This window comes from Ornithorhynchus anatinus, chromosome X1, assembly GCF_004115215.2.
Source record: "Ornithorhynchus anatinus isolate Pmale09 chromosome X1, mOrnAna1.pri.v4, whole genome shotgun sequence".
NCBI classification, from domain to species: Eukaryota; Metazoa; Chordata; class Mammalia; order Monotremata; family Ornithorhynchidae; genus Ornithorhynchus; species Ornithorhynchus anatinus.
In genome coordinates this window covers 78452754-79469558 of record NC_041749.1, presented here as the reverse complement: position 1 = coordinate 79469558, position 1016805 = coordinate 78452754, and the positions used below count along the sequence as shown (strand labels likewise).

Here is a 1016805-nt window from a genome sequence, read left to right as displayed (position 1 = left end):
TTGCGTAATACTCACCTATTCTGCCAGATGTCGTAAACCTGAAAGAAGATGTCCATCACAACTCAGACAACTAAGTCGAAGACTTCCCGAACAGTGCATTGTATTAAAGGGAACTTCCTGATTCATAAAGACAGCAAACCAAACTCAAGAAGTGGTGGATGGTAGTGGATTCATTGTCTTCCAAAGCAAATAAAATAAGGGAAACTTGTCCTACAAAATTACGAGCACTACCCTGATCGTGGTTTGGTTAATGCCGCCATTATACACCCTAATTTTAGACTTCAATTCTTCAGATTCCGCTTTATATTCTCATTAAGGAACCTGAGGTACTCTGTAAAACAATAAAACGGTTTGAAGCCATGAACAGTTCAGGCGGTACAAACCCCCAATTCCAAACGACCGGAATACATAAAAGTTGGAGAGGCGGCATGAACGATTGCATACGTAGCCCAGGATCCGTAAGCCCCGCCCAATGTGACATCCATCTGCTATAGGGAAGACATTTCTCTTCCTGCCCCTTCTTCCCCTACCTTATCAGTAACTTGTCCATGCTGGGTTCCCCACTTTGGCAGGGGCTCAGGAGGGAGGTGTAACACATTAGAACAGTGCTCTGCACACAGGACGCATTCAATAAACTCCATCAATTGAATAGAAGGGACCGGGGGATGGGGAGATCTCTCCTCTCCTGCCCTGACATTGCTACCTTCAGAACTGGTACGGCCACTTCCCATTCATTAACTGCTTTCGGTGGGGATAGTCTTTGCTGTCTTATCACAGCTTTCGGCTCTGTAAATTGGAAAATGCCCCTGGACTAAAACGATGCCTGATCTCCAAGACGAAGAAAACTGCAGCAATTTAGCTGCATGGAGCTGATGGAGAACAGGTAGTGGGAATGTGACTGGGCCACACTCTGCCTTTTGGGGCAATGAGATGGGGCCAAGACTTGGGTATTTGGCCATACGGGACCCAACCAGGCCCCCTAACACTTTCCTGCCTCCTTCCTGCTGGAAATGGCGGTGACAGGGAACAGCTTGGGAAGGACCTGGGTTCTAATTCTGACTTCGCCCACTTGCCTGCTGGGTGACCTTGAGCAAGTCATTTCACTTCTCTTTGCCTCAGTTACTTCGTCTGTAAAATGGGGATCAAGACTGTGAGCCCCAGTGTTTAGTACAGTGCCTGGCACATAGTAAGCACTTAAATACCACTAAAAAAAATTCAAACTGTAATACTGTTTACCACTCACACTGTAAGCTCCTTGAGGTTAAGGACTGCGACTTTCACTTCTACTAGAGAAGCAGTGTGGCCTAGTGGAAAGACCAGACCACAGGCCTGGGAGTCAGAGGACCTGGGTTCAAATTCTGGCTCTGTCTGCGGGGTGACCTGACAAAGTCACTTAACTTCCCTGTGCCTCAGTTACCTCATCTGTAAAATGGGGTGGGAAAGGGAAAGGGTGGGAGTAGGAAGTGATGCACAGAGTGCTGTTTACTCACCTATAAGGGTTCAGTCACCGATCTGGTGCCGAGTCAGAAACGATAAACTAGCAAAAAAAATTTAAGTCTTTGGGGAAATATATCCCACACTGTGATGGTTCACAACACACCCAAATTTGCGAGGAATGTATTATACATATAGCCCGGGGGGCTCCTGCAGTTACAAACCGCCAACCCCCTTCAAGGCATTTTACTTGAATATCAGTCGTTTTACGTTTGATGCTTTCCATTTAACTTTTTCAACGAGCTATTTCTTCCAGGGTCAAATGTTACTCACTGATAGTAAGTTGAGCGCTCTGGGAGAAGCACTAACTTTTCTAGACAATCAGGTGTCCCTTTAGTGCACTGCAGTGCACATGCATTGAAGGCAGGCACTAAACAGTCCCCCAAGTGACCACAAAGGACTAACGCTTCTCCAAAAGTACCCAATTTACTATCACCAAGTAAATTCGGGCACTGGCAGAATTGAGCTCTCTGTATAGACGTGAGGCCTTTCAAACGGATGTGTTCCATTTGCTTCCTGTTCTAGTCTACTTCTTCCTTCTGCTTTCATGATCTTTAAAGAATTCTTCAGGTCTCCCACCATTAGACTGTAAACTCCTCGAAGACAGACACATGCTACCTTGTTAATGTTCTGCTCTCTCAAAGACTTAATGCAGTGCTTCACAATCGGGGGCACTCATACTATCCACTGATTGACTGACCGCCTTAAGGTTTTATAAATGTGATTTCTCCCCAAAATGACACCCAAAATTCAGGTAAACTGTCATTCTGGGACTAAGGATTAATCATCTCACCACCACTTTTTTTAAACATGAAAATCCATCAGATGTGATAAAATGAAACAATCAATGCTTCTGTATTCAGAGCACTGTACTAAGCGCTTGGGAGAGTGTAAAGGAGTTGGCAAATACAACCCCTGCCCACGAGGGGCTCGTAGTCTAAAATGCAAGACAGACAGAATAAATTAGATAAATACCTTTAGACTCTATCTCCCCTAAGTGTTGTGGGGATGGCGTGAGTATTAAAGTGCTCACCGTGCAAAGCCGACAGTGAGGGAAGAGTTGATTAGAGAGGATCTCTTAGAGAAGAGGTAATTTTAGGAGGGTTTTAAAGGTGGGGAAAGTGGTGGTCTGGCAGAAATGAAGGGGGAGGAAGTTCCAGGCCCAAAGGAGGAGAAGGGCAAGGCAGGACAGAAGAGATCAAAGTATAGAGAGTAGGTTGGTGTTAGAGGAGCAGAGTGTGCTGAAAGGGTTGATAGTAGATCAGAAAGGTAAGGTAGGAGGGGGAAAGCTAATCGAGTGCCTTGACAATGTTTTCTATTCTTTATAAATATTCTCAGCACACTCCATTTCTTTGGTTTCATAGAGGGAGGTGCTATTAGAATTTGGTTGCTCATTTGTCAGTATGAAAAAAGACCTCTTGGAATTTAGGTCCCTGATCAGAGCTCAAGGGAGATCCTAGAGAGTGGTCTGATTTTTGACCATTTTTACTCACCATATTCTTCTGGAATCTGCATGCCAAAAAGTCCTAGAGCTTTCAGTTTGCTTAAAGTTTCTTCAGGGATTTTAGCATCCCGGTCGATTTTAGTAGAGTTCACTGAAAAGTGGAAAATATTCAAATTTTATAATAGTCATAAATAATAATAGTATTTAAGCACTTACTGTGCACCAAACACTACAATAATAATAATAATAATGGTATTTGTTAAGGGCTTACTATATGCCAAGCACTGTTCTAAGCACTGTACTAGGTGCTGGGGTAGATACAAGATAATCAGGTCCCGTTTGGGGCTCAGAGTCCAAGTAGGAGAACAGGTATTCAATTCCCATTCTACAGAAAAGGAAATTGAGGAACAGAGAAGTGGCTTGCCCAAGGTCATACAGCAGGCAAGCAGTGGAGCTGGGATTAGAACTCAGGTCCTCTGACTCCCAGGCCCATGCTCTTTCCCTTTGGCTGCTTCGGTAGATATTTACTTTTGCCCATTCATCAATCTAAACAGCACTAAAGACTGTGCAGTGTAGAGAACTAGCAAAACCTTCACATCCAATTCCAGAATACTGAGATAAACCAAGGTGTTTTACATGTAAATTTTGTGCAAACCTCTCTTAAGAAGCATCTTACAATACCTTGGATAAAGGGAGTCAGAAATATCAATCATGGAATTTGCACTTCCCTTTCACCGCTGTTACGTTTTCCATTTTTTCCCCTAGCCCCGTTCTTCATTCAGTGCAAAGTGCATAGCTCTAGGAATTGTGAGACCTGGGGCCTAATCCCAGCTGCCTAAGTAGGGGAATGACTGCTGGGATGGACCATGCCATCAGTGGTGACGGTCACTGTGTTTCGCAAGGAGGACAGGCCCGGGAGAAATCCTAAAAAATAGCTGGCTAACATGGGCAACGGAGACGGCCGTGTCTATCGAGGCAGTTGCCTGCTGGGTTATGATGTCCAATACTCGTATTTGGGACCCAGATTCCGTTTTAACTGAACTGCGGTCTGAGGATTCCTACCAAGCTAAATACCACTTAGCAGACCACTGATATCCTACACGTCTCTTTTCCTAAACATATAGCCACACACTCAATGGCACCCAGAGAAGACACTGGAAAAACTACAAACTGAAAGCATGTGTTCTAAGTACAGCATTGCCCACAGCTGCAAGGGAGAGCATAGTGATCACAGAAATAGTACTGTGGCATAAATTTCTTTTGGGGGCAAGTAATATCTGGCAAACTGCTTGAGAATTGGGACTCATTCCTCCCAGTGATTCAGATGCCTAGCTCAATACTGAAGTTGGGTACTGCCAAATTTGGAAGGGATTCTAAATCAGGGTCGTCCAATTGTTCGATGACCTGAGCTTTTAGGCAGAGGAAACATTTTTCACCATCTGTTCAAGCTTCTGTTCTTCCTCTCCATGCCACTGAGCTTGTCGCTAAGGGAGTATTTTTGCATGAGGTGGAGTTGAGATAGGGGCAAGGAAGTACAACCTTAGGGTCCCAGAGACAGTTTCTAAAAATAGCACTAGAGCAACTGACTCAATATTAGGAGCCAGCAGGAGTCCAGGTCAACCTAGACCAGGAGTCCCAAGGTTCTCTGGACAAATTAGCACTAAGATCATTTATGGATCGTTCTCTTAAATGTAAATGATTTCCACCTTTTTCTCCATCCTTTCACTGTTCACTTACCACTTGGGACCTTGGCCACAGCTAACACTATTGCAAGAGCTCACTCGCTCATTAAAGCACTTGCTGAAAGGATGGCCAGTTCTCTATTTCCCTAAATTAAACTCCATTAAATATAGTTGATCAAACTGAGTCTCATCAAAGTCACCATCTGGGGACTGCCAGACATGAAATCCTGTCTTGGTGACTTTGTGTCATGCAGTTTTACCTTTCTAGTTTTTTCAAATCCAACTGATATACCAGCAATTAAACATTTTGATTCAAGCCCCAAATTCTTTCTCAAATAGGAAAGGAAAACCCACCTTCTTCATTGAAGAATTTTTCTATTGGCCCTAAAAACTGTTTGATTTCATTCAATTCCTCTTGGCTAACTTCCGGATATGGGAAAACTTCCTTCTAAAAATGAAAATATTTTAATAAAATTACAATTTTAGACAGGTATTTCACAGAAATGTCTAAGAACTCATTATTTCAGACTTTATATGTTCGCTTATGAAGAAATGAAGATTACTTTTGTCAATTCAGAGGTCCTTTGGTTTCAGAGAAGGCATAGTTAAAATTTAGAGTTTAGCCATATAATAATTATGGTATTTGTTAAGCACTTGCCATGTGCCACGCACTGTATTAAGCACTGGGATGGATACAGGCAAATCGGGTTGGACGCGGTCTCTATCCCACATGGCACTCAGTCTCAATCCCCATTTTACAAAAGAGGTAAATGAGGCAGAAAAGTGAAGTGATTTGCCCAAGGTCAAGCAGCAGCCAAGTGGGGAAGTCAGGATTAGAACCTATGCCCTTCTGACTCACAGTTCCATGCTCTGTCCACTATGCCATGCTGCTTCCAGACACCATATGTGCACGTGTTTTTGAAAAGACCCATGAGTGAACAACCATCCTTTCCACGCTGTGCTAATAAGGACTGCTCCCTGCTGAGCTGTTGGATTTGTTTCCCGCAGCATTTGGTGCTGTCTCCAATTCTGCTTCATGGTATCACCATCCACTGTGGAAGGGCGAAGTCAAATGGGAGTGTGAACCCGGGCACTCCCCTGATCTTGGAGTCACCATTCCTCCTTTATGTTGCAGGCCTGGTCTCCTTACCTGATTAATCTCAATCAGATTCTCTCTTTTGTGACAGGGTTAGGACAAAGGGACAGTAAAAGGTCTTCTACACTTTTAGAACATTGGGTTAAGATAGTTATGATTGTGGCTCTTGTAACTGCTGGACTCTGAACAACAATCAATGGTTTTTGAGTGCTTAGTCTTTGCAGAGCACTGTACTAACCATTTAGGAGTGTACAATACAAAAGAGTACGTATACGCACTACGTAGTCTTAGTGAAGTGATAGGGGTGGAAACCAGAGAGTAGAGGGTCAAGAAGGGAACTGGATGATTTGGGCATTCACGTGCTTACTGTGAGTTAAGCACTGTTCTAAGTATTGGAGTAAACGTTAATCAGGTTGGACACGATCCATGTCCCACATCAGGAGGAGAGGAAGTGGCGACAGTGGGTGTATACAACCCTTCTAGATGGGAATAGGGGAAAGGCGACGGGACAGTAGCTGGAAGATACAGTAGGTTCCAGAGAAAGGTTTCATTTTTTATTTTAGTATAGGGGAGGCATGAGCAGTTTGAAGGCAGAGAGGGAAGGAACCATCAGAAGTGAGTGGCTGAAGATGGTGATCAAGGATGGAAGAAGAGCAGGCGCAAGTGTAATTAGGAAGTGATGGGGCTGATTTTGAAAGCAGTCTGATCTCCTCTTTCCTGAGGCCCTGTTATTGCTTCCCACAATCCCTAATGCTCTACCTGCCCTAACATGCTCCCAGAAAAGAGGGGTGAGACTGAAGTAGAGGGTTTGGAAGGAAGGCACAGAATTACCACTGGCCCACTAACTGCATTCCAGTTTTAGGGTATTCTTGACTTTTTCAACTTCAATCATATTCCCCTCAGCCTTATAAGAGCATAAAAAAATCCCACTATTGGGTCAAACCAGTGGTCCAAAAAGGGCAGAGTACTGCTTCCATCAGTAGGAACAGGACACTTGGAAGAACTGTGTGACGCCTGCTCTCCTTGACATCCACTGGGACGTTTAGGGACATACAATGAACGCAGCTAAACCCTGGTGGAACCTGATTAGACAGGTGCATCCTACAGGCCAGGAAATACTGTACCTTGATTTCAGATATCCTACCTCCCCCACCCTATCAAGACTTGCTTGTTTTTCCAGTAGTGGCAGTGGATTATGTTGGGGTGTGGATGTCCCCTGAACCAACTTTCCTCTAACCAAGAGTATGAACTGTGAGACAGCTGGCCAGGAATAAAGAAAAGTCTGTGGCCGAGAAGCTTCGTGCACCCACCTCAGCAAAATAAAATTTCTTACATCTTGGGTGAGAGGCACACACAGCCCTTGAACAGAACATGGGGGTCTTTGCTATCAATCAACTGCATTTAATGAGCACTTACTATGTGCAAAGCACTATACTAAGTGCTTGGGAGAGTACAATATAGCAGAATTAGCAGACACGTTCCCTGCCCATAATGAGTTTACAGCCTGGAGGGGGAGATTAACTGCTACTAACAAGCAGTTTAGTTGCCATGCCCTAAAACAAGCACTCACTTTTTCACTGGTCATAGACCCTACTGGTAAAATCCACTTTATGCCTAATCTCCAGTTTATATTTGGATCTACCCTAACATTTATTTTTTAAAATTATAGTCAATCATCTTTAGACCAATTAAAAAAAGGAAATAGACGTTTTTCAAAGCGCCCACTGTGAAGGGGCTGATTTAGATAAAATAGGATAATCAGAGTCATGGATGCCACCCCCCAGGTCCTTTTTTCTATATAATGGGGACTAAAAACCAACTCTGATCCTTTCTTTCCACAGTCTGTTAAAAGAATTAATAATCTGTAGTGTGACCTTGGGCAAGTCATTTACCTCCTCTAGGACTCTGTTACCTCATCTGTAAAATGGGGATTAAGACTGTGAGCCTCATATAATAATTGCGGTATTTGTTAAGCATTATGTGCCGGGCACTGTAATAACTACGGTATTTGTTGAGCATTTACCATGTCCTAGGACTAAGCACTGGGGTGGATAAACGCAAATCGGGTTGGACACAGTCCCTAACCTCATTTTACAGATGAGGTAACCAAGGGACAGAGAAGTTAAATGACGTCCCCAGGGTCACAGGGGCAGACAAGTGGCGGAGCGGGATTAGAACCCATGACCTCCTGACTCTCAGGACTACGCTCTATCCACTATGCCATAAACGCTGGGGTGGATACAAGCAAATCGGGTTGGACACAGTCCTTGCCCCACGTAGGGCTCACAACCTCAATCCCCATTTTGCTGATAAAGTACCAAGGCCACACAGCAGCCAAGTGGCGGAGACGGGATTAGAACCCACGACCTTCTGACTCCCAGGCCCGTGCTCTAACCCACTACGCCATATGAACGGTGTTCAACCTTATTACCTTGTAGCTATACCAGCGCTAAGTGGAGTGTTAGGCTCACAGTAAGCGCTTAACAAATACCATTTTAAAAAAGGAGCCTCTAAATTCCTTGGGGAAGGGCAGGATCAAGGTTTTTTTCCCCTAACAAAATACACTTATTTGCCTACCTTTTTTTTTATATTAACGTCTCCCCCTCTAACCTATAAGCTCCTTGCGAGCGGGGAACCTGTCTGCCAACTCTCGTAGTGTGCTCTTCCAAGCGCTTAGTACACTGCTCTGCACCCACTAAGCGCTCAATAAACACCACCTACTGATATGCAACTTTAGATAGGGCAAATCTCTATCAGAAAGATGTCATTTTGTTAAATAAATCGGCCTAGTGTTTCCAACGCTTTTTCAAAAGGGGATGATAAGAAGGCGGCCAGTTGGGAACCAAACTCAGAGTGTGGCACCTGAGTCAGGAGGGCCATGGCGGTTGGTTGAGGGGGGGCGCGCGGAAAATTCCTCGAGCTTTCGTTGAGGGGGAAGTGGAGAAGTCGCCCCTTCCCCAGTAACGGACGAAGTGGAGGGCCTTTCCATGATCCCGGCCCCGGCCTTCCCGCGCCCTTCAGCCCTCGTCGGTGCCCCGGCCGTTACCTTCTCGATGTGGCCCAGAAACAACTCTTTGGCGAACGCGCGGCTCCGCGGGCTGCCGTGGAGTCGGCGGCTCTCCCCGGGCCCCATCCCGCCCGCCGCGGCTACCGCCCCTCGGCCGGTGAGGGCCGCCAAGATTCGGCGAGTCGCCATCGCCGCTCCCGCCGCCCGCAGGTAAAGCACGGCCGGACTCATGCTGACTGCCGACAACCCGGCGACGCCTCGGAGCTCGGACGTCGGAGCACCAAACGGAGACGCCACTCGATGACGTCAGAGGAGAGCGACTCCTCGCCCAACGGCTCGCGCTCAACGGCGGCAGCCTTGCCCACTTCCTCCCCGCGCGGGCCCGACGCCCATCTTATTTAATAATAATAATAATAATGTTGGTATTTGTTAAGCGCTTACTATGTGCCGAGCACTGTTCTAAGCGCTGGGGTAGACATAGGGGAATCAGGTTGTCCCACGTGGGGCTCACAGTCTTAATTCCCATTTTACAGATGAGGGAACTGAGGCACAGAGAAGTTAAGTGACTTGCCCACAGTCACACAGCCGACAAGTGGCAGAGCTGGGATTCGAACTCATGAGTCCTAACTCCAAAGCCCGTGCTCTTTCCACTGAGCCACGCTTCCCAGACCCGACCTCAGAGAGCGGGGTTCCCGAAGGCTGGCCTTTCGCACCCCAGCCCCGTAGCCCTTCTGGAAATATTCTTCTAGTAGTACGAATTGTAATGCAAGAGCTTATAGGCTATTGCTACTGTTTTTGTCCGTCTGTCTCCCCCGATTAGACTGTAAGCCCGTCAAAGAGCAGGGACTGTCCCTATCTGTTACCGATTTGTACATTCCAAGCGCTTAGTACAGTGCTCGGCACATAGTAAGCGCTCAATAAATACTATTGAATGAATGAATGAATAGGCCCGGAAACGTGGACCTGGGTTCTGACTCCAGCTCTGCCCACTTGTCTACTTGGGTGATTGGGGGCAAGCCACTTAATAATAATAACGATGATGGTATTTGTTAAGCGCTTACTATGTGCCCAGCACTGTTCTAAGCACTGGGGGTAGATGCAAGGTAATCAGTTTGGCCCACATGGGGCTCACAGTCTTAATCCTCATTTTACAGATGAGGTCACTGAGGCACAGAGAAGTCAAAGGATTTGCCCAAAGTCACACAGCTGCCAAGTGGCAGAAGGGAGATTGGAACCCGCCTCAAAGTCAAAATAGACATGAGTGCTATATAATTCTATATATAATTCTATTTATATTAATGATGTGTATATATATCTATAATTCTATTTATTTATATTGATGGTACTGACTCCTGTTTACTTGTTTTGAAGCCTGTCTCCCCCTTCTAGACTGTGAGCCCATTGTGGGCAGGGATTGTCTCTATTTGATGCTGAATCGTACTTTCCAAGCGCTTAGCACAGTGCTCAGCAAACAGTAAGCGCTCAATAAATACGATTGAATGAATAAATGAGGCCGTTGGGATAGCATAATAATAATAATAATTGTGTTTTTTTTAAGAGCTTACTATGTGCCAAACACAGTATTAAGCACTGGAGTAGATCCAAGATCATCTGGTCAGACACCATCCTGGTCCCACAGTCTAAGCAGCAGGAACAACAAGCACTGAATCCCTCCGTTACAGATGAGGAAGCTGAGGTACAGAAAACTTAAGTGATGTGTCCAGGGTTACACAGAGGCAAGTGGTAACATAGTGGCTAGAGCACAAGCCTGGGAGTCAGAAGGTCATGGATCTAATCCTGACTCCCCTACTTGTCTGCTGTGTGACCTTGGGCAAGCCACTTCACTTGTCTGTGCCTCAGTTTCCTCATCTGTAAAATGGGGATTGAGACTGTGAGGCCCATGTGGGACAGTGTGTCCAACCCGGTTTGCTTGTATTCGCCTCAGTGCTTAGAACAGTACCCTGGCACAAAGTAAGTGCTTAACAAATACCATAATTATTAATAACTATTATTACAGCATCTTCAAAATGGGTATAAAGACTGTGAGCCCTATGTGGGCCATGGACTGTGTCCAACCTGATTAGCTTGTAGCTACCCCAGTGCTTAGTACAGTGCCTGGCACATAGTAAGCACTTAACAAATATATTAAAACAAACTGCTTACCCTGTGCCAAGTGCCAGGGTGAATACAAGATCATAACATCAAACACCATCTTTTTTTCAAAAAATGGTGTTTTTTCAGCACTTACTATGTGCCAGGCACTTACTGAGCACTGGGGTAGATAAAATAATCAGGTTGGGCACAGTCCCTGACCCTCATAATAATTGTAGTATTTGTTAAGTGCTGACTATGTGCCAAGCACTGTACTAAGTCCTGGGGTAGACACAATGAAATTGGGTTGGACACAGTCCCTGTCCCACATGGGGCTCACAGTTTCAATCCCCATTTTACAGATGAGGTAACGGAGGCACAGAGAAGTGAAGTGACTTGCCCAAGGTCACAACAGCAGACAAGTGGCAACGCCGACTAGAACGCATGACTTTCTGATTTCCAGGCCCGTGCTCTATCCACTATGCCCCATTTTACAGATGAGGAAACAGGCACAGAGAAGTTAAGTGATTCCACTATGCCCCATTTTACAGATGAGGAAACAGGCACAGAGAGGTTAAGTAATTCCACTATGCCCCATTTTACAGATGAGGAAACAGGCACAGAGAAGTTAAGTGATTTGCCCAAAGTCACACAGCAGGCAGGTGGCAGAACAAGATTTAGAACCCAGCTCTTCAGGCTTCAACTTGGGGCTCATCTTATCCCCATTTTACAGATGAAGACACTGAAGACTAGCGAGATTAAACCTTTTGCTCAAGATCACTCAGTAGGCCAGTAGCTGAGCTGGGACTCAAACCAGGATCTCCTGACTCCCAATCCCATGCTCTTAACAGTAGGCCATGCCGCTCTCCCAGGTTTAAGTCCCATGCCCCAGGTTGGGCTGGGCCAAAGACAAACTCGGCTGGGTTCAGATGCACATTTCATGTCCCCGCTGACTCTCCACAGGTACGATGGCTGAGATGCTGCCGTATCTATGCAGTTTTTCTGTGCCTTCATAGTCTCCATCTGTGCTCAATCCTTGGACTTGAGACTGTGCACTGATCCAGGCCTTTGCAAGGCTCTAGCCGTCAGGAAGACAGTGGTTTCATATGCATCCTCCTGTGCCCTATCGATCACTGCCCTCTGACACCAAAGAACAAAGAGGGAACCTCGGGGAGCATTGGCGGGTATGAAACCTGTGGGGTTTTTGTTCCCGTTTTATCCAGAAAGGCTGAAATGTAATAGGCGTGGCCATAGAAACAGCTCAGGAATCTCCAGAAACCCCCCTGGCTCCAGCACAGCTCAGTCCTGATTTTATTAGCCATAATCCTGGAAGAGGACACGAGGCTATGACAGATTCTAGGCCAATACTTTGACCTTTTGCCAGCGCTTCTGGGATGTAGAATCTACAAAACAAATGTAGAGTTAGCACACAACTATCCAGCTTCACCCCTGGCTCAGGCGAACCAGAAAAATAAAAAAAAGCCCAGAAAATGGAAAATAAATCTCAAAGTGTTGACTGGAGGTTTTGTGTCTCAGGGGCACCAGCCATGATCATGAGAGCCGCCTCTTGAGGGTGTGGGAAGTGCTCACTGATCTTACAGATGAAATGATGAACATGTGTCACTTCTCTTTGGTGTGGAAACTTGATCTATGAGATTTGAAAAAACTCAATCTAATAAAGCCTAGGCCTCACCTAATGAGGGGGGCCATGCTGTGCTTACAGACACCATGCCAATGGACACCCTACCCCCAGATGGTCCCATGTTATGGGGGAATGGGCCGTTTAGACATTTAGCAGGGTATTACTTAGCTTTGGCAAGTAGGACCACAGATTCGAAGTCGATGGGTACATTCGGGACAGGAAGATCCTGGGTCATAAAGAATATGTCAAAATTGCTCCTCCAGATCTGCAAACATTCCACACATTGATGATGCTGATGCTGCATGGTTTAGTGGCAAGAGCACAGGATTGAGAGTCAGAGGTCGTGAGTTCTAATCCTGGCTCCGCCACAACGGCTGTGTGACTTTGGGCTAATCACTTAACTTCTCTGGGCCTCAGTTACCTCATTTGTAAAATGGGGATTAAGATTGTGAAAGCCCCATGTGGAACAACCTGATTACCTTGTATCTACCCCAGCACTTAGAACACTGCTTAGCGCATAGGAAACGCTTAACAAATATCATTATTATTATTAGTATTTGTTAAGCACTTAGTATGGGCCAAACACTGTACTAAGCCCTGTGAGCCCCATATGGGATAGGGACTTTGTCCAGCCTGATTAACTTGTATCTACCCCAGTGCTTAGAACAGTGCTCAACACATAGTAAGCGCTTAACAAATGTCATAAGAATAATAATAATACAAGATAATCAGGTCGGACACAGTCCAGCATGCACTGAACATGTAATTTGCTAAAGGGGATCTTACCGCTGAAATGTTACTGCCCCCTTCAAACTCTCATTCATTCATTCAATAGTATTTATTGAGTGCTTACTATGTGCAGAGCACTGTACTAAGCGCTTGGAATGTACAATTCGGCAACAGATAGAGACAATCCCTGCCCATTGACGGGCTTACTCACTCCTCCTTGTCCCCAAAGTAGTGTAAATGTAAAAGCTGAAAAAATCTGACCGATTAGAGTTAAAATAAACTAACTACATAGCCTTATTATGTAAATAGACACACAAAAAAGCAAATTTATTCATCCAACACAGAAACTGTTGAAAGCTGACTCTTGTTTGCCAGCATAATTTTCTGTTGATGTGGACAAGTTTTTCTTAAATAAAGATTGGCACAGGTTTCTGCTTGCCTTTTTATTGATTTAGAAAGCAAAGTATTGTTGCCCTAATTACCAGTCTCGACCTTTCTCCCAAACCATGTGACATCACATTTCCTCTTGCCTCCAGGACATTTCTACACAGCTATCTGGTGGACATTTTAAGATCAAAATGTCTAAAACTGAAGTTATCTTCTCTTCCAAAACCTCTCCTTCATTTACTTTCCCATCACAGTTAACACCACCATCCTTCCTTTCCTCCCTCTCTGAAATCCACATTACCTTTGACTCCTCCCTTTCTTTCAACCCCGACATTCAGTCTTTCCCCAAATCCTGTCGATTCTTCCTCCAAATCATTTCCAGGATCTGTCTCTTCCTCTCCACCCAAGTGCTCAGCATGCCAGTACAAGCTCATGTCATGTCCCCACTCAACTACTGCATCAGCCTCTTTTTTGGTCTCCCTGCCTCCAGTCTCTCCCCTCCCCAATCCAGCCAATAATAATAATTATTATTATGGTACTTGTTAAGCGCTTACCATATGCCAAGCACTGTTCTAAGCTGTGGGGTAGGTAATCGGGTTGGATGCAATCATTGTACGACATGGGGCTCACAGTCTTAATCCCCATTTTGCAGATAAAGTAACTGAGGCTCAGAGAGGTTAAGTGACTTGCCCAAGGTCTCAGAGCAGAGAAGTGGCAGAGCCAGGACTAGAACCCAGGACCTTCTGACTCCCAGGCCTGTGCTCTATCCACTAAGCCATGCTACTTCTATCTACTGCCCAGGTTATTTTCCTAAAATGTTTTTCTGCATACTTCTCCCCATTCGAGGGTTACCCATTTCTCTCTGCCTCAAGCAGAAACTCCTGACTATTTTCAAGGCCTTCCATTAGCCTTCCCCCTTTATCCGCTCTCTTCTCCCACTACATGGCAGCTCACACTTTCTGTTCCTCCAAAGCTAACCTCATTGTGCCTAATTCTTGCCTCTCCTCCCTCCCTCCCCTGCCGGACTCAAGCCCCTCCTCCTGCCTGGAACTCCCTCCAAAACTCCCCAACTTCAAAACCCTTCTGAAATCATATCGCCTCCAGGGGCCCTTCCCTGAGTAATTTCTCCACTCCTCTGATTTTTAGTCCCCCAATTACCATCCCAGGGCTTTACATCAATCATTACACTTAGGTACTTGGTATTTGTTAAGCGCTTACTATGTGCCGAGCACTGTTCTAAGCGCTGGGGTAGACATAGGGGAATCAGGTTGTCCCACGTGGGGCTCACAGTCTTAATCCCCATTTTACAGATGAGGGAACTGAGGCACAGAGAAGTTAAGTGACTTGCCCATAGTCACACAGCCGACAAGTGGCAGAGCTGGGATTCGAACTCATGAGCCCTGACTCCAAAGCCTATGCTCTTTCCACTGAGCCACGCTGCTGCTCTACTTATCCTCTTACTTAAGAACTCATCCAAGTATCCACTTTCCTTCTTTCTTTCTATATGTAAATTACTTCAGTATCTATCTCTAGAATCATGGCTACTGCATTGTACTCTCCCAAGCACTTAGTACTCTGTTCTTCACACAATTGGCACTTAGTAAATATGATTAATTGATTGACAGTCGGCTGACATTTTCACTTTAATGTAATAGTCATAAACAGAAGTATAACTGGGGCAGAAGGCTGGAGACAGTTTCTCCAGGGATGGTGCAAGATATAGGAGAGATGAAGGATAAAGGGTTGCAATCATGGTGGTGAGAGGTCAACATCCTGTCTTTTCCAGGGCTGCCTCTTTGGCTGCCAGCTAAATCAATCAGTGGTATTTACTGAATCTCCCCCTCTAGACTGTAAGCTCACTGTGGGCAGGGAAGATTTCTATCAACTCTGTTGTATTCTACTCTCCCAAGCGCTTAAGTGCAGTGCTCTGCACACAGTAAGAGCTCAATAAATTCCAATGATGATGATGATGATAGTGATAATGAATGTTTACTGTGCGCAGAGCACAGTCCTAAGCACTTGGGAGAGTGCAATTCAACAGAGTTGGCAGTTCCTGCCCATAAGGAGGTAAATGAAAAATAGCATGACAAATGTGTCTCCAAACTTTGTTGGTTTGTACTCTGCCAAGCGCTTAGTACAGTGCTCTGCACATGACAAGTGCTCAATAAATACCACCGAATGAATGAAAAAATAGTAAGAGGATGGAGGGAGGAAAGAAAGTGAGGGAGGAGCAACCTGCCCCCAGTCCAAAAATATCTAGTCAATAATTGTGAAACTTGATTACCATTAAAAATCCTATGCTGAAGTTGGAATCTTTAATGACTCTCCACACCCAGAATGAGAACATCGGCGTAAAGGCAAGCACACAACACACCTATTTATGAAATGAAGAGAACTTATTCTCAAAGTAGATAGAAGTAAGTCCATCTAATCTTTCTATAAAATGGGAGGGGGACGCTGACCCTAATCCTTTCCACCCCTTGAGATGACAACAGCATCAACTAGGGCATCTCTTCTTGTCGGCTCCTGCTGAGGCTGGTCTGCCTCTCGCTGGTCGCTGAAGAACCAAGAGTTCCTAGGAGTCCAGCAGGAACCAGATCAGCTGTGGCAGGAACTGGTAGAAAGAAAAGCTCCAGTTGCAGCTGGTTCCTTAAGGACTTGCACCCTGCTGAGACCCAAAAGGGGACCAGCAACAACAGGAGCAAGTAAAAAAAAAACAAGGCCCTTGCTGTTGTTGCCACTGGTGGTGGGCAAAAGCTGGAGGCGAAGCTGACACTGCCGGCTAGCCCCATCGGCTTTTAGCTTTTGGTTGGATGGCCAAGATGGCAGAAGCAGGGGCAGATTTCTATTCTTACCCATTCCCGTCTCTGCTGGTTCTCTTCTTCTTGGACTCCCAGTAGATGCAAATTCTGGGGAGCTCAACAGGAAGTGAGCAGGTAAGAATTCAAACTGTCACTGTCACCCTGCAGCCATTATGGCCTCCATGGCTAACATATCATAGAAAGCGCTTAACAAGTACCATGGTTATTAGTATTGGCCACCATCGTTGATGCACGTGCCTCCATGACACCAAACAAGTCAAAGAAAAAGAATGCTTCTACAAGTATTCAGATAGATTAATTGCAGGAATAGCAACAACAGACAAACTAAGGTTCCAGTGCCCAAACTGTAGCAATGTCCAAAACATGAAAAAAGGTAATAGGACCACAAAGGACTGGCAAATTATGCAGCCACTTTCTGCTTTCACTCAGTAAATGTGCCAAGTAAATGTGGAAGCAGTATGGCTTAGCAGAAGGAGCACAGGCCCGGCAGTCAGAGGACCTGTATTCTAATTCCAGCTTTACCACTTGTCTGCTCTGTGACCTTGGGCAAGTCCCATAACTTCTCTGTGCTTCAGTTAACTCAGCTGAAAATAGGGATTAAATTCTACTCCTACCTTCTTAGACTGTGAGCTCCATGTGGGACAGGGATCGTGTCCAACCTGATTAACTTGTATCTACCCCAGTGCTAAGAACAGTGCTTGGCACATAGTAAGTGTTTAACAAGTACCATTATTATTATTACTATCAAACATATTCTTCTGCCTACCAAATAAAGGAATGCATCCCCAATCTCGACAGTGGTATCTCAAGAACTCTTTGTGGCAGAGGAAGGATGTACCAATTAGGGAGGCCATGTGGGGGGCAGAGTACAGAATGTGCTCCATGCTCTCACTCACGACACTGCCAGTGATCGAAAAGTGGCCTGCAACAAAGTTAGGCTTCCAGAGTCCAAGCTATGCTCACCTCAGCACAGCTTCCCTGGGCAGGGCGTGTGAGGACAATGAGTCACAGTAGCATAGCCAAACAGCTGTTGGATGGAAAATTAAAATGGGGAAACCAAAAGCAAGGGGAATCAGGGGAATTTCCCCAACTAAGTCCTCATCTCCCCTACTCCCTCTCCCTTAGGCATTGCCTATGCAGTTGGACCTGTACCCCTTAAGTACTAGATATTCACCCCCCCCCTCAGGCCTACAGCACTTAGGTACATAGACAATTTATTTTAACGTCCATCCCCCCTCTAGATTGTAAGCTCCTGGTGGGCAGGGAATGCATCTACCAACTCTGTTGGGTTGTACTCTCCCAAGCACTAGTACAGCGCTCTATACACAATAAGTGCTCAATAAATACCATGGATTGAACCATGTAATAATAATAATAATAATAATGGTATTTGTTAAGTGCTAACTATGTGCCAAGCACTGTTCTAAGCGCTGGATAGATACAAGGTAATCAGGTTGTCCCACGTGGGGCTCACAGTCTCAGTCCCCATTTCACAGATGAGGTAACTGAAGCACAGAGAAGTGAAGTGACTTGCCCAAGGTCACAAGAATGCAGACCCTCTAGACTGTAAACTCCTCGTGGGCAGAAACTGTCTACCAACTCTACTGTATTGTACTCTCCCAAGTCCTTAATACAGAGTGCTATGCTCAGTACATGCTCAATAAATACCATTGAGTAGTTGATGCAATAATGCACAGCTTCAGTCAGTGTGGCATCAGAGATTTAGACCTAAAGAAAACTGCAGCAGACAGACCAGTTTGGTATTTTGCAATCAAAGAGGGAGCAGCTCTCTTCCATCTTCGAGAGGATTGTGAGACAAAGAGGCAGAAACAAAACAGCGTCAGGTGCACCAAACAGAAAACATCCCAACCTCATTGACCATATGTGTATGTGAACAGGGTAGATGGGACTGTCAGTCCTGCATCCGCTTTGTCAGCTACACGTGCACCCATAGATAAGCCTATCAGGCACCATCACTGAATACAAAGGACAATTTTTTAAAACACGCAACCACATATATATGTCAATATCTTACTTTCATCCTGCTAGATTTGTCAGACTCCTGTCCCCATTTAAAGTATGTTGGTTACTATGGAAACGATATCAGCATTGGGAAAAACAGATTTCCCCAATAGCCGTATGTTGTTGGTTGGTATTTGTTGGTATTTGTTAAGCGCTTACTATGTGCAGAGCACTGTTCTAAGCGCTCGGGTAGACACAGGGGAATCAGGTTGTCCCACGTGGGGCTCACAGTCTTAATCCCCATTTTACAGATGAGGTAACTGAGGCACAGAGAAGTTAAGTGACTTGCCCACAGTCACACAGCTGACAAGTGGCAGAGCCGGGATTCAAACCCATGATCTCTGACTCCAAAGCCCAGGCTCTTTCTACTGAGCCATGCTGCTTGTATGTGCAATCCAGAGTTCTAATTCCTGGTACGTTTTGGAATTTACCCCATGCATATAGAGGGGTCCTCCCTAAAAGGTTAGTTATAATAAAAAAGACCTGAAAAGTATTCACTAAAATGATGCGAGCCAGCAATTCCCTTATTTCTGTGTCTTCTTTGACAGAATTAAGCGGATGAGAAAGCACAGTGACATTTAAAACCCAGCTCCTGCCCAGATGAAGTTGTTTCAATTATGCATATCTTCACATCTATACGCCTTCCTATCTGCACAAGGGGAGATTATGAGGCTCTAAATTACAATGAACTATCAATCCTTATGGTTCTATTGAACTGATCCCTTCATCCTATAGCTATGTCTCATCCTACAGCTCTGCCCTGGTGATAGCCTGGCCACACGCGATGACAATCAATCAGTTGTATTTATTGAGCACTTACTGGGTGCTATTTATTGAGCACTTACTGTCATAAAAAAGGACAGAGCTGGCAGACACGTTCCCTGCCGACAGTGAGTTTACAGTCTAGAGGGGGCGACAGACAGTAATATAAGTAAATTATGGATATGCACAGAAGTGCTGTGGGACTGAGGGAGGGGTGAATAAAGGGTGCAAGTCCAAGTGCAAGGGTGACACAGAAGGGAGTGGGAGAAGAGGAAATGAAGGCTTAGTTGGGGATGGCCTCTTGGAAGAGATGTGCATTTAATAAGGCTTTGAAAGTGGGGAGAGTAATCGTCTGTCGGATATGGAGAAGGAGGGCGTTCCAGGCCAGAGGCAGGATGTGAGCAAGAGGTCGGGGTGAGATAGATGGGAGTGAGATGGTTAGCATTAGAGGAACCAAATGTGAGGGCTGGTTTGCAGTAGGAAAGCAGAGTTTCCACCAGGTTCCCCCACCTCTCCTTCTTAAGGTTATCCTCTCTCCATATTTATCTTCTCCTGCCTCTCTGTTTCTCAGAAGAAGGCACCTCTAATGCTCCATAAGGCCACCCTCTCCACCTGCATCTCAAACCTTATCTCCTCTCGCTTCATGAAAAACCTTGCTCTGATCCTTCTCTCCCCGTCACATATCTTCAGCCTTTCCTACTCATCTCCACTTTTAAACATATTAAAGTCTCCATTCATGTGAAAAAAAAGAAATATCTTGACCTACTTCTATTTCCTCCTGGAGTGAACATTTAATGAAGGGGCATTTAAAAAGCTGGTAGGAGTGTAGTAACACAAATCAACCCGTCAATGGTATTTATTGAGTGCTTACTTTGGCCAGCACTGTGTTCTAAGCACTTGGGAGAGTGAGTCACACAATCCCTCTGGAAAATCTGAACTTAATGGTTTTTATTACCCCACCCCTCTATCATCCTATCTTCGTTCTTTTTCCTTATATACAATTCAAGTGTGTCGGCTTCTCCGACTGGTGTCACTTCTTCTCTCCTTGAACCTCTCCAATCTAAATTTCTTATCACTCACCAAAATTTCCAATGATCTACTAGTCAAATCCATGGCCTCTTCTCTGTATTAAACCTTCTTGACCATTATCTCCTTATGGAAATTCTTTCTGGCTTTGATTTTAAGGAACACAGTGCTCCGTCCACCTTTCGGCTTTTCTATCTTTGCTGAATCCTTTTCCTCTTCAATCAATCAGTGGTATTTACTGAGTGCAGAGCACTGTACTAAGCCCACAGGAGAGTACAATGCAAGAGTTACCACACATATTCTCTGCCCACTATGAGTCACTTTACTTCCCTGTGCCTCAGTTTTGCCATCTATAAAATGGGGATTAAATCATTCTCCCTCCTACTTAGACTGTGAGCCCCATGTGGGTCAGGGACTGTGTCCAATCTGATTATTTTATATCTACCCCAGTGCTTAGTACAGTGTGTGGCACATAAGTGCTTAATGAATATTAAATTATTATTAGTCACAAGTTTCATTTTCTTTTGTACTAATTAAAAGCAATGTATTGAGTGGCTAATGATTTGACAAAGAATATTAGCAATTTATCTTTTTTTCAAAGCACGGTCACATTCAAGTTTGGGGCTGCATTAATGCCCAACTTTTTTTTTTAGTGGTATTTGTTAAGTGCTTACTATTATCCAAATGCTGTTCTAAGAGCTAGCGTAGATACAAGTTAACTAGGTTGGACACTGTCCCTGTTCCTCACAGGGCTCACAGTCCAAGTAGGAGGGAGAATAGGCATTTAATCCCCAGGAGAAGCAGCGTGGCTCAGTGGAAAGAGCACGGGCTTTGGAGTCAGGGCTCATGAGTTCGAATCCCAGCTCTGCCACTTGGCTGTGTGACTGTGGGCAAGTCACTTATCTCTGTGCCTCAGTTCCCTCATCTGTAAAATGGGGATTAAGACTGTGAGCCCCACGTGGGACAACCTGATTCCCCTATGTCTACCCCAGCGCTTAGAACAGTGCTTGGCACATAGTAAGCGCTTAACAAATACCAACATTATTTTACAGCTAAGGAAACTGAGGCACAGAGAGTTAAATGTTTTAAAGGATCAGCAGTGAGATAGATGAGATCAAGACACAGTGAGTAGGTTAGTGTTGGAGGAGTGAAGTATGTGGGCTGTATTACAGTAGGAAATTAGTAAGGTTAGATAAGGGGAGAAAGGACCTTTTAAGCCAATGATAAGGAGTTTCTGTTTGATCTGGAGATAGATGGGCAACCATTGGAGGTTTTTTGAGGAGTGGGGAGATATGCCCACAAGTTTTTTGTTTTTTTTAAGAAAAATGATTTGAGCAGCAGAGTGAAGATTGGTACAGGGGTCTGTGCACACTAAGTGCTCAATAAATATGATTGAATGATTGACTGATTGGAGTGGGGAGTGACAGGAGGCGGGGAAGTCAGCAAGGAGGCTAATGCAGTATTCATTCATTCATTCATTCATTCATTCATTCATTCATTCAATAGTATTTATTGAGCGCTTACTATGTGCAGAGCACTGTACTAAGCGCTTGGGATGAACAAGTCAGCAACAGATAGAGACAGTCCCTGCCGTTTGACGGGCTTACAGTCTAATCGGGGGAGACGGACAGACAAGAACAATGGCACTAAACAGCGTCAAGGGGAAGAACATCTCGTAAAAACAATGGCAACTAAATAGAATCAAGGCGATGTACAATTCATTAACAAAATAAATAGGGTAACGAAAATATATACAGTTGAGCGGACAAGTACAGTGCTGTGGGGATGGGAAGGGAGAGGTGGAGGAGCAGAGGGAAAAGGGGAAAAAGAGGCTTTAGCTGCGGAGAGGTAAAAGGGGGATGGCAGAGGGAGTAGAGGGGGAAGAGGAGCTCAGTCTGGGAACGCCTCTTGGAGGAGGTGATTTTTAAGTAAGGCTTTGAAGAGGGAAAGAGAATCAGTTTGGCGGAGGTGAGGAGGGAGGGCGTTCCAGGACCGCGGGAGGACGTGACCCAGGGGTCGATGGCGGGATAGGCGAGACCGAGGGACGGTGAGGAGGTGGGCGGCAGAGGAGCGGAGCGTGCGGGGTGGGCGGTAGAAAGAGAGAAGGGAGGAGAGGTAGGAAGGGGCAAGGTGATGGAGAGCCTTGAAGCCTAGAGTGAGGAGTTTTTGTTTGGAGCGGAGGTCGATAGGCAACCACTGGAGTTGTTTAAGAAGGGGAGTGACATGCCCAGATCGTTTCTGCAGGAAGATGAGCCGGGCAGCGGAGTGAAGAATAGACCGGAGCGGGGCGAGAGAGGAGGAAGGGAGGTCAGAGAGAAGGCTGACACAGTAGCCTAGCCGGGATATAACGAGAGCCCGTAATAGTAAGGTAGCCGTTTGGGTGGAGAGGAAAGGGCGGATCTTGGCGATATTGTAGAGGTGAAACCGGCAGGTCTCGGTAACGGATAGGATGTGTGGGGTGAACGAGAGGGACGAGTCAAGGATGACACCGAGATTGCGGGCCTGCGGGACGGGAAGGATGGTCGTGCCATCCACGGTGATAGAGAAGTCTGGGAGTGGAACGGGTTTGGGAGGGAAGATGAGGAGCTCAGTCTTGCTCATGTTGAGTTTTAGGTGGCGGGCCGACATCCAGGTGGAGACGTCCCGGAGGCAGGAGGAGATGCGAGCCTGAAGGGAGGGGGAGAGGACAGGGGCGGAGATGTAGATCTGCGTGTCATCTGCGTAGAGATGGTAGTCAAAGCCGTGAGAGCGGATGAGTTCACCGAGGGAGTGAGTGTAAATGGAGAACAGAAGAGGGCCAAGAACTGACCCTTGAGGAACTCCAACAGTTAAAGGATGGGAGGGGGAGGAGGCTCCAGCGAAGGAGACCGAGAATGATCGGCCAGAGAGGTAAGAGGAGAACCAGGAGAGGACAGAGTCCGTGAAGCCAAGGTGAGATAAGGTATGGAGGAGGAGGGGATGGTCGACAGTGTCAAAGGCAGCAGAGAGGTCAAGGAGGATCAGAATGGAGTAGGAGCCATTGGATTTGGCAAGAAGGAGGTCATGGGTGACCTTAGAGAGAGCAGTCTCGGTAGAGTGGAGGGGACGGAAGCCAGATTGGAGGGGGTCTAGGAGAGAATGGGAGTTAAGGAATTCTAGGCATCGATTGTAGACGACTCGTTCTAGGATTTTGGAAAGGAAGCGTAGTAGGGAGATAGGACGATAACTGGAGGGGGAAGTGGGGTCAAGAGCGGGTTTTTTTAGGATGGGGGAGACGTGGGCATGTTTGAAGGCAGAGGGGAAAGAGCCCTTGGAGATTGAGTGGTTAAAAATAGAAGTTAAGGAAGGGAGGAGGGCAGGGGCGATGGTTTTAAGAAGGTGAGAGGGAATGGGGTCCGAGGCGCAGGTGGAGGGGGTGGCACTTGCGAGGAGGGAGGAGATCTCCTCTGAGGATACTGCAGGGAAGGATGGGAAAGTAGGGGAGGGGGTTGTTGGGGGGGAGGGGAGAGGCGGAGGGGTGACTTTGGGGAGCTCAGACCTGATCGTGTTGATTTTCGTGAGGAAATAGGTGGCCAGATCATTGGGGGTGAGAGATGGGGGAGGGGGAGGAACAGGGGGCCTAAGGAGAGAGTTAAAGGTCCGGAACAATCGGCGGGGGTGACGGGCATGGGTGTCAAGGTGGGATATAAGCGCTGACCCCAGCGTGGTAGCAGTTGGGATGGAGAGGAAGGAGCAGATTCAAAAGTTGTTGTGAAGGTAGAACAGACAGGATTTGGTGACAAACTGAATACGTGAGTTGAATGAGAGAGATGAGTTGAGGATGATGGGGAGGTGGAAGGGGGGAACAATAATAATAATAATTATGGTATTCGTTAAGCACTTACTATGTGCCAGGCACTGTACTAAGCCGAATGGGATGAGAGCTGCAACAAAGCAAACCAGGGTGGGGGGCACGTGCTCGGGGTTGACCCTTCTGCTCTCAGGGCTCTCTTGCCCTCATATATAAAATGTAGGTTAGTTTGTCTTTTGTGTGGTGCTAAAAGCCTCTCCTATGAATCAACACCTTATTGTGGCAGGAGTGTTTGCATACACTGACAAAGCTTAGAGCTGTGCTGTATGGAGCTACCCACAATGAAAAGGTCCAAGCTGAAGAGTCGGACAAAGTCAATTCACCTGTTCTGGGCAGCAGTGGCATGGGAAAGAGTCAAAGGTAGATGATCAAGTGATCAGAATGTTGATCAAAGGCAGAGACTCAAGTCTTTACTGCATGGCAGTGATCAACCACTTCCGTATCTTTACCAAGAAAACTCTATGGATACACAAACCAGAACGACTTTATGGGAGAAGATGGGATGTTCTGAAAAGGTCCATGGAGTCACTAGGTCGGAAATGACCCGATAGCAATTGAAGAAGGAAAGCCTCGAAGGGAAAGTTTCAAGGGTTCAGAACTCCTGCATTATTATGACTCGTGAAACTATTGGGGACCAGGTGCACCATTTACTCTGTTTTGATTTCAGTGGCAGATTAACTCAAAATCTATATCCCCTAAGTGCTTGTAGGTAGGAAAGCCGTAGGTTTTGTATGAAGAAAATTGATTTGTCTGACTGTTTTCTTCCATATTTTTCTAGTTCTTTCAGTTAAAGAGCAGTCCTTTGTTTATTTCTATTCCCCTTGGATCTCTGCCCAGCACTCTATTGTTTCCACTTCTATTTAAAGAATTCTAAGGGTGCTCTTACTATTAATGGGTGCTGCCCTTCAAATTTATGAGATAAATGGGACCCAACATGTGAGAATGGCAGGGCAATTAACATTTTTAGAGGAAGAAAAACTTCTTCAATTTTATTGGTCAATAGAGAAAGGTCCTCTAAAACAGGCTGAATTCTGAAAGAAATGAAATCCCACTCTCTGAATGCAATTTACCTTCCTTCTCTCCAATACACCTCCTCCCCATGAAACTCTCATTTCCCCTCCGCGGAAGCCTCTGATCTCTTGACCCTCTCCACTAATCCCAGGCCATCATGCCTCATTTTGACTCCCTACGCAACCTCCCTCTCTAGATGCACAAAACCATGCCCTCAATCCGCCCTCTTCACTGAACTCAACTCCCTTATTTCCTCATCCCTCCGTTGGTCTCATACTACCAAGCCGTAGCCCTGGATCACCTCCACAGTTCTCTTCCTCAGCTCTTGTGCTCGAGCAGCAGAATGCTGCTGGCAGAAATTCAGACACCTGGCTCATCTTGTCCATTTTAAGCTCATCCTCGCTTGCTATAACTCTGTCCTCTCCCCCTCCAGCTTCATTACTTGTCTTCCCTTAATGACTCCTATGCCCCCATCTGCACTAACTATTCCTGACTTTTCACTTACTTTTTTTACTCCCAGTGCCCCCACCCGCACTTGTCTCTCACCTCTGATGTCCTTCCGGTCTACTTTATAGGCAAAATAACAATAACGATGGTATTTGTTAAGTGCTTACTATATGCCAAGCACTGTTCTAAGCTCTGGGATAGATAACAAGGTTATCAGGTTGTCCCAAATGGGGCTCACAGTGTTAATCCTCATTTTACAGATGAGAAAACTGAGGCACGGATAAGTTAAGTGACTTGCCCAAAGTCACATAGCTGATAAGTGGCAAAACTGGGATTAGAAACCTCTGAGGATTAGAAACCTCTGACTCCCAAGCCCGTGCTCTTTCCACTAAGCCATGCTGCTTCTCTAGAATAGAATAGAAACTGAAATAGAAACTATCAGGTGTGACCTCTCTATAGTCTCTCTCTCACCATTCCAGCCTCAATTCCCTCCTATCCCCTCATCCATTCCCTCATCTTTTCTAGCCATCTTGAGAGAAGACCTCCTGTTTGCTTTCAAAATAATAATGATAATAAAAATAATAATAATAATAATGGTATTTAAGTACTTACTATGTGCCAAACACTGTTCTAAGTGCTGATCTACCCCCTTCACCCCTGTCTCCAACTTTATCCCTTTTGACCTTATGAAAACACTTGTACTCACCTTTCTTCCTTCCCTGATCTCCATCTTTAATTGCTCACTCTCCAGTGGCTCCTTCCCCTCTGCTTTTAAGCATGCCCGCATTTCTCCTGTCTCCTGCTCACTGCTCCATCCAGCTAGTGCCCCTTCAGATATCCTGAAACAAGCTTCTTGTAATGTCGACCTTGAGTAATCAATATACCTTAAATACAGTTTCCTTTACCTGCTAGCATAGATGTCAGTAAAAACAGAAATCTTATTTCACTCAACCACCTTGTCCCCTCCTACCTCACCTTGCTATTCTCCTACCACAACTCAGCCGGCACACTTCGCTCCTCTAATGCTAACCTTCTCACTGTACCTCGATCTTGTCTATCTCACTGCCAACTTCTCACCCACATCCTGCCTCTGGCCTGGAACGCCCTCCCTCCTCATATCCGACAGACAATTACTCTCCCCCTTTTCAAAGCCTTATTGAAGGCACATCTCCTCAAAGAGGCCTTCCCTGACTAAGCCCTCCTTTCCTCTTCTTTCACTCCCTTTTGCGTCACCCTAACTCACTCCTTTTATTCATCCCCCTACCGGCCCCACAGGGCTTATATGCATATCTGTAGTTTTACTTATATTAATATCTGTTTCCCCCCCCTCCAGACTGCAAGATTGTTGTGCACAGGGAATGTGTCTATTAAACTGTACTCTCCCAAGCACTTAGAACAGTGCTCTGCAAAGAGTAAGTGATCAATAAATATGATTCACTACCTGACTAGATGGTTGATTCCAAGATCCAGTGCAGGGAAAAACTGAACACCTGAAAAACCTAATTCATATTTAGGAGAGAAGATATCAACCTTTCCGAAATAGATCTGGCAAGGAATGTTTCTGCTCATCTCAGGCACATAACTGGCAGGAAATGCATTCGGAGAAGCATAATTCATCACACGGTTCCTCAATTCATCTCTCACAGCTGCATAATTCTGCCACATGCTAAAATGAGTCTGAGCAATTGTAAAGACCCTCAGAAGCTAGTGTTGTGTTTGAAAATGCTTCTGGCTCTCTCGATGGGATTCAAGCTCAGTATTAACATTTGTTTAAAACTAATGACTTTTTTTTTGACAATCCTCTAAAGAAACAACCATGAGACTGCAGACCAGATCATGAAATGAGAAGCCATGGAATTCATTTTAACAGTCTGCCCACTGAGCGCGGAGGGAGCACTTGCTCCCGGGGGCCGCTCTCTCCATTTCAAATCACCACCGCCGCTTGTTCAGCTTAAGTCCTCTACAAAGACTGTGTAGCAAAAATATCAAGAGGCCTGCATCATGAGTCTCCGGGACAGAGATCATCTGGACGTGCTTTGGATCGGCTAGTCACTGGCACTCAAAGGAATCGAATGATTAACAAAACGTGGACCCAGATGGTTCCTGGATACGGCGGTGCTCAAAAACTTTTCATATGAAGCCAGAAACAATATTGGTATTTGTTACATCCACAAAGGATTGGATTAAGGGCGGCAAGCAAGAGGCCCAAGCTCCAGACCCCTCTTGTTACATCTCTTCCCCCCCACTGGGGATCAGAGACACCAAGCTCCGTGTGGGTAATGGTCGTTCTTGCCTCATGGAGGTGAGGCCCCCTCCCAGAACATTTGGAGCAGAGTGGGCTAGCTGTGGCTGGAGAGGCATCAGAAGCCTCTCTGTTCCCCAGTCCCAGGTCCATCTGGCTTTTGGTCAGCCCAGAGTAGTTTATCAGGTTGCTATCATCTCCCACCAGCATTTGAGCGGCAGGGATCTTGCCTCGGCTGGCCTCACCTGGGCCGAGCGTCACGGCTGCTGCTATTGCCATGAAGATGGTGGCAGTGGTAACAACAGAGGGCTGATGTCCTCTCCCGTTCCTCTGGCTTTTCTGCCCCCAATCCCTGCTTCTCCCTTGCCCTTCATCCTCTTGCTTAAAGCCCCCCTCCCCACTCCAATTTTGTGCCTTGGGACCCCTAAGCCTTAATCTGTACCTGTGATCACTTCCTGTAAAGGAAGCCCCTCAATGGAGGCATTTCCATTACCATCTTATTTCCGATGGATTAAATAATAACATTTGACGTCGGTTGGGAATTAACTCAGATTGGCCTGATTTAAATCAGGAATTAAGTCAGATTAATCAGCATAGTCTAGCGGAAAGAGCACGGGCCTGAGAATCAAAAGATCTGGGTTCTAAACCCGGCTCTGCCAATTGTCTGCTGTGTGATCTTGGGCAAGTCACTTTTGCCTCAGTTTCCTCAAGTGTAAGGTGAGGATTCATTGTCTGTTCTCCCTCTTACTTAGACTATGAGATGCATGTGGGACCTGATCAACTTGTATCTACCCCAGGATTTAGAACAGTGCTTGACATGTAGTAAGCATTTAACACAGTAATAATTACTCTCTTAGCAGATATTAAGTGGGTGAAAATGAATCTAAGTAGAAGTCAACTTTATACCCATCGAAGCAGAGATTTAAATAGGTTGCTTTGTGCCTGCAGAAAATCCAGTGAAATGAATCTACTAGGACTGTAAACTCCTTGAGGGCAGGGAACGTGTCTACCAACTCTATTGCATTAAATTCTTCCAAGTGCTTAGTACAGTGCTCTGCACACGGGAAGTACTCAATCAATATGATTGATGTATTGATTGGTTGACCAAACCCCCAGTGGTTGCTGGCTCAGCAAGACAGATGCATCGGGATTGTATCTGTAGTGGGAGAGGTGCTCAAGTGCTGAAAATGGTACCTCTCCCAGTGGTTTCTCCTCCGTATCAACCAGGCCTGAGAGCCAGATTATGTTTGAAGAGCAGAAAGTCCACTGCTTCCATCCACCTCTACCTCCAGTGCAGCTCAGGAGCTGCTCGCTAGTTCATTCATTCGATTGTATTTATCGAGCACTTACTGTGTGCTACGCAATGCACTCTGGGGCTTCTGGCTTGTGGTGGTCCCAATTTTTTCATGGACCCAGTTGCAAAAAGAAAAGCAGCATGGCCTGGTGGATAGAGGATGGACCTGGGAGTTGGAAGGACCTGGGTTCTAATCCCAGCTCACTATTTGTCTGCTGTGTGACCTTGAGCAAGTCACTTAAATTCCCTGTGCCTCAGTTACATCATCTGTAAAATTGGGTGCTGTGAGCCCCATTTAGGGACATGGACTGTGTCCAACCAGATTACTTTGTATCTACACTTGTGCTTAGAACAGTGCCTGGTACATATTAAGTGTCTAACAAATACCATAGGAAAAAAAAAGCACTGGGATGGAGCCTCAGCATAGATTAAGCACTTTGGAAGAGGATATGGGGGAGGGGGTGTGCAGATCCAAATGCATCTTACTCTGATACCGGGCAGAGCTCATTCAATGGTATTTATTTAGTGTTTACTAAGTGAAGAGTACTGTACTTGGGAAATCAAATAAAAAAGGAAAAGGTGGAGATGAGAAAATCAGGGAAAAGAAACAAAAAACATTTAGTAGCCAAGGAAGAAAAATGTGTACAAATAAATGTATTTGTTCAGATGTCCTTACCCATTGAGCCAGATTATTCCTGGATCTAGTGAAGGAAATGGTCTAAAGAGAGCCTGTTACAGATCCTGTGACAGTCACCAGCAAGAACCAACTGTCAATGCCTGGATTTGGCAACAGTCGTCTAGAGTTTACAGGGGGTCTTGGGCTCACATCTCACCTAGGTACTATTGAGAGAGTCTTTCCAGAAGAGGAGGAAAAAAATTTGATAGGATTTCAGTGAAACCAGTGGCTTTCTATCTAGAAAAGTCTTGCCTCTTAGTATCAAAGCTATGGTCAGCTCAGTGACCTTTCACTGGGTGGGATGCATGAGGAAAATGAACTGCAGCAAGACACCCAAATAGGGCTCACAGTCTTAATCCCCATTTTACAGATGAGGAAACTGAGGCACAGAGAAGTGAGGTGACTTGTCCAAGGTCACACAGCAGACAACTGGCAGAGGTGGGATTAGAACCCATGTCCTTCTGACTTCCAGGCCCATGCTGTATCCACTAGGCCATGCATTGAGTATAACAACATGGGACAACCTTTGTTGTGAGTACAACATAGCCAAATCTTTTTGATCCTGTGCAAAGGTGAATTTCACCATTAATGTTGTCATCTTTGGATACGAGGGGCTATAAATCTACCTAGTGTAGAGCTTCCTTGCAACTTGCTCATCCTAGTACAAGTCAGCTCACTTGGATTTTTAGTTATCAGCCAAATTAAAACATCAGTGATTTTGTAATGTAATAAAGAAAACTGTCAATTGCAAGGATGGAACAAGCTTCAAGTGGCTTGAGAAGCAGTGTGGCCTAGAGGATAGAGCACAGGCTTGGGAATCAGAAAGTCCTGGGTTCAAATCCTGACTCCTTCACTTGTTTGTTATGTGACCTTGGGCAAGTCACTTCATTTCTCTGTGCCCCGGTTCCCTCTTCTGTAAAATGGGGATTAAGACTGTGAGCCCCATGCAGGACAGGGACCGTGTCCAACCTAATTTGCTTGCATTCACCTCAGTGCTTAGTACAGTACCTGGCACATAGTAAGCGCCTAACAACCACCCTCATCATCATTATTATTATTGATCTGCTGTGAGGAATAAACTGCAATATTTTGTTCATTTGGTGTGGCAATTCTTTGTCAGCTCTGTCGAAAGTCACAGTTAATAATGTTATGGAAACTATTCAAAAGCGTAGTCAGGAGACTGGGGCAAGAGGTGAGGGAAGGTGGAATGTTCTCAGTGCCAAATGATACAATTCAGGCTATCACTTAAAAAACTCAGTGCTCTGTTATCTTTTGACCAGAAACACATTGCATTCACAAGAAGCTCTCTGTGCTAGTAGATTGCAAATCTACATTTGGGGAGTACTTGTTTCAACTGCTAATGCAAGTTCTGGTTTCTTGCAAAATCGAGGGAAGAAAAGGGCAGAGTGTCTCAGTGGAAAGAGCACGGACTTGGGAGTCAGAGGTCGTGGGTTCTAATCCCAGCTCTGCCACTTGTCAGCTCTGTGACTTTGGGCAAGTCATTTCACTTCTCCTTGCCTCAGTTACCTTATCTGTAAAATGGGCATTAAGATTGTGAGCCCCACGTGGGAAAGCCTGCTGACCTTGTATCTCCTCCAGCACTTAGAACAGTGCTTGGCACATAGTAAGTGCTTAACAAATACCATCATTGTTATTATTATTAATAAAAGGCACTGGCAATACCAATGGCAGAGGAGCAGCAAATATACCAGGGCAACATAAAAGCTTCTCTTTGTGACCATTGTAATTCAAGTCTGGTGCTATGCACATGTACTGAATTTCATTCTGGCAGCCACCTCAAAGGTTTTGATTGCAAGTGCTTCACTCTTCTGTTTGACGAATGATGTCACAGAGTCATATCAACGGATGAGAGCATGGAAAAATGTCCTTCAGGACACTCACCATCAAAGGCTGTCTGTGAGTAGTGAAACTCCCTGGTGGTCCAAAGATGCAGCACTGAGAAAAATATTTGGATCATTTTCAAATCCAGTTTCTGCTCTGTATGTTGACTTATCATCACATTAGCAGTGATTCGAGAGAACCCGAGATCTAAACCAGACATGCACATAAAGGCGAATGCCTCGAAACAGAATCACTCATTAAATAAGAGACGGTTCTTACGGCTCATGTTTTCTTTCCAGCATTTGAATCGACTTCTCCACTGTCAAAATATTTCCATATTAGTGGAATGGATATCTTAGAAACTCATCACATGGCGTCAAAAGGTTTAAAGAGATTTCGATGTTGTTAAGAAAACTGCAGATGATTTTGTAAAGTGTGAGATGACAATCTGCAAGAAGTGGAGGATTATTAATTTGTAGTCTATGATGCTTTGCCTGTAAAGAGGTTAAGGAAAAGGAAAACCATGGCAGGAGAGTCTGCTTATGACAAAATTATAGCTGATGCTATTGCAGCCATGCGATTCATATCCACAACGTAATCCTCAGCCATCACTAGGAACCTCCATTATCATTTCCTCACAAGTTGGCTGTGGTATTTATTCAATGCTTTCTATATGCCAAAGCATGATACTAAGCACTTGCAAAAGTACAACAGACATAAGGCAAATAATCACTGTTCTCCAATGTTTACAATCTAATGGGGGTGAACAGACAGACAAAAGGGTTTTACAAAGTGTGGGAACAAAAAGAACAAGAATTGGAAAGGAAGTAGTACAAACTGGTCAGGAGAAAGAGTGCTGCAAAGGTACCCATACAAATTAAAAAAAGACATAAGTACTAAGGTTAGGATTGAAATGTATCTCTGCTAAGAGGGTGCTGCATGTTAATTGTGGAAGGCTTCCAGGAGGAGGTGGGGTTTTAGGAGGGTTTTGAAGATGGGGAGAACTCTGGTCCTGTGGATTTTGCTTGGGGAGGGAATCCCAGCTCGGTGGAAACAGCGTGAGCCACACTTACATGGCTATACTTGGAAAAAAAAAAACGTTTTGACATAAACAGAGCATAAAAATGGAATTTGGCATAGCACCCACAGCCTGAACGTGGGCCAGTATGCTTTTGATGCCAGAGCTGGTTTCCAGTCCCAGCCTGTCACTGCACTTAGCGCAGAATTATTGGCGAAGTCACAGCTGACAGCACAGCATCCTTTTCGTGACACAACAATCATATATTTTAAGGAATGAAAATCCACTTTCAACAATGTGATTGGCCTTGGAATACAGAATCTTAGTCTAGGAGTTTAGAACACAAACTAGGCTTCAGTTCAAGAACTATAAGAGACCGTGCAGGTTGGGGTGATGGAGAGAAAGACAGAGATGTGGATGGAGGCAAGACAAATGATTGGGGAAAATAAGAGTGGAGGGGAGAGTTTAGACTTCAAGATGGTTTAAAAAGAGTTTGCATACCTCCTCTTCCTATCCATATGCTAGCATTTCCTCTATGTATGAAGTTATCTGGAAGTTAACTGGAGCTGTGAGCCAAGGAAAGGTTGAAGGATGCTAGGCAGAGGGAATAAACATTCACACTATGCATGAGTCCAGCTGTTTATTACCTAATAAACATGAAACTTTTTTACAAACACTCATCACTTCATCATATACACTTGAGCCTTTGGAGGCCGAACTCAAATATGTCTTCATCTATACAAGAGTGAACAGGCTTTTTTTAGAAATCTTCTAATGTACTTCTTTAAACTTCGAAGCTGGATCATGTCACATTCTGTACCAAGATTACTTTTGAAAAAGAGAGGGTCAGTTTAAAAATGAGTCCAGAGAACAGTTTATAGAAGCAGTATTTCTCAAAATCAGGAAACAGCTTTGAATGAGCATGCTCTCAAATATCGGTCATTTCATACTATAACTAACTACTCCATCGGTAACACCATAAAGTGGTTTAAATAGATCTATACTCTATCATAACCTTATCCATACTCTTGGATATCAATCAATCCTATTTATTGAGTACTTATTGTGTGCAGAGCACTGTACTAAGTGCTTGGCAAAGTACAGTGTAAGAGTTGGTAGACACATTCTCTGCCCACAATGAGCTTACAGTTTAGAGGAGGAGACAGACATTAATATAAATAAATTATGGACATGTACACAAGTGCAGTAATCAAGGTGGAACAGGATAAATGACTGGATTAATGTGGTAGCAGTTTGGATGTAGAGGAAAGGGCAGACTTTACCGATGCTGAGAAGGTTGAATCGACAGGATATAATGATGGATTGAATATGTAGGTTGAATGAGAGAGATGAGATGAAGATAACGTGAAGGTTATGGGCTTATGAGACAGGAATAATAATTAATTATAATTATGGTATTTGTTAAGCATTCACTATTTGCCAGGCACTGTACTAAGCACTGGGGTGGATACAATAAATCACGTTGGACACAGTCCTTGTCCCACATAGGGTTCGCAGTCTTAGTCCCAGTTTTACAGAAGAGGTAATTTGAGGCACAGAGAAATGAAGTGACTTGCCCAAGGCCACACAGCCAAGTGGCAAAACTGGAATTAGAACCCATGACCTTCTGACTCCCAGGTCCTTGCTCTATCCATTATGCCATGCTGCTTCTCTGGTGGTGCCACCTACAGTGATGGAAAAGTCTGGGGAAGGACAGGGTTTGGGTGGGAAGAAAAGGAGCTCTGTTTTGGATATGTTAAGCTTGAGGACATCCGAGTAGAGGTGTCTTGAAGGCAGGAGGAAATGAGAGACTGCAGAGGAGGCAAGAGATCAGAGCTGGAGATGTAGAATTGGGAATCATCCTCATAGAGGTGGTAGTTGAAGCCATGGGAGTGAATGAGTATTTCAAGGGAGTTGGTGTAGATGGAGAAAAGAAGGGACTGCAGAACTGAGTCTTGAGGATCTCCCACAATTAGGGAGTGGGAGGCAGAGGAGGAGCTTGCGAAAGATATTGAGAATGAGCGGCCAGAGAGATAGGAGGAGAACCAGAGGAGGACAGTGGCAGTGAAGCCGAGATTGGAGAATGTTTCCGGGAGAAGGGGTTGAGGAGGATTAAGATGGAGTAGAGGTCATTGGGTTTGTCAAGCAGGAAGTCATTGGTGACCTTAGAGAGGGCAGTTTCCATGGCGTGAAGGGGATGGAAGCCAGAATGCAGAGGGTCAAAGAGAGAGTTGTAGGGGAGGAAATGGAGGCCACAAGTGTAGACAACTTGCTCTAAAAGTTTGGAGAAGAAATACAGAACCAAGGTTTATCTGATGTTCTTGCCAGGAAACTCTGCAATCAGCAGTCAGCAGCCTGGGGGCACCTTTTGTCAGGCTTAACAGATTTTACTGTTCCAAAATTTTCAATGGTTTTTCGTTACATAGCGATATGACTTGTCCAGCCATCCTTCATCTTAAACAGTTCTTTCTTCTCAAGATTGGACTGATTTGTTATTATATATTTTCCTGTCTGCTTTTTGTTTTCTCCTTATAGCTTGGTTCTGAAATCCTACTTGGAAGTTTTTATTAGCTTATAATAATAATTATGGTATCTGTTAAGTGCTTACTGTGTGCCAGGCACTGTACTAAACTCTGGAATGGGAAGCAGCTTGGGGCTGGGAGTCAGAAGGGCACAGGTTCTAATTCCAGCTCTGCCACTTGTCTGCTGTGTGACCTTGGGCAAGTCACTTCACTGCTCTGTGCCTCAATTACTTCATCTTTAAAATGAGGATTGAGACCATGAGCCCCACGTGGGACAGGGACTGGGTTCAACCCGATTTGCTTGTACCCATCCCAGCTCTTAGTACAGTGCCTGGCACATAGTAAGCGTTTAAGAAATACTGTAATTATTATTATTTTTATTATTGGTGTTCTTAGTTTAGGAACAGTGAATTCTGTTCTCTTGGGCCCAAGTATGGGCAATAAAAATGACTGCGGTCTTTGTTAAGTGCTTATTATGTGCCAAGCACTGTACTGAGCATTGAAGTAAGTACAAAATAATCAGATCCCACATTCTAAATAGCAGGGAGAATGGATATTTCATCCCCATTTTGCCGATGAGGGAACTGAGGCCCAGAGACATTAGGTGACTTGCCCAAGGTCACACAGCAGGTAAGCAGTGGAGCTGGGATTAGAAGCCAGGTTCTCTGACTCCCAGGCCCGGGCTTTTTCCTCTAGACCACACTGCTTCCCTGGGGAATGGAAACATGGGACTGTGATGGGTTCTCCCTGCAGGCCTGCAGAAAGTGAGGAGCACTCACACACTAGGCCATGTTCCGGAAGGCTAAGGACAGTGCCACTTCGGGACGTGGTGGCTGTTCAGGCCATTGTCTGCTGGAACAGCTGGGATGAGCTGAGGGGCTGGGCTGCCCTTCGGTTTGTCCTTGAGCCCAGGGTGGGAAAAAGGGGTTCTGCTCCAAGCAGCAAGCGCTCCCTGGAGAGCACTGAGCTGATCTTATTTCTCTGTTTTGTTGGTGATTGGCCAATCCCAGGCCCTCAGAAGTCTTCCCAAAACAAGGAAACAGATTTGATGCTCCTCAAGGGACCAGCATGTCCTCTGAGGCCACCCCAAACTACAGGCAGGCTGAGGTACATGCCTGTCGCCATCTTTGAATGAGTTAGAAAAGGGGAGAAGCAGTGTGTCCTAGTGGGAAGAGCACAGGACCAGGAGTCAGGAGATGTGGGTCTTAATCCCAGCTCCACACCTTGCTTTCTGTGTGACCTTGGACAATAACAACTTCCCTGAGCCTAGCTTTCCGAATAGTCAAAATAGGGATTGCACTCCTGTTCTCTCTCCCCCCTTCCCCCCGCCTCCTTAAACTGTGAGGCCCATGTGGCACCAAGACATTGATCTGATTGTATTCATTAAATAGTATTTATTGAGTGCTTACTATGTGCAGAGCACTGTACTAAGCGCTTGTATTGTATCTACCGCAGTGCTTAGCGTGTGCTTAAAATACCACAATAACTAGTATTACTTCTCTTCTCCACCTCTCCAGCCTATGAAAGCTATTGAGCTCCCTCCTGGGGAATCAGATACCTACTCCAACTCTCCAGGGGAATGCATATCTGATTCCCCAGGAGAGAACTCAATAGCTTTTATAAAAATGTTTTTTCCTCACAACTGTAGATTTTTTAAAAATCAAGAGTATTGTCTTCTTAAACACATTATAATCCTTAAAATGTGAATACAGTGGACATGTACTGGGAGAAGATTGTGGTGAGGGAAACAAGCAAACATTTCCTTGGAGGAAGGAATTAAAGGCTTGGGAATTTTTACATATTGAGAAGCATCATGGTTTAGTGAAAAGAGCATGGGCCTGGGAGCCAGAGGACCTGGGTTTTAAACCCTACTCTGCCAATTGCCTGCTGTGTGACTTTGGTCAAGTTGCTTCACTTCTCTGTGCCTCAATTTCCTTTTTTTAAAAAAAAAGGTGTTAAGCGGGAATACCACAATTATTATTATTATCATCATTAATATTACTTAAATACAATAATGATGATGATCAGTCGGGGGTACTTCTGGAATTGATTATCCAAAAGTCATGAAGGTACAAATTAGCATTACAACCAAGCTATCCTTCCACCCGTGTGGATAACATTCCATGTGCTTCTTGGACTATGGGCCTGCCTCTGAACCCACCCCAAAAACTCCGATGTTATCATGTCTCCTTGAGGGTCACCCTGCAGTGCAGACTTTTCCACCCACCAGACGCGTCTTCCCCTTGAGTATCTTGAGGCATTCTGTACAGCTCAGCCGGCTCTGCAGTCAAGGAGGAGAAGAAAGATAAGCAACCTGACCTAGTGTATAGAGCATGGGCCTGGGAGTCAGAAGGACCCAGGTTCTAATCCCATCCCTGCCACCTGTCTGCTCTATGACCCTGGGCAAGTCGCTTAACATCTCTGTGCCTCAATTACCTCCTCTGTAAAATGGGGATTAAGACTCTGAGCCTCATGTGAGACAAGGATTGTTTCCAACCTGATTAGCTTGTATCGACTCCAGTGTTCAGTACAATGCCTGGCACAAAGTAAGTGCTTAACAAATATCATTAAATAAAAAAAAAGGGCCAGGCTGCCATCAGCCCTGAGCTGCAACTGATAGCAAACAGACTCCTTAGCTACTCTGGAGGTGAAATGACATGACAACACAATCCCATCATCATCATCCTCAACATATTTATTGAGTGCTATATGCAGAACTCTGTACTAAGTGCCTGGGAGAGTACAACAGAATGGGTACTTTCATTTAATAATTTAATGTGTCTATATGCAGATCCCTGTCCTAGGTGCTTGGGAACAGACGATAAGACATCACACTGTTTGAACAAGTTGGCTGGGGCCGGTGGAAGGAGGCGGCAGTTTTGCATCCTAGTTGCAAGAGCAGGTGTGTCGACGCATCGCGTCACCTTCAGCTCCTGAACTCGTCACATTGCAAATCACATGGCCTCCACTAGATTGTAATCAACCAATCATATTTATTGAGCACTTACTGTGTGCAGAGGACTGCACTAAATGCTTAGGAGAGTACAATACATCAGTTAGTAGACACATTCCCTGCCCACAATGAGTTTACAGTCTATGGGGGAGACAGACATTAATATAAATGAATTATGGATATATACATCTGTGCTGTGGGGATGAGGGTAGGGTGAATAAAGGGAGAAAATCCAAGTGAAAGGGCAAGGGAGTGAGTGGAGAAGAAATGAGGGCTTAGTCTGGGAAGGCCTCTTGGAGGAAACTTGGCCAAACTAACTTCTCCTCTTCAAAGCCCTATTGAGAGCTCAACTCCTCCAGGAGGCCTTCCCAGACAGAGCCCCCCTTTTCCCTCTGCCCCCCTTTCCCTCCCCCCACCCTCTGCTCTTCCCCCTTCCCCTCCCCTTAGCACTGTACTCATTTGTATATATTATTACCCCATTTATTTTGTTAATAAGGTGTATATCTCCTTGATTCTATTTATCTTGATGATGTTGTCTTGTTTTTGTTTTGTTCTGTTTTGCTTTGCTGTCTGCCTCCCTCGTTTAGACTGTGAGCCCGTCATTGGACAGGGATTGTCTCTATCTGTTGCTGAATTGTACATTCCAAGTGCTTAGTACAGCGCTCCACATATAGTAAGTGCTCAATAAATACTACTGAATGAATGAATGAATGAGATGAGCCTTCCATAAGGCTTTGATGGTGGTCAAAGTAATTGTCTGTCAGATATAACGAGGAAGGGTAATCCAGGCCAGAGTCAGGACTTGGGTGAGATCTAGGTAAAGTGAGTAGGTTGGCATTTGAGAAGTGAAGTGTGTGGGCTGGGTTGTAGTAGGAGCAGAGAAGTAAGGTAGGAGGGGACAAGTTGATAGAGTGCTTTAAAGCCAATGGTAGGGAGTTTCTGTTTGATATGAAGGTGGATCGGCAATCACTGGAGGTTCTTGAGGAGTGGGGAAAAATGGACTGAACGATTTTGTAGAAAAACAATCTAGGCAGCAGAGTGAAGTATGGATTGGAGTGGGGAGAGATGGGATGCAGGGAGGTCAGCAAGGAAGCTGATACAGTAATCCAGGCAGGATAGGATAAAGTGCTTGGATTAACATGGTAGCAGTTTGGATGTAGAGGAAAGGGCAGATTTTAGTGGTACTGTGAAGGTTGAACCAACAGGCTTTAGTGATAGATTGAATATGTGGGTTGAATGAGAGGGACAAGTTGAGGATTGTAAATTCCTTGAGAGCAGGGATTGTAATAATAATAACTGTGGCATTTGTTAAGAGCTTACTATGAGCTAAGTACTGTTCTAAGCACTGGGGAAGACACAAGATAATTGGGTTGGACACAGTCTCCATCCCACATAGGGCTCACAGTCTTAATCCCCATTTTACAGATGAGGGAACTGAGGCACAGAGAAGTTAAGTGACTTGCCCTAGGTCACACAGCAGACAAGTGGTGGAGCCAGAATTCAAACCGAGGTCCTTCTGACTCCCATGCCCCTGCTCTATCCATTAAGTCATGCTGCTTGTGTCTACTAACTCTTTGGCACTCTTCCAAGCTCTCTGCAGTCAATCAATGGCATTTGTGTGCTTACTGTGTACAGACCACTGAACTAAGCTCTTGGAAGAGTACAACAGAGTTGGTAGATATGTTCCCTGCCCACCAGGAGCTTACAGTCTAGAGGAGGAGATGCATTAAAACGAATTATGGATATTCATTCATTCATTCAATAGTATTTATTGAGCGTTTACTATGTGCAGAGCACTGTACTAAGCACTTGGAATGAACAAGTCGGCAACAGATAGAGACAGTCCCTGCCGTTTGACGGCCTTACAGTCTAATCAGGGGAGACAGACAAGAACAATGGCAATAAATAGAGTCAAGGGGAAGAACATCTCATAAAAACAATGGCAACTAAATACAATCAAGGCGATGTACATTTCATTAACAAAATAAATAGGGTAATGTAAATATATACAGTTGAGCAGACGAGTACAGTGTTGAGGGGATGGGAAGGGAGAGGGGGAGGAGCAGAGGGAGATGGGGGGAAAAGAGGGTTAAGCTGCGGAGAGGTGAAGGTAGGGCGGTAGAGGGAGTAGAGGGAGAAGGGGAGCTCAGTCTGGGAAGGCCTCTTGGAGGAGGTGAGTTTCAAGTAGGGTTTTGAAGAGGGGAAGAGAATTAGCCTGGCGAGGTGAGGAGGGAGGGCATTCCAGGACCGCGGGAGGACGTGGCCCAGGGGTCGACGGTGGGATAGGCGAGACCGAGGGACAGTGAGGAGGTGGGCGGCAGAGGAGCGGAATGTGCGGGGTGGGCAGTAGAAAGAGAGAAGGGAGGAGAAGTAGGAAAGGGCAAGGTAATGTAGAGCCTTGAAGCCTAGAGTGAGGAGCTTTTGTTTGGAGAGGAGGTTGATAGGCAACCACTGGAGGTGTTTAAGAAGGGGAGTGACATGCCCAGAGCATTTCTGCAGGAAGATGAGCCGGGCAGCGGAGTGAAGAATAGACTGGAGCGGGGCGAGAGAGGAGGAAGGGAGATCAGAGAGAAGGCTGATATAGTAGTCTAGCCGGGATATAACAAGAGCCTGTAGCAGTAAGGAAGCCATTTGGGTGGAGAGGAAAGGGCAGATCTTGGCGATATTGTAAAGGTGAAACCGGCAGGTCTTGGTAACGGATAGGATGTGTGGGGTGAACGAGAGAGACGAGTCAAAGATGACACCGAGATTGCGGGCCTGAGAGACGGGAAGGATGATCGTGCCATCCACGGTGATAGGGAAGTCTGGGAGAGGACCGGGCTTGGGAGGGAAGATGAGGAGCTCAGTATTGCTCATGTTGAGTTTTAGGTGGCGGGCCGACATCCAGGTGGAGACATCGTGGAGGCAAGAGGAGATGCGAGCCTGAAGGGAGGGGGAGAGGACAGGGGCAGAGATGTAGATCTGCGTGTCATCTGCGTAGAGATGGTAGTCAGAGCCGTGAGAGTGAATGAGTTCACCAAGGGAGTGAGTGTAAATGGAGAACAGAAGAGGGCCAAGAACTGACCCTTGAGGAACTCCAACAGTTAAAGGATGGGAGGGGGAGGAGGCGCCTGCGAAGGAGACTGAGAATGACCGGCCAGAGAGATAAGAGAAGAACCAGGAGAGGACGGAGTCCGTGAAGCCAAGGTGAGATAAGGTGTGGAGGAGGAGGGGATGGTCGACAGTGTCAAAGGCAGCAGAGAGGTCAAGGAGGATTAGAATGGAGTAGGAGCCATTGGATTTGGCAAGAAGGAGGTCATGAGTGACCTTAGAGAGAGCAGTCTCGGTAGAGTGGAGGGGACAGAAGCCAGATTGGAGGGGGATATGTGCTGTGGGGTTGAGGATGGGGTGAACACAGGGTACCTAAGTGACAAAAAAGGGAGAGGGAATAGGGGAAATGAAGGCTTAGTCAGGGAAAGTGGTGTGATTTTAATAAGACTCTGAATGTGAGGAGAGTGGGGGTCTGTTGTATATGAAGGAGGAGGAAGTTCCAGGCCAGAGGTCGGCAGTGAGATAGATGAGATTGAGGTAAAGTGAGTAGGTCGGTGTTAGAGGAGCAAAGTGTGAGGATGGGTTGTAGTAGGAGCTCCGCAAAGTAAGGTAAGAGAGGGGAGAACTGATCAAATGTCTTATTTGGTAAGGAGTTTCTGTTTGATGCAGAGGTGGATGAACTACCACTGGAGGTTCTTGAGGAATGGAGAGACATGGACTGAATGGTTTTAAGGGCTCAAATTCTATTGATTGACTGAGTCAAGAGAGGAGATAAAGTTTGGAAATGGCAGAGGAAGCAGAGTTTCCTCCAGGTCTCTGTCTGCATTCCCCTCGACTAAGCTGGGTGCAGCTGCCCCACTTGTTCAGTCCTGGTTTCCCTAATATTTAGAATACTAGTGAGCGAGTCTCCCCCGCCCCCACTTCCCCACCCCCAATAAGTCAGTTTTCTCCCCTGGAAAAGAGATTCTAGAAAAATTTGGAAATTCAATGAACAAACCAAACCCATGGTTTTCCTGTTATGGGAATTAGGTTTGCTTCCTTTCTTATTTTTCCCAAAGACAGCTGCCGATTTGAAATAGCAACTAGCTTTTGCACAGGCTAGAAACGGAACACAATCCGAGGACCTTTCTAGGTTCAGAATGAAGGATTGTATGTAAGGCAACCTCTGTAGTGTCAGAAACTTGCCTCAACTGTTTTAATCCTTTACAATGAAACTTCAGTTTATACCTCCCCCACCAAAGCACTGAACTTCCCTGCCACCTTTTAAAGAATATCAATTTAAAAAAAGTAATTGGAGCAGTTTCCATTATCACTCCAGGATGGGGTTTAATAAGAAAAACTGAAAAAACAGAGTTTTAAATGATTTATTTGACTTCTCCACATGATCACAGTTATAGTTTTACATCGATAGGATCTGTTACTACTTACAAACAGAATGCATATTAAAATGAAAGCACTCTTTTCTTCCCCACAGTTACAAAATGGGTGTTGAGCCTCACCAGAACAGAAGCTTCTTGTGAGCATGATGTTTCTTGAAGTCTTTAACAGTCTGCATTCAAGACCTATTTCTAATAGCTGAATACAACTCAAAGCTGAATTCTCGTTCCTCGCAGGAGATAGGTACTGCATGTAACTTCAAAATGACTGCAGACTGAAGAGTAATCCTAATTTACACACTATATACAAATTTAGAGAGTTCTCTATTTCCCCTACTTGGTCCCATTTTCTTCCCATTTTCGCTCAAATAAATCTTGCAATTGGTTCCTCTTTTAAATATGTACACAATTACTAATTTTGCAGGCAGGAACTGCGATGATATTTTACAACGAAAACAGCAAAATGCATGCTTAACTGCAGAAAACACACAGTTCATATGGAACAGCAAGTCAACATCTAGAGAGTCATTGCTTAAATATCTGCTGCCTGACTCCAGCTCATTTTAACAAGAAACAAGAGGCTTCTGCTGCATGCAGTACATGATGGGAAAGTCATTCTACATTTGATGTCTGAAGACATTTTTAGCAATACAAGACATGTACATTATATTAGGATGAGCTTTATTTTTACATTGTTGTACATTTCATTCTTAAACTAAAAAAATACAAATACATATTGGATTGTTGTCCCAGAAAAGATTATTTTGTTGTTGCCTGTGCTTCCTCTTTTCATGTCAATTATGTCGTCAGATTAACTCATGGAAATTGAGAAGAATGTTCCTCGTGTATTTTGTACTGATGCTTCATCAATAGCAAAGCATGAGAAAATCCTTCCAATCACTAACTCTGCCTCCAGGTGAGAAAATTTAATTTTCCCCAGCAGCATATCTCATCAGAATCCTTCCATCTTCCCACTCAAGGCATGATGGATGGATGCTTCAATACAGCTTTTAATCCATGGTTTGTTCTGACATGTGAAGACTTGCAATCGTAAAAAAGCAGTGAACTTTTCACGGACATTTTGGGATATTCAAAGTCATGGTCAAATGAAAAACACTAGCCACTTAACTTTGCTTTCTTCAAGGAGAAGCAGGCTAGCAGTGAACTTGCCAAAACCTCAGATAACCGAGGAACCTTCATCTAGGTTCTTGATTTGAACCCAGAACAACATACGAGAGTGGAAAAGGGCCAGGGGGGAAAAGATACAAATATCTCAGTGTTCAATCTTTTGGGTCAGGGTGCTCTGTGGCATTAACCCATTTTAGAAATTATCCTCAACATGAACTTTCCCTTATTGGACATCTTCCTGGCATGTATTCTCTAGAGTCTCACTTTGAGCAGGGCATCCGAAGCCACAACTCATGGTTCTGGAGTGCAGAAGAAACCATAGAATATTACTCAGCGCCAAAAATACGTGCTGAAGCAAGGCACGGCTTGCTCACTGGATTGGCAGGCTTTTTGTTTTGTTTAGTTTTCCACATGACGTGGGTTCAGAAATAAGAATTTGGTACCAGTTACACATCTTTTCTGGAACAACCTACAAGTTACAGTTAAACTCTACCACTGGATGAAGAAAAGCTTACATATTTAAATGTTACCACTTTGCCTCAACTAATATCAACAGTAACACTGATATATTTTTCAAATATACAATATGTAGAGTGTAGCCTCACACTATTAGCATTAGATGACATGCAAGACAGTTCTGCTTTCCCTTATAGGAACACTATTCTTTAAACTGCAAGGAACAGAGTGCCTCAGGGAGCCCGTGGAAGCCCACCGTTAAGGTAGGCTGCAGAATTTAGGATAGTCCATGATGCCAAAACCCCTCAGCCCAAACCAAATAAACATTCCGCGTGTTCTTTTTCTCTTGTGAAAGAGCAATTTGGAGAAGAAGCCAAAGAAAGAAAAATTGCATGCTGGGGACAAACAAAGACAGACAGGTGGAAGTAATTCACTTTTCTTTTCTAAAGGCTAAACTCTTATCTTGCTGTATTTGCTCTCTATGGAGATTAACAAAGTGCTTCATTTGCAGTTTTGCTGGTATTGTGATATTAATGGCATGGCAAAAAGGGGGAGAACAGAATGGAAAAAAAAAAAAAAGACAAAAATGACAGAAACCAGGAGCGTCTCAATCTAGGGAGTTTTCACCCTTCCCATTTCTGCTGCCTCAGCATTGTCCTGCACCCCCTCTCCCACCAAGTTGAACTGTCCTAAGAAGAGCAGAGGTTTCTGGATCTTGGTGTCGTCCCCCCGACCCCTTCACGCAGAAACTTTTGGTCATCTTTTTAAAGGGGAGTTTGCACCTTGGTAGGTGCAGTTTGGAAACTTTCTTGGTTATTTATTGTTAAGGTGTAAAGGACTTCCAGTTGAAGTGGCTCAAAAATGCTGAAACTACAAAGTAGGCCTCATGTATGACTCAGGACAGAACCTGGAGGTACAGAATCTTGGATGGCTTTTAGCAGATGGCATCACTGCAAGACAGAAGCAACAGCCGCATCGCTTGATTTTACATGATGCCTTGCTGCTAAATTGGACTTATGGAAGGTAGGAGAGACTGAGCCAGTTGAGTGTTGCGGATGTACTTGTAAATTATGAGATCAGGTGGGTTAAAAACGAAGACACAGCTGTGTTGCCAGCGCATGGCTACATGGAATTATCAAGCAAGACCTACGACACCCTACACTACTAAAATGCTAAATTAAACCATCCAAGTTTAGAGAGGGTCAAGGACCTGTGGATCCTATGACTTGGAAACAAAATGAGCACGTTATGGTGTTAAGGAAACAAGGATGAATCTTGGTAGCTTTCATGTTGGAGATGAATGATTTTGCAATGTTGGGTATGCACCTCTCATGTAGCTCTATGTGGCCATTAATTCATAACTGTATAAAATAATTGTGGATCATGTAAATTCACAGTTATCACAGCCTTTAAAGTGTCTAAGAATTTGTGTAACCGATGCTTTAGGACAACCCAATGGTCATCCCATGTTGCTACTGTAGAGTTACTGCATCTTAACTAGTTTGCTTACCTGAAATAACAGAGCAGTTATAATATTGATTACTTAGGATATTATTTTGTTAATAAAATAAGGATTTATACAAAGCAATATTGGACTCAAACAGTTAGATGCTATGTTACTTGGCACATTCATTAATGATTGCTTAGAGTTTTTTTTTTAGCAAGTCCCAAAGGACTTTTCTTTTTATGAAAATACTGAAACGTCTGAAATTTGTTTCTAGCATTTTAAGTTTTTGGCCTACTCTTTCACACACTATTCATCTACTTGTACTGTCTTCCTATCAAGTAAGTGGAATTCCTTGTAAAGTCTATATTGCTAATTTTGTGGACTGAAAAGTTTGTTTTCCACACACACACACACACACACACACACATTACCTATACAGTATATTTATATATATTTATATATATTTATATTATATAAAGTTTACTTACGTACTTTCATCAACCATATCAGGTCTACTTATATTTTTGCCCATTGTCAATAAAAGAGCAAGAATGGAACAATATCTTTTTTTTTCCTTTTGGATCGCATGTCTCCTTTTCTAGGTTGGATTGTTCAATGAATGTAAAATCAGCAAGGGATGTGATGGGATAGGGAGTTGAGGGCAGGTGGCAAGGCCAATGATAAAACTGACTAGCCAAAACCCAGCCTTCCTGCAAGTGGAGGTGAGGAAGTCCCAGGGTGACGGTGCTATTTGGGAAGAGCTTTGCTTCATCAATCACCAACCCTGTGAACTTGTGGAAGTCAATTACACTGCCTGATTTCATGGGCTCAGAAATAAAGAAAAAAAAAATTTATAGAGATCCACCCTGGGACTTATCTGCCACTGGTTGCCTACCAGTATGCCTCTGGGCAATGTGTGTTTGAAACTACAGCCGCCAAGATGGCCCCCTCTAGACAATGGTGCTGATGCCACTGTGTTTGGGCTTGGTAGTGGTAGAAGCAGCAGCTTGCTGCCCATGGTGATGCGCCCCATGCCCAGAATGGGCAGGGTGCCCAGAGTGGGAGGCGGGCAGTGGCGGATGGGCATGTGAGGTGTGGGAATGTGGCATGTAGGGGGGGTGTGAGGGGTGGCCCCCATGGGGGATGTGGTGGTACTGATGTGAGTGCTGGGTGTGCTGTGGTGGGTGATAATGGTGGTGATGGTGGTATGGGGGTGGGTTCTGCTGCATGTGACAGTACTGGGCATGGTGGGCATGCACCTGGGCCTGGGTCTGCCCCTCGGCCGAGCTGGCGTGGTGCCCGGAGGAGGGGTGTTGGGAATGCTGCTGATGGGCAATCACCGGAGGGTGAGGAAGGGGCTGCGGTGGGCCGGAGAGCACGTGGCCCTGGGGAGGTGGCTTTCCCCTTTTACTACCAAATAAGGAGCCTAAGAGGGAAGAAGAATTAGGCATAGTCTGGTGAGGGCGAGATGGACACTCTCGGGTTGATGTAGCTCTTCGGCGCATGTGAGGACTGCTAATGATGGACCCCTAAAAAGGAAATTCATAGAAATCAACATTAAAAGATCTTCAAGTATCACGGCAACGAAAGAAATGTAAAACTTCACAAGCCAACCATCAAACTTCAGCTTAGCTGCCTGGCTATGGGAAGGTTCGGGCAAGAACAGCCTTGACCTACTGCTTCTCTCAAGCTAAGGTGGGGACACTGGCAGCCCGGTTAGGACTCAGAGAGTGAGTCACCCTAAAAGACCTGACAGTCCCCTCATGATGTTTCCTCAGCAACTTTTCGATTAAAGTTCGGATAAAACGCTGAAACAGGAAACAGACTCCTCAAATTTATTTTTTAAAGCTTGTGAATTTATTAAAAAGTCACCCATTTAAACAAATAAAAAAACCCAAGCCATGAAATTACTTTTTGCTCCAGATGTAACACTAAAATGAACATCATAAAATTTGAATTGACTACTAGGATTTCAAAAGAACCCTCTCTCTGCTATTAGTGATTTCATGATTCCAGAGTCCAGCTGAAAAGGGCCAAGCCCTTTCCAGTTTTGTTTGGATGATAAACTGGAAACCAATTCCTACATAAGTCTTATTGGTAGGAGCCTTTTGCACTTTTCTTCTGACCTACTGCCCCGACTTTTCCTGCCGTTTAGCCTTTAATTGTCCATTTAATCTTTGGGGTTTTAAAGACAATTATGGGGCAGAGGAAAACCTATGCTTGAGGGGGTGTGGGCGGCGGCAGGGGAAGGAAAAGAAACGAAGGGAGGAAGGGAGGAATGTATCTAGATTTTAAACTGCAATCTACCTCAAGCAAATCAAAGAAAGAAAATTAAAAAAATCTGCAAGCTGAAGTTAAGACATGAACAGTATATTTAAATGGCTTGAAGATGAATGAAATCTCATGAAATCCACATTGAATTCATCTATCTTATTCATTTTCTCCTCCCATGTTCTAGCTATGAAATTCCATGGTGTCATGACTGCAGACATTGAGCAATTTAACTAGAAAGTAAGCAAGGCAAATGGCTGAGCATGGAAGTCAATAGTTCAGCTAAAATGTCAAAACAGCAAGAACGGTGGGTGAGTGTGCCGCAACAAAGTCCTGGAAGCCAGGACTGGACTGAAATGGCGGCAACAGGACATATGTTCGTTTAACCATGCTTGCAGGAACAGAGGGAACAAGGGTTAGCTGAAACCAAAAACACAGAAACAAAACAACCCGGTGTTTCATCTAAAACAAGCCATTAAGTGGTGGTGTTTCTTTAAGCTTCATAAAATTACAGAGTGAGTAGCCTAGGCATGCATTTGATCTGAGGCAGGCAGGTTATAGATGTGTGAGTGTGTGCGTGTGCGTGTGTGTATCAGAGGAAGAGGAGGAGGAGCAAAATAAAGGTTGGAAAATGCACATCATCACATCCAGCTAGACATCAGTTGCTTCCTACTTACTTCCATATTGCTGTCTAGCGATCCTGCACTGCTGCGACGCCCACGCTTCCCTGCCCAGGACATGCAATACCATAGGTTAGAGACTGGAGACACGACCTGGCTCATCAATATCCTCTCTCTCAACCTGATCTACAACTGGAGCTCCTCTAACTGCAACTACAGAGGGCCCCGAGCTACACAGCATACGCAACAAGCTCAGCTAAGGTGGACGCTTTGAGCTGGAGGTCACTCTTACACTAAGGTTTTTGTGACTCTGCCTTGGTGAGGAGTTTCAGCTGGGAAGCATACGTCCATCCGAGTGCCAAAAAAAAAAAATTAAAATAAAAAAAAGCCAAAAATCAAAAGCTACCCTGGCTTTTAGCACCACCTTCCATATTCCACAGTCCATCTAGAGAAGACTGTTAGGAGGGTGGGAGCAGAGGGGAGGGCTGAGAAGTCATGCTCTACATCACTAGGCTATCACCCTGTGCAGCTTCTCAAAAGGAAAGCAAAGCAGTGTGGTTTTTTTTTAAAAAAAGTAAAAAAAAAAACAAAAACAAAAATATTGGGTGCATGTACTTTCCTCCAGGATTGGCAAAGGAGAGCAGATACCAATCCAGGTTGCCCTGGTTACAGGGCTGGAGAGGAGTGGGGCATGGGGTAGAAAGTTTTTTTATTTAAAAATCAATCAACAATTAACTCCTGCAAAAATACTGAACCTCAGTGGATTTCATAGTACCTTTATTTTTTGATGGTTAAAAGGAAACTAAACTTAATTAAAAAAAATTATTTCCATAACTTGAAAGCGTCACCTTGACATTATGGCTCCATGTTGTTTGTTGAGTTGTGCAGTGTCGTCTCAGAGGCAGGGTCAGAGCAGGCAGAACCCTGGTGTGAAGCCTAAGCTGGCTTGTCACTCAAGAGGGGTTTTTAAGTGGATGAATATCTGGCAGGCTGGGTAGACATCATGGGGACATGGGCAAGAGGCAGAGAAATCTATTCTGCCATTCATGTTGGGAAAGTCTATCAAAGACCAGCACCCTCCTCCCTAATTTTCTCCCCCCACCCACCACACAGGGATTCTGCCAGGACTTCCTAAAACCCAAGGGTCCCCCCCCCCCCCCCTTCCCCAGAACTTCCTTTATTTTCTTCTTTGTGACAACTCTCCCTCCAGGGCAAGAATGCTGAGCATAACCACTTCCTCTGCCTCTTCCACCCACCTGCCACCAGAGAGAGCACAGCCAGTGGCAGGACAGAAGACCTCAGTTTTACTCTCCCCTTGCTCAGAGATCACAGCACCAAGCTTCTACCATCAACCCTTGGAGGGGAAGACTGCTTTGGCAACACTACTTGGGCTTGGAAAAACCTTCATTATATCTTTCTCCAGCTGAGTGGGGAGCCCCTAAAACCATAAAATCTTGCAAGGAGAGTCTCTTTAACCCCAGCCTTGCTCCCCACTTTCATTTCCAGCACTCTAACGGCATTCGATCTGCAGCCACCATCCATTCAAAAATACTGCATTCCTTTTTTTTGTTTAGCCCCATCTTGCCAAATTCAAGCAAGTTAGCTGGAGACATTCAGGACTTTCAATGAGACATCCTGAGACTGCCACTTCTCAGGGGAACTGAAATGGTCGTCTCTGTCCAGGAATCTCGCCTGGAGGTGGGGTGGGGGATGGGGAGGAAAGGGTGAAATCTGTTGACTAAAGAGCAAGGAAAAAGGCATGGGTCAGCTTCCCCAGGTCCTCTGCTAGTTTCCTTGCTGAGTTAAGAGAGGAAATGAGGGCACAGCTACCCCCTTTCCAGGGAGCAGGGATGGACAGTCTCTCTTGGGGTGCAAAAATGAACATCTAGAAACTTTTTCTGAACTATTTAGACCCTGGAAAGAGTCCCTCATCTCCTTAACTCCCCTCCCTACTGTGCAAGGGAGATAGGAAGTCCTGAGAATCCACCAAACCATCAGAAGCAGAGAAAACACTGGGGCCCTCCCTGCACTGTCTGAAGGAAAGCAAACCGAAGCCGGAAATGAAGGCCAACATTGGGTGTCCAGTCCTCACCCTGTATATCCCCACTGCTTCTTTCAGAGGGAGAATCAGAAGTAATAAAAACAATTGGCCACACCCTTAGGTTAATCCCTATGGAAAAAAAAGTGAATCTGGCCTCAGAACTGGAAGAGACCCGAGAAGAGGAGTGAGGCCACGGAATCCATATTCTGGCCAAATTGGGCAGTTGCTATGTTTCAGAAGACACGGGAACAGAAGATTCCTTTTCCTGAATTATGATTGTCACAGTAGGTTTAGAGAACTGGAGGGTCTGGCTGATAATCTCTAGTCGTAATGAAGGAGACTTGATAGCCCTGTTCTTCAATCCAGGTTATGGCAGGATATGTTTGTTCCTCAATATATCTTTCTCCTCTGAGGTTGAAGGTTTTTTGGGCTTTTTTTTTTTGATAAAATGATAACAGTTAACTTCTCTTTTTTGCCTTCTTTTCTGGTTCCAATAATAATAATGATGATGATGATAATAATGGTACTTGTTAAGCACTTACAATGTGTCATATGCTGTTCTAAGCATATACAAGATAAGCCGGTTGGACACAGTCCCTGTCCCACATTGAGCTCACAGTCAATTGCAAATGACAGACTGCAGTCGCTGGCATTCTTTTTGGGAAGGATAATTCAGTAGTTACTGAAGAAGCACAAACATAACCAGGCACTTTCCTTCCCCTCACTGTAGTGCATATTCAAAAATGTTATGCTGCTAGCCAGGTAGTGAAAAGACTGGTTTGGGACCATTAGTCCCTTCTGCATTGAATACCAGTCACTGATTTGTGGGTATAGCTGCTTCTAAAATCCAAAAGTCTTTGTAATCTTCCCTTTCACCCAATGGATGAAGGCAGTTAAATTGTCTAGTAGCCTATCCACAAGGACTTAGTTGAGGTTCTTGCCAGCAATGACATATAGAGATTGAGTCCTTCTAGAGGTGTGGTGCTAGGTATGTTGTTTCTATGCTGATGGGTCCTATCAGCATGGATGCTAGCGATCCTGTCACTCTATTTAATGCTAAGTTTGGCTCACTGGTGAAACAGTTCAAGAAGTTACATGTGATGCCTGAGAGGTCTAGGTTTCAAAGACAGAAAAAGGGACATGGCCACTATCTTCGAGACTTTTTAGAGCTGGACGTCATATTGATATCCCACTCCAACAGTCAGTGTACTGAAGGACAAGCTGATGTTGACCAGGCAGCCCAATTTTTTATGGGTGCAATTTGAAGTCTTGTCTTTGAGGCGGGTAGGGGGGCATGGACCAGGAAAAGACTTAGTAATCAGTGGGCATGGACAGCAGGGTAGGCTTGTTCATCGGCTGGGTTTCTGAACTGGCTTCTCTAGCGTACCTATTAATTTATCACTGCCAAGTTCTTTTTCCTTTAGAACATCCCAGAGTTCCTACTTAAGTGCTCTGAATGCAAAGAAGGCTCAAATTTGGTCAACGAACAGAATGCTGCCTGAGTAGCACAACTCAATAATGGCTTTCATCTCAATGCCATTAATGGAGAACAGTATGATGGCATGATAGTTCCATCTTCAAAAACTTTCAGCATGGGGAACAAAAGCTTGGTCAGGAATTTATCATATTAACTAATAATAATTATGGTATTTTGTTTAGCACTTACGATGTGTCATGAACTGCTCTAAGTGCTATGGTAGAATCAAGTTAAGCAGGCCAGAGTCCCTATCTCACCTGGGACTCACAGCCTAAGCAAGAGGAAGAATAGGGATGGAATCCCCATTTTACATTTGACGAAACTGAAACAGAGAAGTTAAGTGACTTGTCCAAGGTCACACAGCAAGCAAGTGGCAGAGCTGGGATTAGAACCCAGATTCTCCAAATCCCAGGCCCATGCTTTTTCCAGTAGGTTATGCTGCTACCCAATATACCCAACCCTTCTTGAAAATTTCACCAAGTATATCTTCAAGATCTGGTGATTTTCAGTCTCCACAGCTTTGACTGTGAGGACAGTTGCTTCAAAATCTGAAGCGAAGTCTCCATTTTCTCCTTTTGGCAGGTTCTCTATGCTTCATGGGACCTTCTTTACTCTTTGGAGGTGCCATGATAAGTGGGTTTATGTTGTATTTAATCTGTTCACTCTTAGCGATTTCACCGATAGTGAAATATATTTATTAACTTGAACTTCATGACACCACAGAGATTCTTATAAGCATCTGTCAGGACCAGGAACTAGAAGAAATGCAAAGCTTTGCAGGAAGTGCAGGCAGATTCTTGATCTTTGGGTTATTCCTTATCAAACTAGATTTGGTAGCAATCCACTGCAAGTGTCCTCAGTGTGGATGGTCTACCTGGCAAATAGCATCTGGAGAATTGCCCACTCACTGTTTACATTGGTGCATTGCCAGTATTAGAGCCAGATTCTTCCCTGATCCAGAGTGTAAAGATCTCAGAAACTCCATGATTCTAGAGTTATCTGCAAGGTCAGGATGCTCTCAAGCAGATAGACTCCTCTTCCTGTTATGTCCAGATAACAAGCTTCAAATCCCTGACTCACTCTCTCCCCAAATCAATTACAAATCCACACTTAGAACTTACCTTACTGCATACTTCTTGCTATCTGCTAATAACTCCACAATAATGCCTAGATGAAGAGTTGATAATATCTGGTTCCTAGGGGCTCTTGACTTGGTGACATACTTATTTACTGCTTATAGTTGGGGCTTTCTTTAACCCACCTCCTTGGCAAGAACAAATTAGAATTCTTGTCTTGTGACCACTCCAATACAGAATATGGTATAAGGCTCTGACCCAATTTTTCCCACAGTGACCTAAATGAAATGGGATTTGGGCCCCCACCAAATAAACATCTCTGACCCCAGCAGTTTTGGCAGGGCCTAGGGAAGATGTTCCAGTACTTGTTGGCCTTCAACAAGTCACAGTCAGTGGGCTAAAGTCCAGGAATAGGAGCAGAGGGAGGAGAAGCCTTCCTCCTTCATTGTACTGTTTTCACGCTGGTCTAGTTCAGAGGTCGGCACTATAGGAAAAGAGTGATCAAAAGGGGAGCAGACAGGGATGGAATTATGCTGGTGCAGCTTGTAGGGACAGACACAGACAGACACACACACACATACACACACACACACACAATCAAGCCACTGATTTTTAGATTCCAGGCATATAGAAAGACCCCAGTCATACTTCTAGGTTCATATTATACATTTGAATACTAAACTCAATGATTTAGTCATCCAGAGAAAGAGTGGAAGTGCAAATGTCTTCCAAGAACCCACTCTCCTTTGTCCACTGTGGCTACTCTTTGGGGGTCCCAAGCTACATCGTTCTGCCCCTGGGACCGGAAGCACAACAGTATAAGCGACCTGTCCACACTCACACTAGCAAGTCAGTGGAGAGAGAGGGAAGGTCGGTCTTGGTCTCTAAGTCCATGCTATTTCTTTGAGCAACTGCTGGAGCAAAACCCCACAAACCAGAACCCATAATGATTATGCCCAGGAATAGGAAGGGGACTTTGTCAAATTAATCACACTGCACAACACCAAACAGAAGCTCCATAATCATCAGGGAGTGAAGAGCATTAAAATAAAGTTTAGGTCAGTTTACCAAATCCATTGATTAAACTCCTCATGTTTGTTAATGGATTTTTGTTTTCTACTATGAAAAATAAAACACCTTTGGAAATGAGCATGCCAGGAGCAAGGCATGTGCTGCGGATATATGGAATGGCATCATGATCAAGAAGAATTTGTCTGGCTGATGGCACATGACCCTTTAACTGAGCTCAGGTACATGGCAATGTAGGAAAGACTGGAATGGCAAATTCTATGGGATGAAAAGGGTTAAATCAGGGCTCGTGTCCATTAGTCCATAGGCAGGCGACACCATTTTGTTGCCACTCGGGGGACGGAAGGTAGCTTCTCTCACCCTAAGAAGAGCTCTGAAAATAAAGTATTGCCAACAGAGCTCTCTCTCAAATCTTGTACTGAAGAATATTTGTGGATATTTGAGGATTTGTGAAGTAGTTCTCTGACAGTGAAGCAGGTGGGGCTTTAAGGGAACGGTGGACTAAACCGAAAGCGAAAACAAACCAGTCTGTACTATACTTCTAGGTACTCAGTTCCCTAGCATGCTTTATATGGCAGCAGAGCTAGAACCTCCACTCTGGTACTTCAGGGAGAAGACATCTAAGGCTAGCTATTAAAGGTAGACAAAATATACAGTTATTTCAAAATTACAGCTACACTAATGGCACAGCAGTTACACGAGGTAGAATTAGGCATCACAGGCAGCTAGCATTGTTTGGTTCTTTACTTTCCCCTCCCTCTCTGGTTCCTATCGCTCAGGAAAGAGCATTTGCAACCTGGGAAGGGACAATCACCATTAGCCTGAAAGGAAATTGCATACTTCACATCCTGGGCACGGATTACACCTTTATCGGATAAAGGCGGGAGGGCCTGGGGATTGTATTGCTTTCTATAGGCTGCTAGCAAACAAATACAGAAACAAGAGGGACACGCCAATCACTCTTTCCACTTAGAAGTATAGATTTCTTTTAGCCAAACACCACCTGTTTAATTTGGTAGAGTCTGAATCTCAGCCATAACAATAGCAATAACGGATTACCCTGTACTTCAGGCAAGAGTCCTTTGCCGAAGGTAACCCTGGCCAAAAGCTGGGAGTCCCCACGAAGAGGGATGCATCCATCACCTTGGGGGATACAAAGCTTGGGAATTTAGTTTGGCTTCATTCAATTTCATTCATCAGTGTAATATGAGGGTAATGCTTAAAACACAAAGTACAGAGGAAGCACAGGGATCTGGTTCTCTCCTCCCTATTGGTCCATTTAAAAAAGTTTAAAATAAAAAGAAATAAAAGGACTAGAAGAAAGAAAAGAGGGCAAGCTGGGTTATTCCTAGAACAATTTTTCATCACTAGTCTTACGATTGGGTTCGGTATTCATTTTCCTTTCAATGTGCAAACAGAAGCTATACCTGTTTGGTGCTGCTTAATTTGAAGTCAAAAGAGGAAAACCAAAAGACGACTTTTTTTTTTAATGCACACAGCACACCCACACGCTTCCTGGGTTGCAGTTTTTCCATGAGCACAATGCATGCACGAACTGGCTGGATTTCTCAGAGTTTTGCATGCATTGGGCTAGGAAGGCAGGACTAAGCATGACTCTTACCCGCTTCAGAAAGGTCTCGGAGGGAGCTGCTGAGAGCACTTCTCTTCAGCCCTTCCCCAGTGGCGTAGCTGTCATCCAGGCAGGCCCGGTTCAGTGTCCCGTTGCCAGACTCCTTCTTAAGACTGGAGCACTGGGACATGCTGGGCCGGACCACCCCCTTCTGTTTCTCAAGTTCCGCTGCAACAGACAGAACCACTAAATGTTTCAGAATTTCTCACTTGGTGAATCCAAGCATAGAAGCCACCTGAATGCCTGAACTGACTGAGGGAGTGATATTCTACTTCCTGGAGGACACAAGGTCAACATGATGGTGGGGGGTGGGGAGAGGAGGGGTGGATTGTATAGATTTACAACAATCCTCTGTCCAGTTAGGCAACAGCTGCAGGGCAGGATGGAGCTTCCAGAGAAACCGAGGGGGGCAGCGCAGTCCACTCCAGAAGGGAAGGTGGGGGAGGCTAGTGGGTAGGACATAGCTATGGGATTCTGAAAACCTCCCAGCTCTGTTACACACTGGTTGCGTGCTCACTCTAGGCACCTATTTTTCAAGTGGAGTGACAAATCCTAGGAATGTTGCTAAGCTGAGAAATGAGTAAGATGCCATGAATTCTGGTGGGGGGAACAAAGGCGTGATGAGATCACAAGTTCTCCCTGTCTGGCCAGAGGATCCAGCTAATGCTTACTTTTAATGGCAGGTATAGACCATGTCTACTGACTCTGTTGCACTGTATTTTCCCAAGTGCTTAGTATAGTGCTCTGCCCACAGTAAGCTCCTAATAGATACCATTGATTGATTGATTGAGGTATGTACCTTTGTACTTACACTCTATTCTGTGCTTTTCCATCTCCTGAACTTCAGCAATAGATTCCCTCAAATCATCAGTGAATTTCTTTCTGTCCTGGGGGTTGGGGGCATTGAAATTTATTAACACTTTGATATCTGCTCCTGGAACAGCAGAAGTGAGTCGGATGCCATTAGGGTAATCTGAAAGAAAAGGGAGATAAGAGGAAAAAATCCATTTATGGTTTTGTTTCATTATTTCCCCTGTTCATCTTAAAGAGCAAAAGAACCCTCTGAAGTAGCTTCTTAGCACCATATTCAGGACTGGAGAGACTGAGGGATCCATGGCTTTGCCTTGTTGATCAAAAATATTTTACGATTCAGAGGATTTTATCATCTTCAAACATTTCATTTTCCTAGATAGGAGGCAGTGTCCCTGAAGGACCATTAGTAGCTCAAACCTTCACAGACAAAGTTACAATCCTGTGGTGCCAGCAATGCTAATCAAACACACTGCAAGAGTGGCCAGAGTCAAGAACAGCAGATTTAAATCAAACCACTTTAAGGAAGTTTCCTGTGTTATTAGACTCCTTCCGCTCTCCTTTTCTGCAACCCCCTATTCCCACACAGATTGTAGAGGAGGCAATGTGATGTAATGGAAAGAGCACAGACAGTACTGCATGTTGGAGGACATGGGTTCTAGCCTCAGCTCTGCCACTTGACTGCAGTGTGACGTTGTGTAAATCATCTAACTTTCTCAAGCCCCTGTTTCTCCCTCCTCTCCCCTACATCTCTCCTCTGACCTCAGAGCGGTGTTGTGAGGACAAAATTAACATAAATAATGTCGAAGTGCTTTGGCAATAAAAGCACTAAACTAGAACTAAGGAATGTCCTCCCAGCAGCTCAAATTCAATATGTCCAAAACTGAACTCATCTTCCCTCCCAAATCCTCTCTGCCATCTAACTTTCCGATCACAATTACCACCACCACCATTCTTCCCATCTCTTGAGTCCATAATCTTGGCATTTAATCATCCCTCTTTTTCAACGCCCACTCTGTCTGTTACCAAATCCTGTTGGTTCTGGTTTTTCCTCCACAACACCTCCAGAATTCACCCCTTCCCCTCCATCCAAACTACCACCATGCCGGTCTGAGCATTTGTCACATCCCACCTCAACAACTGCATCAGCCTCTTCACATTCTGCCCTGCCTTCATCCTTTCCCTTCTACAGTCTATATTTCATTCAGCTGCTGGGTCATTTTCCTAAAATGTATTTCTGTCTACATTTTCCCACTTCTCAAAAACCTCCAGGGATTGCTCATTCCTGTCTGCATCAAGCAAGAACTTCTGACCATTGTTTTAAAAAACAATCAGCTCTCTCCCCTTTACTTATCCTCTTCTCCTATACCACCCCAGATCACACACCTTTGCTCCTCACAAGGTGACCTACTCATGGTGCCTTCCTCTGGTCTTACTTGCTGCTGACCTCTTGGTCACAACCTTCCTTCTGCCTGGAGCTCCTTCTCTCTTCACGTCTGGCAGACCATTGTTCTTCCCATCATCTAAGCCCTTCTAAAAAATTCTCTGCTCTAGGAGGACTTCCCCAATTCACGTCTAATCTCCCCACCATATATCCCCCTTAACTGCCACTGCAGCACTTTTGTGTCGCCTATCCCGTAGTACATATCTTTATGCTATTATAACTATCTCCTCTCTGTAATTTATTTTAGTGTCTGCCCCTCTTGACAGTATGTTGCTTCAGAGCAGGGATCATGGCTACTAATTCTACTGTTCTCTCTCAGGCACTTAGGACAATGTTCTGGACATAGGAGGCACTTGAATACTATTGATTGATGCTATTCTCAGTTTCACTTGATTTCAGTAATTGAATTCTAACCTTACTGAAATGACAGGTCATATGCTTCTCCACAATTCCCTAGCTTTGGGCCCCTCATTCTACTTCTCTCCAAGTACCGTAAATTGATTTATGAAATCAAGTCACAGACACATTCTGTTATTGTTTTTGTTTTTGTCTGTCTCCCCCAGTTAGACTGTAAGCCCATCAATGGGCAGGGATTGTCTCTATCTGTTGCCAAATTGTACATTCCAAGCGCTTAGTACAGTGCTCTGCACATAGTAAGCGCTCAATAAATGCTATTGAATGAACACACCTACGCACTTATATGGCAATAGAGCCGAACAGCCCAAGAGTCAAGAGGCCCTGTAGGAATCATGGGGTTATACAAGTAGGCATGCCAGCCGGAAAGCCCAGATTCTGACCTTCTTGGGAGGATGGGGAAACCAAGGCTCAAGATACGGTCTCACATTTGGAAGAGCAAAACTGTCAGTGCCGAGTAAAAAAATAGGAGGTCTGTAGGTAGGGGGAAGGAGGGAAGTCCTTCTAGACTGTGAGCCCGTTGTTGGGTTGGGATTGTCTCTATCTGTTGCTGAATTGTCCTTTCTAAGTGCTTAGTTCAGTGCTCTGCACACAGTAAGTGCCCAATAAATACAATTGAATGAATGAATGAAGGGAGGTGCTTAGTTCAGTCTTGTGACTATCTTGAAGCCTGAATTCTGCTTCCTCTCAAACAAAACAGAACCACCACCTCAGGAAAGGCGTATATTTCGATTTACAGTTTGCAGTCTAGGATGGTTCTATCTGTGGCCTGATAGTTCGTTTGTGAATAAGCAATGAGCTAGTTTGCTTAGAAGTAGCTGATGATTCCTACTCCACTATGCCTCCTTCTTTCCAGTCCAGCATAAACATTTAGACTCCAAAAGGGGTGGGGTTTCCATCTACTGAGCCACAAAGGGACACTTCTACATCATACTCTCAGCAGAGCCCATGGTCTTGATAGAGCAATAAATTATCATGCTCATTAATTACCGTCTGCAGGCCAGCTGCACATCGGGCTCAGGGCACCCAACAGTTAGTCATTTGACTAACAGCCAGATGAGCTTAGACACTCAGATACAGAAATCTAAACTGACTGTAGATTGGCATTATTCATTCACTGTCATTCCTTCACCCAATAACATTATGCTAGGACCCTGCACTGGAAATAACAAGATCCTGTCTCCTCTCTCAAGAACATCACAAGCTAATGGAGGATATGGCATTAACAAAAAATAGGAAATGTACAAAGTAGTAGATTTTTGGGATTTGTTGAGGTGCAAGGACAGAAATACACACCCTACCCATAATTTAAAGGTAAATTTGGGAGTAGTGGGAGATCTTTGGGGGAGCTAGAAAGCCTGGGCTTCTAAGACTCAGGAAGACTCAAGGAGATCATGGGCTCTTAGTAGCTCTTTGGAGAAGGGGAGGTGCAAGAGCTTTCCTGACTGGAGAAATAGCGTGAGCAGTGGCTGGGTGGCAGGGGACAAATGTGAAGGAGAGTGAGCAGGTTGGCTGATCAAGAACAGCCTGCCTGAGCAAGTTTGAAAGGGGAAAATAGATAATGGAGGCTGGTATGGAGTCTTGAAGCCTAAGACTAGGAATTTTACTTTGCCTGTGAGAGGCTGGAAGATTAACAAGGAGGCAATTGCAGCAATTTAAGCACCAGATGGTACCAGTGCTTAATTTGTACTGGGAGAGGAGCACACCGGAATCTACTTCCTGGAGATGGGAGAGGGAGGGTGAGGTTTGAGGAACAGAATTGGCTGCCGCCCCTCCCACACAACTGTGGGGTTTCTGGCTGCCCCAGTCCACTTTCCTAGAATTCTCCCCTATAGGCATTCAGCTTCAGAACAGGTCTTCGGTCCTACAAGGCGTTAAAAAAAAATCAAAGCACTGGGTGGTTCTTGAGACAACCCCTCTACATTGTTTGTTTCACCCTTGGAAAAATTAAAATCACATTAGTTTGCTTAAGCTGCTTTGCTGTAGATAACTGTTAGATCTTTTTTAAAATAAAGGGGCTATACTCTCTTGAAGTTTGCTCTGCCCTATTAAGTGTCATTTAAGTCTGCTAAGCCTCCAGAGGTACAAGATGTGAACCAGATCACCCCTAAATAGTATTCTTAAAGGAAACGTTGAAGAATTTTCCTTTACTACACTTGGAATTGTCTTTCTGTCCCTCTCCAATGACCTTGGGCTCACACAGGGAGCAGCACCCTCATCTGTTATCAGCTAGAGGAGGAAGAAATCTTATGGGGGAACTGCTCACTGCTCCCCCACCTCCAAGTCAAGTTGTTGGCCTGTGCTTTTGAGTCTTGGCCTATGGTACCATCTCTGATGAGAAATGGGAAATAAGAACCTCTGCAGACCACCAGATTAGAGAGCCAGATATTGGGGAACTTTCTTGGGAGTGGTATGGAAAACATCTAGGAGCTGAGAGAAAAGGCCGTTCTGCAGGCTGGAACGCCAAGCAGTCATGACTTCTATCTCTGGACTCCATCTTATAGCGAAGAGAATCAGGGGACAGTCTGGGGACTCCTGGGGTTCCCGATCTCACTCAAGAAGCTCAAGATCTGAAAAGCCACTTCCTGGCAAAGTGAGAAGGCAGTAGCTATTTCTTTACCCACTGTATGACATTTATTATTAATAATAACAATAATAATTATGATATTTGTTAATCGCTTACTATGTGCCAAGCACTGTTCTAAGCACCGGGGTAGATACAAGGTAATCAGGTTGTCCCATGAGGGGCTCACAGTCTTAATCCCCATTTTACACATGAGGTAACTGAGGCACAGACAAGTTAAGTAGCTTGCCCAGGGTCACACAGCAGACAAGTGGCAGAGGCAGGATTAGAATCCACAGCCTCTGACTCCCAAGCCCGTGCTGTTTCCACTAAGCCATACTGCTTCCAGGGGGCTGGGAGGGTGTCCCCTAGCCTACCCGCATAGAGTTCCTCACCTGCAAACACCAAGTTGGCAGAAACATCTGCAGAGGGAATATGCTAACCAAAGGCATGATAAGTTGTTTCTGTCTCAGCAGGAACATCAATTCTCCCAGCTAGACACTCCTTCAAGCAATGCCATCTGGGATGTGTCATTTCTATTCCCCACCCATTCCCACCAAGGTCAGCATGTTCTAGACATTACTTAACTTGAACTAGCTAAATAAATAAATGAGCAGTGATGGCTCCTGGAGAGAGACACGCCTCCAAACCATGCAATCGTGCAAAATCCTAGGGTCAGGGAAGTGGGCCTGTCAGACAGTTCTTAGGAGGAGAGGGCCCAGGCTCTGTACAGCTCCAAAATGATCAGACCCTTAGGAGACCAAAGCAAAATCATCTGGTTTGAGATCAACCAAGGCTGAGGAACAGTAAAATTCAGTAATCTTAGGAGTGGCTGTCAGGGATACTGGACTGTTCTCTTCAACAACAACAACAATAAAAAGAAGAAGGAAAAGAATAAGAATAGTGGTTGAGCTCTTACTATGTGTCAAGCACTACACTAAGCTCTGGGGTAGATATAAGATAAGCAGCTCAGATACAGTCTCTGTCTTAGATGGGGCTCTCAGTCTAAAGGCTCTCCTCATTGCCTTTTCCTCCTCTTCCTCACCACCTCAGCGGGGCCCTGGATCCCACACAGGGCCAGCAGTCTGGCAAGAGCCACTGAGGATTTTCAATTCCAATTGGATAGGTTAATAGCAGTATAGAGGCAGAGAGACAAAGTATCAGAGCAAGCACAACATTTAGCTCAATGCAAGATTGAATCTCACAGGCTTATATGGTAAGGTCACTGAACTGAACTGAACTTTCTCCAAAACCCCCCACACTCTGTCAGATCTTTCCCTCAGCCTACAGGGAGCAGTCCTTTTCAGGCTCAGTTCTAGGCTGAGATTAATATTCCACCTACTAAACTACTCTCTCTTTCCCCCAGCCTGAACAGCTGCTAAAGCCTGGAGAAACTGAATTGAAATTCCTCTATGGTTCAAGCCGGGACGCCAGGCATGCTCAGTCATCAGGGTAGGTCTGGGTTGCTCATGGGATTGCCCAATTGAGATGCTTATGTTCCTCTGGGGGACAGGTCTGCCCCTTATATTTAATTGCTTTTCCTCCTCCTGCCCTTGATGTTTTAGCTTTTCACATCCCAATCATGCTGCAAACCCCTGACTGCTGCCAGGGAAGAACTGCAACTTCTTACCGATCTCCCCCGAGCCTGTCTTGTCTCTTTCTTCACCTTCCTCCCTTTTCACACAACTCTCTTTTGCAGCCACCCCTCCCTACGTCTCTCTAGATTACTTTAGGTGTAGAAGATTTCTCCCATCTGGGTAAAGCCAAGCATCTTTAGGAGAGATATGAAGGAGAACCTAAGGCATCTGATTCCCATCAGAGAGCTGGCCAATGACTGATTCCTCCTTCCCTGAATTCCCTTCCAGTCACCAAGCTGTGCAGTAAAATGCCAAGTGAAATCTAGAGCTTGAACACCCTGGTCAGAACGCCAAACATCACGTATGTATACAAAGGTTTATACCCTTGGGCCGGCTACATTTCTACACAAAGACACGAAGGAGGGATAAGTAGCTGTAATGGTTAGAAAGAGGACTTTTTTTTAAGGCATCACAGGCCCCCCCCTAAGGAGGAGGTCTTAGCAAAGCAGAATCAGGGGAGGAGAGGGATGATGCCAGTCTCAAATCAGCCTGAACTACTGGCAGAGGACAGCTCACATGCACCATTCAGGCCCTAGGACACCAGAGGCAGCCTCTGTCCATTTCTCCATGGAGAGGAGAGGCCCTGGAGTGAGGCATTTTCACTGACAGAACAAAGTTTTCTTCTGTACTTCTGCCTGATGACAAATTTTTTTAATAACCCAGTCAGGTGGAACAAGTTTGCAGAGCCAACTTTCTGATGGCGTTTGCCAATAAAGGGCTCGTAATAATCTTCCCAGCATTGAGACCATTGTCCCCAAACATTGAAGCTAGAGTCTCTCAGAGGCTGAGCTACTCCCTGGTTATCAGGGAGAACTCTCCAAGAGCTGGGATCACTGTGTCAGGTCACCAGAGAAACATTTAGTAAGATGCTGCTACTTCTGTGCTGTAAAGTTGTTTCTCCTACAGGTGAATCAAGGGTAAACAAATGAAGGAAGGCCTTTAAATATAATTCAAACAACTGAAAATAACATTTAGAGCCAAAGTCCATTGGAATCCTCAGTTCTGGGGAAAGTAGTGAGCAAACTCAAAGATTTGGTAAAAACGTCTGAACCCCCAAAACCCCATGGAATATAGCCTGGAGTCTCAGTAGCTTTTTCCCCCCACCTTAACCCTTCCATTAGTCCATGGCCCTCGAGACAAGTGCTACCCTATCCCCCCACCCCAACCAACTCCCTCCTTCCTTCTCCTGACACTCAAAAACCTTTACCAAAAAAGCTATACCCCTGTGCCAAATTCTGATAATTAAAATGACCTCTCCCCCAAGTGGCCTTGCCTGGCTGAACCCTCATTTCCCCACCTTATTCAACCTATCCTCTGCATGGCCTATGCTCTAAGCACTTTGATACTCAGCCCACCCCCACAGACTTTACATTTCCTCATTTTCCCTACTCCCTCTTCCTTCTGCTTCATTCTTTCACTTGGATTTTTACCTTTTATTCACTCCACCCTCAGCCCCACAAAACTTATGTACATATCTGCAATTTATTTTATGTCTGTCTCCCCTTCTAGACTGTAAGTTTCTTGTGGGTAGAGAACATGTCTACCAACTCTATTGTATTGTATTCTCCCAAGTGCCTATATTTAGGCCAAAGCAAAACCCATCTGCATTTGGACCAGGTCTTAAACATCTTGTATAGCCCACCCACAGACTAAGGAGTTTGTGGGGTGGTGGCTGGAATACTGATGGGCCATTGCGATGCTTTTATGCCTAGGTGGCAGTCCCAGCAGGCCGTGACTTCTGGAATTACAAATTCTTTGGGATAACTGGGCATGTGCAAAAGCATCAGGTATGCTCAACATGTGTCCCTCTTGGATAAATGAAGCTTGGGTCCCCCTTCCAGTGCTAACCAAACATGGGCTGAACTCAAACCACGAGGTGCAGACTCAACTCTCAGGCTGGGTAGGGGTCAAGACTAAGCCACTAATTTTCAACCAAGGCAGGACTCCATTAAAGAGAGTTTCAAAGAAAGGAGAAGTCCTGGCTCTTAAAAAACTCTCACTCTGACATGCTTCCTGATAAAGTTCAGAGAAACCATCTACTATTTGCTACATTCAAACAACACCCACAAGTCAACTGGAATTCTCAGGCTGGACCTCCACATACCTAGTTAATGCCAGGCAGTTATATAACCAACAGTGGGAAAACATTCATTCATTCATATTTATTGAGTGCTTACTGTGTGCAGAGCACTGTACTAAGCATATGGAAAGTACAATTCAGCTACAGATGGAGACAATCCCTACCCAACAATGGGCTCACAGTCTAGAAGGGGGAGACAGACAACAAAACAAAACAAGTAGACAGGCATCAATAGTATCAGAATAAATGGAATTATAGATATATACACATCATTAATGAAATAAATAGAATAATAAATATATACAAATGTACACAAGTGCTGGGGGGGGGGGAGGAGCAGAGGAAAAGAGGGCTCAGTCTGGGAAGACCTCCTGGAGGAGGTGGGGTTTCAGTAGGGCTTTGAAGGCAGGAAGAGAGCTAGTTTGGCAGATGTGAGGAGGGAGGGCATTCCAGGCCAGAGGTAGGACGAGGGCCAGGGGTTGACAGTGGGACAGGCAAGAACGAGGCACAGTAAGGAGGTTAGCGGCAGAGGAGCAGGGTGTGCAGGCTGGGCTGTATAAGGAGAGAAGGGAGGTGAGATAGGAGGGGGCAAGGTGATGGAGAGCTTTGAAGCCAATAGTGAGGAGTTTTAGCTTCATGTGAAGGTTGATAGGCAACTATTAGAGATTTTTGAGGAGGGGGGTGATATGCCCAGAGCGTTTCTGTAGACAGGGTGCAACAGAGTGCAACTTAAAAATTGGAAGGAGAAACCAATAAATGAGACAGACTTACATTGATTTTCAAAAAGCAGAACCTGCATTCCATAAAGGGAAAAGGACTGCCGGAAACTGTAAGTTACTGAATTCTTCTTCTTTTGAAATATCTTGGTAACCTGAAAACAGCAAAATTCACTGATAAGTCAGTCAACAGTAATTAGAGGAATTCCTAGCATTTTTAAAAATAATGACTTCTTACAAGGAGGTCAAAGTACTAGAATATCTTGCTGCTGCTTTTCTTTCAAATGAATGCTCTCACATGGAGAAGTAGCATGGCCTAGCAGGAAGAGCACAGATCTGGGAATCAGAGGACCTGGGTTATAATCGAGGTTCTGCCATTTGCCTGCTGTGTGACGTTAGGCAAATCACTTAACTTCTCTGCGCCCAGTTTCCTCAACTGTAAAAATGGGATTCAATATCTGTTCTCCCTCCCTCTGAGACTTTGAGCCCCAGGTGGGACCCAGACTGCATCCAGTCAGCTTATATTGTATCTATCCCAGTGTTTAGTACAGTGCTTGGCATATAGTAAGCACTCAAGTACCACAATTATTAAATGATGAAGCAAATTTCAGCATATATGAACATATATCACAATGAAATATCCTTTCCATAAGGGAAAACACTGGAATACATCCAAGGGCAGTGTCTATTGTTCAGCCCACATGGGACCCAGAACACTCACAATAGCCCCTCGTGCTAAAAAGAATCAGAAGATTTCTGTTCACTCAAGAACACAGAGCAAAAATAGCAGCTGGGACTCAGATGAGGCTCCCTGAGTGGTTTTCTGCTTCTGTCATTGTCAATAAGTTCAAGGTGGAAGTCCAAATCACTTTCCCATTTATGGGATCAATAATAAATTGCATTCTGAAATCATAAACCGGGTCCATTTCCAGGGTGTAGATCCCAAAGGAGGAGGAAAAAAAAACCAAATTTTCCTTTAAATAGTTTCTTCTAGTAGTATTTCATTTCATTTCTAGAAACTGAGTTTTGATATGCTACACTAACTGCCAAGGTTCACTGCATTCCTGACTCCTGTTGTGTAAATACAAACGTATATGGGCCACATAATATTTCAATTTCATTCTCAGAATCGAGCCCCAGTTACCTCAAAAAATACTGGTTCAATTCTCCCAATCTAAATCATGAAGTTAAACTGATTTGAGATGGTTTAAGTCTTCTTGTGTTTAAGCAGAGGATTGACTGGGGGGAGAAAACTAGAACCTGTCTAGGAAATCCTCTACACATGGTCCAGACACTGGAATGGTTTGAATTCTACTAGTAGGTGGTGCAGTGAGAAGAAAATACCTCTGACAGAAGAATTATCATTGTTATTGCTCTCTGTTGTTAAATTCCTAAATCAATGTGTACATGTGTGTGTATATATATATCTTTATCTTATCTTAGCTATTTTAGAATCTGGAACCATAGGTTTCATATTATCTATTTTAACTATGTATGTGTGTGTGCTTGTTTGTGTGTGTATAAGTAAAGCAAAGCTCAGGCTATGTATATAGCTTGAGTATTAGTCTTGATTCAATATTTTATTATGGAATGTGTGCAATGTTTGGATTGATATAGAAACCTCTGTTGAAGAGTCCAGTCAAGCTGCTTTTGATATTTGATATGGAAGTTGATAAGGATACACCTTCACAAAGGCACAACATAAATGGCAGCTGAACGGCCACAGAAACCAATGACTAAGGCCAAAGCCTAGATGTACTCATATGATGGCCTGGTCTCCAGGAAAACTTCACGGATGGAGATTTTAGTATAAAATGAATAAATGTTGGTTAAATACATACCACTAGGAGGTCATTAAATAAGAAGATTTCTCGTTGGTGCAATCCAAGTTTCTGGGGTTTATTTGGATCTGGAACTTCAAAGAGTCGGCAATAGCAAACAAGTCTCCGATGGGGTAAAGAGAGTACCTACGAGGGAGACAGCATCATTAGCATTATTTAGAAGACAACATCTCTCTCTCCCCTCTTGTTTTTAGCTCAACTATACTTGGTGCTGGTTTCACATTGTACATGAAGCCTGATTCCTCCAATGAAGCTAACTGCAGACTGATCTGGACATCTGTGAATCTTAATTTGACTTTTTTTGCCCCTGATCTGGAGGAGGGCAGAGGTGACAACTTGTAAAAACAAACAAAATAGTTGCTTGGGAACCTATAATGTGCATGTTTGAAGAAGAAATGAAGCATCCTTTAAAAAAAAATCATAGCATTGCCACTTCATCCAGCTCCAAATTTTCAAATCAGTGGTTCATATAGAAGACCCACACTCAGGTTATAATGGTTCAACTAGAGAAGACAACTGACTCTGGGCCAAGAACACTACATTTCCCAAGAGGCTCAGGTAATACCATTTTGGGAGAAGTATAGAGAAAAGAAACAGCCAGTAGAGGAGAATCAAAGTTTCTTGCCACAAGGTCAAAAGATCTAGCATAAGCAACATGAACAGAATTGTTTTGATTTCTGTGACTAAAAAAAAACAAACCAGGCAATTTTGACATTCATCAGTGAATTCATCATTTAAATTTGGGCTGTCAAAGCTCCGTAGGATTAGTGGCAAAAGGAAACAGGCAATCTGTTTTCTGCTTCTGACTTATTTCTTTGTCCTGACCTGGAACCCTACAGCTTTTCATTTTCTTCCTCAAAATATCCCCCTGGGCAAGTTGCAGAAAAATAAATTCCTTCAGGCTCAAGGCTTTATTTCTCTCAAATGAAAGGGAAATGATATTGCAAAACCATGCTTTAAAGGAAGGCTTTAAAATAAGAAAAACAATTTTGCTGCACATGAGAAAGGCATATCAGATTTTTGCCTTATTTTTAAATCCACTATTTGTGTGTATCTCACACCGTACCTTTTTTCCTCTCCTCCTCAGACTTTGAGCCCCATGTGGGACAGGGATTGTGTCTAACCTGATTATCTTGTATCTACCCTGGCATTTAATACAGTGGTTGGCACAGAGTAAGCACTTAAATACCATTACATCTTCTCATCTTCGCATCTCCTTATAAACACTCTTATTGATCAAGGGAAGGGAAGGGAAGAAAACTCTTTGTGTGCGGGGATCACATTTACCAACTCTACTGTACTGAACTCTCCCAAGCACTTAGTACAGTGCTCTGCACTCAGTAGGCACTCAATAAATACCCTTGCTTACTTGATCAGAAACAGGGTCAGTTTTCCTAAGTGCAAGAGCAATTGCTACAAAGCTGGTCTGCCAATATTATGATGATGATGATATTTGCTTAAGTGCTTACTTTGTGCCAAGCACCATACTGAACTATGTGCGGGTGCAAAGATATTAATTCACACATTGTCCCTGACTCATAGTCTACAAAATGAGTCAACTTACTGCACCAGAAATATAACTTGCTTAACTATTTCTAAGCTTACCCCAAGAGTATTCTTAAAAAGAATAATGATAATGATTGTAATCGTTAAGGGCTTACTGTGTACCAAGCACTGTACTAGGCTCTGGGGTAGATACAACATAATTAGGACCCACATGGGGCTCACAGTCTAAGTAGGAGGGAGGACAGGTACTGAATCCCCATTTTGCAAATGAGGGAACTGAGGCATGGAGACAGTAAGTGACTTGCCCAAGGTCACACACCAGGTAAGTGGCAGAGTCGGGATTGGAACCCAGGTCCTCTGACTCCCAAGTCCAGGCTCTTTCCACTAGGCCATGCTGCTTCTCAAGATCTAAGTGAAAAAGAACTGAACTTCACAGCAAGAGTCAGAGTAACAAAGGAGCAGAATCTTCACATTTCCCCAGAATTCATTATTGCTGCAACTGAGAAGGAAGATATTGCCAGAGAATGGGGCTCAGACTCTCAGGTTTGTGGCACATTTCTTTGACCTTCCCTGAAACTTGAGGTTTAGCCTGCTTTTTCGTTAGAGTTACTCAGCGTTCCCAGATGATGTTCCTATGTAGAGGAATGTGTGCACCTCCAACTGAAGATCAATTTCAGGAGGCTCTTGTGTTTGAGGAGTGAACTCTGAGTGCCAAGGATCCGTAGGGTCAGATCCCAGAAATTTCCTTCCCCCCACACGCACACTTTTACAGATTGGGGTGTCACTAGATGCTTAGGAATGGAACTATTTTATATCCTGCGCTATTCACAGAGCTGTTGTTCAAAGGCAGACTGCAGAATCCTGAAAACAACATAAGCCACAAGTCATGGAACGAATGCTCTCCTAGGCTGGGCTGCCTGGCAAAGACAAAAAATTTGAATAAAAAGCTAGCTTGTTAGCAGCTGATTTGTGAGACAAGCAAACAACTTCATGCAGGGCCCAAGGACCAGGACATTCAGCAATTCCTGGGCTGTGTTGCCAAGATTCTCCCAGTGATAGAAATGGCAAATGTGTCTTAATTGTGGCCAACTCCTGCTTTTCTTAACCACTGCAACTCATGCCATCTGTTTGGGCTTTGAGGCTGCAAGAAAGATTTTTAACTCTTGGGAAATCTTCTTGTCGAGCAGTAATGAATAGCTGAGATTGACTTGCCATGGGTTTAACCAAACAGACCAAGGTGAATTAGCTCATAAGGAAATAAAAAGTACAGCCCTAACTCTTAGGGAGGCAAAAAATCTGCACAGAAAAGTGAAAGTCAATAGCAGGGTGAATGGTTTCTATAGACAGAGTGCAAACTGAATTGTATTTAAAAATACCTACACAACCAAGTCCATGATGTAGGGATCCAATCTGCAGTAGAAAGACACATGCAAATACATTACAAAGTTGAGAAAACAAACAATACCACTCATATGTAAAGACTGTAACAGGGTTAAATTCAAATCAAATCGATTGGCAAAGCCATCCCTTTTTATTACTACCCCTGTGTAAGGCAGCATATGAGGAGGATCTCTTTCAAAAACTTATCCTGATTAACGAATCAGTACCACATTCCTGGAAAACTGAGAGGGCTGTGACATATCATTGGCCCAGGGAGCAGCAAATCATGTTCTTAGGTGCCAGTGACGTTGGGTAGGGAATGGAGGTGAGGAGGTGGCCTGTAGAGGGGGTGCCAGGAATCCAATCTGGGAGAGGTTAAGTGGTTTTCCTAAGCCCTCATGATACATTATCGGCAAGGTCAAAATTTAATCTCCGAAGTTGTGGATTCCTGAGCCTATTTTCTCTCAGTCCTGACAGGACATTATGTTTCCTAGATGTGTATTAAAAAAATAAAAATCCTCAAGCAAATGCAAGTCCTCATACAAACTGGGGAAATCATTATTTCCAACCATGAACTGTAAGGACAAGCCATTTTCAGCGGCTCTTTCGGTAGCTGCAGTAACATTCCAGATTTAGTTAGGGTCTTTCATCTGGAAGACTACTGGTGCTCTACAGATAGGTGGTCATAACCCCAGTAGAAAATGTCATTCTGGGACCCAGGTAGGGACTCAAGAATTATCATTGGCCCACTGACTTGAGCTATCAAATATGGGACTTATGACATTCCTGGAAGGCAAACTGACTCCAACTCTGGCCCTCAACCAAGGGAGAGATTACCCAGAAAGAACCTTCTGCAACTCCTAAAACCTAAGCCCTCAGCAGCAGGGCCACTGGATAATCTCTAACACTATGGCAGTTCAGTCACCTTACTAAACCCCAATAGGAGTCAAGACAGCCCCAAGTACCAAACAGGGGGCAACGGACAATATAATTTTGGTGAAATAGCTGACATGGCATTTGCTTCTAAATTTAACACTTCACTTCTCTGCTTTCTACAACTTCAACAACACTGACGTCTCCCCTTCGAATGATGTCACAGTCATCGAGGGTAGAGGAGAGCAGAGAGTACAGAATTTCTGACAATAGGAGTAGCTGCAAATAAACTAATTCTCTCGGTGGAGTGAAATCACTAACTCACTAGTCTAAGAAAATGAAACGAGACTGTTTTAAAAAAGAGAAGGAACAGCCGATATTGGTTGCCTTATGTTCAAGCTTTCCAAGGTCACTCCACGTTAAAACCAAATGCAGTACTCCCGGCACAGAAACTTGAATTCCAATAGCCAGAGTAGTCTGACTGCAAACCAACTCTCAAGGTCTGTAGTGGGGGAGGTAGGGAAGCCAGGAGGTGAAACAGGCTTTTCTCAAGGCATTACTCAGCCACAAATTGATCCAGCCTTCATAGGAGTTTATTAGAACTGCTTAAAATGCAGGTATTTCACCCTGAACTTCCAAATGAAATAGTGGCAGGAGACATTTGCATGTGTGATGAATAGACTCTTATAAATACTTTTTTGAAAATGAGGGAAAATAAACACCAGCACCCAACTGCAATGTTTAATATTCATAACCATGCCTTTCAAAGACTGTGTGCTATATTAGGATTGTCGGGGCTTAAGGCAGACAAACCAGCCTCTGCAAATGGAGTTGTTGGGGTGGAGGCTACATGGGGGCAGGTGGAGGAGAAAGAGGGAGAAAGACGAGGTGGCAGATGACTCCACTGACATGCATTCCATCTCCTGGTCACTGTTCCACTTTATCAGCAATTATCAAAGGAGGCTTCAGGGGCGACCTCTGATTTGTAACTCTCAGACACTTAACAACCAGGACAAGGTTCAGCCGAAGCCACAGGATCCAGAGGCAAACTTACTGGTTTCTTCCCAACAATAAGCTTCTCCACCTTCTGGACCTGGGAAACATGATCCTCATTTGTCTTCAGCTCCCTCTTGCGGATTCGTTCATAAATCCCAATGAGCATCTCCCGGGGGATGTCCTCTCCATCATCCACACCTACAGAGGCCAATACACTCATTACAGCTGGGTCTCAGAGTGATCTTGCTCCATACCTGTGGACCCCTACCCATAGCCACCATACAAGTCAGGAGTGAAGTGAAATCACTAAATCACTAGTCTAAGACAATGAAATAAGACTGTTTTAAAAAAGAGAAGGAACAGCTGATATTGGTTGCCTTATGTTCAAGCTTTCCAAGGTCACCCCACGTTAAAACCAAATGCAGAACTCCCAGCACAGAAACTTGAATTCCAATAGCCACTCATCTACAGCAATGGAGATCCACGTGTTGGATGAATCTGACCTCTCATGGTCTCAGCCAGGATCAGGTGGAGACCAGGGGAATTGGCTCAGTGTCACCCAACTGCCCTCACCAAAGACCTGAAGCTCATCCCTTTTGTGTTCTTCATTTATTTATGGCAGGGAAAGAATCCCTGAAGCTCCCCGCTTCTATTCTCCATCCCAAACTTCCACCCACTTCTGCTCCTTCGCTTTCCTCCCCATCTCCTCTCCCCTTCTCTCCTTGCCTACTAATTGTATTCACTCAAACTCTGAAGTATGCTATAGATTTTTTCACCTAATATTAACAGCCCCTCATGCTATAAAACAAGTCACTGCAATAAGTACGTCCATGGAGACAGAGGGATATTCATGATTTAACTCATCTTTCCAAGTACCATTTCTCATAGGCTATTTAGACTGTAATAGTCTTCCAAGAGGTCATACAGTCTATTTCTCTGCATCCAAGAAGGATTCAACTTAACCCAGCCCAGGCAGAGGTTCCCTCTTTCATGTTCTTAAAATCTCCAAGGAGAGAGATGCTACAACTTCTCTTGACAACCTACTCCAGGGCTGAAGAACCCACAGAAAGTATAAGTCCTCTCTCAAATATAACATTCTTCAGGAAACAGCACCATGGAGACTTGAACAACAGTTCATAATAATGTTGGTATTTGTTAAGCGCTTACTTTGTGCAGAGTACTGTTCTAAGCCCTGGGGTAGATACAGGGTAATCAGGTTGTCCAACGTGACGCTCACAGTTAATCCCAATTTTACAGATGAGGTATCTGAGGCACAGAGAAGTTAAGTGACTTGCCCACAGTCACACAGCTGACAAGTGGCAGAGCAGGGAGTCGAACCCATGACCTCTGACCCCGAAGCCCAGGCTCTTTCCACTGAGCCACGCTGCTTCCCCTAGCCACGCACAGCGGGCAAAATAAGCTGTGAAGAAACTCAACAGGGGCATTACTCAGGAAAAGTGAACCCTGGGGTTGAGGTCCCCATGATCCATCCATCACCCTCATTTCCACCAGAGATTTGAGGTTGTCACATCAGGCTGCTGACTGAATTAGCTTAATCTTTTCCTTTTATGTAGTGCAAAGCCATTCTATATGACTTAGCACTATTAGACACAACCCTACTAGGAACAAAGAACAAGGAACAAAGATTGTTAAACCTCAGACTCCTTTCTGTCACCTTTGACTCCTTCAGGAGGCTTCAGAAGGTGAAGGAACCCGATTGCTGCTAACAATCCCTCTTCCTCTTTTAGATGCATCAGGTTGTCAATCCTTAGCACATATTGCTTATCCTACTGAATGATCAGTCTACATTTCCTCAAGAACCTGGATGGTCAATCTTGCTGATAAATCAGATTCCCATGCTTCACCTCCATTACAATGCAATACCCTCCGTTTGTCTTTTTTGGCAGCAGATTTGGAAAACAATTGCTCGCCTGTGTTTACATACTTGAAATTTGCTCTACATATCACATTTCCTTTTTGTTTCTGAAGGAGGCTCAGATTACGGGAAATCCTGCAAAATGCTCAATTCCCAATCATCCCATTTCTCCCACAGGACAGGCTCCAAGGCAGACACTAATTCCCACCTGCTCTGTTAAACGAAAGCAGCTTTTCTTTTCAGATACTGATGGCCACCACGAGGCATGAAGGGATCTTTACCTGGTAAGAAACTCAACTCCAATTTTAATTCTCACACATGCCACTTCCTCGGCCCAGATTTCAGTCATACCACATCACCCTGGGTGCCTCGCTCCTGACTTACCTTGCGCCTCAGTGGGGCAGACAGCATACAAGCAATGGCAGCAGGGGGCCTTCACAAGATTTACAATGGTGAAGCTGTGGTTGCTGCCACTATGGCAGTGGCTGTAACTGTTGGACTCTGAGCTGCGGGGGCCCCAAAACACTGCTCTTCTAGCCACAGCACTCTACTGCGTTTTTTAATTTATTTTGTATTTATCCTTCCCCTTTATGCATTTTTGTGTTGTTTCAGGTTTCCTTATGTGTCTGTCACCAGTCCCCTCTCCCGACTTATTCTTAGATTGTGAGCCCTTTGGGGGCCAGAGATCATGTTTAATTCCCATTTGTGCCTTTTTTCCCATCACCTAATTCAGTGTTTTACACAGAGTAGGTTTTTAATAAACACTACTACACTACCACCAGATGATAAAAGGAGGAGGAGTAGCTAGATAACTTATAAAAAGGGACCAACTAATCACAACCTGTTCTCTAGAGAAGCTCTAAAATTCAAGAAATGGGTACATTACAAATGGCGGGGAGTCAGAAGACCTGGGTTCTAATCTCAGCTCCTCCACGTACCTGCTGTGCGATCTTAGTCAAGTCACAACTTTTCTGTGCCTCCATTTCCTCATCTGTAAAATGGGAATTCAATATCTTTTCTCCCTCCCCCTTAAACTATGAGCCCCATGAAGGATGGGGACTGTGTTTGACATGATGATCTTGCCTATGCCAGAGCTAGTACAGTGCTTGGTAAACAGTAAGTACTAAAGTACCATAATTATTATAATATGGGGGGGGGGAGGGGGAGAGCATTGATTAAAAAAAACTCAAGTGTGCACACACTGACATGTTTGATCATTTGTATTCAGTGAAGAATACCGAAAATTATTCTCTAGGTTTACGACAGGTTTCAAAGATCAAGGGGTATTTTTATACAGTCTTTTTTGGTAAAAGTTTAAAATAGGTTTTAAAAAGTAAACATCTATAAAAAACAATTTCCAATAAAAACATATTTAAAGAATTATAGCTATAGCCAAAAATAGCATTGTTGGGAAGTTTCTTGTAACCAGATTTGAGTGTGCCTTATGCTTCAATAACTACAATCTAATGGGTCAGGGTTTCACTAAAAAAAGAAAAAAAAAGTAAAGCATAGGCAAGCCCAAGAGACATAACCCTAGTAAACCTGCTCACCTCTCAGATTCTTGACGAAATCTTCCAGCTTCATCTTACGCTCTGGTTTCACATTGGGACTGTACATGTCTGTGTTCAACAGGATGATGGCAAAGGCCAGGATGAAGATGGTGTCTGGATTTCGGAACTGTCTTACCACCCCTGGATTACAGATGCAATATCTCTGGCTAAAGAAACACCCCCCCAGCAAAAGAGAAGAGAATCAGAGTCCTGTGGAACTACACATTGAGGGGTGGATCCATAGCCTTAGAGTTAATTTTCCCTGCGATAAACTCTCTGCATTTGAAGTCACTTTCCTTCTCTTTCCCAGTGCTACATTCATTCATTCAACTGTATTTATTAAGCGCTTAATATGTGCAGAGCATTGTACTAAGCACTTGGGACAGTACAACAATAAACATTCCCTGTCCACAACAAGTTCACAGTTTAGAGGGGTAGGGGGCAGGGGAGACAGACATCAATACAAATAAAATTACAGCTATATACATAAGTGCTGTGGGCCTGGAATGTCGGGGGGGAAGGGCAAAGGGAGCAAGGCAGTTGACACCAAAGGGAGTGGGAGATGAGGAAAGCGGGGCTTAGTCTTGAAAGGCCTCTTGGAGGAGATGTGCCTTCAATAAGGCTTTGAAGCGGGGGAAGTAATCGTCTGTCAGATTTGAAGAGGGAGGGCGTTCCAGGCCAGAGACAGGATGCAGGCCAGGGGTTGGAGGTGAGACAGGAGAGATCGAGGCATAACGAGAAGGTTAGCACTAGAGAAGCAAAGTATGCAGGCTGGTTTGTAAAAGGAGAGAAGTGAGGTGAGGTAGGAGGGAGCAAGGTGACGGAGTGCTTTAAAGCCAATGGTGAGGAGTTTTTGTTTGATAACGGAGGTGGATGGGCAACCACTGGAAGTTTTTGAGGAGGGGGGTGACATGTCCTAAATGTTTTTGTAAAAAGATGATCCGAGCAGCAGAGTGAAGTACGGACTGGAATCGGGTGAGACAGGAAGGTTGGGAGGTCAGCAAGGAGGCTGATGCAGTAATCTAGGATAGGATGAGTGATCGTATTAACAGGATAGCAGTTTGGATGGAGAGGAAAGGGCAGATTTTAACGATGTTGTGAAGATGGGACCGACAGGATTTGGTGATGGATTGAATATGTGGGTTGAACGAGAGAGGGGGACTCAAGGATAATACCAACGTACGGATTTATGAGATGCAAAGGATGGTGGTGCTAGTCCCGCTACTCCCTCCCTCTGCTCTACCCTCTTCCCCTCCCCACAGCACTTGTGCATATTTGTATATATTATTTATTACTCTATTTTATTAATGATGTGTACATATCTATGATTCTATTCATCTTGATTGTATTGATGCCTGACTACTTGTTTTGTTTTGTTGTCTGGCTCCCCCTTTTAGACTGTCAGCCCACTGTTGGGCAGGGATTGTCTCTGTCTGTTGTCGAATTGTACACTCCAGGTGCTTAGTACAGTGTTCTGTACACAGTAAGCGCTCAATAAATACAATTGAATGAATGAATGAATGGTTCTGTCTACAGTGATGGGAAAGTCAGGGAGAGGGTAGGGGTCGGGTGGGAAGATAATGAGCTCTGTTTTGGATATGATACATTTGAGGCAATGGGAGGACATCCAAGTAGAGATGTCTTGAAGGCAGGAGGAGATGCGAGCCTGGAGAGAGGGAGAGAGATCAGGGTAGGAGATGTAGATTTGGGTATCATCTGCATAGTGATGGTAGTTGAAGCCATGGGAGTGAATGAGTTCTCCAAGGGAGTGAGTGTAGATAGAGAATAGAAGGGGACCCAGAACTGAACTTGGAGGAACCCCCACAGTTAATGGGTGGGAGACAGAGGAGCAGCCCCTTAAGGAGACTGAGAATGAATGGCCAGAGGGATGAGGAGAACCAGGAGAAGACAGAGTCAGTGAAGCCATCCCCTCTTCTAGACTGTGAGCCCGCTGTGGGCAGGGATTGTCTCTGTTGCCTAATTGTACTTTCCAAGTGCTTAGTACAGTGCTCTGCACACAGTAAGCGCTCAATAAATATGAGCGCTCAATAAATATGACTGACTGACTGACTGAATGAATGAATAACGTTTCCAGAAGAAGGGGGTGGTCTACAGTGTTGAAGGCGGCTGAGAGGTCGAGGAAGATTAGGATGGAGTAGAGGCTGTTGGATTTGGCAAGGAGAACATTGGTGACCTTTGAGAGGGTGGTTTCTGTGGAGCAAAGGGGACGGAAGCCAGATTGGAAGGAATTTGGAGAGGAATGGTAGGAGGGAGATAACTGAAGGGAGCCATGGGGTCAAGGGTTGCTTTTTTTTTTAGGATGGGGAAACATGGGCACGTTTGAAGGCAGTGGGGAAGAAGCGATTGGATGAATTCTGAGTTGGAGTAGGCAGATTTACATACATTAAGGAGCTCAAACTCAGACAATTAAGAAATGAGCCGTTGATATTTTTCTGGGTTAAGCAGCTAAACTCCTCAAATCTTGTGGTTAGCTGCAGGATAACACTATAAATCACCACTTAGTCTAGGATTAGGCAAACCTGATGGTTTAGAGAAACATAATTCCACAGGCTACACTTTGGTTATGGGAAACATTTTATTACAAAATATTTTTCAAAAAGCTTAATGAAACTCATCTTAGGTCACAGCTCTCTGGGAAGGAAGGGATGGGATAATCAGTTCATAAACTCTATTGTAAAACAGCATCTAATATTATTCTTGATAATTTTTCTTAATATTTCATCAAAATGTGTATTTACGTAACATCCAAAATTTGATGCTGAGAATTCAAGGAGCTAAGTCCAAAGATCTTCTCACACATCACATGTCTTTTTATGGTTCTTACCTAAATGCTTCAATAAGTCGTTCAACTTTCTGAGCTTCTCCTTGGACTCTGATGTGAGCCTGAAACTTCCTGAGAGCTTCATCCAGTTCCATTGCTGAGAAGTCCATCTCATCCACCACACAACTGAAACACAAAGAAAAAAAAACCCAGCCCCTTTCAGTATTCCTTCTCTGACTAATGTCCCGAAATACCAGCATTGATCCACTGGTATCTATCCAAGTGATGTCAGTAACAGTTCAAATGACAAACTATTGAACAACAACAACAAAAAAACTACTGAAAAGGAATAAAATCAGGAACTGAAAACACTGTATCATTTTTCTTCTGTGTAGGGCTATTGGCTTATGAAACTGAAAAAAAAAAAAATCAATGGAAGAGTCTCCTCATTTCCATGAGCAAAGATTAGCAGTGTTTTTGCAAATTACTAAAAAGAAGTAGTGGACTTTACACAGATTAGAAAACTGATCCTCTAATATAAAGGAGGCATAAATTGGTTCTCATTAGACAGTTCGTTGTTCCTTTGGGGTGAAGAAAACTATTAACATAGGTCAAACAGGTCTACATCTGGTTATGAGATTCTGCCATTCTTAGACAAAAGCTACCCTACCCTTCCTTATTGCATCTTCAGACCTTCTGATTAATAGTTGTTGACATAGACATTAAGAATACACCATTCAGTACTGAGAAAAACTGAAACAATAAATAAATTAAGACTGGGAATTGTCTTCTTCCATTAGCAGGTTTCAAGCCAGTTTTCAAATGAAAAAGATTCTGTTTTCCTGCTCTCCCAACTTAACTTTGATCTCTTAATAATAGAACATTAATCACCACAACTTGCAGTTGAGGGCGGCAGATACCTTGGTCGGAAAAATTAATCCACTTAAATAGGCTCTCCATTAGATGTGCAGGAATGGCAGACTGCGATAAGCTAAACCCACACACGTCTCTCGGGGAGGATGACAAATCAAACAACAAAGACCCTATTTTCAACATCTACACTAGAGACTTTGTGCCAGAACTGTATTCCTGACTTTCTAGCTGAACGGAAGAAAGCAGAGTTTTCCACCTGTGATTCTATTTTTCTAAACTTGTCTTTGTTTGGTTATTCAGTGGTGCTAACGAATGTGGAGGCAGGAGGACCAACTTCAGGAACTTGGGGCTATTTTTTGATTGAAGGACACAACAATGAAAGGATTTCCTACTGAACGGGAATAAATGGGGATGCAGGAGCAGCAGCCTCCACACCAGAGCTACACTGAGAAGAATAGGACAGGAGTTGCACTTGCAGGAGTCAGCAGTCAAGTTTGAGAAAACAGAAATAGACCAGGCACCCAATGATTCACCACTATCCACCAGTACAATTGCCTAACTCAGGCTTTAAAAAAAAAGAAAAAGACCCTCCCCCCCCAAAAAAAACCCCATACAATTACAAAAACAACAAAGAAGTGGTTATTTTAAAGACCAGACGTGTTGGAAGGAAAAATGTTGACCAGGGAAAAGAGAGACAGCCTGGAGCTCCTTATTTCCCCAAGAAAGTTTAGGTCAAGCCAGAATTGCTCACTCAATCAAGGGGGAGAAAAAGCTGGACCTTAGGAAAGAAAGTCAAATGACTTGTTGAGAGGCAAAGTTTCCTCTAGATGTCAGTCTCTTCTTGGCTCCCTACTGACATAGTACTGGCTCTCCACCATCTCTAGTCCCCAAAACCATTTATTTAACCTACCTTTATCTCAGCTGTAGAGATGCTAATAACACATTCCACAGCAACATGGGTGTGCCCTGATAGTGCTACGGCTGTTTATTTTGAGCTCATTTTTGTCTGTTTTGTTTGTCTGGTCTTTGTTCTTTATTATGCCAGTCCCTGTAGAAAACACCTGTTTTAGCCTGAAAACTCTAAGTGAGAAGGGATAGCATCCTTCCAGTCGACCAGACAATTCCAAGCACAACGCTTTACCTTCTCAGTACACAAAGGAATATTTGAACCCATGGTGAGACTCCCCACCATCTCCACAAAGATGGAACAAGGTGAAATGGGCTTCAGTTGTAGCAGGAGGGATTCAGATTAGGAATTAGAAATGTGAACAAATACAGTCATCTACTCAAGAGTTCTGCTGCTAAAACCATGTGTGATTAGCAACATAGCAGAGTGAAACAGATTGAAAGAAGACAAATTAAAACAAACAGAGAAGCAGAGGTAGAGGGCATGCATGGCGAGTGGCCATTTTGTTGGACTGGTGAACTAAACTAGGATATGTGTTGAATTCCTTGGCTATTAAGTACAACTGATTGACCACAAGAATTGGGAGACCCTGGATGATATAACTAATAGAGGTTGTACCGTCTCTTTCTCTGGGGTTTTAGAACAGGTTAGAAAAATGATTCTCTTGAAGTCATCATTACTGAACATCTAATGTCAGCAGAATATTGTACTGGGTGCTTGAGAGCACACAGTAGAAGCACAAGGCCTGGGACAAGGTTTCAGAGCAGAGGCTTTTAAAAATTCAAGTTATCATGGCATGATGGTGATAATAATCTGGAAGAGGGAATGGCCAGTGAAATCTCTCATTTTATAGATGACACTAAGGTCTCCTAAGTGGTAAAATGCTATGCTGATTGGGATAAACTGCAGGAAGACCCCAGAAACTTGAGGAAGCAGAAAAGTGGCAGTTGTGCATCTAATGAGAGCAAGTGTGGGTGACCCATGTAGAGGGGGAAAAAAAATCAACCCCAGAAACAACTACATGTTGATGGACCAGGAAGGACCAGTCACAAGTGAGAAAAGAGAACTGGGGGAATCAGTGCAGACTGTTCCTTCAACGTGCAGTAGGATCCCAAAACATCAACAAAATGCTGGGCATTATCAGGCAGGGCACAGTTTTGCCACTACTTAAAAACTGAGGTTACTTACCTGTAACCTTGGTTCTCTGAAGGTGTGTGGTCTCATCAAAGCATTAGGTAGGTTCCTGCCAGGATACTAGAGAGCATCAAAACTGCTGTGAAAAGCTTCAGGGGCTGCCCTGCCAGGGAGGACACCTGAGACCCATTCCCCATGCCCACCCTAGGGTACCTGTGCAGGGTAGCCCCTTCTCTTCCAGATTGCCCCGCAGAGTGGGAGATAATGAATTGCACCAGAAAAATACAAATCAAGAGGTTACTCAGATACAAATTTATACAGATGTACAGGAATTGGTCTCATCCAAGGGGACGGCGGTGAGACCACACACCTTGGGAGAACTACGGTTACAGAGAAGTAACCTTTGTTTCTCTCAATAGGTGGATATAGGTCTCATCAGATCATCAATTACGTCGACTGTGACACTCACAGATTTTTTTACCGAAGGTGTTATTGGATCGGGTGGTAAAGGCCTGAGTGACCCAAGTGAGCTTCTTGGTCAGGCATTGGGTCCAGGTAGCAGTGTTTGCAAAGGTCCACGGGCCGAGCCAGGTTGTTGCCTTGCATATGTTATTGATGGGCACGTTTCACAGCTGAGTGGCTGCGGTAGCCAACCCCCTCACTAATGGGGGGTCCCGGTGTCGCACAGTTGGGTGCTGGCCTTGCCGGAATAAAACTGGATGCTGGCCGTGAGCCACTTACACAGAATTTTCCTGGAGACTGGCTGACCCATGGAACAGGAGCCAAACAAAACCAAACCACTTCTTTTGTTGCTGATTTGCTTTGTTCTGATTGGGTAGGAAGTCGGTACATTCTGGGCACTGAGAGGGTGCGGTACTACTTCTATGCCATCTCCATGCGGTCTGGAGAAGACGACTGGGAGGATGTGAGGGTTTTTTTTTTTATATGAGTCAGACTTCATCTTGAGGAAAAAGGCAGGATGTCTATGTGAAGAATGGCCCACTCCTCTTGGATTTCATAACAGGAGGATCAGAAACCACAGCCTGGACCTTGTTGACCTATCTAGCGAAGGGCACAGGCATTTGGAAGAATGTCTCCTGGAGATAAATTTTAGGGAGTTCGAGTTTAGTAGCTTGAAAGGTTCCTGTGGCAGTAGTGTGGAGGTACCATCGTTGGAGGGTAGATCTAACCATTCATGAACCTGGAGCTGGAGGTATGGGAGCCCACACTGTTTCATGGAAGGAGGAGAGCCCCTCTAGGTGCTCTTTGCTTTTCAGAAGCTGGACTCACAGTATCAACTATCGAAGGGGGGTACACTCAAGGAAGGTGGCAGGGTGCACACCAAGCTGTGACTCAGTGCCACTTGTTACATATTTCCTTTGTGGACTGCTTTCTCTAACTGAGCTTTATGGAGACTACAACTCCCAAGGCTCTCCGTCTGGTGCTCTCTATGCTTCCAGGAGCCAGACTGGTAGGGTGATGTTTCAGAGTTAGGATGCTGGATCTGGCCCTGGTCCTAAGTGAGGGTGGTTGGTCCAAGCTGTGTCTTAAAGGTCCATCTGTCAGTCATTCCTGCCTGGGTCAGAAGGGGCTGATCAGGATGAGGCTTCCTCCTTATCAGATCAGTTTTGCATGTGTTCAAGATGAGGGACGAGATGGGTCAGGGGGACCCATCAAGTAGGCCCTTGTTTCTGGCACACTGAGTAGGCATTTGTGGTCTTCTTGCCTGGAGCTGGCAGTCACAAGCAGAAAAGTTAGGCCTTTTGGTCCATCAGCAAGCTGCTCATCCTGGATAATAAGTAGGGTGATAGCATATATGGCCTATTAACCACTCCCAGAGTTTGTTGTTTGTCTGCCCAGGGCAATTGCAATTGGGTTTTTGCGTTCCTATGAAGCAGGAGGCTAATAGCGGGGCTCCATTTTTGAGTGTTCTCCAATAGACTTTCAGAGTCTATTTGCTCAATAGCCTGAAGCAGGTCCCTCCCGTGCTATTTATGTAATTCACTGCTATACAATTGTCCATCTGGAGCCCAGTGTGATGACCTTGTTGGAGGTCAAGGAAGGCCCTGAAACCATTTCTACTACTTATCTTTCCAGATCATTCATGTGGAGACTGGAGGCCAGATGTCCTGGGATCTTTTCTGTTCACCAGCCTTGACTGGTGATGCATCCAGGTTGCATTTCACTTGTTATGGGTGGGGGCCAGACATCTAAAGTCCTCTCAGGACATGAGATTCTGGGTAGATGTCCATCACTGCAAGCAACTGGTGACCGTGTCGCTAATTTGAATCTTTTTTGACAAGCAGTCGAGATGCCTGACACCAAGGAGGTTAATTGAGTTTTCTGCATTTTGGATACTCACAAATGGCATGACATCCAGGGGTAGACGCATTAGCCATGGCAGTCACAGAAAAGTCAGTGCTGGGTTCCCCCAAGAGAACAGGACGGCACAGATTGTGTTCTGGATGTCCTTGGCCGTTTGCTGGGTGGAAAACTTCTAGATAACATATGTTGAGTGGGGCTCTGAGGAAAGTCACTGCTTGCTTTGGGGAGCTGTAACTTGAAATCCAGCTGTGTATGTTTATATCCTTCCAAACATACTGTTCTGATCAGCTCTCGATGGGACAGTCATGCAGGTAATGGGAACATGTGAATTCCCTTCTTCCCAGGAAATACACCAGGGGTTAATTTTAGCCCAAAAGGCAACACCCTGAATTGGGAGTAGAGATGTCCCACTTGGAATCGGAGATTTTTGCTATGGGCCAGGTGTATTGGGATACGACTTCCTTGAGGTTCAAGGCACAGATCTAGTCTTCTTATTGTAGGAGAGGGGACGATCACATTGACTCTTTCTTCACCACAAAAGACTCGTCTTCCTGAGGTCCAGACTAGGCTTCATACCTCCTGGCTTGGAGCAGGGACAGGGAAGTTGAGGTCAAGCTCTTGCCCCTTTATTTTCTGGGAATGGAAAGTAAAAACACTTTTCTCTAGTAGAGCACCTGCTAGCATCATCTTACTGTATCCCTTGAGGCGGGAAGCTCTCTGGGGGTCCACCCAGGGGCCTTGAGGTGACTTTCATGTGATAGGTCTGTAACAATGACGGTGATCCGATGGACAGTCATTAGGGATGACCACTTGCAATCTTGCCCCTAAGGGTATGTTTTTGCACATGGCTCTGCTTATGCCATGGGTGGGTACTAACTTTTCTCCTTCTGCCACTGGTTCCAGCTGACCATTTGGTTTCTGCCCACACCACTTGGATGTTGAAGGATGGCTTTCAGGAAGTTGGATACTCACAGGCAGGGCTTAACTTAATTGATGAGACATGAACAGTAAGTTGGCCAGCACCTTGTAGAGGCTCTTCAGCCCCGGGAGCTGAAGGATTCCTGGGCCCAGTTCATTGTCAATCTACTGCGTTGCTGGGAGTGGAGTCAATTTGCCTTTTATTTTGACCTAGAGTTTGCTTTAGAGTTGGGTGATGCAGATGAGGTAACTGGACACTGGCTGTTAGGCATTTGGTGTGGTATATCCAGTGAGTGGATGGGTCTAGTGATTTTGATACACGGTGCTGTACTTGGGGACTCTGGATTTTTGTTTGCTTTCCACAGCATCTTTGACCAAGCCACTGGCATAAGGATTTTTGCTGCACTTCTATATTTCAAATACAGCTTCCCCCACAGAACAAAGAGGGTCGGAGTTTAGAAGATTCCAGAGACCCTCTAAGTCAGCTTGCTTCATCTTGGGGTGGAATGGAGCCATCAGTTTGGAATTCTTGGGTGCTAAGGTGGGGTTCTGCAGGCTCAGGGAGCATGGACAGTCCAAGGGCACTCTCTTCCACTAGTTTCTATTTCCCCTTCCAGTTGGACAGAAAACATGTATGCACTCTCTTGCCCCTCCAATTCACCACTTGCCAGAAAGGAGGAGGGAGAGATGAATCCTTGGAAGATGGCATCTCTGTCTTACGTTACTTGTGGTGCAAAAAAATCTGGTCCCTCGTGACTTGGTGTGGCTCCGGCCCCGCTTCATAGGGGCATGGTGAGATGGGAATGGTGGGGGAAGGGCAGTAGGACCTTGTTGTGGGACCACTGAAGCAATCAGATTCCTTGAGAGGGCTTCATGGCGGGTGGACCAGAGCTCAAGCCGAAGTGCCTGCCGGCGTGGGAGTTTGTTGTCTTGGATGAGACAGAGGTAGTGGGTGGGCTCAGGGGAACCGGGACAGGGTCAGCTGGTGCTGTGGTCGGCGCAAAGCGGCTTACCTCGTCCGGGGTTTCCGTGGGCAGCTGGGGTGCATCTGACTCCAGCAGAATGGTGAGATCTGTGCAGCTTTTGCACTGTCCCATCTGATCCTTGGCAAACCTTGATCCATAGGATTGGCACTTTCAGGCTGCAGGCTTTAGTAGTCGAAGCCATTGCACCTACAAGCAGGAGGAGGAAACGGCCAGAGCAGCGAAAAAAGCTTACCTATAAAACTAGGCAGGCTGCTAGTTGACAGAAAAGGGCTGGGGGGGGAACCCCAGCAGAGGGCTTCTCTCTTTGGGACCCTCCCCTCAGGGTCCCTATCCCCAAGCACGGTCCTCCAATCCCCTAAGGACTGAGATGCTGTCTCAGAGGAGGGATTGCTAGCAGGCCCATTTTCTCCCTATGGAGAAAAACCAAAGAAAATTGCCTTGGCCTTTCAAAAGAGACGTCCCACCCTCCTTCAGCAGGAGAAGCTCCCAGCTTCTTTAAGGAGGGGGGAGGAGAGGAAGGGCCGAAGTGTAGGACGGAGGGGTTGGTGTGCTCTTGTGAATCAAATTTGTTTCTCAACCAATCACCACTTGGAAAAGAGGTCTAAGATGGTTTCTGTTTCCCTCTTGGCTACCAAGCTGGCAGCTCCCATTCTAACCAGGAGAATCAAACCTCGATCCAGTTAGAATCTTGGGAAATCTTTTCTGCCAACTGGATTCGGCTTGGGATAGCAGGGGGAGGTGATATGGATATACAAAGGGGCAGCCTTGGGAAGGGGTCTCCCCTGAAGGGGCAGACTGGGACCCTTCCCACACCCCATTGGTCAGTGCCAGAAGAGGCAGGTGGCGGGGGGGGGAGAGGGGGAATGGTGGATTTTGGGGCGGGGAGGAGTGTGCATTGTGCTGGGAGGGGTGAGGCTACGGACCTCTTTCCCTCTCTGCTTTTGGGTCTGGAGTGGGAGGGGACCCGGGCTGGGCCCAGAATCCTTCCCGCAAGGCTATTAAGTGGGAAAGGAAAGGAGGAACCCTGACCCTAGCAGATCAGAGGGGAAAGGGAGGGGGTGGGGAGAGGGAGAGGGAGAGAGTCTCCTGTCTCCCTGCAACTGTCTGAGGAAACCGTTGGGATCCCAGACTGGAAGCCCCTCTTCCTCAGCCTCTCTGCCTGAGCAGGAGGGAAAGAGGGTGGGGGAGTGGCCACTTTAGCACCTCATAGGCGGACTATTTAGGTGTGGATATCCTGTCTGCTGGGGGGGAAGAGGGGAGGGGGCTATCACGACCCTCTACCCTGTCCCGGGTCGAAAGTAATGGACTTACCTTTCAATAGAAGCTTCTTCTGAAGTTCTCCTGAGGAGCTTCAGATTGCAGTGTGAGTCCTCTGGCGGAGAAAGGAAATCTGGAGAGGGAGGGGCTACCCTGCACAGGTATCCGGGGGGGTGGACTTGTGGAGGTGGGGGAGAGGGATAGGGCCTGGATCTCCTGAATGAGTCTCAGGTCCCCTCCCTGGCAGGGCAGCAGCCACTGAAGCTTTTCACAGCAGTTTTGCTCCTCTCTGTCATCCTGGAAGGAACCTACCTAATTGATGAGCTGATGAGACCTATACCCACCTTTGAGAGAACCATCGTTCATCCCCACCTTGAATACCGTGTCCAATTCTGGTCTCTGCATCTTAGGAGGGACATAATAGAGCTGGAAAATGTACAGAGAAGAGCAACCAAATGATCAGGGGAATGGAGCAGCTTCTGAACAAAGACAGACTGAAAAGATTAGGACTCTTCAGACTGGAAAGGCTGAGAGGGGACATGACTGAAGGCTACAAAAATCATGAAAGGTGTGGACAGGAAGAACATGTTCAACAAATCCCACAGCATTAGGTCTAAGGGACACCCTCGGAAGCATGAAGGTGGCGGGTTCAAAACAAACAAGAGAAAACAAAAGCATTTGGAATTTGCTACCACAGATGGTTGGGCAAGCAGAACACACCAATAGATTCGAGAAGGGATTGGATAACAGGCAAAGGATCCAGAATGGGTTATTCAAGGCAAAAGTTAAGGGTATTAGAAGGTGCAAATAGATTCAGAAAAAATAGGTCCTCGATGAGTTATCAGAGACAAAGGCTAGGGATGTTAGCTGGCACACCCCTAATCATGCAGCTTGATGTCAAGGAGGGGAACCACCAGCTTGATCCTCCAAGCATCATTTGGCGCCACAGAATACTAGACTGGCTGGACCACCAGTCTGATCCAGGATGCTCTTTGTACTCTCAAGCAGAATGGGTATATGGAATGCTTAAGGCCAGTTCAGCCCACAGTGATAACCAAGTTTTCACTACCGGGTTTGGAAAGAATAATGGCAATTTCTCTGCTCTGTACTGACAAAGCCTTATGGAGAACAAAATGTGATTTTTACTTTACACAATAAAATGATTTCAGGGCTTGAGCAAGGGGCCCCAGATTAATATGACTTCTCCTCCTCCTCAATGATGTCACAAATCACAGAATAAAGGCTGCTAAGGAATCCATAAATTCTCAGAAGTATTCTATAGAATCAATTCCATGGCGAACCTGGCACTGAGGCAAAATAACGAGCTATTTATTTTCAGGCATGTGTGTGACATTCTCCCTCCTTTCACACAAAATATCCTGCCTCCCTTTGGAAAAACATGATCAATAATCATACAGAACGTTTTTCAGAGCCTTTGATCCCAAAATGTTCACTTCATGTTCACTACCCTGCCACGCATGGTACTCACTCTAGTACGTCCCGGTTGAACTGCTTCTGCCGGTTCCCCAGGAACTCTCCAATCATTTGTCTGCTGAGCCCTTTTCTCTGCAGGAGAAAATGAGCAACACCCACAGGTGTGTCTGGGACAAACCCTCGCTCAATGAGGTATTGGACTCCCTTTTCAGGTTTCCTAGATAGAGGGGAAAACAAATAAACAAACAAACAAAAAACATTATTTCCCCATTCTCACTCCACAGAAAAATACCCTACAGGCTCCCTCAGCCCGGGCCCTGCAGCAATGTTTGTTTTTCTGATTCGATGGGTTTCACCCTTAGAATCCACGACTCTCCATCTGCAGGCGGATTATTCAGCCTTCTGTTTCCCTTCTGCCCCTCTCGTTAGCACCTAACAATGATAATGGTGGTATTTAAGTGCTATGTGCCAAGCACTGTACTGAGTGCTAGAGTAGATACAAGTTTTCAGGTAGGACGCAGTCCCTGTCCCACAGGGGTTTCACAGCCTAAGTAGAAAGGAGAACAGGTATTGAACAGGTATTGAACCCCCATTTAGCAGATGAGGGAACTGAGGCACAGAGAAATGGAGTGACTCATCTAAGGTCACACAGCAGGTACATGGCAGAGTCAGGATTAGAACCCAAGTTCTCTGACTTCCAGGGCCAGGCTCTTTCCACTAGGCCATGCTACTTCCCTCCACAAGGAGAAAGATGAAAAAACCTGTCTGAATGAGTCCATTTGTCTTCTTTTAAGAGAAAGTTCGCTATTGCGGGAGGGGGCATGATAGGAAAGGCACTGGCTGACTTACAGTTTAGAAAATGAGGATTTTAATCAATCATATGTTTGAGCACTGTTATTTGAGCACTTACTATGGGCAGAGCACTGTACTAAGTGCTTGGGAGAGTACTGTAGACAGCACCACCATCCTTTCTGTCTCCCAAGCCCACAACTTTGGTGTTATCCTTGACTCCTCACTCTCATTCAGCTCACATATTCTGTCCATCACTGAATCCTGTCAGTTCTACCTTCATGACATTGCTAAAATCCTCCGGTACCTCTACATCCAAACTGCTACCAAGTTAGTACAGTCACTCATCCTATCTCACCTGGATTACTGCATCAGCCTCGTTGCTGACCTCCCAGCATCCTGCCTCTCCCCACTCCAGTTCTTACTTCATTCTGCTGCCGGGGTCATTTTTCTACAAAAACATTCAGGACATGTCTTCCCACTCCTCAAAAAACTCCAGTGGTTGCCCATCCACCTCCACATCAAATAAAAACTCCTCACCATAGGCTTTAAAGCACTCAATCACCTTGCCCCCCCCCCCCCCCCCCCCCCCCCGCCTCCTTGCTATTCTATTACAATCCAGGCTGCATACTTTGCTCCTCTAATGCTAACCTTCTCACTGTGCTTCCAACTCATGTATTTTGCCACTGACCCCTCATCTACCTCCTGCCTCTAGCCTGGAATACCCTCCCTCCCCAAATCCGACAATCACTTTTCCCACCTTCAAACCCTTATTGAAAGCACATCTCCTCCAAGAGGCCTTCTCTAAGCTCTTCTTTCCTCTTCTCCCACTCCCTTCTGCATCCCCTTGATTTGCTCCCTTTGTTCGGCCCTGCTCCCAGCCCCACGACACTTAAGTACATATCTGTAATTTATTTATATTCATGTTTGTCTCCTCCCCTCTAAAGTGTAAATCTATTTTGGGAATGAATCTGTTTATTGTTGTATTGTACTCTAAGTGCTTAGCACAGTGATCTGCCCACAGTAAGAACTCAATAAATATGATTGAATGAATGACAGAGTTGGAAGACATATTCTCTACCCACAGCAAGATTATAGTCTAGAGGGGCAGACAGTATTTGCACAGAGCATTGTACTGAGCATTTGGGAGACTACATTATAACAGAGTAAGTAGATACATTTCTTGCCCAGCTCTCTGCTGTCATCATGCTTGTCCCCATTAGCATGGATGCACAAGAGCTGGCTCTATTGAGCTCACCCAGGAATTAGGGTCCTGCATGAAGGACGGTGCTATAGTTTTTCAATGGAAGTCTGGTGGAGTCTAGTATTGCAATACTATATAAAAGCAAAAAAGGGGAGGGGAGGGGGCAGTGGGGGAGAAGAGGTGGAGGGACAGGTTTTGACTAGTTCCACAATTCTTACGGGAAAATAATAATAATGGTATTTGTTAAGCACATACTATGTGCCAAGCACTGTTCTAAGCACTGGGGGAGATACAAGGTAATCAGGTTGTCCCATGTGGAGCTCACAGTCTTAATCCCCATTTTACAGATGAGGTAACTGAGACACAGAGAAGTTAAGTGACTTGCCCCAAGTCACACAGCTGACAAGTGGCAGAGCTGGGATTAGAACCCACAACCTCTGACTCCCAAGCCCATGCTCTTTCCACTGAGCCATGCAAGAGTGGGAGGGTGTTTGAGGAGGGGAATCTTCTCTACCATGGTCTGCTGCACCACCTTCGGAGCAACCCAGGAGATGCTTAGAACCAGCTGGGAGAGTGACATAGCCAAATCAAGTAAAGGAGCTTTCATAAAATATTCAGAGACAAGAATAATAACAATAATAATCATGGTATTTGTTAAGCACTTACTATGTGCCAAACACCGTACTAAGGGCTGGGGTGGATATAGGGCTCACATAGGGTTCACATTCTAAGTAAGAGGGAGCACATTTTGCAGATGAGGGAACTGAGGCACAGAGAAGGGAAGTGACTTGCCCCAGGTCACACAGCTGGAAAGTGGTAGAGCTGGGATTCGAACCCAGTTCCTCTAACTCCCAGGCCCGTGCTCTTTCCACTAGGCCATGATGCTTCTCTGATAATGATAATAATAATGCCCTAAGTGCAACCGACTGACCTAATCACAGGGGTAAAGACAAGATAATCAGATAGGACACAATTCCTGTCCCACATGGGGCTCACAAGATTAAGCAGGAGTGACAACAGGTATTGAATCCCCATTTTACAGATAAGGAAACTGAGGCAAAGAGAATTAAGGTCACATAGGCAAGAGGAGGAGCCACATTGACTCCCTGGGATTTTCCTAGAATCCTGATGGGCTAGTCCTGCCCTGGTGAGGGAGAATGAAGAGGTCATCTGCCAAATCTTCTAAAGATGCTGGCATCACAATTCTGCCACCAACCTGGTGATGGGCACCAGACTGATTTCTGAGGCCGTTTGGGGAAGGGCTTGATGAGATGTGGCTAGAAGCCATGACCCACCCAAGCAAGTTCAGGAAGTTTTAGCAAACTGCAACTGCTTTGCATCCCATTTTCTACACTCTTCCTGGCTCCTCTCTAGACACAGCAGAATGGTTTTCATTAGGTCACACTGCTAGAAATTTTGTCTCAAGTTTATAGGATGGGAAGAGTGAAGCTTCAAGCAGTTGATAGGTGGAAGGGCACCAGTTCCTGCCTATTATTTTTGAAGCCATAAGCGTCTTGCTTTTCCTCTCTTCTACGGGCATCTTAGTTCTCTAGGGATATAAACCTCTCATATACCCAGCACTTGGGTCTGGTATTATAATGCTGGTAACATCCCCGTGTCCAACCATTTTCTCCTCCCCTACCTACAGGCCAAGGTACGCCCTGGAACAGCCTATGATTCCCAGTTGAGGCCCATAGATACTCAATTTCAAAAAGAGAGAGCAAGTGAAATCAATTTCGGACAGCCAAGTGGCCTGGCTATTTTTAGTACTACAAGAAGTAGAACCCTGCTGTTGGTCCAGTGGAAAGAGCACTGGTCTGGGAATCAGGAGACCTGGGTGCTAGACTCAGTTCTCCCTGTAGTTGGCTAATGTGGGCTAAAATGGTCATCTTAGCATTTATTGAGTGCTTACAGTGTGCAGAACACTGCACTAAGCACTTGGGACAGTACACTACAAGAGAAACATTCCCTGCCCACAAGGGGCTTACACATACCCTGGAAGGAGTACAGAAAGAGACTGGGATTCGCAGTATCTGGGGTCTCTCTAATCCAGCTCTGTCACTTGTCTGCTACGAGACTTTGGTGAGTCGCTTCACTACTCTGTGCCTCAGTTTTCTCACTGGTCACATGGGGATTGAATCCTATTCCTTCTTACCTAGACTATGAACCCCAGGTGGGACAGGTACTGTGTCTCCGACCTGATTATCTTCTATAAAACTCCTTGTGGGCAGGGATTGTGTCTATCAACTCTATTACATTGTACTTTCTCAAGCGCTCAGTACAGTGCTCTGCACACAGTGAGCAGTCCATAAATATCACTGATCAATCTTCCCTAGGACTTGGCACAAAGTAAACAAATACAATAAGTACAATAGTGATACTCTGCAGTGTGATGCTCCCCTATCCATCTATTTATTTGTCGTACTCTGGTCCCCTGGGGGAACACGATTAGCAGGCAGGGATGAAAGCTTGAGAGCGGTGCTTTGCAAGTCACTAGCACCAATATCAATTCTGCCAGACAGGCTCCCCATTCTGAAGTCTCAGGCCTGCTGGTCAGTCTTGACAAGAGACTCCATTAGACTGGTTGGATCCCCTAATCCCAAACCTTCCCTCAAGAGCTTTATCACAGCTAGCTAACCATCCACCATTCAGTTCCCAAACACTGCTCCATGACTATGTTTAATGCCTCTCAGAGTGCCACGAGTTGGTGAAACCTAGGTTCTTGCCTAAATTCACAAGTAATGCCTTAAAATCTGTCCCCGCCCCTACTACCTACATCAGATGTTCTTAGAAGTTCTCCCTCCCACCCCCTAACTCCCACACCAAGAAGGCCCTGTGAGGGCAGTAGATGTCTCCTAAAAGTCCGTCAAATGGCAGGGACTGTCTCTGTCTCTATCTGTTGCCGACTTGTTCATTCCAAGCGCTTAGTACAGTGCTCTGCACATAGTAAGCGCTCAATAAATACTATTGAATGAATGAATAAAAGTTAGTTACTTCCTAAAAGTGCCAAATGCAAAAAAAAATGCAAACTGGAAACATTAAAAGCAGATTTTGACACAATGATTTGAGACATGGGATTGAGTCATATGTGGCTCAGAGCCCAGGGTCTCTACTGCTGTCGCCCCATCCCAGGACCAGGCCTCCACCCAGTGCTGCAGAACACCACATGCTGGAAGCCCCGGCAAAGCTCGGGGCCCTTAGGACCCTGGGGAAGCTGTGGATGGTTTGTAATCATATTTATTGAGCACTTATTGTGTGCAATGCACAGTCCTAAGCCTTGGGAAGTACAATATGAAAGAGTTGGAAAACACAGTTCCTGCCCACAAGGAGCTTACAGTCTAGAGGGGGAAGACTCAGAGGTAGCAGTAGGAGCGTCTGAGGACCACCACCTCCAAGAACTGTTCATTTACTTGTCTTGACATTGTAACTTTGGTTTGCTCATTCTGGACCTTGTTGTTGCTTTGAATCGACCTATCCCCACGTATAGTGGGAGCCCCGTGGGAGGCTAAGGCTGAGGTTGATCTGTTTCTATTGTTTCCACCCCAGGACTTACCACAGTGCTTAGCACACAGGAAGCCTCTAATCAATACCATAAATATTATCTGTGGGAACAACCAAAAACCTCCAAGTGCATAAATACAACAGAACGACAGAGAAAGCACATTCCAGCCGGTAACAACCAGAAAGCCTGTGGAAATGAAACTGCATGCTGTCAAGCTGCTGCCAGCACAAGTGTGTCCTGCCAAGCGTTTTAGTCGCATCATGTGGCTACTTCAGCCATAGAACCTGATTATAGAATGGCCCTCCGGAGCTGCTTGTTGGCAAATATGAACACCTTTGGAATGTTTAGGCTCTTTAAATTATTCATAAAATGGAGGTAAAAGCACAGGGACAGAATTTTAGAATTTCGTTAGTTTGGCAAGCCCAAAATAATTGCCCCTGCTTTCCAACAGATATTTTTCCTGCTGGACTTGAATCGCACTCCAGGACAGTTCCCTCTTTCTGGCCATCTATTTTCCTAAAAACAGAGTAAATAAATCAGCAAAGGGAAAATGTGTTTTAGTAGTGATTTGGTTTTTTGCATAGGTGCTCTAAACAGACCATTCTGCCCTGAAGGTGAACAGGATAGACAAGGAAAGCATTGTTTCCCTGGCCACCGATGAGTGGCTTCACTCTAGGATCAAATCAGTTGGGTTTTTTGAGGACCTAACTCCACACAGAGTACTGTTTTGAACTCTTGGGAAAAATAACTGCTGTGGTAAAACATAATCCCTGCCTTCAGTGAGTTTACAATCTAATGGAGGAGACAGACACAAAATTATTTACAGTTTGGAAGGCAAAAAGTTACAACTAATAAGAGAATGGAAAGGTGGATAAGTAAAGTCGTCACTAGAAGAATGCATAGGTCAATGTACATTAGCGCAGAAGTGCTCAACGGAGAAGCAGCATGGCCTAGTGGAAAGAGCACGGGTCTGGGAGTCAGAGTACCTGAGTTCTAATCCCAGCTCTGCCAATTGCCTGCTGTGTGACCTTGGGCAAGTCACTTAACTTCTCTGTACCCCAGTTTTCCTGTTCTCCCTCAGAACTTGAACCCCATGTGAGACAGGGACTGTGTCCCAACCTAATTAATTTGTACTTACTCCGGAGCTTAGAACAGTGTTTGACACATAGTAAGTGCTAAACAAATTCCATTAAAAAAGTGGCAATTGAGAAGTTAGACCCTGGGGAGAAGACAATTAGCTGGAGAAAGAGGGATTTCAGGAGGGCTTTGAAGTTATGGGAGAGCAGTAGTCTAGACTATTTAAAGGGGTAGGGAGTTCCAGACAGGGTGGTGGGGAAAGGCATGAGCAAGGGAGCTGGAGATGGAGCTGGATCTCCGAATTGTACATTTCAAGCACTTAGTACAGTGCTCTGCACATAGTAAGCGCTCAATAAATACGATTGAATGAATGAATGAATGAGGTGGGAAAGCGGCATTGAGAAGGTTCCCTTGGGAAGAGCAAAGAGGGTGGTGTAATAGGTGCTAGCTTTCATCGGGTTTGGAAAACCACACTGGTCTTCCAGCCTTCAATCTCTCCTCACATCAGTCCATATTCCATGCTCCTGTCCAGATTATCACATGTCTCACCATTTCACAAAAATCTCCTATGGCTACTCATTTTCTTCCCTGTCAAGTAGAAATTTCTTATTGATGGCTTCAAGGCTTCTCACTTCATATACTGGCTCTCTTTCAGTCCATTAATATTTTCCCAGGACCATGCTTCCCTAATCATTGCAACAGTATTCATTGATTGTCTATAATTGTGGGCACAGCATTGTATTTTGGAGCACTCGGGGGAGTAAACCGGCTACTTCCCAACTCACACCTTTAACTCTTCCCAAGCATATTTAACTGTACCTCTCACTTGACTTTCCCACTGCTGACCCTCTTGCTCATGCTGTTTCTCTCTGTGGGAAACTCCCACCCACTTCCAATCTGCCAGAACACAGCTCTTCCCATCTTTAAAGCCCTCCCCAAATCCCAGCTCCTATAAGAAACCTTCCCTGATTAATACCCAACACCCCAAGTCACATTAACCAACATTCATTCTCAATGCTTATATTTAATCAATTGTACATTGATTTTTCAGCAATTTCATTCTGACCTGCTTGTAATACTTACTACCTAATATAGTCCACCTTCCTCCTACTCCTATTGTAAATAATTTAAACCTCTGAAGGTAGTGATTATATCTTCTGCTTCTGGCCTACTCTCCCAAGTGCTTAGTACCTTGCTCTGAATAGGTGTTGCTCAATAAATACAAGTGACTGAGAGTTGGTGAAGAGAACAGGTAAGTAGAAACTTGAAGCCAATGGTCAGGAATTTTTACTTGAGGTGGAAAGAAATGTGTAACCATTGGAGGGTTTTGAGAAGGGGGGAGATTGAGTTGAACAAGGTTCTAGGAAGATGAGATGATCTGAACTGTGAGTGCATTAATGGTCTGATGAAGGGAGAGGTTAGAAGAGCTTAAAAGAGTATTCTAACCCGAGAGATCACAGGAGCTTGAGACAGAGTGATAACATTTGCGTGGAACCTAGAAATATTGTAGAGAAAGAACCGGCAGAATGCGTGAGAGAGAAAATACGGTGAAAGTTAAAAATGACACCAAAGTGGCCAGTTTCTGAGGAAGAATGAAGGTAGCATTGTTGACTGTGATGGGAAAGTTAGGAGGAGTGGGTTTGGGAGGGAAAATGAGAAGTTCAATTTTAGACTTGTCCAGTTTGAAGTGCTGGTGGAATATTCATGTAGAGATGTCTAGGAGGGAAGGAAAAATGCAAGGCTGCATTTCTTCTTCAGGAGAGAGGTTGAGACCAGAGGAATAATTTTGGGAGTCATCCGCATAAAAGGTAGCTCCAATGAGTCTCTAGCGTCTCTCGCTGTAGGAAACCACAGCTCCAAAGATACCATTCCCAGGAATCTTTCTTTGGGACTCCAGTTGGGAGAAACTGAGACCATAGGGCTAAATATTATCCATATGAAAGCCAATGGTGGGGAAGTAATGGATTTAGGGAAACTTTAGCCTAACCCACATGCCACTAGACTGTAAGCTCCTTGTGGGCAGGGATTGTTTCTACCAACTCTGCCACTTATCTGCTGTGTGACCTTGGGCAAATCACTTAACTTCTCTGTGCCTCAGTTACCTCATCTGTAAAATTGGATTAAGACCATGAGCCCCTTGTGGGGCATGGACTGTGTCTAACTTGCTTTGTTTGTATCTACCTGTGCCAAGGTGGACCTGGGCACCGGCTACCCCAAGGTCAAAATGCCACCGGTGATGTAACCTCTCTGGCCAGAGGGGGCGGGGCGGGAAGATAGGTGCCCCTCACCTCCATGCCGACCCAATAAGACATGGAAGGGGACGGAGTGGAAGGGGTGGAGATTGAACGGGGTGGAAGTTGGGACCACCCAAACCACAGGTAGTAAATACCTGTCGCCTCTGGTGCTCTGGTCTCTTGGAGGATCACAGCGGTAGCAACGGCCACCCACGTGTCTTTCTCTGCCCAGAGCGCCAGACGCCCATTCTGCCACTAGGACAAACGCACAGAGACAGGAGTCGCTGGACGGGTGAGTGTAACGCATAGCTGGGTTTAATGCATAAGTGGGTAACATATAAGTAAGTGTAACGCATATGTGAGCTTAGTGCATAAGTGGGTAATGTATAAGTGAGTATAACGCACATGTGAGTTTAGTGCGTAAGTGGGTAGCATATAAGCGAGTGTAATGCACAAGTGAGTTTAACGCATATGAGAGTGTAACGCATAAGTAAGTCTAAGGCATAAGTGGGTTCAGCGCATAAGTAGATTGAACGTTTAAATGGATTCCTCCCAAGTGGGTGCGCACATGGTGAGAGCTAGCCACCTCACCACGTGCAAGTAGCGCATACGTGAATTTAACACATAAGTGGGTTTTAACGTACAAGTGGGTCTAACGTATAAGTGGGTTTTAACGTGCAAGTGGGTTTAACGCCTAAGTGGGTTCCTCCTCAGTGGGTGAGCACATGGTGGGAACTAGCCGCCTCACCACGTTGTGAGTAAACCATAAGCAAGCTCTGCCTGGGCGGGCCCTGGTGGCCACCCACACGCAAGTAACATACCAGTGTATTCCTCCCATTAGGGAAGCTCTAACACCATATTCCTCCCAAAGGGGAAGCTTTAACACCATATTTCCCCCAAAAGGGAAGGCCAATTGTCGCGTCTAAATAATTAATTAATTCAGTTCGCCCGTAGAATAAATTTTATACAAAACTCAGGTTTTCCATCCCCGGCCTCTCTCTCTCTCGCCGCTCCGATTCCAAAAGAACCTGTCCCTGGCGACGGGTGACAATACCCCAGCAATTAGTACAGTACATAGTAAGTGTGGCTCGGTGGAAAAGAGCCTGGGCTTCGGAGTCAGAGCTCATGAGTTCGACTCCCGGCTCTGCCACTTGTCAGCTGTGTGACTGTGGGCAAGTCACTTAACTTCTCTGTGCCTCAGTTACCTCATCTGTAAAATGGAGATTAAGACTGTGAGCCTCACGTGGGACAACCCGATTACCCTGTATCTCCCCCAGATCTTAGAACAGTGCTCTGCATATAATAAGCGCTTAACAAATGCCAACATTACTAGTAAGCGCTTAACCTGTTGTGCTGTACTCTCCCAAGTACTTAGTACAGTGCTCTACACACAGTAAGCACTCAAATAGCGTTGATTGATTTATGCCTTAAAATATTGTCATGGTCAGCAAGTAGAGGAGCTTGAAAGAACAAACTCTGTCCATGAAATTGTCTTTATCATTTATTCAAAGACAAATTTGGAAAATGAGAAAAAGACCTAAGGATGAAGGGACAATGAGGGTTTAGATTTCTTCCAGAAGGGGTAAATGGGAGAGGGAGGCAAGCTTGGGGGTGGGAGGAAATGGGGGAAGAGTCAATCTCAGGCAATTTCCAGCAGAATGGTTATTATAGCTTAGCCACTACAAGGGACTGTAACAGCCAATGACTCCTTCCCTGCTCCCCGTATTCTACGGACCTCCATCTAATGCCCAAACTTAATTTAGACCACTCCACAACCTATTGTCACTCAGATGCTGCTTCCTACTCCTCCTCTCGTCTCTTTGTTGAACTTATTTCTTCGAATTTGAAGAAATGGAACGTTTGCCATAAGAAAGAGGCATGCTCCTCTCAGGTGAGTTAACTGGCTTAACTCACCAAAATAAAGCTTTGTCAACACCAACATTGCACTGAGTCTGTATCCCTCAAGGCCTGGTGTTCTGGTTCCAATCATAGCATGTGATGTTAACACTGCTATGGAAATCATTCTGTTTGTAACTGTTGGAGAAACTGAGCTTTGAAAAAGTGCCATAAGAGTCAGCATGCTCCTCTGAAAGGATTTACTCTAATGCTTCCACGCCCCTTCTGAAAATCAACTCCAGGTTTAAAAGAAAGCTCCTCAGCCACTGAAGCTCCCTTGGCTGAGCCCTAAGAAAATACTCTATTTCAATTATTCCACTTTGCCCTTTTAAACATGACTTGAAGCCTGTGTAACTTGGTGCTCACTCAGTAACTATTTATACTCTCAGATCCCTGAACACCTGAACCTGATTTTGTCGGTAATATTTCTGGCAAGAGACTATATGTTAGTTCCCATAAGGATCAGTCTCTAACCCTGGCTTTTGCCTTTCAAATTGTGTCAAAGCACTGTGGCCTCGTGGATAGAGCATAATCTGGGAAGGCAGAAGGACCTGGGTTCTAACCCTGGGCTCTGCCACTTGTCTGCTGTATGACCTTGGATAAGTCACTTCATTGTACCTCAGTTACCTCATCTGTAAAATGGGGATTAAGACTGTGAGCCCCAAGTGGGGCAGGGACTATGTCCAACCCGAATATCTTAGATCTACCCCAGCGCTTAGAAAAATGCCTGGGCACAAAGTAAGCACTTTTATACCATTAAAAAAATGATTAGAAAGGAATTTCTTAAAATAAGGTCTATTCCCCTTGATCATGAAAAAATCAGAATTTCTAAGACATTCAATGATAATAATAATAATAATGATGGTATTTGTTAAGCACTTACTATGTGCCAAGCACTGTTCTAAGCACTGGGGTAGACACAAGGAAATCAGGCTGTCCCACGTGGGGCTCACAGTCTTAATGCCCATTTTACAGATGGAGTAACCGAGGCACAGAGAAGTTAAGTGACTTGCCCAAGGTCACACAGCAGAGACGTGGCAGATCTGGGATTAGAACCCACATCCTCTGACTCCCAAGCCCATGTTCTTGCCACTAGGCCATGAGAGATTGATAGTCTTGTGTACTACTTGGTTGGGGGTTGGACTAGAAAAACCAGACAGAATCCACCAGCCCTAGAGACCAGAACCACAAGAGATGTATTTGGAAATCTTCACTGATTTAAACAAAAGCAAATATACAAAAAAAAAACCCAATTAACAACAGAACTAGTAACAAAATGCAGGCACAAACTTGGGTAACTTTTTAAAATCTATACATTTATCAATGCATATCTGCTAGATTGTGAGCTCTTTGAGGGAAGGATTGTGTTCATACTATACATTGCATCATCTCCATTACATCCACAGTGCCAGATTCAAGATCACAAACCCAGAAAGCTATTTGCGGAAAAAAAAAAATGACAAGGCAGAAACTTCAAACTTTTCTCCCTCCACAGAGCTGGCCAAGAAGAGAAAGGAAGAGAAGAATCAGCTTTGGATCAATTGTCCCCAAATCCAAAGTTTCATGGAGTTAGAAGGAAGAAGAGATTATTTTGAGAAATTACTTTAGGAAGGAGGTTGGTATTTTACCCTCCAAGTTCTTTTCTGAATTTACTTGCAAAGGACTCCCACTGATACCAGCAGGACAGCCTCTTGTAACAAAGATGGAAAACAAAACTCTTGCTGATTAAAGAAGCCACCCCAGGTCAAAAGTACCTGTATTAATTACCTTTAATAAAACTGGGAGGCTCATAGTGCCACATGCCCCAGATAAGCTGAGGACTCAGAGTCACTGCCAGAGGACAGTGCCCTAAGATAGGGAATCCTGTAGATGAAAACAACTATAAGAGTTGGAGTTCAAGGCCAATTCAATTACAACAATAACTCTGGTATTCTTTAAGCACACACTACATGCCAAACACTGTACTAAGTGCTGGGGGTAGATACAGGATAATCAGATCAGGTATAGTCCCTATCCTATATGGGGCTCACAGTCTAAGTAGGGGGGAGAAGAAGTACTGAATCCCCATTTTAGAAATGAGGAAACTGAGGCCCAGAGAAGTTAAGAGATTTGCCCAAGGTCACACAGCAGGCAAGTGGTAGAGCCAGGGATTAGAATCCCAGTCCCCTATCTCCAAGGCCCAAGTTATTTCTATTAGGCCCCACCACAATTGCTGCCCAGTTACATCCCCATCCTCACTTCTGCCACCAAAATTAAAAGGAAAACAAAAAATGAGATTGGTCCCTATAGTTCCCAACTCTTCCCTCTACCCATCACAAATGAGCCCCGATTCAAGGCACTTATGAGATCTTATTTGTCTTTAACTTAACAGAGAAACAGCACTGAAAATTCGGGCCAGAAGCACATCTGTGTTGAAGAGCTGGGAGATCTAACTCTTCAAATCCCATTGAGCAGAGGATAATAACAACAACAACAATAATAAGGTATTTGTTAAGAACTTACTATGTGCCTCATACTAAGTGCTGGGGTAGACACATGATAATCAGATTAGGCACAATCCCTGTCCCACATGGGGCTCAATATCTAAGAAGGAGGGAAAAGAGGCATTTAACTTTCATTCAATAGTATTTAACCCCCTTTTACAGATAAGGAAACAGGCATAAAGAAGTTAGCTGACTTGCCCATGGTCACACAGCAGGTAAATGGCAGAGGCAGGATTAAAACCCAGGTCCTTTGACTCTCAGGCCCATGCCTCTTCCCATTAGGCCATATTTGCTTCTTCAGCCAATATGTTTCACATGATAGTGCAACAAGGCCTTCTCCAGTTCCCAGATCCCTTCACTGAACTCCTGGCAAAAACCCTCTCACTGGCAGAAAGACGAACATCCGTTTCCTTGCACCAGCTCCAGACTCCCCAAAGAGACTATTTGATATGGCTCTTTCAGGAAAGAAGTATGCGGAGAAGAATAATGGGTCAAGCTGTAGCTTGACAGTTTTTGACACGACGAGCCGGATGGCTCTTGCGATGCTCTGACAAAAGTCAAAATTCCTCTGAAAGTTCATGGTGAAGACTCCAAAGACTGAATGCTAGAGGAAGACAGCTGATGTTAATTAAGGGCATGCTGGGGCAAACTTCCTAGAACCAGGTCTCCCTCCCAAACCATGTCTCCAGCCCCTGTAACATCCACATCCATAAGTAAGAAGAATAACTCCTAGCTCTTGTTAGTCCAGCTTCTCTATGCAAGGATTCAATCAATGATATTTATTGTGTGCAGAGCATTGTTCTAAGCATTTGAGAGAGTACAGAGTTAGTAGACATGTTCTCTGCCCACTAGGAACCTGGAGTCTAGAATTAACCACTAATGAGCAAGAATGATGACCACAGTTAACACAGTCTATATTATTGGGATTTTTAAAACCTCACTTGTTAATAACTTATCCTCGCTCCTCTCCCACTGCATCTCAGCTTGCAATCTTTGCTCCTCTCAAGACAAATTACTCTTCCTCGATCTTATCTCTCCCACCTCTTGCTCACACCCTTCCTTTTGTCTGGAGCTCTATCCCCCTTCACATCCTTCTAGACTGTAAACTCGTGGTGGGCAGGGAATGTGTCTGTTTATTATTGTACTGTACTCTCCCTAGTGCTTAGTACAGTGCTCTGCACACAGTAAGCACTCAAATATGATTGAAAGAATGAATGAATCTGGCAGGCTACTGCTCTCCCATCTCCAAAGCCCTTCTAAAAAAGAAAAAAAAATCCCATCTCCTCCGGGAGGCCTTCCCTGCTTAATCTCTCATAATTTAAATCCCCAACTGCCATTTTAGCACCCCTCCCCCAGCTAAGCACTTAATTACTTACACACTTCAGTAGCATTCATTTACACAGCTCTATACCCTTTTAGTCATGTGTAATTTATTTTAGTGTCTGTCTCTATTAGATTGTCAGCTCCTTGAGGGCAGGGCTCATGTCTACTAATTTTATTGAACTCTCCCAAGTGTTAAGTACAGTGCTCTGCACACAATAGGTGCTCAGTAATTAGTATTGATTCCCTTAGAAAATTGGTAAGCTTGGGAAGGGGGTCCTAAAAGGCTCTTCTCTTTTTTCTCCACTTTCAATCTTCCCCACCACCTTAAATAGATTAACTGACCTAGGTCCTGGCAATCCTTGTTTTGGGGTCTCAGCAACTCAGAACCTGGAGTTTCCTTGGAAGTGCACTGGGAACAGACCGGGAAATGTGCTCTTGAAAGGCCTTAGAGTGGTGGGAAAAAGGAATTGATGTCATTAAAATATTCTGGTCTGGATAATCTCCTCTTCTGTCCTGCCCCCAACCCCCACCTATCTCTCCAGTAGTTTTCCTAGCTACATTGGTCCTGATTTCTTTGGAGAGCCCTGACTGTACAGCTCAAGAGAAGTGAGTCCAGGAACTGTGCACCACCTTCATTTCCTTCTTCCCTCTCCTATGCCAACACCTGGTGGGGGATGAGAACTGGAAAATATATTCAGGGTACATTCCTCTGGCAACAGGAGGGAGGAGGACAAGATGACTGAAAATTTGTTAAGAGCCCAATTTCTTCTTCCTTTTAACTGTAAAACAATTTCACTGACTGCAAATCCCTCTAGGACAGTGTTCAGGTGAGGGTCCGTGGAGAGAAAAGTATGGTAAATCCAGGGAAAGAATGGAACTTCTCAGAAATCTGATGATTGAGGTGCCTGGGCTGAATGACAACCTCAAGAGCCTGCCCACAAAGCCAACCACGTCACCTTGTCTACAGTATCACATGGCAAACATACCCTATAAGCTCACAAGATCTGTGAACAAGATAACAGCCACGTATCTGCTTTCTTCAGTACTGCTAAAAGGAATCAGGTGCTGACAATAGGGCTATACAAGAATTATTTATTTGGTGAGCTATAAAGTTATGATTTAAAATTTTAAGGGATCTCTCAGCAGTAACCATAGATTCCTGGGGCCTTGGGATTTTATTCTCCCATTAGGCTCCTGTAGAAGCAGCGTGGCTCAGTGGAAAGAGCATGGGCTTTGGAGTCAGAGGTCATGGGTTCGAATCCCAGCTCTGCCACTTGTCAGCTGTGTGACTTTGGGCAAGTCACTTAACTTCTCTGTGCCTCAGTTACCTCAGCTGTAAAAGGGGGATTAAGACTGTGAGCCCCACGTGGGACAACCTGATTCCCCTGTGTCTACCCCAGCGCTTAGAACAGTGCTCGGCACATAGTAAGCGCTTAACAAATACCAACATTATTACTTATCCTCACTCCTCTCCCTCTACAACCCAGCTGACACACACTGCTCCTTTCAAGTCAAATTATTCACGGAGCCTCATTCTCTTCTCTCCCGCCATTGACCTCTTGCAACCTTCCTTCTCCCTGAAACTCTCTTAACCTTCACATCCGGCAGACTACTGCTCTCCCCTTCTTCAAAGACTTCCTAAAATTGCAGCCCCTCCAAAAGTCCTTCTCTGACTCATTTTCTTACCCACTGCAGCCACTTTGGCACTTCCACAACAGCTGTGCACTAGGGTGCCCCCAGTACCACTTTAGGTCCCTATCTTTAAACTCTATTGCTTCCTCCTACTTCTAATTTATTTTAGTGTCCATCTAGACTGTAAGGTCTTTGAGGGCAGGGATCATGTCTATTACTCTAAGCCCTTAGTAGAGTGCTTGGCCCAGAGTAAGCACTCAAATTTTATTAATGGATTGTCTGATTGATGGAGAGAAGCCCTCTTGCACTCTTACTCAGCTTTCCCATCCATCGGCTGAGATCTTCATTTTAGAGTCTTCAGGCAGGAGGCCTGGGCACCCATTTTGATGAATACCATCCCACATACGCTGTGGGGGGGAGGAGGTTGGGGGGGAATGGCAAGCCAGGTTTTTCTGAGCGTCCTGGCTTTGAGCCATGTGCTTTTTGAGGAAGGGAGCGTCAAAACTAGTGTTGCTTTTTTCTTCCTGGCACAGGCCTTGCTGCACGTACAGAGTTACAGCACACAGAACTTACAGGGCTCCGGTCTTCATTGTTCTTGGAATCACCCACTGCCGAATACTCTGCTGTCCAGATGTTGCAGTTAGCAACCCCGAGGCCCCTTGTTGTTGTTAATGCTTACTGAACCCTCATGATGCCCGGCTCAGAATGGCTCCTAATACTCTAGGCTTACAACCCAAGGACAGGACAGCCCACCTGGCATGCACACAGCACCTACAGAGCACCTCCAATAAGTGGATCTTTTCCATTTTTGTTTTTCTTTACAGGATCATTGATTTAAGTTTGTTGAGTTTAATGTGGACATCTTAGAGAAAGGCCAGAGCTGGCTTTCAGTGAAATTCTGGTTAATTAATAAAAATAATAATAATGGTATTTGTTAAGTGCTTCCCATGTGTCAAGCACTGCACTAAGTGGTGGGGTAGAAACAAGATAATCAGGTCCCACATAGGGCCAACAGCCTGAGTAGGAGGTAGAACAGGTACTGTATCCCTATTTTGGAGATGAGGCAACTGAGGCACAGATAAGTTAAGTGACTTGCCCAATGTCACAGCAGGCAAATGGTGGAGCCGGCATTAGATCCCAGGTCTGGGCTCTTTCCACTAGGCCATGCTGCTTCTCTAGGGTAGGCCATTGATCCCCTGATTGCATGTGCCCTTTCCTTCCTGGTCCTGGTCTCATTCTGAGGGATGAGAGGGAGGTTTTGTACTCAGCGGCTAGGGAGCCGTTAGCTGACAATGGCGTAAACAACACCCAGCCCTACTTTGAGCATGCTACTACCAGGCAGGGCAACCTGGGGTTGCAAAGAGTGGAGAAGGTGGTATGGAGTTTGAAGCACTCCATAGTTAGTTAATTTGAGTACCCTTGGTTATAGCGACCTGAGAGTGCGTTGCCCAAGGACCAGCCTTAGGTAAGGAGATTACTGGACAAAGATTTTGAGGAAGGAAATTACACACACACACCCTCCCCCCCTCCCCCCGCAACCTGCTTAGCCTTCCTGGATCAAATCTACCAACTGTATTCAACTCTCCCAGAGCTTAGTACAGTGCTCTACCCAGGGTAAGTGGGGTCAATAAATGCCATTGATTGAAAATACCATTAACTGATTGATTGCTGGGGGGGATTTTGGCTGAGTTTCAAATGAGGGAAGGTAGGGGACTGGGTGAAGAGGTGGCTGTTTAAGGCACCTGAGCCAGCATGAGAGATTGAGACATAAAAAGGGCAGATGGCAGATTTGTTTCATCAGAGGAAGGGTTTTCAATTTCTAAAGAAATTCTACCCCTATTTCATCCAGCACTCCCTTCCTCAATCCATTTCTTTTCACACACTCCTTTCCCTACCGCATACCAAAATACTTGTCCACAGCCTACAGAGCAAGCGTCAAAAGACCCTCCTGTACGCTGCCCCAGTGACTGAACCTCCTCACCCCCTTAGTACTTTGAAGTGCCCCCAAGGGATACAAAATTCCAGGTTGACAATTTCTGGCTCATAGTAAAGGGCAAGAGCAGGGAAAAGATTGAGAAGCAGTGTAGTCTAGCAGATAGAGCATGGGCCTGGGTGCCAAAAGGACTTGGGTTCTAATCCCAGCTCCACCACTTATCTGCTGTGTGACCTTGCGCAAGTCAGTTCACTTTTCTGTGCCTCAGTTACCTCATCTGTAAAATGGGGATTAAGACTATGAGCCCCAGGTGGGACATGGACTGTTTCCAACCTGATTCGTTTGTATCCACCCAAATGCTTAGTAGTGTCTGGCACATAGTAGGCACTTAAATACCATTAAAAAAGGGAGTACACATAGGTGGGAACAGTAGCAAAAGACTCTGAAATCCAGTAGGGGGAGGCTAAATCTTGTGCAGATGTCTGCCTGGGTGCCCAAGCCACTTGGTTTGGCCTTCAGCATGCTTGTATGAGATAGGCCTCCAGCCTTGACCTCACATATTTCCCAGCTTTTACAGGATGCTCCTCTATTCTGGGTGGCAAACACCTGCCTTGTCCTATTTGATTTCCCATCAGCATCAGTTCTCCCCTGACCAAATTAGGCACCCAGGGTTAAGGGTTGCTGCAGGAATCTTCCTCAGATCAGCCAGCTGGCAGAGTCTCCTCTGTCTTGCCTGGGAGGAAGAGAAGAGTCATTCTGGATTGGGGACTGGGGGGTGGGTAACATGAATCTGAGGAAACCAAGTATCTTGGATTGAATTTCACATGCCAAACCAACCTTTCCTCTTTACGCACCTCATGGATCAGTGTTTGAACGAGGATCTAAAGAGGTAAGTTATGCACTCTATGGCTCAGGGGTTCAACTTTCTTTGGGTCTATTTGTGGTTGGGCTCTGAACAGTCCTTTGCTATTCTCAGGCATCCTTCCTGACCAGCTCAGATTTTTTAAGTTTCCACCTCAGCCAGACATTACGAACTTCAGGCTAACCTCCCTCTCCCAGCCTCCCTGTCAAACAAAGTAAGCATGGTGGTGCTAATAGAGAATCTTTGGAAGGAAAATTGCTCTTTGCCTTTCGAAAATAATTACTTAGAAGGGAAAACAAGCAGACACAATACATATGGAGCGTCTGCTTTGGGGTGTACAGATGTTAATGCTATTGTAGCCCTGGGCAGCCGTTTTCCAGAGTTTGTAAGCATTACCATTTTAAGTCTGAATAAGCCCAACCTCAAGGAAAGCCCTCACCAGGCCCACTGAAGGAAGAGTTTACACCCCTTCCCTCCCCTAAGAGATTCTGTTGCCATCTCTTATCAAGTAAATCCACAGAAACAAAGCCTGGCTGATTAGGAATAATCTTCTGGTCTGTCATGTGGCAGTGTAAAACCAAACTGGGGCCTCTCAGTCCCCAAGACTTCAAGCAAGGGCCTAATTTCCACCAGCCTAAGGTCTCCAGCCACTCAATACCCTGTAAAACCTCCGAGTCTTCTCTCCGGGATGAGTGCCCCATTTTTTTCCTCCCCCTATGGTAAAGTGTCAGCTTTCAGGCTGTTTCAGTGACTTTGCTCTTGAGCATCAGATTAACACAGGGTGCTTTCCCCACCCCCACTCCCACCTCACCTGTGAGTCAAGGCAACAAAACACCGAAGAGACCAGATGAAGATTCTTGATCAATTAATGGTATTTTACACCTATTGTGTGCAAGGTCCTGTAGTAAGCCTTAGGAAGAGTATAATAGAGTTGGTAGACACCATCCCTGCTATCAAGGAGTTTGACCATGAAATTCCACCACTTCAGCCATGCCAATCAGTACACGGCCTAAAAAGAAATAAACTGGCCTAAAAGCAAGTTTGCCCAAGGGCAAATAAAAATTGACAGAAAGTTGATCATGCACTTTACAGTATAGCTTTAGGTCATCACAGCTCACATCCTCCAAACAACATGAGGATAGGGGAAAAAGGTGAGAAGGGCTACGATAACTTGTGGCAATGAGTGGCTGGGGAGAGTGAGGGTGTTCTCCCCTGCCCTCCTTCTTTTGAAAAGATCCACAAGGTGGAGACATCTATATTCAACTTTTGACTTGGGAATCTGTTTGATTCCCTGAAATCCTTGAACAACAGAAACAAAGAGAACAAGACCTGGAACAGTAACAGAGAAAACAAGAGACTTCATTCTCCTCACGTCCGTCTGGGCTGTTGGACGTGAGCAGCAGTTTTAAAGGAGTGACTTTTCCAATTCTTTGGGCTAAATGTCCCCTCTCCCATGGCACATGAGGTACAGGAAGCTTCTCCATCTCGGATGGGTTCCAGGACCCTGGACCTATCCCCTTCCTCTCTCTGTACCTTTGGAGCCAATGGAAGTGCCCTCTAATTCAGCTCTAAGGAACGGAGTGGTTAAACAAACTGACAAGAAGAAAAATAACCCAAAAGTCTGCTTATCTGTTCTCAGCATGAGCCCAACAGAAAGGCTGCTGCATTCTCTCAGCCCTCCCTAGAGAATCTGCTCAGCCTGGAGTGGATGGAACATGCTGACTGTGGGATACTAACTATTAAACCCAGGGGATATGTAGGTCATGACACAAGCTGCTGGGTCCCATGGCTCAAGGAGTTCAGGAAATGGACCTTGCCCAAACAAGAAGACCTGGGGGTAAAAGGGACAGGGACAAGGAAGGAGGGGGAATAACTCTTCAAATCAAACTCTGAAGGGCAATGCTGATGGAAGACTGCTTCTCAGATTCCAGATACACCTGACAGCCTTTAAGTTCAGCAATATTATGATTCAACCCAGAGACGATGTTCTTCCCTTCCACCATACGGCTGCCTCAGCTACTTTCCCCACCCCCCACAGTGCTTCAGCCTCAACCCAGCATATGATGGATATGTATCTGACTGATCTGTTCCCCGCCCTCATTTTCCTTCCACTTCAACCTGTTTTCCACGACCCACAAAGCAGCCAGTGTCAGGCAGCTGATCTCATGACCATAGAATGCCTGAGGTCCTGAGGAGAGAAATAAAGTGAGTTTTCAGGATCGCCTTTAAGAGCCCTTCCCTGCTCACAGCCACGCCATAACTCCTCACTGCCCCACACTATTTTAGGATAATCTAAAAATAGGACATTTTAAATACCTCACTCATTCATCAACAGGACAAACCCAAAAGTCTTTCCTCCCAAGTGAGCAATGAGGGCAACTCTTACAGGAGCCAGTTAATTGATCTCCCTAACATCCCAGACGCCCAATGGAGTTTTGCTAATGTTCAAGATTGGTATAGTAGGCAGGTCTTGGTGTCATTGCTTGTGAGCCAGAATTTCAGCAGATTAACTCCTCAGAGAGACAAGGGACACATGCAGCCCCTCAGAAAGGGTCACATTTGCTAGTGCAAATTACAAGCAACTCTTACAGAGCCAAGGGTTTATCTTCCTGCATATGGATTATCTCGACTCCCGACCTCTCTTCATTCTCCCTGTCTGGCCAGCGTGGTCTAACGAAAGGAGCACAGTAAGTGCTCAATACATGTCATTAATATTTGAGGCCTGGGTTCTAATTCCAGTTCTACAACTTTCCTGCTGGGTGACCTTGGGCAAGACACTCAATGTGCCTCAGGTTTCCTCATCTGTAAACTGGGGATTAAATATTTATTTCCCCTCCCCTTTAGACTGTGAGCCCCATGTGGGATAGGGATTATGTCTCAATTAATTACCTTTTAATCTACCCCAGCATTTAGCACAGTGTTTGATCCATAAGCACCTAACGTACCACAATTACCATTAGCATTTTTCTTCACTGCTTATTAAATCACTCCCACCAAAAGAATGGTCAGGAGAAATCGATCATTTTGGCTCACCAGTTAGCAGATCTGGCCAACATTTGGAAGGGGAAAAAGACTGAAATATTAGAAGGGAGATTTTGGATGATCTGTGTCCAAGCCCTCATTACCATGGATTAATTGAACTGGTTGTATAAAAAGCTGCAGGAATGCTGGAGAAAGGATCAGCTTCTGTCACTCACAGAGGCCAGTAATGCAAATCTGGCTGAGCAGAGGCTTGGATCCACAGAGCATCCACCATACTGAAAAAGCCCAGCCCTCGCAAATCTTGCCAGTATCCCCAACTCTATCTTTGGGAGTCTTGGCTGACCCTGTTTGAAACACCCCTGAAAACTACCATTTCCAAGAAGGCAGGAATTCAGAAGAATCAGATAATCACCTCGAGCAGGGTAACTCAGAGAGATGCTGTTTTGCATTTTCCCAAAATGGCTGAATCACTGAGACAGTCAGCTGCTCAGATTCTGGGGCCTCTAATATGTACCCAGGCTTTTCTACTGTCCACAATCATATGCTGAACAAAGGAAAATATACAGAGATTTTGAAAGGGCACAGACAAATGCAGAGAGAATGGAGATGGTCTACTTTACACAAAGTAATAAAATCGAAGCTAAACTATTCTGACAACAGCTCAAATTACTAATCATTCATATTTCTCCATCACCAGATCCATATGTAGGAAAACAAAGAGCCTTTCAGCGCTTTCACAATCCTTATTTTTAAATACTGAAGTAACGGAATTCTTAATCTGAACATAAAGACAAGCACGCAGCCAGAAAGAAAAGTAAACTAAACCTAGAGCTATTCCCATAATCACTTTGCTAGGCAAACATTTTCCAAAGCAAGTAATACAAGATACCCTTAACATGCTGTGAGGAATCTCTGTCTCTCAGTATCCCCTATCTGAACCCTTCCTGTCCCTGTCACCCTTGGTTAAGCCACCTCTAAGGGAAGGCTAAATAAGGGAAATAAGGAGGAGGTTCTAATACACGGCAACTATTTTCAGCAGGATTCTCAGTTCCTTCCATCTTTCTTTCAAAACCTTAAGTCATGTGAGACCACACACACACACACACACACACACACACACACTACAGAAGGGTGAAAGAGGGGACAGCAAGGAGGGACAGGTGATGGTGAAAGGAAGCCGAGGCTACTCTGCCAGAGTACGTACTTATTAAAAAGGTTTAAACCAATCCTGTAATGGCGCTTTCGGATGACATCGTTGCTGAAGGCCGGAGAGTCCCAGCTGTTGCGTGTCTCTTTGTGGTACGTCTGCTTGCTCAAGGTTTGCTCCCGCAGGCTGTCCCGAGAAGAGGACTCCGAGCTGCAATTGATTGTGTCATTGGAATTGGAAGTGCTATTGATGCTGTCGTTGTCCCCGTCGGAATAATCAGATTCAGATTTGCTCTGTCTATTGGCTGTGCCGTTGATGGCCAAGTGACTATCGATGGGCCGAGGTCGATGCCGGGGCTCTTGTTCCTCTCGGGTGATGATCTTGGTTGGGAGCACGTGAGGGATATGCTTAGGGCTCCCTTGCTGACTGCTGATGCTCCGGTCATAGGCATTTTGTCTCTTTAGTGAGCCCCTCTCAGACCGATCACTTAGATCCACGGAGCTGTCACTTGGGGGCTCGATTGTGAGCAGAGGAAGGTGGTCTATTCTTAGCCTCGGCTCCTGACACTCCAGGGATGGGGTGCTACGGCAGCTTGTGTCTGTGTCGATCTTGTCATCCTTGTGAGTCATTGACCAGTATTCCTGTGAAGAGTTCATGGTCCGGAGCCTCAGATCAGATTCTGTGTTGGATGGTCTATCCACTGTCTGGGAAATAGGGAGAGGTGGGGAGAGCTCCTCTTCATCAATGTACAATGTGACATCACTGTAGGATGCGGTCATATCATCCAGTTTCCTGGGATCCACACCATGGAGAGTGGGCTTCATCTCTCTCCCACAACTCTCTCTCTCCACATCACGGCTTCTCACCGGCTCAGGGGTCTGGACCTCATCGGCATGCAGGCTGCGGCAGTTCAATGCATCATCAATTGACTCCGCGAGGGACTTGACCTGCCTGGAGAAGGCATCCTCCAGCTCCGTGATGGCATCCGCAAAGTCACTGGAAGCGGCTGGGGACTTCATTGTTGCCGGTTCTGCCAAGTTGCTACACTCAGACGGCCCCAGGGATCCAAGCTTGGCCCCGTCGTTTGTCACAGACACCTGCTTCCCCTCAAAGTATGAGCTATGGACTTTCTCCGGCCCTTCAAAGGAAAACTGCATTCTCATATTGGATAGCACAATGCGACGGGACATTCGATTTTCAGACATAGAACTCCGGAGTCGCTCAAAGTTCTTGTTCATCTGATATTGGCGGAATGCTGTCTGTATGGTCCGGGCTGCATGGCGAGTTATGAGACGGCCCCCATATTTACGTTCTAGCATTTCCACCTAAAAAAAAAAAAAAAGACCATTATATGAGTTGTCCAAGTGCTCAGAGAGCAACTTTTCTTCATCTTCCCTTCAGGTCCAGAAGAAAAGAATGGGCTTAAAATGCAGCAGGAGAGATTAAGGTTAGTCAGGGGTGGGGGAGGAATCCGACTAGGAAATGTATCACCAAGATGTGACATCCCCATTGCTGAGGAACAAAAAACCCACAATCTCCACCCGCCCCACCCCCCCCAGCAAAATAAATAAATAAAATAAAGTGGGAGGTTGCCTAGAGTCAGGGGCTATCCTCGAGGCCCCTCTTCTAGTGCAGGGGTCTTATGGTGTGCATTTCACAGTTTTTGAAACTCTGTCAGGGCTAAAACTCTAGGAACCAAGGAGTGGGTCAATCCATAATAAAGCCCATCAAATCCAGTTCCATGTTCACTGCTGTTGCTTGATTAAAAAAAAATCTATCAGCCTGAGGCTGGTCTTTAATTATTAAAGCCAAGCTTAATAATAATAAAAAAATACAATTACTCTCCCTCTTCTACCCGTTAGGGTCACTCTTTTAGTTTTATGTAAAATGAACACAAACTCAGCCCAGAGAACTGCATGTTTGTCTAGAACTGCACCGATTCTGCGGTGAGACTAAATAAATTCAGACTTGACGCACAATTTCCTTTGGAAATCATCGTCCAGAAGAAGTAGAAAACTCAGTTCTGGCATGACTCTTTGCCATGGGACTTGAACAAGGGATTAAAAGCAGACATTGTTCAGAGCCAAATTTTAGTGGGGTCAGGGGTAGAATCAAGAATTATTCACAGCACTGATTACGGAATTGTTAGGTCAGTATTATTATCGGTCCGGTGGCAATTGTGCCAATCCAGGGAGTGGCTTCCTAAGGACTAGTCAACCCCCCTTCTTTTTTTTTCCTTAGAAGGGTCCCAGGTCCAATCAGAGCCCAGCTCCTATCCTTGAGACTTTAATAATGGTAACCTCTCAGAAACTGCAAAGATGCTGGGTCCCTAGCTAAAGTGAGAGGGACGGCCCAGGCAGCAGAGCCAGATCACGCAGGTTAAATCCAGTTGACCTCAGGGTCAGACACTAGGGTATTTCAAACAGAGTCAGTTTAGCTAAACTGGAGTGACTACTGCTTCTCAGTAACTGAGCAGGCAGGAGTCCAAAGAGCCCGGAAATGCATCAAGCCAAAAACACTGGGTGACATTTTCTTCCAAGAAGCACAGTTCCGGAGATAGATGGCTTCTTTGAATTTGGTGCCTTTGGCATTTGCAAAGATTTTCTTTCTCCCCACAGGTACTAGGTCAATAAAATGCCTAGAGGTTTCTCCAAGTTCCAGAGAATTAACTATTTTAATGTCTGCCTAAAGCCAGGAAGCTCTCTTTTCTTCTCTGTTCTTCCTTATCACTGGGGCTACCACTGACAGTGCCAGAGAAATGAAATAGAGTTGAAGTCCAGCAATGGCAGGCATAAGACCCTTCCTCTCTCTGGTACCAACTAACCAGAAGGCAACCAGGCCAATATCCAGGAGTTTCTATCAGACAGACAGTGCCATCCAGTCTGCTGAGCTAATTAAGGCTCCAGCTATGGATGGCTCAGTAAGCAGTAGCATCTTTATCTGGGAGGATTCAAGGAACCATTTAGAAATTCAGCTTTATGAATCGAACAGCAGTAGGGCAATAGCCACCTATCTACTTTATACTTAGGGCTGGTGATAGAAGTGGATGGTAAGGAATGAAAGTATCAATTTACTTAATCATTTGTGTATCTTCAGTGGGAGGAGAGGGGAGGCAGCAGGGGGGATTTTCTTTTTTTCTGGCTGGTAAGCTTTTTGTGCTCATTTGGTTAATGGAAATTAAAGAAAGGAATCCCCTCCCCCTAAAATAAAATAAAACCGCCACAAACACAAAAAGGGCACAAGAAAGCAAATATGACTTTTTATGGAATAGTTTTGGCCTCAGAATCAGGAAAGGCGGTTCTGTTTTTTCTTTAATCCTGAGGCTATTGAACAACGGCCAAGGGGGTGACTTCATTTCCACATTTACAAGTAAAAAGTTTCTTTTTTTATATATTGTGAGTGAAGCAAGGAAAAAAAATAGTCACACCCACACAACTGACTGAGGCTGAACTGTTTAAAGATTTTCATTTAGTTTCCACCTGAGCCTTAGAAGTAAAGCTGGCCCCTTAACCCGATGGGACAAAGTTCAGATGTCAAGTCTTTGAATCCTGGGATACTGTGGCATTATCTTCAGGTCCTTCCTGCTAACTCATATTTGGTCACATGGTCATTTTGCAGCTGTCTTTCCTGGGAACTTTTTCCAGAACCTGGCAGCACACCTTGCTCTTTGGCTCAGTGGAATTTACTTTTGTTTGGGTATTTTTCCACTTCTGAAAAGATGAGCCCCTTTAGTGACCTAGGATTAATTATCCCTCACTTCTCTTGTGGGTTTCCTACAGCATGATTCCAATAAATTCAACTAGCTTCATAAGTGTTATCCAGGCTGGCTTACCTAGTTCAGTTCATTCACTCAGCTTGACCATGATATCAGAAGAGAAAACTATAAGGAGCTGTGAGAAACAGCAGTTTTTGAGGTGGACTTGCTGTGTTCTTCCCTAGTTGTGTTCCTATTCCCTCCCTGTTTGTCTAGATAATAATGTTGGTATTTGTTAAGTGCTTACTATGTGCAGAGCACTGTTCTAAGCGCTGGAATAATGTTGGCATTTGTTAAGCGCTTACTATGTGCCGAGCACTGTTTTAAGCACTGGGGTAGATACAGGGTAATCAGGTTGTCCCACGTGAGGCTCACAGTTAATCCCCATTTTACAGATGAGGTAACTGAGGCACAGAGAAGTTAAGTGACTTGCCCACAGTCATACAGCTGACAAGTGGCAGAGCTGGGATTCAAACTCATGAGCTCTGACTCCCAAGCCTGGGCTCTTTCCACTGAGCCACACTGCATGTCCCCATGGGGGATTCTACACCAAAATGAGGTGGGCTTGTTGTCTGGGGGGAGAGGGGGTGTTTACAAAGCCCATCCCCCATCCTTGTCACTGGGGCAATTTTTTTTTTTTACAAGAGAATGACAATGCACCCGAAGTTGGCTCTAAGTCTAAGTAAGGATGGACTGATCTCAATCCTTTGCAAAATTGAAAGCAGGGCACTTGTTCTATTATAATGTCAAAGACCTCTGTATCCGAACTCCTGGTACACAGCAGTCCAAAAAAGAAGAGTGAGTTCAAAGCATCACCAAATCTACACAGCCACGCTCTAAAGACAGGCCAGTTCACTGAGAGAATGAAATTGTAGTAGTCACAGTAATAATGGTATTGAGTGCAATTTTCAGAATTAAGTGCTTGGTAAACAATAAGCAACCTTATAATCACTTGCAGTTAATATCTGTTAAGGCTATTTATTTTGCAAATGGACCTACCTTGATACTAGTCCTTTTGGAATCTCAATCTCACACCCTAATTTTCATTTTATATACTTTCATTTTCCAACTGCTCAGGGCCAAGATAGGAAACCAGAAGGCCAAACCTGCCACCCTCCACATTGCAGAATTAACTGGCATCGTAATTACTAGTAACAGAATGAACCTTCATTTCATAACTATCAACTGAAAACAAATATATATGGAAGGAATGTGGAAGGAAAATCCTTCCAATCTGAGATTTATGTCAAGGTAAATAAGGACCTAGGTTTGAAGTTCAAAAATTAATACAAAGGTGACTGTATTAAGGCTCCAAGATGAGACCCTTTTCAACCACCCTGGAAAAGTTCATATCTCCCCAAACTAAACAAAAGCTTCTGAATCCTTCTCAAAACAACAACAAAAAAATTGAGCCTTTACCAAATAAGCAGCTGGAGCCGAGCTCTTGAAAAACAGCTCCTGAGAGGAGGTGACTTAGTCTGAAGTTTGTTCCATATTCCCAGTTAACATATCTTAGCCCCCACCCTGCCTTCCCCCCCTAAAAACCAGTCATGAAGGGGCAGGGAATCAAAGGAGCAAAACAAACTTCTCATATCTGCTCTCAACTACACCAACAATGAATCCAGTTGGGCTCCAAGCGAACATGCATTTGTCATTTTTGGGCTGCAGATAATTCAAAGGTCCCAACTTTCTCAGTAGTGAAACTTCTTTGAAATTGCTTTGGCTCTATTCACAGGAATCAAGGAATACTGATTCCACATACCTGCTTATCCTGTAGGTCTGAAGAGAGTTCATAGCTCTCGGAAAGAGACCTAGACCTCTTAATAGCTTCTTCTTCCGCTTGCTTTCGGAGGATGGACGTTGAGTGCTGGAGCTTTGGCCGGCGGGACCGCTGCTGCCCAGGGGAGATGGCGTACAGCCCATATGCGGAGTGGTCGTAGTGGTCCGGGCTTATGGAGGAACTGTGTGTTATCGGACCTTGATGGTAAGTTGAAGAGCTATCCAGAGATGTGCCGGTCTCGCTTCCTGGGGTTTCTCCCTCAACGCTGCAAACAAAAGGAAAAAGGAAGCCTCCAATGAGCACTGTATACCAGAGTTCCCAAATGTCTCTTCTGTAAGTATGGCCTACTATATAGCTACCCAGACAGTGTGCAAATGGTGGGGACTCAAGTGTGAGTGAATGGGATCAAAATGCAGCCATTTATTTTCACTGTAAACTTCTTCGCATCTCAAATCTGAGAACAAAGTGAAATTTGCTGCACTGAGTTATGGAAGAACTTCTGGTATCACCTCTAGGAACCCAGAGGCTTGGTACTGAGTTTAAAAAAATACATGAATAAATCTTCTAAAGAACTGTATTTTGTTGGACATTCATTTTCAAAAAGCAGGAAAACATTTAAAACAATAATTTTTCCTACCCTTAAGTTCACTTTGAGTCTTTTCCCCTCAGCAACATCCTGACTCCAAGACTCCACAGACCTCACTGCCAACTTTAGAATTTCACAGCAAGAGGCAGAAAGGGGATGGGGAAATTCTTTAACTCTGTGGCTTTGCTTGGCTGGTGTTTCCTCTCCTCCCTCTCCCTTCTGTCCTCTTACCTAGCCCCCTTATCTGGCAAAGGTAGAAGGAGCCTGTTTGGAATACACATTCAGCTGAGGAAATAGGACGTCTCCCATGGTTTCAAGTCAGACTCCCCACCTGGCTTTTGTCATGAGTAAGGCCACGCAACAACGACATAATAATAATAATAATTATTGTGGTATATGTGAAGCATTTACTATGTACTAAGCACTGGGGCTTCACCGACTCTGTCCTCTCCTGATTCTCCTTTTCTCTCTCTGGCCGTTCATTCTCAGTCTCCTTCACGGGCTCCTCCTCCCCCTCCCATCCCTTAAGTGTAGGGGTCCCTCAAGGTTCAGTTCTTGGTCCCCTTCTATTCTCCATCTACACTCACTCCCTTGGAGAACTCATTCATTCCCACAGCTTCAACTATCATCTCTATACAGATGACACCCAAATCTATATCTCCTCCCCTGTTCTCTCTTCCTCCCTCCAGGCTCGCATCTCCTCCTGCCTTCAGGACATCTCTATTTGGATGTCCTCCAACCACCTCAAACTTAACCTGTCCGAGAGAGCTCCTTATCATCCTTCCCAAACCTTGTCCTCTCCCAAACCTTCCCATCACTGTAGATGGCACAACCATCCTTCCCATCTCCCAAGCCCGCAATCTTGGTGTTGTCCCTGACTCCGCTCTCTCATTCAGCCCACATATCCACTCCTGCTGGTCTCACCTTCACAACATCACCAAGATCCTCCCTTTCCTATCCATCCAAACTTCTACCACGTTAGTACAATTACTCATCCTATCCCGACTGGATTACTGCATCAGCTTCCTTACTGACCTCCCAACCTCCTGCCTCTCCCCACTTCAATCCACACTTCACTCCGCTGCCCAGATTATCTTTCTACAGAAACATTCAGGTCATGTCACCCCTTCCCCTCCTCAAAAATCCCCAATGGTTGCCTATCAACCTCCATATGAAAAAAAAGTTCTCACTATTGGCTTCAAAGATCTCCATCACTTTGTCCCTTCTTACCTCACCTCCCTTCTTTTCTTCTACATCCCAGCCCTCACACTCTACTCCTCTGGTGCTAACCTTCTCACTGTGCCTGGATCTCACCTGTCTCGCCACTGACTCCTGACCCACATCCTTTCTTTGGGCTGGACCACCCTCCCTCCTCAAATCTGCCAGTCACTCTTTCCCCCTTCAAAGCCCTACTGAAGGCGGACCTCCTCCAAAAGGCCTTCCCAGACTAAGCTCCTTTTCCTCAGCTCCCCCTCCCTTCCGTGTCACCTCGACTCACTCCCTTTGCTCTTCCCCCCCGACCCCACAGCACTTACATATATATGTATATGTCTATAATTCTATTTATTTATATTGATGCCTGTTTACTTGTTTTGATGTCTGTCTCCCCCCCCCACCCCAGACTGTAAGGCCCATTGTGGGCAGGGATTGTCTCCATTGCTGTATTGTACTTTCAAAGCACTTAGTATAGTGCTCTGCACATAGTTAGTGCTCAATAAATATGATTGAATGACTGAATGAATACAAGATAATTGGGTTAGACACTACAGCAAAACAGACTCACTCCAAAGTAGTATTTTATTTTAGCCACAGGCCCACTAAGACTATGCCTCCTACCCTCTCCACACAACTCCAGACCACTGCCTCCTCTACCCAACTCTTAGAATTACACACCCTGGTCACCCACTTCATTAAGGTCTTAGCCATAAGATGAATAGGTGGGGAACTGAAGAAACCTTCCTTCCCTAATGCTCAAGAGAGGCTTCCTGATCTTAATATTGGTTATGAGTTTACAATGTGCAAGTTATGTTCACACTGGTTGGGAAGGTAGCTCATTTCCATCCTTCCACCCCAGCACTCACCCAAGCCTGGAAGACGATGCCCCAGGCATCAGGGCACAGTGCTTGAGTGGGCCTTCTCTCCTGTGCCACAGAGAAAGAGCTGACCAAGGTTAACACTTTGAATGTCCTTTAGAAAAAGAGTCCATTACTGGATAGGTAGGCAAAAAACCTTTCAGTTTCCTCAAGTATTTTGGCAAGTGGATAGGAGTTGGATATAATTTCTCTCTCCTTACCCCACTAACATGTGACCCTTCTGAGGAAGAGTTTCTAAACACTCAAGTCTTCAACTGGAAATATTTCTCTCCACAGCCAAACCCTCTCCCTAAACCCCAAATAGCAGGGTGACAGGAAGCAAAATCCTTTCCCCTAAGAGATGCAGCTGGGTCTCCACTTAAGCAGAAAACAAATCTAAAATTTTCCCATGATTTGCAACTGACTCTAAAAACATACAAACTCCCATTGAAAATATCTTGCCTTTTCCCCTGTGAAAACCCTAACTGCCCTGCAGAACTTCCACATCCCGAGGGTTCGCCTGTCCTCACTGCTCAGCACTTAACAGCAACTGTGGTATTTGTTAGGCGCTTACTATGTGCCAAGAACTCTACTAACTCTGTGTAGATAATACAAGATAGTCATTTATGCCACTGGAGATCTGTTACTTAAATCTTGTAGAGAGGAAAGTACAAAGGAAAGTTTCCTTTAATTCCTTCTGCATCACTTCTGCACTTGGATGTGTATCCTTTATTCACCCCATCCTCAGCCCCACAGCACTTATGTACATATCTGTAATTTATTTTCATGTCCGTCTCCCCTTCTAGACTGTAAGCTTCTTGGAGGCAGTGAACATGTCTACCAACTCTGTTATAATGTATTCTCCAAATTTTACAGTGCTCTGCACACAGCAAGCACTCACACGATCCAAGATATTCTTCTTCCAGACTAGGGCCCATTCTGGACACAAAAATGTCATTGGCATTCCTCCAGCAGCAGCACTTCCCTAGCATTTCCTTTCACTGGACCTTGGAAATCTCCTGCTCCAGAGCACACTGCCCTGTCTTAGTCTGAAAATGGAACCCGTGTGCAGTTTGCCAAAAATAACCTACTGATCGGAGTGCTTGACTTATCTGTCTAGCTATTGGGGCTGAACCGTCTAAAGAGACTAGTTCTTTGCCTCTACCATTAGCATTAAACTCCTCTTAGAGCAAAGTCAGTGGCAGGAAGCAGGCATAATCTGTCAAACTCTTTCAATTTTACCAGGGGGAGAATTTGGTTATTTAGTTTTAAAAGACATTTCATCACCTTCCAAAATGTGTAATGATCTCTCATTATCAACTCCATGAATATTTGAAGATGCCTTTTTGTGGCACATCATCAAAACCTTTACCACATAAATAATATGCTGGGATGTTAATTTTACAAAGACTGTTGCCAGGCCATTGATTTCCTGAACAGCTTTTGAAATTCCCTTCCTGTCTGATTGCCTATCTTCTTTTGGTCTTAGCAACCATCTCAAACCCGAAGTGCCCACTCCCTTCCCCCATGATGATTGTCTCACTTTGACTTGGACACATTCCCCTGACATCACACAGTTGACCTTCCAAGCACCCGCCTTTCCTCACACCCCACCTCCCTCCAAGTCCTCTGCATAAGGGAAGAGAAGCTTTTAAAGTAAATAAAGCTCTAGAAACCTTCAGCCCTCTTCCCTGATCACTGAGATTGCTGATAGCTAGATAGTTTCACAGGAATGAAACTCTAAGGGGCCAGTGAAAATATCCTCCCCATTCCCTCGCAACTTTTACAGGGAAAGAAACATTTCTGGGCTGATGCTGGAATGTATTAATGCACTGTATTAACAATAATAATAATTATGGTACTTGTTAAGCACTTACTATGTGCCAAGCACTGGGGTAGCCCACAGTCCCACATGTGGCTCACACTCTTCATTCCAATTTTACAGATGAGGTAACTGAGGCCCAGAGAAGTTAAGTGACTTGCCCAAGGTCACAGAGCAGACATGTGGGTTCATGTGCTGTATTTAAAAAGGCCTTTGTGATTATACAATAACATTCATTAAATAGTAGTAGTAGCAGAATTTTTTGAGCACCCACTTGGAGTGCTTAGGAAGTACAAAATAACAGTCAGAATCTCTGTGCACTAGGAGCTTACATTCTAATGGAGACAAACGAAAACATTTACAACTAGAGTGGTCAAAAATAAATCAAGTGGACATATACACATGACTGCTAAGGAAGGTGTGAATTAGTTCATAAAAGTGCTAGAGTTGGCTGAAGGGATGATATGGCTTATTGTGGTGGGAAATTCACTGGGGAAAGCTTGTTTGAGAAGGAGGGATTTGAAGGTGGGGAGAGCAGTCTGTCCAACATGGGAGAGAGGGAGTTCCGAGTCAGGGGAATGGAGATGGGAGAATCAAGAAGGTTGGTTTGGGAGGAAGGAAGATGATGGGTTGGGAAATAGCAGGTGAAGAGATGGGATGTTTTAGTCACAGGAGGATCACCCCTAAAGAGGCTATGAAGTGTTGCTTAATGAGGAAGGCATTGGTTTTGGAGGGGCCCTCAGGCCATCATTTCTCCAGGACAAAATGAACAAACTCAAAATGCAAGAATTCAATCCCAAGTTAGAGAACTCCTGAAAGAACTGGCTCCATTCCCAGCTAGTGGCTATATAAACACCTTCTCCCTTTCTCCCAGCTGAACTATGGCACACACAATCCAGGGCCCTTCCAGGGAGTAAGTGGGACTCATTTCTTCCTCATGGCAGGGAGACAGGACCCAGCAGCAGCACTTCCCTAGCACTCCCTTTCACTGGACGGCCTCTGGTCTGGGGCACTCTGCCCTGAGTCTGATAATGGAAACAGTGTTCAGTTTGCCAAAAATAAAGTACCCAGTTGGAGAGCTTGACTAATCTATCTGCCTATCATGGCTGGACAGTCTAAAGATACTGGTTTCTTTGCTCTAGAAGGTGGAAAATGCGGACGGCACAGGCAAAGTCAGTGGCAGGAAGCAACTACAAATAGGGCTGGGTTATTATGTGGTCTCTGAGTTTACTTCCTGCTTTTAATCTTGTTCATTCCAAGATGGTAAACCTCAAAGATTTACTTCCTAGGGCAGTCCCCGGAGCTCAGAAATTTACAACTTCATTTTTTCCTTGGGAGGAAGGGAGAAAAATCAATCAGTGGTATTGACTGAGTGCTTACTATGTGTTAGCTCCTGTATTAAGCACTTGGGAGAGCTTAATAGAATTAGCAGACATGTTCCCTGCCCATAGTAAGCTTAGAGGGCCACCTCTAGATCATACATTGCAGGAGTCTGTTTCGAACTGACACTGACTCCGAGGTAATGCCCAAAGCCAAAGCCAGACCCCAAGGTAGTTTCTTTGATTTTCATAACACCATGCCTACTTATGAGGATTTTTAAAAAAATTGATACACCTGTCTTCCCTAGGTACTATGTAAGCTTAAGAGTTGCGGAGTTCAGAACTCATTTCATGAACACTAATAACAGGCAGGGCCAAAAGAGGCTTGGAGGAGAAAGCATCTTCTCTTGAGCTTTCTCCTTCACTTCTGCACATTCCATGAGAAGGATAACCCCTCCGGGATCATCATAAATTGCTTAGTAGAGTGAAAGGTGAAGAACAAAGTTTTAGGGCAGGGTGGTGAAGTGACTGGTCTTTTCATACTGAAGCCTGGTAACAACTGCATCACTTAAGGGAATGTGCCCTGCAAACCCAGCCTGATCTCCAAGATTTGAGCCATCAATGAATGTTTCAGTTCAAGAATGAAATTGGGAAGTGCAGGCTTAAGGTATACCCCCACCCCACCTGCCCCCACAAAGACCAGGAACTGGATCACAGCATGGCCTAGTAGGAGAAGCAGTGTGGGCTAGTAGATAGAGCATGGACCTGGGAGTCAGGAGGACCTGGGTTCTGATCCCAGCTCTGTCATTAGACTGCTGAGTGACCTTGGGTAAGTCACTTCACTGCTCCATGCCTCAGTTACCTCATCAGTAAAATGGGGATTAAGACTTTGAGTCCCATGTGGGACAGAGGCTGTGTTCAACCTGATTAGCTTGTATCTACCCCACTGCTTAGAACAGGGCTTGACATAATAAGCACTTAAATACCATCATTATTATTATTCAGTTGAGGGCCAGTACATGCCGGGACAGACAAACTGGAATGTGGGAAATGTCAGGGAGACCTCAGGTGGGTAACCTCTGTCTGAGTAGGCAAGCTATACAGTTCACTCCCCACTCTACTCTGGGCTTCAAGAGCACAAACAGCGGTGATGCAGACGACGGAGTGGAAAATCCTTGTTCTGATTAAAGTGAGTCAGAAGAAAGGCTGCAGGCATATAGACTCCGCCAGTGGATGTTTTTAATTACACCCTGTGAAGTCATGAATGACTTTTCCCAGGAAGAATGTGAGAGGAGGATCCGGGTGCACGGAGTGCGAAGGAGAAAGGGTTGGAGTGCACACCCCTGATGGGTCCTTGATAGGAGAGCTGCTAAGGCTATAGGATTAAGGGGCCAGGGGAGAAGGCAGTACATAAAGGAACTTGAACATTGGCTTGCAGAGGCACTTGCTCTGCTAGACCCATTTATCTAGGGCACACTCAGGATCTGGAGAAGCAGTTCAGTCAAACTTTCATGAGAGTTACTGTGCAACAGTGTCCTCAACTTGATTAATTTTAACAAAGGATATTGGTGTTATATTGTGATTCTAGGTGCTTTGAGTCTTGGGATCAGGTTTCTGAATTCTACTGTACACTCCCAAGTGCTTAATATAGTACTCTGCACATGCACTCAATGAATACCACTACCTTAATTTTAGAAAAGGAAGCTATGAGAAAAAAAATGCAGACCATAATAATTGTGGTCTTTGGTAAATGCTTACTATGTGCCAAGCACTGTACCAAGTGCTGGAGTAAATACAAGATAATCAGGTCCCATAGTCTAACGGGGAGGGAGAACCAGTATTAAATCTCCATTGTGTAGATGAGTGAGGGAATTGTGGCACAGAGAAGTTAAGTGATTTGCCCAAGGTCATGCAGCAGGTAAATGGAGAAGGGATTAGAACCCAGGTCATCCAACTCCCAGGCCCGTGATCTTTCCTTAACCAGGACAAACCTAGACAAGGTACCTAGAAAAAGACAAGCAACTTACCAGAAGCCCAGAGGCTGTTCCAAAATCACCATCTCAGAGGGCCAGGTAAAATGTGTGTCACAGCAATGTGCACACACAAACACACACAAATATAAGTACTGGAGTGTTGTCTGGCAGCGTAAAAGAGGGGGAAAGTTTTCTTTCCTTTTCTCTGCTGGGTAACTTCCATTTGTGGAAAGTCTATAGAAAGTGGCAACTCAAGTACAAACAAGAGAGCCAGGTAGGCCAAAGAGAAGCTTGCGGAGACAACCGAAGTAGGTGTGATGGTAGTAGCTTATCATCATCATCAAGTGGTCCCATTTTTTCCCCTAAATGCACTCGGGGATGAATAAGTGATAGTCAAGAGCCTAGATAAATTCTTTAGTTCAGTCTTTACTTAGAAAGAAGTTAGAGTGATTTCAACCCCCCTTTTCTTTATTTTTTTTTGTAGACAGATTGAAACCAGATTAAAATTATAGGGACCACACAGTTTCTTATAAACCAAGTGGATAAACTAGACCATGAGCCCCATGTGTAACAGGGACTGGGCCTGACCTGATTATCCTTTATCTACCCCAGTGCATAACAGCATTTGGCACATGGTAAAGAAGCCATGAGAAGCAGCGTGGCTCAGTGGAAAGAGCCCGGGCTTGGGAGTCAGAGGACATGGGCTCTAATCCCGGCTCCACCACTTGTCAGATGTGTGACTTTGGGCAAGTCACTTCACTTCTCTGTGCCTCAATTACCTCATCTGTAAAATGGGGATTAAGACTGTGAGCCCCACATGGGACAACCTGATTACCCTGCATCTCCCCCAGAGCTTAGAACAGTGCTTCGCACATAGTAAGCACTTAACAAATACCATCATCATCATCGTAAAGGCTTAAATACCATTAGAAAAAAAATTAAAAAGTATGTAAATCCCCCAAACCAGATGGCAGCCACCCAAGAGGTCTGAACTCAGAGGGGAAGTTGTAGAACTGCTGGCCAGTTTGTAACCTATCATTACAGTGACCACTCGCCTGGTAGATTGTCAATATAACTCCCAGCTACAAAGGGTTCTTGAGGTGATCTTAGCAATTACGGGCTAGTAAGCATCACTTCTATACAAGGTAAACTAAAGGCATCATTAAGTTTAGGGTCAGTGGGCACATAGGAAAAGCTAAACAAACCAACCTACTGGAGACATGACAAGGTGATTTCTAGAAAGGGAAATTATACCTCACTAATCTGCTGGAATTCTTTGAAGGGGTCAGTGAGCATGTAGAGGGGAGGCATGATAGATTTAGACTTTCAAAAGGCTGGTGACAAGGTTCCATACTAAAGACTTTAAAAAAAAAAGCCCAAAACCCAAACCCAATAATCATGGGATAGGAGGAAATGTTACATCATTGATAAAAGTTGGCTAACATAGGAAACAAAGCAAGGGAGAAGCAGCAGGACCTAGTGGAAAGAGCCCAGGCCTGGGACTCCAATGACCTGGTTTCTAATCCCAACTCTGCTGATTGCTTACTGTGTGACCTTGGGCAACTCACTTCACTTCTCTGTCTCGGTTTCCTCAGTTGTAAAGTGGGGATTAAATACCTGTTCTATTTAGACCGTGAACTCCATATGCTAGAGAGATTGCATTCAACCTGATTAACATGTATCTACATAAATTAAGAACAGTGTTTGACACAGCGAGCGCTTAACACAACAGCAATGATGGATAAGTAGCCTCTTTTCAGGCTAGAGAATTGAGGTCCCCCAAGGATCAGTGCTAGGACAAGTTTGGTTTAGCATCTTTATAAACAATCTAGAAGAGGCATATAAGGTGGAATTTTCAAGTTGGCAGATGGCTTTAAACTCTTTCAGGATATAGGATGTCATGTCATCGGGAAGACCTAAAAGCTGAATGTCATCAAAAAAAATAATAATAATGGCAACAAGTGAGCTTCAACGTTAAGTGCAAGATAGTAAGTGCAAAGAGGTGCCCATAGGGGAAAATGATACAAATTATATCTACATGATAATAGGCTCACAGCTATTAATTCCGTCTCAGGAAAGATCTCAGAGTTACTGTTGATGGCTTTGAAGTCTTTGGTCCAATATGTGACAACAGCTAAAATGGTACACATCCTCACACAGCAAACTGCTTGAGGGCAGGGAACATGACTATTCACTCTGTTGCCATTTACTCTCCCAAACATTTAGTACAGTGCTCTGCACACAGTAAGCACTCAGTAAGAATCACTGATTGATAATAAATGTAATCATCATCATCATTGCAGAAAGTTGAGCAGGCAGAAGAAATGAATATGCTCAAGAAGGGATTGTATCATTTTGTTGCTTGGAGGTCAAATTAGGGATGTAGATGGGAAAAGTTAAGGTTGCTAGATGGTAACTCCTAAACATTAAGGTTGGTGTCAAGGCAAGCAATGATCAGACAGTTACTAAAAGCCTCCTGAGACCACTGTCAGAAAGAGAACACTGGGCTAGATAATACATTGTTGTTCAACTCATGGCACTGTGATGGAATTTTCATTCAGGTCTCGCTAATAAATATGCTGTTCGGGGGATGCTTAAGTATTAAGAATAGGATCCTCAGAAAAAATTAAGTTTGGAGTCTGACCCAGTGACTTCACATGGTAAATCTATTCCTTGTCCAGAGCACGACAGCACTCACATTCTGCTCAACGGGAAGCAGGCAATTTTGAAAACATGGCTGTGATTAGATGCCACTTGCCAGAAACGGCAGCCCAGACTCCAAACAGTCTGTACAGTATAAAGCAAAATAAAACAAAACCTATTGAAATATTTATGTTCCCAGATTTGCACTCCCCCTTTTCTCTGACCCAACTTTCCTCTGACCCAATTCTATCCTACACAATTCTGCAACCCCACATCAAATCAGGATCATCCCAAGGACAGTCTCCCTGAAGACATGGATGCCCACTTCTAACTACGGGTCCCATATCTTTCCCTTGGATTATCAACAGGCTGCCATTTGTCACAAATGTAAACTGGTCAGTTGCACTTTCCTCAAGCCAGAGATGGGATTCAACCACATAATAACAACTGTGGCCTTTGTTAAGCACTAAGTGTCAACCACTGTACTTTAACACTGGGAAGATACAGGATACAGGTCACAGAGAGTGTGAGTATTGAATCCCTATTTTACAAATGAGGTAACTGAGGCACAGAGAAGTTTAGTGACACCCGTGGTCACACAGAAGAAGTGGCAGAGCTGGGATTAGATCCCAAATCTGCTGACTCCCAGGCCTGTGCTCTTTCTACTAGGCCACACTGCTGCTCACCAGCACTCTGCTGGCTCATCCTGCCTAACTGCTTCACTCTTGCCATATGACACTGATGGGTTGCAAGTTTCTTGAGGTCAGGGATTATGTCTCCTGAAACTATTGTACTACCCCAAATGCTTAATACCGTGCTCTCCACACAGTGAGCACTCTATCACTGAGCTTGTGTGCAGAGGACTGTACTAAGCAGTATGGCATAGGGGGTAGAACATAGGCCTGGGAGTCAGCAGACTTGAGATCTAATCCTGGCTCTGCCACTTGTCTGCTGTGTGACCTTGGGCAATCACTTCACCTCTCTGTGCCTCAATTACCTCATCTGTAAAATGTGGATTGAGACTGTGAGCCCCAGGTGGGACAAGGACTGTGTCTAACCCGATTTGCTTGTATCCACCCCAGTGCTTAGTACAGTGCCTGGTATATAGCAAGCACTTAAAAAATACCATTATTATTATTACTAAGTTTCCCTTCAGTGCAGTTGTGACTTTCTGTTCACATCTCTACCCATAGGGACTGTCCAAGAGCAGAGTGATGTGAATCTGAATGGAGGAAAAAATGTCCTAAAGCAGGAGGCAAAACAAAAGGGTCCTGGTGAGAAGACATTCAAAAATAAATATAAATCCAGAACTGCACCTGGAATACTTTTGGATACCCATGAAAGAGGTAGAGAATGAAATAAATTGTTTATTTGTAGGGTGAAGGAGATACAAGAGATTTAACTGGGTATTAACCTCAGAGAAAGATGTATGGTTGAAAGGAATTAAAAACAAAACACTCCCTCTACTTAAAAAAAAAGTCAAATCCCTTCTCTAAATGTGTGTGGGAAGACGGGTTCAGCTCTACAGACAGAAAACAAATTAGGGCATTAATTAAACCCATTTTAGTGCCTGGTAGCTTTGTACAGAAAGGCAACAGTTTACTCAGCTGTCAAACTCAGCTAGCCCAGTCATGGTGAGCTTGGACTATCTGATTTTAGCTAGATGTTGAACACAAGAGCCCAGTACTCTTCCATTCAGCTTTTCTCAAGGTTAGGAAAGGATTCTTGCAGATAAACCCAGGTATGAATATAAATAAAAAAATAAATACCAGCCCATTAACATTTATACCTTCCCATATGATTTTTTCACTCACATGTGTCACTTTCTTATGGGCATGCAGACATCTGCTAATATGCACAGCTACTTGTAAGGGCTCAAAGATGTGTGACTGGTCAGACCAAAGGCACCAACTCCCAATTCCAAGGGTGAGAAAGGAATAATTGGAACCCCGTAAAATTAGGAGTGTGGAGGATGAACCAATAGCTTTATCCCCACAGCTTTTTAGGCAGGTTCCCATCCCTGCCACTGCAGCTGGTGGAGGTGGTCATCTGCTCACTCTGAGCAATAGGGGAGTGGGGAAGAGGGAAGAAGCCATACTGTGTGGCTTCTCCATGAGAGCAATAAGCTCCTGCTTCCAGCCCAGCCCCCACAGGAAGTGCATTCCTGATTCACACCCACCTTGACAAAGAAACAAACATGGTTCAATGCCTAGCTCTTGTAGAGAGCTGACTCTTCAGCCTCCCTCTGACCATGGATCGCATGGGATTCTCCACGTCCACAACTTGAATGGTCATTCCATGCCAGGTCTGGCCTTCCACCCCAGCAAACTTACTCAAGCTAAGAGTATCTGTGTCCCTTCTGTGGCTGGGCATCTTTGTCTGGATCTGCTCTCTCACCTTAGGCTCTATAAACCCTCCCCCTACACCTCCCCCCTCCAACGCCCACTGAAAATCATGCCAAAACTCTACCCCCATATTCAAAATGAAACATTGGAACTTATGGATACAAGGGGTTATGTTGACAGTGAGGATCTAGATTGTATAGGGCAGTTATAAATTAAGCCTAGAAACAAGACAGTCCTGGTGGAAAATGATAACTTCACATTTAGCTACACCCAGCCATACCCATCTTCAACTTGCTATTCCTATTCAGATCTTACACACTTGGATCTGAAACCTTGCAACCCACCCCCAGCCCCACAGCACTTGTGTATATATCTGTAATTCACTTTAATGTCCAGCTCCCCCTTAGACTGTACACTCCTTGTCAACAGGGTATGTGTCTAGCAACTCCGTTGTATTGTACTCTCCCAAGCATTTAGTAATAATAATAATAATTTTATTTAAGTGCTTACTATGTGCCAAGCACTGTTCTAAGCGCTGAGGTAGATACAAGGAAATCAGGTTGTCCCACATGGGGCTCACAGTCTTAATCCTCATTTTACAGATGAGGTAACTGAGTCACAGAGAAGTTAAGTGACTTGCCCAAAGTCACACAGCTGACAAGTGGCAGAGCTGGGATTAAAACCCACGACCTCGGTCTCCCAAGCCCATGCTCTTTCCACTAAGCCAAGCTGCTTCTCTTGTGCCATGCTGCTTCTCTTGTACAGTGGTCTGCACACAGTAAGCACTCAAATACCACTGATTGGTTGATTCCCAGGTTGGGAGGTAGAGTTGGTTCCACATGACCCCCAAGGAAAAAAAAAACAACAAAAACCCCAAACTAGAGACTTCATGCTAAAGTTACATCAAGCCGTGTTCTTCAAACCTCAGGAGTTACTTGTCGCCGTCATCTACCGCCCTCCCGGTCCCACCTCCGACTTCTTCAACCACCTTGACCCCTTTCTCACCTTCCTTCTCTCCTTCTCTCTGCCCACTCTGATCCTTGGAGACTTCAACATCCATACGGATGTACCCGACGACTCCTCTGCCGCCCGCCTGCTATCCCTCCTCGACTCTGCCGACCTCCTCCTCCACCGTACCGCGCCCACTCACCGACTCGGTCACACCCTCGATCTCGTCATCTCCTACCGCTGCACTATCTCCTCACTCACCAACTCTGAAATCCCTCTCTCTGACCATAACCTTCTCACCTGCCTCATCTCTCACACTCCCTCCCCCTGCAAATCTTCGCTACTGCCCCACAGAGACCTCCGCTCTCTCGATCCCATCCGTCTTTCCAATAGCATCTCGCCTCACCTTGCCGCCCTGTCCTCTCTTCCCACTCTCGACGATCAGGTCTCCGCTCTCAACTCCACCCTCTCTACTCACCTCGACTCTCTCGCCCCCCTTTCCCTCCGCCGCTCTCGCGCCACTAACCCACAGCCCTGGATCACCTCCTCCGTCCGCCTCCTACGCTCCTATGCTCGAGCTGCTGAGCGCTGCTGGCGAAAGTCCAAGCACCAAGCCGACCTCACACACTTCAAATTTATCCTTTCCTGCCTTAACTCTGCCCTCTCCTCCGCCAGGCAAAGCTTCTTCTCCTCCCTCATCGACACCCATGCCCGTCACCCCCGCCGATTGTTCCGGACCTTTAACTCTCTCCTTAGGCCCCCTGTTCCTCCCCCTCCCCCATCTCTCACCCCTAATGATCTGGCCACCTATTTCCTCACGAAAATCAACACGATCAGGTCTGAGCTCCCCAAAGTCACCCCTCCGCCTCTCCCCTCCCCCCCCAACAACCCCCTCCCCTACTTTCCCATCCTTCCCTGCAGTATCCTCAGAGGAGATCTCCTCCCTCCTCGCAAGTGCCACCCCCTCCACCTGCGCCTCGGACCCCATTCCCTCTCACCTTCTTAAAACCATCGCCCCTGCCCTCCTCCCTTCCTTAACTTCTATTTTTAACCACTCAATCTCCAAGGGCTCCTTCCCCTCTGCCTTCAAACACGCCCACGTCTCCCCCATCCTAAAAAAACCCGCTCTTGACCCCACTTCCCCCTCCAGTTAAAGTCCTATCTCCCTACTACCCTTCCTTTCCAAAATCTTAGAACGAGTCGTCTACAATCGATGCCTAGAATTCCTTAACTCCCATTCTCTCCTAGACCCCCTCCAATCTGGCTTCCGTCCCCTCCACTCTACCGAGACTGCTCTCTCTAAGGTCACCCATGACCTCCTTCTTGCCAAATCCAATGGCTCCTACTCCATTCTGATCCTCCTTGACCTTTCTGCTGCCTTTGACACTGTCGACCATCCCCTCCTCCTCCATACCTTATCTCACCTTGGCTTCACGGACTCTGTCCTCTCCTGGTTCTCCTCTTACCTCTCTGGCCGATCATTCTCGGTCTCCTACGCTGGAGCCTCCTCCCCCTCCCATCCTTTAACTGTTGGAGTTCCTCAAGGGTCAGTTCTTGGCCCTCTTCTGTTCTCCATTTACACTCACTCCCTCGGTGAACTCATCTGCTCTCACGGCTTTGACTACCATCTCTACGCAGATGACACACAGATCTACATCTCCGCCCCTGTCCTCTCCCCCTCCCTTCAGGCTCGCATCTCCTCCTGCCTCCGGGACGTCTCCACCTGGATGTCGGCCCGCCACCTAAAACTCAACATGAGCAAGACTGAGCTCCTCATCTTCCCTCCCAAGCCCGGTCCGCTCCCAGACTTCTCCATCACCGTGGATGGCACGACCATCCTTCCCGTCCCGCAGGCCCGCAATCTCGGTGTCATCCTTGACTCGTCCCTCTCGTTCACCCCACACATCCTATCCGTTACCAAGACCTGCCGGTTTCACCTCTACAATATCGCCAAGATCCGCCCTTTCCTCTCCACCCAAACGGCTACCTTACTATTACGGGCTCTCGTTATATCCCGGCTAGACTACTATGTCAGCCTTCTCTCTGACCTCCCTTCCTCCTCTCTCGCCCCGCTCCGGTCTATTCTTCACTCCACTGCCCGGCTCATCTTCCCGCAGAAACGATCTGGGCATGTCACTCCCCTTCTTAAACAACTCCAGTGGTTGCCTATCGACCTCCGCTCCAAACAAAAACTCCTCACTCTAGGCTTCAAGGCTCTCCATCACCTTGCCCCTTCCTACCTCTCCTCCCTTCTCTCTTTCTACCGCCCACCCCGCACGCTCCGCTCCTCCGCCGCCCACTTCCTCGCCGTCCCTCGGTCTCGCCTATCCCGCTGTCGACCCCTGGGTCACGTCCTCCCGCGGTCCTGGAACGCCCTCCCTCCTCACCTCCGCCAAACTGATTCTCTTTCCCTCTTCAAAACCTTACTTAAAAATCACCTCCTCCAAGAGGCCTTCCCAGACTGAGCTCCTCTTCCCCCTCTACTCCCTCTGCCATCCCCCCTTTACCTCTCCGCAGCTAAAGCCTCATTTTCCCCTTTTCCCTCTGCTCCTCCACCTCTCCCTTCCCATCCCCACAGCACTGTACTCGTCCGCTCAACTGTATATATTTTCGTTACCCTATTTATTTTGTTAATGAATTGTACATCGCCTTGATTCTATTTAGTTGCCATTGTTTTTACGAGATGTTCTTCCCCTTGACGCTGTTTAGTGCCATTGTTCTTGTCTGTCCGTCTCCCCCGATTAGACTGTAAGCCCGTCAAACGGCAGGGACTGTCTCTATCTGTTGCCGACTTGTTCATCCCAAGCGCTTAGTACAGTGCTCTGCACATAGTAAGCGCTCAATAAATACTATTGAATGAATGAATGAATCTAATCCCAGTTGCTCTTATTGTTGGGCTTTGACTGAATAAGGGGGTACAAGATAAAGTAGATTCACTTCCCCACTTTCCCACCAAGTATCAATCTCCTATCACTGCCATAAGCCCAGATCTGACACCCAGCAGATCAGTCCAAGGAACCTTCCCACTGGCATCAGAAACAGTGTGGCCTTATAGCTAGAGCATGGGCCTGGGAGTCAGAAGGACCTGAGTTCTAATCCCCGCTATGCCACATAACAGTAATAATAATGTTATGTTAAGCACTTACTATGTGCCAAACACTGTTCTAAGCACTGGGATAGATACAAGGCAATAAGGTTGTCCCTCATGGGGCTCACAGTCTTAATCCTCATTTTACAGATGAGGTAACTGAGGCACAGACAAGTTAAGTGGCTTGTCCAAGGTCACACAGCAGACAAGTGGCGGATCCGGGGCCAGAACCCACGTCCTCTGACTCCCAAGCCCATGCTCTTGCCACTATGCCATGATGCTTCTCTACATGTCTGTCCTGTGACTTGGGACAAATCACTTAACTTCTCTGGGCCTCAGTTACCTCATGGGTAAAATGGGGATTAAGACTGAGCCCCATGTGAGGCAAGGATTGTGTCCAACCTGATGAGTTTGTCTCTATTCTAGCACTTAGTACAGTGCCTGGTACATAGTAAGCACTTAAATACCATTAAAAAAAAACAAAGCATCAACTGCCCATGTCACACTTATTTCCATTCTAACGCCAGCAACATGAGGTTGTTCTGTCATCTGATTGGGATGAGATGTGAGGCAGAAAATTTTCCAGCCATAATCCCAAAACGCTCAAAGCAGAATTTGAAGACTCAAGTCTAATTTGCTGTTAATTGAGGTCCAAGTATATTTTTTTAGGGCTGCACATTCAGGATAATTTTCTATGGCTGATCCAGCCCAAGCATAGCTCTCAGACACTGCTTTGTATTAGCATACAGAATAAAATCCAAATAATAATCTGTTAAAAGCTATGTACCAGGCACTGTAGTAAGTGTTGGGATAGATACAATATATGCAGACTAGATACAGTCATCTTACATAGGGCTACCAGTCTAAAGAGGAGCGAGGCCAGGCGTTTTTACAGATAAGAAAACTGAGGCCCAAAGTTGAGTGACTCGTCTAAGGTCACACAGTAGGCAAGTTAGGCAAACTAGGATTAGAACCCAGGTCCCAACTCCCAGGACTGTGCTCTTTAGCTCCTTCTGCTAGGTCATGCTGCTTCCCAAAAGTCAATGAAAATTTTATAACACCCTCCGTAAAAAGAGGATAATACGGTGGGAGTTTGGCAGGAGTGGACGAAGGAAACCAATAGATTCTCTCATGCCTTCCCCAATGTCCTAATCTTAATGTATGGGGTTACCTGGGGTCAAGTGAAAACTCCCACCTCCTTCCTCTAGGCTCAGGCACCTGGGATACTTTCTGCCAAAGGATAAAAGGTCTATTGCATTATCCAGCCTCTGGCCTTGTGCCAAGTCATCTCCACTTCACTCAGTGCAGGAATGCTCAAAAGGAACTTTTTGAAAAGCTCATTGTTGAGAGTTCTATGTTTTGAAGGTGCTATTTAAAAAAAAATCACACTGCTTATTGTGACATTCTACATTTCATATTTATCAGCTGCCACTACAGAGACATACAACTAGTCTTGGGTTGATGGGGTAGTAGCAATTATTGACCACAGATTCTAGGGTGCTAACAAATGATGAGAAGCAGCGTGGCATAGTGGAAAGAGCCTGGGCTTGGGAGTCAGAGGTAGTGGGCTCTAATCCCAGCTCCGCCACTGATCAGCAAGTCTCTGGGCAAGTCACTTGACTTCTCTATGCCTCAGTTCCCTCATCTTTAAAATGGGGATGAAGACAGAGCCCCACATGGGACAACCTCACTACCTTGTATCTACCCTAGCACATAGAACAGTGCTCGGCACATAGTAATCGCTTAACAAATGCCATCATTATTATTATGTAACTCTTCAGACACCGGTTGGAACCTCCAAGCATCTGGTTCTGAGCAATGTAACTGCTTCACAACTCTACCAACTGTATTCTGGGCTTCCTGACCTTTAGCCAGTGGAGCATCATTGTTACACAGAGATAATCCTTTGCAGCACTCCCACCCCTATCTTTTAATGAGGTTTGTGGGGGATGGACAAGATGACTTTTCAAGGTCTCTTGAAGCTTTAGGATTGGCTCAGAGAGGTTTGCAAATCTTTGGCTGAATTAATGAAAAACCAGGATACATTCAAGGCTTTCAATCTCAAAGAAAGTCTTTAGATGAGTTAAGTCTGATTAAATCAGATTTTTCCAAGAGGACACCCTTAATGGTGACATAGCTTGTTTCACAAAAAAAGGGCTAGAAAATTCAAGACATTGCAGATGTGTTGGGGATGGACTTTTCCTATCAGAAAAAGAGCAAGAGATAGGGGAGATGGGTGGACTGGGGATTTGAGGAAGGAGTTGAGTCTGAAACAGCTGATGCAGGCAATGGGCAAGGAAGCCAGGAAGAAAAGAGGCATTGTAGCTGGGTGGAGGAGAGGGCAGAATTAAAACAGGTGAGGATGAATTTGAGTTGGTGGAGGTCAGCTAGTTGTCTAGATTTCCATCAGCAGCACTCTGCAGCTTGAGCACAGGAGTGGAGGAAGCTTACTAGGGAGGTGATCCAGGGCTGCAGGTTGGTGGTGGGACAGGAGAGTGAGGAAGCTGAGTTGAGTGGAGGGGGTGGTGTGCAGGGTGTGGATTTGTGCCTCAAGAAAAGCTAGGTTGGGTATGGTGATCAAGTGGGGCATAGAAAATTGAAAGGGTTCAAGAGATTGAAGGTCTCTGGGGGGGAGAGCAAGACAGATTGTGGAAGTGCAAAGGTGGAAGAAAAGGCATGTGAGGAGGTTGTGGTTAGAAATTAGAATTTCAGAGTTGGTGAGGTTAGAGTTAAAGTCAATATCAGAGTCTCTTCTTCCTCACTCTCAGAAAGTTTCAAGGAGCTAGCTAAGGCAGCAGTAGATCTCAGATATTTACTTTAAGAGGGGGAGGGGAAAGGATAAAAACCTAAGCCACCCCATCACACCTTTTTTCTTCACAGCTTTAAGAGCCACTTTGGCTAAAATAGACTGAAGAACTAAAAATGGCCATTTTAAAAATGGAATGTACACTCCAGGCATCCCAGAGAAAACTGGGAATGTCAGTTCACAAGTGCTGAGGTATCAACAAGAACAAAAGGCCTCATGTCCACTGCCTCGGGCTATATAACATGCTCCTAGAGACCACACCCCTGCAGTGGAGTTTCTGGGATAATCGTAACAGTAACAATAACAATAATAGTGATGATAAAGTAATAGTAATATTTGTTGCACGCTTACTATGTGTCAAGCACTGTTCTAAGCATTAGGGTATATATGAGTTAATCATGTTGGACCCAATCCCTGACCCCCAAGGGGTTCACAGTCTAAATACGAGGGAGAACAGATATTGAATCCCCATTTTACGGTTGAGTAAACTGGGGCCCACAGAAGTGAAGTGACTTGCCCAGGCCTGGGCTCTTTCCACTAGGGAAAGGACTAAGGCTGTGGTGATTTAGTGACCTTAGTCCACACCCATCCCCTCCCATCACGAAACAGGAAGTGTGTTTTATAATTCCACTGGAAAAGTCCATCCCATCAAGGTTTGATGATTCAGTAAGAGCCTGGGCAGGAGAATTTCAGAGCCTTAAGTGATAACCTGATTGCCTTGTTCATACTCTTCCTCCTTCCCCATGTCCACAGAAATAGGCCTACTTTCAGCCCTTCAACTAGTTCAGAAAGGAGCTGAATGATCATACGACAGTGGGAAAGAATTAGAGAGTTCAGAAGGCCAAAAGTCAGATATGGTTACAAAACACAATGCCTTATTTGCTGAAGGACAGGTGTACTAATCCAAGTGAAGATCTGGATTCCTTGGGTATCTGCAAATGGAGTTTTCCCAGAAAGCCCTGTACAGACCAGACCTTCCAAGCCTGTAAGCTCCTCTAGGGTAAAGATTCCATCTTACACTTCTTGTTTGCTCTTCAAACCCTAGTGGAGTATCTCCCCCTTCTCCTCGCCCCAGGCCCCTCAGCAACTCACAAGGCAGTGGTGAGGGAGGAGAAGAGAGGTCGCTGCCTGGCCAAGCACTGATATTTCAGGCAAGACCCCTTAAATGCTGCTCCAGGGCTCAGGAGATAAAGTCAAAACAATGAAGAAATTGAAATATGTATTTAATTTGCTTCCCCACTGATAGCCAGGTAGGAGGCAGCAGGGCTGCCAGAGTTCAAATCTATGCTAGCCCCATAGACTCCCCTGGGTCCTGTGTTTCCACAATACTTGTGACCCCCAGATGTTCCTGAACTGGAGGGCAACTCTAGTTCTCCTATTATTCCCCCTAGCACCTAGACCAGGGCTCTGCTATCTGGCCCACTGTATTTGCTCTTGATATTTTAATTTGGCAATGAGTGCTTGTGACTGATGCAGCTTTCAGTTTCCACAGCTGCAGAGGAGGATGACAGGCTTCCCGTGGGCTTGACAAACGTCACAATGCAAACATCCCCATCCTCAAAGCCGCCCGCCCTGCCCTTTCATCTTCACCAGATTCATGGGAGTATATATGGGACTCCCTAAGACCTAGGAATAGACTAGCCCCATGGTGTTGGCATTTAGTCTCTGGAGGAAGTCATATGGTAGCTTTTTGGGTTATTTCCTTCCTAGACCTGATGGAGAAGTAAGAAGAGACACTCCTAAAGAGTGTCTTGACTGCCTTACTTAAATGGCAGGCACCACTGAACAACAGGCACATTGCATGCAAATGTTAACCCTGGAAATACCTGGCATCTTTGCTCAATTCCATTTTGAGCTTGAAAGGTTGGGGTTAACAAAAAAAAAAAAAAAGAAGCGGCCTTAATTTAGGCAGAATTGAGGCGCCTTGGATCACCAGATACCGAGAAGGGTTCCTACCCTCTGGGAGCCATGACTGCTGAAGGGGGACATCTTGGGAACTGAATACTTCTCACCGGGCATGAGACGGCACCAGGGGAGGGGAAACCCAAAGCTTATGATGAATTCTACCACTCGATCTGGCTTTCTTAAAGCTAACTGAAACTACTGCGACCACCACCGCCAAAAAAAGAAAAAGAGAGAGAGAGTGAAAGAAAGAGGGGGTAAAGGTAGAGTATACACAGCTGGGAACAATTTTTAGGCCTAGCAGCTTCCCCCTTCAAGGACCTCAGTGTTCACAAGCAGAAAGAACGTACTGGCAACGAACAAATTTACCGAGAGCTCCAAATCAAAAGAACCGCAACCGCCACACCCACAAAAATACACCCACAGCCCCGGAGACCGCTCCCATGCTAGGAAGTGTTATGTAAGTTTCTCCAATTTATGGATTCATGCTTATTTTACATGAGTGCTTCAAAGGACCTCCTCCCCACGCTTCCACTCAGGAGAAAGAACTGGGCTGAAGACAGACAGATGAAGCAGAAACAAGCAAGATCTGGCTACTGAGGCCTGGAAACCTTGCCGAGCAAGCAGTGCACCAAAGTGCTCCTAGCACAAGCCTTCAGGCTTCATCGGGAAGGCCGACTGCACCAATCTCTGAGTCCCTGCAGGGACTGAATGAAGTCTCTGAATGCCAACTCTCAGCAGCTTACAATTGAAAACGGAAGGAAAGAGATTGTTTATCTGCCACTAGTACTGGCTGGAGTTGTCCCAAACCTATTGATAAAGAGGGCGCCATTCTCCAGCCCAGATCCTTGAGAAAACCCCCAACCAAAAGATGACCAAATGGGGAAGTGAAGGGGCAGGGAAAAGAATCAAACTCCAGCACTATAAGCTCAGATCCAGACAGACACGCAGATTTGCATTCATTTTCCATTAAGTCAGACCTATGTCAGCTGGCACTGAATTGCAGCAGCTCTGCCTGCCACTCAACAGGCCTGGCCAGGAGGTCCTCAGAGACCCCTTTGCTTTAAAGAAACAGTCCCATCTCTGTGACATCCCCCCATACTTCCCCCTCCCCCCAATTCCCACTTTCTGAAAATCAGAATCTAAACTGTGAAAGAGGTCAGCAAAGGAAAAATAAAAACAACCTCCACGACCTCAGCCTACCCTGGTGCTAAGAATCCAAGGTGCAAGCTTGCTGAGGTACATGCTGTGAAAGAGGCCTTTATACTTGTGTACTCTGGAACTGGGTCAAGGCAGAGAGCATTGAATGAGAGGCTGCCTCAGGAAAGAGAACGTCTATCTTGCCCAAAGCACCCCAGGGTTTTTCAGAACCAGGAGAGCTTAGGGTGGTGATCCAGATGCTGTTTTGGGGAGGCCAGAAAAGGGAGGTGAGGAGCAAGAAACAAGAACATTAAGCAAGGTCAATTTTCTTTCTATTTCCCCCATGCAGAAACATGAGCTTTAGGAACTAATATTTCCAAAGAATGGGGGGGGGGGCGCAAGGGGGAGAGAGTGGGAAATCATAGCCTTCCCTCTTCTACTACAACTTATGAGCTACTTTTGCCTCTCAACTGGCATGGATTTAACAGGCTCCCAGATTCCAGTGCAATTATGTTGAGTCTTCAGCAAAGGAATTGCAGGGGGAGGGGTGGAGAAACACAGCAAAGGAAAGAGGACATAAAGATAGAAGGTGTTTCTTGTAAAAGCTTCTTAGAACAGAAGGTCCTGAGGGCACAGAATGGGTCTACATTCTAGCACACCATGATCATTCAATAATTAAAAGAGCTGTAATAATAATAACAGTTGTTGATAACGGGATATCTCCTCCCCAGACTGTTCCCCGAATTTGGCTGGACACATATTTGACTCCTGTAAGGAGAGGCAGCTGCTACCATGCATCTGTTCTCTCAGGGATGTTGCCTGGAGAAATGAGGACCTGTTGATACCATACAGCAAGATGGAGCATACCTTGCAGCAAGATGGAGGCGATATTAGAGATCTCAATCTTCCCACAGGGAGCAAAGCTAGAACCCCATTGTAGAGCTTCAGGTGAAGGAGAGAGGAAGGGAGATGCTGCATTTGCAGCCTGCTCTCATTCATTCAATCATATTCACTGAATGTTTACTGTGTGCAGGGCACTATACTAAGCACTAGGGAGAGTACAATACCACAATATTGTAATGTAATATCTCCACCAGGCATATCCCTAATTAGGACAGGCCCAGGGGCAGATCCTTTTTGCACAACTAGGACCATTTACTTGCAGGGTGTAGGACATGCAGGGACAGGTTTTTAAAAGGAGTCACAAATTCTCTCTCTCTCTCTCTCTCTCTCTCTCTCTCTCTCCCTCCCTCCCTCCACTCTCTTTCAAACACATAGGAGACTTCAGTCATTTCCAAACAAACAGAGCAGGCAAACAATAAGATTGTTCTGCCTCTACTGACAGGGACAAACTGTCATATAAAAAAAAAAAGCTGAAAACTTCAGCCTCCTGCCTCTTCAGTTACCCCCTGGACATTCAAACTGTTCCTCCCCAAAATGTCTGTGGAAAAACAAGAAAATGGACCTCCACTGTCTAGAGATCCAAACTTGTGGTCTGGTTCTCTGGCAAAGCTGATTAACCTCAGTTAGAGCCTAGGCTAAATGAGACCCAGAGAGAGGTGTTTCATGCAAGCATTTTCTTTCCAGACACTGACAAAACAAGCAAGTCTGAGAGCCCCTTATCCTCATCCTGCTTTGCAAAAAACAAACGCTCCAAGTGTCTCCAGTAAAAGTTCAAATGACACAAATAGTCACTCACCATGAACCCAGGGCGAAGATTATTTTGGCAGGGCACATGGACCAGCAAACTTATTTCACTACGGGGTGCCACCTAGGGAGAAAGGTGGTGTGAAACACTCTGGACTGCTCTAATGGCCTCAGAATTCCATTCAGGATCACACCGTCTGTTGGTGAGCTAGTGAAAAAAGCATGGGTTTGGAGTCAGATGACCAGGGTTTTGGTCCCAGCATTGATAGTATTCCTGGGTGACCTCAGGCAAGTCACAACCTTTTTGGTGCTTCCGCTCCCAATCCTGAAAAAGCTGGAGGAAGTAATACCTGCCTCTCTCTTCCTCAGAGGGATGATGTGAGGGCAAAATGAGAATTGTTATAAATGTGTTTTGGAAAAGTGAGTGCTATTATACAAGTTCCAGGTAATACCATCCAATTTTAAAAATCACTTTATGATGCCTGTTAGACACTTGCAAGAATCTGATTTTCTAAGTTAGACCAACAATGCCATCTACTCAAAGCAGCAACTCCTCTAATGTGGCAAAGGAGTAAAGTAAGGTGGCAAAGTGCCCACAGCTGAACACTCATGTACAGGCAAATCAGAGCATCTGTGCTTCTTCAGGAATCTAATTTCAAATCGGCATGTATGTCACCAGTGAATGAGTGTCTGGGTTTCACATCACCAAACTTTATTCCCTTTGCCTTATGGCCAGGTCTTGTTTAGAAGCAGGGAGGAAACCATAGAAAAATTATTCCTAGGTGGGAGAGAGCAGGCAGGGAATGTGTCTATTGATTGTAATATTGTATTCTTCCAAGTGCTTAGTACAGTACTTTGCACACAGTAAGTGCTCAAAAAATACAATTGACTGAAAATATGGCTCTAAACCCCCTACCCCCTTTCAAGAATCCAACGCTGTTGGGCCAACTAGGGATGGAAAGAGGCCCACGGTTCTGAGAAGGGAATACCATATAGAAGGGGGCTGATTTAGTCAATTGTTATACACATGTCCTTGCTAGAGACCTTATACCTTTCTGAACTGGAAGTCTTCCCCAAGGTCTGGGAGAGTAAAGCACCCATATGGTGCTTCCTCCTTTGAGTTGGATCTGTTGGTGACTTGCACATAAATTAAACCTATGCTCTACCTGGATAACAAATTTTTCTGGTCATAATTTGAGGTTTGCACATGCAAGCACACCGCCCCCCCCCCCCCGCCCCCCCCCCCCCCCCCCCCATACCACAATTTACTTTTTAGCTTGTAGTTGCACACGTCAGATAACAAGGACATTTCTTTCTAGTAATTTATCAGAAACTTCACTTACAATCTAAGGAGCCTCATAGTATAGGCCCTATCAATACAGCCATTTTCTGTTTGTTATCCTCCTACACCACAGACCTGCTGGAACCTCACCACTGCATTAACTTAATAATGCTAAATTATTACCACTAACAGCTAACCTATAAAATCTTCCCTGTTATGTTTTGGGAAGAGGATTTTATTCTTTCCATCTCCCCAGAGCATAAATGGAATAAAAGCAACTTTGTTTAAATATGTTCTAAGAGAACTAAAAGAGCAGGTTTTTTATGGTATTTGAGAAATTAGGTGTCAAGCACTCTACTAAGCGCTGGGGTAGATAAATAAACCAAACAGGTCAAACACAGTCCCTATTCCCCATGGGGCTCGCAGCCTAGGGTCCAACAACTGTTGGTTTTGTTCACTAGTCAATCGTGGTTTTTGCCATCGCTGAACGACAAAGAAGAGAAACATTCCGTTTTGTGAAATATTTAGACCGTAAGCTTCCAGGGTAAGGACCAGATCTTGTCCATCTTTTGTAACAGACTGATGTCCAGTATAACTGAAAGCGGTGGCGGGGACCAAATCTAAAAGACGCATCCACTCAAAACAAAAGACAAATCTCAAACCCCAGACCTCAACAAGCCAACCAGGCACCTCCAAAGAGGCAGAGCTGATGCGTCTGCATTCACCGCCCCCGCCCCCCACCATCACATTGGGATATTACCCTTGCTAGGATAATTGGTGGGTTCAGCCCTACACTTTCATCTGTAACAAACCAGTTTCTGACTTCTCTAAGAATGAATTCCTAAGTGTGTGTTAGTAAACTCACCCTCAGGAGGCTGATGGCTGACTTGGAAGGTTTCCCCAACTACCACACAATCACACTTTCTTGCTAGCAAGATGTCTGAAAAGGAGGAATTAGTGGTACACAGGTACTTGATTAAAAAATCATTGCTCTTAATCAGCATGTCTCCAGGCCAGCCATTGCTCATTATCTTCCCAGGCCCTCCACATTTATATCAAATGAATCAAAATAATTAGAGCCGGAAAGTAAATGTCAGAATTCTCCATTTCCTGACAAGTGAACGGCATGTGGGAAACTCAAAAGGAAGGTTTGTGTCTTAGCAGCTGACAATCAGCATGTTGACTTTTGGTTTGGCTCTGGGAGAGAGCTGCTTATTTGTATGGCTTTTCCCCTACAAGAAACAAAGTGTATCCTGATGCGTGGTTTTATTTGTTACATATAGATTCAGATCTGAGATCCTTTCTGAAAGGGTTGGGGAGTTGTAAACACATCTCTTGGGGAAGATAGCAACATGTTGTGCTCCTCTGACAGTCAAGTGACACCTTTGGAAACCCAGACTCTTTATTAATTCCCCACAATACCGGCTGTCTCAACTGTCTTAAAAATTGGTAAGAGTGACAAAAAAATTGAACAGCCGGCAATCTGTAGTTCATACTACCTCAACCCCACAGGCAAAGCAATTTCCAAACATTCGTAACTTGTCTCTTCTTGATGGGTCATTTCAATTTTTAAAATACAAGCACACATCCCAAAAGGCTGCAGTCATTTGTTGACTAAGTCTTCCATCTGTTATATTTTCTATACCACCACTCCTCACTGGCTTCCCATCCATTTTCAACTATCAGCTGAAGTTCCCAGTCTGAAATTCTTTAATTGGGAAGGAGAAAAAAGGGATGGGTATGTTTTCCAAACCTCCAGAACCTAACTGGGCTTGGCTTGGTGCAGCCCCAACAGACCTCATTGGCTAAGAGCCCGTGGCGCAAAGCAGAAGACAGTCCGGATCAACCTGGGCAAATTTGGCCCAAGGAGAGCGTTAATCTGGAAACAGAAAAGCAAGTACCTCCTCCACTTTATTAAAATAGGCATTGGGGATAGAGGAACCCGATTGGCATGTCTCCATTAGGAACATCTCATGATCCCACTATAGAAAAATCTTGTTGATCCCACTATGAAAAAATCTATGCTAATGAAGGGGGGGACGAATTCCAACAAATCAACATAGCTTCTCTCCTCCTCTCAAAGTTATTTATTCATACAATCTTAGTTGTAAAAAGTATAGTCTCCCTTTGTTTATACATGATAGTTGTACTCTAATGCACTTTTCAAATTAAAAAATAATGAGATGGCAGAAGTAGAAAGTCAGGTGAGAAATGGGGGAGACAAAGGGGAGTTGGGCTGGCAAAGCACAGAGCAAACTTAGATCATCAGATGTATAGCCAGGTCCCCTGAATACCTAGAAAGCAGCTAGCCCCTGAGTAGAGATGACAGTCATTTTAATTACTGAATAGCATTTCCCCCCAACCCCAAAATGAGAGGGGTGTGAGCATTACCAAAATAAATCAGACAAAACATGAGAAAGTGACAATAATTCAGAATATCCTTTACAGAGAATTGAAGTTTGAGCCTCTTTTGGTATAAGGCAACAAAATATCCCTGTTTGAGCTGGAGGGTTATGTCCCACCATTCAACTATCTTAAGGAGAAGCCATTATCAGGCTTTCATGTTTGGCAAGGGAGGTGGGAGAGGTTCCCTCAGCTATGGCAGCAAAGGCTGCAGTTGCCACTAAGGAAAAATTAAGAAAGATCAATGGGGCTAACCAGGTGCCCCTATGGTACTTGTTAAGAATTTACTGTGTGCCAAACACTGGTAGAGAATAATAATAATTATGGTACTTGTTAAGCACTCACTATGTGCACTGTTCTAAGTGTTGGGGTAGATATGAGTTAATCAGGTTGGACACAGACTGTGAACCCCAAGTGGGGTAGGGACTAAGTAGGAGGGAGAACAGGTAATGAATCCCCATTTAGCAGATGAGGAAACGGAGGCACAGAGCAGTTAAGTGACGTGCCCAAGGCCGCCCAGCAGACAAGTGGCAGAGCCGGGGTTAGAATCCAGGACCCAGGGCCGTGTTCTTTCCACTAGGCCACACTGTTTCTCAGGTCCATTGATGGGAGTGTTCAACACATTTGGAAAGTATCAGCTAGCTACTGTGGACATGCCCAACAGCAGCCTCTTCTGAGGCATCTGGGCAACTGGATGGCTACTGCAATTGGCCTCCAGTCCCTACTCTCAAGGGGGACAGTAAAGCTCCCTGCTGCTGCCTAAGCTGTACTGTAGAGGCTGCAGCAAATCAGGAGCTCTGCCCATAGTACCCAAGAAGCAATTGCCAAGCAAGGGCAGCAGTGGTGAAGGACAGGGTCTGTGTCTTTGTACCTATAGGTCTTTGTGGTATCCCTAGCTCTGTTCTCAATTCCCTCCCTTGACCGTCCTCATTACCGCTACCCTTCTTTCCCCTTCCCTCTGCCTTTTTCTTCCACCTCTTTGCCTTCTCCAACTGTTCTTCCTCTTTCTCCCTCCTCCTTTTGTGAAAATCTAATTCTCTCTTTTGGACTTTCTTGAGGCGGCCATTTTAGGAAGCCCCCACTCTGCCTGAGGCGGCCATTTTGGGAAGGCCTCACTCCCTCTTCCCTCTTGAGGTGATTCATCTCTCCCGCCCCCGCCCCGGGCGACGACGTCCTTGTTCTCACCATGTTACCTTACCTTAGCCGCCGCCTACGGCCGCCACCCACCCCGGACAACCTCAGGGCCCCCCCGCCGCCACAGGGACATTTGGTCATGAGCTCTGGGACTCTCTCGGCCGCTGGCCGCTTGACTTTGAGTCTGATCGGGTAGGGTCGGCTCGTCCCCCGACCCTGGTCATCGCCTGCTTATTAACACTATTGTAGTGTGCCTTACTGTAGCATGTTGCTATATTTGCAATCTCGCTTTTTATTGTTTATTGTCGTCAGATTTTGAATTTGATCAGGTCACCCCTTAATCGAGTCTACCCCTGACCCTGATCATCACCCCTTTTATTAACACGACTATATTGTATCATACTGTATCATGTTACTATATTAGCACCACTGTATTGTATCATATTGTATCATGTTGCTATATTACCGATTTCGTTTATTACTGTTTATTGTTGTCAGTGCTGCCACCCACCTCTCTGGCCTCGCCATGTCCCTCCTCCCCCCTCCCCCTCCCGCCCCTTCCTATCCTCCCCTTCCCCTTCCCCTCTCTCGCTCAGCTCTTTCCCGCTCTCTCCTCTGTCTCCTCCCCCCCTCCTCTCTCCCGCCCTAGAACCCCACTTTACCAGCGCTACCCCTCTTCCCCCTCCCCCTACTCTTCCCCCCACCAAACCCCTCTTCACCCCTCCCCCCTTCTCTCTTCCCCACCCATGCCCCATCCCAGTCCTCTTGTCCCACCGCCACCCCTCATCCCCCTCTCCTCGTCCAGGGCCCCGCCACCTCCTTCCCATCCAAACCCTCCCCTCCCCCCGCCCTTCCCCCCCTCCTCCCCTTGCACCCACAGCTACTTTCAAGTGTGGCCTCTGGAACCCCCGCTCTATTACAGGCAAGCTACCTTTCATCCATGACCTTTTCCTCTCCCGCTCTCTCCTCCTCCTCGCCCTTTCGGAAACGTGGCTCTCTCCCGAAGACACGGTCTCCGCCGCCGCTCTCTCCGGCGGAGGCCTCTCCTTCTCCCACTCCCCCAGACTCACCGGTAAGGGAGGAGGCGTCGGCTTCCTCCTCTCGCCCCGATGCCGCTTCCGCACTATCCCTCCTCCCCCCTCCCTCTCCTTCCCCTCCTTCGAAGCCCATATCATTCGCCTCTACCACCCACTCCAGTTACTTGTCGCCGTCATCTACCGCCCTCCCGGTCCCACCTCCGACTTCTTCAACCACCTTGACCCCTTTCTCACCTTCCTCCTCTCCTTCTCTCTGCCCACTCTGATCCTTGGAGACTTCAACATCCATACGGATGTACCCGACGACTCCTCTGCCGCCCGCCTGCTATCCCTCCTCGACTCTGCCGACCTCCTCCTCCACCATACCGCGCCCACTCACCGACTCGGTCACACCCTCGATCTCGTCATCTCCTACCGCTGCACTATCTCCTCCCTCACCAACTCTGAAATCCCTCTCTCTGACCATAACCTTCTCACCTGCCTCATCTCTCACACTCCCTCCCCCTGCAAATCTTCGCTACTGCCCCACAGAGACCTCCGCTCTCTCGATCCCATCCATCTTTCCAATAGCATCTCGCCTCACCTCGCCGCCCTGTCCTCTCTTCCCACTCTCGACGAGCGGGTCTCCGCTCTCAACTCCACCCTCTCTACTCATCTCGACTCTCTCGCCCCCCTTTCCCTCCGCCGCTCTCGCGCCACTAACCCACAGCCCTGGATCACCTCCTCCGTCCGCCTCCTACGCTCCTATGCTCGAGCTGCTGAGCGCCGCTGGCGAAAGTCCAAGCACCAAGCCGACCTCACACACTTCAAATTTATCCTTTCCTGCCTTAACTCTGCCCTCTCCTCCGCCAGGCAAAGCTTCTTCTCCTCCCTCATCGACACCCATGCCCGTCACCCCCGCCGATTGTTCCGGACCTTTAACTCTCTCCTTAGGCCCCCTGTTCCTCCCCCTCCCCCATCTCTCACCCCTAATGATCTGGCCACCTATTTCCTCACGAAAATCAACACGATCAGGTCTGAGCTCCCCAAAGTCACCCCTCCGCCTCTCCCCTCCCCCCCAACAACCCCCTCCCCTACTTTCCCATCCTTCCCTGCAGTATCCTCAGAGGAGATCTCCTCCCTCCTCGCAAGTGCCACCCCCTCCACCTGCGCCTCGGACCCCATTCCCTCTCACCTTCTTAAAACCATCGCCCCTGCCCTCCTCCCTTCCTTAACTTCTATTTTTAACCACTCAATCTCCAAGGGCTCCTTCCCCTCTGCCTTCAAACATGCCCACGTCTCCCCCATCCTAAAAAAACCCGCTCTTGACCCGACTTCCCCCTCCAGTTATCGTCCTATCTCCCTACTACCCTTCCTTTCCAAAATCTTAGAACGAGTCGTCTACAATCGATGCCTAGAATTCCTTAACTCCCATTCTCTCCTAGACCCCCTCCAATCTGGCTTCCGTCCCCTCCACTCTACCGAGACTGCTCTCTCTAAGGTCACCCGTGACCTCCTTCTTGCCAAATCCAATGGCTCCTACTCCATTCTGATCCTCCTTGACCTCTCTGCTGCCTTTGACACTGTCGACCATCCCCTCCTCCTCCATACCTTATCTCACCTTGGCTTCACAGACTCTGTCCTCTCCTGGTTCTCCTCTTACCTCTCTGGCCGATCATTCTCGGTCTCCTACGCTGGAGCCTCCTCCCCCTCCCATCCTTTAACTGTTGGAGTTCCTCAAGGGTCAGTTCTTGGCCCTCTTCTGTTCTCCATTTACACTCACTCCCTCGGTGAACTCATCCGCTCTCACGGCTTTGACTACCATCTCTACGCAGATGACACGCAGATCTACATCTCCGCCCCTGTCCTCTCCCCCTCCCTTCAGGCTCGCATCTCCTCCTGCCTCCGGGACGTCTCCACCTGGATGTCGGCCCGCCACCTAAAACTCAACATGAGCAAGACTGAGCTCCTCATCTTCCCTCCCAAGCCCGGTCCGCTCCCAGACTTCTCCATCACCGTGGATGGCACGACCATCCTCCCCGTCCCGCAGGCCCGCAATCTCGGTGTCATCCTTGACTCGTCCCTCTCGTTCACCCCACACATCCTATCCGTTACCAAGACCTGCCGGTTTCACCTCTACAATATCGCCAAAATCCGCCCTTTCCTCTCCACCCAAACGGCTACCTTACTATTACGGGCTCTCGTTATATCCCGGCTAGACTACTATGTCAGCCTTCTCTCTGACCTCCCTTCCTCCTCTCTCGCCCCGCTCCGGTCTATTCTTCACTCCGCTGCCCGGCTCATCTTCCCGCAGAAACGATCTGGGCATGTCACTCCCCTTCTTAAACAACTCCAGTGGTTGCCTATCGACCTCCGCTCCAAACAAAAACTCCTCACTCTAGGCTTCAAGGCTCTCCATCACCTTGCCCCTTCCTACCTCTCCTCCCTTCTCTCTTTCTACCGCCCACCCCGCACGCTCCGCTCCTCTGCCGCCCACCTCCTCGCCGTCCCTCGGTCTCGCCTATCCCGCCGTCGACCCCTGGGTCACGTCCTCCCGCGGTCCTGGAACGCCCTCCCTCCTCACCTCCGCCAAACTGATTCTCTTTCCCTCTTCAAAACCTTACTTAAAAATCACCTCCTCCAAGAGGCCTTCCCAGACTGAGCTCCTCTTCCCCCTCTACTCCCTCTGCCATCCCCCCTTTACCTCTCCGCAGCTAAAGCCTCATTTTCCCCTTTTCCCTCTGCTCCTCCACCTCTCCCTTCCCATCCCCACAGCACCGTACTCGTCCGCTCAACTGTATATATTTTCGTTACCCTATTTATTTTGTTAATGAATTGTACATCGCCTCGATTCTATTTAGTTGCCATCGGTTTTTACGAGATGTTCTTCCCCTTGACGCTGTTTAGTGCCATTGTTCTTGTCTGTCCGTCTCCCCCGATTAGACTGTAAGCCCGTCAAACGGCAGGGACTGTCTCTATCTGTTGCCGACTTGTTCATCCCAAGCGCTTAGTACAGTGCTCTGCACATAGTAAGCGCTCAATAAATACTATTGAATGAATGAATGAATTTCTTTCCTTCTCCCCACTCCTACCCCTATCCACTTTGAGCTAACAAGAAGCCTGGTCACCTTACTTAGGTGTCAATTAGAATCCCCCATTATGTTGTGAATAAGTCCTATGATATGTTTTATCTATGGCTGCCCATGCTACAAAAGGCTCCAATAATTAGCCATTACTCTCCACCTTAAAACAGAAATTCTTGACTATTGATTGTAAGGCACTCGGTCCACTACAATCCAGCTCACCCACTTCATTCCTTTCCAGCTAATCTACTCACTGTGCCTTGTCCTGGTCTCTCCCGCCACTGACCTCTTGATCATGCTGTCCCTTCTGCCGGGCACTCCCTCCCCTTCATATCCAGCAGGCCACTGCTTGCTCCATCTTCAAAGCCTTTCTGAAATCACATCTCCTCCAAGAAGCCTTCCCTGATTAATTTATCTTCCCTATCTCCCTAATCCCCCACTAATAGCATGTATGTTATGCCTGTATACTTCCACCTTCTCCTACCTGTAATTTTGGTGTCCATCACCCTTACTAGGTTTTAAGTTCCTTGAGAGCACAGATCATGTTTAATAATTCTACTCCCAAGTGCTTAGCACAGTGCTCTGCACACAGTAGGCACTCAATAAATATGACTGATAATGAGAGAATTTTGCTGAATGGAGATCAAGAAATACCACTGATTGACTGACATCTTAGGCACAGCTACCAAACAAGTGGAGAGAGCAAAGATTAACAGCCAGGTGGCGTCAGCAATTTCATGGCTTGGACAGACAAGGGCTGTACGTAGCAGCAATGTTCACAGAAAATGAAAATCCATCTATGAAAGGAGTAAATAGGAAACAGTGCATCCAAAAGCAGAGATTACAATAAATGTTGCATTCATAAGAGGAAAAAGAGGTCTATTACTTCATATGCAACAAGGCTGGAAAGTGCACATTACAACCGTCATCTGATCTCCATCAGATATCACAATCTAAGCAAGAATCCCTGAAAGCTAGTGAAAGCACTAAGCCCATGTGAAGTAGGGTCTAGACCAGTGAGATCTGCCCAAATCTACGAGACATGGGAGCTGTACCACTGGCCTGATGAAATAATAATAATAATTATGAAAGAAATTCCTCTGATGGTGCCAGACCAGTGGGTTAGACTTTTTTTTTAATGGTATTTGTTAAGTGCTTACTATGTAGCAGGCACTGTACTAGATGCTGGGATAGATACAAGCTAAACAGGTTGGACACAGCCCCTGACCTACATGGGGCTCACAGTCTCAATCCCCTTTTGACAGATGAGGTTACTGAGGCACAAAAAGTTAAGTGATTTGCCCAAAGTCAGGCAGCAGGTAAGTGGTGGAGCCAGAATTAGAACGCAGGTCATTCTGACTCCCAGGCCTGTGTTCTATCCACTAGGCCATTCTGCTTCTCTCTTGGTCAGATGGTAAATATGCATTGCCATGGCATGAACCACATAAACTCTATCAATTTTCTTTCAGCAGCTCACAGGTTTGGAAATGGCCATGTGAGTAGCTTCCCAAGCCAACATCAATTAATTCCTCAAGAGGAATAATGGGCCTCAGACTCATTAAATTTGTTTTTAGGGCCAGTAATAAATTACATTCAAAAACCTTTCCTCCCTCCCCCACTCTTCCATGAAGCCATTTGCTCTTCCACCAAAAATATATCACTCTCCAGAGCCCATCTAATTTTTTTTTTACTTAAGCTTATCAGGCTGATGTTCGGTGCATTATTATAATTCAAATGAAAAGCAAAAAAAGAAAATCTGACAGGCCATTTGCTGATAATGTGATGATGATGATTTGTTTTTTTTAAAAAAACAAACTGATGGATGCCTTACTCTCAGAAGTGGCATCTATTCCAAGTGGAGCAAGGCAAAGCAGCATGGCCTAGTAGATAGAGCATGGGCCTGTGAGTCAGAGGACCTGAGTTCTAATCCCTGCTCTGCCACTTGTCTGCTCTGTGACTTTGGGCAAGTCACTTCACTGCTCTGTGCCTTAGTTCCCTCATCTGTCAAATGGGAATTAAGACTGTAAGCCCTATGTAGAACAGGGACTGTGTCCAACCCCAATATCTTGAATCTACCCCAGCACTTAGAACAGTGCCCAGTACATAGTAAGCACTTAAATTCCATAATTATTATTACTATTATTATTAATACCACAAGTATTATTATTGTAGAGATGCCTATTTTAAACCCTCCCATTCTTAAATGCTCACGGAAACAAGTGGCGCTATCAGCAAGCATGTACACTTTCATTCAATCATATTTACTGAGCATTTACTGTGTGCAAAGCACTGTACTAAGTACTTGGAAGAGCATAAAAGACAGAAAAGCCCAGACAAGTACACGCCCAGCCCTGCCCAGAACAGACTTACCCTAGCAGCTTCAGGCACTTCATCTTTACCCAATACATATTTGCTCAGCTCAAATATTGTTTGTTTTCAGCTGTATGTGGAAGTCAGTGTAAATATCAAAGCAACCAGTTCATAGTGTTGGCTTTTTTATTTTATAATTCTAGTTGTGCTGGTGAGGCTTTTGAGAGGGCATTTAGTTCATCCCCCTGTCTCTGGACCAATCTTTATCTAAGGGGACCCAGCTGTATGGGTGCTTATTTTAAAATGTAATGGTGATTTCTCTGGGCTTACTGTTTACTTACTGCCAAACCAGAAAAGTTCTAAATCCCTAAATTGTTTGTTATTGTCAACGGAAGCAGGCCAATCTGGTGATATTTTGTTAAGTGGCCAAAAGGGAGCACAAAATGTAATCCTGGCACTGTGTCAGCAATACTATACTGAAATATTCTAACACCAAAACCAGGGGAGATGCGGAAGAAGGGGGTAAAGGCAGAAATGGGGATATATTTCAGTTCTCTCCCCACTACCTTGCAGGGTATAATGTATATACTATTTAAAGAAGGGCCTGCTCTTTTAGGAGACATCAGGCACTTGCTGAGCAATGGGTTCCCTAAAAGCAGCACAACCTGGAACCTTGCCGTCTTAGAACGTTTCTCTCACTTGCCAGAGAGCAGTGACTGGCAGCCTTATGAAATCCATCTCTAAAGGATGTTTAGGTATTTCAGAGAGGAGGTAGAAAATCTGGAGGGGAGAAAAGCTTAGACAGTCTAACAACAAATCAGGAGCAAAAGTAACTCCTACCTCTGTATAGTTGTAGAATGATACACTAGGAACTTTGAAAGAGGGCAAGAGGCTAACCTAGAAAAAGCCATCGGCCAAGAATTCAGCATAGAAATAACCTGTACAAAAGACAACTACATCTTCAAATGTACCAAGGGCACCCACGGAAGTTGTTAACCAGTTACCCTCCACCTCATGTAAGAACAGAGCAATAGGAAACAGGCTTTAAGTACAGTAAGAGGGACTGTATAGGAAAGCTATCAGGAGGTTTGCTGGCATGGAGGGATGTTTAGCATGCATTATAAGACTCCATTTAATGATTGGTAACAATGTGGGTGGGGAGCTGGGATGGAGATTGCCAGAGAGCAAGTCAGAGAGGTGGCCCAAAAATTTTGTGAGGAAGTACAGGAAGGCTCATCTTTGGATGAGTCCAGTCAACTTGCCAATCTTCTCCAAAAGTTCCTTAAGAGCCCACTCTGTCTCTCTGTAGGGGATGGCAGAATAGATGTCAATTGGTCAGACTCTTAGAGAAGCAGCGTGGCTCAGTGGAAAGAGCACGGGCTTGGGAGTCAGAGGTCATGGGTTCGAATCCCGGCTCTGCCATTTGTCAGCTGTGTGACTGTGGGCAAGTCACTTAACTTCTCTGTGCCTCAGTTACCTCATCTGTAAAATGGGGATTAAGACTGTGAGCCTTACGTGGGACAACCTGATTACTCTTTATCTACCCCAGCGCTTAGAACAGTGCTCTGCACATAGTAAGCGCTTAACAAATACCAACATCATTATTAATAATGGGGGGTGGGGGTGGAGGAGAGAAGTATTGTACAGGTGACAGAGGGAGATTGTGGGATCTTCTAGAAGAATCTTCATTCATTGAACCGTATTTATTGTGCACTGTGTGGGGAAGCAGCATGGCTCAGTGGAAAGAGCCTGGGCTTCAGAGTCAGAGGTCATGGGTTCGACTCCCGGCTCTGCCACTTTTCAGCTGTGTGACTGTGGGCAAGTCACTTAACTTCTCTGTGCCTCAGTTGCCTCATCTGTAAAATGGGGATTGACTGTGAGCCTCACATGGGACAACCTGATTACCCTGTATTTGCCCCAGCGCTTAGAACAGTGCTCTGCACATAGTAAGTGCTTAACAAATATGTAAGCAGTGTGGCTCAGTGGAAAAAACACGGGCTATGGAGTCAGATGTCATGGGTTCGAATCCTGGCTCGGCCACTTGTCAGCTGTGTGACTTTGGGCAAGTCACTTAACTTCTCGGTGCCTCAGTTACCTCATCTGTAAAATGAGGATTTAGACTGTGAGCCCCACGTGGGACAACCTGATTCCCCTGTGTCTACCCCAGCACTCAGAACAGTGCTCGGCACATAGTAAGCGCTTAACAAATATCAACATTATTATTAAGAGCTTGGGAGAGTATAATACAGCAATAAACAGACACATTCCTTGCCCACATCGAGCTTTCAGTTCCTCTTGGGATGGCCTAAGCATGATCCCACCTGGACTAGATGCTTTCTCCAGACCCCTTCCAGTCCTAAGTTTCCCTGTCCCAATGCCAAGCATGTATGTTTTGGAGGAGAAAGGAGGAAAGGGGTAGAGAAAGTTATCAGGATAGGGCTAAATAATTGTGATAGCAGGTTCTCTTCCCAGAGGGCTTAGTCATTACCTGATCTAAACCCATTACCATTCATTCAAATGTAAACTCCCTGAGGGCAGGGATGTCTATTAACTCTATTGTACTTTCCCAACCTTTAGGACAGTGCTCTGCACAGAATAAGCACTCAAATATTTTTGAATAATTTAAGCTTCTAGATGATGGACCTGCAACAGGGTCTTCTCTTACCATTCTCCCTCCCTGACAAATCCAAGTACAGACCTGGCTAAAATATGCAGCACTCCCAAGAAAAAAAGTCAGCCTTGGGGCTACAAGATGACAGGATGTATAAAATTAACTTGCAACTCTAATCTACATTTGCCAACTTTGCAGCAGAGAGCAGAGTCACCAGAAAAGGATTCAGGGCCCCAGCGGTCAATGCTGTCTTGAGCAGGAGGTGAAATATGCACTGGGACCAGTTAGTGAGCAACTGGGATTGGAGGGTAAAGGCAGAAGGCAGGAGCGTGGGCAGAGTTTCACACCGGAGCAGTTGGTCATACTTTAAAAGACGATCTATGGAATGAATAGCTAGCTCGGGAAGTGCTTCCCCCTCCTTGCTCAGCACCAAGCTCTTAGCCCACCGATTTCTTCTTCAGAGTCCTTACAAAGAGGTTGGGCGTGTAGGGGTCCAAGAGACAGTGACAGGGTGTTAAGGGAAAAAGAGGTACACAATGCCTCTGAGTTCTCAAATAACTCAGCGTTCAGCACACTCTGAGTTCTCAAATAAGAACAATACTCACCACCTATACTCAAAAAGACACCCAAGCACATTCACAGGGTTTCACACAGTCCCATTCAAATACCCTGGAAACTCACTACTCCTAATTCACATGCGCACTCACATACATGAATACTCCAATGTTTGCTTTCTCTATTATACCATATATTATACCATATACCATTATGCTCCCATAGAGACAAACGGCTCCTCTCCTATTCATCTCCCACAGACACGCACAAACACTCATACCCCCACCCGAGAATTGCAAGGAGAGACGATTTAGTCAAGGAGAGAAGGTGCAGAAGGGAGCAGAAAACCCGGAGCAGAGGAGAAGACAACCCCCCCCCCCCCGCCTTTCCCCACACCCAGAGATCCTTTTGACCCTCCCTATACCCTCCCCCCCACATCTGCTTTCTTAGGTCCTTCCCGCCCCGCACCCTCCGCCTTACCAGCTGTCAAGCTCCAGTTCCAGCAGAGACTGGGTCCTCTCGGAGTTGCAGTGGAGGCACCACATGGCTAGGCCGGCGGGGAGGGGGATAGTGAAACAGCCTAAGACCCCTCCCCCCACCTTTACTCTGGTTCGATTAGACCCGGACCCTCCAAGCCCTTCCCTGGGGACGGTTACAGCAGCCGCCGCCTCCCGAGCTCCAGTGCAGCCTGTCTTGGGCTGCAGCCTCTGCCTGCAAATACTCGTCCCCCGGACACACACAGACACACACGCCCACCCGCAGCAATTGCTCTCCCTCCCCTTCCCCCAGATGCACAATCAGGGAGGGGTCCCCGCCGGTGCTCCAACTCCGATACAAGCGGCAGCGGCTGCGGTGGCTACGAGGCTGGCGCAAGGCAAGCGCCGGCCACCGAGGAATGTGACGGGGGGGGGGGGGGGGGGGCGGGGAGGGGAGACGAGACGACGACGAGGAAGAGGAGGCGGCAGCAGACGCCTCCCCCTTCCCTGGCTCCCTCCCGGTCCCCACGCTATAAATAGACTCATTCAGGCCCGGGGGAAGGATGCAAAGGTCCCATGTCCCCCCCACCCTTACCCCGTCCCAAAGCAAAGAACCGCCAGTAGCGGCAGCTCTGCCTGACAGGGGTGGGAGGTGGGAAGTGAAAAAGGTGGGTGGGTGAGGGGAGGATGGAGGAAGAAAGAGTAGGGGGTTGCCTCTCCCCGGGCCCGCCCCTAGCTGTTGTCTCCAAGACTCCCCCTTCCCACTAACAGGGAGGTAGCGCTGGGGCAGAAAGAGATGGGATCCGAAACCTCCCTCCCCTTTCTCCGGGAACCAAGATGTTGGGAAACTGGAATTCCATGACAAATCGAGAAAGAGGAGAGGGGGACACTTTCCAAGAGCTAGTGATGTCCACCTGGATTATATCCCCCTGCCCTCAGATCTGTTTTGCCAGCTGTCTGGATCCTCATCCTTAACAAAAATCAGTCCAGGGAGCCCCTCTCCCTTGGAATTACACCCTCGGTCAGACTCTCAGATTCCTGTGGGGTTCACATTTTATAGACTTTGCGGGGGGTGGGGGTGGGGGGCAGAGGGGACGTGTGGCAGAGTGGTACGTAAATCCTCTCTACCTCACTAAAAAAAAACCAAAGACTCTCACCCAAGAGGGCAAGTGGAGGGGCAAACTGCAGCCTTTGGGCAAGGGAGAGGTGACTGGCCTTATATAGTGAATAGCCTTTGGAACATCCCATAGTCTCCAAATGAATACACTCCTCTCATTTTCTTCTAATACCACTGGTCCTTGAAAGATAGCCAAAAAGTTCATTGGCAGGGTGGAAGTTGGTTTAAATAAATAGCAATGATGTGAGCAATAAATACTAAGTCACTAAATTCTGTGGTTTCTTCTGTTGCCACTATTCATGGCCTCTCATTTCATTATCCACGGCCTGACCATAGAAAGATCCAGGCAGGGTTTCAGATGGGAGTTGGGGAAGAGGGGGGAAAGAGGAATAACATACATGACATTCCTTTCGGCATCCATTTATTAATAGTCCCTAATTATAATAATAATGTTGGCATTTGTTAAGTGCTTACTATGCGCAGAGCACTGTTCTAAGTGCTGGGGTAGATACAGGGTAATCAGGTTGTCCCACGTGAGGCTCACAGTCAATCCCCATTTTACAGATGAGGTAACTGAGGCACAGAGAAGTTAAGTGACTTGCCCACAGTCACACAGCTGACAAGTGGCAGAGCCGGGAGTCGAACCCATGACCTCTGACTCTGAAGCCCAGGCTCTTTCCACTGAGCCACGCTGCTCCTTCCTCCCCACCTCCACTCTATCCACATAGGAATGAGGGTAAGTGGCAAGCCCGTTGTGGGCAGGGATTGTCTCTCTTTACTGTACTTTCCAAGCACTTAGTACAGTGCTCTGCACACAGTAAGTGCTCCATAAATATAATTGAATGAATGAATCCATGGGAAAGCAGAGGGACAAACAATAATAATAATAATAATCATGGCACTTAAGTGCTTACTAGGGCCAGGCACTGTATTAAGTGCTGGTAATGATATTTGTTAAGCACTTAACTATGTTCCAGGTACTGAACTAACCACTGAGGTGGATACAAGTAAATCGAGTTAGACACAGTCCATCCCATGTGGCGCTCACAATCTCAATCCCTATTTTACAGATGAAGTAACTGCGGCCCAGATAAATGAAGTGACTTGCTCAAGGCCACACAGCAAATGACAGAGCCAGGATTAGAACCCATAACCTGGATTAGAACCCATAACCTTCTGACTCTCAGGCCCATGCTCCATCCACTATGCCATGCTGCAAGATCACAGGAGTGGGGAAACACTAGTTTTCCCTGCTAACAGTTCTTTCTTGCAAAAGTGGGCTTCTGGGCCAAAGTGGCAGAAGGAATTAGACAGGGCCCTGAGGCTGAGGTCCAAACCTTGCTGCTTTGAGGTGTAGGCCTACTATTTTAGGTTGAGGGCAAATACAATGGGTAAGAGGTTGAAAAGGGTGGATAAGGAAAACATTTCTGTTTTCTGTTCATTTCTGTTCAGAGGCTGGTCTAATAAGAATGAACTCCCACCATACACCCAGAACCAGCAGTGGAGGAGAGAGCGTGGTCTAGAAACAGCATGGTGTAGTGGATAGAGCATGTGCCTGGGAGTCAGGTCATGGGTTCTAATCCTGACTCTGCCATTTGTCTGCTGTGTGACCTGGGGCAAAGTCACAACTTCTCTGTGCCTCAGTTACTTCATCTATAAAATGGGGATAGAGACTGTGATCCCCGTGTGGGACAGGGACTGTGTCCAATCCAATCTGCTGGTATCCATCCCAGAACATAGTACAGTGCCTGGTACATAGTAAAGTGCTTAAATACCATAATTATCATTATTACTGAATAAAGCACAGGCCTGGGAGCCAGAGGACCTGGGTTCTAATCCCAGCTCTACCACTTGCCTGATGGTTGACATTGGGCAAATTATTTCACTTCTCTGTGCTTTAGTTCTCATCTACAAAATGGGGATTCAATACCTGTTCTTCCTCCTATTTGACTGTGAGCCCCAAGTGGGAAAGAGACTGTATTCAGCCTAATTAACGTGTATCTACTCCAGGGTTTAGAGCACTGTTGGACACACTTGTCTTGTCCTATGCCATCAAGTCATCTCTGACCCATAGCATGCCATGGACACATCTCTCCCAGAATGCCCCCCCCCCCCCTCTATTTGCAATCCTTCTGGTAGTGTATCCATAGAGTTTTCTTGATAAAAATACAGAAGTGGTTTACCATTGCCTCCTTCCACACAGTAAACTTGAGTCTCCACCCTCGACTCTCTCCCATGTGACTGCTGCCCAGTAGAGGTGAGTTTTGGCTTGTAGCAGATTGCCTTCCACTCACTAGCCATTGGCCAAGTGAGGAATGGAATGGATGTGCCTCTGCTTGACTTTCCCTCCTGTAGTCGAGACTGGTAGAGTACTGGAAACTCTCCAGGTGTGACCCTGAGAGGGGAGTTTGACACATAGTAAGTGCTTAAATACTAAAGACCTGAAGAGGAAGGCAGTGACAGGATGAATGTGATGGAAGTATGTGTGGTGTAAAGTATGTGCTTAAAAGAAGATCTATACCTCAGGGATTTATCTTTTTCAAGTTAGCATTGAATTTTACTCTTTGGGGGCCAATAAGTGTTGGAATCAAGCTCTCTGGGAGAATGTTGCAGGAAGTGACTCAAGGACAGAGGACATCACAATTTGCACTAGGAAGCTTTCATCTAGAGGGACTCAAAAAGGTCTTTTCACATGAACATTATTCATGATGCTGATGGGGAAATTGGGGCATGGAGAAAGGCCGGGGGCCTTAGGCACATTTAGGAACAGAACCCAGGTCTCTGTACAGTTCTAACCAATCAGACCTTATTCACAGCAGGACTGTCAAACAAGGGGTGCTTTGTTAATGATGATCCCAAATAAATGGGGGTGTGCCGGATCCAGATAGACTAAAAAAAAAACCTCTTTAGATTCTTCCCTGCTTCGTGGTAAAATCAAACTTCCTATTATAGTTATTTCTTCCAACAGTGGGTGTGCGCATCACACACACACATTGAGAAGCAAGTCTGATTCAAATTCAGTAGCCTAAGGAGTAGCTAATAAAAAGTACCCAGCCACTCCCGATGTCTGCCTTGGAGAAAATGGACCTGACATGGCCTGGTGGCATGAAAAAACTTGTAGACCAACCTGAAATAGTCAGCTTAAAAATAGACATAAAATGTACCAGAAAGGGGACTCCCCAAATCCCAGCTGGTCTTGCTTCACAGCCTCAAACTGAGCAGCTTCATAATACTTATTCCAGAAGAATTCCAGGAACTCCTTCCATGCAAATGGTCATGGCATTAGGACTGATTTTGGTAACGTTGTAAGTACTGGGATTTGGAACAACAAAATTAAATTTCCCTGTTACCACTCAGGACTCCAGATGAACAGACCACAACAAACAAAGTCACTTAATTTTCTTTCCAGACAGAACATACTTTTTTTTTTAAAGAAAAAAAGGTATTTGTTAAGCATTTACTCTGTGCCAGGCACTGTACTAAGCGATGGCGTAGATACAAGATAATCAGGTTGGATGCAGTCCCTGTCCCACATAAGGCTCATGGTTCTAATTCCCATTTTACAGATGAGGTTACTGAGGCACAGAGAAGTAAAGTGACTTGCCCAAGGTCACTCCACAGACAAGTGATGGAACTGGGATTAGAACCCAGGTCCTCTGACCTCCAAGCCCGAGTTCTTTCAACTAGGCCACATATTTCTCACTCCTTCAATTAACTCCTAAGTGAATTAACAATGCAACACTCTATAGGAGGAGGATATGGGCTCTATCATGAAAGACTAGAACACCTGATTTGATGTGACCAGAGTTGCTAGATAAAATCCTCACTGAATGAGACTAACACCTCACTCCCACCTAACTCTTCTTCAGCCACATTAGGCATGACCCTAATTACATATGGAACAATTGGTGCTATGGGTTGGGCTATCACCATTAGAGGTCTCAGCTCCCAAGAAATACTCTCTAATCTTCAGAGACTTTATGAGAGAGCATATTCCCCAGGATAGGCATCTGACTCATCATCTTTTTAGATTTGTGCTTTTTTTTTAAAAAAAAAAACAAGCTTCAATTTCCTCAGAGTCAATGAAAATCTTAGATTTCTTTAGGAACCTTATTCTGAAAAGCTTGAAGTGTTTTCACGTTTACCCTATTATTCCTGTGAATAGGGAGGGGTGGAGCTCATCCATATTTTAGATTGAGAAACTAGGATAGACATTTATTTCTAATAATAAATATTAAGCACTTACTGTGTATCAGTCACCGTGCTAAGCATGGGGTAGATACAAGATAATCCGATTAGACCCACAGTCTCTGTCCCATGTGGGTTTCAGAGTCTCAGAGAACAAGTTGTGCATCCCTATTTTACAAGTTAGGGAACTGAAGCACAGTGAGGTTAAGAGACTCTCCCAAAATCACTCACAGGAGGCAAGTGGCAGAGCTGGGTGAATCTGACTCCCAGGCCCGTTCTCTTTCCAGCAGACCACACTGCCTTTGAACCTTGTTCCAACCTTAACTGAACAATAGCCCGGTGCCTTCAGAAGTAAAATTGTGATCCTCAAAAGGCTTCTTTTCCAAATGTCCTGGGTGAGAAGAGCTGCAGGGAGGGGGGTGGAAAGAAGGGCCTGGGAAGATTATACCCACAGACATTTGTAGATATTAAGATTTAGCTGTTGCTGAACTTCATCATTAAAGCATGGAGGTGGGAGGAAGGAGTGGAAAAAAGAAGGGAAATAGCTCTTCTTCCCTTTGCATAATTCAAATGAGTAGACATACTCATGAAAATATTTAAAAGCTTTCTGACAAACTAAGCCCCGCCTCCTCAGATTTGATTCCTTTTTCCCTGGAAAACATTTCCAGCTATTTTTCCAAGCTATTTATCAGTGTAATTCAAACATTTCCAGACTATAGAATCAGAAGCAGGATACAGGGTGGGGCAAGGCTGGATTTTAACATGGGGGGAATTTCCTAGATTTTCAGAAGACTCCCTCCTCCCACCCTCTGTTGTTCAGATACGTGGAATGGGTCTACGATTAAAGGTTGGCATGCTATCAGAAAGTCAGCCTTTCACAGAAATGCCATTCACTGTTCACATTGTGTCTGTCCCCAATACAGTAAAACCTCATTAAACTGCAACCTGGGGGACAAAATTAAAAAAAAAAAGGCTGAATTAACTAGCTTCAGATTTATTTAAAAACAAGGGGAAATGTAATCAGCTGGGAAACAGCAGTTGCTTCAAATTTACATGCAGTTTTGAATAAGCCTATTCAAACTTAATGAAGTTTTCCTGAATAAAAGTTATTCAAGGAATGAGAGCCGAAAGAGACTCAAAGGTGATCTGATCCCATCAATCACTGCTCCAGTCCAGCTAGGTTAGGGTGGAGAGACATCAGTAGCATGAGGCCCCTACCAGTCCTCGTTACCACTGGACTCCCAAGGACTAAAGCCTGGGAAAAGAAGCTGCCCGGCCCTGACACCATTAGTTCCAGCTCTGCCAATTGCTTGTTGTGTGACCTTGGGCAAGTCATTCATTTCCCATTGTGTATTACTGGTAGAAAAAGTACTTCTCTTCTAGTCTCCTCTTTAGCCAAGGAGACAGGCAGGCTAGGTGGAAGCAGGGCACAGCTAGAGATACAGCATAGCGAACTAAAACAAGTTACCAGACCAGAGCTAACTCTAACAGCCAACAATCTCTTCTGTTGAACAGTCCCAAATGCTATAAGCAAATACATTATCCTCACTGTCTCCAGTCACTACCAGCTAGATAACTGCCTATTCTTTTCCTAATGATCTCCCAGGATGAAGATTCCTCACCCTCCTTGGGTAGCCTGATTTGCTATTCAATCACCTTTACATCTCGTTTTGCATTGTATTTTCCCAAACACTTAGTAGAATGCTGTGCACATAGTAAGTGCTCAATAAATAATTGATTGAATTGAAATCTCTCCTGCTATTCAAGTCAATTAGTGGGTTCAGTCCCCCGTGAACATTGAAAACTTCTGCTCATAAAACCCCTTCTTAGCCTCAGGGAGCGAGTAGAACAGTGTTGAGGAGGGAGGGCATCCTGCTGTCTTTTTCAAGTTAAGTGCTGGATCAATGGTATTAGAGTGCTTACAGTATGCAGGGCACTGTACACATTCCCTGCCCATAATGAGTTGAGGACTTGAAGGCAACAGTTGACCAGTTGCTTGACAACAGCAAAAATTACTCTTTCCTTCATACCCCTAAATGATTTTGACCTTTTGGAGAGAACTCAACACTTGTGACTCAGTTTCCAGTCCCTCCAGTTACACGCCTATCTGCTATAGTTTTTGATCCCTGACCACTCCCAATTGGCAAAGATTCCAGATGTGGTGCCCGGAAACCTAAATTTAGTTTGAATAGAAAGTATTCTTATTCTTGGTAAGATGTACTATGCTCCAAGTTCCATTCACAAATCACTCTCTTTCTACAGGCTAACACAACCTGAACAATGAAATCAGTTACTTTTCTTATCCGTGCCTCTTCCAGGCTATTTTCAACTACCTCCTTTGGGATCAACACATGAAAATTAAGAGAATGAAAAATTCAGACCAAGGAAAAGTCCCTGTACTTTATAAGCCTCTTGTAAGTCTATTCACTCATTGGAAATGTTGAAAGCGACTCCAATAATGCAGGTGCAAGAAAGAGGCCTGAGGATTTACATATCTAGTCATGTTTCTTTCCCTGCCAGAGTGGTCTACAGTGTATCTGCACCATTCAGGAAGGGAATTGAATATCAATTTACATGCATATTTGTCATATACCCAAACAGGCTTCCTTTTAACCAAACTGAATGAGCCAGATTAAAAACACTCCTTTTCAAAATAAAAGGAAAAGGAAAACCCCCAAATCTTGACACAATTCTGCCTTTCTACTCTGTACATGGTCAGTGCGAGGCCCTGAGCTGTACTTTAGCAGCGAATGCTGCAGTCTCTGCAGAGCCCTGCTGAAAACAAAACAATTGAGAGAAGCAGTAATTAAACCCGCCCCCCAGTTAAATCAATAGCTTTGGGTCCCTGCGGAAAGACAGAGAATCGTCATCGCAGCAATATGGCGAACAACCCATTGATAGACGAGTCTCACTGCCCACCAACTGGAATGAGAAACTATATAAACAGAGAGTCCAGGGTTGAGGGATGGCTTTGTAAAGAAATGATATGAGCCGGTGGGGAAAACAGACAACCAGACAGACACATATATTGATGCCCAACATTCTCCTGTTCAGAGATGTGAGTTTAGGATGGCTTGCTTTCTCCTCTGCAGCTACAAGTGACATCATCCTCTCAGAAAAGAGCTGCTCCCCAGTTAGCTGTCACCTGCTGGGTCTTCTGCAAGAGCAACACAAACTCCCCCCTGCCCTGAACCTCCAAATGGAGTCCTAAAAACTGAATTTATGAAGGATAGTGCTGATGAATCCAGGCTGAGATATATTGGGGACGGGAGATGAAATGAACAATCACAAGCACTCAGCACAAGGGCAACAGAGGTGTAGGAGCAGAGCAAACAAGCTACAACTTTGTGATGCAGAAAAGAGAAAGCCAAAGCCATTTTGGATAGCATATGTCTAGGCATAAGGTATGATTGCACGACCAGAATCTTGCCTTAATAATACACTTAATTAACATAGGAGTACTGGCAAGACTACAGGAAGTTTGAGAAAATGATTTAAAGGAAAAAATTAAAATTGACTAAGATAATGTGGTACAGTAGATACACATAGGAGAGGTGGCAGTGCGGCTCAAAGTAGAACCAGAGGGGTGTGTGTGGCGGTGGGGGGGGGGGAGAGAAAGAGAGAGAAAAAGAGAAAGACAGAGAGAGAGAAAAAGAGTGACAGCGAGAAAAAGTGAAAGAGAGAGAAAGAGAAAAAGAAAAGAGAGAGAGAAAGAACAAGAGTGAGAAAGAGAAATAGGAGAGAGAGAGAGAAAGAGAGAGAAAAAGAAAGAAATAGAGAGAGAGGAAAAAAGAGAGAGAAAGGGAAAGAAAGGGAGACAGAGGGAGAGAGAGAGAGAAAGGGAGAGAAAGAAAAAGAGAGAGGGAAAGAAAGAAAAAGCGGGGGGAGAGTGAAACAGAGAGGGGGAGAGAGAAACAGAGAGGAGGAGAGAGAAACAGAAAGGGGGGAGTGAGAAAAAGAGGGGGGAGAGCAAAACAGAGGGGGAAGAGTGAGAAACGGGGGGGAGAGCAAGAAAAAGAGGGGAGAGAGAGAAAAAGAGATGGGGGAGAGAGAAACAGAGAGTGGGAGAGAGAAAAAGAGATGGGGAAGAGAGAAAAAGAGAGGGGGGAGAGAGAAAAAGAGGGGGGAGAGAGAAAAAGAGAAGGGGGAGAGAGAAAAAGAAATGGGGGAGATAGTGCCAGAGAGCCACAGACATCATTCTGGCTTTGCTGGAAGCTCCAAGAAGGGGTCTGGGAAAGACCAATTTAGCCACAACAGCTTTTAGAGGGGAAACTCTCCTTGGCCCTTCCTCCCTGTTATGACCATCTGACTCCCTCCTGCCACCATGACTAATAGTGGGAGACTAATGGATCCTGAAGAAGTATTTTTCAGAGTTCTCTCCCACCCACTGTTTAAAAGGGTCGGGGGAGGAATGTCTTTTCACATTATATATAGGGGAGAAGTTCGAGTAGGTAAAAAAGGAAACTTGAGATAAAACAGTAAAAGCTCCTCAAAAAGGAGGTCTATTTAGAGGGTTACACACTACTTTCCTTGGAACTTGCTTCAAGAGCTCTAATAGAAGCTATAATAAATGTGAAACATTTGATTTTTCCATTTGAGGAGTTAATGAAAATAGAACAGTCAATGGAAAAGAGAGAGAGGTGCCAAAGTCTCATTTTTTAATTTAAAAAATCCACAAGGTTAGCCTGGATATTAAATTTCCTGATTACTGAAGATATTTTATGATTCAGAACCAAATGGCAAGCTCATGGGACACACTCATATTCTATGTTCTCTGCTATATCTGAAGTATTGTTGACAGGGACTTTGTCCAACTGTATTAGCTTGTATATACCTCAGCGCTTAGAACAGTGCTTAACACCACTATAGAAGATTTAGAGAAGAATATTTGGCTTTTATACAGCACCTAGTTGCAAACACTGACAATCATTTTGATTGCACTATTCTCTACCTTGCCTATACAGTTGCTAATTTTTGAATTATATAGTTTCCTTTTGAGGCCTTGCTACTACTTCCAAGCAACTCCCAGAGAAATGGATTTCAGGAAGTCTAGAAAATGTAGCTGTTGTTTGAAGACAAACAACAACAACAAAAAATCCAAAACTTCAATTATTGCATTGCACTCATTTGATAGACTGATTTCTTGCAGAAAAGTTTAAGACTTTCCATGTCAGAGACATTACTATTTAACAGTATCATTCCAGTTCATGCCCCATCATGATGATCTTCCTTTGGAATACAATAGGGGTACATAGTAAGCATCCCATTCATATCAACTTGATGTGACCCTTGGGCAGAGCTTAACACTAACTTGTAAAGTTAATTTTGCCAGTAGAATTCAACAGCCTAAAATACAGTAGGGCAACTTTGGATTCCTGTAGTAGAATTACAATTAACATCTCATAGAGAACAAGACCCACTGAAATTTTGGTCTATCCAGTAATTTACATAAATTACCATAATTTATGCATTAATAACCAAGATATCAAGGTTTGTAAACCCCCAGAGAGCTACAAATGCAATTCGTAATTACAAGCACACAGCAATTTGTACAACATGTCATCTAAATCTACAGTAATTATTACCCTGGTTAAGAGTAATTCCAAACTTAATCACATTTAATACACCATTATTCTCATGGATCTAAAAGTCTGAAATGGGCATTTATACTGGTTTTGTTTAGAGACCCAAGTGGAGTTACTTGGATGAGAATATGCATCACAATGCAGTATAAAGGGAAATTAATAAGTGAATATGCCAAGGCCCAGCAGGTGGATGAGGGGAGAGGCAGCCAATATTGAAGATGGAAGCAGGAGAAGATAACAAGGGCGATGGGAGTAAGGGAACCAAGTTTCCTTTTTGGGAGATGGGGGTGGAAAAAAAGAGTAAGATTTAGGGGACAAGGAGAAAGAAAACAGAATATATTTTCTCCTCCTTTAATAATAATAGTAGTATTTTTCTAAAACACATATCACTGGGGTAGGTACCAGATAATCACCCCTCTCAGGGTCACACTTGGAGAGTTTCCAGTACTTTACCAGTCCTGACTATGGGAGGGAGAGTCAAGCAGAGACATATCCACTCCATTCGTAGCTTGGGCAGTGGCTAGAGAGTCAAAGGCAATCTGCTACAAGTCAAAACTCACCTGTGGCGAGCAGCAGCAGCGTGGGAGAGAGTCAAGGGTGGAGACTCAAGTTCACTGTACGGAAGGAGGCAATGGTAAACCACTTCCATATTTTTACCAAGAAAACTCTGGATACACTACCAGAATGATTGCAGATGGAGGTGGGGCATTTGGGGAGAGATGTGTCCATAACGTTGCTATGGGTCAGACATGACTCGACAGCATAAGACAACAATGACAAGATAATCAGGTCAGATGCAATCCTTGTCCTACATGGGATTCAGTCTAAGAAGGGAGAACAGGTATTTTATCCCCATTTTACATATGAGGAAACAGGCAGTGAAGTTAAGGGATTCCTCCAAAGTCACACAGCAGGCAAGCCTCCTGACTCCTAATCCTGTGCTCTTTCCACTAGACTACATGAACACTTCTCACCCCAGCAGTCCCAGATCTTTTGCTGGGGTGAAGTCACTTATGACCACTGCTGTCCCTTGCCATTTCTCTCACATTTGGCTGCCCTGAGATGGGTTTGGGGGAGAATCACCACTCCCTCCCAATCCATCATTATGCTGTGTGTGTTAAAGCCAGGCAAGTAACATAATATAATGTTGTCATAAGGCAGTCGACCCAAATCCCTCAAAGGCAGAAGCAGTTTGGCTTTGTAGAAAGAACATGGGCCTGGAGGTAAAGGATCTGGGTTCTAATCCTGGCTCTGCCAATTGCTTGCTGTGTGGCCCTGGGCAATTCACGATTTCTCTGTGCCTCAGTTTTCTCAAATGTAAAATGGGGATTAAATACCTGTTCTTCCTCCTACTAGACTGTGACCCCCGTGCGGGACAGCGACTGTATCTGACCTAATTAACTTGTACCTACCCCAGCTCTTAGAACAGTGTTAGACACGTAGTAAGTGCTTAAATACCATTTATAAAAAGTGGGTTTTGAGGGAAACCTCTGACCCACTGCCTGGCTCCTGAGCCAATGCATTCCTTGTCCAGTCCCTGTTAACACAGGTGCTGCTTCTAACTGACAGAGGGAGACGGGGTGCCTTCGAGTTTTCAACTGTGGTCACCTTATGGCTGCTTCCTCTGATAACTTGGCCCGAGATGAATGTCTCACTTGCTTATGGTCTGAAGCTGTTGACAATCATGATCACACCAAAATCAACTCTGTGGGCCATGAATAGGTATATCCAGAAATCGGTCTTCTGGTTGCATAGATAACTCAATAATAATAATGATGATGATGGTATTTAAGTACTTAATATGTGCCAGGCACTGTACTAAGCACTGGGGTGGATACAAGAAAATTGAGTTGGACACAGTCTCTGTCCCACGTAGTGCTCAGTCTCAACCCCCCTTTTACAGCTGAGGTAACTGAGGCACAGAGAAGTGAAGTGACTTACCCATGGTCACACAGCAGACAAGTGGCAGAGCCGGCATTAGAACCCATGACCTTGCGACTCCCAGGTCCGTGCTAGTCAGCCAACACTGTGAGGGGGACGGGGCAGCAGTTGTAGCTGCCAACACTAAAGAGAAGGAATCTTCCCTCTGGACTGTGAGCAGTAATGTGTCTGCTTGTTATATTGACTCTCCCAAGCACTTAAGTAGAGTGAAAACACAGTAAGTGCTCAATAAATACAATTGAATGAATGAATCTTCCTCCTCAACAATAGCAGTTACTGCATCCATCCCCACCATAGTTAAAGTATTCTGTCAGGCCACCCTGGACTAAGCTGAGACCCTTAAGGGATCCCTCAAGCCTGTTGGGACACAGGACAGAAACCTCCCAAAAACCAGAAGTGCTAGTGACCTTAAGTTGGGAGCCCTTTCAGAGCCTAGCCTTAAAAAAACAGTGTCTGAAGATATAAAGTCAATGAAAGTTGCTAGAGAAGCAGCGTGGCTTAGTGGAAAGAGCCCGGGCTTGGGAGTCAGAGGTCGTGGATTCTAATCCCGGCTCCAGCAGTGTGACTTGGGCCTCAGTTACCTCATCTGCAAATTGGGGATTAAGACTGTGAGCCCCACATGGGACAACCTGATAACCTTGTATCTACCTCAGGATTTAGAAGAGTGCTTGGCACATAGTAAGTGCTTAACAAGTACCATTATTATTATTATTTAACAGTTCTTGAGCCCGAACTTGGAGGCAAACAGTGGCAGGCAAGCATCTGACAGCCAAGTTGATCATATATGGTGCTGTTCTTCTAGGGAGTAGCCAAACATAAGCCAACAGAGTTGAAATGAAATTGATTGCAAAACTGGAAAGAATGGTCAAATACTCTTTAGAATGATGTAACTTTTAACCTGATGCCTCTTCCCAACCCCTGCCTCCCATTCTCCCAGCCTAGGCTGTATTCAAGGGAATGGATGCAGCCAAGTGAACAGATTGGCTCTTGAACAGAAGAATGAACTGGAACCTGATAAGGGAAATGAATGGCAGTTCCATTTTTTGAATGTATCACCCGGAAATGCTCAGCTATGTTCTGCATGAGGAAGGAAGGTCCAGGTGAGTGAACAAATGCATTTCTTGGCAATTCAGCATCAGAGGGTGTGGAAGCAAGGTCAAGAGCACAGCAAATATTCCTCCCATATTGTTCTACACCAGGCAGATTGACTTCTGTCTACTGGACAGAGGCAATTTGAACTCCTGGTAACTGACCCAGAGACAGGGACATTTGAGTGCAGATTAATTGGTCCAAGCTTTGTGGTAGGCCTAACTATAGATCAGCTGGGAATCAAACAGAAAACAAATCCTAAAAAGCAGTGATATTTGCTTGCAAAGTTACTGCCAACACTCCATCAGTGTTGAAGCCAACTTGCTTAATAACTCAGAGAATGTCAGGCCCTAAGATGGAAAATATTTAATCAGTTGTTTGGCCCACCACCTGCCAGTTCAGGAAACAGTAAACAATGTGCCCTATTCTCCTGTTCCTCCTAATAGACTCTAAGCCTCTTGAGCAGTGTTGCCTCCATAGCTTCCTTTGGGAGATGGTGAAGTTTGCCATTTCTTGCTGTTATTTTCCTGCTGAGAAGATTGGGGAATCTTCTCTGCCTTACTTTTCCACATGACTCCAGATTTAAAAAAATAAAAAATCCTTTGATCGTACAACCTTCAAGTTCCCATCCCCTTCCCAGAGTTGTCAAGCTGTCCTGTCTTATGCCGTCAAGCTGTTTCTGATCCGTAGACACCCCATGGACACATCTCTCCCAGAACGCCCCACCTCCATCTGCAATCTTTCTGTTAGTGTATTCACAGAGTTTTCTTGATAAAAATACAGAAGCGGTTTACCATTGCCTCCTTTCGCGTGGTAAACTTGAGTCTCTGCCCTCGACTCTCTCCCATAGCACTACTGCCCAGCACAGGTGACTTTGTAGCAGATTGTCTTCCACTCACTAGCCACTGTCCAAGCTAAAAATGGACATGCCTTTGCTTGACTCTCCCTCCCATAATCGAGACTGTTAGAATACTGAAAACTCTCCAGGTGTGACCCTGAGAAGGGTGTCAAGCTGTATCACCTTAAATATTTCCTCAGTCATTTAACATCCTCTGCCCTGGGCTCCCTTCAACTTACTTGCACCTTCTGGATTCTGCTCCCCCAAATCACAACTGAATTCATCATCTCCAAAATGGGGAGCTATCACTCTACTTCTCCCCATGAGCCAATTAAAAATCCTCACACAGACTTGGATTCCGGGGGTTGACTTGTCTTTTTCAGTGGCCCACTGCAAGAACTCCAACTAGGTCTCTTTCTTTTTCATTTTTTTTTTTTTGGGTTGAATTCACAGCCTGAACAGCAGAGGAGAAAGGGCTATGCAGGCAGCTTGCACAAAAAGAAAGCAGCCTCATGAACCAAATGAATCATATGCCCTCAATTCTATGTCTCCACCAGAGGACAAGAATTTAATGGACTCTGAAAGGAGATGAAATACTATTACTCAGGAAGTTTTTTTTATAATTACTACTTATTATTATATTTCTCAGTTACAATGAATCCCTTGCATAGTGCAGAGTCATGTAGAGTGTTTTGAAACACAATTCGATAATTTAACTAAGTGAAACACCAAAATGAGAATACAGTTTGGAAGAGGAGTGGTGAAATGAAGCAGGGCCTCATTTGTCTTCTGGTCCAAATATCTCTGACTAAGCCCTGAATACCATGAATAATACTGTTTTTAAACAGCACCTTTTCTCTAACTCATTCAAAAAGCATTCTCTCCTATTAGCTCTATTTACCTTTATTACATTTTCACAACCTCCTTAGGATGGAGGGACAGACATTATTCCGACCATTGTACAGCTAGGATGACAAGCATGGAAAGCTTAAGGGACCAACCCAAGGTCACTCAACTCAGTGACAGTACTTATCGCAAGGAGGCTCTTGCTTTACTTCAGGGATAGGTCCTGAAACAAAGGCCAAGTCTGTGTAATTCAGTTTTTTCAGAGTAGCAAGTTGGGGCAAGGAGGTTGATTTCAGACCCTAAAACAGAGTACTGAGCTGAGTCTGATTCTAATTCAGAAGTTCGGGAAGAACTGAAACCAGAAATAGATCAGAAACTGGCATCCAGCTGTACTCTGAAGAGTCCATCCCAGAAGCCGAAGACAGACATATCAATCCCTTGCAAGCAGAACTCTGGGACTTGGATAACCAATTTACACCAAGCCTAGAGAGAAAAAAGGTGACAAGGATTTTCCTTCATCCCAGACACCCAAGGGTACTCAGTTCCAATGAGATTTTCCTGGCAACCATGGGAGCTGATGGACATTCACCCTGAGAACACCATATAGGTGACTAGCTCTTTGGAGAGAACTCCAATTCCTTCAAGATTTGTTGGGGGGGGGGGGTGGCGGGTAAGAAAGAAAAGCATCAGCTGGGGCACTTTTTGCTCTAGGACTGAGTATAGGAGAGTTCAGCTAGGTTTCAGATTCAAGTATGAGTAATGGTGTGGGAGAGAAGGACCCACATGCTTCTACCTTTTCATAAGGTTGATTTGGGGGAGGAAAATGAAGACCCCCTCCAAGAGGGGGGAGAGCTACACTTTTTCTAAAGTGTCCTCCTTTCCCTACACATTCCTGATAACATTGATGGGGACTGGAGACAAATTTCTGCCCAAGAGCCACAGTGAGTAGGAAATTGTCTCAGCCTTCATAGCTATGGGAGGAATTCGACCTCTATTGGCCTTGTTGATACCAACCAGTCAATGGTATTTGAAAGCTCACTGCATGCAAAACACTGTACTAAGCACTTGGAAGAGTACAGTATGACAGAATTGGGAGATTCATTCATTTAATAGTATTTATTGAGCGCTTACTATGTGCAAAGCACTGTACTAAGCACTTGGAATGTACAATTAGGCAACAGATAGAGACAATCCCTGCCCATTGACGGGCTTACAGTCTAATCGGGGGAGACAGACAGAGGAAAACAAGACAACTTAATCACGATAAATGGAATCAAGGGGATGTACACCTAATTAACAAAATAAATAGGGTAATGAAAATATATACAAATGAGCACAGTGCTGAGGGGAGGGGAAGGGAGAGGGGGAGGAGCAGAGGGAAACGGGGAGAAAGGGGGCTTAGTTGAGGGGAGGTGAAGGCGGGGCAGAGAGGGAGCAGAAGGAGCAGAGGAAAAAGGGGAAGCTCAGTCTGGGAAGGCCTCTTGGAGGAAGTGAGCTCTCACTAGGGCTTTGGAGAGGGGAAGAGAGTTAGTTTGGTGGAGGTGAGGAGGGACGGCATTCCAGGATAGCGGGAGGATGTGGGCCAGGGGTCGACGGCGGGATAGACGTGAATGGGGGATGGTGAGGAGGTGAGCAGCAGAGGAGCAGAGCATGCGGGGTGGGCAGTAGAAAGAGAGAAGGGAGGAGAGGTAGGTGGGGGCAAGGTGATGGAGAGCTTTGAAGCCCAGAGTGAGAAGTTTTTGTTTCCTGTGGAGGTTGATAGGCAACCACTGGAGGATTTTAAGGAGGGGAGTGACAGGCCCAGAGCATTTCTGCAGGAAGATGATCTGGGCAGCGGAATGAAGAATAGAATGGAGTGGGGAGAGACAGGAGGAAGGGAGATCAGAGAGAAGGCTGACACAATAATCCAGCCGGAATATTATGAGAGTTTGTACCAATAAGATAGCCGTTTAGATGGAGAGGAAAGGGCAGATCTTAGTGATATTGTAAAGGTGAGACCGGCAGGCATTGGTGACGGATTGGATGTGTGGGATGAATGAGAGAGCCGAGTCAAGGATGACACCAAGGTTGCGGGCTTGAGAGATGGGGAAGGATGGTCGTACCATCCACAGTGACAGGGAAGTCAGGAAGAGGATAGGGGCTTGGAAGGGAAGATAAGGAGCTCAGTTTTGGACATGTTGAGTTTTAGGTGGCGGGCAAACATCCAGGTGGAGACGTCCTGGAAGCAGGAGGAGATACGAACCTGAAGGGAGGGGGAGAGAACAGGGGAGGAGATGTAGATTTGTGTGTCATCTGCATAGAGATAGTTGAAGCTGTGGGAGCAAATGAGTTCACCAAGGGAGTGAGTGTAGATGGAGAATGGAAGAGGGCCAAGAACTGACCCTTGAAGAACCCCTACAGTTAGAGGATGGGAGGGGGAGGAGGAGCCTGAGAAGGAGACTGAGAATGAACGGCCAGAAAGATAAGAGGAGAACCAGGAGAGGACGGAATCCATGAAGCCAAGGTGAGATAAGGTGTGGAGGAGAAGGGGATGGTCGACAGTGTCAAAGGCAGCTGAGAGGTCAAGGAGGATTAGGATAGAGTAGGAGCCATTGGATTTGGCAAGAAGGAGGTCATGGGTGACCTTTGAGAGAGCAGTCTCGGTAGAGTGGAGGGGATGGAAGCCAGACTGGAGAGGGTCCCGGAGACAGTTGGAGTTAAGGAATTCTAGGCAGCGAGTGTAGATGACTCATTCTAGGATTTTGGAAAGGAAGGGTAGGAGGGAGATAGGGGGATAACTGGAAGGGGAAGTGGGGTCGAGAGAGGGTTTTTTTAGGATGGGGGAGACATGGGCATGTTTGAAGGCAGAGGGGAAGAAGTCATTGGAGAGTGAGCGGTTAAAGATAGAAGTTAAGGAGGGAAGGGGTAACGGTTTTTATAAGGTGAGGGGGAATGGGGTCCGAAGCACAGGTGGAGGGGGTGGCACTTGCGAGGAGGGAGGAGATCTCCTCTGAGGGTACTGCAGGGAAGGATGGGAAAGTAGGGAGATATGTTCCCTGCCCACAGGGAACGGAGTTGGAGGAAAATGATAGTGAATTGTACTTTGTCAAGTGCTTAGTACAGTGCTCTGCAAACACTAAGTGCTCAATAAGTACAATTGAATGAATTAATTCGTTGCTTCCTTGAAACTTCCTGAACTGGGAAAGCAGAAGCTCCCAGAGAATGCTAGAATCTTAAAGAAAGGGGGAAACCCAAGGACATGGAGGCTAAAGATTTAGAGAAAAGGGGTCCAGAAGATCCTGCAGATTAGAACACAGCCACCTTTGGGGGGTGGGGGTGAGGGAGGAAGAAGAGGGCAGCTGGCCCCTTGCATCTATCCCAGGAAGGTCATCCTCCAGCCCCACCAGTTTAATGGCACTGACAGCCCGTCCCTGAACCCTGTAGCAAGACTACCGACCTGCAGGTGCAAACGAACAAAGGGCTTCTTCAGGGGGGACAGAAATCCAAACCAGGTGCCTGAAAACAAAGGAAGGGCTCAGGAAGCAGGCTCACTTCTCCACTTACTTCTGTAGGGAGAGCAGGCACAGTGCATCACCACAAGGCAATAGCACTGAATACAAACTCAAGACAAAAGTGCCTCAAACAGCCTTCCAAAGATTTTGATGGGTAGCCCTAAAATGAGATATATATGCGTGTGCGTGTGTGTTTGCGGGGGTGGTGGGAGGAGAGTTGAAGGATTAAAATAAAATTTGGTGCACAGAACAGAGATCACTGGTTGGTTCTTCTGCAGCATGAACATTTCAGAACTTTGCTGACATGAGATCACAACATGCCCAGTTTAAAGCTGGGTAGGACAGTGGCTGCCCGGGTTCCCTAGAGATACAGGAATAGGACCTCAGAATATCAGTTTCCCTTTTCTGCACTAACACTTGGTCTACTTCCCCCTCCCCCTCTCTGTCAGATGAATGGAAGGCATTCTCTCCCAACAGTACCACACAGAAGCAAGGCTTTACTTATTAAATTTAGCATGGCCTAAAAATACAGTTGCTTGTGTTAGCCAGCCGGCCTTTAGAGCAATGAATTCAGAAGCTGCTTAAAGCTTCCCATGTAGGATTAAGTTTGAACATTGGACAGACTGACAGAAATATGGAAACTGCTTGGGGTTTCAAATGTTAGCAAGTCCTGCACTGCTGAAATTACTACTCTGTTAAAAGCTTCTGTTTTGGTGCCAAACTAAGACTACTCCCTTCCTCACCTCCCAAGAAAGCTCCATATTAGAAGAGAATAAACTGATGGTCTTTTCACAGCAAGCGCTCTGTTGCTGTGAAACAACTGCTGCTGCTGCTGCTATGTTGGGAGAAAGAGCCATGTGCAGTGTTGGATGGAGAAAGGGAGCGCTGATTGTATTTACTGAGCACTTACAGCATGTAGAGCATTGTATTAAGCGCTTGGGAGAGTACGATACAGAGTTGGTAGACACATTCCCTGCTCATAACGAGCTTGCGGGTCTAGAAAGAGTTTTCTCTAATTCAGGGTTAAGCAAGAACACCATCCCCTTGACAGGAAAACCAGTTGTGTTAATAAAGGGAAGGATTTTCCTGCAGTTTATGCCAATCTTCATGACACTTCACCACCCAGAAGACTTTGGTCATTTATGAACTTGGAGATTTCATCTTGTACCCCCACTACCAGATTGATTGTTTATGAAGATATCGAATAAGATCAGTCCTCGCACAGGATGCTTGGGGATTAATCTACTTAAACTTCTCCAATCCAGAAAGTGGATGCTTACTCTCCACCTTTGTTTTCTATCTCTTAGATATTTCCTGCATTTCCATGTTCATTTTTCTAGAAGAGCTTTAGGCAAGAAACTTCGTTGGATGTTTTGGAAGAAAAAAAAATCCAGATATAACGTTCAGTGGTCCTCTTGGATCCACATGCAATGTGGGAGGTGGAAATTCAACATCTTCAGCCAAGAGGCTGAATGAATGCTGTACTTTGACTGTACCTTCTTTACAACCCCACACATTGAGTCTCACTTTAAAGACCACCTTACAAATAGAACTTCAGATACATCCAAACTCCTTTTTGGTTTGCCAAATTTGTTTGCACTTAGCCTCCCACTTTTTGTGGCCTTTCCTTTTATCACCTGTACTCTCCCAAGTGCTTAGGACAGTGTTCTGCACATAGTAAGCACTCAATAAATGCCACTGATTGAGTGGGTGAACTTTCCATTCCTCAAAGGTTGATTATCCTCCTCTGATAACCTCTTACATTCCCAATGTAGGGCTTCTGTTTGGTCACCTGGGCTTTTTTTTTTTTTAGTATGACGACACATTTTACCAGGGTCTTGAAGATGACATTTAACAGCCTCTGGGCTTCTAGTAAGCTCTTTTTTCTAAAAAAAAAAGCTATCCCAGTCAGCTTCTTCAAATCTAAGGTCCAGTTATGGAGGGGGGAAAATACTTTATAATGCTGTACTAAAGTGCATAAGCTGAATGCCTCTCACAAATCACTGTTTTTAGAATGCTGGTAGGTCATAGAAATAAAATGTGGTTATTTGTGCCAGCCAGAAAAGGGAAGAAATTGTGACAGACTCTTTTCTGTGGCAAAGATAACCTATGGTTTGATTGACCATTTTTCTTACTCCAATTTATAGGTATTAGATCATCTCATGCAAACCTGAGATTAAAATGCATCAGAAACCCATTACCCTGATTAACTAAAGGTACCCCAGGAAACCCCACCCCTTCACCCTGAATCTCACATATACCCACTCTAAAGACTCCTCAGCTTTACTAGGTGTTTCCTTTGAATCTCTTTCTTGGATAAGAAAAACAATCCTTTCATTACTTCCAGAAGCATATGTTACTTCCCATAATGTAGGACAGGGACTGGTCCAGCCTGATCATCCTGTATCTATCCCAGTGCTTAATACAATGTTTGGCATATAGTAAACACTTAAATGTCACTATTATTATCATGACAATCTATGAGGAGCTAAGACACAAGATGTAGTAGCAACATTTAGTGAGCCCCCACTTGGTGCAGGCTTTATAGATGAGGCAACTTAGGCAGAGAGAGGTTAAATGACTTGCCCAAGGTCACTCAACAATCAAGCAACAGAGCCAGGGTTAGAACCCAAGTTTCTTGACTCCCAGTCCTGTATTCTTTCCACTAAGCCACACTGCTCTAATTTTTAATGTCCCTGCACCCTGAGCCATATTACCCCTTCAGGCAACTTCTGAATTCATATATTTACACCCTTCTTAGTACTCATGTCGGCCAAGTTTATTTTTTACTTTTCTTGTTTTAACTAGTTTTATATTTGTCTCTACCATTGAAGTATAAGCTCCTGGTGGCAGGGAATGTGTCATTTTATTCTGTACTTCCTTACCTGTTAAATGCCTGTTCACCTTTCCCCTTTAGGCTGTTGGCCCCATCTGAGACACCTGTACTAACTACTAAGTGCCATCAAATTGTCTTGAATCTATCCCAGTGCTTAGAATCAATCAACGGTACTTACAGAACACTTACTATGCACAGAGAACTGTGCTCAGTGCTTGGAAGAGTACAATAGAATTAGAATTGTTCCTGCCCATAATGAGCTTACAGTCTAGAGGACATCCTAAGTGCTTAGCAAATAAGACAATTATTATTAAGCCAGGGAAAGTGGGTTTTAAAAGTGATAAAAGTGATGGTCTGATGTGGGGAGAGGGAGTTCCAAGCTAGGGGAACAGTGTGAGGTTGGCTTGGGAAGAATAAAGACAAGTTGGGAAATAGTGTGTGAAGAAAGCAGATAGGTGAGGTGGGCCCAGAGGTTGGACAGCCTCCAAGCTGATTGTTAGAAGTTTGTATTGGATGTGGAGACATAAAGAAGGGGAGAGAGAACCAATGCAGCACCTCAGAGTATAGATTGGAGAGGGGAAAAGCCAGGTGGCCAGGAGGAGATTAATGCAATAACAATAATAATGTTGGTATTTGTTAAGCACTTACTATGTTACTTACAGAGCACTGTTCTAAGCACTGGGGTAGATACAGTGTAGTCAGGTTGTCCCACGTGAGGCTCACACTCTTAATTCCCATTTTACAGATGAGGGAATTGAGGCACAGAGAAGTTAAGTGACTTGCCCACAGTCACACAGCTGACAAGTGGCAGAGCAGGGATTCGAACCCATGACCTCTGACTCCCAAGCCCGTGCTTGTTCCACTAAGAGTTGAGGCAAGACCAGCGCTTATACAGGGTAGTAGCAATTTGTGCCTATCTGAAATTTATATTAATGTCTATCTCCCCTCTAGACTGTAAGCTCATGGTGGGCAGGAAATGGGTCTGTTAATTGTTTTCTGTACTCTCCCAAGCTCTTGGCACAGTATTCTGCACCAAGTAAGTGCTCAATAAATAAATTTGGATGGGTACGAAAGGGAAGAGTCTAGAGATGTGTCTTTGGACAACAAGCAATGAATGAGATACACAAAAAGGTAATCAACTTAATGATTCTCAGCCTGGCACCTGGCCCTGTTCTCAATAACTTTACCAAATAAAGGAGGTTGGATAATGTTTATTTTAGATAGTGGTGTTGCTTTCTCCTTTGAACAATAGGCAGACTCTTTAAGTGCTGTTGATTAAGAACCTACCAGACATGTAGATTAATAAAATATTTCAGAAAACTATGTCTGGGATCACTTTGGAGGCAGTCCAGAGAAACGGGGGACAAAACTAAATAACCCACCTTGAGTTCCTTCCAATGCTACAATTTCAAGATCTGAAAAAAGCATAATCTATGAGAGAAACACAAGCTGTTCACTTTCCTGTCCTTTTATGTTGATAAGCTCCTTGAAGGCTCCATTTGCATCTACCAACTCCATTGTACTATACTTTCCCAACCTCTGCACATAGTAAGCACTCAAATACCACTGATGGATTGATAAACTCAAATATCTGACTCCCCATAGTTTAGAGGAGTTTCTCTATACATGGGTTCCAAATCGTACAGGAATGTGTGTGCTTGCTTTTGCTGGCTAGTTTTCAGTAATTAAGCAGACAAATATAAACAGATTTTATCCAGCAGACAACCTACGGGGACCCAAGTCAGACTGGAGGCGGCTCTAGTCCACCCAATGAGCATATGGGGCACTCACTGGTCCCTGCTTCGCCACTAATGGCTGGCTCTCTGTATCTACTTGGTTAATGACAGACATGAAAAATGACATGGGGAAGCAAGGAGGTCTGAAATTGGAGCTCTGCCCCAAAATGATATTTCCTCATCAGAGCACGAACTGATGGGGTGCAAGGTGGTTACAAAGTCAGGCCATTCCTAGGGTCAAGCCTTCCAAATCTGCCCAGAGGTACAAGGCTGATGACATTAGAGAAGCAGCATGGCGTAGTGGATAGAGAATGGGCCTGGGAGTCAGAAGATCATGGGTTCTAATCCAGGCTCGGCCACTTATCTGCTGCGTGACCTTGGGCAAGTCATTTAACTTCTCTGAACCTCAGTTATCTCATTTGTAAAATGGGGATAAGACTGTGAGCCTCACGTGGGACAGAAACCGGCTCCAATCCAATTTGCTTGTATCCACCCCAGCATTTAGTACAATGTCTGGCACATAATAAGTGTTTAACAAATACCATAATTATTGTTATGCTGCTCCCTAAAACCATCATCTTAACCTGCATATGCCCTGCTCTTTTCTGACTCATTCATTCATTCATTCATTCAATAGTATTTATTGAGCGCTTACTATGTGCAGAGCACTGAACTAAGCGCTTGGAATGTACAATTCGACAACAGATAGAGACAATCCCTGCCCATTGACGGGCTTACAGTCTAATCGGGGGAGACAGACAAAAACAATAGCAATAAATAGAATCAAGGGGATGTACACCTCATTAACAAAATAAATAGGGTAATAAAGATATATACAAATGAGCAAGTGACCACAGTACTGAGGGGAGGGGAAGGGAGAGGGGGAGGAGCAGAGGGAAAGGGGGGAAAGGGGGCTTAGCAGAGGGGAGGTGAAGGGGGAGGGCAGAGAGGCACCAGAGGGAGCCGAGGGAAAAGGGGAAGCTCAGTCTGGGAAGGCCTCTTGGAGGAGGTGAGCTCTCAGTAGGGCTCTGAAGAGGGGAAGAGAGTTAGTTTGGCGGAGGTGAGGAGGGAGGGCATTCCAGGACAGCGGGAGGACGTGGGCCAGGGGTCGATGGTGGGACAGGTGAGAAAGGAGGACAGTGAAGAGGTGAGCAGCTGAGGAGTGGAGCATGCGGGGTGGGCAGTAGAAAGAGAGAAGGGAGGAGAGGTAGGAGGGGGCAAGGTGATGGAGAGCCTTGAAGCCTAGAGTGAGAAGGTTTTGTTTCGTGCGGAGGTTGATAGGCAACCACTGGAGGATTTTAAGGAGGGGAGTGATATGCCCAGAGCGTTTCTGCAGGAAGATGATCTGGGCAGCGGAATGAAGAATAGACTGGAGCGGGGAGAGGCAGGAGGAAGGGAGATCAGAGAGAAGGCTGACACAATAATCCAGCCGGGATATTATGAGAGCCTGTAACAGTACGACAGCCATTTGGGTGGAGAGGAAAGGGCGGATCTTGGCGATATTATGAAGGTGAGACTGGCAGGCTTTGGTGACGGATTGGATGTGTGGGGTGAATGAGAGAGCCAAGTCAAGGATGACACGAAGGTTGTGGGCTTGAGAGACGGGAAGGATGGTCGTACCATCCACAGTGACAGGGAAGTCAGGAAGAGGACAGGGCTTGGAAGGGAAGATAAGGAGCTCTGTTGAGTTTTAGGTGGCGGGCAGACATCCAGGTGGAGACGTCCTGGAGGCAGGAGGAGATACAAGCCTGAAGGGAGGGGGAGAGGACAGGGGAGGAGATGTAGATTTGTGTGTCACCTGCATAGAGATGATAGTTGAATCCATGGGAGCAAATGAGGTCACCAAGTGAGTGAGTGTAAATGGAGAACAGAAGACTCCAGAGGATAGCCATGTGTGTGTTATTCTTTGTTTCTCCCCCAAGTGGAAAAGAGACATACTCATTCATTCATTCATTCAATAGTATTTATTGAGTGCTTACTATGTGCAGAGCACTGTACTAAGCGCTTGGGATGAACAAGTCGGCAACAGATAGAGACAGTCCCTGCCGTTTGACGGGCTTACAGTCTAATCATAATGTTGGTATTTGTTAAGCGCTTACTATGTGCCTAGCACCGTTCTAAGCGCTGGGGTAGACACAGGGGAATCAGGATGTCCCACGTGGGGCTCACAGTCTTAATCCCCATTTTACAGATGAGGTCACTGAGGCACAGAGAAGCGAAGTGATTTGCCCACAGTCACCCAGCTGACAAGTGGCAGAGCTGGGATTCAAACTCATCACCTCTGACTCCAAAGCCCATGCTCTTTCCACTGAGCCAGGCCCCCAACCCTTATTATACCAATCTAAGCATTGTACACATCGATGGCCTACCAATTAGGTGAAGGCCGAGAGGTGTCTGCTGCTGTTGAGGAGTCAGAGATATTCTATGCTGTGACCACATACTTCTCCTGATCTCCCTGCCAGCCATCTTGCAATGCTTGCCACCGGTCGCAGGTGAATAGGGATGGGGCGGGGGGAGTTGGGGGTAGAGTCTGCGGAGGGCTCAGTCCACACCATCCCATGTCTTTCTGGCAGGACGACACACCCGCCCCCTCACAACACTGATGGCTGAGCAATGCTTATCCTAAATGGCACAGCACCAGAAAAGCACACTAATATATGCACCATTCTTCAAGACACTCATACACATGGATGCATGTTCACTATCAGCAGCCTGCCCTGCCAAACAAAAGGCAACTCTATACATGCTCTAAAGGAGAGATTCTCATCAGCAGTGGCATAAACAATGAAGAGATGCAATATTTTAGTGAATTAAGGGTGGTTTTATTTTGCCCAGTTGTCAGAGAACCCTGTGTTTGTCCCCAAACAAGTGCAAGGATGGGAGGGTGTCTCACCGGTAGGAAAGGTTGGCCTATATTTAATGCATTAGGTAACCATTTGCTCACTTCTTGGACCAAGCCTATGTTCTCCCAACTCAACTCACTCGATCACAGACTATAAGCACCAAATAGTCAACTACCCTCTTAGTGTGCTTTGGAGACTGTGGTCTAAGTTGGGTCTAAAACCCAAATAAGGAAATGAAACTGGAGATTAACTCCACCTCACTGCCTCAACGGAAGCTGGTCTAAATCCCACTCAGTTATTTTTTTTATTTCTCTCCATTCTGAGAAAGGCTCCTATTGACTGTGTAAACAGCAAGGCCTAGCAACCCTGGGGCCCAGAAGGGGTTATCAGCCTCAGGGGCCCAAGCCTCCAAGAAGAAACAACAATTTAACCAATGCAACTTCCCAAGTCATAAAGATTAATGGGACCTTCTCGGCCAGAACTATCCATATTGGAGATCTACAGAGGTAAATTCCTTGGAAAACTGCCAACCTTCCTCCTGCATCCTATGCCACATAGACCTGGCATATCAAATACTCTCCTTGGGCGATGGAGTTAGATCAGATGGAGATTAAAACCAGAGTCACCTTCATCTTCTCTGGGGAGGGCCACAGACCTGTTTGTTTCTAATTTCCTCTGGACTGGATGTTGGCCAATGCACCATGCAGCAAAATCTGCTGTGTGTAATGATGTGGAGGAAGGAAGGAGAAAGATATTCAGCAGTAACTTCAAAAAGTAAAGGAATTAGTGAGAGCAGTCCCTACTATGCCTGGCTGGGGACTTGTGCCATCTGTTGTTAATATGATGAATTGCAAGGCTGATTAGGAAAAGAAATACAGCAGCCCTGGCAGGTTTAACTTCAGAGCTTTGTCCTGTCAACCTCACTCGATTTCCTTATCAAATCCCTAGAATAACAGTGCAATAACCTGGATTCTGCACTCAGCCCCAACCTGAGAGGGGCTCGGCCGCACATTCCCAGTTAAGGAACATCTTCTGACCTAGGAGATGAAGCCTATTAAATATACTTGAGAAATACATCCGTCTTGAACCATTTCATGGTCCGAGAAAGAGAGAAGCTGCCATCCATATCACTAGGAGCCTCTACGTTAGTGGGACTCCAAGGTCCACAGGAGGCTGCATGGTGGCAGGAGCTGGTCTTCCTCATGATGCCGTAGGAGTGAAGCCATGCTCCCTGTAGGAACAGAGGGATGGCAGAAACTAGGACACACATAACCTTCAAATTCCTTGTCTCCTGAATCCACTTGAAGGCCAGAGCAGTACCCCACCCACCCAATTAATTCATTTTTATTTGCTTCAACACCCTTCCCCTCCACCAACACCCCCAACTGCACCTCCTCCCCCGCCACCTCCCCGCCCACCCCCGCCACACTTCTGCCTGATGCTACCAGAGAGAAACCATGATCCCTGCAGAAGTGGAAGGAGGATATATGTTACCTGCAAAGTTTAGAACATTAAGAAAGGTGGTGGGAGCTTCTCACCAGATACCATCCCTAACCTGGAGAGGTACCTGAAGACTGTCCCCTCCAAAGTTTTACTGCTGGGATTTTAAGTTGTTTATTGGATCTGTTCTCCCCTCACTTACATTCCAAGCTTCTTGTGACTTAAGGGCAGTATCTTAATTGATTTTCTTATAGTTACCCCAGGGCTTAGTATACAGCACTCCATCTTGTAATAGATGTTAGTCATAATAATCCTGTTGTACGACATCAGGGCCATTCTCTCCTTTCCTTTATAATCCAACAGACAACATGTAAAACAGCATGCTCTTCCTTCCCAAATGGGTAAGACTTCAAATGGGAAGCAAAAGCAGCAATCTCCTCCTTTCAGTGGATTTTCTGTTACTTAACCCTATTCATTTCCCCCTGAGAATTATAAGCAACATCTTGGCAGTGATCTAGGTGGAATCCCAATGCAATATTTGAATTAACTAAGCCCTGATTTATTAAAAAAAAAGTTAGCCCAGCTCCTGCACTGCACAATTGGCTGAATTTCTTTCTGGCAACATATATTAACCTTTACTTTCTCTTTATGGCTAGTTTTAGTTCACAGAGGAAAAAGGAAAAGATTTACTCTATACACTGAAAGGTGAATGTATAGAATTCAATAAAGGGTTTTTACACCCAGTTTTGAGAACCTAGGAACATTACAGCTGGGTAACACCTCTCTCCTTCCCCACTTCACCCACATACCTTTCCCTTCCCAAAATGTCCTCTATCCACTCCCCCCTAAACAATGAAGACCTTTGATCTCTAGTTCTCCTCCACTTGTACTAGTTCCTCTCCACTTGTACCAAATTTTGTGCTTCATACAGCCTCCCTAAGATATAAAAACCACCAATTTCAACAATAACCCCTTCTCTAAAAACTCAGTTCCCTTGCCCTTCCATTGTCTTTGCTCTGTCAACCTCCAGCCCTGAATAAGTCAGCTTCTTTAGCTTCTGCTCTTGCACTCATGTCATGTAGTTACCTTGGTGGAACTCCAAAAAGCCAGGTTGACTTTTTACCAGTACAAAAATTTACTCTCTGGCCTTTCATCTGCACAACACTGCTAGTACTCCTTCATCCCTAGCCCCTTACTATTCCGGACCTTTAACTCCTTCCCGAAGCCCATAGTTGCACCCACCTCCCCTGCTAACACTGTTGACAAGATACAGGCCACCAGACTTGAACTCCACAAGCACCCCTTTCACCTCCACAAAGTACTCCTGTCTTTACATCCACATTTACTTCTTTTCTGACTGTTTTTCAAGGGGAGATCTCCCACCTGCTCGTAAACTTGAATCCCTCTGCCTGGATCCCATCCCTTCTTATTAAAAATGCTTGGTATCACCTTTCTCTCCTCTCTTCAGCCTCTCACTCTCCTCTACAATCAAAGTCAAGTCTCTGCCATAACAGGAGAGTGAGGGGGGAGAAAGCCATCCCAACTAGTCCCTCCCCAACCTGGACTCCAATCTTTCTACTCCAGTTCCTGAGCAAACACTTGAAATGGACTATACGAGAATGGCCCATTCTTCCTCCTCGCCAACTCTTTTCTCAATTCCTGTAATGGTGGTTTTTCTAAAACATACTGCTTCCCATGCCTCAACAAACTCAAAAGTTTATTACCCATTCCTCTCCACATCAAGTAGAACCTCCTGACCATTGACTTTAAGGGACTCCATCAGCTCTCTCCCACCCACTTATCCCCTCTCTCCTCCTACTACACCCCCAGCTCACACTCTTCATTCTTCTCAAGCCAAACTACTCACTGTGCCTTACTCTCATCTCTCCCACCGCTAACATCTTGCTCACTCCCTCGCCTAGAACTCTCTCCCCCTTCAATTTTGACAGATCACAGCTCTCCCCATCTTCAAAGCCCTTCTGAAGTCACATCATCTCCTGGGAGGACTTCCCCCGATTACATTTCTAATCTTCCCTGCTCGTATTCCCCCCACTGCCTGTTCAGCTCTTCTGCACCACCTAAGCATTCACCATCTCCCAAAGCACTTTTGTATATATCTTCTACGCCCATTATGTAAGCATGAACTCAAGTGCAATCCTTTTTCCCTTCTCTGGCCTACTGGGTAATTTAATTTTAGCCCCTGCCTTCCCTATTAGATTTAAGATACTTGAGGGCAGGGATCATGTTTACTAATTCTACTGTAATTTCCCAGGAGCTTAGTATGCACTTGGCACACAGTAGGTGCTCAATAAATAAGATATTGCTTAAACAGATTTTGCCCTCTTCAAGGTCTCAAATGACTTTTCTGGCCAAATTTAATAAGCTCTCTTCTGTGCTAATTCTCCTCAACTGTGTTGGCTGCCTTTGCCACGGCTGACCATTCCCTCTTCTTAAGAACTCTTCCAACTTTCATTTTACCAACAACGTACTCTTATTTCTGACCCCTCTCCGAGTTTCTCTTCCAGGGTCTTTACCCTCCCTTAACCCCTTTCCCTTCTTTAACCTCCTTTTCCTAATTTTCCCATCATTGTCGCTCACACCACCCTCTTCCCCATCCCAGAGGTTCACAACCTTCATGTCATCTTTGACTCTGTCATTTACTTCCCACATTAATCTGTCTCTAAATCCTGCCAAAATTCCTCACCAGAATTTCATGGATCTGACCCTTCCTCTCCACTCTGGTTCAAGCCCTCATCTCCTCCTGGCTGGACTACCACATCAGACTCCTTACTGGTCCTCCTGCCTTAATGTACATTCAGCTCTGCAGATCATATGCTTAAAATGCAGTTTACAAGACAGCACCACCATTAATACCATGACTATTTGAACAACTACACTATGTAGAGGTGCCCTGAAGCATACAAGTACACTCAGTTCTTCCACGGTGCAGGCTTTGACTATGCATTTTGGTAAGAAAGTTGTGAGTTAGGGAACATTCTTCGAACAAGGTGAGCCCATTTGGATACAGTGGGACAGAATACTGGAAGAAACTCTTTGGGTGCATATTAGTGGCATCTGACACAGGGAATGCTTCAGCTCAAGCTTTCTTTAACTCAGAATTTTGCAAGAATGCAATCTCCACATTATAGGAGTCCTGGGCATAGAAGTCACAGTCTTGTTCTTGAGGAGTTTTCAATTTTAGATGAGCAGTGGAACAGGCAGACAAATCAAACATATACAATAGAAACATAAACAAGAGAAAGAACAAAGAGATTAAAAATAAAAGAAAAAAATGTGAAAAAAAACAACCCTCCAAAGGCTAACCAAAATCCCTGGGCACTGGATTCAAGATTTTCTCCTAGCTGTTTCCTCCTTACCTATCTTCTATCCTTTCCTGCTAGGCCCCAGTTTGCCTTCTTTGCTCTCCAAGAAAGCCTGACTATACCTTACTTACCACTCATCTTCAAGTAATTACTCACATCATTTCCCCACATTGAACTCCCTCCTATCTTTGTTCCACCAAACGTTGTCCCTGCCTGCCTTCCTAAAGAATCACATCCTCCAAGAGGCACTCCCTAATGAATCACCTTTGTGGTCATGCCACCTCAGTCACCTTACCATTTATGTGTTTAATGTAGGAATAATGATTATTATTAGTAGTAAGGGGTATTTAGTCACTTACTATGTTCAATTGTATTTATTGAATGTTTACTGTGTGCAGAGCACCATACTATGTGCTTAAAATAATTGTGGTATTTAAGTGCTTACCATGTGACAGGTAGCTGGGGGGAGAAAAGCAAATTGGGTTGGATACAGTCCCTGTCCCACATGGGGCTCATAGTTTCAATCTCCATTTTGCAGATGCGGTAACAGGCACAGAGAAGTCAAGCGACTTGCCCAAGGGCACACAGCAGATACGTGGGGGACCCAAGATTACAACCCATGACCATCTGACTCCTAAACCACAATGCCATGCTGCTTCTCATCTCCCAAGCACTGTGCTAAGAGCTGGGGTAGATAAATCAAATCAGACCCTTGTCCCACATGAGGTTCACAATCTAAGGAGGAGGAAGAACAGGCACTGAATCCCCATTTTGCAGATGAGAAAACAGATACAGAGAGATTAAGTGACTTGGGCAAGCAGCACAACCTGAGAAGTAGCATGGCCCTAGTGGAAAGAGCCTGGTCCTGGGAGTCAGAGGACCTGGCTTATAGTCCCGGCTCTGCCACTTATCTGCTGTGTGACCTTGAGCAAGTCACTTCACTGGGCAGAGAATGTGTCTGTTATATAGTACTCTCTCAAACACTTAGTACAGTGATCTGCACACATAAGCGCTCAAATACGATTGACTTTTCTGTGCCTCAGTTCCCTCATCTCTAAAATGGGGTTAAGACTGTAATCCCTATGTGGGACAGGGGCTTTGTCTAACTTGATTAACTTGTATCTACTCCACTTTGTACAGTGCCTGGCGCAGAGTAAGTGCTTAACATACCACAGTAATTATTATTATTAATAAAGTCACAGCAGGCAAGGGGTGGGGCTATTAGAATGGCAGTTTTCCGCTCTACTAGACCATGCCTCTGACTTTTATTTTTATCATTCAAATCTCCACTCAGACACTTTATGTTTGACAGTTTTTAACTGCCTCTGCCCTCAAGAAGATTACAACTTAATGGAGGAAATGAGTGTCTTACTTTCATGATATATTCCCAAAGGCCCAGTGCTCTGTGCCAGGTGAGTGATCCATAAATGCTGTTGATGCTAAGGAGATTCTTAGATTTTTAAACTGAACCTTGCAGCAGATTGACTGTTCCCTGATATCAATTTAAAAGGCTTTTTCCAGTGTGAATCATTTTTATCCATACTGAGGGCCAGTGTAGACATGGCATTATGCTGCTTGTCAGGAGGACAGTCCCTGATCTTTGGGAGAACTGAAGATGATGGTGTTGTGGGTAGAGCACAGGCCTGGGAGTCAGAAGGTCATGGGTTCTAATCCCTGCTCCACCATTTGCCTGCCTGGTCAGTATCTTAGGGTTCTGCTTCAGCCATTATTTAGTACTGTACTTTTTCTGGTCTCCTACTGAATTTGTCTCATGTCTGAGCATGGCTTTTCTACCCTGGCACTTTGTTCACTCTTTCCTTTGATTAGGAGGGTGTCTAGATGCAGGCTTTTGCTTGTTAAGGGCAAAGCCAGACAGGTCTGCATTGGTCTAATCTTTCCATGTGAGAGCCTCAGGGAGAAGTGAGAACAATCCCTGAGGATGCTCTCCTGGAGAGCTGGAGGTCTCATCGTTTAATTATTAGTTTTGAAAAGCCCTCTACCTCTGCCTAAGGAAAGATGCTTGAATTTAAACTTCCTGGGATGAATAGCTTAAAGGGTTTTTAATGCACTAGATGCTAATACCTTTACAAATAGCTACAGCCCAGGATACCAAGTGATGCCAGGTGAGTAAAAATACACATTGGACTTCATTCATTCATATTTATTGAGCACTAACTGTGTGCAGAGCACTGTACTAAGTGCTTGTACTAACTTCACCAATTTCACTGGCTATGTGCCGCCTGAGGAGAGTGTGGGGAAAATAAGAAGTCAGCGTGAGCTGTAGACTTGTTCAGAGCCTTCACATATGCAAAAAGCACAGGGCTGTTCTCCCAAACCATGTTGCAGATTAGATTTAGGGAGCGATGCCTCTGCCCCAATTCCGTTCAAAGCATTTGCTAGTAAGGCAGCAGGATAACATTAGTGTGGTGACCACCCTTCTCTATGCAAAATAATTCAATGTCTCAAGATCCATAAATATGGATACACCTTTGAGTTCCCACTGCTACTTGCTTTTAGCATTAATACTGGCATCCTGTCACAGGACTAGCCCAAAAATTAATTCTGAAAAGCTGGAGAAGGCAGATCAACGACCTCTCTCCCCTCAGGGACAGAATTCACTTATGTTCCAAAATCCCAGGCCCAGCTCAGTAGAGTCCAATGCTGAAGAAGAAATCTCTTTATTCACATCAGTCGTCAGATGGAGGGAAAAAAAAGAAGAAAAAGCGTTGTACTAGTAAATGTGTGGGGTGGTTTAAAGCAAATAGGCACTTTAAACCCCAACCTGCCCCTCCCACTGAACCAGGTCAGCTTCTGCTTCAGACTATGCTACAGTAATGGTATAGATTAGTCAGAAAAGCTTCTTGAATCTAAGGGTTGAGGTATGGGGAAAATCATAGTTTCTAGGTGTTTTTTTTAATATGGCATTTGTTAAATGCTATGTACCAGCCACTGTACAAAGCACTAGGGCAACAATAATAATGATAATGTGATTTAAGTGCTTACTGTATGCCAGGCATTGTACTAAGCACTGGGGTGGATATGAGCAACTCAGTTTGGACACAGTCCCTGTCCTACATGGGGCTCACAGTCTCAATCCCCATTTTACAGATGAGGTAACTGAGGCACAGAGAAGTGAAGTGACTTGCCCCAGGTCACACAGCTCACCTCCTCCAGGAGGCCTTCCCAGACTGAGCCCCCCTTTTCCTCTGCTCCTCCTCCCCTCCCCACCGCTCCCTCCCTCTGCTCTACCTCCTTCCCCTCGCCCCCTAGCACTTGTGTATATTTGTACATATTTATTATTCTGTTTATTTTAATGATGTGTATATATCTATAATTCCATTTATTTTGATACTATTGATTACAGTCTACTTGTTTTGTTTTGTTGTCTGTCTCCCCCTTCTAGACTGTGAGCCTGTTGGGTAGGGATTGTCTCTATATGTTGTCAAATCGTACTTTCCAAGCACATAGTACAGTGGTCTGCACACAGTAAGTGCTCAATAAATGTGATTGAATGAATGAATGAATGAATGAATGAATGAATGAATGAATGAATTGGCAGAACTAGGATTAGAACCCCTGACCTTCTGATTCCCAGGCCTGTGCTCTATCCACTATGCCACGCTGCTAGTCAAGTTAATCAGGTTGGACACAGTCCATGTCCCACATGGGGCTCACAGGTTACTGAGACTGTCTAGTAGATCACCCCAATGGAGAAGCATGGATAAAAATCCTTAGGCTGGAAGTCACCCAAATCTAAGAGGTTGAAGTCTAACCTAAATCCCTCTTACTGTAGTTGCTGCTAGTTCTGTCCTCAGTAAATATTTAGGAGATGGTCACCACCTATCCCTAGTCTACCCTCCCACACCTTCTCTTACAGTTAGGAAAGCTGTTGCCCTTCTTTTTTTCCCTGCTCCGAGAAAAGTTTTAAAAGGGACATTGTGCATTTTTAAAAGCTCAAAATGAAAATTCAGTCAATTGGATTTGATTTAATGGAAGTAAAGAACTAATAGGTCAGTCTTTAAAGAGTCAGGTAAGGAAAAATGTGTTTAAGTGGTAATAGAAGTGATGCTGTAAAACAGCTCTTCCTTTCTGCTCTCTGTTTAAGCTGCCTCTTTTTATATCTGAAAGAAAGATATGAAATGCTCTGCTCCCCAGTGTGTGCCTAGGCTCTGGGAGGAGGGAGCATCCTGGAGTGGGCCTTCCTGCTGCTCAGAGGTTTAAGGCAGCTTAATAGGGATTTCAGAGCACAGATTTATGGATGACAGTTCACAAGTGTCAAAAATCACAGAGCAGCTTCTATTGGAAGGGAAAGTTATGAAAAATCCATGAGCAGCAATAAAACACTTTAGGAAAAAATGAACATCACTGTCTTCCTGATGAAATATGAACCAGAAGTAGGTCTGGGGACATGTTTTCAATGCTAAATTAGGTCCTGGGAAGCACAGTGCTGACAATTAACATGATATAGACACACATGTTTGGGAACGTGGAGGACACAGGGTCAGACTTATACACTAATAGCTGTCTAATTATATGCTCCAACATTCTCTGCATTTGCAACATGCAGTTTGAGACTACCTAAACATGATATACCCAGTTCGTATGTTCAGGTGGACCAGAGTCTAGTCCTCTCCAAGAAAGGAAGAACGTTTAAATCTACATTTAGGGATGGATACAGGCAGCAGGAAGGGAAATCTGTCTGAATCTGATGAGAAATGTTAAGAATCATGGTGATCTTAACTGGGAAGTTAATAATGAAGAGGTTTATAGGAAATAGGCTTTAAAGAACAAAACAAAAACACCAAATGTTAAACTGTCCAGCCTTAATTGAGAAGCAGCCTTGAGAAGCAGCGTGGCTTGGTGGAAAGAGCGTGGGCTTGGCAGTCAGAGGTCACGGGTTCTAATCCCAGCTCTGCCACTTGCCAGCTGTGTGATTTTGGGCAAATCACTTAACTTCTCTGTGCCTCAGTTACCTCATGTGTAAAATGGGGATTAAAACTGTGACCCCCAAGTGGGACAACCAGATCACCTTGTATCCCCCAGCGCTTAGAACAGTGCTTTGCACATAGTAAGCGCTTAATACCACAATTTTTTTTTTAATTGAAGTCTTGGAGGAAAAAAAATGGACACACACACAATACTTATCTACCTAGCCTATCCTCTGACCCATGGTTCCTAGAACCATACAAAGTGGAAGAGACCCCACAAGGTCATCTGGTTCAGGCCCCTGCCTCCAGGAAGGGGAGCGGGGGAGGAGAGAAAAGAAAGAAAAAAAAGGGACGGAAGGTTGTTATCCAAGGATTTAATACAGCACATTGTGCCCAGTGTGTGCTCAAATACAAGGACTCCTATTTTCATAGATTCCACAAGCTCCAGTCACCTGTTCCACTGCTTAATCACCCCATCACTCAGTACATTCTTCCTGTATCTAACCAAGTTCCTTCCTCCTCCAATTTAAGCCTATTTTATTATCCTCTTTAATTTTCAACTTTGCTGCAGGCCAGTACCACAACTAAAGGAAAGATGGCAACCAACTCTTTCTGGTTCAGGTCTGAGGTGGTCTCCAAATCGTGTCTTAAACAGGAGAAGCCGTGCAGAGACCCACCTGATAGACAAGCAACATGGCCCAGTGGAAAGTACAACAGACAGGCAATCAAGAGACTCGGCCTCTAGCCTCAGCTCTGCCATCCTCCTGCTGTGTTCATTCTGCCACTTGTCAGCTGTGTGACTGTGGGCAAGTCACTTAACTTCTCCGTGCCTCAGTTACCTCATCTGTAAAATGGGGATTAAGACTGTGAGCCTCACGTGGGACAACCTGATTACTCTGTATCTACCCCAGCGCTTAGAACAGTGCTCTGCACATAGTAAGCGCTTAACAAATACCAACATTATTATTATTATTATTGTTCATTCATTCAATCGTATTTATTGAGCGCTTACTATGTGCAGAGCACTGTACTAAGTGCTTGGAATGTACAATTCGGCAACAGATAGAGACAATCCCTGCCCAACAATGGGCTCACAGTCTAGTCTAAATGGGGGAGACAGACAACAAAAGAAGTAGTCTGGTGACTTTGGGCAAGTCAATTAACTTTTCTGGGTCTCAATTTCTTCATCTGTAAAATGGGGCTAAAATATCAGTTCTCTCACTCTCAAACCAAGAGCTTCAAGTGGGACATGGGGATTATTAACATGGAAGGTTTGTGCAGCCCAAGGTCCATCTCCCCACTGACCAGGCCAGAGAGGGAAAAGTAGGAAAGCACCTGTGAGAAGTCTTGCATTAGTTTTCTTTTAATTTAAAAATATATAAGTTACCTGGGGCCAGCAGCAGCCCAAGGCAGGGGCAACCTCCAGACCAGAGAGTGCTGGGGTTACATGTGGGGAGTGGGCATTAAACCAGTATCAGATTGTGTTATAGGACTGATGGGGGGAGGTGGAGAAGCAGCATGGCCTAGTGGAAAAAGTACAGTCCTGGGAGTCAGAGGACCTGGGTTCTAAGTCTCAACTCTGCCCATTGGTTTCTATGTGACCTCGGGCAAGCCGCTTAACTTATCTGTGCCTCAATACCCTTATCTGTAAAATGGGAATTAAATACCTCTTCACCCTCCTAGACTGAGAGCCCTATGTGGGCCAAGGACTGTGTCCAACCTGAGTAACTTGTAGCTCCCCCAGCACTTAGAAGAGTGTTTGACACACAGTAAGCAAATATTATTATTCATTAATTCATTCAATTGTATATGAGCGCTTACTGTATGAAAAGCACTGCACTAAGTGCTTGGAAGAACACAACAGACACACTCCCTGCCCACAAGCTTACAGTCTATCATTACTGTAAGTAATAGTACTTACTACAAATACCATGATTATTAATAAACTCAATCTGCATATTTGAAACATGATTGTGAAACTATTGAGCTTCACTGACATTAACAGCTGAGCTCAGGCCTCACAGATAATGCTAAAAGGACAGAGGAATAAGGGAACATTTCCTTGGCCATCCTTCTCAACTCATCCACCCACCTGATATGGTCTTGTTGCAGTTTGACAGGGGCCCCTACTTCTACTTGAAGGATGGTGGCGGCCCTGACTGTAATGGCCTTTCCCGATTACACCATCATTTCCGTTCAAATAGTAGTTGTACTGATCCAGGACGGGCCAGTTTAGCCAAAGCTGCCACAGCTCTGCAGTCATGCGGAACTAGTGAATCAAATCTGGCCCAACCTGGCCTGTGATGCCACTGCCTCTGCCCAGGTAGTGGTGATGGAAGATGACAGAGGTGACTCACGCCACTCTCTTAGTTTCTCTCTATCATTATTGTTATTATTATTGCATTTGTCAAGTGCTTAGTATGTATCAAGCACTGTTTGAGCATTGGGTTAGATACAAGCTAATCAGGTTGGATACAATCACTGGTCCACAAATAGGAGGGAGAAAAAATGTAGTGAATCTCAATTTTACAGATGAACAAACAGGCGCAGAAGAGTTAAGCAACTTGCCCGAGGCCTCACAGCAGGCAAGTGGCAGAGCCAGGATTAGAACCCAGGTCCTCTGACTCCCAGACCCATGCTCTTTCCATTAGGCCACTCTCTTCTTCTCCACATATTGCCTTAGATGTGAGCCCCACTTGGGACAATCTGATTACCCTGTATCTACCCCAGTGCTTAGAACAGTGCACAGCACATAGTAAGCACTTAACAAATACCATCATTATTATTATTATATCTTCATACTTTATTTCTTCCTCCCTGTAATTTTAGATTGCAAGGACTCAAGGGCAGGGATCATATCTCTTAACTATTGTACCCTCCCAAGGGCTCAGTACAGAGCTTAGTACGCAACAGGCATTCAATAAGTACTACTGATGGATAGATGAGGTGCTGCAAGGTAGCTTGTGGGACCTAAGGAACAATCCCAGGTCAATGAGGTCAATACACTGATTCCCAATTTTATTTCTCTTGCCTAAAGAAATCAAGTGGTCCTGATAGGGAGAGATTGATAGGAATTCTGGGCCATCCTCTTCCATGAATTATGTAACAGTCCCCTACCCACAGTTCATACACTGTGGCCTTAAGAATCTGCCTCGTTCATTAAACACTTTGTCTTCTGATCTATGCCATGTTGCTCTGTGTGGCTTAGGCATTCTTCATCTTTTGCTGACAAGGAATATCTGGTGCCAAAAATCAACAAATATGTAACATCCAGAACTTCCTGTCTCAGGATCACTTGCTCTCCCTAATGCTTTTAACCTAAATGATGGCAAGAGGACAGGCTGCATTCAGTAGTCAAGAGGTAAGAACCAGAATCCTTAAAAGTCTCACAAAGTATTGGGGCTGGTATTTAGGCCCAAGCCTAAACAGTTCTTTTTAAGCTTAAACAGTCTGTGACATCCCACATTGTTTCCTCTGTCTCATTAACTCTGACACTGCTTTTGAAAGGGGACCTTTTTTTGAAGTAGCAGAACTGACGAAGATTTGTATATTTATATGGTCAGGTACTAACAAAGCCTCAGCTCTGAACAAAGGAGAAAAGTTTGGGGAATTTAAGCAGCCCCAAATAGCATACAGTGTATGGGTAGGAGCTACAAGTGCTTTGAGAATTTTTCATAATTGCAAGACAATTTTGCTTAAAATTAGCTTAAGAATAAAGGATACAAGAACCCAGAGAGAACTGAAATGGTCACTTCTGAGTTCAAGAAAACAAATGCAATGAAATCACAGTGAGGTCAAAGTCAGAGAAAGAGTCCAAGTTGTGAGGTCAGAGTCACCAACATGGCAAGGACAGCAATTCATTTCAACTTCCCATCTTCCCTATTGAGGACAGCCTAAAGCTCTTTTCCCCCCCAGACCATTGCTGTGATAATTGGCATTGCTTGGAAAGTCACAGAAGACAAATTATATTCCTCACTCTCTGCTTAGAGTGTAAGCCTAAATACAGCATGAAGAAAGAGACTAATCCAAACAATACTTGTTAAACAAACCGGGCCTACTAGAATCCTGTCTTTATTCTTATTTTTCCTTTCAGATCAGAATGGCCCCTGAAAACCTAGTGAATGGACAATTCATGTTTCTAGTGTTAAACAGAGCTAGAGATCAAAATGCAATGATTTCTAAGCCCTCCCCGCAAACCTGTCCTAGGTTAATTCATAGCAGTCGTGGCAGAAGGGGAAAATACCCAGTAGAAATGCAACAGCAATTCTGTAGGAGCAGTTACACAAACAAAGGAAGCCCAAGTCCTGAAAACAGCAGATTTATCTTCCTCATCACCCCTCTCTCAGGGAAAAAAAAAACCCACACAAAAAACTTACCTCTGCCACTACATTAGAGAAAACACAGCTAGATCAGCCTCAGCAGGAGCAAGGGTAGAGTGAGCAGCAGGCGGCTCCGAGCAGTAGACATTCCATTCCCCTGCCCATGCTTATCTTTCACCCTAAATAGCCAGAAGTCAGATGTACAGTTCACTATGTGCCCTTGTGGTATATTGCAGAGTGTCAACACAATGAGCCTGGAGTTTGTACTGGACAGATTTGATATTTCCCCCCAACATGCAGAGTCAGGGTTTCACACTGTCATTCTGAACCCCCAAAAATGGGGGGGTTAGAGAGAGGAAATCCTGTTCTGTTTTCTTCACCCTTCACCAATAGGATTACTCACTAATGTACCTCAGTTACCAAAAGCTTGCCCTCTGCCTGCCATTATGCAATTTAGGGCATGGCTACTCACTTCTCCCTCACTTCCCTGAGATCTGGGGCCAGGGGGGAAGTGGGGAGGAGCAGGGGGGAGGGGAGCAGGATGATGGGGGGAGAAAAAGAGGAAGGTCAAATCTGTCCCTTGGCCTTGGGGTGGGGGGGCGGGGGACGAGATGTTGTGCTTGGTAAATGCACTAATTCCACTGTATCCAGGCTCAGTCACAAGTGCCAAATCCGGCAAACTCTGTTTAATCCTTAGTGGAGGGTTGTACATGTGACAGAATACAGACCAGTTTGGCAGGATCAGCAGCTGGCATGGAGACTTGGGCTCAGACTAGGGATAACAAAAACAATTCAGGGTTAAAACAAGCTCACTGAGCCAGGGCCCTGCAGCAGGGATCGGCGATTAGGTTTGAAAAACAAGCCATTTGCTGGAGAAAACACTCACATAGCGGACAATTTCACTTACATCTGAATATTGAAAAAAAATACTCAATGCTAAAAAAAATAGGACTAAAAGGCATAAGTTAATTTTCCAGGGAAAGTTTGTTAAAAATTTGCCCACGACTCAGGGGGCCAAAATGTTATTGGCTTTCCATCTTAGTACAGTGCTTTGTACACAGTAAGCATTCAATAAATACCATCAGTTACTCTTGAATGTTGAGAGAATTTTCCTCCAGTAAACCAACTGTCCAGATAAACTAGATTCTACTCCACAAAATGGTGGGTAGTATCAGAAATGGCTGCTGTCCCACTGTTGGCAGCTATTTAAGAAGCATGAAGGCTTGTTGGAACCCAATTTCATTTTTCTTGTTAAGGGAAGGCATTTTTAGGATCTGGGACTTGCTAAGAGGCAAAATGATGCAATTTGAGAGGCCCCAGCTAATTGCAATCGGGGACCTCTATTAGCAATGCTCTGCACACAGTGCGTGCTCATAAGACCATAAGCATAGTCATTACTGGGAAAGACCATTGGTTTGGCCGAGTATTCTGACTCGTGAAGTGGTTGCAAGATACTGGAGGAACAATGTAAAGGCTGTCCTTCTGCCCATGAATACTATTGATTGAATGACTTGGGATTGGGGAAAAAAAAGGTAGTCTCATATTTTCAAGGCTTCTCTATTAATGCTATCTGGAAAGATGACAGTGACAGCACAGGGAATTATCTTTGAAGTAACTAACATTTTCCTTATGATCTGATTTATCTTTCTGCATCTTTTCAGACAGCCTGTACATCAACTTTCTTTAAAAACATTTATTTACCCTGGTAATTGAGGAACAGCTTGCCTGGTATCTTTTCTGTGCCAAGATACATCAGAGTGTCAAAGAAAAACATGTAAAGACTGTGTCAATAAAAAGAGTCTAAGAAAGGGTTTCCTCTTGGCGATACCCACTGCCTTCTGCCAACATCATTCAGGTATCCTTCACACCCAGACTGTAAATGACTCAGACAAATCAAGGCCTTATAATGAAAACTGTCTTGATTGATTCAATTAGGATCTGAATCACTGCCACTGGATTCCAGGGCTGAGCCCCACATGCAGGAAAAAAAAGAGACAAAAACAAAATCCCCCCCCAGTCATACAGTGGCACTAAACTCTCTGGCTGGGATCAGCCTGGTTTAGGTAATGTGAAGAGGCTTAGGAATGACCACCCAGCAGACAGGTCAACTCAGAATACATTGCTTCACAACATGGCTCCCCATGCCAAACCAACACCCAGCACCTTCCTAGTGTTCTCTTCACTGTCACACTATGGAGGAGAAGGAGGTAATATGAGGCTTGGGGGTCAGATTTATTTTTTCTTTAGTGGTTTGGCTGTCAAATAAGAGCCAATGCTTCCAAAAACTGAGTAAGCAGAGTAGTGTTAATAGTAATTAATAGGAAGAATCTGGCACATCTCCCCTTATTCCCACAAAGGGGTTTTTTTTTTCCCCTTCTCCAGAGTCCTCTGGGTTGTCTCCCTCACAAACTGGTATCAGATGCAGAAGTTTAGGAGAGCTAAAGATGAGCATGGGGCGGCTGGAGGGCGGTAGGGGTGATGTCCTGCCAAATTTCCATTCAGAAGTCAACCCAGAACAGTGTCAAATATGCTAGATGCTGGGGATTAAGACAAATTTAGATGACTGCCAAAGGCAGGGTCTGCTTGCCCAGTATTTCATTAAATGGGTGTGAATTTTGACCAAAAAATAGAACTGGGGATGAGGGGAAAGGATTGTCCAGAAGGGCCACTCACATTCAGTGTTTAGAAAATCCAACAGCTGTTTCTAGTAGTTGAGCCCAAGCCTCAGAGCCATGTGGGGTTTGAATTAACAATCCAATGGGGGCTGACCGAGTTATTTCAATTTTGACCATTACCCAAATGAGTACTTACAAATCAAGATAAGGCCCACTGTAGCTAAATCTATTATACCAAATTATCACCAACTTGCAAAAGGTAACAATTTTATGTAAATGGATTTGGAAATTATAACCCTACTAGACAGGCAAATTAATAATATATCACAAGGACACTTAGAGAAGTCACACCCTATTGCAATCAAATACATTGAATAATGTAACATTTTCACAATACTTCGAAGTACACTGTTATTTAAATATTCGGGCAGTGATTAAAAAAATCTATTTAATTACCACAGTGGAATTTCCACTAAATCCCCAAATTAGACCTGTATAGAGAAGCAGTGTGGCCAGTGATTAGAGCATAGGCTTGGGAGTTAGAAGGATCTGGGTTCTAATCCTGACTCTGCCACTTGTTTGCGTGACCTTGGGCAACTCACTTCACTTCTCTGTAATTAGGTTACCTCATCTATAAAATGGGTATTAAGACTGTGAGCCCCATGTGGTGTAGGGACTGTGTCCAATCTGATTAGCTTGTATCTACCCCAGCACTTATAACAGTGCTTAATACACAGAAAGCGCTTAACAAATATCATTATTATAAAAGTGGCACTCGCCCAACAAGGCAAAAATTCACTTAAGGAAACTTAAGTATTCTGAATAGTTTTATTCCCTCTATGCAGCAGACTTGTGCAAAATTGTCTTTGGCAAGGTTTAGATACAGGAAGAGAGGTCGGATAGAAGGGAGTGGGGCCCTGCAGGAGGCAAGCGATTTCCCCTCTCTGACGACAATTCTAGCCATTTGTGAAGTAGTGTGGCAACCCATCTATTTAATTGAGTGCTTAATGTGGGCAGAGCACTGTGCTAAGCACTTGGGAGAACTCTGTACAACATAACACAATTGATAGACAATATCACCACCTTCATGATCTCCACAAGTGAGGATAAAGTCTCCCTCTATTTGTGTCGACTCAGTGCAGTGCAGAGACTGAGCCGAGAAAGTCTAAGTGACATAGGGACAATGGGAAAGGGCACCTTAAGACCTAAGTGAAGAGTGCAGACACACAGTGGGCCCTTCACCGTTCCCATCAGCCCTCCCCACCACCGGAGCTCCTTCCTTGCAGTGTCCTGCAGGTCCTGAAAGGAAAGGGAGTTGGGAATGCATTCCAGGCATTGACATGCAAAACAAGTATGCTGTGCAGCCTGCCTGACTTAAACATTCCTACACTCAATACAAGCCAGCTGTTGTGCTGCTCAAGTCAAGGGAATGCTGAACCAAAGGGAGCAGCTTGGGGGGTTGCTTATTTACATTTCAATACCCAGAATTCCTTTCCAGCACTATTGGGCTATTTTCACAGAAGAGGAGGAGTGCGTGAAGCAGGAGGGGGTATTGGGAGGAAACACAGGCTTCTGAGCTCTGGGAACTGCACGGATGAAAGGGTATAGTGGGAAGACCCGAGCTCTATTATGCACATTTTGCTATGATCCCTGTAAATGAAGCTGACTAGTTCATCCTAAGGCGAAAGAGTTGGGGTCTAGCCTGTGCCCCCCAGGCTGGTGCATTACTGCAGTGCAAGCATCTAGGGAGACACTTGGGTTAGAGAACAGTTTTGAGTTAGGAGAGGGGCACTCAGTTTCCTCTGTAGGTTTTGAGACCAGTTTCACATTCACTGTAACTCTTCAGGGGCAGCTGTGAATAAAGAGGAGGGGGGAGCTTGTCATGGTTTCCAGTCTGGTATTTGAGCATTTACCATATGCAGACCGCTGTATTAAGTGCTTGGGAGAGTACAACAGAGTTGGTAGACACGTCTCCTGCCCACAAAGAGCTTGCAGTTTAAGACGGGGGAGTGGGAGGGAGAAAAAAGCCAGACATCTCAGCTATGTACATAAGTGCTGTGAGACAGCATGCCCTAGGTCAGGGGATAGGCAGTACCAACTGAGTAGATACTTGCCCAAACAACCAAAACAAAACAAAACAAAAAACACCCAAAAACCCACCACACAAGTCATAACTTGAGGAAGTTCAAGTTGTTGTTCCTCAATAGCCCTGTTACATTTTTCAGAATTCAATTCTGGGCCACACTTATTGGCATTGCCTACCCCCTTTTAGTATCACTAATGGACTTTGTGGCCTAGCAGAAACCCAGCAAGACCATTAAAAAAAAGACAACACAAATACCACACCCGACCACCTAAATACCTAACACTACTAAAACAGACATGAGAAATAATGAGGGGAGGAGATGGGGGAGCCTATGGCATTCCCAGTGATGAGAATGCCTGGCACAGGAGAAATTCTGGGCAGTTTCTCTTGTTCTCTTTTTTGGCTCAATCTCCTGCCACTGACCACCATGTCAGTTTCCTTTGCTGGTTCCTGTTTCTCCTCTCATCCTCTTATCCCAAGTGTCTAACGTGGCCCTATGCTGGGTCCCTTGCTTGTCTCTCTTTACACTCACTCGCTTGGGGAACTCATCAAGTAGGTCTTCAGTAGTAGTAATAGGAGCATTTATAGTATATCCACTGGATACACAATACATTGTGCTAAGTACTTGAGATGTATGAAGCAAAGCAGCGGTATGTTCCCTGTCCACAAATAATAGCAGTATTAGTATTTAAGTGTTAATCGTATTTACTGAGTGCTTACTGTGGGCAGAGCACTGTACTAAGCGCTTGGAAGAGTACAACATGGCCTAGTGGAAAGAGCATAGGCTTGGACGTCAGAGGTCATGGATTCTAATCCCAGTTTTGCCACATGTCTACTGTGTGAACTTGGGCAAATCACTTAACTTCTCTGTGCCTCAGTTACCTCATTTATAAAATGGGGATCAAGGTTGTGAGCCCCATTATGGACATGGACTGTGTCCAACCTGATTGCCTTGTTTCTACTCCGGTGCTTAGAAGAGTATTTGGCATATAGTAAGCGCTTAAATACCACAGTTTTCTTTTAAAACAATAAACAGACATATTCCCTGCCCACAAGGAGCTTATAGCCTAGAGGACTGTGTCCACTTGGTACAAGCTTACTGTACTCAGCATTTGCACTTATTTGATAAGTCTAGCTCCCTAGGTTTCTCTCCCCCATTAGAGTGTAAGCCCCTTATTGGTAGGGAACAATTAATAATATGAGCACTTACTGTGTGCAGAGCATTATATTAAATGCTTGGGAAAGTACAACAGAGATGATCCCTTCCCAGAAGGTCCTTACAGTCTACGGGGGTGGGGAGAAAGATTAAAATACATTAGGATAGGGGAAATAGAGTATACGAATGTTTAAGTATTGTGGATTCAGGGTGAGTAGAGTGCTCAATGGGTACGGAGCCAAGTTTAGAGTGGACAGAGCATAGGCCTGGGAGGTCATGGGTTCTAATCCAGACTCCACAATACTTACATACTTGTCTGCTGTGTGACCTTGGGCAAGTCACCTCACTTCTCTGTGCCTCAGTTATCTCAACTGTAAAATGGGGATTGAGACTGTGAGCTCCACATGGGAGAGAGACTCTGTCCAACCCAATTTCCTTGTAACCACCTCAGTGCTTTAGTACAGTGACTGCCATATAGTAAGCACTTAAATACCACAATTATTACTGTTGATGCAGAGGGGAGAGTGGCTAGGGAAAATAAAGAGGTTAGCCTGGGAAAGCCTCTTGGAGATGTGATTTTTAGGAGGGCTTTGAAGGGGGATAGACTGGTGGACTGTTGAATATCAAAGGGGGTGGGGGAATTGCAGGCTCAAGGGAGAATGTGGCCAGGGTGTTAGTGGTAGGATAGGGTACAGTGAGTAGGTTAGTGGAGTGAACTGTGGGGGTTGGGTTGTAGTAGGAGATCAATGAGGTTAGGTAGGAGGGAGAGCATTAACTGAGTGCCTTGAAGCTGATGCTAAAGGAGTTTGCTTGATTCAGAGGTGGATGGGCAACCACAGAAGGTTTGAGGAGTGAGGAAGATATGGACTGAACAGTTTTTCAGAAAAATGGTATGGGCAACAGAGTGACTGGAGAGGGGATAGATAGGATGCAGTGGGGTTGATGCAGTAGTCAATGTGGGGAATCCTGAGGGCTTGGATCAGCATGGATAGAGAAGAAAGGGTGGATTCTAGAGATGTTGTGAAGCTAGAACTGATAGCATTTCATGACAGATTGAATGAGAATTTAAATCGAGCATAACGCCAAGGTTACGGGCCTGGGAGTCAGGGACTATGGTGCTGTTGTCACAGGTGAAGGACAGGATTTGGGTGAAAAGATGAGGAGTTAATAATAATAATAATAATGTTGGTATTTGTTAAGCGCTTACTATGTGCCGAGCACTGTTCTAAGCACTGGGGTAGACACAGGGGAATCAGGTTGTCCCACGTGGGGCTCACAGTCTTAATCCCCATTTTACAGATGAGGTAACTGAGGCACCGAGAAGTGAAGTGACTTGCCCAAAGTCACACAGCTGACAAGTGGCAGAGCCAGGATTCGAACCTGTGACCTCTGACTCCAAAGCCCGTGCTCTTTCCACTGAGCCACGTTGCTTTCTGTTTTGGACATCTTCAGTTGGACATTTTAGCGGGCCAACCAAGTAGAGATGACCTGAAGGCAAGAGGAATTGTGAGGCTGCAGAGGAGAGAGGTTGATTTGGGAAATCAGCCACAGATATGCTAGTTGAAGATGTGGGAGCTTATTAGTTCTCCAAGGGAGTGGGTGTAGATGGAGAATAGGAGGAGGCAGGGACTGTATCCAGCTTGATTTGGTTGTATCCAACCCAGTGCTTAGTACATTCCAAGCGCTTAGTACAATGTTCTGCACATAGTAAGCGCTCAATAAATACTATTGAATGAATGAATACAGTGCCTGGCACATTAATCCAGTGCTTAATAAAAACCATAATTAGTATTATAAGGACAGTAGTAGTCTTCTGGATGTGAAAGGGGAGGCAGCACCAGGCATGAGGGAGGGTGGAGAATGAGGGCCTTGAGAGACTCTCATCCTTAGAGGGTGGGAGGCAGAGAGGGAGCACATGAAACAGATTGAGAAGAAATAGGCAAAGAGGTACAAGGAGAACCAGGAGAGGCCAGTGTAGATGAAGCCAAGGTTAGATAATGTTTCCAGGAGGAGGGGGTGATCCACAGTGTTGAAGGCAGCAGAGGTCAAGGAGGATTAGGATAGAGTAGTGACCACTCAATTTAGCAAGAAGAAGATCGCTTATGACCTAAAAGGAGGGCAACTTCTAGAGAATGAAGGGGGCAGAAGCTAAACTGCAGGCAGTCAAGGAGAGGAAGTGGAGATAGCAAGCATAGACAACTCAAGGACTTTGGAGAGGAATGGTAGGAGGGAGTTGGGGCAAGAACTGGAGGGAGCTGTGTGGGGTGGTGGTTAAAAGGAGAATTTCTTTTTTTAAAGCACAGGGGATTCATGAGTATGTGTATTTGAAAGCAGTGGGGAAGCTTCCTAGTCCTCAATAAGGTGCACTCTATTCAGTAGGAGCTCAATAAATACCAATGCTGAAGGAGGGAAGAGAGGAGAAAAACAAACCCCTCAAAAAACTGAGCCTATGGTGGGAGAAGGAGGGATGAGGAAGTGAAATAAGACTTTTTCCAACCTCTCACCATCTTCACTGAAATGCAAAGGAGGGATACAACCCTTTGATCAGACACCTTAAACCATGGGAACTACTGACTGTGTGTTCTCTCTTGCCCACCAGCTCATGCAGATCCCGGAAAAGGTTGTTCCAGATCTCCATTCCTTCCCTCCAGACCAGTGACAAATCCTGGTCCAAAAGGGTGGCAATGAAAATTAGGGCCACTCCTTTCAAGGAGGTTGTCTTACCCCTATCCTTGCCCAACTGAGGGTTCTAGCAGGGAAAATTCCAGACCCCTGTCTCATGGTAACAGAGCTGAAGAGATGGACCTGATTGGCCCTCTTCCTCCATCAGATCTGCCCAATAGAGAAAACAGTTTCTACTCAGCACCAACACAGTAACAAAATTGCTAGAGCCAGGAATATAACCAAATGCAGCTCTAGTGAGTCACTGACCAGTGCTGACCCATAAACTGCTCGGGTGGGATCTAGCAGAGTTCAGCCCCAAGACCTGTGGGCACACAGAGAAGTTCCATTCCCAGTGCTGCTTAAGTGGCAAATATGAACTCTTTGGGGGCAGTGGCTTTAAGTTAATCAATCAACTCTCTCCCCTGTAATAATGAATCATGCTATGTTAAGTTCTTACTATGTACTAAGCCCTGGTATGACAGTTCATGTAGTAGTAGGAAACACAGGGTAATTTAATCCCTATTTTACAGAGAAGCAGCGTGGCATAGAGGAAAGAGCATGGTCTTGGGAGTCAGAGGTCATGAATTCTAATCCTAGCTCCACCACTGATCAGCTGTGTGACTTTAGGAAGGCACTTAACTTCTCTGTGCCTCAGTTACCTCATCTGAAAAATGGGGTTAAGACTGTGAGCCCCTCACGGGACAACCTGATTACCTTGTATTTACCCCAGTGCTTAAAACAGTGCTCTGCACATAGTAAGCGCTTAACAAATGCCACCATTATTATTACAGGAGGAAAGAGAAGTCCAGAGAGTGTCAATGACATGCTCTCCTACTTAACCTTACTCCACTCAAGCGGACCTACTCACTGTGCTTCTCTCAGCTATCTGCCACCAGCCTCTAGCTTTCACCCTCCCTCCTGTCTGGTGCTCCCTCCCCTTTCACATCCAGCAGACTACTACTCTCCTTATAATACTAACTGTGGCTTTTGCTAAGCACTTACCATGTGCCAGGCACTGTACTAAGCAGTGGAGTGGAGGGGAGGATATAACCAAATCAGGTTGGATACAGTTCCTGTCCTGCAAGGGGCTCACAGTCTTAATCCCCATTTTACAGATGAGGGAACAGATGCAGAGAAGTGTCTTGCCCAAGGCCACATAGCAGATAAGTGGTGGAGCTAGGATTAGAACCTCTGACCTTCTGACTCCCAGGCCCATGTGTCCTTATCTTCAAAGCCCTTCTGAAATCACACCATCTTCAGTTCTTTCATCTCCCCACACTCCTGCCACATCATCTCAGCACTTGGGTACTGGGTAGAGAAGCAGCGTGGCTCAGTGGAAAGAGCACGGGCTTTGGAGTCAGAGGTCATGAGTTCGAATTCCAGCTCGGCCACTTGTCAGCTGTGTGACTGTGGGCAAGTCACTTCACTTCTCTGGGCCTCAGTTCCCTCAACTGTAAAATGGGGATTAAGACTGTGAGCCCCACGTGGGACAACCTGATTCCCCTGTGTCTACCCCAGTGCTTAGAACAGTGCTCTGCACTTTGTAAGCGCTTAACAAATACCAACATTATTATTATTATTGTTCACTACGTCCTCCATTTCTGTGCCACTTATGTACAGGTTTTTAAACTTGGTTGTTTTCCCCTACCTTTATCTCTGTATTGTACTCTACCAAGAGCTTTGTACTGCGCTAGGCACACAGTAAATGCTCAGTAAATACCATTTTTCAGTTAGTGTTGGTCACCTGCTAGATTGTAATCTTGAGGGCAGGGATCATGGTGACTAATTCTATTGTTCTCTCTCACATACTTAAGATAGTGCTCAGTGAATATTGTCAATTGATTGATTTTCATCATCACTGGTATTTGAGCACTTAACTGTGTGCTCTAATGTACCAAGTGCTTGGGAGAATGCAGTATGCAGATTTGGTAGATATTCCCTGCCCACAATAAACTTACAGTCTGGGTGGGGGGAAACAGACATTAATATAAATAATTCATCTCCTATTATGAGTCACTTTGGTAATTTTGTATTTTTTTTTGTTGGAGATGCATTATTGAAATTGGGAAATCAAGGACATGATGGACAGAGATGTTTCAAGGACACAGTGAAACAAACCTTCAGATAATGTTGCATTTCAACTGAAAACTGAGGTTAGAGGGAAAACTGAATCAACTGCCACAGATGAGCCAGCAGGGTGCACAGCATTCAAGACAGGAGAGTTCTTGGAGCAAAAGCTTCATAAGGATCATCAAACGACAACCATCAAGCATGACAGCACAAGGGACAACCTTTGTGTATGCACAGTGTGGCTCTCACAGGAACCCATAGGTAAATGTCTACTGTTGATGGCATCTTCGAGTAAGAAGGACAACTACATACAAGGAAAATAGATTAGACACTGTACCTGTCCGGTATGAGGCACATAATTTGAGTGGGGTAAATAAGTAATTGCAAAAATCTAAGTCAGCTGCCCTACAGAAGGGAATAAAATAGAAGAGTGCCCAGACTATAGAATCTGAAAGTAGAAATTAGATGAAACCAAAGTGAATTGGCATGTTACACATTTAATGCAAAAAAAAAATGTACAGAGGTAACACACATCTCCTTCCCCTCCATCCAACTCCCTGTTCTTTTCCCAAACAATGCCCTTGACAACTAATTAGGTGAAATCTTGATTGGATCTGTGGGGGCCTGGGAAAAAAAGAGTAGGGTTCAGACATCTCAGCGATCTAGAATTGAGATGGGTGAGATGGGAAGAGTAGAAGCTGATCTAAATTAAAAGGACTCCTCCAGAGGGATGGGACACATTTTCAGCCATATTCCTGTTTTCCAGCTTTGTTTTTTTCCACTGGATATAGGACACTGTAGAACAGGTCCCCTTCAGGTTTGGCAGGGGAAAGAAGACAGAGACACACACACAAACAGCTTTGTAGGAACAATGGGAACAACAGTCCTGGCAAGAGCTGCAAAGTTATCTGGTTGAGGCTGAGTTTAGAGGGAGGGGGAGATGAGATTAGGAAAAAAAAAAGACAAAAAACCCCAAAACCAAACTGCTTCCTAACAACCCAGCTAGAGACCATTTGGGGACAAGGAAGGAGAGGGGAGCCTTTTGATACCAGGGAAAGTCCAGCCTGGTTTAATAATCATGGTATATTAAAATGTTTACTATGTGCCAAGTGCTAGGGTAAGGACAATAAAATCACATCAGACATGGTTACTACCCACATGGTGCTCTCAATCTAAAAAAGAGGGACAATAGATATTGAATCCCCAATTTACATTTGGGGAAACTGAAGCCCAGAGAACAACAACAACGATAATAGTGGTATTTGTTAAGCACTATATGCCAAGCACTGTAAGTGCTGGGGTAGATACAAGGTAATCAGGTTGGACACAGACCCTGTCCCACATGGGCTCACAGTCTTAATCCCCTTTTATAGATGACATAACTGAGGCACAGAGAAATGACTTGGGCGAGGTCATCCAGCAGACATGTGGTGGAGCCGGGATTAGAACCCACATCATCTGACTCGCAGGTTCGGGCTCTTTCTACCCAGGCAGACAGTGGTCAAGCCAGGAATAGAATCCAGGTCCACTGACTCCCAGTCCTGTGCTCTTTTCACTAGACCACAATGCTTCCCTTGACCTAGGCTTAAAAAGGGCCCTGCAAGTCCAGAGCCTGTGTCAACATTTCTGGGCTGGCAGGAGTGAGGAGGCAAGCCATCACAAGCTTTGCTGTAGAAAAAAACAGGAAAAAAATAAAATTAAAAAAACCAGTGAGAGCAACCAGATTTCTATCTCAGATCTAGTTCACTGAAGGCCAGGGAATTTCTTTTCCCTGTTTTTCCTATTCACTTTGGCTGTATTTGCTGCTCCTAAAGAGCAATCCCTCATGGTTCTGATGACTATCCACTCCTGCCCCACCAATCAGGAGGGAAGGCAGCACAATACTGGGGTAGGGAAGCATAACACTTGGCTTCTACATGTGCAGTGTGACCCGGCACACCTCACTATAGTTCTGTACACTCCAGTTTCCCTATCTGTAAATACTGCTTACTCTGCCTCATAGGAAGAGCAGAATAATGGAAAAGCAAAGGTGCATTAACACTCCAACAGTTTGTTCTTGCTTTTCTCCCTCAGCACTGCTCCAAGATACTCCTTGTTCCCCAGCCAGGCCACGGTCAAAATCAGTGAGTTTTGGCTAAACTAAAAAGAGGTGAGGGAAGGGAAGAGCAAGATGCAGCCACTGTTATCTTCCTGCTCCAACTCGGATCCTGCAATAGTCTAAGAATCCAAAAGATGGTGAATGGGGCCAACAGCTGAACCAACAGCTCTACCTCCCCCATCCCCCCCCACAACACACACATTGAATGACATAATAAATGCAGTGGCTTGATGGGCAATTTCTCAAAGTGCTTTCTTTGATCCTTGGGTTCTATCAACTGATTGCTGGCTTGCGGGTTGTATCAATTGATCCTATTCAGTGCTTAAATCTTAGCAAAATACAGTCAGAATGCAGAACATCAATATTAACCTTAAAAGGCCTGAGTTCATCTGCTATCATCTACCCAGTAAAATACAGAGTGCTTTGCTTTTATTTTAACAGTGTAACGAACCGTTTAAGTCTAAGTTTAGCTATTGTACTGTCAAACCTAAAGCCTGCTGTGTTGAAAGGGAAAAGTTGAAGAAATAATATATTTCAATCTCCAAACTGCCTTCCCAGTCCTCATAAACCATGAGTGACCACCTTGTCTCTAGTCATTCCAGGTTAGCATTTTTCAAAAAGCATGCTGGGGGCAAGGAAGAAAATGGGATCACATTTTTTTCATTTATAAAACTAATTAGAGGGAAACAATGGACTCTAATCATGGTCATATTCTGTCCTGAGAGAGAGCCTCTGCAGAGCTTCACAAAGCTACATATCACTCAGACCTACTAGGCAGGAGCAGTATTGTAAAATCTCTTTATAAGGAAATTAAAGCCACCAACTTGGCAGGATATGATATTTAGTTTTTTGGGGGGTAAAAACCATTTTCTAAAGCCTTTAAAAGGGGATTGTTGGGACCAAAGAAAACCTTTGTTATATAGGCATTTTTATTAAATAAGTTTTACCATATTTGAAAAGACCCACATTCCAATTTGGAAAAGCAATTTCAGGTCAACTTTCCCCTGGCAAAATGTGAATAATAGAGGTGCTAATTTTTCATTTTGAGGAAGGGGACAGGAATTTTAAAGAGTGGGAGAAGGAATGAAAAGTGAGAGGGAGTAAACTTAAAAGAGCTAATAAAGTCAGAAAGCCAACATTTGGGGAGTTTTCAGCCCTGACTGGAAAACTCACCACTTAAAAGCCCAGCTTGGAAAACCATGGGATACATCACATCAAGCCCTCCTTTCCTCTTCTCCCTTCTGCATTGCCATGACTTGCTTCCTTCATTCATCCCCCCGCCCCAGCATTTACATATCTATAATTTATATTAATATCTGTCTCCCCCTCTAGACTGTAATCTTGTTGGGGAAGCAGAATGGCATGGCGTAGTGGATAGAGCCTGGGCCTGGAGTTGGAAAGTCATGGTTTCTAATGCCAGCACTGTCCCTTGTCTTCTGCGTGACCTTGGGCAAGTCACACTGTCCCTTGTCTTCTGTGTGACCTTGGGCAAGTCACTTCCCTTCTCTGGGCCTCATTTACCTCATCTGCAAAATGGGGAACAAAATGGTGAGCCCTATGTGGGACAGGGACTGTGTCCAACCTAATTTGCTTGTAATAATAATAATAATAATAATAATAATGTTGGTATTTGTTAAGCGCTTACTATGTGCAGAGCACTGTTCTAAGCATTGGGGTAAACAGAGGGGAATCAGGTTGTCCCACGTGGGGCTCACAATCTTAATCCCCATTTTACAGATGAGGGAACTGAGGCACAGAGAAGTTAAGTGACTTGCCCACAGTCACACAGCTGACAAGTGGCAGAGCTGGGATTCGAACTCATGAGCCCTGACTCCAAAGCCCGTGCTTTGTATCCACCCCAATGCTTAGTACAGTGCCTGGCACATAGTAAGTGCTTAAATGCCATAATTATTACTGTGCGTAGGGACTGTGTCTGTTTATTGTTATAAAGTGTACTCTCCCAAGCACTTAGTACAGTGCTCTGCACACCCTGAGCACTCAATAAATACAATTGAATGAATGAATCTATGGTGAGTAATAAAACAAACCCATGTCTGCCCAGTTGCTCCTAAACTGGCCCTTCTGGGCCAGGGATGGGAGTTGCATCACTAGCTTGAAGGAGCCAATTTACCTATTTTGTTGGGTAGGGATTGTCTCTATCTGTTGCCGAACTGTACTTTCCAAGCGCTTAGTACAGTGCTCTGCCCACAGTAAGTGCTCAATAAATACGATTGAATGAATGAATTTCCTTATATCCACTCCATTGTTTAGTACAGTGCCTGGTACAAAGTAAGAGCTTAAAAATACCACAATTATTATTATCATTAACAGCAGGCTGCCACACCTCCCACCATTAGCTGCTTATTTAGACTGCTGGGGATAGCCTAAATAGGACCCAGTTTAAAGCTGGAATATTTTACATGGGACTACTTAGTATGGGCATAAAAATGGAGTGTTGTTTGGCTTGGGTACTTGGATAACATAGGATACCTCTCCAGCTGTCTATACACTACTGTGACAAGAGCCGGCCAAGCACGGAAATACATTCTAAAACAGGGAAGGAAAGCAGGGGTTCTGTTGCCTAGACAGCACTTGAACCACATGACCTTTGGAACTTCTTTCCCTGGCCAAATTTAATAATAATAATAATAATGTTGGTATTTGTTAAGCGCTTACTATGTGCAGAGCACTGTTCTAAGCGCTGGGGTAGACACAGGGGAATCAGGTTGTCCCACGTGAGGCTCACAGTCTTAATCCCCATTTTACAGATGAGGGAACTGAGGCACAGAGAAGTTAAGTGACTTGCCCACAGTCACACAGCTGACAAGTGGCAGAGCTGGGATTCGAACTCATGAGCCCTGACTCCAAAGCCCGTGCTCTTTCCACTGAGCCACGCTGCTTCTCTATAGAAAAGGCTTATCTCCTAAAAGTCAGATTTTTGCTTTGCCACCCTCATCCCTTTTAGCAGTGTACCAACATCTCACTGGGCAATACAGGGATATATAATTATTACTTAGCTAGCATGCCAGCTTTGCCAAATGAGAGAGTAGAAACCAATCGGCACTTACTGTATGCAGAACACTTTACTAAACACTTGGAAAAGTACAACACAACAGTTGGTAGACACAATCTCTATCCTCAAGGAACTTACAGTCTAGAGAAGGAAAAACAGACAGTAAAATAAAGTTCATTATTGGCAGGGAACATGTCCACTAATTCTCTGTACTGTACACTCCCAAGTGCTTAGTACAGTGCTCTGCTCATAGTAAGCACTCAAATACCATTGACTGGGGAAATGGCAGCGGGCAGTGATACGTACCTATGTGCTGTAAGTCGAGTATCAAAGAAGCAACATGTCCTGGTGGAAAGAGCATGGGCCTGGGAGCCAGAGGAGTTGTGTGACCTTGGGCAAGTCACTTAACTTCTCTGTGCTTCAGTTTCCTCATCTGTAAAGTGGGGATTCAATAACTGCTCTCTCCTAGACTGTGAGCCCCATGTGGGACAGGGACTGTGCCCCACTTGATGCTGTGTCTACCCAGCACTTAGAACAGTGCTTGGCACATAAAAGGCTCTTTATTATTAAAGTGCTTATGGGTTACGGGCCTAAGTGCATAGGCGACAGAAGAGACAAATAGGGTGGAGAAAATGAAGTGTTAGTCAGTGAAGGCCTCATGGAGGAGGTGTGATTTTAGTAGGGCTTTGAAAATGGGGAGAGGTGGTTTTTCAGCTACGAAGGGAAAAGCCAGAAAAACTGACTGACCTGAAGAGTTCTCTCTGGCCTGGGGGTAAAGATAGGGAACAGCTAGGGACACAAAGATGTCTCCTTTTGGGACTGCATCACACGGGCAAAGCCTTAGAACAAAACTGCAAGGCTTTGGTGTCCTGTGATACTGAGTCACTGTAATTTTGGGTCTCAGTGTTCTCTTCTGTACAACAGAAAGAATCACACAACCAACCAGCACCTCATGCAAAAGATGCAAGCTGCTGGTGTCTTGAATAGTTCTGCGTACTTGAGATGTAGGTCAAGATCACAAGCCTCCCATGATTAGGAAGGGGACTCTAGCATTTACCTTCACTAAGAGTCTAGGGCAAGGTCGTGCACACGCACACACACACATAAGAGAAACAAGGAGGGAGAGGGAGAAGAGAAGGAGGGGATAAAAAAGGAAGCAAGAGAGAATGTGAATAGCGGGTCTAAAGGGAGAAGTGGGGACATTTGTGTATAACATGCTCTTGTGGCTGAGGTGTACTAAATAGAGATAAGAATGACAATTCACGGACTTCCCATTTCCTTTTTCTTGTATTTTCATGGAAGAAAACTAGGGAGGAAATTCTGAGTGTATTTGTGGCAGAGCAGCTGCTGGTGTTTTTCAAAGCCTGGTTGCATTTCAACTAGGAGGAAATGAATACTGGGGAATGTGGGCAAGGACTTTGAAGATTTTATGGGCCAAATAGATTTGAGAGTTATTTGCAGGGCTGATTCAAATCCATAATCCCTCAGGAAGGGTGGACAGTTTGGTGCTACCTGGACCCACAAACAAGTGCAAGGGAAAGTGCACTTTTCTTGAGACCAAAAGCAAAGGAAAGGGAGCCCAGAATGGTGAGAATGTATCTGGGACTGCTCTCGTTTCCCCTGACCCCCAAACATATTTACTGAACTAAGCTCCATCCAGGTACAACCCATCTTAAAATGGAGAAACATCACCAGAGCGCTGAAAAATTCAGATGCTCTAGAAAGAATGGCTGAGATGAAGTCTTGATGAAGAGGGAATTAGAATTTCTGAGTTGTATTAAACTGAAAAAGTTGGAAATCAGCTTCCCGAGGGCATTGATCTTGTCTAACTCTATTCTCCCAAACTCTTAGTACAGTGCTCAGTAAATATCATTGAGTGATTAATAATTTGAATTGCATTGCTACAGAAGAATGTTGGTTACTTTACCCTTAGTGGCAACCTGCTCTTTTCCCAATCAACCTCAATTCCTATAAACTAGCATTCTAGCTAAAATGTGAAAAGTCTTACACAAGCCAAAACACACACACACACACACACACACACACAGCAACCCCAAAGTTGTTCAATGCCCACTTTGGTCTCTGCATCCTGGACCCAGACTTTGCTGCAAGTTAGGGTTCAGTTATTTACTGGCTCACAATCTGCACCTTGACAGGAGCTTTTCAAAATCCTGAACCCAAAAGAGATTATGTCATTAAACTTCCATTTTCACATAGCACTTTTTGCCCCAGAGATTGAGAGGGGATTTCAAAGAAAAAAAAAGGGTGGAGTGGGGAAGACGAAGGGGTAGTTTCTCTCTCTCTCCTCCACCCCCCACCATGTTTTCAAGCCATTCAGGGAAACAAAAATGCCTTGAGGTTATTTCCTATGCATAGGTGACTTGCCTTTCAGTCTCCTTTCATGCTTAAGTGCCCTTGAGCCAGCTGATAGGATGGCTATCCAAGCAAGCTAGTTGCCAGTGTCAGATAACCGTGCTGAAACTGCTCTACATCCATGACGATTCTGGAATCTGAGCATCATTCATTTTGTTTATTTAGTTCTTCAAAGAGTCTCTATGGGTCTCTAAGCTAGAGTTAAAAATGCTGATGATGACTATCACAATACCAGGGTAGGCTTGCTTATTTTAAGACATTTTTCATTTCGGCACTTTGATTTCTCTTAAAAAAAAAGTAAAAATAACACCCTATGAAATGAGATGAATTAGGCCAGGGTGAGAGGGAGAATAAGAAATACCATAGCCAAAAATCTCTGCTTGGAACTACCTTTTATATATTTACCCTCACAAAATGAGTGTGATCCAGGTCTCATGGTGGGACTATTAGAATTCTAATTCACTTGCTCCAGTGATTTATCAGGTGTGATTGTCTCACACATGAGAATTTAAAGTAACTGTGCCATGAGAAAAATCTATTTTGAAGAATATGACACTAAGCACCAGAAAAACGAAAACCACCAGGACCATCCCCTCTGGCATGCACTTAGGCAAACCACAATAAAATGCCAAGTCATAAAACCCCATGCATTCAATTAAAATGGTGAAGTATTAAAAAGCCACACACAAGAATTTATTCAACTTTCAACCACTTTAACTGCAATCTTGCCACATCCCACTGTAAACCACAACCTGCTCACATATATCGGTCTGAAATATACCATCAGGAACTCATTTGCAGCACCTTTCTTATTTCCAGCCCTAATGATTAATAGGTTGGAAGGAGAAGCCCATCTTCAGAAACAAAGCATGATCTTTGTTTATGTAGTAGAGCCTAACCTCCCACCCACTGTGGGGTTTCACAACGAAATGAGCCCAATAATTTCCACTTTCCCAAATTCAATTCCTCACATACACCCCCTACCCCCAACTCCCCTCCGTGGGCAAGCAGCCGGACTCCTGAGCCGAAAGCCAACTGTATTTTAAAAATAGAATCGTCTGCAAATAGCAAGTGTGATCTCTAGAATAACTGAAGAAAAACAACATGAACTGGGCAGAAGCAATTCACCGCGGCCAAACGGATAACTGACAACATGCAAATCGGAGGCCCAAGCATATAGCCCCTAGTGCCAACTCTAACCATCCATAACACATAAGACAACACCTGCTACGACAAGCACATTCTTGGAGAGAATCTTACCGCAAAAAAATAAAATTAAAATTCCCCTACAACAAAGAAAACAAAAGGTGCAATATTTGGCTGGTTCTTTCCAAGTCAGAGGGACTTTTACGCTTTAATGTAAGAATGTTATGAGAATGCAGATACAATCCTCCGAACTGCAGCATAAAGCTTTAGGATAAGAAAGCATCCAGTACTGCACCTAAGACCTTCCGTCTTGCCAGTGCTACCCTACTCTCGGCTGCTGCATGCAGGGTAAGCGGAGATTTTTAGGAGCATTTCCCTCCTGCCGCTAGCCTGCTACAGAAAATCATCCTGTCTCTGGCAAAAGCGAGTGCTGCAGTAACTTCCTGCCTGCACTGCATCATTCAGCCTACCTCTGACTTCATCCTTGCACAGAGCGGGAAAGAAATACAATGAAGCATCCAGGTGGTGCTGTTGCTGCCGTCCTCCCCCAGCAGATGTGCCATGAGAGGGTTGATCATTTTAAAGGGATTGCAGGGGGCGGAGGGGAGGGAGGAGAGAAAATGGGAGCTTGAGCTGGTTCTATCCAGAGGAGGAAGCCGGGTCAGTGCCTCGCTTTGGAGCACACAGAGAGTGCAGGGCTCTGAGATGAGGAGACAGGACTGTATTGCTCAGCACATTTACCTAACAGCTCTGTGTTGGGCCAGTTTCCCTGGTTTCCCCCACCTCTCTTCAGCAGCTTTCCTCTCTTGTCCAACCTGAGTGATGCTCCATCTCTAGGGGCACGGTGACCACTAAGCAATCTCAATCCGGGGTCAATGGCCTCTTCAGGCTTACCGGGCAAAGCCAAGGGATTTAAGTTGCCAGTGTCCAGCTCAATGCGGATCATGTCATACGTGACTCAGAATCAAACTAATTCCAGTTTAAGAACATTTCCCAAGTGATGTCATTAGTATTTCCCTCACTCAGGTTTTCAGGCCTGCAGTACTCATCACACGAGTGACTCTTCCTCTTTGCTTAGGGAGGAAGGTGAGGTTTGGTGCCAGATAGGACCTCCCCTTCTGAGTCTTACGCCCTGGACACATGGAGGAAAAAAAAAATCAGCCTTAAAGAAATAAACACATGAACTGTGGCTTCGGTTTGTAAGGATGCTATGGTGAGTCTGTTTCTCCAGACCTACCAGGAAAGGCACATCCTGAGCAAACAGACTGTGAGCCCCAAGCGGGACAAGGATAGTGTCCAACTTAATTCACTTGTATCTACCCCAGCACTTAGAACAATGTTTGACACACAGTAAGCATTTATTGCCATTAAAAAACCCCAAAAAGCCTTCTAGGATCTCACAGCTGGAGTTCCTGAAATTCCATGAAGTGAAACTTTTGACCAAGCTTTGTTTTCACTTTTTACTCCTTCAATGTTTCTCCCCACTGTCAGATGTACTAAGTAGGAAGGGAGGAGAGAGAAGTGGAGATAAATTAGGGGAAAAAAAAACTCCAAACCCAAATTTTCTTGGCTCATTAGATTGTAAGCTCCTTGAGGGCAGGGGATCAAATCTACTATTGTATTGTTTCAAGCACTTAGTACAATGAAATGCTCCCTCTGAAAGAAAGATTCCTTCTAGTGATGCTAAGATTTAGTGCAAGCCCAATCTTGAATTGAGGAATTCCTTGGCTCTTGGTGTAACAGCATCTCCCTCTATAAATCAAAGCAGGATGGTGGGTTGGAATTCTGTGAAGTAGAATGGCTGCTGGAGATCATGGACTCCTGAGTTTTTTCCATTCCTAACTTTTTCAAGGTCTATCTATGTGTGCCTGAGCAGGAGACCTAGCCACCCTGTGTCACGATAACCTCCATAAGTAAAATGCAAGATGTAATTCTTGCCCCTCCCTAACTGGGATATTTTGAGATTTTGATGGCTGTTTTATTGTCCCCTCACCCCCTTGCAAAAGAGGGAAAATAAAAATGGGAAGGAAATTGAGATAAAAAAAGACTTAAATGTAAGACTTAGAAAAAGACTGAAAAGAAAAAAGAATGGGAAACTGAGAAAGAGGACAGTGCACACAAGAGAAAGGGCATGCAAAAGCTTGAAGAGCACCTCGTATGAGATGCCAAGACTAACAACAGAAGATTCTTCAAATATAATAAAAATCAGCAAGGCAGGTAGGGAATCAGTGAGGCTGTGTGATAATCATGGGGTAAAAGGTACACTTGGAGATGAAAAAAGAATTCTCTCTCAATAAAGGCCAGACTACAGGAGAGAGATTCCATCAGACTGGAATACCTGAATTAGACAGTAGTGACCACAGACTATTTTACACTAAATTGATGAACTAGATATGAACAACAACAAAAAACCTCACCAGAATTGGATGCCCTCCACGGAAGATTTCTGAGAGAACGTCTGGCAATAGAGCTGGTAACCCATTGGTACAAACAGCCACAATACTAGAGGATTGGCAGATTGCCGATAAAACACTTGTTTATAAGGAGGGTTTGAGAGACAATCTTGAAATTGACCAGTAGGTCTTGCCTCCAGGCAAAATTAGTGGAATCAAATAGTTTAGAATGAGCACTTAGAAAAGAGAGGGAAAAATACAGGCCTCATTAATCTTCAGTAGTATTTGAGGGGGTGTTATATGCATATGAAAAGGAGGGACCCAACAGACATATTAACATTTTTAAAAAGACTTTTGATAAGGTGCCACACTAAAGACTCTTTAAATAAGCCGGGTAATCACAGGATTAGAGGGCACATTCTGCCATCAAAAACTGGCTAGGAGAATAGGAAACAAAGAGAAGGGATTAAAAAAAGTCACTTTTCAGGCTGGAAGAGTATAAAGAGTAGGGTGGCTCAGTGCAAAGAGCACGGGCTTTGGAGTCAGGAGTCATGAGTTCGAATCCCAGCTCTGCCACTTGTCAGCTGTGTGATTGTGGGCAAGTCACTTAACTTCTTTGTGCCTCAGTTACCTCATCTGTAAAATGGGGATTAAGACTGTGAGCCCCACGTGGGACAACCTGATTCCCCTGTGTTTACCCCAGTGCTTAGAACAGTGCTCTGCACATAGTAAGTGCTTAACAAATACCAACATTAAGACACTCTGGGTTAACATCTTCAGACGCAATCTGCGAGAGAGTGTGTGGAAGAAAATTTCCAAATTTCTAGATAAAACTGAGAAGACAATCCAGTCTTTCAACATCGGGGAAGTTCAAGCAATGCACTCAGACCTTGGTTCCTGCTACTACATCTTCATTCCTGGAGGCTTGTTCTGCAACTTCATCCTGATGTAGTTGAACAACTTCCTTTTTTTGAATACTGTCCACTGGAAAATATTAGTAGATTGTTAACTCCTTGAGTGCAGGGAACTCACATCTTACTTTTGCTATTCTCTCCCTTTTGCTTTAGTGAATTCTTCACATAAAAGCACCCAGTAATTACTGCTGATTGAAGGAGGAGCATGAATTGGGGCATGAAGATGGGGGGGGCGGGAAAGGAGAGACAAGAGGATTTTGAAGACAGGAAGAGTTTTGTTGTTTTTTTTAAGGCAGGCACTGTACTAAGCACTGGGGTAGATATAAGTCAATCAGGTTGGATACAATCCCCGACCCACATAGGGCTCACAGTCTTAATCCCCATTTTACAGATGAGGTAACTGAGGCACAGAAAAGTGACTTGCTCAAGGCCACACAGGAGAAAAGTGGCAGAATCAGGATTAAAACCCAAGTCCCTGATTCACAGGCCTTTGCTCTATCCACTAGACTATGCTGCTTCGAGACATGTGGTCTGGAAGATTTGTCCTACTTGGCAATGACAATCACAACAATAATGGTATTTGTTAAGCTCTTACTACATGCCATACATAGTAGTAAGTGCTGGGGTACATACAAGCAAATCAGGTTGGACACAGTCCCTGTCCCGTATGGGCCTCAAAGTCAATTCCCATTTTACAGAAGAGGTAACTGAGGACCAGAGAAGTTAAGTGACTTGCCCAAGGTCACAGCAGACAAATGGCAGAGCTGGGATTAGAATCCAGGCCCTTCTGACTCCCAAGCCTGGGCTCTATCCACTAGGCCACTATCATCACTGACCCCATGGTCATGAGCTTCCCTCCTACCTCTCTGGTTTAGGACCCTAAAAAGGTCCTATTTTAGGACTTTCCAATAGTGTGTGTGTGTGTGTGTGTGCTGGAGGGGGGGTGGGGGGGAATATCCAAAAGCTTTACTCTCCTGCCTAATGTGGCATCTTACATTTAAGACACCAGTGCCTTTGACAACAAGTTTCGCTTTTAAGGGGGAAAAAAACAACTTTAATTCCCCCGATGAAGAGAAATGATATTACACTAACAAATGCCCTGAAGAGTTGTCCTCCAGTTCAAAGTTGATGCTCAACATCAAGAGAAAACAGGATTTGTCCTCTCATCTCATCCCCACTCTACTGGCACCAGCTAGCTTGTTCACTAACCCACTCAAATCACCATATGAAAAGATAAAAATTTTTTTAAAAAAGAAAGGTCCCAACCTCTCCAAGAATTCTTTTCCAACTCCCCTTCAATGCTATTTAAGTGCTTACTGTGTACACAGCACTGTACTAAGAGTTTGGGAGAGTACAATATAACAGAGTTGGTAGACATTCCCTGTCCACAAGGAACTTATATTAACTATTGCTGCAAAGCAGATGGCAAAACCAGCAGGCTTTCACCCAGAAAGCTGTTGCCCTTGTTTTATGGACTGTACTCTCCTCCAAGCAAAGCACATGGTTATGAATCCTTGTGGATAGGAGTGGGGCAGGCTTAGAGCGAGAGTGCTCTTTACCAGGTCAACACTTGGTGTAGATAGGCAGAGTGATCCACCTGGTTTGTTGTTATGTGCCAGTAATCCACGTACTTTTCCAGACACCTTGACTGTATAGCCGTGTCAGTGTGAAGAATACACCATATACTTTGTGCCTGCTAGTGCAGAGAACTCCTCCAAGGGTGAGGAATACAAACAAAAGCCTGCCCTGCAGCATCGCTCTGAAATGCTGTTCATATAGTTGCCTTTGCATTACAAGATGACGACATTTACTTATGTGTCCAAGTGTGGCAGACGAAACAAGCCTATTCAAAGTACCTTACCACTATTCAAATTTTTTATTCTCTAAGAGTTATGAGTTCATAGTGTCCAGTTAATTTGGATTATCATTTCTTAATATCAGTGTTGCGTCTGACCATTGAAATTCTCTTAGAAAAGCTCCAAATCAATTGTCTGTTGAAAACCCTGTAGCCTAACAACAAGCATCTCCTGCCAGTTCAACTTAAACAGGCATAATGCAGTTGGTCCTGACTTCTCTCCTCTGCATCTCTCCCTGGGCAGGACAGGACCCATTGATAGTCAGCTTTTGCCCCAGATAGGTGGATATCAGCAATTTCTGATGCTAGGATAACACATTTTACCATGTTCCTGCAGGGCACGAATAAGAAACAAAAAAAGCCATCCTTATCCATGAGAGCAAATCTTTATCATAGCTGTTTTACACATTAGTACCTTTCAGATATTTCTTCTACCCGCAGTGACTGACTGCAAACATATCACAGTTTAAGGCTATTTCCTACATTTGTTTAACTAGCTTACTGGCAAATGGCTTATTAAAAGCCTTCAACCATCCACTTGCTCTTTCCCACACAGCAGAGCTCTTAGGAGAAACGCTGCCTGCCTTTACCTGCAAAGGAAAGGTAATTAGATCTAAAGCTTTTCAGGAGAGAAACAAGAGGGAAATGAGCCAGAAAGACATTCAATCCATTTGTTTGTCTAATACCATGGGGTGTGGCCTTGGAACAGGTGACAGGAGAGTCCATAATTTAAGACTCTCCCCACTTCTGGTCCAGAGTAGGACAGGTTCCTTCCCATCTTCCTGTAGTGATTTAAGGGTGATCTTGCCTCAAGGCAGGAGGATGTAGGAATTGACTTCTGCTGGGTTCCTTCAGGTTGGGGACTCTAGATGTCTATAAATCACCATAAATGGGTGTGTGTGTGTGTGTGTGTGTGTGTGTGTGTGGGTGGGTGTGGGTGGATGGGTGGGGAGGGTTTAATGGGGAGAAATAAAAGAGGTGTTAAGGCAAAAAAAAGTCAGAAAGATACAAATCAAGAGCTAAAGAAAGGAGAGATGGGGAGGCAGAGAAAGCAAGGGGCAAAAAAGAAGGTAATGGGAGGAGACAAGAAGAGGGAGGAGCAGAGGCAGACATAACCCCCCCCCCCCCGACCCCAAAAATAGCACTCACCAAGCTATTACCACACCATGCCAGCTAGGTCCAACTGCCACAGCTCAGACCAAGGCATCAAGGCATCACCTCTATCTTGGAGTTTTCCAGCATGAAGCTACATCGTAGTGGCCATGCTGGAAATTCCAGGAAGCAGTCATTTTAGCTACAGTGGGAGAAGAGCATTTTCCTTCACTCCTGCTTTGACTGCTACACTGTTCTCACCATGGCTACCAGTTCTCCTCATGCCACCAAGGCCAAAAGCAGGAACGAAATCCAGAGATTATGACAATTCTGCTTGATGCAGAAAGTCGTGACTCGGTGGAAAGAGCACGGGCTTGGGAGTCAGAGGTCATGGGCTCTAATCCCAGCTCTGCCGATTGTCAGCTGTGGGATTTTGGGCAAGTCACTTGACTTCTCTGTGCCTCAGTTACCTCATCTGTCAAATGGGGGTGAAGACTGTGAGCCCCACGTGGGACAACCTCATCACCTTGTATCCCCCCCAGCGCTTAGAACAGTGCTTTGCACATAGTAAGTGCTTAACAAATACCATCATCATTATTATTATTATTATTAAAGTCCCTCAGATTAGAGCTATTCCATTTGGCTGACCTGGCTAGTGAGGAGATAAGCTGTGTTGCCTCAAATACAGGGCTCTTCCTCTCCTCCTCTGCTTAGGAAAAGTCTCTATTTGTCCTCCTCTAGTTGTAGTAGCTCCCAAACTCATATCTTCATTCTTCAAAAGGTCAGAATACTTTGAATGCATTAGGTGCTTTATTTTTTCCAAAGCATTTACTCATCAATTCTCCTTTTAAGGCCATTTAACAAAATTAATCAATCATCCAGCCTCCCCTTGAGAAGGCACTGGGCTCCTACTTTTAGAGGCTCTGGTAACCAGAATGGGAAAAGAGGTTGAAGGAAGTGTCCAAAACACAGGTTTTAGATTAACTGTGGATTCTGTCATCCATGCCCTCCCTGTGCCCATTATCCTGGATGGCAGAGTCACACAGAACAGTGCATAATGGCAGTTTTCAGTGTTGATTCCTTTTTCACCTTATAAACTGTTACTCTAAACCCTCAGCAAACAAGTTGAAACCCTCAAATTTCAGAAAGTGAATCTTTGGGACTTTCTGCTTAACTCTTCTTCCAAAGTGACACCAGCTTATAAACTGCAGTCTTCCTGTGGTACCCAATACACACCCAGAGGGGCACAAACAGGAGTTGCTCTAAACACCACATCTGGACTTTCAGACAGACCATCACTGTTTTTAAATTATCCAAACAAATGCAGCACAGCACCATCATCTGTGGCTGGTCTCTGGGGATCTCATTAGAGCTCTGAGCCGAGCTGCAAGAAAGCCTGTCCAGAAATCTGACGGGACAGGATGAAAAGAGGGGGGAAAACTAAAAAAAGAGTGCAGAAGGGGACCCCATTGCAGGTAACTTTAAGACAATGAAAAAAGTTCAGCCATTTCCCCACTAACAGGTAGAACTCATTAGGATGAAGCTCTGGGTCCAGGAAAGGGCAGGATAGAAAATGGAGCTTTAGCATTGAGAATAGGTGAGGTTACTAAAAACTTATTACTTAAGCTCTTGAAAAGCTATTTGGAGGCAATTACCTTATGATGATTCTTAACACGTACGGTGCATACCTCCACCAAGTTTTAGGAATCATTTACCACGCCAGAGATATGTAGACCTTTGGGGTTGGGGAAGGGTAGGGAGAAAAGTTGGATAAGCTTGAGGTCTAATCTGGCTGGAACAAAGGAAAAAGGGCATCATCTCTTTTTTCAGCCCACATTGCTCCTGGTCCTATTTGTTCTCAACTCCTCTGGGGTCACTGAATGGACTACACAGATTGACCTGAGATGTAAATGAAGACAAAAAAAAACTTGACAGAACACCCATCCATCCTCTAGTGCTGTGCTTGGGAACGGATTTTCCCAGTTTACTGTTATTGGTTGTGACTGAGCCACTTCTCTTGAGTGGAACAGGGTGCTTCAAAACAGATTTGAAGGGGAAGAGAGAAGGGGGAAATGGGGAAGAGACTCTCCCCCTGCCCCCCCCCCCCATTTCCCAGAAGCCATCGGGACATTCAACAGAACCTAATTTTCCTAAAGCTTGTTGTGGGCAGGAGTGTGTCTGCTTATTGTTATATTGTATTCTCCCAAGCATTTAATACAGTGCTCTGCATACATTAAGAACTCAATATGATTGAATGAATGAATGAATGAATGAATGAATGAATGAAGCATTTCCCAGAGGAAAAGCCACTCTGTTGGCTGCTTTTACCTCTGCTGGTAGCTGTGTTTTGGAGTCTTTTACTGTTGACTGTCTTGTTAGTACACTGCCAGAAGAATGTTTCCAGCAGCGTGGCACAGTGGAAAGAGCACGGGCTTGGAAGTAGGAGGTCATGGGTTCGAATCCCACTCTGCCACTTGTCAGCTGTGTGACTGTGGGCAAGTCACTTAACTTCTCTGAGCTTTAGTTATCTCACCTGTCAAATGGGGATTAAGACTGTGAGCCTCAAGTAGGACAACCTGATTACCCTGTATCTCCCCTGGCAGTTAGAACAGTGCTCTGCACATAGTAAGCGCTTAACAAATACCAACATTATTATTATTAGTTTCTCTTTGTTACCTGATAGCTGTGATAAAATTGCCCAGAGATATAAGGATTGCCTTTAAAAATGCCAGCTTCCATTCTTCTCCCTCCCAATCAAAAGCAATAAGGGAGAAGCACATAGGCTGTGCAGGCTGTAACCAGGCCACATGTTAAGAAGCCTCTCGATTCATTAATCAGTCTTGCTGAGTGCAGGGCAAATCGTAGTCTGTGTAAAACATTTATTTAAATCCTTCTGTTCATAATCTTTGCAACTGCAGTGTTGATTTAGCATTGTCTTTAGCTATTATTCTGTTGGGAACCTAGTTCAGCCATGGTTACTGGGACTTTTACAAAGCTAGTAAATAGATCATGCCCAGCCTCCCCAATCCCTCTTTCTCTGGGGTGTGCTGAGTACAGCAGGGTTTGTATTATTAATTTTAATCCTTCTTCAGTGTAAGTCAGGCAGGCAAGCTTACCAACCTCACAAAGCATATGCTTCAGAGTCAAATAATTTTGATGGTCACTCTTACACTTCCTCTTCTACTGTGTTTGGGGTGAAATGGCCCCAGTTCACCACAGGGGAATTTGGTAACAAGGATCCAGCTTCAGCAGGTTGGCCCCTTTGAAGTTTTGGAAAATGAGGCTTTAAGACCAATATCTTCAGTAGTGGTTCAGTGATGCTCAGTGGGATTTACTGAGCACTGTAGGCTGAGAAAGTGCTTGGGAAAGCAGGATGGAATTGATAGACAGGATCCCTGCCCTCAAGAAGCTAACCCATTTAACTTTTCTCATTTGCAACTGGATGACCCATTTCTGATGCAAATGTAGTAGTACTAGGCACTGTGGTGGCAAGGAGAAGACAAGGAGCCTCCCTTCCTGGGGGTCTAGATATTGTAGTTTTTTTCCTATTAATTTCCCCTCCCCAAGTTAAGTCAGAGTCTTCCAAGAATAAGCTACACTTTGGGAATCAAGGGAAAATGATTACTGTGCAATTTAAGCACTTACTATGTGCCAAGCACGGTATTAAACAACAGGGTAGATAAACTATAAAACAGACCTAAGTCCTTCTTTCACATGGGGGTCATAGTCTAAGTGGGAAGGAGAACAGGTATTAATCCTTGAGGCACAAAGAAGTGACTTGCCCAAAGTCCCACAGCAGGCAAGTGGCAGAGCTGGGATTAGAACCCAGGTATTCCAGCTCCCATGCCTGTGCTCTTTCCACTAGGCCACATTATCAGACCCCCAGAATAAAGTTACCCCATCAGTATCCTGAATGGTTCTCTGCTTGAATGACTCAATTCAAATTACAAAGATGCCTAGTTTCCAGGGCTCACTTTGGTCTGGGACGCCACCCAGACACCATTGAAGTTGGTCGTTCATAATCCTAGTGGCATTATTGGATTATTGAGGATGACAGCACCATCTCAGAGTCATAACAAATTTAAAGTGTAGCTGAGGCCTGGCAGCTCTTTCATTTCAAAATTAAGCACTGCTAATTTACAGCTTGGGAGTAGCTTAGACACGAGGAGAGCCTGGCTCATTGCCTTATTAAATCTCACTTTATTCCTTGGAGATCATGAGGAGCAGGTGCCACTACAGAGGAAGTTTGTTTTCTCAAGGGTTTCTCAGTCACACCTATAATGCCATGGCACAGGCTGCTCATGGTAGAGAATTTGGGAATAGCACTGTACAGCTATAGGTATATACAGTTGAGTAATACTGGAGTTTAAGGGTATTATTGTATTCCTGACTTGTTACCACATTTGATTGTAAGCTTCTTAGAGAGCCAATGAATTCTCTTTCCCCCTTTACTCTCAACAACCCATAGTACCATACTACTACTAATAATTATGGTACTTATTAAGCACTTACATGCCAAGCATTGGGGTAGATATAAGCTAATCAGGTTGGATACACTCCCTGTCCCAAATGGGGCTCACACTCTTAATCCCCATATTACAGATGAGGTTACTGAGGTCCAGAGAAGTGACTCACCCTAGGTCACACAGCAGAGCCAGGATTAGAACAAGTCTTTTTGACTCCCAGACCCATGCTCTATCCACTAAGCCATGCTGCTCCTCACAGTGAGTTTTCAATCAAACCCGTTGATTCACTAGATATGGGAAATAGAAGCAATGAGAGCTGAAGTGACAATAAATTCATAGGTCTCCAGACTAAAAGCTGCCTCTTCCCTTCCCAGAATATCCAGATAACTATCACCATGCCCAATCCTAAACTACTTTCTTCTCCATCTGTACTGGGAAGGTTAAAAAAGCAAACAACAAAAAAACAAGAACTTTGCAATGGGGCAGGGGGAGGGGAGGGTCCCTGAAAGTGTTTTTGAAGGAACAGTCCTTTTATGAGGGAGGATATGCTACCTACGAAGTGAAGATAAGGCTGGTAAACTTGATTCCTATTTAATCAAATCAATTAATTGTATTTACTGAGCACTTACTGTGTACGGCACACTCTATTAAGTGCATGGGAGAGTATAATACAGCAGTCAGTAGACACATTTCCGGCCCACAAGGAGCCTAGAGGGGGAGACAGACATTAACATAAATTAATAACAGCTACTTAAATAAGTGCTGCGAGGCTGAGGTGAATATCAAGTGCAAAAAGGGTACAGATCCAAGTGCATATGTGAAGGGAGAGGGAGTAGGGGAAGAGGGTTTAGTTGAGGAAAGGCCTCTTGGAGATGTGATTTTAACAACGTTTTGAAAGTGGGGAGAGTAGTGGTTCGTCATATACAGAGGGAAGAGAGTTCCAGGCCAGAGGGAGGATGTGGGCAAGGGGTCAGTGGCAAGATAGAGGTACAGTGAGGAAGTTGGTGTTGGAGGAGCAAAGTGTGTGAATGAGGATAGTCGCCTAGGAGGAGTATTGATTGCTGTTTAGGGCATGAAAGGCAATTGTGTGTTCACCTAATGACAAGCTCAAAGGAGGTTTTTATGTCTGAAACTAATTTCCTGTAAAGGTCAAAGGCTGCTGAGGGATGTCTTATTACTGAGGGTTCCATTCCCTCTACACTTTGAAAAGTTTTCCTTCTGGGAAGACAAGCTAGCCTTGGTCTCTAGCATTTTTCACTTTTAATTTTCCCTATAGGAAGAAAATTCTTAGGCCTTTTGTCTATTTAAAAATCACTTCCAACTTGAACTTTGGAACTCCAATCTTTCACATTTATAATTCTTAGTGAATATGGTCTTTTTCCTTAAGAAGGGAAGAAAATACAGGAGAGACTGACAGACTCCCACAGGTTAGGTGGGAAATAAATCCCCAGTGACAGCAGGGCCCTCAAGTCATAGAGGAGGCAAGTGACTTGCATAAAATCACCCAGCAGGCCAATGGCAGAGCTGAGATTAGAATCCGGGTAATCTGACTCAAAAAACTCATTCTCTATTAGCCCACACTACCTCTGTGCAGATTTCTCACTTCAAAAAGGGAACATAAGCATAACTGGTATGCATCAAGAGCACATAGAATGGATGTTTCTTTTATGCTCCATATTTTTGTCTAGGAGACCTAGATTTAGCCTAAAAATCAGAGCACAGTGTCATCCTGAATTTAAAAATCACCACCTCCTGTTCAGGAGGCAGAGAGAAAAAAAAGGAAAGCATCAGTGAAAGCCTGAGTCCCATAGAGCCATTCTTAACTTTCAGGCAGTTTGGATGTGCGTGAGGTTCCCCTGTAATAGGCAGCAAATTATTCACTTGAAGTTGGTCATGGTATGCACACCCTCAGGAGCCCAGTTGGGACTAGGGGTGGATACAGCCTTCCCACATCTTCTAACTTGATAGATTTACATCCTGACTCCTCAAGATTTGGTCCAGATGTGTACACTCAACTGACATCTTATAGGTGCTTTCAGAGCTGTGGAATAACTTGGATAATTTTTGCAGTATTTGATTTAGATATTCCTCAAGATAGACCATGTTCTTGAGGAGAGAGAAACTGCCTCTGACCTCCTTTTTCACATGTCTGATGACTTTATTACTAACTTTCAGCAGAGAAATCTTTTTAGGGGAGACTTCACATTATATCCCCTTTATATGGTTTTACAGAACCCTATTATCGGTTTGCTTCTTGAGACAAGTTATATCACTGCATCACAAACCTCCTTCCTCCAGTCACTGTTAAGCACAAGGTTTGAGGGATCAGAGTAAATATTTTTAATTACCATTGTTCCATGAGCTGAAGTGCAATAATGGATCTCCTCCACTACAAAAAAAAAATCCACTTAACTTTTTAGCTCAGAGGGAAATACTTCAGATTAAGTGATAAGAAGCTTCATGTGAAATGGCCAAACGGTCAAGGCAATATTCAAAGACTAGAAGTAACCGATCTTTTTAGACTGGGAGGTCTTTCCCTATCTCCAGGCAGAATTACATTTAAACTATCCTGGACAGTTGAGGGTCTTCCTAGGTTTTAAAGCCCTCTAGGGCTTCAAATTCCTGCTCACCTGTTCTCAAGTATTCTCGTATTCATTCAAGTATAAGATTGAATGAATAAATGGATAGTCCTTTCGATGACCTAGAGCTTTCCCAGCAAATGTAAAATGGGATGTGCATCTGCTTAGAGATCACTGGCCAAATGACATTGTGAAGACACTCCAATAATGCCCACACTATCAACCTGCCAGAGAAACACCTGGAACCAGACAATCTGCTCAAAGCCATTGCCAGGCAATGGTAGGAATTTAGATAAGATCATGCTTTCTTAGGATTTGTGTGGGTCAGCTGGGTAGTCAAGAAGCACCACCATGCTCTCTCTGACTTGTACATACCCTCAAGTCACTGCCACCTAGGGATGAAGTTCAGTGGATTGTTGATTTTCACAGAGCAATTAAATCACTGCATCAATAATCCAACACCTATGTATGTGCAGATATATAAGGTACACTGTTTTTCAAGGACAGATTATCTTCATATTTTTTTTTAAACCCTTCTATATAGTTGCTAGAGCAGTGCTATATGCCATGTGATGATTCAAGAAATACTACTGATCAAGGTGGTTTCATACACACAAACTGGTGCAAGGTACAGGGGAAAAAGTGAGGAATCTTAAGCACAGGAGTGATACATGTTAGCTTTCTCCCCCCAGAACTGTAAGTACTGTTCTAAATTGCCCACACAAAAAGAGAACAGAAGAAACTCAACAACCAAGCAATACAAATCTGAACAGATTGCAGCACTGAGAAGCAAGAAGACCAGGCTGTGGAAGTCACTACCAAAACAAATTATGAAATTAATAAGCAACTCAAGCTTCCTGTGGTGAAAGGTCTGCCCCAGTCACCAAACTGGGGGGTTCTCCAAGACCAGAGACCCTCAGAAGGATAAAGGATAGAAGCACAAGAAGCAGTGCCATGGAACCCTTTCTGGAATAGGGTTAAACCAACAGGAGCAGAGATGACAACAATTTGAAGCCACATTATTTTTGAGGGATTTTCAAAATACTCTTCCTTTTAGGTGAAACACCATACAGCTCAGAATAGAATGAAACTACCCAGATGATTTAGGATGAAATCCTGTAGGACATCTTTACCTAGCTCATAGACATAAACTTCCACCTGTAACTCAAACTCAGCTTCTCAGAACAGTTACAATTCTCTGGGAATCCATCTTGTCCATATCCCATCTTCAGTTAACCCAGCCTGCCATGGGTCTTAGTATAGATCAATCACCTGGATTCAGTTTCTTACAGATAATTTCATTCATTCAATAGTATTTATTGAGTGCTTACTATGTGCAGAGCACTGTACTAAGCGCTTGGAATGAACAAGTCGGCAACAGATAGAGACAGTCCCTGCCCTTTGATGGGCTTACAGTCTAATCGGGGGAGACGGACAGACGAGAACAATGGCAATAAATAGAGTCGAGGGGAAGAACATCTCATAAAAACAATGGCAACTAAATAGAATCAAGGCGATGTACATTTCATTAATAAAATAGAGTAATGAAAATACATACAGTTGAGCAGACGAGTACAGTGCTGAGGGGATGGGAAGGTAGAGGGGGAGGAGCAGAGGGAAATGGGGGGAAAAGAGGGTTAAGCTGCGGAGAGGTGAAGGGGGGGTGGTAGAGGGAGTAGAGGGAGAAGGGGAGCTCAGTCTGGGAAGGCTTCTTGGAGGAGGTGAGTTTTAAGTAGGGTTTTGAAGAGGGGAAGAGAATTAGTTTGGCGGAGGTGAGGAGGGAGGGCATTCCAGGACCGCGGGAGGATGTGGCCCAGGGGTTGACAGCGGGATAGGCGAGACCAGACCGAGGGATGGTGAGGAGATGGGCGGCAGAGGAGCGGAGCGTGTGGGGTGGGCAGTAGAAAGAGAGAAGGGAGGAGAGGTAGGAAGGGGCAAGGTGATGTAAAGCCTTGAAGCCTAGAGGAGTTTTTGTTTGGAGCGGAGGTTGATAGGCAACCACTGGAGGTGTTTAAGAAGGGGAGTGACATGCCCAGATCGTTTCTGCAGGAAGATGAGCCGGGCAGCGGAGTGAAAAATAGACTGGAGCGGGGCGAGAGAGGAGGAAGGGAGATCAGAGAGAAGGCTGACACAGTAGTCTAGCCGGGATATAACAAGAGCCTGTAGCAGTAAGGTAGCCGTTTGGGTGGAGAGGAAAGGGTGGATCTTGGCGATATTGTAAAGGTGAAACCGGCAGATCTTGGTAACGGATAGGATGTCTGGGGTGAATGAGAGAGCTGAATCAAGGATGACACCAAGGTTGCAGGCTTGAGAGACGGGAAGAATGGTGGTACCATCCACAGTGACAGGGAAGTCAGGAAAAGGGACAGGGCTGATCACCTGCCCTGCCACCCATTCTCCTGGAAAGCCCTTTAGAAAAACCTCAAATCAGACCCAACAAACTCACCCTTGCATAGAGTCACCTCCCTAGAGCTGGAACGAGACTGCTCTCTGAAAGGGAGGTGAGGTAGTCAAGAATGTTTAGGGCAAATGATGCTTCACCTTTCTAGCCAATCTCTAGCCCACAAGTTTTCTTTCACAAGTTTCACCTGCCCACTCCACTGATTTTGTTGTTAGAGATTTTGCTCTTAGAGAGAGACTGCTCTCTCTAAGGTCACCCATGACCTCCTTCTTGCCAAATCCAATGGCTCCTACTCCATTCTGATCCTCCTTGACCTCTCTGCTGCCTTTGACACTGTCGACCATCCCCTCCTCCTCCATACCTTATCTCACCTTGGCTTCACGGACTCTGTCCTCTCCTGGTTCTCCTCTTACCTCTCTGGCCGATCATTCTCGGTCTCCTACGCTGGAGCCTCCTCCCCCTCCCATCCTTTAACTGTTGGAGTTCCTCAAGGGTCAGTTCTTGGCCCTCTTCTGTTCTCCATTTACACTCACTCCCTCGGTGAACTCATCCGCTCTCACGGCTTTGACTACCATCTCTACGCAGATGACACGCAGATCTACATCTCCGCCCCTGTCCTCTCCCCCTCCCTTCAGGCTCGCATCTCCTCCTGCCTCCGGGACGTCTCCACCTGGATGTCGGCCCGCCACCTAAAACTCAACATGAGCAAGACTGAGCTCCTCATCTTCCCTCCCAAACCCGGTCCGCTCCCAGACTTCTCTATCACCGTGGATGGCACGACCATCCTTCCCGTCCCGCAGGCCCGCAATCTCCGTGTCATCCTTGACTCGTCCCTCTCGTTCACCCCACACATCCTATCCGTTACCAAGACCTGCCGGTTTCACCTCTACAATATCGCCAAGATCTGCCCTTTCCTCTCCACCCAAACGGCTACCTTACTATTACGGGCTCTCGTTATATCCCGGCTAGACTACTGTGTCAGCCTTCTCTCTGACCTCCCTTCCTCCTCTCTCGCCCCGCTCCGGTCTATTCTTCACTCCGCTGCCCGGCTCATCTTCCTGCAGAAACGATCTGGGCATGTCACTCCCCTTCTTAAACAACTCCAGTGGTTGCCTATCGACCTCCGCTCCAAACAAAAACTCCTCACTCTAGGCTTCAAGGCTCTCCATCACCTTGCCCCTTCCTACCTCTCCTCCCTTCTCTCTTTCTACTGCCCACCCCGCACGCTCCGCTCCTCTGCCGCCCACCTCCTCACCGTCCCTCGGTCTCGCCTATCCCGCCGTCGACCCCTGGGTCACGTCCTCCCGCGGTCCTGGAACGCCCTCCCTCCTCACCTCCGCCAAACTGATTCTCTTTCCCTCTTCAAAATCTTACTTAAAAATCACCTCCTCCAAGAGGCGTTCCCAGACTGAGCTCCTCTTCCCCCCTACTCCCTCTGCCATCCCCCCTTTACCTCTCCGCAGCTAAAGCCTCATTTTCCCCTTTTCCCTCTGCTCCTCCACCTCTCCCTTCCCATCCCCACAGCACTGTACTCGTCCGCTCAACTGTATATATTTTCGTTACCCTATTTATTTTGTTAATGAATTGTACATCGCCTTGATTCTATTTAGTTGCCATTGCTTTTACGAGATGTTCTTCCCCTTGACGCTGTTTAGTGCCATTGTTCTTGTCTGTCCGTCTCCCCCGATTAGACTGTAAGCCCGTCAAACGGCAGGGACTGTCTCTATCTGTTGCCGACTTGTTCATCCCAAGCACTTAGTACAGTGCTCTGCACATAGTAAGCGCTCAATAAATACTATTGAATGAATGAATGATTTTAACAAGGCACTGAGTAAGGGAGAAAAGGACTACAGGGGATAGAGTCCAGATACAGCTGGAGGCAATCAGTTAACCCTCCAGGCCTCCAAAGACAATTAGTGTTAAACCAGGAATGTGGTGTAGGGCAAAGTCAGGTGTGGGGATTCTTGAAAACAGGAACCCTACACCTCGATAATCTGCTCAGCCACGGAACAAATTTCCTTGGGAAAATCCTACTCTAGGATTTAATCAATCAATTGGTGGTATTTATTGAGCACTATCCCTCAAGGTTGTACCTGGAGAGTTTCCAGTACTCTACCAGTCTCAACTATGGGAGGGAGAGTCAAGCAGAGGTATCCCATTCCTAGCTTGGGCAGTGGCTAGTGAGTGGAAAGCAATCTGCTACAAGTCAAAACTCACTCATGCTGGGCAGCAGCAGCATGGGAGAGAGTTGAGGGCAGAGACTCGAGTTTACTGTGTGGAAGGAGGCAATGGTAAACCACTTCCAAATTTTTACCAAGAAAACTTTATCGATACACTACTAGAATAATTGCAGATGGAGGTGTTTTGGGAGAGATATGTCTGTGGTGTCGCTATGGGTCGGAGATGACTTGACAGCATAAGATTGAGCACTAACTGTGTGCAGAACATTGTAAGCCAATCATCTTTTCAAGGAACAAAAATATTTTTCCTTTTGTCCTCATAAAGACCCCATTTTCAGGTGTGCAAACGGGAAGACTGAGAAATATAGAGGGAAAGGACTGGCTTTCTAGTTAAAAAAAAATGGCAATCTGGAGTGCAAAATAAATGTGTTTCAGAGCCAGAGGGGCTCTAAAATTCTTAAGAAGACTTTCTGATAAGAACACATGAAAGTGGGGAGAAGTTGGTGGTGTTGGAGCAGTGGAAGCAAAGGAACTTCTGTGACTGTTCAGAGCTTGATGTGGCCCACATGAATATTGGCTCGTTGGGATTTTCCCAGAATTCTGGACGGGCCAGTCTGGCCCTAGTGGTTATTGTTGCACATTGTGGGTTTACAGTTGTTTTGGTTGATCCAGTTTTTGGAGCTCTTTAGAATTGGAAAATTCGGAGTTTAAGAACACATTTATAATTAGGAAGTTCATGGGATGTTGTCTAAAGCAGCAAGGTGGCCAAGGTAAAATTGGCTAGACAGTGGTATACTTTTTTTTTAAAAAACCCATATAGGGCAGGGATTGGATTCAATCTGATAACCTTGTATCTAGCCGAGTACTTAACAGGTAGTAAGTGCTCAGTAAATGCCATAATTGCTTTTATCTGAGGCAAACTGCCTGTAAAAAAATATTAAACCTAGAAACTAAGGGACTCCATAAGAGAAGCTCAACACAAGTACAGCTCCTAAAAATCTGGTTAGTCTAACAAAACACTTTTGCAGCCCTGAAGGCAAGACTTAATGATGTATGGTGTATCATTTCCAAAGGATGGATTTTTCTGATGCCCATAGTCAGCCCCAAATCACCAACTTGGTATGCCTTGTAGAAAAGATAATTGCCCTGGCTATGCTTGGTGCAGAGACAATAAAAATGCTAGCTATGATTCTGGATCTACCCCATGGATTCCATGTTCGATTATTCTTTTGCCTTCCTGGAGCTTTACATTTCATTATTAAACTTAGGAGCAGAAATGATCTCAAATGAAAAAAGAAGACCCCCCCCCCCCCCAAAATGACTTGGAGGAGCATTAGAAACAATGTCCTGGAAGATCAATGATGATATAATAATAATTATAGTATTTAAGTGCTTGCTATGTGCCAGACACTGTACTAAGAGCTGGGGTGGATACGGGCAAATCGGGTTGGACACAGTCCATGTACCACATGGGGCTCACATTCTCAATCCTCATTTTACAGATAAAATAACTGAGGCCCAGAAAAGTGAAGTGACTTGCCCAAGGTCACACAGCAGACATGTGGCAGAGCTGGAATTAGAACCCTTGACCTTCTTACTCCCAGGCCTGTGCTCTATCTACTACGCCATGCTGCTTCTATAACAATAATTGTGGACTTGTTAAGCACTTACTATGTGCCAAGCACTGTTCTAAGCACTGGTGTAGGTACAAGTCGATAAGGTTGGACACAGTCCCTGTCCCACATAGGGCTCACAGTCTTAATCCCCATTTTGCAGATGAGGTAACTGATGCCCAGAGAATTTAAGTGACTTGTCCAAGATCAGACAGCAGACATGTGGCAGAGTCAGGATTAGAACCCAGGACCTTCTGACTATAAGCCATGCTGCTTCTAATAAAGGCACATTTGACCATATAATACTTCTCTTTTCCAGGTGACTGCAGAGGGCAGACTTTGCTTCTCGTGTCCCTTTAGGTTTGAGTGGGAGAGAGAAGCAATGGAAGAAAAAGTTGAGTCTTATTTTAGTGACATTTGTTAAGCACTTACTATATGTGTCAAGCACTGTATACAAGTTAATCAGGTCGGACACAGCTCCTGTGCCACATGGGGCTTATGGTCTAAGTAGGAGGGAGAACAGGTATTGAATCCACATTTTACAGTTGGGAAAACTGAGGCACAGAGAAGGTAAGTGACTTGCCCAAGGTCACAGCAGGGTAGTGGCAGCACCAGAATTAGAACTCAGGTCCTCTGATTTCCAGGCCCAGGCTTTTTCCACTAGGCCACACTGCTTCCCATGTTGCTTGACCTTCTGTTATGGTGATCGCCAAGAAACCTCTCTCCTACTCTAGTACTGAGCCTTTTCAGACTTATTTTGGGTACATGGGTTCTTTCTTTGCTGAAGAAATCACAGAAGTAATTCTGGTTGTGTAAACACAAATGAACATTTTGATTCTTCACAGATATGTAAATCTGTATCACTTCATAGTCTGCTACCAGGAGCAAGGACTTTCAATCATCCACGGTCATCAGAGACAGGAAGAGCATGGAAAATTGAAATCCATGGATAATTCAAAAATCTAATTTTCATCATTAACACAAATGGACTCCCAACAGAACTTTTTACCAGAACTGTTCCCAAGATGTAAACTTTACTGGTTTGATTTCCCTATTCTGACAGAAGTGTTAGCAAATAGTAACCTAATCAAAAGACCGGCAGCCCAGAATCTGAAGAAAGAGAAGCAAAGAGACCTGGATAATCAACAATCCGGATATCCGGCCTCTGGATGACATTCAATAAATGGTGTTGTTGATGATGGATAATTGAGAGTTGACTGTACTGTTAGTATTTTAGAAATGTAGGCCATGTGTCATCTAAGAAGGAGGATTAGATATCTAACTCAGTATCTTGGCACAATTGCTAGACTTTGCATTCTGTTGCCCTCCAGATGATCAGGTTCAATGAGTACAATACTGCATTTTTATCTGATCTTCGGATGAGCAGTTCCATTTAGAGTTTGGGCATTTTTGGAACTTTTCCTCTCCCTTAATTTGAGTAGTCGAGGCAGAGCTCTCCAGGCAGGGTTACAGTGTGAAAATGTCAGGGGCCTTCATCTAAATGTTTTGTATTTCTAGAATGGTCTCTGATCTCAGCTACTCTACACCTATTGCTCTGGGATGCAAGGTAACTGTTACCTGGGTATATGACTGGCACAGCTCTCCCCTTCTGCCTCAATCCACAGAGTTGGCATTTTCCCACACCCAGTCTTTTGGTCCCTTCTGCCTCCCCAGACAATTTACGATCCCTTGAAGTTTTCTTACTCTCCATGTTGCAAAAGAGTTTTTCATTTTGTTTTATGGTATTCACTAACCCACAGCCCTGGATCACCTCCTCCGTCCGCCTCCTACGCTCCTATGCTCGAGCTGCTGAGCGCTGCTGGCGAAAGTCCAAGCACCAAGCCGACCTCACACACTTCAAATTTATCCTTTCCTGCCTTAACTCTGCCCTCTCCTCCGCCAGGCAAAGCTTCTTCTCCTCCCTCATCGACACCCATGCCCGTCACCCCCGCCGATTGTTCCGGACCTTTAACTCTCTCCTTAGGCCCCCTGTTCCTCCCCCTCCCCCATCTCTCACCCCTAATGATCTGGCCACCTATTTCCTCACGAAAATCAACACGATCGGGTCTGAGCTCCCCAAAGTCACCCCTCCGCCTCTCCCCTCCCCCCCAACAACCCCCTCCCCTACTTTCCCATCCTTCCCTGCAGTATCCTCAGAGGAGATCTCCTCCCTCCTCGCAAGTGCCACCCCCTCCACCTGCGCCTCGGACCCCATTCCCTCTCACCTTCTTAAAACCATCGCCCCTGCCCTCCTCCCTTCCTTAACTTCTATTTTTAACCACTCAATCTCCAAGGGCTCCTTCCCCTCTGCCTTCAAACACGCCCACGTCTCCCCCATCCTAAAAAAACCTGCTCTTGACCCCACTTCCCCCTCCAGTTATCGTCCTATCTCCCTACTACCCTTCCTTTCCAAAATCTTAGAACGAGTCGTCTACAATCGATGCCTAGAATTCCTTAACTCCCATTCTCTCCTAGACCCCCTCCAATCTGGCTTCCGTCCCCTCCACTCTACCGAGACTGCTCTCTCTAAGGTCACCCATGACCTCCTTCTTGCCAAATCCAATGGCTCCTACTCCATTCTGATCCTCCTTGACCTCTCTGCTGCCTTTGACACTGTCGACCATCCCCTCCTCCTCCATACCTTATCTCACCTTGGCTTCACGGACTCTGTCCTCTCCTGGTTCTCCTCTTACCTCTCTGGCCGATCATTCTCGGTCTCCTACGCTGGAGCCTCCTCCCCCTCCCATCCTTTAACTGTTGGAGTTCCTCAAGGGTCAGTTCTTGGCCCTCTTCTGTTCTCCATTTACACTCACTCCCTCGGTGAACTCATCCGCTCTCACGGCTTTGACTACCATCTCTACGCAGATGACACGCGGATCTACATCTCCGCCCCTGTCCTCTCCCCCTCCCTTCAGGCTCGCATCTCCTCCTGCCTCCGGGACGTCTCCACCTGGATGTCGGCCCGCCACCTAAAACTCAACATGAGCAAGACTGAGCTCCTCATCTTCCCTCCCAAACCCGGTCCGCTCCCAGACTTCTCTATCACCGTGGATGGCACGACCATCCTTCCCGTCCCGCAGGCCCGCAATCTCCGTGTCATCCTTGACTCGTCCCTCTCGTTCACCCCACACATCCTATCCGTTACCAAGACCTGCCGGTTTCACCTCTACAATATCGCCAAGATCCGCCCTTTCCTCTCCACCCAAACGGCTACCTTACTATTACGGGCTCTCGTTATATCCCGGCTAGACTACTGTGTCAGCCTTCTCTCTGACCTCCCTTCCTCCTCTCTCGCCCCGCTCCGGTCTATTCTTCACTCCGCTGCCCGGCTCATCTTCCTGCAGAAACGATCTGGGCATGTCACTCCCCTTCTTAAACAACTCCAGTGGTTGCCTATCGACCTCCGCTCCAAACAAAAACTCCTCACTCTAGGCTTCAAGGCTCTCCATCACCTTGCCCCTTCCTACCTCTCCTCCCTTCTCTCTTTCTACCGCCCACCCCGCACGCTCCGCTCCTCTGCCGCCCACCTCCTCGCCGTCCCTCGGTCTCGCCTATCCCGCCGTCGACCCCTGGGTCACGTCCTCCCGCGGTCCTGGAACGCCCTCCCTCCTCACCTCCGCCAAACTGATTCTCTTTCCTTCTTCAAAATCTTACTTAAAAATCACCTCCTCCAAGAGGCCTTCCCAGACTGAGCTCCTCTTCCCCCTCTACTCCCTCTGCCATCCCCCCTTTACCTCTCCGCAGCTAAAGCCTCATTTTCCCCTTTTCCCTCTGCTCCTCCACCTCTCCCTTCCCATCCCCACAGCACTGTACCCGTCCGCTCAACTGTATATATTTTCGTTACCCTATTTATTTTGTTAATGAATTGTACATCGCCTTGATTCTATTTAGTTGCCATTGTTTTTACGAGATGTTCTTCCCATTGACGCTGTTTAGTGCCATTGTTCTTGTCTGTCCGTCTCCCCCGATTAGACTGTAAGCCCGTCAAACGGCAGGGACTGTCTCTATCTGTTGCCGACTTGTTCATCCCAAGCGCTTAGTACAGTGCTCTGCACATAGTAAGCGCTCAATAAATACTATTGAATGAATGAATGAATGAATTAATGAATTAAGCATTTACTATGTGCCAGGCACTGTACTAAGCGCTGGGATAGGCACAAGCTGATCAGATTGGACACAGTCCATGTCCTGCATGGGGCCCACGGTCTTAATCTCCATTTTATAGATGAGGTAACTAAGGCACAGAAAAGTTAAATGATTGGCCCAAGGTCACACAGCAGATGAGTAGTGGAGATGGAATTAGAACCCAGATCCTTCTCACTCCCTGCCCTGTGCTCTATCCACTGGCCACAAGAGTGTCCCATTTTAAGCTTTCAGCCCTCAAGGATGAATGGCACAAAGTGTTGTGGTGATTTTTTATTTTTTTTTTATTTGCCCACAGGGGACCATGAGTATATTATACTGGATCTGAAAAATACTACCAACTTTTAAGATGAAATATGAAAGGTCAGGCTGCAATAACTATTGAGGCTTCTTGCTATTCTCTGTTTCTAGTAAGATTCTAGCCAGAAGCTGTCTGGACTAGATACTTAAAAATGACATTGAGTGCACACTCCTGGAATAGCAATGTGGTTTCTGACCACAGTTGATTTCTGACTCTGCAGACATCATCTTGATTGCCTGGTAGAAAGATGAGAAGTAGAGGGAACAACCCTGAAACCTCTCTCTAGTTCTTATAGACCCTTCAAAAACTTTTGACCCCATCAGTAGACTGGAACTCTGGAAATTGGATAGTAAATTTTGTTGCTAAGAGAAGTTCACTGAGATAGAGAGATTACTTCACAATGTCACATGGCTTGCAAAATCAAAGCAACACATTATTCTAAAGAGTGATGAGGTTTAAGTTTTTCTTTATTTGCTTATTCATATTATGGTTACCATGATACTACATTTAGTATTAATTTTCATGAGTGTTTCCCAGTATCCAAAGCACATCCCCTGTTGGGTTTTAACAACAATTAAGGGAAGAAGAGTGTGTGATCTTCAGTGTGTGTTTCCTAGAAAGATGGAAACATGGAGTGTGAAAGACTTCAAGATGTGTTTCTCTGGCTCCTACTTCTTGAGGGGGGTGTGGTAATAATGGGATCTTCCCTGGTTTAAGAATGAATTGAGCACCCAAAACACCAAAAACAATACCAATAGCTACAGAACATATAGGAAAATGGGGATTCAATCCTCCTTCCTTCCTCTGATTTAGACTTTGAGCCCCATGTGGGACAGGGACTGTGTCCAACCTGTTTATTTTGTATCTACCCTAGGGCATAGTACAGTGCTTGGCACATAATAAGTGCTTAACAAATGCCTTTTTTTTTTGAAGAGAACAGTTCCAACAACTCTGGATTTACCCAGCATTTTCCATGAGGGGAAAAAGTGATTACTTTGAAATCTTCTATTTAAACTTCCTATTATCATTCCAGGTGATTGGGACATAATCCACTGGCAGTATCAACCCTGGGTCCTTCTATGGGAATTGATTGGATTTCCCATTATCCAATCAAGATTAAACAGCATTCTCCCAGAGGAGCAGGAGAGAGAGGATTGGAGGCTTGGCAGCCTGGAGGTGATTTTAGTTAATTTCAGTCAGTCTCTGAGAGGAACTCCATAGCATAGATATCAAGGACCAGATGGTGTCACTGGGCAGGAGGTTAACTGCTTGTCTAGGGTGGGTACATTGCCTCTTATAAGGCACCAGAAGATCCTTTAATAATAATAATGTTGGTATTTGTTAAGCGCTTACTATGTGCCGAGCACTGTTCTAAGCGCTGGGGTAGACACAGGGGAATCAGGTTGTCCCACGTGGGGCTCACAGTCTTAATCCCCATTTTACAGATGAGGTAACTGAGGCACCGAGAAGTTAAGTGACTTGCCCAAAGTCACACAGCTGACAAGTGGTAGAGCCGGGGTTCGAACCCATGACCTCTGACTCCAAAGCCCGTGCTCTTTCCAGTGAGCCACGCTGCTTCCTACTTAGCAACTTAGTCCACTAGACTGTAAGCTCCTTGAGGGCAGGAATTGTGTCTATTGACTCTACTGTAGGTTACTATCCCAAGCACTTAGTACAGTACTCTGCAATCAGTGAATGGCATTTAAGCACTTACTGTGTGCAGATCACTATATTAAGCACTTGGGAAGGTAAAATACAGCAGAGTCGGCAGACATGTTCCCTGCCTACCAGGAGCTTACAATCTAGAGGGGGGGCTTACAGTCTAGAGTAAGCATTCATTGAAAACCTCTGATGAAACCAAATAGCACCTTAAAGGCCTGTTGATGCCATCTGCCTCTGCTCAGAGCTACATTAGTCTCTTACTTTCTATAGACATTTTAGGGAAATCATAATTGGAAAAATCACTGAATCCTTAGCTGAGAACGATATTCGGTTCTCCTCTCACCCATCCTCTGTCCCTCAGCCATCATCATCACCAAGGATTTAATTCACTGGGTGAATAATATGTAAGTAGTACATGGTAGGGGCATTCCAGAATTACAGATCCTGATTCTTGGCATTGCAAATATTTTTTCACGTATGAGACTAGAAAGGAATAGGGCAATCTTCCTGGTTTACTGGCCAAGCCTGTTCCTCCAGTTGTTTGGGGTTTAGACACCAATCTAAGTGTTAAGACTGCCCATTAAAATAAATCTATTTCAGGTGAAGGAAGGCCATTTCCTTATTTGGTGGGACGAGTATCCACAAATAACTCTCTGTGGAACCTTGCCCTAGTCATTGTTCTCTTTCATGGACCTCAGTTTCCTTATCTGTCAAGTGGGGGTCATGACTAGCCTCATTCTTTGACCCCACCTCACCACCTGCTTCACAGGAATGCTGTGTGGATGAGCTAATCTGGATCAAGTGCTGGGTAAACATAGGCATTATTAATAGTGATGATAATTTTAATACTGTAGTTGTTTTTATTAATTACTCACCATAGTATCTTGCAGAGCTACTTTACTGAATGTAGTTCTATCATCATGAGGACTCTTAATACATTCTCAGCTAGGTAACTCCCTGAAACATCGCTGCTACTGTTTCACATATTGGACATGAAAAAATGAGCATTTTGGTTGTAATGTTGCAAAGGGAGGGTTGAACGCAAGATAACGTGTTTATTCCTGTGTCTTTCTCCATTCTTTGTCCTCCCTACTCCTATCACTGTCGATTACACTCCTAATCATATGCTAAAATTGCTTTTAATTTAGTTCTAGAAGACAGATTGCTGCATGGGGACCACTGACTGGGAGTAGGGCTTAGCCTATATTAAAATGAAAAAGTGGGCTTAGCAGCTGGCCAGGCTGCCTGACAGCTCCCTCTGGTCCGAGATGTAGCAATCAGAAAGTTAAACACATACATGGTGCGGCTTTTGTGATGGCACCTAAGTTAACCGCCCCACCGCATCTCAACCCCCTCTTGTTATCTTCATTCCTCATCACCCCCCAATCATACAGGAGGGTCCAATCTGCAAACCAAGCAGCTGATCAAATTTAGCCCACAAGTCATTTGGAAATGATATTAACTGAGCAAACAGGCGTAACTCTCTGCAAAGAGAGGCCGGCCTCGGTGAACAACAACTAATCAAGATGGAGGGACAGGCAGGATGAATAGAGTCGTAAGGGGAAATTCTTGCTTTTTAACAAAACAAATACAAATAAATCCTCACCAAGCTCCCCTTGCTTGAGGAGTGTAATAGAAATCAGTGGATGACTTACAGGGGATTTTCAGAAGCTCAGCTCCTCTGCTCAGGCTTGGTGACTCAGTTTTCTTATTTGTTCTTCTCGACCAGCACAGCTCTGGGCAGAAAGTGTGAGCTTAGCCACTTGGTGGGGCCAGGGTGGCAGAGTGCAACATGCCTGCCGCAAGATGCTTTTGAGGCTCAGGAATACGCTAAGGGTTAAAGCCCACGATGACAGCTCCTTGCAAATCAGATGAGCCAGACCTGGGGCTGTAAACTTCATTAAATGAAAACATACAGGGCTGTACCCACCCATTTCTCATTTAGTCACAAAATGTGTTTATTCAAGAAAAAAAATACCCACACACACACATAGACCCAATAGCTCAATTCTAAGTTTTCTGGCCTGGCTCCAAAAGAGCAGAGCAATGTGTCCTCTATAGTAGAAGTGTGTCTGAATAAACAGAATCATATTATCTGAAAATTGGCAGGACCCTTTGAGGGTCCATTTCTCCTGCTTCCAGATAGGTCTGAGTCAACTAAGGAAGATGGGAATCTTGTTTTTATAGATCTTCAGAGGTGATTTCAGTCACCCATTCCTTTGACCTTTGTTGTTAGGAAGTGCTCTCTATTTATCCAACTTAAATCCCTCCTGTGGTGCTAATGCAGCCTTTCCAGGAAGTCAAACTTTTTTCCAGGATTCCAAGTGATCGTCCAGCCCTTCCACCCATCTTCCCTCCCTCTGGGAGACCTCTGATGTCCAAGACATAGATGGACTAATTTTAGCTGACCCTTGTTTGGAGAAGAGGGCTATAGTCAACAATAGGATAGTTTCTGTCCTGGAGCCCACGTGACTGGTGACAAGTGAGGTCAAAGATCTCTCCTTTCTTCTAGCCCCACATTTCACTTCTCCCCAGAAAAAATATAGGAGGGGAGAGAAAAGTGAATTCCTAAAAGGAGCTGCAATACAGGTTGAAACCACCAGGGGTCACACTGTCCATGGTGAGCAATGCCTTGTTTATTAAGTTTTGGGTTTTTCTTTTTTTTTTTTAATTCTCTCCCTTAAATTCTGACACCTTAGTACTATGAGGGTTGTGGGTCTGGCGGTGCCAGTGCTAGGAAGAGGGGAACTAGACCTCCTTGATCCACAGCGCAATCAGACCCTGTCCCCTCTCCAGGCTCTGGTGCTGGTGGGTCCCTGGACCGAGGAATGAGCCAATAAGGTCCAATTTCTCTTCCCCGGCCTGCAACCCCATAACAGCCAGGCTCCTTACCATACCCCAAGCTCTGGTCTTGCTGGGGCTGAGGGGAGACAATGGGGTCCGGTAGCCCTGGCATGGGAGGAGAAACAGGGCAAGGTAGAGGAGGGTAAGGAAGAACCCATCCTCTCTACTCACAGGCTCCTTACTATCCTCAACCCTGACTTCTCCCTGGCTGTCCCCTCCCCCCCCCCCCCGACCTACCTGCTTCCCAAACCAAATTCAGAAATTGCTGGATTTGGGGGAGGGAGTGGGATCAGGGTTAAGGAACTCCCTGGCTCTCAGCTCAAGGGCTCTTTTCTCTTCTCAGAGTAAGAGTGAGGTTGGGCACTTGCCCATTGGTTGCCCCCTCAGTCAAAGTTGCAAAAGTCAACCTTGGTGGATTCTGGGGCAAAAGGGTATCCTTACCAAAGGGTAGCTTGGGGCTCTGGCTCATGCAGTTAATTGCATCCTACTGGGACGCCACCTACCTTCAGGGAAGCAACGTGGCTTAGTGGATATAGCACAGGTCTGCAAGTCAGAAGGACCTGGGTTCTAATCCTGGCTCTGCCACATGTCTGCTATGTCACCTTGGGCAAGTCACTTCACTTCTCTGGGCCTCAGTTACCTCATCTGTAAAATGGGGATAACATTGTGAGCCCATGTGGGACAGGGACTGTATTCAACCTGATTAACATGTATTTACCCCAGTGCTCAGAACAGTGCTTGGCATATAGTAATTACTTAACAAGTATAATGAATTAATTACCTCCAAGCATTCTGCACCAATCACCTGAGGAGGTACAACTTAGGGACAGAGACATATGGTGGGTGACCACCCCTTCACTCCCCTAGTATCAACTGGCTGTTCAACATGGAGGAAGTGCAGAGTGTTGGCAAATTCCCATGGAAACTTCATCCAGTCGTTAGCCTTCTGTCTTTCCAGACTACCATATTTACTCTGACCGTCTTCACATTTCTTTGTGGTTCTCTCTACTCCTAGGTATCTTCACCTTATTTTTCCACATTCCCATCTAAATAGGCTCAAAGAATTCCATTCTCGGCTTGGGCCACAGATCATAGGCCACATCTACACCAGCAGATCTGACAGTTGTACAGTGAATTTCATCATCCTAATAATTCAAGCCCCAAAAAATCTACTTTGAAAAATGAATAATCTAGATTGGCTGCCTATTTGGGGAAAATTAATGAGACCATTCATCTTTCCACTTGATGCTGGGCAGTGTAGACATAGTTCCATAATTCTCTGTCAAACAAAGGAAAAACCAGAGTAAATGAAACAATCAATGGTATTTATTCAGTACTTATGTGTGCAGAATGCACTGTTCTGAGCACTTGGGAGAGTATAATACAACAGAGGTGGTAAACATGCTCCCTGCCCACAAGGAGTTTCAGTGTACTGGGGGAATTCAATTTCTTATAGACCCACTGCCAGATTTCTTTTAAGCACTGTCATTGCTTGTAATAATATCTGTGGTGCTTATTAGGTGCTTATTATATGCCACTACTGTGCTAAACCCTGGGGTAGGTACTAGACGATCAGTTGGGACACAGTACCTGTTCCATAAGGAACTCACAATCTAAGAGTTAGAGAAAGCAGGTATCCCATCCCTCTTTTTCAGATGAGGAAAATGAGGTGCAGACAGGTTAAGTGACTTGCCCAAGGCCACACTACAGGCAGGTAGCAGCTTTGTGACCAGAGTCTGGGTCTCCCTTCTCTCAGGCCCATGTGCTCTACATGAAGCTATGCTACCTCCTGATTCTCCTCTATCTCTTTACTGCTTTTGACATGGCAGACCACGCCCTCCTCCTAGAAACACTATCAGCACTAGATTTTGCTGACAGAACTACCTTGGCTCCCACTATTTTATTTGTTGTCTCCTCTTCTGCCTCTCATCCTTTTACCGTGAGCATCCCTCATGGGTCTGTTCTGGGTTTTCTACTCTTCTCACTTTCCACTCCCTCTTTTGGGGTGCTCATCTGCTCACAAGACTTTTGTTACCTACATCTATATGGATGACTCCCAAATCTATCACTCTGGCCCTGACTTTTCCTTTAATTTGAAATCCCGCCTCTCCTCTTGCCTCCAGGACAAGAGGGCATTTCCACGCAGATGTCCGGCAGCACCTCAAACTTAACATGCTAAAAACCAAATGCCTCATCTTGCCCCCTGAATCCACTCTTTCCACTAACTTTCCCATCCTCCCCGTCCCAGAATCTTGCAACTTGGTATCATCCTCGAGTCTTCGTTATCATTCAACCCTCCCATTTAAGTTACTGCCAAATCCTGCCACTTATAAAAGTTGTATATGTTTGTCTCCCCTGACAGCATAAGTTCCTTTGGAGTAGGAAATACAGAATAACTCCTTAATTTTCCAAGTGCCTAGAACAGTGCTCCACACTAAGTCTGCGTGCAATAAAAACTATTAAAATTTGTCTCCCAGTATTCTGCTGTGATGTTATCTGAGGCTGCGCTTTATTGACTTAAATGTTTTCCATATCCCCCTTGCTTTCAGTTGCCCCATGGCAGCTTACCCTACAGCTACTGCCTGGGTATCCTACTGTTGTCCAAGCTTCTTGAATGTCCCATCCAGTGAAGCTATGTTAAGGCAAGTATAACATCAATACTAGGGGGCTGAGTTTATTTCAGGAGCCTTATACTGTACTCTTTTCCCCCATCTGTAATTTTATTTTAATGTCCGTCTCCCCCTGTAGACACTAACCTCCTCAGGGGCAGGGATCATGTCTACCAACTCTATTGTATTGTACTTTCCCAAGTGCTCAGTACAGTACTCTGCACACAGTTAGCACTTAGTAAATACTTAATACTTAGCACTTAATAAATAAATAAATAAATAAATTGATGATTGTCTTACCACCTGACGTTGAGTGGGTCACACAGGTGCCAGGGATTCAACAGCTCTGGGAGCCAGTTGTAGTGTTTGATATGAGTCGGGGTCTCACAACAATATAAAACGTTAGATAGCACTATGGCACTACAGACCTTCTGTTTGATCTAAAACTTGAAGCCACTACTCTCTGACAGTCTCCCCAAGGATACACTGGCTTCCTTGATTATATTTTCAACTTGTCTATCATTTTATCATTGAACAAAGCTAACAGAATTCCATGACAACACTCAGTTCCTTGATACTACTGAAGGTCTTTGGTTGTGTGGAAGGACTCCCTGGTAAAGACTGATACAATAACTTGGTTTTTTGAAATTTGCCATCAGTCCTCAGTATTGGACTGACTCTGTAATGTCATTCACAATTGTGTGTGTGTGTGTGTGCATGTGTGTAGCATTAGGGCACAGTCATTCATATTTGGCAATTTCCAAATAACCACCTCTAGGTTGTGAGTTGGAAGAGTTTCTCAGAGGAAGAGAAACATCTTCTAACCCCAGCATCCAAGTCCCCTTATTATATCCTCCGGCATGGCTGTGTAGAATAAATTGAACAGGACCAGATCTCCTATACAGTTGTTTCCTCTAATTAGCTGTGGGGACATTAACACTGGCTATGGGGATCAGATAGAGAACAATTAGGTGATACCACCAACGGAGCCATTGTAAAATTATTTCAGAATTTCTCAGGGCAGTTGAATATACTTAGGTACTGCTGGTATCATTGCTATCAATATCACATAGTGGTCTCAGTGTTGCCCTCTGAACTTCTCCAATATTTGATGTGCTGTGCAGATCACATCTGCTGGGCCATGCTGTGCTCTATAGCCCTGAAGCCCTATTATGATTCTGGGAGTGAATGCTTCAGTGGCCAAGTCTGGAAAACACAGGCTAGGTTCTGGCCACTAATGGAGAGTAATGAAATGCCATGATAGTTACCATGATATAACTTTCCCTTTTCTTCTTTAAAATGGTAATGATGATGGCATCATGTAGATCTTGAGATAGCTCTTCTGTTTTCCATATCTTGATGACAAAAGCTAGCGTAATTGTTTAAACAATGTTTCCAGTCCACATTTGCCAATCTCGGCAGGCACACCATTGGGCTCAGGAGCTTTACCAGTTGTCAGGGTTAGATTGGCAGGGTAACTTACTCAATTGCTGAAATGAAGATGATAATAATAATAATAATAATAATGATAACTAGGGTATTTGTTAAGTGCTTACTATGTGCCAGGCACTGTACTAAGTGCTGGGGTGGGTATGAGCAAATTGGGTTGGACACAGTCCCTGTCCCACATGGGGCTCACATTCTCAATCCCCATTTCAAAGCTGAGGAAACTGAGGCACAGAGAAATGAAGTGACTTGCCCAAGGTCACACAGCAGACAAGTGGCAGAGCCAGCTATGTCACATGTTGGTAGGTCCTTTGTGCTTTATAAGAGCTAATGAATAAATAGGTATATTCAAGAGCATAGTGAAATATTGTTTCCTGCTCTACGGGATTGCCTTCTTGTCTGTGATGAGGATGAAGCCATCTTCACTCTTCAGAGGAGGTGTGGGAATCAGAGTCCATCTGTAGGAACCCAACAGAAGATGCGGCTCATTAGAGAGCCATAAATGAACCTCTTCAACTGGGTAGAGGATGATCAGATGGGGCTCCCAGGCACACCTGGAATCCAACCACAAATACCCTAGGTAATTAGCACCCCTGCTGTAAACTGGCTCCATGATAGTGAGCTCAGGACTAGGTAGCTTCTCTACTGATGAAGAGCAGTCCTTAGTTTGGTGGCAGTCTTAAAAGCTCTGACCTCTCAACTTTGGCAGCCCACAGCTTGCCACACATGCTCCTTAACTTGATTTATCCATCACAGGGTAAGTTTCCTTAAAGCTCTTTTGTCAGAGGTGCAGTCTCTGGCCATAGAACAGACTATACACCCTCTTCAGCAGCAGCAGAATGCTACCGTGCCCTCATCTGGTTGATACCCCATGGTTAAGTGAGGCACTCACCTCCTTTGTACAAATAGGATCTTCACTGACAACTAGGTAGTTGGGGATAAATCAGCACATGATCAAACCACGACAGTTGTAGGTAGCAAAAGAATGGGAAGGAAAAAAAAAACAGGGGTTCACGTGTACGAACACATGCTGAATTTCACCCATTTCTACCTCCTTAGCCGGGAGATTGGGGCCTCAAGGAATTATTTTTCCCCAAAGAACCCCTTTCCTGGGCCCAGCCAGTTTGAGGGGAACTGTACTGAACATTAAGAGGGGGCTTACCTCTCTGCCCCCTGATGCCTGAGTATGCATCAAGTGGATCCATTGTCCCCTTTTACTCCAGACCCCACCCCTAGCTCCACCCTCAATCCCATGTAGGTTAAAATTAGCCCGTCTCTTCTCCCCATATAATAATAATAATAATGTTGGTATTTGTTAAGCACTTACTATGTGCCAAACACTGTTCTAAGCTCTGGGGTAGATACAAAGTAATCAGGTTGTCCCATGTGGGGCTCATAGTCTTCATCCCCATTTTACAGATGAGGTAACTGAGGCACAGAGAAGTTAAGTGACTTGCCCAAGGTCACACAGCTGACAAATGGCAGATCCAGGATTAGAACCCATGACCTCTGACTCCCAAGCCAGGGATCTTTCCACTAAGCCACTCTGCTTCTCATGGAGAAAGATATGGGGAGCGGAGAGGAGGGTTTCTCTTTTGTTATCTGTGTTTGCCATAATTGTGTGGCTCCAACTCCAGGTCAGGCAGCACTGTGAGTATGAGACACTACTGCGCATCTGCTGTTACCTTGGAGAATTACTATATTTGACCAAATCCATTTTGAGCCTTTAAGTCCCATCAGCTCAGCTTCAGTTGGGGGTGCGTTTTGGGGGAAGTATAATAATCATCTTTGAGGAAAAATGTAATGAAAGAGCAGCCAGTGCCTCACTTGCCCTGCCCCACAGCAGACTTGATTAGGGTTGGCTCCTGGGATGTCGAAGTCGCCGCTGAAAATGGTAATTTGCAGGTGGTGATTTGCACACCCATACATCTAATTTGCAAGCAGAATCAGCAGCATTGACAGATGACCAGTCAAATGCTCTGGATCCCCTGCCTGCCTGGCTTCAGAGAACATTCACTCCGGAGAATCTTTCCAAATGGGTAGTGCTCCCTCTTTTGGACGTTGCTAGCTCCCTGAAGCCACTTCAGCTCTACCAAGGAGTTGTGGACCACCCCCAGAGCAGCTCCAACACTGTCAAATTCTGCCGCTTCCCATTTCTGAGCCCCCTCCAGGCTTCTCATCCATCATCAATCATCATCAATGGTATTAATTGAGTGCGTATTATGTGCACAGCACTGTACTAAACTGTGGGGAAAGTACGATACAACAGAGTTGGCAAACAGGTTCTCTGCCTACAATAAGCTTACAGTCTAAAAGGGAATATAGACATTAATATATCATTTATAACATATAATTTACAGATATGCACATAAGTGCTGTAGGGGTGAGGCTGGGTCAACTATCAAATGCCCGAAGATCACAGATCCAAGTGCATAGATGATGCAGAAGGGAGAGGGAGCTGGGGAAAAGAGGGCTTAATTGGGGAAGGTCTCTTGGAGATGTGACCTTAATAAGGCTGTGAAGGTGAGGAGAATGGTGGTCTGGTGTACATGGAGAGGGAGGGAATTCCAGGCCAGAGGGAGGACATGGAAAAGGGGTCGGTGTGGCTGGATAGATGAGATTGGGGCACAGTGACTAAGCTGGCACTAGAGATCAGTGGGTATGAGTTGGTTGAGTGTTTTAAAGCCAATGGGAAGGAGTTTCTGTTTGGTGTAGAGGTGGATGGGCAACTATTGGAGGTTCTAGAGGAGTGGAGAGACATACTGAATTTTTTTTAGAAAAATGAAACAGTCAGAAAAGTAAAATATGGACTGGAGTGGGGAGAGACAGGAGGCAGGGAGGTAGGTCAGCAAGAAGGCAGATCCAATAGTCAAGGCAGGATAGGATAAATGCCTGGATGACCGTGGAAGAAGTTCAGATGGAGAGGAAAGGATGGACATTAGGGATGCTGTGAAGGTAGAACAGACAGGAATTGGTGACAGATGGACTGAAAGAGATGAGTCGAGGACAACGCCAAGGTTATGGGCTTGTGAGATAGGTAAGATAGTGGCATTGTCTACATGACGGGAAAGTCAGTGGAAAGACAGGGTTTGGGTGGGAAGATAAGGAATTCTGTTTTGAACATGTTAAGTTTGAAGTGTTGATGGGACATTCAGGTAGAAATGTCCTGAAGGCAGGAGGAAATATGAGATTGCAGAAAAGGAGAGAGGGCAGGGCTGGAGATGTAGATTTGAGAATCATCTACATAGAAATTGTAATTGAAGCCATGTGAGTGAATGAGTTCTCTAAGGAAGAGTGTAGAATAGAAGGGGACCTAGAAGCTTCTGCTTCATGTTTACTGCCAGGGACCACGTGGCAGCTATCATGGCTAGTGACGTTGCTTTTAGCTTCTCAAGGACTTGGGTTAAACACAGGAATGGGCTTTTCCTCCCAGAGATCAAAGCTGTACAATCCTCATTTACAGAGGACACAGACAACCAACACAACCAAATGCTCACTCGCGTGCAAGAGGGGGGCAACTAGCAAGGGAATGGAACCGGGATGGTGGTTAGAGGGCAGGATCAGGGGTTATGATTCCTTAATTCAGGGCTGCCTCTCTTTCTCCACCACAAACAGATCCTTTTCTCATCAGGACCACCCTTCTTAAGTGTTTTCAGTCTTGTTCCAAATATTCTTAGGCCCAGCCTAATTTCAGCACATAGACTCACCTGAGAAACAAACTTTCTGAGCTTTAGGAAAACAAGGTTCCAACTGGAAACACGCAGTGTAGACAATGCCACCTGAACCTGGAACAGCCTGTGGTGCTGAGAGCTCCATGAAGGACTAGGAAGCATTTCTTCAAATCCACAGTCTGTACGTTTTTCTTTTGGTGACTGAGAGAAAAGCCAGAGGATGGAACACAAACTGCATCTGAACTGTTCTCAGCATTTCTCTAGGAATGGGATCTCAGTTCACTATGTCATGGAGTGGAATTTTTACTTGAGCCCATAAATGGGGAAACGTAAAAGGGTGTAACAGGGTAAAGAGCACCAAAGCGGGGAAAGGGGAAATACAGGCTCTTTTATAGAAAGAGGAAATGAAAAAGGATATTTCTTTATAATCACATGCTGCTTCAGTCAACAATATCTCCTATGTAAATGAATAGGACTAAATACACAGATCACAGGGCAGATGATGAAGCTTAGTTTATTTTTGTCCAGCCACCTGTTGGTATAGGAATTTTCTGCCAAGGACCTACTTCTTGATGCTTTGCCCCAGATGGTTTAGATGTTCCAAACTGGGACATTCACCATATTGCTTTTGAAAGGCACAACAGCACGTGCCTTTCAATGTGGAAGTAGTGTGGCCCAGTGGATAGAGCAAGGGATTGGGGATCAGAAGAACCTGGGTCTAATCCCAGCTCTGCCACATGTCTGCTGTGTGACCTTGGGCAAGTCACTTAACTTCTCTGTACTTCAGTTACCTCATCTGTAAAATGGGGATTAAGTCTGTGAGCCCTATGTGGGACAGGGACTGTGTCCAAACCAATTAGCCTGTATCTACCTCAGCAATTAGTACAGTGCCTGGCATGTAGTAAGCATTTAAAAAATGCCATTTAAAAAAACAAAACAAAACCCCAACAATCTGGAAGTTTCTCCCTTTGCCCATTAAAGTCCTTTCAAAATTTCACTTAACCATTGCTTCTTCCTGGTTTGTGTTTATACTTCACATATTTTTAGGCTTTGGAATTACTATGGTTATGAATGACCTTTCCTATTTTTTTAAGGGATTATGTTTCACAGCCACTGGCATTTCTTTTTTGGCCACTGATCAAATTGGAATGTGGGTGGTTATTTTGCTGGAAATTGTGGCTTTACAGATTTCAATATTCTTTTCCATTTGGGGTATATTTATGTCCCCATCAGTGAGAACAGCATGGTCACGACAGACTAATGTGCTAGAACCAATGAAAGAAGATGAAGAAAAATGTGCTCATTGAACAGTGACTCCAAAATTCCTACTCTGCTCCAAAATACATGTTGAGTCATCTGTAAATGATGAAAAGACATATAGTATCTTAATCCCTCCAGAGTAAGCAAGAACTAAGTTACAGGACCTTCAGATAAGGAGTTTCCTCTCCCCATTGCCTTGGTTTGCCTCATGATCTACTGTCTATTTTTAGTTTGTCAATGTTTACAGCTTCTAACGCAAATCTGATCTGATTCTGAATATTTGCCACTTTGCTCAAATTTGGAACAACCAATCAGCAAATCATATTTACTGAGCACTTACTTTGTGCTCAAATCCCACAGTACAGTATAACAGAGTACAATATAACAGAGTCGATAGACATGTCCCCTGCCCTAAAGGAGCTCACAGTTTAGAGGATCAATAATTTAAAAAGCTTATGGGGTGGGATCTAGACCAGGGCCCTTTTTCAAAACTTTCAAAAAAATTACCCCTTCCACCAGTGGGGAACCCTGCTTCAGTGAGGTTAGGTGACTTCACCACTCCCTATTCTAATTAAAAATGGAAGAGAATCTTTAGAGAGATGTAGCATTTCTGAATGGAATTTTTATTCCATGTGGACATACATAATGGCCTAGTTGGGGAGTGCAGATTAAAGTTTAACCGAAGGGGAAAAAGTATTTCTCTCTCTGTCTTGTCTGTGTGAATTATCCCTAGAAGAAGACTGTATATCTATCGGTGAGGATATGAACACTTGTTTCTAGGCATGGCATTGCCATAATAGGATTTTAGAGCTGACATAAGCTTTATTGGTGGCAATTACCATGGCTGTCAAGTATTTTAAATCAAAATCAGATATATAGACTTCAGGTCACTATTACTCTCTTCTCCTAGCAAAAGCAAATTGAACTATATACCAGGCTGCTTTCCATCTTCCATTCATCAGTACAATCCTCTCCTTTACTAGTTAAGCAGATTATCTGGTGCATCTAGCTCACCCTCCATTGATTCCTCCCTGTGAAATGCTCCTCCATCATGCCGTTTCACAAGTTACAGAAGGAACATAAGAGAATTTGGAGTCAACTCTACTTGCTAAGGAACTTAGGGAGACTCAAGGTCCAGAAGTGTTTGCTTATAATGACGGACGGGGACCATGTCTAATTTTCACCTGGGTCTTCTTTCAGAGCACTTAGTAGAGTGCTCTGCACACAGTGAGCGCTTAATAAATATAACTCCTACCACACTGAAACAATCTGGTGGATTGGTCCTTCTGACTGGATGCGATTTGACTTTTCTCCTATCCTGTAACTGGACAGCACCCTGAACTATACATCTGGGCAGGACATTCTATCACACTAATTTAATTAGAAAAATCTCTGCTTCGGCCACATCTGGAATCTCAGGGCATCTTTTTTTACTGAGGCATTCCTAAGGCAAAATGTCATTTTTCCTCACAGTTAATCTGTGGAGTAGGTATGGGGCTGAGGGTTGGAAGCTGGAAAAACTGAGGCAACATGAGACAGATGTATGTAGCTGTTATCCATTTATTTATATTAATGTCCATCTCCCCCTCTAAACTGTAAGCTCATTGTGGGCAGGGAATGTGTCTGTTTATTGTTATATTGCACTCTCCCGAGTGTCTAGTATAGTGCTCTGCACACAGTAAGTGCTCACTAAATACAATTGACTGAGGCAGTGATTACCCAGGGCCACAGCTGTGAGGAGCAGAACCAGGATTAGAATTCCCAGCCCTTGTGGAGCTAACACCATTCAGCACCATCTTGCCCCACCACCACTCCAGTGAGTGCGATCTGCTACTCACTTGGGATAGCAACCAGGTAGTTTCTTGAGAAGGGAAGCACAGAAACATTAGTTACTTTTCACGTTGTATTTGTCAGATACCACTTGCCCACTTTTTCGCCTCTGCCATCAATCTGATTCCTTCCCTTCTCCTCTTGTCTCTGTTCAGTCTCTGGAATCTGAGAAAACTCTGCATGTGTTATTTCCAAGGAGGGGGGCTGGAAAACGAAAGGGGAAATGGACAGATGACCCCATTCCAGACAAGTCACAGTGGAGTCCCTAAAATACTGAGACATAAAGCCAGTCAGGATCCTACTTTCCAGGGTCTGAGAGAGTTGTTTTTTCTAGAAACCTAGTTTGCCAAGTCCAGGTAGCTTCCTTGAAAGGGATCACATGTGCAGAAGAAATTAAAATTCTGAGGAAAGATTAAATTTGGCTGCATTAGTTGGGGAGAAGGGCTCAAGGAGAATAGAGGTCAGGTGTAGGGAAGGGCAGCAAACTCAAGAAGCTACGTAATTTCAGAGACTGGCACAACATCATCTATGCAACGAGCACTTTGTAACCATCCATGGGGATACTGCTGTTGAATTCAATTTTGTGATGCTCTTAACCACTATTCTGCCATCACCATTCTCTCTACTAGGATAAAGGAGCATAGCATCTTCCAAGCAGTCTTGACCTTTCCTACAAGTTCCAATTTCCCAGGGACAAATCAACCATGTAGAGACAACCCCATCCATCTTTGTCCTGAAACTTCAGGACCAATAAGCTACACACAGGAATTGGTTAGAGTGTCAGTGGCTTGCACAGTGCCACTCACATGCTCTCTTCCCTTCCAGTCACATTCCCACTGGGGCGGGCACGGGGTGCAATGAGTGAGTAGGTGGGCAGGGGTGCAGCACACTGCAAAGTGCCTGTGCAGTCTTTGCCCACGTTGGCCAGTTACCGGCAGAACTGGGGCTAGAATCCAAGTCTCCAGATTCCCAGAGCAGCACTCTTTCCCCAGGACCAATCAATGGCAGGGTATAAATAAACAGTGGCTGCCAAGGACAGTGGAAAAGGTGGCTTCCTCCAGGGAAATAATTCCTCATGGATAATTTACAGTGTTATTCCTACTCCAGGTACAAAATGAGCCCCATCAGGTTACTAAAGTGGCCTCCAGACAGTGGGAGAGAGTACCAGTCATTACCAAGATATAGCAGCCAACCATGGGGCTTCTGAAGGTGGCACAGTTGGCAGTCTGCTGAAACCTTTGGAAAAGATTACACGTATGTCTAGGACAAACACACATTTCACTTTGAACGGCTGACTACCCCAGGCATAGAAAGACCTTGCCCCCCCCCCCCCCATCACTCTCTCAAGGAAGTTTAGCTCATAATTCCTTCCAGCCAAAGGATCCAGAAGTGCTACTGAAATGTCTGAATTGCAATGATGAGGGAACCCTGGCCCCCGCCATGTAAAACTGACTCTTGCTTTCCATCGGCCTCTACAATGTATAAACAATACTAGACCCATTGTAAAATTATAATGAACCTGCTCAAATAAACCTCTAAAAACTTTTGTTTTCCTTTCTCTGTCTGATGGTATGGAGTCACACTTGGACTATTTTAATCACTCCAAAAGTGTCTGGCAGTTTAATTATAGCAAAAGATAATGAATTCCTATCTAGCTGCAGGCTGATAGTGTATTAAGCCTGGGAGGTCTGATCATGCTCTTTATAGCAACTGTCAAGAAAAATGATTGATATGCAAATAGCATACCTATTGCTCAGTTAATACCTGCACAAAAATAATCTCAGACGACAACAGAAAAGGAGTCATCCCGAACTGGTGATATCTGTTGAAAGGAACAGATGGAGATCTAGAAAGGAAAAAAAAAACCCAACAACAATCCCCCCTCCAACCCCCCCACCAATTCCAAATGTGTTTTCTAATCATTATAAATTTAAAACCTAAACTAGAACATCTAAGATATGAGGGTATTTTCTTCTAAACCTCGCTTAATTTTTAAAGCCATTAGGCTCACTGATTACTGTGTTAATCATAGGACAAGAAATTTTGAGATGCAGAAAATATCAAATGAATGAAAACAATGATTATGTCAATCAGTACTCACCCATCACTGAACAGCCATCCGACCCTTTTAGAGTGAATCCTATGTCTCAGCTTCACCTAGAGCCCACGAATGGAGAGTTCTAAACCTGCCTTCCAGTTTCACACCCCAAACTTAGACAACCGTCCGTCCTAACATATAATTTTCCTTACAGTAAAACCGCCTGGGGGAAACACCCCACCCAAGTTTAGTGTCCTGCCCCCTCCTCAGCTCCACCCCGGAGTGTCCCACATTAACCACAGGAAGTGGAGGAAATGGAAGTTCCTTCTGTCCACACAGGCTCCGGGAGAGGTCAGAGATATAAAACTGCCCAGATGACAATTCATCTGGCCACAGATCCCATCCCGGCAAAAGAGAATGGTTTTACCAGGCAGCTCAACAACAGATTCTCTGTCAATAAATAATAAGATAGCTCCTGTTAAACTTCTCCTAAGGTGCTGCGATCCGGTTTCTAGGCTTCTAGGGTTTCGCTGGCTGCCGTTAGTGCTCTGTTCTCATGGAAGAATAGAACTTCTTCAGAATTTCAGACCCAGATGCCAGCGGCGGTCTCACGATTAAGTCATTTGATCTCCTTGCAATCCATCATCTGAAAGGGCACCAGCAGCAGCCGTAGCAGAACAAAAGGCAAAATCAAACAGAGTGGCTCATCCTTGCACCTGCTTTCCTTGTAACCTACAGAGCTTGTAGCTGAATTTGGGGCACTGGAGAGGAAAAGAGCACTCATCGTGGCTGGAGTCAGCCACGGTGAAAAACCAACTTTATTGACAGCCTGTGGCCCCTCTTATTCAAGCAGATGGGTCCCTCTCCACTGTAGGAGGAGGAAAGAATCATCAACCCCAAAGAATTCAATCTAGAAAAGCTGGTAAATATTCAGGCACCATACCAGTCAATATGAGGTGAACTTAAATTCATTTCCATTTGATTCCCTGAAGCGGGTAAGTGCTGTAACACTTTAAAAAATGATAACAATAATGATATTAATGGTATTTATTGAGTGCTTAATATGTGCCAGGTACTGTACTAAGCACTGGAATGGATACAAGCAAATCGAGTTGGACCCAGTCCCTGTCCCATATGGGGCTCATAGTCTCAACGTCCATTTCACACATGAGGTAACTGAGGAACAGAGAAGTTAAGTGACTTGCCCAAGGATCACAGAGCAGACAAGTGGCAGAGCTGGGATTAGAACCCATGACTCCCAGGCCCATGCTCTGTTCACTATGCCATGCTGCTTCTACATTTTTAAATAATAATAATGATCATTAAAATTATGGTATTTGTTAAGCGCTTACTATGAGCCAGGCACTGTTCTAAGCACTGGGTTAGATACAAGGTAATCAGGTTGTCCCACGTGGGAATCACAGTCTTAATCCCCATTTTACAGATGAGGTAACTGAGGCACAGAGAAGTTAAGTGGCTTGCCCAAGGTCATACAGCAGACAAGTGGCACAGCCAGGATTAGAACCCACATCCTCTGACTCCCAAGCCCGTGCTCTTTCCACTAAGCTGCGCAGCTTCCATTTAAAAAAAATGGTATTTGTTAAGCACTTACTATGTGCCAGGCACTGTTCTAAGCACTGGGGTAGATACAAGGTAATCAGGTTACACAGACAGTCCATGTCCCACATGGAGCTCACAGTATTAATTTCCATTATATGGATGAGGCAACAGACACAGAAAAGTTAAATAATAATAATAATAATGTTGGTATTTGTTAAGCGCTTACTATGTGCAGAACACTGTTCTAAGCGCTGGGGTATACAGGGTAATCAGGTTGTCCCACATGAGGCTCACAGTCTTAATCCCCATTTTACAGATGAGGTAACTGAGGCACAGAGAAGTTAAGTGACTTTCCCACAGTCACACAGCTGACAAGTGGCAGAGCCGGGATTCAAACCCATGACCTCCGACTCCCAAGCCCGGACTCTTTCCACTGAGCCACGCTGCTTCTCTAATGACTTGCCCAAGGTCCCACAGCAGACAAGTGGTGGAGTCAGGATTGGAACTCAGGTCCTTCTGACTTCCAGGCTCGTGCTCTATCCCCTAGACCATGCTACTTCTCCCTTGATGCAGTGCTTTTTTAAGAGGAATCTTATACGGTGTCACTCTTTTTGAATATTTATGAAGAGCACACAGAGGGACAGTAGTAATCGTAGTGGGTACACCTACTGGGTGCATTACACTGTACTAAGCACTTGACAGGGTAAGAGCACAGTTAAGTGTTTTGCACTATAGGAGCCCTGGGGTTTCACATTTTTTCAGGGAGAGGTGTAGGATCTGAGATATTTTTAAAAGTTCCAAGACTTTTGAATCATTCAGGCTCTAGGGTGTAGGCAATGTTAATTATGCTGCTTCTTAAGTGCTTATTGTATGCTAAGCAGTGGGGTACATACAATATAAGCAGATCAGGACCCCCACCCCCCACCGCCAGTCCCATATGGGATTCACAGTCTAAAGGGGGAGGGAGAACAGGTAGCCCCATTACACAGATAAGGAAACTGAGGCCCAGAGAAGTCAAGTGATTTGCCGAAGGCAGGATTAGAATATTGGCCTTTGATCTCCGAGGAAGGGCCAGGGCATTTCAGATGGGGTCATGATAACCTGAAAATACATTTTGGAGAACAACTCTCCCCTACATTGATGTAAAGCCCCTCATTTTCCCAAACCCTCCTGATTCTGATCGCTATTTAGATGAAACCACTCATGCATACCATCTTTCCCAAAATGACACAAAATCTAAATCCTATATTTATGCCTACCCTCCAGATCTGATGATTTATTGGACAGCTGCAGCTCTTGCTTTACAAAGATTCTTCTTAGTGTTGAATGGAGATTCTTTAAAGAGATCCTCAGTCCAAAGGACAGTGGATAATCAGATAAGGACTTCTCTCTATTGAGCCCTCAAAGAAACAATTATAATATCCTCGATTATGAGCAAGTTGACGAGACTCCAGGGTGATATTCAGGCCATGATTTCATTGTGGTCAGGGAATGTGACTACCAACTTGGTTGTGTTGAACTCTCCCGAATGCTTAGTACAGTGCTCCGCGCACAGTAAATGCTCAATAAAGACCACTGAACCAACTAAATAGAGTTGGTTCTCAGAGCTTCTGCAAGAGTGGGCTGGCTCCTGATGAGGCAGTAAATCTCTTTCACCTGTTGGAAGGGTTTTAACCACTTCAGATCACTAGGGTCCCATTCAGTTGCCCCAGGCTTTGTCTGAAGGAACAAAGCTGCCCCTAACTTAGTAACCTTCAGCTTTCCTTTTCATTTCTCAGACTGAGGATGCAAATGTCCAAGGAGGAAGAATGGAAAGAACTTTTGGAGGGGGGCATAGGGCTCCTCATGACAGCTCTTGCCCTAAAACAAATCTTTTTTAAATTTTTTTCCCCTTTTCTCAGATACCACAAACATGGACAACTTAAAGTGATGACTCACTCTCATTCCTTAGACATAGAATTTTAGGATGCAAGCTGAAAATTATTATCAAGCCTCCAATTTATTCTTTGTGGGTTGTAGATCTGCTGACTGGGACAGCTCTAGTCCACTTTTCCAGTCACTGACCCCAGGCCTGTGACTAAGTTCCTCAACATATGGCACATTAATAAGAGTGCTGACCTCTCTGTAGGTACCTGATATTTTTCCAGCTTGGTGCGGCAAGTGTTGCTCTCTTTATTGATCTGGTAGCGGCCACGGACACACAAGACTTTAAAAGCAACAATGAATTTGGCAAAGTTCATCACAGAATGACTGCTAATTAGATGGTTGCCTGCACTTTGTAGATGAACTGTAGTTGGGCGGTTGGAGAGAACCATTAACTGTGCTAAATGAGCTGCCTTCTAATTTAATCACAGGGGCCTCAAATATGTATTTTGGAGGGTAGGGAGGGGTAAATGCATCCTTGTAATGCCAATTATGCAAGACAACATCTGTCCAAACAACTCTTCTTCTAGTTTAATTTACTCTTGCTTTTCTTACCCTGAATCCAGAAATGGCTTCTGAAAGGTGTCAAACAAAGCCCAGGACACTGGTCACGTCAGCACAGGACAAAGTAAATGCCAATTAAAAACACGGCTCTAAAGGTGTCTCCCGTGCTAGCCAGCCAATTCTTCTAGTGGTTGGATATTGGTACTTTTTGTCCACACTGCAGCACGGGAGGACTGAAAAGTGTTCAACCAGGTACTTTTTCCCCATGAGATTAAGACTTTATGCTTGCCTTCTAATTGGCTCAGGAATCTGTCCAATTGACAGCTGCTGCCCAGAGAACTGATGGCTCCGTGTAAACTCCTCACCCTGCAGCCGGACTTTCTGGGCTCTGGGAATTGCCCTAACGTCCTCCAGAGGGCTAGTGGATTGTGGGGCCCAGAATTGGGGGACAAAAAAGCCCAGAATGCTGCTTGCCAATCAATGGACTTGCTGCTGTCATAGTTTGGAGGGCGGGCTTGGACTATTGGTACATGGTTCCGAAACATTGGTCTTTCTGCCCAGGCTGATCCCTGCTATTATTTGGTTGGCACTTAATGTTAGGCTGGTCTCAAGCAGATTCAGCCCAAACATGGAATTTTCCTTTGGAACACACTCTGTTTTTTTTAAAAAAATATAGTAGGCAGACACATAGCAAGAAAGCAGCTGCTTGAGTCAGTTACGAGGAGGACAGAGGATGCATGTAACTGAGTTTCTGTGAGTCATTCGGAGTCTGAAATGGCCCACACTAGTCCACATGGGCATGGGTCCATTGGAATTTTCCCATTATCACAGTGGGTCAGTGCAGCCCATTCTGTAAATGAAAAAATGAATGAGAACACTAACTGCACTGTGACACTGTTGCAGTGAAGGGATTCTATCCATGCAGGGAATCAGAGCTTTACCTCAGAAAATAAGAAGCAGCATGGCCTAGTGGAAAGAGCATGGTCCTGAGAGTCAGAGGACCTGGGTTCTAATCCCAGTTCTGCCAAATGCTTGCTGTGTGACCTTGGGCAAGTCACTTAACTTTTCTGTGTCTCAGTTCTCCCTCCCACTTAGACTGCGAGCCCCATATGGGACAGGGATTGTATCCACCCTAATTAATTTCTATCAATCCCAGCACTTAGAAGAGTGTTGGACACATAGTAAATAACAAATATACCATAAAACATAATTAAATGAATTATTTCTCTTTCCAAGCCAGACCTGCCAGTTGTTCTGGCCCAATCCCTACCCCAGGGCCAATAGAGAGAGGTGGCCACTTGATAGAAATTAAATCAGAACTAGGACAAAGCCATTAAGTTTTGAAATTACCTCAAAGGTGATGGGGGGCCAGGTCCTTCTCCCCTGACACCAGATCCTCAAGACTGGATCATGGCCATAGAGGGCTCCCAACTCACACCCCACAAACTCTGAATTTTCAGCTATGACAATGGAGTGCAGACATACACATGTATCTATGGAAAAAATATACTCTTTATAACAATAATGTGGAAAACACCAATTAATGGCCTACCTTAGTGGAAAATCACCTTCTAATGCTTTCCTGTAAGCAAATAATTTGAATCCATCCTCTAATAGCACACTGGTGAGGTATTTGGGGATAATACATTTTCACTGACTGCACAAATAAAATCCTGGCTGGCAAACCTACCATTCTATTGAAACTGAGCAAACATGATCTACATACACTTCTCTTTATTAAGAAAGAAAATATGCCTAGTGTGGGCTGGCTTTGATGTAGTGTACTAGTGGCTTTGTTTTTCCCAGAAAAAGTGTGAGAGGGAGGGGCACAGAAATCATTGTGCCTCTCTAGAGCAGGTGATAAGATATTGAAGAAACAAAATACTTGTAGGAATTGACACATGCACAAAATATGCTGGCCCTGGGCTGCAGCCAGTTAGCCTGTAAATTAATCTAGCCACACAAATCCGAGTCTTCACAGGGCCTTTAAACTAGGCCTTTGGCCTTACCTAGGGGCTTGGATCCTGGATGAAACTCTGAACATTCAACTGATGCAGTTGTATCAAGGCCTGTGGGCTTTTGGTAACCCATTGTTACAGCGGTCCTATCTGTGGTCCTTTGGGGATATGTGACCACTTTATGAGGGTCCAATAAGGCCCCACCTCCACTTGGAACACATTTCCAAGCTGCATCTGTATCTGGAGTTTAGAGCATGCACATTTGTGCTACTCATTAGCAAAGTGCATGCTCCAAATCCCAGGACCATAAATCCCAGGAGCTCTCAAAGGCCTTTAATCTCTCACTTGGGAAGCAGGGCCCAGGGCTCAGTGTGTCCCACAGTTGAGTTATTTTGACACTAACAAAAAGCATACTGAGTGGATGGACAGATGACAGGCTGAGAGAGAGTTACACTTGGGTGACTTCTGTAGCTCCCTGGATGTAGAAAATAGGCTATCTAGTGGAGGAAGCAGCATGGTAAAATGCCTTCCACCAGTCTGGAAGGCAGAGGAACAGAAATCGAGTCCGACCTCTGCCACTAAGCTGCTGTATGACCGTGGACAAGTCACTTAAACTCTTTGTACCTCAGTTTCCTCATCTGCAAAATGGTGATAACTGCCTTTCTACCTACCTCATAGAGTTATTGTTAGGGCAGAAATAAGGTAATATGTGAGAACATTTGAGAATAAAGGTGCTACACCAAATCAAGGTATTTAAACAAGGTGTGGTAAAAGAGTTAAAGACAAATTTATTTATTCAAAGTGAAATATATTATACCTAAACTCACTCTGCTCACTTTGAGGATGTGAGCCTAGAAGACTCCGAGGTGAATGTTGATTGAAGGAGGGGGAGAGAGGAGGAGTGGTTGGTGGATTGGAAGTGGGAAGATATGCCAGGATGAAAGCACAGAGTCAAACTCCATTTTGTCCATAGGTTCGACAAGTTTCAATTTTTCTATGGTAAGTTATCAACCAAGTTGGCCCATGGATCATATGGAACACTAGAAAAACCTAGGGACCAGGGCAGAAGAGTGTGCACAGTGCCATGCGAGCCCCCACTACTAGAAACACCACTGCCTTCCTGCCTGTGAGAAATGCACTTGCAGGAGTGGCATTTTCAAAATGAAAGACAAACACCAAAAGTTAGATCCATATTAAGAGGGAATTGACAATTATCTTTGGGATTGGAGTCTGCTTCTGTCCTCAGGTGAACTCATTCACTCTGAATACATAAAAAACATTGGGGTTCTGCAGTTCCCTGGGTCCAGAAACAAATAACCAACCCCCCCCCCCCCCGCCGCCCAAATGTGGGAACTGAGAAGAATAAAAACTCGGCCAAAGTTAACCAAGGCAAGCAGACCACTACCAACCCCAGTGTCCACTGAAGAAAGAGAAACTTGTGCCCTGTCAGAGATTCGGGATGATTATGAGTCCCATAAAACATGGATGAGGGTGTTTGAGTGAGCCATTTGTGTTGGGGGAAAAAGTTCCTTTTGCCTCCAATATTCCCATTTAGAAGTTAGGCACATGCCAGGTATGATTCCTAATTCCACCCCCATCCCGATTCCTCAAAACCTGACTTAAAGGGATTTTTGTAGGGGCAATTCAACCCATGACTGTCACAGTGCCTTCTTTGTAAGACGTTGCCAATCACTACACTATAGGTCCCAGTCTATCTGAAGTCCGTAGCACAGAGCAGAATATACTATAAGGAGATAAGGCCTCTGCCTCCTACTGCTCGACTGGAAGAAATCAGAGGACTATGGCTCTAAGTCACACAAGTACAATATTCTGCCAGGACTTTCTGCGAGGACTAAAGAAAGAAGCATGCCATTTTCTCTTAATTGTCATGACTTTCCAGTGCCCCTGTAGTCTAGGATGTTCCTAAAACTTACTAGAGAAGCAGTCTACTGGAAAGAGCACAGTCCTGAAAGTCAGGGAACCTCAGTTCTAATCCCAGGTCAGCCACTTGCTTGCTTTGTGGGCAAGTCACTTAACTTCTCTGGGCCTCAGTTTCTTCCTCTGTAAAATGGGATTTCAGTGTCTATTCCCCCTCCTTCTTTCATTCATTCATTCAATCAATAGTATTTATTGAGCGCTTACTATGTGCAGAGCACTGTACTAAGCGCTTGGAATGTACAAGTCGGCAACAGACAAAGACAGTCCCTGCCCTTTGACGGGCTTACAGTCTAATCGGGGGAGCCAGGCAGACATGAACAATGGCAATAAATAGAGTCAAGGGGAAGAACATCTCATAAAAACAATGGCAAATAAATAGAATCAGGGTGATGTACATCTCATTAAACAAAATAAACAAAATAAATAGGGTGATGAAGATATATACAGTTGAGCGGATGAGTACAGTGCTTAGGGGGTGGGATGGGAGAGGGGGAGGAGGAGAGGGAAAGGGGGGAGAAGAGGGTTTAGCTGCGGAGAGGTGAAGGGGGGGGTAGAGGGAGCAGAGGGAAAAAGGGAGGGAGCTCAGTCTGGGAAGGCCTCTTGGAGGAGGTAAGCTTTAAGTACTTAAAGCTCATTTCCTTCTGAGACTGTGTCAGACCTAATTATCTTGTTTCTACCCCAGTGCTTTGTTCTCCCATTTCTCAAAAAACCTACAGGGATTACCAGTTCACCTCCTCAGACAGAAACTCTTCACCATTGGCTTTAAGGCTCTCTCCCTCCCACCTTATCTCTCTGATCTACTAGACCCCAACCTGCATACTCTGCTCCTCTAACACCAACCTACTCTCTGTACCTTGATCTGATTTTTTTTTACCTCGATCTGATTTTTCCCACCACCAACCCCTTTACCACATTTTCCCTCAGGCCTGGAACTCCCTCCTCCTTCACATCTGACAGTCCACTACTCTTCCCACCTTCAAAACCCTCTTAAAATTACATCCCTTCCAAGAGGCCTTTACAGACTAAGCCATTTATTTCCCTAACCACCCTCCCCTCTACATAGACTATGCACTTGGCTGTGTACTCCTTAAGCATTTTGATACTCACCCCAGACCCACAGTATTTATGTATATAGTCTTATACTCCATTTCCTCTATTCTATTTTAAAGGCTGTCTTCCCCTGTAGACTGTAAGCTCCACATGGTCTGGATCACATCTACCAACTTTGTTATACTGTACTTTCCCAAGTGCTTAGAACAGTGCTCTGCACATAGTGAGTGTTCAATAAATACCACCGATGCACTGATTGGCATATATTAAGCACTTAAATACCACAATGATCACTATTATTATTATAGGTTAAAACAAAACAAAAAGGAGGATCCCCTAATTTAACCCTTCTCTTGATAACAAGTTCACCCAGGATTTCAGTCTCTGGCTGTACTCTTCTTCTATCCTAACAATAGTGCACAGGGAAAAACTGAAACTACTTTGGTCAGGGGATTCCTGGAAGGAGGTTTTATATGCTTTCTTCTCCAACCTCCCAATGTACAGCAAGAAGTGATGGGGCAACGCAGCAAGGGGGAGATGGGAAGTATCCGTTACCAAGACCTGCCGGTTTCACCTCTACAATATCGCCAAGATCCGCCCTTTCCTCTCCACCCAAACGGCTACCTTACTGCTACAGGCTCTCGTTATATCCCGGCTAGACTACTGTGTCAGCCTTCTCTCTGACCTCCCTTCCTCCTCTCTTGCCCCGCTCCAGTCTATTCTTCACTCCGCTGCCCGGCTCATCTTCCTGCAGAAACGATCTGGGCATGTCACTCCCCTTCTTAAACAACTCCAGTGGTTGCCTATCAACCTCCGCTCCAAACAAAAACTCCTCACTCTAGGCTTCAAGGCTCTACATCACCTTGCCCCTTCCTACCTCTCCTCCCTTCTCTCTTTCTACCACCCACCCCGCACGCTCCGCTCCTCTGCCGCCCACCTCCTCACCGTCCCTCGGTCTCGCCTGTCCCGCCGTCGACCCCTGGGCCACGTCCTCCCGCGGTCCTGGAATGCCCTCTCTCCTCACCTCCGCCAGGCTGATTCCCTTCCCCTCTTCAAAACCCTACTTGAAACTCACCTCCTCCAAGAGGCCTTCCCAGACTGAGCTCCTCTTCTCCCTCTACTCCCTCTGCCACCCCCCCTTTACCTCTCCGCAGCTAAACCCTCTTTTTCCCCTTTTCCCTCTGCTCCTCCACCTCTCCCTTCCCATCCCCACAGCACTGTACTCATCCGCTCAACTGTATATATTTCCATTACCCTATTTATTTTGTTAATGAATTGTACATCGCCTTGATTCTATTTAGTTGCCATTGTTTTTACGAGATGTTCTTCCCCTTGACTCTATTTATTGCCATTGTTCTTGTCTGTCCGTCTCCCCCGATTAGACTGTAAGCCCGTCAAACGGCAGGGACTGTCTCTATCTGTTGCCGACTTGTTCATCCCAAGCGCTTAGTACAGTGCTCTGCACATAGTAAGCGCTCAATAAATACTATTGAATGAATGAATGAATGAAAAGTATCAGTCCCACTTTGTAACTCCCTCTCCTGCATATGCTAATTAATTCTGGGACCCATGGATGGAAACTGTGGCAGCATGGAGGCAGAGGCCCAAATAGAACATCCCGAAGAACGAAACCCGAAATGCAAGGGTCTGACAGACCATCACGCTCCTCATCTTCAAAGCCCTTCTAAATCAATCAATTATTCATATTTATTGAGCACTTACTGTGTGCAGAGCACTGTACTAAGCATTTGGGAGAGTATGACATAGAGTTGGTAGACACATTCCCTGTCCAAGAGTTTACAATCTAGAGCATATCTTCTCAGAGGCATTCCCTGACCAACCCCTCATTTTCCCATCCCAGCACTTAGGTACACTCCTTACATTCTGCTGCTTTCCCTAACTGCAATTTTACTGTGTTCCCCTGTAAACTGAAAGCTCCTAAAGGACAGTGAACATGTTTACCCTGTGTTGTACTGTATTCTCCCAAGTGCTTAGTACAGTGCTCTGCACAGAGTAAGCGCTCAGTAAAGACCATCGATTGATTGATAGGTGGTTTAGCCTATCACACTGAAATCACCCCAGTGTATGCACACACACACTCACACACGAGGTTACAGCAAGAACCCCTGACCCTTTTCATGCTCTGCCTTTAATCAACTTTGACTTTGGCCATTTTCAGGCCGCTCCCAGTTTTTACATTTAGTCACTGTATTTTGAGTTTTCCAACTGAATCTAGCCAATGACAGGTTCCTTTCCCTTTCTGCTTTTTGCAGAAGGCCCCGTATGCAGTTAGGGAAAGAAATCCCCAGATCTGCAGAGAGCAGCATGACTCTTTACACATGGGGAGCTGCTAGCCCTGTTTTACAAAGTTCAGTTGAAATCATGGGCAGGATTTAAATTGGCTTCAACCCAGTCCAGTTCCCCCAGCCAAAGCAAATCCTGCTGCATAAAAGTAGAGAGAAAAGCTCACACTTAATGAACAATGCTGAAAGGATTGAGTGCCGACTACAAAGATTTGAAAATGCCCTTCTGTACCTGATGGTCCTGACAGAGATGCAGTATTTCCACATCAGATTCCACACCGCACTGCCATCTCCCTTCATGTCCCTCCTGGAGTGCTTTAGGGAATTAGAAAGCGCCCTGCAAATCCAGGGCCCGATCACGCTGAGGTGGCATTCACAAGTTATTCCAAGAGGCAGGCAGAAGTCAGCCACTGGGTTCACGGTCTCCAAATGACTGCTCTGCAACCCTTCAGTTCAAACAAAACTGGACCTCTCTCCCTCAGAGAGGAGCCGCACTCTCATCAGAGGTCTCAAGTTACTTCCTTCTTCAATGATTAAAAAAAAAAGAAAAAAAAAGAAATGAAAGTTCGTAGAGTCTCGAAACCAAACAAGAATTGTTTAGAGGTTGCTCCTTCTGCATGTGTTACAACCACAAATTGAGAAGCACAGAAAAAGCTAGTATCCAAATAGTGCAGGGAAGAATTAGCCTCATTCCTCCTGCCTCACTCTAAGAAGCAGTCTGCCTGTGGGCCTCAGAATATCATTTACTAGAGCTACATATGCTTACCAAATACGCCCTAAATCACGGGGCTGCGACTGTATAAACTCCCAACTGTCTGCAAAACTTTGTCTACTATAATAAACTTCTTAGTGCCAAAAGAAGTAATGAGTCATTTTCGGAGGCTGTCCACGAATACACAAACTGAGCTGATGGGGTGAGATGCAAGTATGTATTAGAAAATGTACACTCACCCTGGGACTTACATTTGTAAATGTAAACCAGTAAAACCTTGAAAAAAAAAAAAGAGACAGTGAAGAAAAAGTTTTTCTCTATCCATGAATCTCTGATTGAGGCTAGAATGGAATAAAAAAAAACCACACACCCTAAGGCATGTTTATTTCACATCTATTAATGTCTTCTCAAGACCTGTGACACCCTGGCAGTGTGATAAGTAGCTCACCAGCTGTGATGGAGGGAGGGTTCTGCCTCAGGAATAAAGGCTTGTAGTAAATTCTCTTGTCCTTAGTACAATTTCTCCTAAAGGTGCTAACCAGAAACCCAAGGACCTCGATGTGTAATGAGCTTTATAGGTGCTTCTGAATGAAAGGATTTATAGAAGACATTGTGTGGCCTAGTGGAAAGGGCATGAGCCTGGGACTGAGGAGATCTGGGTTCTAATCCTAACTACTGTGTTTCTGCTGTATGACCTGGGGCAAGTCATTTAACTTCACTGTGCCTCAGTTTTCTCATCTGTAAAATGGGGGTTAGTACCTGTTCTCTTTCCTGCTTAAACTGTGGAACAGGAACTGTGTCCAACCTGATTATATTGTAACTACCCTAGTGCTTGGTGCATAGCAAACCCTTAAAAATATCACAATTATTATTATTGCAAGTGTGAATTCAACCTTATAAATAGCCACTGACTTAGAGAGAGGTGTAAAAAAAGGTTGAACTTGCATATTTTGCTACCTGGGTGCTTCCTGAGAAGAAAGGAAGCATTTGGTTTGTGTGGTTGAATTTTTAGTTCTTTTATTAGCAGAGCTACATCAATTGACCCTTAGAACCCCTCTCCAGCTAAAATTAAATTCACTTGCCAGATCCACTTTACATAACCTAGGAGGGAGGTGACTCAAGGATATAGGAGTATCAGTAAGGTTCAGAGGAATCAAGAGGAACATTTGAAGAAAATGATGAGGGCAAATTAGATGCCCATTACCAGGATAGTTGGCAGATGTAGGAATCAAGCAAAGGAAAATATATTCATGCTTCTGAATAAGTGTTGCTGGCTAATGAGTGCTTTGACATGAATGACCTCTTCAACTTGCTAGCAGAAAGAAATCTAATGGGCTAGAGTACTGCCAGACTATAAATTCTAAAGGGAAAGCTGGGGTAGGCACATAGACGGAGGCATGCCACTGCATGGGAGAGATAAATAATAAGACCACAAAAATCTTAGTGTATAAGGGTACCACCATGGAATCCTTTTGGTGAGAATTCCAACCTCTCTCCCATATCCTGCCTCTGGCCTGGAGCGCCCTCTATCTTCAAATCCAACAGATGATCACTCTCCACAACTTCAAAGCCTTATTAAAGGTACATCTCCTTCAAGAGGTTCCCCATCTAGGCCCTCATTTCCTCTTCTCCCACTCCCTTCTGTGTCACCCTTGCACTTGGATTTGCACCTTTTATTCATTCCTTCCTCAGCCCCACTTTTCATCAAGATGCAATTTGCAAGGATACTTGAAGGTTTTTCAGTAGGATAAATGAATGACTTTGGGAATGGCTAACCATGGAGCCACAGAGGAAAGATTATATACTGGATTTAATGGAGGAGGTATATGGGGGAGAGCCACTTGGCAATAGTGAATTACCACCTGATAAAATTTAACATTCTTGCTGTAGGAGCTGGGCGGGCCAGGGGAGGGGGGATGGGAGGGACCCCATTCTACTCCAAACCCAACACAGGAATTGGATTAAATTGTGCTGAACCTACAGGAGGTGATGAACTAGATGTAAATTCAATCATATTTATTGAGCACTTACTTTTGTGCATAAAACTGGAGAGACCAGAGAATTCTGAAGGAACTTTATGAGAAAGTGACAGACAAGAGTATTTAACCTATCTTTACAAATGGTCACTGGCCTGGTTGACTTGGAAATCACCAATTAAACCTCCACCTATAAAAAGGGTTCCAGGAGTGATCCTGGGAATTATAGACCAGTCTCACTGACAATGAGCAGACACAAAGCAGTAAAAGGAGAGGCAACTGGGTAAAACTGAGCCAGCTCCCTGCCACTTGGGGCAAGGAAGCAGGGAAGGGCTCAGGCTAGCCCTAGAGCTAGGATTCAAGTTTTAAAAAAATCCATAAAGGTGTGGATGAGTTGAATTTGGAATTCTTTCTCCTAAAAATCCCAAGATGACAGGGCCCCAACTGATGCTTGCTTGAAGGGCGCAGATTAAAAATAAGTGAAACACTGCTTCACAGAGCAACTTTATAGGAAGTTGTATAAGCCAAAAATATCAGTCAGTTCAAGAAGAGTTTAGATACCTTCATGGGTAAGGTCCAAAATGGGCTACTGGAGGGAAGATGAGGGATGTAGGGGAAACAAAAAAGTTATTGTTGGATGGATGTCAAGGAGGTTCCTCTAAGCATTCTGTTGCTAATGTCAGAGGTGGAACAATGGGATGGCTGGACTTTTGGTCTGACCTAGTAATGATAGTGCATGGTCTTATTAGGGTCAGAAGAGAAGCAGTGTAGGCTAAAGGATAGGGCCCGGGCCTGGGAATCAGGAGGACCTGGGTTCTAATCCCTGTTCTGCTGCTTATAAACTGTGTGACCTTGTCATTTAACTTCTCTGTGCCTCAGTTCCTTCATCTGTAAAATGGGGATTAACACTGTGATCCCCATGAGGGACATGACATGTGTTCAACCTGATTATCTTATATCTTAACCCAGCACTTAGTACAGTGTCTGGCACATAGTAAGCACTTAACAAATACTATAAAAAACAAACAAACCCAAAACCTGAGTGTAGTCTTGGTTCTGCTGTGTGATTTGCTCCATGACTTAGGGCAAATCACCTATTTCTTCTGGGCTTTGGTTTCCCCATTCATAAAATAAGGAGAGTCATCCCTACCCCTACCTGCCTCCCAGAGATGCTGGGAGGAGGAATGAGATAACATGGTGGAGTCCACCTCTTGAAAGTCAGGGGGCTGCACCATCCTGGAGGGGAAGCACCAACTCAAGCTCTAAGGTGAGAAGGCAGTGTTTCGCTCATCTTCTGGCCAACTTTACCTTGAGGGATTGGGGGAAATCCCACTCTTTGGCCAGTCATAGGGATCCTGGCTTCTTATTCAAGATTATGCACCTTTCTTTACCAGCCTGGAGCTGGGAGTGGCATAAGAGAAGGGAAAGGGGACAGCAGGTTGGAGGACCACATTGGGTGGTGGGGTAGGGGAGTTCTTGAGGCAGCTGAGACAATAGCTGGAAAAGTGTTCCAAAGTTCTTTGTTGATCCCATCCTAACCTACCAGAGGCCTGCAAAGATCTAAAGGCTCTGGCCTTGGCTCTGAAGGCCTGATAAAACAGTCATGAGTGTGTTTTAAGAGGATGGTTTTTACTTCTTGTTCTCTGAAATCAGCCAGGAGGATATCTGTGATCCAGGATAGTAATACTTGATGTATCCAAAATGCCTTTTCTCACCTCCTGCCCCATACACTGGGGAGTTGGAGGAAGGGGATGAAGTAGGAGGAGGAAGTATGGGTTAGTAGTAAAATGTCTGTGGGCCATTTTAAAGCAGGGGGTAAAGAACTCTCCCAAATGGCCAGACCAGCTCTTTCCCCTCCTTGTACCCTCAAAACATGCTGGGAACCAATACCATCTCTCAGAGTCTTAGAAGGAATTGATCACCATGGGTTGCATGGAAACTTCAGCTTTTCCGTTTCCTTTGTCCCTTTCCCTGGCCAGCCTTTCTCCTGTGTAGCTAGGAAGGAAACAATTCAGAACTCTCCATAATCCTCCTACTCCTGATAGCTTTGCTGTTGGCCCACTGGATAAAGCACTACTCTAGAGTGTAAACTCATTGTGGGCAGAGAATGTGTCTACCAACTCTGTTGTATTATACTCTTCCAAGTCCTCAGTACAGTGCTTTGCACACAGTAAGCACTCAATAAATACCATTGATGATGCTCTGGGAATCAGGAGGCCCGGGTTCTAGTCCCAGTTCTGCTTGTGGGGGCCATGTCAGTGGGGAAAGGGTTCTGACCAAAGAAGTGCCTATTGTGCTCTGCAAGGTGGACAGATCCAGCAGGAATCCTGGAAACCAGCTGCCCCATGTGGGCAGTGAAAACCTCAGCAGCTCTCAAGGCAACCTTGTCTGCTGAGAAATGGCACACCAGCACAGCCTTGGCACTATGCTGTGGTCATTTAGCTGTAAATGTCTCCTGCACATAAAAAAGATCTGTGGTACACTTTGCCATGTGGTGCACCCCTTACTTGCTTCCTTGCTTACTGTAATCCAGGCCCAGGATGCAACTTCACATACCGCTAGCACTATAACCAATTCCTCCACCTAGGTTCTCCACGCTGACATTCCCAGGACCAGGGCTTGCTCCTCATTCCTGGCGGGAGACTTAATCACTCCTACTGCTTCAAAACTCTGCCATTTGGCTCTTTGGAGGAAAACAGCTCTCTAAATCACAAAGTGGAGGCCTTTCGGGTGCTGCCTCAGAGAAGCAGTGCGGCCTAGTGGACAGATCATGGGCCTGGGAGTCAGAAGGACCTGGGTTCTAATCCTGACTGCCACTTGTCTGCTGTGTGCCTTGGGCAAATCACTTCACTATGCCTCCATTACCTCATCTGTAAAATGAGGATTAAGACTGTGAGCCCCATGTGGGTCATGACCTGTCTCCAGCCTGATTAGCTTGTATCTACCCCAGCGCTTAGAACAGTGCTTGAGCCGTAGTAAGTACTTAACAAATACCATAAAAAAATGCCAGGGGCTGGCCAGTGCTCCTTAATTCTCTGGAACCACTAAATGGGAAGTCAAGGAGATAGTCTGCAGAGCTGGCTCCAAAGTAGCCTGTCCCTCACCCATCCATCATTGCTCCCTCCCCTGCTCCCACCCCCAAGCTTTGGTTAGAGTTTGCATTGCAAAGAGTGTGCCTGCTAAGCAGGACTCAGGTGAGGTGGCACAACTGTAATTTTAGAAATAATTAAGAGAGTACTTCTGGGGCACAATGCCGTGGCCATGCTGTGCAGGCGAGAAGTGGCCTGTCACACAACAAACAGTCTTTCTGTCTTCTGATTATTTAATGTTCGCAGAGCAGTGACCGCATGGGGAGGTGGCAGCAGAAAAGCTCAGGCTGACAAGACAATAAAGACATCATCCTCCTTATCCCACACCGCAAAAATAAGACCAAGCTTTAGACTTTATTGGCAGAGATTATCAGTGGAGCTGTAGAACACCCAGTCTTGTCTGATCGAATTCACCTACCCTTCTTCCTGTCTTTTACCTCCCCAAGAACCCCACTGGAATTGGGGAATATGCCTCTCAACGAGGCAGGTATGGCGGCTATCTTCTCTAAGGCCTGCCTGAGATCCACCACAAGCTTTCATTCAATCATATCTACTGAGCGCTTACTGTGTGTGGAGCACTGTACGAAGCACTTGGAAAGTACAATTTAGCAGTAGAGAGACAATTCCTGCCCACACCGGGCTTATAATCTACAACAGGGGGAGACAGACATCAAAACAAGTAAACAGGCGTCAATGTAAATAAATAGATGGACACAAACAGGTTTGGGGGTTGAACAACTTTGAGGTTGCCTCACCCACATCTCCCCCTCCCCATCTGCCCTATGGCCACACCCACCATCTATCTCCCCAGTGCCCACATGACCAGGCCAGCAGTACTCTTCCAAGTGCTTAGTTCAGTGCTCTGCAGTAAGCACTCATTCAACGCAATTGAACGACTGACAAAACACCCTTTGAGTTCCTTCCACCCAGTGTCTCTCTGACAGTTCCCTTCCCCCTTGCCCTCCAGAGACTCCACAACATGGCAGGAAGAGAAAGCAAAGCTGAGCTGGCTGCCCAGTTTTCTTCTAGGCCTCCCGTCTGACTTGTGTCCAGGCCCCTGGGCCCATGCTAATTTGCATGGCCAACTCATGCCTTATGGGTATTTGGAAAATATGAAAATCAACTCCACCCTCACTTCTTCCCTAGAATTTCTCTGGAGACATCAGAGGGAGAATGAGGCCTGTTTGTGACAGCTCAAAGATGTGAGGAATAATGACTCCTACAGCAATTACAAGGGTTATAGAGTGCTAAGAGATATGGTGAGGCTAATGACAGCCACGGGCATAAACTTGAATATTCTCCTTCTTTATACCCTCCATATGCAAAGCAGAAGCTTACTGGATGAAGGAGGTGGTTGAGCTGCGGACACATTAACTGGGATAAAGGCAGGATGATTTCTTATGCTCAAGGCTAAATGAAATGAATGCCTTTCTTGGACATAATTAATAAGGGATTGAGGCCAAAATATCCAAAGACATCTCATTTGACTCCTAAAGAAAGGAAGCCACGTATGTCTTTCTGGAAAGGATCTTGAAAGTGGGTTGTTTTTTTTTTTTTAAGTGAAAGCTAGCCTAAACATTAGCAAGGCTGTAGGATTGATTATGTTGGATTTAGGAAAATGGAGCGCAAACCCCATGCGTCGCCCCAGTTTCATGCTCACATTTATCGTCTACTTTCAACATTCACACCCAGGCAGATATTCCAGGGAAAACTGGAGCGTTTTCAGCATAGTGGGTGGTGCTGATAAAAGGACCCTCTGGAGAGCAGGGTGGCTGGATGTGAAAAACCAGCAGCTCTCCAACACAATGCTGACTGGGGAGCTCAAGGCCTATTTTTAGCTGTGTTAAGTGGTTTCGTATAGAGAATGCTATTTCCAATTAAGGTTGGAAAAGGGGCCTCCAACACTAGAGGGGTTTAAAATGGGAGATGAAAAGGCATTCTAGCCATTCAGGAAGACTGCAGGACCTTGAAACCTCTCACTGGTGTCCAATCACCTTTTCAAAATACATTTTAGCTCAATCAAGGCCTTGTTACTGGCCTGCGTCCTCACCCCTCTCATTTAGTTCGACCTATACTACTTAGTTTTGGATATCACCCTCCCCTTTTCTACACAAACTAAGTAGAAATTGCTTGGGATCAGAATGAGTGCTTTTCCAGCGTCCTAGCTCATACTTTTGTTATTTCCCCTCGTGCATCATCTCTCTCTGGCCTATGCTTTTCCTTGGCTTGGTTTCTAATAGACACGATTGAGCCCCTCCTATAAATTAAGGATGGCTACAAAACAGAGAGCCCTGTCTCCGAAGTCACTATGACTCCTATCTGAGAGCCCTGCCCTTTGGATTAACAAATCCTTACTCCCACCCCAGCCACATCCTGCCTTTCCCAACACCACAGCAAATCAGATGTTTCAACTGATTTTCATCTTTTAAAATGACTTCTGCAAGGTAATGTTCCTTGAAGGTTTCTTCAAAGGATACCAGCACATTTCCAATGCCCCCGCACCACCCCCCAATCCAACTCCCAGCCCCTCACCCTCCTCCCCTCACACCCCGTCAGTGGACTGGGCTTCTGGCCAAATGCACTGCTCAAAATATGGACATGCTCTGGAGCTCCCCCGTCTGCTGCATCTGAGAGTGTTCTGTGCCAGATACAGCGGCTGCCTTTGGGGCTGAAGGAAGCAGGAAATGGGAGGTCGGGTGAGGGGGTGGGGGGGAGGAGGTGCCTCTGTTAGCCTTACAGCCTGGTACGGAGGGTCACGAGAGTCAGTCAGTGGTATTTACTGAGCACTTTCTGTGTGCAGAGCACTGTACTAAGCACTTGGGAGAGTACAATAGAACAATAAACAGACATGTTCCCTGCCCATAACATGCTTACAATACCCTTTGGCCCTCTGGATTTTTATCCTTAAAGGCCAACCAATCCTTCCAGAGCATGGAGAATGAGGGGAGGAGAAAGGTATAGGTGGGTGGGGGAAGAGACTGCAGAAGGTGGAACTAGCATGCTTTGGGGATAAGGTTTGGGGCTGGGAGATGAACCCAGAGGAGCAGTCTGGCAAAGCTGTGAGGAGCCTCCAAGTTGCTTGGTTAGGGTGGGTCAAGAGTATGGAGAGAGATCAGGAAGAAAGACACAGATGCCCACCCGGGAGCTAAAACTGTCTGCTGTTTACCTGAACCACCTATCTGGGAACCCTGGCTAGTTTGGCCTTCCTTCCAAGTTAAAAGCTTGGGCACATTTATAATCAAGTGCAACTTTGGTCATGACCGCCTTCCCTGAAAGTAGGACATTCTCTCCTTTGCTGCCCCTGGGCCATTTACTATTACTACTACTAATAATAATAATTATGGTATTTGTTAAGCACTTACTATGTGCCAGGCACTGAACTAAGAGCTGGGGTAGATACAAGGAAATCAGGTTGGCAACAGTCCCTGTCCTACGTGGTGCTCACAGCCTCAATTCCCATTTTCAGATGAGGTAACTGAGGCACAAAGAAGTAAAGTGACTTGCCCAAGGTCACACAGCAGACAAATGGCAGAGCAGGGACTAGAACTCATGACATCCTGACTCCCAGGCCCGTGCTCTATCCATTACACCATGCTGTTTCAACTGGCACACTATCTAAGAGCTGCAGAGATTTTCTTGGGGAGTTCCTGGTGAGACGGTCACAATAACCTGGCTATCGGAAACCACCATGTAGAAGACCGTATACTAGTTGCTGTTGGCCATCAACAGCCATGACATCTAAAGAACAAAGTACTTGCTGTTGGATTAGCTTGAGCAAGGCTTAGATATGCTAGGGGGCTTCTGAAGAAAAAGCTGGAGCAATGGAGGAGGGGAAGAAAGGCAGGTGGTTTTTAACAGATCCACAGATCCTGGGAGGGTCCTTATATGCATGGCTTAGTAGAAAGAGTCCAGGCTTGGGAGTCAGAGGTCATGGGTTCTAATCCCAGCTCTGCTACCTGTTAGTTGTGTGACTTTGGGCAAGTCACTTAACTCCTCTGTGCCTCAGTTACCACATCTGTAAAATGGGGATTAACACTGTGAGCCCTACGTGGGACAACCTGATTACCTTGTGTCTACCCCAGTGCTTAGAACAGTGCTTGGCACATAGTAAGTGCTTAACAAATACCATTATTATTATATGGTAGCTAGCTGCCTCAGTCTGGAGTGGCAGTTGTTCCTCACAGGGCAGTCCCAAATAGTCAACTCCACCCCACCATGTGTCTACAGCACAAGTTGGGATAAACCAGAGATACCTGAGATGGGGGTGGGTCACTTTTTGGGATGACAAACCATGGTCCTAGGAATCCAACTGCCTGCAGTATAATAATAATAAGAATAATGATTATTTTTATGGCATGTGTTAAGTGCTTACTATTTGTCAAGCACTATACTAAACATTGGGGTAGATACAATATAATCAGGTCAGATATAGGGGCTCACTGTAAGTAGGAGGGGGTAGGATTTAATCCCCATTTTATAGATAAGGAAACTGAGGCACAGAAAATTAAGTGACCAAGGTCACCCAGCAGGCAAATGGCAGATCCTGGATTAGAACCCAGATCCTCTTTCCACTGGGACACCACAGGTGGGAAGGTTTGCCGGTGCTAAGCTTAGTATTTTTGTTACTCTGTCAGTTCCCCTTGAGTAAGATCTCCCATTCTCTGGGAAGGGCTCATGATTAGAGCAGAGAAGGAAAACAAAGAGTTCTAAAACTGTCAGAATCAATATGACATGGAATGCTTTAAAGCTTGCGATTGATCACCCTTTCCTTTCCTCTCTCCAACAAATCAGGGCTGAACCCCAGCCCTAAGCACAGCTATTGAGTTAGAAAACTCCAATTCGGGTGCTGATCTAGTATGATGTTTCTCCTCCCTGCTGTTCAGAGCTATATGAATGGGAGAGCAGTGTGAAACTTAAATTGATCAATTTTGCTGCTTGTGAGCAGGTGTGGAACTAGTTTTGGTAGGGGAAGAAGTTGAAACTAAAGGTCAAAAGGGTTTCATGGATTATCTGGGGAATTCAATTATCCATGCTCTTCTTGTCCCTGACTAGCAAAGAGAACTAGCGCAGTGCCGTTGGACTCAGGGAGCTGGGAGGCCCCAAAACACTGACTCAGGTCATTGAATCAAAGCTAGAACTAGGTCCACATGCAGCGTTACTGGTCAAAATTTGCAGTCCAAAAGCAGGTTGGGGAACAGCACCTCTGCCTAGAGCCAGACATTTGGGGAGTGAGAGGAGGGGGATTTCTAAACTAGTGTTTAAGGGACTTCTCTGGCTTCTGCCGTAACTCCCCAAGAGAGAGACTGTGCAAGGATTTTTCACACTTTCAGCTGTTCTGTTTTCCCAGCTACTTTGCCAAATACTAACCTCCTCAGAGAGCTGGACCACATGCATGGTGACTCATACACCCCTGTTCAGGATGAAGTCATTAATAAGGAAAAGAAAACTATGTGTTCCTTCAGATAGTATGCCGTGAACTCTTGCTGCAAGGTCAAGACAAGACTTCGACTCCCTTTGTCCTCTTCCCGCCCTCTCTAAAACTAGCCCTGCTGTTTAATTCTGGATCACAGAGCAGACAGCAAACCTTGTAATGGAAGGCTTATTCACTAAGAGGCAGAAAAGAACTCAATGTGGTGGACTTCCCAGTGTCTATAATTGGGTGGCATAGAGTGGGCTCTCAGATTTTCTCAGAATCAGGAGAGCACATGAAAGCCAGGATCTAACTCAAATTGACAGAACTGTGACCCTGTTCCCAGCAGCAACTGGACTGGAGTTTATCTTGGGCGAATGATTTTCTAGCCACTCCCCCAATAAACAATATCAGAATGGCTCATTGTTTGAGCCCTCATTACTGTGAGACATTTCCAAGGGATTGATAGATGTAGGCACATACTCCCATCCCAAGTTAAGGAGAACATTTACTGAAGAAAAATTCCATGCAGCCAGGTGCTGTGCTTGGCAGGCTAGTTGAATCAAATAGCAGTTCAGACACCAAACTGTTTGAGGGGCCCTGAGCAGATCAAATGGCTGGAGTTTCTCACATTTCTAATGTGAAGATCCCAAACCCACTACCCAGGAGGGTTATGAAGAGAAACTAATGAAACTGGCTTGATAATCACTGCTGATAGATACTAAGTGCAGGTAACGATAGCTCAACCAAACATTAGGTATGCCCAGTAGTATGATTAGGCTAATGAGGGCCAACTGAGCCAATGAGAGCAGATGACCCCAAGTAGACATTGACACTTTCAGGGGTTCTGTCTTACCAGCTGAAAATGCCAAGACCATAGCAGTGGTGGTAGCAGGGAGGAGGACTGGAAAATGAAGAGGCCAGATATTCTCGTCCTATGGTGGTGACAGCTGCTTTGCCACTGCTGAAGGGGAAGAGGAGGAGGTGATTATCCAGCCTCTTCATTCACCACCACCTCCGTGGTTGGGCTGGCTCAGCCAATTATGAGGATCTTTGACATGATCAAAAGGAACACAACGGGTCAGCAGACACCACGGCTACTGCTGTGGCCCAGCGTGGATGATTTGTTTTAGAATTGCAGCCCGGAAGGAGCAGGGGTACTGGAGGAGGTGACTATGGCAGTGACAGCTACAGAAGATGACAATGGCAGAAGGCTGTTCGGTGAGTCACTTTCTTCCTGGCCCCTTCTTTCCTCTTATCCTTCCCTCCTTCTCCATCTCTGTCCCCTCTAGTCTCACCCCCTGATCTGTCCACCTTGTCTCCCTCCCTTCCTCTGTTCTCTCACCCCCTAAAGGCCACACCCCCATTCTGTTTTAGGTGCTAGGGAATTCGATCATCTTATGATCAAGAATCCAAGTAAAACTAAACTGCTTTTAAACAGAGGGCACTGCTGAGAATTATAGTAAACCAAATGATCTATTCTACAGCATCACTCCATCTTTCACAGGCTTTCACTAACAACCTAAAAGGTACTTATGAAGAATAAGTGACATTTTGGGGGATGTAATAGAGACACCCTGTGTAGTGGGGGAAGTCTTTTATAATGATCAGAGAGCAAGATGAAAGGGATAAACAGACTTTAAATTTTGGAGTCAAAGGAGGTGACACTCATTTCCGTTAACCAAACATATTACAATTTTTTCAAATTTCAGAATCAGATAAATTCTACTAGGACAACAAAACCCTGTGGTCACATCCTTTAGGAGCTTCACTGTGTGACTGTAAGCTCCTTGTGGACAGGGATCAGATCTACCAACTCTACTGTATTTCCCAAACACTTAGTCCAGCGCTCTGCGCATAGTAAATGCCATTGATTGATTGGCACAGCCCCCCCTACACTCCTCCTCTGGGTTGGCTGAAAAGCCCCAAATCCCCACACTGAGCTGGGGAATCATTTATTGTTCAAATAAGATGGAGCATTGAATGATCCAGCCAAGTCCACTGAAGAACTCAGCTATCCTTTTCTACCCCTTTCCTCAAGGTGTTTTACATACAAGAATACAATTCTTCCATTGCAAGGGTCCTCCAGAGATAATCTAGCCAAGCTTCCTATTCTATACTTTCATTGTCTCAGGAAGACAACAATCTACACCTTTGAAAAAAAAATCACCACAGCTTCCCTACTTATAGGGCTAACTTGAGATAGCAAAACGTGTAATGCAGTGGCCTCAGAATGCACTGTCGGGGCAGTGGTGCCTAAAAATCGTTTGTATCTATTTTATCGTTCTATTTACTTATATTAATGTCCATCTCCCCCTCTAAACTGTGAGCTCATTTTGGGCAGGAATGTATCTGTTTGTTGTTATATTGTACTCTCCCAATCGCTTAGTACAGTGCTTTGTACACAGTAAATGCAAAATAAATATGATTGATTGATAGTGTCCAGCCTCTCTCTACCTGAGTTGGAAGCAGTATGGTGTTAACAAGGATCTGGGAGGAGTATGCAATAGTTCTGGGGCTAAGGGAAGGGAGTAGGCGGTTAGGAAACCCCACCCAGCCCAAGAGAAACTCTGTAAATTCAGGCAGACTCAGGTGGACTTCTGGATGATGTCACTGTATTTTATACTACATGCCTGGCCTAATGCAGAGTGTCTAACAATGACATCATACAGAATGGGAGGAAGTGGCAAATTTGAGAAGCAGAGTGGTCTAGTGGATAGAGTATGGGTCTGTACATCAGAAGGACCAAGGTTCTAATACTGACTTCACCTCTTTTCTGCTCTGACCTTGGGCAAGTCACTTCACATCCCTGTGCCTCCATTACCTCATTTGGATAATGGGTATTAAGGCTGTAAGCCCTATTTGGAACAGGGACTATGTCCAACCTGATTAACTTGTATCTACCCCAGCGCTTAGTACAGTGCCTGGCACATAGTAAGCACCTAACAAATACTATTGGAAAAAAAAATCCCTGCCTCAGGGTGGTCAAATCTCTAAAGCTAGCTCTGCCTAGGGAATACTTTAAGGATTCACAATCTGAATTCTCAAGTCAGCTTGTTTTACCCTAAAGTCTAATCTAAATCCCTCTTGCTGCATTAAGAAGCATCGCTCAATGGAAATAGAAAACAGCTGCTCTCCTTTCAGATACTTCAATACTGTTATTATTAAGTCCTTCACCTCTGCCCTCAGCATTCTCTTCTCCAGGCTAAGCACAACAAGTATCAAGTAGAATCATTCCTAATTCCAACTGCCAAGTCAAGGCTAAAAGAGGGGATCAATGACTTGCTCAAGGTCAGAGGCAAGAAGTTAGGGAGCAGAGCCAGGACTCAGATTCAAGTTTCAAACGATTTTCCTGCCCTACACTTTAGAGAAGCATTTAGACCTTGGGACAAAAGAGAAAGCTGTCCTGGATCTCCTGCTATCAGGGTCCCACTGTGTTTAAAACACTGGCGCCTCTCCTCCACTCCCTCTCTTCTAATTCCCAGAGCCCTATGGATGCCCACACGGTGTTCCAATCTAAATAAAGCCTCGGAGGGGAGTCGGGGAGAGGGTGGTTGGATTTGGGTAGACCCATTACTTGACTTGCCCAAGGTCACACAGCAGAAAAAAGGTGAAGTCACTATTAGAACCTTGGTCCTTCTGATGTACAGACCCATACTCTATCCACTAGACCACTCTGCTTCTCAAATTTGCCACTTCCTCCCATTCTGTATGATGTCATTGTTAGACACTCTGCATTAGGCCAGGCATGTAGTGTAAAATCAAGGCTCAGGGTCCAATGCAGTCTTTAACATAGCCCTGTGGAGAAGACCTGAAAAGTGTCCAAATGGACGTTACACAGCTCTTCTTTAGTTACCAGTGGCAGATTGGAGATTTTCTCACCTTATGCTTTTCCCTTTGATACAGCACTAATGGCAACAGCTCTGGGTGGGAAGATTTCTCACCAGCTGGTAGTAGTGTAGCATGAGCTACAAGAACAGCAGCCTGAGAGAAAGATTCATCTAAGAAGCTGTAAACCTAAGGGGTCACATGGTTGCACCATTCATCATCATGATCTCCTGATTAAACATGGCACATCTTAAATACTAAGAAAAAAATTCAAAAAGGGATTTATTCTGAACTATTATCCAACAAAGAGAGAATAGTCTCCCCTGACCTCATTAAAAAAAAAATCAGATCAAAATTGAGTTATTTTTGTTCTGCAGGGTTATCCCACTGAGCATAATTCAGCATAACCTGCACCACCATCAATATGAAAATGAAACCCTTTAGTGTGCTGGATTTATTCAGCAAAAAGTATCCAGTTGTAACTGCTAATGCGAAATGTATGCTGTAGTCAGTCCTTCAAACCACATGACTGGTAGCCATGCTGAATGAATTTCACAATGTCTTTTGTTTATATTAAGCCCAATATCACCTGGAGAGATGTCTAATATACCAATGACCCACCACACATGGACTAATCCACAAAATGACAAAAGGCCGCTAAAGTGGTAAATCAAATAACTATAACAGAGGCCAAAAGCAGTTTTATTAACATAAAGATGAGAACATATTGGAGGAACAATAAACAGCCCTTTAATGAACTGCCTCATGGAGAGGCGGATCAAAGGTTATAAAGAATGAAAAATTAACTGGGTGCTATATGCTGAAGTTTCAAACAAATGAAACAAAACCCTATCTAAAATGCTTTCATCCACCCTCGGTGTGAAAGTTTGGGCATGACAAGTGGGAGAAAATGATACAGGAGGCTGATTGGGAAACATGTTGTAACTAAAGCTTTCACAAGAAAATAATTTTCAAGATGCAATGAAAACTAAGTATTGAAGAAGTGTCTGCTTTGTGTTTTTCTCCAGTAGCACCTGCCTTTGGCTTTGTGCCAATGATATTTTAAACAACTTTAAGATCACTAATGAAGAATAATGAACAGTTTCAAGGAACGATGGCATAGCCTGTACATAAAATCTGTTTTGGGAACTCGGATGTTAATATTTATTGCCTGCAATACTTTTCGTGATCTTAAAACTGTCATCATTCTCAATAGTGAAATATTATGTTAAAAACTTCTGTTTTTGAAGCATAAAATAGAATGTTCAGGGATCTTTAAATTGGTTGTAAAACACTACCCTTTGTCAAATAATTTTTCAATGGTATTTATTGAACCCTTGCTGTATACAGAATACTGTACTAAGCACTTGGGAGAGTACAATACAGAGTTGGTGGACGCCGGAATGTGTCTATTTATTGTTACATTGTACTCTCTCAAGCACTTGATACAGGGCTCTCCACACAGTAAGCGCTCAACAAATATGGTTGACTGACTGACAATCCCTGCCAAGAAGAAGTGCACCTTCCTTTCAGTGACAAAAATGTAAGAGGCCAAGATGGAAACCAATCCATTTCCCTGGGCCAGTGGCCAGATACTAACCTAAGAGGCACAAGATGTGATTCAGACAAGTGGGGAGTCACAAACCTGGAGTTTAACCAGGAACCCTAGCACTTCAAACTGCAGTTTGGCATCAAATTTTATCCCCAGTTGAAAGTCATGTGCAGTACTTAAGAAACACACTCACTTTACCAACAGGCTTTCTTTGGGGAAAAGAGGAGCCACTGCAATGAAACGCTAATGTAATATGACTAATTCACACTCACAGGCCCTTTCCCATTTGCAGGTGGGATGCTCCTCCTATATAAATTAAAATCCCCTTGGATGGAAAATAAAATGAAAAAAACGAAGAGACCATCAGCCAACTCCCTAGACGTTTTACCTGTCAGAATGTGAAAGCAGAAAAAAAAATCCCAGAGAAAAGTCTGAACTATCCCTTTTGTGGCCTTTAATTATTCTATATTAAAAACAGCCACAAGGAACCGTTCCATCAACTCAGTTTTGTTGGCTGGGAATACTTGGCCGAGATGTTTATATGGACTGAGTGCCCCGTCTAAAGAATTATTACTAATAAAGCAAATTCCATTTTACTTCTCCCTTTCCCCATGGGAATGCCCCCAAATTCCACTGCATGGACTTTCCCCTGGGTAAAAATTTACCCCAGGGAGTGAAAAAGAAGGAAAAAAATCCCTCTAAATAAAAGACTTTGAGGTTCATTGTACACATTCAAGGAAATTGTTCACTGTGCTGTTCTGATATAAAAGCCAGCTCCACGTAACCCACCCCCTGACCTATTCTGATCATCATTCACCATCAATCACTTAACCTCTGTCAGACATGCCAACATGAACTGTCAATGTTCTGAATAACTATGATGGACACTTTATTCTATTTTGTAAGAGGAAAATGAATTGCAATACTTCCAGAAGTAAACTTATCAGCATTATAAACATTTCCATGACATTCCAATCAATCTCATAACACTGCCTAAGTACAAGGAAATCAACAACTCCACTGGTAGAAAGAGCAGCAACTCTTATGCTCCTGTTAAAATTAACCTGACAAACACGAATACTAACAAAAAGGTTCACACTTGCTCTTTCTGGAGACATTCTTGAATGTTACCCCAATGCAAAAGAAAGACGTATTTGTCTACAAGTTTTCCCAGAGTTTGACTGACAAGCAAAATCCCATTAACACAATATGCAACTCCCAGTTCTATAAACCCTTCGGAGTTAATGTTGCCTTACCTTTTATAGAACCCATGAAGAGGCTGAAGACATAGAAACTGCCAGTAATCCAAGCAGAAGGCCTTTAATTTCAGCATTTTCAAGTATTTCGCTGCCCCCTCTTTACAGATTCAGCACTGTTTTGAACACTGCACACGAAACTTGCTATTGGGATGTAGGTAAGCTTGAAAATCAAATCTTAGCCCCCCTCCAGGTCCCACTCCCCAATTCCAACTGCTGCAACACTGTGAGTCTTAATTGCTACTCCCACAAACAGTCGCCCTTGCACATGGCCCAGCCCATGCACGGCTACAGTACAATTCTTTAATACAAAGAGACAGTAGTACAAAGCCTACAAATTCATTTGCTCTGCTCTTTGATCTTGATTCCAGCTTCTCTTTCCGAGGCTCTTCTCACATCATCAATGTAGCACTGTGACGATACCAAGCTCTCACTCCTGCTGTCTCGTATTTTGGGTCCTGAGGCCACTCAGAGAACCCTTTGGACAAACAAGAGGTGGAGAGTCTCATCCTGATCTGCAGAGGCCCTTGCCATAGCATCCTCAGAGTTTCCAGCCCTTAGGATGATAAAGGCCATTAAACCAATCAGCTCCGAGAATGACCACCTTACAATCGCAGGAGCACTAGAAGCCCCTCATGTGGTAACTCCAGATTTGTAAGAAAGCAGTGCCCAACTCTTTTTTTTTTTAATCAGATCTTCTGGTGTGAATCACATCTGCTCCATTGTCTGCCAGCACCTATGAAAAATGAGAGCCTCCTCATGATAGGGGGTAAGAAAGGGGGGGGGGAGGAGAAAGGATAGGAAAAAGGGGGGGGGGAGAGAGAAAGGAGGAAAAAAAAGGATGCCAAGCCCCAGAGTTTCCTCCCCACTCACCAAATAAATTATGCTTATCTTATTCCCAACACACTTTGCCAGTTCGGACTGTGTGAAGAAAAACTAATCATCTGAGCCACATGGTGCACGGGGGGGGGGGGGGGGGGGTAGAGGGTGGGGGAGAGCAAGCTCCCAGCTATAAAAGCCAGTTAGATAAAGGCGTGCTGAGATAGGCTGATTTTGGTTGTCAGGGCAACAGGAACACATTGATAAAATCAAAATGGAACCTTGATGACAGCCTCTCATTGGCTTGCCGGAGGTTGGAGTGGGGTGGTCGGCAGGGTAGCTAACAAGCAGTGCTCAGACACATTTAGCAACCTCATCAGCTGGGAGTGAATTTAGGGGCTGGGCTAATGAGGAGTAATGCAAAGTAGCAGCATGGTATTGTTATGCAGTTACAGTGGGAACCAGAACTGGTCTGGTGTTAAAAGCAGATCTAGAAATAATTATGTGGGGCTTTTTAAATTTATAAAAGTGGGGGAAAAAAACTACTAAAACGCTTCAAAATTTTCTACCAAGTTTTTGAGCACTTGAAGGCCTCTTTCTTCTTTTTCTACTTTCTTATGACATCTAGTACTTTGACTTTGTTGGGTTTTGGCTTTTTTTGTGGGGTTTTTTGGTCTAAAAGCACACTGCCCTGGGCAAGATTAAAGAAGTTTGCAAAAACTCCAAACCCTGCCCATGTAATTACTTTATGACTAAGGAATACAAATTGTCCTATGGAAAGCCCCTCAATCAAATAATTCAGCAGGCCAAGTCTTTTGGAGCTCCTTTCATGGCCGAATGGTCTGCAGCTGCCTCATGCCCCGCCCCCCCCCCCCCCCCCCCCCCCCCCCGGTCTTAGTAGAGGAAGACATTCCAGAGAGTAGCCTAGTCCTTGGAGGCATCTGAGATATCAAAAAAAACAACCCCCCAAAAAGAAAAGTCCACTCCAAACACACACCTCACTTCCAAGCCCACACATCTAGCTTAGTCTCTGCAGCTTCCACCTCTCTGCCAAACCTACAAGCACTCCACAAGGCCTTGTGAGTTTCTTGTTTTTATTAAGCACAGTGAAAAAAACAAACCCCCAAAAAGCTCTCACCCCCCAAAAAACTTTCCTACCTCAGCAGCAACAATGCTGGTTTGTCTTAACAATAAAGTCACAATCAAACCAAATAAAACAAACCAAAAAAGGAATTTTTGCTCCAGAACTTTTAAAAACAAAGACCTAAACTTCCCAGCTAATGGACAGGTGGAATTAACATGATTTTGTTGTAGGTGACAGTGCACTGCCTACCACCAGCGATGAACAATTTCACCTTTCTCTGAAAAATTACTTCTCCCAAAGATTCTGTGAGCCTATTAATGACATAGTTTAAAACCTGAAACTTGCCAGGAATTAACGTTTTTCATCTCTGATTGATCAGACAACCACTAGTGCTAATTATACTATTCGCAAAGGAATTTGAAATAGGAATGTTTGTGAGTCTATAAAAGAAAATTGTGAAATGGCATGCTCTCAACATGATCTACAGCTGTAAGCCTCCATTCCCCCCTCCTTTTTCTTCTCACAAACACACAAACCTCACAACTGACTAAAAAACATTAAGCTTCCATCTCACGCACTGTGGCAAAAAAAAAAAAATCCTTTGAAAAGAGCCACTTGACTCGCAGGGCCTTTGTTCCAGAATTCCCAGGCTGAACAGGACCCTAACTTTCAAATGGGCTACAGCTTCTACTAGGGAGCTTTAGATAAACAGCTGCTCAGGCCCACTAGGGTAGTTGCCAGAATCCGGTTGCCCCCAGTCAGCTAACTGGTTTGCAGGCCATTCTAAAGCAGTAACGAAAAATGGCAAAATCACATACACACAGAGAGCTTCCTTCCTCAGTGTACAAGCTGCTGTCCTGAGCCACAGAGTGGTAGAAGGCACTAATGAAAGCTCCTGCTCTACAAAATGAAGTTTCCATAAACTTTAGCAAAGCATTTTACTGCAGGCACATAGAAGGCAGAAAGTCTCACATACATTTGTCTGACCTTGCATATGTCTAATAGGTGACACTGGCCTCAGCAAACATGGATCAGCTTGAGTTTAAGGTTTGTGCTTTATTGCACTTCTGACATGATTCATATGTCAAATCTCTTAATCAGTTGATCATTCTTTCATTCAATAGTATTTATTGAGCACTTACTATGTGCAGAGCACTGTACTAATCACTTAGAAGTACAATACAACAGAATTAGCAGACACATTCCCTGCCCATAACAAGCTTACAGCAAAAGCCTTCACCTAAAATCACTCCCAGAATCTGGGGAACCAAGAGGTGAACCTAAGGTGAGTCAGAACAGGAGGCCACAAATACAAACCAGCATTTGAAACTACACAAGCAAACAAATAAACCCCCCACTCCCTGAACTCTTCATTTCAAGCCAGTGTGATTACCGAGTCAGTCACTGCTTATGTTCCCCCTTCCTCCCAACTTCGTCTGCCTCACCCTTCTTTCTACTCCTTGTTTTGAACAGTAAGCCAAGGCGCAGACCCCAGTATACTCATAAAGTGTGTTTGTGACTAAATAGGTTCCATTCAAAGTCTCATATCCTTCCCGGTAATTCATTCAAGCTCCTTCCCCAGCCCCAAACCGTTCAATTTTCTCAGGCAGGGCAGACAATAGATTCAAAAAACTTCCCCTTTAACAAGAGGCTCTGATGAATTGAAAACAAAAATGAATAAAAGTAGCAGATCCCACTTTCTTTCCAGGCCGGCAGAGGGTATACATTTTCCAGCCCTTTCTCCTATGTCTATGAAAAAAATACTTGGTCTGATATCCTGTCTGATTCCAGCCCTGCCTTTAGAAGGGACCACTCCTTGACTTTGCTTTGTGAGTGTATGTGCTGGTGAATGGATGTGTACGTGGGAAGAAGCTAGAGATACAATTTGGCAAAGTCCAAGCTAAACAGACTGACTGGGACCCGAGCAGGATTGTGTGTTTAGAAGCTTAAAATTTCCACACCAGCCATTTTAGAAACCACTTTAGACCTGCCTGGCACTGAGTATGGGAAGAGAAGCCCAGGCTTCTAAAATACACCTTTCCAAACAATCATCTTCAGGTGACAGATGAAATATCTTTTACCTGAAAATAGCTTTCTTCAGTTTTAAGCACTTACATTGTTTGAGAATTTGACAGTTCAATTCGCTATTTCTTTTGACTTCTACAGATTGTCATCACCCAAGCCTCAAACGATACAGTAACACATTCAGTGGGGGGAGATTTGTCCTGGAGAATATTTCTTGCAGCTTTCTTAGTCTTTTTAAGTGGACACAAAACCTAGTTGCACAAGTCCTCAAATGGGAAGCAGCATGGCCTAGTGGAAAGCATACAGGCTTGGGAGTCAGAGGACATGGGTGCTAATCCCAGCCCCACCACTTACCTGCTGTGTGACCTTGAGCAAGTCACTTCACTTCTCTGTGCCTCAGTCCCCTCATCTGCAAAATGAGGTTTCAAAACCTGTTCTTCTTCCTTCTTAGAATGTGAGCCCCAAGTGAGACATGATTATCTTGTATCTACCCCAGTGCTTAGTATAGTCCTTGGCATATAGTAAGAACTTAATAATTATTATTATTATTATTACTATCAACAATAATAATAATAATTCTTAGCAGATGGCAACCATTTCAAAGCCTCAAATGCAGCCTTGAAAATAAGCAGAGTGATTTACCTGCCTAAAACTGTTGTTTTGTTTAACACCTGTCTTCCCTGAACCTAAGGGGTTGGGGAAGCAGGGGGCACCGGTCTTTGAGTGGCTCTCTTTAAATCTATATATGTGGGTGAGGGAGGCCAGAGCTTGGCCAAACAATTTGAAAAATTCCCATAGTCCTCCTGGAAAGTCACCTCCTCCAACTGATCCTTACCTCCCTGGACATGGCAACCTTTAGCACTTATGTGTACATTATCAATTGGAGTTCTGCTTTTTGCTCCTGTTCCCACTGTAGAACACAGGGGAACTAGGGGAGAGAATGTGAATGACTCAGGGAAAACCATTACCACTACTGAAAACACAACTCTTAGAGTTTGTCCTGTTTGGTGTAGGATCTACCTTTTTCCTTTTCACAAATGGTGTCTGAGCAATGGTTACCTGACTGGCAAGGGGCCAGTAGTGTACCTACTATATTTTCCCAGACAAAATGTATAAGAGATTCTCTATCAACAAAACTTAGAATCATGCAGCAGTCTCACTGATAACATTTTTTTCAAATTAAAGGACAATTTGACTGTTGCATTATGCATACCATTAGATTGTAAGCACCTCAAGATCAGGGATCATATCTGCACCTATCTACCTAACTATATGTATGTATGTATACTTGTATACTCTATGTATACTTGCTTATATACATGTATATATGTGGAGCAGTGTGGCTTAGTGGATACAGCATGGGTCTGGGAGTCAGAAGGACCTGGGTTGTAAATCCAGCTCTGCCATATGTCTGTTGTGTGACCTTGGGCAAGTCACTTAACTTCTCTGGACCTCAGTGACCTCATCTGTTAAATGGGGATTAAGAGTGTGAACCCCAAGTGGGACAGGGACTATGCCCCATTTGAATGACTTGTATCTATTCCAGCATTTAAAACAGTGCTTGGCACATAGTAAGCACTTGACAAGTACCATTATTATTATTATTGCATGATTCAATAGTATTTATTTATTGAGTGCTTACTATGCGCAGAGCACTGTACTAAGCACTTGGAATGTACAAATCGGTAACAGATATGATATAGCATATCATACTATATCATATCTATGATATAGATATGATGTAGTAACATGATATAGCTCTCTCTCTCCTAGAGAGAGAAAATGGAAGAGTTCCTGATTGCTATTTCAGAACCCAAGATGTTATGATCCCTTACTGCCAGAGATCTCTAAAATAAATTTGTTTTTTGACAGGTGGCCTGCCTAGTATATAACATTAAGTTTCTTGTGGGCAGGGAATGTGTCTATCAACTCTGTTGTATTGTACTCACCCTCTAGAGTGTAAGATCATTGTGGGCAGGGAATGTGTCTGCTGATTGTTATATTATACTCTCCCAAATGCTTAGTTCAGTGCTCTGCACACAGTAAGTGCTCAATAAATACAGTTGATTGATTGATTAACCTTGTCCTAAAATGACTTGGTTTCTGCCTGCTTTATCCATTACAAAGTCAACAGGGGATGTGCTTAATAGCAGTTATCCAGAAACAATAAATGATCTTGAAAATGAGGAACAGCAATTACTGTGTCACTGAGTCTTGCTACAAAGACAAGGGAAATGTAGTAATGTGCTGCAATATGTATTCAACTGATTTGCTCTCTTCAAAACAAAGGCCGAGGTGAAACCAGAGATAGTTGGAGATGGGAGAATGGGAGGCTCAAGGTTTTGGGTTTTTTTTTTATTTCTCTCCCTTAGTGTTTGCTCAGGATGCTTTGGGTTGTAGAGGGGTGATCAAGGAGACATTTTGTGAGTCTGGGAAAAATCATATCCACTACAACAGCTAAGGTACTGCCTGCCACAAGCCATGGGAAAACAGACTTAACATTAGTTGATGGAAAAGGGCAGCAGAGTTCTGCTGGTGGGTGAAGAGCACAGGCAGCTGGACATTGATTAGTTGACGCCTCCTGTCCCATTCATTTAATCGTATTTATTAAGTGCTTATTGTGTGCAGAGTAAATCTCTCACTGGTTTTCCTGGGCATCACCAGGAGAATTGGGGCCCAACTGGGATCTTGAGTTTAAAGAGAATAGGCTAGATTATGCACTCATTTAGAGGAAATGAGAAGCAGTGTGACCTAGTGGAAAGAGCATGGGCCTGGGAGTCAGAGGACCTGGGTTCTTAGCCCAAGTCTGCCAATTGTGTGCTGTGTGGCCTTGGGCAAGTGAATGAATCTCTCTGGGTCTCAGTGAGGAAGCTTGCTGATGGAGGGCACAGCTTGTTGGAAAAACTCCCTCCTTGGCCCTGGCCCTACTCTTCTCCCTAGCCTTCCTTCACACCTGCTAAATGATCTTTCTAAGCAAAGGAGGAAGTTTGGACCAAATAGAGTAAAACTGCTGATCCCTCCAGGAACACGAATATAGACAGTCAGGCAGGGTGACTTCTGTAAGGATGAAGGGCCTTGAAAGGAGGTGGGAAGCTGAGATACAGGAAGTGGAGCCTTTATGGCACATTCAGAGAACCTCAGTCATTCTTTTTTAGAACTCTCAGAGAGCCCCACAAGACCTTAATGAGGTTGTGCTATTTAAAGGCAACTTAAGAGGGAGAGTGTGCACTTTCAATTAGCCTCTTGTTCAAACAAGGTTAGACACACAGGGCCAGCTGTGGAACCCATCTCTCTCCCCACAAAGCAGGCTCCTTCCCCAATCACCGCCATTTCCCGGCCTTTGTGGAACACAGTAATTTGGTCTGGGCTGGGGCCTGGAAGCTTTTAGGATCCTCTGGAGTGGGCAGTGTGATGTGACGTGAGCCTCCTAACCTTCTGGACAGGCTGTGTTCACCTTGCAGGAAGTTCAGTCATGAGAGTAGAATTTGGCACCCTGCCCACCTCTTTCCAACTGATTTCTAGAATGAACACAAGACTGTGTTTCTACACAGACTTCCACGGAGACATCAAGCCAGAGAGAAAGCTATATAGACTCCACTCTTCTTTCTTTCTTCTGTTTGTGGGCATATGTGTTTTTCCAATGCTTAGCCTTGGATCTATTAAATCATCTACATTGTGTGTGGCTTTGCTTGTCGACGCTAGATTATAATTCCCTTGATGACAGAGGTCTATACCTCCACCTCAGAGCCTAACATACCAAGGGGCACCCTGGGTATTTTCCATACATTTGGACTTCATGAATGAACTCACAGGGGAAAGTGGGACACCCCCCTCCCTCCCTTCGGGAGACAGCAGAGTTTCCAACAGGCTCAGATCAGATAGAAAAGGATAGTTGTCCCTTCAAGTGGGTTGAGCTGGAAGATTAAGTCTGAAATCCTAAGGAACGTGGAAGGAACACAGAGTAAAAGACACAATATCTTAAAGAGGCAGTATCAGATAGTTGGCTCTGGTTATCACTGTCAAGCAAAGCAAACCACTGGCTGAAGCCATTTCTACACGATATCTCAGTCAGGCGTAGCAATGAAAGCGTCTCCTCTAGTCATGCTGGCTGCAGGGCTAGGAAATCATTTTTGTCTGCTGCTCAACTGTTTACATACTGGTGGAGTGGGGTAAGGCGGTGACCTGGAGTTGTCTCTTGTACCTCTCACCACTTTCCCACTCCCACTCCCCACACAAAATTGGGTCAAAATGCCATTCAGGTTGATGCGACTCTTCCCTGGAATAACACAAGTTAATAATTCTATTCTAAATATATCATGTGGGGGATAGTACCTGTAGTGATCAGTTGAGAGGCTGCTTCTGGTTTCCAAAGAGGTCCTGGGGTAGTAGCAAAAGTGAGAAAAGAGTTACTAAACATCAACTCGGTTTTCAAATTAGACAAACGATCGGACATTTATTATATATGGCAAACTCACATGGCTAATCAAATGGAAACAATGTGAAGAGGTTTTCTGGAATGCAATAAGCATGGATAATTTTATTCAGTACTTTACATGCAAATAACCATGTGCTTTCTTCCCCTCTGAGGGTCAGTTTAAGAGGAAAATCACAGCTGATCTAACTTTATTCCATTCCTAGGGATCCTGGAGTGTGCAAGAAATCAATATAAACAAAGCCCTGCACGGCTTTTTGGCTTAGTTATTATGTTAGTTCTGTGGCACTTCAAAAGCCCTGATGGAAAATAGCTGAGGTTCAGAGGGGTCCTGAGTGGACACTAATGAAAATGCTGCACTACTGTACACCCAGGGGTCTTAGTGTTTTAAATAAACATGGTAAGTCAGAGTCTGTACTGAGTGAACCAACAGGCAACAGCCAGATCCTGGCCCACCTTTAGATTTGAGAACGGGGTTTCCACTTGGAGTTACAATAGCTTGAATTTCCGCAACATTTGTCTTTTATGAACTTCATTTCATTTGACTGGCTCCTTCTCCCCATGTTCCTGGGAAGAAGCCTACTCACTGTAGGGTCAATGTTTCCGAGGGGGAAACTGAGGTTTAGGAAGACACATGTGACTTGCTCAGGGTAACCACACAAGTCAGCTGCATAGTCACACACTCCCAAGTGCCCTGAGTCCCAGTTCTTTCTTTAGCTCAAGGGTTAGACAGCCTCTCAGGGCTCAGAAGGCCCAAATCCCTGTGGCCTTTAGATTTTGATTGGTAGTTGGACCAGTTTTCCCCTAAAGTCACCACAAATAGTAAAGTTACTGCTCACACATTCTGAGTCCTATTCCCTTCTAGATCTCACCATCCCCACTGGGCAGAGAGTGGAGGACTGGGTGGGGGTAAGATTAGAAGCTCCTGTTTATAATGTTTCCCATTGAGAACAACAATGGCAAAGTGACCTGGGCACAGGCCAGAAGGCTGAACTCTATTCCCAAATCCTCAGGATGGCTCCCCACCTCAAATGATGAGGATACTGGATTGAGGGGATGGCAGGGAGAGGGAATGGTCACAGTGAGCCAAATTGTGAGTTCAGAAGAGAAGCTCAATTGGTCAGGAAATCAATCAATCAATCGATGGTTTTTATTGATCACTTACTATGTGCAGAGCATTGTACTAAACACTTGGGAGAGAATGATACAACACAATTAGTGGCTTCATTCATTCAATCATATTTATTGAGCGCTTACTGTGTGCAGAGCACTGTACTGTTTGGGAGAGTATAACAATAACCAGACACATTTCCTGCCTGCAATGAGCTTACAGTCTAGAGGGAAACTCAGAGTCTAGAGGAGAAATGGGTCAAACTAAGGAGCTGCAGAGTCTCGCTTTGGAGCAGGCTTAAATCGTTTCTCCTTGAGGAGACAAGAACAGTGTGTACTCTTCACCAGCGTGTTTGTTAGGCTGACTATTCAACAGAGCAAACGTAATTTCCGATAATGAAATAGTCTGCGTTATTAGCCTCGGTGCTTAGGTGGTTCTCTCAATCTGAGAGTCTATGGACTCTTTTTCAACCCCCTGGATTCACCGTTCCAGATGATAGGGAAAGGAAACTGTGCCCGGAGATTGGAGATCAGCACAGCTCTGTGTGCACTCACAGTATGCAGGGTGCAGCGGAAGGGATGGTAATGAGCTGCTGATTAGCCTCTGGCTCTGGCAGCTACGGGGTCTGGGCTGAATGACACGGATCATATTGGTACCTTAGGGACCTATGGAGCAATCACAAACAGCAGACGTCATTCCACATAGCATCTAGTTTGCATACTGCCTCCTTCTCTCTCCCTCATCATCTGCTAAACTTAGCCTGAAAAGAGACCCCAGCACAGCCACACTCCAGACCATAGCACCTTGTTAAATTCTTAACCCCAGACCGTGGGGAGGAGATACCTAAAAGATATCCACTTGAAGGCAGACTTGCCCAGTAGCTGTCCTTAGGGGGTTGGAAATCTGCCGGTTGGGGAAAGGAAGGGGGTGCCATATCTGGTCTGCAAGAGACAGGAGCACTGGAAATGGGAAGCACAGGTCTTTGGAAAAAGAGCAAGGTCTTGTTGTTTCCATAATCAGCCCGGGCAGATGCCTTGAGCATTCTATCTCCTGGATCCTCAGGATTTAAGAGACAAAGGAAAGTTGGGTAGTGGTAAGCCCTGTAGCAACAAGGGAGGGCATAAAGGTCTTTCCCTTTGTTACCCCTTAAAGAATGCCCAGTTCCCCCCATTCCCTTTGTTGCCCCTTAATCTGCTCCTAGGCAATTGCAAAATAAGGGGCAGGGGAAAAGCAGTGCTGCATTTTCAGAGAGAACACACCTAATAGGCAGTGTTGCCAGCTTGTGGCCAACCCTCCCCTAGGCACTCTAGGAATCTGACCAAGTGTCCTTCAATTTAACAATACCTAAAAATGCCCTGATCCTCACCACGTCAATTTTACACTTAAAGCTGACTCTACTCCATCTGTGTCTCACCCTCGCCTTTAACCCTCCGAGGATTGATGTGTTTCATTTCTACTCATTTTAATAGAACTAGCAAAGAACTTGTAGCTAAGGATCTGCATGCAACTCAGAGACAGAGCTAAATCTAACCTTAGTGGAATTATATTCACTCACATAGAGTTAAATGAAAATGACCATTCCAGTGTCTAAATATTTATCTGCTTAGTCCCATTTCACAGGAACCAGGGCATCTGGGGGCCTGTGGATTTACAAGGCTTCACCACTGAGGACCATAAACCTTTAAAATGATCCCCTCTGGATAGAGGGATGATGGCAAGGGAATCTGTTTCCTTATTTCTTTCCAAGTTCCTAGGTGGAAGAGCAGCTTGTCTGAAATCCAAACTCAAAATTTAGAGTCCTCACCATGATCCACAGAAACTCAAAGACTCCAAAAAAGACACAAGACCACCCTCTTTCTGGGGTTTCCCATTTTGGGGCAATACCTAACCTGAATGGTCTACCATATAGATCTATGTTTTTAATCATCAAGTGACCCACTGACTGATTAAATCTAATTGCTTTTCTATCTGTGTAACCTACTTGTATAAAGTATGCAGTTTCTTCCAGCTGAAGAAACAGGGCAGTAGTGTTTTACCACCCTTAGGAAACTCTTCCAACCTCTTTTGACACATTTTTCTTTTTCTATGCAAAGGCTTCATAGACATGCTCTTTGACAGAAGCTCTTATTTTCCCTAGGAGGCAGTGGGATTTTATATAGATTTACATACACTCATTTGTGTACATCACAAAAAAATGCATATGCACTTTGGGAATGTCCTTCCTGCTCCCACATACAATCCACTGCAGTGTTCCTAGGGGTGTGGAGTTTGATTCTGCCCAATTTCCACCTAAAGCTGGAATTTCCACTTTAGGGATGCCCCCACCAGTGATCAGAGAGACACTCCCTGGGTAGGGAGGGAGAGACATCATCTCTTTATACTCTCTTTGCCTGCCAGATGGGGCAATAATGGGATGGTTCCTGGAATTCATCTAAGTCATTTGAGGATGACAGAGTAAGAGATAGAGATCTGCTCCGAGGCCCCATCTCCATCTCCTGCCCTTTGGGGTTAGAGCTAGCTCTGACTCTGTCTGATTAGGCTTATGACCTTGGGTAAATTGCCCACCCTTTCTGTGCCTCAGCACTAACATCTGCCCATTCCAAGGGTCATGCTGTGAGCTTGTGAGATGAAAGAAAATACACGAGCAGAAGTACTATTCACTTCAAATGTCGGGGGGATGGGGAGTGTCTCGGAGAGAGGTGAGTTTCCGGTGCTGCTCAGAGGCAAGCTTACTGCTCAGGGCAAACTGGAAAGTGTCTCTGAAAGGTTCATGGTCTATCTACCACTGGCAAGCACAATAAAAATAATAATAAAAGTAATATTTGTTAAGCACTTACTCTGTGCCAAGCATTGTGCTAAGTGTTGGAGTAGAGACAAGATAAACAGGTCAAGCACCGTCCCTGTCCCATATGGGGCTCACAGTCTAAGCAGGATGGAGAACTGGTATTGAATCCCCATTGAATCACTCAGTCACATCTCTCTACTCCGCAAGAACCGTCAGTGCTGCTGCTGCTGCTGATCATATTTGTTAAGCACTTACTTTGTGCCAAACACTGTTCTAAGTTCTGGGGTAGATACAAGGTAATCAGGTTGCCCACGTGGGGCTCACAGGCTTCATCCCCATTTTACAGATGAGGTAACTGAGGCACAGAGAAGTGAAGTGACTTGCCCAAAGTCACACAGCTGACAAGTGGCAGAGGTGGGATTAGAACCCACGATCTCTGCCTCCCAAGCCTGTGCTCTTTCCACTAAGCCACGTTGCTTATCCACCTCTGCATCAACAGAAATTCTTTACCATTGGCTTTAAAGCCCTCAATCACCTTTACCCTCCTCCTTACCTTGCTGATTTCCTACTACAACTCGGTCCACATACTTTGCTCCTCTAATGCTAATCTACTCACTGTACCTTGATTTCATCTATCTCGTGGCCGACCTATCGCCCACATCCTGCCTCTGTCCTGGAACAATTACGCCAGACCATCACTGTCCCCACCTTCAAAGCCTGATTAAGGTCACATCTCCTCCAGAGGCCATCCCCAACTAAGCTCTCTTTCCCCAACTCCCTTTCCCTTCTGTGTCGCCTATGCACTTGGATCTGTATCCTTCAAACACTTGATATTCACACCACTCTCAGCCTAACTACATCTGTGGGCAAGTCACTTAACTTCTCTGTGCCTCGGTTACCTCATCTGTAAAATGGGGATTAACTGTGAGCCTCACGTGGGACAACCTGATTACCCTGTATCTTCCCCAGCGCTTAGAACAGTGCTCTGCACATAGTAAGCGCTTAACAAATACCAACATTATTATTATATCCGTAATTTATTTATTTATATTAATGTCTTTCTACCCCTCTAGACTGTGATCTCCTTGAGGGCAGGGAACTTGTCTGCCTGTTGTATTCGACTCTCCCAAGCACTTACTAGAGTGCTTTACACAAAGTAAATTCTCAACAAATACCGTTGATTGATTTTACAGATGGGGATACTGAGGCCCAGAAAAGTAAAACAACTTGCCCAAGGTCACCCAGCTGGCAAGTGGCAGAACTGGGATTAGGACCCAGGTCCTCTGACTCCCAGGCCTGGAGTCTTTCCACCGGGGCTGCTTCTCTGCTGGCAAGATCCAAATAGAGAAGTATGGTGACCCGCTGCCAAGGTTAGAGTGACTCACAGCTGATTCTCTCTCCCCCTCATAGAAGGTTATGACTGAGGTCATAGTTTTTTTCCCCATTAGGCCAGGGAGTTAGGTGTAGGCGAGCAGAATTCCTAGGAATCCAGGATCCTGACCAGCATGGAGGAGAGCTGGGATTTCATATAGTGTCATTGCCAACAGAATTCCTTCCATCAGCTATTCAGACTCTCTCAAACGATCTCAGGAGCAGTATCTTTGAACACATCCTCCTGGATCAGTCATTGGCAGTTTCTGAAATTCCAAGTCAGACAGATCATCTTAACTTGCATACGTGGGTTTTTTTTAACTTCAATTTCATCTGGGCACCAGCAGCATTTTATAAATGCCAACATTTAATGCTGAGCATGGGGGCCAGCAGCCTGCTCAGAGCAGAGGGAGGGAGGGAGGAAGAGAGGGAGAGAGGGAGTGCTGTCAATGGTTTTTGTCAGTATTCTCCCTCCCAATATGCTGCTCACCCCCATGCCAGCTGGTTGCAGGGGCATGAGAATCATTCCCCCAACGCCCCACATGCTCATCCCTCGACTCTTCACAAGCTCTACCCTCCCTCTGGTGTGAAGCGCAGCACTTGCTACTCAGCAGGGTGCTGGTGTTCACCACCTCCCACCATATTGCTTTGGGAAGATTGGCTTCTTCTGAGTAAACCCACAGTGAGAGATAAGCGGGGGTGGTGGGGAGAGAGTGGAGGAGGGAGGAGGGAGGGTACACGTTGGAGGGAATGACGGGAAGTGGTGCCAAGTCAGCTTCATATTGCCAGTAGTTCTGGTTGACTGACTCTGCCCACCTCGATTGTCTCTGAGGCGATGTAAGCTTTTAATGGCATTGCACATCGTGGCCAAACACTCCAGGGGAGAAGAGGAGGATTTGCAGAACAAAGAAACAACAGAGGCTCTTCTTCTAGCTGCTGGAAAGATCCTAGGTGAATAGACCCCTCAGCCTGGCGTGGCCTGCAGAGAATAGGGCTACCTATCCCGTTATCTCCTGCCTCCAAGCAGGATGAAAACTAACCAAGCCCAGGTGGGTGAAAGTCAGGGCTTTTCTTAGTCATCTCCTGATAAGGAGAACCCCCCTTCTCCCACCACCCATACTTTTGGTGACAGTTTCAATGTTTAACCTCTATCATGCTCAGGTGTTTAATCCATTCCTGGGGTGGCCATTTAAGCTCATTTCCTATTGTGCAGGTCTAAGTGGGGCTGGAGAACAGCTGTTCATCACCCTTTGAATACTAAGTCTTAATAGGGTTGGAAACCATTTTTAAATCTGCCTTTCAGCCTTCCCTTCTCTAAGCTAAACAACCTCAGGCCCATTCACCTCTTATCATGGGTCTTTTTTCCCAATCTTTTGGTCTGTTTCACTCCTTCACCTGTAACAAAGGTAGGAGCCACTGAAATGCATAACACAATGGAAGGCTACAAACAGTACCAGGCTTGCCTCCCTCAACCCCACCCACGAAATGGAGTCCAGCTCACAGAAGAGAGCTGACAGAGTCTAAGAGCTATTTGAGATTACATGACACAAACATTAGTGCAAGACAACACCAGGTTACTTTAGAGAGGAGGAAGACTTTACATTAAACACAGAGAGGTGCTAAATGGAGATTTGCCGCTGAGTCAGAGCAGATGAATCGATATTTACCCAATACATAAAAACACTGAAAGAGTTGCTTGGGGGAATTTGTGCCTATGGAAACCCTGCCTATAGAGACAACAGCAACGTTTCAAACTGCCTTTGTGCACTACTTTCAATAAACTGCAATGCCACATACTGGGCAAATTTATCCCTCTCCCTCGCTCCCATCCACCTGGCTCCAATTTGGGTGAGGCCTGAGAAGTGGAATGATCTGCTATCCCAGGGCTTTTCTACTTAACGCTGGAGCCAGTTTGCTAAGATGGGAACAATGATACCAGTCAAACAGGAGCCCAGTCTTCAAAGACTCATTACTGAGAAAGAACCCTGACAACCCATCTTCTTCACTCCTGCCTTTGGAGGTGAGGAGGTTGTGTTGATTGGGCCATAGTGTGGGGCTGGGAGTTTGTAGAGTCGAGTCGAGCCGAGCCTCGGACTACCAAGCTCCCATTCTGGGAAACTGCCAGCTTTTCTGGTCACTCAGGGACGTGGGCTTCAAGGCATCTTTCAACCAACATCCTGACTGCAAAGATAAATACTCCAGGGCCACAGAGTGAATGTGCCTTCATGTCTCTAACAATCCCCATCCAATTACTTTGCATTCTGATGTAAGGAAAACAAAAAAAATTCTGAGTTGGAGTGTATTTCTGCATCCTGACTGTAGCCAATACTTTGCTCTCAAGAGGAAAATGATCTCAGTGCCTCTTTCCCCCTCCTTCCCATTTGCAGAAGCAGACAGTTTCTCCCATATTTGTGGCTAAAATTTGAACAATCCTAGTGAGAGGCTTGATAAAGAAGAGATGAAATATTTAAGCCTGGGTTTCGGGACCCTCTACTAATCTTTTCCCTCTCCCTCGGTTGAGGGGCAAGCTCAGAGTGGACCTAAAACAAAAACAAAGATTTCAGTCACTGTAGAACCATGAGGAAAAGCCACACAACTTTCCTTCAACATTGAAATGTTGTTCCTTCTCCCGCCTTGGCAACCTAGGGCCCCTGCGTGGATTCATTTTCAATTTTCAAATTGACAACAAATGCACTCAAGATGGGAAAGGAAGGCTTTCTCTTGAAATGTTGGACATTCCATAGAGAGCTAAAGTTAGAAGCTTTCCCTATAGCTGAGACTATTTCTTGCTGAGGTCTCAGTTTAAAAGCTCCTGGGAAGAGGGCTCATGTGGTCTTTGTGGGTGTTCGCAGGCACACACAGACACACACCCACACACACAAACATACACACACAAAACTATCCTTCACATCTACAGAGCCCTATATCTGTGTTTGCAAATATGGCTGAAGTGACTGATGATTGGATGTCTCTCCTCTCATGTTTTTCCCAATATTTGTCCAGGGACATAATGATGAGGGGCCCAGAAGAACTGGAGGGGAAGGAAGATGGAGAAAAGATAGAGAAGAAAGAAGGGAAGAAGTGAGAGTTGTCAGTTCTTTCAGTGTACACTATACACTATACAAACATTGGGAAAACATGAGCTCAAAATGGTTTCCAAGAAAAGACAAGCAATGGGGTGTGAAAACAGAATGATGCTTTCACTTCTGTTGTCCAACAGACCACAGTCTGAGACAGAAAAGTATGCCTCAAACCCTTTCCCCAGTGTCCAGTCCTGGCGGGCCAGGGGTCCACTCTGAACCAGCGGAGTACTGGATGTCTAGCCCGGGCCTGGTTCATCCCCAGGTGGAAAGGCACTGGCAAGTAAGCTGGTACCAGGTACTGGATCCAGTGATCTTGTCATGCTGGTGAGCAGGCCCAGGATGGCCCTAGGGTTCTCAAATAAACTGAACCATCTGACTGGGTCCCAGAACATCCTGGACTCCCAGGAACCTTCTTCCTTGGGAACAACCCAGGGTTGGGCCAGACTTCTGACCACCTTGGTTCACGTTCTCCAGCCTGGGTAGGCTTTTGGAATGAGAGTGAGCCTCGGACAGCGGCTCTGGCAGGATCCTTGCTGACACTTGAAGGGGAAGGCATCTCCTGCAGAGGGCTTGCAGCATCGTGGATCCCTGGGAAATCTTTGAAGGGAATGACAGTTCCTCCCTAAGAGAGTCATGTTGGCATTTGTTCTGTTTTCAAATGCTATCTTCCCATCACTCTGACACGGACCCCCAAACAAATCTTCATAGTCGTGATTAAGTGGTCCCTAAGGCCATGCTGCTGGGGGGAAAAGACCGCATTTGTCGCCACAGTGAAACCCACTACCAGCCGAGCCCATTTGTGGTGAACGCTCGCTGTATTTATTTCACTGCAGACATACAGCAGATCACTTGCCTGGAGCCAAATCCTATTTCCAGCTTGAACACACCATCTGCCCTGATATTTTCTCAACTTACCAACTATAAACACACAGCCCACCTTTTCGTGGCTCCAGGGGAGATCGGGAGAAAGAAAAAAAAATTGTGGTTCTAGCGCCGCATCAATTGTAGATCATTTAATTTACCAATAGTAAAGGCTTCCTTTCGAAGCATTTAATTTTTCATGAAGCAAGCAAATCAGCACTAGCCCTAATGTAATCTGGAGATGGAAGTGGCTGCACACATATTGTCGGATAGTGAGCTCTGACCTTTCTCACTGGTAGTGAGTACTAAATAACGATACCCTTCTTCTCTCGCAGTTTCCACATTTAGATGAAGTCTGGCAACTGAAACAGAACTCAGCTCTTGGGGGAGGTGAGGGTGTCAAATATTGAAGCAGCCCATCTTCCCCCAAACTTACTCAACAAGTCTTCCTCAAAAATATAGTGAGTCATTTACTCCTGATCACGTCCTCCTCTTTTGTGTTTACATGTTTTTGTTCCTTTTCTGTAATGAATTCTAACTTGCACTGGCTCCATCTTTGCTTTTCCATGCAGCCTGGAGAGGACAATATAACACAAAAGTGACTGCACTAATGAAATGAAGATGAAAGGGGGATACAAAGTCAGGGAGACAGCAGCAGAGTCTGCCTCCTGCAACTCCATTATGCTTTCTCTTTAGAGGCCCAAACAATTTTCTTCTGCCTGTATCCTCTAAAAATGTCATTAGGAAATGGAGATATTTCGATGGGATCACTGAAATGCAGATGACTGAAGACAACAATGGAAACTAACTGTGACACCAAACATAAGAATATATAACAAGCACTGTCCCTACACTCTTTCAGTTCTACAGTGGTGCTATTATTACCAGCAACAAAATGTGCCAGTTCGAATACTACCATTTTCTAAGGGCAATTACAAAAGGATCCACTTTTCCAATGCTTTTCTTCCTTCTCCTAGTCAAATCCCCTTCTGCTCTTCTGAGTTTAGAGACTGCAAGCACCTGCTTGTTTTGCCCAGAGACCCACATCCCATGGAATGAGACATAAAGGGAACTATAAAGAAGAGACAGAAAGAATATGCTCAATGTTTGTAAGTGGAAAGAGCCCGGGCCTGGGAGTCTGAGGACCAGAGTTCTTATCCAAGCTCTACCTCACACCTGCTGTGTGATCTTGGGTGAGTCATTTCACTTCTCCATGCCTCAGTTCCCTCAACTGCAAAATAGGGATTCAATAGCTGTTCTCCCTCCTACTTCGAGTGTGAGCCCCATGTGAGACCTGATTATTTTGTATTTACCCCCAACACTTAGCATAGTGCTTGGCACATACTCAGAGCTTAACAAATACCACAATTATTATTATTATCATTATTAAGCAAGCCAGTCCTTATTTTCATTCCTGATGCATCATACTCAGTACAACCTCCAAACACCCAGCAGTCCTCCACCAAACCAAGAGCACTTCCCCTTTAGCCATTATGTAAACTCACGCTAAGCCTAGAGGAATAGGGTAGTATGAGAAAGCTTTTTCAATGGGCCTTCATAGACCACTGGTTAAAGATTGGCTTTGGGATTGCCTCTCAATGCCATTGCAAGAATAGTATTAAAATTGATTAATACAAGATAGAGACACTCATTAAACATAGAATCTCTGCCAACTCTGGGTTAGTTCACTTTTTGATTTGGTTGCTAATTGTTTAGAGTTTAACAAGGGGATTAGGATTTTGCTAGCAGCAAAATCTTCTTCTGGAAGGAACGGCATTACACATGGTATACTAATCAGGAAAGCATAAAGGTTTTGAGTGCTGTGTGGAAAAACAAGGGGTGTGTTTGCCCTCAATAATATAAAAAGGTGTGTGAGGAGGGGTTAACTAGCCAGGGCATTGCAAAAAGAAAACAAGATCAAAGACATTCATTTGGGCCAGTTATTTTGCCTCAAAACAAAGGCAAGAGGTAAAGAGCCCTCAGAATGTGGGAGTCCAATTGACTGAGAGTTCCCTTTAATCCTGCCCCAACACTATTTCAATAATGCTCCCCCTCCCACCCCCCACCCCGCATAAAAACCTTCCTGGTGACTGCAAGTTTATCACAAACAAGTCTTAGAAGATTGGGCTTTAACCCTTACAGTGAAAATCCATTTCTTTGCCCTTGCAAAAGTGATCATTATTGAGAAGTAATGTTCCCTTCTGCTAACAATGCAAGGTCCTTAATCCAAGCTATCTTTCTGCATTTAGAAATATGTCTTATGTAAACACAGTATTAAACTGCCTCATTTTTGGTCTTTGGACAGCCTGCCTGAGTGGTGAGGAACCTGAATATCTGCTCCTTTAGCTACGCTCTTCTGCCACTCTTATTGCATTTACTGTCACTCCTGCCTTCTTATCTTGCTTTGCTGTTTTTATATTTTCAATCTTTTCTTATGAGTCCATCATCAACCCCTCTCCCTCCCTCCCACTTCTCCCCTTACCATTCTTAGATTTTGAGCCCATGTTGGTCAGGGACCTGTTTGAATGATCATCTTTGTATCTTACTAGGCTGTAATAATAATAATAGTGTTAGTATTTGTCAAGCGCTTTCTATGCGCCAAGCACTATTCTAAGCGTTGGGGTAGGTACAAGGTAATGAGGTTGTCCCACGTAGGGCTCGCAGTCTTCATCCCTATTTTACAGATGAGGTAACAAGCTCCAGTCTAAAGACTGTAAGCTCACTGTGGGCAGGGTACATTTCTACCAACTCTGTTGTACTGTACCCTCCCAAGTGCTAAGTACAGTGCTCTGCACACAGTAAGTGCTCAATAAATACGACTGATTGATCGATTACACCAGTGCTTCATTCGGTGCTTGACACCTAGTAGTTGTAATTGTAGTAATAATAGCACTTACATTCATTGAGTCCCCATTTGGTTGTGGCACAATCTACTAGGCACTTGGGAAGCACAGGATAATGAAATGACAAGTTACTTGTCTAAAAGGAGCTGCCACTCTAATGGGGGAGACAGACATAAAAATAGTGACAACTAGAGTGTTCAAAATAAATAAATGAGTAGAGGTATAAACATGAGGGCTAAGAGGCCAATGGGGTAAATATGTTTCTGAATGCTAGGACTGGCTGAAGGGATGATATGGCTCAGAATGTTGAGAAATTCATGGGGGATTGTTAGAGGAGCTTGTTGGAGGAGGTGGGATTTGAGGAGGGCTTTGACTGTGGGGAGGAAGTGAATCTCAAGCAGGGGGAAGAGTGTGACCTAGGGGACGGAAGTGGGAGAGTCGAGCGTGAGGTATAGTGTTAGAAGGTTGGGGAACAGCGGGAGAAGGGAGCAGATAGCTAAGGGAGAGCCAAATAGTGGACAGCCTTGAAGTCAACTGTGAAGGGTTTTTGTTTGATATTAAGGGAGTCACTGGAGGGTTTTGAGGAGGGGAGATGTGGGCCCAGTGATGTTTCAAGAAGTTCGAGCCTAAGAAGTTCGAGCCTTGTAGCAGGAATGCAACCCCTCGCCCTCCAGCCTTAGATCGGCCCTTAATGGCAGATATGCTCTTTTCAGATTTGGGTTCAAACTGGAAGCTTTTACCAAAATATCTTCTTCAAGACACCCTTTCCATGAACACATATGGCCACTGCCAGAAAGCTCTTTGCAAATGAAAGGGGCACCAGATGATCTCTAGGAGCAGATGAAGCAGCCTCAGAACACATGATGGACTCTGGGCTTTGGACTCTGGGTTTCTCCTATGCTCCTTACCGTTGCTCCTGGGGCATATGAGACAAATCACACCCAACAGATTCATGTGCCAAGCAACCTCTGCCTAAAAGAAACCAGCTACATCTGAGACCCATAGCAGCCTATCCATATAGAGCAAGAAGCTGGAAGCTGAGGCTGTTTGGCTGAAAATACCCCAGAGCTCCCTCATGAAAGTGCTCTGGTAAATAGGCCATGAAATAGAGCTTTGGAAGAGAATGGGCAAGCCCACCTGTTCCTAGTGGGGCCAGCCAGCTTCATGGCTTCCTAGGATACAGAAAGAGTTCAGTGTAAATGTACGAGGAGGAGGAGGGAAAGTCAAGTAAATACTTTACTTAGCAGGAGTGGCAATTTAGAGCAACAGCAATAACAAAAAATTCCAACTACAGTTTTCCAGCCTTTGGGGAGGGGAGAATCCCCCAGATATCTGAAAGCCTGGCAGGGAGAACACACCATTCTTTCTTTTTTGGAAAATGATCTAGAGAGACTATACACTTTTCCTATCAATTCCCAGACCCCCGCTCCAGGAGCCATCAAAAGAGTCCCCCTATGAGCTCCTTTCTTAAGCATTGCCCTTTGGAGACCATTCCCCTTCATGATGAATTTGCTGTCCTGGCATGAATTCTTTGGCATTGGAGAGTGAAGTGCAGTCACAATGAGGAGAGAGAGGATCACACAAACTCATGAACAGTGCACCTGGCTGCAAAAAAGGCCCATTCCTCCATCTCCCCTCCAAGCCTCAATTCCCTTCCTATCAAAACAAAATGTCTCCTTGTCCCGGAGCCTGCGACGGGAGGCAGATTTTCGCCGGATGCCATTTCCACGATACATGCAAACTCTATTAACGCAGGCGTCTGTAACGCTGCCCCAGCTCACACTGTAGCTGCAGTTTTCTGGGGGGAGAGAGATGAATGCAGCGCTTTGGGCATCGCAGCATCTGAATGGATTTAGTGTTTGTGCAAGACAAGTGACTAATGAAAAAAGAGACCGGAGCAGAGGATTTGGTGGGCTCCTTTGCAGGGAAGTCACGGTTTCATTTGAGTCTTTACTGCGTTCTCAAATCGGAACTCATTTCTGATCTAAGACAAGGCCTAGGCTCTTTTTGGAAATGCCGAATGATCAGCACAGTGCCCATTTATCTCCTAGGGTTGACTTTGTCTCCTTCAGCGCCCCTCTGCCTACAAACCACCCCAAGATTTTGACTGGGGCTCTTACAATAGCTTGATCTGACATAGATCCCCATTGCCTGGCATTCAAAGAGAAAGAAATCCGTCCAGCTGTGCCTATCTCATCTGTAAAATCATGTCCATTTGCAGCCACAGGACCAAATGGCACTCACTGATTTGCTGCGCTGAATGCTCAACAAAGGAATCGCAATTTTGAGGAGTAAGTTGACTGAAATGCTTTGGATTTTTGGGTCCGTCTGGAATGGATGCTTTTTCTTTGGACAGAAGGAAACGTCTAGGGGTGGGGAGAGAGAGGACGTACGAGGGAGCAAGAAAAAGGGCATAGTTCTAAGGTAGAGCTCTGGAGGCTGCAAGAGAGAGCTTGTCAATTTCATGGCCAGCTGATATCGATAGGCCTCAGCTGACAGCACAGATTAACAGAGAACAAAGCCCAAGAAAATTGCTTTAATCAGGCACTCCTCGGCCAGGGAGCCAGCAAACTTATTTGTCAGAAACATCTGCTCCCTCCCTGAGAGTGCACAGTGGGCCAGTCGCTTATTCTGTCAAAATGAACCAATATAAGTTACCTTATTAGCAAGAGAGATTGTGACGGGGTGACTGATAGAGAACTGAAATCTTCGAGGGCAACTTTCTCATCCCTTTAGGCAGGCCTGTTGTGTCTCCAGCAGTAGCCACTGCCAACCTCTCAGGTAAAGGTCAGTACTGTGTCCTCTGGGCTGTTGATTTCCAAGGGGGAAGAGGGGAAGTGGATGGTCTGAATCCTAACAAAAGCCCCCCCACGACCCTTGCTGTGCTCTCTCTTTAGGAGTGAGTCAGCAAGAGAGTGGTTTCCTTAGGGACAGGGATGTGGAAATGGAGAGAATTAGCAAAGAACAGAGAAACAGAAAGGGAGGAAGGTGCAAGGAGTCTTTCAGAGACTGTGAGCTCCTTGTGAGCATGGAGCACATCTCTTCAACTCTGTTGTATTGTATTTCCTCAAGCGCTTAGTACACTGCTCTACACACAGTAAGTGCTCAATAAATACCATTGATTGGTCAATTCAGAGGGCAGAGAGAGAAGTAGGGGAAATGGAGGGAGGGCCAGGGGAGCAGATAGCCTTTCTCCTGTCCCCTAAAGGAGGAGCTATGAAGGAGACTGATAGAGAAATGTAAGTCAAGGAGAAAGGGGGAGAGGAGTCTGTGTTAATAATGCTTGTGCTATTTGTTGAGCATTTACTATGTGCCAAGCACTGTAGTAAGTGCAGGGGTAGATACAAGATAACAGGTGTTTCCTGTTTTTGCCCATCAGCAGAAAAGTACCTGAGGATTGAAAATCACCCAGTAGTGGGTTGGATTTCAAGGCAGCCTTTTTGACAACTAGGAGAGGCAGGAGTGAGGTCTCCTCTTCCCCTTACCTGGCCAGAGCACCTTTAGCTGCCTTCCTTCCCAGAGCCAGCTCCTCTCTTACAATGATATCTGAAGCAGCATCACATAGTGAGCCCTAGATGGGCATCAGGCCCTCTAATTGAAATTAGCACCAGGGTTTCCTGAGGACCCCAGCCACATATTGCCCCTGAAATAAGAAAACCATAGGGCATATATCTTACTTGGAGGGATTGGATGGGCAGACTGAGTGATAGATAAATACACATGTACAGCTCAGATCAAAGCCCACACAAGGGACAGGACCAGTGAAAAAAAGATTACAAGGCTTGTAATGCATTTGGCAACTCTGGGCCATCCCCTGGGGGGGAAATTCCACCCTTAAATCTCCATTCCTGCTAGCCCAATCAATTGATCAACCATATTTTTTTGAGTGCTTACTGCATGGAGACCACTGTACTAAGTGCTTGGAAGAGTAATAATCATAATAATGATAATGATGATGGTATTTTTAAGTGCTTAGTATGTGTTTTAAATGCTGGGGTAGATGCAATCTAATAAATTGGGCACAGTCCCTACCCCTCATGGGGGTCCCAATCTTAATCTCCCTTTTATATATGAGGCAACTGAGGTGTAGTGAAGTGACTTGCCTAAGGTCACACAGCAGACGAGTGGCGGAGCTGGGATTAGAATCCAGGTCCTTCTGACTTCCAGGATCGTGCTCTATCCACAAGGCCATGCTACAATATTACAGAGTTAGTTGACAAATTCCCTGCCCACAAGGAGCTTACAGTCTAGATTAATCAACATTAATCCGCAGCAGGGCTCATGGGCTTGCTGCTGTTGCCACCACCACCTCCCTGCCCTTCCTGACCCACCTTGCTTCCCCTTCGCTCTAAGAAGTAATAATAATAGTAACTATGGTATTTGTTAAGCGCTTACTATGTGCCAGGCACTGCACTAAGTCCTGGGGTGGATACAAGCAAATCAGGTTGGACACAGTCCCTGTCCCACATGGGGCTCACAAGTCTTTATCCCCATTTTACAGATGAGGTAACTGAGGCACAGAGAAGTGATGTGACTTGCCCAAGGCCACAGCAGACAAGTGACAGAGCCGGGATTAGAATCCATGACCTTCTGACTCCCAGGCCCATGTTCGATCCACTACTCTAACAAGGCATTTTGGAGGAGCATAGCCTGGGGCTACCCAGTAGACCCTCAATAAATACTATTATCCAAACAGCCCCAAACTCCATACTTTACCCTTCCCAGAGAAAGGGACTCTGGAAAGCTGTTACCACACAGGGCAACTGCTGCCACCCGACAGGGCTAGAGGAGGACGGGTGAGCAAGGGGGATGGTGGGGATTGAGGCTCGGCACACAACCTCTGCCCTCACTCTGCCATTCTGTGAGGCACCAGTCAGCCCATCATATTTACAAGTACTTACTGTGTGCAGAGCACTGTACTAAGCACTTGGGAGAGTAGAATATAACATAACAGACATATTCCCTGCCCACAATGAGCTTACAGTCTAGTGGGGGAGGCAGACATTAATATAAATAAATAAAACTATAGATATGCACATAAGTACTTTGGGGCTGGGAAGGGGGATGCATAAATGGAGCAAGTCAGGGCAACGCAGAAGGGATTGGAATGAAAGGAAAAGAGGGCTTAAGGAAGGCCTCTTGGAGGAGATGTGCCTTCAATAAGGCTTTGAAGGTGGGGAGAATGATCATCTGTCAGATATGAAGAGGGAGGGTGTTCCCGGGCCAGAGGCAGAACATGGGTGAGAGGTATCCTGGTGATGGTGCCTCTCTGGGCTTAGGCTATCAGAAGCCTGAACAAGGATGCAACCAGGGGCAAGGGACAGACTTTCCATCTGAACAATGTGCTTGTTTGTCTGGAGTTTGGCTTCTTTTGGGCTCTGGTTTCTATGCCAGAGAAAATTTGCCTGGCAGGCTTAGCCCCAGGACCGCTGTACCGATAGGGATTTAATACAGCTAGTGAATTAATGAGACCGGGCTGCGCAATCCCCTTTCCGAAAGTCAAGGCCATCTCTCTGCATGAAGGAACCGTTCCACACCGTATGTGTGACTTAGAACTTTCAGCTGGACATGGGACAAAATTTATTATTGACTATTAATCTTAGAGGAGGTAATGCCATAGTCATAAACAACCTGCACTCTTGTGCTTCCCTCTCTTCCCCAAGCTTTTCTCTCCTCATCAATAACTTTCCTCTGCCCTTGCTTCTAATCTTCAGTGTCCTGTGGTTCATCATCCCTATGCTAGGGCTGCCCCCCTCTGAGACTTTAGCCTCCCCAGAGCTCATCTTCCCTGGCCATCTTCTGCCTTCCTCTCCATCTTTCATTCATTCATTCAATCGTAGTTACTGAGCGCTTACTATGTGCAGAGCACTGTACTAAGTGCTTGGAATGTACATTTCGGCAACAGAGGCAATCCCTGCCCAACAAAGGGCTCACAGTCTAAACAGGGGAGATAGACAACAAAACAAAACAGAACAAAACAAAACAAGTAGTCTGGTGTAAATATCATCAAAATAAATAGAATCACATCAATAACAAAATAGAGTAATAAATAATACTTACAAATATGCACAGTGCTGTGGGGAGGGGAAGGGGGAAGAGCAGAGGGCAGGAGAAGGGGGAATGGGGAGGGGAGGAGGAGCAGAAGGAAAGGGAAGGCTCAGTCTGGGAAGATCTCCTGGAGGAGGTGAGCTCTCAGTAGGGCTTTGAAGAGGGGAAGAGACTTAGTTTGGAGGATGTGAGGAGGGAGCGCATTCCAGGTTAGTGGTAGGATGCGGGCCAGGGGTCAACTGCGAGACAGGTGTGAACGAGGGACCATGAGGAGGTTAGCGGCAGAGGAGCGGAGTATACGGGGTGGGCTGTAGAAGGAGAGAAGGCAGGTGAGGTAGGAGGGGGCAAGGTGATGGAGAGCTTTGAAGCCAAGAGTGAGGAGTTTTTGTTTCATGCGAAGGTTGATAGTCAACCACTGGAGGTTTTTGAGGAGGGGAGTGACATGCCCAGAGCATTTCTGTAGGAAGATGATCAGAGCAGCAAAACCAAGAATAGACTGGAGCAGGGAGAGACAGGAGGATGGGAGATCTTCAGTCTGCTCTCTCCCTTCTTTCACTTAACCGTGGCCAAACTGTTTTATCTTTGCTACCATGGTCCCCACTTTCCTCTCCTTTCTACTCACCCAACTTCAGCTAAACCAACTGCTTCCTGGGTGGGGCCCAATATCATCATCATAATAATAATAATAATAATGGTATTTGTTAAGTGCTATGTGCCAAGCACTGTTCTAAGCGTTGGGGTAGATACAAGGTAATCAGGTTGTCCCCTGTGGGGCTGACAGTCTTAATCCCCATTTTACAGATGAGGGAACTGAGGCCCAGAGAAGTTAAGTGACTTGCCCAAGGTCACACAGCAGACAAGTGGCAGAGCTGGGATTAGAACCCATGACCGCTAACTCTCAAGCCCATGCTCTTTCCCCTAAGCCAATACACGTTGGCACCTAAAAGAATGTCTCAATACATCAGTGGAAAGTCTTACTAGACTTTCCAGCCTCCTGGACTAAGTTTCCCTCCCCACTGATTCCTGCGTTTCACAATATGGAACCATGGCTATGTCTATTAATGAAAGAGAGCCCAGTATCCGGCATAGGCCGAAATCCTAAGGCTGTGTCTGGCTCACGCTGAGTCTCGGGAGTCTGGGCCTGTACTTGGCCAGGCCTCTCCAAGCATAACTTTCTGGAGCAGTGGGGCCACCTTGCACAGTTCAGCATACTCAAGTGCTGCTTCCTGCAGATTGCCAGAACTACAGGTCCCAGTGACTGCATGTGGATCTTCATGTGGGTGTGGCAGTCTAACAGACCCATGGTCACTGCTCTTGCCAGGAGTGCTAATCGTACAGTCCACGGAGACTCCGGGCTTGGAGGGAGGGTCCAGGAGAAGGTCCAGGTCAGCCCTAGCCTGGATGGCCATTTCACAACCTGGGTCAGCCCGAGTCCAAATGCTCAGACCCTTGCTCATGCAGGCTCTAGTTCAGCAGTGGATGATTTTTGGCAGGCCCTTTCTGAATTATTTAAACTTCACGTGGGCTCTGCCAGCCTGTCCAGGTGACGAGCAGGAGGATGGATATGGACATGGATGGACATGGCGGTATTTCTGCCCAAGGCAGCTCCTAGCCAGCTCTAAGCTTATGGCGGATACAGTCAGCGACTTCCATGCACCACGACCCCTGACTAAGCCTAGCAGCTCTGGGGGCTGTGGTGTGAGGGGGTTGCTCTGGCAGGCCCAGAGTTAGGAGCCGCTGTGAGCCAAAGGATAGTTGCTTCTGCCACCAAGCAACTGACAATCCATCTCGCTCCCACAGGCCAGAGTGAATCACTTGTGTCAAATCTGGTCCGTGGGCACTCCTTTGCCCATCGCTGCTCTAAAAGGACCATCAACATCCCAGACAGGCTGCTGATTCAGGGACCAACAGACTTCCCTTGTAAAATCTTGGGGACCCTGCCCACCACCTCCCCACAAGTTTGCAAGATATAGAAATCGCAGGTCACGTCCCACCTCAAACATAGTCTCAATTGAGCTCGTGTCCATGAAGAGTTTAGGACATGAATACAGGTACTCCTGTGTGCTGAAAACTCTGCTTTCCTTTTCTTTTTCCTCCCAGCCCACTCCCTCTCAGAGGACTACCCAGTATGAGTGAGTAAGTTCAACAGTGTAGCTACTGTAACTTGAATTTCCATGACTCAATATTTGTTTGCTGCTTAGTTTCCACAGCTCCACCCTGCCCACAACTCTCGCTCCCCTAGGAAGATATGTTTCTCAGATTTTGGAAAAATATCCACCAGCAAGAGAGCTTCAAGAACACATCCAATATTGAGTTTTAAAGAAAATGTTTGTGTTTCTTTAATGTGTGGTCCATTTTATACGCTCACACAAGCACGGGGTTTGAGGCATACAGTCAGTCAATCCATCAATGCAGAGTTCTGGGAACAGTTACCGACGCAGGATACGACATGGTCACTGGGCTCACAGTCTGACCAAGCAGACACATGTAGACAAGCACGAAGATATAAAAAAAAAACATAAAAAAGCACTCATATATGCATCAGGTCACTAATAATATATATTTTTCAAAGAGATACAGTGTTCTAAGGGCTTAATGGAAGGACTGAAGTGAATGGAGCCTAGACACATTAATCTGGGAGGACTTCACGGAGAGGGTAGCAGTCTGGGTGGTGGGGGAAATTAGGTGTGGGAGGAATTGAATGAATGAATGAAAGTGGGCTTAGAAGGGAAATTGAGTAGTTCATTTTAGAAATGTTAGGTCTGAGGCGCCAGCGGGACATCCACAAGGAAATGTCCAGGAGACAAGAGGAGATGCAGGATTGCAGGTCAAATGAGAGGTAGATTTGGAGGTCACCTGCATAGGGGTGGCAGCTGATGTCATATGAGCAGATGAGTCCTCTGAGAGAGGTGGTGTAGAGCGAAAAGATTAGGGGACCCAGAACAGGGCCTTATGGGACACCTACAATTAGGGACTTATAGTTGGAAGAGGAGCCAGTGAATGAAGCCGAGGAGTGGTCAGAGAGGTAAGAGTAGGAGGAGGTTAGTGCCATGGCAGCAAGACTGTGGTCTGAGAGTGTTTCAAGGAAAGATGGGAGATCCATGAGATGAAAGGCAGCTGGGAGGTGAGAACGGTTAGGACAGCGTCAAGTGTGTTGGTATTGGCTACGAAGAGGTCATTGGTGACCTTAGAGAATGCAGCTTTGGTGGAGTGAAGTGATTAAAAGTCTGAATGTAGAGGGTCAAGATGAGAGCTGGGGAAAAGGAAATAAGGCAGTGGGGACATATGGCCCGTTCATTCTCCCACCCCCCATTTGGATTCTCATCACTCCGGATATAGTGATGATCCTCAAAGAAAACCCAACCAGGATTTTTTTTAATCAGGCAAACTCAAGGATGCAGCAATACCATCCACATGTAGATGCAGGATCCAGAACTCTGGAAGCTGCTCCCCAAAATGCAGTCCACTAAAATCACAAACATTTGCACTGGGAATGAAGTTTTCTACAAATTCTGACCACTGCGGTCTGCATTCAGGGATTAACGGAAGGAGAGCATGGGGACAAGGGGATTGGAATATACCCTCAGTTGGCATAGGATAAAAGATCTGTGATCCTCTTTTTTTGCCAGTAAAACAGTCCTTTCTAAATACACAACTCTGTTTAACTCTGACTACATTTCTGTGAATGTTTGCATGCCAGAAAAACAAGCTTCAAACTTAACTCAAGCAGAGCAGCCTAGCTGAACTAATTCTACGAGTTTTAAAATATTTCTGGGCAGGGATCATGAATACCAACTCTGTAGTATTTTCCCAAGCGGTTAGTACAGTGCTCTGAGTACAATCAATGGTATTCACTGAGCACTTACTATGTGCAGAGCCATTGTACTAAGTGGTTCATACAGTATTGGCTCAATAAATATCACTGATTGATTGATTGATCAATAGGTATAGCTGTCCAGGTCCCTCTTTCACTAAATATATCTGTTACAATGGTGACTCGGGGAGTGTGGACTGGTTCACATCATCAACATCTGGCAGATGTATTTTCTTAAATGTGAATAACTCTTCCAACAAGCTCTCGGAAATTCTTCCTCATATGGCTCTTCGTATAAGAAACTTATGTTCTTGCTCTCCCGATACGATTTGGTAGAGCTTTCATTAAATCATAAACTTTTTTTGTTAGTTGAAAAGTTATGACACTGACGATGCTTCCTGAGAATCAAACTCCTTCATGAGGTCCACATAGTAAAAACCTGCAAGGTCACAAATGCTTAAGGATGTTCTAACAGCATTTATCACTGCAAATGGTATTACACTCCAGGGACTCCAGAAAACAAGGCGAGATTATGTGTCATCACAGTGACAACGAGATCATAACGTAAGAGCAAAATCTGCTCTGTGCAAGTCATTCCACCATCCCACTGCGGATCAAGACTCATGTGAGAAATCACCAAATGCAACCATTACCATGGAAACGGTTCTGATAGACTGTATCCTAGAGCGCCCTCTAGCGGTAGTCTTATGAAATCTTTTTAACATGGACAACAACCTTAGGATCGACAAGGAAGAAAAAGGGATTTGATGGCGGTTGATGAAGAATCCATATCAGCCCAATCAAAACGTCAAAACCCCCCAACAAACCCTCTTTCGTTGATGTCCTGGGTATTCTTCCCACACAGATTTGGTCAACTCTGATCTTTCTTAAATGGTTTGCATTAAGTGCAGAGAGAATGACTAGCCATTTGTAACTGTCCTTCAGGGTCACAGATGGTGCTAAAGATGGTGAGAATTTTGCTAGTATATATAATTGAGACAGATAAAACCGATGCTTAATGAACAATCTTTTCATACTAGGTGCATGTAAGAATTGTCTCTTGCACAGTTGCATGTGTTATCCACATTATCCAGTGCTTGTTTCATTTCTTTCTGCTCATTCCCAGTTCTCAAAATCTAATCCCTCTACCTGTTTCTTGAAACTTTTTCCCCCTCGACTCTCAAAAATACTTGTTCTCTCTCTCCTTGGATTCCTTTACCTTGACTTTTAAACGAGCCCAAGTTTCCCCATACCTAAAAATCTTCTCTGGACCCCATGACCTTTCATTCATTCATTCAATCATATTTATTGAGTGCTTACTGTGTGCAGAGCACTGTACGAATCATTTAGGAGAGTACAATAAACAATAAGTAGACATATTCCCTGCCCACAATGAGCTTAGTCTAAATGGGGGAAGACAGACATTAATAAAAATAAATTACAGATATGTACATAAATGCTGTGAGGCTGGGAGGGGGGAAGAGCAAAGGGAGCAAGTCAAGGTGAGGCAGAAGGGAGTGGGAGAAGAGGCAAGGGGGGCACTTAGTCAGAGAAGGCCTTTTGGAGTAGATGTTCCTTCAGTAAAGCTTTGAAATGGGGGAGAGTAATTGTCTGTCGGATTTGAGGAGGAAGGGCATTCCAGACCAGAGGCAGGACATGGGCTAGGGGTAGATGGAGAGATAGGTGAGATTGAGGTATAGTTAGCACTAGAGGAGAGAAGTTTGCGGGCTGGGTTGTAGACGGAGAGTAGTGAGGTGAGGTAGGAGGGGGCAAGGCGGTGGTGGAGTGCTTTAAAGTCAAAGGTGACGAGCTTTTGTTCAATGCAGAGGTGAATGGGTAACCACTAGAGTATTATGAGGAGCGGGGTGACATGCTCTGAACGTTTCTGTAGAAAAATGATATGGGCAGCAGAGTGAAGAATGGACTAGAGTGGGAGAGACAGGAGGTTGAGAGGTCAGCAAGGAGGCTGATGCAGTAATCCAGGCAGGTTAGGATGAGTGATTGTATTAAATTAATATGGTAGCAGTTTGGATGGAGAGGAAAGGGAGGGTTTTAGCTATGTTGTGAAGGTGGGACTGACAGGATTAGCTGTCTAGATCATTTTTCTACAAAAACATTTAGTCCATGTTTCCCCACTCCTCTAGAGCCTCCAGTGGTTGCCCATCCACCTCCATATTAAACAGAAACTAACTACCTACCTTTGGTTTTAAGGCACTCAATCACCTTGCCCCCTCCTACCTCACCAAGCTACTCTCCTAACTACAACCCAGCCCACACACTTCGCTCCTCTAATGCCAACCTTCTTACTGTACCTCAATCTCATCCATCTCACTGCTGACCTCTCTCCAACTTCCTGCCTCTGGCCTGGAATGCCCTCCCTCTTCATATCCAATAGACAATTACTCTCCTCACCTTCAAAGCCTTATTGAAGCTACACTTCCTCCAAGAGGCTTTCCTTGACTAAGCCCTCATTTCCCTTTCTCCCACTCCCTTTTGTGTCACCCTGATTTGCTCCCTTTATTCACCACCCAGTCCCACAGCACATATGTACATATCTATAATTGATATAATTATATTAGTGTCTGTCTCCCCCTCTAGACTGTAAGCTGATTATGGGCAAGGAACGTGTCTGCTAATTCAGTTGCACTGTACTCTCCCAAGTGCTTAGTACAGTGCTCTGCACATAGTAACTACTCAATAAATATCACTGATTGATTGATTTAGTGTTGGGAAAGTTGATAAAGGGGTAGGAGGCGGGAGGGCCTGGAGAGGAGTAGGGGAGAGCTGGGGGTGGGGAGCGAATCAGACCTGATTGTTTTAATTTTCTCAATAAAGTATGTGGCCAGGTCATTAGGGGCAAGAGATGTGGGGGCAGGGGGTTTGAGGAGGGAGTTAAATGTCTGAAATAGCTGGCAAGGGCAATGGGCATGGGGGTCAATAAGGATGGAGAAATAACGTTGTTGGGCAGAGGAGAGGGCAGAGTTAAAGAGGTGAGGATGAACTTGTGATGGAAGAGGTCAGCCTGATGTCTAGATTTCCACCAGCAGTGCTCTTCAGCTCGAGCACAGTAGGGGAGGAAGCGTACTATGGAGGTGATCTAGAACTGTGGGTTAGTGGTATGAGATCAGCAGAGGGACAGCAGAACGAGGGAGTTGAGTTCAGTTAAGAGGGAGGTGTTGAGAATATCAATAATAATAATAAGAATATTGGTATTTGTTAAGCACTTACTATGTGCCAAGCACTGTTCTAAGCTTTGGGGTAGATACAAGATAATCAGGTTGTCCCATGTGGGGTTCACAGTCTTCATCCCCATTTTACAGACGAAGTAAATGAGGCACAGAAAATTTAAGTGACTTGCCCAAGGTCACACAACTGACAAGTGGCAGAGTTGGGATTAGAACCCACGACCTCTGACTCCTAAACCCGTGCCCTTTCCCCTAAGCCAATTGCTATCCACCTCTCTCACATCAAACAGAAACCCCTGATTGTTGGATTTAAGGTTTTCTTAAAGGTTTTCTTAAAGGTACCCTCTTACCTTTCTTCTCTCTTCACCTGCTAAATCCCAGCTTGTCCTCTTTGTTCCTCCCATGCTAATCATTTTATTGAACCTCACTCTTGATTGTCCTGTCTCTGACCTATTGCACACTTCCTTCCCGCTCAATAGATCTCTCTTCCCATCAAATCCACCAAATCATACCTCTTCCCCCTTTAAAGCCCTCTTAGAAATTTTTTCTCCTTCAGGAGGCATTCCCTGAGTAATTCATGCTTCCCTGGTCAGTAATCCCATCAGTCATCCTTACCAAAGCCAATGTATATCTGTTTATTCATTCCACTTGGCTTACTTTTGTTGTTACCAATTGGGTCTGTGCTTTTTCTCTTGTTCAACTGTATGTATACACTATGTCTGTCTTAGAAAACGAATAAACAAGTGGAATAAAGAAACTAATATATATCTGAGGTGGTGATTAGTGTAGGCAGGCCTTCTGAAGCAATAAGAAAAAGGAAGTTGCGAGTGTGATAGGTTACCTTGTGGGGAGTGAAGTGTGTGAGCTGGGATGTAGCAGGAGAAGAGAGCAGATAGGTAGTAAGGAGACAGCTGGTGGGGAACCTTAGACCTAATGGTTATTGTTTTAGGACCGTGGGAAGACACATAACCTCTCTTGGCCTCGGTTTCCTCATCTGTAAAATGGGGATATCTGCTCCACCTCCCTTTTACATTATGGGTCCTGGGTGGGACACAGACTGTGACCAATCTAAGTATCTTGTATCGGCCCTAGTAAGCGCTTAACAAATACCATAATTATAATTGCTTGCAGTGGAGGGGGCTAGGGAGAAGCAACTCCCCCCTCTCATTTTTTAGGCCAGATTTTATCAAACATAATCCTTGTCTTCTTCATTTATACTTAAATGAAAATAAATTACACCAACACGCATTCCTCTTCTTCCCTCCTCTTCTTGTTTTTTTCTAGTGGTATTTGCTTAGTGCTTACTATGTGTCAAGCACTTTTCTAAACACTGGGGTGGATATAAGTTAATCTGTCTCTCATTCTAACAACAACTACTTCAACAACAACAAAAAGGTTAAATACATTAGATTAAATGGAGGGCGTGGTTTGAATTTCCATCATCATATCACCTGTACAGTAAATGCAGAATTAGGAAGCATTCAGATTTAAGGTCAATTCATAATTTCAGTGGGAAGGCATCCTATGAGGCATCTATGAATTGCTCCCGGCTCTCTTTAGTAGTCAGTATTACTTTCCAATCTTGTCACCAGTATCGGTAGAGGTGCCATTACAATTAAGCCGACTTTCCCAAAAGCGACCATCGTGTCAGGCTGTCACGTGCCGCTCGACTTCAGGCAGATTTACAAAGTGATCAGTTCCTTTTTTAAGTTGAAAAATGTAAAGCCGTCTGGTACCTGTAGTGGACCTAAGTGGTACATGGTGGAATTAAAGGCCTACTAGTAGTAATGATGGCATCTATTAAGTGTTTACTATAATAATGTTGGTATTTGTTAAGCGCTTACTATGTGCCGAGCACTGTTCTAAGCGCTGGGGTAGACATAGGGGAATCAGGTTGTTCCACGTGGGGCTCACAGTCTTAATCCCCATTTTACAGATGAGGGAACTGAGGCACAGAGAAGTTAAGTGACTTGCCCACAGTCACACAGCCGACAAGTGGCAGAGCTGGGATTCGAACTCATGAGCCCTGACTCCAAAGCCCGTGCTCTTTCCACTGAGCCACGCTGCTTCTCCGTGCCAAGCTATGCCAAGCCGTGCCAAGCTGTACTATGTGCCAAGCTTGGTGCTAAGTGCTCCCTATATATAAGATAATCAGAAAAGACACAGTCCCTGTCCCACAGGATATCTGCGGTCAAAGAGGTAGGAAGAACAGGGATTTTATCCCCATAATTCAGATGAGGAAACTGAGGCCCAGAAAAGTTAAGTGACTTGCCTAAGTTCACCCAGAAACTAGTACCTGGATCTCCTGCCTCCTAGTTCCATGCTTTATCACTAGGCCACTCTACTTCCCTATTTCTTCTACTACCATCGATCTCGTCATCTCCTACCGCTGCACTATCTCCTCCCTCACCAACTCTGAAATCCCTCTCTCTGACCATAACCTTCTCACCTGCCTCATCTCTCACACTCCCTCCCCCTGCAAATCTTCGCTACTGCCCCACAGAGACCTCCGCTCTCTCGATCCCATCCGTCTTTCCAATAGCATCTCTCCTCACCTTGCCGCCCTGTCCTCTCTTCCCACTCTCGACGATCAGGTCTCCACTCTCAACTCCACCCTCTCTACTCATCTTGACTCTCTCGCCCCCCTTTCCCTCCGCCGCTCTCGCTCCACTAACCCACAGCCCTGGATCACCTCCTCTGTCCGCCTCCTACGCTCCTATGCTCGAACTGCTGAGCGCTGCTGGCAAAAGTCCAAGCACCAAGCCGACCTCACACACTTCAAATTTATCCTTTCCTGCCTTAACTCTGCCCTCTCCTCCGCCAGGCAAAACTTCTTCTCCTCCCTCATCGACACCCATGCCCGTCACCGCCGCCGATTGTTCCGGACCTTTAACTCTCTCCTTAGGCCCCCTGTTCCTCCCCCTCCCCCATCTCTCACCCCCAATGATCTGGCCACCTATTTCCTCACGAAAATCAACACAATCAGGTCTGAGCTCCCCCAAGTCACCCCTCCGCCTCTCCCCTACTTTCCCATCCTTCCCTGCAGTATCCTCAGAGGAGATCTCCTCCCTCCTCGCAAGCGCCACCCCCTCCACCTGCACCTCAGACCCCATTCCCTCTCACCTTATTAAAACCATCGCCCCTGCCCTCCTACCTTCCTTAACTTCTATTTTTAACCACTCAATCTCCAATGGCTCCTTCCCCGCTGCCTTCAAACATGCCCACGTCTCCCCCATCCTACAAAAACCCACTCTTGACCCCACTTCCCCCTCCAGTTATCGCCCTATCTCCCTACTACCCTTCCTTTCCAAAATCCTAGAACGGGTCGTCTACAATCGATGCTTAGAATTCCTTAACTCCCATTCTCTCCTAGACCCCCTCCAATCTGGCTTCCATCCCCTCCACTCTACCGAGACTGCTCTCTCTAAGGTCACCAATGACCTCCTTCTTGCCAAATCCAATGGCTCCTACTCCATTCTAATCCTCCTTGACCTCTCTGCTGCCTTTGACACTGTTGACCATCCCCTCCTCCTCCATACCTTATCTCACCTTGGCTTCACGGACTCTGTCCTCTCCTGGTTCTCCTCTTACCTCTCTGGCCGGTCATTCTCGGTCTCCTTCGCTGGAGCCTCCTCCCCCTCCCATCCTTTAACTGTTGGAGTTCCTCAAGGGTCAGTTCTTGGCCCTCTTCTGTTCTCCATTTACACTCACTCCCTCGGTGAACTCATTCGCTCTCACAGCTTTGCCGCAGATCTACATCTCCGCCCCTGTCCTCTCCCCCTCCCTTCAGGCTCGCATCTCCTCCTGCCTCCAGGACGTCTCCACCTGGATGTCTGCCCGCCACCTAAAACTCAACATGAGCAAGACTGAGCTCCTCATCTTCCCTCCCAAACCCGGTCCGCTCCCAGACTTCTCTATCACCGTGGATGGCACGACCATCCTTCCCGTCTCTCAGGCCCGCAATCTCGGTGTCATCCTTGACTCGTCTCTCTCGTTCACCCCACACATCCTATCCGTTACCAAGACCTGCCGGTTTCACCTCTACAATATCGCCAAGATCCGCCCTTTCCTCTCCACCCAAACGGCTACCTTACTGCTACAGGCTCTCGTTATATTCCAGCTAGACTACTGTGTCAGCCTTCTCTCTGACCTCCCTTCCTCCTCTCTCACCCCGCTCCGGTCTATTCTTCACTCCGCTGCCCGGCTCATCTTCCTGCAGAAACGATCTGGGCATGTCACTCCCCTTCTTAAACAACTCCAGTGGTTGCTTACCAACCTCCGCTCCAAACAAAAACTCCTCACTCTAGGCTTCAAGGCTCTCCATCACCTTGCCCCTTCCTACCTCTCCTCCCTTCTCTCTTTCTACCACCCACCCCGCACGCTCCGCTCCTCTGCCGCCCACCTCCTCACCGTCCCTCGGTCTCGCCTATCCCGCCGTCGACCCCTGGGCCACGTCCTCCCGCGGTCCTGGAACGCCCTCCCTCCTCACCTCCGCCAAACTGATTCTCTTCCCCTCTTCAAAACCCTACTTAAAACTCACCTCCTCCAAGAGGCCTACCCAGACTGAGCTCCTCTTCTCCCTCTACTCCCTCTGCCACCCCCCCTTTACCTCTCCGCAGCTAAACCCTCTTTTTCCCCTTTTCCCTCTGCTCCTCCACCTCTCCCTTCCCATCCCCACAGCACTGTACTCGTCCGCTCAACTGTATATATTTTCATTACCCTATTTATTTTGTTAATGAATTGTACATCGCCTTGATTCTATTTAGTTGCCATTGTTTTTACGAGATGTTCTTCCCCTCGACTCTATTTATTGCCATTGTTCTTGTCTGTCCATCTCCCCCGATTAGACTGTAAGCCCGTCAAACGGCAGGGACTGTCTCTTATCTGTTGCCGACTTGTTCATCCCAAGCGCTTAGTACAGTGCTCTGCACATAGTAAGCGCTCAATAAATACTATTGAATGAATGAATATTATTCTACTATCATTACTATTACTACTACTGTACTACTACTGGAGCGTGGCTCAGTGGAAAGAGCCCGGGCTTGGGACCCAGAGGTCATGGGTTCAAATCCTGCCTCCGCCGCTTGTCAGCTGTGTGACTTTGGGAGAGTCACTTCATTTCTCTGTGCCTCAGTGACCTCATCTGGAAAAATGGGCATTAAGATGGTGACTCCCACGTGGGACAACCTCATCACCTTGTATCCTCCCCAAGGCTTTGAACAGTGCTTTGCACATAGTAAGCGCTTAACAAATGCCATCATTATTATTATTATTGTTACTACTACCACTGTGGTAGTGGCTGAAGTATTTGTTGAGTATCCACTGGATGCAATGTACTGTTCTGCATGCTGTAGAAGGACAAAACCAAGATGTGACCCATTCCCTGTCCACAAAGAGCTGACATACTAATGGTGGAGGCAGACATAAAGCAGAGTAATCAAAAGAAAATCGAAGGTACAACTGAAAAAATGTAGATATGTAAGTGCTGAGGATGTATAATAATAATGCTAGTATTTGTTAAGCGCTTACTATGTGCCAGGCACTGTACTAAGCACTGGGGTGGATACATGCTAATCAGGTTGGACACAATCCCTGGCCCAAGTGGGGCTCACGGCCTCAATCCTCATTTCATATATGAGGTAACTGAGGCACAGAGAAGTGAAGTGACTTGCCCAAGGTCACACAGCAGACAAGTGGCAAAGCCGGGATTAGAACCCTCGACCTGCTGACTCCCAGGCCGGTGCTCTATCTGCTATGCCATGCTGCTTCTCTAAGTAGTGCTAGAGGTTGGCTGATGGTCTATATGCCAACACGTGCAAACACGTGCAAAGCATTCTGCCCCTTCCTCTCCAATCCTCTGCCACTATGCTAGACCAAGCATTTGTCATATCCCATCTCAACTACTGCATCAGCCTCATCACCGACTTCCCTACCTCTTGCCTCTCACTTCTCTTGTCTGTACTTTTCTCTGCAGCCTGGATCATTTTTCTAAATTATCATTCTGCCCAGGTCTCTTCACTCCTCAGAAACCTGCAATTGCTGCCCATTTATTTTCGCGTCAAACAGAAACTTCTCATCATCGACTTTAAGGCCCTCAATCGGCTCTTCCCTCCCTATTTACCTTTGCTATTCTACTACGACCCAGCCCATATGCTTTAAAATTTTTTTTTTATGGTATTTGTTAAGTGCTTACTATTTGCCAGGCACTTCACTCCTCTGACATCAACCTACTGACTGGGCCTCAATCTCCTCTCTCTCTCAATCAACACTTTGTTCTCACTCTCTCTCCTGCCTGGAACTCCCTCCCCGTTCAGATCCAACAGACCACTACTCTTCACATCTTCAAAGCTCTACTAAAAACACATTTTCCCCAGGAAACCTTCCCTGACTAACCTTTCATCTCCTCACCTATTTTCCCTTCATACTGCTTCACCTATACACTTGAGTTTATAACCTCTAAACAATTAGGTACTCATCCCCAACTCTAGCACTTATGTACATATGTTTATATTCAGTTCCTTTCCCCTACCTGTAATTTATTTTCATTTCTGCTTCCCCCACTAGATTGTAAGCTCCTGGAGGGCAGGGATCATGTCTATTTACTATATTGTAATCTTTCCAGCACTCAGTACAGTGTTCTGCACAGGGTAAGTGCTCAAAAAGTATCATTAATCGATTGACTGATTGATTAAGCTGGAGGAAAAAAAGGACACAGATGTGATATAGACATAATTCTTTGCTCTCAAGAAGCTCACATTCTAAGAGGAAGGGGAGGAAGGGGGTTGGCAACAGGCATATAAAGATGAAAGAAGAAGTGAGACAGTGATAACAATGAATACGACAAGCAGGTGGGACACTGTGGCCCCTTAAGCACTTGATCCCCCACCCCCAGTCCTGCAGCACTTCTATATGCTGCTTCTCCTATTTGTAATTTATATTAACGCCTGTCTCCCACACTAGATTGCAACTGCCTTAAGAGTAGGAATCATGTCTACCAGCTCTACTGTACTGTACTCACCCAAGTGCTTAGGACAGTGCTCTGCACTGAGTAAGCATTCAAGAAATACCAGTGATTGATTGATTGAGCAGAGTGTCAGGCTCCTCATGGCTCGGCTCAGTCCAACAGTCCCAACTGTCCCAACTACAAACACAATCACGACCTTCCCACCGTTCTAAAAGTTGAGAAGATCTCACACCACTCAATCTTCCTCTCCCTTTCTTGGCTGGTGCAGGGGCCGAAAAGGAGCCTCAGTGGAATGGGGGGGCGAAGGGGGAGGAGTTTCTCTCCCCGATGGTAGGCCCAGATGGTCCAGTGTAAGATGACTAGTTGTGAACTAACCCTGCTGCCACAGAGTCTAAGATCTATCCCAAGACAGCAGGATAATCAGAGACAGGGATGCCACCATTCCAGATTTTGACTAAAGTCTCCAGAATTGGACCAAGGTCAGACTGATAAAGAAAGTACCTAAGACTTTCTTGTTTGGAACACATGCATGTGGTATAGACTAAACTTGTTTGGACAGGGAATGTGATCACCAACTCTGATGTACTGTACTCCCCCGAGTGTTTAGTACAGTGCTCTGTACACAGTATACCCTCAATAAATACCACTGATTGATTAAATCAAAAGACAGATCCTAACTGGAAAAATGCCATATTCACCCTTACAAATGAGCATTCTCTCCCCAAACTGGGCTTTTAAAAATTGAGGATGTAGACCTTCAGCTGGTTTTTCTACTTTAATAAATGTTACCTAAACACCTGGAAATCTCACTTCCCAAATCATAACACAAAACATCCATCAGGCAGTGTGGTCCAGTGGAAAGAACACAGGCCTGGGAATATGAGGACCTGGGTTCTAACCCCCGATCCACCACTTGTCTGTTTTGTGACCTTGGACAAGTAACTTTATTTGTGCCTCAGTTTTCTTATCTGTAAAATGGGGATTCAGTAGTTGTTCTCCCTCCTATTTAGACTTTGAGCCCCCTATAGGACAGGGCCTATGTCTGACTTGATTATCTTGCATAATCAGCACTTAATATGGTGCCTGGCACATAGTAAGCACTTAACAAGTACCTATATATATGTATACATATATACCACAAGTCTTCCACCACAACTGCTTGCTTGCACTCCTGAATATATCTAGCTTTCTGAATGATTCATTCATGCATTTCCAGATTTCTTCTCCACATTTCCTCCATTGCAGTGCTGTTATGCCCTTTGCTTTTGGTTCAGCCCTTGTGTTCACAACACTAGCTACCATGCAATTTGACCGTCTATAAAAACCTAAAGGAGTGAAGAGAAAAGAATTCCCCCAGGTACTAGTCCCCAGGATCAAGATGCACAGCTGGTTTCTGATCTTGTTTCATTTATCTGGAAAGGATCTATGTGAGAGAGAGAAAGAGAAGAGTAGAGAACAACAGCTCCTAAAACTGAGCATATCTCCCTGCCTCAATAAGAGGCTGCCCTTTCTTGGGAAAGAAATGGCAAACTTTTTCTTTAGGCCAACCAGATAAAATTCCACCTCACAATTTGTCTCTAAATATTGTTGCCTGTGGGATAGAAGACCAGTGGGCAGAAATCATCAGGTGATGAAAACATATTTCTTTTCCATATATCAAGTGCAATCTACATTGACACTTCCATGAGGAACTTTGTCCATGAAGCCATTTTCTGGGGAATCTATGTATTTTCCTCCAGAACACCACACCTGGGATAGAACTGACGATTTTCAGTTTTAATTTAGTACTGGTATTTAAAAAAACTACAATGAAATATACAATCATTCCAAGCCAAAAAAAATAGATTAAAAGATGCTCCAGTCCCTGGAAAAGAAAATAATTATAATGTTTGAGTAAATGCCATGAACAGCAAATGCAGAGAGGTAATTATTGTTTAGGTAGGGGAAATAGATAAATGAGCATAATTCTTTACTATTTCCATCCAAGAGGAAGATGCCTGAAAGAAATTCTTACCCAATGAACAGGAACCATAAAAGGTACAAAAAATAAAGAAATCAAAGAAATAAAGATGCTCCAAGACATAGGCGTCCACTCCCACAGCTACCTGTGCAGCACTCCCAGACTTGCTCATGCCAAGTCGCTACAAAGACCTGAGAGTTTTCAGATTCAAAATGGTGATTTTCTGGCCTGCTTCCTTTTTGAAGCCAGTCCCCTTTGAGTTCCCACCCTTCCTAAAGTCCTTGCCCCCTTTCTGTCCCAGCAGTGCAGACCTAGAGGACCCATGGATCTAGGGTGTGCCCATGCAAGTCTATACTAGTATATACCATCCCCAACAACACTAGTGAGGAAGACTAGGAGATGAAAATCAAGAGATGTGGCTCTCTATATTGCACCTAAAACTTCGCTGTCATCTTGAGGAAGGGCTTCAAGACCCAGAAGGTGAACAACAAAACAGGTAGAAAACATGATCATCTCTGCCAGGGAGGGTAGAAGAGGAGGAGAAGAAGAGAGTTACACAAGTAGAATCACATGGGAGAAAAGTAAGTTCTAGTGCAAAGAAACTTCTGGATTTATAATAATTGTGGTATTTTTTAAGTGCTTCCTATGTAACTAGCACCATACTAAGTGCTGGGGTAGATACAAGATAATCAGATCCCACGTAAGGCTCACAGTCCAAGAAGGAGGGATTCACTTATAAGGAATGTTGGGGGGAGGGAGGGAGGGGGACCTGAGGGCTTCCATCTATCTACCACAACATGCAAAGTGGATAGAGCATGGGACTGGGAGTCAGAAGGTCGTGGGTTCTAATCCTGGCCCTGCCACTTGTCTGCTGTGTGACCTTGGGTAAGTCACTTCACTTCTGTGTGCCTCAGTTACTGCATCTGTAAAATGGGGATTGAGACTTTGAGCTCCATGTGGGACAGGGACTCTCCACCCCAATTTGTTTGTAATAATAACAATAATGTTGGTATTTGTTAAGTGCTTACTATGTGCAGAGCACTGTTCTAAGTGCTGGGGTAGATACAGGGTAATCAGGTTGTCCCACATGAGGCTTACAGTCTTAATCCTCATTTTACAGATGAGGTAACTGAGGCACAGAGAAGTTAAGTGACTTGCCCACAGTCACGCAGCTAGTTCAGTGCCTGGCACATAGTAACTGCTTCACAAATACCGTTATTATTTTTATTACCGCATTGTTGGGAGCTCAATAAATATTTAATGGCAGCAACCAGCACTTACGTGGGATTTCAGCTGGAGAATGGTAGTTGGTATGCTCCAGTTTCAGCGTCAGAGAGATTCTCTTGGTTTTCTGCCTGGAAATATCTATTTCATCATTAGAAAGATGGTTTGACCCAATCACATACTGAGAGCCATGTTTCTGGTCTCCAACTAAGTTTGGGCAGAAAACCTCACAGCAAATCGGTGCCAGAACTACAAAGATAAATCCAGATTATTCTGCCAGAAAGGACTATGACTATTTAGTGGAGTGGTGATAGGGGGCTTCTTTCTTATGAAGGGGGTTGTACACTTTCCATTCAGTGTGGAATTATTCCATCTCTAAAGCTGCATGATGCTCTGCAAGGGGAAGATGAGTAGGAAGGGATGGCTAACAGGAAATTTGGAAAGGTCACTTTTCTCTTCATAGATATAGGTGCCACCTTCACTTGAAGCTATCTCCCAATTGTAAGATAATTGTAAGGTAAAAGAGGAAGAGCAGAGTGAACCAGGAAAAAAAATCAAGCTAATGATAGCAGAACCCACTTATAATAATAATAATAATGTTGGTATTAATTAAATGCTTACTCTATGCCAAGCAGCTTACCAAGCACTGGGGCAACTATGAGATAATCAGGTTGGACACCATCCCTGTTGTACGTGGGGCTCACAGTCTAAGTAGGAGGGAGAACAGGTATTAAATCCTCATTTTTTGCAGATGAGGAAACTGTGGCACAGAGAATAATAATAATAATAATGGTGGTATTTGTTAAGCGCTTACTATGTGCAAATCACTGTTCTAAGCGCTGGGGGGATACAAGGTATTCAGGTTGTCCCACATGGGGCTCACAGTTTTAATCCCCATTTTACAGATGAGATAACTGAGGCATAGAGAAGTGAAGTGACTTGCCCAAGGGCACACAGCAGGCAAGTTGCAGAGCCAGGATTAGAATCCAGGTCTGTGCTCTTTCCCCTGACTCCCAAACCTGTGCTCTTTCCTAGACCACACTGCTTCCTGCAGTCTTAATGATTGCTTCACAATGCTGAGGCTCCTGCAGACATGAGAAGACAAAACAATGTATGGGTAAATAGAAGGCAAAACTATTTCTATACTTTAGTTTGGTAACTTGAAGATTTACATAAGGAATGCTGCCCTTAAGAGAAGGGGAAATGCATTAAAGAGTCAAGTTGGTTCTGTGAGTTACCCCTATTCAAAGCTTGATAACGTTTTAACCTAAGAACTTCCAAATCACAGCTTTTTGAAGCTGCCGCATCAGTCCCTGGGAACATGCCCAGCTCTGCTGATGGCAGCCCAGCCACGAATTCTGGAGACATTTTTAGATAAGAATATGCAAATGCCACATTAAAGATAATGGCACATCAAGGATAATGCCACATGGTGAGCCAATCACCATATGATTGGCAAGATGGTTCCTGTTGTCACTTCCTGCAGCTGCAGGCGCCTGGCCCCTAAAATGGAGATGTGCTTCCCAAATTGTCCTCTAAGGATCCAGGGCTTTAGGAAGCTGATTTTGGCCACCCTATTATCCCCTCTTCTCAAATGGGCTGCTTTAGAAAAAGTAACCTAAGCAAGTCATTCTGTCAGCCTGGAAAAAGCCCAGGGAAGGTCATTAATTTTTCCTTGGGCAAGCAGTAAAGGATATAGATATCATTCTTTTTCCTCCATGGAAACACCTGGTTGGGGGAAGGGTTAGAATTGTTATCATGATGGTGGGCTAGCCTGGTCTGCAAGGCTAGCTTATTTGGCTGGGTTGATCTCTGCATGTGATCAGAGACTTCTGAATAAACTGTTCCAAAGTTCAGACACAAAGCATGTTCTCTGAATTTGTCTAAGCCTGTGCTCTTCTAAGTAATTGCAAATAACCTTTTGAGTATGCAAGTGGTTAGGGTGGCTGTCTCTCTAGGGAGGACTAAGTTGGCCTTGCTCAAACCTATTCCTATTTTTGGTACAGTGACTCCTTGCTACCTACACTTCCTCACCTGTTCAATATTTCCCTATAAATCTCTGAAAGGAGAATGGTATTCTTAGAAGTAATAATTATAGTGCTCACTAAGCATTGACTCTATCTTAAGTGCTCTTCTAAGTGCTGGGGTAGATACAAGTCTACCAGGACAACAATAATAATAACAATAATGATAATAATAGTATTAGTTATGCACTTACTGTGTGTCAAGCACAGTTCTAAGTGCTGGGGTAGCTACAAGATCATCAGGTTGAACATAGTCCCTGTCCCACATGGGGCTCACAATCTAAGTAGAAGGTTACCTCCCCCAGGTGTTGGTTAGACAATTTGCAGTTTCAATCAGCAAGAATTGGATGGATGCTCTTTGGTAGTCAGACATTTCAGGCAAAAGCCTTTTGTTTTCATGGGGACCAAGCAGGAGAGAAAGGAACATTCAATAGGAAGTTCCTGTTTTCTGGTGGAGACTGATCTGCAGATAGTGACAAGTTTGACAGATTGAGGTTAGGATGGATATGGATGGAGGAGGAGAAGGAAGAAAGAGCAGGTTTGCTTAGATGGGTGCTCTCATGGTCTTTGAAGTGCCTCCAAAAGGAGCACCTTAAACATTAATCATATTTATTTAGAGCTTACTGTTTGCAGACCACACAGTACTAAGTGCTTAATAGACATGCTCCCTGCCCACAAGGAGCTTACAGTCTAGACAGTGAGTGCTGACCCCTCCTTCCCCTTCCTGGTTTTACCACTGGACCGTAAGCTCCTTGAGGGCAGGGATTGTGTCAACCAACTCCATTGTTTTGAATTCTCCCAATCAATGATATCTTTTGAGAGCTTACTGAATGCAGAGCACTGTCGTTAGTGCTTGGGAGAGTACAGTATAACAGAGTTGGTAGACATGTTCCCCACGCTCAGTACAGTACTCTGCACACAGTAAGTGCTCAATAAATACTGTTGGTAGATTGAATGATTACCTCTACCAGGTCTGGACAGTGAGCACGAGCTCTAACAAAGGGCCTGAGAAATCTCCCTCTTCCTAGCCCATTCCATGAAAACGTGACATCTTTGGGAAGCTTTACCAATTTTCCAGGTTCCACTCTTCCCTGGACAGCTGGACTGTCAGCTCCTAATGCCACCACTCTTAAACCTCCACGGCTGACTAACTCAGGCTATCTAACCACAACCCCTATGGGGGATTCAGCCACATCCTATTTATTCAAATTGTATTTGGTTTTCAAAAATCAGCAGAGGGTCTGAAGAAACCCACAAAGAAGGAGAAACCAAGAAGGAAGCTAACTAAATTCTTCTCTGAACAGCAACCAAACACCAGATCCAGAGAGAGCCCAATATTAGTTTAATTGGACAGTGTATTTCAGTTATTTGATAATGAAGAAAAATTTAAGAAAAATGTTTTTTATTATCACCGTGCAGGTTGAATGGTGTAAAAATGAGCAGAGGATTACTACAACAGCTATGGTTATTAAAAATGCATTATTTCCTTATTAACAATTCAAAACAGATGCCAAGGATCATCTTGACTAGAAATGAAACTGCTGGAGCAAATAAAACATCTAGCAATTAGCTAACGGCAAATCAGCAATACTCCAGACTTCTGCAGAGGACTCTGGCTTGTTGTTTTCCTTTCATAGTAAATTTAATTCTTAATCCTTTTGAGTGTTTTCTAAATAAGACTAAAATTTTAAAAATAGAACCGAGACTCTTTTTTTCATTTCATTTGGGTTTCTTCTGAGTAGCCTTCTTTGCCAAACAAAGAATGCCAAGTTACATACATTTGTGCAGAAATAAATTTTGTAATTTATGGGCCTAAAATTTTAAATCATTTAAGCTGTGAATGTATTTTTTAAGCCTGGCCTTTGGGTTGCTTAAATGGGTTTCAAGTGTTCAGGGGAAGGAAAAAAAGCAGCAATTCAAAAGAACTGGATTATTTAATATTCCAGTGTTTTCTGTCTCAACATAAAGTTTTGTAAAAATAGAACTATTTCAACATCCTAACTTCTTAATCTTTCTGGTGTCTTCACAGCCATCATGCAGGGTTTCAGTGAAACAGTTTAGGTTGTCCAGCAGCTTTTGACATGAGCATGAGTAAGATATCATTCATGTTCATCTTTAAAATCATTTTGTCTTTGTCTCTCTCTCTCTCTGGGTCTTCCTGTCTCTGTCTCTCTCTCCCTCATGGCAAGTTATTGGAAAACATTTGGCAACTAATCCCTTTAAATGTGTTTTTAAACTTGAATAAAAGGGAAAGGGTGAGATAGGCCTCTAAGAAGAGCATTGTTAAAATTCTGCATCATCATTATCACTGCCTTGAAAGGTACAGCTGATGTCGAAAGACAGTGTCTTCATAAAAAGACTTCAAGCCAGGGAGGCACTCTATGAATCTTACTACTCTGAATGAGCCTAATTTATTGGGGTGAGCCAACAATGAGATTCATAGATTACTACAGAATACCTGCCCGCAGCCTCAGTGTTAATCCCCAGTCTCATACAGCCTACCCTTTTTAGTGTCACTTTAATAGGAGTTGTAGAAGCCCTCAAGGATGCACCCTCCACTTTGGGGTGCCAGAGGGGCATGCCAGATGGAGGCAGATTTCTAAGGTCTGACCCTTTGGCCTAGTGGCCTTTGGCCTCTGTCCTCCCCTCCTTCTCTGGGCTGCCATGAACTGTGGTAGGAACTCCAGCTAGCTCCTAGAGGCCCTCAGTGATTAGTTCTAGAGGCACCCAGGCATGTATCCACCTATAGTTTATTAAATCCCAAATTCCAGTTGCCTTCAAAGGCTTCTGGGTTTGGAGCTAAGTGGCCTGGCTCCACCTAGGGCAGGCAGATACCCGAGGCTGTCTTTTTTGTGCTCTTTTTTTAAGCGCTGTGTGATAGGCATGGTACTAAGCACTGGGGTAGATCGTGTTGGACACAGTTAATATCCCACACAGGACTCACAGTCTTATTCCCCATTTTACAGATGAGGTAACTGAGGCACAGAGTAGCTAAGTGATTTGCCTAAGGTCACACAGCAGACAAGTTGGGGAGCTGGAATTAGAACCTAATTCCTTCTGATTCCCAGACCCATGCTCTATCCATTTGGCCACACTGCTACATTTTGTTCCCTAATTTCTCTGAGTTTCAAGGTTGGCTTCCACCAGTCTCAGCAGTATTTGGCCTGTGCAAAGAATCCAGATCTCAGCACAAGGATTTATCAGATAGAGGAAAACTAGAGTGAGTCCTTGGGACTGGAATTCAGGACAGCACTCTGTAAATCCAATCTCCCCATGCACAACTGTACTACTTCCATTCAGATACCCTACCCTTCCCCTCTCATCTCCTCCCCTTTTCCCCCATTGTGTAGGCTACTGAGAGTGCCAACACATGGCAACCAAAACAGAGAGGGAGGTAAATATAGAAAACTCAAGGCCTATATTCATGGTGACAAGCCATGATCCCCCCCATCAATGTGGAAATAAAAGAAGGTGATGATTTGCGATTAGAGGATTACAAATTCAGTTCTGGTTCCTCCTGAGATTTGCAGCAGCCCAAGCTGAAAAGACCTTTTCAACATCCTTGTTTCTATTGCTTCTGGTCCAGTTGTTAATGAGCTGGCCACCAACACTCTACTGCTACTATGTGCCAACTACTATGTGCCAGGCACTGTACTAAACACTGGGGTGGATACAAGCGCATCAGTTTGGACACAGTCCCTGTTCCACATGGGGCTCACAGTCTCAATCCCCATTTTACAGATGAGGGAACTGAGAACCAGAGAAGTGAAGTAACTTGCCCAAGTTCACACAGCAGACAGGTGGTGGAGCCAGGATTAGAACTCATGACCTGCTGACTCCCAGGCCCATGCTCTATCCATTACTCCATGCTGCTTCCCATATCATGGCAGGGCACAGGAAGGGATGGGAGCTCCTGAAGGCATTAACATAGGTAAATAGGTATAATTTTGCTCTCTGTCTCCCAGAGAACCAATGGAATTACAGAGTGTTCATCCAATTGGTCTAAATCACCAAAATGGTCATTATATTCTTGGCTGTCTATTTCATTCAGACAGCTCCTATGAAATGGCTCTTCTGAGACAAAAACAAATGAAGCTACTTACTATTTGCCTGATTCAGTAGCCTTTGCTTAGGTAATACACCCATTAGTATTGTCAGCATAAGATCCCCACAGTCACCATTCAGCTAAAAGAACAGTCTGACCTGACATGTTTCTATCATAATCCAAAAAATGGGTTATTTTTTTACTTGCTGCTCAATTCCTAAAACTAGAGAAGGAAAATCCCTTGTTTGTGTATTTGAGAAGAATCTTCCATTCTGCAGCAACAAATGCAGTGTGGCCTAGTAATAATAATGTTGGTATTTGTTAAGCGCTTACGATGTGCAGAGCACTGTTCTAAGCGCTGGGGTAGATACAGGGTAATCGGGTTGTCCCACATGGGGCTCACAGTTAATCCCCATTTTACAGATGAGGTAACTGAGGCACAGAGAAGTTAAGTGACTTGCCCAAGGTCACACAGCTGACATGTGGTAGAGCTGGGATTCGAACCCATTACCTCTGACTCTCAAGCCCGGGCTCTTTCCACTGAGCCACGCTGCAAAAGAACATGGGTCTGGGAGTCAGAGGACCTGGGTTCTAATCCTGGCTCTGCTAAAAGTTTGTTGTGTGACCTTGGGCAAGTCACTTAACATCTCTGTGCCTCAGTTCTCTTGTTCTTCCTCCTACTAAGACTGAGAGCTCCATGTGGGACAAGGCCTGTGTCCACCCTAATCAACTTCTATCTACCTCAGTGCTTAGAACAGTGTTTGACACATAGTAAGCACTTAACAAAGCCATAAGAAACCCAAATACAATTGATTGATTACAAATTTGTTGAGCACCTGCAGTATGAAGAGCACTGTACTAAGCACTTGGCATAGTAGAGTATAACAGAGTTGGTAGACATGTCCCTGACTCACAATGAGCTCATGGTCTAGAGAACTGTAAGATATTATAGGTCTCCTATGCAAGGAAAAACAAAGTTTAAACACCAGGTGTCTAAAAAAAGGGACTTTCTGTTTTTTGATTGATTTTTTTAGAAGACACTTCAGAACATTGGAAACTTCTCAGATATCTGAGGCAAAGTCTAAAAAAGGAAAACAGCCAACCTCTCATTTCCCAGAAGATGGAAATGAAATAGTCTGATGCCTTTTGTAAACTTCATGAATGATCAGGATGATGTAGCCTAATGGAAACTGGTGGATCCATGGGAGGGTGGGGAGAAGCAAGACACCAGCCAAATCACTCCTGGTTTTGCTTGGTCACAGGAGCCAGGAGAAAGTAAGAAAATGAAGGTTAAATGAAGGACTTTGTACCTGCTGGACTGTCTTGAATACATTACTCTCTGTAGAACTTTTACCCTCTTATAGCTCAGCTTATCACTCTGCATGGCAACTAAGTTATCTTTCAGGTGTTCAAGCCTGACAGGAAATGTTCTTAAACTCAACCTCTGAGAAAGTTAGAAGTCATGAATGTCAACCTCCTCTTCTGCTTCTCCCCACTTCCCCACTAGCTTCCTCCGCAACTCCCCATAAGGTGGGGTGCCGTGTTCATTTCCCATCAGGCAGTGGGCGCGGGGGGTTTCTTGAATTAGAATTGTTTTTCTTAATTCTCAGGCAGTTTGTGATTCTTTGGAAAGAGCTGGAGGGAGAGAAAACCTAGGGACCCATCTCATTGATGTAACCAACACAACACAAAATTAAGTCCTATTTTAGATTTCTATAAACATGGAGCTAGTAAAAATCCTGCAAGGAATGCCAAAAAGCACCAAAGAAGCAAGCCCCACTAAGGAATGGAGTGAATGACTGCAATTAATGCTCTGGGAAGTCAGGGGAGGGAACAGATCATGGGAGTGTCTGGCTGGATTCCAATGCTTCTGAGGTCACGTGAATGGAAACCTCAACACTCAGAGTCATTTTTAAAACAATTCAAAGACACTGACTCCAAGCCTTTGGGTAACCCTCAAGTCCTTTACATCCAGATTGTACTGACTATTTCAAGAGCTTTTAAAACGTAAATGCACTGAGGATTGAGAGAACATAAATGGGAAAATGCGACTGTCTTTCTTCTGAGCATTGATTCTTTAAAGGTCAGGCTGCTTCTTGGCTCCATTCTCCCCTCAGCACTTGTGTCAGCAACTTCAGGGCTGAAATGAACATGGTTGATGGCAGAAATGGCAGCCAGGTTCTCACCTGGGGGAAAAATCCAGAGAAAGAAAGGAAGACATCTCCTCTCCATGCAAGACAATTAATGGGAGTTGATGGGGGGAGGTTGGTTGAGAAACACATGGGAACATTTAAAACATCACCTAAAGGGACAGAGAAAATGATCAGAGTTAAGGCGCTTTCAAATCAGCCAACCACCAGCAAATGGAGGAGGGTGGAACAGCATACAGCTGAAAAGGAAAAAGGGACTCTGGGATCACAATCAAAAGGCCGAAGGCACAAATGCCTTCAGAGGCCCAGGACTGCATTACACAGGAACTCACACCTATGGACTAGACAGCATTAGAGGACTTACAAACTAGTGGGGAGAAACACTGATCTGAGCTAGCCCAGTCAACTGGGTCTGACTCCTGACGTCAAAACAGATTTGGGCCACTGCCAGGAAGCATTTGCCTGCTCTTTGACTCAGTTTACTCAATAGCAGAAGGGGTATGGAATTCATTGCCATAGGCTCCCAAACAGCTTAATGATTGGCATCCGCTTTCAGATCCTTGACTCCAGAAATGCAAATGATCCAGATGGTGTTCAGATGGTGTTCTTTGCTTAAGAGGTAGCCACAAATCGGAGGGCGCAGATATTGATGAGCTCAAGAGAGGTCTGGGCTATGGCGGGAACATGCAAGTCCTGTTGTGATGGATCTGAAATGTTTCCCTGTGTGTGCCTTGAAAGTTATTGGGAAATAGCTTGGGCAATTAACTTGGAACACCTTCTTAATCTATTCATTGGAACACCGCAAGGAACAACTTCTCTATGCTAGTTAGCCTGCTCCATCCTTGGCCTACAATGAGCAAACACATTCCAGGCCGGTCTCCAGGATCTGACATGATACATTAGTCCAAGTCAGTGAGCTTCAGTCTTTCTTGGTAGGAGACAATGGGGTGAAACTTTCTGTTAGGGGCCGAGAAAAACAGCCTAAGAAAGCAAAATTCTCATGGTGCCCTTTCCTGAGCCTCACTACTCCAAGATAGATCATGACCCTCTTCCAGTGGGATGAGGCTTCAAAAAATGATCCTTTCTAAAGAAAAAAAAATGAGATACTCTAAAGAAAAGTCACCTCTGGGCCAACAGAAAGTGCCACAGAATCACCCATGAAGAACTCACTGAAATCAGGTATAAGACTTTTATGGCAGCTCAGAACAAAAGGGATGATGGGTCATATAGACTCTGTTTTGGTCTTTGCATGAAACGTGGTGAATAGTGAAATAGAGGAAAAAGTAGAAAAAAACAAGGAAGAGAAGGATGGGAGAGGGAAAGGTCAAGAGACAGAGAGGGAGATGGAGGCAAGAGAGGGACTAAATAGATGGCTGAGAGGGAAGAAAAGGGAGCATGGACAAGGAAGGTAAGCAAGTAGAAGGGGAAAAGGATAGGTAAATAGAGTCAGAAAGGAAAACTGCATTCTCCAAAGAGACTAATACAAGTTTGCAGTGTGTGGACTTACTCAGATCAATTTTCATCCATTACTGCAAACCACTGATGTCTGGAAATGCTAGCATCAGTTTCCTTGCCAAAAGCTCCTGCTATCCACTGGCCTCAATTCTGCTTGCCAGGCTCACTGCAAGTATTCATTGTGCATGCTTTTCTAAAATATTTAGTCGAATGAATTAAATCAGTCACAAAAGGTTTGCAATTGTTCAGCACCTTCTCCTCAGACCACCATTTTCTGTTTCCATTTCAGTTATTCATTTCTGATCTCTGAAAAAGGAATAAATTCATTGCTTGCCTCATCTCCCAGGGCTGACTCTGGGTCCCAAACCTTTCGTTAATAATCTGTTTGTTCTTGCTATTGGACTTCCTTGATTGGCTGATATTTGTTCCTGATGCTCCAGCACGTTCTCGTTCTTCAATCTTCTAAATCTTTTGGAACCTGGTTTCTCATTTCCTCCTACAGCTGTACACTCAGGAGATAGTTTACATGAGAAATTGCTAAACAGATTGCTGGGTTATTCCTACATCCAGTCTCATGCATCATAAACTTGAATCCCAAGGGGGAGTTAGGAAAACACAAGCCCTTGGGTTGGTGCTTGGGTTGATTCTATTAAATATCTATATCAGTAACTCAGGGAAAAGAATGGAGGGCATGTTCATTCAATCTGCAGATGACACTAAACTGACACCAGAGGTTGCCAGTCCTGAGAAGAAACAAATAAAATTCAAAGTGACCCACTCTTTACCAAAAGCTTTAACACACTCCATCAGCTTGCCCCCTCCTACCTTACCTCACTGATGTCCTACTACAGCTCAGCCCACATACTTCGCTCCTCTAGTGCCAGCTTGCTTACTGGGCCCTGAACTCGTCTATCTCGCCACTGATCCCTTTCCCACATCCTCTCTCTGGCCTGGAACGCCCTCCCCCTCCAGGTACACCAGACCACCACTCTCCCCACCTTCAAAGCCTTCCCCAATTAAGCCCTCTTTTCCCCAGCTCCCTTTCCCTTCTGCATCATCTCTGCCCTTTGATCTGTGACCTTTAAACATTTGGTGTTCACCCCACCCTCAGCCCCATAGCACTTAGGTATATGTCTGTAAATTATGTATTACAAATTATTTATTTATATTGTCTGTCTCCCCTTCTAGAATGTAAGCTCACTGGGGGCAGGGAAAGTGTCTACCAACTCTGTTGTACTGTACTCTCCCAGTTAGCACTTAATGAACACCAGTGATGATGCTGATGATTGATGAAGACAGGGGAAAGAACTGATTGTGGGAAATACTGGAATATTACAATGCTCTCCATTGCTGAAAAGTGGCTAGTCAGAATCCTTCTAGACTGGCTACTGTAGAATATAGTTAACCATGCATGACCTGAATTGCAACGTGGCTTCAGACCAAAATGCAGTACAGCAGGCACTATAGTTACACATCAGATACAGAAATAAAGAGGGCAACGCCAGCACCTCTAAACCTTATTTCTAGATCTTACAAAAGCATTTGATCCTCTCAACAAACTAGGATTGAGCCAACTTCTGAGCTGATTTGGTTGACCGAATGGCACTCCTCCACAATCATGTGTTTGGTCAAGTCAGAGTTGGGGTTGCCCTGCCTGACCCTTTCCCCTTCACCTGCAGAGTATAGCAGGGGTGTGTGGGAGGTCCATTTTTAATCAACCTCTTCTAAACTGCTAAACTTCAAAATGATGAGGGATCTGGAAGCTGGTGTCAGAAAGTGCTTCTGAACATAATCAAAAGTCTTTGATGACTGATGAGTCATGCAGGAACTGCTGTGTGCTGATGACTGTAGTCTTGAGGCCCACGCCCACAAGAAAGCATGCAAATGATTACCAATGCTTTGCAGAATCAGCACAGCATTAAGGGCTCATAATAAACCTGAAAAAAACCAGAGGTTTTCTGTACCAACTACATCCTGGTAGCCCTTAGCACAACTAAAGATTTATATCAGCAACACAGGATTGAATGCTGTAGAGAAGCAGCGTGGCTCAGTGGAAAGAGCATGGGCTTTGGAGTCAGAGGTCATCGGTTCGAATCCCGGGCTTGGCCACTTGTCAGCTGTGTGACTTTGGGCAAGTCACTTCACTTCTCTGTGCCTCAGTTACCTCATCTGCAAAATGGGGATTAAGACTGTGAGCCCCACGTGGGACAACCTGATTCCCCTGTGTCTACCCCAGTGCTTAGAACAGTGCTCGGCACATAGTAAGCACTTAACAAATACCAACATTATTATTATACCAAATAATGCTCCCTGGGCAGGATACTATCCAATGATTCACAGATAGACAAAGAAGTAGGAAACCAAATGGAGACGTTCTCCCTCCTACTTAGATTGAGAGCCTCGTATGGGACTGGGACTGTGTCCAACCTGATTAACTTGTCTCTACCCCAGCACTTAGAACACTGCTTGACACATAGTAAGTGCTTAACAAATACCATTAAAATTTTAAAAAAGTCCAACACAGCTTTTGAGAGATTAATAAGACAATAGGACATCAAGCTTCATATCAAATTGAAATTTTATGAATCTGTGAAACTTTGATCTACCATAGAAGACACATCTGGTCTCTTGAGCAGTTTCATCAGCCTCACCTACAAGGCATATTCGATAGCAAATGACAGGGTAAAATAATCAACAATGAAGCTCTGAAATGCAGCTTGCCAACTTGGAGACAATGCTCATGGTAATATAGCTTAGCAGGATTCCCAAACAACAAATACCTACACAATTATCGCTAGCATCTGCCCTTTCCTTTCTCTCCAAACTGCTACCATGCTGATCCAAGCACTTATCATATCCCCCCCTTGACTACTTGACTGCATCAGTCACCTCATTGACCTCCCTGCCTCCTGTATCTCCCCACTCCAGTCATTGATTCACTCTGCTGCCCAGATCAATTTTCTGAAAAGAAAAAAAAAAGGTTTGTCATACCTCCCCACTCCTCAGAAACTCCCGATGGTTGTCCATTCACCTTGACATCAAACAGAAACTCCTTACCATCAGGTTTAAAGCACTCAGTCAGCATGCCTTCTCTTACGATACCTCACTAATCTACTATAACCCAGCCTGCACACCTCTCCTCTGACACCAACCTACACTCTGTATCTTGCCTATCTCACTGCTGACCCCTTGTCCACATCTTCCCTCTGACTTGGCACTCCCTCCCCTTTCATATCCAACAAGTCACCACTCTCCCCACCTCCAAAGCCCTTTTAAAATCACATTTCCTCCAAGAGACCTTCCCCAACTAAGCCCTCATTTCCTCTACTCTATCTGCCCTCTCCTCTGTGTCACTCAGGTCCATACCTCTTAAGCACTTGATACTCACCCTACCCTCGGGACACTTATATGCATATCATTACGCTCTGCCATTTCCCTTATCTGTAATGTATTTTAATGTCTGTCTTCCCCCTCTAGACTGTAAGCTCCTTGAGGACAGAAATCATGTCCACCAACTCTACTGTACTGCATTCTTCCAAGCGCTCTCTACAGTGCTCTGCAAATAGTAAGCACTCAATAAATAGAACTGCTTAATTGATTTATTATTGTTGGATGATAAAATGAAGGGCAGCATATGCAAGCCAGGAGGAAAGAACAAATGCCAGCCTGGCCTATCGTTCATAACTGGCCCTGCTGCCTCCACCTCCTCCTTCCCCCCCTCCCCTTTTTATGGTATTTGTTAAGCATTTACTGTGTGCCAGGCACTGTTCTAAGCGCTGGGGTAGATAAGAGGTAACCAGGTCAGACACAGTCCCTTTCCCACATGGGGCTCACAGTCTTCATCCCCGTTTTACAGATGAGGAAACTGAGGCACAGAGAAGTGAAGCGACTTGCTCAAGGTCCCACAGCAGACAAGTAATGGAGCCAGGATAGAACCCAAGTCCTTCTGACTCCCAGGTCTGTGCTTTCTCCACTAGCTCACACTGCTCTTGAAACTGCCAAAGCTGCAGGAAGTAGCATGGCTTAGTGGAAACAGGACAGGCTTGGGAGTCAGAGAATGTGGGTTCTAATCCCGCCTCTGCCACTTGTCTGCTGTGTGACCTTGGGCAAGCTACTTAACTTTTCTGTGCCTCAGTTACCTCATCTGTAAAATGGGGATTAAGACTGTGAGTCCCATGTGGGACAACCTGCTTACCTTGTATCTGTCCCAGCACTTAGAACAGTTCTTGGCATATAGAAAGTGCTTAAGAAATACCATTATCATTATTATTATTATTATTATTATTATCATCAGACTAGGGGATGGTATGCAACAGGGTTTGCCTTCTAGGTTTCTTCCCCACAACTCCTGGCACCTGGGCTAACATGCCTGGTCACAGATGAAACTACACACACAAGTGCAGATCACTTAATCAATCAAACAATCATATTTAATGAGTGCTTACTGGGTGCAGAGCACTGTACTAAGAACTTGGGGGACTATAATATAACAGAGTTGGTAGACACATTACCTGCTCACAAGAAGCTTACAGTCTACAGGAGAGACAGATATTAAAATGAATTATGGATATGTATATAAGTGCTGTGGGGCTGAGAGAGGGGTGAGTAAAAGGTACCAGTGCATAGGTGATGCAGAAGGGAGAGGGAGAAAAGGAAATGAGGCCTTAGTTGGAAAAGGTCTCTTGGAGGAGATGTGATTTTAATAAGGCTTTGAAGGTGAGGAGAGTGAATTTCTTCAGGTTTTCCTGAAACCATAATGAGTTCTGTTGCGCCATCTGCACTCTGTCACCAGGTCCCCTGTGGCCTGCAGCCCACATTGTGAGATGGCTGGCAAGGATAGAGGGTGCAGGCTTGTTGTCATGGAACCAAGTATTTTCATGAGGACTCCTCAGCAGGGGACACTGCTGTTCCTTTGCTTTTTCATAAGTCACTGGGGTGTGTAGCACTGAGCTGGGCTGTAATAAGAGTTGGGGTCCTTTTGCTTCTTGGAAACAGTGGAAAAGCAAAATAGAGCATGACAACAAAAACTATAAACAGATCAAAAAGAAAAGGAAGAAATAAATGGTCCTTGGAGCAATGTCTTTGTCTTTTTGTGAAGATTGACATGTCCTGGATCCTTCCCCTGCCGTGGGTCTTTGGGTACAGGAATGGAGGTGACCATTCTCTGAGCTGGTGATGGGGGGGAGGGCGGGGGGGGGGGGAAGGGAGACATATCCAAGAAAAACTTTTCTTAAAAAAAGGCAAATAAGCATTACCTCAGGAGGCTCTCTGTGGACCCTCTTGGTTGCAGAGAAGGAACCAACAGGGTTCTTCAGGGTGTAGGACGAGTGAGGAACTATTTTGCATCTTGGTTGGCGGCAGTGAGCTCTCCCCTTGAGAAGAGTGGCACTAACAGAAATGAGGCATGGGTAAATTTCTGCTAAATACAGCGTTGCTTTACAGTCCTGAGTCTTGGATTGGGTATCACAGTTATTAAAAGTAGATTGAGGAACTGGAGAGGATCCAGAGAAGAGCAAGGAAAAAGATTCAAAGGATGGAAAATAGGGTCTATGAGAAAATGTTAAAGGAATTGAGGTTCTGTCACCCAGGGAAGAAAAGGCTAAAGGGTGCCTAACAATAGATTATGAATTGCTTTGTGAGGGGGGTGGGGACTAGAAGTTCTCCATGATCACATAAGGATTTGGCCTGGACCTGCAGTAAGAGGAAGTTCAGTAGGGCCAAAAGGAAGACTTTCTCAGCTGTCAGAGTTTTTATTTTGTTTTTTTTGGGTTTTTTTTTTTTTTACCCCAGCATGTACTAATTCTTAAAAAATGAGAAAACAACAACAGTCTGTTCTAGGTGAACCTTTTACCTGTCTGGAAACAGGGGGCTAGACTGGATGACCTCTGAAGGTCATTTCCAGCTTTGAGATTCTAAGACTTTAACACTTCATTATACTCTGTCTCTACCAAACCAACTAACATGTAGTCTACAGAAAATAGAAAAACTACAATCTCGTATAGTCCATTCTATTTCATAATGAGGCAGGGCTAATGGATTCAGGAAAGAAAACTGGGAAGTACAGAATCACAGATCCTTAAAAAGAGATCCTTTACATTTTCCTTAGTAAGTACCTAAGTGAATCGGTCTCCTGTGAGTCACAGTGTGAATGCAGGAAGACACATTGCTACAGTATGAACAATGGTAACATAGATCTTCAAAAGGTATGGAGAGTTGGGCTATGCCAAGGTTATGGAGACCCCTATACCAGGGAAGGAAATTGATCAAATAGCCCATCAGAACCCACAAAGGTCAGATCATGGACCAAAGGACACTGGGGTTTGTGTGACTCCCAAGTTGGGGGAACAGGAATACTTACTATTTTGTTTGTCTTCCTTTGCTATAACAATTGGAGTTAGGGATAGGATTGAGGCTGGGGTTAACGTTAGGCCCAGGGTAGATTTACCTTTCAACAAAAGGGAGCTGTAGCTTTTCACCTTTGAGAATCAGTTCTTACATTCCTTTAGGTGTCAAGATGAACACATAATTTCCCATAGATGTCTGTTGGTCACACCAGCCTCAGAAAATCAATCAGTGGTATTTATTGAGCGCTTAATGTGTGCAAGGCACAGTACTAAGAAAACTGCTTTTGCTTTCAAGTCATGAGAAGGTTAATCACTGTAGTGAAGCAGCAGTTTTCTAGATGGCTCCCTGTGGCCCAAGAAAGTTAATGCAGCTTCCCCAAAGAACCTAGTGGAAAGAGCATGGGCCTGGGAGTCAGAGGATCTGGGTTCTAATCCCGCTGTACCATTTACCTGCTGTGTGACCTCGGACAAGTCACTTAACTTCTCTGTACCTCAGTTACCCCATCTTAAAATGGGGATTTTAAAATGCTGTGAGCCCCATGTGGGATATGGTGTGTGTCCAACCTCATTATCTTGTGTCTATTCCAGTGCTTAGTTCAGTGCCTGGATCATAGTAAACGCTTAACAAATACCATTTAAAAACAAAAACAAAACAATGCCACTTGCATCTCTCTCGGAAGAAACAGCCAGAAGTGTCAGTACTGAAATGCACGTGGTGCAGTTTCAAAGGAGCAGAATGTTTGCGTAACATAGCTGGGCTAGCACAGTTCCTGAAAGGATAACCTTTTCCAATTCAACTAAAGCAAACTACATAGCCAGCAGCAGAATCTTTAAATTAAGCACCTAGAACGGGCACAGATTTAGCTTCTGGGTGGTGAAAGCCTAAAACTTGCTGCTACCTCAGGGAACAATTTTTGCATTCCGAATGTTGATATTCCCTATTTTCCTTCTAGATCAAATAATGCCTTTTTCCTACAGAAAAGGTCCCTGAACTTTGAACTTCTGGGTCTGACCTTGGCCTTTGAGAACTTGAAGAAAGAATCCTTTATAATGTTAGTCCAGAATACTGGATCTGAGAAGCATTGAATAGCTAGGTGGGGGTGACTAGCCCAGACTGGATCCTCCCTCTACTTATCTCATCCTAATCTATGTAGTTGTCCTCCTTCCATCTACTGTTGACATGTATTGAGCACCTTTCTTATGTTTTTCACTTCACTTAATATATGAAAGAGATCTCCATTCAAATTTGCTCCTTGTATAAAAATGTTGGTGCATAATATATGAAACACCTTTCTAGTTGCGCACGTACACACATACACACATATATATATATTATCATGCTCAACATGGGTTGGTGGATATGTACAGATATAAAAAATTGTACACATCCACCGACCCACATTGAGCATAATTAAGATCTTTTACAACTACATCAAAATGAAGTGCCTGTGTGTGATGGGAAAGGAGGCTGCTGTGAAATCAATAGTCAAATGCACAGACAACCCTTTCTTTCTTGCTCTAGGTGGCCTCTCAAGCAATGGTACTAAGAGGAAACAACAGGGCCTAGTGGTTAGATTCCGGGGCTGGGAGTCAGGAGGACCTGGGCTCTAAACCCGGCTCCACCACTTGTCTGCTGTGTGACTTTGGGCAAGCTGCTTAACTTCTCTGGGCCTCAGTTATCTCATCTGTAAAATGGGGATTAAGATTGTGAGCCCTATGTGGGATAGGAACTGTGTCCAACCTGATGATCTTATATCTACTCCAGCGCTTAGTACAGTGTCTAGCACACAGTAAGTACTTAACAAATACCATAAAAATGGTATTCATTGATGCTTATTGTGTGCAGAGCACTGTACTGAGCACTTGGGAGGCTACAGAACAAAAGAGTTGGTAGACACAATCCCTGCTGTCAAGGAGCTTACAATCTAGTGGGGGAGGCAGACATTAAAATAAATTACAGATAGGGTAATTACAGCAGAGTAAAAGGATGTGTATATAAATGCTGTGGGGGTGGGGATGGGGTGGGCATCAAAGATCTTAAGGGGGTACAGACCCAAGTGTGCAGGCAATGCAGAAGAGAGGGAGAATAGCATGGGAAAATGAGAGTTTAGTCAAGGAAGGCTTCCTGTAGGAGATATGATTTTAGTAGGGTTTTGAAGGTGGGGAGAGTGGTATTCTGGTGGATATAAAGGGAGAAGGAGTCTCAGGTAGGAGTAGAGGCCATGAGCAAGAGGTAGATAGTGAGAGAGATGAGATTGAGGTCTAGGGAGTAGGTTGGTTTTAGAGGAGTCAAGTGTGCGAGCTGGGCTGTGCTGGGAGAAGAGCAAGGTTAGATAGGTGAGAATTGACTTAGTGCCTTGAAACATCTAACCAACCAAAATAATGCCCCCAAATATTTCAGTGGTCAATTTTTTTCTTCTCCCCTCCTGCTTTGATCTGTGCTCTCAGTTCTTTTTGTTGTTTTTTTTTAGGTAAAAAAAGATAAGTAGGAAGAGAATGTGATTTTCAATGAAAAAATGAAGCATCTGCAGCTGCTACTTTCCTGTTTCTTCTGATCAAAGATTCAGAAAGGACCTGCTGTTATTCACGCAACCACTCCCCAGAGGGATGTAGTTCCAGGGTAGGAAAATGTTTCAATTATCGCCTTAATTACTCTTATTCACTTTCAAATTCTCTCTATCTCCATATGAGCACCAAAAGAATAGCATCCCAAGAGTACACTAACCCCTCATCAAGACCCAGTCTCTACATATCTGTTTCTACACTTGAATAATTTACTTTTTAAAACCAAAGATTTTCAAGTACGAAAGATGAGTCACATACATACAGTTCGAGGGGAAAAAAACATTACTGGAAATCAAAAGCCTAATCCTCTGTTTGGTTAAGTAATCCCCCATGAAACCCTCAAGGGTGTTGGGGTGGGGAGAAAGAAAAAAAAATCACTTTGATTTTTGCTCATCTCCCTTTCTCAGAGTGCAAATCTTGCCTAAAATACCTCTTGGCACTCGGAGTCATAAAGAGGTTACATTGCATCTTGGCTGCACTGCGGTTCTTGCTCTGAGAAAGAAAAATTGTTCCTTGGAGACCTGATGGTGAGTTGGACGTGGAATTGTTTTCCCATTCATTCATTCAATCATATTTATTGAGTGCTTACTGTGTGCAGAGCACTGTACTAAGCGCTTGGAAAGCACAATTCGGCAACAGATACAGTCCCTACCCAACAATGGGTCCCATCTCCCCAGTCCCCCTTGCTTTTTGGGAAATTTTCTGCCCAAATAAATGTTTGTTCAATTTCTTTCTGCTAGATCTGAAATGGGGGGTAAGGGGATAAGGAGTGGAGTAATAATGTTGGTATTTGTTAGGTGCTTACTATGTGCAGAGCACTGTTCTAAGCGCTGGGGTAGATACAGGATAATCAGGCTGTCCCACTTGAGGCTCACAGTCTCAATCCCCATTTTACAGATGAGGGAACTGAGGCACAGAGAAGTGAAGTGACTTGCCCACAGTCACACAGCTGACAAGTGGCAGAGCTTGGATTCAAACCCATGACCTCTGACTCCCAAGCCCGGGCTCTTTCCACTGAGCCACGCTGCTTCTCTGTGAGGTAGAGTGAGGAGTGAGGTAGAAGTGGGTGTGGAATGGAATAGATAGAGAAGCCAGGAACTTCACTTATTGAGTCATATTAGGCCAGAAGTCTGCATGGTTTTAGGAGTCTTAATCCTCCTGATTAACAAAGGGAAGAGAATTAAACTGGCCCAGCCGGCAAGGAGAGGATGGGAAATAAGTAAGGGAGACCTCAAATCTGATGCCAGATATAGGCAGGTCAGTCACTTGCAGAGCTGTGGGCTGGGGCCAGCTTCTTGCTCACACTCAGTGACCAGATACCTGGAGAGCTGAGACCAAGAAAGAGATGAGGAGGTGATGGAGCTGTAGACCCCAATCCAGTGACTTTTATCTACACACACTTTCATGAATAGTATTGTATATGTATGGATGGAGGCATAGGAGTTTGGTGGATATGGTTAGAACATACACCCATTTCCTATTAAAACTACAGCTCTTAAATGCTGATTTTGCTCATAACACACTCTTTTAGGAACACACCAGTTAACATTAAGGAGACACTTCTGCAGTTTCAATGCTTTGAAACAAATCCACACACAATAAGGGTTTTGTGGGCAAGTATGTCTATAAATATAAGAATAATGGATATAGACTCAATCCAGCACCCAAATATCTGAGGAACAGAAGACTCCCCAGATTCTACTCTCTAGGAATGGATATTTTATGATAGCCTTCAAAAGAGTTTTAAAAACTTTACACACACACACACACACACACACACACACACAGTTTTTCACTAGCACACAATTTTCACCAGTTCTCATCTTCCTAGGCCATTTGGACTCTGTCCCCAGTACACATTACATTAGAAAGAATACATCAGTGCTGAATAATATTTCTTCAATCTACATTCTACAAGATCAGTCAACATTACAGAACCAATCCAGAAACTTCACAAAGCAAAATACAATAGAGATGAGAGAAGAAGATTGTTCCCATCTCAGGGAGAGAGGAAGTTCTGAGGAATGACATTTCCCAGAAATCCCTAGAGCAGAGTCTGAGCTGGCTGATTATTTTGGAACCTGTAAGTCCAACAGCCAATAGGCAAAAAAGATTCCCTTGTCTGGGATTTCCTGAGACTAATTGTCATCGGCATTCAATAAATGCCCTTGGTGTGTACAGAGCACTGTAACTAGTCTCTTGAAAAAATACAATACCATAATACTGTGGAAGAGGAAGACATGGCCTCTGCCCTCAAGGTGTTTATGGGAGAGAAGGCACTGTTTCATGCTTCTGCTTAAAGAAAACAGGGCCGTATAGCTGACTGAGAGTCTCTTTCAGGGCCTGGGGCCCAGGGCTGAAAAAAGGACAATTCGGTATAATGAGGAAGCCTAGTCTCCATAAATAGCAGAACTGCTTGAAAGTCTGATCCACAATGGACCCTCTGTTGCTTTTGCTCACCTAGCTAGCACATAATGACTCCTCCAGACACAGAAGGTAAGCAGAATCTGCAGGGCACCTACTTTGGAAGGAACTGGAAAAGGGGGAAAAGTTGTGAGCTAATCATGAACATTCAGGGTTTTCATAACATGTGTTTTCACTATGTTTTTTAAATAGAATGTGATGATAGAAATAGGGAACACAAGTTTTCCTTAATGTAGGGCTCTGTGAGAACCCCTGCATTATAGGAGAACTGTGTATATTTTTGATACGGTATTTGTAACAAAATGCCAGGCACCGTACTAAGGGCTGGGCTAGATACAAGTTAATCAGGTGAAAACAGTCTGTGTCCCACATGGGGCTTAATCCGCAGTTTACAGGTGAGGTAACTGAGGCACAGAGAAGTGAAGTGACTTGCCCAAGATCACACAGCAGACAAGTGGCAGAGCCAGAATTAGTAACTGGATCCTTCTGATGCTCAGGCCTGTGCTCCATCACTAAGCCATGCTGCTTCTCATTGTTAAAATTGTTTTCCTGACTGCAAACCCATTCTTTATTTGCCTTGTTATTCTTTGGATATGTTTTAGATGTTATGATGGGTATATCACCCAGGTATTTACCTGATTATCTCACTGGATTTTATCTATCCCAGCACTTAAAACAGTGCTTGGCACGTAGTGAGTGATTAACAAATGCCACAATTATTATTATTTACCCCAAAATAAGATCTTATATTGATTTCATGTATGTGAATTGCAGGGGGAAGGATAATTTGCTGGCAATTATTTGATGGGTGAACATCCCCTCCCTGACTCAATAATCATAGGTAATAATAATGTTGGTATTTGTTAAGCGCTTACTATGTGCAGAGCACTGTTCTAAGCGCCGGGGGATACAAGGGGATCAGGTTGTCCCACTTGGGGCTCACAGTTTTCATCCCCATTTTACAGATGAGGTCACTGAGGCACAGAGAAGTTAAGTGACTTGCCCAAAGTCACACAGCTGGCAAGCGGTGGATCCGGGATTCGAACCCATGAACTCTGACTCCCAAGTCTGGGCTCTTTCCACTGTGCCACGCTGCTTCTCTAATTCCAAGTCCTTACTTAGGCATTATCAGCCTAACCGTCCAAGGCCAGATTTGGTCCCCTTGGGGATCCATTTTAGTTTTCTTGTTTGTCTTCTGGGGCTCAGCAGGCTATGGTAATCCCCGCCATACCCCCATCCCCCTCCCCCCCATCGCCCGACTTTTCTGGCTAGTCAGTAGAGACTCAGGTGCCAGGATCACTAACTACTGGCTGCAGTCGCTTTAGTAGGATTTTTCTCTACTGCTTTTCAGTCACCATTTTCTGCCTCCTCAACAAACAATGATCGAAGAACCATTGTGTATATGGCACGCTGTGAGCCTCTTCAGGAATCTGAGGTATTAGAGAGAGTAGTAGTCATAGCAGTAATAATAGTATTTATTACTACAATCTACTACAATCTGAGAGAATATCCAGATGGAATTAGACATGGTCCCTGTCCCTTTGGGGGCTCACAAAAAACAAGTAGCCAATTCCTCTTTTGAGGACCCCAATTTTTTACTATAATGTAAATCCCTCAAAGTCTTATGTCAGAAAATATAGGCAATAATACTTCACCCTGAATATAATTACTAATGACTCAGAACAACACTGTGTAGCTTAAATTCCCAAGTTGAAAAAAGGTACATTTTGCATCCATTCTAGACAGCTACTCTATTTCCTGGTAATAAAAGTACAGTCTCTAGATAATAACTGAAACAGGGATGATCTTAATTAGGACAGGACTAATTAAGATATCTTACTGGTAATGACCTACACTGTGGAAGGAGATTGTAAGTATGTTTGATTCAGAAAGCCATTTTCAAAAGTTTCCTTTTATTTTTATTATAGGAACTACTGTAACAACCTTTGGCAATTAATAATGAGACCATTTATTATTTGTTGTGCCTCGAGCTCATCTCTCCTGCTGTCAACTCCTTTCTCACTTCCTCCCCCTGGCCTGGAACTCCCTTCCCCTTCATATCCGGCAGACCACCACTCTCCCCTTCTTCAAAGCCCTACTAAAATCATATCTCCTCCAGGAAGCCTTCCTTGACTAACCTCTCATTTTCCCACCCTATTCTCCCTCTCTTCTTTGTTGCCTATGCGCACTCTTTAAGCACTTTAATAGTCACCCTACCCTCAGCCTCACAGAACTTACACACACATCCTTATATTCTGTTGTTTCCCCAGTCTGTAATTTATTTGAATGTCCATTTCCCCTATTAGTTTGTGAGTTCCTTGAGGGCAGGGATCATGACTATCAACTCTTTTCTATTATACTATCCCAAACGCTTAGTACAATGCTCTGCAAACACAGTAAGTCCTCAATAAATATTCCTGATTGGCTGATTTATATGTAAAACATTCTTGAGTTTCTAAATTCACTATTTTACAGGATGTGGTCAAAAAATACAAGCCGAAAGAACTAGACATTAATATAACTGAGTATCTGGTCTAATGGAGGAGGAAAATGGTGCAAGATAGACAGATAGAATAGACTTACTTCCCAGATTCTGATTTCTTCCGGTTGCTACAGAGCTGTCATGATGACCATTCTATAGTGCTTTAACTATATAAAGGAACCTTTTTAATTCATACCATGTGGAATTGACACCCCTCAGAAAAAAAATAATTCACCAAGGAGGTTCTGGCATACCTACGGCTTCTAAGTCTGACAACCCTCCAAAAATATATGAAATGAAAAAGAAATGAGAAAGAAGAGTCATGAATAGCTATTGGGATGAGCAGATTTTGGTAATGGATTACATGTTCCAAGGTTCACTTAGCAACCTTTTCATATCACTGACTTCACTGAGACTGGTGAATCTGCTCAGCCACTGAATAGACAAAATGTATAGATTACAGACTTCCTTCTCCCAATGCCCAGTCAAAATCTTCATTTCTGTTTAATCGACACCGATCACCAAGGCACTTACACATGATTTTCAAACCTCTTCAGGTGTGACTTTCCACCCAGCTAAATTACTGACATCTTATGCATCAATGTAAAAGCCCGACTGCAAAGGATACGGTCTATTAAGTCTTACTCTCTTTGGACTTTCATCCTGAGGAGTACTTAGGGATGGAAGCGACCATGCAAGGCAGGGCTTACTATCTGCTTCTAAAAATAAATCGATAGCCCTGACTAGAGAAGCTAAATCTAGATGGTTCTCTACACACAGCAAATATAGGGTTTTCTGTGTAAGAGAGGCAAAGGCATGAGAGAGAAAATAAGAGTCAGGAATATTTGAGTGGGTTTAGAAATCAACATAACTCCTATTTTAAATCTACCTGAATCGGCACTAAAAGAATGCTTGTCTTCTTACCAATACAGTTATCTATTCGGGAAGCAGCCCATGACTGGAATGAAAATGTGCTTTAATGGTGAAAGAAATTCAGCATTGCTGGTTCTCCACCTTTGGATTTTCATTCTTGTTTAGAGGAGTTGGGGAGGAAGATTGCAACCTACATGAGGCAGAGCCCAGACAAGATTTTTGTGTGATATTCATTCCCTCCAGCTCCTGAACAGTAAGCAGGGAAGCTTATTACATTTTTTCCAGGGTACCATACACTTCTATACCAGGAATTGTAAACAGCTTTGAAAGCCTAAAGAGAGTCCCTATAACATAGCTTCCATTGCTTTACAAAATTTCCTTTTTTCTTTTTATTCCCCAAACCTTTCCCCTTTCCCTTCCTCCCACAACCCCTTTCATTTTAAAAAAAGACTATTTGCAAGTAACTGAAATGATTAAAAATACCTTTTGATATTAGGAAAGTCACCCTGCAGGGGATGAGGGATATTAAGAGGGGTCCTGCTGTGCCATGACCTAGGACACATAGGTCTTTCAGTGAAAATGGGGAGCACACAGAGCAAGCAGGGAATTAGGGGGGCTACAGAGATGAATTAAAGTACAAACCTTGACTCCGCCACCTTACCTGCTCATATTTCTTGGCTACATACAAAAGGAACATTGGAGTTCTAGCCAGATGGCCAAGCAGCTCAGGAATCAAAGTTCCTCAATCTCCCAGGACAACCCATCTAACAGAACAGCCGACTTTGGTTTCCACAAATATTCTGGATCTGTGATGTCACTAACACAGCACAAACTTCAACAACCTTTACCACTGGCTACCAACAAACGGATGCTTAGCTCCTTAAGCCAAATATGACAGTTGCTGCTCCAGGCTCATGAACAAAATATTAATTTCTGCAGATCTTGCTGCACCACAGGGTTATTTACATTGACTTTTTAACTGAGAAAGAAATTAACTTATCCCTAAGGATAGAGAATGAAAGATCTTTGGCTATTATAATTCTAGAGTACATTTACATCACATATAACACCAACATATCCAGTAAAGCAATTTATAACATCTCCCAGAGTGTTTAAAATTCAAATAGGACACAAAAGCAATGTGCAAGCAAGTTTAAATTTAAGATAACGACCTATTCATAAAAATCTGATACTTGTTTCTTTGGAGGGGCTTAAAGGGAAAGAAGGAAGGTAAGCTGCTTCTTTTAGGTCTGCTATTAAACATATTAAAGGTTTGCTTCTAAATGCTGATTCACCATCATCATCAATATCGCCATCATTATTCTAGTTATTGTTTTTAGCACAGACAATTATTTGGGTCTCCATGTGTCAGTGTATCCTGAAAGGTTAACTACCAAATGATCCAAGCTGCCCTTCCCCTTCCCCAAACAGATCCACAATAAGACAGACAGACAGACAGACAGACAGACAGACACACACACACACACACACACACAGAGCCCCTCTCCAAAACCAAAAAGATTCCACAATGCTCAGCTCATGATCTAGATTCCTAATCCAGGGAAGAAAGAATACTCACAAATAACACCTTCTACAAGCCATCCTGTATGTGGACTGGTTTTCCCCTTTCTCTCTCTCTCTCTTTTTCTCTCTTTCTCTCTTTCTTTCTCGTTCTCTTTCGTTATGGTAAATCTGAAGTAGAGAACAGGTCTTTCTGGCAGGAAGCAAAAAAAAAAAATCACATTCACAGCGTTCACAAGCTCATTCAGTCTCAGCCTCGCTGGGAATGACACAGATAAGCAAGCCTGTGATGTAACCAACACCAAACACTGCATCAGATGAACCCAAAGGCACTCAAGGGTTACACTCTGCAAAGGAGTGAATGAGGAGGGTGAGCTAACACATTAACTAGCAATACCACGGCTGTAGAGTGTATCTGGGCTTGCTTTCTGCTGTGTGAGTACCTCTATGATTTTTTTCCTCCCCATGTAAAAACTGGAAAGGGAAACAGAAAATGCTTTCAGAATTTATATCACACTCGGCAGTCAGGGGGTGCCTGATGCAACGGTAGCATTCACCATCATGGAAGGAACATCGTAGTACAGTCCAGTGTGGACCAATCACCTTCATTTTGGTCTCTATGACAACGGCAGCATCTGTAGCAGCAAATTGTATTCCCTCTTCACTGCAAAGTCAATCTGTAGTCACATACTATTCTGTGAATTGATAAGGCAGCAGGGCTAATCAACAATGAGGAAAGGCAAGAATAGAAATGCACACAACGTTAGATTCAGACTCCCTTTGCCTCGGTGGAGAGTTACTGCTGTGACATTGAGATGAATGGAAGGTGAAATAGACAGGCAGGGAAAGACCAGAGAGGTACTTGGCAATGCAACCTGGTACAAAGATAACCACTACAGTTATCAACATCAGGAACTCACTGATTACAATAACCTCCGCTATGATTTAGGCAATTAAGCCTTTGCATGCAGGAACTATTTGCGATGGCCACAGTTGAAAATTCAAATTTTTGGAAAATTTCACAAAAACACAACCAAACAAAACTAAATACACACTCTCCCATGAAGAGACAGAGAAGTCAAAACAGGTGGGTCTGGTTTGGCCCCTCCAGGAAAGATGGAAGGATTTGGGCTTAGCCCAATCAGCTGGGAAATGGAATTCTGGGGACCCAGACCTTTCCCTGAAAATATTGGCAGGTTCCTTGTAGGACTAAGTCTGGCCCCTTTTCACCACACCTTCCCCCCACCCCTGCTGATTTCCTTTGTCTCAGCCACTAGTGGTGAGTATTGCAAAATGGGTCCTCCTCTCACTTTCACTTTGCCCCCAGAAACAATGGGATGGGGAAACACTGACTACCTCCCTTGGATGAATATGCCACAGTCCACCCTGAGCCAGTGGAATTCGGGATTCCAGATTTCTCCTGGGAATTTTAAAATTTAACTAGCTTGGTGGATAGTTTTAAAAATCTGGGGACTTCCAACCATTCTAAATGATCTGTATATTTTCCAACGTTATTCCAACTGCTCTCCTAGTTTTCCCCACTTGATAATTAGGGTATTTATTAAGTGCTTACTATGTGCCAAAGCCCTGGGGTAGATCATCAGACCAATCACAGTCCCTGTCCCACATGGAGTTCAGAGTCTAAGGGAGAGCCAATATCTTATCCCCATTTTACAGATGAGGAAACTGAGGTACAGAGAGGTTAAGTGACTTGCCCAAGGTCTCATAGCAGGTCAGTGCCAGAGCTTGGACTAGAACCCAGGTCTCCTCACTCCTAGTACAGGACTATTTCCTCTAGGCCATATTGACCTCCACCCCCACCCCCCACTTTTCTCCTACTGCCCTGCCTCTCACTAGACTAAAAGAAAGCAAACATCAGTCTGCAAATATACAGACCTCTCTCCAACCCTTGTCCTTGAGTTGTCCTTTCAATCAGTCATGAAAAAAAGAGAACAGAAAGAAGAGGCAGTGTGTATTGAATAGCACTGCTTTTAGATTGGCTCCTTGATTTTCATATTAGGTCTTCTGCCCAGTTTCTTTTCATCCTTGATCTATTTTCATAACTGCTCTAACTGTATTATTCTGTCAATTACGCCTTCCCCATAAAGCATGAAAGTAGCTCACTTTGCTGCAGTTTGGTTTCACCAGCATATCCCTTTAGTTCTTCCTTAAACAGCTAGAAGCTGTTCAAATGCAAGACATGTTTTGTGGCCCACTGGTGCCATTACAGGTATTGCCAGTAAACAGAATTATTTCCCTGGATAACAAGCCTCCTCCCAAGGTGGATCTTGGTATTAAAGATTTGAGGAAGATGAATGGAAAGCTGAGTGGCCTAGTGGAAAGAGCACAGGCCTGGGAATCAGAGGACTTGGGTTCGAATCCCAGGTTTGATACTTATCTTCTGTGTGACCTTGGGCAAATCACTTCACTTTTCTGTGTCTCTGTTTCACCTGTAAAATGGGGATGAAATAGCTGTCCTCTCTCTCCCTTAAACTGTGAGTATCTGGCCTGAGTATCTTGTGTCTACCCCAGTGCTTGGTACAATTCTTGGCTCATCATAAGCACTTAAGAATGCCACAGTTACTATTAAATGGGAAGGAGACCTTCCTCTACTTCTCTCCTGTAGATAAACTCTCCCCCAAAGGATAACTTGACCTCCATTTCAGAAGCAATCTGTTGTCACTAGGATACCAAACTTTCTTCCTTAAATCAGTGAGTCACTCAAACCACCATCTGTCTACAGAGCTAAATTCAATACAAAATCCATGTGATGTTGGCAATACTTTTAGCTGAGGCCCAGCATTCATTTGGCTGATCCTGAGTCTGGGGGCTCAACCAATGGTCAGTCCAATTTCCAATACCACAAAATCCTCTTTTGTTTCCTTGACAACAGGCAAAAACCAAGAACAGGAAGTTGGAAATTCTACAGGCAATGGCTAAGTGAAATAGTGGGAAATAAATGCTATTTCCTAAGGGCCTGAAGGAATTTAGCTCAGTAAGATGTAAGGTGGTGTCCAAAGGGCAGAAATATGAGGAAAATGGATATTGGAGTGGGCAGGTGAGTTGGTGGATCTACTGGCCTCCTCTTAAAGAGCTGAACTGGACAAGGGAACGTGCTTAGTACAGTGCTCTGCACACGGTAAGTGCTCAGTAAATACCATTGTATGGTTGACTGATTGAAGATCGAGACTTCGGGGTTCTACTTCAGCACAATCACCACCAAACTGCTTTCTATCTCGTGATGCACTCAAGTACTCAATCACCTTGCCCCCTCTTATTTTACCTTGCTGATTCCTACTACAACTACTACTAATAATGTTGGTATTTGTTAAGCGCTTACTATGTGCTGAGTACTGTTGTAAGTGCTGGGGTAGATACAGGGTAAACAGGTTGTCCCACATGAGGCTCACAGTCTTAATCCCCATTTTACAGATGAGGTAACTGAGGCACCGAGAAGTTTAGTGACTTGCCCAAAGTCACACAAGTTGACAGGTGGTGGAGCCGGGATTAGAACCCATGACCCCTGACTCCTAAGCCCTTGCTCTTTCCACTGAGCCACGCTGCTTCTCTAACCCAGCACGTTCACTTTGCTCCTCAACACCAACCTACTCACTTAGTTTTAATCCCCACTTTGTGGGTGAGGTAACTGAGGCCCAGAGAAGTGCAGAGACTTGCCTAAGGTCACACAGCAGACAGGTAGCTGAGCTGGGTCTATAACCCAGGTCCTTCTGACTCCAAGCCCAGATTCTATCCACTAAGCCAAGAATTGTGTGGGGTTATAGAGTAAACAGCAAGAATCAACGGACTGCCAGATCTCCACCTCCCAATCCAGATCCCTCCATTATACTACATAGTTTTTTCTGGCCTGGAAATTGATTTACTTGAAACAGCAGCTTTTTTTTTTTCTTTTTTTCTCCCTTTGCGGAATTGAATTATGCTGGCTTCTTCATATTCCTTATCCTTGTTTACAAAATATTTGGCTTTTCTCTAGTTTGAACACATTAACCCCAGAGCAGCCTGCTAAGGAAAGTCCAACGTCTTCAAAGTTAAGGGTTAACTCTAGTTTTGCTGCATAGAGTTTGGATCTAAACCATGATGATGTTTATCACTAAAATCTTCATCACACCAGCAGAACTTGGCTCCTATAAAATGAGATTTAAGGATCTCTTTCAGCTTCAAATGTCTATCCAATTAACTTAAACATCATCTTGAAAATGTTACTGAGGTCAATGAGGATATTCTGATTTTGACCCAAATGGCTCACAGCAAAAGAAATACACGGAGTTTTTCTGAAGAAGAAAGACAGTACATGCATTCTCTGTGTGTAGCAGCAAGTTCAAAGGTCTGAGTTCAAATGTATTTTTGAAACTTGCTTGATCCTGTGTCACTAGGATTTTCCTATGTTTCTTGGGGACACACTTCACCATGCATAACTATTTTTAAGGTTCTCTATGTATTTTATCAACCAACCTATTAATGGTTTCACAAATTTCACCAATCAATGGCATTTATTGAGTGCTTACTTTGTGGAGAGGACTGTACTAAGTGCTTGGAAGAGTACAGTACAATTGGTAGACACGATCTCTGCCCTCAAGGAATTTAAAGTTCAGCATGTACCAAGACCTAAAACAGAGAAAAAGGCTTCAAGATGGCTTGAAAACCCTATATTTGGTATGTCTCTCCTTGGTATTTGTTATATGTCCTGCATTCATAATTTGAGTTCCTAGTTCCAGATCAAGAACAATAAAAAATGGCACAGGAAGGCCACAGAAGCATTAACTTCTGTAGCCCCTGGTCCACTTTGAGAATCTCCACTGAGTTTTGAGAGGCTTCGACTGAATGTCTGCTTCTGGAAGGAGATTAGCAAATTGTGTGCCCATATCTGCATCTTACATTTGCTCTCAGTCAAGCTCTCAAAAACGACTTAAGCTCTGATGTGCAATTATCTTTGGGAATGTGTGTGGGTTCTGCCCACCAGCCCTCCATTCATTTCTTGCGTTGAAGAGCAAAAACATTTTCCTCCCTCGGCTGTGCGTCAAATGTCACCAGTGTTTCTCATTCTGTTGCAAAGGATCAACAACCCATCTTGAAGTAGAACGGTATAAAGTCACTTTTACCGCTATATTTACTGCTGTTTATAGCCTTGAAAAAGCAGATTTTTTAACTGATAAGGAGCAATAGCAATAATGGTTAATGGTATTGTGCTCACATGCCTAATTAAGAACATTGGGCCACAACTACTAGACTTCTACATGGAAAGAATCATGGCTATCAGAAGGCATTCATTCATTCATTCATTCATTCATTCAATAGTATTTATTGAGCGCTTACTATGTGCAGAGCACTGTACTAAGCGCTTGGGATGAACAAGTCGGCAACAGATAGAGACAGTCCCTGCCGTTTGACGGGCTTACAGTCTAATCGGGGGAGACGGACAGACAAGAACAATGGCAATAAACAGCGTCAAGGGGAAGAACATCTCGTAAAAACAATGGCAACTAAATAGAATCAAGGTGATGTACAATTCATTAACAAAATAAATAGGGTAACGAAAATATATACAGTTGAGCGGACGAGTACGGTGCTGTGGGGATGGGAAGGGAGAGGTGGAGGAGCAGAGGGAAAAGGGGAAAATGAGGCTTTAGCTGCGGAGAGGTAAAGGGGGGATGTCAGAGGGAGTAGAGGGGGAAGAGGAGCTCAGTCTGGGAACGCCTCTTGGAGGAGGTGATTTTTAAGTAGGGTTTTGAAGAGGGAAAGAGAATCAGTTTGGTGGAGGTGAGGAGGGAGGCATAACTACCAGAAAACCTAACTCCTGCAACCATTCAGCTACATGCGCTGTGGGACAATCAATCAATGGTATTTACTGAACAATTACCGTGTGCTTCTAGAACATGGTACTGAACATTTGGGAGAGTTGGTAGACATGATCCCAGCCCATAAACAGCAGTGTACTATATCTTATTTCTGTAGAAATATCAAATACTAGCAAGAAGCATTTCATTCCATCACCAGTAACTATTCAAGTATACAAAGGAAAACAAACATCTGGCTTTACTCCAGTAAAGTTTAGATGTAACATGCCAAATGTTATTTTGAATGTGATATTTATGCTAGAAAGAACAATATTATCATTGTTCCTCAAACCCTTCATTTCTTCCCTTTTCTGATCATTACAAAACTCAATAGGCAAAATGGGCACACAACTCAGGCAGGCTTATCTTTGGGCTTTGAAGCAGCACAGCGTAGTGGATAGAGCACGGACCTGGGAGTCAGAAGGTTATGGGTTCTAATCCCACTCCACCACGTGTCTGCTGTGTAACCTTGGGAAAGTCATTTCACTTTTCTGGGCCTCAGTTATCTCACCTGAAAATGGGAATTGAGACTGTGAGGCCCACATGGGACAGGGACTATGTCCAACTTGATTGCTTGTACCCACCCCAGCACTTAATACAATGCCTGGGACAAAGTAAGACCTTAACAAGTACCATAATTATTATTATTATTTAAAGAAGCAAGGACTTGAGGATGGAGACAATGTCTTCTAAATAATAAAAATAATAGTAATAATGATAATGATACCGATGGTACTTGTATGGTCATATGATCAATATGATTCAGCAGTGGCCTGTTGGAAGCCTCTGCAGTAGACAGATCAGCCTTGTAGGCCACAATAGCGAGGTTTGCTTTCCTTGAGTAGAGACTTGGTAAGGATCAATATACCAAGAGATTTTACTGAAAAGAGGCAGGACCTATATGGGATAAAGACATTAATGGAACAAGGATCTATCAATCAATCACTATACTTCAATACACTAAGTGTTTGGTCAAATACAGATGCACATTCCCTGTCCTCAAGGAGCTTACTGCCTAATGGAGAAGACAAAAGAGACAAATAGAGCTGGGGGAAGAAGATATATCAGAAGTAGTACAGATATATCAGGATGAAGCAGCTGAATAAATAACTGAATGTACAAATAATCAATCAATTAATGGTATTTATTGAGAGCTTATTATGTGCAGAGCCCTGTGCTAAGCACTTGGGAGAGTACAGTGCAACAAAATTAGCAGACGTTCTCTGCCCATAACAAGTTTACAGTCTGGGGGGAGACAGACATTAATATAAATAAATAAAAATATACCTAGGTACATAAATGCAAAGGGTGGGTGTTGGAAGGAAAAGAGGTGGGGAGAGAAAGGGCAAGGAGAGTATGTGGATATAGGGAGGAGAGGGAGGAAAAGGTATGAGAAGCAGCATAGCATGGTGGATAGAGCATGGACCTTGGAGTCAGAAAGTCATGGGTTTTAATCCTGGCTCTGCCACTTTTCTGCAGTGTGACTTTGGGCAACTGACTTCACTTCTCTGTGCCTCAGTTACCTCATCTGTAAAATGGAGATAGAGACTGTAAGTCCCATGTGGGAAAGGGGCTGTGTCCAACCCAATTTGCTTGTACCCAACTCAGCACTTAGAACAGTGCCTAACACAGAGTAAGTGTTTAATAAATACCATAATTGTTAGTATTATTATTATTCCCAGTTGCTTCTCCTATTTCCTCACTGGTGCTGGACTCTGGGGCTGCCCAAGCACACCCAGCTACACAACAGTCAGTTCTCACACTCCTGCTTCAACTCCCCAGGGGAGGGGCTGTCTGCTCATAGGGGATCTGACAAGCAGCATACGAACTTGGCTGTGGGGCTTTTTTAGTGTAGCTTAATTCCACAGCTGTGGGCCCTTCCCTGGGGTGCTGACCCTCCATTGGGATTTCGAGCTGGCAAGGTTTGCAGATGGCCCTTCCTCATGCAGCCTCAGAGCAGGGATGGGGGGGACCTCCTCTGCCCATTCCCGGTGAGAACCAGAAAAGTGGCTGCAGCAGCATCCTCTGTCACCATCATTGAGTTCGTCCAGGCCAGGTCGGACCCCTGTCCCCTTCCCCCTGCACCCCACACCCACCCACGATGGCTCCAGCTGAGCTGGCCTGCTTTCAACACCAGTCCTACCACTTGCTGCTGGTCACAGGCAAGACCCCAGCCCTGAGAGTGCATCTTGCCCCACTAGACTGTAAGCTGCTTTTGGGCAGGGATCGTGTCTTCCAATTCTGTGCTATTGTACTCTCCCAAGCGCTTAGTCAAGGGCTTAGCACACAGAAAGCACTCAATAAATATGATGGAATGAATGAATGAATGCCAAGCACTTAGTCCAGTGCTCTGTACCTAATGGATGCCACGGATAGATTTTAAGGAGTAGAGCTGCCATTATCGCCTCCATCTCCGATCACTTTCTGGTTCCATGGGGTGGAACCAAGCTAACACAAAAAGTCACGGGAGAAGCCCTGATGGCAATGTCTCCTCAGCACCATTCATTTATTCATTCATTCATTCATTCATTCATTCATTTAATCGTATTTATTGAGTGCTTACTGTGTGCAGAGCACTGTACTAAGCGCTTGGAATGTACAATTCGGCAACAGATAGAGACAATCCCTGCCCAACAACGGGCTCACAGTCTAAAAATCCACAGGAGTCATGGAGTGGTTGCCTATGATATATTTAAATATGAATCTGGATGGGATCAAAGCAAATGGGGTGAAAACTCTCATTTCTAAGATGCCTTTGAACTTGTATATCAGACTGGCAAGAAATGCTTTTAAATTCCAGTCAAGTTTCAAAAATGTCAATTGGACTCTAGCTGAGAAAGTTCCGATTTGAACAAAGAGTTGATGGGAAGTAATTCAAGCCACAAAATGCTTAATTGTTAGTAATGATGGTATTTACTAAGCACTTTCTAGGTGCCAAGCACTATGCCAATGACTAGGGTTGAATACATGATAATTAGATCAGACAGTCCCTGTCTAACATGGGGCTCTAAGGCTAAGAGGGAGGGAGAACAGGTATTTGATCCCCATTTTACAGGTGAGGAACTGAGGCCCAGAGATATGAAGTCACTTGTACAAGGTTAAATAGGAGAGAAGTGGTGGAACAGTGATGCAAACCCAAGCCTCCTGACTTCCAGTCTTTGGCCTTCTTCACCATTTCTTGCAGTCAGTTTACAACTGATTTTGAATCACATTACATTAAGATAGAAATTCTCCTCTGAATTCTCTGTTTCATTTAGGTATTATTTAATCTCCAGTGCGCTCAGCACTGCTAAAAGTATTCTTCTCATGTCAAAAGACCCTTCATACAGAGGGTTTAGACTAATAAAGTTAAGCAGAACTGCCACCTCCGCTAAAATAGCTCCTGTGAATTTTCCCTGACGTTTTTTAAAAGAGCTAAATCCAAGCTGATAGATCAAGTCTGACAGGTCAGCAGGGTAAAAAGAAACCCAACACTCCTCCTCATGAACATTAAACACTGTGTCCTTGATGCCGGAAGAGAAAGGGAAACCATGATGAGGAACTGCAAGCCAAATACACATTTTTTGCCTGGTAAAGGAAGAGGCAGAAGTAGAGCCAAATTTATTCTGGAAAAAAAAATCCCATTTGGCTTAGTCTGCCTTCATGATGAACACTGATTTTTTATTCTGTCAGGCCTTCACTGGCCTTAGGGCAAAATTGTAGTCTGTTAGAACTTTGTATTCAGTACCTCTTGGTAAGGGAAGTAAATGCAAGTGTAATGCCAATGTATTACCTACACAACTGTGACCAAACATGTTTTTCTCATCTTCAGAGCAAGATTTGATTTCCACAAAGAAATCTGAGAATAAAATATTGATCCAATTAGATCCATTTTTTTTCCCCTGAAAAACAGCAACACTGGGTTTAAACTGAAAGGGTCTGCTCATCGCAATGACAATTCTGGTGCCCCTCAGAAACAGGTCACTCACTGCATGGGCCAGCTCTGGTTAGTGCATAAATGTTTTGATCCCCTTTCCTAAAAGTTAATTTGTTGTGGCATTTATTAAATGCCTACTATGTGCCAAGCACTGTGCTAAGCCCTGGGGTTGAGGCAAACGTAACAGATCAGATACAGTCCCTCTCCCAAAAGGGCTTCACAATCTAGGTGGGCATAGACAGGCAGACAATGGTAGCAATGGATTGCATACAACAAGCAAGACAGTCAACAAGCCAAGGCTAAAACATCAAGAGTAGTAAAAGAAGAGCTCTTGGAGGTGGGAGTCCACAGGATCCTCACAACTCCAGATAAAACAGCCCTTAGTTACAAACCATGTCATCCCGCTGAGAGTCCTAAAGGTTGGAAAGGGAGTTTTCCAATATGAAGTATCCTTTGTTGTGCTGGAGGAGGCTGGTCAGGAAAAATGACAGCAGACACTGGAAGCCTGGTCTTAGGTGAGCACCGGGTCACATCTGTACCCTCTTCCTACCCATGCAGACCATGTCTTCCCCCTCCTCAAGAATCTCCAGTGGTTTGTCCATCCACCTTCACATCAAACAGAAACTTCTTACCACAGCTTTAAGGCACTCAGTCAGTTCCACACCTCCTACCTCACCTCGCTGATCTCCTACTACAACCCAGCCCACACACTTTGCTCCGCTAACCCTAACCTACTCACCATACCTCGATCTCGTCTATCTCTTTGATGATCTCTTCTGGAGAGCCTTCATATTTAACAGACCACCACTCTCCCCAACTTCAAAACCCTCCTAAAATCACATCTTCTCCAAGAAGCCTTTCCCGACTAAACCTTCATTTCCCCTACTCCCTCTCCCTTCTGTGTCATACCTGCATTTGGATCTGTACTTCTTATTCACCCCACCCTCAGCCCCACAGAAATGATGTAGATATTCACAATTTATTTTAACATCCATCTCCCCCTCTAGACTCTGGGAAGGGAATGGGTCTATCAACTCTGTTGGACTGTACTCTCCCAAATGCTTAGTACAGTGCTCTGTATTAAGTGCTCAGTAAATATCATTGATTGAATGATTGTGTGTGGGAATGAGGCTTCCAGCACAGGGGTGATCGCACTGCTAGGGGAATCTAATAATAATAATAATAATGATGGTACTTGTTAAGCATTACTATGTGCCAAGCACTGTCCTCAGCACTGGGGTAGATACAAGTTAATCAGGTTGGACCCAGTCGCTGCCCGACTTGGGGCTCGCATTCTTAATCTCCATTTTACAGATGAGGTAACTGAGGCCCAGAGAAGTTAAGTGGCTTTTCCAAGGTCACACAGCAGGTATGTGGCAGAGCAGAGATTAGAACCTAGGTCCTTCTGACTCCTAGGCCCGTGTTCTATCCACTAAGCCACGAGCTGCAGCAGCAGGTTTCCCAACATTCTAAAAGTTGGAAGGCCTCATGCTGCCACCTTGGAGAAGGGCTTGATGGGAGTCTGGTTGGTGTGGGGGTTGGCCAATCTCACTTCAGACCAACAGGCCTCAGGGCTCTTGGTTGGTAGGGCAAGAGGCATCAAGGTACAGAGCCTGGCCCAAAGACACCAAGGGCAGGATCAGATATTCATATGGGATAAGGTGAAAGGTAGGTGGAGGAAAATGAGGAAAAGAGTAGATAAAGGACCTCAGCCCTAGGAGGCATGTGAGGTGCAGAGTATGTGTGTGTGTGTGTGTGTGTGTGTGTGTGTGTGGGTGTGTGGGTATTCATGTGCACATATATTCCATTTTTCATATTTCATAGCATTTGTTCTTAAATTCATTCATTCATTCAATAGTATTTATTGAGTGTTTACTATGTGCAGAGCACTGTACTAAGCGCTTGGAATGTACAATTCGGCAACAGATAGAGACAATCCCTGCCCACTGACGGGCTTTCAGTCTAATCGGGGGAAATCTCCATTTTGGCCAGAGCGTCCAAGGATTTTTCAGTTACTTGTGTTAGGAGGGAGCTATTTTGTCAAGTCGTGCATACTGAGAGACCTACAAGTTGAACCCTATACCAGTAGATACTACAGCTTCAACTATCTCTTGACAATCTGATCCAGGTCCAGAGTTCTTCATTTTCACAAGTGTGTAATTTTCCTTATTAGTGACCTCACTATCATTAACACATGATCTTCAACCTCGGGCACTCAAATCCTGCATTACAAATACTCATGGACAGAGGCCAAAAAAGGACAGAGTTTTTCCAATGAGGTTTGTGCCTGAGTCCAGCTGGGCTCCATTCTGCATTTTAGGTTTGAATGGTAGGTTATATTTTATTTTTTATGACCACACTATTGTCTGGGCAGAGGCACTCCAAAAAAAAAACCCAACAAAACAAAACACCGGGGAAGGCAAAGTTGGGGAAGGGATAGGAAGGGTGTATGTTGGAGGATGGGGGCACAGGCTTTCCCCTCCTCCCAACACCCCACTCTATTCCCTAGCACACCTTCAGTCGGGGGGAAAGGGGGTCAAAGGGGAAGCAGAAGGGAAGTGGGAGAGAGGAAAGCATGGAGGAAGACAGCAATCAGGGCTATGTACTACACACTTAAAATGCCTAGACATAACCCTGCTGAAATGGAAAATAAAGAAAACCAAGGAAGCCAACATCAGAAGCAAATCACTCGTGAGTGATCACCTGTAATGGACAACGAAACCACCATTCTAATTTTCTAAGGAACTTTTCTCCTTCAAAATGTCCTAATATTAGGCTTAATTCTGAAGTCTGATGCCAACAAACTTCTCTGGGTGGCTGAGTTGATTTTCTTTCTCATTATTAAAGCATATAGCTTACATTTTACAAGCTGGATACAGGACTTTATAATTTTATGCACATCATGACAGGGACACTAAGCTAGCTCTGGATTTGGGATTTTCAATAAAACAAGAGAAAATAGGAACTTCAAGCAAAACTTGTTAGAGGGAAACAGTCCTGTTTTTCTCTAAATAGCTTTTGTAAATGTCAATACCCTCACTAATAATGAAAAGCACCACTGTGGTGGAACACTCAAGCTGACTGGAAGTGCAGAAACACACTGTGTCAGTTTGATGAATAACTCTAATTTCTTAGATTCACCGAATGTCATTACTGTATATAATGAAAATAATTGGCCACTTCATTCGCACGCGCCATCCATGAGAGTGAGAACTCTGACCCATTCTATGCTTGAAATCTATTAAAGGCATTTCAGCCTGCATAGTTACCTTGATGATTTCAATCTCATAGAGTAGGATTTCATTCAATAGTTTGCTTGCTTTTTTTAAATATATATTTTAAAGTTCATAGATACAGAGTGGAATTGACTTCTAAAAAAATTTAAACTGCCAATTGAGAACAATAACATTTTTTTTTAAAGAATAGATAGGAATGGGTCTGAGGCAGAGAAGGAAACTGGTTAATAGCTCGCAGGGTTCACGCCAGTATTTCTGACTGGGAAGTTCCTAATTCATTACACTGCAAGTTGAGACTGTAGGAGAGTCTTCCTTTAATCCCCATGGAGAATGTGCTTGGACATCAAGGGCAGGATTCATGAGATTTAATAGGGCACCTGGATTTTCCCATGAACCGCTTCACTCACTGGCTTTCCTATTCATTCTTTAAAACACAAACGATCTGAACTCCCATCCCCCAATACACACATTCCACACACAAACCTCCACTCCCGAAACCCACACCTCATTCCTTTTTTCTGGAGAAAGGGAGAAAAACAAACTGTCAGCCAGCAGTTCTGCTCTTCCCTTGTTCCATCTGGCAGGCAGCCCAGTGAACATAGTTTGAGTTTGTTTGTGACCTGGTGTAATATTGCTGCTGCCACTTGATGTGAATTGATGTGTGGTATAAGCATGTTTCACTCCCTGTCATGAGACCAACTGCTTAGAGCGTCTGTCTTGTTCTGTCAACTTATCACACACCGTGAGGAGGAAGAACCTGAACCCTCATGTCTTTTGTTTCATAAATGTGAAGGTGTGATAAGTACTGGTGGTTTCAGGAAGGTTGTTTAGGAGCATTCTGCAATTCAGTAGTAAATTCCCAATATTTGATTAAGCCATATCAGTAGGCTAGTGGAGGAGGGAAATGAAAATTTTGGCTGGGAGAACCCAACTGAGTACAGTTTTATAGGTGGCAATCTGTGCTGATAATGGGTAGGATGCTACACGTGTTGTGTCCAAATGTATTACCTGCTGTTACTGTTTATGCAGCCATATGCAAGAATGATGGCATATGCAGGACTCTCATACCCACACCACCAGATTACTTAAAAGTTCTTTGGAAGTTCTTTGGAAGGTTGAACTTGCTTGCCTCCTCAAACAACTGCCGGAAGTTTGGTTTATGATGAGCAGTCATTCCTTCTGGCACGGCAGGACAGCAAAGAACTCAAGATACATTGGGATTTGTAAGAAAACTTTTGCATCAATTTTGCCACTTATTTGCTGAACTCCCCTCGTAATGCAACTGTTACTAGGAACAACAGCCTTTACTACGGCACTGTAGGGGAAGTTCACCAAGGCTGATTTGATGCACATAGCTAAAAGAGAAAACAAGTACTGATTCTACCACATCTTGGAGCAGGAAAGAGAGAGAGAGAGAGAGTTAGAGAGCCCTCCATCACAGTATGCCAATCATGTTAAGGGTCAAGTAGACATGTGGGGGGGTGAAGGGCATTAAAATGGAAGAGATCGAAGGCCATGCATACTCCCAGCCCCCCATCTCTCCTCCCAAACCAACAAGGTATAATTGCCCTGTGCACATTATCCCAGCTCCTCTGAAGAGTGAAGATGGCTCCAGCCTCAGCATAGGCCAGAAGGGAAGTCTGAAGAGATGGTAATAACACTTATAATGCTTCAATAATTTCTTAAACAAGTCCTCTACATTTAAGAGAACTGCAAAACATCGACAACCCTACAGAACCTCACATCAGGAACGATGCTAGCCAGCTACAGGCAGAATCAAGTCTAAAACTTAGGTCGCCCGATTCCTGGAGCTCGGTTCTTTCCACTGGACCAATAGCAGGGCTCAAAAAACCTACCAATATGAGGAAACATGGTGTTTGTTCCCACTATTGTCCCCACAGAAGAGGCCTGAAAAATGGTGAAGCACTCAAACCTGATGGTGTATCTGCTGAGCTCTACATGTAGAGGGAACAACCTGCTTAAACACTTACTCAAGCTCTTCCTTGGCATATGGAACCACTGATTGATATGGAACACTGAAGGGATTCAGCAGGATCTCAAACATGACACGGCATCACCATTTTTAATAAGAAAGGTGAAAGATCAGACTGTCACATTTATCAAGGCATCTCACAACTTTCTATTACCAACAAGACCCTAGCTGGAGTCCTCTGGACCAGCTACTGAAGAATATTGTGGACTGCAAACTTCCAGAATCACAACGGGGTTTAAGGCCAAAGTGCAGCACAGCAGAGATGCACATCCAATATGGGGGAAATGCAGGGAGCGGCAGGAATAAACCCCCTCATATGTGAAAAAATTATAGAAGATTTCATAAGCGGTGTTAGGTGGGCAGGGCTGGGGGGAGGCAGGGGAAGAGAACTCAAGGGGACCCCAGGGATGGGAAGCTGAAATCGGAGACACAGGGGGTGGACATGTGGGAGCCACAGGGAAGCTGGGAAACAATTTTAAAAACTGCAGTGCAGGGAAGAAGTGGTTTTCACTTCTATGGTTTTCATAGACCTTATAAAAACATTTGACATCATCGATTGATCTGGACTCTGGAAATTGCTCAGTAAATTTGGCTCCTCTGAGAAGTTCTAGTTCATTGAAGGTTCTTAGATTGCTTCACAACAGCATGGCTATTCATGTCAGAGCTGGGGGTGTCATGTCTGATCCATTCCTCATCGCCAGCTGGGTAAAGTAGGGCTGCATAGTAGGCTTGGTCTTCTTCAACCTGATAAGCAGTGGGGCCTAGTGGGTAGAACATAGGCCTGGAAGTCAGAGGGACCTGGGTTCTAATCCTGGCTCTGCCACTTGTCTGCTATTACCATAGACAAGTCACTTTACTTCTCTCTTCCTCAGTTTCCTCATCTGTAAAATGGGGATTAAGACTGTGAGCTCCATGTGGGACAGGGACTGGGTCCAAACTGATTAGCTTGTATCTCCCTCAGCACTTAGAACAGTCCTTGGCACATAGTGAGCGCTTAACAAATTCCATTAAAAAAACCCAACCAAACAAGCAACCATGCTGGAGGATGCAATGAGGACAAAAGGTTAGAATGTGCCTCCTCTCTTCTGAGAAACTCTTCCAGTGCTACAAGCTATGTGCAGAGTGCTAGAGTGTCTCTAAAGTGCTAGAGACAGTCATCCAGAATTACTGTACACATATGATGTTATCCTAAAGGCACACACCCCAAAGACCCTCAAATGATTATACAGGCAATTCTTGGACTCATGACACAATCATTTCCTGAAACCCCATCGTAGGTCTAAACATAAATCAGAACCGATATTCTCATAGGGACAATATTTTGAATGGGAAATTTGTTCCAGCATCAATTTTACCCAAATTACCTAGAATTGTGTAGTCAATAAATTACAGATGAGTCAGAGAGCTGTAATGGCAGGATAGCTGACATTCACTTCATTGAAAGTAAAATGGACACGTTGACCCTCCCTGGTAATCAGGCAAACCTATCCATTCCCCACCTTCCTGCTCCCCTCCCCCCCCCCCCAGTTATTGTTCAAGTTTTCCCCACTTCTTTCCTGCACAGCAGTTTTAAAATTGTTACCTTGTGGCTCCCATATATCCACCCCCTGTGCCTTAGATTCCAATTTCCCATCCCTGTAGTCCCCTTGCACCACCCAGCCCTGCCCACCTAACACCACTTTTTCAAGTTTTTTGATAACTTTTTCCCAGTTGGGCTGTCTTCTTCCCCAGCTGCAGCCCCTGCTGGGACCACCGAAGATATAGGACCAGGCAGGACTGGCTGGAAGGGGACCTTCCTTGCCTCTCCCCTTTGCCTTTCAGGCTCCATCCAGTCTGGTCCCTGTGGTGGCAGGGGACACTGCAGCTGCGGGAGGGGCCTGCCTGGCTAGGAATTATGTACATCCCAAACAATGAAGTCTTGGAAACAAGTCAGTCTACAGGCACTGAAGTTATGCTCATGTCAACACAGTTTCGCTGGGTGGGACATGTGAGAAGAATGGACAAGAGGACACCCAAACAAGCTGCTTTAAAATAAGGTGAAATAAAATGAAAACAAAGAGGGCAGGAAAAACATCTTAAGGAAGCAGTAAGATTGCATTTCCATTCAAAACTGGGAGACAAGGGCGACAGACAGATCGGTATGGTGCAATGCAATCAAAAAAAGAGCAGCTCTTTCTGAGCAGAAGCTTTGAGAGAATCATGAGACAAAGCAGCAAAATCGAAAACAGTGCTAGGGGCTGCAAAAAACAAACACAACAGCACAACAAAGCACAGTCTTTGTGCATACACAGGGAGGTCACAACTGTGGATCCTGAATTGGCCTTTTAAGACGAACATACACCCGTGGGGGATTTCACTGCCTGTGGAGTCATCTTTGAGTATGAAGGCCAATTATATATTGAGAGGAAGAAACCATATCCGTGTAAATGCCAAGAATTCCAGCTCCTGCATCAACAAAACAAGCTGCCTCATTTTCACCACTAAGAAGATAGTCTATCTTACCCTCAAAGCACCTATTCTGTTTACCCCTCAGATCACAATCTTTCATATTCCTTGAAGAGCACTTTCCTCTACTCAGGGGTGGGGTTGGAGGGGAATCAAACTGCATTTGAATCTGTATCTGTATAAACATAAGTACCACAGGTCTAATTCTCATCTATGTATTATTTTCTAACATTTAGTTTAGTGCTTTGAACACAGTGGATGCTTAGTAAATACTATTACTGCTACAACAAAATACTAGGACCATGTAGTGTGCGTATATATATAATTGATCAATCAATGGTGTTTATTGAATACTTACTGTGCACAGGTCACTAAATCAAGCAGTTGGGAGAATACAATAGAGTTGGTAGACACAATGCCTGCCCATAAGGGCAGTGTGGCCTGCTGGACAGAGGACAAACCTGGGAGTCAGAAGGACCTGGGTTCTAATCCCAGCTCTACTACTTGTCTGCTGTATGACCTTGGATAAGTCACTTCACTTCTCTGTCTCAGTTACCTCATCTGTAAAATGGGGATTAAGACTGTGAGCCCCACATGGGACATGCATGAACCGTGACCAACCTAATTAGCTTGTAATTAGGTTGTAATCGTGCCTGGCACATAGAAAGCACTTAACAAATACAAAAAAAAAAACCCAAACAAAAAACAAGCAACAAAATAACCAGAAGAAACAAAAACAAAACAAGGAGCTTATATGTGTCATGCTGCTCAAGCAAAGCAGCTTCCCAAGGACAAGGACTAGCATATTCATTCATTCACCAGGAGATATTGGGCACTTACTGTGTTTAGAGCACTGTACTATGTGTTTCGAGGAGTACAATGAATATAAGACACGATTCCACCCTCAAAGAACTTACAATCAAATGAGGGAAATGGGCAGACATAAATTGTATATGTAAAATGGGAGCAGGAGAAAAAACATAGATGCAACTGGCAACAACAAATAGTGAAAACAAAGAAATAATCAATCAGTAAAAGCTTGTTGTGGGCAATGTTTCTACTAATTCTGTTGTATTGTACTCTCCCAAGTGCTTAGTACAGTGCTCTGCACATAGTGAGCACTCAATAAATCAGTCAATAAATTGATTGATTGCTTGGTATTTTTTGTGTCCCTACTAAATGCAAAAACACTGTACCAAGTGCTTGGGAGAATACAACAGTAGCAAGACACATATTCCTGCCCTTAACGAGCTTACAATCTACTGGGGGAAGTGAAGTAAACTGCTTTACCTAGAAGTGTTAAAAAGCTGGTTGAAGGAATGGAATGACCAGAAGAGGTGGGAATTAGCATTCATTCATTCATTCATTCATTCATTCATTCATTCATATTTATTGAGCACTTACTGTGTGCAGAGCACTGTATAAGCACTTGGAATGTACAATTCGGCAACAGATAGAGACAATGCCTGCCCAACAACAGGCTCACAGTCTAAAAGGGGGAGAAATCAGACATCTCCTAGGGGAGGTAGTATTTGGTATTTTTCATAGACTACCCAGTATACTGCAGATACTCAGTATTAATAAACAACAATAAAATGTCTAGAGGGCATCTTACCTTGCCCTCAGAGACTGTCCCTATGTTTAAACTGGGAAAAAGTTTTTCCTTTTAGTTTACTTGTTTCAGGACTTAGACATCATTCAAGTTCCTCTGATGGACCATGATGATATGATCTATGTGAGCTCCTTGAAGGCAGGGATCATGTCTCCTAATGCTACTGTAGTCTCCCAAGGGCTTAGTACAGTGTGCGACACACAGTAGGTTCTCAATAAATACTGATTGATTGACACCACTGTTTAAACCTTGGGCTCATCAAGGTTGTTTTTCTCTTATGTGGGAGATGGAAGATAATGTTGGTGATTTGGCAGATTTGCTGAGCAGAAGTAGACAGTAGCTATTTCACTTTCTAATACCATGAGACCAATTACCCTTTTCCATGTTTTGGCATCACTTCCCGCCTGTTCATTGAAACCTACCCTGATGACCAGCTTGTCACATTTTGGAGTGGCTCTACTCTGTCTCCCCAGGTCCATATAGAATTCTTCTTTCTCTGTCTTGCTACTACTGGGGCATAAATGCTAATGTGGATAACGAAGTGCTTTTGCTTTAGAGGAGGGCATAGAGACTGGAGTCAGACACATGCCTCTGGGCAGATTTGGGAGGCCAGAGACAAAGGGCTGTCTGAATGTAAATTCAAAACCCGAGTAATGTGGCTCTAAAAAAGGAAAGACATCCGCAGAAGACGTGTATCCAAACACCTGTCTCTGTGAATTGTCTTTCAGCTGGTAGTCTAGTTTTGTTCAATGCCCTGATGTCTGCTCCATACCCTGCCAGTTCACATGCAACGAGTATTTCTTTGTGGACTGCTGTGATTAACTTCCTCCTGAAGCATCTTGATATTTCCTGATAGGATGGCTATTTTCTTTCTACTCAATGATTTCCTATTTGTTAGACCATGGCAAGATTAAAGTTTCCCAGCCAATGTTCCCTGGTGAGGCAATTTTGGGTTTCATGAGACAGGCCATCTTTTCTAGCCCTTTCTCCATTTGCAGGGAGAAGTGTGTTCCTAAATAGGGCTGCACTGATACTGCAGTCTCAAAGAAAGAGGCTGTCTGAAAAGAGAAGCTCTGTATGGGATGAGTGCCTCAACACAGAAAGGAATTATCTTTACATGCATACTGTGTGGAACAAGGGAGATTTTTGTATGTGTCTTGCTTCACTTGTAATCTCCCACTAGCTTAGTCCAGTGTTTAGCACTCTGCAAATGCTCAATAAATACTGCTTATCGATTGATTGCTCATCTACCTTTTCAACATGCATGCCTGGATAAGATTTCATGTAAACAGGGGCACACACGTATGCACACATTCTTTCTCTCTCTGTCTCTCTCATATGTACAAACTCAGTTGTCCTATAATGTGAGCTTTCACTACACATTTCCAATAGGACGCTGTTGGGGAATTAGGAAGTGTTCTTCTGACAACATGCAACCATCTGGATAGAATATGACTGTCGTGGGAGACAAAATGGTTGCCTGGCATCAATCAAGATGTGAGTATTCTAATGTGAATATTCTTAATATCAAATTCTTCAAGACTGTAACCCCTAGGTTATAGAGAACTGACTGCATACTTGTTCCAGTGAAGAGGAGAAGCTTATAGCAGCCTCTTTTCTGCATCCTTTTTCTTCGGCACTTAGGGAATCAAGAGAAGAGGGGAATCCTGACAATCCTCCTCTAGCATCCCACAGTCAGGACTGCTTGGGAAAGAAAGCTTCTGAGCTTCCTCCCTCTTTCCCCATTCTCTTGCCAGAAACATTCTGGGAGAGAGCGCCAGCCCCTGCTTCCCTGATGACATATCATCTTGGTTGGCTTCTTACCCAAGAAACAAGCTCGGTTGGGGGATCCTTTCCCTACTGAGCGGCGTCAGAAGTGCCTTGGTGATGGTGGGGTTGGGATAAGACAGTGCCCCCATCTTCTTGGATGGTTTTTCTAACACTGCCTTCATCAGACAGACTTCGGGTGGGCCAGCTGCAGTAGGCTCCTGCCTGCCAACCATCAGTCAGTCGATGGTATTTATTGTAGCACTTGCTGTGTGCAGAACACTGTACTGAGCGCTCGTGAGTGCACATTACAATCGAGTTGGACGACAGGATCCTTGGCCAGAAGGACCTTACAGTTTAGAGGGGTGTACTGATATGTTAAGTGGAAATTAGAGAAGGTTTATTTAGGGGCTTTGTGATTAAATTAGCTCACTGAAGTTCATTAATAAATTCCCAAAGCCATCAACCTCTCATTTGCAAATTAGCCAATTTAACTGGGAAAGGGGGAGGTATCAGCACTGTTGCTTGGTTTTTTATTATTTTTAGATATTTCACCCTTAACCAGTTTGCCTAAAAAATTCAACTAAATCTAAACATTGTTTAGACAATCTAAATTTGCACCATGTAATTACTCTTGAAAACAGACTAATAATAGGTCTTGTGATTATAGTTTATTAGACTGGATTTTAGTTAATAGACTAGATAGAATATCTGCATCTGGAAAGTTACCCAGCTGTTTCAGTTATCGTTCAATTACATACCCTAAGTGGAAAATAAACAGTGAGGAAACTTAAATGAAAATCATTTGCCAGGATATTTATCTCTTTATATTCATTCATTCATTCAATAGTATTTTTTGAGTGCTTACTATGTGCAGAGCACTGTACTAAGTGCTTGGAATGTACAATTCGGCAACAGATAGAGACAATCCCTGCCCATTGACAGGCTTACAGCCTAATTGGGGAAGACAGACAAACAAAAACAAGTTAATCACGATAAATAGAGTCAAGGGGATGTACACCTCATTAACAAAATAAATAGGATAATAAAAATATATACAAATGAGCACAGTGCTGAGGGGAGGGGAAGGGAGGGGGGAGGAGCAGAGGGAAAGGGGGCAAAGGGGGCTTAGGTGAGGGGAGGTGAAGGGGGGCAGAAAGGGAGCAGAGGGAACAGAGGGAAAAGGGGAAGCTCAGTCTGGGAAGGACTCTTGGAGGAGGTGAGCTCTCAGTAGGGCTTTGAAGAGGGGAAGAGAGTTAGTTTGGTGGAGGTGAAGAGGGAGGGCATTCCAAGACAGCGGGAGGACGTGGACCAGAAGTTGATGGCAGGATAGGCGTGAACGGGGGACAGTGAGGAGGTGAACGGCAGAGGTGCGGAGTGTGCGGGGTGGGCAGTAGAAAGAGAGAAGGGAGGAGAGATAGTAGGGGGCAAGGTGATGGAGAGCCTTGAAGTTTTTGTGAGAGTGAGAAGTTTTTGTTTCATGTGGAGGTTGATAGGCAACCACTGGAGGATTTTAAGGAAGGGAGTGACAAGCCCAAAGTGTATCTGCAGGAAGATGATCCAGGCAGCAGAATGAAGAATATACTGGAGTGGAGAGAGACAGGAGGAAGGGAGATCAGACACACTTACTGACTGATTACTGATTACTGACTGATTACTGATGACTGATTACTAGCTGACACAGTAATCCAGCCGGGATATTATGAGACCCTGTACCAGTAAGATAGCCGTTTGGGTGGAGAGGAGAGGGGGGATCTTGGCGATATTATAAAGGTGAGACCGGCAGGCATTGGTGACAGACTGGATGTGTGGGGTGAATGAGAGAGCTGAGTCAAGGATGACACGAAGGTTGCGGGCTTGAGAGACAGGAAGGATGGTCGTACCATCCACAGTGACAGGGAAGTCAGGAAGAGGACAGGGCTTGGGAGGGAAGATAAGCTCAGGTTTGGACATGTTGAGTTTTAGGTAGCAGGCAGACATCCAGGTGGGGACGTCCTGGAGGCAGGAGGAGATACAAGCCTGAAGGGAGGGGGAGAGAACAGGGGAGGAGATGTAGATTTGTGTGTCATCTGCATAGAGATGACAGTTGAAGCTGTGGGAGTGAATGAGTTCACCAAGGGAGGGAGTGTAGATGGAGAACAGAAGAGGGTCAAGAACTGATCCTTAAGGAACCCCTACAGTTAGAGGATGGGAGGGGGAGGAGGAGCCTGCGAAGGAGACCGAGAATGAATGGCCAGAAAGATAAGAGGAAAACCAGGAGAGGATGGAGTCTGTGAAGCCAAGGTGAGATTAGGTGTGGAGGAGAAGGGGATGGTCGACAGTGTCAAAGGCAGCTGAGAGGTCGAGGAGGAAGTATATTTGGAAGAATATATTTTTATTTCTTTCCATATGTCTAAATAATGAGAGGAGAATGCCTCAGAGCCCCAGTTGGGTAGGAAATATGGTCCAAGCATCCCACCCTTGTGGCCTCTGCAGCTTGAGATTTAGGGCCAGGAAATTTCTGGATAAGGCGACTAGCAAGCTACATCAGGTGGATGGTCACACTTTTGGGGATTCTGTCCCATCATTATAAGTCCCTTCTCAGGTAAGTGTGACTGGACAGAATGCCTCCCTGGTGGAGTGATACCCTTCCCTCATAACTTCTCTTTCCCCTTCACTCCCATGACCCCCTCTTTTGTTTCTCAAAGCTTTCCCTCCTCTATCTCCTGACTTCTGATCACTTTTATGTTTGGGTCAAATTTCTGAGAAGGGGAGTGCAGAGAGGAAGGGGAAGCTGGAGATTCTCTCATTTAACCTGTTCATTCACCTCTTTATGTGCAATTGTATTCCTGAAAGCAACATAAAATTACTTGGGATGCAGAGCAGGAATGAAGGGCTAAAACAAGAACAACAGCAAAAAGCACAGAGTAAGGGGGTCAAATTTTCTGGCAAGTAAAATGGTACATTTTGCTGGATCTCTAGGGAAGAAGCTCTCAAAAGCAGAAAAGAAAAGAGAGAGAGAGAGATAGCAGGAGAGAGAAAGAGAATGAAAGTATGCATCAGAGGGTGGGACAGGAGCTACAGATAAGCCCAGAGCATGACAATCAGGAAAAACAAATCCTCATTCTGCTTCTCCCCCACTTCCTTCCCTGCACTGTCTTCCTCATCTTTATTCTCCTCCACCACTGGTACCATTGTCTTGCTCCTGCTGCAGCTGTGCAAAATTTCCTGCAGGTTTCCAAGTTGGCTATCCTTTATGCATTTCCCCCATGCAAGAGATATTCAGGAAACAACAGATGAAAGAGCAGGCACAATGGCAGCAGAAGAGAGATAGGGAGAGGAGATGAAAAGGAAGGGAAAAGGAAGAGGAGGAGGAGAAGGAGCAGCAGCACATACTTGATTCTTAAATGCTCCTACTGACATCATGTCCCCGCCTGCCACCTGGGCTGAAATGGCAGAACAATAATAATGATGATGATGATAATGGTAATAACAATTGTGGTATTTAAGCGCTTACTATGTGCCAAAGACCGTTCTAAGCGCCAAGGTAGATACAAGATATTCAAGGCAGGCACAGTCACTGTCACATATGGAGCACACAATCTAAGGGGGAGGGAGAACATATTTAATCCCCATTTTACAGATGAGGAAACTGAAGCATAGAGAAGTTAAGTGACTTGCCCAAAGTCACACAACAGACAAGTGGGGGAGCTGGGATTAGCTCAGAGCAGTGCTCTTTCCAGGCCACAATGCTTCCCTTAGGTAACTCGGCTGGACAGTTTTTGGGCAGTGGATCAGGACCCCAGGATTCATGTCCTTCCTCTCTTAAGATGACAAATGAACAATTTATCCTAAGACCCAGTTAGCGAAATAAGTGATTGTTGAGACCATTTTTGTTTTCTATATGATTATTTTAAACATGCGTGCCATACTTCCCAAACATTTAGTACAGTGCTCTGCACACAGTAAGCACTCAATAAATACGATTGAATGAATTTGGAGCCTAATAATGCCTATGAGAAGTGAGTGCCCAGATCATACCTGTTGGAGGCCTTTCCCCCTTTCCACTCAGCAGGGTGCCTTTAGGTGCAGTAAGGGCACTAGGCTACTAAATTATGCAGAAAGGGTGATTCATTCTTTCCAAATTAATTTCCTAATATATCCCTCACTCATAAGGCCAGTGTCTGCATTTCTAAAGATACCTTTTTAGAGTTTTGCTGTGTGGAAAATACAATGAATTTTGGTTCTGCTTGACTCACTGTATGACACTGGACAAGACACTACACCTCTCTGTGCCTCAATTTCCCAAACTGTAATACTGGGATAATAATTCCCACTTCTTCCTGCTTTAGAGGGATAGTGTGAAGATCAGATGCCACAGATGTAAATATACTTGGTGTTCTTAGGATGAAAAGTGTATGGAATTCCAAGGACTTGTTATTATGAATTACTAAACATTGCCCAGATGTGACCCTTGGAGTTGTACAAAACATAGATTGGCAGAAGCAGGAGAAATTAGACATTTCAAGCCCTTTTAAAAAAATCAAAAATCCCAATACTGTTTCACCCATTTTAATAGTGAAACTCATTATGGACAGGGAACATGACTACTAATTCTGTTGTATTATACTCTCCCAAGTCCTTAGAAAAGTGCTCTGCACATAGTAAGTGCTCAATAAATGTGATTGATTGATAGACTGAAGCAAATATCCAGCATTAAGATGGTCAGACTCTTGCTCAGAACCATGGCTGCTTAAAATGGGGGAGGGAAGAAGGGGGCAGCACTTGGTCATAAGGAATATCCTCATGAGGGTACCCAGTCCTATGGAGGTGAGGGTCTCGCCACACACAGGTTTTTGTGCAATGTAGGCAGCTGTAGCTCACTCATCCTTTCCCTTAGAGCTGGAAGGGAGCTAGGATGTCAATTCTACTTCTTGCCCCCTATTGGCAAGCTGCCAGCACCTCAGCCTGGCCCGAGAGCCTGGTGAGGTTTCTCTTGCCCCTGCTGGGCACTGGGTTGAGTTGGGGGCTACTGTCATCCCTAATCGGGGAGTCCAGTGAGGACCACAGGAGATCTTTCTTTTCCTGGGCACTCACAGAGAGGCTGGTGGATGGTCGTGGGCTGAGGTGGATGTTTGGGCTTGAGAGCCACACTGCAACGGTTCTCTAAATTCATTCATTCAATCGTATTTACTGAGCGCTTACTGTGTGCACAACTCTGTACTAAGCACTTGGAAAGTACAATATAGCAATAAAGACAGACAATCCCTGCCCACATGGGGCTCCACAGGGTTGGTCTGCCAAGCTGCTGGGTGGCTTCTGAGGGTGTCACGCCCTGCCATCCTCTTGCTCTGCCTCCCAAGCGGCCATCACTCTGGCTTGGCTGTCCCATCCTGGGCCAGGGACCCGAAGCCACTGCCACATTGTTGGTGGTTCAGTAGCTGCTGTGACTACATGACATCAATGGGTGAGTACCCTCTGCCTTTCCTCTCCCTTCTCCACCCTTTGCTCCCTCCCCCTTTTCCTACTTCTCCCACCCCCCCGGGACCTTCTTCCCCTGTTCCCCTCTTTCTTGATGCCCCCCCATCTCTCCTCCCCCCAACAAGCTTCCCCAAATCTTAACCTTGTTCTAGCACCCCATGTTTTCCATGGTTAGGTCACAAGCAAGCCAACCCTTTTCATTTCCAAGGTGTGACCCATAAATGTACTGCGAGGATGTTTTCCCCTCTGTAAAATAACTTACTTGATATAAGGAGGGCAGGATGAAGCTAGTGCTTCGGCCAACCCTGCTTGTAACTGACTGAGCAGAACGCTTGGTTACTGTAAAACTTGAGACTTGACCGTTTTGCAGCATAAAAGGCAGCTCCCCACATGCCGGCTCATCACCCACAGTATTATGCTTTAAAAATAGAAGATAGGCTCAGGAATTGGAGAGTTATAAGAGAACAAAGAGATCTTTACATACTCATAAATCAAGAACAAAGAACATGACTCCAGTGAAATTGATTTACTCCTGGCCTCATACCATGCACTCCAAGTTTTAGTCTGAGGAGGAAGCTTTGGTTCTTCAGGTTTGTAAAGAGTTGAATTACCGAGACCCTCTAGGGAACAACAGTATTCCAGAAGCCAGGGTATGTTTATATGGCACATCAATATTTTGCAGCAAACCGGACTGGTAAAAGCATGGCAGGATCTGATAAGATAGCTGCATATAGAGATCTTAAATAGCAATAATGCCACTGAGGAGTCATTGACAATCAACTTAATGAGAGAGAAGAAGGTTTAATTTGTTACATAATCGACCTGATGTTTTCACTATTCTTTGCCAACATTAAGTGTTCTCTGATGACTAATTTTCACTGACCACAAAAAAAAAGTTAATTATGTATATGACTTGGCTAGGAAGAAAAAAACCACTATTAGATGAAAAAACATGTCATTCAGGCATGCCTTGGTTCAGTCAAACTCAAACTCAAATCAAATATTCTTTTCCAGAAGAAATACAAAATGGAAGCTAGACTTGGCACATTTTTGCAAGAGAAATGGTTCCAGAAATGGTGAAAAGAAGCATTTCTGTTGATGTTATTTCCAGCTCAGTGTTTCTATCTTTCTGGAGACGGGGCTTATCAAATTTCAGTTTCTGACTCTAGGGAGTATTTTTGAAATGCACTCACAGAAGCTTTATAAGCTTACTCTGGTTTGCTTTATGCTTTTAAACAGAGAAATAAATGTTTCCATTTTATTGTTCTGAGGGTAGCATTTCATCCATAAAACAGCTATCTCATCCACCTGCTGGACCCTCCCTCTAGGCCCACACAATGCCAATGTGTAAAAGAACTCTTTAGGAGAGATATTTTAGGAACCAAGTACCAAAAAATGTCATTGGCTTTTATGACTGATAAATGTTGAAGGAGTGTGTCTTCATCTTTAACGTATATAGTTGTGCTTTGAATTTGAAGATGACACTACTGTTAGTGCAGTTCAAATATAGGTAGGTGTGTGGCTAAAATGGCTAATGCAGGAGTTCCTCTAGACTGTAAGCTCAGTGTGGGAAGGGAAGGTGTCTACCAACTCTGTTATATTGTACTCTCCCACGTGCTTAGTACAGTGCTCTGTACACAGTAAGTGCTCAATACATATGATTGATGGATTGATTGCAATCCAGACCACATTGTGCACATATTTATTTGCTCTGGCTAGTGGTTTTTCTCTTTAGCTTCTGTCTCCCTATCCTCTCAAAGCTTCTGCTTAAAAAAGTGTGGCACCCTCTTTTACTGCCGTTTACCATGTCGCTGTCAGTCACAGGTATCTCTAGATTTTCAGCTGTGATGCCACATTGCCGGGGCCTTTGTCTCCCTGCACTTCTTCTGAAGTTGCTGTGTTGCAGAAAACGTGACTGCTATGACACACTGTGGTCTGAAGTTACATTGTCATTCTGGGAGCTTGAGGTCAACAATATCGGTAACTGGTCCAGAAGAATTCTGGCTACAATCCGGCCAGCAGTGAATAGTGAGATATCTGATCATGACTGGAGTCTGATCTTTCACATTTCTTCTTGAAGATGATGATGATGGCATCTTTGAGGTCCCATGGCGTCTCTTTAGTCATCAGTGTGATAGGGTAAAGCTTAAGTGAGCAGCAATAATAATAATAATAATGGTATTTGTTAAATGCTTACTATGTGCCAGGCACTGTACTAATTACTGGGATGGACACAAGTAAATCGGGTTGGACACAGTCCCTGTCCCACATGGGACTCACAGTCTTCATCTCCATTTTACAGATGAGGAAACTGAGGCCCAAAGAAGTTAAGTGACTTACCCAAGGTCACACAGCTGACAAGTGGTGGAGCTGGGATTAGAACTCATGACCTTCTGACTCCCAGGCCCGTGCTCTATCCACTACGCCATGGGACAGGTGCATGTCATTATGCTTCGGTAAGTTTTCTGTATTTTTCAAGGTCTCATCTTCATCATTAGAAGGTGTGTCAGAAGGTTACTAGAAGTGTTGAGTGGGGTTATGAAAGTGTATATGGGGCTATAAAATATCTTTATTAACGTGCACAAGTCTTTGGTTTGGCAAGAGCACGGGCTTGGGAGTTCCAGGTCGTGGGTTCTAATCCCAGCTCTACCACTTATCAGCTATGTGACTTTGGGCAAGTCACTTAACTTCTCTGTGCCTCAGTTACTTCATCTGTAAAATGGGGATTAAGTCTGTGAGCCTCACGTGGGACCACCTGATCACCTTGTAGCTTCTCCAGTGTTTAGAATACTATCTATTGAGCGCTTACTATGTGCAGAGCACCGTAGTAAGCGCTTGGAATGTACAATTCGGCAACAGAGAGAGACGGTCCCTGCCCATTGACGGGCTCGCAGTCTAATGGGGGGAGACGGACGGACAAAAACAAGACAACTTAATCACGATAAATAGATTGGAGAAGCAGCGTGGCTCAGTGGAAAGAGCACGGACTTTGGAGTCAGGGCTCATGAGTTCGAATCCCAGCTCTGCCACTTGTCGGCTGTGTGACTGTGGGCAAGTCACTTAACTTCTCTGTGCCTCAGTTACCTCATCTGTAAAATGGGGATTAAGACTGTGAGCCCCACGTGGGACAACCTGATTCCCCTATGTCTACCCCAGCGCTTAGAACAGTGCTCGGCACATAGTAAGCGCTTAACAAATACCAACATTATTAATACTGCTTGGCACATAGTAAGTGCTTAACAAATTCTATCATTATTATTACTATCATTTGGTTTGGTGGTGGGCCGTTTAACCTTGAATTTCTTCAGCTTTGGCTTCCCACTGTTAGAGGCATATGGCCCCTTGGTAATCAATTAATCAATCGTATTTATGGAGTACTTATTGTGTGCAGAGCACTGTACTAGGGGCTTGGGAGAGAACAATAGAGCCGAGTTGGTAGACACATTCCCTACCCAGAAGGAGTGCTGATTTGCATGTCACATTGTAGATTTCTGTAAGTCTCTCTTTTGTCAAGATCATGAGGTCTTGCAATATTTTGTTGACACAGTACTTGTTTCGCTGAAAGTAGGATTTTTATCTCTGAGTCATTTTCCTGGCACTGGTTTTGGTGGCTTTGACTAGCCATGCCCAGTGGACTTGATGACTGTCTGGTAGACAGTATCACTGAGAATTGCTCAATGACTAAACAGTTGGTTACTTGTTCCAGCAGGGTTGCTTTAATGTTGCCGCAGAGCAATTTGCAAGTGCTGTTGTTTGCCAAGAGACTAACGTTTCGTTATACTGGTGGTTTGGAGCCGCTTTTCAATTCAATGGCAGTATTTGCGGCCTGAGCTGCTGAGGTCTATGCAGCCTCTAATGACATGTACAATGAAATGTCCCCTGTGGAGCACAAAATTTATGGGAACATTCCCCAAGCTGTCCAAGAGCTCTGCAAATAGGTAATCAGCACCTTTCCTGGTGACTAGGGTCCTTTCTGACTAGCTAGGCCAGAGAGCAGGAGTTGTGGGAAGTTGAAGGCCGGCAAGTTCACTACTTTTGCCCGCCTTACTTTGGCAACTGCTGGCATCTTACCCTATGGTAAAAGTCAGCACTCTCCTTGCTACCTGCTGTGGCTCATCCATTAACGTGCTGAAACTCTCTTCAAAGGTTCTGGGACTTTCTCTAAAGGTGTTGGGGCACTGGATTATAAATCTTAGTGCTCTGCCTCAAGCAAAAACTCCTCACAACTGGCTTCAAGGCTCCCCGCCAATTCTCCCCACATTATACATCTGCTCTCTTCCCCCGCTACTCCCCAAATCACTTTCTTCACTCCTCCCAAGCCAACCTCCTAAGTGTATCTCACTCTCGACTCTCCCGTCTCCTCATTCACGCTGTTCCTCTGACCTGGAACTCTCTCTCTCTCCTGAAATCCGACAGACCATAGCTCTTCCTATATTCAATGCCCTCCTGAGATCTCATTTTCTCCAACAAACCTTCCCTGTTCGATTCCCTATACCCCAAGTTGTATGAACCCACCAGCTACCCCTAGCACATATGCATTTATTTATCCCCTTCCTCAGCACTTGAAAATATATATGTATATATGTATACCCGAGTTTACTCATGTGTACTTTCAATCGTTTATTCAGATTACTCAATTTTGTAAATATTCTATGTTTGTCTCTCCTGTTAGACCCTAAGCTCCTTATGGGCAAGGAATGTATCCCTTCTTTTTGTTACACTTTCCCAAGCACTTAGTACAGTACATTTCACCCAGTGGGTGCTCATTAATCCATCAATTAATCAATAGTATTTATTGAGTGCTTACTGTGTACAGAGCACTGTTCTAAGCGCTTGGGAAAAGTATAACAGAGCTGGCAGACATGATCCCTGTCCTTAAGGACTTTACAGTCTAAAGGGGGAAATGGACAGTAAAACAGATTAGGGATTGGGGGAATAGTAGAGTATAAGTATATTTACATAAGTGCCTTGGGGCTGGGGTGAGTATTAAATTCCATTACTAATACTTCTCTGCCAACTGCTCTCGGGCTGAGCCCTAACAAACTCAGCATAAATGAAGTCCTGCAAACTATTTTTTCACTGCACTGTGTAGCCACAGAGCAAGAGATCCTGGCCTACTGCATGAGGCCCACACACACTGGTGTCATAATTCATTCATTCATTCATTCATTCATTCAGTTGTATTTATTGAGCACTTCCTATGCACAAAGCACTCTACTAAGCAGTTGGGAGAGTACAATATAACAATAAAAAGACACATTCCCTACCCACAATGAGTTTACAGTCTAGAGGGGGATCTTACAGTCTATAATCATTGTGTCCAAGAGACCTGGATGAGAGTGGGCCCAGAGCAGCCCCAGAAAGTGAACTTCAATTTCTCTGCAGAGTAACTTCTAGACCCATTCTTGGAAGCAAAACAAATCCATGTCTTTGAACAGCCTCTTTTGACCCAGACGATCACTGATTACATCTTAATATCCTTCCCTCCGGCTTCTATCACCTTATCTCTTTGCCTACCACGTGGCACCATGAAAGAGAATCTGAGAGACAAATGGTGGCTTGTTTGTTCCAAGCCTCCAAGTCCTTATCTATAGAGGCTGGTCTGGTTCTGCCCTATAACCTGGGGTGTGTGTGTGTGTAGGGGGGGGGGGTGCTGCACTTCTCAACTAGAGCAGTCCTGGGGTCCCTCTAGTCCCTAAGGGCCTTGGAATGTCTGATCTGGTCCTGGGCCACCCTCTGGAAGTGACTACATGAGCTAATCCTGGTTCACTGGATGTCTTTTATTCAGACACTGATATAACAAGGCACCAGCCTGTGCATCTATTCCTGGTGTATCTCTGGAGAACTGAGTCATTTGGCTTATAGTCCTTCAGTTTAGGAATGAAAAAATTAACCACCCAGTCAAAACACATCCAGAATGGAAAGAAATTATATATAAACATATATGTATGTAGATATATATTATACGTACATACATATATTGTTTGAGAAGGCTAGGGATAGGGTCAGTGTGACATTCACATCACAGACACAATCTGACCATCAGCAGTGCTGTCATCAAACAGAAGGACAACACTATAGATCTGGAAAAGGTAGCCAGAAGAGAGTTTGGGCCAGCAAACATTTTGAATACCTCTCCTTTCTCAATTCATTCTTTTGTTTTTCATGGTGAAAGGTCACAATTCAAAGCACCAGGATTGTTTATTTTGGCTCCTCTGAGATCTTCACTAGCAAGCTCAAAAGGGAAATAAAGGCTATAAGGGACGCAAACATTTATTCATTTCTGGGGATCTTCTTATCAGACTAGGATGGCTAACAAAATGCTTAGATTTAAGGAGAATTTCTAGAAACACAACCAATTTTGCAAGAAGAGCTAGAGAAGTATCCACATTTCATGCCTTTTTAAACCAAGGCTTTACCCTGGCCTGATGGGACTGCAGCTCAAAAATCCCAAGAAGGAGCCCCCATTTTTTCATGACTTCCCCAACACCAGTACCTCATTCCTCATTCTTTCAGGGGTGAGAAGGAAATCCTGGCTGCTGAAAGTCTTCAGTGAGGTAATATTTTTCCCTTTTAGTTATTTCATTACTGTGATGATGGCATGGTACAGCTTATGAGGGAGGCTGTGAAAGTCTCCTTCACTGGAGATTTTTAAGAACAGAAGAGACCTCCATCTGTTTGAGCTGAATTAGCTACAATCCTGCCAAGATGCAAGGGGATGGACCTGGAGACTCCTTAAGGTCTCTTCCAGTCTCACCAGTCTATGACTCACCCTCCTACTCCCTGATGTCCCTTTGGTAATTTTCTCTCTCATTGGTTTCTCCACTTAGCAATGCTATTAAAGGTGAAATAGAGGAAGTCTGGGGGGGGGGGGGTTGCACGGGGTCATTAAAGCCAAAAGCTAATGGAAGTTCTAGATTTGCTGCATTCTTTTTCTTTATCTGTCTTCTTTGTTCTCTCTTTTTAGCCCCAATTAACCAAAATTTCAGGGGCATGAATTGTGAAAAAGCCTATGAGTCGAGTCTAATTTTGTGTTCTGAACAGCCCCATGCCCATCGCAGGCCCCAGGAAACAACTCTAGAACTGCCTCCTAATCCTGTGAGTAGCTCCCTAAATACAGATCCACCTTGAGGGGACCAGTATCTTGGAGCCCTTATTTTCCATTATGAGTAACTTCAATGCATCATTAGGAATGCATTTCTTATACTTGCCCAAATGTCAGATTTTTGGAATGAGTGGCTTCAAAGGCTGTTGTACTAAAGCTCAATACTGTGCACTAGCAATGAAGATATTGCAGTAGATGAGGCCTGTTATATGTTAGAAAATAAATACTATGGATGGATTGGATTGAATTCAATGTCTGAAAGAAGGCGTGGCAAAAATCTGAAGTTCTCATCTTATCTCTGAATCTCATCCACTAAGTCTCAATAAGAGGGAAGGCTTTTGAATAAATTGAACGATTTTAGTTCATGAACTTGAAAATTAGATTTGGAGAGAAGGGGACCCTTCTTCAAGAAACATGAATTTTTGCCAATATATTTCTTATTGTAGTTCATCTAGTGTCCAGGAGAGGGCAATGCCTGGCTGTAAAAAGCAGGGCAGAGTCGGCACAAACATGTCATCCCTCGCAAAGCGACCCTTCCGACTGAAATGACACTTTTAAGAAGATAACTGTGTCCAACTCAGCCAACAAAGTATTCAGCTATCACAATTAAGCCCCGGGTAAATGCAAGACATTATTAGGCTTATATTTTGGAAAAGGAATAGCTCCTATTCAGAATGAACTGCTGCTTTTTTATAATCAAACCTCTGGTATGTACCAATGAGAAATTCAGCTCAGTGTGGTCACACTCTGGAGGAACAGAAAACCTTGCCTAGAATTTCACATAGCGCTTACTTCTAACGTGCAATTTCGTGCACACAAAATGTTTTGTAGAGCAATCTAGGACACAAGTGATTAAGGATTCTCTCCGTAAGCAGCAAAGTGCTAAAACAACAGCTATAAGGGGATAATAGAGGCTCACTAGGCCACTTGACCCCATCTTCAAGGGACCATTTTACTTTGTTTTTTCTGTCTGATTGCTCATTTCCGAGTTCTTTACACACGGCTGTCCAGCCTAACTTTGAAAAAGCGGCAGTGGCATCCTTGATATTATGGGTATATTTTACACAGTAGTAGTAACAATAGCATTTATTAAATGCTTACTGTGTGTGGAAAGCACTGTACTAACCCTGGGAAAAATACACAGATGAGTAGATATGGAAAGGGACTCACAATCTCAGAATGGTGGGGGAGAAGGGAGTGGCAACAGACACACCAAACCAATATGAGAGACAAGGCCGACGGTTAGTTTCATGCTCCTCACAACTCGGTCCATTAGATTGGAAGCTCCTTGAGGGCAGGGATTGTGTTGACCAACTGCATTGTACTCTCCCAAGCACTTAGTACAGAGTTCTGCCCAGAATAAGGGTTCAATAACCACCACTGAATGATTTTCAAACTGGAACAGTGGCCGATTGGAGGCCAGGAAATTGGAATCAGGGGGAGGTCACACTGGGTGACTACTGTCCTCCCCTGAGTCTCAGAGGTCTTGCTCAACCACATCTGAGAAACACATGGACAGATATAAATTCAGCCCAAACTCTCTGCTGCAAAAGGCCAGCGTCTATCTGCAGGCAAACTCCTGATGAGTTTGTCCACCTGGCTCAACTCCAGGTAACACCCCCCCCCCCACCCCCGCCCCAGCACACACACACACACACACACACACACACACACACACACAACCATCAGAAACATCTAGAAACAAAATATTTCTATATCCCTCATTTGTGGGCTTAAGGATTTTATGCACATGTTTACGTTTCTGTCACATGTCCATTTTCTCCACTGCTGCCCTTGTGCTGCTGAACAATCTTAATAGAAATCCAAAGGCCCTATTGATCTCCACCATTATCATCTTAACTTTCATATTTCAGCTCTGTTTTTCAATTAGCCCAATGGCACTTCTCTTCCTCTCCCATCTAGCCCCATAATCTATAGTTTCCAACAGCAAGCACAGGCCTCTTTTCTAAATCCAGTTTCTCCTTTACTGTAGACCCCTGCACCAAGCACTAGGGAACAGTACAAAGATATTGATTCAGACAAGTTCTGTGCCTACAGGGGCTCACAATCTAAAGGAAAGGGGAAGGTGGAAGAGAACAAATACACAGGGAAGAACAGCAGAGTAACTTCTAGCAAAAAGCAAAAAAAAAAAAAATCAATTTAGCAACAACAACAAGAGCATTACATTAGCTGGGAGGGAATTGTTTTGGGGCTCCTCCCCCATCCAGGCAAGGCTGTCCTTGGACACGCTGTCACAACTTTCCCAGCAGTTCAAATGAATCAATCAACCAATAGTATTGATTAAGCATTAACGGGTTCCTTCTTACCTACTAGGCTCTCTTTTCCGGCTCCCCTCTATTTTGGGCTCTTGGCTCAAAACTGTTCCTCACTCTTCTCTATCCCGTGATGTACACATAGCTCCCACCTATTCCTCCAGTCTGTCATATCCTTCTCAACTGCAACTTTACCAAACCCCATCTGTCCTCTCCTTCAAAGCCCTTCTAAAAAGTGACTTCCTCCAGGAAGTCATCTCTGATTAACATCTTGATCATCCGCTCACGCCATCCCTTCAGCCAAACTAGCCCTCATCTAATTCTCATCTATTTATTTGTTATTGATCAGTTACCTTGATGATGTACCAGTGCACATTCAGACCCTAAGCATACATTGACCATAGGTTATTTTTTTTCTTTAGCATTTTTGCTTTTGAATTTTTTTCTACTCAGATTAAAAGGACACTTTAGAGTAGGTATAACCTGCCGAATTTGGGAAGAGGAATTGAAATGGATCTTTGAATGAGGGTAGGAAGGCGCTGGGTCCATGGGAGGCACGAGGCTATTTCTAGAGTCCGGGACAGTAGGGGAAAAAGTGCTTAGTCTGGGATGAAGAATGAGACAAGTAAGTGCAAGGCCAGGAGGACATTTTTCTGGTTTAGCAATTTGGGAGCCAGGGCTGGAGGCTGGAGCAGCTGCCTCCTTTGCTTTCCAGGCAGGCAGGTGTGGAGTTTTTCCAAGCTGAAGTTCAGAGCTGCCTCTTTAGTAGTGAGCTTCCACCTTATTCCACAAGGTGAAAGAACACTAGAGGAAAGGGAGTACAGAAAACAAATGTCTAATCACAGTGGTGAAAATAGCAAGTAATTTTCTGAGATACATGTACTTTAGTGCAGCAGACAGAACTGCCTCCTTCAACTTGCATAAAAACATGAAAGCAGCCAATAGGCTTGAGATACCATGACTGGCATCTGCCAAGGTCCTCTTTTTTTTTTTTTAAGAAAAACTGGATTCCTACCCTTTTTTTTTTGGCTTTAGATGAAGCAATTCTTTATCCCAAAGACACTTAGTTTCCCAGATAGAAAACATATAGACAGAACCTGATCCGTGCCTCAAAAATGTCCAGATTTTTTTAAAGAATGCACTCTGATCTACATATGCATCCATCCTGACTGTAGGCATTTCAATTGCCTGTTTTTTTGTGGCTCTGATAGATTTTCATATCTACTGTACTGTTTTATTAACATTTCAGGCCAGTACCTCATCTATAGCTAGTTTCCTTATCTCTCCAAGGAAACAGTCATTCCCTATTATATCTTGTTCACCAGCAGCCCACACTTCCCTTTGTGTGAGAAAAAAACAAAGTCCTAGCTTTTGCTTTGTTATAGCCTTTGCTAACCTGCCCGGTACCTCCTCATATTGTTAAGAAGCTATATCCTCTTTTCCACAAAAGGTTTCTGGTAATTGCTCTACTGACTGAAGTGAGATTCTCCCCCTCAGGGGAAATTTGATCATATCTCAGAGATTTTGGCTTTAGTGGAGTGTATACAGGTTTATCTATTCAAGCCTGTGAACACAGGAGCTGAGATTCAAATGTTCTACATAGACAAGCTGCTCACTCACATTTAACAGGCCTATCACACCTGAATGCAAATAGCATTAGAAGGGAGGGGGCAGAGAACTGAGCAAATACTTCAGCAAAATGAAAAAGCACTAGGCAGGACAGAGGAAATAATAATGTTAATAATAAGAATATTAGCAATACCTAAAATTAAAAAGCGCCTTTAATTTTTCAAAGTACTTGCATATCAATTACCTCATTTTTTCATCACAGCATCCTTTTGAGATAGAAAGAGACAAGTATTATTGTCACCACTTTACAGATTAGAAAACTAGGGCCCAGAATCGCTTAAGTGACTTGTCCATGGTTACCCAGCCAGACAGTGGCAGAAATGGGATTAGAACTCAGTTTTCCCGATTTCGAGAGCCACACTCTTTCCATTCGATCATGCTGTCATGCAAAGGATGCGTACTGCCAATGAAATGCAAATACACACGATGAGACTTGCCCTCAATTGGATTTTTGTTCTATTAGCTGGGTCAGAAAGAAAACTTCAGCAACTCACCTAAACTGAAAGTGTCCCATGCAATCTGGACATCCGAGTGGTCACAGGCCTAAGGTCTGCATCCAAACAACCCAAGCCATCAACATCATTTTCATCAGTGGTATTTATCTAGTGCTTACTGTGTGCGGAACACTATACTAAGCTCTTGGGAGAGTATAATACGACAGAGTTGGTAGACACGTTCCCTGCCCACAGTGACCTTACAGTCTAGAGAGGAGGCAGACATTAATATAAATAACTGATTTATAATATAAAATTTATTTATACAGAAGTGCTGTGGGATTGAGGGTGGTGTGAATATCGAATGCCCAAAGGTCACAGAACCAAGTGCATAGACGACACAGAAGGGAGAAGGAGCCGGGAAAAAGAAGGTTTAATCAGGGAAGGCTCCTTGGAGGAGATGTGACCTTAATGAGGTTTTGCAGGTGGGTGCCTGTCTACTCACGATCATAGCAGAGCATTCTGCAGATAGGTAACACATCTCCTTTCTCCTTTCAGAATGGCACCTGGAGAGTTTCCAGTTCTCTACCAGTCTTGGCTACGAGAGGGAGAGTCAAGCAGAGGCACACCCATTCCATTCCTAGCTTGGACAGTGGCTAGCAAATGGAAGGCAATCTGCTACAAGTCGAAATTCACCTGAGTTGGGCAGCAGTGGCATGGGAGAGAGTTGAGGGTGGAGACTCAAGTTTATGGCACGGAAGAAGGCAATGGTAAACCAGTTCCAAATTTTTTTGAAGAAAACTCTATCGATACACTACCAGAATGATTGCAGATGGAGGCAGGACATTCTGGAAGAGATGTGTTCATGGAGTCGCTACGGGTCAGAGATGACTCAATAGGGTAAGACAAGACAACTTCTTTGGGGAAAGCAGTGTATCCAATGCCCTAGGTAACTCCTTTGCAACATTCATCTGATCACGTGGTCGGGGAGCATGACTGAGATGATAAAAGGTTTGAAAAATAGAAAGGAACTGGGAATAATTGGCCTGAAGAGAAAGCTGAAGGGAGGTTTACGGGTAATCGTCAAATACAGTTGGGCCTTGATTTTACACTGTGGTTATTTCTTGAAACAATACTCTGCAAATAGCAGTCTTGAAAAAGATACCTAGTGCTTGTAGGAAATGAAGGTTTAGGTGTCAGGCTCACAAAATGGCCTCCCTAATTAATCCAATACCGATTTTATAGTAAAACTTAATGAACTTAAAAATTGCTATGAATGCTAATTGCTACTAACAATAAAGATGAACTTGTTGTGATTCCTTGCCTACACTGTTTCCTTCTGAGGTGGATGCAGCATCCTGTTGTAGGTGATCACAAAATCTTTTAGTTTTATCTTGTACTGCTTAGATGATCTTTTTTCTGGTTTGGTCCTCAGTGCTTTCTCCATTTTTTTGCACGGTACAATCACGAGTAGAGAATTACATTTTAGCATGTTTCAGTGCACTTTAGGTGCTCTCCTCACCCTTAGACTGTGAGCCCTAAGTGGGAAAGGGACTGTGTCTGATCTGATTGCATTCCATCTACCCTAGTGCTTACTACAGTGTTTAGCATATAATAAGTGCTTAACACTAAGACCTTGGGAGAGTACAATAGGCAGATATAATCTCTCTCTCATTCAACCCACATATTCAATCTATCACTAAATCCTGTAGGTCCCACCTTCACAACATCGTTAAAATCCGCTCTTTCCTCGCCATCAAAACTATTACCATGTTACTACAATTACTAATCCTATCCTGCCTGGATTACCGCATCAGCCTCCTTGCTGACCTCCCAACCTCCTGCCTCTCCCCACTCCAGTCCATACTTCACTCTGCTGCCCAGGTCATTTTTCTACAAAAACCTTCAGGACACACCACCCCATTTCTCAAAAAACTCCAATGTTTGCCCATCCACTTCTGCATCAAACAAAAACTCCTCACCATTGCCTTAAAGCACTCAATTACCTTGTCCCCTCTTACCTCACCACTCTCCTACTACACCCCAGTCCACACACTTCACTCCTCTAATACTAAGCTTCTCACTGTGCCTTGATCTCACCCATCTTGCCGCCGATCCCTCGCTCATATCCTGCCTCCCTCCTCAAGTCTGACAATTACTTTCCTCACCCTTTAAAGCCTTATTAAAGGTACATCTCCTCCAGGAGACTTTCCCTAAGCCCTCCATTTCTCTCCTCCCACTCCCTTCTGTGTTGCCCTGACTTGCTCCCTTTGCACTTCCCCACTCCCAGCCCCACAGCCCTTATGTACATATCTGTAATTTATTTATATTAATGTCTGTCTCCCCCCCAGACTATAAACTCACTGTGAGCAGGGAATGTGTCTGTTTATTGTTGTATTGTATTCTCCTGAGTGCTTAGTACAGTGCTCTGCAAACAGTAAGCAAATGAATGAATGAATGAATGAATAATTCCAATAAAGCATGGGCCTGGGCATCAGAAGGACCAGAGTTCTAATCCCAGATCTGCAGTTTGCCTGTTCTGTGTGACCTTGGGCAAGTCACTAAACTTCTCTGTGCTTCAGTTACCTCAACCATAAAATGGGGATCAAGACTGTGAGCCCTATGTGGGACATGGATTATGTCCAAACCAATTAATTTGTATCTATCCCAGTGCTTAATACAGTGCCTGGCACATAGTAAGCCCTTAACAAATACCATTAAAAAAAAGGTTTACTCTTAATAATTCAACATTTCCCTGATCCATAAAGGAAACAATTCTTCATCCCAAAGCCGCTTAGTTTAACAATTAATAATCATGATACTTGTTAAGCACCTACTAAGCACCACCTAAAACTCAACATGTCCAAGACTGAGCTCCTTATCTTCCCTCCCAAACCCTGTCCTCTCCCTGACTTTCCTGTCACTGTGGAAAGCACTACAATCCTTCCCATCTCACAAGCCCGCAACCTTGATGTCATCCTTGACTCTGCTCTCTCATTCACCCCACACATCCAATCCATCACCAAAACCTGTTGGTCTCATTTTCACAACATCACCAAGATCTGCCCTTCCCTCTCCATCCAAACTGCTACCTTGCTGGTACAATCTCTCATAATATCCTGACTGGATTATTGCATCAGCCTCCTCTCTGATCTCCCATCCTCCTGCCTCTCCCCACTTGAGTCTACACTTCACTCTGCTGCCCAGATTATCTTTCTACAGAAATGCTCTGGGCATGTCACTCCCCTCCTCAAAAACTTGCAGTGCATGAAGCAAAAACTCCTCATTCTTGGCTTCAAAGCACTCCATCACGTTGCCCCCTCCTACCTCACCTCCCTTCTCTCCTTCTACAGCCCACCCCGTACACTCCGCTGCTAACCTCCTCACTGTGCTTGGTTCTCGCCTGTCCTGCCGTTGACTCCTGGCCCACATCCTACTACTGATCTGGAATGCCCTCGCTCCTCACATCTGCCAAACTAACTCTCTTCCCCTCTTCAAAGCCCTACTGAGAGCTCACCTCCTCCAGGAGGCCTTCCCAGACTGAGCCCTCCCTTTCGCTCTGCCCCTCCTCCCCTCCCCATTCCTCCTACTCCCTCCCTCTGCTCTACCCCCTTCCCCTCTCCTCAGCACTTTTGTATATTTGTATACATTATTTATTACTCTATTTTATTAATGATGTGTATATATCTATGATTCTATATATTTTCTTGGTATTGATGCCTGACTACTTGTTTTGTTTCGCTGTCTGACTCCCCCTTTTAAGACTGTGAGCCCGTTGTTGGGCAGGGATTGTCTCTATCTGTTGCCTGCTTGTACATTCCAAGTACTTAGTACAGTGCTCTGCACACAGCAAGCACTCAATAAATACGATTGATTGAATAAATGAATACTATGTACCAAACACTGTTCCAAGTGCTAGAGTAGATCCAAGTTAATCATGTTGGACACAGTCCCTGTCCCACAAGGGGCTCACAGTATAAATAGGAGGGAGTATGATTTACTCTCCATTTTCAGATGAGGCAAATGAGGCACAGAGAAGTTACATGACTTGCCCAAGATCACACAGCAGACAAGTGGCAGAGCCGGGATTAAAACCCAGGTTCTCTGACCCTTAGACTCATGCTCTTTCCACTAGACCATGCTGCTTCTCTAATTTCCCAGAGGGAATCCGTTATCAACAGACCAGGTCTGTACTGTCTTTAATTTTCCAAAGCTGATGCTAAAGTTCATGAGATCCTCTCTCTAAGTGTACAGGTAGCTCGTAGTGGGCAGGGAATGTATCCATTATATTGTTGTGTTGTACTCTCCTAAGTGCTTAGTACATTGATCTGTACACAGTAAACACTCAATAAATACGATTGAATGATTGATACAGGTGTGTCTGAAAACATCAATGCACAATCGACAATACATTCCACACGTGAGTATAGAAAGGTAGTTCTTTGTTGTGCTGATGAATTTGTCATTTTCAGAGCCAGCACTATTTCTGAGCTTGCCTCTTGGTATCCCAGTCTTACCCGAGTCTCTGGTCAAGGAATGCAACCTTTCTCCTGATTGCTGCAAACCAAATTGGCATTTCCTCTGAGATGGCCTTCCACCCATCCCACCATTAGAAACGGTGACCACATCATTTGGTCACATCATTTGGGATTGTGCTTAAACCATGCAAAAGTACCCTGTCAATTGAGACCCAACTTACCCAGAAGGTCCTTAAGAGTTATTTCATTTAAATATGTTCCTGTTGCATGTTAGATCTTCCTTGTGGCTATCTTTACTTATGTTTGCGTTTCCTTCTTGTCAGATCTTCCCCAGTTTGACCGTAAGTGACTTAAGGGGGAGGAGCCATTACAGTACTACTTCAAATCTAGGCGGTCCTTGGGTCCTGAGCTAGTGGGGTGAGTCCAACTGGCTCCAAGCCGCACATAATCAGATGGTGTGGACAAATGTTCCTCCTCTAGTCATTGAAAAGTGGCCGTGCTTTACTGTAGGGACTGCGTGAAATTAAATTAAAAAAAAATTATTTGGGTGAGCCAGACCCTGAATTTTGCTGTCTTTTGGTCTCAGACTGGATCAGGCCCTGAAAATCCAGCCCACATAAAGCTCTAGGGACCACTTCTTACTCTTCTTCTAATTGCCCTCAGAGCTTGGTACTATGCTTTGCACACAGTAGAGGCTGAGTGGCTGAGTCATCATTATTTATGGGTTGACTGATGCACACGAGGAAACTGAATCTAATGGAAAGCAACACTGGTCTTGGAGACAACAGACCTAGGTTCTATCCCCCAGGTGCTGGTTTGAATCACTTGTCTTGGTCACCGTTTCTAATGGCTTGCCTTTTTGTCTGCACAGGAACAAAAAAATAGCATTGCCATCTAACATTTGTTAATCTGATGATGGCACCTGCAAGACAGTGTTTTCACAGGTCAGTGCTCTCACGTGAGAACTGCTAACACCAGTTTGCTTCCAGTTCACACATAATCCTCAGCACACTGAGTTGTTAATTCAACTTCAAAGTTAAAACAGTAGAGTGAAAATATGACAGCCATGATGAAGGAGTGTATCACTCTCATTGGGATGTTAGGACCACACAGGGTGTGGCCCTTCACTAGAAGATGGGGCTAAGGGCAAGCTAGAGATTCTGCTTTTCCTCTTCTTGGGAAAAGCAGAGGGACACCTTGGCCTATAAACCACTAGCAAATACCCAAATATGCTCTGGACTAGGCCAGCTGAGGCCAGTGGAAAGGATGGCACATTCAATCACTCCATCAATTATATACACTGAGTGCTTACTGTGTGTAGAGCACTGTACTACGTGCTTGGGAGAGTACAGTATAACAGAGTTGGTAGGCATGTTCCCTGTCCTCAATGAGCTTACATTCTAGAGGGGGAGATTGACATTGGTATAAATAAATTACGGATATGTACATAAGAGCTGGGGGCCTGAGGGAGGGGTGAATAAAGGGTACAAATCCAAGTGCAAGGGTGACACAGAAGGGAGTGGGGGAAGAGGATGTGAGGGTTTAGTCAGGGAAGGCCTCTTGGAGATGTGCTTTTAATAAGACTTTGAAGGGGAGAGCGATTGTGTCAGCTATGAAGTGGGAGGGCGTTCCAGGCCACAGGCAAGATGTAGGTGAGAAGCTGGCAGGGACACATACAATGGAGGTACAATGAGTAGATTGGTATTAGAGGAATGAAGTCTGTGGGCTGGGTTGTAGTAGGAAATCAGGGAGGTAAGGTAGGAGGGGGCAAGGTGATTGGGTGCTTTAAAGCCAATGGTAAGGATTTCTGTTTGATGTGGAGGTGGATGGGCCACCACTGGAGGTTCTTGAGGAGTGGGGAAACATAGACTGAATGGTTTTGTAGAGAAATCATCTGAGCAGCAGTGTGAAGTATGGACTGGAGTGGGGAGAGACAGGAGGATATTACTTTCCAGTTTCAGCCAGTGCTCATTGGACACGATGAGCTTAGCTGACTCAGTCTTCCTTTTGCTTGGAATTTCCTCCCCCTCCCTCTTTTGTCAAATTATATCCTTCCCATATGAACTCCACTAGGTTCTGGTCATCCAATTCACCCCAGGTACTTCTTATAAGTTAGACCCCCTGTTACCATCTACCTCTATAAATTATGCTTCCAATATATTTTTATGGGAAATAAATGACCATTCTCTCAGTCACACAGGAGTTCCTATATACTGATGAGTGCTCTAGAAGCACACCCCCAAGAAGATGGGCAGATAATAATAATAATAATAATGGTATTTGTTAAATGCTTACTATGTGCCAAGCATTATTCTAAGCACTGGGGTAGATACAAGGTAATCATGTTGCCCCACATGGGGCTCACAGTCTTATCCCCATTTTACAGATGAGGTAACTGAGGCACAGAGAAGTTAAGTGACTTGACCAAAGTCACACAACTGACAAGTGAAAGAGCTGAGATTAGAATCCACAACCTCTGACTCCAAACCTGTGCTATTTCCACTAAGCCACACAGCTTAAGAATTGCATGGAAAAATTAGAGGAATGCTACTGACAGTTATCCTGAAGATGACCAAAGTTGCTTTCCAGTCTATTGGTGGGAAAACCCTACACAAACCCCAGGATACTCATCAGCCACTCAGAGGTGAATGGTGGTATAGAATTCTGCTGTCTGGGTAGTATCCTGAGCAACAATGCAGGAATAGACGATTTAAGAGAAAACTGACTCTAGAAAGCCAGTTTTCCTTTGGAAGGGCAAGCAAGCAAAGATGGCACCAACATGACATCAAGCTTCAGTCTCAACTGGAGGTACTAGAAAGGCTATGCAATCACGAAGCCTGGATTTACCACATGCCACATTTAACTTCTATAGTAGCTCCATCAATACCACCTATGTTCCGAACTTAACATCCAATGACGAGACGGAATCACAGATGAAGAGGTACTGGAATGCAGTCAGCCCTCCAGCCTTGGCTCAATGCTGGCCCCACCATGCCTTCACTTGGAGGGACTTGGAGGGATACCTGTCACATGTGGAATGGTGAACTGAAGTACAGCAATCTTAAACTGGGCAGGGGAGGGTGGGGGGAGACAGAAGAACTGCTCTAAAAACACAGTGAATTAAGATTTCAGATGCTATGGTATAGCTGTGGACATCAGGGAGACTATAGCAGAAGACAAATCAATCTGGCAGCCAACAACTAGAAACAGAGTGACTCTCCAAGTAGAAGCTGCAAGAAGATCTTGACACTGAGAGAGGGGTGAAAACAGCAGATACCCTGGGTAGCAACTGTGACTGCTGCGAGGGATCTTGTGTGTGCACATGCAGTGAAAGTGATTAACAATTGAACAATAATTTTACACAGACACGTATACACACACAGCGTATCATTAGGAGCAGTGTCTTCAAACCTGAAAGAACAAGTATGGAGAGAGTTCGATTTAAGTCAGTTTGGCCCAAAAGAGGCTCAGTGCTTAAACCACTCTAAAGAGTTAATTAAAAATACTCCAAAGATTACTCACAAATGCTATGAGCCATTCTCCTTCTTCACTGTACATATGCCTCAGTGTTACTGAACCAGTGTTACTGAACTCTTCCCCAGTGATGGCTCCCTGGATCTTCGACTGATGATAAACTAGAACTGGTTCCAAACTTGGTGCTTCTGCTTGCAGAAGGAGAGAAGCACTTGGAAGCAGAACCAAGAATGAGTCACTTTTTAAAACTGCATCAGCAGGGTAAAATTGAATATCTAATAGGCTATTTTGAGTAAGAGATGCATCATGATGTAAAAAGCTCACATATGTGATTTTAGGCAGATCATTTGTTACACTAAATAGGAGATCTATATTCCGTTATTGACCATTGATTTCATTATATTCACCCACTAATATTGATAGAGCAGATACTGGCATGACACTGAATGAAGGCACTGAAGGACAATGCTCATATATTTATAGTGTACTAGTAGGCAGTTGTTTCAAATACATTCACCTAATCACTCACCTAGAGCCCAGGAGGCTAAAGCTGTGTGGATAGTGTGGGATTATACATATTACAATTCAATTCAATCCAATTCTCTCCTTGATTCCCTCCAATATGGTTTCCATCCCCTTCACTCCACAGAAACCACCCTCTCAAAGGTCATAAATGATCTTCTTTCCAAATCCAACAGCCTCTACTCCATCCTAATCCTTCTCGACCTCTCAGCTGCCTTTGACACTGTTGACCACCCACTTCTGGAAACAGTATCCAACCTCAGCCTCACTGACGCTGCCCTCTTCTGGTTCTCCTCGTTTGGCCACTCGTTCTCAATCTTTTTTGTGGGCTCCTCCTCTGCCTCCCACCCCTCATCTGTGGATGTCCCGCAAGGTTCAGTTTTGGGTCCCCTCTATTCTGCATCTACACCTACTTCCTTGAAGAAGTCATTTGCTCACATGGCTTCAACTACTTTCTCTATGCAGATAATTCCCAAATCTACTTCTCCAGCCCTGATCTCTATCCTCCTCTGCAGTCTCGCATTTCCTCCTGCTTTCAAGAACATCTCCACCTGCATGTCCTACCATCACCTCCAACTTAACATGTCCAAAACAGAACTCCTTATCTTCCCACCCAAACCCTGTCCTCCCCCGACTTTCCCATCACTTTAGGCAGCACCACCATCCTTCCTGTCTCACAAGTCCATAACCTTGGCATTAATACTTGACTCCTCTCTCTCATTCAACCCATATATTCAATCTACCACTAACTCCTGTTGGTTCAACCTTCACAACATTGCTAAAATCCACCCTTTCTCCATCCAAACTGCTACCACATTAATCCAAGCCCTTAGCCTATCCCTCCTTGATTACTGTATCAGCCTCCTTGTTGACCTTCCTTCCTCCTGTCTCTCTCCACTCCAGTCCACACTTCACTCTGCTCCCTGCATCATTTTTCTACAAAAATGTTTAGTCCATGTTTCCCCACTCCTCAAGAACCTCCAGTGATTGCCTCTCCACCTCTACATCAAACAAAAACTCTTTACCATCAGCTTTAAAACAATCCCATCTCACCCGAAGCAGCGTGGCTCAGTGGAAAGAGCACGGGCTTTGGAGTCAGAGGACATGGGTTCGAATCCCGGCTGGGTCACTTGTCAGCTGTGTGACTTTGGGCAAGTCACTTAACTTCTCGGTGCCTCAGTTACCTCATCTGTAAAATGGGGATGCAGACTGTGAGCCCCACATGGGACAACCTGATTCCCCTGTGTCTACCCCAGCGCTTAGAACAGTGCTCGGCACATAGTAAGCGCTTAACAAATAGCAACATTATTACTCTCCTACTACAACCTAGCGTGCACATTTCACTCCTCTAATGCCAACTTATTCATTGTACCTCTATCTTGTCTATCTTGCCGCCGCCCCCTCGTTCATGTCCTGCTACTGGCCTGAAACATCCTCCCTTTTCATATCTAACAATTACTCTCCCCACCTTCAAAGCCTTAGTGAAGACACATCTCCTTCAAGTGGACTTCCCTTGACTAAGCCCCCACGTTTCCTCTTTTCCTTCTCCCTCTGTGTTGCCCTGACTTGCTCCCTTTCTACACTTCCCCACAGCCCCATAACACTATTTTTAATGGTATTATGTCTATATCCTAAATGTATGTGTTTATGTTAATGTCTGTCTCCCCCTCTAGACTGTAAGCTCAGTGTGGGCAGGGAATGTGTCTGTTACATTATTGTGTTGTAATCTCCAAAGTGCTTAGTGATCTGCACAAAGTAAGTGCTCAATAAATGATTGATTGATTCATGCCTCTGTGTTAGTTGCCCAAATGAAAATGTTTCAGTCAATCATATTTATTGAACACTTACTGTATGCAGAGCACTCTACTAAGTGCTTGGGAGAGTACAATATAACAATATAACAGACATATTCCCTGCCCACGAGCTTAAAGCTTAGAGGGAGGAGACAGGCATTAATATAAATTGAGGATAGAAGCATGACAGTGATGAGAACAATGTCCCATGGAAAACAAAAATTATTTTATTTGGAACTCAAGAAATTAATGGGAAATTCATTTGTGCTGTACACTTCATTTTGGGCCTTTGGCTTCAACAAAGAAAGGCAGCAGAATGAAGACATTCTTCTTTACAAAGAGCTACTCAAAAAATGAGGAAAATGACTTGTTTTTATTTCTTACATTTATTATGTCATCTACATATTCAGTAAGATTTTTAGAGAAAAGTCCAATCAGAAAGGAATAAATTATCCAATACCTCAAGTAACAAATTACATTTTCTTTAAACTTCCTATCAATCAACCTACAAACTTTCCTTTTAGAGAGAACATTGAAATCTAGTTAGGTGTTAAATATCATAATTAAACATTAAGTGAGATAATTAAAGACAGGCCCTGAATTTCATTGCCAATTGTTGTTTAAAGGCAAGTTTTTCAAAGACTGGCTGGTGCGGTGAATCGCAAAGGCTAGCATAATGATGAGCTGACCCTGAAAATATTACATGTCAAGCATGCCTTCCCCTAGAGGGTATTGGAACACACTGTATAGAACAGCAATGAAAGGTTCAGTAATATTAAGTCATCGAAACTCTCTTCTTCCAAATTCTGTTTTTTTTCTTTAAAAAAAAGATAGCTTCCTTCTCTATCTCTTCCTCCACCCCATACCCCCCGCAACAGTTTACACCCAAAATGCTGGCAGCCTTTAGGCTGATCTTCTTCAACATACTGATTTCCATTCTTAAACCTAGTAGTGAAAAACAGTGTGAGTTGAAGAGTGCATTTATTCCTACAGGCTGCTCCCCAAGCACCACCCCCCACCCCATTACAATACAGGATGTGGCAATCTCATGGGATCCAGAGAGAGAGAAGAAGACGACCATAGAAAGTCCATGAGAGAATAGTTAGATGGAGGGGATGGCTAGGAAGAGAAAAGCAACGTGCTAGATGGCAGAGCAAGAGCCAGAACTTGAGGTTGGGGTGAGGGGAGGAAGAAGGTGGATGTTATTCTAAAAAGTAGCTTATCCCAGAAACATAGTTCACTCCCTTCCACTTAACATTTTTAAAAATTGCTTTAAAAAAAATTCTTTGGGTTTTTTGGTGTCTGCAATGAAAACAAGCTCTGCTGCTTCTCAGCATCACTCTAGTGAAGAAGAGTTGGTGCCAGGATGACAAGTCAAATGAAATAATATTGGAAAATTCCTGCATCATAGTTTTATCGACGTTCCAAACCACAAGTTACTAAGCAGCTTATTTCCTACAAAATTATTCTCCTTACTGTAACTAGAGAGTCCTTTCATTTTTATTTCACAAAAAGAAAACACACACACACACAGAACTGCCTCTGTGCTCTAAGACGGCACCACAAGTGTTGAGATTGTGTTCACATAAGTGACTGTTGTTAAGCGACAATCTCTTCCAGATGTACCAGGAGACTATGGCAGGCCACCCATTCTCACCCCTTGTTATTAAGGTTCTAATGTTCATTAAGAAATAGGGTATCTGAGGGTGCTATTAAAGGGCATTCCTCGTAAGAGATCACTGTGACTCTGCCTGTGTTTCACAGGGCATCCCTATGTTTAGGGATGGTAAAAGGATAGGGGGAAGATATATCTCCCAATCAGCAGAGCCTGGCTTTGAGTTGTTTTGGGCAGTAGTGGTGACTGCTAGGTCATCCACACTCTCTCGCCTAGTCCCCGTGTTCAGCAGCATGAACTGCAAGACAACTAGAAAGGAGAGCAGGTACAGCCTGTCGACATGGACTGAATATCTCCCTGAGACCTCATCAGTGGCAGATACTGCTGTCCCCTCAAAAGCTCAAGCAGGTTCGCTTTAATAAGGAGTAGTCATTTTGTTTTCTGCTTTTTTATGAAAACCAGTGGAAAAACAAACAAAAAAATGAAAAAGAGCAAAATATTCCAAACCAAATATAGATATGTATGCATTTATCTTTATACATACACATATATGTTTATGTTTATATATTTTGTATATATTAGAGAAGCAGAATGGCTTAGTGGAAAGATCACGGGCTTGGGAGTCAGAGTTTGTGCGTTCTAATCCCGTTTCCGCCACTTGTCAGCTGTGTGACTTTGGGCAAATGACTTCACTTCTCTGTGCCTCAGTTACCTCATCTGTAAAATGGGGATTAAGACTTTGAGCCCCACATGGGACAACCTGATTACCTTGTATCTACCCCAGTGCTTAGAACAATGCTTGGCACATAGTAAGTGCTTAACAAATACCATGATTATTATTATTATACATATATATTTGTCCATTGTATTTGAAGGTAACTCCATTGATGGCAAAATTTACCCTAAAAGTCCTACAATCCTTCTCTTGGTTTAAACATTATCACAATCTCCCTGATTATACGCTGCGAGAAGCAGCATAGCTCAGTGGAAAGAGCCCGGGCTTGGGAGTCAGAGGTCATGGGTTCGAATTCCGGCTCTGCCACTTGTCAGCTGTGTGACTGTGGGCAAGTCACTTCACTTCTCTGTATCTCAGTTCCCTCATCTGTAAAATGGGGATGAAGACTGTGAGCTTCACGTGGGACAACTTGATTACCCTTTATCTACCCCAGCGTTTAGAACAGTGCTCTGCACATAGTAAGCGCTTAACAAATACCAACATTATTAATCTCCCCCTATTCACTGGAGGAAAGGAAGCCCAGAAAACTCACACATTCATTCTCCAAAGTACCCATTTCTTTGACCGTGCCAGGAGAGAACCAGGTCTTCCATGTCCTCCCTGCTTGTCTGAGTCTCAATCTGCTAGATGGAATCTTCAACCCATTTAGTCCCACGGTCCTTTCCTTCACTTCAAAATAATCGCATTCGTCCAACACCCTCTGCCCACATCCTTAACTGGGGGAAAGTGACCTTATGTAAGATCAAAAGAAATACCATTAACATATCAATCAATCAACAGTGTTTATTAAGCACCTACTGTGTGCTGACTGCAGTAATAAGCACTTAGGAGACTACAATAAAGGTAGAAGACAAGATCCCAACACTCAAGGAGCATTCAATCTAACAGACTGAAATATAGCTGAACAAATATTGACCCAACCCAGTATTTTGTCTTAATTATTAGGGCTGTATCATCTAGCATCTCTAACTTTTCTTCTTATATTCTGACATCCCAACTTTCCCTCTAGTAACCCATACCAAGTGCTTAGTACAGTGTTTGGCATACAGTAAGCACTCAAGTACAGTAAGTACAGTAAGCACCATTGAGTGTTTAGGGACCTCTTGTGCCTGAATTTATACACTCCCCCTTAAAATTCCTACTATTTTTGTTAGGATGACTGACATTTGCAATTAGGGAGCATGTGGCCAATATATATAGCTTTATCTATCTATCTACGTATAGATAGATATACAAAGTTTTGGGTACTTGAACAGCATGTGTGGGGGTGTAATACAAGAAAAAACAGGAGAATGGGGGTGGGGCAGTAATGGGCAGTGGCCTGGCAGTGAATGGAGTACCAAAGACAAGGTGACGGGATTAGGACAAATCCCGGCAACAGCAGAAAAGGACAATGGGGCATCCACAAGAACAACAGAAACCCCTCATTTCCAGAAACAGCATCAAAACCATGGACATAAGGGGACAAAAAGGTTATGCAGATTCTCGACCAGGGAACACCCCAAACTATATGGACACACCTCAGGAACACCCCAGACTCCTGCTCCATAGTGATGGTGGAGATGAGGAACCTGTCTCTGAGGTGTAACTAGGGAGGGGGCAGAGCTGATGGAGGGGACAAACTGGGACTCAAGGGCCAGTGATCTTTGCTCTGCAGGATGGAATCCACTGGTCTCTGCACTAGTATGGGGTGAGCCAGTAAACTGCACCATTTTGGACCTCTTGACTTGTCACTGCATTCTTGGATTGGTAATTATACCAGGGTGTAGGAGGGTTCTTACTCTTTTTGGGGGTTTCCCTTACAGGTATCCCAGTATGTTGTTGATGGAGGGCAATTGTCAGCAACAATTTTCAGACTGCACAACTTCTTGTGTTAATGATATCCATGTTTACCACCCATTATGTGATTAGTGTTTTTTCTTATTTGTTTTCAAGCCAACTTTAAGTTTCAATGGGTGCTTCTAAAAGCTGGTGTTGGACTTAGTGAACAACAATTCCAGGTTCACCCTATCCACACCTCTCTTGATTTTGTAAGCTTCAATCACATCTCCTCTCAGCCTTCATCTTCAGCTTTTCAGACTGAAGACGGAACTTCCTCTTGGTTGCCATTCTGTGTACCCAATCTAGCTAATTTATGATAGCCTTCATAAGATGAAACAAACAAAATTGCATACAGTCTCCTCAGGCAGAAGTTTTTATTTATTTATCTTTATGATATTTGTTAGGCACTTACTATGTGCCGGGCATTGTACTAAGCACTGGGGTAGATAGAAGCTTAATAAGGTTGGACACAGTCTATGTTCCACATGGGGTTCACAGTCTTAATCCTCATTTTACAGGTGAGGTAACTGAGTTACAAAGAAGTTAAGTAACTTGGCTGAGGTCATGCAGCAGACAAATGTCAGAGTCAGGATTAGAACCCAGATCCGGCCTGTGCTTATCTATTAGGCCCTGCTGCTTCTCCCCGTACAATGGACCTAAGTACTTGCTGGACTTTCAGAAGAAGTTTAAGACATGAAACATGAAATGCCACTGGTAGGTCAGTTCAGTGATTAGCTTCAGTTTACTAATGGGTCTCTGACAGATGTGATCAAGGAGCTAAGGATCTTGTGGAAGACTTCAAACCAGAAGTGATAAAAATATAATAAAGAAAATGAGAAGAGATATAAATTTTGTTCCGATGGATAAAGCAGTAAAATAACAAGTAATATTATTATACTTGTCTCCTCCATTAGAATATAAACTCCTTGTAGGGAGGGAACATGACATTTTGTTACTCAGTATTTCCAAGTGCCTAGTACAGTTCACTGCACCAACTTGGTTCTCAATAAATGCTACAGTGTTAACCATGTACCAGGCACTGTAGAGATGCTGGTGTAGATACAAGATAATCAGATCGGACGCAATCCCTGTCCCACATGAGGCAAACAAATTCTGCAGTGGCTGAGGAGAAGGCATGAGTGGGCTTTACGGAGGATTAGGTAGGGAATGCACTATAACAGAAGTAGGGATGACAAGGACAGAAACAGCGTGGTTTAGTGGAAAGAGCACGGGCTTGGGATTCAGAGGACATGGGCTCTAATCCCGGCTCTGCCATTTGTCTGCTGTGTGACCTTGGGCAGGCCACTTAACTTCTTTGTGCCTCAGTTAGCTCATCTGTAAAATGGGGATTAAGACTGTTAGCCCCATATGGGTCAGCCTGATTACCTTGTATCTACCCCAGCGCTTAGAACAGTGCTTGGCACATAGTAAGCACTTAACAAATACCATTTTTATTAATAATGATAATAATGATATTTGTTAAGGGCCTACTGTGTGCTAAGCACTGTATTAAGCGCTGGGGTAAATACAAGATAATCAGGTTGGACACAGTCCATGTCCCACAAGGGGTTCACAGTCTTAATTCCCATTTTACAGACGAGGTAACTGAGGCACAGAGAAGTGAAGTAACTTGCCCAAGGATGCACAGCAGACAAGTGGCAGAGCTGGGACTAAAACCCAGGTCCTCTGATTCCCAGGTCCATGCTCTTACCACTAGGCCACTGTGCTTATAGAGTGGCAAAACTGAGTCTTTGGTTTTGTATCTCCTTTTTGATGATACCTAGAACTTGGTTAGCCTTTTTGGCTGCTGTCACACATTTGGACACATTTGCACATTTAAAAGAAAAATCAAAAATGTCTCTGAGATCTGTTTTCTGAGTTATAAATAATAGCTTGGAGCCCATCATCATGGAGTTGAAATTCTGATTATTCTTTCCCCTAGGTGCATTATCTTGCACTTGCTCACACTGAAGCTCAACTAGCACTTTGTACCCACTCACTCAATTTTATTCCAGCAGTTTATCCTCCATCTGCCTGGCATTTTACCACCAAGAATTGCTTAGTGTCACCTGCAAACTCCCTCTTCCAGATCATTTATGATGTTAAAGAAAACCAATCTTTGCACTCATCCCTGAGGGATCCATAATTTACACTTCTCCATTCTGAAAAGTGGCCATTTATTCCTACCTTTTGTTTCAGATTTTAGAGCCAGATTTCTATTCCTGACAGAACATTCTCTCCAATTCTATGAATCCTTTTTTTTTTAAAAAAAAGCCTTGGCTGTGGAACCTGGTCAAAGATCTGCTGGAAGCCTATGTATATTATAGCAATCAATCAATAGTGTTTACTGAGCACTTACTGTGCACATAGTGCTGAACAGAGCACTTTCATCTATTATACCCAAGCCCCTTGTGGGCAGGAGATGTGTCACTCTTTTATTCTGAACTTACCAACCGCCTAGGACACTACACCACACCACATGGATGCTCAAGTAAATGCCATTACTTCTAACTTTTTTTGCATCCTTATTGAAACTTTCAAAAAGTTTGAGCAATCTGTCAAATTTATTGATTCACTTATTATGTGCAGAGCACTGTACTAAGTGCTTGGGAGAGTACAGTATAACAGAGTTGGTAGACGTGTTCCCTGTCCATGATGAGCTCACAGTCTAGAGGTGGAGACAGACATTCATATAAATGAATAAATTATGGATGTGTACATAACTGCTGTGGAGCTGAGGGAGGGATGAATAAAGGGTGAAAATCCAAAGGCAAGAGTGGCACAGAAGCGAGTGGGAGAAGAGGAAATGAGAGCTTAGTCGGGGAAGGCCTCTTGGACGAGATGGGCCTTCAATAAGGCATATTAAGAAGATTGGTGAGGCAAGATTTTCTCTTACAGAAAGTACAATTCCTTTCCCCCAACAGGTTGTGTTCCTCTAAGTGCTCACTGATCCTAAACTTAAGGGAACGGGTCTGCTAACTCTGTTATACTGTACTCTCCCAAAGTGTTTAGTACAGTGCTCTGCAAATAGTAAGTGCTCAATAAATGCCATTGATTGATTGATTTTGCTAATTTTGAAATAGTAAAACCCCTGGGTCTCTAATTTCCCAGATCACCTCTGGAATCTTTCTTATGGATGGGGGTTACCCTGGCAATCCACCAGTGATCCAGATGAGTGGCCATTTGTAAAGAGACGTTTTCAGACCACAGTTCCACAACTCCCATTCGAGTTCCTTCTGAACTCTCAAGAGGAAGTCATCCAGTCTTGTTGATTTGCTCACATCAAGTGCATCAATTTGACCTGAAACATCGTTGATTTGCTTACATTAAGTACATGAGTTTGATCTGAAACAAGATGTATGGCAAATAACAGTTTGATCCAGTTCTTCTGTAATAGAAAACTATTTGGGTGTAGGACTTTCTCTAATATCTTCCTCAGGCTGCACTAGAGAATTAAAGGAACACTTTGATTATCTCCTTTGCCTCCCTGAATGCCGCTTTCACTCCACAATCATCAAGTGACTCCACTGATTCCCTATCTGGCTACCTCTTATTGTATCTGAAGAATCCTTTATTTGCTTTAGCATAGCTTGCAAGATGCTCTTCAATCTCCTTTTTTGACCTGCCTAATTTCCTGTTTGCGCCAACCACTGTTTATGGGCTTTCCTGTTGTCCTCATTCAGCTGAGCCTTTTTTTTTTAAAGTACGCCTTTTCCTCTCTGATTACCTCTTTCACCCTGCCAGTTAGTGAGGCAAGGGTTTTGTTGAACAGTGAAGTTTTTATTTAATTTTATTTAATTTTGTTCTGTAGCACACAGTGTGCTCAGTCTCTAAGATAGCGTTTGCGAAACGGCCTCCAGGCTTCTAGTAAGACACTTGTTTTTTTAGTTGCTCCTTTCAGTGTCTCAAACACTAAGATCTGCATTTTATCTTAGTTTCCTTTTCTAAAATTGAATATCCTTGCGTTGGGCCTTTTGGTCTTCTTTCTCCAGGAAGAATCTTAAATTTGATTTTGTGGGGGTCGCTATTGCAGAGTGGCTCTCCCATATATATTTCCTGCTCCCAGTCCTGTCCACTTTTCAGAATTAAATCTGGTGTATTTCCTTTCCTTTTGGTTCTAGGACTAGTTATTACAGAAAAGTCACTGATCTTATCCAAAACCCTTACCTCCACTTCTCATCCTGATGAGTTATTCAGTCAATTTATATGAGGATAATTGAAGTCTCTCACTATTATCACCTACCTTAGTTTTTCAGCCTCTCTAATCTTGTCTAACATTTCCAGGTTCAGGTGGCCTATAGAGCAAGCCTACAGCGATACTGTAGTTGGTGAACTTTGGAAATGTTATTAGAAGGGATTCCATGGTACTCCTTCGTTGCACCTTAGTGTGTACCTTACATAAATGCCACACCTCCACCTGCGGATACTGTATCTCATTGGTTTTCTTCCCTTATAACAAGATCAACTGACTCCCCCCTTCCCCAGATTTTAAACTCCTAGAGGGAAGGGATCGTGTCTATGAATGCTATTGGACTGTATTCTTCCTAGCACTCAGGACAGGGTTCTCCACACTGAAAATGCTCAATAAACACCACTGATTTTCTGCAAGAAATTTTAAGGCTTCCAGCATATACCATCAAGGAATCAAATGCATTTCAGAGAATGCTCAGTACCAAGGAAGTTCTGGACCTCAGCTTCCTACTTTGCAGCCTATTTTTAACTGTGATATTTGTTAAGTGCTTACTGTGTGCTAAGCACAGTACTAAGTACTAGGGTAGATACAAGATAGTCAGGTCCCACATGGGGCTTACAGTCTAAGTAGGAAAGTGAACAGGCATTGAGTCCCCACTTTGCAGATGAGGGAACTGAGGCTCAGAGAAGTGACTTGCCCAAGGTCACACAGCAGGTAAGTGGCAGATCCAGAATTAAAACCCAGGTCCTCTAACTCTTAGGCCTGTGCTCTTTCCACTAAGCCATGTTGTTTCTCTACGTATGGCCTCCAGGACTTCCTTGCTACCCTTCTCTCTGTCGTTGGCAGCAATGTGTACCCTAATCACCAGTCTCCTCCCTGACCCTCCCCAATCCCTCTCCCAACAACCTATTTTCATTTCCCAAACCCTGCTATGTGTCTATCACCATCATTTGTATTAACTGAAAATCGACTATGTGCAAGAAACAGAAGTAGACACTTGGGAGAACATAATAAAGAGTTGAAGATACTATCCCTGGCTTCAAGAATCTTATATTCAAATGGGATGAAGAATGTTCAGAATTGGCAGCTTGGCACCTTAAGCTTACGTGAAGGAGCAGCAGGAGAAGAGGGAGGTGGAAGAATAAATAGTACGGGTCCCGAGAACTCAGAAAACAGATGCCATGGAATTTAAAAGGAAAAGAATAATGGGAGATTTTAGACCAAAGAGCTATGCCACCTCTCCACCCAGCTACTGCAGGAAAGGTGCACACATAAGCAGTAGTAGTGGTACTTATTAAGCACTTACTGTGTGCAGAGCACTGTACTAAGAGCTTGGGAGAGTACAATAAAACAGAATTGGTACATATTCCCTGCCCACAATGAGTTTACAGTCTTTACTACTTAGTTTCACTGATTCAGACTGCAGCATCGTTTCTGAAGGTGGCACAGTTGGGGCTAGAGATGGACAAAAGAATGAGGACTGTAGAAGTAATAATGATAATATCAATTAAATAATAAGTATTTATTAAATAACAAAAATGTATTACTATGTTGTAAGAATGGATTACTATGTGTCAGGCAGTTGTCTAAGCGCTGGGGTAGATAACAATCCCTGCCCCACATGGGCATCACAGTCTAGTAGGGAGAACAGATATTTAATCCCTATTTTCAGATGAAAAACCTGAGGCCCAGAGAAGTTGAGTGACTTGCCCAAGGTCACACAGCAGGCAAGTGTCAGTCGGGCCTAGAACCTGAAATGTCCTGATTTCCTGTCCCATACACATTCCACTTACTCCCAGGGCATATTGAGAGATGAGGAGTGGGGAAATAGGTGGCATTTCAATCAACATGCAAATACCGGGTTTAGTCTATAACCTTGTAATGTGCATTTTATGATACCCAGAAAATTTTGTGATTGGCCTTTTTTAGAGTTTCAGTGATCTTTCCTGTCTCTCCATTTCCGGCTAACCTGTCTTGCCTTCTTTTGCAGAGAAGGTCTTTTTGATTGTCCTTATTTGCTGCTCTGATCCGAGAAAGGCAAGGTTCACTTGATTATATATCTTTAGGCCCCTCTGTCTGATTTCCTTCTGAGTATGCTTTTAAATTCCATCCCAGTACTCAGGCCCTTCTGGATGCCTTCCCTGTTAGGAAGAAAGAAGTTATGACATTCTCCTGGGTCCAACCTGACCAACCTCACCCCCATGCACGTATGCATCAATCATTAACCTAATAGTTAATCAATGCTATATCAAAACTTGGATTCAGGGTGTAAATTCATTGTGGGCAGGGAATGTATCTACCAATTCTGTTGTTTTGCACTCTCCCAAGTACTTAGTACAGTGCTCTGCACACAGTAAGCACTCAATAAATACCACTGATTATGATCATGATGAGAAGAGAGGAAATGCAAATCAAAATGCAGCGTTCTGCTCACCTGGGCACCATACACCATACAGCTCTGTGCCTTGGGCACCCCTGTAGTACACATACCCTGTGTGCTGATTTCTAAATGAAATGAAAACCTGATAATGAAGCTAGCCAATGAACTGTATCTCTCCTAACCTTTCAAGCTAAAGGTAGGAAGCCCCCAGTAGACGATGGACTGGATGAAAAAAAAGTAAGCTTTCACAAGTTTCCAAGAGATCCCAGCTTGGTTTGCCTACTTTTTTTCTTTTTTTTAAATCATCCTGTTTTTGCTTTGGCAGGCATGGTGAAGCAATCTGGGGAAAAATGGGCTCCATTATGGGCTTTGTTTCCCATTGAGTTGGTGCCAGGCTACTGGGCCTAAGTTTGAAAAGCCGTAGCAGTTTTATTCTGGGTCTCTCTCTCACCAAGTCTTTCAGTGCATGACTCTGCTATTTTCTGCAGAGCAATAAACACTTGCAATAAATTATGATCCAGGCAGTTTCCTCCAACCTAACCACTGGGGCTGGTAATTGAACTGAAATATGTATCACTGTCACTTGCCTGTGTAATAAGCACATCCCGTATCACTCTGTTAATTACTTGCATCTTGTAGTTGGAGATATATTGCATTTCCTGGTATAATTATAGTGCCACATATAGCATACATAAATGCTCACATATTAGGTATAATGGTAGTACAAACAGTTGCCAGTAACCAAATAGTAGTTTATGAATTTATTCCCTCCTTAAAATACATAACAAATGCACCCTAACTAGGAACAAAATAAACACTGTTTCCACTGAGGCCCTAATCATACTTTACATTAAGTTATAATTATTTACATTCTAACAGCCACTGTCTAAGTGCCATTTTATTCTGCTCCTGTCTTCACCACACTGGGTGAAGACAATAATAGCCCAATCACTTTCCTTTTAGGAATCAGCTCTGGTTTTGAAACTGCAACTTTTAATGATGAAGAGACCAAATTTTTTTTTATAAGCAATTTGCATAAAAAGTACAGTTGGGGAAGTACAATGAATAGTTGATTACCAGCAGAATGTGCTGTCAGCTGCCACGTAAGCCAGAGGAGTGGAACTTCTTAAGACCCATAGAAACCCAGTTGATTTTACCACCTGACATAAAACTTGCCAAATAAGCAAAACGAGTAGAGATTAAACTCTGAGTAAAGAAGAGATGCATGTCATATGAGAGAGAAGGAGAGAGAGAGAAGTGTGCTGGAGAGGTTAGAAAGTAGAATCTGTAGGATTTTTGATGGTCTAGACTGTAAGCTCATCCTCTAGACTGTAAATTCATTGTGGGAAAGGAATGTGCCTGCTAACTCTGTTATTTGTATTCTACCAAGTGATTAGTATTCATTCATTCATTCAATAGTATTTATTGAGCGCTTACTATGTGCAGAGCACTGTACTAAGTGCTTGGGATGAACAAGTCGGCAACAGATAGAGACAGTCCCTGCCGTTTGACGGGCTTACTGTCTAATCGGGGGAGATGGACAGACAAGAACAATGGCAATAAATAGAGTCAAGGGGAAGAACATCTCGTAAAAACATTGGCAACTAAATAGAATCAAGGCGATGTACAATTCATTAACAAAATAAATAGGGTAATGAAAATATATACAGTTGAGCAGACGAGTACAGTGCTGCGGGGATGGGAAGGGAGAGGTGGAAGAGCAGAGGGAAAAGGGGAAAAAGAGGATTTAGCTGTGGAGATGTAAAGGGGGGGTGGCAGAGGGAGTAGAGGGAGAAGAGGAGCTCAGTCTGGGAAGGCCTCTTGGGGAGAGTGCTCTGCACACAGTAAGTGCTCAATAAATATAACTGATTGATTGAGTACTTACTGTGTGCAGAGCACTGTACTAAGCACTTGGTAGAATACAAATAACAGAGTTAGCAGGTACATTCCCTGCCCACAGTGAATTGATTGATTGATTGGTACTAAAAGGCATAGAGGTGAGAGAGACTGATAAAAATAGAACCAGAGTAGGGTAGCGGTAAGCAGCAAGGGACAAGAAGGCTAGTCTGGATAGGTCCACTCAGGTTTACTGAACAAGCATGAAAACCTCTCGTCAGCGTTAGAAATGAACGCCTGGGAGTAACTTTAGACTTTCAGATCCAAGCCCTAGATCAACGGCCCACGCATGCACACATACACACACAAATTAATTTCAAAACAAAAGCAACAAATATGACCCAAAAGGTACACATCCAGCTCATCCACAAGAATGCCCATATTGCTGGACAGCAAGAAATACATTTCCTGGTGGACCCTGTTCATTTTTTTATCATTTCATTCCACCATATTGGCCAAGGGGCTGTTGGTTATGGCAGAGAGAGTGGTTCCCAAAGGTAATAATAATATATGATATTTAAGTGCATACTCTGTGCCAGGCACTATTCTAAGTGCTGGGATAGGTAAGAGGTAATCCGGTTGGACACAGTCCCTGTCCCACACAGGGCTCACAGTCTTCATCCTCATTTTACAGATGAGGGAACTGAGCCCCAGAGTAATGAAATGACTTGCCGAGGTCAAGTGGCAGAACTGGGATTAGAACCCAGATCCTTTTGACCCACAGGCCCAAACTCTATCCACCAAGCCACACTAGCCCAGGCCTGAGGAATGCAGAGGTGACTGGAACAGCTGGGCTTCAGGGGGAGGCACCAGTCCCGAGGGGCATTAAATGAAAACATACGGAAAACTGTCCACCTGCTTACTAACTTGGAGGACTGTTGGTGGATCTTCTTCCTGCCTGAAGTTAACATACATAACCGACTGTAGCAGACAACAGGGCCACAGGGGAGCAGAACAAGTCAATTCTAATGGTTTCAGTTTCACCTACCCTCAACACTCCAACACAAAAAGAATTGGCTTTGGGATTTTTATGTTTTCCATCAAGAGAACCACTGTTGGCCCTGAGGAGCTACCGCAGTACATCAAGGCTTGGGAATTCCTTCCTTCTTCCCCTCCAAAGAAGGGCTAGTCACTTAACTTCTCTATGCCTGTTATCTCATCTGTAAAATGGGATTCAGACTGTGAGTCTCATGCGGGACATGGACTGTTTCCAACCTGATTAGCTTGTAATAATAGTAATGATGGTGTTTTTAGGTGCTTACTATGTGCTAAGCACTGTTCTAAGGGCTGGGGTAGATACAAGGTTATCAGGTTGTCCTATGTGAGGCTCACAGTCTTAATCCCCATTTTACAGATGAGGTAACTGAGGCACAGAGAAGTTAAGTGATTTGCCCAAAGTCACCCAGAGGACAAGTGGTGGAACCAGGATTAGAACCCACGACATCTGACTCCCAAGCCCGTGCTCTTTCCACTAAGCCACTCTGCTTCTCTTATATCTACCCCAGTGCTTAGAACAGTGCCTGGAACATAGTAAGCACTTAACAAACACCATAGAAAAGGACTCTTTCACACATCTCCCCTGTTTATACAGCAAAGACCTTGAGAGGGAAAGAGATAACAAAAGCACTAAAGTGGTTCAGACTCTGCAAAGCAGAGACCCAAATGACAAAAGCATTAACCTTTCTCCCTCTCAGCCCCCACCCCCTGCCCCCCGACTCTCTTCGATTGTTAAATGTTTTCCCTCCTGGATAAACTATTTTTGAATTCTCTATAGTGAAGACTGGGCTACTATATTCTCTTAGGCTCAGCTTCCTCTTCACAAAGGCCACATTCAATTGAATTCTAAATAAATAACAATCCTCCAGAGCCCACTTCCTTTGAAAAGTGTTTCATGTTTCAGTGCATGCCTTTGTATTTTGCCTTGGGTTCCTGGAAGTGGGAAGAGTGCTGGGCTTGGATGTAGGATGGAACCACAGTCAATTAGAAAAAGGAGCACACACCTACAAGATGGAGGATCTTGACTAGCAACAACCGTTCACTCTTCCTAACCATCTCAGGATCCTGTCAGGATTCTGGATCTATTCCAAATATGGGAAAGCTGATGCCTGCATATGTGAAATACATGGACAAGATACTGAGCTGGAAGATCTCAGCAACTAGCAAAAGTCTCCGGGAAGGGCTATGAACAGGAGTATTGATGGGAAAATGACACCTTTTCTCTGCCCCCTGCCCCTTTGCTGCCCCTCACTCCACACACATACTCCTCTAAATTCAGAGTTCAGTAAACTGGAAGACTAGACCAAGGTGAGGGAAGGGTGAGAAGGGGAAACTAAATTTATCTGGGACTGGTCAGGCTGCCAAGGCCCTTTGATTTCTTTTATTACCCTTAGAACAGTCTAAAAGTCCATCAAGGGTCCTCCAGAGTTGGGGACTGAGAGGAAAAAAAGGCTCAGCACTATTGCTTCCTGGCCCAATATACCTAAAGGGTAGTGTTCTCCAAATTCCAGCCCCCTAGGTGAGAATGAACTTCTTCCCCCGCAGCACATGGGGATTCTTGCTAAACAGCTTCCATACCCCAGGATGAACTAAAATGAACCACCCCAGCTCTGACAATGAATAAAAGAATGCCAGAACCAGAGGACACTCTTTGTTGTACTTTCTCTGACAAAGATAGGTTTAATTTGTTTTGAAAACCCTTCTTAAAATTGCCATTTAAAAACATAAAATCCATAATTATGCTTCTGAGTCTTTTCTAAAAGTATGTCAAGCAAGAACTAGTTGCTAGATTGTTATGAAACTTCTTCCTGGCACAGCTTCTTTTCTTCTAAGATTGACACTTACAAGTTGCAAATATTAAATTGCAGAAGATACACTTTGCATAACAGGCACCTTGATTATGAGTGCTGTATACAACTGTGACTAGCGCCCAACCAACTACTGCCTACTACTGTGACTACTGCCTGCTTACCCAGCTGTGAGCTGCATTCTCCTAATAGTTTTCCCTTTAGCCTGTTAAGCTCCATGCTTCTAGCAACGAGCACCACTTGTGCTCAGGACTGAGGTGGTGAGAATAATAATAATAATAATGATGATGGTATTTGTTAAGTGCTTACTATGTGCTAGGCACTGTACTAAGTACAGGGGTGAATACAAGCAAATCGAGTTGGACACAGTCCCTGCCCATGTGGGGCTCACAGACTCAATCTCCATTTCACACATGAGGTACCTGAGGCCCAGAGAAGTGAAGTGAATTGCCCAAGGTCACACAACAGATAAGTGACATAGTCAGGATTAGAACCCATGACCTTCTGACTCCCAGGTCCATGCTCTATCCACTATGCCATGGGGCACAAGGGGGTAGGGGTGTCTTTCATGGGCCAGTTCTGGGCTGTGGTTATTCTGAAATCTGCCTCTAGAGCTCTGGTCTCAGTGGAAAATACCAAGGCCCCCTGATCTGATAGCCCTGTACAGAAATCTATAAGCAAGTAAGGAACCTAATCCTCAGATGTGTGCATAAACTCTTCTTCAAACAATGTCATAGGGCCTCAAAAGTTGTCACTGTAATCTGTCTCCTCAGGAAGAAAGGTGACAGTGGGAACTATAGAACACTGAAAAGTAATATAAGCTTTTTCAGCAAAAGCCAGAAGCGTATGAAGGGCAGGAATTTCAACCACTTGGAGAAAGCTAATCTAGCAGGCTTCATTAGTGAGAGGCTAAAATGAAAAGCCATGACACCAGGAATCTCTCTTTTGAGAAAGTATGCTCTAGAATCTCAAATTAGCGAGAGGTTAAGGCCCTCTGCTCTTTGTCAAGAAGAGGATTTGCGTGAGAATGCTGTGTCAAAATAGATTCTTTTCGGTCAGAATCAGAGGATGTCAGATCAAGGTGACATGCTCCAAAGTGATGATTCTTGGGTATTTATTGATTAGTGTGGTCAATATAAATATATACATTAAAACCTCTTCACATTGGAATATTATATTGTTGACAGTGGGAACCTTGCCAAAGAGTATCAATTAATCAATCAATGGTATTTACTGAGCACTTAATGTGTACAGAGCACCATACTAAGAACTTGGAAGACTACAATACAATTGGTAGACACAATCCCTGCCCACAAGGAGCTCACAGGGTAAGAGGCATCTTCTAATCACTCACCTTGAAAGACAAAGACCCTGTGGTGATCTTCAACTCTCAAATTCCACAAGCAATTATCATGGATGGGGTCCATCCAGTAAAGTTTATTTGCCAACAAGTAGGAACCCATGTTTCATGGAGCTAAAGGTTTCACAGATGGTGAAGCCCACAAAAGCAGCGTGGCGCAGTGGAAAGAGCATGGGCTTTGGAGTCAGGGCTCATGAGTTCGAATCCCAGCTCTGCCACTTGTCAGCTGTGTGACTGTGGGCAAGTCACTTAACTTCTCTGTGCCTCAGTTTCCTCATCTGTAAAATGGGGATGAAGACTGTGAGCCCCACGTGGGACAACCTGATTCCCCTGTGTTTACCCCAGCGCTTAGAACAGTGCTCTGCACATAGTAAGCACTTAACAAATACCAACATTATTAAAATACAGCAAGCTCCCACTGTCAAACACCGCAGGGCTCATCTCAGGTCTGCCCTTTGTCATCCTCAGTGACCCAGCCAAGATCCTTTTGATAAATGGAAGTTCCATGCTGGTCAACACCCTGGCCTTCGGCTCCTATTATTTTCAATCAATTCAGGCAGCCTTGGTTGTTCTCCTGAGGGCTGGGTTCTGCCTGGGGTAGGGCAGGGGGGTGCTCTTGGATTGCCTGCAACATTTTCAGGAAATGGCCAGGTCATCAGCTTCACTCAGTCTCTCTCATTAAACCTGCATATTCAATCTGTCACCAAACACTGCCAGTTCAACCTTCACAGCATCGCTAAAATCCTCCCTTCATCTACAACCAAACTGCTATCACCTTAATCCATGCACTTATCCTATTTCACCTTGATTACTATATCAGCCTCCTTGCTGCCCTCCCTGCCTCCTGTCTCTACCCATTTCAGTCCATACTTCATCCTGCTGCCCGGATCATTTTTCTACAAAATCATTCAGTCCACGTTTCCCCACTCCTCAAAAACCTCCAGTGGTTGCTCATCCACCTGTGCATCGAATAGAAACTCCTTACCATTCACTGGCTTTAAAGCACTCAACCACCTTGTCCCCTCCTGCCTTACCTCCCTCATTTCCTACTACAACCCAGCCTACACTTCACTCCCTTAATGCCAATTTATGCATTGTACCTTGATACGGTCTATCTCACCACAGACCCCTCACCCATGAAACTCCTTCACACTTCATATCTAACAATCACTCTCCCCACCTTCAGAGCCTTATTAAAATCACATCTCCAAGAAGCCTTCCCTGATTTAGCCCTCCTTTCCTCCTTTCCCACTCCCTCTGCATCATTCTAGCACTTGGATTTGCACCCTTTATTCACCCACCCTCTGCCCCACAGCAGTTATGTACATATCCATAATTTATTTATATTAATGTCTGTCTTCCCCTCTAGACCGTATGCTTGTTGAGGGCAGGGTACATGTCTACTACTTCTGTTATATTGTACTCTCCCAAGTGCTTAGTATAGTGCTCTGCACACAGTAAGTGCTCAAAAAATACAATCAATTGATTGACTAATTGATTCACAATAGCCCACGACTCCTCTTAATTCCTGCTTCTTGTGAATCTGTGCAGTCTCCCCAGGATTCTGGACTGGTTATCTTAGTTTCCCTAAGGTTGAAATGGGTGCTGCATAGGGTGCTTCAGAGTCTTTATTTTAGAGAGATAAAGCTTACTGCCATGTTTTCATTGTCCTCTGAGGTGAAGGTCAGCCTGCTTCCCCCAAATACACCTACACACATCCTATGACTGAGCAGCCTACAATCAATCAATGGTATTTATTGAGCACTTACTATGTGCAGAGCACTGTACTAAGCACTGGGGAAAATAAAACAGACTTGGTAGACACAATCCTTCCCAACTAGCATCTTACCCCACAAGCCACTGCATTCTCTTCAGATGTCTACTTTTACAGGACTTTAGGGTGGGCAGAGGTGCAGGGTAACTTCTGCCATCAGGACATGCACTTGAGTTGTTTTCGCAGTTGTATTTGGTCGTGCACAGCCATCTACATGCTTCTGTGCAGTGCCCACATATCCAATAGCTGGCACTGCAAGCCTGTTGGCAGGGGTAACTGGTCTGGGATTGTGAAACATGACTGACACTTTTTTCAGCAGTAGACACTGCTTGTATCTGCGGCTAATTTCTAAACCTGTCATTGAGTGTGGCTCTCATGGTGGCTGTGCTTGGCTTTTGTGGCCTTTTGGGCTGGTCGACAATTAAGTTTAATTGGGCAGTTAGCAAGAAAACAAAAGGAAAAACATAAAAAGAAATTCAATGAATCCTAAATTCCCCACCAAAAATAAGACAAAAAAAGAGAAAATGTTGTGCCCACTAATGTCTGCAGATTTTTTATTAAAAAAAAATCACCTTTAAAGATCTCACTCAGCCAAAATTTATCCAGGCAAACTTCCTCCACCATGTTGCTCTCCTTTTCTCCCTACCCCACCTTTCCCAGAAACAAAACTTTTGGCTCTTTAAGGGTAGCATGGCATCCCCATTAGGACCCAGAACACCCTGCCCACCACCAACTTTGCATCCCAAAGCTGCTGCAGAACTGTAGTGTATAGAGACAGACAGAAATGCAAAAACAAAGTCACAGCAGCAGGGGCCTGACCCATCACTGAAATTGGAGAAATATTGCTTGCTCCCCCTTCTTCCCTCCAGGGACTCCACTCCTGGTATTTTTTGAAATGACAGGCATGATTTCATAACATGGAGAGATTAAAACCTGATAAATGAGTTACAATACTTTAAAGAAAGCCTTTTTATTTTTCAGTGAGGCTTTCTTAACATTTTAATAAGCTGGTTGGAAAATAGGTGACTGAGGAGTCAGAGCTCAGATTATGGTATTGCTGATTTTTTTTTCCCCTGGAATCACTCTTGGCAGCATACTGGACATTCTATTGATTAATAACTTTCATCACCAAGAATAATTATCAAGGATTTGTCACTCTGTAAACGTTCAAAGCTGAAGTTTCATTCGACAGGCCTTTAAAAAAAATGTGCAGACATTAGAATTGGAGTTGTTGTACTCCCAACCACGATGGAAGATCTAAATATTTATCAGCCAACTATGATCTTGTTTGCATTCTTTCCTAAAGAAGTGTCATAGCATTGTTCATTTTAACAAAGATACTTAAAATTACTTTAATGAACTCTGTCCTCCCTGCGTAACTGAAGGTTTACTACAAATTAGAGCTACTCAGATGTCCCCCATAGGTGGCAGTATTCAGATATCTACCAATTAAAGATCATGTTACAAAATGAGTACTAATTCTAAAAAACTCATTTGAAAGTCATTTTAAAAGTAACTCATTCAAAAATCACAGACTCAAACCGTAGTGAGATTTTTATGCATATTTATGAACTTCAGTTACATCCACACAATTGGCTTCAAATGGCATTATTGTCAGTACCTGATGAAGCAAAAGCCAATGTATACGCTAATTAAGCGGGCTAAGATAAATGAAGCTATTATTTACCTAATACGGTCAATTACGGCATCTTTGATCAAAGATCAGCAAATGATCCTACAATGTTTCCTGGAGGAGAATTTCAGTGTTCTTGTCCTGTAGAAAAAGTGCAACCAGCATTTCCCATCATACTCCTCCGGTCATCTCTTAAGAGACAAATGCCCCAGGGAATTGGATCGATGATTCTGCTGTTTAGAAGTTCATTCCAATACTCAATTAGGGAAGCAGAGTGGCTTGGTGGAAAGAGCACAGGTCTGGGAATCAGAGGAAGTTAATTTCTCTGTGCCTCAGTTACCTAATCTGTAAAATGGGGATGAAGACCGTGAGCCCCACGTGCGACAACCTGATTATCTTGTATCTACCCCAGCGCTTAGAACAGTGCTTGGCACATAGTAAGCACTTAACAAATACCATAATTATTATTATTATTCTAAGAGTTTTACCAGTGCAAAGAATAGAGAAAGAATTATTTCCCATTCTTCCATTTCATCTTCCTGCTAATGTAGCCCAGATCCATGGACTTTTTGAAAATAAAAAAACAAAAAACAAGCCGCATAATGAATGTGGTCAGCATGGCTAGTGTTCTTTCCACAGGAAACGAAGTCACACGATCTGGGTTCTGATCCCACCTCTACCACTTGCTTACAGGTTAACCTTGGGAAAGTCAATTTACTTCTGTTTCTCAATGTCTTCATCTGAAAATGGGCATTAAATGCCTCCCCCTAGACTGTAAATTCCTTCTAGACTGCAAACTCGGCATGAGCAGAGAACGTGTCTACCAACTCTGTTATAGTGTACTCTCCCAAGTGCTTAGTATAGTACTCTGCACAAAGTAAGTCCTCAGTGAATATGATCAGTTGAAAGGACTCACAGGCTTTTTTAGTCATATTTATCCCTAGCCAGTTGGTCACCTTCCTGTATTTGTGTGACACTCAAACCCTTGAATACAGTCAGCAGCCTTGTCTTTGATGTTCGTCTCCCACTCTAGACTGTAAGCTCATTGTAGGCAGGGAATGTGTCTACCAACTCTGTTATCGTGTACTCTCCCAAAGGATAACTGTACAAATCTGTGCTGTTTAGTTTTTTGTCCCAGTGTGGATTATTACCCTTCATTTGTCCCTATTGAGTGTCATTCTGTTTTGTGAACAACTTTTCCAGTTTATCAAAGTCACTTGGAATTCTGTTCCTGCCTTTGACAGTTTGGGTAACCCTTCCCAACTTGTCACTGTCTGCAAATCTGATGAGCAGCGTCTTGATTTCTTCATCTAGATCATCAATAAAGATACTGAATCGCATCATTCTCAGGACAAATCCCTGTGGGCACCACTCAATATATTCCCTCAGATTCTTCATCCTCATCATCATCAACAGGACTTATTGATATAGTCCAGTCCCCGCATGCAGTAGACCCTAAATAAGACCTGTTGATGATGACAGTCATGATGAATCTGGGGGATGCATGCATCTGTCCTTCATTTTTGAAGATGACACTACTGTACTAGGTACTTGGAAACCTATGACAGAAGTAAAAGCACAGTCTTGGCTCTTGAAGGCATATAATTTAATGGGGGAGACAAGAGAAAAAACGCTTAGTACACAAATGGCAAAAGAGTAAGAGGATAGATATAATTGATCCAACCGAAGTAAGAAGGTGAATAAACAAAGGATATACAGGCCTCCTAAAATGGTTGATGGAGTGACCTGAACTGGAAAGCAAGGGGTTAGACAAGAAATGCTTCTTGGAAGAGATGGCATGTGGTTAGGTGGGTTTGAGGCAGGAAGGAATTCAATGCCCAGTGGGCTGGAGAAAGGGAGGACCAAAGACAAGATATAACTAGGTAAGCTTGAGTGGAGCAAAAAGTTAACCTGATTGGTAGCAGGAGCCAGAGAATGGATGGATCATAGAGGCAACTGGGAAAGGGCCTTGGTGTCAAACAGTGCTTTGGATTTGATGTGGACCTCATCAAACAGCAATGGATTAGAAAACGTAAAGTCCTACTTTGTCAAGTCTTTTTTTTTTTTTTGCAGCGAACAGTTATAAATCATACTGCTGTGCCTACCGACTCTATTGGATTGTAGTCTCCCAAGAGATTAGTGCAGTGGTTTGCACACAGTAACTGCACAGTAAATATCACTGATTGATTGTTTGAGGTCTATATAGATTAAAGAAGCAGCATGGCCTTGTGGAAAGTGCCTGGGCCTGGGGGTCAGAGGACCTGGGTTCTAATCCTGGCTCTGCCACTTGTCAGCTGTGTGACATTGGGCAAGTCACTTCATTTCTGTGGGGATTCAATACCTGTTCTCCCATTTACTTAGACTGTGGACCCCATGTATCCACCCCATATTTAAGTACAGTGTTTGGCACAAAGTGTTTAACAAAACCCACCATTGTTATTATTAATATTATTAATACATTCATTCAATCTCCAGTTCCTCACCAGACATCTGTCTCCTAGAGTAAAATGTCCATCTATTCTTTCTTGAAGAAGAGGAATTTGGGGACCCCACACAAACACCCAAAAAGTGACCGGTGGGGCTCTTTGAGCTATGTGTCCTTTCTATGTCAGGACAGAGTGGGGTTTGGCCCACTTCTTTGACTGAGGAGGCAGAAGAAGACTTGAGGCAATGGAGGAGCACCTGGTAAATAAATGATGCCTCCTCTCCCCACTCTGCAACCTCTCCTACTGCTCTGCCTTTCCATGCTGCCAGGATATAAACCTTCAGGAGCAGTGGTGACAGCTGAAGGAAGAGGAGGTAGTGGACAGTTCAACTGTGCGGTAGAGGTGGAGAAGGAGCAGCATTAATGCTTTTGTCTCTGTGCCTCACTGTCTCCTCCTTTCCTGTCTAAATCTATCTCTCTACATGTCTCTTTCTTACCTCTTTATTTCTCTTTGTGTGTCTCTTCCTGTCCCTCTATAATTCCCACATGTGTACTCTTTCCCAGTACTTAGTACACTGCGCTGCACACAGTAAAGCATTTAATAAATACTAGTACTGCTACTATTACTACTCTGTGTCCCTTTCTGTATCTCTGTGTAGATCTCTGTCATGCCTTTCTTGATCCATTAGAGGATTCCCCCTGTCCCTGCCCCGTTCTCTGAATTTGCACTCTGAAAATACGATCATCTTAGTCTGGAGAATCAGGTCTTCAGTGACTCTGGCACTTAAAGGGGCAGGAGGTTCCTCCTCTCCCTCCTCCCTCTCCCCCCTATCTGGAACAAGGAGGTCCACTGCCAAAAAGGGTGAGCTCAGCAGCCACAGTAGCAGTGGCCTGAGTACTGGGAGGCAGAAGAGTAGAGCAGAGGCTGCCTGATTTCTCCTCTCTGGCAGCATCAGTGACCAGTCAGTCAGTCAATCATATTTATTGAGTGCTTACTGTGTGCAGGACACTGTGCTAAGTGCTGGGGAGAGTACAATGTAAAGATATAACGGACACATTCCTTGCCCACAAAGACCTTACAATCTAGAGCAGTGGCCACTATTGTTGTTGCTGCTACTGTCAGAACAAAACTGGTCTTTCAGAATTTTCCATATAATAATAATAATCATGGCATTTGTTAAGCACTTATTATGTGCAAAGCACTGTTCTAAGCACTGAGAGGGATACAAGGTGATCAGATCATCCCACGTGGGGCTCACAGTCTTAATCCCTATTTTACAGATGAGGTAACTGAGGCCCAGAGAAGTTAAGTGACTTGCCCAAAGTCACACAGCTGACAAGTGGCAGAGCTGGGATTAGAACCCATGACCTCTGACTCCCAAGCCCAGGCTCTTTCCATTGAGCCACCCTGCTTCTCATATGGCCAGAAGCAAATCACTGTGAGAAACCTTCTCACAAAAGCCCCACATGGGACTTACAGGCCAAGTAGGAGGGAGAACAGGTGTTGGATCCCTATTTTTCAGATAAGGTAAATGGGGCACAGAGAAGTTAAGTGACTTTCCCAGTGTCACAAGGCATTAAGTGCTGGAGCTGGGATTAAAACCCAGATCCTCTGACTCCCAGGCCCATTCTCTTTCCAGTAGGCTATGCTACTTCAATGTTGGTCGTGTAGTCTACTGTGAAGGAAAGTCACAGGGAGGGCAGGGTTTGGATGGGAAGATGAGGAATTCTGTTTAGGACATGTTAAGTGTGAGGTGTTTTTGTGAGGATATCCAAGTAGAGATATCCTGAAGGCAGGAGGAAATGTCTGACTGCAGAGAAGAAGAGCAGTCAGGGCGGGGAGGTACATTAAGGAATCACCCAAGTAGAGATGGTAGTTGAAGCTGTAGAAGGCAAATGAGTTCTCCAAAGGAGTGGGTGTAGATGGAGAACAGAAGGGTATCCAGAACTGAGCCTTGAGTGATTCCTCCACAGTGAGGAGGTGGAGGCAGAGGAAGAGCTGGTGAAAGACACTTGAAAAGGAGTGGGCAGAGAGATGTCATTCGTTCAATCGTATTTATTGAGCACTTACTATGTGCAAAGTACTATACTAAGCACTTGGGAGAATAAAATATAACAACAGACATATTTCCTGCCCACAGCAAGCTTATAGTCTAAAGTCAGTGAAGCCAAGGTTAAATAGTGTTTCAAGGGGGAGGGTGGTCCAAAGTATCAAAGGCAGCTGCTAGGTCAAGGAGGACTAGCATGGAGTAGAAGCCATTGGATTTGGCCAGAAGGAGGTTATTGGTGACCTTAGAGAGGGCAGTTCCCATGGAGTGGAGGGAGGGGAAGTCAAGGAGGAATTTAAGGAGAGGAAGTGGAGGCAGCAGAAATTTTAAAAAAAACTTGCTTGAGGAACTTGATAAGAGGGAGATGGGGTGAATACTGGAGTATGCTGTGGGATCGAGAGGGGTTTTTTTAGGATAGAGGACACATGGGCATTTTTGAAAGCAGTGGGGAAGAGCCCCTGGAGACAAAGCAGTTGAAGATGGCGGTTGTGGGGGAAGAAGGGAGGGGGCAAGACTTTTAATAAGGTATGAAGGGATGGGTTTTTTATGGTATTTGTTAATTGCTTACTATGTGCCAGGCACTGTACTAAGCACTGGGGTAGATACAAGCTAATCAGGTTGGATATAGGGCTCACAGTCTTAATCCCCATTTTACAGATGAGGTAACTGAGGCACAGAAAAGTTGTGATTTACCCAAGGTCACACAGCAGACAAGTGGAGGAGCTGGTATTAGAACCAGGTCTTCCTGACTTCCAGGTCCAAGCTCTAATCACGATGGGGTTGGAGGCAGAGGGAGTAGATTTTAAGAGAAGGCAGGAGATCTCCTGAGAAACTACTGGAAAAGATGGGAGTGTTGAAGAGGAGCCAGAAGGAGAGTGGTGCAGGGGAGATTGTGCCTAATAGTTTCAATTTTATCAATGAAACAGGTGGCAAGGTCATTGCAGGCAAGAGATGGTGGAGGCCAGGGGCTTGAGGATGGAGTGTGGAGTCTGAAACAGCTAGCAGGGGCAAGGGTCATGGGAGTCAATAAGGGTGGAGAAGTATTGTTGGGTGGAGGAGAGGGCAGAGCTATTATAGCAGGTGAGGATGAGCTTGTGATGGATGCTGTCTGGATTACCACCAGCTGTGCTCCATGGCTCATGTACAAGAGCAAAGGAAGCAGACCAGTAAGATGATCTAGGACTGGGTTAGTGTTTTGAGATCAGTGGTGAGACAGGTGAGGGAGTTGGGTTTAGTTGAAGGTGTGGATTTGGGTCTTATGAATTAGGTAGGGTGGATGTGGAATCCAAATGGGGCATGATGACTTTAGAAACTTTGCAGGGGTTGAGAGATTGGAGGTGTAAGTGAAGGAACAGAACAGTTTTATGAGACAGAAGGCAGGTAAAGAGGTTGAAGTTGGGTAGAGGGACTTAAGAGTTTGTGAGAGAAGAGACTGAACAGTGACTAGAGAGGATGAGATCGAATGTGTGTTTAAGTTGAGTGGGTGGGGTGGAGTAGGAAGTCAGTGGAGTTGAGGAGTGAGAGGAAGCAGGTAGTGGAAAGGTAGTCAGGAACATCTACATGGGCATGAAAGTCTCCAAAGATCAGTTATGGATGGTGAAAGAGAACTCAGTACAGTGTTTTGCATGCAATAGGCATATTCAAATGAATGCCCCTCTATTTGTTTCGTTCCTCTTCCTTCCTCCCTCTTTTCTTTCCTATGTTCCTCTCTGTCCCTTACCTTTCCTCTGCCCCTGCCCGGTGTGCCCCCAAAACACTTTAGGCTCCTATTCCTAAGAAGAGTTGGGGGAGAGACTTATTAAACTTTCTTAACCCTCTGGTCCTCTCTCTGGGACAGTGGCAAATGCTCTCTCCCTCTCCTGTCCTTCTTCCTGGTAGTTTCCTTACTTGCTGCTACTCATATTTGTAGGGTGTATTGTGTGTGTATACAGGTGTGCAAGTGTGTGTCTCTCTGTGGGTCCTGTACAGGTGTGGGTAGCTGAGTGACTGGATTTGTCTGTGGGTGTAAGGTTGGTTTTAGGGCTGGGCATGTCTCCCTAACTCTGGTCACGGCTGGGTAATTCTTTCACTATATTATGGTCTTTGGATGTTTGCTAATTGTTTAACGATTTGTTCTATATCTTCCTAGGGATGAATGTTAGCTGCGTGGTCTGTAAATTACCAGGATCGTCCTTTTTTCCTTTCTTAAAGATGGGCATAGTATTTCCCCATTCCAATCTTCGGGGACTTCTTTAGTCCTCGATGAGTTCTTAAAAGTAACAGCTAATCACCTACACTAATGGCAGAGTATAAGACCTACCAATTTCTTCAGTACCCTAGGATGCATATTATTAGACCCTACTCATTTAAATGCACACAGTTCTTTTAGACAGTCTTTAGCCACTAATTTCCCAATTCTAGTTTGGCTTAATCTTCTTCCCCAAGTGGGATGTGTAGTGGTCAATTGAGGTCATCTTCATAAAGACAGAACTGAAAACTCATTAAAAGCCTTTGCTTTTACACACTTCTCAATTATCAACTGTCCCTTTGTGACATCAGAGGAACCACAGTCTTTCTGGTCCAACATTGTTGCATAAAACCACATCCTTTTCTTTTTTGGTGTTACCTTTGACATTTCATGCTAGTTGCATCTCTTTTTCCAGGCCTAGCTTTTCTACTTGTGTCTTTACAAAAGTGTGCTATTTATACGCCATAGTGATCTTGTCTAACTTGCTTTTTTTTCTGGGTCTGGCCAATTGGGCATCTTTTTACCCTCTTGCCCTTATTTGGGTCTGCTATAGTTTGTTCCTATGCCTGAAAAGAGCCAAGCAGCTTTCCTGGATGCTTTTGCATCTTTGGCCTGTCTTCGAGTTTTCCCAAAGTGCCTTTCGTACATCCATGGTTCAGCTCATGCACCTGGAAGAATCTGGCTCATTGTGTAGGAGGCCTCCTGAGCTCTTTGGAAGGAAAAAACTCTACCAAGTCAAGAGTTGGCTGGAAAATTAAACTGCTGCTCTTAGATCAGAGCAGAAAGTCAGGCCTAAGAAATGAAACTATTCACAGCCTCAGCTTCGTCCCTGCTTATACATAGTTAGAGGAAAGAGAAAACATGTTTGGGCAATATTAAGAATGGACCAGTTTTGAGGATAAGTCGCATTTGATCTCCCCCATATAATGTTCTTTATTTGCCCCAGATATTTTGCCTTATGGTGAATAGTAAACCTAGGACTATACTTATTTCTTCTAGATTTAGAGGTAATGGGGTGGCAAAGTTTTCCTCTAGAGATCCTGGATGAATTAGGGTTGAATTGGGAAGCAGTGTTGCCTAGTAGATAAAGCACGGGCTTGGGAGCCGGAGGCCATGGGTTCTAATCCTGACTCCACCACTTGCCTGCCATGTGACCTTGGGCAAATCATTTAACTTTTTCATGCTTACAGTTTCCTCAACTTCAAAATGGGGATTCAATACCTGTTCTCCCTCCTACTTAGACTGGGAGCCTCATGTGGGACAGGGACTGTATCTCACCTGATTATATTGTATCTACCCTCAGCACAGAACAGTGCTTGACACATAGTAAAAACTTAAGGAATACCCTAAAAAAAAATCACGCCAACTGAGGTTGGTGTGTGGGGAGTTGAAAACACCTTCCCCTTCACTTCTATTATGCCTGGGGGTTCATTTGAGTGTAGAAAACAGTCTCAGTGTTTGGATCTCCCACATCAAATTGTACCATATTACTGGCCAAAGTCTAGTTGGCAAAATGGACCCACTTTGGGTGGACCTGTTTTGCTTTTTAATTTAAAACATTTCAAGTGAATTCCGCAGCCTGTGAAGTTTGGGTAAACTTTACCTTGCCCAGCCATCTATATTTTACAATGCTCCATTATTGTACCCCCAATTTGGAGCCCTTTCTTCCTTTGAAATGTAAACATCATCAATTCTGAATTATCAGTGTGAGACAACAGTCATCAGCAGGCAGTCCTATTACCTACCAGAGATCAAAATAGAGGATGTTTGAATTGAGATTCACATGTTTACCACCTACAGTGAACACAAACTGCTCGAGGAATCCTACCACTACTTATTTTCTCTTACACTCAGTTGAAAGCTTGTAGTTAAAATCTCTCTCTGTAAAGTAGAAATGGAATATACAACGGAGCATGATGGGGCCTCCCTTGAGAGAAGTCAAAATCAGTATTTGCCAACTGAACATAGTTTCTGCCACATCAAAACTTCCAGGCAGAATTTCATGGAAAAGATACTTGTGTGACTTCGCTCAACTTTATAATACAGCCTGAATGGGACAGATGGGATGAAGTTTTCTTTTAGGGGGAGGTGACCTGGCCTTCTTGAACTATTGAGAAACAAGTTTTCTTTTCCTGAATCTTTACAGGAAGGTTTAATGCCCACAAAAGCTTGGTTGATCTTATGGGAGGCATGGCCCTTAATGTCTCTAAAAGCCATCATCACTGAAATGGCTTCGGTCATTTGAAAAGGCAAACCTTCAAGAGAAACAGAATAGGGCAGCTTGCTTTCTCTGGGGAACAGCTACTATAAGCTGTATGAGCAGGCTTTCCTACATTTTAGAGCAGTTAAAGAAAAAGTTAACTACTAGGGATGTTTGATTGTGACAACTCCCTGTAATGTCATGCACTACCCAGACCAGGTTGGAACCAGTGCTGTGTTTACCGTGTCAATCCCACTTCCCTCCTACCTCTGTGGTTAGTGACTACGAGAATGGGAGGAAGGGTTTAAAAGCCCACGGATCTGTGGGTTAGAATCTGTGCTTCGGGAACTGCCTAATCTCCCTGTGTGCATCCTCTGAACTCTGAACTCGGAAGTTCTGGCACTTCTGAGCCCTGCCGGACAAAGTCTACACTATAATCGATTCCTTTGAGCTGTTTCTTTTTCCCAAGGTCTCTGTGACTGGACTGAGACTCATCCACTCAGGATGGGAGACTCCATCAAAGATTATTTATCAGACTACAAAGGAAAGGACAAAAGACATACATTTTCCTTGAAGAAGCCATGGATTTTACATTTTTAAACAAAACCTGTAATTTAGCTCTTCTCCCTTCAAAAACAGAAAAACCTAAAGATGACCACCCAAGATCAAGACCTCTTGGTTGCTTATCTATAAATCTTCAACTGCTAGACCAAATCTTTTCCACTGATCAAAAGCGCACATGGTGCCCTGCCTCCAAAGGGGCACACCTGCAGTTATTAACCTTGGGCAGAAGGTTCAAGGTTTTAAAAAAAAAAAACTTATTTTCCTTTCCAAAGCCAAATTCTATTGACACTGCTTTTAGAATGCTCTAACAAAGTAAATACACCTAATTGACCAAATTTCTTCTGCCTTCCTCCTGAATGTATACAGTTCCCTGAATCTTTCCTCCCCTTTTCAAGTCATTCATCCATTTTTTTCACTGATTCAGTGAAATGGTATCTTGCTGCTTTAGTTGTCTGTTACTGAAAAGTTCTACCAGAGGGTTATAAATCGACATACACGGTGACTAAAAATGTTCTCCTTTCTTATTCAGCTCCTGAGATAGGATTTCATGAGTGACTGGTTTCAGAATGATCCCTGCCCACCTTCCATTTTAGGTTCTGATATAATATTGCTACGGCATATATGTGGATTCTTATATGATAGATACCATTTGAGCTGATGGTATCTTGCTAACAAATAAATCTGCATGCAACAAATAATCCTGTCAGAGATGTTCTAGAGACAGTCCGGCCCTCATTCCATGTACAAACTTGTTTATTTTTTGAGAGGGACGTGGATTCTAGTTACATTGAAAGCTTACCAGGAAGCATAAGGGAGAAGAAATTGTAAGGTAAAGCAGAACTTTGCCCTCCCACTCCAGCTCCTCAGCTGGGGCTCTAGCAAGGGGAGTTTCCAGAAAGAGCTCACTCTGAACAAACATGAGCATGAATGATCAACTTCGAATACAAGAAAGGTACATGCATATTGGAGAAGTATATGAAGGAATTTATTTTTCAGATAGCTAAAATAGCACTTTTTGCTAAGTCGGCCTCAGGGCACAAACACAATCAAATATCGTTAATGGAAATGCCAAAACACATGAGAAACAGCCTGTAGTAGCAATGATTAAAACACAATGTTGCAGCAGAAAAATAAAAAAAAAGGAGGCACTGGATGCCCCACCCTCTCCCACTCATGATAAATCAACTAAAAATAGAATAGCCTTGTAGCACACCTTGAACCTGAATAAACTGAGTCTCTATTCAACTTTACAGATAGAGAATTCCAGTTAGGACAATTCTCCCTGTTTCAGTTATAATGATGATGATGATGATGATGATAGTGGTGTTCGATAAGGGCTTATAATGTGTGCCAAACACTGTTCTAACCCAGGGGGTAGACACGAGATAATCAGATCAGACACAGTCCCTGTCCCACAGGCTAAGGGGGAGGGAGAAGAGATAGTGAATCCCCATTTTACAGATGAGGAAACCGAGGCCCAGAGAAGTTATATGGCTTGCCCAAACTCACACAGCAGACAAGTGGAGGATTAGAACCCAGGTCCCAACTACTAAGTCCATGGTCTTTCCATTAAGCCACACTGCTTCTCTGAAATTCCTTGAATAAGCATGGGAGCTGAGCCCACGTTGCACAGGACATTTGCCGATCAACTGCTGTGTGATGTGTGTCAGAAATGACAGAGTAGGAGAAAAACTCTATCTGGGTAGTGGTCTGCATGAAAAGTCAGAGGGTAAGGGTAACCACAAAGTCATCACTGGTATTTGAGATACCAGGATATCTTCTGAACTATGAGCTCCCCGGGGACACGGAACATGTTTACCAACTCTACTGTACTGTACTCTCTGAAGTACTTAGTACAGTGCTCTGCCCATAGTAAACACCATTGATTCATTTATCTGGAGTGGCTTGTCTTGGGAATGCACTAGCTAAAGAGTGATCACTGTCAGGCCTCTGAGAAAAGAGTACCAGTGGGCAAGGAGATCTGGTTATGCTTACGGCCAGAGTGCAATGCTTGGCACATAGTAAGCGCTTAACAAATACCAAAATTATTATTATTACATATTCCCAGCTCCCAGCCTACCAAAGGAAATGAGGGCAGAGAACCTGACAAAAACAAATCCTTCTTCCTGATACAGATTGAATGGCATAGTCATTCTATGGAGAATGTCAAGCCAGAAAATATTAACTTTGGTAGAAAAGAGGCCCTTACTCTTTAATCCTCTCCCAGTTATGAACTCGTTCAAGCTCAGAACAATGACTATGTTTTCAATAGGTGAATGTATTTCCAGAAGCAAAGCAATCTGCCATGGTAAGGGGAATCTTCTGAGGATGAGGAGCTAAGCCTTTTGGGTGAAAGTAAAATAAATAAGGATTTCTTTTCTCTTCACTGGAGTTTGATTCACTGCATCAGGAGGAATGTGTGCATTTCTGGTCACTGTCCTTTTCAGCACTAAAACAGTACGATGGTAAAGGTGTGTGATACAATCAGATTCACCAGGGAACTACTGATTAATAGCATTTGCTATGACTGCTTATCAGTTTAATGTATCAGATACAATAAAGATTTTACTTTCAATCAGGAATGCAATTTGTTCAGCCAACTGTCTCCAGCTAAGTTTTTGCATCCAAGTTTCACCTAATGAACTGCCTGGCAATGCTAAAGCAAATGCTTTTCCTGAACATAATTCTTTTATTCCCCTGTTCATCCTGGGGAAGAAAACTGAGCATTAATCTTCTGTCCCCTACATAATGCCCAAACTGTCTGCTCTCACTGATACCATCGGCTTCCCATTAAACAGATCAATAGCTTCCATTGTTTTCCAATTCTTGTTTCCAGAAATTCATCTCTCAGCCACCCTTTTAATTAAAAAAAAGCCCACATACCACAATACTTATATATCACAACCTACCCATTGTCTTTATAAGCACAGATGTGAAGAGACTAGCATAGGAACTATTTAAGTCCAATCACCTCATGGACTTCAGGTGAGACTCAAATACACCTATCAAGTTGGGTAGGAAGTACAAGGAAGGAAGTTAGAAATAGAAAAAGAGGAAAAAAAGGAGAGGGAGGAAAGCACATCTCCTCCAAGAGGCCTTCCCTCATTTCTGGCTCTTCCACATGTCTGTGACATTGGGCAAGTCACTTCATTTCTCTGTGCCTCAGTTACCTCATTTGTAAATTAGGGATTGAGACTGTGAGCCCCACGTGGAACGGAGACTGTGTCCAACCTGATTTGCTTGTATCCACCCCAGTGCTTAGTACAGTGCTTGGCACATAGTAAATGCATAACAAATATCACAATCATTATTATTATTCCTCTTCTCCAACTCCCTTCTGCATCACCCTTGCACTTAGATTTGCACCCTATATTCACCCCTTCCTCAGCCCCACAGCACTTATGTACACATCTGTAATTTATGATGATGATGATGATGGTATTTGTTAAGCACTGACTATGTTACCAGGCACTGTACTAAGTGCTGGGGTGGGTACAAGAAAATCAAGTTGGACACATACATATCAATATTTATATTTATCTATTAATTAATATAATTAATTTATAATTATAAATCATCATATATTTCTAATTTAGAATTCATTTATATTAATGCCTGGCTCCCCACCCAGACTGTAAGCTCATTGTGGGCAGGGAATGTTTCTACCAACTGTCATTTTGTATTCTCCCGAGCTCTTGGAACAGTTCTCTGCACACAGAAAGCACTCAGCAAATACCACTGATGGATTATTTTCTCCATTTTCTATGGAAGACTTGTTCTCCACGGTGGTTTGTGTTCACCTGCCTAGTGGCAGGGGACTAAACCAGATGGTCACTTGAGGTGTCTTCTACCCTTAGATTTCTGAGAAGAGTTGAGCAGGAGGATGGGGGTGGAGGGACCAAGATTAATTGCCTCAGTTGCACTCCTGAAGGTAGCACCAGGTGGCAAGAATGTCCCCACTCCACACCCTATATGCCTGACAATGTGCTAAATGTCAACAGGTGTATAGCATCGCAATATACAGGCCAATGAGGAGCTTCCTAGACCCCTGTATAGATTGAAATCCTGCGGACCATCCTGGATTGAGCCAGGCTTGAGTAAGGCCTGTGTCCAGCTCGACACCTGATAGGTTTTTCTGGGTCTTTTTTTAATTAGCTGAGATGCTCAATCAATTAATGAATGATATCTATTGAGCACTTACTGCAGCCAAAACACTGTACTAAGAGCTTTGGAGAGTCCAATAGAACAGAATTGGTAAAAAAAACCAATCCCTGCCCACAAGGAGCTTACAGTCTAGAATTGGATCAGCCCCAACCTTGCTTCTGGGGGAAAAGAGAGGCATGGGGATGTCTGTTATGAATAGGCAGGGACATAATTACGTGCATATGCCCTAGTCCATCTTATTTTGTGGATCCCACTTTAAGATGACTGTATTTTCTGAAGACAAAATGGGAAAGAAACCAAAGTTGTGGAGCCTGGAGCCTTAGTGGAGCCAATCATCTAAGAGATGGCATGTGGTAAGAGGAGAGAAGGGAGGGAAGGGAAGAGAGAGAAGAATATAGGGAAGGGTGACACATTCACTTAGCTGCCCCTCCTCCTCATCCAAATTCTCGATACTCTCACTCAGATAAGATTTCACTTGGGGTAGTCAAGCGAGGCAATGAACGTAATATGACCAGGCATCCTATTTTAGGCAGGATGGTCATGGCTTTCAGGATTTGGGTGGGCCCCAGAAAAACCTCTAGTGGGGTCTGTTAGGGTCTTGCTTTCAGCTGGGTGAGAGGCCAGGACTTGATAAGCTGTGCATCAGAATTTTCAAAATAGGCATCTTCCAGAGCTCACTCTCCCTCAGACTGATAACTACATACTCGAGTCTCATGCATGGTATTATGGTGCTGTATCTTTCCTGGAAGGAAACCCCACAAAACTTCTACCATTAGAGGCAACCAAGTCAATATAAAACTCCTCCCTCCAGGTACTTCTAAAATAAAAAATACTTTCTACTATTTGAAAAAACCCCAAGCACCCCAGTGTGTGGTTACAGAGCCTCCTAGGAAATATAAAAAATGTGCTAAGAAGAAAAACCCTTCATTTAAATTACATAATTTAAATTTCAGTAGGCAACCATCCTTTCTCATCCGATTAAAGTCCAGGCTGTAAACTGAAAAGTACTGATGGGAAAAGGATCTTACACTTTACAACACTGGTCTCTCTGTTACTGTTCTCTACACCCCAGAATGTATATATCAGAGAGTAACTAGCTCCCAAGACAGCAGGTACTATTATGTAGATACTGAGCAGAAGAGACCTGGCAGTTTTAAACCAGGACTGTCTCTTCACTTTGCCAGCAAATAGGCAGCAGTGGACTTTCACCTTCTGTAGTACTTCCTTTCAACCCAGATGCACAGCTGCTTATTTGCCATCTCATCCTCTACTGAATATTTTCTCAGAGTGACAGTTCCTTCTGTTCTAGGTTTTTAATCTATGTGACTGCCTGTGAATCATCTTCGGTCTTCCTCTACAAGACGTACTAGTAGCAGGAAAAAAACCCCACTCCCTCATATTGCCTCTTCTTCCTCAGTTATCCTTCCTGAATATCCTTTTTTTCAAATGTAAAAACCTGAATGGAGCAAAACTGGAAAAAAAATAATCAAGAACTATCTGTTGCCTATACATCAATATAGCAACGAAGCTCAGTTTGCTGTGAGCAGGGAGAGCTGATTGAGTGCCTTAAAGTCAATGGCAAGGAGTTTCTGTTTGCAAACACTGGAGGTTTTTGAGGAACGAGGAGAGGAACTCAGAGTGATGTTTTAGGAAAATGATCCAGGCAGCAGAGTGAAATATGAACTGGACCGGGGAGAGACTTGAGACAGGTAGCGTGGCTCACTGGAAAGAGCATGGGCTTTGGAGTCAGAGGTCATGGGTTCGAACCCCAGCTCTGCCACTTGCCAGCTGTGTGACTTTGGGCAAGTCACTTAACTTCTTGGTGCCTCAGTTCCCTCATCTGTAAAATGGGGATTAAGACTGTGAGCCCCACGTGGGACAACCTGATTCCCCTGTGTCTACCCCAGCGCTTAGAACAGTGCTCGGCACATAGTAAGCGCTTAACAAATACCAACATTATTAGGTAGGTCAGTGAGGAGACTGATGCAGTAGTTGAGGTGGAATATAAGTATTCAGACCCGTGTGGTAGCAGTTTGGATGAAGCAGCAGAACGGAAGCCCTCCTTTCCTGCCTCTACCCTTGTAAACTCTTTATTCCTCCCAAGCCCATCTCCTGGCGGTACCCCATTCTCATCTTGCCCACCTCTGACCCCTTGCTCCCTTTGTCCTCAGGGTCAAGACCTCCTTTTCATAGTAAATCCACCAGCCCTCAGCCCTCCTCATCTTCAAAGGTCTCCTAAAATCTCATCACCCCAAGCAGCCTACCCCAACAAAGAGTAAGTACTCCAACTCTTCAGTTGCCTCGTACTTTTTTAAAAAATGGTATTGGTTAAACACTTACTATGTGTCAGATACTGTACTAAGCATTGGGGTAGATACAAGCTAATCAAGTTGGACACAGTCCATGTCCCACATGGGGCTCACAGTGTTAATACCCGTTTTACAGGTGAGGGAACTGAGGCACAGAGAAGTTAAATGACTTGCCCAGGGACTTGCTCATGGTCACACAGCAGACAAGTTGCAGACCCAGGATTTGAACTAGGTCCTTCTGACTCCCGGGCCCATGCTCTATTCACTAGGATTGGCTGCTTTTCTATTGTATTTATGTTTCTCACTTGCATTTATGTGTATCCCAAATATTGATGTACCGACATAGGATCGGGTGTTTGAGCATTTTGAGGGCAAGTTCCCTTTAACAATTGGGCAAAGGGGGCAGCTATCCTGGGCATACCATTGTCATCCTCTACCATAAGGGCTCTCTGTCTCCTGGCTTTATAAATCAGGATGGCCCACCATTGTTGCCAGAGGGGCCCACCTTCACCACCCCAGAGTACCTTCCCTTTACCTCCTTACTCATCAATGTTGGGCTAAAAATAGTCAGTGTGCTGGACATGGAGGAGGGTATTTAGTCCCTCTCCTATCCCCCGGCTTCCCAAACCACATTCTCCACTTCGCCATTTTCAGAAAGGGGGCAAAGGTGGGGAGTTAAGTTCTGGCCTGGTCTATCCTGATCCCTGTTCGATCCCAGTCGCTCACAGCTCTCAAATACAATGGAGAAGGGGGCAGGTGAGGTGGGCAGAATAGATCGAGTTTCATCCCCTCACAGGGCCAGTTTCAGACATTCAGCCACCCGAGGCAGGGAAAAATACATGATCTATTTTAATGTCTGTGTCCCCCTCTAGACTCCCTGTACTCTCCCAGGTACAGTTTTATAATAATAATAATGGTATTAGTTAAGTGCTTACTATGTGCCAGACACTGTACTAAGTGATGGGGTGGATACAAGCAAATTGGGCTGGACACAGTCCCTGAACCCACGCAGGGTTCAGTCTCAATCCCCATTTTACAGATGAGGTAACCGAGGGACAGAGAAGCAAAGTGACTCACCCAAGATCACAAAGCAGACAAATGGCGGACTCAGGATTAGAACCAATGACCTTTTGACTCTCAGTTCCGTGCTCTATCCCCTACACCATGCTGCTTCTCATTATTATTATTATTGTCATTATTATTGTACTCTCCCAAGTGCTTGGTACAGTGTTCTACAGACAAGTGTTCAATAAATACCACTGATTGATTGATTGTTGTGAGCCCCAAATATTTTAGGTGTGTAGCATGTAAACTCGAGTGTCTCTCCAGCCCAAATAATTGCCTACCACTGACTTAGGTGCTAAATCAGTTGAGTCTCAACTCTCAAAACACAAAAAGAAAACGGATTTTTTTCATCTATTCGCCAATATTTGGCCAATCCTTGGGAGAAGAAAATAGAACTAGGAGTTAGGAAGTATTGCCTAGGCTTTAATTTATTCTGTCAAGGTTTCACAGACTGTAAACTCACTGAGGGCAGGGATCATGGCTAGCTCTATTGTAGTCTCCCAAGTGCTTGATACAATGTTTTGCACACAGTAGGTGCTCAATAAATGCTACTGATTAATTGGTTCATTCATTCAATCATATTTATTGAGCGCTTACAACTGAGACATTAAGAAAAATAATTAAATACATAGATAAATAAATGAAAAATAAATAAATATACAAATAATTGATTAATTAAATGGATCTGTGAATAGTAGAAATGCTAGAAGAGTGAAAACTGTGAAAGCCTCATAGGAGATAAGTGGAGAACTGAGTCACCACAGATCATGAGAGTCTTGGGGGAAAGAAAGGACATTTTAAGATATAGTGATTGTTAGTGCTTATGCAGATTACAATCATTTTGCCAGGAGAAATCTAAAATGTTGGATCATCAGCAATTCATAAAACCTGGGCAAAAAATTGCTCATGGATGCTAATCTGTGTATGAATTTATTATGAAGGGGAAGTAAACTAATCTGAATGTCTATTTTGGCTGGAAAATCTGGAGATATCTGAAATAGGCTTGGCAAAACTGACACCTGAGGTGTCTTCAGAGCCAATTTACAGAAGATGGAAACCACACAGACTCTGATTCCAAAGGACACTGGCCAAACCTGTTCCAATGAGTTCCCACTTCATTGCTGAATGCTTACTTTTTTTGTTGCTGTGAGTTGTACATATGTAAAAAGCCAAAACAAGTTAGCACATTAGTGCACAGTGACAATAACCAGAATTGGCACTTGATTTGACAGTTTTCATTAAAGAGGCGATAAATGCCCCCCTCCTCTAAGAATGAATTGAAAGGATTTTGAAAACACCCAGCCCTCTTATTGAAGGGACAAGCCTTTTACATTAAAAGGGAAGCAGCCTGGCCTAGTGAAAAGAGCGTGGGCCTGGGAGTGAGAGAAACTGGGTTCTAAACCCAGCTCTGCTATTTGTCTTCTGTGTGACCTTGAGCAAGGCACTTAACTTCTCTGTACCTCAGCTTCCTTATCTTTGAAAAGGGGATTAAATCCTACTCTCTCCTACTTAGACTGTGAGTACCATGTGCCCAACCTGATTATTTTATATCTATCTCAGCACCACGCTTGGCACACAGTAATATTAATAATAAAAATAATAATGATAATAATTGTGGTATTTGTTAAGCACTTACTATGTGTCAAGCACTGTTATATGTGCTGGGAAAGATAGTAATAATCACGGAATTTGTTAAGCACTTACTATGTGCGAGGCACTGTACTAAGCACTGGGGTGGAGAAAACCAAATTGGGCTGGACCCTATCCCATATGGGGCTCACAGTCTCAGTCCTCATTTTACAGATGAGGTAACTGAGACACAGACAAGTTAAGTGACTTGCTCAAGGTCACACAGCAGATGAGTGGCAGAGCGGGGATTAGATCCCATGATCTTCTGACTCCCAGGTCCGTGCTCTATTTCTACACCATTCTGCTTCTGCAGATCAGATTAAGGATGATCACGTCAGACACAATTCCTGTCCCACACAGGGCTCACAATCTAAGTAGGAAGGAGAACAGATACTGAATCCCCATTTTACAGATGAGGTAACTGAGGCACAGAGAAGGTAAGTGACTTGACCAAAGTCACACAGCAGGCACATGATGAAGCTGGGATAAGAACCCAGGTCCTCTGACTCCCAGGCCCTGCTCTTTCCACTAAGCCACGCTGCTCCTTAGGTTTTATTAAGTGCTTAACAAGTGCAATTAAAAAAAAAAGATAAGACAAAGCCTTGTCTTTATAGATTTCTGCCAGGTTGCTCTAAGCATTTCCTAGATGGCCTATGATCCCCAAAAGCTCTCAAAACCTTTTAGAGGTTGCTTTTAAGGCTCTCCACCAGCTGCCTCCCATTTTCCAGTCCAAACTCTTCATTCCTTCCAAATCAGCCTTTTAACTGTTCCTGACTCATAACTCTCCTGTCCCCGACCTTTAACTCATGCCTTTCCCCCTGCATGGAACTCCTTCACCATCCAATCTGCTAAACCCCATCCCTCTCCATCTTCAAAGCTCTGTTAAAAACTTATATCCTTCAAGAGGTAGTCCCCAACTAACCCCAACCTCCATGATCATGCCATCTCTTCTGACCTTAGCACTTGCATTTATAGTTGTTCTGTACTGTTCCTTCGTTTGATTCCCTTCTTTATTATTTTCATTTGTATCTCTGCTATTACTCTTTTACCTTTTGTATATCTGGCAATTTGTGTCCACTTGTTTCCCCCTTTAGATTGCACACTAGTGAAGGACAAGGATTTTTGTCGTTCATTCTTTAGACCCTACTGAGACTAATACAATGTTCTGCACACAATAGGCACTTAGTAAATGCTGTTGACAATAACCTGCAAACAGAAGAAAAAGTCACTAAACATGTGCAAGGTCCAAAATTGGTGTGAACCATAAGCCAGTCAATCTTCCTCTCTAGATTTTACCACCTCCTGTATTAAAGAACTAAAAGTCAATGCCTTTCTGAGCTATTCACTGAGCAAAGACCTCAGCTCAAGGTTATATCCAGTAAAAATCTCTAAACAGTCTAGGGGCAGACAATATCAATAGGGGGAGCATGAAAACTCTACTTTCAGATCTCTCTGCCTGTGACATCATAATGGCTGCTTAGGTTTATTAAGCTCTAAAGCTTAATTGACATTACTGCTAAAAGAGATTTAGCATATCTCCACCACCCATATGGTATCCTAAATATTTATCATTACAAGTAAAATTTATGTGTACACACAATAATACAAGGAGTATTATGACAATTAAGGTAACAAATACAATAAACCCCTCTCCTAAAGAGCTTGTGGTCAAAAAAGATGCACTAAGAGGTGGATAGTAATAATGATGTTGAGGAGTGTTTGTGTGTTTAGGTGGATATTATTTTCTATACCCACTGTACCAAGGAAAAGACATCTGATAACTTCCAGATTTTGATATTCAGAACCTAATTTACTCTTTACAGTGTTCAAAATCAGGTAGTTATTTTTACACTAGATTGCACTGTAAATAATGTGGGGTATTTAACACATATTAAAAATAAATAAACAGTACCCTCTTTCAGTTGCAAGAGTCGGGGGTATGAGTTATTGCACTATGACCGCATTTCAAACAAAAGGCACTCGGAAGAAGGAAACTAAAATAAGCTAAAATGTCATAACAATAGAACAGCAAGTGGATTTAAATGAAATATTAAATAAGCCTGTCAAATGAAGCAGTATCTGAATTTGCCAAAATTTATCTTGCTATGATTAAATGGTGTAGTGGATAGAGCGCGGACCTGGGAGTCCGGAGGTCATGGGTTCTAATCCTGGATCAGCCACTTGTCTGCTGTGTGACCTTGGGCAAGTTGCTTCATTTCTCTGGACCTCAGTTACCTCATCTGGAAAATGGGGATTGAGAATGTGAGCCCTTTGTGGGACAGGAACTATGTCCAATCCGATTTGCTTGTATCCACTCCAGTGCTTAGGACAGTGCCCAGCACATAGTAAGTGCTTAACAAATACCATAATAATTAAAAAACAGTCATTAATCATAAACTCATCCCGATGTTCAGTTTCTGTTTCTAGATATTAAACATTACTAGACCCAGATCCAGGGAGCAGGATGGCAATCAAGATAAGCATTCTCTTATCCATGTTTTCTCTCTCTTTCTCTCTTTCCCTCCCTCTCCTCCTCCCCACCCATCAGCCCAAGACCAGAAAAGGGGTTTTGTGGGGAAATGTGGTTCCCCTGCCCCTAGTTTTCTGGATGAAACAGTGACAGAATGTGGGTCTGTGCTTGTTTTCTCACAGGAGAGAGGACCATAGATTTTTATAATACTAATGACGTTTATTACTATGGGCCAAATCTGGCACAATCACCATGTGCCAAAACACTGTACTAAATCCTATGGCAGAGAAAAGACAATTAAATCAGACAATCTCTGATCCACCCCAGGCCCACAGGCTAAGAGATTGGGAGAGCTCATATCTTATCCCCATTTTACAAAGGAGGAAACCAAGGTCCAGAGAGGTTAAGTGACTTGTCTGAGACTATACAGAAGGCCATGGGCAGAATGGGATTGGAATTTAGATCTCTGGACACCTAGGACCATGCTCTTTTCACTAGGCCCTGCTGCTTCTCAGTGGTGAGTATGTGAGCATTTTTGTGGCTGGCTGAGAGACTTTGTGCATGTGTGCTGGGGTGCATACAAAACAAGGCAAACAAAATAGCAGCAATTAGAAAACAAAATTCAGTAGCGAGGGGTATAGAAAAGTAAATTAACATATAAACGGTCTTTGAAGGAGGCAGTCCTGATGGCCTGCCCCCACAAAACTCCAGGGGAAGTCATTGGTTTAAGCTACTGCAACCTTCTCACCCTCTGAACATTTCCAACAGAAACATTTCCAACAGAAACATTTCCAACAGAAACATTTCCAGAGAAGCAGCATAGCTCAGTGGAAAAGAGCATGGGCTTTGGAGTCAGAGGTCATGAGTTCGAATCTCAGCTCTGCCACTTGTCAGCTGTGTGACTGTGGGCAAGTCACTTAACTTCTCTGAGCCTCAGTTATCTCATCTGTAAAATGGGGATTAAGACTGTGAGCCCCACGTGGGACAACCTGATTCCCCGTGTCTACCCCAGCGCTTAGAACAGTGCTCTGCACATAGTAAGCACTTAACAAATACCAACATTATTATTATTATTCCAACAGCTGGCTCTGGGTTCATAGTCCCCCACAGTTACTGACCTCGACTCTGGGTGACAGTGGGGTGTAGTGTACTCCCCACTGTCCCAGCTTCCCCTCCCCCCCGCCCACAACACACAACTGGTGTCATGTAGGCACTAGGATTGCAGGTTCCACCCATTTTTTGGCCATTTTGCTAGTGAGCAGGGGCAGAGAAGAAAGATAAAACTGAAATCAGTCCATTTTGTTGCTTACATCCAGTTCTGGTAAAAGGCTTATAGAGCGATCGGGTTCAAACTATCAGATAAAAGAAGCCTTCCAGATAGTCCTGAAGCTCAGTTATCCATTCTCTCTTTGACTTTATTACTACTAACATTTGAGAGTTGACTTTAAGGGAGTAGACAAGGAGATTAAGGAAAGTTGGTGGCTTTATTCTCACCTCTTGTCAGACAAGACAAAATGCAACTTAGAATCTTGGATGAAGTAAAATGTTTAAATCCCAATTATATCATCTTTGTCTCTCTTTGGTGGTTTTTAATCAACAGAAGTAATTTCAATTTTAGAAAATCATTCAAATGCATTCAAAACTCTTTTTGGTTGAGTAACAACACTGACTGATAAAAAATAAGCCAGCTTTCATAGCAAGAGCATAGACACTAGGTTTTTAAAGGTCAACCCCCTTTTCCAAGTCCACAGAAGGTACACCCTCACTTACATTCATTCATTCACAATCATATTTACTGACTGTTTACTGTGTGCAAAGTACTTCTAAACGTTTGGACAGTACAGTCCGGCAACAAATAGAGACAATCCCTACCCAACAACGGGCTCACAGTCTAGAACGGGGGAGACAGACAACAAAACAAAACAAGTAGACAAGCATCAATAGCATCAACATAAATAAATAGAATTGAAATCTTTTCTTCAAAAAAATGGGCCAAGGAACCCTGAACTCCAGGCCAGGACTAAGATTTTAAAAATTGGTTTTAGCAGTCTTCCAATTCTCTTTGGCATCAAGAGTAAAATCCTCCGTTGCAAAGTCCTTTGTGTTTACATGTGCAGAGCACTGTACTAAGTGCTTGGGAGAGTACAATATAGCACAGTTGGTAGACATGTTTCCTGCCCACAATGAGGTTACAGTCTAGAGGAGGAGACATTAATATGAATTATTATGGATAAGCATATAAGGGTACAAATCCAAGTGCAAGGGCGATGCAGAAGGGAGTGGGAGAAGAGGAAATTAAGATGTAGGGAAGGGGTCTAGGAGAAGATGGGCTTTTAGTAAAGCTTTGAAGATGGGGAGAATGATCATCTGTCTGGTACGTAGAGGGAAGGTGTGCCAGGCCAGAGGCGGGACGTGGGTGAGGGGTGGGCTGTGAGATAGATGAGATTGAGGTACAGTGAGTAGGTTGGCATTAGAGGAGTGAAGTGTGTGGCCTGGGTTGCAGTAGAAAAGCAGTGAGGCAAGATAGGAGGGGTCAAGGTGACTGAGTGTTTTAAAACCTCGGGAAGGCTAGTGGTCATGGTAGCTATTACTGTGGCTTCAGGCATGCTGTGCAGTCTGAATCACAAGGAGCCTGAAATTCTGCTCCTCCAGCCACTACTCCCAATAGACTTTGGTTTTTATTTTGTATATTGTCTATTTAGAAATTTAGAAGTAAGTGCGAGCGTGGCTCAGTGGAAAGACCCCGGGCTTGGGAGCCAGAGGTCATGGGTTCTAATCCCGGCTCCGCCGATTGTCAGCTGTGTGACCCTAGGCAAGTCACTTCACTTCTCTGTGCCTCAGTTCCCTCATCTGTAAAATGGAGATGAAGACTGTGAGCCCTATGTGGGATAACTTGATTACCTTGTATCTACCCCAGTGCTTAGAACAGTGCTTGGCACAGAGTAAGCACTTAATAAATACCAACATTATTATTATTATTTGATCTTGTTGCTTTTGCTGTTTTAATATTTTATTGCACCTTTATTCATAGACTGAAGCCCTTCAAGAGACAAGGGCTGTGTCTAATTCCCACTTGGAAACACTGTCCAAGTGCTTAGTACAGTGCTCTGCACACAGTAAGTGCTTAATAAATATCATTACTACTACTGCTGCTAATAATGGTTGATGAGATGACATGACTAGGGAAGTAGGGATTGGATGGGGAATGCCTCCTGGAGGAGGTGGGTTTTTTTTGTGTGTGTGTGTGTGTGATGGATGGATATAAAGTTGGGGAGAGGCATGACTTTATGGATTTGAAATCTCTGCTCAACTGAGTTCTCTGTGCTTTGGGTGCTAATACATGTTGTAGACCAATGGATCCACTTACGGACCTACTCTTCCCACTTCCGCTTCCTAACATTTTCCCTCTTACTAGCCAAGCAGCCTCCTATCCCTCTTTCAGAGATATTCCTCGATCAATAAATCAATCAAAGGTATTTGTAAAGCATGGTGCAGAGCGCTGTACTAAGCAACTGGGAGAGTACAATAGTTCATAGATATGATCCCTGCCCTGAAAGAGCTTTAGAAAAGCCATTTCCTTTAAGGTTGTTGCAGGACAGTGCTCAGCAAAGACATGATGATGATGATGATGATGATGATGATGATGATGATGACGATGATGATGAAAGAGAAGGAGATAGTTCAACCAATCACAAGGCAAATTGTTAGTCAAGTTATAGTTCAACCATGACATTTAATCCTCACCTCTTCTCTCCTGGAACATGTTACATTTGCAATCTTCATATACCAATGAACCATTGTTGGAGTTCTGTTTCCCCAGAGGAGAGTCCCAGTTTACCATTTTAACCCTCATCTTCTGAGACCCGTGTTTTTCTCTGAACTCTCACACTTACCTCATCTTAAGTGTTTCCAGCCAAGAGTGGGAAGACTACGGACACCTAAAAAAACAAAACTATCCAAAAGACAAACTCTAGCTTTAGCCATTTGATTAAGTGTTCTAGCTGCCTGACTTTGTCAAAAAGTAGAAAGTCAGACAAAAAGTCAACAATTTTATTGCACCTTCTCCGAGAGGTTTTAGAGCTGCATGGGAAACCACCACATATACCACACTGCAGAAAGCAGAGCAACTTTCTAACTTCTTCCCCACAGAACTTAGGTACATAGCTATAATTTATTTATATTACTATCTTGTCTCCCCCTCTAGACTGTAAGCTCACTGTGGGCAGGGAATGTGCCTACCAACTCTGTTGTACTGTAATGTTGGTATTTGTTAAGTGCTTACTATGTGCAGAGCACTGTTCTAAGCGCTGGGGCAAATACAGGGTAGTCAGGTTGTCCCAGGTGAGGCTCACAGTCTTAATTCCCATTTTACAGATGAGGGAACTGAGGCACAGAGAAGTTAAGTGACTTACCCATAGTCACACAGCTGACAAGTACTGTACCCTCCCAAGTGCTTAGTACAGTGCTCTGGCTACAATAAGTGCTCAATAAATACCACTGATTGATTGATTGCTGCTACTGTGATTTACCGATTCACAAGCAGTCCAATCAACTGTTTATGGTGATTTGTTATGTAAAAAGAGTTCCAGAACTTATTGTAGAGCAGAAACATGGTGTAGTGGAAAAAAGCATAAGATTGGAGGACAAGAGGTCAAGAGGACAAGAGGAAAAAAAAAATTAAAAAAAAAAATTTACTGGGGAGGAATGCGGCGGGGGGGGAGGGGAGAACAAGAGAAAGAGAATGGATAAAGGGAAGGAATACTTTGTCAACTTCTACCTGCTATGCATATGGACTACTCTGCACCCACAAGTTCTGAATAAGGAATGATGGTGATTTTGTGAAAAAAGTATTGAATATTGTTCAATCAACAGATACTGATACTGGCTCTGGCACAAGCCTACTTAAATTCTGATTGTCACTTAAATTCTCTGGGGCATAGTTGTCTCTTCTGCAAAATAAGAATTCAGTACCCGTTCTCCCTCCAACTTAGACTGTGAGTCCCTTGTGGGATAGGAACTGTGTTGGACCTGATCAATTTGTATCTATCCCAGCGCTTAGAACGGTGCTTGACATAGAGTAAGTGCACAACAAATACAATAACTATGATAATAATAATAATATCTACCCCAGTGCTTAGTATCATGCTTGGCACGTTGTGCTTAACAAATACAATAATTATTAACAATTTTTACTGGGGAGGAATGGCGGGGGGGGAGAACAAGAGAAAGAGAATGGATAAAGGGAGGGAATACTTTGTCAACTTCTACCTGCTATGCATATGGACTACTCTGCACCCACAAGTTCTGAATAAGGAATGATGGTGAGTTTGTGAAAAAAGTACTGAATATTGTTCAATCAATCAACTGTATTTATTGAGCATTTACTGTGTACAAAGCACTATATCAAGTGCTTGGGGGAATACAATGCAACAGAGTTGGTAGACACATTCCCTGCCCACAAGGAGCTTAGAGTCTAGAAGGGGAGACAGACATTAATATAAATAAATAAATTATGGCTATGTACCTAAGTGCTATGGGGCTGAAGGTAGGGTGAATAAAGGGTGCAAAACCAAATGCAAGGGAGATGCAGAAGGGAATGGGAGAAGAAGAAATGAGAATTTAGTCAGGGAAGCTTCCTTGAAAGAGACGTGCTTTCAATAATTTTAATAATTTTATTCCAGCTGCTTCAGCAGGAAATCCCCCCTTTGACTAACTATATCCCTAACTGCAGGGTTGACAGAGATGTTGAGACATTAAGGAGTCAGGAGCCCAAGACAGGGCTGGAGTAAATTTCCTGGTTTTCTGGGGTGGGTGGGTACAGACAGAGTGGAGGCATAAGGATGTATGTATCCTTGGGTGAAATATATCAGGCAGTATTCACTCCGAGGTTGAAAGGCTCAACTCATTTTGGGCACTTGAATGGGGAGATACATTTCATGACAAATTAGCAATGGATTGGCTGAGCATAGGCATTTATTTTGTACAGCTCCCAATATGCTGAAAATCATCTCATCTTAGAGGCTGGTTCTCCTGTCATATTCATGGGAAGCTGTCTTCCCTCTCAACCAACTCCCAGAGTAAATCAGGTATTTACCTTTGAGTATTCTGAATCACATTACGAGGGTATAAAAATATAGTTGCTATTCTACGGCCTATAAAATTTTGCTGGGCTTTTTCATTTTGGGCCGTCCAAGCACATTTGCAATATTTAACCATCACAGAAACAACACTCTTCCAAAAAGGGAACATGGCAACTTGGCAACTGAGCCGAAGCCTGGGAGCCAAGACCTCCAATTCCAGAGTGTTTGTTACTATTTAACATCTAACAAGGGTCCACGGTGTGCATGACACTCCTTGGGATTGTCAGAAAGCTGTGGTCTCTGTCTCCAATCAATCAATGCTAATTATTGAGCGCTCACTGTGTGCACAGCACTGTACAGTCTCAAACGGTCTATCCCATACATCATACATCTCCTTCAAGCTACCAATGCCCATTGCTGTCAGCTGTAATATTCCCTAGATAAATTAGCAGTTTCTTTAATGCAAGACTGCATTGCTCCAACTATCTTTTTGCTTCCCAAAGAAGTTTCTATCAGATTTACAATTCACTTGTCCCAGAACTGCTTTGCTGCAGATACCTTTTGCTTGCCAAATCAATACTGAGTGATGTCTCCATTAGCTTCTCTTTAATTTTCCCACAACTCTTACCACTAATAAGCACAAGAGCTTCGTAACTGACAGGCAGGTAGAGTGGAACATGAAAACACAGCCATTTCTACTTGGTAATACTGAGATTAAATACAGATTCCACAGAAACCCAAAGGCAATCAAATGAAGCTTTTAATATAGTACAGCCCTACATTTAAACAGCGCAAAAAGGCATTTCTACTAACCACTTAATAAAAATCAAAGGCAATTTCCACTCACACTTAATATAATTTTATTTAATTCACTGTTGCAATGTACGGGAGGTTAATAATTTAGTTATGGGAAGGGAGCATAATTACTATCAGAAGTAAGCATTTAAGTCAAAAACACAGTTTTATAGGGAGTTTTTATTTGCTTCATTGCACTTGTTCCTTATAAGGCATTCCCTTGGCACTGCATAAACTGAATGGAGATAAATAAATGATTTGGCCTGCAGAGAAGTTACTTTCAGTTCAAGGACCTCGGGACTGTTTCTTTCATTTCTACATCTATTACAGCTCGAGTGACCTTCAGGTTTTCTGGGGACAGCCCACAACTGTCGATCACAGAGGAAAATATCAGCTCTGGAAGTAAACCCAAATAGGCCAGAACCTGGTTCCAGTAAAAGAAAAAGCCCCGGAATGGCGGTTCCAGTATGAAAATCTTTTTGTGGTGGTGGCTCTTTCAAGCTGGCAAGAGGTGGTACTTTCTAGATTGTAATCTCATTGTGGGCAGGAATAGTGTCTGCCAAACTCTGTTGTATTGCCCTCTTCCAAGTCCTTAGTACAGTGGTCTGCAAACAGTAAATGCTCAGTAAATACCACTGATTTTTGGGCCTGGGTTGAGCAGGGATGGTGGTATCCAGCTCCACTGCAGACCCACCCCAACTATCTCTTGGTTATCAGCAGCTACAGGTCCCCTTCCCTCACTTGGCTTCACCCCGAGACCCTGGACTGCATGCCCCATGTGTCTTTTGAGCAGGAAGGGGAGGCGGGGGTTGGAGGCGGAGTCCAGGTGGCAGCTTGGCTCCTGGCCCTCTGCTGATAGGATGTGGTTCCTGGCCTACCCTAGGAACCTGTGGGAATGACCCGGGCCCTTCCCCTGGTGGAGAGCTGTCCCTCTTGCAGGTTGCACTTTCTCCCCCTCAGTGGCATTCCAGTTAGAAAATGGGTTTACTTTCACCCCTAGAAAACATACACTCACAAGTATGGAGAAGCAACGTGGTTTAGTGGATAGAGCAATGGGCCTGGGAGTCAGAGGGACCTGGGTTCTAATCCCGGCTCTGCCACATGTCTGCTGGGTGACCTTGGGCAAGTCGCTTAACTTCTCTGGGCCTCGGTTACCTCATCTGTAAAATGGGGATTAAGAGTGTGAACTCCATGTGGGACAGGGAATGTGTCCAACCTGATTAACTGGTATCTACCCTCGTGCTTGATACTTAGTAAGTGCTTAACAAATACCATCATTATGGAGACATGGATGGTTCTAAGATGGTTCTCAATTCTAAGTAGTATGATTTCATTCCTTCATTCAACAATAACAATGATGGCATTTAATAAGCTCTTACTCTGTATCAAGCACTGGGGTAGATATAAGGTAAACAGATTGGTCACAATCCCTATCCCACTCGGTGCTCACTAACTAAGACAATGAGTATTTTATCTCCATTTTACAGAGGAAACTGAGGCTCCTAAATGTTAAGTGAGAACTTGCGACCACACGGCAGGTGAGTCGCAGAGCCTGGACTAGAACCCTGGTAATCTGACTCATAGTCCTGTGTGTGGTCTTTCTGCTAGGCAACATTACCTTACACCTCCTAGGTTACCAAGGGCACCAAAAGCTCAGATGCAAGAAAATGTATCTAAACTCCAGCAAGAAAGTTTGGTGGCATGATTAGTTAGTGCTGGGTGGATCAACACTGAAAAATACTACTGAGGGAGATGGTTCACTCTTAGAGAGAGCTAGTGGCTGGATTAAAGATAGTTGAGGTCCTTTCCAATGCTAGGATTCTATGATTCAAACTTGTACCCATAACACAATTCTAGAATCTATGGTAAGAAGCAATTTGGTCAGCAAATGATAGCAACCTGAGGGCTTATTCCCCAGCAGTAGAGTTTTTTTTCCTGCCAATCCTCTGGAGAAAGGAAGCATGTGGGCTGGAGAATCCGGGAAGCGTTTTCCCACTCAGACTTTCCCAGAAACCCTGGAGGTTCTCCAAGTGAGAGCAGAGTTGGTCTTTGGCCTGTTCTGGAAGGGGACCTCAGGGTTAAGACCGGCAAGGTTCTGAAGAGGCCGTTCTGGTTAGATTGGAGTCTTGACAATTGATTTATCACATACTGTACATATGGCTGCCCTTCGTCCTTGAAGATGACATCACCGATAGTGAAATTCACCTATGGGTTGGGTATCTGTATGGCTGAGAAGGCCACTGTGGGACCCACAGTCTTGACCACTCACAAGCACTGCCCCTTGTTAACAAGTGCAATATTTGTTAAGCACTTACTACATGTCACATACTGTATTAAGCACTAGGGTAGATACAAGATAATCAGATTAGGCTCAGTCCCTGTCCTATATGGGACTCACAATTTAAGGAGGAGAGTAAAGAGGTACTGGATCCATGTTTTACAGATGAGGTAACTTAGGCACTGAAAAGTTAAACAACCTTCCCAAGGTCACACAGCAGGTACGTGACAGAGCCAGGATAAGAACCCAGGTCCCCTGACTCCTCGGCCTGCGCTCTGCCCATTAGGCTATGCTGCTCATTCTTGCACTATCCTGCTTGTTTTTCAGTGCCTGCCATTATTTTCATTTTTGGTTCCTTATCTCATGATCCTTATGAAGTTTCTGTAAAGAAAGAGCTGCTCCTTTCTCAACTGCAGTGTGCCAGTGTGCTATGTCAGCTGCATCTAGTCAGAATACTCCTGGACTGGATAATAAAGAATGTTGTTAACCTAATTCTCCTGGAATCACAATGTAACTTCAGACCACAATGTGGCCTCGCACACATGTTCTTTTCTGTGTGTCAGATATGAGGAACAGCACCCCAAAACCTCTATAAAGATTTTCATAGACATTATGAAAACCATGTATATTGGGGGTATGAACATTTCGCTTCTGACCTGATCCTGTCACACCTTATTCAAACACTTGAGACCACCCTTCTTCCCTCCCTGACTGCTATCTTTAAACTGCTCACTTCCCAGTGGATCTTTCCCCAGCATTACCTCAACCTCAACATGTCCAAAACTGAACTCTTCTTTTCTCCCAAACTCTCTCCTCCCCTTGATTTTCCCATCACTACTGACACCACCACCATCCTTCTTGACTCACAAGCCCACAACCTTGGCATTATTCCTGTCTCATCCCACTCCTACAACACTGCAAATTCAGTGACTAAATCTTGTCAATTCTATCTCCACAACACCTCCAGAATTCACTCTTTCCTCTCCATCCAAATTACCACACTGGTTCAAGCACTTGTTATATTTTGACTACTGCAGCAGCCTCCTCACTGAGCTCTCAGCCTCCAGCCTCCCCCCTTTCCAGTCGATATTTCATTCTGTTGCCCAGGTCATTTTTCTCAAAAAAACATTCTGTGCACACCTCCCCACCCTTCAGGTGCCTCCAATGGTTGCTCATCCATCTCTACATCAAGCAGAATCACCCCCCGACACACACTCTGCAATCAGATTCAAGCTCTCCAGATCCATGCAAATGATTGCAAATCGATTCAACAAATTAGCCCGGCATTACTGGCTAACCATAAGTCCAGAGAAACCTTAGGTGATGTAACAGCCTGCACTGGGGAAACCACATACATAACCCAAAATGTATACTGGTAATCCAGAGCTACCTGCTAAATTTTAAATATTGCAATTGGTTGGTTCCCTCTGCAGTGCTAATGAAGGACTGTTAACCAGGTTTTACACAACCCTGGATTGCTTGAAACAGTACTCTTGGCAAAACCCTATAGAGTTCTAACCAATTCACAGCTGCGTTATTCTACTGCATTCTATCCAAATCATAAAATTCCTGTACCAGGCAATGAGGGGAGGTACAGAGGATGAAGATGATACAGTGAATATGTCCACATGAGATGGACTTCATGGCAGTCTGAAAAAAATGAAAAAGAAGCTATTGGATCCCACACGTTTCATAATGGCACAAATCTCAGCAGCTTCATATTTGAGTTAATAAGAGAGGCTTCGATGGCTAATATTGTTGTTGGAATTCAACCATTGTCCCAGCGAACACTAAGTTGAGCTGGCGGTGACAAGCAGCTTTGCCCCAGGATTGCTTACTAGGAGTCTACCCAGTGACAGCTCCAGCCCGGACATGCTGGCAGCTTTGTGCTCTCTACACCAATCCTCCCCCTGGCCCGCCTGCTCTCTCAGGCCACCAAGGCAGCAAACAGAGTAGGAGGATAGGACTGGGGAAGTAAAAAAGCCTTGAGATGCTGTCACTTAATCAGCTTGACATACTGACGTCAGGGTTCCTGGGAAGAGGGGTTTGCAGGAGGGACTAATGTGGCGGGCCTTCTTAATGTTCACTTAGTCTACAGACTCAGGCATTATTAACCTTCAGTTGACCCTTGGTATTAGGCTTTCCCTGTGTAGAATCAAGAGAGAAGAGGCAGTTTTTTTTATAGACTGTCTCTTCTGAAAACAAGCCCACCTCATGTTGACACAACAAGTATGTGAGCTTGAGTTTGAACACTTAATGAGGGAGACAGAGAAGGCACAAATATATACATAGAAGCATAAGTGGCAGAAATCTACAAATGTATCTACGGAGTTACAGGAACACATATATACTTCACCTCCCTTGCAGCAACCTAAAGTTTCAAAATTTTATAGCAAATAACTAGAGACCAACAGGACTCCTTGTTTTCCAGAATTAACTTTCCCCCAAACAAGGTGGCACCAAACTTCAATATTGAGCAGCCTTGCCTTGCTGTGGTAAGGCAAATTAGTTCCATTCAGTTTGAATAATAATAATGATCATAATGATAATTATGGTATTTCTTAAGTGCTTCTGATGTGTCAACTGCTGAACTAAGCACTGGGTAGACAGAAGGTAATCAGGTTGAACAAAGTCTCTGTCCCAAGTGGGACTCACAGTCTAAGTAGGAGGGAGAACAGCTTTGAAAAAAATACCAGGAATGAGCCGACACAGCTAGCCAGGAGGGTAAAACAGAGCCATCACAGTAGATTGTGTCCATCCAGGTACTGGCTGAGCAAAGTCAATTAAATAGCTTCAAATCCTCCTAGTTTACTCACCTGTAGTCTTTCCCTACAACACCCCAACTCCTGTTCTCTGCTCCTCCCAAACAAACCTCCTAACCACCTCTTACTCTCAACTCTTCCACCTCTAATCCAAATACCATCATTGTTATTATTAATCCATTGCTCACACCTTTCCCCCTACCTGACATGCTCTCTTCCCTTCTGCTTAGCCAAACCCTTCTCTCTCTTCCTTCAGAAAATCACCTACTACAGAAAGAAGACCTTTTTCACTTTAGATTGTACTCTCTTAAGAATTTAGTACAGTGCTCTGTGCACAGTAAGCACTCAATAAATACCATGGATGGATTAATTAATTCCCCATCTTCCTGGTCATTCTACCCAAATCAGGCACCTCAACATTCAGGCCTTTAATTGTGTTAGTTATGTATTACTTTATGCATTTATTTATTATTGTTTATATTGATTCTTTCACTCTTAATTATGGTATATTAGTCAATTTACATTCACTCTGTTTCCCATTAGACTGTAAGCTACTTGAAGGCGGGGATCATGTTTATGACCTCTGTTTCCCAAGTGCCTAGAACAGAGGTCTATACCCAGTAGGTGCTCAATTAATATGTTGAAATCTTTGCAAAAATCTGAGATCCTTTTCTCAAGCCAAGTTGCCACCACTCTGATCTCTCCCCAGTTTCCCCATTAAATTGCCTGTAAAAACTCACAAACCCGGAGAAATAATTTAAGGGTTTACCCTACAGATTAATTCTAGTGAAAAACATTTATGTGGAGAACATTTTGGAATGAAACTAGCTTTTTTCACAGAGCTTACTCCAGGAAGCATTCAGTGTAAAGGGAAGTAAGAGAGCAATGAAAAGAACAAAAGGGCTTTCCAATTTTTAAAAAGAACAGGGAACACACACACACACACCGCTCCCACAGCCAACTGCAGATCAAAGACAATTGCTACAAAGTGAAAAAGAGGAAACCGTTTTGCTAAGGTTTCTGGAGAAATAGATGTCCAAGGGAGTGAGGTCAAGCATCTGGAGAGGTAAAACTACTAGCTGGAAAGTGAAGCTTAAACCAAATAGAAGGCAAGCATGGGGACAAGAGGATAAAGACTGTTCTTTATCTCTGGAACTGCATGGGGCAAGAAAACAAAACTCTGACATAGAAAGGAATTCTTTTTTGAGACTTACACAAAGCACTATGAACTTTTGCATCCATTGTGTTGAGAACCCAATACATTCAAAGGGCCTGTGTTTTCATAAGCTTATATTATGTTAAATAGAAATCTATGAAATCTATGATATGAAAATGGTGTGTGTCAGGCAGGGGTGGAGTTGTGGGGGAGTCATGGTAAAGATCCTGAGAAATGTTTCCTCATAATTTCCCTCTCCTTCCTTTGAGATAACAGTAATATGTTACTACATTTATGCTTCTCATCCCCCAATGTGATTGGAAACACTTGTGGACACAGAAAATATGCAGTTTGGAAAGTATATATTTTTGCTTTATTCTTTCTTTAGAAAGAGGATAAATGATTATAGTTCAAATCCCAGTTCTACCACTGTCCTCCTACTGGAAGTTGTGTGACCTTGGGTAAATTGATTGAGCTTTCTAACTCAATTTCCCCCAACCAGTTCAATGGGTAGAAAACCACTTATTCCCTACTTTCTCATGAGTAAGTATGGGATCATGCTCATGATGTAAATTCAGCTATTTATCCTAAATCAAATGACTAGCCCCAACAAGGTGGCTTTGGTGGGGAGAGAGGAGGAGATGGAAAAGATAGTCTTTACCTAGGCTATCAACCCCCTGCCTCTAGGCAGATGGATGCTCAAACTATCTAGGACAGGTGGCTGCCTACTCCTTTGCTAAAGCTCTCCGAGGACAGAGTTGCTAGAGCCTTCATCAATAGCCATTTTGAATGCTTATCATACACCCATGAGGTTAGCACATCAAAGAGAGCTGCCTCAAAAAAAACACTCAGGCAGCGATGGGTATTCCAATCTATAAACTTTTCATTTATACTCCCTTTGTGAGGTACATGAACAATTCTGTAATATAACTTGAGGGTGTAACTGAAATTAACTATCTCCCTATTTTTAATAAAGACTATTCTGAGTTCTGAAAAATTAATTTCCCCTAGGACCACAATTACATGCCAAATAATACACCCTCTGAACAAATAATTAAGATGAAATCCAGTTAAAAAGACATTCCACAGGCTGATTCTCAGATAGCAGAGAGCAGCAGAAATATCTTCAAAGGTTATTATGATGCCATAATGAGCATAAATGTACAACCGAGTGAGGAGATTGTCAGTTGTTAATATTTGTGCTGTCACATTTTATTTCACTTCAGCGCTTAAAAATTACACTCCTATTTATTCTTTCAGTTTAGAGATTATAACTGCATCCATTTCACTGATTTACATTTTACTCTTTAATATGCAACCCTGAAAGAGGCAAGTGAAAATAAAATTAACATTTTAAGAATAGGACGGCAAGGCATGAACTTCTGGCCCTTTAAACTACAGCTGTTTAGCCGGTGGACATTCAGTCTCAAACTGCCCCCTCTCCTCCCTCCCCACTACCTCAGCCCCCGCACTTCCTGGTATTACTATTCCAATGAAAGGAAAACACCATTTAATATGTTAATCTTTAAGACACTGTTCCAAAACACAAAATTCAAAATACTTTTCTGCATGAAAAAGTGTAATTGGAACTGGAACATCTGTAAGATAATAGAGGCTTTAATTAAGCGGCCTGTAATCTCTAAATACTGCTTTGGTTGTTGTAGCCCTGCACACATTTCCAGTTTATATTTTTAAATTAATTTGACATTCTTTAGAGAGTCAAGAATGTAAGTCCTGGAAATTCAATGAAACAGGAAGGTAATAGGCAAAGGTAGCAAGTGGTGGAGAGATGATTCAGGGGTCCCAAATAGAGGTATCAGATTGGATACATTTTTAATCAGTATCATCCTAACAGAACTTATGCAACAAAAAGTAAATCAATGCATTCTTCCATTTATTAATGAATGTTCTCTTGTGAGTACTCAACACCAGAAACATAAAGTAAAATACAATTGCTCACCTCCCATAATTACTTTATATTTTAATTAAATTTCAAACACTTTAGAAATTTTTTTTTTACTCAAGAGTGTCTAATAGAACCATGAGAAACCCTGGGCCCAAGAAAATCAAGGCTTTTTTTAAAAAAAAGTGGGATTCAGGTGATTAAGACTGAACAGTTACCCATTAGAACTGGTACTATTCTTCCTCAGGCTATCAATACACATTGCCACCAGTCAAATCATTGCTAAGACACTGGGAAGGCTAAATAAGGGAGCAAAAAATAGATACTTTAGGGCTGGAAGGTACCTTGTGGAGTCATCTAGTCTAGTGCTTTCCAACTGGTGTACTGTAGCACTTAAGCAACAGAGAAACTTCCAAAATGCCCTGGAATTTTACTGTAACGCCACCATCAATTTCCCAAATGTGGAAACATTCTCATGCATGAGCAGTGAAGTAAAAGATGGTAACTCTCCAAATGATGGCAAGGATCCTGATATGGTGCCACCACCTTGAATTTCCTAGGCAAAAAATCAAAGAGTTCACCATGATAACAAGATAGTGCCCACAACAGATATGCCCTTAAATAATAATTTTAAAAAATGTTGCAACTGTTCTAGTCCACTGCTCTGCCTTTAGGGAGAATGTTTCTCAAACTATTCCAAATATATAGCTATCTTCATTTTCCTTGAACATCTTCAGAGTTGGGAACTCCACAAAACCTCCCTTGGAAATGAATTTTCCTATTTCAATTCTAAGTCAGAAGATTCAGTGCTTAGAATAGTGCTTGGCACATAGTACGAGCTTAACAAATACCATAATTATCATTATTATTATTATTATCTCCCTAGGTATCAAACCAAAGTTTCCTTTTTTGTATTTTCAGCTGATTTTCTATTGTACTATCTTGCAGGACTAGCTAAAACCCTCCAAGGTAGGGCATCTTTTTATCGAATGGGTATGTTAAAGAAGCCGAATTACAAAACTATGTGTTCAGGTATGCATCTATCTAATCACATACTGCACATAGGTGTCTATCTCTGGAAATGGATGTAGAGGCTTTGTATTTGGGGGTGGGGAGAGTAAGAAGGTTAGGCAGAACGAGGTGGAGAGGGCACAAAAATTGTTTCTCATTGAGCTGCTTTCGTTTCATTCGGGTTTCCCTGGACACCAACACAATGGTCTTTCTGGCTGTTTCTGTTTCAAGAGCCCAGTGGTAATGCCCAATGATTGGTGTAACAGTATTTTTAGGTGGCATGCTGGATGAAACCCACCATTTGAATGGCTGCTATATTGCTATTCGTATTTTGAAAGCTGAAACCCTGTAGCTCAGAGGTGCTTAGTACGGTCAACTTGGGAACATTCAGCCTGTGAAAATCAAGGCAGCAGCACCCAGCCATTTAAACAGAAGCAGAGTCAAAAGACAGCCCAGCTGAAAAGAATGCCACCCTGGAGATGTCTGGTAAAACCCAGACCAAAACATCTACCAAAAAGGCAGCCCACATGTGGCAACCCCCGAAAAGTTGAAGTCTCAACATACACAGCTGTCCTTCACATTAGAAGGTATCCGATGACAAACACTATTTCTATGGGTAGATAGGGCCCAAAACTGATGTGTACAGCAATAATGCCTTCCTCCCTGTGCACATATAAACACTGTCTTTGGTCTATTGCTATCCTTGGCACTTGTTTCTATTTGTGCTAGAAGAATGACCCCACTCCTACTGGCTGCAAGCCCAATTGCTGTTGTTGATGCTCAGAAGCAGCATTGCCTAGTGGATAGAGCATAGGTCTGGGAGTCAGAAGGATCTGGGTTCTAATCCCTGCTCCACCACTTGTCTGCTGGTCATTTCACTTCTCTGGGCCTCAGCTACCTCATGTGTAAAATGGAGATTGAGACTGTGAGCCCCAGTGTGGGACAGGGACTATGTCCAACCTGATTTACTTGTATCCAAGCTAGCACTTAGTACAATGCCTGGCACATAGTAAGCATTAGGAAAATACCTATTATTATTATCATTATTATGTAAAATGTCAATTATAATACAGAGCTTGGGAGGGTTCTTTATTGTGCCATTTTAGTGTTCCTTCTGCCTGATCTACTTTTGGTGACCCTTCCTCAGCTCACTATAAAGTGGATGTTTGGATACATCCTGCTATCATCCCCTCTCTGCATGTAACTCCCTCATCAAGTTATGTTTCCAAAAGCCTTAATCCAATGTCAGGCAAAACTGGGTAATCTTTTCCTGGCATTTGATGCGAAGTATTGCAGATAAGTTAAACTGCTGAAATTGCATAGGAGGTCTCTGACAGGTTGAGAATTCACAGCTGAATAGAAAACTTGGCATCATGAAAGCTCTGTAGACCTTCAGTTTAATCCAGAAGTTTATATCCCATTGGTGCTAAACTCAATCTGCCAATCTCTCAAAGGATATGCTAGCTCTCTCAATTTAAATCTCTCCTTTTTTTGTCAATTAGGGTATCATTAGATGGTGTGCTGCTTAGGTGGCAGAATTCAGGGTCAGCCTTCAGTTCTGCATTGCTGATGAAAATCTGTGCATATGTGATTCCCCTGGTGTTGCAGAGTGATTAAATATCAATCAATTAATGGGATTTATTGAGCACTTGCTGTGTGTGGAGCAACATTCCAAGTGCTTGGGGGAGTACATACAATAGAGTTGATAGACATGATCCCTGTCCACAAGGAGCTTGCAGTCTTCAGGGGGAGACAGACATGAAAATAAATTACAGATAGAGGAAATTGTATAGTACATGCTGTAGAGTTGGGATGAGTATCAAAATATTTAAAGGGTACACAACCAAGTGCATAGTTGATGCAGAGAGGAGGGTGGATAGGGAACATTTAGGGCTTAGTCATTATGATTTGCATGCATGGCTTCTTGTAGGTGTTCTTTCAGAGCACAGTGATCAGCTCACAGGATACTCTAAAAGACACTGATGCTGCTTGGAGCAGCTTGAGTTGGAAGGGTTCCTTAGGCAGGATTGTGGGGCCAAGATTGACTAAGACTGGACTTCTTAGACAAAGCTGCCTTTCTCCATCATTATGGAGACTTTTTCAATTCTGATGACACTGGCCATATTTTCTTAGAGTAACATAACTCCTCATAAAACTTCACTGGCTACCTATCTCCCTTCACATTAGCTTTCTCCCCCGACCTGACCTCTCTTCTCCTATTAGAACACAGCTAACGGTCTTTGCTTATCTCTAGCTAACTTTCTGCGTGGCTAAGTGGAAAGAGCATGGGCTTGGGAATCAGAGGTTGTAGGTTCTAATCCCGGCTCTGCCACATCAGCTGTGTGACTTTGGGCAAGTCACTTAACTTCTCTGTCCCTCAGTTACCTCATCTGTAAAATGTGGATGAAGACTATGAGCCCCACGTGGGACAATCTGATTACCTTGTATCTATCCCAGCGCTTAGAACAGTGCTTGGCACATAGTAAGCGCTTAATAAATACCATCATTATTATTATTATTATTACCTCACTCGACTCATTGTTTTTCAACTCGTGGCTCACACCTTTCCTCTGCTTGCAACTCCCTCTTCTGTAAAATTCACCAAACCACAGCCCTCTTCATATTCAACATTCTCCCCCAATCCTGCCTCTTCTAGGAGACAGTCCCCAATGTCATATCAAGGCCTGCCATTAACAATTATGCATATATTGATGAACATCCTCCAATTATTCATTTTTCCATACTCTTGCTGTTTCCAGTTTTATTTATATTTCTTCTTTTGCTTCCCCTGTATGAATACAGTTTTATTTTGGGTGTTTTTTTTCCTATTCCCCTAATTAGATAGTAAACTCCTTGAGAGCAGGATAACTTTATTGAATGCTCTCAAGCACCTAGTATAGTGCTCTATACACAGCAGATGTGCTCAATAAATACTACTGAAGGATGATCAATTTCTCAAGGACAATCAAAAGTGTTAGAAACTGCTACGGATCACTTAATTACCTCGCCCCCTCTTACCTTATTTCCTTGATTTCCTACTACAACCTAACCCGCACACTTTGCTCCTCTAATTCCAACCTATTTACTATACCTTCATCTCATCTGTATCGTCACCGACCCCTTGCCCACATCATGGCTCTGGACTGAAATTTGCACCTTCTTCGTATCGGACAGATGATCAGTCTCCCCACCTTTAAAGCTATATTTAAAGCACATCTCTTCCAAGATGCCTTCCCCAACTAAGCCCTCATTTCCTCTTCTCCCACTCCCTTCTGTGTTACCCTTGCACATGGATTTGTACCCTTTATTCACCCGACCCTGAGCCCCACAGCACTTATGTACATATCCATAATTTATTTCAATTAATGTCTGTCTCTCCCTCTTGATTATAAGCTCGTTATGGGCAGGCAACTCTGTTATATTGTACTCTCCCAAGAAATTGGTACAGTGTTCTGAACACAGTGTGTGCTCAATAAATATGACTGATTGATACTAATGACACATATTTATGCAAAACATATGTATAGTGAGTAGTTTTAATGGTATTCTCTGCATTACACCTGAATCTGACTTTTTGTAAAAGTCATGTTTGCTGTATCGTGTATGATCAAAAAGCACATTACAATTCCCAGACTCCTGGAATATCAACCAGATATGCTATGCTTACAGAACACCATCAGGTGATTGGTTTGTTGACAATAGTAGCAACAGCTTTAAGGAAGAGTTCAGAATTGGTTGTTTTGAGCTCTCTCTCTCTCTCAACACATTTCAGCATAATATTCTCACATCCTCCCTCTGGCTTGGAATTCCCTCCCCATTCATATCCTACAGACAACCACTCTCCCTATCTTCAAAGCCCTACTCAAATCGCATGTCTTCCAAGAGGCCTGCCCTGACTGAGCCCTCACTTCCCCTATTTGCTTTCCTTTCCGCATTGCCTATGTACTTGGGTCTGTAACCCTTAAGTAATTTGATTTTAACCTCACAGCACTTATGTACATATCCAAATGTAATTTATTTTAATGCCTGTCTCCCCTTCTAGGCTGTTAGCTTTGTGGGTAGGGATCGTGACTACGTACTCTATTGTAGTGTACTCTCCCAAACTCTTAGTACAGTGTGCTGCACACAGAAGGCACTCAATAAATACTACTGATGGATTGATTTTTGTTTTCTTGACTAATCTCTCATCTTCCCATCCTATTTTGCCTCCCTACTGCATTATCCAAGCACTTGAATTCTTACCCCCTAAGCACTTGGGTGCTTACCTCCCCTGAAATAGCACTTTGGTACATATCTTTATACTTGGTTGCTTCCCCAACCTGTAATTTATTTTAATGTCTGTCTCACTAGACTGTGAGATCCTTGAGGACAGGGATCATGTCTTCTTATTCTATTGAATCCTCATAAGCACTTAGTACAGTGCTCTGCACAGAGTAAGTGCTCATTAAGTACCACTGATTGACTTGTAATAGCTATGCCTTAAAGAAACCTATGGCAAAAGTTTCATTTGTTTATTATAATTCAAGTTGGTCTCTAAGTTTCACACTGATGCCATGAGATTAACAAAGAATCTTCTCTCACATAATAATGTTAATAATTGTGGTATTTATAAGTGCTTGCTATTTGCCAAGCACTGTACTAAGCTCTAGGGAAGAAACAACACTAGCAGATCAGACACAATCTGTCCCACATGAGGCTCACAGTCTAAGAAGAGAACAGGTATTTCATGTATCTTATCCCCATTTTTACAGATGAGGAATCTGAAGGACACATAAGTTAAGTGACTTGCCTAGGTCGTTCAGCATGCAAGTGGCAGAACCGGGATAAGAAACCAGGTCTTCTGACACCCAGGCCCATGCTCTTTCCACTAGACTACACTGCTCCCCTAAAAATGTAGGATTAGAGTCATTCTGGGGCCTAGTTACAGGATTGGTTGAGTGGAGACAGGCATTTCTGACCAATATTTTAATGAATATCTCCCCTTGTAGACTGTAAGGTCCATGTGGGATAACATCTACCAACTCTGTTGCATTGAACTTTCCCCAAGCGCTTAGTAGAGTGCTCTGCACACACTGGGCACTGAAACACCGTTGACTGTTTGACTGATTGATAGCATGAATAAAGATGGTCTAAGCTAAAACCTCAGTAGAAGTTTTTTTTTAAGTATTCATTTCTACTAGATTCTCTTCACATTCAGCACAATGAAGTTGGCTATTTCCAATCTCTATCAGTCAAGGAAACTTCAGAGTCCACTATCTTTTCCTAATCTCTTGAGAATTTCTGTGTCACCTAGACCAGTAATTAATGAGGATTGAGATCTGCCATTAAAATCTTTCCCAAGGCTCAGCTGAGGACTTACTTCAACTGTTTACTTTCATTGTTTAAAAAAAATCTCTAAACCCATGGCAGTCCCCTCTGTGCCATCGCTTCCTCTAATTTCAATTCCCTCTTTGATGCTATTGTGATTAATTCACAGCTGGATGCTTCCCTTCTACTGAGGACAGAAAAACAAAGGCAACGACTCAGTAAGATTGAAGATGGTTTTGATTTTCTCCCTGGATAACGAATGGAATCATTCTGCTTCCCCGAAAACCCTGATTGAGATTTCTGGTAGTCTTTGAAAGTCAGATGCTTCATAAAAAAGCAAAGGTAAAGGCTGAGTCTGGAAAAGGCTGTTATTTGTTCAATATAAATTAATTCCTGCATTTGTGGAAATGCTGGTGGACAGGAAAGACTTATGGAAAAATGGAGCTAGGGTCAACAGTTAATTCAAAAACTAAGGGAGAGAGGAAATTTAGCAGAATATACCACTTTCCTAATTATGTCTAAATATAAAATGGGTAAGGCTAGCAGCACTGTCATGCACTACATAGCTGCTGTATGGTAAACTGAAAGGGAGCACACATAACAAGCAGGAAGGGCAGAATAAATGATTTAAATACATCATGAAACACAATCTCCAACAATTTAATATATCAGTAGACTGTTGGGAGACTACCAGCAGACCAGTCTAGTGAACATCATCTGCAGGATTTATTGAGGGCCCATTTTCAGTGGTCCAATCAATCAATCAATGGTATTTATCAGGCACTTAAACTGTGTGGAGAACACTGTACTAAGCACTTGGGAAAGTACAATAAAATGCAGCAGGTCGATGTGATCCCTGCACACAGGGAGCTTCCAGTCTACAGAGCCCTGCAGTCAGTGCTTGGGAGAGTACAAGTAAAAGAAATGGTCCCTGCTCTCAGTGGACTTGCAACCCAGTGTGAGATTATAATCAGGAGCAGGACTGTTCCCTTCGAGTGAAAACTTTGCAAAGATTGGCTTACCCGGAGGTAGTCTCCAAAATTGAGGAAAGCACGTCTGGGGCAAGCAACTCAATGCGGCACAGATCTCTTTCTACGGGCACATGATATGAAAGAATGTCAGCTGTGCATCGGTCTTTTCAGGCCCACCTTCATGCATGAGTAGCATCCCACCATCAGTGGCATTTTCTCTGAAACAAATGTCTTCAACTACTATCTTTCTGTGGATGATTTTCAAATCTACATCTCCAGCCCTCATCTCTCTCCTTCTCTCAAACCTATCACCACAAACTTAACATGCCCAAAACAGAACTCCTTATCTTCCCACCCGAACCCTGACCACTCCCATCTTTCCCATCACTGTAGACAGCACTACCATCCTCCCTATCTCACAAGCCCATAACCTTGGTGTTGTCCTCGACTCATCTCTTTCAGTCAACCCACATATTCAATCTGTCACCAAATCCTGTCAGTTCAACCTTTACAACTTGGCTAAAATCCACCCTTTCCTCTCCATTCCAATTACTACCACATTAATCCAAGCACATATCCTATCCCGCCTTGATTACTGCATCAGCTTCCTTGCTGACCTTCCTGCCTCTCCCAACTCCAGTCCATACTTCTCTCTATTGTCCAGGTCATTTTCCAACAAAGCCATTCAGTTCATGTTCCCCAGTCCTCAAGAACCTCCAGTGGTTGCCCATATACCTACACATCAAACAGAAACACCCTACCATAGGCCTTAAAGCAGTAAATCACCTTTCCCCCTTCTACCTTACTTCTCTGATTTCCTACTACACCCCAGACCACATACTTGGCTTCTCTAATGCCAATCTACTCACTGTACCCCAATCTCACCTATTTTTCTGCTGACCCCTCGCTCCCTCGCTCACATCCTGGCTCTGGCCTTGAATGCCCTCCCTCTTTGTATGCCAGTGCCACAGCCAACATTAGAATCCACAGCCCTAAAGTTTCTCTGTCTGTAGCTTAGCCCAGCAAGCATCACTATCTCCTGCTTTTTTTGACTTTCATTTTGAGAATGTCCAATTGTTCTCATCAATGAGCTAATAACCTTCCTCCAGGCTTGACCTTAAGGAAAACAGCATATTTCCCCTCCTCCAGTTCATAATATGCAAGTTATTAGGAGAGAGAGATTTGGACTTCAAGATTAAAGTTGAAGTGAAGAATTCTATCAATGTTATTTAAATTGGTTCCAGGCATCAATTCAATGTTCTTCTGCAGCATGTGCTTTTTTTTTTCTTGTTGCTGTTATTGAGTCTGGGAGATATTGTGTCAGGAATGCCAAAGTAATGTCTCTTGAAACTCAGAGCTCAGGAAAATGCAAAATGAAGCTCCAAGTTGAGCGAAGAAAATACTGCACGAAGACCATACTGAGCACTTCCTTTTTCCGAAACTTGATATTAAATTTTTTAAAAAAAGTAAACTAAAGGGACTGAAGCACAAAGCTTCATATCAAGTTCAAATACAGTCATTGGGCAATAGGTCAAGCTTTTATAAAATCAACCCAGTTAGCACATTAGTTATTTTGAAATTCGTTCTTATCTTTGGGTCTGCTTTCTGAGCTTCTGTTATTGTTCGGCTATGCTAGCGAAGTCAATTCATAGATACTGTGAAACTAGGTTAGGGTCAAGAACTAAAATATGGCATAAATGTGTGCCGATTAAACAACAACAAAATAAGCTTTCTATGGGGCAATGATCCATTTGTGTGGGTAAATCTAACTAAACTGTGGCCCCCCTGAGGATAGGAACTTTATTCTACACACTCCTGGAGGAGATGTGTCTTCAATAAGGCTTTGAAGGGGGGAGAATAATTGTCTCTCAGATGTGAGGAGGGAGGTGTCCCAGGCCAGAGGCAGGATATTACCTAGGGGTCGGCGGCAAGACAGGAGGGATTGAGGCACAGTGAGAAGGTTAGCATTAGAGGAGCAAAGTGTGTGGGCTGTGGTGTAGAAGGAGAGAAGCAAGGTGAGGCTGGAGCGGGCAAGGTGGTGGAATGCTTTAAAGTCAATGGTGAGGAGTTTTTGTTTGATGCAGAGGTGGATGGGCAACCATTGGAGTTTTTTGAGGAGCAGGGTGGCATGTCCTGAATGTTTTTGTATAAAAATGATCTGGGCAGCAGAGTGAACTATGGACTGGAGTAGGGAGAGACCAGAGGCTAGGAGGTCAGCAAGGAGGCTGATGCAGTAATCCAGGCGGGATAGTTCGAGTGACCTATGGTGCTAAATCCTAACTCAACCCCTTGGTTATTGTTCGTCTTGCAAAGCAAGCTTTCACTTGAAGACCCATCTCTGAAGCTCAATACCAGGATGTAGAGCATGCAGGTAGAATTTACAAGTCGGGTACCAGTTTTGGCATTCTCCACACTAGGCTGCTACAGTATCTTCACTCAGTTGTATTTATTGAGCACTAACTGTGTACAGAGCACTGTACTAAGTGCTTGGGAAAGTACAATATAACAACAGACACATTCCCTGCCCACAAAAAGCTTTCAGTTTAGATACAGTGATGCTGCTAGCTCTGCCTTTGGAAAGACAATAACTTTTTTTAGGTTTCGTGGCTATTCATTCAACCAAGAGGTGGTTGAACAACCTGAATCTGAAGAAAGGCTTAAATGGCTCCAATCCTGCCATTTCAATTCTGGCAACCAATATTGCGTCAATTAGACTGTAAGCCTGTCAAACGGCAGGGACTGTCTTTATCTGTTGCCGACTTGTTCATTCCAAGCGCTTAGTACATTGCTCTGCACATAGTAAGCGCTCAATAAATACTATTGAATGAATGCCTCATTTCACTATTAAAGGGCATCTTTGAAGAATTCTATGTTCTCTTTCTCTGATGAATGGAATTTTTTTATGTAGTGGTAGCATCTAAGGGTAGTTGGAGTCACTCTGACTTCTTCCTGCCAACCACTTCACCTGTATGTACACATGTAATAATAATAATAATGGTATTTGTTAAGCACTTTACTATGTGCCATGCACTGTAGTAGGTGTGCATGCATGTATTATGTCTGTGTGTGTATACCTAGCTTGCTGTCTTGGGGAGATTGTACAACAACAGAGTATCCACATGCATATGCAAGCTGCCCTTCTCTCCACAATCATGCTTTCGGGCCCTGCAATCAGCCTCCTCTCTCCTCTGCCAAAATCAGTGACGATAAGCACAACACACAACTTTCAGGCTGCATCTCATTCTAAAGTCTTTGGATATGACATGAAGAAGAATTGGGTCGGGAGAAAGGCCAAGGCTTCCTGGAGGGCAATGGGAGAAAAGCTGGAGACAACCAAAAATGCTGCGGAAGGGTGATTGGATTGTGCATGTGTATGTATGTGGTAGTGGTTGTGGAGGGGGTGGGTGGTAGAGAGAAGCCTGAACTGCCCAGAGGCAGCTGGGTGGGTGACGGTCAGAGAGATCAGTCAATTGTATTTGTTAAGCGCTTACTGTCTGCAGAGCACTGTATTAAGCGAGATAGGAAAAACGGAGAGAGCCTGCAACCTAGACATTATCCTCAACACCTTGCTCTCTTTCAACTTGCATATTCCATTTCCCCTCCATACACAGTACTCTCCTCCTACCACAGCACTTATGTACATATTTTTAAACTCTATAGTTTCCCCCAACCTATAATTTATTTTAGTGTCTGTCTCCCTGCACCCAGATTCATTCAATAATAAGCTTCTTGAAGGCAGAGATCCTGTCTATCGTAGACTCCCCAGTGTTTACTACAGTGCTCTGCACATAGTGAGTGCTCGCTAAGTACTATAGAATGATTCACTGATTTGTATGAACTCTGACACAGCATCTGAGCCATGGAACTCGTCAACAGGAGTTGAGGCGAGGGGAAGCTGGGTGCCAAAAAGTAAAACAACAATCATCAAAGGATCCTGAGTCTATACCAGATAATCATTCAATCGTATTTACTGAGTGCTTACTGTGTGCAGAGCACTGTACTAAGTGCTTGGGAGAGTAACACACAACAATATAACAGACACATTCCCTGACCACAATGAGCTTACAGTCTAGAGGGGGAAACAGACATTAATATTAATGAATTAGAGATATGTACATAAGTGTTGAGGGGCTGGGAAGGGGGATGAATAAAGGGGGCAAGCCAGGGTGACACAGAAGGGAGTTGAAAGGAAAAGAAGGCTTAGTCAGGGAAGGCCTCTTGGAGGAGATGTGACTTCAATAAGGCTTTGAAGCGGGGGAGAAAAAATGTTGGGGACAGAACCATTAAAAACCAGACTGACCCTTTCAAAGCTGGAGGTTTGGCCACCATAACCAGCCTTGATCTCTCTGGAGGGCGAGGGGAAGAAAGGGAGGGAAGACAAGACTTTGACCAAAGAAAGAAGCCAGAACCTGACATTTCAGGAAAACAGCTCCACAATTTCCATTTTTTCACTCATTCTGATTCAAGTTTGTCCAAATTAGAGAGGTTTTATTGTACTTGAAACCTGAGGAAAAGGGGACCTAAGGGGATTAATGAAATAATTCATTCATTCGATCATATTATTGAGCACTTACTGCATGGAGAGCACTGTACTAAGCACTTGGGAGAGTACAATAGAACAGTAAACAGATACATTCCCTGCCTACAATGAGCTTACAGTCCAGAGGGATGGTGGTGTCTGGGGAGGAGAGCTGCCTTGAGGGAGTGTCTCTAAATGGTGCTTTGCCATAGAGGGCTATATCACTTAGCTATGTCTGGATGAGGCCTGAGGTTCTTCCTTCTCATTAGTATGGAAAGGTTTATAGCCTTAACCCAAGGTGATTTAATTGACCCTTTTAGGAGCTGCCGATTAATATGGCTCTATTGTTAAAGCAGTTTTCAGAAATCACTGTTTCTCATTTTCATCATTTCCAGTGACTTTAATGTGTATTCCTCTTGTCACACTAAAGCTCTTCCTTGCCTTATAAAGCAGCTTCTCCCCTCTAATAACCATGAATGGTGCTCTCTTCAGGAATAGCTTATTTCATAATGTAAAACTATAGAGGTCTCCTGAACAGAAAATTATTGAAAATGAACTATATACAACTTTGCTAAGTATGGCCAATTTGTAGCTAGGAGTGGGGCTAGTTTCCCAGTCCTACAGGCACGATTGTTACCGAGGCTAATGAAATTGAGTTTGGGAATTAAACGCAAAGCCAGAGACACAACTGCTGTGTCTCCTTACCTGTGTTTCTTAGCTCCCATGAGGATTGATAAATAACTCTGTCATTTAACCAGAGGCAAGTCTCAGCTGTACATAAGGAGTGAAATGTAGAAATACAATATAAGCCATTTGGGTTAAGGCGGCAGCAACAACAATACATGTCTTTACAATTAAAGATGGTTTAACAGCTTTTTCTTTTTGCTTTGGGCAGTAACTTTTCTCTAAACTGTACAAATATTCCAAATGAGAGGTGAAGAGAGGTAAAAGGAAATGGATGCAAACACTCTTGTGGATAGGAAAAACATATTTCAACAGAAGATTCTTTAAATGATCAGTTTGCCTGACTGCTCCAAGGCTACATTTCATTAAAATAGCCCAAAGTCTTCAGCACTGTGGAGACCACAAGCATCACCACCAGCCCATGAAATTCTTTGTCTTGGGAGTGCTCCAGTCTAAGTTCACAAATCAAGGCTCCAAAGCCAGGATAGGAATGCCTCTCTAACTAGTTTTCCTCAAGGTCAAACCGATTCCAGTTTCACTCGTCCATATTCATCTCAATGTTGGGTTTCTGAAGAATCCCAGAGCATCTTAGTGGAGTAGGAGCCAGGGACCTGCATCCTGGCACTCGTGGGGCTTGGGAGGCTTGGGGGCTAGGGTCCCTCCTCCCTTCTCTGGGCAACCAGTGTAGGAGCCCAGCTCCTGGGTGCTCAGCCAGAGATGGAGGCAGCCCCGAGAGATCTTTATACTGTTTAGTTTAGAAAAATGCAAATATTCCAAGACTCTGAGCCAGAAGGAACTTCAATCTGCTCATGAGAGGTTGTGTCCATTCCTGCATTGTTGGAATGTTGATTTTTTTTTGAGAACTTTTCATTAGTTGCCTTTTAACTGGATTCTTCTCTTGTTTGTATTTTTTTTGTATTGTTTCCCTGACCTAACATGACCTAGTGGAAAGAACATGAGGCTGGGAGTTAGGAGATCCAGATTTTAATCCCAGCTCTGTGACTGGCCTGCCATATGACCTTTGGCAAGTCACTTAACCTCTCTGCCTCAGTTTCCTCATTAGAAAAATGATAACTAGATGCCTATTCTCCTACTGTTTAGACTGTGGGACAGGGACCATGCTCAATCTGATGATTTTATACCCACCCCCGTTCTTCTCACAGTGCTTGGCACATAGTAAGCAGTTAATACCATCTTTATTACTGAGGGAAGGGGCTTTCATAATTTTATTATAACTTCCTTACTGCTAGTTCAATGGTTGGCATACCATAGGCTCTAAATACAGGATCGATTGACTGAATAAGAGACAGGAAATAGAAATGGCAGACTATCCCTTTAAACACTGCTATTTTAAATCTGGTCAATGGAAAATAATTGGTTCAGAAGAAAGCATGTAATAAATTGGTGTTTGCAAAGAAAACAATAGATTGACTAAGTGCTCACCTGATATCTTACTCCAGTACTTAGCACAGGGCTTGGCACAGAGTGAGAACTTAAGAAATGCCATCATTATATTATTATTGGAAACAGGGTATCAAATTCAGGATTTGTCACCCCTAGAGCTACAATTATCTCTCCTCTCAGGGTCACACCTGGAGAATTTCCAGTATTCTACCACTCTCAACTATGGGAGGGAGAGTCAAGCAGAGGCCTACCCATTCCATTCCTAGCTTGGCCAGTGGCTAGTGAGTGGAAGGTAATCTGCTACAAGTCAGAACTCTCCTGTGCTGGGCAGCAGTGGCATGGGAGAGAGTCGAGGGCAGGGACTCAAGTTTACTGAGCAGAAGGAGGCAATGGTAAACCATTTCTGGATTTTTACCAAGAAAACGCTATGGATACAGCACCAGAATGATTGCGGATGGAGGTGGGGTGTTCTGGGAGAGATGTGTCCATGCTGTTGTTATAGGTTGGGGACAACTCGTCAGCATAAGACAGGAGCTACTATTTATATAAACTATTGGAAATTAATTCCTTCAAAAACAAGGATTTGGCACATTATGGCTTTACTGGTGCAATATTTAACATGATTTCAAAAGTAGCTCATTCAATACCCTGATTTATGTCTTCTGCATAATTGCTTACAAGTCTAATGTTAATGACACATATTTGTCCAGACTATATTTCAAGTGATGTATCCCCAAGTAAAATACCAAGATGATGTGTAGAGGAGAATTTACATATATACACTCTAATACTTCAATATCCTAAAATTGAGTGCTGTTTCTTAACTTCCCCTGAATTTTAGAATTACTGGAGCTTGGAGAAGAGATCATTATTTGGCTTATCCTCATGGATATGCTTTAATAGATTATCTGAGGTAAAAAATCACTGAAAAATCAGTGGAAGAACCAACCCGAGTGCAACCTGAACATTAGCATCCTGCCAAGATCTGCAGAACAAGACCTACATGCTAAATACCACTACCATCACAAGGCCATCTTTCAGGGTAGTGATGAGACATATTAGTCCAAAGTAGCTCAGACAACATGAGCACTAGGATTCATTTAATGGGGCAAGAGATTCTCGTAAAATGTCCCTGGATACTCAGGGCTTGGTGACACCTTGACCTGTTTCTCAGTTTGAATCTACGGCCTAGAGGTAAAAGGAGGAAAGTCCATTCTTCTGAAATACCTTCTATGTCCTCATAGGCAAAGTGAAGATTGGTTCACTTATCTAGGTTTTAAGCTCATTAACCCCTCTCAGGGTCACACCTGGAGAGTTTCCAGTACTCTACTACTCTCAGCTATGGGAGGGAGAGTCAAGCAGAGGCCTACCCATTCCATTCCTAGCTTGGCCAGTGGCTAGCTAGTGGAAGGCAATCTGCTATAAGTCAAAACTCACCCATGCTAGGCAGCAGTGGCATAGGAGAGAGCCGAGGGTAGAGACTCGAGTTTATTGTGTGGAAGGAGGCAATGGTAAACCACTTCCGTATTTTCACCAAGAAAATTCTACGGATACACTACCAGAATGATTGCAGATGGAGGTGGGGCATTCTGGGAAAGATGTGTCCACGACATCGCTCTGGGTTGGACATGACTCAGCATAAGATAAAAAGCTCATTAAGGGCAGGGAACATGTCTGCTAATTCTGTTGTATTCTCCCAAGCACTTAGTACAGTGCTCTGCACATTGTAAACAACTCGGTAAATACCACTGATTGATTGACTGATCTAGTTGGGGAATTTAGATCCATCCATCTCAATTATTCAGGAAAACGTGATCTGGATTGGCAGTATGGGCAGACTCCAATTCACTGAATGCTTGCACAACCTTCATTTTAACTTTGGTCATGCAGATACAGCTAGGGGATGGAGGTTGGAGTAGGAGGAACGTGAGAGAGACAGGGTAATCTCTAGACTCTAAGTTTGTTGTGGGCAAGGAACGTGACTACTGACTCTGTTGTACTGTACTCTCCAAGTACTTAATACCCTGCTCTGCTCACATTAAGTGCTCAATAAATACCATTGATAGGGAGAGGGGTAAAGGGGTTGGGGTCTATGACTGGAGCTATATGCATTCATTTCAAATTAGTAACTAGATGCACCTGATTTTTCAAGTTGTCATTTTCATCATTCAAATCTATTGGTGTCTTGTTGCTCCTTTCCCTGATATCACTGTTACTACAATCACTGAAAATATCCAATGCCACAACTTTACAGTCTGATTGCTGTGTACAGGGTATTAGAGTCTCTTCTTCTTTTGATTAACTTCTCATCAGTGGAATACTGCAGATATTTTTACTGGTCCCTAGGAGAGAGGAAGGCTCTCTCTTCCTACAAATTCATTAGCAATTTTTCTTCACCATCCTTTCTACTGCAATTCTATAAAACTTTAAGAAATAAAAAGAGCTATAAAATGAAGCTTGAAAAGTGATCACTATATGTTCATGTGGTATATTTACTGATATATATACAGATCATATGAAATTACATAACAGAAACAACAATAATCTGCTCCTGAATTAACAGATAGTTGGCCTCTTTGAAACAAAGTGATGTTCAACAACTTCAATTAATAGAATTTACTGAAAGCCTACTGTGCGGGGGGCACTATTCTAAGCACTTGGAGGAGTATGATGGAATTAGTAGACATGATCCCTGACCTCAAGGAGCTTACAATCTAGCAGGGGAGACAAGCACTATTATAAATTACAGATATGGGGCAGTAAATTGTAAGTTAACTCTTAAGCTCCTTGTGGGCAAGGAATGTGTCTACCAACTCTGTTGTATTGAACTCTCCCTAGAACTCAGTACTGTGTTCTGCACACAGTAAGTGCTCAATAAATACCATTTTTTATTGATAAATATAGTATATAAGATATGTACATAAGTGTACTTAGTGGGGAGTGTGGGTACCCAAATACTTAGGTGGTGTCTAAGTGCTGATGTGGCAGTTGGAGATATAAAATTGAGAGATTAGAAATTAACTGGGGAAGGCCTTCTGGAGGTGATGTGATTTCAGAATCACAGAACTTCAATAGGGAAATACTTGACAGCATTTGCCAGTGATGTCCTCTTTGAACAGGAGGACTCATATGTGTACATACATACACACATGAAATGAAAAGCTACATATGCCTCTACAAGGAAATAAACAAAGGCAACACATTTGACTGCCAATGCAGCAGGAGGAGAAAAACAACTTGGATCAATTTTAATAAAATTAGCACTTCGCTTGTGGATGATGAGTAGTCAACATAGGAAAAAAAGAGAACATATCTACTGTTTTATCACTAATAATACACAGATTGGGACACAGCAGGGGAAGAGAAGATAGCTGTAACCTAGAGAACAGTGGAGTGGCACATGGGCAAAATCTTACTTCCAGAACACATTCTAAAAAAGAAATTAGGAAGCATACAAGGGTCAAAGACAGCGTGCAAACTTTAATTGAAGCCAAATGAAGATGGGCAGGCCACAGATAGACCTCCTGCTAAACAGAATGGCTCTCAAAAAGCAGAAAATATCCAAAGAAAAGACTGAGACTACAATGGACAGATCCCACGAAAACATCCCAAGATCATGAGAGACTAGATTGGAATGTCATTGATTTTGGTTCATGGAGAAAGGAAAGAGGATGTCAGATAAAAGGATTGCTAGTCAATCCCCTTGTTGGGTGTGGCCCAAGAGTTTTAGGATACATTAGAATTAAGTTCCAAGTGGGCAGGGATCATATTGTGCGGGTATCCTGTGAAACGTTGAGCACATAGTGGGCCTTCCACAAATACGAAACAACCAACAGCAACTTGATCAGCTACACTAATTTTTGATACTCATAACTGGAAAGTCACACAATCTTTTGAACTTGCTTCAAAGAAAACAGATCCTCTCCTAATTGCTAAAGTGCTTAGTTGGTTTAATTCTCAAGTCAGTCTCTATCTATCAGGTGGAACCACCACTGGACCATTTTTAACTCTTACCCCGAGTATCAGAACCAGACAAACTAGTGCATTTTACCCATGAGGAACACTATACATTTTGTTTTGGAGACCACAATCCCTGCTTTCTAATTGACATCTCACCAGGCTAAGGACTCATCTTGGAAAGAAAAAGAAAATCAGAAATCAATGGAAACCCTAGGGCCTTAATTCTCATGACTTAGTCACTGTGACTCCACATTCTGGGGAGATGAATGTGTCATGTCCTTCCTGCACTCCTCAGGGGACACTGCCTAGGGAACAAATTACACCTACTTGATACAATTTACATTAGATCTTGTAAAACTCGATGTTGATCAAGGTTTTACTGTTTATTTGTGTGGCATTTAACTGTTGCATTTCAACATATCTCAGAGATCTTGTATCACTGCATGTTACCGACTGTTCATGGAAGTCAGAATCAATAGGTTATTTAAGTCTGTTCCTGATAAGGTCCCCATAAGCCAGGGATTTTAATATCTAGACTCTTTGTATAACTCATTTCTAATTTCCTGACTGAGCAGCTCAATCTGTCTCAGCAAATTCTATTTCTTGATTCTCCTGATGGCTTTCTAAAACAAATCTGGATGGGTTTAAATGCTTGGGTAGTAAAGCAGCCAGCATGACCCTTGTTTAAACTGTGCAATAAAGTTTCCTCTTGCACTGCATCTTTCATCCAAAGATCTCTGAGTGCCTTGCAAATTACGAATCTTGCAAAACAAAAGCACACCCAAAAGGATGCTTTCAATCAAGGACAAATACAAAGGGATATTGTGTTCTTCTCATTTCCGTCCTCGAGTCTAGTGCTTGCAGTTAACTCCGCTAACCTCGACTTCACTTGTGGTTTAAACAGCTTTTCTTTGCACACAGTGTATCTGTTGTCATAATTTAACATGAAAGCCAGCCCCCAACCATTTCACAGATATTTCCATGACCCCTTGGAAAGCTCTGATATCCCCAAAGGGTCTCACACCCCCACCGGCACCTTAGATGCTCAGAAGAGCAGGCTCTGAGCAGCTGTTTGTGACCCCAGAAATGGCCATAGAGTAATGTCAGTTAGTGGTCATAGATGCATCCTAATTCCTCCCAGCTGTTGTACCATATGCACTGTGAGACAACAATGTCTCAGGCAATTGCCTGCAGATGGTTCCAAAGCCTAAACATCACTATTAGAGAAACAACTCAACCAAAATCCATCCAGCAGGAAGTTGGAACCAGGCAAAAACATTAAGAAATTCCAAATAAAGAGCAAGGATGGAAATTATAGTGAATCATGTCCACTGCTCTCCTTCATCCCGCTATACTTGTGAATCCACTCTTCTTTTTGGGAGGAGATGTTTTCAATTTGCTATCTTCACAATTGGCAGGTGGGAAGTTAGGTGAAAGTGCAGAGAACTTTTCCATCTGTTAAAAGAAATATTTCTTATTCAACCCCTATCTTTGGAGACAGTCTTGTTATGACATAAAAACTATCTGGGTAGGCCTACACTTAAACCAGCTCATCACAAACAGATAGCTCAGCATACTTTATTTAAAGAGTTCAAAGAAAGAAGAAGTGATATCTGAAACTCTCACATGGCACAGTTAAGACCACATGAAACTTCAAAAGATATGTATGACTACTGTAAACTGAAGTCAGCATGTATGTATTTGTCCTTCATGTTTGAAGATGACGTTGCTTAAGGTGAGACTAAATTTTCATGTATAGCCATGAAAATATAGTAGGGTACATTGAAGCATACTCCTCATCCCTCCCTTGATCCCACAGCTCTCTCTAGTTATCGCCCCATCTCCCTCCCACCATTCCTCTCCAAACTCATTGAGCGAGTTGTCTACACCCATTGTCTCCACTTCCACTCCCTCAATTCTCTCCTTGACCCCCTTCAATCTGGCTTCTGAGTCACTCCATGGGAATTGCCCTAAGGTTACCAATGACTTCCTTCTTGCCAAATCCAATGGCCACTACTCCATCCTAATCCTCCTCAACCTCTCAACTCTGTGGACTTTCCCTTTCTCCTTGAAATATTATTTAACCTTGGCTTCACAGACACTGTCCTCTCCTGGTTTTCCTCCTATCTCTCTCTAGCTTCTCCTTCTCAGCCTCTTTCGCAGATTCCTCCTCTGTTTCCCACTCCTAATTATGGGAGTCCCTCAAGGCTCAGTTTTTGGTCCCCTTCTAATCTCCATCTACACCCATTCTTTTGGAGAACTCATTCTCTCCCATGGCTTCAACTACCATCTCTACACATATAATAATAATAATAATGGCATTTGTTAAGCATGTACTATGCCAAGCACTGTTCTAAGTGGTGGGGTAGGTATAAGGTAGTCAGGTTGTCTCACAGTCTTAATCCCCATTTTCTTGATGAGGTACCTGAGGCCCAAAGAAGTGAAGTGATTCGTCCAAGGTCACACAGCAGACAAGTGGCAGAGACCTGCTGACTCCCAAGCCTGTGCTCTATCCACTACGTTATGCTGATTCCCAAATCTACCTCTCTAGCCCTGACTACTCTCTTTCCCTTAAGTCTTGCATTTCCCCCTTCCTTCAGGACATCTCTATTTGGATGTCCCACTGACATCTCAAACTTAACTTGTACAAAAGAGAACTGCTCATTTTCTCACCCAAACCTAGTCCTCCCCATGCCTTTCCCATCACTGTCGACAACACCGCTATCCTCCCTGTCTCATTAGGCCATAACCTTGGCATTATCTTCAACTGATCTCTCTCATTCCACCCACATAGTCAATCTGTCACCAAATGCTGTCAGTTATACCCTCACAACATTGTTACAATCCCCCCCTTCCTCTCCACCCAAACTGCTACTATGCTGATCCAAGCACTTATCACAGCTGCATACTGCATCAACCTCCTTTCTGGTTTCCTAACTTCCTGTCTCTCCCCACTTCAGTCCATACTTCACTCTGCTGCCCGGATTATCTTTCTACAGAAACATTTTGGGCATGTCACCGCCTCCCCCTCCAAAAAATGGGGATTAAGACTGTGAGCCCATGTGGGACAACCTGACTACCTGACATGATATTCGCCTCACTCTCAGCCCCACAGCACTCTTCCCCCCTTCAAAGCCCTACTGAAAGCTCACCTCCTCCAAGAGGCCTTCCTAGACTAAGCCCCCCTTTTCCTCAGCTCCCGCTTCCCTCCCCATAGTCCCGACTCACTCCCTTTCCTCTGCTCCCCTCCCCACCCTACAGCACTTGTGTATATGTGTACATATCTATAATTCTATTTATCTATTTTTTGCCTGTTTACTTGTTTTGATGTGTATATAGCTATAATTCTGTTTATTTATATTGATGCCTGTTTACTTGTTTTGATGTCTGTATCTCCCCTTCTAGACTGTAAGCCCGGTATGAGCAAGAATTGTCTCTATTGCTGAATTGTACTTTCCAAGCACTTAGTACAGTGCTCTGCCCACAATAAGTGCTCAATAAATACGATTGAATGAATGAATAGCTCTCCTTGATTATTGCATCAGCCTCCTTGCTGACCCCTTACAATCTGTCTCTTCCCTCTCCAGGCAATGCTTCACTCTGTTGCCCTTATCATTTTACTAAAAATCTATTCAATCTACATCTCCCCTTTCCACAGAAACTTCCAGTGGTTGCCCATCCACCTCAGCATCAAACAGAAACACCTTAACCTCAGCTTTAAAGCACTCAATCAACTCTTCCTACTCCGGGCTTGGGAGTCAGAGGTCATGGGTTCTAATCCTGGTTTTGCCACTTGTCTGCTGTGTGACCTTGGGCAAGTCATTTAACTTTTCTGTGCCTCAGTTACCTCATCTGTAAAATGGGCCTTGAGACTTGAGCCCCGCGTGGGACAATCTGATTACCTTGCATTTACCCCAGCGCTTAGAACAGTGCTTGGCACATAGTAAGCACTTAACAAATACCATAATAATAATAATAATAATAATAATGATAATAATACCTTACCACCCTGATTTCCTACTACAACTCAGGCCTCATACTTGGCTCCTCTAACACCAACCTAATTACTTTCCTTGATCTTGTCTATTTCACTTCCAATCCCTTATTCACACCTTCCTTCTAACCTGGAACTCCCTCCCCATTCATATAAAACAGATCCCCACTCTCCCCATCTTTAAAGTCTTATTAAAATCACATCTCCTCCAAGAGGCCTTCCACAACTACGCTCTCATCTCCCCTCTTCCATCTCCCTTCTGTGTCACCTTGCATCTGTACCCTTCAAAGTGTACCCTCTCTAAACTGTAAACTCGTTGTGGGCAGGGAATGTATTTGTTAATTGTTATATTGTACTCTCCCGAGCACTAACTACAGTGCTTTGCACACAGTAAGTGCTCAATAAATCTGATTGACTGACTAATTTCAAACATGATATTCTGCCTCACCCTCAGCCCCACAGCACTTATGTACTTGTTCATAAATTATTTTCATGTCTGTCTCCCACTCTAGACTGCAAGCTCCTTGTGGGCTGGGAACATTTCTACTAAGTCTATCATCCAAGTCAAAGTCTAGTCCAAGTCTGTACTCTCCCAAGTGCTTAGTAGAGAGCTCTGCACACAATAAGCACTCAGCAAATACCTTTGATGAATTGAAGAACTCACATCAGATTAATAAGTCAATTAATTGTATTAATTGAGCACTTAGTGTGTGCAGAGCACAATACTAAGAGCTTGGGAGAGTACAGTATATCAAGAGTTAATAGACATGTTCTCTGCCCACAATGAACTTGCAGTCTAGAAGGAAGGTATTGAATTCCCATTTTAAAAATGAGGTAACTGAGGCCCAGAGAAGTTACTTGACTTGCTCAAGGTCACACAGCAGATATGCGGCGGAGCATGGATTAGAACCCAGGTCTCTAACTCCCAGGCCTGTGCTCTTTCCACTAGGCCACACTGTTGAACAATTTATTCATTCATTCATTCAATAGTATTATTGAGCGCTTACTATATGCAGAGCACTGTACTAAGCGCTTGGAATGTACAAGTCGGCAACAGATAGAGACAGTCCCTGCCCTTTGATGGGCTTACAGTCTAAGTCGGGGAGACAGGCAGACAAGAATAATGGCAATAAATAGAGTCAAGGGGAAGAACATCTCATAAAAACAATGGCAAATAAATAGAATCAGGGTGATGTACATCTCATTAAACAAAATAAACAAAATAAAATAAAATACCACAATCTCTGCTGAAAATACAGCGGTTGGGAGTTGGAAGGCATCAACAGAAGAAAAAAAGTGTGTAGAATTAGAGTGAGATGAATGGGGGTGGAAAAAGAAAAACAGAAAGTATCAAAATGATTTTTGCCATTGTCTACCTGTGGGGAAGAGGTTCACACCCCTTTCAGTAAAGAAGCTTATCTTACCTGCTGGCCTCCCTCTAGTGGGATGTCAGTCTGCCTGGGGCTCAATCTGCTTTAGACTCAACCCTCAACTCCTTTAATAATAATAATTCTGGTATTTGTTAAGTGCTTACTGTGTGCCAGGCACTGTACTAAGCATTGAAATACAGACAACCACAGTTTATCCATTCAGTCCCCTATTTCTAACATGATCAGAGTTGCCATTGCCCACTTCCTTGGCTGGTGAAAGGAAACCCAGAAAACTCAAACATCCCAAGAGTCCCCCCATTCCTGGGGCAAGTCAGCAAGAAGCATTTCTTTCCTGCTGCTGCTCACAGTCCCCCTTCCCAACCCTCTGTCTGTCTTCCTGGATTTCAATCTTCTCAAAGTTAGATCTATTATAGTATAAAGACTCTAAAAGAATCAATCTGGCAGCCTGAAAACTCCATCACTCACGCATGGAAAGGATGAGGTCCTCCAAAAGCAAGAAGTCGTCAAAGTTCCCCAGTATAACAGCATTTCTCTAACAAAACATTCCATCTTCAAAACAACCAAGAAGTTGACAGGTAGAGAAAGGGAAAAGGGTTTATTAAAACACTGGTGCTTTATCTTCAAAATGAGATTTGGAGGAATGAAACCAGGCGACAGGAAATAGAAGCAGCAAATTTGGGCCCTTAGTATGACAGAGAAGAAAGCGAATGCTACAATTTTTTAATTCTGAGCCAACACTAATAATAATAATAATGTTGGTATTTGTTAAGCGCTTACTATGTGCCGAGCACTGTTCTAAGCGCTGGGGTAGACATAGGGGAATCAGGTTGTCCCACGTGGGGCTCACAGTCTTAATCCCCATTTTACAGATGAGGGAACTGAGGCACAGAGAAGTTAAGTGACTTGCCCACAGTCACACAGCCGACAAGTGGCAGAGCTGGGATTCGAACTCATGAGCCCTGACTCCAAAGCCCGTGCTCTTTCCACTGAGCCATGCTGCTTCCCTACAGAAGGGAAGGTACACTACACTACAGAAGGGATGGTATTAACATAGACTCCTCCACCATTCGACTCTTCATTTGCATGACCAAGAGGAGGCCAGGGCAGCTTTGGAAATGGGGCACAGAAAAAGTCCATTGATTTTATTGAATCTTCTTATACTTTGAACTACTGGTGGAGTCATTCTTGGAACCCAGGAGCTCTCAGTGAGCTGACGGGAAGTTCACTGACTCTAAAGAAAGATATGCTACCTCTACTTTCCTGAGGTGGCACTATTAAAAGCTCCCTCTGATTAAGCGACAGGAGATATCTCTGCTAGCTGTTGCTGGCACACCCAACATAAATCTCTTTAGTGTTCCCACCAGCTGCTCAAGTAACCCAACAAAATAATTTTTCCCTACTTGCTCTGCTCTGTTCCCTTTCCCCACTCACCCCACCCTCCTATAAATATCATTCCCTGAGGCTCTCTTAAATGGGGACCCTAAAACTTCAAACTCACCCTCACTTCTCTCCCCCCAGGAGAGTTGGTCCCATACCCAAACCCACCCTGGGTGCCTTTTACTATTTTTAAAACGAGTTCTCCCATCCTTCCTGTCACTTCATCTCTTTACGGCTCCCTTCCAATTCATCTATATGTCACAGAGAGACAAAAAAAAATACCCAACCCAAAAAGCAAAGGGCACTCAAGGCTGACTGGGAGTTTTAGGGGCCCTGTGGAGGTCGGGGGAGACAGAGGAGCTGCAGGGACACAAATTTAACAGCAGAAGGGGTGAGTAGGATTGTGAGCAGGCTGAATAAAGAAAACAATTGTTTCCTTGGGCTGCAGGTGGGAACAACAGGGAGGTTTTAAGTTGGGTTTGTCAGTGATGACAAGCAAAGACATCCAGTTGATGAGGATCCCTCCCTAAACTAAAAACACTCACATTTCTGGCATAGATCCATAAACCCCAGGAAATTCTGTCTGATGGTACAAGTAGAACCCAGCCAATTCCATCTGTGTGTTTCTGAATTTTCTTCTGAACAGATGAAAAAAAAAATTTCCCCAAACCCTTTCCCTTCAAACCTTATTTCTTTCATGTGGTCAACAATGGCCTTACCTCCAGGTCTTCAGCTGAAAAACACAGCTCAGGGTTTTAATAGCAGAATTAGGGTCAGCGGTGTTCCTATGTGGGAATTTGGCCAATATTTGAATTCATCATAAGGGGACGGGGGAAGACTCTAGCAGCTGGGGTCTTCCTCTTGAGATTCCTCAATTGAAATTTGAAGGATCTGGTTGGTGGCTGTGGGATGTTTTCTGAGGAACACCCACATGTTACACAATTTCTTCTCTTCTCCACCAGCCTAACAATATTTGAATCTGACATAAGACCATATTTTCAGGATAGCTATGCAAGGGGCCAGTCTTTTAAAACATGTCCTATGATTGTCCGCGGAACTCACTGCTATAAAATCACCAGTGGCAGAGATGTTAAGATTGGCAAATTATCCATCATTTAAAAATTTATATTGATGTCTGTCTCTCCCTCTAGACTGTAAGGTCTTTGTGGGCAGGGAATGTGTCTACAAGCTCTATTGTATCGTACTCTCACGAGCACTTGATAAATGCCATTGATTATGAAGCCAGGTGACCTCAGTTTTTCCCTGATGGGATAACACATTACATTCTCTTAACAAGGAATCCCCAGGCTGATGGACCCTTTAGGTTGCCTGAGAAACATGGGCCCAGGAGTCACTTCCCCTTGCCTGGTTCTCTATTCCAGAAGCCCAGCCCAAGAAGAAATGAAATCAATGGAAGCTCCCAATCTAGCTGACTTCTGCAGAAAAAGGAAGGGAAGGCAATGGCCTCCCCAAAATTCACCATACTTGGAAAAGTCTAATCTTTAGTGAGGCCAGTTTTATTCTTTGGTGGTAGGATTGAGGGAGTATTGAAGGGGTAGTAGAACTTTTTCTGGCCTCTCCACTCCCTCCACCCCTACCCCAAAGAGTTACAGAGACATAAATAAACCCTGCAATCTGTTCTTGCCTAGCATAAACAGCCACTTGCATTAGGACCTAGCTATGGTTGGCGTGTTCAGTCCCCGTATAACAAAGGCCTACAACCCTCTTAGCTCAGAGGAGCAAATTTGCTTTTTCTCCATTTTCTGCAGAAAAGTCCTCACTGCCTTTTCTGTTCAGTAGACTCCAATCCATCTGTTCCACTGCGAACAGTGCCACTTCAGCATGTACATGGTCTGCTGAGTCAGCTGCCCATCTCTATGTTCTTAAAACTCTGTCTGCTCACCTGCCTACCCAGGCTGTTTAAAAACATTCATATTTCCTGATCATACCATTCAGTTTAGCTTCTGCTTTGTGTAGTTCTAGATGGGTCCTAAGAACCAAGGGTGATTCTGGAAAGGCAGATTTAGGCAGTTGAAATTGAGATGCCCATGTGACAAGAGTCACAATCCTCTGCCTCCCAATAGAGTCACTTTGTGACCACCCCAAACCCCTTTCTCTCATCTCACTTTTTTTCTAAGTCAACCCAAACTGAACAATCTTAATGTTGATGCTGAAATTGCTTTTCCACATCCTTAGCATCCTCTTCGGGTTCAAAGCTTTAGTATCTTTAGTATCCCAGCAAGCGAGATTATTAGTCCATCTCAGAAGGCTTGGAACTTTTTCATTTACATTAGCAGTTTTTCCCTTCTACTTAGAGGTTTCTGAAAAATATTTCTTAAAAGGGAAGAGAATTTAAAAATAAGCACTTAATAAGTACCATAATAGTTAACTATTTAATCTTTCAATGCATCTCTACCAAAGGGATTAAACCCATTTCACAGATATGGAAAGACGGGCTGTAAAATGGTTTGGATAAAATTGGTAGCTTCACACCTCAGAATATGTTCCTCGCTCTGCTTCTGGTAAAAAAAAAAAAATGGTGCTATCAACATAGTGACTTCAAATTTCTTTCACGTATTAAATCGCCCTTGTAAAATAACCATTCAACTAAGATGAATAAAACCTTGCACAGGGCAGGCAGTGATGTACATGGAATTACAGCCTGCTCAGCACAGCATGAGGAGCAGCATGGCCTAGTGGTTAAAGCAAGATCCTGGGAGTCAGAGGAGATGGGTTCTAATCTCTGCCTTTCCACTTGTCTGTTATGTGACTGTGGGCAAGTCACTTAACTTCTCTGTGACTCAGTTACCTCATCTGTAAACTGGAGATTCGGATTGTGTGTCCAACCTGATTAGCTTGAATCTATACCAGGGCTTAGTACAGTGCTTGGAACATAGCAAGAGCTTAACAAACACCATAAAAAAAAAATCCTCATTTTTTCTCGTCTCTCCTCATGGGAAGTTGCGCTGGTAAAATTTTTGAACTTGAGTGCAAAGATGTCAATTTACATCCACTACTATGGCACTGTCTGTTTCATAGTCAAATCTACTAGATCATAGCCAAGACCTTCATCCCAGCCTCTTACAGAACAGAATGCTTAGCATATCATATTGAGGCTTTTAGGAAGCACATATGAAACGATTCGATTTGAAAACCTATGTCTTTTTTTTAACTTTTATTCTTACCAAGAAGTCTTTCTAAATCAGTCTCAAGAGAGACTTCAGAAAGAGATAGCTTTGAAGCTATACGAATGAAAAAAGGAAAGGCTAGGTCCAAAGAACAGGAGCCTAAAAACAGTAATCTCTGATAATGCTGTATTCACTGCCCACATTGATCCGATACTTGGGTTGGAACCTTACACTTTTTGAACTAGATTAAGAGTTGAAATTCCTAGCTACCATCTTGACATTTGAAATAGGAGTCTTTGAAAACTGATTCTGGTAATATCTCACAAAAAAGCAAAATACACACAAATAAAGACTCATTAAAAGCTGTCTAGGATCTCAATTTGACTTTTAATATGAATGAGTTAAGGTCATTCCACACATCTCCCCATTCTGCCCCTTCAGACTGTAAGATCCTTGTGGGCAGGGAACATGTCTACCAACTCTGTTGTACTGTACTCTCCCAAGCACTTAGTACAGCGCTCTGCCCACTGTAAGCACTCAATAAATACCACTGATTACTTGATTCCTCAGAAATCTCTAATGGTTGTCTATTCCTCTCCCATCAAGCAGAGACTCCTTACTATTGGGTTTAAGGCAATCAGATCTACCCTTCAGATATGTCAACTCTTCTCCCACTAAACCCCAGTATGCATACTCCACTCAACTCAAGATGACCTACGCACTGTGCCTCATTCATGTCTGTCCTTCCCCCATTAATTTCTCATCCCCTCAGCTTCAAGTTCCACTTCACCATTTCCAGACCACCCAAGACTTGGAGTACACATGCCTGACCCTTTGTTCTCCCCTCATCGCACATATCTTTATATTCAATTACTTCCTTCTGTCTGTATTTTAAGTTCTATCTCCCCATTATTTCCCAAGGGAATAATACAGTACTCTGCACACCACAGACCCTGAATAAATACTACTGCTTGATATTCATTAAGCGCTTACCATGTGCCAAGCTCTGTGATAATCACTGGGGTAGGGGCAAGATAAACAATTCAGATAAGGTTGCTGGGTCTGCTATTCTACCTAGAGAGCTTTGAAAAGATATTATTTTAATATGAAAGTATATATTACACTGCATTTGAAAAAACGTAACTAGACTGCAAGATCCTTCAAGGTAGGGATGATGTCTTTAGTATTATTCTGAGAATATCATTCTGATTTGTTCCTCTGAAGCTGAGGAAGAGGTGCTTTATGCACAGAAGCTGACAAAATAATAGCATAAAAAACACGAGGCTCACCCTCTACAATAATGGTAGCAGGGAGGGGGATGTGGATGTGCTGGAAGGTGGGCTGGGCAGAGCGGCGGGGGGGGGGTGGTCTCTTTCTCTTTTTCAGCATTCACAGTTTGTTGGCAGCTATGAGGACTCGACTTCAAGTGCTCAGTTTCAGGCTGAAGAATCGATCAATGGTATTTATTAAACACTTAGCATTTTCAGAGCACTGTCCTAAGCGCTTGGGAAAATACAATACAACAGAATTAGTGGACTTGTTCCTTGCCCATAATGAGCTTACAGTCTAGAGGAATGCATTAAAGGCAATTTTAAACACCAAAGAAGTAAACCCATCTATTCCTAGATTCATTTTTTCCTCCTAAAATCGTTACCCAAGTTTTATCTTTACACAGTTGTCCAAACCCCAGCTCTGGTTTGAGAAGCAGCGTGGCTCAGTGGAAAGAACATGGGCTTTGGAGTCAGAGGTCATGAGTTCAAATCCCGGCTCGGCCACTTGTCAGCTGTGTGACTTTGGGCAAGTCACTTAACTTCTCGGTGCCTCAGTTACCTCATCTGTAAAATGGGGATTAAGACTGTGAGCCCCATGTGGGACAACCTGATTCCCCTGTGTCTACCCCAGCGCTTAGAACAGTGCTAGGCACATAGTAAGCGCTTAACAAATACCAACATTATTATTATTATTATTAACACCTCCTTTGAACTTCTTCTGCCATTTGAATATCCCCAACAGATAAGGAAACTGGAGGTGCGTTCTACCCACAGCTCCAGCAGAGGCTGGCCCAGCTTCCCTCCGCTTGTTTCCCACCAACCCGACTGAGTCGAACCCAGCTGGCCTAGCCCAGACCCCAGAGTAAACACTGCTGTAATTGGCATTTTGTTCCTGGATCTCAGGGCACTGAGTGAAAAAGCCATTCTTAGACCTACTTCCTGGTGAATGGAAAAGGGAAACGGCATGATGATATTGAAGCAGCTGCCTCCTCCTCAGTCCAAATCAATTGCCACCCTGCTAAGTTTATGCTTTGAATATGCTTCCTTCAGTGTTGTAGGCTGGCCTACCACCAAAGAGCAACACCGCAGGCATTGAAAGGGACACTGTTGGGGAGGTAAAACCTTTATAAAGCTGATTTTTTTTCTTTTAAAAAAAGAAAACAGACTGATTAGGCACTAAAGAGCAGAACAGATGTGATTCTGCAAGGCACAACTGTGCTAAGTTGTACTCTGTGTTCAGTTGCCAGTCCTTGTCACAATGTTGAAGTCACAATTCACAAACCCTTGAGATGTGTTTAAGCCACATTGCTCTTTTTACATTCATGAAGGATGCCGGCAGAAATACTGCTCCCTCCACAATTTCTAATTGTTGAACAACAGAAAATCTGGGCTGCTTCTCTTTGTTCTTAGAGATTAATTTAATAACAAGATGATATCAGGAGCCATCTTCAGCGGTGAGATAATTTGGTGATTCCTAGCTGCTTTACTTTATTCATTTTATGCAAATTCCAAATGAATCCAACATTTTAGGCATAAGAAATATCAATTTATTAAAGCGAAAAAAAATTCTGGTAGGTTCTTAGAGGACAATGAAAAGAAGCTGGGGAGAATTTATGCCATAAACTGTAAGAGTCTGGAAACAAAGGTTATTTTTCTCTTTGAATGGAAGAAAATTCAGCATATGCCCACAATTGAAAAACATGTATAATAGCAACACTGCAAATATTTAGAATGTTTGCTCTGCAGAAGCACAAGTAAATGAAAGTTTCTTTTGAATAACATTCTCAGTTAACTATGTAATTTTCATCAAAACCCATAGCATCATAAAGGCACTGAATTTTCCACTCTCAAAGTTACTTAAAAAACCTCACCCATTAGTCTTTAGAGTGAAAATTTCAATCCCAACTTTTGGCTTGAGTTCATCTGGTTTCTCTTCATTTTAACTCTTGGTACATTAATCTCATCATACTTCAGTACTGGGAATTACCGAAGGTATTCCCTTTTAATTCTAATCTAATGCAAACTGTAGCATTAGCGTCTGCTGTTTATCAGAAACAGCAATTAAAAACCAAAGTAAAACACATAAACAAGCAAATCAAGTAATGATATTTTGTTTTTGACCTTCATAATTCAGGTGAGCAGCATGGCAGATGTTTCATAAACTGTGCTGACGGTACTGTCAGAGACAGGAATGATTCTTTGTGATTGTGAGACAGTGTTGACAGAATGTGAGTGTGTGTGTGTGTGTGTGTGTGTGTGTGTGTGTGTGTGTGTGTAGGGAGCATATTTGAGTGCTTATGGCCAAGTTTTTTACAAAAGTGGTAACAGCTGGGAAAGGGTGCTTCTGTACCTTCAACTCCTCAAGAAAATGTCTTCCCCACACATGGGTTTTTAGGTGTTTGGCTCTATCCTTCACTCCCTCAATTATCTCCAATGCCCATCTGAAAAATATTTACACCACTGCTTTCACTTCAAGTAAAGACTTGAATTTATGCACTTGTTCAATTTTGAAATGTTCTTTGGGTCTCAGTTTGTCCTTTATGTTTCCTTGTGCCCTGGCTTTCTGTCTCAGAACATCAGCATGCAGAGAGCCTAGGTCTGTGAATAACAAGCATGGAGCTGCAGGAGCCAGGAGGGAGAGGAGGATGTGGAGAAAGGAAGGTGGGAGAGAGAGAAGGGGAGGAGAGGGAGGGAGACATATTGTTCAGCCATCGCCACCTTTGTCTTCCCCTATTTTAGTTACATCGGGGTGGGGCTTTCTGACCGAAAAACAAAACTAGTGCCTTCCACAAGATGGACCAAACCGCCAGAAATCCTGAAAAATAGTTGGTTAATGAGGGTAGTCAAGACTACAGTGACTACCAAGGCAGCCAACTGCTGGGCTACGGTGTTGTGGTACAGCCTTGGCATGCTACTGCAGTCACTTTGACATCAAATGGGTCCTGCATGCAAAAGACCTTTGGACACGTGTTAACATGCTCCACCCCATCTGCTTACTTGCATGTGGTGTCATTACGTTATGCTGAAAGTCCAGTGTAATATCACATCAATCAATCATTAGTATTCATTGAATATTTACAGTGTGCAGGGCCCCATACTAAATGCTTAGGGGAGTACAACACAACAGAGTGGGGAAACACAATCTTTGTCCACAAGGAGCTTGCAGTTTAGAGGGGAATTCAGTCATTAAAATAAAGTTAATAAAATAAAATAAAAATAGGGGAAATGGAAGAATATAAGGATGTGTACATAAGTGCTATGAGGCTGGAGGTGGGGTGAGTATCAAAGTGCTTAAGGAGTACAGACTCAAGTGCACAGGCAACACAGAGGGGAGGGCAAATATGGTGGGGAAATGAGGGGTGAGTCAGAGAAGGCCTTGTGGAGGATATGCGATTTTAGTAGGGCTCTGAAGGTGGAGGAGAAGTGGTCTGTAGGAGTTGAGTAGGGAAGGAGTCCCAGACCAGAGGGGTGATGTGGACAAGGAGTTGGTGGCAAGACTAATCTGCTCAACTGTATATATTTTCATTACCCTATTTTGTTTAATGAGATGTACATCGCCTTGATTCTATTTAGTTGCCATTGTTTTCACGAGATGTTCTTCCCCTTGACTCTATTTATTGCCATTGTTCTCGTCTGTCCGTCTCCCCCGATTAGACCGTAAGCCCGTCAAACGGCAGGGACTGTCTCTATCTGTTGCCGACTTGTTCATTCCAAGCGCTTAGTACAGTGCTCTGCACATAGTAAGCGCTCAATAAATACTATTGAATGAATGAATGACTAATGAGATCAAAGTACAATTGACTATATTTATTGAGCATTTACTGTGTGCACAGCACTGTACTAAGGGCTTGGGAATGTACAGTACAAAAGAGCTGGTAGTCACGTTCCCTGCTCACAAGGAGCTAGCAGTCTAGAAGGGGAGGAAGACATTAATAAAAATAAAGAAATTATGGATTTTTACATAAGTGCTAAGGGTGGGGTGAATATCAAGTGCTTAAAGAGTAGAGATCCAAGCACCTGGGTGACACAAAAGGGGGGTAGGGGAAGAGGGTTTAATTGGGGAAAACTTCTTGGAGGAGAAATGATTTTAATAAGGCTTTGAAGATGAGAGGGTGGTAGTCTGTCATACATGGAGGGGGAGGCAGCTCCAGGCCAGGGGGAGGATGTGGGCAAGGGATCGGCAGCGAGATAGATGATACTGAGGTACATTGAGTAAGTAAGTGTTAGAGCAGCAAAATGCGCAGATTGGCTAGCAGTAAGAAATTAATGAGGTAAGGTAAGAAGGGGCAAATTGATCAAGTCCTTTAAAAGCCAATGGTAAGGAGTTTCTTTTTAATGTGGAGGTGGATGGGCAACCACTGGTGACTCTTGAGGACTGGGGAAACATAGATGGAACATTTTTTTTACAAAAATGATTTGGGAAGCAGAGTGAAATGAGGAGAGAGACAGGAGGCAGGGAGGTCAGCTGAGAGGCAGATGCAGTATCTGAGACAGGATAAGATAAGAGCTTGGATCAGAAGAGTAGCAGTTCGGATTGAGAGAAAAGGGATTTTAGCGACATCGTGAAAGTAGAATTGACAAGATTTGGTGATTGATTGAATATGTGGGTTGAATGATAGAGATGAGTTGAAGATAATGCCAAGGTTTCCGGCTTGTGAAACAGGGAAGATGGTGGTGTTGACAGTGTTGGGAAAGACAGAGGGAGGACAGGGCTTAGGTGGGATGAGGAGGAGTTTGGTTTTGGACATTTTATGTTTGATGTGTCAGGGGAACAACCAGGAAGAGATATCCTGAAAGGAGGAGGAAATTCAAGACTGCAGAGAAGGAGAGAGGGCAGGGTTGGAGAGGTAAATTTGGGAATCTGCATAGAGATGGTAGTTGAAGCCATAGAAGTGAATGAGTTCTCCAAGGGAGGGAGTGTACATGGATAATAGAAGGGGACTCAGAAGTGAGTCTTAAGGGACTCCCACAGTTAGAAGGTGGGAGGCAGAGAAGGACCCTGAGAAAGAGACAGAAAAAGAGCAGTCAGAGAGATAGGAGGAGAACCAGGAGAGAACAGTGTCAGTGAAACCAAGTTTAGATAATGTTTCAAGGAGAGGGGTGTGGTTCACAGTGTCAAAGGTAGGTTGGAGGAGAATTGGAGGAGGTTTAGGATGGAGTAAAGGCCATCAGATTTGTCAAGAGGAAGGTCTTCGGTAACCTTAACAAGGACAGTGTCCATGGAGTGAAGGGGGCAGAAGCCAGAATGGATTGGACCAAGGAGGGACCTGGAGGAGAGAAAGTGGAGGCAGTGGGTGGAGACAACTCGCTCAAGGAGTTTGGAGAGGAATAGGAGGAGGGAGATGGGGAGATAACCGGAGGGAGCTGTGGGGTCGAGGGAGGGATCTTTAGCATAAGGGATACATGAGCATGTTTGAAAGCAGTGGGGAAGAAGCCATTGGAAAGTGAACAGTTGAAGATGGCCAACGGGGTGGGGTCAGGTGTTTCGATAAGGTGCAAAGAGATAGGGTCAGAGGCGCTGGGGAAAGGAGTAGATTTTGAGAGTACACTGACAAGATAGGTGTTAGAGGAGCAAAGTGTGTGGGCTAGTTTGTAGTAGATCAGTAAGGTAAGGAAGCAGGGGGAGAGTTGATTGAGAATCTCTTCATCCAGTATCTGCAGTGGTTATTAGTGGCCAACCTAATCCCACCACCGGTCATGCAAGCTCCTAAACTGATTTGCATGTTGTGATGCAGATTCCTGTAAGCGTCACTTTTGTTTGAGTCATGACAAGGTGTTTTTGGTGCAGTAATTAGTTGGTTGCAAGGAGGCTGTTTATCTCTGAGTCATTTGCATCGAACCAACCTTGGTAAATTTGCCGTATCATAGCCAGTGCCTTGACAGCTGTCCGGTAAGAGAGCATCATGGAGAACTGCCCATTCACTGTTTAGATTGGTGACTGTGGTTGGAGTCCCCTGTCCCAACATTCTCCAGGAGCTTAATGTTTAGCTGTCTTGGGAGGCGACTTTTCCAATGCAATGGTTGCATAGACCCTGCAAGCTTGGAGCAGATAAAACGACCTTCTGACCAGCACTCTGCTCCATGTATTCATTCATTCAGTAGTATTTATTGAGCACTTACTATGTGCAGAGCACTGTACTAAGCACTTGGAATGTACAATTCATCAACAGATAGAGACAATCCCTGCCCAATAACGGGCTCACAGTCTAAACGGGGAAGACAGAAAGCAAAGCAAAACAGAACAAAACCAAACCAGACAACATCATCAAGATAAATAGAATCATGGAGACATACACCTCGTTAACAAAATAAATAGGGTAATAAATTATATATACAAATATGCACAGTGCTGAGGGGAGGGGAAGGGGGAAGAGCAGAGGGCAGGAGTGGGGGGAAGGGGAGGGGAGGAGGAGCAGAGGGAAAGGGGGGACTCAGTCTGGGAAGGCCTCCTGGAGGAGGTGAGCTCTCAGAAGGGCTTTGAAGAGGGGAAGAGAGTACTGATGGGGACTCATTTTCCTTCAGATCCCTCTGCCATAACTTGATGATGCCACTGTTTATATTGTGGGTGCACCTGGGATGTGTTTTTTTAATCTGGCAGGTGGAATGTATTTTGGGGGTTTTTTTGGTTCTTTTTTTGTTTATGTTTTTATGGTATTTAAGTATTTACTATGTGCCAGGCACTGTACTAAGCACTGGGATAGATACGAGCTAATCAGGTAGGACAAAGTCCATGTTCCACATGGGACTCACAGTCTTAATCCCCATTTTACAGATGAGGTAACTGAGGCACAGATAAGTGAAGTGACTTGTCCAAGGTCACACAGCAGGCAAGTGGCGGAGCCGGAATTAATAATGTTTTGTTAAGCGCTTACTATGTGCCGAGCACTGTTCTAAGCGCTGGGGTAGACATAGGGGAATCAGGTTGCCCCACGTGGGGCTCACAGTCTTAATCCCCATTTTACAGATGAGGGAACTGAGGCACAGAGAAGTTAAGTGACTTGCCCACAGTCACACAGCCGACAAGTGGCAGAGCTGGGATTCGAACTCATGAGCCCTGACTCCAAAGCCCATGCTCTTTCCACTGAGCCACGCTGCTAATTAGAAGCCATGTTCTTGGACTCCCAGGCCCATGCTCTCCCAGAGCTTAGTACAGTGCCTGGCACATAGTAAGCACTTTACAAATACCATAATTGTTATTAGGCCACGCTGCTTCCCTACCATTTTGTTTTGGGGATCACAAGACCATGTTTGGTACAATTACTCAGCCAAAGTGGAGACTGTTGCTATTGAGTTTCCATGTGTGGGCATCGCTATCATCTTCATTGCTAAAATCACCCATTATAATTGGCTTGTCTGATGTTGGCACCCCTGAAATGAGTTTATCTAAAATGTTGCAGGAACATTCTTCTTCTTCTTAGAATTTTGTCATTTTTGGTGCATATGTGCTTATAATGATGGCAGAGCACTTTCATTTCAGAAGTAGATACAGCATCATCATACAGTCATGGATACCTCTAGACAATGGACAGTGACAATAGAATAGGGGATACAGGCAGACACAAATCATCTACAGTTGGAAGGGAAATCAGAGATGCGACTAGTAGGAAGAGTACACAGAGTTTTCCTCGAATGAAGAAGCTGCCACTGGTTTTAAAGTTGACTTATGGGTGGGTGTGTGACTGAAAAGGTCAAGAGGGAACCCAAAGCCCAGGCAGCATTGTGCACACACAAAGGCCATCCTTTGTGCTGTCATGTTTGTTGCTTGCAGTGCCTGTTTTCGCTGGTTTGCCTCCTAACCTAGCAATCCTTATGAAACTTTTGCTCATAAAGTAGGAAAACATGGATAAATGAAGAAATCAAAGAGCAGTCGAGTGAATTGTTTTGTATATACACGCTAGGGGTGGCTGTGAATACATAAATGTTGAATTGGCTGTTGGGATGATATGATTAGAGAGGAGGAAAATTAATAGAATTGATATCTATAAATAAATAAAATCAATCAATAGATAATAGCACTAATATACTTTTGGAGTTCTTAAATCAGTGAAAAAGATTACAAAGTTAATAACATTCAAATTAATTATGGATTATATTGAAGTCACCCAGGGTCTTTTCCTGTAGATATTCTTTCTTGTATATTCTCTCTCTCTCCCCCTCCCCCTTAGGTGGTAAGTAAATAACTGAGTCAATTATGCAGATAATTCAACCCCCCCCAAAATCCACTTGTATTAGTTACCTGGATACTTAGGGCAAAAATAGATTTTCCAAATATTTGCCTCAGTTATTCACTTTTGTTAGGTTCAGTGAGCTATTAAGCTCTTTGTTCACCCCACTAACAGTTTAGCAGCTGCTTCTAGGACTCTTTCCATCACTCTGCCTTCTGGAAGAAGGTTGGGTGTTTTTAAGTCTGATTTTCTCTGTGTCATTTGTGCTGACATCCTATTACTGGGTGACTCCAATTTATGTAACCCCTATCTTCCCACTCCTAGGAATATAATGGGTAACACCCCTTACTGTACATTGACATAACATGACACCTTTAGAACTCATCTAATACACTTCTATTTAAGTATCATCGCTTCCCACTTTCTTGACCAAGAGGAGCGGTGCTGGAAATAAATCAAACTATTTGGCAGTTTATGGTATGAAGGAAATTTCTGACAGCTTTAAAACATTTTTTACAAGACTCCTTGTACTCAGTCCAACCCTTCACAAAAAGTAGCTGGCAAGTTGTGCTTGGGGGATAGGCTGCAAAATGTCCAGTGAAAGAGAGAAGATGGTGTGACCTGCTCCTTTGCCCCCCCGACCCCCATCCTGTTAAAGGATTCTTAGAGATTTACAAGTCTTTGACCCAAAGGGATTCAGATGCTCTGCTACAAATACACTAAGTTTCCTGATATCAGGAGCCAGGAGAGGAGTATTCCAGGAAGAGGGATGGGGGAGAGAATGCTGGAGTTGATGATGCATTTTGATGGGACTCTTCACATTGACAATCTGTGTGCCAATTTCCACCACACTAACTCTTGGGCAGCCGACCTCCAAGTGTCAGAAATTGACCCTAGCTCTCTCCCTCGACTCAATGCAGTGGGAAACCCTAGAGGGTAATATGGGGGAGGGAGAATCTCAGAGTGGATTAGAGCAGGTGGCAGGGATATGAGCATTTTCTCTTCAACATTAATTAGTATTTCAAGGACCTGGTCTAAACTGAGCCACATCACTAAGGAAGCCCAAGCTGAGGCTTGAAATGAATCTGATTACAGAGACACTCCAATTTCTTGGAAGGATGGGTTTACCCAGGGAAAATACAAAATGAGGGAGAAATAAAGTTGATTCCACAGAGTTTTGCTAGACTTTCTAGACTCTAAGCTCGTTGCATTGGCCCTGACTCTACATTCTGTTCATTCTGTCTACCAACTCTGTTATACTTTACTCGCCCAAGTGTTTAATACAGTGTTCTCCCACATTAAGTGCTCAATGAATACAATTGATTGATTCCATAGAGAGCCACAGGATTACTGGGGTTGAGAGCCCAAATTTTCATTGTGTGGTTTTGGTATTAAGCTATAGTCTTGCAACCCCAATCTCATCACTTCCTTACTTGCAATGCTCTCTAAGAGAGCTGAAGATAACAGTATATTTGGAGGCATGGGTATGGTTTCCCTTAATAACAAACTGATTGAATCCGAAAGCTCCACAAGACCATGTGTTTCTGTTATTTGGATCTATTTTCTTGACATCTACGATGTGGTCCCTGCATTTAAGGAGCATTTTGATGCAAAGCACACTCATTTCACATTTCAGAATTTCTGAACTCCAAACAGTAAATACTTGCATCATTATAAAAAAAAACACAATAAAAAACCCCGAAAAAAGTCTCTCCCTAATCTAAGAAGTGCTTTGAGACACTATTAGAAACCTTAAAAATCTGCTACAACTTGGCTGCAAGTTCATCCTTCCAGGATGTTTTTCTCCATTCCTTCGAAAACACACAATCCATACTTGCTTAAACTCTCCAAAGTGAAACCAGGAAATGATTCTGAGAAAAATAAGGCTACCTGCAAGTAAGAGACCAACCAAAAAAAATCTCAAAGCTTTAAAATGCTCCAAAATAGGGGTGCATACACATTTCCCACATCTCCTAGAAAAGATGATTGGCTCCCAAGCCCTGTTCAAAAATTCCCCTCATGTTTGAAGACAGGCCACATAGCAAATCTAAAAATAAACACTGGCTCATAAGTCCAGAAGTCAATGTGACTTTAAGAAGAACATGGTAATGGACCTAATGAAATTTAATATTCTCTCCCTTTTATGCTGTTCAGTTTCATGAACATTTTTATTTATGGGAGAAGCCTGAATTAGAGGCATACCCAGAGTAAAAAATTGGGTCCTGGTTCAAACCCATTGTTTGACTTGACTTGCCTCTCTCCCACCCTCCAAAATATCTACCCTGAACTTTGCATGGTGGGGCCAGAGCAGAAACGGACTAGAGCCACAGTGTCTGCAAGAGGCGATTGCTTCTTCGTGTTCTTGGTCGGCTGCATCATCCAACTCTCTCCCAGAAGGGAGCACAAGAAAGCTCAACATGGAGCAGGGAAGAGGGCAAATAAATCCTTCTCCCACTCCCCCAGACTCACCGGTAAGGGAGGAGGCGTCAGCTTCCTCCTCTCGCCCCGTTGCCGCTTCCGCACTATCCCTCCTCCCCCATCCCTCTCCTTCCCCTCCTTCGAAGCCCATATCATTCGCCTCTACCACCCCCTCCAGTTACTTGTCGCTGTCATCTACCGCCCTCCCGGTCCCACCTTCGACTTCAACCACCTTGACCCCTTTCTCACCTTCCTTCTCTCCTTCTCTCTGCCCACTCTGATCCTTGGAGACTTCAACATCCATATGGATGTACCCGATGACTCCTCTGCCGCCCGCCTGCTATCCCTCCTCGACTCTGCCGACCTCCTCCTCCACCATACCGCGCCCACTCACCGACTCGGTCACACCCTCGATCTCGTCATCTCCTACTGCTGCACTATCTCCTCCCTCACCAACTCTGAAATCCCTCTCTCTGACCATAACCTTTTCACCTGCCTCATCTCTCACACTCCCTCCCCCTGCAAATCTTCCCTACTGCCCCACAGAGACCTCCGCTCTCTCGATCCCATCCGTCTTTCCAATAGCATCTCTCCTCACCTTGCCGCCCTGTCCTCTCTTCCCACTCTCGATGATCAGGTCTCCGCTCTCAACTCCACCCTCTCTACTCATCTCGACTCTCTCGCCCCCCTTTCCCTCCGCCGCTCTCGCTCCACTAACCCACAGCCCTGGATCACCTCCTCTGTCCGCCTCCTACGCTCCTATGCTCGAGCTGCTGAGCGCTGCTGGCGAAAGTCCAAGCACCAAGCCGACCTCACACACTTCAAATTTATCCTTTCCTGCCTTAACTCTGCCCTCTCCTCCGCCAGGCAAACCTTCTTCTCCTCCCTCATCGACACCCATGCCCGTCACCCCCGCCGATTGTTCCGGACCTTTAACTCTCTCCTTAGGCCCCCTGTTCCTCCCCCTCCCCCATCTCTCACCCCCAATGATCTGGCCACCTATTTCCTCACGAAAATCAACACAATCAGGTCTGAGCTCCCCAAAGTCACCCCTCCTCCTCTCCCCTCCCCCCGACCAACCCTCTCCCCTACTTTCCCATCCTCCCCTGCAGTATCCTCAGAGGAGATCTCCTCCCTCCTCGCAAGCGCCACCCCCTCCACCTGCGCCTCGGACCCCATTCCCTCTCACCTTATTAAAACCATCGCCCCTGCCCTCCTACCTTCCTTAACCTCTATTTTTAACCACTCAATCTCCAATGGCTCCTTCCCCGCTGCCTTCAAACATGCCCACGTCTCCCCCATCCTAAAAAAACCCGCTCTTGACCCCACTTCCCCCTCCAGTTATCGCCCTATCTCCCTACTACCCTTCCTTTCCAAAATCCTAGAACGAGTCGTCTACAATCGATGTTTAGAATTCCTTAACTCCCATTCTCTCCTAGACCCCCTCCAATCTGGCTTCCGTCCCCTCCACTCTACCGAGACTGCTCTCTCTAAGGTCACCCATGACCTCCTTCTTGCCAAATCCAATGGCTCCTACTCCATTCTAATCCTCCTTGACCTCTCTGCTGCCTTTGACACTGTCGACCATCCCCTCCTCCTCCATACCTTATCTCACCTTGGCTTCACGGACTCTGTCCTCTCCTGGTTCTCCTCTTACCTCTCTGGCCAGTCATTCTCGGTCTCCTTCGCTGGAGCCTCCTCCCCCTCCCATCCTTTAACTGTTGGAATTCCTCAAGGGTCAGTTCTTGGCCCTCTTCTGTTCTCCATTTACACTCACTCCCTCAGTGAACTCATTCGCTCTCACGGCTTTGACTACCATCTCTACGCAGATGACACACAGATCTACATCTCCGCCCCTGTCCTCTCCCCCTCCCTTCAGGCTCGCATCTCCTCCTGCCTCCAGGACGTCTCCACCTGGATGTCGGCCCACCACCTAAACCTCAACATGAGCAAGACTGAGCTCCTCATCTTCCCTCCCAAACCCGGTCCTCTCCCAGACTTCTCTATCACCGTGGATGGCACGACCATCCTTCCCGTCTCTCAGGCCCGCAATCTCGGTGTCATCCTTGACTCGTCTCTCTCGTTCACCCCACGCATCCTATCCGTTACCAAGACCTGCCGGTTTCACCTCTACAATATCGCCAAGATCCGCCCTTTCCTCTCCACCTAAACGGCTACCTTACTGCTACATGCTCTCGTTATATCCCGGCTAGACTACTGTGTCAGCCTTCTCTCTGACCTCCCTTCCTCCTCTCTCGCCCCGCTCCGGTCTATTCTTCACTCCGCTGCCCGGCTCATCTTCCTGCAGAAACAATCTGGGCATGTCACTCCCCTTCTTAAACAACTCCAGTGGCTGCCTATCAACCTCCGCTCCAAACAAAAACTCCTCACTCTAGGCTTCAAGGCTCTCCATCACCTTGCCCCTTCCTACCTCTCCTCCCTTCTCTCTTTCTACCACCCACCCCGCACGCTCCGCTCCTCTGCCGCCCACCTCCTCACCGTCCCTCGATCTCGCCTATCCCGCCGTCGACCCCTGGGCCACGTCCTCCTGCGGTCCTGGAACGCCCTCCCTCCTCACCTCCGCCAAACTGATTCTCTTCCCCTCTTCAAAACCCTACTTAAAACTCACCTCCTCCAAGAGGCCTTCCCAGACTGAGCTCCTCTTCTCCCTCTACTCCCTCTGCCACCTCTCCTTTACCTCTCCGCAGCTAAACCCTCTTTTTCCCCTTTTCCCTCTGCTCCTCCACCTCTCCCTTCCCATCCCCACAGCACTGTACTCGTCCGCTCAACTGTATATATTTCCATTACCCTATTTATTTTGTTAATGCATTGTACATCGCCTTGATTCTATTTAGTTGCCATTGTTTTTACGGATGTTCTTCCCCTTGACTCTATTTATTGCCATTGTTCTTGTCTGTCCATCTCCCCCGATTAGACTGTAAGCCCGTCAAACGGCAGGGACTGTCTCTATCTGTTGCCGACTTGTTCATCCCAAGCGCTTAGTACAGTGCTCTGCACATAGTAAGCGCTCAATAAATACTATTGAATGAATGAATAAATGGGTGACCTCACTTGCATCTGGGCCAAACCTGGGCTATTTTGTTGTCTAGCCTGTAGGCCATGCATATTCCCCCCCCCCCCCCCCCCCCCCCCCAGCAAGTAAATGCTTGGGCTCTCTGCAAATGGGAATATTGGAGAAAAGGGGATTAGGGAATGTGAGTGGGGCCAGTGCCAATGTTGCAGGCTGAGTAGAATTTTGAATCCTAAAGATTTTCCAAAATTCCTTGCAAGGCTAGGTTTAATTTTGTTTTCATTGCTTCCCTCTCAACACTGCCCCTCCCTCCTACATTGATTTCCCACCCCTTTCTCTCTAAGACCGCTTAAAGTAGAGACTGAATTTGCCTGTCTCAAACCATAGCCTAGACACTATGTTTGGAGGCCTTTTGAATGAACCACTTAACGATGCAGACAAGCATAAAAGTGACCCAGTGACATTCATTATGAAACTCCCTCCATCAGCACTAGGATCCCTGCCAGGTTACCAGTCAGACTGTTGATTTGAGAGATGCAATTGGCTTACACTTGCAGTAAGTTATTAACTTTCCTGCACATAAAATATATATTTAATCATAGCAGCAATTAAGCAGATATGACCTCAAAATACACTAGACTAGCCACCTAATTAACTGGGCGGTACCCACAGTTTAATTTTCCCATGTGAGGCTGACATCAGGTACAAGGAAAACATAACTACCAGATCACGACCAAAAGAGAGGTCAATCTTGGTTCTGGATCCTTGAAACTAAAATTCCCCAGGGAGCAGCCACCTATAGTGAGAAGTAGCGTGGCTTTAGTGAAAAGAGCCTGGGTCTACGAATCAGAGGATCTGGGTTCTAATCCTAGCTCTGCCCATGGCTTGCTTTGTGACCGTGGCCAAGTCACTAAACTTTCCTGTGCCTGAGTTCCCTCATATATGCAAAATGGAGACAATGCCTGTTCTCCCTCCTATTAAGACTGTGAGTCCCATGTGGGACCTGATGCTCTTGAGTCTACTTCAGCACTTAGTACAGTGCTTAACAAATACCATTATTATCAGTATTATTATTATTATTCTCTGTGGGTCCTGGTTGGGGGGCTGCCTCTGGTTGCAATTCTCTGGCAAAGTCAAAGTTGCTTCTCATGCAAATTTTCCCATGGTTCTGCTGCCCTGGGGTAATCTCCAAGGAGCAACTTTACTTTCAGAAAAAACAGAAGACTATGCTCTCTGGGCTCCACCTTTAGCACCTTGAATGGATGACAGGATATGCAGGTCCCTAATCACCAGCTGAAGCACCATCACAGCATCAGTAAGAATCTTACTTCATCACTCAGGAGAGAGCAGTGTGAATTGCTAAAAAGTCTAATCTTAGAGAATAAATTGCTCATTTCTTAGAAGCATGTTTGTTTTCAAAAACAATGGCCCATCCCCATTTCCCTACTCAATTGTCCAACCTTCCATTTCACCCAAGAAAGAATAATGTCTATATCCCCTCCCCTTCTCTCCTCATATCAGACAGATAATTGCTCTCCCCCACTTCAAAGCCTTATCGAAGGCACATCTCAAAATATTTATTTTGTTAATGAGGTGCATATCTCCTTGATTCTATTTATCTTGATGATGTTGTCTTGTTTTTTTCTTGTTCTGTTTTGCTTTGCTGTCTTCCCGGTTTAAACTGTGAGCCCATCACTGGGCAGGGATTGTCTCTATCTGTTGCTGAATTTTACATTCCAAGCGCTTAGTACAGTGCTCTGCACATAGTAAGCACTCAGTAAATACTATTGAATGAATAGCTTCCTTCAAGAAGCCTTCCCTGACTAAGCCCTCCTTTCCTTTTCTCTCACCCTTCTGCACAGCTCCTTCATTCATTCTCCCTGCCAACCTCACAGCACATATGTATATAGCTGTAATTCATTTATCTCTTTATTTATATTAATGTCTGCCTCCCCCGCTAGACTGTAAGCTCATTGTGGGCATGAGTGTGTCTGCTTGTTGTTACACTGTACTCTCCCAAACTCTTAGTACAGTGCTTTGCACACCTAAAACACTCAACAAATACAATTGAATATAAGGTCCTTAGTTTCTACCATTTCCATTGCATGGTCTCCCCCAACCACTTACTAGAACGTCTAAACTCTATAGGTCCACAATAAATACTTTTAAGTCAACAATTCATATTGAATTTTATTGAGTCCTCCCAGGTTTTTAATACCTTTCAGTTAGTCCTTTTAAGCCAATCCCAATGCACTCAGGGTGACTTCCTTTTCCTCCCTCAATAAAGTTCTTTTAGTCCTCCTTTTCTTAAGGCAAATGTCCTCAGGCTATCCTTTCCTTGTTATCCCCTCAGTTTATTGGCCTGACTTTATATTCTATTCAGAGAGCTGAGTAGGAGGATGGTATGCAAATCAGTGGGTGTGTTTGAAATCCAAGTCAAGCATGAAATCCAGGGGAAGCCAGCTCAATCAGAAAATATTAGCCAAAGTCCCCCTGCTAGCTCCCCATCACACTTGCAAGAATGCTTCCAATATTCACTATTTTCCTACTCTTTATTCCATAGTTCTCTCCAATCTGCCATCTCACCCTTGGACATCAAATCAAATCTTATCTTGGCTCTAAACATTGTCCTTTCCAAGAATCAACTTCAATAAAAATGTGCACCAAGAACTCATCATCTCTTAACATGTCATTTCTTCTGTATTATGTCAAGATGGGACTTGAATCAATTCTAATGGATTTACGGTTTAACAATTTAGATAATGAAGCTAAGAGGGATTCTCCACACAAAACGCAGCAGTCAGAGAAATGATAAGTTCATCTATGAAACATTATTCATTTGAAATGCCAAGTGGCAGGCAAAGATATATTTCAAGCAAAAAGATACTCTTTGAACTGGCTTTGAATTAAGCATATACATGTGAATTCATTCAGCTGCCATAGTTTAAAATACACTGCTCTATGCTAGATCAGTATAAATAAACATAAAATCAAGGCCTAATTCTGAAAATGAAGATTCAAATCAGAACTTTAGAGTCAGTTTAAAAGAAATGAAAATAAAAACCACTTTGCCTCAAGAGAAATAGGAGTTGGCAGGAATCTTGGGTGATTTATTATTTGTAAATTTCCTATTTGGAAAATGTTTTTCATCTTTAAACAATACTATTTTGGGGAGTTATACTTCATGTCCTTGCTGAAACTGGGTTTATATCCTGATCTCTATTATCTCCTATTCCCAAACCAATTTGAGGAGGAGGCTAGCTCTAACTCAGCAAATTACCTGGAAAATTTAGGTACAAAATGTACTTTAACCTTCAGATACTTCAGAAATCTCAGGAAGCTATTCAGGGGGGTCTCAAATATCCCAATAATGCAGGCCAAAATGGATTTGTAGGTCTCGGTTGTGCAGTTAATTAGTGTGTGATAGAGTCAAGCATATTGTATGCCTTTAAGTTTTCTAATGTCCCTTCTTAGTTGTCTTTGCTGGCTCTACTTCTTGCCTATTAAATGTGAGTGCCTCAGTAGGCTCATTTCTGGGTCCTCTACTCTTTGTGGTCTACAGTCATTCTTACAAGGGTTTTATTTGCTTATCTCCCTTCAGCTACCACCTCTACATAAATGACTCCCAGATCTACATCTATAACCCAATCCACTCACCTGCTTTACAACCTTGTAACTTCTGGCTCCAGGACAAATCCACTTGTGTGGCCCTTTGGCATCTTGAACTTGAATGTATCAAAAACTGAACTCCTCACCTTCTCTACTAAACTCTCCCCTCTTCCTAACTTTACAATCCCTGTTGATTCCACCAGTACCCTCCCTGGTCCCAAAACTCACAAATTCAGTTCCTTCTTTAACACCTCTAAATCACTGATTTTCCATATTCGGACTGTTCCTAATCCATTCCAATTCTTTCTCTTAGACTGTTTCAAAGATCTACCCCTTTCTCTCGGCCATTACTATCTTCATTTACTAGCTGAACCCTTTGGACATTTGGTATTCATCCCACACTCTGTCCCATAACATTTATGTATATATCTGTAAATTATTTATGTATATTAATGTCTGTTTCATCCTCTAGACTGTAAGCTCCTTGTGGGCAGGGAACGTATCTACCAACTCTGTTGTATTGTACCTTCCCAAGTGCTTAGTGCAGAGGTCCGCACACAGTAAGCACTCAATAAATATCACTGATTGACCACCTGCCAGCTGGGTTACCGTAACAGCCTATTTAGTGGTCTTCTCCCACTCAAGAATCTCTCTCTTTCAGTCTATCCTACCTTCAGATGGCCAAATAATCATTTAGTTGTCATTTGTAACACATTACCCTCCTCCTCAAAAACCTCCAATGGGGATCTTGCATAAAATATAAGCTCCTAACCATTGGTAGTTTCTCTACCAACAGTTTTCCTTTTACCATTTTCTTCTACCATGGCACTCCACCTTGTAAGCTTTGCTTCTCCTAAGGAAACCTTACTATTCTGCTATCACACCTCTTCTGATTCATTACTCATGCCTTCCCACATTCCCCACTCCAAGAAATGCTTCGGTAAAGCAGTGTGGCTTAGTAGAAAGAGCACAGGCTTGGGAGTCAGAGGACGTGGGTTCTAATGCCAGCTCTGCCACTTGTCAGCTGTGTGATCTTGGGCAAGGCACTTCTCTGTGCCTTAGTTACATCATCTGTAAAATGGGGATTAAGACTGTGAGCTCCACGTGGGACAACCTGATTACTTTGTATCTATCCCAGAGCTTGGCATTTAGTAAGCACTTAACAAATACCATAACTATTATTATTATTAATACTAAATCCCTCTGCTCTCAAATCTGCCAAACTTCATTCCTACCCACTTTAGAAGACCTCCTAAAATGTTAACTCCTTCAAGAGACATTTCCTGACTAATCCCTCCACCTCCTCACCAATCTTCCTGGCCATGCTATCCCATTAGTCACATCAGCATTCATATGAATAGCTGTTTATTTTTTAATTGAAGCGGCATGGCTTGTTGGAAAGAGCATGGGTCTGGGAGTCAAAGGACCTGGATTCTAATCCCAGCTCCACCACTTGCCCTTTATGTGATCTTGGGCAAGTCACCTAACTGCTCTGCACCTCCATTTCCCCATCTGTAAAATGAGGATTAAATCCTCCTCCCTCCAATTTAGACTGTGAGCCCCATGTGGGTCAGAGACTGTACCTCACCTGGTTATTCTGTATCTACCCTGGTGCTTAGTAGACTGCCTGGCACATAGTAAGTACTTGTTGTGGGTGGGGAATGAGTCTGTTTATTGTTTGATTGTACTCTCCCAAGCACTTAGTACAGTATTCTGCACACAGTAAGCACTCAATAAATACGATTGAATGAACAAGTACCATTAAAACATTGTTGGTTTGCAATTAATTCCCAACACCCTACCTTTAGTACTTATATATTTATACCCATTTTTGCACTTATACATACATATGTACACTTATTTATTTGCCTATTTCATGCTGATACATTCATGCTACTACCAGCTATATCTGCTCCACTATTTGGAATTCATTTATGTCTGTCTGTGTTTTCCATTAGAACAATCAATTAATCAATTAGTGGTATTTATTGAGCATTTACTGTGTGCAGAGCACTGAACTCAGCACATGGGAGAAGTAGCATGGCGTAGTGGACAGAGCATGGACCTGGGAATTAGAAAGTCATGGGTTCTAATCCCAGCTCTGCGACTTGTCTGCTGTGTGAACTTTGGCAAGTCACTTCACTTGTCTAGGCTTCAGTTACCTCATCTGTAATATGAGGATGGAGACTGTGAGCCCAGTGTGGGACAGGGACTGTGTTCAAACTGTTTTGCTTGTAGCCACCCCAGCGCTTAGTATAGTTCCTGGCACATAGTAAGAGCTTAATAAATACCATAGTTACTACAATACAGTTACCCTCAATAATGAGATACTTTAAGACAAAGTCCATGTCTTCTATTTGTGGCATATGCTCCCAAATACTTGATAGAGTGCTCTGCACACAGTAGATGTTTAATAAATACTACTGACTTATTTTATCATTTTTATCTCTCTCTTACTCTTTTATCTACTGCATATTTAGCAATTTATAGTGCCATCTCCTCCACCAGATTATAAAATACTTGGGGGCAGGGACCATGTCTTTTATTTCTACTGCATGTTCCCAAGTGATTATTACCCTGTTCTGAGTACAGTAAGGGGTCAATAAAAACAGCTGCTGATCATGAGGAGAGAAGGGGGAAACAATGAGGGAGAGAAGAAACTGGGGAGGGAGAAAGAGAGGAAAGGGAAAAGGAGGAACAGTGAGAGAAGAGGTCAGGGGAAAAGATGGAAGAAAAAGAAGAAAAAGGAAGAAAGGCCTTCTTGGGTCTTTCAAAGAATTAGAATAGAGTCCCTCAGAAAACATGACCACCCAACGTAATGAAGGATATCAAACCAGTTTCCCCAAGCAGGCTACCTTGGACTGTCTGCCCTCTCTTAGCCCTTTGGCAATGTTTTTCCTAGATCATTCTTCCAAGCTGGCTCTCTCCCCCAACCTAAGTAGCCCAGCTATTGGTTGGATTGTCAGAAATTCCTGACCCATGGAAAGAGGGGCTTGGGATAGTCAACCAGTATCCAAGCTGCATGAATGTAGATGATGAATTAATTCACAGTAGGAAGACATGCTTTGGTTGGTAATATTTGTCTTGCCACTTCTAAGCAACTGATTAATAATATAACAACTCTAGTAAATAAACATTACAGATCGCTTATTTTAGGCCTTTTAGATGTGCCGGAAAAAGAAATGTTTCCTCTAAAAGACCATTTTAAGTTTATAATGAACTGAGAATAGAAGGCCAGCTACTGTATAATTGGTGTGTGAAATTGGTAGGCAGAAGCAGCAGTTAAGTCTGTAAATATTTGGAGGCTGCCAGTGTGTAATGTGTAGTCACAATGCTGAATGCTAAAAACATCCAACAGCATCAACAGCATAGTGCTCTCTTAGCAACCTATGCTTGTTCTGGGCTCCACAGGGAACTTCTTTAAAAAGGGACTAATTCATTCAAGAGTGTTCTCCTCTTTTCTCTCCTTACCTGATATTGTCACCACCAATGAGATCATTTATTCATTATAAGGATATCAAAATGCACTCAACCCTCCCTTACCCTCATCCTTTTGACTTATTTTTTAAATGAAATAAAATTTTACAAGTGCTTTGAAGCAACTGTCACTTTTTCTTGGTGATAAGTGCCTTCCCGAAATGAATTGGTTCTTCTGTGTACTGTTCAGAAACATCCAATTTCCCTGGGATATAAGAATTTTCAGTCATAAAAGCATAGACCCCACAAAAAATAAATCAGGCCCTGGACAAGTGAAAAAGGTAACAAAAATTGAAAATGCAACTACAGAACTACTACTCAGATCTAACTGGGCAGCCGTAGTCTGGGTTCTATGGCCTAGAAAATATGGGAAGGGCTGATGCAAGTAATGGGGTTTAGTAAGCCTCTTTGCATGTCTTGAGATTGTACCTCTCTGGAAGGCTGTTCTAGATCATGTGAAGGTTCAGATAAGATGAAGGGTGAGAAGGAGCAGATAAATTGCTAGATCTTTCCTCCTCTTGCTGAAGGATAAGGAATTCAAACTGTCGTCTGGAGTTTACTAGTGACTTTCTTTCATACAACAGCCAATAAACTGAATGAGGATTCCATTTGTCATTAGTGTGGGCCAGGTTAAAGGGCAACCAGAAACAAAGTGCAACAAACATCCCATGCTGCCTTCTACCAACATTTTGCCTGTGGTAAACCATATATGAGAAACTCATGCTTTTTCCCTTGAGTTTAATTGCATAGAAGCAGTATGAGGGTTTGAGCTACATTAATTGAGCTGCCAATTGCTTGCTGTGTAATCTTGAGCAAATCACTTAACTTCTCTGTGCTTCAGTTCTCCTGTTTTCCCTCCTACTTAGACTGTGAGTCCCATGAGGGACAGGGACTGTGTTGTCCAACCTAATTAACTTGTATCTATCCCAGAGCTTAGACCAGTGTTTGACACATAGCAAGTGCTTAACGAATACCATAAAAAATTAAATGGTAGGAGAAGAGCCTAATCAAGTATATAGAATATGAAAGAACCACCAGGGAGGAAGGGAAAGATGTAGCAATTCTCATAAAACTATATCTCTATGTAAAATATATTATATATAATATCACCTCATGGGGCTTTATTATTCTTCTATTCTGCATTCTTCATCGTTTCAGATCCATTAGCATCCCCTCTTCCTTAAGCCCTGTTCTTATTCATTTAGCCTCAAGCCAAGCACCAAATGAAACAGCCTGTATCAATCCCTTACAATCAAGCCTCTTCCGGATTGTCCTGCTCTGGCTCAGACACAACAGCAGGATCCTTGTCCTTGACATGATAATTAAGTTGCTCATTACTGAACAACACATTTATTAAATACTCTGGGAAAAAAAATCTCCAACTGGTAACAGCTTTAGTAAGAGACAGACAGAGGAAAAATGAAAGAAAGTGCATTAGAGTCTCAGATGGAAGAGTGGGAGTTTATGATCATTAGTCCCAATATGATAGATGAAGATGGGAAAATGTCCATGTCTGGATCATTCCTGGATTAAAAATTTCAGATCTTTCCTGTGATGTTTCAGACTTGCCTTAATTTGGAGTGTGTGAGAAGTGGAGAGATATGTCACTGGCAGGAGAATGATAATAAACACATTATACTAATACATTATACTAATACTAATACATAATACTAACACATTATACTAATTAGAGAAGCAACGTGGCTCAGTGGAAAGAGCCCGGGCTTGGGAGTCGGAGGTCATGGGTTCGAATCCCGGCCCTGCCACTTGTCAGCTGTGTGACCATGGGCAAGTCACTTCACTTCTCTGTGCCTCAGTTACCTCACCTGTAAAATGGGGATGAAGACTGTGAGCCTCACTTGGGACAACCTGACTACCCTGTGTCTACCCCAGCGCTTAGAACAGTGCTCTGCACATAGTAAGTGCTTAACAAATACCAACATTATTATTATTACTAGAGACACTCTTTGTTGCCAGACCTGGCTTGTTGGCACTTAGAGTGATAAACAATTCCATCCTATCCCAGCCCCTACTCAACACCCATACCAAGACTCTCAATAAAACCCACAAGGGGCATGGACATTAAGAATCAAAATCTAGACTGAAGTACCACTGGATTTACCTCAGGCCCTGCAGCAGGTCTGTAAAATCACTATTGATGATGCTCCTCCATACTCCAACATAAAGAGGTCACTAGAGTTCCTTCTGACTCTTCTGGACTTTGTAGACTTAACTCCAACCCATGAAACTGTTACTTTTTAAGGCTTCAATACACATATACACTCCCCCCGTGAACCTCAGTTTCTCCAAATCATTCTAGACTGTAATCTTGTTGTGGGCAGGGAGCATGTCTACCAACTCTGTTTAATTGTACTCTCCCAGGCACTTAGTATAGTGCCCTGCACACAGGAAGCACTTAATAAGCACCATTAATGAGTTAACAGTAAGGCAGCCCAGGGATCCTTAATTTGGGGGTAGCATGATAAGCGGGCCCTTATTCCTGTACATTGATGTGCATAAGGGCCTCGAACTTCTTCCAGTTGTGTGGATTTGTGAGGCAAAATATGGGTTCGGGGAATTTTAATACACACTGCAGAATCTAATTTGGTAGCCTATTATACAACAAAATCATAGCTCAGAAGCTGCCGTAGATAATCCGACCAGCTAGGGCCACACAGGTCCTTTTCAAAATGTTCAGGGCCTGAGCTGATGAGTTGAGGAACTAGGAGCAGCTGGAAAATAGCCTCTGATCTTTGCCCTTAAAATAAGCACAGTGGAAAATATCTTGGAGTCTGGAGATCCTAGGTTAATCATGACTACTAGTGGGAACAGAACAGTTCTCTCATGCAAGGGATTTTCTGCAGATGCTTAAATCTCAAGCCAGCACTTCTGAAAGAGCATGCAACATCCACACTCCCTCCCCTTGTAGAGCTCTGCATGGACCTTGATCTCACCTGCTGCTTTTGTCCAAGCTGGGGATCCCAGAAAGGAACTGTAGTTTAGGTAGAGCTCTCAGCCTTTGTTTAATGGGTTCTTGAGGTGTTTTCTATCTCTCTGTTTAATGTATTTTTAAGATTCCTCAAAGACTTAGAGATGGCTTGGGGATGTTGTACAATGACTACATTAGCGGAACTCTGCACGTAAAGTTGGAACCTTAGAATATTTTTAAATATTTAAAGCACAGCTGCTTCTTTTAAATGTTGAGCATTATCCCCCTCCAAAAAGCATTCATGTATGCATGTATGTCCATATTTATGCTGACTGTTTTTCTCCCCTCCCCTCTTAGTCTGTAAACTATGTAAACTCTTCAAGAACAGGGTGAGTGTGCATTTTTTAACAGAACCCAGAACTTACTGCTGTCACCAAATTCTGCTACCTAAGGCAGTACTCCACCCAATGATATAGATAGAGAAATAGAATCAAGTTGGCCAGCTTGGCTTTTAGAAGATTGACAGACAGAATGTAGCATGAATGGGATATCAAGCTTATTCCAGATCGAATTTATATGAGTCTGTGGTGGGGCTCAACCTTCTACATGGCTGAGAGACTGGATATACCACAAAAGGCATACCCAGTTTCTTGAGTCCTAAGAGGAGAAATTCAGTTAAAACTAAATTTTCCTCATTTTATTACTGAAAAATGGGCAAATGAATGGTTTTGCAACTGAGGTTGATTTCATTCTGCACTAGATCTTGATACCAGAAGCCAAATAATAGCCTAGAGTGAATTTTAATGGGAAGAGGTCAGATCCATAGTAATTAAGAATAAGGACCATTAGAAGAGAGCCAAATCTGATCAGCAAATCTTTACTTGCCAAATAATTCCTGTGAGATTTGACAGGAGCAACTCACTGAAAACATGAGGAATTTGCTGACTTCAGTGGACCACTGCTTGATAAGAATAGGGTGCACCTGAAATCCCTTTTTTGGTTTGCCTGGCTGTCGGTTACATGAACATCCCAATATCAGCTGCCAAATAGTTATTTTCAGCTGTCCACATGATTTCTTTCTAAGACCAGATTTCTTTCTAAGCTTGTTGGTTCCATGCCAAAGTGAAATGAAAAAATGAAGAGACCATGAGGCAAAGAGAATACCAAGGGAACTGTCTCTTTACTTGTCTTAGACTGTGAGCCCTATGTAGGACAGGGACTGTGTCCGACCTAACTGTCTTGTGTCTACCCCAGCACTTAGAACAGTGCTTGACACACAGTAAGCGCTTAAGAAGTATTGTTAAAAAAAATAGCAGCTATGACTACCAGGCCACATAATGAAATGGAGAATTCTTGGTGGTCATAGGGACTAGTGGGGAGCATTTCCTTAGAGACTAGGTTGCCACCATTAAATCTGTGCTTTCTTCAGAAAGGCCTGGGTGGCCCAAATCAAATACAATGGCTCTGCATCCCATTCCTAAAATGAACACTTCTCTGGAAGGTTACCTTTCCAATTCAACAATGTGGTGGAGGCTGTTGGAACAACAGAGTGTAAGATTGTAGTCAGTAGAATTTCAATTCACATGTGCATTTAGAAACCACTGGGAATTCCACAAGAAGTGCTGAAAATGTGCTCTCTCCAAGATAGGTGAGCTGGAGGTGACTTTTCTAGGTAGAAGGCATTAAGATCAAGCTGATTGATGAGAATGAACCAGCAGGCCAGTCACCTGTGCAAACTAGTACATGCCCAAAGACTAAGAGAAATCAGGCATCTGTCAGTATCAGAATGTCCCAGAACAGTGTGGAAAGTAGTGTGACCTAGTGGATATAGCACAGGCCTGGGAGCCAGGGGACCTGGGTTTTAATCCCAGCTCTGCCACTACCTGCCATGTAACCTTGGGCAAGTCACTTAATTTCTCTGTACCCCAGTTTTCCCAAATGTAAAATGGAGATTCAATTCCTGTTCTCCCTCCTAATTAGACTGTGAGCCCCATGTGGGGCAGGGAGTGCATTTGGCTTAACTTCTAACTACCCCAGCACTTAGAACAGTGCTTGACACATAGTAAGTGCTTCACAGATACCATGAAAACAAATGAACAAACAAAAAACCCCCACATCTAGATATGGGCCTAGTAAGCCTACAAGAGAAGCTACATTTTACACTTTGGCAGAACAGGCATATGGAGCAGCAGCAGCACTGACCTACACTTAACCCTCTCCTACTCCCACCAAGTGATCTCTCAGAGAACATCACCCAGTGGACAAAGCCTCATTCCTGGAGGCTTTTCCCAGGGGCCTAGCATCCCAAGATCTGGCTAGTTCTTCTGGGTAATGGTACTCGGATCCTCCTCTTTGACAGGCTAACAAGTCCCTATTTTCTTTAGCCTTCTCTCTCAAGCCTAATTTGTTTCTGACTCTGGTTCCCATTTTATCAAAGAAAGTTGGCCCTTTTGATTGGGAAAGGAAAAGCAAAAATCCACATTCAGAAAAGAACTGCTTTCAGAAGGTTAAATTCAAGTTTCTAAATGCTATGAGATTTGGCCCAACTTGTGTAATAGCTTAATCATTACTGCTTTCCATATTCAAGATCAAAAACATAAGGTTTACCTCAGAGCCTCCTGAGCAGAGTGACTCCAGTGTATGTGACATTTAGTTTTCCCTTGGTTGACTCTCACCTATACTGAAAGGGAAATCTGTGCAGTTCTATATGACAATTCTATTTTATGAACATTGATCAGATTACCCAGTGCATCCCTGTGAAAAAGAATGAGAGAACAAAACATCAAGAAAACAAGATGCATTAGACCCAAACTTCTCTCTCAGCTTGTCAGTGGAAGCTATGAACACACTGAAAGTGATGTATTACATGATGTATTACAGGGCTCAGAGGCACTGAATTCTATTTTGGATTCCACCAGTGGTGTTTCTGATTTTGGACCAGCCATTTATTCATCGCTCATTGTTTCTCAGTTTCCCTACCCCTAAAAAAGGAATGGCAGGATGGCAGAGGGGATGAACTCAAGTTGTTTCAAGCATCTTCCCAGACTTTAAATGTGCTATACAACTCAAGGACCACACCTACAATTTGTATACTATTTGAATAACCTTAATATTTGTCCTTTTCTTCAAAATTCTCTTCCAGGTATTATCAAATCCACTGATGTCATCGGATCCTATTATTAATCCACACAGTCAGTCAGCATCACTGAAAACCTTTTTAAAACTCTTACCTCAAAAGCCTATTTCCTAAAAAAATGCCCTGTCACAAACACAACCGACGATCTTCTTGGTAAAAATACTTTCATACTACTTGAACTCCTTTCCCTTTTGTAACTGGCAAACTGTCACTTTCCCCATCTTCAAAACCCTCATACAATCACATCTCCTCCAGGAGGCCTTCCCTGACTTATCTCTCATCCTCCACCCCTCTACAAACACCACTGTATCACCTATGTACTTGGGTCCTCACTCCCTAAGCACTTAGGTATTCACTCCTGCCCTGCCCCCAACTGCACTTATGTACATACTGGGAAACGCTGTTGCAATCCCCTACCAGTAACTGATTTTAGTGGACATCTCACCAACTAGATTGTGAAGCTCCTTGAAGGCAAACAACGTGTCTACTACATTTACTGTTCTCTCCCAAGTGCTTAGTATGGTGCTCAATAAATACCACTGACTAGCCTGAAGAAGGATTTTTTTCCCTGCCAAATAGGACACATTAAAATGCTTTAGAGGAATTTCCAAGCAGAATCATTCTACTAATTGGGCTCACATCAATCAATGGTCAATTAATCAATGACATTTACTATGTGCCAAGCACTGTACTAAGACACTTGGGAGATTACAATACAAAATTCCCTGACCACATCACGCTTACAGTCTAAAGGGAGCCTACAATCTGGAGTGTATTAACCCAGCTTTGTCCATGACATATTTTATATTCAAGACAACTTTCTGGGGGACAAAACAATAAATAACTTGACCGCTCTCTACAGACATAAAATGACAGCCCACATTTCAACTGGACTGATGACTGAATGTACACACAAGGCTTTGAATTCTGCACAGGCTGACAGGAAAAGGAGCCAGTACATATGCAGTTCAAAGACTGTATACTTGGGTAAAGGGCAGCTTGGCACTAGGAACTCTTTATTCACCACAGAAAGCATCCCTGGAGCCAATCCCATTAGATAAGCAGGTAATTCCACTAATCACAACTAAAAAGATATGTGTGCCAAGTAAGTCAGGGGAGCATAAATCTTTTCATAAAGGCAAATATAATTACTTTTGGTAGAAAACTGAGATTGAATAAAGTTAATGATGTTTTCCAATAGTCTTTCAGAATCATTACAATAAACAGAAAGGTCCTCAATGGGGCATTTGTGAAGATTGCCAAATAAGGTTAGTAAATCAAGATACATGGCTCAACCAGTTCAGCTACCTAGGATCAAAAAACCCACCAAATAAATCTCAAAAATGGCTTGAATTCTAAAAATTATTCATTTTTAGGGGGGGTAAATCTAGTAAAACATCCATTACCTACCATTCCCTTTGTCATTCACAGAAATAATTTGGAAGTCAAAAATGTTCATGATCCCCTTCACCCCATCACCCCCTCCCTAACTGCTGAAGTGTAGGGGAGATAAACCGCATAGACTGTGAGTCCCATATGGGACATGGACTGTGCCTGAACTGATTAACTTGTAGCTACCCCCACGCTTAGTATAGTGCTTGGCATATAGTAAGCGCTTAACAAATACTATTCAAAAACAATGTTCAAGTGATCCACTTTTCAAATTATTTTTAATTTGACACTACGATACCATCTGTTACAAAAATAATAATTACAAATGGTATTTTTTACAGACTTAACAAATAGCGCAATTATTATGTGCCAGACACTAAGCCCTGGGGTAGACAGAAGATAATCGGGTCAGACACAGTGCCACACGGGGACTCACAGTCTAAGGGGACTCCGTGGTTTACCCTGCCAAGTCAGTTTACTGGTAAATGCCAAACTTTCAAAAAAAGGAGAAATTAAAGTAAGCACAGAATATAAATGGAAATTCTAAATGACTCAAACAAGATGAAAGGATGGTGGGCTAAATGCTTAGTGGTCTTCAAAATATCCCATCTCATACTACAAGGTCCCTTGCAAACGAGAATTGAGCAGACAGCAAAAATACATCTTTGCTTCCTATTTGCCCCTTAAATTTTCTCATTTAGTATATAGAGCATATAGTTAGTTGCATATTCAATTATATCTTCAAAATTCCATCCTGATATAATTGTACTGCTGACTTTTATATCATCTTGCTACCTCTATTTGTAAATTATCTTTGTCTTTCCTCGTTAGATGAAAAGCTGCTTGAGGGCAGGGAATATGAGTCTTGTTTTTGTTATATGCTGCAAGCATTGAGTCCAGTGCTTCACACTCAGTGGGCACTAAGATACCATTGATTGATTTTCCACTATAAAAATGGAATCAGCAAAGGCCACCAAAATGGCCAAGTGAAAGATATGTGACGCTGCCTACTAGCCTGAATGAACAATGTGACTGATGTGACAATGGGTCACGTTAGCCTGTCCAAAATAAAAAAGCCTTAAATATAAAAATCTTTAAGGAGTTGGATTTTCTTGGACCAGGTTGAAAGGATGACATCCTTAAAATATTAAAGTCTCATTAGAAATTAAGGTCACGTCATCTTCAAATTAATTTTCCAGGTAAATGGTTTTACAACTATTTACAGGCTCTGAAGATAGCCATAAATATTTTACAAATCTAAGGAGAGATGCATTATAAGAAACCAAATTCCCATTTATTTGTGATTTCTCTCTTCTTGAGGGGAGGTGATGATCATCAAAGAGTTTAGAGAGGCAATCCATAAGGACAAATTCTCAGTCATTCCCCGGCTGCACACTCTGTGTATTTTCAGAGAGACAATGTAACACTACATTGTTTCTGTAGATAAAGTTCTCAGGTTTGTTTGCCACATTGGGCCATTTTCGCACCCAAAATAAATTGCTTTTTCTCACTCCAAGATTGTAAAAAAGCACAGTTAATTACAAAGGCTGTCATACTGGCACATTGCCTGGGTGCTACACAGATAATATGATATTTGTAGAAAATAAATTATTTTTAACTAATTGCTTCAACTTGAGCCACTTGGTTACACTGGCTAGGAAAAACTCTGAGGAATCATTTTAATTTCCCCCAAACTGATATCATCTCGGTCATCACACTACATGGACAGGTAAAAATTAAAAAAAAAAAATTGGATTCCTGATCGCTAGTCAAAACTTCAACCAATTTTTCAGAATCACTGCAGAATGAGGAGATCTATGTGGGGCATCATGTTTCCAAATATTAGAATCAGTTTTTCAGGACATTGATTAGCTCTCATCTGCAGACTGTTAGAATGATCTGATATTTAAAATTGTGTTGTTCTGGAGAGAATGAGGTCTGCAATCATATTTCAATTTAGCTATGACTGCATTTCTTTCAACCATTTTGATGTAATTGAGAAACAAAAATAAATGAATACATTTACATCCTTTAAACGTTAGTCACCCATGGTTCTTGTTTTAGATTAGGAAGACTTACACTTTAAATAAAGATAATGAAAATTCTTGATTGCTCTTCCATTCCTCCCCATTTTTTCCTCCCAAAAGAGAATCAGAAAATCAAAATTGTTTTGGTGGTGGGGACCCTCTGTTCATGAGGCGTAAGAAGCAAAGAGCAGGTCCATTGTCATGGGAAGTTATGAACCTTAATCAAAAGCCCTGAGTTGGGAAAACAGTCAAAAATGAGTCATATGATTTGTGGGAAATGAATACATTTGATTTTGAAATATTTCACCACAGGGAAATATATTGCATGTTTATAATCAAACAAAGCTCCTTCCAGTGAAAACGAATCTCAGCTACTGTTCCTTCAAAATCAACCCCAGGAACTACTTCTTTTATCAGTAGTCACTTAAAAACAAACAATAAACCATTCATTTGCACAGGACTTTACTATCATCTAGGGCATCCAATAGTGCTGAGGAGTGGATTCATTTTGTACCACCTTCATTTTATAGACAAGCAAACCAAAGCTCAACAGTCTCTGCCTCAGGTTTAGGACCCATGCCTCTCTTCCCCAGAACATTCAATTGATAGGGACCAGGGCACTGTAGCTCGTTATGGGCAGGGAATGTGTCTGCTAATTCTGCTGTATCGTACTCTCTCAAGTATTTAGGACAGTGCTCTGTATGTAGTAAGTGCTCAAAAAACTGATTGATCGACTGATTCTCTTCAAGTCTGTTTGGAGGCACTAGTCTAGGGAGTGAAAGAATAGTATGGTACAGTGGGTAGAGCTTGGGACTGGGAGTCAGAAGGTCATGGGTTCTAATCCCAGCTCCACCACTTGTCTGCTATGTAACGTTGGGCCAGTCACTTAACTTCTCTGTGTCTCAGTTACCTCATCTGTAAAATGGGAATTAAGGCTGTGAGCCCCATGTAGGATATGGACTGTGTTCATCCTGATTAATTTGTATCTACCGCAGGGCTTAATACAGTGCCTGGAACGTATGAAGTGCCTAACAAATACTATAAAAAAGATATGGATATAATTGATGTGGGGCTGGGGTTAGGGTGACTATCAAAGTGCCTAAAGGGGGCAGACCCAAGTGCAGAGGCGATGCAGAAGGGAGGGTGACTAGGGTGTGCAAAAAAGAGGTTAGTTGGGGACAACCTTTTGGAGGAGATGGTATTAAAGACATTCTTCTGCCAGTGCCATTCTCTTTGAGAACAAAGGACAAGGTTAAGGTAGCTGACAGGGTAGTGGGGCCAGGAAGGTTGGAGGTGTGTCAGGGAATACCTCTCAGAGGAGTGGCTCTTCAGGAGGACTTTGAAGGTGGGAAGGGACATGGTTTAGTGGATTTGAAGGGAGAGAGAGTTCAATGCAGGGGGAAGGCACACAGTATGCACTCAAATACCATTGAGTGATTGATTGAATGTGTTTGCAATATGAGAATTATAAGTGAGGAACCGTCAAAGTTATTTTTGGAAGAACAAATAATGCAAACTGGAAATGTAGAGGAAGAAAAGAGTGGATAGGTAAGAGAGAGACAGTCAGTGGAAAGCTGGGATTAGGAGTTTGTTTTATGGAAGAAACCGTTGGAGGATTGTGAAGAAGGGATTAATATGTTCTTGGCAGTATTTTAGAAGGATGATGTAGGATAGATTGCAGAGGGGAGGGATGACCAGTAAGAAGGATGTTACAGCTGGGAGTTGAAGAGTGCTTGAACCAGAGTGGTGGTAGTAAGGTAGGAGAGGAAGGAGTGAATCTGGGAAATATTGTAGAACAAAAACTGATGGAAGTTGGGGAGACACCAAATATGGGAGGGAAATGGGAGAAAGGAGCTCATGATGACATCAAGGTGGTGAGTTTCTGGGACTAGGAAGATGATGGTGTAGACAATAGCAATGGGAAAGTTGGGAAAAGGAGAAGGTTTAGGAGGGAAGTCAAATAATTTGATTTTGGACATATCGAGTTTGATGTGCTGGAGGGTCATCCAAATGGTTATGCCCTGGAGTTAAGACCATTTTTGAGATTGTAATAGAGTCAATAGGATAGTGGGAGATGTAGATTTGGGAGTCAGCTGAGTGTTAAGAATAATGGTATTTGTTAAGTGCTCACTATGTGCAGAGCACTGTTCTAAGCGCTGGGGTAGATACAGGATAATCAGATTGTCCCACGTGGGGCTCACATTTTTTTTTAAAATCCCATTTTACAAATGAGGTAATTGAGGCACAGAGAAGTTAAGTGACTTGCCCAAGGTCACACAGCAGACAAGTTGCATAGCCGGGATTAGAACCCATGACCTCTGACTCTCAAGCCCAGGCTCTTTCTACTAAGCCACGCTGCTTCTCTCCAGAAACCAAATTAGATTATGAGTGCCCCAAGAGATTAAATATAGAGTGAGAAGAGTCTAGATCGAGGACTGAGACTTATAAAAACACACAGTTTAAGGTGCTGAGCAGTAGAAGAGCCATGAAAAAACCCCTGAGAATGACTGCCTTGAGATAGGAAGAGAACAAGAGTACTGTATTGGTAAAACTAAAATTGTAGATAATTTATAATGTTGAAGACAGCCGTCAGGTGGAGGAGAATTAGGTGGGGGAACACCCATTTGCTTTTATCAGAAGGTCTTCATGCATCCTATGAAGAACAATTTTACTGGGGCAGTCTGATGCATGCTTTGATCAGCCTATTGATCTCACAACTATATTTTATATTCACTGATCCTGTCTTTTTGTGCCTAGAGCAATGATGATGGTTTTTACCTTCATCTAGAGGTGGAGCCCCATTCTCCATGTGGAGATGAGAAGCTACCACTCCATCTATTTCTCCCTTTAAAATCAGAAACAGAAGGAAAAAGGAAGAAAACAACAATGAAAGCAAATTGAGAGGAAGTTGAAAAGTTCCCAAGTGAGTAAGTGAGCATTTGTGGAAAAAAAAAAGCCAACAAAAAACACACACAAGCAAAAACAGCAGGCTCAGCAACAAAGAAGCTGAGCTCAGTCTAAGGGTCATCCAGGCATTTAAGAAATACCATGTATCCTTGAGGCACAGCACTGAGGCTCCTGAAGAGCCATTTGTTATACAAGACTCTCCATCTTCCCCCAAGAATTTCTGATGATTTTCAGCAAGTTAAACCAATAAACCACCTAGAAAAACCACCCCCCACCTGCTAATAGCTTACTTTGTTAGAGAAAAACATGTCGTGGGCTAACAAAAAATCACAGAATGGGATCCTAGATAACCATGTAGAAGAGATACATAATATTCTGAACAGGATTTGGAATTTAGTGTGGTAAGGAATGACATAAAAACAGGAATTGCTGTAAAACGTCCAAGTACGAGAGAGTGGAGAGAACTATTACTAGAGCCAGGGGTGGGGCAGATTACAGTTTAAAGCCCTGGGTAACCTTGCTACATTTAGCTGGCTCTGAGGACTAGGCTAAACCCTCCAGAAACCTGGCCAAGTTTGGGTCACACTCCCAGGCCCTTGACGTCTCCTTTATAAAGCTGGTTTGGGGCTGAGTGGCTGAGGCTAGGACACTATGACACGTGGGTGGTGCTTTGGGCATGCAATATGGTCCCTGAAAGCTGCTGAAACTAGAAGTCCCAGCAGTCCATGGGGGTCCACCACCAGCCCATCATCAATCAATCAATAATATTTGTTTGAGAGCTTACTATGTGCAGAGCACTGCACTAAGTGCTTGGGAGAGTACAACATAATAGAGTTGGTAGACAAGTTCCCTGCCCACAACGAGCTTACAGTCTTGAATTCATAGAGCACTCATATTTTTCCAAAGTGCTTTCACATCATTTATCTCAGTGTTATCTTTGAATATCCCTGTGAGATGTGGAGTTCAAGTAATACTATCCCCATTTGACAAATGAAGGAACTGCAACACAGAAAGAAAATGTCTTCCTCAAGCAGGTCAGTGGTAGGGCTGAAACTTAAGATACAGTTCTTCTGACTCTTCTAGACGCTAAGCTCACTGTGGGTAGAGAACATGTCTACCAACTCTATTATATTGATGACGGAACTTCCCGACAGAAGTGGCAAATGAACCACAGTCCTGAGCTGTCAGCTATGAAAACCTGGGCAAGGAATTGATTAGAGTGCAATATCTCTAGTACTCTCTTGTTCCTACCAGTCACATTCCCATTGGGGTGCAGAGTGCAACAAATGATTGCGGACATGGGGGTGTGACTTTTTTATGGTACTTGTTAAGTGCTTACTATGTGCTGGGCACTATACAAAGCACTGGGGTAGACGCAAGCTAATCATGTTGGACACAGTCCATATCCCACATTCAATCATTCAATCATATTTATTGAGCTCTTACTGTGTGCAGAGCACTGTACTAAGCACTTGGGGGAGTTCAATATAACACTAAACAGACATATTCCCTGCCCACAATGAGTTTACAGTCTAGAGAGGGCTTGCGTGGGGCTTACAGTCTTAATCCCCATTTTAGGGTTGAGGAAATTGAGGCACAGAGAAGTTAAGTGACTTGCCCAAGGTCACACAGTAGACAAGTGGCAGAGCTGGGTTTAGAACCCAAGTCCTTTTGACTCCCAGGCCTGTGCTCTATCCACTAAGCCATGCTGCTTCTCAAAGGCTCTACTGCAAAAACATATTGCAAAGAAATATAAGCTCCCTGTGGGCAGGGAACATGTCTACCAAATCTGCTATATTGGTACTCTCCCAAGCGCTTAGTACAGTGCTCTGCACACTGTAAGTGCTCAATCAATCAATCGTATTTTTTGAGTGTTTACCGTGTGCCGAACACTGTACAATATAACAGAGTTGGTGGATACGTTCCTTACCCATAACAAGTTTACAGTCTGAATATAACTAATTGGTTGACTGAAGTGCATTTGCTTGTGCATATGAGTTAGTCACAGACAGAACCAGGACAAATATCCAGTATCCATTCCAAGAACAATGTTCTTTCTAGTGGAACAACAACAGGCCAGTATATGAGACTAAGCTATCCTAGATGTTTTAATACCATTCAGATAGGGATAAAGCTGAGAGAGTGGAGCAAAAATGAACTGTCCCCAACCTGATTAGCTTGTATCTATCACAGTGCTTAGGACAGTGCCTGTCATGTAATAGGGGGTTAGGAGAAGCAGCGTGGCTCAGTGGAAAGAGCATGGGCTTTGGAGTCAGGGTTCATGAGTTCGAATCCCAGCTCTGCCACTTGTCGGCTGTGTGACTGTGGGCAAGTCACTTAACTTCTCTGTGCCTCAGTTCCCTCATCTGTAAAATGGGGATTAAGACTGTGAGCCCCACGTGGGACAACCTGATTCCCCTATGTCTATCCCAGCACTTAGAACAGTGCTTGGCACATAGTAAGCGCTTAACAAATACCAACATTATTTAACAAATACCATTAAAAAATGGCAGATAAACTTCAATGTGAGCAAGTACACCTGGGGAAAATAATTCAAATTACAACTGCATGATGATGGAGCTAGTCATCTCTAAGCTATTCATCATGACTTCTGAAAGAGACCTTAGAATTACTGTTGACTCTTCTTAATCCAATCAGTCAACAGTATTTAGTGAGTACCTATTGTATTCAGAGTACTATACTAAGTACTGGGGAGAGTACAATTAGTGTAGTAGAACACTAGGTGCAGCACTAATCTCCACACTTAAGAAGGATATAGTAGAGGGTTACGCGCGATGTTGCCTTCCTTGATCTCCATCCTAACGTTTTCAGATATGCGGTCTAATATCCCTAGGCCTACAGAGAAGGGCAACCAAGACATTAGGGAGATGGAAAAGCTTCCACATGAGTCTTAAAAGATTTGGCTCATCAGCTTGGAAAGATGACTGCTGAATGAGGACATAACCGAAGTCCACAAAAGCATGAGAGGGGTTGCTAGGCTAAACACAGAGATGTTCACCAAATCGAACAACAACAGTGTGGGAGGCAGGGCAGTGGGAAACTAATTGAAGCCTGAAAGTAGTAGAATCAATGTACGAAGCCTTGTGGTCTAGTGGAAAGAGCATGGGCCTGAAATTTGAGGACCTGGGTTCTAATCCCTGCTCTACCAATTGTCTGCTGGATGACCTTGAGCAAATCACTTAACTTCTCTGGGCCTCAGTTTCCTCATCTGTAAAATGGGAATTAAATCCTCCTCCCTCCATCTTAGCATGTGAGCCCCATGTCAGATAGGGACTGTGTCCAACCTGATTATCTTGTATCTACCCCAGCACTTAATACAGTGCTTGGCACACAGTAAGCACTTAACAAGTACCATAAAAAATCAAAACAAAAGGAAACATGGACTTTGTTACCACTGGAAGTTATGCAAGCAGAAAATACAAGTAGATTCAAGGGGATTTTAGAGAAATTCATGGGTAAAATGTCCATAATTGTTACTGGAGGTAAAGGGAAGAGATCAGGGACATTAGATGGTACATCCATAAACCTTAGGATGGTTGTCAAGGAAGGCAATCATCACATTGTTCTGTTAAGAATTATGTTACCCTTGTTGGGAACAGAATACTGGACTAAGTGAACCATTGGCCTGATTTAGTAATAACGTTTCTTGTACTCTTATTGTTTTTCATTGTTGGAAGGCAGCAAGGCCTAGTGGAATGAGCTCAGAGACAGACGTTCTAGTCTTAGTTTGCCACTGGCCTGCAATTTGACCCCAGTCACTTAACCTCTCTATTACTCAGTTTCCTCATCTGTAAAATGGGGAGAATAATAACTGCCTCTCACTACCCAACAGGGATGTTCTGAGAATAAAAATAACTGATGTCCAAGTGTTTGGGGAAGACAAAAGTGGTTTACAAATTCAAATGTTTTTATTGAAGATGCTGTTAATGACAGCATCATTATCCATGTGTGTGGGTGTGACTGCATAAGACCAATATGTAAACAGTGTGCGAAAAGCAATTTCCCTCACTGCATATGTTTTAAGATTGCCCTTGGATTTGCTGCTATTGTTTGCGGTGGTGGTTACCAGCAAGAGATTCTCTCTCAAACAGTCACACTTATGGATGCAGTGTCATTTTCAAACTGAAGGTCAAATCTCATCTTGAGTTTACCACGCAGGCTTCCCAATTCCTTTGCTTAAAATAAGTCATCCTGACTGCCTGTTGCACATCAACTTAGTTTGTCTTCTGCTATTTTCCAGGAGCCTACAGCTATAATACAATTTGAAGACCTGAATCCTTACAGAATTTATTCCATTTGGTCAGTTTACATTGGTCCTTTTTCAATTGCCCACATAGCAGCCACTTAGGTCACCTGCCGTTGTCCACCATCTTCACATGCATGGAACAGTCTTCCCTGATTAATTAGCAACACCTCATGTCATATCAATCCAATAGCCACCTCTTGCATTTATGTATCTGTTTATATCCTTCCTCACACTTGTGTATAACTAAATATTCAACTGCACTTTCAATAGATTCATTCTAAGTCCATGTCAGTAAATATCTTTATGTCTGCCTCTGCCATTAGAATGTAAGCTCATGTGAACATGGAACATGTCTTGTATTTCTCTTGTTTTTTCCCAAAGTACTTTTAGTGCTATGCATCACACTCCTGAATAAATTACTTTGCTCAATAAACACAATTATGACTCTTACTATTACTACAATTAGCAGCACAGCTGTGTTTCAGGGAGCATGGCTATGATGTGATAGATTAGCTACTTTCAAGACCTTGTTGTTGGCTATCCTGCCTTATCTTTTAATTTCCATAAGTAAGGTTGAGGAAACTTGGGGAAAAACAAGAAGTCATCTGTGACATTTTGGTTAATTCTAGTCTCACAGCCAAAAAGAAGGGTGCCTGTATAACTCTTCTGAAAATCTTTAGTATGTTCTGGGGCTTCACAGTCTATTTATTAAATGCTTACAATAGGCAAAAAAAACCCTCTACTGAGCACTAGGAAGGAAACACAGAGATTGATTCAGTTATGGTCCCTTTCAATCAATGGTATTTATTGAGTGCTTACTGTAGGCAGAGAACTGTGCTAAGCATATGGGAGAGTACAATATAACAGAGTGGGCAGACACGTTCCCTGCCTACAATGGCCCTGTCCACAAAGAGCTTGCAATCCAAAATGGGGAGGGAGGACAGACTAGAAAGTGTTAATAATTAAAATGACAGAACTGGGGGAAAATGATAATGATAATAATAATAACTGTGGTATTTGCTAAGTGCTTACTATGTGCCATGCACTCTACTAAGGACTGGGGTGGATACAAACAAATTAGGTTGAACATAGTCCCTGCCCCACATGGGGCTCACAGTCTCAATACCCATTTTACAGATGAGGTAACTGAGGCACAGAGAAGTGAAGTGACTTGCCCAAGGCCAAACAGCAAATGGAAGAGCTGGGATTAGAACCCATGGCCTTCTGATTCCCTGGCCTGTGCTTTATCCACGAAGCCATGCTAGAGCAACTGAACAGATAGAACAGCAAAAGTGCAACCAAAGTTTTACTGTACAGTCCTCGGAAAACCCACAGAGCAGGGCAAACAATCCTGTGGGAAGAACTACCACAACCTTTCAAATGTTCTCAATTTCATGAGGTAGGGTCCTTCCTAGAGCTCCCCTCCAGAATGGGAGGGGAGAAGGCTGCCCTGGACCTTGGGAGCCTCTGATGTCAGAGGGGCTCTGAGCCATGTGCAACAGTTTTCAGCAGTGATTTCACACTGGTGCTATATGCTGGTTTGCCAGTCTTCCATATGGCACACTAAGTTCCCCATGGCACACTAACTTCCCCTATGCTGTCTTCTACTTTGATCCATCAGAAAATCATGGGACTGCCCAATTGGCAGAATCTGATGAGAGTTTTCATTCCTGGACAGTAAATAGGTTTCCAAAGTAAGATAAATGCCTCCAAATGCCTCCAAATCCACAAACCTGAAATCAGAGTCATGACCGTGACCTTCATTGGCCTGACTGTTGAGGGAAGGATTTTCAGTTTTTAATAAAATTCTGTCTGTAAAACAGATCTGTAAAACTTAATCCACCCAGAATTTGAACAGAAAAAAAGTGAAACATTTCAAACATCAAAACACATATTCAGAATAACATTTATTAAGCACCCACATCTGCACAGAGCTATGCAACATTTAAACTAAAAGGATAGAGTCCCAGCTACAAGGAGTATATAATCCTAAAATAACAGAAAGACAATTCATTACTAATCTCCCATAGTCTTATGGGCCAGGTAAATTCCAAACCCCATAAAATATGACTCTTTTAAGTTGCCTAAGCCTTTGCAAAACAAAAAAAGAAAAAGCCCACAAACATCCATCTTTCTTGACAGCATACTGTGTGGAGAGCCTCAGTAGGTGTTTAGATGTTTTTGCGTTCCCAAAAACTAGACATCAGTTTGCTAACAGATATAGAAAGGCTCCAATATCCATGAGGAGGAAAGTGAGGAACTCTTTTGTTCTAACTTTTAGTTCACTATTTAGGGCACAGCATATTCCCACAAGAAGTAAACTCCTGACCAGCAGGAAGGCCTCTACTGTGCCAAACTACAATTCTTCATGTACATAACATTCGATTTTTATAGGTAGTAAACATGGACATTTAACATCATTCAACCCCTGATCCATCATGGATATAACAGTGTTGCTTCTAGTAACAGGAACAATATGTATGTTCTGAGGGTTTCTTGTGCAGAGGAGGTGAGGCAGTGTATTTGGATCTGCTATCCTTGACCAATTTGTTTATTCATCCAAAGAGTGAAAAGAACAAAGCTGTCTGTTTCATCTCAAATGCCAATCAGTTTCATAATGTATATCTCTATTCCCAGGCCTGGCTCTGCTAAAAAAACATCCAGTTTTTGTGTGAGCTGCAACTCAAAGTTTCTTTTAATTAGACCAAGTCAACAGACATCACCTGCTGCTTTGCTCTTCTTGACTGAAGCACAGTGACCTTGAGGGATTTTTTACAAAGTTTTCACATAGATAAAGAAAAATAGATTCCACTTGTAGTTGTACTTCTCAACCAAACAATTTTAAATGCAGAGCACAAAATTTCTTGCATCATTGGTTTTGGCCTAATCAGACCACTAGTCAGAGAGAAATCAAAGCACATGGTTTCATTAAATCAGCAAACTTCACAAGGACCATGATGACACAAAAAACATTAATTAGAGACATACCTGATACTTCTTGAGCTTTCACCTTCAGACCTATAAAGTGATAGAACAAATGCATACTTAGAATTCTGTTTACCATTCTCTTTTGGAAAATAAACACATTCATCTATCTCTACTTAGACCTAGTCCATCTACTCTTATTAGTGAGAAAGGTGAGAATTCCAGAAGAGGCAAAACCGGACAGTGAGTTCATTTTATTCTGTATCTGGTTCCAGCGCATTTCCAAAGTATTGGTTCTATTTTAAGTAACAAGAAATCAATTACACTATGTTAAAGAGGAGACAAGTGTGAAAGTCAATAAAGGACCATTAGACTGCATCACAAATACTTGAACTTTCCAAAGCCCCTTGAACCTTTTGAAGACATTGTTTGAAGAATCATAGATTAATACTTCACTTTCTGTTAACAAAAAGAATCTAAATTTAAGAGACCATGTGAGTGGCAGATTCTCTTTTGAGTTCATCAGCTTCCTTCAATCTTCTGAATGTAAAAGTTCATACACAAATACATTTATGAATTCAGTCCCAGAATTGTTTTATTCTACTGATAATGCGAGGCTTAACTTAGTTAAGAAATGTTGAATTAATAATTTTGAAGATATGAAAAGACACCCTAACTGTACCCTGCTCTTGACTTACTCACGTTCGACCTCTTGCTCACCTTGCCCTAATCTGGAACTCCCTCCCACTGAGACCCACCAGACTCCAGTTCTCTCCCAACTTCAAAGCCCTTCTACATTCCTACATCTTTTAATTCTCAACCCTCAAGCTGCATCAACCCAACAGCTCCCCCTCAGCACTTATACACATGTAGTTTATTCAATCATACATTCCGTTGTTATTCTGATTTATTCTGTGATTTCATCTTGGCATATTTACTAAAACCCCCTATCTGATCTTTGTTCTTCCCATAGCTCATACTTTTTGCAGATTGTGTGCATGTCTGTCTCCCCTTCAGGTTGTAATCTCCCTGTCATCAAGTATCCTTTGCTTCCGTGTACTTTACTGTACTTTCCCAAGTACCTAGTACAGTGTGATGCACTAAAGAGGCACTCAATAAATACTCTTACTAGAAACTACCACTACTATGTGAAAATAGTCCCAGTTAATAGACTATAAGATTTTCTCCACTGTACAGGGATTCTTTTTCTCTCTTCTCATGTTTCATGTTCTTAATTATGAATATCAGCAAAGATTTTATTCCAAATGACTAACTTTAAAATTGAGAAAAAAAATCAAAAATACAATTTTGGATATTTTGTGAATAAACTAGAAACCTATAATAGAACTTAATATATTTAATAACCAATTTTCAGCAAAAATACCCTCACCACACCAACAAAAAAAGAACCTTCCCTATTGTCTGCTTCCACAGCCACTCACAGCATATTCTGATACATTCTCCGCTAGACTACTGTGTCAGCCTTCTCTCTGATCTCCCTTCCTCCTCCAGTCTATTGTTCACTCCACTGCCCGGCTCATCTTCCTGCAGAAACGTTCTGGGCATGTCACTCCCCTTCTTCTTAAAAACCTCCAGTGGTTGCCTATCAACCTCCGCTCAAAACAAAAACTCCTCACTCTAGGCTTCAAGGCTCTCCATCACCTTGCCCCTTCCTACCTCTCCTCCCTTCTCTCTTTCTACTGCTCACCCCGCATGCTCCACTCCTCTGCCGCCCACCTCCTCACCGTCCCTCGGCCTCGCCTATCCCGCCGTCGACCCCTGGGCCACATCCTCTCGCTGTCCTGAAATGCCCTCCCTCCTCACCTCAGACAATCTTATTCTCTTCCCCTCTTCAAATCCTTACTTAAAACTCACCTCCTCCAAGAGGCCTTCCCAGACTGAGCTCCCCCCTTTTTCCTTCTGCTCCCTCTACCCCCCCTTCACCTCTCCACAGCTAAACCCTCTTCTCCCCCCTTTCCCTCTCCTCCTCCCCCTCTCCCGTCCCACCCCCTCAGCACTGTACTGGTCTGCTGGACTGTATATATCTTTATCACCCTATTTATTTTGTTTATTTTGTTTAATGAGATGTACATCACCCTGATTCTATTTAGTTGCCATTGTTTTTATGAGATGTTCTTCCCCTTGACTCTATTTATTGCCATTGTTCTTGTCTGCCTGTCTCCCCCGATTAGACTGTAAGCCCGTCAAAGGGCAGGGACTGTCTCTATCTGTTGCCGATTTGTACATTCCAAGCGCTTAGTACAGTGCTCTGCACATAGTAAGCGCTCAATAAATACTATTGAATGAATGAATACATGTAACCTACTCCTTCTATGAAAAGAACAGGGAAAGAGTGTGGCCTAATGAAAAGAGTACGGTCCCGGGAAACAGATACCCTGGGTACTAATCCTGGCTCCTCCACTTATCTGCTTTGTGATCTTGGGCAAGTCACTTCACTGGGCCTCAGGTCCCTCATCTGCAAAATGGGGATTCAATACTGTTCTTTTTCCTATTCTGTGAGCCTCATGTGAGAACTGATTATTCTGTATCTACACCAGCACTCAGTACGGTGCTTGGTAAATATAAGCAGCATAGCCTAGTGGATAGAGCAAGGGCCTGGGAGTCAGAAGGATCTAAGTTCTAATCCTGACTCTGCCACCGGTCTGCTGAGTGACTTTGGGCAAGTCACTTCACTTTACTTCGCTGGGTCTCAGTTCCCTCATCTGTAGAATGGGGATGAAGACTGTGAGCCCCATGTGGGACATGGACTGTATCCAACCTGATAAACTTGTATCTACCTCAGCACTTAGAACAATGCCTGGCACATAGTAAGCATTTAACAAATAGCATTTTTAAAAACCTCAAACATCACAACTATTAATTATTCTTTTTCTTCTTCATTTCTTTATTTTTGAAAATAGGTGTCCCATTCTAGTCTTTATTAGGTCCTGTTCAGGGTGATGGCACAGGGAGGCAGTGATACTGTGAAACATATAGTTTTGTAGCAAAGCTGGAAGATTTAATATAACTCCAAATACAAATAACAAATATATTAAAATTGTTGTTAAATACCATAAAAAAACCCATTGTACTAATGGGACTTGGCCAAGTGTGTGGCCACCTCGAAATCCAGTGTTCCTAGCTAGGGGAAAAAAGAACAGCTCAGCGGTAATACTGAAGCAGTGTCACATTCATGGTTGTGCAGCTCAGGTGTGCAGCTCATTGTGCAGCTCCTTATATTTGAGAGACAATTACTCTCCCCCCCTTCAAAGTCTTATTGAAGGCACATCTCCTCCAAGAGGTCTTCCCTAAGCCCTCCTTTCCTCTTCTCCCACTCCCTTCTGCAACACCCTGACTTGCTCCCTTTAGTCATCCCCACTCCCAGCCCCACGGCACTTGCATACATAGCTGTAATCTATTTATTATTTAATTTATTTAGTCATATTGTCTGTCTCCCCCTCTAGACTGTTAGCACAATAGAGTTAGTAGACATGACCTCTTCCCCCAAGGAGTTTTACAATCTGGAGAGGGAGGTAGACACTAAAACAAATTACAGGTAGGAGGAAGCAGAAGAGTGTGCCCTGGGGAGGGGGCAATGAGTACCCAAGTGATAGGTGACAGGAAAGTGCCAAAGTGGCAGTTGGGGGGAAATAGGGTATGGAGAGAAGAGATTAATCAGGGAATAATTACATGTCCAAGGATGCTGGGACAAGGAAAAGATAATTTTGACTTTTTGGAAAATGCTGTTACTCCTTAATAACTAGCTCGATGATCTGCGAAGCGTTAATCTCTCCTCACTACCAATACTCCTCACGAGTCACATTTTTGATCACCCTAAGCCACACTTAGTTACCAAATCTTAATGAATCCTCTTAGATTTTCCTCAGATTCAATTATATTGTCTGAGCCTCTTACTGTACAATTGCTTTTTCTATATAGTTATGTTCTGATGAGGTTTCCTACATATTTTTAAAGGGGAAAATGTAGTTTGTCACTCAGAAAAGGAATTTCCTAAGCACTGCAAATTAGAATATAGGTGAAAAGGAGCAAAGGGAATTTATGCAATGGTTGCTTAAAAAAATCTGTAAAGTCTTCAGTTTTTTTAATGGTATTCAATTAATTATGGTACTTGTTAAGAGCTTACTATGTGCCAAGCACTGTCCTAAGTGCTGGGATAGATACAAGTTAATCAGGTTGGACACAATCCATGTCCCACATAGGGATCACAGTCTTCATCCCCATTTTACAGATGAGGGAACTGAGACCCAGCGAAGTTAAGTGACTTGCCCAAGGTCATACTGCTGCGATGTGGAGGAACCGGGATTAGAACCCAGGTCCTTCTCCCTCCCAGGCCCATGCTCTATCCACTATGCCATTCTGGTTCTCATTTACCATCTACCAGGCACTGTACTAAGCGCTGGGGTAGATACAAGTTTGTCAGGTTGGACACAGTCTCTGTCCCACATTGGGCTCCCAGTCTTAATCCTCATTTTACAGATGAGGTAACTGAGGCACAGAGAAGTTAAGTGGCTTGCCCAAGGTCACACAGCTGACAAGTAGTGGAGCCAGGACTCAAACCCAGGACCTTTTGACTCTCAGGCCTGTGCTTTATCCACTACTGCATGGTGCTTCTAGATTTGAATGAACACAGGTGATTTCCCCCGCTTTCTGCCCAACCACAGCTTTTCCCATCTTTAAAGCCTTCCTAAAAAAAACAAAAACCCACTTCCCCCAGGTGGGCTTCCCTGATTAATTCATGGCAACTCAGTTGGGTTACACCAACATCCATACTAGGCACTTGTATTCTTTGATCCACCTCACCTCCTCCAAGAGGCGTTCCCAGACTGAGCTCCTCTTCTCCCTCTACTCCCTCTGCCATCCCCCCTTTACCTCTCCGCAGCTTAACCCTCTTTTTCCCCTTTTCCCTCTGCTCCTCCACCTCTCCCTTCCCATCCCCACAGCACTGTACTCGTCCGCTCAACTGTATATATTTTCGTTACCCTATTTATTCTGTTAATGAATTGTACATCGCCTTGATTCTATTTAGTTGCCATTGTTTTTACGAGATGTTCTTCCCCTTGACTCTATTTATTGCCATTGTTCTTGTCTGTCCATCTCCCCCGATTAGACTGTAAGCCCGTCAAACGGCAGGGACTGTCTCTATCTGTTGCCGACTTGTTCATCCCAAGCGCTTAGTACAGTGCTCTGCACATAGTAAGCGCTCAATAAATACTATTGAATGAATGAATGAATGAATGATCCTATCCCTGGAACTTTGGTATGTATTTTGCATTCATATATATTATTCATGTATTTATCTGCACATTCAATCATTTAGCTGTTCTTCCTGAATCTGCCCTTTATGTATTCTTCCTCAGGCTTTTGCTACCTGCTAATAATTTTTTTCATCTATGTCTCCCATTAGATTGTAAGCCTCTTGAGGGCAGGAAGGATGTGTCTTGCTCCTGCTATACTCACCCAAGTGCTTGGTACAGTGCCTCACACTAGGTAGGCATGAAATAGGTAGTGTGATTCTAATCATTCTGAGATACCATTAGTCTGAGATATTATTAGTATTTATTGAGCACCTACTGTGTGTTGAGCACTGTGCTAAGTGTTTGGGAGAATATAATAATCAGTGTAAAAGTACGCTGAAGAGTTAGATGACACAGAACAACACCGAGTAGCTTAAGGTTTACCTAATCCAGTAACTTTTTTATGAATATGATTAGTATAAATCATATTGTTCTGAGAGTTCCTCCTACAGGAGAAAGGAATGGGCCCAGCCCTCAAAATTCATCTTAAAGTCCATAGCTTTCACAAATAGCCGCTCTCTGCGGCTCTAGACTGCAAGCTTGTGGTGGGCAGGGAATGTGTTTGTTATAGTCTACTTAATATAACACTTAATACAGTGTTCTGTACACAGTAAGCACTCAATAAATATTGACTGATTCTGCATCATAGCCAATAAAAAAACAAATCTATGTAAAATGGAGAAGTGCAAATTCAGAGAGGGGACACACCTTGTCTTCTCACTGAATCCTGGACTAGGTTTTATGTCGCAGCAAAATGCACTGGTGAGAAAAATGACAACAAATAATGGAATAACAGCATAAGCATGTCTGGTTTCTTGGACTACTTGGCTTGAGGGAGCTTCTCAGTTCATCTCTCACTCCTTTAATAAATCACTGCCGTTGAAACAGCACTGCCTTTCCATGCTCAACTGGCTAATGAGTGCTAAATTCACTCTCTTAAGATACGGATCCACAACAGTCTTTCACTTTTGACAAATGGATGAACTATTTCCACTCCCTTTCAGAACTCCCCAAGAGCATTTGAAATAACAAGACCACGTCTGGGTTTGGGCTCAGACCCTGAATCATTTGCCGGGGATAGAGAAAGAGCATGGCATTTACAGAGTTTCAATGTGAACAAAAGTATTCCTATGAGGGATTCATGTTAATTCCTGCCTTATTCTTATTAGGTATGGATACAGATTTTATTAGAGAAATGAAATTCAGGTAAGAAAAGTCAAGAATGGCAAGATGGTCAGTGCCAAAATGAGTTCCTAATGTAAGGCTCTTTCACCACAAGATAATTCTGTAAAGTTTATTTTGGCTTAAGGCTTAGTGGAAAGAGCACAGGCTTGGAAGTCAGAGGTCGTGGGTTTTAATTCCGGCTCTGCCACTTGTCAACTAGGTGACCTTGGGTGAGCCACTTAACTTCTCTGTGCCTCAATTACCTCATATGCAAAATGGGATGAAGACTGTGAGCCCCACGTGGGACAACCTGATTACTTTGCATCTACCCCAGCGCTTAGAACAGTGCTTGGCACATAGTAAGCACTTAAATACCAACATTATTATTATTAATAATAATAATAATTCATTCAATAGTATTTATTGAGCACTTACTATGTGCAGAGCACTGTACTAAGCGCTTGGAATGAACAAGTCGGCAACAGATAACAAGTCAGCAACAGATAACAAGTCGGCAACAGATATTGTGGTGAGCCCAAAACAAGTTGCCTTTCTAGTGACTGTTTGTGGCTTAGTGGAAAGAGCATGGGCTTGGGTGCCAGAGGTCATGGGTTCTAATCCCAGCTCTGCCACTTGTCAGCTGTGTGTCTCTGGGCAAGTCACTTCACTTCTCTGTGCCTCAGTTACCTCATCTGTAAAATGGGGATTAAGACTGTAAGCCCCAAATGGGACAATCTGATTACCTTGTATCTACCCCAGTGCTTAGAACAGTGCTTGGCACATAGTAAGTACTTAACAAATACCATCATTATTAGCCCGCAAACAACAAGGGAGAGACTTTGCGAAGGCACTGATACGCTCTCCTTGAGGGCAGGTGATTGTGGGCCTGTGGGGGTGGAGCATAGAGGAAGGCGTGGCTTTCTCTCCCTGTTCTACCCATTAAAGGGCCTGGACCAAACAATGACTGCCACATAGAGTCACAGCTGCCAAGCCTAAAGCAGATAAAAGGCTGTTGCTTTGAAGCATGCACCTGGAAGGAGGCACCTGGAGGCAGCACAGAGGTATGCTGAGATGCAGAGAGAAGCAAGCATTAGAGCAGCAGGAGAGCAGCACTAGAAGGCAGCAGCATTTGGAAGCAGAAAGAAAAAGCATTGGCAGATTCATTTTTTATTCAATAGTATTGATTGAGCGCTTACTATGTGCAGAGCACTGTTGGACTCCTTTGACCATAGACTGATATTGGACCCTTGGGTGGTGGAGTGAATGAGGGTGTATATGTGTCACTCCCTTGTACGTTGGTAAAAATTACTAAAAAACTCCACAGTAAACTTAGTGATCAGAGGTATGGTTTGACTTCTACTATGTGTCACTGAGGCTCCCCTGGTCCAGGAAAGTGCTGGTTGGTATGAACTGGGGGCCAGTGACAATAATAATGAAAATTATTACTAACAATAATACTTGTAGCATTTGGCCCTTTGTGCCAAGTACTGTCCTAAGCAGCATGGCCTAGTGGAAAGAGTGTGGACTTGGGAGTCAGAGGATCTGGGTTCTCATCCCAACTCTGACACCTGCCTGCTCTTTGACCTTCAGCAAGTCACTTGACTTCTCTGTGGCTCAGTTTCCTCATCTATAAAACGAAGATTCAATACCTGTTCTCCCTTCTACTTAGACGGTGAGCTCCATGTGAGACTGTGATTGTGTTCAACCTGATTATCTTGTATATACCCTTGCACATAGTACAGTGATGGGCACATAGTGTTTGAAAAATACCACAATTATAATTATCATTATATTACTACCACTAAGGATAGTCAGGTCCTCTCCTCCTCAATTTTTGAAGTATACTGATTGACTTGAATAGAGTGAGTAAATCCCATTTCCTTCTCCAAGACCTGTGTCAATCTATTTTGTTTAGCATGGCTATCTTGGATTGTTGATTTTGTAATTCATTGTCATTTTGTTTTCCACTCATTGTTTTCTGTGTGTTTACCACATTCAGACACTGAGCCCTCTGTGAGACAGGGACCCTGTCTAATTTGTTTACCGTGTAATTACCTATTTCTTAGCGAGGTTCCTTTGCATATAATCGGTGCTTAATAAACACAATTACTGATGCTACTACATAGATAACAAATCTCTAGTATATTATCACAAGGTGCCTTTTTACTGTAACAGGTGAAAGAGCAAACTTTGAAAATTAAGTACTGACATACAGAAAAATTCAATTGAAATGTTATAACTGGTATCTATTTGCATTGCTTTTTGATCCCACAGATACTTCATTTATCATTCTTTTGTTTAACTCTCTATTTTCATGGATTCAATTAAGAGCACTAATAAGGGTATAGCAGATTGAAGCCTGACTGTTTAAACGTTCTTGATGGAGATGCAGCAACACAGAAAGATAAATATATACAATTGACTTTATTTCAAAGACGATGCTGCTGATGGTAATAGGAGTAACCGTATTTGAGTGCTTACTGAGTGGGTGTAGTAAGAACTTATGAAATATGACAGAAGCACACGTTCTCTTACCTGACCTCATATAGCGTACACTTAAGAGTTTACATTCTGACTGGTAATGGTGAGATTCTATCTGTGAGTGAATGAGCGGTGCTATTGGTGAGACATTCTCTTGGTATCTGCTAACTGTCCATGAAATTTAAGTAGTGCACTTTTTTGGTGCCTTACCATATAAGCAAGCATTGCTCAGACATCAGTGGTTAAGGGGGAAAGGTAGGTCCATTTACACTCACTCCCTCAGTGAACTCATTCGCTCTCACGGCTTTGACTACCATCTCTACGCAGATGACACGCAGATCTACATCTCCGCCCCTGTCCTCTCCCCCTCCCTTCAGGCTCGCATCTCCTCCTGCCTCCGGGACGTCTCCACCTGGATCTCGGCCCGCCACCTAAAACAACATGAGCAAGACTGAGCTCCTCATCTTCCCTCCCAAACCCAGTCCTCTCCCAGACTTCTCTATCACCGTGGATGGCACGACCATCCTTCCCGTCTCTCAGGCCCGCAATCTCGGTGTCATCCTTGACTCGTCTCTCTCGTTCACCCCACACATCCTATCCGTTCCCCGCCACCTAAAACAACATGAGCAAGACTGAGCTCCTCATCTTCCCTCCCAAACCCGGTCCTCTCCCAGACTTCTCTATCACCGTGGATGGCACGACCATCCTTCCCGTCTCTCAGGCCCGCAATCTCGGTGTCATCCTTGACTCGTCTCTCTCGTTCACCCCACACATCCTGTCCGTTACCAAGACCTGCCGGTTTCACCTTTACAATATCGCCAAGATCCGCCCTTTCCTCTCTACCCAAACGGCTACCTTACTGCTACGGGCTCTCGTTATATCCCGGCTAGACTACTGTGTCAGCCTTCTCTTTGACCTCCCTTCCTCCTCTCTCGCCCCTCTCCAGTCTATTCTTCACTCCGCTGCCCAGCTCATCTTCCTGCAGAAACGATCTGGGCATGTCACTCCCCTTCTTAAACAACTCCAGTGGTTGCCTATCAACCTCCGCTCCAAACAAAAACTCCTCACTCTAGGCTTCAAGGCTCTACATCACTTTGCCCCTTTCTACCTCTCCTCCCTTCTCTCTTTCTACCGCCCACCCCGCATGCTCCGCTCCTCCGCTGCCCACCTCCTCACCGTCCCTCGGTCTCGCCTATCTCACCGTTGACCCCTGGGCCACGTCCTCCCGCGGTCCTGGAACGCCCTCCCTCCTCACCTCCGCCAAACTGATTCTCTTCCCCTCTTCAAAACCCTACTTAAAACTCACCTTCTCCAAGAGGCCTTCCCAGACTGAGCTCCTCTTCTCCCTCTACTCCCTCTACCACCCCCCCTTCACCTCTCCGCAGCTAAACCCTCTTTTTCCCCCTTTCCCTCTGCTCCTCCCCCTCTCCCTTCCCATCCCCTCAGCACTGTACTCGTCCGCTCAACTGTATATATTTTCATTACCCTATTTATTTTGTTAATGAAATGTACATCGCCTTGATTCTATTTAGTTGCCATTGTTTTTACGAGATGTTCTTCCCCTTGACTCTATTTATTGCCATTGTTCTTGTCTGTCCGTCTCCCCCGATTAAACTGTAAGCCCGTCAAACGGCAGGGACTGTCTCTATCTGTTGCCGACTTGTTCATTCCAAGCACTTAGTACAGTGCTCTGCACATAGTAAGTGCTCAATAAATACTATTGAATGAATAAATGAATGAATAGGTCCTACCAACGGCAGGACATAAGGTGGAGTTGTTTGTGCAATGATGGTCACAGTTTGTGCTGAGACATCTGTACTCTTTTGTCTGGTCCCCATGGGATAGATAACATTCAATAATGTATGTACTGGTTTAATTTAAACTGCAATTTCAAACCCCACAGAATTAACTATCCAGTCCGCAACATATTGCAGAGAGTAGTAAAAGAACAAAGTATCAAACCTCTTTGGGGGGAAGATCTTTTTCAATCGTTTCAGAAGAGTTGACCAATGGGGCAAAAATTATCTCTGAGATGAGGCACTATGCTACTGCCCACCCCTCATCCTCTCCCTTCACAAATCAACACCAGATTAGAGATTGAAGATTAAGAGCAAAATGATATTTCTCTTGGCATATTCTCTGCCTGCTTTCTTGCTCTGTTTTACCACTAGCTGACTACTTTTTTTAAAAAAAAAATTATAGTATTTGTCAAGTGCTTACTATGTGCCAGGCACTGTACAAAGCGCTGGAGTAGATGCAAGCTAGTCAGGTTGAACACAGTCCATGTCCCATGTGGGGCTCAAGTCTTAATCCCCATTTTACATATGCGGTAACTAAGGCAGAGGAAGTGAAATAACTTGTCCAAGGTCACATGACAAACAAGTGATGGAGCTGGGATTAGAACCCAGGTTCTCTGACTCCCAGGCCTGTGCTCTCTCCACTAGGCTACACTGCTCCTCAAAACAATCCTCCAGCTGCCTCCTCTCTTGACTTCTGTAACTGGTGTGAGAACATCATTCAAAGAAAAAAAAATCAGGGAGTGATTTTTCTTTCATTCTGAAACATCAGATTTAACATTAATAATTGTGGTTTTGTTAAGCACATACTATGTGCCAAGGACTGTACTAAGCAATCATATTTATTGAGCACTTATTCTGTGCACAGCACTGTACTAAGATCTTGGGTGGGTACACTATAACAGAGTTGATAGTCATGTTCCCTGCCCACAAGGTGCTTACAGCCTAGAGGACGAGATGGACATTAATACAAATAAATTATGGATATGTCCATAAATGATGTGGGGCTGAGGGAGGGGTGAATAAAGGTACAAATTCAGGTGCAAGGGGGACACAGAAGGGAGTGGGAGAAGGGAGATTGAAGGCTTTGTTGAGGAAGGCCTCTTGGAGAAAATGTGCTTTTAATAAAGGCTGTGAAGGTGGGATATCTATCGGATATGAAGTGGAAGAGAGTTCAGAGAGGCTGGGTCCCCACCCATCCCACCTGTGGAGGGAAGGGAGTGGGGCAGAGAGCCTGGTGGAACAAGGTCGGTTTTGCACTAGGGTAGAAAAAATTAGGTTGGACACAATCCCTGTCCCAAATGGAGTTCACAGTCTAAGGGACTGTCTTGGTTTTGACACAATAAGTATTCGGAATCAACATAGATATCACTGCAATTCCTCCCATCCCAGCAAAGTAGACTACAAGGCTCCAAAACCTCAACCTTGGGTTCAGCCAGTTTCATACTGACAGGTGATGGGTATAGTCAATTTAGGCAGAAAAATGAGGTTGAAGGCACAGCTGACTTTTAGGAAACTTTTTCATAAGAGTTGTGGCACTGGAAGAGTGTGGAAGGGGAGCAGAGCAATGCCAGCACTCAGTAAATATTTAAGGGGGAGTTTTAAAACGGGTTATCCAAAAATGGCTCAGGGAGCATTGAGTAAATTCAACTACACTCTCTAGAATGACACTAATTTAACAGAAGGATTCAGAGGTTTCTTCCTGCCCCCTACCCCTACACACACAAACCTCCCTCTGATCTTTTCTTCCCCCAGCAATAAATGTAGCAAAGACAAAGGTTAGTACCTAGAGTCTCCTAACTGATCACATAAAAGTAAATTCCTTGTTCTAGCTCCTTGTGGGTAGGGAACATGCCTACCAACTCTGTTATATTGTTCTCTCCCAAGCACTCAATATAGTGCTCAGCACAAAGTAAGCACTCAATAAATACCATTGATTAATTGAAGAAAATCAACACAGTGGGCTTGTACAAGATGCCAGAGAATTTCTCCTCACTTAATTGGCAACCAAAAAGTCACTCTAAAACAAAACAAAAAAAAAGGATATTTTTTCTCCTAATGAGAATTATCTCAGCATATTATAATTCAAATGGATCCTGTAGGGAAGGCAGCTCTCTCAGGGAATATTATGATGCAGACAGCCCTAAAACCTCAGTAGTCCATGCTCAAGAAGAACCTAACATGAAAAAACAGATAGACTAAGGTTTGCCTATGTGGCACAAGGGGTGAAAATGGTTTCCATTAAATTTTGAAGTCTCAGCTTTCTGGATTCAGCTTTTTTCACATTCTCTCCAATAAGATTCAGCTCCTATGATTATAAAGACTGGTTTAAAAAAGAGTGGAGTTTAAAAAAAAAAACACAAACTTTTAAAACATTCCCCCCTCTAGACAGTAAGCTCACTGTGGGTAGGGAACGTGTATACCAACTCTGTTATAGTCTCCCCAGCACTTAATACAGTGCTCTGTACACAATAAGTGCTCAATAAATTTGATTGATTTTTCCAGGGGCACTGCTTAGTACGGTGCCTGATATATAATATGCATTTAACAAATACTGTTAAAAAATAGTGTTTCATCTGAATTTTTCAACTACCCACATGATAAACTCGCTGAAGACAGTGATTCCTCAACTTTCCTCCTGAAAATCCAAGAGCAGGAGGGATGTCCTGAGAGATGTGGATGAATTGAAATCTGCCTAACACCCTCCCATCTCCACAAACACTCTCCTAGCCATATTAAGTTTCTCAAGAGGAGTGCTCCCACATCCTTTCAAATCTATCCCCTCCACCTGTGCCTCCAATCCTCCCTAATCACCTTCCATAAACCCTTCTGCCCAGTCTTCTTCTCTCTCTGTCTGCCATCTTCTATCACTCACTCTCCGATGGCTCTTTCCCTTCTGCCCCGAAACTTGCCTAATTTTTCCCTAGTCTAAAAATGACTTCTTCGAATCCCACTGTATGCTCCAGTTATCTCCCGATATCCCTCCTCCCATTCCCCTCTAAACTTCTTGATTAGGTTGTATACATCCACCGCCTCCTCTTGCTCCCCAACTCCCTTCTTGACCCTCCACAATTCAGATTTTGCTCTCTTCACTCCTCTGAGACCAATCAATCAATTGTATTCAGCACTTACCAGGTACAGAGCACTGTACTAAGTGCTTGGGAGAGTACAATATAACAAAGTTGGTAACACATTCCCTTCCCACAGTGAGCTTACAGTCTACAGGAGAAGACAGATATTAATATAAATAAATTATAGATATATATGTAAGTGCTGTGGGGGTGGGGGTGGTGAATAAAGGGAGCAAATCAGAACAACGGCAAAGGGAGTGGGAGAAGCAGAAATGAGGGCTTAGTCAGAGAAGGCTTTTTGGAGAAGCTGTGCCTTCAATAAGGCTTTGAAAGTGGGGAGAGTAATTGTCTGTCAAATATACAGAGGCAGGACGTGGGTGAGAGGTCGGCGGTGAGAGAGACAAGATTGAGGTACAGTGAGTAGGTTGGCATTAGGGGAGCAAAGTGTGTGGGCTTGGTTGTGGTAGGAGAGCAGTGAAGTGAGGTAGGAAGGGGCTAGGTGATTGAGTACTTTAAAGCCGCTGGTAAGAAGCTTTTGTTTGATGCAGAGGTGGATGGGCAACCACTGGAGGTTCTTGAGGAGTGGGAAAACATGGACTGAACATTTCTGTAGAAAAATGATGTGGGCAGCAGAGTGAAGTATGGACTGGAGTGGGGAGAGACAGGAGAGAGGGAGGTCAGCAAGGAGACTGATACAGTAATCAAAATGAGAAAGGATAAGTGCTTGGAGTGGTGGGAGCAGTTTGGATGGGGAAGAAAGGGAGGATTTTAGCAAGGTTGAGAAGGTTCATCCGGCAAGATTTAGTGATAGATTGAATATATGGGTTGAATGAGAGAGATGATGCCAAGGTTACAGGATTGTGAGACAGGAAGGATGCTAGTGCTGTCTACAGTGATGGGAAAATCAGGGGGAGGACAGGGTTTGGGTGAGATGATGAGGAGTTCTATTTTGGACAAGTTAAGTTTGAGGTGAATAGGGACACCAAAGTAGAGATGTCTTGAAGGCAGGACGAAATGCCAGGCTGCAGAGAGGGAGAGAGATTAGGGCTGGAGATGTAGAAATGTAGAGACCATCCTCTTTGAGGTCACCAGTGACCTCCTATTTGCCAAATCTAATGCATTCTATTGTGTCCTAATCCTCACTAAGGGCTTGACAAACTTTGATATTGTGGACCACCCACTTCTTCTGGAAACACTACCATTTTGCTGACAGTTCATTCATTCAATCAATCGTATTTATTGAGTGCTTACTGTGTGCAGAGCACTGTACTAAGCACTTGGAAAGTACAATTCAGCAACAAAGAGAGACAATCCCTGCCCACACCAGGCTTACAATCTAGAAGGGGGAAGACAGACATCAAAACAAGTAAAACACACATTAATATACATAAATAGAATTATAGATATATACACATCAAGACAAGTAAGCAGACATCAATATAAATAAATAGAATTATAGATATATACACATATACATAAGTTCTGTGGGGCAGGGAGGGGGGAAGAGAAAAGGGAGTGAGTTGAAGTGATGTGGAATGGAGGGGGAGCTGAGGAAAAGGGGGGCTTATCTGGGAAAGCCTCTTGGAGGAGGTGAGCCTTCCGTAGGGCTTGGGGGGTGGGGTGGAGAGTGTTCTCTCCTGGTTCTCCTCTTAAGTCTCTGGCTGCTCTTTTTCAGTGTTTTCACTAGTTCTCCCTCCCACACCTTAACGCTGGGACCTTTTATCTCACATTACACTCACTCCCTTGGGGAACTCATCCATTCCCATGGCTTCAACTATCACGTCTATGCAGATGACCCCCAAATCTATTTTACTAGCCTTAATTTCACTCCTGTGCAATCTTCCATTTCTTCCTGCTACCAGGACATGGATGACCCATCGGCACCTAAAGTTCAGTATGTCTAAAAGTGGACTCATCATCTTTTCTCCCAGATCTTCTCTTCCTCCTAACTTTCCCATGACAGTTGACAGCAACACCATCCTCCCCATCTGAGGATCCAGCCTTGGCATTACCATTGTCTTTTCCCTCTCTTTCAACCCCCATATTCAGTCTAACACCAAAGCCCATTGGGTCTACCTCCATAACTTTTCCAGCATCCACCCCTTCCTCTCCACCCAAACAACCAATAACTTTGTCCAGGCTCTTATAGCCCAGCTTGACTCTTAGATCACCTTCTCACCCTGCACTGGTTTTCCTCTTCCCTTCCAGCATTTTACCTCTCTAATGTATACTTCATTCTGCTTCCCAGATCATTTTTCTAAAACATTGTTCTGCCCACATCTCCTTACTCCTCAAAAATCTTCAGTGATTACCCATTCTTCTCGGCCTCAAACAGAAACCCCTGGCCATTGGCTTCAACACTCAGCCATTGATTTTAAGGTAGTCCTTCCTCTCCCTCCTACTTATCTATTCTCTCCTCCTATTAACACCCCAGCTCATACTCTTCATTGCTCTCCTACTCACTATGCCTCCTCTCATCTCTTCCACCACCGACCTCTTGCTCATGCCCTATCACCTGCCTGAAACTCTCTCTCCCTTCAGCTTTAACAGACCACACCCCTTCACATTTTCTAAGCCCTTCTGAAATCACATCTCCTCCAGGAGGGCTTCCCTGATTAACTTCTTATCTCCCCTGCTTATAACCTCTTCTACTGCCTGCCTAGTATTTCTGTGCCATCTCACACTAAAGCACTCTCCACCTTTCATAACACTTTTTAAAAAATATCTCATATACCTCATTACTTGGACATGAGCTCATTTACCAATACCCCTTTTCCTTCTTACTCCTATCTGTAGTTTATTTTAGTGTCCATCTCCCCCACTGGATTGCCAGCTCTTTGAGGGCAGGGATCATGTCCACTAATTCTACTGCAGTCTCCCAAATCCTTAGTACAAAGCTCTACAAACTGTAAGCACTCAATAAATACTACTGATTGATAGCAATATAACATAAAACCCTCACCTTTCCAAACTGACTCACCACCTCCTAATAAGAGAAGCATGTGCTCATCTGATAGGTCCTAGGAACAAGGGGAAATAATTTAGACATACTTCTGGACCACTGTGGATCTCAACAACAGACGGTACTGCTGTGATGATAGAGGAATCAATAGACTTGGACTGAGAGAGTACCCTATAGATTATCTGCTGAGCCTGCGATCCAGCATCCGCCGGATACTGCCATTAAGCATGCCTGGCATTTGGAGACTGGAACAAAGATTGTTGGTCTCCATATGCCTCCATCACACAATTGCTCCTTGCCTATGTGGTTTATTACCAAGCCTTGAAAATGAAGAATTAAAAATAAAAGAAACAAAAAAATATTGAAAACTAAACTTTTTAAAGCTCAGCTTATCTGTTGGTGTGATGGTCACAGTTGGTGGAGTATTCCTGTTTATATTTACAGTTTGTGTACATGTGCCCTTAGTGTCTCCTGTATATGTCCTGTAGAGTCCTAGCACAGTGGGAGTACACAGAAAATATTCAACAGGGAAGAGAATTGACTGCTGTGCTAGAGGATCAAATACTAAAACATGACCCTATCCTAAAACCTGAGTACACGTGAGGGAAATGTGACTCTGAGCTGACTTTGAGAAAAAAATTAGCATGCACACTGAACTCCACAGGTCTGAGGATTTCCCCAGAGGACATGCTTATGTTTTACAGCTACAGAAAGGATGGAAGATCTTGGAGAACCTGGAGCCAGTCTTTTTCTATAAACAAACAAATGAATACAAATGATTGTCCTTCCAACAATAAACAGTCCCAGACAGGCAAGGCATTTATTCCTTCCCGTGCAAGGTTCAGAGTGGCACATAGACTGGGAAAACTCTGCCTCTCCCCAGTTTAGCGATAGGGAGGCTTTAGGCTATCCATTCTCTGGTGAGCACTGAGCATTACAAGTAGCTAAACAAATACCCTGCAATAGTTGGAAGTTATAGCTAGAAGGAGAACTTCTGGTAAGATTTAATTAGCAAGTTGTTTAGGAGATCACTAGGATAATAATCCTCTTCTGAAACCATGAGTCCCCCTGAGGTGAATTTCCTAAATTCACTTTTAAAAACCTGGGTGAGTTTGTTACTTGGCCAGCACCCGTTTTTAAAAAGAAGACTAATAGGTACCATTGCTCTTTAAAAATTAAAATAAGTTATGCTAATGGTGTGAAGATTCCCTTTGTAGTGTGAAAACCCATGTGGGGTATTATACTAAATATTTGAAGCTGTAGTTGGGAAATGAAAAGTCCTAGACAGAGCTTGGAAGCAAGAAAGGGAAAAAGGGAGAGGGGAGAGATGGTGTTTTGTTTTCCCTCTCCTCTTCTATTAACTTGGTCCTGATCTGGGGGGAGGTGGAGAAGGAGCCCAGATATGTAACCACTTTTAGCCCACAATTTTCTAACGAGGTGATAAAGGGTGGTGATGGTGGTTTTTTCTCTTTTTTTTCCCCAATCTTCAATTTCATCACCCACCTAAACCCTGTCCTCCCCCTGATTTTCCTACCACTGTAGCAGCAGCACCACCCTTCCTCTCTCACAAGTCTGTAACCTTGGCGTTATCCTTGACTCCTCTCTCTCATTCAACCCACATATTCAATCCATCACTAAATCCTGTTGGTCCCACCTTCAACATCGCTAAAATGTTCAACACAACATCGCTAAAATCCTCCCTTTCCTCTCCATCCAAACTGCTACCACAGAAATACAATCACTCTTCCTATCCTGCCTGTATTACTGCATCAGCCTCTTTGCCGACCTCCCAGCCTCCTGTCTCTCCCCACTCCAGTCCATACTTCACTCTGCTGCCCGGATCATTTTTCTACAAAAACGTTCAGAACATGTCACCCTACTCTCCCAAAACTCCAGTGGCAGCCCATCCACCTCTGCATCAAACAAAAACTCCTCACCATTGGCTTTAAAGCACTCCACCACCTTGTCCCCTACCTCACCTCGCTACACTCCTTCTACAACCCAGCTCGCATACTTGACTCCTCTAATGCTAACCTTTTCACTGTGCCTGGATCTCGCCCATCTCACCGCTGACCCCTACCCATGTCCTGCCTCTGGCCCGAAATGCCCTCCCTCCTCAAATCTGGCAGATAATTACTCTCCCCCCCTTTCAAAGCCTTATTGAAGGCACATCTCCTCCAAGAGGCCTTCCCAGACTAAGATCCCCTTTCCTCTTCTCCCACTCCTGCATTGCCCTGACTTGCTCTCTTTGTTTTTTCCCCCTCCCAGTCTCACAGCACATATGCACACAGAAGCAGCTTGGCTTAGTGGAAAGAGCATGGGCTTGGGAGTCAGAGAACATGAGTTCTAATCCTGGCTCTGCCACTTGTCTGCTGTGTGACCTTGGGAAAGTCACTTAACTTCTCTGTGCCTCAGTTACCTCATCTGTAAAATGGGTATTAAAACTGTGAGCCCTACGTGGGACAACCTGATTACTCTGTATCTACTCCAGTGCTTAGAACAGTGCTTGGCACATAGTAAGCACTTAAATACTATCATTATTATGTATATATCTGTAATTTATTTGTATTGATATTGTCTCCCTGCCTTTAGACTCTAAGCTCATCGTGGGCAGGGAATATATCTGTTTATTGTATTGTACTCTCCCAAGTGCTTAGTACAGTGTTCTGCACACATCTCAATAAATATGATTGAATGAATCAGTGAATGAATCACCGATGGTAGTGAGTGCCTTCTTTGGGAAAAGAACTCTATCAGGTACTTGTGGATCACACATGAAAAATAAAAGATGTGAACTTTGCCTACAAGAAACTTAATGTGGTCCCTGGCCACAAGGAATTTAGAATCTGATGGGAGAAACAGTAGACATAAAATGAAGAAATTACAGTACTCTTCATATAACAATAATAATGGTATTTGTTAAGTGCTTACTATGTGCCAAGCACTGTACTAAGCTCTGGGTTAAATACAAGTTAATCAGATCAGACATGGCTCCTGTCCCACATGGAGCTCACAGTCTAAGGGGTGGGGGGTGGGGGGGAAATGGAATTGAATCCCCATAGTACAGATGAGGAAACTGAGGCCCAGAGAAGTTGTGACTTGCCCAAGACCACACAGCAGGCAAGTTGCAGAGTCTGGATTAGAAGCCAGGCCCTCAGATTCCTAGGCCTGGGCTCTTTCCACTAGGCCACACTGCTTCCCATCACACGCAAACCTGTACTAATTCCCAGCTATTGGGTGGTTATTGAAGAGCCCGACTGGTCTGCTATTGAGGAGGGTACCCAGAGATATTCAGTTCCCCAAACACAGACTGCACCCTAAATCTCAGCCTGGTGACATGGCTCTTGTTCCAAGGAGGAGAAGGTATGGACAGGTCAGTGCCACCCATCCCTTCAAGACTAAACTGTAAGCTCATTGTGGGCAGGGAACATGTCTACCAATTCTGTACTCTCCTGAGTGCTTAGTACAATGCTTTGCTCATAGTAAGTGCTCAGTAAATAACATTAATTGATTGATGTATTCATTCAAGCATGACAGTGACAGTGGGATTCCCTACTGAATACCCTATGCATATTGGTCACCTGTCTGTTCACCAACAAAGCAGGGGCACCATTCAATAGCCCATGAATCCCAAAGCACCAGTCCTAATTTAGGAATATGCTGTTCACCTTGAATGGAAATATAGGGTGCTCAGTAATTTTGGCCCCGGTTCAGGAGTATATAGCTGAATATCCAGCCTCAGTGGAATCTAATAGAGCTCTGTTTCAGTTCACCAAATGATAGCTGCTTGGTTTACAATGCCATCCTCCATTTTACGCCATCCTCCATTTTCTTAGCAAAGCTATGTGACCGTGAGCTGTGACCCAATACCTACTTATTAGTCATTTTTATAATGCCATTTGAAGTCAAGTGTGATTCACAGGGCAGAACAAACTTTTAAAAACTTAATGAAGCACTTTTGAAAAAAGTGTGATAGAGCGGTAGACAGATCAGTGGGTAGCTACTAGTGGGTAGCAATTGACAGAATGTCCTTGAGTAGAAGTTTTGTGAAGATTGGAATATTCAGAGTCAGTCTCGAAAACAAAAGGCCGGGCTTTTTCCCAACTTGACACAGAGTTGGGCAAAGATACTTAGCATAAGTCAAGATAAGAGAACCAAAATCCCGACAACCCAAAAGAAAGAGACGCAGGCCGGGAGGAAACAGGAAACGGTAATTCACTGAGCTCACAAGAACCAACAAGGCCATAGAATATGAAAGTTGTGGGGATTTTTTGTTATGTATGGGTGTGGAACAAAAGAGATACTTTGGGAAAGAAAGAAAAACAAGAGCTAACTTGTGAAAATGAGCACCTTTGTTTTGACCAAGGCTACTCTCCATGAATGTAGCATTAATTACTCAATAAGAAGAAATCATCGTGATGCATAAAGACATCTCAGCAATCTTTAAAGTATAAGAACAAGTTATCATAATTCTTCTTTTTTTTTTTTTGGTTGGGGTAGCGGGGTGGGGAAAGAAATATTTCAAGGAAACCAATGATCTTGTTCTTTGCCTGAATCAGGACCTGAGAAACCTGACCAGTCTTTCTGCATGATCCTATTGTGGGAAGATTTTAACATATAGAATTTGTGTGTGGCATATTGCTTTATTTTTTTTCTTAGAATTCATATTCTTTATTGTTTGACTATGGTGTGGAGCAGTGCTAAAAAGTTTCCTATATTTCCTCTCTTATTTTTGTTCTTTTATTATTACTCTTATCCATCATATCATATTCCCCGTAATATTACATAGGAATGTTTGTGTTTATTGTCTGCTGGAATTATTTATGTATTTTCCCACCACAAATGCTGGTGCCTGCAACACCTGTGTGGGGCAAACCCATCAGTGCACCAAAGAACTATCTTTATGTGCACACACACCCATACACACGGATAAGATTTCACTGCTAATAGTGTCGACCTCCAAAACAAGGCATAGCTGAAAGTATATATGATCCTACATTGATGAAGAACAAGAACCTAGAGAGAATGTCTGACTAGCTGACTGTCTTGGGGCTCTCAACATTGGATTGGTACTGATACCAACATTTAGAAAAGAGTCATAGGTCTACATAGGATTGGTAAATTAAACACCAATCTATTCTTCCTCAGTCAATATGCTGAAAATCACCTCGTAATCCTTAGCACTATCTTCTACCTACCAAATGAAAGAACGGCATCATGAATGTACCCACGATCTAAACAATGGCCTCATTAATATCATAGTGTGGCAGATGGCACATTCATCATCAATATTTATTAGAGCACTTGGAAGCACACAATAAAATTTGACAAAGGAACACGTGAAAGAGCTGAAAGGAAAAATTCCAGCAGGGGAAATGGTGAGCATGGTAGGAATGGTAAGAATATGGCACTCCACCCCAATATGGACTGACTGTTGAATTTTATATAGAATATCTTTATGTTCTGTGCAAGCCATTGGCCAAACACTTGGTGGGATTTGGTTGGGAGGGCAGGATGCTCAGAATAAGAAGGCAAGGAATCTTCACTCTGTAATATAACAAGGTGAAAAGGAGGACATTAAAAATTAGAGGTTCCCTCTGCTGAATGCCGATTAAAAGATCTATGCAGGTGAGCAGTTAAGGAGGTTGAAAAAGTCATAATATGACTCATGTAATGCAGAGAAGTACAACTAAAGAAAAATCACCAACTACTTTGAGTATATGAGGGAAATCTTTGCCCATGAGCAGGAAGGGGATTGGAGTAGGAATGGCCTGAAACAGGGAAAGGCTTTTGGTAGTCAGTCCTGGCTTTCTAAAGAAAGTGTTGGAGACTTAAGGGGTTCCTGAGAGCATAGGAAGATACATAAGGTTCATAAGGTTGAGGTATGAGGACATTTACAAGCTTCCCTAAAATAAACAAGTGAGTTGGAGAAGGGACAGAAATGGGGAAGGGGGTCATGCAGGTGTGCTTCTGCATTATTGTATTATTATTATTGTGTATTATTATTATTGGATTTAAGCACTTACCATGTGTCAAGCAAGTTAATCAGGACAAAGTCCCGTCCCACATGGAGTTTACAGTTTAAGTAGGTGTCCTAAGGTGATCCCGGGGTACTCACCATCTCAAGGTCAAATGCTATCTCGTGACCCCTGAGCCAGCAGGGGGAACTCAGAAGTGCAGGTGGGATACCGCCCCCACAACCAAAACTGCTAGATTGACAGCCCAAGCCTGGAATACAGAAGGTGTCCCTCGCCTCCATGCCAATCAAAATTAGGTATGGAGGAGGGGGGAGGGCAGAGATTGGATAAACTGAGGCCGGAGGCTGGAATGGCCTAGGAGCACAGGTGATAAATACCTGCAGCCTCTGACCTTCTGTGCAGGTCGTCTCTGTCAAGAGCGTGAGATGCCCTCTCTGCCCGTGCCAAGTGAGGAGCCGTGGGATGGATGGGTGACTGTCCCGGCCTGCTGAATGCTCGTGGGCCTGGAAGCCAGGCGCTTCTCCATGGGTGTGTAACACATGAGACGCAGCGTGGTGCAGTGGAAAGAGCACGGGCTTTGGAGTCAGGGCTCATGAGTTCGAATCCCAGCTCTGCCACTTGTCAGCTGTGTGACTGTGGGCAAGTCACTTAACTTCTCTGTGCCTCAGTTCCCTCATCTGTAAAATGGGGATTAAGATTGTGAGCCCCATGTGGGACAACCTGATTCCCCTCTGTTTAACCCAGCGCTTAGAACAGTGCTCTGCACATAGTAAGCGCTTAACAAATACCAACATTATTATTATTATTAACACATAAGTGTATTCCTCCCAAGTGGCTCGTGGGTGGGAGCTAAGCGCTCCACTGCGGGTGTGTAACGCATCAGTGGATTCCTCCCATGGGAGGTGCACATGGGTGAGAGGTAGCCACCTCACCACGTGCGAATAAATCATAAATGAAGTCCTCCTGTGTGGGACCTGGGTGTTTTGTCATGCGCGAGTAACACATAAGTATACTCCTCCCATTAGGGAAGCTGCTTCCAGTTTTTTTTGTGTGTTTTTTTTATTGTATGTGTGCCAGGCACGTACTAAGCGCTGGGGTAGATACAAGGTAATCAGGTTGGACATAGTTCCTGTCCCACATGGAGCTCAAAGTCTTAATCCCCCTTTTAGAGATGAGGTAACTAAGACATAGAGAAGTGAAGTCACTTCCCCAAGGTCACAGAGCAGACAAGTGGCGGAGGCAGAATTAGAATCCAGGACTTTTTGACTCCCAGGCCTGTGCGCTATCCACTAGGTCACACTCCTTCCAGTTATAAGAAGAATATGAAAGGCTTTCAGGGCAAAGATGAAAAAATAAAAATTCAGGATTATATAGCTGGTAGAGGCAACTCCCCAGAAAGGGATTAATGAGCTAAAAACCAAGAAAGATTTGGTAAAATATTATGATTCTTTTTTGGGGGAGGGGATGAGTTGATGCATAAGAAAATTGAAGCCCCCAACTGGAGCCATGGTAGTGTGGAATTGATGACTTGTAAACAAGACTGAAAAAGCAGCTTTTAATCCTGGTGATTTATATGTAAATGATATATGGAAAGGGTCTTCCCATTTTAATCTGAGACTAAATTGTAGATAGAGTTTAGAATTTTAGCCTAACCTGTATATCAAGTTGGCTTTCCTAGACAATAGATACAGTATCAGCATGGCCTAGTGGAGAAAGCATGGGTCTGGGAATCTAATCCCAGCTCCGCCACTTGTCATTGATGGATTGCCTGTCTGCTGGGTGACCTTGGGCAAATCACTTAACTTCTCTGGGCTTCAGTTACCTCATCTGTAAAATGGGGATTAAGACTGTGAGCCTCACATGGGACATGGATTGGGTCCAAATTGAGTAGCTTGGATCTACTCCAATACTTAATGCAGTGCCTGACACATAGTAAGCATTTAATATGATTAAAAAAAAATATCAGAAACCACCTGTAGTAGTCTCTTTTTAATGCAGCTGAAGTAAATGATGTGTGAGGCCACAATTAATCAATTACAATTAAACAGTTTTGTTGGTCAAAAAAATGTGAAAAAAATTGTGTAAATCTTCCTCATATGTAATTTTTTGATGCTCTAAAACCAAGTGTTCATGTGTGAAGTCTGATCTAGAGATTAGCTTTTGTAAGTGACTACTGTGTATGTGTGTGTGTGCTGTTTGTGCATGTGCATGTGCATAAAGAGTTGCTATTCATTACCTCTTTCTTTCTAACCCTCTCCTTTTGCCTCCTGCTCCCTTTCCAGCCATGATAATCTACCCTCAGGTCCTCTTGACTCCTGACTCAAAGCTCTCTTCCATTCCACCTCTGATGTCTGAAATAAATTTCCACTCCACATTCACCCAGCCACCCTCCATGCCCTTATTCAGTGAGAAAAACTGTTTTACTCACTGCCTTATATTCAATCTCTCCCTCTCACTCTTCCTGCCTTCTTGCTGTCACTGAAACCTTTTGCTCCTGAGGAGCCTCTCCGAGCTGCAGCACTTTCCAGCAGCTGGAGAGGAGTTGGCCTAAAATCGTACTCACCTTCTATTCATCTGATCCCAAATCAACCTCTTATGTCTGGGTGACAAAGTGTCATCGTGATGATACAGAGCAAAAATGGAAGATTTTCTTACACAATAAAAATGGAATATAAAAGTTCACATCAATACAACTGGAGCACATGTTCTGCTAGTAGTAGGGATAAGTCACCAAAATGAAGGATGACTCTAAAAGATTATATCACTGCCCCCAAACTTCTAGCCAACTACCTGTTTGACTATATTTTGGAAAATTTCAACTTGAAGAAATGAGTTACTAATCATACAAATCTAGCAAACCTTTAGGCTTGTGGCTTAGATCATCTGCATGCTTAAGGCTGATAAAGGAATAGGTCCTTTGAGGATTCCTCTCTTCCCCACCATATACCCCCACCCCCTTCTCCGTGTGTCTGTCTGTCTCTCTCTCTCTCCTCTGTTTCCTGCCAAGTTTGCACATCTGCTCCGGAACAATGCACATAGCTTGGATCTGTGCTCAAAACAAGGAGAAATGTTGCTCTAAGATTATGCAGCAGGTCCTTTCACAATATTAACATCTTTGTTCAGTATACAATTAGCAGCAAGATATGGATTTTAAAATTACTGCAACAATACCTAGTTTTAAGTAGTTTAATATGAAAATTAGTCAAAACAGCATTTAAATTCAATGCAACAATATATTCTGGGTAATGGTCAAAAAATGTTGTAACCCAGTTTAAAGGGATAAGGGTTGTAGGAATATCACAGATGAGACAGAACATACATTCTCTCTTCATCTTTCCATTCCATGTACAAAGAGATATTCCCCATTACTTATTGCTTGGATTCCCTTGTTCCTCTTGCTTTCCTTGGGCTCAAACTCCGAGGCAGAGAGATGAGCCCTGAGCTGCTTCCGCCATAGAGCCCCGCACCGTCTCATTTGTTGTGCACATCCCCCCTCAACCCAAATGATGCTCTGGAGCTCTAGCATCCCTGGGCTGCCTCGGCAGTTTTCCTCCCTCCTTCCCATCCCATCTCCCTACCCCTGTTCCAAACCACGGTCTGACTTGAGCCCCAAACCACTTTGACAGCTCCCCGGGCCGGAGAAAGGGCTCCCATGGTATAGTGGATAGAGCACTGGCCTGGGAGACAGAAGGTCTTGGGTTCGAATTCCAACTCTGCCACTTGTCTGCTGTGTGACTTTGGACAAGTCACTTCACTTCTCTGTGCCTCAGTTACCTCATCTGTTAAATGGGGATTGCTACTTTGAGCCCCACATGTGACATGGACTGTGTCCAACTCGATTTGCTTGTATCCACCTCAGTGCTTAGTACAGTACCTGGCATGTAGTAAGCGCTTAACACATACCATACTTATGATTATCCCAGCTGCATTGTCAGCCCCACAGCTCAGAAAAGGGGCTCTGAACTGCTTCCACTCCAGAGAAATGGGTTCAGTTGTGCTCTCTCCTTCTAGACTGTGGGCAGGGAACATATCTACCAACTCTGGTGTATTGTACTCTTTCAAAGGTTCTGCACATGGTAAGCGCTCAATAAATACAGTTGATTGATTGCTCTCCCGTATTGCTTTGGACAGGGAGTAGATCATCTGGGTGACAGTCTGTGTTTGTCTCTCTCTGCCCAGATCTACCTCTTTACACCTATGTCTCTGTTTATTGCTCTTAATGTCTCTGCTTTTGCCTCTCTCTCTTCCAGTTTCTTTCCGTGCATCTGTCTTTCCTGCCTTTCTCTTCCCAAATCTTGGGCGACTGTTGACCTGCCCCTTCCTTGAGAGCATTAAATGCCTAGTATTAAATTTGCAAGACATTAACAGAGATGATTCTACTGTCCAATTTCATGTCCTTTTGTTCTCTTCAATAATCATATATTTTCTTGCTAATGATTTTACAAGTCATTTAGTAGTAATTCACAGGTTTTTCAGAGAGTGGCCCAGGTGCAAGTATTTGCCCACATAAGCAGTCCATCTGTAGGAATAATAATAATGATGATGTTGGCATTTGTTAAGCACTTACTATGTGCCAAGCACTGCTCTAAGCGCTGGAGTTTGACATGACTGAGCTATTGAATGGTGAATGGTGAGGGGCCATTCACAAACAGGACAGTTGTGGGGGTGGGATCAGAATAATGGTTTTCAAGACATGGTGAAGCACAGACCCACCCAATGTGATACAGTAGTGGCCAACTGGGAGATCACCAGAGCACACACTGACCAGCCTGGAAAGTGGCAATCTATCGACTATAGTTATTGAGCACTTACTGTGTGCAGATCACTGTACTAAGTGCCTAAGAGAGTACAATATAACAGACTTGGTAGACATGTTTCCTGCACACAATGAACTTACAGTCTAGAGGGGGAGACAGATGTTAATATAAATAAATTAGAAATATATTACAGAAGTGCTGTGGGGCTGAGGGAGGGGGGAATAAAGGGGGCAAATCCAAGTGGAAGGGTGACACAGAAGGGAGCGGGAGAAGAGAAAATGAGGGATTAATCAGAGAAGGCCTCTTAGAGGAGGTGTGCTTTTAATAAGGTCTTTAAGGTGGGGAGAGTGATCAGGAGGGAGTTTGCTCTTCTGGAGTAGAGGCTTCAGGATGATTGAAATACCAAGAGGCAGTCTTGAAAACAGCCATGGACCTTTCAAGTGGCAAATACATCAGCAAGGCAAGAAACTATCTGTGCACGAATATATTGTGAAATGGATCGCTGGTTGCACATTTGTCATTTCAGCTACGTCAGCCCACGTGGATAGGATCTCTTTGTCAGTAGCATCATCTTGGAAAATGAAGGACAGCTATGTATATTCATATATAGTTGGTGCTATTATTCCCTGCAATTGTGCCTTATGTAATGTGCTACAAAATTCACAGTTGCTGAACAACGTTGGGATTCTGAGAATGTATTGTTTGGAGCTAGTATAGAAGCCATCTTGAAGGAAATTTCACCTTCCTTCTTAAAGGTTGTGGTACCTCTAAAATCAAAGTTCCATAAGTTAAGGAAAAGCTTATGCAAATGAATGAGCTCCTTGCTTACTTCCTCCTTGCTTATGAATCTTGACATCAGATCTGGGAGTTTTACCATTCTTTGAAGTCTTAATTGTAGTGATGCTGCAATACTGACTTCATATCTGGCATGTTCATGTATCCCAAGTGCTGTTCTTTCTGAAAGGTGACGGTTCGCATTATCACATAGAGTCAAGTTCCATAACGTGATATTTATTTTCAACAAGCTATCATCAGCCTTGAAATTCCTAAACAGTCATTCAAAACTTTATGTGGATGACTGTGCCCTAGAGGCAGACACCAAAAAAGACATGCAGATGATCCTGAACTGCTTTACAGAGAGTCAGCCTGGTGTTACGGCTTAATCTCGGTCCTACCAATTGTCTGCTGTGTGACCTTGGGCAAGTCACTTCACTGGGCCTCAGTTACCTCACCTGTAAAATGGGGATTGAGCCTGTGAGCCTCATGTGGGGCAGGGACTGTGCCCAACCCAATTTGCTTGTATCCACCAGTGCGTACTACAGTGCCTGGCACACAGTAAGCACTTAACAAATACCACTATTCATTTATCATTATTAGAAATAAGCCTGAAGAAAACTAGCACAATGTATAAACCTGCCCCTCGATAACACTACACACAACCAAAGGTCATCAGAAATAAGCAACTAAATGCTATCACAAAAATCCACTACCTACGCAGCACATTGTCCAGTGATGCAATTGGACAAGGAAATACAGTACCTGGCACACAGTGTTTAACAAATACCATTATTATTAAGTAGAAAATCAAATCACAAAAACCAGCCCATTCTTTAGAGATTGTCAAGCAGAGGATGGCAGCAAAATAGGATAAGGCTTCAATACAAACTGAAAGTCTACCAAGATCAAGTGCTGTCCAACCTTCTAGATGGTTGTGAAATCTGGACCATATTGGCATCATTGAGCAGTTCCATCTGTATTCGTTCTGAGCCATGCTCAACATCAAGTCGTAAGATGGGATCATAAGGCCCGGAACAACTAACCCACAGTCCTGGATCACCTCCATAATATTCACTCATTCATTCATTCAATAGTATTTATTGAGCCCTTACTATGTGCAGAGCACTGTACTAAGCACTTGGAAGGTACAATTCAGCAACAGATAGAGACAATCCCTGCCCTTTGACGGGATTAAACAACTGCTACATGATGACCTGAAAATCGGTGTCCACAGACATGGAAGGCAGAACCCTTTAAATAACAATATTAATTATGGTATTTGTTAAGCACTTTGTTAATTATGGTATTTGTTAAGTGTGCTAGAAACTGTACCGAGCGCTGCGGTGGATACAAGCAAATTAGGTTGGACATAGTCCCTGTCCCATGTGGGGCTCACAGTCTCAATCATAATATGCTTCCTCTGCTCATGTGCTCGAGCTGTGGAGCACTGCTGGCAGAAGTCAAGACATCAGGCCAACCTCATCCATCGCTAAATTCATCCGCACCTGCTATAATAGCTCTGCCTTCTCCTCTGCCCAGCAGAAATACCTTTTTCCTTATTGACTCCTATGTCCATTGTCCACACCAGCTGTTTCAGACTTTTATCTCCCTCCTCAAACTCCCTGTCACTTGCCTCTAATGAACTGGCCCTGTATTTCATCGATACAATTGAAACCATCAGGCATGATCTCCCCCAAATCTCCACCTCCTTTCAAAATCAAACCCCTTCACCTGTGTCTCCTGTGTCTCCGGCCCCAACCCTTCACACCCTATTAAAACACTTGTCCTTGGTTGAGAGAGATGATTAAGTGGATAGTGAACAGAAGAGAAAAGCAGCATGGCCTTGTGGAAAGAGCTAAGACCTGGGAGTAGGAGGACTGGGGTTCTAATTCCAGTTCTGCCACTTGTCTGCTGTGTGATGTTAAGCAAGTCACTTAAAGTCTCTGTGTCTCAGTTACCTTATCTGTAAATGGGGACTGTCAGCCCCATGTGGGACATGAACCGATTATCTTGTATCTACCCCAGTGCTTATATGGTGCCTGGAACATAGTAAGCGCTTAACAAGTACTATTCAAAAAATGTGTTTGATGTTTTAAGCAGTGTAGAGGTAACACTTGCTTACATGCAGGATGTGTGTGTGTGTTTACTCATGGGGTGCCCTACTGCCTCATCTGTAAAATGGGAGTTGAGACCGTGAGCCCCAGGCAGGACAGGGTCTGTATCCAACCTGATTTGTTTGTATCAAGCCCAGCGCTTAGTACAGTGCCTTGCACATAGTAAGCACTTAACAAATCAGGAAATGACACTCAGTCATGGTGGGCGCCCTCCTGACTCTGAACTCCTACCACCTCCTTCCCATCTCCTTCTTCTCCTTCCACCCCCAGAGAAAAGGCTTCTAACCCCAGCTGCCTTGGCTGCCCACAGTTCCCCACCTCCTAGCCTCCTTTACCACCAGATCTGTTGGACTCGAAATCGGGTCATTCATGTTGTTTCATGGGTCTAAGATTTCCTCCTTCCCCATGTGTCGTATCCAAACCCCTCCCCTTGTCATTATGACCATATCTAATTCTCAAGTGTGCTTTTTCTTTCCCCAGTGCTTAGAATAGTGCCTTGCAAACTGCCTTGTCTTATGCTGTCGTCTCCGATCCATAGCGACTCCATGGATACATCTCTCCCAGAATGCCCCAACTCCATCTGCAATCATTCTGGTAGTGTATCCTATAGAGTTTTCTTGGTAAATATCAGAAGTGGTTTACCACTGCCTTCTTCCATGCAGTATACTTGAGTCTCTGCCCTTGACTCTTTCCCATGCTGCTGCTGCCCAGCACAGGGGAGTTTTTGACTTGTAGCAGATTGCCTTCCACTCACTAGCCACTGCCCAAGCTAGGAATGGAATGGGTACATTTCTGCTTGACTTTCCCTCCCTTAGCCGAAACTGGTAGAGTACTGGAAACCCTCAAACCTTGAGAGGGGCTTGCAAACCAAGGGTCCTTTAAATATACTATCACCGTGACTTCTCAGCTGTGTGACTTTGGGCAAGTCACTTAACTTCTCTGTGCCTCAGTTCCCTCATCTGTAAAATGGGGATTAAGACTGTGAGCCCCACGAGGGACAACCTGATTACCTTGTATCCCCCTCAGCACTTAGAACAGTGCTTGGCACATAATGAGTGCTTAACAAATACAATCATTATTATTATTACTATTACTATTAATGCTAGAGCAAATGCTCTGATTATGGGAGCAGAGCACATGCTACATTTAAATACAGGTATAGGCAAATATTAACAGTTATCAAGTTAGACAAATTATAAATAGATAGAAAGGGGTATAATCTGGAGCACATGGCCTAGGGAAAAACAGTTCAGGCCTGGGAGTCAGAGGACTTGGGTTCTAATCCCAAATCCTCCAGTTGCCTGCTGTATGACCTTGGACAAGTCATTTAACTTCTCTGGGCTTCAGTTTCCTCAACTGTAAAATGGGGATACAGTACCTGTTCTCCCTCCTACTTAGCCTGTGAGCCCCCAGTGGGACTGGGACTGTGTCCAACCTGATTAACCTATATCTACCTCAATGCTTAGAACAGATAGTAAGCACTTGAATACCATGATAATGATAATTTTTTTTTTAATCAAACATTTTTTTCTAAAGGCATTACATTTCCAAGAGTATACATTTTATACACAGGCTCCTTGAATGTGCATTTCCTTATAGGTCAGAATTTCCACTAAGTTAATAGAAAAGAGCAAAATAAATCATTGAGGGAAAATATCTTGGTTTTGTGTTTATAATAAATTGCAAAATTATTTGGTCCAATCATTTTTTGTGTAAATAGATAATTAAATTTTTGTAAGTTATTTAAGGGATAATTTCATACTGTCCTTGTTAAATCACTAGAGTCTCCTGAATGACCCTGCCTTGGCAGCTAGAAACAGGCATTACAAATTAAAATGCGATAGTATTTGTTGTTCTACAACTGGTGATCAGGTCACCCGGGAGTTTCCAGCAGCAGAAAGCTGTCTAGATCTTTGAGGCAGCAGTGCAATCCTAAAACCCATAAGTAAAGCAGAGTGAAAAACGTACACCAGAACAAACTATTAAATTTATTGTTCATTCAGCTCCCTCTGGGACCTGTTAATGCTGCTGAAGAGAACATGACCCACCCAAGCATTAGCAGCCCAGGCCATTCCACCTGTCTAAGCTGAAACCAAATGGGGCTTTTTTCCACTGTCGTTGTTTAAATGGTATTTTTAAGTGCTATGTGCCAGGCACTGTACTAAGCGCTGGGGTACTTATAAGCAAATCACATCGGACACAGTCCATGTCCCACAAGGGGCTTACAGTCTTAATCCCCAGGACTAGAACCCAGATTCCCTGACTCCCAGACCCCTGCTCTTCCCACCAGGCCATGGTTTCTGGCCTTTTTTATATGGAGAAGCTCTAGGCAAACTGGGAAGGTCCTAATGGCTACTCTTTGTATTTGGAAAAAAAAAGTTTCTGACTCACAAAAAAAGTTTGTGAGTCATCAGAATGCTTCCGACAACTTTTGGGATCCTCGGCTGCTCAGCTGTGAATAGTTAACACTAGTTTTTATTCCAAATTATCATTTAGGAAATGAAGCCAGGAATTGAGACTGTCCCTAAATATGCTTATCACCATGTTGATTTCTTAGCTCAATATGTATAAAATAGTAATTTGTGATGCATTATCATCACTCAAACTCTGAGTAGTATGAGCCAAATGGCCCCCACAAAAATTTGAGATAGTCTGGCAGTTTTCAATTGAAATAGACAGACCTATATTATGTTACCCTAATAGAGGTACCATGTGTAATTAATCATTTTAAGACATGTCCAAATCCTATGTAAATTCCATGATGAAAGGAAGTGAAATTAAGGCAAACATCATTTGCATAATACATTCCATTCCAGCCCTGCCTTCTCAGCCAGTGTTTATTCTATCTGTTCCTATTTTGGATAATCGTGATGGGATTTTATGAAAGCCTTGGACTAAAATCTTCTGGGGACACACAGAGAGTCAGTTTTAGCATGGAAGGAAAAACAAAATCAACCTCAAATTACATGCCTGACTTTTCGTTCCCCTCCGGTATTTCAGTAGCCCATTGGAGACCTGGTTGCCTCTGGGTGGGCAGGGGGAGGGAGGGGGTGCAGTTTCATGGTCCCATTCCCCTCCCCCAGGAGCAGCAGCTGCTATCACAGGCCCAGACCCTTCCCTCCTCAAGTGAAAGGTGGATGAAACAGGACCTCTGTAAAAATTTAAACCATTGGGATTTCTTTGTTACCAGATTGAGGAAAAGGGAAGGGAGAAGGGAGAGAAACATTGATATGTTATTTTTAATGGTTAAATTGTTAGTTGTTTGTGTGTTTCTCTCTCTCTGATCCTAAATTGTAAAATTCCTTGTGGGCAGGCACAGTGTACAGTTTATATGTTCTTTGTATTGTCACAAGATGTCCGTATATCACCATAATGTTCAAGAGATGTCCAATAAATATGGGTAAAACTAATCATTAGTTGAACTAGATGCTCCCTCATCCTTATTCCCTAGGCTCTCAATCTTGAGAGGAAAGGCAAAAAACAAAGGCAGAATTAAGAATTCCAAACCAAGGGTAAATATAAGAAATGAAACTTGTTTTTGTTCATTTCTTTCAACTGAGAATTTTTTTTTCCATTGTATATGTTTGATGGATCAACAGAGGCTTCCAGAGTGATAAACTGGATGGTAAAAATAACACCTGGGATTGGAATATAGTTAATGGATCTACACATTTAAGATTTCTAAGGGAGGTCTCTGTGATTAATTAGATAGGTTCCTATTCAACCCAAATCCAGGTCCAGCCTACTTCTCATTATGGACTTAAACATAAAAGATATTTGTAGTGTAGCAATCAATATTCCTGAAAATATGGAGCAATCAGCAGTCTCAGACCTAAAAAATGAACAAATCAAGCTCCATCTCTCATTTTTAAGTATCAGTGCCATCTATTTAGCAAGAGTTGTAAACTCCCCAGGGATGGTGCTTGTCAGAAAAATGAATAGATTTAGAATAAAAATAAGCTATCAAATCAGCCTTAATAAAACTCTTCAATAAATGATTTTTTCTTAATTTTTAAATTTTCAGGTATTAAAAGTCAATGCATCGCTACAGTCTTTGAAAAAAACTATAATAATTTATTTACCTATAAAGAGAGAAAATAAAAATTACCAATTCATGGTTTTAACCTTGCTTCCTTGGTACTCATTCCGCTTAAATCATTTGTCCAATCACCGTAAATCAGCACATCGGGTAGCTAAACCAGTCACACAATAAAAGCAGGAGGGGAAATTCTAGCCCCCAAATTTAAAAAAAACACCCAACTGTTTCCACTTGACTGTGATTTTCTGACCCAACCTGAATAACAATTCACACCCATGGAGCAGGTTTTAGCCTGAGCTAGGAACAGAGGCAGCAGTTATAACTTCCAATAGTCTTGACTCCTAAGGCCACCAATCAAACCATCAGTGGTATTTATTGATCACTTACTCTGTGCAGACCACTGTACTAAGTGCTTGGGAGAGTACAATAGAGTTAGTAGACACAATCCCTGGTTTCAAGGAATTTACAATCTAGCGGGACATTAGCCAACATTTCCTCTCAGTTTCTATCATCTGAGGTATGCTCATGTAGAAAAAATTCTCTGATAATTCAGGGTGGATTTCCAAGTTTTCATTATCATTTTTAAAGGCAGAGCTATCCTTGAATATGGAAGCTGAAGCTGTAGGTGTAAAAACTTCCACTTTCACCAAAACATTTCTTTCTCTGGCTTCCTAGCTTCTTGCTGTATGCTTGAGTGCATACAGCATCATTCTCCTCTGTAGGTGTAAAAACTTGACTTTCACCAAAACTTTTCTTTCTCTAGTTTCCTAGCTTCCTGCTGCATGCTTGGATGCCACTGGACCCAGCTAGAATTTCCACTCTTGTTAATATACTGTTTTGCCACTGGTGAGGTTCCTTCTGCCTTCAGCACTGCAGTGCTTATTGAGAGACATCTGTGAAACCAAATGGCCTCTCCCGGTCCCTTTCTCAGTCTCGACTTCTGCATTGGATGCCTAACCTTGCCAATCTTGGCTTGTCTTGTATGTACCTTTGCACTAGAGCATATACGTATTAATTATTCCAATATGCAGTGAACTGCTTAGCTGCTCTGATGTGCGTCTAGCCTCAATCGCAATGTTAAGGATCACAGCAGACTAATCCTCTGGCTCATGACTCTTGAATACATTTCGTCTGTGAGGTACACAACTCAGTTTGGGATAGGCTGTTTTTGTGCCGCTGAGGCAACTCCTCTCACTTTGTTCATGCTAGAAGTGAGGTTGCCTTAGCCTCCAAGATCAGGCATGGGTCTGTGAGCAAAGGTAATTACCACAGAGTTGTCAGTCACCAGAGAGAAGCGGTTGGAAAGCCTGCTTTTCTTCAGAGGCGGCACTAATTATTCAAGAAGACTTCCATCCTAAGAACTCTGATTTGCTATCTTGGTTTACAAACATTTCCTCAGGACCAGAAGGCTGAATGGTTTTTTAATTCAGCATGCCCAGGGATTCTTGGGTGTTTGTTTTATTGGCCTGAAACTTACAGTTGTGAGTAAGGGTAAAGGGAGAGGGTGAAAGCATTCTTGAGAGGTTGACATCCTCAGCAGTTCTGGAGCTTAGCCCCACAGGAAAGCTCACTGACAAATTCAGCTCAAGTTAAAACACCTATTTGGCTTGGTAACTCCCTGCCTTCCTTTTAAACAAATAAAATGGTTTCATTTTGCCTAGTCAGAGGCCTTTTGTAAGGAGATTTTATTTTTAGCAAATACTTTGAGCTGACATTGAAGTTGAAATCGTGTCTGATGAGTGGTGCCGCCTCAAGCTAATGACTATGATAACATTTGTTTGCTACTCAATATATAGATTGCTTAACCAACAGTTGCCCTCTGAAAGACTGGCTTAAGTATCTTTGGGAGACATGTAATGAATTCGATTCCATTAGTCAGGATGTATTAACCTCTTCCATTTTTATGCCTCATAATAATTCCAGTCATATGGAGCGAGCTGGTGGGGAGGTAGTGAGGGGCAAGGAAGGTGGGCTTTCCCTGAGGCACCTGTCCAACAGGAGACCATGTTTCAGGCTGCTCAGACATTAGAGAGCAATTATTTTCCACTCCTCTGGGAACAGAGCTCAAGAGATCAAACTTAACAGCTTTTTGTGCTGAGAAGTGCCCACCCACCACTTCTCTTCTTTCTCTAGGATAGCCTGATTCTATCCTTTCATTCACCACTGATTTTATGGGGCTGATTTTGGTAAATAAGGCAAGGCTTTAGAGGACACTTTCTAGCGCCAGGGTGACCAACTCATCAGAACTGAGCTTAGCTACCCTGGCCAAGTACCAAGACTGCTTGAGTTGGAATCTAAAGACAACTGACAAATGAGAGCAATCATGGAACTTTCAGTCCCCCTTTGAGAAGTGGTTTTTAAGCTTTCCTAAAATTGCTGTGGGGAAGGAAAGAAAAAAAATAATCAAAGCCAGCTGTCCAGCCACCCTGAAATTCCCATTTTATTCAAGAGAAAAGTCACCTGGGGCCAGAGGTTTGAGAGCTTTGAAGGCTAAAGTTAAGTAGGTACGGTAGTTACTGGCACTGTGAGTGACCTGTGTGCAGCTACTGACACAGCTAGTTCCTAAGTTTCCTAAGGGCAAATAATCACTTTTTTTTTTTTTACAAAGCTTCTCTCTGCATTATTGTCATGTGCTCTGGGAGTCAACCCAAGACTACATTACTGTCATGTGCTTTGGAAGACAACCCCAAGACTACTTCTGATTGTGATGACCTTAAGCAAATCAGGTCTGGAAACCATCAGTTCAAGCCCCAACTCTGCAACAAAGGTACCACTGGGTGACCCTGGCCAGAATGCATGGGTCTCTCTGCCTCTGGGTACTCTTTAGGCACAGATGAAAATGTCAAAGAAGTGCAGAATCTCGACAAAAGTTATCAATTGCTTCCCCCTTCTCCACCAAACAAAACTGATTCTAATACCCCAGATTGATGAAAGTTTATTCTAGTCTATAAAATCCTTCGGAAAAGGATATTCTACACACCCTACTTCTGAAAGCCATTTTAATGTTGAACCCTTTCAGTCAGTCAGTCAATCCTAATTACTGAGCACTTACTGTGGGCACAGCACTGTACTAAGCACTCAGAGAGTACAACAATATTACAGACATATTCCCTGCCTAAAATTAGCTTACAGTCTAGAGTTTTGGCAGCCTGCCAAAATTCCTATTTCTAACCCCGAATGCTTCATGCTCCATGCAGTTTAACTCCAGCTTTGCTTATTCTGCCTTAGTGGAAATGGACCATAACTGATCTCCAACTTTTCCCTATAATAACTCCTTATATACTTGATGCTAAGAAATAGGTGTTAATTTCCCTTATTTTTACAGTGTCCTAAGTACTCAGTAATAGCTTCTATGTGAATGAGACAACAGGTTGAGGAAAACCACAGAGTGGGGATACAGGAGGAACAGAGTGAAGTCATCCAATAAATTTTTCGGGAAGATGAAACATAATCACAAAAGCTCTGGTATAAGACAGGACCTTCTATTTCCACTTTCTGCCCCTGAAACTATTAGGAAAAGAAAGCTCAGATATCATGACCTAAACAGAACCTTTCAGTGTGAGGTCAGGGAAATGCAGCCATGCAAATCTAGTTAGCGTTTTGGTTGACCTCATGGTATTCAATGTGTTTATGCCTGAAAATTCAGCCCTGTGGAGCACCACACTTTTTCTCTTCTCATACTGAATTGTTTTCAAAACACTCCATATATAAAGGGCTCTTTATGGAGCCCTGGCTGGTTTGTAGGGATCTCCCAGACTGACAGTAACTTAGCCTAGTGGAAAGAGCTGTGTAACCTTAGGCAAATCACTTAACTTCTCTGAACCTCAGTTTCCTCATCCGTAAAATAGGGATTCAATATCTGCTCCCCCTTCTACTTAGACTGTGAGTCCCATGTGGGACAGAATGGGTATTTGACCTGATGATCTCATATCTATTCCAGCACTTAGTACAGTGCTTGGCACAAGGTAAGCACTTAAGAAATTATTACATCATAATAATAATAATGGTATTTGTTAAGCACTTACTATGTGCTCAAGCATTATTCTAAGCACTGGGATAGCCACAAGGTAATCAGGTTGTCCCACTTGGAGCTCACAGTCTAAATCCCCATTTTACAGATAAGGTAACTGAGGCACAGAGAAGTTAAGCAGCTTGCCCAAGCCCACCCAGCAGACAAGTGGTGGAGCCAGGATTAGAACCCATTTTCTGATTCATTCATTAATTCAATTGTATTTATTGAGCACTTACTGTGTGCAGAGCACTGTACTAAGTGCTTGGAGAGTATAATTTGGCAACAAATGGAGACAATCCCTACCCAACAATGGGCTCACAGTCTAGAAGTGGGAAGACAGACAACAAAACAAGTAGACAGACATGAATAGCATCAATATAAATGAATAGAATTATAGATATATACACATCATTAATAAAATAAATAGAATAAAAATATATATACACACACAAGTTCTGTGGGGTGGGGACCGTAGAACAGAGAGAGGGAGTAGGGGCAATGTGGGGGGAGAAGCAGAGGAAAAGGGGTGCTCAATCTGGGAAAGCCTCCTGGAGGAGGTGAGCCTTCAGTAGAGCTTTGAAGGGGGGAGGTATGTAGTTTGGCAGACGTGAGGAGGGAGGGCATTCCAGGCCAGAGGTGGGCCAGGGATCGATGGCGGGACAGGCGAGAACTAGGCACAGTGAAGAAGTTAGCAGCAGAGGAGCAGCGTGTGAGGTGGGCTGTAGAAAGAGAGAAAGGAGGTGAAGCAGGCGGGGGCAAGGTGAAGGAGAGCTTTGAAGCCAATAGTGAGGAGTTTCTGCTTGATATGAAGGTTGATAGGCAACCAAATGAGATTTTTGAGGAGGGGGGTGACATGCCCAGAACGTTTCTGTAGAAAGATAATCCGGGCAGCAGAATTAAGTATAGACTAAAGTGGGGAGAGACAGAAGCTTGGTAGATCAGAAAGGATGCTGATGCGGTAATCCAGTCACGATATGATAAGTGATTGTACTAACAAGGTAGTGGTATGATAATGATGGTATTTGTTAAGCGTTTACTATGTGACAAGCACTGTTCTAAGCATTGGGGTAGATACTATCAGGTTGTCCCATGTGGGGCTCACAGTCTTAGGCCCCATATTTCAGATCAGGTAACAGATACAGAGAGGTTAAGTGACTTGTCCAGAGTCACACAGCTGACAAGTGGCAGAGCAGGGATTCAGACTCATGACCTCTGACTCCCAAGCCAGTGCTCTTTCCCCTAAGCACACTTCCAGGATATAACAGTTGGTGGTGCTGGTGGTGGGAACCCTGTTGGCCCAGACTACAGGAGTGGGGCTCTTGCTGCTGTCTTCCATGCTTTGACAGTAGGGTTCTCATCACCATGATCAGGGCAGTGCCAGAGGCAGCCAGGTGAGTACTGTAGCATTGTATTCATAAACACTCTGCTAGCTTATGGATGTTGTCCCCCACTTTCTCTTTTTCTCTATCTCTCTGTTCATTTCCCTCTCGGTCTTTCCTTCCTATGTGACGGTGTTTCCACAGGCTCTGTTCCCAGTACTCTTTGAACTCCTCAAAGTAGTCCCTTCCCCCCCTCCATTCCTATCCTTTCTTCCCTACTCACTTCCTTCCCTGTGCTCTGGTAATCCCCTCCCTTTGCTTCCCTCTTCCTACCTGTACTGCAGGACTCCAATCCCTACCTCCATCCCGTGCCTTTCTTACCTCTTCTTTCTCCCCATACTCTGGGCTTCCTAACCTCCTCTCCCCAATCAGTAGCATTTGAGAAGCAGTGTGGCTAAGTGGAACGAGCATGGGCTTGGGAGTCAGAAGACATGGGTTTTAATCCTGACTCCTCCACTAGTCTCCTGTATGATCTTGGGCAAGTCACTTAACTTCTCTGTGCTTCAGTTACCTCCTCTGTAAAATGGGGATTAAGACCGAGAGCCCCACGTGGGACAACCTGATAACCATGTACCTACCCCCAGCGCTTAGAACAGTGCTTGGCACATAGTAAGCACTTAACAAATGCCATAATTATCATTATTATTATTATTGTTGAGAGTGCCTATTGTTTGCACAATAGTTTGCTAAGTGCTTGGGAGAGTACAACAGAGGAAAGCACATGAGCATTTCCCTCAAGGAGTATATAATTATATATAATGTAAATTATAATATAAATGTATTATGAATTATAATTAAATGATCATTTATAGCCCTCATTTCGTCTTTTCCCACTCCCTTCTGCGTCACCCTTGCAGTTGGATTTACATCCTTTATTCACTCTTACCTCGGCCCCACAGAACCTATGTACATATCCACACTTTATTTATATCAATGTCTGTCTCCCCCTCTAGATTGTAAACTCATTGTGGGACATGTCTACCAACTCTGGTAAACTGTACTCTTCCAGGCACTCACAATAGTACAAGAGTACACAATAAGCACTCAATAAATACAATTGATTGATTGATTGCCACCTGCCAGGTTTTCCATCTGCTCTCATGATCTCCCAATTGGCCACTACTATGTCATGTTGGGTGAGTCTGTGCTTCACCAAGTCTTGAAAACCATTATTCTGACACCACCCATGCAACCCTCCTGTTTGAGAATGGCCCCTCATCGTTCACCATTCAATAGCTCAGTCATGTGAAGCTCATTCCTACAGATGGGCTATTTATGTGGGTGAATGCTTGCAGCTGGGCCACTCTCTGAAAAACCTGTGAATTACTACTAAATTCCTTGTAAAATCATTAGCAAGAAAAGACATGATTATTGAAGAGAACAAAAGGATATGAAACTGGACAAGAGAATCATCTCTGTTAATGTCTTTACCACAGAGATCACTCTCCAGATCTGGGGCTTCCAGTTGCTGCCTTGAAGAACAGAGGATCTGTACTCAAGAGGTTAGTTGAGAAGCATTGTGGCCTACTGGATAGAGCATGGGCTGGAAGTCAGAACGACCAGGGTTCTAATTCCAGCTCTGCCACTTGTCTGCTGTTTGACTTTGGGTGAGTCACTTCACTTCTCTGGGCCTCAGTTACCTCATCTGTAAAATGGGGAGTAAGACTGTGAGCCCCATGTGGGACAGAGACTATTTCTAACCTTACAGGCTTCTATCTACCCCAGCACTTAGTGCAGGGCCTGACACATAGTAAGCCCTTAACAAATACCATAAAAATTTCAGGGTCATGAGCTCACTGGGCCTGGCTTGAACCGTGTGTTTTGTGAAGGATGTTTTGAGCCTATTAAATTCATACTGCTTTTTTCTTTAGTCCCATGATGCTGATTTTTTTTTAAAAAAGACTTATTTACTGTCTAGATCATTTTAAAGGTGGCCCAAGCCCTTAGTTTTATACTTCAAATGAAGAAAAACACCGACGGACTACGTAATGTTAATTGTCACTTATCACCGCCACTAGCATTGTCTTGAACAGGAAAGACTAGGCTATTGGGGTATAGGCATTCATCTACTGTGAAGATTCATTCTTCTTGAGAATTTTACAAATTCAGCAAGATTCAAAACAAAGGATCAGCAGGTCTTATTAGCACTAGCAGTTGAAAATGTATTGCTCCATATTGTTCTTTCTGTTCTTTCTGAATGGTACAGGTGGGAATAATTACTACCACTTTTTTGGAAGGACTTCTCTGGAAGAAATTAGCCAGAGAAGCTCAGCACATCAGTGGTCCATGCTTGTGCTTTTGATACAATAAGGTAGAACAGATATTCCCCACAGAGAGGACCACTTTACAGCCATAATGGTTGGTTTTGAAAGAGGGGCATGCTGCAGATTGGTAGTGAGTAGTCTGCATAAGCTCTTCATTACAATCCAATGGCACATTAATCAATCAATCATATTTATTGAGCACTTACTGGGTACAGAGCACTGTACTAAGCACTTGGGAGAGTACAATATAATAATATAACAGGGTTATAACACATTCCCTGTCCACAAGCTTACAGTCTAGAGGGGAAGACACATGTAAATGTAAATAAATAAATTATGGATATGTACATAAGTTTTTACATATCCATATGTACATAAGTGTGTTGGGGGGCTGGGAAACAAATCAGGGGGATGTAATCAGGGCACCTAAGTGATAACATGACCTCAAGCAGGCGGATATCACTTGTTATCCTAACACTGCTTTGTGTCATCCCCATAATGAGTTTGCTGTCCATTTTGGGTAAGAGCCTAGCCGAAGAACTTCTAAACTAGCCACTGTCTCAGTTTCCTCATCTGTATAATGGGGATTCAATACCTGTTCTCACTCCTCATCTGTTAGCCCTATGTGGGACAGGGATAGTGTCCGACCTCGCTAGTTTGTATCTACCCCAGAATTTAGAATAGTGCTTGACACAAAGTAAGTGCTTAACAAATACCACAACTCTCATTATTGTCAACCATGCCTCTCAGAAATGCAATATAGTTTCAGACCACGATGGGGCATAACAGACATGATATTTGCTACATGGCAGCTATAGTAGGAAATTAATCAGTGGCTTTTAGTGATTACTTACTTTGCGCAGAGCACTGTACTACACATTTGGGAACAATATGAGTTAACAGACACTGATCCCTGCCCTCAGTGATCTTACAATCTAGTGGAATAATATAAAGACCTCTATATAATCTTTACACATCATACAAAAGCATTTGACCTTCAAACAGCAGAGCCCAGTGGATAGAGCACAGGCTTGGGAATCAGAAGGACCCGGGTTCTATTCCTGACTCCATACTTGTCTGCTGTGTGACCTTGGGCAAGTCACTTCAATGGGTCTCAGTTACCTCATCTGTAAAAATCAATCATATTTATTGAGCACTTACTGTGTGCAGGGTACTGTACCAAGCGCTTGGGAGAGTACAACACAACTTCATGACAGACACATTCCCTGCCCACAGTGAGCTGGGGATTAAAACTGTGAGCCCCATGTAGGACAGGGACTGTGTCCGACCTAACAACCTTGTATCTACCCCAGTGCTTAGTACAGTGCCTGGCAGATAGTAAGATTTAACAAATGTCATTTAAAAAAAAAAGAGCCCTGGCCTCTGGCAACTACTAAAAAAGTTTAGTTGCCCTGTGAAATCTCTCAAGATCCTAAAATGACTCCAAGATTATATGGCTTGCTAAATCAGCCAGGGTTTAGAAGGGCCTTATCCAATCATTTCCCTATCCTAAATGAAAAACACGAGGCTGGGTATGTAGTCCAGTTTTGTTCAACCTAATCTATGCAGTCATACTTGAGGACATGACAAGGAATAAGGAATCTAAAAATTTCATGTCAGAATAAGATTTTGATCCTCTGGGAAACCAATCCCACTCAACAGATAGGGAGCACTGGTAGAGCTCTTTAAACTCAAACAGAAGCCTCTATACAGACCAATCAATCATATTTACTGAGTGCTTACTGTGTATAGAACAATGTACTAAGAGCTTGGGAGAGTACACTATAACAATATAGCAGACACATTCTGTGCCCACAATGAGTTTACAGTCTAGAAAGGGAGAGAGACAATATAGATTATGGATATGTACATAAATGCTGAGGGGATGGGAAAGGGGATGAATAAAGGGAACAAGTCATCAGGGTGACACAGAAGTGTGTGGAAGAAAAGGAAAGAAGGCTTAGTCAGGGAAGCCCTCTTGGAGGAGATGTGCCTTCAATGAGGCTTTGAAGGGGGAGGGGGCTGACAGGAGAGTAATTGTCTGTCAGATATAAAGAGGGAGGGCATTCCAGGTCAGAGGCAGGACGTGGGCGAGAGGTCGGCAGTGAGAAAGACGAGATCAAGGTACAGTGAGTAGACTGGCATTGAAGGAGCAACGTATGTGTGGGCTGAGTTGTAGTAGGAGAGCAGCAAGGTGAGGTAGGAGGCGGCAAGGTGATTGAGTACTTAAAAGCCAATGGTAAGGAGTTTCTGTTCGATAAAGAGGTGTTTATTCTCTAGAAGGACATACACACATACATACAAACGATATGTGCAGAGGTTCATGAACTTTTTTACAGCAAAGTTCTATTACTTAGTACAGTGCACTGTATTTAGGAGGTGCTCAATCTCCCAAGCACTTAATACAATTCTCTGCACACAGTAAGTGCTCAATAAATACAGTTGACTAATTGGTGAAAACCATTACTTCTATGAATGGATAATTAGTCTGAAAAGATAGAGGTTTCTATACATGTCTACAGTCAGCCAATCAATGGCATTTATTGAGCACTTACTGTATGCAAAGCACTGTGCTAAGTACTGGGGGGCGGAAGTACTACACAACAGAGTCCACAGTGAGCTTAAAGTCTAGAGGGGGAGACAGACATTAATATAATTTATGATATATAGTTTATAGATTATAATAATAATAAAAATGGTGTTTATTAAGAACTTACTATGTGATAGGCACTTTTCTAAGTGCTGGGGTGGATACAAGCAAATCAGGTTGGACATGGACCCTGTCCCACATGGGGCTCACAGTCTCAGTCCCCATTTTCCAGATGAGGTAACTGAGGCACAGAGAAGTGAAGTGACTTACCAAGGTCACAGTAGACAGGTGGCAGTGTTAGGATTAGAACCCATGACCTCATGACTCCCAGGCCCGTGCTCTATCCACTACGCCATGCTGCTTCTCTGCTACATCTGGCAAACCCAATGCACACAGCCCAAAACCTCCATCGGAGACAAAGGTGACTATTATCCCTGCTACTTAGGCAGCAAAGATAGACTAGGAAATATAAAAATGAATCATCAACTTAATTTTGCCCTTTGAGAGCTTGCCAGAGTATGGCACAATATAATTATCAAGGATCTGGCCAAGCTGAAGGTCTCCAGAGCAACCTTAATATTCAACTTTCCAGAGCCTGGGAACCAAGATTTACCTCATCCAACTTCAAGAGCACTTCCATGGATGCTGCCTATGTGCGATACCTAATAATAAGTAGCAAGGAAGATCACAAACTATAGGATCCTGAATCATGGTCAATTCACTAGTGTCAAAGCAATGCATTTTCCATGGCATCTTTCTGGCTGGGATATATGAGGAGAGTAGATGATCAAAAATTACCCAAATAACTGTTCTGTGTGAACTGAAGCAAGGAAAATAGTACACAGGGTGGACAGAAGAAATATTCTATAGACACAGTGATGCAAAACCTAAATTGATAAGACACAACCATTGACATTTGGAAGGCAGCAGAAGACAGACCAGCCTGGTGTACACCAATTAAAAGTGGGGTGACACTTGGAGCAAAGGCTTGTGAAGACTGCAAAACCAAAAGGGAGAAACAAAAATGGCACTAGTCACTCAGGGTAGCAAGTGCAACAGCAGCACTGGATAATTTTTGTAAGCAAACTAGGTGGGATTACTGGTTCCCCATCAGGCTCATGAGCCACACAGGCATTTAGAACAGTTCTTGTCATAGAGCAAATGCTTAATAAATGCCACACTTACACATATTGATATTACCACCACCAGCAGTTATCTTTGATTTCCCAAAGAAGAACTATATGTGCACATACACACACACATACACTCTCTCTCTCTCTCTCTCTCTCTCTCTCTCTCTCTCATGAAAGCCCATCAACCAAGAAGGAATTTGAATTTGGGAGGTTTTGTTTGTTTAAATTTAGAACCTGATGCCTCACTTCAGAGTGAAGCAGGCTGAGAGCCCTGGGGTCTCAATCTAAATATAGTCAAATCTGATGGGTACTTGTATGAGAGGCAGGGGAAAACTTTCAAAAACTTTCTGGGCTTTTCTGGTGTTGGTTACCCACAAGGCAGCCCTCTGCATTTTGAGTGAGTACTGAACCTGGGTAGACCTGTGGAGGAGGTTGAGAGTGAGAACAAACGTGGTCCTCTCCACCCAAACGGCTATCTTACTGGTACAGGCTTTCATAATATCCCGGCTGGATTATTGTGTCAGCCTTCTCTCTTATCTCCCTTCCTCCTGTCTCTCCCTGCTCCAGTCTATTCTTCATTCCACTGCCCAGCTCATTTTCCTGCAGAAACGCTCTGGGCATGTCACTCCCCTTCCTAAAAACCTCCAGTGGTTGCCTATCAACTGGTTGCCTATCAACCTCCGCACAAAACAAAAACTTCTCACTCTAGGCTTCAAGGCTCTCCATTACCTTGCCCCTTCCTTCCTCTCCTCCCTTCTCTCTTTCTACTGCCCACCCCGTAAGCTCCACTTCTCTGCCACCCACCTCCTCACCATCCCCCGTTCTCGCCTATCCCACCGTCGATTCCTGGCCCACGTCCTCCCGCGGTCCTGGAATGTCCTCCCTCCTCACCTCCGCCAAACTAACTCTCTTCCCCTACTGAGAGCTCACCTCCTCCAAAAGGCCTTCCCAGACTGAGCTTCCCCCTTTCCCCCTGCTCCCTCTGCGGCCTCTCTGTCCCCCCCTTCACCTCCCCTTAGCTAAGCCCCCTTTCTGCCCCTTTCCCTCTGCTCCTCCCCCGCTCCCTTCCCCTTCCCTCAGCACTGTGCTCATCTGCTCATTTGTATATATTTTTATTACCCTATTTATTTTGTTAATGAGATGTACCTCCCCTTGATTCTATTTATTGCTATTGTTTTTGTCTGTCTCCCCCGATTAGACTGTAAGCCCGTCAATGGGCAGGGATTGTCTTTATCTGTTGCCAAATTGTACATTCCAACCGCTTAGTACAGTGCTCTGCACATAGTAAGCGCTCAATAAATACTATTTAATGAATGAATGGTCCTAGGGGCATGGTCCTCCAGAAGAGATGCAAAAAATTCAAGGACTCAACTGCTTATCATCTTTAAGAATCCTATTTGGCTCCACTCAAGAGAGAGGCAACAGTGTCTCTAGGGAAGCAGCATGATGCAGCAGAAACAACACAGGCCTGGAAGTCAGAGGAGCTGGGTTCTAATCCCAGTTCCTCCACTTCCCTGCTGTGTGACTTGGGAAAAAATCACTTCACATCTCTGTGCCCAATGTCCTTTTTTTTTTGTTAAATGGTGTCTGCTAAGCACTTACTGTGTGTCAAACACAGTTCTAAGCACTGAGGTAGGTACTGGTTGATTAGTTTGGACACAGTCTCTGTCCCACATGGGGCTCACAGTCTAAGTAGGAGGGAGAAAAGATATTTAATCTCTATGCAGGTAGATGATCATGAACTGCTTTACAGCAAAGTTCTAGTACTTAGTACAGTGCATTGCCATTAGTAGATGTTCAATCTCCCAAGCACTTAGTACAAGTCTAAGTCCCTAGTCTAAGTAGGAGGGAGAACAGGTATTTAATCCTTATTTTACAGTTGAGGAAACTGAGGTGCAGAGATGTTAAGTGACTTGCCCAAAATCATTTTTTTTTGATATGTGCCTAAAGGCTGAGGAAGAAAAATCCACCCGACCACCCAGCTATGTACCCAGCAAGCAATTGGCAGAGCTGGGATTAGCATCAGGTCTGTGCTCTTTCCACTAAGCCATGCTTTTTCCCAACTGTAAAGTTTCTCAATGGTAAAACAGGGCTAAATACCTGTTCTCTTTCCCACCTAGCCTGTGCCCAACCTGACTACCTTGTATCTACATGCTCAGCAAGTAGTAAGTACTTAACAATCAATCAGTGGTACTTATTGAGTGCTTACTCTGTGAGCAGAGCCCTGTACGAAGAGCTTGGGAGAGTGCAATACAAGAGAATTGGTAGACACATTCCCTGCCTACAAGTTCAAATAAATATCATCATTATTAAAGTTCGGGCCCGAGTCTAATTCTAGTAAATACTTTCTATTTAACATTACAAGGAGCTTTCCTGCTTTTTGTTTATTGTCTGTTCGCTGTGGGATGTCCTATGCCGATGTAAAGGTGGCATCATTCATAGGCACCAACTCCATGGTGATGATGGCAACCACTGTCCCACATGTTTCCAGTTTTGGGGGTCAAGGTATGACTTTAGCCCATACAGCTTTTGGGGCTAAACCCCAGGCCTGCTCATCTCAGGTTTCCCAAAACACTGCAGAGCTTCTAAGCAGGGCTAAAAAGAGTTAGTGGCATCCAACTGGAGCTAAAATCATTAAAAAGCAGGTCTCTGATCTCTGGCCCAATTGTTTCCCAAGCCCGCCTGCCACTTCCAAGCCCTATCCAATTGCTGCCCCCCAAAACCCCCGGTCCTTTTTTGTCCTCACATTCACAAAGAATAGTTGACACCTCTTATCACCTTCTACTATAAAAAATGCAGACTGTAAGATGCCTTTAGGTGACCAGAAGCTGAACATATGACCTTGACCTAGAAAAACTAGGGAACCAAACTGTGGACATAGATGTCATAATATCTTCTGTTAAAATTTATTCCATTTCTTAACATTTCCTATACTTTTCTGAACTCTTCATTTTCCAAGATATTACCTTGCATGGGATTACCCCCAGTTGCAAGTCTGCTAAATATCAGTATTTGATCATGGAGCATGATAGGTTTTTCTGATTTGTGCTTAAATGTTGAGGAAAAAAGATCCACCCGACTACCCAGCTAAGTACCCACCACCTGCTATATATCATTAGGAATCAATCACTGGTATTTATTGAGCGCTTACTGTGTGCAGAGCACTGTACTAAGCACTGGGGAGAGTGCACTGCAACCTAATTGGTAGACACAATCCTTACCCTCAGTTGCTTACAATCTACTAGGGGAGAAAGACAATTATAGACAGGGGAAATAGGAGTGTATAAGGACATGTACATACGTGCTATGAGGCCGGGGATAAAATATCAAGTTCTTAAGGGGTACACACCCAAGTGCACAGGCGGGGCAGGAAGGAGAATAGGGTGGGCAAATGAGAGTTTAGCCAAGGAAGGCTTCCTGGAGGAGATATGGTTTTAGCAGGGCTTTGAAAATGGGGGGAGTGGTAGTCTGTCAGATATAAAGGGGGGAAAAGTTCCAGGCCAGAGGGAGGACATGGTCAAGGGGTCAGCAGCAAAAGAGGATGAGATCAAGGTAGAGTGAGTAGGTTGGCGTTAGAGGAGTGAAGTGTGCAGGCTGGGTTGTAATAGGAAGTCAGTGAGGTAAGCTATAAGGGAGAGAGCTGATTGAGTGCTTTAAAACCAACGGTAAGGAGTTTCTGTTTGATGTGGAGATGTAGATGTAACCACTGGAGGTTCTTGAGGAGGAGTTCAGTATCTATGTACATATAGGAGAAGCAGTGTGGCTTTGTAGAAAGAGCTTGGGCTTGGGAGTCAGAGGTTGTGGGTTCTAATACCAGCCCCATCAGTAATAATAATGTTGGTATTTGTTAAGCTCTTACTATGTGCTGAGCACTGTTCTAAGCACTGGGGTAGATACAGTGTAATCAGATTGTCCCACGTGAGGCTCACAGTCTTAATCCCCATTTTACAGATGAGGTAACTGAGGCACTGAGAAGTTATGTGACTTGCCCTAAGTCACACAGCTGACAGGTGATGGAGCCAGGATTAGAACCCATGACCTCTAACTCCTAAGCCCGTGCTCTTTCTACTGAGCCATGCCACTTGTGTGTGACTTTGGGCAAGTCGCTCAACTTCTCTGTGCCTCAGTTATCTCATCTGTAAAATGGGGATTAAGACTGTGAACCCTACGTGGGACAACTTGATTACCTTGTATCTACCCCAGTGCTTAGAACAGTGCTTGGCACATAGTAAGCACTTAAGAAATACCATTAATATTATTATTTATAATTATATTTAGTTGTATTAATGATGTGTATATATCTATGATTCTTTTCATTTATAAGAATGCTAATGATGCCTGTTTACTTGTTTTGATGTCTGTCTCCTCCCTCATAGACTATGAGCCCATTGCTGGGCAGGGATTGTCTCTATCTGTTCTCAAATTGTACATTCCAAGAGCTTAGTACAGTGCTCTGCACATAGTAAGCGCTCAATAAATATGATTGAATGAATAAATGAAGGCAGTTGTCAAGGCAGGATATAAGTGCTTGGATCAGCATGGTAGCAGTTCGGATAGAAAGGAAGGGGCAGGTTCTAGAGATGTTGTGACAAGACTCTATACACAGTAAGCGTTCAATAAATACCACTGAGTAGAACCGACAGGATTTGGCGACAAACTGAATATGTGGGTTGAATGACAGAGATAATAATAATAATAATAATGTTGGTATTTGTTAAGCGCTTACTATGTGCAGAGCACTGTTCTAAGCGCTGGGGTAGACACAGGGGAATCAGGTTGTCCCACGTGGGGCTCACAGTCTTAATCCCCATTTTACAGGTAAGGTAACTGAGGCACAGAGAAGTTAAGTGACTTGCCCACAGTCAGCTGACAAGTGGCAAATCTGGGATTCGAACTCATGACCCCTGACTCCAAAGCCCATGCTCTTTCCACTGAGCCACGATGAGTTGAGGACTACAGATTTGTGAGACAAGGAGGATAATGGTGTTGTCTACAATTATGGGAAAGTCTGGAGGAGGCTTGGACGGGATAATGAGGAGTTCTGTTTTGGATGTGTTAAGTCCACCCAAACCCAGTCCTCTCCCGGACTTTCCCACCTCACAAGCCCATAACCTTGGCGCTATCCTTGACTCCTCTCTTTCATTCAACCCACATATTCAATCCGTTACAAAATCCTGTCCATCCCACCTCTGCAACATCGTAAAATCCATCCTTTCTTCTCCATCCAAACTGCTACCATGTTAATACAATCACTCATCCTATCTGCCTAGATTACTGCATCAGCCTCCTTGCTGACCTCCCAACCTCCTGCTTCTCCCCACTCCAGTCCATACTTGACTCAGCTGCCCAGATTATCTTTCTAGAGAAACGTTCACAACATGTCACCCCCTCCTCAAAAAATCTCCAGTGGTTGCCTATCCACCTCCATATCAAACAAAAACTAGTCACCATTGGCTTTAAAACACTCCATCACCTTGCCCCTTTCTCCCTCACCTCGCTTCTCTACTTCTATAACCCAGCCCGCATACTTCCTCTGGTGCTAACCTTCTCACTATGCCTCGATCTCACCTGTCTTGCTGCCGAGCCCTGATCTATGTCCTGCCTCTGGCCTGGAACATCCTCCCTCCTCAAATCCACTAGATAATTACTTTCCCCCACTTCAAAGCCTTAATGAAGGCACATCTCCTCCCAAAGGCCTTCCCAGACTAAGCCCCACTTTTCCTTATCTCCTACTCCCTTCTGCATTGCCCTGACTTGTTCTCTTTGCTCTTCCCCCCCTCCCAGCCCCAGAACACCTATGTATATATCTGTAATTTTATTTATTTGTATTGGTGTCTGCTGCCCCCCCTCAAAACTGAGAGCTCGTTGTGGGGAGGGATTGTGGTATTGTACTTTCACAAGTGCTTAGTACAGTGCTCTGCACACAGTAAGTGCTTAGTAAATACGATTGAATGAATGAAATGTGAGATGTCAGTGGGATATCCAAATAGAGATGCCCTGAAGGCAGCAGGAAATGAGTGACTGCAGAGAAGGAGAGAGGTAGGGGCTGGAGGGGTATATTTGGGAATCATCAGCATAGAGATGATAGTTGAAGCCATGGGAACAAATGAGTTCCCCAAGGGAGTGGGTGTAGATGGGAAATAGAAGGGAACCCTGAACTTTGCTTGAGGGACTTCCTCAGTGAGGGGGTGGGAAGCAGAGCAAGAGCAAGTGAAAGACTTAGAAGGATCAGCCAGAGTGATAGGAGAACTAAGAGAGGACAGTGTCAGTGAAGCCAAGGTTATATAGAAGGTTAGATAGTGTTTTCAAGAGAAGGGGGTTGTCCACAGTGTTGAAGGCAGCTAAGAGGTAGAGGAGTGTAAGGATGGGGTAAGAGGCCATAGGATTTGGCAAGGAGGAAGGACGAGGGCAAGTGTTTTAATAAGGTGTAATGGGATGGGGTTGGAGGCACAGATGGAAGGGGTAGATTTTAAGAGGAGGCAAAAGACTGCAAGGAGAAAATTGGAAGAGAGGAAGTGGAGGAAGCATGTGTAAACAACTCATTTGAGACATTTGGGAAAAGAATGGTAGGAGGGAGATGGGGCAATAACTGGAAGATGCAGTGGGACATTTTTTTTTTTTTAGGTTAGGAAATGCATCCTAATAAGCTAAACTGGGAAGTTGGACCATCCCTTCAGAAAAGTGAAGCAAAGACCAAGCAGCCTAATGTTTTAATCTGTGGGCCAAATTGAGAGCAGGACTTAATAAAATGAGAGAATCAAGAACTTTCAGGTTAGTATAGTCTTTTATGGGACTATTTAATGACCCTCTTCAGGAGCAGCCCAGAGCAACATTTATCTGATAAACAGAGATTGTATAACATACTCAAAATTGCAATTTACACTTTCCAAACATTTCCCTATTGGACCTCACTCTTCTGATAGTTGCTGTTTTTGATAAAAATTTATGATCTAAGTTTCAGCTGGCTATATTTGTCCTGTTTTATCAGATTCTCTTTTCTCTCCATTGCCTCTGGGGTCTTACAAAAAAAAATTTTTTTTGCACTTCAAATTTCCCTTTTGGCGACCAGACAATTTTCCATTCCAGCTTTCCCCAGTAAAGGCCTTGGCAAGACTTGGCAGCTGGTATTTGGGGCCTCTCTGCCAGTGACTAGGGAGGCTGAGCTGGGAATAGGAACAATTGGTTTCTTCCCAGAGAAACAATTCTGAGATGCAAGGATCGAATGTTAATTCAATAGGTAAGATCTTAGGTGTTGTTTAAAATGTCAAGCACACAAGTAAGGAATGTGCAAAAAAGTGATTGAACTTAAAATAACTCAAACTGGAGGTGATGCTGTTCTTTCCAATCAGTCAGTAACATTATTTACTGAGCACTATCCCACACACTTGAGTTTGAGAGGGCGAGCTAAAATCAGACTCTGCCCTAGGAAGATAGTCAATCAAACAGAAAAGAGGAGAGACACAGAAGTAAAGATAAAGGATAGGAGGGGGGAGGACTCCTCTCCACCTATTAACAAATAAAACCGCGGATTTCTATTAAGAGTTCTTGGTTGTTAAGTGGAAAGGGTAGTTCTCTAAGGCATTAGCTATAGGAGAGTTATGTTGACATTTTATTATGCACTCAGCAATGAAACAATGGGTGAATTGTGACTTCTGGAAGACAAAATTACAATTGATTTATGTCACTCATACGCTTATTCTTCAAAATTAGCTACAATGAACAGAAAATGGAATTCGCTTAGAATGGTTAGTTAGAAAGCAACAGAGTTACATTTGATCAACAGTGTTGAAAAACAATTCTTGACCTGATCATATACTGGCAGGACAGTGTCCTACAGAGTGAGAAGGGCAGAGAGTCAATTCAAATTGTTTTTAGGGAAATCCTAATAGCAAAACATCTCATTTGGAAACGTGAAAGAGTCCCATAGGTTTAAGATATTGTATTTTTTTTTAAAATCACTAACAACATAGGCCAATCTGGCCAGGATTGCACATACCTCCCCACAAACACAGTACCTCAGCAACAGAAAGTCCAGGACACATGATGGACCCTAGAAATCATTTCTGAAAGGAAAAGAGTCAAATACATGACAATATTGACATCTGGGGAACTGGAAACAAGAGCAAAGAAATATATGAAGGACCAAAGAATATCAATTTGGGATTTCTTTGCCACAGCACAAATGCTGTCTTTCTAAATGATGTATAGGCATTGAAATGAGACATGGTCTTGAAGAGCAGCCTTCCTCATCTGAAGGACAGGGATGTGCTGTTTTAATGCCTTGGATTTGACAGCCAAAACGTGGCTTTGATATTAATTCTGTTCTACATCCTGTAAGGACAGCTTTCCTGAAGGAAGAGCAGCTTGAAGGAGAAACATCAATATCTGATATCACTACACAGATTTAATCCTTTGCTCTATTTCCACAGATGGAAGACTTGGGGAGCTACTTGTAAATTCTAAACCATACCCTTGAACTGTTGCTGAGAATACAACCTCTCAAGAGCCACCTTTCTGCAGGAAGGAGTAAAAAGGCCAACAAGGAACCAAAGCAGCCCATCCTTTCAGAGTCAATCAAACTAAGTGGCTGCTAATTGGGAGCCAAGCAGCAAAGATGCAAATTTAAAACAATAATAATAATAAAAAAGCCCAACCACAGATTGAACAGGCAGAGGCAAGATATGGAATTTGTAAATTAATCTGATCATAATTCGATATATAGTTTGACAAACATGGAGCTTGAACATGGTTCACACAACCCACCAAGAAATGTTGCTTGACAGATGCAAGTTGAGAGAATACATCCCTTTATATTTCAAAAACTCTGTATTTGGAATTTCAAAGACTGTTTAATATTAGTCAGTACTGAAGATTAGGCACTGAGCAGTCCAAGAGAATTAACATATCAAGTCCTTGGCTAAAACTTCATAAGGAATTTTAGGTTGCAAAGTTAATGTACGTTATAAAAGATTTGGACTGACAGCTCTCTAATTACCCATGGACACAACTGAGCTGAACTATGAGAGAGTAATTATAATTTATCATGGCAATGAGACATACAGTACAGTTGCTTGGGTACTGTTTAAGCTGTGTTTTGTGTTCCATGCAATGGAGCTCTAAGTACACATCCAGGTGCATTTGGGCTTAATGCCCGTTATGATCCTATGCAGCAAATTACCCAAGAGAAGGCTTAAGGTCTACCAGAAACCAAATCTTTAATGACTACAGGGTAATTCATAACAATTATGGAACTTGTTAAGCCCTTACTATGTGCCAAGCATTATTCTAAATCCTGGGGTACTTGATGAATTAGACACAGGAGGGGCTGTTAACTACAAAGATCAGATTCTAAAATTTAAGGAAACTGGCAGCTTTGACATACTTATCTGCCACCTACATAGGACAGTTATCCAGCTTATGACATGCTCTCTCTGAAGTAGAACACGGATATTAGACTAGAATTTGGCCTGAAGTGCTGAACATATGGGCTAATGTACCAACAGAGACCATAAAAAGGAACAACATGAGATCTGAAGATAATCAGATGAGGAGGAGGATAGTTGATCACCTCACAAGGGCATGCTGTGGGGTTTCATGATGAATATGTTGGAAAAAAATGGTTTGGGAACACGAATAGCAGACTGAAACGGAAAGTTTTAAAGCCTTATGCCACCGTAACTTTAATGTCTACATGATGTTAAGGAGATACCAAGGTTTACTGAATCCCATTAGAAGAACTGGCTTGCCATTCAAGAGATCAAAATGGAAATGGGCAGCTATTTGGACTCACAGGCGGCAGTTGCATTTACAGGTGGAAGCGGAGGTGGTTCGTAACTAGCTCTCAGCTTGGCCTGGGTACCCTCAGCAACCCGTCTACACTGCAGTCCCCACTCTGCACAGTGCCTCTGGAGGCTGTGGAGTAGGGGGCAGGGCAACCAGAGCAGACATGAAGTCACTTAGGAACTACTGGGGGGAAAAGTGTAACTTCTGCTAATCAATTGGCAGTCCGGATCCATCCCGAGGGCTGCATTTTACCCACCTGTGGGTGAAAACAGTTGCAAAATATTGGTAGGCACAATCATTCTACTGCAATATCTTGCTGGCTTTTCCTCAGATCTCCCCCTCCTTCTCCACCCAAACTGGTACCACCCTGACACAGGCTCTGATTTTGCCTCAACTAGACTACAAGCCTCCTTGTCAGCTTCCCAGCCTCCACACGTACCAATTTATCTTACATGCTGCTGCACGGATCATCTTCCCGAAGCATCACTTGACCCACATCTCACCTCTATTCAAAGCCCTTCATTGGCTTCCTGTCTCTCCACCTCAAACACAAAGTCCTCATAGTCAGCTTTCATTCATTCATTCATTCATTCATTCAATAGTATTTATTGAGCGCTTACTATGTGCAGAGCACTGTACTAAGCGCTTGGAATGAACACGTCGGCAACAGATAGAGACAGTCCCTGCCGTTTGACGGGCTTACAGTCTAATCAGGGGAGACGGACAGACAAGAACAATGGCAATAAATAGAGTCAAGGGGAAGAACATCTCGTAAAAACAATGGCAACTAAATAGAATCAAGGCGATGTACATTTCATTAACAAAATAAATAGGGTAATAAATATATACAGTTGAGCAGACGAGTACAGTGCTGAGGGGATGGGAAGGGAGAGGAGGAGGAGCAGAGGGAAATGGGGGGAAAAGAGGGTTAAGCTGCGGAGAAGTGAAGGGGGGGTGGTAGAGGGAGTAGAGGGAGAAGAGGAGCTCAGTCTGGGAAGGCCTCTTGGAGGAGGTGAGTTTTAAGTAGGGTTTTGAAGAGGGGAAGAGAATTAGTTTGGCGGAGGTGAGGAGGGAGGGCGTTCCAGGACCGCGGGAGGACGTGGCCCGGGGGTCGACGGCGGGATAGGCGAGACCGAGGGACGGTGAGGAGGTAGGCGGCAGAGGAGCGGAGCGTGCGGGGTGGGCAGTAGAAAGAGAGAAGGGAGGAGAGGTAGGAAGGGGCAAGGTGACGTAGAGCCTTGAAGCCTAGAGTGAGGAGTTTTTGTTTGGAGCGCAGGTCGATAGGCAACCACTGGAGGTGTTTAAGAAGGGGAGTGACATGCCCAGATCGTTTCTGCAGGAAGATGAGCCGGGCAGCAGAGTGAAGAATAGACTGAAGCGGGGCGAAAGAGGAGGAAGGGAGATCAGAGAGAAGGCTGACACAGTAGTCTAGCTGGGATATAACGAGAGCCCGCAGCAGTAAGGTAGCCATTTGGGTGGAGAGGAAAGGGCGGATCTTGGCGATATTGTAAAGGTGAAACCGGCAGGTCTTGGTAACGGATAGGATGTGCGGGGTGAACGAGAGAGACGAGTCAAGGACTCGTCTTTAAGCCTCCCCACCATCTGGCCCCTGCTTACCGATCTGCTCTGTTCAGCTCATATTCCCCAACTCGCTAGCATCAACACCCCCACCTCCTCCCACCTTCTACCTGTATCTGGCTCTTAATTCTCCCTCTTCCATCCCCTCATACCTACCGTTCCCCCAGTTTGGAACGCCCTCCTTCCCAACATCAGACAGACAACAGCTATCCCCATATTTGAATCTCTCGTTAAATCCCACCTCCTACAACAAGATTTTTTTCCACTTAATTTCCCAGCACCCCAGCCATCCCTTCAGCCAACTAGTACTTACAAACTCATTTACACCTTAAAACCAATGTAAATATGTACACTCGATTTATTTTGACCACCCTGGCTGTAATTTATCTTTATGTTTGTCTCCCCCATTAGAGTGAATGCTCCATTATTCTGTACTTCCCAAGTGACTAGTACAGTGCCCCACACGAAGTGGGTGCTCATTAAATATTTACCAATGCCTCCCTTCCGCCACACTGATTCACCCTTTGTTTCCTATGCTACTGGGCTAAGAAAATAAAATTATTTGCCTGTAGTAAATACCCTCAAAGTTTATTCTTAGGTTAAGATTCCCAAGAAAACCAAACAAAATATAAGAAGAAAACAGAGGCAGAATTTAGGACACTGTTTTTAGACCAGTTGCCTGATTTCCATCCAGTTGCATTTCAGTGAAAACTTGCAAGTACAAATGAACTCGATCTGTGAGCTTGAGTAATTCTTCCCAACTAATTCACCAACTAAACTGCTGATCAGAATAATGAGATGCATATTTTCCTCAGGAGAAAGAAAAAAACAACAAAAAAAATTTTTAGATTGGAAGATGTTTTCTTTCCTCTCATGATATGAGTCAGGTTCTCTCCAAGCTGAAGATATTCCCTGGTTCTAAGAGAGATGTCTTGGAACAGATGCATTAACTCTTTCAGAACTCAAAAACTCTTCCACGAAGGAAAAATGTTTCAACTTCCAGGAATGTTTCCCTTCTATACAAACTAACTAGACTCTAGAATGTAAACTTCATTGTGGGCAGGGAACGTGTCTGCCAACTCTGTTGTATTTTACTCTCTCAGAGCTTAATACAGTGCTTTGCACATAGTAGTGCTCAATAAATACCACTAATGATTAAGTAGACAAAGGCTCCCCCTCAGAGAGCATGAGTGTGCAAGTGTGATATTCGAAAAGTATTATTTCCTCTCAGTTTTGAGAGGAAATATTCCTTGCATTTACATAAATACAAATAAATGAGGGAAATGCGTAACTAATGAAAACCTTGATGATGCATTTTTTGCTCCATGGTAATTGCAATAAACTGGAAACATTTTGGTAATTATTTCTACATCATTTTCTTGAACTGAATGTGGAGAAAAAGGGTCAGAACATTCTTTAGTGGATTCTAAATATAGGTAGGCAGGCTGTACAGAAAGGATTGATAGGATCTCCTGAAGTCTTTTCAGTCCCATAACTCCTTGAGGGCAGGGAATATGTCTACCAACTCTGTTGTAGTGAGCTCTCCTCATGCACTTAGTACAGTACTCTGCATACAGGAAGCTAAGTGCTCAATAAATACCACTGATTGATTAATAAAAGTTTATGCAAGGTATACACCTTGTTCCTCTGTAAAAGCGACAGGATCTTAGTGATTATGTACTTTTATGAAACTATCACACTACTGACTTACAGTTGTGATCGTTCACACTAAAAAGCTCACATTTCACCAGTGAGGTGCATATTTTATACACTAATTGAAAAGTAGAATGGTATGACAATAATCCTCACACCACTCACAAATAGGATTAGCTGCATATTTCCTATTTACTAAATGATCTGCCTATGAATAATAACAGGCATAATTTCATTAGTCTACCATGACACGCGCTGAGCAGTTCATTACACTCTGATGCCTGCTGATAGTTTCCTCTATTGATTGAATATGCATAAACAAAATTCAATCCACACTAAAGTGTTGTTAAACCCTAACATTTTTAATCACTATTAATTGCATTTGCCTTAAAAAGAAAAGCATTAAGAGGAAGTAATGGCTTATGTTAGTCATAATTTTCTACATGTACAGATTTGACATCAGATCCATCTGACTAATGATAAACTCAACCATTTTGAAATCTGCCTAGGATTTGAATTTTTGCCCATCACCAGGCAGGGTTCAAAGTTGCTCATAGGAAATGTAACTGCCTCAATCAGAGAGCAGAATAGAGTTGAACACAACAGCCATCATTTTCACGCAAGTGTGAAAAATCATTCATCAATCAAAGCAACCAACCCAATTTCCCCTGGATCCAAACTGGCCATTACCTTGTCACCTAAGGAACTCAATAGGAGGCCAAGAAAAAGTCTGAAAGTTACTTTAAAGATACATCTAAGAACCTTGGAAGCCTGCAATAAGGATGCAAAATGTGGACAGAGAAACAGATAGGGAGATGTTTAAATGATAAGGAGCCTGGGAGAAAAAAACAACCCTCCAACAAGAGAAAAATGTCTAAAGGAGGGTCCTCTCCACTCTAAAAATAAAACAGACTTCCAGAACATCCTATGAGACAGGGGACTACAGATGTGAATAGAAAAAGAGGCAAATTAAGAAATGCACGATGAGATAACCCTGCCAAAGACATTTTTTTAAATCTTTGGTTCTTTTAGATAAAACTTTTTTTTTTACTTTAATTTCACTATCCAATAGGCCTAAAAATCACTGATGATGGCACCACGCTTTAAGGGGCCCTATGCTCACTTGCACAACCCCCTCTTTTCCACTTTGTAAGTCAGAGCTGTGGTAGGTGACATCTCCCAGAAGCACTAACCAGCCCCTCCTCCGGGCACAGAGTTCCATTCCTTAACCTCCTGCCTACCCACCAACCAGTGCCTTGGTGTATTGGTCTGGCACTGGGTTCCGCACCTCCTCAAAGACAGCCCCATCTGTAGGATTTCATTGGAGGTGGAAACTGGGGTATCAACTGGGGAGTTCACCTCTGGTGGTTTTGATTTTGTGAAGAAAGTTGTTAGTAAGGTCATCGGGGGCAAGAGACGGGGGGAAGTGAGGGGGAACTAGGGATTTAAGGAGGGAGTTTTGCGGGCGTGGGCAGTGAGCATAGATGTCAGTGAGGGAGAAGTAGTGTTGCTGGACAGAGGAGAGAGCAGAGAGGATGGGATGGTGCGAAGGCGGCATCAGGAGGCAAGAAGTAGGCCTATTCCTCCCCCTTTCCCAGTTAGTCTGGGAGAGTGGGAGAAAGTGAGACTCCCCTTGGGGAGTGTGACAGGGCGATAGTGTCATCCGGAGTGAGTCAGGTTTCAAGGGATGGCAGAGAAGGAGTAGCGACTGGGTTAGGAACAGGTTGAGGATGAAGGAGTGTCTGCCCGTGCCAGATCAGGAGTTCCAGTGCATGAGTTAAGATGGGCTTGTGGGATGGTGGGGCTGGGAGGGGGGAAGGGTAAGGATGGGGTGGGATGGAGCTGACATGTTGGAATGCTTTGAATGGGGGTTCTCAATGCAGCCCCCACCATAAACTGTCCTTTAGCTAAATTGGGTGACTCACACTTTCCCATCAATGACTCCCTATCCTGTGGTGGAATCGTTCCCCTCCTTGCAACTCTGATCTGTTGCAGCCGGCATTTGGGAACTGCGCTGTAACCAATTTGTCTCAGAAGACCCCAACTCGGCTTCAGTAAATCAAAAAGGGGAGAGAGGGCCCAGCTCTGCAGAGAGAGAAGCAGGGGCAGAGGATCAGCCCTTCACCTGTCCTCTCCACCCCTTCCCCAAATATCCTTGGCTGTGAGGGAGAAGAGCCACATCAGCCATTACCCTAAGAAAGTCCCTGGTATTCATTAACATATGAATAGCATGATTAGCAACTGTTCAAGAGAGCATCAGCTAGGGCAAACACATGAGCATTCAGTTCTTCCTGGGCTGGGAGATTTGTGCTAGGGAGCCAGTATGGGGAAGGGGGAAGGCCCTTTGCTAGGCACTAATTGTGGTGAGCCCATGATAAGCTGCCTTACTAGTGACTGTTCATGATCCCACAAACAAAAACAACAAGGAGCAGACTCAGGAAGCCACCGATGTGCTCTACCTGAGACAGGTGATGGTTAGCCTGTAGGGGTGGAGCATGAAGGGAGGCGTGGCTTTCTCTCCCTATTCTACCCAGTAACAGGCCTGGACCGATCAATGACTGCCACTTAGAGGCACAGCTGTGACGCCTCAGGTAGATAAAAGGTGCTCTTTTTGAATCGTGAGGGGGCAGAAGCATGTAGAGAAGCAAGAATGCTGAGAGCAGCAGCATTAGAATTCCTTAACTCCCATTCTCTCCTGGACCCCCTCCAATCTGGCTTCCGTCCCCTCCACTCTACCGAGACTGCTCTTTCTAAGGTCACCCATGACCTCCTTCTTGCCAAATCCAATGGCTCCTACTCTATTCTAATCCTCCTTGACCTCTCAGCTGCCTTTGACACTGTCGACCATCCCCTCCTCCTCCACACCTTATCTCACCTTGGCTTCACGGACTCCATCCTCGCCTGGTTCTCCTCTTATCTCTCTGGCCGGTCATTCTTGGTCACCTTCACAGGTGCCTCCTCCCCTCCCATCCTTTAACTGTTGAAGTTCCTCAAGGGTCAGTTCTTGGCCCTCTTCTGTTCTCCATTTACACTCATTCCCTTGGTGAACTCATTCGCTCTCACGGCTTTGACTACCATCTCTACGCAGATGACACACAGATCTACATCTCTGCCCCTGTCCTCTCCCCCTCCCTTCAGGCTTTCATCTCCTCCTGCCTCCAGGATGGCTCCACCTGGATGTCAGCCCACCACCTAAAACTCAACATGAGCAAGACTGAGCTCCTCATCTTCCCTCCCAAGCCCGGTCCTCTCCCAGATTTCCCTATCACTGTGGATGGTACGACCATCCTTCCCGTCTCTCAGGCCCGCAATCTCGGTGTCATCTTTGACTCGTCTCGCTCGTTCACCCCACACATCCTAACCGTTACCAAAACCTGCCGGTCTCACCTTTACAATATCGCCAAGATCCGCCCTTTCCTCTCCACCCAAATGGCTACCTTACTGCTACGGGCTCTCGTTATATCCCGGCTAGACTACTGTGTCAGCATTCTCTCTGATCTCCCTTCCTCCTCTCTCACCCCGCTCCAGTCTATTCTTCACTCCACTGCCCAGCTCATCTTTCTGCAGAAACGATCTGGGCATGTCACTCCCCTTCTTAAACACCTCCAGTGGTTGCCTATCAACCTCCGCTCCAAACAAAAACTCCTCACTCTAGACTTCAAGGCTCTATATCACCTTGCCCCTTCCTACCTCTCCTCCCTTCTCTCTTTCTACTGCCCACCCCGCACACTCCGCTCCTCTGCTGCCCACCTCCTCACCGTCCCTCGGTCTCGCCTATCCCGCCGTCGACCCCTGGGCCACGTCCTCCCGCTGTCCTGGAATGCCCTCCCTCCTCACCTCAGACAATCTAATTCTCTTCCCCTCTTCAAATCCCTACTTAAAACTCACCTCCTCCAAGAGGCCTTCCCAGACTGAGCTCCCCCCTTTTTCCCTCTGCTCCCTCTACCCCCCCTTCACCTCTCCACAGCTAAACCCTCTTCTCCCCCCTTTCCCTCTCCTCCTCCCCCTCTCCCGTCCTACCCCCTCAGCACTGTACTCGTCCGCTCGACTGTATATATCTTCACCACCCTATTTATTTTGTTTATTTAGTTTAATGAGATGTACATCACCCTGATTCTATTTAGTTGCCATTGTTTTTATGAGATGTTCTTCCCCTTGACTCTATTTATTGCCATTGTTCTTGTCTGCCTGTCTCCCCCAATTAGACTGTAAGCCCGTCAAATGGCAGGGACCGTCTCTATCTGTTGCCGACTTGTACATTCCAATGCTTAGTACAGTGCTCTGCACATAGTAAGTGCTCAATAAATACTATTGAATGAATGAGAACAGCACTCAAAATCAGCAGAAGACAGCAGCAGAAGACAGCAGCACTTGGAAGCAGAAAGAAGAAACATTGGCAGAATGGACTCCTTTGACCATAGACTGGTATTGGACCCTTGGTGGAGTGGAGTTAGAGTGTGTGTATGTGGCACTCCCTTGCACTTTGGTACAATTAAGTAAAAACTTTTCACAGTAACCTTGGTGAGCAGAGGTGTGGTTTGAATTCTACTTTGTGTCACTGAGGCTCCGCGAGTCCAAAAAAGTCCTGGTTGGTACAAACTGGGGGCTTGCAACACTGATCAATTAAACTGAAAAAAGACAGCTCCAATGTCAGCATCCACACTCTGACATAGTGATGCCCCATGCCATGTAGGGGCCCTGACAAACTTCATTAGCCCCAGGCCCATGTGGAGGTAAGCACAACCTTGACTCCTGTAGTTAGAGGCATGAAGACAAACTAGCAAAGCTTCTGGATCTGAGGATATGTGTTCTGAGAACTACAAGCAGGAAGGGGTTATACTGATAACATGTATGCACAGGCTCACCCTCAACCATGGAACACTTAGGATTTCAAAGATGCCACCATGACCACCATCTTTGAGAAGAAAGGGGAGACTTCTGACTGAGGAAATCAATCAGGAGACTTCACAACACTCTGGAGTTGGCAAGATCCCAATTAGAATTCTCCTGGACTGATTATTAATCACAGTCTTAACCATGCACCCCAAGAATCTCAGTGAAGCTACAAAAGGTGCCTTAAGAAAATGGTAAGAGAAGCTGTATGTAGGATATATGGAAGAGGGGAAAAACGTGAGGCAGAAAGAGTAGTAAGGAAGTTGTTACAGTGATCCAACTGGGAGGAGGTGAAGGTTTGAACTAGGGTGGTGGCTATAAGGATAGAGAGGAAGGGAAAGATCCATGAAATACTGTAGAGAAAAAACTGATAGGATTTAGAGATCAATGCTGTGGGAGGAAAAAGAGAGGAAAAAAAAGTCAAATGTAAATTAAGGTTACAAGCTTCTGGAGCAGGGAAAATACTAGGCCTGTTGACAGTGATGAAAAACTTAAGAAGAGAAGAAGAATGAAGAGGAAAGACAAGGCGTTAAGTTGAGTTTAAGGTGTCAGTAGGAAATCCAAGTGAAGATATCCTGGAAGCAAGAGGAGTTTTGAGATTGTAATGTGGCTGAGAAGTCAGGGCTGGTGAGGTAGGTTTGGAAGCCAATCACATAAAGGTGGTAACTGAAATCAGCAGAGTGGCAAGCTCCCCTAGAGAGGGCCTGAAGAGTGAGAATCATACAATCAGTGGTATTTGAGTGTGCATTGTATGCCAAGCACTGTTTTAGGCACTTGGGAGAGTACACTGCAATAGAATAGGGAATCAATCTTATTTAGTGAGAGTTTAGTGTGTGCAGAGCACTGTACCAAACGCTTGGGAAGTGCAGAAGACCCAGAACCGAGTTATGCAGGACCTCTGTTAAAGGTTGAGGAATCATTAGACTCCAGCAAGGTTTTTCCTTGAATATTCAAAAGTGGAACCGCTTTGCTGTAGAGCCATAATCGGCAATCCTGCATTGACTGCTACTCAAGGAAGTTACGGAATTAGGAACTCCATCTATAGTGTAGTTGAGAGATCTGTGCAGGCCCCAGAGACGATGACTGAACCAAACTCCCAAACGAGATAATCATCAAAATTAGGTTTTAATTAGTAACAGGAATGGGAAAAGATCACAACTGAAAATACTAACGTCAAGGTTTGTGAGGTAATGTTTACAGCCCCTGAGGTTTCAGACTGTTGAGGCCAAACTGAGGATTTGATTAATAGAAGTCAAATGTCAAGGGCTAGACCATACAGTGCTAGCACTAGTATAGTGCTCTGCACGCAGTAAGTGCTTAATAAATACAATTGAATGGAGTGGGAAAAGGAGTTTAATTTAAAATATTCCTAATTTAAGATAATAGTCTAATTAACCTCCTTTTTACCCCAAGGGTAGGTTAAGTAGAGAGAAATGAATGACCAAATGAAGATATCCTCTGGTTGGGTCTCAGGAAGAGAAGACAGGAGCATGCACCACAGCCAACAACAAGCTCTGCCCGCAGAGCTAAGCTCTACCTCCAGGGGGCATGGAGCTTTCCCCATACTGGAAGAAAAGTACACCCCCTCTCCCCCCCCCACAAAAAATATTCCAAGTGACTTTATGTGGGGTGAGCTGGGGCCGGGGTGGGGGAAAGAAGGTAGGGGCATTGCCTTCAAACTATGAAGGACAGCTATTCAAATACAAAAATAAAGTTTTGTAATTGACGTGGACTTTTCTACTGTACTTATGTCAAATCTGGGGTCCTCAAATGCATCCAAAAGCACCTCTTTTTCCTCTCTTCTTGATGGGCTGTCTAAAGAGGCATGCATGGATGTGCTTTCAGAAGTAGTCTGCATAACTCCAGTTGTTCCCGAAACATAACCGACATCTAAGAGGAAAACCAGTCACAGATGGTGATTGACTTCCTGTGAGGAACATGAAAAATGATTTCTGTCCCTGCAAAATACAAGTGATCCCATCTGGATGCCATCACAAGATCAGGATCCAATACCAATGCATAGTTCTGGACCCCTACTGGAAAGAAAACAGTGGGACTGGAAGGGAATCTGGATCTTTGCATGGCAGGAAGAGCAGGGAGGGGGGAGGGACTTTAGGCCAGCCTTCCCCAATTAATTCCCAAAATCTCAAGTCACATCAACCAGTCTGCATTATGTATAGCCCAGTTCTCCTATAACATGATAGTGACATTCTTGACAAATCCCATCTTAAGGAAAACTCACGTTACAGTGCACTCACCTTGACTGATGCTGCATTCATGCACATAACTGTTGTTTCTGAAATCACACTGCATTCTATCCAGATAACTGCATTGTCAGAAGAAGCTTTCCTAATTCCCTAACAGTGAAAACTGAGTGAATGTGAGGTCAATTAAAACCTTCAATTATTCTGATTTCATTCTGACATTTACACTTTAACCTGTTTCATTTGCATTCTTCTTGCTCCCAGGATCAGTAAATAATTTTTGTCTGTCTCCCTGATTAGATTGTAGATAGGGAACCATGTGTTCTGCTTTTATTGTACTCTCCCAAGTCCTCAGTACAGTGCTCGGCATTCAGTAGGCACTCAATACCACTGCTTGATTGAGACAGCTATCTGAAATTCAGTAACTATTAAATTCTATCTTAGAATTAATTCAATCATATTTATTGAGCACTGTACTAAGCACTTGAAAGAGTACAATATAACAAAATTGGTAGACACGTTCCCTGCCCAAAATGAAGTGACATCAAAATTTTATTTTATATTCTTTGGTCCGTGTGTTTGCATTTGGAACTGCTTGTATGCTGTGTCTTGTATATAATATATTTTTTCTACATAATTCCTGAATCCATAATTTACCTTGTTATTTAGTAAAACCTCCCTTTTTGCAAAAGGAATACCTGCAAGTCATGCTTGGTGGTATGGAGGGAGAGTCCATGTTCCTTTTTATCTCCCCACTACTGAGGAGAAAAGTTAGGGGGTGTATAAGGCTACAGACAGGCCATACAAAAACCTAAGTAAACCATAATGAGTGTTTCAGCCAAGAAACCACTGGGGTACAGGGAATGAACCATCACACTCTTCTTCAGTCAATGGTATTTACTGAGCAATTACTGTGTGCAGGACACTGTACTAAGTGCTTGAAAGAGTACAATACAGAATTCGCAGACACATTCTCTGCCCAAAACAAGCTTCTTCCACAAAAGAAAAAGGTCATGGTCCACCTGCCATTTGTAGTTCATGTTTAGTGACCTTTTTCTTCATGTTATGGGCAGGAAATGTCTGTTACATTGTATTCTCCCAAGCACTTAGTACAGTCTGCTACACACAGTAAGTTCTCAGTAAGTACCATTGATTGATATCTTAGGCCCCCTTTCTTGATTGAAATTTTCCAGCCCTACTCTCTACTAGAGATCACAGGGAAAACACTGCACTCCCAAAGGAATGAACTACAAATTCCATCTCAATGTACTTGATCCTCATACTGCTGAAAGTGCATAAATAAACCCAAAAGGAATGCAACTAGAACTGTTCGCAGGGCTAATTAGTACTAATGGTTTCCTCTGAAGGATGATTCTCAACTTGGAAGCAAAACTTTAAGAAAAGTAAGAAAAACTAACAGGTCAGAGTGAGCGAACCCCTGTGCCTGATTCCCATCTCTCCCACCAACCTATTGCTCATGCCTGTCCCGCTGCCTGCAACTCCCTCCCCATTCACATCTGGCAGGCCACTGCTCTCCCCACCTTCAAAGTCCTTGTGAGATAACTAGTGTAAAGAGCACAGGCCTGGGAGTCAGAAGATCTGGGTTCTAATCCCAGGTCTGCCACCTATTTATTGTGTGACCTTGGGCAAGTCACTTAACTTCTTTTTGCCTCAGTTACCTCATCTGTCAAATGGGGATTAAGACTCCAAGCCCCATATGGGACAAGGACTATGTCCAACCTATCTTGTATCTACCCCAGCTCTCAGAACAATGCCTGACACATAGTAAAGTGCTTGACAAATAGAGGCCTTCCCTGACTAATTTCTATCTTACCTACCCTATATTCCAGCAGCTGCCACTTCTGCATCACCTAAGCACTTAAGTACTCACATACTCCTGTGGCATTTATGTATACATCTTTACACCCTTATTACTTCCTCCTAACTATAATGCAGTTCAGTGTCTGTATCGCCTGCTTCATTATAAGATCCTCGAGGGCAGAGATAATGAATTCTAATTCTATTTTACTTCCACAAGTGCTTAGTACAGTGCCCTGCATATGGTAGCCACTCAAAAAAAATTCACTGTTTAATTGAAGAATATTTCGCATTTTTTTCTCCTGAATTTTTCAGAGAAAATATTTCCTTCTCGAAAACATGTCAACCATTTTGGTGAGGAAGAAATGACTCTCTGTTTTCTCTGGGCTCCTCTTTCCCTCTCTATGATTAAGGCCCCACATTCTCTGCCTCTTTCCCTCTCCATACAATGACTTACTACATGCTCATGTATGTGCCCAATTTGTTTGTTATTCACGAACATTGTAAATTAGAAAAGCTGAATTATAAAGTCTAGATGGGCATACCACAACCACAAGATTATAGATTTGATGAGCTGGAAGAAATCGTAGGCCTTTGAGATAGCTTGGAAGCAACTACCACAATACATCCTTTTCTATAGTCCAACACTTAAGAAACAAGATAATATCTATAGCACATACAAAGCATATTTCAGTGTTAATTCAGGGAATTATTTGTTTGGCTGAATTTCTAATAGATATTAAACTCAAACAGGGTTACCCCAAGCCAGGAGTCAATACTTGCCAAGTTGAAACAGTTCCAAGGACTCTTCAGTTTTAAGATTAGCAAGCAGGAACCCTGCTATGACTATTTTCATTCCTTGGATTCACAACTTTATACTTTGCTTCATTGAATTACATGAGCCACTTTTCTGCCCATAAACCTAATCTACTCAAATCACTTTGATTTTGTTTTTCTCCATTCCATCCTCCTTGCCAGCACTTCATTTATGTGTATGGGCAATTTGTTTACAGGCATTTTAATAACACTGTTTTCAAGCTTGTTTCCTTCCATATTAGTCTCCATAAATTAGCAACATAACCTGCTGATGGTCTGACTTTCATTTTTTTTTTCATCCTTTTGTTTTTATTCTCAGTCTTATGTGCATTCCATAGGTACTTTGTCCTCCCTCCACAGCGAAACTCTCCATCTACTCAGTCCCTCCAAACTTCATTATCTGTGCCTGAGATGTGACCATCCTGCCAATTCACTATCTAGCCTCTTTACAAGTACAAGACAACAACCTTATATTTACAGTGCTCCAGTTATACACATAAACTGGTCAATCACCTCCATTCTGAATTTAGAACCTAAAAATGGTATTAGGAAAAAAATCAAATCCATAAGGACCCCAGACCAAGCTACAAGAAGGCAGCAAGCAGGGTAAGCCCTCACCTCTCTTTATGCTTTTTGTCTTGTTTTTTTCCCCTCCAACCTCTTTGTCCTTTCAGGTAAGAGGGGCCTCCAAGTTAATGTGGATCCCCTGCCCCATAACTCTAACATGCAAAATAGTGTGAGCCAAGCTGTAGGCTCCCTGAGGGTAGGGATCGTGGCTACTACCATACTCTCCCCAGCGCAGTTTCCTGCATCATGCAAGTACTCAATAAATGTTACTGACTGATTAAAGAGAGACCTTCTGTGCGCAACTCCTATCTTAATTTTCTCTTTTTATTATGTCCAATTAAGTCACTAGACCCCATCCCATTACCAACATCAATACATCAGAAGTGAGAGTTCTTCACTCAGCAATAGCGAACAAACTTGTATTCAAGCTTCAGAAGGGCAGTAAGCAGGGCAAGTCATTTCTCTTTCATGTGTCCTTCCACTAGCCAGACCCAGAAAAAAGGGCTTTTGGGTCCTACTTAGACTGTGAGCCCTAAGCAGGACAGGCCTGGGTCCAACCGGATTATCTTCTATCTACCCCAGTGCTTAGAACAGTACTTGACACATATAAAATCCTTCAACAAGTATCTTAATTATTATTCTGGATTAGTGGGCTTCACCTGCTTCTGGTGTTCTGGCTGGTATGGTCAGAGTCTAGGCTATCATCCTTTTTAGGTTTTTCATTATTGCTTTTAATGGTATTTGTTCAGCAGTTACTACGTGACAGGCACTGTACTAACTGCTTGGGTAGATACAAGATGATCAGCTTTGACCCAATCCAGGTCCCATGTGGGGTTCACAGCATAATGCCCATTTTATAGATGAGGTAATTGAGGCAAAGAGAAGCTAACTGACCTGCTCGAGGTCACATAGCAGACAAGTGGTGGAGCTGGAATTGGAACCCAGGTCCTCTGACTCCCAAGGCCTGGGCACTTGCCACTATGCCTCGCCAACTTAATTGTTTCCATCCAACCCCTTCACTCTCTGCAAGCATCACTTCCATATCACACCCCTTCTAACTGGGGCACTGGAGAGAACAAGCAGCACCTGCAAAGGATGACATCAGTCACACATGAGCTGGCCAGATGTAGAGTCATTTTCACAGTGCTGGGCGATGTTGAAGGATGGTTGGTGGAGATGGGTGCTGGATGCCGGTAGTCTTCTCTCATTGGATCACTGGCCATCAGAATGTGGCTTCCTAGTTGTACAATTGCTTGGAACAGTCCTTCCAAATCTACCCAGAGGCAGGAGTGACTGACTAGTGACTCTGCCCTTGCCACAGGAAACAACCACCCTTGCCTGTAATTACTCCTGCCATTGTCTGGTTCTGATCTGCCTAGTTGAGCAGAGGAGAACATCATGGCCTAGTGGGAAGAGCACAGGACTCGGAGTCAGAGGACCTGGGTTTTAATCCCAACTCCACCATGTTTCTGCTGTGTGACCATGGGCAAGTCGCTTAATGTCTCTGTGCCTCAGTTGTGCCTCATCTGCAAAATGGGGATTCAATACCTATTCTCCCTCCTACTTGGACTGAGAGTCCCAAAGAGGACCTGAATATTTTACAGCTACCCCAGCACTTAGCATGGCTTAGTGGAAAGAGCACGAGCTTAGGAGTCAGAGGAGGCAGGTTCTAATCCCGGCTTTGCCACATGTCTGCTGTGTGACCGCGGGCAAGCCACTTCACTTCTCTGTGCCTCAGTTACCTCATCTGTAAAATGGGGATTAAGACTGTGAGCCCTACGTGGGACAACCTGATTACCTTGTATCTACCCCTGCACTTAGAACAGTGCTTGGCACATAGTAAGCGCTTAAAAAATACCATTATTATTTAGTACAGTGCTTGGCACATAGTAAGCACTTAAACACCACAATTATTATTATGATATTTTTTTCATTTCTTGCTTTTGAATGATGGAGAAAAAGATCTGCCAATCCTTACATAGCCTCTCCAAGTATCATGCTCAAAGATAGCTGACAAAATGGGGGAGGACACAACAGTCTGTTGCTTTTGAGGTCTCAGAGGTATTCTGTTCTGTAACCATGGACTGCACCCATTCTCCCTACCAGCGGTCTCACAATGCGTGCTGTTGGATATAGGGGGAACCGGGCAAGGGAGTGTGGATGGCTCTGTGCAAACCATCACCACTATCTTAAAAACCCATTCGAGCTCAGTCCTGTTGGGAATAGGGCATACCTTTCCCTTCTTAGCCATTAGTGTCTGAGGAGTGCTCACCTAAATGGGAAGGAGTCAGAAAGAGTTCACTTCTATATTTTCCTGAGTACTAAATTCAAGTGTGCTAGAGACTTCTTAGTGTGACACTCACACCCACAAACACAATCCCACTGTCAGCAGTGTCGTCTTTGAACCTCAGGACAACTCTAGTCAGTCAATCGTATTTATTGAGCATTTACTGTGTGCAGAACACTGAACTAAGCATTTGGAAGAGTACAACAATATAACAGACACATTCCCTGCCCACATGAGCTTATGGTCTAGAGGGTAATAGTACCATATCATATATGATCCAGCAATGAAAATATACAAACTATTTTTGGAAATACAGTGGATATGGGAAGCAGCGTGGCTCAGTGGAAAAGAGCCTGGGCTTCAGAGTCAGAGGTCATGAGTTCGACTCCCAGCTCTGCCACTTGTCAGCTATGTGACTGTGGGCAAGTCACTTCACTTCTCTGTGCCTCAGTTATCTCATCTGTAAAATGGGGATTAACTGTGAGCCTCACGTGGGACAACCTGATTACCCTATATCTACCCCAGTGCTTAGAACAGTGCTCTGCACATAGTAAGTGCTTAACAAATACCAACATTATTATTATTAAATGCCAACGTTTTACTGGGAGGCAGGCAGGCTTCAAAGACCTAATGGATCAGAAAGACCCAGGCCTGGTCTTTTCATCTCCATTTGGGAAGACTCTGTCCTGTTAGAAAACTGAGATGAGAGAGCCTGGAACTCCAGCCCCAGGTGTTGAGGGTAGGGGTGAAAAAAATGGCTGACTCCCATCTCAGCTCTAAACCCAAGGGGCAATGATCTCCATTAGTCCCATCAAGTCAGCATCTCCAGATATGCTCATTAAGGATGGCTACAAGGGCCTTAACAGGTTTCTTTCCAGGAAGGCATATTTGAGGATGCAAATGAATTGACTTGCTTCATTAAAAAGTGAAATGCTTGCTTTCCCCATGCAAATAACACTTATTAAAATTAACTTTTTTAACATGAGGTAGAACAAAGTACCATGAAAGCCCATCTTCGTAAAAAGCAACAAGATCTTAAATAGTGAGAGCATTTAATGGAACTGGTGGATTCTATTAGCACAGACCAAATGAAACCTTTTAACTGAGGAGAGACAGTCAGCGCCATGTAAAGTCTCAGTCTGCTAGGGAAATACAATATCCAGTCAAGCATATCAAAAAGGATTGCTACTGCTATTCACTTTAGGGAATAAATTAATTCCCTCAGGTCACCTCATCCCATAACCTTAACACCGACTGCTGTACTGAATCCAATAGCATCTGTATTTATACTGAAGTTGTAATTAAAACAGTGCAATGAACACGCTATACAGATTTAGGAGGAAATTTCTAAAACTGTCACTACAAAAAAAAACACACCTCAAATACCACTGGGTGTAGAATCAATCAGGGCCCAACCAATCAATAACATTTAGTGAGCAATTACTATGTGCAAAGCACTGTACTAAGCACTTGGGAAAGTACAATATAACTGAATAGGTAGACACAATCTCTTCCTACAAAGAGCTTTATTTTGAGAAATAACTTGAAAGCTTATTTAGCTGTCTTTCCATTCTTACAACACCACCCAGTTTTGCTATAACGATTTCTTTACACAGTTAGGATATAACTGGATAGAAGAATTATGTAGAGATTATTTTTCTCACAACATAGGTCAGTTCTGGATAGAATATCAGCCACATGTTGGCAAGAAGTAGATTTGCTGTAGGAAGAAATGACTGTGTACATGTGTGTTGTGTCAGTCAAGATGTGATGCTGCTCTACTTTCCACCACCTGCCTCAACCTGAGTGAACTGTACAGAACAGTAATTTTTTTTTTAGCTTTACTGTTTAATATGCTGGCTACTTGACTACTGTATCTATCTCCTCACAGATTTCTCAGCCTCCAGTTTCTCCCCTCTCCAGTCCATACTTTTCTGCTGCCTGGATCATTTTTCTAAAATCTTTATGCACACACCTCTCTGCTCCTTAAAAACCTCCAAATGGTTGAACAATTCCTCTCCTCATCAAGCAGAAACTCTTGACCACTGGCTTTAAAGCACTCAATTAGCTCTCTCCCCCTTACTTATCTTATTTCCTCTTCCACTACCAACCAGCTCACATGCTTCATTCCTCTAAAAGCCAACCTCCTCACTGGGCCTCATTCTCAGCGCCCTGTTGTCGACCTTTTGCTCACACTATCCCTTGAGAAACAGTATGGCCTAATGGAAAGGGCAAGGGCTTGGGGGTCCAAAGGGATCTGGGTTCTAATTCCAGTTCCTTCGCTTGTCTGCTGTGTGACCGGGGACAAGTCACTTAACTTCTCTGGGCCTCAGTTACCCTTATTTGTAAAATGGGGATTAAGAACGTGAACCCCATGTGGGACATGGACTGTGTCGAACCTGATTAGCTTCTAATAATAATAATAATAATAATGTTGGTATTTGTTAAGCGCTTACTATGTGCCGAGCACTGTTCTAAGCGCTGGGGTAGACATAGGGGAATCAGGTTGTCCCACGTGGGGCTCACAGTCTTCATCCCCATTTTACAGATGAGGGAACTGAGGCACAGAGAAGTGAAGTGACTTGCCCACAGTCACACAGCCGACAAGTGGCAGAGCTGGGATTCGAACTCATGAGCCCTGACTCCAAAGCCCGTGCTCTTTCCACTGAGCTACGCTGCTCTATCTACCCCAATGCTTAGTACTATGCCTGGCACATAGTAAGCGCTTAACAAACACCACAATTATTATCATCATTATTTTGCCTGTCCCTCACTTCACAACTGACAGACCACTGTTCTCCCCATTTTCAAAGCCCTTCAGAAATCACACTTCCTCCAGGAGGCATTTTGGGAGACTGTCAGAGAGTGTGGTGTCAACATAGCATCAGGATTCAGGCCAACTGAATGTATGTAGAGCACGTTTAGTGCTCAATCTCGTTATGGCCATGAGATCTGGACCTACTAAAAATGCCACATTGAACATGAAGTGACAAGACAATGAGGTCCTGGAATGCAATCAGGCCACCACCACCGAAGCAATACTCATCACATTGCTCCTTCACCGGACTGAGCACATGAGGAGAACAGACAAATATTCTATGGGGCATTGAAATGGAGTAACTAAACAGAATGGGTAGATGAAACACTTTAGAGACACAAAGAAGAAAAACCTCAAGCGATGTGTCATACATAGGGATAGTCGAATGTCAGCAGCAGAAGCCAGATCAGCCTGGCACATGGCAATCAGAAATGGAGTGAAAACCTTCAGGAAGACTGTGACACTAAGAGGGATAACTGATAATAGTATCAGGCTCTGTGGGAAACAAATGCACAGGAAAATTTATAAAATTCTCCTGTGTTCAGGTTGCAGAGTGGTGTTGGCAGAAATCCAGACACTAGGTCGACTTCAGCCACTTCAAATCCATCCTCACTTGCTATAACTCTGCCTTTTCTTCCACTCAGCAACATTATTTCTCCTCCCTCATCACTTCCTGGCCTACTGCCCCCACTAATTATTCCAGACCTTTAAACTACTTTCTGAAGTTCCCAGTGTCCCCACCTCCCCACTCCCTAATCTTTGGGGGGGCTCATGCCTGATGGTTTCAACTTTACCAAAGTCCTCTACTCCCTCCTATCCCTATGTCCACACTCTCATCCTTCCCAGTTATCTCTAAAGAGATCTCTCACCCGCTTTCAAAATTTGCTCCCTCTACCTGTGCCTCTGAACCCATCCCCTCTCACCTTCTAAAAACATTTGCTCCTACTTGTCTTTCCTTCCCGACTGTCATCTTCAACTGCTTGCTCTCTAATGGCTTCTTCCTTTCTGCCCTCAAACACACTCAAATCTTCCCAGCACTAAAATTTAAAAATAAAAACTTCCTCTGGATCTCACTGCACCCTCCGGCTCCTGCCCCATCTCCTTGCTCCCATCCGTTTCTGTCCAAACTCCATGAACTGGTTGTATACATCATCTGCCTCCACTTCCTCTCCTCCAACACCTTTCACAATCCATTAAAATCGAGTTTCAACCTCCATCCCTCCACTGAGACCATATTCTCCAAGGTTACTAATGACCTCCTTCTTGCCAGATCTATTAGGCTTTCTTCCTTTATTAATCCTCCTTGACTTCTCTTTCATCTCTCACTCCCTGTGGCTTTCTCTCAAGGTTCTGTTCTGGGTCCCCTACTCTTCTGACTCTTTATTCACTCCCTTTGGGGATCTCATGCACTCTTATGGCTTCAAGAAAAGCATATGGGCTACTATCTTCTAAAATGACCAATAGGATACCCACAAGGGAGCCTTCTCATTTCAAACAGAAGAGACCAAGAGAGTTCAGCAATAAAAAGCTTCATACTCATTCTCCACCTCACCTATCTACCTCACCAAACTAACCTCCCAGCAGAGACTAGTTATTTTATTGCTATAGGATGATTTTTTCCCAAATCTTTCAGATCACGAAACAAGCAAAACTAATGTTCTATGACCCAGGTTTTTCACTGCTTTATGACAAATGCCAGATCTCTTTCTTCCCTTTTCTTCCCTTCTCCCTCCCCTGGTTCAGAAGAGTCTGTTTCAGGCCAGAATTAATCAGCTCTGTTGCCTGCTTCACAGCAGTAAATAGCACAAGATGAAAAGGTTGCATTTGTAGGCTTCTGCTCTGCAATTTCTTCTGGATGCCATTTAGGGTGGCAATCAACTGTTTTAAAACCCCATATTATACACTGAAAGGACAAATTATGAGCTCGTGTCCTGGGTAAAGAGGAACTTATCCTAGTGGCATTATAAATAAGCCCACAGAAAACATGTTTAATGACTGAGGTCCCAACCCTGTAGGATGGAGGTGGAGGGTAAAAAGGGGTATACTACTCTTTAATTGCTCTTATATGAAGCACCCAGGGCAAATATATGTATCTGCATAGATATATAGCTATATCTATATGTAGATGTATATCTAACTACACACACACACTCACACACTCACTCAGGTGTCCTTCAGGATCATGTGGGTGCAAACTTCAGGACCCCAAAACATGACCCTAGTTTGTCCTTCAACTCATGAAGCTCAATAAACAATAGATCCCATGATCCATACTTAATAAGCAACTGGAGATTAAAAAGGATAATCCAATTTTAAGGGCTAGAATGAGAGCCAAGAGGAAGAGAGGAAAAGGGACATGAGTTATTCTGGAACAAAACTGTCTTATTTAATCATTTTACTGCCAATTTAGCAGTGTTTGTGTCACTGGCATCAAGCTACCCATGCACCTAGAAGCTAGGCAAATGCCTTCAGAGTAGTCATCACATCCTATCTGACGGTGGCATTGTATAAAAGTATTTAATGGAGAAGTTATTGCCAGTACTTTGGTATTCTTCAGGGTGTTTAGGGTTAAGGAATAGGAAGAAATCCAAAGTCTTTCCTAGGAGATCTGTAAAGAGATGTAAGCTAAAGCAGCAGGTCCCACCTACACACACACACACACACTCCCTTGGCCCTGTCCTTTGTACCACCTTTTCCCCAAATTCCTGAATCACACAGAGTAGAACACAGCAAAGCATTGCAGACACCAAGTTGTGGGGGTCTGAAATTGTTTTAACATATCTTCACAGAGGAATGCCCACCCAGAGAAGAAGAAATTGTGAGGTTTGTCCTGGGGAATATATTTAGACTATGATGCTTGGCCCAGCTATATCCTATGTCCCAAATTATCTAGTGGAAAGCTGATATTTGACTACCCAAATGTGACATAACACAAACTCCCAAAGTCTGGGAAAGTCAAAATACTTGCCAGGAGCACTCCCCGACAACACCTTTGCAAAGACTGTGTGGCTCAAATTTATGCACACATCTGTAATTTATTTATTTCTATTAATATGTCTCCCCCTCTAGACTTTGAACTGGTTGTGGGCAGGAAATGTGTTTATTGTTGTATTGTACTCTCCCAAGTGCTTAGTACAGTGCTTTGCACTCCATAAGCGCTCAATACAATTGATTGATTGATTGATATACATTTGCAATGTGCCATGCCTCTGCATGCTGCCTTGCTCGCTAAACTTCATGTCCCAGCAGGAGCATGACTAGCCTAAACGAGAGTCCAAGTGGTGCTTCACAAGCCACTGACACCATGATTAATTTCTTTGCGCGGGTTCTCAGTTCTGAAGTCTCAGTATCGAGCCTCATCTGTCATTCCTGACAGGAGACTCCAACGTCACCATCATCCTCATCATGCTCCAAATACAAAGCAGTGTCCCTTACCCACTTCCAAGTAGCAGATAGAGTCTCTGAGCTGGTGTTGCACATTTTCTCCCAGTTTCATTATGCCCCTAAATGGCCCCTGGTTCCAGGTGGTAAACCGGTGATACTGTAGATTGAAGGTCCCTCCAGCAGTTTTAGAAAACCTTTCTCCTGTCTTTGCAAGACGCTGTTCTTGCTAATGGATAATGGGAGCCAATTGCATTAATAAAGACAGGAGACTGCCCTGGGTTCACCACTGACACTTTCATTTTCCCTTCCAATCATTTAAATATAGGAAGAGGGTTTACAATTCCTTCTCCTGGGCAGCTTTTCAAGAATAAAGTCCAGAGGGGGGTGAGCCTGGGCCATTGCCAAAGTCCATTTTAAAAGAAGCTGCACACCCAAAATTTGTTATGATCGCCAAATCAACACCCTTCTGTGTCAGGCATTCAGGGATAACTTTGCCACAGTGATTCTTAGAGAATAGAGAAAATGCAAATTTCACTACTACCACTGCTTTTCAGGTAGAGGGTTTAAAGCAGAATCCATGTATAAGCCGTACAACAAATACCAACAGAACACCACATGTTGACGCTTCTTTGGGAGATCTGGGTCTTTGGCCTATACTGTACCTTCTGGCTAATCAAATGCTATAACAAGAACCATCCCCACCGCAGAGAAGCGGCCAGGGCTGGGAGGGGCCTTTCTGCTCCTAACCAACCCCAACCTTGCTCAGCCTCATTTTTCTCTGTAGCTTAGCTCAGACTCTTCCTCCTCTTCTTTGTGGGAAGGACGGGGCTTGGAGTCCCTGTGAGGCAATAGACAGTGGCAATGGAGGCTGCCTGGTCTCTGGGACAAAAGTTACTAGGTCTTCCTCACAGAACTGGTTTTCCAAGCCAGGTTGTTGTGAGGAGTTCTCCCCCTGTTAAAGTATTCATCTGTCTTGCACTAGACAGAATTAGCACACATTTTTAGAGGCCCAGCCCACCTCCCAAAAAGTGCCCACAGGGGAATTCTTTATTGTTCCAGTTTTTTTGGACAGGCAATTAGGAGGGGACCTGGTCACTGATGATGATGGTGAAACTCCTTCCTTTGGCTGTTTGCAAGCAAAATTGTAGTCTGGGTCCAACATATTTACCAGGACCCAGTGAAACTGACATAAAGGAGAATCCAAAACAAAGCAGAAGCCATAATCAATCAATCAATGGTATTCATTGAGTGCTTTCTGTGTGCAGATCACTGTACTAAGCACTGGGGAGAATACAGTACAACAGAGGTGGCAGACACATTGTCTCCCCATAATGAATCCAAGGGAACCAAGTTAATTTCTCTTCATAAGATCAAACACATTTGTGGGTTGCCTCCTACCCCAAAGTTGCATCTGCAGCAACAAGGCAGCAGAGATGACTTCATTTCTTTGAGCAAGTCTGAACATTTGCTCTGTGCCCCCCTTCCCCAATCTGAAATCTCCTGAGCCCCCAAACCCTCCCCCAGCTACTCCTATGACCACCAATCCCCTTTTCTCAATCTGCTTTCTGATTCTGAATAATAACAGTATCTGTTAAGCACTTCCTATGTGCCGAGCACTGTACTAAATGCTGGGGTAAATGCAAGATAATCAAAATGACTTCCCCCCATAACCCTCTAAACATCAAAGTAACATCCCCTGCTCCTTCCACTCGGTGCATATCACACCTGACAGAATAACCCTGACCTCCCTTCCTCCTCTCTCGCCCCGCTCCGGTCTATTCTTCACTCCGCTGCCCGGCTCATCTTCCTGCAGAAACGATCTGGGCATGTCACTCCCCTTCTTAAACAACTCCAGTGGTTGCCTATCGACCTCCGCTCCAAACAAAAACTCCTCACTCTAGGCTTCGAGGCTCTCCATCACCTTGCCTCTTCCTACCTCTCCTCCCTTCTCTCTTTCTACCGCCCACCCCGCACGCTCCGCTCCTCTGCCGCCCACCTCCTCACCGTCCCTCGGTCTCGCCTATCCCACCGTCGACTCCTGGGTCACGTCCTCCTGCGGTCCTGGAACGCCCTCCCTCCTCACCTCCGCCAAACTGATTCTCTTTCCCTCTTCAAAACCTTACTTAAAAATCACCTCCTCCAAGAGGCATTCCCAGACTGAGCTCCTCTTCCCCCTCTACTCCCTCTGCCATCCCCCCTTTACCTCTCCGCAGCTAAAGCCTCATTTTCCCCTTTTCCCTCTGCTCCTCCACCTCTCCCTTCCCATCCCCACAGCACTGTACTCGTCCGCTCAACTGTATATATTTTCGTTACCCTATTTATTTTGTTAATGAATTGTACATCGCCTTGATTCTATTTAGTTGCCATTGTTTTTACGAGATGTTCTTCCCCTTGACGCTGTTTAGTGCCATTGTTCTTGTCTGTCCGTCTCTCCCGATTAGACTGTAAGCCCGTCAAACGGCAGGGACTGTCTCTATCTGTTGCCGACTTGTTCATCCCAAGCGCTTAGTACAGTGCTCTGCACATAGTAAGCGCTCAATAAATACTATTGAATGAATGAATGAATGAATGAACCCATCTTTTATTAAGTTGGCCATTAATCAAGCATGATTTTGATCATTTTGAATATAAGGTACTGCAAAGCAACAGCAAAAGGAACACAAGAGCTACGCCAGCACCTCAGAGCCACCAACAGACATTGCAGACAGGCCTGGTTTCAGCTATTTGAGCATCATGAGATAGGGGGCTTGAGGGAGAAGGATCAGCCATTCCATATGGTGTCATTAAGTTACACTGTGTGTGTCCACAACATGGCAAACCAATGCCATGTGCAACATTCTGCAGGACAGCACCTCTCTGCTGCCATCTCCACTGCCCCTGTGGCTGAGCACCCCGAGCAATTTGTCTCCAAGACCCCAACTTACACCCACCAAATGGATCACTTCTATCCTGCCACTATTTTTATTTTAGGCTACAGCCCCACCATCTTTGAGAGGACCTGTGTAGCTGCCATTTTTGAAGAGAGTCCTAGGCCATCACAACCTTTGGAAGGTCCCAGGATGCTGCCATCTTTGCGGGGGGGGGGGGGGGGGGGGTGCGCCACTCTCCTGTCCCCTCTGGCATGGCGCCTAAAGTGATGGTTTATCTCCCTTACCATCTGAAGCCAGACTCGAGTTAAAAGAAAAAAAAGATGCTCCTGGAATTATGAAGCAGTCACTTTCCTGGATAGAAGTCTTCCAGTTAAGAGGACTTACGTGGTTAAAACCATGGAAAATAAGTGGTATGGGCATATGGACATTTCAGATAAAAGAAAAGCAGTTCCCATTTCAGAGTCAGCAATAAAGGTAATAAGTGCCTTTGCTTGAGGATATTAATCTAATCAACCAATCAGTAGTATCTTTGGAGCACTTACTGTGTGCAGAGCACTGTACTAGGCACTTGGCAGGTTACAATGTAACAGAGATGGTAGACGCACTCCCTGCTCACAAGGAGCCTACAGTCTAGAGGGGGAGACAGACATTAATATAAATAAATTACGAATATGTACATAAGGGCTGAGGGTGGGATGAATAAAGGGTACAAATGGCAAGCACAAGAGTGATGCAGAAGAGAGAGGGAATAGGGAAAATGAGGGCCTAGTCGGGGAAGGCCTCTTGGAGGAGGTGTGATTTTAATAAGGCTTTGATAATGGGGACAGTGATGGTCTGTTGGCTTGGAAAGAGGAGGGAGTTCCAGGCCAGAAGCAGGACATAGAGGAGGGGGTGAGATAGACGAGATTGAGATACAATGAGTAGGTTGGCTTTAGAAGTGTAAAGTAAAGGCAGGAGACAAATACAAATGATTGAATATGCCACAGTTATGAATGAGGGGCCAACCCCCCCATTTCCCTGGTCATGTCACCCCACCTGTCACCTTAACATTCATGTACATATCTGTTAATTCTCTAATCATTTGTTTCTATGCTTTTGCTCTTCTACTTATTGCGTATTTGTCAATTTGTTTCTTTTTGCCTTCCCTTTTTAGATCGAACCCCTCTCAGGGTCACACCTGGAGAGTTTCCAGTATGCTACCAGTCTTGACTACAGGAGGGAGAGTCAAGCAGAGGCACATCCATTCCACTCCAAGCTTGGGCAGTGGCTAGTGAGTGGAAAGCAATCTGCTACAAGTCAAAACTCACCTGTGCTGGGGAACAGCAGCATGGGAGAGAGTCAAGGGCAGAGACTCAATTTTACTGCTCTGAAGGAGGCAATGGTAACCCACTTCAGTACTTTTACCAAGAAAACTCTATGGAAACACTACCAGAACGATTGCAGATGCAGAAGGGGCGTTCTGGGAGAGATGTATCCATGGCTTCGCTATGGGTCAGAGATGACTCGAAAGCATAAGTCAAGGCAATTAAATTGAAAGTCCCTAGAGGACTGCATTTTTCTTCTACTGCATCTTCCTTAGAGCCTTGTACAGGCCTCTACATACAGTAGCCATTCATAAATGCTCATGATCGTGATGATGATAAACAGGTATGAGTGAATAGGTCAATCAATACACAGGTACATACATGAATGCTAAGGTGACTGGTGGAATGGCAGGACCAGAAAGTTGGTGGATTGATATATCAGGGTATGGCGACTTTTAAGAGGCCTTTATAAGAGGGAGAAAGATGTGGTTTGGAGCAGTTGTGCAGGGAAAAGGTGTGAGCAATGAGTCAGAGGCAGAAGGGTGAGGAATGAGCAGATCAGAATGAAGGAACCAGCTGACAGACATCCCTGAAGCCAACAGTCAGGAGTAGTTCTTTTCTATAAGGAACAATACGGGGGTAATGAATAATTTTGCAAAAGTGAGTGATTGCACACTTAGTACTGAAATTTTCTTGCAAATGCAACATTAGGACAACCTCTTGCTACCTCGATGGCAATCCAGGACCAGATTAATACTCTGGATGGGCAAGGACAGAAGACAACCAGTGAAGCCCTCAGACCCGAGTTTGCCTCTAGATCATAAGCTCATTGTGGGCAGGGAATGTGTTGGTTATATTGTTTCACTGTACTCTCTCAAACGCTTAGTACAGTACCCCGCATACGGCAAGCGCTCAATAAATACGATCGATCGACTTGCCTCCCCTTCCACCTTCCCGGGAGTGCATGCATACTCCATTCTCTGATATGGCTGGGACTATTTTTAGTGCAGCAGCTGTTGCAGCCAAGTTAAAGCTGGTGTGTGTGTTTGGGGCGGGGGGTGGGGAGGAAGCTGGGAAGGGAGCACCTGCTGGGGGGAAGGGGGGGTACCCTAAGGGTGGTGGGTCTGAGGCAGCTGCCCCTTTGGCCCAATGGTTAAAGCAGCCTTGAGGCAACAAGGGAGCTTCAGCCATATGAGTTAGTTCTTTGTGCTCAGGTTCAAGATTGTGAATCAGAATCTAAAATGAGCTTACAACTGCTGCATAGTCATTAATTAGACACTGAGTCCACAGGCACAGTTTCCCATCCATACACTTAATCTTCTTTAGACACCCGCCAATTGTGTACAGATTTCCACATTAAGCACAGACCCACAAAAAAGTTATTACCTGAAATTAGGAGCTCTAAAGATGTTCTAGGAGTTACGGGCAAGGGCAGCATGTTCAGAGGCAATGCCATATTACCACCCAGGAAGCTGGTTACATCATTTGCATCCATTTGATTCAAAAAATTCCCACTTGAACTTCACAGTGTGCTAAGGTCAAGGTCCCACACCAACACATTTTGTTATCAGGAATATTTTAGGAACATGTTAAATAATCTGCAACTGGAGAGAGAAAGTGGTAAACAACATTCATCACCCTGCAGCATATTACAGAACAAATTTCCCTGAAAAGGATTATTCCATTGGAATGGGCTTCTAAAGCTAGCCAATCGAAAAATGATTGAAAAAAATTCTCTCTGATGACAAGAAAAATGAAGCATGCTACTGAAGCCTCTGGCACAGTTTCATCATTCCCCATTTTTTGTCCGCTCCTGATATTTGGTTTCCCCTCAAAGTGCAATGACATCTTCCCTCTTTCAACTTCCTTTCACTTCCTATGAGTTGCTGGCAGTATGGTGTCCCAGCAGGGAAAGGACTGCTTGCTACCAGCACTAGTTTGGGATGAACAGAAAGCTCCCTGCACCCTTTGTGATAAACTTCGGAGCCTATATCTCCACAGACAGGTATGCTGTAAGGGCTCTAAAGTGCTGATGCAAAGTAACATTTTGCACCTTCATTGTGACTATTGATCATCCAGCCAAGTACTAATAGCCCGAGAAGATTTTCGGATAAGCATTCCGCTGAACGGTGGCTTCCTTCCTTCTGTAAACAAATTGAATTTCTACATCCTGTCCCCAGACACAGTGGAGTTTGGGATTAAATACACAGTGCAACCATTTATAGAGCTTTAAAACAGAATGGAAAAATATTTTAAGGGCAGAAATAATGGCCAACAGAGAGGACACAGATTCCTGAGTTCATGATGGCTTAGCCCTAGAAACCAACCCAACATAAATCTACCAACAAATGCTGCCTTTTTCTCTCACCACTACCATAAACCATGAAAACCTCTTTTGAAAGAGTTTATTATGAAAAAGGCTACCCTGGATCAACATACCCTGAGCATTTGGCATATGAATAAAGCTTCCAGTGGTCCAATTCGATTTCCTCCCATGCTCCTGTGCCCAGCAGAGGTAAGGGATGGCGGCGGGATGGGATGGAGGGGAAGGCTGCTGTTGCCATGGCCACAGGGATCTTCCTGAGGGTGGTGAGCTCTCCTGATGATCAGGATGGGAAAAGGGCAGGGACAAAGGGAGCCCAATGTGGTCCTGAGTGGAGACCTAGGAGATCCAGGATCTTTTGGGTAGCCGAAAGGGTATGAGACCAAATCGAGGCAGTAAACACATTCTTTGGGAGATTGATAGCATGTTACTGATTTAGCATCAGGCTGCAGACCCCGTGCTCAATTTGTAATGAAACAGGTGCTGGGTGCAAGTGATTATGCCATTTTACATTTTCAATGCATAATAGCCTGAGCTGTGAGGAGTCTGAAATCCTGCTGCTCCTTTCCTGTTTGCTGACTTCCTCTTTTTTGTCTTTTGTCTTTTTGTTTGCCTTTCCTTATTTGTCTTTTGCTAATCCCCCTCCTCCCCTCCTCATTCTTAGACTGTGAGCGCCTTGACAGTCAGGGACGGTGGCTATACCTCACCCACGTATTTCTTTCCCAGCAGTTAGTACAGTCCTTTGCATAAAGTGTGTGCTTACTGAATAGTATTACTAGTGCTAATACTAATGGCTTTGAATGTGTTGAGGTACCAGTGCTATTATTAATAATGGCATCAATACTGCCAGAGCTATGACTTGCCAATTCCAGAAACACCAGGGATGAGTCCTGACAAGCCCCAGGACAATTAGGCTTGTTCACACCAGAATATAGCCTATAGAACGGTAGCAGCATGGCCTAGTGGAAAGATCACGGACCTGAGCATCAGAGGAGCTGGGTTTTAATCCTGGCTTGGCCAAGTGCTTGCTGTGTGACCTTAGGCAAGTCACAACTTCTCTGTGCCTCAGTTCTTCTATTCTCCCTCCTTCTTAGACTGTGAGTTCCATGTGGGACAGGGACTGTGTCCAACCTAATTAATCTTTATCTACCCCAGTGCTTAGAACAATGTTTGACACAAAATAAGTGTTTAAATACCATTAAAAAAATGTTGCTCTTTGGCTAGGACAGCTGGACTCATTCTAGACCTCCTCCCATCCCACCAAATTCTACAGTGGTTTCATCTACTTGCCGTATTTAACATCGAATGGGCCAAAAGATCACAAAAAGTGTGGATCTGAAATATGATCAGCCCACCAACTTGGAAGCAATGCTCCTCACGTCACTTCTCAGAAGGGACCAAATGAGGAGAGTGGATAACAAGAGCTCCTATGTGGAAGCAAATATGTGAGGGGAAGTTATGATAATAGTTGTGGTACTTGCCAAGCACCGTGCTAAGCCCTGGGGGGGAGAGAGAGACGATACAATCAGATCAGATATAGTCTCTGTCTTCCACAGGGCTCTCCCCAATCTAAGCAGGAGGGAAAACAGGCATTCAATCCCTATTTTACAGATGAGGAAACTGAGGCAGAGAGGAGTCGAGTGTCTTGTCCAAGGTCGCACAGCAGTAGCAAAACCCAGATCTCCTAATCCCAGGCCTGCGTTCTTTCCACTAGGCCATACTGCTAGGGAAGGGAGGGAAAGAGGACCAAAGAAACGATTTAAGGATTCGATGAAGCCAAACCTCAGATGATTTAACAGAGCTGGTGGCAGCTGGGAGACAGCTGCAGACAGAGCAGGCTGGCAGGTGGCAAACAGAAATGGGGTGACTCTCTCAGAGCAGAGGCTTCAAGAAGATTGGGACATCAAAAGGCAGAACTGCAAATACCCTCCCTATAGCAAGTATGACAGTGAAGTAGGGCAAACTTCCCAAACCCACGATGTGGCAGGGCTTGTTGCAGAGACACACTGATGGATCGAGCTGCAGCATCAGCAATGCCATCTTCAGACTGAGCGGAACAGATAGATATTCATATGCGCATATATGCATGCTAGCCTAATTCCTGGACAGTGCCTTAAACATCCCGTTTTTCAGTATCATTCTGTCTCTTCTAGTATGTGAATAATAAATTCACAGTCTAAAGGGGAAAGTTACTAGACTGTAATCTTCCCCTCTAGACTATGAGCTCATTGTGGGCAGGGAGCATGTCTATCAACTCTGTTATACTGTACTCTCCAAAGTGCTTAATAAAGTGCTCTGCACACAGTAAGCACTCAATAAATACCATTGCTTGATTGGCGATGCTAACCTTGTTTGAGGTCTGTTCCTATAAAATATATATTATACATCTATATACTGACATATCACTATAGATAGATACAATCTGCTGTTATTTCAGTGGAAAAAGCACTGCTCTGGGAATGGCGAGACCTGGACTCTAGTCCACCTCTGCCTACCGGGACCGGGCTTTATTTTCTGGAGTGAGGCCTTCTGACACAAGAACCACCTAGCGCGTTCCTCAAAGTGGACAAGCCCAACAGGAATCTTGAATAACGCCCGGACAAGAAAGACTGCAGCAGCTGCCAGGGCAACCACCATCCAGGACACACAATGGCCCAGCTTCTGCACAACATGGCGGTCGCTTCGGCCACCGATGGGTCCTCTGTGGAAAATCCTTTTGTGGGCACTATGCAGTGGGCTGCATCCCTGCCTGCCTACTCACTCGATGCACTCTCACTCCCAGCGGGAACACGGTTGACAAGGAAGAGAGAGTTTGAGTGCTGTTGCACAAGCCACTCGCACTTCCAAACCCTCTGCACAGGTTCTCGGTCCTCAAATAGTAGTATTTATGAAGCACTTACTCTGCATTGCCCTGATTTGATCCCTTTATTCTTCCCCCCTCCCAGTCCCTCAGCAATTATGTACATGTCTGATATTTGTTTATATTAATGTCCATCTCTCCCGCTAGACTTGTAAACTCACTGTGGGCAGGGAACATGCCTGTTTATTGTTATATTGTACTCTCCCTAGCACTTAGTACAGTGCTCTGCACAGAGTAAGTGCTCAATAAATACCACTGACTGACCAACTGTGGGTAGATCACTGTACTAAGCACTGAGAAAGAATATACAATTAGGAATTAAACATGGTCCCTGTCCCTCAGCGGGGCTCACACACAGCAAGCTCCTTGTGGTCAAGGAATGTGTCTACCAACTCTGTTGAATTGTGCTCTCCCAAACAGTACAGTGCTATGCACACTGTAAGTGCCCAATAAATACCACTGATTGAGTGATTGGTAGACTCCCTTAGTTTTAAGGGCTTGAAGCAAACCGATCTGAGAAAGGTCGACCCCAGGCTGAATCCTAATTCCTAATTAATGCAGACCTAGCCCAACAGGCTTACCAGGTGGAACGGAGGGAGGAGGCCAAAAAGCAGGCCTGCTTGGAGGAGTTATGGGTAGCATGCTTAGCAACACCATGAGGGACTTGGAGAAGTGCAGCACAAAAAGCAGTCGGACCTCCAAACGTAGACTCGGGGTGGGAAGCAGGCCAGAAAGGCAGGATATTTGAGTCCTGATCCTGGCAATGTCATTGACCTGCTTGTGGCCTTGGGCCTTTCTGAGGCTCGATTAGCAGGTATCTACTTCTTCAAATATTGTTGTCCTGCCACCCCTAGCAAGAGAAATACCACAAAAATCTCCCAACTGAAACACTCAGTGCCTTATCACAGCTTTAGCAAGAAGGGGCAGATAAATCTGCAGAAGCAGACATTTTTTCTGGGTCTGGGTCTTAATCCCCTTCTGCACCTTAATGTGGAAGTGAGGGAGGAGGTGATGTAAGGGGACCTATAGCCCATACCGTTTTCCCCACGGGCAGCCACATTTCTCGTTAATTCTTGCTGATTGGCTGAAAAGCCAATTTCCATGGTTGCACAGACTCTCACAATTCCATATTCAGTGACGGTAGGACTACATCCAAATGTCATCAGCACGCTGAGCTAACTGGTCTGACTAAACCTTAACTAAGTCTGCATTAGCATTAGGCAGGCTGTATTTTTCCCACTGCTGCTATTGCTCGGAACCCATGCACTGGCCCAGAATTGCCTGGAAAGAGGGTCTTGATGGCTGCTTTTTTCTCTCCTTTAATTACCCTTCACAGAGGATTCCAAACGAGTTCTTATTTCCACATCCATCTTCTCTCATCTTTAAATACTTAATGATATTATGCTGCTAAAACGCTGGCAGATTTCTGATCAAATGCCTTATCAAAAACCTGCAAGACTTTCTTTCGAACAGCCACGATGGAACCTGCATTCATCTTGAAGATCCCAGCAGGGTTTCCAACATTGTAGGTTTTGCTGCATGGAAGTGATTACTCTCTCCTCCTTATAAATAACATGAAAATAATCACTGACAGCTTACACCCTGCCCACCCACCCTACTTTTGGCTGGAAAGACCCAGCTATCGATGCCAATTCTTTTCCCCTTCATCACTCCTCAAATCCAGTATCAGAAACACATATAGTGTCATAAGCTAGGCTTCCATACCAAACACATTTGACTACTGTTGCTTTCTTAGAGAGAAGTGGCACTTTCTGGAAGTTATCACCAATTTATACCTCACTAACTTTCCATCAGACCCCCAGCCCCCACATATACTTCTTTATTTTACTCTTTCCAGGGGCTCTGACCCAACAGGAGACTATGACTAATCACAAGGGATCATCTTATTAAGCACTCCATTAGCTTAGGTGAAAGAGGTTAATTTCCTGTCCTAGTGAATTTGCACAGTTGAGCCAGTGGGTAGATATTGTTTTGCTCTGATTTGGAGCAAAACCCCTTCAATAGTGCAGGCTGATTTGCAGGGTAAGCATGCTATTCTACTGGATTAGTCTTTATCATTCTGTTTGCTTTTCCCAGAGAAAATGAAAACATTCCCACCAATAAAAGTAAAGCCTCAATTTCACCTTTGTGTATAGTTGCACCCCATGTTACAGAAGCTGTTGTAAATTCCTTACTTTAATCTTACTTGCCCATCTGCTTAATGGCCTCCCGGGGTGAAAATAAAAGACCAACTCTCTTAGCAATGCACTGAATATAAAATACAGTATTTTCAAATTAATGATAACATTCACAGATGGTTAATAGATATCACCTGGCCCCAGAACAGGGCACTGATAGCTTACGATGAAAACCACCGATGCTGTTGATTAAGCAAAGAGGGAGTGTGGGAAGGGAAGAGGGAGTGTGGGGTGGGAAGAGTGAAAAATAAGCGGACAAATGACCTTGAGTTGGTTGGCGGTCACATAGGGCTTGAATCCCAAGCCCACATTCATGAACTTTAAACCCAGTCAAGACCCAAGGAAGCCTGTAGTTCCCAGCTCCAGGACAAAAAACTTCCACCTGTTACTAAAGTCCAAACTAAAAAGCAAATGAACAAACCCAAGATCCCTCAAACACCTCTCTCTTCCATGCTCCAATGCCCATCAGCTTCTGCATCTTTGTCCATTAGGTTCCACCGTGGTTTGAAAAAAGTAAGCTAACCCAAAGGAGGAATGACTTGGTAAAGTAACCAGCACAGGACCACACATAGGAGGGGGAGATTAGTAAATGCTGCCCAAAGATGAGGGCAATAACCGGTCAGTGTTAACAGAGGCAGAAAAATTACAGGAATTTTAGCTCTGATAAGAGTAATATTAAGGATATTTGTTAAGCTCTTACTCTGTGCCAAGCACTGTACTAAATGCTGGGGGAAATACAAAATAATTGTACTTCTTGTTTACAGGGCTTTCTGGTTTCCTGCCTGCAGCTAAAAATCAAGCCTGTGGCTCAAGCTAAATAATAATTGTGTGCTTTTTGTTAAGCGCTTACTATGTGCCAAACAATGTATTAAACTCCAGGGAAGATACAAGATAATCAGGTCCCTCATGGATGCTCACAGTTTAAGTAGGAGGGAGAATAGGTACTGAATCCCCATTTTGCAAATGAGGGAACTGGGGCAAAAGCTCAAGTAACACTAACAGTGGTCCTCCTGGGAGAGTAACTCGTTTTTTCCAGGAGGAGGGGTTAGAGTTCCATAGAGATCACCCCTTCTCCTGGCACAACTCTACGGCCCAGTCAAAACTCGGTCCCCTGCCTTGTCACATCCAGGCTGAAACCTCACTAACCTGAGTCCCCTTCTATTCTCCATCTACACCGACTCCCTTGGAAAACTCATTCACTCCCATACCTTCAACTACCATCTCTATGCAGATGATTTCCAAATCTACATCTCCAGCCCTAATTTCTCTCCTTCTCTGCAGTCTCACATTTCCTCCTGCCTTCAGGACATCTCTACCTGGATGTCCCACTGACACCTCTGATATGTCTAAAATAGAACTCCTGATCCTCCCATACAAACCCTGTCCTTCTCCCATCTTCACTGTCACCACTGTAGACAGCACCACCATCCTTCCTGTCTCACAAGCTCAAAACCTTGGCATTATCCTCGATTCATCTTTCTCATTCAACCCACATATTCAATGTCACTAAATGCTGTCATTAAAATCCATCCTTTTCTCGACATCCAAACTGCCACTACGTTAATTCAAGCACTCAATTTATCCCACATCAGCCTCCTTGTGTCTTGTCTTCCATAATGTAGAGGGTAAGGGATTGGCAAAGGGGTAGCCAATATTTTCCAGCCCCGGCAGTGGCCATTTTATTCTCAAACCAGCTGCCTCCTCCTACACTCTTTCATCTGCCGCTACAGACTCCCAAACATAGTAAGCACTTAAATATCATATATAAATAAAACAAAACAAAAAAACTGCTTGGGTGTGAATTAAGGGATGAGAAGAGGCAACAGCAGACTCCACAGTTTGTAGTGGAAACACCCAATCCACTGTAGAAATGACTCAGCTCTTATTTACCATCTCTTATTAGAACATGAAGAAATCGGATTTTTCAGTGGCAAACACTACCACTACAAGACAGTGAAAACAGTGTTCCCTGCCAGAGATACCTGATGGGGGCGGGTAAGTGCAACCAGAAAAGCAGGCCCTAGCCTCTATACCTAAGGCCTATATTCAAAAAGAAATCAGAGTGGGAGTAATGGAAGTCAAGCAATGTAATATGTTTTACATCTCCTTTCCATTCCTTTTTATTTGATTTTCGTGAGAATCTGTGTCTGGGGAATTTTGAGTATTGCTGTGTAGTCTGGGGCTCTCAGAGCCTAGTGGGAATTGGGAAGAAGGAAGAGGAGGTGAAAAAACAGGAAACGTGGGTGGGGGGAAATTGGTTGGTCAGGTTGTTGCCCACCTTTCCTACTGATTTCCCCAAACTCCCTGCACAGTGGCCCAAACCACTTCATTTAAATGGGCATTGGGCGGATTTGAAGCATGAATAGAACACTATCTAAATAGCTCTGTAAGCAATACTCAGAAACTTCTCAATTATTTTACAGCTGAGAAGTAACCAGACAGGAGTGCTGTCTTGATGATGAATTTTATTAGTGTTTGCCTTGACAGACTGATGTTCAACATCAACTCTTCTCAGGGGAAGGAGGGAAGGGAGGAGCATTAGGGGAAAACAGGGCAGGCAACTAGCAGCCAGCCAAATTACCCCTTTTCCCTCCCTACAAGCCAGTCCTATCCAGAGTTCTTAGAAAGGTGGGGGGGGGGGGCGGAGAAATCTCAAAAGACTAGCTGCCAGGCAGTAAAAATATACTGACTCTTCATTCGTCATTCACTAAAGTGCTGATTAGCTTTTGCTATGATGTCAGAATCTGCCTTCTAAGTCGGAGGATACTGAGATGATACAAAACATTTCTTGAGAACCAATTGCTTGTCCTTTTAGGAGGCAACATAGGCTCCATTCCTTACCTAGACAGTCTAAAAAAAAATAATAAAAATCAAACCATGTTAAATGAGAGTGTTTTATTGTCCAAAAGTCTTATGACAATCACGAAACATTTGACATAAAGGAGAATCTAGCTCTAACATTGACTCCTAGAACTTGTCCCTGTATAACCCCATTCATAGCCTAGTCCCAGAGAACTGCCTACAGGATGTCAGCTATAAAGGTTTGTTTTTTGTTTTGTACATCACTAGGCTAAAACCTTCTTAATTCTCAATCACTTTACAACTCGAGTCTATTGTATTTCTTCACTCTCTACCTATAATTAGGATATTTATTTCCTAGGACAAAAGTTGCCATAATCTTCTTACTTTATACCTTTTCTTCCACCTTGAGCTACCCCCATCCTCACTGTGAATATAACTTTCAGTCGGCTGTTAACTTGGTGCCAGGGAAAAGGGTGGGATACATGTCAAGAAGGGTACATGAGATCACCAGGGTCAGAATCCTTCCCCTCCCCCAATGCTGAGAGTTGTGGCATTTTGTTTTTTCCTCCTGCCCATTCATTACAAAAGGTATGACATTCTGATAAAGGCAGCCCACAGAAAGAACAGCCATTTTGTGCTGTTTCTCTTAAGTTAGACAACAGAAGAGTCTAGATACAAATACAAAATACTAAAATGTTAGAAATGGAACAGAATTATGCTGAAAAAGAACTAAAACAGTAAAACAATTTCAGCTTCTGAGTAAAAGACATTAACACATGGCTATTCCCACAAGAAAGCATCTGCATACTTAGTGCCTAATAAAATCAAGAATGGCACTCAAATTAAATTATCTAAGAATAATCAGTTTGCAGCTAAAATAATTGCCTGGAGACCCGTGCACCATGGCCATAAGCAGAAACAATGGCCAATTTGCAAGTTTCAACAGTGCATTAACTAGCAATTTCTAAAGTCCTATGTCAAGGATTATCCAAAGGAATTTAAAATGGCACAAGCAGAGAGGGTTTAAAATTAAAAAATGGATTTAATGCAACTTCCTTCTCCACCCCCTCTCCCCGCCCATTATGAGGCCCGAGGTCATTTTGGTGATGCAGTCACACTACAAGTGTCTCCAGCTGGGGGACAGTTCCTTCCATGAGAGGATTAAGGCTAACAACAAAAAATAGTCATCTTTCTGCGCCAACTAGGCTTTCTTGTACAAATAATAGGGATGGGTAGATGGGGAACAAAGGCCATATAGTTACTTGAAGAGGATAACAAAAAAGTTATCTTGAACTAGTAATAACTTCATGAAGTACCACAGGCATTTCTTGGTTTTGTGGATTTGCCTTCCCACCTCAACCTTTAGAACCTTGCTCTAAGCCTTCTTATCGCCCCTCCCTGCATTCTAACGCCCCTACCCCACCATGATCTATGCCTTGTCCTTATGGGTCCCGCCCAGGCCTCCTTCCCCACCTCCTCCGACTCTACCTAACCTCAACTGTCCTAGTAAAGGAGAGTTGCAAGCCAAGGGAGGGAAACAGAACAAAAATGTGAAGAAAGGGAAGAAGAGAGACAAAAAACCGACTCAGTTATGGATGCTAGATCGGCCTGGTAGGAAGAGTAGGAAGGGAGCTCCACTTTAGCTGGGAATGAAAGCATTTCTCTTTAAAAATGATTCAATTTCAGATCACCACTTGCACAAATTTGTTGAAGACATGAGTCCACCCCTTATCCTCTAGCCCAGCCTTCCCCGTTCCCTCGGAGAAGCCTTGTGATAGCCCCGCCCCCTTCCAACTCTAGCCCAGCCTATCCAGGCCTTCGAAGAGGTCACGTGGTTAGACCCCACCCTTCTTAAGGGAATCCAGCCGCCTCCCTTTGCATGGAAGGCAGTGTAGTGCAGTGTTTTAAGGGTGACGGTCTGGAAACTGGAGGACCCGGGTTCGAGTTCGAGGCCCGCCACTTGTAGAAGCTGTGTGACTGTGGGAAAGTCACTTAACCTTTCTGTACCTCAGTTTCTCCATCTGAAAAATGGGGATAATAATACCTACAAAAGGGGCTCCTAAAATGGCATGCTTGGACGGAGGTGGCAGTACAAACAGCCCCTAAGGTATTATTATTGTACTTTTTTTCCCTCCCCCTGGTTTGCCTCCTATATATTCTCTTGCCTCCACAGTAACCCAATGCCAAGACATGTTTTAAATACATTTTGGTAGAGGAAGAGCCATCCCTGCCCTCATCTCCCCTCGCGGGGACAGTTCTTTCCCATCATCACTCCTGTCTCTTCCTTTTGCCCCATTTCTGACGGCTCTGATTCGGGACTAGTGGTTGTAAACACCAGGATGATGTGAAGGAGTGAAGAGGGTGGGGCATATACAGGGTTAGAACCAGGTTTAGCGCCTTTGCTGGGTAGGCAAAAGCAGGGAGACCATGCCTGCTGTCTGCCGGGTGACTGGGCAAGCCACTTAACTTCTTTGGGCCTCAGTTACCTCATCTGTACAATGGGGATCAAGGCTGTAAGCCCCAAGTAGGACAACCTGATTCCCCTGCCCTGGCACTTAGAACAGTGCCTGGCACAGAGTAAGTGCTTAACAAATACCATCATTATTATTAAAGACATTCAGTAGTATTTATTGAGCGCTTACTATGTGCAGAGCACTTTACTAAGCGCTTGGAATGAACAAGTCGGCAACAGATAGAGACAGTCCCTGCCGTTTGACGGGCTTACAGTCTAATCAGGGGAGACGGACAGACAAGAACAATGGCAATAAATAGAGTCAAGGGGAAGAACATCTTGAAAAAACAATGGCAACTAAATAGAATCAAGGTGATGTACATTTCATTAACAAAATAAATAGGGTAATGAAAATATATACAGTTGAGCAGACGAGTACAGTGCTGAGGGGATGGGAAGGGAGAAGGGGAGGAGCAGAGGGAAATGGGGGGAAAAGAGGGTTAAGCTATAGAGAGGTGAAGGGGGGGCGGTAGAGGGAGTAGAGGGAGAAGGGGAGCTCAGTCTGCGAAGGCCTCTTGGAGGAGGTGAGTTTTAAGTAGGGTTTTGAAGAGGGGAAGAGAATTAGTTTGGCGGAGGTGAGGAGGGAGGGCGTTCCAGGACCGCGGGAGGACATGGCCCAGGGGTCGACGGCGGGATAGGCGAGACCGAGGGACGGTGAGGAGGTGGGCGGCAGAGGAGCGGAGCGTGCGGGGTGGGCAGTAGAAAGAGAGAAGGGAGGAGAGGTAGGTAAAGAGTGGGACTTACCTTGTCAGACTGTGGTGCACAGCAAAATCGTTGCGCTGTTGGGCACCTCTCAGTGGTTTGGGGGAGGTCCTCTCCAAAATGACTATCATTTTCCTCCCAGCCAACGAGAGCAGCATTATAGCCCTCTCTTCCCATTGCCCCCTCTTCACCCTGCTTTGGTTTGCAGTTACACCTTTCAGCTGCATCTGTCTTCTCAGATAACTACATTTTCCCTGCTTCTGTGCTGCTTGTCCTGAAGCTCTTTTCTCGAGCTCTTAACAGCAGTCTTGCCCCAACGCCTTTAAACTCCCCCTTTCCTCACCTTAATAGGGTAAAGAGGTGAGGGTCTAAGTGTTTAGAGTGGGAGTTTAAAGGGGCTACAGCTCTAAAGACTAAATTTAACTGACATGATTCTAATTCTATAATCAGTTTGTATTAATGCCCAACTCCCAGTCTAGACTGTAAGTTCATTATAGGCAAGGGAATGTGTCTGATACATAGTGTACTCTCCCAAGTACTTAGTACAGTGCTCTGCACATAGTAAGTGCTCAAATACCACTGATTGAGCAGTCACCTCTCTTTGTTAGGCAATCAATTCCTCTCCTCCCCCTGAGTTTCCCATAACTAGAGACAGTACCCCCATCCTTCCTGTCTCACAAGCCCATAACCTTGGCATTATCCTTGACTCCTCTCTCTCATTCAACTCACATATTTAATCCATTGCTAAATCCTTTTGGTCTCACCTTAACAAGGTCGCTAAAATCCACCCTTTCATCTCCATCCTAACTGCTACCATCTTAATACAATCACTCATCCTATCCCATCTGAATTACTGCATCAACCTCCCTGCTGACCTCCCAGACTCCTGTCTCTGTCCATACTTCACTCTGCTGTCCATACTTCACTCTGCTGCCTGAATCATTTTTCTTCAAAAATGTTAAGGACAAGTCTCCCCACTCCTCAAAAAACTCCAGTGGTTGCCCATCAAACAAAAACTCCTCTCCATTGGCTTTAAAGTACTCCATCACCTTGCCCCCTCCTACCTCACCTCGCTACTCTCCTACTACAACCCAGCCCACACACTTCACTCCTCTGGTGCTAACCTTCTCACTATGCCTAGATCTTGTCTATCTCACCACCGACCCCTCACCCACATCCTGCCTATGGCCTGGAACACCCTCCCTCCTCAAATCTGACGAACAATTACTCTTCCCTCCATTGACTCCTCCATTCAAAGCCATCTCCTTCAAGAGGCCTTCCCTGACTATGCCCCGCCTTTCCTCTTCTCCCACTCCCTTCTGCATCATCCCGATTTGCTCCCTTTTTTCGTCCCCCTCCCAGTCCTAGAGCACTTATGTATAAATCTGTAATGTATTTATATTAATGTCTGCCCCCGCCAACTAAACTCATTGTGGGCAGGGAATGTGTCTGCTTATTGTTGCATCATACTCCCAAGTGCTTTGTACAGTGCTCTGCACACAATAAGCACTCAATAAATACGATTAAATGAATAAATAAGATGATTTAAAAAGCACTTTGCAAGTGCAACTTCTTTGAGCATCTAAAGTTGCAATCATTTAAAACACCTGGCCCAAGTCAACTAGCAGACCAATGTCATTGCCTGTAATCTGACCTTTCTAACTCCTGCATCATTACCCTGTTAATGCTTCTTTCCACATCAGGCATCTAGAAATTCCACCATTCATCTCACAGCAGAATAGCTAACTGGAAATAGATATTTTGAGAGAAAAGTACAATTTTCCCCATAAGCCATAAAACTCTAGAACAGGATCTGAGTGACTTGAGACAACTTCAGAGGAAAAATGAGCTACGTAAAATAAACACAGCACAGAAGTGATATTTCTTAAACTTCCCCTTATCCTTTCTGTGTGTATTTACATACACAAATGAGTCTTAAGAGTTCTCTCCAAGGAGACTTTGGCTCACCATTCTTAGCTCAGTCAACTCCTCAATTGCTTGTAGATGATCCCAATTTGTAAATCACAACTATCCTATGGCACTCTGGGAAAGGTTTCCAACTAAGTTAATTTTCAAAGACCTTAGGAAGGTTAAATCAAAGTGACTGGAAAACTCATGGATTGTCTGGAAACCTTGACCAACATAAAGCAGTCCATCTTGATCACTGCAGTCAAAATATCACTTTCCTCCCATATTCTCCCCAACCCCTTCATTAGCAGGTTGGTTTTTTTCCCTGAGTTATTTGGATAACTGCCTCCATTCTCCACATTACTTTGCCTGTGTAAGACATAAAAGATTGCCTTGTCTATCTTTTCCAGGAAAAAAAAAAAAACAGGTCAAACATATTTCAAAATTCAAGATTTTGATAAATTAACATTTCAAGAATTCAGCATTTCATTAATCAGTTCAGAAATGTGGCAGGTTTAAGCAATATTAGAGCTAAAGATGTTTGTTTCTCTACTCCATTCCTTCTTCCTCTTCCTTTCTCCCAGGAATGGGGGACAAACATATAAGGGAAAAGGATGCTTTCTCTTCACTAGGGTTTGAGGCAATTTAAACAACATGAAATAGGGAAAAGAGCATTTTAGAGAGGAATGTTTCTATGAAGCAAAAAAACTATAATCTGAGGGCCAATACTACTCGAGGTAGTTCATTGATTCAGTTGTATTTATTGAGCGCTTACTATGTGCAGAGCACTGTACTAAGCACTTGGAATGTACAATTTGGCAACAGATAGAGACAATCCTTGCCCAACAATGGGCTCACAATCTAAACGGGGGAGACAGACAACAAAACAAAACAAGTAGTGTGGCGTAAATATCATCAAGATAAATAGAATCATAGATATATACACATCATTAACAAAATAGAGTAATAAATAATATATACAAATATGCACAGTGCTGTGGGGAGGGGAAGGGGGAAGAGCAGAGGGCAGGAGAAGGGGGAATGAGGAGGGGAGGAGGAGCAGAGGGAAAGGGAGGGCTCAGTCTGGGAAGGCCTCCTGGAGGAGGTGAGCTCTAAGTAGGGTTTTGAAGAGGGGAAGAGAGTTAGTTTGGCGGATGTGAGGAGGGAGGGCATTCCAGGACAGTGGTAGGACGTGGGCCAGGGGTCAACGGCGGGATAGGCACGAATGAGGGACCGTGAGGGTGTTAGCGGCAGAGGAGCAGAGTGTACGGGGTGGGCTGTAGAAGGAGAGAGGGGAGGTGAGGTAGGAGGGGGCAAGGTGATGGAGAGCTTTGAAGCCAAGAGTGAGGAGTTCCAAGACAGCATGACAAACTTCACTTCTGGTTGCAGCATGCTTGATGTGGTATCTCTCATGTTCATCCCAGCCCACACCTCCTTTTGACTATGTAAGCCCTGTCCACCCCATGAGTTTTTAAACCTCCACCCCTGCAGTGACCCTGCTTCCTCTTGCCCCTTTAAATTCCCCAACTGGGCCAGTCCTGTGACCATATCTGAAATAGATCTCTCTCTTTTAAAAAAAAAAATTGTCCCTCACTGTCAAAGGGATAAAACCCAACTGGCTGGAGGAGGAAGTCTAGAAGGAAGGAACAGGTATAGCAGGGCAAGTGTAAAAAAAAAAATAAAAAGCAAAAAATTCCAGATGGGTTAATCTACAGGCACAGGGCTGGCCCAGCACCGAGGGCTAAGGAGGCACAGGGGGATTGTGGAAATGGAGGTTTAAAAAGCCATGGAGAAGACCAGACCAGTTAGGACAGGGGATAGGACAGGGTGGGGTTGATGTGATTGAAAGTAGGGGATGTCTAATATGCTTTGTCTGGAGGTGAAATTTGCCAAAGAGATGACTGTACAGCAACAGAAATGTGTCCATTTTCAATTCTAATTATTAGCTCTCATAAACTTGCCAGCAGCCTGGTCCAATTTTTTCCTCTATCATTTTTCAATCAATTGTATTTATTGAGTGCTTACCGAGTGCAGAGCACTGTGCTAAGCTCTTGGAAGCATACAATATAACAGAGTTGGTAGACACATTCCCTGCCCACAAGGAGTATTATTTTTTGCATCAGAAGGGTAATCCCGGATCCGCCACTTTTCCACTGTTTGACCTGAGGCAAGTTACTTAACTTCTCTGTGCCTCAGATACCTCCTCTCTAAAAGGGGATTAAGACTGTGAACCCTACTTCGGACAGGGACTGTGTCCACCCCGATTATCTTGTATCTACCTCAGCACTTAGTACAGTGCCTGGCACATAGTAAGTGCTTAACAATACCAATATTATTATTAATAGTAGTAATAATAATAATGGAAGACAATAATGTTGTGAGACATATCTGCTTAGGGAGGATTTTTTTTTCAAACCAGCAAGGGTTTCCTGCCTGTAACGGCCCCTGTCTCTAGAGCAGAATTTTACATGGGGAAACAAATGGATGAATTGGGCCAAGTAGTGCCTTAATCACAAACCTGACAGCCATGATTTGTGAGGTGATTTAATTCATCTCAGTTTTCCACCTCAAGGAGCAAGCTCAGAAAGGTTAAGGGTTTGAGGAGACATGTAGGAGATTAATTCCAAAATACTGTAAACTCCTTGAGGGTAGGGGATGTGTGTCTTGCATCTGTTGTACTCTCCTGATCATTTTGTCCAATGTTTTACACTCAGAAAGTGCTCAATAAACAGGATTGCTCTCACAGACTTCTTGCCTCTGTCTTGCCTCTGTCCTGGAATGCCTTCCCTCTTCATATCCAACAGACAATTACTCTACCCCCCTTCAAAGCCTTATTGAAGGCACATCTCCCCCAAGAGGCCTTCCCTGACTAAGCTCTCTTTTCCTTCCTTCCTTCCACTCTCTTCTGTGTTGCACTGACTTTCACCCTTTATTCATCCCCTGTCCCAGCCGCACAGCACTTATGTACATATCTGTAATTTATATATTTATATTCATGTATATCTCCCCTCTAGACTGTAAGCTCATTGTGGGCAGGGACTGTGTCTGTTATATTGTTATATTGTACTCTCCCAAATGATTAGTACAGTGCTCCTCACACAGTAAGCACTCAATAAATAATAATAATGTTGGTATTTGTTAAGCGCTTAGTGCTTACTATGTGCAGAGCACTGTTCTAAGCGCTGGGGTACATACAGGGTAATCAGGTTGTCCCATGTGAGGCTCACAGTTAATCCCCATTTTACAGATGAGGTAACTGAGGCACAGAGAAGTTAAGTGATTTGCCCATAGTCACACAGCTGACTAGTGGCAGAGCCAGGATTCAAACCCATGACCTCTGACTCCCAAGCCCGGGCTCTTTCCACTGAGCCACGCTGCTTGGAGAAGGGGCATGTTTGTGGAAGACAGGGTGAAGGTATGACTTCACCTCTGGCTTCACTCTTTTTTCCAGATTCTTCCTAACAATAGATTTGATGAATTCACAATACTCTACAACTGTTAATATTTCACATGGTGAAAGTCCAGAGAAGCCCCACAGTTATGGTGAGACTCTTAGACTATTCATTCATTTGAATACAGAGAGCAAAAAGGTCTTCCTACAGAGGATAAAATGGGAGTTACGGTGATCTGGTAATCTGACTAACTTTCAAAATAGTCTTCCAATAGAAATGGTTTTTCTGTCCATGGAACACTGCTACATTCCTTGGCTCCTTCAGGCTCACTCATAAAGGGTTAGAGATAAAGGAAACAAGGTCTAGAATGCCTAGGAGCCAAAGTCAGAAACCCAAGTCAATCAGGTGCTTAATGCACCTGGAAATCTGGCAGCGGGAATCAATGACACCCCAGGGCCTTAATGCATCTGGCTAAAATAGAGTGTGAAATAAACAAAAAGACCTACACCTAGCAACTCCAGAGCTCCTTTCATCCAACTCTCTCCAAGCAATCTGCAAATCTTAATTAAGCACCTCTTGGAAAGTCCCTAGGAGGTGGCTAAGAATAACTTTTCTCATTTTACAGATGGATAGATGGATGCAGTGGGGGACCGTGAAGGGACGTGTCCAAGGGTAGGAGCTAAGACAGCAGCCCAGTCCTGAAACACATCATTCTAACCCCCCACGTGCTGTTCAATTTATCCCTGTACAGATTCTATCAGAAAGATCCCAGAAAGCCAGGAAAAATAGACTTAGGGTATAAAACTGGGCTTTCTGAATAACCAGTCACATGTGGAAGTGGAGCTCAAAAGTTCTAGCTTTCTGGCACTCCCAAATGCGGCTCATTGCATGAAAAAGATAAGCACATTCATTTGTATCTTCTTATAGCTCGATTTGGTTTATTCCTCTGCAAAGGAGAAGCTACTAAAGCCTACTCTCAAGAGTGATTGTCAGGAATGATAAAAAAAACACAGGCGATACACTTTGCAGATACAAAATGTTACATAAATTAATACTGAAATTACTGGATCTGTAGAAGCTGGTCTATGCCATTCAGTCTCAAGAACTTTTTAGTAGGCCCCTATAAGAATTGTCTAGATAGGATCATTGCAATGATGACAAGAATCCAACCATCCAATTAACATGGGGCATTTTCACCCATGAGGGGTAGCAATGCCCAAATATGATGCAATGTCTTTTTAACCACCCATAATTGGATAGATAAATAAGAGTGTCCTACTCTGGGATTGTGTCAAACAATCAGTTTATAATATCCAACATGCTCACCCACCTTCCAAATTAGATAAAGGCATCATGGAGACAGTCAAGGCCTAAACTATATCATACTCTCCTTGATTATCTTGTTATCTGATAGTGGAACCTGGAAATACCTAGAGATCACTACTGCAGTAAGAGGTGCCTAGTGCTGAACAAATCATCATCTGATATGCGTGCTCCAAACTTGAACTACTAGTAATTGTGGCATTTGAGCCCTTTCTCTGGCCACCGACTATAGAGATCTGTATTTCCATATTCTACCCTACTGGATGCGTGACAAGTTGCAGATTGATTACTTTCCCCACTTCAAAGCCTTATTGAGGGCACATCTCCTCCAGGAGGCCTTCCCTGATTATGCCCTCCTTTCCTCTTCTTCCACTCCCTTCTGCTTCTGCATCACCCTGACTTGCTCCCTTTGTTCATCCCCCCTCCAAGCCCCACAGCACTTATATACATATCTGTAAATTCATTTATTTATATTAATGTCTGTCTCCCCTATCTAGACTACAAGTTCATTGTGGGCAGGGAATGTGTCTGTTTATTGTTGAATTGTACTCCCCCAAATGCTTAGTACAGTGCTCTGCACATCTTAAGCGCTCAAAAATACTATTGAATGAATGAATGAATGAATGAATGAACAATTAGCATTAGAAGGCAGGGAGGGTCAGTTGGTGCTGAATCAAATGAATGGCCACTCTCAGGATGTCTAGGGTAAGTATTGACCAAGACTGTGCCACAGCCCATCCTGAGGCTGCTTTGTGGCTTTACCTCTCCCTTCCTCATTATTTTCCCCCCTTTTGGCCCCACCTCCACCTACCTTCTCCTGCTTCAGGCACCATTGCCCTGCCCCAGGGGGGATGAAAGCAGGATGGGCAGGATGGATGTCTAAGTAACCTTCTGCTGGTACCTAGAGAGCTGCCCTGTACCTGCAAAAAAGTCTCTTTATCTAGCCTGTCTCACAGGTATCTGAAGATGTTAGCAACCAAATTGCCGATAAGGATTTTTTTTTTCCTGGTCTCAGGTGCATATGGGTAGGTGGTCTGTGGGTGTGGGGAGGATATGTGTCATAAATTGAGTACTGGCAATATAACCAATGTACACAAGAGCAGCATTCAAGACACTGACAGCTCAATAAATATGTCAACTTCCTGAAGAATGAAAACATCTACAAGGCCTTCTATGACAACATCGCAGCAGCTTTACTGGCACGAGGAATCCCTGCTCCAGGTACCGACATAAATAATGGATGGGTGCTTATCCAAAATCGTGTCTACCCGACAATCATCAATATATTGGATGAGCCAAGGCAACATCACCAAGATTGGTTCAGTGAAAACCACGCCGATTAAAACATTACTTGCAGCAGCACAAGAAATACAACATCAACACCTTGCAGCTCCTTATGATAACAACAGAAGGGAGGCAGACAAAAGCCTACAACATGACATGCAGATCAAAGTAAGGAACATGCACAACTAGGGTCAAAGCTGAAGAGATCCAAGGCTGGACTGACCACCATTAAAGCATGGACTTTTACTCTTTATTAAAGAAGCTGTATGGCAACATACACACTATCACAGCTCTGTTGAAGGGTGCAGATGGCTCTAACCTCATCCCAGTCAAGGAGGGAATCCTGCGGAGCTGGCAACAGCAAATCATTGATCTTCTGAACACATCTTTCACCCTCGAGGATGAGGCCCTATGAAGCATAGAGAACCTGCTAAAATATGAAGACAGAGAAGGAGAAACCCAAATCAAGAAGCCCACTGTGTCCTTCTGGGAGGCTGACAGGCAAGAATGTGGTGCTAATGTGGCACCGAGCTTCGTTACCAAATCGAAGATCTAGAAAGCTGTGGTGGTGTCCAACCTTCTCTATGGCTGTAAGACCTGGAATCACCACAGAAGGCATATCCAACTTCTCAAACAGTTTCTTCAGTACCATTCATGAGCCAAACCCAACATCAAATGGTAAGACAAGATCACTGACACTGAGGCAATGTTTCATTTAATCCAGCCTTATTGGGTGGCACAGTGGAGAATGGAAGATGACAGGATACCCAAGCAACACCTGTATGGTGAACTAAAATGGAGCACACACAAGCAGGTCAAGTATAGCAGACGCTTTAAAGATAGTGAAGTGATTTCAAATGTAATGATATAGCAGGAAACCGGAAAGTGATGGCAGCAGACTGACCAGTCTTGCCATGCAGCAATAGGAGAGAGATTGCTCTCTAGATGTGGGGGCTTTGGGAAGATCAGAAGACCAGGGGAACTCTTCAAAAAAAGTGACAGATACTGCAAGTGGCAGATGCATCAGCAAAGGGACTTTGTCCAAGGAGAACAGGATTTTCCAGTCAACTCCTTCAGGTGTGGTTAGAATCTTACTGTTAGTAGTGTCATCTGTCCATTCTAAGGATAGACACACACTCTCTCTCTCTCTCTCACACACACTTATATAAACTTCAGCATGCCCCTTAAGAACATATGGAGCATGCATCTCATCCTTAGGACATGGCATACATTTTTTTTCCAGCCTGGGACCCAGATACGAGTCCTGATCCCACATTCTTTGACTCAGATCCTAGAGGAAAGCTTTTCTAATGCTCAACCTGGCCTCACTAATCTGCTGTTTGGCACAACATGCCAGTGCCACGTAAAAATAAATCTCCTGCTGCTAGGTAGGCATGAAAGACCTTAGCTGCCAACATACCTGCCAGTGACAGTGTAGTATTTCCACCACAGTTCATAGAGGCTGTACCCCATTTACAAAGTGACAGTGACATAATGACATGTGAAGAAGCTGACAGATGCAACAGAGGCTTCCTCAAGCATCCTTAGGGGAGTGAGGATAGCCTGGCTCAGATCACTGAGGTAATCATCAATCACTGGTGTTAGCCTCTCATTTCCAAAGCCCATTGTTTAGGGTTAGACACTTAGGGAACAATCCCCCATCCGGCCCCATTTCAATCTCCACTGTCCTCAGGAGTCTCTCCAGGAGCTGACTGGAGAATCAGGGCAAATCTTAATAGAGTCCAGGCCTCTAGGAGCTGTGGAAGGATCCAGAGTCCCTAAGGTTCCTGAAAAGAGAGGGTACACAGGTCCCTGAAGGGCACCGTCCTTGTTTGATGTTCTCTCAGGGACCTAATGTTCTTCAATCCCTTTAGGCTCTGATATATTTTTCCTGCTCTCTTCATAGGAGCTTCCCTTTGATGTTATCTTCAGAAGGGAGATGATAACTTCCCCAAGAATTCTATACATTTGTTTCCATTGCAGGCACCCCACTACTGGGAAGATATGATTTTCCCCTGGGTGAAGGATGAAGAAAGAAGGAATGTAAGGAAAGCCAAAGTGTTCTGCATGAACCACATCCCCAGCAGCAATGTAGAGAGACCTTATCTGTTCTCAACCCCACCCTCGGCCACATAGCACTTAGGTTCCTATCGGTGCTTTATTTATATTAATATGTTTCCTCCTCTAGACTTTAACCTCCTTGTGTCTACCAACTCTGTGGGGCTTTTTTGATTGTTTTTAAATGATATTTGAGCACTTACTATGTTCCAGGCACTGTACTAAGTGCTGGGATAGCTACAAGCTAATCAGGTAGAACATAGTTTATGTCCCACGTGGGGCTCAGAATCTTGATCCCTATTTTACAGATGAAGGACCAGAGTAGTAAAGTGACTTGCCAAGGTGACACTGCAGACTAGTGGCAGAGCCAGGATTAGACCCTGGGTTCTTTGAATCCCAGGCCCAATCTCTATCCACTAGGCCATGCGACTTCTCTGTTGTACTGCACTCTCCCAAGTGCTTAGTATTCATTCATTCAATAGTATTTATTGAGCACTTACTATGTGCAAAGCACTGTACTAATCACTTGGAATGAACAAGTCGGCAACAGATAGAGACAATCCCTGCCGTTTGACGGGCTTACAGTCTAATCGGGGGAGACGGACAGACAAGAACAATGGCAATAAATAGAGTCAAGGGGAAGAACATCTCGTAAAAACAATGGCAACTAAATAGAATCAAGGCGATGTACATTTCATTAACAAAATAAATAGGGTAATGAAAATATATACAGTTGAGCGGACGAGTACAGTGCTGTGAGCGGACGAGTACAGTGCTGAAGGGATGGGAAGGGAGAGGGGGAGGAGCAGAGGGAAATGGGGGGAAAAGAGGGTTAAGCTGCGGAGAGGTGAAGGGTTAGTACAGAGCTCTGCGCGTGGTAAGCACTTAATAAATACCATTGATGGATTAAAAAAAAAATCAGATTCCTTGAGCAAGTGATTAAACTGCTCTCCTGGATGCTCCTTGACCCATACCCTGGTAAAGTCCATCTTTGTGCACAACAGTGTGATAAGGATGTAATGGGGGGACCCAGGTTTTAGCAGTGGGTCACGGGTCCTCAGACTTTGCACCTGTTCTTACAAACTAAATGTATTACAGATAAACACTACCACTTCAAATGTATTATATCAAATGCTATTGGTCAGAGCACATTGTAATCAGGTTGTATTAGAAACCGACTGTAAAATCAATAGGAGTGAAAATGTTACACAAAGAATCTATAATGGCATTTCAGATCCATTCAGAAATAGAGATGTTTGAACTTCTATAGGTTTGGGAGCCTTTCCACAGATTTTGAAGTAGTGAATTTTTCTTACAGCTCTATGTGCTTATAAATCGATCCTACATTCAGTCATATGCATCTGTGAAAAATCCAGACACAAGAGATCTGCCTTCAGACAAACTGTAGCCCTAGATGTCTGTTCTGTGATACAGACATCATGTGTGTCAAAGTATATTGAGTGAATGCAAGGGCTGCTCTCTTTGCTTCTACTTGGCATTTCAAAGGATCTATATTATATTTTTAAAGGATCAAGAACCATTGCAGCATGACTTTGTGGGAGCCAAAACTGGACTGAGACAAAATCAGTTTTATAACTGTTTGATAAAGAATGCAACTTAATTTTCTCAGCACTAAAACACACTCCTACTTGCCTTCTTTTGGGGGGCAATCTCAAATTTAAACTGAAAAAGAGATCCTTGACCTCCTCAATCACTAGCAGGCATCATTCTCTAGAAGCCAATGCTTGGAACAGGAAAGCCAAACTCATTATGTTTTCTCTTCAGTACAGTAATCATAAAATGGAGATACAGATATGAGGTCCTGAAGGCCACCAAGCTGGCAGTCAGGGACCTGTTCACTGGAAAAGGAGAAGGAAAGACATTGAGGCAGAGGTTGAGGGGATCGCTTATTTGCTGATGTTTTCTCAACAAAAGCTTTGTTTCAATAGCACAGTGAGATGTCTTAGGCACCAGCTTTCTCATTCCAGTGACGAAGATCTTGAATTTTCCCACTGTCCTCTCCCTTTCCCAACCGTATTCTTCTCTCCTGTAAAAATTTACCAGATCTACAATTGAATTTCTCCCAGCCTATAAGCTATGGAATTCACACAGCTTGTGCACACATAAACTTAAAAAACATACAGTAAAAATGATCATTTCCTTAACAGAGTTTAGCAAAATGACAAAATGAAAAGCAGTAAAGCATATGGTGCATTCTCACAGTGACTCGATCACAACATTCCTTCTCTTCCTTACTGGGGTTTTGGATCTACAGCGTCTGATGGAAACTCTGAAACTTCTGAGTATAGCTAAATTCTGGAACACTAGGCACAGTGCCTACAGTTCATGGATTTCAAGGCCAGTAAACACTGCTTCATTAAGTTTGAAAGATTTTGTGACTGGAACCTTATTTAGTCCATTCTGTGTTGCCTTGTACCTCTTTCAAACATGTTTATACTATATTCCATGATGTTTAGGCTTCCACAGACAGCTTTTTGTCTCAGTCCTGAGGTTCTGTAAGGTGTTGACAAGGCAATGCTTGTTTGGCCAGGAGCAGTTCTTTGATCTCTGAGTCATCCTCTCTAGACTGTAAATGCCTTGTTGTGGGCAGGAAACTGTCTACCAACTCTGTTTATTGTACTTTCCCATGTGATTAGTATGGTGCTCTGCACACAGTAATTCCTCAATAAATACCACTGACTGATTGATTCTCATCAACCCAACCTCAGTGTTTTCTGGCAGCCCAGTCTTAAAGGTGGCCTGGTAGAGAGTATCTTATTCACTGGTCATATTGATAGAGGCAAATGGAGTTGTTGTAGAGTGCTTTGAAGATGTTGCACATGTTGTCTTTCCCCAAGAGTTTTAAATTCAGTTCTTCAGATGGTTTGGGTGCCATTTTTCAATAAATGGGCTTTATTATTAGGGAAGGTTAGGCACAGAGCAGGATATTGTCTCACACTCAGCACCACGCAGAGTAGTACTAACATGAGCATCCTCTGAGTCTCTTGATCAGACAATGATATGGTCAAAAAGAGCCACTTCTTAGATCTTTGATATCCCCATGAAGCCTCTCTATTGCTCAATAAGCAAAATACTTCATCAGTGACTACATATGGATAGCTAGCATATTCACTGAGCAGGAAGTCACTGATCATTACCTTTCCATTTCCAGGCAGTCCAATTATTTTTCTCCATGTCCCCACATCACTGATAGTGAAATGCTCTGTGCCAAGCAGCGTGGCTCAGTGGCTTGGGAGTCAGAGGTCACGGGTTCTAATCCCGGCTCTACCATTTGTCAGCTGTGTGACTGTGGGCAAGTCACTTAATTTCTCTTTGCCTCAGTTACCTCATCTGTAAAATGGGGATGAAGACTGTGAGCCTCATGTGGGACAACCTGATTACCCTGTATCTACCCCAGTGCTTAGAACAGTGCTCTGCACCTAGTAAGCGCTTAACAAATACCAACATTATCATTATTATTGTTATTATTATTATTATTATCAGCAGTTGAAATGAACCTGTCTAGAATAGTGGTAGCCAAAGTGCAGCGAGTGAGCCACACACAGCTCTGCTTCGCTTGCTATGCCACTTGTGGTATATTGTTTACATGGGCCCAGGCTGTCTTGCTTGCTGTCACTCCCCCATACCCATAAAATACCTCCCACACTCACCCCCAATATCTGAAATGCTTGTGCACCACCCCTCAGTGCCACCCTCCCATGCCAACTGGCATGTTTTGCCATTGTTTTTACGAGATGTTCTTCCCCTTGACGCTGTTTAGTGCCATTGTTCTTGTCTGTCCGTCTCCCCCGATTAGACTGTAAGCCCGTCAAACGGCAGGGACTGTCTCTATCTGTTGCCGACTTGTTCATCCCAAGCGCTTAGTACAGTGCTCTGCACATAGTAAGCGCTCAATAAATACTATTGAATGAATGAATGAACTGGCACACCTCCCTGCTAATTTGGGGGGGCTTTTTTCTTTTCTTTTTTTGATCTGTGACTCTGGGCCATATTATGATTTAGGATTGCACCTCTTCAGTTCATAAGGCTTGGCCACTGCTGATCTAGACCTTTATTAGCCTCCTTCTCCATGCTGTCAGGGATAAGGCATATTCACTGATGATTGTAGCATAGCATTTCTGCTTTAAAGGCAGGAGAGGGTAATTAGACGTTCACTGACTACTCAGATTGGAATAGCTATGCCTGCAATCTCCACTCAGAAGAAGGTATATCCAACACCTATTTCTACGAGCTGCCCTTCATTAGGGCTGCAGTGTTGACTCTCAATCTGGCTAGTTTAAATGCAACACATTCTGTTCCCCCTGCTGGATGCTTGCTGGTGGCAGCCAGATCTTCCACAGTTCATTTGCGATTTTCTTTGTATTTGCTTTGCTTCTGTTTGTTTCTGAATATTCACTGTCACGAAAAGCCCCATCAGTTACAATCCCCTAGTGAACCTGATTTGATGATGATGTTTATTTGATCGAGGCAAGCAATTTTTAGGAACACCTTTTTTAGTTCCCCTCCTCTTTCAGGGTGAGCACTAAATTACTAAATAGGGCTGCTCAGATATCCAGGGGGCCAGCAAACCATGAGGTTGCCTCTTGTCACTTGTCTGCTGTCTGCCACTTGTCTGCTGTGACACCTTGGGCAAGTCACTTCACTTCTGTGAGCCTCAATTACCTCATCTGTAAAATGAGGATTAAGGGCTGTGTCCAACTCAATTACCTTGTACCTACCTCATCTACTTAGTGCCTGGCACATAGTAAGTGCTTAACAAATACCATAATCATCATCTCTTAAACAACAGAGTGAACAATATCTAGTACTTTTGTTTCCAGTCCCCTCTAGACTGTAAGCTCCTGATGGGCAGGGATTACGTCCAGCAACTCTGTTGTAATGTACTCTCTCAAGTGCTTAGTCCAGTGCTCTGCACACAGTAAGTGCTCCATAAATACCACTGATTGATTAAGTTTCCTATGATCAACAGGGCATGTGCTTGAGTTGTATTTGCAGTAGGTTTGATGGGTTGCACCAGAGAAGCAGCATGGCTTAGTGGAAAGCGCTTGGGAGTCAGAGTTGGTGGGTTCTAATTCTGGCTCCGCCACTTGTCAGCTGTGTGACTTTGGGCAAGTTACTTAACTTCTCTATGCCTCAGTTACCTCATCTGTAAAAGGGAGATTAAGACTGTGAGCCCCACATGGGACAAGCTGATTACCTTGTATCTACCCCAGTGCTTAAACAGTGCTCAGCACGTAGTAAGTGCTTAACAAATACCATCGTCATCATCACCAGGAGCTCCTATTATGAAAAAGCCATCTGGGGGTGGGGTGTAGTTTGTGGCCATAGACAGAACGTGTCTGTGTGTGCCCTCATCTACTTTTTATGTCATTATCGAGTATGGCTTAGGAGTATGGCTTGCCCTGGCAATAGCTCCTTGCCCTGTTTTGTTGCGATATGGTCCCCTGTTTCTATGCTCTTCTTGGAAGTGCAGAGAGGGGTGCATTCTCATCTCAACAAAGGAGGGAATCTTAAAAGAGATGGCAGCATCTCTTCCACCACTGAAGGATATCACTCGATGAATATACTTAGCATTTAATAAAGTGACCAATGTGGTTAGAAACATGAAGAACAGTGGCGTCCTAGGATCTGATGATCTACCTGCCCCAATCTATAGGCAGAGAGGGAATAGTCTGTTGAAACACCTGCACAGATGCTTCCTCAACATATGGAATACTGAGGAAATGCCATAGCATTTTAAGGACTCCACCATTATTTTCATTTTCACAGAAAAAGATGAGAGAGCTGTCTGCAGACACTATTTGGGGATCTTACTGCTCCCTACTGATGGCAAGATCCTGGCCCAACTCCTCCTGGACCAGCTACGGAAAACTTCACTAACCCTCCTCTCCCAGAATCACAATGTAGCTTCAGGGCACAGAAGGCCAAAATAGACATGATCACTGCTGCCCAATAACTTTAGGAGAATTGCAGAGAACAACATCAAGACCAAGACTGGGTTATGTCCCTTGAAAACGGGACTTTGTTATGAGTGGTTTTTTGGTGGGATATGCTTTCACTTAGACCTGCACAGTATAACTTAGGATCCATTTTGGAACAGTCACATGAAATTTCTTTACAAGCTATTTAACTAGTAATAGATGCCACTAAACTCTCCTTATTAGAGTGAGTCAAAGCATAACACCACAATATTGAATAAATGAGATTAATATGATTGTGAGGCTGCAGAAGTAGAAGCTCATTCCATTGACTGTGATAGCAGTCTTTCAAATTAAGAGAAGAACTTGCCCAACTTGAGTTGAACAACAGTCAGTCCTTCTACCCTCCCTACCAACCCCCCCCCCCCTTGTGGCTTTTACGCTGTACTATATATGTGTGGTATTTTTTTCATTCAGCACAGCTGCCACGCCCAACCCAGTACCTCCCCACTTTTTAAACTTTAAGTTTACACTTAGGAGCAGCCTTAGGGGACTAAGGGTAGGATAGGGGAGGGATGGGGGTGGCAGCAGCAGCAGTGGTGGAGGGCTGGTAGGGGACCACCACCCTCTCATCTCACCCAGGTCTGGCCCCATCCCTGTGGTTTTGGCTGGGGTCGGAGGAACAGACTACAAAGCAAGAAAGGAGAGGGCAGTGGGAGTGGCATGGGGAGTGCAGGCTGCCTCTAAGTTTAAAATTAAAGTTGAAAAAAAAAGAAAATAGATGGGCTGGTTACAGAGGCTGAGCTGGCCCGACAGAGGCAGGGAGCAAGTTCAGGATGTGGGGTGGGGAGGGAGCAGAATAGCTGCCGGGTACAGGGGAGGGTGGGGAAGGGTGGAGCAAGGGAGGATGTGGGGAGGGGGTGGGGGAGGAATTTACTTACCTGCGCTGTTCAGCTGTAACGTTGGGGCCAGGTGGGCGTAAGTTGGGGTAAGTCACCAAACAGTACAGGTCGTATCCCCCGGATGGTTGTTTTGCGGGGTGGTTGTAACCTGGGGTACGCCTGTACAAAAGCATTTCACACCATCAGTAGACCTGGTCTCTGCAACTACTAAAATAGTTTGGCTCCTCAATAGTATGAATGGCCATTTCATAAATGGAGAAGCCATACCTAATTTTTGCCCCAGTTCCAATGGAGTAAAACAGGGTTGTGTACTGGGCCCAGTGCTATTCAACCTATTCTATGCAGTGATACGCAAGGACCCAACCAAAAGACTAGTAACCAGTGACCTTCTTCTTGCCAAATCTGACAACCTCTACTCCACCCTCATCCTCCTGTACCTCTCAGCTGCCCTTGACACTGTGGACCACCCCCTTCTCTGTGAAACTTTATCTGACCTCGGCTTCAATGACACTGTCCTCTCTTAGTTCTCCTCTCTGACTGCTCATTCTCAGGTTCTTTTGAATGCTCCTCCTCTTTCTCCTACCCTCTGATAGTGGAGGTCCCTCAAGGCTCAGTTCTAGGTCCCCTTCTTTTCTCCCTCTCCACCCATTCCCTTGGAGAACTCATTCGCTCCCATGGCTTCAACTACTATCTTTATACAGATCATTTCCAAATCTACACCTCCAGCCCTGACCTCTCTCCTTCTCTACAGTATCACACTTCCTCCTACCTTCAGGACATCTCTACCCACCAGTATCTCAGAGTAAAGATGGCCAAAACAGAACTCCTTATCTTCCCACCCAAACTCTGCTCTTCCCCTGTCTTTCCCATCACTGTAAACAATATAACTATACTCCCTATCTCACAAACCCGTAACCTTGGCATTATCCTCAACTCATCTTTTTCATTCAACCCACATATTCAATCTGTCATCAAATCCTGTCCGTTCTACCTTCACAAAATACTAAATCCGCCCTTTCCTCTCCATCCACACTACTACGCTGATCCAAGCACTTATTCTATCCCGTCTAAACTACTACATCAGCCTCCTCACTGACCTCCCTGACTCCTCTCTCTCCCCACTCCAGTCCATATGTCACTCCACTGTATGGATCATTTTTCTAAAAAAAGTTCAGTCCATGTCTCTCCACTCCTCAAAAACTTCCAGTGTTTGCCCATCTACCTCTGCATCAAACATTAACTTATCATTCTGTTTAAAGCACTCAATCAAGTTGTCCCTTCCTACCTTACCTCACTGATCTTCTACTATAGCCCAGCCCACACACTTAACTCCTCTAGCACCAGCTAACTCACTGTGCCCCGATCTCATCTATCTTGCCGCTGACCCCTTTCCCACATCCTCCCTGTGGTCTGGACTTCCCTCCCTCTCCATATAAGCCAGACCACCACTCTCCCCACCTTCAAAGCCTTATTAAGGTCACCTATTCTCCAAGAGGCCTTCCCCAGTTAAGCCCTCTTTTCCCCAGCTCCCTCTCCCTTCTGCGTCATCTATGCACTTGGATCTGTGACCTTTGGACATTTGGTATTCACCCCGCCCTCAGCCCTGCAGCAGTTATGTACATATCTAAAAATTTTATATTATAAATTATTTATTGATATCAATGTGTCTCCCCCTCTAAACTGTAAGCTTGCTGTGGGCAGGGAATGTGGCTACTGACTCTATTGTACTATACTCTCCCAAGCACTATTAAGTGCTCTGCACATGGTAAGCACTCAATAAATACCTCAGATTGATTGATTGTATCAGAATACAATTCTAGTCCTCTGGGAAACTCTTTCGACTCAACAGGATAAGAGTATCATTCAGTGCCTATGAATCTATTTTTATCCACTCAATCTCCAATGGCTCCTTCCCCTCTGCCTTCAAACATGCCCACGTCTCCCCCATCCTAAAAAAACCCGCTCTCGACCCCACTTCCCCTTCCAGTTATCGCCCTATCTCCCTACTACCCTTCCTTTCCAAAATCCTAGAACGAGTCATCTACACTCGCTGCTTAGAATTCCTTAACTCCCATTCTCTCCTGGACCCCCTCCAATCTGGCTTCCGTCCCCTCCACTCTACCAAGACTGTTCTCTCTAAGGTCACCCATGACCTCCTTCTTGCCAAATCCAATGGCTCCAAATCCATTCGAATCCTCCTTGACCTCTCAGCTGCCTTTGACACTGTCGACCATCCCCTCCTCCTCCACACCTTATCTCACCTTGGCTTCACGGACTCCGTCCTCGCCTGGTTCTCCTCTTATCTCTCTGGCCGGTCATTCTCGGTCTCCTTCGCAGGTGCCTCCTCCCCCTCCCATCCTTTAACTGTTGGAGTTCCTCAAGGGTCAGTTCTTGGCCCTCTTCTGTTCTCCATTTACACTCACTCCCTTGGTGAACTCATTCGCTCTCACGGCTTCGACTACCATCTCTACGCAGATGGCACGCAGATCTACATCTCCGCCCCTGTCCTCTCCCCCTCCCTTCAGGCTCGCATCTCCTCCTGCCTCCAGGATGTCTCCACCTGGATGTTGGCCCGCCACCTAAAACTTAACATGAGCAAGACTGAGCTCCTCATCTTCCCTCCCAAGCCCGGTCCTCTCCCAGACTTCCCTATCACCGTGGATGGTACAACCATCCTTCCCATCTCTCAGGCCCGCAACCTCGGTGTCATCTTTGACTCGTCTCTCTCGTTCACCCCACACATCCTATCCGTTACCAAGACCTGCCAGTCTCACCTTTACAATACTGCCATGATCCGCCCTTTCCTCTCTACCCAAACGGCTATCTTACTGCTACAGGCTCTTGTTATATCCCGGCTAGACTACTGTGTCAGCCTTCTCTCTGATCTCCCTTCCTCCTCTCTCACCCCGCTCCAGTCTATTCTTCACTCCACTGCCCAGCTCATCTTTCTGCAGAAACAATCTGGGCATGTCACTCCCCTTCTTAAACACCACCAGTGGTTGCCTATCAACCTCCGTTCCAAACAAAAACTCCTTACTCTAGGCTTCAAGGCTCTCCATCACCTTGCCCCTTCCTACCTCTCCTCCCTTCTGTCTTTCTACTGCCCACCACGCACGCTCTGCTCTTCTGCCGCCCACCTCCTCACCGTCCCTCGGTCTCGCCTATCCCGCCGTCGACCTCTGGGCCACGTCCTCCCGCTGTCCTGGAATGCCCTCCCTCTTCACCTCAGACAATCTAATTCTCTTCCCCTCTTCAAATCCCTACTTAAAACTCACCTCCTCCAAGAGGCCTTCCCAGACTGAGCTCCCCCCTTTTTCCTTCTGCTCCCTCTACCCCCCTTCACCTCTCCGCAGCTAAACCCTCTTCTCCCCCCTTTCCCTCTCCTCCTCCCCCTCTCCCGTCCTACCCCCTCAGCACTGTACTCGTCCGCTCGACTGTATATATCTTTATCACCCTATTTATTTTGTTTATTTTGTTTAATGAGATGTACATCACCCTGATTCTATTTAGTTGCCATTGTTTTTATGAGATGTTCTTCCCCTTGACTCTATTTATTGCCATCGTTCTTGTCTGCCTGTCTCTCCCGATTAGACTGTAAACCCGTCAAAGGGCAGGGACTGTCTCTATCTGTTGCCGACTTGTACATTCCAAGCGCTTAGAACAGTGCTCTGAACATAGTAAGCGCTCAATAAATACTATTGAATGAATGAATCTCTTGTTCAGATGTTTCTCTACGCTGATGACTGTGCTTTAGAAGCATGCACACACACACACACACAAACACACAAGACAACATACAGATGATTATGAACCGTATTTCAGAATCAGGAAATACCTAGGCAACACATTCACCAGTGATAGACAAAGAGGTAGAAAATGGCTATTGCATCATTTGGGAGACTGTTAGATACAATCTGGAGCTAATTTGCATCGAGATTCAAAGCTCTCTTTGGATCTACGTAAGGTTTTTGAGGCTCTTTAATGCAATTTTAGCAAGCATGGATTGATTTTTCACTCTCTCTGATATATTTGCAACCAGATTTTTCTTATTAATAAGCAACTCTCCCGACAAAAAGTGGACTATAGCATATATATTATAAATGTGTTCATCTAGATATATAATAGCTGTCCTATGCTCTGCTACATCATTTGAGGTTTCACACTGAAATAATTCCTCTGTCCTCCCCGTTTATGTTTTTCCTGTTACATTTCCCCTATTTCAGCCCACCGTTTAGCAGGTGTTGGGGCATCTCACTGCTTTTCATTCTCCCCTCATGACCTGTCCAGCAAAGGTGTGGTGATTTGTGAACTGACTGTGTTCCAGGACCTGATGGTTGGTGATCCTCTCTTGCCATTTGATCACTTGAGTTTAAATAAAAAGTTATGTTTACAGAATTGTTCTCGAAATCAGATGCATCAGCTAGAGTAAATGCAGGTGTCAAAGACACTAGAATTGCTCTATTGATTTCCAGTTAGTTTTAAATCTTGCGGAGCTTCTGAGTACTGAAAGAGAGATAAAACTTAGGGGAGGTGAGCTCAATGGAGAATAAAGAACTTAAAAAAAAACAGTATTTGTTGAGGTATCCAAGGTACATAACACTGTAGTAAATACTTGGGGAAATCTAAATGATTAGGTATGGTGCAAGGCCTTAAGGAATTTAGAGTCTAATAGAGGCAAGCAAGACTAGCCTAGGATCATCATAAATATGAACAGATGAATGCAATAAGACTACAGGACTGTCTAAGCTTATATTATCATTTAAAACAAATATTCTTGGAAGCAGAGACTGCTGTTTTTTGTAACTCCATATTGTGCCTTTAACAGAGCTATGCCCATCCAAGAGCTCAATAAATAATGATGATGCCAGTGATGGGATGAGTTCAAGTCCACCAGAAGATTTACTGACGGATCACCCTCTATCCTAGTTCCATCCTCAGCCACTGAACCTCTACTGAGGCACCAGTTTGTTTTTTGTCTGTCAAAATTAAATCTCTCCAGGTAGCAGTTTGGTTCCTTCCATACCAGGATATAACTAGGGTTTGGGGGGAAAGAATGGGAAGCTGAGGAGATGGTGCTGCCAGACGGCCCTTCCTTGCCATCCCCCCACCCCCCACAGCCCAAGTCTCCAGCCCTTGAATATATTACTCACCTTCCAAATTTTCACTGGCTCCACACACCCCACCCCTGCAAAACTGCAGATGGCAGTTTTGCCATCTGCCCCCTTCCAGTCACACACCCCTTTCCTCCTCCTGCCCCCCAACTAACTCACGAATCTAAGAGAACATGATTTCTGTGAAGAATTTCACAGAAGCTTGTGTTTGGGAGGGAAGCCAAACCAAACCAAAGGGAACAGAAAGGAGGGGTAGCCTTTACATGCTTGGTGGGCTCTTGTTAGTGTTGGTATCTACCCTGACCCATTCCATCAGGTCATATGCGACCAGGGAAGTGTGCACCTAGGAAGGAATGTGAAGGAAAGAAATGGGTGTGAGAGGGGAAGAAGTGAGGTTTCAGCATGCCCTTCTTGCACATTCCTTCACATTCCTTCCTAAGTGAGAGCCAGGAACAGAGACCATTCCCTGTCAGGCTGCTACTGCAATGCAGCTTCAGCTAAAGGCCTGAAGCAGCTTCAACCCAGGCCTTAAGAGGTTCCACTTTAATGGGCCTTTTAAATCTACTAAATTTTGGAGAGGAAAAACTGCAGCAGCAAGCATGTCAGTTTAAACACACCCTTATGCATGAGGTCATAAAGCTCAAATATATTCTTCTGTCCAATTAGTACATACCAACCCAATATATTTGGATTACTCCCCTTTATGTTGCTCAATTCCTTCATCAACAATATACGCAATTTGTATTCTGAGCCAATGCTACCTGAGAGGGTAGAGCAGCAATTACCGCCAGCTCATTTTCCTGCACCCAGTGTGTACAGCAATCAGTGGTGAGAAAGACTAGGTTTCATTTATGATGGCTCCATGAATCCAACTAATTAGTGAGTCTAGCTTGCACTGAACACACTCACACACTGGATTGTATCAATAAAACTGCTACCCCCCAAAGCACACCAGGACAAGAACATTTGGAAAAGGATAACCGGGAGCCAAATGCACCTGAACTCCACATGATAAAGCAGTTGAACACCCTGCTCTTCCACCCCACTGGGTTTTCTGAGATAGTGGCTTATCAGGGTGTTACTTTGCTCCAACTAGAACAAAAAACAAAGAAGCAAATGTACAGAAAGAGCATGAGAAACAGGCAGGCAGGATCAGTGGAGACAGACCCCCAAAGAGGTTACAGGGGAGAGGTTCAACAAGTGAAAATGGGTGAAGGGGGTGAAACTGAAAACCATAACCTCTCTCTATCTCAATACCCATCCTGGACCTCCTTCCCCATTAGAAGGACCTTTCATTTGCTCCAGAAAGGGCTTCAAAGGCAGAATGGGTGAGTACTACGGTGCAGGTTTTCCTTCATCGAGCAAGCGAGCAATGGCATGTATTGAGTGTTTACTGTGTTCAGAACACCTTGCCGGGCACTTGGGAGAGTAGGATACAATAGAGTTGGTAGGCATGATCCCTGCCCTCAAGGAGCTTACAGAATGTAAGGTTTTGCCTTATAGAAGTGGATGATGCAGTCTTTCTGAACTGAACTCTTTCCTGCTCTAAAGAGCTAAAGAGACAGAAGGCCACCCAAAACTCTCAGCAGCACAACTTGGAGAAGATGAACAGATGACTGAAATTGCTGAGAAAACAAGATGCCTCAAATTCATTGACGAGCACAATGAAAAGAAAGGTTGGTCTTATACATCAATCAATCAATTGTATTTATTATTTTCATCTCTATGCAGATGACACACAAATCTACATCTCTGCCCTGTCCTCTCCCCTCCCTTCAGGCTCGTATCTCCTCCTGCCTCCAGGACATCTCTACCTGGATGTCTGCCCGCCACCTAAAACTCAACATGTCCAAAATTGAGCTCCTTATCTTCCCTCCCAAGCCCTGTCCTCTTCCTGACTTCCCTGTGCCATCCATCACTGTGGATGACACATCCATCCTTCCCGTCTCTCAAGCCCGCAACTTTGGTGTCATCCTTGACTCAGCTCTCTCATTCACCCCACACATCCAATCCGTCACCAAGACCTCCCGGTCTCACCTTTATAATATCGCCAAGTTCCGCCCTTTCTTCTCCACCCAAATGGCTATCTTACTGGTACAGGCTCTCATAATATCTCGGCTGGATTATTGTGTCAGCCTTCTCTCTGATCTCCCTTCCTCCTGTCTCTCCCCGCTCCAGTCTATTCTTCATTCTGCTGCCCAGCTCATCTTTCTGCAGAAATGCTCTGGGCATGTCACTCCCCTTCTTGAAAACCTACAGTGGTTGCCTATCAACCTCCACACGAAACAAAAACTTCTCACTCTAAGCTTCAAGGCTCTCCATCACCTTGCCCCCTCCTACCTCTCCTCCCTCTCTCTTTCTACTGCCCACCCCGTAGGTTCTGCTCCTCTGCCACCCACCTCCTCACAGTCCCCAGTTCTCACCTATCTCATGTCGACTCCTGGCCCACGTCCTCCTGCTGTCCTGGAATGCCCTCCCTCCTCACCTCCGCCAAACTAATTCTCTTCCCCTCTTCAAAGCCCTACTGAGAGCTCACCTCCTCCAAGAGGCCTTCCCAGACTGAGCTTCCCCTTTTCCTTCTCCTCCCTCTGCTGCCTCTCTGCCCCCCCCTTCACCTCCCCTCAGCTAAGCCCCCTTCCCCCTCCTTCCCTCTGCTCCTCCCTTTCTCCCATACCCTCCCCTCAGCACTATGCTCGTCCGCTCATTTGTATATATTTTTATTACCCTATTTATTTTGTTAATAAGATGTACATCCCCTTGATTCTATTTATTACTCTTGTTTTTGTCTGTCTGTCTCCCCCGACTAGACTGTAAGCCCGTCAATGGGCAGGGATTGTCTCTATCTGTTGCCGAATTGTATATTCCAAGCGCTTAGTACAGTGCTCTGCACATAGTAAGTGCTCAATAAATACTATTGAATGAATGAATGAAATGAATGAGGGCTTGGGAGAGTACAAAATAACGAAGTTGGTAGACACATTCCCTGTCCCACATAGGGCTCACAGGGAAGTAAAGGGACTTGCCCAAGGTCACACCGCAAACAAGTGGCAGAGCCGGGATTAGAACCAAGTTCCTTCTGACTCCCAGGCCCATGCTCTATGCATTTGGCCACGCTGCTTCTTGTTAAGTGCTTACTATACGTCAAGTGCTGTACTAAGCGCTGGGGTAGATACAAGATAATGAGGTCCTACATGAGGCTCGCAGAGTAAGGAGGAGGGAATGTCCATTTTGCAGATGAGGCACAGAGAAGTTAAGTGACTTGCCCAAGGTCACATCTAAGGACCCCCCCCCCGGCATTCTTCCATCTAGTGGAAGACAGATACTGTGCCGACAGCCCCACAAAGGCAGGATTTTAACACCCACTCAGTTAAGAAGGACAGTCACAGCTGGCAGGATTGGTGGAGCTGTTTACAGAGCACTTTTTAATGTAATTAAAAGGGATGCTTCTCTCTGATGGCAGACCCTACCCCTGCCCAGCAGCTGTCTCTGGCCAACTCTCCTCTGGCTCCATCCTGGCTGCTCTCCAGAGCTGCCAAGGCAAAGCCAGAGGCTGGAGGGAAAAGAGCTGGGATTCAAAGAATTAAGTGATTCCACAGGGTGAAAGATTGCTGGGATCGAGGTGGGGAAGGGAAAAGGATTTATTCTTGCCTGGGAAGCAAGCACAGAGATCAACACGTGAATGCCCAGACCACGATGGCGGGGGACTTAGCGTGTTAAATACCACCCATGGAAAATTTAAAGAGAGGGCCATGAAAGCAGGAGCTGTGACCGATCCCATTGGCAGAATAAACCAAACGGGCGACTAATGCGTGAGACTAATGGAATTATGGCTTAGAAAATGTGGCTCATTTCTAATGGAGAAAACCTTAGTTGTGCTTCCCTGACACACCCTGATTGGAGGTTTTCAATCCTAGAAAGAGCAACCAGACTCTCAAGAGATAGAATATGTTTGAGGAGTCCTTTTACAGTTTATCCAGCTCGCAAGGTACGGTACTTGCATTTTCAAGGATCTGATTTGAAAAACTCACTTGCAAGGTCACATAGTGTATCCTTTCGAAGACTACAGAAGGTCGAGAAAAACTGAGTGTTCCCCCCAAGACAGGAGATAAGCTTGTCATTTCAGGGTGTCTAGTTTAATAAATCATCCATCAGGTGATGTTGATCATGCACTCTGATACCTTCAGACCATGGAATCCAATCATCTTACCCAGGGGACTTTCTATCTTTTACATTTCCCTAAAAGAATGAATGCTAAAATGAAGGTGGTTAGTTGTCTATTCTTTTCTAAAAGGTGTGGAGTCGCTGATAAGATGAAGATTTAGTCTCAACAATCAACAGAAAAACTGTCACAGTCTTCCACTATCAACCTTCCCAGCCCCAACAGCTTCATCTACTTCTTTTTTCACTGCTGTTTCATTTAAAGGAAAACAAGTGGACAAGCATCATGGATAAATGGATAAAGATTAGATTATATCCATAGGCCTCTATCTAGCTGCACACATACACCCTCATTTAAAAGAATTAGTTCCCAGGGCTATTCTTATTCATTTGTTTTGGATAAATCTTTCCCAAGTTTCTTGGGTACTGCTGTGGGGTTTTTCTTTAATGACAGACCTCACCCATGCATTTATAATCCAAGAAACAGTGGTTCACTAGCATCTATTGAAGGCCTATTGTTGCATTAATCAATGATAGTCTAGACCAATTCATTTCAGGCATCAAATAGCAGCCTGAGAACAAACATGCAGTTCATACATATAAAGTACCCTGGTCCTACAAATCCTTAAAGTAAAAAACATAGGTATTTAACAATATTATTCCATCATAACTACCTGTGCTGCATTGTTAACCACAAACATGACAAGTTTTCATTTGTGAACAAACAATTGTCCTTTATTCCCCATCTGCAACTCTTGCCAGAAGTGACAAGAATATTTTACTGTTCCCAGTAAATCAAGACATTATTCCCAATCGCCCCCAAGCAAAAACAAACCAGTAGTGCATTGTATAAAAACGCATTACTGCAATGCAAAGAGGTTCTCATTGTGCTCAAGAGCTTTCAAATGACTATTTTTATGCTGGCAGCATTTAAGTTGCAGATCTACATAGCAAATTCAAATATTTTACCCTATACAGTGTTATATTAAACATTAAAAAATCAGTGCTGAGCCAAGTGTTATAGTTATATTACAGTTGACTATAATATCCACAGCTCTTGCCAGTATTTTTTTTTGGTCATTTATCATCATCAGTCTGAAATTTGCAATCATTACTGTCAGACATTTGGCATAAAAAAACCTCTGGTCATACCAACTGACAGAGTTTGGCCTAAACAACGCTGAATTAAGAAGTGTGTGTGTGTGTGTGTGTGTGTGTGTGTGGAGGGGACCATTGTTTGTTTTTGGCTGGAGCCATTAGCGATTATCACCAACTGTCAGAACTTGCAGAAAAAGAAAATGTCCTTGAACTGTTTTCCATTATGGCAAAAATGACAAATATTTAATACATGACAAAACATTCCAAACTTCATTGTCACTGAACTCTCAAAACAAAGGATTTCTACATATAAATATGTGAAAGACAATGTACACATACCCAAAATCCACGAGGGAGACTAAAAGATGAGTAACTTGCTAAAGCAATGAGAGGTCAACACATATTAAGTTTGGTATAAGTTTAGTAAAGAATATGCTGGGAGAAAAGAAAAACCAGCCAGCCAACCAGGTTTATCTAAAGCTCAGAGCTCCCAGGATTTTCTTTCCTGAATTGCTCTAATGGAGTCGATGTCTCGCACAGCTGTGCCTCACTGGAAAGAGCCCGGGCTTGGGAGTCGGAGGTCACGAGTCTGAATCCCGGCTCTGCCACTTGTCAGCTGTGTGACTGTGGGCAAGTCACTTAACTTCTCTGGGCCTCAGTTACCTCATCTGTAAAATGGGGATGAAGACTGTGAGCCCCACGTGGGACAACCTGATTACCCTGTATCTACCCCAGCGCTTAGAACAGTGCTCTGCACATAGTAAGCGCTTAACAAATACCAACATTATTATTATTATTGTTATTTTTACCTCACCATGGGATAGAGGACCTACCTGCTTATTTGGGAATAGAGAGCACACCATGACTCCCCGAAAATGAAGCAGAACAAAGCCTCCAAAATAGTATTTTGTGAAGTTACTACATTGGAATGTGTCCCTGGAAGTCAGATGGGGACTGAGCCAGTTGCCAGGAGATTCCCTACTGGCATGGGCGGACAATTATGGTGGCTTGAAAGTATTGTAGATCCATCAAGGCGGGTGAGGGCTACTCCATTCTGGGCCAGGCATGACTTCCAGGACAGGAGGTTGTAGCAGGGGTGGTTCTGGGCGTGATGCGGGGAGGGGAGGCAGGGAGTTAGAAGAGATGCAATCCTGGATGAATCTTGACCAAACCCAAACTGCATAATACCCTAATCAATCAATCAACCAATTGTATTGAGTACTTAATGTGTGAAGAGCACTGTATTAAGCACTCGGGAGAGTACAATATAACAGAGTTGGTAGGCATGCCCCGTGCCTGCAACAGGCTTACAGTCTAGAGCACTGTAAGCTAGGCATCCCTAAGCAACCATGGCCAGGGGGGCAAGCATTATGGCTCTCTGAAACTGTATTTTGCATCTCCGGGAAAGGGGTTCAATCACCATCTCCTGAATCTGAACCAAGTGATAAAAGTGCAATAAAACTGGTAAAAACATCACGGCTATCATACGGTGCCTTTGGTAGGATTTAAAGAAAGAGAGTTTACTTGCACACCAATTTATCTCCAGGGGAAGAAGAACAGAAGGAGAACTGTGGTCATGCACCCTGCAGGCGGGCAAACACATGTCAATAGAATCACTTGAAAAAGACTAGATTTCAGCTGCAGCCTTGGGAAAGGATGGTATGACATTATGGAAAACTGCTGGACACACTGAAGAAGTATTTCCTGGTCTATTCTGAGACTGCCTGATGGAAATAATGCTCCAATCAGAATAGCCCAATAATGTTTGGTCGATACAGCCAGATTTGCATTGAAGGGCAGGGAATCTCTTAGATATATAATCTTATACATCATTATCATACTCCTCATCATTACTGACAGCATTCATTGGGCACCTGTTGGGGGTAGAATTCTCTAATGAGTCCTTGGGTGCATACAAGAGAAATAGAAAACATAATCTCCATCTTCAAGGAGCGTGTAATTTCAAGAATCTTGTAATTTCAAGGATCTTGTAATCTAACAGAGGAGACAAGTGGACACAAATTTCCAAATGGTGGTGATGGAGTCTTCCAGTGGAAACAGTGGACAAGCCTTGATTTTGAAACTTCAGGACTTAGAATCTGTGTATATGAATTAATTGTGGTGATAGTGGCTTGTGCAACCCCACTCCCACACTCTCTTCCTTGCCTAGCAGGTTACTGCTGGGGCACAGAATAAAATGAGCAAGTAGGCAGGCAAAGTGCACACAAAGATTAATCAACTACAGAACTCATTAATGATCAATCAATCAGTGGCATTTAGCAAGCACTGTAAAATGGGGATTCAGACTGTGAGGCCCATGTGGGACATGGACTGTGTCCAACCTGATTATCTTGTATCCACACTGTGCTTAGCACAGTGCCTGGCACATAGTAAGAGCTTAACTAATACCATTAAAAAAAGAGTACAACACTGTACTAAATGCTTGGGAGAGTATAATACAGTAGAGTTGGTAGACATGTTCCCTGCCTGCAGGGAGATCGATGAGGAGGCTGATGCAGTAGTCAAGGTGGGCTAGGACAAGTCCATGGATTCATGTGGTAGCAGTTTGGTTAGAGAGGAAAGGGTGGATTTTAGCAATGTTGTGAAGGTAGAACCGACAGTATTTGGTGACAGATTGAATATGTGGGTTGAATGAGAGAGACAAGGCAAAGACAATGCCAAGGTAATGGGCTTGAGAGCCGGGGGGGTAGTGGTGTTGTCTACAGTGATGGGAAAGACAGGAAGAGGACAGGGCTTGGGTAAGAAGATGAGGAGTTCTGTTTTGGATTTTTCAAGTTTGTGGTGTTGGTGGGACATCCAAGTAGAGATGTCCAGAAGGCAGGAGGAAATGCAAGATTGAAGAGGGGAGAGGTCAGGGCTGGTGATGTAGACTTGGGAATCATCGACATAGAGATGGTAGTCGGAAGTCATGGGAGCGAATGAGGTATCCAAAGGAGTGTGTGTAGATGGAGAATAGAAGGGGAGGCAGTTCTGTGGGAGTCCCTCAAGGTTTCCACATTTAGGGGGTGGGAGGCAGATGATCAAAGTGACTACAGAATAGTGAAGACCACAGCAGCTACCAAGCTGTTTTTAAGTGAATGTTGCTTTGATGCTAATGGTCTACCCTCATTCTGGGACTTTGTTGTTTATGATTCTATCTTGTCATTTGATGTAGGGCATATCATGTAGAGAACACTAAGAGAACTGCTCGGGAAGCCAAATGTAGTGCAGTGGTGGGTCAAGATCTCACAACTACACATCTCCAAGAGCCTTCCCTGACTAAGCCCTCATTTCCTCTTCTCTCACTCCCTTCTGTGTTGTCTTTGCATTGCATTAACCTCAGCCACAGCCACACAGCACTTTTGTACAAATCCGTAACTTTTTTATATTAATGTCTGCATCCCTCTCTAGACTGTGAGCTTGTTGGGGGCAGGGAACACGTCTACCAACTCTGTTATATTCTACTCTCCTAAATGCTAAGTACAGTGCTCTGCAATTAGTAAGTACTCAATCAATACTATCGATTGACTGATTGATTACTATAGGGTATTGGATAGCCTACAGATGTGTAGCCTTTCATTTTGATCTTCTGCCACATTGTCTCTGCATTCTTTTTGACAATCTCCTAGGAATTGCTGGCTTTTTTTAAATCCAGCCTTGTACTCCCTTGTCTATCAGTGAATCGGTGGATAGTGTACTGCCTAGGTTACAGAATTGTTTGACAGCATTCAGTTCTTTTTTGTCACTGTAGACTATTGGATCTGTGCTAAGATCATCATTGATATTTTTGCCTTTTCCATGCATTTTTGATCAGAAGAGAGCTGGTCAGGCTCAGGTCAAAAGTTTGAAAATAATGATGGCTTCTATTCTCAAGAGGACAGGACGTTCTGGAGAAAGTATATCCATGGAGTCACTATGAATCGGAAAACGGCTCAACGGCACTTAATAATGATAATCTATTCTCAGTGCACTCTACTCTGTAAGGATTGTTCTCACCTCTCTTTATTAGATTGTAAACTATATGAAGGAAGAGTATGGGTCTAGTCTTCAAAAAGACTCCGAGGGACACTCAATAAATAGCTTTTGGTTGATGGTAAGTTGGTCCCCTTCAATGGAATGATAATTTTAACTCTAATGAAGTGACCCCCATCCCTAAGGAAAAAAACCTGGAGTCCCACAACCTCCTAAGGTTTCTCTTCTCATACCATATTGACTTCCCTCCTTTATAATCCCTAGCTCCAAGGAACCCAATCCAATCAATCGACCAATCAATTGTATTTATTGAGCACTTACTGTTCAAAGATCTTGGGGGAGTACAGTATAACAGAGTTGGTAGACATGATCCCTGTCTACAATGAACTTCCAGTCTAGAGGGAGAGCTTAAAGTTCCAAAGCTTTTACTTCATGGTTCCAATAAGCACTCAGCCACCCCATAACTATATATAGCCTCTCCCCACCATCTAAATGCCCACAATAAAATCACACTGGAAAACCCTATAGGCCAGCCAGGAGAGTATGCCAGAAAACACTTGGCCCCAGTACAGTGACAGGTTAATGACAACTGCATTCAGAGCCCCCTATCCTGATAGCCGGCCAAGAAGCTCACAGTCCAGCAAAACAAATGTGCCCTGCCAAAAGGGAAATCCAGAGCTACCAGTCCCACCATTAATGAACAGGAAAAAAGCAGGGCTCTTGCCCGAAAAGGAATCACAGATTGCTCCATCCTCCTGCTCAAATACCAATTTCACAGTCTCATCTTAAAAATAACTTCGTGTCCCAAGTTGCTTGAATGATTTTCAAACTCACAGCATCAGGTTAGTGTTAATTTCCCCAGTTAGTCGTAATGAACTTAAGGACGGGCCCCTTGAAGAAGAGCTATTTTTGTACTCTAGGCCTAGCACACTCCCTGGCTTCAGCATTTAAGCTACTGTGCCAATGACTTGAAGAAAAACACACATTTAAGAGACACTCAAGGTGTTACAATGAGAATCCATAAGCAATCGACTAATGTTGATGTAAAAACTACACATACACTTCAAGTTACAAGTCCCCACTTTTACAACACCAATATGAAACAATTGCTCTCAAAACCATGAATGTTAATTTTTTTTAATTATTGAGAAGGATGCTATCTTGTTGGACTCCACCAAGTGATGTCTTTCCAATATAAACCTTGTGTGTTGAGTTCATGGCAGCACTTGATTTAAAACATGAGCCTCTTAATAGCCCACTAAAAGGGGGATCCTCTGAGTGTCACACCTGGAGGGTTTCCAGTACTCTACCAGTCTGATTATGGGAGGGAGAGTCAAGCAGAGGCATATCCATTCCATTCCTAGCTTGGGCAGTGTCTAGTGAGTGGAACACAGTCTGCTACTAGTCCAAACTCACCTGTGCTGGGCAGCAGTGGCATGGGAGAGAGTTGAGGGCGGAGACTCAGTTTTACTGCATGGAAGGAGGCAATGGTAAACCACTTTCATATTTTCACCAAGAAAACTCTACGGATAGACTACCAGAATGATTGCAGATGGAGGTGGGGTGTTCTGGGAGAGATATGTCCATGGCGTTGCTATGGATTGGACATGACTCGACAGAATAAGACAACAAAGAGGGGATAACTTTTCATTTTGAGCATGGGGTCCACCTTTAGTGGAGATGTGAGGGGCTTTAAAGGGTATCACTTCCAGAAGAGAAAGACCCCCCTTCCCTTGAAGAAAAGAGCCCTTAACTGAGTGGGGGCCCAAAGAGGTCCAAGATATGCTGGCAGTCTCGGGAGCAGCTAATAAAAGAAGGGAATAGGGGCAGCAGAGACAGAGGAACAGAGAGACAGGGGAAAAAGAAAAGGGGAAAGAGGAAAAGAAAATATAAGGGAAGGGGCGAGGAAGGGGAGAGGGTAATCCCCCTCTGCTGATGCGCCATCTCCAGTCTTCTGCCATTGCCACCACCTTCACCATAATCATCACCATCAGTCAATCAATCAATGGCATTTATTGAGCACTTACTGTGTGCAAAGCATGGTACTAAGTGCTTGGAAAGTACAGTTCGGCAACAGAGACAATCCCTACCCAACAACGGGCTCACAGTCTAGAAGGGGAGAGACAGACAACAAAACAAAACAAGTAGACAGGCGTCAATAGCATCAATATAAATAGAATTATAGATATATACACATCATTAATAAAATAAATAGAATAATAAATATGTACATATATACACAAGTGCTGTGGGGCAGGGAGGGGGCTAGAGCAGAGGGAGGCAGTCAGGGCGATGGGAAGGGGAGGACGAGCAGAGGAAAAAGGGGGTTCAGTCTGGGAAGGCCTCCTGGAGGAGTTGGGCTTTCAGAAGGGCTTTGAAGGGGGAAGTGTGCAGGTTTGGCAGATGTGAGGAAGGAGGGTATTCCTGGCCAGAGGTAGGACGTGGGCCAGGGGTCGACGGCAGGACAGGCAAGAACGAGGTACACTGAGGAGGTTAGCAGTAGAGGAGCGGAGTGTGCGGGCTGGGCTGTAGTAGGAGAGAAGGGAGGTGAGGTACTTGTATTAAGTGCTTGGTAGAGTACAATGTAACAATATCACAGAGTTGGTAGGCACGTTCCCTGCCCACAACGAGCTTACAGTCTAGACCATCATCAATGCTATTTATTTAGCACCTTCTGTGTGCAGAGTATTGTACTCAGCATTTAGGAGAATATGACAGATGAAGACATGGTCCAGGCAAGTGGCAGTGGCTACGGTGCCCAGTCCAGAATGGGCCAGCAGAGCTGGGGCCTGTACCACCCAGCTGGCAGAGGCAGAAGATGGAGGCTCCGACCCGGCTCTGCAGACATTCGGAGCCACCATCTTCTGCCTCTGCCAGCTGAGTGGTACGGGGCTTGCAGAGATACTGCTGTGGCTCCCGGGCTTGGTCCCCCATGTGAGCCCCAAAGCAGCTTCCCAGTTGTTTAGGAGAATTGAGGGGAGGGCGTTGAGGGGGTCAGGGAAGATGCCTGCCCCCGGTTCACTTTCACCAAGTTCTAAGGCCCGGCCAAAGGTGAGCCTGATCCTAGCCACTTGAGGGGACAAGAAGTCCACTGGGAAGCAGTGCCAGCCAAAGGTAAAAAGTGAAAGTGGCATTTTGGTTCCCCTTCTGGTTCTAAGGAGTAGGTCTGACTAGCTATGACTGCCTGCCCTGCGCAAAAAGCTGGGGAGGCCAAACTAATGGCTTTCCTCCCACCGTGCCAATCCCGTCGGGGAGATGGCTTCCTTCCATCTCATGGATCCGGCACTCCAGGCTCCAATATTTATATTGCCTCTTTAATATTTCTCTTGCTGCTTTATTAAAGCCTTATAAACAACCGGAGAGAGCACTGCTGGCAAACCAGAGTCACATTTCAAAATAAGCAGAGGTGAGCACTGGAGAAGAAAAATAAATTTATTACCTTTCATGGGGAGAGAAACAGCAAGTTTCAGAATAATATGATACATTTCACATTAGCTAAAAATGCAGGAATATTTTTTGCTGACAACAAGGATGATAAGTAGCGTGCAGTGCAGAATAAAAGAAAAAAGGTTTATGTCTGTGAGGTGACTTTATATTTAGCAATTAAAGCATACAGTAGATTCCTGCTGGGCAATTTCACTTTACTGCACATCTTTGCTCCAAAAGCAGCCTACTTAGAGTTTTCCATTTAAGAAGAGGCTGGGCTTCTTGAAAAATAATGATTTGGGGATGGCCATAAACTACTCTTCAGCAGATTAGCATTTAAACATTAGTGTTGGCAGGATCAAGAGAGAAATAGCTGCACAGGTGGAAAATCATTTCAAAAAAATTGATTTGGCCAAGCTCTGGGAAGTTGAATCATATGGAAAAATTGATATCCCTCTTGGAAAACTATTTCCCACTCTCCATTCATGTCTTCCCTATGTTCAGTCTGGGGCAGAGTATAGCCCCAGTTAGGGAATCAGACTTTCCTACCAATAGTTCCGTGTGGGCCCATTGCTGGACAAAGGGGCTTAAATTGCATAACCATCAGTGCCTTTCCTGCCTGGAACACCCCTCTCCTTCAAATCTGCCAACCTGAAACCTCCTCTTCCTCTAACCCCTTCTGAAATCCCACCTCTTCCAGGAGGCTTTTTCCTGGATTTAGTTTTTTGCTCCTCAGATCACATCCTCCCAACGATCATCTCAAAATTTTTGCTTCACCTTTGGGGCTACTATTTTAGCACTTCTTAGTATAATAATAATCATAATAATCATAATAATAATACTTACTGAGCATTTACTATGTGCCAATAACCGGGATACAAGATAATCTGATCATACACCAGTGCTTAGAACAATGCTTGGCACATAGTAAACGCTTAACAAATACCATTATTATTATACACAGTCCCTGTCCCATATAGGCCTTGTAGTCTAAGAAGGCGAGGGGAATAGGTATTTTATCCCATTTTACAGATGAGAAAACTAAGGTACAGAGAAGTTAGGTAACTTGCCAGTCACGGAGCAGACAAGTGGACTAGAGCCCGAGTCCCATGACTCCCACTTCTGAGCATTTTCTTAGGCCACTTCTTCCTATTTGTAAATTATTTTTGCTTTGCCTTCCCTGTTAGATTACAAACTCCTTTTAGGTAGAGATCATGCCTTCTCCCTCCATTATACTCTCTCAGGTTTAGTACAGTGAAGATGAAGTTGGTATTTGTTAAGCGCTTACTATGTGCAGAGCACTGTTCTAAGCGCTGGGGTAGATATAGAGTAATCAGGTTGCCCCAAGTGAGGCTCACAGTTAATCCCCATTTTACAGATGAGGTAACTGAGGCACAGAGAAGTTGTGACTTGCCCACAGTCACACAGCTGACAAGTGGCAGAGTCTGGATTTGAACCCATGACCTCTGACTCCCAAGCCCGGGCTCTTTCCACTGAGTCACACAGCTTCTCAGTGCTCTATACACAATAGGTACTCAATAAATCCTAAGGATGAATTGATACCCAAGGAAACTAATGCCTAGAAGGTGTGCAGGCCCACATTCAGTGCTTGGGAAAATTCATTTGTATTAGATTATTATTAACCTTGGCTTCACTGACACTGTCCTCTCCTGGTTGTCCTATTTCTGTGACCATTCCTTCTCAGTCTCATTTGCAGGCTCCTCCTCTGCCTCCCTCCCTCTGACAGTGGGGGTCCCTTAAGGCTCAGTTCTGGGTCCCCTTCTATTCTCCATGTACACCCACTCCCTTGGAAAACTCCAAGGCTCCCATGGCTTCAACTACTATCTCTATGCTGTTGATGTCCAATTCTATATCTCCAGCTCTGATCTCTCTCCTTCTCTGCAGTCTTGCATTTTCTCCTGCCTTCAGGACATCTTTACCTGGATGTCCCGCCAACATCTCAAACATAACATGCCCAAAACAGAACTCCTTATCTTCCCACCCACTGTCTTTTCCATCTCCCCTGTAGACAATACCACTAACCTCCTTATCTCACAAGCCCATAACCGTGGTGTTGTCCTTGTCTCATCTCTCTCAATCAATCCACAAATTCAATATGTCACCAAATCTTGTTGGTTCTACCTTCACAACATTGCTACAATCCACCCTTTCCTCTCCATCCAAACTACTACTATGCTGATCCGAGGACTTATCCTATCTCTCCTTGACTACTGCATATTATAAATTATTTATAGTAAAGTCTCTCTTCCCCTCTATTCCAACTGTTACATCGTACTCTCCTAAGCACTTAGTACAGTGCCCTTAACACAGTAAGTTGATGAGGATGACTATGATATTAGCTTAGAAAGAGCATGGGCCTGGGAATCAGAGGACCTGGGTTATAATCCTGGCTCTGACACTCGTCTGCTATGTGACCCTGGGCAAGTCACTTAACTTCTCTGTGCCTGAGCTACCTCAGCTGTACAATGGGGATTAAGACTGTGATCCCCACTTGGAATATCAACTGTGTCCAACCTGATTAGCTTGTATCTACCCTAGATCTCAGGACAGTGCCTGACACATAATAAGTGCTTAACAAATACCATAACAAAAAAAACCCACCCAAATCTCCCTTTGTGCCAGAGCCCTGTGCTAAACACTGGATTAAATACAAGATAATCAAATCAGATACCATCCCTGTCCCATAGGGGGATCACCATATAAAAGATGGGAGAAAGGAGGTATTTTATCCCCATTTAACAGATGAGAAAATAGAGGTCCAGAGAGGTAAAATGATTTGCCCAAGGTCATACAGCAGGCCGATGACAGAGGTAGGATTAGAACTTGCGTTTCCAGACTTCCAGACCAATGCTCTTTTCACTAAGTCACACTGGTGCTGGGTGTATAATACACCACATTATAATAAAGGAATGCCCCTGAAATAGAGAGAACTGTAGGTAACTAGGCTTCTATTATCCTCTAGCAAGCTTCCAAATCTAGTAATGTGTCAGGGCACATTAGAGTACTTCAGAGGTACTGGGGACACCAAAAGGAAATCAGCAAGTGAACAAAAATGACTGAAATAGATGAGGAAGAAAATCCTTTTTATGTGGCTAAAAAGGTGCATGGGTGTTTTCTCTTTTCATCTTAACTAGGTACTGAAGCTAATTTTGGGGGCTTCGGAGCTTTGTTTTAAGCATATACATGTGCCATTTTTATCAGAAGATGGTACTCATATGAATCTCCTTCCATTGAAATTGCAGCCAGGGCCACAGTTTGGGGTTGAGGAAGTGGTTTTTTGACAGAGTTCTTTGTAAATCAGTATATTAAAGGGATATCTGCCCTATGCCCCTGTAAGAAAAGGGAAGACTTCAGAAAGAGAAATGTGAATTTTTTTTTGGCTAAAATACAGCTGGAAATCTCTCCCATCCCAGGGGTCTCAATTTGTAAAATGAATTAAAATGGTGAGAAGAGGTTCCACTGATTTCCATATGTCAATCAATCAATCAATATGCTTGTGCAAAAGCTGTTCTCTGTCTTTAAAGATGATGTTACTGACAGAGAAATCCTACTTCTATGTGACTGAAGAGAGGGATGAGTCCAACACTTCCTCCTTTGTTGTGTGCATGTAGAGATAGTTTCTTGCAGTATTAATGTGTTTGTCCATCGACGGCCAGCCTCTTGGTATCTTGTCCTTCACAAACTCTTTGCTGAAGCAGAGCCACCCTTCTCCCAGTTGCTGCTTGCCAGTCTGATTTGTCTGCTGCAATGGCCTCCTAAATGTCCACTGTCAAGTCACAGTGTTTTGAGACTGGGCTTCGTCATGTCTTTAAATCATTTGTTCTATCCTTCCTGCTAACAGTCACTCCCATTCACAACACAGCAGCAGCTTGGGTGTTCTGCCATCAACCATTCTCCTCACATGTCCTACCTGGTGAAGTTGTGTCGGTGTGAGGATTGCTTCAATTCTGGTGAATCGGCCTTGTTCCAGGGCCTCACTGTTGCTAGTTCTTCCTGTCATTCCGTGTTGAGTCTTGTTTGCAGGTGAAGATGGTGAAACTGCACATGAAACTGACCGTCTTGTGTAATAAGTCCAGGTCTTAAACCATATGGAAAGTTGAACACCACTTCAATAATGATAATGCTAATAATAATAATTGTGGTATTTGTTAAGCACTTACTGTGTGCCAGGCACTGTACTAAGCGCTGGGGTGGATCCAAGAAAATCAAGTTGGACACAGTTCCTATCCTACGGCAGGCTCACAGTTTCAATCCCCATTTAAAAAATAATAATAATAATAATAATAATGGTATTTATTAAGCACTTACTATGTGCTAAGCACTGTTCTAAACACTGGGGTAGATACAAGGTAATCAGGTTGTCCCACATGGGGCTCACAGTCTTAATCCCCATTTTACAGATGAGGTAACTGAAACACAGAGAGGTGAAGTGATTTTTCCAAGGTCACACAGCAGACAAGTGACAGAGCTGGGATGAGAACCCATGACCTTCCACTACACCACGATGCTAGGCCTTCAACTTGGTGGGGAGCTTAAACCTCTACTTTTAGAATAGTGTTTGGCACATAGTAAGCACTTAACAAATACCATCATTATTATTATTGTTGCCAAACTCTCTCTTTCAATCTGTCAAAAGCTCCATTGGCCATTTCTGTCTTTATATTCAGTGATGGATGCTGCATGTTCTTGTTTTTTTTTAAATGCAATTCTTTAAAACTTGTTTTGGAAAATATGGATCATTTGTCTTTCCAGGTTTAATTGAAATAAATGTGAATCTAAAATAATAATCACGTATTCAAAACTGGTAACTTTGAAAAATAAAAGGTTTTATCATTTATTTCCTGTATACTCTGCTGTATGTAGACTGCCTATATTGTATAAAAGCTAATTAGGGTTAGTGTTAGGGTTAGGGTTAGGTTTTATACTATAGGAGAAGCACCATGGCCTAGTGGAAGGAGCACAGGCTTTAGAGTCAGAGGTCCTGGATTCTAATCCAGGATCTGTCACTTGTCTGCTGTGTGACTTTGGGCAATTCATTTAACATCTCTGTGCCTCAGATAGCTGATATGTAAAATGGAGATTAAGATTGTGAGCTCCACTTGAGACATGGACTGTGTCTAGCCTAGTAAACTTGTATCTGCCCCAGAGCTTAGTACAGTGCCTGGCACCTAATAAACACTTAACAAATGTCATTTTTTAAAAAAAAAAGTTGCCAAGAAAGCTACAACATGGTTTCAGGGTGTCTCCAGTTAAGGAAATTGGGAACCATTGCTTTAGAGTTGATGTTGCCATTATAATACCATAATCAGCACTGCTAACAGTTTTGACTCAACTTTCCTAATACCATATTAGTGAATGTTTGTTCTGTTTTTCTAGGGTGACTTCCCACCTCTGTTTAAGGCAGAGATTCACCCTCCTCTCTCACTCCTGATCTAATGTGGAAAGTGACCTGTGCAAGTCATGACTCTTGTCCCATTCTGGCAAAACAATCCAGCTAAAATTTTTCATGGAAAAATTGACTGAGAGCCAAAGTTTCACATTCTAACTGGGTTTCTATTCCTTTTCCTATCTGGATTAAGAAACCCAATTAAATTTAATTGACAAACATAATGTGATAAGGTAGCCATCAGTTATTAAGACCTATTCCTTTGTCGAATCTGGTTATCTGAAAAACTCAGAGATTCATAATGGCATAGTGATCACCTCTAGTGATCTATTACAGAGGCTTTTAAAATGTTAATGAGTTATATCACATGCTATCCATCAATGAGATGCTTAATAATCTTATAATGCTTACCGTTAACGCTTACTGTTAATTGTTATGTATGATTGCTCTATGCCCAATTCCTGTGACCTGAGACACCCCACCTGACTTTCTAATGTTCTCATTTTAATGGCTAGGGTAGAGTAGTTCTGTTTGGGGAAGGTCTTAGAGACCTCAAAAAAAAAATAGACTTCCAGGAGGACATTGCTAGGCTACCTGGGTCACAAACCTCTGAGGAAGTGGTCCAGTCTACAACACACTGTGATTTTGAAAGGACATTGTAGTTGATGCTGTGGGAAAAGAAATCAAATGGGGAGAGCAGGATTTGGGAATATTTTCTTACTTCATGCCCACTGCAAGGGAGGACTTCTTCATGAGAACAAAATTTGTGGCTTGCAATTCATTTTGCACTCCTCTGCCTATTGCATGCTGTTTAATTAGACAGCATTTTAGAATACTATTTCATAGGCAATTACATACATTCAAATGAATAAAAGGATCATATCCATTTTTTAATGATTCTGTAATTATTTTTAAACCTTATTTCAATGCTGTTCATTAAAAAAAATCCATCTGTCAAAATACTAAAGAGTAGTGTTATTTTTATTTGTAAAACACAAACTGAAATTACGGTAGGTACAATTAATGCAATTAAAACTTTAAGTGACTTTTTTGAAGCTTCAATTTGACTAATGTTCTTATGAAAATATTGATTATTGGATAAATAAAGATTATCAATGGACTTAGCTCTATATCTAATCCATGGAAACAACACTTATGGTGGAAGCTAGTTGATTTATTTAGCTAAAGAATAATATGAAATTCCACATTTTCATGAGCCCTGAAACAGTGGTGACACGAATATAATTGTGGGTATGACTAGATTTTCAAAGCAAAAATTAATACAATTAATATGTAAATGCTAGGATTTTCTAGAAAATCTGGCACCATGATAAATAAAAGTAATCAAAAGAAACTTGCATTCACCACATTAGAAATTTACAGTCCAAAGGGTGACAGACAGGATGTATAAGATTAAGCCATTTCAAATGTTTTCACATTCCACTGGAAAACGTTGAAAACTCTCCACCAAACAGTAATCTTGAAGCAATAATAATGACAGTAATAATAATAATTGTGGTATTTGTTAAGTGCTTACTATGTGTCAAGCACTGTACTAAGTGTTGGGATGGATACAATCAAACTGGTTGGACACAATCCCTGTCCCACGTGGGACTCACAGTCTCAATCCCCATTTTACAGATGAGGTAATTGAAGCACAGCAAAGTGAAGTGATATGCCTGAGGTCACACAGCAGATAAGTGGCGGAGCTGGGATTAGAACCCATAACTTTCTGACTCCCAGGCCTGTGCTCTATCCATTATGCCATGCTACTTCTCAGAAGTCAGATGACCAGCATCTCAATGCAGTTCTATTTTATTGCTGTTTCACAGAATACTGGCCACCAAACAGCAATCTTGAAGTCAAATGATGAGCATCTAAATAAATTCTATTTTATTGCTGTATCATAGAATATCAATTTCATTTAGCAGAGATTCAAATTTGAAAAACCTTCATACATATTAGTTAATACCACGTACACACACACACACATATACGTGTGTATATATATAAATTAACATAGATTAAGAGACAGAAACTTTCAAAACTCCCCCTCAGTTTTATAATTTAGAGAGAAAGCTCTTGGAAAATATTCCAGCCCATAAAATGGAAGGGATGTGTCTGTGGATATGCATTCATCTGAGCTTGGCCTTAAATACTTCAAAATAAAGTTACAGTTGGGACAGACATCATCTGTTGCCTCACATTTTAGGATTGGGATAACACTAAACAATCATATACAAGGCATGAATGCCAGGCACAGTAATCATAAGCTATCAAGTCATAGAAACATCTGGAGTAGTCACATTGAATCTTAACATTTGAGGCAAAATTATATGATCAGTAAGAATGTTATTGTTTAACACTTTTATAATAATGAAAGGAGAGGGAGTCTTTTCCTGCCATAATTTTTTTTTTGCTTCAGGTTGAAAGCTTTACTAGATTGTTTCATGAAGGCATAGCCAAGCAACCTTCACAAAAGTAGTTTTCAAGATAACCATATAGAGAGTTTAATATTAATATTTCATCTGCACACTATTTCCTCGGTGACAGACAGAAAAATAGTCATCTATTTTCTACCCCAAACCCCCTTTTACATCACTTGCGAACCTATTTTTGAAACAAGAAGTTTATTATAGTTCTATAAAGTATTTGTACTTCTCTGAACTATATTTGACTCTAGATCAAAAACATTTGACTTCATGCAATTGTATATACAGCTGTTTTTGTAGGGTTTAAAGATTTAAAGGGTTTTTTTTGCAACCTGGTAAAATCAGCTCAATAATCAAAAACAGGTTGGGAATAGAGGGTCCAAAAGGGAGATACAGAGAAATGACAGTACATTTCTCCTAAACGCAAAACAGTGGATATTATGAAAGGTGCAATCACTTCAGCCACAGCTGAATTATAGAGGTTTTTAATTTGATGCAGTGAGTGTTTACACCACAAGTGTTTTTATTCAGCATGTGTTACCTTCCTATTAATAGGAAATCTACCTCCCCTTTCAGCCTCTACTGATAGCTAGCTCTTTTCATTTATTTTTATAATGCTGAGCCTTTTTTTTATATATCTTACTGTATATGACTGTTCTACAAACACTGAATTTTTACCCAGATTCAAATGCATCTTCTGAAAAACCCAAATAATATTGTCAAGACCGCAGCATAGTATCATTTAATACTATGAATAGACTCAAAATTGTGCCTATTGGTTGTTGTTTTTTTTGCCAGAAAAAATCCGGCATCCACAGTTATTAATGAATTATTTTCATACAAATATTTAGTAACACACGCAATTAAGTTGTTGTGCTTTCAAAATATGGCTAATTAGAAGTATTTGTGCCCACAACTAAGCTTCTGCACATAGAACAAATCATTTGAGTAAAAGTTGCCCCTGCCAAAACAGATGCCAGATGCTTAATATCAGAAACTTACTCACATCACAGTTCTTTCCCTTAGCATGAGGACTTGGCAAGAGCCAGGATGGGAAGGAAAAGTAGAAATGGTAAACTTAAACCCAAGTTAAAGGGCAATTAGGTTTAATTAGTCACAATTAACTGCATTCTCCAGTGTAACATTTCTCTTAGTTATAGGCTTAAAAAGGTGGTAATTATGGGATAATTTACAGATTGGACTACTGCAGACATAAAGAGGAGAATCTAAACAATTAGCACAGGCCTGGGCAGTGAAGGGAGACCGTTTGAGAAAGCCAGGGGTGGTGGCTCTGCTTGGAGGCAAAAGAATAAATGATCTGTTGAGGTCTCTTCCAGATCTATGGTACTAAGAGATCATGAAATCACAGTGTAAAACAATCGCCCAAATATATTCTGTTGATTTTGTCCCGAATCTGGCACTAGTTATCAAACACTATTCTACCACTTTCTGCTATGCTCATTTTTGCTTTCCATGGACATCATTTTTTCCTTGTTTTTACCAGTCAATTTTGTTCAAAGCTGGCTACCTTAAGGGTGTGATTAGCTGTTTGGTTTTTTTTTCCTGGAAGCCCAGTAAAAACTAATAAAATTAGTCTTCATATTCCAAGATGATGTTACTGTTGGTGATAGCATAAAAGCATGGAATTATAGTATTTTTATTAGCTAGCCATCTAATTTTACCTCAAATGTTAAGATCTGTTGTGAATGCTCCAAATGTTTCTTTTTACTTTGTTATTGCTGTATCAATCAATCAATGGTATTTATTTATTGCTTACTATGTGCAGTGCATTGTACTAAGTGTTCGGGAGAGTACAATACAACAGAGTTGGCAGACACATTCCTGACCTAGAGCTTACAGTCTAGAGGGGGAGGCAGACATTACTATAAATAAATAGTATACAATATGTAATTTAAAGATGTGGACATTCATTCATTCAATTGTACTTATTGAGCGCTTAGTGTGTGCAGAGCACTGTACTAAGTGCTTGGGAAGTACAATTCGGCAACAGAGACAATCCCTACCCGACAACGGGCTCACAGTCTAGAAGGGGGACACATTCTATATAGCCAATGATAATCTTTCATTTTTAACAGTCCCAGGACTGTTGATGCATTTGGACTCATTCATTTGAGGATGAGAAGTTTTCAAACAACCAAACTTTATTAGGAAAATATTTTTCACCTTTTGCTTAGAAGAGATTGCCACCTGAAAGGTTTAAAAATTGATCACTGCACTTTAATCTTTCAAGATTAATCTTCCTAGATTAATGTAGCAACTGAAACACACAAAGATCCATTTTTTAAGGGATTTAGAGGGCTTAAATTTTGAGAGTCATGTCGGACACCACATTCTAGGCCAGATTGAAGTGGAGATGGTTAGAATCTATAGTCGCAATTATTGTGAATGTGAAAAATCCAAGCCTTGGTTTCAATAAATTAGAAATATACTTACATATTTATTTTGAATTCAAGCCCCCCAAACTAATATATTTCCTACCTGAAAAGACTTAGAAGCTTTTATTCCCATTAGTTTCCCTGTTGCCAAATATGGCTAACTACTCTAATAATATGATTTAAAAATCAGGCAAAACCTTAGGTCTGGTGCCTTTTCTCTTTGAGGGATGAAGATGAGGTATAGCAGAGGGAGGGAAGGGAATCCACTCGACTGTAAACTCCTTGTGGTCAGGGAATGTGTCCACCAACTCTATCATATTATACTCTCCCAAGTGCTCAGTACAGTGGTCTGCAGACAGCAAGCACTTAATATCATTAATTGATTGCCAAAAATAAGTGTTCAATAAATATCATTTCATAGGAATTCCATGAAAACTCCATGTTAAAATGTGTACATGTGATTGGCTTCCAATCTTTATGCTGTGTTTGACTATGCTATTTAAGGTCTGATGTTCTCCTCTTAAAAACATGAAGTTTCTAGGGATCTCTGGTTGTGGAAAAAGTGGAAAATATGCCTCTTATCTGTTTTCATCCAATTGGCTTAGAAAAAGAGGGATGGAAAGAAAAGAAGGAAAATTGGTCATTTCCACATTGCATAGCTTTGGGTAGATTAACTTTGTCTTTATTCTGCAAAACCTCACTGGGGACTTTGGGAATTATTTGAAAAACAACAAGCACAAAAATGCCCACGATCCCACTTTCAGCATAACTGAATTCCTCTCAGTAACCCAAATTAATTGAAGAAAAACTAGCAGATCTTTTACTAAAAAGAAAAGGATGAGAAACACTGTATCTGTCCAAGCTGGAAACAAAAATAGAACATCAATTGTCTAATCCCTACAGCATGGAGTTCTAGTTCAACTGAACCTTTAGAGGTGTTTTGGGTATATGTCTACCAACTCTGCTATACTGGACTCTACCATGCGCTTCATACAGTGCTATGCATACAGTAAGCACTCAATAAATACCACTGATTGACTGACTGATCAACCCTCGGTCCAGCACTCAACTACAACTTGAAGGCTAACTTCCCGAACCCCAGGGCATTCCCTGACCCTAGAGAGCTCCCACTAAGTAGAAAGCCAGAGCTGGAGCCTGTGGGGACCAGAGGGAGTATCTCAAAGTTAGATTTTTCCAGATTGGGCTCGGCTCCAAGCTGTCTGGAGAATTGAAACTCTACCCCACCAATCAATCAATAGCGCATATTGAGCACTTATTGCGTGTGGGGCGCTGCACTAAGTGCTCAGAGAGTGTGCCACAGAATTAGTAGACACAAGCTCTGCACTCAGAAAGCTTACAATCTAAAAGAGGGGAGAGGAAACTACTATAAACCACAGGTTGGAGGAAGCAGTGGAGTCTAAAGATATTGACATTAGTGCAATGAGTGAAGAAATGGGGTGTGACTGCCCAAGTGCCTAGGTGATGCAGAAGTGCTGAAGTGGCATTATGGGGGGTGGCGGGGGAAGGTGGGGAGATGAGAGCTTAATCAGGGAAGGCCTCCTGGAGGAGATGGAATTTCAGAGGACTTTGGAGATGAGGAGAGAAGTATGGGCATGAGGGGAAGAACCGTGCCTTTATTTCTATTGTATGTTCTCAAGTGCCTGATGCAGTGTTCTGCACACTTAGGTGCTCAATAAATGCTGTTATTGATCATTTAACTCATCATTAGCCCAATAAACCACTAGATTGTAAACTCCTTGAGGACAGGGATCAAGTATCCTTACTCTACTGCACTCTCCCAAGCATTTAGTGCAATGTTCTTCACAGAGTAAACAGTAAATACCACTGAGTGATTAATTGATAAACTCAACTGTTTTCCTTTCCATGGCAGATTTTCAAGGAATAGGTCTGACTACTCTTAGGCTTCCAAAAATGATACTACATAGGGAGACCCAGTGACATGACAATGTTCATTCCAATAGTTAGGTGGCAAGTTTCAGACCTTTCTTTTGTAGCACAATACCTTTCCAAATCATGCTGCCTGGACTCAATTCATGACTAATTAACCATTGCAATTTCTTCCCTTTTCCCTCCACTGATTGTCACCATAACCCTTCTACCTAAAAACTTAAAAGATCTGACCTAGTTCACTCACTATGGAAGTTCCTTTTTCTAGCCAAAAACACAGCTGCCAATTATACTCTTTTATGATATTTGTTAAATGTTTACTATGTGTCAGGCATTGTTGTAAGCACTGGGGTAAATACAAGGAAATCAAGTTTGGACACAGTCCCTGTCCAACTTGTGACTCACAGTATTAATCCCTATTTTCCAGATAAGATAATTGAGGCCCAGAGAAGTTAAGTGATTTGCCCAAGGTCATGTAGCAGACAAGTGTCAGAGCCGGGATTACAAGTCAGGTCCTCTGACTCCCAGGCCCATGCTCTATTCACTAGGCCATGAGGCTTCTCAGGATGCCATTCTCACAATGCTCTTGAAATTTCTGCTCAAAATGAATCAATGGTATTTACTGAGCACTTATTGTGTGCAGACCACTCTACTAAGCACTTGGGAGAAAGCAATATAAAGTAAGAGCTTCTCCCTTTTTGATCACAGTATGCCATGCTGGTTTGTCTGCCCTAGTCATCTCCCAACTTTCATCCAAGATGCGGTTTTGTTTGAGGCCTGCTGCAACGTTGAAAAGGTTGGGCAGCACTACAGCTTTGAGGATGTTCAAGTGGATCTGAAGACTAATTCTACATTACTCCCACATTCGGTCTGGCAGTCTCCCAGAGGATGCGCTGGCCTTCTCGATTCAATTTTCTACTTCCTTGTCTGTCCTTATACTGTTAGCCAGGGTGCTGTTTAGGTAACATAATTCTGCATTGGCATTCAGCTACTGCCACTGAAGATCTTTGGTTGTGTGTAGGAAGTCCCAGATGCAGATTAATACACCACCTTGATTTTCTTCAGACTTATCAGGCCTCCGGCCCAGGAAGACTTTGCTAAAAGCTTCATGTTCATTTGCATGCCCTCAAGGGCATAGTCATTTGCCTATCACAATTCTTGAATGACTGTCTCTAAAACGTTGGATGATGCACAAAGGCTGTTAAATTGGAAAAAAGTCTGTTAAGCTTCCGGAGGATGGGAAAATGTATTCTAACAAGTGCTGAAAGGAAAAATAATTTCTTAGTGGAACCAGCCAGTGGCCAGTAAGCTTTCTGGTTTGGGGAGAGGAGGGTGCAGCAGTGGAAAATGCAGGGGATGGGGGGAGCCTTTCTTATCCTGGAGCTGAGTTCTAGCCAATTTCAGCTTCCTTCCAGCACTGATTCTACTGCCTGCAACCAGGTCTTTTTGTTCCATCTTCCAGAGGGACTGAGTATAATAAATTGAATAGGACCGAGCCTACTATATAGTCCTGCTTTGCTCCACTGGCAAAGGGGAATGGATTGAAAAGGCCATCCCCAGATCTGACAAGACCAGTCAGGCCATTGTGAAGCAGCCTCAATCTTAGTGAACTTTCAGGGAAAGTTGGCAATTGGCAATTTCCAGAATCTGCATCTACTGATGTTCTCAAATGCTTATCAGGTCTATAAAAACTGTATCAGGACCTCGGTGCTGCTCTCTGAACTTCTCCTTAACTGATGTGGCACAACAATCACATCCGCAGTGCCGCACCATGGTCTGAAGCCACACTGTGTTTCTGAGTGCATGCCGTAGATGATATGCTTCAGTAGGCGTTTCTAGTTAGGGTATTGCTGGCCATGGGGAGGACTGAAGTACCTTAATAGTCACTGCAGTCCGATGTTTTACTTTCCTTCTTGAAGATAGTGATTATGGTGGCATCTCTGTGATCCGAGGCACTTTTTTCATGTTCCGTATGTTGAAGAAGAGCTTGTGGAAGTGCTTCTGCCGTGAGACCCTTCCATTCTTGTAGATCTCAGCAGGTCGGCTACTGGGTCTTTGCTGTGGTGACTTCCTTGATGATCTTGAAGACACCTGCCATGTCTTCACATGATGAAATGTTTTCTATGTTTTGTAGGGCCTCATCTTTGATAGTAGATTGTATGTTTAGGAGACAATTGAAGTGTTACTGCCATCACTTCGGGAGTCCCTCCTTGTTGGTGATCAGGTTGGGGCCATCTTCATTCTTTTGAAGGGCTGGGATATCATGAAGAGGGCCACCTAACATCTTTAATGATGTGTGGAAATTCCGGTTACGGTGATGGTCTGCAAGACTTGGAACTTTCTGCTTTGGTGTGCAACCACCAAAGGTCTCTATAACACACCTCTCTTTTGTCTGAATCCAGAGGTTGCAAAGTGTTACTGGGGCAGATCCTGTTTTGCCAGGGGTATAGGGTAGATGCCCTGCCTTAACAGTCTATTGGTTTCCCTCAGTACCAGCCAGATGACTTGGTGCTCATCCCTGATTGTTAAGAAGCAATTTATAATTACTCCTCTAGCCAAAGTCTGAGTCTCAGGGAGCAACGTATCTTTTGGCTTTTCCTGCCTGCACGTACAACTTTATGCTAGTCTGAGATTGAAAATGAGGTACTTGATTAGGATGGCCTCGAGAACTCAGAATCACATTATATACTATCATACAGGGTACTTCTGGTACATTTTCTGATTTTTAACACATCTTCCCCAACTACTCCTCCCCAAGGAAACAGATATTGAAAGAGAAAAGGTGTTTGACAGAGGATTATCCTGGGTCACATAATCTTCCCCTTAGCATTTGTGTTTATTGTTGTAAAACCTGTATTTATAGGTTTCTGGCTATTATGTTCTTACATATCTTAATTTACATTTGTGTAACTCTGTGAGTCTTGTTTTTCCCTGAGATTATAAACTCGCTGAGAAAAGGATACCTCTTTACTTGGTAATTCCCCACTGGGCCTGATACTGGGCTTTGCATCCAGGGAGCTCTCAATCAATACTGTCAACTGTTGTTGACTACAAACAACTAATTTTTAACCAACATCGGTGGGAGCTGTTCCATTCGATTTTTTCAGACTTGTGTCTGTAGCAATAGGCTTTTACTCCATGTTAGTGTCTGGTATTTACACCTCCCCGGTTAAGTGACGTCTTTTTCTAAGGCTTCCTAACTACTGAATCGCTGGGCTGCTCCCTCTCCAGCCAAGGCTAGAAGTCAAGGGGAGATATGGCCTGGAGATAGAGGCTTTTTAAAAATAAATGCAGGCAGGGCAGGATGTGCTAGAGTTGTGAGGGGAAAATGGAGTGGATTTATTGAGGTCATAAGCAGAAGCCTGGGAGTAGGGGTGGCTGGGTTCCGTCAGTGGGGCAGAATCACTTCTAACTAATAGTTGATTCAATCTCTGCTTCTGTGAACTCACCTGAGAAGCAGCCCTTTCCTCATCCTTCTTAGCACAGGCTGAGGTTTTCTGGACCCTCCCTCACCCCAGGCAACTGCTGCTTCTCCACTTGCCCCACATTCCCACGACCTAGTTCTGCATTTCATTTCCTGACATTCGTTTTCAGCTTCAAGGCAGTGGACCTCCCTGCAGCCGCCACTGCTGCCACCTCAACCAACCCCTTCCACTTGACTGCCCTCTAGACTCCTTCTGGGGAGGGAACTCTATAGTACAGACCTCTCCCAAGCTCCTAGTACAGTGCTCTACACACAGTAAGCGCTCAATAAATCCCTTGATTGATTCTACTTCTGGAAGTTTCCTCCCCAGGAGTCATAAAATCGAGAGGTCAAGGCCATGTGGATTAGGGGAGATCAGGTGGCGGTGGTGATGGTGGCACAGCAAAGGGCATATGTGGCCCGGAGAATCCAGGTCTACAGTGGCTGCAGGGTCTGTCACGTTGAAACTGTGGACTGCAAGGAGACTTGGGGAGGGGGTAGCCTAAGAGACAGGAGGTTGGTTGAGAAAGAGAGAGGTGGGAGCCTCTGCCCCTCTCTCCCTCCTCCTCCTCCTCCACCTGCTCTACTTTGCAATCTCAGGGGAAGCAGGACAGAAAGGGGGCACTGGGGGTGTTAAGGTCTGCAGTAGTGGCATCTATTGTGTCAGAACTGTGGAGGGGAAAATGGAGTGGATTTACTGGGGTCATACGCAGTGTTTGTAGGCAGGGGGAGGTTGCAGAACACCTGAGAATGGGGGTAGGGGGCAGGGTGGGGGGTGGGCTACCTTATTGAAAGAACATCTCCTCCAAGAGGCTTTCCTTGACTAAGCCCTAGTTTTCTCTTCTCCCACTTACTTCTGCATCACCTTGACTTGCTCCCTTTATTCATTCCCCCCACCAGCTGCACAGCACTTACGTACATATCTGTAATTTCATTTATTTATATTAATGTCTGTCTCCCTCTCTACACTGTAAGCTCATTGTGGAACAGGAATGTGTCTGTTATACTGTTATATTTTATTCTCCCATGTGCTTAGTACAGTGCTCAATAAATACAATTGATTGACTACCTTTATGTAGTTTGACTGGAAAGCAGTGTTGCCTAGTGGATGCAGCACAGGCATGGAAGTCTGAAGGACCTGGGTTCTAATCCCAGCTCTGCCATTGGACTGCTGTGGAACCTTGGGGAAGTCACTTCATTTCTCTGTGCCTCAGTTATCTGGTCTGTAAAATGGGGATTAAGACTGTGGGACGGGGACTATGTCCAACGTGATTACCTTCACGTTAGTACAGTGCTTAGTACAGTGCCTGGTACATAGTATGTGCTTAATGGATACCATAAAAAAAAAGAGATCAACAACATAACTTCAGGGTTCCTAAGGCAGTAAAAGTTGATCCTCTGATGGTACCTTGTACAGGATCAGCAAGATAAAGAGCTTTATTGCCTAGATGGATAAAAATAGCCATACCACACTCCAACCCTCCTTATTCCACACCTCAGGCAAGGCCATTTCCAAGCTGCAGGAAAGTAAGATTTGAGCCCAGGTATGTAACTACATTTTGCCACCCCCTAGTCAAGTTTCATGAACTAAGAGCCCACTGTGGTAACAGGAACATCCTGTAGCTGGGGCTGATGCAAACAGCTCTGCACCTACCTTCTCTGGTGTACGCCCTCTACCTACCTTCGCTCTTCCTTGCTACCCTAATTATTTTGGGTTTGAATTGGCCCAACTGACTGAGCCCTCTCCAGCTTGTTTCACTTCTGAGTTCCTCAAACTCAGATTGAAAATTTGTTTCATGTTTTATGCTACTCATTAAGCACTTATGTGTCAAACACTGTTCTAAGCACTGGAGTAGTTACAGGTCAGTTAGGTCCATGTCCCTCATGGGGGTCAGAATCTTAAGTAGGAGGGAGAAAAGGTACTGAATCCCCATTTTAGAGTTGAGGAAACTGAGGCACAGAGAAGTTAAGCGTATTGCCCAAGGTCATACAGCAAGCAATTGGCAGAGCAATTGGCAGAGCTGGGACTAGAACCCAGGGCCTATGACTCCCAGGCCCATGCTCTTTCCACTAGGCCACTACAACTAGGGTCACATATAACATATCCATAAAGCAACCATGAAAAATTCTCTGTTTCTCTATTTAACAAGGCAGCTGAGGTAGCGGGGGGAGGAAAGGAGAGTGGGGGATGGAGATCCCACAGCCTCAGGAGACCCTTAGCAGCTTTGTTGGCTCCTGCAGCATTTTTATTTCTTCAATCAGTCTTTACAATAATCAAAACAGATACCCTTGGAAAAATTAAGCATTCCTTTTGGCCTCTAATCAGAATGTAAAGTGATCCTGGGTCATTGCCTTCCCATTACTCTGAATCACAAACCAACTATAAAAAAGAGAGAACCGACTATAAACAGAGAGGAGGGAAACAGTTTCCCAAACCTGCTCCCTTCCTCCCTCTCTCTCTCTCTCTCTCTCTCTCTCTCTCTCTTTCTGTCACACACACACACACACACACTCACACTTCTTTGTGAAGAGAGGAAGGAGAAGAGAACCAGTTAGCACACTCAGGTTTCATTTACAGGGTGTCCCAACTCCCTTGTGATTGCAAATGGAACCGTCAATCCAGCGAGGAATAAACTTCTGCTATTTCCCAGGTAACAGCTGCATTTTAACCAGATGGGTTATCTACCACTGTCACAAGAACACTTTTCCAAGATTGGTCTCCCAGCGTGTGACTTGCAACAGGATAACAGGCACCTTCCAAGCTCTCCACCTCCCTGAGTCAGTGTGGGCCCACTGTAGTCATACTAATTGGTTTTATGTACAAATTTGGTGTCACTTCATTTGCAGCCTTGCCACCGCCCAAGTGGAAGAGCTCAAAGTGATATGTGTTTAATTAAGGATATAACAAATTAAACCAATTATTATCATCTATGTAGAAAATAGAGTGATTTTCAGTTACACAAATGGAAGAGGGTTATTTTCAAGAAACCCATTTAATACATGGTAGAAGAAAGAAAAAAGAGGGAAAAGACTAACAAGGGTTGTTTTTTGGAAGATTCTTCCTCCAGCCACCATGCCAAGTGGAAAGGCGTAATCTCTGAGGGCATAAAATCAGATTCCCAACCATGAAATCCACTTCATAATTGGAGGGTGTTTATTTTTTAATTTTGTAGTCAACAAAAAAAAGTAATTACTGGGCTCAATCAGCTTGAAATGCAAGCTGAAAACTGAATTGAGTGAGGTTAACAAGAAAACCATCTTAAAATAAAAGAAGGTACAGAGAAATCCTGAAAAGTTTAGGAGAGGTGCAGTTCCCATTTATGTAAACTGCAGGGTGCTGCTGAAATTAAAACCACATTTTAAAATGTCATTTCTGAGCCTATTTCTGGCAGCAGCCATTTAGCTGAAAAGAGACATTTGTTTTCGACATGACCTGAATGAGGTCTCACTTCAAAGAATTATAAACGGACTTTCTCACTGTTCTGTAATGTTCTGGAAACATCGAGGCGGAATTATTTGTGTCATAAACAGTTATGCTACTCGTCAAAATGGCTGCCCTGGGCAGTTGACCCTTAGATGCCCTGTCTTCTTCACATTGCTCGCACAAACAGCAAACTATGCATTGTAAAATATGTTCATTCTTTTTTCACATGCCTCAGCTTACCCCCAGTCACGGGACTCTTTCACATAGAGCCTTCAAACTTCTGAAAGAGCAAAAAAATGCTTTTAAATCTTGATCTGGGCTACCACTGTTAATAATCCTACTATCTTTACTTCTTTCTCTTTCTGATCAACTGCTCTAAAAAGTGACTTTGTAGAAGGAAAGCAAAATGAGAACATAATTTTCTTACTATCCCTTTTTTTCCGTTCTGCTATTTCAGCTCTCCTTACAGAAGGCATTTTGGGCATCATCCTCCTCTTGGCCCAATCAGTGAAACTTTGTTAAAGGGAGTAGCTTCAGTGTTGTAGACTAACTGTGTTCCAGAACGTCTTTTGTCTGCGATCCTATCTTACCACCTAATCAGGTGAGAATAGTTGATAGAACAGTTGAAGAAGCCGGATGTGGCTTTCATAGTGGATCCAGGACTCACAACCATGAAGAAGGTTGCGCCGCACTACATCTTCTAGACCTTCAATTTTTGTTGAAATCGGATATCCCTTTGCCACCATATTCTAGATGACTTATATGTTCTAATCAATGTAGTACTAACATCTCATTCAGCATGAGGTAGTGGATAGAGTACGGACCTGGGAATCAGAAGGTCCACCACTTGTATGCTTTGTGACCTTGAGGAAGTCGCTTCACTTCTCTGGGCCTCAATTCCCTCATCTGTAAAATGGGGATTGAGACTGTGGGCCCCACATGGGACAGGGACCCCGTTCAACCCAATTTGCTTGTTTCCACCCCAGCGCTCAGTGCACTGCCTGGCACATAGTAAGCATTTAACAAATACCACAATTATTATTACGATTATTGTTCCCAATGCAATTAACCAATTATATTTATTGAGTACTTATTGCATACATATTACTGTACTAAGCTCTTGGGAAAGTACAAAAGAGTTGGTAGATGTGATCCCTGCCCGCAAGGAGCTTACAGTCTACAGAGGAAGACAGACATTAAAATAGATTAGGGATAGGGGAAATAGTAGAGCATAAGAATATATTCACAAGAACTCTGGGGCTGGGGTGAGTATCCAAGTGCTTACAGGATATACTACAAGAAAAGTAATCTAAAACTTTGTAAGTTCCTTGAGGACAGGAATAGTGCCTACGAGCTCACCTCCTCCAGGAGGTTTTCCCAGACTAAGCTGTCCTTTTCCTCTGCTCCCTGTTCCCATCGCCCTGACTCGCTCCCTTTGCTCTATCCCCCTCCCTGCCCCACAGCACTTGCATATATATGTATTCATTCATTCAAGAGTATTTATTGAGTGCTTACTATGTGCAGAGCACTGTACTAAGCACTTGGAATGTACAATTTGGCAACAGAGAGAGACAATCCCTGCCCATTGACGGGCTTACATTCTAGTCGGGGGAGACAGACAGACAAAAACAATAGCAATAAATAGAATCAAGGGGATGTACAACTCACTAACAAAATAAATAGGGTAATAAAGATATATACAAATGAGCAAGTGAGCACAGTGCTGAGGGGAGGGGAAGGGACAGGGGGAGGAACAGAGGGAAAGGGGGGAAAGGGGGCAAAGGGGGCTTAGCTGTGGGGAGGTGAAGGGGGGGCAGAGAGGCAGGAGAGGGAGCCAAAGGAAAAGGGGAAGCTCAGTCTGGGAAGGCCTCTTGGAGGAGGTGACCTCTCAGTAGGGCTTTGAAGGGGGGAAGAGAGTTAGTTTGGGGGAGGTGAGGAGGGAGGGCATTCCAGGACAGCGGGAGGACGTGGGCCAGGGGTCGACGGCAGGATAGGTGAGAACGGGGGATGATGAGAAGGTGAGCGGCAGAGGAGTGGACCATGCTGGGTGGGCAGTAGAAAGAGAGAAGGGAGGGGAGGTAGGAGTGGGCAAGGTGATAGAGAGCCTTGAAGTCTAGAGTGAGAAGTTTTTGTTTCATGCAGAGGTTGATAGGCAACCACTGGAGGATTTTAAGGAAGGGAGTGACATGCCCAGAGTGAAGCGGGGAGAGAAGGGAGGAAGGGAGATCAGAGAGAAGGCTGACACAATAATCCAGCCAGGATATTATGAGAGCCTGTACCAGTAAGATAGCCATTTGGATGGAGAGGAAAGGGTGGATCTTGGCGATATTGTAAAGGTGAGACTGGCAGGCCTTGGTGACGGATTGGATGTGTGGGGTGAATGAGAGAACTGAGTCAAGGATGACACCAAGGTTGCAGGCTTGAGAGACGGGAAGGATGGTCATGCCATCCACAGTGATGGATGGCACAGGGAAGTCAGGAAGAGGACAGGGCTTGGGAGAGAAGATAAGGAGCTCAGTTTTGGACATGTTGAGTTTTAGGTGGTGGGCAGACATCCAGGTGGAGAGGTCCTGGAGGCAGGAGAAGATACGAGCCTGAAGGGAGGGGGAGAGGACAGGGGAGGAGATGTAGATTTGTGTGTCATCTGCATAGAGATGATAGTTGAAGCCAAGGGAGCAAATGAGTTCACCAAGGGAGTGAGTGTAAATGGAGAACAGAAGAGGGACAAGAACTGACCCTTGAGGAACTCCTACAGTTAGAGGATGGGAGGGGGAGGAGGAGCCTGTGAAGGAGATCGAGAATGAACGGCCAGAAAGATGAGAATCAGGAGAGGACGGAGTCCCTGAAGCCAAGGTGAGATAAGGTGTGGAGGAGAAGGGGATGGTCTACAGTGTCAAAGTCAGCTGAGAGGTCGAGGAGGATTAGGTTAGAGTAGGAGCCATTGGATTTGGCAAGAAGGAGGTCATGGGTGACCTTTGAGAGAGTAGTCTCGGTAGAGTGGAGGGGACGGAAGCCAGATTGGAGGGGATCCAGGAGAGAATTGGAGGTCAGGAATTCTAGGCAGCAAGTGTAGACGACTCATTCTAGGAGCTTGGAAAGGAAGAGTAGGAGGGAGATAGGGCGATAACTGGAAGGGGAAGTGGGGTTGAGAGAGGGTTTTTTTAGGATGGGGGAGACATGGGCATGTTTGAAGGCAGAGGGAAAGAAGCCATTGGAGAAGGAGCGGTTAAAGATAGAAGCTAAGGAGGAGAGGAGGGAAGGGGCGATGGTTTTTATAAGATGAGCGGGAATGGGGTCCGAAGCACAGGTGGAGGGGGTGGCACTTGCGAGGAGGGAGATTTCCTCTGAGGATACTGCAGGAAAGGATGGGAAAGTAGGGGAGAGGGTTGGTGGGGTGGAGGGGAGAGGGGAAGGGGTGACTTTGGGGAGCTCAGACCTGATTGTGTTCATTTTCGTGATGAAGTAGGTGGCCAGATCGTTGGGGGTGAGGGATGGAGGAGGGGGAGGAACGGGGGCCTGAGGATAGAATTAAAGGTCCGGAACACTTGGTGGGGGTAACAGGCATGGGCGTCAATGAGGGAAGAAAAGTAGTCTTGCCTGGCGGAGGAGAGGGCAGAGTTAAGGCAGGAAAGGATAAATTTAAAGTGGATAAGGTTGGCTTTATGCTTGGACCTTCACCAGCAGCGCTCAGCAGCTCGAGCATAAGAGTGAAGGAGGCGGACAGAGGCAGAGACTCAGGGCTGTGGCTTAGTGGAGTGAGAGCAGCGGAGGGAAAAAGGGGTGAGTTGAGATGAGTAGAGAGGGTGGAGTTGAGAGCGGTAACCTGATCATTGAGAGTGGGAAGAGAGGATAGGGAGGCAAGGTGGGGAGAGATGCTTTTGGAGAGATGGATGGGATCAAGAGAGCAGAGGTCTCTGTGGGGGAGTAGTACAGATTTGCAGGGGGAGAGAGTGTGAGAGAGGAGGCAGGTGAGAAGGTTATGGTCCGAAAGAGGGATTTCAGAGTTGGTGAGGGAGGAGATAGTGCAGCGGTAGGAGATGAGGAGATCGAGGGTGTGACCAAGTTGGTGAGTGGGCGAGGTGTGGTGGAGCAGGAGGCTGGCAGAGTCAAGGAGCGATAGCAGGCGGGCAGCAGAGGAGTCACCGGGTACATCCATGTGGATGTTGAAGTCTCCGAGGATCAGAGTGGGCAGAGAGAGGAGAGAAGAAAGGTGAGAAAAGGGTCAAGGTGGTTGAAGAAGTCAGAGGTGGGACCAGGAGGGCGGTAGATGACGGCCACAAGGATCTGGAGGGGGTGACAGAGGTGAATGATATGGGCTTCAAAGGAGGGGAAGGAAAGGGAAAGGGGAGGAGGGATAGTGCGGAAGCGGCATCGGGATGAGAGATGTCCTCTTCCCTTTCCGGTGAGTCTGGGGGAGTGGGAGAAGGAGACGCCTCCGCTCTCCGCTGGAGAGAGAAGCGGAGGAGACCGGGTCTTCAGGAGTGAGCCAGGTCTCTGTAAGGGCGAGGAGGAGGAGAGAGTGGGAAAGGAAGAGGTCAAGGATGAAAGGTAGTTTACCTGTAATGGACCGGGGATTCCAAAGGCCACATATGCATATTTGTAATTATAATTCCATTTCTTTTTATTAATAATGTGTATACATCTATAATTATTTTTATTTATAATGATGCTACTGATGCCTGTTTACTTGCTTTGATGTCTGTCTCCCCCCTTCTAGACTGTGAGCCCGTTGTGGTAAGGGATTGTCTCTATTAGTTGCTGAATTGTATTTCCCAAGCGCTTAATACAGTGGACTGCACACTGTAATTGCTCAATAATACCATTCAGTGATTGTTGGGATGAGTAGATATTTAATAGACATTTCTCGTACAACACAGTAGTTGTGCTCCTGCAGACCCACGTTTTACCCAATAATAGTGTTGTAACAACCTCTGTTTCAACTGGAAATAAGAGATTAGGAAGAAGATGGTTCAAAAGCAATATCACATTGGGTGAAATTCACAAAGGTTGTAAAAGAGCCCCGTAAAAGAGTGGACACTTATCAACGGTCATTAGCACCTCACAAAAAACCAATTTGCACTGCTTTAAATCAGTTTCCAGTGAACAGTGAATTTTGAATACTTGCAGTTGGTTCCCTTTACAATGCTAAATGAAGGCTTGATAAAAGGATTTATACACACTTGGATCTGTTTGAAACAACATTCCTGGCAGAGCCTCATTGCCTGATAACTAATTCACATCCAGTTATAGTAACATATGTTCCTCCACTCTTTTATCGTGTTCTGGCCAAATTTCATAATGAAAACACGTGTTATAGAAGAAATGACCATATAAATTATTTGCTTTATGTCATGCATTTTTCAATAAATAATTTTTTTTCTTTGTTTCTTTTTTACTTTCAATTCTGTGTTCAATTCCATTTCTGGCTTCTGATCATTCTCAAGAGCAATAGGTTTCTTCAGAAATATTTTTTAACCAAAGAATTTTTAACCAAATAATTTAACCAAAAAATAAGCTATTTTGAGTAAATGTGTTAACAGTACACAATTTTGACATAAAAAATAATGTATGCACTACAATACACCTGCAATACACTAATTTCATTGTTCTTACCTTATGCATGCAAACTCACAAATGGCCTCATGTGAGAGAATCTGAGATTGCATTTTATATTGAGATTATTTCCAAATTTAACAAACACTTATTCTACAGGCAGAGATAATGAATTAATTTTCATTTTAAAAAATCACATTCACATAACGCTTTTCTTACTAATAATGCTACAAATATTCTAAAGTGCAATGATAGTGTAGGAATAGACATCTGCAATATAGTTATTCTATATGCAATAGAATCAATACTATATATTTTGCCATATATACGTAGTATATACAATTCTATTTAAATTAATATCCATATCCTATCTTCTAATCTAATGAAAAAATTAACGGTTATAAACACTGGTGTTGTTTTCACACTTCTTAAATTACTATAGTATAATGGCAAATTAAAGGAATAATGTGACAGTATTCAAAACAATTGAAATCAGTCTGTCGGTGGTATGGTATGAACTATATGTTACCGAGCCCCACAGCCTGAAATGCCAACACTGTCATGAACACAAAAATGGCATATGACCTGCAGTTCTCATGCATGGATGTCTCTGGAAGAATATGAGTTACTGTTGGACATATGAACTGACTGAATCTCTCTTTCTACATTCTGCATCAGGGAAATCTTTGATAGTCAACACTTGTTTGATTTCTCACCAGCTACAGCATCAGTAAAATAGAGAATGATAGATATCTTGATCAGTAGACTTTTCATATGTGTAAATATAATTACTTAATAATAAGGTATTTTTTTCTTTCTCAAAAGTCACTTATGTTCTTTTGACAGCTGATGTAATGGCACCATTTGCAGTAGCCTCTGTATAACTGGACCTCTGCCTAATTGCTGACCTCTGATTATGTTTCCTTCTTCCTTATTTGGGGATACTGAAGCTGCCTTTAAAATCAAACAAAATTAAGTGGTAGTTACTTGAATCCCCATACAATGAGCTGGATTTCTAACCAGGCTCAAACTATAGTCAATTCAAGATGGAGAAGAAATTTTGTGGTAATTGTTAAGCGCTTGCTATTTGCTAAGCACTGTACTATGTTTTGGGGTAGAGACAAGCTAATCAGGTTGGACACAGTCCCTGTCCCACATGGGTCTCATAGTCTTAATCCCCATTTAGAGAAACAGCATGGTGTAGTGGGTAGAGCACGAGATTGGGAGTCAGAAGGGCATGGGTTCTAATCCCAGCTTCACCACTTGTCTGTTGTTTGACCTTGGGCAAGTCACTTCACTTCTCAGTGCCTCAGTTACCTCACCTGTAAAATGGGGATTAAGACTGTGAGCCCCACGTGGGACAGGGATGGTGTCGAACTCAATTTGCTTGTATCCACCCCAGTGCTTAGAACAGTGCATGGCACATAGTAAGTGCTTAACAAATACCACAATAATAATAATAATAATTCATTCATTCAATAGCATTTATTGAGCGCTTACTATGTTCAGAGCACTGTACTAAGCGCTTGGAATGTACAATTCGGCAACAGATAGAGACAATCCCTGCCCAGTGACGGGCTCACAGTCTAATCGGGGGAGACACATGGCAGAGCAAAACAGAACGAAACAAAAACAAGACAACATTATCACGATAAAGAGAATCAAGGGGAAGTACACCTCATTAACAAAATAAATACGGTAATAAAAATACGAATGAGCACAGTGCTGAGGGGAGGTGGAGGGAGAAGGGGGAGGAGCAGAGGGTGGGGCGGGGAGGGGAGGGGGAACAGAGGGAACGGGGGCTCGGCTGAGGGGAGGTGAAGGGGGATGGGGGAGTAGCAGAGGGTGGAGGGGGAGCTGAGGGAAAAGGGGAAGCTCAGTCTGGGAAGGCCTCTTGGAGGAGGTGAGCTCTCAGTAGGGCTTTGAAGAGCGGAAGAGAGTTAGTTTGGCGGAGGTGAGGAGGGAGGGCATTCCAGGTCAGCGGTAGGACGCGGGCCAGAGGTCGACGGCGGGATAGGCGTGAACGGGGGAGAGTGAGGAGGTGAGCGGCAGAGGAGCGGAGCGTGTGGGGTGGTCAGTAGAAAGAGAGAAGGGAGGAGAGGCTGGAGGGGGCAAGGTGATGGAGAGCCTTGAAGCCAAGAGTGAGGAGTTTTTGTTTCGTCCGGAGGTTGATAGGCAACCACTGGAGGTTTTTAAGGAGGGGAGTGACATGCCCAGAGCGTTTCTGTAGGAAGATGATTATTATTTTATAGATGAGGTAACTGAGGCACGGAGAAGTTAAGTGACTTGCCCAAGGTCACCCAGCAGACAAATGGCAGAATATGAGGAAAAAGTGCTGAATACTATGACTGCTCCAATCCCACATTTCATATTTTACCTAAGTATTCCCAGCAATCAATTTTATTTATTGAGTGCTTACTGTGTGCAAAACACTGTACTAAACTATTGAGAGTGTAGAGTATAAAAGAGTTGGTAAACACATTCCCTGCCCACAGTGAGCTTACAGTCTAGCAGTCCACAGTTTACAGTCCAGCAAAAATGAACAACTCTGTCAATGACTCAAAAAGAAAGATGGCCTTTGAGGAATGTGCTATAATTTAAAAAACACAAAACAACAAAAGGCATATTCTCAGGTCAACAGTATTTATTGAACACCTACTGGGTGCAGAGCCCTATAGGATGGGCTGTGGAAAATTGCAAAGAAAAAACAAACCACAGTCCCTGTTCTCTGATGTTTACAAATCAAAATGCTTAAAACACCTGCAAATTCCATCAAAATGATTTAAGATCTAGGACTCTCTAGACTGTGAACTCGTTGTGGGCAGGGAATGTGCCTGTTATATTGTACTCTCTCAAGCGCTTAGGACAGTGCTTTGTGCAGAATAAGTGCTCAAAAAATACGATTATTATTAATAATAACATCCCTCTTTGAAAAATTTAAAGAAATGGGATTAATTTGCCTGAAAAGGGGACATGTGAGAGGAATGAGGATTAAATGGGGATTAAGACTGTAAACCCCATGTGGGACAGGACTGTGTCCACCTGATTAGTTTGTCTCTACCCCAGCTTATAGTACAGTGCATGGCACATAGTAAGCACTTAAATACCACAAAAAATTATTCTCCATCTAGATTTGAATATAGTTTGAGCCTGGTTATATATCCAGCTCATTGTATGGGGGTTCAAGTAACTGCCACAGTTTTGTTTGATTTTAAAAGCAGCTTCAGTATCCCCAAATAAGGAAGAAGAAAACCTAATCAAAGGTCAGCAATTAGGTAGAAGTCCAGTTATACAGAGGCAAATGGTGCCATTACATCAGATGGATGTCAAAAGAACATAAGTGACTTTTGAGAAGGAAAAAAAAAACTTATTAAGTAATTTTCTGTCTTCAGAATCAGAAAGAGGTAGAGTAAGAAGGAGGAGAAACAGCTATTTTCCATGTACCTTAAGGGCAGGACAAAAATGAGCAGGCTTAAACTGTAGCAGGCAGAATTTGGGCTAGACATTAGTAAGGACTTCCTGACAAAAGGAACATACCCACTGGAAGTTGTGAATTCTACTTCCTTAGAGGTAGTTAAGAAAAGGGCAGACAGCTATCTTTCTGCAATGGCGCAGTACTTCCTAGGGGTGAGGCATTGGACTAGATCACCTCTTGAGATGCCTTCCAGCCCTAGTATTCCATGAAATGAGATAATGATGTGATAGCAACTGGGAAGCTCTTGGTAGCAGCCTCCAGTATTTATACAAGGCCATCCCAATGACTACTATCACAAAAAATGCATTTGATATAAGGATTCCCATTGCTCTCTTCCCCTACCAAATATTTTGAATGCAGTTTTACACACAGGAGAAGTGTGTGTCTTCAGTGCATACAAGATATAGCTTTTAAAAATGATCTTTTCCCCAGTGGAGTGGCACTTGGGGCTGAATTTTTCTCCTGGTGCTTGAGCACAGTATTTTATTTGCTGCAGCTGTTCTACACACAAGAATGAATGTTTAAGATTTTGAACTTGCACACTGGAGCAGTTCATGCAAAATGGAGTGATTTTAAGAATCAAATTTCTTATAATTAAAACCATAAACAAATGGTGTCCTACCCCACTTCTGAAAGCCCATTAGAGACAGTCTGGTTTTAAGCAGGTTTTCTCCTTAGCAGGGTTCGCCCTTTGTCACTGGATAAATTGGAAGCATGAAAAAACAAAGAAATTGATGTGGACTAACCCCTTTTACTCTTCAAAAGTCTTCAAAATTCTTAATACACATCAAAAGAGGATATAAAAAAGAGGCAAGACACCAAAACAGTTCTAAGGATTTTTCCAGTGAGTGAAGGATTGGTGACAAGCCAGCAGAGGGAGTACAAATCATAATTTTGATATGAAGCTAAGCATGAGAGTGCCTACTGTACGTTCTCTTTAGGAAACATTTTGGATGTTTGGTTTCCGGGAAGATCTTAACCCATGCAAAGGAATGACAAGATGATAGGAGATTTTTCTTTCCCTAAGCCCTGGTACTGAAGCAAAATACCTCAACACTGTGTTGGTTTACTAACCGCCACACAATCACATCCTGAAAAGATAATTTTGAATGTTCTCTTTCATACAACCACGCCAAGAACCCCACGACCATAAATTGGCCACTTCACCACCCCAAACCAGTGTGAGGTTACTATATTCGGTTTCATGAAGAGAATGTACAAAATGCCACACTTTATTGCTTGAAGTTCGGAAGCTGAAGGCACAGCCTAGGAGGGGACAAAAATAAAATAACCCTTAGAACACACGCTTACACTGCCTAAACTCTGAAGTCACAGCAACTCTGCCATATGTTTTAGAAGCTGGAAGAAAGCAAATTGGAGAAAAAAATATGTTAGTAACAACAGGGTAGATAAAGATGAGTTCAAAGCAAGAGATTATAATGCCAAAACTTTGGTCAGATGATAGTGATAATAATAAATTTGGTATTTGTCAAACACTTACTACATGCTGAACACTACACTAAGCACTGGGGTAGATACATGATGACCAGGATGAATATAATATCTGTCATCTGTGGAGCTCACAGTGTAAGGGGGAGGATGAACCCTGCTGTCAAACATGCCAATGTCTCCCTTATCCTAAAAAAAAACAAAACCCAAAACAAAAACCCTCCCTTGACTTCACGGATCCCCCCAGGTATCACCCATCTCCCTCATTCCATTCCTCTCCAAACTCCTGGAGAGAGTTGTCTACACACTCTGGCTCTACTTCCTCTCCTCCAATTCTCTCCTTGACCACCTCCAATCTGGCTTCAGCCCCCTTCTCTCCACCAAAACTACCCTCTCAAAGAACACCACTGATCTTCTTGCCAAATCCAATGGAGTCTACTCCATCCTAATTCTCCTTGACCTTTCAACTGCCTTTGACACTGTTGACTACCCCCTTCTCCTGGATACTTTATCCAACTGTGGCTTCATTGGCACTGTCGTCTCCTGGTTCTCTTCCTCTCTAGCCACTCCTCCTCAGTCTCTTTTGTGGGTTCCTCCTCTGCCTCCCACTCCCTAACTATGGGAGTCCCTCAAGGATCAATTTTTCAACCCCATCCATTCTCCATGTAACCCACTCCCTTGGAGAACTCTTTCGCTTCCAGGGCTTCAACTACAATCTCCATGCAGATGATTCCCAATTCTACATCCCCAGCCCTGATCTCTCTCCTCCTCTCCAGTCTCACATTTCCTCCTGCCTTCAGGTCACCTTTACCTAAATGTCCTGCTGACAACTCAAACTTATCATGTCCAGAACAGAACTCCTCATCTTCACACCCAAATCCTGCCCTCCTCCTGACTTTCCCATCACTGTAGACAGCACCTCCATCCTCCCTGTCTCATAAGCCTTGAGACCTTGGCATTACCCTCGAGTCATCTCTTTCATTCAACCCACATATTCAATCTGTCACTAAATCCTGTCAGTTCAACTTTCGCAACATCCCTAAAATCTGTCCTTTCCTCTCCATCCAAACTGCTACCACATTCATCCAAGCACTTCTCCTATCTCTCCTGTATTACTGCATCAGCCTCCTTGTAGATCTCCCTACCTCCTCTCTCTCCTCACTCCAATTCATATTTTACTCTTCTGCCTGGACCATTTTTGTACAGAACCATTCTGCCTAAATTTCCCTGCTCCTCCATAACCTCCAGTGGTTGTCAGTCCACCTCCACATCAAACAGAAATTCCTTACCATTGTCTTCAAAACATTCAATCAGATTGCCGGCAGTCACCCCCCTTCCCCCACCCAACCCCGGCCCCTTACTTCTCTGATTTCCTAAGGTGATCCAGCCCACACACTTCACTCCTCTAATGCCAATCTACTCTCTGTACCTCGATCTCATCCATTTTACCACTGCCCCAACACCCATATCCTGCCTCTGGCCTGGAATGCCCTCCCTCTTCATATCTGACAGACCATCATTCTCCCTACCTTCAAAGCCTTATTAAAAGCACATCTCCTCCAAGAGGCCTTCTGCAATTAAGTCCTCATTTCCTCTTCTCTCACTCTCCTGCATCACCCTTATACTTGGATTTGCACCCCATATTCACTCCTCCCTCAGACCCACAGTAGGTATGTTCATATACATAAATGTATTTATATAAATAATAATGTTGGTATTTGTTAAGCGCTTACTATGTGCCAAGCACTGTTTTAAGCACTGGGGGAGATACAAGGAAATCAGGTTGTCCCTCGTGAGGCTCACAGTCATAATCCCCATTTTACAGATGAGGTAACTGAGGCACAGAGAAGTTAAGTGACTTGCCCACAGTCACACAGCTGGCAAATGGCAGAGCAGGGATTCGAACCCATGATATCTGTCTGCCCCTCTAGACTTAAATTCACTGCAGGCAGGGAACATGTCCACCAACTCTGTTATACCGTACTCTCCCAAGTGCTTAATACAGTGCTCTGCAAGCACTAAGTGTTCAATAAATACCATTGAATAATGGAACAAATATTAAATCCCCATTTTACAGATGAGGCAGCAGAGGCCCAGAGAAGTTAAATGACTTGCCCAAGGCCACAAAACAGACAAGTAGTGGAGGTGGGATTAGAACCCAGGCCCACTGACTCCCACGCCCAGGCTTTTCCCACTAGGCCACTCTGCTTCTCGATATCCCAGCCAATAGAAAGGTTGTAGAGGAATTCATGATGCCCAGGGATAGTGTCATCTTCCCTAGGCACACAGTAGGCTCTCAATTATAGCTGATGCTGGTTTTACAAAAGGGAGAGGCCCCCCACCCTCCCATGGCTGCAAAGAGTATCAAAGATAAAAATTATATGGGTAGAGATGTGTCTAGATATTCATAAGCCTAAGCAGGACCGTTTCTCTTAGCCCTCCCCTACATTCATTTTTCAGGTCTCCACACCCAGGCTTAAACATATAGTTGACATACTATGTACTCAGTAAATACTATTGATTGACTGATTTATGGTGACTACCCTTCTTACTGCTACCTAGGCATAGTATTGCTCTGAAGTGCAGTTAGAATTAGGAGAACAGAAAAGGAATGACAGAAAAGGGGCATTTCAAAGAAAGGAGAAGATGTCTGCCATATGTGGTGAAGGTATTTTCATTCTGTTAATAATAATATTAATGTTAATGTTGGTATTTGTTAAGCGCTTACTATGTGCAGAGCACTGTTCTAAGCGCTGGGGGTGATACAGGGTAATCATGTTGTCCCACGTGAGGCTCACAGTTAATCGCCATTTTACAGATGAGGTAACTGAGGCACAGAGAAGTTAAGTGACTTGCCCAAGGTCACACAGCTGACAAGTGGCAGAGCCGAGAGTCGAACTCATGACCTCTGACTCCAAAGCCCAGGCTCTTTCCACTGAGCCACGCTGCTTCTCCTAATGAAATATGAGAACCAGTTTATGCCTTGCCTTTGGTATTTTGAATTAAACCACTTTTCTTTTTAAAAGACTACTCCCCTACAACCTTCTTGTTCTTAGTTAATGCTCTTCCCTTGTCAGATTCCAGTCTGTGGCAATTATAAGAACAGCACTTACCATGACAAGCTAAGAATGGTGCACTTCAAGTAAATCAGTTGAAAAAAACCCAAATCAGCAGTCAAAACAATTTAATCTAAAAAGCTTTCCAAACCACCCAAAGAAGCCAATCCAATGCAGTCACCCACAAACCAGACAAAAGGGGATGACTTAAAATATTTCATTTTTAAATGATTGCACATACTTCAAGTATGCTTTGTAATTCACTGACATCAATATCTTTGTCAGTGTGGAAGAGGTTCTAAATCTGAGTAAATCAACTAAAGATTTTGGAAAAAATAGATCTTCATTTGATTTCACATTCAGTACAGCTAATCATTTTTTTAGATTCCAGATTGATAAAGGAAAGTTCAAATCATCCAGTTTTAAACACAATAATTTACTTTGCTTGTCAACATGCCAGAAGAAAGCTTAAAGAAAAACTCTCCAATCTTCATATTTCCTTCACCATCTGCTATTAAAAAGAGTTGCTCCCTACAGATCAATTCCTTGGAGTCAAATGCATTTTGTCCATCTAATTCAAGATTTCAAAAACAAGCCTCAGCCCGTTCCTAACTAAGGGACATCATCCCTAATGACAACTGCAAGTCTCATCTTGGCACATAAACCAGGAAGATATCATCTGATTAAACCTACACACACACACCATCTGCCATTTAACATCCTACCTAAGCACCAGGAAAAATACCAATCCTGGGACGTTAGACTATTAAAGAGGAGAATGAGAAAAACGGACACAAGATTTGAGAGACTTTTCAAAGCCTCAGAAGTATTTAGCCATAAATTCACTACTCCTGTGGAGCAAGGATCGGTAATTCATAGCTCTGAAGCCATACCTGACTCTTCTTAGAACTCCGTGTGTCTCTCAATCAAGCAATCGTATTTATTGAGTGCTTGTGAGCAGAGCACTGTACTGAGCACTTGGGAGAGTAGAACCGCAACAGTGTAACAGGCACATTCCCTGCCCACCATGAGCCATGATAGATGTGGAATAGATAGATTAGAGAAGCAACGTGGCTTAGTGGAAAGAAGACGGGTTTAGGAGTTAGAGGACATAGGTTCCGATCCCGGCTCTGCCACATCAGCTGTGTGACCTTGGGCAAGCCACTCTGTGCCTCAGTTACCTCATCTGTAAAAGGGGGATTAGGCGTGTGAGCCCCACGTGGGACAACCTGATAACCTTGTATCTACCCTAGCGCTTAGAACAGCGCTAGGCACATAGTAAGCGCTTAATAAACACCATAATAATAATAATGTGGACTCAAGCCATGGGGGCTATGCCACTGGACACACAAGCACACACACAGCTTTTTGGGCAATCCGGAGTTGCCTTTGTCCCCACCCTGCTCCCCAGCATCCCTCCCCACCCCTTTCCTGATGCTAAATTAAAACACCCACCCCCTCCAGTTCCCTCCTTCCTCCGGGGAACGACAGCGGTGTCCAGTCGGGCCAGGAGAGGGGACCGTTCACTTCCCACAAGCACCAGGTCAGGGGTAAAGAGTAGTCCCCGTGCCTACATGCAAGCAGCATGACCTAGCGGCAAGAGCACGGGCTTGGGAGTCGGAGGTCGTGAGTTCTAATTCCGCTCCACTACTTGTCTGCTGTGTGACCTTGGGCAAGTCACTGAACTTCTCTGTGCCTCAGTTACCTCATCTGTAAAATAGGGATTGTGTGAGCCTCATGTGGGACAGGGGGCCTTGTCCCACCTCATTGTCTTGTATCTCTCCCAGCACTTAGAACAGCGCTCGGCCCATCGTAAGCGCTTAATAAATACCGTCATCTTATTACTGATTGCGATTTCCGAGCAGACCGTTGAAGTAGAGAACGTTGCGTTTCGCGCGCCCCCTTCCCAAGGGCCTCGTCCGGAGCAGTCCCGGAGAAGGATGGAGGAGGGTGAGTGAGAGCTGCTTAAAGTTGCTCCAGCTGCTGCTCCTGCTGCCGCGGGGAGCCACGGGGCAAGGGGCCAGACGTGGCAAGTAGCCAACAGCAACGGCAGCGACTGCAGGCAGTCAATTCAAAGCAGTTTTCTCTCTACCCCCTGCCTCCCGCCCTATTTACAAGCACAGCTGCTTTGTAGTGTTTTAGAGCCTCAGGTTCTTTCCCTCCCCCTAAACCTACCCCTCCCAGCCTGAGTCTTGTGATCCTTCATTTCCATCCCCTTTCCCCTACCCCCAGGTGATTTGGGGATTTGGCTCCCAACACCCCTTGCCTTCTAGCTAAATGTCTGACCCCGGAGAACCAATAGTTCAGAACGAGCCCATGTAACTAGGAGAACCAGCCAAGCAAACGTCTTATGTTTTTTTTTTTTTTGAATGGTATTTGTTAAGTGCTTACTATGTGCCCGGCATTGTACTAAGCGCTGGTTAATAATAATAATGATGATGATGATGGCATTTGTTAAGCGCTTACTATGTGCCAAGTACTGTTCTAAGAACGGGGGGGGGGGGGGGGCGGGGGGAACGATACAAGGTAATCAGGTTGTTCCACATGGGGCTCACAGTCTTAATCCCCATTTTACAGATGAGGTAACTGAGGCACAGAGCAGTTGAGTGACTTGACCAAGATCACACAGCTGATAAGTGGTGGAGCGGGGATTAGAACCCATGACCTCTGACTCCCAAGCACGGGTTCTTGCCACTGAGGCACGCTGCTACAAGCTAATCAGGTTGGTCACAGTCCATGTCTCACATGGGGCTCACTGTCTTCATCCCCATTTTAGAGTTGAGGTAACTGAGGCACAGAGAAGTTAAGGGATTTACCCAAGGTCAGGCAGCAGACAAGTGGCGGAGCCAGTTTACAGAGATTAGACCTAAATAACAGTGCTTTAACAAGTCTGTTTAAAACTGTAAACATGAAAACTGAAGCGCAGCCCCCTCCCTAAATAAAAACAACTAGGAATAAATTGGTTCTCTCTGTCTCTGCCTCTCTTTACTTTTCTCTCCTTTCCCTCCTCCCATCCCCTTTTTCTCTCACCTCATTTTAAATTCTTATTATGTAACTTAATGAAGTAAGTTACATTAATGTGTGTTTAAATAATATGGTTGATGCTGCACACCAACTGCTCATTTTGTTTGGCTCTTCTGCGCGACAAGGTTGTCGGTAATCTAAAGACTAAGATGAGAGCTATTTAGATTCTAAACTCCAAAACATAACTGGAGTCAAACTGCCAAAAATTAAGATAATTTAAATAGCCCCCTCTTCCATGTTCTTGTAGGAGGTTTAGTAATTTTCAACCTAATTCATGTTCCAACATCATCAGAGCAGAAATTGTTTATTAACTACATTTGGATAACAATGAATGTCACCAATTTTGATCTTCCCTAAAATGTTATGTTCTCTTAAATTATCCAACAATGCTTGAGAAGTAGGTAGAGAGGCACAAAAGAAAGGCACATCCATATCAGGTTAATATAGAGAGATAAAATATAGGGAAATAGATAACAGTTACTACTAATTATATTGTACTCTCCAATGTGCTTAATATGGTGCTCTGCGCAGAATAAGCATTCAATAAATATTATTGAAATTTGGGGGTTTCAAGAAGCTATTGCTGGTAGTGAGATTTTTTTAAAGTAGTACGTGCTAGTGTACCTGACAAGATGAATGTGTGACTAACAATTCTTTCACATCATGTACATATAAAAATTGTTACTTCCTGTTTGTGTGCCCCCCCCCCCCCCCCCCGCCTCACTCCCCCCACCCCCCCACCCCCCCCCGCCTCACTCCCCCCCCCCCCCCACCCCCCTTGGGCTCACAATCTTCCTGAAGCCTCTGCTCCAAGATAGTCTCTCCACTTCTAATTGCTGGAAACCAGATTGATCTGTCCTCTGCTGCTGGCTCCCAACTGCCCACTGCTGTGCCACATTATTTTTGGTTTTGCTTCACTGTGTCTTTAAAGTATTTCCTCTGTCTACCCTGTTTACGGTTATCCCATTTTAACAGTTTGGTAATCTACTGTGGTTCATTCTATTAGGTCTTTCCCAATAAAGGTGCGCTGTGATGAGCTTGTCTTCAATGGTGGTGCTTAGTGGGTTCCAGGACTCCCTGTTGGTGAGACTTTTCCCAATGTTAAAAATTATGCATAGGTGATGTCAGTGAAACTGCTTCACAAGTTCGATATGGTGCCTATGGTAGGTCAGATTTCCAGCCATAAATAATAATGGCATTTGTGAAGTGCTTACCCTGTGCCAGACACAAGATAACCAAGTTGATCACAGATCCCATCCCAGTTGGGGGTCACAGCCTAAGGGGGAGGGAGAGTAGATTTTAAATCTCCATTTTACAATGAGAAAACTGAGGCACACAGAAGTTAAGTGATTTGCCCAAGGTCACCCAGCAGACAAGTGGCAGAGTTGGGATTAGAACCCAGGGCCTCTGACCTCCAGGCCAGTGCTCTTTCCACTAGGCCACACTGCTTCTTTAAGAAGGCTATATGCTTCACTTGCTTTATAGACCTGCAATTTGAACTGAATATTGGTGCCACACTTTGTCAGTCTCCTAACGGTCATACTATAAGCACCCCTGAGGGACCGGGACCATGTCTAATTCCCACCTGTATCTTCTTTCCCAGCATTTGGTACAGATCTCTGGACACAGTACTCAATAAATACTGTTACTATTAATGGTCTTCCATTTTCTTCCCCTTTGACTATCCTTATGTTATTAAACAGTGCTGCCCAACTAGCAAAATCCAATGTCACCATTCAATTCCATCCTGCTGATGGAGATTCTTGAATGCATATAAGGCTTGCTGAGTGTAGGCGCTTAAGTAACCTCCGTCTTCTTCTGATTAATCATTGGTTCATAGGACTTTACTGATTCTGAGATGTGGTTCATAATTATCTGCACGTCTTCTTGGGTATGTGCAGTATAGGGGAGCACCTGTGCAAATGATTCAAGGACTTTCTATAATACTCTCATCTTGTTGAGTTGAAAAAATTTGCCAGAGGAACAGAATCACGTTCCGACTCCAGATTCCAGATTCCTTGTTGTGTCCTCAAGCGTGGTCATATACAATAGTTTGAACAAGACTGGACATAGTATGAAGCCCTGTTTTACTCCAACGATGGAGAAAGGATTAGATAAAGCTCCTCCAATTCTGATTTAGTCAGCCATAGCACTGTGGAGTAATCTTTGGATTTTGATCAATTTCTCACAAAAGCTAAACTTTTTTTTAGTAGTTGTCAGAGCCCAGCTGTACCAATGGTGTTAAATGCTTCGGTGAGGTTACCCACACTGTGGAAAAGCGCTTCTGTTGTTCCCAGAAGAACAGTAAGTATACTAAGACATTTCTCTTTGTGTTCTTTCATTGGCCTGACCCAAAAAAGGGGATTTTCTGGGAAATGTGGTTCTCTTGCTTCAGGCTTCATAGAGAACACAGTGCAGAGCACTATGTGTGTGTTTTTTTTAACTTTTTAAGTGTTTAACTTTTTACGTCCCACTTGCTCACTAAACTACAAATGTTACTTTAATAACACATCCACTTCTGCATGACCAAGGGAAGAGTCACTGCTCAGAGAGTTAGGGTGGCACACATGGGCTGACTGGCTGGGTATGGAATCGACATCACGGCACACTGTAATGAAGGCTCATGGAGAACGGATGCTGGATCTTCCTGGTCTTGGAGATATCTTTTCTCATCCGAGTGCTGGATGTCACTGGGTGGTTTCCCAGTCACAGAATTGCTGTGACTGGGCCTTCCAAATCTCCCCAGTGTAGAAGGTACTGTTTAGTGACACTGAACTGGCTCTATGAAACAATCACCCTTATTTGTATCTGCCCTGCCCAGAAGCTCTTGTGGGGGCTATGAGCTGTCTGAGCTGCATGAAAGAAAACTAAATATTTTTTGGTTTGTTAGTCTTTATTTTTCTTTTGACTTTTCTCCGGATTTTTGCATGAAAATGAAGACTACCTTCCCGCCCCCCCAACCACATACATACTAACAGTTACTAAGCCACTCTGTCATCCTCTAGACTGAAAGCTCAAAACATGTCTACCAACTCTGTTATATTGTACTCTCCCAAGAGCTTATTACAGTGCTCTGCATACATTAACCTCTCAAATAAATACGACTGATTGACACACATCAATGCCTGCTACTGGACACAAGCAGTACCAGCTGAATGAGTATGGGTGCAAATCGAGACCATTACTGGAAAAATAATTCAAGTGCATGGCTTATTGGCAGTAAGACATATCCTTCCCCCTCTTCACCACCCTCTTGAGAAATATTTACTATATTCACCCTATCTCCCCCCACCCAGGCTATGTTAAGTGTTTGATTTGGGGGAGGGGGGAAAAGGGGGGGAAAGAGAGAGAGAGTTAATGTCCAGCTACTATTCATACTCATACACTGTTTCTTTTTTAATTGGTCTTGACTTTGGAATTGCAATGGAATCCTTGAAATCCTTATTTTGTCTCATTATAGTAAGCAAATTGCTCTAGGACTCAGGTGACCTGATTATCAGTCGTTATCAAATATGTAAATTCAAACTACTTTTCTGATAGAATCCACTTTGGAAAACTCTGATTTTTTCAAATTTACCCATGATTTCCCGCAAGTTATAGTTTCTTGGGCCAGTAATTAGTTATGTTTGCTGATCTACTAGAACAAAGTACTAAATATTTCTTCCTTATTAAGAGCTTGTAAAGTCATGTGCAGACTAATGAGAGGGAACCCACCCTAAGAGTTATGGAATCTTATCCCAAAGCTCAGTAATCACTCTCTTTGTAGTGTCCAAAGATGAGTGAACTGAACAGATCATATTCCCTTTAAAATGTGTGTTAGCAATATCTCTTCTATAAGAAAAATACTCTCAAGGTATTCAGTGGTAATGCCCAAAAGTGGTGAGATGGGAACTCATTTACTTAGGCAGTAAAAATATTGGAGGTGAACAAGATTCGATCTTTACTAGGCTCATGCTGGAGGAAGAGATGATGCCTCTCTGGTCCCATCTCCCCATCCATCTAGGAAAATAAAAGTGGGTGATAGTCTTCTCTATTGAAGCTGTGAGAGAAAATCCCTGCTTTATGCCTGCTGGGATGGGAATGCCTCACCCACCCGCTATTAGAGGCCACTAAGTTGACAGGAAGACAAAAGGAAGATTTTTGGGCATCGAGTTAGTATAAAGAGCTCCCCTCCCCACCCCTGACCCCTTGTCTAAAGAATGTGTCTGGCTGTCTAAGTGTCTATACGATAGGAAAGGCATGAAGTTAGGAAGTAAACTCAGTAAATGGAGATGATACAGAATGACCACACCATTGCCTCTGAGTGGATAATTCCAGACTCTCTCTAGGAAATGTACCCAAGCCCATAAAATAAGGAGTGGGAAACAAACATTTCCTGATTTGTTAAGCACTGAGGATTTTAAGGTGAGCATAACTTTTCATTGTCCAATAGCAGTTGTATAGAGATGCCAAATGCAGTTAGCAGTCAATCATAAGTATTCATTGACAGCTTATTGTGTGTAGAGCAATGTGGAAAGTTACAGAGGAAGAACAAGACAGACCTTACCTTCAGGGAATTTACAACCTAAAGGAAGGAGACAGAACAAACACAAATGTGCCGATATATAAGTAGACATAAAAGCAAAAATAAAAGAAGCCTAGGACATATTAAAATGGACAACCGGAGCTTACGTATAATTCAGAGAAATATTCTCAGGAGGTAACCAAAATCATTGTAATGTCAAGAGACAGGTGAGCTTAAAGGGTTGCCAATTCTGATATGATGACCATAGCTTTTCCCCAAAGAACCTTATAAAATATCAGCAAAGACGTCTTTACATCCAGTAAATACTCTTTGCTAAAACAAGAGCACACAGCCTACTTAGAAGTGGACAGCATGAAGGTTGGTTACTTTAAACTATTAGAGTGAAAGATAATTTTCAAAATAGGAACAAATAAGTCCACACCTTTTGACGTTCCAGAACATATTGACAAGAATCAGTGGGTGGACACGGTGCAAAATTATTGGCAATTGTGCCATTTTTTTTAAAAAAAATGCTATTTGTTAACTGTTTTTTTATGTGCCAGGTACTGTACTAAGCACTGGGGTAGATTCAAGCTAATCAGGTTGGACACAGTCATGTCCCCACGTGGGGCTCACAGTCTTAACCCCCATTTTATAGGTGAGGTAACTGAGGCACAGAGAAGTGACTTGCCCAAGGTCACCCAGCAGACATGTGGCAGACCCGGGATTAGAACCCAGGTCCTCTGACTCCCAAGCCTGTGATCTTTTCACTAGCCAATGCTGCTTTTCAGCATTAAAATATTTGCCATACCATATATTTTAAAGTTAGACTTAGCCGTACACCAAAAAGCTCCAGATAGGAGAGCATAACGACAAGGTTATTGACTTAAATTGCCATTTTCTACATGTAGAAAGGTTTAAGCCATTCCAATATTTTAAGTTTCCCTGAAGACAGAGATTCAGCTTTGTGCATTTTGGAAGCCTCCCCCTCCCTGGTGGAATGTTAAATGAAATGGAGCCATTGAAAATGAGACTTCTGCTCTTTTATCTTCATGAATACTGGTTCTTATTGTTAATAGACTGGTTCATTACACCACCTAGAAAGCTGGACGGCAAAACCACGGTTTCTTGAGGCTCTATTTTGTTTATTCTGAAGCTAATTTTATAGTCATTGGCAGATTCTAAACTAAATGAAGCAGCACATCATCTGGCTGGCTCACTATATTCCCAAGGTGTTTTCGAAATACACCTCCACATTTTACGCCTTAGAAAACAAAATCCCTCAAAACCCCAAATTACAAGTAGGGGGCCCCTATTCCTTGGACTATTGGTTTCAATAAATACATACAATTAAAGGGAACTATCCCCCCCTTTGTCCCAGTCAATTTTGCCATCGGGTAAGGAGGGTGGTTTTAAAGAAACAAAGCAGCCCCCGTGCTTGGGCTTACTGTTGATGAGGTAATTGCTAATTAGTATGTGCTACTGTTTCCTGTGAAAAACAACAGTGTTTTTGCCCGTTAATTCGCATTTTGTTTCCCGTGCAAGCTCTTGACTCATGGGGATTCGATTCTACAAATCAAAATCTTTTCTTTACACCTGCAATAGGCGAAGGAAACTCTTGTCACGGTCACACTGAGACATTCAATAATCCCTCCAAATGTTTGGGAGAGAAATTAGACTACAAAGACCCCGGAGGAGCTGTTGGAAGAGTCAGTGAACAGAGGGGAAAATCCCTCAGGTACCCAGAAAGGGCACCTCCCCCAGAGATATCAGCTGCTCTTTCAGTTTGGCAACAGATCTGTGTTTGACTTCCCTCTTGGTGGAGCCTGGGTTAGGGATATTCTAATTTGTTGCTCCCGCATAGCAGTCCTCCTTCCAGCATCAATTCCTTCATCACGGAAACCACCAGAATAATAGGGTCTGGAAGCAACCGGGGCTTTAACTACACCAGGCACCCCATAATGTGGTTCCTCTCCTCCTCATGTGCAGAGAGACTATTCATCCCCTCTTTCTTACACCATGGGGCTGGCTTTCTGTTATGTTCCGTAAAGGGGAATATCACCTGTTGAATTTGGGACCTGTTGGGGTGGGTGAAGAACTGGAAAGAGAGATGTCCCTCCAAAGTGCAAATTCTTCTCTCCCTCCCAGTCACGGGATTCCAGAGTCGAGATCCCCCCCCCCCGCCCCGCCCCAGCCCCAATATGCGTTTTAAAGGACAGCGGAAGTGTCTTCTAGAGGGGCCAAAGATGGACCTAAGAATGAAACCCAAAGGATCCAGGTTCTCCCAGAGTATAGGCTAATCTTTGGTGATAAACACTGGGAGTTAATGAGGCTCCTCAAGCAACTTATGTACTCCCAGGGTCTAACTTCTTCTATTCGAGGAGTGCCAGTTGGACTGTTGAGCCATCTATTCATCCGCTTTGAGTTTCTCTCCTGGTGAATTTGGCCCCGGCTCCTGAGATCTTGGAGCCTTCTCTCTAAGAGGGTCTCCAGCATGTGTGCCACCAACTACTCTCCTGTTGCTTTGTCCGTTGAAAGGAAGGGGAAACTGAGGCCCGGGGAGAGAAAAGGACCTGTCGAGGGTCAAGGCACCAAGGATCCAACCCAGAACCAGAGAAGTAGCAGGCTTTGGACTTATTCCGTCCTGTTTCCCCTCCTCCCCACTCCTGACTCCCAGGACCCCAGGCCCCAGCCCGGCAGTAAATCAGGTTCCAGGGAGGTGGAACCCAGAGCTGTCGGGAAGTCGAGCTCCGCGGCTGGGGGAAGAGACCGGCCCCTCTTTCAGCACCCACAGTCGTTGAACAGCGGGCAGGGAACGGCGGCAGTTACGCGGCTGGCAGGGGCCGGATCCGACCGAGGCGCTAGGGAGGGTGCAAAAGAGTGCTGCCCCTAGAAAGAGCCTCCTGTAATCCTGACCCAAACTAGTTCCAGGGATTTAATGCCGCGGGGCGAGGGAGAGAAGGGGACGAGAGGAGAGAACGGAGGAAAGAAGGAAGGATTCTCGGGGCCCGTCCTTTTCCAGTCCTAAGAGAGGGCACTCATCGCCACTCGGGGGCCCCTCCGCTACATAACGGGTCTTGTCCTAACGAGCCGGGGCTATCCGGGGGTGGGAACCGTCCTATCTTCCAGTCTTCCTCCCGTCTACTCCCCGTCCGCCCGTCTTTCCTTTCCTTCCCCCGTGATTGGGGGAGGTAGAGGAGGAAAGGCCCCTTTCCACCACCCCCCCAACCCCGCGCAGTCCCGGCCCGGAGTTTGGCGAGCAAGCCGCCGCCTACCTCCGACCCCTCCCGGGAGCGCCGGGGAGATAGGGGGTGCATTCCCGAGTGGAAACCAAAGGGCGGAAACCCCGCGGGAGGTGAGCCGGGTGGTAAGGAACAGTAGCCTGGGGGTGGGGCTGGGTCTGGGGGAGAAGGGGCGCAGGACAGGACGGGATTCCGTCCTCACCCCTGGCCCCGCGGAGTGCCGCTAATTAGGGCGTTCCTTCCGCTTTAACCCGAGTACGGAAAATGGGCCGTTTACTCCCCACGGCGGCTGGGGAGAGGCAAGAGGAAGGAAGAAAAGAGGAAGAATCGGGGGTGGAGGGAATTGAGTAGGACGGTCCTTGTCCGGAAAGGGGGGCGGGCAGCGCCTCGTGGGCTCACTTGGTCAGGGCGCCCAGTCAGATTCGCCAACCGAGCCGTCCTCAATCGCGATCTTAAAAAAAAAACCCGCTGGGTCGAGAACAGGGGGGCGGTACGGGGATGTGGGAAGAGAGTGCTCAACCGCTCTGGGAGGGAGCCGCTGGCCAGAGTAGAGGGACCCAAAAGGGAAAGCCTGGGGAGACGGATCCGATACCCCTTCCTTCCCCTCCAAGAAGCGCTTAATCCGAGTCGGGGATTTAGGAAACGGGGAAGCTGTTCACTCGACCCCTCCCCTAGGGCCCTTCGAGGCTGAACCAACCCGCGCGGGGCTGTTACTGGGATGGGGGTCGACCCGGGCTCTCCGCCCACTTCCCAGAAAACCCTTCTCTTCGGGCCGCCTTGGAGAGCCCCAGAGAGAAGGGGAATTGGGGGTCTCTGGGCAGAAAAAGGAAGAAAACCCAAACCCTTGGGGAGTGAGAGCCAACACCCCCGTTGCTCCCCACCCCCACCCCGCCCCGATCTCCTTCCTGTGGCTCAACCGGCGCTATCCCCGTCCCCGCTTGCCCCGTGGAGCCACGGCGCCGAGGCACGCAGAGCTTCCCCTCGCCAGTGAGGCTTCTTTACATCGCCCTGGAGCCCTAATCCGCTCTCCCCCATCCCCCCTCCCGCCCCCACCTGTTCCCGCAAAGTCATCGCCGCTCCCCTCCTCAAGTACAGAGAAACAACATCACTAAACTTTGTGGGCGCCAATTCTGGGGGCGCGCGGGGAGATTCGGTGCGGGTGGGGGGAGGGAGGGGTGTCCCGGAGCCCTACTTAGGCGCCCCTTCCATCCCACCGGTTTAGACGCTCTCCCTCCTGCCCCAGCGGTGCCGACCCTTCCCATCCCGCTTACTTTTGGTGCCGGGCGTGCTCCGGGATGGCCCCCAGAGGCGGCGCGGGCGGGTGGGCGGAAGGGGCTCCGGGCAGACGGCAGGAGGCCAGGTGCCGCTGGTGCTCGTCCTGCAGGCAGGCGTTCTCCCGGTACAGCCTCGTCACTTGCTGCTCCAGCTCGTCGATCCGCCGCCGCTGGCGCTCCAGCAGCTCCTGCTGCGCCTCGATGATCCGATTCAGCTCCTTCAGGTACTCCGTCGCCTTGCTCGGATTCTCCGCCGGGCTCTCCATGTCCTGGCCGCCCCACCCCTCTGGAAAGCACTGCCCTGCTGAGGGTTGGTGGTGGGGAGCGTGGGCAGGACCGGTCGGGGCCGGGGAGCGCACCGGGAGGAACTTGCTATGGGGACCGCGAAGAGAGGGTGGGAGGTGAGTAGAGCTGAGCCGAAGACGCCCCGCACGCCCCTCCCGCCTTTACAGCCCCACCTGAGCCCCCCTCTCCCCACCCTGCAGGGTCCCCTCAAGCTAGAGCGCGCAAGGGCGGCGGCGGCGGCGGCGGCAGGGGGCTTCGGCTCCGGTTCCCGTTCGGTCTCCTGCTCCGGGCCGCCATTGCTCGGTGCTGCTCTCGGGTCCCTCGATCCAGGCAGGAGACAAGTTGCTGCTGCTTCCGCTGCTGCCGCCGCCGCCGCGGCACTGGGGAGGAGTCCGGCGGCACGGAGCTGCCTGGGGGACCCCGGGCGCAGCTCGGACCCACCCGCTGTTGCTTTCACACGTCCTCCCGCTCTTTCTTCTCCTCCCTTCTACCCTCTTTTTTCTTTCTTTCTTCCTTCCTTTTTCCCTCCCTCCGATCCTTGGGTTTTTTTTTTTATCCTTCCTTCCCTCCCTTCCTCCCGGAAAGACTGTTAGCGCCTCGCTTGCGGATGCTCCCTGGAAAGCGCTGCCGCCGCAGGCAGCGGCGGGGCGCAGCCGGAGCCCGTTACGAGCGAGCAGCACATAGGGGGCGGCGGAGAGCTAGGGAGGAGCGGCGGGGCTTGGTCTTCGGGCTCGGACCCCAGCGTGCCGCTTCCCCTGACTCTGCCACAGCCGCCGCCTCCACCGGGAGCGGAGCGGAGTTTGGGAAAGTGCCCGCTGCAGCCTGTGCGCGTGGGTAAATGTGTGTATATGTGGGCACGGGCGCGCGCGCGGGGCGTCCCTCCCTCCTGCCCCCCGCGGGGGCCGGCTGGGCACGAGGGACGGGGCTCGGCTCCGCGCAGGGAGGTAGGGCCAGCTAGGGCTACGCCATTGCCACGAGCGGTTGCTCCGCTCCCCTCCCCACGCCGCCCCTTTCGTCCCTCCCCTCCCCCCCGCCCCCCGACTCGGGCGGAACGGCATTAGGATTAGGAGCGCCGTTGCTGAATAGGAAAGAGGGTAGGGGCTAGGGGATGAACAGTCTTCTTCCCTAAGGACGGCAGAAATTGGGAGGGGGGCGGGGGCGGGAGCCTGCCTACAGGAGAGAGGTGACGGCTAACTAGGAGCCCAAGAATGCGCGGGCGTCTGTGTGTGTGTGTGTGTGTGTGTGTGTGTGTGTCTGTGTGTGTTGGGGGCGGGGGCGCGGGGGTAGTTTCCCCTCCTCGGGAACTGGGTCCAAGGTGTGCCCCAAGAAGTGACTTTCAGCTTTCGGACAGCGCCCGGGCCCGGTCACAGGGTGACAGGATCCAGAGACTGAGTGAGGGAGAGTGAAGAGGTCCGGTCGAAAGAGGTAGCTGAAGCCTGTTCCCACCTCGGAAAGAGTCAGGCACTGACCCCAACGGTCCCGGATGGGAGAACTACTCCTAGAGGGGACTTATTCCGTCAGCGCTTGGGTGGCAGGGAAGCAGGAGGGAGAGGCACTGCCTCACCTGAGCTTCCATCTACAGGGCGAAACGGCCTGGGGATTGGGGATGGAGGAGGAGGAGTAAGGAAGACGCTTCCACCCCTTATTCCCGATAAAATGTCCCCAGACCAAGTGGTACAGAAGGCGAGGTGAGGCGTGCCCACCGCAGAGAGATTTCTGTAGTCTGAAGCTTTTCTGGTGAGGTTGAGGGGCCTAAAGCGCCACAGTTTGCCTACCCCACCCTCCTCAACCCTTCGCTTTGGTCCTACTTCTGCCTGACCCTGCTGGACCCCTCTAATCATTTCATGCGTATGCCTTGGCCACTCTCAAGCAGTGTGTGTGTGTTTGGGGGGCGGGGAGGGGGAGTCCCACACAAACTGGATAATCAGATCACTGAAAAACCAAGAGGGATGGCACCAAACACAGCATGGGGACATCTCTGAGCTCTCCGCTATTCTGCAAGCTCCTTCGAAAGCAGGCATCACGTTTACCAACTATTGTACTCTACCAAGTGCTTAATTCAATGTTCAGTGAGATCTCCTCCCAAGTTCCACTATCCTGAGACAGTGGGGAAAAAATCCAATCAACGGTATTTATTGAATACTTACCATGTGTCGAGCACTCTACTAAATCCTTGGGAGAGTACAACTGAGTTAGTAGATGATCCCCACCCTCAATCTAGCAAGGGGGACAGACACTAAGATATATTACAAGTGGGGGAAGTAACAGAGTTTAAAGGTAAGCGGGGAGGGAGGAGAAATGAGTATCCAGATACTGAGGAGATGTTAAAGCGACAATAGAGGGGAGAATAGGGTGGGGAGATGAAAGATTAATCAGGGAAGGCCTCCTAGAGGAGATGTGATTTCAGAAGGACCTTGAAGATGGGGAGAGCAGTGATCTGCCAGAGGGAGTTCAAGGCAGGAGGGAGGAAAGGCATGAGCAAAAGGCCGATGGCAGGAGAGACTAGAACAAGGCATCGTGAATAAGTTGACTTGAGAGGAGCAGAGTGCAAACTGGGGTGTAGTGGGAATGGAGTGTGGATAAGTAGGGGGTAGGAGAGAGCCTGGGAACTGATCGAGTGCCTCAAAGCCAATGGTCAGGAGTTTCTGCTAGATGCAGAGCGCAATGGGCAATGGTTGGAGACTGAGGAGAGGGGAGATGTGTGTAAAACAATGTTTTAGAAAATTGGTTCAGGTGGCAAAATAAAGTATGGACTGGAGAGGGGAAGAGACTGGAAGCGGGGAAGTCTATGAGGAGGCTGCTGCAGAAGTCAAGGTGAGATATGACAAGCTGGACCAGAGTGATGGCAGTTTGGATGCAGAGGAAGGGACAGATTTTGGAAATGCTGTGAAGGATTTGGTGACTGACTGAATATGGGGGTTGAGAGAGAGAAGAGCCAAGGAAAATGCCGAGATTATAGGCTTGAGTGATGGGGGAGGACGGTGGTGTTGTCAACAGGGATGGGAAAGTTAGGAGGGAGAGAGGATTTGTGAGGGAAGATGAATCGTTCAGTTATAGATATATTGAGCTTGAGTTGTTGGTGGGATATCCGTGTAGAGATGTCCTGGAGGCAGGAGGACATATGAGACTGCAGAGAAGAGGGGTTGTGGCTAGTGAGCTAGATATGGAGGTCATCTGTCTAGAGGTGGAAGATCAAGCCATGATCCCCACAGGAGTGGGTGTAGATTGAGAAAAGAAGGGGACCCAGAACCAAGCCTTCAGGGAAACCCCCAGGTAGGGAGAGGAAGGCAGAGGAAGAGCTGGCAAAACGCCTTATTGACGATTAAAATTCTACACCGTGGCTTTTACAGTGGGTGTCAGAGTGCTGTTAAGTTTTATGATCCATTTCACATTACTATTTCTACTACTCCGTTCAAATCATTTATCTCCAATACCTTTGGACAGGAGGAAAGGTGTCACGGAGAGGTGGGGGAGAGGGGGAGGGATCTGAGGATTGTGGGGGGAGATGAGGGAGGAGAGAATCCAGGGAGCTCAAGCTCCTATGCTTATTGAACAGAAGGCTCCTGCTTCAGTTTTTCCTTGACCTCCATTACAGTCTGTGGTGTGTCCCAATTACAGGGAAATCCCCAGGGTTGGAGGTTAAAAGTAAAACTCTGCCACCAGCAATACAGTTGCAGAACCCTTCCTCCACCAAATTCCCCCCAAGCTATTTTCCAAAGAGAAAAAGTTGCCCTCTTTTAGGGTACTCTGGGAGAAGGTAGACCTGGATACACTCTCACAGGACAGACATAAAACCTAGAGAAAGTCATCTCCCAAGCCCTGTCTGCTTCCATGGTGGGCAGCCAATGCTATGGTGCAGAACTATATGAAAGTGAAACACGCACACTTACAACCCCCAGCATCCGAATACGTAAAGGAAGCTCTCTGTACCTCTGGAATGTGGTGGCCGCAGACATTAAAATGGTTTACTAAACAATCTCTGACCAGTGACAGGCTGTGCAGATCTGCAGCCTTGATGAATGCAAGGCAGAGTAGAAACTCTGGGGCTAAACTGTCTGTGAGTATGCTTTAAAATAACCCCCATCCAGAATCCAGACTGGGAAAGTGCCCAGCATCTAGACACCATCCACTTAATTAGATGGTGATGTGTCCCTTAACAAGTACAACTCTATTTTACTTGGCACAGTTGGAAATGCAAGGCATGTTCATTCTCACTTTGGATATGAAAGTTTACCAACGTAGGACTTGCTTCCCTGCAGCATCAGATCACATAAGCCTAGCCAAGGTAAAGCTAGGTAGCTACAGGTAAAATCATCAAGGATGACTTAAAAAAATAGCATCTGACATCACTTCCCTCTGTACCTAAGTTAGGTACATCTGTTTGACTCCACTGATGCAGTTAGAGTCATCCCTGTTTTACAAATGGAGTCAAACAAGGCTCATGAAAAACCTTTGAGAGAATCTGTGCCTGGGAATACCTGACTACTACATATACCTTCAAAATCAATCACATCTATGAATGTTTACTGTGTGCTGAGCACTGAACTAAACGCTCAAGAGAATACAACATAAGAGAGTTGGTAGACACGTTCCCAGCCCACAATCTTCATACACCTGACTACTTATTGTTCAGTTCCTTCACTAAACCGGGTTAAATATCAATCAAGCAATTGTCACCCTTCCCTATGCGGTTTGCTAACTACTGTTTTTTCCCTGAGCAAAAGTTGTAGCATCTATGTAGAATGGAGCTCTTTTCAGGGAGGAGGGAGACTTCAAAGGCCCAATCATGCCTTCTGAGTATTTTAAGAACTATAGGTCCTGAATTTGACTGGAGGGAGGAGTCCTATCCCAGCTATGGTAGGACTGTCCAACTGGTAACCTCCACCTCCACCCCCCTCCTCCCCCCGCCCCCGGCCCCAGCAGTCTATCAGGGATAAATCATGGCCTCTGGAGATATGTTTTTTGAGTTCGAAAAATGAGTTTTGAACTAAGGAAAAGCCAGGTATCTTTTTTAAAAGATAGAGGGCAATGTTACCATAGCATTGGCTTACCTTGCTCTGCCACATTTGAGAATTCTTCTAATCCTTATTCATTAGTTCAGAATATTCTCTTTTTTTAACCAGTTAATAAAAGAGACCTCACCCCCAACGTCGATGTGAAGAGAAATACAGGCTTGGAAACGGAGGCTTTTCAGGAGCTGGGAAGCACTGGTCTAAGGTAAAGATTTCTCCCTTTTTCTGCCCTCATTCTTTGAGTAGTGCACACGATTTGTTACCTTGATTCAGTTGTGATATTAAAGCATACATTCTTGATCAATCAATGGTACTTATTGAGCACTTACTGTGTAAAGACCACTGTACTAAGCACTAGGGAGGGTACAATGCAGTAACTAGACATGATCTTTGCCCTCAGTGATTGGCTAAGCAAGCAGTGGGGCAAGGTTTATGAGACTAGCATTGTTCCCCACTGCTTTTAGGTGTTTCCCCAACTGGGGTTCTCTGGAAATCAGATCGGGCATGAAGAAGCTCTTCCTAACATAGTTAGCAATTGCCACATGAGGGACTGAGCCTCTAAAGGGACTCACTTATATCAGATTAATTATTTTCTGACTTTTAAAGGGGGAAAATGCTGGCAAGTGAGATTTTAATAGAAAACCTCCATGAAAACAGCAAGCAATTAGCAAATGCTCTTTTAACTGTGAGTCCTTCACCTAAAGGTGTGAAGGCTTAATATCCCAGCACCCAGAACAGGGTCATTCTCCATCTCCTTCCTCTCTTAAGCAAGCTAATTCACTCGAGTCAGTAGAGCAGCATTTTCTCCTGTGCTGTTAATTAAATCACAAACTTCAGCTTTGGCAGGAAGAGTCTCTACAACATCCGTCTAGTCTTGGTGCACATTCCATGAATAGAGTTCAGTCCCCTAGAAGAGTCATGCCTCATTTCTGCATAGATAAAGGCAGACCTGAAAAAAGCCTTGTTTGTAGTTGGAAGGATGGATATCAGGAAACCTTCTGATGAAAATAGAGGGAACAAGTAAATACATCACGCTAAAAAAAAACCAAACAAAAAACACTTCCTGTGACTGTTGAAAGCGGGGAGAGAGATGAAAGTTCACTCAGCATTAAAGAAATTGCTCATTTTATCTCTTGCTTTATTTTTTCCTTCACCGCAGCTATGAACACTATCAGATCAAACTTCACAAGCAACCTCTGTTTTTTTGAATATGTCTATTCTCTGCCAAGTTTACACAATATTAGGAAACTACTCACTAAAGCTCAGGACCCGCTTTTCCAGGCAGCAAGTAAATCAGTGGGACCAGCTCTGCTTTCTTGGAGCAGATGCTCTATTCCTAGGGAATTAAGTCTAAATTCTCAATATGAAACTAAGTGACAATATTTTAAAGTTACTGCTTTTTCTCCATGGAAAAGGAGTCATGGTCATGACATTTTAAGATAACCTTGAGTTCTACAACTGTGGCCTGGTGGAAAAAGCATGAAACTGGGAGTCAGGAGACCTGGGCTCTAGTCCTGTCTGTATCTTTGCCTGCTGTGTGACTGTGGGCAAGTTACTTCTCTGGGCCTCGGTTCCTCATCTGTAAAATGGGGATAAAATACCCGTTATTCCTCCCACTTAGATGGAGAGTCCCTTATGGGACAGGTCTGTGTCTGATCTGATTATCTTTTATTTACCCCAGTAGTTGGTACATATTACACACTTAAAAAATGCCATCATTATTGTTATTATCAAGATTTCAGTCCCAGGGGCGTTCATAGGTAGCAAACTGGTTTAAAGCAGCCTTCTTAACTCACCCAGCAGAGTGGAGTGGGTGAGGGGTGTTTGCAAAGCTGATTTATAATTACTCAAAGGAATTTCACACATCCATGCATGCCCCTAATATCCCGCTTTGCAGACCTAGGAGGAGAAAGTCACCCAGAAACAGATGTCTGAACCTTTACCCAGAATAAAAAATAATAATAATAATTATGGCATTTGTTAAGCCCTTACTATGGGCCAAGCACTGTTCTAAGCCCTAGGGTAGATACAAGGTAATCAGTTTATCCCATGTAGGGCTCACAATCTTAATCCCCATTTTCCAGATGAGGTAACTGAGGCGCACAGAAGTTAAGTGACTTGCCCAAGGTCACACAGCAGACAAGTGGCAGATCCAGGATTAGAACCCACGCCATCTGACTCCCAAGCCTGTGCTTTTTCCACTCAGTCATGCTCTGCCACTTGTGCTCTTGATACAAATGGGATCCCAGCCAGCTTAGCAGGGGAAGAAATGTTCTGATATTCTGGTCTCCAGGGCTGTTCAGTTCCCAGATGTTGTGAGCACCGTCCTTCACGGAAGCTGATTTCTGACCCCTGCTTCATATTCCAATGGCATTTATTAAGCACCAAATGTGTGCCAACCCTGGTTCTAAGCCCTGGAGTAGAGACAAGATAATCAGATCAAACAGGATCTGCCCTGTCCCACATGAGGCTTACAATTTAACAGGTTTGGAGAGTAAATATCTTTCCCTAACTTTACAGATGAGGAAACTGAGATGCCGAGAGGTTAAGTGATTTTCCCAAGGTCACAGAGCAGACTAGTGGCAGAGCTGGGACTAGAACCTAGATTTCCTGACTCCCTGACCTTTGGGACATAAATCAACAGCCCTGGATGAGAACCAAAAAATATATGAACAGAACATGCAAACAGTCAGCTTCAGCCTTGTGGTCTTACAGTCTAAATGTCAGTTACTTCCCAAAGCATCAGATGGAAATATCTTTGGCCCCATGACATAGAATGGACAAATCATTTAAGTTTTTGGTAGAGAAAATACAAAAGTCTTCCTTGATGTTCCTGAAATTAAGCTGTTTCGAGAAGTGCTGTCTTTGTACTGTATACTCCCTATAGGCAGGGAAGATGTCTACCAACTCTGCTATACTGTACTCTTTCAAGTACTTAGTACAGTGTTCTGCACACAGTAAACTCCTAATAAATACCAGTGATTGATTAATGATCCCAGAGAAGGGGGTGGATTTTGCTGGGGGAGAGAGAAAGTTGAGGGAAAAGAGAGAGGGTGGTGAGGGGAACAGAGGGAGAGGTTGAGATGGTACACAAGGTAAACCACATCAGGGTACAACATTCAAAGGGTGGCGGCTTGGCAATGTAGGTACAACAGCAGATGGGGCAGGGGTGGGGGAGGGCAGATGGGGGGATGGGAATGGTTAAATTTTTAACACACCCAGGCCGAGTCGGACATGGCACCTGTGTTAACAGGGATCCAGGAGGGGAATGCAATGGCTTTGAAATAATCAGTCAGTGGTATTTATTGAGCACAGAGCACTGTACTAAGATCTTAGGAGAGTAAAATACAATAGAGTTGGTAAACATGATCCCTGCCCTCAAGGGGCTTAAAACCTAGTGGGGGACACAGATATTGAAATACATTACAGATGGGGGAAGTTGCAAAGTATAAGGAGATGAACACAAATGCTGAGGGGGTGAGGTGAGTAGCAAAGTGCTTCGAGGATTCGGACCCAAGCACATAGGCAACACAGCAGAGAGGATTAATAGGGTGAGGAGACAAGAGGCTAGTCAAGTAATGCTTCCTGGAGGAGATGTGATTTTTGTAGGGCTTTGAAGATGGGGAGAGTGGTGGTCTGTCAGATATGAATTCCTGGCAGGAGAAAGACTGAGCGCTAGGGGATGAGAGAGATGAGAGAGAGGCCCCATAAGTAGCTTGGCATTAGAGGAGTGAAGCAAAAGGGACAGATCAGGGTTTACACAACAAGAAAAGAAACGATCTAGGTTCAGGAGATCCAACAGGCTTCCATATGATGTCATACTGAAAATGATGTATGTGCAGCATAACAGAGCGACATACAAAACAGGATGGGGTGGTCAAAGTTTCCTGCCTCACGTGGCCAGTCAGCCCACGGGGAGAGGGGAAGGCCCCCACCCACACCAGAGAAAAGTAACTGGATTAGAGCTCAAGATCCACCCCAGTTCTTAGGTCCTCAGCTTCATTTCCCCTCCTTCAGTAATTGTGACATTCCCCCCAGCAAGTTTCAGGACCAGATTGAGGCTGCCTGTGTTGTCTGCACACAGTGGTTTTTGCCCTAGAATCTCAGGCTGCTTTACCTTCCTTAAACCAGTTTCCTAAGCCTTTAGAACTTATTTTCTTGCCTGGTACTTTGAGACATTTGCTTCCTGATCCAGCATTATTGTAGAAATTTAGGGTATAATACAACTCTCTTTCAGTTGAGGTGATGTGGGGTCCTTTTCCAACATATCTTTTCTTCCCTCTGGGAGAAAGTCTTCTCTCCAACCCATACAATTATGTTTTCTTCAGAATATTTCTCTTGGCCTTCATCAAGAAAGTACCAAAACTCAGGCTCTGCCTCTGTCTCTAGGCCAGTAGGAAGCAGTTCTACTAATTTGTAGCTTGATGGTTTGTCAGTGCTGAGGGGAAAAAAAAAGCCTCATTTTAATTTCTGGCTCCTGGGCTGGAGAAGGGGAGATCCTTTGCTCCTTTTCAACAGAAGGAGCTCTCGAGGCTCTAGGTAGATGGTGCCCGTTTCTGCTTTTGTTCTCAAGGAGACACACACATACACAGTGGCACCCCTTGTGCCAACTGGGCAGATCTGGATATCGTTTGTTAGTTCACAGTTGCTTTGTCATCACCTACTTTCTGCAGTTTGGGAAATGCTGCCAGCATCCTCCACTGGGCTCTTCCTACTTCTCAATCCAGATGACTCTGAAGAGGGAGTTGGAGGACACAGTCAGGCTAGAAAGTTTCTGGCTGCCACTGTTGCCCTTGAAGCTTAAAGAATCTAGAACCCAGCTGTGAACAGAATAATAATAATAATAATGTTGGTATTTGTTAAGCGCTTACTATGTGCAGAGCACTGTTCTAAGCGCTGGGGTAGACACAGGGGAATCAGGTTGTCCCACGTGGGGCTCACAGTCTTCATCCTCATTTTACAGATGAGGTAACTGAGGCACAGAGAAGTTAAGTGATTTGCCCAGAGTCACACAGCTGACAGGTGGCAGAGCTGGGATTCAAACTCATGAGCTCTGACTCCAAAGCCCAGGCTCTTTCCACTGAGCCACGCTGCTTCTCAACAGAACCTCTGGGCAGTACGATAATGCACCCCCAAGTTAAGGCAGCTTGCTTTCTGTCAGCTTGCTTGCTGTCAGCTTCTCCCTACTCTTAGCCTGTGAGCCCCTTATTAATAATAATAATTGTGGTATTTAAGTGCTTACTATGTGCCAGGCACTGTACTAAGCGCTGAGGTGGATACAAGCAAATCAGGTTGGACACAGTCCCGGTTCCACTTGGGCTCAGAATCTCCATCTCCATTTTACAGATGTGCTAACTGAAGCACAGAGAAGTGAAGTGACTTGCCCAACATCACAAAGCAGGCAAGTAACAGAGCCAGGATTAGAACTCATGACCTTCTAACTCCCAGGCTTATGCTCTATTCACTACGCCATGGTGGTACCCTTGTGGGCCCGGGACTGCTAACCTTGTATCCATGCATCCCAGCCCTAATAGGTGCTTAAAAATATCACAAAACCCCTTAAATTGGGCACCTCCCTCTCCCCACCACCCTCCCCACCCACACACCAAGATTGAGAGGCTTGTGAAATACTCTTCTGCCAAGTGGTGACAGTGTCATGTCTTTGCTTTAAGCCTTAGTTGTGATTTTTATTTGAGCAAAAAGAAGAAGAAAAAAGACCAGGACAAAGGCTGACTTTACTGGAGTGGTGACCCAGACTAAGCCTTCTAATTTTTATAACAACTCTTCAGGATCAGAGTTCAAAAGCAGTTTCCTCTTCCCACCCCCAAAAGTCCCCACCTTCTCCCCTTTCACCTCTGCTCCCCAACACACTTCAGCTTCATGCATTATGAGCAGCTTTGGAGATGTTGTCTTGCATTGTAGATAAAGAACTTGCCTTTTTTTAAATGGCATTTGTTAAGCACTTACTATGTGCCAGGCACTGTACTAAGCGCTGGGGTAGACACAAACTAATCAGGTTGGACACAGTCTCTGTCCCACCTGAGGCTAACAGTCTTAATACTCATTTTACATATGAGGTAACTGAGGACCAGATAAGTGAAATGACTTGTCCAAGGTCACACAGCTGACACATGGCAGAGCCTGGATTAGAACCCAGATCCTTCTGACTTCCCGGTGCATATTCTATCTACTAGAAAATAGTAGATACTACTTGGAGAAGCAGCGTGGCTTAGTGGAAAGAGCACGGGCTTGGGAGTCAGAGGTCATGGGTTCTAATCCCGGCTCTGCCACTTATCAGTTGTGAGACCTTGGGCAAGTCACTTAACTTCTCTGTGCCTCAGTTGCCTCATCTGTAAAATGGGGATTAAGACTGTGAGCCCCACGTGGGACAATTTTGATTACCTCACATCTACCCCGGTGCTTAGATCAGTGCTTGGCACATAGTAAGTGCTTAACAAATACTATGATGATTACTAGGCCATGCTGCTTCCTTTTAAACAATTCCCCTTTTCAAACCCAATATTAGCTACCTGAAGCAGTTTCACTCTCACTCACAGAAAGATTCTCTTCTTCCCCCTATTACCCACTCTATTTCCAAGAAATTCATGAATGCTGATAGCACTCAGTTTCCAGTTTACCTCATTGTGCTGCAGCAGATATTTAACTTTTAAAATCCAAAGCTTAAGCAGGTGCCACCTGGTGGCAAGATGAAAGAACCAAAACTAGAAGGTAGGTAGAACGTGGCCAAAGCAAAGCTCCACTTTTCTGCCTAAACAGTGCTCAGTTTGTGCTGGGATTTGCGGAGGCTCAGTTCCGGTGTTTCTGGAATTGGTAGTTCCAAGCTCCAGCACTGCTGAGAGCATCACACTGCCCCTTGTGGGATGGACAAGTATCAGTGTTTCAAACAAGGGCTTGGGCTCTGGCACCTCTTTATCAACTGTGGTATTTGTTTAACGCTTACTGTGTTCCAGGCACTGTACTAAACTCTGGATTGGATTCAAGCAAATCAGGTTGGACACAGTCCCTGTCCCACTTGGGGCTCACAGTCTCAATCCCCATTTATCAGACGAGGTAATCGAGGAACAGAGAAGTAAAGTGACTTGCCCAAGGCCACACAGCAGACAGGCAGTCCATAGTATTTCTTGAGGGCTTATTTTGTGCAGAGCACTGTACTAAGCACTTGGAGAGTACAATACAATGAGTAGATGGGATCCCTGTCCTCAAGAAGCTTAAAATTCATTCATTCATTCAATAGTATTTATTGAGCATTTACTATGTGCAGAGCACTGTACTAAGCGCTTGGAATGTACAAATCGGCAATAATAATGTTGGTATTTGTTAAGTGCTTACTACGTGCAGAGCACTGTTCTAAGCGCTGGGGTAGATACAGGGTAATCGGGTCATCCCACGTGGGGCTCACAGTTAATCCCCATTTTCCAGATGAGGGAACTGAGGCACAGAGAAGTGAAGTGACTTGCCCACAGTCACACAGCTGACAAGTGGAAGAGCTGGGATCCGAACCCATGACCTCTGACTCCCAAGCCCGGGCTCTTTCCACTGAGCCACGCTGCTTCAATCTAACAATGCAATGCTGTTACAGTCTAACAGTGGAGGCAGACATTAAACATACATTACAGATAGGAGGAAGTAATAGAGTATAAAGATATGCTCTGAAGTGCTATGGCAAGTTGTATCAATCAATCAATTGTATTTATTGAGCACTTACTGTGTGCAATGCACTGTATTAAGCACTTGGGTGAGTTCACTATAACAGAGTTGGTAGAGGAGTTCCCCGCTCACAATGAGCTTACAGTCTAGAGGGGGCTACAGATATTAATGTGAATTATGGATATGTACATAAGTGCTGTGGGGCTGAGGGAGGGGTGAATAAAGGGTGAAAATCCAAGTGCAACACAGAAGGGAGTGGGAGAAGAGGAAATGAGGGCTTAGTCGGGCAAGGCCTCTTGGAGGGGATGTGCTTTTAATAAGGTTTTGAAGGTGGGGAGAGTGGTCATCTGTCAGAAATGAAGGAGGGTGTTTCAGGCCAAAGGCAGGATGTGAGCAAGAGGTCAGCAGTGAGATAGACAAAATCGAGGTACAGTGAGTATGTTGGCATTACAGGAGAGAAGTTTGTGGCCTGGGTTGTAGTAGGGAGGTAAGGTAGGAGGGGGCAAGGTAATTGAGTGCTTTAAAAAAATCAATGATCAGGAGTTACTGTTCGATATGGAGGTGGATGGGCAACCACTGGAGATTCTTGAAGAGTGGGGAAACATGGACTGAATGTTTTTGTAGAAAAATGATCGGGGGGGCAGTGGCAGAGTGGAATATAGACTGGAGTGGGGAGAGACAGGAGGCATGGAGGTCAGCAAGGAGGCTAATGTAGCAATCAAGGTGGAACAGGATAAATGCTTAGATTAATGTGGTAGCAGTTGGGATGGAGAGCATGTTGTGAAGGTTGGGCCCTGACAATAGTGACAGTGAATGAGAGAGATGAGTTGAGGACAATGCCAAGGTTATGGGCTTGTGAGATAGGGAGGATGGTGGTACTGTCCACAGTGATGGGAACGTCATGGGGAGGAGAGGGTTTGGGTGGGAAGAGTATTTAAATGCTTAGGTGAAATGGCTGAAACAGTAGTTGGGGGGATATAAAGTGGGGAGATTTGAAATTAATCAAATAAGGCCCTCCTGGAGGAGATGTGATTTCTAAAGAGCTTTGAAGATGGGGAGAGCAATGATCTGTCAGATGGGAAGTGGGAGGGAGCTCCAGTCAGGAAGGAATGAGTGAGCAAGAGGCTGATGGTGAGGAAGATGAGAACAAGGCCCAGTGAGCGAGTAGGTCATCTTGGGAGAAGTGAAGCGTGTGAGGGAGAGGGAAGAGCTGAATAAGAGCCTTGAAGTCAGTGGTCAGGAGTTTCTGCTTGATGAGGAGGAGAACGGGCAGCCACTGGAGGTTTTTTGAGGAGGGGGGAGATGTGGGTGGAATGATGCTATGGAGAAAAGATCTGGGCCCAGTATAGTGCATAGGATTTGATTCTATGACTCTTTGCCTGAAAAATGACCAATAAGCCCCCTGCTCTGGACAAAGACATCCACAAGTGAAATTGAAATCCTGACCTTTAGCTACTCTGTTGCTCTCCAAGTAGCACTTGCAACAGCAGGGGTTTAACAACAACAACAACAAATCACGCCAAGCAGTGCTGAGGATTAGCGATGTGGGTGAGCTACCTCCTGTGAACCTCAAGCTTAGAGAGGTGCAGAATTTTTATTTCACAGGAGGATTGACAGTAGTCGGTTACTTTCATTGGTCCCTGAAGAGGAAACTCAAGGTTAAATTAAGAACTCCTATATTTCTTACTCTAATGTCTCCCAACACTCCTTTGCCCCTACTGAAGGAGTCCATATCAAGGTACTTTCAAACCCCATTCACTCCAGACAGAAATCACCTACCTAAAGTTTAGAATGGGCTCCCATTATGCTCATCTCCTGTCTAGAGGGAGAGCCTTCAGGACAGGTCCTGGGGTGTTTGAGTCTCCAGTTGGAGCTGCTTTAACTCTTCTCTGTTTAATCTCATGGTCCCAATAAGGAACTGACTACATTCCTATTGGGCTAAGCAAGGTGTGCTTGTCCCCTGACCCAAGTGAATCCATGAATGTCGGTGGCCAGGATAGCCAGAGCTTTGAGAGTGGAAGGACATTATAGATCTGGAAAAATAATATAATGAAATCAGTCAATCAATGGTATTTGAGCTCTTACTGTGCACAGAACACTACTAAATTCTTGGAAGAATACAATGCAGAGTTGTCAGACAAGTTCCCTGACTAATATCAATGGTTTTTGTTGGGCACTTACTATGTGCCAAGCACTATGATAAGTGCTAGGAAAGACACAGTACAGTCAGATCAGATAGCCATATGGGGCTCACAGTTTAAGTGGGACGGAGAACTGGTAATGAATCTCCATTTTGCAGAATAGAAAAATAGAGGCACAGAGAAGTGACTTGACCAAGGTCACACAGCAGGCAAGTGGTGGTACAGAGAAGTAGAGAAGGGAAACAAAGATGATCATGGAACAAAGAAGCTTCTGTATGAGGAGAGACTGAAAATATTAGGATGCTTTAATCTGAAAATGGTTTCTCTAAGATACTGGCTCATAAGGTAAGGTCTTCAATTAGAAGTGAACTTGTTGCTTTTAGCAACAGAAGGAGGCTTACAAATTTTTCTGTAATTCAGATAACATTCACTCATTAGGAAGGACAGACATGCTAATGCTGGAAAAGGCATAAAGAAAGGGCAACCAAGATGATCAAGGGGATTGAGAGGTTTCTATTCGAGGAGGGACTGAAAAGGTTAGGGCTCTTTGGTGTGGAAAGATTAAGGCTGAGAGGGGACCTGAGTGAATTCCACAAAATTATGAAGGGTTCAGTCAGGGTAAACGTGAATCACTGTTCACTAAATCCCATAACAAGAGAAAAAAGAAGTACCCATTGAAGCTTGAAGGTGATAGGTTCAAAACAAAAAGAAACTTCTTCACATAACTAGTGGTAAATATATAGGATTTTCTAGCACAGAAAACTGTGTTAGCAGAAATATCAGTGGGCTCAAGTGGGACTTGTATAAATTCATGGATGGGCCATCCAAAATGGGATAATAGAAAGTTAGGGATGTAGAGGGAAATCTTAGGAGAGTTAGATGGCATATCCCTAAACGCCAAGATGGATATTAGGAGGACACCATCGTACTGTTTCTCCAAGCAATCTGTTGCCACTGCCAGAGGCCAACTGGGCTGAATGGGCCACAGGTTTGACCCAGTAAAAGCATAGCTCATGTTCTGATAGAGAAACAGTGTAGCCTAATGAAAAGAGCATGAGCCTGGGAATCAGAGGACCTGGGTTCTAATCCTTGGGCAAATCACTCAACTTCTCTGGGCCTCAGTTCCCTCATCTGCAAAATGGGGATTTAATACCTGTTCTCCCTCCTACTTAGGCTGCGAGCCCCATGTGAGACCTGATTATCTTGTATCTATCCCAGCACTTAGTACCATGTTTAGCACATAGTAAGTGCTTAACAAATACCACAATAGTAATATTATATGTTCCCCATGGCTTCTAGTCACTCTGATTGCAACTATAAAATGGGCCTGGTTAAAGCTGCCCTATGTCAATGGAAAAAATCAATGGAATTTATTGAGTGCTAATTTTGTGCAGAATACTCTACTGAGCACTTGGGAGAGTACACTACAGTTGATAGACATAATCCCTGCCCTCAAGGGGCTTACATGTCAGAGAGGAACATGCCAGTCCCTTGTCATACCTTGCCCTTAGATTATGGGACAAGGATTTTACCCCAGCATTTAGTACAATGCTTGTCACTTAGAAAGCACCAAACAAATACTGTTATTATTATTATTACTATTTGGTATTGAGACCAAGGCCTCTCCATTTCCATTCATCAGAACCCCAGATCTTAACAAGGATCCCAGAGCTAGAAATCAAGGACCCAACCCACCTCAATGATGTTTGCCTCCAGGGAGCAATTTCCTTGAAATTCTAATAATCACAAAAGATGGCATTTTATAAATCAACTAAATATAATCAGTTGCCCTAGTTGTTTTCAAAAAAACTTCATCTGCAAAAATTCTATTCATCTGCACCATTTGCAGCTCTCCACCCATATTTGCTGAAAATGCCCCCTTGTCTCTTTGCACTCAACTCAGATTCCTCTTCCTACTGCCAGTCTTTGTGGATGCGGACACATCCGTATCTGCTTGCAGAAAACAGGCTCGGAGATCTTCCATTCTATATTTTAGATTAACATTTTAAGTAACATCTCCAGGCAGCCATGAGTAATCTCTAATCTCCCCAGTTTATATCCTCCCAACTGCCACTTCAGCACTTTTATGTCACCTAAAACCTTGGATACACACAACCCACCATAGCACTTATGTACGGATCATTACAGTACTTACTTCCACTGATCTGTAATTAATTTTGGTGTCTGTCTCTCCTGTTAGATTGAGGATTAAGATCATGTGTACTAATTCCATCGCACTCTTCCAAGCACTTAGTATATTGCTCTGCAAACTGTAGGTGTTCAGTAGGCTATCTTGGGATGGCCTTTTCCCTTTTGGGATAAATTTGCACTTTAGAGGGTCCTGGCCCTGCCCAAATGTACCAGAGCTCAAGTACAGGTCACAGAGCTGAGCCCCAGAAAACTCCCTACACAAATTTAACAATATTTATCATCAATCAATGGCATTTATTGAGCACTTAGAATGGGCAGAGCACTGTACTAAGTGCTTTGGGAGAGTATTTATTGATCAGTACTGTATGGAGGTCACTATACTAAGCACTTGGGAGAATACAACACAAGAGTCACATTCCCTGCCCACAATGGGCTTACAGTCTAGAGAGGGAGACAGACATTAATATAAATACAGAAATTACAGATATGTACAAGAGAATTAGCAGACACAGCCCAATATAGCCTAGAAATGAGATTCACTTCCTAACTTGTTCTGTATTGGTGTCTTCCTTCCAAGACCAAGACCTATCAGCATAATCATTCACTCCACTGCCCGGATTATCTTTCTACAGAAATGTTCAGGGAATGTCACCCCCCTCCTCCAAAATCTCCAGTGGTTGCCTATCAACCTCCGTATCAAACAAAACCTCTCACTATTGGCTTCAGAGCTCTCCATCACCTTGCCCCTTCCTACCTCACCTCCCTTCTCTCCTTTTACATCCCAGACGGCACACTCAGCTTCTCTGGTTCTAACCTTCTCACCATGCCTCGATCTCGCCTGTCTCGTTGACCCCTGGCCCATGTCCTACCTCTGGCCTGGAATACCCTCCCTCATCAGATCCTCCAAACAATCACTCTTCCCCCCTTCATAGCCCTACTGAAGGTACACCTCCTCCAAGAGGCCTTCTCAGACTAAGCCCCTTTTTCCTCAGTTGCTCTTCCCTTCTGTGTCACCTTGACTCGCTCCCTTTGCTCTTTCTCCCCTTCCCCACCCCACAGCACTTATGTATATATATGTATATATTTATAATTCTATTTATTTATATAGATGCCTGTTTACTTGTATTGATGGCTGTCTCCCCCACTCTAGACTGTAAACCTATTGTGGGCGGGGATTGTCTCTCTTTATTGCTGTGTTGTACCTTCCAAGCGCTTAGTACAGTGCTCTGCACACAGTTAGCGCTCAATAAATACGATCGAATGAATGAATTTGTGGTATTCGTTAAGCACTTATTATGTGCCAAGCACTGTACCAAGTGCCTGGATATATACAGTATATGCAGATCAGACACAGTCCCTGCCCTACATGGAGCTCAAGGTCTAAGGGAAGCGAATGGCCAATTACACGTTCGAAAACAGGCTGGTGAGCTTTCTGAATTTAAAAAAAAAAGAGAGAGAGATGGAAGAATTTCATAAAATAAGTGAGGAGGTCACTCTCATCAAAGTCATGAAATCTATAAGCAAGGAGGGGATTTAATGCTCACACACTGTGAAACTATGGAACACTGAAGAAATTCCACAGAACTCCAAAGATGCCAAAGTAATCGCTGTCTTCAAGAAAAGTGAAAGAGCTTACTGTGGAAACTACTGAGGCATAATGGCGAGACCTGGACTTACTACCAAAAACACATCCAGCTTCTTTAGCAGTTTAACCAGACTCACCGATGAGCCAAGCTTAATATCAAATGGCAGGACCAGATTACCAACAATGGAATCCTGGAATGCAGTCAGTTCGCCAGCACTGAGGCAATGCTTACAATAACAAAACTTCTCTGAGAAGGCTAGGTGAGGAGAATAGAGGACAGCAGAATTCCCAAGCAGCTACTGCATACAGGGAACTGAAAGGAGGTACATGGAAGCAGAGAGGGCATAATATTTAAATTTTAAATGTTTTAAATTGAATATTTCAATAATATCTTAAATATTTCCCCTCTAGACTGTAACCTCCTTGTGCCTCAATCTCATCTATCATACCACCGACCACTCACCCACATCCTGCCTCTGGCCTGGAACACCTCTCTCTTCATATCTGAAAGATGATCACTCTTCCTACCTTAAAAGCTTTATTGAAGGCACATCTCCTCCAAGAGGCCTTTCCTAAGCACTCATTCCTAAGACTCTTGCTTCTGCATCACCCTTTATTTGGATTCACACTCTTTATTCATCCTTCCTTAAGCTCCACGACATTTATGTACAGATCCATAATTTATTTGTTTGAATGTCTGTCTCCTCCAGACTGTAAGATCACTGTGGGCGGGGAACATGTTTACCAACTTTATTATACTGTACTCTCCCAAGCACTTAGCACAGTGCTCTGCACACAGTAAGCGCTCAAAAAATATGATTGATTGAAATGAGGAACTCTGAAGAATCCTTAAAGCTCAGAGGAAAAGTGTTCCTACCAGATTTCTTTCTCCCTTTGGTTAGAGTTAAGGTTTGTGGGGCTGCAAGCTTTACTATTTAGCCTTAACAACAATCATTGTCATTTACATATGCTTCCAAGTGGTCCATACTTGAAGTCAGTCTTCCATCAAGACATAATCATGGCCACACATTCTATGGAAAGAGAAAGGTCTCAGGTACATGGAATACAAATATCTTCCCTCAGTTTTTTTGTGCATTTCAGAGCTTTCTATGACTTCAAACAGTCCTTGTATTTGTCTGCACTGAAATAGTAGCAATAGTAAAATGGATCCACTGGATGCAATGTACTGCCTTAAGGGCTTAGGAGAATACAGTGGAATTAATAGACATGATCACTGCCCTCAAGAAGCTTAAACTCCAATGGGGAGACAGAGGAGGAAGTGACAGAGGTTGTAAGAAATGCATATGAGTGCTATAGGAGGTTGACATAAAAATAGCATTTGTCTAAGCTCCTGGAGGACATTTATGTTGCAATGACCAGTGCAGCATTTTGTCCATGAGAGTGTTAAATAAATACTGTTTGATGCCTCTGATGATGCAGTATGAGCAATGGAACTTTCCAGAACAGACTAAGCCTAAAGTAGTGAATTTCAAAAGAAATACCAGCACAAACTGCAGAGGTGCTTTAGGGTTTAGATTAGTAGAGGAAACAAATGAAAGGGCACATCTGCCGCTAAAGTAGTTTAGGGTAGGGGATTCCTGTCATATGCTTTGAACACATTTAGAGTGTTTTGCTCCCTTCCCCAGAATCTGTTACATTTTCCAAGGGATTTTTTTTTAATATTGGGGGGGCAGGGGGACTTTTAAAATCAGATGACAGGATTCGAAAACTGCATTCAGCACTGCAGCCAGAGATGTTGGGAGCAGTTTTTCTCTTAGTTCTTTTGAAACGTACACAGTGAGGTAATGCTTACCTTCTACCTCAGTAAGTACAAGAAAAGATTACAAAGAGTTGAAAAAGAAATGGGAGTGTGTTTAGCTAGAAGGCAACTGTAAATCTCCTCAATTCCAATTGTCTCACTAAGTAAGACAAATAAAAAAGTCCAGGACAGTTTTCATTGATTTCTATATATTGACTTTCTTTATGCTCAGCGATCTGGTGACACAATTCTTTACTTTAAAAGTTTTTTGGTGGTTTTTTTTTGGTTTGCTAGCAATCAGAAATGGGCAATTTATATTATTGTGCTGAATTGCAATAAATGTAGAATCTATAATAATGTTATTAAAAATCTGTCACATTTTAAAATATTTGGTTTAATACAGGTCTCAATTGTGTGGAGAGGGTGTTGCAAAAACATAGAAAAGTGGATTTAAGATACCTATAGTCAAAAAGTTTGGGAATTTTAGGCCTAGAGCAAAACTTCCCGTCACTGGGACATGCCAGTGCACCATGGAGAGTTTATAGAAATTCTTTAGAATTTTGCCACATCATAGTCTTTATTGTCACCACTCAAGCACAGGTGGTCAGTCAATCAATGATATTTATTGAGCACTAAATGTGTGCAGAGCACGGAAATAAGCACTTGGGAGAGTACAAGAGAGTTGGTAGACACATTCTCTGCCCACAATGAACTAGGACTCTAGAGGGGGAAACAGACTTTAAATAAATAATTTACAGATATGTATATAAGTGCTGTGGGGCTGAGGGTGGGGTGAATATCAAGTGTCCAAAGAAGTACAGATCCAAATGCATACATGACACAGAACGGAGAGGGAGCCGGGAAAAAGAGGGCTTCCTCAGGGAAGGCCTATTTGGAGGAGATGTGATCTTAATAAGGGTTTGACGATGGGGAGAGTGGCGGTCTAGCATTTATGGAGGGGGAAGGCATTCCAGGCCAGAGGGAGGACCAGGGAAAGAGGTCAGCGGTGAGATAGACGAGATCGAGACACAGTGAGCAAGCGGGCACTAGAGGAGCAAAGTATGTAGGTTGGGCTGTAGTGAGGAGAGGTCCAGACTTTAATATTTTTCTTGGGGCCACCATGTTTGATATTACTGTTCAAGAGGGGAGCCTACATGTCCAGTGAAATTCAAAATGGCCACACTTGAACAGCAGCCAATTTTCGGGTTCAGGGTGCTGCCCCCTATGATTTCATTCTGAATATGCAGCCATGCTCCTGAGCTTGACAGTGTGTCTATACCTGTGTGGAAAAATCCTAAGTTGCAGCACACAGAATTGGTGTGCTTCCACCATCAAATGAAAATGTTTGGAGTCTACAGGGCTAGAAAAACCAACTAGATGTCTATAAGGGGGCCTCATGAAATGTGGGTAAGGTTAACGGGTAACTACCCAGCAATGCTTTGGAATGGTAGATATATGTTCTACACAGAGCGACAAACTAAGTTATAGTTCCCAAATATTAACCCATCTGACATTTGAGTCTGCAAAGGCAATAATTAGCACCAGGTGGGTCCTCTGAATTCAATGCTAACCTAACCCTATTCATAGCCTAACTAGCCCTGCTGCCTGTTATGTTAGAATTTCTCTACTTTGTTTAGAGGCAAAAAGTTGCCATGCTACCATAACTCAGACAGCTTTACTCTTCTTCCTCTGCCACTGCCTTCTACCATAGAGTCTTGGCTCTCAGGCCTCTACATCAAGCCAGGGCCTTGAACCCTGTGCTTTTGAAGGAATAAATCAGCAAGTAGTCCATCCCACCAAGAACATTTTCAAGTTTCTGTATGAAACCTGACCTCAGCCTTCTACCCCACTCCAGGAGGTGCTCAGCAAAGACTATGACACATTTATATACTACTGACTGCAGTTTTTAATGGCATTTGTTTTGCACTTATAATGTGCAATGCACTGTACTAAGTGCTGGGGTAGATACAAGCTAATCATGTTGGACAGGGTCCAAATCCCATTTTCTAGATGAGGTAACTGAGGCACTGAGAAGTGAAGTGACTTATCCAAGGTCACACAGCAAACAAGTGGCAGAGCAGGGCTGAGAACCCAGGTCCTTCTGACTCCTAGACCTGTGCTCTATCCACTAGGCCATGCTACCTCTCATGCATTTCTAATTACCAAAATCTGTTTATTCTAATTTTAGAACCATTTGATAATCTTTTCCCCCATATGTTTCTTAGTAAAATGTCTTCTAACTATACCCACAGTATAGTAATTTAGCACCTTCTATTCTAGAATCTCCATTAATTTCATAAACATTCATCTCCACAGCACTTCAACAATAGTGGTAGTAGTAATCAGGGATGAAAGTAATCTGAAACCATCTGGAACAGTGTGGAATTATATTTTCATACCATGTAATCAGAATAAATAATAGAACGTACAACTGAATACACATATATACACACAAGTGCTGAGGATGGGTATAACTAAGTGCAAGAATGTCTCATTAGTCAAGACACACACACACCCAAGTTCACAGCATGTCTCGTGAGGGAGAACAAGGAATTAACTCTAGAGAATTGAATGTTTTCTGCTGCTTTTGCCACTAGATGTTCTTCTCTCCTACACAGATATGTATGCATGCTCATGAATGCCTGATAAACCCATGTAAATCTTAATTATGGAGAAATTCTGGAAAATGCATCATTGTTTTATTTACTGCAAAATATTTTTTCCACCTGTTATCAATCCTAAATGCTGGGTAAAGAGAATGTTCAATTCACATGCTTTGTGTGAAGAAAGTGCCAAATGGGACTTTTTTTTTCTTGTACAGCATAATTTTCTGCAATTCATTAAAGTCCTTTTTCCATAACTATAATTGGATCCATTTGAGTAAGGCACCTGAATGAAATATACAGTAACAGCAGAAGATCCAGCTTTATTGTATGGTTTGCTAGAATAATGTAGGGATGCGATTCCAATGAAACAGCTTTTCTGCCATTTACAACATCACTCATTACCATTTGCAACAATGAATGGCACTTTGGAATCCTAAATCTCTTCCATGGGGTATATATGGTTGGGAGGAGTAGAGGCTAATAGCCTTGGCAAGAGGCTTCATGTTCCTGGAAGATTATTAGTATAATTGGCTCATTCTCTGTTTATGGGGGAAATTTTTCTCTTTCTTTCCAAAGATTCAATTTACATGCTTATTGAAACCCAAACACATCATATAGTATAACCTGTAGTGCAAGCTCTTCCTTTATGTGATAAAGAACAATTGAGAATTGATATTTTACCAAGTGAATATAATTCTTGCCTATTTGCTTGTGCTTTCAAGAATGCCTCTAAACCCATCAATTTAGTTCCCAGGGAATTTTCTACCCCAGTAATTTTCTAGGTGTCAAGAATACCTTTGAACACCTGACCAAAATGAGGGTAACCTCTAGCAATCTAGAGAGCATGGTCTTGTCTCTTTTTCTTTCCCAGGTACAATCTCTGTAATTTATTTATATATGTCTGTCTCCTCACCTCCCTCTACACTGTAAACTCATTGTGTGTAGGGGATGTCTGCTTATTGTTATATTGTAGTCTCCCACGTGCTTAGTACACTACTCTGCACACAGTGAGTGCTCAATAAATACAATTGACTGACTGACTGATGATTGACTGACCGACTCTACCTAATTGTCAAACTCTTCTCCTGATCCCTTCCTCCCTTGCTGGATGACCCCAAAAGAAGCCCAGGAGAAAATTACTGTGATTGAGAGACCCGAGAAGCAATGTGGCCTAGCAGGAAGAGCATGGACCTAGGAGTCAGGGGACCTGGGCTCAAATTCCAGCTCTCCCATTTGTCTGACGTGTGACCTTGGGCAAGCCACTGAACTTCCCTGTGCCTCAGTTTCCTCACCTGAAAGTGGAGATTAAATGCCTGTTCCCCTTCCCCCTTAGACTACAAACCTTATTTGGGATAGGGATTGTGTCCCTCCTGATGATCTTGTAGCTATCACATTGTTTGACACACAGTAAGCACTCCATCCCCTCTCAGGGTCGCACCTGGAGAGTTTACAGTATTCTACCAGTCTCAACTATGGGAGAGAGAGTCAAGCAGAGGCATAGCCATTCCATTCCTACATTCCAAGCACTTAGTACAGTGCTCTACACACAGTAAGCACTCAATAAATACGATTGAGTGATTGAATTCCTAGCTTGGGGCATTGGGTAATAATGTTGGTATTTGTGAAGTGCTTACTATGTGCAGAGCACTGTTCTAAGCGCTGGGGTAGACATAGGGGAATCAGGTTGTCCCACATGGGGCTCACAGTCTTAATCCCCATTTTACAGATGAGGTAACTGAGGCCCAGAGAAGTTAAGTGACTTGCCCACAGTCACACAGCTGATAAGTGGCAGAGCTGGGATTCAAACTCATGACCTCTGACTCCAAAGTCCGTGCTCTTTCCACTGAGCCAGGCTGGGTAGTGAGTGGAAGGCAATCTGCTACAAATCAAAACTCACCTGTTGCCGGGCAGCAGCGGCATGAGAGAGAATCAAGGGCAGATACTTAAGTTTACTGCATGGAAGGAGGCAATGGTAAACCACTTCCATATTTTTACCAAGAAAACTCTATGGATATGCTACTAGAACGATTGCAGATGGAGGCGGGGCATTCTGGGAGAGATGTGTTCGTGGCGTCACAATGGGTTGGAGACGACTCGACAACATAAGACAAAACAAACAAAAGCACTTAGACACCACAATATTATTATTAAATGTCCCATTCTATTCCTGGGAAAACTGTTGCTTTCTCCATTCCCTCTCCCTGAATCCCTTACTCTATCATTTCTTTGTCTCCAGAACTGCCCATCCATTGAATAGGCCCAAGGCCAGTAATAGAATAGCTCTTGTGCAAGCCCTTCCTGAGAAGCAGTTCTTCCCTGGCTCCGATGGCATTTCCTGACTCTGGGATCCCTGGGCATCCGGAGACTCACTCTAAGAAAAACAGTCATTCCTGCTGTAATACTATAGCTGTATTCTTGAAAAACTCCACTTTAAAAAACTGCTTTGTGTTAGCCAAAAAGGGGTTAGGAGAAGGTGGTTAGAAAACAGTTAAAACAGTACAATAGAGGCCTAGTGACAGGTGGGTTTTTGCCTTTAAAGTTAAAGCAGTCTCTGCATTAGAAACTGAGACAGCGTGGCAAAGTGGAAAGAGAATAATAATAATTATGGTATTTGTTAAGTGGTTATTATGTGCCAAGCACTTTTCTAAGTGCTGGGGTAGATACAAGGTAGTCAGGTTATCCCACGTAGGGCTCACAGTCTTAATCCCCATTTTAAAGATGAGGTAACTGAGGCCCAGAGAAGTGAAGTGACTTGCCCAAGGTCACACAGCAGACAAGTGGCAGAGCCGGGATTAGAACCCATGAACTTCTGACTCCCAGGCCCATGCTCTATCCACTCTGCCATGCTGGCACTAGGATTTAGAAGACCAGGATTATAATCCTAGCTCTGCCACTAGGCTGCTGTGTGACCGTGGGTAAATCACCACCTCTCTGTACCTCAGTTTCTCATCTGAAGAATGATAATCCATACCTACTTCCCTTACCTTTAATATTGTGAGTCCAGTTTGGGACTGGGCCTGGGACAAATATCATAATAAGAATTAATTAGCTATACTATATCCACTAATTAGCAAATTACAGGAACTAATTGGCAACTGCTTAATGTTGCCTGTTTTCAGTAACATGTGGTAACACGGAACTTCATTTCCACTAATTCCCTAAGAAACTCTTGCAGAGCACCACATTCTATAATGGTTAAATCAGGGCTGCGTTATGGCACTGAATTCTGCTATTCTTCCAAACTCATAGTCCCCACAAATAATAATAATAATATTAATGGTATTTGTTAAGTGCTTACTGCATGTCAAGCTCTGTTCCAAGTGCTAGGGTAGATACAAGCTAATCATGTTGGAGACAGTGCATGCCCCACATGGGATTCGCAGTCTAAATTCCCATTTTTACAGATGAGGTAACTGAGGGACAGAGAAGTAAGGGACTTGCCCAAGGTCACACAGCAGACAAGTGGCAGAACCAAGATCAGAACCCAGATCCTTCCGACTCCCAGGGCCATGTTCTATTAGGCAGCACTACTTCACGTTGCAAAGAGGTTCCAGGCCAGCAAAGTTCGGCTCCACGAGGCCCAGAGCGTCTACATGCCACCAGGCCTCCAGGGTCTATAGGGAACCACCTGATGTCCAGGGCAGTCTATATCCTCCTGTCTACAACCACAGGAGTCAAAGCCCACAACCTATAGCAGCAGATGGTGGATAGAAGCTTTCATGTTCAACATTTAGAGTTGGCTGAAGCGATGAGGAGCTGAAGGAGACCGAGGACTATTCAAGAGGCCTTCCCTGACTAGGCCCTCATTTCCTCTTATCCCACTCCTTTCTGTATCACCCTTATACTTGGATTTTCACCCTTTATTCACCCCTCCCTCAGCCCCACAGCACTTATGTACATTTATGAAATTTATTTATATGAATGTGTCTCCCACTCTAGACTGTAAGCTCTTTAAGTAATCGTATTCATTGAGTGCTTACTGTGTGCAGAGCACTGTACCAAGCGGTTGGGAGAGTACAATCCAACAATGAAAAGACACATTCTCTGCCCACAATAAGTTTACAGTCTAGAGGATGAGCTTACAGTCTACAGGAGCTTACAGTCTAGCAGGCAGGGAACTTTTGGGCAAGGAATATGTCTACCAACTCTGTTTATATTGTACTCTCCCAAGTGCATAGTCCAGTGCTCTGAACACAGTAAGGACTCAGTAAATACAATTGATTGAAGTGTTATTTCTCCCCTCCATGCAACAATGCATGGCTATCTTGCTGCTGTTGAAGTTTTTGCTTTGTTTTTTCTAGCCATTTTTTCTCCCTCTCTTTTCCTGTATCTGCCCTCTCCCCTCTTAGACCATGAGTCCCTTCTGTGATAGGGCCCTTATCTGAATTAATATCCACATAGTCTTCCCAGCACTTGCACAGTGCTTCCTATGTGGTAATCACTTAACCAAAAATTATTATTGATTATTGCTATTAACCGATACAGTTCTTTAACTAGGGACTTATAACCAAGGCTTCTTCCTCCTCCCCTTTCTTTCTCAGGTCATTTCCCTGCTCAACATCACCTCCATCAGCGATGGGAAAATCAATCAATCAGTGATATTTATTCAGTTCCTTCTGTATGCAGACCCTGTACTATGCATTTGGGAAAGTACTATAAAAGCAAGGGATATGGTCCCTGACCTTGAGGAGCTTTCAATCTAAAGAAGGAGATAGGAAGACACAAATCATTTACCAACAGTGTCAACAGAAAAGTAAACAAAGCTCCAACTGACAGTGGCAGGAGTATGGAGAAGATGAATAAATAAGTGAAAAAACAAGTGGTGTACATACACTGGTGTAATTTTAATTCAATCCTTAGCATTTATTTATAGTCAGTTCTCTTAGACTCCAGGGGTCGTGTTTTTATAGAACCGGACATTTAGGATAAATCTCGTTAAAGTACTCAAAGTTTGACTCACTCTGCACTTGTGCACACAGCTGTTTCTTGCATCATCAGATCATGTTCTAGCCAGACAGTTGCACATTGTGGAAAGAACTTTCCCTAATCCCTCAATAGTGGCTTAATGAAAACAGATATTTTGACTGCATAGAAATGCTAAGGGTCACTCTTGGGCTGACATGTCCTGGGAAGGTGGAAATTAATTGGGGAGGTGGGTTTCTGAGGGCTTTAACACAGGAGAGAGTTGTGATCTGGCAGATTTGATTCAGGAAGAAGTCCCAGGCTGGGTGACCACCGTGAGCAAGTGGTCCAAAGGGGAAGAGACAAGGGCAAAGTACAGTGAAAAGAAGAGTTTCGAAAGCATGTAGAGCAAGATGGAGTATATGCAGTATACTCCAAAATGCAAGAGGGAGAGAGCTGATGGAGAGCCTTAAAGCCAATGGTCAGGTGTTCCTGCTTGATGACAAGGGAATAGGAAAATATTGGAGTTTTCTTAGGGATGGAGGGACATGTGCCAAACAGTTTCAAAAGATGATCCAGGAAGTAAAATATAATCTGAAGAAGGGAGAGAATGGTGGGGCAGGCCAGTGAGGAGGCTGACGTGTTAAGAGAGCATGAAAGCTTGAATCAGGGAGGTGGTTATCTGGGAAGAAGGAAAGGGATGACTGTGGGAAATATTGTGGAGGAAAAGCCAGGAAGATTGTGACACACTGAAGGTGAGATTTAAAAGATAGCAAGGTGATGAAGATGACACTGTGGGCTTCAGGGACAGGTAGGATCGGCAGTTGAGGGAAAGATAGTGAAGTTCAAATCAATCAGTTTGGCTCCTCCATAGCTCTTTAGTAAAATGTTGGGCCTGGGGGCTGGGAGAGGGAGGGGAAGAGAGGTTGAAGCTCCTGAAAAGAAGGGGATTTGGGAATTCTGCATGGATTTCATTGATATGTCCTCTCCCTTTTTCCCATGACAATGGTTAAACAATTGGCTCTACCTTGATCTAGAATGCATGAAGAATTGCCTCTTGGAGGAGTTATAAGTCACTTTTTCCTGGGGAGAGAGAGAGGAAAGAGGAGGAAGGAAGCTCTTGATCAGATTCCAAGAAAGACCAAAGAAATACTACCACGTTATTTGACGGGATGTTATTTAAGGGTTGTGGATTGGAGGATTTTTTTTTTTCCTTTTTCCTTTCAAGCACTATGTTTCAAGCACTGGAGTAGATAACTGTTGATCAGGTTGGACACAGTCCCTGTCCCACATGGGGCTCATAGTCTAAGTAGGAGGGAAAAGAGGTACTGAATGCCCACCATTCCCACTTCACAGTTGAGGAAACTATTATTAATAATAATAATAACATTTGTTAAGTGCTTACTATGTGCCATACACTGTACTAAGCACTAGGGTAGATACAAGATAATAAGGTTGGACACAGTCCCTGCCCCACCTGGGGCTCACAGTCTAAGTAGGAGAACAGGTTTTAAATCTCCATTTTTCAGATGAGGTAACTGAAGCACAGAGAAGTTAAGTGACTTGCTCAAGGTCACACAGCAGGCAACTGGCAGAGCTGGGATTACAACCCAGGTCCTCTGACTCCCAGGCCCATGCTCTTTCCACTAGGCCACGCTGCTGTTCCATTGACTTACAAAGCCCAGTTGCTTTATTGAGCTTTTGGATATTTTATTCTAGGGCAGAACATAAAGAGAAAGCCCAGTCGATAGATGATTTGTTCACCATCCAGAATGACAAAGGTGTTTCCAGAGGTGAAGTCAACTAGACTCATTTCTCTTCATCTGTGTCTTGGCAAAGGGGGCTGGGGTGTTCTCCAGGCCCCAACCTCATGCGGAAGCTCTGGCTAAGAAAGCAGAGCAAGCCCTCCACTAGTCAGACCCCTGACACTATATCAATACTTTAGTGGGTAAAAATAATTTTCCTACATATTTGATTTTCCTGAAGAAACACAAAGACATCCCCCACCCCACCCTGCAACCAATCTCCTCATAGGTCTGATATTTTTATATCTAAATTACAGTGCCACTGTTCGTTACACAAGTGCAATCAATATGGAAGGGATGTGACTCAACTGCAGATACGGTGAGGTGGAGCAGTCTCTGCAGGTGGAGTCCTCATATGCAAATATGAGATGATCGTGCCACTAGTAAATGGGAAGAGACGGGGAAAACAGAGCTTGTTTTGTGCTTTCTTTTTCAGTGACCTGTATGCAAATGTCCAGAAGGAATACATGCTGAAGCTGCAGACAGATTAAACACTGCTAAGTGCCTGACAAGAATTCAAAAACACAGATGAAGCACAAGGCATTCTCACCCAGGTGACTCCAGCAATTGCTCTCCTTGGGTTAAAAGGCATTTCTTGGTAGCTCAGTCTTGTTCTAAACCACAGGCCTCATGCTGAGGCTTTGTAAGCCTTTCGCCAGCCAAGACAGGCAACTGCTTGCCTGCATCAGTCCTGATTGCCACTCAGCCAGCTGCAGGATTCAACCTCCATTCAGTTTTTCTTTCAGTTAAGTCAACTCTCTTTTTCAAGAAGGGGAAGAAATCTATGACAGTACCAATATAGCCTGACTAGTGGAGTCCAACCCCCAGCTGAAAGGAAACCAGGTTTAAGCTATCACTTGCCCTTCACCTGAGGCCTGTCAATTGGGGAAAGGAGGTGTTTGGGGGTGGGGGATTAGCTCTGGACCAAGGTCCGGTATTGCTGAAGGGGGAAGTTTGAAAATTTTTCTATTTAGAAATGTATTTGCCACATATCAGTTAACCAAGTGTCAGATAACCTTGCTGCACCAAAGGGATGTGGGGAGAATTAATTAGAATAGATGATAGATTCCATAGAGTAGAATAGAACAAATTATTTCAGTAAGAGCTTCAAGAGCCCCACGGGGTTCCCAAGTTATTTATTTGCTAGGTTGTTTCTATGTATTATGATTAACTTATGTGAAAGCCAAGGGGGTTTTTTTTCCTCTTTTTTTTTTTAAATGCCTAGCTCCTTCAATTCTTTTGAGAGTTGCTTCTCGGGACTAGAGAATCTGAGTCATGAGTCTGCAATCCCACCACAACCTCACTTCTCATCTGCTGGATGAATTAGAGAGTAGGACATTTACCATCTTCAGGTTTCCATTAATGTATAGGAGGTAAGGGAGAAGGTGCTTTAAAAGGGCGTACAAAAAGCTAAGTGTGTTCTTGGTATAATAATAATAATAATGTTGGTATTTGTTAAGCGCTTACTATGTGCAGAGCACTGTTCTAAGCGCTGGGGTAAACACAGGGGAATCAGGTTGTCCCACGTGGGGCTCACAGTCTTAATCCCCATTTTACAGATGAGGAAACTGAGGCACAGAGAAGTTAAGTGACTTGCCCACAGTCACACAGCTGACAAGTGGGTATAAGTACCCTCAACAGTCCCTTGGGAAAGGAGTCAAAGGGCAAAACGGTTGGTTGGGTAATTCTTTTACCATTTGCCCTCCAGTCAGGCCTAATGTCAATCAGGGGTTCTTTAGAACAATTGCAGGGCCTAGGCCCAAATTAATAAGAAAGAATTCATTTTCAGGCAAACCCTCCCAATCCTGGTGAAGATCAGGGAGGTCTGGCAGGGCAAAGAAGATGGGTCCTTCCTGCAAAATTGTTTCAATTCTGAATGCCTTCTCAAGTTTTCCTGGAGAAGTAGCCAAGAAGATACGGTTTCAATTTTGTATTGCTCATAGTTTAAAGAATGACAGTCTGTCATGTAAATGATAGACCTACTCACCTAGAAATATTCTGAAACTTTCAGAGTCAATATTCCAAGTTTTTAAAATATCAAAACTCATGAAAGAATAGCAGTGTGGCCTAGTGGATAGAGCACAGGCCTGGAAGTCAAAGGGCCTAGGTTGTAATCCTTGCTCCCCCATGTGTCTGCTGTGTGACCTTGGGCAAGTCACTTCACTTCTCTGTGCCTCAGTTACCTCATCTGTAAAATAGGGATTAAGACTGTGAGCCCAAGTGGGACACGGATGTGTCCCACCTGATTAGCTTGTATACCCCTGACCTTAGTATAGTGCCTGACACATAGTAAGCACTTAGCAAATACCATTTAAAAAATGAAAGGAAAAGAATGCCCACAGAAAATATTTATTCTGGTCTGCTTTTCTGCTCTCTCAAATCTGTGAGTTAGCCTTGTGTGAGACTCCTATTCTGTTTTATGTCCACCTATATGGAACTGTCAAGTGAAGTTTCAGAGCTCCTCATATCCTGTTTGTAGCCAGAAGCCAGACACCCTCTCCCCTATAACAATAGGAGGAAGCTGGAAAGTCTTATAATCAGGAGCCAGAATGTTTTGAAAATAGAGTCAGTTTCCCAACAAAGATAAATCACTTTCAGATTGTCACACTAGCAGGGGCTTGCTTGCTCAGATGGTCAGTGTGTGTGGGTTTCCTATAGGGGCTATCAGTCAGCAGCAAATTGTTGAGAACATAAATACTGGTGGAAGAGCCCTCGCAAGTAGTCACCTTTGGTGCCATCTGCAGTCCTGGACCCTTGCAGTACACTGAGAACTGTCCTCATTCTTTTGTTTTCTTTCCCCTTCCCCCTCTTCCTTGTCTTGCTCTCCTCCTGCCTACTTTCTCCTTTTCTGTTTCCTGGACCTTTCCCTATTTGGCTGCAGTGAGGGAGGCAGGAAGTAGGCTCCGTCTGACAGCATGGATATGAGAGATTAGTAGGAAGAGGCTTCCACCTTCTATTATAAATCTTTCTCTCTGTGGCATCATTTCCTAAATTGCCCAGCCTCTAGGGCAGAGTGGAAACCACCCTATTTTCCTCCTCCCACCCTCTTCAACAGAAGCAAAAGGTCTGTAGTTCAACTGATGTATGTGTTTGTGGTGGGGGTGGAGGCAGATAGATGATGTTTTAGAAGCAAGGCGAAAAGTACATTTTTATGCAGTTTCCATTTTTTTAGGTGTGCTTCTAATGTGCTATTTTGTTTTGACTCAGGATTGCATCTTACTGGGCTATTTTAACGGTGTTGTTGGTCACTGGGAGTTACTACTATGGGTCACGGCACAGTGGATAGAGCACAGGACTGGGAGTCAGAAGGTCATGGGTTCTAAACCCACCTCTGCCACTTGTCAGCTATGTGACCTTGGGAAAGTCACTTCACTTCTCTGTGCCCCAGTTACCTTATCTGTAAAATGGGGATTGAAACTATGAACCCCACATGAGACAGGGACTGTGTCCAACCCAGTTTACTTGTATTCACCCAATGCTTAGTATAGTGCCTGGCACATAGTAAATACTTAACAAATCCCATCATTATTGTTATTATCATTTTTATTGGCCTTGTGGCTGATCAGGCAGGATAGATTTGTTGGGAACTTGAGCATGAGGGAGCTGAGGTACAGCCAGAAGCCTCAAAGTTTGTAACTGGACTTGAGAACTCCTTGCTCCAAGATTGACCAAGTGAGCTCTATATAGGATGGGAACATAGTAAGCACTTAACAAATACCATCATTATTATCCTAGGAGCATGCTGGAAATGGCCATGCTCGTGGACACTTGCTGGTTTCAGACATTGAATATGCTATTTTTACATTAAATTCAAAGTCCCGATGAATATCAGGAAAGTATGCTTCCCCAAATTTTGAACATCATCTCTCTCATTTGTTATTATTTGAGATTTTGGTCTTTAAGTACTGTCTTCCTCCCACCTCTCCAGTGCCCTCTACTTTACCTGGCAACCATATTTCTGTCTTGCTCATATGGCTGCTATGGTATTGAATGGGGTGTATTTGCCCCTCTTTCTGCTTCTTGACTTCAGTGCTGAGTGAAGCACAGAGACAATACACGAGAACAGATGCTGTACCCTTAAACACAAACATTTGGAGGAGCCAGAAAAATCATTAATACCAGATAAAAGTTCAATGGGTTTATGATGGGAGATGTGGACTTGGAAGTTTCCTCAGCCCAAAAGCCACATAAAGCCAGAAACAAGCATCACTCTGGTGTTCATGACCTTTCACAGATGGCTCCCTTTCAGTCCTGGCCTACCAAGGCTAACTTGGATGGAAAATGACTGTGTGACATTCAATTAATCATATTTATTGAGCGCTTACTGTGTGCAGAGCACTTTACTAAGCACTTAGGAGAGTTCAATATAACAGAGTTGACAGACTCTTCCCCGGCCCACAGCGAGCATAGCATCTAGAAGAGGCAGAGATTAACATAAATAATAATAATTGGTATTTGTTAAGCACTTACTATGTGCAAAGCACTGTTCTATGCGCTGGGGGGATACAAGGTGATCAGATTGTCCCATGTGGGGCTCACAGTCTTCAGCCCCATTTTACAGATGAGGTAAATGAGGCCCAGAGAAATTAAGTGACTTGCCCAAAGTCACACAGCTGACAAGTGGTGGAGCCGGGATTAGAACACATGACGTCTGACTCCCAAGCCCATTCTCTTTCCACTGAGTCACGCTGCTTCTCTGTAATAAATAAAATTATAGGTATGTCCATAAGTGCTTTGGGGTTTAGGGTGGGCTGAATAAAGGGTGCAGATCCAAATGGAAGGGCAATGCAGAAGGGCATCAAGGGCAACAGCTTCATTCTGCTTAGCAGGGAGCAGCAGGAGATACCCCTGACCAACTCTGCAGGCTTCAAAGCCTACCTCTGCATTTTTGGGAAGGACGGAAAGTGCTTTGGCTGGCACTCTATTAACTGGGCAATGAGGAAGCCTTTATCATATAGTGACACTTCCCAAAAGTTAGTGCTGGAGACCAACCAGGGAGGCAATGAAAGAAAAAAAAAAAGTTTCTTCCCCCAAAATTTAGAGTAAAAATCATGATGAATCCTGTTCCTTAGATTCCTGAGAGAAGCAGCACCCTAAAACATACCTCAGAAGATCCTAGATGACCAAGTGGAGAGCTCTGAAAGGAACTCTCCTTAGAAGCTTTTCTTTTCTGGCTTTTCTTCATGGGAAAGTCTGTGACATCCCAGCATAAGAGTTTGTTGTGTGGTGAAGTGCAATAGGTTGGGTGCAACTGTCTTAGACTAGGAGCCCCATGTGGGACAGAGACTGTGTCCGACCTGATTATCTTATATCTACCGCAGGGCTGAGCACAGTGCTTGGCATGTAATAAGTGCTTAACAAATGCTATTATTCTTATGATTATCATTATTACAAGCAGAGCTGGCAGAAGCCAGCAGTGTGTTCTGGAGAATTCACTGAAGTCCTATTCCTATCCATGTAATGCAGCAGAGTACTGGAGGCTCAGGAAAGATCAGTCTGGGGAGTAAAAATCGGAGGTGAGGTGGCTTTTCTGGCTAATAGCCAGCATCCATGGGAGGATACTTGGGATGGAAGAAGTAACTTAGGTGAAAGAGTAACATCAAGACTGATTTCCCCTTTCCCATGGAGGGGGAAAACAGACTGGTCTAAGTGCATAGGAGGACAGCTACACAGATTTAATCAATGCTGGTGGGACAATGGATCTGTCCCCTCCAGGCCCAAGGCAAGCACACTGTACCTCATCTTTGTGCCAAGCAGGCTCCCAAGATGCAGTTAATATGGTGCCTGGCACATAGTAAACCATAAAAAGTCAGAGTGAGATATCTAGTCCATGCTGGCAACAATTCTGCTATTAGCATGATGGCCAATGGTCTGTTCTTCCAACATCTCCCCCTGACTCAAATAATGCTACATGTCCAAGCCTGTGACTGAACTTGGTGGGGTGTGGAGGCCCAACTTCAGAATGGCTTACCCCTGTACTTTCTTCTCTTTTCTACTCTTGGTCTTCCCCATCACTCTCCTAAAAAGGGATAATGCTCTCCCTTCAATAAGAGTTCTTAGCATCAATCTCCCTGTCTTGCACCCAACCACTAGCTGTGTTTGAAGTCTGAGGATATGTTCTGTCATCCAGTTGAACTCATTAAGACCACATCAACCCTCTCTACATACCTGGTGTTCTCTACCTGCTTCTGACAGCTGGGTGCCCATGGTGAAACCACATCCTTCCTCACTCTGCTCATAATGTCTTGCCCAAAGCACAAGAGCCATCTTCCCCTGGGGTTAACTTTTGAGAAAGAGTCCTGTAGAAAATGAAGCAAATGCCCCTTCGCTTTCCATGGAATAGAACGATAGAATGGGTCAGGGAGTCAGGGAAGCAAATGGCACTCAATCCTCTTTGGAAGGTAGTAGGAAAGAGATGATGCCTTGCCAATGTCTCTGCCCAGGCTCTATAATCACAGCCTGATCTGGTTCTCCTGCAGGGGAGGAAAGATTAAGGACTACAGCAGGTTTAAATAGGCTCTTGTATGTTTCATTTTCTAATTTGGTAATAATAGACTCTGCTGAATCATGTGAGCCATTTACAATTTCATACTAAATTTTGCTTTTTGTTGGTGTCAGCCACATAAATACATTATTATTTAGCACATTAATGTTATCTTAATATATTTGCCCTTCATAGTGATATACTCATTGCTCAAGGAATGAGGGTCAGCGAGGCCTCTCTGAAATCCCTAAATTTAGTAGTAGGTGACCATTTCAGATTAAGATAATAATAATCATGGTATTTGTTAAGCGCTTACTTTGTGTCAGGCACCGTACTAAGAGCTGGAGTGGATACAAGCAAATTGAGTTGGACACAATCCCTATCCCCTGTGGGGCTCACATTCTCAATCCCCATTTTACAGATGAGGTAACAGGCACAGAGAAGTGAAGTGACTTGCTCAAGGTCACACAGCAGAAATGTGGCAGAACCGGGATTAGAATCCATTACCTTCTGACCCCCAGGCCCGTACTCTATCCACTACGCCATGCTGCTTCTGACTGCTGACATGGTAGTGATTTTAACGGATGGTTTTTGTGCATACACTCTGGAATGAGTTGTTTGTTCTCTATTGATCTGTTCCTCTCCCAGCTGTTAGAGCCTGGTGATCCTGTTGCTATTTTCTCTCTCTCCTCATGGGTTCTCTTGTACTTTTGCTCACTCTGAGCCACCTCACCTCTGATTTTTGCTTCCCAGGCTGATCTTTCCTGGGCCTCCAGGACTCTGCTGCATTACATGGATAAGAGTAGGACTTCAGTGAATTCTCCAGAACACACTGTTGGCTTCTGCCAGCTCTGCTTGCAATAATGATAATCATAAGAATAATAACAGTATTTGTTAAGCACTTATTACAGGCCAAGCACTGTGCTCAGCCCTGGGGTAGATACAAGATAATCAGGTCGGACACAGTCCCTGTCCCACACGGGGCTCCAAGTCTAAGATGGTTGCAACCAACCTATTGCACTTTACTACACAACAATCTCTTATGCTGGGATGTCACAGGCTTTGGCCATTTTCCCAAGGGCAGAGTTGGATAATGCTACTAATTCCATCACCAAACTGGTTGAGGAACCTTGGTAACTGTCCAGTTACTTTTTCCCCCCAACTCTCCCTGTTAACCAGAGTGTAACTTCATCTAGCATCATCATCATTGGTACCATCAATGGCATTTCAGAACCTACTGTGTGCAGAGCACTGTACAAAGCAATTGGAAGAGTACCTGAGAAGCAGAAAACACAGTCCCTGTAGGACTTCTAATCCAATGGGGGAGGCCAGGAGACTTAAATTATTTACAAATAGTGAGAAGAGGAAGAAGAAAAAGGTTGCCACAGATGCATGCAGGTCAGGATAAGCTAGCTGAATAAATAATTGACTCTGCATAAGTGTTGAGCCTTTCTGCACACTTCAGGTCTGGGCTTGTGGAAGATGAGGCTTACTGGAGTTAAAGCTAGGATTGTAAAAGGCAGTGACGAGTCATCCCAACTCCAGAGAAAAATGAAAAAAGAGGAGAGCGGAACAGATAAAAGAATGATTTACTGAAGGTGGCTACTTCCCCATTGTTTGCTGCTGTTAGTTGGAGCACAAAGTTTCCCAAAGGGGATTTAATTATGAATCTTAACCCACAGGGGAAAACACTAGAGGGCTACTTATGACTCCCGGGAAGCCACTAGAGACAGTGGTGGTTTTTGCAACTCTTAGAATAATGTGTGTTCCTTTGCAATATTTATTTTAATCACACGATGATCTGTCAGATTTAACCAGCTCAGCAGAGCTGGGAAATCTCAACAAGGAAATCAGAAGGCCGGGAGGAAGCCGGAGCCGAGGTTTCCGTTGGAAACCCTTTTCCACAGGTCGGGCTCTCCTCAATTCCCCTCTCGTGCTACTAGACAGGAGCTTCCCAGGACACATGCCCCTGCAGGGTCCACGGCTGTAGCCATGAGAGAACCATTCTCTCAGTTGGGACAAATGTGCCTAGGTGAATATGGGTGAGGCAATAAGACGATAGTGGTGTTCAGGTCTGCATTGTGCTTGCCTTCTATAAACTGAGGGAGCCCAATCAGAGTGGGGACGGTGCAATGTCAGCATGTGAAGAGCATCAAAGCCAGGATTCTCTGAGCAGCATTGCTATGTTTAGCTCTTTGCAGAGCTACCCCAGGGTCTTGGATCCTTCCTTGGCCACAACGGTGGGACAGTGGCTGGAGGGTCTGGTTCACAGATTGAAAAATCATGCTAAGGTGCTGACCAGATGGGTAATTAAAGAGCTGGCACTGGACAAAGGCAGAGGTGACCAATGCCAGGCCCTGGCCCCGCTCCAGTTCAGGTAATGACTTTCTGCTTCCTTGCCCTTACCTGCAGTCAGACTTGGCTGTCCTGCCCTTCATCCATGGGGTGTTGCCATGGGAGGTGACAGAGCTGACCTGAGCTAATCCTTTTGAGTAAAAAGCGCTCAATAAGTACGATTGAATGACTATGACATGACTCCCATCACTTGTCCCCTCCCTGCAGTGTGGCTTGCTTCTCGGGGGTAGAAAGAGTCAGGGGATTGAGGCAGGTAAGGTGGAGCTTTGGGAAACTGTTCCAGGACCAGACCTCTTCCTCCCCCTCAGTTGCTTTGTGTCTCCCCCTACCTTGGCCTGACAAGGGCACTAAAACTCATGGAGGTGAAATGAATTCCTCAGCGATATTTAGATCATTTGTTTAGGTTCCAGAATTTAAACTCTCAATCTCTAACACCTCAGCTCCTTGACCCGTAACTCTTGCCACCCTCCATGTCAGCTGGTGACATCAAAAGAGTGGGAAGTCCTGGAGACTTTGGGCAATCTTGGTCTGTGCTCAGGGCTCCCTCCAGGTGGAAGGTGAATATAATGAGTCAGATGCAGTAGCTTGCTGAGAGTGATAAACATGACTCATGCGTTTTTTAAATTTAGTCCAAAGGATTGTTTAGGAAATGGGATTAGCATATTATTTTCAGAGAAATAGCATGCAAATGAAAACTGAAATATAAGATAACAAAGCCAGCCACATTTCTGCTCCTCATTTCTTCGTCTTGGCTCATTATGCCACCATAAAACATGATGGGGGCCAAGTCTGGAATCTTCCACTAGAGATGAGTGCTCTCTGAAGGTTTTGACCCCTCAGTTCAACAGAGACCACTGTTACTGCATTACTGTACTTATAAACAGGTCACATACGTCCGGTAAACTCAGACTGACAGAAGGGTCTGGGTGACCAGGGAAGGACTGGGCTGAGATTCTGAGAAGCTGAGGATCAATTCCAGGTCTGAGTGAGGGGACAGGCAAACTGCCAGCAAGACAGCTGAACTCCTGGATGTTGACTGCATTTGCCAGGACAGTGGTGTTTCTGAGGTCCTCAAGGCCACATTTTAAGGGAATTAGATGAGGGAAATTTTATTTAAACTGGCTGTGGATGCCCATGACTTACGGCTTCAGCACTTAAGTAAATTCTGCCTTCCCCCACCACACAAATAATGATCCTAGAACAAGTGAGCTGCAAAGGAGCCATCAAATCTCTGTCAAATCTCAAATCTGTTTGTCTCTTCCTTTGTTTTAGCTTTAGAAAGGTGATTCTGCTTTTCCATTCATATTACCTTCTCAAAAAGCTTTAGGAAGGTGATTCTGCTTTTCCATTCATATTACCTTCTCTTCTACCTGACAAAGGCCCGAGGCTAAGGGAATGCTTCCTGCGCGTCTGGCTTCTAACATGGAAGCTGTGGTTTGGGGTAAAATCCATTTCCTGAGTCAATCATAAACAGGTATCATCATGGCTGCAAAATGGAGATGAAGCCAGAGAGCCTCCTGAGTAATGATATTCAGCTGGCTTTGGGACATCTGGGTTTAGCCTAACCCTGGCAAAGTCCTTTGGGGATGGCAGAGAAGCAGCATGGCTCAGTGGAAAGAGCCTGGGCTTGGGAGTCAGAGGTCATGGGTTCTAATTCCGGCTCTGCCACTTGTCAGCTGTGTAACTTTGGGCAAGTCACTTCACTTCTCTGTACCTCAGTTATCTCATCTGTAAAAGGGGATTAAGACTGTGAGGCCCCATGGGGGACAACCTGATCACATTGTATCCTCTCCAGCACTTAGAACAGTGCTTTTCACATAGTAAGCACTTAACAAATGCCATCATTATTATTATCTCTCTGGAAATCGAATTTCAATATTTGACCTGGGTTACAGGACTCTGACAGAGCAGATAAGCTCACTTGTATTTTGATATCTCCAAGCACTGATAAGGATAGGAAAGGTTTGGATGCACTTTGCAAACTGCACTAAGATTCCTAGGCTTGAAGGAAGAGAGATTCGATTGGTTTGCCCTCTGTCCCACATTTGATCTGATTTCAGACAGCCAATCAATCAATGGTCCTTTCTGAGCCCTTATTATGTGCAGAGCACTGCTTTAAGTGCTTGGGGGAGCACAATACAAGAGAGTAGGTAAACAGGATCCCTTGCCCTTAAAGAGCTTTCAATGTAGTGACAGTCAAGAAGTATTTATTAAACACCAACAGTTGCATACCACTATCCTAAGCTAAAGGATCAATAATGGCTGGGGCTACTGCATTCATCACATTTCCAAAGCTACTACAGTGTTCGCAAAATAAAGTGGGAAAATGGAAACTTTTTTCTGCTTTTTATTCCTCTCATCAGACCTGAGTTACATTATTTTTCTATTAAATTTTCACCAGTCCAGGCAACAAAAAAGCCCCAAGAGCCTCTCTAGGGGGCTAATGGATGGTCCAGCCATTGACAGTTTCTCTGACCTTTGAGTTAGTAATTTGGCCACAAGTAAGGTCAGCCGTGGGTTTAGGGGTTTCCATAAGATTAAGGAGATCTTTGTTCACAGCCTCACTTAGGTCATTTATGAGTCCTGCTGAAGTGTTTGCAGAGGTCTTTTTAATGCATCTTCTTTCAAGCAATGCATCTAAATACAAGAAGATAAGAGCCAGGGTACCTGAATAATTTATGTGAGATGTCTCTGTGCATGACCAGAGCTAGAATTTACTGCATGGCATATCTAAGCAAGGGCAGCAATTGGGGTTTTCATCAACTGCAGCCACGATTCTCCTGTGACAAAATCAAGTCTTTGCTGGGCAGGAATTTTCAATAATGTTTTGATGTTTGCTGAAATGAGATTATCTAACGTGGTAGGAATTTTCAGTCTATTAGAGAGAGAGATGCAAAAATGGACTGCCGAGATGGAACCTGACACTTAATGGGAAGCAGAAACATGACCTAATGGAATGAAAGGTTGGGGCGAGGAACTGAGGGTCAGAGAGGCAGGCAAGTGGGCAGTGCCTTAGCCTAAGTCCAAAGAACTCTAAAACACCTCCTGTTCCTGATAAGACTGGGGAGATTTCTGCCTGATCTATCCAGGAAGAGAAATAGATCGAAGAAGGGAGAGGTTGGAGGCAGGGAGACCAGTGAGGAGGCAGATCAAGTCGCCTCTTTGGGAGATATAATAATAACAATAATAATGATGGCATTTGTTAAGTGCTTACTATGTGCCAAGCACTGTTCTAAGATGGTCTAAGCTGGTCTAAGATGGATGGTCTAAGATGGTCTAAGATGAACTTGGACCATCCGGGTTGTTGTTTGGGTGGACAGAAAGGATAGGTTCTGGGAAATATTGTGGAGGAAAAACCAGTAGGATTTAACGTGGACTGAAGGTGAGAATTAGGAGGTAGTGATGAGACATCAAGGTTGCAAATTTAGGGGAAGGGGGATGGTGATAGTGTTAACTGTGATGGGAAAGTTAGCAGAAAGCGTTTAGGAGGGAAGATGAAGAGCTCAGTTTTGGCCTTACTGAGTTCATGATGCCAGTGTAATATCCATGTGTATAAGTCCTAGAGGCAAGTAGAAATGTGAGATTTTGTTCACTGGTTCCTCCTCTGCCTCTCATCCTTTGGATGTCCCCCAAGGTTCTGTTCTGGGACCTCCTCTCACTTTACACTCCTCTCACAGAGCTCATTTTTTTCTTTTTTGGGGGGGCGGAGGGGCATTTGTTAAGTGCTTACTATGTACCAGGCACTGTATTAATCCCTGGGCTAGATACAAGATAATCAGGTTGGTCACAGTCCGTATCCCACAGAGGGCTCACAGTTTTAATCCCCGTTTTACAGATGAGGTACAGAGAAACTAAGTGACTGACTCACCCAAAGTCACACAGCAGACAAGTGGCAAAGCCAGGGTTAGAACTTAGGTCCTTCTGACTCCCAGGCCCGTGCTCTATCCACTAGGCTATGCTGCTTCTCTGTTAATCTTCTAATTGAAGCATCACTCATCCCACATCTCTCCTCAAAACCCTCCATTGGTTCCCTTTTTCTCTTCTCATCAAACACACTCCTCACAATTGGCTTCAAAGCTCTTTGCCATCTGGGCCCACCTTTCCTATCTGCTCTCTTCACCGGCTACTCCCCAGTGCGCTTAACTCCTCTCAAGCCAACCTTGTAGCAGTATCTCATTCGCAACTCTCCCACCTCTTTCCCGTCAGTTACATTGTTGCTCTAGTTTAGGACTCTCTCCCTTCCCATGTCAGACTGACCACAGCTCTCCCCACATTCAAAGCCCTCCTCAAATCCCACCTCCTCCAACAAGCCTTCCCTGATTAATTTCTCAGCACCTTGAGTCATATCATCCCTTCTGCCAACTCTAGCATCTATGAGCTTATACTTTCCTTAGCCCTCATGCTTATTATGTGTGCTCAATTATTTATTTTGACCACTCGGGTTGCAAATGTTTGTATGTTTCTCTCCCCCAGGTAAGCTCTTTATGGGGAGGGCATACATCACTTCATTATTCTGTACTTTCCAAATGCCTAGTTCAGTGCACTGCACTAAGTGGGTGCTCATTCCATTGTATTAATTGAGCACTTACTGTGTGCAGAGCATTGTACTAAGCACTTGGGAGAGTACAACATAACAGAGGGTAGACATATTCCCTGCCCACAATGAGCTTACAGTCTGGGGTGGGGGATGCTCCATAAATGTTTCTCTTACTACTCCTAGAGCAGGAGACAAGTTTGGGGCTGTTCCCAGTGTCCAGTCAGTCCCAATGTGAGCACTCTAATTGAATTCCAAGCAGTTCTCCTGAGATCACTGCAGTGGGATTCTAAGCATCAGGGCAGACACTCAGAGTGCACCATCTGTGTAATGATGCCCTAAGAGAGAAGGATGATCAATTACAGGTTGCACATCCCTTTTGAGTCACAGAAAATGAGAGTGGGAACAATGATCATATTTTAATTTCATTTTATCTGATATTAAGCTCGTGGAAATTATTTCATTATTGAAAAAGTGTGGCTAACGGGTGTTTCAAACTTGTAGTTTCTTATTAGATAGCTAATTGGTTTCCACTTTCTTTGAAACCTTTTTTTTTTTTGAATGAAAAAAAAAGAATCAGGAAATTGTCCATGTAGCTCTACGGTGCTTAAGAAACAGTGTGACCTAGTGAAAAGAGCACGATTTTAGGAGTCAGAAAACCTGGGTGTAATCCCAGCTCTGCCACTCATCCGTTGTGTGACCTTGGGCAAGTTACTTAATGTCTTTGTGCCTTAGTTACCTCATCTGTATAATGGGGATTAAGACTGAGAGCCCCAGGTTGGGGCATAGACTGTCCAACCTGATTAGCTAGGATCTACCCCAGAACTCAAGACTCCCCTGTGCTGGGCAACAGCATCATGGGAGAGAATCGAGGGCAGAGACTCAAGTATACTGTGGGAAGGAGGCAATGGTAAACCACTTCCATATTTTTACCAAGAAAACTCTATGGATACACTATCAGAAAAATTGCAGATGAAGATGGGGCGTTCTGGGAGAGATGTGTCGCTATTGTTCGGAGACAACTCGACAGCATAAGACAAGACCCCAGCACTTAGTACAGTGCCTGGCATAAGCACTTAAATACCATAAATATACTTATTTATTTCTAAATGTATCAATAAAACAGTACCAATAGAGAAATATGATTAGCCGAACCCAGGTCTCCCAATAATAGTGGGTATCTTTAAAATAATTGGGCCATGGTCATTTAAAAAGATTAAGTACCTGCCTGATTCATTTTGGTTCAAGTTCTAAATATTTCCAAGAAATGGAAAGCCTGAGGTGTCATACATCCCAGCTGCAAAGTAGTTATTTAGAAAGAGTCACCCTATTTTTCCCTTTAATTTTTATCTTCCTCTGGATAATTGAGGTAGAGGAAGGAAGGATTCTCTGAAACATCATTAAACCTAAATATTAAACTACTTGATAGGGCTTAGGAGAACTAGCACGGGATTGGGAGTCAGGAGACCTGGGTTCCAATTTCTGTTCTGCCACTGGCTTGCGGGGTAACCTTGTGCAAAACGCTTAACTCTGGGCCTCAGTTTTCTCATCTGTAAAATGGCAATAAGATAGACTGTGATCCCCGGGTGAGGCAGAGACTGTATCCAATCTGATAACCTTGTGTCTACTCCAGCCCCTAAGACACAGTAAATTCTTAGTAAGTGCCATAATTCTAATCAATGGTATATACTGAGCGTTTGTGTGCAGAGCACTGTACTAAGCACTTGGGAGAGTACAATTTAATAAAGTTGGTAGGTATGGTCCTGGGATACAAGGAGCTTACAGTTTAGAGGGAGGACTTTACTGAGTGCTGTTTATGCCTCCCACTTTTTAGTGTACTGAATGGCCTTCTGCAAGATGTAGATTTCAGAATGAGAATGAAGGAAGGAATCAGAAGGAGATAGGCAGCTTGGAAGCCAAGGCCTTACCCACTAGCAAAGTACAGATTAGTACAACCAAACACTTCCTTCCAATGGAAACACTCTTTTCAGTGTCCCAGCAGTGGGGCCTGGGGGAGAACAGGACAAAAGCCTGGAAGGCTTTCTGGAGGTGTCGTGGTTAGGACTTGGCACTCACACTTCCGTGACCTAGGTTCATTTCCTGGTCAGGGAAAGTTATTGTGGGAAGCAGTGTGGCCTAGTGAAAAGAGAATAGGCCTGGGAGTCAGAGGACCTGAGTTCTAATCCCAGCTCTGCCACTTGGCTCCTGTGTGACCTAGGGCAAGTCATTGCATTTCTTTGGGCCTCAGTTTCCTCATCTGTAAAATGGGGATTAAATCCTACTCCCTCTTATTTGGACTGTGAGCCCCATGTGGGATAGGGTCTGTGTTCAACCTGATCATCTAGTAGGTACCCCAGTGCTTGACACATAATAAGTGCTTAGTAAATACCATAATCATTATTATTACTAGATTTCCTTCAGGCCTTGGACTTAAGAATTTATAATCAGCCTTAGCCTGGCTGCATTCAGGGCTATCTTCAGTTGGTCAGATACCTCGAGGCAAAGCAGCGTGGCTTAGTGGAAAGAGCACGGGCTTTGGAGCCAGAGGTCATGAGTTCGAATCCCAGCTCTGCCACTTGTCAGCTGTGTGACTGTGGGCAAGTCACTTAACTTCTCTGTGCCTCAGTTACCTCATCTGTAAAATGGGGATTAAGACTGTGAGCCCCACGTGGGACAACCTGATTCCCCTGTGTCTACCCCAGCGCTTAGAACAGTGCTCTGCACATAGTAAGCGCTTAACAAATACCAACATTATTATTATTATTATTATTAACAGTTAATCCCACCCTCATGTGGCAAATGATAAAACCTAGCATGACATGCAAAGCATGGCGTGATCGTGTTGTTGTGCCAAGCTGTGTGATATCAAATCGTTTCACAGTGCTATGAATTTTTCATCTTCCCTCCCAAATTCTCTCCTCCCCATGACTTTTCCTTCACTATAGACAACATCACCATCCTCCCTGCCTTAAAAGCTGGCAACCTCAGGATTATCCTTGAGTCATCTCTCTCCTTCAACCTACACATTCAGTCACTAAATCTTGTCGATTCTATCTCCACATCTTCAAAATTTGCTCCTTCCTCTCCATGCAAACTGATAGTATGCTGATTCAAGCACTTATCCTATCCCGTCTCTACTACTGCATCGGCCTCCTTGCTGACCTCCCTGCCACCCACCTTTCCCCTTTCCACTTCATACTTAACTCTGCTGGCCGGATCATCTTTTTCAAAAATCATTCCTTGTACCCATCTCCAAACTCCTCAAGTGCTTCCAATGGTTGCCTATCCATCTTCATAATAAGCAGAAACTTCTCACTACTGGATTCAAGTAGTCAGCTCATTCTCCTCTCTCTTCCTTACTTATCCTCGCTCCTCTCCCACTGCACCCCAGCCTTCACACTTCACTCCTCTACTACCAAGCTCCTCACTGTCCCTGGCTTTTACCTTACCCACTGAGAACCCCTCCCTCCAGCCCTTCCTCCCCTTTCATATCTTACAAAACAGCACTCTTCCCATCTTCCAAGTTCTACTGAAATATCTCATCCAGGCAGCCTTCCAATCAATTGTATTTACTAAGTGCTTACTTTGCACAGAGCACTGTATTAAAAGGTTGGGAGAATCCAAATAACTGAGTTGGTAGACATGTTCCCTGCCCACAAGGAGCTTACAATCTCAGACATTAATAGAAATAAATTACAGATAAGTACATATGTGCTGTGGATCTGAGGGAGGGGTAAATAAAGGGTGCAAATCCAAGTATAAAGGCAACACAGAAGGGAGTGGGAGAAGAGGAAATGAGGGCCTATTTGGGGAAAGTCTCTGGAGGAGATGTGCCTACAACAAGGCTTTGAAGGTGGGGAGAGCGATCCTGTCAGATATACAGAGGGAGAGTGTTTCAGGCCAGAGGCAGGATGTGGGCGAGAGGTCTACAGTGAGATAGGCAAGATCTAGGTACACTGTGTGGGTTGGGCTGCAGTAGGAAATCAGGGAGGTGAGGTAAGAGGGGGCAAGGTGATTAAGTGCTTTAAAGCCGATGGTAAGGATTTTTTGTTTGATAAGAGGTTCTTGAGGAGTGGGGAAACATGGACTGATTTTTTTTATAGAAAAATGATCAGGGTAGCAGATTGAAGTATGGATTGGAGTGGAGAGACACAGGAGGCAGGGAGGCCAGCATGGAAGCTCATGAAGTAGTCAAGGTAGGATAGGATAAGTGGTTGGCTTAATGTTGTTAGTTTGGATGGAGAGGAAATGTTGTGAAGGTTGAACTGACAGGATTTGGTGACAGACTGAATATGTGGGTTGAATGAGAGAGATGTATGAGTCAAGGATAACACCAAGGTTTCAGACACGTGAGACAGAGAGGATGGTGGTGCCATCTACAGTGATGGGAAAGTCAAGGAAAGGACAGTGTTTGAGTGGAAAGATAAGGAGTTTGGTTTTGGACATGTTAAATCCCAGACTAAACTCTCTTTTTCCCCCACCTTAGTTTTCCCTCCCTACTATATCTCCCATGCATTTAATCCCTCTCCCCAAGCACTCAAGTATTCATCCCATCCCCACAAAACTTATGTACACATCCTTATACTCAATTGCTTCCTCTACCTGTAATTTAGTCTGTCTCCCCCATTAGACTGAAAGCTCCTTGAGCACAGGGATCATGTCTACCAACCCTATTGCAGTCTGTTCCTACACATAGTAAGCACTCAACTACCAGTGATTGATTGACGGAACAGCACTTTCCAGACTTAGTCGACCTCTGATCCCTAACCCTATCTTCCACCCTTGGGCCTCAGAGACTTACACAGCCCCTCCTCAGGGCTTCGGTGCAAGCAGCACTTGCAGCTCAGTTCATCAGCCCCAAAGCCAGCGGATCCCCTTTCTTGCCTTGGAGAATAATCAACGGTTGTGGCTGAATTCTCCGAGTCCCTCCAGAAGGGCAGCTCCCCACTCTGGCCCTTTCATTCTCAGGTCCACACTTTCCCCTTCTCCCCCAGGTCACTCTCCTCTGTACATCCCCCACTGCTGTCTGCTTCACTCTGCTTCTTTCTGTTCCTTGTTGCACACTGGCCCCTCCTCAGCCTTCCCACACTTCCTAGCTGGAACCCAAAGGGAGAACCTGGACAAAAACAGCAGACAGGGGCTCAGCTCCCTGGGGTGGTGTCTCGTAAATCCCGACTATTTCCTCCCTCCCCACCACGGAACCCATGCAAAGGTGCACCATCTCCTCCCCGCTGCTGGCGGCCTCCCTCTCTTCCTGGTTGTTAGCCCGTCCCCCTGCTGAACACATGTAAGGCATCCTTGTTGCCAGACACCCACCCCTCCCAGTCCCCAGCACAGCTCTGAGCCAGTTATTAGCAGCCCCTTTCTTTGGCCACCTGCCCCTCTGCCTCTAAGTCAGCTGGGAACCTGGATATGTCAGGCCTCAAGATCTTACCCCATGCATCTTCCAAACTCCTGGCCAGATAGAGCCAACCCTGAACTATCCAGTTGCCTTCTTCCGATGGGCAGAGTCGATCCTGGACCCCTGCCCTCCCTGAATGAGTGCCAGTTCCCAGCTACCCTGCTGCCTTCCCTGAGTGTGCAGAGCCAACTCTGTACTCTTGCCTTTCCCAGGGTGGAGAAAGCTAAGCCTGGACCCCCACTCCAGATTCTCTGGCAATCCAGCCCCAGAAAAAGGGATGCTCCAGGTCCCCCATTATCAGGCAGCTCTCTGCTCCTCCTAGGGTCCAGGAAAGCAGTGGGGAGGGCATGGGAGGTGTGTAGTGGATAGAGCACAGGCCTGGGAGTCAGAAGGTCATGAGTTCTAATCCCGGCTCTACCACTTGTCTACTGTGTGACCTGGGGCATGTCACTTAACTTCTCTGTGCCTCAGTTATCGCATCTGTAAAATGGGGAATGAGACTGTGAGCCACACATGGGACATTGCCCCGACTCCCTCTCTCTGGTCTACCCCCCTCCCCAGAGCACTTGTGCATATATGTACATATTTATTATTCTATTTATTTTATTAATGATGTGTATATATCTATAATTCTATTTATTTATATTGATGCTATTGATGCCTGTCTACTTGTTTTGCTTTGTTTTCTTGTCTGTCTCCCCCCTTCTAGACTGTGAGCCCATTGTTGGGTAGGAATTGTCTCTATTTATAATAATGTTGGTATTTGTTAAGGGCTTACTATGTGCCGACCACTGTTCTAAGCACTGGGGTAGATATAGGGTAATCAGGTTGTCCCACGTGAGGCTCACAGTCTTAATCCCCCTTTTACAGATGAGGTAACTGAGGCACCAAGAAGTTAAGTGATGTGCCCAAAGTCACACAGCTGACAGGTGGCGGAGCAGGGATTAGAACCCATGACTTCTGACTCCGAAACCCGTGTTCTTTCCACTGAGCCATGCTGCTTCTCTATGTTGCTGAATTGTACTTTCCAGGTGCTTAGTACAGTGCTGTGCACATATATTTATGATTAAATGAATGAATGTGTCCAACCTGATTTGCTTGTATCCACCCCAGAGCTCAGTACACTGCCTGACACATAGTAAGTGCTAAATACAATAATTTATTGCCATTGTTCTTGTCTGTCCATCTCCCCCGATTAGACTGTAAGCCCGTCAAACGGCAGGGACTGTCTCTATCTGTTGCCGACTTGTTCATCCCAAGCGCTTAGTACAGTGCTCTGCACATAGTAAGCGCTCAATAAATACTATTGAATGAATGAACGAATTATTATTATGCAAATCTCCCTGCCACTTAAAAATAGACAAACCTTTTCATTAAGAGTTCTTTATTTCTAGGAGTGAGAAAGCAGAGGATTCACATAAAGCATAAAACTAAACTCAGCTGTCATGTGGCTGAGGGATGGGGGTGGATGGGAACTCTGCACATGCATGCTGGCTGGGATAGATACAGATTAATCAGGTTAGACATAGTCCCCATCCCACATGGGCTCACAGTCTAAGTAGGATGAAGAACTGGTATTGAATCCCCATTTTACAGCTGATGAAACTGAGGCACAGAGAAGTGATTTCTTCAAGGTCACACATCAGGCAACTGGTGGAACTTAGATTAGAGCCCAGGTCTTTAGACTGTGAGCCCGTTGTTGGGCAGGGACTGTCTCTATCTGTTGCCGAATTGTACATTCCAAGCACTTAGTACAGTGCTCTGCACACAGTAAGCGCTCACTAAATATGATTGAATGAATGATTCCCAGTTCCATGCTCTTTCCAATAGGCCATGCTGCTTTTCTTAAAAGACATCTTGATCTTAAAGTATGGACAGCATCTTGAATATCCCAAGTGACAGCCATCTTGAGAGGGTCAGGAGGTTGCCTACCTTGCTTTCTGTCTGAAGCCAGCCCTGGCTGTACTTGGGTTAAGCCCTGAGGCCTAAAACCTTAAGAAAGGATATATTGGCTAACCCAAGAGCCACTCCAGCTCAGTATCCTGTCTGATAGCAATGATAAAGGACTCTCAGAAGAATGATGTGATGGATATGGTCCCTAACACCCATTCTCATGGTTAAGGATGGCCTTCAAGTATTCTAACAACCCATCATGGACCCCCCACATGCACACCTGATGATATTTTCTGCATCCACCACCTCCTGGGATAATGAATTCTAAACATTTACCACCACCTACTGTGTAAAGACTGTTGATCAGATTTACTAGCTTGACTAACCAGACTAACAGCAGTATTCCTAGCCTCCCCATGACCCCAGAACCCAGTTACCGTTCTTATTTTTCACCCCTATGTGAACTCTTTGCAGCTGGAAGAAGGGCCAAATGATCTTTAATCTCTTCTAAGTACAAACCCAGTTACATTCAAAAAGCCCCTGTTGTCTCATAGCTGTCACCTGGAGGCCTATCATGTTCCCTGCCCATGACAAGCTTACAGTCTAGAGGGGCCCTACACTTTGAACCTGATCCAGTAGGGTGGGGGAAGCCACAGAGGTAAGACATTTTCCTGTACTCTGTTCTTCATAATAATAATAACAATAATAATAATAATAACAGTGGTATTTGTTAAGCACTTGCTATGTGCCACGCACTGAATTAACTGCTGGGGTGGATACAAGCAAATCAGTTGGACACAGTCCCTGTCCCACGTGGGGCTCACAGTCTCCATCCCCATTTTAACAGGTGAGGTAGTAGGCAGAGAAGTGAAATGACTTGCCCAAGGTAACACAGCAGACAAGTGGTGGAGGCGGGGTTAGAACCCATGACCTCCTGACTCCCAGGTCTGTACTCTATCCACTAGAGAAGCAGCGTGGCTCAGTGGAAAGAGCATGGGCTTTGGAGTCAGGGCTCATGAGTTCGAATCCCAGCTCTGCCACTTGTCGGCTGTGTGACTGTGGGCAAGTCACTTAACTTCTCTGTGCCTCAGTTCCCTCATCTGTAAAATGGGGAGTAAGACTGTGAGCCCCACGTGGGACAACCTGATTCCCCTATGTCTACCCCAGCGCTTAGAACAGTGCTCGGCACATAGTAAGCGCTTAACAAATACCAACATTATTCACTACATCAGACTGCTTCTCAAGGGCAACTGCTTTTCCTGAAGGTCCTCAGACTGGTATTCTGAATAGCACAGAATTCCAGGCCACTGCCAGAGTTTCAGATGCACTGAAGACAAATAAGGCTGTGAATTTCTCTACGGGTTTAACTGAAGGAAGGCAAAGCATTATCATCCTCAGCAACAGCCGCTGCAGCCTGGAGCTCCTGGCTATCCATCTTCTGGCTCTGCCAGCAGCAAATCATAGGCTCAGATCTCTTAGTTGCTCTTCCGGTGAACTGTCTTGCTCAGATAGGCCATATTTACCCTGCAGTCTTTGCATCACTTAGTAGGTCACATGATGGAAAAATAGGAATTCTTATCATCTGCTCTGTCTATTGGTTATGCACTAATTAGGCAAGAGCAATAGTGTTTCATTAAAATAAGCCTCTGGGCCCTCAGATGTAAATAGGAAAAGGGAGTCTGTAGGTGCTTATCAATTCATATGAAAAACAAGGCAACCTGAGTTCCTGTCCCTGTGGAAAGTGATCAAGAGTGGCAGCAATTAGGAAATGTTTTGAATTCTCCCATTTCAGGCTTTTCGGTATTAGAATAATGATTACAGTATTTAAGTGCTTAGTTTGTGCCAGAAACTGTTCTAAGCGCTGGGGTGGATACAAGCAAATCGGGTTGGACACAGCTTCTGTCCCACATGGGGGTCACGGTGTCAATCCCCATTTTACAGATGAGGTAACTGAGCACAGAGAAGTGAAGTGACTTGTTCAAGGTCACACAGCAGACAAGTGGCAGAGCCAGGATTAGAACCCATGACCTTCTGACTCCCAGGCCTGTGCTCTATCCACTACACCATGCTGCTTAGAAGGAAGAGCTGCTTCCCCTGTATTTGGGAAACTGTAGATGAGGCTAACCTTCCATCTAATAATAATAATGATGGTATTTGTTAAGTGCTTACTACGTACCAAGCATCTGTCCCAGCTCCCCCTGCTTACCCTCCTGGCAGTGCTCTCTCTCTGCAAAGTCCTTCTCATGGCTGCAGAGCTGGGCTATCAGGAAGCACAAACCTCCTTGGCATCACCGGATTTCTCCATGGCACAGCTCCCTAGTTGTCTGGTCTTCCTGCTGTGTTGGATTTGTCTACAAGCCCAAATGATTGGGGAAACTGAGCCTCCTGCCTGGTGGCCAGATTGAGTCCTGCCTGGCCCTTCACCGGCTCCTGCCAGGAGCCTCTTGAGGCTGAAGAAGGCAGCCCTCTTTCTAGGCCTGTGGAGGTACCTGGATTATTGATGGCAGTTTGATTTTTCTAATTCATCCACTCTGGGGACAAGAGCTTTGCTCCCCATAAATTGTCCCGAACCATCCAGTGGGTCATCCTGTTTCACTTCTGTTGCCAACTTCCAACCAGTGGGTGGAGGGATGAGTAAGCCACTTTCTCCTCCGCCCTCTGCTTTGCAGGAAGTTGTACATCTTGTCCTTCCAGATGGAGATTTGGTGAACCAGGTCACTAGCACCAGCAGGCTAGAACTCAAGAAGAGTGAAACTAGAGTCTTAAAGCTCATGTATTCCAGCTAAGGTGACCTAAGAGGCAGTTTTATTAGGTAGCCTTAAACCAGAGCTTTCCGATTACCCCCTGCATGTTGGCTTTACTAGAGAACCTGGCAGACACTGGCATGGGCAGATAATTGCATACTTGAGTGGGTGCATTAAATAACAGAGAAGCAGCATGGCCTAGTGGATAGAGCATGGTCCCGGGAGTCAGATGGACCTGGACTTTAACCCCGGCTCCACCATTTGTCTTCTGTATGACCTTGGGCACATCACTTCTCTATGCCTCAGTTCCCTCATCTGTATAATGGGGGAAATGACTTTGAGCCCTTTATGGGGCATGGACTGTGTCCGACCTAATCAGCTTGTATCTACCTCAGTGACTGGCACATAGTAAGTGCTTAAGAAATGCCATTTAAGAAAACCAAAAAAATAGGTGCATGAGAGCTAGGACTTGCTCACGGCCCCCATTCAACCCAACTTTTTCCAGAAGGAAGAAGTCTGTACTTCTTATTGTTTTTTCATTGTTGTCTTTGGGTTCAGTCAGGATAAGGTATCCTGATCTATCCCAGGAGTGATGAGGCTTCCTCCTGGCATGGATGAAATCTAGAGTAGTGAATGGGAAATAGGTAAGATCTGGGGTAGTTGGTGTGCCAGGGATGGGTGGAAGCCAGCTGGGAGTGAGAGTGCGCCAGAGAGACGATAAGAGATTTGGGTCCTAATACTTTCCTGTCATTTCACTTAGTACAGTGCTCTGCACACAGTAAGCTGTGGCCTGGTGGATAGAGCACGGGCCTGGGAGCCAGAAAGACCTGCGTTCTAACCCTGGCTCCGCCACTTGTCTGCTGTGTGATGGGGGGCAAGTCACTTAACTTCTCTGTGCCTCGGTTACCCAACTCCAGGTTTCAGTAGCAGAGTGCTGAGGCAATTACCTGGAATATTCAGCACCAAAGGCTCACTTTAGGTCTGAATCATCTGCATCATTGCCTCAATCCCAAGTTTGATTTGATGGTGGAGCCAGCTGTTGGCAGAGGCTTGACAGCAAACTGTTGAGGGTCAAGTGAATTCAAAAGTTTCCACCTCCCTGACTTGGAATGCTCCCACTTCCGCTCTTTGCTGCTAAACTGCTTTGGGCCATTGGAGCTCAATTGAGCCGAAGGAAGAAGGCTTCACAGGTGACAGATCGGGCTTGTGGTGATGCCTGAGTAGAGGAGGAATGGCCTTCGTGCGACACTGCCAGAGGAGTCCAGCCCCAGTGCCCAGTCCCTGGCACAGAACCAAAAGAAGTCGTGTTGGAAGATGAGCTACATAAGCTAAGAATAAGTTTGCCTGAACAAACCTCTCATTATCCTTTTCTCTAAATACCCGCAGTTCCACAGGACACCCACCCCCATTGCACTTGAGACTTTAAGAGATAATATAGCAGGGTGGCCTGGTGGAAAGAGCCCGGGCCTGTGAGTCAAAGACCTGAGATCTAATTCTGACTCTGCTACTTGTCTGCTATATAACTTGGGCAAGTCACTTAAATATTCTGTGCCTCAGTTCCCTCATCTGTGAAAAGGGGGATTTCAATACATGTTTTCCCTCCTACTTATACTATGAGTCCCCTGTGGGACAGGGACTAGGTCCAACCCAATTATCCTGTATCTACTCCAGTGCTTAATACAGTGCTTGGCCCATAGTAAGCATTTAAGAGATAACACAAGCTATTTGATTTGAATATAGTTCTTTGACTCCTAATTGACAATAGACAATTGGAGTATATTGAGCAATCTGATGATACTTCAATCAAGCAATGGTATTTATTGAGCACTTACTATGTGCAAGGCACTGAGGCATTAAGCACTTGAGAGAGTACAACAGGATTAGCAGACATGTTCTCTGCCCATAATGAGCTTGCCTTCTAGAGGAGGAGACAGACAAAACTGTAATTATTTTAGAATAATTTAAAGATTCACACATAATAATAATGGCATATATTAAACACTTACTATGTGCAAAGCACTTTTCTAAGCGCTGGGGAGGATACAAAGTGATCAGGTTGTTCCACTGGGGCTCACAGTCTTAATCCCCATTTTACAGATGAGGTAACTGAGGCAGAGAAGTTAGGTGACTTGCCCAAGGTCACACAGCTGACAAGCAGCTGAGCCGGGATTTTAACCCATGATCTCTGACTCCCAAGCCCATGCTCTTTCCACTGAGCCATGCTGCTTCTCTAAGTATTGTGAGGTTGCAGAGGGGGACAGATATCCCAAAGGGCACAGGCCCAAGTGCATCGACAATACAGAAGGGAGAGCGAGCTGGGGAAAAGCCTCTGTTTTATGCTGCCTCCCAGTCCATTTGAATTATTCTCCTGCTTGTGGTTCAGGATGCAGTTTGATTTTCTTTTTGTCCTAGCTTTAGTACCCAGAAAGCAGCAACAGACTCTTTTCATAACTTCTAGGGTTGATTTTTATAGTTGGTTATAGACTTTGCATCAGTTTTTAAATCAAAAAGAGAGAAAACTCCACAACAATCCACAGAGTCCCTATCGCAGTGATAAAACCATTTCAGTTCATAAAACCGTTATGTAACTCAGAGTACTTGGCAAGGTTTTCTGGGCCATAGAGGAGCCGGCAGGACTCTCCATCTGGAGGCCATTGCACACACTCCTTAATTGCAAACAAAAGATATTTAATTGGGGTGTGTCAGTGGCAACCAAGTTTCAAACAAGAGGCTCTGGCACCGTCTCTGCTAGAGTATCTAATGTAGCAAAACCCTAGGGCCCACCAGAACAAACACACCCTTAGTGGCTGCATTTATCCAGAAGAAGATGTCTGTTCTTCCCTCAGTGATAGAGAGTGACAAACTCCTTTTCTCTCGAGAAGACTGACACACACTCATTATTGATCCCAAGATTTTACCTGAGGGTTTCAAAGTAGTTTACAAACAAGGAGTGGTGTTGGACTCTTTAAATACGGATCATAATGTCAAACTAGGGGTCTTCAATGACCCACCAGGCTTATGACATTTAGTGAAAGTTGGCCTATCGGGGTTATTGGTGGGGAAGGAAACTGAAAAACGCTTGTGGTATCTCCAGGCATTTCCTAAACAGTCAGAACTTAGAGAAATTTAGGTGAATGCACAGGGAGAGAAAAAGAATGGCCCCACATTCATAGATTATGCAGATTTTGATTATACACATAGTCTCTTACAAATGTACAAGCAAATGTCTTTAGACATATAAGTTATAAACATGGGTACTCACAAGTCAGAACCAGGCCATTCTGCAAGGCTCACGGATCCTTGCTAGTAGTTAGAGAGTAGGTTGGAGCCCCTCACCTGAATTTAAAATGTCACACCCAGTTTGCTGATTGGATCTCATTCCTAGATGCTTTTGGGAAATGTAGTTCCTAGGCAGCAGATGAAGTTATGTATAAGCTTCCTGGGGTTTTTTTCATTTTGTTTTGTTTGTTTTTATGGTATGTGTTAAGCACTTTACTATGTGCCAGGCACTGTACTAAGTAAGCACTGGGGTAGATACAAACTAATCAGGTTGGACTCAGTCCCATATGGGACTCACAGCCTTAATCCCTATTTTACAGTTGAGGTAACTGGGGCACAGAGAAGTTAAGTGACTTGCCCAAGGTCACAAAGCAGACATGTGGGAGAGTTCGGATTAGAACCCAAGTCCTTCTGACTCCCCAGGAGCATGCTCTATCCACTAGGCCATACTGCTTCTCTTCTCTCCCTACTTCCTAATTCCTCTTCAGTCCCTTGACCTTGATTTTCTCTCTTTAGTAAGAGTCTAAACAGTCTCACCTCCTAACTCTGTTCATAAGCTTCTGGACATTACTTTGCACATGATTCAGGTGTACCTCTTAAGTGCTTATGACAGTGCTTTGCATTCAGTAAGTGTTCAATAAATGCCATTGATTGAAGCAGAAAGTCTAATTTCCATTTTTGCTCAAAATTTTCCTTCCACTGCAGTATTTAGTCCAGTAATCTTCTCAGTGGTAGTACTCTGGAGGGAAGTGGGAAAAAGGGGTGCAAAAAGGAGGCCCGGATAAATCTTTCCTCCACTGCTTACTGAGTCCTACCTCCATCTGTGAGTCTAAACAGGACTGGGGGGTCAGAAGACCAGGTTCTAATCCTGGCTCCACCATCTGTCTGCTGAGTAAACTTGGGCAAGGCTTGACTTCTCTGTTCCTCAGTTTTCTCATCTGTAAAATGAGCATCTGATGTCTGCTCTCCCTCCCCCTTAGATTGCAAGCACCATGTGGGACAGGGACTGTATCTCATATGATTATACTGCATCTATTCCACACACATAATAAGTGCTTATTAAATACTACACTTATTTAAAGTAGCCCCTCTCCCTGGGGTGCTGTGGAGGAGGTGAGAAGAAAAAAGAGACTGACTTAGGATTTGACCTGCCCCCTGGACTCTGGGAAAGCACTTGTCCCTGGGTAGTGGGAATCTGGGGGCTGCATTTGGCATGCAGCATTTTGTTGGTCTTTTTGATTGTTTCTATCAATCAATCAGTATTTATTCATTCGATCATATTTATTGAGCACTTACTGTGTGCAGAACACTGTACTAAGCATTTAGGAGAGTGTAGTACAACAATAAACAGACACATTTCCGGCTCGTAAGTACATAAGTGCTCAATAAAGTACTCATTTCAGAACAATGATCCAGACAGCAGAGTCGAGTATGGACTGGAGAAGGGTGAGTCAGAGTGCAGGGAGGCAGGGAAATCAATGAGGAAGCTTCAAGGAAGCTTCTGCACATTGCACTGATGATTTGAAGCAATAGTCAAAATGACTTCAAGATCTCTTTCCTGAGTTGTAGGTCATAGCTCTGTGCCCATCACTGTGTAGCTTTAATTTGGTTCATTTTTTTCCCAAATGCCTTTCCTTCTGTTTGCTCCCGGTGAAGGTCACCTGACACGTTTTGGTCCAATTGACCCAATCGAGAAGCAGCGTGGCCTATTGGATATAGCCTGGGAGTCAGAAGGATCTGGCTTCTAATCCCAGCTCTGCCACTTGTCTGTTGTGTGACCTTGGGCAACTCATTTAACTTTTCTGGTCCTCAGTTACCTCATCTCTAAAATGGGATTTAGGATTCTGAGCCCCATGTGGGACAGGGGCTATGTCCAACCTGATTAGCTTGTATCAATCACAGTGCTTAGTACAGTGCCTGGCACATAGTAAGTGCTTAACAAATACCATAAAAAATTATTCAGCTTTATGAGTCTTCCTGGAATTTATCCTTATCTGCCCCCTCTAGACTATAAACATATTGTGGGCAAGGAATGTGACTACTAACTCTGTTGTATTGTACTCTCCCAACCACTTAGTACAGTGCTCTGCACACAGTCAGCTCTCAGTAAATACCACTGATTGATCGATTTCACCATCTGGTTTAAGCAAACCTGCAGATTTCACTACACACTCCCTCTTCCAGATCACTTCTGAAGATGTTAAATAGAAATGGTACTGGTACTGATACCTGGGAGACCCTACTATTTATACTTCTCTACCCTGAAAAATCAATCAATCAATTAATGGTATTTATTGAGCTCTGACTCTCTGCAGAGCACAGTACTAGGCACTTGGAAGAGTACAACAGAGTTGGTAGACCCAATCCTTGCCCTCTGAAAAATGACCCTTTATCCCTATCCTTGGTTTCTTATTTTTTAATCAGTTTTCTAATCCTGACAGAATATTCCATTCAATCCCATGATTACTCAGGTTTGTTTAAACCCTTTTAGTATGGAACTGTTTTAAAGGCCTTTTGAAAGTCTATATATAGTGTCTTGACTTTTTTTATCTATCCATATATTTGGAGACCTTTGAAACACTACCACAGATTAGTGAGGCAAAATTTTCCCCAACAGTTTGTATTTTTCCGAGTGCTCACTGATCCTGAACTAATGTATTGAGTCCATTAATTTGCCAGGTAAAGAAGGTAGAGTCAAAAAGGGTCCTGCAGCGATTCTGGAACTTATCAATCAATCCATCATATCTATTGATCATTTACTTTGTGCAGAATGCTATACTAAGTGCTTGGCAGAGTGCAAAATAAAAGAGTTGATAGACACCTTCCCTCAATGACTGTACCACAATGAGCTTACATTCTAGAGGGAGAGATGGACATATAAATAAATTATGGATGTGTACATAAGTGCTGAGAGGTGAATGAAAGGTGAAATTCCAAGTGTGAAGGGGACGCTGAAGGGAGTGGGAGAAGATGAAATGAGGGCCTAGTTGGGGAAGTCCTCTTGGAGATGATGTGGCTTCAGTAAGGCTTTGAAGGTGGGGAGAGTGATGGTCTATCAGATATGAAGAGGGAGGGTGTTCAGGCCAGAGGCAGTACGTGGGCAAGAGGTCGGAGGTGAGATAGACAAGATTGAGGTTCAGTGATTATGTTGGCATTAGAGGAGCAAAATGTACAGGCAGGGTTGTAGTAAGAAAACAGGCAAGGTGATTTTTTTAAATAGTATCTGTTAAGTGCTTACTAAGTGCCAAGCAGTGTACTCAGTGCTGGGGTGGATACAAGGTTGGCTACAGTTCATGTCACACATGGCTCTCACATTCTTAATCCCCATTTTACAGATAAGTTAACTGAGGCATGGGGAATAATATTAATAATGGTATTTTTAAGTGCTTATCATATAATATAGTATATCATGGTGGTATTTGTTAAGCACTTACTATGAGCCAGGCACTGTACTAAGTGCTGGGATGGATACAAGCAAATTGGATTGGACACAGTCCCCTTCTCACATTGAGATCACAGTCTTAATCCCCATTTTACAGCTAAGGTAACAGGCACAGAGAAGTTAAGTAACTTGCTCAAAGTCACACAGTAAAGAAGTGGTGAAGCTGGGATTAGAATCCAGGTCCTCTGACTCTGAGGCCCAGGCCCTTTCCACTAGGCCACACTGCTTCCCATGCTTTAAAGCCAATGGTAAGTATTTCTGTTTGATGTGGAGGTGGATAAGCGACCATTGGAGGTTTTTGAGTAATGGGGAAACACGGACTGAATAGTTTTGTAGAAACATGATCCGGGCAGCAGAGTAAAGTATGGACTGGAGTTGGGGGAGACAGGAGGCAGGGAGGTCAGCGAGGAGGCTGATTCAGTAGTCAAGATGGGTTAGGATAAGTGCTTGGCTTAATGTGGTAGCACTTTAGATGGAGAGGAAAGGGCAGATTTTAGTGATGTTGTGAAGGTTAAACTGACTGGATTTAGTGACAGATTGAAAATATGGGTTGAATGAGAGAGATGAATCGAGGATAATGCCAAGGTTTTGAGCTTGTGAAACAGGAAGGATGGAGGTTCTGTCTACAGTGACAGTGAAGTCAGTGGGAGGACAGGGTTTGAGTGGAGTTCTGTTTTGGATATGTTAAGTTAGAGGTGTCAGTGGTACATGCAGGTAAGATGTCCCAAAGGCAGAGGAAATACAAGACTGCAAAGAAGGAGAGAGGGCAGGGCTGGAGATGTAGATTTGGGAATCATCCCCATAGGGATGGTAGTTGAAGCCATGGAAGCCAGTGGGTTCTCCAAGGGATTGGGTGTATATGGAAAATAGAAGGGGACCCAAAACTGAGCCTTGAGGCCCTAACCCTAATCCTCTACCACATTTTGGGGGTGGGAGGCAGAGGAGGAGCCCACAAAAGAGTCTGACAAGGAGTTGTTCGAGAGATAGGAGGAGAACCATGAGAGGACAGTGTCAGTAAAGCCAAGGTTGTATAATCCACCCTTTCTGTTCCATCCAAACTGCTACTCTGTTAATACAATCACTCATCGTATCCTGCCTATATTACTGCATCCTCCTCCTTGCTGATCTCCCAACCTCCTGCCTCTCCCCACTCCAGTCCATACTTCACTCCACTGCCTGGCTAATCTTTCTAAAAAACATTCAGGATAGGTCACTCTGATTTTCAAAAATCTCCAGTGGTTGCCTATCCACCTCCATATCAAAACCTCCTCACCACTGTTTTTAAAGCACTCCATCACCTGGCCCCCTCCTATCTAACCTCACTTCTCTCCCTCTACAATCCAGCCCACATACTTTGCTCCTCTGATGCTAACCTTCTCATTATGCCTTGATCTCGCCTGTCTCATTGCTGACCCCTGGCCCACGTCCTGCCTCTGGCCTGGAATGCCCGCCCTTCTCAAATCCGACAGACAATTACTTTCCCCCGCTTATTGAAGGCACATCTCCTCCAAGAGGCCTTCCCAGACTAAGCCCCACTTTTCCTCATATCCCACTCCCTTCTGCATTGCCCTGACTTGCTCCCTTTGCTCTTCCCCCCACCCTAGGCCCACCACACTTATGTATATATCTGTAATTTTATTTATTTGTATTGATGTCTGTCTCCCCAACTCTAGACTGTGAGCTCGTTGTGGGCAGGGAATGTCACTGTTTATTGTTGAATTGTACTTTCCCAAGCTCTTAGTACAGTGCTCTGCACACAGTAAGCGCTTAATAAAAACCAGTAAATGAATGCATGAATAATATTTCCAAGAGAAGGGGGTACTTACCAGTGTTTAAGGCAGCTGAGAGTTTGAGGAAGATTACGATGGAGTAGAGGCCAATGGATTTGGCAAGAAGAAGATCACTAGTGATCTTTGAGAGCGCAGTTTCTGCTCAGCGAAGGGGACAGAAGCCAGATTGGAGGGCGGTCAAGGAGAAAATTGGAGGAGAGGAAGTGGAGAGAGTGGGTGTAAACAACTCTCTCAAAGAGTTTGGAAAGGAATGGTAAGGAGATGGGGTCAAGGGAGGGTTTTTTTAGGATGGAGATACATGAACATGTTTGAAAGTGGTGGGAAAGAAGCCACTGGAGTGAACAGTTGAAGATGGTACTTAGGGAGAGAAGAAAGGAGGTGGCAAGCACCTAGATAAGGTGCAACAGGATGGTGTCGGAGCCACAGGTGGAAGAAGTGGATTTTGAGAGGAGGCAGATCTCTTGCGATACTGCTGGGAAAGATAGGAGAGTGAAAGAAGGGTCAAGGGGAGGGAGGGACTGGAGAGGAGCAAGAGAGATTTTAGGGAGATCATGCCTGATGTTTCAATTTTCTCAATAAAGTATGCAACCAGGTTATTAGTGGCAAGAGATGGGGGGAGACAGAGAGTTTGAGGAGGGAGCTAAATGTCTGAAACATCTGGTGAGGACAATGGGCAGAGGAGTCAGTAAGGATGGAGATGATTGGATCACCAGAGGATCTCTTTTTATAGATGGGACTCACAATCAACAGTCTGCTAGTGACTGTTTCAAAAAATAGGTTACCTACTTTTGCCAGATGTTTGGCCGACTCCTTCTCCAAGCCTCAGGGTGTCAATCGTGTTCTGTTCCTCTCTAGTCCCCAAGTATTCCACCTCACTGGTCTTATTTTTTAGGCTTCTAGCATCAGTGAAGAAGCATTTGTATATTTTGACCTTTCGTTTTGCCAGTTTCCACATCTACCAGCTTCCATGTTTGGTCTACTCATCCCTTATAGTTTGGATTTTTCCTTGCTTTGCCAGTGATTAAGTGTTTCCCATATGCAGGGCATTGTACTAAGCACTGGGAAAAGGAACTGTGAAAGCATTTAATACAAGTCACCTACCAGCTTCCTTATTGTTCCTGGTCCAAATGGGGCTCACTAGCACAAGGAGAGACACACATGGAAAAAATGAAAGGTTAAATGTACTCAAAAGCAATTCAACAAGAACAATAACAGAAAAGCTAAGGAGGTGAGAATACCCTAGTCTTGGAAGACCTTGTTTAGGCTCTCAGTGATTCTGCCTCACTCCTTCTTCCTTCTCCTGTCTCTCCAGACAATTACAGACAATTGCTCTCCCCACCTTCAAAGCCTTATTGAATGCACACCTCCTTTCATTCATTCAATCGTATTTATTGAGCACTTACTGTGTGCAGAGCACTGTATTAAGTGCTTGGAGAGTACAATTCAACAACAAATAGAGACAATTCCTGCCCACAATGGGCTCACAGTCTAGAAGGGGGAGACAGACATTAAAACAAGTAAACAGGCATCAATAGCATCAATATAAATATATAGAATTATAGATATAGACACATCATAATATAAATAAATATAATTATAAATATGTACATGTATACACAAGTGCTGTGGGGTGGGGGGTGGAGTAGAGCAAGGAGAGGGAGTCAGGGGGATGGGAAGGGGAGGGGGAACAGAGGAAAAGGGGGGCTTAGTCTGGGAAGACCTCCTGGAGGAGGTGAGCCCTCAGTAGGGCTTTGAAGGGGTGTGATTGTCCTTCAAGAGGCCTTCCCTGACTAAGGCCTCATTTCCTCTTTTCCCACTCCTTTCTGCATTGCGCTGATTTGCTCCCTTTACTCACCATTCACCCCACCCTCACAACACTTATGTATATATCCATAATTTATTTATATTAATGTCTGTATCCCCCTCTAGACTGTAAGCTTGTTAGGCAATATATTTGTTCTATTGTGTTGTAAGCTCCCAAACGCTTAGTACAGTGCTCTGCACACAGTAAGTGCTCAATAAATACAACTGATCAATTGATCTCCATTTCCTTTCCCTTTGCATTCCCTCCGTTTCCTTCCTGACCTTCCTTTCCCATTCCTCCTCTCCTCTTCCTCCTCTTCTCCTGCTGCAAAGCCTGCCTTGTTTGCAGTTCCTGTTGGCTGCTGCTTGCCTGATTTCTGCCTTGGTCACTTCTGCAGGGAGCCAAACAAGCAAGCCAACAACTTTTCAGCAAAGGGACTAAGACCCAGCAAAGCATTATTGTTGAAGCTTGAACTCAGGCTACTCTCACACAGGTTATGTGAAACAATAACTAGGTTGACTTTAGAAAGTGCTGCTGTTGAGAAAATAGAAACAGTGGAAGTAAAATTTGGTGACTGGAAGCATAATGAATGTAAAGCTAAGACTGACGTTTCTTCAGCTCTAATTACATGTTAAAGACCAATGTTATTTTTTTTCAATTTGGTCAATTCATTTTCTGAAACACAGTCTCAACAGTTGTATACTCCACCTTACTGCAGATTGGTAGTGCTACCCTTCCCCTTAGACAACAAACATCGCTCAATAATTTACTCTGAATAATATGCTATTTAAAAATGGCACTTCACATTATGTTTTTAAACACAAATTGGATTTAAATAAGCACATAACTCGCCCAAATCATTGGTATTCGTAGCTCAAGAAATCTCGTAGTCTATTTTTCTCTCAATTGTTTTTCCTTTGAATAAAAAAAAATGAAATATTTGACAGGTGGTTAAACAATAGAAAAATGACCGGTTTAGCAATTTGGAAAGTCCTAGACCCATCAACTAAGATGCCTTCACCTGAACTGCAGAACCCCAGTTTCAAGCTTGTTAAAAGCTGGTGTTTCTTCATTTGTCCACTGTGGCTATCTCCTTCTCTAAACCAGTAGAAAATGTGGTAATATTATGTATTGTACTACCACTTAGAGGAGAGGAGGATGGCAAATCAAACTCCAAAAGTCAATCTTTAGTACTTCTCTGCAAGGCCAATTTATCCAATATCTTGGTAATCTAGAGTTTGGAGCTGAAGTCCTTGGGGATCTGGGGAGAGGTGGGGAGATACACGAATGCAATATCAAAGGGTGAGTAGGGTCTCCTTCTCTGGAAGTGGTAATGGCTAACTGACTAGCATGGTTTGAGTTCAGTCATCTTGAGGTTCCTTTCATACCAAAGTGTCTTGGTCAGCACTGAGTCGGTGTGGGAAAACTGGAATTCACCTCAACGATCAGGTCCCTTCCTCCCTCCCTTCCTCCTCTCTCGCCCCGCTCCAGTCTATTCTTCACTCCGCTGCCCGGCTCATCTTCCTGCAGAAACGATCTGGGCATGTCACTCTCCTTCTTAAACAACTCCAATGGTTGCCTATCAACCCCCACTCCAAACAAAAACTCCTCACTCTAGGCTTCAAGGCTCTCCATCACCTTGCCCCTTCCTACCTCTCCTCCCTTCTCTCTTTCTACCACCCACCCCGCACGCTCCGCTCCTCCGCCGCCCACCTCCTCACCGTCCCTCGGTCTCGCCTATCCCGCCGTCGACCCCTGGGTCACGTCCTCCCGCGGTCCTGGAACGCCCTCCCTCCTCACCTCCGCCAAACTGATTCTCTTTCCCTCTTCAAAACCCTACTTAAAACTCACCTCCTCCAAGAGGCCTTCCCAGACTGAGCTCCTCTTCTCCCTCTACTCCCTCTGCCATCCCCCCTTTACCTCTCCGCAGCTAAACCCTCTTTTTCCCCTTTTCCCTCTGCTCCTCCACCTCTCCCTTCCCATCCCCACAGCACTGTACTCGTCCGCTCGACTATATATATTTTCGTTACCCTATTTATTTTGTTAATGAATTGTACATCGCCTTGATTCTATTTAGTTGCCATTGTTTTTACGAGATGTTCTTCCCCTTGATTCTATTTATTGCCATTCTTCTTGTCTGTCCATCTCCCCCGATTAGACTGTAAGCCCGTCAAACGGCAGGGACTGTCTCTATCTGTTGCCGACTTGTTCATCCCAAACGCTTAGTACAGTGCTCTGCACATAGTAAGTGCTCAATAAATACTATTGAATGAATGAATGAATGAAAGGTCCAAAAACCTAAAGGGCAATGAATTTCTTGCCCTCAGCTCTCCTTGAGGATTCATAGAAGGCAATCAAGGTAATTGTTTCCTTCCTTGCGTGCAGGGCACAGGCCCTTCTTGAAACTGGTTATTCAAAGAATAATTAGTCCAGGGAGGAAAACAATGAGTTGATGGTTTTAGAGGCTGAGGAACTGAATTGGCTAAAGCTAGACGAAGCTTTAGTTGTGTTGGTTGGCTGAAGTGCTTGGAGATCTCTGAAGAAATAGCAATATGCAGTGAACTTAAGAACCAATCAATCAATTGTATTTATTAAGCACTTACTGTGCACAGAGCATTGTACTAAGCACTTGGGAGAGTACAACACAGCAATGTAAAAATTCCCTGCCTACAATGAGCTTACAGTCTAGCAGAACTAAGAACAGAATTAGTCCTTTTACTGGGATTGGCCAATGGTCCATCTACCTCAGTCTCTGCCTTAGCCAGTGGCACAAAATAATTTTGGAGGAACCATGTGATGGTTGCCCTCCTTGGTATTCAATTACATGGTTCTGGTTGTGCTTTTTGACATTTCTAACCTTTCTAATAACCTATTAAGGACCTGTCTTCCAGCAGCAGCATGGCTTAGTGGAAAAAGCATAGGCTTGGGAGTCAGAGACCGTGGGGTCTAATCCCAGCTCTGCTACTTATCAGCTGTGTGACTTTGGGCAAGCCATTTAACTTCTCTGTGCCTCAGTTCCCTCATCTGTAAAATGGGGAGTAAGACTGTGAGCCCCACATGGGACAACCTGATTGTCTTGTATTTACCCCAGAGCTTAGAACAGTGTTTGGCACATAGGAAGCATTTAACAAATACCACTATTATTATTATTATAAATATAAGCAACTCCTCTTGAACCTGATAATATTTTCTGTCTGTGAAACTAACTGTGGTAATGAATTCCATATGTTCACCACTCACTGTGTGGAGAAGTGTTTCCTTTTGTTTGCTATGAACATACCATCTTTGAGCTTCAGTAAGTGCCCCCTGCATCCTGGTATTGTGGGATTCAGTGATCAACATTTCTGTATTTGCTTAGTCCACAACTTTCACGATTTTGTAGACTTCAATTGTATTTCTTCCAGCTTCCGTTTTTCCCGATTGAAGAGTTCTCCATATCTATTACATCCTTCTTATTATGACCAGATCTTCTGATTAAGATGCAGAGTTCCAGGGGAGGACATATCCCAATTTTAGCCTTTTCAGCCTCACACACATAGGATCTCCTCATCAGTCATGTCATCTTCACAAGCAAAGTACAGACAGATAGATGGATAGATAGGCAGCACTTTGCTTTTTATTCCATTTTTTATCCTCTTTCTGATATTGTCCAGAATTTTGTTGGTTATTTTGGCTGCTGATGCACATTGGACTAATTATTTGAGAGTGTAGTTAACACAGACTCCAAAATTTCATTCCTGAATCATGACAGAGCTCTCAGGAGCCCATCATCATCTTGTAATTTGGGAGTTAATCTTCACCTGCATCTTTCATCAAGGTAAATTCAATAAGTCAGCAAAGAATGCAGCTCCCAACTCTAAACAAAGTTTAAAATGCTACAAAATATGCAAGTGACAGGTGAGGCTTCCACATGCCCACCAGAGGATCCAGAAGTACTTCTTTCCCACCTCAGCAGCCAGCCTTGCCCTCTGTTTCAATCAATCAACCAATCAATCAATCATTCATATTTGTTGAGCACTTATTGGGTGCAGGGGACTCTACTAAGTGCATGGGGGAGTATAATATAATAGCATTGGTAGGCACATTTCCTGCTCATAAGGAGCTTACAGTTTAGCGGGGGAAACAGACATTGACATAAATAAATAAATTTTGGTTATGTACATAAGTTCTGTGGGGCTGAGGGTGGGGTGAATAAAGGGTGAAAACCCAAATTCCATCATCAGGCCTAACTGTATAGTCATCCAGGCAACCTGTCATGTAAATTTTGAGTCCTACCCAGAGAGAAATATTTTCTGGTTTCTCTGAGATGTTGATTAAAAATGAGAAACCTTCTCCAATTGAAAGTAAACACTTGCTTAGGAAATGGACTGTAGGCACTTTAGGAGATGTTGGATAATTCACCTGGTTCACTTCTGTTGTTCAGTGGAAAAGTCATTGATTTAGGAAGCAGGACACCTGGGTTCTAGTGCCAGTTTTGCCTGCTGGGGCTCTGCTATCAGCGGTGAAGCTTTCTGACCAAAGAACCACCAAGGGCATTCTGTGAAGTGGACAGGCCCAGCAGGAAACCTGAAAAATAGCTGTCTAGCCTAGACAGCAAAGACTTCAGGAGCTGTTGTGGATTCAATCAATCAATCAGTCAATGGTACTTATTGAGCACTTACTCTTTGCAGAGCACTGTATTAAGCAGTTGGGAAAGTACAATACAATAGAGTTAGTAGACATGATACCTGCCCACCAAGGACCTTTTGTGGCTACGGATATGCCACATGAGTGCTGTGGGACTGGGCTGAGCATCAAAGGGCTTAAGGGGTACATAGCCAAGTTCATAGTCGACACAGAGGGGAGGCAGGTAGGAGAAACAAGGGCTCAGTCAGGGAAGGCCTCTAGGAGGAGTTGTGATTTTAGGAGGTTTTCGAAGGTGGGGTGAAAACTTCCTGCCGCTGGGTCATAGCATGAGAACACAGCATAAACACTATGCTCCAGTCACCTTCAGCAATAAACGAGCCTTAAACATAAAAAAAAAAACCACAAAAAAATCCCTTCATGTGAACCTGCCAATATGCTGGGCTCATGACCGCTTACTTGTGTATTGCACTCCAGGTCCCAAAGGGAACACACTGGCAGAGAAAAGAGAGTGTAAAGGGCTCTGGGGCAAGTCACAATTACTATAATCAATTCCTATATGCAGGTTCTCAGTTCTGCAGTCTCATCTGGCCATCCCTGTGGGAGACTCAGCCACCAATTCAGGTGGTGCCCATATCTTAGGAAGGACCTAATAAACCTGGAGATGGGAAAGAGAAGGGAAATCAAGATGACCAGGGGAATGGCAAAGAATTCAGGTGAGGAAAGAGAAAAAAATTGGACTTTTTAGTCTGATAATTGCAGCCTGTGAGGAGAAATGATTGAAGTTTACAAAATTATGAAGAGTGTGTGGACCAAGCAAATACAAAGTTATTGGGGGTTTTTTAGTCATATTTGTTAAATGCTTCCTAAGCATGTGGGGCTCACAGTCTTATTCCCATTTTCTAGATGAGGTGACTGAGGCACAGAGAAGTGAAGTGATTTGCCCAAGGTCACACAGCAGTCAGTGGCAGAGCAAGGATTTGAACCCAGGTCCTCTGACTCCCAGGCCCATGCTCTTTCCACTAGGCCATACTGATTCTCTGTTCACCATATACCCCACATTACCAATGGGCTAAGGAGGTGCCCATTGAAGTTTGACATTGGTTGATTCAAACAGAAACTTCACACTGGTTAGGAAACGTATATGGAATGCATTGCCACAGGAACATTGGGCAAGTTTAATTGTACCAGCAGGTTCAAGAGGAGTTTGGGTCAGTTCATGGATAAAAGATCCATAATAGAATATTAGAGAAAAAAATTGGAGAAGTAAGATGGTACATCCTAACATTAAGATGGATGTCAAGCAGAGCTTGTTCCTCTGAAGCATTTTTGTTATTGTTGCTAATGTTCTCCTGTTCTAACAATATAGTTCATTATATGAAATAAATGGAAAGCCCAGCTGGCTATGCAGCTAGAAATGCAATAGGCAGTGCTGGCCTAGAAAGGTGTCCTAGGAAAGAGAAAAGTCTTCCCAGACATGGAGCTCCTCCTGCAGAGGTGAGAATCGGAGAGGTGCCCTTTATAGTGTGCATAGGAAAGAGCCAAGGCCATCATGAAGACTAATTAGGAGTTATCCATAAAATTAAGGGAACAACTGGTCCAATGCAAGCAATTAAGTGTTAAACACAGATCAATAGCAGGCTGTAAGCTCCTTGTGGGCAGGGAATGTGTCTTATATTGTTATATTGTACTTTTCCAAGCACTTAGTACAATGTTCTGCACAGGGCAAGTGCTCAATAAATACAATAGACTGACTGGCTGAGTGTTTGAAGATAACACTACTGAGAGTAAAAGCCTTTTCAATGGTGAATTTGGCTGAAAAGACCTCTGCAAAATTGACACTCCCTTCCTCATTTTGTGCACATAAAGATAGTTCCTTGCTCATTATTATTATTATTAATATGTTTTTGTTAAGCACTGCTGTAGATATAAGTTAATCAGGTTGGACAAAGTGCTTGTGCCACTTGGTGCTCAAAGTCTAAGTGGGAGGGAAAACAGGCATTGAATCCTCATTTTACAGATGAGAAAACTGATGCACAGAGAAGTGAAGTGATTTGCTCGAAGTCACACAGAAAGGTAACTAGCAGAGTAGGGATTAGAACCCAGGTCCTCTGACTTCCTGGCCTGTATTCTTTCCACTAAGACACACTGATCCTCAATAGGCTGCTCTGCTTGCTGTGCTGAAGTTCTGAACCTTACATAGTTTGTCTCTATTTTATGAATCTACCTCCTGGTAGCCCAATCTTCTTGAAACCTCTGCTCAAGGAGAGTAACCCCTTATCTAATTGTAAACTAGATTGTAAACTAGACTGTAAGATAGTAAACTCCTTGAGGAGTGGGATCGTGCCTATGAACTCTACTGTATTGTACTCTGCCAAGCACTTAGTACGGTGCTGTGCCCACGGTAAACATTCAATAAATACCATTGATTTATTGATTGATTGTTGTTTTCCACACCCCTCTATCTGCCACTGGGACTTCCCTGACAGTCCACTGCTATTTTGCATTGTTTGCCACTGTATTTTGCGCTATGTCTTGAAACTGCCCTGTCTCAGTTCACCATACAGCAACTCCTTGGGTGACCTGCTATCAACTGTTCTCCCCCAACCCACTAAAGCTGTGTTATTGTTACTACTGCCTCAGTGCTGGTGAGCTGCTCGTATTCCAGAATCTGGTTGTTGGCCATCTTGCCTGGCCATTTGATGTTGAGAATGGTTTGTAGGTGAAGCTGGTGAAACTGCCCCAAAAGAGGAATGTGTTTTCTGTAGTAGGTCTGGGTGATACAGCTATCTAAAAGGTGAGACATCACTAAAACTTTATAGACCTTCAACATGGCATGGAGCTCGAGGCCCCTAAGATTGACTGACCCAGAGCCAGAAAATAACTAAACTTAAAAAAATATAAAGGGCTTGGTTTTTAAAGGGCTTGGTTTTGGTTAAATAAAGCTCCGTTTTCACAGTTCTCTCCAATGCTACCCATTGTGCCATCCCACACATTCACCAAAGGATCAAGCAGTGAAGGTGGATTTAGCGTGGTCCTCCCTAAAAGCTGAAGGATCAAGTGGATGGTCTCTTCTTCTAAAATGCTAAGCCTGGAAACCCTTCGGAAGTATGAGCAGAAGGTGCACATGTGAATGACTGAAGGGGAGATCAGTCATTATACTTTGGAGAGTCTCAAGTTCACTGTTTCTCCCCCAGAGTGGAGCACTCATTCTCTCACAACTAAAATGAAACATACAATTGTGATATTTTCCCCTGGAATCTGTGACTCTTCTGTAGTCAGTCTGGGTTAGCTTGGTGGAGATAGATTTTTTTAGTCAGATTGTTTGAATGATTTCCAATTCCTGAGAAAATGTGATCATCCTCTCCCTCACCTCAGCCTCCAGCAACTGGTCATGCTTAGCCTGGACTTCAAAATCAGTGACCTAAGGCAAGTCACTTAACTTCTCTGTGCCTGTGACTTGTGTTTGGCACATAGTAAGAGCTTAAAAATATTATTATTGTTATTATTATTTTTGAATGCATCTCCACACTGCCCTTTCCTCCTCCATCACCTTCTGGCACTTGCCTCCTAGAACCCATTTCTCTTCACCTTGAAGTAATCTCTCCAAACATTTCCAAGGGGAAATCCTTGATCCCACAGACCTGCTCAGAATGGGGAACTGCATGGTGAGACATACGCAAAGCAGAACAGGGTGTGGGATGGAGCCTAGGGATACTAAAGAGCAGACGATAATGGTGAAATATGTGTTCATTTTTAGGACACCAAGAGGTCTAACAGACTGGAGAGGCAGGCAGCACCTGACTTGTACTGGGAGAGAGAGAGAGACAGAGACAGACACAGAGAAAGAGAAAGAGAAAGACAGGGAGAGAGAGATTCTATCTTCCCACAAAAAGCTCATCTTCCACGGACCCCAGGACCCAAACAGAGCCCAGATTAGTGAGTCTAAGAGTCATAATCTTCTTAAAAACTGCCACAAGGTTAGACAGCTTCATGCCAAGGTCAGAGAAGTTTAGAGTTTCTTCATGCCCGGACCAATTCCAATGTATCAGCTAGTTTAGTCCTACGGCGGGGGGATGGGGATGGGGAACAGAACCTGCCTTTGAAACTATGCAACAGCTGACTTTTGGTAAGAGAAGTACCTCCAGACCAATGGGCTGGTGCTAACTCCCAAGAAGGGGAATGGAAGAGCTGGTTTGGCAATTTGTAACTGCTGGATTCATGCCCACTGCCACAGCTGCTGTTTCTTTTCTCTCTCCCCCCAATATTTGGCCCTAGCAAAGGTCAGGAGGGGGCAGTGGCTACATTAGAGCCAGAAACAAACCAGGCATCAGGGCTGCCCATCAGCTAGTCTCAGCCAGCCTCCTGCTCTCTCTGGGCTGTGCCTGGATCCTGTCAGTGCAGGACCATATTCATTCAATCATTCATTCAATCATATTTATTGAGCATGTTCTGTGTGCAGAGCACTGTATTAAGCACTTGGGAAAGTATATCAGAACAATTAACAGTGACATTTCCTGCCCACAGTGAGATTCACTCCACCCTCAGCCTCACAGTACTTATGTAAATATCTGGATTTTATTTTGTTATATTAATGTCTGTCTCCCCCTTCCAGACTGTAAGCTTACTGAGGGCAGAAAACCTGTTTACCACCTCTGCTATTGTACTCTCCCAAGTGCTTAGTACAGTGTTCTTCACACATTAAACGCTCAATAAAAACCATTGATCTTCCTCCTCTTCACCCAGTTCCAGGGCACTTACTGCTCCTTAAGATGGAGCTGAATGCTTGACAGGGATGCAGAAAAAGTTCTCAAGGCTTCTGCTGCCTAGACTAAGGGAGCGGAGTGGGTGAAAATAGAAGTATCAAGTGAGCCAATATTCAATCATTCTCCCTGCCCTGATAAAGTTTGAATTCTGGGGCCTTCAGGAGCTGGTACCTTCCCAAATGGTGTCAGTCAGTAGCAATGGCAGCTTTAGCCCCTATTAAGTCTGTAGTAATTAAGGTCTTATCCAGGCTCAGGCTATTCGGCACCAGAGATTCAGGAATGCCATCAAAATGATCAGAGAAATCAAGTGTTGCCCACCTTAGGGAAATATCCAGATAATCTTTTGGAGACACTGGTGAAAAGGGAGATCAGAGTTTGTTTCCAAAATGACCAAGCCAGTGGAAACCTGAGGGAGGACGAAGTTGTAACCTCAAGTGTCTGGAGGTTGTTATGAAAATGTCTCCACCTGGCTACCTACCCACTTTTTTTAATCCATTATGCACTTAATATATTCCATGGAATTCTATTTACTAATTATGAATATATACCACGTAATCAAAGGTCACCAAATATGTTCTTTTTCCTCATTTCTTTAACTTAGGATCTTTCAATTTATTTGAGTTTGATTCAGCTGATATAAATTCTAATATAGTTAACAATAACTTAAGATATAATATAAAGAGTTTGGGTACATCCTTAGTAAAATCTAGACCACTTTACACTGTGTGTAGGTGTTTCTGAGAGAGAATGGTAGTGGGGAGGGGGAATGTCTCTATGTGTGTTTGGCTGTATTTGAGTCTGGAGGTTGTTATGAAAATGTCTCTACCTGGCTACCTACCCACTTTTTTTTAATCGTTAAGCGCTTACTATATGTCAGGCACCATACTAAGCATTGGGGTAGGTACCAGTTAATCAGATTGAACACAGTCCACATCCCATGGGGAGCTCATAGTCTTAATCCCCATTTTACAGATGAAGTAACTGACGTCCAGAGAAGCTGAGTTGCCCAAGATTACACAGCCAGCAGATGGTAGAGCTGGTATTAAGAATAATAATAATAATAATGGTATTTGTTAAGCGCTTTCTATGTGCCAAGCACTGTTCTAAGTGCTGGGGTAGATACAAGGTAATCAGGTTGTCCCATGTGGGGCTCACAGTCTTAATTCTCATGTTATAGATGAGGGAACTGAAGCACAGAGAAGTTAAGTGATTTGCCCAAGGTCACACAGCAGACAAGTGGCGAACTTGGGATTAGAACCCAGGTCCTTCTGACTTCCAGGTCCATGCTTTATCCACTAGGCCACACTGCTTCTCTTCAGCAATGTCAGTCCTTGTTGGCCCTCAGCTGACCCTTTTGAGACTTCAGAAGACGTGGTATGACTACCAAGGGGTTGGAGAATCAAAGTTGGGGAACTCTTCTAGCCTGCAATTCTTTGACATTTCTGCTTAACTGAGTTACCATTTATATAAACTAATAATAATGATAATGTCATTTGTGAACTGTAGCTACTGAGGAGACACTCCTTTAGATTTCAATTTCTTGGGTCTTGTAATTTTTTTTATTTGCTTTCAATAAAAATACCTAAAATGAAAGTGGTTTTCTGATTAAGGCAGTAATTAAATCCTCCACAGAATTCTATTTACTAATTATGAATATATACCACGTAATCAAAGGTCACCAAACATGCTCTGTTATTCCTCATTTCTTTAACTTAGGATCTTTCAATTTATTTGAGTTTGATTCAGCTGGTATGAGTAAGTTCTAATATAATTAACAATAACAAGATATAATATAGTTTGGGTACATCCTCAATAATATCTAAACCACTTTACACTGTGTGTAGGTGTATCTGAGAGAGAATGGTAGTGGGGAGGGGGAAGGTCTCTTTGTGTGTTTGGCTATATTTGAGTGCTTCTCTCTCACATCAAGCTATTTCTTTCTCTATCTGAAACGACTATTCCAGTGTTGATGATAAGAAGATCACCCGGGCAGACCCCTTTGGGAAATCCTTACCTGGCCACTGCTCCCTTGGGGATGCACTGGAATAACCAGAGAACTAAGTTTTGTCCACTATGCCATATCTCTGTCTTCCCCTTAAATCACAACCCATGGCCCACCTCACCCAGGAAACTTTCCCTGATTAACCATACTCATTCTCTAACCTCTCTGCATGTTAAATGATTAACCTTATTCTCAACTCATTCCTGTGATGATTGATTTGTTGTTCATTTTTCTGGTCTCCCCTACCAGATGGTAAACTACTTGAAGGTAGAAACAGTCTCTAATGTGGCACTCATTCTTTAAGTTTCTCTGCAAGTGCAATGCTCCCCTGCAAGCTCCCATTATATTCTTGTTGTGTGTCTAACACTCCATTTCCTAACTCTCCTACCCTATTGTCCTGTTTATGGCTTATTCCTCTGAAAACAGAATTATCTAAACTGGAGTCATTCTCTCCCTAACCCTGCCTTCCCTTCCAAGCACCCTCACCCACCCATCATTCAGATTTTTTACACAGTGTGTGAATGTGTATGTTTGCCTAGGAGGCAAAGGCCAAAAATTGGGGTTTTGGTTATTCAATCACTCAGTGGTAATTTTTTATGGATTTGTTAAGCGCTTAATATGTGCCAGGCACTGTAATAAACTCTGGGGTAGATACGAGGTAATCAGGTTGGACACAGTGCATGTCCCACGCGGAGCTCATGGTCTTAACCCTCCTTTTACGGAGCGGTAACAGCCACAAAGAAGTGAAGTGATTTATTGAGCGCTTACTGCATGCAGAGCACTGTACTAAGCTCTTAGGAAAGTACAATATAATAAGAGTTGGTAGACCTGTTCTCTGCCCACAATGAGTTTACAGTCTAGAGGGACTCAGGCAACTTCATTTTCCCACCCTTGCAGATCTTTACTCTCTCTAATTCCCCTGCCAGACATTTCTTGAGGCTTCCAGTGAAAAACTTTGACAAAGTCTTGCTTGAGCTTGATAGTCATAACTGCCAACTTATCCCTCTATGTACCCAATAGTTCCCCCAGATTTCTGCTTTCTACTCCAATATGCTTTCCAGTGACTCCTGGCAGGTTCTGTTCTGGTCATTTCAGACTTGAGTGGGTGCCAATGGCCTGTTCTGAGATGAAAGATTTCAACAAAAGCATCTATATTTGCAAGACTTTTCTCTTTCTTGTATTTACTTTCTCTTGGCTGAAAAATAGAATCTTTTTTGTCCAAGGTAGACCTGGTTCGTGCACATTCAAAGACTAACAAAAAATGACTAAATAAATAAATAAATAAATAACGATCCTCCTCAAATCCTGTTTCATTTGTAAGGCTCCTCTCCCTGTTAAGCCTGGTCTTAGTAGCAAATATCATTCATTTTGTAGTTGATTCATTAAGAGGGCAACTCCTGACCTTTGGCTTTATTTAAGGCACTCAGTCAGCTCTCTCCCCCTATTTATCTTCTCCCACTGCACCTCAAATTGCCCGCTTCACTCCTCTCAAGCTAGCCTACTCAATGTGCCACATTCTTGTCTCTCCCACTGCTGCTCTCTCTGTCACACCCTCCCTCCTGCCGGGAACTCCCTCCCCATTAACATCTGGCAGACCACTGGTCTCCCCATCATCAAAGCCCTTATGAAATCACATCTCTTCCATGAGGCTTTCCCTGATAAATCTCTCAACTCTCCACACTATCACAGCGTGGCTCAGTGGAAAGAGCCTGGGCTTGGGAGTCAGAGGTCATGGGTTTGAATCCCGACTCCGTCACTGGTCAGCTGTGTGACTGTGGGCAAGTCACTTAACTTCTCTGGGCCTCAGTTACCTCATCTGTAAAATGAGGATTAACTGTGAGCCTCACGTGGGACAACCTGATTACCCTGTATCTCCCCCAGCGCTTAGAACAGTGCTCTGCACATAGTAAGCACTTAACAAATACCAAGATTATTATATCCTCTGCAATTGCCATTTCAGCACTTATGAATCACCTTGTACATATCTTTATACTCTATAACTTCTTCCTACCTGTAATTTATCATGTCAGTCTCCCCCACTAGATTGTAAGCTTCTTGAGGGCATGGATCATGTCCACTAATTCTCTTGTACTTTCCCACATACTTAAGTACAGTGTTCTGCACATAGTAGGTGTTCAATATATACCATTGGCAGATTGACTGTAAATGAATCTTACATTGTTTCTTTACTTACATTCATATAATTCAAGAGCAGATTATAATGAAGTGTCTCTTGTCCTTGGATGCATTCATTAAAAGTCCTTGAATTTCCTTTATTTTCATTTCTCCCACTTTCTTTTGGGTTGTGTTGTTCAATGTGAAGTTTTTTGTGGTATTTGTTAGGCACTTAGTATGTGCCAGGAACTGTACTAAGAACTGGGGTAGATACAAGATAATCAGGATGTGTCTGTTATATTGTTGTGTTGTACTCTCTCAAGTGCTTAGTACAGTGCTCTGCACACAAGTACTCAATAAATGTGATTGACTGATTGGTTGATTGACACAGACACTGTCCTACATAGGGCCCACAGTCTTAATCCCCATTTTACAGTTGAGGTAACTAAGGCACAGAGAAGTTAAGTGACTTGCCCGAAGTCACAAAGCAGACAACTGGAAAAGCTGGGATTAAAACCCATGTCCTCTGACTCCCAGGCCTGTGCTCTTTCCACTAGGCCATGCTACTTCTCAGCATGTTTATTCACTTGTCCCAACCCTATTGAAATTACACTGCATAAGGTGTGCTAGTTGTCCTGGCAACCCAGTTTATGAAAATTTTGAACATTTTCAGAACTTTGCTCTCCTTTAGAATTTGCAGCTCCTGCCAATTTTCTATTTTCTCGGATTCTGACTAGGTTGAGCATCTCCAGTAGCAATATAGCTCAGTGAGGGGACCTATGGGGTGTGATGTCAAGTAAGAATCAGAAATTCCCCCACAACATTCAAAGGCCAGGTTTTTTTTCCCTGCTATTCCATCGAGTCATTCCAAGCCAAGTGATCTGGCTAGAAATGGCCAAACTGTTGTGAACGTCAAATCCTACTCAGGAACTGCTGCACTCTTAAGTACCTTGGAGTTGAATCACACAGCCAGCTTTAGTGAGCTGGAGGAGAAAAGGGAAGGAAAGGGGAAAAGGGAAAAATGGGGAAGCAGTGTTGCCTAGCAGAAAGAGCTTGAGCCTGGTAAAATGTTGGTATTTGTTAAGCGCTTACTATGTGCCGAGCACTGTTCTAAGCGCTGGGGTAGACACAGGGGAATCAGGTTGTCCCACGTGGGGCTCACAGTCTTAATCCCCATTTTACAGATGAGGTTACTGAGGCACCGAGAAGTTAAGTGACTTGCCCAAAGTCACACAGCTGACAAGTGGTAGAGCCGGGGTTTGAACCCATGACCTCTGACTCCAAAGCCCGTGCTCTTTCCAGTGAGCCACGCTGCTTCCCTGGTAGTGAGAGGACCTGGGATCCAATCTGGCTCCACCATTTGCCTGCTGTGTGTTCTTGGGCAAGGCACTTCTCTTCTCTGACCCTCAATTTCCTCATCTGCAAATTGGGGATTAAGTTCTTCTCCCTCCGACTTACACTGCGAGACTGTGTCCAACCTCCTTATCTTGAATCTAGCCCAGTGCTTAGTTCAGTGCCTGGCACACAGTAAGCGCTTAACAAGTACCATAAAAAATGGGGAAGAGGAGGAAGGGGAAAGGGGAGGAAGGAAGAGGGGAAGGACATTAACTCATTTAGGCTTCTAAACTATGATATTGTAGTATGGAAGGAGAGGGTAATAAACTACTACTCTGAGGACCACATCATGCTCTAAAGGACCTGAGGTTAATGAATATCATTAAAAAAACTACAATTGATTGATCGAATAACCAAAACCCCAATTCTGGTCTTTGCTTTTCTCCAAATGTCTCATCTAAATCTGGGGAGAAGCTTTCATTTTCCTGTCAGTTTTGGGTAGTGGAGTTTAAGTTAGGCAATAAAAACTCACAGACAGTTAAGACTGCCAATGATTACCAACAAAAGTTATAGGACCCTGAGTTCTTTAAGAAAATAAGTTTGTTACCCACACACCTGCTGAAACTGGTTTTGAGGCACTCGTGCTTTGAGTCAGGGGGCTGGATGCAATGACCTCGAGATTCCTTCCAGCCTGAAGGGAATGATTCTAACTAATCATTGAAGAGAATCTGTAGTGCGCACGACACCAATCTGTGCTAGGTCCTCTGATTAGTTCTGCTAGGAACTGGGTTTGTGTTGTCAGACCATCCTCACTCTTTCTGAACCATAATAGGGTTATTTCAGTTGGCAGTTGAGAAAGACAGCTTCCCTAACCCTCTTAAACAGTAGAGAGGATGCCATCCTGGACACAGTTGAATGGCACCACAGATGTGGAACTCCTATTACTCCTTTAGAGAAGAAGAGGTCTCTAGATGTTTGCTTCCATCTATGGCTCATTTGCTGAAATTGTATCCCTCCTTCCTCTTGTTGCCTTCTTCTGTGGGGCAGAGTTTAAACAACACAGTCATCTGGTGAGAGCAATAGAGGAGATAAAATCATTGCTTTGGACCAGGTTCCCTTGTGGCCATCCACACCTCCACTCACTGCACAGCAGCAGTCTATTGGTACACTAGTCTGAAAATGCCAAATGGCAAAAAGTGAAGAAAACTGAATTGCTGGCTTTAATTGTCAAAGGGGGAGCACAAAAGAGCAGAATAAGGGGGGGTGTTCTCAGTCAAGCTCTCCAGCTCTTTATGTTAGGAATGAATATTCCCCTTTTGGTGGAATATTACCAATGATAGTAACAGTAATTTAGCAACTTCTCAGTAGTAATATGGGATAGTGTGTTTTTCCCTCCCACTTTCCCACCTCAAACAGACTAGAACATTTAAAGGTGAGTCTATCATAGGCTCTGGATAAGTTCATCTATGTGTTGAAATGAGTTCTATTTGGCTGTGAACTGACTGTATTTGAAAGGAAAGGCTGCCTCTCTTTGAAAGATCTTGACCTCAGTTTCTCTGCTGAGCCAAGTTGGACGTTTTCTCTTACACATACACAGATACACACACAGCCATCTACATGCATAGAGCTGTTTATTTTCAAAGATGATGTTACTGGTGGTAGGATTATATCCGTGTGAGTGTGGTTAAAGGGATTGATGTGACAGACACTTTCTCCCTTATGGTGTGTATGGAAAGAGAGCTGCATTTCTCTCATAGGGGTCTGTCTCTGTTTTCAAGATTGTTTCCAACATTCGTGAAGCCTGCTCTCAAGGAGAGCAACTCTGCTCCTGATTGCTTCTACTGCTGTGTCGGAGACATTGTTCGAAACCGGGCTTCACTACATCTTTAAATGCTTTATTCTGCCCTTCCTGCTTGTGTGTGCCCCTTTCCACTTCCTTATGCAGCAGCTTCTTAAGTATCCTGTCATAAGCCATTCAGAAGAAGTAATTTAAATATCAAGCCAACCTTGAGGAACTTAGACCTGGCTGCCAGGCAAGGATTCAAAACCACCTTGGAAGCCCCTAGTGGGGAAACAGAGTGGGCCACTGACCTGCCACCTGATGAGACAGTTGGGGAAACAGTCTTGGGATGCCCCCAACCTGGTCTCCATGCCTGTGGGTTGCTGGAGAGCTGGGTTTATACTGGGGAGCTTTGGGGCACAGTGGCTGGCCCCAGATGGGGCTGGTTGCTCACCATTTGGTAGAGGGGGAAGGGACCCTTGTTTCCTGAATGGGGAAATCTATTTCCCTCCTGGGTCCTGGCCAGCACAGCTGTGTTATTCTATGCATTGCTTCAGTGTTGGTGAGCTGGCTGCATTTCAGAACCTCCTTGTTGACAATCTTGTCCTGTCATTTTGATGTCGAGGTGGTTCACACATGACTAGAGGGAAACTGCTTGAGAGTCTGGTTGTGATTTTAATAGTAGGTCCTGGACCGTTTTTCTTTTTTTTTAATGTTATTCATTAATTGTGACATTTGTTGAGTGCCCAGAGAAGTTAAGTGACTTGCCCAGTCACATGACCAACAAGTGGAAGAGCTGGGGATTAGAACCCAGGTCCTTCTGACTCCCAGGCCTGTGTTCTATCCACTAGGCCATGCTGCTGGACCTATGGTCTTATGGAAGTTTAGACACCTTACAGGCTTTCAACCTGATATTAAGTTTGATGTCCTGTTAGCACCAAACTCTATTTTTCTCCTCAAAACCATGCAGGCTTTAAAAAGTGTTTTCTACCTCTTTGCATCATTGTATAGTGTATACAGAGTATATGGCTATTCTGTGTACTTGAAGAAGAGGCCACTGGTGGCAAAATTGACCTATGGGTTACAAAATGACTGAAAAGCCCAATGTGGTACTCACATTCCTGACCAGGACTAGATCGGGGACTGCCTAGGTAGCAAAATTTAGAATGGTTCATTTAGTCAGAGTTAATGGTGCACAGTCTGATCCTTTGTCCATTTCCACTGGAGTAAAGCAGTGCTCTTTGGTAGGCCTGTTCTGTCCAACCTATTCAATACCTCCATGATTGAAGTGGGATCTGGAAGCCAACTTGCTGTACCTCATTCTCACCTCTCCCACCACCAACCTCTTGCTTGTACCTCCCCCCTGCCTGGGATTCCCTCTCCCTTTAGATGTGGTATAACACTGCTCTCCCTATCTTCAGAGACCTTCTGAAATCATATCTCCTCCAGGGGGCCTTCCCTGATTAATCTCTCATCTCTCCACATATCTTCCCCTAACTTCCACTTTAGCACTTCCACATCACCTAAGCACTTGTCACACCCCTACCCCTGTAACCCCAGTGCACTTATGTACTTTCCTTTAAAATGCTTTACTTCCTCCTCTCTCTAATTTATATTAGTGTTGATTTCCCTGGCTAGATAGTTAGTTCCTTAAGGGCAGGGATCCTGTCTACTAATTCTACTGTACTCTCCCAATCGCTTAGTTCAGTGCTCTGCATATGGTTGGCATTCAATAAATACCACTGATAGATTGATTGGTTAAAGCTGGAGTCAAATATGCTTATAATCCACCAAGGAACTCATCCACCTGAACAGGCTACAAGCATTATCAAACATCTTTGATACAGTCATCCAGGAAGTGTCATTGGCTAAGTGCTGTGCTCTTGAAGCACATAAATTTAAAAAAATGTAAATGATAGCATTTCATTGGACACATTCAGTGCAAGGGTGTGGCCAGACAATAGGCCTGAAGAAAACTGAAATTATAAACCGTCTTGCCCCCAGGAAATTCTACATACCACCAAAAGTATTCACTGGTGAGGAGAACTTAATGCTCTCACTGAATTCTGCTACACAGTAAGTCCAGTATTAATTAATTAATTAATGTTGGTATTTAAGTGCTTACTATGTGCAGAGCCAGCGCTGTTCTAAGCGCTGGGGTAGATACAGGGTGATCAGATTGTCCCATGTGAGGCTCACAGTCTTAATCCCCATTTTACAGATGAGGTAACCGAGGCACAGAGAGGTTAAGTGACTTGCCCACAGTCACACAGCTAAGTGGCAGAGCTGGGATTCAAACCCATGACTATTGACTCCCAAGCCCATGCTCTTTCCACTGAGCCACACTGCATCCAGAGGTTCACAGTTAGATAGAGAAGGAGAAAACAGCAACTTTTGTATATAGTGCCCGTGCACACAAACACTCACACCTCATTGACTGGGCAGTGACACAACAGTCAAATCTCTAACATCTACGGCAACGCGCTCAGCATTGCCTAAGCATGGGCAGTTCCAACACTACTGAGGAGCCTCATTCTGACATTGCTCTTTGGGAGACACCCCCCACACCACGGGTTGCTGAAATGTAATTCTCTGGGGAAGTCACCAGAGCTTGGGTTAACCGCAGCAGGCTGTTTCTCTGATTGGAGGCTCTTTCTGTGATCGATGTGTTCTAGGCTTCCTTATGAGTCCTTTTCCAAAATATGACGACTTTGAATGTGCTTCAGGCAATTTGAAACCCCAATGTCCCCATTTAATTAATACCATTTCTCATTATGATAACAAAACAGAAATTGAGCAGCTTGGACAAAATATCTGAGTAAATAGAGTTCTGAGAGGTCAGCCTTGCTTCATCCCTTTTTCAGTTTCTAAGTATAAAAGTCTGCCTGTGAGCCCCTCCCAGAGGGATTCATGTGAAAGCACATAAAACTTCAGTGATTTCGCTCTACAGGAACTTGATGGACTATTTCTCTGGGAGAGAAACTGATTGGATCACAGATATCTCACACTCCATAATCCTGAACCTGCAAGGGATCCTCGGAGCCACAATTAACTACCATGGTAGATTTGGTGTCATCCTTGACTCTGCTCTTTCATTCACCCCACACATCCAATCCGTCATCCAAACCTGCCGATCTCACCTTCACAAAATCACCAAGATCGGCCCTTTCCTCTCCATCCAAACTGCTACCTTGCTGGTACAATCTCTCATCATATCCAGAATGGATTACTACATCAGCCTCCTTTCTGATCTCCCGTCCTCCTGTCTCTCCCCACTTCAGTCTATACTTCACTCTGCTGCCCGGATTATCTTTCTACAGAAACACTCTGGGCATGTCACTCCCCTCCTCCAAAATCTGCCTATCAACCTTCGCATGAAGCAAAAACTCCTCACTATTGGCTTCAAAGCTCTCCATCACCTTGCCCCCTCCTACCTCACCTCCCTTCTCTCCTACAGCTCAGCCCACACACTCTGCTCCTCTGTCGCTAAGCTTCTCACTGTGCCTTGTTCCCACCTGTCCCACCGTAGAACCCTGGCCCATGTCCTACCTCTGACCTGGAATGCCCTCCCTCCTCACATCTCCCAAACTAACTCTCTTCCCCTCTTCAAAGCCCTGAGAGCTCACCTCCTCCAGGAGCCCTTCCCAGACTGAGCCCTCCCTTTCCTTCTGCTCCTCCTCCCCTCCCCATTCCCCTACTCCCTCCCTCTCGTCTCCCCCCTTCCCCTCCCAACAGCACTTGTATATATTTGTACATATTTATTACTCTATTTTATTAATGATGTGCATTTATGATTCTATTTATCTATTTTGATGGTATTGATGCCTGACTACTTGTTTTGTTTTGTTGTCTGTCTCCCCCTTCTAGACTGTGAGCCCATTGAGCCCATTGTTGGGTAGGGATTGTCTCTATCTGTTGCTGAGTTGTACTTTCCAAGCGCTTAGTACAGTGCTCTGCACACAGTAAACGCTCAATAAATATGACTTAATGAATGAATTTTGGCTCTTCAGGGAGATACACATAAATGTTAATAGTAACAAGAATTGTGATATTTGTTAAGTGCTTACTTTGCATCAAGTGCTGGGGTAGATGCGAGGTAATCAAGTGGGACCCACTCCCTGTCCTCCAAAGGGGAGGGAGAACAGGTACTGAATCCTCAATTTGCAGATGAGGAAATGGAGGCACAGAGAAGTGAAATCACTTGCCCAAGGTCACACAGCAGGCAAGTGGCAGAACCAGGATTAGAAATTGAGTCCCTGATTCCCAGGTCCTTGGTCTTTCCATAAGGCCACCTGTTTCTGCTATCATAGACATTCTCTGTCAGAGTTGGAATTCTATAGAAATGTTTCACATAGAAATGTTCAGCTTCTCAGTTGTGTGTACAACTTCCCGATTTATGTCTCCGCAAATGCACAAATAGATTGTGCAGAACCATTTTTTCATTTTCTAGCTCTCTGCCATGATTAATCCAAAACCTGAATTCCATAAAAATCTTTGCAGAAAGCAGCATGCAAGGGAGTTCCTGTGCTTGCTACTTCCAAGTGAGTAATCACAGGACTTGTTCTGTGTAACAATAATGCTATGCTGAGCATTAGTCTAGCTGCCATTGAACCAAATGAAATTACTTCCATTTCGGGAATATGCTGCACATATGTTTCACAAATTGCACTTCAAAATGGCAGGTAGTTTACAATTCTGCTCATATATTTACAATATGTTATCTCCAGGCCAATTGTTACACATTGCTTAGTCGAGCCAAAAAGCTTCCATATGCTAGAAAAATTGTGAAAAATTGCAATTTGCAAAAACTTGTAGCTGGGCAAGATGCTGAAAAGGGGGGAAAAAATCTGGTAATCCTCCAACAAAGGCCATCTGAGTCTGGGTTGAGCTGAAATGTCCCTCATCATCAGTCTCAGCAAACGTTCATCGCGTGCTCATGAGACACATTGTTAACATACCTGGCACTAAAGGGACTTGAGCAAAATAGAGTGGTTGTGTGGCAGGAGTGGCGAAGAAGGAAAACGTTCCATGTTTTCTGCTACGGCCAGTTCCTCTGGGGATTCAGAAAGAGACTCCAAAGGAGAATTCTACTCATAGCTCCAGAAGCATAGGGGTGAGTCTGCTATGGGGCTGTTTTGTTTTGTTGTCTGTCTCCCCCGTTTAGACTGTGAGCCCGTTGTTGGGCAGGGATTGTCTCTGTTGCCGAATTGTACATTCCAAGCGCTTAGTAAAGTGCTCTGCACATAGGAAGTGCTCAATAAATATGAATGAATGAATGAATGAATGAATGGGGGACTGCCAGAAGGGGACTGGGCTTGGATTCTAGGGAAGGAGGCAAAAAACATATACTGAAAGAAAAGTCACCTACTGCCACATTCCAAAATATTGTCAGATTTCCTCTGGAAATGAAATGCTGCATTTGTGTGGCCATAAGATGTAGTAAACATTTTTCAGAACTTTGAAGGATCAAAATCAGAATACTCCCTTAGGAGGACTGGCAACCAGGAAGCTTTCAGTAGGTCCAAATTGAAAAGTGGTTTTAAAGCCAAGGGTTGAGAGACTGTCTCATGTGATGACCATTAAACATCAAGCACTGTTCAAAGCACTAGGATAGATAAAAGTTCATTAGGTAAGAGACACAGTCCCTGTCCCACCTGGGACTCACAGTCTAAGGAGGGATAGGTATTGCATCTCCATTTGACAGTTGAAGAAATTGAGGCACAGAGATTAAGAGACTTACCCAAGGTCACACAGCAGGCAAGTGGCAGAGCCGGGGTTAGAACCCTAGTTCTCTGACTCCCAGGCCAGTGCTTTATCCACTAATAATAATCGTAATAATTGTGGTATTTGTTAAGTGCTTATTGTATGCCAAACATGGTGGTAGATACAAGATAATCAAATCCCACTTGAAGGAGAACAGGTATTGAATCCCCACTTTGCAGATGAGGGAAGTGAGGCACAGAGAAGTTAATTGACTTGTCAGTGGTCACACAGAAGATAAGTGGCAGATCAGGGATTAGAACCCAGGTCCTCTTAATCCCCAATTGGTACTCTTTCCACTAGGCAACACATCATATGTGTTAAATATATTGGTAAACATTCAGTCTTTGATTCTGAAGAGTTCTTCAGAACTCACAAGTCTTTGGATACCAGTTGCTAATAAAGACTCTTCATCTAATGAAAGTTTTCAATTTCCCTCTAGATCATAAACTTCTTGAGAGCAGAGATCTTGCCTACCTACCCTACTCTACTCTTTCAAGAGCTTAGTAGAGTACTCTGCCCACAGTAAGTGCTCAATAAATGTGATTGATCGATTAGGAGCACACTGCATTCAGTATCGGTAGCAGCAGTATTGCCTAGTGGAAAGGGCATGGGACTGGAAGTCAGAGAACCTGTGCTCTAGACTGTGAGCTCATTGTTGGAAAGAAAGGTGTCTGTTGTTGTACTCTCCAAAGTGCTTAATACAGTGCTTTGCATACAGTAAGCACTCAATAAATGCAATAGAATGAGTGAACGAATGAACCTGGATTCTAATCTGGGCTCTGCCAATTGCTGTTTATGTAAGTTTGGGTAAGTCACTTAACTTCCCTGGGCCTCAGTTCCCTCATCTGCAAAATGCCATTTGCAGTTAGTTTTCTCTCCTATTCACTCTCCTACTTTAGACTGTGAGCCCCATGTGGGACCTGATTATCTTCTATCTATCTCAGCACTTGGTACAGTACTTGACACACAGTAAGTGCTTAACAAATATTATCCTTACCTGGGGTCTTTTCATTCATTTGTACTTGGAGAAGCTTTGTGTTTTTACTCTAGCTCAGCGTTTACAATCTTAATACTGAAACCCCTTTCTCCCCTTACAGTATTCACTTGGGAGATGGCCAGCTCACCCAAACATCCATCCTTTATAGGTAACATTCACAAAGAATCATTGTTTCCTTCTCAATGCTCAGAAAGAGCAAAAAGACACAGAAAGGTGTCCCCTTCTCTTTCCCCCCACCCTGCCCCAGATTCTCTCTTTCCAAATTGCTGAAGCCCAAGTGGAAGATTTCCCTAGAAAGTACCTGGTCCTGATTTCACTAGCTTCTCCTCTCCTTAGGAATAAACAATCCAAGGAACCAGGTAACTCCCTTGGGGATTCAAGATATCAGTACAGATAGAGAGATTTTTATCCATGGCTGCAAGTGTGACCAATAGGACCGATGCAGATCTGGAAAGAACATCGAGTGGTGTTGAATTTGCTCCATTCAGTGCCTGGCACACTTTCAATTTTGCCTCTTGGTATCACACTCTCCTTGAAGCTTCTGCCCTAAAAGCCACTCAGTGTCCTAATTGCTGCTGCAAGCTGATTGGTTTGTGTCTGCTTGTGTTCTCCAGTTGTCCAATTATGCTACATTGTCTGGAGTTGTGCATCATTGTGTCTTTAAAACATTTTTTCACCCTCTTTATTGTAGGGATTCCCCCATCCACCCCGTCCCAGTCCCCATGGCACCTCATCATTCAGCAGCTGCTCTCAGGAACCCTGCAGTTGTCTATTCTTCCCTTATGGCTTGATCAACAATGGTGTGATGGGTTGAGAAGAGCCTTGCTTCCATTTTAGTATACTGATGGGTTCTGGACCTCGTTTATGATCCTTCTTTACCATTTGCAGTTAGTTCAGCTCACAGGTGTCACTGATGGAACTGCTCTAGAAATCACAGATGACTTCAGTGGTTAGCCCAAGTCCCCCAGTTATTTAAAAGAAAAAAAGCTTGGCACTTGAAACATTCCTTAAACCTTCAGTTAGTTTGGTCAGTGAAGCCTGATGCCATATGAACACCATCATCCATCAGCCTAGCAAAGACTCCACTGGCTGTCTCCATTCTAGTCATTCCCGGAGGAATTAATGAGGAAAGGGGTGAGGATCTGGGAAGAGAAAGACCTCCTCCCCTTTCCCATTCAGAAGAGAAAGAGCTAACAGCTAAGAGACACATCTGTGAGTTCCAGCTGAGTCCAGTGGAAAAGAGAGCTGTTTTTGTCTAGGAAGACACCGTACCCTCCTAAATGAGCCAGACCTGGGATAATAGTGCAGGAACCCAAGCAGAGAATTTACAGAATTCCCCAGGATGTGCTTCAAAGGGCACAAGGCAGGGGTGGAAAAAAATAAAATGTTTTAGAGGCACAGGGATCTTGGTCCTCCTGCCTAATACTTGGTGGCTAGAACTGACAGGGGGAAGAAGGGAGATATTTGGCAAAGCTGATGTTAAAATATGGGCTTCCTGGCACCCATGGTTGTAATTTTCCATTAAACTACTCCTGGCCTCTTCCCTATCCCAACTGTGGAGCTGTGTTTATATAACCCAGAGAAAGGATGAGCTTCAGCAATGATCTGGTTCATCCAGGGTTATATCAAAGAAAGAGGGCTGTGGAGCCCAAATCACCCAGAATACACATCTACACCAAATTGATTTTCCAGGTACTTTCTTATGTCACAATTTCAATTTGCCTGTCTAGACCCGGAACTTCATTAAAACCCATGCTACAGGTTTATGACCAGTAAAAATACCTATTGCTTCCCTGTTTTTAGTCTGAAGGTTTTGTTCGAACATAATGCACTCACTTAAAAAAAGAAACGAAAACCCAAAGACCAAAACTGCTTGGATGTGAGGAGCTTTTTTGGGTTGATAAAAGAAGGTATTTTTCATAACTAGTGCTATGGATGAATGTTTCTAAAATAGGTGCTGATTTATTCTGAATAAATTAGAACCGTGCATATTTATTTTACTTAGGAAATGAACACAATCTTTTCCATTTTTTTAGGATCAAATAGCATTGATCACATTCACTTATAGGACTTTGCCCAGTATAAATTTAAGTGAAATCAGCTGAAAGTCAGTGGTATGTAGGGAATGTTAGTGTAAGGCATGCGGTAAAAACAGCACAAAGTAATATAACATAACATAAAGTACCTCAAAACAAAGAAACAAATCTAGTCCACACCAGTTTTTCCAGCTTCCTTGTAGCATCCATTAGTAGGGAATGACTAGGACACTAATGTGGACTAGTGGAAAGAGCATGGGCCTAGGGGCAGAGGACCTGGGTTCTATTCCCAATTCTATCACCTGCCTGCTGTGTGACCTTGCGCAAGTGACTTCTCTGTGCTTCAGTTTCCTCATCTGTAAAAATGGAGATTCAATGCCTGCTCTCCCTTTCCCTCAAACTATGAGTCTCAGGAGAGGTGGGGACTGGATATGACCTGATTATCTAGTCTCTACCCCAGGGCTTAGTACCGTATTAGGCCCATAATAAGTGCTCAATAGATAGCACAGTTATGATTATTACAATTAGTAGCAAAGCTGTCATCTTTGTGGTGGGCATAAAATCGGCAGCTGTACGTGCTAATGTTTTATTTTCATACCTTATTGAACCTGCCTTCCTTTGCTCCTCCAGCAACTCCACAGCAGGGCTAAGGCAACAGAGTGTTAGCCTTCTCACATGCCTGGGCACCAACCCCATCCTTAGGCCAGTGTGTCCCACCCACTCACAAAATATCTGTATATGCCCATACATTAAGCTATCTCAACCCAGCATGATGAGATGTACTTCTAATGTGCGGCTTTGATGCCAAGCCAGGAAAGAAGTCTCCCCCGATTAGACTGTAAGCCCGTCAAACAGCAGGGACTGTCTCTATCTGTTGCCGACTTGTTCATTCCAAGCGCTTAGTACAGTGCTCTGCACATAGTAAGCGCTCAATAAATATTATTGAATGAATGAATGAATGAAAGAAAGAAAGAAAGAAAGAAAGAAAGAAAGAAAGAAAGAAAGAAAGAAAGAAAGAAAGAAAGAAAGAAGGTAGTGTGGAAGCATTGGAAAGGCAAGCTGAGTTCATATAGCATGACATAATAATGTGGGTATTTGTTAAGCGCTTACTATGTGCCAAGCACTGTTCTAAGTGCTGGGGTAGATACAGGGTAATCAGGTTGTCCCACGTGAGGCTCACAGTCTTAATCCCCATTTTACAGATAAGGTAACTGAGGCACCGAGAAGTTAAATGACTTGCCCAAAGTCACACAGCTGACAGGGGCAGAGCCGGGATTAGAACCCATGACCTCTGATTCCTAAGCCCGTGCTTTTTCCACTGAGCCATGATGAGATTTGTACCATGAAGGTCCAAAGAAAGTAAGCATGAAGATCTCATGTCCTAGTAAAACAAACAAAACTTAGAAGTGCCACAATTTTAGATTTCTGGTTGGTCACACACTGCATGATTTAATGCTCCAAAAACGAATGACAAGTATCATTTGCATCCCCTTTCTTTTTTTTCTAGTATTACTAGAGAAAAATCTCGAGATACAGCTGGGCCCCTAGGATGGATACGACTCATCATAACTTCCTAATTCATAAATTCATCAACTGTGAATTTAGAGATTGCACAGTTTGGTATCTCCATCCAAGGAGCAGAGTGGGAGACAGTTCTAACCCATGCATTTGTGATACTACCCAGGGTTCTTTTCTCTAAACCAACTGCCCAGTTACTACAACTGACTCCCGGCACCTCGCTGTAGGCACCAGAAGTGATTTTCGCCTCTTCCTCAGTTCTGTCATTCCTCATAAAAGAAATGCAATTACAATCCAGCACAAGGCATTATCTAGATTAGATTGACTCTTCCTGCTATGTAACTGGTTTACAGACTCAGATAGGAAGGAGGAGAATGGGAGTAGCCTGAATTAAAGCGATGTGTCAATATCGCAGTTCTGGAACATGTTGTGCTTAAGCGTAAGGGATACAACTATATATAGAGGGACCCTAATGAACAATCTAGCAACCACTAGACTCCCCAGTCCCCAATAATAATAATAATGATAATAATAATTTTGGAATTGGTTAAGCACTTTGTGCCAAGCACTGTACTAAGCACTGGGGTATGTACAAGAACATCAGGTTGGACACAGTCCCTGTCCCATATGGAGCTCATAGTCTGAAGGAGAGGGAGAACAGGGATTGAATCTCCATTTTACAGATGAGGAAACTGAGGCATAGAGAAGTTAAGTTTTGACTCAGAGACTGGGAACACAACTGCCTTAGTTTCTTGCTAAATTTACAATGGTCCCAGGGAAAGTATCTAGAAAAAATCCTTGGAGAAATTCCTTAAGAAACAATTTTTACTTGATGGAAAAAACAAAACCATGAAAAGCTGTCAGGGGGAACACAGGTGATAATGCATTGTATTTCGGATTCATATTTGTTTCACTAACTTGTGTGAGTTTTGTGGTTTTAGACAAAAGAAGATAGGGTTATTCAAAAAGACGATATTTGGTGACCCTCTCTTTAATTGACTTAGAACTGTAATGGGTCTTATATAAAATCTGGTTAAGAAACAACATGAAAATATAACAATAATAATAATAATTATGGTATTTGTTAAGCGCTTATTATGTGCAGAGCACTGTTCTAAGCACTGGGGTAGATACAGGGTAATCAGATTGTCCCTCGTGGGGCTCACATTTTTTTTTTAATCCCCATTTTTATATATTTACCCACAACAATGGTATCATCCTCACGAGAAGTATCATGAGAAGTATTCTCTACAATATCGCCAAAATCCGCCCTTTCCTCTCCACCCAAACGGCTACCTTACTGCTACAGGCTCTCGTTATATCCCGGCTAGACTACTGTGTCAGCCTTCTCTCTGACCTCCCTTCCTCCTCTCTCGCCCCGCTCCGGTCTATTCTTCACTCCGCTGCCCGGCTCATCTTCCCGCAGAAACGATCTGGGCATGTCACTCCCCTTCTTAAACAACTCCAGTGGTTGCCTATCAACCTCCGCTCGAAACAAAAACTCCTCACTCTAGGCTTCAAGGCTCTACATCACCTTGCCCCTTCCTACCTCTCCTCCCTTCTCTCTTTCTACCACCCACCCCGCACGCTCCGCTCCTCTGCCGCCCACTTCCTCACCGTCCCTTGGTCTCGCCTATCCCGCCGTCGACCCCTGGGCCACGTCCTCCCGCGGTCTTGGAACGCCCTCCCTCCTCACCTCCGCCAAACTGATTCTCTTCCCCTCTTCAAAACCCTACTTAAAACTCACCTCCTCCAAGAGGCCTTCCCAGACTGAGCTCCTCTTCTCCCTCTACTCCCTCTGCTACCCCCCCTTTACCTCTCCGCAGCTAAACCCTCTTTTTCCCCTTTTCCCTCTGCTCCTCCACCTCTCCCTTCCCATCCCCACAGCACTGTACTCGTCCGCTCAACTGTATATATTTCCATTACCCTATTTATTTTGTTAATGAATTGTACATCGCCTTGATTCTATTTAGTTGCCATTGTTTTTACGAGATGTTCTTCCCCTTGACTCTATTTATTGCCATTGTTCTTGTCTGTCCGTCTCCCCCAATTAGACTGTAAGCCCGTCAAACGGCAGGGACTGTCTCTATCTGTTGCCGACTTGTTCATCCCAAGCGCTTAGTACAGTGCTCTGCACATAGTAAAGGCTCAATAAATACTATTGAATGAATGAATGAATGAATGAATGAATGAGAAGCTGTACGGTATATTGGAAAGAGCATGGGCTTGGGAGTCCTCATCTGGAAAGTGAAGATAATAACAATATTAATAATAATAATAATTGTGGTATTCAGTGCTTACTATGTGCCAGCCACTGTCCTAGGCACTGGGGTGCATACAAGCAAATTGGGTTGGATGGTCCCTGTCCCACATGGGGATCTCAGTCTTAATCCCCATTTTACAGATGAGGTAACTGAGGTACAGAGAAGTTAAGTGATTTGCCCAAGGTCACACAGCAGACAAGTGGTGGAACTGGGATTAGAACCCAGGTCCTCTATCTGTTCTCCTTCCCCCACAGACTGTGAATCCTCTGCAGGACAGGGACTGTTTCTGACCTGATTATCTTGTGCCTACCCCAGAGCTTAACATGCTGTTTTGCACATGTAAGTGCTTACTGTTATTATTTCTATCTTCAACTCTTTTATTATCTTCAACTGATTGTTATTTAGTTTTCATATTCAATCAATTGCTAAATTCTGCCAATTCTTCCTCCAAAATATTTCCCAGATCCCCTCCCCATTCCTCTCCACTATCATCATAGTTCAAGCTCTTGTCATACCACAGTTATACCACTTGGCATATATTAAGCGCCGTAACAAATACCACAATTATTATTATTATCAAGGACTGTCTTTTAAGGAAGGTATAGTATTTTTAATGGTACTTGTTAAGCATTTATAATGTGCCAGGCACTATACTAAGCGCTGGGGTAGATTCATTCATTCATTCATTCTTTCAATTGTATTTATTGAGCGCTTACTGTGTGCAAAGCACTGTACTAAGCACTTGGGAGAGTACAGTATAATATCAGACCCATTCCCTTCCTACAACATAATCTGGTTAGACACAGTCCCCATCCCACATAAGGGTTCAAAGTCTAAATTGGAGGAAGGAGGATTTAATCCCCATTTTACAGATGAGGAAACTAAGGCACAGAGCAATGAAGTGATTTGCCCAAGGTCACCCAGCAGACAGGTGGCGGGGCCAGGATTCGGACCCAGATCCTCTGACACACAGGCTCATGCCCTTTCCACTAGGCCACACCACTGCCCTGCATAGTGGTACTGGGCTGTTCCTCACTACAAACAACAGAAGTGGAAAATGTTCAAGTAACACAAGAGACCAGGCTATATTTCAGTGAGTAAACCATATGTCTCTCCATCAGCAGGCATGTCAATTTCACTTTTTGGGCTTGGTTATTTCTTCCAGGATTTTGGAGGGTCATGGGATACTCTGTGGTTTCCAATGAGACCAGAGCTTGTCCCAGCACACTCTGACATTCGGTGTCTGAGTGCTCTTGGATTTAATAAAGCCTCACCATAAAGACCTTACTTTCTACTGGAATTTTTTTTTCAGATGCAGAGAGGTTGTATCAAGTTAGAAGACTTGGAATTTATTCTCAATTTCAGCACTACTTCACTCTCTTTCCTTAGATAATCATTTGATAGTGCCCCCGTTTCCCCAGTATAAAATGATGATAACATCTTTCCTCTCAATCAAAAACTCCTCACGGTCGGCTTCCAGGCTCTTCATCATCTGACCCTACCTTATCTCTCTGCTCACCCACTATAGTTGTAGTTCTTCGTTTGATATGTGATTGCATAAGGATACTTACACATTCCCCATTTGATTGTTCTTTATGTTTCTTACAACTTATTTTCTTCTACTAGTAAGATTGATTTGCATTCAGTGCTAATTCTGTTGCATTGTACTCTCTCCAGCACTTAGTACAGCATCATATAGCACTGAGGACAAAATGGTCCAGTTAAATAGTTCTCTCTTCTCGCAGACAGGTAGACATTCAGTAATGAGGCCTTGGTTGTGTTATAGCTGGTCTGAGCTGCCTTCCTTCTGCTGCTGCATTCATCATCATCATCATCATCGGCATTTATTAAGCACGTACTGTGTACAGAGGACTGTACTTAGCATTTTGAGAGAATACAAAACAGTACATAGGCACATTCCCTGCCCACAGTGAGCTTACATAGGGATTGTCTCTGTTGCCGAATTGTACTTTCCAAGCGCTTAGTACAGTGCTCTGCACACAGTACGTGCTCAATAAATAAGATTGAATGAATGAATGAAAGGGAGACAGACTTTAATATAAATAAATGTCATCATCAAATGAACTGTTCTTCCAGTATTTACTGAGCTGTTTAGTGTGCACTGATGGGAAGCAGCAGTTCGTAGAGGATAGAGCATCGGCCTGGGAGTCAGAAGGCCATGGGTTCTAATCCTGGCTCCACCACTTGTCTGCTGTGTGACCTTGGACAAGTCACTTTACTTCTCTGGGCCTCAGTTATCTCATCTGTAAAACAGGGATTCAGACTGTGAGCTCCACATGGGACAGGGACTGTGTCCAACTTGATTTGCCTGTATCCACCCCAGCACTTAGTACAGTGCCTGCTACATAGTAAGTGCTTAACAAATAACATCATTATTATTAGTTTATTACTAAGTGCCTTCTGTGTGCCAATTACAATTAGGCACCTGGGAACATATAAAAGGAGTAAAAGACATGGTCCCTGCCCTATGGGAGCTTACTAGCTAATGGAGGAGACAAGCAAACACAAATGACCAAATATACAACAGATAGAAGAGTAAGATGAGAGATTCAGCAGATTCATTCATTCATTCAATCGTATTTATTGAGCGGTTACTTCATGCAAAGCACTGTACTAAGCACTTGGGAGACTACAATACAACAATAAACAGACATATCCCCTGCTCACAACGGGCTTATGGTCCCTGGTCACAGTTGCAGTCACAGTAACTGGTCATGGTTACAAAAGATTTTATACTCAATCCCCAAAAGAATGACTGACACACAGGTGAGAAGAGAGCAAGAAGTCTCCTGTTCCAGACCCTCCACAGTGGATCACGTCCGTGCAGTTCATCACATCAGAGAAGTGCAGAGAATAGAGGAGGTCTCTGAGCTATGTATTTGTGCATTACAAGAAAGCTTTCAACTTTGTCGAGCCTGACACCATTCCAGTATTTTGAGCGATACCAGAATCAACCCAGCGAATGGTGAATTGCTGACAGAAATGAATAAGGAGTGCACAGAGATTGGTGTTGTATTAACATGCAGAAAGGTGTACAGCATGGTGATGCAATTTCTCCAAAGCTGTTTGCACCGGTTCTGGAATCATCCTTCAGGAGTCTGGCATAGGAAAGTGGAATTAAGGTTGATAGAGAACTGCTCACTCACCTGCTGTTTGCAGATGATTGCATTGTGTTGGGCAAGGACCCTGTGGAGCGGTAATGAAGAATGTAACAAATGGAACAGAAATTGTACACGATCGGTCTTGAAATGAATATCTCCAAGACCAAGGAGTGGCACAACAAGAACCCTGAAGAAAGATCCATCCAAATCAACAGAAAAGAATTATTAATAATTAATAATAATAATGTGTTAAGCACTTACTATGTGCCAAGCACTGTTCTAAGTGCTGGGGTAGATACAAGTCAATCAGGTTGGACACAGTCTCTGTCCCACATGGGGGGGTCACATTCTTAATCCCCATTTTACAGATGAGGTAACTGAGGCCCAGAGAAGTGATGTGACTTACCCAAGGTCACGCAGCAGACATGTAGCGGAGCCGGGATTAGAACCCATGTCCTTCTGACTCGCAGGCCTGTGCTCTATCCACTAAGCCAACCGGCAGTTATGCACATCTGAGGCATTTGCTAAACTCCCCCTCTAGACTGTAAGCTCCTTGGGAGCAGGGAATGTGTCTACAAACTCTCCAAAGCGCTTAGTACATGCTCTTCACACAGTAAGTGCTCAATAACTATGATTGACTGACTGACTGACAGAAGGTGATTGGCTGCCAATCACAGAGACCTTATGGATCCCCCGGCCCAACGGGCTGTATTGTCTTCGCCTCTTTCCAGGCCTTTGGAGAGTTGATATCCTTCACCTATTTACTCAGTCTCTGAGTGGGGATTTTGTGGCTTGGTGTACCACCTGCCAGGAGCTGTTCCAGCCTCATATTGATTGATTGATAGGTAGCATCTATTAATCCATCAATTAATCAACGGCATTGATTGAGCACTTACTGTTTGCAGAACACTGTACTAAGTGCTTGGGAGAATACAATACACCAGAGTTGGTAGACATCTACTCCTGTGCCTTTCTCTATTTCAACACTACAATGTGCAGAGCAATGTGCAGACCCTATCCCACAGCGTCCAGAGCTGCTTCTTGTTCTGTTCTTGGTCTGAGAGGTGATTTTTGAGGAAACGTAGAGATGGTTGCAGAACTCGCTGCACAGAATGTTCTTTTTTTTTTTTAACAGTATTTCTTAAGCGCTTACTTTCTGCTAGGCACTGAGCTAAGCTATGGGGTAAGTACAAACTAATCAGAATAGACACAGTTCATGTCCCACATGGGGCTCAGTCTTAATCCCCATTTTACAGAAGAGGAAACTGAGGCATAGAGAAGTGAAGTGACTTGCCCAAGATCACATAGCAGACGAGTGAAGGAGTCCGAATTAGAACTCAGGTCCTCTGACTCCCAAGACCGTGCTCTACCCACTAGGTCACACTGCTTCCCCATTGCTCTTCCCCTCTCCGCTCCCGTCTTTGAGTGTTTCAGATGAGTGTCACATTCGGCTCTTTTCATCTCTTTCCTTTCCGGGTGACCTCCTTCAACCTGCTTCTCCTGTATTCCCTGTGCCCTTCTTCTATTCTTATTCTTATTTGCTCGCAGAATGCCTTGAGTTCATCACTGGATTTTCCTTCATCTTCATTTTTCTTCTTTCTATGAACTATCCTAATAATGATGATAATAATAATAATTCGGTATCTGTTAAATACTCACTATGTGTCAAGCACTGTACTAAGCATTAGGTAGATAAAATACATTCAGATCCCCTGCAATCCCTGTCCCACGTGGGGCTCAAAGTAGAAGTGGGAGGGAGAACAGGTACTGAACCCCCATTTTACAGATGAGGTAACTGAGACTCTGAGACATTAGGTGACTTGCCCAAGGTCACACGGTGGGCAAGTGGTGTGCCAGGATGAGACTCCAGTTCTCCTGACTCCCATGCCTGTTGTCTATCCACTAGGCTAAGCTGCTCCTTACAATTTCTGATCGAACTGATGACTGTTCCTTGCACTTTGCTGGCTGGCACTCCCTCAGTTCATGTTGAGTGATGAAGGGTAACATCTTCCCACACTCAGTTCTGTCTCTATTTCAGATTTCTTCTCATCAGCTCAGCGGCAAAGGCCCTCGGGTCGAAGCAAGGACTCATCAGCTGCCTTTTGGCTTCCTTTACACGGTTTGCGAAGGAGTCATCAGCATCAGATTTAACACACGGTAAGCGATGATCCAACCCCATGTGGATAACATTCTTGCTGAAGCCTGACTTGTCAGTCATTATTCCCAGTGTATTTGCCAGGTGCAGCCAACCTGGTTTTGTTTTTTTTTTTTCCAGGGATATTTGTTAAGCGCTTACTATGTGCTAAGCACTATACTAAGCACTGGGGTAGATACAAGTTACTCAGGTAGGACATAGCTCATGTCCCACTTGGGACTCACAGACTTAATCCCTATTTTATAGATGAGGTAACTGAGGCCCAGAGAAGTGAATTGACTTGCCCAAGGTCACACAGCAAACAGGTGGAAGATCTGGAATTAGACCCCAGGTCCTTCTGACTTCCTGATCCGTGCTCTATCCACTAGGCCACACTAAACCTCTAAAAGTGAAAAATATTCCCATCTGGACCTCTCCATGTACATGACTTTTTCTCTCCCTTCTGCTATTTCTTGTCTATGATGTGCAGTTGGTTTGCTCCAGAAAATTCCTATCCACGCTCTCTGGACCATTTCCTCAATCGTTTTACAGACATAGCATTCTGGTTCCTCCACTTTGCTTCCGTTGATTGCCATGAAGCCTCCTTGCATAATTGCGTACGTCAACAACACCTTCCACCAAACCGCCTCTCATTTTCTATAGAACCGTTTGATTTCCTCTTCTTTGATCAGTGGTGTCATCTGTAAACTTGCATAAGCTTAACAGTTTGCCATTTATTGATCTCAATCAGCTCTCAATCAGGGGCACCGCCTTCTGCTTAACAATAAGTTCACCTCCTACAGTTTGCACTCTGTTGCCTAATACACCCTCAAAATATAATAAAATAGTGATATTTGTCTAATGCTTACTGTGAGTCAAGCACTGTTCTAAATGCTGGGGTAGATACGAGAAGCAGCGTGGCTCGGTGGAAAGAGCACGGGCTTTGGAGTCAGGGCTCATGAGTTTGAATCCCAGCTCTGCCACTTGTCAGCTGTGTGACTGTGGGCAAGTCACTTAACTTCTTTGTGCCTCAGTTCCCTCATCTGTAAAATGGGGATTAAGACTGTGAGCCCCATGTGGGACAACCTGATTCCCCTGTGTCTACCCCAGCGCTTAGAACAGTGCTCGGCACATAGTAAGCGCTTAACAAATACCAACATTATTATTATTATTACGAGATCATCAGGTCAGGTACAATCCCTGTCCCACACAGGGTTTACAGTCAAAGTAGGAGGGAGGGCAGGTATTGAATCCCCATTTTACATATGAGGTAACTGAGGCCCAGAGAGGTTAGGCGACTTGCCTAAGGTCACACAGCCCACATGTAATGGAGCCGGTATTAGAACGCAGGTCCTCTGACTCCCAGGCCTGTGCTCTTGCCACTAGGCCTTGCTGCTCCTCTAAATAAGATGCTCTTCATTTCTTCATTGGGCTATCAGCTTATTTCACATCAGTGATTATTTTGCACAGGGGGAATTACTGGGACACTGACCGCTGGTGCCTTTCCCCATTTCAGTCTCCTGATGGACTTTTTCTTGGCTGGAAGGCTCAAAAAGGGGTGGAGATAGGAAAAGGCTGGAGGAGCAAGAGCTCCTCTCCTGTAGGCTTGAAAGAGGGCAGGCACTGCAAGAGGCACTCAGAACCACTAAAGACATGGATCACACTTCCACACCACTTGGGGGGCCCAGGGATCTGTCCAAAGGTGCCCAAACTTCAGTCCAGGTCTTGGGGCACCACCCAAATGGACCAGGGCTAAACCTGAGCCAGTTTTGACAAATCAGAAGTACCGTTTCCCACATACCAAAATGCCAGCATTCATCTTGGCTACTCCTAGGGATGTCGGTTCAATCTTTCAATTAATCAATGGTACTTATTGAGCACTCACTGTGTACAGAGCACTGTACTAAGCACCTGGGAGAGTTCAATACGAAAGAGTTGGCAGACACATTCCCTGTCAGTTGATAGAGTTCTCAACTGTTGAAGCAGCATGGCCTAATGGATAGAGCACAGGCTTGGGAGTCAGAAGGACCCGAGTTCTAATCCCAGCTCTGCCACTTGTGTGCTGTGTGACCTTGGGTAAGTCACTTAACTTCTTTGTGCCTCAGTTTCCTCATCTGTAAAATGGGGATTAAGACTGTAAACCCATGTGGGGCAGGGACTGTATCCAACCTGATTTGCCTATATCTAGTACAGTGCCTAGCACACAGTAAGCACTTAACAAAGACCACTATTATTATAATTAACTGTGCACAACAATTATTTTCCTTTTGGCCACGTAGAACTGTGCCCTGTGCTACCCTGCACAGAGGGTGATGATCAGGCCAACACAGATGTCTGCCTTCATTTCCCCCATTTATGTTCTTATAGCTGGGTTCCCTTAGAGCAGTAGGATCATACTTGGACTCCCTATTGACTGGGACACCTTCTTGGCTTGGGTGATCCTCTCGGAGTGCTCTGCTCAACTAGGTTGCACTGTTGAATCTTGGCAGTGTGGCCTACTAGGAAGCGCAGGGGTTGGGAGTCAGGAAAAACAGGGTTCTAGTCCCAGTTCTGTCACAGGCCTGCTGGGTGATTCGGGAAAGTCACTTAACCTTTCTGCCCCTTGGTTTCCTCATCTGTAAAGTGGGAAAAATCTATTTGCTCTTCCTACCTCTTAGACCCATCATGTCTGATCTGATTATCTTGTTTTACTCCAGCATTTTGTACACCACTTAGCACCTCGTAAGCCCTTAATAAGTGCCATCATTAATTAGGCTGAGATAGGAGGTAGAATTTGGGGGACCTAAAAAAGTTGGCTGGTGTAGCTGAGAACCAGGCATGGTCCAACTCTGTCTCAAAGTGCATTGAAATTCATTTTTACTTTCTGAAGAAAAGCATTCTGCAAAGACTCATTTATCTTTTCTGATTCCAAACAAAATCCGAACTCCTGTCAAGCCTGTTCATGTGCTGCTGCTTGAACTGCATACTAAATAAAGTAGCAGATTTACTGGATGCAGGTATTGGGAGCTATTGGAAGTAGCTTGGTAGTTACAGTTTTTCCCCACTTGACCCTATCACACTTACGCTAGTCTGGCTTCCTGAACATAGTCGTTTGGGAAAAGCAATAGCAGACCTGTTTTTAGAGTGATTGCCAGGGCATGACCAATCTGGCTTCATTCTGACTTGTATTGAGCGTTTTCTAAGCGTGAATGGTTAACTGCCCAGGCACAAGAACAAATCACTGGCAATATCAGCACTGGACATAAGTAATGATCATTCAAAATGATATTACTAATGATAATAATCCCAAACTACAAAATGTCTTAATGCCACAACATATCCCTTAATCTTTCCACTTCAGCCAAAAGGGGATTAGAAAATGGCAAAAGTCATCAGTCAAAATAATGGCAAAAGTCAGTGTTGCCCTGAACCCATTAGGTTCGGCCTCTGTAGATGAGAATAAGGGAGGGTTTTTCTTTTAGTCTGCCTGGAAACTGCCTGATGGACATTTCATATCTGTCTCCTCCACACCCTCCCCCCCTAAAAAAAATCAATCTATCAAAACATGAAATATATAGCTTTTCTTCTTACAATTAGAATAATACTATTGATAATAATGATAATAATAGTAATATTTGTTAAGTGCTTACTATGTGCCAAGCACTTGGTGTGCGGCCTACGGTGGGGACCGGAGCCGGGCGCAGGAGTTCTTCCGTGGGGCCTTCTGCTCCCTCTGCACCGTGGAGGGTCAGGTGAGCCCCCTTTTCTCGCAGACTGAGCCCCCCCTTCTCCTCTGCTCCCCCTCCCCATTGCCCCGACTCCCTCCCTCAGCTCTACCCCCCATCCCTGCTCCACAGCACTTGTGTATATACACATATTAATCATGTGTATATGTCTATAATTCTATGTATTTATATCGATGCTATTGATACCTGTCTACTTGTTTTGATGTCTGTCTGCCCACTTCTAGACTGTGAGCCCGTTGTTGGGTAGGGATTGTCTCTGTTTGTTCCTAAATTGGACTTCCCACGCGCTTAGTACAGTGCTCTGCAAACAGTAAGTGTTCAATAAATACGATTAAATGAAATGAAAAAAAATACTAAGAGCCAGAGTAGATATAATGTTATCCAGTAGGGCACGGAATATTCTGCTCTTGTCACCCTTTCAAGTCAAATAGCTATTTCCCTCAAACTATGGCCTGAGGATGATTGCAGGGTCCAACCTGATTTAATACAGGGATATAAACAATAGTGTAGGAAGGAGTAAGCTTTTTTCATTTCCCCTAAGTGGGCTGTTTGCTTTAAGGATTAATTATGTCCACCACAGTGTTCACCTTCCTGATACTATGGTTTCTCGTCCAGATATGTCTATCACCTCTGGTTTCATCTTCCTCTTTCCCGGTTCCCCAATCCTTTTCCTTCTCCTGTTCTACAATGACAGAAGAGAAAATAAGGTAAAAAGTGAAGAATTAAATGCCTCCATAAAAACACGAGGACTGAACGCAAATATGAAACCTGAAGGCAGAGCAAGAAAACTGGCTACAAGGACAGTCTGTCAGTCACACCGACATGAAGAGATCATGATTCTTGGGGCCAGCTTTGGGGTGGGACTAATCTATGAGATTCCAGAAAAGGAAAAGGAATTCAAAAATTAAAGATGGAGCTAAAGGTCACCTCTTTCCCAACCAGCTGGAACAATCTAAGGTGCAGGAATTATACAGACCTCAGGATAGGGATGAGGTGGGCAACTTTCCAAGTGTTTCGTTTAGAAAAAGGGTCTCTTTCCTGTTAAGGACCAGCCTCCAGCTGGAACCAAAAAGAATAACGATTGAATTGGAATCTGGTCAATATTCACTTTGTCCTAGGTCTCTCATTCAATAGTAATATTTATTGAGTGCTTACTATGTGCAGAGCACTGTACTAAGTGCTTGGAATGTACAAATTGGCAACAGATAGAGACAGTCCCTGCCCTTTGACGGGCTTACAGTCTAATCATGTACCATCCTTCTAGACTGTAAGCTCCCTGTGGACAGGGAATGGGTCTACCAACTCTGTAACATGGTACTCTCCCAAGCGCTTAGTACAGTGCTCTGCACACAGTGAGTGCTCGATAAATACCACTGATTGATTGATCGATTGATGCAGAGGATCCTTACTTACAGACTAGTTAGCTGCCTAGGCATTCTCCCATGCAGGATGATGAGTTTCTAGTATGGCTGCTTGGCTGGAGAGGAGAGTGGTGCTGTAGTTTAGCAGGTCTATAGTCATGAGGCATCAGGCTGTAAGTCAAAATCCAGGCTATAAATCAAAAGATCCAGGATCTCTGGATCTTTCATGCCTGAATATTTTCATTCTTCTTTGCTGAGGTGCAAGCAAAGCCCATCTTTATACAGGGCATAGATAACTTAAAGGGACAGGCACGTGAAGAAGACTCCCAAATGGAATATGTTCTCCATCCCCTAGTAGTCCTTGCCTCAAGCACTTCATGGCTGCAATTTTGATTTTTTTTCTCAACACATTCTGATTTTTTCCCTTCCTAGAACAATGGTCTCTTTTAATATGGCCATTGATTCTGTGCCTTTCAATTGTCCCAGTCTCACAACATGTGCAGGCACCCAAAGAAATACAAAGAGAGACTATTCAAAGAGTTACACTTAGCAGAGTGGTGACATTGTACAGCTATTCCTTTTGATTGTTGTAATTTGTTCCCTCCATGGTGTTGCGTCGATCCCATTAAACACTATTGTCTCACCCCTTGGAAAACAGCAATGTGCCATTGTACAATGTAGTCATCTTGCTTGATTCTGTGGCCTTGATTTCCTGCTTCGTTTTCACTCCATTCCACAATGTCTCCCAACCCCAATTCTGTGCTTTCTCTCAGGGAAGTTTTTCTCAGTTCAGTATGTGCTGGCTGCTGTCACATAGTCGCTTTATTCTTTGGGAGCCACTAGAAGATCTTGTTTACAAGAGATCCTTATTCTTCTGCAGTAATAATAATAATAATATTTGTTAAGTGCTTACTGTGTGCTAAGTTCAAGAGTAGATACAAGATAATCAAGTCTGACAGTTCCTGTCCCACATGAGGCTCCAAGTCTAAGTAGGAAGGAGAACAGGTACTGAATTGCCATTTTTCAGATGAAGAAACTGAGGCCCAGAGAAGTGAAGTGACTTGCCCAAGGTCACGCAGCAGATGAGTGGCAGAGCTGGGGTTAGAACCAGATCCTCTGACTTCCAGGCCTGGGCTCTTCCCTGTAGGCCACACTTGCAGTATTCTCCAACCCTCTCCCCTCCAGGATTATCTCTGGCATGGAGAGAGACCCAAACCTATCCAGGATGAAGAGGGCAGGAATATCTAGGAGAAGAAACAACAGGCTGGGAAATAGTTTAGTCAGTCACTGACTTGATGTGTGATGCTGGGCAAACAGCCCACTCTCTCTGCTTTCTTTCCATATGTGTACGTTGGACTTTTCTCCTTTCAGGTTCAAGGGAGATTGCAGGGAAAAAGGGATAATCTAAGTGAAGTCTGTTGAGTTACATGAACGGAAAGTGCTAGGATGCAGAGCTGGTCCTAGAAAGGAACAAGACCCAGACAGGGGCATGAGAGTGAGGCACAAATGGATGGGAGAAGAGAGGAAGCAGCAGTGGATCAAGCATTTCTGGGCCATGTAATCCTGGTAAAGCTGACGAAGAGGTGGACTACATTTGAAGAACTCCATATCCCAGAAACCCTTGTCCTGGAAGACTATTTGTGAAAGTGGGGTCCGCATTTCTGTTACTGTGAGTTTCCTCCCCTGCGGTCTGGCTCTATCCCCTTTCACACCCAACTTGGGAATCCTACAGTGACGGAGGCAGAAGCACAAGCCCTCTCAAGAGCTCAGGGACCAGTTCCAGTTCACATGGCAAAGTTGAACTGCCCTTGTGACATCCCTGCAGGGTCACTAATGATTGGGCAAATGGGGCCATTTCCCTCAGCTAGGGACAGCAGCTTGCCTCCTCCATCTGTTCTTAATGGACAAAAATAGCCCTGGCAATGCCGTGAGGTGAAAGGCTGTAGGATCACGCTGCAGAGAAGACAAGGAGGGGTGAACTTTAGACGGGGGTGGGAATAGGGGAGGGGAGGAAAGGAAATCACAGTTCTCCCAAAACACATGTTTTCACCACAGGTTTCGGCTAGGTCGCCGTTGGGGGAAGGGAACACCCTTCCACTAATACTCATCTATTGGGATAGAATGTGATATGATGTCAGAGGAATACATATATGCATAGGCCTATATGCAGCACCTGTCAAAGCATGCATACAATAACACGAGTCTTCCTTAATGCAGAGTTCACAAAGGACATAACCCATGTGTTATTGGAGAACATATTGTATAATTGTTATCGTTAAAATATGAAATAATAGTTCAGTCCATTTTCTGATAACACAGGTGATGATCTTGATGGAGTATTACCGTATTACCATAAAAATATTAACCATAGAAATGCTGACATTAAAAATAACTGACATTTTGGAGCTGATTCATTTAAACTCTGAAGCTAATCTACCAGCACTGTATTAGGTAGGGCCTTTGTTATTTTCCTATTTGGAGCAAGAAGGTGAATGGACAAAAGCAGGGTACCCAAACTGTCCTATAGTTAGATGAAGAACTCAAGGAAACATGAACTATCCCTACCCAGAAGTAATGATTTTTTTTTATTGTTGTTGTTTTTGAATTTACTCTGTTTAGATTGTGAGTACCCCAAGGGACAGGGACCATGTCTAATTCCCACCTGGGTATTCTTTCCCAGTGTTCAGGGCACACAGTAATAAATACTAGAAGCAACATGGTGTAGTGGATAGAGCACGGGCCCGGAAATCAGAAGGTCATGGGTTCTAAATCCAGCTCCACCATGTGCCTGCTGTGCTGTCACTTCACTTCTCTGTGCCTCTGTTACCTCATCTGTAAAATGGGGATTGAGTCTGTGAATCCCAGATGAAGAGATGGACTACATTTGAAGGACTCCATATCCCAGAAACCCTTGCACTGGGGGATTATGAGTGAAAGTGGGGTCTGCATTTCTGTTGCTGTGAGTTTCCCCACCACAATCTGGCTCTGTCCCCTTTCACACCACATTTGCTTGTATCCACCCCAGAGATTAGTACAATGCCTGGCACATAGTAAGCACTTAACAAATACCACTATCATTATTATTATTATTATTAATAAATACTATTACTATTACTCTATCATTTCCCTGTGCACCTGTTCCCTCTCCAGAGAAGCAGCGTGGCTTAGTGGAAAGAGCACGGGCTTTGGAGTCAGAGGTCATGAGTTTGAATCCCAGCTCTGCCACTTGTCAGCTGTGTGACTGTGGGCAAGTCACTTAAGTTCTCTGTGCCTCAGTTACCTCATCTGTAAAATGGGGATGAAGACTGTGAGCCCCACGTGGGACAACCTGATTCCCCTGTGTCTACCCAATGCTTAGAACAGTGCTCGGCACATAGTAAGCGCTTAACAAATACCATCATTATTGAGAAGCAGCATGGCTCAGTGGAAAGAGCACGGGCTTTGGAGTCAGGGCTCATGAGTTCGAATCCCAGCTCTGCCACTTGTCGGCTGTGTGACTGTGGGCAAGTCACTTAACTTCTCTGGGCCTCAGTTCCCTCATCTGTAAAATGGGGATTAAGACTGTGAGCCCCACGTGGGACAACCTGATTCCCCTATGTCTACCCCAGCGCTTAGAACAGTGCTCGGCACATAGTAAGCGCTTAACAAATACCAACATTATTATTATAGACTGTTGGTCCTCTCTGAAACAGAGTCTGAATCAATGTTTCCCATATGGTAAGTGATTAATCAATGTCATTATCACTGATTATTGTTGATAATTATTGACTCTTTTTCCAGGGATGTGTGGACCAATAAGGTTAAACACTTTATGGTTGTATCCAAAATCTGAATCAAGAAAACTTACCACATCCTTTGGGAGACTGTCGCCAAACTGCTGTCCAACCTTCAATATGCCTGGGAAATCTGGACTCATTATAGCTGCTACATCTGACTCCTTGAGCAGTTCTCTCAATGACATTTATGGGCCACATTCAACATCACAAACACCCAAGTCCTAGAATGAAGCCAGTATCCTAGACTTTTTTTTAGGGTATTTGTTAAGTATTTATTATGTGCCAGGCACAGTACTAAGCACTGGGATAGATATAAGTTAATCAGCCTGGACACAGTCCATGTCCCACAGTCTTAATCCCCATTTTACAGATGAGATAACTGAGGTGGAGCTGGGATTAGAACCAAAATCTTCTGACTCCACTAGGCCATGCTGCTTCTCTAGACTTGAAGCCGTGCTTCCCTCACCCACATCATGGTGGGATAGGACATGTGATGAGAATAGATGACAGTAGGACAATCCAAATAGCTCTGGAATTGTAAACTAGAAAGGAGCAACTGAAAACAAGGGAGACAGAGGAAACATTTTAGTCATAAAAGCTTCAGATAAGTGGCATCACAGCTGAAAACTGGGAGACCACTGCATCAGCAAACCCATATGGCACATTGCAATTAAGAAAGGAGCAGCTCATTCTGAGCAGAAACTCCAAGAAGATCAGAAAGCAGGGTGGAAAAAAGTGCAAAAAATACCAGGTCTGGCAGTAATTAACTTGGCAGTACAACAAAATACCGTCTTTGCATGTGCTTGCTGTGATCAAGATTGTGGATCCTGCATTGGCCTCTGCAGCCACACATATATCCATAGGTGAATTTCACCACTCACAGTGTCTTCTCTGAGAACAAAGGACAACAAACAGTATGGCCTAGTGGAAAAAGCACTAGCCTGGAAGTCAGAGGAATTGGGTTATTCATTTAATTCATTCAATCATATTTACTGAGCATTTACTGTGTGCAGACACTGTATTAAGCTCTTGGGAGAGTGCAATATAACAATAAACAGACACTTTCCCTGCCCACAATGAGTTTACAGTCTAGAGGGTTTATAATCCTAGTTCCGCCACACCTGCTGTGTGGTCTTGGGAAAGTCACTTCACTTCTCTATGCCTGTTTTCTCAACTGTCAAATGAGGATTCAATATCTCGTCTCCCTCCCGCTTAGACTGTGAGCCCCATATGGGACAAGGACTGACTTGTTTGGCTTATACCTACCCCAGAGCTTAGAACAGTGCTTGACAAATACCATAAAAAAGTCTATTACTACTATAGTCTTACGACTACTCCACAAGAGAAGCAAAATAGAGGGCTGAGGAGTTACCAAGGAGTTCAGAAAAACACCTTGTCCTTTTTTCCAGTTGTAAATTTATCTCCTTGATTTAGCTGGACAATTCCCCCTACTTCACTATGCTAATGAAGACTTAAACTTCACTATGCTAATGTTAACCATTATGTCTATAGTGAGAAAGTCTGCAAGAATAGGATCAGCACCAAGAAGCCTGTTACTTAAGCCAACCTTTTTATGAAGGCCCCATACTGCTTTCTCTACTGGACATATATTGCCACTCATAAAAGGGTTCTGTAAAAAAGAGAAAGACTGAAGTTTTCTGAAAGCATATTCTCTTCCACAAGTGGCCTTTGCTTCCTTCAAATGGTAATTCAGCTGGCACATCAGCATGATGGGGTTTTAAGAAAAAAATATTTTAAATCACTTAAAGTCTGACACATTCTTAAATGCCGGTGAAATTATTTTGAACTCAAAAATTATAGTGAGGAGATTCCCTTTAATGTTAAAGAAAAATATGTTTATTCCAGTACTCCAGCTAGGATACTGCCAAGATAAGTTGACAAATTGTCATCTACATTTTTAGAACTTTACCCTAGTTTTTCAAGCAGGTGTTGAGAAAGCTTACTTGTTTGAAAATCATTATTTGCCTTGTTTGGTCTCAGTTGACCAATGATTTCTTTTGACAGTTAAAAGGTCAAAGGGGAGAATATGCAAATCATGTAATTGACCACAGAATTGATTCAGCAAGCAATCATACCAATCTGTCCAGGTTATGACATTTTCCTCTCTCCCTCTCCTGGGGCCTTCCTCTTTCCAATGGGTCCTCACCTCAATTTCTCCTCAGGCACCAGTGAGTAAGAGGGAAAAGGTATGCCTTATTGCCATATGGACATGCATTCAATTTTTTAAAAATTCAGTAGTGATGTTGGATTGTGCTGAGCTATCCAAGTTCTCTTTCACCTAGTCCTCCTGTGCCCAGCAGCAAACTTTGCAAAATAGCTGACAGTGAGAATGGGTGCAATCACACCATAGAATATCTCCTGTTAGACTGTAAGCCCCTTGAGGGCAGGGATCATGTCTATCAGTTGTATTGTACTGTATGTACAAGCATGTAGTTCAATGTTTTGCACACAGTAAGTGCTCAATAAATACCAATTTTCATGGCCTTTGTTAAGCGCTTACTATGTGTAAAACACCATTTTAAGTGCTGGGGTAGATACAAGTTAATTAGATTGGACACAGTTCCTGTCTTGCCTGGGCCGCACAGTCTAAGTAGGAGGGAGTCAGTCAATCATATTCATTGAGCGCCTACTCTATGCAGAGCACCATACTTAGCTCCTAGGCTAGTACAATATAACATTATAACCGACACATTTCCTTCCCATAACGAACTTAGAGTCTAGAAGGGGAGACAGACGTTAATGTAAATAAATTATAGATATGTGCATAAGTTCTGTGGGGCTGAGGGGGGGAGTGAAAAAAGAAGCAGTGTGGCTTAGTGGAAAGAGCAGGGGCTTGAGAGTCGGAGGTTGTGGATTCTATGCCATCATTATTATTATTATTATTATTGTTAAAGGGAACAAGTCAGGGTGGTGCAGAAGGGCATTGAAGAAGAGGAGAAGAGGGCTTAGGTAAGGCCTCTTAGAGGAGATGTGCCTTCAATATGTCTTTGAAACAGGGGAGAGTAATTGTCTGTCGGATATTAGGGGGAAGGGTAATCCAGGCCAGAGGCAGGACGTGGGCAAGAGGTATCCTAGTGATCCCTTAGTTAGACATAATCGAGGTAGGTTGGCATTAGAGAAGTAAAGTGTACGGGCTGGGTTGCAAAAGGCAATCAGGGAGATAAGGTAGGAGGGGGCAAGGTGATTGAGTGCTCTAAAACCGATGTTAGGGAGTTTCTGTTTGATGCGGAGATGGATGGGCAGCCACTGGAAGTTCTTGAGGAGGGGGGAAACATGGACAGAACAGTTTTGTAGAAAATGATCTGGGGAGCAGAGTGAAATATGGACTGGTGTGGGGAGAGACAAGAGGTAGGGAGGTCAGCAATGAGGCTGATGTAGTAATCAAGGCAGGATAGGATAAATGTTTGGATTAACAAGGTAGCAGTTTGTATGGAAGGGAAAGGAGAGATTTTAGTGAGGATGTGAAGGGAGAACCAACCAGATTTGGTGACATATTGGTGAAAGATGTGGGTTGAATGAGAGAGATGAGTAGAGGATAACGCCAAAGTTATGAGCTTGTGAGGCAGAGAAGATGGTAGTGCCTACAGTGATAGGAAAGTCACGGGGAGGGGAAGGTTTCGGGGGATATATTAGGAATTCTATTTTGGAGTTGTTGGTTTGCCATGTTGGGGGGACATGCTAGTAGAGATGTCCTGAAGGCAGGAGGAACTATGAGACTTCAGAGAAGGAGAAAGATCAGGACTGGAGATATAGATTTGGGAATCATCCACACAGACAAGATATTGAAGCTATGGGAGGGAATGAGTTCTCCAGTGAGTGGGTGTAGATGGAGTGGTGGACTGGTATTTATAGGAAGTTAATAAACTTATCAGCACTACTAAACTTTTACAGAAATCAGTTCTACCTACCACTCATCCAGCCTCGTTTTCCACACACACTCAACCTTTCCCTAAACCATACACACAATCTCTAAGAAAGTCACACAAACACAATTTCTCTATCCACCACGAACATACAGTCTCTCAGCCAAAATCACATTCTCTCAGTAACCCAGACACATACACAAAGCAATTCTCACTTAGCCTCAACAGACACTAACTGTCAGCCAATCAAGCATGGACACTTTCAGGCAGGCACAACACAGATAGACTCTCAACCAGTCACTAAAACACACTTACAGTCTCAAAGTCAGCCACAAAGGCACATACACAACCTCTCAGCCAAACATAGCCACAAATACACAGTCTCTCAGGCAGTCACACACACTATCTCTGAGCCAGTCACCCCCACACATGAATAGTATTTCAGACAGTCACATAAGGACATGCAATCAGTCTCTCTGCTCACCAATCACAAAAATGCAAACATATAATTTCTTAGCCAGACAGTTCTCTAGCGAGCCACACAAAAACTCAGGTTCTAAATTAGATACACCCCATTGCTGCCACTTGTCTGCTGTGTGACCTTGGGTAAGTCACTTCACTTCTCTGGGCCTCAATTACCTCATCTGTAAAATGGGGTTTGAGACTGTGAGCTCCATGTGTCCAACCTGATTTCCTTGTATCCAACTCCAGCGCTTAGTACAGTGCCTGGCACATAGTAAGGACTTAGCAAATACCATTATTATTATACATTCAACCCACACAGTCTCTTAGCCACACACAGACCCACATACACACATGTGTAAACAGTATCTCAGATAGCCACACAGGCACAAGAAATCAGTCTCTCAGCCCACCTCTCACATGAAAACAAAGTCTCTCTTCTAGCTCCAAACAAACATGCATAAAATCTCTCAGCCAGCCATAAAAAATGTTCACACATTCGCCACTAGGCCATATGGAAAGATAGGTTGGCCTAGTAGAAAGACCAGAGGTCTGGGATCAGGAGACCCAGTTTCGAATCCCAACTCTGCCATTGGCCTGCTGAGTGACCTTGGGCAAGTCACTTAACCTCTCTGTTCCTCAGTTCCCTCATCTGTAAAACAGGGATTAGGACAAAGTACTAATGCTTTGGAGAGCGCAGAACAGTTAATGGATGTGATTCTTGCCTTCAAGGAGCTTAGAGTCTAGCATGGCAGTAATTCATCCAGCCACCCCCCTCTCCATACAATTTCTTAGCCCAACACACAGTCTCTCAGCCAGCCGTAGACCTATATTCTATCAGTTAACCACACCTACAAAAACATGTACAGTTTCTCAGGCAGCCACACAGAGCCACACCATCTCACAGACACACATTTCAGTTTCATCAGCCACAAACACATATACGTATAATTTCTCATCAAAGACACATTGAAAAACACAGGTTTGCAACCAGTTACAAACATGCACAAATGTACAACTGCTTGGCCTGCCACATCACACACACTCACTCATTTAACCTCACAAATATAAACACACAGAATCCTCAACCAGTTACACCCACATAAACACACCCAGGAGCCTCTCAGGCAGCCACCTCCACAAAGACTCTCTCAGTCAGCTACCCATGCTCACAAATACACACTGTCTTTTTGCCAGCCATAACACATTCACAGTCTCTCATTCACAAACCCAAAGTCTCTCAGTCATCCACACTCAGAAAAATACACAGTCTCAGCCAGCCATAGACACGTGACACATTCACATGGTCTCTCTGGTAACTCTACACACCAACACACAAATCCTCAGATAGCCACACAGAAACACACACAGTCTTTCAGCCAGTACTAGTTTAGCCAGTTACAAGTTACCGTTCAAGTGCTTAGTACAGTGCTCTGCACACAGTAAGCACTGAATAAATACAATTTATTGATTGCGTTATACACACACCCATGGCACACTCAAAAACACACACATACAGTTAACTAGTCCTACACACTCAGTCTCTCAGCAAGACACATTAATACATATCACAGCCTCACAGTTTCTGAACCAGCCAGAGACACACAAACTCACATACACAGTTTCTCAGCCAGCCGCATACACAAATGCTCAGATAGCCATACAGAAAAACACATATAAAGTTTATGAGGCAACCAATCACACGCAAGCACTGTTTCTTTTCACCCCACAATCTTCCACAAATACAGTCTATGAGCCAGCCACATATACACATGCACATCCACAAATGTCTGTCAGCCAAAACCAGTCTCTGTCAGCCACGAGCATACATAAACACACAATTTCTAATCCTGCCAAAGATCCACAAATACATATATATAGTATTTCAGCTAGTCTCCCACACATATTCAATCTCTGAGCCAATCCCACACAAACATACCTAGTCTCTTGAGCCAACCATACACACAGGCACATCTTCCAGTCTCTCAGCCAGCAACACGCATATATATATGCACAGTCTCTTAGCCAAATACAGGCACACAAACACATTCATCCAAGTCTCTCAGCTAACCACATGCATATATATACAGATAATAATAATAATGATAATATTGCTATTTGTTAAGCGCTTACTATGTGCAGAGCACTATTCTTAATGCTGGGGGAGATACAGGGTAATCGGGTTGTCCCTTGTGAGGCTCACAGTCAATCTCCATTTTATAGATGAGGTAACTGAGGCACAGAGAAGTGAAGTGACTTGCCCACAGTCACACAGCTGACAAGTGGCAGAGGCGGGATTCGAACCCATGACCTCTGACTCCCAAGCCCGGGCTCTTTCCGCTGCTTCTCTTACATATGTTTACACACACACACACACACACACACACACATACACACACATATATAAAATCCCAGCCACTTACAGACCCACAAACATACTCACAAAATCTCTCAGCTAGCTACACAGAATCTCTGGGAGAAAATTGCACATTCACACACAAACATACATACACATTCTGTTGTCCAACTAGACACCCATTTACACACATATACACACACGTAAAATCTCTCAGACGACTATACATAGAAACATACTCACACTGTCTCTCAGTGAGCCCCAATTACCCTCACAGTCTCTGAGTCTTACAGACACACAGTCACAGTCTCTGAGCACAAGCACACAAACAGTCTCTCAACCAGCCACAGACGACACACCCACACAGTCTCTCAACAGGCCACAGTTTGATGCAGAAAGTCTCTCAGCTACTCTCACACATGTTAAGTTCCATTCTCTCACACACACATACAGTATCCCTTACCCAGCCTCCTGCACAGACTCTTAGCCAACCAAATTCTCACACACAGTTTTTTCAGGGAGTCACTCCACACATTCACACGAGTTCTCTGCCAACTAACCACACACTCACTTGTAGACTCTCTCTCATCCAGTCACACACTTGATTGATATGTTCACCAGAAGTCAGGCAGCAAGGTACTCAGCCACCTACTTGGTCAGTTATCCCTCCCAGGCAAAGAGACATTTTGTCAGATACCCCCACCAGACAGACAAACCATGAGTAGTAGTTGTTGTTAGTCCAGTGAATAGAGCACAACTTAGAAGCAGCATGGCTTAGTGGAAAGAGCACGGGCCTCGGAATCAGAGGATCTGGGTTCCATTTCCGGCTCTGCCAACTGCTTGCTGTGTGACCTTGGGAAAGTCTCTTAACTTCTCTGTGCCTCAGTTCTCCTGTTCTCTCTCCTATGTAGATGGAGAGCCCCATGTGGGACAGGGACTGTGTCTAACCTAATTGACTTGTATCTATCTCAACGGTGCTTGACACATAAGTGCTTAAATACTACTTAAAAACGCCCCCCAAAACAAAAAGAACTTTAGGACTCAGGAAACCTGGCCTCTAGTTCCAGTTCTGCAAGGAGGGGAAGGCCTGCTGGCATTCTACCAACAGTGGTGAAGGTTTCTGACAGAAGAACAACTATAGCTTTCGGTGAGGTGAACGGGCATAGCAGTATTCCTGAAAAAAAAAATTAGCTGGCTAATGTGGGTGATGAAGATCACAGCAGCTACCATGGCAGCTACCACGACAACCTCTTGCTGGGTCATGGAGTTCCGACCTAGTGTGAGTTCTATGCTGCAGTCGTTTTGGTCCTAAATGGGTCCTGTGGATTAAAAACCTTTATGTGCACTTGGCAATGTGCTCTGCCTCTGTTCATCTGTGACAACCACTACCCTAAACCACTAGTGCTGAAATCGATTCCTTTGGATGGGTTCTCAGTATTCATGTCTCAGGACCGAGACTCGTTCGTTATTCTTGACTGGAGAGATCCCATTAACAGTAGTAGTAACAATTACTAAGCACTTAAGAAGTGCTGGGGGGACATATGGGTACATTGAGTTAGATGCTGTTCTTGGTTTACTGGGGGCTTACAGTCTCGATGGGAGGAGGAGGACAGACTCAGGGAAAGTATAACAGATAAAATCAGCAAAAACAGTGGGATTTCAACTACAATGATAAAATTGGTACTTTAAGCTTTGGAACAAATAGTCAGTCCTCCAGCTCTTTGTTGCTCCAGGCAGGGTCATCCTTGGTCCAAACTATCGCACACTTGATCAGACACACAAATGCACACGAGACAAACAGAGTCGCACCCATGCAGACACTCAGACACTGACACAAACCAACATGCTCAGCCATGGACACATCCCCAGACACTGTCAGTCACACTCACAGAGAGGCAGCATGGCCTAGTGGATAGAGCATGGGTCTGGGAGTCTAAAGGACCTGGGTTCTAATCCCAGCTCTGCCACTTGTCTGCTGTGCAACCTTGGGCAAGTGTCTTCACTTCTCTGTGCCTCAATTACCTCATCTGTAAACTGGGGATTAAGACTGTGAGCCGCATATGGGACAGGGATCGTGTCCAACGTGATTAGCTTGTATATTGAGACTTTGAGCCCCAAGTGGGACAGGAACTGTGTCCAACCTGATTTGCTTGTATCCACCTCAGCGCTTAATACAGCGCCTGGCACATAGTAAGTGCTTAACAAATACCATAATTATTATTATCTCTTCCAACGCAGTGCTTGAAACATAGTAAGTGCTTAACAAATACCATTGTCATTATTATTAATGTTAATATTCCATGCAGACACAGGTACTTATACCGAATCGGGGAGATTAAAATCCCCCCTGAGCTGTCTTCAGCTAGACAATACTGAAGAGGGGGAAGTAAGTGAAAAGCATTTAACATCGTTGCCATGGGTATTGATTAGCCTGAAATCCCTGCACGGATGCGGGGAAATTGGCCAGCTGGGCCCACTGCAGAGGGCAGCAGAAGCAGCAGCAGCAGCAAGAACACGACGTAACTAAAACTGTAGTCACGGCTGCCCTGCCACCCTTGTTGCCTGAGTTACCCTGCTCCTCTCTGCACTGAGGACATCTGGGTGAGTTAAGCAGGACAGTCTCTTCTCGGGTCATGAATCTGAGTGGGTTTGGTGTTGGAGTGGAAGGCTGCGACACTTTCTGTCACTCATAAAGCACGGCAAGTGCTTTACAGAGGTGGGCACGTGGCTCAGTGGAAAGAGCACGGGCTTGGGAGTCAGAGGTCATGAGTTCTAATCCCAGCTCTGCCACTTGTCAGCTGTGTGACTGTGGGCAAGTCACTTAAGTTCTCTGTGCCTCAGTTACCTCATCTGTAAAATGGGGATTAACTGTGAGCCTCATGTGGGACAACCTGATTACCCTGTATCTATCCCAGCGCTTAGAACAGTGCTCGGCACATAGTAAGCGCTTAACAAATACCACCATTATTATTATTATTAAACCGTTAATAAATATCCTGAAGGACAAACTAGGGTAATTATTGAGGGACTGTCGATTATTCAGGGCTGATTATCTAGTTCATGTATCAGCCATGTTCCCTGCTCCTCCTTCTCCTCCTGCCTCATGCTGCTTTGCTCCCGAATTATTTCTCTGCTCATTAACGCCTATGTCAGAAGGACAGTAGGGGAAGGAATGGAGGGGAAATTGAAATCAATTTTATTTTTTTCTCTTTGTGGTAGCTCTGGTCAAAGACTGGGAGGGGGAGAAAAGTGAAATGGTTGGCTAGAGAGGGTTTCACAAGAAGCAGCATGGCTCAGTGGAAAGAGCCCCGGCTTGGGAGTCAGAGGTCATGGGTTCAAATCCTGGCTCTGCCATTTGTCAGCTGTGTGACTGTGGGCAAATCACTTAACTTCTCTTTGCTTCAGTTCCCTCATCTGTAAAATGGGGATTGACTGTAAGCCTCACGTGGGACAACCTGATTACCCCGTATCTACCCCAGCGCTTAGAACAGTGCTCTGCACATAGTAAGCGCTTAACAAATACCAAAATTATTATTATTATTATTTCACTTTCACTACTTTCATTTCATTATGTTCAGATTTTGACTGTTTTGTTCCATCCATCTCTGTGACCCATGACCATGACGAGTTGACTGTCAGAACAAAAAAATACAAAGTCTGGCACTTGTAAAAACAAAATACAGCATTAACTTGAAACTACTCAAAAGTGCAGCTAAAATGACAATGTTAGTATACCATGTAGTAAAACCAAAAGAAAATGCAAGGAGAATGTTCAGGATGGTTTCCTCAAAGATGAAGACAATCAAAAGAATGAGATAGCTTGGGAAATAAAACTGTATCAGAATGACATTCATGTGACGGCTTGCTGTGGTCCAAGAAGCAATAACAGTAAGACATGAAAAATTAAATTGTTTAAAAACGCCTGAAACGTATTTCAAGCATCTCATTCCAAATGCACCCCAAACTGCCTTGCTAGAGAAAGATATGAGAAATCAAAGATGGCAATATTGGTATATAAACCCCTAAGCAGGCCACCTCTTAATGGTAAATGTAGAGTAGTGTGGTCTAATAGATAGAGCATGGGCCTGGGAGTCAGAGGACTGAAGTTCTAATCCTGGCTAGGCCACTTGCCTGCTGTGTGACCTTGGGCAAATCACTTAACCTCTTGGTGCCTCAGTTTCCTCATCTGTAAATGGGGATTCAATCTCTATTCTTCTTCCTATTTAATAATAATAATAATAATAATAACGGTATTTGTTAAGCACTTATTATGTGCGAAGAACTGTTCTAAGCATTGGAGTAGATACAAAGTAATCAGGTTGCCCCACGTGAGGCTCACAGTCTTAATCTCCATTTTACACATGCGGTAACTGAGGCACAGACAAGTTAAATGGCTTACCCAAGGTCACACAGCAGACAAGTTGGTGGAGCTGAGATTAGAACCCTCATCCTCCGACTCCCAAACCCGTGCCTTTTCCACTAAGCCATGCTGTAGATTGAGAGCCCCATGTGGGACTGGGATTGTGTCTGACCTGATTAACTTGTATATAGTCCAGCACTTAGTACACTGCTTGGCACATAATAAGCCTTTAACAAATGCCACAATGATTATTTTTATTATTATTATCATTATTATTCTAAGGGCTTGAGCTCTGCCTTCCTGAAAATTACAAGTGATCCCCTTGTCTTTGAAGCCATGTAGGGCAGAGTAGCCAGTTATTTTAAAAAGCTACTGGGTGAGACTAAGAAGCTCCTGACTACTTGCAAATGATGATGCTAATGGTACTTCAATAGTATTTATGGAGCGCTTACTATGTGTAGAGCACTGTACTAAGCGCTTGGAATGTACAAATCGGCAACAGATAGAGACAGTCCCTGCCCTTTGACGGACTTACAGTCTAATCGGGGGAGACAGGCAGACAAGAACAATGGCAATAAATAGAGTCAAGGGGAAGAACATCTCATAAAAACAATGGCAACTAAATAGAATCAGGGGGATGTACATCTCATTAAACAAAATAAATAGGGTGATGAAGATATATACAGTTGAGCGGACGAGTACAGTGCTGAGGAGGTGGGACGGGAGAGGGGGAGGAGGAGATGGAAAGGGGGGAGAAGAGGGTTTAGCTGCGGAGAGGTGAAGGGGGGATAGAGGGAGCAGAGGGAAAAAAGGGGGAAGCTCAGTCTGGGAAGGCCTCTTGGAGGAGGTGAGCTTTAAGTAGGGATTTGAAGAGGGGAAGAGAATTAGATTGTCAGAGGTGAGGAGGGAGGGCATTCCAGGTCCGCGGGAGGATGTGGCCCAGGGGTCGACGGCGGGATAGGCAAGAAGGGGGGACGGTGAGGAGGTGGGCGGCAGAGGAGCGGAGCGTGCGGGGTGGGCAGTAGAAAGAGAGAAGGGAGGAGAGGTAGGAAGGGGCAAGGTGATGGAGAGCCTCGAAGCCTAGAGTGAGGAGTTTTTGTTTCGAGCGGAGGTTGATAGGCAACCACTGGAGGTTTTTAAGAAGGGGAGTGTCATGCCCAAAACGTTTATGCAGGAAGATGAGCCGGGCAGTGGAGTGAAGAATAGACTGGAGCGGGGTGAGAGAGGAGGAAGGGAGGTCAGAGAGAAGGCTGACACAGTAGTCTAGCTGGGATATTACGAGAGCCTGTAGCAGTAAGGTAGCCGTTTGGGAGTAGAGGAAAGGACGGATCTTGGCGATATTATAAAGGTGAGACCGGCTGGTCTTGGTAACGGATCGGATGTGGGGGGTGAACGAGAGAGACGAGTCAAAGAAGACACCGAGAGACGGGAAGGATGGTCGTACCATCCACGGTGATAGGGAAGTCTGGGAGAGGCCCGGGCTTGTTAAGCACTTACTTAGCAATTACTTACAAGTACTTGTTAAGCACTTACTATGTGTCAATCAATCAATGGCATTTATTGGGCACTTACTGTGTGTAGAGCCCTGTACTAAGTGCTTGGGAAAGTACAATACAAAAGAGTTGTCAGACACACTCCCTGCCCATCCATGAGTGAAAGGGGGAGACAGAAATTGATATAAATACTTTGTAATACATAATTTATAGATATGTAGATAAGTGCTGAGGGGCTGAGGGTGGGGTGAATACCAAATGTCCAAAGGGCACAGATCCAAGTCCTTAGATAACACAGAAAGGAGAGGGAGCCTGGGAAAAGCAAGTTTAATCCAGGAAGGCCTCTTGGAGATGTGACCTTAATAAGGCTTAGAAGGTGGGGAGAGTGGTGGTCTGGTGGGAAAGATTTCAGCGACAGGATAGTTAAGATAGGGGGCTAGTGAGCAAGCTGGCACTAGAGGAGCAATGCATGTGGCAAGTGGCAAATACTGTTCTACATTCTGGAGTAGATACAAATTAATCAGGCTGAATGTGGTCCCTGTTCCAGGGGGGCTCACAGTCTAAGTAGGAAGGAGAACAGGTATTGACTCCCCATTTTACAGATGGGGCAACAGAGGTACCAAGAGTGGCCCAAGGTCACACAGCACACGAGTGGTGGAGTCAGGATTAGAACCCAGATCCTCTGACTCCCAGTTCCGAAGGGGCAGGTTGGGGCTCCATACAATTCATCACTTTAAATTGGGTCTTGCGCTACTTGGAGCTTTAGGGGCATGGGATCCCAAATCTGCTATAAGGCAGGTTTGTCTACCTGGAAGGAGTGGCAGTGCTGGGTGGAAGCTGAGCCTGCTGGAGGGGGTCTAAATTGCAGCCATAACAGGGCCAAAGAGATCGCTGCAAGCCTTTCAGAACGAAGAAGTCATGTGAAGAGGCCTGGGGATGAGGGATGGAAATAGGAAAGAAGTTCATCTTCTCTGCCAGCTTGGGTGAGTGGCAGGTGTGAGGGGCTAGTGTCCCAATGCTGTTTACAAATTTAGCAGTCTGGATTATTGGCCACAGTTTAAATGGCAGCAGCCCAGAGATGGGATGGAAGTCATTCAGGGCAAAAACTGAAGAGGAAGGAGCTTATCTGGGCTTTTCAAAAGAGCAGCATGGCTTAGTGGATAGAACACGGGCCTGGGAGTCGGGAGGTTGTGGGTTCTAACTGTGGGGACATTGTGCTCCCCAACCGCTCCCCCACTCCGCCCGAGGCGGCCATTTTAGGAAGCCCCCACTCTGCCTGAGGCGGCCATTTTGGGAAGGCCTCACTCCCTCTTCCCTCTTGAGGTGATTCATCCCTCCCGCCCCCGCCCCGCGCGACGACGTCCTTGTTCTCACCATGTTACCTTGCCTTAGCCGCCGCCTACGGCCGCCACCCACCCCGGACAACCTCAGGGCCCCCCCGCCGCCACAGGGTTATTTGGTCACGAGCTCTGGGACACTCTTGGCCGCTGGCCGCTTGACTTTGAGTCTGATCGGGTAGGGTCGGCTCGTCCCCCGACCCTGGTCATCGCCTGCTTATTAACACTATTGTAGTGTGCCTTACTGTAGCATGTTGCTATATTTGCGATCTCGCTTTTTATTGTTTATTGTCGTCAGATTTTGAATTTGATCAGGTCGCCCCTTAATCGAGTCTACCCCCGACCCTGGTCATCACCCCTTTTATTAACACGACTATATTGTATCATACTGTATCATGTTGCTATATTAGCACCACTGTATTGTATCATATTGTATCATGTTGCTATATTACCGATTTCGTTTATTACTGTTTATTGTTGTCAGTGCTGCCACCCACCTCTCTGGCCTCGCCATGTCCCTCCTCCCCCCCTCCCCCCTCCCGCCCCTTCCTATCCTCCCCTTCCCCTTCCCCTTCCCCCTCTCGCTCAGCTCTTTCCCGCTCTCTCCTCTGTCTCCTCCCCCCCGCCTCTCCCGCCCTAGAACCCCACTTTACCAGCGTTACCCCTCTTCCCCCTTCCCCTACTCTTCCCCCCACCTAACCCCCTCTTCACCCCCTCCCCCCTTCTCTCTTCCCCACCCATGCCCCATCCCAGTCCTCTTGTCCCACCGCCACCCCTCATCCCCCTCTCCTCGTCCAGGGCCCCGCCACCTCCTTCCCATCCAAACCCTCCCCTCCCCCCGCCCTTCCCCCCCTCCTCCCCTTGCACCCACAGCTACTTTCAAGTGTGGCCTCTGGAACCCCCGCTCTATTACAGGCAAGCTACCTTTCATCCATGACCTTTTCCTCTCCCGCTCTCTCCTCCTCCTCGCCCTTTCGGAAACGTGGCTCTCTCCCGAAGACACGGTCTCCGCCGCCGCTCTCTCCAGCCGAGGCCTCTCCTTCTCCCACTCCCCCAGACTCACCGGTAAGGGAGGAGGCGTCGGCTTCCTCCTCTCGCCCCGATGCCGCTTCCGCACTATCCCTCCTCCCCCCTCCCTCTCCTTCCCCTCCTTCGAAGCCCATATCATTCGCCTCTACCACCCACTCCAGTTACTTGTCGCCGTCATCTACCGCCCTCCCGGTCCCACCTCCGACTTCTTCAACCACCTTGACCCCTTTCTCACCTTCCTTCTCTCCTTCTCTCTGCCCACTCTGATCCTTGGAGACTTCAACATCCATACGGATGTACCCGACGACTCCTCTGCCGCCCGCCTGCTATCCCTCCTCGACTCTGCCGACCTCCTCCTCCACCATACCGCGCCCACTCACCGACTCGGTCACACCCTCGATCTTGTCATCTCCTACCGCTGCACTATCTCCTCACTCACCAACTCTGAAATCCCTCTCTCGGACCATAACCTTCTCACCTGCCTCATCTCTCACACTCCCTCCCCCTGCAAATCTTCGCTACTGTCCCACAGAGACCTCCGCTCTCTCGATCCCATCCGTCTTTCCAATAGCATCTCGCCTCACCTTGCCGCCCTGTCCTCTCTTCCCACTCTCGACGATCAGGTCTCCACTCTCAACTCCACCCTCTCTACTCATCTCGACTCTCTCGCCCCCCTTTCCCTCCGCCGCTCTCGCGCCACTAACCCACAGCCCTGGATCACCTCCTCCGTCCGCCTCCTACGCTCCTATGCTCGAGCTGCTGAGCGCTGCTGGCGAAAGTCCAAGCACCAAGCCGACCTCACACACTTCAAATTTATCCTTTCCTGCCTTAACTCTGCCCTCTCCTCCGCCAGGCAAAGCTTCTTCTCCTCCCTCATCGACACCCATGCCCGTCACCCCCGCCGATTGTTCCGGACCTTTAACTCTCTCCTTAGGCCCCCTGTTCCTCCCCCTCCCCCATCTCTCACCCCTAATGATCTGGCCACCTATTTCCTCACGAAAATCAACACGATCAGGTCTGAGCTCCCCAAAGTCACCCCTCCGCCTCTCCCCACCCCCCCCAACAACCCCCTCCCCTACTTTCCCATCCTTCCCTGCAGTATCCTCAGAGGAGATCTCCTCCCTCCTCGCAAGTGCCACCCCCTCCACCTGCGCCTCGGACCCCATTCCCTCTCACCTTCTTAAAACCATCGCCCCTGCCCTCCTCCCTTCCTTAACTTCTATTTTTAACCACTCAATCTCCAAGGGCTCCTTCCCCTCTGCCTTCAAACACGCCCACGTCTCCCCCATCCTAAAAAAACCTGCTCTTGACCCCACTTCCCCCTCCAGTTATCGTCCTATCTCCCTACTACCCTTCCTTTCCAAAATCTTAGAACGAGTCGTCTACAATCGATGCCTAGAATTCCTTAACTCCCATTCTCTCCTAGACCCCCTCCAATCTGGCTTCCGTCCCCTCCACTCTACCGAGACTGCTCTCTCTAAGGTCACCCATGACCTCCTTCTTGCCAAATCCAATGGCTCCTACTCCATTCTGATCCTCCTCGACCTCTCTGCTGCCTTTGACACTGTCGACCATCCCCTCCTCCTCCATACCTTATCTCACCTTGGCTTCACGGACTCTGTCCTCTCCTGGTTCTCCTCTTACCTCTCTGGCCGATCATTCTCGGTCTCCTACGTTGGAGCCTCCTCCCCCTCCCATCCTTTAACTGTTGGAGTTCCTCAAGGGTCAGTTCTTGGCCCTCTTCTGTTCTCCATTTACACTCACTCCCTCGGTGAACTCATCCGCTCTCACGGCTTTGACTACCATCTCTACGCAGATGACACGCAGATCTACATCTCCGCCCCTGTCCTCTCCCCCTCCCTTCAGGCTCGCATCTCCTCCTGCCTCCGGGACTTCTCCACCTGGATGTCGGCCCGCCACCTAAAACTCAACATGAGCAAGACTGAGCTCCTCATCTTCCCTCCCAAGCCCGGTCCGCTCCCAGACTTCTCCATCACCGTGGATGGCACGACCATCCTTCCCGTCCCGCAGGCCCGCAATCTCGGTGTCATCCTTGACTCGTCCCTCTCGTTCACCCCACACATCCTATCCGTTACCAAGACCTGCCGGTTTCACCTCTACAATATCGCCAAGATCCGCCCTTTCCTCTCCACCCAAACGGCTACCTTACTATTACGGGCTCTCGTTATATCCCGGCTAGACTACTGTGTCAGCCTTCTCTCTGACCTCCCTTCCTCCTCTCTCGCCCCGCTCCGGTCTATTCTTCACTCCGCTGCCCGGCTCATCTTCCTGCAGAAACGATCTGGGCATGTCACTCCCCTTCTTAAACAACTCCAGTGGTTGCCTATCGACCTCCGCTCCAAACAAAAACTCCTCACTCTAGGCTTCAAGGCTCTCCATCACCTTGCCCCTTCCTACCTCTCCTCCCTTCTCTCTTTCTACCGCCCACCCCGCACGCTCCGCTCCTCTGCCGCCCACCTCCTCGCCGTCCCTCGGTCTCGCCTATCCCGCCGTCGACCCCTGGGTCACGTCCTCCCGCGGTCCTGGAACGCCCTCCCTCCTCACCTCCGCCAAACTGATTCTCTTTCCCTCTTCAAAACCTTACTTAAAAATCACCTCCTCCAAGAGGCCTTCCCAGACTGAGCTCCTCTTCCCCCTCTACTCCCTCTGCCATCCCCCCTTTACCTCTCCGCAGCTAAAGCCTCATTTTCCCCTTTTCCCTCTGCTCCTCCACCTCTCCCTTCCCATCCCCACAGCACTGTACCCGTCCGCTCAACTGTATATATTTTCGTTACCCTATTTATTTTGTTAATGAATTGTACATCGCCTTGATTCTATTTAGTTGCCATTGTTTTTACGAGATGTTCTTCCCCTTGACGCTGTTTAGTGCCATTGTTCTTGTCTGTCCGTCTCCCCCGATTAGACTGTAAGCCCGTCAAACGGCAGGGACTGTCTCTATCTGTTGCCGACTTGTTCATCCCAAGCGCTTAGTACAGTGCTCTGCACATAGTAAGCGCTCAATAAATACTATTGAATGAATGAATGAGTAAATGCTCAATAAATACGATTGAATGAATGAACTTGGCTCAGACTTTATGATGACTTACATACATATTCAAAAAGAAGAATCATCAATTTCCTATTTCCAATTTTCCTCTCATGTTAAATCTGTATGTAAAACTGAGCTCGTCATTTTTTTCAGTAGTATTTGTTAAGTGCTTACTATGTGCCAAACACTGTTTTCAGCACTCAGGTAGGTACCAATTAATTAGGTCAGACACAGTCCCTTGCCCTGCATGAGGCTCACAGTCCAGGTAGGGGGGAGAACAGGTATCCATATTTTACAGTTGGGGAAACTGAGGACCAAGTTAAGTGATTTGCCCAAGGTCACACAGCAAGCAATTGGCAGTCAGGATTAGAACCCAGGTCCTTCTGACTACCAGGCCTGTGCTCTCTTTATTAGGCCATGCTGAATCATCATCATGATACTGCAATATTTGTTGAATTCCTTATAATCTCACCCAAACCCTGTCCTCGCCACTACTTTCCCATCACTGTAGACAGCACCTCCATCCCCCGGTCTCACAGGCCTGTAATCTTGGCATTGTCCTCGACTCATCTCTCTCATTCAACCCACATATTCAATTGGTCACCAAATCCCGTTGGTTCCACCTTCACAACATCACTAAAATCCATCCTTCCTCTCTATCTAAACTGCTACCATGTTAATCCATTCACTTATCCTATCCCACCTTGATTTACTGCATCAGCCTCCTTGCTGACCTCCCTGCTTCCTGTCTCTCTCCACTTCAGTCCACTCCTGCTGCCCAGATCATTTTTCTACAAAAATGTTCAGTCCATGTTTTTCCACTTCCCAAGACCTCTGCATCAGACAGAAACTCCTTGCCATCAGCTATAAAACACTCAATCACCTTGCCCCCTCTTTCTTTGCCTCCTTGATTTCCAACTACAACCCAGCCCGCAACACTTGACTCCTCTAATGTCAACCTACTCACTGTACCTTGACCTCATCTATCTCGCTTATGACCTCTCTTCTACGTCCTGCCTCTGGCCTAGATGCCCTCCCTCTTCATATCTGACAGACCCACCTTCAAAACCATATTAATAGCACATCTCCTCTGAGAGGCCTTCCCCAATTAAGCCCTCATTTCCTCTTATCCCACTCCCTTCTGTGTCGCCCTGGCACTTGGATTTGCACCTTTTATTCACCACTCCCTCAGCCCCACAGCACTTAGGTAAATATCCATAATTCATTTATTTCTATTAATGTCTGTCTCCCCCTCTAGATTGTAAGCTGGTGGTGTACAGGGAACATGTCTACTAACTCTGTTATATTGTATTCTCCCAAATGTTTAGTATAGTGCTCTGCACAAAATAAACATCCAATAAATACCATGGATTGACTGACCCATAGTAAGTGCTTAACAAGTACCTTTATCAACATCATCATCACCATCATTTGCAATAGTCAGGAGCTCCCTAATCACACCCAGTAGCTCTTCAAAATAACTGGCAGCTGAAAATAACTGACTCCAAATGCCCAACAACATCCTCAGTACTGGCAGTGACTTGCTAATATTTAGAGATTTATGTGCACTTGTCTTTTCCTCCTAAGGAACCCAGAGTGTTTAACTGATAGTCTCTTGATGACTCTTACAGGAGTCCTCCCTGTCAAGGAAATTTGAGCAGGGGGTGGGTTAGATACCGTCATGGCCCTGTCTAAATGCGGGGGGATGGACTAGAGGAACTTGAAAACCTCATGCCAACTGGAGGGATGCCTTCCAGAAATGAGTTGGTGGCAGAGCAGAAAACAAACAAAATGCGCTACCTTCATTCCCTTTCTGCAAGCCAGTGGCAGAGTTATTTGTTTTTGCTTTGATTGTATTTGTATTTGTGCCAGGCACTGTACTTGAGCGCTGGGGTAGATGCAAACTAATCAGGTTGGACACAGTCCATATCCCACATGGGATTCACATTCTTAACATCCATTTTACAGATGATGGAACTAAGGTACAGAGAAGTGAAGTGACTTGCCCAAGGTCACACAGCAGACAAGTGGCAGAGCTGGGATTACAACCCTGGGGTCCTTCCCATTCCCAGGCCCCATGATTTATCCACTAGGCCATGCTGCTTCCTTTGAAGTGTCTTAGGTGAGTGGGACAAGGGTATGTGACTGAGGTGATTGCACATGTCCATTATATCTCCAGAAATGCTGGAGAAATGCTCCCATGGCAACAGGGTCCAAATGTCCGTGTGGGGGGGGGGGGAGGATGGTGGAGGGAAGTGGTCAAGATGAGGAAAATGTGGACCAAGAATGTCCTCTGCAACGATACCACTATATAACTGTCTGTCCCCTTGTTTCCCTAAAAGTCTAGATCTGCACCCTACAATCTATACTCTCAGGAGACCAACCACAAATGAGTGGAATGGGTCTTACACTGATGAGTCCTAGACACAAAAAAAGGCTTCTGCCCACAGGTGCCAACCGCAAGAGGCAAAGGGGGGCAGCCAAACCCATGGCCCACAGGTTTTGGGTGTGTAAATATGACTTCACTTCCACGGGCTTATTCGACTCTCAGCGCCTTGCAAACAGGCATCACATAGCTTCCATCATACATTCCCAAGCATCCAGTACAGTGCACTGCACAGGGTAGGTGTGCACTAAGTGCCGTTGTTGTGATGAGGATGTATATCCCCAGAGGTAGCCACCCTCCTGGAGATGGTAAAGTGTACATCTGGAGCCTCAGCACCTGCCCCATCCAGTCCTGGAATCTGAAGCCACTCTCTGCCAAGGGACTGAGATAGCCTTGGCTGCCATCTCCCGTTGGAGAACAAGTACTAGGAGGGGAGGGCAAGCAGAAGCAGCAGCGGTAAGTGGAGGGAAAGCAAATGCTATAGGAGAGCAGGTCCTCAGAGTGCGATCTGGGATCCAGCCCAAAGCCTTAGATCTGGAATGCTGCATTGGTTGGAGGAATGTGGGAATCAGGGAATGTTTCTGTTTGTTATATTGAACTCTCCCAAGAGCTCAGTACAGTGTTTTGCTCACAATAAGCACTCAATACAACTGAACAAACGAATGAAAGGGGGCAGGGGTGCCGGCAACAGCAGCAGCAGCCCTCCACCCCACACCACTCCTGCTGCCCAAAATCCAAACTGAAATGGCAGCCCCCTCAAGTCCACCCTTCCGGGACTTGATGGACATTAACGAGCTGACTTGGAAATCGCTTGCCATCAGCCAGGGAGCCTGTAGAGCGGGGTGGGTAAGAGGCACACGCCAGTGCACCAGATCACGTTTGCAGCACAAGGGGCAGAGCACAACAGAGATCATGCTTTTTGGGAGCAGAACTGAAAGGCTAGCTGACTGAAATGAGATCTCCCAAATGCTCATGATGGTAATACCACCAATGATCATCCACAGGAGAAGAAAAAAAAAATCGTCCTCAGGCAGAAAATGTCCACACAGAATCACGAGCATAGTTCTGGAAAAATAAAGGCTAATCTTGCTGAGGCAGCAACATTCTGAGACCTGTGGAGGAAATCATCAGGATTAGTGTCTCCCCTAAAAAAACTTTGGGAAGAACCAAATATTTCCTTCTTTTGTAAGTTACTCTGATGTCATTTCCCCTTTTTCCCTGCCTGGCCTTAACAGTCCTGCTACCTCAGCCAGTGGGGGCATGAGCCAGGAAATCCTCCCAGAAGGCTGAAGCTGAGAAAGTGGTTAGGGGAAAGTATTCCCAAAGGAGGCTGGGTGAGCTAGAACACATTTAAAGAAGCAGGGGTCTGGGTTCTGCAGCTCATTCATGGTGGAGGACAGAATAAGGATCTTTTTCTTGATGTTTAATCCTTACTGCTATTTCTACCTTCCCCTCTAAAGGCACAATTAACAGGTTTGACATATCTCAAAATTCCACCTTGTGGGATAAACTGGAGAGATATATGGGCAAGGCTCTAAAGGATTTAATGATGACTGTGGTACTTGTGAAGCACTTACTATATGCCAAGCCCTGTACTAAATAAACACTAGCGTAGATACGAGATAGGTTGGACACAGCCCCTGTCCCACATAGGGCTCACAGTCTAATTAATCAATCAGTCATATTTATTGAGCACTTACTGTGTACAGAACACTGTACTAACCCCAGCCCACACACTTTGCTCCTCTAATGCCAACCTGCTTAATACAGAGTTTGAAACACAATAAGCTCTTAACATACCATAAAAAAGTACTCATTGTACCTCTATTTCATCTGTCTCGCCGCTGACCTCTTGCCGATGTCCTGCCTTTGGCCTGGAATGCCCTCCCTCTTCATACACAACAATCACTCTCCACTTTCAAAACCTTATTAAAAGCACATCTGCTCCAAGAGGTCTTACCTGACTAAAGCCTCATTTCTTCTTCTCCCACTCTCTTTGATGCCCTTGCACTTATACCCTTTAATCCCCCCTCCTCCAACTTCACAGCACTTACGTATGTATCTGTAACTTCTTTATTTATAGGAATATCTGTTTCCCCATATAGACTGTTAGCTCCTTGTGGGTAGAGAATGTGTCTACCAACTCTGTTATATTGCATTCTCCCAAGTGCCTAGTACAGTGTTCTGCACACAGTAAGCGCTCAATAAATATGATCTATCGACTGATTGAGAGTACAACGTAACAGAGGTGATACACACTTTCCCTGCCCACAAGGAACTTATGGTTTAAGAAGGAGGACTAACAGGTACCAAACTCCCATTTTACAGATGAGGAAACAGACATGGAGAAGTTAAGTGACTTACCCAGGGTTACACAGCAGGCAAGTGGCAGAGCTGGGACTAGAACCCATGTCCTCAGACTCTCAGACCCATGCCCAGAGTCACTAGGCTACGGTGCTTTGACTCTGATGGGCTTAATTAGCACACAGTGAAGCTTCAGTGACTAATGCCATACAGTGAACATCAACCCCCTTCCTTGAGGTTTGCAAAATTGTTAAACTCTCTAGGAAAGACTGGCAAGAGGCAAAACATCTGTGCTTTGGAAATCAGTGAGCTGAGGTGTACAAAGAACCAGCAGTGATAACATGACATTAAAGAATATTATAGAGCTTTATTAAATAAAACAGGTAGAAATGCTCATATTCACATCCAAGTTGTCAGTTTCAAGCTAATCGAGTATACAAGGCACAATTCTCTCTTCCTTATGCTCTAGAAAATAAATTATATAAAAAACCCCAGAGGAACAGGAGGAAATCATTTTGCATTTTCAGTTATCAATTACACAAGGTAAAAACAACTTTATTTCACAACAGACTGTGTACATGTGTAATCAGAACTAAGGAGGCTGACAATAATCTTGCATACTGATTTGTGATGTTCCTCATAGACTTAGGAGGAGTACACTTTACTGATCCCAGTGAATTGACAGACATGATCAGCTTTTGGAAGAGAAGCATCATTTGGCTCAATTTTCGGTGCTTGCCGCCTGCTTGCAACTCTAGAAACCATTAACCATGCCTCATTTGTAGATTCCCATCCCTGGCATCAAATTGAGACTGTGATCCTGGTAAGACAGTGGAGGGTTAATTCCACAGCTGAGTTAACTTTTCAAACTCCTGGAGGGCATTTTGCTACTGTTGCTGGTGAATAAACCACAACCACTACCATTTCTCTCATTATGTTTTTCAGTGTGTCACCTTGAAAGCTGGGCCAGCCATTTTGCCTTGGGAGAACTCAAAATGGTTCACAGACTGACCCACTCAACAGTCACACCACCTGAAGAAAGTATGTGCCTTTGAAGAGATGTTGACTAACAGATGAGTTTATCTGAAACATGTTACTGGAAAATGGGCGCCACACTAAACACAGACTTAGACGTGGTGGTGATGAACTGAGGCTCATTTTCTGCTGAGGTACTGTAGATTTCTAAAACTATGAACAGAAATGCACTTGTCATTGTGCTGAAACAGAACAAATCAGCACCTTTAAAAATGCTCCTGTTTTGGATGAAGAATATTTCACTCAGAACAATTAACAATTCCAAAAATATCCCTACCCTTACAGAGGGTAAACTATGTTCACTCTCTGACATATTCACATGATTGCTTCAACAAGGCAGCAGGCTTGCAACTATACCAAAATGTTGCCACAAAAATATTATTATTATTTTTTTTTGCGGGGCAGGGGAAGAGGGAGGAGAAACAACAAAACAGAGAGATTCTTTTCACAGTTTCCATAACATTTCCAATTTTAACTGTCAAATTAAACATCCAAAATCACATTGTAAAGCTGAAACATTAATAGTACTAATCAGTGTAGTACATTCCTGAGTGTTCCTTATACTATTATTTGGAACGCAAAAGACAAGTTCAAACTTTTGAAACACATGACCTTCACATTTTGTCCCATTCACGATTTCCCTTATTTAAAAGACATACTAAGGGGAAATTGTTTTTCACAAGAAGAAAATGTGAACTCCCCCACCCCCTACCCCTTAAAGATACTCTACCAATCACTCTCAAATAGCTTCTAATTGCTTAAAGCATGTGGGATAACTATTTTAGCGCAGATGAGAAAAGACTCCTGTCATCCAGAAACCCTTGAACAACTGGGCATGAAACAGCAGACTAAGGCATATATTTTCTAGTACTAAAAGAAACTTCAGAAAAATTGCAAAGAAAACTACGCATTAGAAAAACCCCAATCGCACACTAAATTATATTAAAAAAATGACTTCCATCAGATTCAGCACTAGGGCATGACTCAAGTCTTGCTGAAATTTCTCCAGTGTGAACTCATTTATTTTATTATTAGTAAAGGCACTAAAGTCACTTGATGTTTTACCGGAAAATAATTTCTCTTTGTGTTTGATTCCTTTCATCAGATTCTAATGTAACGCATAATCAGGGCTCCAGAGCCTGGAAGGAGGGCTGTTTCTTTTACTGGGCGACTGAGGGCTGAAAGAAGTTGAAGATGAAACAGCAAAACCTGTAATTAGAAGAGAAGAGAGGAAATGTCAGGAGGGGCAATAAAATCAAATCAAATCAACTTATCATCGCTGCAACCAGCTAAAAGAAATAGCTGGGTTGAAAGTTTAATGAGTTGGATACTTCATAGGTTATCTGGTTCAATTTTGTTAAATGAAAATCTGAAGACTTTTCTACATCTTCCCATAAGGAATATGAATTAATGTAATGATGGGACATTTATAAAGTACACACAGGAATTTTGCTTACGTACATAAAAATGAGTTATCACCATCCAGGCTTGGTTTACGTACAAAAGCCTAGAGTACATAAATAACCCACACTGTACTGTGCAGAACACTTGCCTGGACTGTGTGTGGTGGTCCTTTTTTTTTTTTTTTATTGCTGTGATGCTTATCCCATACACAAAACAACTGTCCAGTAACTGAAATTTCCTCTACCTTACTCATTCTGCTTTAGCACCTGCAGAACTTTTCAATAGTAAACCATGTGATAGAGAAGCAGCGTGGCCTAGTGTATAGAGCACAGGTCTAGAGAAGCTGGGTTCTAATCCTGACAATGCCACGTGTCTGCTGTGTGACCTTGGGCAAGTCACTTAACTTCTCTGTGCCTTATCTCATCTGTAAAATGAGAGCTAAGACTGTGAGTCCAATGGTGGGCATGGACTGTGTCCAACCTTATTACGTTGTATCTACCCCAGTGCTTATTACAGTGCCCGGCACATAGTATGCACTTAAATATCATTAAAAAAACAAGTTCAGAGGAGGTGTGAGACTAGCTCAAGTGTGGTCTGTTAAATCTGAATAGGGTAGCTTCATTTAAAGAATTATGCTTTCTAGCCATAAGGGACAATGAAATGAATTGAATAGAGAAGCAGCGTGGCTCAGTGGAAAGAGCACGGGCTTTGGAGTCAGGGCTCATGAGTTCGAATCCCAGCTCTGCCACTTGTCGGCTGTGTGACTGTGGGCAAGTCACTTAACTTCTCTGTGCCTCAGTTCCCTCATCTGTAAAATGGGGATTAAGACTGTGAGCCCCACGTGGGACAACCTGATTCCCCTGTGTCTACCCCAGCGCTTAGAACAGTGCTCGGCACATAGTAAGCGCTTAACAAATACCAACATTATTATTATTGAATCAGCTGCCTTGCAGTTAGAAATGCTGTCATGGGAAACTCTAGGCATGAGGCTGACCGCAAAACTGAGCCTCAAGTTTTGTACAATTCTTCAAAAGTGTTAAACCCTGAATGCAGAAGTCTACTAAAGTAGCTCATCCCTCTTGCTTCCAGCACATCTGAAGAACACCACTCCAGCTCCGAGGTTCAGTGTAACTCTTCTGGTCATTTGTAACTCAGGGAACAGCTACTTACTATTCGGACTCTGTTGGGGGCTTGTTATGGGGGTGAAAGCTGGATGCAGATTGCGTTCCTTGGGGGAGAAAATGGCATGGTAGGCTGAAAGACATAAAACAGCTTGTCAGGGTTGGAATTGCTTATTTAAGTCAGGTAGGGAAACAAAATGTAAAGTTGGGGAAATATATTACTCCTTTACCTATGATCATAACAGCTGTCCCAGCCAGCAGGGCAAAAAGCGTGAAGAACATTATTTGATAGGAATCAAGGAAGTGTTGGAATAGACCAGTTCCTTCTGTAGGATCAAATGGAAAGAAGAGTTACTGTACTGTGTTATAAATAGTTCCCTATCTCCTTCATCTACATGAAAAGGACTCTCTTATTTACCATTCTCTTTGTATTTCATTTTAAATACTTTTGGATATTTAATTTTAGGGTTGACTAATGCTCCTCATTTAAATGGCTTGATTTACTCAGATTACCAAGGTCTTTTCCAATATATTGTTCAAAATGTGCTAGTCACCGATAGCTGAGAATAGATTGAGCTGCCACATAAATTGTCACCAGAACCCAGAAATGCTAATCACATGGGGTAGATTAACTACAAACAAGGCTGAGAGAGGGAGGGAGAGAGAGACAGAGAGAGGATAAGAGGGGGAAGACAAAGAGAGGAGGGGGGAGAAGAAAAAAGGGGAGGAATGGGGAGAGAGAAAAAGGGGGAAGGAGAGAAGGGGGGTGGGGAGAGAGAGAGAGAGGGAGGATGAGAATATATTAATTCCCAATGGATCGGTGCTATTGCCAGTAGGACCCGGGATGGGGATACAACCTCTACAACCTCTGTAAGAAAATAATGAACAGTGTTTCGATTTTCAGGAAATATATATGTGTGTTCAGTTCCCTCGAGTATAACTGAACACTCTCTAAAACTGTCCAGCTTCTGAATGAATGGCTCAGCGCAGCCTTAGACTGGCAGGATAACCTAAGTGCCTGGCTTTGCTTGGAAAACGATCACTGATTGAAACCTTCTCCCTACTCCCCCAACTCAATCCCAGCATCCCAAAGCCCAAGAAGGCAATATGGCTCCTCAGAAGCAAAACTTACGCTGCCCTGGTCCATGTTTCTCCTCCACATAAATCATCGTGACAGGAATAGTGATGGATTGGTCTGTCAGTGGGCTGGAGATGGTTAGCAGAGTGGATAGGGATCCCTGGCTGGTGACAGTGGGCTCTGATATGCTGACTGTGTAGGTGACAAAGCTAGGCAATCCGTAGGACTTCTCTTTGGCAAAGGCAACCACCATAGGTGACCCAGATTTCACCTGTAACACAAAGATTTCTTCAGAGGAAGCACAGCTCTAAGCATAACTGGTGCGTGAAATGATTTACTGCATAATGAAAAGGGACATATTCTGCAAGGACAGTTCTCCCACACACTTGGTCATTTTTCATCCAATCCAGAATGTTCAGAAGCTTTTCTAAACAGACCCAAGTAAAAAGGCAAGAAAGCTGAGTAGCACATCCAAGGAGGCCCTTTACACTCTTAGTATTTACATATCTTTAAAGAAAAGATTGAATAGTATCAATGGGCTCCAATAAAGAATGGTTTAAAAAAAAGCCCAATCAATAATAAACATCACCCATGAAAATCTCAGTTCACAATTGAAAATGTCCTCCATATTAATAATAGGTGGCACTTCTCTGGTGCTGTCTAAGACTGTCATGACCCTCTGTCACTGGTAGTTAATTCTTTGCCTCAGCACTTTCAGAATTCTGCTTGTGGTCAGAGCTATGGGCAAGGGGGAAAATGAAAAAGACAGAGTAACCACAGCTCCAGCCAGTGATCAACTGGATCACATTCTGTCTTAAATGACATGTTCCAGCTGGAATTTGCTTTTAAATAGGAGGTAATGTATCAACTCCTCAAAATGACACCTTGCATTTCCAGTGCCTTGCTTTTGAGGGCATCAGTAGCAGCTGTTAGGAGGCATTTGACTGCTGACCCACAAAATGGAAAAGTGATGCTTAGGAAACTAAGGAAGACAGTATGAATTGAGCACCTAGGGATCACATAACACTGTGACTTTGGCCAGCATCAAGCTACAAAGATGAGGCTGGTTATCTGCTGACTGAAAAAACTCACCCTACTCTCAGGCTAGGTCTCCACAGCCCAAGTCAAGTAAAGGTTATTGAGGGAATTTGGACCAGGTAGGCAGGCAATCTGAATAATTCAGGTCCAACCAAATGCCACTAATAATAATTCAATTTTGGGACCTGCACTTTCTTTTGCACCTACATTCCTTCATTAGTGCTTCATTTTGGCAAGGGGAGAACTGATCCATTATAGGCCAAGAAATTAAAAATAATATGTCAGTGACACATACGTTGAAATTCTCTCCCCTTATAAAGTACATCTTGTCTGAAAGCAGGCACAGCAATATAGGCTTAAAGGTTAGGGATCCAGAAAAAGAATGACAGGTCCAGGCCTAAAGTTTACAGATGATTTTATTATGAATGCTTCTTTATTCAAATTTAAAGGTGTAGTGAAAGAAGAATTTCTCTTTTTCCCCATCCTCACTAGTATGCTTTAATCAAAAGTTTCCTTTAAAAATCATAGGGACTGTGAGAAAAGATCCAGGATCAGAAACTAGCACACTGCAGGAAACACTCTCACCTCAAGGTTTTCAAGAATTTCCGTGGCTCCGAATATTTTGACATCCGAGCTTGGGTAATGGTTGCTTAAAAGGATTTCAGACTGATCAGCGTAAAACCCAGGATTGAATGGCACTTCTGCACCGATCTGTTCTCCAGAGAAGTGGGTCCCTGAGATGGAGGCTGTGACAGTGAGAGCTGTTTTCTTCATACTGAGATGTTTGAGTTGCTTGTCTGTCAGTCTGTGCATTGTGACAGAACACATGTACTGTCCTAAAACGAGAAGAATTTCTACCATGTGAACCATGCCTGCTGACCTTCTCCACACAGTGCACATTTCAGTATTCAAATCCTCAAGCCTTTGGAGACCAATTTTCTGTTTAGCTGCATGATAACTAGAATATATGAACAGTAAACATCCAACTCCACGTGGCCTATGAAAACAGCACATGTCTGGGAGTCAGAAGGACATGGGTTCTAATCCTGACTCCACCACTTCTCTGCTGTGTGACCTTGGGCAAATCACTTAACTTCTCTGGGCCTCAGGTTCCTCAACTGTAAAATGGGGATTCAATACCCGTTCTCCCTCCTACTTCGATTGTGAGCCCCATACAGGACAAGGGACTATATCCACGTTGATTAACTTGTATCTACTCAAGTGCTTAGAATAGTGTTTGACACGTAGTAAGTGCTTAAAAAAATACCATAAAGGAAAAAAAATAAAACTTCCAATTTCAAAAGAGTCCTGGAACCCTGGGATCCCAATCTGGTAAAACATTAGTGGACTTAATGGCAGAGAGTAAACTATTTGCATATTCACAGATGTGAGAGAGCCAAATTGAGGTTGGAACCTTTGTAATCTGATGACATTCCCAGAGGTCCAGCCAAAGCCAGTGAAGAACTGGACCAGGAGGTCTGATTAAAGAGAGAGCTTAAAAGATCAGGGTGACCGGCAGTCAAGAGCTTTTCCACCAGGGAGAAATGCCAACAGGACACCCACTTCTACTTTGGGAAGGTTGGAAAGAACCACGCTGGGTGGAAAGAACACGGCTGAAGAGGGAGGAAAAAAGCAGCAAGGTCCCTGGACTGATGGGTGATATTGGAAAACCTTTAAGAACCTAGATGACAGATTGAATATGTGGATTGGATGAGGGAGATGAGTCGAGGATACTGCCGGTATGGGCTTGTGAGACAGGAAATATGGTGATGTTGTCTACAGTGGTGGGAAAGTCTGTATCAGGACATGATTTGAGTGGGAAGATGAGGAGTTCTGCTTTAGACATGTTAAGTTTGAGATGCCGGAGGGATATCCAAGTAGAGATCTCTTGAAGGCAGGAGGAAATATGAGACTGCAGAGGAGAGAGATCAGGGCTGGAGGGGTAGATTTGAGAATCATCTGCATAAGCTAGTGGTTAAAGCCTTGGGAGCGAATGAGTTTTCCAAGTGAGTGGGTGTAGATGGAAAATAGCCATATAGAGGGTGGGAGGCAGAGGAGAAGCCCGTGAAAGGGACTGAGAAGGAGCAGCCAGAGAAATAGGACAACCAGAAAAGGATGGTTTCAGTGAAGCCAAGATTAGATAATATTTCCACAAGGAGGGGGTGGTCCTCAGTGTCAAAGGCAGCTGAGAGTTTCAGGAGGATTAGGATGGAGTAGAGGCCCTTGGATCTGGCCAGGAGGAGGACATTGGTGTCCTTAGAGAGGGTAATCACCATGAAGTGAAGGGGGAGGGAACAAGACTGGAGGGAGTCAAGGAGAGAAATGGAGGAGAGGAAATGGAGGCAGCAGGTGTAGACAACTTACTCAAGGAGTTTGGAGAGGAATGGTAGGAGGGAGATGGGGCCTGGACAAAGTCTTGGGGTCAAGGAAAGGTTATTTTGGAGAAGCAGTGTGGCTCAGTGAAAAGAGCGTGGGCTTTGGAATCAGAGGTCATGGGTTCGACTCCCGGCTCTGTCACTTGTCAGCTGTGTGACTGTGGGCATGTCACTTAACTTCTCTGTGCCTCAGTTACCTCATCTGTAAAATGGGGATTATCTGTGAGCCTCACGTGGGACAAACTGATTACCCTGTATCTGCCCCAGCGCTTAGAACAGTGCTCTGCACATAGTAAGCGCTTAACAAATACCACCATTATTATTAGGATGGGGGGCATGAGCATATTTGAAAGCAGTGGGGATAGAGCTATTGGAAAATGAAGACAATGCTCAGGAGGGAAAAGGCGAGGGAGTAAGTACTTTGGTAAAGTGTGATGGGATAGGGTGATCTGGTGAATCTGGAGCAAAATGGAAGAATCCTAAGCTGGGGGAAGAGCATGAGTGAGGGATCTGTGGCAGGAGAGTAGAGAGTGGAGTAGAGTTAGGTAGGCTTGAGAGGAGAGAAGAGTTAAGCTGGGGAGTAAGCAGTGAAGAGTGCTGTTGGGAAGCCTTAAAGTCAACTGTGTGGCGTTTTACTTGATGTGGAGGAAGATGGTTGCCATCCTTGCACATGGATTGTTTTGTCGAGCTTATAGCACCTATGTACCTATCTGTAATTCATGTATTCATATTAATATCTGTCTCCCCCTTGGGACTGTAAGCTTCATGTTCATTCATTCAATCGTATTTATTGAGTGTGTGTAGAGCACTGTGCTAAACACTTGGGAGAGTACACTACAACAATAAACAGACACATTCCCTGCCCGCAACGAGTTTACAGTCAGGAGGACGAGCTTAGAGAATGTGTCTACCAACTCTATTGCAGTGTTCTCTCCCAAACATTTAGTACAGTACTCTGCATGCCGTAAGTGCTCAATAAATGACTGAGGTGCTATCACTGCTGCTCAGGTTGTGTCAGGCAGCATGGACTCACTGGGGTTACCGTAGCAGGGACGGCCCTGGCCAGAGCAACAGCAGAAATTGGGGGGGATATGTGGGTGTGGGGGTATTTTGTCACGATTGCCACTGACCTATCTCCTAGAGGTTTTCGACAAAGCTAAAAAACAATCTCCAGGAAATGGCCTAGAAAGTGGCCATTCAGTTGCAGCCATGGTATTAGCCCTAGCTGAACAGAAGCGGGTGGAAGGAATGGCTACACAGCCTCTCCTCCACTTTTCCATTTGTTCAGCAAGGTTATACTTAGAGGTAATTGAGTCAAACCGAGAATATGTATGTCATGCAACTCATCTATATCCTGCATGAGAAGCAGCATGGCATAGAGCATGGGCCTGGGAGTCAGAAGGTCATGAGTTCTAATCCTGCCTCCATCACCTGTCTACTGTGTGACTTTGGGCAAGCCACTTTACTTCTCTGGGCCTCAGTTACCTCATCTGTAAAATGGGAATTGAGACTGTGAGCCCCACGTGGGATGGGAAATGTGTCCGACCCAGTTTGTTTGTATCCACCCCAGTGCTTAGTACAGTGCCTGCCACATAGTAAGCACTTAATAAATACCATAATTAAATTCAATTAAACTCGCCACACAGCAGCCACAGAAGCACCTCAAAAGCACAAAACTGAAGCAATGTTGGTTTTAAGAAGAGAAAATCTGCCAGCTGGAATTGTGAAAATTGTCACCTACTGCGTGCCTTTTTAAAATGTCTTTTGTTAAGCACTATGTGTCAAGCAGCACTGTTCTAAACACTGGGGTAGATACAAATTTATCATGATGGACACAGTCCCTGTCTCATACGTGACCGACATTCTAGCAATAGCCAAATAGAAGAATACTGAAGCAGTTAGTAATAGAAAACACCAGGTCCTGGCTCAAGAAATTCAATAAAGGTTATGGATTTGTCAAAGTCCTAGTGGGAAGAGTAGTAGTTGTCCTTTGTATGAGAAAAAGCAGCCATTTTACCTAAGTGTGGCTGAAAAATCTGATGGGGGAATGACAATCCAGTGCCACTGGGCACATCAAAGATCACCTCGTTATCCCCTTTTGCTGATGTTTTTTATTGTTTGTAGCTTCTGGTGATATTGTGAGGTGTTTCATGAAAACACTTTATGAGTCAGAGGAAATGCTTGATATTTTGACATCTAGAAACAGCACTTTGGCCAAAATATAACATAGCAAATTCAGAGATTTCTCACCACATAAGTGCTTGTAACAATGGTGGTACTCATTAAGTGCTTACTATGCGCCAACCGCTGCTCTAGCACTGGAGTGGATGCAAGATAATGAGCTCAAACTCAGTTCTTGTTCCACATGGGGCTCACAGTTTAAGAGAGTGGGGGAAGAGGTCTTTTATCCTCATTTTGTAGATGAAAAAACTGAGGCACAAGTTTTACCCAGTGGGCAAGTGACAATGCTGGGACTAAAGCCTGGATCCCCTGACTCCCAGCCCCATGTTCTTTCCCCTAGGCAATGATGCTTCCTTTAGTCTGCCATCTTCATCAAGGGTGGGCAAAATATAACTCACAGACCGGATCCAGCCCACTAAAGTAATTCATGCCACAGGGGAAGATTCAGATCACCGATACGCCCATGGCAGAAACAAGTGAAGCTTTGCCTGCTGTGGTGCCTAACTGGCTCCGAGTCTTGCATTAGGCCATAGATGCAGGGGGTCAGCTTTCCACACTGTGGTACCAAGAGCTGCTGGGCGTGGTAGGGGACCAGGCACTCATGAGGGGCTGAGTGTATCTGTGACAGGCTCAGGACTGGAGCTGGCTAGCAGCCATTGAAGTGCTGTTCAATACTAATAATAATTGTGGCATTTGTTAAACATTTTACTCAGTGCCAAGCACTGTACTAAGTGTTGGGGTAGCCACTTGTCTGCTGTGTGACCTTGGGCAAGTCACTTCACTACTCTGTGCCTCAGGCACCTCATCTGTAAAGTGGGGATTAAGACTGTGAGCCCCATGTGGGACAAGGATTGTGTCCAACCTGGTTTGATTGTATTTCCCCCAGTGCTTAGTACAGTGCCGGGCACATAGTAAGCACTTAAATACCACAATTAAACAAAGAAATCAGGTCGGACACAGTCCCCATCCCACAGGGGGCTCGCAGTCTAAGTAGGAAGGAGAACAGACACTGAATCTCCATTTTGAAGACGAGGCCCTAAGAAGTAACTTGTCCAAGGTCACACAGCAGGCAAGTGGAGGAGTAGGGAGTAGAAACCAGCACATCCGACTCCCAGGTCCATGCCCTTTCCACTGCTGCTGCTTCTTATCTATTCCCCCCAGGTTTACTGGCTGCCCCCTAGCTGAAATAATAGCACACCCCTGAGCTTCAAGTTATTGCCATCCTTTTGGGTGAAAGCTTATTCACATTGTGAGAGAAAAAGAGTTTAAATTTTACATCAATACCAATCAGAATTTAATAGCACCAAAGTTTGGGAATGTAAAGTATGGTACAGCAGCAAATCAACAAAACAATTCAACAGCAAATTCAACCTTAGAAATAAAAGTAATTATACTACTCCAATCCACAATCAGTTTAGTCAAAATTCTGAGACTGATAAATTTACTGAGGCCATTCAGGAAAGTGCAATCGGCACTAAAAATTATTGCAAGTGTATCCTGAAGAACAACTTCCTCGATGACAGGTGCAGATGATATACTGTGCTAAAGAAGCAATTGGAGAATGTATTTACCTCTGTTCTTACAAAAGGCACAGTACTGTTGCTAAGGTTGTTCAGCAACAGTTTGGCTTCAATTCCAAGTTAGTGAATGGGTAAGCACCGTTCTATAAATAAACCCGGAATGTAATGTCATAATATTGAATTGGAGCTGAGCTGTGATAGCAGACAAAATTCTGGCCGAGGGAGCAGTCATTCTGCTGATTGATAAAACTTGGAAAAAATAGTGCAGCTTATTGATCTTGCTGTTTCCCCCAAGCAGAAATAATCCCCAAAACATAGGCAGCAAAACTGGAGGAATGATAGAGGAGCTGTTGCAAGTATGGCGACTGAGGCAAAGTATGATAAGTGATTGTATTGGCTACAGGAATGGTTCCACATGCACTAGCATGCTGTCTTCAGGGACCAAGGGGTCATCCTATGCTTGGTCTCATTTTAGAAGGGGTGACTACTAAGTATCTGTCTCATAGGCAGGAGATTCCTGTCTCAACAATAAGCGATTATAGGACCTTTACCTAACCCCTAAATTCCAAGTATGTATAAGTACCAGATCAACCAGAAAAATTAAAATAATCATAATCATTAATCATTGCGATTATGATTATGATTACCAATCATAATGTGATTATGATTATTAATCATAATCATTGTGATAGGGTTAAACTGCCTGTCACAAATTAAACTTCATGCTAGCAGCATGAAGCAAGCACACCGACATCATATTAATTCATCCTGTCTCCTTTGGGAGAAGTCACCCATACAATTCATGCTGTCTTATTTAGGAGAAGTCACCCATTTGTATTGCTACATGGAGAAAATGACATGAATCTTCAAGCTGTTCAGGAGTTATCTGTGGCCTGAAGAAGCTTCCAGAGTCCCCAGTAGCATGCCACATATGGCCACCCGTGTGTAGTCATTCATTCAGTCATACTTATTGAGTGCTTACTGTGTGCAGAGCACTGTACTAAGCACTTGGGAAAGTACAATACAGCAATAGAGAGAGACAATCCCTGCCCACAATGAGCTTACAATCTAGAGGGGAAAATAATAATACCTACCTTGGTTTGTTATAGCACTTTCCTTACCAAAGCGCTCTCACATCAATTAGTTCATTTCAACCTCCAAAACACCCTTTTGAGGTAGAGCGACAAGGGAGGTATTATTATCCCCATTTTACAGATGGAGAAACTGAGGTACAGAGAAGTTAAGTGATTCGCCCATGGTCACACGGCAGGCTAACGGTATAGGTCACACTTGAACCCGGGTCCTCTGGCTTCTAGAACAGTGCCGTACTGCTTCACCACACTGCATGCCTCCCCTTCCCTCTCAGGTGAGGAAAGAAGACAGGCACACATGTGAGTTGGTGGACATGAACTCCCCAAGCGGTGCAGGGGGGAAAAGGTTCCCTTTCCCATCTGCCCCTTCAGCTTTATATATCATGTTGCTGACCAAGAGGGTACAAACACCTGAGTGGAGACAGGGTTCAAGGTACAATCTTCACATTCCCTTTGGGATCTAAGTATGCTGGTCCCCAGCTAAGTACTTTGATGCTAACTTTGATGCCGCAGATTTGTGTCACGGGTATGAAACTGCCCAAGTCCATACCTGCTAATACATTTTGATGTTCGTATGCTTGAAAATTTGCACACTTACCTGAAGCTGAATCAAATCCAGGTTCTGCAGTGAAAATATCAGATGCCGGGAACTCAAATGTGGCCTCGTTGAACTGGAGCTGACAGTTGATGAGGGATGCTGGATGCAGTCCTTCGATCGCCTCCATCTGGGCCCGTGAGCAGTCCCCTAAAGAAAATGGCCATGAGCATTCCAGGCGAAACAAATCCTACCATGTGCTGGGCATGTCTCACCATCTCAATATTTTGGGGAGGATATTTTAGTTCTTGGCTCGAAAAGAGGTAATACAAACGAACAATGATAGGCTTAATGTGGCCTGTAGCAACACAGTTCCCTTGTCTTCAATACAGTGAATGTTCCTGAAAGCTTTAGAAGAACAGCCCAGTTTAAGTGTCATATAAATTATTGCCAGGTGGTAGGTCATTTTGCATCTTGGATGATTTAGTTTAAGCACTTATTCTAGATTTTGGACATAAGTTAGACAGGCCGAAGGAAACCTGCTAATGCAATTTTTGGTTCTTGTCAGCTGGCAAAAATATGCAATTTATTTTTGGACCTCAACAGGTCAACGGCTCTCCACTACAGGCTAATAGTTCTCCACCAATATACTAAATATCTTTTCAACAACAGAATCATATTGTGCACTTGAACCATACAGGGAAAAAAGGTCACTGATGCAATCAAGTCTGGCACGTTAATCCAAACGAGAACAGTGTTATTTAATTTTACCAGTTAAGTGATTTTTTAAAAAGCAAATTTTTTTTTACAGATGCTATCAAGGGCAGAAATGGTGAAGGAAAACAGGTTGAGCGGTAAATGCTACTTTCAAAAGACAATTAAACAGAAACTCCTCACCATGACCTTTAAAGCACTCAATCACCTTGCCCTCTCCTACCTCACCTCGCTACTTTCCTACTACAACCCAGCCCTCACGCTTCGCTCCTCTAATGCTAACCTTCTCACTGTACCTCGATCTTGTCTATCTCACCTCTGACCTCTCACCCATGTCCTGCCTCTGGCCTGGAATGTCCTCCCTCTTCATATTCCACAGACAAAGTCTTATTGAAGATACATCTCCTCTAAGAGACCTTCTCTGCCTAAACCCTCCTTTCCTCTTCTCCCTCTCCCTTCTGCGTCATCCTGACTTGCTCCCTTATTCATTTCCTCGCCCAGCCCCACAGCACTTATGCACATATCTGTAATTTATTCATTCATATTAATTTCTGTCTCCTCCTTTAGTCTGTAAGCTTGTTATGGGGATGGGACGTGTCTATCTATTGTTACATTGAACTCTCCCAAGTGCTTAGTACAGTGCTCTGCACACAGTAAGCACTCAATAAATGAGACTGACTGAATTACAAAATAAATAAAAAATAGAGTGGCTAGTAAGTCTTTTCTGCAATTTTTGGAGGCAAATCAAAAGGCTCTTTAGAAACAGTAACACAAAAATATTTTCAACTAAAGGTGCACAATTATGTACTAGACCGTTATTGTTCAGATATTGTTTTCAAGTAAATGCTCCCTGGGGAAGCGAGGTTCTAATTATTCAAAAGCAAATGTACTCCTACCGTGATTTAAAACAAAACAGCCATGAAAAATTGTAGGCCATTTGAATTTCTTAGTGGAATAATTGTTGGAAAACTGTCTCAGCAAGATTTAATGTTTAACTACATACAAGAAAATAAACTTCAAGGACCTCCCAGTTTTTATCCTGCCCCAACAGGAAATAAGTCACTCTGTTACCTTGCAGGTTGGTGCTTCTTTCTCCAGTCACAACAATCACTTTAGAAGCTGTCACTCCCTGTAAACTGGTCTTAACTCCACTGACATGCTTTGCTACAATCTTTTGGGGTATGCTGATTGAAACCTGGGGAAGAAGGGGAGAAAAGGTCACAACAAAAATCTTATCTTCAGACTAATTTGGTAAATCACATATCAGCAAAGGAAATGAATACACTTTATTTTACCAGCATTAATTTGAAATAAATCAGCCTGCTCAAGAGGTGTGAAAAAGACTGTACTTAATGCCCCAGAAGTGGGCTGGCACTGTTACACCAATAGCTAACTGGAAATTAATTCATGAAAACACAGCTTTAATCAGAAGTTGTTCAGCATCTGGAACCAAACCAGAAAAGCGATTGTCTGCTGCTACACAATAACAAAGCTAAATACACCAACCATTAGGTTAAGCATATGCAATGTAACTCACACAAGCTATAAAATATAGATGCATTCAGAACCTGGCCAGGCATTTTCCACTGATTCACCCCCGGCGTGAGATAAATAGCAAAGATGAGGAATGATCTCATTTATCTCCTGGAATATTTAAATGGTGCCTTGCCAGAGGAGTGTTCGTTTTGCTCGGTGAACAAAAACAACCTGAGGAGAGGAAGGCTCCTGTGTGACAGCAACAATCTTCTCTGTGGCTGTGCTGATTTCATAGTCTCTCACCTCTTTGTATGTTTTAAGGAGTCCTCCGATTTCATAATAGATGGTGACAGTTCCTGAATCCCTGGCCACAGCAACCCCAGTCTTTGGATCCACCTGGAGAATGCTGCTGGAAGAAGAGCTCCATGTTCCCTTCAAACCTGTACAGGAAGGTTGCTTGTTAATTAACTGTACCAGATTAAGGATGGACTTTTGAAATTCCCCTTTGTTCCTCTCCCATCCTCACAACCATCCAAGTCTGAGACCTGGTTCTCCACACTCTACTACACCTAATTAGTCCTGCTGTTGATCCAGGGGAAGGAGAGCCTCTGTTCTGCTCACTTTGGTTCTAAATGCATCGGCACATTAAAAGTAGAAGAAAATCAACTGTTTGTCACCTTCCCCATCTTAGATTGGGAGTTCTGTGAGGGCAGGGACGGTGCAAGTTTTTCAGTTTTCCCCAGAACCTATTTCAGTGCTTGGCACATTATAATGCACTTCACAAATTGTGGTGATGAAGTTATTCAGAGCTTATATGAACTTATATATAAAAGCATATACTAAGTTACAAATGCAAAGTTCTTCTCTGAAATGAGTGCCTATCTGACCTTCTGGCCCAAGCTCCTCCAGTTTGTGTTAAAGGAGCTGGAGACAGTATACTGTCATTCTCCATATAGTAGAGACCACTTCAATATTCACTTAAATCACTTAGAAGCACAGTGCCTCAGTTTCCCTGTGAGACTAGGCTTCTAAATGATAGGCTACACTCCCATCAACCGCACGATTTTCTCACGTGCACAAAAGTTCTTTGGGCAAATCAGTCTATACTATTTATTGAGGGCATAATTGTGTGAAGAATACTGTACTAAGTACTTGGTAGTGCTGGATAATAGAGGTAGTAGACATGAATCTTGCTCTCCAAAAGCTTACAATCTAGTTATAATAATAATAATTGTGGTATTTGTTAAGTGCTTACTATGTACCAGGCACTGTATTAAGCACTGGGGCGGATACAAGCAAATCAGGTTAGATATAGTCCCTGTGCCACGTGGGGCTCACAGTCTCAATCTCCATTTTACAGATGAGGTAACTGAGGCCCAGAGAAGTGAATTGACTTGCCCAAGGTCACACAGCAGACAAGTGGCAGAGCCACGATTAGACCCCATGACCTTCTGACTCTCAGGCCCATGCCAAGCTGCTTCTCAGAGCACGCAGACAACAAAATAAATTATAAATTGGAGGAAGTAATGTCCCACAGCACTTTACATCTCTGTAATTTATTTAATGTTTATATCTTCTCTAGACCATAAGATCCTTGTGAGCAGAGACCGTGCCTACCAGCTCTGTTGTATTGCAGTCTCCCATGTGCTTAATACAGTGCCTTGCACACAGTAAGTGCTCAATAAATACCACTAATTGATAAAATGCTACAGGGGAAAACTGAAGCAACGCTCCATGTCATATTCATAATGCTGGGTAATGTTTATTGTTTCTAACAGTTGTATTTTAAGGGTGCCTTTGGTACTTGTTTTTCCCCCCATGAACTGTAAGCTCCTCAAGGACAGAGCCTGTGACTCCTTTCTTTAATCACTCTCCTCAGCACCTTGTACAGAGCTCTGTACACAGTGGGTCCCTCTTAAATGTTGTTGACTTACTGGCAGATTGGCTAATATTTAAGTGATGAATAAGAGATGGGATTCAAAAATTGTACACTGTGTCCTACATACACAGCAGCGGAAATGTCTGTTGAGGAAGAAAATTGGTAGGAAAGGATAGCTAGCCAAAGGCTCTGAACGAATTCACCAGATGACAGAGTTAATTACCTTCTTGGTTCATCAGGATGGTTTTCAAGCAGAGTACTTCCCCCACCACCACATCCCCAGCTAACTCTGGGTAAATGGCCTGCTGTACAGGAAGGGGAACGTAATCGGCCAGTCCCGTGTGTTCTGTGTCCCACACCCCAAGCAGCGTCAAGCCTACATTGACGGTCCGGATGACGAAGGTATTGTTAGTGGCCCCCTTTCCAATCTGGACAAAGTCATCTCTAGGCAAAGGAAAGAAAAGGACATGTATTGTTATTACCAGAAAATCCTAAGGCAACTTGGGGCTGTCAGACTCAATCAAAGAAATGTAAAACCTTGGCCTGGCCTGTATTTGGAAGTATGCTATTAACATATTTGCTTGGGTCTATGATTTGATTTTGGGAATTTCGAGTTACTACCCAATAGAGACACCTGAAATGAAAATCAGCACCTCTGGCTTCTAGGACAGGCTTGCTATGTGGCCTTCGTCAAATCTTTGTCCTTCTGGGTTTATTTCTCCATCTGTGCAATTACCCGGATTCTCCCTGTGCCTAAGCCTATCCTGAGTATATATGAAACAGTTTGAAGAAAAAGTCACCACCAGAGCAACAAGAGAGTGCCCAGAAGGAGAAACTGAGTCACCAAGGAGGGAATTTATGAAATTACCTTATTCTACTTTCTTTACTCTACCCTAACTAGAGTTAAAAAGATTGGGAGAGAAAACTCCGTTTCCTTACAGGTCAAGATGATATAACTTTCTAACTCTTCATTTTCCATGGTATTATGCTTATCTCCATCTTAGCTTACTGCAGGCATCACTTAAGCAGATAGCATGTAGAAACTCCCTCAGAATACAGCCTGTAGCTTCTGCTCAAAGCTACAAAATCTGAGGTTGAAAGGAATGCCATACCTTTCTTCTTCCTCCTAGAAACTACTTTTTCCCAGTTTTCGCTACTGAAGTCTTTCCGTGAAGCTATTCTGACACAGGCGCTATAGCCACTCTGCTGTCATATGCTGGCCTCTCTCAGCTTTCCCACCTGTTGTGGCAGACAGTGCGGCTGCTGCAGTAATGTGGTACACATCACCAATAGCTTTGCCAGAGAAAGTCAGAATTGTTACCAATAATCTCATGTTACCTGTTGGTCGCAAAGTTCAGCACAGAATTCTGTGCATGGAAAATGTCTCCAGAGTTGTCATGGAAATGAATAGTAAAGGTCAAAGTCATTCCCAAAGGCAGAGCCATCAGGGCCTCCTTGTTTTGTGTGTGAAGAACAGGGCTTACGGAAATCCTCAGATAAGAAATTGGAGACACCTGTTAAAGAGGAAAATAAGTATACGTTAGAACTGTTCTTGGCCTTGCATTTGTCTTTCCTAGAATCAAATTTAAAACAAGCTCGAAACATGAAGATGTGCATTTTACTTTGAGGCCTGTGGATGTTGTGTGTCTGATCACTTCAACTACTGATGAGGTGAAATTTAAATATGGAGAGGCTGTGGCATCATTTCCTACTCCACAAAGATCACCCACCAACCTAACCTTGTAGTGCAAGTAGAGAGCGAAGACCAAGACCTAGCCTCCAGGTACATCCAGTACAGACATGGGTAACAAAAATGGAGGCTTGAACCAACTAAAAAGCCTGTACTCCTCTCAAGAAAGGGAAAAATGTGAGCTGGTTCTTTTCTTCTATTTTAGTACATTTGTCAGGGTGGGCTGAGCTACACTGGAGCAGGAAAACCACGTGAGACCTGTGTGCTCTGATGACAGGAAGTTCAGCAGGCCCTGATTTGATGAGCAGAGCCAAGGGTGGGTTCGTGTCTGGTGAAAGGATAGGCTACCTTACCCACCTCTGACTTTCCCATCCTGCATTATCAAATGCATTGCTCACCAGAAATCCTCATATAGGAAGAAGACCAGGGCCCAAGCCCACACCCCAGCCAGTCAGAAGGCTTTGGACTGCAATTGTTTTCTGCCAGGTTATGAGGGGAGGAGGTTAGTCCTGAAGAAGCCTTGTTGTCAAACAATGAAGGGCTGCAGCTATTCCTCACCCCCAGGCTTGTTCTTTCAGACTTGTGTATTATGTACTGAGAAGCAGCATGGCCTAGTGGATAGAGCATGGGTTTAGGAGTCAGAGGACCTGGGTTCTAATTCCGGCTCTGCCATGTGTCTGCTATGTGAGACCTTGGGCAAGTCATTTAAGCGCTCTGTGCCTCAGTTACCTCATCTGTACAATAGGGATGAAATTATACTCCATCCTTCTTAGACTGTGAACCCCATGTGGGATTGGGACTGTGTCCAGACTGATTAACTTGTATCTCCCCAAGCAATCTGTGCTTGACAGATAGTAAATGTTTAACAAGTACAATGATGAGGATAATAATAATAACAACAATTAAGCCAGCATGGATTGAAGGGCCACCCATTTGGCATCTTTCTGACTAGAGAGCTCTCTGTGTAGGTCAGAAAATCATTCATTAATCGACAATATGTGCAGGCAAATTTTCAAAAGAAGGGGAATAATGCACTCTCCTCATTGCAGAGCTTCTGAACACTGAATAAGGACAGGAAATGTCCCTCGGGTATCCAGGACCATTTAAATGGTTTATTTCAACCCCCACCCCCAACTCCCTTCCCACCTTGTTATTAGGTTCTTTTCCCTCCCTGCCCAACCTAACCAGTTTAGAGAAGTATTTTACCTTTTATCTCAGAATATGCATATCACAAGTTTTAAAAGGAGAAGACAGATTTAGCCTCAAGCAAACAGCAACTATGCAGACTCTAAATACATAGTTTAAAGAGCTGGATAATGGAGCCACTAAAAGACACCCCTTCCTGTGAGAGATTTTCAGGATCGCTTTGCTTTAAGTAGACAAAACAGACTTCAAGGACTCTAGTAGTAGTATTGGTAGGAGCCACAGTAACACTATCAATTAAGTGTGCAAAGCTCTGTACCAAGCACTGGGGAGAGATACAGGGACACTGATTCAGACACAGCCCCAAGTCCCCAAGGGGACTCACAGTCTACATGAAGGGGAGGACAGACACACAGAAAAAGAACAACAAGGTTAATTCAATAAAAACAACAATCCTTCTTGGATTTTCCACTGCTCCAAAGCAGTGGTATCCTTGTTCCAACCCCTCACAGGCTTCCTGACATTTTAACAGTAGTATCTCAATCAATCATGAGCACTTACTGTGTGCAGAGCACTGTACTAAGCACTTGGGAGAGCATAATATAACAGAGTTGGTAGACAAATTCCCAGCTCACAACGAATGTACCCATTCTCTGCTCCAAGAGGCATGGATCTCCCCAGGACCTCCTATAGAAACTGGGGACTCAGTGGTTCGGGGCCTAGAGCCTCCGTGAAAGGGATATAAAGTCAATAGCAAAAGCCGAGATTGGCTTGAGCAAATATTCCTACAAATATGTCATTTGCTTTCCAAACCTTTTGTGTTGGGGTTTGTTACTACAGTGAAGTGTCATACCTCTTTGAAGCAAGGGCCCATGAAAGTTGGCTAATGTCACTTTTTCTGACACAGAAGTGATAGGTTATAAGGGAGACTGAAGGAAATACAGGCATTTAAAAGAAGGCTACACTTGGTGTGTGCGTGTCTGTGTGTACTTTATAGGAGCTGGGGAGCCGCAGGACAGCTTCAGAGCAACCTTATTGTAACAATGAACCCCAACTACTAGTACCAAGTAAGTACCAAGTAGACCTGCAAATATTTTTCTCAGAGACACTGTCCATCAGGCCACCTTCAAGATTGTGGGTATGGTGAGAAGAGGCCACCAATCAATCAATGGAATTTATTGAGCGCTCACTATGCGCAGAGCCCTGGACTAGACACTTGGGCGTGTACAATAAAACAGAGCTGGCAGACACATTCTCTACCCACAACAAGCTTACATATTCCAGTTTACAACCACTCCAAGGTGCAAACTACATGTTTGATGTCTCATCATCATCGTCAATGGTATTTATTGAGCGCTTACTGTGCGCTCAATACTATGCGCTTGGAAGAGTACAACAGAGTTGGTAGACATGCTCCCCACCCACAACACGCTTAAATATTCCAGTTTACAACTATCCCAGATGTCTCTTGTTTCCTCCCATCCCCTGTCCACTCCCATCCCCAGCTCTTCTGCTAAGGAAATCCCTCTCTGCACTCTCCCCACCTGGAATGAGATTAAATATTGAAACAATGACTGGATCTTGGAGGAAGCTCTGCCCAGAGTTTGTGTCAGATTTTCAAGGCAGAGCTGTGTGATCCAGGGCAATTTACTTCACTTCTCTGGGCCTCAGTTCCCTCATCTGTAAAATGGGGATTGAGACTCTGAGCCCCATGTAGGACAAGGACTGTGTCCAACTCCATTTGCTTGTATCCACCCCAGCACTTAGTACAGTGTCTGGCACATAGTAAGCACTTAAATACCATTATTCTTATTATTATTATAACCAGAGCAGTTGTTGAACTGAAGAGGCAACCTAATTTAGACATGGATATGCAGCTGTTGATGACTTAACTGCATCTCATTTTGAGAAATCATTGTTTAATGAGGACCTCATTAAACTTCAGCAAGCCAACTCAACATTGTGAGACACTAAAATAGTTGTTGAAGTAGTTATGGTCTCTCCACCACCAGCTAAAATGTGGGGATTAAAAAGTCTTGCAGCAATTTTCAAGCAAGAGAGTGAATGTATACACATGACCTGTAGATCCCAATGGAGAGAGGAGTTCAAAGGTGGACAGTGGTGTTTAGAAGGAGTTGGCCTACTACCAGGTACTATAAAGAAGAAGACTGTTGTTCAACCTAAATTGAACAGATTCTTTTGTAAAATTAAAAAAAAACCCACTACTACAGTCAGCAGAACAAGCTTCCACTTCTCCAGCCTCCTGCAAAGACTCAATTTCTGCAGTATCCTCAGAGGAGATCTCCTCCCTCCTCACAAGTGCCACCCCCTCCACCTGTGCCTCGGACCCCATTCCTGCTCACCTTATAAAAACCATCACCCCTGCCCTCCTCAACGTCTATCTTTAACCACTCTCTCTCCAATGGCTTCTTCCCCTCTGCCTTCAAACATGCCCATGTCTCCCTCATCCTAAAAAAATGCCTCTCTCGACCCCACTTCTCCTTCCAGTTATCGCCCTATCTCCCTACTACCCTTTCTTTCCAAGATCTTAGAACGAGTCGTCTACACTCGCTGCTTACAATTCCTTAACTCCCATTCTCTCCTGGACCCCCTCCAATCTGGCTTCTGTCCCCTCCACTCTACCGAGACTGTTCTCTCTAAGGTCACCCATGCCCTCCTTCTTGCCAAATCCAATGGCTCCTACTCTATTCTAATCCTCCTTGACCTCTCAGCTGCCTTTGACACTGTTGACCATCCCCTTCTCCTCCACACCTTATCTCACCTTGGCTTCACGGACTCCGTCCTCTCCTGGTCTCCTCTTATCTCTCTGGCCGTTCATTCTCGGTCTCCTTCGCAGGGTCTTCCTCTCCCTCCCATCCTCTAACTGTTGGGGTTCCTCAAGGGTCAGTTCTTGGCCCTCTTCTGTTCTCCATATACACTCACTCCCTCGGTGAAATCATCCGCTCTCACGGCTTCAACTATCATCTCTACGCAGATGACACACAGATCTACATCTCTGCCCCTGTCCTCTCCCCCTCCCTTCAGGCTCGCATCTCCTCCTGCCTCCAGGATGTCTCCACCTGGATGTCGGCCCGCCACCTAAAACTCAACATGACCAAAATTGAGCTCCTCATTTTCCCTCCTAAGCCCTGTCCTCTCCCTGACTTCCCTATCACAGTGGATGGTACGACCACCCTTCCCGTCTCTCAGGCCCGCAACGTCGGTGTCATCTTTGACTCGGCTCTCTCATTCACCCCACACATCCAATCCGTCACCAAGACCTGCCGGTCTCACCTTTATAATATCGCCAAGATCCACCCTTTCCTCTCCACCCAAACGGCTATTTTACTGTTACAGGCTTTCGTAATATCCCGGCTAGATTACTGTGTCAGCCTGCTCTCTGATCTCCCTTCCTCCTCTCTCGCCCAGCTCCAGTCTATTCTTCACTCCTCTGCCCGGCTCATCTTCCTGCAGAAATGCTCTGGGCATGTCACTCTCCTTCTTAAAAACCTCCAGTGGTTGCCTATCAACCTCCGCACAAAACAAAAACTTCTCACTCTAGGCTTCAAGGCTCTCCATCACCTTCCCCTTCCTACCTCTCCTCCCTTCTCTCTTTCCACTGCCCACCCTTCACACTCCAATCCTCTGCCGCCCACCTCCTCACCGTCCCCCGTTCTCGCCTAACCCGCCATCGACCTCTGGGCCACGTCCTCCCGCGGACCTGGAATGCCCTCCCTCCTCACCTCCACCAAACTAATTCTCTTCCCCTCTTCAAAACCCTACTTAAAGCTCACCTCCTCCAAGAGGCCTTCACAGACTGAGCTCCCCTTTTCCCTCTGCTCCCTCTACCCCCCTCTTCACCTCTCCACAGCTAAACCCTCTTTTCCCCCCTTTCCCTCTGCTTCTCCCCCTCTCCATTCCCATCCCCTCAGCACTATACTCGTCTGCTCAACTGTATATATTTTCATTACCCTATTTATTTTGTTAATGAGATGTACATCACCTTGATTCTATTTATTTGCTATTGTCTTAATGAGATGTTCATCCCCTTGAGTCTATTTATTGCTATTGTTCTTGTCTGTCTGTCTCCCCCGATTAGACTGTAAGCCCATCATAGGGCAGGGACTGTCTCTATCTGTTACCGATTTGTATATTCCAAGTGCTTAGTACAGTGCTCTGCACATAGTAAGCGCTCAATAAATACTATTGAATGAATGAATGAATTCCATTACAACTCCTATTTACCTTGCAATCTTATGCTTTGGATTGCTTTAGTAAAGATTAAACAATCGTTTAGTGACATTTATCATCACAATAAATAGCATGTGAAGGGATTTCATGCAGACAATCCTTGACTTAAAATGTTTTAAGGAACAATGAATGGCACATACAATATTTTAAACTTTACATACTGTACACATCCTGTTTGACTTTCCAACACGATAAAAGCTGCTACTGCTTGCTCTTGGACCCTTTCCATTGCAGCCAAGCAAAGCAACCGCAGTTACTTCTGCCTTCCCGCTGGCCTCCTAGGGTCCCTACTGACGTGTCTATGAATACCAGGCTGCAGGGATATAAGTTACATCGCCATTCCAGAAACAGGCACCGGCTTTCCCCAGCACCATCGAGAATGCCCCATCCCATCCTGCCTTCCACCACCCTGATGGAAGAGAACAGCACCTACAGCATGAGGCTTCCACAAACTTCAGGAAGGCTAGTGACTGCTGTAGCAGTTACTGTGGCTACGGGTGTGCTTTAGACTCGGAGCCGAAAGAAGCCTGAAATTCTGCTCCTCTTGCCACAGCATCCTGTTGATTTTTGTTTTTATTTTGTGGATTTGTCCTTGTCTTTTATGCTGCATTTTTTTTTTATTGTTTCATCACTCTTGAACTGTTTTACTCCAGTCACTCTCCCTACCTTATATTCTTAGACTGTGAGCTCACTGAGGGCCAGGGATTGTGTCTAATTCCTATGTGGGAATTATTTCCCAGCACTTAGTACAGTACTCTGCACACAGTAAATACTTCATAAATACTGTTACTACTACTATTATTATTTTCACATTTGTCAAGCACTTACTATGTGTCAAACACTATTCTAAGTGCTGGTGTTGATACAAATTAATCAGGTTGGACATGGTCCCTTGTCCCTGGGGCTCACAGTCTAAAAAAGTAGGAGGGAGAGCAGACATTAAACCCACATTTTACAGATGAGGAGACTGAGGCACAGAGAAGTTAAGTGACTTGCCCGAGGATGGGGGCAGGGAAGGGGAGAGTGTTTAAAAGTTTGTCTCACCCCTTCTAGACTGTGAGACCGTTGTTGGGTAGGGATTGTGTCTGTTGCTGAATTGTAGTTTCCAAGCACTTAATATAGTGCTCTGCACACAGTAAGTGCTCAAAATATATGATTGAATGAATGAAAAGGGGTTGGAGTGAAGTGTACGAGGTCAGGGTGCAGGAAGGGGCAGTACCCTGACTGCCAGGCAGAATCACCAGGGAGAGTCAGAGTCTAATTAGGAGGGAGAACAGGCATTAAATCCTCATTTTACAGAAGAGGAGACTGAGGCACAGAGAAGTTAAACGACTTGCCCAAGGTCACAAATCAGGCAGGTGGTGGAGCCGGAATTAGAACCCAGATCCTCTGACTTCCTGGCCCCTGCTCTTTCCACTAGGCCATGTTGCTCCTCTGCTACTCTATTGCAAAACTACTACTACATTGGTTTCAGCTTTTTTATGGCTTGAATTAATAATAATAATCATTCATTCAATTTTATTTATTGAGCACTTACTGTGTGCACAGCACTGTACTAAATGCATGGAAAGTACCATTCGGCAACAAATAGAGACAATTCCTGCCCATCAACAGGTTCAAAGTCTAGAAGGGAGGAATAATGGTTATTTAAGTGCTTACTATGTGCCAAGCACTGTTCTAAGCACTGAGGTAGGTGCAAGGTAATCAGGTTGTCCCACGTGGGGATCACAGTCTTAATCCCCATTTTACAGATTAGGTAACTGAGGCACAGAGAAGTTGAATAACTTGTCCAAAGTCACACAACTGACAAGTGGTGGAGTCGGGATTAGAACCCACAACCTCTGAGTCCCAAGCCCGGGCTCTTTCCACTAAGTCACGCTGCTTGACAGGGATGGGGGTTACACAAGAGCCGTAGGGAAATGGGGAAACAATTTTAAAAGCTAGGATGGGGGAAGGGGAGAAAGCTTAAAAAGTGGTGGGAGTGGAGTGCATGAGGTCAGGGTGCAGTAAGGGTCAGTTCCCTGACTGTCAGGCACACTCACCAAGGAGGGTCAAAACATCCATCTTTACTTTCAATGAAGTAAAAAATGGCTATCGTGGAACTTCTCTGACTCAATATAAATACATTGATGTTGCCATATTACTCATCTGCAATTGTATGCATATACAATCTGGGTAATTTTGGTAAAAATAGAACATCCAACCTTGGTTCAGGGACCAAGCCCCTATTTATAACACTGCTCCTCTGAGAAAATGGGTCCAGACTTACATTTCAATTTCAGATGCAGCTTTCAGGAACTAATTGTGTCACAGAGCCAAGGACTTCCAATATTACTTTTCTAGAGGTTCTGGAACAGATCCTCATTTATCACATGTAAATATATGAGAAAATATACCGCACGATACAACTGGGTTATGTTCCCTGAAAATGGGTTCTAAACACGGCTCTATCACTTGTCTCCTGTGTGACTTTGGGTAAGTCACTTCACTTCTCTATGCTTCAGTTACCTCATCTGTAAAATGGGCAGTAAGACCATGAGCCCCATGTGGGACAGGGACTGCATCCAACTTGATTAGCTTGTGTCTACCCCAGCTTTTAGTACAGTGCCTGGCACATAGACATGGACTCGGGAGCTCTCCTCCCAGGCACCGGTTCCTTGGACTGCCTGCCCCCCATTTCCAGGCTAGCTCTTTAGCAGCCTTTTTGGCCACCGACCGCCGACTTTAGCTGCTTTTTGGCCACTGACCGCCGACTCATCCACGCTGGGACCGCCTCTCTCTCCAGGGAAGCTGAGCCTTGTCATCGCCCGGACCCTTGGAGCCATTACCACATGGGCTCGGGATCTCTGCTCCCCTGAGGCGCAGCCTTGGCCCGCCCGGCCCCGATTCCCGACAAGCCCCCCCTTTCGCCTGCCGCTAGCCGACTCATCTGCGCCTCCTCCGCCTCCCGGGGGGAGCTGAGCCTTGGACCGCCCGGACCCGCACCCGCCTCATCCTTTCCCAACCTGGACCTCCGCACCCCGGCTCAGGAACTCCGACACTGGGAGAAGCCGCGTGGCTCAGTGGAAAGAGCACGGGCTTTGGAGTCAGAGGTCATGAGTTCGAATCCCAGCTCTGCCACTTGTCAGCTGTGTGACTGTGGCCAAGTCACTTCACTTCTCTGTGCCTCAGTTACCTCATCTGGAAAATGGGGATTAAGACTGTGAGCCCGACGTGGGACAACCTGATTCCCCTGTGTCTACCCCAGCGCTTAGAACAGTGCTCTGCACATAGTAAGCGCTTAACAAATACCAACATTATTATTATTATTGTTAAGGATCTTCGCCCCCAGAGACCCCCAGCCACCAGTTCCCATTCCAGCCTCCCTGCTCGGGCCCGGGGACATTGCGCTCCCCTTCTCGACCCTGGGGACACTGTGCTCCCCTGGGGACATTGTGTCCCCCTGCTCGGGCCCGGGGACACTGTGCTCCCCAACCGCCCCCCCCACTCCACCTGAAGCGGCCATTTTGGGAAGCCCTCACTCCCTCTTCCCCCTTGAGGTGATTCATCTCCCCCGCCCCCGCCCCGGGCGACAATGTCCTTGTTCTCACCGTGTTATCTTACCTTAGCCGCCGCCTATGGCCGCACCGCCCACCCCCCCCCCCCCGACAACCTCAGGGCCCCCACCGCCGCCTCAGAGACATTTGGTCATGAGCTCTGGGACTCTCTCGGCCGCTAGCCGCTTGACTTTGAGTCTGATCGGGTCGGGTCGGGTCGACCCCGACCCTGGTCATCGCCTGCTTATTAACACTATTGTATTGTATCATACTGTACCATGTTGCTATATTACCGATTTCGCTTGTTATTGTTTATTGTTGTCAGTGCTGCCACCCACCTCTCTGGCCTCACCAGCCGCCTGACTTTGAGTTTGATCAGGTCGGCCCTTAATCAAGCCTACCCCCGACCCTGGTCATCGCCCGCTTATTAACACTACTGTATTGTAGCAGCGTGGCTCAGTGGAAAGAGCACGGGCTTTGGAGTCAGGGCTCATGAGTTCGAATCCCAGCTCTGCCACTTGTCGGCTCTGTGACTGTGGGCAAGTCACTTAACTTCTCTGTGCCTCAGTTCCCTCATCTGTAAAATGGGGATTAAGACTGTGAGCCCCACGTGGGACAACCTGATTCCCCTATGTCTACCCCAGCGCTTAGAACAGTGCTCGGCACATAGTAAGCGCTTAACAAATACCAACAACAAAAAAAAAAATGTTGCTATATTACCGATTTCGTTTGTTACTGTTTATTGTTGTCAGTGCTGCCACCCACCTCTCTGGTCTCACCATGTCCCTCCTCCCCCCCTCCTCCCTCCCGCCCTTCCTATCCGCCCCTTCTCCTCTCTCGCTCAGCTCTTTCCCGCTCTCTCCTCTGCCTCCTCCCCCCCCACCTCCCCGGCCCTAGAACCCCACTTTACCAGCGCTACCCCTCTTCGCCCTCCCCCTACTCTCCTCCCCACCAAACCCCCTCCTCACCCCCTCTCCTCTTCTCTCTTCCCCACCCACGCCCCATCCCAGTCCTCCTGTCCCACCGCTACCCCTCATCCCCCTCTCCCCGTCCAGGGCCCCGCCACCTCCTTCCCATCCAAACCCTCCCCTCCCCCTGCTCTCCCCCCCTCCCCCACACAGCTACTTTCAAGTGTGGCCTCTGGAACCCCCACTCCATTACAGGTAAACTAACTTTCGTCCATGACCTTTTCCTTTCCCACTCTCTCCTCCTCCTCGCCCTTTCAGAAACGTGGCTCACTCCCGAAGACACGGTCTCCGCCGCTGCTCTCTCCAGCGGAGGCCTCTCCTTCTCCCACTCCCCCAGACTCACCGGTAAGGGAGGAGGCGTCGGCTTCCTCCTCTCGCCCCGTTGCCGCTTCCGCACTATCCCTCCTCCCCCCTCCCTCTCCTTCCCCTCCTTCGAAGCCCATATCATTCACCTCTATCACCCCCTCCAGATACTTGTCGCTGTCATCTACCGCCCTCCTGGTCCCACCTCCGACTTCTTCAACCACCTAGACCCCTTCCTCACCTTCCTTCTCTCTGCCCACTCTGATCCTCGGAGACTTCAACATCCATATGGATGTACCCGATGACTCCTCTGCCGCCCGCCTGCTATCCCTCCTCGACTGTGCCGACCTCCTGCTCCACCATACCGTGCCCACTCACCGACTCAGTCACACCCTCGATCTCGTCATCTCCTATCGCTGCACTATCTCCTCCCTCACCAACTCTGAAATCCCTCTCTCTGACCATAACCTTCTCACCTGCCTCATCTCTCACATTCCCTCCCCCTGCAAATCTTTGCTACTGCCCCACAGAGACCTCCGCTCTCTCGATCCAATCCGTCTTTCCAATAGCATCTCTCCTCACCTTGCCGCCCTGTCCTCACTTCCCACGCTCGATGATCAGGTCTCCGCTCTCAACTCCACCCTCTCTACTCATCTCGACTCTCTCGCCCATCTTTCCCTCCGCCACTCTCGCTCCACTAACCCACGGCCCTGGATCACCTCCTCTGTCCGCCTCCTACGCTCTTATGCTTGAGCTGCCGAGCGCTGCTGGCGAAAGTCCAAGTACCAAGCCGACCACACACACTTCAAATTTATCCTTTCCTGCCTTAACTCTGCCCTCTCCTCCGCCAGGCAAAACTTCTTCTCCTCCCTCATCGACACCCATGCCCGTCACCCCCGCCAATTGTTCCGGACCTTTAACTCTCTCCTTAGGCCCCCTGTTCCTCCCCCTCCCCCATCTCTCACCCCCAATGATCTGGCCACCTACTTCATCACAAAAATCAACACAATCAGGTCTGAGCTCCCCAAAGTCACCCCTCCGCCTCTCCCCTCCCCCCCCAACAACCCCCTCCCCTACTTTCCCATCCTTCCCTGCAGTATCCTCAGAGGAGATCTCCTCCCTCCTCGCAAGTGCCACCCCCTCCACCTGCGCCTCGGACCCCATTCCCTCTCACCTTATTAAAAGCATCGCCCCTGCCTTCCTCCCTTCCTTAACTTCTATTTTTAACCACTCAATCTCCAATGCTCCTTCCCTTCTGCCTTCAAACATGACCACGTCTCCCCCATCCTAAAAAAACCCGCTCTTGACCCCATTTGCCCTTCCAGTTATCGCCCTATCTCTCTACTACCCTTCCTTTCCAAAATCCTAGAACGAGTCATCTACAATTGCTGCTTAGAATTCCTTAACTCCCATTCTCTCCTGGACCCCCTCCAATCTGGCTTCCATCCCCTCCACTCTACCGAGACTGCTCTCTCTAAGGTCACCCATGACCTCCTTCTTGCCAAATCCAATGGCTCCTACTCCATTCTAATCCTCCTTGACCTCTCTGCTGCCTTTGACACTGTCGACCATCCCCTCCTCCTCCATACCTTATCTCACCTTGGCTTCACGGACTCCGTCCTCTCCTGTTCTCCTCTTATCTCTCTGGTTGGTCATTCTCAGTCTCCTTCGCAGGCGCCTCCTCCCCCTCCCATCCTTTAACTGATGGAGTTCCTCAAGGGTCAGTTCTTGGCCCTCTTCCGTTCTCCATTTACACTCACTCCTTTGGTGAACTCATTCGCTCTCACTGCTTCGACTACCATCTCTACGCAGATGACACACAGATCTACATCTCTGCCCCTGTCTTCTCCCCCTCCCTTCAGGTTCGCATCTCCTCCTGCCTCCAGGATGTCTCCACCTGGATGTCGGCCCGCCACCTAAAACTCAACATGAGCAAGACTGAGCTCCTCATCTTCCCTCCCAAGCCCGGTCCTCTCCCAGACTTCCCTATCACTGTGGATGGCACGACCATCCTTCCCGTCTCTCAGGCCCGCAATCTCGGTGTCATCCTTGACTCGTCTCTCTTGTTCACCCCACACAACCTATCCATTACCAAGACCTGCCGGTTTCACCTTTACAATATCGCCAAGATCCGCCCTTTCCTCTCCACCTAAACGGCTACCTTACTTCTACAGGCTCGTTATATCCCGGCTAGACTACTGTGTCAGCCTTCTCTCTGATCTCCCTTCTTCCTCTCTCGCCCCGCTCCAGTCTATTCTTCACTCCGCTGCCCGGCTCATCTTCCTGCAGAAACGATCTGGGCATGTCACTCCCCTTCTTAAACACCTCCAGTGGTTGCCTATCAACCTCCGCTCCAAACAAAAACTCCTCACTCTAGGCTTCAAGGCTCTACATCACCTAGCCCCTTCCTACCTCTCCTCCCTTCTCTCTTTCTACTGCCCACCCCGCATGCTCCGCTCCTCTGCCGCCCACCTCCTCACCGTCCCTCGGTCTCACCTATCCCGCCGTCGACCCCTGGGCCACGTCCTCCACGGTTCTGGAATGCCCTCCCTCCTCACCACTGACAATCTAATTCTCTTCCCCTCTTCAAAACCCTACTTAAAACTCACCTCCTCCAAGAGGCCTTCCCAGACTGAGCTCTCCTTCTCCCTCTACTCCCTCTACCGCCCCCTCTTCACCTCTCCGCAGCTTAACCCTCTTTTCCCCCCATTTCCCTCTGCTCCTCCCCCTTTCCCTTCCCATCCCCTCAGCACTGTACTCGTCTGCTCAACTGTATATATTTTCATTACCCTATTTATTTTGTTAATGAAATGTACATTGCCTTGATTCTATTTAGTTGCCATTGTTTTTACGCGATGTTCTTCCCCTTGACTCTATTTATTGCCATTGTTCTTGTCTGTCTGTCTCCCCCGATTAGACCGTAAGCCCGTCAAAGGGCAGGGACTGTCTCTATCTGTTGCCGACTTGTTCATTCCAAGCGCTTAGTACAGTGCTCTGCACATAGTAAGCGCTCAATAAATACTATTGAATGAATGAATGAATAGTACGTGCTTAACAAACACCATAAAAAATGTGACTGTCGTGGAATATACCTGAATTGCTTTGATGAAAATTATTCAGAGGTTAAATAAAAATTCTTTGAAAAGCAAGATATGCATCCAATTAATCTTGCAACTCTTCATATTCCTAACAAAATGGAGACCCACAAAAACCTGTTATGGGACCAGTGGTGAGATTCTTAAGCGGAAGAGATCCAGGGTCAGGTGGACTGCAATCGGGCTCAAGACTCCATTCTCACACCTTCTGGGCTCCTTGCCAGCCCCCCCCTCCCCGATTCCTAAATGCAAAAATACATGGTCTCAACTCTTCCCTCTCCACCAACCCCAATTCTGTTGCTCCCTCATCCCTCTGTTACTCTTGCACTTCCAATCCACAGCTCTGGATCACTGCCACAGTCCACTTCCTCCACTCCTGATCCACTCCTGCCACTCCAAATGCAGTCCGGCTATAACTCAGCTCTGTTTTCTGCTCAACTCTACTATTTTTTCCCCTCGTCAATTCACATGCCCAAAGCCCCCACCCATTTTTCCAAATCTTCAACTCCCTCTTGAATAATAATGGTGGTATTGTTAAGTGCTTACTATGGGTCAAGCACTGTTCTGAACATTGGGGTAGATAAAGTTAATCACATTGGACACAGTCCCTATGCCACATGGGGCTCAGAGACTAAGTAGGAAGGAGGACAGGTATTGAACCACTATTTTATAGATGACGAAACTGAAGCACAGAGAAGTGAAGTGATTTGCCCAAGGACACATAGCAGGTAGTTGGCAGAGCTGGGATTAGAACCCAGATCCTCTGACTCCTAGGCCTTGTGCTCTTTCCATTAGGCCATGCTGCTTCTCAGAGTGCTTGAAGCCTCCAGCTGCTCCATCACCTCCCTCTAACCTCTGATGGCTTCACCAACTACTTTGTGTGTAAAAATCAAAGTCTTCAGGGGTGAATTTTCCAAAGTCTCACCCAACAGCCCCTTACATAGTCTTCTGATGCTTTCTTGCATTTCTTCTTCTTCCCAACTGTTTCTCAAGAGGTCTTCCACCTGCTCAATAAATCCAGCCCCATTACCTGGACCTTTGACTTTATCCCCGCTCACTTCCTAAAATAATTTGCTCCTCCACTGTTATTTTCAACCTCTCTCTGATGGTTCCCTCCCCTCTGCCCTTCAAACACACGTCACCCCCATATCGAAAAAGTCCTTCCTTTCAACCTCAAGGCCCACCCCCTCCAGCTAGAACCCCATCTTTCTGTTCCCATCCCTATCCAAACTCCTAAAATGTGCTTACACCCACTGCAGTCAGCATTTTGATCCCTTCGCCCCAGAGACTACACTTTCTAAGATTATCTATGACCTCCTTCTAGCCAAGTCTAAAGGATTCTCCTCAACCTCTCAGCTGCTTCTGACATGATGGAGCACTCCTTCCTCAAAACACTAAAATTACACCATCCTCTCTCTCTCTCTCAAAGGCCCGTAACTTCAGTATCAGCCTCATCTCATTGTCTTTCAACTTTCCCATTAAATCTACTGCATAATCTTGCCAGCTTGTCCTACACTACCTTTTTCCTGGATCTGCCCTTTCTTCCCCACCCAAGCAGCTCTAACCCTGTTACAAATGTTGGTCATAGCATGGCCAGATGATTGTATCAGCTTCCCTGGTGGTCTCCCTGCTTCCGGACTCTCTCCATTCCAATGGAAACCACATGCTAATGCATGGATCATCTTCATGAAGCATTGCTTGGCACACATCTCACAGCATCCAGTCCACAAGTAAAGGGAGTTCCTTGTTGGGTTCATCTGTTTGCTCTTCACAGAGCCTAAAGATCAAAGCTATCAGCATATGGTAGTTTCTGTATGCCTCTCTCAAAGGCTTTCGATGATAAACATGCCCTATGGAGTTGGAAGAATTTCCCGGTAGGAAGGAAGCCTATTCGGACATCAGCTTCCAAATCCCTCACTGCAAACTCAAGCATGGTGGCATAGAACATGTAGAACAGGAATGGAAGGACAACTGGAGTGCCTTGCTCCACTTGAAAGGTGATGGGAAAAGGGTCAGACAAGGCACCGTCAACTCGGACTCCACCAATCATACCATCATGGAGTAGCCCAAGGATCCCGGAGAACTCAGGGCAGCTAAAATTTACCTAGCAGCTGCCAGGGACCAGGACTATGAATGTTGTCAAATGCTTTGACTTGAATGTTGTCAAGTGCATGAAAACTGCATGGAGATTTTTGGGTTACTGTCAGCCCTTTATCCAGCCCTTTTTAAAGCCACTCGGCTGCAGCATTCCCATATAAACCTCCAAGTGTTGGACTAAGCATTTGAAATAGCAAGAGCGCCATCCAAACCATCAAGCAGGAAAAATATCAAGCTCCTGAAAAGTAAAGCATCCATTTATTCATTTATATTAATGTCTGTCTCCCTCTCTGGACTGTGAGCTCATTGTGGGCAGGAATTTGTTTGTTGTTATAGTGTACTCTCCCAAGCACTTAGTACAGTGCTTTGCACACAGTAAGCACTCAATAAATACGATCGAACAAATGAATTTATCCCAGCTGCCCTTGAAGAACAAGGCATCTCAGCTAAAACTCCTGGCACAAATAGTTAATAGCATTTCTCAGAGAGACTATCTATTAGATATCCATCCAGAATGGCTTAAATGCAAGCAAGCACGTTTAAAAACCAGTCTTCAGCAAAGCAAGAAGTGTACCAAGAGCCCCTTGCAGCTTCGGTCCTATGAGACCAAAAAGGAAGCCTACTAAAAACTGACAACGGGACAGGAAACTCGAGCTAAGAAACATGCATGACCAGGATTAGGATGCCAAGACTGAAGAGAACTGAGAAGCAAGGCTGAACTCCCTATCTTCCCACCCAAACTCTGTCTTCCCCCCATCACTGTAGATGGCACCACCATCCTTTCTGCCTCACAAGACCATAACCTTGGCATTATCCTTGACTCATCTCTCTCATTTAACCCTCACAGTCAATCTGGCACTAAATCCTTTCGGTCCCATCTTCACAACATCGCTAAAATCCGCCCTTTCCTCTCCATCCACATTTCCCACCACAATACAATCACTTATCCTATCCTGCCTTGATTACTGTATCAGCCTCCTTGCGGACCTCCCAGCCTCCTCTCTCCACTCCAGTCCATTCGTCACTCTGCTGCCCAGATACTTTTTCTACAAAAATGTTCTGGACATATTTCCCCACTCCTCAAGAAACTCCAATGGTCGCCTATCTACCTCCACATCAAACAGAAACTCCACGCCATTGGCTTTAAAGCATTCAATCACCTTGTCCCCTCCCAACTCACTACTCTCCTACTACAACCCAGCACATACACTTTGCTCCTCTAATGCCAACTTTCTGACTTTTCCTCGCTCTCATCTATCTCACTGCTGATTCTTTGTCCACATCCTGCCTCTGGCCTTGAATGCCCTCTCTCCTCAAATCCAACAATTACTCTCCCCAACTTCAAAGTCTTATTGAAGGCACATCTCCTTCAAGAGGCCTTCCCTAAGCCCTCCTTTCCTCTTCTCCCACTCCCTTCTGCACTGCCCTTACTCCCTTTATTCATCCCTCCTCCCAGCCCCACAGCACTTACGTACATATCCGTAATTTATTTACATTAATGTCTATCTCCCCCTCTAGACTGTAAGCTCGTTGTGGGGAGGGAATGTGTCTGTTTATTGTTATACTGTACTCTCCCAAGCTCTTATTACAGTGCTCTGCACACAGTAAGAGCTCAGTAGATACAACTGAATGAATGAACGAATGAGAGATGAGGACCTACCAACTAGGGGGTTTTACTCATTACTGATGAAACCATGCAGACTTTCGCAGCAGTACTAAAAAGTACAGAAGGAACTACCCTTATTATCGACATAGGGCAAATCCTGTGCAGATGACAAGAACACTGCAATGGATCTTTTTAACATGTTTTCCACCACAGAGGAAGAGATTCTTTGGCAGCATAGAAACCTGGCCAAAATATGAGGATATGTCTTCGTTCCAGTTTATGAGGCAGTCATTAGCATAGTCAAACTCATGAAAAATGATAAAGCACCTGGACCTGAATGTAATTCCTCGGTTATTTCAGGATTTCCTCAGCGATTTCATCGCCAATGAAGGGAGGGAATACTCCTGGGCCTTTTGGAGCATTTCCCCGACCATTTAGTATGCTGTTGCTTCTGTACATAAAATGGCCCTCTAGTGGTGTGAAAGAGGAAATGTATCTTCCCAAGGAGCCTCACTCATCCGGTATAGTTTATGGAGAATCTAACTCAATCACAGTGCTCTCCAACTTGTTAGGCAACACAGCATCGACCATTAATTTGAGCTTTCTATCGGTCATGGCATGAGGCTGAAAAATAGAATCAGTTGTCTGGATATTTAACTCCCTCCTCAGGCCCCCTGTCCCCCTCTCTCTTCCCCATCCCTCACCCCTAATGATTTGGCCATCTACTTCATTAGAAAACAACACCATCGGGTCTGAGCTCCCCAAAATCACCCCTCCCCCTCCTCCATCCTCATCCTTCCCAGCAGTATCTTCAGAGGAGATCTCCTCCCTCCTCTCAAGTGTCACCCCCTCCATATGCGCATCAGACCTCACTCCTTCCCACCTTATAAAAACTCTCGCTCCTTCCCTCCTACCCTCCTTACCTGCCATCTTCAACTGCTCACTCTCCAATGGGTTCTTCCCCTCTGCCTTCAAACATGTCCACATCTCCCCCCATCCTAAAAAAACCCTCCCTTGACCCCACGGCCCCCTCCGGTTATTGTCCCATCTCCCTCCTACCCTTCCTTTCCAAACTCCTGGAGTGAGTCATCTACACTCGCTGCCTCGAATTCCTCTCCTCCAGCTCTCTCCTGGACCTCCTCCAATCTGGCTTCCATCCCCTCCACTCCACTGAAATTGCTCTCTCAAAGATCACCAATGACCTCCTTCTTGCCAAATCCAACGGCTCCTACTCCATCCTAATCCTCCTCGATCTCTCAGCTGCCTCTCACGCTGTCGACCATCCCCTTCTCCTCAACACATTATCCAACCTTGGCTTCACTGACTCCATCCTCTCCTGGTTCTCCTCTTATCTCTCTGGCCATTCATTCTCAGTCTTCTTCGCGGGATCCTCCTTCCCCTCCCATCCCCTAACTGTAGGGGTTCCTCAAGGGTCAGTTCTTGGTCCCCTTCTATTCTCCATCTACACTCACTCCCTTGGTGAACTCATTCCCTCCCACGGCTTCAACTATCATCTCTATGCAGATGATGTCTAAATCTATATCTTCTCCCCTGTTCTCTCTCCCTCCCTCCAGGCTTGCATCTCCTCCTGCCTTCAGGACATCTCTACTTAGATGTCCCACTGATACCTCAAACTTAACAAGTCCAAAACAGAACTCTTTATTTTCTCATACAAACCCTCTCCTCCCCCTGACTTTCTTGTCACTGGAGACTGTACCACCATCCTCCCTGTCTCACAAGCCCATAACCCTGGTGTTATCCTCCACTCATCTCTCTCATTCACTCCACATATCCAATCTGTCACCAAAACCTGCTGGTCGCACCTTTACAATATCACCAAAATCTGCCTCTTCCTCTCCATCCGAACTGCTACCACGTTAGTACAATCACTCACCCTGTCCAGACTGGATTACTTCATTAGCATCCTTTCTGACCTCCCAACCTCCTGTCTTTCCCCACTTCAATCTATACTTCACTCTGCTGCCCGGATTACTTTTCTACAGAAACATTCTGGGCATGTCACCACCCCCACCCCCACCCAAAAAATACCCAAAAACCTCCAATGGTTGCCTATCAACCTCCATATCAAGCAAAAATTCCTCATCACCTTGCCCCCCCATACCTGACCTCCCTTCTCTCCTTCCACATCTCAGCCCACACACTCCACTCCTCTGGTACTAACCTTCTCACTGTGCCTCGTTCTCGCCTGTCCTGCTGTCAACCTGTGGCCCACGTCCTACTTCTGGCCTGGAATGCCCTCCCTCCTCAAATATGTCAATCTCATTTCCCCCCTTCAAAGCCCTACTGAAGGCTCACCTCCTCCAGGAGGCATTCCCAGACAAAGCCCCCTTTTCCTCCCCTCGCCATAGACTGGACTTACTCCCTTTGCTCCACGCCCGTTAGATATAACAGGCATTATATTAATGCCTGTTTACTTGTTTTGATATGTATATATCTATAATTCTATTTATTTACATTGAGGCTATTTACACCTTTTTACTTGTTCTGATGTCTGTTTCCCCCCTTCTAGACTGCAAGTCTGTTGTGGGCAGGGATTATCTCTTTTTATTGCTGAATTGTACTTTCCAAGAGCTTAGTGCTGTGCCCTGCACACAGTAAGAGCTCAATAAATACTATTGAATGAATGAATTAAATAATACATGTTTTGACAAAACAAATGGTTAAGCCTAGTATTATACAAGAAGTCTACGCAAGTTTCACTGTTCTGATGAAAGGTGGGAAAACGAAATATAAATTTTACCTTGACAGCAACAATAATTGTCTGGTTGACTCCAAATGGTTCTTGTGAATTTATTTCAATTGTTGATGTTCCAATCAGAGAACCTGATACAAGGAAGCCTTTCTCGTCGATATGCACGATGGGAACTTTTTCTGGCCCATCCAACATTTGGTAACTGAGGGATGCTACGCCGTCCCTTCATAAAATGAAAAAGAGGCTCTCGATAAACTGGCATTTTTTAGATGCTGATATGAATGATGAACAGAAGCCCAGAAAAGCATGTGAAAGACTCTGAGATAAAACCACAGAGCTTTAAAGTCCAATCTAAATAACTAGGACTACAATTCTCACTTGATTGCTTAGAAAAACGACTTCTCTTGGCATGTCCATATATCAAAACCCATGTGCTGACAGGCCGCAGTCTCGTCACTTACTGATAGAAATTTAATTTAGAAAACTAATGGTTATGAGTACACGGTGGTTTCCAAAATCCTTTTCTGTAAACAATTTTTAATGCAAATTAGTAGGCTGGTATCCATATTCTTTCAAAAGAGGCAGTCACATGGTTAACTTTATTTCATCGACTAACTAAAGGGGAGGAAGAAGCAGATTGTATGTGCACATTTTGCCCATTTCATAAAGAATATCCTTTAGGAGCTGCATATCTGTGTATGAAATGTTCAATGAAGGTCGAGTTAGATTAACTACAAGCAAATGTAAAGACAGTGAGGTTATATTCAAGCCACACTTTGGAAGGAACATTCTGTGAGGGTTATTTTTTAATGAGAGATCAGAAAAGGACACAACCCCAAGTTTTTCCACATCAATAAACCAATGGCACACATATTACACATAACTTGCAAAAATTTACAGTTGAATCACCTACCTGTTTGTCTGAAGTTTTATAAATGAGTTTGGTGACATTAATATCTGCTCTGCTTCTATTTTGGGATTAAGCAGTAGAAGCTTTTCAAATACCTGTAGGAGATTGAGTGAGATCTGTTTATTTCAGTCATGTACATCCATTTGGATTTTGATGGGAGGGAAGACAGGGGGAAAGGAAACCAAGAGGAACAACAGAACAGAGGACAGAAAAAGTGCTTAAAGGTATTAACATTAAAGAAGCTGCTAAATTTCTCTACAACGATGAGCAAAATGCTTTAAAGCTGACAAAAAAAGCCCCAGAAAGAATTGGGTGAGATCAATTTTTTTTAAGTACTTTTATTCAGATCATGATGGAGGCTGGGGGCTGACGAGATAACTAATGAGTAGAGCAAAGAGAACAAGTTGCCAAAAAAAATCAGTTTAATAATCCCACTCAAAATCATACAGCTTTATTCTCCAGAGCCTATAAAAAGGACACTGCGGAATGGAAGCTTGCAATGTTAATCAGAATTATGACCCTAATCACAATCCAGTACTATAAGAGCAGTCTACATTTATCTTGCTTCTTTGATAAGATGTCAACTTGTGCCACCAAGAGTTACCCAGACTCGAATTTCTGGTTTCACCTTTTGAACCTTTGGTTATCTCACTTTCCTACAATCTTGACACACGAGGGCAATAGCTACATGGGTCAAGTGAAGCGCAACAATTATCCAGTTAATGTATTACTGGAGGTGCCAATCTGGATAGTTGAAATTGAACAAAACTATACCAGGCCCTTCTGTCTCATTTTTCTCAACTCCCACCTGGTCAGTCTTTGACCTGGAAACGTCTTGAGGCTCCTCATTTCACAAGGTGCCAGTTTCGAGCCTTTCTGGCCTTTGTTCCTCTTCTTCCCTTAGATCTAAAGGACAGACCATGTATAGCTCTGTATCTGTGCCTGTATATCTATAGGAGAGAAGCAGCATGGCCTAGAGGATACAGCAAGGGTCTGGGAGTTAGAGTGACCTGGGTTCTAATCCCAGCTCCACTATTTGTTTGCTGTGTGACCTTGGGTAAGTCACTTCACTTGCCTCATCTGTAAAATGGGGACTATTTTAAAGACCACAATTTTTAATGCAAATTAGTAGGCTGGTATCCATATTCTTTCAAAAGAGGCAGTCACATGGTTAACTTTATTTCTTCGACTAACTAAAGGGGAGGTGAGCTCTCTGTGGGACAGGGATTATCTTGTTTCTACCCCTGCCTTTAGAACAATGCCTGGCACATAGTAAGGGCTTAAAAATATTATTATTATATCTGTTTGGGGCAGGTGGACTTTTTAAAACTAATTTTTCAGTTTAAAAAAATCCTAATTTTCTTGTTTTGGATCTGCATGGGGCATACTACACATTAGTCATCCACTAATACTAACAGGGAATGTGCCAAGTAGTTGGTGGGTGAGCTTTAGCTAATGATCAGGTGGCTTGTGTGAATTTTTTTTCAACCTTCCACTAGGTTTGCCTCTGGTTAGGTCAACCTCTGATTATCTCTTCTGGAAAGATAATTCCCCTGCCTTTACCGAGTTCAAAATCAGTTTGAATTTGCATTGTACTCACATTTCCCAAAGTTGCCTTCTCTTCCTCCTAGCTCTACTCATTCCCCACTTACAGCTCTCCATATGAAAAGTCTAAGAGAATCTCACTGTTTTTACTGTAGCCCCTCACTTGGCCCCACCCCAACAGAGTCCTGTAAAAATTGAACAAAATGGAACAGAAAGAAATAGCAGAGAGTATCCCATTTTGCATTATTTCCATTGCCTGATTTTCTTTAAGGCTCAGCTGTGTTAGTTTCAGGGTTGGCCTACTGCTTTCCAACCAGGAATTTCCCTAACTGCCCCTTAGTTGTGCTGTTGATAAATCTATTTCTGAGATACTCCCAACAGTGTGGAGTCCAGACACTGATAGCTGTTTTGGACTAAATTTGGGGCTTCGGAATGGAAGAAAGAAAAACTTATTCTCTGGAAATTCCCCAAGTTAGGGATGAAGCCAAACTACTCCAGAGTGAGGGCATGGGATGTGGCAGAAAATTGTGGTATTTGTTAAGCGCTTACTATGTGCAAAGCACTGTTCTAAGCACTGGGGGATAGAAGGTGATCAGGTTGTCCCACGCGGGGCTCACAGTTTTTGGGGTTTTTTTTAACCTCCATTTGACAGATGAGAGAAGACAGATGACGGAAGGGAGAGGAGGCTGGCTTGAAACAGCTATTGTGCTTCCTGATGAAGACCAACATGTCATCTTTATGAGTGTCCCCTGCTTCAACTGGTCTACCATCTTTAAACACTGAAACAAACTGTTCTGTCCCATCACACAGCTGGCCATGTCTGCTAAGTCAGGAAGGGGCTGGTTATGAAAACAGTGCAGTACCCTTAACCAGGACCTCAGTAGAGAAGCTGTCCAACCATCAGACGTTTGCAGGCCACAGGGATGGCAACAAAAATGACATTGTTCAGCAATAAAGAAATGCAATAAAGGTGCCTCTTCTCTTGGGGCTGACAGGCCATCACAATTGCATCAGTAACTCCTTTGGATTCTTGCTTCCCCCTGTGCCTCCTGTGGGTACAATTCCACTCCTCTCCTGCTCAGAATAGAAATGTTCCTTCTTGGTTTGGGGCATAGGAGGTGTTAAACTGTACAACCCAGAGTCCAGAAAACCTGGAAACATGGCCATACTTAATTCCCATGGAAAAGTTTCTAATTGTCCCTCTAGTGACAGAACGTTATAATAACAGAACATGATATGCTCCCACCAAACCTCTCTCACCTCCCATGCCTTTTTTTCAAATGGTATTTGTTAAGCGCTAACTATGTGCTAGGCAGTGTACTAAGCACTAGGGTAGCAACAAGTTAAACAGGTTGGACACAGTCCATGTCCCACATGGGGCCCACAGTCTTCATCTCCAGTTTACAGAAGTTGAAACAGCATGGCCTAGTGGCAAGAGTCTGGGCGTCACAGGACGTGGGTTCTAATTCTGGGTCCTCCACTCGACTGCTGTGTGATCTTGGGCAGGTCAATTTACTTCTTTGGGCCTCAGTTCCTTCATCTGGAAAATGGTGATTAAGATTGTGAGCCCCATGTGGGACAGGGACTGTGTCCAACCCAATTACGTTGTATTTATTCCAGCACTTAGTACCGTGCCTAGCACATAGTAAGCACCTAACAAATACTACAGTTATCATTATTACTACAGGTGAGATAACTGAGGCACAGAGAAGTGAAATGACTTGCCCAAGGTCAAACATCAGGCAAATGGGAGAGCTGGGATAAGAACCAAGATCCTTCTGACTCCCAGGCCCATGCTCCCTCCACGAGGCCACACAGTCTCAAAAATTGCTTCTTGGAAGTTCAGTGTAAATTATAAATTAATCATCACAACATCTCCTGAAGTTAGTGAGCAGTAGAAATGGCAAGAAAGTGAGGTAAAAGAGTGACTATCTTCAAGGTTAAGATCAGAAAATGAATAGCGGTCCAGCATACAATCCTGTTAGGCCCCCTTCATCTTTTCTTCTCCTTCAAGGCTTGTGTTTAGCCATACTACTAAGAAGAACTATGGAATGTATTGAACACTTACTCTGGGTCGATACAAGGGTATGAGATTGGACACAGTCCCTTTTGCACACGGGGCTCACAATCTATCATCTACCATATTATATGCTGATTCCACAGCAGAGCTTGAGAAAGAGAGTCTGGAGGTGGTAGTTAGCTGGCTGACGCCAGCTGCATTTTCTCAATTCATGCCTCTTTTAATGAGAGCAGCACTCTTCGATTCCCAGTTAGGCAATTCTCAGGGGTTCCCTAGACTGCTACTCCATCATTGATGGCAGGTTGGTTTTATGGGGCAGCTGTAAGGACATTCAGGCCTCTGCATGGACCCACTATTCCAGGCATACCAATATTTTACGGAGTGGCACAACTAGGCTCTTCATTTTATTATTTTGCATCTTCTTCTTGATATAGCCCCAGCATTTGTTTGGCCTTTTTGGCTGCTGCCTCACAATGAACGGAAGATTTGAAAGAACAGTCAGCAGTGTCTTCAAGATCTTTTTGCTGAGTTGCGATTGATAGCTCTGGGCCTATCATCTTGTAGTTGCAATTTGGACTGTTTTCCTTAGATGCATTACTTGGCTGACTTCCTGCATTTTCTCTAAATGAAGAAGCTTTTGACATTCCTTGCGAAGGTTTCTGAAATTCCTTTTTGACCTACCTAATTTCCTGTTTGCACCTGGCCTACCACTTTTTATGGGCTTTCCTGTTATTTGGAAATAAAGTTACAGTTAAAGAAAGCCCAAACTTTCTAAGACAAGTGCTTCCTATGTGTCAAGCATTGTCCTAAGCCCTGGGGTAGATATAAGGTTAGACACAATCCTCATCCCACATGGGGCTCACAGTCTAAACAGGAGGGAGAACAGGTATTGATTCCCCATTTTCCAGATGAGGAAAGTGTGGCACAGAGAAGTTAAGTGATTTGTTAATAGGGTTAGAGAAGCAGCGTGGCTCAGTGGAAAGAGCACGGGCTTTGGAGTCAGGGCTCATGAGTTCGAATCCCAGCTCTGCCACTTGTCGGCTGTGTGACTGTGGGCAAGTCACTTAACTTCTCTGTGCCTCAGTTCCCTTATCTGTAAAATGGGGGTTAAGACTGTGAGCCCCACGTGGGACAACCTGATTCCCCTATGTCTACCCCAGCGCTTAGAACAGTGCTCGGCACATAGTAAGTGCTTAACAAATACCAACATTATTATTATTATTATTATTGTTCAGGGTCACTCATTGTGGGCAGGGCATGTGGCTGCTTATTGTTATACTGCACTACTCTCCTAAGCACTTAATAAAGTGCTCTGCACCCAGCAATCAATAAATACAATTGAATAAATGAATGTAGCAATTGGCAGAGCCAGATTTCGAACCTCTGACTCCCAGGCCCATGCTCTTTCTACTAGGCCATGCTGCTTCCCATGCCGCCAAACTCCTTTGCAATTCAACCTAGGCAAAGTGACTGACTCCCCTGGAGCTGAGGTTTTCTTTCTGTGAGTGATGGAACAAAGAAAACCTGCATATGCTTGTTTTCACATTGTGGAGCTCTGCTTCTGATTCCCTTTATTGAAATCAGACCCCCACCAGCAATTATTCCAGAATGGCTTTTCCTCTGGTGCTCTACTTACACTCTAGGAGAGTTCAAAGAACAGTTAAAAGACTTGAAATGCTGTAAACAAAGTCTTTATGGAGGCTTCCTTTAATTACTCTTGTGTGTGTGCATATACACGTGTGCACCTGTGTGTTAGTATAAAGCTAATGAACTCCCTCCATGACTTTAGAGTGGCTTGGAAGGAGCTGTCACAGCATTATTATTGTAGTGGTTCATTTACAGCAAAATATCACCTCCGGTCTCCTGGCATGATCCAGGGTTTGCTGAGGACTGAGTAGCCCATCAGCAGGGCATTGCATCTGCCGTGGGCTCTCCTGAGGGGAAATGCAGTCCCAATCTTATGGCTGCTGTCGAGTGCCTCTGGAGATTGAGAAAAGGGGACCCTCACATGCTCCAGTCACATGCTAGAACAGAAGATAGACTGGCATAGAGCATCACCTCGGAATGTGCTGTTCTGATATACTTTGGGGCCCTGTAGTTTCTTTTCCACCCCCTGAGAAGGACTTCATTTTGTCCCAGAGTTTACAGGCCTCAGGCAGGCTTGGCAGTCCCACAGGCACAATCCACAGCACCTTTGGGCTTGTCGGTTCACATTGCACATGTGGAGCTTTGCGTGGTGGCTCAGATGAGCCCTGGCACCTCTTTCATTGCAGACTGAAGTATGCTGTGTAGTGAGAAAAATCAGTGCCCCTTGCTTACCTGGATCTGGATTTCATCTGACAGCTCTTTCGCCAGGCCAAAAAACTGTTCCAATGCTGGATCAAGGGCTTTGACGACAACCTTCAGCCCTGTCCTACCCTTTACTCTGCCATAAACATTCATGGCAAAGTTATATTTTGATGGAAGCTGAAGAGAAGCCTGGAAACAAAAATAAAACAATGATCCTGCCTGGAGCAAATAAAAGATAAAATTCTGGTTTGACAATTGTGGTCTCTGCTGAACAGACATTCCTTTCATCATCAAAGAGTTATTCCTTTCTCTCCTCTTGGTTTTCTTCCTCCCACTGTATTATGGTAGTTAGGGTCACACATTAATTTGTCATTTATAAATGCCAAAGAAATGACAATTGAGGCCAGGAGCAGTGATCCCCACTCAAGAGCAAACCTCATGGTTCAAAATGCCCAGTGCTAGCTTTTATGTTTTGCCTAAGGAACCCTGAACAGTGGGCTCTTTCTTCTCTTGTAGCACTTCATCTCCAGATGTAGATATATTTTCTTGGCTGTTCCTGCAGTAACTCCCATAAAATCAATCAATCAATGGTATTTATTGAGCACTTACTATGTGCAGAGCACTGTACTAAGTGCTTGGGAGAGTACAATACAACAGAAGTAGCAGACATGTTCTCTGCCCATCACAGACCAGGCTTTGCTTATCTTACTGCCAGGGGGTTTCAGCATGAGAAGTCCAGGGACGTGGTCAAGGTCTCACAGGGCACTTGAGCCCACTTCTCCACATCTTCTCCACCTGGCTCTTACTCCCTGCCTCCAGGCTAATTCTTACCCATTCTTACCTTCCCAGTCTGTGTATGACCAAAGCTCTCTCTGCTCTCAAACTCATTCTGTTTCTGACAGTTTGGAGATAGCGATATAGGCTAGCTGATGCTTGCACCCAAAAACTCCAGCCCTCCCAAGTCTACGAACCTCCTTCCTTCACCCTTATGGCCAGCTTGTTGCGGTGCCATCCAGGAGCAGGACCAGGGGTGTGCTATCAATCTGCCCTTCCAGATCACCCGATTGCTTCTACTTTGGTAGAGCTGCAGTTACTGCCCTGCAGCTGCATTTCTGGAAAACATCTGTTTCTCGTGGGAGGTTAGGGGCAGAGGGAGTGCCTGAGAGGAAAACTCAGACACCGATGGAACTCCCTCTTGTTCTTCAGGTGGGAAAAACCAAAGGCTGCTGTAGCTGTGTGTCTCTAACATGCCCCTTGGCCGTAAAGTGTCAGAACCCATTCATTGACGAGGCTGTGGGTCCCAGGGCCAAGCACAGGTGATTACCTCATTGTGCCTTGTTCTGACATCCAGGATATCTCTCTTGGTGACAGACCAATGGAAAGTCAGCCCAGGCACTGCATTCCCAAACGAAAAAGGGCTCTGGCTGCTGGTAATGCCCGTGACATAAACCGGCATCTGTTACAGAAGAAACCAAGGGTTACTGTTAGTCAGCAATCACTCAGTCAACAGTATTTATTGAGTGTTTCCTATGTGCAGAGCACTGTTCTAAGCGCTTGGGAGAGGACAATATGACAGAGTTGGTAGATACAGTCCCTGCCTTCGAGATTTCAGTCTAGAGGAGGAGTTTACAAGTCAGTGGTGTGCGGAACATCATTCCATGAAGGTTTAATCTGGGAAGGGTCTAAGAACATTTACTTCATCACTATGTGATTGAGACCCCGGTCTGCAGTAGCAATTCAGGTAGAGTTTCTAGCTACCTGGGATTTCTATGGCTTGAAGAATTTGGTTCGGTGGTGTTTTTTCTCGGTTGTGCCACCATCCTGTCAGCCTTCCTTATGCCCTGATGCCACCTTACCTACTCCCAGTCCTCTCCTCAGCTGGTTTGAATTCCAGGAAGCTGGAGTCTCTATCCAAATTGCTACCAATACCACTGGATGGCATTGCTTATCTCTGAACAACAAATCATCAGGGACCTTGGGAAGACTTCATGGAGGATGTGAGGGTGGAGGATTTAGAATTTTGAAGGAGGGAAGGAACATGATTTGGGTCAAAGGAGGAGGGTCATTATTAATAATGATAATGAATAATGCTAATCAAAGGAGAAGAGGGAAGAAACATATCCTAGGCCCAGGTTTTGGGAGGCCCCAGAACTACAGAGAAAGTTCCTCTCTATTCCATCTCCCAGGATTCAACTACATGATGGATTCCCTTTTCCTTCCTGGCCCTGATTTCCAATATGGCCAGGACCAGAGATACTCAAGTCACAAGTCGTTTCAAGACAAATACAGTTCGACTCTTGATTTTCCTTGGTCCACCTCCAGTTCTGTGAACTGGAAAGTCCAGAAAAACAAACAAAATTCTTCTCCCAGCTTAGGTTAGTGTTTTTTTGGGCTTGGGCATGGTACCGCATCCAGCTGTTCAGGTGAGGCGGCCGAGGGGAGAGGTTTCCAGTCGCTGGTGGTGACCAAGATGTCTACCAGCAGATACCACCAAGAGTCGGGCTGCAAAAGCTGGAAATCTCTCCAACTGGGTGCACAGCCTGAACAGCTGATGCAGTTAGGGGCCTATGATAGAAAAATCTTCTGGCTTTCGTGGCCAGGGTCATGGAGTTGAGCAGAGCTGGACATCCCAATCCCAGATAACTGCACTGCTCTACTCAAAGCTGGAATCCTTTTGGCTTGGGCATGCCCATACCTCCTTCTTCTCCCCGACACCAACTCACAGCGGGAAGGGCACGGATAATCTGCACTGTGGATAATCCGTGCCCATATAATTGAGAGTATACTGTAATACTTACCCCATCCCCCTATGGGAGTTGGGGGGCAGGGAGATGGGAGCCCTTGCCACATTTTGTGATGCCACAGGCTCTCCTTCAGTTCAAATGCCTCGATAACATTTGGGGCACAGTCCCATATTTTGCCATGAAATTCCTGGACCAGAGATTTACACTTCCCCAAACCAACCATGAATGATCTGAGTAGACTGACATAACATGTTTGCATTCTGAATAAAGAAAACAGCAAAACTAGAGTTGGCATGGAGTGAAACTATGATTAGTTGGCTTATTATTCTGCATCGGGAAAGATGCCCTTAAAAAAAAAAAGGCAGTTGATTGCAAGACATCCAAATGGCCAGTCGGTGATCAGAGAGAGGAAGGTCCGTGGCCCCGTCTTGCTCACCTGGGTCCCAGTCTTCATCCTGGTAATGGGAGCTCGGATCCTCACAGCCTTGAGACGCACAACCTCGACACCCACTTGGTCCTGAAAGAGAGTTTAGAAGCTCTGGATCAATCAAAGGTATTTAGTGAGCACTTACTATGTGCAAAGCACTGAACTCCGTGCTTGAGAGAGTACAATGTAACAGAATTAGCAGATGTATTCCCTGCCTACATCAGTTTTTGGGCAGTAAAACTAACTTCACACTTTCATATAACTAACCAACGGAAAAGATCCCAGGGGCTAGAGCTGGAACTTTCGTCTTTGTAGACGACATTTAAAAAAAATCACTCTATTGTAGTTGCTCTTCAATCAATCAATCGATGGGATTTATTTAGCACTTACTGTGTGCAGAGCACTGTCCTAACCACTTGGAAGAGTACAACATAATAGAGTTGGTAGATGCGTTCCCTGCCCACAGTGAGTTGTACACCTCATTATTATTATTACTACTATTTTAACGGACAAAACCGCTCCCCTTAAAGGGGATGGGAGATTACTATTTATGAGTGGGTGGTGGGAATATCTTCCCTCCATGTTGGGGATAGGGCAGTCCAATAAGGCTTTTCCCTCCCCAGCCCCCAACGTAAACAATGGTGTACAGCCTGGCTCTGCCCAAGCTGGGGATCAGGTAGCAGTGGGAATCAGCTCTTTTGTGACACCAACTGAATTTATTTTTTTGAGATACATTTGGGAGACCCACTACAGAGGTTACCTGTCATAGGAGAGTGATTTTTTGTTCTAAGCTGGCAAAACACTGAATCAAACTGGAGACTATAGAAAGGGCCATGGGTGTGTGTTCCTTCACTTGATCATCTCCAAACATGTTTAGGTTCAGTGGCTACTTGCCTTGGTTCCAAAGGACCCAAAGACCTTTCAGTTTGGTGATTGTATGTTGACTCAGCTGGTAGAAGATAGGAGAGGAAACTGAGCCAGAGATAAGGCAGCTAGTGTGTCAGCAAAAGAATTAGGACAAACATCCAGGTCTCTTGGATTCTTGGTCATTCATTCATTCATTCAATCATATTTATTGAGTGCTTAATGTGTGCAAAGTACTGTACTAAGCACTTGGAGAGTACAGGTCCCATGCACTATGAGAGTAACCTGGTTCCTTCTCTATCTGCCGCAGGATTTAAGAGAATGACATTCCTCAGAGACTTAGAAAGTTGAAGTGATTTGTGCACAGTCTCCCTACAAATCAGAGGCACAGCTAGAAGTTGAATGTACAGTCTGTAATGGCCATGTGCCGGTAGAGAATTACACGCTTAAAAAAAAAAGAACTCTCATCTCACAGTGGCCCAATCTTCTTGTTTAAAATATCATATCACTCATATCTTAGTCTCAGCATAGTTTGTTTACAGAATGGTCAAGTGTGAAAGCATGCTATATCTGTGTGTTATGTCATCACTTAAATCTTTAGGGAGATTGAAGACAAGTTCGACTGAGATACTGAGAACTCGAAGTCCAAGAAACAATGAATATGAATAAACTTCATGACAGATCAAAGTCAATCTAACTTATGCTGTTGGTTCACATATAACACATCAAATAAGTTTATGCTCTCAACAATGCTTGTAGAGTGAAGGTTCAAAGGAGTTATTTTTATTTTACGACTGTTGGAAGAAAAGGGGCTTTGACCACCCACAAAAAAGTTAGGTCTACGTTGACCGGCATTTTAATCATTATTTTGTTATAAATAATCATGTAAAGATTTCCCCAGTTGCTCCTAGGACCTCATCAGAACTCCCAATCATGTGCTTCAAGGTTCAGCACCAACTGGCTTCCTCATTACTGAAACCTGCACTCTCTCTTACTGGTCAAGCTAGCCTGGTCTTCACGCTCTTTGCTCAATGCTCTTTCCAATAATTCAATCAATCAGTGGTATTTTTTTTGAGTGTTTATTGTGTGCCAAGCACTGGTACTAAGCACTTGGGAGAGTACAATACAAACAATACAGTTTATAGACACGTTTCCTGCCCACAAGGAGCTTACAGTCTAGAGGGGGGAGACAGACATCAAAATAATTATAAATAAGGGAAATAATAATAATAATTATATTTGTTAAGCGCTTACTATGTGCCAAGCACTGTTCTAAGCACTGGGATAAATACAAGGTAATCAGGTTGTCCCACGTGGGGCTCACAGTCTTAATCCCCATTTTACAGATGAGGTAACTGAGGCACAGAGAAGTTAAGCAGCTTAACTTCTTAACAAGGTCACACGGCAGACGAGTGGCGGATCCGGGATTAGAACCCACGTCCTCTGTCTTCCAAGCCCATGCTCTTTCCACTAAGCCACGAAATATTAAGGTATAAGGAAATATCCATAAGCAGTGTTGACTAGTAGATAGAACACAGGACCGGGGTCAGGGGACGTGGGTTCTAATTCCAGCTCTGCCACTAGGCGGCTTTGTGACCTTGGGCAGGTCACTTAATTTCTTTGTGCCTCAGTTCTCTCATCTGAAAAACGGGGATACAATGCCTATTCTCCCTCCTTTGTGGACTGTGAGTCCTGTGTGGGACAGGGATGGTGTCCAATCTACTTAACTTCTAACTACTCCAGCATTTAGTATGGTGCTTGGTATATATAATAAGTGCTTAAATACTACAATCATTATTACCACTACACTGTTGTATCATTCCCTCCCAAACGCTTAGTATAGTGCTTAGCACACAGTAAACGCTAAATAAATGCCACTGATTGACTGGTCACCAGCATCACTCAAGCAATACTCAGCATTAATATGCATCTAATGTTTACATATCAAAATGTTTATATGTTTCTGCCATCTGTATTCTTCATGCATTCCTTTACATATATAATTTTGTCATATAAACACAAATGATATCTGTATAGTACTTTTTAAATTGACATTCTTTTTATATAAAATAAGCCTTAGAATGAAATACAATTAACTCTCAGTTAACCACACTAATGGATAGTGTGGAAAATTGAAATTCACAGATAATTCCAAGACCTCATTTTGGCAAATAGCTTTAACCTCCTTCCCGTTAGTAAACCCTTTACCAGAGTTGCCAATAAGGAGCCAAATGAACTGATTCAAGTCTTATTTAGTTTTTCCTCCTCCTCCGCCAATCCTCCTGTGAAAATGCTAAGGGTCCAAGCATGGATAGTATGAGGTAGGAGAAGCAGCAAAGGGTCTGGAAACCTTCCAACAGGATAATCACTTTCAAAAGAATCAAGTCAGCTGTATATTACCTGAGATACTATAACAACTTTGCCAGTCTCTGCATCAACAGCTTGAACAACTCCCGTGACTGTTCCATTGCCAACTGTGATGCCTCTGACCAGACCAGTGCTGTTCACTGAAGCAATACTCTCATCACTGATGGAGAAAATGATGTTCGATTGAGGTTGTGGACCTCCTTCTGAAGTGATCTGAAGTTATAGAAACAGCAATACTCATCACCTGTGGTCATTTCATCAGAGTTCTGCTCTGCTCTAGTTAATACTTGTATAACTTTCCATTTGTGGATATGACAGGTTTATTATAGACAGCTATTCATCCTTGGAGAGCTAGGATTCATTTTGCTGAAACAGTATTGATTGCATCCAACTTAAGTCTGCACTCTGACAACATGTTGAAGCAGAGAGGTGGTCAAGTGTGGACCTGTTTACTGGCTACGTGCTTTGCAAATGCATTCTGATAGCTACTGTTTACATATCTGAGCTGAACATGGTCCCAGAACAGTGCTCAGCACATAGTAAGCACTTAACAAATGCCATAATTATCATTATTAAGTACTGGGCAAGTAGTATTTATTTGACAACTCAAGAGCCCAGGCACAAGCTATTGGAGCAGAACCAATCTAAAAAATCAAACCAAATCAAACAACTCTTACCTGCATCATTGCTCCAATAATCAGCGTTACTTTCCTTGGTATTAGTCTGAATGGTGGGAAGACCTGATAATGAAGATACAAATGAGAAGAGAGACTGTGTTCTTGGCTCCAACAAGTTTAGCACAATTAACAACTCCGCACTAGCAAAGACTTGAAGAAGTGATCTATAGTCTCTAGCCAAAGCAAGAAGATCAAAGCTTTGGAATACTGGCATCTTTTAGCTGGGCAGGGAACTGGCAAAATAATACTTGCAATGGTGTAATTCTGCTATAAACAAGATGCGTGAAGATCATGCTTTGTGTGATTGTGCTGCTTATGGACAAAAATGCTCACCATGTCATCGGGGAAGAAATTTGTATCCGGATAAGCAAATCCAATAAGACTGCACAATCTAGGCGGGACGGAGAGCAAAATGGACCAACCTACTGTATTCAGAGTTATGATATCCAGGGAAAGACCTTAAAGATATTGAAGGAAGTCTACCATTTTATCCTTATTTTGAAGGAATGAAGCTTGAAGTTAATTCTTAGTGAGTTCCGTTCTGGCTCTAAGCAGCATCCCTATGGCTCAGGCAAACTGTAACGTGTAGTCAGTAACAAATTGGGATAGCATATGAAAACAGATGCTGGGTCTGAAGCAATCATAATCCTACATATAAATAATGATTTTCTGGATGCAGAGACGCACACGACGCCCAGTGTTTCTGAAAGTGGAGAACAAGCTGGGTGTCCCTCCCTGTTCCTACTGCTGCATTTATATTTCCTAGAGTACATTCGGGAACAAAGTATTTATGGGAGGCCTTTCCTTCTAATATGTGTGCCCACTGGTCATTCCTTTGATCTGGGTCAAGCCTCAGCTCCTGGACCTGTTCTGGAGCCCAGGCCCCTTTGGGGGTAGTCCCAGGAAGGAAAATGGATGGTACTCAGAGAGGGGTCTTCATGGCAGCAGAGTTCCTCAACCTGTCTCCCCCATCTCAAGCTGGGTGGTGATCCCACCCTGGTTGTACCAGCATGACGGTTTTTAGTGCCCCGGCACACCTCCCAATGCAAATTAAGCACTGGTACACACCCTTACATACGCACCCATACATTCAAATATATGCAAATAAAGCCGAATCTACTACAAAAAGATAAAGGGAACCAGACCATCCTTCAAATGATAAAGGTCCCTGGAACAAGGTCTTCCTTTTTAACCGGTACTTGTTAAGTTCTTCTTATGTGCCAGGCACCACACTAAATGCCGAGGTAGATACACAATAATCTCACAATCTAAGTTGGAGAGAGGAGGATGTAAATGCCATGTTATAGATGAGGTAACCGAGGCACAGAGAAATTGAATGACTTTCCTGAAGTCACAGAGCAGACAGGTGGCAGAGTTGGGATTAGAACCCAGGTCCTCTGACTCTCAAGCCTCTGCTCTTTCGGCCAGTCCACGTCATTTCTCATTAAACCTCCCTGGCTCCCAAATCCATTAGAGACTGCTAAAAACTCTCATTTTACAAAATGTGTGTCTGGATAATCATGGGCATAGTAAATTAAGATAATCCTCCAGGGTCATTTTCCTGGGCATTTCAAATTTTTTTCTAGTATCTTTCTTTGTCCAACATTGGTTTCTCCTTCCCCTAAAGGAGCTCTACACCATGTTAAATCTGATTTTTTACTTCAATTTGCTGGGGTGCAGAGTTGATTCTTTGTCCAGTTTTATCGGAAACAGTTGCGGTCAAGCTGGTCTGCCCTATTGCCACACCGTGGACGAGAAACGTGGCAGTGTAGTCATCAAGGGCTTCGTCAAGGGGTCTGAAACAGAGAAAGTGAGTGCAAAAGAAAAATGGTCACTAGGTCAATCACGTAGTTGAGTAAAACTCAAGTCATTGAGTCATCCTGTATTTCATCTACTAGGTTCCCGTGGCCCAAGCCAAGGATGGTCTTACCGTGCTGTTCACTGACATACTACTCAAAAAGAGGGACACTCTGTGCTCACTTATTTCATTTCTTTTTTATTTCCTAAAAGGCACTCACTTTCTATCCATCAATACAGTATTTGAGAGCAAAAGTCACCAAACAAGAACCTAGCTTCCCAGGGGGGACTTCAGTTTTTCCATCAACATTTTATGTGGCCATAAAAAAATATCTGTAGATGCCCAGAAAATGAGTTAGATGTTCCTTTGGTGTGGTTTCAGCATGTGAAAATGAAACAGCTGATGAAGGGGAGAGAAGGAAAGGACAGAGGGTGGGAGAAAAAAGGGAGACAGAGATGAAGGAGGGAAGGAAGGAGTGGAAGAGGTGGAGAGAAGGAGGAGGGGAGAATATAAGAAGAATAGCCTCTTGACCCCACCCAGCTGATAACAAATTTGTCCAATCTAATAGCAGACCTGACTGCCACCTTAGCAAGCTGTACTCTTGTGGCAGAATTTAGAGGGGATGACCAGAGCTGCTGCCTTGGGTGCAGCTGAGAAAGGGACATCTCTGCCTATGCCTCTGGCTCCTGGAAGCCTCTTTATTTCCCATCAGCCCACCTTCATCTCTACTCAATACCTTTCCCCTGGAACCACTGAAAAAGTGGAGCCACTGGGGGGGGGGAGGGGGGGAATTGTGAGAAGGTTTTGGCCCATGGCAACCTACTGGGCCAGTGGCAGTTTAGTGGCTTCTTAGAAGAAATGAACGTGGCTCCTTGAGTTGTTCTGTAGCAGCAACAGTAGCCGCCACAACAACAAGCAAGCTTTATTCATTCAATAGTATTTATTGAGTGCTTACTATGTGCAGAGCACTGTACTAAGCGCTTGGAATGTACAAATCGGTAACAGATAGAGACAGTAGCCTGGGGGCAAGCAGGAGGGAGCAGAGGGCGGGGTTGAGATGGGGAGATGCTGCCTTTTTCCTCTTCACCCCTGCTTCCTCGGGGTGACTGTGGAGAGTGGACAAGGTGGAAGCTGCACTGGTCAGACCTGCCTCTTACCATCCTCCCGCCATCCCTGGAGAAGCAGAGCAAGGTGGACAGGATGCAAAACTGGGGCTTTGCTCCTGGTGCCAACTGGAGCTGTTCTGCCATTGCACTGACCAGCAGCACCTCTCTAGGGAAATTCAGGTGGCAGCACAGGGACGATGATGATGATGCCATTTGCTGACCACTGACTCATTAAACCTCACCAAAAGATCTGTGGCAAAGTAGGTCAATTGATGGCCCCAGGTCAATGCTACTCATGGGAGAGAATTCAGAACTACTGCCCTCCCACTCTTGTACATCCTCCTTCCTCTAATAACAGTGAAGACTGAGAAGTCTGGTCTGGAATTCTTCCCCAAAACTGGAGGCCAGGGTGGTCTCTCTGTCCCCCAGAAATCCTCATATTTCTTCCATCCAACAGATGCTTGAGAGAGAACTTGCCAGAGACAACTTACACCAAGGTGACAATCTGCGACGCTGCTTGGAGTTTCAAGTCCATGTAGGCAAAATATTTTGCCAGGAAAGGTTTCTTGGTGAAATCCAGCACTCTGACATAGGCTTTAACTCTTTTCCCAATCTCCACCTGCAATATTTCATTTATAATTATTGACATTCCACTGTGTGGGAAGTCTAAGCAAAAGATTAACCACTGTCATTTACTATTATCTAGCACACTGTGAAGTTATGATACCATTTTAAACTGTTGGGCCCCATGATGAATACACAACTAGTCACTAACCCTGCCCAGCTGCTTTGCAATCTAAATAAATTATAGAATCTTAAATTCTCAAATTTAAAGCCAAATTGGCACTGGTTTTTAACAGACTTCCCAGCAATATTTCATTAATGTCAGTGGAAATGATGAAATTCATAATCATACTCGGCACATAAACACTTCACTAATCCAAAAATACCAGAGCAGATTTTGCGTATCTACTCAAAATGTACAGGGGGAAAGACTGAATACTGGTTTTCCCTATGCTGCTCCACTCTACATCTTCGCACACTGTCTTCCCTGTAAAAACACCCCACAAAACCCTTTTAATGTAACTTAAATCACACACAATTAACAATAGGAGAAAATGTATTAAAGAATGGTCCATGCTTTACAAAGGAATATTCATGCTCTCTTTGTGTTGATAACTTAAGGGATAGGAATTCTGAGATCCAGGACGTTGTCTCCGCATTGTAGTACAAAATTACTAACCTTGTCGACAACTCGGACATACAATTCCTGTATATCAGAAATGTAAATTGCAGCCTTGGCAGGGGCAGGAAAAGCCAAACACAAGTCGTGGATCATGAGAGTTAATGTTCCTGGAAATAAAGGATGCACCTAACACACAAAGAGAAGATACAGTTAAAACACTGAGATGTTTAAATATATTTCACTTTAACTTACCTCTTCTCACAAGGACTTGTTCTGACTTCCTTCACTTCACAAATCACCCCTAATATTGGCTGAGGGCACAACAACTTTATCTTGATGAACAGAACTTTTACTGAGTAATTATACCCGATAGTAAAGTGGAAGTGTCAGTATAAAGTTAAGGAGTTCTGGAACACCTTGGCGGATTAGCAGTGTAAAATAGCCCCAGTATTAATAATGGACTCCTTTACTCGGGACTCCTATGCCATTCTTTCTGCCTGCCACTGTAAGGAAAAATCAAACTGCAAAACACCTAGATTCAGCAAATATTTTCTTTCCAAGTGAAAACAAGAAAACCAGATTAAGCCTCAAAACATACATGTCATGCTAAAGCATTTAGGGCATTGGATTTTGCTGTGAAGTGAAACAACACCGAGTCAAGATCTGTTTCTTCAGACTAACTTGCACACTAACTTCAAAAAAGCTACCCCACGACATTCAGTCAGGTCAGTCAATCGCATTTGTTGAGCACTTACCGTGTGCAGAGTAACTGTACAAAGCACTTGGGAGAGTACAATTCATTCAATTATATTTGAGTGCTTACTGTGTACAGATCACTGTAATAAGCGCTTGGGAAAGTACAGTACAGTGATATTCCCTGCCCACAATGAGTTTACAGTCTAGAAGGGGAAAGAGAGATATCAATACAAATAAATAAAATTATAGATATGTACTTAAGTGCTGTGGGGCTGGCAGAGGGGAAGAGCAAAGGGAAAAAGTCAGGGCGATGCAGAAGGAAGTGGGAGATGAGGAAAAGTGGGGCTTAATCAGGGAAGACCTCTTGGAGGAGATGTGACTTCAATAAGGCTTTGAAGTGGAGGAAGAGTAATTGTCTGTCGGATTTGAGGAGGGAAGGCATTTGAAGCCAGAGGCAGGACTTGGGCCAGGGGTCGGTGGCGAGACAGGTGAGAGAGAGGCACAGTGAAAAGGTTAGCACTAGAGGAGCAAAATGAGCGGGCTGGGGTGTAGAAGGAAAGAAACAAGGCGAGGTAGGAGGGGGCAAGGTGACGGAGTGCTTTAAAGACAATATAACAACAGACAGATTCCCTGCCCACAGTCTAGCTTACAGTCTAGAATGGTAGGCTAGCACTGTGTTTAAGAAAGTTCTTTCTACTGATAGCCACCATTTACTGCCTATTAATTTTCATAATATATTATATATATATATAAATATACTATACATATATAATATATACATCCATACACATGGATAAAATCTTACCATCAACTCGTCATCTTCAACTATAGAGGAGATTGATACAGTGACAGACAGAAACAGGAGGTGAGAGAATTTGAATTGCATGCTCATCCACCTCTATTTTTTTATGTTGAAAGTTGCATTTGAAAAAATAATCACTTTTCAGGAGTAATTTTAATTTTGAAGTGTGGAAGAGACCCACCTGAACACTTAATGTAGAGCTGATTATTAGCTGTGACAATTAAATGCAGTAAACCAATCTAGGAAATTTTGGGTTTCCCCTTACAAAAAAATGTTTTTCTTCTCAAGAGCCAGGATTTCAGCTGACTTGTCTAAATAATTATCTGTACCCTCTGCTGCAGTAGATCTTTATTAAAATAGCCAGAAAATTCCTAGAGCAGATCTAGCACACTACAAATATGCCCCTTGATAGACTTCATTTGTACAGAAGTGCAAAGTTCCAGTTTTTTCACCTACAAACATTTTTAAATGTCATTGGAGCAATCAGCGTGCATTTTATTTATTATTACTGAACTCCTTCAGTGTTCTTATAAATCTTGCATGATAGCACAAGTGTTTCAATGCAGATAAAAGTCTGACTCTGTCATTACTACTTAGCAATCTTCAGAAGTCTGGTGGAAATATCCTTGTGGGAGATGAGAGCAATGGATTCTGCTTTTTCCAGTAGGATGAGCAGTCCATCTCCAGAAGCTCACAAACATGCATTTTTAGGAGTTAGAAAGATTCTGGGCAAATCCTGTAACTTAGGTTCTGATGCTATTCCTTGCTGTAGGCACTAGTAAAGGTCCCTCTATTCTTACACAATTTCAGCAAAGTTTTTTGTATTACAGGAGAAGCTGTTTGAAGGAAATCTCCATTATGATCCAAGAGTATGCTTTTTTCCCAACCAGAAGAGGAGTCGGAGAAAGAAAGGAGCAGGGGAGCAGTTTCATTTCTGAAACTTCACAAATTCTGCTTTTTAAATTAAATAACTATTTTCCAAAGACTGGCAAAATCCTGAATAGGTCCGATATTCTCAAAGTTTATCAGGAGAAAGGGAAGAGAAATTGTCTGTGAGACCACTGAAGAACTTTTGGGGACCTTCTCCTCTATATGACTAAGGCAAACAAGAACATGGCTAATTAGTTCTAGAAAATGCCAAGAAAATGTGTCAGCTGCCTTCTAAACTACCATCTGAAGAAGCTGTTAGGTCTTGTGACAAACTATCAACACTATCTGAAAATACATTCCATACATTGTTAAAGTGGTGAAAGCAGCCTAGCACAATTTTCATTTTTAGTTTCAAGAGTGCTCTGTGTGATGGTTTTTTAGAGTGAATTTAAGAATGCACAGATCACTGCTAAACAAAATGAACCTACAGAAGAGACAGGCGCATAGCGGTATGCGATAAAGATAGAGGGCAATGGTATGAGTAATCACCTATTTGTCCCAAGGCACAAATTACTTCTTGAGAGTAAATTAAACTTCAGTGCCCAAATGGCACTGAAAGTGATGTGAAAGAGTTAATAGTCTCTAAAATTCCCAATCTAAAAAGCTACACACTAGGAATATCTGACTCAACATCTGATATGGTGAAAGGGAGGATAAATTGCATGTGTAAGAAAGACGTCTTGGGTATTTTATCAGAAGTACTTAGGAAATCATTCAACAGTATACACTTTTTAATTACTACAACTTTCCTTCAGCAACCTTCAAAACAGGAAACAAGTACCATTATTCAGCATTTGGGTTCCTATGGAAACACCTGATCTGTATATTCATACAGAAATACTGGAATTTGCTTTTAATCAGATTCATTCTGGTGAAAGCCAGGACACCACTGCCCGTCCCAATCCCTCCAGATCAGCATTTGAGTTATGCAACCCCTGAGAAGCCTTATTAAAATCCCATTTCCTCCAAGAGGTCTCCCCCGACTAAGTCTTCATATCCCCTACTCCCTCGCTGTCCTCTGTTACCCTTGTACTTGGATCTGTACCCTTTAAGCACTTGATAGTCACCTCTCCCTCAGCCACAGAACACTAATGAATACATCTGTAATTTGTTTACTTTAATGTCTGTCTTCTCCTCTGGACTCTAAGTGCCTTGTGGGCAGCGAATGAATCTACGAACTCTGTTGTGCTGTACTCCCAAAAGCTAGTACAGAGCTCTGCACACAGTGAGCAGTAGGGAGTTTCGGTCTGATGTGGAGGTGATGACGGTATTTGTTAAGCACTTATTATGTGCCAAGCACTGTTCTAAGCGCTGGGGGAGATACAAGGTTATCAGGTTGTCCCAGGTGGGGCTCACAGTCTTAATCCCCATTTTACAGATGAGGTAACTGAGGCACAGAGAAATTGACTTACCCAAAGTCACAGTTGACAAGTGGCAGAGCCGGGATTAGAATCCACAACCTCTGACTCCCAAGCCCGTTCTTTCCACTAAGCCATGCTGCTTGGATGGACAAGAGAGGGAGCAATGGGATCAAGGGAGAGTTTTTTTAGGTTTGGGGATTCAGCGGGGAAGAAGTTACCCCAGTGCTTAGTATCATGCCTGATCAATCAATCAGTCAATTGTATTAAATAGTAAGCTTTTGGGAGAGTATAATATAAAAGAGTTGGTAGACACGTTCCCTGTCCACAGTGAGCTTACAGTCTAGCAGGGAGACAGACATTAATATAAATAAATAAAATACATTTATGTATGTAAGTGCTGTAGTGCTGAGGAATGGATGAATAAAAGGTGTAAATCCAAGTGCAAGGGTGATGCAGAAGGGAGTGGGAGAAAAGGAAATGAGGGCCTAGTCTGGGAAGGCCTCTTAGAGATGTGGCTTCGATAAGGCTTTGAAGGTGGGGAGAGTGATTATCTGTTGCATATGAAGAGGGAGGGACCAGACCAGAGGCAGGACGTGGATTAGAGGTCTGCAGTGAGATTGACGAGATCGAGGTACCGTGAGTAGGTTGCCATTAGTGGAGCAAGGTGTGTGGGCTGAGTTGTAGTAGGAAATCAGAGAGTTAAGGTAGGAAGGAGTAGGGTGCTTGAGTGTTTTAAAGCCAATTGTAAGGAGTTTCTGTGTGATGCAGAGGTGGTTGGGCAACCATTGGAGGTTGGTGAGGAGTGGGAAAACATGGACTGAATGTTTTTGTAGAAAAATGATCCGAGCAGCAGAGTGAAGTATGGACTGGAGTGGGGAGAGACAGGAGGCAGAGACGTCAGCAAGAAGGCTGATGCAGGAGTCAAGGTGGGATAGGATACTTGGATTAACGTGGTAGCAATTTGGATGGAGAGGAAAGAGTGGATTTTAACGATGTTGTGAAGGTTGAACCAACAGGATTTGGTGACTGATTGAATACGTGAATGAATGAAAGAGGTGAGTCAAGGATAATATCAAGGTTATGGACTTTGAGACAGGGAGGATGGTAGTGCTGTTTACAGTGATAGGAAAGTTGGGGAGAGGACAGGGTTTGGATGGGAAGATAAGGAGTTCTGTTTTGGACATGTTAAGTTAGAGGTGTCAGCGGGACATCTAAGTAGAGATGTCCCGAAGGCAAGAGGAAATGAGAGACTGCAGAGAAGGAGAGAGATCAATGCTCAAGATGTAGATTTGGGAATCACCTGGCTAGAGATGGTAGCTGAAGCCACAGGAGTGAATGAATTCTCCAAAGGAGGGGTGCAGATGGAGATTAGAAGGGGACCCAGAATTGAGCCTTGAGGGACTCCCACAGTTAGGGGTGAGAAGCAGAGGAGGAACTCGCAGAAGATATTGAGAATGTGCAGTCAGAGAGATATGAGGAGAATCAGGAGAGGACAGTGTCAGTGACACCGAGATTGGATAAAGTTTCTAACAATGCCTGGCACATTGTAAGCACATAACAAATGCCATTAAAAAAAAAAAGACAGAAAAGCCATTGGAAAGTGAATGGCTGAAGTTAAGCAATGATGATTTCTCTTTCCACAGCAACATTATAATCATTTAAGTGCATTACACCAGGCTGGTCTAGCAGATACTGTCCTTGCCCTCAAAGAACTCTCACTTTAAAATAAAGACAACACAATGCAAATGCCCCAAGGTCAAAAACTATCGAGGAAACCCATATGCTTGAAAGCTACAGGAACCCTATTTTTATCTTTAGGGAAAGACAGCACAAAGTCCATTTCCAGCTGTCAGAATTATTCAGGACTTGTGTTTTTGCTTTATATGGGAGGAGAGTAACATCAGGAAACTCATTCACCTTGTAGGATGTGGGGTTTCTGTGGCAATAAATTTGAAAAAATAGACAAACAAATGATTCAAGATGTCTCTTTATAGTCCCAGCCTTTGATTCTCTCTTTTCAAGAGATGAGCATTTGTTCTAAGAATCAGAATACATGCTTTCCTGTTATAATTTATGAGTGACAGATATATGAAAAACTACCAGCAAACAGGATACAGGTCATTGTTCTCCCCCTTAAGAATAAGAAATTTGTGACCATCTCCATTTTTGGAAACAACTGTGGATAGTGAGAAGCTATTCACTTCAATTTAATATTTCCATAGGCAACAATAATGGAGGATACAGACCGACAAATCCTGAGACTTTCTTCATTACACCAAATACACAAACACAAATGATTACAAATTACAGCATAGCAAGTTATCCTCTACTAACCTCACTCCCTAAACAATCAGGCTGTTATATTCATTCATTCATTCAACTGTATTTATTGAGTGCTTACTGTGTGCAGAGCACTGTACTAAACACTTGGAAAGTACAATTCAGCAAAAAATAGAAACAATCCCTGCCTACAACAGGCTCACAGTCTAGAAGGGGGAAGACAGACATCAAAACAAGTAAACAGGCATTAGTAGCATCATTATACATAAATAGAAATATAGATATATGCACATCATTAATAAAAATAAATGGAATTATAATTATAAATATGTACATGTATACACAAGTGCTATGGGGTGGGAAGGGGGAGCAGAGGAAAAGGGGGGCTTAGTCTGGGAAGGCCTCCTGGAGGAGGTGAGCCTTCAGTAGGGCTTTGCAGGGGGAAAGTGTGATGGTTTGGCGGATTTGAGGAGGGAGAGCATTTCAGGCCAGAGGTAGAACGAGGGCCAGGGGCCAAAGGCAGGACAGGTGAGAACAAGGGGCAGTGAGAAGGTTAGTGCCAGAGGAGTGGAGTGTGCGGGATGGGATATAGAAGGAGAGAAGGAGGTTAGGTAAGAAGAGGCAAGGTGATGGAGAGCTTTGAAGCCAATATTGGGGAGTTTTTGCTTTATACGGAGGTTGATAGGCAACCACTGGAGATTTTTGAGAAGGGGGGTTGACATGCCCAGAACGTTTCTGTCGAAAAATAGCAGAGGGAAGTATAGACTGAAGCGGGGAGAGACAGGAGGTTGGAAGATTAGAAAGGATGCTGGTGTAGTAATCCAGTCGAGATATGATGAGTGATTATACTAACAAGGTAGTGGTTTGGATGGAGAGGAAAGGGCGGATCTTGGCGATGTTGTGAAGTGAGACCGGCAGGTTTTGGTGACAGATTGGATATGTGGGGTGAATGAGAGATCGGAGCCAAGGATAATAATAATAATAATGTTGGTACTGTTCTAAGCACTGGGGTAGATACAGGGTAATTGGGTTGTTCCACGTGAGGCTCACAGTCTTAATACCCATTTTACAGATGAGGTAACTGAGGCATCAAGAAGTTAAGTGACTTGGCCAAAGTCACACAGCTGACAGGTGGTGGAGCCGGGATTAGAACCCATGACCTCTGACTCCTGTCGTGCTCTTTCCACTGAACCACGCTGCCTGACACCAAGGTTGCGGGCTTGTGAGACAGGAAGGATGGTAGTGCCATCCACAGTGACGGGAAAGTCAGGGAGAGGACAGGGTTTGAGAGGGAAGATAAGGAGCTCAGTCTTGGACATGTTGAGTTATAGGTGGCGGGAGGACATCCAGGTGGAGATGTCCTGAAGGCAGGAGGAGATGTGAGCCTGGAGGGAGGGAGAGAGAACAGGGGAGGAGATGTAGATTTGGGTACCATCTGTGTAGAGATGATAGTTGAAGCCTTGGGAGTGAATGAGTTCACCAAGGGAGTATAGATGGAGAACAGAAGGGGACCAAGAACTGCCCCCTGAGGAACTCCTACAGTTAGGGGATGGGAGGGGGAAGAGGAGTCCACGAAGGAGACTGAGAATGAATGGCCAGAGAGATAAGAGGAGAACCAGGAGAGGATGGAGTCAGTGAAGCCAAGATTGGATAACGGGCATTTATCCAGAGCTTTCTGTGTGCAGAGCACTGTACTAAGTGCTTGGAAGAGTACAACAGAGTTGGTAGATTCCTTCCCACAACTAGCTTAAAGTCTAGAGGGGGAGATAGACATTAAAATAAATGAATAAATTACAGATATGTACATAAGTGCTGTAGGAGTGAGGTGAATGAAGGGTACAAATGCAAGGGTGATGCAGAAGGGAGAGGGAGTAGGTGAAATGAGGGCTATTTTGCAGAAGGCCTCTTCGACGAAATGGGATTCTAATAAGGCTTTGAAGGTGAGAAGAGTGATCATCTGACAGAAATGAAGGGGGCGGGAGTTCCAGGTCAGAGGTAGGACGTGTGCGAGGGGTTGGTGGTGAGATATATGAGATCAAGGTACAGTAAGTAGGTTAGCATTAGAGGAGCAAAGTGAGTGTGCTGGGTTATAGTAGGAAATCAGTGAGGTAAGATAGAGGAGGGCAAGATGATTGATTCAAAACCATTGGTAAAGCATTTCTGCTTGATGTGGAGGTGGATGGGCAACCACTGGAGGTTCTTGAGGAGTGGGTAAATATGGACTGAATGGTTCTGTAGAAAAGAGAATGAAGTAAGGACTGAAGTAGGGCGAGACAGGAGGCAGGGAGGTCATCAAGGAGGCTGATGCAATAATCAAGGAGGGATAAGAAAAGCGGTTGGATGGAGATTAACGGAAAAGAAATGGCAGATATTAGCGACGTTGGGAAGGTTGAACACACAGGGTTTGGTGACAGATAGAATATGTGGGTTGAGTGAGAGAGAAGAGTCAAGGATCAAGCCAAGGTTATGGGCTTGTGAGACAGGTAGGATGGTGGTGCTGTCTATGGTGATGGGAAAATCAGGGAGAGGACAGGGTTTGGGTGGAAAGATGAGGAGTTCTCTTTTAGACATGCTAAGTTTGAGGTGTCAGCAGGACAACCAAGTAGACATGTCCTGAAGGCTGGAGGAAATATGAGACTGCAGAGGAGGCGAGCGCTCAGGACTGGAGATGTAGATTTGGGAATAGAGATGGTAGTTGAAGCTTGGTAAACAGAAGAAATTAAAATGTAAACAGTAATACATTATTCTACGTACCAGAGCGATGCCTCGAGCTTCTTGGTAAGCCACTTTGACAACATTTGTAACACTAGTGTTGATGAAAAAGTACCCGGAGCCTTCTTTAATGAGAAGTTCTGCCTGTAAAAAGAAAAATTATGCAATAATAAAAAGAGGTAGATGCAACTTATCAAGTAAGTTCTCTGTGGATGCTCAAGGCTATCCTGATGAGGAAAAAAAAATCTATCCTGTTTTTTGTTTATTTTTTACCCAATATGAACTCAAATGACTAGAAAAGAAAATTTCTTTACCTGCACATCAGGGTGATTGTAGATTGTTATGTCATCTGGACTCACTTTTACATCTTCCACAAGTATCAGCTCAATGGTTGTGGAGATGGGTATAAGAGATTCATACTGAAAGGAATGAATCAAACAGTTGGTTAGGATGAACTCGAAAGTCAACAAGGAGAACAATGCAATGAAGGAAATTGCCCCAAAATGCAAATGGACTTTGAAAATAGTAATTAGAGACCTGAATGGTATCCAGCACACAAAGTGTATGTAGCACTATCAGTTTCATTCACCTTTGTTACTGTTGGATCCCAACCTGGGGGTCTCCTCAGTGAATCTTAATGGCTTGCTCCTCATAATGAACACCGCACAGATGTTTCCCCCTACCTTTCTCTCCCCTCAACCCCCTGCAGCCTTTATGTTCAAGTTGCTAAATCCTGAATAACCTGAATCATAATTTCTCTAAACAAGGCCCTCCCTTTCCAAGGGTCTGAAGAGCAGCACATACCAAAGGGAAGCAGTGAATAACAGTAACATTAATATGAATAGGACTGAGCTGCTAGACTATCCAGGATCTGTTTTAGCATGATGGTAAAATGTCTGCTGCCCAAATCTTCTTGAGCTGTATATTCTCTCAGATTCACAAGGGCTAAAGTCCACCCTTTCCTCTCTATCAAAACTGCTACAATGTTAATCTAAGCACTCATCCTATCCCACCTGGACTACTGCTGACCTCCCAGCTTCCTGCCTCTCCCAACTCCAATCTATACTTCACTCTGCTGCTGGGATCATTTTTCTACAAAAATGTTTAGGAGATGTCACTCCACTCCTCAAAAAATTCCAGTGGTTGCCCATCCACCTCTACATTAAACAAAAACTCCTCGCCATTGGCTTTGAAAGCACTCCATCACCCTGCCCCCTCCTACCTCACCTCACTACTTTCCTACTGCAACCCAACCCGTACACTTCACTCCTCTAATGCTAACCTTCTCACAGTGCCTTGATCTCACCTGTCTCGCTGCTGAACCCCAGCTCACGTCGGGCCTCTGGCCTGGAACGCCCTCCCTCCTCAAATGCAACAGACAATTATTCTCCCCCCCTTCAAAGCCTTATTGAAGACACATTTCCTCCAGGAGGCCTTCCCTGCTAAACCCCCGCCTTTTCTCTTCTCCCACTCCCTTACGTATCACACTGACTTGCTCCCTTTGTTCTTCCCCAATCCCAGCCCCATAGCACTTTTGTACATATCTTCGATTTGTTTACATTAATGTCTGTCTCCCTCTCTTTAGACCGTAAGCTCTTTGTGGGCAGGGAATGTATCTGTTTATTGTTGTATTCTACTCTCCCAAGCACTTAGTATGGTGCTTTGCATACAGTAAGCGCTCAATAAATACAATTGAATGAATAATGAGAAGTAATTTCTATAGGCTAAAGTCAATCAGGAAAATAAGAACTAGCTCATATGACCTGAGTTAAAAAACAACTAAGCAGTGGGCCTAAGAGGGGTGGGGGTCAGACAATTTGTAACCAAAGATAAATGTAATAATCTCTACTTCTCTTTATATTCCCTTGGTGACTTATCATGGGACTCTGTGTTATTACATGATGACATTTGTGTTCTTTGAGCATAGTGAGTTGGGAAGCAGAGAGGCAACATAGTCTGGGGGGGAAGAACACAGGCCCAAGAGTCAGGAGATCTGGGTTCTAGTCTTGGGTCTCTCTCTTGTCTACTTTGTGATCTTGGGGCAAGTTACTTAACTTCTCTGGGGCACAGTTTCCTCATCTGTAAAATGGGGGTTAAATAAATACCTGCTTTCCTTCCCTTTTAAACTGTGAGCTCCAAATGGGACATGGACTGTGTCTTATCTGCCTATATGTTATCTACCCCAGTTAGGACAGTACTTGGCATATTGTAAGCACTTACCAAATCCCACAATTATTACTATTATTACTGAGGAGGAGGGGGGAATGGCTGAAAAAGGGGAGGTATTGGGTATTGGGAAATGTGTGTAAATCCAATGTCAATTCAATGTCCTGCTTCTGGCCTGGAACATCCTTCCTCCTCATATCCAATAGACAATTATTCTCCCCACCTTCAAAGCCTTACTGAAGGCACATCTCCTCCAAGAGGCCTTCCCTAAACTCTCATTTCCTCTTTTCCCACTCCCTTCTGCATTGCCCTGATTTGCTCCTGTTATTCACCCTTCCCTCAACCTCACAGCATTTATGTACATATCCACTATGTATTTATTTATATGAAGGTCTGTCTTCTCCCCCTCTAGACTGTAGGCACTTTGTGAGCCACGAACATGTCTACCAACTCTGTTGTATTCTCTCAAGCGCTTAGTACAGTGCTCTGCACATAGTAAACACTCAATAAGTACATTTGATTGATTCATTCTGTGGGCCAGTGTTTGAAACTCAGTGATTACTGAAAATTACATTCTAAATGGACTCTAAAATGGACCTTGGCCTAACCCTCATACACCTTCTGCAAAGAACTAACTGATTGAACTAATATATGGGAAACCTGAGTCAGCCTACCGAGTTTTAGTGGCAGAGTGCAGTATCCAGAGGCATGACAAACTTTCACTAAGGGAATGACAAGCTGCATCCTGTTGACCCCGGTAAGTACCAAACTTGTTGGTGGAGAAGGAAGAATGTGTCTACTAACTCTGCCATACTGTACTCTCCCAAGTGCTTTGTACAGTGCTCTGCACACAGTAAGTGTTCAATAAATATGACTGATTGAAATGAAAGGACCAGGGATTTAGTATATGAGGAGCCTTAAGCCCTAGGAAATGGTAGCGGTTGAACAAGCCCAGTGTCTCCCATAATGGCAACAAGATGTTTGGGGAAACCAAGGAAAGGTGGTTTCCTTGATACCCACTCTAGTAGGGATGTACCATCTAACACCCTTAACCTTGTCCTCTACTGATAAATTTCTAAATTTAAACTTAATTCTCAGGACTTTTCCTGAGGAACTGCCAGGGCATGGGGAAAATTTCCAAGAAGCAACTTTCAATTCAGGAACAAACTACGGGGAGATTATACCTTCCCCCCTGCCCTGGGTTCACCATGACCCTGTACCATGATGGCGGTGTGCAGGTCACGGCTCTCCAGACAACAATCTGGCCTGACCCTGCTTTTCCCCATGACCTCTAACCAATATAATTAGGGAGGCTTATGGGGCTAAAAGTTACTGATCATTCCAAGAAAAGGAAAGCTGCAGCAACAAGTATGTTCCTTTATCTCTGCCAATGGCAGATGCTCTAGATCTTTGGGCTGGCAAAGGGATGAGCAGGACAAGGCTGTTTGGTTCTGCAAGTAATTCAACAGCATGCTGCCTTCTCCCATGGCAGCTGTGCCAAGCACATGGTGGCTTACTCTGGAAGAGAAAGTTGGCGGGGCTCCATCCCCAAAGGGAAAAACAAACAAAACAACAAACAAGAGGCAAGTGTAGCCAAACAAGAGGCTAGCCTCTATATTCTTTGAGGGCCCAGTGACAAACAACTGTCAATTATAGGAGAGGACCCAGAACTATGCCCCCAAGCAATGGGAGCATGGAAAAGGGCCCAAGTGAGGGACCCTAGGAACACAGAGAGGTTTTAGGTGGTTGCTTTTTTAAAAAAAAGATGTTTAAAGTACCGGTTGCTTCACTCTGGCTGCATTAAGGTGAGATTGCTGATATCCAGTAGCTGTTGCAGAGACTGCTGTAGTTCCAGATTCATGGTGAACCAAAACGGTCTGCTGGCCTGAAAGAAGGGAGAGGAAAAAGTAGTAAAAGTTTTGTATCTAACAAATGTCTAAATATTTTCAGAATTTTTAAAAATTTATCTTCCCTGGAGAAAAGAGCTCTTCAAATTCAACACACTGGTTAATAAGATGGAAACTAGGGTTGGCCTAGTGGAAAGAGCAAGGCTCTGGGACTCAGAGGACCTGGGTTCTAATCATGGCTCTGTCACTTTCCTTTGTGACCTTGGCTGAGTCACTTAACTCTTCTGTGCTTCAGCTTTCTCCTATGAAAATGGGGATTAAATATCTGTTCTCTCTTCTACTTTGACTATGAGCCCATGTGGGTCAGGGACTGCAAATGCTTAACAAATACCACAATTATCATTAGTATTATTAAAATACCAATTTTCTACTTGATGATCCTCACCGTGTAATTTCTTCTGGCCACTTCCGTCGTCTTTAAACTTCAATTCCATTGGCAGGCTGGGTTCAATGCTGGCTAAAGAGGCCTTGGTGGACTCCCATTTAATATTAAGGGAGCTGAAATTGTCAAACTTACGGCCTTGCTGATCATAAGCAGCCAGGTCCAAGATGGGGTTGCGATAATTTGAAACAGGTACCTGCATGGAGAACAATGAACATTCAGGTGATTCCTGCAACAGGAGGGTGCTCCCTAATCTGGAGCCATAGATTGTAAATATATTTTTAGGTGAAAAACCACTTTACAAAAGTGTAAGATAAATATCTGCAAGTTGTGGTGTGTCCAGTCTTTTCAAAACAGTGGAAGGTGAAAGTATCAGCTCCTTAGGGACAATTGGTGCCAGAGCTTTTTGAGCTCTATTCCCAACCTCGCTCACCTTAGATTTCAGACAGGAACTTAGCAATTCTTTTCAGGGCTGGAAAGACCAAAAATGGTGTCATTCTGCTACTTAGCTCTTTGAAGCCTATGCCCTCCAAGACCCCATCAAAATTCCTGCCAATCCTTTGCAACTACACTCACCAGGAAAATTGGCACCTGCTGGTAAAGCTGATCATTTGTACCTGGGGAGCTGAACTGAGATTTATTCCATCTCATAGCCAGAACATGCACCCCTATCCTCAAAACAGCTACCTCACATTGCCTGCAGCTGATTATCGGAGGATCAGGTGAGAAAGTGTGGGTGGTTCCACACAAACCATCACTACTATTATAGAAACAATTCAAGTGCATGATTTACTGACAGTGGGATAATCCATCCCCTTATTCCAAAATAAAAGTCCTATGCGAGTATGCTCGGGATATTTACCGTTCAATTAGTGATGAGGCACTTGGTGACACCATGAATAACTGAGCAATCATATCAATCACTCATATTTATTGAGGGCTTATTGTGTGCAGATGACTGTACTAAGCACTTGGGAGAGTACGATATAATGGAGTTGGCAGACATGCTCCCTGCCCACAATGAGCTAACAGTCTAGAGGGGAAAAGAGACAATATATATACATTAGGGCTATGTACCTAAGTGCTGCGGGGCAGAGGGGGCTGGGAGTGGGGGGTGAATACAGGGTGCAAGTCCAAGTGCAAAGGTGATGTAGAAGGGAGTGGGAGAAGAGAAAATGAGGGCTTAGTCAGGGAAGGCCTTTTGGAAGAAATGTATTTTTAATAAAGCTTTGAAGGAGGGGAGAGTGATTGTCGGATATGAAAAGGGAAGGCATGCCAGGCCAGAAGCAGGACAAGGGGAAGGGGTCAGCAGTGAGACAGAGGTACAGCAAATAGGCTGGCCTTAGAGGAGCAAAGTGTGTGTGCTGTATTGCAGTAGGAAATCAGGGAGGTAAGATAGAAGGGGGCAAGGTGATTGAGTGCTTTAAAGCCAGTGGTAAAGAGTTTCTGTTTGATGTGGAGATGGGTGGACAACCCCTGGAAGTTCTTGAGGAGTGGGGGAAACATGGACAGAAAAGATTTGTAGAAAAATGATTTGGGCAGCAGAGTTACATATGGACTGAAGTGGGGAGAGACAGGAGGCAGGGAGGGCAGCAAGGAGGCTGATGAGTCATCAAGATGTGCTAGGATAAGTGCTTGGATTAACGTGGTCGCAGCTTGGATGGAGGGGAATGGGTGAATTTTAGCAATGTTGTGAAAGTTGAACTGTCGGGATTTGGTGACGGATTGAATATGTGGGTTGAATGAAAAAGATGAGTCGAGGATAATGCCACGGTTACGGACTTGTGAGAAAAGAGCATAGTGGTGTTGTCTACAGTGATGGGAAAATCAGCAGGAGGACAGGGTTTGGATGGGAAGATGAGGAGCTCTGTTTTGGACATGTTAAGTTTGAGGAGTTCATTCAGTCACATTCACTGAGCATTTACTGTGTGCAGAGCACTGTACTAAGCACTTGGGAGAGTACAATATTCATTCATTCATTCATATTTATTGAATGCCTACTGTGCGCATAGCACTGAACTAAGTGCTTGGAAAATACAATTCAGCCATAAAGAGAGACAATCCCTGGCCACAAAGAGCTCACAGTCTAGAGGTGGGTAGACAGACATCAAGATTCAGCAGGATATCCAACTAAAGATATCCTGAAGGCAGGAGGAAACAAGAGACTGCAGAGAAAAAGAGAAAATAGGGCTGGAGATGTAGATTTTGGAATCATCCACATAGAGGTGGTAATTGAAGCCATGGGAGCAAATGAATTCTCCAAGGGAGTGGGTTGGAGAATAGAAGGGGACACAGAACTGAACCTTCAGGGACTCCAAAAATTAGGGAGTGAGAGGCAGACGCCGGCCCTGTGAAAGAGACTGAGAAGGAGCAGCCAGAGAGATAGGAGGGGAACTAGGAGGAAGGTGTCAGTGAAACCAAAGTTGGATAATGGTTTCAGGAGAAGGGGGTGGTTCACGGTGACAAAGGCAGCTGAAAGGTCGAGGAGGATGATGATGGAGTAGAGGTTATTGGATTTGGCAAGGAGGAGAACATTGGTGACTTTTGAGAGGGCAGTTTCAGTGGAGTGAAAAGGGGTAGGCCTTACTGGAGGGGGTCAAATAGAGAACTGGAGGAGAGAAAGTGGAAGCAGCTGATGTAGGCAACTCACTCAAGAAGTTTGGAGAGAAATGGCAGAAGGGAGATGGAGTGATACCTGGAAGGAGCCGTGTGGTCAAGGGAGTGTTTCTTTTCTTTTTTTTAGAATAGTAGAGAGGTGAGCATGTTTGAAAGCAGTGGGGAAGAAGCCACGGGTGAGTGAACAGTTGAAGATGGCAGTAAGGGAGGGAGCATGTGTTTTAATAAGGTGCACAGGGAAGGGGTTGGAGGTGCAGGTAGAGGAGGCAGGAGATCTCCTCTTGCGATACTGCTGGGAAAGATGGGAGAGTTGAAGAAGGGGCAGGAGAGGGAGGGACTGGAGAGAAGCAGAGGAGATATCACTATTGCATTGTATCTTACTGGATCATGTTGCTATATTACCGATTTCGCTTATTGTTTATTGTTGTCAGTGCTGCCACCCACCTCTCTGGCCTCACCATATCCCTCCACCCCACCCCCCCGCCCCTTCCTATCCTCCCATTCCCCTTCCCCTCTTTCGCCCAGCTCTTTCCCGCTCTCTCCTCTGCCTCCCCCCCGCCCTAGAACCCCACTTTACCAGCGCCACCCCTCTTCCCCCTCCCCCTACTCTCCCCGACACCAAACCCTCTCCTGCCCCCCTCCCCCCTTCCCTCTTTCCCACCCACGCCCCATCCCAGTCCTCCTGTCCCACCGCCACCCCTCCTCCCCCTCTCCCCGTCCAGGGCCCCGCCACCTCCTTCCCATCCAAACTCTCCCCTCCCCCCGCTCTCCCCCCCTTGCACCCACAGCTACTTTCAAGTGTGGCCTCTGGAACCCCTGCTCCATTACAGGTAAACTACCTTTCATCCATGACCTTTCCTGCTCTCTCCTCCTCCTCGGCCTTTCGGAAACGTGGCTCACTCCCGAAGACACGGTCTCCGCCGCTGCTCTCTCCAGTGGTGGCCTCTCCTCCCACTCCCCCAGACTCACTGGAAAGGGAGGAGGCGTCGGCTTCCTCCTCTCACCCCGTTGCCGCTTCCGCACTATCCCTCCTCCCCCTCTCTCTCCTTCCCCTCCTTCGAAGCCCATACCATTCGCCTCTACCATCCCCTCCAGATACTTGTAGCTGTCATCTACCGCCCTCCTGGTCCCACCTCCAACTTCTTCAACCACCTAGTCCCCTTCACCTTCCTTCTCTCTGCCCACTCTGATCCTCGGAGACTTCAACATCCACATGGATGTACCCGATGACTCCTCTGCCACCCGCCTGCTATCCCTCAACTCTGCCGACCTCCTGCTCCACCATACCGCGCCCACTCACCGACTCGGTCACACCCTCGATGTCGTCATCTCCTACCGCTGCACTATCTCCTCCCTCACCAACTCTGAAATCCCTCTCTCTGACCATAACCTCACCTGCCTCATCTCTCACACTCCCTCCCTCTGCAAATCTTTGCTACTCCCCAACAGAGACCTCCGCTCTCTTGATCCCATCCGTCTTTCCAAAAGCATCTCTCCCCACCTTGCCGCCCTGTCCTCACTTCCCACTCTTGATGATCAGGTCTCCGCTCTCAACTCCACCCTCTCTACTCATCTCAACTCTCTCGCCCCCCTTTCCCTCCGCCGCTCTCGCTCCACTAACCCACAGCCCTGGATCACCTCCTCTGTCCGCCTCCTACGCTCCTATGCTCGAGCTGCCGAGCGCTGCTAGTGAAAGTCCAAGCACCAAGCCGACCTCACACACTTCAAATTTATCCTTTCCTGCCTTAACTCTGCCCTCTCCTCCGCCAGGCAAAACTTCTTCTCCTCCCTCATCGACACCCATGTCCGTCACCCCCGCCGATTTTTCCGGACCTTTAACTCTCTCCATAGGCCGTCTGTTCCTCCCCCTCCTCCATCTCTCACCCCCAATGATCTGGCCACCTACTTCATAACAAAAATCAACACAATCAGGTCTGAGCTCCCCAAAGTCACCCCTCCCCCTCTCCCCTCATCAACCCTCTCCCCTACTTTCCCATCCTTCCCTGCAGTATCCTCAGAGGAGATCTCCTCCCTCCTCGCAAGTGCCACCCTCTCCACCTGCGCCTCGGACCCCATTCCTGCTCATCTTATAAAAACCATCGCCCCTGCCCTCCTCCTTTCCTTAACTTCTATCTTTAACCACTCAATCTCCAATGGCTCCTTCCCCTCTGCCTTCAAACATGCCCACGTCTCCCCCATCCTAAAAAAACCCTCTCTCGACCCCAATTGCCCTTCCAGTTATCGCCCTATCTCCCTACTACCCTTCCTTTCCAAAATCCTAGAATGAGTTGTCTACACTCGCTGCTTAGAATTCCTTAACTCCCATTTTCTTCTGGACCCCCTCCAATCTGGCTTCCATCCCCTCCACTCTACCGAGAATGCTCTCTCTAAGGTCACCCATGACCTCCTTCTTGCCAAATCCAATGGCTCCTACTCCATTTTAATCCTCCTTGACCTCTCAGCTGCCTTTGACACTGTCGACCATCCCCTCCTCCTCCACACCTTATCTCACCTTGGCTTCACAGACTCCGTCCTCTCCTGGTTCTCCTCTTATCTCTCTGGCCGGTCATTCTCAGTCTCCTTCGCAGGCGCCTCCTCCCCCTCCCATCCTTTAACTGTTGGAGTTCCTCAGGGGTCAGTTCTTGGCCCTCTTCTGTTCTCCATTTACACTCACTCCCTTGGTGAACTCATTCGCTCTCATGGCTTTGACTACCATCTCTACGCAGATGGCACGCAGATCTACATCTCTGTCCCTGTCTTCTCCCCCTCCCTTCAGGCTCGCATCTCCTCCTGCCTCCAGGACGTTTCCACCTGGATGTTTGCCCGCCACCTAAAACTCAACATGAGCAAGACTGAGCTCCTCATCTTCCCTCCCAAGCCTGGTCCTCTCCCAGATTTCCCTATCACCGTGGATGGTATGACCATCCTTCCCGTCTCTCAGGCCCGCAATCTCGGTGTCATCTTTGACTCGTCTCTCTCGTTCACCCCACACATCTGATTCATTACCAAGACCTGCTGGTCTCACCTTTACAATATCGCCAAGATCCGCCCTTTCCTCTCCACCTAAACGGCTACCTTACTGCTACAGGCTCTCGTTATATACCAGCTAGACTACTGTGTCAGCCTTCTCTCTGACCTCCCTTCCTCCTCTCTCGCCCCGCTCCAGTCTATTCTTCACTCCGCTGCCCGGCTCATCTTCCTGCAAAAACGTTCTGGGCATGTCACTCCCCTTCTCAAACACCTCCAATGGTTGCCTATCAACCTCCGCTCGAAACAAAAACTCCTCACTCTAGGCTTCCAGGCTCTCCATCACCTTGCGCCTTCCTACCTCTCCTCCCTTCTCTCTTTCTACTGCCCACCCCGCACCCTCTGCTCCTCTGCCGCCCACCTCCTCACCGTCCCTCGGTCTTGCCTAACCCTCCGTCGACCCCTGGGCCACGTCTTCCCACGGTCCTGGAATGCCCTACCTCCTCACCTCCGTCAATCTAATTCTCTTCCCCTCTTCAAATCCCCACTTAAAGCTCACCTCCTCCAAGAGGCCTTCCCAGACTGAGCTCCCCCTTTTTCCCTCTGCTCCCTCTACCCACCCCTTCACCTCTCCACAGCTAAACCCTCTTCTCCCCCTTTTCCCTCTCCTCCTCCCCCTGTCCCGTCCCACTCCCTCAGCACTGTACTCGTCCGCTCAACTGTATATATCTTCATCTTCATCACCCTATTTATTTTGTTTATTTTGTTTAATGAGATGTACATCACCCTGATTCTATTTATTTGCCATTGTTTTTACGAGATGTTCTTCCCCTTGACTCTTTTTATTGCCATTGTTCTTATCTGCCTGTCTCCCCCGATTAGACTGTAAGTCTCTATCTGTTGCCGATTTGTACATTCCAAGCACTTAGTACAGTGGTCTGCACATAGTGAGTGCTCAATAAATACTATTGAATGAAGCAGCGTGGCTCAGTGGAAAGAGCACGGGCTTTGGAGTCAGAGGTCATGGGTTCGAATCCCGGCTCTGCCACTTGTCAGCTGTGTGACTGTGGACAAGTCACTTAACTTCTCTGTGCCTCAGTTACCTCATCTGTAAAATGGGGATTAAGACTGTGAGCCCCAAGTGGGACAACATGATTCCCCGTGCCTATTCCAGCGCTTAGAACAGTGCTCTGCTCATAGTAAGCGCCTAACAAATACCCACATTATTAATATCAAGGAGCCATATTTAGGGATAATAGTAATGACAATAATAATAATAATAATGATGGTATTTGTTAAGCGCTTACTATGTGCCAAGCACTGTTCTAAGCTCTGGGGTAGATGCAAGGTAATCAAGTTGTCCCACATGGGGCTCACAGTCTTAATTCCCATTTTACAGATGAGGTAACTGAGGCACAGAGAAGTCAAGTGACTTGACCAGAGTCACATAGCTGATCGGTGGCGGGGCCGGGATTAGAACCCATGACCTCTGACCCCCAAGATCGAGCTATTTCCACTAAGCCACGCTGCTTCTCTGATACACTGATAATCCTAAAATGGGACAGCGCTAGAAACTTGCCCTCAACACAAACAGACTCATCGAACACATTCCTTTCAGGAGGGTGCCCGGGGTAGCTTTATCTTGCCTCCTGAAGAGGATTTTCCTGTCTGTGGCATCATCTTCAGCAGTAGTAGTTGTTGGTGTAACTGACATTGAGGTTGGGGGGGTAAAGTTTGGGGTGCTCAAATTGTTGTAAGGGGGAATCCTGGAAGGAGCAGGAGGATGGGGTAGGGCAGTTACTTATTGGCAGTAGCACAGCAATGAATAAATCATAAAAAAGATGGGATTAGGACATTTAGGGCAGTTATAGGAGCACACTAGCACAAAAGAGAAAGGTGAAAGGGTTGCAACAAGAATAGGTAATCCCATTATCACTGGTAAGACTATAGGGGTTAAAGAAACCACTCCGCCATCTCCTGACAATCAGATATAAGTTTTTCCCAAACATAGGCCATACTAGTTTACTTGATAGTGATCTCTTCTAAGAACTGTGGAGACTCCAAATAGGAAACACCCAAAATATGCAACACACCTCAGAAATGCCTCAGACTGCCCAGAGAGATATCAAAGGTGAGGAAGCCCACCTTTGGGGTGGAACAGGGGAGGGCAAGGGATGCTGGAGGGGATAAAAGAAGGATCGGGGCAATAACTTTTGCTCTGAGGAGTGGACTCTGTGGTCTACAGTCCAGTGTAAAAGCAAGCCAGTAAACTGCACTGTGGTAGATCTCTTGATGAGTTATCTTTTTCTTGGATTGGGAACTATACTGGGAGTATAGGTAGGTTCTTTTTCTTTTAGGGAGATGTGTCTCTGACAGGAACCCTGGTCTGCTGTTGACGCGAGGCTCTTGTCAGCAACAGTAGTATTTACTGAATGCCTACTGGGTGCAATATGCCGTACTAAGCACTTGGACGTACAAAACAAGCAGTGACACCTCTTCAAAAACAAAGGACACACACACACACAATTTACTTAGAAAATACTTCTTAGATGGCTTCTGAACTTCGAGATATAAAATTAAATTGACATTTCACAGGCAGAGGGATTATAGGGATATATCTCTTTCAAGGTCTCCTAATAAGATCATAAATTGCAAGAATGAAGCTGAAATGGGTCATGCTATCTGGATCCAGGACTGATTTATAACATGGAAACCCAGCTCCCCCAATCCATTATTTTTTGGTGATATCTATAAAATACTGTGCCATAAACCAACCTAGAATTGCACACAGAAGTGAAATTGTCTTTCCGATGGATGAGAAAAGGATATTGGAAGCATACAAGAGCAATGAGGCTATAGGTACATGATAGTAAAATGAAGTAGGTGGCTGATGCAGGAGCGAACAATTATTAATTACAATGGATGGATCTCATTCCTACCAAATTAATATATAGGCTAGCAACAAGTATATTAAAGCTAGCAGATTCGACATTTTAGGGCTCAAGGTTTGGATAAACACTGGAGCTAAAGAAACTAGGTTGACTGAATTTAACTTGACATATCTTGCACATCTATGAAACCATGAAGAAAGCAGTATCAAACCAATCCATCGCCAAGAACTCAAGGGAGAAAATAGAGCTAAATCCCAGCAAGACCCTGATGGGCTCAATCCTGAAAAAAAGCAGCAAAGGGAGATACTGAGATGGGTGTTGGGCAGGGAGATTTTGTCTTCTATCAAGACAGTAGTCCTGGTATTTCTTAGAGTGAGAAGCAGCGTGGCTTAGTGGAAAGAGCTTGGGCTTGGGAGTCAGAGGTTGTGCGTTCTAATCCTAATCCGCCACTTGTCAGCTGTGTGACTTTGGGCAAGTCACAACTTTTCTGTGCCTCAATTACCTCATCTGTAAAATGGGGATTAAGACTGTGAGTCCCACGTGGGACAATCTGATTACCTAGTATGTACCCCCAGCGCTTAGAACAGTGCTTGACACACAGTAAGCACTTAACAAATACCATCATTATTATTATTATTATTTCTTGACTAAATTGAACAACCTCCTTACTAATCTTCCTGCCTTCATTCTCCCCTCTTCAGTTTATCTTACACATAGCTGCACATATCATCTTTCTAAAACACTGATCAGAACACCTGACACTTGAAGACTGTAAACTCATCATAGGCAGGGAACGTATCTACCAACTCTGTTAAATTTTACTCTCCCAAGCGCTGAGTACAGTGCTCTGTACACAATAAGTGTTCAATAAATATTATCAATTGATAAAAAGCTCCAGGACCTTCCCATTTTCTCTAGCATAAAACAAAAAGTTTCAAGGGTCTCCATTTAGCCTGCTTCCTCTCTCCTATCTCCTCTCTTCTCCTGCTACATCCCAGCTCATACTCTTTGCTCCTCCCAAGCAACTCCTGATTCTACTGCCCTTCAGTCACAAGTCATACTGTTCTTCTTGCCTAGCATGTATTCTCTCATGCTCTCTCCAATATCAACACAGCCATTCTGCTAAAGAGGTATCTCCTTCATTAGGAAACCTCTACAGTACAGGCTTCTTGTAGGGAGAAAATGTGTCTACCAACTTTGGAGGAGTCATCTACCAAGGCTGGAAGCAGCATGTCCTAGTGTAAAGAGCATGGGCCTGGAAGTCAGAGGACCTGAGTTCTGATCCCGGCTCCACCACTTACCTGCTGTGTGACCTTGGGTAAGTCACTTCACTTCTCTGGGCCTCAGTTTCCTCATCTGAAAAGTGGGAATTCAATACCGGTTCTCCCTCCTACTTAGAATGTGAGTCCCATATGGGACCTTATTCTCTTTTATCTACCCCCCAGTGCTTATTACATAGGAAGCACTTAAACAGATAAACAGTGTAGCCTAGTGGATAGAGCACAGGCCTAAGAGTCAGAAGGACCTGGTTCTAATCCTGGCTCTGCCATTTGTCTGTTGTGTGATCTTGGGCAAGTCCTTTCATTTCTCTCTGCCTCACTTGCCTCATCTGTAAAATGGGGATTAAGATTGTGAGCCCCATGTGGAACATGGACTGCATCCAACCTGATTAATTTAGTACTTAGTAAGTGCTTAACAAATACAATTAAAAAAAAACCCCACAATTATTAATTATCTGTTGTATCAAACTCTCCCAATCACTTAGTATGGTGCTGTGCACACATTCAGTGCTCAATAAATACCATTGATTGATTCACCAATTAATACCCTCTCTACCATCTCCAACCCTGCGACCACCTTGCAATCACTTAACTTTTCTGTGCCTCATCTGCTTAACGAGAATTAAATCCTACTCTAAGAAACCTTCTTAGACTGTGAGACTCATGAGGGATTGAGACTGTGTCCAACCTGATTATGTTTTATATACCCCTATCTACCCCAGCACTTAGTACAATGCCTGGCACATAATAAGCACTTAAATACCACAATTAGTACAGTGGCTTGGTATGAAGTAAATGCTTAATAAGTATCATAAAAAAAATTGCCAGCCACATCAGATCTCATGTATCACCTTCTGGCACTTATGTGGATTTTTTTTTTCCTCTGACATCACTAGCAAAAACGTTTATTGAGCATCTGTTTGTGAAATACAGTTCCTACCCTTGAGAAATTTACAAATTTGTGCTTGATATTTTCATTTCTTTGCACACTCTATTATATACTAATCAATTTACTTATTCTGTTTGTCTTCCTTATGAAATGGTAAGCTCCTTGAGGGCAGGGGCCTCATCTTGCTGCTCTTTTGTATATTCACATCATTCTTAACATAATGCTTTGTACACAGCAAAGCACTCAAAAATAATGACGATGAAGGCAATTGGCATGGGAGGGGAAGCAGAGAAATCAGAGAGTACTGTTACCTTTGGCTTTGGCTCAGAAGCTGCAGACTGCCAATTTCTGGAATTGATCAATCGTCAGATAGAAAAAACTACAAATCCTCAATAATTTATTAGAATGCATCACTTCAACTTTACTGGTGACCCTATACTAGTGATTTCCAATCTTTTGCAACCCAGGACCATCTTCAAGCACTCCTACAACTGCCCAAAGCTCCGTATCACTCCTCTACCAAAATGACATCTACTTACCATCTCTATCCTTGAATTTTACCAGATCTTAAAGGATGGGAGGTAGAGAGTGCTCGGAGCGGGTCCAGGAAGAGAGGATCTGCCCCATTCTTCCTGCAGTTTGCCACGATACCATAAAACAGCTATCCCACGTTTTCTACAGTTCTGATCATTACAACACATTGGGAACTCCTTTACAAACCCCAACTGAAGAAAATCCACCCCAACCTCACAGTTTGCTGTGGTTCTCAGTAGAGGCAGTATGTCACAGGGAGCCTGGATCTAACGTTCATCTTGCTCATGTTCTTTGGGATCTACTCTGTATATAGAGATAATCATATCCTCTTTCGGCCTAATGAGGATTAGACTTACCACTTGTTTGTTCTGTTGCATTAGAGGGCAGGACAGGTCCAGTTGAGGGTTGGTATAGACAGGGGTCAGGGTAAGGCGTGAAGGTGGGGCGCAAATAAACTTCACCACGGCTGGCTCGATGGCTGGAAAGGGGTTAGTGACGCTGGGTTTGTTTCCTACTGTTAAGGCGATGACCTGTAAAGAATCCAGGAGACAGGATCATCAAGTGGAAAGAGCATGACCTTAGGAATTGGGAATTCTGAACCCGTTTCTGTTTGGCTATTAACTCAATAGGTGACCTTGGGCAACTCATCTAACATCTCTGGGCCGGTAAGATGGCCTATCTAGTTTACAGGAATGCTGAAGGATAAATGAGTTAATATATGCTAAGTGCTTTGAGCTCAAATTAAAATTGCTCCATAAATTCAAGATATTACATATTCATGCATTTCTAAGTTTTTAATGAGAATTTAAAACTGACTTGAAAGCCTGGATATAAAATAAAGTGCAAACACAAATTAAGCCAGGAAAGAGAAAACACTACTAAGTTTACAGAGGATCTATGTGGAAAACTTAAAGGAACTGGGATTACTTTAAGCATAACAAAGGGAAAACTAAGGGTTGTCCTATTTACAGTGACCTCCAAGTATAATAAGAAAAGTTAGTTTTGGGAGCATGATGACTAGCACTTCACAAACTCCACAGATAAAAAATGGTTTTAATTGTAGTAGACAATGTATAGATCAGGCATATACAGTGTAATTTCCTGACAGTGAGGGTTGTTACACAGAAAAATTGTCACCAAGGGATGGTTTTCAAATCTACTTTACTGGAGATGTAATAATACAAAATGATCAACCTGCGGTGGGTGAGGGACAGCCCCGCTTGGAGCTAGGGGATGGAACTAGATGATTTCAGAAGATTCTCTCACACTTTCCAAATTCTGGAAAGTACAGAAATACAAGAAACAATCTGACAGTGAAAGCAGATCTGCCTACAGAGAGATGATGCAATGATTGTGAGTGAGGCTGAAAAAAACCAGTGCAGTACAGGCATATCCTAGGATCCGTATGAAATCTGTTCCTCCTGAAGGTGGGTGTATTGTGAGTCATCTTATTATAGGATAGGCTTTCCCACAGTTTCCTGTTCTGGGCATGATGACTGAGCCCTCCAGGTAAGGCAAAAGTATGTCGCAGATTCCTTCCCTTGCCCCTTCGGAGCATCCCATCCCATTATACGGAGGGATGTTTCTGATCCTGTGAACCCAATTTCATTCCCCTTCAACCCTTTCTCCCCAGCTCCTCATCCACAACTGGGGTCCCCCTTCTTGCAGTGGAAGAGGGAGTCCCAGTCCCGTGCTCCATTTGCCCCATCTGCCTTGCTGCTCTCTATCTGGCTCTTCCAGGATCTGGGATTCATGGAATCTTGCAGCCACCTTTCCGTGGATCCCCGTTCAACCCCTGTTTTGCCCCCAGGTACCCCAAGAGCTCCGATCCCCTTGTATAGCTGCCAACATCCCCGTGGCCCTGTCCCCCAATATCCTCTCCCTCCCTTTCTGAGGCTGCAAGGATTAATCATTTTCTCTGCCCTCAAACGTGTATACTGCTGCTGCTACAAACTGTCAGGGGCTGGGAATGAGGTGATTTCACCTTAAATAAAATCCTGTGGCGATGGGTTGCTTTTTTTTTTTTTTTTTGCTTTTTAAAAGAGCAGGACTGTGGGAAGACAGGCAAGGGAGGGCTTGAATTAGGAGTTTGGAGGAAGACAAAATGCTCAGAAAAGAGCAGGAACTCAATGCCTCCATGAGAGGAGACAGCAAGGAAGAAACTGAATTTTTTTGTGCTGATTGGACATAAGGTCAGGTGGGGCTTATGCATCCTGGGCTACATCAGCAATTAGTTCATGATGTACCTCTGGGTTTCATGCATTGTTATCCTACAGAACCAGGAGTATGCCTGTGCTGATAGTCCCGACCATACCACACACAAATATTGTTCTTTCCACTGATGGGTTTGTTGCTTGCAATGTCAGGTGCTGTCTCATGCTTCTCTTAAAATTTCTGCTTGAAAAGAGATATTTCTATCTTGATTGAATATCCCAAGCTGGTTTGTCTTCAGCAGTTGCCTTTCAACTTTCAGCTGTGGTGCTGTGCAGTCAGAGACTGTGTTTTACTACATCCTTAAAGCATTTCCTCTGCCTCCCTTGCTTTCAGTCACCCCATTTCAGTTCACCACAGAGTAGCTTTTTCTCCTCTGGTGCCCCATCTAACGAAGTGTCATTTCTCTGTGCTTCAGTTACCTCATTTGTAAAATGGGGACTAAGACTGTGAGCCCCATATAGGACATGGACTGAGTCCAACCTGATTAGCTTGTATCTATAGTGCCTGGCACATAGTAAGCACTTAACAGATACCATTTTTTTTTTTAAAGTGAGCAAAGCTTTAATGCTAGGACCTTATTCCAGTACTTATTGTTTATACCCTGTCTTGCTCCTTAATGTTGAATATGTACCAAAAGGAACCTTTCAAGGAGAAAGGCGTGACATTTGCGATAGGTCCGGGTCTTGCAATCAGAGAGAAGATTGTACAACACAACAGGTCTACAGACCTTCAGTTTGGGCTGATGACATGTTGCCATGACATTCTGACAGTCTCCCAGACAGTATACTGACTGACCTGGATTCAATTTTCTATTTCTTTGTCTTTCGTTTCTTTGTTGGAGAGTGTAGTGCTTGGGTAACAGAATTCCAGTGTTGCAGTCAGTTCTAGGTTGCCAATTCATGTATTTCAGGCTAATACATTTCTTTGGCTTTCTTCAGACTTATCAGTCCATAATGTTATATTTCGAGTGGTAGTAAGAGTATCCCTGAGCAACAACTTGGTGAGGTTCATTGTACTAGACATTTGGGAAATACAGACTAATGAGGTGATATGTTCCCTGACAAAGAACTTACACTCCAATGGCAGACAGAAACATAAAAATATATTTACAATTACAGTGGTCGCACTAAATACGGTGAGGAGACATGTATACATGAGTGCTAAGAAGGGTGTGCATCAGTTCATAGTTGCTAGAGTTGGTAACGAGATGATATGGCTCAAGGTGCAGGGAAATTAACTGTGGAAAGGGTGTTGGGGGAGAGGGGGGTTTAGGAAGGATTTTAAGGTGGGAAGAGCTGTGATCTGTGGGCAGGGAGGGAGTCTTATAGACTGTAAGCTATATTGCAGGAAATATTCATTTATCTATAGTAATGTCTATCTTCCCCTCTAGACTCTAAGATTTATTGTGAGCAGGGAATGCATCTATCACCTCTGTTTTAGTGCACTCTCCCAAGGGCTTAGTACAGTGCTCTGCACACAGTAAGTGCTAAATAAATAACAATGATTGATTCCAAGCTGGGAGAACAAGATGAATGAGGGGATAGAGGTGGAAGAGTTGAGAGTGAGGTACAGCTAGAAGGTTGGGTTAGAAAGAACAAATACAGCAAGTGGGTGAGGAGAGCAAATGGCTGAAAGTGGGTGGTGGACAGTCTTGAAGTTGATTGTGAGGAGTTTTTGTTTGCTGCAGACAGACACGGGAAACTAGTGGAGGGTTTTGAGGAGGGGAGGGATGTGTCAGAGAAATGCTTCGGGAAAATGACTCCATTATCACCAGGTTGTCTGGATTTTGTTGGGCAACCTATCTTCAATAATAATTTTGGTGTTTGTTAAATGGTTACCATGTGTCTACCACTGTACTAAGCGCTGGGGTAGCTACAAGATAATCAGGTCCCACATGGGGCTCACAGTTTAAGGAGTAGGGAGAACAGGAAGGACTGCACACACCTTCAATAGTAGAAGGTGTGTGCAATCTCTGAAGGATTACCTTGTTTGTGATGAAGCTGGAGTCGTCTTCTCTCTTCAGAGGCTCTGTGATATGGGCCATAAGATCATACAGCTTCTTCAGCGACAGATCCAAGTCCTTGGTTCAGTGACAGTTTGCACTGCCTTGGATTGCTTTAGTTTTGGCATCCCACCACTTATCATACATGTGCCATACCATGATTTCCATATTAAGATAGGTTTCTATAAGTTTCTCTTTTGTCAGGTTCAAGAGATAATGCAGGTTGTTGTTGATGCACTGCTTGTTTTGCTGCAAGTAGCCCTTCAATCCCGGAGTCATTTCACTGAAATTAGTCTCGGCTTCGGCTACCTTTGCCCAGAGTGTTGATGGTTGCCCAGTAAACGCTATCACGGAGAAACATCCATTCACTCTTTACGTTGTAGACTGGGTTTCTTGTTTCAATTGTGTTGTTTTGTAGCATTCCTGCATCACTCCCTGATTTTCACTCTTTAAGCCAAACATTGAGATATCCTGGTCGTGTGGAGGGTGAGGGGGGGCACTTTTTGATACAATGATAAATGGAGACTATCAGGTGATGGTCAGTCTAGCACTCTGCTATACTAGGGTATAGTCAAGGAGATGAAACATTTAGATCACAGTGCCTTCGGGATGTCTTTTGTTTGCTTGTTAGGCAGAAGGTAGTGTTGATGGACAATGAAGTGGTGTTTGGCACACCCGGTGAGTAAGAGTGGACAGTTGGGTTTGATCAATTAAACAGCAATAAACAACTCTTTCTAGAATGCTAACAAACCTTGGAAATAAAATGATTGGGATGATTTCTCTATTTTGCCCTGATTTTCTTGACTTTTTTGGCCAAGCATACGGAATGTCACACAGCCTAAAGCCTTAGAAGGTGAACAGTTTCCCCCCATGAATTTTATGTTAAATTTAAAGCTGACATTGTCATATGGATGGTCACGTTTTCTTGGGTGGTAGGCTGGTTAGCATTGTGGATCAGTGATTATATGAAGGGTAGTGTGGGAGTAAGCGATTATTATATGAAATTATTACTGCACTAGAATCACAAAAGGAAAGCCCAAGCACTTGTTCTGAGCACCCATTTGGGTCACAATTGGAGCAGAGAGTAGAAATGCATATTATGACTATTATTCCATTATTAATGTTGTAAAATATAAATAGGCTTTGAGGCCTCAAGAGGCAATTTAGCTTCTGTCTTTTCAGGGAGGGAAATGACGACAGCATCTAGATCTCAATAAGTTCCTGAAGTCTCCCCAAAAAGCCAAAAGCTGGATGTTTTCATAATTGTAAAGAAGAAAAAGAAAGCCCAGCAGTTGTATTCTCATTCAAATGGCACACAACCACAGACACTTAAGATTGCATCCAGGCCCTGTGTCCATACCACTGACTTTCCCAGGCTCTGATCCTACAGGCTGAACTTGTACAGGCTGCTATCACTCACCTGTTCTCCCAAGGCTTTGCAGGACACTCTAACCCAGTGTTGTAAATAGTTTCTCGAAGCTGGGGGACCAAATAGAGCTAGGCCAATGCTCTCTGTGTCTTCTGAAGTGATGTTCCGGAAGAACTTTGAAGGCTCTAGAACCCAGGGCTTTGGACCCCCTTCAAATAGCATCTCTTTGTATGATCCCAAGGTGACCAAAGCAACAGAAGGGGGATCCACGGTCTGAAAAAAGATAAGCAATTAGAACCATTTCATACTATAGTATAAACATTTTTGCATGCTACATTTGCTTTTCTATATGGTTGTCCTTCATACTAGAAGACACTACAGTGACATAGAGGTACTGCAGATCTCTAAAACCAAGGCCTTGGAAATGAGAGATTGTCAATCTTCTTTATTTCATTTTTTGTCTTGTCCTCTATTTGATTATAAACACCTGGAGGGTAGGGATTTGGTGTTCTCCTTGCTTGGAATGAGGCGATTGACTGAATATTTATTAAGCGCCTATAGCTGACAGAAAACAATGAACCTGAGCACTTCCCACATATAGCTGTCTTGGTTTTTGAAGATAAAGCTATTGATGTTGTGATCTTATCCATTCAAGGGACTTTGGCCAAAAAGAATGTTGTCTGATTGCTACTCCCTTCAGTGTTGTGTGCAAGTTCCTTGCTGCACTAATGGGCTTTTCCCATATAGGGACTGTCTCTATTTTTGAACCTGCCTCTTGGTAACCCGATATTTATAAAGCCCTTGCTCAAAGCCTGTCTCAAAGGTCTTTTGGCTACAAGCATCACCCAAGAAGTCTATTGCTATGTCACATTGTTTGAGGCTAAATACTGCTCAGGGAAGTACCAAATTCTAGTCAAAAATGTTTTCAGACATCTAAGAATAGTAGTGATAAGTATACTATATTCATTATAATGTTCTTCTTTTAGCCCTTTTTTAATAGAGCTACTGAATTTTAAGCAGCAGCATCAATGGCATTTACTGAGCATTCACTCTGTGCAGAGTACTGTACTAGGCGCTTGGGAGAGTACAGTGCAACAGAGTTTGTAGACACACAACAGTCTTACAGTCTTTCATGCCAAGTATTAGAGAGGTCTCTCACAAGCACTTAGTACAGAGCTCTGCACACAATAAGCGTTCAATAAATAAGACTGACTTGAATGAATTAATATAGTGATAAATATTGCAATGTTGACTTTGACCTCATACTTCAAAGGGAGGAGAAGTGCTAAGTGATTTTATAGTGACGACTAAAATCCATTCCCATTTAGCATTAGAATATGACATTTACTATAGGTAACCACACCAAGATGCCTTGTCTCGAGAGGTAAATAGCACTTTGAAAATTAAGTACTGTACTTATATGCACACAAAAAAAATCAAATTTAATAATAATAATAATAATGTTGGTATTTGTTAAGCGCTTACTATGTGCCGAGCACTGTTCTAAGCGCTGGGGTAGACATAGGGGAATCAGGTTGTCCCACGTGGGGCTCACAGTCTTAATCCCCATTTTACAGATAAGGGAACTGAGGCCCAGAGAAGTTAAGTGACTTGCCCACAGTCACACAGCCGACTAGTGGCAGAGCTGGGATTCGAACTCATGAGCCCTGACTCCAAAGCCCGTGCTCTTTCCACTGAGCCACGCTGCTTCTCCTAAAATCTAAGATTTAAAATCTTTAACTTTAACTTAAAATCTTTCAACTTTGGTACCTATTCATACTGCTATTTGACCATGTAACTGCTTATTGTGCCTTACTGTTTTGCTCAATTTGATAGATTTTAGGGATGCCTTACTGCACTTTACATGATCTCCTACAGAAACTTCAGTTTGCACTCTTTTGCTTAACACTATTTTCAAGGAACCAAACAAGAATGCTCATTGGGACATAGTGGCACAGTACAGTTAGAAGGGCTTTTTGGATTGTTCTTTTTTCTCCTTCCAAAACTCTTAAGGTTTCTGCTTTCATCTAGGAGACACCTGACAACATTGCATGGCTTTTGTAACCCACAGCACTATAAAGGAAGAGATAATATTTTTTTTTTTTTGAGAGGAGGAAGAAGAAAAGAAGTGGGAGTGAGGCTGCTCTTCAGTTTGAAGAGCAAGACTAATGGTGGAAGGAGTTTTTCTTTGGCCCTTATATAAGCCATATAACTAAAATCCATCTTGTCTCTCCTCTTTAGATTGTGAGCTTCTTAAAGGCAGAGACCAGGTCTTACATTGAAGTTTCTTTGGATTCTTCTCCCTACTTGGTATGGTATTTTGAACTTTCTACATATTTAGCCAATACTTTTCATTTTAAAAAAACACAGAACAAACAAACCCTAACAAGATGATGGTATGTGTGGGCTTCTATTGCTGTTAATAAGGACTCTCAGAGATTCTTCTGGATGAATCTTAAGGAAACAGGAATGGATCCAAGTATTTCATCAGTGAAGTACACTCTGGTTGGGAGCTAATGACCGTGTTATTTCTGTCTTTGTTGGTCTGATTTCTGCCTTCCAAATGCAGAGTGTCACTTGCCCTTAGAGAGAAAGCTTAAAAACAAACCTTAAAAAGGGCAAGGCTCCATCACAATGTCAGGCAAAGCAAGATTTCTTTCATTACTGCCCAGTGCTACCAAGTCTGTTGCTCCTTGCTAAGTGTGTATATTACCTACAGGTCTGTATATTTTATTCGCTATTCCTGTACAGAGATTCTCTCCCAGATTTACTTCCATTCTATTAAGTCCTTGGTCTCCATGTATTAAACTATTGCACCATGTTAGGTACCTTGAATTCCTAGGCTTGAACACAGAGACTCTAAATGTCACTTCCCAGACACACGTAGGCATATGCACACATGAACTCCATCTTCATCTTCTCTTTTTCATATTTTGGTAACAAATCAAATTTTCTCCAACGAACAGAGACCAGGACTACCTTTGTGTACTTGCATATCACCAGGCTTCATTTTGAGCAAAAGCTTCTGGATCTTGATTGCAACTTCAATAATGTATATCACCTACTGCTTCTGCCAAGACTATGATAATTTTATCAGTTAAGTGTGTTGATAATAATCTGCAAAAGCATCCTAAGAGGTGTTTGTGAGAAACATCTTGGCCTAGTGGGAAGGGCACGGGCCTGGGAATCAACAGGCCTGGGTTCTAATCCCAGCTCTGCTGCTAGCCTGCTGGATGACCTTAGGCAAGTCACTTAACTTCTTGAGTTCTCAGTTTCCTCCTCTATGAAATGGGAATAAAATACCTGTTTTCTCTTCTACTCAGACTGTGATCCCCATAAGTGGCAGGAACTGTGTCTGACCTGATTTTCTTGTATCTACCCCAGCCCTTAGTACACAGTGCTTGGGACATATTAAGTGCCTAACAAAACAAGTATTAATGGTAAAGGACCTGAGTTTCTCACTGCTTCCTGCTTTATTTCCCGACTTTAAAAAGTCAGTTGAAATGATCTACTCTGATTGTCCCAGTAGTAATAGCAATTATTAAGTGCTTAATTTGTGCAAAACCCTAGGAAAGAATACACAGGTGGTAATTAGACATTGATAATAATAATGATGGGATCTGTTAAGCACTTACTCTGTGCCAGGCACTGTACTAAGCGCTGGGGTAGATACAAGCAAATTGGGTTGGATGTAGTCCCTGTCCCACATGGGGCTCACATTCTCAAACCCCATTTTACAAATGAGGGAACTGAGGCCCCAAGAACTAAAGTGGCTCATTCAAGGTCACACAGCACACAAGTAGTAGAGGCAGGATTAGAACCTATGACCTTCTGCCTCCCAGGCCCGTTCTTCATCCACTACATCATGCTGCTTCTTATGGGTCCCTGTCCCAGGTAGGGGGTGGGGAGGGAAGACCCCCATCCTTGCTATCAGAGTTATTAAAACTATTTCCAGATTTAGTGAGGTTCAGTTCCAAGCTATGCTAATGTTTTCCAGGATTCACTCAAGAAAATGTATAGTATTACAATGGATCTTGGTCCTTTGTTTAACCATTCATTCATTCAATCATATTTATTAAGCACTTACTGTGTGCAAAGCACTGTACTAAGTGCTTGGAAAGTGCAATTCAACAACAAATAGAGACAATCCCTGCCCACAATGGGCTCACAGTCTAGAAGCGGGGAGACAGACATCAAAACAAGTAAACAGGCATCAATAACCCATTACTCTCTGCCTCTCTGTGTTTCCCTTGAGGGTCTATGTGTTTAGGTACAAAACCTATCTGAACAGGGAACCTAATTTGATAGCACTAATGGATTGGAAAACATGCCATGGATTCTGGCAGAAACCAGTTGGTTAATTCCTCAGCAGCAATTTTCTGAAACATGCTAATAACTCCAATTTTCTTAACAAGGCTTTGTTTTTCTAACTCCAAATGTGATTTCCATACCAACAACCACCTTTTTCCAAACCTAAGATTTAATATTGTTCTTTATGGTGTTGCATTATTTTACAGAGTTCTGCAAGAAACTGGAATGTCTCATGGAAGAGCCAAAACTTTAGATGTCAGGAATTTGAGATGTTAATCTCAGCTTTGTTGCTGATTTGCAGAGGGATTTAAAAATAGCTCGAAAATTTCCCCAGCTCTCCCCATACTTACTAGTATCTTGGGCTGCATTTTTACATGGGCAAATGATGAAGCAATTAGGTGGATGACTCAATCCCCAAATTTGCAAGATAATATTGGGACAAATGAGAGATTTGGGAACCTGAATCAGTCCACTTGGGTGGCTGATTAGCCAGCACAGACTTTGGACAGCCCATTCATCTAAGGAGACAGAGTCAAAAACTGTGCTGGGCACAGTAAATGGCCGTTGGGTGTGGTGTGTGTAGAGTGAAATTGAGATTCCTGATTTACCTCAGTTTTTTCAGTTTGGGATAGCTAGCAACATCATCTTCAAATCTGTTGGGCAACCATATACCCAGATCTGCTCCCTAGGAGTGATCAAATACTCAACCGTCCACCTGAATTTTCTTTTTTTTTTTTGTATAGTCCCAGCATCACTGGCAAATGGAGGTATCGATTGCCTGAAGAAGGATGACTAACTCACTCTTTAGAATCAGTGTGGCCTAGTCGAAAGAGACAGTCCCAAGATTCAGAGGATCTAGGTTCTAAGCCCAGCTTTCATGCACAGGTCACCTCACTTTTCTGTGCCTCACTTACTGCATCTGTAAAATGGGGATTAAATCCTCCTCCCTCCAATTTAGACTGAGAAGTCCATGTGGGATAGGGACTGTATCTCACCCGATTAACCCTAGCACTTAGAACAGTGCCTGACACATAGGAAGCGCTTAAATACCATTTAAAAAAAAAAATTCCAAATCACAATTCTTACTTGATTAGACTGTAAGCCCGTCAAACGGCAGGGACTGTCTCTATCTGTTGCCGACTTGTTCATTCCAAGCGCTTAGTACAGTGCTCTGCACATAGTAAGCGCTCAATAAATACTATTGAATACTTGTCTGCCATTCGACTTCTTCTAGGCTTGGCCCAATTTCTTCCAGGCAGGGTGCCTAAAGCTCTGCACTAATGAATATGGCTGTTTTTCTTTCAAGGGCTTACCTTCAAGGGGAGATAGGCAGCAATAATGATTTTAGTGCTCAGGTGGATGTGACCATGCGTATAGCTCACAAGGAGAGTGGTGTATCCTTGAATCTCTGCCCTGACTCGGACGCCACTGCAAAAATCCAAACCTGGTTTCAGTCTCCCTGTCAGAAACAAAAAGAAACATAATGTACTCTTTTTAGGGGGCATTGGTTCACTAACATTTTGTGCTTAATGCATAACTGTACTTGTTTTAGAACACCTCTGGAATGTCTTGATATTTTTTTTTGCCCTGGGGCTACAGAAATTAACAGTGTAGCAAACAATTGCATAAATACCTATAATACAGTGAAGGGGGGAGGGGTGGGACTAAGAAGTGGGAACCTGTATTCATTCATTCATTCAATAGTATTTATTGAGCGCTTACTATGTGCAGAGCACTGTACTAAGCGCTTGGGATGAACAAGTCGGCAACAGATAGAGACAGTCCCTGCCGTTTGACGGGCTTACAGTCTAATCGGGGGAGACGGACAGACAAGAACAATGGCACTAAACAGCGTCAAGGGGAAGAACATCTCGTAAAAACAATGGCAACTAAATAGAATCAAGGTGATGTACAATTCATTAACAAAATAAATAGGGTAACGAAAATATATACAGTTGAGCGGACGGGTACAGTGCTGTGGGGATGGGAAGGGAGAGGTGGAGGAGCAGAGGGAAAAGGGGAAAATGAGGCTTTAGCTGCGGAGAGGTAAAGGGGGGATGGCAGAGGGAGTAGAGGGGGAAGAGGAGCTCAGTCTGGGAAGGCCTCTTGGAGGAGGTGATTTTTAAGTGAGGTTTTGAAGAGGGAAAGAGAATCAGTTTGGCGGAGGTGAGGAGGGAGGGCGTTCCAGGACCGCGGGAGGACGTGACCCAGGGGTCGACGGCGGGATAGGCGAGACCGAGGGACGGCGAGGAGGTGGGCGGCAGAGGAGCGGAGCGTGCGGGGTGGGCGGTAGAAAGAGAGAAGGGAGGAGAGGTAGGAAGGGGCAAGGTGATGGAGAGCCTTGAAGCCTAGAGTGAGGAGTTTTTGTTTGGAGCGGAGGTCGATAGGCAACCACTGGAGTTGTTTAAGAAGGGGAGTGACATGCCCAGATCGTTTCTGCAGGAAGATGAGCCGGGCAGCGGAGTGAAGAATAGACCGGAGCGGGGCGAGAGAGGAGGAAGGGAGGTCAGAGAGAAGGCTGACACAGTAGTCTAGCCGGGATATAACGAGAGCCCGTAATAGTAAGGTAGCCGTTTGGGTGGAGAGGAAAGGGCGGATCTTGGCGATATTGTAGAGGTGAAACCGGCAGGTCTTGGTAACGGATAGGATGTGTGGGGTGAACGAGAGGGACGAGTCAAGGATGACACCGAGATTGCGGGCCTGCGGGACGGGAAGGATGGTCGTGCCATCCACGGTGATGGAGAAGTCTGGGAGCGGACCGGGCTTGGGAGGGAAGATGAGGAGCTCAGTCTTGCTCATGTTGAGTTTTAGGTGGCGGGCCGACATCCAGGTGGAGACGTCCCGGAGGCAGGAGGAGATGCGAGCCTGAAGGGAGGGGGAGAGGACAGGGGCGGAGATGTAGATCTGCGTGTCATCTGCGTAGAGATGGTAGTCAAAGCCGTGAGAGCGGATGAGTTCACCGAGGGAGTGAGTGTAAATGGAGAACAGAAGAGGGCCAAGAACTGACCCTTGAGGAACTCCAACAGTTAAAGGATGGGAGGGGGAGGAGGCTCCAGCGTAGGAGACCGAGAATGATCGGCCAGAGAGGTAAGAGGAGAACCAGGAGAGGACAGAGTCCGTGAAGCCAAGGTGAGATAAGGTATGGAGGAGGAGGGGATGGTCGACAGTGTCAAAGGCAGCAGAGAGGTCAAGGAGGATCAGAATGGAGTAGGAGCCATTGGATTTGGCAAGAAGGAGGTCATGGGTGACCTTAGAGAGAGCAGTCTTGGTAGAGTGGAGGGGACGGAAGCCAGATTGGAGGGGGTCTAGGAGAGAATGGGAGTTAAGGAATTCTAGGCATCGATTGTAGACGACTCGTTCTAAGATTTTGGAAAGGAAGGGTAGTAGGGAGATAGGACGATAACTGGAGGGGGAAGTGGGGTCAAGAGCGGGTTTTTTTAGGATGGGGGAGACGTGGGCGTGTTTGAAGGCAGAGGGGAAGGAGCCTGTAGGAACCTGTAGGAAAATAGCCGGTAGATTCTTGCCAAGAAAAATGTAGTAGAGGTTGCTATTTGCATCAGTGAGAACATCCAGCCAGCAAAACACATTCTCATTTATGTAATTACAAAGTCAGCTACAATGTGAAAAGTGAAGGCATGGTTTATTTCCATACAAAGTAACATGTGTGCATTTTCATGTTAAAATTCCAATCTTGTCTTGGGACCTGGGGGATCTTGTTCTTGTTGGGTAAATACAATATCACTGAATGAGAAGGTATAAATTGCAGTAGGAAAGTAAGGATGAAAGTGGAGGAGGCAGAACATCAGAGGTCTGAAATAGATCTAATTTGCCTAGTGTTTTGTTTTTTTTAGGGCTAAGAATGTAAACTCCTTGTGGGCAGCAAATGTGTCTACCAATTCTATTGTATTTTACTCTCCCGAGAGCTCAGTACAGTGCTCTGCACACTGTGAGCACTCAATAAATGAAGTAAAAAAAAAAAAGACTGGTACCTCATTGGACACAAAGTTTATTTCGCTTTTTCAGATACATAACAGGTCTGCTTTAGTTTGGTCTTGCCTGGATGACCCTTGTAAAACTTTCAAGAGACTCTTCAGCAAGCATTTTGATTTCATTAAGATGATTATGCTGTATGGAGTTCTTTTGGCTCATTCCTTTTTTTTTTTTTTTTTAAAAAAAAAGATATTTATTGAGCGCTTACTATGTGTCAGGTACCATAGGAAGAACTGGGGTAGGTACAAGCTAGTCAGGTTGGACACAGTCCCTGTGCCTCAGATGGGGCTCACAGTCTTAATCCCCATTTTACAGATGAGGTAATTGAGGCATAGAAAAGTTAAGTGACTTGCCAAAAGGTCACAGCAGACAAATGGTGGAGCTGGGATTAGAACCCAGGTCCTTCTGACTCCCAGGCCCAGGCTCTATCCATTAGGCTACACTGCTTCTCAAATATAGGACTCAAGCCCCTGTAGCAATTTTGAGGCGCCAACCAATGCACCCTGCCAGAATGCTGATTCGGGAGGTGGGGCTGCATTGGTATCCACAGTCAGTCAGTTAATTCTATTTATTGAGAGATACCATGTGCAGAGCACTGTACTACTAAGTGCTTGGGAGACTATAATTGACCAATATAACAGAGACATTCCCTGCCCACAGTGGGCCGATTCCACAGGGATGATGGCCCACACAGCTTCCTCAGCACAACTCCCAGCCTTGCTCACCCCAACTAGCAACAAAACCTGACAGTTTCCCATCAGGGACCCAAAAAACACACAAAAAAACCCACACCCAAAATGAAGGATTTCCCAGTTACCTCTTTGAAGTACCTATCCCCTTTAACATCCTTGCCCCCATTTTCACTCCCCAAACTCATAATGAAAGGTTGGAACCTATGATGGTACCCAGGCCATGTAACATCTCCTGATGGTTAACTGGACAATCTGCTGGGGCCTCCAGGACAGTGTGGCAGCCAAATGTTGGAAGAAAGCTGGACCCAGCCTGAACTCAGCTCTGTAATAAGAAAAAATCCCAGAAGCGGGTGGGGCAGAAATCTCCCAGCTCATGCTGCCTGGACTGTGACTGCAGTCCTACCTCTTGGATTTTTCTCCTCCCCGAGGTCCTGGGATGCAAACCCAGCAACTTATTCAGTGGCTGCTTAGCCACCATCCCCTCATCCCCCCCTTAAAAGTATGCTCCCTTGTCTCCACAGTCTTTGCGGTCTCTCTTCCCATCCCCACCCACAAAGTCCACTTGCCTCCCAAGCTGGGGTGACAATTAGAATATTTTTCTTTTAACTTTCAGCACTGGACAACCCCAAGCTGGGCCAGAGAGTCACAGCTCTATCTCCATAGTATGAGATCCCAGGAGTCTGCCCTAGGGTCCGGGAACAAAATGGGACTTCCCCGCTGCTTTGGAGCACTTGTCTCAACCCTGTATTATGACAGTCTTCTCACTTCTATTTAGCAATATACTGGAACTATCTCCAAACTTAAATAATTTCTGTTATATGAGATATGGAATTTAACTTCATTGAAACTCAGTTTCCTTTTGATTCTTCTGAAAGTATATTATACCTTTCATGGGAGGAGGTGGGGTTCCTTATTTATAAGAAATAGACTAAGCTCTCTGTGGGCAGAGAATGTGCCTACCAACTCTGTCATATTATACTGTCTCAAGTGCTTAGTACAGTGCTCTGCACACAGTAAGCACTCAATAAAATGTGACAGATTGAGGGAATATGGTTTTTCCAAATAGGCTGTTCTATTCTGTAGTCAATTAGGAAAACATTACACTAAACTACTATCCAACTGATGGACCCACTCCACACCCTACCAGAGTAAAGTGGCAGAATGGAAAACTGGGGTCTTTAGTTCTTTTCTAGAATTCTTAGGTGACACCATCCCAGGGAAAGAAAGAGTTTTGGCAAAAACCGGGGACACTGTACACACTTGGTGAATTTGGGACAGTATGTTCTACAAAATTTGCTCAGCATTATAGAAACAGAAATATTCATTACTCTATATCTTTACATTCCTTTTGATAGAGTATCTCTCTGAGAAAGGGGCACTATTTAGGTTGTGAGAGTGATAGGAGGGGCAGGCCATTGAAATTTTTGGTTATGGTAGAGTGACTTTTGGTAACTATTTCCTTGGCTGTGATCTTTCTCTCTCACACACATCCCCCTCCACCCCCCCACCACCAAATTTGGGAAAGCACAAGGGTCATAATGCCAGCAGTGAGATGGGTCCTCCAATGAATGCAGTTCCATTTCCAATACCCCAAAAGGAAGTGGCTCATTTCCTGGAAAGACAGCAAGTGCTACTGGGGTGGAAACATCTGGTGACAGGATGGAAGAAATAAATTACTGATAATTAGTAGCCTTCAGTCATATGGTGCTTTGCTCCTACTTGGACATCTGAGGGGGTGCAACCTGAATTTTCCCTCTTCCCTGGAGAGTAGGGGACGGCAGGATAGAAGCTCAGTATACTACTGAGTCCAAATGTGGGGCAAGAATCTCAAACATTAGGATGTATTATGATTATTATACTTACTATACTTACTATGTGTCCAGCACTGTTCTAAGCGATGAGGTAGATACAAGTGAATTAGATGTATCAGAATTTGATTTTTAGTCCAATTAACCACTAAGTATTTATGGTGCAACCAGAGACAGTTCCCTAGACTGTACACTGGGATGTTGAAGCAGTCAAAAAAGTAGTAGTTTGGCAAAGTTATGGGAGAATGCTGACATCACCCAACATATATGATGTCTAGCTGTTGTCAAGGCTCTTAGACCTTTCCCCAGTGTCAAAAAGCAAGATGAACAATGTTCTGCTCCTGAACCTAAATAAAAACCAACCTCCCAAAAATCTCTAAGGCAGAAGTCAAAAACAGGTGAGGTTTCACAGCAAGAGAAAAATACACTGGATTTTGACTCAAAGTAACAGGATTCTAATTCCTGCCACATGATCTTTAACAAATTATAATCTCTTTGTTTTGTTCATCTGTACAATGGGAATAGTAAACCCCTTGACCTATATACCTTATAGGGATGTTTGAGGAAAAATGGGGTAATCATACACACACATGTTTCCAATTCATGATGATATAGTCATTCAAGGTAGTGTTTTCATTATCATTTGATGACCTTCAGGTCATTTCTGTTTCAAGACCGAGAAGGGAGAAACATTGCATAAGAACTGCCAATTATACAAACTTCAACTGTGTCTCTTCTGATCAGAACCCAAATTTTGGTCCCCTTACCTGGCAGTGGCTGGAACACACCACGGTTCTCCACCTCAACCACCAAGTCAAAGTGAGAACAGTCACTCAGAGTGACCACCTCACTGGCATCCCCATGCATGAGGCCATTGATCCTCAGGGGTAGCTCCAGGGTCTGGCCCACACGTGCCTCCACCTGGCACGGGGTGAACTCCATGCTGCTAGGCTCAATCACATACACCTGAAAGACACAAGCAGCACAGTCACAACCTGAATGCACAACAGATGTAGCCAGGGCAGAAGACAGAACAGGGACAAAGCACTGAGCCCTGTGCTTATTTTCTTCTCACCTGTATCTTTTCCTTCCTCTCAGATTCTTCTAATCTCTTTGACAATCCATATTTTCCTATCCAAATTCTTAGCACCCTCTTAGAAGAGCATTTCAGGGAATTGGAACAGCTACCCCTTTTCAGCCAAAGTTACTGCCTTGTACTGAACATTAAAGCATCCATTACAAGTGGATTGCAACATTCCACAAGGATTGCTCTTCTCTGGGCTTTTTATCTGTAGTTTCTTTAACATTTTAAAAAACCATCTGCTAATGGCTTTAGAGCAAATTGCTGCACCATATGGAGTAGAAGTAAAATTGTAGTCCACCGCTCCCCCCCACAGGCAATTGACTATTCTTCTAACTTGCTAATCAAGGTCAGTGGATTAGGCTTCTGCCAAAATTAGTCCATGGCTAGCAAATACTGTTGAATGCATTAATGTGGAACACATCCCCAAGAGAGAAGAGGCTCATGTTGAAAGGAGGTGGGAAAAGAAGACTTTCCCAAGGCTCCACTATGATATGCATAAAGTTTAAAGCACCCTCCTAGAGACAACTATGATTGGCTAAAAAGATAACATCTCTGTGGGGCTGGGGAATGAGGCCAGAGTTATCAAGGGAAGACTTCAGGTCAGCTAGTAGGTCTTAACATTGTATTAGAAATCTATTAGAATGGGGTGGTTTTGAAGATACAACTTATAAACAGATTAGAAGTCACCCCAAGTAACCTCCAAACCAGAGTTAGCTACTTACAGTTCTATTGGGCATGCTCTGACCCCTGACAGCCAATCACTTCTTTATTTCAATGTTTACAGCAGGGCACAACAAATTATTTTCCCACTTGCCAGTGGCAAGGCTGATGGTTGACTGCCTCCTTTAATCCTATGTGGAATTAGCAAACACAGTAGGGAGGAAGGAGAAGTACTGAGAGAAGGCCAAACCCATCCTCCAAACCACACTTGCTAAACTGGCCTGCCAAATAATAACCAGAGCTGATGTAGCTTTGAACACTGGTCCTTCCATTTTACATCAAATTACCTCTCAGAATGAACAACCATTTGAGTAGAGTCCTACAAACCTTCTCTGATTGATTGTTTCCCTAACAGTAATGATGATGATGATATTTGTTAAGCACTTACTATGTGACAAGCACTGTTCTAAACACTGGGGTAGATACAAGGTTATCAGGTTGTCTCATTTGGGGCTCACAGTCTTAATCCTGATTTTACAGATGAGGTAACTGAGGCGCAGAGAAGTTAAGTGACTTGCCCGAAGTCACACACATCACAAGTGGCAGATTTGGGATTCAAACCCATGACCTCTGACTCCCAAGCTCATATTCTTTCCACTAAGCTATGCTGCTTCTCAGTACAGGCACTGTTTCAAATAATTGATAACTACTTGTTATTAAAAAGGGTACAAGGAGGCAGTGATTTCCTCTACTTATGATATCTTAGGAGAGGTAGCCAAATTAACAGGTAACTTCCAGGATTTATCATATTTAAATAAAATCAGCTTAAGATAGTCACCCTAATAACTAACTGGGTTTCCTGTCTCTTCCTGTCTTTATCAACAGGCTAGCTGTATTTATCACCCTACCCAACAGATAATAAGAATTGTGGTATTTGTAAAGCATTTACAATAGGCCAAGCACCATACTAAACAGTGGGGTAGAGAAAACATAATCAGGTCCCATACGGGGTTCACATTCTATGTAGGAGGGAACACAGGTATTGAATCCCCATTTTGCAGATGAGGGAACTGAGGCACCGAGAGGTTAAGTGACTTGCCCAAGGTAACACAGCAGACAAGTGGCAGAGTTGGGATTAGAACCCGGGTGCTCTGACTCCCAGGCCCGTGCTCTTTCCATCAGGCCACATTGCTTCCTTTCTCAGGAATGTCTTGATTTTTTCCTTATCTCCAGGTGTAAAATTAACTAGGAGGACCGTCGCACATGGTACCTTCATTTCTCCATAGTGAAGAGGGTTCTGGACATCATGCGCCTGAATTACACTGACACCTATGTTGCTGCCAGTGGTCATCACTCCCTTGACTGTGACAGTTGCCACGAAATGGCTGGATGAGGACCAGCTGAAGTTTCCGCTCCCACCATGAGCCTAGCAGAGGAGCAAAAGAGGTTGTGTTAATGTAGGGGCAATCAGTTGTATTTATTGAGTTGCATACTTGTGCAGAGCACTGTACTAAGAGCTTGGGAGAATACAATATGACAATATAACAGACCTTCACCAGTCTCAGTTCATTAGATGAATAACAGAGAAAATAGGGTGTTCTCCTCCCCAGCAAGCAGCAGGTCCCAAGTTCTCAGAACCAGAAACCTGCCTTCTGAAATCCTGGGAACAGCAACTGCAAGGCCTTTATTCACTTCATTCACTCCCTCTTCCATGATATTTAGGGCTTCGCCTTGATCATGCTGCCATTTCCTCTACATACTTCACTCCAGCACAGTTCCTGAGCTCCAATGACTAACAGTATTTGTTGTCAGAAGACGGTGGTCTCAGTCAGCCCACCAGAGGTCCAGTTCTTCTGATATGGGACAGCTCTTCAAAGCTGAGCTGCTCCACTGTGGTTCGCCCAGAAAGCTCAAAGCAGATGCCTGGCAATTAAGCTCTCTAGAAGCTAAGACGAAGGACTGAGGTGGGGAAAGAGGGATTTCTTTTCATCCCAGCATCTCCACTTTTAAAATAAACAACAAAGTAAAAAGGCCATCCATGTCTACCTAAACAGAGCTCTAAGACTGCATCTGGAAGAGGTGAGCAAGAGATAAGAGGATAGCATAGTCCCGAAAATATTAGCCTGCAATGACAGAATCTAAGAACACAGAACAGAGGGTATCCTGCTGTTGTATCCTGGACACACTACTGAAATTGCATATTCTTGAGCAGTTCCACCAACAACACCAGTGTACAATACATTAAGGTACATTACATTAAGAATCTGCAATTTCAGTAGTATGTCCAGGTCTCACAGACTTGATGTGGAGTTTAATAGCCCAGTGTTATCAGACTTCTCTGTTTTTCTCCCAAAGCCTTGATTCTCAAAAGAATCAAGCATTCCTCTCCATATGGACTGGCTTATATATAATAGCTAGCTCCAAATTATAGAATGCCAGGAGAAAAAAGAATACAATAAAAGAAACTTATCTTCCAGGAAACTTTAAAATGACATGAGTGAGATGATTTAGTCCTAAACTACATTTTTTTGTGCTCAAAGTCTCCCAACTCAGCATTCTTACAAAAACATCATTTATATTCCTACATAAAACAAAAAACAATACAGGGCTTGTGTGAGAAGGATGCAAACTTGCCTTTGAATTGGCAGACAATTATAAAGTTCTCAAACTGTATTTGCCATTTCTTTCCCAATCCCCGTTATTCTAGGAGAATGAAAATTTCCAAAAAGACTAGAATAGATAGGAATGACGACATTTAATACAGGCTAAAAAGAATGGAATAAATATGGCATTATCCAAATGGACTTAAGCCAGAAGATGAAACCCCAATCAATCAGTGGTATTTATTGAGCACTCACTGTATACAGAGCATTGTACTGAGCACTTGGGAGAGTGCAATACAACAGGGTCGGTAGACACGTTTCCTGCCCACAACAAGTTTACAGTCTAGAACCTCCAAACTAGCCCACCCAATTTTTTCCTGTTTTAATTGTAATATTTCCTCTGAGACTCACGGGGATATTATTGAAAGGAGTAAAAAACAAAAAGCTTGACAGAGACTCCTGAGATGAACTCCATTTTAATGAGAGGAACACATCATCCCCAGGAAAACTATCCCTATGTCATTTTTTTTTTCTGAATCTTACCTTGATAGTGTACTGATAGGCTCCAGCTTTTGGCTGCCACGGAAATGTCAAAATACTTGGTGAGAGAGTGATAGGAACATAAATTTCAACCTCCTGCTGGTTTCGGACTGGAACAGGTAACGTGTGGACACCTCCATCCTGAAAGGGTTAACCACATTCACCATAAACCCCACCGCATCTGCATTACTCTTGGAAGGTCAAAAGGCTGTACACAAAACTATTTCTAACAACTAAAGGCCCAAAAGAAAATGGGTACCCAATTGGGTAAACCTGGATCAGGTTTTCCAGAAAATCTGTGCGTGTGGAAAGTGCTACACATGCTTTTTTGCAGGCAGATAATTGTGCCCTGTTAATTAGGGAACAGGAGCAGATGTAGCAGCTGGAGTGGGGTTAGACAGAAGGGTGCACTAGAAAAGATGGACAAAACCAAATGCTAATTTTTCAGGCTGCTGACAATTGCTACAGGTCTGGAGATGTTTGATCTGGCCTCTAAAACTACATTAACAAAACTTAAAGACTCATTATACAGAATCGAGAGATTCCAGTTAATCAACCTGGAAAAGAGTGGGCACAGTTTGCTGGGACAGTTGCTAGGGAACACACACCATGCTGATTGCCCACCTTAGATGGTGTCAAATATTTTCATCCCGAGCAGGGTTACTCTCAAAAGTTGGACACACTAAGAAATCTAGCTTTTCATGTCATTTTTCTCTGCACTGAATCAGTAGCTACAGGCTCAAGGTGCTTTAATAACCAAGGAACATTTTTTTACCTGGTCTACCACAGAAGTCAGAGCAGCGTCGATAACTGTCTGGCCCCTCTTTATTGCCTTCACTTGATGGTATGACCCATTTTGGGAGGACTTCAGTACTTCAAAGTACTCCTGAGGCAGCACTGTGGCAATCCTAATATTCTGAAAGTGAAAGCATGTGAGGTGAGCTCTCCTGAACCAGCTGAAGCATAGGAAAGAATGCCTATTTTTAAAAAAGCAACAAGAGAAAACTTGTAAATTGGATCCTCATGGAACAAAAGAACTGGCTACGTCACTCCCTTTAATAAGATGAGGAATCCAGCAGCTTCTCTGAAAAGACAAATGGCATTCATCCAGTTGGCTAACTTGGTTACCCCCAGTACCTATCCCAGACAGTGGACCCAGTGAAAGGGATGGGATGGTAATGATTTTAATCAGTCTAATTCTATGACTAGAACCTAGTTAACCGGCAATATTAGGGAGTTTTTAATAATGCACAAACACAACCACATACTCTGAGTTTTTCCAACTCACCCTGTCACATACATGTACCTATTCCCAGTTGCTGGCCTGGCCTTGAAATTGTCCATATAAAACAAGTTGAGACAAAAATGCGTCTGAGTGCCACATGCCCTGGAGCATGCATGGGAACCTGTCATGGACATTCACTTACATCCGATAAATAAACCTTGTTGCTTGATTTGTCATACACTTCAATGGTGATTTCGTAAAATCGGCCGGTTTCTAGGACCCATCTGTCCCCGGGATGGATTGTAAACCCTATAAAGTGAGAAAGAAGTGTAGCAATGCATAGTACAGGTTACCTGTCAAACTGGTTTTTAACCGTTACAGCACACATGCCCCATATATTTTGAACTTGAGTGACCAACTTGCTAAGAATTAATTTTTCACAAAATAAAAAACAAAAAAACCCTCAAACCCAATTTAATCCCATTTTTAAGAAGGAATTTACAATGAACCTAAACAAGATAATATTCTTACATCTTGGGCAGGCAAGATAATATTGGCCACTGAATAATGGTAGTATTTATCATCGAAATCATTCAAAACATTTAAGTCTTTTTAATAGATAACTGAAAAAGTTGAAACTTTAGTTTTCATGACCTGAATGAATATCCACGAGGGCCCTCCTCCCTCCTTCCCTTCCTACACCCCTTTTCCTTTGCCTTCCACTCCTCCTAAGTTGCCTTCCCACCTTCACTGTTACTACGGTTTCCCACGCTTTCTCTTACCCCTTCATCAGAAAAGGGATCCTGAACAGTGTTTTCCTAAAGTTTTTAAAGGACCTTGAAATTCCCCAGAGGTAAGATGCTCCAGCCAGGAGATTTTGATTTGAATTGTCCTTCCTCTACCTGAATCTGCACAGCGAAATGTCCAAAAAGTGGGGAGCCAGAGAAAGATCAAGGTGTATGATCTATAAACTAAACCATGAGACCCCGGCCAAGAGTGTTAGCTGTCCAGCTGATAGTTTTTCCAGCTCTAAATACATTTAAAACAAAATTCAGCAATTCTTTAATAGTCAGAAATACCCAGAAGCTCATTAGTCCTGCACTCACCCAAATATCCAGGTTCCACAACATAAATCGTGCTGTTGGGTAATCTGGAAGCTCCTTGCATACGAATACCTGAGATTTTAGTTAAGGGACAAAACTCTAAAGAAAAATATACACTTGTTGGAAGGGAAAGAATGAACAAGGATAATAATGCTTGTTGTTGGCTGTTCAGGCCTAGAACACTGAGAGCTCACTAAAGTTGAAGAATGCTTCTAGCAGCACAACTCCACTGGCTGGGACATGTGAGGAGAATGGAAAATAGCACGGAATTGGGAGGCAGGAGATCAGGGCAAGACCTTGTCCTTGGGCAAGTCACTCTGGGTCTCCTTTGTCTCATCTCTAAAATGGGCAGGAGTTTTCTGCTCCCTTGTGGGAAAGGGACCTGATTACCCTGTATCTAACCCAGTGCTATGTAAATAACCAGAGCTCATGATAGCAGGAGCTTCTGTTGTACGGTGAACTGAAAAAAGGCACAACAGAGGATTGAAAAATAGAGTGAAACAGATTCAAATAACCACACCTAGCAGTGAACTGTAGGGAGACCAATACAGCAGACACAGCAGCCCGACAGCCAGTAATTAAAACCATGAGGCAGGGTGCAAAAACAGAGACAGGCCCTGTGTACTACAATCCCATTAGCGCAGCTAGAATCTACTCTTAGGGGCAAACAACGTGGAGGGAGAGCCAGCCACACATTAGTCTTTTCAGTCAGACTTACTAACTTACTAACTTTCAGTCAGGATCTTATTACTATCAGTGTCATCGCTGAAAGCAAAAGTCAGCTTTACATGAACACACACATGCACCCCCATGTGTGTATATACATACTTATGTATAAAGGCCAAACAAAATAACAAGAATCAAATTACCAGACTCAACCTGTTTTTACTTTAGCAAAGAGGAGTGAAGAGTCTTAAATAGATCCAACATGTTGGCAAGTAATCCTCCAAGCAAGTGTAGAAAGTAACTGAATGCTTCATACTTCATTTGCTAATTTCTCATAAAAATTCACTTCATTTGCCAAAGTAAAACTAATCATCTAGGTGAGCCTTCCAAGCACTTGATAATTTTCTGGAGGGAATGATTCCAAGTCTATGCCCCATCTCTCATTTCTATTATTCCAATGAGTCATCTGGAGAGGTGTGTAATTGAGCTCAACAGTGTTATTTTGGCTCTTTCTGATTTTTCAGACCACTGGTTTGGGGGGTAAGGGGGGGCTGGGAAAAAGGGATATTTTTATCCCTGCAGTTGTTCAGAGGAGAAAATTATCTCTCCTGAAGAATATGAAGAAGATGGTGTTTTGTGCGGGCAGCCGCACGCACGCACACACACGCACACAGGATATTTTTGTGCCCAAGCACTAGGTTAGTTTGTCCCTGCTGCAATGCAGTAACTGTTGATGTTGCTTGAACCAGCCTGGCAACTGGTTGAGCCTGATCTCCCTCAGGGCCAGGTATGTTGTTCTGAAGCTGCAGTTCATACTGATCAGAAGGCATCATTAATTCTGTACTTTTAAGAAAAAAAAAAAAGAAAGAGGGAAGACAACGTGAGATAATAAAAACATGTTATCCTTCAGAATGCCAATATAATGTCAATTATGGTTGATTAATTTTAGTTTTATTTTTAATTGTTTTTGTTTTCTTCTTTCCAACATAGAAAAAGTTGACACACTGTGATTTTTCAAAATAAGCAAATGAGGTTACTCCTGTCAGAAGATATTTTTCCCACTTCTTTTAAATTAATTTAAGGATTCAATGAAAATTGCTCAACTACTTATAGAAAGCTTACATTAGGGCAATTTCTGCTCTCTGAAAAAGGGAATTTTTATAGAAACAATTGAAATCTCTGCTGCATCTAGAGAAAAGCTAGGGTCAAATTTAATAAACTATGCCTTGCCTGGTTTCTAAAAAGACTCTCAACAATGGTCCTTACCAGTTTCTTGTGTCTCGGCCTGCAATTTACAAGGAATTTAACCCACAGCCCCTCTTAAATGGTGCTTTATCTACAAAGCCTTTCTCTCTCCATGCAATTTTGAAACCACAACTATATTGGGCAAGAATCTGATATTTTCAGCAGGAAAAATGTGATTTTTTTTCTCCAATAAAACTAAAGCTCCTGTTTCTTCCACTCAGCCATCAGTAAAGACAAAAGTTTTTGAATAAAACTTCGGAATTTCAGATTTTGCTATATTATCATTGACGTCTAAGGAAATGAGAATCCATATCAATCTGCTGTCATTTTAGTTGAGCAAAACAATTAACCAGGAAATCAGGAACATTTCGGACACAGAAATTTTGCCCAAACCAAGGGAGTAATGTCTTCACGTGCTATGCCTTCTTTCACCTCTCTTCACTAAAGTACCCAGAGAGTAGAGAGAAATCCTTGGTAATGTTAGTAACACCCCCAGAACCCACCTGTAATTTTGCCTTGTCTTATCTTCTGCACCTTGTAGCAAATGGATGTTCCCACCAACAAGTAGATATCATAAGCTGGGTTCAGAAGAATATTCTCCAAAATAAGCAACCTGACTTCTGCAGGCTGAACATTCTTTGAATAAAGAATGGGAGAAAAGGCATCTTTACAAATCATTCCCTCTGGGTTTTTGAGGGGGTTGGGGGTAAAGGAGAGGAAAAAGCAACCTGATTTTATAGTCCCTCATTGTAGTGCCATATACATCTCAAATAACTAAAAAAAATAAATACTTGAAATCTTCAGTATCAGGTAAATGCTTACTCTCTAGGTAATACCACAATGAGCTGTTTTCAGATACCATATCAGATACAATAATGTCTTGATTGTTTTAAGGAAAGATTATCCAGGGCCTTGGATTTTTTTTCTTTCTTCTTCTTAGCCACCTTTTGGATATTTCTGTGCTTACTAAAACCTCCACCAGAAGAAAAAGGCCAACAAGTTCTTCCTAAAGCTGGCTTCATTTAAGTTAGAGTATTAAACTGAACTGAAATAGAAAACCAACAGCTAAACCTTGAGGAACCTGAAAAGCAGAGCATGTTAACGGAAAGGACGATTTCATTACTAAGGTTAAAATGGAAATATTGCTGCCACACATTACAGAGAAACGAATCGGATAAATCCATGAGCGCTTGGACGAGTGCCAGTGTAGTAGTTCAACACACTTATATTTTGACACTTTGATCTCAGCACCCTTAGAGATGAGAATTTAATGAGTTGGAATTAATTATTATGAGAGGGTTGGTGTGACATGGCACATGAGGAGGTAGTCTAAATCCCACAGAATGGGTTTCTTAGGTCAAAGCAATCTGGGAGTTGATTTGTCACTAGAAAGTGAAAGGCCAAGCGCAAATCTTCAAAGGCAAGAAGCACTTGGGGTGGGGAGCTCAGGCACTTCTCTAAGCAGCCCAAAATACATGACTGCATCTGCATTTCCCCAGACATTGTGACAAGCAGCTGAGGGGAAATGCTCTATTGGCCTGGCACCTGTCAGGCATCCCACACAGCCTTAAAGGAGGAGGAAAAGGGTCCTTTGTTCAGGAGGGTCCAGTACCGGAAAACTCCCAAGTTGCCACAGCAAGACGTTTCCTTTTCTTCGTCTTTCTTTGGGTTGGACATTTACTAGATTACATTTTAAAAGCTTGAGCTCATTCCATTTGGCTGAAATATACTTTAGCTCTTTTCCAAGAGACTTCAGGATTTTCTATTTTCCCCCCCAAATGTTTTTGGGTTTTTTTGCATTATGACTCTGTTCAGCATATTTAAGAATTATGGTACTCAATAAGTGCTTACTATGTGCTAAACACTGTATTATGTGCTGGGGTAGACAAAAAATAGACAGGTTGGATACACATATGGCTCAGTCTGAGTAGGAGGGAGGAGGATTTAATCTCCATTTTAAGGATGAGGAACCTGAGGCACAAGTGAAGTGACTTGCCCAAGGTCACACAGACAAGTGGCAAAGCTGGGTTTAGAACCAAGCTCCTCTAACTCCTAGGCCCATGCTCTTTTCATTAGGGTACAGTGCTTCCCCAAGTATCATTATCCTACATCACAATAAACCTGAACTTGCAAATAATGATGACAAATTATTACCTTGTAGACTACTTCCTGTATCCGTGCTTTTAATTTGGAACTCCCTGTCTTCATCCCAGATACTAGAACAGTATCTCCTTGCTTGGCAACTTTTTCCATCTCTGATATGTAGGCAGGAGGTATATAAGTAGACTCTAGAAACTTGAGTATGCTGGAAAATGAATAAAATATTTTAAATGAATAGTACACCTGCAGACTTCTAGATAATTTTAGCTTTTGCTTTTAAATTGCACTTCTAGAAACTGCATGCACAATTAGGAATGGAAAACAGGTTCAAAAAAAGATCGATAACTGCAGCATTTGTATAATAGGGCATGTTTTATTCTATGATAAGCTCTGTCTCTTGGGATTTCTTTCTTCATCCGGTTTTGTTAGCCATTGTACGTTGATCTCACTGAAAAACTAAAAAGCTCTTGTTTGAGTTTTTGATCACTCTGAATTCATCTTCATATTCTGTTCGTGTATCATTCTGATTGGGGAAGGTATGAAACTTGCTAGGAAGACAGTTACGGTGGTTCAGAAGGTGTTCATCACCATGCCAGAAATTCCAAAACAAGTCAAGAAGGAGTTTCCAAGGTGACAATCACATTAAACAGGGGAACTGGCCTTTGACCAGAGAAGAAAGAGTGGCAGGAAGAGAATGTCAATGAAAGACAGATTTGACAGCTTTAGAGCTATGATGGATGCCCAATGAGCTGGGCTGAGCAAAAGGCCACACTCATATCACCTCCCCATTACCAAAAGGTTCTTGGGGTTTGGGGCTGGGCTTTCAGAGGGACAAGTAAAGGATAGAGTCTCTTTTTTTCTTTTGAAAACATAGAAAAATACAGCATGAAACTTAGTTGAGTCCAGCATTCCCATTAAGTCATGAAAATAACGCCAAACTTAACACTGCAAGCAGCCTACAAAGACGACGAATGTCGCAAATGTGGTTGGAAGTGAGTTATAGATATTACAAATCACCTGAGGGCAAGGAGTGCCACTGGAATGCTTATGCCTGAGACTGGGGGATGGCAAAGGGAGAGGAGGCAGGAAAAAGGACTGTAACAGGCAAAGCCAATTGAGCTCTTTTTGAGAAATACCTTATACATTAAAAAAAATTATAATTGTCAAGGGTGGATCAAAAGGCTGGTTCTCCACTTAAGGCCAATGTCCAACATCCTCATGCAAGTCTCAGAAGCTCACAACCTTAGGGTCAGCTTTGATTCCTTTCCATCTTTTTACCTCCCATATTCAAGCTGCCTCTAAATCCCATGCCTTCTTCCTCCAAGTTGTTTTCCGTACCCACCTACGCATTTTCAGTCACCAACCCTGATTCGAGCTTATATTACCTTCAAGCTAGACTACCACATCAGCCTCCTTACTGGTCTCCCTCTCCGACAGTGTGTGGAAATACCAAGTTGATGCACAGCTTCATTAACTGAGACTCAAAACTTATTAGGAATGAACAGAGTTGGCAGCAAATATTTTACACTTGGTTCTGGAATTACTGGTGCTTTTTAAATTTAAAGTGGCACTCTACCTCCCATCCCTAGCTATATACTTTCTTTTATTTTTCTTTAAAGGGAAACATTGATCACTACCCTTATTTACACTTCCTAATCACAACATATCTACAGCTACCTCAGCACTCACATATTGCTTTATGTACACGGTATATTATTTGTTTGATCATCTTCCCCAGTCTGACTGCAAACTCAAGGACTGGGATCCTGTTAATATTACTTCTGCAAAGTCCCTAAGCACTTGGTTCAGTATCTTGCACATACAAGGTTTAATAAAAATTGCTGCAGCTAATGATGATGAACCATACCGCAGCGTATTGTGAGAGTCAGAGAAACCATTGGCTTCTGTATCCTTTACTATTGTCCAGTCAAAAACCAATCCTGCCAAGGTGCTGAATGTGTTTCCTAAAAAAAAAAAAAAAGATACATCAGAAACCATATTAACCAAGAAACCTGGGTACACATCAAAGGCCAGAGACCTTGTGTAAGGCACAGTCTCCAGGAACATGGTCACTCCATAGCATAGCAAGCACTTTCAGGCAGGTCATCATTTATGTCAGGCAAACTACCTTCTTTGATCAAAATAATTAGGAATCAAGGTCACCTCAAAAGACCTTACATTGCCCCTACATTCCTAGTTACTTTTGCCTTTCCCTCACAGCACAAGGAACTGGAATAAAGGGGAAGTACCAGAAGCCTCAAAAGACACTGAGCAGAATCAGGAGAGAGAGCACATCATGCTTCAGCCACTTATCAACTGATATCCACAGTAACTGATGGGAATTAGGGATAGGAAGGGAGGGGAAATTCTGGAGAAGATATAAATTTAACAGGGCCTTTTCCAAAGCTGACTTCTGGAAGTGATCAAGTCAAATTCACCCTCAAGACTGCTCATTTCTTTTTCAGATAGGACCTCGAAAATCTGGCAGGGAATGCTCAGTGTTCTCAAAATATCAACTCCCAGATAAAGAAAAGTTGAATTGACTTCCAATTTTATTTGCTTCCTGAGGTTCAAATCCAATCCCCAATTTACAAACCCTAAAGCAGATTGAGATCCATTTTAAACCATTATTCTCTAACCATTGCCTACACGTGCATTAGGGTTCCCGTCCATGTCCTGGGTGTATGTGTGGGTAGGGGGCTGGGGGGGTGGGGTGGGCGTGCCAGGGTAGTATTGGAAAAACAGAATTTGGAAAGTCTCAGTTCAACATCCCCATTTCCTATCTGTTTGGAGAAAAAATCAAAAATGGGTATTTCCCAATTCAAGAGCAGCCATTAAACCCCCAACATGGGTTCACTGCAGGTGAAGGAAGTTGGGTAGAACTAGACTAGATATAATTTTGCAGCTCTGATGGTTAGCTCTGATCCAACCTTACAGCACTGGAGCCCCTGATGGGATGATTTATTGATCAACAAGCCACCTGAGTAAAATCATTTTCATTTCTATCAGAGATGATGCCAGAAGCGGCTCTTTCAAACTTGGGTCAATACTAAGTAATACTTTCCAGACTCTGAAGTTTCAGTGAAATATTCCAGGATTAGGCTACTGCCAGCCTTCCTAGCCAGGGAGAGACCTGGTGCCCCTCAGACGGACTTCTCCCAGCCCCTTTGCCTCACTTCTCCTGGACCTCTCCTGATCCAACTCTTCCCCAGCCCCTGGCAGAATAGATGTTGATGGGCTTGAAGTTCTTTAATGTGCAAGAATTTCTGACCAACATTCTTGTTGCATTAATATATTAGATAGCTAAAGCAAGGCTACCAGTGTGATTTCATGTAAAGATTGCCCTACCTAGATAGAATAAGCAGGCATATGGAGGTAAAATTTGCACTGTTATTACTTAAGGCCATAATTAATTTTGGCCGGAAGCACTTACAAAAATACTTTTTGTCTAAAGGCTTTGGGAGAGTAATGAATCACCTGGTCCATACTCTGTGCCTAATAGAAAAAAAGTGAAGAAATGGAAGCTACTATCCAAATCAATTCAGGCTGCTTGTCCCAAATTGAGGTAAAAATGTTTTGGGGAACTGAAAGGAACCAGCTGGACTCACCTACATTCATCATCAGATAATCATTCAACTCAACACTTCATTTTTGGCTCTGTGAACAAAGTTTTCAAGAGTGCATGCAACTTATGGGGTTGCCTTAACACAGTACAACTAGATCAAACTGGCTTCTTTCTTAAAGCAGACATTTAACACAGCCAGGGACATTGTAAATTCATGAATACCATTGCAAATGGGAACAAAAGTGCTCTGGCATTCAACCTTTGATGATTCCTTACCAAGTCTTTAAATAATAATGGTATTTGTTAAGTGCTTACTATGTACCAGCTGCTATACTAAGCACTGGGGTGGATACAAACAAATCGAGTTGGACACAGTCCCTGTCCCGCACAGGGCTCTGAATGTTCATCTCCATTTTACAGATGAAGTAAATGAGCCACAGAGAAGTGAAGTTGGACAAGAAGTGGCTTGTCCAACGCTACACAGCAGACAAGTGGTGGAGTCGGGATTAGAACCCATGACCACCCAACTCACAGGTCCATGCTCTATCCACTACACCATGCTGCTTTAAATCAGAGTAGCTTAGCAAACAGAGAAAAAACATAATTCAAAATACTTGAAAGGCATTTTTCAATTATATCAATGTAGCAGAAAATGGAGGCTTTAGCATGGCTTTTGTTCCTTCCTTGTCTCTATTTCAGCTGAATGATGTTAGTTAGATAAGGGAAAAAAAAATCAGGCCCAAAAAGCGCATATTTCATGGAAATGGCAGCACTCGCCACAAAAACAGTGACAATGATGATAATACTTTGGACCCTATTTCCTAAGAGCACCAAGCATTTTCCTTGAGGTTACTTTATTCAATTCCTTAACATCCCTAAGAAGCCAAGGGTTTTTGGTCAGTATCTTTTCCCTCATTGTAAAGGTTAAGGGACTTCTGCAATGACAGCCACAGAACTGAATCTTGGCTCCTCGTTTAGTACTCAATCCCTTATAGCACACAATCACTATTCTGGTTACATTTTTTTGTAGGGCTGCCAAATTTGTTTCTTCAAGTAGTCAAAGGCCGCAGGGCTCTTGTAATTAATGGTAATAAATGCCCGTATCATATATTTAATTCTTCCACTGCAGAAAATTGAAAGTACCTCAGTCCTTACAAATACCCATCTGAGCTCTTAATCCATATGTAAAGCTCAAACTAGCCCACTCTGATCAATAGTGCAAAGATCAGGTTTATATGGGAGCTTCAAATGTCATTTTACTTAGCAGGAGATTACCTTCCTATCCTAAACTCACTTACCCTGCTCCATGACAGTGGAGCCAAATCAACATTAAACTCTGTGGCATGCTCAAGACTGGCTTCTCCTTATTACCAGATTATATCATTTAATAATCAGCTAAACTTCAACATAAAAGCCTCATTTTCAGTGGACTATGCATAGATTCTCATGTCAGTCGGTAATAGGGTCTTTTAAAATGGGGAATTAGGACAAGAAAATATTTTTCAGTGTACATCAGAAGTCATACACTACCAGCAAATCTTATTCAAAAATGGAGCTCTCATGTATCTTAACCACTCATTGAAATTGCTTCACCTAGGTTTCTGTTGCAAGTCTATTATGGAAAATTAAAGATGGCTTCAAACATACACATATATACATATGCATATATATAAATATATACTTGAAAGATAAAACATAAGTGCTATCTCTGTCAGTTCTAAAAATAGAATAAGATTTTCACTTTTCACTCTACATTGATTTGCAGAGAGCAGTTGCACATCAAGCAGCATGGCCTAGTGGATAGAGCACAGGCCTGGGAGTCAGAGGACCTAGGTCCTAATCTTGGCTCTGCCATTTTCTGTGGGACCCTGGGAAAGTCACTTAACTTCTCTGGGCCTCACGTACCTCATCCGTAAAATGGGGATTAAAGATTGTGAGCCCCATATGAGACATGGACTGTGTTCAACCTAATTATCTTGTATCCACCCCAGAGCTTAGTACAGTGCCTATAGTAAATGCTTCACAAATGTCATTTTTTAAAAAAAAAGATCAATTCATGACAAAGAACAGGGGTGCAATTGATTCCCTTTAAAGAAAAAATAATTGACCATGGAGCTAGCCTAACTATGACAAAATATGACAACTCTTACTTTCTATGTTTTTTTCTTTTTCAAAAGCAACACAAATAACCACTGTCACAATGGCTTAAGAAAAATGTGTTATTCATTTAGAAACACTGTTTTATTAATGAATTGAACTAAGTAGAGAATTTCGGGGTGGGGGGTGCTATAAAAAGGACGATCAATGTCAACTTGAAAAAGGCAAATCTATCCACCCTCTACAACCACCCAGGACCAAGGAACACAAAAATCAATTATCAAGCTCAATTAACAGAACTGTACATTCAGTGCAAAAATGGGAAAATGTGCTATATTGTTTTTAATGGTACTTGTTATGCACTTAATTTGTGCCAGGCACTGTACTAAGCACTGGGGTAGATACAAGCTAATCAAGTTGGACACAGTCCATGTCCCACATGGGACTCACACAGATAAGATAACTGAGACCCAGAGAAGTTAGGTGACTTGCCCAAGGTCACACAGTAGACAAGCGGCAGAGCTTGGATTAGAAGCCAGGTCCTTCTGACTCCCAGACCCATGCTATATCCATTAGGCCACACTGCTCCAAAAAGCTTCACAGTAAATGGAGACAATATTCAACATTCATTTCCTTCTTTGTGTGGTTCATTTATTGTTCTAATGGGAAATATGAAAACTTACAGAGGCAGTGTGGGGTACTGGAAAGATCACAGTGTTGGAAATCAGGAAACCTGGACTCGAGTCTGATCTCTGCCACTGGCCTGCAGTGTGACCTTAGAAAAATTCACTTAGCTTCTCTGTGCCAGTTTCCTCATCTGCAAAATGGAGACATGAGACCTGCTCTCTCTGTAGACCATGAAGACCAACTGGGACAGGGACTGCATACAATCTGAATACTTTGTATCAATCAACCCCAGTGCTTAGCACAGAGCTTGGCACCTAGAAAGCACTTAACATACTATTATGTATTCCCTGAATGGAAATACAATAGGTGGAACCAAGCCTTTACTACTAGAGAAGCAGCATGGCTTAGTAGCAAGGTCCTGGGCTTGGGAGTCAGAGGACGTGGGTTCTAATCCCAGCTCTACCACTTTTCTCCTGTGTGACCTTGGGCAATCCACTTAACTTCTCTGTGTCTCAGTTACCTCATTTGGAAAATGGGGATTAAGACTGTGAGCCCCATGTGGGACAACGTGATTACCTTGGATCTACTCCACTGTTTAGACAGTGCTTGGCACATAGTAAGTGCTTAATAAATACCATTATTATTACTTAAAAGAAAAATCTTTCTCCTAAATGGTTCAGGATGATTTGTCTATCCTCTTCTTCCTACCAGAAAACAGTACCAGTATAGTAAAATAAAGGCGGGACTGGAATTACAATCCTGTCCAAGTAAAACTTTGAGGTGAAAATGAAAGAGTATACTTAAAAATCTGAAAAACTACAGCTCCTTTCACATTGAATTCTGGAAACGGCTCCAGAATATGACCTTCCAATTCAGCCCCCATTTTGTCAAGAAACATAGCACCAGGGTTATAATTGCATTTCATTTGAAAAAGCATCTCCCTCTTGCACTGGGATTCTCTGTTACATGTACAACAAAGTTACAATGGGAAGACAAATACATTTCTGCAAGATGTTTTAGTCCAGAATGTAAATTGTGGCCCTTGAACTCTTCCACAGAAGAGAAATTTAGACATTAAAAATAACAGTCCATTTTTATGCTTGATGTGTTTCCCCATCAAAGTTGTTTTAATGTGAACAAATCTTAGGCAGAAATGTGACCAAGAAAGGTTGTTGATCAATACCGCTCATGTTGTTAATACCTCAGAAACCCATAGAAAAATGGTGCCTTTTTCCCAATAGACTTATTTTGAAATGCCTTGAAATACTTTCCCAGCACATGCTGAAACAAATCACTAAAAGTATGGACATGATTACCTAAATTATGGCCCAGCATATGTCACATCCATTTTCCATGCTGGCTTTTCCACCTGCTCTTTTCTCTGGCTCTCTGAATGATGGTGGGTGTAAGCGGCAGAGGGGGAAAGAATGTAGGGAAAGGCAGAGGGAAAGGAGGGAGAGAATTCTAGGAAGAGGAAAGGAAAGAAAGGGAGGAAAAGCATCCTTCCCTCCTCTCAATAAACTACACAGCTTATCTTTGTCTCTTACTCTGCTCCCTAGGGGACAGTCAGCATGATATTTTTGATTGTCAACTGTGGTAGCTGGTAAGGTTTCCCAGCAACTGAAGCTGATTTTAAAGGTAAACCACAATATTAAATTGTGTTTCCTCAGGGCTGTGTTTAGAGAAGAGAGGATGGCATCAGTCCCTTTGGTCTCCTTATCTAGTGCTACTGTAATTGCATATATATTTGGGAGAGAAAGCATTCAAGTCTTTATAGCAAACCTACTAAAGTTTATTTCTTTGTTCTGGGGCTAATACCCAACACCAACTGGGAAACCTCACAGCTAAAGTCTAAGTGCTGCAAATCTACACATATGAAGATGCAGGCAAGTTGGGTCTCATCCATTCAATGAGAGAACTATTCTATTGTCCAGCCTTGGAATACTGGGCTAAGGCAACTTAAATCAGTACACTCCAGCTGCTGATTCCACCCACCCTCCCCCCAGTTGGATCCACTGAAGCACAGTTTTCAAAACAATAAGCATGGCTTTAGATGCTGGGGAAAAAAACCCAGCTACAGAGAGCTCTATTAGATCTGCAGCCATTAAGATGGGAAGGGGTGGGGTGGGAGCGGAGAGGGGAAAGTTTTCTTTGAGTACAAGTATTCACCAACAAACTCTTCTCTCAGGCCCTACAACATTAAGCCACAGGAAAGAATTCAAGCATGCATCAAGTGGCTGGTGGTAACTGTTGGTCACAATCTGACTTTTTAGTTACCCCTATATAATGGATAGTAGTAAATTCTTTGAGGAAGAAATACAATTATATGCATATGGACATAACAGAGTCGATCTAGAAGGACTGATCTTGGCAGAAAATTAAGCAACCTAGAATTCAAACAAGGGCAATGGCTTAAAATCATAGCAAATCATTTGATCTAAATCCGTGGCTTTTCCAGCTTACTTTCTCGTCTTTGGATGTTTCTGGTTTCCATTTCCCACTTACACACATCTCTCAGCTTCAGATATACTACAGTGGGGTTAGACTGTAGACTGTAAGTTCCTTGTGGGCAGAGATGACTACCAACTCTGTTAGATTATACTTTCCCAAACTCATAGTACAGTGCTCTGCACACAGTAAGCACTCAAATACCACTGAATGATTTATTATGGTATAAGTGGAGAGCCCTAGAGACAGTGAGGAACACGTCCCTTAGCTAAAGTAGAAAAGAAATGAGAATCCATCTCATCTGAGCCATCCAAGAAAGGATCAAGAAACAAAAATAAACTCACCTGGAAAAACTGGGGAAAGTGTATTCAGTCATGTCTATCCAGGGAAAGAAGAGTGGAAAATTGCAGGCAAGTATCCACATAATTCAGGCCTCACCCTACCCTGCATTTGAGGGTTAAGTGGTGCTTTGCATCCAGTGGTTGTCTATACAGATTGAATTCACCAGATATCTGCCCAACCTTCCACTTCACTTTGAGCAACAGTAATCATCACCATCACCTCCAAGCAACATGTAATGAGCTCCTAGAAGCCAGTTCTCCACAGCCAATGTAAAATGATAATCAAATAATTAATTCAAGCCCAACTCCAATTTTTCCTGAATTATCTGGGAAAGGTGCTTCATCTCAGATGGGTGGATCCAAGAAAGACTGATTTTCTTCCAGAAAAATTTGGATCATTTCTCAATTCATACTTCATCTTATCCTAAAAGAACTCTCCCCTTTCCCTCCACTTATGACCCCATCTCGCTCTTATTATTCCTCTCCAAACTACTTGAGAGAACTGCTTACAGCCACTGTCTACACTTTCTCTGCTCCAATATTTTCTTTGATCTCCTCCAACCCGGCTTCCGCCCTGTTCAATCAATGGAAACACCCTTAAGGTAACCAATGACCTTCTTGTCAAATCTGATGGCCTCTACACTATCCTAATCCCCCAAGAACTCTCAGCAGCCTTCAACACTGTACCACCTCCTTCTCTTTGAAACTTTATCCAACCTTGGCTTCACTGACACTATCCTCACCTGGTTCTCCTTTCTGACCACTCCTTCTCAGTCTCTTTTGTAGGCTCCTCCTCTGCCTCTCTCCCTCTGACAGTAGGGTCCCTCATGGTTCAGTTCTGGGAACCCACACCCTTGGAAAAAAGTCATTCATTCCCATGGCTTCAACTACTATCTCTATGCAGATGATTCCCAAATCTACATCTCCAGCCCTGATCTCTCTCTTTCTCTGCAATCTCACATTTCCTTCTGCCTTCAGGACATCTCTACCTAGATGTTCCAACACCTCAAACTGAACATGTCCAAAACAGAACTCCTCATATTCCCATGCAAACCTTTCCCCCTGCCCCAACTTTCCCATCACTGTATACAATACTACTATCTTCCTTATCTCACAAGCCCGTAACCTTGAAGTTGCCCTTGATTCATCTCTCTCATTCAACCCAGATATTCAAGCTATCACCAAATCCTGTCGGTTCTACCTTCACAACATCGCTAAAATCTGCCCTTCCTCTCCATTCAGATGGCTACCACATTGATCCAAGCATTTATCCTATCCCACCTTGTATAATGCACCTGCCTTCTTGCTGACCCCCGTGACTCTGTCTCTTCCCACTCCACTCCATACGTCACTCTGCTGTATGGATGATTTTTCAAAAAAAAAAAAAGTTCAGACCATGTCTCCCCAATCAAGAACCTCCAGTGGCTGCCCCACGACCTCCGCATCAAACAGAAACTTCTTTCCATTGGCTTTAAAGCACTCAATCAACTCACCCCTTCCTACCTTACCTCACTGATCTCCTACCACAGACTAGCCGGCACTCTTTGCTCAACTAGCACCAGCTTACTCATTGTGCCTTGATCTTGTCTACCTTGCTGCCGTCCCCTTTCCCACAACCTCCCCCTATCCTGGAACTCCTTACATTCACCAGACCACTATTCTCCCCACCTTCAAAGCCTCATTAAGGTCACATGTCCTCCAAGAGGCCTTCTCCGATTAAGCCATCTTTCCCCCAGGTCCCTCTCCCTTCTGTGTCATTGATACACTTGATTCTGTGAACTTTGGGCATTTGATATTCACCCCACCCTCCACCCATAGCACTTATGGACATAATGAATTGTTATAAGTGATTCATTTTTATGGTACTTGTTAAGCGCTTACTATGTGTCACTGATGTAAGTGCTGAGTTTTTATTTATTCATATCTGTCTTCCCCTCTAGGCTATAAGCTCACTGTGGGCAGGGAACTTGTCTCCCAACTATGTTGTACTGTACTCTCTCAAGTGCTTAGTACAGTGCTCTGCACACTAAGTGCTCAATAACTCCCATTGATGATCATCATCATGGACAGCTGGTCAAACAAGAATGAATAGCATAGGATACTACTGGAATGCTTACCTTCAGAATCCAGAGCCTGGATCTTCAGCTCTAAGGGTGAATCTTCGAGGTAGAGTTCACGGGTGGTGGAGACAATCTGGATATCATGGATGATGTCCACAATGGCATCGCAGCGCAGCACCTGGCCAGTCACTAAAAGGCATGTCCGGGATACAGTGTTAGCAACACAATATTCCCTTCTCCCTAAGCCAGGAAGAATCTTCACCCTTTAACTGTGGGGATCCCTCAAAGCGATTCGCTGGCCCCCCACTATTCTTTTCCCTTTACACTCACTCTCTCAGAGAGCATATCCATTCTCATGCTTTCACATAACACCACTATGTAGGTGAGTCGCAAATCTCCCTCTCTGAGTTACCTCCCGAGTTCTGTCCATCTCCAAATCCTATCTGTTCATTCTCAGTAACTTTTCACAGATTCAGCTCTTTTTCACATTCACACCTCTTGACTGGTCTCCTTGCCTCCAACCTCTCTCTCATGTAACTTATGTCCTCTTGTTAAAACATTCATCAGTGCATATCCCTCCTCTAGTAACTATCTCCAACACTTTTCCACTGCTTTTATTATAAAATGAAACTACTGACCATCAGCTTCAAGGCTCTTGGCCAGCTGGTTCTCTGTACCTGCTCTCTTCTCCTGCTACACCAGGGGTCATCCTCTTCCTTATTCTCTGAATGGTTTCTCTCTTTCTACTCTCTGACCCACTGCTCACACCTTTCCCTCTGCCTGGAAAACCCTTCCTCCTTTTCACCAAGCCACATCCCTCCACTCCACCAAAGCTCCTCTGAGAAGTCCCCTCTTCTTCGCGACATCCCTTGCTTGAATCGCCTCAGCCAGCCAGGTCATGCCAATCCCTCAGCCATCATGTGTTTATTAATATCTGTTCATATCATTGTTATAAACAGATATCACTGAAAAATGATATAATATGGTATAAATATGGTATTTATTGAATACTTACTGTGTGCAGAAGCACTGTACTAAGCACTTGAGCGAGGATGACAAAAAAGAGTCGAAAGACACAATTCCTCCCCTCAAGGAACTGAATCTGATACTTTTTCATCTCCTTGTCTTGATTACTTGTATTTATTCACCTAGTCTAACTTTTTTAAAAATGGTATTTGTTAAGTGCTTACTATGAATAATAATTATTATTATAGTATTTGTTAAGCACTTATTATGTGCCAAGCACTGTTCTAATTGCTGGGGTAGTTTACAAGCTAAGCAGGTTGGACACAGTCTCTGACCCACATGGGGCTCACAGTCTTAATCCCGATTTTACAGGTGAGGTACCAGGCACAGAGAAGTGAAGTGACTTGCTCTAGGTCACACAGCAGACAAGTGGTGGAGCTGGAATTATATTTCTATGTGCTAAGGATTACTATGTGCCAGGCACTGTATTAAATGCTGGAGTTGATACAAGCTAATCAAATTGTGTACAGTCCAGGTCCCACGTGGGATTTACGGTCTTAATCTCCATTTTACAGATGAGATAACTGAGGCACAAAGAAGTTTAGTGACTTGCCCAAGGTCACACAGCAGGTAAATGGTGGAGCCGGTATTAGAACTCAGGTCCTCCTGACTCCCTGGACTGTGCCTGCAGTAAGTACTCACTAAATACTTCTAAGGTGAAAGAAATTCTTCATATCTGTCCAGATGATTCAGAAGTAGGGGATCTGAACCCAGATCTAAAGAATAGAAAAAGATAGGACTTCTTGACTACCAGTTGACTAAACACTAGACATGCATGCTTCTGAGCAAGGTTGAGCATCTCCATTCCTGAAAATCTTGAAAATAAGGATGGATGGAAACTGGTCCCAGGTGATCTTAGGCTTTCACCCTCCCTGGATATGGGGATCTGCCCGAGATGACCACATGAGGCTCCTTCCAGATCTAGCTTCTAAGGGGACCTCCAATAGTGACCTGCTCAATGCTGGCCCTGGAAGGTTCTACCCAGATGTAGAATTCTGAAGTGGGAAGCTAGGTCTCCCTTTTAGAGCCATCACTAAATGTTGCCTGGAGTGGTAATGCACCCAGAAAAGCAAAACAAGATATAAGGCTAATTCATAAATGAGATTATCAGTGGTTGAGCAGTAATTGCAGGCTAATCTTCTGAATGCCAGTGCACGTGACTTGACTTGAGGAGCAACATGGCCTAGTGGAAAAATCACAGGCCTAGGACCTAGGCGATCTGGATTCTAACCCGGGCTCTGCCACTTGCCTGCTGTGTGAATTTGGGTAAGACACTTCACTTCTCTGGGCCTCTGGTTCCTCATCCATAAAACAGAAATTCAACATTTGCTCTTCCTCCTCAGACTGTAACCCCCCCCCCCCCGCCCGTGGAAAAAAGCCTGTGTTTAACCTGATGACCTTGTAACTACCCCAACTCATAGCACAGTGCTTGGCCCATAGTAAGGACTTAACAAATAACACAATCATTATTATTAAGGACAGCCTGGTGTGGTCCAGTACCACACAGTGAATGGTATACAGTGAGCATGCAACTGTCAAATGTCAGCAACATCTAGAGCCAGGAAGTTATTTGGACAAATCTACCAAGAGATTAGCAAAGTGCTTACTGATATCCTCAGCAAAAATGATGCTGGTCAGGCGGGTTGGCTGGGATGATCGAGCCTGCACAACAGCTTTCTGGGAACATTGTTGTTCATCAAGATCCAGTGGTTCGATACTGGCCACTTCCGGCCTGGTCGATGACCTACAAGGAGAGAACATTAAATCTCTGAAGTAGCACCCATGTGTAGCTAGACACAGCGATTCTCTGAGCTGCTGGAAAACCAATAGTGCATAGGGATGGTAAACCTCCCCAGGGATGGTAAACCTCCCCATTATCTTCCTTACAAAAAGAGTGCAACACCATCCTGGTGAGGAATGTGAAACCAAGCATCTTTCTAGAACAAGTCCCTCTCAATTTTGATCAATTGTGATCCTTGTACAAGCCCATGATGCACTATGAAACAGGAGGCTGAGGGAGCAAAATACAATACAAAAGACAATCTAAATGCTCACCTAGAAGTAGCAGAAATAAGAGAAATGCAGCCGATTACTGAACCTCCCTATCAAGGCAAAAGGCTAGATTCCTGATAACGTTTCCAGTCTGCTCACATTCTTGGTGCATAAGGCTTACCAGAGCAAAAATGACAGTCATACTTCCCATTATTTTTTTTGTTATGACTTTCAACACTAATTTCTCTTACCCAGGCAATCCCATATAGTTGGGGAGGCTTTCCATGCTGGAGGACCATACTTGGGTACTAATTACACATTTACACATTGCTCATCTCATCTCAGATTCTATTGCTATTCAGAGTTCCCATTTTATTTCTTCCCCTAGACACTCACAAGAGTGTACAGCCACAGATTCTGGGTTATTTTCATTTTCTTTTTTTTCCTCTCTCCCTCTTTTCTCTCCCCCCTCCCTCCCAATACAATTGGGATCAATATTGCTGAATAATAGCTATTTGGGAATCAATTTATAAATATTAGATGCCATCGGTGCTCTTAGATCACCTACTTTGGAGACAGCCTGATAGCAGAATTAGAAAATGTGTAATTTGAATTTTAAAAAATTAGAAAATAACTTGCTTTGGAATTCTTTTAATTACTTCCTAGGAAATTATCTCCAATTTACGATCAGCTGATCCACCCAACTATCTGAAAATACTAAATGACTCACATCTCCTAAATACGGATTTATTCTAAAACATCTTTCAATAAATGGATGGGTCATGCTCATGCTAGGCCTGGACAGTGTTCTAGTGCTCAAGTATCTACCACAAGACAATACTGGGTTGATAAATTCATAGGAAATATTAATTTTTGTGCTCTTAAAAGAAAATTGTCAAGATTACCTAGTGTTAAAAGCCATTTACAACCCACAAAAAATACATTTGTCTTTTAAATTTTGATGGTTCTGTCAAACATTTCAAATAAAGGTGAATGCACCTAGCATTTCCAAAGCACTCTAACAAAGCATTAGTGAAGAGCCACCCCAGGTTCCTGATGGATAGTTTCAAAATTGAACATCTATGGAAAAATTTGATCCAAAAATCTCAAGGCCAAGCCCTGGCAGAGAAAATACATTTGTGAAGCAATCACACAGAGGTTTTTTGGGTTTTGTTTTTTTTTTGAGGAAACATGCCAGAGATGAAGAATCAAGACAAACAATTCATGTATAAGTGAATGTACTGAAAGTTTCCATGTTGGTAGCCATATTGAAAAAAATACAATGAGAAATCACTTTACAGAGCTTGCTTCTGTGCAGAGGCCAGTATTTTTTAAACTACCATTTTCTGCTTCTTCCCATAGAAAATGACCATCTTCCAAATTCAAGTTTTCACCATGAGAAAATTTAAACTTCCCTACTACCCAAAATGTGCTCAAATCACCCATATGGTCAGCCACATGCAGCAAAATGTAACATGCTCACCACTGGCTCACTAGGATGATGGTGCATTTAGCTAGAAGTCAGAGTATTTAATAAATACTAGTTATCAATTAATCAGTAGTGATCAATTAGTTCAATCATTAAGACTTGATAGTGGCTAAGCAGCTGGAAGATGCTGGATAAAAGCAATAACAGGTAACCACAGTGAGCAGCAGAAACCACGTGGCTTCCCACAAGGGTCAGAAATAGTCATTCATTCTTTGATTCAATCATATTTATTGAGTGCTGTCTGTGTGCAGAACACTGTACTAAGCACTTGGGACAGTGCATTACAACAATAAGCCAGACACATTCTAAAAGATTCTAACACCCATAGACCTCCAAAAAGAAGATGTGTATCACCACTTGATCTTCGCTACTGGCAAAGAGGTGATTGTTCCTCCCTTCAATTCAAACAAGCATCTGTTCATTTATCTCTAAACAGGGTAGCTGGCATTTATTGCACACCCAAGCTTTCAAGCCCAAGGGAAGCACCACGACTTAGTGGAAAGAGTTTGGGCCTGAGAGTCAGAGGACCTGGGTTCTAATCCTGGCTCTGCCACTTACTGTGTGACCTTGGGCAAGTCACTAAACTTTTCTGTGCCCAGTTTCCTCAACTGTAAAATGGGGATTCAGTATCTGTTCTCCTTCCTTCTTAGACTGTAAGCCCCATGTGGAACAGGGACTGTATTCATCCTGATTGATCTGCATCTACTCCGGTGCTTAACACACAATAAGTGCTTAACAAATACCACAAAAAAAATTTCCATTTTGCAGACTGAGAAACTTAGGTACCAGAAAATTACTATTATTTTGATTACTAAATATTTTCTGTGAACCAGAAAAATGATAGGCAGTGTATGGAAATCTAATATTAGCAGCTCCTATCTAGATTAAAGAATAGTTTAGGCAAATAAAAATGAAATGCAGAATGGCTTAGTGAGAAATGGCACCACCTAGTGGATTTAGCACAGGCCTGGGAGTCAGAAGGACCTGGGTTCTAATCCAGACTCTGCCACTTGTCTGTCCTGTAATCTTGGACAAGTCACTTAACTTCTCTGTGCCTCAGTTACCTCATCTGTAAAATGGGGATTAAGTAGCATGAATCTATTCCAGCACTTAGTACAGCGCTTGGCACACAGTAAGTTCTTAACAAATACCCTAAAAAAGATAAATAAAGCACAAATGTGAGAGGAGACAGGAGAAAGATGAACACTGTCTCTTTCAAATGTATTCTTTCTTGCTCTTGCTCTGCTCTCTCTTCTACAGAGCAACATTATTTCTCCTGTTCCCACTGCCCCCACCGATTGTTCCAGACATCTAACTGCTTCCTGACACCCCCAGGGCTCCGATATCCTTGCTTCTTGCTCCAGGTGACCTTTGCCAACTACTTCACTGACAAAATCAAAACATAGGTATGAGTTTCCCCAAAGAGGCCCCCTCCCACCCCCACAACCAGTCTCTCAGCCTTATTGGTTGTCTCTCACAAGGAGATTTCCTGCCTGCTTCCAAAATCTACCCCCTCCATGTGTCTCTGACCCCATCTCCCTTTACATCTTCGAAAAACACTGGCCTTCACTCTTCTTCCCTTCTGGTCGTACATTAACTGCTCACTCTCTGATGTTGTCTCTACCTACAAATGCCCCCCTTGTCTCATCTGCTCTTGAAAAAAAATAATTATCTGGATCCCACTATACTGTCCAGCCCACCACCCCATCTCCCTTTTCCATCCAAATATCTTGATCAAGTCATATACAGCCATTATATATATATATCCACTTCCTCTCCTTCAATTTCTCCTTCCCACTAGATTATAAACTCCTTGAGGTCAGGTATTATGTCTACAAACTCCACTGCACACTCTCAGTGCCTAGCACAGTACTTTGCATACAAGTACCTAACACCACTTAATGACCCCTAAAATCCGATTTCAGCTCTCTTCAGTCCAGTAAGAGGAGGTCACCAGAGATCTCCTACTTGCCAAATTAAATGGATTCTCCTTGACCTTTTGGCTCCCTTTGGCACTGTGGACTACAACCTCTCTCCCAGAAACACTAACTTTGATTTTACCAACACTGTCCTCTCCTTGTTCTCCTCTTACATTTGGCCAATTCTTCTCTGGTCTCCTTCATTCACTCTGCCTCTCATCCCCTAACTCTGGGTGTCTCTCAAGGCTCTGTGCACAGTAGGAGTTCAATCGATATTTTGGATTAATAAATATATTCTAGCAACCGGTAGCCCTCTGAGCAGAACTGGGAAAGGCCCAGCTATAATGTTGCCAACCAATTACCAGCTTCTTCTTGTTAATGTTCTTTCGCTAGGGTAAGAATAGACTTATGTTTTAATCATTTGACAAGGTACACCCTTAAATGAGCAAGGTCCTTTCCTAATCCTGCCAATGCCAGACAAGAATACAAGGTGCCCAAGCTTGCTCATACGTATATATTTTCGAGACTAAAATGCAGCACAAGTGAATGCCTGTACCTTCCTTTAATGGACTACCACATTTCCCTGCTAGGAGAACTACTGGCCTTGTATATTACGGTCTAACGGGGAGGAGAAAGACATTAAAATAAAGGCAAGGAAATAAATTTCAGGTAAGGGAGGCAACTGAATATAAGAATATGTATATAAGTGCTGTGGGGGTGGACATGGGAAGGAGTACCTAAGTGCTTAGGGAGTGGGACTAATAGCCAATCAATGGTATTTATTGAGCACTTACAGTGTGCACAACACTGTGGTAAGTGCTTGGGAGAGTACATTACTGCAGAGTTTGTAGCCACGTTCCCTGCTCTCAAGGAGCTTACAGTCTAGCTGGGGAGACAGACATTCAAATAAAATTGGTAGACATTACATTAAATTAACCCTAGAGCTTTACTTCACTTCGGAAAATGATTCTGTTAATGGTGAAATGATAATGATGTTGAAGTCTCCTGCCAGGAGCAACAGATGAGCCTCAATTCTAGTAATCTCAGGACAGAGAACCTGCCCGAGGGAAGTGATTCTAGTGTTAGTGGTTGGTACAGCACCACTCGCATGTTCTCTTCCCTGCCAGTCATGTTCCCACTGGGGCTCAGAGTGTAACAGATGAGTAGGCGGGCAGGGGCGCAGTACATAGCAAAGTGCAAATGCAGTTTTGAACAAAGTTAGCCAGCTACAGACAAAACCAGGACTAGAAGCCACATCTCCCATTTACCAAATGAGCACCCTTTCCCAAATCTCACGGAAAGAGCACAGGTCTGGGAATCAGAAGACCTGTGTTTTAATCCTGGCTCTGCCAATTGCCTGCTGTGTGATCTCAGGCCAGTCACTTCACTTCTCTGGGTCTCCATTTCCTCAATCGTAAAATGGGGATTAAATACCTGTTCACCCTCCTACTTGGACTGTGAGCCCCATATAGGAAAGGGACTGTGTCTGACCTGATAAACTTGAACCTAACCCCAGTGCTTGGCACATAGTAAGAGCTTAATAAATTCCATAATCCTAATGGACCAACAGTCAAGCTAATGGTGCATGACTAACCATGTGTTTGGTGTGGCTGAAAAAAATCCATTCCTCACTGTGAACAAAGTGAGATCATTTCTAGCTGCACAGCAGTATTTGCCACTTGCAAAGCCAGTCATTTTTAAGCCTAACTCCTGGTACCTCAATTTTCCTAAAGCTTCTGCTCTAAGAGAGCAAGCCACTCTTGACTGCTGCACACTGGGTTGATCTAACTACTGTTACTATCTCCCAAGAGTCCATTGTTTTGGCATATTGGTGTGGAACGGTGATTCACTATGTCTTCGAAACGTTTGTTTTAACCCCCGTGCTTGTGTTTTACCCCTTTCCATTGCACCGTCCAGTAGCTGCTTGGGGATTCAGCTCTCGTACATTCTTCTTAAGTATCCTGCCCAGAGGAACCATATGGCAATAAGCATTGCCTCAAAACCTGTGAGGTATCTGCATTCTAAAGCCTCATTGCTGATGATTTTGCCATGCCATTTAATGATGAGAACCACTCGCAGATAATGCTGTTGAAATTGCTCAAGGATGTATGAGTGTCTTCTCATGGACAGTTCAAGACTCACATTTATATAGAAGGTAGCACACCACCATAGCTTTACAGTCCTTGCATTTGGTATGAAGCTTGAAGGCCCCCTGTTGCTTCACTCTCTCAAAAGACATGCCCCTCTTCCTGATTTCACCAATAATAATAACTGTGGTATTTGTTAAGCGCTTACTATATGCCACTACTTTGCCTGTCTGCATTATAGGCTTATGTACTACCTACTTATCAGAAGTGGAAGAGCATTAATATAAAATTACCTTTAATTAGGACATTAAGAAAGGGTACTCTTTGAAACCATTTTTCAGTGAAAATTTATAAGTACTCAAAATGTAGAGTTAGCACTTTCTTTGGCAATTATCAAACTGTAACCACATCTGTAATTGAAAACATGTGGCTACAGCTTCACCTCAAAGGCCAGTGTCTTCTGTGGTGGATGCCGGTCTTAAAAGGAATATTAATATGCTTTCTGTTGCTGATTCATTCAATCTTATTTATTGAGCACTTATTGAGCACCAAGTAAAGTGCAATTCAGCAAAAAGAGACAATCCCTGCCCACAACGGGCTCACACTCTAGAAGATTAAATTTTTCAATTGTATATAGGGCTTCTTACGTTTGGCTAAGCATAAAGTTGGTTTCTTCGGACCTACTGTCAGTCCATAAGATCTTGCTTACTCTGCAAAACAATTTGGAATCATCTGCACGCCCTCTTGTTTTATGAGAGCACAGGCAATACTATTTATGGAGTGCTTGCTCTGTCCTGTGCACTTACCCCTCTAAGCACTTACTAAGCACTTGGGAGAGGACAATAGAATTCAAAGACATGATCCCTGTCCTCAAGAATCTTACAATCTAGTGGGGGAGGTAAATAATGATAATGATAATGATATTTTTTAAGCACTATATGCCAAGCACTGTACTAAGCATTGGGGTAGATACAAGATAATCAGGTCCCACATGGGGCTCAGGGTCTAAATAGGAGGGAGATAAGGTACTGAAGCCCCATTTTGCAGATGAGGAAACTGAGGCACAGAGAAGTTGTGACTTGCCCAATGTCACACAGCAGACATGGGACAGAGCAGGGATTAGAACCCAGGTCATCTGACCCCCGTGCCTGTGCTTTTTCCACTAGGCCACACCACTTTTCATAATGAATTACTAAAATAAGTTATAGGTGGGGGAAGCAACAGAGTTTAAAAGATATGTACCTCTCCCTAGACCTGACCTCTCATTGGATCAGCAATCCTATATCTCTTCATGTTTCTAGGACATCTTCACTTGGATATCCCATTGGCACCTCTAACTCAGCATGTCAGAAAATGAAATTTCATCTTTCCCCCTAAACCTACTCTTCTCCCTAACCTCTCTATCCCCAAAGCCCAGAGCCTTAGTGTTGTCTTTGCCTCTTTGCTACTATTCAACTCTCACACCCAGATAACTGCTAAATCCTACTGTATTTTTTCTGAACATTTCCCAGATCTGCCCCTTTCTCTCCACCCAAACTGCTACCTCTGTGGTAAAAGCCCTGGTCTTGCCATGGCATCAGCCTCCCAGCCTCCTTGTTGGTCTCCCAACCTCCAGCCTCTTCCCCCTCCAATCTATACTCCATTCTGCTGCACCAATCATCTTCCTGAGGAAACACACTTGGCCCATATCTCCTTTCCTCAAAACCCTCTAGTGACTCCCTTCACATCGGATAAAAACTCCTCACAATTTATTTCAAGGCTTTCCACCATCTGGTCCCACCTTAGTTATCTGCTCTCTTCACCCACCGTCTTTGCTCCTCCCAAGCCAACCTTTTTAGCTGTACCCTGCTCTCGACTGTCCCATCTCCACCACCTTGTCCACACTATTCCTCTGGCTTGGTTGAAACACCCTCCCTCTCTCCCTCCAAACATCACACAGGCCACAGCTCTCCCCACATTCAAAGCCCTCCTAAAATTTCTCCTTCCTCCGCTAAGCTTTCTCCAATGAATTCCCACTACCCTTCACCAGATCACCCCTTCAGCCAACACATGAACTTAAAATCTTAATCACATCCTCCTTAGCACTCCTGTGTATATCCACTTTATTACTGACTTTTGGTTGTAAATATTTTCCTCTTTGTCTCCACTGGGAGCATAAAGCTCTTGGTTTTTCTCCACTTCCCAAGTGCCTAGTACAATGAATCACACCAGGTGGGCACTCAATAAATGTTACTACTATGTACATAAGTGCTGTGCAGGGGCTGGGGGAATACGTAAATGCTAATCAATCACTTTTATTGAGCACTTACTGTGTATAGAACGTTGTACTAAGTGCTTGGGAGAATACAGTAAATCAGAGTTAGTAGACACGTTCCCTACCCACAAGGAGATTACAGTTTGGCTTACAAGGACAATATATATATGTTCTGTGGGGCTGAGGGTGGGGTAAATGAAGGGTACAAATCCAAATGCAAGGGTGACACAGAAGGGAGTGGGAGGAGAGGAAAGAAAAGGAGGATAATTAGGGAAGGCCTCTTGGAAGAAAAGTCCTTTCGAGAAGGCTTTGAAAGGTGGGCAAAATGATGATCCTTAGGATATAAAGAGGGAGGGATTTCCAGGCCAGAGGCAGGATGTGGGTAAGGAATCAGTGGTGAGATAATAGAGATCAAGGTACAATGAGTAAATTGGTATTACAGAACTGAAGTGTGCAGGCTGGATTGTACTAGGAAATCAGAGAATTAAGGAAGGATGAAGCAAGGGGATTAAGAACTGTAATTGTACATTCCAAGAGCTTAGTTGTATATTCCAAGCACTTAGTACAGTACTCTGCACATAGTAAGCGCTCAATAAATATGATTGAATGAATGAATGAACTGTAAAGATAATGGTAAGGAGTTTCTGTTTGATGCAGAGGTGGATGGGCAACCACTGGAGGTTCTCGAGGAGTGGGGAAACATGGACTGAATGGTTTTGTAGAAAAATGATCCAGGGAGCAGAGTGAAGTATGGACTGAAGTGGGGAGAGACAGGAGGCAGGGAGGTCAGAGAGTTGCCTGATACAGTAATCAAAGGGGGATAGGAAAAATGCTTGGATTAATGTGGTAGCAGCTTGGAAGGAGAGGAAAAGGGTGGATTTTAGCAATGTTGTGAAGATTGAACCAACAGGATTTGGTGACATTCAACTAGGTGGGTTGAATGAAAAAGACAAATTGAGATTATTATTAATAACAATAATAATAATAATGGTATTTGTTAATCACTTACTTAACCAGGTACTGTATGCCAAGGTTAAGACCTTGTGAGACAGGGAGGATGGTTGTGCCATTTACAGTGTTGAGAAAGTCAAGGGGAGGGCAAGGTTTGGGTGTGAAAATGAGGAGTTCTCTTTGGGAAACATTAAGTTTGAGGTGATAAGGTGGCAACCAAGTAGAGAAGTCCTGAAGGCAGGAGGAAATATGAGGCTGCAGAAAAGGAGAAAAATCAGGGCTGGAGGTGTATATCTAGAAATCATCTGCATAGAGAAGGTGGCTGAAGCCATGGGAGTGAATGAGTTCTCCAAGGGAGTGTTTGTAGAAGGAGAATAGAAGGAGACCCAGAACTGAGCCTTGAGGGACTCCCAATCAATCATATTTATTTAGCACTTACTGAAAGTGCAGGGCAATATACTAAGTGCTTGGGAGACTAAAAAACCACAATATAACAGACACATTCCTTACCCCCAGTGAGCTTACAGTCTAGAGGAGGGAGCTAGACATTAATATAAATAAATTACAGATATGTACATAACTCCCCTTTCAGGAAGGCACCTGCAGAGTTTCCAGTACTCTATCAGTCTTGGCTATTGGGGTGGGGGGTTGGGGGCAGGGAAGAAGAGTCAAGCAGAGGCATACCCATTCCATTCCTAGCTTGGGTAATGGCTAGCGAGTGGAAGGCAATATGCTACAAGTCAAAACTCACCTGTGTTGGGCAGCAGTGGCATGGTAGAGAGTCAAGGGTGGAGACTAAAGTTGACTGCGTTTGAGAAGGCAATGGTAAACCACTTCCATATTTTTTTTTAAAAAAACAACAGGAAAACTATGAATACACTACCAGAATGATTGCAGATGAAGAGTGGGGCATTCTGGGAGAGATATATCCATGGAATCACTATGGGTCGGAGAAGACTCAACAGCATAAGACAGATGTACATAAGTGCTGTGGGGCTGGGGTGGTGAATAAAGGGGGCAAGAGAGGGTGATGCAGAAGGGAGTGGGAAAAGGGGAAATGCAGGCTTAGTCAGGGAAGGGAGTAATTGTCTGTCGGATATAAAAAAAGGAGGGAGTTCCAGGCAAGAAGCAGAATGTGGGGGAGAGGTTGGAGGTAAGATAGATAAGATTGAGGTATAGTGAGTAGGTTGGCTTTAGAAGAGCATTAGAGGACTCATTCATTCTATTTATTGAGTGCTTACTGTGTGCAGAGCACTGCACTGACTTCCACAGTTAGAGGGTGGGAGGCAGAAGAGGAGCCAGCGAAAAAATGAGAACAAGAGGCCAGGGAAATAGGAGGAGAACCAGGAGAGGACAGCGTCACGGTTGTCAAGACTGGATAAAGTTTTCAGGAGAAAGGAGTGGTCACCAGCATCAAAGGCAGCTGAGTGATCGAGAAGGATTAGGATGGAGTGAAGCCATTGGATTTGGCAAGATGGAGATCATTGGTAACCCTGGAGAGGGCAGTCTCGGTGGAGTGAAGGGGGCAGAAGCCAGACTGGCACTCCATTTCTGACTAGGAGTCCCCCCATTCTACTCAGGATAACCTGTTCACCATCCCCTTGGGTATAAAGCTGCTAGGCTTCCTAACCTCATAATTAATGCTAGAAGATGCCCTTTCTACTGTCTTCCTTTCTTGTGGCAGAATGGCTTTACTGCAATATTATCAACTCACGTTCTACCTCCGCCCCACACACACAGAGCTCAGATTTGCTCTAATGACCCATCACCCTGAAATTGATGGGGATTTTAATTCTGCATTTACCTATCCAAGTTTCAAAGATGCTCTGAAGATTTCCTCTAAGCTTAACCAACTAACCCCGTTATCTTCCCTCCCCTGCTCCAGCTATTTCCATTCATACACAGGAAACACTGATGTCTTTATCTTGCCACAAATCTCAACTGTGTCAAGTTTTTAATGGGACAGCCAGGGACCTTTCACTAAGCTCAATCACGGTGCACAATCATATCCTCTAGACTATAAGCTGGTTATGGGCAGAAAATGTGTCTATTATTACATTGTACTCTCCCAAGTGCTTAGTACAGTATTTTGCACACAGTAAATGCTCAAAAAATACGATTGATTGACTGACTGACTATCCACAGAGTTGTATCTTCACATTCAATGGCTACACCACTGATAGTGAGGTTCATCTACGGGGCTAAGTGTGGCTAAAAAAGCCAGTATGGAACGGACTGTTCTGGCCACCTCACATGTACACATAAAGGCCGTCTCTTGTTATGGTGGTTAAGAAGTAAGTTTTAGGGACACCTTTTCAAATCTCCTTTCCTAATGCAGATGAGTGGTGGAGGCCTAAATAGGCTCAAACACCCAGGATATGGCTGCTATCTGCACTAAACCCAATAAGTGCCCAGTAAATACCGCTGATTGATTGATTCAGCAATGAGATGAGCTCTGTGGGCTACCAGGCCCTGACCCCTTACTTAGAAAGAACTTTGGTTTAATCTAGGATAGGGGGTATCCCACTCCTGGGAGATTTTGCGCTCGAGTTGTTTTTGTAATAGTGACAATGGGTGCTACTTTCTCACCCAGGCTCCTGTGACCAACAGCATGGAACCTTAGATGATGCCAGGGGATAAGAGTTCCATCTGTGGCTGGAGGATAGAATATCTCAGGGTAACCTCTTCAGTGACACCGATGTGCCCTCATCTGGGTTGTGCAACTCATGCAGTGTGAAACATTCACTTCAAGTGTACATTTTTTTTTGGTAGGAGAGGGAAGGGCTGAGGGGGGGGAAATCTTCTCTGAAAAATGAGGAATTGGGAGGTACCCAATAAGGATATAAAAGTTATGTGGAGTGTGTGAGAGGGGAGAAAGTGGCCAAGAGAAAAAGATAGTTAAAGGAAAAAAAAAAAGTCCAGGGTTCCCATGGGTTGTTTTTGTTTTTTTTAAAAGCAGAGGCTAAGCCAATAGAGAATCAGGCCTTACCTTCTGCCCTCTCTCAAGGGTACAGCTGTGTTTTAGATCGCCTTTAACCATTAGACCATAGGCTTGTTGTGGGCAGGGAACAGGTCTACCAATTCTGTTATATTGTACTCCTCCAAACCCTTAGTACAATGCTCTGTAAGTGCTCAATAAATACCACTTGTTGACTAACCTACAGTGCCTAATACCCTGCCCCAAGTGGGTTCTTCATGTAAATGCATAAGCATATATATAAGCAGGAGCCCACATGTACAGAACGATTTTATCGTTCCCATTCTCAGTGAGCATTTCTTCAGGTTAGTCTTGCCCCGGTAAGCCTGTACTCATTTGCGCACACAGCAGCCCAAGATAAGATCATTAGGGCTGGCATAGTGTACACACTCTTATTCTGCCTCATGAAGCGGTGCCTGGAATTCAGCAGTCACAAATAGCTTTTCTTTGGCATCCTGGGCTTAAAAGCTTTAGTCAGTCCTCTCTATTCAAAACATACAAACCACTGAAACCTTTAGGAAACTCAACAGTAGGTTTGGGATATGAGAAATTTGGATGCCATGCTTTTCACATTTTACTTTGATCTTTCCTCTATGTAAATAAATGGCCTTTCGCATGTATTTATTCCTATGGTATGAGATACTTATCCTTCCTTGATTTGTTTTCCATCATGTTGATTTTCTTTTCCAAATCTGCTTCATTAGTGGTTTCATCTTTGGGGATTTTCATATTCCTTTACATTTTCAGAAAAGTGAAAAGAGGTCTGCAGCCAAATAAAAAAAATAGCGCATCCACACTGTTTCGTTTGGGTGACTCCTTGCCTCAAAACAGCTACTTAATACCCTCCACATAGGATTCACATCCTTAACCATAAGTTTCCATGAGTTCCTTAATTGAGCAATAGGATATACTGTGTTCAGATACAGGCCCAAACTCAATCATTGTGGATACAGGATATGTGTATATAAATACTCTCTTGGGTGTACGGCTGCCTCTTTTGTTTGAAATGTAGTGTCTCTTCTCTGAATTCTAGCTCTCCTTCAACATCCAGTTCCTAATACCCTATGTCAGGTGGATTCTCGATAAAAATTACTGCACAATGGAAATGGTGATTCTACAAGAGTAAGGACTTTGTTACATCACTCCCATCACTGAGAAAAATTCCTCAATCCCCAACTCATGTGACAGCCAGCCCTTCTTTATGCCTTAGCCATGAACTGGGCAGCCAGAGGTCCAGATAAGACTAATCCTGTTTAGAAGATAGTGACCTCTCCCTGCAGGAGACGGGCTGTTAATTCTTCACAGAAATGGTGGCTAATCAAACTGAACCAGAGAGAGCGTGAGAATACAACATAAGATATAGGAGGTAACGGTCACCAACATGCAGTCAGAGGATAGTTTATGGTGACTGCTGTTTTCACCAGTGAAATTTGATTTTAAAAAGAGAGGGAAAAGGGGAGACAAAAAAAGAGTGCACAAGTCCATACCCTGTATCTCATAGACATTTAAAAAAAAAACAACAAAAAATCCAAACCTCTGTGTTTTTGAACTAAAAATATTCAAACGTCATAAAATGTCCAGATGCCTGCTAATTATCCCTAATGACATAAAACTATTGCAATTTACTGAATTTTGTAAATTAGTAAGTACTCTGAAGCAACTGCTATCATAAATGTGGTTCATTTGTGCTAACAAGTGCTGTTTAGTCTTAATTACTCATAGGAAATGCATGAGAATACACCTCATGAAAAAAATATAAGTTCCGTAATATAAGAGCTTGCTACACTCCTTGACCTCTAATTCTTTACTGAAAAGTGGGGCAAGGATGCAGGGCATTTTCTGATGCTGCCAGAAGCTTTTGGGCAAGGATCAACCTTTTGCTTTAGTGGAGTGAGAATCTGCCAGGTTCTGCCCCAATAACTTGAACTAACCAAAATAAGAATTCACAGAAAGAACTGCCTATGGTTTCTACTCAAACTGTGATACCTTTCCACTGCAGAATTTTTAGAGCAGCTTGTAATGGGTTATGAATGCCAGGCACAGTGGGGTGGGTTAAAAATAGAGGCTATGAAATATCTCCAGAGAAGGAAGAAGGAAAGATGAAGGCAGAGGAAGAGGTATGATGGTAACCCGGGCTTTATGACTTTTTGACTGAAAAAGCAAAAACAGAAACAGGGAGAGATATGCCCCTCACATAGGCATTAACTTCTCTATGACTTATTTTTTTAAAGACATGTTGAAAAAGAACCAAGAATTTCCCCTCCTTGAAATTATATATATTTTTTTTTACTTTATCTGTCCAATACATAATGAACCCACAGATAAAGGCCACATGACCTGAACTGGCAATTGAGAAACCTGGATACTTGTCCTGTTCTGTCGCTGACTCATTGGGTAATCTTGAGCAATTTAAAATGCCTCAATTTTCCCGACCTGTAAAGTCAGGATAATTATACCTACACCTACTTAGCCTTCAGGAATGGTGCCAGGATGAGGAAAGATAGATGGAAAATGCTTTGAGCTCCTCAGAGAAAAAGATACTCTATAAATTCAAGCAATTATTATTGGCCTTGCATAAATCATTACTTGTCCAACATGGAAGAGGTAACCTGCAAAAAGGCTGTCCTAGCTTAAAACTGAAAAGAAGCATATTGCTCAAAAACTTTCCCAAGTGGCTTACTAATTCCTAGCATGCACTGCACACTGCCACACTCCTGCCACATAAATTTTCCTCTAATCTAAGAATTCTCTCCCCTACAATAATAATTGTGGTATTTGTTAAGTGCTTACTACACACTAAGCACTATACAAAGCACTAAGGTAGATACAAAATAATCAGGTCAGACATAATGAAGATCCAGTCTTCTGGGGTCACATAGATTTCTCATTTCATTAACTGCATTTTCTATTCTATTGAAATTCCTGCATGTGGAGCTGAGTTTCAGGTATGACACTTGTAACACGTATACTGGGTATTGATCCACATTCTGAAATATTTGATGTAGCTCATTAACTAAAAAGAGGCTGAATACCCAATGCTAGAGATAATTATGGCATTTATTAAGGGCTTACTATATGGTAAGTACTAGGGTAGGTACAAGGTTATCAAACACAGTCCCTGTTCTACATTTTATAAATGAAGAAACTGAGGCACAGAGAGTTGGATGACTTGCCCCAGATCACACAGCAGGCAAGTGGCAGATCTCAAATTAGAATTCAGGTCCTCTGATTCCCAGACCCTTGATTTTTCCATTAGGCCACACTGCTTCTCACACAACAATCCACCATTCTCCAGGACCAGAAATGTCTTTCTTCTCATCTAATAGAAATCTCAGTAAGCACTGATTTGCCCTCACAGGAGGAAAATGACAACACATTTATCCAAGAGTTCTTAAGTCAGAGTAAGAGGTGAGCTTGCTGTCCTCTATGTGTTTAGTTGCCCCATGTTTATGGACGTATTTGTCTCTGAATGAAAGGAGAAGCAAGTCCAACACACTACCATTTAAAACAGAAGTGTTCGGACCACAGTGGGTGGTAAGCATTCAGAATCCGTTACTACAGGAAGTTGTGCAAACTGAAAATGTCATAAGGTTCAAGAGGGGTTTGGATCAATTCATAGATGAGTGGCCCAAAGTGGGTTACTAGAAGGAACATTAAGGATGTCACATGCTACCTCTCTAAACATGTTCAATGAGGGCAACCATTACACGGTTCCTCCAGGTTCGCTCATTCATTCAATTGTATTTATTGAGCGCTTACTGTGTGCAGAGCACTGCAGTAAGTGCTTGGGAGAGTACAATACAACAATAAACAGACACATTCCCTGCCCACAACAAGCTTACAATCTGGGGATGGGGGGAGAAAGACATTAATATAAATTACAGCTAATGTATGTAAGTGTTGTGGGGCTGGAGGGGGCGGGGAGGGAGCACAGAGGGAGCAGGTAAGCATGATGCAGAATTGAGTAGAACAAAGGCGGGGGGGGGGGGGGGGGGGGGGGCCTTAGTCAGAGAAGGCCTCCTGGAGGAGATGTACCTTCAATAAGGTTTTAAAGCAGGGGAGAGTGTCTGTCAGAACTGAGGTGGGTTAGCGTTACAGGCCAGAGGCAGGATGTGGGCGAGAGATCAGCGGCAAGATCGAGACACAGTGAGAAGGTTAACATTAGAGGAACGAAGTGTGCGGACTGGGTTGTAGTGGGAGAGTAGCAAGGTGAAGTGGGGGGCAAGGGGATTGAGTGCTTTAAAGCCAATGGTGAGGAATTTTTGTTTGATTTGGAGGTGGATGAGCAATCACTGGAGGTTTTGAGGAGAGGGGTGACACGTTTTTGTAGAAAAATGATCTGAGCAGCAGAGTGAAGAATGGACTAGAGTGGAGAGAGGCAGGAGGTTGGGAGGTCAGCAAGAAGGCTGAGGCAATAATCCAGGCAGGATAGGATGAGTGATGGTATTAACGTGGTAGCAGTTTGGATGGAGAGGAAAGGTATTCTCTTGCTCCTGTTTGACACAGAATATTGGACAGGGTGGGCCAAGTTCTTATGACAAGTTCCAGGCAGGGCAATTAACATTGCCCCAGGAAGCTTTCTCAGGTCCCTCATACTTCAGAGAGAAAGAGGATATTTCTTTCAAGTGGAGACTGGGTGAATGCCCACTTTCCTGGACTATGGGAGTGGACAAGTACTTTGAAAGGGCTGCTTACAGTTTTAGTGGATCAGAGTAAATGGCTATGAAGGTGAGGGGGGTCAAGATTGGATTGAGTTGGTGGTATTGCTTTTGTTAAAAATAGAATGATTACTAAGAAATATTTGCAACCAGATTCTTATTTTTTTTTCCTCCATTTTCTTCCTGTTAGGTAGACTGTAAGATACCCTTCCCCACCTCAAACTCTTGTATCCTGAGCCCTTTAGGGGCCAGATGCTGTAATTCTCCTCTGTGTACTTTTCTCCCATTAAGTACAGTACTTTGCTCATAGTAGGCACTTAATAAAAACTATTACAGTTTCTGCTAAGCTCTCTGAAGGCAGGGATCATGTCTTTTACCTCTATTGTAAAAGTAATCAGTAGTATTTGAGTGTCTAATGTGTGCAAAGCACTGTACTAAGCACCTGAAGGAGTTCAGTAGAATCAGTGGCCATGACCCCTGCACTCCAAGAGTTTTCAATCTAAGAAAGGATAGGAGGTGAGACAGACAAAAATAAAATTACAGATAGGAGCAAGTAATAGAGTAGATAAGATATATACATCAGGGCTGGGGGTGGAGGGCAGGGGTGTGAGTTCTCAGGTACTTGGTTGGCTCAAATTTGCTAATGTGGAAGTTGGGGGTTAAAAAGCAGAGAGATTAAAGATTAAATCAGAGATGATCAACACAGAGCTATGGAGTCCCACTGTTGCAAATCTGGGAGACCCCAGGCCCAGGGTCCACTTCAGCTCAGCAGAAACAGAAAACTAATTTCCTCAGAGGTCTGAATCAAGCCACAGTTCTCAAGGATGACCAAAAGCGGATTTGGACCTGGAAAGGCTTAGGCCATCATTAAGGAGCATGGCCCAAAAGACCTCCGGGCTCTCTCACTCTGAGCCCCTACCTAATGCTAATTGAAGTAATAGTATTTATTAAGTGCTTATTGTATGCAAAACACTAGTAAAGGCTGAAAAAAAGACAGATGATCATTAGACATGGTCCTCGGACATCCAGGGGCTCACACAGTCCTCCTCACAATCCAGATTATGGATAATGCCAAGTTTATGGGTTTTGGGGATGGGGAGGATAGTGGTGTTGCCCCCACAGTAATGGGAAAAGATTTAGAAAGGAAAATTAGTCCAGGGCTCTGAATACAGTAGTGGCTAAATAACTACAATTAATTAGGTTTTGTTTCCTTATTTGTCATTTTTTATTTGCTTTGAATTTTGGAGTCTGTGTGTGGAGGTGGGTTTCAGTTTTGTGTTTAATTGTTTTAGTCTCACAGTTTTTTCAGTAAGGTGGAAAAGACCCTCCCCAACCCTGACACTTCTACTGAAGGCAAACTGAATGCCATTCCTTAATAATGGAAAGCAAGAAAAATCAATAACAGTACAACAGTGTCTTCTCTAAGGTCTTATGAAGATTGTCTTTTCAGGGACTAAAGTTTGCACTTGCTATCCATTCCAGCTCATGGAAAATGTGTCTTATTGAGCACAAGGGACCCAGACTAGAGTGAGAGACTAGAGTGAGAAAGACTGTGGATTGCTCAAGAATCAATTGAACATATGTCCTAAATAGGCTTCCCTTCCCCCGACAGTAAAAGCCTGTAAAACATAAACAGTCCCATTCTGGCCTCACACAAAGCACTAGCACAATAACGGACTACTTAACTGAAGCTTTCATGACTGAGCTAAGATTCATTTGTTTTCTACAACAAGATATTCCACCATATCATCATCATGAAGAAACTGTAGGGCCACTGTTGTTATTTCAGAGTGCTTACTGTGTGCAGAACGTTTAGACTGTAAGCCTGTTGTTGGGCAGGGATTGTCTCTGTTGCCGAATTGTACATTCCAAGTGCTTAGTACAGTGCTCTGCACATAGTAAATGCTCAATAAATACGACTGAATGAATGAACACTGTACTGAGCTCTACAGAGGGTACAAGACAAATTGTCAGTAGACATGATCCCTGCCCACAAGGAGCTTTCAGTCTAGATGAGGACGACAGACGTAAAATAAATTACAGATAGGAGAGATGGCAGAGTACGAGAAGCAGTTAAGCCTAGTGGAAAGAGCATGGGCCTGCAAGTCAGAGGAGCTGGGTTCTAATCCCTGCTCTGCCAATTGCTTGCTGTGTAACCTTAGATGAGTCACTTCACTTCTCTGTGCCTCAATTTCCTCATCTGTAAAATGGGAATTCAATAACTGCTCTCCCTCCTACTTTGACTATAAGTCCCATATGAGACAAGGATTGTGTCCAACTTATAATAATTATGGTACTTAGTATGCACTTACCATGCTCCAGGCACTGTACTAAGCACTGGGATGGATACAAGTAAGTCAGGTTGGACACAGTCCCTGTCCCACATGGGGCTCACAGTCTCAATCTCCATTTTACAGAAGAGGTAACTGATGTACAGAGAAGTGGTGACTTACCCAAGGTCACAAAGCAGACAAGTGATGGAGCCAGGATTAGAACTCATGACCTTCTGACTCCCAGGCCTATGTTCTCTCCACTATGCCATGGTGCTTCTCAACAACTTAATTTGTATCTACCCCAGCGCTTAGAATAGTGTTTGACACATTGTAAGTACATAGCAAATGCCATAGTAACGATCATAATAATAGGGATATGTATATAAATGCCACGGGACTGGGGGAGAAGTGACTATCAAAGTGTTTAAGGGGTACAGACCAAGTGCATAGTCGATACAGAAGGGAGGGTAAATAGGTGAGGAAATGAGAGGTTAGTCAGGGAAGGCTTCTTGGAGGAGATGTGATTTTAGCAGGGCTTTGAAGACAGGAGCAACCTCCAATGGTTACTCAATCACCTCCGTATCAAACAAAAATTCCTTCCCATCAGCTGTAAAGCTCTAAATCATCTCTCCCTACCTTAGCTCGCCGATCTACTACAACCCAATCCGCACATATTGTCCCTCTAATGCCAACCTACTCCCTGTATTTAAACCTTGTCTATCCCTGCCACCACCCCCTTATCCTTGTCCTCCCTCTGACCTGGAACTCCAAACCACTTCATATCTGACAGTCTACCACTCTCCCCAGCCTTCAAAACCCTCCTAAAAATCACATCTCCTCCAAGAGGCCTTTCCTGACTAATCCCTTATTTCCCCTACCCCGCCCTCCCCTCTGCACATCTGTGTGAACTGTGTGAATCAATACTGGAACCCAGGTGTCTGGACTCCCAGAGAAATGCAGTTTTCACCAGGCCAACCATAGGGCTGGCACTTAGGGATGCAATGCTCCGGAGAAGGGGACAAAAAAAAAGACAGCCTAGTCTACTTTCACAAGAGCAGTGTGCACAAGGTAACACCCATGTGTAGTGTTGAGACACAATCTCATTGAAACCAGTGGCATCCTATGCCTACAGTCAGATACCCCCAGGGTAGTTTTCCATGAAAATCCAACCATTAAGTCATAGCCAGAGAGATGGAAATCACTCCACTTCTCAAATGAAGGCAGTCCAAACACACAGGTACAAAGAAGCCCTCCATCTCCACCTGAAGCAGAACCTGGAAGAGTTTCTCTTAATGTACGTATCTGTAATTTATTTTAAATTTCCATCTCCCCCTCTAGACCATACTCCACCAATTCTATTGTATTCTCCCAAGCACTTGGTACAATGCTCTGCACACAACAAGCATTCAATAAATTCCACTGATTGATTTCTCATCACAACAGAGGTGAGGAGTTCAGCCAGAGGGATTTGGGCTATTTTTAAGTTCTTCCTCTTTAGGGCAGGAAGCAGTTGAGGGGATTTTTTTTTGCTGCTTTCTCTTCCATTCTTCCCAGCAATACCAGATGCAGACATTTTCCTATGTTTGCTATTTGCTACAAATGCCAAAGAGTCCACTAATGTCCAATCATTCCCCAGCCAGGATTCTTATAGATATCCATTCTGCAGTTGGAGCATGGGCACCAACAGCTCAGAATGAAGTCTCACATTCTTCCTCACTTTCATTTCCACTCTATCAAACTCATCCTTGTGGACTTTTCTTTTAGCTCTCAGAAGTTAATGTTTGTTAAAAATATAATTCAAATTCAAATTGCTAAAATAAGTCCCATTACCCAGGGACTTTTTGTCCTTATACTGTGCCATTTCCCCTTCCATATTTTAATGTCTGTCTTCCCAACTAGACTGTAAGCTCCTTGTGGGCAGGGATTATGTCTACTAATGTTAGTCATTCATTCATTCAGTTGTATTTATTAAGTGCTTACTGTGTGCAGAGCACTGTACTAAGTGCTTGAGAAAGTACAAGACAACAATAAACAGTGACAATCCCTGCTCACAACGAGCATTGTATTTCCTTAAGTGCTTAGTGCATTGCACATTCTTTTCCTCATGCAAGTGTCTCAGCCCCAAACATTAAAAATCATCAGTGGAAGCCCTGTCCCAGACTTCCCCACATCGCCAAACCTTTCATTCCCTGGAGGAAGGATTGGGCAGGGAATAAGCTGGTAGGAAACCAGCTTGTAACCTTGAGTCACTAGATGATCCTGAGGGTCGAACTTTTCAAAAAACACTCTGGGCACGTCACTCTCTTCCTCAAAAACCTCCAGTGGTTGCCTATCAACCTTCGCATGAAGCAAAAACTCCTCACTCTTGGCTTCACAGCTATCACCTTGCCCCCTCCTACCTCACCCTCCCTTCTCTCCTTCTACAGCCCAACCTGCACACTCCGCTCCTCTGCTGCTAACCTCCTCACTGTGCCTCGTTCTCGCCTGATCCACTGTCGACCCCTGCCCCACATCCTACCACTGACCTGGAATGCCCTCCCTCCTCACATCCGCCAAACTCCCTTCCTCTCTTCAAAGCCCTACTGGGAGCTCACCTTCTCCAGGAGGCCTTCCCAGACTGAGCCCTCCCTTTCCCTCTGCCCCTCCTCCCCTCCCCCTATTCCCTCCCTCTGCTCTACCCCCTTTCCATCCCTACAGCACTTGTGAATATTTGTATATATTACTCTATATTATTTCTCTATTTTATTAATGATGTGCATATATCTATGATTCTATTTATTTTGATGGTATTGAAGACTGACTAGTTTTGTTTTGCTGTCTGTCTTCCCCTTTTAGACTGTGAGCCCATTGTTGGGCAGGGATTGCCCCTATCTGTTGCTGAACTGTACATTCCAAGCGCTTAGTACAGTGCTCTGCACACAGTAAGCACAAATACTATTGAATGAGTGAACCCCTCCCTTAGAACACCACCAGTGCCACCTTGGAGGGATGAGACCTTACAGAAGCGATTTATGCTGGTTTGCTGTGAGAAAGATGGCTTAGCATACAGCTAGCTCTCTGTCAAATTTCCTACTGTTTACTCCCTTCCCATTTTGGCCCCTCTTTTCTGTGTCTCCCTTACTCACAGCCCTCCCTCTCACTGTTTTTTGGCATTTGGGAAAATTATTATTTAGGAAATGTCCATTTCATTACAGTTCCTTTTTCTACAGCTTGAGCACTTTGGGGAAAAGATGCCATAAAAAGCTAAACAATAATTGACTGATGAAGTACAGTAATCTAGCTCATCAGCAGAAGCAAAGTGACTTACACTGTTCTGTATCAAATCGTGCTTGGATTTCCTGCAGTCTCTAGCACAGCAAGGAAGTTGAAGACCCATTTCCTCATCTTCGATATGGTATAAATATTGGGCCAACATCATTATTATCTGTTAAGAACCCATTTGGTAATTTGCAAATATGTCTGCTTCAGTTTAAGAAGAGAATTTTGGAAATCAACTGCCCGAATGGCAAGAGGGGAAAAAGAAAGCCACAAGACTTTTTGCAGATTAACAGATCTTCAGAGAATTAGGAGCTTCTGATACTTCAAAGCCATCCTTTGAGATCCCTTAAATGCCTCTGTAGTAGTGACGATTCTAAGAACCCCAAAGTCAGAGTTCTTGTCTGTGAGGGAAGCGGGACCACAAACATACACAGCTAAAATATAGTCCACCACCATCCCTCTCCCTCTCGCAACACTGTCTTTTTTGTTGTTCATAATCACTCTCTAACACAAAATTAAAAAGACCAGACAAGGCACTTGCAGGTCTTGCAAAAGGCAAGCCCCATGACACCACTCTATAACCACATGCATCCCTTTCTCACCCTCTTGTCTATGCAAGAAAACAGTGGAATAGGGCAAAGGATTCAAAGCTATCCCAGCTGCTCAAAATAATACCTCTGACATTAATAGAGCTTTTGAATACAAAAAAATACACTACATAACGGAAGCCCTCTCCCCTCCGCCCACTCTCCATGAAGCTAGACAAATAACTACTGCCTACACTGCCTCTTAGTTTACTTCCACAGGATCAATTTTTTCCAATGTACTCCCTCAACCTTGTCAGGTAGTTTTGACTTAAATTTCTTCCTGGAAGTATCCCAGAGATAGGACAGGTGGCTGGGACAAGTGTTGTGATGAGCCCTGCCTCACTCAGAATGGATCAATCATATTTATTGAGCCCCCCCCGTGTGCAGAACACTGTACTAACAGCGTGGCCTAATAGAGCACGGGCCTGGGATTCAGAAGGACCTGGGTTCTAATTCTGACTCCATTTGTCTGTGTGACCTTGGGCAACTTGCTTCACTTCTCTGGGTCTCAGTTACCTCATCTGTAAAATGGGGATAAAGATTGTGAGCCCCATGTGGGGCAGGGACTGCATCCAACCTGATTTACTTGTATCACCCCAGTACAGTGCCTGCACAATGTAAGCGCTTAAATACCATCATCATCATTTAGGAGAGAACAACATAAGAGACGGTAGACACATTCCCTTCCCACCGCAAGCTTACGTGAGTCAACTGCATTCCATGACCTCATGGATGATGTGATCCTGTCTTGCCGTTAGACTTTGAGCATGCCTCGCAGGTGATAATGATGAAATGGTTTAAGTCGGAGCTGCCTTCTGTTCTAAGACCAAAGCCCCAGAGAAGGATGGATACCAGTTTTGTAGACCTTCAATTTGGCATAACTCTTGTAATTAAATTATGACTGTGCAATCTCCCAAAGAACAGGCTGACCTTCTTGATTCTGTTTTCTATTTCTCTGTCTACCCATGCATCACTGAAGAGCGTAAGGCTTACACAGCATAATTCAGTGACAACTCTACACCGTGTAGCCCATGACTGTACTCAACTTTCATTCTCTTCATGCTTCTTGTCTGCTTCTAGCACGGGACTACAAGTTCTTCAAAATCACCTACATCCCTTCTCAGAATATGTGACTCCACAGCAGATAGGACACAGCTGCTCAAAGACTTTTGATAATGCTCAAAGCCCATAATCCCTCCTGTAGAGCCAGTGTCAGGAGGTAGAACGGTCCTGTGGCACATTACTCCTCTCACAGAATCTCTTGGATACAAAGTCAAATCACTGGTGATGACAATTATTATATCTATCTTTATTTCAGTAGATGCTGACAGCATTACTCATTTTTAAAATACCTAACTATATAGGTTCTGCAAAATCCCATAGACAGCCTTTGCATGCATAAGTCCTTCTGACATCCTTATTTACTTACATATAAGTTACATCAGTGGTCTTAAGTGCTTACTTCGTGCCAAGCACTGTACTAAGCCCTTAGGAGAGTACAATTCAATAGGGTTGGCAGACACCTTCCCTGCCCTCAAAGAGCTTACAGTCTAGAGGAGAGTCTTACATTTGTTGCTCGCACCAAGATTAACCTGAAAGCAGTTAAGAAAAAAATTATAAATATTGCTAGGGGTGGGCAGTGCAAACAGTAGTCATTTCTACAAGGAAATTATACATTAGTTTGTATTATACTTTAATATAAAAAATACATAGCACATAGTTGGCAAAGGGGTATTTAGAATTCCTGAAGCCAATATCGACAGAGATCTGTAAATTATCAATAGAGTGCCTACTATGTGCAGAACATCAGGTATATAGATTGGGGCAGAAAACCCAACTTATGATCTGATATAGGTTCCTAAATCTTAAGAGCTGTGTCATTTTTTAGATGGTGTGGCCAATTGCTGAACTGGAGACAATCAGCCAGAAAAAAAAGAGAGCAAACTATTTCAGACTTCTAGGGGTCAAATCAGAAAGCACTTAGTGAAAGGAAGAAGTGAGAGTTATGCAAAAGAAGGGAAATGGGTGGAGGGATGGGTTGGGGTTGATGGTTTAATAGCAATCTTCTGCTGCCCAAAGGAATACAGGATTTAGAATAAAGGATGGAACCGAGTCACTGTCTTCTAACACATGGCAGGATCAGCAACAGAGACCAAGGGTCTGGTATGGCTGAATTCCTCAAGGGACCCTTAAGAATTCATAAGATTCTTGATTCTGTTTTCTATTTCTCTGTCTACCCATACATCACTGAAGAGTGTACAGCTTACACAGCATAATTCAGTGACAGCTCTACGCCGTGTAGCCCATGACTGTACATGTAGGGTCCACAAAGATAGGGAACAACAAGTGAAAGAACAAACCAAGCACAAGTATGGGTCAGAGATCATCCTAGAACAGCTCACAGGAAAGAGTGAGCCACACCTAGTGACTCCTCTCCCCCTTAACTAAAATGTATAAAAAGTGCCAAAAAGTTACAGTGCCACCCACATCCGGCCTGGGGCCCCTTGCCTGCAAGAGAAGTGAACACAGGCTTGTAATCTCAAACTCCCAGGGGGAACTTTGTGAATTCAGACAGTGACTTGTGGTGGACTTGGACTTTTTGGGGGGGTTGGGGGGGGGTGTAGAGGGGGTTCTGTGTTCCTTGACTCCTGACCTTGACTCCTGAGCATGTCTTGCTGATTATTACCAATGTGTTGAAGAGACTGTTAAGCAGTTAAAGGCTATATATAATCCAGAAGCTGACACTTCTGCATTTTAGCTCTCAGCAGCTTCTTTGCAACTGGATGTGGAGTGACCAGAGAGATGGTTAATTTTCTCTTCATCTTTAAAATGGACACTAGAAAGGGCTTATCAAGACTCATAAAAGGAAGTGCACCCAGGCAATGGATTACAATGATTTATCCTTCAGTTACCTATCAAGTTACATTAGGAAGAGAATCAAAATCTGGAGAGGATAAAGGGACTGAGATTTTATAAAGGCTTTAAATCAAGAAGTCCTGAGAAGATCCAGTTTCAGCTACCCAAATATTCCCTCCAGAACTGCATTTGGGTACTAGAGCTTAACCTTCTGATTTGCAAACATGACCAACTTTTCTGAGACCTCAGGGTGACTAAGTTAGAACAAGGCAAATTAGCACAGGCCCTCATCCTAAAATAATTCAGGTCTTTAAAAAAAAAAAGTTTCCTTTTTTACAATAAGATTTTAAAGCCCAACCCTCAGCCGTTACTGCAGTTCTTCAGCCTGTCCATGCTCAGAATTAGAGGTTCATAATGACTTACTAGCATAGCTACATCATGACAGTTTGAAAACAATAAAAGATCACCTGAGTGAATTTTATACTATTTCAACAGCTCTAGGCCTCCTGATCTGTGAACCAGTGAAAGTGGGATTGGCAAGAGGTGATTCTTGCTACAGCTGAATCTAGTTCACCTTGAGAATGCTTGGCAAGGTTCCAGAAGGCAGACAGCAGGCTTATAAAATAGCTTCCTACTATGTGTCTCCTCAATGATGCTCACATATGCTAGTGGCCCTGACCTCCTTCCCCCAGCCTGCCTCAAGTCTGGGGACTGCTCTGAGGCCACCCAGCTGGCAGGAGTAGAGCAACTCTCCTTCCTGATTCTTGAGATCCAGTCATCAGGGTTCTCTGTAGGCTTGCAGTGAGGATCAGTAATTCATTCTCCCTCTGGCCTCTGTGTATCTGGGAACTACCTAAGCCACCTGCTACTAGTTTTAGTTTGGCAGTAAACAGCAAGTTTACCTTATTTGGAAATATAGCTTAAAAAACATGATTGCCTGGGTGTGATTTCAATACAGTACAATCTTCACCACTCCATTATATGAGGACAGGACAAAAGTAGAGTCAGAAGATTTTTCTTGCATCTAATGTGTGTGCCTGGTGCTGAAAAATGTCTTAAGTAGATAGTTGTGTATCATCCCATTAAAAAAAAAATCTTCAGCAAATCAAGACTCTGCAAGATTAAACCAATAAATTACTAAAACTAGGAGCAGCCACACTGAAATTAGATATTTTGAGTGCATAGTTAATATTCTAGATTGTGTGAGAGGAGGTCAAATACTTCTCACAATACATTTGGTAATGCTGTCACATATGTACTACAAGAAGTATAAATCATGCACAACATACATTCTAAAACACTAATTTTTCTGTAACATTAGATCAGGGATAGAGGTTTTTGAAACAAATTTGAAGTAGAACATTGTGAAATTGAGACGGTAAGAAAATGTTTTATTTTAGAAAAATGTAGATTAACTCAGAGAAAGGCACATGTGTAAGAGCATTCTATAAAACCAGCTGCTTCTAATAACTTGTTTCCTCAAGAATACAAAGTAAATTTTCAACAGGAGAATGTTTATGCTTCCACTTCAAATGAGTCAGTGATTAAAAAAATAGCTACTTGAGAAAGCCTGGAGTAATAATACTGTAAAGTTAAAAAAAAAAGTTCTCAGATATGTATTAATGATGATGGTATTTGTTAAGCACTATGTGCCAAGCACTGTTCTAAGCACTGAGGTAGATAAAAGGTAATCAGGTTGTCTCATGTGGGGCTCACAGTCTTAATCCTCATTTTACAGATGAGGTAACAGGCACAGAGAAGTAAAGTGACTTGCCCAAAGTCACAAAGCTGATAAGTGGCAGAGCTGGGATTAGAATCCATGACCAGTCACTCCCAAGCCTGTGCTCTTTCCACTAAGCTATGCTGCCCAATCAAGTACTCCCTAAAATCATCAGGGTAAGGCAGAGTAAAAGGTTCAAGATTGTATTCATTCATTCATTCAATAGTATTTATTGAGCGCTTACTATGTGCAGAGCACTGTACTAAGCGCTTGGGATGAACAAGTCGGCAACAGATAGAGACAGTCCCTGCCGTTTGACGGGCTTACAGTCTAATCGGGGGAGATGGACAGACAAGAACAATGGCACTAAACAGCGTCAAGGGGAAGAACATCTCGTAAAAACAATGGCAACTAAATAGAATCAAGGCGATGTACAATTCATTAACAAAATAAATAGGGTAACGAAAATATATACAGTTGAGCGGACGGGTACAGTGCTGTGGGGATGGGAAGGGAGAGGTGGAGGAGCAGAGGGAAAAGGGGAAAATGTTGTATGATGACACAATGTATCACTGCTTCAATAGGAGGCTCTTGGTAACTTCCCACATAAAAGCTTTCAAGAATAACTTGTTGCAACTTGACTGAAATGCCTAGAAACCCCAAACAGGGAAAACTGAAACCTATCCCTTACAGAATGAACACTTCAAGAACCAATTGTTTAAATAGCCAGATTGAGAGGACGAAAGAGTGGGTGAGAGAGAGCAAGGGTTTAGATAGGAGCATATGAGTGTACAGAGGTTGCCAAACGTGGCTCAGGAGAAAGAGCACGGGCTTTGGAGTCAGAGATCATGGGTTCGAATCCCGGCTCGGCCACTTGTCAGCTGTGTGACTTTGGGCAAGTCACTTAACTTCTCGGTGCCTCAGTTATCTCATCTGTAAAATGAGGATTAAGTCTGTGAGCCCCACGTGGGACAACCTGATTCCCCTGTGTCTACCCCAGCGCTTAGAACAGTGCTCGGCACATAGTAAGCGCTTAACAAATACCAACATTATTATTTATGTCCTTGGTGATATTTTAAAACACATGCTCCCTGTGACAGCAGGCATGGATGTAGCATGTTTCCTTCCCATGATCAGAAAACATCTAGGCCTGTTTCCCCATTATACTAATAGAACTTCTATACTCCAGTCCATCTTCCCAAGATATCCCACTGACGAACTCCAGAGAAATACAACCTTAGCTGGCAGGTTCACCTGCCAGGCTCCTCCAGCATAAACACTACAAAGGGGATTGGAATACCACCATGATCATGGAGGCTATGCAAGAACACCCACCCATGTTTGCTAGCCAAGTCCCTGATTGGTGGTATGGAGGTCCCATCTGTTGCAGTCAAGAGCCAAGGCAATCATGCACCATCAACAAGGTAGACTGTGCATAAATTAAAAGCAGGGAAATTGACCCATTTTTCCCTTGAGAAGCACAGCTATAGCCCCTAGTTTATCATATAGACCTCGGCTCACCAAGTTACCCTAAAATGAGCAAAAAGTAAGCATGAACCTAAAACTGTTAAGTGGAGAGTTGAACTGCTTAGTTTGTTCTATCAGGGTAAAAAGACAATCTAAATGTTTCAGGCCTCAAACCCCATCATTCATTTGCCTGAATTGACAATTGCTTTAAAAACCTCGCACTTCATGAACACAGCCTGCTACAGTATCTTGTGTTAAGGAATACTAAACAGAGAAGCAGAGTGGCCTAGTGGAAAGAGAACAGGCCTAAGAGTAAGAGGACCAGGGTTCTAATCCCTGCACTACCACTTGCCTGCTGTGTGACCATGGGCAAGTCACTTCACTTCTCTGGGCCTCGGTTTCCTCATCTGCAAAATACAGATCCAATACCCGTTCTCCCTCCTACTTAGACTGTGAGCCCCCTCTGGAATAGGGACTGCATCCAATGTGCTGATCTCATATCTACCTCAGCATTTAGAACAATGCTTAATACATAGTAAGCACTTAAATACCATAATGATTATTACTGCATCTCTTGCTGTTCAAATGGAAATCTGAGGTCATCATCCTGAAGTTACAAAACTTAATCTGCTTCACTGGAAACATTTGGATAATTCGGACAAAACTGGGGTTTGGGCCTGTGTGATCCTATGGCCTCTGCTGGACACTAGTCTTTAACAAAAAGAAACCAAAAAGCTTTTATCCATGACACCTCAAACTTTCCTCCTCGTGTCCCTCACCATCAGACTGTGGGCTCCAAAAGTCGAGATTGGGCCACTGGTACTTCAAGGTGCCTAATGCAGAGGTGGGCACCCCGACCAATCACCCCAGAATGGCAAAGGGAGGAAGAATTTGGCGGGCGTCCGAGCACGTGTGGGGCAGTATCATCCTCGGTGGGGTTTCCCTTCGAATCCCTTGAAAGAGGATCCCTCAAGCCACCCGACCTGGGGGTACATCCCCTTCTCCGCGGATCCCAGCTCCTCTTCCCGGTCGATCCGGGGGTTTCCCAGAATGAGAAGAGAGAGGAGGAATGACTCCTCCTCCTCTCCTCCCCCTCGCCGCGGGCGCATGGCTGCTAGGGACCGCGGGGCGTAGCGGAGGCCACCTCGGTCCCCGCTGGCCCGGGGCAAGGACATTCCGAACGTCCCCTTCTTCCTCTTGCCGATGGCCAGCTCGGGGGCTCGGGGAGCTCTCCGACGTGATCGCCCCCCCATCCCCTTCTTCCCCCTCCTCGGCAAGCAGTTAAGGACAGCTGGCCGCCGCCGTACTGGGGATACTTCCCTCTCCTAGTCCGGCGCCATGCGCTGTCCCCCTTTCCAACCCCAGCCCCCGATCGGGGACCAAGCCACCGCTCCCACCCCCTCATCACCCCTAAGGCCTACAAGGAAGGAGGGAGGGGGACACACCTGCTCCACCGGGGAGCCGCGCGCGGATCCCACGGGAAAGGGAGTGGGAATGAGCGGGCCGCCCAAAGGGGCGGTCCCTGCGGCTTCGCGCGCCGCGCTGTCCCCCTCCCCCTCCGCCCGTCCTGTAGCCTCGTGGAAGTCACCCCCAGGCTCCGGGGAGAAGAAGTCCCCACCCGCAAATCAGGGAGGGGGTGGGGGATCGATCCCGCAGCGTTTCTCTCCTCCCCGTCCGAATTCTCATTCCCCTCTCCCGCCCCCTTCCAGAAATAAAGGGGAGGTGGGAGGCTGGGGCTGACTCACTTACCAGCGGTAGCAGCCCTCCGAGGCCTCCAGGGTGAAGTTGATGCGGGCTCCCCGCGTGAAAGGTAGCAGCACTTTGGGGATGTTGAGTTTGGAGGCTGTAGAGCCGGGGCACAGCACCAGAAGCAGCAGCGGCAAGAACCGAGGAGGCCCTAAAGCTGCCATCCTGCCCCCCCCCCCCCGAGCCTTTTCTCTAAGTCTCTCTTTATCTCTCCCCCCCTCCAGTCACCCTACCCCTAGCCCCCCACCCCTACGTGCCGGAGAGCTGCGGACCGAGCGCCGCCAGGGCTGCAGGTGGAAGGGCGGGAGGGGAAGGGAGCGAGGGTGGTGATTGGGGGGGGGGAGAAGAGGCGGGGGCGATCCCTCCAGATCTGAAAGCAACTTCCTGGGCCGTTTTTAAGAGGGGGCGGGGTGGTGGCACCGGCTGCGGGCCACTATTCTATGAAAGCTGGCGACCAAGGCGCGCGGGCCTTACTCCCCTCCGCCTCCCCATCCAGGCTCCGGGGGGCAGCGGCTGGAGGGGGACCAGGAGAAGGGGGAGCAATCACAGGACATACAAAGTTGCCCGGGTGGAGGGAGGAAGCAACAGAAGCGGCGAGAGACTCCGCGGTCCCCCACCCCCCTTCCTCTTCATATTGCGGTGGGTCTCCCGCACCAGCCCCCGTCCAGGGGTGCCGGCGGTAGCCGCAGCTCCCCTTATCTGGAGAAGGGCGAGTGCCGCCCCTCTTAATGCTCACGGGGATCCCTGCCTACCGACGGCGGAACGGGAGCGGTCCCTGGGCCCCGGGAGGGTAACAGAGGGGAGGCTGCAGCAGCTGCGGTGGAGGATGATGAAGCACGACAGCTGGTGGATTGGCGGGGGCGACACTTTCCCTGGGCCCGGCGCTGCCGCTAGTACCAGAGTGCGCTGGGGGCGGCGGGGGGAAGGAACCCCTAGTCCCCAAGAGGGACAGGAGCCGTGGCAGACTGCACCCTAGGCTCCTTCCATTTTATGCCCATTTTCATGTGGATAGAGAATTTAGCCTCCTGAGAGATTTTTAGTCAGAAGAAGGTCCACCGCCACTATAATAATCACAGTACGCTAGGCGCTTACTGTGTGCCAAGCATCGTTCTAAGCACTGGGATTGATACAAAGTAATTAGGTTGGACGTAGTCCCCGTCCCACATGGGGCACACAGTCTTCCTCCCCATTTGACAGATGAGGGAACTGAGGCACAGAGAAGTTAAATGACTTGCCTAGGGTCACACAGCAGACAAGTGGCAGAGCTGGGATCAGAACCCACGTCTTCTGACTCCCAAGCCCGGGCTCTTGCAACTAGGCCCTGCTGCAGTATCGGGTCTTTCTTGTTTTTCAATTGATTAAAGATTGGCTACGAGTCTATCTGTTGCCAGGCCTGGCTGAGTGGACAGAACAGTATAGCTTTGAACTAATAATACTTGTGGCATTTAAGTGCTTACTATTTACTAGGTGCTGAGGTAGAGATGAGATCAGAAGCAGCGTTGCTAGTGGAAAGAGCATGGGCTTGGGAGTCAGAGGTCGTGGGTTCTAATCCTGTCTCTGCTACTTGTCAGCTGGGTGACTTCAGGAAGTCACTTAACTTCTCTGTGCCTCAGTTACCTCATCTGTAAAATGGGGATTAAGACTATGAGCCCCATGTGGGAGAACCTGATTACCTTGTAACTACCCCAGGACTTGGAACAGTGCTTGGTACATAGCAAGTGCTTAACAAATAACTTCATTATTATTATTATTATTATTATTATTATTATTATCATCAGGTTGGACACAGTCCCAGTCTCACATAGGGCTCACAGTCCAAGGGGAAAGGAGAGAATGGTACTGAATGCCCATTTTACAGATGAGGAAACTGAGGCACAGAGAAGTTAAGTGACTTGCCCAAGGTCACACAGCAGGCAAGTGGCAGAGCTGGGATTAGAACTCAAGTCCCCTGATTTCCAGGCCCATGCTTGCTCCACTAGCCCACACTGCTTCTACACAGTGTGAACTCAAGAAACTATTTTAAGTGGTTGTGTTTTTTCATCATTTGTATTAATTCTCTTGCCATCTCACCTGTTGAAACAGTATTTGATGGTTTAAGTCTGCTTGTCTCCAGCAGACTATAAGCTCCTCTAGGGCAGGAACCGCATCTTTTACTTCTATTGTATGTTCCTCTACCACTTAGTAAAGTGCTCAATAAATGCTGTTGTTGATGATGGTCACTGATCAATGGGCTGAGTGCCTTATTGGCAGTGAATCAGTGCACTTGTGTCCAAAAAGACAAATGTGCAATCCTTCCACTTAGTGTGTATTTCAATACTACCTTTTGGTTTGCCTTCCAGGGCCTGGCATGAATTTTGACTCTGACTCCCAATCTGTTAGAAGTTTTGGCACAAGAAGAGCTACCTAATTCTTGAATGTTGCCCATGAGTCCAAACTGCTCACTGCTGCTGTTGCCTCCCAGCAGGCTATCATCAAACAGTACTAAGTACTCACCCTTCCTCTCATCCAATCAGGATATTAATCAGAGCAGGTTGAATTTTGGGATCATAGGCCACAATTTACCAGGGCACACAAAAGGACAAAACAAGGGGTGACAGTTAAAAGGTTAGCTAAAGACATATTTTGAATCATAACCAAGCTTGAGTTCTGGACACGTGGTTTCTGTTTGGGGGCTGGGGAGGATGAGGAAGGGTGGCTTGAGGGCAGCATTTGTTGGTGAACACTTCATTGAGTAGGTGGAGTATCAAAAAAGTTCTCAAAATCATCAAAGGGAAAGGGAGGCTCACGGGGTTTTCCAGCCATCGAGCCTGATTTGAGAGAGTCATCATCCTGGTCTGCTATAGAAGGACAATCAATATGAATGGCATTACTTCAACTAGTAGAGTAACTTGTTGGCCACTGTTGAGGGTGGGGATCAGCAAAGGATATCATGAAGATTCTTAACCCAAGAAAAGCCTGTGGGGAGATTAGACTGTAAGCCCGTCAAACAGCAGGGACTGTATCTGTTGCCGACTTGTTCATTCCAAGCGCTTAGTACAGTGCTCTGCACATAGTAAGCGCTCAATAAATACTATTGAATGAATGAATGAATGAATGAAGGCTTAGATCATCCTAAGGGCAGGAAGGTGCAGAAGTTAACTTCCTGAGGGTTCAACTAAAGGACGCTGGCCATCATCAGACTTTCATGGCATCAGTGTGCCACCAGCTCTGATCCCTCACTCTCTGGAGAAGCAAATAGCAGCTCATGATGAGCTTGAAAATACACTCAGCATGGCTGATGTGTTACTTGGATTGAAGTGCCTTAGTAAAGTGCTACCACGCAGGGCAAACCAATCATAATGATTGCTGCCTCATGTGCTTAATGATACCAGAAAAAAAGAGGAGGGTTCTCACACATTGGTCTATCCACTGGGAGCTTGATGTTAATTATAAAAAATAAAAGTTGGAAGCGGGGATGTGTTCTGAACCCACAGTGCAAACTGTTTTCAAAATTTTAATCTTGATTTGGGTGATGATACTTGGTCTAATTGTGATGATTGCTGCTTTTTCACAAACAAGGTCTCAACATGCAGTCTTGCCCTATTTTTTTTTCTGTCATTATATTTCACATATTTAGAGCACCTCTCCTCTGAGGGATTGAACTGCTAAAACAGATGGCTGTTTGATTCATCCAATTAGCCTGGTGGTTATAAGCCATTTAATAACAAATCCACACACAACCCTTTTACTTGAAATGTTTTATTGGAACTAGGTAACTGCGCTAAAATAAATGGGACATGATCTGGCTTTTAAAATTGGATTCCACTTCAAGCTAATTTTCCCCTGGCCTTCAGAATCACACTCGATTTTACCATAACTTTTTTTTTCCATTAAGGACTTTGACTAGAATATCTGTAGGGAATTAGTGATCATTATCTGACAATGCCAACCTGTTTGGATACAGTGTGATGATGAGGTATTGGAAGAAAGGGTTTGTTTATGGGTCAGGCATGGTACTCTGCCTCACAGGATTGTTGTGAGGGTAGAAATGATGTGTGAATACTTTGGCAATAAAAGAACCATACTAAAGTAATTATTACTGATCAACCAGTGGTATTTATTGAGCAGTTATGGTGTGCAGACCACTGTACTAAGCTCTTGGGAGAGTATAATATATCAGAGTTGGTAGACATATTCCATTCCTTGCCCACAAACAGTTTACAGTCCACAGGGGGAGACAGGCATTAAAATAAATTATGGATGTGTACGTGAGTACTGTGGGGCTGAAGGGGTGAGTAAGGCGTACAGATCTGACTGCAAGGGTGACACCGAAGGGGGAGGGAGTAGGGGAAATGGGGGCTTATTGGGGAAAAGCTATTGTAGGAGATGTGATTTTAATAAGGGTTTGAACATAGAGAATGATGGTCTCAGATATGAAGGGAGAGGAAGTTCTGGGCCAGTGGCAGGATGTGGGTGAGGGGTTGGCATTGAGATATAGATGAGATTAAGGTACAGTGAGTAGCTTGGCATTTGAGGAGCCAAGTGAGCATGCTGGGTTATAGTAGGAAATTAGGAAGGTAAAATAGAATGGGGCAAGATTGTTGAGTGCTTCAAAGCCAAGGGACAGGAGTTTCTGTTGGATGTAGAGGTAGATGGGCAACCACTGGAGGTTCTTGAGGAGTGGAGAAACATGGACTGAACAGTTTTGTAGAAAAATGATCTGGGCAGCAGAGTGAAGTATGGACTGGAGTGGGGAGAGACAGGAGGCTGGAAGGTCAGCAAGGAGGCTGATAGAGTGATCCAGGCAGGATAGGATGAATTATTGTATTAACATGGTATCAGTTTGGATGGAGAGGAATGGGTGGATTTTAGCGATGTTGTGAAGGTGGGACTGACAGAATTTAGTGACAGATTGACTATGTGGGGTTAAATGACAGAGATGAGTCAAGATAATTCCAAGGTTATGGACTAGTGAGACAGGGAGTATGGTGGTGCCATCTACAATGATGGGAAAGTCAGGGGGAGGAGCGGAGTTTGGGTGGGAAGATGAGGAGTTCTGTTTTGGACATTTTAAGCTTGAGGTGTCAGTGGGACATCCAAATAGAGATGTCCTGAGGGCAGGAGGAGATGCAAACCTGGAGAGAGGGAGAGAGATCAGGGCTGGAGATGTAGATTTGGGTATCACCCATATAGAGGTGGTAGTTGAAGCCTTGGGAGTGAATGAGTTCTCCAAAGGAGTGGGTGTAGATGAAGAATAGAAGGGGGCCCAGAACTGAAGACAACTCACTCAGGGAGTCAGAAGAAGAATGGTAGCAGGGAGATGGGGTTATAACTGGAAGGAGCCTTGGGGTCAAGGGAGAGTTTTTTTTTAGGATAGGGAATGTTTGAAAGCAGTGGGAAAGAAGTCACTGGAAAGTGAAGGGTTGAAAATAGTGGTCATGGAGGGAAGAAGGGAGGTGGCAAGTGTTTTGATAAGGTATGAAGGGATGGGGTTGGAGGTGCAGGTGGAAGGGGGTGGATTTTGAGAGGAGGCAGGAAGTCTCCTCTTGAGATACTGCAGGGAAAGGTGGGAGAGTCAAAGAAGGGGTAGGAGCAGGGAGGGATTAGAGAGGATCAGGAGAGATTTTAGTTAATCATGCCTTATGGTTTTAATTTCATTGATAAAGTATGTGACCAGGTCATTAGAGGCAAGAGATGGAGGAGGAGGGAGGATGGGTTTCAGGAGGGAGCTGAATGTCTGAAACAGCTGGCACAGGCAATGGGCATAGGAGTCAGTAAACATGGAGAAATAATTTTGCTGAGTGGAAGAGAGGGTGGAGTTAACATTATTTTTCAGTTATTATGGTTATCATTCTTCATGTGAATATTCCTTAATGGGGTTTTTTAAAAAGAAGGCAACCCCTGCATTATAGGAAAGTTGGTTGTACAACCAACTCTTCATTATCCCTACCAGTGGTGGCAAAGAGTGTAGATAACTGAAATTCAAAGATAATCCGAGAACATTTTAACTGCTAGTTTCATCTTTAAATGTTCCTACCAAGTGGTATAAGAGGAGTAAATTTCAGAGTTGATAGACTAATTTGCAAAAAGCCTTCAAACATTGTGCCCCCCCACCCAAATCCATTTGGCCAAGTAATTTTCAATGCTCTCGGCAGTCATGGATGCAATGAACTCCTCCTACTTAATACCTCAGCTCTCCTAGACCATAATCTTTACCAATGAAAGCATATGAATACAAGCAGTACCATTAGAGGCCTGGCCAATGTGCCATCCAGTTTTGTGTCTGACCGTTGTGACAAGATGTTTGGAGAAGAAACATGATCGTTGTCCTTTTCATTCTCTTATTCTAACTAATCTTACCCCAGAGGCTGCTGGTAAAACTGCTTGAGAAGCTATATGATCAGCATGGCACAGGCCTGGGAGTCAGAAGGTCATGTTCTAATCCTGGCTTCACCACATGCCTGCTGTGTGCATTTGGGTAAGTCACTTCACTTCTCTGAGCTTCAGTTACTTCATCTGTAAAATGGGAATTGAGACCGTGAGCCTCACGTGGGACAGGAAGTATGTCTAACCTGATTTGCTTGTATCCAGCCACAGGGTTTAGTCCAGGGCTTGCACATAGTAAGTGCTTAACAAATACTATATTAATTATTAGTATTATTATTATCCACCCCAGAGCTTAGTACGGTGTTTGGCACATAGGAAGAGCTTAACAAATACCATCATTATTATTATTATTCTGGGGTAGGCCCACATCTCACAGGCCTGATCTCATTTTGGTTTGTGTCAGCAGCATCAGATTCACCCAAGTTCTACCCTAAGAGCTTTATACAAACTGAGTTTATAGCCAGTGAGTCTCACAAGACACAAGACCATAGGGCTGAGTTGAGCCACCAATTTGGATCGGACCAAGCTCGGACAAAATTTTCCCTAAGTCAACTGTCCTTCCCTCCCTATTGTGTGGCTAACTATCAAAGAAGAAAAGTCAAGACAAAGGGTAAATTAAAATGACTTGTCTTTTTTGCTGCTGCAGCAGCTGCCAACTGTGCCCTGGATCAGCAGGGCTGAAGGTGGAGGGTTCCAGCTTTGCAGTGTAAGATCACAAATGGAGGTCACAACAAGCATTTTTAACCTCTCCCCTGTCCCAACATACCTCTGACTTCAGACACACCCTCCCCTCCTTGACCTTTTCAGACAACAACTGACCAGTTGGGTAGCGGATGCTCACAGCAGGGATGGTGGGTGGTGGTGGTGGTTAAAATTACTTCGGGAGTCCTGTTTGTTGGCTTTCCTTAGAGCCTGGGCAGCGTGGCTTAGTAGAAAGAGCCCGGGCTTGGGAGTCAGAGGACGTGAGTTCTAATCCCGCCTCTGCCACTTGTCTGCTGTGTGACCTTGAGCAAGTCACTTAACTTCTCTGTGCCTGTAAAATGGAGATTAAAAGTGTGAGCCCCATGTGGGACACCCTGATTACCCTGTATCTACCCCAGCGCTTAGAACAGTGCTTGGCACATAGTAAGCGCTTAACAAATGCCATCATTATTATTATTATTATTATTTTCAACTTATACCATTGGTTAGAAAGAAATGGGAACAGAATGTGCTTGACCCATTAAGAAACACTGTCATTTTGGATTTTTATTTTTTGAACTATGGATGGGTTTGCCCCCATGTAGATCAAGTCACTATGTTTCCTCTTGTAGCAGATAATACTGCTCTGGGTGGCACCTGTCAATCAATGGTATTTATTGAGTGCTTACTGTGTGCAGAGCATGGTACCAAGTGCTTGAGGGAGTACAATGCAACGAGTTGGTAGACATGCTCCCTGCCCCATAAGGAGCTTACAGTCTAGAGGACCTGTGAGGTAAAGTCTTTGGTCAACTAGATTTCTTGCTGGATGCCATGGTTCCCAAATGGTGAATAATTTTGGTAGAAAAATTAGTTCTTTTTCAGAGACAGAATTAAGAGAAGTTGATGGACTGAGGGGAGGGACAGGGGAGGAAACATCAGCAAAATGAGTGCAATTAAAAACAGTCTGCAATCACTAGTAATTTATTTCCAGTGCGTTTGGGCACTATTTACTTTATTGTGACATTGTGTTGCAGTATTGGCTGAGAAGATAGTAACCCCCAGGAATCCAGCATAAGGTTCTTACTTGAAGAACAGATTCAGAGTTCCCTCGCCAGGCGTATTAGCCACTCTTTTCCTCCCCTGGTCCCCATCAAGTGGGATGGGCCAGCTAATATTTATATAGTGATTTGAGATCCTTGATATAATAGACAAATCATTATATAGAGTACATCGTGTTTAAAATCAGATGCCAAATTTTAATTGCTCACTGAAACTTCTGTTTTATTTAGCAAGATAATGAAAATAATTTCAGTATTTGTTAAGCACTTATTATGTATCAAGCATCATACTGGGTGCTGGGGTAGGTACAAGATAGTCCGGTTGGACACAGTCCCTGTCCAGCGTGGGGCTCTTGGTCTGAAGGGGAGGAAGAACAGATATTTTATCCTCATTTTACAGATGAGGACACTGAGGCACAGATAAGCGAAATGACTTGCCTAAAATCATGAAGTCAAAATTAGAACTCAAGTTCTCTGATTCCCAGGCTTGTGTTCTTTCCACTAATAATAATAATTATGGTATTTGTTAAGCACTTACTATGTGCCAAGCACTGTTCTAAGCTCTGGGGTAGATACAATAATAATAATGTTGGTATCTGTTAAGCGCTTACTTTGTGCAGAGCACTGTTCTAAGAGCTGGGGTAGATGCAGGGTAATCAGATTGTCCCACGTGAGGCTCACAGTCTTAATCCCCATTTTACAGATGAGGTCGCTGAGGCACAGAGAAGTTATGTGACTTGCCCACAGTCACACAGCTGACAAGTGGCAGAGCCTGGATTCGAACCCATCACCTCTGACTCCCAAGCCTGGGCTCTTTCTACTGAGCCACGATACAAGGTAATAAGGTTGTCCTACGTGGGGATCACAGTCTCAAGCCATTGTCACACTAGACATTGGTACTTTCCTGGGGAACATCTTCACTTAAAAATGCTATATGTAAACTATTGCCATTCCAAATTTATGCACATTCGTCTTGAGTCTTGCTTTCTTTGGGCTTCCTGATGTCCCCTCTCCCCAATTTCTCTCCAAATCATACAGACCCTTCTTATTGTCTTCAAGGCTCTGTATCAGCTCTCTCCTTCTTACCTCTCATCTCTTTTCTGCTACCCCCAGTTCACATTCTTTCTTCCTCTGAAGCTAAACTTCTAACTTTGCCTCGCTCTCCACTCTCCTGTCTCCAAGCCATTCTGTACAACCTCTCCACTGCTTGGAATTCCCTCTCCCCTCAAATCCATCAACTCTTGGTCCTCCCCACCTTCAAAGTCCTTATAAAAACCTACCTCCTTTGATAGCATTTCCTAAATCCCAACTCCCTGAGTGGGTGTTGGATTTAGAGAGGGAGGGAGCTCCAAACTGAGGGGACAGTGGTGAGTGAAGGGATGAAGGCAGGAGAGTTGAGCATGAGGTAGAGTTTGAAGATTTCATTCATTCATTCAACTGTATTCATTGAGAACTTACTGTGTGCAGAGCACTGTACTAAGTACTTGGAAAGTACAATTCAGTAACAAATAGAGACAGTCCCCGCCCACAGCGGGCTCACAATCTAGAAATGGACTCACAGTCTTTCCTTGGGAAGGCAACAAGTTGGGGAATAGTGAGCAAAGAGAGCAGATAGTAGGGTAGGGTGAGCTTAAAACAGTTTCAATAGCTTCCTCCTGTAATGCTAATGAAGCACTGTTATAGAAGCAGTAAGAAGCAGTAATTGCAGGTGTAGAGAATGAGCGGACAACTAGCTTGAAATAGCAGGTCACAGCCACAGAAAGCCAGCCACTTCTCAGAAGTGTTTGCCATGGTAAGCAAAAATGGTGTGTGTGTGTGTATATATGTATCTCATATTCAGAATGGGCATGCCTAACTGGGACTAGCAAGGGAATCCCAGATAGATCAGAAAGGGTCTGGTGAAGAGGTTGGGGTTACAGAATTCAGTGTCTAGATCGTGTCAACGAAACCACTCCATCAGATTTGGGGTATCAACGGCCTGGGACCTCCACAGAAGAGATCCTGCTCCTAATACCCCTTCCCCCGCAATTTCTAAACTGAGTACTGTACTAGGCGGTATATACCGTACTAGGAGGGATAAAATAGGAGGGATTTTTACTATATTAAAAGGGTTTGTCACACTAGAATTTAAATAATATCTACTTGGTCCTTTTGCAAAATTGTTCGGTAAATTTTTATTATGAACTGGTCAGATAAATTGGAAAACTGATATTTAAATTGATTTTGAAAATATTTCACTTGCCAATAGCAAAGATGTGTTTGCTATTGCCAGTTGTTTCAGACATTTAACTCCCTTCTCAAACCCGCTGTCCCTTTCCCCAGTGATCTGACCATGTACTTAATTGAGAAAATAAAAATGATCAGGCATGATCTCCCTAAAATCTGCCTGGCTTGCCTCCAGTCCCTCCCTCCTTTTGTCCATTTTCAACTGTCCCATATTTCCCAGCAGTATGTCAAGAGGAGACCTCCTGCCTCCTCTAAAAATCTACCCCCTCCATCTGCGCATCTGACCTCATCTCCCTTCGCACCTTATCAAAGTGCTTGCCCCCTCCCTTCTTCCCTCCTCGACGACCATCTTCAACTGTTCACACTCCAGTGGCTTTTTCCCCAGTGCTTTCAAACATGCTCATGTCTTCCCCTATCCTAAAAAATCCTCCCTTGACCCCATGGTTCCCTCCAGTTATCATTGCCCCATCTCCCTCCTACATTCCGATCCAAACTTCTTGAGTGAGTTGCCTATGCCTGCTGTCTCTCTTCCTTTCTACTTCCTCTCCAAGGGTATCTCTCCTTGACCCCCTCCAGTTTGGCTTCCATCCCCTTTACTCCACAGAAACCGCCCTCTCGAAGTTCACTAGTGATCTTCTTGTCAAATACAATGCCTTTGACTCCATCTTAATCCTCCTAGGCCTCTTAGCTGCCTTGTTCACTATCAACCACCCTCTTCTCCTGGAAACATTATCCAACCTTGGCTTCACTGACACGATCCTCTCCTGGTTCTCCTCTTATCTCTCTGGCTGCTCATTTTCAGTCTCCTTCATGGGATCCTCCTCTGCCTCCCACCCTCTAACTGTGGGAGTGCCTCAAGGCTCAGTTCTGGTTCCCCTTCTATTCTCCATCTACACCTACTCCCGTGGAAAAATCATTCATTCCCATGGCTTCAAGTACTATGCCTAGGCAGATGATTCCCAAATCTATATCTCCAACCCTCATCTCTCTCCTTCTCTACAGTCTTGCATTTCCTCCTGCTTTCAGGACATCTCTTCTTGGGTGACCTAACAACAACTCAAACTTAACATGGTCAAAAGAGAATTCCTGAGGAAGGAAAGATCTCTTTATATACAGCTGGAAAGGAGGAGAATGTGGACTTGCAGAGAGAACGTTGAGAAGGCAAAAGTGGCCCTTGAGGAAATTCATGTTTGATCTCTGTCGTTACCTCGCCTTCCACTTTCCCCCTTCCCCCTCCTCCTTCTTGTCCCTTCCTCTCACCCCACACCCTTTCTTCTTCAACCTTTTCCCCTTTCTCCTTGCACTCCTTCCTCCCTCTTTACCTACTCTCCTTTTTTCCTTCCCACCCCACCTCTATCTTCAGGTATCTTCCAGGGACTCACCCTTCTTCTGTTTACTCCCAACTGTCCCCTGCTAAGTCACATTTTTTGAGGCTTCACTGTGATATAAAGAGTTTCTTCTGTCCCCTCTGTTTTTAGTGACCCCATGTCACCTTACCGTAGGGCAGTTATTTGGGTATGCATCTATTAGCCATTCTCCTCACATGTTCTATCCAACAAAGTGGTGATGAGATGTAGCTAATAATAATGATGGTATTTATTAAGTGCTCACTAAGTGTCAAGCACTGTTCTAAGCCCTGGGGTAGGTATAAACTAATCAGGTTGGACACAGTCCAAGTTTCACCTGGGACTCACAGTCTTAATCCCCAATTTACAGATGAGGTAACTGAGTCCCAGAGATGTGTGACTTGCCCAAGTTCACACAGCAGACAAGTGGGGGAGTTCAGATTAGAACCCAGGTCCTTCTGTCTCCCAGGCCTGTGGTCTATCCACTAGGCCTAGTTTTGTTTCGATGTGGTTGGACATATTGGGTTCCAGTACTTCATTGTTTATGATCACATATGAATGTTAGAGGATATGGGTTTTAATCTCAGCTCTGCCACTTGTCTGCTGTGTGACTTTGGGCAAGTCATTTAACTATGCTTCAGTTTCCTTATCTGTAAAAATGGGGATTAAATCCTACTCCCTCCTACCAAGACTGTGAACCCCATGTGAGACAGGGACTGTGTCCAAACTGATAAGCTTCTATCTACTATAGCACTTAGAACAGTGCTTGTCGCATAGTAAGTGCTTAAATAAAATAATAATAATCTTCTGATGCTAAGAGTTGCATGTAGGTGAAACTGATGTCAGATGTGACATCTGAGGTAGATCCAGGTTTCATAGCAATAGTTGCTCTGTATACCTTCAGTCTAAATACACAGTAAGTGCTCAATAAATACAATTGAATGAACTGAATGAATCTGAATCTTAAAGCCATGTTATTATTATTATTAATATTAAGCACTTACTGTGTGTCACTGTTTTAAGTGCTGGGGTAGATACAAGTTAATTAGATTGGACACAGTTCCTGTCCCACATTGGGGTTCACAGTCTTAGTAGGAGGTAGAACAGAAGAACTGAGGCACAGAGATGTTAACTGACTTGCCTAATGTCACTCAGCAAGCATTTGACAGAGCTGGGATTAGAACCCAGATCCTCTGACTCCCAGGCCCGTGCTCTGTCCACTAGGCCATACTGCTTTTCAAGTTAATCAGGTTGGACACAGTCCCTGTCCCATATGGGTCTCACAGTCTAAGGTTAGTACCACACTGTCTCCCAAAGGGCATTTTAGCTTCTTGTCTGTGTTTCCTACTTTGTTGTCTATCCACATCATTGAACAGTTGTGCTGACCAGGTGTCAGACTTCAGTGAATGCTTTCATCTCTCTGTCACCCGTGGAGATCCTTGACTGTATACAGGATTTTTTCAGGTACAGGTTGATTCATAATCCCAATCTTCTTCAGTCACCCACCCTAGCAGTCAAGGATATCTGGTTTCAGAGAAGCAGTGTGGCTCTGTGGAAAGAGCACGGGCTTGGGAGTCAGAGGTCATGGGTTCGAATGCCAGCTCTGCCACTTGTCAGCTGTGTGACTGTGGGCAAGTCACTTCACTTCTCTGTGCCTCAGTTACCTCATCTGTAAAATGGGGATGAAGACTGTGAGCCTTACATGGGACAACCTGATAACCCTGTAAATCTACCCCAGCGCTTAGAACAGTGCTCTACACACTGTAAGTGCTTAACAAATACCAACATTATTATATCTGTTTACTTAGTCCTCTTCATTCATTTTTGGCTTGCTTTTGGTTTTTATCAGTTGTATCTGTATTTTGACTCTTGTCTTATTGTTCATCTTCTCCTGTCAACCTCATTAGATTGAAAGCTCCTTGAGGTTAGGGAATGTGTCTGTCTTCTACTTTGATTGTACATTCGCTAATGCCAAATACAGAATTCTGCAAACAGTAGACACTCAGTAAGTACTCAAGATGATGAAGAGGATGATCACTCAATCACCATTCTCCCTCCTCATCTACTAATCTAATCTACCATCATCTAATAATGTTGGTATTTGTTAAGCGCTTACTATGTGCAGAGCACTGTTCTAAGCACTGGGGTAGATACAGGGTAATCAGGTTGTCCCATGTTAGGCTCACAGTTAATCCCCATTTTACAGATGAGGTAACTGAGGCCCAAAGAAGTGAAGTTACTTGCCCACAGTCACACAGCTGACAAGTGGCAGAGCCAGGATTCAAACCCATGACCTCTGACTCCAAAGCCCGGGCTCTTTCCAGTGAGCCATGCTGCTTCTCTAGCCATGCTGCTTCTCTGCCTTCTCCTACTATGCTGTAGCTCACACTGTATGTTCCTTTCAAACCAACCTACTCACTGTGCCTTGCTCTCCTCTTTCCCACTACCAGCCTCTCGCTCATGCCTCCCCACTGCTTGAAACTTCCTCACCTGTATCCTCAAGAGACCACAACTCTCTCCATCTTTATACCTCTTCTGAATCACATCTTCACCAGGAGACTGGTGGAGACCTTCCCTGACTAATCTTTACACCTTAATTCTCCCAACTACCATTTCAGCCTTTCCATGCCACCTATGTATTTAAGTAAAGTCAGTCAGTCAATCAGTCATACCTATTGAGTGCTTACTGTGTGTAGAATATTGTACTAAGAGTTCGTGAGAGTACAATATAACAGACACATTCCTCCCCCACAGCGAGCTTATAGTCTAGAGCTCACATTCATACCTACATACCACTTGTATGGATCATACATACTGTATTATTTGCTTCTATCTGTAACGGTCTCTTTCCCATACTAGATTATAAAGTCTTTAAGGGCAGAGATCATGTCTACTAATTCTACTGTACTCTCAAGTAGGCACTCAGTAAATGCTATTGACAGATTGGTTGCTTGGTTTCTCCCACTCTTGAAGTGACTGAAGCAAGTGATAACCAGAGAGAAATTGTTCAAAGCAAATGAAAACCAATGCGTAAAGCTCTAAGAGCTTGCAAACATGTTCTACCATTTAATGCTTTCACTGTGTACATACAATTTAGTACTGACCACTAAGTATGATATACTGAAACAGCCAGGTAATGGAAATAGGAAGCACAAGGAATGTCTTTAAGTACTTGTGTGCTCAGGATTGTCAATTCCACATTATTCATATTCATAGCTGTCAGTGGTGAAGCTTAACTGTGTGTGTGCATGCGCATTTATAGCTAGACATTGAGATGTACAACTGAATGTTAATTTTAGTGGAGTCATATCAACAGGCCCAAGTAACATAAATAGCTTTAAATCCTTCATAACTGTCCATTACGTAACCACTTTCTGTTTCATCTTCATTTGAAACTTCCATTTCATTTAGCAAATGCAATACTTATTACACAGTGTATTAATTTCCTTTCAAAAGCACAAAAGCAATCCAGTATTATTTAGGTTAGTGGAGTAGGAGTGATTATTTATTTTTCAGCTAACCTACTGAAATTTTCACAATGTTTATAAAAGGAAGTCAGATAACTGCTCAAATAAAAATCCTTCATTTTTATTAGACCATCTCATATGTTACAGTCTCCTAAATATTGCCCCATCCAGCTTGAATAGTTAAACAAGACTCTTGGTTTTACATATACTAGGAAACCTTTGCAAGTTAAATGTATATGGTAATTAAGGGGGACAGTATCTTCTTCCATTTGTCAAACTGCAGTTCTTGGTTGAGTTCAAGCTAAATAAGCTTAGTAAAGAGCTAAAATGCATTTTTTACAAATAAAAAATATCCATTTTTTTAGTTTGTTGCCAATCCTTTAGTTCCTTTTTCATATAGAGCAGTATTTCACCAAACATCTTGTAGAGATACTTGTTGAGACAGTAAAGCAGAAAATGACCTGATTTTCAGTTTTATAGAAGCTATCATTTCATCATCTCTTCAGAGAAGTTTGAAAGAAGGCTTTCATAAACTCTTCCCTGGCCAAACGAGAGTGTAAAGTTGAATTAATTGAATATGATTGTAGAAACAACTTGCAGATCATTGAAGAAATCATTGGAAAGGGTATCTTCGCTTTATGGATGCCTTCTTTAATACTAATTGCTAATATAAATTTAAAAGAACTACTAGGGAAAATTTATGAAGTTAACTTATGTGGTACTGTATTGCCACTCAGTAGATGACCAATTAGACAGTGTGAGAAGAAAGCAACAGCACATTAAAAGGATAAGTTGAAACAAATGAAATTGCTGTAACGTCTTGGCCTTGTTGGCCTTTAAAGAGTGTCTCCAAACTGAGAAACCCATTTTCATCTTTTGCCAGCCGTGGTTTCTGATTAGGTCATCAAAAGGCCAGAGTCACCTGGGCCAGGGAACCCTGGGAAGGCTAGGTGCCTTATTGGCTGCCTGGACCGGTCTCCACTCAACTGCCAATCTTTTTTTTTGTTTTGTTTTCATGTTTGTTTTTTAACAGTATTTGTTAAGAAATTACAATGTGTCAAGCACTGCTCTAAGTGCCGGGGAAGAGACAAGTTTATTAGGTTGGACCCAAGTCCCTGTCCCACATGGGGCTCACAGTTTAAGTAACCATTACAGGAATGTAATGAATATGGTGGTAATTACCTTGGCTTCCCCTGCTGCTGTCACTGCCACCACTATCAGAGCAAAGGGGAGCGGCCTGCTGCCCCATTCTTATTCATGGGGCTGATGAGAAGCAGGGAGAGAGCAGGGGCATATATAACTCTTCACCCCACCCACTACTACTTCCCTAGCTCAACTAGTAGCCATAGACTTAGTTGTACTGCTGGTGTTACATGTACCAGGAAGCTTCTTCCCTGTGGTTCCTGCTTGGAAAAATAGCCTAGTGCCCCATACCCTCTGGGGTGTAGAATCTAGCAGCAATAATAGTAACCCCTCCTAGAGCAGGACAAGGTCTGGGGATAGAGTTGCTGGCCCCAAAGCAGAGCAACAGCAACTGGGACAGGTAAATGCACCTCTTTGCCTGACTGACCTGAGCAGACATTATTAGGATGGGGATGGGGATTTGGAATTTTGCAGAAGGGTGTGGAGGCTCAGAAGTTCAACAATTAGCCTAAAGTCACAGCACAAGGCAGGAACAGATCTGGACTGGAACCCAGGTCTTTCTACTCCCAAGTCATTGTTCTCAGCTGCCTGTAGATTTAGCAGGGGTAGATCAACATAGGTGCAAATATTTTGGTTAAGTTTTCCTACCAAGAATTTTAATATTACAATTCCATCCCTTCTTTTTTTTTAAATGAATTTGGCAGTAAATGCCCCAAATTACTAGCATATGTTTTAATTTACATTTATTTTCCAAAATAAAGTGATTTCAAACACTTGGCAGATGTTGATCTTAGTTATGGAAAGTCATCAACATGATCTTCAGGGTTAATTCTTTTCCCCTCACAAAATCTCAATTCCCCTCATAGACGATTCTGAAAAGTTCACCAAAAAATTAGCAGGTGACTAGAAAGAATTAATAATGTGGAGGAAGATACATTTTCCAGCCTAAACGTGGCTCTTTAAACCCCGCTTCTTTCTATGGAAAATTGGTCACCTTTCACATTTACCTCACTTCATTTCCCAGTTCCTTGAAAATAAAACTTTACAGCGACAAAGTACCCAGTACCATAGACACAATAGCAAAGCAGAAACTATCAATGGTATTTATTGAGCACTTACTGTATGTAGAGCACTGAACTAAGCACTTGGGAGAGTACAATATCCAAATGCAAAGGCGAAGCAGAAGGGAGAGGGAGTAGGGGAATGAGAGTTTACTTGGGGAAGACCTCTTGGAAGAGATGTGATTTTAATTAGGCTTTGAAGGTGCGGAGGGTGGTGGGATGGAGAGGGAGTTTCAGGCCAAAGGGAGGATAAAAATAAATAATGAAAATAATAATAATAATGTTGGTATTTGTTAAGCGCTTACTATGTGCCGAGCACTGTTCTAAGCACTGGGGTAGACACAGAGGAATCAGGTAGACACAGGGGAATCAGATTGTGCCACGTGGGGCTCACAGTCTTCATCCCCATTTTACAGATGAGGTAACTGAGGCACCGAGAAGTTAAGTGACTTGCCCAAAGTCACACAGCTGACAAGTGGCCGAGCCAGGATTCGAACCCATGACCTCTGACTCCAAAGCCCGTGCTCTTTCCACTGAGCCACACTGCTTCTCCCAAATCCATCTATCAGGTCTAACTCTTAGTTCACTCAGAATGTACATATAATTTGCTTCAATCAATCAAATTCTATAAACATTTTTTCAAATGAATTACTTTACCTCAAATTTTCATAGCATTGCACTCAGATTTCTCTGTCAGGACTCTAAAAATAAAATAGCTCTGAATTCTCTCTTTCATACCAACCAAAGACACTTTTTCCACCCTATTCTTCCCATATACCTGGTGAATAGGGTCAATCTGGATAATTCAGGATCCCTTACATCAATCAAATATTTTGGTCTGAAAAGATCTCCTCTTTCTAAGATAATTTGCCCATAGTGGTACAGTTTTTAAAAGTTTCTAATCAAGAATCCTTCACCATTTAGGGGAAAATCTCAAATCCATACAGAATCTGATAACTACCATTACCAACTTCAGATTTTGTGAGGACAGCCACATCAGTTTCTTGTTTTGCCTTTTCTTTTTTAAAAAGCATTTCACACAAAAAATCAACCTGTGCATTTTTTCATGGTCAGAAAGTTTGGACTCCACATCTTACATACTGGAAATGAAAGTCCGAGATCTAAAAGCCCGAGTTGTCTCTGTACAGTGCAAAAAGTGTTTCATTCCTTTCCAGTGGGAAGGACAGAAAGTGTAGCAGTGGATAGTTGTGGCCTCCCCACCCACTGGATGGACTAGCTACATCACCAGTAACCCCTGCCATCCCCTTTCCATGCCATCCCATCCTGGGGTCTCGCTCCTGACTTACCTTGCCTCAGCGGGGCTAGAAGGGCACAAGGAGGGCTAGAAGGGCTAGAAGGGCAGGCGGTCTCCCCAAGACTTAGAACATTGTCGCTGCTGTGGCAACTGCTGCAGTTGTGGCAGTTGTGGTGACTGTTGGACCCTGAGCCACGGAAGCCCTAACCTTTGATCCTCTAGCCACAGTACCCTACTATTCTTTTTGTATTTCTCTGTCCTTGTCATTTTTGTCAGGTGTCTGTTGCCTCCCTCCCTCCCTCCCTAATAGATTGTGAGCCCCTTAAGGGTCAAGGACCATGTCTAATTCAATCCCCTGTATTTTTCCCAGTGCTTATCACACAGTAGAAACTTAATTGTATTACTGATATTACTCTCCCACTAAAATGGAGAAAACCATGGAAATGGTCCAAGAAACTTTAATAAAAATAGGATGCTTTTGTATTGTTAATTGAAACCTGCTGTCTGTGTAACTTTAGATATGTGTATGCACCAATGTGCAATAAATTTATTCTTTCATTTATATTACTTTCTTTCTGAATATTTTGCCCACCTGGATAATTTCCCCAAATAATGCATCCTTGTACTGTCTCAGAGTCCTTTGTCATAGTCATCATCTTTCCTGCTAATGGGCTGGTTTCTTTCCCCAAGATTTACAGAGATTAGGGGGTTTTTGCTTAGACAGCACAGACTACAGCTCCCTAAAGGCTGTTCAAGAGCCACCTGTAATCCTGAAGAGATGGCTGGTGATATGAAACCCAAGCAGGCGAGAACAAGGGCATGTGATGCCCATTTAGTGAAGATGCTGTTGATTGAGATTTCAATTTCGGGGCATGGGATGCTCATAAACAAGCTAATTAAGGAAGACAGAGCAATTAAAAAACCATTTGAGGATTTGAGAGTAAACTTCTTCAGAGAAATGTCAGGATTTTGGAAGTCCCAAATGGGGCAGAAAGCTGATTTTTTTTATGTTGTTCGAAATGACAAGAGCTTAAGGAGGGTTTTTGGGGGGTTTTTAAAGTACAGTGCTAATCGTTTTGAGGGACATGATAAAACATTTAGTACCATGTCATAAATATTTATAGTTCTTTTGTGTGCCAATGAAGTGTGCAGCATCTGTGAGAAGACCCCATGCTGCTACATTCTTTTACCCGCAAGGAATGTTCAGGATTATTCTTGTGGTGAGAAACCCCATATGTGTACAAGTGTGTGTGACTGTGAACTTCCTCAAGGACTGAGTTTCTTTGGGTGTAGCCACTGTGGCCAATTTCTACTAGAAAAGCAAAGCAAAAAAATCCCTCTTTTGCTTTGTTTTCCCAATATATTTCCTGGGGAGCCCATCAGCCCCAGCCCTGGAAGAACTCAAACAGTGATAGCATGAGTCATCCTCCCTTCCCCTTACACTTGACCTCTGGGACCTATCGCACATGAGAGAAGCTGCGTAACCCCAAGGCCCCTGGGGTTCCCATCAGCCTTTGCTCCAACTCACCCAGCAGAGATTTAAATATTACCCACATGAGGACTTCTCAACTTTTAGTACATTGGAAAGGCCATAGCCATGACCATAGCTTTGACTGTTGCATTGAGCTGTGAGTGGCCTGAAATCCTCCTGCTCCTGTTATAGTATCATCCAATCAATCAATTCTATTAATTGAGGGCTCACTGTGTGCGGAGCATGTACTAAACACTTGGGAGAGTACAATATAGCAAAGTGGGTAGACATGTTCCCTGCCTATAAGGACTTTACAGTCTAGAGGGATCCTTGTCTTCATATTTTCTTTTTATCTTTCCTTCTGTGACTGTTGCCAACCCCCTACACCACTTCTTCTTAGATTGTGAGATCCTTGGGGGTCAGGGATCATGTCTCTATCTCATCTGAGTACTTCTTTCCCAGCACTTGGTATAGTGCTTGGCACATAGGTGTTTAATAAATAGTATTTCTACTAGATGATTTCTTCAGTTGATGGGAATATTTTCCCTTGGAATGCAGAGTTTCCTGGACTATGAAGAGGATCTGTTGGAAGAACAGAACTAGGGTTTTATAGGCTTTAAAACAACCATCCTGACTCTTTCCTCATCTTTGGAAACATCCTTCTGCCTTGGCATCTACAAGCACCCACTATTTGCAACAAGGAGTCCAGATCACATAGCAGATTGCAGACCCCACATTTCAGTTGTTAGATATGGTATGTGCATGTATACACATGCAAACACACACGCGCGCACACACTTTCCCCTGTATGCCCGTGGGCTCTTTTCTGTGAGCATCATGTATAATGACGCTTCCATCACTTAGCTTCTGTAATTCAGTGCAGAAATGGACAAGGAACTTAGCTTCCTTGTACTTTTTCTGCTTAGGACCAAACATGGAACACATAGGTAAGGAATTAATCCTGCAGGCTCACAAGAAATTACTTGCAGTTTTCTCTCTTTCCTGTGGGTGAGTCATCTGACCAGCCCTACTTAAACTTGGGCCCAGGGTTTTGCTGGAAAGATCTCTCTCACTTCCTTTTCTCACTCCATCCTCATCACTGCCTCCACACTTCTCCTCTCTCTCTTATTCTCTCTCACTTCTTCCTCCTTTCTTATTTAAGGTGAGCAGTGGATTTGTACACAGGGCTTCTCAGACATCCAGCGTGCCACAAAACAGTGCTGCTTCATTTCAGCAGCCAAGTGACCACTCACCAATGGGAAAGCAGTGTGGTCTAGTGGAACTGGCACAGGCCTAGGTGCCAGAGGACCTGGGTTCTAATCCCAGCTCCACCATTTGACGGCTGTATGACCTTGGGCAAGTCACGTATAGTTATCTATGGCTCAGTTGTCTCAGCTGTAAAATGGGGATCCAGTACCATTTCTCTCACCTACTTAGTTTGCGAGTCCCATAGTGGACAGGGACTGTGCCTGACCTGATTAACTTGTAATCTACACTAGTGCTTAGAACAGTGCTTGACACAAAGTAAGTGCTTAACAAATACCATAATCATTATTGTTTCCTGGGCTGCTTATCTGCATAGGACTTGTATTTAGGTTTTCCAACTATTGGTGGAACATTCCCTTAAGTTGTTTCTCCAATACAGTGTGGGTTGCATCCATACCCTCTCCCCCAATTTTCCTAAGGCAGTAGCATACATTGCAAGAAGACTGGCCAGAGTTAAGCCACCATCTGTGGTTGTAAACCTTAATATCTCCTCCAGGCTATATTATGTTCTCCCTGACCCCCTACCCCAAGGGACAGAGACCTTGTCTAATTCCCACCTGTGTATTCTCTCCCAGTATTCCTTATAGTTCTTTGCACACAGTGAGTGCCTAATAAATAATATTGCTACTATTACACAGTCTAAGTAGGATGGAGAACAGGTATTGAATCCCCATTATACAAACAAGGAAGCTGAGGCACAGAGCAGTTAAGTGGCTTGCCTAAGTTCACACAGCAGGCAAGGGTTAGAACTAGCAGGCAAGAGTTAGAACTGGCATTAGAACTCAGGTCCTCTGACTCCCAAGCCTGTGCTCTTTCCACTAGGCCATGCTGCTTCTCAGACCAATAGTTTAAACCAGCCCTGTATCCTGTCTCTGAGAGTGGCAACCAGATTTATTCATTAATTCAATCATATTTATTGAGCGCTTACTGTATGCAGAGCACTGTACTAAGCGCTTGGAAAGTCCAATTCGGCAACAGTGCTTGGATGCTTGAATGCTCCAAGATACTTGGAGGAATGGTATGGGGATTTTTCCAAGCTTTAGAGACAAACTCAGTTTGTCAAGAACTGAAGAACATTGAATCTACAGTGCAATATTTTTGAAAAAGCTCCATATGGGAGACACTGTATTGGGCATTCTGCAGAGATAACTAAAGAATGATGCCCTGTGGAACTTGATGCTTTAAAATTGCCAGAAGCACAAAATGGGTAAGACTTTTTTTCCATTCACAAAAGAAAATGACAATTTCAACAATCAAGTATTTTTTTGTTATTGTTTATGGTTATGTAGTCTCAAGGATCAGACAGAGAAAGAGGGTGAAAAGAAAGGATGAAGTGAGATGAGTTAAAAAAACATGGAGGGGTATGAAGAGGAGAATTTGGAGGTCTGATACAGCACATAGCACCTAAACTAGGGATTCTCTGTCCAATTGATTTTACACACTAAATCAGTGGTATATATTGAGTGCTTACTGAATGCAGAGCACTGTATGCAATAAGGGGTCTGGATGCTGCTGTTAAGAATACACTTCTGATCCTTTAGGAAACTCCACTCCACTGGCTTCAGACATCTACAAAATTCTTTGAAACAATTACTCAAGAGTTGCTATATATGAATGACTCTAACCTAGAAGCATAGACCCAAGAAGACATGCAGATAAGTGGAAACCACTTGGCAGAGTGAGTCCAGCATTCTTAGCTTGACAACTGAGGTCATGTATCAGGGAAACCCTGCACACATCAAAGAACTCAGTTAGTGCCACAGACCTCGAAACTGAATGCCGCCATGGAAATCTGTTACCTGGGCAGCAAAGTGCCTGGGGATGCAAAGATATATCAGGAAGTAGAAAATCAAATCAGGAAGGAGAGTAGATCTAAGCTCGTCCTCTAGACTGTAAGCTCGTTATAGGCAGGGAATGCATCTACCAACTCTGCTATATTGTACTCTCCCAGTCGCTTGGTACAGTAGTGCTTTACAGTAAATACCACCGGTTGATTGATTGACAGATCCTTGGTGAGATTATCAGAGTGCGGAAGTAATGTGGTATCAGATTTTAGACCAAACTTAAGATCTACAGAGTTCTAGTACTATATAGTTATGATAATGATGATAATGATGGCATTTGTTAAGTGCTTACTATGTACCAAGCACTGTTCTAAGCTCTGGGGTAGATACAAGGTTATCAGGTTGTCCCATGCCGGACTCACAGTTTTAATCCCCATTTTACAGATGAGGTAACTGAGGCACAGAGAAGTTAAGTGACTTACTCAAAGTCACATAGCTGACAAGTGGCAGAGCCGGCATTCGAACCCACAACCTCTGGCTCCCAAGCCCATGCTCTTTCCACTAAGCCATGCTGCTTCTCTGATCTTATCCACATCTTATCATAAGATCTGGAACCATCACAAATGCCACATCCGACTCCTTGAGCAGGACAGGATCAAAAATAGTGAAGTCAGTCTACCAGCAGAGAACCTGTATTCACTTCATCACAACTTAGTAGAACTCATGAGAAGAAGGGAAGGCAGTAGGATGCCTAAACAGCCGTTCAATAGTAAGATGAAAAGGGACTAACAGAAATAAGGGAAAGAGAGGAAACAGCATAAGGTCACCATAAAATAAAGTCTTAAGCAATATGGAAACAGAGCTAAAAGCTGGGAAACAACCACAGCAGACAGAACAGCATGGTAAACCGCAATCAAGAAAGATGTGACTTTCATGAGGATCATGAAACGAAGAGGCAAAAGTGAAAAGAGCATAAATCAGGTGCTGCAAACAACAACCACAGAGCACTACATACGACACACTTTGTATACGCATAGTGAGGTCAGGACTATGGAACTCCCTTTGGCCTTTTCAGACATACATGGGCCCATACATATCCTCCGCCATCAGGGGAGTTATCGTTGAAGGGTTGAAGAATATCTATGCATGCATCTACCTCAATCAATCAATAGTATTTATTAAAGGCCCACTGGATGCCGAATGCTGTACTAAGTACTTAATAGTAAATAATAATTATGGTATTTGGTAAGCACTTACAATGTGCCAAGCACTATTCTAAGCACTGGGGTAGATATAAGGTAATCAGGTTGTCCCACTGGGGCTCACGGTCTTAATCCCCATTTTACAAATGAGGTAACTGAGGCACAGAGAAGTAAAGTGACTTGCCCAAAGTCACACAGCAGACAAGTGGCAGAGCCAGGATTAGAACCCACATCCTCTGACTCCCAAGCCTGTGCTCTTTCCACTGAGCCATGCTGCTTCTCTTGGGAGAATGCATTCAAATGACTAGGCATGCTCCTTGCCCTCAAGGAGCATACACCCCAGCAGGGAAGCAAGATATGAAAAGAAGTTACAGGTAGAAGAAACTGAGTAAAAAGACAGGTATATCAGTGATGTTTGCAAGGGCGGGTGGGGGCGGTGCACCTAAGCACTTAGGTAACACTGGAGTGGCAGTTGGTGGGGAAATAGGGTGGGGAGAGGAGAGATTAATGGAGGAGATGTGATTTTGGAAGGGCTTTAATGATGGAGAGAGCAGTGGTCTGCCCGGGGTAATCGATCATATTTATTGAGTGCTTACTGTGTGCAGAGCAATGTACTCAGTGCTTGGGAGAGTATAACAATAAACTGTTATAATTGTTACACTATAACAATAAACAGGGGATGAATGGGGAAGGAATCCCAGGAAGAAGGGAGGCAGGAGTCAGAGATGAGACCAAGGCATGGAGAATGGGTTGGCTTGAGAGAAATGAAACGTGAGATGGAGTGTAGTAGGAGAAGAGTGAGGATAATTAGGCAAGAGAGAGCTGACTACATGCCTGAGCTCTAATGGTCAGGAGTTTCAGCTTGTTGGAGAGAGGAATGGGTAACTGTTTGAATACCTGATTTGAGTATTAACTATCCATGTGATTGCAGGTGGCTTTGGGGTTAAATGGTAGTGGGAGAAAAGATAGAGTGAGGTTCTTTGCCTAGACTATCTCAGCTGCACAAGCTCAAGAACCAGAAACCTTCTTCTTCTGGGGAGTCAGACTACCTGGAAAAACAAAATGAAGGGTTGATTTGGCTAGGCAAGGCAAGATTTCTCCTTATGACTCTCTTTCCCTTCAATCTCTATGAATTAGCCTTTTCTAATTAATTGTAAAATGTCTTTCTCTACACCTCATGCATAATTTGAAATCACACCTCCAAATCACCAATGGAAATGGATTTTATGTAGGTCACAGTCCCAGGAAATATTTAAAGTTAAAAGTTAGTTTTGCATTTTCACTTTGTATTTGGTTAGCATGATCACTTTATTCGCAACTTGTTGCTCTTCCAGTCCCCAGACTTTGTTTACTAACAATTATTTGAATAAAGAATTGAGATTTATTTGAATATTTTTGAGCTTTCAGGCTCCGGCTAATTAATGCAACTGGCAAAGGCAAAAACAACTGAATTATTCAGAAATAGTTGACTTAATTACAAATGGAAAAGTACTTGGTTAAATAGGAACCCAAATGAGCCTTCTTTTTTAAGAAATTCATATTGCAACACTCTTTTTTAGTAAAGCTTCCACTACTTATCTAAATGAAGATGAAAATTTCCATTTCCCCATCACAGGGCTGTTTTCTTTTCATATTATAGATTTCAGAGTATGCTGTATAGAAATTTAATCTTGGTTTCTATTTCTGTTTCCCATTTGGTTGATAAAATGTTTTCTTCAGATAATTAGGGAAATTGTTGGCTTTTTTGTTTTAACAATACCTGTTATGTGCTTATTATGTGCTAGTAGCTGTACTAAGCTCTGGGGTAGATACAAGATCATCAAGTCAGACACAGTCCTTGTCCCACATGACGCTCATAGTCTAAATTTGAGGGAGGAGGATTTAATCTCCATTTCACAGATGAGGTAACTGAGACACAGAGAAGTTAGGTGACTGGCCCAAGAACACACAGCAGACAAGTGGCAGAAGTGGGATTAGAACAAAGGTCCTCTGATTCCCAGGCCCATGCTCTTTCCACTAGGCTGCATGACTTCCCATTGCTATTGGTTAGTAAGACACATCTCCTTTCAAGTAGATCGTAATGGGGAAAATCTGTTTTCCTTGTTTGTCCTCATTGCCTCAGGTCTAATCCAGATATTTTAATATTAATGCAAATTCACAGTCTTGTCTATGTAGCGAATTTGAGTATTTTTTAATGAGGGTGGATTTTGGGGTGGAAAGGACAATTTTGCATTTACTGCACAGACAACTCAACTACAGGGTTCATTAAGCAACAATTCCCCAAGAATCAGTGTTGGGAGAACTGCCCCAAACTACCATGAAGCCTAGTCAGTCCCCAGAAGAATACAATGCTGATTTTTAATATACAATTTCTTCTTATCAGAAATGGAATATCAATCACAAGAATAATTGTGATATTTGTTTAGTGCTCATTAGATGGCAATAATAATGATTGTGGCATTTGTTAAGTGCTCATTATGTACCAAGCACTGTGATGATAATAATAATAATAATATTAATAATGGTATTTTTAAGCACTTACTATGTGCTAAGCACTGTTCTAGGCACCAAGGTAGATACAAGATAATTAGGTTGTCTCACATAGGGCTCAGTCTTAACCCCCATTTTACAGATGAGGTAACTGAGGCACCCGGAAGTTAAGTAACTTGCCCAAAATCACACAGTTGACAAGTGGCGGAGCTGGGATTAGAACCCATGACTTCTGACTCCCAAGCCCATGCTCTTTCCAGTAAGTCATACTGCTTCTTTACTGTACTAAGCACTGAGGTAGATACAAGATAATCAGGTTCTACATGGGGCTCACATTCTAAGTAGAAGAGAGAACAGGTATTGAATCCCCATTTTACAGATAAGGAAACTGAGGCACAGAGAAGTTCAGTGACTTGCCTAAGGTCACAGAGCAGGTAAGTGGTAGAGCAGGGATTAGAACCTAGGTCCTGTGACTCCCAGTCCCATGCTCTTTCCACTAGGCCATAATGCTGCTTGCAGACACTGTGTAAAGCACTGGGGTAAATACAGTACATTTGGATCAGACACAGTCCCTGTCTTCCAAGGGGCTCACAGTCTACGTGAAGAAATAGAAGGCAAAATAATTGAATTAATAAGCTTCTCCCACAGAAGATAGAAAATCAAGCAAATATATTGTAGTGATCAGTCAAGGGTATTTATTGAGCACTTACTTTGTGCAGATAACTACACTAAGCACTTGGAAGAGTACAGTACAATAGAGTAGGTTAACCTAATCCCTACCCACAAGAAGTTTATAGTGTGCAGTGGGGAGATAGGCATTAAAAGAAATTACAGATAGGGGAAATGGTGGAGTATAAGGATATGTACATAAGTGCTGGGGGTCTCGGGGAGGGGTGAATATCAAAACGCTTAAGGGTTGTGGACCCAAGGGCATGATGCAAAAGGGAGGGCTTAGCCAGGGAAGGCTTCTTGGAGCAGGGCTTTGAAGGTGGAGAGAGTGGTGGTCTGTCGGATATGAAGGGGAAGGGAACTCCAGACCCAAGGGAGAACGTGGGCAAGGGGTTGATGGTGAGAAAGATGAGCTCAAGGCACAATGACTAAGTTGGTGTTAGAGGAGCGAAGTGTGTGGGTTAGGTTGTAATAGATCAGAGAGATAAGGTTGTGGACAGGTTTCCTTCCCCTGCAGCCCCTTCCCTATGTTAAATACTGTACAGGTGAAGTTCCAGACTGGTTGTTCTGTTTCCTTCTGGAACTCGAGGGTGAGAGAGAAAGCTGCAGATGCTTAACAGTGTTCCGTAGGGTCACAGGGTTGGCTGGCCAATTTCTGCAGGCAGGCCTCGGGCTCTGCACCTCATCAGTTGGCTGTTGTGGCAGAGCACAATGTTTGTGAATTTGCCACTGGGGTTGGTTGTCGCCTTTATACTAGAGTGGCAGGCTGACTAATCATCATCTGCTTGCTGATCAGATTATGGGGCTACAGCCGACCCTGGACTATTATAGGTCACAGATCCCATCTTAGGTGGGGGATTCATGACACTGAGGGACCAGGATTTATCTGCAACCTCAATATCTGATGACCAGATGGAGGAACTTTAGTTAATAATAATAATAATGTTGGTATTTGTTAAGCACTTACTAGGTGCAGAGCACTGTTCTAAGCACTGGGGTAGACACAGGGGAATCAGGTTGTCCCATGTGGGGCTCACAGTCTTAATCCCCATTTTACAGATGAGGTAACTGAGGCACAGAGAAGTGAAGTGACTTGCCCACAGTCACACAGCTGACAAGTGGCAGAGTGAGGATTCGAACCCATGACCTCTGACTCCAAAGCCCTTGTTCTTTCCACTGAGCCACACTGCTTCTCCATCTGGTTATCTGGTTATCTCCATCTTAGTTCATCTGGTCAATAGATTTGTGAATGGATGGAGAACGCTAGGAGGCCGAGGTCAGGGAGTGGGGTGAGGTGGCCCTTATCAGCTTCACTGGATGCTTTCCTGAGATGTGCCCCACAATGACTGTCAGTAAAGTCACCATAACTTTCAATTGAATCCACAGCAGTAATACAGTAACGAAGCATGTCAGCTTCATACTAAGCATAACAAAGCGCTTAGTACAGTGCTCTGCACATAATAAGCATTCAGTAAATATGATTGAATCAGTAAATATGATTGAATGAATCGTTCACATACGCCAGCCGTCACAGGGCATATTTGGGCAGGCGGTCATGGTGGCAAAGTCCATAAGTAGCCCATCCTATATTTCAGTGGCTCTGCCCTTCTGTCTAAGACAGAAGGCTATTTCACAGAATTATTAGGCAAAAAGGGAAGACATCCAGTCCGTGACCTCACTCCCAGATGAGACCACATTCAAACTCACCCTGGATAGATGGGAATCTCTCCAGAGTTCAAGAAGCAGCGTGGCTTAGTGGAGAGAGCACAGGCATGGGAGTCAGAAGGACATGAGCTCTAATCCCGGCTCTGCTACATGTCTGCTGTGTGACCTTGGGCAAGTCACTTCACTTCTCTGGGCTTCAGTTACCTCATCTGTAAAATGGGGATTAAGGCTGTGAACCCCATGTGGGACAGGGACTGTAACCAACCTGATTAATTTTGATCTACCCCAGCGCTTAGAATAGTGCTTGGTACAGAGTAAGCACTTACCCTTTTCCAACAATTATCATTATTCTTTAGGAGAGTCCATTGTGTCTCTGCATCTATCTCTCATTTTGTCTCCAAGTCTCTTTTTCACCCCTCTCCATTTCCCTCTCTAGCTCGTTCTTTTTTCTCTCTGTCTTCCTGTCACCCTGTCTCTTCATTCCTGTATTTTTTCCCTTCCCCTATATTAATTCAGCAGCCCTTCATGGAGGAGGAAGTCCACAGACTGTTCCTTTTTCTGATCTCTAGCTGAAAGAGTAATCAAATATAGTGGGGCTGCCTTCAGATCTGCACTTCAGCTACTGACTGGCTGTGATGAAAATTTCTAGGGATAATGGAGGTGTGGGGAAGGGGAGAGAGACATCAGGTCTTTTAAGTTCCATTCATTGACTGTGATAACAACCTCTGAAAGGGCCATATTTGATCATTAATAGATGGCACCAATTCAAAGTCATATTCAGCAGTGGAATTTCTCTGGACTAATTCATATTGTAAGATACTGCCAAACCATAACAGTTTGAAGATTCCATACCTACACATCTTCCTCCAAATTTAAGCCATTTAACTCATGCAGACATCTTCAAATTCATTATATTTGCCAGCAAGTAGTGCCGAGAAGGGGCTGCCTACGCACAGGTTTTGCAAATAAAATTCATCCATGTGTGCCCAAAGAATCTCAGGTGCCCATATGCTAGTCCGAGCTGCAGTTGGTTACATACCCAGCGCTTAGAACAGTGCTTGGCACATAGTAAGCGCTTAACAGATACCATCATTATTATACCCAGGTTTGGCAGTTCATTCATTCATTCAATTGTATTTACTGAGTACTTACTGTGTGCAGAGACCTGTACTAAGCACTTGTAAGAGCACAATTCAACAATAAACAGACACATTCCTTCTTCCCGTATCGGTGGACCATGCTGTCACCCATTAGCAGATGGGGAGGGCTGAGGGAAGAAGGGGGTTGGTTCTCTGGCTCACCTTCCTTGCTGGAATAAGTTGGAGAACGGTGATCTGCAGAGCAATGATGGGGTCAGGGGGTGATCCAAACCCCCATTACCACCACCCGTTTGGGGTAGGATTTGCCATAGTTCATTATACAGCAAAGATAGTCTTGTAAACTAAAGTAGCAGCTTATATTCATATGTTTGCCACTGGCGATGTTAGTTGAAGTTTGTTTTTTTTTAATGTGTAGCATCAGCAACTATAGAGACACTAAAGTCAGAGTTGTTTGACAACCCATGATTTTCAACATCTGTCAGCTAAATCCTCTCCCTACGTGTACCG

General features: G+C 44.1%; 3 protein-coding genes, 2 long non-coding RNA genes and 7 other non-coding genes across 17 annotated transcripts in view; 6 read left to right on the top strand and 6 right to left on the bottom strand.

Annotated features, from left to right (window-relative positions):
* ACAD9 (acyl-CoA dehydrogenase family member 9) overlaps positions 1 to 9012 on the bottom strand; it is a 50284-nt gene extending 41272 nt beyond the window's left edge. The window contains exons 1-3 of the mRNA XM_029050491.2: positions 8763 to 9012; positions 4975 to 5068; positions 2988 to 3089 (exon numbers count right to left, since the gene is read on the bottom strand). Of these exons, the coding sequence (XP_028906324.1) occupies positions 2988 to 3089; positions 4975 to 5068; positions 8763 to 8954 (388 nt within the window). The 5' untranslated portion in view covers positions 8955 to 9012. The remainder of the gene's footprint in view (positions 1 to 2987; positions 3090 to 4974; positions 5069 to 8762) is intronic.
* Positions 9013 to 42416: 33404 nt separating this feature from the next.
* IQSEC1 (IQ motif and Sec7 domain ArfGEF 1) lies at positions 42417 to 703691 on the bottom strand. 6 transcript variants are annotated; one of them, XM_029050996.2, is made up of 17 exons: positions 703224 to 703691; positions 640894 to 641013; positions 528908 to 528937; positions 294038 to 294082; positions 116502 to 116784; positions 111043 to 112310; positions 87977 to 88138; positions 78151 to 78273; positions 75306 to 75472; positions 71938 to 72077; positions 70011 to 70040; positions 67125 to 67250; positions 65339 to 65438; positions 56431 to 56592; positions 55611 to 55787; positions 48424 to 48473; positions 42417 to 47004 (listed from the first exon to the last, which is right to left on the bottom strand). In XM_029050996.2, the coding sequence occupies exons 1-17, from the start codon at positions 703490 to 703492 to the stop codon at positions 46426 to 46428; spliced, it is 3831 nt and encodes a 1276-aa protein (XP_028906829.1). In that variant the 5' UTR covers positions 703493 to 703691; the 3' UTR covers positions 42417 to 46425. The 6 variants fall into 6 exon arrangements, with proteins under 6 accessions (XP_028906829.1, XP_028906831.1, XP_028906834.1 ...); XM_029051004.2 differs by lacking the exon at positions 48424 to 48473 and having other exon boundaries at positions 46901 to 47004; positions 703224 to 703689; XM_029050998.2 differs by lacking the exons at positions 528908 to 528937; positions 640894 to 641013; positions 703224 to 703691 and adding an exon at positions 355328 to 355550.
* LOC114807022 lies at positions 159065 to 159202 on the bottom strand. The gene has a single exon (XR_003755075.1). It is a non-coding gene; the product is annotated as a small nucleolar RNA SNORA7 (small nucleolar RNA).
* On the top strand, positions 233197 to 233328 carry LOC114806712. The gene has a single exon (XR_003754774.1). It is a non-coding gene; the product is annotated as a small nucleolar RNA SNORA7 (small nucleolar RNA).
* Positions 286061 to 286736, bottom strand: LOC120638033. The gene is made up of 2 exons (XR_005659483.1): positions 286651 to 286736; positions 286061 to 286513 (listed from the first exon to the last, which is right to left on the bottom strand). It is a non-coding gene; the product is annotated as an uncharacterized LOC120638033 (long non-coding RNA).
* Positions 393540 to 393677, top strand: LOC114806949. The gene has a single exon (XR_003755001.1). It is a non-coding gene; the product is annotated as a small nucleolar RNA SNORA7 (small nucleolar RNA).
* LOC114806891 lies at positions 473611 to 473748 on the top strand. The gene has a single exon (XR_003754945.1). It is a non-coding gene; the product is annotated as a small nucleolar RNA SNORA7 (small nucleolar RNA).
* On the top strand, positions 474730 to 474867 carry LOC114807162. The gene has a single exon (XR_003755215.1). It is a non-coding gene; the product is annotated as a small nucleolar RNA SNORA7 (small nucleolar RNA).
* On the top strand, positions 610507 to 610644 carry LOC114807102. Its single transcript, XR_003755155.1, has one exon. It is a non-coding gene; the product is annotated as a small nucleolar RNA SNORA7 (small nucleolar RNA).
* LOC114806669 lies at positions 656463 to 656599 on the top strand. Its single transcript, XR_003754731.1, has one exon. It is a non-coding gene; the product is annotated as a small nucleolar RNA SNORA7 (small nucleolar RNA).
* Positions 703692 to 712339: 8648 nt separating the features above from the next.
* LOC120638034 lies at positions 712340 to 713321 on the bottom strand. Its single transcript, XR_005659484.1, has 2 exons — positions 713188 to 713321; positions 712340 to 712961 (listed from the first exon to the last, which is right to left on the bottom strand). It is a non-coding gene; the product is annotated as an uncharacterized LOC120638034 (long non-coding RNA).
* Positions 713322 to 833190: 119869 nt separating this feature from the next.
* NUP210 (nucleoporin 210) lies at positions 833191 to 986212 on the bottom strand. The gene is made up of 40 exons (XM_029050995.1): positions 986052 to 986212; positions 955422 to 955558; positions 952846 to 952977; positions 943518 to 943614; positions 941705 to 941855; positions 940054 to 940186; positions 938985 to 939143; positions 937643 to 937711; positions 936739 to 936845; positions 936087 to 936227; positions 935315 to 935452; positions 933439 to 933594; positions 931192 to 931390; positions 925248 to 925393; positions 919675 to 919896; positions 914395 to 914568; positions 902865 to 903057; positions 902351 to 902457; positions 898721 to 898825; positions 898449 to 898550; positions 889683 to 889811; positions 888931 to 889058; positions 887196 to 887331; positions 885536 to 885598; positions 884892 to 885071; positions 881637 to 881717; positions 879781 to 879912; positions 878487 to 878645; positions 872606 to 872697; positions 871741 to 871915; positions 851629 to 851804; positions 850514 to 850734; positions 848715 to 848851; positions 848007 to 848130; positions 846285 to 846431; positions 839105 to 839355; positions 837536 to 837752; positions 836634 to 836729; positions 836453 to 836536; positions 833191 to 835087 (listed from the first exon to the last, which is right to left on the bottom strand). The coding sequence occupies exons 1-40, from the start codon at positions 986210 to 986212 to the stop codon at positions 834987 to 834989; spliced, it is 5658 nt and encodes a 1885-aa protein (XP_028906828.1). The 3' UTR covers positions 833191 to 834986.
* Positions 986213 to 1016805: the final 30593 nt, after the last annotated feature.

Bases quoted from the DNA above. Each gene is read 5' to 3' on its own strand.
- IQSEC1 (XM_029050996.2), bottom strand. From the start codon at position 703,492: ATGGAGAGCCCGGCGGAGAATCCGAGCAAGGCGACGGAGTACCTGAAG. The intron at 72,078-75,305 runs GTGAGCAGGTTT...TGGCCTCTGTAG, and splicing joins TTTCGTCAAGAATCTGAGAG to GTGTGGATGATGGAGAGGAC. The intron at 70,041-71,937 runs GTAAGTTTGCCT...TTTCTACTGCAG, and splicing joins TTATTGTTGGGAAGAAACCA to ATTGGATCCCTACATCATGG.
- NUP210 (XM_029050995.1), bottom strand. From the start codon at position 986,212: ATGGCAGCTTTAGGGCCTCCTCGGTTCTTGCCGCTGCTGCTTCTGGTG. The intron at 914,569-919,674 runs GTGAGTGATAGC...GATTCTTTACAG, and splicing joins GCAAAGCCTTGGGAGAACAG to GTCATCGCCTTAACAGTAGG. The intron at 902,458-902,864 runs GTGAGGATCATC...CCCTTCTTTCAG, and splicing joins TGGCCAGAAGAAATTACACG to GCCAGCAGACCGTTTTGGTT.